This window comes from Danio rerio, chromosome 16 (genome assembly GCF_052040795.2).
Source record: "Danio rerio strain M-AB ecotype USA chromosome 16, GRCz13ab, whole genome shotgun sequence".
In the NCBI taxonomy this organism is placed as follows: Eukaryota; Metazoa; Chordata; class Actinopteri; order Cypriniformes; family Danionidae; genus Danio; species Danio rerio.
The window spans coordinates 12,750,001-13,630,000 of NC_141036.1; the positions used below are offsets into that span (position 1 = coordinate 12,750,001).

The window sequence follows — 880,000 nt, forward strand, 5'->3', positions numbered from 1 at the left end:
AAGTTGAGCAAATAACTGAATGTTTTATTAAATCGATTTGTTAAAAATATTTATTCATATAATAATGAGTGATTTTCTTGCATGAATGAGTGAGGAACTTAATCATTCATTCATTTTCTTGTCGGCTTAGTCCCTTTATTAATCCGGGTCGCCACAGCGGAATGAAATGCTAACTTATCCAGCAAGTTTTTACGCAGCGGATGCCCTTCCAGCCGCAACCCATCTCTGGGAAACATCCACACACACATTCACACACACACTCATACACTACGGACAATTTAGCCTACCCAATTCACCTGTACCGCATGTCTTTGGACTGTGGGGGAAACCAGAGCACCCGGAGGAAACCCACGCGAAGGCAGGGAGAACATGCAAACTCCACACAGAAACGCCAACTGAGCCGAGGTTCGAACCAGCGACCCCACGACTTTCTTGCTGTGAGGCAACAGCACTACCTACTGTGCTACTGCCTCGCCAGGAACTAATCATTACAAGGCTGAAAACGTGATTGTCTTTTATGAGCAAGTCATTGAATCATTCACTTATCTTATTTGTTTATAGCTGATTAATTCATGATTAAACGGATTTATTCAAAGCAACTGTTTTGCTCTGACATGGACAAAAGTTTTCTTGTTAGTGGAGAAGCAAAAAGACATTATAAACACACATTTACATATATTTACATACATATAAACACACACACGACACGTTTGTCTGGGTCTTGAATCTGATTGGCTGATAGCCATGTGATATTCTGCAAATAACAGCACTCATTAAGCTTCTTCACCCTTCAACCTTTTGTATCTCTCTGCCCACATACAGAGACAAGCAGGGGAACCTGACAACAAAATGTACTTTTGAGGCTTTTTTAGTCAAGTATATATAACAGTTAGCCATCCATTTACAGCTTGTCAGGATACAAAATGCATGACATTTGAATTATAAATTTATTTTGTGACACCAAGAGGAGGCATATGGTACGTTTAAATGTCTAGTTTATTAGTTTTTAACATATTGTTGAATTTGCAAAGTATGTTTGTAATGAGGCAACAAACACATTTCTGCAGGTATACAGAACATGATGTGCAGTATGTGCACCCATTTCCTTCAATTACGTAAAAGTCCCATTAGATTCTTAGCAATGGGAATTAGACGAGAAAGTGATTTTATCTTAAAATGTTGTTTTATCCGTTTCTAGATGCAATAAATATTGTAAATCAAGATATTGCTGTTAAAAATTAAACCTTCTAAAATTACAGGAAAGAAAATTATTGCCCTCAGGTTATATGGATGGCACTGATCGCACATAAGTTAGAGCCATGTTGGTGGGGCTTCATGATCATCCAAGCATATTGAAATTAGACTTAAGAAGGAAGCCCAGTAATAAAGGCGAAAGTCGGGAAATGCCAGACCTCCCTCATTCTTAGACTTACAGAAATGTGCCTTTTTAATTCTATGATTTTTATATCCCCACAAGAAAGGAAGAATGGTCAACTCTAATTGTTTAAAAAAAAATTGGGTAGAAAGATTGGGATATTTTGATGTAAGGACTCTTATTTATGTAAGAAACTGAGGAATATTTCACAATTTTGACAACGCAACAACACCTACTTCAGTCTATTCTGCTATTTTATTCTATTCTTCTCAGTCCTGGTGTAACAAATATCCAGCAGTTTGTCCTTTATTCTCATGGCCTTCTGTGCTGCGTGTTAATATGATGTGTAGGTGTCCTGCATTAGCGGTGCTCTGTCTCTGTGAGCTGTTCACTTGAGTGCTCACACTTGCTCTCGCTCTGGGATATGTGCTTTCTTATGAAAGGGTAATGCTTTCTGTCCTTTACAGGGAGAGAGAGAGAATGTGTGTATTTTCTTGGTTCTCAGAAGTGTTTCTGTGCTGTGCCAGTTCACGCCTGATTAGTCAGTCTTGCTCAAGACAACTCTCAACAATGTTAATCCTGCTATAGTAGTGGAGTGTGAGTGTTTTATTCCAACACTTTTCTCGAATACCTTTCACACATACACACAAACATGGCTAGACTTCAGCTCACAGGTGTTATCCAATGCCAAAAATGAATTTCGTATTCAGATACAAGCAGTTTAATGTCTGATACGCGTTAAAAGAGGATATATGTACAAATTATCTTGTATTAATCATGTTTTGAACTGGCATGGCTCTGACAGCTTCCGTTCTATTCTGTGATTCATATAACAAATGCTTATTTAACATTCAGGATAACGCAGAAAGAGCTATTCTGGACTGTAATGCCAATGTCTCATGCAAAGATATGGATTTATTCAAACTACCATCTCACATAGACAGATCTGTATATAGTCTACAGTCTCAAATATAATTCAAACCCTACTTGAAGTCATTACAGCAGTGTAATTTCAATAACCACATCCGTGCGCCTACACCTACATTATGTTGTGTAAGTGTAAGTGTAACATGCGATGCATGAGAGATGTTTCATAGCTCTTCATTTTAGTTGCCCAAGAGGCACCAAAAAGTAGAAGCATTTTCGTGGGCTTGTGTTATAATAAAATCCATCACATTTTACAGCAGCTTGGTGAAGTTAGTCTTAGGGCGTACACACACTACAGTTGCCTCGAACCGGGCCAAAGTACGCTTGTCCCCCCTCCCGTCTCCCCCGACGGCCCGCACTCACATTACAATCGGGCCTGGGCACGCTTACGTCATTGATGATGCGCTGGTCAGAAGCGCTCTCGCTCTGCACAATGGAGATTTCTTCTGTAATACTGCTTAGTCGTTTGGGATGCGGTGACACGCAGTCAAGTATTTCGGCAAACAGATCAGCCACTTTTGACGCTCATAAACAATCATAAGGTTCTCGTGCTGCAAGAATTAGGAGGTTTGCTGAAGGTGCGCAGCTGTCATGCAGTGAGGGCTTTGCGTCTTCAATAAACTACGACAGTTTGCGTTACTTGAACAGTAAGAATGATTAATAAATCCATATCAAACAGTCCCTTAAAGTCACTTCTCGCTTTCAGTTTCAGGCTTTGGCACGTTTTGCACTCATATACAAGCGTACTGCGCCAAAGCCCAAGTGAACCGCACACCTCTTCCAACCGGGCCAAGGCCGGCCAAGTGAATCGTGCCTGAGCCCGATTTAGAGCACTCACACTTCTCAAACGATCCGGGAAACGGGCCTGGGCATGGTTCTGATAGCATAGTGTGAGTAGGCCCTTAGGTTAGTATATTTGCTTTATATTCACCTATTCTGCTTTATAGGGACCGTCTGCCATTTATTTCCACACATTCATAAATCAATTATTTTATGTTTTAGTAAAAGCCTTTAGGTCAGACTGACTGACTAAATATGAGCTTTTTGTAACTTTAATTATGTGCTCACAGTATCAATTATTTAAAGAACAAAATATTTTAAAGGGCACCGATTTTACCCCTTTTTCAAGTCTTTTGTGTCTCCAGAATGTGTTTCCAAAGTTTCAGCTCAAAACACCCATCCGATTATTTAATATACTGTTCAGAGTATTGGATTTTTGCTCTGTACACAATGTAGCTGTTATGTTTCCTGTGCATTGAATGCTATTTCTCCCAGCCCATCATTCCCATGTGCCTGTCAGAGTGTGCCTCAATCTCTGCCTTGGCTGCGTCAGATAAACAGCAGATCTCACGGAACGTTTGTGAGAAATACTACAGTAAAAACTATCCTAGTTATTGTTTGATGTATTTGTTATGGAGTTAATTCAAGCCTTTCTGCAACGATGTGTCACACACAATGTTGTTACAAAGTTGTTACAAGCAGACACACACAGCACATGTGTTTAACTTTGCACTGTTTTTGCATGGCAAATGTGACAGGATTAGAGCTGCACAATTAATCGAAGAAAAAAAAAAGATTCTGCCAGTCATATTTTCAAGTTTAGGAGAGAAGCAAGGCGGCTGCACAAGTCTTCACTAGAGCTGTAAACCTACACTGGTTTCACAGTTCGGTTTGGTTACGATTATCATGCCATTGATTTGGTTTAATTCGATATCTCGGTGCATTGATGATGCTTTCCATACACAGTTTTATATTTTCTCCACAGCAGAATTCTTGTATTAAAATGTATGTATATATTTATATTTATATACTATTTGTAATATAATTTTGTAATTTAATACAAACAGTCAGATATATAAAGTTTACCTTTACACAACAAAAGCTTACACCTAGGGCTGGGCGATTTGGCAAAAAAAAAAAATCTAGTTTTTTTTTATAAAGTTTGACAGATTCGCGATTTCGATTTTTTTTTTTTATTGTGTTACTAGTCTTCTTAAAACATTACAACAACATGGCTGAAGTAACATTCTCTTTATAAGTAACTTGAAAACCATCTGGTTAAGGAACATTGTATTTTTAATGGCCATGTCATACAAAAATCGGTCAAGGTGTAAATAAATGTAAAACAAATTAACGAGTTAAATAGCGTTGCAGAAGATTTGAATAAGAAACATTTGTTTAAATATTGCACTTGCAGGAATACAGGGGTATTTTTGCAAGTTTTGCTGAGCCTAGGAAAGACTGCCTGTCAGCTCGGCTTTGACTTTGTCTACTTCTGATTGAATGACAGGTTGTAATGCTGCTGCCTTTTTCTGAACATGGAAACTGTAAAGCCTAATTTAACCCAATGTGTGAAGTTGTGGACGTATAGCAGAAGCAAATAAAAGCACCAGATGTGTGTCTAATATAAAGTAATATATTGAATCTATTTTTCTTTTTCCCCCTTTTAAATAACGATCATTTGATGCATTTTGCTCCACTCTCTGTATTATGCTGCCTGATCTGTCTGGTTTTCCACTAGGTCCGCTCGTGTTCAAACCAAAAGATTGGTGCGGTTTTTCACATGGCAGGCTTTTAAGTACTTCATAGATGTTGAGATCGAGTTTATCGACTTGATGAGGGAATATGTCTTGACAATCCACACAGACGTGACTCAGACTAATGCAACAAGTAAAATCCTACATGACTTCACGCTTTAACAGGCAGTCAAGCAGGTCGCACACCAGAAGCGCCGCAACATGGCGCGCACATGACAGTTTAAACTATCACACACCAAACCCGCACATTCGCATGTTATTTAAAATGAAACTAATCAGATGGCGCTCTGTGGCGCGGCTGAAAAATGAACTGCGTCTTGAATCGTGGCTAGGCGGTGCCGGTGTGTGTAAAGAAACCAGTTTAGAATTCTAAAATCCATGGCACTGCGTGGTGCTTCGCAGCGCATCGCCGAGAGGCGCTTCTGGTGTGCTTCCTGCTTCATAGAGAGAGTGAACCAAAGCGCATTGGTGCCATTACAATGTATTAAATGTATATTTTTAAAAATCGCGATTCTCGATTTAATATAAGAGCCCAGCCCTACTTACACCCCTTACACCCTAAACAAAAATGGCTGCGATTGACTCTTGCACGCTGTGCTCTTCACAGATGAGCGATGAGACGGCAGCGGCTATCACAGCTGATCCATAATAGACACGATGTAATTTGCTCCAGATGCCTTTTTGCACAGACTGTCAGTCAGTCCATGACACACACGCACACACACGTACAGTCAAGCCCTCATTACCACCAAACCACAGTGAAGAGCGAGACGGGGATTAGCACAATTCCAGATTTAAACTCGCATATGTCAGTGAATGCTATCAGAAGTCCTCATTTTGGGTTTAGCTTGAATTGGAGCTTTTCTCTGGTCTCTCTTTCCACACAAAACACTGCTTATGAGTCACTAGAGCTGGCAGCACCTTCTCCTTCTTTAGCCTGCAGCTCTGGAGCGGGACGGCTCTCATTTGGCCCTAGAGGCGAACTGTATTTTTCTGCTCGATCTCATCAATGGCTTGACCTGTTCACACATCAGTTCACCGGGGAAGCGTGAAGTGCTTTTATCATTTCGCTTTTTGTATTCTGCCTTTATTTATCCATGTAAGTCGAGTTGAGCACAACACGCGGTGTCCTAAAAACCTTGGCTGGCAGCAACGGAGGCAATAATCAGCAGCTTGGGATGTTCTGCCATCTTTGCTCTTAGCGGGTTGACTGTTCCATTCTCTTTTCTTAAGTACAAAGGCCTTCTTACGTGATCATTGCGCACTCAGTTTGTAACCGCCATGGGGCAAACATTTAGGAGCACAATTTTTCTGCATAGGCTAGACTGAATTATTTTGCCAGGTGCTCAAAAATTTTTGCTTTATATGGAAACATCAATAAAGTGAAAAGTGGTGAAAGCACATTATATATCATTAAACATTAGCATATGTTGAACTGCTGCCAATAGGACTGACTTTTTGTGTTGTTAATGAATTTCATTATGTATTGTTTTGTTTCTGGTTATTACTATTATTCATACTTATTTCACAACCAAGACATTACTTAAATTTATACTATGAGGCTGTTGAATGCTTGATGCTGATTGGCTAATGAACATTCTAAGGTGTGCAGTTATTTTCCGATTAATCATAAAAAAAACCATAATCGCGATTATTTTGGACATAAATGTAATTACGGTTACTCAAAACGATTATCAGTTGAAATCAAAATTATTTGCCCTTCTGTGAATTTATTATTTTTTTAATATATATAAATATTTCCCAAATGATGTTTGAAGTTTTCAAAGTATTTCCTAAAATATTTTTCCTTCAGGAGAAAGGCTTATTTGTTTAATTTCGGCTTGAATAAAAGCAGTTTTTAATATTTTGAAATCTATTTTAAGGTCAAAATTATTAGCCCCATTAAGCAATATATATTTTTGATTGTCTGCAGAAGAAACTACTGTTAAACAATGACTTGAATAATTACACTAATTAAGCCTTTGAATGTCACTTTACGCCAAATACAAGTATCTTGAAAAACATCTAGTAAAATATAATGTGCTGTCATCATAGCAAAGATCAAAGAAATCAGTTATTAGAAATGAGCTATTAAATCTGTTATGTTGAAAAATGGGTTGAAAATAAATCTTTCCATTAAACAGAAATTGGGGGAAAAGGGTCGCTAATAATCCAGGAGGGCAAATAAATCTGATTTTATACAGGCACAGTTATTTTCCTCCCTGTAAATAAGGAAAGGGAAATAAATACAATAGAATAAAAATATGAAATAAACTGTGCATCTTCACTGTAAGAAAAAAAAAGTTTAGTAACAAAAGTCCTTCAGTCAAGGGCAGTGAGTGATTTTCTCCTTTGTTGTTTGATTATCAAAAACAGGGGCAGCAGGGAAATTGCGCTCTGTCACTTTAAAGGGCACATAGTTTACTCCTTTTTTATGATTTAATATTATGGTTCTTCTGAGTTTGCCAGTTTAAGTTCAGTTCAAAACAGTTCAGATGTTTATAATGTGTTAAAAATGTATATTATAATGTGTTAAAAAGTGTCATGTTGGGAGCGTTTACACAGTTTGCTGTTTTAGGGGCGTGTTGCTTCACAGTTTCAGCTTCCCGTCCAACGTAACAAGGGGGCGGAGCCAAGAGCTCCTACGCTCTGTGTTTGCAACAGACAGGCTGACAGACAGAGAGAGAGCTAAGCTAAGCTAGACTGAGCATTCAGCCGTACATGTACGAGTCGGACACAGACCAAGCAGAGAGTACAAAATCATTTGTGTCTTTAAAACATCTAGCGTCTCAAATCATCGTGCCACGTATTCCAGAACTCCAAACACAAGCCTACACCAGGGAAACGCAACAACGCCGCGCCGAGCCGCTGACCCGAAGCTCCGCCGTGTGCACCCTGACAGAAACCCATGCCCACCGAGAAGCTGACTTGAAGCTCCATCGCGTTCAACCTGACAGAAACTCATGCCGAGCCGAGCCGCTGACCCGAAGCTCCGCCACGTGCACACTGACCCACGCCGCGCTGAGCTAATTTCTCTTGTTTGATTATTACACAAATTAGGATTAATATGAATAATCACTAAACACCGCACTCTGACACAAATGTGCATGTATTTGACCATTAAAGCGCTCGCATTAAAATGGTGTTAGATGTGTGAGCTCTGCTTGTCTCCGAGGCTAAGCGCGCACACACACACACAGAAGCATGCCATGCGGTCTCGTTCGCGCTATTAAAAATATGAAGGATTCAAACGTACATCAATGAATGATGCACATCCTGCGCTGCAAACGTTACATTACAGTACATGCTTTTAGTCATTTTCATGTGAAACTGAGCTTTGCAGAGCAACAAATGTGTACAACTGTCACTTTCTATAACAGAAATGTATTTTATTTATTTTTTTCCTGAGGGGTGATTTTGAATTAACGGATAGGACTGGATCAAATGGTCTCGCGTGCCGGATATGGTCCACAGGCCGGCTTTGAGGGAGGTGTGTAAGAAACTACTTTACAAAGCAGTACTTTGAGGACAAAAACCTGTGAAATATCTGAAATTTTTTTTTGAAAAAACATCTTTAGCACTGATAACGGTAGTATGCGAAATAATTGATATCAGCTTGCTGAATTAAAACAACACATTCATTTGATGTGAATTCATTTTCAATAATAATAATAATGGTTAAATGTATAATGCACAAATGTGAGGTTATCATATTGTGACATTTTATTCACCTATGTTGAATAATTTCCCTTGCAATAGTCAAAAAAATCCTTTGGATTAGCTGTGTAAGAAACTAGTACTACACAGCACTGGTTTGAGGACAAAAACTTGACAAATGTCTGGAAAAAAAGCCTTAAGTTGTAATAACAGTAGTATAAGCAGACCAAATGACACTGATTTGTTGAATTATTAGAAAATAATGCATTATAAATAATGGCCACATCGCCTAATCGGGTGTGAATTATTTAAATCCATTAAAAACCTACATTTTTCAGAATTGTGAGGTTATGCATATACATAATGTGATATTTTATCTACTGCAACCTCTCAGAATTGTCTTACAATTGCAGCTTTTGATTTCAAAGAAGCATCATGATATGAATTTTAAATTAGCACTGCATAACAACATTATGTCTAAACGTGACTTATTTTGTAATATCACAATTACAAGTTCATATACATATAGAATAAAAGCAGTTTAAATTTTTTTAAACACCATGTTAAGGTCAAAATGATTAGCCCCTTTAAGCTATTTTTTTTTTTTGATAGGCAATTTATTGTATAATGATGGTTTGTTTTTAAGACTAAGAACTCTAATCTGCCTAGTTAACCTAATTAACCTAATTAAACCTTTAAATGTCACTTTAAGCTGTATAGAAGTGTCTTGGAAAATATCTAGTCAAATATTATTGACTGTCATCATGGCAAAGGTAAAATAAATCAGCTATTAGAAATGAGTTATTAAAACTACTATGTTTAGAAATGTGTTGAAAAAAAATCTCTCCGTTAAACAGAAATTAGAAAAAAGAATAAACATGCGGGCTAATGATTCAGGGGGCCCGGGTTCAAATTACAGCCCTCAATTAAAGAGTTCACTGGAAAAAAAAAAAAAAAATTCTTCTTTTACAGTTTTTAAACTGCTTAAACAAAATCTTTTAATGTCACACGATTTCTAAAACTTCTCAGTTACAATGCAAAACTACACTCTAACCTCCAAAACTTGGACCTAAAACACAAAAATCATGAACATGTAGTGACTTGCTTTCCTTATCCAAACACAACCAATCAAAATGCTATACTTATTCACCAGGTCACACACATGCACTCCTCAAATGTGGAGAAACTAATTTCTTAACCAGTTAAACTCTGTATTTTTTTAATAAACTTAAAATTGAAAGTGTACCTTTTAGGTACTGTGTGGTCTAGCTTGCTGTAATTAATTTTGGTGGTTCCTGCACATGTCTGTAATCATAGGAATAAATAAAAATGTCTCTACCATAATCTATGCAAAAGTTATTGTATTCCAACTGATGAGAGGTGCTGTACAAAACACAGGGACCAATCATTGTTTACATATTTCACTATTCTTTTGTTTGATCAAATATAATTCACTGTGTTTGGACCACGTCAGGCATATAAAAGGATTACTTATGCACATCACCTCAAAAACAGAGGAGAATGGCCCTGAAGCGCACAGCATAAGGTAAGAGATGACAGCTGTCTGCGCTACTTGAGGCTGTTTATTGATCATAAAAATAAATGTTTTCACTTCTGCGCCATGGAAACACTGCAATTCATTCGACAACTATTTGATATGCGAATATAATTCAGTAAAAAAAAATGCTAGAACAGTATGAGCACCGGCAAGAGCTTTCATTTGAGCTATAACTTGTACATGTGTCTTATAATAAATATGAAAATGAACCAATGTTCCATACCCAGCTCAGGTATCCAAAATACTGTGTATTTAAGTGTAAATAACTTTTGTACAGTAGAATAAAAACCAAAGTGATGCATATGTGCATTCTACACTTTCAAACAAAAACACTAACAGGGGTCTGGTGCAATGCTAGCCCTTTAAATCTTAAAGCGAAAGTCGATGACCTCACAGACCCCGGTCTAACTGGTTAATGGATCACTATGCCCCTCAGAGTCTGCGCATGCCGAAATAGGCAGATTTTCTGGAGATTTTTTGTCCATCATTGAGTCTATTTACTTACTAGTGTAAATGTATATTTATTTAGTTTTTAAATTAATTTCAGTAATATTATTGACAAATATGAAAATGTTCATCTGATTTATTTACAATACAGTTTGTAAAGTAATATTTTCTGTCTTTTAGTGGATTTATTCAACACAATCTCACGGCAATTCGTAACTTTTTGATTTAGTGGCTAATTCATATGAATTCGTACGATCTAGTTCATACAATTTAGTACGATTTGCTCATCCCCCAATGACGGTTGGGTTTAGGGGTGGGGTTAGGTGCCACGCCTCCTTTTTAAAAATCGTACAATTTCATACGAATGAACTCAAAGCCACTAAACTGGAAAAATGTAAAGTACTTGCGTTTTCTCGTGAGATCAGGCTGGATTTATTATATGAGAGATTTGCTTTCTTTACCAATTAAGTGGATCTAATTGGATTTGCATTGTAAACATTAAACAGAAGTTAAAAATGTATTATTTTTTTTTTATTTCATATAAACAGTTTTTGGTTATGATACTCAGAAAATCATTCCTCATAAATCTGCAGATTTTTTTTTTACAAAATTCTGCGCAGAAATAGCATAAAAATGTCCACAGATTCTGTCTGATCCTACTGATCACTAACCAATCACTGCTGTACTGTAGTATTGGCCTATAATAGGTCACCGGTGGAAGCAGGCGCAACAGGACACCGGACTCTTCTGATCCAAAATGCCACTCATCCACAATTTGTAGCTTTGAACCTACCCCTCAATTCCTCTAAAAAAATACAGGAATTATTCTAAGCCTGGCACTTGAAAGTGTTTAATGGCCAACTTTATGCCTGCATTCCACTTCTTAAAATGAAATGCTTCATTCTGACATGTGTTTATAGCATTTGCAGTGTTACATTTTGAAGAAGATGTGAGGCATTTTGCATTTTGTGTGTGCAGTTTTGGTAACTTAGTGTGGAGGTTTTTTTTTTTTTTTTTAAAAGGTGAAATTGGTTTGAAAATGTAAGCAGTGACAACGTAACAAAACTGTAAAGTCTTAAAATCAATACATCCGTAAAACAAAGCACTTAACTAAAGGACTCAAAAAAAAAATCATTAAGAAAAGATTTCTATGTACAGTATGTAAGTTATAAGAGGAGCAGCTGAAGATGGAGCAGAGCCGCGTGAGGATGCAGTCTGGCCCGGGGCAACAGTTTGAGCTGGGATGAGTACAGATCTGAGAGCTGAGCTGCGTGACTCAATATACTGACAGCAGGAAACCTCAGGAGGAGATCGCACACAAACACAGTACACACACACACACAAACATCCAACCTGAGAAGATGCAGACATTAAACAGTGCTCGCAAATAGAGAAAAAAGCTCAAGCTGTGCAACCTGAGGGACCGTTTCATGACCCTGTGTGAGAGACGACACGAAACTGCACCTCTCCATCCACCTTCACAGCTCCCACTTTATACACAGGTGTGGGTGTAAAAGCTGCTTTTACCAGAAAGTGAGGCTTTTAAAGCTTTCTGTTTGTGCGAGTGAGAAACACCCTGCTGTTCACACCCAGTTCCCTCCGCAGCTCCACACACACAACACCCCTGAAGAGTCAAGTGGAGGCTAATTACCACTTTAGGAGAGGGCGGTCATTTAAAACCAGACCTCGGGGGCTGACCTTATGCTGTTTCTTCAGACTGACAGCTCTGAGAGTCACATTCTGACCCAGTTTACACCTGCTATTAACATGCATTATCATGAATCTGATTGCAAGTGGATGACATTATATACAGGTGTAAACGGGGTCAAGGGTCTTGTTTATACTTCAGGTTGATCACAAACGTGTCTGCTGAGCGACTTTTCTCCAGCACGTCTATGAAGGATCTGGTGATAGACACATGCAGCCATTCTTCAGTGTCTGTGTCACTGCTTGGTGAACAGCGGTGATGGTTAGAGCCAATCACAGCCATTTCGGTTGAACATGATGGCCAATCATCATCCCTGTCAACCCTCCCGTTCTTCCTGGGATTCTCCTGTATTTTACACTTCTATCCTGCTTCTATCATCCCATAAACATATTTTCCCATATCTCTTGTATTTTCAATCTTTCTATGAAGGGTGGCAATAAATATCAAAGTGCCAATCATCCCTATACATAAGCCATACCACCAAACAACTCAGGTACGCCCCTTTCTCTTAAATATGACTCTGTTCTGTGCTTTCATTTTATTTAGACATGAAAACACTTTAAAATAAATATAAAAATCGCTGGATTCCCTTCCTTTCCAATACTGGTGCCGTTGCCCCTCCTATGCAATGCTCAAAACAGTCAGTTCATGTAGCGGTGCGTGACTGTTGTACGCACTCAATAGTGATAAATACTCTCCCGTTTCCCAAACAGATTCTGTACACGCGATTTAAAGTGGAGTGAGAGTGGGTACTCTGGGTTTTGGGTGTGTGTGTGTTTGAACAAGACATATAGACATAATTCATTCATTCAATCATTCATTTTCTTTTTGGCCTAGTCCCTTTATTAATCAGGGGTCGCCACAGCGGAATGAACTGCCAACTCATGTTTTACACAGCGAATGTCCTTCCAGCTGCAATCAAACACTGGGAAACAGACATATACACATAATAATAATAATAATAATAATAATAATAATAATATCCAAACATGTCGATCTTGGTGGGTTTTCTTTTAAACACAACAAAATGTTTTCTTAAATGAGCATAAAATAGTTAGTTAAGCAATCAAATGTTTTCATTATAGATCTGTGCATTTTTAAGCGACGCGTCTGTTATTTAATGTAATCGCACGTAAAATCTAAATGAGAGATTCGTTCACTCAGAATGTTTAAGTTAGGGGATATCCCTTATTTTCACATTCCAATTTTTACATTTTTACACAGAAATAAAGGTATGTGAGCTGTCACTGGGGTGGTACCTTTGCACTTGAAGGGTCCATATTTGTACCTCAAAAGTATATAATTAGTACCAACAAATTACAAACACTTTTGTACTTTTTAGGTACTAATATGTATCCTTGTTGTATTAATATGGACCTTTTAGGTACAAATCTGTACCTTTCAAAAAGGTGGCACCCCAGTGACAGCCCACGTACCCTAATTTCTGAAAGTGTATAGATTTGAACACAAAGTCAAATCAATAGCTTTAAAAAGCTGTTAAATTTTCCATGGAGCAGATGCCACCATTTTTCAATCCAACTAATTCATCACTTTAACTAAAATAATAGAAATCATAAATAAAATCAAACATACTGACCACCGCAACATAAATATACAAAAAGCCACAAAAGCCTAAATATAGCGTGTGTGATGTTGAGCGGAGAGGACAGGCAGCGTCTCGAGGATGTGAATGGCTGCTGATCTAATTAAAGGTGATGAAGGGATCAGGCCTTTGCTCCAGGAGCTCAGGTACAACTGCATTAGTTTAGAGTTATAGGCCTGCGGGAACAACTGTGGACTAGTTAAATGTGATGAAAGGTGCTGTAGGGGCGCGAGCGAAGGGTCAGCTGAATTAGTTTAGAGTTATGGCCTTCAGTGAACCTCCTCAAATCATTAAAGATATGAGATTGTTTTACGGGGTCGATGTGTGGCGGTGGTTCATATAATATTGGGCAAAATGGAGAAAAGAGCACAAAACATTTGGACAGGTTCCTGACTTTTTTTTTTGTTGTCCATTTCTCTGTTTTATAAGAACAGGCTGTACTGTGTCATGGTAAACATATTTTTTGGAAATTAACCATTGTACATGTTTGTGATTTTCTTGCAAGACTTTCTATGGTGTAAAAGTATATTGAGATTTATATACTGTAAAAATATTTTGTTTTTTCATCCACCCCCCACTAGGGCAGCACAATACTGGAAAAATTGAACATTGTGATGTTTTTTTAAATTCTGCGATTATATATTGCGATATGGATACAATTCCACTAGATGACTTGAATAAATGTTTGGAAAGAATGCATTATTTTAAATTGATTAAATTGTTTAAATTCTGTAGGGGAGAGTTTATTAAACAATCTACAAGCATATAGAAATTCAAGAAAAGAAAACATTTTTAATAGAAAAGCAGCAATTTTAATGCATTTCCAAAGAGTCTAACTGTATTCAGGTATACAGTAATTGAATAATCAAATGTAAAATAAAACTGAAAAGTCTTTTGTTGTCATAAACAATTCAATTCTTCAAAAGTTACAAATGGTGCGTTTTTTTATGCCTAAATGCTTTTAAACCCTTCACAGGCACTATTGCGAATGATCACATTACGATATCGATGCTGAAACAACATAGTGCAGCCCTTCACCCTACTGTTCTTACAAGAGCCTGTGTTGTATAAGAGCAATGGTTATTTGTGGATTTAATGTGTAATTTGTTCCAATTATTTACAGCTGTAAAAATATTTTCTCAATTTTGTGCTTTTTTTAGGATGTTTTGTCTCATTTACAAACCACAATTTGGTGTGCAACAATTTTTCCATTCAGTGTCACCTTATTTAGTTTAATTTACTTAAAATATATATATACAGTTGAAGTCAGAATTATTAGCCTCTTCAAATTTTTTTCTTCTTTTTTAAATATTTTCCAAATGATGTTTAACATAGCAAGGACATTTTCACAGTATGTCTGACAATATTCTTTCTTCTGGAAAGTCTTATTGGTTTTATTTCCGCCAGAATAAAAGCAGTTTTAAACACCATTTTAGGGACAAAATTATTAGTCCCTTTAAGCTATATATTTTTTTCTCGATAGTCTACAGAACAAACCATCATTATACAATAACTTACCTGATTACCCTAGCCTGCCTAATTAACCTAATGAACCTAGTTAAGCCTTTAAATGTCACTTTAAGCTACATAGAAGTGTCTTGAAAAATATCAAGTCAAATATTATTTACTGTCATCATGTCAAAGATAAAATCAATCAGTTATTAAAAATAAGTTATTAAAACTATTATGTTTAGAAATGTGTTGGAAAAAAATCTGCTCTCCGTTAAACAGAAATCGGGGATTAAAATAAACAGGCAGGCTAATAATTCTGACTTCCTCTGTACCAATATGTATAAATCCATACCAATACAGTTAATCATATAAAATAAAATATAATTCTAATTTAATTGTTAACTATTAAAGTTAAAACTGTAATTATAATGATAGAATCAAGCTTGTTGAAGAGCTGTGTATGTCTCACTCATTACAAAAAATATTGTCCTGGAGCCCTATGAATTTGATCAATGTTCCTTGATCACATCATCACACCAAAAAAAAAAAAAAAAAAGTGTCATACATACAACAGTCATATCAGATATGCACAGCCACGTCCACCTTTCACAAAGCATAATCTTCCCCATTCATGAACATAAACTTTCTCGTGAAAAATGCAAAGCACAACGGCAGACACGGATATATAAGAAAAAAAAAACTGCAGCACATACAAGCCTCATGTTCATAACAGACTTTAGCATTCAAATACCACACACACATAAACACACACACACACACTAAATGAGTCACTGAGAGCTTTTTCACAAGAGCTCACTATGAGATGCCAACTTCATCAATCCATCTATTTAAACAGCTCATGTCTGCAACGCATCGACTTAAAAACACCATTTAGAAAAAAACAAGCCAGAGAGAGAAAGATGAAAGGACACAGAGATGAACGGTGAAGCGAGCGGGGCGTCTGAGAGCCAGAGCCATTATAACAGTTTTAATATCAGAAAAAAAAAGGGGGCCAGAGAGTTGCGAAGAAGGAGGGGGAGTCGCATGGGTCAGAGAGAGACAAAGGTTACACAACAAATTATTCACCCCTCCGCTGGCTCTATTCTACACCCCTTTTGTTAAACATAAACGCAGCTTGGCAGGATCTGCAGAGAGCTCTTCAATTCAACTCATAAACAGCCACTCATTATACAGTACAAGATCTACACACACACACACACACACACACACACACACACACACACACGTTATTGAAAGTAAACATACAGAACTGCAAACAGACTTTTAGAGACTCTTGCACATGTTGAGACACACTTCAAGTCGGACCTGATATGAACAGAACAGGACAGTCAACCCACCCCCCACCCTCCCACCCCCCAAAACAAATGCACGGCGAGAGCAGCAGGGGGAGCAAAGGAAGTTTCGTACCTTCTTCAGCAGAACTGTGCTGGACCACAAGAGAGACAGACAGAAAGATCCTCCACATTTCCATCAGAGCAACACACAAGAGAAGTGCAGAGAGGAAGAGCACAGGAGAGAGAGAGAGCGAGAGAGAGAGAGAGAGAGAGAGAGAGAGGAGGAGTCTGTCTGCTCGTTTTTACCTCAGATTAAAGAGACGAGGGGGGGAGCAGGGAGGAGTATTTATGTATGATGATGATTATGACTGAGGAGTCACTGAGGAGAGAGAAAGAGAGAGAGAGAGATGAAGGGACCGGTAGACTGACTTTAGCTGCTCGGAATGATGGAAAGCCTTAAACGAGTTCAGCTAGTTTACAGAAAAAGTGTCTAGACACGCTCGCTCTTGCTGTCCCATCGGGGCGAGCGCTCTGGTTTGGCAGGCTGACGGGGCATGGCTAGCCAGATTGGAAATATGCATCAGTCAGTCAGTCAGTAAAGTAGCTTGGAGACCTGCCTGTTTTGTGTGTGTGTGTGTGTGTATGTGTGTGTTTTCATTGCCTCTCTTCTTTCAACTGCTTGTTTTTGTGGCCTGGAAAAAAAATACATATTTTGAATATTTCTTTGTTTCTTTTGGACTTGGTTACCTTTATTTTCGCACACATTGTTTTTTTATTTCCAATGCAGACTGCCAGAGAAAGGTTACTGTAGTTCTGAAAACTACAAGTGTTTTACAGTTGTTGTTTTTTGGGAAACAGCGCCCCCTGCTGAACTCGTAGCGGATAAGCGCAGAATGCAGCGACACTTTTTTTCTTACTGTGCAGATTAATAATGCTGTGATAAAGCAATAAGCCTCTTAGGCTGTGGTTTACAATGAATTTAGACCAGTTTAAGCCTTGTTGTTGCGAAGTGGAGAGTCTTGAAACCCCTTTAGCTCCTCTAAATATTCATCACAGCGGGCTGGAGTTAAGTAATAGGGTATATGCACAGCTAGTGTTTCTTTCCATACTGATACACATCCGGTGAAGGGTTAGTGTGACTTTTTCTCAATGTTATACATTCCTTTTACAGCATTGATGTTGTTTTGTGATTAAAATATAACCAGTTAAATAGACTTCAGCAGTCATTTAGTTGCTCAAGTGTAAAATGAGATGAAAAGTCAACACAATCTCACGGCAATTCGTAACTTTTTGATTTAGTGGGTAATTTGTATGAATTCGTATGATCTAATTCGTACAATTTAGTATGATTTGCTCATCCCCCAATTATGGTTGGGTTTAGGGGTGGGGTTAGGTGCCACACCTTTTTTAAAAATCGTACAATTTCGTACAACTGAACTTGTACGAATTCGTACGAATTAGCCACTAAACTGGCAAAACGTAAAATGCTTACGTTTTCTCGTGAGATCAGGCTGTAAAAGCCGCTTACATGCACGGGATCGACAGGATCAGCAGGGTAGCGCTGAAACATTATTGAAATTACTGGGGTACATATTTTAAAGAAATGGCGCAGGAAAATGTAATTTAATGCAGTGCTTCTTGTTTAATCTGAGACCCACTTTATATCGTATTTCAGGCAGTTGAAGATCGCTGATTTTTAAAGAAAACAGACCTTAAACAAGCCAATTTTGTAACGGCATACAGTTCACCAGAAGCGCTTGACCCAGGTTCTTGACAAATTAAAAGTCCTACTGCATACTACTGCATATACCCTATGGCAGGGGTGTCAAACTCAATTCCTGGAGGGCCGAAGCCCTGCACAGTTTAGTTCCAACCCTGCTCCAACACACTTACCTGTAGGTTTCAAACAAGCCTGAAGGACACAATTAGTTTCATCAGGTGTGTTTAATTAGGGCTGGAACTAAACTGTGCAGAGCTGCGGCCCTTTTGGAACTGAGTTTGACACCTGTGCCCTATGGGAAGGAGAGTATTATCAGATGTGACTCTGCCGTCTACAATTTATAAGCAAGAAGGTATTATGTGACTTACCTTTAGACACAATTTTGTTTTGTTTTTTGTTCTTTAAAGTAAAAAGGTTTTCAACACAATGCTCAAATCTGCATTTTGAACAAAAGTTGAATCAGTTAGATTACATATAATAAATATTAATAATAATAATATTAATAGAATGTCACAGTGGTGCAGTGGGTAGCATGATCACCTCACAGCAAGAAGGTCACTGGTTTGAACTGGGTCAGCTGGCGTTTCTGAGGAGTTTGCATGTTTGCTCTTTGCTTGGGTTTTCTCTGGGTGCTCCGGTTTCCCCAACAGTCCAAAGACATGCACTATAGGTAAATGCACTTTAAGAAACCCACGGGAACACGAGAACATGCTCCACACAGAAATGCCAACTGATCCGCCAAGGCTCAAACCAGCAACCTTTTTGCTGTGAGGCGAACATGCTACCCATTGCACCACCCCCAGAAATACATTGTATGGGTTAAAATTTTGACTTTTATTTTATGCCAAAAATCATTAGATCAAAAAGCAAATTGATGGTTATATTTTGTAGATTTTATGCTGAATATATATCAAAATTATTTTTTAATAAGCGTTTCTAAACATTTAGACAGCTTTTTCTCAATAGCCTGTTTAGTTTTTCTTTTTTTTTCTGAACCCTTAGATTGTATATGAATGAATGAAAAGTCATATTCATTCAGATTTAATGTCATGTATAAACCTTGATTTCCCGTAATTTACACTTATGACATTTTTGTGGTCCTCAGTAACGTGTGGAATATGCTTCCTTTTGGGTCATTAGTTGCAATGAACTGTTAAAAACATCTGTTTTCCTAATTTATCTGTGCAGTTAAAAAACAAATTTACTATTATAATTAAATGTACACAAAAGATGACCAAAAAATCTGTCAAAACGTATAGGCAACATAGAAAATTGTTTGTTTGTGTTGAAATTAGGTCTACACTATCCATAATTGAGCTATTTAACACGTCAAGCTTTTGAGTATGTGCTTTCATTAAATGTGTTGCACAATTAATTGTTTAAATGTTTTTGTAATTGCAATTCTCGGTGTAGGTCTAGCGTCAATTTGATGTGAGCTGATCGAAGAAGTTGCGCGAACTTTTAAAACTGTAGCAAAATAACCCCACACAAATCAGTCCTATTTAGAGTACACGGACAAAGTATTGCTCAATTTAAACGAATAAATAATGTCACTACCTTGAAACAAATGAAAAGTGTCTTGATTCAAACTCATCCAGTTTCCTCATGGTCATGGCAGGTGCGACGTATTAACGTAGATGGCAGCGCCCTCTGCTGCTGATAAAATAATCACAAAATTACTTTCTTGTAGACCTAACCACCGGCAATGTATTGGTTCTTTGTAATGAAAACGAAGAACGCTTTATTATACGTATTTAATTAGTTTTAATCGGTGATACATTAGTTTGAGGCTTCAACCGAACGTCTCAAGAACAAAAAAGAAAGGGATCACTCTTATTATAGCCATACCATCCGGAAAATATTAACAGTTTGTTGGTTGAAAACAAAATGAGGAGGAAATGTATTTATTCTGTCGATCAGGTTTAAAACATGCTTATTATTAGCTAAATAATAGCATGCTAGCACATCAACTGTCACCTGTAATCTGTTTTATTAAATATCCTGTGGGAACCTTGAGACGATATACACGTATACGTGAACTGAAATGAGCAGGTAAAGTCATGAGCTGAAATGTATAGTTCAATCAAAAAGAAAAATTACCTCATCATTTATTTATTCTCCCTCATCTTTTTAAACCTTTATGAGCTTCTATCTTCCCTTAAAGACAAAATAAGATATTTTGAAGAATGCTGACTGCTGTCATCCAACTTGAAGTTACTTACTAAAATTACGGTGGAAATCAGTTGGTGCCAGCTACCAGCATTTTTTAAAATATCTTATTTTGTCTTCAACAGAAATCAAACAGGTTTTGAACATGTGAATGAGAGTTAATGGTGAATTGGAAAAATAATCTCTGACCTATCCCTTTAAATGAACAAGTACAGAAGAAAATTGTTCAAAAAAAAAAAAAAAAAAAAAGATGAGATAAAGTATAAATCCAGCTTAAACCAGCCTAGGCTGGTTGGCTGGTTTTAGCTGGTTGACCAGGCTGGTTTTAGAGGGGTTTTGGCCACTTCCAGGCTGGTTTCCAGCCATTTCCAGCCTGGTCTTAGCTGGTCAGGCTGGAAAATGACCAGCCAAATCCAGCTAAAACCAGCTTGACAAGCCTGGTTTAAGCTGGATATAGCTGCTTTTGGCTGGGCTCCCAGCTTGGCTAGGCTGGTCAAGCTGGTTTTAGCTGGTCATCTCCCAGCCTGACCAGCTAAGACCAGGCTGGAAATGGCTGGAAACCAGCCTGGAAGTGGCCAAAACCCCTCTAAAACCAGCCTGGTCGACCAGCCAACCAGCCTAGGCTGGTTTAAGCTGGATTTTTCAGCAGGGTAATGATGATGTTGCTAACACTGTAAGTGTTAAAATGTTATAAACAGTTCTCTGCTGAAAAAAACAAAGCTGATTGGCTGGCTTTAGCTGGTCGACCATGCAGCCTGGTTTAAGAGGGGGTTTGGCCATTTCCAGACTGGTTTCTGCAATTTCCAGCCTGGTCTTAGCTGGTCATACTGGTTTTAGCTGGTCATCTCCTAGCCTAACCAGCTAAGACCAGACTGGAAATGGCCAAAAATTCTCTAAAACCAGGCTGTTCGGCCAGCTAAAACCAGCTTATGCTGGCTTTTTCAGCAGGGCTGTGATTAAATTGAAGAGCATATGTAGTGTAAACAATTTAATAGCCTCTCCTAAATCTGTTAATCACTTAAAATGCAATATCTCAAACATGACATTTCTGGATGATAGAAAGTGTCATGATGAGGAACAGGCCTGTCATACACATGACAGTTTTCTCATAAAAACATGCAGAACATATTTAGCAAACAGTAAGAAACACGTCCAATCAAAGCATGTTTAATGAGAATATTTTAATCTGGTTAATCTCACAAAAATAAATATGTATCCAAGTTCTCATGGTATTACAAATACTAATAAGCAAATGTGAAATGCTGTAAGACATTTTAAAATGATAAATGCCATATAAAATATCCAAATATAAATAAAAAACAATCTTTCACAAAGAGACATCTTTGGTGTGTACAAAAAACACGGAACATTTCAGTCATGAGAGTGCAAAAAAATATGTATAAAAACAATTGTAAACTAACAATACATATTTAGACAGTACAACCATACTCTTACAGTAAACCTTGTTATGTTTCTGTGTGCTTAATGAGAAATACTCTGTTGATGAATCACTCCATTTAGGCACTTGCAAATCACACTGTGATTTCGGCATAAATACATGAATTAAAAATTTTAATAGGACCAAAAATAACAACAATAAAAAAATCCTAAACTAAAAATCAAAATTAAACAGCAAGATTACTAATAATTTTAAGTTAACAATCAAATGCCTGACTGACCACGTGAGCTGCTTCGCACAAAATTACAGATGCTAACGGCCTGAATTGTAGCAATTAAAGCACAACAGGAGTCTAAAGGACAGCAGTATGAAAGGACATCAGCAAGTCTGATTAGCTTCAGTAAATTAAACTCAGAATGACTTGAGTCTTTGGACAATACAGACTAATTAATCATTTAAACACAAGTCGTAGCAATCAGTTTAACATCCCACATGATTATGGACAAGTGCTTAGTGCTCAGTAGAGTTGATCTCAAAAATAAAACTCTATATCAAACTCAACATTCAGCAATCTATCATAAATGTGCCTGACCACATGTAACAGAACAAACAAGCTCTTTCACTGTGTTCATAATGACTACATAACTTTCAATAGTGAAAAGGCATTCAATAACATATGTTGCTGATCATGACCTCAGTGGTTTGTAAAATTTTCGAACTGAATTATGAACAAAGCCAGTGAAACGACAATATAAATGTGATTATTATTACTATAAATAAATTATTATTATTATTATTATTATTATTATTATTATTTTTACAGCAGCTGCTTTCTGTAACACTCCCACATAGTAACATTTTGATGTCAAAACACTGATGTGTAACAATTTTATCATCTACTAGATCAGGGGTGGACAACCCTGTTCCTGGAGAGCCACCTTCCTGCAGATTTCAGTTGCTACCCATATCAAACACACCTGAATCAATTAATTAGGACCTGAACACTACATGATAATTACAGGCAGGTGTGTTTGATATGGGTTGCAACTGAAATCTGCAGGAAGGTAGATCTCCAGGAACAGGGTTGGCCACCCCTGCTCTAGATAAATACTCCAAGTTTTTTCTTTTGTAATTTATAGTTTTCACTAAACGTCACATTGAGGGCAAATCAAGGCTTTTGTCTATTAATTGCTATTTATTTGTCTTTTAACAAGTTTGTATCAGTACTAATGTAGTATAATAAAGAATAATATAAAAATAACACTTTTTTTCTATGTAATTGTTGATTAAAACTATATACAAGTAAACAGGTCCATCCAATACACATTTTCCCATAGAAAATCTTTAAAATGGCTTAAATTATTTGTCTTAATGAAACTTTGATGATTGTTTGACATGTTGCTTTCTCTTTAGGCCAAAAACAGCTTGAAAGCATGGCCTGTTTGATGTGTTTACGTCACTTCAAGCGGGAGCATTATTAAATGTTTTCTGACAAAATAAAGAAATTAGAAGCCATTTGTGTGATAAGGCTTTTGTGTTCTAGTGCTAGTCTGATGTTTTGGTCCTAATATTAATATTTATTTGTGCAAAGCCTACATTAGAAACTGGGAAACCTGCCACAGCAATAATCAAAGTCTGCTTTATTTTGTTTGGCAATTAATGAGGATGAAGCCAGTTTACAGAACTGCATTCTCTGGAATCCTGTCAAGCAGTGGACTTCTACATTCCGATTGGTTGCTGACACACCACGTCATAGCTCGTTACCATAAAGTAGAGTTGACCTGATTTCATCTCTCTTTGATGCCCACACTGCCCAATTCATTCTTGCTGGAGAATGCCGCCAACTCGCATTGAAATTAAATGACTTCTGACATCTTTGATGGCGGTGGGTATAATTGTGGGAAAAGTTTAATAAGATCGTTTTGTATCATTGTCTATTCAGCCCCACACATTAATTTGTGCATTTAGAAGAGTAAATATAAGTGAGATCCAAACACACCAAGATTTAGGATAAAATGGAGTAAATGTTGGAAATTAAATTGATTTCTGATTTACTTTGGAGTAATTAAGAAATCTGTCACTTTCTGCCACACTGCATTGAGTTTAGGCATGGGACGATAACCATTTTTAAGGGTATACCGCGGTTTGGAAAAGTCAAGGTTTTAAAACCGTCAACATTTTCTTCTTTATCGTTCCTTTGGTATGTGTATGATTTTTTTATAGACTTTTTCTGTTTGTTTTTTTAAGGACAACAGTATCGCCAGAGGAAGAAAAAAAAAATAAAAATAAATAAATAAATAAATATATATATATATATATATAAATAAATATATATATATATATATATATATATATATATATATATATATATATATATATATATATATATATATATATATATATATATATATATATATATATATATGCATTTTAAATGGTTAAAATAATATCTGTTTTTGAAATAAAGACAGCAGAAGTCAATAATTCTTTTAAATTATTTAGCCTGACATGTTTACTGTTCCAAAATATTTTAACTGTTTCTTAAAATAAAATATATTGTGTTTAAAAGGGGAAAAAAGTTGTTGTTTTTATGCCCAGACATTTAAATATATATATTTCAGAGCAGTAATCACAATACCGTAATAATTTTTATCCAAGGTTATCATACCGTCAGAATCTTACACCGGTCCATGCCTAATCCAGTGTTGACAGAATCGCTGGTGTTATAATGTTGTCATCTGTTGTATTGATTATTTTTAACTCATAAATCTAATATGCAGATCACATCAGTAAGACACTGTTCATTTGCTTGCTGTGACTTTGCTTTTAAACAAGACACAGGTGGACACAGTCATCAGTTGTGTATGTTTGAAAGAAGCCTATCACTTTTATGTAAATCTTTGCTAATATTATAAGTGGGCCTGAGAGAGTGTTATTAAATTTTAAAATAAATAGTTTATGACCCTTAGATGTTTATATTGTGAAATTATACGCTTTTTTTATTATATTAAGCCATGTTAATTTATTTTTTCTCCAAACATTATTTTAAATGTCTGTGTTGAGTTACTTCAATACTGCAACAGGTGCCCAAAACTTTTCTTCTTTGAGAAGTCATCTAAATATTAGAGGATTGAAATGAATGGAAACTTGTCAGATCTATTCCCCTCCATGTTTCCATGCGTCTAAAAACTTAGACGAATACCCATCATTTAGCTGCATCTGTTGTCTGTTGCAAGCGTCTGTTTAGAGTACTGTATATAGGTCATGTTCTGCACTTTTGTTCAGCTTTTCTCCTGTCCCGCCAGCTCAGTCATCTGAAACTTCTCTGATGATGGGGAAATTGGCAGAGAAACGGCGCCCTCTGCGGACTTGTAGTTGGCAGTGTTGGAGTCTGCGGCATTGGAAAATCCACTGGCTATGTCCTCGAATGTCCGACCTTTGGTCTCAGGAACACGGAAGTAGGTAAAAACAATGAAGACAACGAGGAGGATGAGGAATATGATAAACACGTAAGCCCCAATCTTTTTCTGCAAAGAAAACAAGTCAGACATTACATTTAGTAATAATACATTGAGTATCTGGGAATGTGATATTGTTGAATTCGATGACACAATTCTTACTGATAGTATTGGGAAAAGCAATCCAACAAGGAAGCTTGCGGTCCAATTGCAGCATCCTGCCACAGCCATCGCTGCTGGACGTGGACCCTGGGCGAATAACTCCGCAACTATGAACCATGGGATTGGTCCTGGTCCCATCTCAAAACTAGCCACAAATCCGAACACTGCCAGAATGGCCAGAACTTTGACTGTTGAAATTCCCTGATAGTCATGAATGGAATTTAAATCATTTGGGAGGAGAGAGAGAGAAAAGAAGCATTGAGGCAAGTCAGTGAATGAAAAATATAAGACATGCAAGTTGGCATTTATTAATGAGATCGCACACACTGACCTCTGACGGAGATGCAGAATCAATGATGGCAGTGCCGTTCTGAAGCAGTTTAGCCTTTTCTATTTCAGAGTCCTAAAAATAGGAAAAAGACAGAGAGAACTAAAAGTTTAACAAACATCTATTGCCTATTTTGTTATTTTCTTTATTCTATGGGTTTAATAGTTCAGCTAAAGAGAAATTTGTTTTATTTTTTAAGGATTTGGTTGTATGAGGATAAAAATACGATTTATTTATTTATTTTTTTAAATAACTGATCCATTGAATAGAAATGACTGTCAGCAATTGAATGACTTGATGATGAAGAGATCATCAACTTCAGCTTAACCTCAAGAAAACGGAAATGCTTGAAATTTCTGTCAACCCGACTCTACATCATAATTTTTCAATCCAAATGAATGGGGCAACCATTACTGCATCCAAAACGGTGAAAAGCCTTGGCGTAACGATTGATGACCAACTAAACTTCTCTGACCACATCTCTAGAGCTGCTAGCTTGCAGATTCCTGCTCTATAACATCAGAAAGGTCCGACCCTTCCAATCTGAACATGCAGCTCAACTCCTTGTTCAAGCTCTTGTTCTCTCCAGACTGGACTATTGCAAGTCTCTACTAGCTGGGCTCTATCAAACCTCTTCAGCTGCTCCAGATTGCAGCAGCACGAGTGGTCTTTAATGAACCTAAAAGAGCACATGTCACTCTGCTTCTTAACCGTTTGCACTGGCTGCCAGTTGCTGCTCGCATCAAATTCAAAGCTCTGATGTTTGCTTACAAAGTAACTTCTGGCTTTGCTCCTTCTTATCTGCTCTCACTTCTGCAGATTTATGTGCCCTCCAGAAACTTGTGTTCTGTGAATGAACGTCGCCTCGTGGTTCCATCCCAAAGAGGGAAGAAATTACTTTCCCGAACTCTCGCATTCAATCTGCCCAGTTGGTGGAATGAACTCCCTAACTGCATCAGAACGGCAGAGTCACTCGCTGTCTTCAAGAAATGACTAAAAACTCAACTATTTAGTCTCCACTTCACTTCCTAATTTGCAATTGCCTCTCTGATTCTACCGCTAACTGTATTACAAATAAATAAATAAAAATACTTTTGCTAGCTCTGGCTTTGCTTTTAAAAAAAAGACACAGGTGGACCCAGTCATCAGTGGTGTATTTTTAAAAGAAGCCAATTACTTCCAAATTATGCTGTTATTTTAATTTAAATATCTTGCTTATTTTATAAGTGGAACTGAGAGAATGCTGATACATTTCTTTAAATGCAGTTCATGAACCTTTGATGTTCATATTGTGGGCTTATATGCTTTCTTTTATATATTATACTTTATATATTGCCATGTTAAGCAGTTCTTACATTTAATATAAATGACTGTCAGCTTCATTCATGTTGACTATTTTGAAACTACTTTGGACCATTAAAAATTGCTTGCATTACAAATTTTCCAAAATCACTTTGATTTGATCTATTTTATTATGTTACACATAATTAATGACCTGGTGTGAGTAAATTATCCAGAATTTTTGTTTTTGTATGGGGAACTATTCAATTACTATTTACATTTAAATATCTATGATCCATCATGTTAAAAAATGTAAAAATCAAGTGATCAAAATGTTTGTAGTAAGTTGATTTCATTCAACTTAAATATGTTAAGTTGAGCATCCACTGATACATATATATATATATATATATATATATATATATATATATATATATATATATATATATATATATATATATATTTTTTTTTTTTTTTTCTTTCTTTCTTATTGAAGCTTCCCGTGAAAACACAACTACAACAAGACTCCACACCATAAAATCAATAATAAAAAATAGACTTTTTCAGGAGCATTAATGATTTTTCACTCACCACAAGTTTAAGAGATATGGTGACAAGCAGAACACAGAAAGTCATTCCAGTCAGTCCAATCAAATGCAGTGTTCTTCTCCCTGCTCTCTCCACCAGGAAGAGCTGTTGAGCAAAGCAGTGGAACCATCACTAACTGTCCATATTGCAAAACATTTCGGTAAACCCTTTTATAAAAGGTAATTAACTTAGAGTATGACAGAATAAAAGGAATTGGCAACTCTTTCCATATAGTACCATATAGTTTTATATAATTATTTTAGCTGAGCTGTGCAAACTTACAGAGACGACAGTGAAGACAGTGTTGACTACACCCATTCCAATGGTGGCAAAGACCGGCTCAGTTATGCCTGCGTTTCTAAAGATCTCTGTTGAGTAATACATGACCTGGAAAGTTAACAAAAAAACTATTGTTTCAGTCAGTTAAAAACATTCAAATAAGCATGAAACATGTTAAGGACCATTAAAAACTCAAGGTTAACACAACCACTGGAGAGAACACCTTAAGCATTAATGTGTATTTATGTGATCATGTATTCCAATACAAATATATGAACATTTGGAAAACAACAAACATGTTACACAAAGACTGTATTTATAACAAACTGGTGTGGTGAATTGTGCCAAGTGTGCACTGTGAGACTCACAGCATTAATGCCGGACAGTTGTTGGGAAAGCTGCAGGATTATGGCAATAATAATGGGCTGTCTGTAGGCAGGGTTACGGAACAGCTCTGGGATAGACACCCTTTTCTCCATGGACATTTTCATGGCCTCATCCTTCATTTCACGAATGTCATCCTCCACATCTGAATGTCCCCTGAGACTGGTCAGCGCTGAGAGGAAAAAAGAAAAATAAGCATCATCATGTCCTGAAGTAAAGCAGAAGTGGTGTGTCTATAGAATCTATTTAGGCAAAGTTGCTTTATGGCAGGGCAGGGGTGTCCACACTTGGTCCTGGAGGGCCGGTGTCCTGAAGAGTTTAGCTCCAACCCTTATCAAACACACCTGAGCCAGCTAATTAAGCTCCTATTAGATAAACTAGAAACTTCCTGGCAGGTGTGTTGAAGTAAGTTGGAGCTAAACACCCCTGCTTTAAGGTAGTGATGGTGAAATGAAGCTTTCTGAACCAGTGAAGCGCTCGACCCAATTGTATCGGAAAAAGGTTCGTTACTCGAAGCTTTCTAAATCAGAGCTTGATGAAGACCTCTTCTGGTTAACGTGTGGGAAAGCACTGTTTTGCAATAATGTCAAATGTTCACAACTGATCAACTCATTCATGTAGTAATACAACAACAGTAATTTAAACAAATTACTCAATTACTGTAGTTTTAACACATAAGGTATGTAACATTACACCACCGATGACTGTAGTAAAATCCAAGGTATTTATTTATATTTATCGTATTCCAACTAGTCCTTCACCCACCCACTTGAACCAGCGATTCCTGCATGGGAGGCGAATGCTCTAGGAGAAGGCTATGTGATTGATGCTTTTGGGTTGCATTTGCCAGCTGGGGTCCGTTCTTCGTACGTGGATTACTCAAGTTAGCTGGATTTGGATATTGACGATTTGACACGATCCAGGATCGTTTCGTTCTTCAAAGCTGATCCGAGAGTTGTTGTCATAGCAACAGTTCTGCTAGGTCAAACCTGATCGGGAGCAGGTTCAATTCATATAAACAGGATTAGATCGGCTCAGTTCAAGCAAAGATAATACAGAAAGTATGTTCCGAATTCTGATATTTTCTTACAGTAATAGTTATATACACTTGGGAAAATGGTACATATTTTTTAACTATATATATATATATATATATAAAGTTATAGTCATTAATAAAATAAATAAAGTTATACATATTAATAAAACGTATGCAATCTGCACCCTCGAAATTAAAGTACAAAGATTGCCATCTGGTGGTGCAAAGAAAAAACTTGTTGATATGAACTTTTTAGATCGCTTTAGTACAAATTGTGTATAATAGAAATGCACAATATGTGACTTTTTTTAAAGCAATAATACATTTATGCAGTCATAAACATGTTTTCATTGTTAATATGCCAGTGATTTGATGCTTCACAAAAGTTTAGCAATATGAAAATGCTTTTGAAAACGTCCAGTTATTCTTTACACCGATTAAAAAACGGCTACTATTATAAAGAAAATCTTTTCTAAATGTAGAACTAAATACATTGATTTGCATTGAAATACATGATGAATACTCTTGTCTTGACAAATGAAAGTGGAAAGCCTGCAGCTAACAACAAATGTGGAAAGTTCTTGCGTGTCATATTTAACAAACCGTTTACTGCCAATTTGATGTAATTTTGCTCACATGGATAATTGAATATTAATCAGATGATGTCATTACGATGCTGTGCCGTCAGCCAATCGTTGCATTGCTGATCATGATTTCGAGGATCGATAGATCTGTCCTTCATAACACACGCAGCGATCTCAGATCAGTTTATCCAGACATTTTAATCTGATTCACAAACTTGTTTGAAGAACTAAATTAGCCAGAGATCAGTTATCAAGATTAAAAGATCCAGGATCTGCCAAATAATCTTAGATCATTTAAGCGAGGTACGAAGAACGGACCCCGGGTCTCTGTTAAACACAATACTGCGATATGCAATGGTTTTCTTTAAAGATAGTTATACAAAAATACACTAATACACTTTAGTATGGTTCAAAACCTTTTTACTATAAATACTATTGTATTTTAATTTAGTTACTGGTGTGTAGGACCGGTGCAGTGCTTTGAAACAGCAGAAATGTACGTAATCGATGCCTATCTCTCGCTATACACTTTACTAACCCATGAGGGTGTTTAAACCTTTGACTCAAAATTCGAAGCAGTGAAGTGGGTATAGACGAAAATGAAGCTTCAGACGTCACTGATCACGTGATGATGGCAAAATGAAGCTCAAGCTCCGGTACACTGCTTTACTGCGAGATGTATAGTTTTTTTGATACTTTAAGGCAAGTTATTTTATTATGTGAACACCTTTGAAATAATGGGGAATGAATAGGGAGACATGAAATTCTTCAAAACTGTTTGCCGCACGACTAAAACTCATATACTCATTGAATATCAGCGATGAAATTTAACAACAACAGTCTCTCCAATTGTGTTTCTTAAAGTTCGAATCAAACTAAAGAGGTTGCACAATGTAATGTGGATGTGCACTCAATGGAGACAATATCATGACATCAGCTTCATTTATGGCTGTTAGTAGTTGATTACGTTGTCAATCAAACGTAAATACTGTACGAATCAATAACTTGTTGCACATTATAATCCTCTGAATAATGTCTCATCTGATCATGTTTCCATCATGTGATCTGCATTTGAATGGTGGAAGCAGGAATTTATGAGGTTAGTACAGGACCGACAGTACCACACATTAGTTTCATACAAATTACAAAAGCGGAGAACATTTGTTTTTAAAGTATAGTTGGTTCATGAAAAACTTTACTCTTCAAGTAGATAACTTTTTCATGTTTGTGAGGCAAGTATTCACTGCAATTTCAGTATGTATATTCCAACTCATAACAATAAAGCTGCAGAAACTGTCATAAAAGCATATGTCTGGACTGAGCCACTCCCCCAAAGAAGTCAGTCAGTACTGATCGAAGATTGATGAGGGTGGGGTTTCCTTCAATAGAGCAGCCATATTGCCTATTATTGAAACAAATTTTAGTCTCTGATAGGTCATAGTTAACTGACCTTGGCGGGCTTCATCCTCCTTGTTTAGGCTGATCAGCAGGTATCGAGGGCTCTCAAGGCAGAAAATCAGCATTATGCTCTGTATTACTGCAGGAAGTGCCGTCAGAGCCAGCAGCAATGGCCACAAAGTCTGAGATCCTAGCAGTGACTCCAGACCCAAGATCTACCAGAAAGCACACAAAAATGACTCTTTTATGACTATTTTTATGACTTTGCAGTGTATAAATCTATTAGTCCTGCTTTTTTATCTGCTGAGCAGTATATAGGGAATATTGATGTGATCAGACTTTAAAGGCCCCAGTATACTTAAAACAGCTCTTTCATTCTTCATTTGAGGATAAAAATAAGTTTAAAAAGGCTGAGTGAAGCTAACACTTCAATGCGTTGCAGTTGTTGGACTTGTGTCATATTGCTTGCATTAACCACTACCACAATAGTGGCTGAGAGAGAAGAACAGTTCCAGCTTCTCGCACACTAGACGAGAAGTCCCACCGCAGCGTGCCACATCTTTACAGACATATACTAATATATATTTGAAGCGCAGACTATTTCAACATATGTATTACACAGTGGATGCCCTTCCAGCCGCAACCCAGTACTGGGAAACTCTCATTCACACACACACATACACACACTACCGCCAATTTAGTTTAGTCAATTCACATTGTCTTTGGACTGTGGGGGAAACAGACACACAGAGGAAATCCTCGCGAACACAGGGAGAACATGCAAACTCCACACAGAGATGCCAAATGGCCCAGCCAGGACTCGAACCAGTGACCTTCTTGCTGTGAGGCGACAGCGCTTACCACTGAGCCACCATGCCACCCATATGCACTGCAGACATACACATAAAATCTCTCCTTGAGTGACCACACAGGTGCAGATACATCTGTATCAGCTCTACTACTCAACTCTCCAGAGTATTCATATTGTTTACTTAGTGTTGTTAAGTTGGATGTTGTTTTCCTGTCTGGGGTCCGTTCTTCATACCTCGCTTAAATGATCTAAGATTATTTGGCAGATCCTGGATCTTTTAATCTTGATAACTGATCTCTCGCTACTTTGGTTCTTCAAACAAGTTCGCGAATCAGATTAGAATGTCTGGATGAACTGATCTGAGATCGCTGCGCGTCTTGTGAAGGACAGATCTATCAATCCTCGAAATCATGATCAGCAATGCAACGATTGGCTGACGGCACAGCGGCTTAATGACATCATCTGATTAATATTCAATTATCCATGTGAGCAAAATTACATCAAATTAGCAGTAAACGGCTTGTTAAATATGACACGCAATAACCTTCCACATTTGTTGTGAGCTGCAGGCTTTACACTTTCATGTGTCAAGAGTATTCATTATGTATTTCAATGCAAATCAATGTATTTAGTTCTACATTTAGAAAATATTTTCTTTATTATAGTAGCCGTTTTTTTTATCTGTGTAAAGAACAACTGGTTGTTTACAAAAGCATTTTCATATTGGTAAAGGTGTCTGCAACTTTTGTGAAGCATCAAATCACTGGCATATTAACTATCAAAACATGTTTATGACTGCATAAATGTATTATTGCTTTTAAAAAAAGTCACATATTCTGCATTTCTATTATACACAGTTTGTACTAAAGCTATCTAAAAAGTTCACATCAATAAGTTTTCTTATTCTTATTTCTTTTTTTATTAATATGTATAACTTAATTTATTTTTTTAATGACTATAACTCTATATATATATATGGTTAAAAATATGTACCATTTTCCCAAGTGTATAACTACTACTGTAAGAAAATATCAGAATTGGGAACATACTTTCTGTATTATCTTTGCTTGAACTGAGCCGATCTAATTCTGTTTATATGAATTGAACCTGCTCCCAATCAGGTTTGACCTAGCAGAACTGTTGCCATGACAACAACTCTCGGATCAGCTTTGAAGAACGAAACGATCCTGGATCGTGCCAAATCGTCAATAATCAAATCCAGCTAACTGAGTAATCCACGTACGAAGAACGGACCCCTGAACTGAGGATATGAGAAACAAATCAAATCGCAAGTCAAAGAAAGCGAAGCTCCAGAACATACCCATCTATTGTATAATCACCACAGTTCAATGGTAGCTCAAAGATGTTCAAGAGCCAAAACAAACTCCACCAAAAACGTTTGCTTTATTGAGCTGTTTTGAACTGATGAAACAAACTCAAAACTTCACTTTAACCAAATTTTGTCAAAGTCATTTCTGTTTATTCTTGATTTAATTTGAAGTGTATTGGGTCAGCCAAATTATAATAGCAAATGATAAGCGTGTAAATAATCAGAATGCTCACTTTTAAGCAAACTATCCCTTTAACGTATGAATTACATTCATCCAAAAGAAAATCTAACCTGTGCAACCAGGATGCCGATGACCACCCCGAGCTGGTGAAGAGTACCAAAAGCTCCTCGGAGTGCTGTTGGAGCAATTTCACCAACATACATGGGTGTCAGTCCAGTACTCAGGCCACAGAACACACCGATCACCAGTCGGCCTACTATCAGCAGCTCATAGGAAGAGCATATGCTAGATAAACCCATCAGGCCTCCACCAATCAGAGCCAGGATGTTGGACAGCAGCATGGACTTCCGTCTGAAAAGATTAAAAAAAAAAAAGATAAGTCAAATCCAATATTTTAACAAATCCATTACATGTCAAAAGACATTTTGAATGTTCTCACCCTCCAAGCTTGTTAACCAGAGCTCCGACACTGAGAGACCCGATCATGCCCCCGAAATTAAAGATGGCAACAGCAACGCTCCACAATGTTGTGACTGTGTAATCATCCATCGGCTCTCCAGTGCGCACCAGAGTCACGTTCCTGAAGAAGTTCTGCACTTTCTGATCAGCAATACAGTGACACAGAGATAAGTGATTGTGTTTGTTTTTAATTTATTAAAATGCTACTCACTTAATAAGATATTTACCACATCAGGAGCGTTGATGACACCAATGTTGTAGCCAAATTGCAGGGAGCCAATGACGGCTGTGGACACGCAGAACATGAGGCACAATGTCACCTTCTTCCCCTAAACAAAAAGAAGTAATACTATGAAAGGCAGTAAAAATATAAGAGTAGACAATGCATGTTTACTGGCTCCCCGTTGTGTCCAGAATTAAATGATCTTGCTGCTTTCTGGACTAATGGAATAAGCCCTCCATATGGCTCAATTGGTGACATCTTATTGTATCTTTAAATAATAAAAGAAATAAAAATCATGCTCTCTTTTCTTCTCTGGCGAATGGATTTACCAACTTCCTTTTAAACATCTCACATCATTCAGGATGTAGACAAACCACTTCCGCTAGCACTTGCACACAAGCTTTCACAATAAACCAAAGCACATGTTTTGGCAACAAAATGACTAAAAACACCTATTCGAAAAGACCAACTAAACTAAAAGGACAAGGGAAGGCGATTTTTACCTTTAACTCAGTCTCAAGTTGCCAAAGAGTCATTCTCATTTCTTCAATATTCTCTTTTATTAGATTGTTTGGCATTTTTGACATTAATGGTATTCACACGAGTACACTGGGGTAAACACACATTCCGAATATTTAATGCTGAGAAAGACTCTAACCTTGGAGCCTAGAAGGTGAACGGCACTCTCGCTGACCATAATGGATTAAGCTTGTCCTGACTGTGTTTAGAGTTTTGGATTTTGTTTAAGGTTGGGGTGTGGTTGGATCCCCCAGTTCCCCCTATTATATGATGTCAAAATACACAAGACTATTTGTTTTTGGAGGGATACATCTTCACCACACTGCGTCCTTCCAATTAAAATGCACTCACACCTGCCTAATAGTCTCTTGTAGTCTTGAACACCTTAATTAGTTGTATCAGCTGTGTTTGATTAGGATTGGAGCAACATTGTGCAGAGCTGCAGACCTCCAGGAATCGAATTTGAGACTTAAGCTGCGGTCACACTGGGCTTTTCCTCCCATATACTCCTATTCATACGCACGCGAATGCATCAGACCGGAAACGCGGGGTCATGCGTCAAGTTTCCCTGCTGAAAAATCCAGCTTAAACCAACCTATGATGGTTGGCTGGTTTTAGCTGGTCGACCAGCCTGGTTTTAGAGGGGTTTTAGCCACTTCCAGGCTGGTTTCCAGCAATTTCCAGCCTGGTTTTTGCTGGACAGGCTGGAAGATGATCAGCTAAAACCAGCTCGACCAGCCTAGCCAGGCTGGGAGCCCAGCCAAAACCAGCTATGTCCAGCTTAAACCAGGATGGTCAAGATGGTTTTAGATGGTTTTAGCTGGTCGCTTTCCAGCCTGACCAGCTAAGACCAGGCTGGAAATGACTGGAAACCAGCCTGGAAGTAGCCAAAACCCCTATAAAACCAGGCTGGTTGACCAGCTAAAGCCAGCCAGCCATCCTAGGCTGGTTTAAGCTGGATTTTTCAGCAGGGTTTGCAGGGTTGACCTGCGAAATCGCATCACTTGACTGCGTGGGACCAATCGAGGATCAAAACATGACATCTCTGGACAGAAATATTAAAACCTCGAGAAATCGCTTGCTTTTTTAAATGTCTAATCATCTTGTTTAATCCAGCCCCTTTTCGCAATGCCACACAACAGAATTTCGCACACACAAACTCTAGTGTGACCGTAGCTTTATGTTTCTTCTGTTACACACAAAATTAGATTATTATAAAGCAGGGGTCACCAACCCTGTTCCTAAAGAGCTACCTTGCGGCAGATTTCAGTTGCAGCCCTGACCAAACACACCTGTGTGTAATTATCAATTGCTCCTTTAGGTCCTAATTAATTGCTTCAGGTGTGCTTGATAAGGATTGGAGCTGGGGAAAAAGTAGCCATCCATAGTAGAAACAAAAAATACTATGGAAGTCAATGACTGTAACTGACTCCACACAACTTCTTTTGTGTTCAACAGAAAAAAAAACAGAAACTCAAATAGGTTTGGAACAAATGGAGAATGAGTAAATGATGACAGGATTTAACTTTTTTTCCTAACTGTCCATTTAAAGCTAAAACACTCAGCACACCCTGGTGTACATCTCAACTTAACAGTTCAGTCAGAATTGATTTGAACTCTTAAAGACATGAATAATTCATTTTTAAATGGCACATAAATCCTGATTTCACAATACAGTAATATCCCAGAGTTATATACGAAAGTGGAACAGCTGAAATTTAATAAAGTAATATTTTTTTTTCTCCCTAAAATTATGTTCTGAAACTGTCTGTCAACTGAGACCTTGATGCCTGCTTCTCTCTTTCTCTCTCATTTAAAATAATGACCTGAAGTGACTGTCAGCTGCATATATTCTGTAGAGGAACATACTGTAACATAACCAGATCAGAGTTAAAATCCCTCAGACTTCCAAGTACATAATAGACAGAATAGACTGTCAGGTATCCAGAAAATCACACTTTCAGGTCAGATAAATAATTTAATCAAATAATTAATCTGCTGCTTTATTCCAACAATTACCATTGGTTTGAAGCTTCAGTAAATATTTCATTTTACATATGAGCTACATTTTGACCATTGGTCATATGTGGAATGGTTGTGAATATTAATTATTAATAAATAATTAATATAAATATTAATTATTACACAAGCATGTGATGTACTCTGAAATAAACAAGTGCAAAACAATCATATTCATATTAACCTACAGTCTTTTAGCTTTATTGCTCTCCCTGCTTCTTCCTTTTTCAAAATAAGAGTCCCACATAATAAATTTAAAATTTCACTCCCTACATAAGCTTAGATAAACTAAGAAATAATAGCCTGTGCTTCGGCTGTTGAACTCATGCAGGTCTTGCGTGTGCTCATGCAGGTCTGGCTGACGTAAAACATGACCTAAAGTACATGCAAATGTTGAGGGTGTGCTAATTAATAGTACCATATGCATTGTAACGATTTGTGTTTTCTTCTGATAAGACTATTTTCCACCAGCTTTTTACAGGCTCATGGTTATAACATTTCCATGTAATGAACTCTTACTTTTTGTACTAAATATATTAATATATGGCACCTTTAATAGATTTGAATGGCTTTTTGTAACTAAGCCATTTCAATTAAGTGATTTTATGTAAAAGCATATTAAATCTGAATAAAGTGTCTTAATGTTTCAAATGAGAAAATCAAATGTCAAAATAAGGGTAAAATAATGTTTTGGTGTATCAGAAATGTTTATGAACAAAAAAAACTATTTTGATCAGTTTGTAATAAAATATATAAACTTAAATGTGTTTTTACTGAATTTCAGTATATTTTAAATTATTAAAACCTTGTTAACAAATATGTAAAACCTACTGGTTGGCATGATAGTGACAAAGTACTATATGAGGATTTTTAATTACAATTTATTTATGTTAATTGTACAATTCATGTTTAAAACACATTCGTTTTGGACACTTGAAGAGATTATTTGTTTATTTTGTGATGAGAGTGTTTTGTTTGTTTGTTTATGTTTCATGTCTTTATGTTCATTTGTTGTTGTCACTATATCTTTTGTGTGGCACTGTTATGAAATGAGGACTCTTGAATCCAAACCAAATCCAATCCAAACCTAACCTAACCTAACCTAACCTAACCTAACCTAACCTAACCTAAACTAACCTAAACTAACGTTGTAATCATACATAACATAACTTTAGTAGACAATTTAGAATGACATTTTAGTGGGTGTCTGCGTATTGTGTTAATCAAAGTAAAAATGTACAATAATCATAGATTTTTTTTTCCTCAGAAAACAATAAATACAATAAACTTGACTCATTCTATACAAGCAAATTAAATACAAAATAAATTGTTGCTGTGAATTATTGTTTGTTTGTTTTTTTACTAACTTTGACCCCATTGTATAATAAAATGCAACTCAATTTCTTTTAAACTCTTTGCAGACCAAAGCGTTCTACTATTAAAGCAAAAAGGAAACAGACACTGTGCGTATTAACCTGAGCATGTACATTTGTGCAATCTAATCTGATGTTATGATAAAGACTCAAACACATCCAAACATGCACAAACATACAGGTAAACAGAGCCTGAATCCTGGAGGACTTGCAGTGAACACGGATATGAATGTCAACAAGCGATCTTTAAAGAGACAGAGCCATATTTATATATCATTACCAGTCTTACATGGTCTCATATTTGGGTTTTCCTTTCTATCAGTCCATTCTAAAACAAGTACAAACCAGCTGAGATTCTGTTCATACTATATTCAAGTTTAAACATGCCATCTGAACCCTTGGCTTAAACATTCATTCCTGCTTTGCACATCTTAGTTTCTTACACAACATGTAATCCTTGTATTTCTCAATTTCGGATTGTTTGTAGGATCAAAAACAGCAAAACAAGGGAACGATATTTTTATATACTTCCAAATCCGATTCTCTTGTTTGTTCTCTCGCACACTAGTTAGTCACCTAACATGGGTTTGTCAAAACAGATGCATACCAGATGGAAAGGGTAAAGTGTCTAGACAAGACCACATCTTACTGAATCACTGAAAATGCATTAGGGTTGTAAGATTCTGGGAAAATATGTGATATGTGATGTTTCCCCAAAATTAAAATTCTGTCAACATTTATACATTTCTTTCTTCTGTTCTTCTTAACAAATAAGAAGATATTTTGAAAAGCATTGGAAACCGATAACCATTGACTTCCATAGTATTTATTTTTCCAACTCTGGATGTCATTAATTGCAGGTTTTTAGATTTCTTCTATATAAAAAGGTTTGAAACCACCTGAGGGCAAGTAAATAGTCTGTACATTTCATTTTGGGTGAACTATACCTTTAAATAATATTATAACATTTTTACACTTGCTTAACATTTCCCCAGAGAAATCCTATACACTGCAAGTCTTATACAGAATTTTGTCTTTCAAAGTTCCTCAAAATAAATATCTTAAATCAAGAAGCATTTTCTAGAACTGAAAAATATTGTTTTGAAAAAATAATAAGTTAAAATTAATTGAGTTTATTTTCCTTACAACAACTAAAGTAACATGCTGCTGGAAGGGCTTTTGCTGCATAAAAACGTGCTGGATAAGTTGGCGGTTCATTCCGCTGTGGCGACCCTAGATTAATAAAGGGACTAAGCCGAAAAGAAAATGAATGAGTGAATAAGAGCTTGGAAAAAAAATCTTATTAAAAACTTAAATCAAGATTATTTTATATTAAACATGCTTTTTGGTAGTAAAGCTATGGCTAATAGTTAATAGGGGGTGGAACAAATAAACATGAATCAAAGTTACTGATAATACAAGTAAATTTAATCTATAATAAAAAACATATTACAACAATTTCAAATCATTACCTATTTGCTGAGTATTTACAGTTCTTGCCCAATTTACAGATAATTCAATTTAATTTATCTTTATTTGTATAGCGCTTTTACAATGTGGATTGTGTCAAAGCAGCTTTATAGTGAATTAAAACAGTGTCAGTTCAGTTTTCAGAGTTTGAATTCACTTCAGATAATTAATGTCAGCTTAACCACATGCACTTATTAAAAAAAAGATTTTTGCTGGTTTTTCAACCTATTTATTTAAAATAAGCTGAATCGGAATCGAAGTTTACGCTAAATGCCAAGTAAAGAGCCTTGACAAGTAGGTTTAACCCATACTCGAAAATGGTCCACTGCTTTTAACCCATTCACACACACAAACAGTTGATTCACTGCCCACCTTCAATTTCTACCGGGACCAGGAATTGAACCTGCAACCTTTCAATTATAAGTCCAACTCCATAACCATTAGATCATATTTACACAGCACTATATTCAATTGTCATAAAATTAGCAGATTATATACACTACCGGTCAAAAGTTTGGGATCAGTTTTTTTTAAATCATTAATTTTATTTTGATTTTTTTATTTTTTTTTATTTTATTATTTTTAAATTATTACTCCAGTCATTATTTATTTTATTGCTATTACCATTAATAATAATAATAACAATAATAGTAATAATAACAATAGTAATAATTAATATTTCTATAATATTGTAGATTATTTTCATTCATTCATTTTCTTTTTGGTTTAGTCGCTTTATTAATCTGGTGTCGCCACAGCGGAATGAACTGCCAACTTATCCAGCATATGTTTTAAGCAGTGGATGCCCTTCCAGCCACAACCCATCACTGGGAAACATCCAAACACACTCATACACTACGGTCAATTTTAGCATACCAAATCCACCTGTACTGCGTGTCTTTGGACTTGTGGAGGAAACCAGAGAACACGGGGAGAACATGCAAACTCCTTACAGAAATACCAACTGACCAACCCGTGGCTCGAGCCAGTTACCTTGCTGTGAGGCGAACGTGCTACCCACTGTGCCACTGCATCGCCTATAATATTTTATATATTATAATAATATTTTCTGAAGGATCATGTGACTGAAGATTGGAGCAATGAAGCTGAAAAATCATCTTTAAATCGCTGGAAAAAATTATTAAATTATGTTTCATAATTACGCCATTTATGATAAACAACATATTACTCAAGTGCCATTTCTGTTGAAGTTTTCTATTGTAGCCTTTTAGTACATTTATGCATCACTCACTGTATGACACTGGCAGAGGAGAAGAAGACCCTACCTTACTGTCTTTCATCTTCTCCATCTTGCTCTGTTGCGAAAGTCAAGCTATTGCGAAGTCTTCTGTTCTTCCTCTTCTTACAGCAAAACCAAACTAATGTCTTGTGTTTTCCGATTAATCACAAATCCGTATTTTCAAAAGGGTCTGGAAGGAATAAACAGAAAATGAAAAATAGTGTTAGCTTTGCAACAGATTGAGAGAATCCGTCTTCATCAGGAAGCACCATAAATAGTTAATTTCATAAGGGCGGATGTCTGCTGAGGTAAGATGACTGTTTAGCAGCAGCATATTGTGCAAAGTGAATTGCGAAGTGTAAATGTGGAAGTCAAACACAAGTGCATCTCCATCAGCTCAGGACCGGCCTCGCTCTATATCACCAGCAGTGGTTTCATGGTTAAAATAAACAACCATCAGGATTTCCTGTAACTTCCATCTTAAAATAAACCACACTGACAACCAGTAAATACAATAAACTAAATGCTTTAGTTCTGTAGCAGCACTTATATTTTTTACTTGATTCAATGCATTTGGAACATTGACTATTTTGGTGTTAGAGCTGCATTTATGTTTAATTATTCACACAGACTATCAACTTTCATTTAAAATACTTTCACAAAAACATTTAACTCTTTTTTTTAAAGGGATAGTTCAGCCAAAAAATGATTTACCCACTTTTTACTCACTCAAGTAGTTTCAAACCTTTATGAGACTCTTTCTTCTGTAAACATACAAAAAAATAAAAAATATTAGCTTTCAAAGGGAAAAATATATAATATGGAAGTCTACATGTTTACAAAAATCTTCTTCTGCGTTTAACAGGAGAAATAAAATCATGAATGTTTGAAAGTTACTAGTGAGTAGCCTAAATGATGACAGATTTTTGTTTTGTGAACTATCCCTTTAACTTGTCAAAACGCTGTCATTTCACTGACAAGTTTCTGTTTTCTTCAGTAATAGATAAACTGCTATGGCAAGCCGTTTTAACTTTTATTCCTTCTCAGGATATGTATTCTTCATATCAACAATTCAATTTTTGATATCAACAATTAATATTCTTGATATCAACAATTCAGTTCTTGATATCAACAATTCAATTTTTGATATCAACAAATATGAATTATTTGAAATGAAATGAATTTTCACTAGTTAAAAGTCACCATAGGCTGCCATTCAAATTTAATTGTTGATATCAAGAATTGAGTTTTTACTAGTAAAAATGAACTTTTTGATATCAATAATTTAATTGTTGATTTGAAAAATATAATTGTTGATATCAATAATTTAATTGTTGATATCAAGAATTACATTGTTGATATCCATAAATAATTTTCAACTAGTAAAGATGCTCATTTTTGATATCAACAATTATTTTTACACTAGTGAAAATGTTAATTTCTGATATCATGAATGTAATTGTTACTAGTGAAATTAGTAATTTTAGATATCAAAAATGTAATTCTTGATATCAACAATTCAGTTTTTGATATCAACAATTCAGTTTTTGATATCAAAAATTAACTTTTTGATATCAAAAACTGAATTGTTGATATCAAAAATTGAATTGTTGATATGAAGAATACATATCCTGAGAAGGAATAAAAGTCAAAACGGCTTGCCATAGAACTGCATGCTTATAAATAAACATTCTAAGCAACAAATAAAGCAGCCATTGTATTTATCTAAGATCTCTCAAATTACAACATTTTATTAAAATAACGAGTCAAAAGAATAAAAGAACAATCTTTACTTGTATGTTTGCAGAGCTCGTGCTTGGTTCAGGTAGTCGCGGGTGTGTGATGAAACATGCCGGCGCTCGTGGGTTTTATTTAGATTGATGCATGACTTCAAGCACGTTGCGCTTTTTGTCGTCACGCAGATGCTCCCCCCTTCTCTGTAATAATCGAGTCATCGGATTAAACGGAAGTTCATTTCGAGACGCTCGCATCATTTCACTGGAAATTAAGACCACCTCTCTAAACTAGCGAGCGCACTACAAACATCTGAACATCACTTAACAAACAATGAGTGCTGATCTCACATGTTAATATTCGAACACGTCTGTGGTACCTGACAGAAAACCTTCACAAGGCATTCAGCTTTTGGTAAGGTTTTGAGACACATCCTCTGCTTTTTTGTCCTTATTTGGTAACTCGCGCGTTATTCGTCACTCAGACTTGACGTGAATAGCGCTTCTGTTCCGCTCGCGCAGCTTCCCACCGGCTTCATCCCTGCCAAAAGTTACTGTCTGTCACAATGAAACAGTTCTCCTCATCATGTGAGCGTGTCTGTGAAAGAATGACGCCTTTTTGTTTGTAAACAAGCGCTCCTCTCTTTCGAGAATGGACAATTTGCGGGGTTTGCTGGCACTTCATTCAAAGTGTGTGATCTTGTGATAACAAATGTTTCGTTGCCTACACACTTATAGCTTTCGCTTGTTCTTTGAAAACTGGTTTGAGATATTAAAAATTTATAGAAATTATTTCCTGTGGTGTATTTGATAGCCAGATACATGCCTCACAATAAGAAAGGTATTAATTCTGCAATACGGCAAAAGATTTTTTCAATTGAACAAATGCATTTGAATGTTTTTGTGTGTACTGTTTGATACTTGTAGAAAAATAAAAGTTAATGTTTTACAACATTTGAAACGTGTGGTTTTTAAGGATTTAACAAACTTAAGAACATGATAAAATCATGTTAGCATTACTTAACAGAACAAGTTTCACTTAATACTAGTAACTTAAAATATTGTGTGGATTATTAGAATACATAAGTAAATTTTACTTAAAAGGAGTTTAACAAACTTAAAACTACAAGTTGAAAATTGATAAAATTGAGTTGATGTTAATTGAAAGTGTAACTTGAGAACAGGCAAAGTCTAATAGGACAAACTAAAATTAAATGAGGTGACATGATGGCTCAGTGGTTAGCACTGTCCCCTCAAAGGTCGCTGGTTCAAGTCTCAGTGGGTCAGTTGGCATTTCTGTGTGGAGTTTGCATGTTCTCCTGGTGTTCACGTAGGTTTCCTACGGGTACTTCAGTTTCCTCCACAGTTCAAAGACATGCACTAGGTGAATTGAATAAAGTAAACAGTGAATGTGTGTGCATTGGGGGTATGGGGGTTTGTTTCCCAGTACTGGGTTGCAGCTGGATGGGCATCTGCTGTGTAAAGCATATGCTACTGTAAATTAGTTGCCAAGACCAAGAGACTAAGCTGAAGAAAAATTAATGAATGACAATAAAATGAGTTTGAAATGCTCTCTTTTGTTTCAGACATTTATCTGAAACAGAGCAGGTAGGGGTCTGTTGGTGCTGTCTTTGTCTTTTGCAGGTTGAAGTGGAGCAGAAGGAGACTCACAACGGGAACGGTGGAGATATACTTAAAAACCTGGAGCTCAGCAAAACGGTGGAACTGCTTGAACAGACTGAACAGTTTCCAAAGAAATGTAATACGATTAATTAAAGACTTGATGGCTTTCTCTTTGACAGCTTGGCACAGAGCATGTGGAGAAACAGGGGAACACACTTTAGTAATGACAAGTATACATCGTAATTTAAAATTATATATTTTCATTTTTACAGACTAAGTTGGGTATTTCCTATATAGACAGACAGATATATAGAAGAATGGATGGATAGATAGATAGATAGATAGATAGATAGATAGATAGATAGATAGATAGATAGATAGATAGATAGATAGATAGATAGATAGATAGATAGATAGATAGACAGACAGACAGACGATAGATGGATGGACAGACAGACAGACGGATAGAGAGATAGATATATAGACAGACAGATAAATAGACAGACGATAGATAGATAGATAGATAGATAGATAGATAGATAGATAGATAGATAGATAGATAGATAGATAGATAGATAGATATAGATAGATAGATAGATAGATAGATAGATAGATAGATAGATAGATAGATAGATAGATAGATAGATAGATAGATAGATAGATAGATAGTAAGACAGACAGGGAGACAGACAGACAGACAGACAGACAGACAGATAGATAGATAGATAGATAGATAGATAGATAGATAGATAGATAGATAGATAGATAGATAGATAGATAGATAGATAGATAGATAGATAGATAGACAGACAGACAGACAGCCAGACGATAGATGGATGGACAGACGGATAGAGAGATAGATATATAGACAGACGATAGATAGATAGATAGATAGATAGATAGATAGATAGATAGATAGATAGATAGATAGATAGATAGATAGATAGATAGATAGATAGATAGATAGTAAGACAGACAGACAGACAGACAGACAGACAGACAGACAGACAGACAGACAGACAGACAGACAGATAGACAGATAGATAGATAGATAGATAGATAGATAGATAGATAGATAGATAGATAGATAGATAGATAGATAGATAGATAGATAGATAGACAGACAGACGATAGATGGATGGACAGACAGACAGACGGATAGAGAGATAGATATATAGACAGACAGATAAATAGACAGACGATAGATAGATAGATAGATAGATAGATAGATAGATAGATAGATAGATAGATAGATAGATAGTAAGACAGACAGACAGACAGACAGACAGACAGACAGACAGACAGACAGACAGACAGACAGATAGATAGATAGATAGATAGATAGATAGATAGTAAGACAGACAGACAGACAGACAGACAGACAGACAGACAGACAGACAGACAGACAGACAGACAGACAGACAGACAGACAGACAGACAGATAGATAGATAGATAGATAGATAGATAGATAGATAGATAGATAGATAGATAGTAAGACAGACAGACAGACAGACAGACAGACAGACAGACAGACAGACAGACAGACAGACAGACAGACAGACAGACAGACAGATAGATAGATAGATAGATAGATAGATAGATAGATAGATAGATAGATAGATAGATAGATAGATAGATAGATAGATAGATAGATAGATAGATAGATAGATAGTAAGACAGACAGACAGACAGACAGACAGACAGACAGACAGATAGATAGATAGATAGATAGATAGATAGATAGATAGATAGATAGATAGATAGATAGATAGATAGATAGATAGATAGATAGATAGATAGATGATAGATGGATGGACAGACAGACAGATGGATAGAGAGATAGATATGTAGACAGACAGATAAATAGACAGACGATAGATAGATAGATAGATGGATGGATGGATGGACGGACGGACGGACGGACGGACAGACAGACAGACAGATAGATGGATAGATAGATAGATATTGAACAAGCCGGTAGAGTTCTAGTTATGTTGTCTTTGTCTTTTACAGAATGGAGACAGGGAAATTACACATTTCAGGAATGATAAGAAACTGATGATCAGGTATCACCTATTGATGACAGATGTCCTTCCAAGAGGAAGGGGGTGGTGGTGGGCTTAGATAGATGTTTTGTCAGTGCTAGGTGCTCAGTTTTTAGGTATTGGACACACTTCAGGTAGAAGAAGGAAACTCACAAGAGCATTGGTGGAGATTCATCTGAAGAACACTGGAGAACAGCTTATGCATTACTGTATCTCAGCCAGCAAGTAGCTCAAACAAATAGGCTAATTAATGATAATAAAGCAAAAGTATTACAAAACTTACAACCCAATTTATTAAAACTGACGTGATTCTCCTCATTTCTTCTTTCCGGTGATGCGGCTGTAGGTTGGAGGGCAGATAAAATCCTGAATGGCATCAAACATGTTTGATATGATCCGAGAGGCTTATGTTTCCCATCCCAATCTGCACTGCAAATTTTAGATAGTAGATTTAACTACCTTGGAGTTAAAATTAACACTCCCTCAGAGTTTATATGGGAACCACTATAAGTGTTAAAAATAACACTTTTGAAAGTGTTAACATTGTCAACACCAAGAGAGTGTTAATTAACAAACTCTTATTGTGTAAAATATGTTAAATTTCCGAAAAAATACCAGCAGCTGTGGTTGCCAGAATCTTTCTGTGAAAAACATGGAAGTTTTATATAACTGTATAAATTTACAAAAAATAACCATATTTCATGAACTAACACATTGTTTATTTTACAAAATCATAGCTTAGCGCACAAAAATGTAAAGTCTTTAGATGCAATAATGTTTTCATGTGTGATTGCTAGTAGCAAACAGATTTTGACTGCATTAGTAACTACACAGTTACCTTTAAACAAAAGAAGATGCAGCTAAACATCAAATTTTCTCAGTTCATCTTGGACTTGAACAGAGACGCTATTATCCTCCACAATGGTGACACAAAAACCGTTTTGCTGTTTTTCTTTCTTTTTTTCATTTTTAGATTTTACGTAAAAATACCAGCAGCTGTGGTTGCCAGTAATCTGCTGTTTTTAACATTCATAAATTCAGTTTACAGAATATTTCTGTTAAAAGCACATTCAACAGTCTGTTTGTTTTATCGATCTCACACTGCAAATTTTACATTTGGTAGATTTAACTACCTTAGAGTTAAAATTAACACTCCCTCAGTGTTTATATGGGAACCACTATAAGTGTTAAAATAACATTTTTGAAAGTGTTAAAATTTTAACACTCAGAGAGTGTTAATTAGCAAACTCTTATTGTGTAAAACATCTGTTAAATGTATGTCAAAATACTGGCAGCAGTGGTTGCCAGTAATCTGCTGTTTTCAACATTTTAGATTCGTAAATTCAGTTTCCAGAATATTTCTGTTAAAAACAAATCCCATTGTCTGTATTTTTCATTCGAACACACGTAAGCCTTAAATTCCAGAGCAAAATCCTCACTAGTGTCCTCACTACAGAGGGCTGAACACTCAGACAGTGATGAAGTTAATGAGACAATTAAGTGTCTAATTAAAGGAGGATTGAGAATTATTGATGAACAACTGTTAACAAGCAGAATCACTAAAGCCAACACAAGCCAAAACCAAAGATGAAATCAACTGAGAAAAAAAAAACTAAATAAAATAATAATCAATAAAAATAAAACAAATTACACAATAAAAAATGTTATTTTTCAACATCTTTAAAAAAAAAAAAACTCATCACATTAAACAACTTATCATGGAGCTTCACCTATTACTGACCTTTGACTTGATTTCTGTCATGTGAACAAAAGCTCTTCATGAAATTTCTGTTGTTCATTTAAAGTCACCATGATGGAGGACAGAGTCTGCTTTAGTCAGGCTCTTCAACTTCTGACTACAAATGTCTTTTATGTTGGCTGCTGTAGATAGTGTTAATTACACTATTTAAACATAAAGCATGGAAAGCTGAAAGAAAGTAAAGTGTCAGTCTGAAGAGATTATTTATGATATCATAGCCATCCTTTCCTGCTTGTTTTCTAATTCAATATCATATTAGTTATGTGTGAGAAATAAATAATATACATAAATGAAACCACTGAAGCTCCAATAAAATAAAACCAATATTTACAATGAGAATGTTTGATCTATGGCAGAACTCAAAAACACACAGACATCAATAATTAATCTTTGAATCTCAATGATGGTGACAAACAAAAAAATTAAAATCAAGTAAAAAAAAAAACACTACTGAAATATCACCTCCCAAAAACAACACAAAATAAAGGATAAGAAAGAGATTGTAAGAACATAAAGCTGCATAATTTATTCATGCTGCAATGCATGCTGGGAGCTTTGTACTATGCTGGCACCCAGCATGCATTGCGGCATGAACTATGCAGCTTTTTTTTTTAGCAACCACGGTTGAGGTTCATATGTTGATTCTTGATGCCTGTGTGTCATACAGAGCAAGCTGGAACTTGAATGTTTAGTGCATGACACTCTAACTATTAATTGCATCTTAGTTGTCCTAATTGAATTTTCTATGAACAGCAGCAGACTGGCAGTAGTATTGTCCCATGCAGTTTTAAAACAACTATATTTGCATATCTTTATGAGTCAACTTATTAAACACCTGAAATTAAACCTAGAACAATTAAGCATAAACGTATAGTTTCTCTTGATCTTTCTTGCTATAGTTAATGAGTTTTAGAAACACAGCTATAACAGTCAGAGAAACATTAGGATATAAAAGTAAAGCTTCAAGAGCTCAAATAAGCAGCCTCTGATCTCTATGATGGTGAGGTCAAATGAAATATTTTTAATAAAAAATAAATAAACCTCTGTTCATTGTCAAATATTCTTACAGAAATGAAGTCAAACTGTAATCAGTGAAGCTGCTTATACTATTATTTAATGGAGTTGTTTAATTCTCTGTTTTAATTCAGTTGGTTTGGTGTGATGCTGTGTCTGTAGTTTTATTTCTTCCTTCAATTTCTTATTCCTTCAGTGATTGTGCTTGTTAACAGCAGGTGTTCAACCGCCGGTGTCTGAATTCACTTATTTGTGGTCATTCCTTCTGTCTAGTGAACTAAACTAATTGACCAATTTAAGGGTCAGGTGAATGAGGGTGTGGTGAGATTTCAGACACTCTGATTAGTTTCTCTAATACAAGGGTTTTCTACAAAGGTAGATACATGTTACTCTGTGTGACAAGGAGGCAAATCAGCTTCTAACGCTGAGAGGGTTATTTTACCTTTATCTAACTCTAGAATTTTAACACTTTACTCTGAATTACCTCAACACTTGAAATTTAACACCAATGAATTTGCTGTGTGAGCACTTGCAATCAATATACTTCACCTGCAGCTGTTTTTCAGTAATTTATATCCCTCATGTCCATGTCAGAGCTACAATTCACCAATGTTTTGTCCGTCTTTTGGAGATTTAGTCTATGGAGATTAAATATCAGTGGGTTAGTGTCTGCTTTTATATTTGGTGTCTGATTAATATTTGCTGGTAGGGAAAATCTATTTGTTCACTTCTTCTAATTATACTTGGATTTGCATTTCTATTTATTTGTTTTTCCACTTAACTGCAAATTAGAATAGAAACTGTATAAAAAGCACACAAAGACACAGACAGTATTACTGTACATCGTTATGGGTCAATGATGCTAATATTTGGCACAATTTCCTCTTTCTGGTCTTTTCTTTCTATGAATGAATGATGTAGAAGCAGTGTCCATGCATGGTTCCTCCTCGGTTAGTAACGCTATATTTCATTGCACAACAATTAATCTATCAGGCTTTTTGGCTAAAATATAGAAATCACGGTTTAATTTGTTATTATTAGATTGTTTTTAAATTTCACCTCTCCTGCTGTGTATAAGCTGTTGAACTGTCAGCGTATAAGGCGGTTAGGCTGACCTAGCTTCAATTTTGATTAAATTAATTTCTAATCAGTAGCGTATTAAGTCGTGAATATACCCCTGTAATGCATTCTGCAGTCCCTTTTTGTCTGGCTTTCTCGGATATCTCACCTGTTCACCAAAAATGACTAATTATATCCCTGGGAATGTCTGACATCGGCACATACATATTATAATGGACGTGCCAGGCACTAAAGCTTGACAGGCGTAGCAACAGTAACGGGAAGCGGGGTGTATCGAACGGTCAATTACAACTGACATTTTCTAAAAAAAACAAATAAAATAAATTCCAAGGTTTTTATTAGAAATCTGGAAGAAATCCCATCAGAACTTTATAGAATAAAGCAAATATTACACAAATACCTAATAAATCCAGAGAAAGGGGTTTTATACACATTTATAGGAGTTTCTGGAATCTGATTGGCTGAAAACTGTGCCGTCAGACTAGATGTCTGTGACTAACAAACAGGAACTTGCTGGAGGAAACACATTTACAAACTGATATGGTGTATAATAGCATCCTGTCACTGTTTTCTTTTTGTCAGTTTGAAAATTAAGCTTTAAACCCTTAAAAAGAACATTTATCATAACAACAAGAAAAGCTCTTTCAACTTAGTTTGTCTATTCGAATGTTTAACTGTAAATTCTAGTTTATTTTAAAATGCAAAAAATAAAAATAAATAAAATTCATGTTTACAGTGCATAAGTGAAATTGCATGTGAGAATGTAGGTGTTATATATTAAATGAAAACATCTAAATAAATCAATTGTAACAGGATGTAGAGCAATATATATCATGAAACAAGTCACGACAGATGAAACTTGAATATGTGTGTAATTTATATACTGTATAAAAAGTGTGTTTACTTGCCTGCTAATTTTTAAACAACTACACTTCATATCACAATGCCTGTTTATTTTAATTTTTCTTGAACTTTTACTTGGTTACCTTTCAGAAGCACAATTTAGGCACAAACAGTATAGTTCAACTGTGACCCAGGCCACTGCACTGGCAGTGTCAAGTACACATCTTGATGCAACATTTCCTGTGCGTCTCTTAGCAAGAAACTTGACACCGTCGAATGTTTGACATCTTGCCCTCATGTTTTACATCAGACAATTAAAAAAGATTTCGAAAATGAGGAATTTCTAGGTGCTGTAAGCAATCAGTATGTCATCACTGGGATTGCTACATTTTATCTATTGTAGCAATGGTTGCCATCACGATGCAGGCTACTTTAGCGCCACCTGCTGTTGAAAAAACGGGAATAAACAGAGCTGGTTTAATAACACAAGTTACCAAACTGGCACAATAACACTATGCTTATGTAATCACTGACCTCTTATGTCTTCCTGCTTGTTTAAACCGAATTAGCCTTTACGCCAAGCCTTACTGACGTACTAAATGTAGTGTTTTTAAGACTATTGATATTAAATTAAGCATGTGGAATGAAGAAACTACCCAGGCAATATGCTACAACAGGAAACACATTAAGATCTAGACCCACGGAGGATCTGAGTTATATTCTCATTTAAACTTGGAGTAATAAGTTATTATTCGCCATCTAACCATCTAGATTGGGTTGAATTAATATAGATAACAGTTATTGATCACTGTTCTCATTCTCTGAGAGACTAATTGAATACAATGTGTTTTGGAAAACAAGCCTGATTACAATACTTTTTGATTGTTTTAAGGGTTATTGTCTGAAAGGTTTCCCCCAGTTTTTCCCCATATGTTTTGGACATCTCCAACATTCTGCTGCAGAAGGATCAGATGGTGAAAAAAAGTATTGAACATGATTTTTCCTGGAAATAGTAGAGAATTTAACCAGATTTTTAGGAAAAAAAACATAAAAATTTGAAAGATTAGTTACCTGCAAAAACAAATGGAATGAATGACATTAAGTGAAAGTACTGAACTACTGAAATGTATTTAATACTTTTTGGGGATGGCAGCTTAAACACGACTCTAAAATGGAGAATGAAGTCACAGGCATTGCTCAGTTGTTGTTGTTGTTGTTGTTGTTGTTTTATCTTGATGGTTCTGAGGGTCTCGTCTATCATACCTGGGGCCTGTTTCAGAAAGGAGGTTAAGTGAAAACCCTGAAATGAGAGAAACTCTGGGTTTTCCGTTTCAAAATAAAGCAGGGTAAGTCAAACCTGTTCTGAAAGAGAGGTAACTTTAACTCAGTCAGTTACTGTGGTAACTTACTTTGTGAATCTAACCTGGTCAGGAGCAGGTTTTATTCTCTAAACTCGAAGTTTCTGTCGGTCTCCTCCCCTTTTTAAAAGATGAAGCGGTATTTCTCGCATTAGCCTTACTTTTCCTCACGCCTATTTTATAGCTCATTTTGGAGATGTGCATAAAAACGATTGATGGAAACGTCATGATGCACATAACCTTTGAAAATATGCATAAAAACATGTGCATAACTGAGTAGGATAAACTTCTATTTGATAAGAAAAGATGCGCATAAACTACGAAGGAAACACCTAACAATATGTGCATTAAAAAAAGGTTTGTTAAGAGATCATATGATGATGAAAATGTGTCTGAATGGACAAACCAGCAGGACACCTAAAATGTTGTTTTTGGTCATTCTAAAATTCCATTTCAGTATTAGTGTATATTATTAAATAATTACGTCAGAGCGTCTGGAGCGTGTCAAGAGTTTCCGCGTCTCATGGCTTCAAACGCCCCCACGTGTTCATTGTCTATCAACATATTCATCTGAGGCGCAAGTACATTAAATGAAAAAATAAAATAATTGACGCCGCCTCTTCTACCGCAGTAAATTCTGCTTTTACTGTTGATATTTGACGCATTTATGTAATATATTTGGATGGAAAATAGATATTGTCTACATTTTAGTCACACACAGAACAAAGTCACGTACAAGAATGGCTTGTCCTTTTTTCATAAATAATTAGCTCAAAAAAAACTTTTTTAGCTCAAATTCACTGTCCTTTGACATGTACTGTAACTAGATTAATGGGATTATTATTCGTTCTAAAAATTTTAGTACTGCTTACCTTCTAAATGTTATATCAACCTCTATCACTTAATCGATAAAAAAGGCAGACACACAAGTGCACTTTTAAGTTTATTAAAACTGATAAACGTGTATAAAAGTTTAGAAAAGTGTTCATCACACATAAGATTACTCATTTTATTATACTTTAATATTTAAATACTTTAAACATAAAATTAGGCATTAACTTGAGCAGCTGTTTTCCCAGGCTAACTGTCTCTGTTTTACTGATAATTGCTTCTTTTTAAATATGCTCATATTTGCTATAACTTTGCATGAGCAGACCAAGTTCAGCTGGAGAAAGAAATGCTGATCGCATTTTTAAGATGTTGCCATGGTCACTCTTAATATCTGTGTTCCCTTGATAATGCCTTCTTATAGACACAGTGTGCGCGCTTAACTCTGAGTTGGACTACTCAAAATTTATTGACCCAACTCAGATCAGCTATTCTGAAACTGAAAATTTTTCAATCTTTCGGTAAATCAACTCAGAGTTTAAGTTTAAGCTCTTGAGTTGTTTGAACCAACTTACTAAAACAGGCCCCGGATCTTTATTTTCTATTTTTTTATCATAGGATTGAAGTCTGGTCACTTTCTAGGCCATTCCACAGAATGATTATCTTTCCTTGGCTGTGTTTTAGATCGTTGTCTTGTTAAAATGTCCACCCTGGTGTTATCTTTATCATACTGCTAATGTAGATGTTGAACTGAAACAGCTAATATTCATTTACAATGATGAAGGGCAGAGGGTTGCTGAAGAACTACTGAGAGGTTTTGGCTGCTGTCTGGACTTTCACTGCCTTTTCACATCTCCTTTTCTTCGTGTGTTTAAAAAATACACTTTCCTTAAATCATTTCATTACACATAGCTTTATTTGTAAACCAATTAGTTTTGCTTTCTTTGCACATATGGAGTTCTTTAGTTGTTGCCAACATCTGGTGAAAATTTGAAGTGAACAGCATCTTTAGAAATATGTTTTCTGAGAAAATTGCTTACGTGTTCAATACTTATTTCTCCCACTGTGTATTGAAAAATATGCTTTGAATTTGAATGGAATACTTTAAGGCCTGGACTAGTATTTTTTCCTCAACCAACCAGAATCTTTCCACCAAAAGGCTAATGTAGTAGTCAGTGACCTTCTGCAAGAGTATAACTGCTGTTGACTTGAGATTGTACACCAAGCAGCCTATGAATTTTTGCAAGTGTTGAAGCCTACTTCAGACTATTCTCTAGTCAGAAACTACTTTCTACAGTACATTTATGTTATTAAAAGTCTTTCTTCAGCCTACACTGTTCTCGTGTTTACCTGTAAATTCTGCTACACACAAATAAACAAACATCAGTTGAAATTGTGCGCTTTTTTATTTTGTAAATTGCATAAGCAAGATGTAGAGTGACAGCTTAATGCTAACGTAGGACCTCAAACTGCTGTTGGTAAAAAGGTCATAACATTTCAATCTGAATGACCTTTCATCCTTCAGCAGGGCAAACCGATACTCAAGACATCAAAACAGAGTAATATATTATGAGGTACTCTACAAATAGTTGGGAGTTCATAAAATTCAAAAGTAACAGCGACCATTTAGATCTTTCCAGGGAAGCTTCCATCCTCGATCTGTGAATCCCATTTCCCCACCTGATGAAATGAAAAGACAAACATCAATTTTAAGTAAAGCTTTCAGTGGCTGGTCTTTTGTTTTATCAAAGTGAGAGGGCAAACACCACCAACAACAAATTGATTAAGGCCCTGTTAACACTAGTGAGTTTTAGTTTGAAATCGTCTAAGTTTTGCTACCGTTACGCCATCTGTCCACACTACGCCAGAGTTTTTGAGCGCCGAAAACGGAGCGTTTTGGAAACGCTGGAGAGGCTGTTTTTATTCTAAAATGCTGCTGCTTCCTCTCAGTGTGGATGAAGGAAAATGGAGACATCTGAAAATGGAGGCGTGTCTGCTGAGATTCGCTACCTGATTGGGGCTTTTGTGTCATTGCGTATCCTCCCTTATTCGTCAAGCCCCTATCACATGACTGTAACACATGGCTTTACCGCTACTGGAAGACAGCAGCCCACCCTTCACTGTAAACAACAACATGGACACAAAAATGGGAGCATTGTTTGCACTACTGTCTGTTTAGGCGCCATTGTGCAGTTATTCATTTGTTACATTTAGTAACAACTCGACCTCGACATCTGTCCACAAACATACCTCTCTTGCTTCCTTTGCCATCGAGTTCATTGTTCAACCGGCGTTTGTTGACTAACAATAACCAAATGCCGAGCGTGACACATGCTTTCTGTTTATACTAGAATGCACATGCCTAGAGTGCGCAAATGGTCACGTGATATACGTTTTTGGTGGCGTAGTGTGGACGGAGATATGTTTAGAAACGCATGGTGAAACACTAGTGTGGATGCGGATGGTTTTTGATCTAAAACGCTATTTTAAAACTAAAACGCACTAGTGTAAACGGGGCCTAAGAATGCATTTCATTTGACTGAAAATTTACTTCAGTCATTCATAAAATCAAAATCAGTTTCTTTATTCGGACTACGAGGGTTATGTGCACATTTATTAACAGATCTTAAAAGGAGACCCATGTTGGCTGTGGAAACAATGAAATGTTTACAGTCATACTTTAGAAAGGTGATACTAGTGATAAACTTATGTCAGGGAAGATATTGGGTGTGTGACAAGAATGAAGAACAAGGAACTTTGTGCCAGTACGAGATTGAACTCTTGACCATACTCAAATCTTTCTCAGCATTTGCATCAGACTAATAAAATCTGGACACCATGCATCCAACGTTGACAGTAAATAATCAAAATTAAATGAACCAAGAACAGTTTTTAGGAACACTGATATTAACCAGCACTGCTAACAAATGACAAGAATCTGGTCATTTTTACATCATTCCCACATACAATGAATACCTCATGCTCAACGAGGATTTACAATGAAAGCAAAAAGAATCCATAAATAAGGGTGTAATTTTCTCATGTTAATGCATTAAAGTGGAGTATGGCATAAATGGCAATGTTTACAAATTAACTAGTTCAGAGAGATTTCCTGACACTGCCTTTATTCTCAAAATTGTTTAAATCAAATATTTAATAATAACTTGTATTTGTAATAAGCCAGAATATATTTGAGTGAAGATCTGCTGAACAAAGTTTGGATGAAGATGCAAATAATCATAAGCAAATACCCTGAATTTGTATTTTTTTTTTAGCAATTGTCTGCTTTGTGTTGTGCTGGAATGCAATGATCCCTATACTTAAATCGGACATTCGTTCAACAACGCATATTTTTGCTGGATCGGGAATCGGCCAGCTGGTACCGATCCAAATCTGATCTTGCACGTGTGATAAATTGTGTAATTAATAAGACAAATGCCATGAAGGTAGCCTATTATAAGAGATTAGAAAGTTGTCATGTAGGCCTATTATATCCCAAATGTTCTGAAGCCTTTCTGTAGTTTGATGTGAAGCACAGATGAATATTGAGTGCTTAAATTCACAATACAAAAAGGGACAAATTTATGACAATTTAAAAACTCTCCAAGACTATTAGTTCTTGTTAGTTTAAATAATCAGTGGAGAAATGGAATTAGTTTTGCATTAAATGGGTCATTTTGAACTGCAGCAAGGAGTTAATTTCTGTTTCTATATCATGTTGAGATGCGTCTCAGCAGATCGCATTCGCAACACTAAAGAGGGTTATTGCCTGCTCTTTACACATAAAGTAGGCCTACCTTAAATTTTAAATGAGATAAGGCTCAATAATACATTGGACAGATAAGCCTGGTTTATACTTCTGCGTCAAGTGACCGTCGTAACCCACGGCGCATGCAACGCCCATAGCTGTGCATTTATACTTCTGCGCGCGGTCTCTGTTGGTCTGCATTAACACTTCCGAAACGCTAGCTGGCAGCGAGGTGTAAATGTGTCTCTGTGTCAAGTTTCTTCGCTGGTATTTTGCTTTCCCTGAACACTTCCTGGATGTACAAGTGGCTCAAACTCGCTCATTTTGAGGCAGGAATCAGCGGACGTGCAACAACTTTAACTATGAGGTAAACGCAAAACAAAAATTTCCATTCAGAGCTCCTTTACGGGACTCCACACTTGTAAACAATCACTCGCGCCATTCGCGCGGCTCTCGCTCCCGCGCAGACTCGTCAGCGCTACCTAGCCGACCAATCACAGAGCTTGCGCTACATGTCGTAGCGACGTGTAGTTACAATTTATGAGAGGTGCACGTCAGTGACGCCGACGGCCATGGCGAAGGTCTATGCGTCAGCGCCGTAGCATACGCCAGCGTTTGACGCAGAAGTATAAATCAGCCTATACTCAACGCACTCTTTCCTTTGTGCAGCTAGGTTTTGAAAGTGTCTGCAAATACCGGAGGGCTGCGCGCTGTGTCTCTGTGATGCATCAATTGCTTCATTCATGCACCTACTAAGCAAACGCGATATGCGCTGCTTGATAAAATTATTCTCACAATGAGTTTGTTCTCTCATCCTTCCGACTGAGTTTATTCTTCCGAAAGGAATACTATCAGTGCTGCGAATAGTTTGTAAAGCCTGACTCATTGTGGTCAAAGTAATAGATTAAATTAATAAAAGTGAAACTAACGGGAGCAATATGCATTGTCATTAACAGAAAAGGGAATGTTTATTAAATAAAATTGGCCTCAGACAGTGTAGTTTAGTCTGCGTCACACCTGCAGGAAAATAACAGGCTTTGCTAAAATGCTGATTATTTTACCAGTGATTAGGGTCAATAGTGGTAGCCTATTACAGAATTTAAAAGAATCTTAATATTAAAAAAAGGAAACAAAGGCTGGACCACAACATATCAATGTCATAATGAATATTCAAATAATGTAAGCTAGTTTACAGCAAGCATCATGTTTTTAGTTATGCCATGTGTTATTTACAGTAAACCAATGTGTCGGTTATTTTTTTACTAAAGATCTATTATTTGAGTTTATCACCAGAACTTAAAAAAAAAAAAAAAAAGCACAGTATCAGGATCAGATCTGTATTGGTCGATACTCCGAATTTTGGTATCAGATCTAAAAAAAAATGGTATTGGTGCATCCCTAGTGTTGTGGCATTGTATATTTCAGATGGAGAGAAAAATCTAATCCTGGAAAGCGTCTATTTGGGTGAGCAAAGGAGAAAGGAATATCTTTTTACTTGTCATTTTGTTCAAATTAGAAAAGTTAAAAATTCAAATTGAGAAACTATACATGGCTGAATTTTACATATACAAAGTAAAAACTAAAGGCTACAACTTTTTATTTCCAAGTTGATCATCATTTACTCAAACACAAAACTCTGAAAACTCCAGAACTCTTTACTAAACTGGAACTGATGACCATTTCCTCCCCCATTTTGATTTCTCAAGATAACATTAGACCTTTAGTTTTTCTGGACTTTCGGTGATTAAATTACAAGTAATAAGAAAGTTTGTCTAATTTTAAAAATAAAATTAACTATTTTCAAGTACACAATCCTTCAAAGGCTACAAAAAAAAAAAAAAAAGTATGTTAAGAAATGCGAATAATTAAATTTTTTCCACAAAAATTGTTTTTCTTTGCAATTAATTTATTCATTCATTTACTGCCAAAAACAGAACTATCTGTAATTTCTTGGTCATTCAATTAGATTTGTATATACACAAACAAAAACGGTACTTTCAAACAATAAACAATGGAAGGGAAGATCATTTACATGCATTACTATATTTGTAAAGATACATTCTCTATTTATTCAAACACAAGAAGAACATTTAAATTTGAAGAGAAGAGTTTGAAGTAGAAGAGACTCACCCAGCTAATTGGACACAGGCTCTTGTAGACTCTCTGATACCATTCACAGGGAGAGGTATCCTGCCCTTTGCTTGACAAAGCCTTATTACACCTGTGGAAGTCTGAGAGAAAGAAAAAGCATTATGCAAACACTGAAAGCTGACAGAAAATTATTTGACAAAAATCAAAATGATTAACTAGAGTATTTGTTCATCAGCAGGTTTGTAGGAAGAGTGGGGGACAAATCTGTTACTATGATATTATTATCTTGCTATGTAACAGGTTTCTTTTTGACCTTCTGAAAATAGACAATGTAAAAACAGAAATAAATAACAGTGACAACAAATCAGTCTTGGATGTTTTCTGAGGTGTTTTGAGAGGATCAGTACTTTGACTGTGTGACCAGAGCCAAACATTTTGCGCTATGCCCTTGAGCACATGACTAACAGACATACACAAACAGAGATACATTTTAATCAACCCTGATTTACTGCTGCGACCTTGAGAAAAAAAAAAAACAAAAAAAACTTGGAGATAGTTTGCCCAAAACTGAAAGTTCTGTCACCATTTACAAAGCCTTAACTTGTTCCAAAAACGTTTGACTTTCTTCTATTGAACACAAAATATATTTTGAAGCAATCTGGAAATCTGTAACCATTGATCAAGTCAGAGGTTTCAGGTTTTAATCTTTCTTCAAAATATATTTAATTTTCTTTTAAAAGAAACAAAAAGGTTTGGAACTATTTGAGGGAAAGTAAATTTAAATTTTTGGGGTGAACTATCCTTTTAAGTCCAGGCTACTCCAAGTGCAATATGACTTCATTATAGTATACTATTAATACTCTGAGCTGGTTAAGCCTGAAGTGATTTTGTACATGCCTGTGTGAAAATCAAACTGCTCGCATTCATTTAAAAAACACATCTGCAAAAAGCAACTCAGAAAGCATCAGTGTCGACACTAATGACACAATTTAATACTTAAATTCTGAATACTGAAGACCTTAATAAAGTGCTAAAAAATAAAGTTCCTTGTTATATTCTGTTTTCTATAATTATCGTTTGTTTTTGTATTTTCGCTTTGAATATCTAAGTTGTATAATTTATAAATGTGTATTTTCTTTCTTTTTTTTGTTGTTGTGAGATATAAGGCGATCATGTGTTTCGGAAGTGTACAAAACAGAGCACCTTACTGTAATGAACACTCTGATAAAGCACTGGGTGCTCAAAACATTACTAACTTAGCGTCAGCCTTTTTAATTTAATACTAGGGGTGTCAAAATTAAGTGTTTCTTTGGTGCACCGCGATGCAGACGCGGACAATTCGGTATCGGTTCAGTAATAATCATAACCGGTTATTATGTACTGACGTCATTTATCTCCTATGCGCTCTGTCGCGAGGGAGGTGAGCGCCAGTATTTACAACACTCAGCCAACTCAGGGCCGGCCCTTGGCATAGGCACCATAGGCAAATGCTAAGGGCGCTGTATATCCAGAAGGGCGCCAGAAATGAGCGCGGTTCAGTTGGTTTTGTTTTCGATATTCTTGACACACATTCAGTTACAGACGGCAATAACTCAAAAACCTCTTACCCTAAAAAGATCTAAAGTGTGTTTCCTGTTTCACAGCTGTCTTTCTTTTTTTTTTTTTTTCCTCGCTCCACACTAAGAGCACTGCTCCGTTTAAGCCTTCGCAATATGCGTTTAGCCGGGATAGCTCGCGCTGAGAGGAGCTCTCAGCAAGGGACCGTCGGAAAAGTGCTTCTTTTTTTTGTTTTTTGTTTTGGTTTTTCTGCTCCGCTCAGCGCGAGCAGTGTGTGTGTGTGTGCATGCGTGCGTGTTTGTTTCTTTGGTGCTGTCTATGTTTGTTTATGTGTTTGAATGAGAGACAGTGTGGTGCTGTGTGTCTGCGTGTTTATACGGACAGCTTGTTGTAGCCTCCCCTCTAAAATATAACACTGTATATGGAAAGCATCGTCAATGCACAATGATGCACCGAAATATCGAATTGAACCGAAGGCATGATAATCGTAACCGAACCGAACCGTGAGACCAGTATAGGTTCACACCTCTATTTAATACAGTAGCATTTCTGGAGCTTTGGTGTTGCCTTTTCAAATATCTAATTTGCACATTTTGCATTTTGGCTGAGCACCCGGTTAAAAGTGTTGTGCTTTTCTAAATTTTTTCATACTTAAATATAGATCATGTAATAATGTATTCTATACCCACCTAGATAATTCTGGTAGCAGTTCCTCGTCTGGTTGGTGTTTGGGAAACGGGCATCAAATGGAGCCGTTCTGTAGTTCTTGATCTTCTCCTCAATAACATCAGCCATCTTCAGTCAGATATAATGGTTCTGCTTGACATAATAAACATCCAGAGATTAACAACATGATCCATGTACTAAAATAAAGTGCATCGTACAAATGTCGTATTAGGAGTGCAATGAAGAAAATGCCTAAATTCTTACACAGACATTCTCAGTATGGAACAAGCTACAGTCAGTCATTCCAGGTCTCATACTGTGAGACCTTTAACGTTACTGTTATAATATTTTTTAAATACTTTAAACAAGCTCTTTCAACTTTAAGGAATTGCTTGTATATAGCAGTCAAGTCTGAATGCGTAAATTTAAGTGTATTACAGCCTTAAAACAACCCTGAAGTAACATAACCTTGATGTAACCGGTTTATGTAGCATGCCTGCTAACTCGCTAACAAACTCAAACGAATCATTCTCTTAAAACAGTAGTTGCTAGTCTGTGTTTTTTGCAACAAGGTAAACGAAAAGCGACTATACAGAGGTTTTAAGCTACAGACTATTCAACCACAACTTGCACTAAACAAATATAAATAGTTCGGCCTACCTCTGGCTGTGCCCTTATCGTAACGTCCTCTCGAAAGACTTGAGCGCAGTGAATTATGGGAAGTCAGAGTGTGTGGGCGGTAGTTTGAGGATGAGAGGAGGCGGAGCCAAAGACCACGAATTCTTTTATGATTTAATTTATATTTTTCACAGTGTAATAATTTCTGTACGTTCAACATAGTTTACTATTCATTTATGCAACGTGAGGTAAATAACATTATAACACTATAGTGTACTATCATAGTAATAATAATGTAAAATAATATAATACATCTTAACAAAAAGCTGTAAACTAAAAAAGCTGCTTAAAAATATGATTTACAACATAAACATTAATTTATAATATTAATATAACCTAATATGTATCATTTATAACAAATTTGAATAACTTTAACAAAGAATTTATTATTTTATGTGCTTTATTCACACATTCATTACATTTTTATGCAATTTATTTGAGTTTATACTGACTTGTTTGTTTTTATATTGATTTCTGTTATGTTTATACAGTTGAAGTCTAAATTATTAGTCCTCCTTAATTAATAACCTCCTTTATATTTCCCCCAATTTCTGTGTAACACAAAGAACATAAGAGTTTTTAATAAACTTAGTCATTCATTTATTTTCTTTTTGGCTTAGTCCCTTTAATAATCTGGGGTCACCACAGCAGAATGAACCGCCAACTTATCCAGCACGTTTTTACGCAGTGGATGCCCTTCCAGCTGCAACCCATGCCTGGGAAACGTCCACACACACACACACACACACACACACACACACACACACACACACACACACACACACACACACACTCAGACAATACGGACAATTTAGCTTACCCAATTCACCTGTACCGCATGTCTTTGGACTATGGGGGAAACCGGAGCACCCGGATGAAACCCACGCAAACGCAGGGAGAACATGCAAACTCCACACAGAAACACCAACTGACCCAGCCAAGGCTCGAACTAGCGACCTTCTTGATGTGAGGTGACAGCACTACCAGTGCCACTGCGCCGCCTGTTTTTAATAAACTATTTAATAATTTTAATATCTCATTTCTAATAACTGATTTATTTTATCTTTGCCATGATGACTGTAAATTTTCCAAGATACTAGTATTCAGCTTAAAGTGCAATTTAAAGGCTTAACTAGGTTAATTAGGCAGGTTAGGGTAATTGTCAATGTATAACAGTGGTTTGTTCTGTAGACAATCAGAAAAAAAATATGTATAAAGGGGCTAATAATATTGACCAAAATGCATTTAAAAAAATTTAAAAACAGCTTTTATTGTAGGCAAAATAAAACAAAGAAGACTTTCTTCAGAAGAAAAATCATTATCAGATACTGTGAAAAATTCCTTGCTCTGTTAAACATCATTTGGGAAATATTTGAATATATATATATATATATATATATATAAATATATATATATATATATATATATATATATATATATATATATATATATATATATATATATATATATATATATATATATATATATATTATTTTTATTTTTTTTTATTATTTTTTTTATTTATTTATTTTTTTTCCTGGAGGGCTAATCATTTTGACTTGCTGGGCAGCTAAAGTCATGCTTTTTTTTGACTGACATATTCTTTGTCAAATATTCATAATTTATTGATGTTGTGGCCACAGCAAATGGATACATAATTCTGTTTATTTATTTATAAATATGTCATAAATGTAGTAATTGATACATATTTTGTATTTACATGCATGCTTACTTTGCTAATAAACTTAACAAAGCATTTACCTGAAAAAAATATCATATGATCAATAAGTCATGACAACATATGTTTTTATGACTTAATCAGGTAAGTTAAACGAGCTGCCTTAGTCAGTTACATGTTGCACAAGTTAAAATGGCCCAAGGTTCATTTAATTTAATTAAAAAATGAAATCAATTATGGGTAACCACATACACTGTAAACATTCTCCTTTACTTTATATTTTTTAGTTAAATCAAATGTAATCTTCATCTCTACTCACATCAGTCAAACTGACTAAAAATAAAGAAGTTAAACTTTGTACAACTTAAAAAAAATGTTGAAACCGGATTAACTTATTAAAACAAGTTCAAGTAACAATAGATAAAACATGGTTGTCATATATACATGTCTACGGTAAAAATATATTTGTCATATTTGTCAGCTGAACATCCATGATGTAAATCTCCCGTTCCACCACATCCCAAAGGTGCTGTAATTGGATTGCGATCTGGTAACTGTGGAGGCCATTTGAGTACAGTGAACTCATTGTCATGTTCAAGAAACCAGTCTGGGTGATTCACGTTTTTATAACATGGTGCGTTATCCTGCTGGAAGTAGCCATCAGAAGATGGGTACACTGTGGTCATAAAGGGATAGACATGTTTAGCAACAATACTCAGTAGGTGGCTTTGACACAATGCTAAATTGGTACTAATGGGCCCAAAGTGTGCCAAGAAAATATCCCCCACACAATTACACCACCACCACCACCACCAGCTTGAAGGGTTGATACAAGGACAGATGGTTCCATGCTTTCATGTTGTTGATGCCAAATTCTGACTCCAGCAGAAATTGAGACTCATCAGACCAGGCAACATTTTTCCAATCTTCTATTGTTCAATTTTGGTCAGCCTGTGTGAATTGTAGCCTCAGTTTCTTGTTCGTAGCTGACAGGAGTGGCATCCGGTGTGGTCTTCTGCTGCTGTAGTCCATCTGCCTCAAAGTTGGATGTGTTGTGCATTTAGAAATGGTCTTCTGCATACCTCGGTTGTATCAAGTGGTTATTTAAGTTACTGTTACTGTTTTTCGAACCATTCTCTGTAAACCCTACGAAATGAAAATGCCAGTAGATCAGCAGTTTCTGAAATATTCAGAGATGCCATGTGATTGGCTGATTAAAAATGTGTGTGTATATATATATATATATATATATATATATATATATATATATATATATATATATATATATATATATATGAATGTATTACATTTATGTATTACAATGAATGAAATACATGAATGTAATGTAATGTATTACTATTAATGTATTACAATGAATACACTCAGAACCATCTTCAAATGCTCTGCAATAAAGGTGTTCGTTTCCTCCATTTATTTATTGCTGTGGTTCATTAGACCTATTCATTTTTGTTTTGCTTACATTTTTTAGACCTAAAATGCCAGCAACCATTGACTTGCATTTTATGAATAAGCAAAGACCACAGTTTCAGCAACAACAACAAAAAATCTAATGTTTTAATGAAGAAAAATATTTGCATACAACAAGATGGCCTGAGGGTGAGCAAATTACCAGCAGATTTTTATCTTTAGGTCTACTATACTTTACTAAATTTCTACTTATCACCTGGACTACCTAGAAAGCAATTATAATGGAAAAGATTGCAGTTACTGTGCTTTGCCTTTGTAGGGCACTGCTGTCCTCCAAACCACCATCTCCGTCCACAGCTGAAGTCGGAGTTTGAGAGATGATGTACAGTAAGAACCAGAGAGCGCGTGTTACTGTATGCGCACTTCATTCCAAACACATCCCCTCTGACCAGAAGCCAGCTTTCACTTACACACTAAAAACAAACATGGAGGGACAAGTCTGAATGACGCACACGAGCTTTCACAGGCTGCTGTCAGCGCTTCCTGTCTGACAGAACAACTGCTCACCGAGCTTTTGGGTTTTGGTCTGACATGATGCATGTATTTACATGTTATGCACGACTGCATGACGGTGTTAAATCTGAGAAAAATATTTTAAATAAGTGTTTTTGTCTATGAACATTTGCTAAACAAATAGGCTAATGGAAGAGCACAATCCACCAGACATTTGCTTGATAACTTTTCTATTGTTGTTTTTTGCATTAATCTCACTACATGTAGTTAGATTTTAGTTTTAAACAAAAAGTAAACAAATCAGTGCATTCACTGGTAAAATATGTCCCATTTAAGTATTATTTTATACAAGGAAAGTACTTTAAATGCAAATGAGCGTCTGTTTTAGTTAAAAAATGTGCCTAGAATGATGTTCTATAATCATTTAAGCTATATGTTTATGTAAAACATAGTAGTTAACATATATGAAAGAATAATTAATCATAGCCTAGAATTTTGCTAATCAATGTGCAAATATTAGTGGTACACTGTAATCCCGAATAAGTTGACAAAACTCAAAAAATTTGAGGTAATCAGTTACGTCAAATTTTTTAAGTTATGAAATTATCTATTTTAAGTAACCAGAAACATTAAGTTTTGAGTTTGTTGTACTCATGCAAGACACTTCACTCAACTTAAAATACCCAAGTTACTCAGCTTATACGTTTTAATTGCAATTAACTTAATTGTTTTAATTTTTCCAAACTTTAAATACTTAGTCACCCAGCTCATACATTTTAATACCAATTAACTTAATTGCTTTAATTTCTTTCAACTTTAAATACTTAAATCACCCAGCTCATACATTTTGATAGCATTTAAAATTAACTTCTCCATCGTCAGTTTCACAAATAAAATTAGCCATTATTTTAATCTTTAAACCCCATAAATCTGTCAAAATAAATCTGTAATTTAAAACACACAGACAATATCATTTTAGACATTTATTGTTAAAGAAGAAATGTCCAACAGTACTTTCAAATTTGTCTCCCATGCAATTACAAATGTCTTAAAACGATAAAAACTATTAGACATAAAGAGATTGAAAATGAACACTATTCTGAAATTGATAAAAATTACCCACAATGTAAATATGATATCAGACATAAGAGCCTCAAGAAAAAACAACTATAAGTTTGATAAAATTTAATAATACATTAATAAGTGTAAAACTTACTCTTAAGGCATTCGTTAAAAAAATAAGTGCACATTCTGTGAAGTGACTCGTTTAGTGTAAACTACACAGAAACTGTATATAGATATATAGTTGAAGTCATAATTATTCACCCCCATTTATTTTTTCCCCCAATTTCTGTTTAACGGAGAGCAGATTTTATATATATATATATATATATATATATATATATATATTGTAGCGAGGCAGAGGGAAAACAGCGACACAGTTGGATAAGTTTACAGACAAGTCCCCGGAGGGTGCTTTATTTACAACGTGAATGGGGTGTAAACGGTGCTCTTCTTCAAGGTGAGGTGCTCTGGGAAGTAAGTGAAGGACAGTGAGTAGTCGGATGTGGGATTGTCACGAGCTGGAGTCTGCTGTGGAGAGACAGAGAGACAAGCGTTAGCGCATGGAGTCATTGGGTGAATGAAGCTCATCTTCTCCTTGCGTGGGCTTGGTTTATATGCCTCTCCACTTGATGACGTCCAGCTGTGAACGATCCTGTGTTGATGATGGTCCAGCTGGGTTGAATTAGCGACCAGGGCGACGTGGCATGTGTGCGCTCGTTACAATATATATATATATATATATATATATATATATATATATATATATATATATATATATATATATATATATATATATATATATATATATATATATATATATATATTCAGTCTTGGTTGAACTATGATTCTGTCATTTACTTATTCCAAACCTGTTTGAGTTTCTTTCTTCTGTTGAACACTTAAAAGGTTATTTTTGACCAAAAAAAAAAAAAAGCTGAGACCTGTAACCACCGATTTCCACAGTATTTGTTTTCCTATTAGAAAGTCAGTGGTTACAGGTTGTCAGCTTTACTTAACTTTTGTGTTTAACAGAAGCAAGAAATTCAAGCAGGTTTGGGACAAGTGAAGAGTTAGTAAATGACAGAATTTTACATTTGGACAAACTATCCCTATATATAATAAAATGCATATTTACCAATTAAAGGTAAATAAATGTTTTGAAGTTACTACCCCAGAGACAGTCTTTATTAAGTTAAAAAAAAAAAAAGCTCTACATCAACTCATTCTTTAAGGTTTCCATGCTACGAGACTTTTTATTTTCCATCATCCATGCCAAGCAAAACTTTTTGCACAAGTTCAAAGTCCTTTACTATATATTATGTGAAGAGCATACATTAATCCATACAAGACAAGAAAGGTCTGGAAATGTGCTGTGGGTGGTGTCCAATTCATTCTTCAGGACAACAGAGACCCTCAGTGAATGCAGGGCCAATAAAGCATCTTCAGTCAGCAGGATTATCAATCTAAAAACATAATTCAAGGATATTAATGTAAGGACAGTATCAAAATGACTGAGCCAATATTATATGATTCATCAACTATTCTTGATTACAAATATGTTTTTAAGTAAAAGTTTTCAAAACTTTCATCTTTTCATTAAACATGCCTAATTGTGAAAAGAATGAATGAAGTCTTACCATGGTGTTCCTAAAGAATCTTAAGTCACGCTCACGCAGCAAGACCAAAAGACCTCTGATAACAGTAGTCCGTCATGAACTGACATCATTCAGTTCCTGGAAATCAAGAATCAATTTTTTAAAAATTAAAAAAATAATAATTCAAATGATATTTTAATGTATACTTTAACACGTGACCCCAAACATACCTGCTCATCATAAACCTTTAAAAGATTAGCCAGGGTATCTGCTGTCTTGCCAGTTTTGGATGCTGTTTGCCTTAAAATTGTCATCAAATGAAATAGGTGGTGGTCCAGTTTTGCAAAGAATTTGTGGGGAAAATTCTCATTTGTAACATGTTGGTACTCTGCAAACAGCAAAAAGAAACAAGAGAGAATTTCATAAAACAAACCCACACCACAAAATATACAATTCTAGAAAAAATGTATTAATATTATTATTATGTTTCATTTACTTATCTATTTTTTACCTCAGATGAAAATCAGGTGTTGATCAGATGTTGAAAGCAGGATCTTCATGTTGTAAATTGAACTCAAGGTCTAGCTGAAGTTTCACTTTCCTTGCTGCAAAAGTATCATTGATAAATACACTGTAATATTTATTTTATCTGGATATGCCAGGCATAGTAGTACAAAATAAATATTTTACCCACCTTTCACATGCCTCCATTTAAGAACCTATCTGTAGTCAGCAACACCTGACCTTCAATTCTGTATGTACACAAAGTCACAGTGTCATTTAGCTGAGAGTGGAAGTAGTACAATTGCATGATGTCTAACGTTAACCTCCAAAACGGTTAGCAATAGAGCTGATTATCATGTTAGTTGCTTTGATTCGATGAACACAGATTTAATTTAAACAGTATTGAAATTTCTAAAACTGAATAGGACGACAAAGAAATTTAAGGCCTGATTTTAAAAGCTAGAAATAACAAAACTTACCTTATTGTCTAATGATGTAAAAATATATAGACTAAAATATTTATATTTTTAAGATATAAATATATTTTAAGCTACAAAATTTGCACATCAGAAAACTGTCTTCTTTACCACGTCTTGAATATTTTGTTTTGTTTTTATTTTATTTAATAACATAATTTTGTATTAATGTGTTATAGATATGCATACTTTGTTTTTTAGGCTGTTTATATTCTCTCCAGAGTAGACATTTTAAAAAATAGATTGAAAAAAAAAAAACTTTTATCATACCTTTAAAATACATTTGACCTAAATGACATTTAAACTCACTTAACTGATCGCATTAATCAGGTAATCATTGATATGCAGAGATGTCGTCTTAAGCGCGAGGAAATATTAAGTGTTGATCAGTGCTGGTGATTGAGGTAAAGTTAGTTTTATATTTACACATTCAGACTTTTTCCTTAATAATATAATATCAGAAAGGTAATTTTTGCATATTCTTAATGGTGAAATCATATTAGCAGCCAATGACTTTCAAAGTACAACATTGTTCAGTCAAAAAAAAATAGTGCATTTAGTGTAATGTTGTTTTCATGTCATACTTGCATGTGATTTCAGAACGAATAGACAAAGAACCATGGTAAACAATTTATGGAGCGAGTCACAAGTTGTTACTAAATGAATGTATGAATATAAAACCAACTTTACCTCAATGTGGTAGTGTAAATTGAAGCTCTGCTCTGTACCTGCTCAGGTGAGGAGCGCAGCTTAAATGTTCTCCGTCAGGCTATCCTAATACATGGATCAGCAAGCAACAAGCTGCGTGTGACAGAGTTAAGTTTTGAGACTACGTTTTTGCGCGTCATCAGAAAATACCGTTAAGTGTTTAGGCGGAGATCATTTGAGTTATGATTAACGTTACGTTTCTTGCGCCTTTCGTTTCCGAAGTGCCTACAGATCGCGAAGATAATACCACATTCACAGACTGGATGGAGTTCAGCGCAGCGCCATGACATGCGGTTGTGAGAGCGCACGTCTCCATGACAACTTCAGCACAGGCTGAGAAAAGGCATACTCGCGCCAAGATTTAAATTTTTTTGAAAAATGTAATCTGCCGATTTTAAATATTTTTGTCTTTATCACACTCTGTTAAAATTCAGAGTTAACACATTACAACTAACGCTAACATTGCACTGATTCTAACTTTTTAATCAGTAATGTTAACGTTAGTTAGCAACAAGTGAGGCTAAACATGTTTTCTGTAATGTACGACATGTAAACGCACCCTGATTAACTCTACATTACATTGAACTGTTACTGTGATTATATTAATTAAAACATACATTTAATATTTCTTGGATTTGTAAATATTTTACTTACTGTAGTGTGAAGCGAGGCCGATCCGCCATCTTGAAAAAAACGAATGAAGCATGAGCACGTACGTGAACCTGGATGACGTCAGACGCAAAATCACTAGGCTGACAGATTTTGAGTTAATGAAACTTTAAAGAGACATTTTGTATAGATTAAACCCAGCAGAATTGTTCACCTTACTTGAAAGATTAAATTTTTTCAAACTCAAAAATAAGAAAAAGTTCTAAATACTCATCAAGGTTAATTAAGATAAACGAATTTTAATGATTTAAGTTAATAGAACTCAACTCAATTAATTAGTTACAGCATTAGGGTTTACAGTGTAGTAGTAGAAGTCTTCTAATTTGTTTCTTGTTCCAAGCCTGACAAGATTTCTTAAATATATACTGAATGACTTTTCAATGGTCATCTTCCATAAATCATGTATAATGGTCATTATGTTTTTCTCACAAAACTAAATTTACAGAAAAATTATTTTTATTGTTTATGCTGCTTGACAAACCCTGTTTGACCCTCATATAAATATTTGCATTGTACAAACTCAAATAGGATATATAGCTATATACACACATTCACATATGCGGATATACACATGGCTCTTCTTTCCTGACACATCATTCTGTTGTTGACGAGGTCAAAGGTTACAGGTGCCGTTCTGTCTTTGACATCCTGTCCCAGGTTTCCTGCTTCCTCTTTTTTTTCGAGACCCTCAACACAAACTAAAAACTGTTGGATAAAACATGCTGAGGCAAGAGTTAACTAGTCTTGTGCCCATTGTTGGTACTTTTTGGGTGGTAAACAAATATACTTTATATGATTTGCGAAAGTAAATATACTTAATTTCCAGAGTACATCCTGCAAGGTCAGTATAGTGCTGACAAGAATGAGATTGAAGTATTGATGGACAGACTTAGTGTGTGACAAAAAGTCTTTTTCAAAAAATCTGTGGCAAATTCAAAATGTCCTCCATTCTGACTCGGCCTACTGAGTTCTCCGACTGTCACACCATTTCCGGCTCTCTTCTGTTTTTGAATGGACATCCTGACTGGTGCTTATTCTATTTTTTTAGCCTCACACTCAATATGTACAACAGTGTCACTGACATGGCTTTATATGTATACTTCATATTCCCTCTCTCTCTTTTTCTCAGGATATAGGTGTTGTCCATTGGGGAGGAAGGAAATTCTGTCATTTAGAACAATGGGCCTGCTTCTCTATCTATAGACGCAGAAACGGGAGATCGAAGTGGAGGGAGAAATAGAAAGCAACCAAAAGAACTTTCTAGAACAACTTTACCTTCGAAAATGGAAAAAACAAACTAAAAACTGAGAGAACGAAAAGATACTGAAGAGTCAAAGCAAGGCCAGAGGCAGAAAATGGACTGTTTAAGCCTAATACTTCTGGAGTAAGACGACACAAATCTGACCTCCATTGATATTTTATCATCCTGAAACTTTCCGCAAACAACAACAGCTATTTTGAAGATTTATCCTGAAATAAAGAGGACGTCCATCACAGTGGGTAAGTCGCATTTATTTGTCTCCAATGATGTGTAAAGTCATTTTACCGATGCGTTTTACTGATCTAGAGCTGCAGTCAGCATATCCTGAACGCCTTTCCCAACCCAAAGTTGTAAATTTTCTTTCTTGGTTGTTCTACATCCACCATTTACTCCGTAGAATGTGATGAAATCAATTATGGTCACCGAGTCAACATATTATAGTGAACTTCAGTTTTTTTGGAGGGACGACAGAGGGCAGATAACACTTAGGGGGTCTGCTCAGGGGTTTTCCCTGTCTGTCTGTGAGGATACATGGAGGTGAAGTCCACAATCAGGGCGGAGGACGAAAAAATGTATGTTATTATGTATAGCCGATGTTGAGCGCTTTTAATCAAAGGATGATATTCATAGAATGTGGTTTGGCTGCACGACGGATCCTCAGCAGTGATAGTTTCATGTCGGTTTATATCCTCGTCATGGCCTCTTGGCGAAGCCACTTGACTCTTACTTGACTTCCACCAGTGTGCTTAGCTCAGGAGCAACCGTGCCAAACCTCTGCTTTTCATTAGACATGTAGACATGAATGCGAAATAAATCTTTTTCTCAGAGCCATAACTATTCCCCGCCTGCACTGTCAACTTTGTGGCATCCGCTGCTAGTTGCACTGACGCTCTGTTACTCAGAGACTCTTAGATGACGAAGAAAGCATGACATTGCATATCCAGAATCAATGCGACATTAGCTTCCCCTTCCATTTTGAAATGAGTTTTTAATAGGGTACACGTTACATCTTTCATTTCTATATATATATTTAAAGGAACATTAAGGAATTAATACAACTTCCGTGGAGTTAAACAGTTAGAGTTTTACCATTTTTTAATCCATTTAGCAGATCTCCAGGTCTGGTTGGAGCACTATTAGCGTAGCTTAGCATAAATAATTGAATCTTATTAGATCATTAGCAACTTGCTCACAAAATTGAAAAAAAAAATCTTTTGAAGAGCCCCTTGATTTAAAGAGTCCCTATTTTGCATTACAAAAGGTTATATTTTGGTTTTGGGGGTCTCCAGCAACAGGCTGCTATGCATGCAAGGTCAGAATACCCTTTTATCCCTGCTGAAAAATACAACTTAAACCAGCCTAGGCTGGTTGGCTGGTTTTAGCTGGTTGACCAGGCTGGTTCTAGAGTGGTTTTGGCCATTTCCAGGCTGGTTTCCAGCCATTTCTAGCCTGGTCTTAGCTGGTCAGGCTGGGAGATGACTAGCTAAAACCAGCTTGACCAGCCTAGCCAAGCTGGGAGTCCAGCCAAAACCAGCTATATCCAGCCTAAACCAGGCTGGTCAAGCTGGTTTAAGCTTGACTTGGCTGGTAATTTTCCAGCCTGACCAGCTAAGACCAGGCTGGAAATGGCTGGAAACCAGCCTGGAAATGGCCAAAACCCCTCTAAAACCAGGCTGGTCAACCAGCTAAAACCAGCCAACCAGCCTAGGCTGGTTTAAGCTGGATTTTTCAGCAGGGATAATATGCATTTATTTTTAACAAATTATTCCAATGGACAGCTGATGATAGCCACAGCAACAAACAGCAGGAGATCGGTAAATTGGTAAAGGAAGAAGCATGCGTCACGTTTTCAAGTGGACGGGATATGTGAAATAGCCCATACAGATTTAACCTGAGAGATACAGTACAAGCACTGATCTGTAATAAATACGTGATTACAAGCCGCGTGGATCGATTACAAGTTACAACACACAATTAAATACATATTTTGCAAATTACAGAAAACGAGGCAACCATTTTAATCACACGTAATGTTGTGTAGGAAGGAGTAACAGTTACTGACTAACTGCCATACGTCAATAGTATTTGCTGCTCCTTCCTTTAATAGCAAACGACCGGCGAATCCCGCGGTGCAGGGTAGGTTATTGAATCAATCAGAAAAATGACAGGAACAAACACAGCACACGGTTGGCTATACTGTGATGTTGTTGTGAAAATGAACTTTAACCCTTTATTCCCCACAGCCGGCTATCTCTCAGTGATAGTAATCTTCGTGTCATGATCAATCCATGATTCCTCACACTGCTAGTGTCTAAAAGAAAAGGCTCGTTCATGTTTTACCCGATCCACTAGTTCTTATTTGGCAATGTCCCCTTTGACGTCGATGTGAGCAGGCAAAAGATCCGAACAAATGAAAAATCATTAATTTGACAACATTCGAGTCGACTTAATAGTATCAATAGTTTTTAAAACGGTGCACTCTCATGTTTAAATCTCAGCTGGATTTTTCCATCCACTTAGAGCTGTTTCACACTGCATGGATGGCAATTTTCAAAAACCCATAATAGGGGCTCTTTAAAGCCTTATTTCTGTAGTTTACTAAGACTGACAGAAAATTAAAAGTCGCTTTTATCAAGGTCAATATGGCTAGAAAAACTATACCAAATTCTTGATTGTTATGCCAAAATGAGAGTATAGCTCCTAGCCATATCAGCCTAGACATGTAACTACAGAGAAGTCAAGTTTTAAATAGGAAGGTTATCAATTCGTTTAATTATTTAAAAGTAAGATGCTAATGGTCTAATCCAGTGTTTCTCAACCACGTTCCTGGAGGGCCACCAGCTTTGCACATTTTCCATGTCTCCTTAATCAAACACATCTGATTTAGTTCAGTAGCAGAGACTGAAAGACCTGCAGTGAGTGTGACATCCAAAACATGCAGTGTTGGTGGTCCTCCGAGGATGTGGTTGAGAAACACTGGTCTAATCCGATTCAATGATCTTATGCTAAGCTAAGCCAATAATGCCCCCACCAGACCTGGAGTTTGAATGAATGTTTAACTCTAGGAGAACCGTAAAATGAGCCTACTTCCAAAAAAAAAAAAAAAAAAAAAAGTAGAAAATCTTTTAGATGTTTATTTAAACTACTGTTAATAAGTTTGGTTAAGCCTTTAGATTGCACTTTAGAATGAATACTAGTATCTTGTATCTTGTGATATCATGGCAAAGATAAAAGAAATTAGTTTGTAAAAATTAGCTATTAAAACATTTATGTTTAAAAGTGTGTTATTGCGTTAAACAGCACTTGGCAAGTACAGTATACAAAAAAGAATTTAAATTTTACTGGAGAGCAATTATTTATTATTTAATTATTTGAACATATTTAAATGTTGAAATATAAAAAAACTAAATGGTTGAGCAAAATATGAAATTAAAATTTGTTTCTTTACACACTTTTCACTAAATGAGACATTAATGTATGTGTTCACCTGAATGCTATATTTAGCTTTTTTGCTCTAACAATTCAAATATGGGGCAGAGCGGTGGCGCTGTGGGTAGCGATGTCACCTCACTGGAAGAAGGTCGCTGGTTCGAGTCTCAGCTGGGTCAGTTGACATTTCTGTGCGGAGTTTGCATGTTCTCCCTGTGTTGGCGTGGGTTTCCTCTGAGCGTTCCGGTTTACCCCACAAGTCCAAAGACATGCGCTATAGGTGAACAGGGTTGCGGCTGGAAGGGCATCCTCTGTATAAGTATGCTGGATAAGTTGCTGGATGCTGGATAAGTTGGCGGTTCATTCTGCTGTGGCAACCCCAGATTAATAAAAGGACTAAGCTGAAAAAAACGAATGAATGAATTCAAATATGGGAAAAACATGTAAAAAAAAATGGTTAAAAGGACAAATTCTGATCAGTTTAACCACGAAATTTGACTGTTTAAGCCTTTTATTCTGGAAAAAGTCATAATCCATTGGTGTTTGAGTATCAAACGCTCTTCAATCCTTCTGAGGCGGATTTCTACTGATTCCCAGGTCCTGCCTTTACTAACTGTCAGTCAATATGTACTGTAAGTGTGATTGGATGGTAATTTTGTTCATAGAATTATACTAAGACATGACACCGTTACCACTGATTAGCCTGTTTTTGTGTGACAGAAGTATACAACAAGGACTAATTTATTTCTCACAAACAGGAAAAATTTTCCCCACACTCTCAGAAACAATGGTATGAAAACTGTCACTGGAGTGGTACCTTTTAACACATTTGTAACTAAAGTGTCCTTATTAATATATCTCAAGGGTACACATTAGTACCTAAAAAGTACAAAAGTGTATGCCTACCTCTTGACATATTTAGGTGCTAACATATAGTTAAGTTACCGATATGGATCCTTTTAGTACAAATGTGTACCATTTGAAAAGGTACCACATCGCGTACCTTTATTAGTGAGAGTGCACAGTAAGTCGGTCAGCTATAAATAAGGCACAGCCCCAACAAAAAAAACTACAAAAAAATAAACAGTACGTCTGGTCAGCCTGAATTAATCTCCACCACACAAAACCTACTGAATGAAATCATTTAAAAATGTTCTTCTTGTGAATTTTCTGACTGTTAAGACATTTCCCTTTCTGGCTTTGTCCTGCTTCCCTTCCGATCCTTCCTTTCCCCATTTATTTTAGTCATTTTATCTTTTTCTTCTCTACACTCCCTCAGATGGAGGAGTCTGGCAGTCCCCGATTTAGGAAGCTCCATTTCCCAGTGGGCTTGTGGATTAATTCCCCACGGAAACACTTTGCCAAGCTGGGAGCTCGATGGCCCAGTGCTGCCTCAGTCAAGTTAGTGCATTGAACCTGAATTTATTCATCTTGATCAAATAAACAAACCTGACATATACACAAGGAAGTAAAGAGAAAGCTCATTTAAATCATGTGCCAAGTTTTTAGAAATATATGCTTGATGTTTTGGTTTCATGACTCAAAAAAAAAAAAAAAAAACAAAAAAAAAAACGTAATGTGGTGTAACCAAGGATGAGAAACTAATCACAATGAATACAAGTGTATGTATCTTTGACTTTACATTTAAAATTTTTAAATGTATTTTTAATACAAATCATGAATTCATTCACTTCTTTGGTTACTTAATGAATTTTAAACATCCATAAAGGGCTATATGTTAGAATGATAATTTCTTAATATATTTTTATTACAGTGGTTTTTATTTAAACAATGCTTTAAAAAAAAATCTAAAACATGATATTTACATGTATCTCAGAGCCTTTTTTCCATTTTGACCTATGTTTCCTTAACTTCTGTGATCTCACTGCTGACATTTTAATTCTTTATTTTATTTATTTATCAACAAATGAATCAGAATTTTGCTTTCAGCAGTGCACATTGCATGTAATGTTTCATAAAGAGACAGTGAATATAGAAATCATCATACCCCTTTGAAATAATGACTTTATTTGTCATACAGCCTGTATCAAACCACATTCAAAATAAGTTTTCCAGCCTTTGTAATGTGTTTGTAGCCTTCACCTAACCTGTGCCTTTCTTTAACTTTATCTCGAAGGTCTTTTGAAAGCAGGGTGTAATGTAAATGAAGGTATAGCTTTTCAGAGGGTATGATGATACTGTTTATTGGTATATGGGGGCACTGAGTAACATTCAGTCTCATGCAAAGCCAATAACCTGGAGTTGACTGGAGGTAACTTCATTGCAACCTGTGTCAATAATAACAAGGTGTCTGAATTCTATATATAGCCCCTGTAAGTGAAAGTTATTTTTAATTAATTGTGCTATAATTAATATATCATGTGCCGAGTGTGCTTTGAAAAAAAATTATGTCAAATTATGTGATACTTTAACAGAATTTTATTATTATTATTATTACTATATAAGAAAATGTAGGGATATTTTACATATTGACCATATTTCAACCCTTGCAAGTTTGTCTGTGGTGTTTTAAAACAATTACTACTTATAATGAAATGATTCGAACTTCAAAAAACAAAAGCAAGGTGCTTTTTTTTTAATAAAATCATCCTTTTAATGCAGTTTCTTCAGTATGATAGCAGGACAGTTGTACTTTGATAAACAACATACTAAGATAGAATATATATATATATATATATATATATATATATATATATATATATATATATATATATATATATATATATATATATATATATATATATATATATATATATATATATATATCTATGAGCAATATCACACGAGTAGCAGTGCGATATGGCTGTATATCGGCACTGGTGGGAGGCGTGCGTTGGCACGAGTCCGCAGGCTGAGTGCCTTAGTGCCCCCACCAGTGCCGATATACAGCCATATCGCACTGCAACTCGCGTGATATTGCGTTTATACAATAGTTTGACGGCATAATTGTGTATATAAAAACAAAATCAAACATGGAGAGTCTCAAAAACCCTTTTGTATGAGGAACTACTTTCTTCCGCCTTAGATTCAAATCATAAGCTGACAATTAAACAGCTGAGCAAGCATCTTTTAAACTTTAGATCTGTAGTGTCTCCTTTTTGCTGGTTGTAAGTGGGCGGAGTAATACACAAAGGGTAAAGAGGTTTTACGGGTGCTGATATTACTTTAATATATCATGGCTATCAGCCAATCAGATTCAAGAACAAGACAGAACTGTTGTATAAATATATATATATATATATATATATATATATATATATATATATATATATATATATATATATATATATATATATGCTATTTTTCCATATTTAATAGAATTAAAATAAAATAAATTTAATTTTAAAATAAATATAATAATAAATTGTAATTGTATTTTGTTTATAATTGAATTGATCTAGTAATAAAATAAAAGTCATTATATTGTCATAGGTCTAATTGTTCAGTACGTTTCCTATAATTGATTAATAAGTGACACAGGGTCTCTGTAATAACTACATTAACACTTCTTATAGGGATGGAAACGTTGTGGAAAGGTTTGCATGTACTAAAGTGATAAGAATGTTTTGTTGTATGTGCGTCAAAAATGAAAAATGGACTTTCAGGCATAAATGCAAATGTTTGATTTTCCGAAGCAAAAAAACAATGACTATAAAACACTTTGACACCGATTTACAGAAAACACTCGAAAATGTTCCTTGTGTAACAGTTTATACACCACAGAATCTATTCTATTTATGTATCAAAGTGCTGCCCTAAAATACAAACTAATTGGAAATTAATTGAAACAATTTTAAATCATTACACTTTGCCAATGTCCTCCAAACCATCTATATGTCAGCAAGAAGGTCTTAACCATTTAAAGTGCAATCAAATATCACACACTATTTTATATATTTTGAGATGTACAGGTAAGGGTAACTTTTTAAATTTGAGATAAACGTTACGTTGAACGACACTGAACCATTATTTTACCTATATCTTTCACATTTTGGTTTCACAAAATGTTTCTAAGCATTAAAATCAACACTTTATTATGTGTTCTATATAGAGTTGACGGCTAATTATTAGCCCTCCTGTGAAATATTTATTCTTTTTCGAATGTTTCTCAAGTGATGTTTAATTGTGCAAGGAAATTTCCACAGTATTTCCTATATGTTTGTCTTCTGGAGAAAGTCTTATTTGAGCTCAAATAAAAGCCGTTTTAAAAATGTTTAAAAACACTTTAATGTCAATATTATAAGCCCCCTTAAGCAATATATTTTTCGATTGTCAACAAAACAAACCATCATTATGCAACGATTTGTCTAATTACCCTAACTTACCTAGTTAATCCATTTAATCTAGTTAAGCCTTTAAATGTTACTTTAAGCTGAATACAAGTATCTTGAAAATATCTAGAAAAATATTATGTACTGTCAGCATGGCAAAGACAAAATAAATCAGTTATTAAAAATTAATTATAAAACTATTATATTTAGAAATGTGTTGAAAAAAATTTTCTCTATTATGATGCTATCATAAAACTGTATACAACACGACTTTTGTAAACTAAATTTGATTCAGAAAAAAATGGGACCTTTCTCATCGTTGACCCACATACAGCTCTGCATGTTTAGGTAGCTTAAAAGATGACAGATGTGGCTCATCTTTTTTCTGTTGCCATCAGATCCACCACGAGCTCAGATGCCGCTTCAGTGCACGACGCCCCATCATCAGTCCCCTCCTCCCTCTCTCACTCCACCCCTTCTCTAGCCCCACCCTCTCCATCCCCTTCCCCCGCTTTCCTTCGCCCTCGCCCGGCCAATCAGCAATCCCGGGCCAAGCGTCTGTCCCACCTCTTTCTGAGGGGCCGGTCCAATAGCGACAGGGACCGGGCCATTGGAGAACGAGAAAGGGAGATATGGGCGCATTCAGCCACCCCTTCATCCCATCACTACCTGCCTCCGGCCTCCTCTAATGCTCCCGGGCTGGTCAAGATCTATGGAGATGCCCTGTCCAGTGGAGCCAACTACAGGAGCCTGCTGGCGAATATGCACTCCACTGCCCGCCAGCTCATTCAGCAGGTCATCACCCGCTACACGGAGAGAGAGAGAGAGAATGAGAGTGAAGACACAGGTAAATATACAGTCATGTCAAATTATTTCAGTGGTCACTGCTATCAAAACCTAAATGTGACAAAAACAACATTAAAGTGCCAACCAAAAAGTGAAAATTTTGTATGTACACTGTAAAAGGCATTTGTGAAGTAGCAGTTTTCCATATTTTGTGATTCATGTTTTTATTTTTCCCCCTTTTTTATGCTTTTGAATTACATTTTAGGCAAGGCAAGGCAAGGCAAGTTTTTTTATATAGCACATTTCATACACAGTGGCAATTTAAAGTGCTTTACATTTACAGGAATAAAAGAGACAAGTATAAGAATATAATAAAAATTACTAAAAAGAAAACTGATAAAAACTGATAAAAATGTATTTAAACAGGTTATAAAAGAAAGAAAAAGAAGAGAAATACTTAATAGTGCGATCTGTTGACCGTAGCACAGTGCTCATTCAGTAAAGGCACAGCTAAACCGATGTGTTTTCAGTCTTAATTTAAATGTGCCTACAGTTGGAGCACATCTGGTCATGTCTGTAAGCTGATTTCAGCAGCGAGGGGTGTAACAGCTAAAAGCCAATTCACCCTGCTTTGACTGAACTCTTGGAATTTCTAGTTTATATGATCCTAAAGATCTGAGTGATCTGTTTGGTTTGTATTAAGTGAGCATATCTGTGAAGTGTTGAGTTCCTAGGCCATTTAGTGATTTATAGACCAGTAATAATACTTTAAAATCTATTCTGGATGTAACTGGGAGCCAGTGTAAAGACCTGAGGACAGGTGTGATGTGCTCTGATTTCCTGGTTCTGGTCAGAATCCTGGCCGCAGTGTTCTGGATGAGCTGCAACTGTCTGACTGTCTTTTTGGGAAGGCCAGTGAGAAGAACGTTACAGTAACCCACCCTGCTGCTGATAAAAGCATGTACAAGTTTCTCTAAGTCTTCACTGAATAAAAAGCATCTAATTCTTGCAATGTTTTTGACATGGTAGTATGCTGATTTACTAACTGCTTTGATATGACTATTGAAACTGCCAGAATTGAGCCTTGTGGGACTCCACATGTCATGGGTGTCCACCTTGACCTATGGTCACTTATATTGACATAGTAACCTCTCCCTTCAAGGTGCTCATTAAGATCTTGATCTTTCTGTCAACAACTTTTAACTATGAAAAGTTAAAAAAAAGTGACTTATGAACATTTTTAATAGTTTAAAGTAAGATATTGTCTTGATTGGTGCTCTTTATTATGGTAGAAAAACTTTGTACTAAACTGTCAACAAGGGGGTAGAATTGCCACATGGGTACATGTCGCTACCAAATCCACCAATTACTGAAAAATCCCCACCAATAATTTAATTGCCTTTAAAATAAAATAATGCTCTGTCAACCTTTAATAACCTAGAGGTGCTCAAAGTATTAAATCCATAGACATATATAATAGATAATAGGGATAAAAACGGTTCCATTTCATCACATACCTCTCTAAATTTCTGCACATTCATATCTCCTCAAACCCAGATTACAGTAAATCATGTAAATTGACTTTTGCAGCATAGGACATGCTAAATTAATTGTTATTTGTATTATTAAGTGTTTAAATGTTTTTAAAAGCACAAAACAGAATTTGTGCTGTTCAGCACATGCGCTCTAGGGACGTGCGTCCCCATCAATATCAAGAGCAAATCTATTCCTAAAGAAGTAAAAGCTCCCTTGCTTCTTTACATATTGTTTCATATACATTATATTATTTCAAACTACTAAAATGTCAATAAAAGTCACTTTGTAAAACTGTAGAGTTGAATTTTCAACATCAGAAGTCGACAGAGCAGAGATTAAGGTCCCATAATGCAGTTCACAACTGTAAATAAACAGAAAACACTTGTGAATCACAAAATACGGAAACTGTTAATTAACAGATATATTTAACAGTGTGCGTCACGGTGGCGCAGTGGCTAGCACAATTACTTCACAGCAAGAAGGTCGCTGGTTCGAGCCTCAGCTGGGTCAGTTGGCATTTGTTTGGTGTTTGCATGTTCTCCCTGTGCTGGTGGGGGTTTCCTCCACAGTCCAAAGACATGCACTAAAGATGAATTGGGTAAGCTAAATTGTTCGAAGTGTATGTGTTTCCCAGTTTTGGCGTAAAACTTATGCTGTGTAAAACATATGCTGGATAAATTGGAGGTTCATTCCGCTGTGGTGACCCCTGATTAATAAAGGGACTAAGGCAAAAATGAATGAATGAATTTTATAGTGTAGCTATGTTTCAATCCAACTATTGTATGGACATTTAGCACAATAGCTTAAAAAAGGCTAAATGGAAACACCAAGATGCAAACACATTTTGAAAATGTATGTAAAAAAAACTTATGTGCACAACTGAGTTGGATAAACATTTTATCCAATAAGTGAAAAGTACAAAAACTACAATGCAAACACATATACTGAATAAACTCCAGCATTCCATTCAATTACACTCAAGCTTATTTGAGAGGGCTTTTATTTCAATCTAAATCAGAACGTTAAGGTGTTGTGTATAGGTTGGACAGTATATAGTCATTCACCTGCAGTATACATAGTGTCATTTTCAGAAAGATGATATCTGCAGTGTGTGTATAATATCTTTTAATAAATATTGTGTTTTCCATGAAGTATAAAATTTGCATAAAAGTAATGTGATTTTGTGAGTCACATAACCGTAGCTAATCTATACTACACAATGGTAATCTGCTTTCATGTAGGAACTGGGTCAACATTAAAGAAGACCTTTTATGTTAAAATAATTTTTTTAAGGGGTTTAAACACAGTTATGTGGCAACAGTCTATGAACATAACCAGCTTCTAATAGTAAAAATGTATTCATTTTATTTTTTATAAATCACACTTCATAAAAACAGAAACAATTTGATTGACCTTCTCCCTTTGTACATCAAAGCAGGAATGTACACCCCATTAGTGACAATCTCTTCCTTATTAGCGCAGAACGTTAGTCTTGTTTTTGAATCTACCGCATAGGCATTTGTAGCTCCGCCCTTTTTTTAAAAGAACACAATCTCATTTAAATTTAAAGCGGCAGACACCAAATGGCACTATTAGGATCAAAGCCAAAAAAGGGGCAGTTCTTAAGCTTTATTTTGAAGCTTCTCGCACACTCTAGGGACCTCAGTGATTATTTGAAATATTAAAGAAAGGGGCATGATATATATGGACACACATTGTAAAACATCTGAAATTTAGTTTTGATCATCCTGAAATCTCTTATTTAAAGTCTCATCAAAGCGGTTCAATATTTTACCTCCCATGCTCAGTCATGAGCATCTGCGATCCCAAAGAGCATCTCTGTCACGTTACTGTGATGAGATGAGGACAAAAAATAGGATTCAGGTGAAATTTTAATGATACAGTCTTCTTGAAGTCTTACAAGGTATCAAATAAACTAACAGAAGACTATGTGACAAACTTAGATAAGCAAGATAATTATAGTATAAACAATCCATAATAACGGAGTTCAGCTGTTTGTGTGTGTGTGTGTGTGTGTGTGTGTGTGTGTGTGTGTGTGTGTTTGTGTGTGTGTGTGGGATTAATGGAAATGGAGACGGTGTGTGCAAAAGCCGAATGTAGGGAATTGTAGTTCATCACAGGTCTGTAGTTTACCATGCCAGTGTCACGCCTCCAAAAGCCACAACGCATGTTTCATCTTCATGTTCTGAGGCAAGTCATTTATTATATGCTCCTAAGACCCTAAGAATTTTTTTCTTTTTTTTCTATTTATTTTTTTGTGATTTCCTACATCCTTTGGGTTAAAAAAAATTCTACAATTTAAAGTTTTTACATTTTGTTTTTATTTTTTTACATTTTATTTTTACCACTCAGACAACAAAACTGTACGGGTATGGCTGTAAAAGAATATTAATTCAATATTAATGTTACAAAAAACAAAACAAAAGCCATTTTTCCTTTTGTATTGAAATTCCAGGAACAATTTAGTCTGAAAAAGAGTCGAACTCAAAAAAAAAATAAATAAAAAAATAAAAACTTATTGATGTTAATCCAAAATGGATGTTATTCCAAAACAATTTTTTTGTAAATCCAAAACAAATTTAACATGAAATTGATTTAAAACTGATTGCCTTTCTCTAATTGTCTGTAATTCTCTAATTGTCTGATTGTCAGACTCTAAATCAGAGTCTCCCTCAATTATCTTATAAAGAATCCTCTCTGCTTCAGTTCTGCCTCCTACAACATGCAGTCATTAATTACATTAAGAAGTCCTGCTGTCCACTATAGTGGAAAAAAGGATGATTTTGAAACACAAACAAGTAAACAGCTTTAAAAGCTAAATGTATTGTTCCTGACACTTTATTAAACAAATTTACATGTAATAATAATAGTAAAAAAAACATTTAAAAAGCTAAATTTTACATGCCTCTCTCCTTCCAATAAAATGTGTTTTTTGTATGTCTGCCATTTTGGATGCAGTGTAAGAAGTGGTTCCTAGCATGCCAGCCAATCAAATGACAAATCACTAGAAAGCCCAGGATGTCCTCTGAACAGTACAACAAGACTTGACAGTGTAGCTCAAAAAATTTAAAGAAAATTCTTGAAAACGCAATGTCCACTACAGAGGACACAAGTCAACTGGCGGGGTCTCAGGAAGATAAAAGTAAAAGGCCAACAGTGTCTTCTCCAAACACATTGATGGTCATTCACAAATGTTTTATGCGATATTCCAGTTTTGTACATATACCTAATTCACATCTTTGGATGGAAACAGAGCTATTGTTGACTCACGCTCAACTTGTTCTATACCTGTTTGAGTCTCTTTTTTTATGTTGAACCAAAAAGAAGATATTCTGAAGAATGTCAGAAACCAGTAGCCATTGACTTCCATAGCCATAGTATCTTTTTTATAGTATGGATAAAAAGAGTTCTGGTTTCCAACTTTCTTTAGAACATCTTCTTTTTGGTTCAACAGAAAAAATAACTCAAGAGGGTGAGTAAATAATGAGTAAAGTTTTGGGTGAACAATCCCTTGAAGGGGACACTTACTAAACACAATGTTGTGTGTTTTGACATTTCATCTTTTTAAAATTCATTTGATGGTGCTTTTGAGGTGTTTGAATTGTTGTTGTCATTGGTTTTGAAACTTTCATATAATTATGCATCCTAGGATTTATCTAAATCTTGTATTTCTGAAAAATAAAACATCAAAAGCAAGCCCCAAATAGTCAACATGCATTCTGAAACGTAACAGATTAGCTGAAGGAAGCTAGGCTTTACCCGCTCATTGTGCCTTTCCCTTCTGAATGTCCCGACTTCCTGTTCACCTGGTCAGCTCTCCAGAAATATTTCCCCGAGGACTTCCTGTTGTGTGATGTCATTGGAAAGCCCATTCACCAGGCAGATGGAGCTGTTAAATGGCAAACGGAGTGCCGGAGGGGTGTAGCGTCCTGGGAATGTCCCTTACAGCTGGTGGATATGTGGAGGCCCAAAGACGGTTTCGAGCGACGCTTCGAGATCCAGCGCCTGGATGAGTATGAGAGGGAGGAGAAAGAGAAGGAGAAGGAAAGAGAGAGGGATGGAGAAAGCTATCAAGGTTAGAACATCTTAATACACAGTCATGGTCTAAATTATAGGCATACTTAGAGAATGACAGCAAAAAATAACCATGCTTTCAAAAAAAAAAACATTCATTCAAATGAAACAATTGAAAACGGGATGCCTTATTATGAAATAAATACTTTTCTCTAAATCACATACACATTTTTGGCAGATCTAAACATATTCAATAGTGAAATATCTCTGAAGCATATTTACATTCATTGTTTGGGTGAAAAAACTCAAAAGTGTTCATAGCTCTGTTTCTCAGGAATATAAATATAAAACAGAAAAGCCAAATTCTGTTATTCATCCTCAATAATGAGTAAACAAAAGTGTACAGTTCTGATATGAAGCAGAAGATTGTTGTGCTTCCAAAATTTGAAAGTGTTTGACAGAATAAGCAGAGGTTTGAAAATTCCATTTTCATTGAAATTCCATTGAAAAAGCATTCAATTAAATCAAACCAATCCAATGAAAACGTTATGAATCTTTCGAAGTAAAGTCAACTAATTGCTTTGAACAGTATTTTGTTTAGATCACAGCAGCATCGCATTCTATCAAATACCAACATAAAAGAAAGCCTGAAAGCCTAATATGCTAGATGTCTTATAATGGCGAAGCCTTGATTGAATCTCTCATAATGACAATGATAAAAAAAAATCTTCTCACTGTAAAAAATTAAATGACAAAAAGTCAAGACAACAAATTTTTTTGTTACTTTAACTTATTTTAATAAGTTAATCAGGTTTCAGCTCAATTGTAAAAGTTGTACTTTATTTAACTTAATATTTTGAGTCAGTTTCATTAATTTAAGTTGAGATGACTAGAAAAGTACATTTGAAAAAATTGTGAAGAAATGTATATCAGTATGCCATTAGCAGGCCAGTCTCCTTATTGGAAAAAAGCTGGGGAGGACCTGAACAACACAATCTCACGGCAATTCGTAACTTTTTCATTTAGTGGCTAATTCGTATGAATTCGTACGATCTAATTCGTACTATTTAGTACGATTTGCTCATCCCCCAATGACGGTTGGGTTTAGGTGCCACACCTCCTTTTTAAAATCGTACCATTTCGTACGACTGAACTCGTACAAATTCGTACGAATTAGCCACTAAACTATACTTACGTTTTCTCGTGAGATCAGGCTGGACCTGAAATATAAGGATTTGAAGAGATGCTGTAAAGAAAAATGCTCTCTAATCTCTTTCCAGGTTTCCTCCAACAGGCATTTTAGGAAAACACTCAGAGATGTTATCAGGGCAAATGGAGGTTGCAATAACAAAACAAAAAAACAAATAAACAAATAACAAAACAATTTCATCCAATATGTATTAGAATTTGTTTTCAATCAAAAGAATTGATTTGCACCCATTTTCAATTGTTTTATTTTAATGAATGATTTTTTGTGTGTAAATTATATAAAAAAAGCTCATATTTACCAAGGAAACCAATAACTGTGACTGTTGTGATCTCTATGTATGTACAGTATAAGTCAAGTCCATAAACAAACAAATGCGAGATCTGCTGTGGTGACAGGTGTGCGCTGGAGGCGGAGCCGCATGTCTTCTGGGGGCGGAGCTGAGGAAGAGCGAGGTCATCGAGGGCGGAACTCAGAGCTCAGGAGGAGCATCAGTGACATGAACCTTAGTCTGAGGCGCCGACAGGGAAACACTGGCAATGACCCTCGCCGCTCTGGCTGTGCCCAAAACAATGGACAGGACAGGAAGAACATAGTGAGCATGATCGCAACTGAAGGAGGAGAGGTAATAGAAAGAAACAGGGCCACTTTTCAGCATGTCGCAAGCTCAATAATGTGAAACTGAACTGACAAGACAGAAAAATAAAAATTAGTTTTGGTTCAGATTTGTATTTGCTCTTATGTCATGTAACTATAATAACAAAATGTAATTTTGTATTACCTGTAAAATCTTACACGTCAGAAGTTGAATCTTAAACTTCAAGATTATTTCTCATTAATTATTAATGTTTACACAGCATGAACTAAGGTTTTCTTGTTATAATTTTTTTCAGAAAACTTATTACCTTCATTTGTACTTTCCCCTCCATTAGTTCTCCATAAATATACACATTTTACATTGCAAATGTTATTTTTAAACTCAAGCATGTACAAACACAGTATTTTAAAAAGTCAAGATCAATTTTCATAATTTTATAGTTTACACATTTTTGTATTTTATAACCTGAACTAAATTTGTTTTTGTAAACTTTGACCTTAATAGTTGATAGTGCACTCTTTATTTTTCAATAGCATAAAATCTTAAAATATCTTTTTTAGAAGTGTTTAAAACACAAGCTTATTTAATACTTTTTGCACATAGTTTTTTTTAATAACTGTAAACAATTTATTTATTATTCTAATTATTGTATAAGTTTTTATAATTATAGTAATTTAACAATATATACACATAAACACATAATACATATTATTTTCATAAAAAAAATCTCAAACAGAAATATATTCATAATCACAAATATATTCATAATCACCTCAAATAACTCATTGCTGTATTAGATCAAAGCAGGGTTTCTGCAGGGTCTTAAAAAGTCTTAAATCTTAAAATCCAAATTTTAGGCCTTAAAAAGTCTTAAATGTCCTGAAATATTGAGCTGTAGGTCTAAAATCTTTTTTAAACAGTTCTTAATTTTCCTTTCCATGCATCGCTACTAAATCTGGCCAAAACCCATACAATCATCAACAATCATCTCAATAAAACTTTAAACTTTTTATATTTTAAAAGGTATTTTTTTACTTCATTTATCATAATGGTTTAATTATTTTCCTTACAATAACATTTTTTTTTAAAAAGTTCTCCATGTATTTGCTGCTGAGGAAACTGACCTGGACAGATTGTTGTCCATAGATTTAGTTTATTATAGTTTTAAAAACTTTTAAAACATTTGATTATTTTTCTTTTATTTTAAAGAAAGTTTATATTGTAAAATGTGTATTGATACAACTGAAGCTTGCTTGCTTTTACACAATATTTAAAATATTTTTCTAAAAAATGTAAAGTAAAATATTTTACTTTTTAAAATAATAATGTATTATTGCATTATTAAATGTGTTAAATTATTTTTTTTAAATTTCATGGGGCAAAAAAATAAAATCTTTTCCATCTGGGTGATTTATCTTAGTATATTAGAATATCTTAGTTTTTAACCCTTTATGGGTCTAAAATTCCATTCATAATGGTCTTAAAAATGTCTTAAAATGTCTTAAATTTAACTCTGAACTCTCTAAATGGTGCTTCCACTAAATACAGAACAAAGGGTCTGAATACTTCAGACCATGTGATATTTCAGTTTTTCTTTTTTAATAAATCTGCAAAAATGTCAACGATTCTGTGTTTTTCTGTCAATATGGTGTGCTGTGTTAACATTGAGGAAAAAAAAAAAAAAGATTTTAGCAAATAGCTGCATATAAGAGTAAAAAAATTATCTGTATACTTTCTATACTCACTATATATCTATCTCAGTGTGTCAAACGACAATTCCATAAACAGCCCATGAAACTCCAATAGGGTATATGCCGAGCTAGTGTTTTTCCCATACTGATACACCTCCGGTGACCTGTTATTGTGAACTTTTTTACATTTTATACATTTCCTTTTACAGCATCGATGTTGTAATGTCATTAAAATACATTCAGTTAAACAAACTTTGGCATTCATTTAGTTGCTCAAGCGTAAAACGAGACAAAAAGCCGTTTACTCGCACGCGCCCGTCAGAATTGGCAGGCTAGCGCAGAAGCTCTTTTGAATATACTGGGGTAAAATAAATGCTCATATTATAAAGACATGGCGGGGGAAAATGTTATTTAATGCAGTGCTTCTTGTACAATCTGAGACCCACTTTATATCAGATATCACTCAGCTAGTGGAGATCGCTGATTTTTAAAGAAAACAGACCTTAAAACGCGGCCGGTTTTTGCATTGGCATACAGTTCGCTGGAAGCGCTTAACCCAGGTTACTGGCAATTTAAAAGTCCTATTAGCATGCTTCGGCATATACCCTATGGCAGCCTCAAACTATAGTTAAACGCCAATATGACACATTTTCATAATACATGATTAATGTCCCCCATTCTCATAACCCTTCTACTTTCAGGTCAGCGGGTCAAGAGGAGGCGTCAGCGAGTCAGACAGACGCACCCGCGTGGCAGAGGAAGACAAAGACACCTGCGACCTGGAAGTGATGTCGCAAAGCCTGATCCTTCCACCGACAGACCGGCCTTACTTCCTGTTACTGCAGGGCTACGACCAGAGCAAGGCTAGACATGCATCAGCACACTTATCTCACCGCCATCCCATGACATCATACCTGTATTCCTCTAATCGTAACATACCATCGATGCCTTTATACCTCTGAGTGCAATAGCCATTGAACATGCATACAGAAGCTCTATATACACACGCGGGACGGACAATACCAACACAAGCATGCTGTGTCTACCTCAATGACCTCACACAAGCACACATTGTCGAAAACTGTAACACTCTTCATTCCTTATCATGGCTGTTTTTCTGCAACTTAAGATAGGAGATGGCACAGATTGTCGTGAAGACCACAATAACAGCTTTTTTTGCTCTCCCATTCTCCTTCTCACTCTCTGGTTTATAATCTGTTTAGGACTTTGTGCTGTACATCATGGCGGGTCACACTCATGTTTTTGGCCGGAAGCCGACGTTTCGTGAGCGCGAGATGGACAGGGAGAGGGAGAAGAAGGGGAAGAGGCCTCTAAAAGTGGACACGTACCTCTCAGCTCCTGACCTGCTCGCCCGACACCTTCTGATCAGAAGAGACACAGCCGTCCCAGAGCAACCACATGGTCAAGGTAGCCTGACATCTAAGACAAAGAATGACAGCACAATACAACAACATGAAACAAAATTAAATCTTTGGGGTTTGTTTTGATGAAATTGATCTTGTAGTCGTAATACCTTTGGCCCAGTATATACGTGGTATTGAATAAAGTGCATTTCTCTTAATCCAATACCAATTGTGACCACAAAAACAATCTTATATTGCACCGTTAAAGTAAAAACTGCATAGTTAGGGCCAAAAACTATTTAAAATTTTTTTATGCCAACAATCACTATAATATTAAGTAAAGACAACATTCTTTATGAAGATATTTTGCAAGTTTCCTTCTGTAAATATATTAAAACAATCCTCACAGTATTTCTGAACCCTGAGATTTTTAGATTGTAAAATAATTAATTCTCAGCTAAATATTGTCCTACCCTAACAAAACATCCGTCAATGGAAAGATTATTTATTTGAGATGATGCTTAATTTCCAAAAATTGACACTTATGACTGGTTTTATGATCCAGAGACACTGGATGATCATAAAGCAGGGGTGTCAAACTCAATTCCTGGAGGGCTGAAGCCCTGCACAGTTTAGTCCCAACCCTGCTCCAACACACTTACCTGTAGGTTTCAAGCCTGAAGGACTCAATTAGTTTGATCAGGTGTGTTTAATTAGGGCTGGAACTAAACTGTGCAGAGCTGCGGCCCTTTTGGAACTGAGTTTGACACCTGTGTCATAAAGCAAACGTAAATGCAGTCTGAAATGTTTTGAGCTTTTTCACCATCATGAGCTTCTAAAGATTAAAAAAATTCCCAAAAATTATGGTAAAATGGCAGCTTTGGTTGAAAGAGAACTAAAAAGAAAAATGTAACACTTTACATTAAACGGCCATATTCCAAACCACCAGTGGTGTAAAGTAACAAATAACCATTACGCAAATGACTGTACTTGAGTAGTTTTTCTCAGAAATTGTAATTTACTAATTAGTTTTCCCTTTGATTTTATCTTGCAACCCAAGCTCATTCTGGAAACGTAGCCCCGCGGACGTTTCTGGAGGCCGCGATTTACGTGGCCGGAGGTACGTAAAGGGCGCGTTTGTTTTTTTTCGAGCGAACGCTGCGGGGCGGTGTGGCGCCGCTCCGCCCCTCCTCTTCGCGCTCGCCGGCCGACGGCTCGCCTCCGAGTGGAGGGCTTTCCCGATGCAATCAGTTTGTCCGCTTAGCTTACAGCATTGCGTCGGCGGAGCGGAGGCCCCGGACGAGGAGGAGGAGGAGCCGGCCGCGGATGACCGGGATCGAGTCCGGGGAACAGCAGGTTCCGGAAATCAAGTAAGACGAAAAACGGAATCCGAAAAATAAGGGTGAGAACGCGGAAAAACGCAAAAAATCGCGCACAGCGGCCTCTCGCGGATCCGCGAAAACAAACAACGCTCGAATACGTACCTCCCGGGACGTAAATTTTTAGTTTTTAGTGCTGTACTGGTACTTTTACTTCACTACTTTCCTTCAACCTGCAGTCACTACTCAATTTTTCCTCGTCTATGGGGACTAAAAAAATCAGTCTTGTGATTCATGTTCAATCAAATTGCATAAAAGGTAAATTACACCATAATGAACCACCTCAAGACATGGGTGATTTATAATTGCAGCAAACTGTTTTGAAGCGTCAAAAGTGTCCCAGAAGATGTACAAAATCGTCACACGCAATGATTTAGAGCCTGTTTAGATGCATGTCACTGATGAGATGACGGATGTCTACTGTATGATGACCAAAATGGCCTTAAACAGCCAGCAAGGACATGGCATCAACATGATATTAGATTGAAGTTGTTCCCCAATGTCGTGGAGATGTTGTGTTTTGTTGAAAATGAGGTTGACATCAGAAGTCAACAGGTTGACACCAATGTCCAACATCCAACCTAAAATCAACCAAATATCAACGTCTAATGATGTCACAGCTTGATGTTGTGTGGATGTTACCAACATATCTATCAGACGTTGGATTTCGGTTGCCATACCTGATGAATAAATGTTAGTATTTGACGTCAATATGATGTTGCTTTAAGATGTTGGTTCGGCGTTGGATATTGGTCATTTTCCAACATAACATAAATTGAACCAAGTAATCTGACATTGTTATTGGACGTCAAAATAGCATTATCCTTAGACGCAGACTACACAATGAATTTTGGTCACCGGACATCACAACCTGAAAATAACCTAATATTAATGTCTTATGACGCAGTGTGCCTGCTGGGCAATGACTACAGTAAATGCACTACAGAATGATACGTTCACACACATGTAAATTACATGTAAATGCATCAGCTTTTCACAGCGTAATACTGGCTACTCACTACTCTTGAGTGCTTTTAAAAGGTCTCATACTCATTACTCATACTTTGAGTAATATTTACAACAGACACTTTTACTCGCACTACGGTTGGGCAAATAATGGTACTTTTACTTAAGTATGATTTTTCAGAACTCTTTCCACCACTGCAAACCATACACCAAACGTTTAAACATTCTACACTAACATCTACAGACCACAAACATGTGATGAGACAGTAGTAAGATGGACGAGATGTAAAAAGATTATTTATTCAGCTTGATTATTTATTTCAGATAATCTCATTTTTTTTAAAAAATTGACAATTGTGACTGATTTTGTGGTCCAGGGTCACAAATGTCTGCATATATCTGTGGTATGAAATGTATTTTTTTATCTGTTAATTCTGTTAGCAGTCCTGTATTTTGATTCGTTGTTTATTATCTGTTTAATACAATTTCAAATTACATAATAGGATCTTAATCTCTACTCTGAGCTCAACTTTTAATACTGGAAAGTTTAGCACAGTGACTTTTATTGACAATTTTAGTAGTTTGAAATATTATTTGGAGTGGTCATGTGAGTTATGGAACAAAAACAGGCAATGAGCTGCCAGGACATGTTTTCAGTATTTTTTATGGATCATTTATTGTATATCATATCGTTTAAACTGCTAAAAGTAAAGGAATTCGAATTTAAAGGGCCACGCAATCCTTCCTGTCTCAGAGGGTGTTTTCACACCTTTAATTTGAAAAAAAAAAAAAAATCTGAAAAGTGAGTTATTCCAGCTTTAGGTGGGAGTGGCGAGTGGCGAAAACGGGAAGGGTTTGCATGAAAAGGGGAGTTTCATTACATGCACTACAGCTGATTTTCACACTGACAACACAAACACAGATGCAGGGGAGTGTTTGGGAGAGCAGCATTTACAGTGGATCTGAGAGATGTGTGGAAGTGGAGGATTTTCAGTCCATAATATTGTAACTATACTACTGTAAATTTAGTAACTAAATCATTTTGACTAAGGTATGTCTTTAAAAACTGAAAGAGTACTGCTAACAATACTAACTAACTCTGCCATCTGAATAAACAAAAAACATTGATCACACACTTACCAAATCCGTAGACAGGACAATCAACACAAACTGAAACCGCATCTTTTTTTTAAAAGGAGACGAGCGACATTTCACTATTTCCAGATTCCAGCTCTTGAGTAAAAATGTTTCCTACAAACATATTTGTGTTGCATGTTAGCAGACAACTGAAATCCACATATGTGGCTTCTTATGTGTGCTGTGCTCTCATGGCGTTGAAAAGGAAACAAAACATTCATTGAGGCACATTTATAAAGGCAACACTGCTGACCCATGTCTTCTGACAATTCCTCTACTACTTGTTTGAATTACGGTTGGCAACACAATGCGCCGTCTCTCTGAACAACTATATCATGCCATACCTGTCAACTCTCCTGTTTTAACAGTTCTATCATCACCTAAAGGTATTTTCCCCTATTTCTCCTGTATCTTCAATCTTTCTGTGAAGGTTGGCAATAATACACGCAACCCATACCGCCGAACCACCAGAGGGCGACCCTCACTTTTAAATGCAAGTCTGTTCTGTGCTTTCATTTTATTTAGGCATGAAAACACTTTAAAATAATTATAAAAACGGCATGATTCCCTTCCTTTTCATTACTAGTGCTGTCACACCTCCTATGCAATCCTTAAAACAGTCATATAGCGGTGTGTTATGGTGAGCATTATCCTTAGCTTTACATCCCAAATGTTGACAGGTATGTATCATGCATATTAATGAAGTTGCATCTCGTTCACAATAGAATTAATATCTCTTTCTCATAAATTAATGCACAGATGTGCTAAAAACTCAATAAAGTCACTTTGTACCAGCCAGTACAGACATCCAATCTCCATGCTAGAATTTACACAATGATCTCAACGCCGTGATGCAGCTTAAATTTCTTTTCAAACCAGAAGAAATAATTTGCACGAAATAACTCAAAAACAACCAATTTTCATATTTCACATTTAGCAATTTTTAGCTAAATATATGTGTCCTTATAGGATTTTTTAGCAAAGTGTGACATACATATGGACTGTGAAGATCTCAAAAAATGTGTTTTGGTGTTTTGTGACCCTTTGAACATAAAACATTTCGCAAAAATGCAACTGCATTTTTTTACACTACCAAACTGCTTTAAAAATAACAGTAGTCTGAAAGTTGTGTTGTGTGCATGTGTGTGTGTGTACACAAAAAGACCAGCAGACATTTAAAATAACACTACTAAGAGTAAACTTGCATTGCCCAATATATAATTATGCTAGCATATGGCCAATAGCTATCAACAATATTGCTGCAGCAACAATGCAGTTAAAACATATCAAACAAGTATAGAGTGTTTGGCTGTACACTATAGGCTACTAAATTACTCCTGAAGTATACTGGAGAACCCAGCAAATACCTTTTCCAAATTTTGATTTATTTAATTATTAAAGGTTGTCCATTAGAGTTGAGTATTAAAACACATCAACTTTGTTAAATAAAAGGAGATTAATGGTACCAGCAGGAGGGACTACCTTTATAAATTTTGGGTTTTCATTATTTACATAACCTTAACATCATATTTTGAACTTCATATTCTTCCCTCACGCTTCTTTCCTCAGCCCTGGCACGTCCATTCAGAGGAGGACAAGCTACTCTTAATGGAGCTCCACTTTACAGAGAAGCAGTCTTAAAGCCAGGAGACCTTCTTGGTCTTGGCAGCCACTTTCTTTTCCTGTACCGTGACCCGCATGTGACTCCCGTCCCGCCACTGGCACTACCGCCACCATGGCAAGGTGACATGCCGACTTCCTTCGGGCCCGGCGGGATGACAGACAGACAGGAAATGCTTCGGCTGTATCTTGGGTCCACAGAGTCCCTGCTGAGATACCAGGCCAAACATGCTGATGCCCTGCTGCAGGTAAACACTGATAGGATCTCATTTATCTGCCGTAAAACAAACACCAGTGCATGCCAATACACAACTCCCCTATCAAAACAGCCGTTTAAGGCAAAACTGTTTTGTCAAGCACCTGTCAGTTTTGACATTCTGTGCTTTTTTTTTGGTCCGATGTGAAGAAACATACACGTTTAAGTAATTCTTTTGTCACAGCTTATCAATTTGTTTGTGAATATTTCAAATTCAATGCATATTTTTAACAGTAAATTAGTTTATTCTCTAGCAATGAGCCACAAATCTCCACTTCAGCAGCACTTACATACAAAAAAACATCGGTTTTAATCATATTCTGTTGTGTTTTTTAACTGAGGGAGATAATCTCCTGGACAATGAAATGAAAAAACATATTTTTTTAAAATTATGAAGTAAAAACATTTCCAAAATCCTCACCGTAAAACTTCCTCCAATGTATGGATTTGTGTGCTACAAATGTACACTCACCGGCCACTTACTTAGGTGCACCTTAGGTAACCCTGTTTGCCTTCAGAACTGCCTTAATCCTTTGTGGCATAGATTTAACAAGATTTAACACCTTTCTTCCCCATTCTGATGCTCGGTTTGAACTGCAGCAGATCGTCTTGACCATGTCAAAATGCACTGAATTGCTGCCATGTGATTGGCTGATTAGAAATTTACGTTAACAAGCAGTTGGACAGGTGTACCTAATAAATTGGCCGGTAAGTGTATACAAATATTTAGTGAAATAATGGCCCATTTGCTTATGTGGACAATTAATAAAACTAGTAATACAAAGTTTTATGCAGATCTTAACGAAATCAATCAACAGAGTAAATAAGTAAATAAGTTATTAGCTATTTATATTTACCGGCAGTGTTTTGTGTCTTTCAAAAGTCAGGTCAGACCTCATTTTTGCATCGTTTAAAATATGTCATGATTAATGTACAATGAGGAAAATATTATCACTGGTAAACTGGTGTGACAAATACTGCAGTAGTTTCAGTTTTGCCATGGCTTCATAATATTTATTTAAATAAATCGGTTACTGCTTCTGCTTTCATTTCAGGAAATTATTTTAAAGAATACGAGCCCAGATTCAGGGGGCGGAGCTTTGGCACCTGCATATCTTCTGTCACTCATGATTGACTACGCCTCTAAACATCTGGATCCCGAATTAACACCACAGCTGCTTTTAAAGGCAGCCAATCAGATCAAAGGGATTGTTTGGGTGAGTATCTGAAAGTCTAAAGCGGTGAATCACAACCAAGGCTTTGCATCTGGGATTTTTCATGTCATTTTTCATCCAATGTCTGCCAAACCAATATAAACTAAATGGAATAATAACTTTAAAATGTGGGACTTTTTTTCACTTGAAATACTTTTTTTTTGCATTTGTTTTAATGAATAATTTAGTCTAAAGCAGTGATCCCCAACAATCAGATTTTTCTTTATACCATTTATCTTAAACATACAAAAACAATAACAGTTTTAAAATGAATATATAAAGTAAGTATTAATCATTTATATTGAATTTATTACTTTTAAATCTTGTGCTTTTGTTAACTCGCAACTTTGCAAAATAAATTTGATTACTTTTTTATTTCTTACATCTGTCTGCAAAATCAATATGAAACTAAATGGAAATATAGCTGCAAGCAGCAATCAAGGGGCCAAACGGTTCATGATATGTGAATATGTTCGCAAATTATAACTTTTTTTTTTGTCAAAAATCTAAATTGCAGATGCCTAAAATGGCTGACTTGGGAAAACCAGACAGCATTCAACTTGGCATGCTCTGTCGGATGTGAAGAGACCAGTTTTATGAGTTTTAGACAAAAGGTTAAAAAGTCATAAGCAAAAAGGCTATTTTTTGTGTCTCCAAACCACTAGGGGGCAATGCACTGAAACGTGGCAGATAACCTCAGACCATGGTTGTCATAACACACACCAAGTTTGGTGTGAATATGTTAATGAGTTATGGAGATATTGCCTCAAGTCCATTTTCGCAAGCTCTATGTTAGATTTGTTTACAAATTAAACAAAAACGGTTTGAATTCCATAACCTTTGGTCACCATGTTCTGTAGATCATGTGTTTAAATTTTGGTGTAAATCGCACAAATGGTCTAGGACGAGTTAGGTCAAATAGGCTTTGCGAAAATTAAAAAATATGAAAAAAATTACATAAAAAAAATGATGTCATAGGAAGTATTTTGATTGTAGTCCATTCGGTTCAAGAGTTTTAAAGATAAACAAAAGTAAAACTTTGGACAAAACATTGTGCCAAATTATACAACATTCCTCTATATGGTTATACGGGCTGCCATTCAAATCTGGCGAAAAAGAATCGGAATAATAATAATAATAATAATAATAATATTAATAATAATAATAAAAATAGGAACGCTAACGAAAATAATAGATGCCTATGCAACTTTCCTGCTTGGCCCCTAAATATAATGATACTATATGGGACTCTACACTATTCTTTTATAAAATTACAGTATATATTAAATGATACATTAAATACATTTATTTATACATAAATAAATACAAATACAATTAGAACATAAGTGTTTTTTCACCAATAGTACATTTAAAATGTGTTTTTAAAAGTAATTGCAGCAATAATTTTAATGATAATGTTAAATTACATCCAGGATGAGTAAAGTCTGGAAAGTTCAAGAAGCATCCTGATGTCCTAAAGTGTGAAATCACCGGCTTCAGGAGGAGTAAAGTGGTTTGGCTGTTTTATAACAACACTGAGACAGCTCTTAGAGTGAAAAAGTGATACTGAACATGACATGACTTAAACACCAAACAGACACATTTTATGCCTTATCTGGCTGAATCATGCTTTGGTCAAACTATGCCACAAACATAAGGTTAGACTAGCAATTAAAGAGGTCATGACATATTTTTAAAACTGTTTTAATATGTTCTTGTAGTTCACTTAGTTATAATATTAATAATTTATCTATACAATATTACAAAAGAAGTTTAAACCGTCATTCTGGTCCTCTTTGTAAAAATGTCTGGGTTTAGCCAAGACTGATCACACCAGTTCTACTGTATGCATCATAGGCCTAACAACATCCATAGAAAACCAGATTTCACAAGTAAAGCATTATAAAATGATCAATATTACTTATTGTGCGCAGCTGCAGCCAGATCCACTGCAGCTCTGCTTGCTCTCCTCTTTGCAGGGTCTTATTACGTTTGTATACTGTATCTACCGTAAACAGCACCACTAATTATAATTGATTGTACTTGCTTTTGGCGCAACACAATGCTGTAGTCAGGGGTAGGCAAGAGTTATGCTGCGTTCACACCAGACGTGGATGAAGCATCAAGCGTGAGTGATTTACATGTTAATGATGCGATTCGTGCAAATGTAGCGGCGCAAGATGAGCGTTTTGCACGAATCACTCGTGTTGAAAATCTAAACTTTAGTGGACATTCACACCGCGTTGACCAATCAGGAGCTTTCTCTTGTATGGGGCGTGATTATGACGTAGCACCTGTTGTTAGTGTCCTGAGTGGGAAAATCCTCTTGCTGACACCGGACAACAGTTCATCAAACAGGGCTCGGCTCAGTCGGAAGCAGTGTTGCCAGATTTAGCTGATACCAGCCCAAAAAATACGCTTAAAAACAAAAAAAAAACCACCCCGGAAGTAACGTTAAAGGGGGAGGGTTACATTGCAAACCCGCCCAAAAATTTTCTATACCCGCATATGTCATTTTTGACCCACACGATTGTGTTTAAAAGTAGTCGGAAGCACCGCTGAAAGCCTCAGTATAGCTTCCGGAGGAGTTGAGGAACTCACAGAGCTGGGTGCACCTCTGAAAGGATCTTGTCTAGTAGACTCGGACACGGTGCCAAATGAATATATATGCTGTTTTTAGCCTTCCCAAAGCACACAAACACAGCCATTCTCTCAATAAAATCCATGTTAGTCATTTAGCGATGAAGCTAGAGTCACCGGGCAGACAGAAGCCCTGCCCATGACGTAAATCTGCGTCTATTGTAAAGTAAATTTGACGCATGAATAAAGCGAGTAGACTCAAAATGTTCATGTGTCTATTTATGCATTAATATTGAGATTTATTTTTGCGCTCCACATCTGGTGTGAACAAAGGATTAGTTACTGACTAACTACACGTCAATGGGTAGAGCTGGTGCTAGTAGGCAACGTCTATGCAAATATACGCTTATTTCAATCGGCCGGAATTTTAAAGAACCAAAGCGAGGCTGCAGTGGGAAGAAACCCAGAAGTATAGGTGCAGAACTGTAAACATTGCAGTAACATGCTGTGGACAACAAACCTCCAGCTGTTGCCGAGATTTCAAAATGCAGTAATGATGTAAACATCACTTAAATATCATTCAGTAAGTTTAATTTAAACAATTAAAAGCAATTTAGCATCAAACAATATGCCTTAAATTTTAGCGGGAAATTGAGTTTTTTTCTTTTTATTCAGAATCGTGACACGTCTAATATAGTGAAAGAATCAGTTCATCAACTTGAGTCTGATAAATGCCATCTAAAACGTGTTTTTAGGAAAGAAAACGTTAGCTATCTAGTGCCATTTCTCTTAACCTAGCTGAAAATGAGCTCTGATGTCCCTTTTTATTTTCACCTTTCATTCAGAACAGACCTTCGGGTCACTCGGAAGGCGGTAAAATTATCAATTAGTGTCACTTTCTCTTTGCTGATAAGATATACAGCCAGGTACACAATGTTCCTATGTAACTCCCAACGATACTTCCGGGTTTCTTCGCACCACAGCCTCGATTTCGCTTTTAAAAATGGCGGCGCGTGAAATCAGCCTATATGCACTCCTGTGACATCACATTCAGCTTCATTGGCAGACAAGTCACTTTTACAGCTTTATTAAATAAATGCTTGGTTTATAACGAGGATGTTTCAAGAGTTGAACCCTGCAGGATGTTTTAATGTGTACAAGTGCACTTATTTGTCAAAAGATCAAGGTGAATTTGAATTCTCATGTCATGACGCCTTTAAAACAGCAGCAGCAGCAGTAATGGTTTATCTACAAGGCTTCAGACACTCTCTCTCTCTCTGCACGGAGCGAGTGCTGTGGTGGAGGAGCCGCAGCTGCAGACACAGATGGGCTTTCACTGGAATTTCGCCGTAGTTTGTAAACAGAGGTTGACTGATGTCATTTCCACCCGTTTGGAAAATGTGCTGTCATTGTCCGGACACATCAGCCAAACACTCCCGCCCATGCATTCATCCGAGTCTGCTTTAATCTCTCTCTCTCTCTTTCTCTCTCTCTCTCTCTCTCTGTTCCATTATTCATCTTTCAGGACAAAATTAAAGAGTTCGGTGACAAACATCCAACACAAAAGTAAGAACCTGCACCACCTCTGCATGCTGCACTACATCTGTATACACTGTTGAAACACTGTTGCTCAGTGACAGACCTGTAAACAGCAGATTACTCTCACCTTACCAACACTGAGCTTGAGTTATGCCATTCTTCACTTAATCCTGCACTCTGAAATGTCTGAGCATGCATGCCTTGAATATGTACATTCCAATAATAAAATAAATTATAATATATTAGATATAAATTAGTTATGGTAATTAGAAATTAAAAATGAAATACTGAAATATAATTGGCTATACTAGCTTTGGGCGGGTTAAAGACACCAAACCCATATATATATATATATATATATATATATATATATATATATATATATATATATATATATATATATATATATATATATATATATATATATATTTATATATATATATATATATATATATATATATATATATATATATATATATATATATATATATTGTTCTTATTGTTTCTTTTTTAAATTTTTCCCAAATGATGTTTAACAGAGCAAGGACATTTTCACAGTATGTCTGATAATATTTTTTCATCTGAAGAAAGTCTTATTTGTTTCATTTCGGCTGGAATAAAAACAGTTTTTAATTTTTTAAAAACCATTTTAGGGTCAAAATTATTAGATACTTTAAGCATTTTTTTTTCTGATAGTCTACAGAACAAACCACCATTATACAATAACTTGCCTAATTACCCTAACCTGCCTAATTAACCTAGTTAAGCCTTTTAATGTCACTTTAAGCTGTCTAGAAGTGTCTTGAAGAATATATAGTCAAATATTATTTATTGTCATCATGACAAAGATAAAATAAATCATTTATTAGAAATAAGTTATTAAACTATTGTGTTTAGAAATGTGTTGAAAAGTTACTTTTAAAAGTAATGCATTACAATACTGAGTTACTCCCAGAAAAGTAACTAGTTGCATTACTTAATTACTTTTTATAGTAAGTTATACGTTACAATTCTTTTGAGGTACTTTGTGTTTCTTTTTTATACCTGGCTGATGCTTGATCTCATTTAGTATAACCTTCATTTACTAAAAAAAACACATCTTTTTTTTTTTTAATAAATAAATAATCTTCTGACTATGTCCTGACCCAGAGCTATACATGTCATATATACAGATTAATAAAAGTTTAAGAAATGTGTTTTCTACTTTTAAACTTGATGTCTTACTAGTTACATAAAATAACTGTCCATTAAGACAATCCCCTTTCCCTTTTCGTCAATGCATTCAGAATAATGAGAATACTTACATTGCAAAAATTTCAGGCTCAGCCATATTTGTTTCTGGATGGCGCATTCTTCCATTGAGTGCGGGATTCATTTATAATTCAGCCATTTTTTGAGATCATTAATTAAACAAACTAAAAAGCAAATCGCACTACATTTAAAAAAAAGTAACTCAAACATTATTACTAATTTTTTAAAAAGTGATTTAAAGTTACTTCACTCATTTCTTAGAAAAGTAATATTACTACGTAACTCCCTTTAACCCAACACTGTATAGTGTCCATAGATTATTTGAAAAAAGTGAAAACAATTATATATTTGTGTAGTGTACACAAAACTTTATATTCAAATAGTTTAGAATAACAAATGTCAAAAGTCAAAACAAAATTGACGAGTAAAATACACTAATTTTATACTGTGTTTATATTAGATATAAATTAGTTATGGTGATTAGAAACTGAAAATGAAATACTGAAATATGATTGGCTAAACTAGCTTTTTACGGGTTAAAGACACCAAACCCCTATATTATTAGCCCCCCTTAGAATTTTTCCCAAATGATGTTTAACAGAGTAAGGACATTTTGACAGTATGTCTAATAATATTTTTTTCATCTGGAGAAAGTCTTATTTGTTTTATTTCAGCTAGAATGAAAGCAGTTTTTAATTTTTTAAAAACCATTTTAGTGAAAAAATTATTAGCCCCTTTAAGCTATTTTCTTTCAATAGCCTAAAGAAAAAAACATTGTTATACAATAAATTGCCTAATCATCCTAACTTGGCTAGTTAACCTGATTAGTTAAGCCTTTTAGTGTCACTTTAAGCTGTATTAAAGTGTCTTGAAAAATATCTAGTCAAATATTATTTACTGTCATCTTGACAAAGATAAAATAAATCAGTTATTAGAAATGAGTTAATAAAACTGTTATGTTTAGAAATGTGTTGAAAAAATCTCTTTTTTAAACGGAAATTGGGGAAAAGAACAAACAGGGGGGCTAATAATTCAGGGGGCCTAACAATTACGACTTCAACTATATGATTTTTTTTTAAATGTATAATTTTTGATCCCTATAAGACTTTGAAAACATTAGAACTAGAACTGTCCATATAACCTAAGCTTTTTTTTTTTTTTTAGCCACAAACTAAAAACTTCAGATGTTGTCCAACCATGTATCCATATTTTAAAAATATGTATGAGAACTGCGCTTTAAACAGCTGTGTGTGGATTTCGTGCACTATCCTGAGGTTTTGAACCATTTCTCTGATGTGTGTTCAGCTCGGCAGATGCTGAGGTTGATCTTCCTCCACCGAGCGCTCAAAAACTGTCCTCTGACCTCCGGCCTCTCATGTTCTGGATGTCCAACGCCACAGAGCTCCTCAACTTCTTCCAGGTCAAAGTTGAAGCCCTGGAGAAAGAGTGGGAATTTGAAGGTGAGCAAAAGAGATCTTCACAATGTGCCATATCTTCTGCTTTCAATATCTTGTGTATGTTGTTAGACTAAATCAGTTTATTCTCATCTTTTATTATGACATCTTTTTGGCAATCCAGCTAGTCTAAGCAAACATCATGCCCTGCAAAATAGGACTTTATAAGCTTTAACAAGATTTATAATATGTTAAAACTACTTTATTACTACTACTTTTGTTTCATAAAATTATATTTATGGGATATAAATTGTTTGGGGCTTTGTATCTAAAATTTTACTCACTCAACTTTAACCTCATTTGTTGAACTGTTCTATAAAAGTAACAATTTCATAGGAAATCATTGATTATTTGTGAAAATTGCATTCTATTTTGAGTGATATTATATTACTTAACTGTTTCATGTCTTAATAAGATAAAAATCAACCCAAACTATAATTCTAACAGCATTTCGATTCATTGCATAGTATATACTTGTATTTTTCAAAGTAAGTGAAATACTCAAATTAATCTCACACATTATTAAATATATATGTAACCCCACCGGTCCTACGCCACCCAACCCGCTCTGAGCTGAGATCGAACCGGCGACCTTCCACATGGGAGTCGATTGCTGTACCAAAGAGGTAGGGCTGGGCGATTTTTCAGATTTTTTCGATTAATTCAAATTTACGTTTTAAGACGATTTAATTTTGAATCAAATCGAGAAATCGCGATTTAAAAAAAAAAAAATGTTATACATTATAATGGCACCAATGCGCTTTGGTTCACTCTATGAAGCAGGAAGCACACCAGAAGTGCCTCTCAGCAACGCACCGTGCAGCACCAGGCAGCGCCATGGATTTTAGAATTCTAAACAGGTTTCTATACACACACCGGCCCCGCCCAGCCATGATTCACGAAGCAGTTCATATGTCAGCCTCGCCACAGAGCGCCATCTGATTAGTTTCATGGTTAATATCATGCGAATGTGCGCGTTTGGTGTGTGATAGTTTAAACTGTCATGTGCGCGCCGTGTCGCGGCGCATCTGGTGTACGACCTGAATGAGTCATGTCTGTATGGATTGTCAAGACATTCCCTCATCCAGTCGATAAACTCGATCTCAACATGTATGAAGGACGCGATGTGTATGAAGTATGTAGACACACATCTGGTGCTTGTATTTGCTCCTGCTATACGTCCACTACTTCACACATTTGGTTAAATTAGGCTTTACAGTTTCCATGTTCAGTCCTTTACTTCCACTGTATTTTTTTAAGAAAAAGGCTGCAGCTTTACAACCTGCCATTTAATCAGAAGACAAAGTCAAAGCCGAGCTGACAGCCAATCTTTCCTGGCTCAGCAAAACTTGCAAAAAATACCTCTGTATTCCTGCAACTGCAATATTTACACAAATATTTCTTATTCAAATCTTCAGCAACGATATTTAACTCGTGAATTTGTTTTACATTTATTTACAACTTGACCGATTTTTGTATGACATGGCCATTAAAAATACAATGTTCCTTAACCAGATGTTTTTTTAAGTTACTTTTAATGAGAATGTTACTTCAGTCATGTTGTTGTAATGTTTTGAGAAGACTAGTAACACAATAAAAAAAAAATCGAAATCGTGAATCGGTCGAACTTTATAAAAAACCTAGATTTTTTTTTTTTGCCAAATCGCCCAGCCCTACAAAGAGGCTATACCCATACAACTTCTTTTTGACCATGGCCTCTAGTGCCTGACCATGGCCTGTCGCTAGAGCATCTTTAGAGGTCAGAGGAGTGAGGTTTACCTGCACAGCACTCACTAGCTGGCCTCCGTTACACATACGCATTGCACACCTACTTGGCAACTAGCGGTTGCTAATCTTTCGAAGATGATCTTGTAAAATAACGCATTTTACTGTCAATAAATACTAAAACAAACAGATCAACAGCTCATTAGCCGAGACAAAAAGAAATGTTATGGGTGTGACAGACAAAGGAGATATTCAAAACATGGGGTCCTGCAGGAACGTGGTTGAGAAACACTGAACTAATCTTTTTTTTTTTTTGTAAAATTTGCAGGAAATAATAAATTTGTGAAAGTACAATTAGAAGTAAACTGTCTAGTAGATTCGTTTTATTATGCAGTTCTTTTATGCTGTTACAATTTAGGGGGTTTTACGCCTTTAATTTGACAGGACAATTTTGGGATTGGGCAGCATGGTTGTTCAGTGGTTATTATTCCTTATATATATTCCTTATATATTATTCCTATATATATAGCGCTTTTTCTGGGCACTCAAAGCGCTTTACACATAGGGGGGAATCTCCTAATCCTCCACCAGTGAGCAGAATCCACCTGGATGATGCGACAGCAGCCATTTTGCGCCAGACCGCACACCACACACCAGCTAATTGGTGGAGAGGAGACAGAGTGATCAAGCCAATTATGATATGGGGAGGATTAGGAGGCCATGATGGACAGAGGCCAGTGGGCAAATTTGGCCAGGATGCCGGGTGAAACCCCTACCCTTTTTCGAATGACATCCTGTTATTTTTAACGACCACAGAGAGTCAGGACCTCGGTTTAACGTCTCATCCGAAAGACGGCGCTCACTGAGCGGTATAGAGTCCCTATCACTATACTGGGGCATTAGGACCCACACAGACCGCAGGTTGGGCGCCCCCAGTAACCCACTAGCCTCACTAACACCACTTTCGGCAGCAACCTAGCTTTCCCATGTGGTCTCCCATCCAGGTACTGACAGGATGCAGCCCTGCTTAGCTTCAGTGGGTGACCATGTGGTAGTTGCAGAGAGCTAGCTGCCGGCTAAAGTTAATTAAGTGCTGATTACCACTGTCACTTCACAGCTGGCTGGGCCAGTTGGCATTACTGTGTGGAGTTTGCATGTTCTCCCCGTGTGTGTGTGGGTTTCCTCTTGGTGCTCCGGTTTCTCCCACAGTCTAAAGACATGTGGTATAGGTGATCTACAGTAAATTGGCTTTAGCGTATGTGAATGTGAGAGTGTATGGGTTGTGACAGAAAGGGCATTTGCTGTGTAAAACATATGATGAATTAGTGGCTGCCTCATTCTGCGGTGCTAACCCCTGATAAGGGACTAAGCCGAAGGAAATTAATGAATGAATGAGTTTTGAGATTGACAGGAAAACATGGGGTGCTGACAGGGCAACAGCATCAGTAAAGGACTTCGAGCCAGAATTTAAACTTGGGTTGCAACAAGAACTGTAGCACTATATGTCAGTACACTAACCACAAGGCTACTGACGCGTACTGAAGCGTTCTTAGTGTGCTCTTAGTTAATTAGTACTTTCTAGTAATTAGTACTCTCCATGTGTCTTTACAAGTGCTCTTTTAGTGTACTGTTAGTTAACTAGTAGTTTTCTAGTTTTATGATGCAAGTGTACTTAACAAATTTGTTTCACTGAGGTAGGCTTTAGTTAAATTAGATGTTATTTTCAGTAAAAGCAGCTCAAACATGCATTTTAATCCAGGACTTGTCTTTAATCATTGTCTATGAAACCACGGATGTAGCCTATGTCATATTATGCTGGGGAAAAACAACATAGGCCACTAAAACAAGAGTATTCATTAGATTTATATATATATATTTTTAAATAAGTGATTGTAAACAATTTATACGGGCTGAATTTAAACAAACAAAATATGTTGAACATAAATTTAATTTGTTTATTTAAATTCACCTTTTATAATATGTTTGCAACTACTTAAAAAATCGTACAAAATCCAATGAATAATTTTTTTCAGTGTACATCTCAAGTATACTTACTGTAGAATATATATCTGTAGAATATAGATCCCAGTTGTAAGAGCGACAAATAATAACTTGACTTCTAGTTGATCATTTTGAAAAGTGGCAGAAGCTAGATTTTTCTGATGAATCATCTGTTGAACTGCATCCCAATCATCACAAATACTGCAGAAGACCAATTGGATCCTGCATGGACCCAAGATTCTCACAGAAGTCCGTCAAGTTTGGTGAAGGAAAAATCATACTGAGTTACATTCAGTATGGGGGCGTGCAAGAAATCTGCAGAGTGGATGGCAACATCAACAGTCTGAGGTACAGTATTAAGACATTTGTGCTGCTTATTACATTGCAAACCAGAGGAAAGGGCAAATTCTTCAGCAGGATAGCGCTCCTTCTCATACTTCCACATCAAAATTCCTGAAAGCAAAGAAGGCCAAGGTGCTCCAGTATTGGCCAGCCCAGTCACCAGACATGAACATTATTGAGCATGTCTGAGGTAAGATGAAGGAGGAGGCATTGAAGATGAAGAAATGCTGCAAGAAAGCTTTCTTTGCGATTCCAGATGACTTTATTAATAAGTTATGTGTCCTTGCAGAGATGAATGGATGCAGTCCTCCAAGCTAATAAGAGTCATACACAATATTAATTATTCTTTTACTGCACCACGACTTTATATTATTTCTGTTTAGTGACAAGACTTTTGTCGAAGCAAAGTCAGACCTTACTGTCCTAATTAAATAATTCAAAATCAAGGCATGATCATATTTTATTTTGGTAAAATAAGCATAATCTAGAGGCCTTTGCCTTTCATTTAAGCCACTTCTGAATGATCAACTAGAAGTCAAGTTATTATTTGCTGTTCCTAAAACTTGAATATGCAACAAGACTTTGTCAGTGAGTGTATATACTGAAAATTTACTGTTAGTGTAAGTTAAGCACACTTAAAGTGATAGTCTTTATTCTGTTGAACACAAAAGAAGATATTATGAAGAATCTTTAAACTTGTAACCATTGACTATTTAAGTCAGTGGTTACAAGTTTTCAGCTTTCTTAAAAAAAAAAAAAAAAAATTGCTTAATTTAAAAAAAATAATAAAAATTTTTAAAAATTGTCTCCACCATAACAGAAAACATTTGGAATCACCCGAGGGTGTGTAAATAAGAGTAAATGTTCATTTTTGGGAGAAATATCCCTATAGGTGTGATTTTAAGTATATTTCTGAAAAGTACCTAAAATGTAGTCTGAAGTAAACCTTCTTATTTTTTGTTTAAAAGAAGTATATTGATAACACACTTGAACAAAGTTCTTTCTTATAAAGAATATTCACTATCTTCGTGTAATTTTATAGCCATCTTAAATTATTTTCTATTGAGTTTGCTCATTATTCATCAAGTCCATCTGAACACTGAAAACCCTTATGAGCTGACTGAACGAATTTAATCTAGATAACTCGTTACCTCAATTTAATTGAGTAATGGAGTCTCACAAAACTTGCATATTTAAGTTTATTTAACTTGTCGGTTTGATAAATTACACTTAATTTGTTCAGTTGAGTGTGTGTGTCTGTGTGTGCAATTATATACTATGAAAGAAAAATGTTTAAAAGAAAAATAAGTAGCCATTTATTACCATTATGGCGAATAATTCTAAATAAAGCCTTGTTTTTCTGATTAAAAAAGGACCTACAAGGTTGCACATATTAGAATTTTACAGCCAAGACTACATTAAAAACCACCTATCTTTTTCAAAGGATTAATTGTGATTTTGAGCTTACTTGAAATCTTAAGTTTATGCAATTTCATTGTATACAAGTTAAATTAACTCTAAAATATTTTTAGCTGGCAGGACTAAAATGTTAAATTGAAGTAATGTTCAGTCAACTTTACTTGATTGTTTAGGTAAAGACAACATTAGGGTTTACAGTGTCTTTTTGCATGTCTAATCATAAACCTGCAGCTCCTGGTGACCCTGTTCTCTCGGCTGACATGGACACCTGCTCTGAGGCTCTGGCTCAGCTCGATGACGTCATAATGCACACCTTTCAGCAGTGCGTTTACCATCTGACCAAGGTGAGAGAATGTGCATCTGTCAGTGCGGCTTCGGCAACACAGGATTTATGTGTTTACATGTCTGTCTCTTTCAGACTTTGTACTCCTTGCTCCCTGCGCTGTTGGACACAAACCCATTCTCCAGCGAGGAAAGGAAGAAAGCAAAAGCAGGAGTGAAGGACAAGACAGGTAGCGGAGGGGAAGGAGACGAGGAAGAGGATGGGTCAGCTTTGCCACCCACTGTAGCAGGATTGGTTGAGGTGTATCGCTGCTCTCTCCAGCTCTCCAGAGAAGCTTGTCTCTCTCCGCCGCTGACCTCCCAAACATTTGGCTACCTCTTCTTCTTCACAAACACCTCTCTTCTCAACACTCTCCTAGAGAGAGGTCAGTCTTTTTATAAACACAAGAGCTAAAGATCTAATAGCAATGAGTTTATATTTGGATGTGGTGTTTATAATGATTTGACTGCTCTGTTTTCTACAGATAATCTTTTCTCTTGGTCACGCGCGGTTCAGATTCGAACAAATCTGGACTTGGTCTTAGACTGGCTGCAAGGAGCTGGTCTTGGAGATATTGCGTCAGAGTTTCTGAAGAAGCTTTCAGTTACTGTCAACTTCCTGTGCATTCCGAAAACCCGCCTTATTCAGGTTAAAAAACAAACAAAACCTTGCAGTCAATATGTAAATAAACATGTTATTACAACTGAATTAATTTCCACTGTATCCATTTAGTCATCCTGGTCAAGTTTACAGGAAGAGCACCCCCTGCTAAGTCCATCCCAGCTTCACCATCTTCTCACTCATTATAAGCTCGGGCCAACGAGAGCCCCGCCTTCTTCATGGGCTCCGCCTCTCGGAACCGAACTTGGAGGGGGTGAGTAAAAACATAAAATGATAGGGTTTCTGTAATAAAGCTGACTGGCTTCCTGGCCATTGGGAAGAAGATGGTGGAAAACCAAGACATCATTCATTTTCTTTTCGGTTAAGTCCCTTTATTAATCAGAAGTTGCCACAGCGGAACGAACCGCCAACCAAGGCTTTATTTATAATTATTCGCCATAATGGAAATAAATGGCTACTTATTTTTCTTTTAAACATTTTTCTTTCATAGTATATAATTGCACACACAGACACACACACACAACTGATCAAATTAAGTGTAATTTACCAAACCGACAAGTTAACCAAGCATATGTTTTTAACCAAGCATATGTTTTATGCAGAGGATGCCCCTCCAGCTGCAACCCAACATTCATACATACTCATTTACATACATATACTACGGACAATTTAGCTTCCCCAATTCACCTATAGCGCATGTGTTTGGACTTGTGGGGGAAACCAGAGCACCCAGAGGAAACCCACGCCAACATAGGGAGAACATGCAAACTCCACACAGAAATGCCAACTGACCCAGCAACCTTCTTGCTGTGAGGTGACAGTAAATAAAAGTAAATAAAGCATAAGTGGCAGCCCCTCATAAATCACTGGCACTTTCACGCACACACAAGCACGTGGTTCCAGGCCCATATGTCATCCCTTATAAGTCTCGCTTGTCGACAAGCAAGGCAGGCCAATGATTGGGCCCCAGACCAGAAGGCTGACCAACTTTGAATCACTAAAGGCAGTGATTTCCCTCACAATTTGGTCATTTGAGACACATTTGGTAAATCCTAAAAGATTCTTATAATCCCGGGCTGTGGGTTTGTTGGTTTGACACATTCATTGACTCTCGATAAATAGCTATTGCAATCAGATTTTAAATGCAATGAAGTTCTGGCAGATTTATATATATATATATATATATAATAAAAACATTCATTCATTCATTTTCTTGTCGGCTTGAACCGACAACTTATCCAGCAAGTTTTTACGCAGCGGATGCCCTTCCAGCCGCAACCCATCTCTGGGAAAATATAAAAAACACTTAGTATATATATTTACAAATGTGTGTGTGTGTGTGAATATATATATATATATATATATATATATAAAAGCAATATCACATGAGTAGCAGTGCAATATACAGTCATATCACACTGCTACTCATCTGATAATGCATAAATTTAGACAACAGTTCGACAGCATAATCGTGTATAAAAAATAAAATCAAACACGGAGAGTCTAAAACTCTTTTGTATGAGAAGCCAACACAAAATACATACATTCCTGATATATGAGTCCTATCTCACACAATGCACTACAATTACTATGGTATAAATACAGCACTGCAACATACAAAGAAGAGAGATCGACTTAGAATGTCACTCACCACTGTTAGAATGTTTTGATCAGCTGTAGTTTGAAAATACGCCCATCTTTTCTCCTCTAAGGGCTTATTATGTGGTCTCTGTCGACATCTTGTGGATGGACAATGTCAACCGTCTTGCTCTGCTAAATGGGAGGCTGATGAATGCCGACGTGTTGTATCTCAGAAATTAAAAGATAAAATAGACACTATCCTTATAAATAGCCTGCATACATGCTATCTAAACAACTAAATTGTCGACTAAAAAGCCTAAAAAGTACATTACGTTGTTCAACAGCTGCAAAGTTTGTCAAACTGTAGTGAGTTTATAGATCTGCGGTCACTCTATGTGGGCAGAGTAATACAGAAGAGTGAGGAGGCTGTAGGGGTTCTGATATTGCAGAATACTGCACGGCTATTAGCCAATCAGATACGAGAACCAGACAGAACTGTTGTATAAACTGTTGTACTTGGAAACACACATACACTATGGCCAATTTAGTTAATTCAATTCACCTATAGCGCATGTCTTTGGATTGTGGTGGAAACCGGAGCACTTGGACGAAACCCACACCAACACGGGGAGAACATGCAAACTCCACACAGAAATGCCAACTGGTCCAGCTGGGACTTGATCCAGCGATCTTCTTGCTGTGAGGCGACAGTGCTAACCACTGAGCCACCATATATAGTTGAATTTCCATTTATATATAAATATATGTTAAGCATTAAAGACTTAAACAAAGTTTAAAGAAAATCTCACCAACCCTAACTGTTTACTATATACTATAATTTTATTATATATAATATATTATTTTCTGTCTTTAATAATTAATCAGATATTTTTGAGAGTTTCCTGGACCATCCTCCTCTTATCCTGCCTAATGAGACGCCTCGCCTGGACCTGACTCAGCCAATCCCCAGCCCTGAGCTTCAGAAGGAAGTGACACGCCTGCGAACGTTCCTGTGGGGGCTCGACCAGGATGAACTTCCTGCTAATCAGCGGACAAGACTGTAAAAATGTCTTCACCCCATTTGTAAAATTATGACCATTATCTACTTTATCTACAAACTATCAGCTTCACGTAGAATACATTTCATCTGACATTCCTTCTTTCCTTGCCTATCAAGCACACGTTTGACTTTAATAGACATAAACTGGATCACTTATGATTATGTATAATTCAATGCATTAGTTAACTTAAAGGTAACTAATATGAGATTCATTGCCTGGTTGCAATGATAAATGAAATTTCCTCTTTTGTATTCTTTTAAATTTGTTTTTTTTGTTTTTTTCAATTTTACACATCTAAATATTCTACTACCATAAACCATTTTAAATGTTATGATCAGGCTAATTGATTATATATTTTCCCATTTCTTTAATAAATAAAATAACATACATCCTGCTGTCAAGTTTTTATTCATGAATTCTCATTCCCTTTTGCAGGAGAAAGTGTTGACCACCTGCTGTTCTATTAATCAACACTGGGTGGCATGATAGCAATGGACTAGTTAGTGAAAGCCACCAGTGGTCAGTTGAGTCAGACTAAAAGGCAAATCACTCACCATGACTAATATACAACATGTATCAGTATCCTGAAAATGTATTTATGTTCAGTTCTGGAAGGGATGTGAATTCTAAACACTTTACGGGGCATGAATGTGTTTTTTTATTATGGAAATGCTGATACTTGCATGTGTGCTTACACATTTGCATCTTAATCCACTGTTACTATAGTTATTGTTACTACTGAACCATAATATATTAGTATGGGATTTAATTATCTTCTTTTCAACTTCTTTATTTGATCATGGTTTGACTAATGCCTAGCAATTCCAATTTTATGGCAATGATACCTCTAGTTTACATAGTGTTTTGGTGGAACCTATGGTTACCAAGGTAAATATTTGTAAGGGTAATGGAGCATTTAGATATGCCTACTAGTTCCACCCCTGGGTAAACCCTGAGTAAACATAATTAAGGTTATCTTCTTCAGTGTCTCATACTGTTGACATACATGTTAAATGTGCATTACTTACAAATAAAGGTTCTTTAATTGCATCAATGGTTGCTTGAAGAACATCTCCATTCTACAAAAGGTTCTTTAAAGTAGAAAAAGCTTCAGTGTAAAAAAAAAATAGTTGACTTAAAATTTTAAAGCAATAATTAAAATAAGTTACAACCGATTTACTTACTTTTTTAACTAAAGTTACCTTGTCCCTTTTTAAGGCAACTGTTTACACATTTTTTTTTAAGTGAAGTAACTAAATGGTTTTATAGTTTATACAGTTTTACAGCTCTTCAGATTATTTAAATGATCTTCACAGCAATAAATAAATCCTCCTTTTAAGAAATAGTTTCAGAAACATTCAATGTTGAACCATATTTTTTTTCTTTGACATTACTGCAAAAAAAAACTGTTTTGGAACCTTATAAGAGTGTTGGATAATTAGTCTGTGTTAGTCATATTCCTGACATTTAAACCAATGATTAACTTTCTTATTTATATTTATATGAGGGCAGCATCCCTCACTAGTATATAGTACTCTATATAGCAGGTATAAGAGCGCATCTAGATCTATTACTTACATTCATTCAAGTGAAAAAACAATCATCTAGATTACATTCCTTAAATATATATATATATATATATATATATATATATATATATACACACACACACACACACACACACACACACACACACACACATATATATATATATATATATATATATAAATACACTCACCGGCCACTTTATTAGGTACACCGGTCCAACTGCTCGTTAACGCAAATTTCTAATTTCAGCCAATCACATGGCAGCAACTCAATGCATTTAGGCATGTAGACATGGTCAAGACGATCTGCTGCAGTTCAAACCGAGCTTCAGAAGGAGGAAGAAAGATGATTTAAGTGACTTTAAATGTGGCATGATTGTTTGTGCCAGATGAGCTGGTCTGAAAATTTCAGAAACTGCTGATCTACTGGGATTTGTAAGCACAACCATATCTAGGGTAGAGTGGCAGTTCTGTGGGCACAAATGCCTTGTTGATGCCAGAGATCAGAGGACAATGGCCAGTCTGGTTTGAGTTTATAGAAAGGCAACAGAAACTCAAATAACCACTCGCTACATACCGAGGTATGCAGAAGAGCATCTCTGACCGCACAACATGTCCAACCTTGAAGCGGATGGGCTACAGCAGCAGAAAACCACACCGGGTGCCACTCCTGTCAGTTAATACAGGAAACTGAGGCTACAATTTGCACAGGTTTACCAAAATTATACAATAGAATATTGAAAATTGCTTGGTCTGCTGAGTCTCCAGTTCTGCTGCGACATTTGGATGGTAGAGTCAGAATTTTGCATCAACAACATGAAAGCATGGATTCATCCATTTCACTGTACCCCCATTAAAGTTTATACAGGACTACTATGTGTATATCTGTTAGTTCATGAAAGGATGTGCTCATGAGAGCCCCTTTTGCACTTGTTACGCTGCCTCAATGCACACTATCACAATACACGGAGGAGAGCCCAACACCAGACTACCCCACAAACAAAGAGGTAATGAATGTGATAACTCATAAAACAGACTTCAAGGGTTTTGGGTGGCATTTGAGATTGGGCCTTGGTCTTGTATTTCTAGGACTGTGGCCTTATCCTAAATGACACCCTGAGCCCTTGAGGTCTTCCCCTGAGTACACACTGGTGGCACCTAATGCTACTTTGACTGGCACATGGCCTAGATGTCTGCTCTGACTTCAACTCGGCGTATTCTCATCAGAAGTATGGGGTACAGAAGTGTACTCACGAGCAACAAGGCGGTGGATGTTTAACCATGTTTATCTATCTCTGGAAAAGTCAGCATGTAAATGCTCTGCTGTATTATTCTGAAAGAAAAAATAAATACAGATAGTAACGTCTCACAGTGTCTTCAACAATTTTGTAAGATATACTAAATACAGTCCCAAAAGTAAATTTTTAACAGGATAAAAAATAAATTGAGGCATTTAAACTACCGGTCAAAAGTTTAGGGTCAGTAGGATTTTAAATGTTTTACAATAAGCTTATCCTGCTCACCAAGGGTGCATTTATTTAATCAAAATTACAGTAAAAACTGTAATATTGTGAAATGTTATTGCACTATAAAATAACTGTTTAACAGTAGTTTATAATTTAATAATTTGTTCCAGTGATTTTAGTGATGAATTTTAAGCTTCATTACTCCAGTCTTCAGAGTCACATGATCTTTCAGAAATCACTTTAACATTAGTTATTACTATATTTATTATTATTAATGGTGATAATAAAAAATAAAATAAAAATAAAGTAATAAAAGCAACAATGACTGGAGTAATACTTTAATTTTAAACTACATACAATAAGAAAGCAGTTTTAATAAATATACAATAACAATTTAACATTTTTTTTTTTACATTTTATAAACACCGCCTTGATGAACAGAAGAATTTTCTTAAAAAAAAAAATAAAATGAAAAAATAAAACTAACTTTTGAATGGTAGTGTAGTGCCTTGGACATACAATATTTTTCCCTTTTGATGTAATTTTTATTCTATATAGATTTCAAATTACTCTGACATGTTTTGTGGTCTGTGCCAATTTAAACTGCACATACAATCTGCTTTCTGTTATTAAGTCTAGACTGCAGAAGTTTGTGTTCCACTAACTTAAAACCAGACTTTATTCACCTAAATGGAAAGCATATTTACAAAGTCTGATTTGCTTACCTCATTAATAGTGCACTAGTTTGTTCCACTCTGCATAAATAAAATATAGGTAGTGTGAAAAATTCACTGATTTAATTGCAGTACTTGTATTTATAGTGTAGTGGACAAAATCAAGTGAGAAGCTGAAGTGCAGAGTGCTGTCATATCATTGAACCACTTGCCTTTATAGATGAGTTTTAGATGCAGTTTTCTATTAACTGTTTGATTTTAAATATCTGCCCTTGTTTTGGTGGAACAATTTCTAATAAAACCAAAACCCTTAAAGTTTGATTTTTAAGACACTGATTTGACTTTCGCATAAGGCCATTCAAACAGAATGCTAAAACACTGGTAGCACAATGAAATATTGTTAGTTCGTTGTTTTTTGTCATGGGACGCACATACTGCTGAAAAAAAAAGCTTAAACCAGCCTAAGGGACATTCTACCAGAAACATAAATTTTCACTTATAATAAAAAAATTTGACAGGGCCCGACTTAAGCTTGTTGTCCTTCAAAAAATCATACAAAAACAAGCATAAAATCATACAATTCTCCTCCATCAAATGATGTCACTTCCAAGTCATAGCCTTATGTGTGTATTGCACGCATTTCTTTGTTCAGTTTAATGCTAATGCGACACAGGACTGACCAAAACATGGGGACAATTGTAAATGTATTTGTATTATATATTTGTAGTATTTATTTTCAGAATGTATTTATAGTTTCATGTTTTCAATCAATTGATGTGAATGAGAACAACTTAAACTTGCTATTTCTTAGTTTTTTTTCTTCTAAATAACAGTTTTTTTTTTTCATAACAAAACTATTAAAGCTGTAGGTTCAATTGGGCTGAGGACAAAGACAATGAGTGTTTGTACATTTGCAAAGTGTTTTTAATGAAGGAAAAACAATCTGAGAACCAAATGAATGACATTTACAGAACAACCCACACAGCAATCAACCATCAGCCCATTTTAATCATTTTTGGGATGAAATTCTTTTTATTCACTGTATTCGTATTTTTATGTCAGGTACGCTTCTGGTAGAATGTCCCCTATGCTGGTTTTAGCTAGTCTGGTTTTAGAGTGGTTTTGGCCATTTTCATTCTAGTTTTAGCCATTTCCCATTCCGGTCATAGCTGGGATGGCCATCTAAAACCAGACTGACCAGCCTGGTTTAAGCTGGACATATCTGGTCATCTCCTAGCTGACGTCCATCTGGAACGTTTACATTATTAAAATAAAAAATAAAGATAGGCCTACGCGCTACATATCACTCAAAAACAAAACAAAAAAAGTGCTTATTTCAAAACCCAGGGCTGAAGTAGTGCTAATAAGCCCTCACATGTGTATATTTATTTTAGACTCACTCAGTTATCTGTTAAGAAGTGAGGGAGAGCACACACTTCGCCGGCTGCTGTTTGTTGAGTTTCTTTTTCCCTGATAAAACACATTTCTCACTCATGGTGACGTTCGAAAATAAACACTTACAGTCATGGATGGAAGTGGCGTCAAGTCCATCCTTGCTACACATTTGTTTAGTTGTACATGCTTTTGAGGATATGAAAAAAAATTCCCAAGACGCGCACTGACGTCAAATCAAGTCTTTAATCCACACTTATTGTAAAAGCGTGTTTTCTTTTCCGCGTTGTCTCTTGACAACGTGCCAGATCTCCATCCCTTCCGGTCAACTGTTTCATTCCGCCGTTTTTACGGTAAGAATGCGATCCCGTGAGAGCTGTTTACATCACCGCGGATTTTTAATTTCGTCCAGCCAACGGGCACCAGCCCCAAACCCCCATCATCATCATCATCATCATCATCATCCGAGCCATGTCATCGTCTCAAGTCGGTGGCAGATTGGTGTGAGTCACCATTCAGCCTCCCTCTGCTGGAAATTTAATCAATTAAGTTACTATATGACTTCTGATTTGCAAATCTGTGCGGTTTATGAGCGAGACTGTCCAGGGGCTGTTTTGAACTTGTCATCCGTTCATCATGGAATAATTGATGATTATTGTTTGAGTAGCAGTAAAGATGTTTTTCAGCCATGGTCTGGTAATACAGCTATGGGACAGTGATGGCAGTGTTGATTTGAACAGTCAGCCTCGTCCTTTTTCTGTGTCACTGTCTGCCCTTTCCTTAAAACTGTCTGCATTACACTTAAACACACACACATACGGGCCGAGCACAGATATACACCCATTGCTCCAGGTGCAGCTTCACGCACCTGTTGAAGCTCCTCTCTGTAATTAGGACAACACAATTATTTTTTAGGAGGCGGAGGGCTGACAAGGTAGACAATGGAGCACTTATTCTTGCTTTGCTTTCTTTTTCTACTTCTCTCAAGTAATGATAGATTCTTGCCTCTTCAAAGCAACACAGGTTTCCTTCAAAACCGCTGAGTCAGTAGAGAGGGAGAGAGAAAGATGTGTCGGGATGTGTGTTCACACTTGCGCTCTAATCATGTTTCTGAATGTGTAAGGGACATTTCCTCATTGGAAATATTGTATGATGTGGATAAGTTTTCAAAATTCTGATGCAAGCACCTGTTGGACAGTCTTAATCTTCTTTGTAATGAGTTCTCTGTTTTATTACACAATTTGGGGCTTTCCAGGGCCATGCCAAGGCCCAAATCACCTGATCCTTCAGGCTGCCAGCTGCTCTTTAGCTTCTGAGAGTGATATCTTATCTGTTCTTCAAGGATATCAAAACACGGTCCTCAAGTACTCTAAACAGAATTCACAAATCAGAAATTAAACAAAGTTGTCAACCAATAAAGGAATCACTACTTGCTGACACTGCTGAAAACAACACCATACACTGGCTTGAATATTTGTTTCTGGCTGGTGTTTATCGAGATGGTGGATTAGCCTGTTAATCAGCTGACCAAGCAGCATGTTTTTTTTTTTTTTTTTTCTCGTTAAGCCGGATGACCAAAGATGTTGTTGTTAGGCTAGTTGCATATTTCTAAATAGATTAGCAGTAAATGTATTTGGCTTTTGTTTGTAAGAGTTGAGGTCAAAGTACCCCATTGATTAAAGATAATTAATAATAATGTAATTCTCTGTTTTTTACTCTGTAGTAAAATCTATCAATCAATCAATCAATCAATCAATCAATCTATCTATCTATCTATCTATCTATCTATCTATCTATCTATCTATCTGTCTGTCTGTCTGTCTGTCTGTCTGTCTGTCTGTCTGTCTGTCTATCAATCTATCCGTCTGTCTGTCTGTCCGTCCGTCCATCCATCCTCTGTCTTTTAACTTTCTGTTTGTCTGTCTATCTATCTATCCGTCTGTCTGTCTGTCCATCCGTCTGTCCATCGTCTGTCTGTCTGTCTATTTCTCTATCCGTCTGTCTGTCCGTCCGTCAATCGTCTGTCTGTCTATTTATCTGTTTGTCTGTCTATCTATCTATCTATCTATCTATCTATCTATCTATCTATCTATCTATCTATCTATCTATCTATCTATCTATCTATCTATCTATCTATCTATCTATCTATCTATCTATCTATCTATCTATCTATCCGTCTATCTGTCTGTTCATCGTCTGTCTATCTATCTATCTATCTATCTATCTATCTATCTATCTATCTATCTATCTATCTATCTATCTATCTATCTATCTATCTATCTGTTCATCTATCTATCTATCTATCTATCTATCTATCTATCTATCTATCTATCTATCTATCTCTGTTCATCGTCTATCTATCTATCTATCTATCTATCTATCTATCTATCTATCTATGTATCTATCTATCTATCTATCTATCTATCTATCTATCTATCTATCTATCTATCTATCTATCTATCTATCTATCTATCTATCTATCTATCTATCTATCTATCTATCTATCAAGCTGAAGGACAGGTGTGCTTTTGACAAAATTAGATTGATTTTAAAATGAAAAAAGCTTTGATGTAACAAAACGTAAAGTTTTTGAAGTCTTATTTTTAAATATTTATTAACACTGTCTTTACTGATTTAATAAAAATTTAATATATTTTTTTTAACATGTACAACAGAAATCAAAATTAAACACACAAAATAATAAAATTAATAAATGAAAAGTAAAACTAGAAAACTTAATAGAAAAAAAATACAAAAAATAAATAAAAATAGTAATAATAAAAAATATACAAATATATAAGTAAACGTATGTACTTACACATACAATGTAAAGGTACATCATATAACAACAGCGGTATATCAATAGCATGCTATACAGAGAAAAGATTTGTAGCTTCCTTTAAGAAACCTATAAAGGGATTCCAAATTTTGAAAAACTTAAGAGTTAATTAAAAATTTTTCTAAAGCCAAACAATAACACAATTCCCGCAACCATTGTCCAAAATGTGGGCTTTCTGTATTTTTTCCAAAGACAAGCTATTATAAGTTTTGCATGTAATTAACAGAAAGTTTCTTATCTGAGCCTATTACTTGCTTGTAATTGTCAAAATATTTAGAATACAGTTTTGGACATTTGGGTATACCCTGTTTTAATACTATGGGTAAAAAGTTTAGAATTTTCTCCCAAAAATGTTCAACCAAAGGACACTCTCATAAACAATCATATAGAGTTCCTATCTCTTTATGGCATTTTACGCATTGATCATGAATGTTTAGATTAAATGGTTAATTTGGTCCAACAAATACCGAACCAAGGGCAACAAATTATACATTGTAGCTTTTTTCTGTCATTTTTGGGTCCTTTTCAGACCTCACTGATTGATTTGGTCTGAACCAGTTGACAAAATCCATTAACTCATTGGCCAGATGTTATTAAAGGTTTTTCCTAATCTGCTTTTCGATTGGTCAGAATTAACGTGTGAGGAAAATGCCAATGGAACTCTCGCAGGTAAACTAGTGATGGGACATTGCAACTGGATTAGTCCAAAAAGGAGCAGTACTTTTTGCAGTTGGGTCTGTTTTAGTTCATATCATGTTCTCACCACAAATGAATCGATTCAGGGGGTCTCTTTAAGGAGGTCGCAATACCCTTTTTTGGTCCTCTTTTGGTGCACACTCGAGTGCGATTGCTACATTCACTCCTGCCCAAACGAACCACACCAAGATAGAAAACCAACTCTAGTGCGATTCAACCAAACTAAATAAGGCAGGTGTGAAAAAACCCTTAAACATCAACTTTCTATTACATTCCTGTGCATTATTTTTATTCCTAAATTCAAATTGCAATGTTACTTTAACTAAAGTGAAGTTAAATATGAAATCAAAATTAAATTCTGATTAAAACAGATTGGAAAACCTTGGAGTTGTCCTGATAAATAGGTGACAGTTTTGTCTATTTTACAAAAATGAGTACAGGAATAAATGCAAGTGTGAAACTAGTATTAATATTCATTCAATATTCAAATTCATTCATTCATTTTCTTGTCGGCTTAGTCCCTTTAATAATCCGGTGCCGCCACAGCGAAATGAACCAGCAACTTATCCTGCACGTTTTTACACAGCAGATGCCCTTCCAGCCGCAACCTATCTCTGGGAAACATCCACACACACACGCACACACACACACTCATACACTATGGACAATTTAGCCTACCCAAATCCCCTGTACCGCAGGTCATTGGACTGCGGGGGAACTAGAGCAAACCCACCCAAACACAGGGAGAACATGCAAACTCCACACAGAAACGCCAACTGAGCTGAGGTTCTAACCAGCAACCCAGCGACCTTCTTGCTGGGAGGCGACAGCACTATCTACAGCGCCACTGCGATGCCCCCTAGTATTAATAGTGCGGGATGATATTTAAAGGGATAGTTCACACAAAAACGAGTATTTCCTTACAATTTACTCACACTAAAATGTGTTTCTTTTAAATGTTACTTCAAGAGTTCACACTTAGATATTGCTTGACAACTGTTAGCAGGTTTGGCATGCTGTCCCGGGAGAGAACCCTGAGCTCGGAGATAGTTGAGCCCAGGGCTCCCGCCAGGTCCATAGAGCATGTGAGGGGAATACGAGATCAGGTGGTTCTCGAGAGCTCCCCTTTTGTAAAAGAGGAAAGTAGGAGAAAGTGGTGGATGTGGGGTTTCTTCTGAAAACGAAGATAAGGGAGTAAATCTAGCTAGGCTACTTATAGTGAGTTACGATAGATCTGATTGGCTAACTAATAAATGTAGATGGAAGGCCAGCTGCAGTCAATTATATCACGTGCTCCTCTCGAAATTAGTTTGAAAAACTTCACTTTGTTTTAACTATAGAAGTCGATGACTGTTTTTCCCCCAACATTTTTCAGTATATCTTTGTGTTCACCAGAAGAAAGTGGAGGTTTGAGTAAAGGATGACACAGTTTCATTTTTGGGCGAACTGATTTGATTTTAGAATATCTTTTTAATTTCAAATGTCAAACTCTGCTATTTTCCATCTGATGCATTTATCAGGATCTTAAAGAGTATGTTTGGTAGTAATTAACAATTGTTTTTTTTTTTTTGCTTTAAAATATTCTGCACACTTAGTTCCACACATCTATTTCTGAAATTGTCTTCATTATGTTTGCAGCAGAAGATGGCGAATAGTATAAATGGAGACGTGTGTGCGCAGTAGATGTGTCTGCAGCCGCTGCGGTCACTGAGGTTGAGCTGCCCTGAGTTTCCTACCCTGCTCTGAAAAAGTCTGTGTGTGTGTGCGTGTGTGTATGTGTGTGTGAAAGAGAGAGAAAATCTATCCTTGCATATTTGCGTGTGTATTTCTATTCGTGAATAGCAAAGAGGGAGTGAACACGTGTCAATGTTCATTTACATTCTCACAGAAGCAAATCCTTGATGTCCAATATGAAATGGTCTGTGTGTGTTTGAGTAGTCAGAGTGTGTGCGTGTGCGCCTGGGAAAGAGCGGTTTGGGGTTAGACGCGGGACGAGTGAAACACCCGAGCTCTCCTCCAGCGCCGATTCACTTTCTCCTGCTGCCAGGCGCATTACGTCATCGCTGCCCACCGTATTAGAAGAGCCGCGTGATGTCATAGCAAGAGGTTATCCACCGGCGTCTGTCTCCAAACATGTCCCTTTTACCTCTCATCTCTCATCTCGCTGGGCTCACTCCACCCTAACCTTTGCTCTGCATTTCTCTCCCCACCTTTCCTCCATTTTATATTTGCTCTCATTCAGGTTTGCCTTCCCTGGGAGTCTCCGCTCTGGTCTCGGGTTTAGGGGTCTGGTCCAAAACGCACACCACACCCCGAGTCCAGGCTCAAGCCCTTCGGCTGTCCCGTCTCATCTGTCCTCCGCGCTCCTCTCATCCCCTCGTCTCTCCTCTGGACGGGGTCAGCGGTGCTGCGGGTTGGGGCTGCGTTCCGACAGACCTGCTTTTTCTGTCGTGCTTTTGTTCCGTCCTGCGTCATCGTGTTGACTGAGCGGACCCCACACTTACCAGGCAGTTGCGCGCCCGGCCTCGGCCTAACACTGAGCCATGTTAGCGGCTGTAATCTGATGGCGGTGTTTATTTTATGTAGGCTCTCTTTGAAGGCGCTGAGAAAGTCTTTGGCCTTTTTGTCCAGCTCTTTGGCTGCCTTCTCAGAGGTGCTTGCAGTGGTAATAGTCAGGAAGAATAATATTTGCATTCGTATTCACTCAAAACATGGTTTTTTCCATATTAGTGTCAGAGAGGGGAGAAAGGGGACAGAAGGGGAGCTCTCGCTCTCTTTCTTTCTCTTTTCGGAGAGAGTGTGCACGGGGATCTCTGGGCCCTGGTTGTGGCGTCTACTCCATCAACCCTTATTACGCCTCCACAATCCCATAATAGGTACTTAACCTCTTCACTGTGTTTGGAGCTCATGGCATCAGTCACTGTCTGAGAACAGCCGCTTGGACTAGCTCTCTTTCTGCTTCTCTCTCTCTTTCTCTCTCTCTCTGTGTTTTCAGTTGAGGGAGCTTTAATGGCTTGACCAATCCAAAACAAGCATCTCAACAGCAGACGTTGTTTGCGTCCAAGTCGCAAATTAAATTTTTGTCCCTCCCAAACAAAATAATAGAAATGTTGCAAAAACATTTTGTAAATTGAGCAGATTGACCATTGAGAATTGGTGGAAAATATAAATAGATGTCATAGCCACTGGGGAAGCCACTATTACATTAAATGTAAGAAATGACTTTTGGTTTAGAGTGGTTGACAGAGTTCACGATTGCTTGGTTGCAAGTGCCTTACTTCTGGCACTGACCGCGTATCAGATTGTTGGCCCAGCCAATATTAGGATACTGTTGTCAGGAACACATTATTAGTTGAATCAATCACTTCGTTTATATGGTCAGTAATCAAATTATTTGCCTTAATCTGAATAAGATAATGACATGATTAAGGTCTTTACATGAGTTGCTTTTTTGAATGTTCCTTTCATGATCCTATTGTACATGTTGCACATAATTTGTTTAACGTCATTGCGTCAGTGCGCTATCCACATTTCCTCCAGAGTTTCATTTCGGGTGTTACATTTTTAATTTGTATGCTTTCACTGCATTTTGGCACCTTCACTTTCATTCAGGAACATTTTATGCATGTCCCCCAGTGACTAACGAGATATTGGATGCGAGTATGAACTGCTGGAAGAGTGTTGTTTTAATGGAATTTGGTGCCGTAAGGGGAAAATACATCTGCATTTTGTGATGTAGGTGTCTGTGGTCTTTCACTTACTCGGTAGGTGCAGACAACAGTGTCAAACAACCGTGTTTATCCTGTCGCAAAATGCGGCAAAACATAAACAGCAATAAAAGAGACAAGTATGAATAAAATCAAAACAATTCATATAAAAAACAGAAGAAAACAGCGTAAAGACAGTATCCCAAAGCACCGGTGTATCATATTTTTTCATTTTACTCTGGCACTTCCCCATTCTGGTGATTAGCTGTTGCCAAACATAATGAAAGGTATTTCAAGGTTTACTTCAATTATGACCTCAATTGGATTAAATAATTCAAAAATCTCTATTTACATGGTAGACTCTTAATCAGAGTATTGTCTTAATCGCATTAAAATCTGATTATTGGTGTCCATGTAAACATACTCAGGGACTAATTAAACATGCAAACACGATACTGTGTACAAGTAAAATGTACAAAATATCATTTGTGAAACTAAAATCCTCAAAATATGTTTGAAAAAAATGTAAATCCTGGTATGATAGTGAGAAAAAGTAATCCTTCAAATGTACATAAATAAATAAAAAAAGTCTCTATTACATTTATGACACCTATATTGTGAGACCAAATATTGATTGGTAATTTGTAGTACACAAAACCAACAATCTGTCTTTATTACTGTTGTAATAATTCCCAGTGTCTTTCTTTCATGGCGTACTTAAAATCATAATGATCGCATAAAAACAGTAAAGCTTGATTTATATACAGTAACTAATATGTGAGATGAGCTAATCTGCACATTTACAGGTAGCCTACTCTTCATCTTTGTAGAGACAGCCAAAAAACCTGTGTGTACTTGTGTGTTAAACAGCATTGTTTTACAATCTATCAAAGATCCCTTCAATAGGTGTCTTTGTGAATGGCAGCATGCAATAGGGTGTGTGTGTGTGTGTGTGTTCACGAGCGATATGTTGGAAAGCCCTCTGACATCACCTGTTAACTCCAGTGATGCATTCTCATTCAAGTAAATTACAGCTTGCCATTTGTAAATCATTCTGTAGGCGGAGTTTGACACCGAGCCAAATGACAGCTTTCTCTCCACATCAGTGGCTGCTCGACTTAAGAAAACATTAGCGATCCTTCATTCTTGCTTTCATCCTTTCTGTCTTAACAGGAGATGACATAGCTGTTTCTTCCTCCCATTCTGTTCGACGAAATGCATTATCTAAAGAGGGTATGGAAATTTATGTCTGCGTTTTTCTCTTACTCACTCCTCCTTACATTTATCCAGTTGAACCACAATCATACAGCAGCTTGAGCTTGTGCTGTTCCGAATCAGTCTCTGTCCTTTCCCAGGCTCCTCCCAGAACTGATTCGGCCCAAATATAGTGAGACTGATGCCTCTTTTGTCAAGACTGTGTGTGTTCTGGGTGGGAGGCATATGGCATGTGCTTGCTTAAGGCCCGGCGGAGTTCAAATGATGATGTAACGTCAGGAAACAGGGGGAAATCAACTCTGGCGGTCCTGTAATCCGACCCCTCTTTTTTTTTTTTTTTTTTTTGGGTTTCATTCTTGCCCATGTTTTGTAGGTTTATTAAAAACCTGTATCAATTACTTGACACTTAAATATTTAGTTATCATCCAAGACTGATTTATTTAAAAATAAATGGAAAATGCAATTTATATAACGGATGAAATATGGCTTTGAAGGGAATGATTTGTCCAAAATAAAAATTTAATGTTAATTTACTCCCCCTCAAACCATCTAATACGCATGTTTTTTTTAGTAGAACATTAAAGAAGATATTTTAAACTCAAGCCAATAGCTATCAGCACTTCTCCCCCTTAGCCCTTCCCCTTACCCAATTCTCTTTAACTTGAAGGTGTAGGTCTAAAGGAAAGGGGCAAGTAGGCTACAGGATGGGAGGAAAAAAAGAAAATTGCAAATTTGTGGTCTTTGTTCGGATACATCAGATTTAAACAAGAATCAAGATTTAAAACATCAGATTTAAACATCAGAAACAAGAACATATGTTCTTCACCTGTGTGAGAGGATGTATCTTTCCATACCTGCAGATGGCTGTAGTGTGTATGGTCAAAGTCTTTTTAAGTCATGTCACTCAGCGGCCATCTTTGAAACGTCTCTTGGGCAGTATGCCCGGGCATAATGTCTAATTGGGGATACATTAAATTCACTAAAACTGTTTGCCAACCTTATGATTACATGACATATTTGGAATCTCCAATAAAATTAAATGATAGCAAATCTCTCCAGAAATGGCAGCGACTCTTTGTTTACAAGTTTGAGTAGGTGCTATCATATGATGTGCGTTTGACAGGACAGACTGCACCTCAAGTTCGTTCTTTTAATACAGATTACAAAACCAAAAAACTTTGTTCATTTAAAAGCACAGATTTCATGCTTTATTTGGATCTATTTCTTATGTCTGTGAAGCAAGTATTCGCTTAGATTCCAGTGTGTTTGTTGACCATCGTCTGCTAGCAAGGGTGGGCAAACTGGGTCCTGAAGGGTCGGTGTCCTGCATAGTTTAGCTCCAACTCTAAAAAAAAACACCTGAACATGCCAATCAGTGAATTCAAAATATCTAGAAATCTATAAGCAGGTGTTTGATTTGAGTTGGAGCTAAACTGGACACCGGCCCTCCAGGACCAAGTTTGCTATAGCGATCAATAATTGGCTCCTGAACTAAAAGGTACGGCTTCATTTGCCATATTGGCCGTTACATTTTTCTTCATTCAAAACTATACGAGTGACATGTCTTGTATATTTTATGGTCATACTGTATATATACTTTATATATTTTATATTAGGCTATGTATAGATAGTAATAGTATGGTCTCCCCAAGAAGGGAAACCAGAACTAGTGCTGCACACATACAAACAGTAAACAAAGCAGCATTTACACACCATTTCTACAGTACTTTTCACTCACCACGGAGAGATTCGCAAACACAAATATGTCTGATAATCTGACCATTTATATTGTTTGCAAATATCTGAAATACAAAACGACAGCTTGCTTCTGTGTGTTCCATCTTGATTTGCGATATTTGGTCATTCTACAAAAAAATTCTCGGTTGTTTTAGCCCAGGGGTTCTCAAATCCGGTCCCCGGGAGCCACCATCCTGCATATTTTATGTCTTCTTAACTCCACACACTTGATTTAGATCATCAGTTTTTTAACAGAGAGATATATCAACTGATTCTTGTGTGGCAAATAAGAGAGACATACAAAATGTGCAGGACAGGGGGTCTCGAGAACCGAAATTGAGAGTCACTGCTGTAGCACAACGTTAGGTCAAATATGGACAAACCCAACCAGTGGGTTAACAAGTTTCATTTAAAATGAATGGCAAGATTCAACCAAACTTTGGGTTTGTCCATATTTGACCCAACCTTGAGTTTTGACAACCAGGTGTTTTTTAGTGCATGGTTACTTTGGTTTTTGTACTCACACTGATATTTTGTAGCTAGCCAACCAATCAGAGCACTCCCTGTCAATGTGAAGGCACAAACACCAACTCTACATGCTGGATTGGGCACTTTCTCTGACATAAGCCTGTAGATACATTATTCATTCATTTATTTTCTTTTCGGCTTAGTCCCTTTTTAATCTGGGGTCGCCACAGCAGAATGAACCGCCAACTTATCCAGCACGTTTTTACGCAGCGGATGCCCTCCGGCCGCAACCCATCTCTGGTAAACAACCACACACACTCACTTATACACTACGGACGATTAAGCCTACCCAATTCACCTGAACCGCATGTCTTTGGACTGTGGGGGAAAGCGGAGTACCCGGAGGAAACCCACACGAACGCAGGGAGAACATGAAAACTCAGATACGCCATCTGAGCTGAACCAAGGTTCAAACCAGCAACCTTCTTGCTGTGAGATGACAGCGCATCACCCGTAGATACATCATGTAAAATGAAATACAAAAGTTAGGCCTCCAATTGCTATTGTCATATAAATGAACAGCCAAAATACATTGTTTGTTAGTTCAAAATATTTTTCCCCCTTGAGTTTAACACAAGACCCTAAATCTGTGTGATTCCTCAGTGAACTTGAGGTCAACAATGAAGATGTGAGTTGCAGTGAAAGTCCAGTAGACTGTTTGTTGCAGGTGAAATCTGTGATCTGACATCACCAGCAGCCCGGTGACAGACAAACGGAGCTGTCACTGATCTGGGATTAGTTGTGGTTGAGTCATGCTAAGGTCGGTGTGACTGAAGTGTTTGCGTAATGCTGGCCTACTGTACCACTGAGTGTCTGCTTTCTTCATCAAAGGTTGATTGGCCTCTCTTTCCCTCCTCACCCCTGCCCTTCCTCTAATCCTCCATTCCTTTCCCCGCTGTCTGTCTGTCTGTGTCTTCATGCTTTCTTACATGTCTGCTGTCCCTCAGGGAATTTCCCTCTATCTATGACTCTGCCATTCCTCGCATTCCCTTCATACCTACAAGGATAAAACGATGAAATGTGCTGGAGCATGTGTGTGCGTGTGTGAAGGGGTTTAATGGAGCGTCTCGAGAGTTAGTGAATGGGTGATATTTAATAGTTTAAGAATGGGGATGTTGTGCTCCATTGATCCTCTGACTGTAGGAGGCTAAATGACCATGTAAACATGTGTAAAAATAGAGCGGTCATTACGACATTCAGTGACAAACCCTGAGAGGGAAAGTGAATGAGCAAGATGGTGTGGGATTTTTCACCTTCGTAATGTGAAACTGACCATTCGTGCTGTGAACTCCTGACTTCCAGTTGACCTTTTAAATAATACGGTTGTTTTTCAAGGCTGAAATTGCTATGTGTATATTCACTTTTTTAGTTCAGAGGGCAATTTTTTTAAATAAAAGCTGAAAGATTGCTGTTTTTCTATTAAGTGTCTGTTACATGAAAACTTTGCCAAAGAGATTGTTAAAGAAATTAGTTTTTTTATTTACTGGGTTGTGTAAACAGTTAATTGCTTTCTCAATTTTTCCATTTAACTACAGCATTTTAAGTGCTTTTAGGATTTTGCTTTATATATATTTTTTATTAAAGCAACCCAGCAATGGGAAACACCAATACACACTTGCATTCTCACACATACACTATTGCCAATTTAGTTTGTTCAATTCACCTATACCGCATGTCTTTGGACTGTTGGGGAATCTGGAACTTACTTACTTACTTATGCCCTCCACCCCTTTCGGGGCATGGGCCGCCAAAGGTAGATCTCCAGAGGTTCCTGTCCTGGCCCATTCTTTCTACTTGTCCCCAGGTGTAACCCATCCTTGTGATGTCTGTGTAGAGGTCGCGTCGCCAGGTGTTTCTTGGACGGCCTCTCTCCCGCTTCCCTTGGGGGTTCCATCTGAGAGCCTGTCTGGTGATGCTAGTTGGTGGTTTGCGTAGGGTGTACCCTATCCAACCCCATCTTCGCTTCCAGATTTCTGTTTCTATCGGAGGTTGACAGGTCCTTCTCCATAAGTCGGTGTTACTGATCGTGTAAGGCCAGCGAATGTGCAGAATCTTTACCTACCTAGGCAGCATCATCGACCAGCAGGGTGGAACTGATAAAGACATTAAGGCAAGAATCGGCAAAGCAAGAGCTGCTTTCATCCAGCTTAAGAACATTTGGGATTCGAGAGAACTTACCATGACCAAGAAGATCCGCCTGTTTAACTCTAATGTGAAATCAGTATTGTTGTACGGGGCAGAGACCTGGAGGATAACCAAAGCTTCCACCCGAAAGATCCAAACATTCATCAACACCTGTCTCAGAAAGATTCTGAATCTGGAACACCAAGGGGAAAACTAGATTCAACAAGGTACTGGAAAAATTTCTCTGAGATTTTGGTCCATATTCACATGAAAGCATCACGCATCTGCTGCAGATTTGTCAGCTGCACATCCATGATGCGAATCTCCCGTTCCACCACATACCAAAGGTGCTCTATTGGATTGAGAACTGGTGACTGGCTAGTTTGAGTACAGTGAACTCATTATCATGTTCAAGAAAGCAGTCTGAGATGATTTGCACCTTATGTTATGGTGTGTAATCCTGCAGCCATCAGAAGATTGGGACACTGTGGTCATAAAGGTATGGACATGTTCAGCAAAAATACTCGAGTTGGCTCAGGTGTAGACACAATTTTCAATCGGAACTAATGAGCCCAAAGTGTGTCAAGACAATATCCGTTGATACAAGGCAAGCTGGACCTATGTTTTCATGTTGCTGTCCTCAAAGGTTGGACGTGTTGTGCATTCAGAGATGCTCTTCTGCATACCTTGGTTGTAGCGAGTGGTTATTTGAGTTACTGTTGCCTTTCTATTAACTCGAACCAGTCTGGCCATTCTCCTCTGACCTATGGCATCAACAAGGCATTTGCGAACACAGAACTGCTCACTGGATATTGCCAGTGAGATACAAGGCAACACACATTAAACTATGTGGCTTGTCAAATTTTTTTATCTTAAAGAGTAATATCTGAATTTTGAGTCTGCATGATCACTGTGTGGATAAATTGCAGAGTTCTGTTTACTACACAGAGTTCCTCCTTGATTATTCGGAAAAACATAATTTAAAGAAAAGTTTATTGAGCATTTGGGAAACAATTAAATTAATTTAATACATTTAGGATGAGCTCTATGTGTCTAGGTGTGTAGCTAAAACTATATATAATTTCCTAATTACATTTTCATTATATTATGTTTTTTTTTTTTGGAGAACACAAAATGAATTATTTGAACGTTTTGAAATGAAGCACAATAAGGCCCAAAACTGAAAATAAAACTGAAATTCACTGTTTTCATTCCTGTCAAAAAAATTGGTGATGTCAGTCATATGTATAATTAATCTCATGTATGGGCATATATTTTAAAATAACTTATATTGTATTTCACAGAGGAAAGAATGTTTAAATGTTTTTGGAGCAGTTTTTACCCTTTAACATACATAGCACAATAAACATGAGAAAATGAATATGAATAAAATGGATTTATATTATTTAACTGCAGGAGTTCTTGCATCCTTTAGTAAACGCTTTTAACTAGAAGTGAATTCTTCCATTTCTGAATTCTGATGCCAAGTAACCGATGTGCTTAGTGAAATCACTGATTGACAGGTGAGTCTTTTGATCTTGTCTGTACTGGATCTCCCTCAGAGAGCTAGAAGATGAGGAAAGAAATATCTGAGTGCAGCTAGTGAAGAAACACATCCATGTTCATCATAGAGAGGAACTGGTAAATCTATGGCAGCACAGGCAATGATCCAGTACCACCATGAGGGTGGCATCAAGACCCCACAAGATTACAGCTAGCAAGACAAAACACAAGTTACTAAACAATGAGTTGCTGACAGCCTGGTCTACCAAAGACTCTATAATGGTGCCAATGAAAAGACTGGCATAAGAGGCTGCTGTCAAACAGGTTGTAGCGGTACAAGAGCTGCCCTATAATACTGGTACAACTGCTTACTAAAAGATGATGTGCATGATATACATTTCATACATGTTGTTTTTAATTATTTGCTGTGGTTTGGGTTATATTAAAGGGTTAGTTAAGCCCGAAATGAAAATCCTGTCATCATTTACTAACCTTTGTGTTGTTCCAAACCCCTGAGAAACTTGTTCATCTTCAGAAAACAAATGAAGATATTTAATCTACTCTGAGAGAGTTATGTCCTTATAGATTCACCAAAAGCTCTGACAGTTTAAAAAAATCTTCATTATAAATTGAGAAAAAGAGAGGAATATTTATATTCTAAACAGCTTTTATTTGGGCTTTTATGCACATTTATCAAAAAAAAAAAAAAAAAATTCTAATGTGATTGGCTGAGAGGTATTTCTATTTTTCAACTCCAATTTTTCTTTACATTTTCTGATAATTGAGATCCTGGGGCAGTTCTGCCAACAGGAGTCTGCCGAGAATACTTAACGCAGACACTTTTTCTGGAATCTACTGCTGACTCTGATGCATGTTTCTATAGTGGTTGAACATCGAATATAATTTGGTTATTAATTCTTGGTATATCGAACCATCAATCTTTAGTCTCATTAATCTGTTCTGTTACAGAGAAAAGTTTTGGTCGAAGACAAAAAAGTATGTATTTTGTAGAATTAATTAATTTCAGTGTCGATTACTTTGGCTGCATTTTACGGTGGCCAGGAAGTGCAAAACAACATTACAAAGGTTAAAACACTTTTACAAAGCTCGAGGCAAATTTACATTTTGAAAAACATTTTTACTTACCATCAGACACAATTACATAGGAAAAACAATTTTACCAAGGACGAAACAAATTTACATTTTAGAAAACAAATTAACAAGACGCAAAACACTTTTACAAATCCCGAAACAAATTTACAATTACAGATTCCCTACGGAAAGGGAATGTACCACATCCCAGAAGTGACGTAGAATGTAATACACACCGGTAGTGACGCGGGGAAAGTTGTTGTTGTTGCTGGTGAGCGCGGTAAATTCGCGCTGTGGAGTACATGGCGTAAACAAAGTTTATGGTGACCGAACATGGACAGCGGTCGAGGGTTGTTTTGCCCGTTTTGTGGCAAACACATGAGCAGCTTAACACGGTTTTGCTTTGCGTGTGGTCGGTGTTTAGAGTTTATAAAGGACGCGGACCAGACGGAAACACCAGACATGCTGCATCAATATGTTTAATATTTTTAGGAGATCCACTCGTACGCTGTAATCGTGAACATGATGTCAAGTCTACACAGTGTAAACCTCAGCTTGAGGACTCTTAACAGTGAACTGAAGGAAGCCTGTGTTATGGTTTAACTGGTGTCCGTGTTAACTGAGGCCCCTTTTCAGATGTGCAAACTATTCACGTTTGCAGATTGGCAGATTCGTCACTTTTTCACAGCAACAAAACATGCCCATACCAAATAAAGATTCTTATTCACTTGGTATCAGTGTATCATTGTTGATTTAATATTTGTGTGGCAGAACAGCATAAACCAAAATTAATCTAAAGAAATAATTATAATTGACATGTCATCAACGGGATTCGAACACAAGTCAAAAGGTTCTTCCCGAGTATCAACCGACTTATCCAACTGAGCTACTCCGGTGTACAGGTTGAAATCGGTTTTGGTATCTTATCAGTCAACATGTGCCGTGCTTCAATTTATTCCATGTACTTGCATTTACATGTTTCTATGCACTCTCACGCTGATATTTTCTCAAAATAGCTCTAATATGTTTTATCCCAGTTAGTCGAACCATGATTTAGACTGTAGACTTGTGGAAACCTGTCTACAAAGTCACACACGAGCTGGATATTATTGATATTTTCCAGTGTGTGTGTTACATTCCGGTTCACTACCGGTGTGTGGTACATTCTACGTCACTTCCGGGGTGTGGTACATTCCCTTTCCGTAGGGAATCTGTAATTGTAAATTTGTTTCGGGATTTGTAAAAGTGTTTTGCGTCTTGTTAATTTGTTTTCTAAAATGTAAATTTGTTTCGTCCTTGGTAAAATTGTTTTTCCTATGTAATTGTGTCTGATGATAAGTAAAAATGTTTTTCAAAATGTAAATTTGTCTCGAGCTTTGTAAAAGTGTTTCAAACTTTGTAATGTTGTTTTGCACTTCCCGGCCACCGTAGCATTTACAGTGGGTAACCTGTTGCATCTTTCCCAAAAAGACCCATGGCTGTATTAGATCAAAAGGGTGCTTCCACTAAATACTGAGCAAAGGGTCTGAATACTTAGGACAATTTCAGTTTTCTTTTTAAATAAATCTGCCAAAATGTCAAAATTTCTGTGTTTTTCTGTCAATATGGGGTGCTGTGTGAACATTAATGAGGAAAAAAAAAGTAAGCGTGGGGTAAGCTCATTGTTTATGAAAAGTTGAGGGGGTGAAGAAGCACAATGTTTATGAAAAGTGGGGGGATGAAGCGCAATGTTTATGAAAAGTGTGCCCCTGGCTACAGTGTCGACAGAGAGAGAAATAACAGTGTTTCAGGATGCTATACTTGAAAACTAAACCCTTCAAACAGATTGAATAAAGCATTGGAGAATAAAACACTCTTTTACTATCACAGCTGTCAGCCAGTACCTGTTTTTTTTTCTAGTCAGTGTGTCTTTGATCTTCAGTGTAAATGTAGGTATCTACCGTGGCCGAGAGAGCTTAATGTGTAACAATTTAAGAAGGCACATGCAATTACAAAAAACACCAGCAAATAAAGAAACAATCTTCATCAGTTTGACAGAACACGTGTTGCAAACTCTCACAAAACAAACAACTGAAGAAACGAGCAGCAATTGGTCACAACACAAACAACTGTAGAAACGTACATCAATTGGTCACAACACAAACAACTGTAGAAACACACAGCAATTGGTCACAACACAAACAACTGAAGAAACGCACAGCAATTGGTCACAACACAAACAACTAAAGAAACACACAGCAATTGGTCACAACACAAACAACTGTAGAAACGCACAGCAATTGGTCACAACACAAACAACTGTAGAAACGCACAGCAATTGGTCACAACACAAACAACTGAAGAAACGCACAGCAATTGGTCACAACACAAACAACTGTAGAAACACACAGCAATTGGTCACAACACAAACAACTGAAGAAACGCACAGCAATTGGTCACAACACAAACAACTGAAGAAACACACAGCAATTGGTCACAACTCAAACAACTGAAGAAACGCACAGCAATTGGTCACAACTCAAACAACTGAAGAAACGCACAGCAATTGGTCACAACACAAACAACTAAAGAAACGCACAGCAATTGGTCACAACTCAAACAACTGAAGAAACGCACAGCAATTGGTCACTACACAAACAACTGAAGAAACACACAGCAATAGGTCACAACACAAACAACTAAAGAAACGCACAGCAATTGGTCACAACTCAAACAACTGAAGAAACGCACAGCAATTGGTCACAACACAAACAACTGTAGAAACACACAGCAATTGGTCACAACACAAACAACTGAAGAAACGCACAGCAATTGGTCACAACACAAACAACTAAAGAAACACACAGCAATTGGTCACAACACAAACAACTGTAGAAACGCACAGCAATTGGTCACAACACAAACAACTGTAGAAACGCACAGCAATTGGTCACAACACAAACAACTGTAGAAACACACAGCAATTGGTCACAACACAAACAACTGAAGAAACACACAGCAATTGGTCACAACACAAACAACTGAAGAAACGCACAGCAATTGGTCACAACTCAAACAACTGAAGAAACGCACAGCAATTGGTCACAACACAAACAACTGAAGAAACACACAGCAATTGGTCACAACTCAAACAACTGAAGAAACGCACAGCAATTGGTCACAACTCAAACAACTGAAGAAACGCACAGCAATTGGTCACAACTCAAACAACTGAAGAAACGCACAGCAATTGGTCACAACACAAACAACTGAAGAAACGCACAGCAATTGGTCACAACTCAAACAACTGAAGAAACGCACAGCAATTGGTCACAACTCAAACAACTGAAGAAACGCACAGCAATTGGTCACAACTCAAACAACTGAAGAAACGCACAGCAATTGGTCACAACACAAACAACTGTAGAAACGCACAGCAATTGGTCACTACACAAACAACTGAAGAAACACACAGCAATTGGTCACAACACAAACAACTGAAGAAACACACAGCAATGGCTCACAACACAAACAACTGAAGAAACACACAGCAATAGGTCACAACACAAACAACTAAAGAAACGCACAGCAATTGGTCACAACTCAAACAACTGAAGAAACACACAGCAATTGGTCACAACTCAAACAACTGAAGAAACGCACAGCAATTGGTCACAACACAAACAACTGTAGAAACGCACAGCAATTGGTCACAACACAAACAACTGAAGAAACAGACAGCAATGGGTCACAGCACAAACAACTGAAGAAAAGCACAGCAATTGGTCACAACACAAACAACTGAAGAAACGCACAGCAATTGGTCACAACACAAACAACTGAAGAAACGCACGGCAATTGGTGACAACTCAAACAACTGAAGAAACAAGCTGCAAAATAGTCACAACACTAATCCAAACTTATCCAGCCACAAGCAAATATCCACATAACACAACAGAAATGTTTCAAGGGGACCCAAAACCATGACCGACCCTGCTGAGATATGGATGTGTTATCATGTCGTGACTGTTGCTCAGTGAAGTGATTGGTGGTCTTTGAAAAGTGAGTTGTTTTTAGATAAGTTATTGTGTATGGCCATATACTTGAAGTGCTTCACAATCATGAGGGACAAACCACCAGTGTGCAGCATTTACTTAAATGATGCAACGGCAGCCACAGGACAACAGTGCCAATGCGCTCACCACACACTAGCTATTGGTGGAGTAGAGAGACATTGATAGAGCCAATTCGGTAAATGGTGATGATTGGGAGGCCATGATGGGTACATTTGGTCAGGACACCTGGGTAAACCCAAATTTTTGCAAGACTACTATGAGAAAGATTGCTTTACATATTCAACCTGATGTTTTATTCTGAGGATGATAGTGACCTGAAAATGAATTGATCATTCTCTCTCTCTCTCTCTCTCTCTCTCTCTCTCTCACTCACTCTCATAAATTATACTTTAATCTTATCTTGTATTCTTTTATAAATAGCTGTTGTGATAAATAAATTTGCAATGGAAGCTTTTTTGAAGTTTTTAAACTGATGTTTTGCATTTAAACTTTTGCAAGAACCAATGAGGTTTGATCTTGCATGTCAACTATGTAAGGCTGAGCTTCAGCCAAAAACAATAGTCAAGTCGCTATGGATAATTTGTATTAAATGTCTTAATTATAATGTTTTTTTAAACTCTTCTCTTAAATGCTGTGTGTAAACATATTTTAAATTGAAGGACATGGGATCTCCTAGATTACATTATAAACTGTCAATTAAATACGAGCAAAAAAATTGGACTTCAGAATGCAATGAGGTAGAGTAAATGTTTAAATACTTTCACAGAGGAACTAATGCTTCAGGTGAATTTAAGTCTCCTGGAAATCTAATAGACTGGGAAAATCATTGCTTAACAGTACAACGGAAAAGCCCACATTATTGGAAAGTGGAGATTAGAGGTCTTTGTTCTTTGAGCCGTCTCACAGTGGGACTAAATGGCCCATTTTTTTCAAGCGGTACGGATGTTGGTTGGCATTAGTCACACGACCGAGAGCATGAGAATGCCCTCCAAAGGTTTTGCCTCTTTCATATCACTGGGGTCACGTTGAAAACCCAGTCAGTGGGACAATCCGATGACGCTGGAGCATTCCAGGATCTTTTGTCTCCTCTGTCCGATACTTTCACGCCTTCCCACTATCGCTCCGTCAGCCGTCATCAGCCGTCCATCGTATCTCATCCTGCTTCACGTCTCTCGCATTATCTTTACTTTTCCTTTCCTCTGTTTTTGAGCAGTGAGATTCCTCCCTTAGAAAACACACAGCCCTCCAGTTGGCCCTCTGTGACGCAAAGGGGAGCAAAAGGGGGTCCAGTAAGAGGAGGGTCCGGTGCGTGTGTAACAGAAGGACTCCAGTAAAGGGGAGGGTGATGAGTTTGGCCTTTGGCCGTTTGTGACGCTGCTCTCTTTCGAGCTATCAGACGCGACTGACAAAGACATTGAGAATGCCTGATGTCTCCTGGGTGTCTTTTTTTAGCTACAAAGAATGTGCTAAAAATAGCCCCATTCACACTAGTTGTTTTTTATTTTCCTTTTGTCCCATCGGTCTTTCTTTTTCAGCTGCCCTTGACGGCTTCTCATAAATAGAGAGAAAGAGAGACAGACATACCATACAAGTGACCAGACCTGTTTACATATTTCACTCCTGGTTCCATCCGCTTGTTTTTGTTATTGTTTAGCAGCCCCCGGTTTATGTGTAACCCTCTTCTCCAACACCTACTCTTCCGTCGAGATGAAGAGATAGAGAGAGGAGATATACAGTAGATGGAAAAGAGATAGAGGTTGCAAAAAATTATATACACATATAAGATTTGACCATGAACATGTTTGGGGATGTACATTTAACGGAGCGGTTCATCCCAGAATGATAGTGTCGCTTTCATTATGAAGTATGTTATTTGTTGTATTGTTGACAACCTTATGCAATGTTGCAAACTGTAGCGCTTATTCATTTTTAGGCCAAAATCCTAATAATGGGAGCACCTCCATTATCTGACCCTGATAATGGAGCATCTGCTTACTTCACGCTCAAGAAGTTCAATGACTTTAATGTCATCTGGTGGTCAATTCTCTTTCACAGCCTGATGAATCTTGACATTGTCATCCTGGAATATGACTATGGGCTACATGTGGTTAAGATATAAAAAGCTACACACTGCAGATGCCAGAAACATGTCAATCAGTGCTTTAAAGATCCAAATTTAGACACGGATATTGGTGAACTTAAATATTTGCAGCAGATTAAGTGGCCAGTGGATGTGTAAAGGGGCAGATTTAGTGATTCGGTGTCCCCAAGCAATTCCAGTCATGGAAAACAAAACCCTTTGTATTTATTTGTTTATTTGTTTCTTTTTATTGCTGACTTTTTCTTATGCCACTCAATCTTCTTTTCTATATTTTTCTTAAAATAATAATATAAAAAATACAAATAATAATAATAATTCCTTACATTTCTATAGCGCTTTTCTGGGCACTCAAAGCGCTTCACACAGTGGGGGGAATATCCTCATCTACCACCAGTGTGCAGCATCCACCTGGATGACACGACGGCAGCCATTTTGCGCCAGACAGCACACCACACACCAGCTGATTGGTGGAGAGGAGACAGTGATGCAGCCAATTGAATATGGGGATGGTTAGGAGGCCATGATGGACAAAGGCCAGTGGGCAGATTTGGCCAGGATGCCGGGGTTAAACCCCTACTCTTTTCGAAGGACATCCTGGGATTTTTAACGACCACAGAGAGTCGGGACCTCGGTTAAACGTCTCATCCGAAAGACGGCGCTCACTGAGCAGTATAGCGTCCCCGTCACTATACTGGGGCATTAGGACCCACACAGACCGCAGGTTGGGCGCCCCCTGCTGGCCTCACTAACACCACTTCCGGCAGCAACCTAGCTTTCCCATGTGGTCTCCCATCCAGGTACTGACTGGGCACAGCCCTGCTTAGCTTCAGTGGGCGACCATGTGAGAGTTGCAGAGAGCTAGCTGCCGATAAATTGATTAGTTTTTAAAACTAAATCTTAATCGGATTTGACCGCTGGACTGCTCCATTATTGGGGCTGGGAGACATAATAGATGTAGACGTAATAATTACAATGCAATTTTATTTATTAGACAAAATATGATAGAAAATGTTGTATATAAATAATTTATAGGTATAATTTATACTTCTAAGTATTTATATGGGGGCCCAAAGTTCCCTGGGGCCCTAAGCGACTGCTTACCTCACTTATTGGTTAAATCCTGGATGTGTACAGATGTTAAAAAAAATTAAAGACTCCCAATTCTCAGTCTTCCAAACAACAATATTGTCATTTAGGCCAGCACGGTGGCTCAGTGGTTAGCACTGTTGCCTCACAGCAAGAAGGTCACTGGTTTGAGTTCCGGCATTTCTGTGTGGTGTTTGGGTTTCTTTCGGGTGCTCCGGTTTCCCCACTGTAATGTGAAGTGGGACACTAAAAAAATACAGGAAATTCAGAGTTGTGGTCGATAAAACAGGCAGATGGTCAAAAGGCAGACAACAAACACAACAACGCAAGGTTCAAACACAGAAGGCAAGGAAACCGCATCGTAATGTTTACAAGCAGTATAACAAGACTGAGCCATAAGAGTGTCAGTGAGCCGTATACATGTGTGTGTAATCAGTCCATGAGCAGCATCAGCTGTGGGAATGTAATCAATGAAGACTTGGAGCAGGTGTGTGTGTGTTGCATGACTGGACCATAGTCCATATACCAGCAGACTTGTCCTATGTGATCTGTGTGTTTACCAGCAATCTGTAAGAATTAGATCACTGGTGACTGTGACACCCACAGTCCAAAGACAAGCCATATAGGTGACTTGAATAAACTACAATGGTCATAGTGTATGTGTGTAGATTGTAGAGCAGGGGTGCTCATTCCTGTTCCTAGACATCTACCTTCCTGCTGATTTTAGTTGCTACCCATATCAAACACACCTTAACCAATTAATTAGGACCTGAACACCACTTGATAATTACAGGCAGGTGTGTTTGATATAGGTAGCAACTGAAATCTGCAGGAAGGTAGATCTCCAGGAACAGAATTGAGCACCCCTGGTGTAGTGTGTGTGTGTGAGAGAGAGAGAGAGTGTGAATGTGAGTGTGTGTGGGTGTTTCCCAGTGCTTGGTTGTGGCTGGAAGGGCATCCGCTGGGTAAAACATTCCCGAATAGTTAGAGGTTCATTCTGCTGTGGTGACCCCTGATAAATAAGGGACTAAGCCGAAGGAAAATAAATGAATGGATATTCCTATTTAGAGCTTCCCCCCCCTGAAAATGACAATTGGTTTCAATACCGAGTCACAACATTAGCGCTATTTGACCAAATACTGATTTCTTAATTATTTGAAGTTAAACCATTGGTATTGTGGTAGTACCTTTGGTAAGACTTTCTTTTGATGGTCCTCTTTATGATATGATAGCTACAAGTCAACTAGCAAGTATTATTAGTAGTCTGTCTGCTTAATGTCTGCTAACATTTTATTTTGCTGGTCCTCAGCAGACTTTCTACTGTGACTATAATTAACTCTGACTAACTGTCAGCCTAACCAAACTAATACTCTAGTAATACTGTAAAAAGGATAATTTGCATGCAGTTGCAAATGTATTAATAATCAAAACCCAGCAGGCACACAACATCATAAGATGTTATGATAAGATTAGATTTAGGCTGTGATTTCAGGTGACCAAAATTCAGTGTCTATTCACCGTTTAAGGACGTTATTTTTACGTCGTCAAATTAAGTTGATATTTGGTTGATTTTAGGTTGTGTTAGAAAGTGACCAATATCCGACGTCAAGCCAACATCTTAAACCAACTTCATAGTGAGGTCAAATACTGATATTTATTTATCAGGTATGGCAACCAAAATCCAACGTCTGATAGATATAATAGTGGTAACATTCACACAACGTCAGGCTGTAACATTATTAGACGTTGATATTTGGTTGATTTTAGATTGGATATTAGACATTGACATGGCTCTGATGAATTTTATGTAAACAAAATGCAACATACCCACGACGTTAGGGAACAACGTCTATCTGACGTCATGTTGATGTCCTGTGCCTGCCAGTAATAATGTCCAAAGTGGACACTCAGAATAAAGTATACCCGGATGCTTAGTTTTTTCTTCTCCTCCTTTTTACTGTAAAACAAGAGGGGGGAAAAAAACATGAGCAAGAAATATGATTTTGGAACCAGACTGGGAAAGTGATACAGACAAGACACATACAATGACAGGTGAGGAAAGAATGTTTAAGCAGACTAAAGTCGGGACGGTCAGCATTCTTGTGTTTGTGTGCGTGCGCATTAACAGACTGAACTGAAGTCTGCAAAATGTTAGCATGCTCATGAGATGGACAGATGAGACACAAGGAAAGGGGGAGTATGGAAAGACTTGCCCACCCTGTAAAACGTTCCTTTTCGCGTGGGCTGTCCTCCATCCTTATTCTGTTCGCATACTTTCTTCTGCTCTCCCTTGGTCTCTCTCGGGCCTGTTGGAGATTTGTTATTGTATCTAAGATGTATTTAGTATTGCTCATGTTAAAAAAAAAATAGTATGTGATAAAGTAAATAAACGGAAATCAAAGCAAATACACAACCCCATTTCCTCTTTGCATTGAAATGTTTAATTTCACCTACTGACCTGACCACAACACACAGTCATTCACTTTTCTACCGTCTTAATGTCTTCCAGCACAGCAGCTTGCATCAGAGCGTGTATCTGTGTGCGTCAGGGTAATATCTGTACACCCCTGCCAAGGTAGGAACCGGAAGACAGCTACTGCCTCGAGTGATTTACAATTACTTATTACCATTTAGGAGAATATTCATAACCAGATTGAGCCAGTGTTTGCAAGTGCGTGTTAAGGAAATAGAATATCATCTGGGCACTCCAGTATGTCTGATTTTTTTTTCTGATAAACTTTTCAGTTAGCCGTAATTCAACTCTTAGGGTATGTGTGTGGGTGTAAGACACCTGGCTCATGCACTGTTCATTGTCTGTGCGTTTGTAGTGACCAATTCTGATAAATTAAAAGCTGTATAGTGGCTGAAGTACACAGATCAAACTTAAGACAGACACAGATAACCTTTAAAAATATTACTAGAGTAAAGGTAGTAAGTTACCTCTTTCAATTAGTAAAAGTGCAAAAGTATGTGATTTTTGTATTTGTTTATGTGTTAAAATTAGAAACTAATGTTTATTTACTACCCAGTAGGCACCTTGATGTATAAGTGACATCAAAAACACATTAAAAATGCAAATCTATTTGATGTCAACATCAAAAAACATCAAACTGACATCTATCATTAGCCTCTAAAAGCACATCAAAAATCGATTACAGTTCTTTTTGACATGTTTTTATGCCAGTGTTAGGTGATGATTTTTAAAATCAAGGTCTTCAAAATATCTTCTCTTGTATTCAACAGAAAAAAAACAACTTAAATAAGTTTTGAACAAGAAAGGGGTGAGTAAATGATGGTAGAATTTAAATTTGTGGGGGAGAACTTTTTAAACTGAATTAGCATACACTGTAAAAACTGCTCGGTTCCACACAATTACTTCATGTTGTCCTAACACAAAATGATTGAGTTAACACAGGGCCAGATTGGGACTCATTTTCAGCCCTAAAGTTTCAAGCCTTAGACCAGCCCACCTCAGTTCATGACTGACTATATTAAAATAAGGTCATTTCCAATTCAGTTTCTAATGACACTAACACGTCTTTTTCAATGAAACAGCTGCTTTAGAACTTCAAATGTTTTTTTTTATGAATATGAGAACATTAATGGGTAGCTAAATCTCCAACACTATCTTTTAAAACATCACAGTGTCCTTTTCTGCAATATCTGAATATATATTCTGTGCAAAATTCTGTATAGATATCCAGTACTTTGTAATGGTGGTCACACAAAACTTTAAATAAAATATGTACACCTACATAAGTAACCCAAACAGTATTATATGTCTTAACATTCAAAATGAAAAAAAAAAATATATATACTCAGGTGAGGTTTGAACTCGGATCAGCAGTACCGTAACACAACACACCAACCACTGGACCACAATGGCACTGACATCCTGGTTTGTTTGGAATAAAAAATAAGTTTTGCACTGTCATCTGCATGACTCTTTTAACCACAGTATTACTTTCTATTGATGGCTTTTTCTCCCCTTTTTAGATTTCTGATCAAGTTATGTCAGATTTATTAATGTAGTGAATTATCTGATTTTTATTGAACAGGTGTAATATTCATTAATATAATTTATTCGAATTCTTATATTCACTAAGGTGCTGCTGTTTGGGGTTGAATGATAGTTACATTAGTCATCATTAACCCGCAGGCTGGCTGCATTTTGCTCATGCATGGGGCTGCGAGAAAATAAATAAAAAGAGCGGAGTTGCGTCAAAATAATGAATAAAAAGAGTGAGGCTATTGTTAAAATAAATAAATAAATGAATAAAAAAAGTGCGACTGCTGAGAGCGCAAGCAGCTAGGAACACCAGCCCTCGAGAGCGAAAAAAACGGACCGGCCCACCAGGAATTCTCCCAATCCTCCTGATTAGTCAATCCGGGCCTGAGTTAACATAATTGTTTTAACAAATTTAAATGGATTGAACATAAAACAAATATACTGTCCCAAAAAAAACTCAAGAATTGTTGCTTTAGCTAATTTCAAATAAGTAGTTTGAACAAGTAGCAGCATTCTTTTTTTTTTTTTTGAGTGTATTTTGATGTAATTATTTTCCTGTTTTTATATATTTATATGCAGGAAGGCATACATGTTCTCAGTACAAATTTGTTAATCATTTAAGGTTGAACTGTCTCTTTGAAAGAGGAGAGTCATTAATTTTTTTGTCGGCTTAGTCCCTTTATTAATCCGGGGTCCCCACAGCGGAATGAACCGCCAACTTATCCAGAAAGTTTTTACGCAGCGGATGCCTTTCCAGCCGCAACTCATCTCTGGGAAACATCCACATACACACACACACACACACACACACACACACACACACACTCATACATTACAGACAATTTAGCCTACCCAATTCACCTGTACTGCATGTCTTTGGACAGTAGGGGAAACCGGAGCACCCGGAGGAAACCCACGCAAACGCAGGGAGAACATACAAACTCCACACAGAATCCCCAACTGAGCCAAGGTTCGACCTAGCGACCTAAGAGGGTTTTTTTAAAGAAATTTGTTACCTGGTGTGATGTGTTCGATCAGTTATTCATTCATTTTCCTTCAGCTTACACTCTAGTCTTAGAGGTTGCCACAGCGGAATGAACCGCCAACTATTCCAGCATATGTTTTAGGCAGCGGATGACTTTCCAGCTGCAACCCATACACACTCATTCTCACACACTGTTATAACCATATTGTTGTCATGCCTCATCTGTCTCTCTGATCTGCCTAGAAAACATCTAATTGGCCACTTCTGACTTGCTGGCTCCTGATTGGCCTACAGTATTTTGAAAGTGTTTGACTTTTTTTGCCTGTTGACATTGATTTTTGGATTGTCCTTTAAATGTGGTTGCTTGTTCTGCAAATAGTTTGTAAATAGTGTACATACTATTGCGATAGTAAGGAGCTTGAAGCCATTTTATTTTGCAAAACCTATTGACCTCTGTTTTTGTATTAGGTAGAGTAGTCATTTTTGATCAGGTAAGGTGGAGGTTTAAAATAAAGACATTTTTGTTTGTTATTTTGGCTTTGTCAGCACCCGAATTCAAACCCCAGTATAATTTAGATTTCATATTTTCTTTGTCTTGTCTTCATGTTGTGCACCATCCCTAGACAGTGTGTAACACACATTCATTCATTTTCTTTTTGGCTAAGTCCCTTTAATAATCTGGGGGGGCCACAGCGGAAAGAACTGCCAATTCTTCCAGCATATATTTTACGCAGCGGATGCCCTTCCATCTGCAACCCATCTCTGGGAATCATCCATACACACTCATTCACACTTATACACTACGAACAATTTAGCCAACCCAATTCACCTGTACCACATGTCTTTGTAAACCCACGCAAATGCGGAGAGAACATGCAAACTCCACACAGAAACGCCAACTGACCCAGCCGAGGCTCAAACCAGCGACCTTCTTGCTTCAACCCCACTTCGATCACTTAAATATTACAAAAACCAAAGAAATCTTTCTTTGTTAAGTTTAAGTAAGTTAAACAACTTTATTAATCCCACCAGATGCAATTAAATTAGGGCAGTAGCATTCCATGATACAACAAACACACAAATCACTTACAATATTAAAAAACACGATCCAGCATGCTTCATAATAACTTCATAAAGAGTACTAAAAAATAGCATAGGAAGGATCCATATATTTCAAATGTAAAACTTGCTAAAAAGTAAGTTTATAAAGCCTTATTGTCTCAGGAACAAAGGTGAATTTATATCTGTTAGAAAAGCATTTATTTTAAACCTTAAATCTAAACTTTTAAACCTTCTTTCAGAGGGCAACAAAACAAAACAAAAAGGCTTTAGAGGATGGGAATCATCCTCTATTACACTTCGAGGTTTTCCTTAGCATTTGCCGTTCATGTAACTGCTACACTCTGCAGAAGCAAACCACTAATCTTGGAGCAAGTCTTAACTAAGATTTGAAGGAGATTTTGTCTCTAACGGAAAATGTGGAGAACCAGCATAAAAGCTGGTTAATATACTCTCAATATAGGTAGTATTAAAAGTTATCAGTATATTATTTTCTACACAAAAAGAGTTCAGTCTCCTGAGAACATGCATTCTCTGATGTACTTTCTTAGCAACAGCTACTAAGCTCTGCTACAATTTTAATAATTATGTCAGTAATAATCCCTTACATTTACACAGCGCTTTTCTAGACACTCAAAGCGCTTTACACAAAGGGGGAAGTCTCCTCATCCTCCACCAGTGTGCAGCATCCATATGGATGACGAGACTGCAGCCATATTGCGCCAGACCACACACCAGCTGATTGGTGGAGAAGAGACAGATTGATAAAGCCAAATATGATATGGTAATGGCTAGTTGGCAAATTTGGCTCTTTTTTACTCTTTTTCGAAGGACATCCTAGGGACTTTTAATGACCACAGAGAGTCAGGACCTAGGTTTAACGTCTCATCAGAAAGATGGCGCTCACTGAGTAGTATAAAGTCCCCAATTAATATGCCGGGGCATTAGGACTCACACAGACCCCAAGTTGAGCAACCCCGGCTGGCCTCTTTAACACCACTTCCAGCAGCAACCTAGCTTTCCCATGTGGTCTCCCATCCAGGTTCTGACCGGGCGCAACCCTGCTTTATGTGGTTTTAAAGATTGTGCCAAGATACTTACAGTTAAAGTCAGAATTATTAGCCCCCTTCGATTTTTTTTCTTCCTTTTTAAATATTTACCAAATGATGTTTAACAGAGCAAGGAAATGTTCACAGTATGTCTAATAATATTTTTTCTTCTGGAAAAAGTCTTATTTGTTTTATTTCGGCTAGAATAAAAGCAGCTTTTAATTTTTTAAACACCATTTTAGGGACAAAATCATTAGCCCCTTTAAGCTACATTTTTTTTTCTCGATATTCTACAGAACAAACCATCGTTACACAATAACTTGCCTAATTACCCTAACCTGCCTAGTTAACCTAATTAACCTAGTTAAGCCTTTAAATGTCACTTTAAGCCAGGGGTCAGCAATCTTGGTCCTGGAGGGCCGGTGTCCCTGCTGGGTTTAGCTCCAACTTGCCTCAACACACCTGCCTGGATGTTTTAAGTATACCTAGTAAGACCTTGATTAGCTTGGTCAGGTCTGTTTGATTAGAGTTGGAGCTAAAATCTGTAGGGCACCGGCCCTCCAGGAACAAGTTTGGTGACCACTGCTTTAAGCTGTCTAGAAGTGTCTTGAAAAATATCAAGTCAAATATTATTTACAGTCATGATGGTAAAAGTAAAATAAATCCATTATTAGAAATGAGTTATTAAAACTATTATATTTAGAAATGTGCTGAAAAGATCTGCTCTCTGTTAAAAAGAAATTGGGGGAAAAATAAACAAGTGGTCTAATAATTCAAGAGGGCTAATAATTCTGACTTCAACTGTATATCCCTGTACCCTTTCAACTTGTTTTCCATTAAAATACACCGATTCCACCTATTTTTTTCTAAAATCAATTTCCATCTCTTTCGTTTTAGAGATGTTCAGTTGTAGTTCAGCTGCTTTGCATCACGTAAAAAACTCATTATGATTATCACTGTCATTACAATCTGTATTTGTTACCAAGGATAAAAAACGGTCATCAGTATATATGGCTATATGGCAATTGTCCTTAATGCTGAGACATTCATTTGTGTACAACATATACAGAATTGAGCACAGTACGCAACCCTGTGGAGATCTTGTTGATGTAAAAAGCAAGTCTGAAAGCACTCCATTCATTCTATGTTTTTTAGGAAAGATGTATGATGTACAGCTATGATATCAGATAATAGTGTACAATTATTTTGAATTATTGCCTTCAGGTAGAAGATTCAGGACATCTTTGTTTAACATATTTTTCTCCATTTTATAATGGAGAAAAATATGTTTTTAGCTTTTAAATGAAAGATAGGGTTGGTGTAGTGTTGTTTTTCTTAGATTTTTCTGCTGTATTGTGCTTTGTGAAAACCATATCTTGATACACGCCACATAACTACAGTGAGCTTGTGATTTTAAGAAGATCAAATAAAGATTGATCGGAAAATCGATATTTTTACACTATCCCTAGTGTGCTTATTGACCCGCACAGAGCACGTTTACTCTTCTCCTCTTCATTCTTCTCCTCCCTGAATATCAACTGGCTGAGGCGTAATCAAGCAGTGTTTGCGTGGCTTCCTGTGCACGTGTGCTCATGCAAGCTTGAGTTTGCGGCATTATGAGAGGCTCATTCGGAGACGTCACTTTATTGCCCAATGATTATCTTCCTGCAGTGTGTCATTCTTTCTCTCTCCCCATTTGCTTTTCCCATGGAGCCATTAACACAGTCAGTTGCTCTCTGACGTCTGTCGAGGGGCACACGGGCTGGGAAAGGTGAAGGGGGCTTGCCAGATCGTGGTTGGTCAGGACACACCTCTTTCTTCTCCACCGTACAATGAATAGGAGCAGTCAGTGAGGGTCAAAGGACACGAACAACATCCTGTCATAAGAATTATCTCTTTTTTTCCCACTGTATTTATACATCCTCCCACACAGGCACACGCATTCATCTTCCAGCAGTCGCTCTCACTTTTCTCCTCGTTTCCTTCTCAGCACCTCTGTCGTTGTGAAATTCCCTCGAGGGTTTAGCTGGATGGTAGAGAAATTATTCATTTATATCAGATCATGCTTTTGCAGGTATTTAGTGTCATATTTGCTGCCCTGCCAACTGTTGATATGCGAGAGTGTGTGTGTGTGTGTGCGTGGTGTTGACTGAGGCAGTGATATGCCGTCCTGCACGTAACATAATCATAATTACATGGCTTTAAAGGCCGTGTTTTGAAATACTGGAGAACACAGTAATATTAAACAAAGTTTGATTTATTTTACTGTTGAGTAATTTTAAACATCCTCATTTTTATCAAATTGGCTCATTACCTATTTAGACTGGTAGAAACTTGTTCCATAAGACTGACTAATAAACTTATAATTGTTCATCCCACAACACACACACACAGTTAAACTAAAACATTCAGCAAACCTTGAGGAGTTTTCCACTTTTCACAAATAACGGTTGTAATTGCACATGCAGTTTGGCAGTAAAAGCCAAATTAAACTAAAACCAAATGATGGCGAACTGCTGTGAGGTTTTGGCTTGGGAAGTCAAAAGTGTGATAATGATTTTGAATGCAATGCAAAACGTTATCAAATGTTACTAAATAAGTGGAGACGCAGACAGGAAAAGTAATATTTTACTTATAGTTAGGATCTTGACAGAGGCTTTTATCCAGTGTGACTTTTATTGTCGATATTTATTGCCACATTTATTTGAATCTGTACTGTTTAAACAACAGATCTTGTATAAGAAAAAAAGTGAATAATGTATAAACTAGAACAAAATAATTTTTTACAAATGATTGTTATTGGTTTTTTAGTAATTTGAAAGTTGTTGATTTAAAGTATTGTATATAAAAAGAGCTGTGTTCTTTTTGTTGTTTTGACCATAATATATATATTACCAGTCAAAAGTTTGGGGTCAGTTTTTTTTAAAGAAAAATATTCTGTTTATTAAGGCACCATTTATTAAATGTAAAAAAAATGTAATTGTTAAATATTTCTTAAAATTTTAAATAACTGCTTTCTCACTTTATGTATTTTCAAATGAAATTATTACTCAGTTATTATTGTTTTTTTACTATTACCATTATTATTATTATTATTAATAATAATAATAATAATAATAATAATAATGCTAATAATAATAATAATAATAAATATTAGAGTGATTTCTGAGGTGACTGAAGACTGGAGTAATGAAGCAAAAAATTAATCTATAAAATTACTGGAATAAATTATTATATTAAATTATAAACTGCTTTTGAACAGTTATTTCATAGTTATTTTATATTTACAATTTGTACTGTATTTTTGGTCAAATAAATAAAAAAATTAGCCTTGGTTAGCAGGATAAGCTTATTCTAAAACAATAAATTAAATGAATATATAAATATAGATTTTTTTTTTTACTTTTTAACTAACTTGTTTAAACAGACATCAAGGCTTAACAATGCTATTAAAAAACATAAAATTGGAGCTATGGACAACTGTTAACATATTTTTTACAATTTGGCTAACATTACATTATATGAAATTGTACACTACATAACTGTAAAATGTATTGTTTTTAAAATAATAAAATAAAATCAATAATAAAAATAAAAAAAACATTTGCCATAAGCCTCTCAATTACAGATAATTTGGCTTAGTCCCTGATTTAGAGGTTGCCACAGTGGAATGATCCACTAATTACCATGGCAAATGTTTTACATGGTGGATGCTCTTCCTACTGCAACCCAACACTGAGAATACACTAGCTCATGTACTGTGTCCAGTACTGGGTTTTGATGTTTTCTTTGAATATAGTTGCCGGTGGAAAAAATATGTTGTAAAAACCCTTAAATGTAAAATTTAAATAAGAGAAGAACATTTGTTTTTAACAGATCAATTCATTCATTCATTTTCTTGCGATGCAGTGGCGCAGTAGGTAGTGCTGTCGAGCCTTGGCTGGGTCAGTTGGTGTCTCTGTGAGGAGTTCGCATATTCTCCCTTTGTTTGCGTGGGTTTCCTCGGGTGCTCCGGTTTCCCCCACAGTCCAAAGACATGCAGTTAAGGTGATTGGGTAGGCTAAATTGTCCGTAGTATGTGATTGTGAATGAGTGTGTATGGTTGTTTCCCAGAGATGGGTTGCTGCTGGAAGGGCATCAGCTGCGTAAAACATACTGGATAAGTTGGCGGTTCATTTTGCTGTGGCGACACATGATTAATAAAGGGACTAAGCCGACAAGAAAATTAATTAATTATTATTTATTTTTGGCTTAGTCCCTTTATTAATCAGGAAAACACCCATTCACACTCTTTCACACACATACACTACGGCTAATTTAGCATATTCCATTGACTTATAGTGCATGTTTTTGGACTGTGGGGGAAACCGGAGCACATGGAGGAAACCCAGGCGAACATGGGGAGAACATGCAAACTCCACACAGAAATGCCAACTGACCCAGCCGGAGCTCAAAGCAGTGACCTTCTTGCTGTGAAGCGATCAGGCTAACCACTGCGCCACCGCGACGCCCAATTCATATCAATAAATTTATTTATTATGTTAAAACTTTGAAAACCATTTGATATGATCCCCCGGAAAATTATCTATAGAGTATAAATACATGAATATGAAAACACAAAAAACTAGTCCATTTCTTACAGTGATGAAACACACACTAGTTTCCCCGGCAAACTACTGTAATGAAAAAGTTAGGAAAAGCTAGTGTTTCTTCTCATACTGATAAACTTCCAGTGAACAGTTCATTTCATACAGTCAGCTTTATATGGCTCCTTTTACAGCATCGCTGTTGTAATGTAATTAAAATATAATCAGTTAAATAGACATTAGTGTTCATTTAGTTATTCAAGCGTAAAACAAGAAAAGCCATTTACACGCACGCACCCGTCAAGATTAGCAGGCTAGCGCAGAAGCTCAATTTAAATAGCTGCGAAAAATAAATGTCCATGTTTTAAAGGCATGGCACAGGAAAATATATTTTAATGCACTGCTTCTTTTACATTCTGAGACCCATTTTATATCATATATCTATCAGGCAGTGAATATCATTGATTTTTAAAGAAAACAGACCTTAAACTTGCCACATTTTGTAACGACATACAGTTCACCGGAAGCGTTTGACCCAGGTTAAAATTTCTTCCACTTACTTCTGCATATACCCTATTGGAAAGGAATGGAATTAGGGGTAGGAAGTTGACAGCCTCATGTGACAGGAAGTAAATTAATTCCTTTTTTCTTTCTTGAAATCTTTTATTTGGTTGTTTGCTTGCATGTCATTAGCTATGTTTCCATCCACCTATTTTTATGTGCATTTTGGATATTTGCATAAAAACCTATGCGCATAACTAATTAGGATAAACCTTTTATTCAACCAGAAAAGACGTGTATAAACTGCGATGGAAACACTTTTACCGTACAAATTCCAGTATTGCATTAAAAAAGGTCATGTGATTTTGTTATAAGAGATCATACGGTGATAAAACTTGAGCGAATGGACAAACCAGCAGGCTGAGCACATTGTAAAACATCTGAAATGTTGTTTTGGTTGTTCTAAAACGCCTTAACCAATTCAGTATTAGTGTTATTATATTATTAATTACCTGCAGAATCAAGACATCTTTGCTCCACTTCTCATGCCTTCAAACACCTCCGCGTGTGTGAGGATAAGTTATTTATTAAATGATGAAAAGATTCAAGCAGCTTCTCTTATCGCAGCAAATTCCGTTTTTACTGTTGAAATTGGGGGTCATATAATCAGGAAGTGAAGATTTTGTTTGCTTTGACTCGTTGTATGGAAATGCTGCTTTATTCGAACATTTTTAATGCAATAATCCAGTGCGCATAAAGTTAGTTCACATTTTTGGATTGAAACATAGCAACTGAGAAATTAAATATGGAGAAAATTACTTATAAAAGGAAAAATGGAGTCAGTGCCAATAGCTTGGTGGTTAAGCACCATAGTGCTCATGGCGACCTGAGTTTGATTCCCGGCTCGAGGTCCTTTGGCGACTCTTCCCCTCTCTCTGCTCCAAATCCTTTTTACTATATGTAACTTTTACCATCCCATCTAGGGATGCTCATTTTGGTTAATTTTGCTAACCGACAACCGTCACTTGTTAATCGAATATTAACAGTTAACAGGTCAGATTAATATTCAATTATTATGTAATTAAAACTGACGTGTCTATTTTGTGTCTAACACATTAAATATTGCATTTTAAATTACTAAATTATTTTATTATGCAAACATTTTAGAACATAACAACAGAGCATCTTCACGCACCTGCAGTATGTCCAACAGCATAGAAGAACAGAATAAACTAAATAAAATGAATAAAAAAATAGGCCTGCACTACATTTTTTTTTCACTTAAATGACTAATTTAGATTACAAAACAAAAACACTGACTGAATCCTTTTTAAGAACCGGCATAAGCTGTTTTTTCCAATCGAGTTCTTTTGTTTTGTTTACATTTTTAATAAAACTTATTATTTTAAAGATTATGTTTTAAGCGTCTGGTTTTGCGCTTCTGTGCTTTTTTTCCTCTCTAACTCGCGGTTTAAGTGCGCGTGCTGCCTGTGATGAAAAGATAATGACCACGCGCATATGTTGACTCTTTGTAAACAGTTTTGTTGTTAAAATATATTGCATTAATTTGATGAATTCTGAAAGCTACAGCCTATCTGTTGTGTTTATGACGCAGATCTAGGAGACGGTCAAAATCAGTGCTGGTTTGGCATTAACTCATCTGTATCAAACAGCAATATTCTTCTTCCATTTTGTTTCTTTGGCAAATATGTCTGTAGGCATGTGTGGTTATGTTACCATCCCGCGAGTTAACAAGTATGTGTTGCAGTTGCACATTTAGGGACCGATCACAGCAAATGCTCTTTTCCGTTCCAAAAACGCGAGACGCACCTCAATGCCTTTTTTATTGACAAGAAAAAAAAGAAGCGCGGTGCTCTTTTTTTATGTTTTTATGGATATGACTGAATCGGCTGGGTATTGATTGTGCAAGAGTGTTGCTGTGTATGTTTTACAATTGTAATATTTAATAATATTGTAATATTCAAGATTTGTAAAGTAATACAGCTCTGGATAACTTACAACGAGCACTAGTCTCTCCTACATCTTTAAAAGTTCTCTGTAGTTGTCTTGACAACACAAACATTACTGCTCTGGGATGAGTCGCGCCAAAGAGCTTAGAATGACCAAGAGCCGACACTCAATAGAACGTTCCATTGCAACAGCAGTGTCCAGCAACAGCCCAGAGTTTCGTTATTTTGGAGTGAAAGCGAGTGGCTGTCTATTGGATCTTATTGCTTTCGCGATGGCAAGCAGCTGCTTTGTTTTTTTTTGTTTTTTTTTTAAAGTGCATTAAAACTGAGATACAACCTGAAAGATGACAATACAACACTTGCTGTCACAATCATCAGCACTGTAATATTTCATTTTACTGACTTACAATATGCTGTTGTTCTACTGTAGTTTTCATTACAAAATGGCTGCTGCGCCATCTAGTGGCTGTTTCCCAAATCGCACTAGAGTGTCACCTCTTGGTGATTCTATGCTCTTTGGCCGCGTGCAAAGAATTCCGGCCGTTAGGGTTAGGGCAAAGAGCATAGAATCACCAAGAGGCGACACTCTAGTGCGATTTGGGAAACGGCGGCCATTTTGGAATGAAAATTCCAATAGCACAACAGCATATTATAAGTCTGTAAAATAACTACTGAAAGTGCTGAAGATTGTGATAGTAAGTGTTGTATCGTCGTTTTTCAGGTTGAATCTCGGCTTTAATGCGCTTTTTAAATAAAGAAAGAAAGAAACAAAGCAGCTGCTTGCCATTGCGACAACAGTAAGATCCAATGGACAGCCGATCGCTTTCACTCCAAAATGGTGGAATTCGGGGCTGTTTCTGGGCACTACTGTTGCAATGGAATGTTCTATTGAGTGTCGCCTCTTGGTCATTCTAAGCTCTTTGGTTAGGGTTAAACCATTCAAAAGATGTCCCTCTTCTTCTTCTTCTTTGGCCTTAGTCCTGTATGGTTGCGGGGTTGGCTCTTTGGAACAAGCCATTTTTTAGACTTGTCCATATTATAATGACTTTTTTACACATTCCGGCCGGCCTGTCGTCTGGGCCGGTCACCCTCATACACTCATACCCTACGGACAATTTAGCCTACCCAATTCACCAGCAGCATGTCTTCTTCTTCTTTGGCCTTAGTCCCGTATGGTTGCGGGGTCGGCTCTTTGGACAAGCCATTTTTTAGACTTGTCTATATGATAACGACTTTTTTACACATGCCGGCCTGTTGTCTGGGCCTGTCACCCTCATACACTCATACCCTACGGACAATTTAGCCTACCCAATTCACCTGCAGCATGTCTTTGGGCTGTGGGGGAAACCCCACGCAAACGCAGGGAGAACATGCAAACTCCTCACAGAAATACCAACTGAGCCGAGGTTCGAACCAGCGACCTTCTTGCTGTGAGGCGACAGCACTACCTACTGCGCCACTGCCTCGCCATTCAAAAGATGCCTCTCTCAACACAAAAAAGCGCATTCGCTGTTATCAGCCCCTTAGATAGCCAAACTTTAAAAATGTATTAAATAAAATTTATGTAATCGTTTAACTGATATCATTAATCGGTTACAAATGCACCCATTCGGTAAACGGTTAATCGATTATTTTGAGCATCCCTAGATCCCATCCAAATTAAAGGTGAAAACCCCTTTTAAAAAAAAAAAGGAAAATGGCAAGTATGAACTTCGACAACTATAGTTGCCTTTGGGCTTAAATGGTTTAAAAGAAAATAGTACTATGCAGCGTTCACACACTGACCGAATAGTTAGAACTATTACTATATAAAAAGTATTATTTTTGTTAATTTAACCCAGTTTAACCATCAATCTCACGAAGCCTGCTGCCCATTCCCAGGACGAAACAGCAGTTTTCCAACAGTAGTTCTTAAACTCAGCATTTTAACCACCTGTTGAAATTCATTAGTGCCTTAATTGTTCCAATTAAGCTTCTGCCCTCTTGCCTAGGGTGCTGACACTTCAAAGGAAGCCATTAAAAAAGACAACAAAAACCATTTCTGAGCTTGTGAGCGCGTTGGCCAATGAAACAGTGTGTGTATTAATGCATGCTGCGGTGTATGTGTATTTCAGAAGGGGAGGTCTGGCAGCTTGTGAATGTGGACGTAATGAATGTGTGTGTGTGTCTCATAATGGGGGATATTACAGTAATGAGGTACCAGGATGTCTGGACACTTATTGCTCCCCACCTGTGTCTCACTTCCCCCGTGATAGTGTGTGTGTGTGAATGTGTGGGAGTCGGTGTGTAATGTCTCTGAGGTTTGTGACCGGACAGCGTCCAACGATCGGTGAAGTGACGGGTCGAACGTCAGGACCACACACTCACATACAAAAGAGCAATCACTGCTGATTGGTAACCCGCTAACACACCCACACACATAATCAGACACACACACACACACCCTTTGGATTAGGGACTTAAACAGACTCACCATCAACCACCCAAGAGACCCCCATCGGGGCGCACAGGCAGAGAGAGTCGGTGAGTGACTAACTTCACTCTTTCTTTTATTCTTTCCCCAGCTGTGTCTTCAAACAGGCCTTTGATGTGGGAAATTAAAAGAGCGAGTGTGTCAATATCTCCCTCCATCGCTCCTGCACACTCATCCATTTCCCTTCCTTCCATCTCTTCCTCTCTCCTCAATTTCTTCTTTACGGCTGACCCAACAAAACCAGAGAGTGACCCTGCAAACCGCATTACCTCCACACACCCTGTGCAAGAGAGAGAGAGAGAGAAAGGGGGGGGAATCAACGGCTGTGTGTGAAACTGGGCTTCTTTTGAACTATTTAGAGTGAGTGAAGGTGCTGCAAACATCAAAACTAGGGGATGTATGTGCATTCAGTATCCACACCTATTTTTGTATGGTTCAAATTAATTAATTTAATACAAAAATAAACAAATTACAACTGCAATTTATGTAAACAATGACTATGATGGACATATACATGACTTCTTTGGTGCCTGCATTTCTGAATTATTTTTCAAATCAAAGACATTTTGGAGTGTACATCAGAGAAAAGGAAAAGTCAAAAAGTATGCTCTTAAACACATTAAACAGATTTTGAGAAAATACTGAGAAATCAGTTGTTAAAGTGTCAGTTCACTCAAATATGAAAATGATATTAATTACTCACCCTCATGTCTTTCCAAACCCCTGAGATCTTCTGAACACAAATTAAGATATTTCACGTCAAATTTAAGAGCTCTCACATTCCCCATAGACAGCAATGGTGCCAAGTTGTTAAAAGTCCAGAAAGGTTCCAAGAAATCCTCGAAGCAGTCTACACTCATCGGCCATTTCATTAGGAACACCTTACTTATACAAAGTTGGAGCCCCTTTTGCCTTCAGAACTGCCTTAATCCTTCGTGGCATAGATTCAACAAGGTACTGGAAATATTCCTTAGAGATTTTGGTCCATATTGACATGATAGCAACATGCAGTTGCTGCAGATTTGTCGGTTGCACATCCATGATGCGAATCTCCCATTCCTTCACATCCCAAAGGTGCTCTATTGTATTGAGAACTGGTGACTGTGGAGGTCATTTGAGTACAGTGAACTCATTGTCAGGTTCAAGAAATCAGTCTGAGATGATTTGGGCATTTTATGACATGGTGCATTTTCCTGCTGGAATTAGCCATCAGAAGATGGGTACACTTTAGACATAAAGAGATGGACATGGTCAGCAACAATACTCAGGTGGGCTGTGGCGTTGACACAATGCTCTGTTGGTAATAATGGGCCCAAAATGAGTCCAATTTTGGTGAACCTGTGCGAACTGTAGCCTCAGTTTCCTGTTCATATTAGACAGGAGTTGCACCTGGTGTGGTATTCTGCTGTTGTAGCTCATTTGTCTTAAGGTTGGATGTGTTTTGCATTTAGAGATGCTCTTCTGCATCTTCGATTGCCATGACTGCTTATTTGAGTAACTGTTGCCTTTCTATCAGCGTGAACCAGTCTGGTAATTTTTCTCTGATCTTTGGCATCAACAAGGCATTTGCAGCCACAGAACTGCCGCTCACTGGATATTTTCTTTTTTTCGGACCATTCTCTGTAAACCCTAGAGATGGTTGTGTGTGAAATTCGCAGTAGATCAGCAGTTTTTGAAGCACTCAGACCAGCTCATCTGGCACCAACAACCATGGTATGTTCAAAGTCACTTAAATCACCTTTCTTCCACATTACGATGCTCAGTTTGAGCTGCGTCTTGACCATGTCTACATGCCTAAATGCATTGAGTTGCTGCCATGTGATTGGCTGATTAGAAATTTGCATTAATGAGCAGTTGGAAGGGTGTCTCTAATAAAGTGGCCAGTGATATGTATATGTATGTATATGTATGTATATGCCTTCAGTGGTTTAATCAGAAAAGTATCAAGCAACAGGAATATATATATATGGATGGATGGATGGATGGATGGATGGATGGATGGATGGATGGATGGATGGATGGAAGGATGGATGGATAGATAGATAGATAGATAGATAGATAGATAGATAGATAGATAGATAGATAGATAGATAGATAGATAGATAGATAGATAGATAGATAGATAGATAGATAGATAGATAGATATTGCTTGATACATCAATTTCTTCTCTTCAGTGTCATTATTAGGCACCCATTAAAGTCTCATGTTTTGCCGGGGTAACACATCACTCCACTACTATATATATATATATATATATATATATATATATATATATATATATATATATATATATATATATATAATGCAGTAGTAGAGTGATGTGTAACCCCGACAAAACATAAGACTTTAATGGGTGCCTAATAATGACACTGAAGAGAAGAAATTGATGAATCAAGCAATTGAAGGCATATGGTCTATTTTGAGGATTTTTGATACCTTTCAAAAGAGCTCTCAGATTTCACCTAGAACATCTTTTTTTATTTCAAAGATGAACAAAGGTCTTAGAGGATTGGAACAACTTGAGTGTGAGTAACAAATAACCCTTTAAGAAAGCATCTGATTATAGAGATGGCATTTTTGGAATCTTCTGCAAATTCTCTGACATCAGGTTGATAAAATTACAGTGTTATTATAGTTTCATTATATTTGATGCTATATACTATCTAGATCTGGCTTTGTCTGTAATTTTTAATGCATAATTTACTTATATATTGTTTTAAATAGCTAAAATGCCAATAACGGTGGTTGTTAGATTGCTGGTGATCGTGACGCTGTTATTGGCATTTTAGCCATTCAAAACAATATATAAGTAAATTATACATTAAAAATACAGACAACGCCAGATCTAGATAGTATATAGAATAGAATATATTGTTTTAAATGGCTAAAATGCCAATAACAGTGTCACAATCACCAGCGATCTAACAACCAGAGATCGCTGGTAAACACTCACATTTACATGAACTACAAATCCCAGTCATGCAACACACACTCACCTGCTCCAAGTCACCATTGATTAAACACTCACACAGCTGAAACTGCTCAGACTGATTACTTTGGCTATAAGAACAGCACAATCATGCACAATGTGGCTGAGTCTTGTTATTTGTTTAGTAACATTACAATACGTTTTGCTTGCCTTCCATGTTTTGAACATTTGCTTTTTGTTTGATCATTCCTGTATACTGCCTGCCTTCTGAATATTTGCCTGTGTATCTGACTACGACTCTGGATTGCCCTCATACATCTGTTTGCTCTTGTGTTGACCATTGCTTGCCTGAACATCCTGTTAGTAAAACCCTGCAATTGGATCCTCACCCTTGTTGTCAGCGTCACTTTCTTGTTACAAAAAGTCACTTTGTTAATCTTTAGAGTTAAAGTTTCAGCATACGTGTTAAAGCAGAGATCAAGGTCCAATTATGTTATTAAAAAGTGTGAATAAACGGAAACAGGAAACTATCAATTAACTTTTTTTTTTTTACAGTGTAACCCCCTTGAATTAAAATTTTAAACATAACAAACATTTTTGATATATTATACCAACATATTGAGAGTACATTTTAACAATGATGGTAACAGGATTAAAGAAAGCCAGTTTCATTAATATAGTAATTTATTTGAACCCTTTACCCCTGCACTCAATGTCATCGTCTTGTTATTTATGGGTGAAAACCATGCCAAATGTATCATGAGCAAACATGAAAACTGGTGTCATTGCATTCACTTGTATGTCAATGACAGCGATATGAAATGAAAGCGATATCTAGGGTTTTAGGGTAATCGGCGAAGCCAGTCTATTCTTTTCATTTCCTATAAGATGATGCTGAAAATTCATAAAATAAATAACTTTTTATATCTGATGTGATAGACACTGTCTCTGTTCGCAATTATGAAGGCATCCTAATAAAAACTGATTTACATTATTTAACGATGCAGGTTTTACAGACTACAGAAGTTTGTTACACATCACCTCCAAACTAGGTGTTAAAGTGACAAGAAAATGGATGACAGGATCAGGACAGGCCGGAATTAAACCTCAGTGCCCATGAACTACCTACTGTGCCAAGACTCCAGTGCTTAGATAATCATTCCCATACCTTCATGTGTGCCCCTTGCACACGTTTGAAGTCGTTTCTACACCTCTGAGTGAGTTTTTCTTCACTTTTCGTGAATCTGGAAAGGTCAGCTATTAATGCCGCATGTGTATTTAAGGTCGCATTAACCCCTCATACTTTCTCTCCCGGTCTGGAAACTCCTCTCCACTTCTGTTGCAAACACTGTGCTATGCTTTATTGCATGTGACTCCGTGTTTCCAGTGCCATGCACTGCTTTCTGTATATGCTAAATTAACCTTCCCCCTCTCTCTCTCTCTAACTCTGTCTGTCTCTCTTGAAGGGTTAGTGCTAATGTTCTGCAAGTTCCTTATAACTGTTACTATGCAACACGTACAGGCCTTACTCTGCAACACCTTACTCTTTTTATTCCTTCTCTCACTCTTTCCTTTACCCTGGAGAGAAAGAAGGGGGAGCGTCAAAGAGGCAAAAGAGTGGAAATAACAGACTGCTGTCTCAGGACAAGTTTGAATTTGTGTATATGGTAAATACATGCAATGGAGCTTCCCTTTACATTATGCAAATAGTGTGTTTATTCCTAATATAACGGGGCTGAGAGAAAGACACACCGGGAAAGTTATGAAACTCAGATTGGCCGATATAAAAAGAAACAAAGGGCTTTTTAAACTTTTGTAGGGAGAGAAGGGAAGAGATCTGAAGATGAAAAGATAAAGAGATGGACGATTTGATTGGCATAGATCTCGTAGCGGGATGGAGCAGAGGAAGAGAGATAGCAGGAGAGATAGGCAGACCTAGAGAAAATGATATTGCCAGAGGATGAAAAAAATAAAAACAACAGAAATGTCTTTTTTTTCTTTCAAAAACTCGCAAAAGGAGACGCCGAGGGGCGGGAAGCGCGCTCTGAGGAGAGAGAGAGAGTGTGTGTGTCTGTTTGTGCATGTGTGTGTGAGAGTGTTTTTATGAATGAACTGATGACTCAGAATGTGTCATACCCCCGTCTTTATAAAGGAAGTTTTAAACAAGCCTAAACATTTCACTTCGCGAAAAATTAGACTCGCATCCTTCTCTCTCTCTCTCTGTCTCTCCCTCTATACACCTCTCTGACCCTCGCCGTGTGTATATTTCCATCCTCATTCGCGTTTGTTAAAACTAAACGGCTATTGGGACTGGACAGAGTCGAGTTTTTGGTCCTTTTTTTTCTTGTTCTCGCTAATTCTGCACTTCTGCCATTCATTCATTCATTTCACCTCACGCTCTGCCTCTGTTAAACTACTGTCGCGAGCCGTTCGCGCGGATACTGAGAGAGGGAGACCAACTCTGGAGCACGTGACAACATCTGGACGTTCATTTATTTATTAATTTGTACACTTTTGTTTATTTAAATATTTATTCTTCTGCGTATTTATTTGCGACGTGTCTACCTTTTAAAACAAGGACTTGGACAAATATGAAATGTAAGTGTCTAATTTAATATATAGTAGCTCTGTTATATTTGTTTACATTTAGTCATTATTTCCATTGTTGACACTTGTTGCTTTAAAGCATCTAAGCATTTGTAATTAGAGCACTCGCCTCTGAAAAGACAGGTTTTTAAAAACGCATGTTAGTGTTCAGTTCTTAAAAGAGCTATTTTTTTTTTACTTAAATAACTTTCATTTTAATTAAAATGACCTTTTTTACTGTTTAAAAAAAAGCATGTGTAATAAAATGGTTTGATGAATGTTAAAGGTTCTTTATGGACCCCTCATTAGCAATAATAAACCTTTGTTTTTTAAGAGTTACTAGTAATCATCCCCCTACAGACTTCTTGAACTGACAAGCCTTTAATGTTAATAATAAACATGGGACTTTTTGATTGAAACCTGGTCAGGTTGTAAGTGTTAATGGATAAAGTTAGTTTGACAGGATAATGGCTTGAGGCTCTTGCGGTTAGTTCATTAGAGAGGCATTTATCATGTCGACAGTAATAATGGATCAAGTGTTACTCGCTCAGGGCACACAGCAGCCTGCTGGTGAGTTGCTTCCTAAAGTGAGATGCAATTGAGATGGAAAAGTGAGTGATTTCCTTCTCCTCAAAAGATAAAAGAAGCATCCTCTGGCTGAGATTATTGATTTTGGACATGTGGAAACACAGTCCAGGGGTGACATTGGCTATTTGACAGACATACTGTTGTGCGTGACTGTGCATCAATGATTTGCTCTCCTCCACAGTGCTGGGTGACTCCTCCTCATCGCTGCTTCTCTCGCTGCTGCTGGCTCAACTACATTTGTTAGCATCTGCGTTCCCTGTCCATCACCGGCGGAACCAGATCGACTTCGACAAGCTGAGCAATCAGACCAAACTCCTTCTGACGCTGACTCGGAATCTATTGGTGAGTTGATCTGCTTGGTGAGGAAGTTCACACTGTACTCAGAGATGTTGATGATGATCTGATCTTGATCGCCAGCCACTGAACAGCTGGGCTAAAGTAATGCTCCTTGCAAAGATTTGTGGACAGGAATTGGCTTATCTTTCTCGCTTTCGCTCACACACAAACATGCGCGCACACACCCACTGATCGGCATTTCATTCAGCTGGCTCATATTAGAGCTGAGATAGCAGATTGCGGTAGCTTTGAGTCCATGTGGGAGCAGATAAGGCTCATTACTGTAGCCTCTATCTGACTAAAAAAAAAAAAAATAGATCCCTGGATTCAGGCCCAGCAGCAGGGCTGACATCCCAAACTTCATCAAAGCTTGCAATGTAACATTCATAAACTTTCAACCTAATGAGCCTGAACCTACGGGATGGGGGTAAACACGATTTGTGTGGCTCAGAATGAGCCTTGTGCTCACATCCAGCACTCAACCCATCCCAAAGTGAAATGCTGTGGGCTTCAGTTGGGTTTTTGTGGTCGCATGTGATGTAGATCCCTACTTTGAGGGTCTTGAACCCACAATGCCCCCCTCACCTCTCCGAGGCCTCCATTGGAAACATAAACAGATCCTTGTTCCCATGGTTACTTGGAGGTCCTGTTTACCAGCATAAGAGAAGCACGTGGCACAGAAAGGTGAAAAGTACAGTGCTGCCTTCTGTGTCGTTCCACTGTAAATGAAAATGTTAACAGATGTACTGCTGCAGTATGCAGAGGTGCGATCAGTTGTTGGGAGTATGCTTGGTGTTATAGTTCAGCTAAACATTAATGTTCATGTTGTGGCAAAACTGTATAACTTCAGATTAAGATGAAATGGAAAAAAATGGAAAAACATATCCTTGGAAATGTTGTTGTAAAAAAAATGGAAGAAATTAGGTCATACAGTTTTGGAATGACATGAGGATGAGTAAATAATGGCAGAATTTGCATTGTCAGGTTTTCATTTCTACCTCTCTAAAATGTCACTTGACCCTCCGTAGTCTTTGATTCCAATGTATGTGGAAATCCTGTGCTCAAGGTTGAGCTAATTTGAATGATTACTCATCTCCTTCAAGCAGACAATCACCTGTCTTGAGCTAATCTATCACGTATTCAAGATCAGAGGCCACCTCTCCAAGTCCTTGCTTCAATTAAAAGCAATAATGCTTGGTTGCGAGTGTGTGTGTGTTTTGTATATAAGCGTGTTTTGCGTCTGCCGCCTTGTGTGTGTGCACCAGATGTTCCAGCGGAGAACTCTATCAAAGACCCCACTGGTGACAAAAGGGCCCGACACACTTTGAAAAACATTTTGTTAGTTTTTCAATGACATGAAGCATTTATTTTGGTTTCTTTTCTTCTTGCATGGAGTTCCACTTTACAGGGGTCAAGGCTAGGAAAGAAAAATAGAATGGGAGTCGACGGAAAGTCCCCACAAGAAAGCTATAAAACTCTAGTGTGTGCGTCTACGTACAGAATGTGTTACTGTTACTTGTGTGAGGTGGTGAGAGTGTGTATACATGCGATGTTTGTATGACCGTGTGTGCGTGCCGGTGAGAGTGTGCATGTTGTAAATAGTTGTGGTCTGTGTAGGTGTGGGGCTGCTTGTTTAGCTTTCGGTCTCCACAGCAAAGTGTCCTGATAAAAATCACTCCGATTTATCACATTCCCGTATTTGCATTCAGGAAGACAGGAGGAGGGAGGGCACAAGAATCAGTCGAGTGAGGTCATGATCCAAAATGTGAGGGTGGGGCGGTGGGGTAGGACAGGACAAGCAGCCAAGGAGATAAAGAGATCAGAGAGTGCTCTGGATGAGAGACGCTCAACAAGGTGTGTGTGTGTGATGACAGTCCCAATAAGATGAAGACTGATGTTGCGAACTGTGTCATCACTGACTGATGCTAAACTTAAATATTTAATTCGGCATCTTTCATCAACAATTTAAAAATATACATGAATTGCTTCTATAGCAGATTTCCTTCAGTGTGTAAAGAAAAGAGAAAATGGAGGGAAGCACAGCTGAGGATCACAAAAACAACAACAATTCGAGGAAAAAACACATCCTTCCAAACAGGGCTAGAGTGGCAGCGGAAAGCTGGCTTGAGCACGCTATTATTTTTGACATCTGATTGGTCGAAGAAGTTGTTTTCCTCTCCTGAAGGGACTTCAAAGATACAAAAAGCACATTACACCTGTCACTGTATCATTAGTTCACAAACAGCCCTTTGGATGACTTGTAAACACTCTCTGCTCCATTCTTGTGGTGGCCACATTAGGAACCACGGATATTGTAACACACTGTCTAAACACCAACGAGAGCAAGTTTGGGTCACTCTTAACCAGGCCTGTCGCTAGAGGGTGATGATTCTGGGGTCCAATCTCGCTCCTGGAGGGATAAGATCTTGCAGAGTGTACTTACCTATATGCTTGTTGTAAGTCTGAAGACCTTGATTAGTGTGTTTAATTAGGCTAAGAGCTAAACTCTGCACAGCAGTGGCCCTACAAAAACAGATTTGGACAGCCAGCTTAGAAACACCTGAGATTGTTTATGTCTCCCTCTAGTGCCAGGTGAGGACAATGCAGCCAGGCACGGACCAGCCCATACGTCATGGCACCTTTTTTAGCCCTGACCCTGGAGTTTCCCTGCAGCCCAGTGTTGTCTATTCCACTTCAAACTCCTTAGTCATTGCATATGTTGTTATTCTTCCTCTAGAAAACATCCTGTGGCTTCAGGTCACGAACTTATATTGTCTAGGTTCAGAAGTTAAAGCTCGGGAAACTCTGGGTGACCGCTGTTCCCTGTAATTCTGTGGTGGTTCTGCTGGTGGATGCCAGCAGTTTCATTTGTGGGACAACTGTGACTGTGTTTTGATTGTTGAGTTCAATGTTGGGGATCTAGAACTTAGGTGTGACCAGAGGAAAGGGCCATGACGTTTCCATCCAGAACGTGTGCAGAGCGCAATTGACATTGTTTTTATTGACATCTATTCTCTTTTCTCCTTTCTCTGCAGAAAGACCGGGTGTTTAGTACAGAGATTAATCATCACCGGTTCAAGTCTCTTCCAGCAATCAGCAGCAGAGCCAGTGACTTCGCAACTCTAGAGGTGTGTATGAGGATAAATTGTCCTTAATTGTACAGTCTCAACAAACAGTTTCTCCCTTGGTCAGTTTAGCATTTGCAGGACCCCCTTAAACATGGGTCTTGCTGCAATCAGACCCTTAGCATCACCCTAAACCTTAATGTATTTTTTACACAAAACCTAGCCTATGTATTCTCAACTAAAAGCCTATCAAAGTATAAAATTTGCCCCCCTGGGCAGTGTATTTTCCCCTAAAAATTTTATATTTTGGCAACAGAATAAAGAAACTCGAACAGGTTTTGAACAAGCGAAGAATGAGTTAATGATGACTTTCAAGAGTTCACACTTAGATATTGCTTGATGCTATTAGAAGGTTTTGCCTGCTGTCCCATGAGAGAACTCTGAGCTTGGAGATAATTGAACTCAGGGCTCTCACCAGGTCTTTTAGCACATAAGGGGGTCTGAGATCAGGTACGTCTCGAGAGCTCCCCCTAGTAGAGAAGAAAAAGGAGGAGATGGGGTGTAAGGGGTGATTCCTCAAAAATGAAGAAATTTCAGTAGGCTGAAACTGGTCTATTTATAGTAGGCATGGATCAATCTGATATGATAATTACTGATTACAGATGAGATACCAGCTGTGGTCAAACATATCGCAAGCTTCTCTTGAAATTAAGCTGCGGTCACACTTGACTCCCCCGCCCCCAGACTTTTATTCATACGCACGCGAATGCATTAAGTTACGCAGTTCACTGCTACGCAAAGTTCAAGCTTGCGTGAGACCAATTGAGGATCAAAACATGACCTATGTGAACAGAAATTTAAAACATGGAGCAATTGCTCGATTTTTAAATGTCTAATCATCTTGTTTAATCCAGCCCCTTTTCGCAGCGCCGTACAACAGAATTTTGCACACACAAACTCTAGTGTGACCACAGCTTTAATTTAAAAACTTTACTTAAGACAGGGGTACCCAAACTCTGTCCTGGAGGGACATTGCCCTGCAGATTTTAGCTCCAATTTACCTTAACACGCCTGCATGGATTTTTTTTTGAATTTCTAGTAAGAGCTTGATTAGCTAGCCTAGGTGTGTCTGATTGGGGTTGGAACTAAACTTTGCAGGACTCTGGCCCTCCAGGACTGAGTTAGGTCACTCCTGATTTATGGGCTGCTCTTTGCAACCCAATCTCAAGAGAGAACATAACTGCTTTATAATTGGGCAAATAAAGACATGAATTCGTACAATATAATTTATATGAAAATGTTTCATTTTTAGAAAAGGCTGACAAGGAAGGCCCAAGTCACTGGGCAAGAGCAGATTGGACAATAATGACCAATGAGATTATTTAAATTCATCACAAATTAGTCACTAATTCACCAACGCAAAAAATAAAAAAATAAAAATACTGGTGGTTGATTCTTTTTGGCCTTTATCTCTACATATGTCAATTTTATCTGTACATCAGCTTATAGAATGGATGTCCTTTTCTCCAGAATTCTCTTGCTAATGTTATTTTTGCTCTCATCGCAGGTCAAGCCTACTCTTTCTCAGCTCCATGCGAACCTCAAGTCCTTCCAGCACCATTTTGAGTGGCTAAACAACATAACACACAAGCAGCAGCACAGCATACCAAAGCTGACAGACATGGTCTCCCACATCGGGGGACTCGTAAACTCTTTACAGCGCCAGGTAACACTAGTTTCTCAGCAAACCATATGCACAAATGTCACAAAATTAGCATGCATTGTGATATACAGTTGCAATCAGACTTATTAGCCCCCCTGTTTATTTTTCCCCCCAATTTCTGTTTAACGGAGAGAAGATTTTTTTCAACACATTTTCTAAACAGAAGTTTTAATAACTCATTTCTAATAACTGATTTTTTTTATCTTTGTCATGATGACAGTAAATAATATTTTACTAGATATTTTTCAAGACACTTCTATATAGCTTAAAGTGACATTTAAAGGCTTAACTCGGTTAATTAGGATAACTAGGATGGTTAGGGTGATCAGGCAAGTTATTGTATAACGATTATTTGTTCCTAGACTATCGAAAAAAATTGCTTAAAGGGGCTAATAATAATGCCTTTTTTAATTTTTTTTTATTTAAAACTGCTTTTATTCTAGCTGAAATAAAACAAATAGACATAGTGTGAAAATGCCCTTGCTCTGTTAAACATCATTTGGGAAATATTTAAAACAGAACAAAAAATTCAAAGGGGGGCTAATAATTCTGACTTCAACTGTACAATAATATAACATTACTATTATCATTAATCTGTGCCCAGAGCATTAATCATTAGTTGTTGTCTTTCTTTACATTTCAGATGAACCACATAGGGGCTCCCCGACTCCCAGTTCCCTCCCCCTCACTCCCACCCATTCCCGCCTTTCACTGGGAGATGGTTCAGACCTCTCAGGAGCTCCTGGAACAGTTCTCGCTCTTTTGTGACTGGGCCGCTCGAGTGTTGGGCAGGACGCGGTCTTTATTAACCTCTAGAGAAGCACCGGTCGTAGGAAGCACCGGGACATCTCCCAGTGGGCCGATTCGAATTGTGGGGAAATAGCTTCCATATATTGAAGATGAGTCGTATCGTCAGTCCGGCCCATTCCAGTGAAAGGCGGCTAGTCGAACATTTCAATTTGTTCACTTCTACCCATTCACAGCAATCAGTCTCACCACTGTTGTTTGTGTCAAAGATGTAAATATTCCAAAACAGCCTACCTTGCTTGATGTGTTTGTGGGGGATTATCTGTGGTGGGTTGTGATGGGCATCCCAGGCTGATTTAAATTTTTAGTCAGAGTTTGAAGCCTGATCAGTGAAGGAGTCTGATCTGAAAACGACCATGCACTCCAGTCGACATCCTGCTTCTGACGCTCTTTTTAACTTTCTTTTTTTTTTACTATTAATTTTTTCAGAACTATTTGTTATTTATGTATTTATTTATTTATTGACTAGTTATTTATTTGATGATATTATTTATTTGAGTTCTCGATACACGTCAACACTCTTTTCATTAGCAAGAAGTAAAATGTACTCTCTTTATTATTTTCCTTAATCCATTTGCTTCTTTTGTACCACGCACACACACAAAACACATGTATGACAGCTTCATTTCGTGCCATTTATTCAACTGATTGTATTTGATACAGTTTATTTCCTCCTCACTGTTGCCTAGGTTGTCATACTTTGCCACTAGATGTAGCAATATTGTGGGAGTGTAATGTATGCCAGTGCTGAATGAGCGAGGACTAGCACTGACCTTTTGCTTGTCTTTCTTTTAAGTTGTTGTCTGTAGTTTTTGCACAGCATATTAGGGTTTATATTGTTTTACTTATTAGTTCTGTGATTCAGGAACATACTTTAATAAACCTTATTTCAAGCAACAACCTAAAAGACAACCTACGCCTTAAAATACTATGTATTGTGATACTTTGGTACTGTAAAGTTGTACATAGATGTTCCCGAATGTAAACTGGTATATACAATGCGTGTGTGTATACATATAATATTGTTTTCTGTAAGACAAAGTCCAGCGCTTTATCGATGTGTTGCAATATAAACTTTTTTTTTCTTTCCCTCCCACTTTTTAGGATTTTGATACAGTATTTACTATTTATTTATAATATTATTATGGTTATTATTAATATAATAATTGTTATTATGTTCAAATTATTTATTTTTCGCTATTCAGAAGCAAGTCTTCTGTCATGGTTTGTACTTTTATACTACTCCACATCAATCATCATCTCTGTTTTGGTATGTGTCGACATCAAATTGAAATTTGCCTTATGTATGTGCACTAAATATGCAAAAACTAGTTCAACTGTGTGCCTTGCGAGAGAAATAAAGTATTTTTATTGCTCATTTTTTGTCATTTGTTTGTTAATGTCTATTATCTTCATGGAAATTAAGCCTGCAGGGTTATGAATGCTCACATTTTTAAAAGAACAAATTTACTCTTAAAGTGTTGTACGATACCTTTCTTCTGAGTAGGTCTCTGCACCTATGATCTGCACATTTTTTTCGGTTACAAGCGCACACTCACCAAACTATGACGTACGGGCTAAACTACATTACCCAGAAATCCTTGCGCAGGGCAAACCTATCACACAACATGTGATTTCTTTGTCTACAATCAACAATTGATACTTATTGAAAACGCGATATTTAAATAATAACCTAACTCATTTTTACCTGTGGTTTTAAAACAAACAACGAACAATCTAGGCATATTTTAATATAAAGTTCGTCACAGTGTTTTTTTGACCAATGAGACGAGCCAGCAGGGGACGAGAACAAACCAATAGTCCACGACTTTACTGAGAGGCGGTCACAAGCTGGCGACTGCTGGTTAGTTTGTGCTCTAGAATATTGTTAAGGTTGTGTGGACTATCACTGCGGATTTCGGCCTTATATAATTACATTAAACACAGCTATTGCTCAGCATTGGACCAAGGGAATAATAAATGCACAGAATAATGCACGTATTGCGACAAATATCGCGACGCGTGAGGAACGGAGAAGAGGATGAGATGGTTTCGAGTAGGCCGGCTCGAGATGGCACTATTAATTCAGCAAACAGTCGATAAAACCATCCACCGTTGATCTGTGGAGAAACTGAGTGGTGAGTAGGCTTTGGCCACTTGGAGCCTTTTTTCTTCGTTATGTGTTTATGTTTTTTTTTCTCATTTCGCTAAGCAAGAACGCAGGAACACGGAGAGAGAGGGTGAGGGAGGGAGAGTGAAGCAGAGGAGGAGGAGGAGGATATTTAAAGGGGAAGGTGGGTCAGTGTTTACTACTCGGATATAAAAAAATGATTAGAAATAATTAATAATTGCATCACAAATGTATTAATATCATACAGGTTAAGTTAAATATTTAAAAACATAAATATTTTATGTTGTTGTGATACTTAAAATAATTGTATTATGTCATCAAATGATCTAAATATACACATTAGTGTATGTGGGTGTGTATATTAAACTATTGCGACACTAAATTATATTTTAGAGGCTTCTGTAAATTGTGGCTTAAGCGTTTGATTTATTATTCATTAATTCATTTTCTTTTGGCTTAGTCCCTTTATTAATCTGGGGTTGCCACAGTGGAATGAACCACCGACTTAAGCCTGATTTATACTTCTGCGTCAAACACCGGCGTATGCTACGGCGCTGACGCATAGCCCTTCGCCGTGGCCATCGCCGTCACTGACGTGCACCTCTCAAAAAATGTAACTACACGTCAACGACGCGTAGCATAAGCTCTGTGATTGGTCGGCTTGGTAGCGCTGACGAGTCTGGGCGGGACCGAGAGGCGCGCGAATGGCGCGACGCCGCGCGAGCGATTGTTTACAAGTGTTGAGTCCCGTGAAGGAGCTCCGGATGGAAAGTTTTGTTTTGTGTTTACCTCATAGTTAAAGTTGTTGCACGTCCGCCGGTTCCTGCCTCAAAATGAGCGAGTTTGAGCCACTTGTACATCCCGGAAGTGTTCAGGAAATGCAAAAAAGTAGCGAAGAAACTTGACACAGAGGAACATTTACACCTCACTGCCAACTAGCGTTTCGGAAGTGTTAATGCAGACCGGCAGAGACAGCGCGCAGAAGTATAAATGCACAGCTGCGCGCGTTGCCTGCGCCGTGGGTTACGCCGGTCACCTGACGCAGAAGTATAAATCAGGCTTTAAGGCTGATTTATACTTCTGCGTCAAACACCGGCGTAGGCTACGGCGCTGACGCATAGCCCTTCGCCGTGGCCATCGCCGTCACTGACGTGCACCTCTCAAAAATTGTAACTACACGTCGCAACAACGCGTAGCGCAAGCTCTGTGATTGGTCGGCTTGGTAGCGCTGACGAGTCTGGGCGGGACCGAAAGCCGCGCGAATGGCGTGAGCGATTGTTTACAAGTGTGGAGTCCCGTGAAGGAGCTCCGGATGGAAAGTTTTGTTTTGTGTTTACCTCATGGTTAAAGTTGTTGCACGTCCGCCGGTTCCTGCCTCAAAATGAGCGAGTTTGAGTCACTTGTACATCCAGGAAGTGATCAGAATAGCAAAACAGAAGCGAAGAAACTCGACACAGAGGAACATTTACACCTCACTGCCCACTAGCGTTTCGGAAGTGTTAATGCAGACCAACGGAGACAGCGCGCAGAAGTATAAATGCACAGCCACGCACGTTGCCTGCGCCGTGAGTTGCGCCGGTCACTTGACGCAGAAGTATAAACCAGGCTTTATCCAGCAAATGTTTTACGCAGCGGATGCCCTTTCAGTCAAGTGGTGCTCGCTGCAGAGCCATTTGAGGAGAGCTGAGCTCCAGCGAGGGGGAGCTTAAGCTTGAGCTCCACCTTTTTTGCACTTCTTCTACGAGTGATGTCACTGGGGGTAGGGTTAGGGGTGGGGTTGGTTCAGTTGCAACCCAGCACTGGGAAACGCCCATACACACTTGCACTTGCATGCACACTCTGCCTATTTATACTATGGCTAATTTAGTTTATTCAATGGGCTTAAAGGGCCATGAAACCCCCTCGTTTCAGCAGGGTGTTTTCACACCTCTACTTTGGAAAAAGTCAGAAAAGTGGGCGTGTCCAGCTCTGTTTAGGGGGGAGTGTCGGAGGAACTAAAGTGGGATGGTGTGGGAGTGTCTATTTGTGCACGCGCGAGTTTCAGAGTCAAAACACACACCCACAGCGGACAATGTGACTGTGTTTACATGGACATCTGTAGTCGAATTATTTGCCAAATTATTAAATGTTGGACTTTAACTGCAGTCTGGCTCTTTCATTCAGGGAATTCATTCATGCCTCTCGCGACAAACGAGATATTTGATTCGAGGATCTGCTCTAAGCGTGTATTTTTCATGCAATGTTTGATACCGCACGGCGAATGAGAGAAAAAAAAACCTCCGCATTTCCCGGAAACCTAGATGCGTACGGCAGGTAGTGTCAGAAAGCCGCGTGTGTTATTCCGGTCACAAAATGCGGTGCTAACATTTCTGCACTCAGTGCAATAGTTAACTTAATTCGATACGAACAAACTGAATAAACAAAGAGCACTGGTCGCTCACTTACCAAATCTGTAGAGACAGGACAATCACCAGCAACTAGAGCCGCGTCTATATGGAGAGAATACTACAAGCGAATCCAGATTTCAGCGTTTGCAGATGAGAACAGCTCTCAGGTAAACAATAATCCCCCTTAGACACGCAAGTTATTGTTGTCGAGTGTCGCGTACACTGTAATCCACACGTGATCCAGATAAGCTCTCACAGAGAGAAAATGAAAACGAAAAGCAAACTATAAAAGCAACACTTCACGCTTGTTTTGCCAACACAACGTGGCGTCTTTGTGGTGTAAGCATGGTGACACAAATGAATATTAATGAAGTTGCACAGTAGAGCGCGCTGATTGGTTTGAACCAAGCCTTACTCATACATTAATGTATCACACTGTAAGACGTAATAAGACTCACTCTGGCACAGACGCCCAGTCTGCACGCTGGAATACAATGCTATTATGTCATGACCGTGACGCAGCTTCAAAAATTCGTTTCAAACAGGAAGTACGAATTTGCTTGAAATAACGCAAAAACAACCAATTTACACTTTTTAGTGAAATATAGGTGTCCTAATAGTGTTTTTAGCAGTGTGGGACACATACGACTGTCAACAGCTCAAAAAATGTGTTTTGGTGTTTCGTGACCCTTTAATGCACAGCTAGTGTTTTTCAGCGACTATGTTTATGTGACTGTTTTCAGTTTCATATGGTTCCTTTTACAGCATCGATGTTGTAACGCAATTACAATACAAACAGTTTAATAGTCTTAAGCATTATTTGGTTTTTAAAGCCTGAAAAGAGACCAAAAAAATATTTAAAAGCAGGTGCCATCATTAGCAGCAGGCTAACACAGAAACTCCATTGAAAATACTGGGGTAAAATTAATTGAATGCAGTGCTTTTTGTTTGGTCTGATACCAACTTTATATCGTATCTCAGCCAAGCAGTGAAGATCGCTGTTTTTTAATGAAATCATATTTTAAACACGGCGATTTTATATGGGATGACAATTAACTGAAAACCCTGCTGCTGGCTGATTAAAATGAAAACTCTGTGTTCATATACCCCATTCACCTATAGCTTATGTTTTTGGACTATGGGTGAAACAATCACCCGGAGGAAACCCACGCGAACATGGGAAAAACATGCAGACTCCACACAGAAGTGCCAACTGACCCACCCGGGACTCAAACCAGCAACTGTCATGCTGTAAGGCGACAGTGCTAGCAACTGAGCCACCGAGTTGCCTCATTATTATTATTTTGCTTAGAAATTATAAATAAATCTGACATATTCCAATGTCTCAGATTTCTGTTCAAAGCAGTTTGCTGGATCACTGTTACACATTTAGATTAGATTGTTTGACATTATCAGATATATATATATTTTCAGTAGTTTTTTGTTTTTCAAAACCATTAATGTTGTTTTTTTTATTACCAATGTAATATTCCAATTTTATTGTGTTTCATTTCTGAATATTTTTTCCACTTACAAGATTATAGCATAATCCAACAATGCTCAGTATTTTCAATACTGGTGTAGAAGGATAAAGCACACAATTCAATTATTCTTTATTTCTATAGCACTTTTACAATGTAGATTTGTTAAAGCAGCTTAACATAGAAGTTCTAGTAAACTGAAACTGTATCAGTCCAGTTTTCAGGGTTTTCAAGTTCAGTTCGGTGCTGTTAAAATTTTACTGCTGCTAATTCAAACACTAAAGAGCAAATCCACCTATGCGCAGCTCCACAAGTCCCAAACCAAGCAAGCCAGTGGCAAGGACTTCACCAATTGATGAAAGTGAAAGGAAAAAAAAACAGGCTAGAAGCATATCATGTTCCATACCTCTGGATAACTCCAGTCCTAAGCTGGTGGAAAGCTTCAGTTGTCAAGAGTATCAAATTAGAATCTCTGAAGACACCATTTTTCTTATAAGCTCATGCTAGCCAAAGTTTGCATTATTACTTTATTTTCATTATAGTGTCAGGTATTAGCTTGTAAAGTTCTCGAAATACTGACATTACTTACAATTGACTTGTTCCAAACCACTTTGATTTTGTTTTTGTAATGTTGATCACAAAAGAAGATATTTTGAAGTATGTTGGAATCCATTTCCCTACATAATGTTTGTATTATGGATTCTATGGATGTCAAATGTTAGAGGAAATGTAATGTATTAGATCATTGGTGTCCAAACTTTTTTTTTTTTTGTATGAAGGGCTAAAAACAAATATCAAGAGCCGTGTGCTGAAGGTAAATGTATCAAACTATTTTGCATTAAAGTTGCCATGGCTAATTTCCTAATTTATTTCATATTATTTCAAAATAAAAATAAAAAATGTGACATTAAATGGTATTGTCTTATGCAGTAAATGATACCTTGTAGTAATAAAAAACATAAACGATCATATTTATAACACAGTGGAGTTTAATGAATCTACTAGTCAAGCAGAATCTGTCTTTGACTTTGATTTGCTCACCAACGTCTCTGCATTGTCAGGTAACGGTACATTTAAACAAAATCTGAATAAATAACACCTTTTAATTGAAACCTTTAATTCCAGTCAGCTTTTTACCAGTAAAAGAAATAAGGGATTAAATTTGAATTGAATGTCTTGAAACCATCCCTATCATTCTCCCTCTCTTCTCAGATGGGATGGTGAGCCAAATCAAAGGTTATCATGGGGCAACTTTGGTCTGCAGGCCCTAGTTTAGGCATCTTTGTATTAGATAATGATATCTGTTTAGTTGACCAGGGCAAAATGCTTTTAATAAACATCATAAGTGTATCATAAGTGCATACACATAAATCATACACCTATTTCTATATTTCTGTTATTACAGCTCTATCAACAAAAGAAAAGACGAGAGAAGACATTCTGCCTCAGAAAAGGTTTTCTGGCTGAAATGTGAGCAAAAACTCTACCAAACACAAGCCATGGCTGCTACTATTGGAACAAAACCGCAAGACGATTGAGAACCTTCACTACAGCCCAACTTTTTGTCACCAGCTGTGATGGCCAACACTGTTGCTACTCTGGTGGTCCAAACCGAACTCTTAACTTCTCAAACACCTTCCGCCCTTTCTCCTTTTCCTTCCCTACTTCCTTCTGTAGAGGATGGAGAGGAGGACGGAGGGAAAGGAGAAGAAGAGGGCAAAGAGTCTGAAACAGTCGTGCTAACAGGTGACTTGGTGACATCATCAACGCCCCCTGTTACAACGGTGGCTCAAAACCCGGAGCATCCATTCCAGTGTCTGGACTGCGGGAAGAGTTTTAAGTGGTCATCCAGACTGGCACATCATCAGAGGAGCCATAACAACGAAAGGCCATATCGTTGTAACATTTGCCCTAAGGCCTTCAAGGGCTCCTCTGCCCTACTGTACCACCAGAGGTGAGAGGTCAACCGATTCAGCATGTTGGTTGATATGTCTGGTTAATTAATCAAAATTATATAATGTGTTGGTGGTGACGTGTGTTTTGTTATGTATGCTATTCCTACATAATATTGTTTGTATGTTATTTAAGGTCTCATTCTGGAGAGAAGCCCTACAAATGCGATGACTGTGGTAAAGCATTCAAACGCTCCTCTCTTCTACAGGTGAGCCTGTTTTTTGCAAAAAGGCTCACCATTAATTTCTGTAATTCCTACAATTCATATACAATTCATAAAAGCACAACCTCAAAATAAAACGAGGGAATCAGTTTATTTGCATTTCCTGTTTGGTACAGTAGACATTTTCTGATGGCTAAAGATTGTATGCACCCCTGATTTATTCTTAATGTGCGTTCACACTGAAGTTGCGAGAGCGACAATGCTGTCTGCCTTCACAGCTCCGCTGGCAAGAGCGTTAAATTTCGCTACATTGATCTCGTATTTAAAGGAGCCGTCGCATCAAATCAGTTACATTCCTGCATGAAAAGATGCTTTCCAGTGTGAAAATATTGCCTGCCTTTTAAGTTGTTGTGTGTGTCTTTGCTCCATATGCCTGAAATATTCTAAAGCAGCATTAATGCACATCTGTAACTGGCCAGTGACTTTTTTAATGCTTGTCCCTGTGTAAGAAAACATCATAAATAATTAGAAATCCGGCAACCTCAATAATCAAATCCTTGAGAACAACTGTGGTCAAACCAAAGTTCACAAGACTGTGTTCTCTAGACTCCTCCCAAGCGGTGGACTTCAACATTCCGATTGGTTGCTGCTGAATCGTGTCATAGCTCATTACAATAAAGTTGACTTGATTTCAACTCTCCTCAACGCCCACACTGGCAAAGACTCCTCGCTGCTTATTTCCACTGGCTCCCAATTAATGAATGACTTCTGAAAATGAATGACTTCTGGCTACTTTGACAGTCTCGCTGCCTTCAGTGTGAACGCACAGTTAGAATTTATGAATATATTGTGTTATAAAATGGGCTTTGCACACTGGGACTAATCCTAGGGTTTCATCCTACCAAATCTCTTTTGGTTCTGGGTAAAAAAGCATTTTATATTAGAAAGCAGAATACTGCCTATTCCCAGGCTTGTGCAACTCCGGAGCAAGATTAATATGACTTTTGCATTGTTAAATTCACAATGCTGTGCCAAACATGTGCAGTGTAAAACAGTGCTGTATTAAAATTTTATGGCTAGATGTTTAGCAACAGACAGCTAATCCCCTGTCTCAAATTCAAGTGCTTTGGCGAGTTACTGAAACACAGTTTGCTTTTTGTTTAGTGTTTTCAATGAAACTAGGGTGCAATTTTAAATAGTCTGGAAAAGTGACTGTAGCGGAGAAGAGGCTTTATTTTGACCCTTGTAGTCTTAGGGTGCACTCACACTACGCAATTAGAACCATGCCTAGACGCGTTTTCCGATTCTTTTGATAAGTGAGTGCTTCAAATCGGGCCCAGGTGTGGTTCAGTTGGCCGGCCCTGGCCCAGTTGGAAGATGTGTGCCAGAGAGCGGTTCGGTTGGGCGTTAGCTCGTTACGCTTGTAGTGTGAATGCAAAGTGCACCTGAGCCCGAAACTGAAGACGCGATGTCAATTTTAAGGGACTGTTTTATATGGATTTATTTATCATTATTACTTTTCAATGGATGCAAATAGTCATAGTTTATTAAAGACACAAACCCTGCAATGCATGACAGCAGATGCCTTTAGCAAACCTCCTAATATGCGCAGGACGATGACTTTATGATAATTTATGAGCATCAAAAGTTGTGGATCAAAATATTTGACCGTGTGTCACTGCATCCCAAACGTCCAAAACGATATAACTAAAGCAATGTCCACTGTGCTGAGTGAGAGCACTTCTCTTCCTGTTGAACTGAACAGTTGCATCATTGATGACATAAGCATGCTTGTTCGGTAGGTGAAGATGCAGTGTGAGTGCAGGTCGTCAGGGAAGGGGGACAACCGTGAAAGTACACCCTATAAGTCCATATCTGATAGCAAATGTTAATATGAGAACGTGTTTAAAAAAAGCTTTTATGTTAACAAGCTTAGGAATGTACAATGTAAAACCTCAGCATTGTGGAATTGTTAACCCCAGGCAAACAATTATCTAACCTGAAGCAAAGCAATCTAGGTTTTCATTTACAGTGTTTAGAATGGCAAAGAGTTTGTTATTTGAAGTGCAAAAAGCCCTGAAGTGAGTTTTCATCAAAGGTATTTGAAAATTGTTTACTTATCGCTTATCACTATGGTTTATATATCCATCAGATTCATCGCAGTGTGCATACGGGTCTACGCACTTTCCAGTGCTCCTACTGCCCTCTGACGTTCAAGTGGAGCTCACACTACCAGTATCACCTCCGCCAGCACACTGGTGAATGTCCGTATCCATGTGACAGCTGCTCCAAGGCCTTCAAGAACTCAAGCAGCCTCCGCCGCCATAAGAATGTACACCTGGGCTTCAAGCCTTACGTCTGTGACGTCTGCAATAAAGCTTTTAGCCAGTCCACTAATCTGCGACAGCACATGCGCATACACACAGGAGAGCGTCCATATATCTGCGGAGATTGTGGGCGCAGCTTCACTCATTCTTCCAACTTGGCGCTGCATCGCATCTCTCACATGGACGGGAAGGGGAAGAGTGCTGGGAAGGCTGGAGGGGTCGGCTCAGCAACTCGTGAGGTGGAGGTGGTGCTGACGGAGGATTTGAACACTGTTGGTATGAGCATTTCCGAAATGGTTGGTCTTGTGGGTGGACAGGAAGGAGCAGTCGGACAGGTGTTCCTGTCTCACAGTACACCCTCACCTGCTACCTCAGGACCAGCCAATCAGAACCTTCTGCCACAACTAACCCTCACATCTACTTCCTCTTCTGTCACAGACACAGATCATATCCACATGAGCAAGGGTGACACATGTGCTAATGTCTTGCTTTTTAGCTGTGGCAGTTGTAATGAGACATTTTCAACACAGATTCACCTTGAAGAGCATCAGACACTACACTTAGATAGCCTCGGCCCAGCAGGTGGTGGAGTGGTTGCTACCGAAAGTTGTACAGAGGCTGACGGAGCTGGGGTGTCACTGGTGGGGGCTACACCATTGTTGGCAGACTTTGAAGAGGTTGTTGAAACTACTACAGTTGCAGACAGTGGGCAAGGTGCAGAGTTATTAGGTCTGGATGCAGTTAGAAATGAATCCGGTCAAGCACAGTATGATCTTCTGCAGACCTTCACTGCATCTGTGAATCAGTTGACATCTGATAACAGCTTGCCAGCTGCACAAGCTACAACAGACTGTACCTACTGCGGGAAGACTTTCAAGACCAGCAGTGGACTGACCAGACATGTGGCACAGGTGAGACCGATGAGTTGCTCCACAGGTTTTTTAAAAAAACACTCTTCATTTCTCATGATCTCTTTCTTTTCAAGGCCCATCCTCGCACTCCATCCGATTCGCGTACTCAGTTCAACTGCTCGGCATGTGACCGATCCTTCCCTCTGCTCTCCTCTCTGCTTAACCACCAGCACTCCCACACTCCTGAGCAGAGGCTGCTTGCTGAGGCAGAAGCGGAGGCAGAGATCGTCTGCCCCTCTCTCTCATTGCCCCTGCCCTCCTTAAAGAGAGAGGGAGAAGATGGAGAGAGAGAGATCCATGTCAGTCTGATTGCTGTCACTGAAGAGGGAGAGAGACGAGCCGTGAAACCATCTGCCAAAGCTTCAGGAAAGGGCAGCAGGAGAGGTGGAGGTAGCAAGACATCTGCCGCAAATAACGGTAAAAGAGCTGTAGCGGACATTAATCTATTAATTGGTTTACTTTCAAGTTATATTTTATTTAATTTAATATACTTGGATGCTAAATGTATTATCAAGCTTTCTGATATCTAGATACATATAATAAAAACTTGACATGATGTGCTTAAACACTGTCTGGTTGTCAAATTTATCTCACAACTCTATTGCTGTGTTCATTCACTACAGAGAGGCCATATCGCTGCTCTGAATGTGGGAAATCATTCAAAGGCTCATCAGGACTTAGGTACCATATGAGAGACCACACTGGGGAGAGACCGTATCGGTGCACAGAGTGTGGCAAGAGCTTCAAACGGTCCTCACTGCTCTCCATACACCAAAGGGTAAATCCAGCTACTTATCAAACTGATGGTTGATTTTTAAACTGAAAGTGATTTTACTGTCTTGCATGGAACACAAATATAGATATTTGATTTTGCTTTCTATTTTTTTGTCCTGTGCAGTTATAATTATGTAATAGCATATATTACAAATATTAATTATATAAGTTATGGTCTGGAGCTGTCAAGTAAGTAAAAGTATTATAAAAGTCGTCTGTATTCTTACAGTGTAATACAATTAAGATATATAAATTAAGAATAGCAATATGAGCTAGCTGTAAATTGTCATCTGTACCTCACTCCAAGCTATATAGAGCACAATTTTAGATAAAATTTGTACACACAATAATTTCAACATTAAAAAATACATTTATCATTTTATGGTGCTGTTTTTCATTAATAATTAATAGTAGAATTTTGCATTTTAAGTAGACTGTTTCTTTAGTTATGTTCTTCTTTTCTTAATCAGCTGTTAACCTCTAAAAATGATTCTCAACCCATGTAGGTGCACACAGGTGTGCGGGCTTTTCAGTGCCCCTACTGTCCACTGACCTTTAAGTGGAGCTCACACTACCAATACCATCTTCGCCAGCACACCGGTGAGCGGCCATATGTATGTCAGGAATGTGGCAAGTCTTTCAAGAACACCAGCTGTCTCCGTCGCCACAGTCAGCTCCACTCTGGTCTACGTCCACATGCTTGCTCGGTGTGCGGTAAGGCTTTCTCTCAGACTTCCAACCTCAAACAGCACGAGCGAACACATTCTGGAGAAAGGCCCTTTCAGTGCTCCCAGTGCCACAAAAGCTTCACCCACTCATCCAATCTGCAGCTGCACCTACGCACACATTCCTCACACAAGGACTTCAAGTGCCAACACTGTGGAAAAGAGTTTGTCATGCTCTCCTACCTGCAGAGGCATTTGAGAACTCATTTGAGAACTTCTGCGGGTGACGTAGCATGTACAAAGGAAGCAGGAAAGGTTGTTAAAGGTAGTGGGGCTTCAGAGACAGCAACGCTAAATGTAAACTTGAATGTACCTGGAGGACTTACCTCATTGTTTCCCACTGATAGTAATTCCACTTTGATTCTTTCACCCCCAAATCTGGACATACCTCCAAACACATCACAGAATTATTTCATGATACAGACAACTTCGGGTTTGCAGCTGATCCCACTGTCCAATCCCACACCAACACAACCAGCCCCACCTCCTCCACCCCCACCACCTCCACAGAATTTCCTGCTTCTTCAATGCCAGTCCAACAATGGAAATCAGCCTAGTCTGATCCTGGTCCCCACAGCATCCAGTACAAACACTCTTCCCACCCCATCAGAACCACAGACCCTCCCCTTGGTTCAGACTATTCCAGCAATGCCCCAAGTTCTGGCAGCACCCCAAACTCAAATCCAGCCATTTCAACCAGTCCAGACACAGCAGAGATTTATTTTGACCAATAATAATGCTCCACTCATTACTCCCCAGCCTCAAAACACATCGACGATTGCTCGTCCCATTTTAGGCAGTCTTGCTCGGAGCAGAAAAGGAGCAACTAGGCGTGGACGAAAGCCCAAAGCTGCTACCCAAAAATCCCCCTCTGCCCTTCACACCATGCCAGTCAAGCAACCATTAATGTTGTCGTCTGCAGGTTCCACATCGACCACGATATCCAGTGTCACTTCAGCTGCTTCAGTAAAGACAATGTTCCCAAAGCTTAATGCTAATAATCCACCAGCTGTTTTGCCTGTCAGCACTTGCCAAGTACCTGAAAGCCCTTCTGTTCCTGCAGTTAGCATTTTGTCAGTGACACCAAACTCTACATTAACAAACAGTTCCCCCATGTTGAGCAGTGATCCTGAGAGTGTTGCAGTGAAGAAAGCTGTTAAAGAGATATCAAGGGAGCATTTTGTTCTGTGCTTGAAGAAAGAAATGGAAAATGGAGAACAGGGGGATGGGATGGAGGTGAAGGTGGAGATGGGAGGAGAGAATGATGCGGAGCGATCTTATGTCTTGCAGATAGAGGGTGAGCACCAAGAAGAGGGAGAGAATGGTGAGGGAGGAGAGAAGTCATATGTCCTACGGTTTCAGACAGAGGGTGAATGTGAGGGAGAAGCAGGTAAAGATAAGACTGGAATGGTCTCTCTTAACTTACTGCAAGAGTGGACCGAACAGAGTGAGGGACATGGAGCTGCAAATGCTGAGGGAAATGTTGACGTAGAAAAGTCATTTGTGCTTCATTTTCAAACTGAGCCTCAAAATGAGGATGACATTCAGCCAAGCTCGGGCTTCATAGGAGGCCCTGGTGAGGATCTCAGCCTTTCTTGTCATCCTGGGCAAGCCTTGGTACCCCTAGAAGGGCAGGATGTGGTGTTTGAGCTTGGCGACGAGACAAAAATTGATGGAAGCACAGGTGCTGGAGACAGCGTTCAAATGATCGCTCTGATAGAAGGTGAGGGGAACAGTTCTGGAGCAAGAGGCAGTTTTAAAGGTGCTGTTGGGGCAAACTCTGGGCAAATGGAGGGAATCTTTCAGTTAGAGGGCGGAGAAGGCATTGTTATAATTGAAGTTAGCACCAGCAGTTTGAGAGAGAGTGGAATAGAGGCAGCAGATGTAGGACATGCTTTAGTGGAAGGAACTGAGGAAAACCAAACTAATGATGCACAAGGCGGACATGAAGTAATGTCAGAAGAGTTAAAAGTTGCTGAGACTGAGAGCTTATCAACATCAGAGATGGGGCTGATTGGAACTTAGGGCCAAGTGGAACGACTGATATTTAACAATTTGCACCTCTAGACACGGTTTCAAATGCAAAACTACTGGTTGCACATTTGTTTAACAATTCCACACACTGGGTTAATGTAATATTTCTGTCATTTTGAAGTGTTCCGATTGGACGTCTTTAGAGATTAGGAACATGCTGACGGTATTGTACATGACATATGTTAGATCTTGCATAAATCATGCTTGTTTGTTGCACACATAGACATCCTTAGAACACCACTGTGTCTTCTTCCTTTGCTGTTGTCCCCTGCAAGAATGCACTTTGTGGGGATAAAGCATATGTTTCTTGGTTACAGTTGTTCACCTGGCCCCTACGGGGAGCTGTTTCACAAACCACGGTCATCAAATACAGCCCAGCCAAAAACTGTGGTTTCTCAATGAAGGAAATCTCGGCTGCTCTTCTATATTCAGGGTGCACTGAAACAGAATTTTTAAACTAATATGAAATATGAACTATATTCAGCCATGCTGTCATGTTGACAGTGACTGTACAAAGTGAACTTTTGTAAATATGACTACTCTGTTTGTTTTCAGTCTTAATATTGGTACTAGATGACAATTACCAATAAAAATAGGTATGAATGTCAGTATTTGTGTTTGCTATATATTTTGTTTACTCAATACTTTGATTAGATTTCATGCACACATGCACATGGGTGATTGTATACTCACAGGTTAATTTAGCATTTCAAAAAACTCTTTATAAACAACAATTCTTTCCAGTATCTTATTGAAAGCATATTCTGTTTTAAAATATCAACATTACATATTTTCAGTATACTAAATGTATGTATTTTTACTTTTTACTAATTTCGAGAGGAGCACGTGATATGATCCACTACAGCTGATCCTTATTGCTAATCATTAGCTAGCCTATCAGGTCATTCCAAAACGATTATAAAGCTGTGGTCACACTAGAGTTTGAGCTTGCAAAATTCTGTCGTGCGGCGCTGCGAAAAGGGGTGGGATTAAAGAAGATGTATGACATTTAAAGAAGCGACCGATTGCTCCTTAGTTTAAATTTCTGTCCAAAGAGGTCATGTTCCTCGATTGGTCTCACGCAGTCAAGTGATGTGATTTCAACTGTCACACCTGTCGCAGGTGCTTGTGTTTCCAGTCTGATGCATTCGCGTGCGTATGAATGGAAGTCTAAGGGGAGGAAAGTGCAGTGTGACTGCAGCTTCAATATCCTGCCTAAACTTTATTCCCTATCTTCGTTTTAGGGTTCTCTCGCGGGACAACATAGCGAAGGGTAACAGAAACAAAACTGACAAATCTACTTCTTTTTAGCCAAAAAGCCCACTAGCTAGCATAAATACTGAGCACATGGCACTAATTAAATCGGGATCAAAATATTTTTTAAATAATCAATAGATTGTCTTTTGAAATTGTGAAAGTATTGACATGGGGAAATAACTCTACTTGTAAGATCTTTTCAAATGAAATATTTTCTTAGAGTGAGCGCACACAGACATTTTTAGTGCTTCACTTCTTATCAGCAAAGGAAAGTGGCATCATTGCTTGTGTATAACCGTACGTTCACACCAAAAGCGGCGAGAGCATCAAAGTAGCCGGAAGTCATTCATTTTCAATGAGAGCCGGCGGCGATAGGCGGCGAGGAGAGTTGAAATGAAGTCAACTTTATGGTAATGAGCTATGACGCGGTTCGGCTGCAAGCAATCAGAATGAAGACGTCCATCGCTTGATAGCAGTTCAGAGAACACAGACCTGTGAACTTCGGTTCCAACCACAGTTGTTCCCAAGGGTTTGATTATCGCGGTCGCCGGGTTTCCAATTATTTACAATTTTTTCCTACAGGAACATACATTAAATAAGTTACTGGCGAGTTACTGATGCTCATTAATGTTATATAAATTTATCTTAAAAAAGCGGGAATCTCACGCGATGTGGCAGTACAAAACAGTACTGCTGCTTCAGGATATTTCAGATATATGGACACATATTGGATAAATAGAGCAAAGCCACACCACACGCAACTTGATCTTCCATTGTTAAATTAATTTGATAAGAAATGCGCAACATTTTCACGCTAGAAACATGTTTTATGCAGGAATGTAACTGATATGCTGCAACGGCTCCTTTAAATATGAGATCAATGTAGCGAGTTTTGACGCTCTCGCCGCAGGAGCTGAAGGCAGACAGCGTTGTCGCCAGGGCGGCCAGAGCGACCTTGGACGCTCTCGCCGCTTTCGGTGTGAACGTACGGTAACAGTTGTGAGAGGTAATACTACCAATTTAAAGGCAAAGTATTGCATCGTAACTGAAGCAAGGTTTGCTGACACACATTTTTTTTAAATGTATATTTTATTTATAGATAGTGAAACACATTACTAGAAGGTATAGGCATGAGACGTTTTCAAGGTATACCACAATTTGAAAAATTCAAGGTTTAAAACCGCCAAAACTTTCTCTTCCTAAGGTATGTGTAAGATTTTTTATTTACTTAGATTTTTTTTAGGACAACAGTATCTTTAGCAAAGAAAATATATAAGATTCTGATTTAAATTGTAAAGATATCTGTGTTTTTGAAACTAATAAAGACAGCAGAAGTCAATGATTCATTTTAATGATTTGGCCTGACATGATTACTGCTCCAAAATATTATAAATCTTTCAAAAAATAAAATATATTGTTTTCAAAGGGGAAAAAACTTTTTGTTTTATAGACATTTACAAAAGAATATATTTTAGAGCAGTAATCACAATATCGTGAAATTTTTAACCAAGGTTATCATACCGTCAAAATCTTATACCGGCCCATGCCTAGAAGATACAAAATAAAGGACAACAAAAACATGTAACAAGAAGCAAATACACTAAGGGTATTTTGTGAGGAAAAAAAAAACACTAGTGCTATCTTACATACAGAAAATACAGTTTTAGACTAGATCAGAACTAGTTTCCATTACCAAGTTGGTGGTGGAGACTCGATCAGAAAGAACAAGGTTAAGGTGAAGAGGGGATTCACGCAGTTTAATGAAAATAGGAGAATAGTGCTAGGTCGGTAAAGATAGTATTTAATTTTCTTTAATAAAATAAATAATATATCTAATCTAACAAGTGAGATGGGGGTATGGGCTCTTCCAGTTCAGAAGAATTTACTGCCTAGCCAGGGATCAAATATATTTTAAGCAATTTAATGTAGAATTAGAAAGATGACTACAATAAAAATAATTATCGCAATAATAAAAGTTTAAAAAACAGATATTTTGATTATGATGGGGGAAAGCTCATGATATTTGCAATATGAGACTTTTTGCATAAAATATTGTATTGTCATGACATGTAACATTATGTGATCTATGAAAATAAGCTGCACATTTTATAGATAAATACTATTTTAAAACATTTTATAGCAGAAAGAAAAACTCGCCCACACGCGGCGCATGCGCTCAAAACGTTGATAGTTTATGTGCGCAAAAACACTACGCATTTTACGCAGGGTCGTATTCCCGGATGAGGATTGGTGAAAATTACATTCCATGTTGAAGAGACAACGCTGTTCCATAAATCCCTCAAACGCTGCAAGTAACATCGACTAGAGGAGGGCATTTCTGCAGCATTTTGTATTTAAAGCAATACGCGCGTCTCTGAAAATCAGGTAAGTAGGTCACGCATGATCTTTAAATTATAGCTATGGGTTTGAGCCTTAGAGAAGGCGGCGTTTACCATATAAGGATTAAAAAAATCGACATGAGGGGGACGGAGCAAGCTAACGGTACAACATGCTGATTTAAACCTGTTAAATTGCTTCTCGAACAGCTCCACACACTGAAAGACCGACAGGAGCCATAACATCAGGAGGTTTTTTGCTTAACGACTGAGTTAATGTAATATTCCCACAAGGCAGGCATACATAAACCACAAAGTCTATCACGTTAAAGTTGTTCTTGCATGTGTTGTTCAGAGCATTGTCACGAAAATATCTGCAAAAACCAAATGTAGAGTGAATTTTTAATTTCATCTTAAGTAAATGTGTGAATGACTTTTGGGTTTTCTATTAGGTAAAATGGTACGATTGGATCTTGCTGATGTAGTTTTGCGGAGAATGCAGGAGAAGGACATTGAAGCAGTAAAGGCTCTTATTAAGGTGCGATTCAACACACACAGTTTTATTAACGCTCACATATATATATATATACACACACATACATACATAAATGCACACTGCTGTTTGGGGTCAGTAGGATTTTTTTTAAATAATAAGCTGCTCGCCAAGGCTGCATTTATTTGATCAAAACTACAGTACAAAATTGTGAAATGTTACAATGGAAATGTACCATGAACAACTACAACTAAGAACTGTTCAAAAGTATCATTTAATTCAATAATTTATTCTAGTGATTTCAAAAATGAATTTTTAGCTTCATTACTCCAGTCTTCAAAGTCGCATAATCCTTCAGAAAACATGCTAATATTAGTAGTAATAATAATAATAATTATTATTATAATAAATAATAATATTATTAATGCGAATAGTAATAAAAACAATAATGACTGGAGTAATCATTTATTTTGAAACTAACTACATACAATAACAAACCAGTTATTTAAATATAATGTCCTTCAAAAAAAGAGTAGAGGTTTAACCCCGGGATACTGACCAAATCTGCCCACTTGCCTCTGTCCATCATGGCCTCCCAACCCACCCCATATTATAATTAGCTTTATCACCCTCTCTCCTCTCTACCAATCAGCTGGTGTGTGGTGTGCGGTCTGGCGCGAAATGGCTGCAATCGCGTCATCCAGGTGGATGCTGCACACTGGTGGTAGATGAGGAGATTCCCCCCCCATGGTGTAAAGCTCTTTGAGTGCCCAGAAAAGTGCTTTATAAATGTGAGGAATTATTATTATTATTATTATTATAGCTGTGTTTCCATCCAAAAATGCTATTTAAATTTATGCATAAAACAGGAATATAACATAAAAGAAGTTTAAATAAAGCAGCCTTTCCATCCAATGAGTCAAAGAGAATATCTAAAATGTGCATAAACTTCAGCTCAGTAAAGCAGACTACGCAGAATAGCGCTATTTACTGATGTTTTGTTGTTAAACTAAATAAAAATGTACATTATCGATGCTGTAAAAGATACTTTATGAAATAAAAAATATTTGCATCAATCTTTTGCCAGAGAATTTCATTGGCTGAACAACACATGAGTGCATATAACCCAATCATAACACAACACAGTCTACATCAGCTTTGTGTGACTGAAAGAATTTTAAAACATAACTTTACCTGTACGTCATCCTTCCTTCAGCATGAAATAGTAGCTCCAATATGATTCAGAATTTTAAAAAGTTTTGATTTAGCCTTTGTTTTTACCGCTGTCTCTCTCTCTCATGTGCTGCGTTCACATTCAAATGGCGGATCTGCGTGAACGGGGTGCGCAGATGTACAAATCTACATTTGTTGATAGACAGTTTGGGCTACTTATCAGAATTATGGGAACTCTATTTAATTTGATGAACATTTTTTAGTTCAGTATATAAATTGCATATAAACACATTTAGATAATTTACTGTAATCATTACTATTGTAATATTAAGAGATTTTCAACCAGCACAAGAAATATTTCTGAACACAATCACCTACTGCACCATTAATTAAAATGTAATTTAAAAACATCAGTACTTTTCTAAAGATGCATTCTGTGGCTGAAAAATAGTAACTATTATTTTGCTGATGCTGTAGGATGACATATTTAAGTGTACAAATTATTTTACTAAAATAATAAAGATCAATGCTTTCTTTTCTCTCTGTGGTCCCTCTTATTCTGACTGTGCTTTCAGGAAGGATGTGAGGGAACGGAGAACCGCCTGATTCTTCACCTTCTGACCCGTCCGCTCGCTCTCCTTCTGCTGGCCATCCTCTCCTCCATCCTGCGCTGCGTGCTGCACTCTTTCGTTTTGGCCTTGGTTATTCCAGTCTTCATCTCTGTCATCTACCTCAAGCTCACCATCCCGCGATCGGCAGGCATCTTGGGCTCATGCAGACCATACTGGGACTACATTGGCAGCAGCTACCATGCAGACACAGAACCAGATCTACCCAATCCTCACCTGGGCAGAGCCAAGCTGACTACCAACCAGGAGAAAACCAGACGGCGCAAAAAGGCCAAAGAGAAGGAGAAGATGAATGAGAGAGAGCAGGTGGATGAAGATGAGCTGAAGCAGAGGGCCAAGGTTGCTGGAGAGGTGTGGGTGGCAGACTCTGATGGGGAGATTGTGGGATGCGTGGCTAGAGATGGTTGGAGTCGGGACGGTGTTTGTAGGGTCTGCAGGCTGGTGGTCCAATGTTGGTACCGCAGAGAGGGACTGGGCAGACTGTTGGTGCAGGGCCTGGAGTCAAGAACAAAGCAGAAAGGCGTATGCCGGGTCTATGCACACGTGCCAATCCCTTCCAAAGTGGGCGAAGCTTTTTTTAGGAGGCTGGGTTATCGTCTGCAGGGTGAGACCGCAGGGATTGAGGAAGAGGAAGAGGACGATTATGAAGACCCAGAGAAGGGCTGGCTGGGGTACCCTTTAACTAAAGTGTTTGTTAAAGATCTTTAGTGGGATCGAAAGGATTTAGAGAAGCTGATGAAGAATGCAAGGAATATTCTGGATTCAAAACAAGTTAAACTCTTTCAGCCTGGAATTCTCAATATCATGATTGTCTCTTGATAGGTTGAGTGTTAAGCCTGATTTATACTTCTGCGTCAAGTGACCGGCGTAACCCACGGCGCAGGCAACGCGTGTAGCTGTGCATTTATACTTCTGCGCGCTGTCTCTGTCGGTCTGCATTAACACTTCCAAAACACTAGTGGGCAGTGAGGTGTTAATGTTCCTCTGTGTCGAGTTTCTTCTCTGCGTTTTTGCTTTTCCTGAACACTTCCGGGATGTACAAGTGGCTCAAACTCGCTCATTTTGAGGCAGGAACCGACGGACGTGCAACAACTTTAACTATGAGGTAAACACAAAACAAAACTTTCCATCCGGAGCTCCTTCACGGGACTCCACACTTGTAAACAATCGCTAGCGTTATTCGCGCGGCTCTCGGTCCCGCCCAGACTCGTCAGCGCTACCAAGCCGGCCAATCACAGAGCTTACGCTACGCGTCGTTGCGACGTGTAGTTACATTTTTTGAGAGGTGCACGTCAGTGACGGCGATGGCCACGGCGAAGGGCTATGCGTCAGCGCCGTAGCATACGCCGACTTTTGACGCAGAAGTATAAATCAGCCTTTAAGCCCAACTGATTAGATTAGATTCGTATTTGTGTGGTGGGACGTCCCAGCCTATTGACCTTATTCTGCAGTATGGAAGTGCGCTCGTTTTTATAATTGTTTTAGAACTTTCGACACAGTGTCCTATGGGAGAAATGACTAGCAATAATAAACATCAGAAAACGGCCAAACTACCTGCTCTACAAACAAGTTTGTTCGTGACTTGACAAAGTAAAATAATATAATTCGAAAAATATCAGATTGCAACATCAAGCAGAATAACAAGCTGTTTTTAACATCTAAAAATGAATATGCGTATTTCACGTGGCCGCCATTTTAAAAAACGAAAGCAAGGCTGCGGTGGGAAGAAACCTGGAAGTATAGGATCAGCTGTACTGTAAACATTGCAACAACATACCGTAGACTACAAACCTCCAGCTGTTGCCGTGATTTCAAAGTGCAGATATTGTGGAAACAACACTTTAATATTCAGTTAAGTTTAATTAAGAATTTAAAAGCATATTAGGCATCAAACAAAATTCCAATCTCTTTAAGAGTAATACGGTTAAGTGTCCTCCTAAGCTTTAGTTCATGGCACCAGGCAAGTACAGTGGGGACGCTTCCCTGCTTCAGCTTAAGCCTAGTTCACACTAGAGGATTTTAAGCCCAATTTGGAAGTTAACGAGCTCGCCGAACAGATCGGGTTGTGATCGGGAAGAAATCTGCGGGTGCTCGGCGCTTGGCGCTTTTTATGTGTGAACTACTGAACAACGCATCAACGAGGCTCGCTGACGCGTCGCCGACACCTCGCAGATGGAAATCCAACATTTAGCATGCTTAATATTCCAGAGCAGTCGACCGACTCAACCCCACGTGTGGTCCGATGTAGTGACGAGCTGCAGCCAATGAGAGAGAATGCCTGTGTGCTCAGGAGCTCAACAGAAACCTCTGTGATTGGTCAGAATGGGCATCAACGCACTCGCTTCATTCTGTGTTAACACAGACATGAGAGTAGGCTATATTAATAGTGGAACTAGAATTCTGTAACTATTAGAATTACCATACTGCTCATTCTGACCGTTCTCATATAAAACGCCATATTGTCACAACATATTTACATTCAAAGCTATTATTGAGATATTAAAATTAAGCTTTGAATGTCTGGCATCATATTTAATGATGCCATTACCCTAAAAATATAATCTTTTTTTGGTAATACAGCCTATAAATATGCAGTTAAGATACTAGACCATGCAAAGGTCTTGGCTTTCATTTTCACTTTCAAACAGGAGCTATTTCACGGCACAGAATATGCTGTTTTGAAAGATTTCTGAAGTAAATTGATGTTTTTGCTATCAGAAAGTTTTGTTTATGTTAGAAGGAAGTTGTTAGGCAAAAATGCACACATATTTAAAGTCACAGTGAAAAGTATCAGACATGCATGCAGTCATTTTGACCAATATGGTAATTTTAGGGCAGAAATGCTCAGCTCTTTACTGTTTTGTAATAAAAAAAATGACAATGTCAGAAAGAAATACACTGATAGTTAGAAAACGGCAGGATGTTATTTGTTAGTTTTATTTCAAAGAGTTATACAATTACAAAAATTAAAAACTCTCTGTGTATCTATCCACTGGAACCTTGCAGATGAGTGATTAATCCGCTGATAAATCTGCTGATTTGACGATGTTTTTAAATGCTTTCTCCAAAGCTTGAAACGCTGTCAGTGATGTAATCAGCACACAAGCAGCCAATAGTGTTCAGCTTTTTCTGATGACTCCTCCCTCAAATTTTCATTGGCTGTGGTTTGGTAGCTTGAATGAGCTGATGGGGAATGAGTTGTTGTCAGATCATGTAGTGTGTGACCTCCCTCTTGTGGATCATTCACAGAGTGTTGCGTAGTGTGAACACCACAGAGATTAAAAGACACAAAGTCAAGTCATGTAGTGTGAACGGCACAGCAATCTGCTGATGTTTAAAATCCTGTAGTGTGAACTAGGCTTTATGTAACCCGGTGAGCAATAAAACACTGCAGTGCTCTGTAGCACACCCTTGTGTTGTCTGTAATAGTGTTGTCCCGGTACAGAAATTTTAAAGACGTCCATTTCTGTGATTGGTTGTGAAGGTCATCAGTTCATCGATCCTCATTGAGTGCAAGTAGAGATACACGGACAATGGAGCGTTTAAAGCCGCGAAGATCAGTGGAGTCATCAGCGGATCGCTCATCTGTGTTTGCATTCTGTAAACAATGGTGAAGTGCAGTGAACTGATGACCTTCACGGCCAATCACAAACGTTTCTGTTGAGCACTGGGGTCCGTTCTTTGTACGTGGATTACTCAGTTAGCTGGATTTGGTAATTGACGATTTGACATGATCCAGGATCATGTTGTCCAAAAGTTGTTGTCATAGCAACAGTTTTGGTAGTTCAAACCTGCTCGGAAGTAGGCTCATTAAAACAGGATTAGATCGGGTCAGTTCAAGCAAAGATTGTACTGAAAGTATGTAACTATTTCTGATATTTTCTTACAGTAGTAGTTATATACACGTAAAAATAGAGAATATAATTTTTAAAACTATATATATATATATATATATATATATATATATATATATATATATATATATATATATATATATATATATTAATAAAATATATGGCATCTGCACACAGAAATAAAAGTACGAAGACTGCCACCTGGTGGTTTAAATAGAAAAATTATTGATAAGAACTTTTTAGATACAATCGCTTATTAGTACAATTTGTGTATGAAAATAGACATCCACCATATTCACCTTTTTTTAAGGAATAACACATTTATGCAGTCATGAACATGTCTTGACAGCTAATATGACGGTGATTTGATGTTTCACAAAAGTTGCAGACACCTTTACCAACATAAAAATGCTTTTGTGATGCTAAATTAATTTAAACATAGTTTTTCTTTACACCGATTAAGAAATCGGCTACTATAATACTATGACTAATATAATAAAGAAAATCCTCTCTAACTGTAAAACTAAATAAATTGCTAAATACTCTTGACTCATGAAAGTGTAAAGCCTGCAGCCCACAACAAACTTTGAAAAGAAATTGCGTATCATATTTAACAAACCGTTTCCTATGAATTTTATGTAATTTTGCTCACATGGATAATTGAATATTAATCAGATGATGTCATTACGCCTCTGCCGTCAGCCAATCGTTGCATTGCTGATCATGATTTTGCGTGATTGATAGATCATTTCTTTACAACACGCGCAGCAATTTTAGATCAGTTCATCCAGACATTTTAATCTGATTCGCGAACTTGCTTGAAGAACCAAATTAGCCAGAGATCAGTTATCAAGATTGAAAGATCAAGGATCTGCCAGATCATCTTTAAGCAAGGTATGAAGCACGGACCCGTGGTGAACAGAATGGCAAATTATCGCTGTTTAAGAACGCACTCAACAATGCTTAAATGTTAGCGGGAAATTGACGTTTTTAATTTTTATTTCAGTAGCGAAATCTATTAAAGTGAAATAATCAGTTCATCAACTTGAGTTTGAAAAATGGTATTTTAAACGTGTATTTAAAACGTTAGCTGACTAGTGCCATGTCCCTTAATTTAGCTAAAAATAAGGTTTAATATCCCTTTTTATTTTCACAATTTATTCAGAACGATCCTTCGGGTCATTTGGAAGGCAATGAAATGATACATTTGTGTCAATTTCTCTTCGCTAATAAGAAATACAGCCAGGTACACAGTATGCCATTGTAGACGACGTTTCTGTGAAACTCCAGCCGATACTTTTGGGTTTCTTCCTACCTCAGCCTTTCTTTAACTTTTAAACTGGCGGTCACATGAAATTAGTCTATGGAAGTGAATGAGACCGGATCCAAAAAGATTGCAGTGGCTGTCGCTGCTCGTATGTGAAGTATAAGGTCAATAGGCTGTGTGTATGTGTGTGTGATGTGTGTTGAATTTGCATGTTGGAGGTGATGTGATTGGTACACAAGTGCTGCTCTTTTAATGATGTTTGGTGTGCTTGTTCATAGAGGAATTGTTCTGAGCGATCGCCTCAGCATCTTAATTCAATTAAACAATTGTTAATAACATTTGATTATTTTATTTCTATTTATCAAACTCTTTATTATTTAGAGATGCCTAGGTATATTTAGATTTTATTTATAGGGCAGCTTTAGCCAAACGGCCAAAGTAATGGGTGTATGGGGTTGTTTCATTAGCATCCTTTTTATTTGAAATGTACATATGCGCTAACTTTATACAGCAAGTGAGCAATTATTTGCACTACAATCAAGTTAAAGGCACAAATTGTAATTTTCGCCATTAGATGGCGCATATTAACAACAAACAAAGGCATAGCTTGCTGATGCTACAACTGAGTCTGGAATCATGGGAGTTGTTGTCTTAATTACATGAGCCAAATATTACAATTTTATTATCATTGTAGTATGAAGTAAGGCTGTCAGACATTGAAGTGAAATGAAAACACTGAAGCAATTGCTAATGAGATATGAGCGTGACGCAGCAAGAAAGCAGCAGAGCTTTTATAATGCCATAAAACGCACAACATATTAAAGCGTGTTTGGTGTTTCCATGGTTTTTATAAAACAAACCGTAAATTGCGGGTATATGACATAATTAGCATGGCAACACAGGACATGGTTCATATCACTAGGTAAAATGGCTTATTTCTCTGGATTTGAACATTCTTAGAAACATTTTGTATCACGTAAGTCAGCAAAATGTATAACTGCTCTAGTGGTTTTGGATATTTTAATGACAAAATCTTACATGGTTTGCCTTACTAGCAGATTGTTTATAGCTGTCTTGAGATTTTATCATTATTGCTGTTGTTTTAACCCATTCCCTTTCATTGTATTGCCTTCCCGTAAGCCAGAAGTATTGAAATAGTGACAAATCTTTTCCTTTGTATTGTGATGTACATCTAAGTTCAACAAAACAAAACAAAACAAAGCACAACTAATGTATGGCACCTGTTAGTTCTTATTTATTATTTGCTGACTAGTCTCAAAAAAGCAATGATGTATTTAGAAAAAAAATGTTCATTTTATTCTAAATTTAGGGCCATTTTAACTTGTCAGTTGTTGGGGTAAACAAAATAGCACTGTTGATCGAGTTCAACTTGTTTTGAACCTGAAATATTTCAACCTGTACGAATGAGTGTTTTTTCCCACTTGTTTGAACAGCCGTTACAATGGTTTGCTATTACATAAAGATCTTCTATTAATGCTCTTATGAAAATCATTTATGTTGCATAAGTCATTTTTAACGTCGATATACACTGCAAAAGTCAGCTCTGGGTTCACGGAGGTATCATTTTGAATAGGAAAGGACAATCAATCAAAGCATGGATCACTGTTTTAACATGGACTAAGGCAGATTTACATGGGTTTACCTTATTTATTAACCTATTTATTATACTGTATTTATGAGTGAACTTGAGATTTTTGTTCTTTTGTGAAACACTTGTTTCTCTGTTCATGAATAAGCATTGTTTTTTAAGGTAATAAAAGTATTCCCCAAAGGTTTCTCATACCATTTTTATTAGTACTCACTTTTAATACATATCGGTTGTTGACGTGACATTGCATTTTTACTGTCAAACATGTCAAATAATATATACAATTAGTATTGTCATAATTTAAAGGGGTGGTCCAGAGTGTATATTTAAGACTTGAGGTTGTTTATAAGATACAAAGCAATTTGTGCTCATGCTTTATTTGTAAAAAAAATCACGTTATTTGTTCATAATTTGTATTTTGATTATATACTGCTGCTCTGTTAACATGAAAACGACTGTCATATTTCCTACTAGTTCCTCCGAAAGGCCCGCACTCAAGGGGCTCTGATTGTTCAGTTAACATAATGTACTGTGATTTGCGGATTGGCTCCACATTACCAGGAAAGCGTTAGGCCCCTACAAACACTTGCTTTTGCGCTGTGTAAGTATTGTCAGTTAGAGTAGCTGTTAGCCATATCAATTTGTGCTTGAATCAGACAGAAAATGTCACAGGACAGCTGAACCTCACACCTGCTCTTTAAAGTAACATCTGACAAGTGTCTTTCACATATATTCAAACTATAAGCATGTGTGAGTAATATGAAATGTTCACATTTATTTTGCTAATTTGTTATTTGAGATGTAGACTGCTGGGAAAGCGGCCACAGAGAGACACTGCAGCACTGGTGAAGATTGTGAGTGTTTACAGCGGTTTGACAGATAAATATGAATTTGTAGCTAAATTATTAGTGGTGCCAAACAGTATTTCCTGTTGTTTACATCTTTATGTCCTTGCTACAACATACGCTAGAAACGATGCATGTAATAGATCAATTTAACAAATGAATACACTTTAAGGTTGTGGCTCACAATCCACATCTTAGTCTATTGTGATTGGAGCTGCTCCTTCTTTGAGGAGTTTTTTAGCCGAATCCACCACTGAACTGGGAGAGATCCTGGAAGCTGTCCTTTGTCAAATGCTATATATATATATATATATATATATATATATATATATATATATATATATATATATATATATATATATATATATATACATTTATAATTCTCTTAAACATAATCAAAATTAAATTGTAAGCAATTCTCTCTTTGTGCCATGTCTTTTGGAAGACCAACTACAGAAACAGAAGAAGCTCTGTGGAAATAGTGTTTGGATGCCATTTTAGCTTACTTTGTTATAACATTACAGCGCCTCTGGCCACGCTACTTCGCTGTGCGTGGTGAATGTGCGAAACCTGAAGCGTTATGTAGTCCCCAAACTTCTTCACTGTAGCCTTTGCTAAGCTAACTCTGTAAAAGCCAATAGCTGCACCCGAAATTGCATACTTTTTTATACTATACGCTAAAATCAATATGCCAGCCAAGTAGTATTTTCGAAATCATAGATGAATTCATAGAATTCAAAAATCCATATGCGAGAAGTATCCAGATGACTTACTATTTCCGGCGAGATTCTGAAGTGTGCATCCCATGCATGCTGCCCTATCCTATGATGCCCCACGAGAGAATTCATGAATGGGAGTGAAATGATCCAACTGACGCAGGTAGGTCATCTGACCATGACAAAATGGCAGATGTAGTAGTACGTTTAAATTCAAACCTACTAAGTAGTAGGCGCTTTCGGACGCAGTCATTAGCCCCTTTCACACATACAGACCTTTCCAATTTTCCGGAAAGGTTGTATGTGTGAACAGGTCCTTTTTGAAAATACCGGTAAATTCGTTCTGGCTATTTTCCGGAAAGAGAAGTTGTAACATTACTGGCAATTTGCCGGAATGCTGCGCTGTGTGAATGCAGATGGAAGATTGCTGTAATAAGCGCGTGCACGTCTAGAACGTGCTGACGTGAGACGTCTGCTTTAGCCAATCACAACAGTCAGACGCATTTACGTCCGCGCGGTTTATGAGAATAAAAGCCTTTGAAAATTTTTCCAGACACATTTAGCTGCTAGAAGTTAGTCAGATCACGTTTATATTTTCTTCTTAATGCCAACTGTGTAAATAATCATCGATGAGATGCTTATGATAAGCCGTTGTTTGTTTACCTTCAAGCTTTGCGTGTGCCTGTGAGCGCCTGCACACGCACATATTAAGAACATCTCGACATGCTAAAGTGATCCTGTGAAAGTTGTTTACAATACTGATCATCCACAGAGTTTGTAATTTAGTCAAATGTTTACAAATACAAGCGCAGCCGTTTAAAGCTCATTTGTGGTGAATGATGTCAGAATTTACCGGTATTTTGGAATGGATGTGTGAATGCTCTTTCCCGGAAAATTTCCGTAACGTCCTCGCCTGTGTGAACAGCGCTTTTTTGAATATACCGGTAAAGTCGTTCCGGAAATTTTCCAGATATGTACCGGTATCACTGTGTGAAAGGGGCTAATGTCTCTCTTTGCATTGAACTTTGAGTGTATTACATTCATAGATGTTGTTTATGTTCACACAGCTACATTACACATCAACTAAAGTTTAAAATATATCATAGTGGACCACCCCTTTAATATAACTTGTTGACTTGACGTTACATTTACACTGTCAAACATGGCAAATAATAAATATAATTAGAGGGGGAGAACGGGGTAATGTGAGACATAGGGTAATGTGAGACACCCCCAGTATCTAAGCAACGGATTTTATATATCACTTTAAAACTATTTTTTAAGCCCTCTACCATGAAGGTTAGGAATTCCTGTAACTGTGGAAAGTCAGTTTTTTCACAAAAATATGTTTTTTGCATATAAAATCCTGAATTGCTAAAAAAAATAAATATTTTTTTTCTAAAATGTGGCAGTGGGTTAAAGTTAGAAGTCAAATTTAGTCTACCAGACCGTAGGACTTGTGAATGAGGCCTTCATATCAACAGTGACACCATGCAACATTACTTCTGGATTTAGGTCCACTGGAACTTTTCCACATAACCGAGAAATTTTCCTTGATAAGCCTTTTGCACTATTCATAGTGTCCGACTGGCCAAATCCTGAGCTCCAGCCTGCCACTGCAGATAATTTGGATGATCTACCTCCTGCAGATGATCCACCTGCAGATAGTTCATTCACCATTGCTAATCCTTTCATTGCACATAGTCTACATGGATGTGCCATGTGTTTCCAGCCAACCTGGATATGTGTCTTCTCATGAAGTGCTACACCTCTCAAATGTCATCCCAGAACACAATCCAAATGAATCCGTGTGACAATTGAAAAGGCATATAAAGAAAGACAAAAACCTAGCAGGGAAAAAGCAAAAGAATAGCAAATAAAAGGATAAATCGAAAAAAGAAAGCAACCCAAAAGGTAATCATAGTTAGCAGCTCTGAGAAAAGTGATGTCCCTGTCTCAGTTGATAATGTGTCTGATGAAGAGAGCTCTAAGGATGAGAGTAGTGGTATAAGAAACACTGATCTGTCTGGGGGAGACTTTGTCCACAACGAAGTCCACAATGATCTCCTTGGTCTTGTTGGTGTTAAGGAGCAGATTATTGTCGGAGCACCAAGTGGCCAGATGCTGTATCTCCTCCCTGTAGGCCGTCTCATCATTGTTACTGATTAGACCAATCACTGTGGTGTCATCTGCAAATTTGATGATGGTGTTGGATCTGTTCACAGGCCTACAGTCGATGGTAAAAAGGGAGTAGAGGAAGGGGCTCAGCACACAGCCCTGTGGTACACCAGTGTTGAGTGTGACAGTGGTGGAGCAGATGTGGCCTGATCTAACATTCTGAGGTCTGTTAGTCAGAAAGTCCATAACTCAGTTGCAGAGAGACGTGTCGATATACAGGTCTCCAAGTTTGATCATTAACTTGGCGGGTATGACAGTGTTGAATGCTGAGCTGAAGTCAACAAACAGAATTTTTGCATAAGTGTTTTTATTGTGCAGGTGTGAGTGCAGAGTGCAGTGCTATGGAGACTGCATCTTCTGTGCTCTTGTTGCCATGTTAGGCAAACTGATGTGGGTCCAGTGTGGATGGCAGAGAGTCTTTCAGATGTCCCAGGACAAACCACTCGAAGAATTTCATGATGATGGGTGTGTGGGGTACAGGGCGCTAGTCATTATGGCTTGTTGGGCTGGAGTGTTGCAGCACTGGCACAATAGAGGTGGTTTTAAAGCATGTTGGCACAACTGCTAGGTTAAGCGACAGGTTGAAAATGTCTGTGAATAACCCAGCAAGCTGTTCTGCACATGCTTTGAGGACGCGCCCTGGAATACCGTCTGGCCCAGCTGCATTACTCACATTGATCCGACTATATGCGGTGTAGACTTCTGAGGAGGTGAGTGTGATAGCTGAGTGGTCGGTTGAGGAAGTGATCCTGGTGTAGGGTTCTTTATTGTCTCTTTCAAAGTGGGTCTTTTTGCTTATGATCGCCCTTATGTTTCTCTTTTAAAAGTGAGGCTGTTGCATAAAAAGTTTTAATTTGTCATCTCTTTGCTGTGTCCTCCTTGCTGTTTCAATAAGGCATAATAATCTTTACACCATATTAAAGACACAGCAGCCAGTAAAGGTTGTTGAGAGTTTTTGTCAAGATTAAAAGGTGTGTTTGTGCATGAAACGTGCACATTGTGAGACCTGTGTGTGTGTGTGTTAGGCCGGGCGAAAAAGCACTTGATTGACAGCTCTGTTGATGCCTCGACCGGCTTTTTCCTTTTTAAATTTATTTTGGAGACAATACAGGATATGAAAACAGCAGAAAGACATAAAACTTTTACAAACGTGTCCACTTTTGGAGGATCAAAACAATAGTGTCATATCTCGATAAAATAGCCTAAGCTATAATAAAATAATTTTAAGCATTACAAATAATGGATATAATAAAATCACAATAAATAAATAAACCAATATGAAACAAACGAAAGCTAGCTATGACAATGTAGGTATATGCAATACATAACCGTTTGAAGCCATATATAACTTTCATTTTACAAAGGCCTCTCTGAAAAAAAGATTTTACATATTTTCTAAAAACTATAAACACCAGAGGAGATTTAAAATATTATTTAAAAAGTATTTGGATATGATGACATTAAACAAATCGTGCAAACAGAGCATTTTTGGGGTGAATGAAAAAATCTATCCTACCTTTTTTCTGTCACTCAGTCCTGCGCAGCACCGCTTTAAACGCATTGGGGGAAAGTCCAAACACAAAATGTGTTTCATATCCTCAAACAAGTGATTATGTTTTTATATGACATGGTAAAATTAATAAATGAAACTTTAAATGTATAGCTTTATTAGTGAATAGCTGCTAAGCATAACAAATATGTCTATATTTTATTACTTGCTCTTATGTGCTGAAACACTTAACACGACGTCTATCAAAATGAGGGTGTTATAAAATACATTTCATACCGAGTTATCACCGGAGAATTTCTGTGGTTTTATATTATGGATGAGTGCGCTCACTGCACTAGCTCCCTCCGTTAGTGGCGAGACCACTCGATGCCAACAGTCGGTCGGTGAGTAACCAAATGTAATGAATAAAACACACAGGCCTGTGCGTATAGGCATATAATGTACTGCTGTGCAGTAACGTGTCATTTGTTTGTTTTGGTTGTCTTCATTTTAATGGTTTCGTGATGATACGATGGTGTGCTTTATCTGCCCGATTCCCGCTGAAGAGGGCGGGTTGTGTGACGTTTTGATTCGGGGGACGTTCTGGGGGTGGGGTTTGTGTGACGCGCTGCGAGCCACCAGCCTGACAGTGGAAACGCGACGATTTCGGCCTCATTGCTCAACCTCCCGGGCTTTTGGCCCAGCCCGATAAAAGCCATGGCTTGCACTGGCCCGACAGTAGAAATGCAGCTATTGATGGCTTCACACCGTTGATGAGGGGTGAGTACTTGGGGGTGAGGAACGAAGAAAGGTGATCTGATTGACCTAGGTGTGGGAGGTGGGTCACAGCGTATGCTTCAGCCATGTTTGTGTAAACATGGTCTAAGGTTTTGTGTGGCAGAAAATGTTTTGATGGAATTTGAGGAGCGCTGTCTTTAGGTTTGAGTGATTAAAATCCCCCGCAACAATAAAAGCAGCCTCCGGTTGAGCAGTCTGTTGTATGCTGATGGCTGCATGAAGTTCATTCATAGCAAGCTTGGCATCAGCATCAGGAGGAATATAAGCAGCAGTCACAATGGTGGATGTGAACTTCCTTGGTAGATAAAACAGTCTACATTTAACCATTAGAAATTCCAGGATAGCAGAGCAATGTCTCCCAACGACGACAGAGTTTGTGCACCAAGCTTTGTTATCATAAATGCATAATCCTCCGCCTCTGGTCTTACCAGAGTCATCTTGCCTTGAAACATAGATTAACATCTATGTTGATCCTGGAACATAATTTTTGTTGGAAAATGTAGTCCATACCTATTCCCTACCCCTAAACCCAGCTGTAACTGTAAATTACTCCCAAAATTATTGGGGAATAATAATTGGATAACAATCAAGTACAAGTGCATAAACCTAACCATAAGCCTAAACTGAACATAAACAGTAAACGTATCCCTTAAATCTGATTGGAATGTTGTTCAAGGACCAACATACTGTAGATGTTAATCCAGGAACATGTGGGTGAAATAGGTTGGTGACGAGGTTCACGCACAATTTTTAAGAAGTATCCAAGCAAACACAAAAGAGTGGGAGTTGTAGGGTATGACAGTAGGTTGATGTTCTAATCTAGGTGGGTCTAGTCCTCAGTCACAAACTGTTCTATCTGGTTCTGATTGTCCTTTTCTCTGACCCCCATATACTACAGCTGGCTTTGAGGGTCCTGTGTTCTGACCCCCAGATTCTGTTCTAATCTAACTAGTTCAATCTGTCATTAGAATGTAAATTCAAATATTTTGAAGTAGATTGTTGTATGTGATTTTGTTCAGAGTTACTTTCAAGTGTTTAGAAAAACAAATGTGCTTAATTGACCAATCCCCAATCCATAATTGACTAGTCACACATTAGTTCTGAAATGTGTGGTTGTCAAGCTAGCTTTCAGGATTCAGACATTTACAACATGCGTTGTTATGGTAGTTTTAATGTGGAAAAAGTAAGTGTATCAGTTTACCCCCGGTTGGTTCACTTTACCCCTTTGAAGCTGGAGTAAAGTGGGACACAATCATATTTTCACCTTTCTTTATCCTAAATACAGTCTGATAAGTTACTTTGCTAGAAAACATTCTGAATTAATAAGAAATCTGTAAATTTTACTGATATATAATATTAGCTCGCTTACAGGGGAGCAAATGTCAAAAGTGTCTCACTTTACCCCACTGTCATCATTGAAAATGCTGTAAATGCTTAAACATTTCATAAACCTTCTATCTTTCATAAAGCTCTTCTTATAAAACCTTGGGTACATTTTAATGACATTTAAAAGACTTATTTTAATAATAGGATCATAATAGACATCCTTTACAAGCAATTTTACAGCTTGAGTTCCGTCTCTCCTATTCAGATAGATTACTTCTGATTTGCTGCAACATGCAACACAAGTACAGTTCTTTCTCACATGCTGAATGTGTGTGGGTGGATACAGTTTTGTCTATTTGAAACTAAGAGCTGCTCATGCAGCGTGGTTAGCTTAAAACCCCAGCTATACCTTAACCACTCTCACTTACTTACCCAACAGCACCTAAGGCTGTCATTCACCACCGGATGTTTATACAGTTCGCTGTGTGGTCGATCTGATGCTTACCTGCAACACAAAGCTGCACCGTCACGTTTAAAATCTAGCACTGCTAACTAACAGAAAACACTCTGACTATTGTTTATAAACCACATCTATGTGAAAAAAGTAGTACACTTTTAAGATGAAAAGAATTTTAGTATTAAAGAAACACTTGCATGGTCTTGATGTTAGTATTGAACTGAATGTAAAAGGTTTGGCCACCTAATTGCACTTAATTCCAATTGAAAATAGAATTAAATGGAAAATATAGTTTATAAAAGTATTTATCTGCAGTTAGCAGAGCTTTATATGACCTACTTTTAATCCACATTTCAGAATTACTTTTATTTCTTTGGAAGATGCATAAAACGTACTGTGCAATGTACTTGCAAGCATTTACAGTGTATATTTCTTATTTCTTTTTTTAATTGCTTGAATATTAATTATATAATTATTAAAATTATAAATATAATTAACTTTAAATGTCACGTAGATTGCAATAGTCAACATTTGAAGTAGATCAAAAAGTTAATCGAAATTGTCCTAAGACAAGAAAGGGTGTTGTTAGTTTTAGGTAACTTTAATTAAAGGTGATGAATCAAATCAATCAAATCACTTTTTATTGTCACATCATCAGCAGCACATGTGCTATGATAAGTGAAAAGCTTAGGAGAGTGTACATCCAGCACGAAAAACTACAAAAATACAAGTAAAACACTCAAAACACAACAAAGTTTGCTAAGTGCTCGCAACACGGCAGCCATGCTCGGCGCCATCTTGATGACGTCCCCATGTTGATCCACTTTAAATGTTGACTACTGTAGTTAAAATGATCTGACTGTTGTTAAAACATCAAACATGTCAGTGTTTGGAAAAGTTACTTTAGAAAGTAATGCACTACAATACTGAGTTACTCTCCACAGAAAAGAAAAAAAAAAACCTAGTTGCATTATTTAGTTACTTCTTAGGGTAAGTAATGTGTTATGTTACTTTTGAGTTACTTTTTATTACCTGGCTGAGGCTTGATCTCTTTCAGAACTAGTTTTTTGTTCTTTCTTTTTTTTTATTAGAGAAGCTCAATTTACATCAATTAAGAAGCTTCAATTAACATCCCACTTTTATAACCTACACCTGCATTTACCTTTAAAAACACATCAAAAAATTATATATTGGGATAATGTTATCTGAGAACTTCCTGATACCAGAACTCTACATGCCATATATGCAGATTATTAAAAGTTAAAAGGAGTGTGTTTGCTACTTTAGTTTGCTACTTTAGTTTGCTACTTTTAGTACTAAGTAAAATCACTGTCCATTGAGATAATGTCCTTTTTCTTTTCTTCGATGCGTTCAAAACAATAAACACGTTCTCTCAATGACTGCGTGATTCATTGTGACTCAATTTTAATTCAGCAATATATATATCTTTTCAAATGTTAATCAAATAAACTAAAAAGTAACTCAAATATTTTTACTTATTTTTAAAAAGTAATGCCTTACTTTACTTGTTAAAAAAGTAATATTATAATAACTCGCGTTACTTGTAATGCGTTTGTTAACCCATCAAAATATGCTATTGAACAAAGGAAAGTGTACTTCATCAGTTTAAAGTTTGTAAAGTTTCAAAAGTTTATGTGAGTAATTTATAAATATTAAATTGGCTTGAAGCACATAAGAAGTGTGTATAACTCTTGGAAAACCAACGCAATTTCACAGCAATTCGTAATGTTTTGATTTAATGGCTAATTTGTATGAATTTGTGCAATCTAATTTGTACACTTTAGTATGATTTGCTCATTACTCAATAACGGCTGGGCTTAGGGATGGGGTTGTTGGCGAATTCGTACTAATGAGCCACTAAACTGACATAACGTAAAATACATACATTTTCTTGTGAGATCAGGTTGAAAAAACTGACACCATATGAAAATACTGCATTTAAATTTTTTGTTTTAGCAAAACACAATTTTTATACTTCATGTAAACTGCTGATGACATTTTCCAAATATATATATATATATATATATATATATATATATATATATATATATATATATATATATATATATATATATATATGTATATATATATATATATATACAGTATATATATATATATATATATATATATATATATATATATATATATATATATATATATATATATATATATTGTTAGCAACAAAAGTTTTCAAATATGTTTATATTCCATTTTAGACAACACAATGCCAATGTCTTAACCTCAAAAGAGCTATTAATATTTGGTTGAATGAGCCTGATTTTCAATCACAACAAATGAAAACATTAGTTATTCTGAAAAAGTGTCAAGTCAAAAAGCAAGCAGAACAATTCATTTTTTTGACTTCTCTTTTGCAAGTTGGCATTTACAACAGTTATTTACAAACATTTATTAACTATTAAAAGAAAATACGTCACTAAAATAACTATATTAATAAAACTTAAAGCATAAAATACATTCAAATATAAATCTGTAAAAATTGTTGTACTCGTTTTGCATATTTCTTTCTAGTACACTTTTCTTTGCATGTTTCAGTTTAAATACACTTTCACGATGAGTTGTAATAGTTACCTGAAACTTATTTGGGTTCTATAAGACAACTTCTGTACATTCACACATAACTGACTCACATATAGATATATAAATGAATCCACCATGCAGCTGAAGAACCGGTACAAGGCTTTTTTCTTCTTTTTTCAAACATCGCCATGCCCTTGTCATGCACACCCACAACTCTAATGTAAAAACCCGTTTTAGTACTCAGCCACTATACGTTTTTTTTTTTATGGGCTGCAATTGTGTTAGTCTACTAATGAGCACAATTACTTCATCTTTCCTTCTGGTAGTTTTTGCAAGTCATGGTGGCTGGTTTGTTGTGGAGGAGCTTTTGTTATAATGTCCAGGCGATTGAACACCTGCTACTGAACCCCCCCAACCAATGTGTAACTATTATTGTCGCCAGGAAACAGATGTGAGTTCATGACTCTGGAAAGTAAGTGTGTTTGGAGTTGTGGTTGAGTTGTCTGCACGATGGGTCTCTCTGTCTCTATGTGTGTGTGTGTGTGTGTAGGTGGGTAGGCTTCGGAAAATATGACTACGCGCTTCCGGCCATGATTCGATTCATATAATGTGCCCCTTCACACAATGTGGTGGTCTTCATAGCGCACCTTAAACAAGAGACAAAAGTGGGCTTTGGGTCACCTGTGACTGTGTGAACCAAACGTTATACCTATCATCATTTGTAATAAATCAGCCTTGTGTTGTTTTTTCTTCTGAAGGATGCAAATGAAGAGTTTTATAGCTTTTTTTTTATTTTTTTATCAGAACACCTGTTACTGCATTGAAATCATTTTCTAAATCATATTGATATTTCTGTTTTGTAAAAATAACTAAAGGTTTTAAAAGTTTAGGTTTGTCAGATCAGTGCTCATCTTTATCAAAATCCCCGAGATGGCCAAATTGAAAAAGGTAGGACTTTACTTTTCATACATGTATAGCTTACAGTCTATGACAGACACTAAACATAAATTCAGTTGGAAAGGGATATTTTATTCAAAATGAAAACTTACCTCTATATACATTTGTGTTGACTACCAAATAAGTCCCAGGAGCTACGTTTTTTTGCAGTTCTTGTTTTCGCAAATCCACTGGAGGCTAATGTGTATGCTTTTTGAGATCCTAAATTTCTCTTGCGTGTGCCATTCGTGCCTGCTGTTCCCGCGCCAACCCACTAGAGGCTGCTGTCGACTGACTGACTGACGGACTGACTGATCGACTGACTCACTCTTCTTATTCCCTAAACCCAACCAATTGTATTGATTGACCCGCCTACCCACTTCTCTAAACCCAAACAGCATTTAAAATCAGTCCAGAAAAAGAAAAGCTCTCGCTTGACTTTACCACATTCTCACCCTGTTATTTACTTTGTTTTTGTCTTAGCTGCTTTCTAGAACTGTTCTTCACCAGACTCGAACTCGTTGTCATAGTCAACTCCTATCTACATCTCAAGTCCGCCAACGCACATGGCGAGCTAACAGGAAAAACTGGCAACAGTGGGAAAGCCTTCAATATGGAGGTATGCGGTCAGCTAGTAAGCCAGAAAAGCAATGCTGTCATACCCCAGCATAGCATTCATTTAAAATATGAAATGCAGCCATACGTACTTCAGGCTTCATAATTCATAATACATAATTCATAATTCTCCAAAATCATATATAGGGCTACATTTTCAGAATGAGCCTATGTTGAATATAATACTTACCCTTAGGCCATCCAAGGTATAGGGGAGTTTTGTTCTTCAGTAAAACATTCGGAATCTTGGTGCTATCGGCACTTTTAAGCCTGGTTTATACTTCTGCATCAAGTAATCGGCGTGACCCACGGCGCATGCAACGCACGTAGCTGTGCATTTATACTTCTGCGCGCTGTTTCGGTTGTTCTGCAATAACACTTCCGCAACACTAATTGGCAGTGAGGTGTTTATGTTCCTCTGTGTTGAGTTTCTTTGCTGGTGTTTTGTTTGTACTGAACGCTTCCTTAATGTACAAGTGGGTCAAACTCACTCATTTTTAGGCAGGAACCGGCGGACGTGCAACAACTTTAACCATGAGATAAACAAAACAAAACTTTTCATCCGGAGTTCCTTCACGGGACTCCACACTTGTAAACAATCGCTCCATCGGGCTCGTGCGGCTCTCTGTCCCGCCCAGACTCATCAGCGCTACCAAGTGATCAATCACAGAGCTTGCGCCACACGTCGTTGCGATGTGTAGCTACATTTTTTGTATTTTGTCTATGTACATTTTTTTAATTGTTTCATGTACAATATTTAATAAAAAATATTTAATTTCATTTTTGTTTGTTTTTTGTAGCTCAACAATAGCACAAGGCGACATGGTGGTGCAGTGGGAAGCACAATCGCCTCACAGCAAGAAGGTCGCTGGTTCGAGCCTTGATTGTTAAAATTGATAAAAAAGGTTACATAAAAAAAAATGTAATCTCTGTTAAAGGCATTCCACAACCCTTCCCATTAATTTTCCCTCTGCTGGGCCAAATCAAAGGATACAAAGGCCCTAATTTGGGCATCTCTGCCTTAGAGTATGTATGTGTGTGATGTTTCAGCTCAGAATATCCTATAAATAATGTTTTATAACTCTTTCAAACTGCCTCTTTTAGGCATTGATCCTAATTGTGTCGTTTTGGTGACTGTCACTTTAAATTAAAATATCATTATGAAACTGTACCTTTGAAGGCGGGGCTATGTGTAAATGCCTATGTGTCAGTATAGTGGCAGCTTCAAAAACAGACTAATGTCATATGCTAATGAGGGACAGATCATCAATAATAGGAGGGGCTTCCCCCCTCTGATGACACAAACAACGGAAGAATGTCAATCAAAGTGTTTCTGCAGATAAGGAGGAATTATAAAAAATAAAATATAAATTTTTTAATATTAGAACCGGGTTATATTTACACAATGTTGCCACACAATTTTGTTTAAACCCATTACAAATGGGATTTTTATCATTACTGTATTATGGTGTTGGGTTGTAAACCCTTTTGAAGTTTCTAAAAACAAACCTGTACACCACCAGGGGATGTATGTATGTCTTATGAAGTGGTTCAGTGTGCTTTTTGTGACAAAAAGGATAATTATAATAATTTTTTTTATTATAAACTCAAATCACTGACTTGCAACGGTTTTACAGTTGCTTATCTAAATATATTCATTATTTCACATTCTGGAGGCTTGAAGATAATATCCAGCTGCATTCTCAACAATGTCTTGACTGACCTTTGACATAAGATGCATTCCAAGTGGAAGCTCTAGCGAAGATGACTAATTTCTGGTAACTCACTGAATGTGGAAAACAAAGAGTTTAAAGGTCAGAAGATTTCACTGCAAGAGAAGAAGAACTTGAGTTTTTTTGTTCGTAGCCATATTTGTGTGAAGCAGAGTACCATCGTCATACTACTTAGGTTGAGTTAGCGGTCAGCCAAGAAGTTGTCAAGAACCCTCTTTTTTGACTCTCAAGGTGCTGGTGCCTAATATTGACTTGTATTTTAGGAATCACCAAGGGCTACAATTAAACAATCTTTTATTGTAATCTTTGATTGTAATCTTTACCAAATAAAAAAGACAACTATCTTGGATGGCATTGTGTAAATTAATATCACGGTCATTTTTTTATATACTTTCCCTTTGATTATCACAATGGTAAGAAGATTTTTTCAGAGGCCGTAAATAGACCAAGAGTAACAGTAAATTACTAGACTTTTGTCAAATTTGCCACATTGAATTAAAAATATCGAATGAATAAATCACTCAAGAAGCAGTTTGCTATTTTACACACACATTTAAAAAATGAAAAACTTGAAAAATAAGCAAATAAATAAATGATACCTGTCCTGTATTGCAGTATGTGAAAACCCAGCCTGGTCTCTCGAGAAAACTTAATTATTATATGATTTGTCAGTTTAGTAGTGGCTAATTCGTATAAATTCATACATCGTTCAGTCATACGTAAATGTCAGTTTTTAAAAGTAGGTGCACCAAACCCTACCATTAGACTGTCATTAGGAGTTGAAAAAATCATACTAAATTGTACGAATGAGATTGTACAAAATCATATAAATTAGCCACACACTTCAAAAAAGTTATTGATAGCATTGGAAAACCTGTAATAAAATGATATTTATGTGAAGGACTTGTGACTTTATGACATTGTTCGCTGGATGAAACAAATGTTTATGCAATACAAGATAATTCCGAATGAGTTTTCTGTACTGTAAAATCAATGTGTCATTTAAAAGAAAAGGTATATATTTTAACTTGTCAAATATACTCTACCTGACAAAAGTCTTGTCATGGATGCCATTTATAAAAGCAACAAAAAATAATTTGACTTCTAGTTGATCATTTAGAAAGTGGCAGAAGGTAGATTTCTCCGATGATTCATCTGTTGAACTGCATCCCAATCATCACAAATACTGCAGAAGACCTAATGGAACCTGCGTGGCCCCATTATTATCACAGAAATCAGTAAAGTTTGGTGAAGGAAAATAATGGTTACATTTAGTATGGGGGCGTGCAAGAGATCTATAGAGTGGATGGCAACATCAACAGCCTGAGGTATCAAGACGATTGTGCTGCCCCTTTACATTACAAACCACAGGAGAGGGCAAATTCTTGAGCAGAATATCGCTCCTTCTCTTACCTCAGCCTCCACATCAAAATTGCTGAAAGAAAAGAAGGCCAAGGTGCTCCAGGATTGGCCTGCCCAGTCAACATGAACATTATTGAGCATGTTTGGGGTAAGATGAAGGAGGAGGCATTAAGATGAATCCAAAGAATCTTGATAACCTCTTGGAGTCCTGCAAGAACGCTTTCTTTGCCGTTCCAAATGACTTTATTAATACGTTATTTGAGTCATTGCAAAGATGTATGGACGCAGTCCTCCAAGCTCATGGGAGTTGTACACAATATTAATTGTTTTTCCACTGCACCATGACTTCATATTTTATACTGTACATTATTTCTGTTACAAGACTTTTGTCTAAGTAAAGACAAACCTTACTGTCCTAACTAAATAATTAAGAATTAAAGCATGATGATATTTAATTTAGCTAAAATAAGCGTAATCTAGAGGCGTTTGCCTTTCATATAAGACACTTTTGATACCAAACGATCAACTAGAAATCAGGTTATTATTTGTTGTTGCTAAAACTTGGATAGGCGATAAGACTTTTGTCATGTAGTGTAGGTCTATAGCAGGGGTGGCCAGTCCTGTTCCTGGAGAGCTACCTTCCTGCAGCTTTCAGTTGCAACCCATATTAAACACACCTGCCTGTAATTATCACATGGTGATTAGGTCCTAATTAATTGGTTCAGGTGTGTTTGATATGGGTTGCAACTGAAATCTGCAGGAAGGTAGATCTCCAGGAACAGGATTGGCCACCCCTGGTCTATAGTCTATTGTCTCAAATTTACAAATCAGTGTAAATCTCATCTGTTAGCATGATGCAGATCCTCTGCAAACAAATCCACATTGTTATGATCGGATTCTTAACTGCTGTAATTTTTGTTGTGTGTTTATTCCATTATTGAAAGGAAAGAGGCAGCAAATATTTGCATATTCATCTGAATGTCGCTCTCAGCAGCTTCGACAGATGTTTGTTAAAAGCATAAAAATAGGAACTTGAATGACATCCAGTCAAGTGTGAGCACAAGCAAAACGTTACTGGCATGCAGCACACTAAATGGCCATTGATAAAAACAAGGGTTTCTGAAAACCTTCGCTCATTTATTTTCTTTAAACAAGTGATTTGACATGAAGTCAGTACGGTTCAAAAACAAATCTGCACTCTGTTAAAGTCTGCGTAAATCTGGAAGTTGCTGCGAGTTTATTTCAGTATGTTGGTGTACTTTACCTGGAACAGAATATTGATTTGGGGGCGGGGCTTTTCAATTTACACATCATTCTCTCATAGCAAACTAACGGTAAGAAGGGCGTGGCTAAGAATAGTGTGGATGAAGCTATCAAACTGAAGTAAACAGAGAAGGAAGTCCACTCCAAACATGGAAGCAAATGATCAGACTTTGAAGATTACAAAAAGATTTCTTATAGTGGATTAACTTGTATGGATTGCTTCACTTAAAGAATACCAATGTGCGCTGTTCAAATAAACACTGCACATTTGGATTTCACTCAGACTTTAACTTTCAAAATATAGACAAAAAAAGCACAGATACTGTCTCTGAAGTTTTTAGTTTGTGCTCTTCAGAGGAAAGAAAGAACAGTATGAGGGTAAATCGACTATGACGGAAACGGTTTGTTTTTAACAGTAATAGTGTTAAAGGTTTCATCACACATATATATCATTAGTTTTTCATTTGTCTTTAAGTCATTTTAGTGTATTAAAAGAAACAATTAGCAGCCATGATAATCAGCTTTATTCGGAGCAGGACCCACAGTGTATTCGTTTCTCTGTTTTCCCATGTTATACACACATAGCGCATTGTGGTAAGACCTCAGAAAGACTTGTGGTCGGAAGGTAAATCATGGGAGCAGACAGATCTCTTCCAGATGTCTGCGTTCAGACATGCACTTACACACACTTGAGAAGGAGCTCATTGGGGAGCGGTGATTTCCCTGGCCACAGAGTGCACGAGAGGGTGAAGCACAGCGACTGGAGACAGACAAACACGCAGGATGCCAACTTTAAAGTCACCAGGACGGAGTCAAACTCAGTCACAGACAGCAGCAAATGAAGGAGCGTGCGGCAAATGCGTTTTACTCGCTTTCCTTTTTCCTCAACCAGGCAGATTCATCAGGGGTTTTTTTTTTAACGCACATGTTATATTTCCATCCAAAGATGCTAATTTATGCACAAAACTGGAATATCCCATAAAACATTTGCAAATAAAGCCTCATTTTCATCCAATTAAAAACAAAGAACAAAATATTTCCAGATAAACTGGTGGCAAATATCAAAATGAAACATAGAATTTGCTGTGGTGGGAGAAGCCACTGTCAAAAAGCAAGTCACTGGCAATTTTTTTATTCAATAATTTTTCTTCGGCTTAGTCCCATTATTCATCACTACAATGAACCGTAAACTTATCCAGCATATATTTTACACAGCGAATGCCCTCCTAGCTGCAACCCAGTACTGGGAAACACCCATGCACACTCATGTGTGCGCACACACACACTAATACACTATGGCCAATTTAGTTTATTCAATTCACCTATAGTGCTTGTTTTTAGACTGTGTTGGTAACTGGAGCACCCAGAGGAAACTCACGCCAACACAGGAAAAACATGAAAACTCCGCACAGAAATGTCAACTGACCCAGCCGGGACTCAAACCAGTAACCTTCTTATTGTGAGGTGACAGTCCTAACCACTGATCCACCATGGCAACCTCTGTAGGAATTTTTTCTTATATAAAAAAATTACTTGTGTTTCAGAAGACGCAATGTAATGAACACGTGGTAGCCTCTCTTTTTCAGCGCGGCTGCTCAAGACAGTTTTGGGAGGTACTAATACCCAACGTCTTTGAAGACAGTCTTTGACTAAGGCATTTTAGAATGACCAAAACAACATTTCAGATGTTGTGCAATGTGGTCGGTTCACTAGTTTGTTCATTAATGCCACCTTACATGCTTTTTTGTTATCACATGATCTGTGAAACAAAACCACATGACTTTTTTGAAGCTCATGTTAGGATTTATTTTACAAATGTGTTTCCATCATTGTTTATGCACATCTTCTCTTATCAGATAAAAGGTTTGTCCTACTCTATTGTGTGCATACGTTTATGAAAAACCAGGCTTATTCTGAAAAAGTACCGATATACACATTTCTGGAGAGCGGCAAATACGTCCCGAAAGTTACGTTTTTTTTTAAGTTTTTGCTTCGCGAATCCACCAGAGGCCGTTGTGTACGCTTTTTCAGATTTCACATTTCCCTAGCTAGTGCCATTCACGTCATCAAGACTGAATGACTGACCGATCACTTGACCCACCCTCCTCCTTCCCCAAACCCAACCGGCAATTTTAAAAAGCAATCCAGAAAAAGAAAAGCCCTTATCTGATTTTTACCACATTTTCAGATTTTACCACATTCTCACCCTGTTTTCCACTAGTTTATTTTATGGTTTCTGTTTTAGTCTTACCTGCTTTCTGGAACCATTCTTCGCTTGACTCGAACCCTGTCATTATGGTCAACTCCTTTGTGCATCTCAAGTCCATCGATGTACACGGAGAGCTAACTGGACGAACAGGTAGCATTGGGAAAGCCATCCACACAGAGGTAAGCAGTCAGCTGGTAAGCGCTAAAAGTAATGGTGTCATACTGCCCCCCATAGCATTCATTTTAATGATGAAATGCAGCCATATGTACTTCTGGTTACATAATTTGCGATCTCCAAAAAATGTATATAGGGCTACGTTATCAGAATAAGACTATGTTGGTTTATTATGCACATTTTCAAAATGTATGCACATCTTGGCATTTCCATTAAGCATTTTTTATAGATTATGGAAACATAGCTACTGTCAGACTCTGAAGTGGTGACTTGTTAAAAGGAACACCTTTTCATCCCATTTACACAATTTTATTGCATTATTTGTACACTGTAAAACCCAAAAAGTTAAGGCAACTCCATTACCATTTGAGAAAACTGATTGCTACAAACCATTTAAGTTCAAAAACTAATCCTAATGAGTACTATGAACTTAATCCATTTGGGTAAACAAAGCAATTTGAAGAGAATGAAGAGAACTCAAACCAACTCAGTTCTGTAAAACTCAATAGGTTAAGGCAACTCAAACCGTTTGAGGAAACCGATTGCAACAAACTATTTGAGTTAAAAAAACTAATCTACAGTATATGAGAACTATGAACTTGCTCCATTTAAGCTGATGTAATAAGGTATTTAATTAACTCATTAACTTCAACACAGTTCAAAACTCTTTTCAAATGAGTAGAATTAACTTTTAGTATGTTTGGAGTTAACTACACTCATTTCATAAAGTTGCCTTTTGGGTTTTACAGTGTACATAAAAAATTATCTATTGGATTTACAATTTTTTTAAGGCAAGTGGTTGCAAACTATCTACATTTACATTTACATTTAGTCATTTAGCAGACGCTTTTATCCAAAGCGACTTACAAATGAGGACAAGGAAGCAATTTACACAACCAAGAGCAACAGTGAATAAGTGCTATAGACAAGTTTCAGGTCTGTAAAGTCTAAGAAGAGAAGTATTAGTAGTATTAGGTTTTTTTTTTTTTTTTTTTTTTTTTTTGTACAGTTAGTGTGATATTCTGAGAGGCAATTGCAGATTAGGAAGTGTAGTGGAGACTAAATAGTTGGGTTTTTAGTCGTTTCTTGAAAGTAGCGAGTGACTCTGCTGTTCTGATGCAGTTAGGGAGTTCATTCCACCAACTGGGCAGATTGAGCGAGAGCGTTCGCGAAAGTGATTTCTTCCCTCTTTGGGATGGAACCACGAGGCGACGTTCATTAACAGAACGCAAGTTTCTGGAGGGCACATAGATCTGCAGAAGTGAGAGCAGATAAGAAGGAGCAAGGCCAGAAGTCACTTTGTAGGCAAACATCAGAGCTTTGAATTTGATGCGAGCAGCAACTGGCAGCCAGTGCAAACGGACTAGCAGTGGAGTGACATGTGCTCGTTTAGGTTCATTGAAGACCACTCGTGCTGCTTATCTATATTTGCTGAATTTAAACAAAGAAAAGAAAAACTGTACAAAACCATGCACATCCCTCTTAACTGGGTGCTCAGCCAAAAAAAAAACCACAAAAGGTGCAAATTAAATATTCATCAAAGGTGACAACAACAAAGCTCCAATAATACAAGTTTATTACATTAAAAAAGCCGAGCTTTGTGTCAGCTTTTTTAATTTAATGAATTTGTGTTATCGGAGCTGTGGTGTTGCCGCCTTTGATGAATACTGAATTTAAACATACAAATAAGTTAAATAGGACTAAACTTTATAAATTAGATAAACTAATAAAATTAGTTTGCTTAAATTCAGCCCATATACCTTATGTTAGCAACCATTTACCTTACTTACGTCAATCTGATGTATATTGTTTCAGTTAAAATTCAGTTAAAATCTCCACATAAAATTACCTAAAGAGCACATATACCTTTTGTAAAGTTGACAACATTCATTCATTCATTCATTTTCCTTTAGCTTAATCTCTTACTTATTCAAATGTCGCCACAGCGAAATAAACCACCAGCATATTCCAGCATATGTGTCACACATCGGATACCCTTTCAGCTGCAATCCAGCACTGGGAAACACCCATACACACTCATTCACAAACATGCTTCTGCTAATTTAGTGAATCCAATTTACTTATACCTCATGTGTTTGGATTGTGGGGTAAACTTTAGCACCAGAAGGAAAGCCACGTAAACACGGGGAGAACATGTAAACTCCATACAGAAAAGCCAACTGCCAACTCGAACCAGCAATCTTCTTACTGTGAGGAGACAATGTTAACCACTGAGGCACCAAGCCGCAACTTCGTAAAAAATGTGTAACTTTATTTTTAAGAGTTTACCTGGTGGTTGTGAGTAATTTTGTTTGGAAAAATCCTCAAGGACTGTCTGTCCGGGGGTTGTGGGGACCTCCTGTAGTAAAACGAGTTCTTTCCCCCCTCTTTTAATTCCCTGTGGGAAGAACTAAACAAGTGGAAAGGGTGCGGATGGAGAAAGTTTGAGCAAAAGAGAGAAGGTATATGGGAGTGTTTGGTTTGTTTTTTTGGATTTGTGTGGGAAAAATGAAGCCGAGGGTTCCCTAAATGGGTGCAAGAGATCTGGAATTTTCCAACTGGCTTTGGTTATGCTGTTGGCAGCAATTTCTGACGCACATTCTGGAGCAAAAAAAGGTTAGAAAACACGTCAAATGCGCAAGAGACTAATATGTGGTTAGAACAAGGTCAAGTGCTATTGTAGAAACTCGGAAAATAATAAACAGTTTTAAAAAAAGAAAGATGATGATAAATTCATGCATGCTTTATGCCAACCACATTTTGACTTCAATACCGTCTGTTTGATTCTCTCATTTACATTGCCAAGTGTGTGCAACCAGCTCTTTTACATATCTCCCTAAACATCACATGCACAGATTATTGAGTCGTATCGTAGCGTAAATGCACCCAAACAGGTTTGAAAAGCGTTTTCACCCAATCAGGGACCCTCTTTCATACAGCTATATGAGCTTGTCATGCATTTCTATACCTCCCTCTTCCTCAACCCATTTTTAAACTCTCACTGACTTTCGGGTGACTAAATGAGTTAGCAAGTTTCGACTTTCGGAATGATCTGCAAGCTGGACAGGTAAGCGAAAACAAAACAAGTGATAGTGAGAGACAAGGGGGATTTTGTTTATAGATTGTGCAGCTATAATTAGCTAAATATATGCATTAGAATTGATAAATAATTGAAATATATATATGTGTTAGAAGTTTTTTTATGAAGGAATAATTCAATGCATTGATTACATTCATTTGTGAGTGCAATAAACTTTTTGAAGATTTTGTCCAGTTTCAGAAGGTGTAAATTGAAACTCATAGTTATTAGTGTGAATGGCTGAGTGATTGTGAGACTGTTTTGATGCACGTTGCTCTGCGGTCTGTTTATAAACGCACTAAATTCAACCGACCATTGATGATGGCTGCCGTCCCAGTCATCCTGAAATATGTGATTTTTACAAAACGCTAAAGACAGGTGTGAGTTTCTGACTTACTCAGTTTTGATATTATTGATGTGCACGAGTTCCCTGTGATCAGATTTTATCTAAGCAAGATGTTTAGGTAATATTTCAATGATTAAAAACGACTGCATTTAATTTGATGACATTTTAAATAAAAAAAAAAAGTCGTATTTTGTTACATTTTAATGAAATAATTCTTTCATATTTTAATAAACTTATTTGATTTGTACATTTAAATTTATTGTAAAATTGTAGGTTTGTTTTCATTCATATATTAATAGGAAAGAACTAAAACTTTGCATTTTATTGTGTTAATATTATTATTATTGTTGTAATATACCTTATATTATATATTTTGTCTTCTAATGGGTTGTTTTTTATGCAAACACTTCGAATGACCATTGTATGTGATTTTTTTTTTTGCGGTATAGTCTATTTGTTTTTTTATTATGACAGTCTAAAATGAATAACATAATACAATATTTTGCTCCAGTGTGCTCATGACCCAGAAGAAATTCATCTTCCACTATAAGAATGTGCGCTGGGCTCGAGGGAGACACGAAACCTACCTTTGTTTTGTAGTAAAGCGACGCATCGGCCCTGATTCCCTCTCTTTTGACTTTGGACACCTGCGCAATCGCTCCGGATGCCATGTAGAGGTGAGGAAGAGATGAAATGATAAAGAAATGACCAGCTATGAATACACGAGTATTATTCTAAAGATAGCCACTTCCCTCTCTCTCTCTCTTTATCTGATGGTTTTTTCCCCCTTTCTGTTTCTTCTGAAGCTTCTCTTTCTGCGTCACTTGGGTGCGTTGTGTCCGGGCCTGAGCGCTTCTAGTGTGGACGGTGCAAGATTGTGTTACTCAGTGACCTGGTTCTGCTCCTGGTCGCCCTGCTCTAAATGTGCTCAACAGCTCGCCCACTTCCTGTCACAGACGCCCAATCTGAGGCTGAGGATCTTTGTGTCACGCCTGTACTTCTGTGATGAAGAGGACAGCGTGGAGAGAGAAGGTCTGCGACACCTGAAGAGGGCAGGAGTTCAGATCTCGGTCATGACTTATAAAGGTAAACAAAGGGGCGTGGCTTATATTAGTGATGCGGCGAATTTATATTTGAACAATTCCTGGTCTGTTTCTAGACTTTTTCTACTGCTGGCAAACGTTTGTTGCGAGGAGGGAGCGGAGTTTTAAAGCCTGGGATGGACTTCATGAAAACTCTGTCCGGCTTGTTCGGAAACTCAATCAGATTCTGCAGGTTACGAATTTACCATATATTCATTTTTTAGAATGACATTACAAGAACGTGGTGTATATTAACTGAAATCAATACAAAGCTCTGTTTACACCAGGAATGTTTCACAGAATTTAAATGAATGAAATATAGCAATAACTAAGTGGCCAATCACACCAATGTGGTTGCTTATGCACCCTGCGTGCCTTGCGTTTATCGACTGCTGCACCTCATGTTTTTGAAAAAGGTCAATTCTGAGCGGAAAAAGCTCATTATATCAGTTGCGTCTTTTTCATTCTCCAATCAAATAAAAGCAGACGTTTCCGTTGAGGTGCCTGCATTGTTTGTGTTGCCAAAATGACTATGGACACTTTTAAAGATAGAGAAGAGACTTGTGGTTACTGTTTTGAGCTATCCAAAGCTGTATGACTCACAAATCTTGAATTTCACAATATTATTAAATATAAAAATTATATTAATATCAACAGCAACACTTGCGCACAATATGCAGCTGATTCAGTCATTGCCTAGCGCAGAGCTTTACATTAACACCCGCCAACCTGCAAAATTCGTGTAGATTTTAGCAGCGGCAGGTAAGACAGCACCCACTTGCAACTTCGGCAGGAGGGAAATGCTTTTCAAATTGTAGCTTTCTTAAAAGCAGAGTTCGATAATAAAGATAGCCCAATTTGCTAATGTTAACTTAGAATCGAGAAGCAGCAGGACTGACAAAAATAACTGTCTTCGTGCGAGCAAAAGAAAGCAGCTGAACACCGAATGACAGGATGATCACTCGCGCGCACAGGTGATGTGATGCAAAGTGTGCACGCTCCCCTTTTCCTCCGCGAAGCAACTGTGCCTGGAAACTCAATGGGTGCGATCTGTTTTCTTTTAAATAGACTGGATAAAAGGTGATACTTGTGAACCTACCTTTCAAGAGCTCCAGATTTAAAATAAATGTATTTTTGGAAGCAGCAGTGGCGCCGGTTACTGCTTTCACTTTTCTTTCACCATTCTTTGAACAGATTATTAACTGGCCTAATGTTAACGTTATCCTATTATCACACGGTTTTTCACCAGCTTTCTTTTGCTTAAAGTTGTTTTTGTTAATATGGTTTAATTGCATTTATGTATATATATATATATATATATATATATATATATATATATATATATATATATATATATATATATATATATGTATATATATGCTTTAATAGGAGATTAACTCCCTATTTAGTTAACTGTTGATCTGGGACTTTTAGCCAGGACACAGTTTATGCAATTTTTTTAGATGGCAATAATTATTTTAAAAATGCCAAAAAAAATATATACATTTGTAAAAATTTGTGACTAAGAAATAATTATTTATTTTTGTTGTGGACAGAGATTTTGAGCCCTGAAAAGTCATGTGAATTCAAAACTGATTGCAGTGCTACACTACAGTCCATTTGCTCATACACATCGAGCAAGGACATACACAACACAGAAAAAAGTTAAATGCATGTGGACATTATACAAAATCTAAATCAAGTAATTTTAGCATGTCAAAGTCAGATTTATGCATATAAAATAAATTCTCCAACAACAAAATTGTGGCTAGAAGGAGAATTTCTCCCCAACAGATTCCCCTCAATCACATTATCTGGTTAATGACAGTGCAGGTTATTATGTCCGGCGAGATTCTGAAGTGTGCATCCAATGGACACTTTACTATCCCATAAGGCCAGTAAAATTGAGGAATGGGAGTGAAACTACACAATTGAGGCGGGTAAGTCATGTGATAACGACAAATTGCAGATTTAAAATAGTTTAAAATAGCACTTATTTCTAGTGTTGTGTTTATGTGCGAGACACATTTTGTTCCACTCTGTCCACATGGACTGAAATGACACCAAAGCTCAACATGACTTGACTTGAATTTACACTCATGTTCATAGTGTATAGATTACTGAAGTAAACTCGTGAATGCTCCTGAAGTAAATTAAAATTCAAATGTAGTATTGACATAAGTAGTGTGCAATTTCGGATGCAGATCAAGTTTGTTTGCATGTCAGTGCCAATAGCCTAAAGATACTGTGTGCGGACATATAGCACAAAAGTGCTCACGTTGACCCGAGTTTGATTCCCGGCTTGACGCCCTTCTCTCTGCTCCCAATACTTTCCTGTATAAAATCTCCTCTGTCCTATATCTGAATAAAGGTGAAAACCCTTAAAAATAATAATTAAAAAAAAAAGGATGATGGAAGAATTCTTGGCACTGTTTTGACACTTTGTACACTTTATGAGAAGTTTGAATACACAAAAGTTCTAGATATCATTGTTGGTGTGAATGGACCTTAACATAAGATGCAACAACAACAAATGCAAAATTTTATTGAAAGTGTCTTCTCTTGATTTTGCTTGATTTTGTGGTAGTCGTTCATACTCTATAGCACAGGTGTCAAACTCAGTTCCTGGAGGGCCGCAGCTCTGCACAGTTTACTTCTCACCCTAACTAAACACATCTGATCAAACTAATTGAGTCCTTCAGGCTTGTTTTAAACCTCCAGTAAAGCTGCGGTTACACTGGACTTCCAGTGTGAACCCCCCATAGACTTCCATTCATACGCACATGAATGCGTCAGATAGGAAACGCAAGCTTTCACAGATCGCTGCATTGAAAAGTTCAAGCTATGTTGAACTCTGACCTGCGAAATCGCAACACTTAACTGTGTGAGACCAATTGATGATCAAAACATAACCTCTCTGTACAGAAATGAAAAATATGGAGCAATCGCTCGTTTTTTTTTTTTTTTATGTATGACCGCAGCTTAGATGTTTTGAAGCAGGGCTGGAACTAAACTGTTCAGGGCTGCGGCCCTCCAGCAACTGAGTTTGACACTCCTGCTCTACCAGCCCGATCTCATGAGGAAACGTAAGTATTTTACGTTTTGTTAGTTTAGTGGCTGATTCGTAGAAGATTAGTAATAAAGTAAGATTTTAAAAAGGAGGCATGAGACTTAACCCCACCCCTAAACCCAGCCGTCATTGGGTGATGAGCAAATCGTACTATATTGTTTGAATGAGACTGTACAAATTTATACGAATTAGCCACTAAATCAAAAACTTACGAATTGCCTTGAGGTTGTGTTGGCTCTACTGGACAGTATATAAATGTAAAGATTATGATGCCATTGTCATTTTGCTTAATTACTTTTTTTTCTCACTATAGCCTTGCGAGACTGAGGATCTGAGGGATGTTTTTGCTCTTCTTGGGTTATGATGACAATTATGAGATTCACGAATCAACGAACACTGAGATATGAACTGAATGGGATGAAGAGAAATGGTGCTGTTATTACCTGAGACTTGAATCCTTTGACTTGAATTTGACTGTATTCTGAACTTATACTGTGTGTATGTACTGTAGCATTAACGTGAACATTGTGAACATCAAATATAATAAAAGTTTTTACTTGATTTTAGCATTTTTTTACTTTTTTTTTCTGTTAAATCAGTATGAGATTTACTTTCGTGACCCAGTAATACATTACATACATTAGTCAGCAATAATTTATTCAACAAGAATGCACTAAATTTGCCAAAAAGTGACAGTAAAGACAATTATTATGTTTCCCTTTCTATATGAACATAATAACATAATAACATAACATAATAGCATAATGGCATTTGTGTGTGTTTATAATATATATATATATATATATATATATATATATATATATATATATATATATATATATATATATATATATATATATATATATATATATATATAATTTATTTATTTATTTATTTATTTTTTAAGGATCTGAAGACTGGAATAGTGAATCTGAAAAATTCAAAATTAAAATATATTCAGTTAAAAGCATATCTTTGAATTGTAATGCTTTGTGTAATGCCGTGAGCATAATATACTTTTTTGTATATATATATTTTTAATTAACTCTAATATGGTGATATTGGCAGAAGTTGTCTAGCATTAGTTTATAACATAAAGCTTACAGGTGTCACGGTGGCGCAGTGGGTAGCACGATCACCTCACAGCAAGAAGGTCGCTGGTTCAAGCCTCAATTGGGTCAGTTGGCATTTCTGTGTGGAGTTCTTCCCGTATTCGTGTGGGTTTCCTCCAGGTGCTCCGGTTTCCCCCACAGGCATGCACTATAGATGAATTGGGTTAGCTAAATAGGCCGTTTTGAAAGTGTTTGGATGTTTTCCTGAGATGGGTTGCAGTTGGAAACATATGCTGAATAAGTTGGCGGTTCATTCTGCTGTGCCGGCCCCAGATTAATAAAGGGACCAAGTTGAAAAGAAAATGAATGAATGAAAGTTAGCTTACAAAGAAGCACATAAAAATTGTATAAATGAGCATATGACTTTTAACATCAGTAGTGATTCTTTCAGTGGCTTTGCAATGTGAATATCATCACATCGGCCAGGGGAAAACTGAAGACCCATCCTAACATCCTAAGTTGACCAAATTGGGTAAACCTCAGTATTAACATACAGCGGTTGTTTACACAGCGTATACATCATGTGCATTGTTGAAGTTGGTATGTTCTGCGTGGGGTTTCAGGAAGCACAACGTTTATATATTTCTGCCCACTCTTTCTCCCGTTTATTAACATGCCTTGTTTCCTGGACAGTGAGAGTACAGTAACTCTTGATACAAAAGCTTGCAGGATGGCTCAAGCCCTTTAATGGTGTTTATGCCAAATCATGGCCCTTTCATCCAAATATCCTGGCAGAAATTGAGACTCATCAGACTAGACAAACTTTTTCCAATCTTCTATTGTCCAGCATCAGTATACCCATTTTAATTGTAGCCTTAGGTTGCTGATTTTTGCTGACAGGAGTGTCATTTGTGCTCTCTCCTTTTGCTACTGTAAAGCCTCCTTTCCCCTGCACACGACAAATGACAAGCGACAGACCGGAAGTCATTCATTTCCAATGGAGAGCAGTCCGGGAGCTGCGTGGAGTTCTGATCATCTGCGGAAAATTCGGATCCATATTGAGCTGCGGATCAGTTGAAATATTTGAACTCCTGCAACTAGACCGTATGCGACCGGCCGACTGGATGTGATGTATTCCAGTGTTGTACAAGCAGGTCCGTGCGCGCGAGATGAGAAATAGGAGTTTATTTGGTTATTTTTTTAATTATAAAAAGTCTATATTAAAAAAAAAAACATTTCTGTTCTTAAATGTAAGTAAGAAAGTAATAAAAATATATTTTTAATGTTGTCTCCACATTCCCTCCAATATTTTAGCAGTCTATGAGTTTCTAGTATTCATTCATTCAGAGAATAAAGGCTCTTGCATTTGCACTCCTTTATTTTGCACACTGAGAATCAGCTTCTCTCCCATGGTGCACGACAACACTGAAAATATTGTGCGACTGCCACAAGGGGGCGTATTCCGACAATCGTGTCTAAATGTAGTATGCAGTGGAAAGGCGGCTTAATTAATCTGCTTCAAAGTTCCTCTGTGGTGGTTGCTTGAGATACTCTTTCCTTTCTATCTGCTTAAACCAGTCTGGCGATTGTTCAAAATTAAGATGAATCAAATACACGCTAATATCAACAAATTTAGCTTATTGTAGTGTTCTTATTTTGGTTTTATTCTCAGAGCAAAAATCTCAAATTTCACTTGTCTGGTTTTTTATAATACTTCATTGTTCAATCACAGATTTGTAACCCTGCTCCTTTTGTGTCCAGAAGAAGGATTTGTCGTTTTTATAATACTTGAAACCCAGAGGAGTGTTGCAGGTATAGGTTTGCTGTATGAGCAAACTTTGGGTTTTATAGAGCTCAAGAAGGTGGAGCAGTATTTATTCTGGTTTAGAGAGCGCAAACCCAATCTGGACCAATCAGCTGTGATTAAAGTGGCATATATCTTGTGTTTATCCAGCGCCTAGACTGCAGCTCTGCACAGGAAGTTTAGTTAGAGGAAAAATGGTCGTGCCCAACTGAGCCTGTTTTTTTTTCAAGGTTTTTTTCCTTCATTTTCGTCAATTGGTGAAGTTAATTCCTTACCCTTGTCGCCACTGGTTTGCTTGGTTTGGGACTTGTGGAGTTGCAGATCGATATATTTGCTCTACTTATTTTTCTATTAAACCACACTGAACTGAACTAAACTGAACTTAAACTCTGAAAACTGAACTGACAAAGTTTATACTGCATTTTAGTAGAACTTCCACGTTAAGATGTTTTGACAAAATCTATAATAGTACATCTGATAGTCTCTGTGAATCATTTTTGCTCTAAGTCTTTTACACTCAAAGCATTTTTGATTCAAAGTTGTTTGTTTGTTGCTAAATTAAATTAGGCTATAATAATTATAATTATTTCTATTTTATTTTATGTATTTAAATATTTTCGATTTGACAATTAATATTTTGGTACACTTTTCTTTGATGGTCCGTTTATTGAATTTAAGTTACATTGCATCTACATTCCAGCTAGGCTAATTCTTATTAGATTATCAGTAGACTGTTAGGTTGGGGTGAGGCAATCGTGCTACCCACTGCGCCAATGTGACGTCACATGCAAAATTATAATTTTCATAATAAAAAAATAAATAAATTGCATACTGACCACCCGGAAAACTCTCGATCAAAGATATATGTATATATGTGTGTACATCAATGGCTCCAGATGGCCAGGCGCCACTGCACCTCATTTATTTTAAAGGAGTACTACCCTGTGCCAAAATGGCGTCTCTAATGCATTCCTTAAAATAGACAGCAATAACATAGTCGACATCTAGTGTGTATATATATATATATATATATATATATATATATATATATATATATGTATATATATATATATATATATATATATATATATATATATATATATATATATATATATATATGGCTCTTTATGATTAAATTTATTTTAAAAAACAACAACACAATGACGAAATAAAAGTCTGATAAAAGGCGTCGCCACAAGAATAATGTGAAAAACAACTTAAAACTTGTTGATGTTGAAAGATAAATCACATTTCTACAACATATCGTCACCAAATTATTAATTTTAAACCAAAACAAGCAGAGGCAGAAATAGCCTATTGCTGTTCACAAAGTTATTTTCGTCAGTTTGCATATCAGTAAACCTATTGTCGACATACTGTCTCAGAAATGTTCACAACTACAAAGAGCTTAGTAAACATTTTCAGGCACCAGCCACAGACCATTAATCAAATCATTACATCATTTCTGATATTTATCTCCACTTTTCAAAACACAGTTTTACTCAGAGGATATCACAGCTGTTGTTTTCCAGATAGGTCTTGTGTTCATACTTACAGCAAGTTGTGTTCTACTGTCTTTTTACGTCTGTCTCCCTCTTCTGTTTGATCTGTGTAACAACCTATGATAATAAATGTAAAATAGTTGTTTCGTCGTTGTGCTAAAGATTTGTTTATAGCTATATTTATGAACACATTTGTGCCTTACTGCGTATGAGAATATAATAACAGGTAAATAATGACATTCTAACCTGTAAAATATACTAAACCAATTTAAAGGGGTAGTTCCCCCCAAAATTTAAATTCATCATTTACTCATCCTCTTGTTTTAAATCTTAGTGTCTTTCATCCATTAAACAAAAAAGAAGATAATAAAGAATGGTACCTATTGACTTTTTTTTTTCTACAATAGAAGTAACTACCAGTTTCTGACATTTTTTGAAATATCTTCTTTTGTGTTCATCAGACGAGGTTATGGAACCTCTTGATAATGAGTTACTGGTGAGTTTAAATTTTTGGGTGTACTATCTTTAACCACGTGATACCCCAAAAAGACAATGTAAAGATCAGAGTGAGAATATAAACATTTTTATTTGCTTTTGTGCACTTTTAATTACAGTGGTGTGGACATATTCAGTAAAATAGAAGGATATAAAGCACATAGTGGTTATTTTAAACATTCAGGGCCAGAGCTGTACATTACCATGCCCTTTGTGATTTAGTGAAATAATATTTAAAAACACAGAGACATTCTGACGAGCTTATTTCAGTTCCAAGTTGAAGCTTTACAATGATAAAGAGTGACAAAATTAATTTCGAACCATGGTTTCATGCTAAATGCTGAAAACTGAAAGTTTGAGATTCAGTTAGCAGATTTATAGTTTGTTTTGTTTTTTTGCTGAAGGTTGGACATGCCTTTCATCTCACTTTAAGCTTTGTTTGCCCATGTTTTTGGGTTGCCACGACGACAGCGTCTCCTAGTTGTCCTCTTTTGGCGTTTCGGCCAACCTGATTTCTCCCTGCAGATTTCAGCTAAAGAGAGAAGAGATTACATGAGAGGGGTCTGGATGCAGACCTGGTGCAGTGCAATCTGAGCTGCATCCAATGCTTTTTAATGCGCTTACCTAACCACACCCCTAACCATACCCATCACAGTGACAACACACTCCATTGAGTGCATTGTGTCTGACATTGCATCGCTGAGTGATTCAATCTCAGCTTGCATCATAAAGGCTGCATCCAAATACTATTGGATTACATTAGCAAAACGTTAAGTTGTAGGCTACTCGCCAGTAGTTGGCGATGTCGCTTTTTTAAGGTGCAGTAGGTGATTGTCTTCAGAAACATTTCTTAATGTGCTGGTTTAAAGTCTCTTCACATTCCAATAGTAATGATTAAAGTAAATGATCAAAATGTATTTATATGTATTTTTAGATTTTGGGTGAGGCATAAAACTAAAAGAGTCGGGACTGACCGACATCTCTCATAATTCCGATAAGTAGGCGAAACTGTCTGTCAGCAAATGCAGATTTGAACAACTGCACAGCCGTTTGTATGCATCTCCACCGAATGCTGTTGGTCAAGAGAGAAAGGGTGAAACAATGGCTGAAGGATTTCTCTTAGACAGGTAATGTTCTGTTTTAAAACTATTTTAGCTTCATGCAAAGCTGATGTATAACGTTAGATGTTGTTACAAATGGGTTATATCTTCACAGAAGTGTTGTACAGCCACTAAAATCTTCCGATAAAAGATTGATAAGACTATTTTCAGTTTTATAAGGAACTTTTTACATCATCGATAACGTAGATTTTAATTAGTTTAACAACGAAACACAAGTAAATAGCACTATTCCGCCTAGTCTCTCCCTATATTGTTTACCATGCAACTCAAGCACAAGTCGCTTTTAACTCATGAGAGAGGGTTCTTTTGCTGTGCTCGTGTTTAAGGATGCGTGGCTCTAGACGGAAGGGGAGGGACTGTGATTTAGAGATTTATGCTAAGCTGTTAGCATTGTGGAAGATCACATACTGCACCTTTAAATAACACTGCATGCTTGTTTACATGCAGCTCTGTTGTCCGCTTTTGTTGTTTAGGCTATCAGGTACTCACACATGCCTATAGACTGAACATGTAATACGTAATACATGTTGCGTAACAATAAATCATATGAATTAATTAGTTAATTTTATGATCAGTTTACGCTGATGATCAAAAACTTGCTCTTTAAAAAGATTGTTTTCAACATTTTGCTTCAGCAGGCCCCAAAATGCTGCTGTAGCATAAACTAAGAAATTAAGATTTTTTTCTCTTTGTAGTTTTTATTAAAAATTGTTGTATAATGGCCCTCATGGCTTGCCTACATCTCACAACTAAATTATAATCTAAACAGTGTAAGTGGCAGTAAATGTCTAATGGTTAAGTCATTGATTCAGTTATTCATTCGATTCATTCAAACTGCCAATTCATTTAGCAGTGAATTTAACATTTCTTTTTCATTGGCAAAACTGACAAAAAACAGACAGTATATGTATAAAATAAAACCACATTTTAAATCAACAAATTTGCATTTTGCAGTTGTAATGAAGCAGTATGTAATATTGTTTAATAATACCAGTTTAATAATACCAGTTACATTCTGAATAGATTTTAAAGTATTATTACTGGTCTATAAATCACTAAATGGCCTAGGACCTCGATACATTACAGATATGCTCGCTGAATACAAACCCAACAGATCACTCAGCTCTTTAGGATCATATAAACTAGAAATTCCAAGAGTTCAGTCAAAGCAGGGTGAATCTGCCTTCAGCCACTACGCCCCTCGCTGCTGGAATCAGCTTCCAGAAATGATCAGATGTGCACCAACATTAGGCACATTCAAATCGAGACTGAAAACACATCTGTTTAGCTGTGCCTTTACTGTATGAGCACTGTGCTACGTCCGACAGATCGCACTATTATTATTTTTTATTCCTGTTTATGTAAAGCACTTTAAATTGCCACTGTGTATGAAATGTGCTTTATAAATAAACTTGCCTTGCCTTGCCTTGCCTTGCCAGATGATACAAATATAAGACAAAAACCATCATGTGGGTTATTCTTACCCCAATTTATTGAATTTGAGTTGTTCACCTTCAGTATTTTAAAATTATTTTTATGACCATCTTTTTCAATATTGTCATCACTAATAAACTTTATGAAATGAAATGCAAGTAGACAAATCAGGTCTGGGACTTGGGCTGTGTGCTTGCAGTAATAAAACAGTGGTGCATTGATTGTAATGTATAATACTCAACACATTATTATAAGAACTAATTCATTAAATTAATGTTAAATCAACAGCCTTAAATCTGAACAATTTTGTATTTCACTTGTTACTAAATTTTTATTTTCTCTCCATGATGTAACAGGCAAAAAGTATCCTTTTAAACAGTTTAAAAAATTCTGTCTCTTAAAGGTGCAGTATGTAAGTTTGACACCAAGTGGTTGAACTAGGTATTACATTCCTGGATCAAAACAAACGCAAGCACAGGTTGCCAGATTGAGGACCAACAGACTATCTAGCCTAAAGGCTGATTTAAATTGGATTCTATATAAAATCAATGGCACGTGGTAGAAGGAAATTTCTATATTAAAAGGACTTTTTGTCCTAACCAACACCTCAAATTAATATATTAGAAATGGCTTCTATTTCTTACAGCTGAACAGCAGAAAACTGACAATAATCAACTTAGGTACACCTCATGTGCTTTATTCAGTGTTACATAGTAATAATGTGAGTTTGAATGTAATTTTACATGACATTTATTGCCATACTACTGAAAGCAGCAGTAGATAGTTCACCTTAGATCTTAAAAAAAAAAAAAAAAACATTGAGGCTCTATTTTGACAATCCATGCACAAAGTGCAGGGCACAAACGCATTAAGGGTGTGTCAGAATCCACTTTTGCTATTTTAGGGACAGAAAAAGGCACACCATAGCGCATTTGCTATTTACATGGCGGACTTTGTGAGTGGTAAAACTGGCAAGAAAGTATAGTTTGTATATTTATGTAGGCTAGAAAATAATATTTTTTGCAATATTTTAATCCTTTCTTTTTCATTTGTAAAGATATTTGTGAATTGCTGTACATCCTATGTGTATTAAGCAATGTGTCAAAACGACTCTTGCACCGAGCTGAAACTAGCAAACAACAATTGCTTCGCGCCTTGCGCCGCATTGCGTTGGGTGTATGATAGGGCCCTTGAACTGTGACTCAAAACCAACACATATCAGTGATTCAGAATCTACCTGTACATTTAATTGTGTTAAAGAGGTTTAATAACTATGTATTAATTAGATAATAAACCTTCCCATGTCATGAGTGAGTGCTTCGAATGGCTGTGTTTTAATATCTGTGGTGTTTCGTCTGGTACAAACAGCTAAATGGCTTATCACTGCAAATCTCCCCACGTAGCGTGTTGTTACGACACGGGATTAAAGTGTAACCTGCTAACCTAATGATTATGTTCATAATGTTTATATTCATAATTTTTTTTGTCAGCTTAGTCCCTTTATTAATTTGGGGTTGCCACAGCGGAATGAACCACCAACTTATCCAGCACGTTTTTACGCAGCGGATGCCCTTCCAGCTGCAACCCATCTCTGGGAGACATCCATATATACTCATTCACACACACACTACAAACAATTTAGCCTACCCAATTCACCTGTACCACATGTCTTTGGGCTGTGGGGGAAACTGGAGCACCCGGAGGAAATCCACGCAAACGAAGGGAGAACATGCAAACTCCACACAGAAACGCCAACTGAGCAGAGGCTCGAACCAGCGACAGAGAATGTTAATATTATTTGCTAATTAATAAAAACCTCATGTGGAACTCCGAATCTGCTTCTCATTTAGAGTTTGTTACTGTACAACGAAGGTCACATTTCAGTCACAGATGCATGCTTTGAGAAACTTCCTGACTGAATGAATGAAATACGCGGTGTTTTACAAAGGCAACTCGGGGTACTGAAATATAATTGGCTAAACTGGCATTGAGCTGGTTAAAAGAACATAAACAAAGGCAGCGTTCCAGCACGGAAAACACATTTTCAAAGCAGAATATCTGACTTCAGCATTGTTTTTCAAATAAACAAGATTGTTCACTTGGCATGTTTCTTAATAATCTGCAAATATATTATGGCATTTTTTGGTTTAGAAGAGTCAAAAACTCATACAGCACCCTCAATATCTTCTCAGAAAATGTTATTAACCATATGACAACAATACATCAGCACTCAAGCCCAATCTAAATCATAATGTCACCCTTATACATTGAAAAGACAATAACATATGAGGTTGTATAGTTTGTTTCTTAATTAGATGTTGGGTGTCTCACCCATCAGGATCTCATCTTGCAGGCACACAGTCCTCACACAGATCTCCTTGTTGATCACATAAACTCTAGGAAGACTGGAGGAAACAGATGTCAATTACTTCACATGCATCATATCAAACACTAATCTCTCTGTGTGTTCAGCAGAGGAGAATGTCAACAAGATAGAGAAAACAAAATAGCTTGCTTAAATTGAAAGAAAAAAGTGAGTGCAAGTGTGTGTGGTCCTAGCATTCATCATGTCGTAGGGATCCAAAAGGTATGTAAAGCAATAGTAGTAATGTCTGACCTTGTGGTGACTTTTTTGGTCTCCATGACAAAACAGATAATAAATCATACAATTAAGTATTTTGAAAATGTTAAACTGCAGAATGTTTCCTTCATAAAACCGGTGTGTGCGTGAGTGTGTTTGTGAGTGTTTGTATGTGACTCATTTCAGGATTGCTGGAACATTTCAAGCATTTTCCATTAGTTTTCTTTAAACTGGAATGATATTAAACAAATGTATTATGTATCTATTATGAATCCATTATTAACGTAAAATAATGCACAGTGCTTAAATATAATAGGAAACATTTGTGTCTTGTACAAATTGTGATTTAACTTATTGTAAAAACAATTTTAAACCCCTATCAGGGTTGGCAATAACAGAGTTGACATTTTTCACCATGTTGTGCTTTAGCTCCACATCGCATACCTATAACACTATGTTTCCCAACACAGGCTCATTACGGATATGTACCCAGGTCTAAATTTGGGGACAGCGAAATACGTAACTGGAGTTACGTCTGTGTGCAGTTTTTTTTTTTTTTTTTTTTTGCAAATCCACCAGAGGCCACTGTGTGCACTTTTTGATGATCTCAAATTTCTCTCACACATACTCTTCTTGCATATATCAACCAGAGGGCGCAATATACACTTCAGCCGACCAGGGGTGCGTTTCCCAAACAATGACATAACTCACAAATGAACTACTATAGTACAATACATTGTTTGGGAAAAGAACAATGTAGTGACAAGTGTTTACCAAAACCGTAGTTTCTATGTCGCTGATCTATCATTTACACCACGTAAGTTATAACGTAAATTGTCAATAATGATGCTCTAAACTGAACGGAGTAACAACGTCTTTGAAGAAAAATCGTAAAAAACCCGTAATTTTTTTTTATATACAAATTTTATATTGTAAAAACATGCAATCATTTTCCATATTAGTTGAAATATATGTAAATGGCACATATAGGGCCAATGTTTCCATTACAAACATTATGAATATTTTATATTCTATTCTAAAACATAAAACCACTACCAAAAAGCTAACACGTATTCTAATGTCATATATGAATCAAATGGTTGTAATTTCATACATTCATTAACTTTCTTGTCGGCTTAGTCCCTTTATTAATCTGGGGTCGCCACAGCAGAATGAACCACCTACTTATCCAGCACATGTTTTACGCAGCGGATGCCTTTCCAGCTGCAACCCATCTCTGGGAAACATCCATACAAAATCATACACTATGGACAATTTAGCCTACCCAATTAACCTGTACTGCATGTCTTTAGACTTTGCAGTAAACCGGCGCAACCGGAGGAAGCCTATGCGAACGCAGCGAGAACATGCAAACTCCACACAGAAAAGCCAACTGACCCCACTAGAACCAGCAACTTTCTTAATGCGCCACTGCGTTGCCTCCTGGTTGTAATTTACAGTATGCTATTTATTAATAATTAAAACAAGTATCCTATTTATTATTATTCTTATTATTATTATAATTATGTAGGATAATGTTTGTTTATTTATTTTATTTTTTAGAAAAGTCTTTGACGCATTCAAACTTTGACACATTCAAACCACTGTAGAAATGTGCTAACCAATGGGCCCATTAACGTATACTACATATTTTGTTTTTATAAATTCCGCCTTTAAATAATAGGTCACCTTTCGCCATGAGCCACAGCTGTGTTCAAAATGATATAAATGTTTTCAAAGTGCGATACGAAGGGAACACAATTGTCATTAAGAAGATTGCTAAAATTGAACTGTTAAAATATTTTTAAAGCAAATTACATGTAAAAGAGATTACTTTAATGGCTTTTTTAATCAAGTTTAAATATTGTAACTTTCTAAATGAATATGGTTTATGGGGGATGACTGGGAATAGTACACAACCAGAAACTAAGGGCTCTATTTTGACGGCCCATGCGCAAAGCGCAGGGCGCAAACGCTTTCAGGGCGTGTCAGAATGCATTTTTGCTAATTTAAGGACGGAAAAATCCGTTTTGCGCTGTGGCACATGGTCTAAAAGGGTTGAGTTTATTTTCTGAATGAGTTATAGGTGTGTTTTGAGAATGAACCCAATCAGAGTCTCATCTCCCATTCCCTTTAAGAGCCAGCTGCGTCGCTCCATAAGCGCATTTGCTATTTACATGACATAAAGTAAGTCTAAGTGGAAAAACTGAGCATTTTAAAAGTAAACAGTTAACATTTTTTTTTAACAGAAAACTGTTAAACAGAGCATCTACTGCGTGAGAATGAGAGATAAATTATCTACTTTCACTTTCGCTCTCGTGGATAGGGAAACCTTTACGCACAGACATCAATTAGTCTATAAATAATTAATTTTGTTTGTTAAGCGCAAATTTTTGTTTCAAAACTATTTCTATATTCAATTCTAATTTCCAGCAAACGAATAAATGAACAATAATATGAAGTGTGCTCAAAAACCTGAGTTATATCCTAAAACATCCTGTGCCCCATATGGTCTAAAACCTGAAGGTGGGCTAATCTAAGCTTGTTTTTAATAAAACTAATATAAATATGGATATAATAAATAATACTGCTAATAATAATAACATTATACAAAAGCAAATTGCTATGATTGAACTGAAAAAGCCTCCCGAGATGAAAAAGACATAAAAGCAGTGGTTTTTCATATTCATGAAGGCTAGAAAATAGTATGTTTTGTAATATTTTAATCCTTTATATTTATATCCTATATATATTCTTATTATATCCTATATATAACCTTAATATTTAAATTTTTCATATGTAAAGATATTTGCGTATTGCTCTCTTGTGCGTATTAAGCAGTGTGTAAGGGAGGCGCAACTCTGCGCTGTAGTTTAGACCGGGTTTGTTTTAGTCTAATGAAAAATCTATTTTAGTTTCTCAAAATAGCAACGCGCCAGCAATGTACCTCAGAACGCCTTCCTTTTTAGGCCAGAACACCGATGGGCGCACACATGAGCGCAAATGCATTTGCTATTTAAACAGCGTAGCGCAACGCCTCAAAATGACTCTTGCGCCAAGTAGAAACTAGCAAAAGACTATTGCGCCGCGCATTGCGTCACATTGTGCCGGGTGTATGATAGGGCCCTAACTATGCTTCTAACTACAGCTCTAGAGGTGTAGTTGCAAGTGTACAAGTTTGTGACACAGTTTGCGAATGTTTGTTGGAACGATGGATTAGAGAAACGGCAAATCAAGGAACTATGTTTGTAATAACGGTATTTGCAACTTTAGTTGGCTAATGATGGTTCTCGAAAACGTACCCCAGGCCAACTTGCTGTAGACTGACGTACTGACTGACTGCACCCATCCCTGTCTCTAAACCCAACTGATTCAAAAGCAATTAATCTAGAAAAAATTGCAGAAGAATCACAGTCATTTGATTTTACCATATTTTTAGCCTGTTGTTTATTTATATATTTTTTAGTTTTATGTACCGTAGAAATAACGGATATTAAATTACAGAAAATTCATTTAACGTCTGTTATTTTACAATAAATTTCTGTAATTCAGTGGCCAATATTTTAGAATTTTTTTATGGTGTGGTCTCTGGTACCATTTTTTGCCAGACTCAAACCCTGTCATCATCGTCAACTCAGCTGTATCAAGTCCATCTCTGTATGCAGCAAGCTAATGGGCAAACTGGTAACACCACAAAGGTCATCCATACAAAGTCAAGCGGTCAGCTGCTAGCGCTAAAAGAAACAGAAGCCATCTGCGGCTTCTTGTCTTTTTAATTTTAAAGACAAAGTGCAGCCATACGTATTGTAGCTATATAATTCACACTCTTAGAAATGTAGACAGGGGTACGTATCCATAATGAGCCTATATTGATTTATTTTCATCATATTTTTCGTTTTAAATAGTGAATTAGAAATTAATTTAAATATCACAATATGACACTTGTTATCACAGTTGACAAGTAATGTATCTAATATTGGTGTATCCTAAACATTTTCTATAAACTAATAAGAATAAATAACATTCCTGAATGCCTTGTTTCTCTCCAGAGGAAGTGACATCACTTGGAGCAAGTCATATGTTTTCTATTAGTGCTTTACTGATGTAACACAGTTCACTTGAACGTATAAGGACGTAAAGTTCATATTTTCAAAATAAAACGTGCTTTAATACACAAATAAACATATTTTTTACAGATAACTTGATATAACTTTGTTATAATTCAAAACAGTTTTATTGAAGTGTTAATTTTAATAATATAAGCTTTATTTTGGAGATGCAAAATGAAAGTGTAATTTGAGAATTGTTTTACTTTCATTGTGGGGACCAAATGTCTTCACAAGTATAAACATACGAGTACATTTTGACCTTGTGGGGACATTTTTTTGGTTTCCGTTTGCATGCGAGGATCGAATAAAAACATTATGTCTTTTGGAAGACCCTATTAAGATAGCTGCTCAAGTGTGTATGCGTATGTCTGTGAGTGTTGTATACGCACCTGTAGAGACAGAGTGAATGAATGCATCTCTTTATGGGTCGATGAACCGAGTACATCCTGGTGCAGGGGTAAGTTTCCTCTCTGCAGTCTTTTGGACAGAGACAAGACTGTTATTCACACAAATCATGTGCTCTCACATACACACCATATACACACTCACCTGGCGGAGGCAAAACGGTGGCGTCAAAGTCATCTATTTCTGTCAAGAAAAATGAAAAACACAGCAAGCTAAAAACATGAAACCAAGGCTAGTTATCATGCTTGTATACACCAGTGAATAGAGTGAGCTGTCACAACAAGGAGATTTTAGACTGTTTAAAACTAATAAACATTTTTTAAAAGACAATGTAAACCATCATATAGTTTTAATATTATAATATACAGTATAATATATTATACAGAAGCATTATACAGGGCCATTGCCAACAGTGGATCCCAGTGATTCCTTTTGTTTATAATTTACCACAGCTCTGCAGTTTGGCCAGAGGAGAAATGGTCGTACTCAACAGACCCTGGTTTCTCTTAAGGTTTTTTTTTCCTTTACTTTATCAATTGGTGAAGTTTGTTGCTCGCCACTGTTACCACTTGCTTGCTTGGTTTGGGACTTGTAGAGCTGCGCATCGATGGATTTGCTCTTCAGTGTTTAGAATTTCAGCGGTGAAATTAAACCACACTGAACTGAACTAAACTGAACTTCAACACTGAAAACTGGACTGACACAGTTTCAATTTACTAGAACTTCTATGTTAAGCTGCTTTGACACAATCTACATTTGAAAAGCGCTATAGAAATAAAGATGAATTGAACTGAATTTTAAATTACGTAAAAGCACTGTACATTCAAACTAAAGTTTATTAGATGTTAAGATCAGTATGTTAGTCTTAAGGATATCTAAAATCTAGTGTGCTTCAAAACAGTGACACGGTTTGCATTAAGAAGATAAAAACGTACAATGCAGTTTGTCATTTGCGCCTAAATTGATTAATGCAGGTGTCCAGGGGCGTAGCACCAAATTCTGGGCCCTGTACCCTCTCAATGTCAGTGGGCCCCCTACACATTTTTTTTTTAAATTATTTGAATATAAACATGCACAAATAGTGTTTTAATCTATAATCAAATCAGATTATAATAATGACTGGTTCTTTCATTCACCACCAAATTGATGCATTTGGCCTACTTGTGCTCAATCTAATACAATGACATTTCAACCTTTATACCAATAAAAGGGATAAATCAAGTATATAATTTCTTATATTAGTATTACTTAATTGTTTAGATTTTTAAAAGGCACATTAACTTCTTTCACATTTACACATGGATCGATAATTGCAATAATTTGACCATAAACAGCTGAAAAAATTTATTGGAAATAAAAATTCATTCTCTGTCACAAGGGGGCGCTTTAGGAGCGCTGAAGTATTACGGTTTCCCTAGTAATGACTGTACACAAATCAGCATTATATGCGACCAAAATGGTCGCAATTTCGAGCCCTGCATTAGCAGCAGCTGTCTGGAGTTGACTATGTTAACTTTAATTAGATGTAGTTTCATAACAAGCAAACTCAGTTCACCTTTTGAAAAGAAAGCAGTCATCAGCTGCTTCCCCTCACTCTGCCTCCTTTCTTTTTCCTTCCTGATTTACTTTTTTTAAAAGTATTTTTGGAGGTGTTATCAATATATTTTGAAATAAATAATGACATTGACATCAATTGGAGGGGCCAATTAATTCGAAGTAGGCTACAAAAAAAAAAAAAAATTGGTGGGCTTTCAAAGGGCCCTCTCCCTAGACGGGGCCCTGGGTAGTCAGGTCCACTTTTCCCCCCACTACCACGCCCATGCAGGTGTCACCAACCTTTCCTGGAGAGCTACCTTCCTGCACATTTCAGTTGCAACCCTGACCAAACACACCTGTTTGTAATTATCAAGTGCTGCTTTAGGTACTATTAATTGGTTCAGGTGTGTTTGGTTCAGTCATGGTTGGGACTGAATTCTGCAGGAAGGTAGCTCTCCAGGAACAGGGTTGGTGACCCCTGGATTAATGATTTTTTGTTTCAATTAGTTTCTGACATATCCTGCCCCCTTCAAGAAAGATGCTACTGCTTTATTAGTTTGAGCTCAACCATTTTCACTGGCAGAGCTGTGAAACTAAATGATTTTGGTTGCTTTTTTAAAAGGGGGAGGAGCTACTCTATGTCTGCCCCGCCCCTACTTCATGTTTCAATATTTTAATCCTTTATATTTATATCCTATATATATTCTTATTATATCCTATATATCCTTAATATTTAAATTGGCCTTGCGCCACATTGCGCCGGGAGTATGATAGGGCCCGTTATCTTTGAACGAAACACTGCATTTCTGTCACAACATCACTTCTGTATGGAAAAGTCAGCAAATATGGAACCTTAAGTCTTAGATCTTAACAATGACATGTTTTTTCTTAATAAAAGTGCAAGAGAGAGTGAATTATAATAAGGATTAGGAATTACAATCGTTAATAATCAATGTTCTACAACATATGTTGTATTATAAAATTTGTTATCATCTCTTGGTGAAAACTATTTTAATTTAAGCAATAGCCAAAAGTATGTTTGTATTATTATTACTAAACTTTTATTTATTTATTTTGTAATTATTATGTGCTGATATGATTTTTAATTAACTGGAATAAATGGACATGACAGCTTGCAGCTTTGAAACCAACACACAAATCACTCCTATAAAACCTGTTTTTATGTATAAAAAGATGTTTATGGTTTCTCCATATATATATATATATATATATATATATATATATATATATATATATATATATATATATATATATATATATATATATATATATATATTTATTTATATAAACACACACAAGTGTCCATACAGTGATTTTAACGACATTTTAACAAGTTACCAATCTGTTGTGCCTGGACGGTAACAAGTACTGTGAGAAAAAAAAGAAAAGCAGAGATGTTTTGTTGACTGAGCATTCAAAAGGAACCATTCATTCATATTAATTAAATGAACAGGCTTCTGTTTTGTTCTTTTTAATGGACTTACTAAAGAAACAACAGCATAGCAGCACAGACACTGGAGCGCTTCCCATCTTTTAGGGTCTTCACAGGGTTTGATCACAGCTCGGGGCTAAAGAGAACAAGAAAGGTTATGAGCATGTTGATCATAACAACCCTGAAATAGCTTTCAGCGCTTACCAAATAACAGCTAGAGTAAATTCAGAGGGGAGAGAAAATGTTGTATTCCTGGGATAGAAAACTGAACTTTCATAGTGTTTATTATAAAATAATCCTTAGTAAATCAGACATGCTAATTTGATGCTAAAAACATGATATTAAAGAGATGGTTCACGTAAAATAGAACCTTTTTTATACTTTCTTTTGTTGAACATTGACTTCTATGGTATTTGTTTTTTCTATTTGAAAGTCAGTGGTTATCGGTATCCAGGTTTCTTCTATCGGTATCCAAGTTCAGCAGAATAAAGCTACTCATAAGTGTTTGGAACCACTTGTGAGTAAATAGAATTAAATATTTTTGGCTCAACTATATACAGTTGAAGTGCTGCCTGAGTTATTCGCCCTCCTGTTTATTTTTTTCCCCAATTTCTGTTTAACGGAGGGAATATTTTTAACATTTCTAAACATAATAGTTTTAATAACTCATCTCTAATAACTGATTTATTTTATCTTTGCCATGATGACAGTAAATAATATTTTAACTAGATATTTTTAAGACACTTCTATACAGCTTAAAGTGACATTTAAAGGCTTAACTAGGTTAATTAGGTTAACAGGTTAGGGTAATTAGGCAAATCATTGTATAACGATGGTTTGTTCTATTGATTATCGGGGAAAGAATTAGCTTGAAGGGGATAACAATTTTGTCCTTAAAATGGTGTTAAAATAATTAAAAACTGCTTTTATTCTAGTCGAAATAAAACAAATAAGACTTTCTCCAGAAGAAAAAATATTATCAGACATACTGTGAACATTTCCTTGCTCTGTTAAACATATTTTTGGGAAATATTTAAAAAAGAAGAAAAAAATTCAAAGGGGGGCTAATAAATCTGACTTTAACTGTACGTCTAACATGCAAATGCTTAACTTTGGTCTTTAGCAGTCTGTGACTTCATTCACTATTTAAAAATTTAGCTATTAGCCTTCTCAGTATTCAGTCTATTCATTATAAATATTAGAACAAGAATATTATAACTCTTGTGACCCAATGTATGTAATAGTCTACTTTTTTTCTGCACAACAATCATTTAATTTGTGATGATTTGAGTGCAATAAACCCTTTATTGATCAAGGAATCTCCTTATATTGATAACAGGGGCTCTTCTGGTTTCACAAAGTCAAATTTAAGACTTTTTAAGATCATGAAGAATGAAATTTCAGACTTATATAGGGCTAAACGCTATAGATTTTTTAATGGCCCATAAAGGAAAAAATAAATAAATACTTACCCTATCAAAAAAACTAATTCTAAATAGATATTTCTTAGCCTTATATTTTAAATAGTGTGGCAAAACAAGCAGACCCTACTTATATACACATATATTTTGCAACATATCTAAAAAAACACAATTAACAACATAAAAAAAACTCTTTAAAAACGATGAAAATAAAAATGATTTTAGACCCACAAGGCAATATTTCAGTCAATTTAAGATTTTTTTTAAAGACATTTAAGTCCCCATGGATACACTGGATGATGTCATTTTTGTTCATATTCTTTTGTTTTAATTTGAATAAAACTAAAGAATATCATTAACAAATCTCGAAATGGCTTGAATGACTGTTATATTGAGAAACCTAATTTTATTTTGGATTTCATAGCTAGTTATATATATTTTTTTCTTCAATTTGTTCGACCCTTTGTCTGTTTTGAGGGTGCTTTAAATATTCAATAAAACTAAACCAAACTAAATGACTGCTGTTTGCAACCAAATGTAGCTGCCACTGTATTGAAGGTGGATCTGTTAAATAAGCTGTGAGCTATTAGAATATTGAATCTGAAGATGAAAAGGATAGGATGGTTGTGATTGCTAAAACGAGGCAGATTGTGACATGAAAATGTATTTATTTTAATATTATCCCTCATATAATAAGTGAGTGCTGAAAAATTATACTCAAGTAAAAATACCATTACTTGCCCAAAAATGTAGTGCAAGTAGTAAAAGTATCTGTTGTAAATAGCACTCAAAATATGAGTAAAAAGTAGCCCTTTTAAAAGTACTCAAGAGTAGTGAGTATTACACTGTGAAAAGTGGACCCGTTTACTTGCAAAGTGTGAAAGGATGTTTAAACGTAACATTCTGTAGTGCATTCAGTTATCTTCCTATATTTGTTCCTTCCTTCCTTCTTTCCTTCCTTCCTTCCTTCCTTCCTTCCTTCCTTCCTTCCTTCCTTCCTTCCATTGTTTGTTTGTTCTGTCCTTCCTTCGTTCATTTATTTGTTCATGTTTTCCTCCCTTTATTCATTTACTCATTCATTCATTCATTCATTCATTCATTCATTCATTCATTCATTCATTCATTCATTCATTCATTCATTCATTCATTCTTTCTTTCATTCATTCATTCATTCATTTGTTCCTTCCTTCATTGGGTCCTTTGTTCATTCATTCGTTCGTTCGTTCATTTATTCATTTGTTCCTTCCTTCGTTTGTTCAGTCCTTCCTTGAACCCTTCCTTTAGTCATTTAGTCCTTCATTCCTTCGTTAGTTCGACCCTTTCTTCCTTCATTTGTTTGTTTGTTTTGTCATTTATTTGTTCCTTCCTTCATTCCTTCTTTACTTCATTCTTTCACTCATTCATTTGTTCATTCATTCTTTTGTTCCTTCCTTCTTTAGGTCCTTTGTGTATATAGCTGATATTTGTTCTTTCCTTCCTTCATTTGTTCAGTCCTTTCTTGAATCCTTCCTTCATTCATTTGGTCCTCCTTTCCTTCATTAGTTTGGTCCTTCCTTCATTTAGTCTTTTCTTCATTTCTTGTTCTTCCCTACCTTCATTCTCCCTTTTCTTCCATTCTTTTTTCGTTCCATTTAGTGTTTGTTTAAGGCTGTAAAGTGATTTCAGTCATCATACAGTTGACATCCTTCATTATCTCATCAGTCATCAGTGACATGCAGTCTATAAACAGTCTCTAGTTCATTGAGTGTACCGTTTTTTGACATCTTCTTGGACATTTTTAATGCTTCCAAAAGGTTTAGTGCATTTATAAAGCAACCGTGTCTTGAGGTTGCTTAGTATGATGCGATTTACTTTTTATGTGCGATTTGATTGGACAGGAATCGCAGGAATGATTTTTCTACTTTAGCCAATCACCATAGACAAGAAAGAAATAAAGTAGTGACTGCAGGTAGAAGGAAAGTAGTGGGGTAAAAGTACCGATACAGCACTAAAAATGCACTCAAGGGGAAGTAAATGTACACATTTATAAAACTACTCAGCAAATTACAATTCCTGAGAAAAACTGCTCAAATACAGTCATTTGAGTATTTTTAATTAGTTACTTTATACACTGTAAAACTCAATAAGTAAAGGTAACTCAAACCATTTGAGGAAACCGATTGCAACAAACCACTTACGTTCAAAAACTAATTCTAATGAGTGCTGTGAACTCATTTGAGTAAACGAAGCAATTTGAGCACAGTAAAACCCAATAAATTTAGAGAGCTCAAACCAACTGAGTACTGTAAAAGCCGATAAGTTAAGGCAACTCAAATTATTTGAAGAAACCGAATGCACCAAACCTAAGATAGAAAAATTATCTATATGAGTACTGTGAGCTTACTCCGTTTAAGTTGAAGTAATGCGGTATTTAATTATCCCATTACCTTTAACACTGAGTTCATAAATCTTGTCAAATCCATAGAATTAGCTTTCCGTAAATTTTGAGTTAACTACACTCATTTCATTTACTAAAGTTGACTGTTGGGTTTTACAGTGCACCACTGGTTGTTGCTTAATATTTTTGTAGGATTTTTAACAGAACGTCTAAAACAGTCTTATTTGAGTCCGATTTTAGTTATAGGTCCAGTTTTACAGCCTTCCAAAATGTATCCATTTATAGAAATCCTCGAAACACCTGGACGCAATGATAGTCTGCAAGATAGAGCGTATAAGAAAGCACAACCGCAGAATGTTGAAAATCTCCATTTCCACTTGTCTCTGACTCATGCAAATTCTCATTCATTGATGTCACAATCACTCATTAAAGATATCAGTTACAGCTGTTCCATCTATCCAGCTTTGTCTGGTTCTTTCTTTCTCCTCGAGTCTTCTCCTTTAATCCTGTATTTCTCTGTGTCCAAGACATGATCTCACACTAAAGAATGTGCTTTCCCACCCCTCCCTGTGGACTCAACAAACTCACACACACAGATGCATGAATTCACAAACACTCATAAACACATATGCAACTTCCCTCGGTCCATAGTTTTGCCTGAGGCATCCGTTACATATTCATAAACTGACAACTCAACTACAGAGTGCGTATATAACTTGCATTAAGCATTCTTTTTCATATGAAAATGTGTATTCTTTGCATTGTTGTTGTTGTTTCAAGGCTAACTCCAATGTTTTCTAGCTGTCTTCTTTTTTTAGTATGTGCCTGTCAGCAGCAATGACTAGATGATGTGTTAGATGGAAATTGTAATGATGTAATAATCTCAAAAGAATTGGTTTTAATAATACTTACAAAATTTCCAATCCTCTGCTGCTCCTTGTGTTTTCAGAATCCTTTGGCTTTTACTTTTCCCCTCCCTTTCTCTTCCCTCTGCTCAACATCCCTCCGCCTGTCTCTATCTCACTCCCTTTTTTCATTGCTTATTCGCTCTTCCCATTTTATCCTGTTTTTTGAGTTGTGTGTATAAATCAAACAAGTCGTTTGGTGTATTTGTGTGTTGATTATATCATTTTTACACCAGTTAGGAAAGGTCAAATGTCAGAGGGCTTCACATATCCTGTGATGTTTGTAGATTTTTGAGTCCCATTTATATTAATCTTTAATTTTCCTTCAGCTTAGACCCTTATTTTTCAGTGGTCACCACAGCAGAGTGAACCGCCAACTAATCTGGCATATGTTTTTACTCAGCAGATGCCCTTACAGCCACAACCCAGTACTGAGAAACACCTATATAATCTTGCATTCACAAACACACACACATACAGTACGGCCAATTTAGTTTGTTTATCCAATTCACTTTTACAGCATGTCTTTGGACTGTGGGGGAAACCAGAGCACTTGGAGGAAACCCACTCAAGAAATGCTACAAACTCCACACAGAAATACCAACTCGCCCAGCTGGGACTTGACAGTGCTAACCAGAGAGCCACTGTATAGCCCCTCATAAATATTAATTACTGCATAGGCTTACTTACATTTCAGTTAATAATTTGGTAACACACTTATAATGTACACACAGGTTTTTACACCATACTTAAATTCCAAAATAATCTAAATGTAATTACATGTACCAAAGTGGTGTGCCAATATGGAAAAGGTACATATGTTGTACTTATCTTTGTTTTGAATCTTATTATGCATAAATTAAAGATAAAAACTAATGTACTTTAGCATTTTTTTTAAATCTAGGAGCTCGCTTTTTAAAAAATAATACAGTAATTACTGTTGTTTGTACATATCCTCTACCACCAGGGGTCACCGCAGAGCTGTAAATGGCGTTTTTAACATGTCTGACAAAAAAGGTTCCATGCATTTTCATCGATTAAAAATGAGCAGGTATGATTTTTTTTTTAAATAATAACCAATAGTTATGCTACATGGGGAAAAAACGCATTACATAAACTATTTTTTAAAAAATTAAGCAGTGAACAAGTTTATATAATTATTATCTATCACAAAGTTTGTAATGTGTTGAAACATGTACTGTAACAAGCTAACAAAGTTAGCCAAACAACGCTGCTGAAAAATCCAGCTTAAACCAGGTAAGGATGGTTGGCTGGCTTTAGCTGGTCAACCAGCTTGGTTTTAGAGGTTTTTTTTGGCCATTTCCAGGCTGGTTTCCAGATGAGCAGCTAAAACCAGCTTGACCAGCCAAGCCAGATTGAGAGGCCAGCCAAAACCAGCTATGTCCAGCTTAGACCAGGCTGATCAAGTTGGTTTTAGCTGATCATTTTTTAGCCTGACCAGCTAAGGCCAGGCTGGAAATGGCTGGAACCAGCCTGGAAATGGCCAAAAAAAAAAACTTTTAAACCGGACTAGTCAACCAGCTAAAACAAGCCAACCATCCTAGGCTTGTTTAAGCTGGGTTTTTCAGCTGGGAAGCAAGCACTAAAGCCAAACAATCATGTTGTCAGCATCAGCAGAATGTTAAAGTACGCCAGCAATGTCCTAAATACGCAAGCATTGTGCTAAATAACGCAAATTCTAAAGCATGCTACCAGTATAGCCACATCAACTTGTAAATACATAATAGCAATGTGTTAAATGAGTCAAGAAGTGTGTTAAAAGTGTCGGCCATTGGTCCAGCTTGGTTTGGTGTGTTTGTCGGGTTTCACATGGCAGACCTAATGTCAGGTTAAAGGGATAGTTCATTCAAAGATTTTTAATTTCTTGTTAATTTACTCACACATGTGTCAAGATCTATCTATCTATCTATCTATCTATCTATCTATCTATCTATCTATCTATCTATCTATCTATCTGTCTGTCTGTCTGTCTGTCTGTCTGTCTGTCTGTCTGTCTGTCTGTCTGTCTGCCTGTCTGTCTGTCTGTCTGTCTGTCTGTCTGTCTGTCTGTCTGTCTTTAAACTTTTAAAACAGAAACCCGTTTCACTTTCAGGCCTTCTCAAACCTCAAATGTTTCTAGCCAAACATTTGTCTTGACAAACTGTTTTATTACTGTAAGTTATCAAAGGTCAAAATTGTATATAATTTTATTTGTATTACATTTTTATTGTTCCATGTTCATTAAGTGACTCAAATTGGTAGTTTACAAATGTCTAACATAGTTCCACTGTTTACATTGTCCATTTTATCAGGTAAAACTTTCAAGACAAGATGTCAGATTCATATATGGATATTTTTATAGATGAAAAATTAGACCATATCAGACAGATTTAGTGCTGGCATGTACATGAAAGGAACATTTCCACTGCTGTAAATAAACACTGTATGCTAACCCTGGCTCACCACCTCTACTGGGATCACAATTAGTTTGAACTGGGGGAAACCCGCAATGCCCCTGGGAAGGTCCAGTATTGACCTTTAGCTTAACTGATGCCTCCTTTAGGTCTAGTCAGCCAGTCATCGTGCAGTTGACACAACATGGCTGCATTATTTCCCAATATTCATACTCTCTTGTGAGACGATCTAACTAGGTCAACAAACTGATCCACAGAAGAGCTGATGACATTTTGACAGATGGAGGCATCGCAGGGAAGAGCCAAAGCAGAGCTAGTCCAAACCCGTGTACACAGCGACCTGACAATCTGATCGTAGAATTTCACGTGCTGCAACATGGGGAGAGGGGAGACACGGAGGGTCCTTGAGGTGACCAAAAATAAAGTACGCATACCAGGTCATGAACACTGCATAAAATCCAGACTTGTTTATTGGAGGAATGTCTCTCAAATGAATGGAACTCGCTTCAGCTTATTTCAAAGGGCAACCTGTTCGCTTTCAGGTGCACTTGTAAACCTACTGTGTTTGTGCTTTTGGACAGTACAATTGGCACAGTATCCTTTACACTGAAAAGCTGTAAGCTGGATGGCATGACAGTTTATAATAGAAAGTTTGTGGTTAGTGAAAGGTAACTGGAGATGCTTGGGAATGCCAAAGTTGTGATATTTAAGTAAGTGTAAGAATAAAATGAGTCTTTACAAATCCACGCTCTGATGTAAATATTTATTTCAGCATGGTCATAATAGCACAGTGCCACATAACTACTACTACTATGGTTATTATTTCTATTTCTGCATAAACTTAGATTGACAGTTAACATCAATTAAAATGACATGCCAGTCTCACAGAGGAGCTTATGAATGAAAAAGAAGGAATGACAGTGAATGACAGTGAAGACAGTGAAGGACAAGAGATGATCTGGCCTGGTACAGTTTTGGTTAGATTTGTGTGACATTCATCTGTGATGATCAGCTGCCTTTTCTCTTTTTGGTGTTTGATTGTTAATAAAATTGCATTGATCGCCCACTTGTTCCACTAGAATCATAAACTATAATCTCTGTACTCAGAAAAACAAGGTCAACTCTGAGAGCCCTTGCCATTGGGGTAAAAGAGCAGTGCCGTCAAAATGGCTTGGGAAGAGTCTGCCATTGTACACCAACACCAACATGTATAGTGATACTGTGCTGCAGGCATCCAGAGTTTGATTCCCAACTTGCAGACCTTCCCCAATCTCATTTTTTTACTTCCCGTCGAACTACTGTCCTGTCCTCCATCAGCCGCTTTGAATGTTTTCACTCAATTGAATCGGGGTTATCAGCTGATAGATATGGGCCAGTAGGGGCCTTCTGCTCCTACTAGTAGACTCAGAAGGCTGTTATCATCCATCCACATGGTTAATCAGCTGTACTAATAAAGAAGACTCCAGATCCAGATCTGTTTGTACATAACTGTGATGGTTGAGTTTAAGGTTGGGGTAGGAGTAGACGTTAGAGTTGAAGATCTTTGCCTAAACCCGACTGGACCCGATGGGTTCAGGTGGGTTCGGATTTAATTTCTATCATTTTAGACTGGTTCGAGTCGGGCAGGGCTTGGCTTGCGATGTAAATGAATAGTCTTTTGATACATTTTCATTCGTGTGAGAAAGTAATTAAATTGTTACAACTTTAAATTCCCTCCCTGCAAAGGTGAAACAAAAGATGACAGAGAAGTCAAAAAGAGCTAATTTTGACAGCCGTCAGGCCAGCCGCCAGTTGAGAAAGAACCTGACATTCTAGCCGCAAAGGTATTTCAGCAGTGAAAGGGTGTTCGGTGCTGCTGTTCCTCCACAAAAACACATAGCCTAATCTTGGGGAGTAAAGGGTTTTTTAAATGATAGATAAATATTAATTAAACCATAAAATCATAATGTAGACAGAGTATACAGGCTAATGTTGGCATTATTCTTTTAATATTCAGCTTCACCGTCGCCTGAAGGGCAGATTGTGAAGAGAAGTGGCGAAACAAATCCCGCAAAGCCTTTATCTTAATTTTGGTATTGCCAAATACCCGTCATAATTTAGATTTTATTTTCTTTAATTTGTTAGGAAAGACTTACTTTTATTGATGTTTTGGTCAATTTAAAGGCTAAATGTATGTACCCAGGCCCATGTACCCTGAGATGTACAATGTTACAGAGGACTTGTTTTATTTCTTTGTTCCAACTTCCAAGTGGCCTATAGTCTGTTTGTTACTTAATTATATCGGGCTATAAACGGGTTCAGGCTTTATAAAGCTGTTAATTAAAATGTATCTGTGAGGCTCTGGCTGAATTCTGTCTGGCTTGGGCCCCATCAAGCCTAATTTTTATGGCCGATTACAGCTCTAGTAGACGTTAATAAAATACAATTAATGGGAAATTTAATAAATAATATAAATAATTCTCGGACATCTTCATGATGCAATGGATAGCATGATCGCCTCACAGCAAGAAGGTCACTGGTAAGAGCCTTTGCTAGGTCAGTTGGCATTTCTCTGCGGAGTTTGCATGTTCTCCCCGTTTTGCCGTGGGCTTCCTCCAGGTGCTCCGGTTTCCCCCACAAATCCCTCAACATGTGGTATAGGTGAATTGGGTAGGCTAAATTGTCTGTAGTGTATGAGTGTGAATGGGTGTTTCCCAGTGAAGGGTTGCAGCTGGAAGGGCATCAGCGACATAAAACATATGCTGCATAAGTTGGCGGTTCATTCTGCTGTGGCAACCCCAGATCAATAAAGCGATTTGATAAAAAGAAAATGAATGAATAAATTAACGGGCATAAAAGTAGAGAAACACATGTTGTGGCAATCACCTTTCCCTGACCTTAACCCTATTGAGAAACTTTTAAACCTCCTCAGTCAAAACATACATGAAAGTGGGAGGCTAATTAGCATCAAAATCCCCTATCTGGGAGGCTATTCTGACATCCTGCAAAGAAATTCAAGCTATAGAAAGTATCCAAAAATACACAAGTTCAATAGATGCATGAATTTTGAAGGTGATATCAAAGAAGAGGTCCTATATTAACATGCCACATGCCCTGTTAGGATTTTTTTTGATTGAAATGGCTTTTGTTTTCAGTAAATTTGTAAATCAACTAACTACAATGTTCAACCTATAAATGTTTTCAAACTCTGTCGTATATCATCATTTGGAACAGTATTTTCAAATAAATACTTTAAGCATTGGTTTTGAATTATACTAATGGTTGATGATGACTTAAAATTACATTATCTGTCATTTGAATCAACTTATTAGGAAAATAGGAGAAATATCTACAATTTGCAAACCATTTCTTGTTGTCTTTTTTTGTATTTTGAGTAAGTCACTAAATAATTAATTGTCAGTTCAAAACGGAATCAATACTGTCGTGTAGCTTGCATTTGGTTAAAAAAAATAACTTATTTAACTTGAATGTAAAACATTCTGATTCTAATTTTGATCCCTGGAAACACTGGCATTTGACATTTTCTGATTGCAATCTGCTGATATTGTTAAGAAGAATCAGTCTTCTCTGCTGTAAATGTAAACCATCAGTTTCAAATGTTGACTGCAATTGATCACGATAAGCCAGTTCGTATATTGATATGTTTGCCCGATGTAATCATTATCCCTGCGTTCTGCTGAGGTTTGTAGAAGGTTCTGCTGAACACATTGCTGTCCTTGGCTCTGCTCATGCACTCCAGCTCTTTTTCTGTCATTCTCATGATCCATTGCACTCTATCTGTCTCCCAGCACTCATCAGTTGTTGTGTCCTTCCATCCAGCTGTCCCCTGCAGAGTCTATCCCTGTCCGCTGGAATTTAGTGCCCCTTAAATCTGTTTATAACATTGCGCACGTTTGTTTTATGCCTGAGATTGACTTTTACTAGCTGCAAAATGATTGGGACAAATAAAAAAACAATTAATATTAATTTCATGTGCACATACATATGAATGAATATCAACTGGATACCTGTGTTGATTGACAGGACTCCTAGATGGTGGAGCTCAGATACAGGTTTATTTTTATAAAGGATACAAAAATTATCTTGAATTATTCCTCATTCTGAATTAAAGAGAACTTTGGTGCTAATTTATTGCATTCATTAAAACATTGAAAAAGATTTTATGTGGGTTCAAGAAGACACGGAGAATAAGCAAACTCCATACAGAAAGGCTTCCTGGTCCAGTCGGAACTCAAACCACCGACCTTCTTAGTGTAAGGCAACCATGCTAACTACTTAGCCAGCATACCTCCACATTGAGATTATATGAAGCTGAACAAATAATCTGTGCAAGATTATTACTTACAACATTACCGTTATAATCCACAGCCTCTGCAAACAGTTTTGAGGATGTTCTTGATTGTCTGGATTGGCAAGTGTATGTGCTGTTGCATTGGTGGGATTCAGTTGTTTTAAAATTTTTCTGTGAATTTTAAGTAAAAGATTTTGCTGAATCATGATTTATTTGTGAAGTCAATTTGATTGCAGACCCACCTTGTGTTACCATCGATCAGAAGTTGGAGCATTTGAATGCATGAATCAAAAAGGTGGGACAGAGGAAGTGGCACGATGATGTGAACAATACAGAATCAAGCACTGAAAAGCATTGCAAGACATAAAAAGGGTTTATGGGAAGACCAAACTTAAGTACAAACACCAAGAAGGATGGACTGTCAATGATTTTGGTCAAACAAATTTTTCAACATGAGCATAAATCTGAGACTGACAAGAGAACAAAGCAGAGAAAGCAAAAGTCCAAGCAATGGACGAGAAATTGCATAAGGATAAGGAAAGACTATTAATTAAAAATGACAGTCTGCTGAATTTGCTCTCCAAACAAATGGAAACTATGGGCCCTATTATAATATATAGTCTTTTGGTACTTTTAGCTCGGCGCAAGGGTCATTTTGAGGTGTTGCGCCACACTGTTTAAATAGCAAATGCATTTGCGCTCAAATGTGCGCCCATAGGTGTTCTGGTCTAAAAAAGCAGGCGTGTTTTGGCGCGTTGCTATTTTGAGAAACTGTAAATAGTCTGATCTTTAGACCAGAACAAAGTCAGTCTCTTGTCTGGCTTACACACTACAAACAAGATGCAGAGCAATACGCAAATATCTTTACATATGAAAAATATATATAATATCTTAAGGATATATATATATATATATATATATATATATATATATATATATATATATATATATATATATATATATATATATATTTTTTTTTTTAAGGATATATACAGGATATAAATATAAATGATTAAAATATTACAAAACATATTAATTTCTAGCCTACATGAAGATTTAAAAACCACTGCCTTACTTTCTTCATCTCGGGAGGCTTTTTCAGTTCATTCAATTTGCTTTTGTAAAATGTTATTATTATTAGCAGTATTATTTATTATATCCATATTTATGTTTGTTTTATTAAAAACAAGCTTAGATTTGTCCACCTGTCGAATTTCAGACCATATTGGGCATGGCAGGTGTATTTCGAAATAACTCAGTATTTTGACCACACTTGGTTATTATTGTTCATTTATTCGTTTGCTAGAAATTAGAACTGAATTTAGAAATAGTTTTGAAACAAATCTTTGCGCTTAACAAACGCAATTAATTATTTATAGGCTAATTGATGTCTGTGCGTAAAGGTTTCCCTATCCACGAGAGCAAAAGCGAAAGTGAACTTACTTTACGTCAAAATGCGCTTATGGCGCGACGCAGCTGGCTCTTAAAGGGTATGGGAGGTGAGACTCTAATTGGTTTATTCTCAAAACACACCTATAACTCATTAAGAAAATAAACTCAACCCTTTTAGACCATGCGCTATGGCGCAAAGCGGATTTTGCCGTCCTTAAATTAGCAAAAATGCGTTCTGACACGCCCTGAAAGCGTTTGCGCCCTGTGTTTTGCGCTCTGCTCTGGACCGTCAAAATAGAGCCTAAAATTTTCTTGCAGCTTTGTTTACAGCGAGACTGGACTTCTCATGAACACCTGTGTTCATGACTCTGGGAACTTAAAGATTAGACTAGTTCCTGTAATTGTGAAAAACAGAAGGACAAATGTTGAAATTCTCATTTAGGAGGAGTGGAGAAAGGAAAGAGACAAAGTCGCAGAATTAAAATTAATGCTCAAGAAAAATGTTCCATACAGGACATATTATCTAGCTTCTCAAAAGAATTGCCTGATTTGTATAAACAACCATGGAGGGTTTGACAGTTTCTTCAACGTCTGTAGAAAATCTACAATTTTTCTAAAGTCAACGAAAAGGCACATTCAGTGTAAACTGCCCCTAATTCTGTCATGATTTAACTGATGATTAAAAGTTGTGTGGTCTTTTAAATGCAAATGAGTATTTGAATGAGGCATTAAGCAAATGGTACACAGGAATGTGTGACCCAAGCATAAGAATCGTGATCCTCTGATTAGCTTACTAATTATTTGTATTAAACTCATATACTTAATGCTTTTTATTTGTATTTTTTGTGCAACGCAATCTCACGGCAATTCGTATCTTTTTGATTTAGTGGCTAATTCGTATGAATTTGTACGATCTAATTCGCACAATTTAGTACAACTTGCTCATCCCCCAATGATGGTTGGGTTTAGGGGCTGGGTTAGGTGCCACACCTCCTTTTTAAAATTGTACAATTTTGTACGACTGAACTCATACGAATTCGTACAAATTAGCCACTAAACTGGCAAAATACTTACGTTTTCTCGTGAGATCAGGTTGTATTATGTGCACGCTAATATACTGGTAAGCCACCCAGAGACAAAAACATCAGAATTTAACAATACACATCATCGTAAGACCCAATTACTTTTTATCTCACATTTTTTATTCACAAATTTAGGTTTATACCTCAAGTCACTTTTTTAAATTGACAGTTTTATTCACAATTAGATGATGTTAAGTCAAAACTGGAAGCTTACATCTCACACTTCTATGTTTCTTTTTCTACTACAAATTTAATGAATAAATGTCATTTGAACATTTGAGAGAAGCCAGTTGGGATGACTCGGGCATGTTTCAGATGCCTCCTGGATGCCTATCTGTGAAGCAGTTCCAGGCTTGAGTAGGCCCCGGGGAAGACCAAGGACTCTCAGCTTGCCTGTGAATGCCTTGGGATGCCCCGGAGAGAGCTAGAGAAAGTCTCTAGCAAGAGGGAAGATGGCTTAGACTGCTGCTCTATGATACAGCCTCAGTAAATGATTGGAAATTCAATTGAATTCATCTTTATTTCTATAACTTTTTCAATGTAGATAGTGTCAAAGCAGCTTAACATAGAAGTAAATTTAAACTTTAGAGTTGAAGTTTAGTTCAGTTCAGTTTAATTTTCACTGCTGAAAGTCCAAACAGGAAGAGGAAATCCATTGATGCACAGCTCCACATGTCCCAAGCCAAGCAAGTCAGTGGCAACAGTGGAGAGGAACAAACTTCTCCAATTGACGAAAGTGAAGGAAAAAACCTAGAAAGAAACCAGCCTCAGTTGGGCACGACCATTTCTCATCTGACCAAACTTCTTGTGCAGAGCTGTAGTCTATGTGCCGGAGGTTGGAGGATGCCAGACGTCATGGAGAAGCTGCAGGTGTGAGTAAGGCATCGGGGGGTGTTCAGGCTGGCCCACAAGATCAATGCAGAGACTCGTCTGTCACTGAGTTCTCCCCTCCTTCATGACCGCCACAGCATCTGCTCAAAGTACGGCCTGGTCCAGGGTTATGGAGACCTCTAAAGTCCTCTAAGTGGATGGATTGATGTCATTCTTACACAGCCACAGTTTTTCTGTGTGTAAATTGTCTCTTTTATATTGTTACATGTATAAATCTTTTACATTTATTTTGGACTGCATTTAATAGAAAACATTTATCACCAGCCAAGAAGTGTAAACACTTACCATGACAATATATATATATGTACTCCTATTAGATTATGTTGACAAATTGATGGTTATTTGAAAGAGAGTAATATCAGGTCTCTTTATACCTGACATCATGTGTGAACAGCTTTTTCGATGCCCTAAAACAAATCAACAAGAAAAACACAAAAAAGTGAGTTTAATATTTTTTTAAAACACTAAAGCATATTTATTTCACATATAATACTACTATATTGCAATTTGTAGTACAATAAATCAAGAGCAACACTATGTTTACATGGACACCAGTAATCAAATTATTTGCCTTAATCTGAAAAGACAATAATATGATTAAGGTGTTTACATGAGTTGCTTTGTGAATGCTCCTCTCATGATAATGTTTAACAGTTATAGCTCATAGTTCAATTAACATAATCGATTTCTATATTTCTTCTGGAGTTTCATGTCATTTCGAGAGATTCGTTTTTAATTTTGTCGACTGCAGTTTGGCACTTTCTCTTTCATTCAGGAACATTTCATACATGCCCCCTATGACAAACGAGATATTCGATACGAGTATGAACTGCTGGAAGAGTGTTGTTTAAATGGAATTTGATACTGCATGCCGCATGGGAAAATAAACCTCCGCATTTCGCGATGTAGGTATTTGTGATCCTTCACTGATAAGTAGATGCAGAGATAGTGTCCAACAGCTGTGTCTGAATAAACATTTATCACAAAATATGCTGAAAATCTTACATGACAGTAATAGTTTGATTGTGGTGTTCAAATGTCTGTACTGCACTTCAACAATACAACTAAAACCGGCATACTCTACATGTCTTACTTCGATTTGTTTAGTTCAATTATGACCTTAATTAAAATAAATTAATCAAAAATCGCTATTTACATAGTAGACTCTTAATCAGAGTATTGTCTTAATCAGGGGCGTTGCTAGGGTCGAAAGGTATAAGGGGCTTAGCCCCAAACCTCATACCTCTTGAGCCCCTTATCTCCTCCTGATTTTCAGTTTGTTTGTTTTTTTGAAAATGTCATTTTCTGCATGTCTTTAAATCTGAAAATATGATTTATATTATAGTGTGAGTTGTTATCCAATGTGAGACAAAGCTACAAACATGTTCATTTGGACACAGTGATTAACTGAGGTGTAGTTTTGTCACAAGACCGGAATTTCTAAATTCAACACCTCCCAAATACTGATATTCAATAGGCCACTATTTTTGATATAATAACATGTATCAAAAATAGTACAAACAATAAAAATAAAGATCTAAATGCAAGAAATAAGTTTACTTCAAATGTCTTTAGAGGGAGATTTATTTTAAAATTTTCCTCAAAATAGGTTAATGTGGGCATTGTAGCACTTTAAATACATGCAATGCCTGTTCAATGCCTCACAAGAAGTAGTAGAACTGTAACGCTGGGGAGTGACGGCAACAACAGAAGTTTGGATCCACGTGCAGGTTTATTAGAATTGTCAGGTAAGCAGTGGTCAATACCGGCAAACAGATGTATGAGGGCAATTCAGAGTCGAAGTCAAAACAACAGGCAGTTGGTCAGAGGCAGGCAGCAAACAGCATTATATAAATAAACAAGGCAAAGGATCAAAAACACGGCAAAGACAGACAAAGGAAACGCGTTGTAATGTCACTGTGACAGATAACAAGACTCGGCAATGTGAATGAGTGTGTGCGCTGCTTAAATACTGTGTGTAATCAGTCTTGAGGCAGGATCAGCTATGGGAGTCTAATCAGTGGAGACTTGGAGCAGGTGTGTGTGTGTGTGTGTGTGTGTGTGTGTGTGTGTGTGTGTGTGTGTGTGGCATGACTGAATATGTAGTTTATCAGCAGATTTGTAGTCCTAAGTGTGTGTGTGTGTGTGTGTGTGTGTGTGTGTGTGTGTGTGTGTGTGTGTGTTTACCAGCGACATCTGGTGGTTGTTCGCTGGTGAACATGATGAAGAACATGACAAGAACATCCTGGTTGTCATGGTGAACATGACAAGAACATCCCAGGAAATCCCTAATATGGATAAAGTATAGGTATTTTCATATGAATAAAGTCGATTTATAATTCGGTGCTAACTGATATAGCATGTTATAATAGAAGCTATAAATTAATAAGCTAGATGCATTAACTCACTGTGATTTAACTATTACAGAAACAGATGTGCCTTGCTATATCATGTCTAGATAAATGTCTAGGTATCTATATCATATGTAGAAAGCTAGTACAGTTGACGTTTTTTCTGACTAATTTTCATGTATTTACATTGATATGATGCACATTTGATCGATTAGTTATTTTATTTCACCAAAACTGCAAACATTTTATACTGTGAAAACAAATATTAGGCTTCGTCAGTAGTTAGAACTTTTCAGTTTCGCGAAACAGTTGTATTATTACCTCATCAGCTTCAGCTCCTAAAAATAATGAACGAATTATGATGACGAGATTTTTTTAACATCATGTGACAACAGTGCCACTGCCACCTGCCGGTAGAAACAGGTACTGCTGAATAGCTGACTATTTAATTACATGACACAAACGCTGCGTTAAATGGAGCGCGTGATGTATGTGGTAATTTAAAGGACTTCAATAACAAAATAAATGTTATACAACCAAGTTCAACATAATCCAAAAGATCAGGGGCTTTTGACAATACATCAGAGGCTTAAGACCTCAACCCCCCCCCCCCCCCCCTTTTTTTTTTTCAACGCCAATGGTCTTAATCATATTAAAATCGGATTATTGGTGTCAATGTTGATGTTGTGCATCTAAAAACTGTGTTTCTTCATTTGCATGAATCTGAAGATGCAAAGCGACACTGAAGCACACACATTGTTTTTTTTAATTCATATAACAACAACACATCAATTGCAAAGATTCAAAGAGATGGAGAGAGCAATGAGGTGACCCTCATCGAGCCTCATATTGCATCAGTCAAACATGTTTTGGCTTTGGGCTGTGAATGAAATCAATGGCTTGTACTGAACCGGAGAAGCAGGACAGATCGCAGTGTTTCATGAGAGAGATGAATAGGTGGTGTGAGGGAAAGACAAGAAGGCACAGAACATGCAGGGAGAGAGATACAGGGAGCAAACAGGGGACAGAGAAAGGTGCTGATGTGTTCGACAGTCTAAATAGATGGACCTGCGGCTATTTATAATGCCATCTGCAGAAGGGCTCACATAGGCCTCATAGTGAAGTCCAGAGCTGATACAGTGGACTTTAGGGATTCAGTGAGCGGTCAAAGGAAGACTTAGCGATGGACTTATAAGAACACTAAAACATATACATAACACGATGGATAACTGAATGCAAGCTGCAGACTAGTTTCCATGGCAGCATTTTAAATGATAATAATAACTGTAACGAATGCATAGATTATTTGTGTTTATACTATCAAAAGCCCCTTTCACACAGTGATACCGGTAAATATCTGGAAAATTTCCGGAACAACTTTACCGGTAAATAAAAAAAAAGCGCTGTTCACACAGGCGAGGACGTTACGGAATTTTTCCAGAAAAGACCGTTCACACATCCATTCCAAAATACCGGTAAATTCTGACATCATTCACCACAAATGAGCTTTAAAAGGCTGCGCTTGTATTTGTAAACATTTGACTACATTAAAAACTCTGTGGATGATCAGTATTGTGAGCAACTTCGATGAAAACATATGGAGGATCACTTTCGTATGTCGAGATGTACATAATATGTGTGTGCTGGCGTTCATGGGCTGTTTCACGGGCAAACGCAAAGCTTGAAGGTAAACAAACAGCGGCTTATCATAAGCATCTTATCGATGATTATTTACACAGTTGGCATTAAGAAGAACATGTAAACGTTATCTGACTAATTTCTAGCAGCTAAATGCATCTAGAAAAATATTCAAAGGTATTATTCTCATAAACTGTGCGGACGTGAATGCGTCTGACTGTTCTGATTGGCTAAAGTAGACGTCTCTCATCAGCACGTTCTAGACGTGCACGCGCTCTTTCTGGCAATATTCCTTCTGCATTCACACAGCGCAGCATTCCGGCAAATTACCGGCAATGTTATAACTTCTCTTTCCGGAAAATAGCCAGAACGAATTTACCGGTATTTTCAAAAAGGACCTGTTCACACATACAACCTTTGCGGAAAATTGCCGGTAATTTTCCGGAAAGGTCTGTATGTATGAAAGGGGCTAATGTCCCTTTAAGGCAAGTCATTTTATTCGGCGGCCATCTTTGAAAAGTCTCTCAGGCAGTATGCTTAGGCATTCTGTCTGAATGGGGAAACATCAAATTCTCCAAAACTGTTTGCCTAACTTACGATTACATGACATATTTGGAATCACCAACTAAATTAAACCACAACTTTCTCATAAGTTTAGTTTCTAAACGTCTGAATTAATCAAAATCTGCATATTGTATTCTTTGCCTGAGCCAATGTGCATGCACACTCAAATGGAATAAGATGACGACACCAACTTTATTCATGGCCGTTCTACACATTATCATCCTCTGGATAATGATTGTCTGATTGTGCTGGTCTTCTAAAGTCATTCACAACTTGGTCTTGATGGTGAATCTCGTCCGGAAATTACAGCAACTCTTTGTCTGTGGGCATTTGAGTAATTGTTGTCATGTGATGTGCGTTTGACAGGCTGGACTGTACCTCACATAAAATTCAAACCAATTATCAGACCAAAAAACTTTTGTTTTCAAGTGCACTTGGTTCATTTAAAAGTAAAGATTTCAAGCTTTATCTGGATATATTTCTTATGTCTGTGGAGCAATTATTCGCTGAGATTCCAGTGTGTTTGTTGACCACCCAACTGTCGTAAAACCATACGTCTGGTCTGAGCTTCTCCATCAGTCTATAGCGATTGATGATTGAGGCGGGGCTTCATTCACCATATTGACCGTTACACTTTTCCCTATTCAAAATTATACGGGTGACATGTCTTGTGTAGTCTATAGTCTTTGCTACTACAGACTGTTCGATGCTTGATTCTGATTGGCTGATAAACATTCTAAGTTGTGCATTTTTTTTTTCTTCAGATAAACAGACAGCTAAAGTAGTTTTAAGAGGATCTTGGCATCCATTACATTTCCATTTCACTATGCCAAATGTTTTAAGTTACACATGAAATAAAGTTGCGGAGACTTTTGTTTTAGTTTGTCGATACTTTCAATTTTGAGTAGGGGGCATGGCTTTCTTTTTGCACTTCATTCCCTTGTAGCAAACTAACGGTTAGACGTAACTGTGCGTTAGCAAAATAACCATTTTCATAAATCTAAACAAAATTTTGATTTCTCACATATTTTGTTATTTCACATCTAACAAAAGTAAAAAATATATTTATATAATATATAAATAAACAAATAAAAAAAACACTTTAAATTGGATGCATTATTAACTAGTCTTACACAGAGGAGCTGTTTGATGGCAAAAAACTTGAGAATTGTCTTATAATACAACATCTGAACAGCGTTTATGATTATCGATCAAAAAATGTTGAATCAAGAACTCTTTTTGGCCACATTCCTATTCTTACTGCCATCTATCACTTAAAATTTGAAATGATGTACTGCTTTCTTAGGCCCAACTGTAATGTCATTCAGAATTTTACCTCAAAACATCATACTTCAGAAGTTACCGCCTATTGTCTGTTCAGTTTTGACCCTTCTCATCATAAGACAATGTTTAAATTGTCATGTTAGACTGTAAACTCACCCACTGGTGTGATTGGCTAACAGTTTGGCATATTTTCACTGCTTTGCTTCTAAGATTAGGTCCCAAAGTTCAGAAGGGCAGCTGTGTGCCTACTGATGTGAACTAGTACATGTTCAGAATGCATGACAGCCTACATCCATCATAGATGGACATTTCTTGGATTTACATTAAAAAAACATTTAAAGTATATTAAAAAAATGCAATAACCAACAAAGCAACAACCACAGATTCAATACAATCAGCATTCTGTATAAATCATCTTGTATTTTCTTTCTGAGAATTCTGCACCGAATTAGGCCTTGATTGTAGACTAATTGGTTGTGCAAATGTATTGAACAAAGGAGCAAGTTCTTCCTTACACGGCCATATCCACTCTTTCCTATTGTTGGGATCAGAAGGAAGGCAAAGCATAGACTTCCAGCAAGCATTTTTTTGTTTTTAAAAGAAGGCTAATAGATGTCTGACATCTAAACATCATCGTCTTTGCTAAAACAAAGCAAAATTTGGGCTGTCGGTGAAAATCTAATAGACATCTAAGAATAGACCAAAACTATACAAGTCATTAAATAAACAGAAATGAATGATCACACATGTAAAGTCTGTCTAATCTGTGGAGTAATTTAAAAAAAAAAAATAACAATAAGCACTAGCATAATGGACATTTAGAATTTAGTTTTCATATGGACTTTAAATATCAAGATTAAGTACTTGCACTGCAAAAGTGGAGAATGTTGAACACTTCATGTTTTCAAAGCTAAAAATATTGTGGCTGAAGTCGTCAAACTGACGCCAACAGAGAAGTACCACCACTCCAAATGCAGAAGCAAACGGTCAGAACCGGTTCACCTAAAGAAAACAATGTGTGCTAGTAAAATTAGCATTGTACCTTTTGATTTGATTCATTAATATATTATCCTTTGGCTTAGTCCCTTTATTCATAAAGGTCGCCAAAATGGCACAAACCGCCGAATCTAACATATGTTTTACACAGCTGATGCCCTTCCAGCTGCAACCCAGTACTGGCAAACATCCATACACAATCATACAGTTCGTCCAATTTTGTTTATTCAATTCACCTATAGCGCATGTCCTTGGATTGTGCGGGGAACCGGAGGACGTGAAAGTGAAATGCGAGCACAGGGAGAACATGCAAACTCTATACAGAAATGCCAGCTGACCCAACAAGGACTGGAACCAGTGACCTACTTGTTATGTGGCGACAGTGCTAACCACTGAGCCCCCATGTCACTGACATTTCGATTTTACATGGACTATAAGAACAAAATCCTTAATTTTATCAGTTTTTTTTTTTAATAATTAATTATAATGAACAAATAGAATGCAAACAAATTGATATCCTCACCAATACCTCTCTTCACTCTTTCAGGCGACCCATGCAGTTTCCACAACACCACTGCTACCAAGTAAGGGTACTATTGGCAGTACAAACAAAAACCTGATCTGCCTGAAGCACAGTGTTCAGAACTGCTCAGTGGAGATGAGGCATATACTGTTCGTGTAACTGTATAAAGTATCATTTGGGATGCTCCAAATTAGCACTGCACAGGGTCTTTTTTCATTCCTCTTAAGTTGCTTTGGAAGAAAGCAAACAGTATGGATATGTTAAATATAAATGTAACTAAATGATATGAATGTTTTGATTATTTCATAAATTAATTGAACATTTTTAAGATTCTGTCAATCGCTAGATGTGTTAACCTGTATTTTTTTTTTTCACAAACCCTGATTTGGGAAATTTGAATGTAATGTTAACTGCACTTCAGGCTGTTGATAGCAAAGAATGGAAAACATTATTATTATTAATAATGTCACGGCGGTGGTGCAGTGGGTAGCACGTTTTCCTCACAGCAAGAAGGTCGCTGGGTCAAGCCTCGGCTGGGTCAATTGCCATTTCTGTGTGGTGCTCCGGTTTCCCCCACAAGTCCTTAGACATGTGGTAATTGAGTAGGCTAAATTGTACCTAGTAGAGGTCTGTATTCCCGTAGGACCTGACCAGATTTCTTGCGGCGTGGGAATAAATTTCTGAATAAAGCACAGGAGCGGTCGGTAACTGGTGTAATTTGAAGGGGAGCGGGCGGTCTAACAATATCGCTCCCGACTCCCAAGCGAGCGAGCATGCATATGTATGTGTGTGAATGAGAGAGAGTGATGCTGTGTTTAGCTTGATTGTTGCAGTCTATGTGTGTGTGAATGCCACGCCTCCTTTTTAAAATCGCACATTTTCATACGACTGAACTCGTACAAATTCGGAAGAATTAGCCACTAAACTGACAAAGCGTAAAATACTTACGTTTCCTCGTCAGATCAGGCTGGTGTGTGTGAAAATGAGAGACAGATTGGTGCTGTTTATGTGTGTGTGTGTATGTGTGTGAATGAGAGAGAGAGTGATGCTGTCTGTGTGTAACTTGCTTGGTGTTGTGTGTCTATGTGTCTATCCCCCGTTATTGGGATCAGGCATGGCTGGTGGAAAGCGGGGCGGGTCGGGCTGTGTGACAACAAATGCTGAATGTAAGTGGTAGCGGTCAGGTTGGGACTAAAACTTGACGGGAGCGGGATTAAAAATTGAGTCCCGCACAGATCTCTAGACTGTAGTGTATGTGTGTGAATGAGTTTGTATGGGTTTTTCCCAATGATGGGTTGTGGCTGGAAGGGCATAAAAGTGGAAGACTGGAAGGGCTGTGTAAAACATGTGCTGGATAAGTTGGTGGTTCATTCCGCTGTGGCGACCCCAGACTAATAAAGGGACTAAGCCGAAAAGAAAATGAATAAATGAATGAATATTAATATTACTATATATCTAAATAATTCAGATTCAAAGTATTCCGATATTCCGAAGTAATCCGATTACTGTTTAATAAATTACATTTAGCTAAAATCAGTTTTTATTTGTATTTCTGTACAATTTGTACATAATCCACCCAGCACGGGTTGTAAAAAGGACAAGGTGGTCTTGATAGTGTGGACAGCTGGAAAGTTGGAGTGAGCCACACATATCTGAACTGATCCACCGAATCCCAGAACAACACTAACCTGACACCCGTCCCGTTGTACCTGTGTTTGTTTAACATTTTCACTGCTCTTGTCCTATTTAGAGCAGAACAGAGCTGCTGCCAATATATCTGGTCTGATCTGGCAATCTGGAGTGTTATAATGCATGAGTCAGTATACTGTAGCCTGTCAACAAATGCTGATGTGTGCAAAAGGCCATCTCAACTTTTAAGCGCAACCTGAACAGTGCATCAACAGACTGAAGGGAGTAAACCTGTCAACAAAACAACGTTTATTCAAATGTGCACAGACAAATATGTATCAATATTTACAGCAAAACAGCTGGTTTGAGGTAGAGACACAATATGTATTCCACCTACATCTGATGTTCTTATCCACACTGTAAAAAAATGGTTATTTTAAATTTGCAGCTGTATTGCAGGAAAACAAAATAAAATAAAGCTGTTAAATTACAGAAATTTACCGTACAAAACGGCTGTTAAATTACAGAAATTTACAGCACAAAACTGCTGTCAAATTACAGAAATTTACCATACAAAACTGCTGTCAAATTACAGAAATTTACCATACAAAACGGCTGTTAAGTTACAGAAATTTACCACACAAAACGGCTGTTAAATTACAGAAATTTACCGTAAAAATGGTTGAAAAAATAGTCAGAATGGACAAAGTATTTACACTCGCTACCTGGCCAAAGATTTACCTGCTTATGCTGCGTACACACAAAAGAATAATCAGGTGGATTTTAAGCAGATTTTTTAATCAAATGTTTATCTATGTTAATCTATCTGCTGCATTGTTTATTTACTGTTTGCACCTTATTTATTTTTCAATAAAAATTATTGCATTCATTAAATTGCTTATTTCCTCATTCATTTGTTCTTTCTCTCATTAATTCATCTTTTTATAAATTTATCCATTCAATTATTCTTTCATTTATTTTCTTGTCGGCTTAGTCCCTTTATTAATCTAGGGTCGCCACAGCGGAATGAATCGCCAACTTATACAGCACATTTTTGCGCAGCGGATGCCCTTCCAGCCGCAACCCATCTCTGGAAAACATCCATACACACACTCCCTCATACACGCACTCGTACACTACGGACAATTTAGCCTACCCAATTCACCTGTACTGCATGTCTTTGGACTGTGGGGGAAACCTGAGCACCCGGAGGAAACCCACGCGAACGCAGGGAGAACATGCAAACTCCACACAGAAATGCCAACTGAGCTGAGCCGAGCCGAGGTTCAAACCAGCAACCCAGCGACCTTCTTGCTGTGAGGCGACAGCACTACCTACTGCACCACTACGTCGCCTTTAATCCATTCATTTGTTCTTTTAAATCATTCGTTTGTTCGTTCCCTCAATCATTCATTTGATCTTTCCTGTTCATTAATTTGTTCTTTCTCTCATTCATTCCTTCTTACCCTAGTTCATTAATTCATTTTTCTTTAATTCATTAATTTGTTTAATCCCTCAATGATTCATTTACTCATTTAATCGTCCCTTGTTTATTTATTTGTTCTTTTTGTCATTCATTTCTTCTTAATTTCTCCCATTCATTCAGTTGGTCTTTCATTCATTCATTCCCTCAATCATTCATTCACTCATTTGATCGTTAGCTTGTTCATTCATTTGTTCTTTCTCTTGTTCATTCCTTATTACCCTCATTCTTTATTAATTTATTCTTTCATTATTTGTTCTTGTATTTATTCATTCTTTCGCTTATTAATTAATTCCTTCATTTGTTCTTTCATTCATTTATTTGTTTAATCCCTCAATGATTCATTTATTTATTTGTTCTTTTTCTCATTCCTTCATTATTTCCCTCATTCATCCATTCCCTCAATCTTTTACTCATTCATTTGATCTTCCCTTGTTCATTCATTTCTTCTCTTATTCATTCCTTCTTACCCCTATTCATTCATTCATTCATTTATTCATTTGTTTTTTCCCTTGTTCATTTATTTGTTCTTTCTCATTCATTCATCCATTGCCTAATTTTTTTTCATTTATTCATTCATTTGTTCTTTCATTCATACACTCATTCCTTCAATCGTTCATTCATCCATTCGTTTGTTCGTTCGTTCGTTCGTTCGTTCATTTATTCATTTGTTCTTTCTCTCATTCATTCCTTTTTATGCTCATTCATTCAGTCAATCTTTCATTAATTTCTTTCATTCATTCTTTTGCTCATTAATCTATCCCTTCATTTGTTTTTTCATTCATTCATTTGTTTAATCCTTCAATCATTGATTTGTCTTTTCCTTGTTCATTCATTTGTTCTTTCTCTTATCCATCTGTTATTTCCCTCATTCATTCATTCATTCATTCATTCATTCATTCATTCATTCATTCATTCATTCATTCATTCTCTCATTCTTTTATTTATTTGATCTTCCCTTGTTCATTTATTTATTTGTTCTTTCACTTACTCATTAATCCAATCATTTGTTCTTTCATTTATTCCCTCAATCATTCATTCGATCTTTCCATTGTTCATTAATTTGTTCTTTCTCTTGTTCATTCCTTCTTACCCTCATTCATTTGTTTATTTTTTTAATTCATTTGTTTTTATTTATTCATTTGTTTGATCCCTCAATGATACATTCATTCATTCATTTGTTCTTTCTCTCATTCATTTATTTCCCTCATTCATTCATCCATTCTCTCAATCTTCATTCATTATATATTCCATTGTTTATTTATTCATTTGTTCTTTCTCTCATTCATTTGTTATTTCCCTCATTCATTCATTCATTCATCCATTCTCTCAATCTTAATTTATTTGGTCTTTCTCTCGTTTGTTTGTTCTTTCCATCATTCATTTATTCATCCATCCATTCAATCATTCTCGTTTGTTTGTTCTTTCCATCATTCATTCATTCATTCATTCATTCATTCATTTATTCATTCATTCATTCATTCATTCATTCATCCATCCATCCATCCATTCATTCATTCATTCATTCATTCATTCATTCAGAAGGCATGTCATTATCCATTTATTTATTTATTTATTTATTTACCATTACTGAAATCTCACTTTGAACAATGTTATTTTAGAATGTGTTTGTTTGTGTCAATATTTTCCTTCTATATTTAATCATAATATATAAATATCTATATATACATATTGATTTATAATATTTTGGGCAACCACTGTACAACAAGTTTGCAAAAATTCCACATCTTTTAAAAAAAAGTTCACATATATTTACATACAGTAATTCACAATAAAACCCACTATACAAAACCTACAAAAATACTATAAATTGTAGAAATAAAGTACATCTGTTTATAACACTGCCATTGTTCATGACCTTTCATCTCTCTCTCCGTCCCAGGATCTCCTTCTCCTTTTCCACTCCTCCTCTGTCCACCATCTTCTTGGCCTCCACACGTGCCTCCTCCTCTCTACGCTTCTCCTCTTTCTCTGTCTTCAGTAGCCAGGCTCCTCCAAGGTAAGACAGGATCTCGTCAGGCCTGGGACGAAGCCTGGGCTCTGGGTTGAGTAGTTTCCTTAGCAGCTCGAGCACCAGTGAGCTCAAAGAGTCAAACTGATCAGCTACTCCTACTTCGCCCGCATCTCTCTGACCGACCCGATTGAACCAGTCTATGTATTTACAGTAGGACGGGTCATCAGAAGTGCTCTCCTCCCAAGGGAAGCAGCTGGTCAGCAGGCAGTAAATGAGGATCCCTAAAGCCCAGGTATCCAGACTGGGTTCCACAGTCATCCAGATGTCGTCTTCTGTCTCGCTGAGTGTCTTGGCAGGCTCCACTTCGGGCACGCAGAAGGGGGAGTTGTACCAGACGGCGCGGACCTCTGTGCCCTGTGGTCGCGCCAGGCCGAAGTCGCCCAGTTTGACCCAATGGCAGGAGCGGTCGCATAGGAAGATGTTCTCTGGCTTGATGTCGCGATGGACGAAGCCCAGCGAGTGCAGGTGAGAGACGGCACTGCTCAGCTGAGACATCACCCTCTGGGTGCAGTGCTCACTCACACCCGCCTGCACAACAACACACATACACACATACTTTATCACTGTCATCATCATTAACTTGATACAATAAACGTAATATTATTTGTACATTTGATTTGCACCAATTTCGGGCACCTTATTTTAATTTTTAATAATAAAATCATCAATATTGTTATTGTAATTTACATACAAAATGGCATTTAATACATTCATTCTCGTATAATATAATTCATTCATTCATCCATCAATTAGTTCTTTCTTTCATTCATTTGTTCATTTCCTCATTCGTTCAATCACTTGTACTTTCATTCATTCATCCTTTCATTTATTCAATCATACATTCACTTGTTTTTTATTCATTTGTTCATTCCCTCATTGATTTATTCATTCATTTGATCTTTCCCTTGTTCATTCATTCATTTTATTTGCTCTTTCTCTAATTCATTCGTTCTTACCCTCATTCATTGCTAATCCATTCATTCATTTCTTCATTCCCTCAATAATCAATTTATTCCAGTTGATCTTTTCATTCATTTGTTCTTTCTCTCACTCATTTGTTATTTCCCTCATTCATTCATTTGTTTTTTTATTCATTCATTTGTTCATTCCCTCATTTGGTTAATTTGTTCTTTCATTCATTCATCCTTTCTTTTATTCATCCATTCATTCACATGTTCTTTAATTAAATTGTTCATTTCCTCATTCATTCATTCATTCATTCATTTGATCTTTCTCTCATTCATTCGTTCTTACCCTCATTCATTCGCTAATCCCTTCATTATTTTTATTTCATTTGTTTATTCTCTCAATCATTCATTTATTAATTAATTAATTTAATCTTTCTGTTGTTCATTCATTCGTTTTTTTCGTTCTCTCATTCATTCGTAATTTCCACCCATTTGTTTATTCCCTCATTCATTCATTCTTTCTTTCACTTATTCTTCCATATATTCACTTGTCCTTTCATTCATTTGCTAATTCCCTCAATCAATCATTTATTCATTTGATATTTTCCTTCTACATTCGTTCACTTAATTGTTCTTTCATTCATTAATTTGTTCAATCCCTTAATCAACAAATAATTAAATTTAATCTTTCCCTTGTTTCCCTTGTCTAGTAGATTTGGTATTTTGCTCTTTAATTCATCCATCCATTCATTCATTTGTCTTTGCGCTCATTTATTTGTTAATTTCCTCAATCATTCATTTATTAATTCATCAAGTTGATCTTTCCCTTGTTCATTCATTCGTTCTTTCTCTCATTTATTTGTTATTTTCCTCGTTCATTCATCCATTTGTTTTCCATTCATTTGTTCATTCCCTTATTCATTCATTCATCCTTTCATTTATTCATCCATTCATTTATTTGTTTATTCTCTCAATCATTAATTCATTTAGTCTTTCTCTTATTCATTTGTCATGCATTTGTTCTTTCTCAAATTCATTCATTCTTACCCTCATTCCTTCATTCATCAATCCATTAATTACTTTGTTCATTCCCCCAATCATTAATTCATAAATTCTTTCAGTTGATAATTCCCTTGTTCATTCATTTACTCATTTCTTATTTTTCTGATTCATTTGTTCTTTCTCTCATTCATTCATGTGACATTGCCTTCCTTCCTTCCTTCCTTCCTTCCTTCCTTCCTTTATTCATTCATTCATTCATTCATTCATTAATTCATTCATTCATTCATTCACTCAATAATTCATGTATTCATTCATTCATTCAGAAAGCATATCATTATCCATATATGTATGTATATATTTATTTATTTATCCAATTTGTGGTATTTTATTCATTTTACACAATGGTGTTTTAATAATGTTATTTTTTTTATTTGTATGCATGTTCATTTATTTAATAATTGATTTATTTGTCCATGTTCATTCATTTGTTCAGTCATTTACTTTATTCTTTCATTCACTTTTCTTCATTGTGCCTTTTTTCATCAATATTGCAGGCTTCTTCATTCATTTATTCATTCATTCATACTGGTTTGCTTCATTCTTTATTTACTCTTCGGATTTCTTTTTCAATATTATTATTGATTATGTATGTTCATCATCAGTACATTGTTATTATTATTGTTATTATTATTATTATTTATTATTATTATTATTATTATTATTACTAAATATTTATTGTTATTTTACCACTATAGTATTGTTTCCTTATTTTCTTTTGTGTAACAACATTGGTATTCATATACATTCGTCTATTTGTATTCCAGTTATTCTAATATAGCAAGTTGTAAGAAGAGAGAAAGATTAATGAGACGTCAGAAAATGCGTGTATGTGTTTAATCTGCTTCACGGCAGTACGTCGAGTCCTCTCATTAACTTGCATTAATGTATCAAGCTGATGATAGGAACAGTTGTGTTTGGCAGGAGAGTGAGAACACAGGACTGTATCAGAGAACATGGACGTGCCTGAATAATCAAAGACACACTGTTCCCTGGAGACACGTCACAACAAAAATGACGCATCATCATAATTTCAGTCAGGACTGTCGTGTGGCTCTGCATGTGGTGGGACTGGAAGTCCAACCTAATGTTTGCAATACATTGGGTCAAAGGGAATCGACTCCACTTTAAGACACTTTTCCAGGTTCTCTTTAAAGAACAGGTTGAAATCAAAGACTTAGTTTGAACTATTTCAGTGGTTCGTTTATACAAGGCCTATCTTGTATTTTCTAACAGTTAGTTAAAGTATTTCATGCTAAAACATCTAAATAAGGCCATATTTGTGAAAATTGCAGTTGCCTTTCATTCAATTTCTAGTTAATGGTGTTTGTTTGCACTGTTTCATTTCTTGATCCGACATGTTGTACAACAAATGACTGACAAATACTGATATGTTTGACAAGTATGGTTAAAATTTGCATCTATTGTACACAACGTACAAAAAAGTAGGTTTTAAGCTCCAAGTAAAAACACAACAGATGCATGATGCTAAAAATTGATCTTGTTTTTGTTTTGAACAAATTTCTACTTTATTAAACAGCACACTCTTATTTTTAATGTTATTTCAGTGCAGATTTTGATTTAGTGTGTTCACAGGGACAACACCCTTGACAGTGTTGTACAAAGACAACCAATGCTGCATACATGGTGCATATAGCATAAAGCTAGTTTGCAGCCCTCGTCCCTGATTAGGCTTTACATAATAAAAAATCTACAAGTAAAAACATGTTGATACAACAGACATGTATTTACCTTATTCTTCGCAAACGAGCAAACGCAGCCATTTGAATCTTTTTGGCTCGAGACTTCCGAGCTCATTCACTTCCATTCATTTATGTGACGTTAAAAACAGCTTGCTATGCTGTTTAATGTTGCAAACTGTTATTTTTTATTATATGATTCGGTCCCACTTTATATTAAGTAGCCTTAACAAATATGTACTTACATAAGAATTAATATATTGTTACAATGTACTTATTGTGTAAATACATGTATTTACTGTGCACTTATGCTTGATTAAATACATGTATGTAATTACATCTGTGATTAACTTTTGTAATTACATTTGTAAATACACTGATGATCATCCCATACACCTTAACCTACCCTTAAATCTACCCATGCCACCAAACCTGTCCATAACCCAACCTCTATCCTAACTCAAAAGCACCACAAGTGTTCTCAAATACATTATAAACACAGTAAGTACATTGTATTTATTTTTTTGATGCAAGTACATAGTAGTTAGGGACACTTAATATAAAGTGGGACCTATGATTCTACTTTAATTGTATAATCATGCAAACATTTGTTTGTAGAGCAAGTGATTTGACTGTTTTCTGCTGTTTTTCATGAATGAAAAGTAATATGTTTGATTGAGCATCTATGTACAGGGTAGCTTATACTTGTACTCCTGGCAGGGTTTGAGAAGAAAGAATCAAAAAAGAATTTGTTGACTCCAGATCTATCCCAAAATGACAGCTCCTTCCTTGGCCACTGTTATGCTCATCTAAAAATCTCCTCTGAACAACTTTATAGTTTAAACCTCGACTCAAAATTGAAAAGCGTACAAATTTGAGATTTTGTGATAAAGAACATCAATCAGTCAGCATGTACTGACCTCTGAGACGATGACATTATAGAGGTCACCATAGAGACCAGCCTCCTGGGCGAAGACGTAGTGAGAGGGAGTGGAGTAGAAGATGCCCAGTGCCCGGGTCAGAGATGGATGCGTGCAGAAGCAGACCGACAGGTTATATTCACGCAGAAATGCCTGCAGAGTAGTGGAGCGCCGCGGGAAGAACTTCAGGGCCATCGGGGTTCCTGCAAGTGAAGAGATTCCTGAAGTTAGAAGTGCTTCCTCTTCACCATATAATCACCAAATATACAGCAATCTCATATTACTTTTGAATTTGAATGTACTACATGACAATTAGAAAAGTATATTCTATATTAACCATTTTGAAGGAGGTTAACAATAACAATGGTCCTAACGTATTCCTGTTTTACTTTTTTCAATTCTATATCTTCCAAGAATCCAAAAAGATCACCCTTTTGATAAATAATGTTATGATAACTGTTTTAATGCTGAGTTATGGTTAAATTCCCTCTTTTTACAGTTATGAAATAGTTGGATAGCAAGCAGGAAATGTTCACAAGCCAGTAGCACATTGAAATGGTCTGTAGTATGAATATAAGTAGTGTGAATGAAATTCCGATGCAATCAGATGTATCATGTTAATATTACTACATGTAAATAGTATTTCTTATGAAAAGGACACTATATACCTGTTATGCCCGGGCTCTCTCAGAAAGGCAAAGGATCGCAGGAGTTATCAAACACGTAGATTTATTTACAAACACTCACTTGGAAAACATAGTAAACACAGGAGACTCAGGATTGACGTGGAGTGTAAACCAGGGGTGCTCAATAATGTTGCTGGAGATCTACCTTCCTGCAGATTTCAGTTGCTACTCATATCAAACACACCTGAACCAATTAACCTGAACACCACGTGATAATTACAGGCAGGTGTGTTTGATAAGGGTAGCAACTGAAATCTGCAGGAAGGTAGATCTCCAGGAACAGGATTGAGCACCCCTGGTGTAAACAATCATAACTTAGAATGCCGGAAGAGGAACTAACTAAACACAAGAGGACTTAATACAAGGGATATGATAGGACTGATTACATACAGGGATGGAACACAGGTGAGACTCATGGAACATTAACAAACCACAGGAACTAGAACAAAGGGGTCACGTGATACAAATAAACACACATAGAGCATGGAAACATGGGGGAAGATAACATGACACAACACGGGAGTCTGACAACAATACTGTATAACTGCAGGTTAACTATACTGCCAACCCTAAACACAACTCCTTAGCTTTTCCGATTTTGACGGTAATGGAATTATGTGCTGCATTGAAACGATAATTATTGTGAAAGTGCTATACAGGTAAACTTGAGGTGAATTGAATAATGTAGAATCTCAAAGGTAACCTTTATTAGTTCCCAATAAATGTGTTCCAGCCTATCTCACACAATCGCCTGTTCAAAATATGAGAAATCAAAAACATTCTGTGCTATTGTGCCAATTATGCCAAAACCAAAAGAACGGTAAATGCCGGCTGTTGCTTAAAGAACAGCTCACGAAAAAAAAAAAAAAAAAAAAGATTCTATATTGCATTTTAAAGTTAATACAATCTCAGAAATGGTCTTTATTAGGGTTCTCATCTATTTTAGTTTAGGTTATTTTATATTTTGTGATATTATTATTATATTATATATTAGTATATCTTATCTTGTATAAGTTTAATTTGACATTTTACATAGGTGGGGTTGCAGGCTGGCTTAGTGGTTAGCACTGTCGACTCACAGCAAGGAGGTTGCTGGTTCAAGTCCTGGCTGGGTCATTTAGCATTTCTGTGTAGAGTTTGCATGTTCTCCCCATGTTGGCATGGGTTCCACCGGGTGCTCCGGTTTCCCCCACAGTCCAAAGAAATGAACTAGGTGAATTGGATGAACTAAATTGGTCGTAGTGTATGAGTGTGTGTAAATGCGAGAGTGTTGGGGTGTTTCCCAGTACTGGGTTGCGGCTGGATGGGCATCCACTGTGTAAAGCATATGCCCGAATAGTTGGTGGTTCATTCCGCTTTGGTGACCCCTGATAGATAAGGGACTAAGCCAAAGGAAAATGAGTAAATGAATGAACATACAGTAGGGTATCTCTGCGCTAATCTCACCAGAGGAAGAACTAGCCACTATCTTGAAAGTGATGTCAAATGACTCATCTCGATGAGGTCTAGGTTGTTTAAAGCACTGTTCCAAATAGAAAGTAGGAATAATCCTAATTTTGAGTCGGTTGGAATGATGCATATATCATATAAACCAGGGGTGTCTAAGTAGGTCCTGGAGGGCCAGTGTCCTGCTGATCCTAGCTCCAACTTGCTTCAACACACCTGCCTGGAAGTTTCTGGTATACCTACTAAGACCTTGATTAGCTTGTTCAGGTGTGTTTAATAAGGGTTGGAGCTAAACTTTCAGGACAATGGCCCTCCAGGACCGAGTGTGGACACCCCTGATATACTGTACACATTCACCATGGTGTCACTACCACAACCTACTAGCATCATTTGCATTCACTTCTATTCATAAATGCTCTTCCTTTCAGCCTCATGGGATAGTAAAGTGTCCTCTGGATGCCACTTCAGGACCTAGGCTTAAGTTGTTTATCATCTGAGTACTTCTCACTTACTGTTTTTCGAATACTGTGAATTCGGATGTCTAGTAGTAGAGTAGTGAAGTATGTGACTTTGGATGCAGCCTGTCATTATTGACACATTGCTGTTATAGTTCAGAGCTCAACTGACCTCTCCTCTGATGCACTGCCAGCATCACCTTGCCGTATGAACCCTCTCCCAGCTTTTTGATGAGCTTGAAGTGCTCTGATGTCACCAGCGATGTCATGGACTGAGCCGTGAGGAAGCACAGCTCATCCAGCTCGCCAGGTGCAGTCTGGGTGAAAAAAGAAATAAATATTTTTATCATACATTGATTACTTTCAATCAGCTTCCAAAGCGAAGCCTACACTTTTGTGACATCAACATTATCTTTTTGAAAATAAAAAGTAAAATATATCTTGAATTTATACTGATGTTAAACTTCTGAGTGATTATTATTTTCATGATACCCCTTGCTAGCCTTATATTACGTATTAAAGACATCTAATAGATGTCCAAACATGGACATCCTGGCTAACGAGACTGCATGTCAGTAAAAATCTTATAGATGTCTAACAATTTTAGTCCACAAAATATGTCATCAAATAAACGTGAATGAAAGACTACAAATGCGTAAAGTCTTTACTTACTTAATTTAATCTTGTTTTAGCCAAGATGTCTTTGTTTAGACATCTATTGGACAGGTTTTAAACACAAAATTGTTTGATAAGATGGCTAATAACTGATAAATGATTACATTTAAACTACACTTTCTAACACAGTGGTTGGGTTTGTCCATATTTGACCCAACACTGGGTTAATACATCCTATTTTACTACATTAACAAAATTTGCTTCCTTGGTCACACTCTCGGTTACACCAAAAATGCCTGTGGACAGAATTCCGCAATTAAAATCATATCCATGTATTCCATAGAGCTGTGTAACAATAATCAGAGTTGCATAACAGCATAACTTCCCATCTGTCAGCTCTTTCGTCAGCCTTCAGTTTTATGTCGGACAGAGGATGGTCAAACAATACACTGAGCCCATTAACACCTCAATGACCCTGAGACAGCTGTGGTACATGTTCCACATAACACAAGTCAAGCGGCTCATATTTATATTACACCCTATATATTTATCAGGAACATTGGCTGATTAAATTTCCAAGAAAAGTGCGTCACACCAGTCTTACGTGCGTCGATGTTTGGGTTTTGCTAGTCAATGCAAGCTTTACTAAAGCTAGCAAAGCAACCGGAATATTCAGAGAACATTAATTGTGGACCAAAATTACACAATTTCAGTTTTAAGTGTCAATTCTTGAAACATGAGATGTACATAATCTGAAAACTGAATGAATAATATTAACACTGATGTATTGTTGGGATAGGACCCAACAATTTTCATGATGAACATGTTTCTACTGATGAAAACAAGGTGAAAACTAAATAAAAATTAAGTGATGATGACAACAACTACACTCTCAGAAATAAAGGAACGTTGAGTTATGGTCACTTTCACTGGGGGGGCACCTTTTTAAAAGGTACACATGTACCTAAAGGGTCCATATTGGTACCTCAAAAATATGTAGTACCTACAAAATAACAGTAACACCTTGAGATATTAGTATGGACCTTTAAGGTATAAATTTGTACCTTTTGTAAAGGTACCACCCTAGTAACAGCTCGCATTCCTTTATTTCTGAGAATCAGGGCCGGCCCGTGGCATAGGCAGTATAGGCAAATGCTAAAGCCGCTGTACATCCAGGGGGCGCCAGAAATAAGCGGTTAAGTTGGTTTTGTTTTCGATATTTTAGACACATTCAGTGATAGACGGCAATAAGTCAAAAACCTCTTAAAAGAGTGTTTCCTACACAAAGTTGGTTATGTTTTACAACTGTCTTTATCTTTTTTTTTTTCGCTCAACATTATGACCACTGCTCCATTTAAGGCCTCGCAATATGCGTTTAGCCGGGAGAGCTCGCGCTGAGCGGAGCTCTAAGGGACCGTCGGAAAGTGCTTCTTTTTTTTTTTTTTTTTTTTTTTTGCTCCGCTTTTTTTTTTTTTTTTTGACCAATAAAAACGAGATGATGATTTGGGGACGTTTTTTTATTTTTATTATCCAATCAGAATAAATCTTGGTGGTTGATGCATGAGGCTTGAAACTTTTTTACACACTGGTCAAAAAGACAAGTTTACCATGTGAAATAAATAGTTGCCGACACATTTTACATATTACTTCTAAAATAAATAAACAATGCTTTTCCAACTTTGTCTTTAATGGAAAAGCTATGTTCCATATTTGAATTAGACTGTTTTATTAAATTTTAAATTAGAGTATTTTGTATAAATAAATGTATACAATATTTTATTAAATTACACTTAAATTAAAACAAATAAATTTTAGTCAACTGAAATCTTGTGAAATTTTGTTGACTAAAACTAGACTAAAATAAACTAAAATAATTCAGAAGACTATTAAAAAAAAAGAAGATCATTAAAAAATATTTTAATCAAAAGACTAAGACTTAAACTAAACAAAAATTTGCTGTCAAAATTACCACTGGATCGAACAATATTTGGCCAAAATACAATTTCTGAAATCATTTAAAACCTCACACAAGTGAGTGGGTTTGACAAACCACCTGTAGAAAACACACTCTTTCATCTCTCTGACACTTTAACTTACACTTGCACCAGTTTTGCACATTTGCACAAGACACTTTCTTACAATCAAACCCAAATCTCTAAAAAAAACAAAACAAAAGAAAACTGTACATTTATGAAGTTGAATTGTTGAATCGCTGAATGCCTCCTCAACTGTAAATCACTTTGGACAAAAGCATCTAGTGAATGACTAAATGTCAATTTACAGGAAAAGTTGTCTAAAGTTCTTAGTAATGCATATTACTAAACAGAAATTAAGTTTTGATACTTTAATAGTTGAAAAATAACACAATATCTTGATTGAACATGATCTTTACTTAAAATATAATGACTATGAGCATTATAATGACTAGTGTTACATTAGTATGTGTTTGTTGAAGTGGGTGAACTGGGTGTGTTTTTTGCACTGCAGTCTTTATCTTACTGATAGACGTGTCTGGCAGTGGCCTTTGATAAAGTGCCAGGATTGGAGCTGCATGATTCAGCTTGTTACATTTTCCATGCAGCCTTCATGTCTGTGATGTACAGTAATAGTCTAACAGTAAAGTGTTAATCTGGAAACTGAATTTCATGCAGCTGATAAGAGTTTACTTTGTTTACTGTTAACTTCTTTAATCACATCCATGTTAATCCATTTTATTGTATTTTTTTAGCCATTTAATTGCAGTCAAATGCCACATATTTTCATTTACAAATGTTTGTATTAAAAAATGACTTGGAATTGAAATAGAACATTAATGTAAAACTTTCAATACTGGCACACAGCACAAATGACTTTATATGTAGCTCAGTGAATGGGAAAGAATGGTTGAATAGTTATATAATACTGTAATAATAATGATAATAATAATAATAATATTAATAACAATAATAATAACACAACCTCGTTATCATTTAATCACACTGACAACCACTGAGTGCTAGTATTCGAATATTTCCAAACGTTTACTTTCCAAAATTACAATTAAAACCCAAAAGTATAGTATATTAAATACTGTAATGGTACCAAAGAGCTCAAAGGGATGCATATACATTTAATATATAAATAAATTAAATTAAATGGCTGAATAGTTATTTAAATTGTGGAATAATAATAATAATAATAATAATAATAATAATAATAATAATAATAATGCATTTTTTCTATGTTTTAATCAATATTTTCTCCTTTCAATGCAGTGACAGTCCTTTTAATGAAATGTAACCACACTGCAATATTCTTCAGAATGGTTCTTCAATGAAATGCAACTGGATATGTGCCACATGACTGGAGTGCTTTATGTTAACCACAGGAGAATATAACACAGCTTTAATGGACTTAGCAGGATAAAAACCTGACATGTTATATAGACATGGCGTGTTCATGAAAAGCCCCAAATATAACCCACCCATTAGTAAAATCATTAATAAATGATGACATTTATAATTACAAGGTGATGTAAGTGATGGGAATAGAAGCTTTACAGGAGTAAATCATTAAATAAACCCTACATAAATGTGTTATTAATAATGTAACACACAGCAGGCTAAAAAAAAATGTAATGCTTACTTTTACTATATGCTTAAATGTTATATTTTTTCATTATTTTAGCATAGTGCACTCCATAATTCTGAAAATATTGCACACACACACACACATAATATGAACATATCCCTCAGTAAAAAAACATTATAAATATACAGTGCTCAGCATATACAAGCACACCCCCCACAAATCTTTTAAATGCATATTTTCAATAGGAAGATATACAATATTATATTTGTGTGTTGATCACTGAGTACTTTGAGTATTATTGAGTGCTGAAGCCAAACCTGGAGCTTATCTCAAAAAAATAACGTTCGATAACGGTCCAAAACTAGTACACAATATTAAATACAAATTTAAGAAAGAAGAAAAATCAAGAGAAGTTAAAAAAATAAATAAATAAAGACTTTTTGCTTGAATTTAATTGTATTCTCTTTCAATTCCTAAAATATATATTATTTTGATAAATATATCTGTTAAGTTAATCTGATTTCTTTAAATGAACCAAATAACATTGCCTATATTCACTGAGAAATGGATAAAAATATAAATATTTCAATATACAAAATGGGGTGTATTCAATTTACTGAGCAATGTAGATCTGAATTAAACTGTAGTTTGGGTTCACACTGCTAACAGTGTCTCGTAGAATCTACAATAACTTACTGTAGACAGTAACTTACTGCAAATCAATTACAGCAAAAAATTATGTTTTTACATTTACACCACCAATCATCTTGTTGTATACAGTATGCATTGACTGTATATATTTACTGTAAAATATACATTTTCACAATGCAACTTTAAAACACAGTAACAAACTGCTTAACCGTCCAACAGTAAAGTACAGTTCATATTACAGTTAAATACTGTGTCATTTACAAAAATCGTCAACAGTGTATGCTGCAGTGTAAATGTATAACTATCCTTTTCAATCAAAGATAAAAAAAAAAAAAAAAAAAACAGTCTCAACACAAATTGCTAACGTGTGACCAAAGAAACATGTAAAAGTGTATTTTAAAAAATGTGTCTTTACATTAGACTGCAAAAACTAAAAGCTAAAAACACTTTCTAAAAATCTAAAAATCTCTAAATCTCAATTTTACTGTACATTGCTGGTTGTAAATGTGTGTTCAAATAAAATGCAGGGATTTCCGTTTGACTCACAGTCATTGTCCGGCGCAGCAAGGTCTGTCAGGAAGCCTTTGGAAGCAGTCAGTTTCTCCTTCCCATCTATAAAAGACTGAGCTCTGAGTTCAGCTGTCTATTGCTCGTTATCAACATACAACTCAGATCGACAAGCACTTAATCAGATGCCACACTTCTGAGGATCAGTTGCTGCTGAGTATTTTTATATCTGTGCTCTCTTTCTCTCTCTGTTTCTCAATCCTTAATAAGCCTGACGACCCTTACTTGCGCCTCTTTCTCTCTCTCTCTCGCTCTCCCTTTTTCCCTCCAAAATTCCACAACATGTTTCCATCCCAGAGAACTTGTACTACAGCAGTGAGGTATGCATTCTCTCTCTCTCTCTCTCTCTCTCTCTCTCTCTCTCTCTCTCTCTTCTTGTACGTCAATAGTGTTCCACCTGCCTGTCAGTCAATCTGCAACACTCTCTTCAATTCCTGCTGTTCTCTGCAATCTCTCCTGATCTCCACCTTCCTGCTAGCACTATCGCTTTCATACTTAGTCGAATTCCTCCTACTGTGCAGATCGGCAGCTCCCGTCAGCAGCTCTGGCGGATTAAGAGAGACAACAAGCGGTTTACAGTTTGGAGATCTTATTACTCCTCAGGCTCCCGACCAAGATATTAGGGCCTGTTTACACCTGCTCTTAAGATGCATTTTTGTGGATCCAATCCCTAGTGGACGACACTAATTACAGATGTAACTTTTGACCGCTTCTAAATGTGGTTGAAATTGAGCATTTGATTGGTTGAGTGTCTCCTTTTACATTCATATGTAAATCCTACAAGCTCATTTTGTCATTTCAGAACAAAATAGTAGAAGAAGTCCCACTAGTACCATCAAAGAAATCCGCAAAACGGGGTTGAAAGCCATGAGGTGTAAAAGGGAAGATATCACTCGTCTACTTGTGAGCAAAGTAAAAACAATGCATCTTAATACAATTTTTGAACAGGGTCTGAATATTGTTTTAACTATAGTTTTGTAATGCAAAATACTACACGGTTGAGTACCTGCTTGACTCCACACAATAATGCAATTAATAAGCTAAAAATCTAAATTCTCTTATTAATCACCTACCTTCATGTCGCTTCAATCACCTGAAACATTCGTTCATTTTCAGAACATGAATTAAGATAGTTTAGATGAAATCTGGGAGCTCTCACATCAGCCCCGAAACAGTCTATAAAAGGAACGAAAAATGTTGTCAAAACATTCCATCTGAGTTTAGTGGTTCAACTGTAATGATACGAAGCTTCAAATACACTTTTGTGTTCTAAAGACAACTGTAAAAACAATATTTTTGGGTGAACTTACCCTTTAATGTTAGTGTAACCCTTTAGTATTAGTGTGACTTTTTGTTTGTATTTTGTTCCTGCATGCTTCCTTCGTTCCTTTACCTGCCGTGTGCTTCTTTGTTGTCATAGTACCTGATTATGTTCATCACCTGTGTCTAGCTTATAGTTCCTCATTGATGTCAGGGTCACACTAGAGTTTGAGCTGTGAAAAGAGCAGTATTAAACCAAATGATTAGACATTAAACAAGAGAGCGATTGCTTCATATTTTAAATTTCTGTTTAGAGAGGTCATGTTTTGCTCTTCGTTTGGTCTCATGCAATCACGTGATGGGTTTTCACAGGTCAGAGGTCACCAAGTTTGAACTTTGTAATGCAGCGAACTGTGGAATTTGTTGCACGAGCTTGCACTTTCGAATCGAAGTCTATGGTGCGAAAAGTGCAGTGTGAAAATGGCTCAACTCTGGATTGTTTTCTGTTTGTAGTTTGAGTTGTTGTTTTTTGTCTTCTTTAGACGAGTGAAGTTTTTAAGTTTATGTTGGTTTACCTTCAGCTTTGGCTGTTCCTCATCTTTTCTTCCTGCCATGACAATGAGTTCAATCATGAATCTTACTCCAGTCATGCAGGTTTTAGAGTTTCCATCTACTTTATCAATAATAATAAAATTACTTTAATAGCTATTGCTTTGTTCAAAAGTTCAAAACAAGACATTTATATGTAAAATATGAATGCGTCATATTAAAATGGCTGGATAAGGTATGATAAACCTTGAACACATTTATTGAGAACAGTTCCTTTTCAGTGGACCCTGTAATACCAACACAAACAAATTACAACAATTCGTAACTTTTTGATTTAGTGGCTAGTTCATTTGAATTTGTACAATCTCATTCGTACAATTTAGTATGATTTGCTCATCCCTCATTGACGGTTGGGTTTAGGGGTGGGGTTGGATGCCACATCTATTTTTTAAATTTGTAAATTTTCATATGACTGAACTTGTATTAATTAGCCACTAAACTGACAAAACGAAAAATAGTTTTGTTTCCTCATGAGATCATTTTAGGAATCAAAAATATAATTTAAAAAAAATATTTAGATTTATTTTATAGCAAAGATCAATACCATATTAAATAAATATCATCTTCAGTGAAGAATTTTTTTCTTTTTTTAAATAATTATATATATATATATATATTGTTTTATTATTAAATTTAAATTATCTACACTTAAAAAAAGCTTTTTGTAGCTTGTTCAAACTACTTATTTAAAATGAGCTGAAACAATTCTTGAGATTTCATTGGGACAACTTACTTTTTTATGTTCAATCCAGTTAAATTTGTTAAAAGTATTAAGCTAACTTAATCTATTTGTGTTGGGACAACATGAATGAATTGTGTGGAACCATGCATTGTTTACAGTGTACACTGTAAAAAATGCTGGGTTTCACATAATACATTCATGTTGTCCAACACAAATCTATTAAGTTCGCTTAATGGTTTTTGCAAGTTTTGCAAAAAAAAAACTAAAGAATTGTGTTGGTTCAACTCATTTTACATAAGTAGTTTAAACAAGCAACTAAATAACTTTTGAATATAATGTAAATTTATCAAAAATTAAATTTCTGACTAGTAATGTGCATGGCTACTTCATTTAGACACATTTAAAAACATTTTTCCCTCTCAATATTGAGATTTTTTTTTTAAAAACTCTCAGTTTTCAGGTTTTCAAATAGTTTAATCTTGAGCAAATAATGTCCTAACAGACCAAACGCTCAATTATTTAAGAACCCTTGCTGTTTTTAAAGGTCTAAGGTCACATTTTTATTTATTTCTTATATATATATATATATATATATATATATATATATATATATATATATATATATATATATATATATATATATATATATATATATATATATTTTTTTTTTTTTTTTTTTTTTTTTTTGTTAATTTGGCTGCCTTTCCTCAATGGCATTTAACCTGCACATTCTGCAATCTGTTTGAGTGACAAAACTAACAGCTGAAAGCTTGCAGAACCTAATACAACCATGCTCTCCATGTCAAACCTCTGCTCACTTCTGCCAGTTCACATTCAGCAGCTTTCTTTGCCTCACATCTCAGTTTACCCTGAACTTCAGCTCTATCCGCACTCCACACTTGACTCTTTTTGACATTTACATCACAGAAAAAATTCCCCTAATATCTAAAGTACAACTCAGCTATTGTTTATTACATAAGGCAAACAATCCCTGTTATCACAACAGTGGCCGTTTCTGTTTCCCCAGCTGCTGTCTATACATGCATGAAGCTGTTGCTAATACAGTCTGCTATTGACTTCAAAGAGGCTTCATCCGTCCCTGTGGTCTCATCTGCAGTCCATGTTTCTGTCACTCCCCTGCTGTTCAAGAATGTCACAGAGACATCATAGAATTAGTTTAACATGTTACCCGAAACCCACAACATATAGATAGACAGCAATGAATCATTTGGGTCGGCTTGTTTTGTAGAATTTTGAGTTTAGCTGTTTATATTGGTGATTCATTCAAAAGCATTTCATGTTTATGCACTATTTAAAACGTTTTAATAATAGTGTGAGTGTTTTTCACACATGTGGTAGCCTTGGGTTTTTCTGCATGATTGTGTGGGGTTTCTTATGTGTCATTTTAATTTCGAGTATTTGTCTACACATAATCAGTTTGATACAACTTGTTATTAAACTCATTAACTTTTTTTATGCAAACATTGCATTGTTTTATAACCAAGTTCAAAGTAATTTTTCTGCATGGTGCCATTATGAATGCAAACTGTAGAATTTAAAATTAAAAGCATTTTTAAAAATGTGATTCTAAAAAACAGAAATATAGTTGAATTGTCACATTTCTTTGATTTTTTTGCTGCCTAATGGTTAGTAAATGCTCTGTTTTTAAAAGCAAATTAACTTCAATGCAAAACACATCATTATAAATAGAAATGCCCTAAAATATTCCTTAGAGGGGGAAGTGAGACTTGAGTTCAGCTGACACATCAAAAAAGTGAGAGAAAGAAAGATTAATGCTTAGGTATGCACTATGATAATCATTTGCGGGCATCTTTGCAGTTTTAAGCAATAATCTGTTTGCAATAAAGAGCAATCATGCATCCAGCCAATCAAGACACTTGAGAGTAGCCTGTTAGTATGAATATTTTATATATTCACACAAATAGAGTAAAAATACAGTGGTTCTCATCCAGGGAGAAGAAAGTGTCTTAATAAATTTCTATCTATCTGTAACGGAGGCCAGGTAGTGTGTACTGTGCAGGTACTGTGCTCACTCCTCTGACCTCTAAATGTGCTCTAGCGACAGTCGCTAGAGGCCATGGTCTTTAGCCTCCTTGGTAGAGCACTCGACTCCCATGTGGAAGGTCACCGGATCGGTACCAGCTCGGAGCAGGTTGGGTGGCGTAGGACCGGCGGGGTTACATATCCATCCATCTATCTATCTAATCTATCACATGAAAAACGCTACTTTAAAATCCTTGATTCTTTGGATTAACTATATTTGCCCTAAAAATGTTGAGTTAATTCACTGTGTATGTGTCAAGTATGGACAAACAGTGGTTCAAAAAGTGACATTAAAATATAATTGGAAAAATTTACCCTACATTAGATTTGTCCATATTTGAAACAAAGTTGGGTTAACACAACCCAGCATTTTTAGATGATTTATTATGTCGCCTATGTGTTTGTTTGAGTAAAATGTTTATATTTTTCTATTCTATAAAAATTGAGTAGCCTAACTGCAGGCTATGGTTACAAATCAGGCTGCAAAGCTGAGATATTCCAACAAATATAGATTTATTGAAGTCAAAACATTGGTATTGTGTTGTCTAAACATGAATTATATGTGTGTGTGTGTGTGTGTGTGTGTGTGTGTGTGTGTGTGTGTGTGTGTGTGTGTGTGTGTGTGTGTGTGTGTGTGTGTGTGTGTGTGTGTGTGCCATTATACCATGTTCAACATCAAACCATGCTAACATAAACATAAACTTTAAACATGGTTTTGCTACACTACCCAGAGTTTAACCATAGTAAAAGCGGTTACACAAATGGTAATTACTAGATTAGGCTCACCTTACCGTTTTATAAAAGCATTGCTCATTTTTGTGCAGGTCAGAAATCTGTGTTATTTTATTTAATTGAGGACATCGCCCCTATGTGGCTACTTCATGAAATAGCATCACATTATAAATTTAGGAAAGAAAATACCAGGGAAATACTTGTCATCTCCTCATAACTCACCCGCTTGTATATGTGAACATGACGCCCGGTTTTATCTGCCGAGTTAATACCGCACACAGGACTGCTGTCACGGCTTCAGTCAACTCTTCTTCAGTACTAACTTACTACGACACCAAAACGGGGCAATTATATTGGTTTGGATGAATATAAAAATCATGATGCAAGATTTTGTCATTGTTGTTAAAATATTCTAGCACTGCTGCTTCAAAAATAAATAAATAAATAAATAAATAAATAAATAGATGAAAAGTAAGGAAAGAAAAACAAAAAGAAGAAAGAATGATGGAAAAGAGTTTTAATGACAATTTTGGTTAACCTATAACTTAATTTATAATTTTAATTTAACATGCAAACTCCACACAGAAACACCAACTGCCCCACCCGAGGCTCGAACCAGTGACCCAGTGACCTTCTTGCTGTGAGTCGACAGCACTACCTTCTGCACTACTGCGTCGCCTCAAAAATTACAATTACAATTAATCACAAATTAAATTACAAAATCCAATGTCATACGTCACACATATTTTCACCAAATGAATTGGATTTGTGTATTTTTGAACTGTGTTTTGAATATACAAATTGAATTTGTGTATTTACGGATCATGTTTTGAATTAACAAGTTGGAATAATGTATTTACGAATCGTGTTTTGAATTTACAAATTGGATTTGTGTATATATATTTTTTATTTACAAATTGCATTTGCGTATTTACTAATTGTGGTTCGAATTGGCGAATTGGATTTGTGTATTCACGAATTGTGGCTGCGTCCGAAACGGCCTACTACTCAGTAGACACTGCATTTAAATTTAAACGTACTACTCAGCCATTAGAAAAGTGAGTTCTTTACAGTATGACTGTGAGAAGTATGAAGGGAATTCAGACGTACTACATTTGCCTTTTTTTTTCATGGTGCCGTGACCTGCGTCGGTTGCGTTGCTTCACTCCCATTCATGAATTCTCTTTTGAGGCATCATTAAATAGCGATCCCATCCCAGTATGTAGTTTCGGACGCAGTCTGTGTTTTAAATTTGTAAAATGGATTTGTATATTTTTGAATCATGTTTTTAATTTACAAATTGCATTTGTGTATTTACAAATTGTGTTTTGAATTCCGAATTGGATTTTTGTATTTTATTTCAATTTACGAATTGGATTGAGCATTTATGAATCGTGTTTTGTGTAATTTTTTTTATCTTATTTTGAATTTACAAATTGGATTTTGCAAATGTGAATTGTGCTGTGCATGTAGGAATGATATTTTGTAAATGTATTATTTTTGAGACTGATCTGGCACCATATCTTCATTTACTCATTGACTCTGAAACATAAAACGAACTTTCTCACTTTTTTCAAGAAATGCACAAAAAGTAAAACTACCCAAACGTCGTATCGCCACGGCTTATGAATATTCAAATCAGGGAGCGCGCAAGGGGGCGCGGTCCGTCCGGCAGCGGGGAAACGGAAGCGGAAGTGCCGCCATCTCCTCGTACCATCCGAGCAACAGCAGGGTCAGTACAGACGATATTTGGGGAAGTATTGTAGTCTATTACGTTAGTACAAGCGGTTACATGACGCGTTATTTGTTTAAATGACGAACGCGACTCGAGGGGTGATAGTCGTGAAGGAAGAGCAGCGTCGCGTCACTCTGTCACGCACACGCGCGCGTCTCTTTATGAGTTGAGTTAGCATAGCGGCGCGCTCCCGTCTCTAAATGAGTGTTTTTAATTCAGCGCCGTGACAGAAACAGCAGCGCTTCGCTTTTCTGCCGTCTTCGCTGGTAAGAACCCGCTTTCTGGTGCTCGGCTAGATGTCTGGGCGTGTTTGAGAGGCACAACAGAAGCGCAACGGTAAGTAGCCTCCGCTAGCTGATCTCAAGTGCACTTGGTAGTGATCTCTTTCTATAAGTTTGAGCTACGGAGGGCTTGTTTTGAGCTGAAGTTGCTTTTTACGAGAGTTGATTGACTGTTAGGAATGATAGAATCACATTTGTTTGGTAGCAGGGTGGAGGTTTAGAAAGGTGTGTGTGTTGATTGATAGCTTACACTGGCATCTGTACAGGCAAAGATAAACTACACAGCACTTTAACAGATCTGGTGCTTCACCAACTGTCAGATTTCACACACTATCTAAAGCAGCAGTTGTCTCTGTGAAGTTCATTGAATGTTGTTTATCTCCTTGTCAACTTGATTTGGAAACCACCTGTTGGCTCCCTGAATTCACTTTTTTTTGGAGGTTGAAGTCAAGGTCCTTAATTGACAACAGTTCATTCAGACTTTTGTACTTTGCTCTTGGCATATTCAGAGAAGCTGGCTATGGGACTGTTATCAGGTCACAGCCTTATGCAAGAGTGCTGCATATTAATACACCCTATCATGAACTACAACTTATCACCTAGTCTTTGTCTTGATTGGCTGACACTCTTTACTGGATACATTTATAGTATGTTTGCCTAAATATAATGCGACCGTGATGTGGTCAAGGGTGAAAAGATCAGCTTATGTCAGTAACTGTTTTCTTCCTGTTTAGTGCTGTGTGTTTAACTTAATATTTACCATGTGAAGCCTGACATCTGAAATTGTAGTCAGTAAAAATTAACCAGTCTTTTAAGTTAGGATGGGTTATTGAAATTTGTACGAAATCCTGAAGATGTTTGCACAACTGTTAATGTTCAGTATTACATTAGAGAGGCCTATAAAGATCATTATTTTTTTTGTGGTGAATATTACTTGTCAAACAAATATTTGTGATGAATGATTCCATTGGCTTTTATATTCAGCTTTTTATGTTGTAATGTTTTTAACCCTTTGACTGACCCTCCACCCAATTGTTTACCATGTTTTTACTGTTTTAAATAAAGTCTGTATAAGTCATTTGAAGAATGAATGTTTTAAATATTGGTACACACACACAGCATTGTTGGTTTTACAAAAGTCAAATACACATCCTGTTGCATTACTACACTTAATTGTGGTTTTATTGTTAGTTAACTTAAGTTATTTGTCGTTAAATGAGAATCTGAGATATTTTATGGCATACTTCAAAAAATAAAGATGATTTAGTATTGAAAAATGTTTGATTTTGATGATGTTTTTAAATAAATTGGTCTTACACTTCATATTTTCAAAATTTTCATAGTATCTGTATTAATTCCAGTACTTTTACCATATACCAATATATCTACCATTTTGTAGAGGCTGATATTTTATGAATTATGGGATGTGTTGAAATAAAATGCATTGACTGTGTTAACTAGCGACATTAGGAGTTAAGAAATACAATCCGGACATTTTTTTTCTTGCTAGGGGTAGTTAAAGGGTTAATTTTGTCTTGTAACGTATACCTTAATTTATGTAATTTAAAATACTAAAATCTAAATACTACAAAATTCTACATTATTTCCTAGAATTTTATTAATTTCTGAGCTAAAACGGTCTCAAATAAATTTACAAAATAAAATTCACACATCAACAACAGCATTATTTAATATTCTATTTTATATATTATCATTCAATGTTTTTAGATGTTTTTAATGCAGTAAAAAATGTTTTGAAAATTAAATATGAATTTGTTTATTTTACTTGTCAAACAAAAAGTTGTGATCAATGGTTTCATTGGCTTGTTTATATTAAATTTTTACTTTGAATTATCATAAAATATTTCTATGTGTTTTTAATGCAGTAAAAACAATATTTCAAAAAATAAATATGAATTTGTTCAGCTATAATCTTCAGCTCTCAACAAACCATAATAGAATTAGGGCTGCACAATCATTTCAGCATCGATATCGCAATGTGATCATTCGCAACAGTCACATCGCGAGTTTATGCAATGTAGAGTCTGAATTATAATTTCTAAGTGTTAATGTTTTGTGTTACATTTGAGATGCTTATCAAGATCATGATTTTTTGTGTTTGGTGAATATTACTTGTCAAACAAATGCAGTGTGTAATTTCTAATATTGTGCAGCCCTAAATGAAATGGAATGTTATGTAATATAAATTATATTATACTTAATAATATTATTATATGTGATGGAAGACCTGACTGAGTAGTATCTAATAGTAGTTATGTTCTGCCTCCACAGAAATAAAATAAGCATCTTCTCATCATGTAATTAACTGTTTAAAGACTAATAATCTTTGAAAACATGAACGTTAACTGTAAAAAATGGAGCGTTTTTAATCATAAATGCTCTATAAATGCTCTTTAACATATGCTAATCTGTTTAAAATTCATTTATTATTATTAATCATTAATTGCAACAGTCCTACTATTTGTTACATCAGGCATTTATTGATTATACATGATATATTGAGGTGATGAAAAACCTTAAGGCTGGGCAAAACAATAGACTGTGATTAATCATTAGATATTTTTATGTAGATTCTCAAAAGCTTTGAATGAGTTTTTATTCCTATAATCCATATTTTGACTGTTCATACATTCAAAATACAAAGATGGACTCAATTGTAGATAGGGCTGCTCAAAATATCACAAAATTAATGTCATCAAGACAATAATAGTATATGCAAAATATGTTTTGCAGACTTGTGATGCATCACATTTGTTTTTTTACATTGGTTGTTTATCTAAATTTGACCAATGAGATGGGGCTTACTTTCTTTATTCCCACTTCCCCAGTAGTTGCCGTTCTGCTATTGGCTGGAGCTGCCCATAAATAAAAGATTTTAAAACAGAGCTAATGAAATTAGCCTTTTTACTATGGATATGTTATAATCATTATAATAAATATTGTTATACAGTATGTATAGGGCTGGGTATCGAGTTCGATACTTTTTAAGCACCGAATCGTCTCGATACTATCGAGTATCGAAAAAATCATTTTTGTTCGGTACCAAATTTCGATACCCAAGGGTATAATCTTGTCAACGTGCCCGGATCAAATGCTGGTAATTGGCTGCAGCGAGACAGTCTTGAAAATCAAAAGTTTACGGCGGTTACGCCCACTCGCTCAGAGCTTGTCAAATGTGAGGCTGTAATGCGTACACTACACTTTAAAGCATTTTTGCATTGTTTGACTGTAAGAAGATCGGCACACTCATCATAATAACGTGCCCACCACAAGCATCGTCCTCCGTGACTGATGAGGATTAAAGCGCGATGGCTGGGGCTCCGAAGAGTAAACAGAGCAGACATAAGCGCAAGTTGACAGCCCTTTTCCACCTCCTCTGCCTCAAAATCATTTTAAAGTTGGGCGAACTTCTTGTTGTAACTTTTGCTTTTTGTCGTTAATAATACACGCACTGCAGGCTACACAGAGCAACTTTATTATTCTCTCCAACACCAGTGCGCACACACATAAGGATTCATTGCCATACCATTACATAAACTGCGTGGAGGTAAATCAGGACTTACCAATTCATTGCTGAAACAACACTTTGCATATTTCACAGTGGCTAGTGTGGCACAGACAGCAGAACTCGCCAAACAGATCATCTTTTGACGCTCATAAACAGTCATAAAGTCCTCGTGCTGCAGGAATTTTGAGGTTGCTGAAGGTGCGCAGCTGTCGTGCAGTGAGGGGTTTGCGTCTTCAATAAACTACGACAGTTTGCGTTTACTGAGCAGTTAATAAATCCATATGAAACAGTCCCTTAAAAGTCATGTCTCGCCTTCAGTTTCGGGGTTAGGTGCGTTTTGCACAATTCCGATTTGTTGCCTATATCAGATTTTTTTGCTTGTCCGTTTACACGTTCATTTAAGCCCTGCACACAAGTGTACCGCGCTCTGGCACAATGATAGTGTGAGTACAACTTAAATAAACGTGTAAACGGACAAGCAAAAAAAATCTGATATAGGCAACAAATCGGAATTGGGCATCAAGACCTGACAGTGTAAACGGGGTTTGTGTATCTTATTTAAATGTCTTTATCCTTGGCTGCATTAACAGTTTAGCTTTCATGTTTTCTTCACATTAATGCCATAGTCTCTGCTCCTGCTGAAAGATGAATGCCACAGGATTGTTAATTTTATTGTTAAAAGGTTTGCTGCCTTTTTCTACTGTGGAGAAAGATTAGATTTACTGGATATGCATTTTTCAATGCTCATTAAAGGAACCAAAAACTGTCTAAATAAGTCCATGTGATATAAGTGGTTCAATCATAATTATATGAAGCTGCGAGAATACTCCTGTGTGCAAAGTAAACAAAAATAACTTTATTCATTGATTTATCTATGGGAGGATCAGAAAGCTCTTGGATTAAATCCAAAATATCTTCATTTGAAGATAATGACAGAATTTAAATTTTTGGGTGAACTAAATCTTCAAGCTGCACTAAGCCTCACAAAGACTTAAAATTGATCGACTTAAAACTGTTTGAACTTTATAAAAACTGTTTGCACTAATATATTGTGTTAACTAAACTTCATTTTGTGCTTTTGTTCCTTTGTTTATTGGTCTTAAAGATAAGCCTGCTGTAAAAAGTGTCCCAAACATCCTGAAAAAATAAAACCAAAGTTTCTCAGAGATTATGAATTATTTAATCTTGTTAAAATGTATTTCTTAAAATAAAAGTATCGAAAAAAGTATCGTTCGGAACCGGTATCGAATTCAGGTTATCGATATCGGTATCGAAAATTTTGGAACGATACCCAGCCCTATATATGTAAATACTTAACAACCAACAGTGATTATTTTCCCAGTGTTATACAGTCCTAATTTTAACAATAAACTAAAAGAGTTCAATAGATGCTTTTAATTTCTTTCCATTAATTCACCATTAGTAAACGGATGTTCACTTTTCAATTTTATAGATATCAATAGCTTTTGTATTGAATCTGTATCCACTGGATCGAGTCATTGATTGAAGAAAAAATGTCCTACGTTCCTAAAATAATGTTGCATCTTGTTTGATGCTGGCTTTTTTATATGAAGCAATTAACATAATAAAACATGTATGTAATGTAAACTTAAGTCAAGTTAATATAAATTGCTTAATCTTGATGTTTACCTTGAAATATTCACAGCAATGTACATTTTCCCTATGTATGCATTTTAGGGTTTTCACGATACTGGAATAAAAATTTTTAAAAAAAATGTAAATATCCTACAAACATTTGAGTGCTGATAGGCACGTTCTTAAAGGGTCACGAAACACCCCTTTTTCAGCAGGGTGTTTTCACACCTCTAGTTTGGAAAATGTCAGGACAGTGGGTGTGTCCAGCTCTGTTTAGGTGGGAGTGTCAGGAGAGGGAAAAGTAAAAGGTTTTGCATAAAAACGGGAGTTTACGTTTGGGCATGCGCTGATTATCACAGAGGCAAAACAAACACAGACGCAGGGGAGAAACACTGTGTTTACATGGGCATCAGTAATCGAATTATTTGCCAAATTTTAATTTGTGGACTTTAACTGCAGTTTGGCACTTTCAATTAGGAACATTTCATGCATGCCCCTTGTGACAAAAGAAATATTGCATGCGAGTAACTGCTGGAAGAGTGCAGTTTTAAAGGAATGTTTGATACTGCACAGCGAATGGGAGAAAAAGAAACTCTGCATTTCTCAGTAACTTAGATGCACTCGGTAGGTCGCGTCAGAAAGCCGTGTGTGTATATAGACTATCCTGTAACAAAATGGGGCGAAAATTCTACATGACGGTAATAGTTTGATTGAGTTGTTTACACGTTTACACCCGGAGAGCAGCATTTATGACTCGCACATGAATCCAACTGGGCTCTCATAGAGGGAAATAAAAACAAAACCTTCGTTGCAGTACAAACGCAACACTAATGACCTGTCTCCAAACAATTCTTTTTCCACTTGTTTTGCCAAATGCCAACACATCGTGGCGTCAATCTGCCGTCTAAACACTGTAAAACAGTCTTCATACACAATAGAGCACGCTGATTGGTTTGAACCAAGTCTTTCTCATGAATTAATGTTTTAAAATTTTGGTGTTTTGTGACTCTTTAAACACCACTTATTTGCCATTGTGTTCACCTGCTCAACAGAAATGACTGTGACTGACCATGAAGCTCATCAGTTCACCAAACTCACCTCTGTTACAGCTGTTAACCACAATATGGAAAGCGATAGATCAGCAGATCACTTGTATGTCAGCTTATTGACAAAGCAGCTGATTGATGTGACTTTGAAATGCTTAAGTGTCCCTGTATCTGGGGTTACACTCAGTAAACAGCAGAGAGATTGGTAAACTGATGACCTTCACAGCCAATCACAGTCATGGATTGGCTGTGGCAAATCAGAACGTGCTCAATATCGCTCAAATGTTAGAAAATGTTAAAATATATATCTGTGGCCTAAAAACCATCATGTTTAGACGTGTAGTTCTGTTTTTTTATATTTCGTTTGGTCTGGAGTTTGGATTGTAACATTTGGTTAACATTCATATCTTGATTTTTAAGATGTTCTGTCCTTTTTGAGGTCTTGTGTTATTGTGTTCTGTTTTTGATTTTTTTTTCTTAGATCCTTGTGTTGCTTTTAGAGCTGTGAACCTACACTAGCTTCACGGTTCGGTTAGGATTATCATGTCATCGATTCGGTTCAATTCGATATTTCGGTGCATTGACGGTGCTTTCCATACACAGTTTTATATTTTCTTCACAGCAGCAGTCCTTGTATTAAATGTATGAATATATTTATATTTATATATTATTTTTAATACAATTTTGTCATTTAATACAAACAGTTAGATATATAAACTGTAACTTTAAACAAAACGAGCATTAAGCAAATAATATAAACAAATATAAATATCCAGCTCACTTTCTGATCCTTGTCTAGTTGTCTTGCACCTCTTTGATTGGTCACACCCTCAACAAAAACGGTTGCGATTGGCTCTTGTGCGATCTCACAGTGTGTGTGTGTGTGTGTGTGTGTGTGTGTGTGTGAGCGAGAGAAAGAGAGAGAGAAATGGAGTCCTTTCATTCTCTCTATCTCAGTGAGATAGGGGCTTTTGTTGTATATGTCAGTGAAAGACTGATCCAGCAAACACACACAGTGAAATTGTGCACAGTTTATGAGTTTTAAGTAGTTAGAGTGTTGTAAATACTCGCGATCGCCTTCCTCGCGACAGAGCGCATATGAGGTAAATGACGTCAGTAATAACCGGTTATGATTATTACTGAACCGATATTGAATTGTCCGCGTCTGCATCGCGGTGCACCGAAGAAACGATTAATTTTGACACCCCTAGTTGCTTTCATATTTCTATCATGCTACTACAGCGTTGGACTGAAAACTGAAATCCTTGTTTTCAGGGGTCTCTGTCAGATAGTTTTGTGTGCACACTTTTTTCTAAAATTAAATGAATTTACAAAGCTATAACATCAGGGTTTGCTTAAATTGAACCACACAAGCCAAGTGTAAACGTCACTAAAGTATGGATTACCCATCAGAGAGCTGAATTCAAGCTTGTGTACAACAGAGTACAACAAGTTTGTGTACATCAGATTCAGAAAAGTTTGATCATGCTAACTAATGTTTTAGGAATCGGTGTATTATACTTAATTCACAAGGCTTCATATGGTTAAAATGTGCCTGTGTGAGTTTTGATGTTGATTTAAAATAATTAAAATGGTCTGGTTCGTACATCACAGCAGGTGCAAAGCTTCAGTAGTTTGTTTCTCTCAGCGTACACCTATCTGATGTTACAGATGAGTAATGTGCTCTGCCTTCAGGCACTGGCCACTTTTAATGTGTGTGTACTCTATTGTGAAAGAGCAGAATTGAATGTTCTATTGTGTGTTTAAGCCTCCACAGTGCTGCACCAGCTTTCATCCCTGTATATTGTACCTCCTGTCTAAACCTCTGTTCTTCTCGCAGTTATTTCACCCCACATCTGTGCTTCCTGGCCCTCATGTGGCGGCCGTGCGGAGGTTTGGAAGAGTGGACAGGCTAAACTGAAAGACCCCGACCTGAACACGTGCACAGAGAGAGAGCGAGAGGGGGGGAGAGAGACCGACACTCCCAGGTATAATATACTTCCTGGAGCCACACTCTCACGCCATCAGATGCTCTTGTGTACATGATTATTTAGGCTGGGGAATTCCTGCGGCTGCGCTCACATGGTTACAGTGGGTGCACGGTACTAGGGACACTAGCATGTTTTGTTTGTATTTTTTATTGATATAAATATGGATGGAGTCTGAATAGCAGGCAAAGTAATTATTTTGTGTCCTGCTAGAACCTCCTGGTCTTTCTTACAAATGTGTTTGTATGACTGAATCTCGGAGCCTTTACACTCCCATTTGAAAAATGTGCAGCCTTTGTTTGCTTTGTACATGTCCATATTAGTGTTTTATTGACATGGTTTTACAATGTCCCAGATTTTGCAGAACCTGATAGCCAGCCTGTTGCCATGTCGACATCATCGCTGAGGCGACAAGTCAAGAACATTGTTCACAATTACTCAGAGGCGGAGATAAAGGTTAGACTTTTACCTTTGTAACCATGCTTTCGTTTTCTCTCTTACTCTTTTCAGACTTTTTTCCGTTCCTTCTTGGCCTTGAAACACTCTTCTTATTCATCATAAGTCTGTTATAGTTGCAGATAAATGTTTTGTCCTCCTGCCCTTCATTTGTTCTGTGAATGAAACTGCAGTGTCATACAAAAGGAGCAGCAAGTCATTCATTTTTTTTTTTATCAGTTATTTCATTTTTGAAAGCTACTAAACACCAAATCTCTTCAAGAATTTCTTGCCTCTGTAGCATGTTTTCTGTTTGGATTTACAACCTAAAGAGTAAAAGTGCCATCGCACTGTTGTGTTAGGTAGCATTCATTCAGGAATCTGCATGAACAAGAGGTTTGTGTGATGGAGAAAAGGTTTTCTATGCAGATTTAGATGTTAAGTTGGCCATGCAAGTTCACTGTAATGGCCTGCAGACAACATATCAGTTTGAAAGTGATTTGTGTGCCATGTGCATTGCTGCACTTTTGACATTGGACACTTTTTGATGTCAAATTGACACACAATCTTACTAATGTTACAGAATCTTAAGGTTAAATTTGGAATTTCATATCACTCTACTGTTGTTTAATGAGCATGTAATCACGAAAGAAGATTATTGGTCAGGATATGACCAAACACACTGTGGGATAATATATTTAGTAAGCCTTTTTAAACAATGTTCATTGAACCAGTGTTAATTTTGACAGCAAATTTTGAGTTTTAGTCGTAGTCTTTTGACTAAAATTCCATTTTAGTTTAAGTCTTATTTTAGTCTTCAGAATCATTTTAGAGTAAGTCTAGTTTTAATCAACTACATTTCATAAGATTTTAGTCAACTAAATCTACTCTAGTTTAGTTGACTATAAAATATTTGGTTTTAGGTTACCGGTGATCAGTTCTGCGCAGATTTTCACATCTCAAAGAGTAAGGTCTTTCTGCAGACTGCAAGACAGGAGAGTAACATGAAGGGGCCTTGGAGGCGTAACTTGTAGTAGAGGCGTAACTTAAAGTTATGGAGACATGCAAAAAGTATGTTGTCAACAAGATGGTGCTGTACATCAGTTATTAAAGTCTACACCTACTCCACATCTAAACCCAACCATCACAGTTATTACGTCTATACCTACCATAACCCTAAACCCAACCATCATAGTTATTAATGTCTACACCTTCCCTAACCCTAAACATCTCAGTTCAGTACAGCCGTGAGTTGCGGAGGCTTTCATTCTTGACGTGCTCGTCATTGTACTGTTATTTGCAACCACCGGAAACCACGCCAAGTAGGCTAACTGTCGTGACAAAACCAATGAAGAAATCAGCAAGTGGAGTTGAATGGTGGAGTTGCTAAATGAATTAATATAATAGTATATTAAATGAATTGGTTGGGTATACATTTGGAGAAAGCTCATGAAAACCGTTGCTGAAAATGTTCTCTGGTTAGTGTTTCCACCGTCTTGCCAACAACATCTCATTGTGACATCTCGCATGGTCAATGGGACCTTGATAACTACAAGTTACGTCCCTTCATCTTACACCCCATCTTGCAGTCTGCAGACAGATACACTTGATCTCAAACAAGCCTTGTTACTTTTCAAATGTGCGTGTGTGCATCATGCATCACACACCAAGATTAATTCTGATTGGATATTTACTAAAATGCGTCCCCAATCACATTCTCGTCTCATTTTTAATAGTTAACGAAAATGTCAGTATATTTTTATTATAGTTGTCTTCATCATCACATTATGAAACAAATGTCATCGTAATTTTCACTTCATTGAACTTTTTAAAATTTTCTCCAGGTAAGGGAAGCAACTTCTAATGATCCATGGGGTCCCTCAAGTTCTCTGATGTCAGAGATCGCTGACCTGACATACAATGTAGTGGCCTTCTCAGAGATTATGAGCATGGTCTGGAAGAGACTCAATGACCATGGGAAAAACTGGAGACATGTATATAAAGTATGTTTGGTGGCATCACCCTTTCTAATGGCATATGTGCTCTATGTAAGCAATATAATCTGATTATATTTTATACTCTCGCTCTTTCTCAGGCTATGACACTGATGGAGTATCTGATAAAGACGGGTTCAGAGCGGGTAGCACAGCAATGCAGGGAAAACATCTACGCCGTTCAAACGCTTAAAGACTTCCAGTACATAGACAGAGACGGCAAAGACCAGGTACACAAAATGCAAAGCTATATTTACACACGCATGCAAATAAAATGTTATCTCTTTCAGTAAGGAAGTAAAAGTAGAACTCTCAGGGTTAGTTTTGAAGTGTCCTTCAACAAGGGTTTGATATGTGATTCACACACTACAACAACCTCTTCCTCAAGGTCTCCATGTGCAGTCAACTCAAACACTGTGACTTTCAATCAAGGTCTTTCTCCCACTCCCACTTAAAGCACAATCACATCATCTCAGTCTTCAACCCCCACTAGGTTTTGTTGCATTTTACTCAATTGAAATTTTTTTTAACATTGTGATCTCTCCACTATTTCCAGTTCTCGCCATTTAATTATTAATTCAGATGCTAGACAAATGAGCTATTAAACCTGTAAACCAGGGCTGTGCAAGTAGTTGAAATTCAATTTCAATTCTTGGGCTCCTGCGATTTAAGAAAAAACATTAATCAAGATAAAATGATTACTGCATAGTGTTCTGACCCTTTTCCAAGCATTCTCCATTTGTTCCTCTGCAAAGTTTCAAATGAGTAAAATTAGATAACATGAATTTTGCAGCACAGGACTTGCTTCATTTAAGTGTATCCGATTCGTTTATGCTATTAAAAGCACAAAAGAGAACTTGTGCCATTCTGTGCTTGCACTCAGCCTTACATAGTCATCTTTTAGATTAAGGTGCTCGCCTAAATGGTCCAATGAGCAAAAACATGTCAAAACACTTGATGATCATTCACATTAAACCTTAAAAGAGTTCAGAGTGAAAAAGCATGAGTAACTATTAATCGGAACTGCACGGCACTTAAAAAGTGACAGCAGAAATATTCCTGCTGCCCACTGTGTTAGCTATATTAATCAAATAAGAAAAGACAATGACAAAATCACTCACTGCTCTTGGCTGACAGAGTTTCGTAGCTTTAGTAAGAAACAAATCAAGTGTTTTTCATACTGTGAAGATGCTTAAAGCACAGATAGTTCTATCTGTATATTTTTATTCTACTGTATTTTGTAATTATTTTGCTTTTTTTTTTGCATTATTAAGAACTAAAATGTCTTGATCTTTGAAATTGATAGCTGTGATAGCAACCTTAATTACAGGGGGAAAAATGTATGTTTATTTTAGTTTAAATTGTAATTGAGGTGTGTGTTGCCTTAGTATGGAAGCATATGAGTAGCATAATTCAATTCAAAATGTAATATGCAAAATGGCAATGCAATATGTTAAATGGCAATGTGTTTCTGTATTTGAATTTGCATTTTCCAAGACATATGAGCAATGTTTGGTGCAGAATGAAAATGTAAATTAAATGACATTGTTTGCATTTCTTATTTCAAACACTGTTTTAATATGTAAATTGTATCCACATTTTAAAGCTTCATAAGTAGCAAAATTAAATTGAAAATGCTAAACACAAACTGAATTTGATGTGAATAAAGTACAAGCAGAAACTGTAGCAAAATGATCATTTAAATGTTATTTGTCCTAAATGCATTTACGCTCGGGTCTAGAAAGCGCAGGATTACATTTTCAGCATAACAGCATGGGATGTGTGTAGCAAAATTAATTTTGAAATGTAATATGCAAAACGATAATACAATATGTAAAAGGCAGTGTATTTCTGCATTTCAGTTAGCATTTTCCAAGACATATGTGCAATGTTTGCTGCAGAATGAAAATGAAAATGAAAAAAAACATAATGCATTTTCATTTAACACATCGCGACGAATAAAAGCCAATTTGAAATTGAAAATGCATTCTGGCCTGGCCACGCCCACAGACGGCCACCGTTGCTGCAAGGCGGGTTTTAGGTTATGTCGTCACAGCTGCTGCGAGGACTATTTGGGACATTTGGCAGCATAAACATGACGAAGTCTGTTCCTCAGCGGCTTCGTGAAGCTGCACGAGCCCTCGAGCGTGAACTGGGAAATACTTTAGAAAACCAATCACCTCCTAGCTCAGTAAACTTGGCTTAAGGTTTGATATTCACGCACGCAGTTTTAGGGATCATCTGCAAATTACATCGACAGAACCTAAAGGGGCTTTAGCTGATGTGTCCTGTATGCTTATGACAAGAGCTATTGCCTATTTCTGCATTGTATGTACCATATAGTTAGAGGTATAGTAGCTTTGCTACCTGTATTAAATCAGTCTGGCCTCTAACCATTTATTGGAATCTCCTCAATTTTTTTCTGCTTTGCGTTACTGTGCGTTTTGGTTCTGTTGATGTAAATCGCAGATGATCCCTAAAACTGCGTGCGCGAATATCAAACCTAAGGCCAAGTTTACTGAGCTAGGAGGTGATTGGTTTTCTAAAGTATTTCCCAGTTCACGCTCGAGGGCTCGTGCAGCTTCACGAAGCCGCTGAGGAACAGACTTCGTCATGTTTATGCTGCCAAATGTCCCAAATAGTCCTCGCAGCAGCTGTGACGACATAACCTAAAACCCGCCTTGCAGCAACGGTGGCCGTCTGTGGGCGTGGCCAGGCCAGAATGCATTTTCAATTTCAAATTGGCTTTCATTCGTCGCGATGTGTTAAATGAAAATGCATTATGTTTTTTTTCATTTTCATTTTCATTCTGCAGCAAACATTGCACATATGTCTTGGAAAATGCTAACTGAAATGCAGAAATACACTGCCTTTTACATATTGTATTATCGTTTTGCATATTACATTTCAAAATTAATTTTGCTACACACATCCCATGCTGTTATGCTGAAAATGTAATCCTGCGCTTTCTAGACGCGAGCGTAAATGCATTTAGGACAAATAACATTTAAATGATCATTTTGCTACAGTTTCTGCTTGTACTTTATTCACATCAAATTCAGTTTGTGTTTAGCATTTTCAATTTAATTTTGCTACTTATGAAGCTTTAAAATGTGGATACAATTTACATATTAAAACAGTGTTTGAAATGAGAAATGCAAACAATGTCATTTAATTTACATTTTCATTCTGCACCAAACATTGCTCATATGTCTTGGAAAATGCAAATTCAAATACAGAAATACATTGCCATTTAACATATTGCATTGCCATTTTGCATATTACATTTTGAATTGAATTATGCTACTCGTATGCTTCCATACCTTAGTGTCCTACTTGTGACTATATTAAGGGTGCTTTCACACTTGGTTCAATTGCCTGGACCGTACCCAAATTCGATTGCCCTCCCCCTTGCCTCCTCCTCGGTTGGTTTGTGGTCACACTGTCATTTTTCCTTCTGAACCCCGGTACGCTTGCATCATCGAGCTGTTGTTTCGTTTACGGCAGTTGCTAGGTGACGGTCATGAAAGCATGCAGTGAATTAAAAAGACGTCCGCACATCGAACATACAGAAAGTGAGTCGTGTCCATCTGCCGCAAAAATATTATAAACATTCAGAACATCACACAGTGTCTGCAGAAGCTGTGTTTGGAGGAGACAAGCAGACATCATCGTGCATCACTGTGTTTGCCCTGGCTCAGGCTCGCGTGTCACCAAGGAACGAAACGTGACACACACACACATACACACACACAAACGAACGTTATAAAAACGATAGTTTGTTGTACGGTTGGTGGTTCACTTCTGTTATTTGGTACGATTGCTTTCACATCAGAAGAGGACCATACCAAATTTCGAATGAACCGTACCCCACACCACCTCTTTCAGGTGGACTTGGGTACGGTTCACCGGTGTGCAGCCAAGTTCAGAAGACACGTTCACACTAGCTAAACGTACCGCACTATGAGGTCAAATGAACCCAGGTGCAGACCAAAAGTGCTAGTGTAAAAGCAACCTAAGCCACATCGCACTGCTACAAGAGTGATATTGTGTTTATACAGCAGTTTGACGGCATAATAGTGTGTATAAAAAAGAAAATCAAACACGGGAGAGTCTCAAAACTCTTGTTTTACGAGGAACTACTTCCTTCCGCCATTCCTTCACATCTGCAGCTATATCAGAACAGCGACATTTAAAATAGGCACTATTCTTATAAATAAACTGCATAGTTGCAATCTTACATTGGAATCTTACAAAAACAACTACATTCTCGACTAAAAAAAAACTCAAAAGTACATTATGTTGTCCAACAGCAGCAATATTTGTCAAACTGTAGAGTGTTCTCTGCTTGTCATTGTATGTGGGCAGAGTAATACACAAGGGTGAAGGATTAAGAGGCTGGACGAGTGCTGTTATTTGCAGAGTATTTCACGGCTATCAGTCAATCAGATTTAGGAGTCAGAGAGAACTGCTGTGTGTGCCTGCGTGCGATCGATCTCAAATCCTTTCTGGTTACATGGCCCACTGACAATAGTTTTAAATAATTATTACAAATTTGACTGAAATAATTATGATTAAGATTTTTTTTTCTATTATTAAGCAGCTGTAGTAAGAACACAAAACAAGCTGGGTTAGATAAACACACACTCTCTGTGTGTCTTTTAGGGTGTGAATGTACGGGAAAAGGCCAAGCAACTGGTGACTCTGCTAAAAGACGAGGAGAGGCTACGAGAGGAGAGGATCCATGCACTCAAGACCAAAGAGAAGATGGCACAGACCAGCAGTGGTAAGAACTAGAAGTGCATTGCAGTAGGAGGGGCTTATGCAGGGGTCAGGACGGACACTCAGAGACATTCCCTTATAAACACTCTTGAGTGCTCTTCGCAGCGTTGGCCAAGTATGGAGCCTGGCAAGCTTTTGGATCTGGAAGCACTTTTAGGGACCAGTACTCCACCATCTATTGATGCATCATAATGGCTATCATTTGACTCCTTCCTTAGCATCTTCGGCCCCTTCTGCTCCTGCTTTAGGGGGAGGAGGAGTGCACTCGGGAGCAGACTCTGATCAGGCGTGGCCCCAGAGCTCCGGTGAGGAGGACCTGCAGCTCCAGCTGGCACTGGCCATGAGCAAGGAGGAGGCGGAGCAGGTAAAGTCTCAGCCAATCAGCAATTAGGTTCAGGCTGCAGGTAACATGTAGTACTGACGTGGTTCAGAGTCTGAGGAAGATGATAGTTGTTCTACTAGAAGTGCATTTTTAAGAGACCTAAATGTATAGGATGCTATACAGTTAGTTGGTTGTTTGTACAAAATAAACGCATCCTTTTAGTCCTAAGGGTGTTGTTCATTTTGCGTATTGCCCAGTTGACTGTACAGTATCCTGTTTATTACATGGCTACTTACCAAATAAATACATTACATTAATTTGAGTTTTTTTTGTAAGGAAAGAAGAGACCGTGCTGTGATAAGGTAATTTCTTTGTTTGGGACAGTAATTACACAAACATGCTGAAGAAGACAATGGCAAGATTGACAACGTAAAATGTTATCTAGAGAGATGTAGAATAAATTGCTCTAATGGGCTATGTAACTTGTAAAGTATATTGTAAAATAACTCATTTTAGAACATAAAATTGAAATATCTTACATTTGTATAGCAATACAATAACTGTAGCTTCTCAATTAGAGGTCAACTGCAAGAGTTTATTTTCTGCCTCGAGTTGGATAAATAGTAGTAATATTTAACTGGCATTCAACTCAAACATTATATATATTTGTAAATTACATATTTTTATGTTTGCATTTGTATTTTTAATATTGTATAACATTACATTAATATTGTCTACTTGTTACAGTAAAGGATTATTGTATTTATATAATACTAATAATCATTTAAAAAATAAAGGAAAGCCACTTTCCACTGCATAGTACAATTCAGCTCACTTGGCATGGCTTGCTGTTCCACTGTAGTTCAGTTCCACTGCAAAATGGGTGGCATAATGCATATATTACTATAGTTGTACCACCTCTACCAACACGACGTCTTTCTAGTTGCTGCACCTAGCTCTCGCAGAATTTGTTTTATGTGTACTAGGGATGTAACTTTTCACCGTGAGCTGATTGAAAATCGAAAAACTCGCTTTAGCTGCACATCAGTGGCGAGCAAGAGGTGGGGCGGCAGAGTAAAATGACAGTGGCGAAGTGCACCAGATGAAACACAAACTATGTGCAAATACTGCAAAAAGACGTTTACTTTCACTAATAGAACAACGGATATGATGCACATAAACCATCAGTGCAGTGAAAAACTACTATCACAGATGTCTATACGCAAAAAAACTATTAGAAAGGTAAATCTCGTGGACCAGATGATTTTGCAGCTCCGCTTGCTCCAACGAGTGCTACGGAGATCACATGGTGCATCAGTGTTTTCATAGCGAAAGTGTGAAGATGTTTTTCAGACTGAAAGTGAAAGTTGTTCTTCTATACAGAAGCAGGTATTTGATTATTTTTACCCTCTCCTTTTTAAATCAGTGTATGCATATTTTTAATTATTTGCTTATTATTGAATATTTAAACATGTTCAAGAGCATCTCTTAAGTTTATCACACTGATACTTAAGCTAATTAATTATACAAGGAATGTTAATTATTTACCTTCATAATCATGTTCAGCTACCGCCTCTATCCTACTATATAATTAGTAATTTTATAATCAGTATTTTATGCCAGTGGCAAGACCCCTGGAGCAGAGGGCCCATTGACCACCACTGTACACACTGCTCTCTGGTTTAGGAAAGGCTTACCTCTCCACACCAGCCATCTCAGTCCCCAGCGAAAGAGTTTTTTCATTAGCAGGGGACATTGTAAATGTGTAAAGACATCAGCTTATGCCAGAAAACAGATATGCTGATGTTTCTTTAAAAAAATGTAAAATCCCAGCACAGTCACAGTTTTAGTTTGTTTATATTAATGAGTCTTCCTTAGTTTCTATTATTGTTTTTTTGTTTGTTTTTAAAATAGCAATTTAGTTATGGCAGAAAAAATATTATTTTGCTGCATTTAAAAGAAAACAAAATGAAAAAGCTTTTCACCTTAAATTTGTTTCAAATAATAAAACGTGACTGAATTGTGGGATTAGTATTGTGAATCGTATTGAATCGTTAGTTAGGTGAATCGTTAAATTCCTAATAGCTACCAATGGCCTGTGTCATCATATCAATTTACCCTTCCATTTTGTTGCGATTCTCCTGTATTTTACCATAAGGTTTAAATCTTTTCCTGTATTTTTAATCTTTCAATAGAAAGTGGCAGTAACAACTACATTAAGCAATACTCTAAAATTTGTTTTAGAATGAGTAGTTGTTACATTACTTGTAAACCAGTGGAATTCTGCTGTAAAGTTGTTCTGGTAATTTTACTGCACCTTACAGGTATTACTGTGTTAAAGAGGCTAAAAAGAAAACCCCTGCACTGTGTCTGCTTACCATCAAATCGCTATTTTAAGTTCTTTGAAACTAGGGGTGTGTGATATGAATGTTTTGGCCAACAGTTGTTTCCACAATCTGCTTTTAAAGAAATATCATAGTATTTTTTTAAAGCACACATTGTACCAAATGCAATTCTGGCTCAAACTATGTCTCAATATACTGTAATAGACTAAACATGCTGCCGAATTTTAATTTTTAATATTTGCTCACATTGATGTCATCCCAAATCTGTATTAATTTCTATTTTGTGCCAAACACAAGAGAAGATATTTTGAATAATGTGGGTGACCAAACAGATGTTGACTGTGATAGTAGGAAGAAAAACAATAAGTCAGTGGGGACCAGCAAATTTCTTCAAAATAACTTGTTTTTTTTTTTAAAAGAAAAGGTTTAAAACAACCTAAGAGTAAATGACGGCAGAATATTCATTCAGTTTCTTGAATGCTACTGATAATAAACCTACTGTACCACCTATTTTACGTCTAATTTGTAATCAAAGATCAACTGAGGAAGAAAAAAAAAAATATATATATATATATATATATATATATATATATATATATATATATATATATATATATATATATAATTATATATTAATTATTTAATTATATGTAATTTCCTCTACTAAACAGTGGGAAAAACCAACATGAGCTGTGCTATGCAGTGGAAAATTTCCATAACTATTCAGAAAAGAATGCCTCTGAAATGTCATGTACAACTTGAAGCTATAGCTCTGCCCTTAATAGGCCAACAGCCTTAAAACTCTCTTACGCTGGCTCTGGGCCATCCTTACTGTTGAGCCCTGCCAATAATAACCATATTTAAAGCACCCTAAATCTGCTGCCTTCGCTAATTGCCATCATAAAATAGAAATATTGGTTATTTTCTCTAAAGTATAATGACACACATTCAACTAGGGCCCTTCCTCTGCACAGTTTCTGCACATTTTCCCTCACTTCTTCACTCACACCTGTCCTCATCCTGCCCCCCCTCATTCAGACTACACATGACCCTCTGGAAGATGCAGAGATCCGCTACGCACTCACAATCAGCCAGGAGACCCACCAACAGGTCAGGGAGCAAAAATTCATCCGGGTCACACCCTTGCTTTGCTGTCCTCTTCCCTTCACAAATCAAAGATCAGCGTGAAACTATGTATACATCAGTGTGTGATCATGGAACGATTGAAATATCTAACAAAATACCTAAGTGCTTTTTAAAACGTTAAAGATTTCTGTTGCTTTTTTTTGTTTGTTTGTTTTTTTGCGTGTGTAGAGCTTTCCTCTTGTTATTAATTTCTGTTTGAAATCTTCCGATCAAACTGTACACTTGCAACTGCATGATGAAATCAGATGTACCTACAATTCTCAGTAATTGTCCACTCTTAGTAATTCCAACAGAGGTTGTCAATGCAGTATCAGAGAAGATGAAATGCACACAAGTTCCGAATGTTGTTTATTTGTCTAACTTCAGCCTTGAAGCACACCTCTGAAGCTGATGAGACGTGCGAGTCATATTGCCACAGTTCGATAGACTCCATTTCCCATCAGCGCTCAGATCTTGGTTCACTGTGATGATGTGACGGTGGTGTGTGATTGGCAGGAGGAGCGTCTGCGCAGGGGAGACGACCTGAGGCTGCAGATGGCCATCGAGGAGAGTAAGAGGGAGAAAACCAAGCCCGAGGAGGTGTGTGATTGTGTACGATTGTGTCAGCAAGAGTTCATGCTTGAGCTGTTCTTCCTCTAGGATGGGAGCGTGAGGTGTACACATGGTTGTGTGTTGTTACTGAGGGTTGCGTGTTTGTGTACCTGCCTCTCACTCTCCAAGAGTTACCTGCTCTGTCTGTGTCTCTCACCCTGCGTACGCTCTTTAACACAACAGTGTCTGTAAGCTTGTTTTACTTCCTGTAGAGTATCTTCCTCTACCATTTTGCCACGCTAGCTATTTTCTGATCCACTTACAAGTGTAGGTGTCTGTCTTCTCTGTTCAAACAAACTTCCCTCTCACTCTTTTGCGTTCTTGCGCACTTCTTTTCCAATGGGGACTTTCTTACTGACATGTCTCTCTCTCAGTCGTCTCTGATGGAGTTAAGCGCTGCAGACCCGTGGGGAGCTCCTGCGACAGGCTCTGCAGGACCCTCTCCTCCTCCCGCTTTGGGTCCCGCATCTACTGCTGGCCCTTGGGGACCTCCTGATCCATGGGGAGCCACTTCCCCTGCCTCTCCCCCGAGTGCTGATCCTTGGGCAGGAGCACCAGCAACCGTAGCTCCAGACCCATGGAGTGATTCGTCCTCCAGAGTAAATTCTGACCCCTGGGCATCCACAGGTGAGAGTGTACAGGATGAGCCTTCCTGATGACCTTGTGTCCTTACCCCAGCTTTTCCCTGTTTTATTTGTGGTGATCCCTGACTTCTCCTTGCGTCCCCCCTCCCCAGCTGTGACCCCACCAAGTGCCGACCCTTGGGCTCACTCAGTGGCTCCGGCCCCTACGCCGCTCTCAGGGTCAACGGATCCCTGGGCTGCGGAAGGAGCCGCCCCTGCCACTGACGGTCTGACCTCTGATCCCTGGAGTGGCTCAGTTAAACAAACTAACGGCACAGGTATAATTGCATTATGCAGACATAGAGATCAGTGGTCTCAAACTCAATTCTTGGAGGGCCGCAGCTCTGCACAGATTTGCTCCAACCCTAATCAAACACAGATGATCAAACTAATCAAGCTGTTCAAGACTACTAAAGACTATTAAGCAGGTGTGAGTTGGAGGTGGTTGGAGATAAACTATGAAGAACTGCGGCCCTCCAGGAATTGGTATAGACAATTATTCACTTATCGCATCGGTTCCTAACATCCTGCAAAGGTTAACTCTTAAGTTGTCTTAACATAATTGCTTGGACACTTCTAGTAATCCTGATAACTTTGATTATCTTGATTCAGGTCTATTTAATTGGTGTTTAGCTAAGCTCTGCAGGTATTTGGACACCTGGCTTATCCATTGCAAAAATTAATTGTGTCAGACACATCAACATTATGCTTGTTGGCAATTTTCAATCTACTCTGCTTTCTTGGCAGCTGAAGAGGTTTTGTATTTGGTGCTGATGTGTTGACTCTTTACTAAATTCCACTGCCTTGGCTACTGTTGCTTGCTCAGACAAGCTTAACAGGAGATTTTGGCCAAATCCCAAATGTCACACTTCGTGTGCACTTGCAGTTTTGTGTACACAACTGTAGAGGATCTCATTCATAACTATTACTTTCAGAAGGGTACCTGTGAGCAGTGTTGGGGAGAGTTACTTTTGTAAGAAGTGAATTACAATATTTAGTTACACAAAGAAGTAACTAATTGTGTTACTTAGTTACTTTTTAGAGAAAGTAATGCGTTTTATTACTTTTGAGTTACTTTTGTGTTACTTTTCCTTACCTGGCTTTGGTAAGGTTTGGTCTCTTTTGGTCCATTTCCACTGAGTGGTACGGTATGGCTCGGTATGCTTTTATGTATTCCACTGTCAAAAGGTACCACAATGTGAACCATACCAGACCACTTTTTGGGTACCCTTTCGAAAGGGTGCCTAGCACAACAAAGGGTGACCAAAAGGCAGAGCTAGACCTGCAGCTAAACGCTATTGGTTTACAGAGAAACATCACTAAAGCGTACACAAGCCAGAAGAATGAAAACAAAGGCACAGCCGAGACATTTCATCATAAATATATATACAGTTGAAGTCAGAATTTATAGCCACCCTGAATTATTACACCCCCTGTTTATTTTTTCCCCAATTTACTTTTAACGGAAAGCAGATTTTTTCCAACACATTTCTAAATATAATAGTTTTGATAACTCATTTCTAAAAACTGATATGTTTTCTTTGCCATGATGACAGTAAATAATATTTTACTAGATATTTTTTTCAGGACACTTCTATACAGCTTAAAGTGACATTTAAAGGCTTAACTAGGTTTATTAGGTTGGCTAGGCTGGTTAGGGTAATTAAGCTAGTTATTGTATTTTGATGGTTTGTTCTGTAGACAGTAGAAAAAAATTACCTTGAAAGGGGCTAATCATTTTGACCCTAAAATTGTTTATAATAAATTTAAAACTGCTTTTATTTTATTCAAAATAAAACAAATAAGTCTTTCTCCAGAAGAAAAAATATTATCAGACATACTGTGAAAATGTCCTTGCTCTGTTAAACCATTTGGGAAATATTAAAAAAAGAAACAAAAACTCAAAGGAGGGGCTAATAATTCTGACTTCAACTGTACATATAATAACAAGCCATGGTCGACTCGAGCTCAATCAAATGTTGTCGTCGTCTTGATGAACATCCACAATGCCAAGACAAACAAAATCTGCCGCGTCCTGTTGTTGTTTTACGAGGTCGTCTAAAAGAGAAAGCAGTTTCGCTTTCTCACGTACGCTTGCCACGCGTCTATATTTGAAATACCGAACTTCTTGAGCAGATGTTAATAATGTGCGTGTGATTATTGAAGTGCTTCTTAAATCGGATTCTTTCAGAAACAGAATAATTAGTAATTGTTAATAAGAAGTTAATATTTGTTAACATATCGGAGACTGTAAGGGGCTGTGTGTGTTGATATATGTTGCATTTATTTATTTATCTCATATAATTGCAGACGTTACAGTAGGCTATTTAAGCATGTATTGTGTTTATTAGGTAAGTAAATTCACTATCCATTGAAATAAATATTGCAATAAAGCCTAAAGCCAATCCCAATTCTATTTTTGTACGCCTACCCCTTCCCCTTAGCCCTTCCAACCGAGGGTTAAGGGGAAGGGCTTCAAAATGTACCCCTAAGAATTGGGACAGCACTACAGCACCTGTACACGTCATCAAACGTCCTCGCATTCTTTTGCTTCATATGAGATCAGACTATCGCGACTGCTGGAGTTATTCCAGTTGTGTATTTTTTGGTATTTATCTTCAGCAAATCACTGAAGGCATATATTATGTTATCAAAATGATCTAATGTGGCAATAAGATTGTAACAGTACTGTGCATTTACACCATGGCTATATTCATCTATGTAAACACACCGAAAACAACATTAACATTATAGCAGACACTGTAAACAGCTCATTAACCAGCCACTAGACTTTTCTGACAGGGTATTCCAGTGTCATCGAGTGTCAGAATGTTGTGGGACTGCTGTACAGGAGTTATTATTAGGGATTATAGATCACAAGTAGATTGCGAAATTTAGCAGTTTTTATTTTAGCGTTTTTTTTTAAAAGCATGACGGTAAAACACGAATGTGGATATGAATATATTAAAACGTGTTTGTTTGTTGTAAAAATTCATAATAATGACAAAAAATACTAATTAGTGGATCTCCTTGCTTCCTGGTGCAGCTGGAGCTAGTTTATTCTGGGAAATTTTCCTACCCCTTGGTTTCGAGTGTGGTCCTGAAAAATCTTCGTTTGAAGAGGTGTATACCCCTTGCCCTCAGCCCTACGCCTTCAAGCTAAAGAGAATTCTGACACCAACGAAGGTTTGGGGTAAGGGGAAGGGCTAGGGTAGAATTGGGATTTCGCCTAAGAATACTAACATGAAATAATTTCTATTAAGGCAAAAACAGATTTTAAACCTTTAAAATGTTTCATAACAAAATGAACAGTAAGACAATAAAAAAACACCTAATACAAAATAAATCTTTGAGCTTTATACATTGAATAACTTGCTTTATGTGGCCTTAACAAATGTGTAAAAATTAACTGTGAATTAGAATAAAAAATTGTAGTTGCTTCTACAGCAGCTGTTTCCATCCACCTATTTTTGGTCAATAGAAACAGCAAGATGCACACACATTTTGAAAATGCACATAAAAACGTATGCGCATAACTGAGTAGAATAAACTTCTTATTCGATTAGAAAAGATGCACATAAACTGCGATGGAAACACTTTTACAGAGCAAATTCCAGTATCACATTAAAAAAGGTCATGTGATTTTGTTAAAAGACATCATGTGATAATAAAAATATGTGAACGGACAAACCAGCAAGCTGAGCACAAAAAAATAAAACAAGTAAAAAAAACAGCTGAAATGTTGTTTAGGTCGTTCTAAAACGTCTTAACCATTTCAGTATTAGTGTTATTATATTATTAATTACCTCCGGCCTGCCATTGTTTCTATTTTTAATTGCCTGTAGTGATGAAGGGCGATTTGCGAATGAATCATTTGTTTTAACCAGATCTTCCAAGTGAACTGAATCAGTTCATTAAATTGATCTGAGTTGTCGTGAAACGGTTTGCGTCTTCAGTAAGTACTTAATTACTTACTTTTTAACGCACCAGATACCCTCTCTGACTCGAAATAAACCAATATGCTGAGTAATTCAGTTACTAGAACAGTACTCTGATTCATCTGCTGTAAAAGAGACCAGGGGCCTCATGTACGAAGACTTGCGTGGAAATCTTACTAAAACATTGCATACGCACAAAGCTGTAAATGTGCGTACGCAGAAAAAAATTCAGATGTATGAAACACTGCGTACGCCGAATCCCACGCATATTCTTTTGTACATCTGAATGAACGTGAAACTGAGCACAACATGCACGAGCACAAAACCCCTCCCTGCCTCCTCCCCCGTATGAATATGCAAATGACTATGCTAATGGCAAAACCCAACGAAAAAGCAAAGGCAAAAGCAAGCAAAAAGAGAAACTTTGAACAGAATGTGAATCGGAGGTGCTGCTTTCGGAGGTAGACCGGAGAAAAGCGGTGTTATTTGCAAGTTTGTTCTCCGGAATTAACAAGAAAAGAAAAAAATAGAGTGGGAGAGTTTAGCTGATGCGGCTAACACAGTTGGGTCTGAACATCGCACTGAGTGCACTGAGTGCTTTGCCAGTCTCAGTGGCGCTACTCGTAAGACTCATGTGATCATGAATTGTCACGTTCGTGCATGAACTCGGCTCGAATCCAGCGTCTGATGAACTCTTTTTTTTCTTTTTTCCCCCGCTACATATCAGATTTTGCCCACTATTTATCACGAGAAAGACAAGTAGGAATCATTAATAAGTCTGTGCAACATATTTTATTTGCACATTTATTGAATGGAAATGTTTCTGATTCACGCATGCGAATTCATCTTCAGATAGTGTCTTTATAGCAATGTGCGTGCGGTAGATTGCTCAGATTACATTGGGAAAACAGGCGACCGCTGCAAATTGTGCTTTAATGTTTAGCTGGTCAACTGTATGGTATGGAAACCTTATATACCTACTAGATGAACCCGTCTCATACAGCTGCCATTGCAAGGCTCAGACACTTTGTCGAGAGCAATTTAACACAACTGCCTCTAGGAGTCGCAAATGGAAATAAAACAGACACGCACAAAAAATGTGCATACGCCAGCCATAAAGCTGCCGTGAAGCTGCGCACATTCCCATGTTCAGTTCATTTTTAGTAAATCCAAACGTGAGCGATTCTGAGCCTGAAACCTGGCGTACGCAAAGTTTTTGTGCGTACGCAGCGTTGATACATGAGGCCCCTGGTGATGATGATGATGAGCAGACAGTCTGTTCCCTCGCAGCTCGCTTTCTGATTGAGTGTGTGATTCAACCTAAGGTAGTTTTTTCTCCGCAGTATAATTCGTAAAAGCCAATTAAGCAAGGTAAAAAGTAACTCGCGTTACATTTTTCTGAAAGTAACTCAAATAATTTGATTACTTAATAATTTGCTTATTACTTTTAAAAAGTAATATTATTACGTAATGTGCGTTACTTATATCGTGTTACCCCAACACTGCCTGTGAGTGGCCTCTGTGCCCACAAGTACAACCTCAAAAGAAAGGCTAAAGTAGCTTAACACTACTACTAAAGTAGCTCGGAGGCAGAATTTTAATCATATACATAATTATTCAGATCTTATTTCAGTTTTAGGTGCGTTGATACAGTTGAATCTATTGTGGGTAATAATGTAGGGTTTAGCAAAGGATTGTTTGGACTGTAACCCCATCTCAGTTAAGCAAATATGCTGTTTGCCTGTAATTGTTTTTTGCCATTTCCCCCCCACACACAGCAGATCCAGAGAGAAGAGGTTCCTCAGTGACATGTGATGCAGGAGGAGGTGGCAGCACAGGCTCTCCTGTGCCCTTTGACCTTTCATCGCTTGGTAGCTCTTTGCCTGTTCGGAAAACACCAGAGTCATTTTTGGGGCCCAACGCAGCACTGGTGGATTTGGACTCGCTAGTATCATCAAAACCCAAACCAAAACAACCACCCCCACCAAGCATCTCCTCCACATCTAACAACCCCTTCCTCCAGACACAGGGTGTGTTTTTAAAACAATTGAATAGAAATTGTGTTTGTTTGCTTTTCCCTCTAACATCTTTCTTTCCTCCATTAGGGCCTTCCTCAACAGGTATGGGAGTTACCCCAGGAAGTACCATTTCAAGTAGAGGAGTATCTCCGACCCCACCTTCTGCTTCTAATCCTTTTGGCGCGACCCCAATGGCATCAATCTCCCCTCAACCCTCTTCACTTGGTCTGAACCAGCTGCGTACAAGCCCCGTTCCCCCAAATCCCATGCTGGGTCACATGCCTCCGCCAGTAGTAGGAATGGTTCAGCCAGGAATAGGCATGCCAGGAATGGGGGTCCCTATGGCGGCCCCCGGTTTAAGCATGGGAATGGGCATGCCTTACGGTGGAATATCCCCTATGGGTCCAGGAGGAAACCCCTTGCTGATGGGTCCAGGAGGACCTGCGCAGCCTTCACTGATTTTGGGCGGGCCATCAGGAGTGGGCGGAGTAATGGGAACAGGGGGATCCATGGGAGGTGGAACCACAGGCACAAGCACCAATCCTTTCCTTCTTTGAGAGATTTCGCCAATCCCACTGGCCCTGTGCACTCAACAACCAATCCAAACCTGCCCTACCAACACAAACAGTTTGTGTTCAACAAAAACAAATGTGTGTTCATCTCTATATTTAATGAAAAGTAAAAACAACAACGTGTTCTTTTCTGTCACAAACAGCATTTCAGTTTTGTTTTGTTCTTTTATTTCCCCCGTTTTATTTGACAGTATTTGAAGTCTATTTATTTCCCTATTGAGTTTTGGTTTCTTTGACAGACATGGATGATTGGTGGGTTCATTCAATGAATGCAGGCTGTTAATATTGTTATATTATTAAGATGATTGTTGTTGCTCAGAATCAGGAATATGAAGAAATGGGAGGAAAACAAGCCACTAATGAACTTAATCACACACCCTGATTTCCCCCCCCCCCCTCCTTTCATTGATGATGGAAGAGCCGGTGGCCCTCTAAAGAAAGAGCGCATGAAGGATGTCTGACGGACTGGCCCTGAATGGATTCAGAAGGATTCGGCTGTCCGTTTTATTCACAACTCTAGTAAAAATCATTTGATAGATGTATTACTTTTAATTTAATTTAATGTGTAATCTTGTGTAATTTATTTTAATCGTATGTCTCTGACTCCTGGAAACGATTAAACCAAGGAAAATCGCACTGGAAATTGCCATTGAAACAGATGCCTGCTCGGTCTCTGGCCTGCAACATTTCAGTCCATACCGCATGGTTCATACACACATGAGGAGTGAGTGTGTTTATGTGAGAGAGTGTTTGACATGTCCAGTGTTTCACTTGGCCCACTGCTTTGCTTTTGATGGGGTAATCAGCATTGTCTTTATAAGAGTCCTCATTTTCAGCCACTTATTTTTGCAGTCGTGAAAAAAAAGAAAGAAAATCGAAGCATTAATTCAACACCTGTTCACTTGAGAAACAGCGCTTGTCTTTGCATTTCACTTCAGCACCTTTGTCCTTCTACATTCACACAGAAAACAGGAAAGTGTTAACGCTTTTGAAACTGAAAATTGTCTGAATGATTTTGTGAAATCAGATTATAAAAATGGGGACTGAATGATACGATCCATGCTGTTATCCTTTATTTACTTTCAAATTATTTTATATATATAAATATAAATATATATGAACATTTTAGAGATATTTCTCTAATATTGGCTATGGTCAAAAAGTGTGTGGTGTTGACTGTGAACATTCACATAAAAAAAATAAAATGGAGAAAAAAAATCAAAAGGAATTTAAGAAATAAAATAAAAATCCACAAAACAAAATTGTCCAAGCTTATTTTGTTGCATTGATTTGCTTTAAAATCATAAGTATTTCCTTTAATTGTTCTTTTAATTAATTGCTATGTGACAACATGTAATAAGCAATAGAATTCATCATTTCATAATACACAAATATATTGTCATAATACACTCACTGGCCACCTTATTAGGTACACCTGTCCAACTGCTCGTTAATGCAAATTTCAAATCAGCCAATTATATGATGATGATGATAAGATGATCTGCTGCAGTTCAAACTGAGCATCAGAATGGAGAAGAAATATGATTTAAGTGACTGAACGTGGCATGGTTGATTGTGTGCACAACCATCTCTAGGGTTTACAGCAGGGGTGTCAAACTCAATTGCTGGAGGGCCGAAGCCCTGCACAGTTTAGTTCCAACCCTGCTCCAACACACTTACCTGTAGGTTTCAAACAAGCCTGAAGGACTCAATTAGTTTGATCAGGTGTGTTTAATTAGGGCTGGAACTAAACTGTGCAGAACTGCGGCCCTTTCGGAAATGAGTTTGACACCTGTGCTTTACAGAGAATGGTCCAAAAAAGAGAAAATATCCAGTGAGCGGCAGTTCCTTGTTGATGTCAGAGGAGAATGGCCGGAGTGGTTCAAGATGATAGAAATGCAACAGTAACTTAAATAACCACTCGTTACAACCGAGGTATGCAGAAGAGCATCTCAGAATGCACAACACGTCCAACCTTGAGGCGGATGGGCTACAGTAGCAGAAGACAACACCGGGTGCCACTCCTGTCAGCTAAGAACAGGAAACTGAGGCTACAATTCGCACAGGCTCACCAAAATTGAACAATAGAATATTGGAAATGTTGCCTGCTCTGACGAGACTCCATTTCTGCTGCGACATTCGGATGGTGGGGTCAGAATTTGGCGTCAACAACATGAAAGCATGATCCATCCTGCCTTGTATCAACTGTTCAGGCTGCTGGTGGTGTAATGGTGTGGGGGATATTTTCTTGGCACACTTTGGGCCCAATAGTACCAACTGAGCATCGTGTCAACACCACAGCCTACCTTAGTATTGTTGCTGACCATGTCCATCCCTTTATGACCACAATGTACCCATCTTCTGAGGGCTACTTCCAGGAGGATAACGCACCATGTCATAAACCACGAATCCTCTCAGACTGGTTTGAACATGACAATGAGTTCACTGTACTCAAATGGCCTCCACAGTCACCAGGAATCAATCCAATAGAGCACGTTTGGGATGTGGTAGAACAGAAGATTTGCATCATCTCAGGAATATTGCCAGCACCTTGTTGAATCTATGCCATGAAGGATTAAGGCAGTTCTGAAGGCACAAGGGCGTCTAACCTGGTACTAGTAACTTGTACCTAATAAAGTGGCCAGCGAGTGTATAGCTCAGTGTATTGTTGAACCATTAAATCTCCCACAAAAATTGTTAGTGTACATGCAATTTGTTGAAAGTGCAATTAAGACAAATTCTTTGGTCAAACTTTTTTTATGAACCGACTAATTACGAGTAGGAAAAGCCTGTATCAGCATTCAGCAAAAATACAGCCATGGTCTTCTGGCTTTTCGAAGTGCTAACGTTATTTACATTGTAATATACTGACGTAAAAGGCAGCCATCTGTGTATAACTTGGGATAAGAGAAAACGGATGTTACATTAAAGAAAACATTGTCAGAACTGATCCACCCGTCTTCCAGATCTGGAGCAGAACAGGAACAAACATGATACCACTGCACTGCATTTGGTAAACCTTGATGCATTTTCTGATTGTTCACAACGATGTGCTTGACCTGAATGATGGTCAATGTTAAGGTGGTTCTGCTTTTGTTCCATTTATGTATGAAAGATGATGAACTAGCTGGCCTCACCTCATGTTGACAGATATTGATGCTTTTTTCAATGATTGGCTCATGTTTTCTTTTACTTTATATGCATGTCTGCCAACAATCAATTCTATTCAATCAAAGAGTCCCAGTCGAAATCGTCCTGGATTTCTTCACTGATGCCAGTCTTCAGGGGTGGACGGGCAGATGGCGTCAACGGTTGAGTATGAAGTGCTGCGTGAAAGCAAAATAATGTCGTATTAGGAGCAGTATAGCAATGATCACTTCCCAATGTCCCAATGGGGATTTGTTGTTGAGGAGGAGGGGGGAGTAAAAAGAGGATGGTTTTTTTTTTTAATTTGAAGGCTATCAGCGTCTTGCAAAAGGATTTTCTTTATTTCCATAACTGGTTTATGGTTAAATAAGAAGCTGAACCAAAAGGCAAAGCTCTCGATTTACTGGTAAATCTACGTTTCTACCTATGGTCATGAGCCAGGGGCACCGACAGAGAGGAAATTAGGACGATTCTAAGAGAATACCCCCAACCACCAACCCCATGTAATCAGCGTGACCCATGGCGTGTCGAGTTTCTTCGCTGGTGTTTTGTTTGTTCTGAACGCTTTTTTAATGTACAAATGGTTTAAATTTGCTCATTATGAGGAAGGAACCGGCGGACGTGCAGCAACTTTAACCATAAGGTAAACACAAAACAAAACATTTCATACGGAGCTCCTTTACAGGACTCCACACTTGTAAACACTCGCTCCAACGGACTCGCCCGGCTCTCAGTCTCACCCACACTTGTCAGCGCTAACAAGCCGACCAATCACAGAGCTTGTGCTACGCGTCGTTGCGACGTGTAGTTACATTTTTTTAGAGGACGGCCACGGCGAGGGCTATGCGTCCTTGCGTAGGCTGTGCCATAGCATACATGCATGACGCAGAAGTATAAACCAGTCTTTAGTTGCACGGTTAATCATTGAAAGATCGGGATCTCAACACCCACGCAACTATAAATTATAAATAATGGTGATTTGCGTACGTTTATTAATCCTTCAAATTGCTGCATTCAAATCTGCATTTGAAACATGCAAATATCGAGAAAGAGATTTAGTCTTTGAAGTTATTTATGAAGTTACAAACAGTCAAATAACACAGAAGTACTTTATGATAACCGTTTATAGTTTAGATCAGGGGTTTTCAAAGTGTGAGGCGCGCCTCCCCTGAGGGGCGCCAGAGCATGTCAGGGGAGGCGCGGGAAAAATATAATATAATAAAAATATAATTATTAAGTTTAATTATTATATGTATTTTTTATTATATTTAAACGTTTATTTTAGGCCTGCTAATACAATGGGTAGGTTTCTGAGACCCACCCCGATTCAAAGCTGTAATGAAGTTTACGGCCCTTTGGCCGCCGGGAAGGAGGCGGAGAACCGAAGCAGTTTTAAAGTGATTTATTAATGACAGTGACCGCAGCTCCGTCTAAACCAAAACAAACGGACGGCAGATCCTCACGGAGACTGCCGTCAAACTGAAAGCAAAAGTAAAATATGTCCGGGTCCGGTTCTCTCTCGGCTTCCTCTGCCCTTGTTCCTCCTTTTATGATCCAGAGTTCCTTCCGTGGGATCTGAGGCAGGTGCGCACCGCAGGTGTATCCACTTACGCGGTGGCCTCACTCCGTTCCCACGGCGCTCGGCCACGCCCCCTCGCCACAAAAGCCTTCAAGTTCAGGGCTTAAACCCAAAAGACGACGATATGATGATCAGTATTTGAGTTTATGATTTACGTGGACAGGACCAGCTGATCAATCACGACCTTTATGTGTGGTTTGTCAAAATATTTTGGCTAATGACAGCATGAGACCCGCTAAACTTCCACTATTTTGACTGGGATGGACAGTTCTTGGATCTGTTCTATTCATATTGAACCATCATCCTAGTTTTAAAAACGTTATATTAAAATACTTGTTATTATTCTGTAAATAATTGCACTTTCATGCAAATGATGATAAAAGTGAGTTAACAGTCTGGCATCTGTCTGTGTCTTTATATATACTGTATATATATATATATATATATACTGTATATATATATATATATATGTGTGTGTGTGTGTGTGTGTTTGCGTGCGTGCGTGTTTGGGAGGAGGGGGGCGCCAATGGATAAGTTGCGTCAAAAGGGAGGCCCACTGTCTTAGACTTTGAAAAACCCTGGTTTAGATTAATCCACTGATGTTTATTGTAAAGATTAAAATCACCATCATATGCATTTAACGTGATGCTCAAACAGGCCAGGCACTATGGGGGCTACTCCCATCATTCCAACCTTCAGAACACACATTTAGATATTGTATAATATGAAATTGCAATTACAATATGGAAATTGTGCAATTAAAGCAATAGTTGAGAGATTTGCTCCCCGCGTCAGGTCAGGATGCACCCATTTATAGCCTTTAAAGCGCGCACCGGCAGCTAGGCGCACTCTTGAAAACGACTAGTGTGTCACGAAGGCGAGCAGTTTTTTAGTTAAGGGATATGTAGCCTAATAAAAATGTTTAGTTGGACACAGCACAGTCCCACAATAATCTACACTATAATTAATATTACAATTTATTATATTCATTAATATTTATATTATTAAAACGAACCTATGAAATTGACCAAACACAGAAACATTTTGAATGTTTGCTTTCATTTTCAAATTGCAAAAGCCAATTTTACAGTTTTGTAAAGAAACATCCCATTATGCAGCAGCAGTGTCATGTTAGGACACTTAAAAATGCCTTTTGAGTTTAAAGATGATCGGCCTGCTAAGTCAAGTTTACAGTTATAAATGAAATGGGTATAGTGCGTGGATCCACCTCTCACATGCGCTGCAGGTAGGCTGAATGATAATTTAAAGATATGTAATTTAGCCTATACTGCTATTTGCTCATGCAAAATTAAACATCAGAAAATATACTGTAGGCCTATTTTAACAGCTAAAATACAGTTAGCATATCGATTTTCTTTTGACTTGTAGCTCATGGGCCTAAAAATAAAAATGTAACCTGAAAACATTATTTAAAAGGGTTAATAAATAAAATGATGGGTAGGCCTAATAGCCTAATGGTTTATGATAAATTTTACAAATGCCAAACAGACAATATCACGAAAAAAAAGGCTCACTTATGATAGCCTAACATAACTCTTTATTTTTTTTACCTTTAAAATTATAAAAGACAGTTATATAGCTGGTGGCGCAGTAGGTAGTGCTGTCGCCTTTTAGCAAGAAGGTCACTGGTTTGAGCCTCGGCTGGGTCAGTTGGCGTTTCTGTGTGGAGTTTGCATGTTCTCCCTGCGTTCGAGTGGGTTTCCTCCGGGTGCTCCAGTTTCCCCCACAGTCCAAAGACATGTGGTAAAGGTGAATTGGGTAGGCTAAATTGTCCGTAGTGTATGAGTGTGTATGGATGTTTCCCAGAGATGGGTTGCAGCTGGCGTTCTCATCTCTGGGAAACATCATAAATCATGTGTGCTAGATTGTGGCTGTTTCTCAAGTTTAGTTCCAATACTGAAGACTGCAAGAACAGAGGACGCGTGAATCTTCCCGCATGTGTTCTTGATAGAGGATGCACCAATGCAGACTTGAGCACCGATCTTGCTCTATAAGTCCCAGAAGTCATTGCGACTGGAAAGCGCAGCATTTTATTAAGATTTGTCTAATTTTTCAGAGATATCACTTATTTACCTCAGGAGTTGCTCTAAATGAAAAGGTAAAGGTAAACATTACTATGGACATCTTAATAAAGGAATAAACACATGAAGGGTGTTTATTTGCTGAAATCCATATTAAAATCTGTTTTATTTATATTGTGCAACGCATATAATGTTTTTAGGCATAGTATATATATTGAAAAGGAGGAAAACAATAAGTCCTTGTATAATTGATGTAATGTTTAAATAATTTTTCATTTAAAAAACACATGAATGTCATGTGGCCATCAGGAGGAACGCAGCATCTCATTTCTCACAGGATGCATTCTCTGTTCTCACGGTCTCCCGAGTTCATTCTTCCAAGGACACCTGGCAAGACCGGGTTCCACAAGAATGCAAGTCTGTCCTCTGCGTTCTTGGAATTGAGAAACAGCCTGTGTTTGCCTGAAACGTGTGTGTGGTTCTGCGGGTCTGCAGCTGGATATTTCTCCGACAGCAATTACATTATTTAACCAATAGGTGGCGACAACCAGCCATCAAAACATGAACAGGAAGTTTTATGAGTGAATGACTGAATCATTTCTTGAAAATGAGACTAAAAATAATTATGAATTGTACAAATTATAATGTAAGATTTCTACATTTAGCGTCATTAGCAACAGTAGTAGTAACAGTGAATTTTTCACAGAATATTTTACGATTTATTTTGATTAAGCTGATTATTTCTTCATTTTATTTTGAATAAATGTACAGGTTCTAAGTTCTGTTTGTTAAAGCCAAAAGTGTCTTGATGTGCTGTTTTTGTAAAAATGGAAAGCATCCCTCCCTTTTTGGCTGATTTGAAAAATGATTCGATCTGTGACTACAAAAACAAAACGTGATCCGAACCGTGAGATTTGTGATCCGTTACACCACTAATGTAGTCTAAATATGCACTGTTCCTATATGGACGTAAGTGATCTCTGGACATACCGCTGGGAGTCATGGGCTGGCTGGTGGTGGGCTGCAGTCCCCCTGGGGTCTGTGTGGTCTGGTTCTGGGCAAGAGGGGTCAGGTTCCTCCTGGGACCCTGTAGAGGAGCTTCACCGCTGCCAGGAGGGAGCTGGGAGGGGTAAATGAGTGGAGATGGTTGAGTTAAACTTGACAGTGTGGGAGGGTTAGTGGGGGGCATATTGACAGAAGGTGGTGCCATGTGTCCGAAAGAAGATGGACCACCAGACGACGAGCCAATGAGACCCTTGTGAGTGAAGAAACGGTTGAGCGAATCACAGAGCGAGGTGAAGAGTGCTGGATCCAGAGCCCAATCTCGCAGTTCGGCCTGACGCATGCTTTCTAACAGGTCTGCATGAAAACAAAACAGTTACAAACACATCATAAACCTTCCCCTTGTGATGCTGGGCAGTTTAGAATATTGGATGCAGTGATAATTACACATGTATTGTTTTTTTTCAAGTCTGTAAAATTGTATTGAGCTGTTTTTATTTTTTGTTCAAAAAAAAAGATTTATTTTAAATAAATTGTTAAATATATGTTTATTTTGTGTTTACGTTGTGTATAAAAAAATGCTCTACACTTCAACTATTAAGTTTCCAAGATTTTTGCTGAGAATTTTATTTTAGTGTGTTGATACACTTCCAACTGAAACTGAATATTATAGAGCAGTGGTTCTCAAACTATAGTACATGTACCACAAGTGGTATGCGGAGGAATCGCTAAATAATTCAAGTAAAAAAAAAATGAACACACTTTTCACCTTTTGACGCGTATGATAATAACAATGTGATCAGGAAATAGATTTTAATAGGCTAAACTTTTTATTTTATTTTCATTTTTCTAATGTTCGTTGTGTATTCTGTCATTTGAGGTTATTTTCCTCCCCATACTTGTAACGGTTGTTGGGGGAGTATCTCGTATTTTTATAACCCAATGTCGACAGATATAGTTTAATTTTTATAAATTAACTTTTAAAATCACATTTTAATTTAAATGTTGTCGTTTTATTTATCTTTTTTTTTTTTTTTACCTGTAAGTGTGTTATTGTTCAAACTATTTATTATGTTTAAAGTGGCTGACAATAATAAATATTCATAATATTAATCTGTAGTTTTGTAGTAAGCTGTAGCCGCTTAATTAGGCCTAATATGCATTTCAATACCAGCCATTATGGTGGTACTTGGAGAAAAAGTTTTAGAACCACTGTATGTATGTATGTATGTATGTATGTATGTATGTATGTATATATATATTGTATATATGTATATATATATATATATATATATATATATATATATATATATATATATATATATATATATATATATATATATATATATAAATATAATCTGAATTATTAGCCCCCATGAATTATTCCCCCCACTGTTTAATTTTTCCCCAATTTCTGTTAACAGAGAGAATATTTTTTTAACAAATTTCTAAACATAATAATTTTAATAACTCATTTCTAATAGCTGATTTATTTTATTTCTGACATGATGACAGTAAATAATATTTGACTAGATATTTTTCAAGACACTTCTATACAGCTTAAAGTGATATTTAAAGGCTTAACTAGGTTCATTAGGTTAACTAGGCAGGTTAGGGTAATTAGGCAAGTTATTGTATAACGATAGTTTGTTCTGTAGACTATCAAGAAAAAAATATAGCCTAAAGGGGCTTATAATTTTGTCCCTAAAATGTTTTTTTTTTTTTTTTATAAAAACTGCTTTTATTCTAGTCAAAATAAAACAAATAAGACTTTCTCCAGAAGCATTCTCATTAAGCAAAACATTATCAGACAAACTGTATATATATATATATATATATATATATATATATATATATATATATATATATATATATATATATATATATATATATAAATAAATCACCCTCTTTAATATTGCTTTTCTGTTGGAAGTATACCAACATATATTAGGAAAAGTGTTGCCTACGTAGACACTTTTCAGACTCCCCTAGTTACAATTTTTTGAAAAAGCGACTAGCGACAAATCTAGCGACTTTTTGGTGTTACTGGAGATGAGCACAAGCAGTTTCTAAAGTAATGGATGCTTCCATTGTAGATGTGCATTCTTACAGTGACACATCTGTTATTAAACAGAACAAAACTTAAGATTAATTTGCTGCTCTTCACTTGTTGATAACAGGTGTCTCTTTAAATGGCATGTACAGAAGCTGATCTGGGATCAGTTTATTGTACGGAGCGCGTCTGTCAGCGCTTATACTTCACTGGTTTAGAGGTTGCATATGATAGGCGACGATCGACGCACAGCTTTAACGTAAAGAAAGTAGGATAGAATAGTAAAATATGGGAGAATTTCGGCAGAAATGGGTTTACATGAATGAATCAAACAGGAAGTGTTTGTAGAGAAACAATTTTGCGAGGGAACGCAAAACATGTTTGCGAGAGAACGCAAAAACCTTAGAAATATAATATCATACTTTTTTTTTCTCTCCCGCCCAAATTTTTTTTTTCTTCTATCAAATATTTTTTTCCCACAATCACGTCCCTTCCGGGTTTCCGTACTAACTGGATTTTCATTGTAAACATTAAAAACAGGTAAAAACGTATTATTTTGTTTTTCATACATTATGGGCTCTATTTTGACAGTCCATGCGCAGAGCGCAAAACGCAGGGGGCAAACGCTTTAAGGGCGTGTCAGAACGAATTTTTGCTAATTTACGGACGGGAAAATTCGCTTTGCGTAGGGTTGAGTTTATTTTCTTAATGAGTTATAGGTGTGTTTTGAGAATAAACCAATTAGAGTCTCATCTCCCATTCCCTTTAAGATGCAGCTGCGTCGCGCCAAGAGCGCATTCGCTATTTACAGGACGCAAAGTAAGTCTAAGAGTAAAAAATTTGCATTTCACAAGCAAACAATTAACAGTTGACAGTTTTTTAACAGAACATCTACTAGAATAAGAGATAATGGAACTACTTTCACATTCGCTCTTTGATAGGGAAACCTTTACGCACAGACATCCATTAGCCTATAAATAATTAATTGCGTTTGTTAAGTGCAAATATTTGTTTCAAAACTATTTCTATATTCAGTTCTAATTTCTAGCAAACGAATAAATGAACAATAATGACCAAGAGTGGTCAAAATACCGAGTTATTTCCAAATACACCTGCCATGCCCCATATGGTCTAAAACCTGACAGGTGGGCAAATCTAAGCTTGTTTTTAATAAAACAAATATAAATATGGATATAATAAATAATACTGCTAATAATAATAACATTATACAAAAGCAAATTGTTATGAATGAACTGAAAAAGCCTCCCGAGATGAAGAAGACATAAAAGCAGTGATTTTTCATATTTATGTAGGCTAGAAAATAATATGTTTTGTAATATTTTAATCCTTTATATTTATATTCTATATCTATTCTTATTATATCCTATATATATCCTTAATATTTAAATTTTTTCATATGTAAAGATATTTGCCTATTGCTCTCTTGTGCGTATTAAGCAGTGTGTAAGCGAGGCGCAACTGTGCGCCAGAGTTTAGATCAGGTTAGTTTTGGTCTAATGAAAAATTTATTATAGTTTCTCAAAATAGCGACGCGCCAGCGGTCTGCCTCAGAACGCCAACCTTTTTAGACCAGAACGCCTATGGGCGCACAAATGAGCGCTAATGCATTTGCTATTTAAACAGCGTAGCGCAACGCCTCAAAACGACTCTTGGCGGCAAGCTAAAACTACCAAAAGACTATTGCGCCGTGTCTTGCGCCACATTGCGCTGGGTGTATGATAGGGCCCCTAGGTTTTTAGTTGTGATACTCCCAAAATCAATTCGCATAAATCAGCAGATTCTTTTCAAAATTCTCAGCAGAAATCGGATAAAATATCCTCAGATTTTCTCTGGCCCTAGTTATTACCTTGTCGTTTTATTCATTTATTACACTCTTTGAAGAACTCAACATTCAAAATCAACTTTAAAAATGAATAAATCAATGAATAAAACTTAAACATTTTCTGTAAATTAGTATCAATATAATGCATCTTTGTTTAATTTCAGTATTTTAAAAAGTCATTTTATTAAATTTCAGAAATAAATTAATTTTAAATTTAATAAAACAAAAATCTAACGTGAACAGTGTACAAAATATTTTCACAATTAGCAATTTTCATCCAAAGTGAAACTTTGTCTGGCTTTGGACAGTTTTTTTAACTACTACTTTAAATTATGGGAAACATTACAATGTTCAAAACATGCTCCCCAAAGTGGGCATTTTTGATTCCAAATAAACTCCAAACATGTCAAGACATTCTTCTCTGGAACTCAACTGTAAATTTCGAGTGGAAAACAAAAGTATTGATTCTATATCTGACTGCAGTACTGACCAGGATGACAAGAGAGGTCAATGTTTGCCCAATCCAGACTACTGGCGATTCTGAAACTCTCTCTTAAAGAGTCCGGGTTACTGAACCAGTCTGCAGGAACAACTTTAGGAGATAAAAAAGAAGATCAGTTCATCTGGACACTCATATTCCACCAACAGATCACTACTGAGCAGTTTTACTCACCGTTGGGAAGCACCTTGTCAGGTTCAGTGCTGGAGTTTGGATGAATGCTAGAGTTCTGGTTTGGGTTCAGGGTGGGGATAAAGCTATGGGGTGCATTTGGATTGAAGTTACCGTTGGTATTGAGGTTTGGGATATGAGTTGAGTTTGGGTTGATAAATTGGTTAATATTGGGGTTTGGACAGGGGGAGAGAGGAGGCAGGGTTGGGGTGTGAAGGGGTGTACTATCATGGGTGAGTCCAAGTAAAGTGGAAACGTCCGCTATGAGAAAGAGAAAGATTGATTTAATAATTGTGAATCTTAATTAATGAGCTTAAATGAAAAAGCAGTTTTACTTACATTGGGAAGTGACCTTCTCTCTCATGGAGCGACAGAGCGACTGAAAGGAGTTGTACAGATCTGGAAGGTTCAAATCAGCAAAGGAGAAGCGAAGAGGAGGATCAGCATGAGGGTTTGATGGAAGAGATGAGGGAACTGGGATGGCTGGACGTTGCTGCAAAAACAATGAGGGATAAACTTACTTTGGATAAATGATATTATATATTTTTTATTTATTATAACAGTTTAGCCAAAATATAACAAAATTATGTCATGATTTACTCACACAATAAACTTATTGTGTATTATACACACACACACACATATACATTTATATATATAGATTATAGATAGATTATATAGATAGACAGACAGACAGACAGACAGACAGACAGACAGACCGACCGACCGACCGACCGACCGACCGACCGACAGGTACACACACACACACACACACACACACACACATATATATATATATATATATATATATATATATATATATATATATATATATATATTTTTTTTTTTTTTTCACAAAATAAAAAATGTCAGAAAAAATTCTCTCTTTGGATTCTACAGAAGACCTAAGAGGCCATGCATTGTTTTGTCGTGATCATGACTTAATTATCTCCTGATCACGACAAAACAAGAAGTTATCTTGTAATCAAAACTTATTTTATTTGCTTTAATTTATTTATGTATTAAATATTAAAATTTTTATTATTATTATTATTATTATCACCCACCAATGTATGACCAGGCGACCTATTTTTTCTGCCTAGATGCCCTAGACATGCCTACACATAGCCGCTGGAACCAAGTTAAGTGTGCAATACACAGGCTTGTACGGAAGGCATTTTTACAGAAATCAGTGTAGTTCAGCTGGACATGTAATGCTACAAATTTGGGGCAGGTGCCACACTTCTGCTCAAAGCAGTTCTGAGCTACAGGAGGGACGAAAATTATACAAAATGATGTATCCAAAAGCACAAGAGAAGGATTGTTTTTTAAATTTCTTTATTTAAAATAACTGAGTTGGTCTGTATTAGAGATGTCAATTTCCACAAAATCCCTTGATCGATGATCATTTAAATGAATGATCAATTACAGATTAATCGTTAATCACCACTCCATCATAAACTCAATAGATACCTCCCACTGTAACATGCATATAGTAGCTTCATATTGCATTATTTGCAGAGATTCACATTTAAAAGTTATTCAAAGCAAAAGCAGGATTGCGCCATATAGAATTGCTTTAATATGGTAACAGTTGAGGGAATATTACTGTAAATAATGATATATAATCATATACAGTTGCAATCAGAATTAGTACTGAACACCTTTACTGTGTTGCACGAATGCACGTCTGCAGTTAGGCTATTCTCTCCCTGTTGACAGGGCCGATGCAGACTCACTGCTCTTGGCTTAACACTCAAGCTGCCTGCTTATCATAAACAATCATTACGTTACATGAGGAATATTCTGTTTCAAATGCCAGAGTGTACATCTGAAAATTATCAATAGCCTGGTTTCACATTAGGCAGGTAATATATTTATAATAACAAATACATAAATAAATACAAGCAAAGAAATAAATCATGATCACCATATAACTTTTTGTTATGTTGAGATCACGAGAAAACGATATGTTACGTCGAGATCAAAACATAATTAAGTCATGATCACGACAAAACAAGATAGAAAAAATATTTGAATGCATGGCCTCTTAGGATGTCCATAAGACTCTTTTTTTTCAGTTGAACTAAAGTGGCTTTTGAACTGCATTGACTTCCACTGTATTTTTCACAAGACTTTACAGAAATACTACAGAAGTCATGGGGACCAATGGAGAACCATTGGTTTGGAGAACCATTTATTCAAAATACCTTTTGAGTTTAGTAGTTTAGCTTTTCCTAACCTTATAATGTTTAATCAAAGCTAAAATGAAAACTCTAGGCCTGAAACCGACATTTCTGGATGCACTTAGCCAAAAATCGAAACTGAAAATGCTAATAATTATTTTGAATTTAATTTAATAATATAAAGTCATTTTTAAATGCAATTATTTTTCAATTTTAATTCAATAACTTGTATTATACTGATAAAAATAAATAAATGAATAAATAAATAAAAATAAGGATCAGTGAATGAGTAAGAAGACATGATTTTACCAGCGTTACCATGGCAGCACAGTGGCATTACTGAAAGCAGCAGGAACATGTATACAACATAGAAATGTCCTGTCAGTGCTCTTGTGCTTTGGTAGGCATAGCAACAAACCACCGTTACATAGCCCACCCATTGAAATGAATAGATTTAATAGTGCAGCACTACACACAGTGCAGTGACTACAGCTGGAGGGAGAGTGAAACCAGGGCACTGAACACTGCAGGGCAGAGCAGCGCAGCACAGCCTTGTTTTCAGCAGGCTTTTTCTTCTGGCCAAAAACCAAAAATGGCATTTTCGGTGGTTGAAAATCCACTACATCTCCACAAAATATAACTCTTCTGGACAAAAACACATTTTCTCTTGTGATGTATGCAGAAATTCATTCTTTCGCAAATTTAACGCAAACCCACACTGATTTGAGTGCAGTTCCCACATCTCAAACTCCATTTTAAAAAAGCACCAATGATTAAAGCCACCTAAACTTTTGTCATTTTCAACAACTTGTTACAAATGTAAATACTCCACATCACATTATGGAAGAAAATATTATAAGAAAATATTCATATTTCATCCTTAAGCTGCAGCTTGTAAAATAGCACACAAGTCATACCAGCTATTTTCATAATGATTTTAATTTTTATTGAAGCTTGACAAACTTTTTTGCATTGCATGGATAAGTAATTAAACGTAAGGGTGAGAAAATTCTGAGAAATATGAAATATGAATTTGCTTCATATAAACATATTTTAAATGTTCCTAAAAGTTTGTTTTTTGTCTTTTGGTTCTTTGAAAATGTCTTAAAAGGCTGAAAACTCTGCACCTGCACACCTAGCGTCCTGTAAATGCCCCTAAACTTATATGTCTGAACTATGCATGCATTTAGATTCATTATAAGTGGAAGTGACAGAACCGTTCTATTTTGTTCATCTCACGCTCATTTCCTTAGTTTTAAGCCTCAAGCTCTGGGTTAAGAGGATCTTAATGGAAACAGAAAGCAGAAGAAATGACTTCGAACCTTGCATGGAGGAGGAGGGAATGTGCTCTTGGTGTCTGGCTGAGGGGGGAGGGGCTCCGGTTGATTGGCAGGCAGTTGTGTCTCTGGGAACGGAGTCTGAAACAAAAGTATTAGTGAGTGAAATATTGATCTCACAGATGTGATGAAATCCTTCATGTGATTATTTCTTGGCCTGTCTCGACAAATAATTTTTCTTGCGTGAAATATTGTCATAGTGATTTAATTATTGTGATCATATTATTATGTAAATATATGATCAACTCATGTTATTGTCACACATCAGACACATTTCACTCAAAACTTAAAATTTTCACCATTTACTCAGCCTTCGCTAGTTCTAAACATGTTTGAGTTTCTTTCTTCCGTTAAACACTATAGAGGATATTTAGAAAAACTTTGGAAACTGGTAGCCATTGACTTTTATGGAATTTTCATTCCTACTGTGGATGTCAATGGTTCCAACATTTTTCAAAATATTTTCTTTTGTGTTTAACAGTAGAAAGAAACTCTTAAAGTAAGTAAATTATAATTTTTTGGGTGAACTGTTCCTTTCAGACCAGTTCATGCCTCTGATTATTAATTCGTAATTCATTTTCCTTCGGCTTAGTCACTTATTTATCAGGGGTCGCCACAGTGGAATGAACCGCCAACTATTACGCAGAGGATGCCCTTCCAGCTGCAACCCAGTACTGGGAAACACCTATACACGCTCATTCACACACACTCATACACTACAATTTAGTTCATTTAATTCATTCATAGTGCACGTGTTTGGACTGTGAGGGAAACCGGAGCACCTGAAGGAAACCACCGCCAACACAGGGAGAAACTCCACACAGAAATGCCAACTGACCCAGCCGGGGCTCGAACCAGCGACCTTGTTGCTGTGAGGCCATAGTTCTAACCACTGAGCCACCGTGCTGCCACCTCTGATTATACAACAGCATAATAATGCAAATAAGCACAATTACTTTCTAGGGACAAAACTATTCATTTTAGAGGTTATTTAGATTCTGTAACTTGATTAAAAAGGAAAAAAAGGAAATGTCTCTATGTCATCTTTGATGCGGGTGATGTGGAATGTACAGTAAATGTGCTGGTAAAATGCCTGACATTATTTGTGACTTGTCACTTTTAAGGACGCACACTGCAGCCTTGAAATGGAGTTTCCAAACTGTTAGTAGTTTTTAGGAAAATGTGAAAATTTAACCGTTCTTTGTCTGTCAGTAACCATTGTTTCTGAAGGAGTTTAATGCTGATGACATTCATGTTTAAGTAAACATTACAGACGACTTATACCAGGGGTGGCCAACCCTGTTCCTGGAGAGCTACCTTCCTGCAGATTTCAGTTGCTACCCATATCAAACACACCTGAACCAATCAATTAGGACCTGAACACCACGGGATAATTACAGGCAGGTGTGTTTGATATGGGTTGCAACTGAAATCTGCAGGAAGGTGGCTCTCTAGGATAATGGTTGGCCACACCTGATTTAGGCCGTACTCACACTAGGTACAGTTGCCTCGAACCGGGCCAAAGCACGCTTGTCTCCCCTCCCGTCTCTTCCGACGGCCCGTGCTCACACCACAAACGGGCTTCGGCACGCTTACGTCATCGCTGCTGCGCTGTTCAGTGAGAAGCACTCTCTCACTCAGCATCACAGTGGAGATTTCTCTAGTTATATCATTTCAGTTGTTTGATATGCCATCAGATATTTCGCCGAACAGATCCGCCACTTTTGGCGCTTATAAACAATCATAAAGCTCTCGTGCTGCAGGAATGAGGAGGTCTGCTGAAGGCGCGCAGCTGTCGTGCAGTGAGGGGTTTGTGTCTTTAATAAACTACGGCATATGAAACAGCCCCGTAAAAGTCATGTCTCGCTTTCAGTTTCAGGCTTTGGCGCGTTTTGCACTCACACACAAGCGTACCGCGCAAAGCCCAAGTGAACCTGGCTCAGGCACACCTCTTTCAACTGGGCCAGGGCTGGCCAAGTGAACCGTGCATGAGCCCGATTCAGCGCGCTCACACTTCTCAAACGATCCGGGAAACGGGCCTGGGCACGGTACGGATGGCATAGTGTGAGTAGGCCCTTAAACTGTCATGTCTACTGTATGTATTGCCTGAAATGTCGATTGATAATCATTAATGATTATTGTGACAGGTCTACTTACTACTACTTGTTCATCCTCAGGATAAGGACGTTTGACTCCTCTCGGTTGAGTGGATTCAGGCGGTACATCCATCGTCCAGTATGATCCCTAAAACAGGTAATTATTTTAGATTAAGGTAAAGTAATCCTAGAAGTCTGTGGGTTAGAGAGTATTTAAAATGTATGAAAAGGTTTAAGTATGGAAACAATAATATTATGTCAAATAACTAACTGTAGATATCAAAGAACAAAACAATGAAATGATTGGACTTCACCTTTCCAGGATCACTCTGAGGTCGAGGAACTTTCCGGAAACATTTATTGAGGGACAAATTGTGGCGAATTGAGTTCTAAGAGAACAAAAAAAAAAACATATGCGTCTATTTGTATCTACAATTTTTTCATACAGTACTGTTTAATAGTTTTGAGTGGGTTAAGAAATCCTTTTTTATTCATTAAAGCTGAAATTGATCAAATGTGACAGTAAAATATGTAAAAATCGTATAAAATATTTCTACAATAAATAAATACGAATCCTTTAAAATTTCTGTCTGAATCTAGAATAATGTAATCATAAAAGAATAAAAGAAACAACTGTTTTCATGATTAATAATAATAATAACTCAATAATTATTAAGTTAGTAATAATAATAACTTAATAATAACTAATAACAATTATTATAATTATAATCAAATAATTATATCAGAATGTTATCTGAAAGATGTAAGAGTAGTGAGTAATGGTGCTGAAATGTCAGATTAGAGAAATACATTTCCTTTTCAAATATATTTCAATAGAATTCTATCTTAAATTGTAATATTATTTGACAATATTATTACTGTACTGCATTTCTGATCAAATAAATACAGCCCAGGTACCATGGAAAGCATTTGAAAAAATAAAAATAAATAATGAACTTTCAGTATGGAGAAAAATAAACAACCGAAAAAAAAAAAACATAAAAAAATTATAATTTTACCAAATCCAAACTTTCAGACCGTGTAAACTGTACATGTACTGTACATAAAAAAGTTCCTAAAATCTGCATATAGTAGATTCCTCAGAGTTTTTATCATTTCCAGTGAAAGAGTATCATATATCATGAATCATCACTTCATGAATTTACTTGAGAAAACCTTCTGAAGGGATTGCAACACATTTCCCATATCTCTGTGTATCACCACCTGTATATTGCATAATATGCTGCAAATGGAGAGCATAACGTCAATCTGTCCATCAAGAAAAACAAATGTGAGTGAAGAAAAAAAATGGCATCTTTACAAGCACAAACTGGTTAAGTGATGCTGGTAATATAGTTTCTGTAAAACATTTAGGGCGCTGAGATCAAGCTTAGTGTTGCTTAAAAATGTTTTTAAAACATTCAAAAACACTGAACTGTATTATGAACGACATTTGAAACTTGAAAAACTACAATGAGCTTGTTTTAGTTATCTAAGACACGATGAGTGATTTTAACGGAAATACTCTCAATTGTTGTGTGACAAATTATGGGATGCTGCCAAAATACACGTCAAAATAAAATGAAAGAAAAAAAGAATAGATGAATATGGGAAAAATAAACGTGAAAATAAATAAATGTGTAAATAAATACATGAATAAATAAATATGGAAAAACTACGTATATCTACATATATAAGGACGTAAAAATGTAAACTATTTTTGTGGATTTATTTATAATTCTTTGCATGTTTATTTATGTTTCTATGATATTTTTAGTCTCATTGTAATACGATACATGCGCTTACAATAATAATAACAATACATTTTGCATAATTATATGCAACTCTAACTCTAACCAAAAACATCACTTGCCATTTGTTCAAATTATTTGTTTAAAATAAGCTGAAACAACACAATTGTTCAGTTTTTTAGAGGATAAATTCATTAACTTTATGTTCAATCCATTTAAACTTGTAAAAACTAATAAGTTAACTCCTTCATGTTGTCCCAAGACAAATAGATTATGTGGAACCCAGTATTGTTTACAGTGTAAGTACATACATGCATTCCACACAATTAATTTTTGTTGGGAAAACATGAACAAATTCAGGAAACTTATTTTGTTTTTCTACAAATTTAAGTGGATTCAACATAAAGTAATTAAGGTATTGGGGAAAAAAAAAGAAAACTCTAAAACTCAAGTGTTGTTTCATCTCATTTTAAAGAAGTAGTTTTAAGTGTACCAGGGATGCAACAATACAGACTTCTCACTGTTTGGCTCGGTTTTAGGTTACAGTTTTGGTACGGGTCAGTGTATGATATGTTCAGTAAAAAATACAATACAAAATACAATATAGCAAAGATAATACTAAAATAAACAGTGCTTTTCAGGTTTTTTTTATGTACATAACAGTAATTTTACAACTGAAAAATATACACTGCATACTGTGTATAATCCTCACTGTATAAATTAAGGATTTAAGGATTAACCATTAATTGAATTGAATTGAATTTTATTTGACAGATTTTAGACAAACTGTACAAAAAGTATTCCATACACTTTGTTAAAAAAAACTGTCGAGGATAAAAACACAATAAAGCCCTGGGCTTATTTCCATTGTGGTCCTCTGTTAAATTAAAACAATGTATGGCTTCATAATACTAATGAAGAATAAAACAAACAGTCGCCACAGCGGTACAAACAGCCAACCTATCCAGCACAATGTCCCTCCAGCCGCCAACCTATTCACACTCAAGTAACATAATTTAAAAAATCCTCATCCACCATGCAAAACTAATTATCCTCATCAAACAACCATCTTTTAATAGCTTTTTTGAACAACCTTAAATCTTTTATTTCCTTGATTGCTTTTGGTAGTTTGTTCCACATGATTGCACTTGTATATAAAAACATATTTTTCCCCACTAAACTTCTAAATTTAAATAAACAAATATTAAAATCCCAACTCCTAGTACTGTATGAATGCTGTTGCCTCACCATTTGAAAATAGTTCATCAAATAGCTAGGAACCACATTATTAAACATTTTACGTACCATTCCCAGTTTTAAAAAACACACTCTATTACTTACAGTTAACATACCTAATGTATTAAAAGACTCTTTGTGCAAATGTGCTCTAGGATGCATTTTTAAAATTATTCGTACTAATTTATTTTGTGCCTTTTGCAATTTCTCCTTCAAATTTTGTGAGCAGCTACTGTACCAAAATGACGTAGCATAATCAAAATGGGGTTGAATTAAAGCTCCTGCCAACAATTGTAAAGAATGAACATCCAAAAGATCAGATTGCCTTGCTAAAAACCTAATTTTTCCACAAATCTTCGTAATAACTTTTTTTGCCATAGCATCTCCTGATAATTTATTATCTATTAAGCAACCCAAATAGTTTATCACATTTTTTGACTGAATTTTCCAATCATTAATCTTAACTACCAAATTATCATCTTTTTTTAATTTCACTCTTGAAGCAAATAAAATAGCCTCTGTTTTACCCATGTGTAAAGAAAGTTTGTTGTCTAAAAACCAGTTGTAAACACTTTTTAATGAGATAGCTGTTCATTTACATTTAGTCATTTGGCAGACGCTCTTGTCCAAAGTGACTTACAATTAAGGAGACATCCAGCAAATCAACACGAAGAGGAAGTACACACAGGATGTGCTAATAATACAAAGGAACTGTTAGTGCTCAAAGAATTAAGTGCTAGAGTAAGGGAGTGCCTTTTGTTTGTTTGTTTGTTTGTTTGATTGTTTGATTGTTTGTTTGTTTAAAAGTGGGGTGAAGACCCACTACGGGTAGTTGGTCAAGCCCACTCATCTGTGTGAAGCACACTTCATAAATGCATAGTGATATTTTTTGTGAGTGTGTAAGAAAGTGTATGGTGCAAATGTGCAAAAACTGGTGCAGTGTCAGTTAATGTTATAAAGATGAAAGATGAAAGAGTGTGTTTTCTATTCAGTCAGGCACATAGTGATTTCATTATCTTTTGTCTATTTTTAATATTAAATGCAGCACAATGAGAAAGTTACAGACAACACAACTTCCCGAATGTTTACATTCCAAAGAATGACTGATTGTTTATGCTCATTAAGTCACACTGGTGGACATAATTATTGGTCATAATTTCATTTTACCATTGAAGAAAAAGAAAGACTTAAATTGAGCATTGTAGCTTTCATTCAGCGCTTCAGATGAGGCAATATGTGAGTTCTGGGATTCTGGACCACGCACACTAGGCATAGGACAATAACTGTTTTCAAGGTAAACTGCCGTTCCAACAGTATTTGTAAGATTTTCTTTAATGTTTTTATTTATTTTTGTTTGTTTGTTTGTTTTTTTAGGACAATAGTATCTCCAGCAGAACAGATATCCAAAGATGCTCTTTTAAATTGTAAAGAAATCTGTGTTTTTGAAATTAATCGAGGCAGCAGAGGTCTAATTTTCATTATTTAGCCCGACATGTTTTTTGTTCCAAAATATTTTAAATGTTTCTTAAAACATCTTTTAAAATGTTTCTTAAAACTATCAGAAATGTTTCTTAAAAAAACGATGTTTTTTTTTACCCAGACATTTAAAAGGAACATATTTTAGGGCAGTAATCACAATACTGTGTAACCGTGACAGTTTTATCCAAGATTATCATACTGTCAGAATCATATTTCATATCCCATTTTATCCCATCATCTCAGTGGTAGAACATTACTCACGGGGTGCTGTGTTTCGGCACATGGACATCAATTTTAATATGCAGAGAGCCAATTCAGAGAGTAATTAAAGCAATGGGGAAAATGCTAATTATTTTTATTTTTTTTTAATTCAAAACCAAAAAAAAAAAAACTCTCTGTGTACTGAACCGTGAAGGTCGTACCAAATGGTTCAATAGAGTATTGCGGCATCCCTCGGTAAGGGCAACAAATTATACATTGTAGCATTTTTCTGCCATTTTTGGGTCCTTTTCACACCACACTGATTTATTTTGTCCGAACCAGTTGAAAAGAACCAAAATGCAGTCATGTGACAAAATCCACATCAATCATTGGCCAGAACGTATTTCCCAAACTGCTTTTCGATTGGTCAGAATTGACGTGCGGGAAAATGCAAATGGAACTCTCGCAAGTAAACAAACCGGAAGACACAAAATGTCACTTTTTACTACGGAGGGACGACTGCGCTGGCAGATTGCATCCCTGGTCATAGTATACTATCTAGTTTGTATACGTCACTTTAGATAAACTATACATTGCGAGAATGAAGCTGCGGCTGAAAACAATATTTTAGTGCATTACAAATGGCGAAGGCGCATCGGAAGTCACTTCAGGAGGAGGCATAACCGAATGTAACTAAACTGCGACATGGTCATCTTCTGGAAATATTACCAACAATCCATCAGGTAATGTTTTCCCTCTCTCTCTCTCTCTGTTTAAATCGTTGGTAAAGTGCTGTCAACAACTATTTTTCCATCACATCCCATAATGCACAGCACATCAGTCTACAGCAGCTAAATTAGTCCAAAAAGGCGCAGTGCTTTTTGCGGTTGGGTCTGTTCTAGTTCAGATCACGTTCTCACCTCAAACAAACCGGTCTAGGGTTCGTTTGAAAGCGTACTGAGACCCCCTATTCAAGGACGTCTCGGTATGCTTTGTTTGGTCTGCTTTTGGTGCGCACTGGAGTGCGATTGCTACATTCACACCAGCCCAAACGAAGCGCATCAAGATGGAAAACCAACTCTAGTGTGGTTCAACCAAATAAATAAAGGCAGGTGTGAAAACACCCAATTTGTATAGTTACACTGACACTATTCAATAAAATGTATTAATTAATTTATTGCTTTGACATTCTATAAAAACAAATAATAAAAACGCAATAATAAAAACGTGCTGTACCTTCAAGATGTGAAAATATATCTTCATTATTATATATACTCAAGTCTGAAATGTTTGAAAATATATTTATTTATATGTATATATTTGTTTTCAAATTTCCTAAAATAGTAATTTCTAAATAATGTTCTTAAACACAAATTTAGAACTAAATGGAACAAACCCTACCTTAAAAAACCTCTTCATGATAATTTTTTTTCCCATTAGGATATCAATTCCTCTCTTATGTGCAAAAAATAATCTCTAAGTCCTTTGAGTAAAATGTATTCAACTCGGATAGTATTTGGTCCCTCTCTAAACTGAGTAAAAGTAACTCAGCAGCAGAGTTTGTGTATATTTCAAAATAGTTTCTATATAGGCTTTCTATACCCTGTTCAAGCACTGCTGGGTACACGATGCATTATTTAGCACCAGGAAGTGGTCATGTAGTGGTCTGGCATTTACCTTCCATCCTCTTCCTGCTCTGCAGTAATACGGAAACGTATCGCTGATCCAAGTGTAAATATCATTCAAACTCAGCTTCATTTCAGGAGCTGAGCTGATGGCCATGGCGATCAGGGTGGCGTAGCTGTGAGGGGGCTTCACTTTGGAGTTCGACCCCGGCGACAGTGCGGGTATCAGAGGGATATCCTTCTCTCTTCCTCGCTCTTTTTTCCGTTCCACTCTTTCTTTCCCTGAACGCAAGGTGCTGATACCCAGCTGTGGGAGCCAGTCAATGCTGGTCAAACTAGAATCCAGTTCAGATGTCATGCTTGAGGAGATGTTGTCTGTGGTGCAAAGAAAGAAAAGAAAAACATTATGAGGAAAACACTGTAACCCATGCAGTCCAGTTTTAAGTGTGTTGCAAGAAAGTGATTTAAGGCAGGGTGTCTGCAGATTTCACCAAGTCAAATTTAAGACTTGAGACTACTGTGAATGAAGTTTAAGACCTGTATCACAATGTTGGACTCATTTGTAGTCATAATCCAGTACATTATATTTGGACTAACGAAAAACCTACAAAACAGTGTCAAAAAAGCAAAAAAAATAATGAAAGATTAGCAGGAGCTTTGATTATGCTACCTCATTTTGGTACAGTAACTGCTCACAAAGTATGAAGGAAAAATTGCAAAAGGCACAAAATAAATAGGTACTAATAATTTCAAACATTCATCCTAGAGCAAAAGAGGTTTTAAAGAATTGGGTAGGCGTAGGCCCACACAGAATGGGTGCGCGCAGAAATCCATAGATTTCCACATATTTTTAGCCCATCATTGAGTCTATTTATTTACTTGTGTAAATGCATGTAAATGTATATTTATTCAGGTTTGAAATTAATTTCAGCAATATTATTGACTAATATAAAAATGTTCATATGATTTATTTACAATACAGTTTGTTAAGTAATATTTTATGTCTTTTAGTAGATATATTAAGAGATTAGTTTTAGATGTATTACATGAGAGACTTGCTTTGTTTATCAAATAAGTGGATCTACAGTATTTGGATTTGCAATGTAAACATTAAAAAACAGTTAAAAAGGTATTCTTTTTTTATTTTATCTATTACATTTTCCGCTATGACACTCCCATAAATCATTTCACATAAGTTTTTTTTTTTTTTTTTTACAAAATTCTGCACTGAAATAGCAAAAAACGTCAACAGATTCTGTCTGGCCCTAAATACGAGTATGGGTAAGATTAGGTAAGAGTATGTTTTTTAACACTGGAAAAGATACATAAAATGTTTAATATAGTGGTTCCTAGTAATTTGGTGAACTATTTTTAAGTAGTGACGCAACAGCATTCAAATCAACAGCATTCATTCAAAGTGTTGGGATTTTAATATTTGTTTATTTAAATTTAGAAGTGTAGTGGGGAAAAATTTGTTTTTATATACAAGTGCAATAATGTGAAACAATTTACCAAATTAGATCAAGGAAATGAAAGACTTAAGAATGATAAAAAAAAGATCAAAAGATGGATGATGAGGTTTTTTTTTTTTTATATGTTATTGTATTGTAAATAATTTTGTTTCTGTTTTAAAATGTGGAGGCACTGTTTGTTTTATGCATTAACTGTATTTTGCAGCCATACTTTGTTTTTTTAACAGCGAGGACCACAATGAAAACAAGCCCAGGGCTTTATTGTGTTTTTATCCTCTGCGGTTTTATTTCAAAATGTATGGGCTACTTGTATTTTTGTAGTTTGTTTAAAATCTGTCAAATAAAATTCAATTCAATATTATGTTAAGTGACCACAGTTTAGGTTATAGTTCACCCCAAAATTAAAGTTTTGTCACTATTTACACTCCACCCAGTGGTTCCAAACCTTTATGAGTTTCCTTTTAATGTTGAACACACACAAAAAAAGCAGTTATTCTAAAGAAAACTGAAAATCTGTTTGACTTCCATGGTAGGAACAGCAAATGCTATAGATGTCTATGGTTACAGATTTCTTCAAAATATCTTCTTTTGTGTTCAACAGAAGAAAAATAAAATCATAAAGGTTCGGAACCATTAAAAGTGAAAAGCGAGTACATTTTCACATTTGGGTGACCTATTAATTAAAGACCATTTCATGTCACTGATTATGCACCAGGTTTTAAACAAGTAAAGGTTTTTTTTTGTTTTTTTTTTCAGCTGAATCAACACAATTCTTTTTTTGCAATAACTTAATTGTTTTGTGTTCAATCAACTTAAATTTGTAAAAACAATTAAACGTAATCAATTAGTGTTGGGACAACATGAAGGAATTGTGTGAAACCCAGCATTTTTTGTGTGGTTCAATAATATTCATTGACTGAATTAGAACAGTACCTGCCCCCGTGCTACATTTACTTAAAGCGAACAGAAAATAAACTTCATAAGCAGAGGCTTGTGTCACAAAAGTATGTTTAGCAACATCGCATTTAGGATGATGTCATAATTACAAAGGGGTAAATTTAGCTAAAATTAAATAAAAATAACGTTACATGTAAAACATAAAACGTATTTAAAATTTTAAATTGTGCTGTGCGAGGAAACAAGCTTTGGCTTGAATGCGTGATAAATGATCATTTTCGCCCATGTCAAACTAAAGTCCAATTATAAAACTAAGCTAACCGTGGTCACCAAGAGTTACTGCACGTCACAAACAACACAGCTTTGTCTATTTCGATTATAAACAACTAAGCGAACTGCATTAATATAAAATAATAGTAAAAACATAACGTTACCTTAATGCTGTCAATAGGCCACCGACTTCAAGATGTGTCAGTGTCAGTGTTTAATGCTGTCATCTGTTGCAGGGAGGAAGATGATCTCGTTTAACTGTCCTCCTCCTCCTCTCTCGTTTGTTTATCGCAACATTCTTTCAGAGTCTGAAGCCACAATATTAGCACGTTTTGTTTGGAAATTCTGTTTGGAAGAAGAAGAAGAAAAACCCTGTCGGAAAAAGTTCTTCCCTTTCTTTCTCGTTGCCCCTCCCTTTCTGCGAGCGTCGAACGTCATCGACTCTCCACCCTTCGCATGACATTTGAGAAGTCGGTGCGTTTCTCCTCTTCCTGTTTCGCTGCTGAAATGGGAGAGCAGTGGAGCAACAAGCGGGAAACCGCTGTAATAATTTCCATTAAGGTTTTCTTGGTCACGTAGTGATCTTTGCATCCTGATGGATTTCAGACTTGCCAAACACGTGTTGTTAATGTGGGGACAAAACCAAACCAAAACAAAAGCATCACACACTTAGGCTATCTAAAGGATAGTTCACCCAATAAATAAATAAATAAATAAATAAAATTCTCACAAGGTTCTAAACCTTTGCGTTACTGTCTTTTTGTGAACACACAAAAAATATTTGGGTGCACTGTGGGAATTAAATCAAACTTTTGTTATCAAAACATACATAAAACACGTGCATATACACCCATAAATTACTTGCATAAACATATTGGATATTCAAAACAATATATATATAAAACTTGCATATATACATAAAAACTTGAAGCATACACTCACATAAACTCGATCCTTGCACACCCACATTATCAGACACATACATATAAACTTTATGCATGTGCACCTATAAACTCTGAATATGAATATAAACTGGATGCGAGCATAAACACCCACAGAACACTTGTGCAAACATTGAAAACAAAATTCACAAACATATATACATTTAGTTGTGTATTTACATATATGCAAGTGATTTCATTTGTGTATGTGCATGAATTCTCAGTGTAAAAGGAAGTCGTTTCAGTTTAAAAGAAAGGAGTTTAATTTCAGCGTTTTGGGTGCATAAGGACGAGATCATTATTTATCATGAATCAGGTTATTGCAAAGCTTGGGAAATAGAAATAAAGCTATTAATGGAAGAATTACATCTGTTAAATAATGAAATAAATTATGCTAATTATAAAATAAAATATAAAAAAAGGTAATGCTAAGAAATACTCCAGCAAATTATAAGGTTTATAATGCAATTAAATTATTGCAAAACAATGAGTTTAATAAATATAAGGCTGCATAGGTGATTATTTAGAATGAAGTATATTTGTTTAATATTCGTTTGTTTGTGGCGAAGCAGTGGCGCAGTAGGTAGTGCTGTTGCCTTACAGCAAGAAGGTCGCTGAGTAGTTGGTTCGAGACTTGGCACAGTTGGCGTTTCTGTGTGGAGTTTGCATGTTCTCCCTGCGTTCGCGTGGGTTTCCTCCGGGTGCTCCGGTTTTCCCCACAGTCCAAAGACATGCGGTACAGGTGAATTGGGTAGGCTAAATTGTCCGTAGTGTGTGTGGATGTTTCCCAGAGATGGGTTGCGGCTGGAAGGGCATCTGCTGCGCAGGGCCGAAGTGGGACTCCTTTTCAGGCTAGGAGTTTCAAGCATTCGACGGGCCCACCTCAGTTCACGACTGACTATATTAAAATAAGATCATTTCCAATTCAGTTTCTAATTACACTATCACATCTTTTTCAAGAAAACAGCTGCTTTAGAATTTCAAATGTTCAAAACCTTATAGTTTTATATGTCTTAACAATAAAAATGAAAAAAAAAGAAAAATTACTCAGGTGAAAATCGAACACAGATCGACGACGTAGTAATGCAACGTGCTGACCACTGGACCACAATGGCGCTGTTACGCTTGTGTGGCCGGAATGATAGTTTCATCATTATTACCGTGCAGGCTGCATTTTGCTCATGGGGCTGTGAGACAATATATAAGAAGAGCGGAGCTGCGGCAAAATAATAAATAAAAAGATTAAGGCTATGGTCAAATAAATAAATGAAAAAAAGTGCGACTGCTGAGAGTGCAAGTAGCTAGAAACACTGACCCGCGCGACCAAAAAACGGACCGGCCCACAGGGAAGCCTCCCGATCGGCCAATCCGGGCCTGCTGCTGCGTAAAAACTTGCTGGATAAGTTGGCAGTTCCTTCTGCTCTAGCGACCCGGGATTAATAAAGGGACTAAGCCAACAAGAAAATGAACGAATGAATAAATAGTTTGTTTTTTTTATTGTTGTTATTCGTCACAGGGTTACGATAAACCCTTATGTCCAGTAGGGGGCAGGAATGCACTTTTAAAATGGGTTTGCCTGTCTCTAATAAATAGGCTAATGCACCAAAATGCTAGATGCCAGCTGCTGTACAAATATAAGTAGTTATTAAACAGAAAAGAAGCTGTGTTTTATGTATGTGCTGATGAGCAAAGTTTGATTTAAATCCTACACAGCGCCTCATACAAAATAAGATACTTTGAAGAAAATTGAAAACCTGTAGCGTTGGCATTCTAGGAAAACGTATTACTGTGCAAGTCAATGGTTACAGGTTTTCCGACTTTCTTCAAATACATTATTTTGTGTCAAAAAGTTCTAGGAAAGTAAAGGGTGAGTAAACGACAAAATTACTATCCTGTTAATACCATCGCCGCAGTGGCGCAGTAGGTAGTGCTTTCGCCTCACAGCAAGAAGGACGCTGGTTCGAGCCTCGGCTGGGTCAGTTGGTGTTTCTGGTACCAAAATGTCAACATCAGGACCTCCAGTTTTCGAACATTGCAGAGCGGTGGTGATGCAGCTTGAACCAGCTTTTCTTTTTCTTTTCTATTGAACATTAAATGTTTGATTGGGTTTATGTCAGTGGAATTTGGAGGCCAAGCCATAAACAGAAAAATCATCTGCATAGGTTTAACCTTTGTTGGTGATTTTTGCATGGTGCATAATGCTGTTGCCATCAGTTGGTGCACAAAATTCAAACATCTGACAGCTGCCAGATAGTGTGTTGTTGATAAAAGGGCTTAAGGTGTCCAAAGAAAACATTGCCCATAGCATAAAAAAATGGTTGTGTCACTAAACAGTGTATGCCTCTTTTGATAATAAGTGCATCTGTGCTTCACCATTGGCATAATGGACCAGGAATCTTGATTTGTCAGATCAGGGCACTTTACAGTAATCAAAGTTGATAATCTTGTGCCTATTTCTTGAATTGTTCCCAACATTTTGTATGGTTTGTTTCCATACACCTTGTCAAGATTCAAAGTTGCTCCAGATCCTATACCTCACTTGTTGGCAATGGTTTACTGTTACCACAAGAACTCAACTGTACCCAGGAGTACACATCGCTGAGGATTTGACATGGACTGCTCACACAGACGCAGTGCTGTGGAAGGCACAAAGCTTTTCTTCCTCAGGTGTCTCAGAAGGTTTGGAATGAGCCCCCACATCCTCCGCTAGTTCCACACCTGCACTTTGGAGAGCATCCTGGCTGGCTGTATCACCACCAGGTATGGAAACAGCACCAGTAGCAATCGCAAAGGCCTACATAGGATTGTGCAAACTGCTGGACGCTTAGTAGGAGGTGACCTTCCCTCAATCCAGCACATCTACACCAGGTGCATGAGGAAAGCCAAGAGAATCATCAGCGACTCCAGCCACTCAAGCCTTAGACTTTTCTCTCTGCTACCCTCAGGCAGACGGTTCCGCAGCATCTGGTCACGCAACTAGCTGACTGAAGGAAAGCTTCTTCCCTCAGACTATCAGGCTGATGAACACTTAACACACCCCACATAAACTCTTCCATATCCCTCACTGCACACCATCAATATGTAGCATGCACTGCACTTTAACCAACCCATACTTAAAACAATACTGGCTACAACTATGTGTACACCAATACATTGTACATATCACTGTCTACATCTGCCAATTTTACATTATCCTGTTTTTCTGGGAGTATGTTGTTATACGTTGTAGTATTTTGCACTGTCTGTATTTTGCATTGTCATTGTATTTGTACCGTCTGTATTTTGCACTGTCTGGAACCAGCAACTAAGCTTTTCACTCATCACAGCACACGTGCTGCTGATGATGTGACAATAAAAGTGATTTGATTTGATCATCGCTACTGCATCTTTTACGCATAAGTCATTGATAGTCTGTATACTGAGACACATTGCCCTGGTCACCACTGTTGCAGCTGCTGGTGATTTGTTGCACTGTGGTTTTGCAGTCACTGCGAACAACGCTCAAACACTAAGTCAGTACAGTGTTTGAGCTTCCAGCTGGTAAATAAACTGCTTTGAGGACTGAACCAGTCACAGTTTGTTTGCAGGGGAAAACCAAAAAGTTTTATTCATTTGTTTAGTGATACATCACTTTAAAAGAGGTGCAAGTTAACATGAACTAATATTAATGTATAAATGATTTACATTCGTTAGTTAACATGAAAAAACAACAAAAAAATATTTTTTTTAAATTAATTTTTATATTTATTTTTCTTAGTTCATCATTCCATTATTATATACATCATGGAATGATATATATTATATATATATTTCTGCCAACCCGACTCTACACCATAACTTTTCAATCCAGATGGATGGGGCAACCATTACTGCATCCAAAATGGTGAAAAGCCTTGGAGTAACGATTGATGACCAACTAAACTTCTTTGACCACATTTCTAGAACTGCTTAATCGTGCAGATTCGCACTCTATAACATCAGAAAGATCTGACCCTTCTTATCGGAACATGCAGCTCAACTCGTTGTTCAAGCTCTTGTTCTCTCCAAACTGGACTACTGCAACTCTCTGCTAGCGGGGCTTCCAGCTAACTCTATCAAGCCTCTTCAGCTGCTCCAGAATGCAGCAGCACGAGTGGTCTTTAATGAACCTAAAAGAGCACATGTCATTCCACTGCTCATCCGTTTGCACTGGTTGCCAGTTTCTGCTCGCATCAAATTCAAAGCTCTGATGTTTGCTTACAAAGCAATTTCTGGCTGCGCCCCTTCTTATCTGCTCTCACTTCTGCAGATCTATGTACCCTCCAGAAACTTACGTTCTGTGAATGAACGTCGCCTCCTGGTTCCATCCCAAAGAGGGAAGAAATCACTTTCCCGTACGCTCGCATTCAATCTGCCCAGTTGGTGGAATGAACTGCCTAACTGCATCAGAATGGCAGAGTCACTCGGTTTTCAAGAAACGACTAAAAACTCAACTATTTAGTCTCCACTTCACTTCCTAATCTGCAATTGCCTCTCTAGATATACTACTAACTGTACTCAAAAAAAAAAAAAAAGACTATTACTTTCCTTCTTAGACTTTACAGACCTGAAACTTGCCTATAGCACTTATTCATTGTTGCTTTTATAGTTGTGTAAATTGCTTCCTTGTCCTCATTTGTAAGTCGCTTTGGATAAAAGCGTCTGCTAAATGACTAAATGTAAATGTAAATATACATAAAATTATACCTGTCATTATTATTTATTAGATATAAATTTATTTTAACCTAAGATTACTAAACACAGTAATAAATATTTTGTAATTTAACTTAATCACTTTTATTTTTATAGCACTTTATACAATGCAGATTTTTATCAAATAGAAAACAGGTAATAATCTAAAATCAGATATGAAGCTTTATTTGTGTGAAACAGGTTTGGTATATTAAGCACATTCAGTTCTGCGGAGTTTGTTCTAGTTCAAATGATGATTCGGTTCAGTTCAATATCATTGTTGAAGGATATGATTTGCTGTAGGGTAACTCTACTGAGCCTATTTTAATTTCATGCATTAGCTAACATTATTGAGATCTTAGTGTAACCACAAATGCTGTAAAATACCAACTGATAGTTATGATACTCAATTAACCTAATTTTATTCTTACCAACAGACGAATTACCAACCTACGTCTGATGGGTTTCCGGTTGCAAAAAGAGACCGCTGGCAATAGTAAACATGCCGTGTTGTGCAGTAGGATGCCAAATTTGAAAGTCCAAAAATGGAAAACTTAACATTTACCATATACCACACTGTTTTTAATGTCAACTGCAGATGTCTTTGGCTAAAAGGGAGCTAAATAGGGTAACAACCTAATTAAAAATGCTGGACTCTGCAGTTCTCATCTTATATCAGGTCAGTTCACGCTATGCTGAATCAAACACATTACTCGTTTTTGATTGCAACAATGATTTCAGCATAAACAGTTACATATGGTTAATTAAACTGCGGACACTAAATGCTAAGAATGAAACTTGAAAGTGTAAGTTATTAAGGTAAAGTTGGTTTTATATTTACACATTCATTCAGTGACAACCTGGACACACTCCCTATATTGTTTACCAAGGCACTTTGAATATTCGGTCTGAAATAACCTGCAAGTGTGACTTGAAAGCAACATTAACACTTTATTTGACTGTGAACAATGTTGTACTTTGATAGTTATTGGCTGCTAATATGATTTCGCTATTTAGAGTTTGCAAATAATACTTTTAAGAAATTATATTATTAAGGAGAAAGTCAGAATTTGCGAATTTAAAACTAACTTTACCTTTATATGTAAGTTCACATACCCTGCCTTAAGTAAAGGTGTAGTTTGCTGTCAGAATGCAATAGTTTTGCTTGTTAATGATTACCCAGCCTTGTGTAACGTTAGCTCCGTCTTCTTTCCTAGTCTTTGGTTAGGCACAACCTCGGTTTTTAGCACTGCATAGTGAACACTATTTCTTGCACATGACCACACATCTTGTTAAAATACTTGGAGCTTCAATGGGATTGTATATTTAGGGCTGTATGCTTGTTTATTTCATCTTATCCAATATTCATTGTGAGGATGGACCTGTCAGACTAACGCCGCTCACTTTAACGGTAATTTTGCCGAATCACTGTGCTTATAACTGGGTGACAAGCTGTTATAATACGCTGAAAGAATTATGTAAATAATATATATGATATGTAATCAATATACTTAATTTCTAAGACAACAACAAACTCTGTACCTCATCGGATGTCATTCCCCTGCTGTAAATGCTAGCATTCCCATTTTTTTCTGCCACCTCCTTGTACGCGCATCCTGAATGTTTACAAACATGTTAATTATTCTATAACTGTTCTTCTGACACATATATATTTTTTTGCATTTGTTTTATTTGAACATTTGAATTATCTGTGTTTCTTTGAAAGGATGTGAGGATCTCACATGAGTTCATCAGGTTGACACAACAGTGTGTGTTGATTTTTAGTAATTTCTGTAATTATGTCTGCAGGGTGTGGTCTGTGTTTGACTGGCCCTATAGAGAGCTGAAGAAGGCCAGCAGGCCTGTATCAGGGGAGGGGTGAGCCAAGAGTTTCTGGATCTGCATGCAAAAAAAACATGAAAGAGGACAGGTCAGAACATGAAGAGAACAATAGCCTTAACACAAATTTAATCCCAAACAACACAGAATCCTCTGCTATTCCTCATATAGGCTGTCATTCAGACACAAACCAACCTGCAATGACAATCAGATCTAAGAAAAGGTGTTACAAAAAGGCGTAGTTCTCTAAAAGCTCCAAAAAAGCTCCTTCTTTTCTCAGAACAGAACAGAACGCTATTATTTTTTTCCTGAACATTTAAAAGGAAACTGGAATAAGGGCTGTCAAATGTACAAAATGCAACTTTGTTATAACTTTAATTATTTAATAGCTTTATATTTAATTCTTCTTAGGACAACAGCAGTTGATTTTTATATGATTTTTTTAAATATGAAAAGTAAAAGACCCTCATTGGTAACTGTTTATTTAGCAAGGAAATCACTTACTCGTTAAATTTGTAATGATAACTAATAATAAATCAAGAGTGCAAGCAGGTAAAAATAACAAACATACTAGTTTTATCTCTATTATACACTCCAGCAGTAACTCTTGTTACAGTCCATCAGTAAAAATAACTGACAAATGGAACCTGTGTTAATGGTTAAGCTATTTAATAACCATTTCCTTTTGTTTTCATATTTATGCAGCTACTAGACATACATCAGGACACATGAACATTTAACATTTATTGAAATAACAAGAAAATGTAATTAAAAAATAGGAATGAGCATATAACACTGACAAGGAAACAAAATGATGATGTTTTAATGTGTAAAATAATAAAATCATACAGTGCTCAGCATAATTGAGTACACCTCTTTTTGAAAATGAATATTTATATCCATTTCTCAATGACTACAGGCAATGCATTTTGGTGCATTAAAACAAAACAGATTTATTAACCAGATATATTTATTATAGTTTTATTTTAGTCACTAAACATATTTAGAAATTGAAAGCTAATACAATTAAATTAAAGCAAAATATTGCAAAAATAATTATAACCTTTTTAATAATTATAACGTTTTTTTGCTTCTCTTGATTTTTCCTCTTTATTAAATTTGTATTTATTATTTTTCTATAACATATAAATTTGGGTGTACTAGTTTTTGGACCATTATCGTAGGTTATTTTGTTAGATAAGCTCCAGATTTGGCTTCAGTACTGACTAATCTAATGTATATGCTCAAATGCAACATTGTATAGCTTCCTATTAAAAATATTATTTGATTATTATTATTAATTATTATTTAAAAGGTAGATTTGTGAGGGGTGTACTTATATATGCTGAGCACTGTAACTAACAGACAGGTTAACAGGTACAGTACCTCTTTAAAGTTGGGGTGCTTGGCATCCTGCACTAGTTGCAGTAAAACTCCCTCTGTAGTGTTGAGAAACACCCCACTCTGCCTCAACCGTGACAGTGCAAAAAGACGATCTGTTTGACTTAAAAAATCCAACAAGATACATTTTTAAAACCCTGACAATCACTTAAACAACTAACCTACAGGGAAAATCAACCAACTTTGACAAATGATGATATATAGGTAAGCAAACATTGTAAAATTCCTCTTATATAAAATGCTTATAGGTGCCATTCATCTTTTATCTTGAGGTTGTGTTTGAAAAGATGTGGGTGTGAGTCAATAATGCTAGGCAGAAGTCTGGTGTTTACACTGACTTAAAACTATTTTTCAGACTTTATCATCAATGTGAATACATCTATATGATTTAGTTTTAGATTCATTAATTTATAAAGCACTTTCAAAACAGCATGGCGCTACGGAGACCCGGAAAAGATGTGATGGTGGGGAGAAAAAGAGTGGAAGAAATAAAACCTGGGTGGGAGAAAAAAAAATGGGAGGGAGAAAAAAAACAAAGTGATAAGAAAATATATTTTTTTGTATGACATGTCTTTATTAAGTTTTTTTTTTTTTCAAAGTTTTACAATAATTCAAACCCCAACACCCAAAACTTACCCCAGACAGGCTTAGGATTTTTATTTGAAATAATAATATTTATTAAAAATAATTTTAAATAAAAGTAATATTAAAATTAATTTATTCATTAAAATAAACAAAAATTGTAATCAAGCACCAATTCACATTACACAACTTCCAAAGATTTTTTCAAGTTTAAAAACACCTCCCAGATATCACAAAATTCAGAGGATTTTTTTCCTTATTATATATATGAGCTTTTCAAGAACCAAACATGCTATTAGGTTTCTCAACCAAAGTCCAATTGGAGGGCGATTAACATTTTTCCAACTAAAGCAATACAACGCCTATATTAAACATAAATCAATCAATTTTCTTTCTTTAGTAGGCAAAGCACAACTGTCTTCATACACAGTTAATATACATAATCCAGGACATAAAACAATTAAAAAGGAAATAAATTGTGAAATATATTAAGTCACCTCCACCCAAAATTTCTGTACCTCCTCACACTCCCACACACGATGAAAAAATGTGCCCTTTATCTTCTTGCATTTAAAACAAAGATCAGGGATTTTAGGATTGAATTTATTTAATCTTACAGGAGTAATATAAGTTCTCATTATCCAATTATATTGTAGCAATCTCAAACCGGAGTTTAATGTTTTTGTTTGTGCATTTCAAACAAATTATATTCAAGTCCTCTACTAGAATATCCATTTTTGTATCTTAGATCAATGCTGAACTTTTATTTTCAGAGTTTTCTTTTTGATTTTCTCTTAATATGTTATATAATTGTGTCATTCTTCATTTGATGGAACAATCTTGTTCTTTAAGAGTTTCCAATAACGACCTGGGAGCTGTGTTGAGTTTTTTTTAAATGTGCAACAAAATTATTTTTAAGTTTTTTAATTCACTTGCAAAAATGCTTTGCGTTGTCGCACAAAGATGTTTTGCGAAGGAATGCAAAGATGTATTTAAGTTCGCTCGCAAAAGAACGCCCTTCATATGCAACCAATTCAAAATAAGTCAGGGGTCTCCAAACTTGGTCCTGGAGGGCCGGTGTCCTGCCGAGTATAGCTCCAACTTGCTTCAACACACCTGCCAGGAAGTTTCTAGTATACCTCGCAAGAGCTTGATTAGATGATTCAGGTGTGTTTGATTAGGGTTGGTGCTAAACTCTCCAGAACACCGGCCTTCCAGGACCGAGTGTGCACACCCCTGGAATAAGTGAATATATGTATACATGCCGACTGACGGACAAGCTCCGTATGATCTGATCCCAGATCATCTTCTGTACACCCTATTTAAACAGGAGCGAAACATTGTGTTTCAGATTTATTTAAACAGACAAGTGCACTTAATAAAATGTTAAATATATTATAATATATTGAACACAACTAATCTTCTCTTAAATAAGCCCAAACAGTTAGTAAAGTAATCGAATGCTTTCATCATAGATCTCTTAAAGTGACACCTCTGTTATCAAACAAAACAAAATGAGAGATTCATTTGCTGCTTAACACTTGTTTTATAACAGACGTATCACTTGAAACGGCGAGTAAAGAAGCTGATCTGGGATCAGTTTATCATACAGAGTCCGTCCCTCAGCCAGCGCTTACACATGCATTCGCTGATTCAGAGGTTGCATATGAAAGGCGATGATCAACGCACAGCTTTAATGGAAAGAAAGTGAAAGCAGACATTTTAATATTAATTTCAGCGTGCTTTCAAGATTAAAAATATATGAGAATCATGGGAAAATACTTAATGATAGGATGATAGCGGGATAGAATGGTAAAATATGGAAGATTCCCAGCAAAAATGGGAGGGTTGACATGTATAAGGTGAACAGGAAGTGTTTGTGGAAAAACATCTTTGCGAGATAATGCAAAACATCTTTGCGAGGGAACGCAAAAACTTACAAATATATATTTTCCTATCACTGTTCATTTCTCCAATTCATTTTTTTTCTTTTCTCTACTAAAGAGGAAATTTTTGATCCAGAAATATAAATATCAAGAGACTGCTCAATATAGCATGGGCTGACAAATTAAAACAGATATGAATCAATAGTTGTTAAAAGCTGAGGAAAACTAGCTTTATGAAGAGAATTGAGAACGTTCGAGGTTACTAAAGTAACCCTTCGTTCCCCGAGGAGGGGAACGGAAGCACTATAAGTGGATTTGATTGTAAAATCCACGCATTGGGAGGTTCGGTTCAGAAGCTACTCGTCTGAAAGAGTATTGAACGGGCCAATTAAGAATGAATTGGCAGCGCAAGCCTGCGCAGGTGAGCGGCATAAGCAATCAACTGAGTATATAAGCTCACCTGGCGCCAGCAGACGCTATCCTTTTTAAGCTGAAGAGACTTTCAACAGCTAAGGGACAGTCATTATGGCGACGGAGTATAGTGCTTCCGTTCCCCTCCTCGGGGAATGAAGGGTTACTTTAGTAACCTCGAACGTTCCCCTTCGGGGGGAACTTCAGCACTATAAGTGGATTTGATTGTAAAATCCACGCATTGGGAGCCCATTGAAAGCGCCATAATGACTGCACCTTACCAACACCCCCGATGAGGAGATAGTCAAGCAAGCGTGACGCACCCACATCATGGGGGGCGCGGTCCTCCAACGTGTCCCTGGCCCTAATTTATCCTACTTCAACAGAAGTTTTACGGATTATATATATTTTTTTGGGAAGTCGTGAGCATCTAGATAATTCTAGGAAATACGACAGTACGTTGGGAAGCGTGCAATCCCGATAGGGAGGACGCTGCGGAGGCCATCCGTTACCCAAGGGGGGATAGATGGCAGAATTTACATATGGACTAGCCCTAAAAGGGGGAGTACGCATAGCAAAAGAGTGGTTAGCGGGGAGGGAAGACACGGGTCCGCCCAGGGGGGGACTTAACCGTGGCTGAATAAGCATATGGGATCGCCTAGTGGGGACCACGCATAGCAGGCACCTTTACCCAAAACGCGGGCTGACCAGCGGGCAGACCTACAACGTAGTGGGCCAGCAAGTGACTCCTCCGCTGAGTCAGTGCTGGGGGCCACGGAGGAATCTGCAGGGCTCACCTGACGGGGAACTTTACTGACAGATAAAAAGGCGCACGTATCTCCGTGTTAGGGAAAATGGCGCAGCAAGCGTGTTTCAACACCCTACCGAATTGTTTCCTCAATCACCAAGGGTTACCTAATACCCTTGAGGAAACCGGCTCCACTCGCAGATTGTAAAACCTTGCAAATGTGTTGGGTGTCACCCAGCCCGCAGCTCTACAGATGTCTGTTAGAGGGGCGCCGCGTGCGTGCGCTCGAGAGGATGCGAAGCTCCGAGTGGAGTGCGCACGCGCTCTCGGGGGACGCGGCTCATCTCGGCTCTGATAGTGAAAGAAGGCATCCACAATCTAGTGGGAACTTATTTCGGTACGGCACTTCCCTGCTGCCGACCGCTATAACAGACGAAGAGCTGCTCAGATGATCTAAACTCTGAGTGCGGTCCGGATAATACGCAAAACGCGAACTGGACAATAAATAAGGGCTGGGTCTGCCTCCTCCGAGGGCAGCGCTTGCAGGCTCACTACCTCGTATTAAAACGGAGTGGTAGGAACCTTGGGCACATATCGCGGGCGGGGTCTCATACGTGAGAGAAGCCAGCCCAATTACAGGCACGAGTCACTGACCGAAAAATGCCTCCGGGTCCCCGACCCTCTGATCGATATCAACGCGACCAGCAGAGCTGTCTTCAGGGACAGAAATATACTGAGTCGAGGATCGAAGGGATCTGACGCGGCTTGTGTAGCGAGGGCGAGATCCTAAGAGGGCATGAGAGGGGGCGGGGTGGATTAATTCGCTTAACGCCCCTGAGGAACCGGATGATGAGGTTATGCGTTCCCACGGTGCTGCCAGCCACCGCGTTATGAGAGCGGAGATGGCAGCCACGTAACCTTGAGTGTGGAGGGCGACAGCCTGCTCTCCAGCTTCTCTCGGCGTAAAGAAAGCACAACGCTGATCTGGCAAATTACGGGGGTCTTCTCAGCGAGAGACACACCATTCAGTGAATAGACTTCACGTCAGGGCATAGGCGCGCTCGGGGAGGGGGCTCTAGCCCGAGTGACGGTATTAGCCACCGCAATCGGAGGTTACCTAAGTCTTCCTCGCGTCTAAAAATCCCAAAGATCGGCGAGGGTGCCAGGTGGTGCCCTGTCCCTGAGAGAGTAGGTGCTCTCTCGAAGGGACTGCCAGGGGAGGGCTATCGCGAGGGAGAGCTCTGACATCCAGGTCCGGTTGAGCCAGAGGGGCGCAACCAGCAACCTGTTCCTCGTCCTCCCTGACCATGCACAGTAACTGCGCGAGCAGGCTCACTGGGGGAAACGCGTATTGCGCGTGCCCCGAGGCCAGCTGTAAGCCAGTGCATCCGTGCCGAGAGCGCTCGGTCAGGGAAAGAACAACTGGCAATGAGCGATCTCGGGGGAAGCAACAGATCGATCTGGGCTTCCCCGAATCGCGCCCATATCAGCTGAACAGACTCGGGGTGGAGTCTCCATGCTCCAGGACGCAAGGCTGCCGTGAGAGCGCATCGGCTGCACGGTTGAGCTTGCCTGAATATGAATGGCGTGCAGCGATTTCAGCCGCGGATGACTCCAGAGGAGCAGACGGCGGGCGAGCTGAGACATGCGGCGAGAGCGCATACCCCCTATACGGCTGATATACGCCACCGCCGCCGTACTGTCCGTCCTGACCAGCACGTGTTGCCGCTCAGAGCGCTTAGAGGAGCGGGAGGTCCGCGGGCCCGTGGGCGACGGATTATCTCTCGCTGAAACCCTCAGATCTGCCCGAGTGCCCGCTGCAGAGCAGGGGACAACTGGGGTGGTTCGCCCTTTTGCAAAGGCTAACCGCGATCTTGCGCAACAGTCATGGCATCGCAATGACGACATGAACTGCCCGCGAGCAGCGCATTAACATGCTGGACCCCCAGACATGTAACGCAGTGCCCGCGCCCATCATCCGAGGACAGGAAACCACCGCATCCAGAAACGCACAGTCGGAGCGCCGTCCTGATAAGGACGTGCTGCACGACTGTGTTGCTCTTTCTGTGAAGTTTGCAACTTTATACGCACCGCTCTGGAGGACCGGACCCAAAGAACGCCAGGCAAGGGAGAAACCCAGCTCGACCGTCTGCCACTGCGTGTACACACTCTGGACCGGGAGAATGCTCTCGTTCGCTCAGAATCGCTGGTCACAGCAGGAGGAACCCTCATCGACTCGATCAGAAAGTCTCTGAAGCGAAAAGGATAGCGTCTGCTGGCGCCAGGTGAGCTTATATACTCAGTTGATTGCTTATGCCGCTCACCTGCGCAGGCTTGCGCTGCCAATTCATTCTTAATTGGCCCGTTCAATACTCTTTCAGACGAGTAGCTTCTGAACCGAACCTCCCAATGCGTGGATTTTACAATCAAATCCACTTATAGTGCTGAAGTTCCCCCCGAAGGGGAACTGGTCAAGGGGGGCCATTCTTTCCTTCAGCTTAGTCCCTGATTTATCAGGGGTTGTCACAGTGAAATTAACTAGGCCCTTCCAGCCACCACCCAGCACCCTAACACCTATACACTCTGGCTGCGTCCGAAACCACCCACTACTCAGTAGGTACTGCATTTCAATTTAAACTTACTACTCGGCCGTTAGAAAAATACGTTCTATACAGTATGAATGTGAAAAGTATGAATGGAATTCGGACGTACTACATCTGCCATTTTGTCATGGTCACGTGACCTACCTGCGTCAGTTGCGTCGCTTTACTTCCATTCATGAATTCGCTCGCGGGGCATCATGGGATAGCGCAGCATGCATGGGATGCGCACTCCGGAATCTCGCCGGAAGTAGTAAGTCATCCGGGTACTTCTCGCATACTGATTTTCGAATTCTATGAATTCGGACATACTACTCGGCTCGCATACTGATTTTGGCGTACTATATAGTATGGAAGTATGCGGTTTCGGACGCAGCCTCTCTTATTCACACACAAACTCAAGGGGGCCATTTTAAAGTTGCAATTCAGCCTTGTATGAGGAATTTCAGTAAGTTAATCCTACAAGATCTTAAACTTTTGACAGAATCTGCTGACATTTTTTTACATTTATGCACAGGATTTGTTAAAAAATGCAAATTTATGCAAAATGATTTTAAGAGTATAGTAACAAACATTAGATAACATATATCAACTTTTCAACTATTATTTAAGGTTTACAGTGCAAATCCATTTAGATTCACTTGTTTGATAAACCAAACAAGCTTCTCATATAATATAGTTACCTTAAGACATAAAATATTATTTTACTAACTATATTGTAAATAAATCATACAAACATTTGCATATTAGTAGAGTCAGACGGAATCTGCAGACTTTTGCATCTTTTGCTATTTCTGCACAGAATTTTGTAAAAATAAATCTGTGGATTAATGTGGAATGATTTTGGAAGTATCGTTACTAAAAACGTAATATGTAAAATAAATAAAAAATACCTTTTTAATGTTTACAATTCAAATCTAATTAGATCCACCTATTTGGTAAACACAGCAAGTTTCTCATATAATATAAATACTAAAAGAAAGTAAATATTGTTTTACAAACTGTATTTTGAATAAACCATACATTTTCATATCAGTCAATAATATTACTGAAATTAATTAAAAAACCGAATAGTATAAATTAACACACATTTACACATGTAAATAAATAGACTTAATGATAGGCTAAAAATCTGCGGAAAATTGCAAATTATTGTGCACACAGATTCCGTGTGGGCCTGCATATTAATATTATCAATAATATTACTAAAACTATTGTATAAAAACTAAATAAATAAATATTTACAGACATTTACATAAGTAAATAGATCGACTCAATGATGGCCTAATAAAGATTTCTGCGTGCACAAATTCCATGTGCACATAGGGATGGAGAAGATCAGGTATTTTGAAACCAAATTGTTTGATATTGTAAATAATGCAATTGTAAAAAAAGTTGAACTCAATCCTGAAATGGACTAGTAGCCAATGGAGAAAATGTAGAATAGGAGTTGGAATATTCCATTTTAAACATTTTAAAAAAGACAATCATACCTTCTAGAGGACACAGCGTCAGCTACAATATGAACCTCCATTCCTCTCTCCAGGAGATCATAGGCTGTGCACTACAGTACAACAAGAACCATAAACATTTGGCTATGTGTGAGTGTGCACCAGAATAAATATCAACTGGGCATTACCGCAATGCATGCTTGAGCCTCGATGCCACACAGTATGACTTGCTGAGGGTCTCCCATGCTCTTGAGTGAGCTCTGCACGCTCTCTGTCATCATAGAGAAACTGGTCTTTGTGTGAGGCTTCAGGCCCTCTGCTCCCAGCTCAGGAACAGTGGGGCCTAGACCCTTGGGGTACTGCTCGGTTAAAATCTGAGGGATGTTTAAGATTCGACATGCCTGGAAGAAAACATAATTAATGTTACATTTAATCATTTAGCAGACACTTTTATCAAAACAAAGTAAATTACTAAATAAAGTACAAAGAAATTCTAAAAGTCCAAAGTCCGAGTTAGTTTGATGCAGTGCACTTAGCAGGGATTGAACACCCATATTAATATAAACAGAGACATCCCAGCACCCTGAAAAAACTTATTTCAGGGTGACGATTTGTGCTAAAGGTACTTTAAATTAAGGCGTATAGCATTTTTACAATGTAGATTGTGTCAAAGCAGCTTAATATTTACAGTTCTAGTAAATTGAAACTGTGTCAATCCAGTTTTCACAGTTGAAGTTCAGTTCAGTTTCGTTTAAATGTCACTGCTGAAAGTCCAAACACTGAAGAGAAAATCCATCAATGCACAGCTCCACAATTCCCAAACCAAGCTAGCCAGTGGCGAGGAACAAACTTCACGATTTGATTAGAGTGAAGGAAATAAAACCTTGAGAGAAACCAGGCCTCTGAAAGTGGGATGCCCAAGAACAATTACAGATAAACAAAAAACAATAAAGTTATACATAAAAGAATTAATTGGATATCCTTCTAGTTTTTCTTACTTAAGGGTCACACTTGAGTTAGACTAAAAACAACTAAAAACAACAATTGAAATTAGACTGAATTAGACTAAAAACAATAACATAAAAACAAAAACAATAATGACGGTGAACTCAAAACAAAATACAATGTTGTAAAATACAATGCCAACTATTCCAGCATATGTTTTACGCAGCGGATGCCCTTCCAGCCACAACCCAGAACTGGGAAACACCCATACACTCTCACATTCACACACTACGGCCAATTTAGTTCATCCAATTCACATATAGCTCATGTCTTTGGACTGTTGGGGAAACCGGTGACCTAGGAAAAAAACCATGTGAACACAAGAAGAACATGCAAACTCCACACAGAAATGCCAACTGGCCCAGTCGAGACTTGAACCAGCGACCTTCTTAATGTGAGGTGACAGTGCTTACCACTGAGCCACTCTGCTGCCCCTGCTACACAATAATGAAAATTTAAATGAATCTAAATTAATAATTTATATGCAAATAATTTATAGCATAAATGTAGACCAATCATAACAACTATATATGTATATATATAAAATAATTATAAATATGCGAAGATATATATTATATAAGAAGACAAGTGTAAATCATTTCTCTAGTCATTTTTTTATGTCTGTGTTGTCAAATGACTAAAAGAAAAAGTTTCATACCACTAAAATGTAAAAAAAATACAATAAAATCAATATATAAAACAGTATTAAAAATTCAAAATATATGTTTTTTTAAGACTGCAAGAGGGATAATGAAAATTACTAAAACAGTGGTCAACAAACATGATGCAGTCTTGAGGGCACATTTAAAGGTGCCCTACTATGCCTCTTTGTAATACTGATATGTAATACAAGTGTCAAGTGTCCCCACAATGTGCCGTTACAGTTTCAGTTCAAAATACCTCATGGATCATTTATTATGCTGCAATTTGTGGTGGCTGAGAGAGCGCAAATCCACTACAAGTTAAAAACACATGTATATAGAAAAACATTAACAGAGAAAATATTATCATCTGTTCCAATCTGACAACACATACACAATCATGCTTTAAATAGTGCAAACCACAAAGGAAATTTATTAGGGACCCAAAAGGTGACAAACACAGCTGCTTCCTGTTTAGAATAAGTGGTTGATTTAATCTTAATTGTGAAATTTGTCATAATATTATTGCTAAAATATACAAACAATAAGGAACTGTATGACCAGGCTGTTAAAATAAACAAATAAAGGTTGCTTTCTTTATTTGTTAGCATTTTTCTATTTGTATGTTTTAACTTAAATAACAACGTGAGCTCTCTCAGCCACCGTAGTAAATGGGCGTTTTGTGTGAATAAATAAAGTTAACTAAAACGAAATAAAATAAAAATAAAAAACAAATAGGTGACAAGAAAAAAATATATGTTTGCATACATGTATGCTTTTTTCCATGCAGAAATGTGTCTCTTTATTGCAAACGAGCTGCTGCTCCTTGCCCCCATCCACAAAGTTCAGTCACATGTGTAAATTAGATGCAAAGAGAAAGCAAACACACAGAATGGATTTTTCAGTGTACTCAGTACTAGTCTTGCACAATACCAAAATGTTCACTTCAATTGACCTTATTCTAAAATGCGGAAGTGCGTCTGTTTTGCGTCTGCGATTGATTTAGAACTTCTGATTCAGTCGCCTATGCGAGAAATGACTAGAAATAATAAACAGCAGAAAACGGTTAAACTACTTGCTCTACAACCAAATGTTTGCATGACTATACTGACCAAGTAGTATATTAAGAAAATATCAGTTTGCAACATCAAACAGCAAAACGAGCAGTTTTTAATGTCTAAAAATGAATGGAAGTGAATGAGACCGGAAGGCTCGAGCCAAAAAGATCCAAATGGCTGCGCCCGCTCGTCGGCGAAAAATAAGATAAACACGATACCTAAATTAAATATCATGATACTGATACTAAATCAATACTACACAATATTTTTTTATTTCAAAATATTATTTATTAATAAACACTCTGTGTTTGCTGCCAGCTGAAACAAAGCAGAACCATTTTTAAAAATAGTAAAACAAATATAGAAATAAAAACTAATTTTGTCAGCAATCCAGCCGAGTTGTTTCAACATAAATAAAATAGTTGCAGCTTTGTTTGAAAGAAAATAGACAAAACTGCACATAACTTTTTTGGTCTGGTTCTCAAAGAGCCTGGAGATGTTGCTTGGTCCTTACTGTTCATGACACAGTGATCCTGTCATATTCATATATAATTACATGTTTAGATACTAATATGGGGGTCAATGACAGGACATGCATTTTAAGCTGTCCATGATGTCATCTACTAATAAAAATTGGTATTTGTTAAAGAGATACACGTTCATGTTGTTCCTTTGACTAGATGTTATTACAGCATCCCATTGCTTTGGATGATGGTTACAAGAATCTACTGACATTTTTGCATTGTGATGTAACAGCCAGAGTTAAGTTTGACCGTACTGATATGAGAATATATCTCAGCATATCACATGTGACATGATTTACACACAATCTCATAAAAATGGTGTGAGAGGACAACACTCAACAGCTCAACACACACTCAGTTTGGCGTAAAAGAACTGCACGGCCCCCACACTGCCCACTATTAATGAGCACTCGCAACTACAGCTGTCAAAAAGTACTAAAAAATGCAGATTCGTTTTGAAAGCCAGGAAATCACAATCATTTTTAGAATCGGTGTATCATGCAACAGTGCTCACTACTCTGCAAACACAGTAAACAAATAATATAAAGTGAATTTTGCAAAATATGTCTTCTTTAATACATGACCAACTACATTTTAATGAAAATTGCAGAAGTTCTGAAAAACTGAGGTAAGTGTTGTACCTGTAACAATCTTGCAGCATTGCTCACAACGTTTGTAAACTGGAAAATAGTGGGTCTGAACTTCTCCTGCATGTCACACAGCAGCAGCACAGAGCCTTTGGTGGACAGTCTACCAATTCCTGCCACTGAGGAAACAAGCAGATAATCATGTCACATGTTAATTTTAAACACTATTGTGTGTTTGTGGGTGTATTTAAAGTAGTTGTCAATCATGAAACTTCCTTGCGGTCCACAATTAGTCTTAAAATAGTTTCAGCCAAAAGATTGTAAACATGATGATCTGATAATGTTTTTGAGGATACCACCTATGCTCACCAAGGTTGCATTTATTTGTGATTTATCAGTAATTTATTTGCTTAGATGTACATAAAGCCAGAAAAGTGTGAAATTATTCATTCGTTTATTTTCTTTTTGGCTTAGTCCCTTTATTAATCTGGGGTCGCCACAGCGGAATGAACCGCAAACTTATCCAGCAAATGTTTTACACAGCGAATGCCCTTCCAGCTGCAACCTCCCCTGGAAACATCCACACACACACTCATTCACACACACAAACACACACTCATACACAACGGACAATTTAGCTTACCCAATTCAAATGTACCGCATGTCTTTGGACAATGGGGGAAACCGGATTACCCAGAGGAAACCCACATGAACATTTGGAGAACATGCAAACTCAACACAGAAACGCCAACTGACCCAGCCGAGGCTCGAACCAGCGACCTTCTTGCTGTGAGGCGACAGCACTACCTACTGCGTCGACCATGTGAAATTATTGTTTATAGTTATTTTAATATTAAATACCTATTTTCTATAGTAATATATTATAAAACTGATTATTTATGTGAATTAAAAGGGCCATGAAACCCCTATGTCTTAGCAGGGTGTTTACACAACTCTATTTTGGAAAAAGTTAAGAAAAAGTCCAGCTTTGCTTAGTTGAGAGTGACAAGTGGCGAAAGAGGGAAAGGATTGAATGAAAAGGGGAGTTCATTACGTGCACTAAATCTACAACACAAATACAGATCAGGAGAGATAGACAGTGATTTAGAGAGCAGCATTTACAGCGGATCTGAGAGCTGTAAGGAATTGAAGGATTTTCGGTCCAAAATATTGTAGTGATATTACTGTAAACTTAGTAACTAAATCATTTTGACTAAGGTATGTCTTCAAAAACTAAAAGAATACTGCTGACGATACTATCTAACTTTGCCATCTGGAGAAACATAAACAACGAACATTGATCGCACATTTGCCTAATCTGTAGGGACAGGACATTCAACGCAAACTGGAACAGTGTCTTTTTTAAAAAGAACACGAGTGGCAAATCTGAATTTCCAGACGCGAAAAGCTCTCAGGTAAAAAATGTTTCTATATTTTCATCTCGTGTTAGCAGACCACTGTAATCCACAACAAATGTGAGTCCACACACGAGCTGTGCTCTCATCGCAGGAAAAATGGAAACAAAACCATTGTTGTGGCACATTTATAAATGCAACACTGCCGACCTATGTCTCCGAACAATTCTTCTTCTACTACTTGCTTGAATTACCGTTAGCAACACAACGTGGCATCTCTTTGAACATTGTAACAGGTAAAAACAGTCTTTGAAGCTATATCATGCATATTAATGAAGTTGCATCTCATTTCATATAGAGTGCACGGATTGGTTCGAACCAAGTCTTTCTCATGAAGTAATGAACAGATGTGCTGAAAACCCAATAACGTTACTTGTTGAGGGATTACCACGATTTCCACGCTGGAATATACACAGTGATATCATCGCCGTGACGTAGCTACAAAATTTAACTAGAAGAACGAATTTGTTCTAAACAACGCAAAAACAAGATTTTCACTTTTAGTGTCCTACTAGTGTTTTAGTGACGTGGGACATATATATGACTGTCAACATCTCAAAAAATGTGTTTTGTGACCCTTTAAAGTCTCACAGTCCATCAGAAGCCTATTTTATTTAACAGAAGTTTGGAGTAGTGACTGCTGATCATTTTACTTTATCTTTTAAAATATATTCACATAGAAAAAAAAAATTAAATGAAAATAATACAAAATATCAAAGTTTGTTGTAAACTTTTGCTCAAATAATTGCAGCCTTAGTAACATTAAGTAACATTCTTTCAAAGGCTTATTGAAGTCTTAATAATAGGACAATTATTTTTATTAAAACACTAAAAATTATCAAGTACAACATTAAAAATACATAAAATACATAAAAAATTACACAACATAATAATTTTTTTAACGTTACCACCACACCACTGCTATTACACATTTATGAGACTAATCTGTTGTAAGTGTCTGACTGCCCTTTAAACTTTAATAAAACATACAACTAAGTCACCTTAGTTTTGAAGAACAGTCTAACAAATGAAAGTATAAAGACATGCAGTGATGATATCCTGGATATTACAAGCTAATTTATTTCTCCTCGCTTGCACACAAATTGAAAAAATCATGACTGTATAAGGAGTTCATTGACATTCAAAGACCAACGAGCAGTACTTACTGTTTGCAGTGCAGTATGGAGGACTCTTAGACCGCAGAGATCAAGTAAAGACAGACAGTGTTTATGTATGTGTCCACCCACTGATCTTATTGGTAAAACTGGTGTTGGAACTCTGGTAAAAGTTATATGGTAACGTTAATGAGTAAACCAAGCACGACAATAAAATCATGACTGACATAAAAACGCAGATACAAATTAAGATACTGCTTATTTTAAAACGCGTATTTTAACACATACGAGCTAGGTGAGCCATTGACATTTTTTACAAAAAATACAGCACAATTTTTTCGCTGTTACAGTGCACAAACCTTCAGATAGTTCAATGTCGAATGATTCATTTTTTGAAATGAACGAATCTTTCTTACCGTTTCGTTCGTATTGTGATTGACTGTAAAACTGGCCAATGGCGTTCGAGTAAATTCCGTGAAGAAGCATTTCATTGGATAGAGTTTCTTGAGAATGAGTACGCCCTCTTCTTTGAACGAGTCGGTGTTTAGAGTCATTTCGTTTGAGAACGAACGAAGTACGCATGGACTGAGATATGTACTCGTTTGCCCCTATTTTATACAGTCATTCGTTTGCCCATAATAACCCTAACTACCACAGAAGAATACTGTACACATGTCTGCATATTCTACTGAATCCATCAGAAGTATCAGCGAAAATGATTAATTAAATCAGGAACAAACTTAAAGGAATATTCTCCCCGAAATTACTTGGTGTTACAGGTAGATGAGGTGATTTTCTTTTCTACACCAGAAGAACATATAAGGATTTTTTTAGATCTGAAAATGGGGTCCTTTGTAATTCATAATGCAAGAGAGGCACTTGAGATTATAAAGCCTATGTGTGGCTCTTATGATACACTGAGGTCGAATGCAGCCTCTGCAAGCTGGACTTTATTTCCCTGACATGGAAGAGTGTCTGCTCATCCACAATATCAGACAGCTATATTCATGTATAATATGTCTTTAAGATGTTTAACTTAACAATGCTTGATAATGATACTAATTGCATATGTTTTAATTTTTAAAATAACTGGCAGTGCAATCTGAGTTTATCAATCAACATAAATGTCCCCTCTTTCTTCCACAGAATAAAAATGAAGGTGATGTCATATTTTGGATTTAAAGCACAAGTATGGCGGTACTGATCCTGAGCACACATTGCTGGCACCACAAAACATTTTAAACATCAATCTTTTACTCAATAAAAGCAGGCATGTGAGAAAAATAAAAAGTAACATAGGCCAACATCAGTTAAATAAGACATTATGACAGAAGTAAGAAATTACCATCAGGAACAATTATTTGAAGTTAAATGTGTTTTTTTTTTTTCATGTGACATGTCATTTACACAGAGAGGGTAGAGTGTATGACCCATACTGCAGCCAGTCACCAGCTTCACTTTTCAGGAAATCTGAGGCACATTTGGCATTACTCTGGAGTGCAAGCTTTCATAGCTCTTTCTCAGTTCTGTGAACACAAAGAATGAATTTGTGTTCTCGATTAGACCGATTCTGGAAGCCTTGCCAAGATACCCTGGAAGAATGAACTCACAAAGCACAAACACACAGAATGCGTGTCAGCCTCAATGAAGAGACATAGCCATTAAAATTGTTAGCATAAAGTACAAGAATCGTATTTGGAAATTAAGTCAGGCAACAATTCAGCCATGCATGGTTGGTGCTTTAGCAACAGCAATGCTAATTAAATATAAAGTCAAAAGGATAAACATTGAACGGTAGGCAATCAGTTCACCATGAGTCTGTGCCCATGTGTTGCAATGACACTGATTGTTAGTTTTAAATGTGATACACTGGCAGTAAGTGATTTCCAGGTTCTTGCGCAGAGTGATAATTTCACATTATTTTGCCTGTGTGTTATTTTGACTCTCAAATAGGAAGTATCTAGCATAGACTAACTTGTTCATCCATTTTCCTTTAGCTTATTTTACAAGGGTTGAACTCGTTTATACTCTTTAATATTATGTTAAACTGACTTAAAACAGCTTGCATAACTTAGAAAATTAAGTTAGAACATGATTAACTTAGTATAATAAGATACAATGACCTAAAAACATATGCTGTCAAGACCTAGCGATTTGTGTACCCATATACGTATAATGGCTACGTTAATTACTTGTTTGTATGTTTGTTAATTAATGTAATAATTACCCCATTAGTTTTTGCCTAATTTAACCACCATGAACTCATGATATGTTAATGTATAGTGTTTTGTCAACATCAACAGTTTAAACACAGGAGTTAATGAGTTAAGGATGAGCTAATTCTGTTGTGGCCCTTCAAGTAAAGGCATGACAATTTAACAGCTCATGAGATCATGTTGATGAAATTTCACTTAAATTATGTTTATTAATACAACAATTAACAACATGTACTAACAAGTAAGGCTCCGTTTTTCACACATGAACTCTTGTAAATCATGTTGTAGTTAAGTTAGTTCATAATTAGTGTGCGCCTTAACTCACTAACATAATAAAATAAAGTTAGTTTACATATTAATACTCATGTACTATTATTGTAAAGTGTTACCAAATATTCTTTATTTATCTATTGGTGAAAAACAAAAGCTTGAATCTTGAAACATTTAAATAGCCATAGGGTGTTTAGATTTTTGTGTGAGTTGATTCAAAAGATTCGATCGAGTCACTAGGCTGAATCAAAATCCGAGGAAATACTTGCTGACTGCGTGTGAACATGAGATTTTCCAATAGGGGGCGCAGGCAGATACAAAACAATGCAATGAATCTAATTCATTCGTTTTATTTAACACTTTGTTCAGAATACGTCTGTTTACATATCGCGATTTCAAATGCATATGCATAATCCAGGAGTCTGCAGCAGGAATCCGAAATCCGTTAAATCAACTGCATGAAACGTAAAGGTGACCCGGAAGTAATTGGGAGTGGCCACGACCTTTTGTGGGGGGCACTCTTACGGCCTTTCAGAGATTTGGTGTAAAATGCTGGCTGTACTTAATGTATATCGGTATTTTTGAGGAAAACATTAGCGTTTACGCTAGCAGAGCACTTGTTTATTCCTATCCATTATGTGCTGCATGTATGCTTACTTTCGGTCTCTTTGAAAGCACGTTTTCCTCATGCTGGCCTTTGTATGTTCTGGACGCTTCTGGAAGACCTCATTTCGACTTCTGCAGCTCTCAATAACCTTCGCTTTGTTTTCATAGGACTACAATTTTTCTTATATCTACTGTAGATTCGCAGTCGCTTTGCGTTTGGTGTGAGTTTAATTTTCTGGTTTGCGAGATATTCGCAGCAGCTGCATTGCTAGCTGTTAGCTAGCTAGCTCGCTTCATATTCAGTCGGCGTGTCGGAGCTGCTGGAAAATGTCAGACTTTGACGAGTTTGAGAGACAGCTGACCGAAAACAAACAAGGTGAGATGTTAAGGTATAAACTGGGATGAGAATGAGGGACTGCTCAAGCGTAATAGTGGCGGTTAGTGGGTGGATCTGTTAACCTGGATGTTTCTGCAGCCCGAAGGACGATCTGCAGCATCACATCGCACACACGAACACGAGTTATGTGCATTACAAGTCTGTATTGCATATGGTGTGTGTGTGTATTATAACGAGATTAAGAAAAAAAAGTTTAGCTTCATGTGTGCATGCCTGCAGAAATATTAGTAGATTATTTTAGATTACCAGGGTTTAGATCGAAGTGTGATGGCAAAAATGCTCCCTGGTCCTGTTTTGAATGATCGTGCCCTAGTTGGTTAGAAGGATGGTTAACCCAAAATTAAGGTTCCTAATGTTGACCAAACCTGAATGACTTTAAATTTGTGGAACACAGTCAAAGATGTGCTTGTAGTGAAGCAGTTTTTGTATCCATTGACTTGCACTGTACAGGACAAAAAAGACAGGGATATTTTCAAAATATCTTCTCTTGTGTTCCACAGAAGAAAGAAAGTCATTGAGGTTTGGATTGACACGAGGGTGAGTAAATGTTACAGATGTTAAAAAAACAATTGGGTTATAACATATATATATATATATATATATATATATATATATATATATATATATATATATATATATATATATATAAACATACTTACATGCATACATACAAGTAATTATAAAAATGTTAAGAAAAAATGTTGACATGAAAAACATATACTACTTCCCTTATTTGGTTATCTCAGATAATTGAGATTTGATAAAATAACCATAATTAGTTGTTATTGCCAATTAAATAGGTGTTAAAGCTATATAATAATTTTTTTTAATCTTCAACATTTTTCAGAATAATTCTTATTAAAGTAAAATTTCAGCCTGCCAATACAAGTACTTTTATTTTTTATTAATAACAATCTCTGCCTACTAATGCTCATGTGATATATTCATAGTAAATGCAAATTTTAGTCATGTTTATTTATTTAATTTTTGCAACTCAAATGTCCAGCGGACCGAGACAAGGAGAACAAGCACCACCGGCGCAGTGGCTCGAGGAGTCGCAGCAGAGACCGGGACAGGAAGAGAAGGAGCCGCGACAGAGACAGAGAAAGAAGAGGCAGTCGAGACCGTCATGGAGACAGCAAAGACCGCAGACACAGACGCAGGTATGTGGAGAACCGTGGCTTGGAAAATAAAACTTGAAGGGTTAAAAGAGTGTATAGATGTTTAAATATCATCATTGATGGTCTCCATTTCTTTCTGTGCAGTCGTTCTCCACACCGTGAGAAGAAAAAGATTAAAGTGAAGAAATATTGGGATGTTCCTCCTCCTGGATTTGAACACATCACACCCATGCAGTACAAAGCCATGCAGGGTAAGATCCTTTTTAATTTCTTCTTTCCGTTTCTTACCAGTTGTTCCTTTGTAGCATCCTAAATCCTTAAGTTTGTAATACTTAGATTTTTTAAATATATGTACATTTATAAAGCTGTACTTTTCATTATATCAATGTTGCATCAAATTACACACACACACACACATGCAAAACAAATTACTGTAAGAAGTTTCTAATACAGCGTCTATGGGGCAAGACAGTAAATTTGACAATGTTCACTTATCTGACTGCTTTTATCAGTATGGAACTTTTTTTATCCTTTTTCTGAAATCCTTGAAAACACTGAGTATTTCTTTTTTTTTTTTTTTTTCTTTTTTTTTTTTTGAACAAATTAGAATGCAAAAAATTTATTTGTAGTACTCTCCTATTAACTGCACTCTTAAGTTGACCACTTCTGCTGCTTACAACCTTAAATATATAAGGGTTCATTACACCTGTTTTTGATATCTATCTTGGTGCTCCTTGGGACATATTTTCGCCCAATATTAAGGTGCATTTTTGTCAGACCTACATCAGTTGTCTATATTTCAAATAATTTTACATGTAGTCCAAAGGAATTTAAATGCATTTAGACTGCATTAAAAGACAACCCATACCGACTAAATATGCATACCTGTCAGCATTTGGATGTGAAAATAAGACAAAAAAATATCCCCAAATTACTAAATATGTTAATCTGGAGCAGTTTCATTGTAAATAAACAGTTGAAATGGTCAGTAAAATGTTTTTATTAATAATATTTACAAAGGATGGAATAAATAGTAAACAATGAAAAAAAATAAATTGCCATAAATTGGCAAACAGTTTAGCCTATTAAATTTAATAGCTATTATAAAGAAATTGAATCAAGCAATCAAATCTTATTAAAATTTTCTTCACGGTATAATTTAAACATTCTGATTAAAGAGCAGAGTATGAATCTCTCATTCAGATTTTTCATTTGATCACATTAAATAACAGATGTGTCAGTTAAAAAATGCACAGATCTATAATGAAAGCATTCGATTGCTTTCCTGTCTTTTTATGCTCATTTAAAGCAAAATTTGTTGTGTTTAAAGGAAAATCCACAAAGATCGACATGTTTAGATGTTGTTATTATTATTATGTGAACATGTCTGTTCAAACACGCACCCAAAACCCATTGCCTCTACAGAATCCATTTGGGAAACAGCATCTATATATCACTATGGAACGCGCACCGGTACATGAACTGATTGTTTTGAAGATTGCATTGAGGCAACAGCAGCTGTAATAAAAAGGAAGGGAATTGCACTGTTTATTTATTTCAGTTTATTTTAGTTACATTTATTTCAGTGTTCTCATGCCTTAATAAAATGAAAGCACAGAACAGCTTCACATTTAAGAGCAAGGGGCGACCCCTGGCGGTTCTGCTGTATGGGTTGCGTATAGGGAGTATTGACTTTTTAATGTTTATTGCCACTCTTCATATAAAGATTGAAGATATGGGGAAGTACCTTTACGGGATGATAGCGGGATAGAATTGTAAAATACGGGAGAATCCCAGGAAAAATGGGAGGGTTGACGGGTATGAATATGTGATCATTTGTGACTCTTGGATAAAGCATTTACACTTCTGTCCATAATTTTGGAGATTTATCTGTATTTTATTCACATTAATTTGTCAAGATACATTAAATAATCAAAAGACCTAATTTTGCACTTCTTTCTTTGGCCAGCTGCTGGTCAGATACCAGCCACTGCTCTGCTGCCCACAATGACCCCTGAGGGTCTGGCTGTGACCCCAACACCTGTTCCTGTCGTGGGAAGTCAGATGACTCGACAAGCCCGACGGCTGTATGTGGGCAACATCCCATTTGGAATCACAGAGGTGAAGTTCATTATTATGTCTTGCATCCAGTAGTATTTTGATGTAAATGATGTGATTAACTTTGTCAACATTATTAATAATAATTAATTAAATATGACAAATGCAATTAATATTTTGACATAATATCCATAGCTTAATGATCATTTCAGTTGTTGTTCATAAACCAGAGACCTGATTCATTTTTTGTTGTTACTACAGTATAATAATAACATTGTTCTAATGATTTGTTTATTTATATCAAATAGGAGTCTATGATGGACTTCTTCAACGCTCAGATGCGTTTGGGAGGCCTGACTCAGGCCCCAGGCAACCCTGTTCTTGCTGTCCAGATCAACCAGGACAAGAATTTTGCCTTTTTGGAGGTCGGACTTTGATCTTATGTCTAGAGCGATTTTAAATCCTCAAATAAACATTTTGAGAGATGTACGATAAAGATTATTATTGATGTATATGTATTTTTGGTTCTGCAGTTCCGCTCTGTAGATGAGACGACACAGGCCATGGCATTTGATGGCATCATTTTCCAGGGACAGAGTTTAAAGATTCGCCGACCACATGACTACCAGCCTCTGCCAGGCATGAGCGAGAATCCAAGTGTCTACGTCCCAGGCATGTGTTTTACTTATTAATCATCAATATTTTACATTCATATTTATATTTCTGATTTTCATTCATGCTTTTGTTGACCTTTTTTTCTGGTGGGTTATTTACTGTGGATCATTATTGATCACACTCAGGTTCTCTCCCTGTAGGCGTTGTGTCCACGGTGGTACCCGATTCGGCCCATAAACTCTTTATTGGGGGTCTGCCAAATTACCTCAATGATGACCAGGTTTGTGGTGCTTTATATTGATTCACATTCTGCTTTGCATATAGCTCTGTAAAATATAAAGACTACTTTATAATTATTATTGATAGTATGTGTGTGTTTTTTTATAAAACGTTTAGCTCCATTTTTTGAAATGATACTGATAACAAGACTTAAAAGATATTGTCATTTAGAGCATTTATGTGCAGTAAATTAGTGTTTATCAATGCAAAATAATACATAAGTGCGTTATTTTCTTTACTTGTCCACAGGTCAAAGAATTGCTGACATCGTTTGGTCCTCTGAAGGCTTTCAATTTGGTGAAAGACAGCGCTACAGGCCTGTCTAAGGGCTATGCCTTCTGTGAATATGTTGACGTCAATATCAGTGACCAGGTGATGAAAATACAAAGCTTAAATGCAATTATACTTTGCATATAACAGCATTTGCAATACACAGTCCAATACTCCTATTTGTTTTTGTGTTGCAACCTTAAAGGGATAGTTCAGGCAAAAATGTAAATTTTATCGTAGTTTTCTCACCCTCAACTTTCAATTCAGAATTGCTTGAGTTTCTTACTTATGTTGAACACTAAGGAAGATATTCTGAAGAATGTTTGAAAGCATAAGCCAGTGACTTTATTGGTATTTTTTTTCCTACTGTGGATGTCAGTTGCTTATGGTTTCCAACATTCTTAAGAATATTTAGTTTTGTGTTGAACTGATCGAAAGACTGTACTGCTTTAAATGATTTCAGAAGACTTTTTTATGAAATGAAATCTCTTAAGGAAATTTTCAGCAAAGTGACACCAGAAATAATATTGGAATTCTTGTTATGTATTAACACTAAAACTTTAATTTTAAGTATTCATTTGTTTGTTGTTTTTAATTGTATATGTATTATTAAAATGTTCTTGCCATGAAAATAGCCTTGGTTGCTGACATGGCATTAAATAAAAAATACATTACTTTACAACTGAACAAAAAAGCTCCAACTGGTTTGGAACAAGTAATGGGTGAGTAAATAATGACTGTATTGGGCGAACTATCCTTTTAATTGCATGACATACTTAAATGAGACATTTTAAAATGGGCTGTATCTGTAGTGGATAAGGTGTTAATGTCACTTATGTTAACCTCTGTCCAACCTCTGTTACCCTCACAGGCCATCGCAGGGCTAAACGGGATGCAGCTTGGTGACAAGAAACTCCTGGTCCAGAGGGCAAGCGTCGGTTCCAAGAACACTACGCTGGTAAGAGAAAGTGTGAATGTGTTAATCAGGTATGTTCATGTGTAATATCCTTTTTCTCATTGGCTTTTTTTTTTTTTTGTCTTTCATTTTTCTGAAGACGGGTATAAACCAGACTCCAGTCACACTTCAAGTTCCAGGCCTCATGAACAGCTCTGTGAACCAGATGGGCGGCATTCCCACAGAGGTGTTGTGTCTGATGAACATGGTGGCCCCAGAGGAGCTGCTGGATGATGAAGAGTATGAGGAGATTGTGGAAGACGTCAGAGACGAGTGCTCCAAATACGGCCAAGTCAAGAGCATCGAGATCCCACGGCCTGTCGACGGATTGGATATTCCTGGCACTGGAAAGGTTTGAATATACTACACATCTATACAAAAATAACAAAAGCAAAAAACTTTACAGCTAGACATGGCTTTCGGTTCACTTTTTGAATAAAAGATAAATCAAATAAATAAAGAGTGCATTATAAAAATTAGGAGAACCCTCTAAATCTACCATTCTTCTATTAACCTTATTATTAATATTTTTTTGAATCACTTGTTGGGGTGTTTTTCCTATGTGTTTTTTTTATACTTTAAGTAAGATGTTAACATTTTAATTTGCTTTTAAAGTTTCGAATACAAAAATAAATATTAAATAATAAACAAAAGGAAAAAAGAGAAACAAGCCATAGGTGGCGTTACATCATGTTTTATTAATTTTTTTCTCTCAATCTTTCCACAAGTGACTATCTATTTGAATTGGCTATTTCATCTTTGACCCACTGAATTCATACCATTGATTCAGTAAAATTCCGCTGTGTTTGCTTTGAGATCGGCATGGGCTGGTTTCTGACATTTCTGATGGTATGATAACCTTGGATAAAAATATGATTTTACTGTATCATGGTATTGTGATCACTGCTCTAAAATAAGTTTTTAAAATTGTCTGAATTAAAAAGAAATCTTTTCCACATTTCATTTTAGGAAACATTTACAATATTCTGGACCAATAAAAGTGTCAGGCTAAATAATTAAAATAAATCATTGATTTCTGCTCTCTTCATTACTTTCAAAAACCCAGATTTCTTTACAGCACATAAAAAAAGCATTAAAAAACCCTCACATATCTTAAGTACGGTTTAAGAGACATTTTTAAAGGTTTTAAAATCGTGATAAACCTTGAAACGGGTTATCGTCCCATGCCAAGTGCAGAGTGGCTCAGCTTTGCCTTTTTTTTTTTTCCAAATTCAGTTGATATTCTGCATAAAATGTAAATCAGTTAAAATAATTGTGCTGATATTTGGATAATATGATATTGCTTTAACATATAAAAAGATTGTTAAACCTTTTTAAAAACCATAGGCTTTAATGTCAGTAATTTCCAGGTCTGAAAGTATGGAAAAATCATTGTTTTCAGACTTGCTTGTAGTTTTCTAAAATATAAAGTTTCTAAATATAAAAATATCGTACAAAATCAAAAAGTGTTTGGAGGACTGTAAACATTTAGCCGAAAGTCTAGAAAGCAGACAGACTTCATCAAATAATCATTTGATCCATGCTATTTTGTCTTTTACAAGCTATAGTTGTTGTCTCTCCATTTCAACACTTGTATGTATTTGCTGTTATCTTTGATATTTTTAAGTTAATGTTATAAATAAGGATGTCCTGATCAGGTTTTTTGCCCTTGAGTAAGAGTCATTTGATGTTAAGGATCTACTAATACAGAAACCTGATCCGATACTTCTAAAATACAAAAAAAAAGAATAAAGAAGAGCGAAGAAACAGAATGTTTCTTATTTTTTTTTTTATTCACCTTATTTTAACATTCAACAACTCTTTTAAACAAACAGATTAAACAATAAAGTAATACATAACATAAATTATACACTTTTGGATTTAGTGCAGTAAATATATTTAGTGCAGTAAATATATATTAAAAAAATGGATATAAAAACAAATAGTACCTTAACTTAAAATAACTCTCAGCAACTGTAATGTCATGCAGCATGCGTTGCTGCTTATGTGTGAAGTAAAAAAAGAGGTCCAACTCTGTGCCACCGCATGACTAGTGATAATGCATATACATTCAAGTACTGATCGGGAGATAACGTCCGATAGTTTTGTATTTTCTTTCCATAAAATTTGTTGTTAGATGGTACTTTAAATGAATAAACTAAAAAATAGCCAAAAGATCAAGGCAGCTTGCTATCATTTAGATTAGAGGAGATTGATTAGATGTCAGCCCTACTGACAGTTGCATGTATGAAATATTTATCAGAAGTTAATTATGGCAAAAACAACATGGAAGTCTGGAAATAGTATGCCATTTTCAATTGGACATTGTATACAAACCGTGTATGTTATAAAAGTAAACGTCACATTTTACTTAAATGGTTGTTTGTGCTTCTTTCCTTTCTTAGATCTTTGTGGAGTTTATGTCAGTATTTGACTCCCAAAAGGCAATGCAAGGTTTGACTGGAAGAAAATTCGCCAACAGAGTGGTGGTGACTAAATACTGCGACCCTGATGCCTATCACCGCCGCGACTTCTGGTAGAGACTGGAGAGATTCAAGAGCAAGAGACTTGGAGAGAGACACAGATGGTGTGACTTCTATCTCTCGGAAACCCCTTATTTCGTAGATTTATGAGGTCAAAGAATGTGTGAGCTTTTTTTTTTTTTTTTTTTAATCTAGCAGTTTCAAAACAAGACTTGTAATTGGTCAGAATGTAGCAAATCAGTCTTTTTTTTATTTTGACAACAACATTGGAAGTATGTGCAAAGCTTTAAGATGGAAATAAAATAGACCATACCATGCCAAAAAAAGAACAGAAATCATAAAGTTAGACAATTTCCAGCTTCATTTTGACCCAGAGTAAATTTATGTTATCAATGTTAAATACCTGTTCTGTTATCTGCACAGCTCACACACTTTGAGCCAAACTGGTCAGATAGAGTGAGAGGAGGAGTGAGGAAAGACAAACGAGACAACCAAAATGAATGTTACACTAAAGCAAAAAGGTGAGAAGGGGGGTATTTGAGACCAGAAGTCTAAGTTATTTGAATATGGTTGTTTATTTAGGCTGTGAAATGAGGTTTCCTGTGTAGAGGTTATAAAGGCAGAGGAGTTTTGAGTCGTCTGTCAACACCGTACATGTATGAGGTAAAAGCTACAGGCATCTATCTTATAGAAAATGATTATTGCCGATTACGTCTATACTGTTTTCTGTCTTCACCTCCTCCTCTGTTTTTTTTTCCTGCTATCTCTCCTTCCTTTTATAATAGTTGTACTGTTTCTTGTGAACCCTATTTTCCTGGCCCCGTCTAACCAAATTTATACACCGTGAAAAAGAAAGTTGTCTTTTTTTTTTTTTTTTTTATACTTTCTGTATCTAACTGTCCACTGCTGTTTTTTAAAACTGTATTGAGCTGAGTTGATTTAATACAGTGCGTTTATGTATGAGGACCAGAGGAACGGTCTGGTGAAATAAAACGTGTTTGAACTGAATTTGCAACGCTGTATCTGTATTCTGCCAGCAGATAGCGCTATCAAACACTCCTCACCTCCATGTAGAGTAGCTCTGATATGGCGTCTGAGTGTTATGAGCTATGGGCAAGTCTGTTTTTAGACTCTGGGGGGCCATTGTTTGGAAAGTGGGGGTTGACTTGTATGTTTGTGTGTGTGGTGTTTTTTTTTCTTTTTTTTTTTTAATTAAAAGTAGGAGCAAACATTCACGGAAATATGTTTATTGTGTTGCTTCAACATTTCAGGAGACTGAAGTGAAAGAAGTCTTTTATAAAGCCTGTTTTTAAGTTTATCTGGTAAATAATTTTAATAGAATGTAATTATCTGCATTTAATTACTTAAATATTAGTTAATTATTATTGTTAATGGAAAATTGTTGCAAGAACTGGTTGGGACACTTGGTTTCCTAATCATTTAGCTCAGTGAAAGAGTAAATACTTATTAAAAACAAATTAAATAAATAAATACATTTGTCAAAAAAGATAATCCAAATGTATTTTAAAATATTTTGACCAATGCTTTTCAAGGTGCCAGGAGAAATTTATTCAGACGCAGAACTTTCCAGTTACTGTAGTCTTTTGTTACAGATGGTTTAAAACTTTAGTACTGCCCCAAAATGTTTAGGCGATGCTTTGATTGATTATGATATGGTGACTGCTGGCCACTTTTGGTGAAATCACTGAGTATGTTTACATGGACACCAATAATCCGATTTTAATATGATTAGGATAACAGAGTTTAGAGTCTATCATTTAAACAGCGATTTTTGATTAATTTAATTTGGCTGAAGTTATAATCAAACTAGACAGAATTAAGACGTAGAGTATGCTGATTTTAGTCGTATTATTGAACTGAAGTACAGAATGTACAAATCAAACTATTACAGTCGTATAGTATTTTCGCTGCATTTTGCGACAGGATGTTCAATATACACACACATACACACTCCTGCACCTTCTGAGTCCGGGAAGGACCACAGACACCTGTCACGAAATGAGAAGGTTTTTTTCCCCCCATACGGCGTGTGGTATCAAAATCCATTAAAGCAACACTCCTCCAGCAGTTCATACTCCTAACCAATATCTCGTTTATCACAGGGAGCATGCATGAAATGTTCCTGAATGAAAGTGAAAGTGCCAAACTGCATTTAAAGCCGATAAATTAAAAATGAAACACCTGAAATTACTTGAAACTACGGAGGACACATGGATGGCATGGTGATGCAATGTTCATCAAACTATGAGCTATGACATGTAAAACGGGATTGTGAAAGAAACATTTTAAAAGGAACTCATGTAAACACCTTGATCATGTTATTGTCTGATTCAGATTAAGACAAATAATTTGGATAGTGACGTCCATGTAAACTTAGTCTATAGCTATGTTTCCATCCAAAAATGCAATTTAACTTTATGCACAAAACTGGAATATCGCATTAAAGGTGTGTGAATAATGCTACGTTTCCATCCAACGAATAAAAGAGAACAAAATCATCACTTCCTGATTAACTGGCGCCAAATATCAACAGTAAAAACATAATTTGCTGCAGGACAAGCTGCGTAAATTTTTTATTTTTATTTTATTTATTTATTTATTTTTTAAAAACAAGCGTCGGAGGAGACGATGACACGCAGTGAACACATGGCATTTGAAGGCGTGAGACAGTCCTGGAGGTAATTGATAATATAACACTAATATCGAAATGGATAATGTTTTAATATGACTAAAACAGCATTTCAGATGTTTCACAATGCGCTCAGCCTGCTTGTTTGTCCATTCACACACATTTTCATCATCACATGATCTCCTATGACAAAATCGGAGGAATTTTTTATTAATGCGCATTTTATTATAATGTGTTTGATAAAAGAGTTTCCATTGTAGTTTATGCACATTTTATCAAATAAGTTTATACTACTGCTTGCACATTTTCAAAAAATTGCTTTTCATCAATTGATTTCTTTATGCGCATATCCAAAATGTGCATAGTAGGTAGAAGGAAACATAATTAGGGATAAATTAATCAAACAATAATCACTGAAAAACTAACTGAAATATAATATGTTGCAAAAATAATCCTTTTAAAGGGTCCGGAGGGTGTTTTTCAACAATAAGGGAATCCACTTTGATGCCACTCCAACAAAGGAAAGTGTTCGACTGTGTCTCGTGGCATTCTATGGAGTGTTCTGAGAGAAGCTCTGAAAAAAGGTGCGTGGTATGAGCTACACTCTAACTTGTAACTTGTTGTCAAACTTGTTCCTAGTGCATGTTAGACTCTGGCAGTGCTGCTCTTCGTCACAGGTTCTGTTCAATATTTTTATGGATAAAATTTCTTGCTGCAGCCTTGGACCAGAGGAAGTTCACTTCAGGGACCACAGGATTTGATATCTGCTTTTTACAGACTATGTCCTATTGGCTATATCGAACTTTTCTAAACCTGACATACCAGTGATAAAAATCTGCACCGACAAGGCCAAAGGGCTTGATCAGGAAAACATGGCTTGCTATCTCCAGATTGGAGGAAAATCCTTAACATAAGTCACTGGTGTCAAATCAGTTTCTGGAGGGCCACAACTCTGCACAGTTTAGCTTTTACCTTAATTAAACACGCCTGATAAAGCTAATTGAGTCCTTCAGGTGTTTGAAACCTATAATTAAGTTAGTTGAAGCATGGTTGGAACTAAACTGCAGAGCTGCGGCCCCTTCAGGAACTGGATTTGACACCTATGCCATAGGGAGAGAGTGTCTTGGCGTTTTGTGAGGGAAGGATGGGACCCTGAGATTGACAGACATATCTGTGCAGCTGTAATGCAGTCGATGTACTGCTTCATTGTGATAAAGGAGGAGAAAGGCAAAGTGCGTGATGTACTGGTTAATGTAGGTTCCTACTCTCACATATGGTCTTGAGCTTTGGGTAATGACTGAATGTATAAAATCTCTGATGGCACGGCGCACCCTTAGAGATGAGGTGAGGAGCTCGCTCTTCCAGAAGGAACTTGGAGTAGAGCCGCTGCTCTTCCACATTGGAGCCAGTTGAGGTGGCTCCTGAATGTCTTCCTTGTACAGTGACAAAAACATCAATGCTAATGGACTCTTTTCACATTTCTGGGTTTCTCAGAAGTGGGACTCATCATAGTTGGAAGAGGGAGAGTACAACAAATATTTTTTTTTTTATTTCTATTCTGTATGCTGAAATAATAAAAGAAAAACTCTACGATGGTGTTATCAAGACTTTCAGAAAATGGAAAAAAGTTGTGGGAGACATGATAACGGCAGCTAAAAGAGAGAACAGTGTCCATAGACACTGCATTAGAAACAACTCACATAAGCCATATATATATATATTTTTTTTTGTAATTGTATGCAAACATGATATACACACATATACAGGGTGTTTGCTGGGTCTTAAAAAGTCTTAACATGTCTTAAATTAAAAAACAACATTTTAGGTCTTAAATTCAATAGAATATTGTGTTTTATGTCTTAAATAATTTTAAACAGGTCTTTAATTTTCCACTTTCCATGTAAAACAACCCATTCGAGCCAACATCCAATCACCATCAATCCAGAGAAAGAAAACTAAAAACAATTACACAATTCCTCATGATATTATAATACAGAAATTATAAATGATAATTTACAGAAGGGGGAGTAGACTAGACATAAAATGTATAAATAGGCATGAAACTTAAGGTTTTATAACAGAAATGCATTAGGTTGAATAAAAGTTATGCTTAATCCGTTTAGACCAACAGTCAACAAATATATACTTTTTCATTATTTATGTAATTGCCTCCACAATAAATATACTTTAAACTATGTTAAACTTGTCATTTAAAAAATGAAAAAAGTACATAAATAGTGTATACAACTAGTTTTTTGTTTTGTTATGTCACTAAGATATTTAATCACATTTGCTTTGGTTTTTGTGGCAGGCAAAAAAATAAAAATAAAATAAATCCATTGGCCCAACTGGGCCATTAGAAATATTCATTAGTGCTTAGCCCTGTATAAGTCTTAAGTTTCATATATTTAATTCATGTTAGACCCCCTTTTGCCTTCAATACTCAGGTTGGCTGTGGCGTTGACTCGATGCTCAATTGCTACTAATGGGCCCAAAGTGTGCCAAGCAAATATCCCTCATACCATTACACCGCTACCCCCAGCCTGAACCGTTAATACATGGCTGGATGGATCCATGCTTGCATGTTGTTCTCGCCAAATTCTGACCCTACCATCTGATGTTGCAGCAAAAATTGAGACTCATTAGTCCAGGCAATACTTTCTAATCTTCTACCTGCTTGTTAAGTGGTGACGTGTTTGTGACGTATGTAATACTTTTTCCGGGTCCAAGCCGCCATTCATTTGAGTGGAGAAATAATTTGTTTATGATCACACATCACACATGAAAGTTAATTTTATATAAAATCATAGTGTACACAACAATCTCTGGGCTTGCTGCATAACAAATACCAAAAATGTAACAATTTATAAAAAAATTGATCACTTTATGGCCATCGGATATTAGGCATGGACATATATACTGCGATCGTGATTTTCGAAAGCCTTAAACCGCTTTGTAAACGTTTATTATTACCATTTCATGAGTCTCCCCATTTAGTTGAATAGAGCGATTGGACCCGGAAGCCGCTTCGCGTGACGTCACACTTAACAAGCGGATTGTCCAATTTTGGTAAGTCTGTGCAAATGAAGCTTCAGTTTCCTGTTCTTAGCTGACAGTGGCACTCGATGTGGTGTTCTGGTGCTGTAGCCCATCTGCTTCAAGGTTTGATGTGCTGTGCGTTAAGAGATGCTCTTCTGCATACCTCGGTTATTTGAGTTACTGTTGCCTTTCCATCAGCTAGAACCAGTCTGGCCAGTCTCTTCTGACCTCTGGCATCAACAAGACATTTGCGCCCATTCGAACCATTCTCTGTAAACCCTAGAGATGATTGTGAGTGAAAAACCCACTAGATCAGCAGTTTCTGAAATATTCAGACCAGCCTGTCTGGCACCAACAACCATGCCGTTCAAAGTCACTTAAATCATCTTTCTTTCCCATTCTAAACTGCTTCTGATAGTCTTGACTATAGCCCCTTTCACACAGTGATACTGGTAAATATATGGACAATTTTCGGAACGACTTTACCGGTAAATTAAAAAAAGCGCTGTTCACGCAGGCGAGGACATTACGGAATTTTTCCGGAAAAGAGCATTCACACATCCATACCAAAATACCAGTAAATTCTGACATCATTAACCTGAAATGAGCTCTAAACGGCTGCGCTTGTATTTGTAAACATTTGACTACATTACAGCCTCTGTGGATGGATCAGTATTGCGAACAACTTCGATGAGAACATAAAGCAACACTTTCGCTTGTCGAGATGTAAATGATATGGGTGTGTGCTGGCGCTCATGGGCTGTTTCATGGGCACACGCAAAGCTTGAAGGTAAACAAACAACGGCTTATCATAAGCGTCTTATCGATAATTAATTACACAGTTGGCATTAGGATAAACATATAAACGTTATCTGACTAATTTCTAGCAGCTAAATGTGTCTGGAAAAATATTCAAAGGCTTTTATTCTCCTTAACCGCACGGACGTGAATGCGTCTGACTGTTCTGATTGGCTAAAGCAGACGTCTCGCGTCAGCACGTTCTAGACGTGCACGCGCTCTTTCCAGCAATCTTCCTTTTGCGTTCACACAGCGCAGCATTCCGGCAAATTACCGGTAATGTTAAAACTTCTCTTTCCGGGAATAACCAGAACGAATTTACCGGTATTTTCAAAAAGGGCCTGTTCATTATACACACCCAAGGTGTGTATGTGTGAAAGGGGCTATGTCTACATGCCTAAATGCATGTAATGCAAATGCAGTTGCTGCCATGTGATTGGCTGATTAGGAATTTTTGTTGTATTCAACCATTTTAAAGTCCTCATGAACAGGAAATTGCTGATACTTTTATTTCAGTATTTATTTTTGATGTACTTCCAACTGAAATGAAATATTGAGTAGGGGGCGGGGCTTTTGTCAATCAGTCAATTAATCAATCAATCAATCAATCAATCAATCAATCAATCAATCAATCAATCAATCAATCAATCAATCAATCAATCAATCAATCAATCAATCAATCAATCAATCAATCAATCAACCAATCAATCAATCAATCAATCAACCAATCAATCAATCAATCAATCAATCAACCAATTAATCAATCAATCAATCAATCAATAAAAATTTATTTATATAGCACCTTATTAAAACCAAATCATTTCCTTGTAGCAAACTAATGGTAAAAGGGGGGTGTATTTAGGAATATTGTGGCTAAAGCCAACAAACACATCATCAAAGGACCACCACTCCAAATGCAGAAGCAAATGGTAAGATTTTTAAAGAAGATTACCAAAACAAGGGCATCACGTCACAGCAAGAAGGTCACTGGTTCGAGCCTCGGCTAGGTCAGTTGGCATTTCTGTGTGGAGTTTGCATGTTGTCCCCGTGTTGGTGGGTTTCCTCCGGGTGCTCCGGTTTCCCCCACAAGTCCAAAGACATGCGCTAATTGGGTAAGCTAAATTGTCCGTTGTGTATGTGTATGGGGACCGTAGATTAATAAAGTGACTGACCTGAAAAGAAAATGAATGAATGAATGGGTTAAGGTGTACGGATTAATTATTTACCTAAATGATAACAATGTGGACTAGCAAAAGAAAAAAAAAAAAAACTGTCAATTTTGGTTTTACACAGAAATTTATCTGAATGAGTGTTTTTCTCTCTCTTCACCCTCTTTAACACCATCTTTACCTTCCTAAGCTGCTTTATCAGCTGCTTTTTGTCGCCTTATAAACAGTCCACTCTCTCTCTTTTCTCTCTTTGCAACTGCAACTCCCACGCTCTTAATGTCATTAACAGGTGCTTGTCCAAAATAGACCCCTTGGCCACACACACTCTCTCATGGATCAGCTGACATGCACTCAACTTTCCTGCACACATGCAAAACTCACAATGACGTACGCCGAAAAATAAAAATCTGTCCACACTCAAAAAAAAAAAAAAAAAAGACCATCATCTTCCTTGAACCGTCTACTCGTGCCTAAGCTGTCATGCATTCAAAGTCTCCACAAACCTGATTGCATAAGCGCTGGTCTCACTTTACTCCTCCCTCAATATTTTTTGTTACTCTTTCTTTTTTTCTCTCTCTCTCTCTCCCTCTCTTTTTACGTCCCTCCTTCTCCTCCTCTCTCTGCTGAGTTTCATGTGTCTAGTCATCAGATCTGCACCCACACAGAACAGGTCAGGATTTGATTTGGTTGCTAGAACTTAATGGCTTTTCAATGCACTTGCCGCACACGTTCATACTGTCATAGTTTAATCAAATCTGTGGGACAAGCCTTAACTTTAATTTAATAGTTTTATCCTGTGCAGCTTTTTAAATGTCTCTTAATATGCACACAGGAAGGCTGGTTTGGTGGTGCATTTTAATGATGCATGTATGATAATAGTAATAAATAATTGTATTGTTTCTAATTAGCTAAAATGTAGTTGGTTTTGCATATTAACCTCAATTTAGGTAAATAAGTCATTTAAATTTTAGCAATATACATGCATAAGTCTGGTTAAAGTTAACTTGTTGAAGTTATGTTGATTATTTTGCGTTTTTCTTGCTGTTTATAAATGTTTTGTGAGGCTGGATGTAATTTATTGTGGCGAGAGCTTGTTTCTGGAGTCCGTACGTCGAATGTGCAAATGTGTGGCTCAAGTCCAGCTGATTTAAAACGATAATTAGTTTCTTCCATTCTGGCTGCCAAAACAGCCTGTTGATTGAGATGCGAGTCCCTTAGGAGTGAGTGTGGACTTTTCCTTTTGAGGCAACGGCTGGCAATTTATTGTATTATAGAGCTGAGACTGTTTTGACAGAGTTGAGGTAATATAAAGAGCTGGGATGGAGGTGGAAACGATCTCTGTGGGTTAATTATAGCCTGTGCGTTACATTTCCAGGTCATGTTTAGTGTTTTGACGGTATGTTGTTTCTCAAATGACTGTAACTTGCTCTGTAACATGACTGAATATCTTCTACTGAATATCAGTGTGTTGTTGGACTGCTAAAGTTCTTCATCTGTATTTTTATCTTGTTTTCTGATTTACAGTGCTCAGCGTATATGAGTACACCCCCCACAAATCTCTCATTTAAATTAATATTTTCTATAGGATGCTTAAGAATATTATATTTGTGCATAGTTGAAGCCGAATCTGGAGCTTATGAAACAAAATAACTTACAATAATGGTTCAAACATCAGTAGCCTAAATATATATGTACACAATTTTGTTGAAATGTTGTAGCTTGTAAATTTTTTTTGCAATATTTTGCTTGAATTTAATTGTATTATCTTTCACTTTCTAAAGATTTACTGTGACAAAAACTTTTGTTTAATAAATATATCTGTTTATTAAATCTGTTTTGTTCAAATACACCACTATATGTTACCCTTATTTACTGAGAAATGAATAGAAAGATTAATTTTCAAAACGGGGTGTATTCATATATGCTAATATCTTCATTCATTCATTCATTTTCTTGTCGGCTTGGTCCTTTTATTAATCCGGGGTCGCCACAGCGGAATGAAACGTCAACTTATCCAGCAAGTTTTTACCCAGCGGATGCCCTTCTAGCCGCAACCCATCTCTGGGAAACATCCGCACACACATTCACACACACACTCATACACTACAGACAATTTAGCCTCCCCAATTCACCTGTACCGCATGTCTTTGAACTGTGGGGGAAACCGGAGCACCCGGAGAAAACCTACGCGAAGGCAAGGAGAACGTGCAAACTCCACACAGAAACGACAACTGAGCCGAGGTTCGACCCAGCGACCTTCTTGCTGTGAGGCGACAGCACTACCTACTGCGCCACTGCCTCGCCCATGCTAATATCTTGAATTTGATATTTGGATATAGTTTCTCTTTCTCACAATTTGCATTTTATGCGCAGAAACTTACTGTTTTATATTGGATCCAAAATGTTTTTGAAACAATTCTTTTACACTTTTTCTTCACAGATATTAAACACAGTACTATTGTGAAGTATTATTATAATTTAAAGTCTAAATATGTTTTAAAATTTAGTTTATAATTTCAATGTTGAATTTTGAGCACATTCCCCAGTCTTCAGTATCACTTGATCCTACAGAAATCATTTAGATATGCTAAATAATGCTCTATAGACATTTCCTCTTTTTAAATTGTAATCATTAAGAGGGAAGCCTTTTATCCCAGATTCTTGATGACATCTAAGACATTCTTTAAGAAGTCTTTACTCGTACTTTTCATTAATACCATTTAATAATTCCATTTTTTTTGTAAAGATATAATAATAATAATAATAATAAAATAATAATAATAATTAATAATAATAATAATTGCTTACATTTATATAGCGCTTTTCTGGACACTCAAAGCGCTTTACACATTGGAGAGAATCTCTTCATCCACCACCAGTGTGCAGCATGCACTTGACGCGGCGGCAGCCATATTGCACCAGACTGCACATCTCACACCAGCTGTTTGGTGGAGAGGAGACAGTGATCAAGCCAATTATGGTATGTGGATGGTTAGGAGGCCACGATGGACAGAGGCCAGTGGGCAAATTTGGCCAGGAGGCCAGGGTTAAACCCCTACTTTTTTTTTGAATGACATCCTGGGATTTTTAACGACCACAGAGAGTCAGGATCTAGGGTTTAACGAATTATCCGAAAGATGAATCTTAAAAGTACCTTACTGATCTTAAACCTTTGAATAGCAATACAAACTGATTGCAATTTGCCAAGTAGGTAAAAAGAATAATATTTAATAAATGTTATTTGAAAACAAATATGATCTCTAAAGTAATTATTTATAATATACACTTTTTGTTAATTATTAACTTTTCAAATAACCATAATTATCATTAGAAAATCATTTATTTTAGCTGTGCTTGTTTTATGCTGATTTTAGTTAAATAGACTACTATATTTTTAAACATCTTAAAATTTATACCATAATTTACTCAACCAACTCAAACAATACATCGTAGCAAACTACTAAACATGTCAGTAAAATCTCTAAGTTAAGTTATTTTCAACACCAGAAATTAGTCGGAGCATAGATCAATGTCCCATAATGCAATAGCAAACCATAATAAATAAAGAAGGAAACACCAGCAAATCCAACACAATCTCACGGCAATTTGTAACATTTTCATTTAGTGGCTAATTCGTATGAATTCGTACGATCTAATTTGTACAATTTAGTAAGATTTGCTCATCCCCCGATGATGGTTAGGTCACGCCTCCTTTTTAAAATCGTACAAATTCGTACGAATTAGCCACTAAACTGGCAAAATGTAAAATACTTACGTTTTCTCGTGAGATGAGGCTGGCAAATCACAATTTACTTGTTGGGACTTGTAGAGCTAGCTGGATTTGCTCTGCAATGTTTGGACTTTCAGACTTTCAGACTTTCACCACACTGAATTTCATCACTGAAAACTGGATTGACACAGTTTCAATTTACTAGAAGTTTTATGTTTAGCTGCTTTGACACAAATTGATATTGAATACAGAAAATACAACTGGTTCGAACCTCGGCTCAGTTGGTGTTTCTGTGTGGAGTATGTTCTCCTTGCGTTCGCATGGGTTTCCTACGGGTGCTCTGGTTTCCCCCTACAGTCCAAAGACATGCGCTACAGGTGAATTGGGTAGGCTAAATTGAGTGTGTGTGTATGTGTGAGTGTGTGGATGTTTCCCAGAGATGGGTTGCGGCTGGAAAGGCATCCGCTGCGTAAACACCTGCTGGATAAGTTGGCGGTTCATTCCGCTGTGGCGACCCTGGATTAATAAAGGGACTAAGCCGACAAGATAATGAATATAACAACTGTAGTAAAATATAGAATACATACTAATTAGACTCGGACTAAACTTTATTATGTCGTTTAGGGAAACTAAAATTTAAGCAAGGTGCTATTAGACAGGTGATGTTTTATGTACACATTACCAAAATATTGCCACACAACACACAATACATCATTTTTTAGGTGCATCTCCCTAATGGCCTAATGCCCACCATTATAAAAGAATTTCTAATTCTGTTTGTCCTGCAAATAGGAACTGTAAAATGACGCCCTGATGACAGCAGCTGAGTACAATGGGTGATCCTGGGTGCATAAGATAAAATACTTACGATAAATTACCAATGGGCCAGTTTGGTTAAAACCGATGATCTTGCCTGCTGCCTTCACAAGGCTACTCAACCTGTTCTTATTTGACAGACTCAGATTACCGTACTAAGCTACAATGCAGAAAGTTAAAACGGATTCAATAAATTGTTAAAAAAAGTGTCATCATAGAGGTAAAATTATGATAGCTATAATGATAATAACTATTAAACTAATAATTCATCCAAAGAGATCAATTCTGCCATCATTTACTCACCCATTACTTATTCCAAATTATGTTGAGTCTTATATTATTGAGCTTTATAGATATTTTGAAGAAAGTTGGAGACCTGTAACCGTTGACTTCCATAGCAAGAAAAACAAATACTAGACGTGAATGGTTACATGTTTCCAACATTTTTCGATATATATATATATATATATATATATATATATATATATATATATATATATATATATATATATATATATATATATATATATATACATATATATATATATATATATATATGCATATATTCAACAGAATAAAACAATGATTCTTGGAACAATGGTAAAATGAAATGATGACAATGTTATTTTAGGTGAACTGTCCCTTTAATTATAGTAACTGATTTTGCAGTATTGTTAGCACTTTTTACAACATATTTCCAGAGGTTTACTTTAATAGCTAGCTTTAAGCGCAATAAAATGCATTACGTGGTGTGTTTGTAAGTGCATACCACTACAAATTTAAGTATAGCCTTGTTTCTAGTCTTGTTGTGGTCTTATAGCTCCACTGTGGGTGATGGTCTTCAATGAGCCTTGCCCTGTAGTGCAGTAATAACCACTTTAGAGCCTCCGTCACACATGAATTAACACCTACTGCTCCACCTGGCTCTTCACTTCGCCTTCATACTCATACAACCTCCATCTTTTTCGTCCCTGTCTGTATTTAGGAAACCAGAGCGGCGCACATCTTCAAACTCTGTCCATAGGTCTAATAGTTCCCTGTACACGTAATGCTGGGGTATTTGTGCAGCCTTAAAATGGCACAGATCAAACAGGCTGGGCTAAAGCATGCCCGGCTATGCTGGTATGTGTTGATATCTTGGAGTCGCATCTGGCAGAGCTAATTCTTAGACAATGTGACCTAACAGTGGTTCGTATTAACCTTCTGTGAAAGCTTATACTGCCTGTTTGGTTGATGAACAGTGGACAAATATATAACAACATTGTTTTCTTGATTCAGCTGTTTGCCAAGTAAGCCTATGTTAGGTAATCAGTGCTGTCGTATGTGTAATAACAAAAAATAAGGCTTTGTTTCTTAAATATAAGTGGAACCAATTTACTTAAACTTAATATGTTAACATAAAATGTATGGTTGCATCTCATTGAAACTAAAATTAAGTTGAAATGTACACTTACTGGACACTTTATTAGGTACACCTTACTAGTACCAGGTTGGATTCCTTTTGCTTTCAGAACTGCCTTAATCCTTCATGGCATAGATTCAAAAAGGTACTGGAAATATTCCTCAGAAATTTTGGTCCTTATTGACATGATAGCAACACACAGTTGCTGTAGATTTGTCAGCTGCACATCCATGATGCGAATCTCTGATTCCACCACAACCCAAAGGTGCTCAATTGGATTGAGAAATGGTGACTGTGGAGGCCATTTGAGTACAGTGAACTCCTTGTCATGTTCAAGAAATCTGTGTGAGATGATTGGCGCTTTATGATATGGCGTGTTATCCTGCTGGAAGTAGCCATCAGAAGATGGGTACACTAATGGACCCAAAGTGTGCCAAGAAAATATCGCCCACACCATTATACCACCACCACCAGCCTGAACCGTTGATACAAGGCAGGATGGATCCATGCTTTTATGTTGCTGACGCCAAATTCTGACGCGACCATCTGAATGTGCAGCAGAAATCGAGACTCATCAGACCGGACCAGATCATGCAACATTTTCTAATCTTTTATTGTCCAATTTTGGTGAGCCTGTGCGAATTGTAGCCTCAGTTTTGTGTTCTTAGCTGACAGGAGTGGCACTCAGTGTGGTCTTCTGCTGCTGTAACCCATCCGTCCGGTTGGACGTGTTGTGCATTCAGAGATGCTATTCTGCATACCTCGGTTGTAACGAGTGGTTATTTGAGTTACTGTTGCCTTTCTATCAGCTGGAACCAGTCTGGCCATTCTCCTCTGACCTCTGGCATCAGCAAGGCATTTGCGCCCACAGAACTGCCACTCACCGGATATTTTCTCTTTTTCGGACCATTCTCTGTAAACCCTAGCAATGGTTGTCGCAGTAGATCAGCGAGTTCAGTTTCTGAAATTCTTAGACCAGCCCATCTGGCACCAACAACCATGCCACATTCAAAGTCACCTTTGTTCCCCATTCTGATGCTCGGTTTGAGCTGCAGCTGATCGTCTTGACGATGCCTACATGACTAAAGGCATTGAGTTGCAGCCATGTTACTGGCTGATAAGAAATTTGCGCTAATGAGCAGTTGGTGTACCTAATAAAGTGGACGGCGAATGTATGTTAGTATGAATCATGTTTCATATCATTTTCTCCCTCAAGAACTTCCTTTTCATTATAAATATCAATGTAGTAAAACAAACAAAAAAAAATTTGAGATACTCTAAAAAACATTTGTTAAATTGCTTTTAAATAACAATTTTAACTATTATTATTTTTCAGTTAAACAGAATGTAAATGGGGTAATAAGTAAAATGTTTGATACATGCACATGTATATATGCAGACACACACAGTTGATGTAAATGTTAATTATTTTTCAAATATTTTTTTTAAAAGTTTTTTTATAAATTGTAAAATTATTTTACTATTACGAAAGTGTTATTTCTTTTAGTTTGGCAGGAATTAATACAGTTTTTGAAGTCCTTTTAAGGCCAATACTGCTAGCCCCCTTAAGAAATAATCTGTTTGTCCAAGGACTTCATATTTAACCCTAGTTAATCCTTGATTAATTAGCAATTTATGCTAAATACTACCTTGCAAAATAATGAGTAAAATATTATCTAATGTCGTCATGGCAAGGACAATATTTAAATACTTTCTAAAATTAAATGTATTATTTAAATTAGTCATTAAAATTAAAATGATTTTAGATTTATGACTAGAGTTTAGTTTTAGTTAACCTAATTACCATAATTACAAATACCCAGCATCAATGTTGATGTTTTAGGTCATTCACAAACAAAGAAATCTTGTAACATTTAATAACTGAAAGAAGATTTCTGATGAATTTATCCAGCTCACTTTTTGTTGTATCTTCTATTCTCTATCTTTTGATTACTTGTTTTTTTCTTTTCTTTGTTTCCTGCAGATTCATCACAAATTGGAATACATCATCACATCGCAGCTCTTTAAGGCCTCAATCCAACTCTTATTGAGTTCCTTTTTTCCTCCCACCTTCATTATTTCTGTCTAGTTTGCTGTCAACCCTCATCGTGTTTGTGGACATCCGTTAATTCCCAGTCTCCGCTCTTCGGAAATGACCCCCTGTCACTTGATTTTCTTGCACATCAGGCTCGTTTTAAGTCACAGAATGCTGTAATCCACTTCCATCTTCTGTTCCCTTTTTTTAAAGCTTTCTATAAATACTCTTCTCTGCGTTTTTCTCTTTCTGTTGTTACTATTATTATTATTTTTGCTTTAATTGTTTCTACTTATTTCCCTTTTTCTCTGGACGTTTTCTTTCGGTTGTTGTAAAGTGTTGTGGCTGCCATGTGGTCCAACTTTTTTTTGCAACAGGACGATGATGGAAGAGGTGGCATGGGTGCGTTGGGTGGAGCTGGCAGTAAAAGTGGGCGCACAGGTAAACGGGCAAGGCCTCCTCGAATGAGTGACAGTGAGGAGGGCAAGATCAAGCTGGCGTTCTTTTTGGTCCTTATTGGAGTGACGCTGACGGTACTTGGCATGGGCACGGAGTTCTGGGTGGAGCTTTCCCAGCCAAAACACTTCAGGAACAACCAGACATGTGAGATGGCGCATTATGGTCTGTGGAAATCTTGTGTTCGCACACTGTGGGTGACAGATATTGACCCGGAGAGGGAGAGTTGTGGACCTGCAGAGCTGCCTGGAGGTGAGCACACTTATTCACTGTTTTAAAGGCTTGGTTCACCCCCCAAAAATACATTCTGATAGTATTGATAAATACATTCAATCTTCGAAATACAAATATTAAAAAGGTATTTTCCAAAAATAAAGATATTTTGGATGAAATCTGAGAGCTTCCTGATCCTCCATAGACAGCAATGGTCCCAACCCGTCCTAAAACATCCTCTAAACAGATCATATTCCATCAGTGGTTCAATAACAATTTTATTAAGCTACAAAAAAACTTTTGTGTACACATAAAAAAAAAATTAATGGGTCTTAAGGAGTCAATCTAGGGCCATATATACTTGCACAATAAAAGAAAGTTTTGCAAACAAAAATAAAGTATTGAGCAAATAATAAATAAATAAATAAATAAATGCAAATCTCCAAAAATCACAAAGCAAAAAAATTTTTTTTGAGAATAAAAATTAATTTTTCTATCAAAAATAAAGAACTGCAAAAGCAAAAATTAAGGTTTGAGAAATAAAAATGAAATTAGCAAACAAAAAAAGAACTGCAAATAAAAATAAAGCAGTGCAAAAAAACGAAAAATTAGCATTTTAATAAAAAACTATAAATATTTGCAAAATTTGTCATAGCATTGCCTTTACAAAACCTGTCCAGTCAATTGCAGTGCTCAATTTGATTCGACTGTGAGTTTGCGATGCTTTTTTCACTTTGCACTTAACGTTTTTGCGTGTTTTACATTGTGGTCCTGATTTGACAAGGGGGCAGAGTCACAGGAACTTGGGTGTTTTTTTACGGTCTGGACCTACCTCTATTTAATTTTTGAAGATTTGCATTGATTTATTTATTTTTTGCTCAATACTTTATTTTTTGTTTGAAAATCTTGCTTTATTTTGCAAATATAAATATAGCCCTATTTTGAAATGATGCGTACGCACAAATGCATGCGTGAAATGTGCATGCAAATGTGTTCACGAATAAATCATGATCCATTAACACATTTGTGCTAAAATTATTCTAAATGAAAAAATTGAAGAACTGATACCACACGTACACAAAAATCATAGTAAACGCATAAAGAACCCTGCATATAGTTAGATATGTTATTCACAGGGTGAATAAAAGTAACTAGACATTCATTCTTCATTTTCCTTCAGCTTAGGCCCTTATTTATCATGGGTTGCCACAGCGGAATGAATCGCCAACTATTCCGGCATATGTTTTACGCAGCAGATGCCCTTCCAGCCACAACCCAATGCCAAGAAACTCCCATACACTCTGACATTCACACACAAGCACTCATACACTGTGGCCAAGTTAGTTTATTTAATTCACTGTGCCACCTAACTAGACATATATATATATATATATATATATATATATATATATATATATATATATATATATATATATATATATATATATATATATATATATTTATATATATATATATATATATATATATATATATATATATATATATATATATATATATATATATATATTGCCAATTTTGGTGTTAATGTGCTGTGTTAATAAAACAAAAAATTATATATATATATATATATATATATATATATATATATATATATATATATATATATATATATATATATAAATCATCGTTAATCTACTCTCAAAGTTAAGTTTGGAGCTACGTCTATTCTATGCAAGCTATGATGACATTTAGGGCGGATGTATACTTGGCCGAATTGCACTGTAGGGGGCGAGAACGAGTCTGAACCTGTGTGTATTCCTACTGTGAAAATACCATATCAAATGTAATGTGCTAACATGGATACAGTTGACTAGAGTGAATCTGATCAATGTTGGCTACACATCTTACTATCAGGCACCTGTAGAGTTAATGCGTTCGACTCGATTAAAACATATACAAATAAAATGGATCAGGTGCTTTTTAAAATGAAAATGAAAATCAAACCGGTGAGTCGTCTGACAAAAGAGTGCCCTTCTGAATCAGATCAGCAGGATGCCCCTCTGGATCTTTCATACTTCAAAGACCTTACTGACTATGTTTACATATACATCCTATTTGCCTTAATCGACAGTAATATAGTTGAGGTGTTTACGTGAAGTACTTTCATGTAAGAGTTTTTTGTAATTTTTGGTGACTTTAACTGCTGTTTGGCAGTTTCACTTTAACTCATGAACATTTTATTCATGGCGAAACGGTGGCGCAGTAGGTAATGCTTTCGCCTCACAGCAAGAAGGTTGCTGGTTCATGCATCAGCTGGATCAGCCAGCTTTCTTTGTGGAGTTTGCATGTTCTCCCTGCGTTCGTGTGGGTTTTCTCCGAGTGCTCCGGTTTCCCCTACAGTCCAAAGACATGAGATACAGGTAAATTGGGTAGGCTAAATTTTCCGTAGTGTATGAGTGTGAATGAGAGTGTATGGATGTTTCCCAGAGATGGGTTGCAGCTGGAAGGGCATCCGCTGCGTAAACATGTGCTGGATAAGTTGTCGGTTCATTGCACTTTGGCAACCCCAAATTAATAAAGGGACTATGCCGAAAAGAAAATGAATGAATGAACATTTCATTCATGCCCCTGTGACAAACTGGGATATTAGACGCAAATAAGGAGTAAGGACTGGTGAGAGTGTTATGGAATTTAATAACGCACGACAAGTGAGAAAGAAAAAACTTCCCCATTTTGCAATGTGTGTATCTGTGGTCATTTATTGAAAGCCGTGTGTGTGGATCTTGTCGGAAAATATGGCGAAAAGTCCTACATGACGGTAATAGTTTGATTGCGGTGTTTACTTCAATAATGCCACTAATACATGCATACTCCACGTCTTAATTCCATTTCTGTTTAGTTCAGTTATGACTTTAGTCAGATTAGGGTAATCAAAAATGACAGTTTCAAGCTTATGGAGGCCTACAGTTCAAAATTCATGTTTAACTGAATGAACAGTTAATCAACACAAGTACATCTTATTGAACATCATTTATTTTCATCTGCAATTATCATAGTAGGACAGTTTCTCAAGCAGTTTGTGATGCATTTTGGAAACAGGAGATGAGCTCCGTCTAACGTTCTCAATTACTTACTTTTAGTAATTATTTGGGTAGCACACATATTCTGAATGCCTTCGGCAGAATTCAAATGAGCCATTTGATCTAGATTAAACTAGATTAAAAAAAAAAGTTATCTATGCCCACCTATATTTGAGGTCTAAACAACAATCAGCTCTTTATTCTTGTATAGAGGATAATTATTCTGTCTTAGCTTGTGTTTGGAGCCTTGACAACTGTGACTGCATCTTTACAGTTATGTTTCCTATAAGTGATGAATGAATGTTCAGGTCCAGATCACACCAAACAAGTTTTTTTTTTTGTTTTTTTTTTTGTGGCGAGTGACACCTTTTTAAAAATGTTTTTCTATTGGCATCAGTTGTTTTGTGCTCTGTTCATTGTGCCTTGCATTTTGACAGAACACTCTCTGTGCCTGGAACTGAAAAAGTAAACACTCTGCAGAAGAAGTATTACTTTTAGTAAAAGGACTTGAACTAACCTCGTGCAGGCAGACACTAATTTACAACATAGCCATGTACTCCAAATTCACTAACAGAAGAACAGGCTTAAGAACAAACTCATGTGAGTGCCTGCGCACGTTTCATGAATCAGGCAGAAAGATTTTGTGAGAAGTTCAAATGTGCGTATAAATATTTAAAAAGTACGCAATTATTAGGAAATGAGACCCAATTTCTTTATTCAACAGTTTTTTCTCCTTAGTGTCAGTATAGGGGTGCGCATTCACACCCACTGTGCACCGATGTATATCTCGGATGTCTGTGCTTGACTTCTTTTCTTTTAAACAACACAGGCATATCCAAGGTAGACTGTATGTGTCTACAGTACCTGTGACAGGCATAAAGAGGCATAGAATTTTGGCCCAGATTTGGCATAAATCTGGCACAGCAGGCATTTATCCAGCACTGGCATACAGCATGTGGGCCAAACATATGTGGGCCATGGAAGTTTGGCCTATCTTGACCCACATTTAAAATTCATTTTTTTATTTTTATTTTGCAAATTTTTTTATTTTTATAATTTGCAAATAAAGAAAAAAAAATTCTACCAATCAAATCGCTTCAAGAAAAAGCACACCTATAGCACGCCTAAAGAGCAATGATTCATGGGTTTATCAATTTTATTGCAGTCGTGACACACTAACATATCTGGCCCAGTTCAGGCTCAGTTATGGGTTATTAACTTGGCTAAGACTTGGCCCAGATATGGTCCATGTTTGGCCTTTGTTTGGAAGCCAGACTTGGTCTAGTCATGTACCGTAATTCACTGCGGCATGTGGGCCAAGCAAAAGCTAATTGTCTGGGCCAGAGCTGGGCCCGAAAGAGGCATGTTTTGTTCAGTCTAATGCGGTGTTGTGCTGACTGATTAGCATCTGACTTGAAGCAGTGCATGATGGTTCATGATGAAAATTTGTCCAATTGATATAGCACTAAGGGCATGTGACTGTGATGTTTACCATAAAAGTGTTTGGGCAGATTTACTGATGGATTTGCTCTCCAGTGTTGAACCTTCAGCATTGTAATTAAAAACCCGCTGAACTGAACTAAACTGAACTTACGCTCTGAAATCTGGACTTTACTAGAACTTCTATATAAAATAAACATGAATTGAATTGAAGTGTGCATAATTCATGTGATTCATGTGTATTCTGGAAAAAATTGGCTCAGTGTCAACTCAGCCAATCACTGTAGACAAGAAAGAAATAAGAAAGTAGTGACTGCAGGATGAAAAAGTATAAACAGCACAAAAATGTACTCAAATAAAAGTACACATTTTTATTTCATACCAATTCATGAGAAAAACTACCCATGCCAATTTACACCACTGATCTAATCTAACTCTCATTATGAGAAGCAGAATGTGTTAGACAAGTGTCACCATTTTCTGATTGAGTGAGTGAGTGTTTGAATGACCTGCGCGTGTTATGAAGAGACAGTTTAAGCAAAAATCTCTCTGTTCCAACCTTATTGTAGTTTCTTTCTTTTGTTGAACACAAAAGAAGATATTTTGAAGTATGTTAGAAACCAGTAGCCATCATATTACTCATTCATTCATTTTCTTGTCGGCTTAGTCCCTTTATTAATCCGGGGTCGCCACAACGGAATGAACCGCCAACTTATCTAGCATGTTTTTTACGCAGCGGATGCCCTTCCAGCCGCAACCCATCTCTGGGAAACATCCACACACACTTTCTCACACACTCATACACTACGGACAATTTAGCCTACCCAATTCACCTGTAGCACATGTCTTTAGACTGTGGGGGAAACCGGAGCACCCGGAGAAAACCCACGCGAACGTAGGGAGAACATGCAAACTCCACACAGAAACGTCAACTGAGCCGACCATCGAACCAGCAACCCAGCGACCTTCTTGCTGTGAGGCGACAGCACTAGCTACTGCGCCACTGCTTCGCCCTCATATTACTCACTTTCATATATTATTACAATAGGAATAGTCTAATGTCTACCAGCTACCTGTTTCCAATTCTAAAATGAGTTTTTATGGAGTGGCACAGGAGGGACCAAGACCTATCGGGGCCCATGAGAAAAGTAAACTTTTTATATTCTCAAATAGGAAGCCTCATGCAAAGCCTTTAGACATCTTTTTCAGTTTTGTTTTGTGTGTTTGTGTGTGTGTAAACCATCTCTTTAACAGTTCTTCCCGTTTTCACATGGGTTTCCTCCGGGTGCTCCGGTTTCTCCAACAGTCCAAAGACATGCGGTATAGGTGAATTCAATAAACAAAACAGGCCAGAGTGTATTAGTGTGTGCGAATGAGGGAGCGTATTGGTTTTCCCAGTAGTGGGTGGCGGCTGGAAGTGTAAAATATATGCTGGAACAGCTTGCGTTTCATTCCGCTGTGGCAACCCCTGAAAAATAAGGGACTAAGCCAAAAGAAAATGAATGAATGAATGAATGAATGTTTGTAGGAGGGTGCTTTCACACCTAGACTTTTGTTTCGGAACCTGTCTCATTTGCCCAGTTAGCGCAGTTCGTTTGGCATATGTGAAACCAGCAACCGCGCTCGGATCCGGGCCATATCAATCGGTCCGAGATTGCGAAAAAGTAAGATAGTGAAAAAGCAAAACAATCCGAGCCTGGCTATATCACAGTGTATTATGGATTTGTAATAGAAATAAATGCCTATAAAAAGAGAGAATTATGAGTAGGTCGGGATGTCATTCCTATCGGTAAATGTGGGTTTCGTGTTAAATACGAAAGTGAAAGCATGATAAACTATTAACGAGAGCTGTTTATCTGTTAGGAACATTAACCGAACTGCAGTCTAGCCAAGGGCGATGCATGAGAGAGTCTTACCTCTGATTTATATCACCATTCAAAATTAAAGCTCATCTTTCCGGTTATAATGTCTTATTGCTCATCGCCATAAATTAAATTAAGGACGCATGACAGCTGAGCGGGACTCTGCAAAATAAACCATGAAACTCTGACCAATGTAAGGAGAGTTAACTGACACGTGACATGTTTCAGCTCTTTTGGTCCTTTGCAGTTTGAAAGCGAACTGCACTAAGAACAAAGAGCAACAATGTAACAATTTTAATCCCTGTTTCGGAACAACTGAATCGATTCACAGGTGTGAAAGCACCCTGAGTGTGTCATTATTAGCTATGTTTCCATCCAAAAATGTGAATGAACTTTACTCGCAAAACTGGATTATCGCATAAAAGACGTGCGAATGAAGCAGTGTTTCCATCCAACAAGTCAAAACTAACAAAATGGTCACCTTCTGATTAACTGGCGCCAAATATCAACAGTAAAAACGGAATTTGCTGCAGTAGGAGAAGCTGCATCAATATTTTCTTCATCTAATAAATCGATTGTGCCTCAGAAAGCAATCCTGACATGCAGTGAAGGCGTGGTGGCGTTTGAAGGTGTCAGACTCGGAGCACAGACGCTGTTGATTCATTAATAACATAAAAACACTAATATATAAATGATTAAGCGTTAATTTAATGACCAAAACAACATTTCAGATGTTATACAGTGTGCTCAGTCTGACGGTTTGTCCAATCACACACATATTTACCATTACATGATTTCTTTAAAAAAAAATCACATGACCTTTTTTCTTATGCGCATATGTTTTTTATGCTCATTTTTTCAAAAATGTATGCGCATCATGTCGTTTCCATTACCTGTTTTTTCATGCGCATATGCAAAATGCGCATAAAAATAGGTGGATGGAAACATTGAGAGACCAGGAGATGAAGTGGGAATTTTAAACACAAGGCAACTGTGTTTATTTTCAAGATATGATAATTGGACAACTCTTCATAAATGAAACATGCAGAATGATGGGATCATGGAGAGCAATGTAGCAAAATGCTGTCTAAAACATTTCACACTGCATATTGCACTTTGCTCCTGGGGCAAACTGGCTGTACAAACAGCAAATAATAAAGAACGATTAAGAAATCTAGTGTGTTGAGGCTGCACACACATTCAGATTTTTGCTGTTTTAATCTCGCGATTCATTTCTGTCTTGTGAGCACATTATACAGTGTATGTATATGTATGCATCTGGGTTAGCAGGAGGAGCAGATCATGCATAATTATTTTTTAAAGACGCACAGCAGCAGTCGGTTCACACACGCAGTCAAACTGTGATATTATTAATGACGGCTGACTTTCTCAGACGCAGTAAGAGCTTAGTTTGTCGTGTTCTGGTTTGTGATATTTATCTCACCTCTCATATAACAACACGCATAAACGGAGAGCCAGGGCGTTTCATGTGCCTGGGTTTGTAGGGCCCAGAGGACTCGGATGATGTCTCTTGTAACGGTGCCATCGCTTCGACTGCCAGCTCTGTTAAGGAACAGTTCCACTCTCTACTTGAACCTGTCATAACAGATCACAACACGACACCCGTTTAGCTGAGAACGCAGGACAGCAACTTTCTGGGCACTTTTTCTTGGCCAAGTGTGAAAGATTTGGCAAATTCATGGAAAAGACAACTAGTTTGGTTTGTGCATGGAACATTTAAATGACGATAACTATCATTTCCTAGTAGTTTAATGCTGAAATTTTGGATTTTGATCTGCTTTGCCAATTTTTAATCCATTCTTGTTCAAATATTTTAATTTATTTATATACATTGTTTTAAATTTTTTAATATATATTTAATAAAAAAACATTAACCCTAACCCAAAACTTTTATTCATATCCTTTGACCTTTTCGTTATTATATTTACATAATATTGGGCATGTAAACAAAGGAATTTCCACACCATTTAAAATAGTAAACTTAAACTTTTAATAAAGTGTCATATAACGCGGCAGGCCAGGCACACAACGTCATAAGACATCATTATTAGGTTAGATTTAGGTTGTGATGTTAACCAAAATTCAACGTTTTGTTGGAAAGTGACCAAAATCCAATGTTGAATCAACATTTTAAACCAACGTCATATTGAGGTCAAATACTGACATTTATTCAAGCAAAATCCAACATCTGACAGACGTCATAGGGGTAACGTCCAAACAACGTCAATCTGTAACATCATTAGACGTTAAAATTTGGTTGCTTTTAGGTCGCATTGGAAAGCGGCCAAAATCCAACGTCTGTCTGATGTTGGACTAATTTTTTATTTCCACCCAAAATGCAACATCCTTACAACGTTGAGCTGCAACGTCTTGTGCCTGCTGGGAAGTGACACTTGTGGTGAAATATGGTGAAAAAACAGCAAAAAACATTAACTTAAAAAAAATAAACAGGCAGGCATCACGGTGGCGCAGTGGGTAGCATGATCGCCTAACAGCAAGAAGGTCGCTGATTCGAGCCCCGGCTGGGTCAGCTGGCTTTTCTGTGTGGAGTTTGCATGTTCTCCATATGTTTGTGGGTTTCCTCCGGGTGCTCCGGTTTCCCCGACAGTCCTAAGACAGGTCTTATCGGTGAATTGGGTAAACTAAATTGTCCATAGTGTAAGTGTGTGTGTGTGTGTGTGTGTGTGTGTGTGTGTTTGTGTGAATGAGTGTGTATGGGTGTTTCCCATATTGGGTTTCAGCTGGAAGGGCATCTGCTGTGTAGAACATATGTTGGATAAGTTGGCGATTCATTCCATTGTGGTGTCCCCAGATTAATAAAGGGACTAAGCCAAAAAGAAAATGAATGATTGAATGAATGAATGAATGAATAGACAGGGAATGTGAGATTGTGTTGTGTGAGAGTCAGTTTTAAACATATTGACGAAAAAATTTTATTACTGTGAACTGCAGGTCAGTGATTAATTTTTGTGATTTATGTTATGTTTTTTTTTAATTATATTGTTATTTTGACTTTAAAGCAGCACAAAGTACAAAAAGCATCAACAACTATAAAGACAAAAAAGGCAAACAAAACAGCAAAAAAAAAAAAAAAAAGACAAAAGACAAAAAAAAAAAAGATTTTAAAACCATTCAGTTGACATCAGTTCATCAGTTCCTCCAGTTTTATACATAGGTTATCAATGTTACACATACAGTTAGGTCCATAAATATTGGGACATCGACTCGATTTTTGGCTCTATACACCAACACAATGGATTTAAAATTAAACGGACAAGATGTGCTTTAACTGAATAAAATGTATTACACTTTAATGGTAAAATATAACCATTTAAACGATGGCTGTTATTTAGTTTCAGTATTCAAACATTAAATAACGAATGCATCAAGTTAAATAAAAACAAATATGAAACAAATTGAATTCAGGATATAAAGCATGTAAAAAACTATTATATATTCCTATATTTTTATAATTTTATTTTTGTTATTTTAGTTTTTTTATGTCTTAATAATTAACTAACGAGCTATAGACAAGTTCCTGCTTGACGTTTTAGAAAATATCTTGCGTAGTTACAGTACATCACCCAGTATATATTAAAGATCACCGAGGACAAAAAAGAAAGAAAAAAAAAACACATAAATATGTTAAATGGCCATAAATGTCTACCGAAATTAATATTTGGTGGAATATGTTTTAACTAGTTGACAAGAAAATATTTTCGTTTCGATTTACTTGAAAATATAAATCAATTACATAAATTAAACTGAACAAAAGCTATACTTATATATCTAGTTTTAATATTGTTGGAAAAAAGAAATGTATTTTTATTACTTCTGTGTTTTTATTTATTAGGAAAACGTTTAGACTAACAACAGATTAATAAATCTTTTCTATTGTATTATAACACATCTTGACCAGACACACTTCCTCTTTTTTACCGTGCTGCATACTTTTTTAAGGAACATGCTGACAAGTGGAAAAAGCGAAAAATGTGGCGGCCTTTGTTTAATACAAAGTCTAGACATGTCACAAGTTGTCATGATGCTTTTAGAAGTTGTGAAATATATTAAAGATGCACGTAATTTTTCAGTTCTGGTAAGCAGAGAAGGGTCGCAGAAAGAGGAAGTATGTGTGGGGGTACAAGAGCCAAAGGATTGCAGAATGACTGATAAGTGACGCTACACCAAAATTCCACCTGTTAATATCAGTTGTGTATAAATGTTGGAGTCAGGAAATGTAAGTTAGTTGCAAACCTCTTGAATGTAATTCTTGTATTCCAATGGGGTAACGTAACCCAGAGCTCTGTCATCGAATTATTCATTTGAATCTAATAAATTACTAATATTGTTGGCATTGAAGAAAACACTCTCCAGACCTTTTCTTATTGAACACGCATGGAATTGGCTTGATATTCCAACAATATTAATATTAATAATAATATTAAAAATAATAATAATAATAGTAAAATGGTAAAAACTACTTATATAAAAAGATCCTTAAAATGATTAAATAAAATCTTAAATTATATAGATTTTGTTAAAAAAAAAAAAACATATATATGTTTTGCTTGTTTAAACTATTAATTTCAGGGGTGCCCAAACTTTTTCCTATAAAGGGTAAAAAGTTAATTTGACTAAGGGCTGTGGGCTGAATATATATGCCAAACCGTATGTATTAAGTTTGTCATGGGTAATTTTTTAAATTTATTTTGTAATATTTAAAAATAACTTTCAATCATATTAACTAATGCATTATAATTTTTAAACATATTTAAAAATTCTCATTTTTTAGTGAACGTATTACAGTAAAACATAAACAATCCCATTTATTACAAGTTTAATGTTAAATACACCAGTTTAGCTTACTTTGATTTGCTCTCAGATGTCTTGTGCAGTTTGCTGACAGCATTTAAATTTTAAAAGTCTGATTCATTTACAGTTTTTAATTGAATCATTTAGTTTCAGTTGGCTATTTTGTAGCTCGGCAATAAAATGAAGAAAAAAAAGTTTACATTAAATTCGAAATGAAGATCACTGTCAAAGTTATTCACCCCAACCACCTTCCCACCACTTTCTCTCTATTTAAAGATGGGATGGTGGGCCAAATTAAAAGATACCATTGGCCAACTTTGGCCCGCGGGCCCCACTTTGGGCATCTCTGACTTAAAATGAGCTGAAACAACACAATTCTTGAGATTTCATTAACTTAATTTTTTTTTTAAATATGTTCAATGCACATAAATTTGTTAAAATTTTAATGAATTGTGTGGAACCCTGCATGTTTTACAGTGGTCTATGATCAAGGGAAAAAAATATTTTGGTATAATATGAAACTATTACAATTTGATATGTTGTGATATGATATGATGAATGTCATTAAATCAAATTAAGGGCAATAATATGACTATATAAGAACGCATAATGAGCACAGATGGCTTTTTGAGGGTGCATTCTGGATAGAAGACAAGTGTGCAGCAGGTCACTGTTATTGCAGAAAGGTCAGTCATATTGTGCATGGATGGATAAACTCTGACTGCTGCCCGGTTGCAGGTCTAAATATAGAGTACATGAGTGAAAAATCCTGCAATATAAGACGAGGACAGACAAGCAGCAGTGGACAAGAGGAAGCGAATGTGGATTTTATGTTAACCTGAGTCTGTCTGCCTCGTTCTGCCCTTCTTCCTCTCTATCCATCTGCCTCTCTCTGGTTCCCTCCCTCTCCATCTGCCTCGCTCTCTCCGTCTCTCTTGTTCTCTCACTGCCATATGTGAGAAGGCTGCTCTGTGTCCTCCACACATTAATACACAATGACCCTCGCAGGGCTTATAAGCCAGTGCTCAAGTGCCTTTTTCTGTTTCTCTGACTGATCTTCATTCTTCACCTTTCTCCCTCATTATCTCATTTCAGAATCCAACTGCACGTACTTCAAATTCTACACTTCTGGCGAGAATGCTGTCATATTTAAGAAAACCACACAAAAAAGTAAGTTCCTCCTGTACGCTCTGCCCTCTTTTCTTTTTCATCTATTCATTCCGGCTCCTTCCACGCTGTTTCTCTCATTGAAAACCAGTCATGTGTCTCTGTCTCCTCCCCCTACTCCGTCTTAAAGATGTGAACAGGAATCTGATCATACTTGAGCTCTTTCTTGTTCGGTTAATATTTTAGGTCACAGCTGAATAATAATTACATACCAATCAAAATGCACAGGACGGCCAAATATATAAATACATAGACCTTTCTAATAAGGTTTGCTAAGGCATTTAAAGTAGATCTATTATGCATTTTTTCTCCCAAAAGGAATCACTCATTCTGAAGTGATGACAGCACTGCAAAAAATGTTTTTTTTAACAGTTTTTTTAAGTCCAAATATCAAACAAGAAGCACTTTCTAGACAAGCAAAACATGTAGTCCTTTTAAAATTAATAATATGTTAAATCTAAGCATGTTTTTTGCTAAATAATCTGCCAAGGGGTAAACAAAATGATCTTATCTAAAAAGGAAAAACAAGATTATTTTCCTTATGCTATTAGCAGATAATTTAGCTTATTTTAAGGGAAAAAATCACTTAATTTTGGCCTATTATTTCTTAAAGCAAGACAATGGCCCATTTCATAGTCCCAGCGCAAGACATGTTTGGCACAATTTGTTGCTATTTTCAGACCAACGCAATCCTAATTGGCCCGATTTGCACCACGTTGTTTAAATAGTAAATCCATTTGCGCCACTTTGTGGACTCTTGGGTGTTCCGGTCTAGGAAGGAAGCTCGTTAAGGCGCAATGTTGGTGTATCGTTTTTTTGAGGAACTAAAATAAACCGCCCCATTGACTAACTGAACGCTGGTCTAAAGTCCAGCGCAGAATGCATTACATGTGCGCCTTAAACACTTACCCTTAATACAGGATGTACAGCACTACGCAAACATCTTTACAAATGAAAAAACATCTTGTATAGGGCGTAAGAATAGGATGTGTGTTTGGATATAAACCCATCTTACTTATTGTTCATTTATTCGTTTGCTGGAAATTTGAACTGAATTTAGAAATAGTTTTGCAACAAATCTTTGCTTAACAAACAAAATTAAATATGTAGACTGATGGATGTCTTCAGTGGAGTGCGTACAACAAGAAAGTAAAGGAGTAAAGTAAAAAGTAAAGTAAAGAGAAAGTAAAGAGGCTGAATGGAGGAGGCTCGTTGTTCATCCTTGCTCCAGAGAGTGAAGCATTCAGTTTTCCACTTACAAAGACCGCCATGTAAATAAGTTAAGTTTAATTTTAAACTAATTTCGAGAGGAGCACGTGCTTATGATTGACCCAGTTGGCCCACATTAGCTAATCATGATCCTCCAATCAAAGGATTCCAAGTCACTATATATATCCTCATTTCCTTTCAACAACTATCTTCGTCTGGAAGAAACCCTCCTCCTCCCCTTCTTCCACTTTTATCCAGAATGGGCGGCATGGTGGCCCAATGACTAGCACTGTTCTCTCACAGCAAGAATACCAATGGCGTCGGGTCCTCGGTGGGCCATCTAGTATTTCTGTGTGTTTGCATGTTCTCCCAGTGTTCGCATGGGTTTCCCCCGGGTTGCCCGGTTTCCTCCCACCATCAAAGGATCAGGGCTCAGGGCTCTCTCTCGGGACAGCATGCCAAATAAGCTGTTTTAATCATCATGAGCTAAGTGTGAACTCTTGAAATGCACCTTGGTGTGACACAACTCACTGGTAAAGTGAATGTGTAATAAGACTGTAGATTGTTTACTGCAGGCTATGCTCAAAACACACCCATAACTCATTAAGAGAATAAGCACAACCCTGCTAGACCATGTGCCACGGCGCAAACTGTATTTTTCTGTCCTTAAAATAGCAAAAGTGGATTCAGATATGACCTTAATGCTTTTGTGCCATGCGCTTTAGACTTTGCGCCTAGATCATTAAAATAGAGCCCAATATCTTTTGCTTGTTTATGAAATGCGTCATGGTTTAAAAATTGTTAGATATTTGGACTGGAAACAAGACAAAAAGAAATCTAAGTAAGAAAAGCATTTTTTGCAGTAAGAGACTACAGTGTTATTGGCCATTTTCATGAAAATATTTTCAGACAAAATTGTAAACTGACAACAGTGTTTTTTGGACTGCAAATGCACACGTTTAAAAAATGAGTTACAAAGTTGATGTTTTTGAAAACACTGTCATAGCAGTGTCAATGCAAACACCTGAAAATGAGAGCATATTAAAATATTGACGTCATGCACTGTATGTGTTTAGAGAGGTACAAGCACAAACAAACACAACAATGGCATAGTATGTGGTGGTGGTGGTTTCCATAGTGTAAATTTACTATTTATCATAGACACACAACAAATTCTACGTACAAACCATCGTCGAGCTGCCGACAGCACATTGCCACTTCCTTACAGCCACTAACCTCCTTACTAGCTTACTAACTTCATTGTGCCAAATATGTAATAATGCGCCTGGTATATATGTGAAACATTAGGCCATTTTCTCAAATTGTGTAAATGCGGATCATTTTAAAAATGTTGATGTGTAAACATGAAACCTTCTTAAAACACTGCACCAAACTTTGTAGGTTTGCAACAAATTTCTATAATTTCAGTATAGTTGATGGATGCCCACATACAATGTCTGTTTTGTTGCTGAAACACTTTAGTTGAAGTCGAGCTCTGGAAGTGTTTGATTTGTGTTGTCAACATGTTTAGAAGATGCTGTGTTGTTAATGCTGCAAAAGTAAATCCGCTAGCACTTCAGAAGGGATAAAGATTGAATTTCTACAGTAAAACTGACACTATTGTTTGACTGACATATCTGAAAAGAGAATTAAACGCCATAATATTTCAGATGGTAGAACATTTTTGCATATTACTTACAGTTGTGGTAGAATACTGGTGTAGATCTAGCTGATTCAGTTCAGCAGCTCCACCAACCCCAATCAAGCAAGCCAGAGGCAACAGTGGCAAGCAACCAAGACCAATAGACGGAAGCAAGACTCCTCAATTTGATGAAAGTGGAAAACAAACCTTGGGAGAAACCAGGCTCAGTCAGAGTGATTAGTTCACCTCTGGCCAAACATAAAAGGGCAGAGCTGTAATCTAAAACACATCAGATGGCTTGAGAATGATAAGCATTATACACTTTTAGAAGTGCTGAGGAAGAGTAGAGATTCTGATAAGGTGATGTGACATGCACAACAAATAGTAGCCATTTGACCATTTAGAGCAAAGCAGGGTCTTGGACCGTTTACAGAAAGTAGATTATATGATGTAGATCAACATATAATTGAAGTGTTTTTCATTTCAGATAGATGTAAATTTAGTGTGGGGAAACCTTTAAAAGTAAATTAAGACATGAACTAAGAAATCAAAATTCATTTCTTCATTTTCTTTTCGGCTTAGTCCCTTTATTAATCTGGGGTCGCCACAGCGGAATGAACCGCCAGCTTATCCAGCATATGTTTTACGCAGCGGATGCCCTTTCAGCCACAATCTCTGGGCAACACCCATACACACTCATACACTACGAACAATTTAGCCTACCCAATTCACCTGTACCGCATGTCTTTGGACTGTGGGGGAAACCAGAGCACCCGGAGGAAACCCACGCGAATGCAGAGAGAACATGCAAACTCTACACAGAAACGCCAACTGACCCAGCCGAACCTCGAACCAGCGACCTTCTTGCTGTGAGGGGACAGCACTACCTACTGCGCCACTGCATCGCCCAAATCAAAATTCTCTTTATTTATTTATTTATTGGCTGCATCTACAATCATGTGAAAAAACATTTTTTGCATCTGCTTTATCATTTTCACCAGTTGATTTAAAATGAAACTACTGAAAATGCTTTCATCCCTGTACTGCGAATGCATTGACCTAAGATGCTTTAAGTTGCATCATTTCTGCCTGGTATTTTATTGCTCTTTGAAATATGTTGGCAATATGTCTAGCACCAGGTTTTATTATGAGCTGAGAGTGAGGTGGAGTAATTGCTGCAATTAACACAGGAGTATAAATTAACAAAAAACAAAAACAAAACAAGATAATATATAGACTGGGAGACATCCCAAAACATCAGCTCTGAGAATTAAATGATGAATAATTGCACAGCCCTATTTACAATGCTGTCGAAACCTAGAGCAACCAAAACAACTACTGTACAGAAACGTCCACCATTTTAGCTGAATTGGCCAAGACTAAAAATGTATCTTCATTTTCAAAAGCTGTCTCACTTTGAACACAAGGCCAAAAGATTAATATACATATTATTACAGAAGGCCAATTGATTAATATACATTTTTTTAAACAAATTAGTGTGGACATGGCCTAAGAGGTCATCGTATTATAAAAAAATGCTTCTGAAAGATTCAGAATTCCAGAACTTTCTCAATTGTTTAAAAAACAGCTTATATTAAAGGCAGTCTGCCAAAATGACAAGATGTGAATGTAAATATCGAGAGACAAACTCTGAAACCAAATGATAAAGATGCTCCAAAAACAACAAGACGCTGTGCAAAAAACACTGCATTGACAACATTGATGAGAACTATACAAAATAATGGATATAGGCAGTTTATGACCATTAAAACAGCATAATGGATAAACAGCACTTTAAATGTATAAAATAAACTAAAATCTATATCTGAGTCAGAAATAAACAAAGTCATGTAGCTTTTAGGTTATTGTACAAATTTAAAGTGCTGTTTATTCATTATGTTTTAATGTGGTCATAAACTGCCTATTTTTATTTTGTACGGTTCTCTGAGGTTCACTTAGAGATTCTGAGAGACAGACTGAAATGTATCTTATGATTATTTACTTAAAGGGTCATGACACCCCCCACTTTCGGTTCAGGTCCACCTTAGAATTTTTTCAAAAGATGCATCATAGTGGGCGTGGAGCTTCGCGAGCAAAAGGGCAGGAGTGGGCGTGGCCAGCAGAGGATGGGAGAAGGAGGGAGCGAACAACTGTTGTCAGTCGGTTTACAAAATGAGACACAAACCATGAGGAGACCCATGATTTTATAGTTTACAAAGTTAAAATGCAAAGAAATAAGTGAAGTTTATTCATAAACAAATTTCGAGAGGATCACGTGCTTATGATTGTTCGCAGCTGTTCCAACGTTAGCTAATGACTGATTATCCTATCAGACGATCCTTAACTCACTATAAATAACCAGACTTTTCTCATCTCAATATCTTCGTCTCGAAGAAACCCCCCCCCCCACCCAACCCTACTTTCCCTCCTTTCAAACGGAGGGATGAAAGCGGTGGCCAGCGATTAGCGCTGTTGCCTCACAGCAAGAATGCCCCTGGTTTAATTCCTTTCCAAACCAGACAGCATTTCTGTGCGGAGTTTGCTCATTCTCCCCGTGGTCGCGTGAGTTTTCCCTGGGTCCTCCGGTTTCCTCCCACAGTTCAAAAACAAGCACTCTAAATAATTAATCAAATACATTAGCTAACCTCTGAGTACACCTTTCAGTATACATATCTGACACTTAGCTACAACAAGCAAGAAGGGGACTCATTGAGATCTACCTGAGCTCAAACTCCCCTCTCGCCTTGCAACGGGAGGGAGCCCAGGGCTCGAGGATCTTATAAGCTCAGGGCTCTCTCCCGGGACAGCACGCCAAACTAGCTTTACTATCAATCATCAGCTAAGTGTGAACTCTTGAAAAAGTAATTTAATGCCCTGCTACATTTGTAATTTCATATACACAATCATTCATTTTCTTGTCGGCTTAGTCCCTTTATTAATCCGGGGTTGCCACAGTGGAATGAACCGCCAACTTATCCAGCAAATTTTTACGCAGCGGATGCCCTTCCAGCAACCCATCTGTGGGAAACATCCACACACACATTCACACACACACTCATACACTACGGACAATTTAGCCTACCCAGTTCAACTTTACCGCATGTCTTTGGGGGAAACCAGAGCACCCGGAGGAAACCCACGCGAAGGCAGGGAGAACATGCAAACTCCACACAGAAACGTCAACTGAGCCTAGGTTCGAACCAGCAACCCAGTGACCTTCTTGCTGTAAGGCCACTGCCTCGACCATAACCACAATCATTATAAAGATAATCGTGTTCAAATAAACACTATAAATGAGGACTTTTCTCTCAATCCCCGCGTCTGAATGCAGACTGAGTGCAGCAGGTCTCTTGCCCTGTCTATTTTAACCATTAGCCCTGCTGGTAATCTGGAGGATTCAGGTGAACACAGCAGCCTGCGATGTGTCTAAATATGAACGAATTCCAGATAAAGTACAACGTCCGCCATTCTCCAATTCTCGAACTGCTCTCCCGACAAAAATGCTTGCAGCACACACACCTTTGCTGTATCGGCCCTGACAGGATCGCGGGGGAAAACATGCAACAAACCCTGTGGATCATGGAAGCAAACACATACAACCCTTCATGAACGGCTAAATACTGTGTGCCGTGGGTCCGTGGACACGTCTCACCCAGTCATCAATGTAGGATTTCACAGCTGGGAAATGGCAGCCAGGTCTGCTTTGCCTTCGGAAAGCATGTGCTCTCATGAATGATTGAGAAGCCGGCTCTTCTCATAGTAATAATAATGAAAAACTGACCCGTCATCTTTGAACTCGCAGTTCTGCGCTACGTCACTGACTTTGTTCTTCGTCACTGAGCTGAAATTAGCTGACAAAAGCTCAAAATTATCCAGGTTTCCCCACAGTTAAAGCTAACAGGTGCTAACATTGTCTTAACTGATGCTCAACATACACAAATCTGTTAAAATCTCAAAAAAGTACTTGAGAGTTTCGTGAACCTTTAAAATATTTTTCACCAGTAAATTGCAATGTAGCGTTGAGTATGTTGAGTCAAACTGAAGGTTCAGAACAGTTTGATTCAACTAATCTGATTGCTGAACTAATGTATTAAAATAATCTGATTCAAAAGAACAATTCGTTCGTCAATCAAATATTTCTCCAAACTTGCCAGAGATCTGGACTATGAACGTTCATGTTGTTCATCTTAGTTCATTTTATCCCCCGGACAACCAAAAAAAAAAAAAATGGACAAATTTGTTATCCGTCCTCCTTCAGCAGCTAATAGTAATGACCCAAGCATACTGGACCCAGGTGAGGAAGCTCCAAACATGTTGTGTCACATCGCTGGCAATACTGGAAACACGAAATGCAAGAAATACCAATATAGTATATCTGAACTATAGTTTTATTAAATTTTTTCAAAGCAAAGAGTCATTGACCCAGCCACAGTGCATTGTCTGCTCCAAAGTTCTTGCTAACAAATGTGTGAGGCCGTCCAAATTAATAAGACATTTGCAAAAAAACTCATCCCAATACTGCAAGGTATACTAATGTTTTGCTTTTATACTTTACAAGAGGCTATTATTTGTGCATAAACATATCTAGATACAGTAATAAACATACCATTTGTATGAAAACAACATTTTTTTGACATACCTACAGCAAACTTACATCAGGGATAATATCATTAAAAGTGGAGGGGGCACTTACAATAGGGGGTCTCAGGTGAAAAAGGTTGGGAACGACTGATGTAGAATATCAGAAAAAAAAATGACTGTGGTCTGTTGTTCACATCGAGCATGTTATAATTCACTGTGGATAAAACACTTATTTTTCGATTGAAATTTTTCTACTACTGTATGCAATTTGCTTTATTTTGTCGAAACTTTAAAACATTACAAGTTAATCAGCTATTAAGTCACTCACCCACTTTCCTTAGGCTTATTCCCTCCTACCAGGGGTCGGAGAATATTCTGTAGCTATAACGTTTTTAGAAAAATATCTTGGTTTCAATTTACTAATAAACATTGCCATGAATATAGCCGTAGAAGCTTAGCTTGGCATTAAAAGAAAAAAAAAGAAAAAGAAATAGGTATAGCAGAGATTTTATGAAAACAGCTGAGCTCCAGTCTCTCAAACAGTAAAGCATGACTGTAGCAACATAAAGAACTTTGATAACATATTATAACAAATGTTATAATATTTACACACTATGAATTAGTTATTAAGCATTAGCAAATAGTGAATTCATTATCTGTTAAGCATTAACTACATTAGCAGATGTTTGTAAGCAGTTTGTAACTGCAGATACAAATGCTCTATTCTTGACTTATAAGCAAATATATGAGGTTCTTAATGATTGTATTTTCATACTTTGTTAATTATTGTTATTTTGATTACTAAATTAAGTATTGCATCATTTACAAAGCAGTTATTTGAGAGAAGTTGCTGTTTTTTAAAGATTATTTAGAATGCGTAAGTAAATGATTAATAATCTATTCAAATTTACATTTTTATGTTATCATTATTCAGGCATATATTAATTAATAATTTGTATGTTTGATAAATGCTTTAAGTCAACTTTATCCAGTTTTGTCACCTAATCTAAAGTGAGGACTATTTAGGCTTCATAAATCCCTTATGAATGACAATTAAAGGTTCAGTTTAATTCTAAACAGAAAAAAGAAAACAAATGACTTTATTCATTTCTATTCATTTGAAGTAGTAATTAACTAAAAAAAAAAAGTACTGTACAGTTTAAATATCGCTAAATAACATTGAAATGTTGTATCATAGTAGGTTGTTAAATTATTATATTGTCGTTGTTTTATCTGACTTTGTTATATTTTGACACTCCTGTTATTCAGCAATGTTTAAACTTTACAGTAATTTTACTTTTTAGATAAGATTGCAAAGACGTATTGTTCTTTTGATACTGAGCCTTTAATTGTCATGTATTAGGGATTCAATTTAGATTAGGTCACAAAACTGGATGAAGTTGACAAAAATTATCATACAAATGAACTATTAATTTTTGCCTGAATAATATAAATGTTAATTTGAATAGTTTATTAATAATTTACTAACTCATTCTAAATAAACGTAACATCCCCAAACTATTTAATACAAACAATTTGTAAATGATGCGATTTGTAATTTAGTCATGAAAAATGAATCAGTAACAGAGTATAAAAAGCTCAGTTATTAAGCACATTTTAAATGTAAATTTAAAAAGTCAAGATTAGAGGATTTGTATCAGCAGTTATAAACTGCCTACTAAAGGCTATTAATGCAGAATTAATGCTTAACAAATAAGGAATTCACTATTTTGTAATGGCCAATAGATGATTTACAGTGTGTAATTATCATAAAGTGTTACCACAACTTTTTACGGCAACATAGTGGATGAGGTGCTTTTACACACAAAGACACATTCTTTGTGAATGGCCCCTAAATTGTTGCACTGCTGCAGTCTTTTTCTGCCTAACTCTGGTGACTGGCACATCTAGATTGACTATTTTTTGTTGGAGTGCATGAACCAAACATAAACCAAACCATGACAGTTTGGGATGAATACTTGTATCGTTACACTCCAACAAACAATGTGTCATAGTTTTCGAAAACCTCAGTTTTTCAGTTCACTCTGCGATTCGAAAATGATGTTTTCAAACCTTTCCAATCTGGAGAGCATTTTCAAAAAGAAATAGAAACATAGTTTTAATGTCGATGGAAGGCCAAAACAGAGAAAAATATCACATTTTAAACAAAAACATATTCACCAGCATGGACCACACCACACTTTGAGCAAGACTTTATTGTAGGGATGTATGAAGGTATGGTAAGAGAACAGTGGGATGAAGGGAAAGAGAAGTAAGAAACAGTGAATAGGTAGGTCGGTTGATCGGGCATCCTACGATGATGCCCAGAGACTCAGAGTGGGGGTACCGTCTCTAATACTTTGGTAGAGTAATTGGACCCCTCGATTCAGCCAAAGAGTGAAGAGAGGGTTGTGAATGGGAAGCGAGGAAATAGAGGGAGGGTGGGTTCGAAAGAATGAGAAGAACAGTGCTAATGGTCTGCATTAAGTTTTAGGGAGTAGGTGATTGGTTATGGAGACAAAGTGAGGCGTGAGGGCCGAACTCAATGTTCAGTGGCGTGAGGGAGGAATTAAATGTTAACTCCATTTAGTGTGAACATGACCTGAATCAAATATTCATTGTACTATGAAAACATCCTGTAAGTTTTAAAATTCTGAAAATTTTGGAAATAACTAAACTTTGCCATGAATATAGACAGAGAAGCTGACATGGCATTAAATAAATATATATATGTCCTAGAGTATAGCTCAAATTTGATTTGTCTCTGGTGTCTCAAATGGTAGAGCACGTCTCCAGCAACATAAAGAATTGATTTATTGCTTATGACCCAAATTGAACCACACTGAACACCTATGGGATGAACTGGAATGCTGAATGTGTGCCAGACCCCACTGGCCAAATTCAGTCCCTGACCCCGCTAATGCTCTTCTGTCTGAATGGAAGCAAATCCCTTCAGCCATGTTCCAGCATCCATCAGAAAGCCTTCCCAGAAGAGCACAGGCTGTTAGGGAGGGCCATTAATGCCAGTGGTTTTGAAATTAAATGCTCAACAAGCACGGCGGGAGTTTGGTGGTTCATGTATATTATAAGATGATGGGCATTTTCTGTGTCAAACCCAATATGACTCTTGCTTTGTTTTTCTCACAGGTTTGCATATAGCAGGTGCGATGCTGGCTCTGCTCAGTTTGTTCATGATGGTCATGGGCTCGGTGTGTATCACTATGTCTATCAGTAAGAGCGTGCCCTTCTTCCTCAAGCCGGCTACCATCTGCTTCGTCTGCTCAGGTACCTGTCAAACACCACTTGACTGCATTCAGCCACTTGAAAACACACCAGCACCATTCGTCAAGAGTAAATCTAAAGTTTACAGAGGACTCTCAGCTTGACAGAGGCATCCTGTGAGTTAGTGTTTTAGATCAAAGGTGCAATTCCATTGGTATAAGCACACTGTGTCCGATTGCTGAGATTCTGAGCTCAAACTATAATCATCTCAATAAAACTACAGCCAGCCTTATTTAGTGTCACTTCACAAGTCATGTGTAACTACTTTTGTTTAATGTGTTTTAGGCTTACCAAAAGAAAACATGGCTGAAACTTAAGCCTAAGAACAAATTTAAATGCATTTTTTACTATCTGTAAATATTACAAATCATGAGCATTTAATGTTACAGAAAATCCTAATGCTGTTAGGGTTAGGGTGACCATGTGACAGTGATCAGTGATCAATTCTAAAAAAGTTAGTTGGGATGCACCAAAATAGACCAAACCAAAAATTCTGGATGTACTTGGCTGAAAAATGAAACTGAAAACAACATTTTATTGACATTAAAACAATATTGACAGTGAAAAAGCTGAGATGCATAGTTTTATCAAAATTGCCATGGCAGCATAGTAGTACTTTAGCAAACAGCAGGAACAAGAATACTACATAGAAATTAATATTTGAGTAAACTTTGCTTTTGCAGTGAGCATGTTTGATTTATCAGTAGTTAGAAATGTATACAGTTACATGAGCAGAGTAGAATATTGAGTTATTTTGACTGCTGCAGTTGAGCTTTGGTCTGTGCATTATAATCCTTCCTTGAAATGAATGGGTTTCATAACACAGTGCTTTGTGCATCTGGTGTGAAAGCATGGCGGTCTCCCAAGTTTGTCCTTCCGAGGTATCTTGGTAAGTCCATTCACAGCTTTCTTGGAATTGAGAAACAGCCCATGCCTCCTAAACCAAACACACCTGATTCAGATCATCAGCTCATTAGCAGAGACTGAAAGACTCGTAATAGGTGTGGTAGATAGAGGAGACATATAACACATGTAGTGTTGGTGGTCTTCCAGGAATGTGGTCAAGGAACACTATAGTAGAGCATGACTCTAGCAACATATATATATATATATATATATATATATATATATATATATATATATATATATATATATATATATGTGTATTGGCTCATATGGCAGCATGGTGGATGAGGCACTTTTTATTAATAATCCACCATTGTCTGGCGCAAGCAGTTGAAATGAATGGGTTTCAATGCACAGTGCTTTCTGCATCTGGTGTGAAAGCTAAGCAAGCATTCAATCCGTATCTACCCCAACCAAAAACCATGGATCAATGTCGAAGTTTGAACAGCCCTATCAGTGCAAACCTCCGCCTATAAATCTAGAAATGCTGTGGAACAAAAATAAGCTAAATAAAACCTCAGAAAAACCATCAAAGCAGCAAAACATCAATACAGAGACAAGGTTGTGGGTCAATTTAAAACCAATAACGCAAGGAGCATGTGGCACGGACTTAATTACATCACAGACTTTAAAAGTAACAGACCCGCCACTGTAAACATTGCTGCGCTCTCCCGGACGAGCTCAACTTGTTCTACGCCCGCTTTGAAGCCCAGGACAGCGGGCACACACTGTGCACTCCCGCGGCCGATTCCAAAACCGCCCTGTACTCCCTGTACACAAATGACTGTACAGCCAAATACAGCTCCAACGTCATCGTTAAATTTGCTGATGACACAATGGTGGTGGGCCTAATTACCAATAATGATGAGACGGCCTACAGAGAGGAGGTGCACACTCTGACGCAGTAGTGTGAGGAAAACCACCTCTCACTCAACAACAGCAAAACCACGGAGCTGGTGGTGGATTTTAGGAGAGAGAAGAAAGAACACACCCCCATCACCATTAACGGGACACTAGTAGAGAGAGTCAGCACTTTCAAGTTTCTTGGAGTCCACACCGTTGAGGATTTGACATGGACTGCTCACACAGACACAGTTCTGTGGAAGGCACAACAACGCCTCTTCTTCCTCAGGCGTCTCAAGAGGTTTGGAATGAGCCCCCACATCCTCCGGTCGTTCTACACCTGCACTGTGGAGAGCATCCTGACTGGCTGTATCACCACCTGGTATGGAAACAGCACCAGCAGCAATCGCAAAGGCCTACATAGGATTGTGCAAACTGCTGGACACGTAGTTGAAGGTGAGCTTCCCTCCCTCCAGTACATCTACACTAGACGGTGCATGAGGAAAGCCAAGAGAATCATCAGCGACTCCAGCCACCTAAGCCATAGACTAGACCGGTCACGCACCAGCCGACTGAAGAAAAGCTTCTTCTCTCAGACTATCAGGCTGATGAACACCTAACACACCTCACACAGACTCTTCCATATCCCTCACTGCACACCATCAATATGTAACATGCACTGCACTTTAACCAACCCATACTTAAAACAAGACTGGCTACAACTATGGGTACACCTATTCATTGTACATATCACTGTCAACACTGCCAATTTTACATCGTTTTGTTTTTTGGGAGTAAGCTGCTGTATTTTGCACTGTCGTTGTATTTGCACTGTCTGCATTTTGCACTGTCTGGAACCAGCACCTAAGCTTTTCACATGGCAGCAACTCGATTCATTTAGGCATGTAGATAGTCAAAATGATCTGCTGCAGTTCAAACTGAGCATAAGAGTGGGGAAAAAAGTGACTTTAAACAAGGCAGGGTTGTTGAATCCAAACGGACTGGTATGAGTATTTCAGAAACTACTCCAGTAGAAATCTACTGGATTTTTCACACACAACCATCTCTAGGGTTTACAGAGAATGGTTTGAAAAACAGAAAATATCCTGAGAGTGGCAGTTCTGTGGGCGCAAATGCCTTGTTGATGCCAGAGGTCAGAAAAGAATGCCCAGACTTGTTCGAGCTGATAAAGGCAACAGTAACTCAAATAACCACTCGTTACAACTAAGGTATGCAGAAGAATATCTTTGAATGCACAACATATTGACCTTGAGGCGAATTGGCTACAGCAGCAGAAGACCACACTGGGTGCCACTCATGTCAGCTAAGAACATGAAACAATTCAGAGGCTCACCAAAATTGGACAACAGAAGATTGGAAAAACGTTGCCTTGTCTGATGAGTCTCGATTTCCGCTACATTTGGAGGGTTCGTTTAGAATTTAGCTTCAACAACATGAAAGCATGGATCCATCCATCAAAAGTTCAGGGTGGTGGTGTAATGGTGTGGGGGATATTTTCTTGGCACACTTTGGGCCCATTAGTACTAATTGAGCATTGTGTCAAAGCCACAGCCTACCTCAGTATTTTTGCTGACCATGTCCATCCCTTTATGACCACAGTGTACCCATCTTCTGATGGCTACTGCTACAGGATAACGCACAAATGTGTCATGTGTCATAAAGCCCAAATCATTTCCAACTGATTTCTTGAACATGACAATGAGTTCACTGTACTCAAATGGCCTCCAGTCACCAGATCTCAATCCAATAGAGCACCTTTGGGATGTGGTGGAACGGAAGGTTCAAATCATGGATGGACTGACAAATTTGCAACAACTGAGTGATGCTTTCAAGTCAATATGGAATATGGGTTATTTGTTTTCATAAGTTGTTGTATTACTATAGCTAAAATAGTATTACTAGAACAGATCCATTCAAGTACTTTACTATAGTATGGATCAAAACACAATAGTATATACTATAAATTACTATTTTATTTAAATTTACTATCTAAGTGAAGTTTATTTATAAACTAATTACGAGAGGATCATGTGATTATGATTGAACACGGCTGGTTCGCATTAGCTACGTTGATCCACCAGTGAGGCCAGTCCTAACCCACTATAAAGAGCCAGGGTTTTTCACTACAGCCATCTTCGACTTGAAGAATCACCCCTTCCACCCCTTACTTCTCCACCTTTCCCTTCATATGGAGGCACGGTGGCCCAGTGGTTAGCACTGTTGCCTCACTGCAAGAACCTCACTGGATCTATTCCTTTAACAGGCCGGCGGTCATTTCTGTGCGTAGTTTGCATGTTCTTCCCGTGCTCGCGTGGGTTTTCCCCAGGTTCTCCGGTTTCCTCCCACATTCCAAAAACATGCACTACAAGTGAATTGATCAATCTAAATTTAGCACTACAGTCAAACTCTCATCCTGCAGCATATCTCTTTATAGCATTCATTTTAGTCATCACCTCTTATCAAGGGGGGAGTTGTCGAGATCTACCTGAGCTCAAAGTTCCCCTCTCGCCTTGCAATAGGGGGGGAGCTCAGGGCTCAAGGACCTTTTGGGGTAAGGGCTCTCTCCCGGGACAGCATGCCAAACTTGCTGTTAATTAATTATCAGCTAAATGTGAACTCTTGAAATTATAATTTGTATTTTTTCTTGCACAGACTTTTCTAAAACTCCCAAATGAACTCAAATGATTAAGTTTAAAGCCCCATCAAATTTGCCTAAAATCTAGTGCGCCTTTAGGAGAAAGATCACCCAAAAATTGGAAATCTGTCATCATTTACTTACATTTTACAAACCTTTATGACCCTCTTTCTTCTGTTAACAAATGAGGATATATTTTGAAGAACGCTGAAATCCTGTAACCATTGACTTATATGTGTTTTTCCTACTGCGGAATTCAATGATTACAGGTTTTCAGCTTTCTTCAAAATATCTTCTTTTGTGTTCACAATAAGAAATAAACTCATTAAGGTTTGAAACCACATGAGGGTGAACTAAGGCTATTTTACACCTGCTGTAACACTCTTTTGTCCTCTTTACTGATTTCTTTTAAAAGAGGGTCAATGTATTGGTGTATTGATATTTTTGATTGTCCAGTCTAATAGCATTCTTAATGTCATCCTACATTATTTAGCCACTTTTTAAAAATATTGTTTCAGGCACTGTTTTAAAAGTATTGATTTGTCACTTGTATTGTAAAAAATCTAATGATACTTAGCATATGAGATTTGTTTTATTCTAATGCCCTTCAAAACGCATCAATATTATGCTACAAATGCAGTCAGGATCACTAAAATCATAATCTGGAACTACAGACCATTTTAATGTAGTGATGTCATTGGCCCAAGAACATTTCCTGCTTGTTGTCAAACTATTTCATAACTGCAAAAAGAGGGAATTCAACCATAACTCAACATTAAAACAGCTATCATAACAATATTTATCAATATGTAAACTTTTTTGGATTCTCGGAAGCTATGGAAATGAGAAAATTAAAACAGGAATCACATTAGGACTATTGTTATTGTTTACAACCCTCAAAATGGTCTATATTATATCAAATGCCATCTAATTGTATGCATATGTTCAAATGAAATGACCTCTGATGTCCACTTTCCGCAGGTATCCTGGTCCTGTTGTCAATCATAGTGTTCCACCAGTCTATCCTGGCGCTATTGGCAAGCGATCACAGTATCCCTCTCCATCACGAGTTGTCCTGGTCGGTGGCGTGTGTTGGCTCGTCTGGGGCCATTCTCATTATTGGAGGGCTTATTTTCCTGTTGCTTTCCCTCCCCTACAACCCTCTGGAGAAATGTTTTCGTCAGCAGAGCAGTAGCGATGCCTAGCTGTCAGTGAGCTAAGTAGCACACAATCTTTTATACTATTATACAGAGATTATCTGATGTTATTAAGGACTCTCAAAAGCTAATGATCCGCCGTATCCTGCATTAGAATTGCTCATTGGTAACATTATAGACCTTAATGCACATGCTTACACCGACTCTGAAATTTGAGCTGATCTTTCTACGGTGGCTCTGTACATAAAATCAGTGACCAACAGATCTGTTTACTGTCTTTAAAGGCTTAATTTACACAACATGCTGTGCTTTTATTGTTGTTCATTTATTTGCATTGCTGATTTGTATAAAAAGAAAGCAGATTTGATTACTTGGCTTGAAAAACCGACTAAAGGCCCCTGAAAATGTCACACTTTATTTTAGTGGTCTGTTTGTTGAATTTAAGTTACACTGCATCCACATGCCAACTAATACTCATTAGATTAAAAGTGGACTGTTAGGTTGTTGTTAGAGTTAGTGTAAGTTGACATGTACTTGCAAAGTTTCTTATAGTCACTTAAATGTCTGTTGAAGGAGCAGTATCAACAGATATTAAGCAGACAGTCTATTAACCAAATGGACCATCAAAATAAAGTGTTACCAAAAATAACTTCTAGGCTAAAGGTTCGTTCACACCTAGAATGAATAACTATAAAAATAAACACACAAAATTGTCCATATAAGTGCACAACAGCATTGTTTAGCATATTTATCATAGATTAGCAGGCTGCAGTTGCTTTACATTTTTATTGTCAAGTAGTTGGATAGATGTTGATTGGCAGTTAATGTTTTTATCGCTCATCAGCTGGAAAAAAAGCATTTTAGCAATTCATTTTAATAGTTCTGTTTTGTTGCTTTGTTATAACTGTGATGTAATAACCGATTTAACTGTACAATTTTTGTTTTGACAGTTCTTGGCTCTTAGGTCCTATAACAAGAACAATAACTACAACAACAACTGAATCTGTGTCCACAGCAATATGCAAAGTGCAAAGTGTTTTATTCTCCACTTTATGCAGCAGCACTTAAAGGTTAAGTGAATTCTGATTGGATGTCAAAAGCCTTGAAATTAACATAAGGCACTAGGCCCTTGGAATGTCAGTGTTGTTGACAAATTTCCTTCTTTATACTACGTTGGTAACTTAAAAATAATTAATAATTGAAAATATTTTAAAATGATGCGCAGCATGGTAGCTCAATGGTTAGCACTGTCACCTCACAGCAAGAAGATCGCTGGTTTGAGTCCCAACTGGGCCAGTTGGCATTTCTGTGTAAAGTTTGCATGTTCACCCCACGCTGACGTGGGTTTCCTCCGGGTGCTCCGGTTTCCCTCACAGTACAAAGACATGTGCAGTAGGTGAGTTGAATTAACTAAATTGGACATGTGTGATTGAGTATATGGGTGTTTCCCAGCACAGGGTTGCAGCTGGAAAGGCATTCGCTGTGCAAAACATATGCTGCAATAGTTGGGAGTTTATTTTGCTCTGGCAACCCTTGATAAATAAGGGAGTCAGCTGAAGGAAAGTTAATTAATTAATTTAAAATTCACAGAAAATTTAAAGTGGACTTAAATATGTAATGTAAAACACTGCCAAGTCTTACAGAAGCCTTATTAACATTATAAAAGTGTAAAACAGTTATTTTTGATCTTTTGTTGTTTGATTAACAGCTGATGTCACTTTAACAGCTAATGCTCAAACCCAATATACTTCTGTATGTACTAATGCTTTGTTTCCACTGAGCAGTGTGCTTCAGTATGGTTCAGTACTAGTCACCCAGATCAGGCTGGTGTTTCCACATCCAACAGCACCCTTACTTGGTAGATGTGGTGTACGCCAGAATTCTCGCTTGAGAAGAAAGCTATAGGGCTGCTCACATATTGCTTCTTGTGTGCGCTCGAGTTTATTATTTCCAATTTAGATGTGCGGTAAACAATTGTAAAAAGAGGAGGCGGCACTTCTCACGATTTCCACATTTTGGGGCCGATCACATTAGGGTTGGGTCGATAAACAATGCCATCATCCATCGCCAATGGCCAATAGACATCACAATGCTGAGCCCTCGTCGCAGCAGCAACCCGCTCGCGAAAAATAAACACTTAAGCCCTGTTTACACTAATACATCTTAGTTTTAAAAGGGCGTTTTAGAATGAAAACGATCCACGTCCATACAGGCGTTTCAGCCAGCATTTCTGAAAAGCCCTCCTTCCACACTGTACCGCTGAAAAGGCACATCTCGTGACCACACTCATACACACACAGGCATGTACTACAGCAAACGTGCACGTCTGAGTTCCAGCAGTCAGCTGTGCTTTGAGCACAAAATCCCAGAGGGCAGTGCACGTTGGACAGTTTATCAAGAATGTGCCACTGGATCGCGTCTCACTATATTTGTTAAACAAGATATTTAATTAATCTGGTCTCTATCTAGCGACTCTTCGGCCTTTTGAATCTGTCAGGTAACGTCTCACAGCGTCAGTACACTGCTTCAGTCTTTCGCTTTCACACATGTGCTGAGTAATTTTAGTGAAAACCTCAGATACTGTTGGTTGGTTCCTGTTGGTTGTGCATCTTTTTTACCAACCAAGTTTGTCGATGCCATTATAACGACACAGATCCCTCTGCCTATTCATGCCAGAGTCCCTCTGATAAAGTGATTGACAGGTGGTAATTTGTGTGTAACTTCTTTATTTATTCATAATTTGACAGAGGAGCATCAGGTAGTGCTGTCACCTCACAGCAAGAAGGTCGCTGGGTCGCTGGTTCGAACCTCGGCTCAGTTGGTGTTTCTGTGTGGAGTTTGCATGTTCTCCCTTCATTCACGTGGGTTTCCCCCACAGTCCAAAGACATGTGGTACAGGTGAATTGGGTAGTCTAAATTGTCTGTAGTGTATGAGTGTGTGTGTGGATGTTTCCCAGAGATGGGTTGCGACTGGAAGGGCATCCGCTGTGTAAAAATGTGCTGAATAAGTTGGCGGTTCATTCCGCTGTGGTGATTAATATTGGGACTAAGCCGACAAGAAAATAAATGAATGAATGAATAATTATTTATTTACTACAAAGAATTATTTGCTATGAATTAATTATTCATAAATAATTGATTCACCGCTGCCTGTGATGACGATGCCATTGTCCATCGTGATGTTTCACATTAGTACGATGCCAAATTGGTCGACATCCCCCAACCCTAGTTCACACATCGCGTCTTTTGTGTGCGCAAGTTTGTTATTTCGAATGGATGCACAAGCATTGTGCGCACCTATTAGGAGTGACATGCTCGCACTTTCCAGGTGCACCTAGTCGAGAACATCTCCATTTTTCAGAATGCCCTGCACTGCGAGTTGTGACAAGAACTGACTGATCAGCTTCATACTTTGTATGAAATATACACATTTGGGTAAACTAATTACGTCTGACAAACACACCCAAACAATGCAGTGCTTTTTAATTTTTTCTCCATAAAGAAAATTTGTATCGATACTTCAAAAAATGGTTGATGGTCGCCTAACAATGACAAATGACATAACAAGCGTAAAGCGTGTTGAAAATGGTGAAGAAAGCGACGTGCTAGCACTTTCCGCGTACTTTCAGACGTGATATGTGAACGGCCTCTTACATAGATGCAATTTGTGAACAGCCTTGCAAACAACAATAGAGGACATGCAACAGATCCTATTCTTGCTTCTTGGTATGTGGCTGTTTGTCATAAGATGACGACAAGCTTTGATTGAGCTTGAGTCGACCTTTGCTGCAGAGTTATCGTAATATTACTGTTTCACATTTTGGCTGTTTTTGTTTTTTGTTTTTTAATGGAGATTTCTGTGTTGTAATTTCTTTGTTTTGTCACAACCTCTGCCGATGATTCTCTGTAAACCAATAGTGTCCAGCAGAGAGTCTAGCTCCACTTTTGGTACCATACTATTGTGCTAGTTACACCTAGGAAAGTGCCAAAAAAAAGTGAAAGTGGTAATGGAAAGAAATGTGGACTGTAATGAGCTGTATAGCAGTGGTCCTCAACCACCAAGCCGCGGACCGGTACTGGTTTTTGGATTTATTGGTACCGGGCCACAAAACAAATCATTAATTATTTTCATTGTATTTATTATCCGAGTCTTTTATTTAAAAAAATCTTTTATCTTGAAAAATGACCATATTTTTAGTGTTGCCAACTTAGCGACTTTGTTGCTAGATATAGCGACTTTTCAGACCCCCCTAGCGACAAATTTTCAAAAAAGTGACTAGCGACAAATCTATCGACTTTTTGTGTGTTACTGGAGATTTTTATAGACAGTCCATACGGTACCGTTTCTACACTTCTCAACAAGCTGCGGGTGATGCTGCCGGCCCCTCCCTCACCTCAGAGCACTGACAGGCGGCCCAGTCCTCGTACAGCAGCCTATCCCACCTGCAGCCCTAGAGCAGATCTCTCCTCTGCGTATCGACGGCAAATGATTTAGCACCAGCAGTGTTAGGACATTTCACCTTGTACAGTCAAACCGATCTGCTTCTCCTTTATTTTAACAATTTAATTTGATTTTTTTTTCTTATTCACAATCACAGATATTTTTAGTGAGAGTTTCAGAAGTTGGCTGAGGTTATTACATCTGAGAGACTGAATCAGCTGAATCTAGCGACTTTTCGGGAAGAGCTTAGCGCCTTTTCATTGAAAATAGTTTGCAACATTGCGTATTCTCTCACTTACATCTCAGTCACTTGAGCGCCTAAATTTAACCCGCAAGCATCAAAATAAGTCAGAAACAGACGTCTTTGGTAAGTTTCTTTGTGGTAAAATTGTCAAGCGTTGAAATACAGTTCATATTACAGTTAAATACTGTGTAATTTACAAAATTTATTAACAGTGTAACTTATCTGTCGTAAAATCTTAGTTTTAATGTTGGCGCAATATCGCAGTGGATAACGCGCCAGTGTATAGCACACAGCACTAGCATCCTGGCTCATGGGTCTTTCTTGATCATGTACCCTTCTTTCTCCCACATTTCAATTCCTGTTATTTTCCTGCCCAGTCAAAATGGCAAAAAAAAAAAAAAAAACATTTTTCAAAGGTGTTTGCCCATCCAAGCACAAGAAATGTCTTTGTTTGCATGCCACTCTTACACATTCTCTTGCATGTGCGATAATCTTTCTGTAACATTTGTGACGATGTAATCAATTCATAGATTATATGCATCCTGAAATGTGGTTTGTGTATGAAGTGCTATATTTCAAAATCTCAAATGTGCCAATCTGGGTGAATGTGTTATTGCTGAAATCTAACGCCATTTGTTGGGCTGAAAGGTTTAACATATCTAGTTTTGATTTCCAATATTTTTTGTTTGTGTTGTTATCAGATGTGATTTGGACTTTACATCTAGTAAGAATTAGACGGATTATTACAACTTTTAACTATAGTTATTATTCTTGGTGTGAACAGACCTTAAGAAAGATTAGTCAAAGATTTATATTTATCATTATAGTTATCGTCCTTAGCATACAAGGAGTTTAACAAGGTGTATCACTTTTCCTGGCTGAAATATCACCTTTCCAAGTTGGTTTATGCTAGTTTGCGGTGGCTTTCGAACCATCATAATAATAATATGCTTGATTAGCTATGTTTACATCCACCTATTTTATGCACATTTTAAAACATCACTTAAAACCTCCTTAATGTTTATGCCAAGGTGTGCACACGTTTGAAAATGTAAAAAAAAATTTGTATAAATGTTTAAACTTGTAAGGAAAAAATGTGCAAAAACTAAAATGGACACACATTCACTGAAAAAACTCCAAAATGTGCATCAAAAAAATCATGCGATTTTGTTTTAACAAATTATGTGATAACAAAAATGGGCATGATAGGATGGCGTTAATGTAGTGTTTCCCAACCCTGTTCCTGGAGGCAAACCAACAGTGTATTTTTTGGATGCTTCCTTTATCTGACCCATTAACTTCAGGTTTTGGAGTCTCTTCTAATGTATTGATGAGTTGATTCAGGTATGATTGAAACAGGTTGAAAATGTGTACAGTTGGTTGGCCTTTAGGAACACGGTTGAGAAACACTGCATTAATGAACAAACCAGCAGGCTGACCACATTGTAAAACATCTAAAATGTTGTTTTGGTCATTTTAAAAGTCTGTCAACTAAGTATTTTAGTATTATTACCTCCCAAAACTTTTTTGAGCTCCTGCCCTCTTAAAGAGTGGCCTTATGCCTTCAAAATCTAAAATGGTGCATCTCATCTCATCTCATTTTCGTCTGCTTTTCCGGGGCCGGGTCGGAGGGGCGGCAGTCTTAGGAGAGAACCCAGACTTCCCTCTCCCCAGATACTACCTCCAGCTCCTCCGGGGGGATCCCAAGGCGTTCCCAGGCCAGTCGAGAGACATAGTCCCTCCAGTATGTCCTGGGTATTCTCTGAGGCCTCCTCTTGGTGGGACATGCCTGAATCACTTTCCTAGGCGTCCAGGAGGCATCCGAAACAGATGCCTGCCACCTCAGCTGACTTCTCTCGATGTGAAGGAGCAGCGGCTCTACTCTGAGCTCCTCCCAGGTGACAGAGCCCCTCACCCTATCTATAAGTGCGCCCTACCACCCTGCGAAGTAAACTCATTTCGGCCGCTTGTATCCAAGATCTTGTCCTTTCGGTCATGACCCAAAGCTTATGACCATACATGAGAGTGGGAGCGTAGATTGACCAGTAAATCGAGAGCTTTGCCTTTCGGCTCAGCTCCTTCTTTACCACAAAGGACCGATACATTGACCGCATTACTGCTGCCACTGCACCAATCTGCCTGTCAATCTCACGTTCCACCATTCCCTCACTCATGAACAAAACTTACCTCCAACCTGGACCTGGACTTTCCTCTAACCTGGAGATGGCAAACCATCTTTTTTTCCAGTGAAGCACCATGGCCTCAGACTTGGATGTGCTGACTCTCATCCTAGCCGTGTCACACTCGGCAGCAAACTGTCCCAGTGCATGCAGAAGGTCGATAAAGCCAACAGAACAACACTGTCTGCGAATAACAGAGATGAAATCTTGTGGTCCCGAAACTGAAGCCCTTCCAGCACAAGGCTGCACTGCCAGAGGTCAACATGCACTGGAAAAAAATCTGACTTATTGTCGGCAATGCGAACCAAACTCCTACTCTGTTTATACAAAACAGGCACCAATATTCGATAATGTTTATTCCAGTTTGCACATAAATCTAATTTGAATCTTTGGATGGAAACAAAAGCTATTGTTAATATTACTATTAATGTTAGTTACTATAGTTAAGCTATTTTTATTGGAAGTATAAGCTATAAGTTAAGTTTAGTTAAGCTAATTTAGAAGCCAACTGGGGGCATGAGCAAACTAGTATCGCAAAATATCTAGTGACCAGGCACAGTGATCACTTTTAGACGCATTAAAAGTATTTTTTTGAACAATTATGTATTGTTTTGGTATTTGGTTTGATATTAATCTGTGTATTCATGCATTAAAAGTCCAAATATATCCATACTGATATTTTCAGTTTCAAATGATATGTTCGGTTTTAAATGAACAAAGTAAACAGCAAAATCGACAAAAAAAAATTATCAAACATCATTATTTTTTAATTTACATATAAAACTACACTACATTAATTTACTACTACATTTAAAATGGACACATTTCTATTGAGTGTACTGTATAAATTGAAACATACAGACCCATCGTTGAGCAATTTTATAATGTAAATAGTGTGTATATTGTACTCCAGTAGACATGAGACTCTTTAGACACCTTTCATTTGCTAAACTTTCTTCCTCTTCTTCTTTCTTCTACCCGTTCTTCATTTGATTGTTTCTCACTCTCTCTCTTTTCATCATGTCAACTAGATTTACTTGAGGAATAAATCTCTTTCACCTCAGCCAGTCTCCTGCACGTTGCTTGTTTCTTAATTTCACTCCTTTTGCCATTCACTCACTCGCTAGCTCTAAAATTAGCGCATTGCTCATCTAAGCACATCATGTCGAAGTGGATGAGAAATATTATCCTAGAATGTCAACTATGCCCCCCCTCGACGTTCTCTCGATGTTGATTACCGCTGAGTCTCCAAGGGTTGGGGTGGAGCTGCTGGTTCCTTCCTCCCACCCCAGTGTGTGTGCATTTGGGAAGTGCGGAAAGGTCTGAGCCTCACTAATCTGCGTGGCCCGTCTAACTAAAGCCCAAACAATCTCGAAGGGCAGGAATGACAGGTGGCGAGAGTGTTCCTGGAGCTACGAGCTTCTAACTGGCCCATTTAATTTGGGGAATCTGTAGCATAAGAGCGTGTGGGTTTGTATATGTGCGGGTGCAGGAGTAGGGAAATTGGAGCCTGTAGGCTGATACTTAAGCCAGAGGTCTGCTTGTATATATAGCCCTTTAATAGTGCCTGTCAGACTAGCAGGCTGTTCTTTCACTTTTTTATGTGTGGAGGGGGAATAAAACAGGATCTGCTGTCACTATTAATTGTTGAAATGAGAACATGTTTGAGGGTGGGTACAATAAAACTCTCTCTAGCTAGCCTGTCCTCCATTAGGATGAACTTATTTGGTTTTTGATGATCTAATCATCAAAATTAAAAACACCAAATTACATGCGTAAAATCGGACAAAATGCAAAGACTGCATCTTAAAGTGAAGTTTATTTATAAACTAATTTCGGGAGGATCATGTGCTTATGATTGCTTGCAGCCGGCCCGGCATTATTCAATTTATGATTCACCAATCAGACGATTCCTAAGCCACTATAAATACCCTAAGTTCCACATGACAGCCATCTTCGTTTTGAAGAATCCCCCCTTCCACCACCACTACTCCTCCTCCTTTCCTAGATGGGTGGCACAGTGGCCCAGTGGTTAGGACTGTTGCCTCACAGCAAGAACGTCACTAGTTCTAATCCTTACCAAGCCATCCAACGTTTCTGTGTGGAGTTTACACGTTCTCCCTGTGCTCACATAGGTTTCCCCCGGGTTTCCTTCCACTATCCAAAAACAAGCAACTTAAATTAATTGACTATTTCAAATTGGCAATATAGACATGCTCCAAGTAAGTAGTTATCTCTTAAGAGCTATCCCTATCTGTTCATTAGCTTCCACAGCAGGGAAGTTCTCGAGATCCACCTGTGCTCAAACTCCCCTCTCGCCTTGCAAACAGGAGGAAGCCCCGGGCTCGAAGATCTTATGAGCTCAGGGCTCTCTCCCGGGATATCATGCCACACAAGCTTTATAATCAATCATCAGGTAAGTGTGAACTCTTGAAGGCTTGTTTAAATGAGAGTACAAAATATTAGGCTTACTCATTCTATTCAAAATGTTATTGTCTGTTTTTTAAAGATCAACATTGTGTCCTAAATATAATTGGACAGGCGTAATTGGATAGATGGTACCCTCCCTGTCCACATTGTCACCAGAAATTGTCCTTATCAGCCTAATGGTGGTGCTACAGCGATAAAAATCCTAAATGGCTTGTAACAAGAGGCAACTGTCTGTTATTGGAATCCTTGGCTCAAGATAAAAAATAAAAATTGTATGGTCATAGGAAAACAATCAACCTTTACAAGAAGGTTTCATTAGTAAAAGGTGCAGTAGGTGATTGTCTTCAGAAACATTTACTTGTTGTGCTGGTTGAACGTCTCTTCACATTCTAATAGTAATGATTAAAGTAAATGATCTAAATGTATTTATATGTTGTTTTTATATTCTAGGTAAGGCATAAGACTAAAAAATGTTCACCCAATTAAAATTTGTCAGGCCGATAATTCCCATAATTCTGATAAGTAGCCCAAACTGTCTGTCAACAAATGTAGATTTGTACATCTGCGCACCCTGTTCACACAGATCCGCCGTTTACACATGCACGAGAGAGAGAGAGAGAGAGAGAGAGAGGTAAAAACAAATGCTGAATCAAAACTTTAAATTAATTTACAGTATTTCTTTTAGACAGGTAATGTTCTGTTTTAAAACTAATTTAATCACGCAAAGCTGATGTACAGTGTGTTGTGTTACGAATGGGTTATATACACAGAAGTGTTGTTCAGCCACTGAAATGAACGACTGATGTGACTATTTTCAGTTTTATAAGGGACCTTTTACAGCATCGATAATGTAGATTTTTATTTAGTTTAACAGCAAAACATCAGTTAATAGCTATATTCTAGTCTGCTTGACTGAGGTGAAGTTGGTTTTATATTCACAATTGTTCATTTTTGAACTATGACAACCTGTGACGCGCTCCCTATATTGTTCAGCCTGTTTCTTTGAATATTCAGTCTGAAATAGCTGAAGTATGGCTTAGTAATTCTTGCTCGTCGCTGGCCAAGCACTAAGCATACAGAAGTCGCTTTAGAGAGAGTGAGACCAGCGATCGTTGCATCCATGAAATATTGTACAATATGACAAGTTTTGATTGCTACAAAACTAAAGAAAGGCTAGATAGTACAGTTTTTTATTCAGAATTTTAGTATTATAAAGTACCATAAAGTTTTCTAACTGGCCAATGACATGATTTAATGGGTTGTCTACTGTCATCTTTAAGGTGTCCGTTCATGTTTTCAGGAGGCGTGGCTTTGGATGGCAGGGGTAGGACTGTGTTATTATGCTAACCGGTTAGCATTTTGGCAGATCACCCACCCACTTTAATGTTAGTCATAGTATTTACTGTTGTACTAAGAATAAACAATACTTGTACATGAATTATTAATCCTAGTTCAACATTTACTTACACAAAATCCAAAGTTGTGCTTTTAAGATTAGTTAATGCACTAATTGAATTTAACAAGAACTAACAATGAATGAATTTATTTCCTATAAATGTTATTGTTCATTATTTGTTCATGTTAGTAAAATACATAAATTAGTGGTACCTTATTATAAAGTGTTAGCAGAAAAACCTTTGGGAACAAACAGAGCAGAATGGTGTTCTGTAGTGTAGTAATAGTGTAATAATAAGTCAAATTTGAAACTAGCTCAGTCCACATATGGTCTGTGGTCCTATGGGGAAATCAAGACAAGCCAAGTCATTAGAAGTGAACTGAAAATGTATACAGTGCAGGCCCTAGCCAGCATGGTAAAAGGAGTGGTTCTTTTTTCTCAAAATGTGGACTTTTTTTGCAGTTATTTACCTAATTTTCTATTTAATTATGATGTTTAAATGCTCCAATAAGTGGCATTTTAGGCACTATTTTTAGTTGGATTAGCTGGTTCAGTTTATTTCTAGCCTCTCTTGAAGATTCATCTAACAACAACAGCCTAATTATTATAAACAGCATAAGTCAGTCAAAGGCACTTGAAAAATGTGAAAAAATATTAAAAAGCCTTAACTGACTTGGCTATTTTTTAAAGTTTTGATACCTCTTTACTTTATTAGGATAACCTGATGTAGCCACAGTTTTAAGGAACAGACATGTCAATAAAGGCTTTTTATTATTTTTTACATATTTTTGGAGAGCCTTGGACTGATTTTGATGTTTATTCTGATGAATCCCTTACACAAAGAGCACCGACACATTATTTAAATTACCCCTGAAAACATTTTGTTTGATTTTGGATTTTTATACACAGCCTAATTAGTATTAAAATTAACTTAAATAGGCTGCTTTTTCCGGTTACGGGCTTGCAGTGTGCTGTTATGGCCTATTCATTCATGCACTTTCAAGAACCTCTCATCCAATCTATGATACACAAAATAAATAAAAAAATTCAAGATAATGGTGAACAAGCTCTAATTCTTGAACTCTATAGTACATAGTCTTGATTACACTTTCATTAACCAGTAATTTTAATAACGTAATATTATATACAATTATGTAATGCTGAAATATTGAGTGTTTATTTTTGTTAAAAGGAAAGTGCAGAGCGCAAATGCACATATCTAAATGTCGCTCTCAGAAGTGTGGATGATGTCTGGATATTCTTTATATCAGTGTATTGTCAGGTATTTACAGCGGGTTTTTTTTTTTTTACTTCTAATGATAATAATTGCCATGTGTATATTGATGCATTAAATTGCATTCAGGCTGCATGTTACAACACAAGCTCATTGTGAATACAACCCCCCTGTATACATTTCTGGAGAGTACGAATTATGTAGCCAGAGGTACATATGGCTGCATTTCATCTTTCGAACGAATGCTATGGGGGGTGGTATGATGCCGCCGCTGGTTTCTGCTTCTTTTCGTGCTACCAGCTGACCGCTTACCTCCATGTGGAAAGCTTTTCTAATGTTACCAGTTTTTCCAGTAGCTCGTCTTGTACGTCGGTGAACTTAAGACACAGAGCGCAGTTGACCACAATGACAGGGTTCGAGTCCGGTGAAGAACAGTTCCAAAAAGCAGGTAAAACAAAAAAGGCAAAAAAATAAAATAAACAGGGTAAGAATGTGGTAAGATTTAAAAATGTGGTAAAAATCAGGCAGCCTAAGGGCTTTTCTTTATCTGGATTGCTTTTGAAAACACTATCAGTTGGGTTTAGGGAAGGGGCTGAGTGGGTGGGGGTATCGGTCAGTCATTTAGTCAGTCAGTCAACAGCTGCCTCTGGTGGATTTACACGAGAACTTGCGAGAGAAATTTGAGATCACAAAAAGCATACACAGCATTGCCTGGTGGATTCACGAAAACAAAAACTGCAATTAAAAATAACCTCCTGTGACGTATTTTGCGCTCTACAGAAATGTATACAGGGTAGAAATCCTGGGTTGGCATTTACACTAGTGCATTAAAAAAAAAAAAGTTTCTTGCTAAGTTCGACTTTACTGCATTTCAGAAAAATGGTGTCGATCCACACTAAATTGCCAAAAACCTATAATATTTGACTATTTACGTTCACTAAATGGCTGCCTGCCTGATTTTTGTCAAAAGGTGAAGGTGCTACAAATTTTGATTCTCAATTCACAATGCAAGAAAAACCACACTCCCACTAGACACTCAGACTCTTGTATTTTAATAGAATAAAAATAATTGCTGGTTGCAGTTCACTAAATGATCACTAGTGTTGCTAACATTTTTCTGAATTTAACCTTAATCTGCTTGTTAAGTGTGACGTCACGTGAATCTACTTCCGGGTCCAAGCGCTCTGTCAAACTGTATGGGGAGACTTAACAAATGGTAATAATAAAAGTTTATTTATATAATTTCGAAAATCACGATCACAATATACATCCTAATATCTGATGGCCAGAAAGTGATGAATTTTCCATAAATTCTTAAAATATTGGTGTCTGTGATGCAGAAAGTCCAGAGACTGTTGTGTACACCATGATTTTAAAAAGCACTTTAATGAGAGATATGACTAAAAAGTGGTCACAAACAAATATTTCCTCAATTCAAATAAGAAATGGCTTGGACCCGGAAACAGTAATCCATATGTCTCGACTTAACAAGTGGATAGGCATAAAAATATATATACTAGATGTCGCATACAGACCCTGAGTATGCATGGGTCAATAGCGTCGCCACATTTGTACAGTGCTCCCAGGACAAATATCATTCAACTGCACTAGTCAACCGCAAAGACAATGTGAAGTAGGGATGTGCACATCGATGCTCGAGTATCAATATATCGATACTCAGAAGCTTTTAATTTGGTATTGATATATTTTTTTAAGTATCGATATGTTAACTATATTTCAATAAATTCTTCAAAACTAAACATTTTAGCGCTGTGACGCTTTGTATACAAGACGTTAAACCAATCAGTCTGCTACGGAACGGGACGTGAGCGATCATGTGCCTTTCAGATAACTTACATAATCAACACACGCAAGTCACACACTTCTGCAATATGGAATGACACGATGGCAGAGAGGTAACGCAGTGTGTTGTGGTGCTCATCAGCTGAAAAAGCGTTGCACGAGCAATATTTGTGATAAGAAAGTCAGTCATACACAGCAACAATACAAGCAGCCTTCATAAACACTTACAGACAACACACCCTGAAACTTAAAAAGAAGCGGAACAAAAACAAGCTGCCCAATGTTCCTCTGCTCAGTCTCAAAAAGTCAGTGCGACAAAAAAGGAGAGTTTTAAAGGAGGCAAACCTCTCTCTCTCTCTCTCTCTCTCTCTCTCTCTCTCAATTCAATAATTGCTTTATTGACATGACATATGTTACGAATGTTTTGCCAAAGCATTTATAAAGTTTACATTAAAAAGAACACACACACACACACACACACACACACACACACACACACACACACACACACACACACACACACACACACACACACACACACACACACACACACACACACACACACACACACACAATTTTGAAAAATTACATTAACATTTTAAACAGTGGTATTGATATCGGTATCGTAAAAATTTTAACAAAAAGTATCGGTATTGTATCGAATTTAAAAATTGTTGTATCGCCCATTCCTAATGTGATGATGCTAGGGCTGAGTACAGGTGTAGTAACGAGAAAACAAAGCATAAACATTTCATTGGTAAGATTTTGTTTTTTACATTTTTGTATGTTTTGAATTTTTGTGCTAAAGTATTGATGATAATGCAGGATCTTACTGCACTGATCATAAGGCAATGTAGCACTCAATAATAGGCTTATGCTAGTTTTGTTGAATAAAATAAGCAAACAATGTAAATGACTGTGGCGAGGGGGCGTGGCCGAGAGCCGTGGGAACGGAGTGAGGCCACCGCGTAAGTGGATACACCTGCGGTGCGCACCTGCCTCGGATCCCACGGAAGGAGCTCTGGACAATAAAAGGAGGAACGATGGCAGAGGAAGCGGAGAGAGGACCGGGCCCGGACATATTTTACTTTTGCTTTCAGTTTGATGGCAGTCTCCATGTGGAGCTGCCATCCGTTTGTTTTGGTTTAGAAGGCAGTCTCCGTGAGGAGCTGCCATCACTGTTATTAATAAATATTTTAAAACTGTGTCGGTTCTCCGCCTCCTTCTTTCCGGCCGCCAAAGGGGCGTGAACTTTATTACAATGACATATGACAACAAGACGCTGCCGTGCTAGAAACCTGTATTATTGTCAGATAAGCAAATGATTTGTTCATAACGGGGATTTATTCGCAAACAAATCGCTCCCTCTGTTAGAATGATAAATGAAAGCAGGAGAGGGGGGTGTTTCAGGAGACAGAATAGATCAAATTTAACAAGTAGGGAGGATAATACATTTTTGTCGGCAATGCCTGTGCAGTCACTATCCATCAATATGGTGTATTAAGTGATTTAAAATGATAATTTTTGTAATTAAAATTGCATTTGCATACTGACCATCGGTAAACTCCCGATCATAGATATATGTGTATATCCAGGACCTCTGGCTCTGGTTCCCTAGTTCTCCACTGCAATTTGGTCCTGCATACATTTCAAAGAAGCGCTAGCTACCCTGTACTAAAATGGCGGCTCTATTGACGCATTCCTTGCAACAGACAACAATAGCGTAGGCGACATCTAATGTAAATATCTATGGCGAATAGCAATGAAGTTCCCATCTTATGATTAAGATTGAAAAAGACACAAACGACATCACTCATAGATTGTCTGTTGTTTTTTTTATATATAAAATTCGTGCAATACAGTGTTAGAGTTTATCACACATTAAGATAAACCATATTTTTCTCTAGATATAGCTATTCTCCACTACATAATATTTATAACTGACCACATAAATGCTGTCTGTGTTTTGTTCTTCATTTTTTAATGATTTAAAAAAGACCCCCGATCACAGAAGATTGTGATTTGTTTGCTCTCTTATTTTGTAATGTCCTGTGTTGATCTCTTGTTGGCTGGGATGATGGAATAAAGGTTAAAAGTTAGCAGAAAGTCCACATATATAATCTCTCATTTTGAGAAGCAGACGGTTCAAAGGGAGTCGAGTGCAGCACAGTGAACGTTTTTGTCTTCGTTTTTTTTGTTTTTTTTTTGGAGGGGAGCTTTGCCTTTGGGATGCTGTCATGATCACATGACACAATGGAGGGAAAACACCAACGACACAGGGCATGCCCCAAACATACGAGTGTAGCCCAAACAGAGCTCAAGGAAGACAGTGACCTCATACATATTCAAAAAAAAAGCCCCACCCACCCATTCTGCCCTTTCCAAAACATTTTTTTTTCAAATAGAGTTATGTGTAATATACATTTGCATTTCAAAATGAATTTTTTCAGCCTTTCACCATCATAGACCTGTCAAGTAAACAATTATTAAAGTTGTCCGTCATTGTCCCCGCCACTTGAAAAGCACAGTTTTGGGTAGAAGTCCCTTTTTTCCCCGATCATTTTCTTTATACAAATATATCATCTGTCCCTCTTTATCCAAGCGAGGGAATGTTTTAATGCCCCAAAACAAAGTTTCTCAATTCAACAAGTGCTACGTCTACTGCTAACAGTGATTTTAACAAAAATAATATGACGATAGGTTTTTTTTTTTATATAAAAATCTTTTAAATTTCAACTCTTTGTGGTTTCAGTCCATCAATTACGCTGCTGTTCTGTTTACTCAGCTGGAAGACAGATATACAGATATTACACACTAAATTGCATGTTATCAAAGGGTAGAAAATAAAACGTTCTCCAAAATAAATAAAACACCTCTCGCAAAGTTAGTCGAAATAATCTCATTCTCACGCGGTTTTGAATTCGCTCACGTTTCTGCAGCGCTCGTTTGGAATCACAGTCGGCATCTTCAAAACCAGAATCGTTTGTTTCAAACGTACTCCTAATAACAACAACACCGCCATCTTCAAACAAAATCCACGCCATTAAAATCAAGCAAAAATAATAAACATCACAGTATCCCATGATTATTGTTTTAAAAAAAACACTACTGGAAAATAAACATGAGTGTTGTTGTTACTATGAGATGTTTATCCAGGCCTCTTTCATGTGAAACACAACATTTTCCGAGTGTTACTCCTCAATTTATTGTTATTATTATTATTTTTTTAAACTCTCGCTAACACTCGCTGTTTATCTACACTGGTGTGGTTTTCCTATTTAGTGTGTTGGAGTTACTCTCTCTGTCACCTTTACCTAGCCTATCCAGTGTTCCCATCCCTCGATCCCGCTCCCCCGTGGACGAGGAAAAAGGTGGAGGTTGAGAGGACGGGACGGAGTTGCTTAGCGGAGCATTGGAGTTGGAAGAATTCTGGACCCCTGAGGGATTGTGGGATTTGAGAGAGGGAAGCGTCCCGCTCATCATCATGCCCCCTCCGCCCTCCTTAGGGAAGCAGTTGTGCAGCTGGTATAAAGTGGCGCGATCCACCGTCCCATACAACGGAGGGGCGCCCAACCCTCCTATACCTCCCAGTTTGGGGTCACGGGAGAGGGTGTAAAGTGAAATATCGCCCCCTGGCAGAGCTGAGCGGGAGTGAGGGTTGGGTAGTGTGGACACGGAGATGGGCCCCTGGGAGAGTAACGCTGATGGGGGCATCCCGAAGTTCTTCCCCCCTGGCGGGCCTCCAACTGGGGACGGGTCTCGAGAGCGCGAGGGGTCGGTGGAGCGGGAGCTGGAGCGAGACCGGCGGCGGAATCGGTAGCTGGGGAGGCGTAGCATAGCATGAGTGGTGCTCTTGAAGATGTCAGTGCGGGTGCGACAGCGCAGCTCCTTGTTCTTCTCAATGTAGATGTTCACCGCAAGGACCCCCACCATCTCCGCCAGGATGAAGGAGAGCCCGCCGAAGTAGAAGGACCAGCCGTAGGAGTACTGCCATTTCTTGTCTTCGTCCTTTTTGGGAGAAATGTCACCCAGAGCAGCGGAGATGTACACGATCACACCAATGATGTTACTCAGGCCTGAAATCAGGGGGGATAAAGAATATTGTGTCAGTGCTATAGGGATACAGTCATATGCAGCTTTTACTTGCAAGAGTTTACAAGAAATACAAGAATTTACAGTACATTGTGGCACGAATGAGATTATCACCTAAAATATGTTTTGTTTTATAGAGTAATGTCAAGAATCCTTTTGTACAGATTTAGAATATATTATTTACAATTTTAATGAATTCTTTGGTGCCTCCTTATATGAAGCTTCTTTCTAATAATATTGTTAGGAAAATAAATATACCAGTAGCTAAATGTTACTGAAAAGTGTACAGAATATTTTATGTGATTTTTTATGCACATGTGCCCTATAATAACATCAAGCAAATAACATTAGCAATAACATTAATAACAATAATAATAGATTAACATTAATAACAATAACATTAATAACAATAATAATAGATTTTTTCAACACATTTCTAAACATAATAGTTTTAATAACTCATTTCTTATAACTGATTTATTTTATGATGAGAGTAAATGCTAATTTACTAGATTTTTCAAGACACTTCTATACAGCTTAAAGTGACATTTAAAGGCTTAACTAGGTTAATTGGGTAAACTAGGCAGGTTAAGGTAATTAGGCAAGCTATTGTATAATGATGGTTTGTTCTATAGACAATCGGAAAAAATATGGCTTAAAGGGGCTAAAAATTTTTACCTTAAAATGGTCTTTAAAAAATTAAAAAATGTTTTTATTCTAGCTGAAATAAAACAAATAAGACTTTCCCCAGAAGAAAAAATATTATCAGACATACTGTAAAAATTTACTTGCTCTTTTAAACATCATTGGGGAAATATTTAAAAAAGAAACAAAATTCAAAGAGAAGCTAATAATTCTGATTTTAACTGTATGTATATGTATTTATGTACTGTATATATTATATCATCTTTGCATCAAATTACAAAAAACGAATTACCGCTTGTGAGAGGTGTTTCTAATGCAATGTTTTTCTCTATTCTAGCAGCCGTTCTCAGTCTCACATATTTTTTTTCCTTTTTCTGAAAGTCTTGATAACATCATCGTGATAAATGTATATCATAATCAAATTCAAAAACAGGGTAAAATGATATAAAATGTATAACATGTATCTTATAAATTTAATGCATGCATATTATGACACATTATATATTGTTAAAAAAATGTCTGTTAAAAAGGTATTATTTGTTATTAGGTAAATAAAGGACACTTCTATACAGCTTAAAGTGACATTTAAAGGCTTAACAAGGGTAATTAGGTTAATTAGGCAGGTTAGGGTAATTAGGCAAGTTATTGTATAGTGATGGTTTGTTCTGTAGACTATCGAAAACAAATATAGCTTAAAAGGGCTAATAATTTTGACCTAAAATTATTTAAAAAACCTAAATTATTTAAAAGACCTAAACTGCTTTTATTATAGCAGAAATAAAACAAATAAGACTTTCTCCAGAAGAGAAAATATTGTCAGACATACTGTGAAAATTTCCTTGCTCTGTTAAAAACATCACTTGGGAAATGAGGGTGGGCTTATAATTCTGACTTCAACTGTGTGTGTGTGTGTGTGTATATATATATATATATATATATATATATATATATATATATATATATATATATATATATATATATATATATATATATATATATATGTGTATATACATCTATAGAATCGTATTTTAATAATTAAATTATATGTTCTTTATGACTGTGTATGATGAACGCAGTGCATTACTGTTAGTAAGTTAGTTAATTATTATATTAATCTTATATTAATAATTATTTTATTCTAGATTTTTTTTATAATATTGCCAGTAAAATGCACCAAATAAAAATATACAAAATATATCAACCAAAATATATTCCTGCACCCATGCACACACTTTACCTGCGGCTACAAACAGAATGCCAGCTCCCAGCACGATGTTCCTTTTGCTCTTGTAAAAGCGACTGGCTGCGATACAGACGCCTCCCATTAGCAGCAGGATGGCACTAAGGATGGGAAAGATGTTGGAGGCCCGAACCACTCCTGCCGGGACAGAGAGCCACAGATGGGATGGTGAGAGACTGATAGTATTAAAAGTGTGAGACCTGATAAATGTGGTCATATTTTCACTATTAATATAAAGGAAAAAAATAAAAAGAGGCACCAGGGTAATTTAATTATGCCGTAATGTTATGTGTATAAAAAATAGCCCCAGAGGAGAAATGTTCCCCTGGCGTTTCAACGTCCCATCTGGGACCAGTCAAGCTGGGACAGTGCAAGGAAATGCCATCTAAATACCAACCAAAATGCCAACCTGTGTGCGAGCGTGCATTTATGCATGTGACCTGCGCACGTGCACACAAAAAGCACAGAAATGAATTGGAGCATATCAAAGGATATGAAGCATAGGAAGGGTTTTGTGGAAAGTACACATAAAATCAAAGCTAACCATTTTGATTTTGTTATGTCAAATTGCTAGTTTTAAGGTGAACAATTCATCTGAAACCAGAAAATGCACTTCCTGTTTGTTTCCAGTTAAATTGTCAGATTTACATCTATTTGAAGTTTGTTGCCAGTTCGGACGTTGTTGCGGCTGGAAGATAACGAGGTATTATTTATTAAATTTCCCATTTATTGTATTTTATTAACGTCTACCCCCACCCTAACCCTAAATCCAAACATCACAGTAAAGTAAAATAGTTGTACCGAGTTTTATTTATGCCATCTATTAAATTACCTAATAAGTTGTATTTTTTAAAGCCTACCCCAACCCCTAAACCACAAGGGGGCCTTAGCGAGCTTTGTGGAGGGTCGCGTCATATTTAAAAAAAAAGTTGCCTTAGTTCATTTTATTCCCTATAGCTCAGTTAACCACCGGTCTGTGGATCAATTAGTACCGGGTCACACAAGAAATCATGAATTATTTCCGTTTTATTTATTATCTGAGACTGAATGATCTTTTATTTTGAAAAATGACAGTATTCTCTTGCTTGCGTCTCAGTAACTTGAGCACCCAAATTTAACCAACAAGCTGCAAAATGAGTCAGATACATGTCTTTAGAACATTTCTTTGCTACGGGAAAAGGCCCAGTAAAGGACCCGCGAACTGCTAAGGAATAGATCCGCAACCCGTTTGTCAACAAATCAGGTGAATCTACCATGGCTGTGCAAGAAAAACAACTGATGGAGATTGACGGTGGCCAATTAGGGGCCGTTCTCATATCCCGTATTTCTAGAGTCTGCACAAGTTTGTTTTTTCCAATGGAGGCATGCAGCTTGCGTGCACAAACGGTGTGAAGCTCTCGCTCCAATAAACCCCGGGCTGCGACCACACCGCAAGTCACGTGACAAGAATTGACCGATCGGCTTCAGCTTGTATGGAATATTCACAATCCAGTAAGACTAATTTACTCAGACCAACGCAGAACACACAAACACTGCAGTGCTTTGTACTTTTCTCCATAAATAAAACTTGTATCAGAGAGTGACAGCAATGTTTTGTCAGTTAGTCATCCTCTGAGAAAACGGTTGATGGTCGCCTAGCAACCTACGAAACACCCCCAACCCCCGCAGTCAATCGTTGACTGGTGCGGGGTGATAAATTTTAATTTTAAAGATAAAATAAATCAGTTATCAAAATGAGTTATTAAAAGTATTATGTTTAGAAATTTGTTGAGAAAATCTTCTCTCCATTAAACAGAAAGTGGGAAAAAAATAAACAGAGGGGCTAATAATTCAGGGGCTTTAATATAGTTCTGACTTCAACTGTATATACTGTATAAGTATAAATTTTGTATGTTGGTTGTTTTGTAAAGGATTTTTGATCAAACATTTGTTGTTCTTAAATGTGCTCTGTAAATAAAGCAAACAAACAAGATATTTGGACTAGAAACAAGACTAAACCCTAAAAGAAGAAAGCGATTTTTTTTGCAGCGTTCCCACTGATATTTTACATTTTATAACTCATGGGTGATGACAAATACAAAATTATTCAAGCAAGTGAAAAACATTCAAGCAAGTGAAAAACATTGGCATAACTTGTTCAGTCATAAAGTAAAAGAATGTGCTGTGATTTGCTGCAAATTTGTGATTTGCAAATTGTTGAGATTCACAACATTGCAAGTGGCTAAAATTCCCATTTCCACCATCAGTGGATGTGTGTCTTTATCACTATCAGGATGGTCAGAAGGAGGCAAAAAAAAATAAAAAATCTCCAGTAATCACAGCTGGAGAATTGCAGATTTTGTTGAGTCACACTATAACTACAGGATGATATGTCACCATACATTCATGAAAAAGGTTTTAAGAAAAAAAAGCCCCTATTCTCATACAAAAACAAACATTTCGTAATTTTTATCACAGCCTTCTTTGCTCATTTTTACCAATGGTGCCAATATTAGTGGATGCCACCATACAGTATATAATCAATCTATTTTAAGCCTGACTTACAAATACTTAATATTTGAAGATTATTAAAGGCATAGCTCCCCTAAAAATGAACATTTTGTCAGTAATTACTCATTCTCATGTTGTTACAAACCCCTGAGACCATTTTTTTGTCTTCAGAAACCAAATTAAGATACTTTGGATCAAATTTGAGAGCTTCATAATCCTCTATAGGGTGGAGGAACTATGAAGTCACCTTGTAGGCGAATCGGCTGCTAGCATAAAACTGGTTCCCTCGATAAAATCCCAATAGGATTTTCCTATAGGCTTTTCAAAGATTTCAAATAATAAGCTCTGTGTATATTACACTTACACTTACGTTTTGTCCAGCCGAATAATCCTCATACGAAAATACAATTTTGAGCCCTTTTGGATCTTAAATGTAAACGCAAGAACTGAAAAGCTAACATTAGGCTATAAACGGACTACAGTGACCTCGGGGCGCTCGTCTGTGACATCAGCACCACTGCAGTTATGACAGAGTTAAATGTGTTCAGATGAAGAAAAAAAACGACAAAAAAAAAAAAATCACGTGATCACGTTAAAATGACATTTAATATGCATGTATTTTTGCATATTTATTTACATGTTTGCATTACTGAGAAGAGGAAAGAGACGGGCTGCACTGATAAGCAGTATCTTCATAATATCGTTTAATTAAAATAAATGATCAACAAATGAATCTATCTCAACAGCCTTTACATGTGAAGGCATTATCTACATACAATATGAATTGCCAATTAGAAAAACACTGCAAACTATAAAATACTATTCATGAAAATACCTAAATAACAGACAAATCCAAAAACCCAACACAAGTCGAGCTTCTCTACAGACCAGACCAGTTCAATGACATATAATGTCTCCGACCCTGCCTGTAGTGCCATTTAGCAACTTGATAGCAACCGTCTTTAAAAAGAAGCGTAATCGATTTAAAAAAAAATTAAGAGTGTGACGTAACTGATGTGTTTTATGTCGTAGAACAAAACTTGAAAGTATCTTGAGTTTGTGTCAGCCACGAACCTTATTTAAGCAATTTACTGAAACCCCATTCAAAAAACCCATTGACTTTATGACGAGGGAACCGGAACTGCTAAAATGCTAATTCGCTTTTTTGCATACAAATTGACGTCATAGTTCCTTCCCTCTATAGATGACAATGGCCCTGACAAATTCAAAGTCCAGAAGGGTACCAAAAAACATCCTCAAAATAGTTCATGTGCAGTGCTTAATTTGTAAATGAATCATTTCCAGAACAAAACTGGTAAATAAAAGCTGCTGCAGTCGACACCAACCACACACTTTCAGTTTCCCCCGAAAATGACGTCTCAACAGTAAGGACTGCCTGATGGCCTGGGGCCAGTTTATAGTTGTTTGGGACAGTAGACAGGATGGTTGCTGGCCCGATTGGGCCAGTGCTGCCTCGTCACTAAAGTTTAATTTGGCTGCGACTGTGTCAATTGCATGCAAATACAGTCTTAGGGTGCTTTTAGGCCTAGACGTTTCTTTCAGAACCTGTCTCGTTTGCACAGTTAGCGCGGTTTGTCTGGCATATGTGAAACCTTCAATAGCCCTCAGATCTGTGCCAAATAAATCTGTCCCAGATCGCCTGAATGAGGTGATCCCAGGTCGATTGAAATGAACTCTGGAGCGGTTCGATTGTAGTGAGAAAACAAAATAATTCAAATTAACAAACTAACGAAACCACAATGTATTCTGGTTTTGTTATAGCCATATAAACGGCTATATGAAGAGAAAATTATTAGTGTTTCATCTCGAATATGAAAGTAAAAGCATGCTGAAATATTACAGTTTATCCATTAGGTAATTTGACAGAAATTCTGATAATTTTTACATATTTTAATCTTTTTTTTGTTTTTATGTAAATAAATTTATTAAATAATTTTGTCATTCATTCATTTTCTTGTCGGCTTAGTCCCTTTATTAATCCGGGGTCACCACAGTGGAATGAACCACCAACTTATCCAGCAAGTTTTTAACGCAGCGGGTGCCCTTCCAGCCACAACCCATCTCTGGGAAACATACACACACACACTACAGACAATTTAGCCAACCGAATTCACCTGTACCACATGTCTTTGGACTGTGGGGGAAACTGGAGCACCAGGAGGAAACCCACGCGAACGCAGGGAGAACATGCAAACTCCACAAAGAAACGCCAACTAAGCCGAGGATCGAACCAACGACCCAGCGATATTCTTGCTTTGAGGCGAACGTGCTACCCACTGCGTCACCATAATAGTTTGTATTAAGCCTATTGTTTTGTTCATTTCTGCACTGACACCTTGAAAGGAAGATCAACATTAATCTGCTTCATGATCAGACTGCAGTGTTGTGTTGTGCCGAGAATTGCAGCCCTGCAGTAAAATGCAAGTACCCGTTTCATAGACTTTCATTAGCATTCTCAGACTACATTTAAGAAAAATCAAAGGCCATAACTGAGTAAAACATAGGCTAATATGATTATTATTTTCATGGATCAAGCAAGAACCAAAAGTGAAATGCATTTTAAAACTACTTTACATATATTAATTTTCTTTTCGGCTTAGTCCCTTTATTAATAAGTGGTCGCCACAGCGCAATGAACCGCCAACTTATCCAGCAGGTTTTTCTGCAGATGATGCCCGCCCTTTCAGCCGCAACCCATCTCTGGGAAACATCCACACACACTCATTCACACTCATAACTACGGACAATTTAGTCTATCGAATTCACCTGTACCACATGTCTTTGGACTGTGGGGGAAACTGGAGCACCCATGAGGAATGCCAAATCACAGAAATGCCAACTGACCCAGTCGAGGCTCGAACCAGCGACCTTCTTGCTTTGAGGCGACAGCACTACCTACTGCGCCACTGCGTCACCAACAACTAGTTTACAAATAAATGAAAAATACAAATATTGACTGTAGCATGATGTAATGAGCCTGTTTCTAAAATTAGGCATTTTGGTAAGTTTTTAACAAATGAAAAATATAACGTTGTAGTTTTCAACTAAACCACACATTAAACAATTCTCTTTAATTAATCTAATCAGTATTGTATTTAAATTAAATCTATTTATTAATTTCAATATATATCTTCGGTAAGGTAAGAGTTTCATTCATGGAGTTCTCCTCAGTCACTGTCATTAGTTGTCAGAACTCTTTTATGATTTAAAAAAAATCTATTTAAGTGAATATATACACATTTAAAAGGGAACGCATTTTATGGCAGGGGAGCATTTCTTTTTTAAATAGATTGATTAACTCAATAGATAGATTTTTACAAAACTTGATAACTGAAATGAGGCTATGAGAAAGTCTTATTTCTATGATTTATATTTGGTGACAATGTCTGTGGGTGTCAAAATTAAAGTGCACTAACTATATATATATATATATATATATATATATATATATATATATATATATATATATATATATATATATATATATATATATATATATATATATGTTTAGTTAAATCAATTGTATTTTTTTAATTGTCAGTAGTATTTAAAAAAAAAAGCTATGCTGAATAAAAAAAGTGTATGTATGCAATATACAATGTATTACAATTACTTTGCCGGATCGATTAAAATAAACATCGGAATGCAAAACATGAAAATCTGATTTTTTTTTTCCTGGAAGCTTAAGAACCGGTACAAATGAAGCACTGTATATGTGTTCACTTCGGTTCGATTGTAATAATATCAATACGAGTATACTTTTGTGTCCACATAAAACAAAAATAACAGTTTCTTTTCCTCAGTGTCAGTTTTTGGAAAGAAAGTACAGATGCATCTGAGTCTCCTAGTGTATCTGCAGTTCTTTACTTTATTTCACTCAAAAAAAAAAAAAAATCTTATAGTTTCCTAAGGCCCCGTTTACACTGTCAGATCTTGATGCCCAACTCCGATTTGTTTCCTATATCAGATTTTTTTTGTCTGTCCATTTACACGTTCTTTTAACTGTGACCCATATCCAATTTATGTGTTTACACTAGCCATAAATCGATGTTGCGCATGCATAAACGCGGGTTCTAGCATCTGTGCCACACTAGCCACAATGGAAGAAATTGTCTTGTTTTTAGCTCTGCGAAATATGTTGTGTAGTATAAGCAGTGAATGGCTCAGTCCAGATTTACCCCCATGCAGTTTATGTAATGGTATGGCCCTGATGTGTGTGTGTATTTGAAGATCTAGCCTTTGCCTGTGTGCGCATTGGTGTTGTTGGAGAGAATAAGGTTGTTCTATGTGTATCCCGCAGTGCATTTATTAACAGCGACAAAGAGTTACAACACAAAGTTCACCCAACTTTAAAATAATTTTTAGGCCGAGGAGGTGGGAATGGGCCGTCATCGCAGCTTGCGCTTATGGTTTATATGCTGTATGATGTCCTCCACCATTCAGAGAAATGTGTGGGTGCGAGAGAGATCTCAAGTCTGGTGGGAGCAAATTGTGGTGACTGACCACTTTCCTCCATGTTTCCTATGTTGTTCTTTACCCCGTCGGAATCTCCACACACGCTCTTCCTTCTACGTCATTAAACCGTGGAGAAACACCACATTGTCACAAGTTTAATGATGTACAGAACAGATTGCCTCAATAAATCCGATCTGCCTGTTTACATGATTCACATAGTCACAAATCTGATTTATATCGGATTTATTTCCACATATGAAGGAGGCTTGAAACCAATCTCTGAATATCCGAATGCATGCGTTTTTTTCGTCTTTATGCGGTCATTGAACAGATCCGATCTGTGTCACATATGAGCAAAAATTTGGAATGGGGTCACATTTAACTGGCAGTGTAAACGGGGCCTAATACTCTGATTGAACCACCAAAAGTATCTGGTCTGTTTTGTCTTTGAACAAGTCAGGACCATTGCAACTTGTGGAGGAAGAGAGAGCTCTCAGATTTCATCTAAAGTAACCTAATTTGTGTTCTGAAGATGAAAGAATGTCTCCTAAATTTGAAACATCATGAGGTTGAATAATTAATAACAATTTTCATTTCTAGGTGAACTAACCATTTAAAATCTTGGGGTAAGTAATGAGCAAGGAGTAAATAATTCTGTGTTCCTTTAAGATGAAGCCACTGCAGTTGCTGCATTGAATTCATAAGGTAGAAGTGCTTTGTCATGATAGGGTGTTGTTGTAATAAAGTGCAGCATCTTCTTACTCAGGACGTATTCTGCTCCATCATGATCAAAGTCAGCATCCTCTGGGAAGTGGTTGATCTGCGAGCACACGCCACGCTTCACCCCTACAAGCCCAAAGAAGAAAAAAAAAAACAGGAGAACATCAGAGGTGAGACATCCTGACAACAACCCTCACATGTACAGTATTCACATTTGTTCATTCTAAGCCTAACAGAGAATCAGCATCCAAAAAACACTTTTTCACTCACTCGCCCACATACTGTATACATTATAATCGTTTCATGCTGTAAATGCATTCACTGCACTTTCTGGGGTCAGTGATATATTTAAAATGTTTTAAGCTCTTCAAGGATGCATTTGTTTGTCCAAATCACAATTTTTTTTTCTTTTGCCACACTGTAAAACCCAAAAAGTTAACTTTGTTTAAATTTTGTGTACCAAGTGCCGGGTCTATGATGTCATTTACTTTAGCATTTTTTTTTTCATTTTTAAGGTCTGTACTGGCCCAATACCCCCATAAGTGGTTCTGTTCTCTCATCAATTGGACTAGAATAACTTTTGCATAGAAAAGAAACCACCAAAAGTTATTACAGCAACTTAGACCACAAAGAAACTAAAATGTACACTTTCAAATTTAAATTTACAAAAAAAAATTGTTTATTATAACACAGACAACATATAAAATTATGTTAATCGCTTTCAACAGTTTTTTATGAAAATTCAAAGGGTTTTCTTTAAAATTATACCAACATTTTGCATTTACACCTTTGCATGTTGATTTGGGAAGCGTTTAAAATTGGTTATGCAAAATACAGGCGGAAACCCCAAAATAGCACTTGACTTTAAAGGGTTTTAAGGTAACTCTGGCCATTTGAGGAAACCGATTGGAACAAACCATTTAAGTTTAAAAACTAATCCTAATGAGTACTGTGAACCTAATCCATTTGAGTAAACGAAGCAATTTTAGCACAGTAAAACCCAATAAATGAAGACAACTCAAACCAACTGAGTGCTGTAAAACCCAGTAAGTTAAGGCAACTCAAATCATTTTAGGAAATCGATTGCAACAAACCATTTGAGTTCAAAAATCTAAATGAGTACTATGAACTTACTCTATTTAGGTAATGAGGTATTTAATTACCTCATTACCTTCAACACTGAGTTCAAAACTCTTCTCAAATTAGTAAAAATAGCTTTCAGTAAGTTTTGAGTTAGCTTCATTTGATAAAGTTTACTGTTGGGTTATATAGTGCGTGACATAGTTAGAGAAGCTGATATGGCAATAAACTCAAAACTCTCTCACTCTCACTTCTATTAGAAAGAAGATATTCTGAAGAAAGTTGCAAAAAAACAGCCATTACCTACACTGTGATTTTAACTGTAAAAGTCTGTACAATCTACAGTGAAAGCCTATTAATTAACAGCTCACTTCTGTACAAAATACGAAAAATAGCTGTAACAGATCTAACCTTAGTTTTCGAGAAACTAATCAGAGTGTCTAAAATCTCACCACACACCCTCATTCACTAGTCCCTTAATTAGTCGATTAGTTTAGTCCAACTAGACAGAGTGAATGACCACAAATGACTGAATGATAAACAGCTGCTGTTAACAAGCACAATCACTGAATAAAAATGAAAAGAAATAAAACTACAGACTCACACCAAACCAACTGAATTAAAACAGAGGATTAAACAACTCCATTAAATAACAACATTATCAGCTTCACAGATTACAGTTTGACTTTAATTGTCTCATATCTGCAAGAAAATTTGATAATTAACATAGGTTTAGATTTTTATTGAAAAAGTTTAATTTGACCTCACCATCATGAAGATCAGAGGCTTCTTTGGTTGAGCCCTTGACCGGTACTCTTCAATTTTTATGTTTCTCTGGCTGTTAAAACTGTGTTTTTGAGACTCATCAGTTATAGCATAAAATGCAATGAGAAACTATGCTGTGTGTACTTATAAAATACTAGAAATGATATCTGTATTGATTAAGTAAAGCCATAGAAAGTAGGTTTACTTGATATTGTTTAGGACAGGGCTGCTCAATCCTGTTCCTGGAGATCTACGTTCCAGCAAAACACAGCTCTCACCCTGATCAAACACACCTGAACCAATTAATTAAGACCTGAACAGCACTTGATAATTACAGGCAGGTGTGTTTGATATGATATAAATCTACAGGAAGGTAGATCTCCAAGAACAGGATTGAGCACCCCTGGTTTAGGATATGTTACAGCTTCCCATGGAGGTTCAACAAACAATTAACAAGGAATTAAAATTTAAATAATTTCATGCACAAAACTGAAATCTCCAGTTACACTCTATGACACATAGACATCAAGAATCAGGATATGAACCTCAACCATGGTTGCTAAAAGAGCTGCTTAATTCATTCATGCTGCAATGCATGCTGGGTACCAGCATAGTAAAAAACCCCAGCATGCATTGCAGCAGGAATATATTATGCACCTTAAAGTTCTTACAATTTCTTTCTTTTCCTTTACTTTATGTTGTTTTTGGGAGGTAATAATTTTGTGTTGTTCTGGCTAGTTTTTTTTTATTTTATTTTTAGTTTTTCACCATTGTTGAGTTTCAAAGACTAATTGTTGATGTCTGTGTGTTTTTAAGTTCTGATGTAGATCAAACATTCTCATTGTGAATGGTGTATTTAGACTTGTTAAACAGTCATTGGAAGCTGTAGATCAAGTGGTTTCATGTAATACACATTTATTACTAACAAGAAATTCAATGAGTGCACAAGCAAGTAAGGGAGGTTTCTAAATAACAGTTGACCTTCTCAGGCTTTATATTGTTTTGTCTTTTGACCGTTTATACTATAATGTGATTAACACAATTAATTATAGCAGCCAATATTAGTGTCAGAACAAGAGCCCAGCTAAAGCAGACTCTTTCCTCCATTATGGTGACTTCAAATGAATAACAGAAATTTCATCAAGAGCTTTTGTTCATGTAACAGTAATAAAGTCAAAGGTCAGTAATAAGTGAAGCTCCTGATGTTTGTGTAGTTGTTTGATTATCTCTGCTGAGATCTTGAGAAATTACATTCTTATTGTGTAATTTGTTTTATTTTTATTAATTATTATTTCACTTAGAGCTTTATTCTCAGTTGATTTCATCTTTGGTTTTGGCTGTAATTTTAGTTTTTTCCTTCAGTAAAGCTGCGGTCACATTAGAGTTTAAGCATGCGATTTTCTGTCGTAAGGTGCTGCGAAAAGGGGAAGGATTAAACAAGCTTATTAGACATTTAAAAAAGCGAGCAATTGCTTCATGTTTTAAATTTCTGTCCAGAGAGGTCATGTTTTGATCCTTGTTTGGTCTCACGCAGTCAAGTGATGCTATTTCGCAGGTCAGAGTTCACCAAGCATGAACTTTGCACCGCAGCGACCTGTGAAACTTAACGCATGACCCTGCGTTTCCGGTGTGACGCATTTGCGTGCGTATGAATGAAAGTCTATGGGGGGAAAAATCAAATGTGACCGGAGCTTGATTCTGCTGTTAACAGTTGTTCATCAATAATTCTCAATTCTCCTTTAATTAAAGACTTAATTATCTCATTAACTTCATCACAAGTGTTCAACCCTCTGTAGTGAGGACACTAGTGAGGATTTTGCTCTGGGATTTGAGGGGTTAAATGTGTTCGATGAAAAATACAGACTGTGGAATGTATTTTTAACAAAAATATTCTGTAAACTGAATTTACGAATGTAAAATGTTGAAAACAGTAGATTACTGGCAACCACAGCTGCCGGTATTTTACTGTAAAATCAAGAAGAAAAACAGCAAAATATTGAAAAACAGTTTTTGTGTCACCAATGTGGCGTATAGTAGCATCTGGGTGCAAGTCCAAAATGAACTAAAAGTTTTTGATGTTATGCTGCACCTTCTTTTGTTTAAACGTAACTGTGTAGTTACTAATGCGGTGAAAATCTGTTTGCTAATTGTAAACACACATGAACACATACGTGCATTGAATGGCTTTACATTTTCATGCACTAAGTTACATTTTTGTGAACTGAACATTGTATCTGTTCATGAAATACTGTTACTTTCTATAAATTTAAACAGTTCTATAAACTTCCATATTTTACAGACAGACAGACAGACAGACAGACAGACAGACAGACAGACAGACAGACAGACAGACAGACAGACAGACAGACAGACAGACAGACAGACAGACAGATAGATAGATAGATAGATAGATAGATAGATAGATAGATAGATAGATAGATAGATAGATAGATAGATAGATAGATAGATAGATAGATAGATAGATAGATAGATAGATAGATCAGAAACAGAAAGAAAGCCTATTTCGTCTAAAATCTCATTTAGGATTACATCCCAGAATTCTAAAATCACAATTATTGCTCTGATGCATAATCTAATCTCTACTTAAATTAGACAGGGAACTCATTTTTGGATTGCTGTTACTGACACAGAGCTAATTACCTTAATTCATTATGTTCATTTGTTACGAAGTGGAACAGTGAAACACACACACACCATAGAAAAGAGAAATGGCCCTGGAGTGAGTCGGGAGTGAATATCTATCGCTCCAGTACTGCAGCTACAGCAGACAGATGGACAGACAGCTATGATGACCTCATGACTGCTGCTGAATGATGAAGTGGGAATGTGATGGATTGATGAGACAGACGGAGGGAGATACAGGTGGAGATGTGCGGGAGGGGGATTCTCAGATGCTTTTTTGTCTTTTTATATTCCTCCTCTTATGGACATTAATCTGTAAGAAAGAGAGACGAGGACACAAAGGGGAAAGGTATCAGTGTAGGACAATCTGCCAGCGCCATTTTGGTTCTGTTAGAGATACTGCAGCTTTCAGCAATGGCTTTGTTTCCAATCGATAGTTACTGCTATCAAGTTCCCATCAGCAGACCTGCTAACTCAGGGGAAATATTTTTAAGTACCACAATAGTTCACATGCTTTTGCACTACTTTGCAATAATTTCCACATTTATCAACATATTATCAAATTATTAAATAACAATCTCCAGTATTTACCTGGATGACAGCAGCAGTCCAAGAGGCTAGATTTACTTGAATATTGTATTGATGTGTGACTGTGAAAAATATGATGATGGCAATTCATTCTTCTTAGCCCCTGCTAACCTGATAGGTGGTCCAAGTTATTTTTTAGAAAAGATAAATGCAAAGATCATGAAATACACAAGACATGTCACTCGTATACTTTTGAATGGGTAAAAGTGTAACCGTACGTTCACACCGAAAGCGGCGAGAGCGTCAAAGTAGCCGAAAGTCATTCATTTTCAATGAGAGCCGGCTGCGATACGCGGCGAGGAGCAGCGCGGAGCGTCTTTTCCGGCGTGGGCGTCGAGGAGAGTTAAAATCAAGTCAACTTTATGGTAATGAGATATGACGCGGTTCGACAGCAAGCAATCAGAATGAAGACGTCCACCGCTTAAGAGGAGTCAGAGAACACAGACCTGTGAACTTTGCTTCCGACCACAGTTGTTCCCAAGGGTTTAATGATTGCGGTCGCCGGGTTTCCAGTTATTTACAATGTTTTCTTACAGGAATATGCAGTAAATAAGTTATTGGCGAGTTACTGATGTGCATTAATGTTATATATATTTATCTTAAAAAAATCTCACGCGACGTGACAGTACAAAACAATATAACGTTAGCTGCTTCAGGTTATTTCAGACAGATGGACACAAATTGGATGAAATAGAGCAAAGCCACACCATACGCAACTTGATCTTCCATTGTTATATGAATTTGATAAGAAGTGCGCAACATTTTCACACTAGAAACATGTTTTATGCAGGAATGTAACTGATATGCTGCAATGGCTCCTTTAAATACGAGATCAATGTAGCGAGTTTTGACGCTCTCGCCGCCGGAGCTGAAAGCAGTCAGCGTTGTCGCCAGGGCGGCCAGAGCGATCTTGGACGCTTTGCCGCTTTCGGTGTGAACGTACGGTAACAGTCAATATGGCGACTGAAGCGCCACCAATCAGGAGCCAATCAGGTATTGCTATGTAGTGAACAAAGCCCACCTTATAGTACTGGAGCCAATCAGCGATCGCTATAGAATGACAATTCTCTGGGGGAGGGGCTTAGACCAGACATGAGTTTCTGCAGATTTTGTGTGATACGAACATTTAGAAATGAAACTAAATAGACAGTCATTGTTTAATTTTATTGGTTATTTTTAATATGGAATTTAATCGTAAGCTTGGCAAGCAGTTTTGCCTGGGCATACTTCCCAAGAGGCGTTTCAAAGTGAAATGACTTGTCTTAAAGAGACTTTGATAAAAGTGAATGAGTTTATATTTGAGTTCAGAAGGTAAAGAACAAGCAGTCTATAGCGCAGGTTTGAATGCATTCGACCACATGTTCGTCCACCCTACAAGTGCAATCTGGTCGAATACAAACCACCTTTGTATGCTGTCAAAAGTGGTTAAACTTAATTCACAGATGTACTTAGAGCTGTGGACTTGTGACCATATCGATAAACAGAACATAATAAACCTATTGATGTAATACCAGTGCAGTTGTCGCAAAAGACGTTAATGGATTTAAAAATTAGTGTTATCTTGATTATCATTTTCAAGGTAGACAAGGGTAAATTTTCTGTTGGTTTACCATTTCAAAGTGTTATTATCATTAAAGCCATGCCTGATCATCAGAATTTTAATAACTCACGATAAACCCTGTAGAATTGTGATTAGCTAAACAAAAGGCTGCAGTGTGAATGTTTATTTATTCATTTTATTTTCCTTCAGCTTAGTCCCTTTATTCATCAGGGGGTCATCACAGTGCAATGAACCACCAACTTATCCAGCATATATTTTAAGGCTGATTTATCCTTCTGCGCACACGTAAGGTCTGGCACAGCTTTCGTGCAGTCGCATAGCCCTCACCGTGGCTGACGCCGACCTCTAAAAAATTTAACTACATGTCGCAACAACGCATAGCACAAGCGCTGTGATTGGTTGGTATGGTATTGATGACAAGTGTGGGCGAGGTTTAGAGCAGCACGCACGATGGAGTGAGTGTTTACAAGTGTCGAGTCCCATGAAGGAGCTCCAGATGGAAACTTTTGTTTTTGTGTTCACCTTATGATTAAAATTGTTATATTAAGCATGTTAAGCATTCAGAAAAACAAAGCACTTGTGAAGAAACTTGATATAGAGGAACAATATAACCTACTGCCGGCAGGCTGGCAGTGAGGTTTTATGTTCCTCTGTGTCGTGTTTCTCCACTGGTGTTATGTTTGTTTACTGAAAGCTACATTTCTTTTTTTTTAGTTTATTTATAAACTAATTTCAAGAGGATCACGTGATTATGATTGAACACTGCTGTTTCTGCATTAGCTATGTATGATCCACCAATCAGGCCAGTCCAAATCCATTATAAAGAGCTGGGGTTTCTCACTACAACCATTATCGATTTAAAGAACACTTTTTTCAAATTTGAAGAACCAACACGATTTGAAGAACTGCTCCGCATCAGCTGCCACTATTGATGCAACAACAACAACAACAAAAACAACAACAACAACAACAACAACAACTACTACAACAACTACTACTATACTACTACTTTAAAAACAGCAATAACTACATTTGCAACTATAACTCCAACAACAATTTTAACAACATCTCAACCTTCCACTTCAAACTGCCTCACACAATGCAATCTCTGTCTTCAACCCAATTCTCCAACAAGATTACAGTCAAAACTCGATCACCATCCATAAACTCCACCTAAACTTTCAAGACGCCGGGGATCCAAGCCGAACTCTAACCGCTTTCCTAGTGTTGCACCCACGGTAACATACATAACACGTTTTAAAGGGAAGCCTCGCAAACTACAACAGAGAGTAAACATTTTTCTTTTAAAAGACGAATCTAGAGAGAATAGAATTACTTCCCTTTCAAGCTAGAGTCCAGGCAATCCAATCCTTGAAACATTAGTCCACAACTTATTCATATGTTGATGAACATCAATGTTAATCATCCAATCTACTCGCTGTAGTGCGTTTAATAGAGTAGCGTCTCCAGTCATAACACTAGTGATTTGGTCAACAATATTGCCGCCAGCCTTTTATGCCAATAGCTGAAAGGATAAGCGTCACTATCCAATGAGCTCTTAAAAACTTGAGATGGTCCCGCCCTCTCTCTTGACAAGCTCATGAGTTGACTCTGTGGCAAAGACTTTGTGAATGAATCGACCTTTGCTAAGCCACACCCAAAAACCAACTGTGGCTTAGCAACTGTAGCTACGCGCAGGGGCTCTGTCAAGCTTTCAAGCAAGTGCATATGGATTGTGCAAATCTGATACCCAGTGTCCTTAAAGTTTGGACGGGTTGGTGGAATTATTATTTTTTTTATTTCAAAACCAAAAACCCATGTTGGAGAAATGCCAGCATCCATCAAGCTGTGTGAGAGGTGCTAAAGGAGCAAAGCTAAGTTTTGTTTTTGATATTCCTGACACATTCAGTAATAGACTGACGGCAATAACTCACACACCTCTTACCCTAAACAGATTTAAACTGTGTTTCCTACAAAAAAACAAAGCAGGTTATGTTTCACAGCTGTCTTAATCCTTTTTTTCGCTCGATATCTGTTTAAGCCTTCGCTATGACTAACGTTATATAAATAGCGAATAGGTCATAATGACATGAGTTATTGATCCGGAAAATACGAATCTGCGAATCTGTTGCTTACTTTACTGAACTTCATATTTCCGTCTATTTCAAGCTACGAATATTTGAAATTACAAATCAACAGAACAAAACGCGAGATATGATCACAAACTGAGCACTTGCGATCAATATACTTAGCAGCTGTTTTCATTAATTTATAAAGAACACACAAACATACTGACAGTTATAGCTAACTTACTGTACATTGTTATGGGTCAATAATGCATGTATTTGGCACAAATCCATCAGTTTCCCCTTTCTGGCTGCTCTTTCTATAAATGATCTATGTAAAAGCACTGTCATGCGTGTTTCCTCGTTGGTTAGTAACGATATATTTCACTGCACTACAATAGACTATCAGGCTTTTGGCTAAAAATAGAAAAATCACGATTTCATTTTTTATTATTAGATTATTTTTAAATTTGACCTCTCCTGCTGAGCATAAGCTAAGTTGTTGAATGGTTAGCGAATGAGGCGGCTAGGCTAAGCTAGCTTCAATTTTGATTGATTTATTCTCTAATCGGTTGCCTATTATGTGGTGAATATACCCCTATAATGCTTACTGCAGTCCTTTTTTGTCTGGCTTTCTCGGATATCTCACCTGTTTACCAAAAATGACATTATATCCCTGGCAATGTCTGACACCGGCACACACACAATGTAAAAGTCATGCCAGGCACGAAAGCTTGACAGGCGTAGCAACAGTAACTAAGGAGGGCGGGGCTTAGCGAAGGGTCAATTGGGCTAGATATGCTTGTGATTTTTGTCACGTTAAGTTTCCAAAGTAATGCTATTTATGGATTAAATTAAAGCCCATAAATAATATTCCATCCACACAGTTTCTACTAAATGGTGACATCGTTCTTAAGGTCAGGGTTTGATGTTGGCAGTTGATATATTTAATAAAAAACAAACAAACAAACAAACAAATAAATAATAATAACAAATAAAGAAAATAATAATAATAATAAACAAACAAACAAATAAATAAAAAAATAATACAATAAATAAATACATACTCTGCCACATCCAATTTAACTTCTGAAAAGATTACTACCCAGCTAGTGAAAAACATTCAACGGATTGAGCATAGAAGTCCAACAGTAATATGGCACAGTGGCTCATGTCCATACATACACTCAGTGTCATACAGTAAGTTTATAATGGCAAGTCGGTTGGATGTGAAACAAAACTTTCCAACTCTGACTGCCATAAATGGGAGGAGGACATTTCTGACATGTCTCATGTTTCATCCATTGACTCTGCGTTAGATACATTTAAAATTTTACACAAATTTATATATCACCAAGGGGTTTAAACTCCACTGCAGTATAGCTCCATCTACTCAGTCTTCAAGAGGTACATCAGGATCACCAGACGAGCCACACCCCATACCCTCAGCTTTCCATCCATCTGCCATCCTGTGGGAGGGACGAATGCCCACCTCTACTATCTTTGCACATTGCGACAATAAGGCTATCGTACCATATATTAACAAAAGGCGCTTCCATTCACAGTTGCCCATGACCTTATGAAGACGTCTTGCATAGATATCAGCTAAAACAATTAATTGTGTCTGCCGTACATGTACCATGTCGTTTAAAATTGTATTTTCTGATTCTCTCTTGTTTCTCTCATTTCAGAGATCATGTCAGCCAGCAGCAGAAGCTGACCCTCATCCAACCTATTACACTCCACAGCCATTTCTAAATACATTCACACTCTTTGCAAAGGATACAATTCCTCTCACATAACCCACACCCTCGATGCCATATTTTCACTAGCCTTTTGTAATTTTTTTAATTTTCTGAACCAAACATGAAATTTCAATCCTACAATACACCTCACCATATCTGATCTAACTTTGCCGGATGAAGAAACACTATCTTTCTTTATTAAGCAAAGCAAACAGATCAATTTCGCAAAGAACATTCCAACATATATATATGTAACCCCACCAGTTCTTCACAACCCAACACGCTCCGAGCTGGTATCAAACCAGCGACCTTCTGCATGAGAGACGGTTGCTCAAACAAGGAGGCTAAAGACCATGGCCTCTAGCATCTGTCGCTAGAGCACCTTTAGAGGTCAGAGGAGTGAGGTTTTACCAGCACAGCACTTACTAGCTGGCCTCCATTACACTCACCCCCCTAAACCTCACTCCCATCTGGGTCACGGCACCAATATAACCCCACCGGTCCTAAGCCACCCAACCCTCTCCGAGCTCGTATCAAACCGGCGACCTTCTGCATGGAATAATAAATTATATATATATATATATATATATATATATATATATATATATATATATATATATATATTAGGGATGGGAAGATTAACCGATATGTATCGATACGCGGTCATGCGCGTGCACGATGCGAGTGCATCGGTTGAGCAGCAGAGGATGAATGAAATTTTGGAAGCAAATCGAGATGCATCAGTTTTTGCGAGATGCATCGATTTTTCCGAGATACAGCTTATATTTTTAATATAGAATGTATTTTTTATTTATTAACAAGTGTTGTCAACCTGTTTTTGGCGCATAATTTAATCGACCTACATAAAGTAAGCCTTAGCAACGGATTTGCGGATGTGCACACACTACAACTCGGTGTATCAGGTGTGCGGATGAAGCTAGTGGAGCGCCCTCAGAAAGCGCGAGAAGCAAAACAAACATTTTATTCCCCACTGAGTTTTAAATCTAAAGTATGGCAAGCAACATTATGGATTTAAGGATGGACGACATGACAGGACAGATGCAATTTGCAAAATGTGCCGCGCATCTGTAAAATACGCGGGCAGTAACGTTACGACTAATCTGATATCTCACTTGAAGCGGCGCCACGGTGTTGTTGTGAAAGCATCTTCCAGTGTTTCTGCATCCCCGGCTTTCGCACTGCTTCAACCAGCTCCAAAAGTGGTGAGAAAAGCATTGCAAGTTTTTTTTTCCATGCGCAACAGTTCTGCTCGCTCTACGCCAATAACGAATGCTATTGCATTGTTCATCTGCAAAGATATTCAGCCTAGTGTCACGGAGAACGAAGGTTTTAAACACCTCCTCCTGTTAATTTTTATTTAATAATAATAATATTAATAATAATAATGATAAAAATAATTGGGTGTCACGGTGGCACAGTGGGTAGTTTGACCACCTCACAGCAAGAAGATTGCTGGTTTGTTATATTTTTATTAGCCCGTTGTTTACAGTGACAGTGATGTTTCAACGCAGCATAACACTGCTAGTTCACCACCTTAAGTTTTGAATAATCAGTGGCAAAATATATCTTTGTAAAACTTGTTTTCATAGTTGAAAAGTTAAATCACAATTCTTGTTGTGCAATGCTAAATTTATTTATGTTGAAAGAGTGCAAATATATATATATATTTTATTATATATTGCACTTATACATTCTGTTTATCTTGAAAATACTTAAATAATATGTGCTATAGGTTCTAAAATGGCCCTCTACTGTAAACTGACACTCTGGCTCTGAGAGAAAAGCCAGTTTGTAAAAAAGTCTTGGTTTTGCTTGGTTAATAAATAATCAAACTCATTCAATGGCACAGCATCCTCTTTCACATCATCTCATAAACTTGATCTAATTAGTTAGTGCTGAAATATCGCATCGTATCGTGATATGGGTGTGAATCGTATCGTGTTGCATCGCAATATGTCACAAATGTATCGCTAATATATCGGATCGTATTCTTTGTATCGAGATGCGTATCGGATCGGCATTATAGCTTAGATGCCCAACCCTAATATATATATATATATATATATATATATATATATATATATATATATATATATATATATAGCTGCAATAAGCTGCAATAAGTTGTTAAAACACCTCTGCGGAGGCGCATTTCCCTTCCAATATTGACTTCCATTGCACATCTGCAGCAGCAGAGACGCTCAGCCAAGCTTCATCCCCCTCTGCACCACTGCTGCAGCAGTGATGCTCTGCCTGAGCTCATGCACACTATCATTCATTCATACCCCTTCTGGGACAACCCCTCAGCAGTTAAAATGCTTCTGCAGAAGCATATTTTTTTTACCTGTTACTATTGACTTCCATCCCAACTCTGCACAACAGAGATGCTTCGCCGAGCTACTTCCCCTCTGCACCACTGCCGCAGCAGTGACACTCTGCCTGAGCACATATCCACTTCCAAAATTTTCATACTAATACACTATTCAGCTCTGCCACAGTAGTTAAAACACCTCTATGGACACATAGTTAAAATTAATACTGCCCCGGGAGCGCACATAGTTGTGCATATTCCGTCTGCCAGCACACCACTCCAGTAGCAACGACCCCTCTTATCTCACCATTTACACCTGCACTATTCTCATTTTGCTCCTACAAGCCTTTTCTAGTACCACCTTTTTAACACTTTATACCCAGCAGCCGGATATTGCATTAATCTTAATTGCCTTTTGGGGTGTTCTTTAAGTATGCAACCTTTTGGGCTCAGGGCTCTCTCCCGGAACAGTATGCCAAACTTGCTTATAATCAATCATCAGCTAAGTGTGAACTCTTGAAGTGAAGTATATTTATAAACTAATTACGAGAGGATCACGTGATTATGATTGAACACGGTTGGTTCTGCATTAGCTATGTATGATCCACTAATCAGGCCAGTCCTAACCCACTATTAAGAGCCAGGGTTTCTCACTACAGCCATCTTCGATTTGAAGAATCCCCCCTTCCCCCTTACTTCTCCACCTTTCCCTTCATAGGGAGGCACGGTGGCCCAGTGGTTAGCACTGTTGCCTCACAGCAAGAACGTCACTGGTTCTAGTCCTTTAACAGGCTGGCTGTCCTTTCTGTGCGTAGTTTGCATGTTCTTCTCGTGCTAGAGTGGGTTTTCCCCGGGTTCTCCGGTTTCCTCTTACATTTCAAAAACATGCACTACAAGTGAATTGATCAATCTAAATTTAGCACTACAGTTAAACTTTTATCCTGCAGCATATCTCTTCATAGCATTCATTTTAGTCATCACCTCTTATCAAGGGGGGAGTTGTTGAGATCTACCTGAGCTCAAGGCTCCCCTCTCACCCTGCAAACGGGAGGGAACCCAGGGCTCAAGAACATTTTGGGCTCAGGGCTCTCTCCCGGGACAGCATGACAAACTTGTTTATAATCAATCATCAGTTAAGTGTGAACTCTTGATAAGTAACTAAAACTTGCTTATTCTGAGGCGAGAGCTGGCAGACGTGCAACAACTTTAATCATGAGGTAAACACAAAACAAAAGTTTCCATCTTAACAGTTGTAAACACTCGCTCCAACTGGTTATCCTGGCTCTCACCTCCGCCCACACTCTTCAGTGCTACCAAGCCAACCAATCACAGAGCTTGCGCTATGCGTTGTTGCGACGTGTAGTTAAATTTTTTGAGAGGTGTGCGTTAGCGTCGGTGACGGCCACAGCAAGGGGTGTGCAACTCCGTGAAGGCTGCACCGGACCATGCGAGTGTGCTTGATGCAAAAGTATAAATCAGCCTTTACACAGCAGATGCCCTTCAAGCTGCAACCCAGTACGTGTTAACTGCAAAAAACATTTTTGGCTTTTAGAAAGCAGCTTTATGCAATAAAAAACCCAACATAAACAGATTCTTGTGAAGTTTCAAAGACAGGTTTAACAAACAATACATTGAATGACTTATACACACACACACACACACACACACGCACACGCACACACACACACACACACACACACACACACACACACACACACACACACACACACACACACACACACACACAAACATGCACACAAGTATAAGTAAACAAATAATAAATCAAGGGACAGGGGCAAATTTCATCAATAAGCAAGGTAAGCGGCTACTTAAGGCCCCAGAAAATTTTAGGTGCCACAAATAAATACCTATAAGTATAAATTATGCATATAATATATATATATATCATCATCACTGTCTATCATATTTTTAGGATGAGGGTCTCAAAAAAAGCATTTTTATTATATGTATTACATCTCCGCAAATGTGTCCCCCACCCTCATTCTTGAAGTCCAGCAGTCAAATTAGGTAAAGATTTAAAAATGAAATAGTTTATATACCATTTTCAGTTGTGAATTTTAAGAAAACAAATCCCTTAAAAAGATTTACAAGATGCTTTCCATGTTGTTATTATTATTTTTGTTTTGCATTAAGACAAAGTGTAGAAAAGTAAAGCAAAATAAACCATTTTAAAATAAAGTACAAAAGGTGCATTTTAGAACTTCCGGGCCCGATAGCTGGAATTGCTTGGGGCCTCGGAATTATAAAATCCTCCCCAGTGAAGCAATATGTTGTTTGTAACAAAGTTGGTATAGCTGCAAATTTTAATTGTTTATTCATTTTTTTTTTACAATATAAAACTTTGAGGACTAATAGCCCATTCACACAGGGCGTCAACATCAACGCTTCCCATTAACTTTGAAAGGGTGATGTCAAGCGTTGCCGAACTGAAATGTGCTTCAGCGGTGTTGCTCGCTGCAGAAGTTGGAAATTTGTCAACCTTTTAAGCGCCAACCAAAGTGTCAGCCAATCAGATCGCTGTATGCAAATCGCACACCGGCTCAGACAGTAGCCAATTGTGGACTAACTTCATTAGCTGATGCTGCTATGATGATCCCATCAGCTCAAACTTCAGACACGCCCTCTGTCAAGCATTGATGCTGAAGCCCTTTGTGAATCAGGCATGTGTGTGACCAATATTTTTAAACATTTTGAAATAAAAAAAAAATAAAAAAAAACATTATAATATTGATAACCATGATGATTTTGGAAATTCATGCTAGTCTTTTCAGAAGAAATAGAAACAGAAAACAGAAAGTTCACCAATAAAGATGACATTGCTTTCTTCCTTCTAAAACCACTGATTTAAACTACACACACATGAAAGTAATTCCTTAGCTTTGAACGTAGCTTTAGCCTCTGCTATTGATTGCTGCTACAGCAGTAGGGGAGTCTATACGAAGGCAAGATGAGCTCCAGTGTGTGTGTGTGCGTATATAGAATCGTGGTGATGTGACAATCAGTGCACACATCATCACACAGCCAATAGTATTTGGTCTGATTTAGCTGCGGCATTCATTATGCAGATCCAAAATGTCTGCTTTCCACTTCACCTGCTCCTAATTGTGTTTCTACTAAGCATCCATCTTGGCTCTAATCCCTGGGGAAAGCAAGGATGTCTTGACCTCTAAACTATGCCAAGAGTGCTGGAACAACTGCAGCGTCCATGGGGCCAATGAAAGAGGAGAACGAGGGGCTTTAATGAGATGAGAGGGAGAAACAAAGACAGATGAGCGAGAGAGAAGCCATGATGATTGGGAATCCAGGCTTATCTTTAATTGAATGCTTTGTTATCGGAGAGCTTAGCCATAAGGCTAAATTAACAGAGCACAATGATGGGCTGCAGGCGGAGCGGAGAGCGCATTACATGGGGATGAGTGAGAACATGAGGTGCTAGAACGGCCCCTAAGACTGAGACTGATGTCCCTCACTGTTGACCTCTCAATGCAATCAGCTCTGCCTTTTAATTAGGCCTTTACAGACATTTTGGGCTGTGCTATTCTTAACACTCAGAATGCATCAGCAGTAAATGGCCATTTCAGGGTTCTGGACGCGGATATGTTATACAGTATGATACTGTGTGCATCAATCACATTTAAATAGTTTTTAAATAAATAATTTTTAACTAGAACATTAGATTCACTACTCAGCATGCGAAATTCTCTCTTATGTTGCTGCGAAAAGGGCGAGACTACACAAGAAAATTAGACATTTAAAAAGGGGAGCGATTGCTCCATATTTTACATTTCTGTACAGAGAGGTCATGTTTTGATATTTGATTGGTTTCATGCAGTCATGTGATGTGATTTTGTGGGTCAGAAATCACCAAGCTTAAACTTTGCAAAGCAGCGACATGCCAAACTTATTGTACGATCGTGCGTTTTCAGTCTGTCGAATTCCCATATGTATGAATTAAAGTCTATTGGGTGAAAAGTGCAGTGTGATTGTTGCTTAACTTAAATGCATTTGGAAAGTATTTAGTTCAATTCAATTCATGTTTATTTCTAGAGCGCTTTTTATAATGTAGATTGTGTCAACGCCACTTAACATAAAAGTTCTAGTAAAATCCAGATTTCAGAGTTGAAGTTCAGGTTAGTTCAGTCCAATGTGGTTTAAATTTCACTGCTCAAAGTATCAAAACATATTTGAATGATATTCATTACACTAATCTTGTGAGATCCTTGATATCGATTTGATAGATAGTTTAACTTTTAGAACATTTCTGCATCTGGAAACACTAAATTGCTGTAAGTAACTCTAAGGAATTTTAGTTTCTTTTTCTTCCTGTCAATAATAATAAAAAAAACTAAAATGGTATATATATATTTATTTTTTTTTTTTATTTCTACAGTGTTCAACTGATTCGAATGAAAATACCCTGAAATTAAAGCTGACAGTCAGCAGTTAAAGCACATCTTGTTCGTTTCATTTTAAATTGATTGTGTTGGTGTATAAAGGCAAAAATGTTAGAATTGTGTCAATGTCCAAATATTTATGGACCTAACTGTATAGCTGAAGTTAGAAATATTCGCCTCCGGTGAGGTTTTTTCTTTTTCAAATATTTCCCAGATGATGTTTAACAGAACAAGGAATCTTTCACAGCTTTTTCTATAATAATTTTTCTTCTGGAGAAAGTCTTATTTGTTTTATTTTGTCTAGAATAAAAGTAATTTTATTTTTTTTAACTATTTTAAAGTTAATATTATTAGCTACCTTAGGTAATATATGTTTTTAAATGTCTACAGAACAAACCGTTGTTATACAATGCTTTGCCTAATTAACTTGCCTAGTTATTCAAATTGATCTAGTTAAGCCTTTAAATGTCAAAGCTCAATACAAGTATTTTGAAAAATATCTAGTAAATTGTTATTTACTGTCATCATGGCAAAGATAAAACGAATCAGTTATTAGAAACGAGTTATTAAAACTATTATGTTTAGAAATAAACTGAAAAAAATCTACTTTCTGTTAAACAGAAAGTGATGAAAAATTATACAGGGGGGCGAATTCAGGAGGGCTACTTATTCTTTCTTCAACTATACATTTTTTTTTTTTAAAGAAATAATACTTCTGTTAAGCAGGGACAAACGTGAAAACAAATTATGTTAGAATAAAAGGGATAGTTCATTCAAAATTATAAATATTTTGTATTATTTACTCAGAAATCCAAGCTGTAATGCAACATTTTTTATCCCAAAATTCTGACTTTTGGTCTCAGAATTAAAAGGAATAATCTTGCAGTTGCATGTTGAATTTAACAATTATTTAATTTGATAAAACCTTGATGTAAAACCAGGAACCACATACATGATAATATACAGTACTCAGCACACATGAGTACACCTCCTTACAGATCTGATTTTTGAATTAATATTTTCTGTATGATGCTTTACATTAATATTTTTGCATATACATTAGATAGTCAGCATAAAAGCCAAAACTGATACTAATCTAACAAAATAATTTAAGATCACACTTAAACAATTATTAGGCCCAAATTAATTGGGGGGTTCGCCCAGGGTGCCATTCAAACTAGAACCACCACAGCCTATAGAAATACATTTTCTAAGAAAAATGTGTTCAATACTTTCTTTACCCACTGTATAAATATATAAACAAAACAGATTTTATACATCAGGCCCGTAGCCAGCCTATTAAAAGGGGTGGTTCTTTTTTCCCAAAAAGTGGACCTTTTTTCAGTTATTCGAGGTTCAAATACTGCATTTTAGTGACATTTTAAGCATTCATTTGTGCTGGATTAGCTTGTCAGATGGTTATCATTACCACAGTTTTTACATTTTTTTTAAGATTTATTTTTGGCATTTTTGTTTTTATTTGACAGGACAATAGGTTAACAGGAAGTGAAGTGGGAGAGAGAAATGTCCACGAGCCAGGATTCGAAATCGGGACGCCTGGAGCACTTCCACACCATGTGTTAATGCACTACCTGCTGGGCTATTGCGCCGACATTACCACACTGTTTGATGCAACAAAAATACTTCTCACATTTTAGTAAAATTGCTTATACTATTTTTTTGTTTGCAAACATTTATATTTATTTTCAAATGTGCATTTTATCTGTAAGTTATTACAGTTTTATATATAATGTAATGAGATTAGAATTTTAGAAATATGAAAATTACCCATTTTCAAATGCCTATTTATTATTATCCATCATAAAAAAATCAAACAGACAAAAATGAAAACTGTAGTCTATAAGCAAATTACAAACTGGTCAGCTCGTTTTCTAATGCTGTGTTCACACCAGACGTGGAATGCACAGATAAATTCTATAGAACGATATTCGCGTATAAATTGCCGTGTAAACATTTGAGTTTACTCGCTTCATTCGCGCATCAAACTCCGCTTCATTTGCGCTTCAAATACACTTTAGAACAGATGCGGATTTGCGTAATGGGCAGGGCATCTGTCTGCCCGGTGACTCTAGCTTCATTGCTAAATGGCTAACTTGGATTTTATGAAGAAAATTACAGTGTTTATGTGCTTTATGAAGGCTGAAAAACAGCGTCGATACGTTTAGGGTTGTGTCTAAGTTCACTACATCCTTGCGGAGGTGCATCCAGCTCTGTGAGCTCATAAACTCCTCCAGAAACTGAACCTGGATGATGGAGGCTTTCAGCGGTGCTTCTGACTGAGCTAAGCCCAGTTTAATGAACAGGCGATACGTCACAATCATGCCCCAACAAGAGTAAGCTCCTGATTGGTTAACGCGGCGCGAATGTCCACTGAAGTTCAGATTTTCGAGCTCGAGTGATTCGTGCGAAACGCGCATTAAGCGAGTCAAACGTGCAAAATGCTTAATTCGCGCAGCGCCATTTGCACCGCGCCATTCACGCAATTCGCGCCGCGCCATTCGTGCATATCGCGCCACAGGATGTCTATTCACGCGTTTGCATTGACTTCACATGTAAATCACTCGCGCTTGACGCGCGTTCCGCGTCTAGTGTGAATGCAGCATTAGTCAGAAATTGTCCATTTAAACAATAAAGGCCTTCTTTTATGGGTTATTTTATTGGTTATTCTTCTTAAAGCCTTATTCTATTCGTTATTTTCACAATTTATGATGACATACTATCAAAAATGGGACAGATGAGCTCATATAGGGGCCAAATTCTGGACTTTGTCAGGAGGAGGGGTGGGTCTTTCAAACCACCCGAACCCCCACCCCCCACCCCCAGGCTATGGGCCTGTATATGTGGCCAGTAGTTGTTGATTTTCTTTGTACGCATCATCAAGGAATTTTCTATAATGTTCCTCTATAAGACACAAGTGATCAACAACACAGATAACAAAGAAACACAGTTACCCCCACAACAATGAAACTGAAAAAGCAAAGCTAAAAGCTAGCCTGACCCTCCAGACAGCAGATCCTCCACAGGCCGGAGTGCGTCAAGGCCCCGGGGTCCTTCTTGTCCTTATTATGGGGGTCCTCTTGTGTGTTGTTGGCGGTGCTGTTGCAGATGAGCGCCCGCGAGTACAGCCAGTAATCAGTGCCGATAGCCACCGTCATCAGGCCAAAGGATGCGAATGCACCCACGATGGTGAGAAGGATCTGAATGCCCTTCTCACACACCATGCCTATGAGGAAAAGAGAAAGATTATGAAAAACATATGCAAACATCACAGACTGCCCATCTGCCTTTCTTCTTTTATATTTAGAGATAAAAGAAAGTCTTCCTTTCCTTTTTCAGCTTGATTCTAATCATGTCCTCAAGCTCAAGGTCATTCAATACTGCGTCATGATTGGATGAAATTTCTTACTTAATGAAAAGTTTCTGCCTTTGACTGAATTTTAATTTAATATTAAAGTATACTTGGTAACACTTTTCAATATGGGACAGTTAACTTGAATTAATTATAATCCTTTTTTTTAAAGAATTTCAATTTTTCTTGTGTTTCTAGTCCAAAAATATAAAAATTCTAATAAACAATAAGCTTTTTGTAGACAAGCAAAAGATATTGTCTGTTTTCAGAAATAATGGTCAGAATTATGTCAGTTTTTCCTTAAAACAAGGTAAAAAAGATTTTGCTTGCCCCATTGGCAGATTATTTTTGTTATTTTAAGGAAAAACTGACTTAATATTGCTAAAAACAAGACAATATTTTTGTGTGTCTAGAAAATGCTTCTTGTTTTAAGAATTTGTAAATATTAGGATGAGTAACAAGAGAAAAACAAGTAACAATAGTATCTTTTTGCAGAGTAACATGAACAGTTAACAAAGTATTAGTTAGTTATAGTTCAACATTACTAATACTTCATTATTAAAATCAAATCATGTGCTTGTTAACATTAGTTAATGCATGAGTTACCATTAACTAACAATGAACAACTATATTCTCAATAGCTAACATTAACAAACATGAATAAATACTTTAAAAAATGTATTGTTCATTGTTTGTTCATGTTAGTAAACAAATATATTTACATATAAACATATTAACATGAACTACGAGTCCTGTAAAGTGTTACATATACTTTAGTTTACCAAGCAACCACCTAAGTACTGTACATATTTAAGTGAAGTTTCACTAACTAATTTTGAGAGTAGCATGTGATATGATTGAGCTCGACTTGCTTCTCCTTTGTAATCAGTAATAATCCAATCAGAGTTATCCAAGCTTAAATGGATCGTTTTCTCCCTACTCTAACTTAGTTTTGGAAGAATTCCTCCTTCCACCCCATCTCCTCCTTTTCCTACCTTTTCTAAAGGGGAGCTCTCGAGACCTACCTGATATCAAATTGCCTTATAAGCTTATTGACCAGGCGGGAGCCTTGGGCTCAAGTATCTCTGAGCTCAGGGTTCTCTCCCGGGACAGCATGCCAAACCTGCTATAAACGCTAAGCATATCTAAGTGGGAACTCTTGAAAAGTTATTTCATTAATATTTTTATTGTCTTTGAAATATTGTTATAGCATATTGAAGAATACTCTGGAAATTATTAATGGTAAATCAAAAATATATACGTAACCAGCCTGGTGAAAGGGGTGTTTTTTTGCAGGTATTCGCCTCATTTTCTGTTTAATTAAGAGGTTTAAATACTGCGTTTATAGTGACATTTTGAACACATTTTTTGTTGTATTAATTGTCATCGTAATTACACTTTTTATGTACCAAAAACATTTCCTAAAGAATAAAGAAATCTTTTATTCAAATTTTTAAAATACAAATTTATTACATCATATATCATATATAGATTTATTTATTTTTTTATTAGAAATCTGTTAAAGTTAAAAAAATGTAAAACCGTAGCCTGCTGTCTTTTATTAGGCAAATAACAAACTGGCCAGCACCTCAATCAGAATTTGTCCATTTTAACAATAAAAAAGTTAAAACATGTATGTTGTATGTTTTCTCACAGAGCTGGAGATGTATCATTCATTTTCTTTTCGCCTTTGTCACTTTATTAATCTGGGGTCGTCGCAGCGGAATGAACTACCCAGCTGGATATTGGACTAGTGAAAAATAATTGCTTGCATTGGTCAAAACTGATTAGCTGAAGTCACGCTGAAGCGATAGCCAACAGAGAATTGTTCTTAAAGCCTTTTTCAATGGGTTATTTTCACATGTATGATGGCATGGTGTTGGCTCAATTGTGTGGGACAAATTCTGGACCTTTGTCATGGGGGGGTGGGTCTTTCGAATCACCTGAACCTCCCTCGGCTATGGGCCTGTACTACAGTAATTTAGTTTAAAGGGGCACTGTGGCTCAGTGGTTAGCACTGTCGCCTCACAGCAAGAATGTTGCTGGTTCGAGTCCCGGCTGGGCCAGTTGGCATTTCTGTGTAAAGTTTGCATGTTCTCCCCGTGTTCGCATGGGTTTCCTCCGAGTGCTCCGGTTTCCCCCACAGTCCAAAGACATGCAGTACAGATGAATTGGGTGAGCTTTAATGTATGAGTGTGTGTGTGAATGTGAGTCAATGGGTGTTTCCCAATATTGGGTTGCGGCTGGAAGGGCATCCGCTGCGTGAAACATATGCTGGAATAGTTGGTGGTTCATTCTACTGTGGTGACCTCTGAAATAAAAAGTAAGCCAAAGGATAATGAATGAATGAATTTGATACATGTATGTTACAATTTTAATTCTCTTCACACTCAAGGTATAATTGGGTGTATGATTTTATGTGAAATTGTATTAATCAAAATAAATTTTCTTACCTTTGAGAGGTTTACATGAAATTAAAGTATAATTTCCTCATAAATTTCTTTTATGATCTCTGGCTTTAAAAAATGGCAGGTGCTTCTTTGCGTCACTTAAACAGGATATAAATAAAACATATTATTTCATTTTAAAATTATACTTCCATTGTTTCTGAAATATGTTATTGTATTGTTGAAAAATTAACTCGTAAGTATTTATGGTTTATAAATTTTATATATATATATATATTTAAATCCCCCTTTATCCATGTAACATATAGGTATGTTATGACTGTAATAACATAATGCCCTAAACGTTAGGGTGAACCACATATGCAAATACACTTCTTGCTGAATCTTGTGTGAATGCTGTGCTCAATCTCAAAACCAATATTGTTACTTGACTGGTTTATAATGTATTAAAGAATATACTAGTTTACCATAAATTCTTGTCATGATTTCTAACCCTAAAAATGTTGGTCTCTGTGCTTTTTTTAAAGTAGGATTTCAGTACGCTTTTACTTGTAATTTAATGAATACTTCTATTGCCTTAAAACCTAAATCAAGAAAATGATGTTTTATTGAATTCAGTGTTGATTCAGTGTTGATTTTGTTTATTTTACTCAGCACAAAACAAGTTTAAGAGCCATTCAATAAGTTCACTGTTGGCAAATCAATGTTATAACTGAATATTGAGTGCACACAGATGCTAATTAAACGGGTAAACAGTCAATTAAAATATAGATTAACATCAATACCGTGTTATAACTTGTTGGTATCATGTTTCTGATCAAGGTCATCTGATCAAGATCACAAAATGGTTAACCAATGATCAGTCTACGGCCATTTTGAGAGGCTGAAAATGACATTAAAGTATTTCAAATGCTAGTTTATCATGAATATTTGCCCAGGCTTCAGCATATTTGGTGATTGTCTGTTTTTGACCCATATATGATTGAAAAGCATAGTTCACCCAAAAAATTTAACTTGCTCTCAATTGTTTCCAAATCTTTATGAGTTTTTGTGTTTCTGTTGATGTTTTGAAGAATGTTAGAAACTGCTAATCAACTGACTTCCATAGGACACTCTCAGAAATAAAGGTATGAGAGCAGTCACAAGGGTGGTACCTTTTCAAAAGGTACACATTTGTCCTTAAAGGGTCTATATTAGTACCTCAAAAATATATATTAGTACCTAAAACATTTGAGGTACAATATGGTACTTTTTATAGGCACTAATATGTATACCAGAGGTATTGATATGGACCTTTTAGGTGCAAATGTGTACCTTTTGAAAAGGTACCACCCCAATGACAGCTCTTGTACCTTTATTTCTAGTGTAAAAAAATCAAATACTTATACTAAGTTATTGCACACTGAATCCAAAATTTTTGCACGTTAACAAATAAACTTGACCTCAGGTTGTGGGAATTGTACACTCTTAGAAAAGAAGGTACACGGTGGTACAAATAATGTTCCTTTAGGAACAGTTTTGTACCTTTGTAAAAGTTGTACCTTATTTAGTAGAGAAAAGTCCTCTTGTGATACTTTTCTGTACCTTTTATGGACATTGAAATATTGAAATGGAGGTACACAATTGTTCCTATAAAAAGGTGCATAAGTGTTGGACAACTCCTTCCATATTACAATATCTATCAAAATAAATGTTATTGGAAAGCCAAAGTGATTTTATGAATAATTTCCATATTAAAATATAAATCATTGTTTAAAAGCATATGCTTAAAGAAACTCAAACATTAATTATTAAGTTCTATAATACAAAACAACTGGTAAAAATTAAAACTATAGATATTGTGTGTGCGTGTGTGAAATGTTTTACTTTTTTTCGTAATGGATTGATTAATATTCATCTGACTCTGATTGGTTTACGTGACAAATTTTTTGCCTATATTGTTTTTACATATCTTCTTTTGAGTTCCACAGATGAAAGAAACTGATGAAAGAAACAGCACACACACACAAAGTTTTACAGAGGACAACTAAATAGTTTTTTGTAAAATCTACTTAAATTTCTAAAAACAATTTATTTAACTTATACAATTTGTTTTGGGAATTGTGTGGAAACAAGTGTTTTTTAAAGTGAGTTTTGTTTTTTTTTCGTTTTGGGTGAACTATCCCTTTAAGTGCATATTTATGTACTGTATGATTTGATTGTATGCAGATATGTTTCTAATCAAATGTTGTGCCCCGATTAGTCAAAACAGCTCACCTGACGGCGAGTTTCTGTCCTTCGACTCAATTTTGAAATCTTTCTTTTCCTCGTCAGATGAGAATGTGCTGTCCCCTCGATCCGGGCAGCATCCATCGACTGTCCTCACTCACTCCTGTCCTCCTGTACTCCTGCACTTATTTGCTTCCTCTTTTCTTCTGTTCTCACAGATCAACCACAGTGGAGAAGCTGCTGTTGGTCTCAGTGACCCGTTGTTTGTATATGGGCTTACTTTGTGTCACTTCTGCTCATAGCTAATAAAAAACCTAGAGATAAAAAAGAAAGGAAAGAAAGAGAGATTGGATTCTGCAGCAATTTCTTTACCGGCAAAAAAAATTAAATAAAAACAGTTTGGAGGAAATATTATTGTTAGCAATTTGAGGAGAAAAAGCAAAGGCAGCTCTGCTCTGTTCACAGGGTATCTCTGAATTGAAAAAGCTTGAGGATGGAGAGATGGAGGAGGGCAACGCTTTCATCCCTCAGGACGAGATAAGCGAATAACTGACAAACATGCAATTCAGCAACATTACGTGAACAGGATCATTGCAATGAGTGTATAGAGACTCCCCAGCCAAGCAGCAGGAAACAACTTTACTTCAGAGCTGGATGTTTTATGTTAACCGCACATACAGTGCTCAGCATAATTGAGTACACCACATTTAAAAAAAATATAGTTTTATCAATTTCTCAGTGTTTATGGCTCATATATTTTGGTGCATTTTAACAAAACAGATTTATTAAACAGATATATTTCATAAAATAATATTGAGGCCCCCAAACATCTTCAGAAATATACAGACAATACATTTAAATTCATGTGAAATATTGGGAAAAAAATAACAATCAACATAATTTGATTCATTTTTGTTTCTCTTGAATTATGCTCTTTTAAATTTTTATTTAATATTTTTCTATAACATAAATTCGGGTGTATTCATTTTGGACCATTATCAAAAGTTATTTTGCTCTAGATTTGGCTTCAGTGCTGCTGACTAATTCAATCTAAATGATTTGTGAGGGTAATACTATATGTTGAGCAGTGTATATGACACACACACACACAAACACACACACACACACACACACACATACACACACACACATGCACACACTAGATGTATGGTTTTATGAATCTTCATAGGCATATTATATTTTATACTTTACAAACTGCTTATTGTATGGCCTTACTCCACCTTTACAGCAGAACCCAACCCTTACAAAAACCTGAGAAAACTATTGAATGTTAAAGACCCCGTTAAGTATGTTTTTTTAAGCATTTTGGATTACAAGGACACATGTTACACCTTAGTCATCACATGCATGTTATAAAAGATTGTGTCCTCAAAACACATAAACACACTAGTACTGCTATCATTATGGGGACTTCTCATAGAGGTAATGATTTGGCAAGACTTTATTTTGATGGTCATTTTGGTGCACATATTGTTGACTAAAAGTTGCATTGCACGTACAGTACATGCCAATTACTTCTCATTTAAGTATTAGTAGACTGTCTGCTTAATACAAATGAAGTGAGAATTATTAGCCCCCCTTTGAATTTTTTTTTAATATTTTCCAAATGATGATTAACAGAGCAAGGAAAATTCCACAGTATGTCTGACAGTATTTTTTATTCTCGAGTAAGTCTTATTTCTTTTATTTCAGCTAGAATAAAAGCAGCTTTTTATTATAAAAAAAATAAAATAAAAATTTTAGGGACAAAATAATTAGCCTCTTTAAGCAATTTTTTTTGATAGTCTACAGAATAAATCATCAATATACAATAACTTGCCTAATTACCCTAACCTGCCTAGTTAACCTAATTAACCTAGTTAAGCCTTTAAATGTCACTTTAGGCTGTATAGAAGTGTCTTGAAAAATATCTAGAGAAATATTATTTACTGGCATCATGACAAAGATAAAATAACTCAGTTATTAGAAATTAGAAATAAGAGTTATTAAAACTATTTTGTTTAGAAATGTGTTGAAAAAATCTTCTCGCCGTTAAACAGAAATTAGGGAAAAAAATAAACAGGGGGGCTAATAATACAAGAGGACTAATAATTATGACCTAAACTGTATCTGTTGATGCTGCTCCTTCAACTTACTATAAGAAATTTTGCAAGTACATGTCAACTTACACTAACCCTAACCCCAACCCCAACATCACAGTCTACTTGTAATCTATTGAGAATTAGTTGGCATGTAGATGCAATGTAACCTAAATTCAACAAAATTTGCTAAAGGGACCATCAAAATAAAGTCATTTTTATACTGTACAGACTGTATTATTTATCCACCTTCTCTTAAACCCAACCCTCATAGGAAACAATCTGCATTGTCACAATTTTTCATTTTTTCATTTTCACCAAAAAAAGTCCCCCAAGGTCAAAGTTTACTGGTAGTGCTATACTTGTGGGGACATTCTTCCACTAAGTAAGGAATACAATGTACACACACACACACATAAACCTATAAAACCAGAGGACAATTGTGCAGTGCGCATAATTTAGCAAACATAATTTAGCAGACATAATGCAGGCCTGCCTTCGCTTTTAATAATTTATAATGCAATATGGCACAGCCATCAAAATGGGTTAAACCCTGTATGCATGGTGAATCTCTGCAGTACAGATTTGTAGCGCTCATAGAAAAAGCTCTTTCTAGTGAAGCAAAGATGGAAAATCTGAGGCTTTTTCTATTGTGTCAGTGATACATACAAAATAACAAAAAAATGAATTCAAATGAGCTGAACTGAAACATGCAGTTTTGCATGTGATATCCAATCGATTCTAATAACAGGCATTTTTTCACATGTAAGCTGTTTGATTAGCTGTAAATAATATAAATAAATACAATATATATATATATTCATTCCTTCATTTTCTTTTCGGCTTAATCCTTTTTTAATCTGGGGTCGCCACAGCGGAATGAACCACCAACTTATCCATATTATCCATTTGCTTTACAGAGCAGATGCCCTTGCAGCTCCAACCAATCACTGGGAAACATCCATACACACTTATTTACACTCATATACTATGAACAATTTAGCCTACCCAATTCACCTGTACCACATACCTTTGGAAAACCAGAGCACCCAGAGGAAACAATTTATAATATATTATTGGTTCATCTCTGCAAAATGTTGTCTTGTTTCATTTTGATTAAACAGAGGTTTACTGAGCTGTCTGTGTCTATAAATACATTCAATTATATTTGATCAATTCCATGCAAATGTCAACAAATGTTTTCACCAAAGGCAAAATGGAAAGGTTTCAAGGCAAAAGTTTTCACCAAAATATTGAAACCCTATCTTTGTTTCCATGTACAGTAGGCTTGTATTTTACAGTACTGTAAAAATACTCAAAAACGTCTCTGTCAATTATATTTGATTTACCAAAGTTACAATAGTGGCAATGTCACATCTGTCACAGCCATAATGGAGAGATGTCACATTTATAACAAAGCTTTTTCATCATAATAGAAAAAATGCCAAACTAAGCAAAATCAGTAAAACATTTTTACTGCAAATGTCACATCCATAATGCTGGAATTGACAACAACAACAACAACAACAACAACAACAACAACAACAACAACAACAACAACAACAACAACAACAACACTGTGAACATAGAGACTTTGTTCCTCATCAAAAGTAACAAAACGTAAAGCTTTTTAAGGTTGAATGGGAGAGTTGCATGATAAAATTTATATTTAATTTTATTCATGCATCAACTGAAACAGAAACCAGAATAAAAATCAATTTGTTAAAATCAAGATTTAAAGTAAGATCTCTCAAAAGTTCTGCACATGCATTAATTAAAATTATATTATGCATGACTGAAATAGACCTAAACATAGTGCTGCACCCATGCAGTTTTAGTTTTCAAAGAATTCTTGTGTAAATCTACCCGAGGCCACTATCGACTGACTGAATGACTGACTGGCCCACCCTTCTCCTTCCCTAAACCCAACCAATAGTATTTTCAAAAGCACCGATTGACCCGCATAAACACTACCCTAAACCTAACCGACAATTTTAAAAAGCAATCAAAAAAAAGAAAAGCCATCATTTAATTTAAAGCAATTAAATGCAGCCATACGTACTTTTGGCTACATAATTCGCAATCTCCAGAAACGCACATAGGGCTACGCTTTAGAATGAGCCTGTGTTGACCAATTACCAATGACCAAAAAGTACATATACTCTCTTAAGGCCCAAGGTGTTTTATTTACATGCATTTTTTATTTCTCTTTGCCATTTGGGCTTATTAGAACCTAATTAGAATAAAAATCTAGATATCAGCTTTTGATATGCTGTATTTTTAGAGAAAAATTATGTCCATATATGTGGACTCGTGGTCCAAATTTACATAAAACACTTTTTCTTGAATGTTTTTTAATGCATATATAACATAGAACTTTTTTTTGAACTTGCTTTGACTATCAGAGAGTAAAATTTTTTTTTTTTTAAATCCATTTTGGACGGTTAATAATAGGGTTTGGGACATTTCATATGCTGCAAAACAGTTGCAGGATGACATTGTATGTCTGTAACAAAATATAAAACATTCAAAGTATTTTAAATAGCCACTTAAGAGCTAAAATGTGCTGCCCACGTGTGTGGACACTCAAACCCTAGGACGAAATGACCCTAGAAAGCGAAAAAGTCTTCTGTTGCACAGGTATTTATGAGAACAGCTAAAAAATACATTGTATTATTAAAAATTACAGATGTGTTTTACTGTTGGCAAAAATGATCTTCCATAAAGACATTTAGTAAATCTACCATACAATTTTCTCAGTATATTTATATTTTAACTATTACAATGTGCACATCAGCAATAGTCAAATATTAGTGACAACACTTTTACCTGATCAAAAATGTTTTTAGATATTTGCACTAGAAACGAGACAAAGCAAAGCAAGAAAAGCATTTTTTGCAGTGTTATTACTTATTAGTGTACCTCAATACTGTTAGACTCCCCAGAAAACTTTACAGAAAAATTAAATATTGCAATATCAGATTTTTCCAAAATTGTGCAGCCCTAATTTCAACCCTCAGTTTACAGATTTTCGAATCAAACAAACCATCCAGCGATGGAAAAAGTATTAATTCGACTTTCAGACCATGTATAAACCTCCATTTCTGAAAATTAACACCCTTAGATTAGTTTTCTGGTCCAGGGTCACACATGTGATACAGTACACCAAGTTTAGAAGTCACTGTTATAAATAATAACCAGTGTGAAATATTAGCATACATTTTTTAAAGAGAAAACTGCTCATGGAAATAATGTATTTTACACATACAATTGCCTGATATAGCAAATACTGAAAATGTATCATTTCAAATACCATGAAAAGCCGAAAATCAAAGTGTTTTTGACACATTGAAGAAGGAAACTTTTATCTTGACATGTAATTTCATCGTTTACCTACTATTGTTTAGACATATAATTACTACTATTTTGTAATTAACAATTGTTCTGTCATTATATTGTAACAGTTGCGTAAGCTGCAGTTTTGTATAATGACTTAATTTACCGAGGCAAGATAGCAACAAATGTTTAAGTACTGTGACAAACAGCAATTCAAGAGTTCCCACTTAGATATGCTTGGCATTTATAGCAGGTTTGACATGTCCCGGGAGAGAACCCTGAGCTCGGAGATATTTGAGCCCAGGGCTCTCGCCCGGTCTAGAAGCATATCAGGGGATCCGAGATCAGGTAGGTCTCGATCGCTCCCCCTTTAGAAGGGAAGAAAAAGGAGGAGATGGGGTGGAAGGGGGATTCTTCCAAAAAGAAGATAGAGCAATAAGGAGAAAGTGATCCATTTATATTAAGCTAGGATCATTCTGATTGGATTGCACTTGAAACAATAATCAATATCTTTCAATATGTTAAAAGTCAATACAACAAAAATAAGAAGTCATCATTATAACAGATTTTAAATTTACTCTAAAGTACAGCTTTTAATTTGACATTATTAGCGTATACTAGAGTGCATTAAAAAGTTATAAGTGTACTCTCTTTACGTATACCTAAGTGGCCTTAAATTCAATCAATATAGCATTGTCAGCAAGTAAGGGTTATACAAAATCTAGGTCTATGTTTTAAATTAAGCTATGGCTGCACATATAATTAATAATTTGATGTCTTAAAATGGCTTTTTGGTGAAGGAGTTACTTAACCACATACTGTATGAGTAAGAAAAGCAGATCGACAGATCAGGAAAATCAGAGAACACAAAAATCTCTCATCATCTCTTCTCACACGATGCATTACAGTTTATTTTGATCGAAGCAGGAATGTGTGAATGAAACTGTGAAAAGTGAAGAATGCAGACAGAGAGCCAACAGTCTGTTTCTGCACTCTCAGCTGAGTCTCATCGGGGAATAAAGCATCATGTGACATTAACCTGTATAAACCAAAGACTTTATCACTACAGCTCCAGTCTCTCTGCCAGCAACAAAGTCACTTTCACAGATCACAAAACACCTCTTTTCTCACCGTGTAATCACTCATTAATGGTGCTTTATCACACTGCCGGTGTCAAGCAGGCTTTTAAAAATTGCCAAGCTGAAGTTACTAATAAAACAAAAAAGCTAATTGTCCTATAAATAATATGTATTTATTTAAAGGGGTGGTACGCTATGATCATATTTGAAACTTTAGTTAATGTGTGATGTAGCTGTGTGAATGTAAGCAACATCTCTGACTGTAATACGCTCAAAGTTCAATGCAAAGGAAGACGTTGGCTTTTACAGAGTTTGCTTAGCAAAGCCTACAGCAAACGTAGTTTGGGGACTACAAAATAATACATCCGGGCTAGTGAGATCACAAATGCTTCAGGTTACGCTCATTCACCATTCGCTTACACCCCGCACAGTGAAGAGGTGTGGCCAGAGGCACTGTAATGTTATAGCAAAGAAAGCTAAAATGGCATCTAAAAGCTGCTATTTCCACAGAACTTCTTCTATTTCTGCATTTGGGCTTCCAAAGGACACGGCACAAAGAGAGAAGTGCTTGCAATTTAATTTTAATTATGGTCCAGAGAATTATAAAAAATATATAGCCAGCCTTTGATAAAGGACAGCTTCCAGAATCTTTCCCAGTTCAGTGCTGGATTCGGCTAAAAACTCCTCAAAGAGGGAGGAGCTCCAACCATTACAGAATAAGCTGTGGATTATGAGTCACAACCTGTAAGTGTTTTTGTTTGATAAAATTGATCTACATGCACAGTTTCTAGCGTTAACATTATGTTGTAGCAAGGACGTAAACAAGGATGTAAAAAATGGGAAATGCTGTTTGGCACTGCTAACAATTCAGCCACAAATTCATATTTATACGTCAAACCCTGTAAACAGCCACAATCTTCAACAACGCTGCAGTATCTCTCTAATTGGCCACTTTCCCTGCATTCTACATCTCAAATTACATTTTGATATTTGTTTCATAATATTACACATGCTTATTTCGAATATACTGTATGTGAGACACTTGTTAGACTTTATTTTAGAGAGCAGGCTGATTCAGGCAGCTAATGCTGCTAACAACTACTCTGAAAAAAAGTATTTACACAGAGTAAAAACACATGCTTGTAGGGGTGTGACACTTTTCCTGGTGACATGGAGCCCATCGACAGCACATTATGTTAGCTAACTAATCAGAGCCTCTTGAGGGTGGGCCTTTTGCAGGAATTAGGAAATATGACAGTCATTTTCATGTTAGCTGAGTAGCTGTATGAAATCAAAGTGAGATTTATGAAAAAATAACATGACTTTTTTTTTTTTTTTTTTTTTTTTGGAAATGAAGCATGAGCACACATTGCTTTGCATCTTATAAACACAACCAAGCCTTAAAATTACACTCTGGACCACCATTTTAGGACACAAATATGTGGAATGGATCTCTCATAATTTCACACAAAGTTTTCTATTTCACTACAACATAACAACATAATAATACATTTAGTCACACTTTATTTTAATGTGCAATTCTAACTATTAACAAATCATTGAATATGACTTTTACCTCAATAAACTCCTGGTTTGGTGCTTTTTAAAGGTTTGAGACACCTTGGAGTAATTGTGAGGAAAAACTGGATAATTTTGAACTTTGGTCAGCTAATTTCATCTTCTGGGTTTAAAGTAATTTTGGGGGCAGTATTAAAATCTGTGACAGAGCGCGAATCTGCAAGTGAAGTGATGACACATCGGTTTCTCATTATTATTCATAGTAGAGTTTTCTTATCCTATGAAACTGTGAGACCCAATGTGAGACCGCGTCCACGTATGGCAAGCAGTATTTAGTCGTTCATGAAAAGTCACAACGGTACAGTATGTGTTTGTTTCCATGATTAATGGGGTTTGTTGCATGTTTTTCCATGCGATGCTGTCAGGGCCGATACAGCAAAGTTGTTGGTTTGCAGCAAGCATTATTGTCAAGTGGTAGTAGTAGTAGTAGTAAAACTTGAAGTGAGCTGTACGAGAATTGGGGAATGGTGGACTTTGTCTTTTATCAGTTGAGTTTGTTACCATTCAGACACATCGCCTATATCAATGCTGTTGTGTTCGCCTATGTTTAAAATTCTCCGGATTAGCGGCAGGGCTAATGGTTGAAATAGACAGGGCAAGAGACCTGCTGCACTGCTATCCAGTGAGTGTGCATTCAGACCCGGGGATTCAGGAGGAGAGAAGTTTATAGTGTAATTTATAGTGTTTACATGATTATCTTTTATACAAATTGTGGTTAGGTGTATATGAAATATGAATGAAAAATGTAGCAAGGCATTAAATTACTGTTTATTTCTTTGCATTTTAACTTTGTAAACTATAAAATCATGGGTCTCCTCACAGTTTGTGTCTCATTTTGTGAGCCAACTGACAACAGTTGTTCGCTCCCCTCTTTTTCCTTTTTTCTTTTCTTTTTTCTCCCTCTGTTAGCATCATGAAGCATTTTTTTTTTTTTTTAATTTTGAGGTAACCGAAAGGGGAATTTCAAGGCCCTTTAAGTAAGGGATAACGTTCTTCCAGGTACACTGTTAGACATTTCTGTAAATTACACAGTTATTTACTGTATTTCACCCAGTGTAATACTGCAAATTCCTTTTACGGTAAATAACTGTATTTACCGTTGCATTATGGGAATTTAATGTGACGTCGAACAACATATACAGCGATGTACTGTATTTGTAAAAATTCGTGTATTATACTGTATTTTCCACAACTGCTTCAACGCCACCTTGCGGCCATTCGACTACTCTGCACCACATTTTGCCTGAGGACCCTGGAGCAATTCTGGAGGACAATTTATTAGTGTGCCTGAAGAACATACTGGATTTAACAAACTTTACTCTGGTAAGCTGAGGCAGTGTTTCATTTTACAGAATGTTTTGTGGACGAGAATAGAACAAAGTAAAGTATAAAGTTGCCTATTATTATTTTCTCTGGCTTGGCGTTATTTCACCCATTTGAGAAATATATCATCTATTAAGATGTTACCTTTATTTAATTTATTACATTAACACTACTATTACTTTAAATAAGACTGTTTATGACTATTAGCCATTGTTCTCGTCATATCTTTTTATTTATTTACATAGGAACCGGTGTTGCAGCGGGTTTTGGTTTAGGAGGGAACCAGAGGTATGCAGACAGTTTTGGAGGACACTTAGCACGAGACAACGGTCCGGCAGAGAGTGTTTTCCCCCAGAAGAATATGAATGAAAGACCGTCAAATAATCCAGGTAAAAGCGCGTCTGTCTGTGCTGACAACACTCGACATTGATTTGAGCACCTCTATTAGCATTTGTTTGCTCGGCAACATTAGCTGAAGCGATCTTAAAATGGTAATGTTAACTGTTAGCTAAACTGAGCTAAGTTTATACTGAATTGGACTCAAACTCATTTTAACGTGCAACGTTTAACTTATATTGATTTATACTATATATATATTAGATGTTGTGAACTTATTTTTCTCTGGTTTAGAGTAACTTATATCGTTAGCTTGAGAAAATAACATCGCGACGTAACCTATAAGAACGTTAACGTAAATCTACAATATGCATAGAGGTAAAGTTGGTTTTATATTCGCACATTCGTTCATTTAGAAGACTCTAACGTTATACTGTTTACCATGTTACTTTGAATATTCGATCAGAATTAGCATGCCAGTATGACTTGAAATCAACATTAACACTGTTTATTTGACCGTGAGCATGTTGTACTTTGATAGTCGTTAGCTGCTAAAATGATTTCACTATTTAGAGTTTGCAAATAATACTTTTATGAAATTAAATTATTAAGGAGGAAGTCTGAATCTGCTAATATAAAACCAATTTTACCTCTATGCATTATGCTAATAACCACCTTTTTGCTATTTATTGTTTGCTAATTATTTTTTTATCACAACTCTTGACATTTGGTTTAACATAATTGTTACCATTATATTTTTTTCTGTTTAGATATGGCACGAGCACAGCACCAGGTTTTGTCTGAAGAAACAAACAGCATTTCGGAGGAACATCTTGATCAGCACAGCCTTATGCTTAAAAAATAAGCAAGACCAGTAAGCAACCAAGGTAAACAAATAAAAAAAAAGTTGTGTGGAGGTTGTGGATTGTAGCATGGTATTCTTATCTGTATTTTTGGCTTTTTTATGGTCTCAATATAGAATACTGGGAGCCTGCCTGTGCAAACTGGACCTCATACAACAGTAAGTACTGTACATCTATTTGTTTCTCAATATAGTAACGTTACTTTTAATACAAAATGTGTCACATGTTTAGTTGCTAGCTAAATAAAAAATCTTTTTCCCTTTTTTATTAAACCATTTAGTAGGGGTTTTTTTTTCATCTTTGTTTATAATATTTTTGAGCAGATTGAGGTCTGTCATGGGTCAGACATTTCAAAATACAATAATTAGTATTGGGATACATGCATTTGTCTATGTATTAAAAGTCTTTTTCCCCATTTCATGTTGCCTAAATATTTTGTAATATTAAATAATAAATATTATTATATTAAATAAAATAATAAAAATTTTTGTATAAATAATTCCAGAGGATGAAACAAAATGCACAGCAACAACCAGAGTGAGCCAGAAGAAGGCAGGAGAAGTAGTGAAGAGAATGACAACCATGAACAACAGTGAGTTATCCTTCTTTCACCAGCTAACTGAGAACTTGGATTAGGTGAGACACTCTCAATAATTGTATCAGTATTCAGTCTGTTTTAGTTTATTAGGAATACATAAAACAAATAGTCTAATCTGTCCTGCTGTGAATCAACCCATCACAAATGCTTCAATGTTTTTGTAAAACCTTGTTAGGGGAAAAAATAAACAGGACATTCTGGTTAGTTATCTTTTAAACATGGTAGTGAGCAGGTTATGAGCAGGAGCCAGTTGCTCAGTACCAGCTGAAAACTAGCCCAACCTAGCTGCCATGCTTCAAAATAATTAACCAGTATATGATTTATTTTTTTTAAACAAGCTTCTTCTATGCTTATGTTAGTCTGTTTGTCCTTATCCAGAGTTCTTCATAATCCTGGACTGGGCCAAATCCTGACCAGATGCTGTGGTGGTCATGGAGGAGTGAATCCTAAAAGACACACGTGATCAATGAGTTTCCGCATTGATCCAATGGGCCAGCCTGACCACCCGCTGGTGAACTTTCAAGCCTCCGGTGCCTAGACTGCGGCCTTGCACAAGTTTGGCTAGAGGAGAACTGGTCGTGCCCAACTGAGCCTGGTTTCACTCAAGGGCTTTTATTCTACACTTTCCACTGGATCGCTTGGCTACGATTGGTGGATCGGTGGATTTGCTCTTCAGTGTTTGGACTTTCAGCAGTGACATTTACTGCTTCAATTCTGAAAACTGGACTGAAGCAGCTTCAATTTACAAGAACTTCTATGTTAAGCTGCTTTGACATCATTGATCTACATTGTAAAAGTGCAATAGAAATAAAGATGAATTGCATTTGAACATGTAAATTCAGACCTTGTTGAGCATTTGACACCAGAATTAGTAATATTTTAAAGTTGTGTTGTTTCTGAGTCGGCTAATAGTTACAAATATTTATTTTTCCAACAATATGCAATTCAGAAGTTTAAATTTTTATTGTACATGTATGTTCTAGTGCTTTGTGTGATTTATTTATTTTTAATGTGTTGATTTTATTGCTTAATGTAATTTTCACACATTTTCCTTAAATGCTTTAAGCATTATTAATGTTTTAAAGAATGGAATATTTTGTAATTGTGTCTGGTTTAATGTCAGTAGTACTTAGTACAATTGGGTTTTTTTTTCTCAACAATATGCAGGTCAGACACTTAAATTAGTTTTGTACATGTATGTTAATGTGCTTTGTCATTTTCAATGTATTTTTTCTTAAAATAAAATATTTTGAATGATTGAAATGTAATGTTTTTACACATTTTTAAGCTTGTTTTAAGCATCTCCAATGTTTTAAATAAAGAGTGTTTATTTTGTTAATATTTTGTAATTGTGTCTTTTTTAGGTCTATAGTATTAAAATAATATTAATAAAATTATATTATAAAATATTTAGGACAAAATTAAAAGGTTTACAGTAGCTAACTGATAACTTAGGTTTTTACAGTAGTTAACCATTTTCAGACACTACAGTAACATGCTGTAAACGGATTTACAGTTGTATACTGTAAATCTAAAATACAGTAACTTACTGGCAACAGTGTTGCCAGTAAGTTACTGTAAAAACCCTTTGAAATGTCTAACAGTGTAGTTGTTTCGGAGTATAAACCCCGACAGATGCTTTAATAATGATAATATATCAAACAAACACTGAAATAAATATGCAGTTTATTTAGCAGAAGATCATATGTGGGTCAGGACACGAATAAGGATTCTATTCAAAACATTGTATTGAGCAGGGAAAAACATTACTAATGATAAAAATGCACATTTCTTATATAAATCATTACATAATGTGTACTACACTACACTACCTTGTTTTGCGTGACAAATTCTTTGTTGGCACGCTCATAGCATGACGTGCATTTTCAAGAAACATCTAGAACGAACAGTATAGTACACTACGAATCACATTTTACTGGGTCTATGTAGTGTGTATTAAGGCCACCGCATTATGGCACAGCTTCAGATGAATAATAATCAGAGGACTTCTTTACAAAAGAAAAATGCTAATAATGAAATTCCTCTCACAAAATCTGTGCGCACCACACGTCATGTTTGTGCAGTTCACATGCCTGAGAAAGCCAGCAAGAACTGAACAGCCCTGAGGGGTTTAACTGCACCTCTGCAGGCCACAGAAATATTCACTGAGACTGTATGAAAAGCACTGCTCTCCTATATGTCAAAATAATCAGCCCGGGAGTCACACAGAAGACAGTCAGCAGCTTTCAGTGCCCGTTTCTTAAGACTGAAGTCGCTACTGTAGGCAAAAAAAGAGCATCAAATCCCAGTGCCACACACATATAAAGCAGATTGCCTGCTTTCCGCTCGGGCTGCAAAATATATCCCAAAAATACCATTATTGCAATAATAGTAGTACAGTATATGCTATATTTACATATGCGATAAATTACAAATTTGCAATTATGTATTTTATACATTGGTTGTTAATCAGATGGGGTCTTACTATCTTTATCCCCACCTCCCAAGGAGTTGCTGTTCTGCTATTGGCTGGACTGACTCAAAGGTGAACCCAGAGCTGACAATGGTGGGAGAGGAAAATGACAACAGCCAATCAGAGTCAGAATATCTGCAGAGTTGTTTACTTATTCATTGTGTTTTAAAGACTAAAGCTGCATGTAAAATCGCAGACCTCTCAAGTAGGTATTACATTTGAATTTGAATTGACTTCACTACTATTAGAAAAGTATGACTATAGTATGGATGTGAGTAGTATGAATGGAATTGGACGTACTACATCTTCTATGTTGTCATGTTGCCATTGCTTCAATCCCACACTGTAAACCCCGCTGTTGTCATTACCAAAGATATAAAGTTAAAATAACTTGACATTACTTAAAATACCAAGTCTTGGCATCAAAACTTAAACAGGTGTGTTTAGCTGACTCATTAAGCAGCTTTAAACTTTTAAATAATATTTTATGCATTTAACATTTAAATTTCTTTAAATGATTCACCTGTCTCTGTTTAAAATGATTGGTTGTGCATGAAATTCTGCCCTGACAACCGCACTGATTGGTCGATACACAGTTGAAGTCAGAATTATTGGCCCCCCTAAATTATTCACTCCCCTGTTAATTTTTTTCCCCAATTTCTGTTTAACGAAGAGAAGATATTTTTAAACACATTTCTTAACATAATAGTTGTAATAACTCATTTCTAGTAGCTGATTTATTTGATCTGTAGCATGATGACAGTAAATAATATTTGACTAGATATTTTTCAAGCCACTTCTATACATCTTAAAGTGACATTTAAAGGCTTTACTAGGTTAATTAGCTTATCTAGTCAGGTTAGGGTAATTAGGAAAGTTATTGTATAATGATAGTTTGTTCTGTAGACTATCAAAAAAATATCTATATAGCCTAAAGGGCTAATAATTTTGTCCCCAATATGTTTTTTAAAAATTTAAAAACTGCTTTTATTCTAGCCGAAATAAAACAAATAAGACTTTCTCCAGAAGAAAAAATATTATCAGACATAATGTAAAAAAAAATCTCTTGCTCTGTTAAACATCATTTAGGAAACATTTAAAAAAGAAAAAAAAAATATTCAAAGGCTAATAATTCTGACTTCAACTGTATGTTATATGACACAAGGTGGTAATTTTGCTTGTTATGCTGAATTTTGCTGAAGCGCAGTAGGACAGAGGCTTTACCTGAATCTATCTGATGAAAGAGAAAAGTTAAATTAGTAAGTAGATATTTAAATGCTTATATACATTCTACTTGCAGGGGCGACACAGTGTCTTCTCACAGCAAGGAAGTCGCTGGTTCCTGGCTGGGTCAATTGGTCATTTCTGTGTGGAGTTTGTTTGCATGTTTTCCCCATGTTGGTGTGGGATTCCTCTGGATGCTCCGGTTTCCCCCGAAAGTACAAAGACATGCAATATAGGTGAATTGGGTAGGCTAAATTGTCTGTAGTATATGTGTGTATGTCCTGTTCCTCCAGATTGAGTGTTCGACTAACGCTAAAAATTTGATGTTAAGAAACATCAACATGGTGCGGCTAAATATCAACTTCAATATAAATGGCCCTGGGAGTAAGTAAGTAAAGAATATAAAAGCTAAAGAATTTGGAAGTTTAGCCTATTAGCCATTTTATCTGTACTTAGACATTTAAGTTAATTCAATGAAGAGACCACATTTGGTCAACTCAGTCAATTGAGTTGTCGATTTCCCTTTACTCAAATGAACTGAGGGAATTACTTTCCTCAAATCATTTGAGTAGGCTCAACTTATAAGTGTTTACAGTGCATTCATGAATTCTGTCACATGGTATACTGGGATAGCGCACCGTTCACTGCGATGTGCACTAAAGAATCTGGCCAAAAGTACTTCCGGGTATTTTTTGCCTACAGTTTTTCGAAAAACTAATTTGAATACTACACATCTCACATACCATTTTTCATATACTAAATAGTAGGAAAGCATGCAATTTTGGACAGAGCCTAAATGTTTGCACCTTTACAGTATTTTAAGCCCTACTCACACTGTGGGATTTCAGCCACGATTTGGTCATGTGTGATCTAGGCTAAAATTGATGATCTTTGATTGTTGGTTTGACATGTCTTAGACAGCCGCTTAATGGCTGTTGCGATCAGACTTTTCCTTTGAATAATTTCTTGCAGTGTCAAAAAATTTCTGAAACTTTTCTAAAGTGTGACAATTGTGACTAGCATCAATCCAAGAACCAATAGGAGCACCGAATCTGATCATCCAAACCATTGAATTCTTCAAACCACCTCAGGGAAGTGTCAAAAGAGCTGTTTTTCTTCCTGGTTTTATTATTGAGGCATGTTGTGCAAAATTGCCGCTATAGTACAGATTGTTATGTTTGCTGTAAGGTGTAATTTCACTAAAGTGTCATGGATGGAGAATGTCAAACTACCAGTGAGTTTTCTTCTATGTTCAGTGCCTCTTTTTTACACTTCCGCGGTCAGTTTGACATTGGGTAGATTTCATTTTTAATTGCCCATCCCTATACATTAATCCCTTCTGAGGTTCCCTTTCCTAAATTGAGTGCAGTGTGTGACACCAAACAGCTACCAAAGGGTAAATTCCCAAAGTGTCCATCAGTTGTATTTTTCAAAATCCTTAATTGATAAAGACGCTTCAACGTGACCAGTTTTGACCACTTTGGTTTAGAATGACATTTCAATTTGGCGGCCACTTCGAAGTGCCCTTCGGAAGGTGATATATTCCATTTGGAAAGCACCATAAGACAGCTGGGATCTTACACTGTGACATGTTTGTGCAGTCTGACATGCTACAATCATCTAGGATTATTAAAAATTGCACATAGTGAGCCAGTATTTAATCTTAATTACAATTAATCTGTTCTGAAAAATATATTTTGCCTGCTTATTTTAATATCTCCAAATAAATAGCATTAATTAATTAAAACATAGCATTAAAAGAAAAGCATTTTCCCAGGAAAATGTCATATATCGTAAGAAATATCATTATATTACTCAACAACCAAATAATTGGTTGTATTAATATTTTTTTCCAGTATTGTGCAGCCCTACTTTCCACAGCCTGCACAATGATAAACACATACAAACGTGTAGCATGGCAGACCACGGAATAACATATTTACATCTATTTATAGTCACACAAGGACAAGAGAGAAGAAAAAAACCTGGAAGATAAACAGCAGAGATTTTGTTCTCATGAGACTGTGACGTAATGGCGCTTCCATTCATAACTTCACAGTTATGCTGCCATGTGAGAATTGATTTGCTAGGCTTTGAGGAAAGCAGGATAGGGGGGAAGAAATGACATGAAATAACTCAATTCCAACAGATCATTTCCTCACCATACATACGACATGTCAAGATGTGTGCGTCCAGTTACCGATCAAAATTACAGACAATTAATACAGCATTCAGACAAATCATGTCATGCCTATGAAAGGCGAAGCCGTAATTATGGGAAAGGGAAACGCGTCCAATTATTATGACTCGTGAATCAAAATAATTAGCACATAAGTCCCTGCTGCAATCAGTGTCAATTATGACCTTTTTTTTTGCGACGCTCAGAAGAGAGAGAAACCGAGCGTGAGACAGAAACATACGAGGAGAGAATGGACACAGCAGGCAATATAATAATAGAGAGTCTGAATGAAATCAAACAAAAGCAAATGCACTGAAGCTGGAAAACCTTATGTGCAAAGAAACCTTTGAATAATTCATTTTTTTAAAAGCCAATTGAAATATTTGTAATAGAAAATATATGTATTTCATACCTTTTTTTTTTTTTTTTTAAATCCTGTTAAATCTTTTGGGTTCAATTCTTTAACTGCTGTACACAAGCTTCACACACAATAAATTTGTGCTTCATAGATGACAAACAAGACATTAGCACAACTGTTGAAATTCACCTCATCAGGCACTCTTTTTTTTTTACATACTATTATTTCAATTCGATGTGTGAGAAAACTGTTCGAAGGAACCAATAAGGGTGTGTACACAACACTAATTTTAACTAAAAACATCCCAGCAAGATTTATTTTTTTTAAAGGATGTCTAATAGATATCTAATAGACATCTAAACATAGTCGTCTTGGCTAAAACAAGGCAAAATTTGGACTGTCAGTGAAAATCTAATAGATGTCTAAGAATAGGCCAAAACTAGACTAATCATTAAATAAACAGAAATGAATGATCACACATGTAAAGTCTGTCAGATCTTTCCATTTGACAACTAGTCTAGTTTTGGCCAATTCTTAGCCGTCTATTAGATTTTTACTGACAGCCCAAGTTTAGACTTGTTTTAGCCAAACTTTCTACATTTAGATGTTATTAAACCCAAAATTGTTTTCTGAGATATAACTTTTTATGTGTCTTGTTCATTAGTTTTTTGGGGTAAGGTCAATCCCTGCCTTTGTCCTTGGCAGCCATAGCTGGATCTACAAACTTTCGATTCAAGCTATGGTCAGGGCCTCCGCCAATAAATCCTATGTTTTGTTTAATCGTACTTTTTGTTAAATCAAATAAATGTAATTCAATATCATAATCATCTCCCTGGTCTTTCTGGTCACATCTATGTTTCTAATAAGTACAACGTCTGGTGTAAGTGTCTGTGTAGTTTATGTTGTGGAACAAAACATAAAAGTATTGTCAAGTCATAAAACCAACCCAAGCTCATTCTGGAAACGTAGCCCCGCGGACGTTTCTGGAGACCGCGATTTACGTGGCCGGAGGTACGTAAAGGCCGCGTTTGTTTTTTTTTCGAGCGAACACCGCAGGGCGGTGTGGCCCCGCTCCGCCCCTCCTCTTCGTGCTCGCCGGCCGACGGCTCGCCTCCGAGTGGAGGGCTTTCCCGACGCAATCAGTTTGTCCGCCTAGCTCACAGCGTTGCGTCAGCGGAGCGGAGGCCCCGAAGGAGGACGAGCCGGAGCCGGCCGCGGTGGACGACGACCGGGATCGAGTCCGGGGAACGCCGGGTTCCGGAAATCAGGTAAGACGAAAAATGGAATCCGGAAAATAAGGGCGAGAACGCGGCGGGATCCGAAAACGCGGTCGAAATCGAAGACGGGGGCTTTTGCTTTTTTTTCCGATCCGGCGGCTATTCGCGTGAGAACGGCGCGGGCGCAAACGCCGCACGTTCCCGAGAGGTGCCCGCCCGAGACGTGAAAAAGCGCGCACAGCGGCCTCTCGCGGATCCGCGAAAACAAAAAAAACGTTCGAATACGTACCTCCCGGGACGTAAATCGCGGTCCGCAGAAACTTCCGCGGGGCTACGTTTCCACAATGAGCCCGGGTTGCATAAAACGCCATAGAAAATTTAATAGTTTCAACTGAAAGGGTATGGAGCTAAAAATATGCCAAAACAGTCGGAATTTGAATTGTGTTAATTTGAATTATTGACAATTGTAATTTAATAAACTGGAATTTTTATATGCCGTCATTTTTTTATTGAATTTCTTAATTTGACTTTAAATTTAATAACTTGAATATTGAACATCTGAAATTTAAGACAACTGAATTTTTCAAGGCTGATTTTTTATAGACGCATTTTCAAACTTCTGATTTTTTGTGTTCAGAATTCCCAGACTGCAGATATCCAGTTTGTAAAAATAATGTTTCAAGTTTTCAAGAGGAAGAAATTGAGAACATCAAATGCAATATCCTAAAATTCAAAACCAGAAATTCAGATCATGAAATTCACATAAATCAGAAAGTGGGTCAGGGGTGATCAACAGTGAAGAGTATTTTCCCCACTAATATTTAGATTCTAAAATCCCATTAAACAGCAGCAATGCAAACAACAGACTCTGTTAGGTAATCGTCTTGACGTCTTCATTGCCACCGATGTCAAAACTTTCTCTGGCAACCAGATTCAATAAGACAATTTTCCTATTTGTTCAACATTCAGGTTCCCTAATATTAGGCTTCCCTTCACCTTTGTGTTTGGTTGAATGTGTATGGCTGCTGGAGCTTCATGGTCATGCTGAGGGTGTGAGAGTGAACTGAGCCGAGAGATGACATCGCTAATGAAGGATCAGAGTGGGACACCTGAGCTCTCCTGCTCTCCTCTCATTCCCACACAGCCCTTATAACAGCTCTCACAGTCCCACACCTCTCCTTCACTCCAGTAACACTCTTTCCCTGCCAGCCTCACCTCTAATGCGCTCCATTTGTGGACACTTAGTTCATCCCACTCACACTGTGAGTGCCGTATGCATAAAATTATGGGTATACTTTACATGTATTTCAGAAATATGCGTGTCTTTAAAATTGCCTTTTGACATTTTGTTCGCTTAAACAGTAAAGCTTAGGTGCTTAATGTATTCCCGTGACACCAAAGCTGAATCTTCAGCATCATTACTCTAGTCTTCAGTGCAATCCTTCAGCTATCAAACATAGAAGATGTTTTAGTGCCTACTTAACTTTATTATTAGTGTTTTAAAAACTCTAAAACACACATGAGGAATGCAAATTTCAAACATTTATTTCACATCTAAATCTTTTTTAATATTAAAATATATTTACCACACCATGATCAATGCATGTTTGCATTTGCAAATTAGTTTTGACTTCCCGCATAACATAACAAAGGGGCGGAGCCAAGAGCTCCCTCGCTCTGTGTTTGCAACAGACAGGCAGACAGAGAGAAGCTACATGAGTGAGAGGATCAGCATTCAGCTATACACGTACGACTCGGACACAGACCAACCAGAGAGTACAAAATCATTTGTGTCTTCAATAGTTTTACTGCCAACTGTGTGCTAGTTTAAAGTGCCGAGCTTGTACAGTGAGACTAATAACCACGTGACACGGCACACTCAGACATGCACATTCGCATGTTATTTAAAATGAAACTATTCAGATGCCGCTCTGTGGTGCGGCAGAAACATGAAGTGTCCCAAATCGTGGCTGGGAGCTGCGGACAGCCGCCAACTTGAAGCACCGGTGTGTGTACCCTGATAGAAATCTATGTTTAGAATTCTAAAATGCATGGTGCTGTGTGGCGTGACGGCACTTCTGGTGTGCGACCTGCAGACAAGTTTGTTATTTTATTTCCAATAGAGAGAGGCGCACATGAGGCAACATGCTTGCACTTTCCAGTTGCACCTAGTTAAAATTACAGGGAGCTTCTGTGAACGCGAGAAATGCGAATGGCTGAATTTTAAGGTACACGCAATGAAAAGTACACGTTTGCAAACCTACCTAAAGGTACAAACAATAATTCAGATTAGAGCGATAATGTGGAAAACGTTGATCTTCTGTTGAGCCTAATGAGCCTTACATCTAAAAAGAGTGCAAGGGTGTTCCTTTAGTGACATCGCTTTGACTCTCACGCTGAAAATCGCTCCAATTGGTCCACCGTTCTTATGTTGTTAAATTAAAAAAAAAAAGGACTGGGTGTGTTTACATTAACCCAATATGACGGTCTATACACTATACCTACACACATATCTGTCCAAACAGCTTGAAAAGTAGATTTTTCACCCTTTAAGAGTGTTTTTACTGTATTGTTTTTTTTTGTTTGTTTTTTTTTTGCTTATTGGATACGATTCAAAGCAGCAAGGTTCATTTATTAAAGAAAAGGCCCAAATCTTCTTCTTCTTCAGCCTTAGTCCCGTATGGTGCGGGGTCGGCTCCTTGGAACAAGTCCTCCATTTAGAGCCGAGGTTCAAACCAGCGACCCAGTGACCTATAGTGACCTTCTTGCTGTGAGGCGACAGCGCTGCCTACTGCACCACTGCTTCGCCCATAAAGAAAAGGCCCAAATACTATATATAATATATATAAACCAGTTTAGTTTAGTTTTTTTTATCAAATGCTGAAGAAAAATAAGATAATAAGGTAACACTTTATAATAACTACACACTATAAATCATTTATTAAGCATAAGCAAATAATAAATTCATTATCTGTTAAGCATTAACTCAACAGTAATAAGTGTTAGTGAGCAGTTTATAACTGCAGATACAAATACTCTATTCTTGACTTAAAAACATATTTAAAATGTGCTTAATAATTATACTTTCATACTTAGTTAATGATTTATTTTTCATGACTAAATTAAGTGTCACATTGTTAATAAACCATTTGTATTTAAGAGTTGAGGGATCATTTAGAACGATTTAATAAATGAGTAATAAACTATTGAAATCAATGTTTATATGTCTTATTATTCAGGCATATATTAATGGTTACTATGTATGTTAATAAATGCTTTATTAACTTAACTTCATCTAGTTTTGTGACCCTTTCTTATCTTTCAAGACAGCGTACTGGAAAGTGAAATAAAACAATACATTGAAACGTTAAGAGTATAATGTTGTAGCAATGTTACTTCGAAAATTATTTAGAATGTATTTAGAGAATGTTTTCCTACTATTAAAGAGAACATCGTGGAAACTTAAAGAAAACTACCCACTAATAACGTTATAAGAATGTTAGAATATAATGGTCTACAATTGTTACCACCAAATGTGGTTACACTGTTTTAGAGAATTTTTTCCTATCTTTTAATAGAATGTTCTGGAAAGTGAAGTAAAACAATACAATGAAATGTTATGACAATGTTAGAGTATAATGTTGTAGCAATGTTACTTGGAAACATATTTAGAATGTATTAAGTGAATTTTTTTCTTACCATTAAAGATAACATTCTGGGAACTTAAAGAAAACTACCCACTAATAATGTTATAAGAATGTTCAAATATAATGTTCTAAAATTGTTACCAGCAAATAGGGTTTGAATGTTTCTAGAAAATCTTTAAAGAGAATGTTCTGTGAACTAAAACAAAACTACCCGCCGAAAACAGTAATGCAACAATGCTTGGCAATATTCTTAGAACATGTAGAGGAAAATTTTAAGCTAAAAAAGCTAAAAAAAAAAGCTAAAAATTTTTAGCTGGGTTGCGAATGTTCATTGGAACAACATATTTGGGAAACGCTAAATCAACGAACTATGTTTGTAATGACTTTCCCAGAGATAGGTTGGGGCTGGAAGAGCATCTGCTGCTTAAAAATGTTCCGGATAAGTTGGCGGTTCATTCCGATGTAGCGAATAAAGGGACTAAGCTGAAATTAAAATCAAATGAATGAATGGATGTTTGTAATGAAATGGATGTTTGTAATGAAAGAACTTGTGAACTTAGTTGGCTAACGATGGTTTTCAGAAAGGCACCCTAGAATTGGAAAACAGAATACAAATTAAATCTGTATCGTTGTTTTTCAGCTCCTCCAACTACCAAACAAAAAAGGTACACAACATTATAACAGACATAACTCAGAAAACAAAGCTAAATTTTGTAAAATCTAATTTACTTGCTATTAAGTGAGTCATACAAAACTCATGCTTTTTATCATGACCTTTTATTATGTTTGTTTGATTCTTACCTTTTATGTATTGAGTAATAAAGCAGCCTTTGAATAAAAAAAGATCTGAAATGTATCAAAGATCAAAAGAAAAAGCATGATAAATAGAGTGACTGTGCATTCTGAAAAGAAAGAGCAAATACCTGGAACAGGTCGTGAACAATTACAGTCTCAGTTCCTGGATAAGCTTATTTATGATTGTAATAAATTAGCATAATTATCATTGGCTGCCAGCAAACAGTTTGCTACAATTCGAAACATGTCAAAACAATACTACTTTCCACACTGTTAAATCAAATCAGCATCCATAAATGACGTCTTTGTTACTGTTTGTATTACTGTGTTTACATGTGCGGGCATTACAGTGGCGCAGTGGGTAGCACGATTGCTTTACAACAAGAAAGTCATTGGTTCGAGCCTCGCTTTAGCTGGCATTTCTGTGTGGAGTTTGCGTGTTCTCCCTGTGTTCACATGGGTTTCCTCCCCCATAGTCCAAAGACATGCGCTATAGGTAAATTAGATAAGCTAAATTGGCCATAGTGTATGAGTGTGTGTTTGTATATGAGAGTTTATGGGTGTTGTAATGGGCATTCGCTGTGTAAAACATATGTTTGGAATAGTAGACAGCTGATTCCGCTGTGGCGACCTCTGATAAATAAGGGACTAAGCCGAAATAATATGAATGAATGAATGAATGAATGAATGAATGAATACACCAAGTATTTTTTGTTATTATACATATTAACAGTAACCTTTTTTCAGCTTAGGCCAATATTATGAAAACAGCCCCATTTACAGAAACCAGACCCTTGATTACAGTCTTTTGACATTAAATGTCTGCAAACCTACTTCAGCATTACACCAAAATAATAGCCAATCATATTACAGCTTGCCAGAACAAAGGGTGTTTGAGTCCCATCTGAGCTGACAGACTTAGGTTAGTCTGACACCTGTGTTCATTTTTAAACAACAAAAAGCAGACCTCTTTGAAGCGTGATTTACGAAAATTAAACAAAGCGTACATTTCAAATCACACTTCTCCCTAAAACTGAATTGAATTGTCCTTGTTCTGCGCTTTAAAACAGAGTGTTCATAACTAATCAGTCATATAGTTTAAACGATTATACAAAGTGACTTACAGTATATCTGCTCGGTGATTTAAACACAATGGTGATGACTCTCTGCACAATCTCTCTTAACCGTCAAGCTCTACACCGCATTATGAACCAATATTATAAAGGGAAGAGTGTGTACGTTTGTGAGAAGAGCTATGATGAACCAGCCAGTAGTGAATTCATAATCTATCAGAGTGGAGGCAATTTGCATGCTATTTATATGCATAGGCATGTGAAGCTTTCAGGAGGAGGTCACCTTAAAAGATTCAAATTAAACAGTCAAAGCACGGGATGGCTTACAGTTTAATAATCCCATGCTGGAGAATAAAGAAATCTACTTTTATTTTTATTAACGGTAAATATTTATAAACTGAATAAATAATTGATTAAAGGAATCAGACTAGAAATAAATGATTCAGTGGATTAAATAGATAAAAAACAAAAAAACATTTACACTTTTTTTGCAACGAAAAAAACAAAGATAAATTTGAACCTGTATACAGTTAAAAAATCTGTGGTCATTCTGTATTTCTTTGACAAGGCTTTGGAATAAATGTTAAATTGCTTGACTTAATCGTTTCTTGCACATATCTAATAGTTTTACTCGTAAGAGCTGAATTCATTGCCATGACCCACATGTTTGTTTATTTATTTATTTGTTTATTTATTTATTTCCCTTAAAGGGTTAGTTCACTCAAAAAATTGTATCCAGTTGTTATTAATTACTCATCCTTATGTCATTCCGATCCCAGAGACTTTTGTTCATCTTCAGAATAGAAATTGAGATATTTTAGGAGAAATCTGAGCGCTCCCTCATTCTTAATAAAGAATAATAGGGTAACACTATTACAATATTACAATAACAGTACAAGAATAATGATGATTTCATATGTAAACTAAACACTCCTTTGTACTAAATTAATGATAAGTTAATGTATGCGCTAATCATGAACTATCTTTAATTACAACATGGGTCACAAGAGTTCATGTATAAACATTAATGTATTAATTAACATTTAAGTTCAATCTAAATGTCACCAACATGAACTCATGAGCTGTTAATGTATCATTATGTCATGACTTTATTTGTAGGGGCACATCATCATCAACTCATCCTTAACCACTGTTGTTGTTAAAGTAAGTTCACGATTACCGCATGCCTTCTCTTATCTTTATGAATGTGTTGATATTAGAGATGTATCGATTTATTAGCCACTGAAAATTATTGGTCAAAAATATTGTCATTTAATAGATCCTCTAATTTTTGTGGCTTCAGTCATTGTTGGGGTAAACTTTTAAATCTGGAAGCATTAACAACTGTTATCGAAATATGTTTATTTATCGTTCAATATGGAAAATAATTATCGAGATTGCATGTTTGCCATATTTCCCAGCCCTATATTGTAAAGTGTTACTAGCAATGGTCTTGACTCTTTTAAAGTCCAGAAAACAGAATCCTCAGTGGTTCGATTACATTATCATCAAGCTATGAGAAAATGCTTGTGCGCAAATAAAGCATAAGTAATGACTTTATTCAACAGTTTCTTCTCCTCAGTGTCAGTATAGGGCGCATGTTCTTGTTACGCTCGCTCGCACAGCTGACATAATACCTCGAGTACAAATGTGCTTTGTTTCAAACAGAGAAAGTTGCATCTAGAAAGCTATCTGTCACTGCACAGTGTTTGTACAGTAAATGTGCACAATATACTGACACTGAGGAGAAGAAACTGTACTAGAAAGGTACAAACACTTCCCCAAAAAAGAGCATATGCCTTTAGTGGTACAACTGTAAAACAGTGGTCCCTCACCATAACCCGATTCACCTTTCGTGGTCTCACAGTTTCACAGATTTTTTTTGTACATATTTTTTTTTTATAGCGCATTGTGTTCTGCGTTCTGATTGGCAGTAGACCATTGTCAATCAATCTCCTTCGTGCCATGTCTCCTGTACAGTACAGAATAGGTTTAGCTTGCCAAATTTATAGCTAGCAGTGTGACTGAAGTGCTTGACTGTAAGTTTGCAAGATTTCTCCCCAACGAACTCCATAATGTCGATGAAGTATTCTGCAACGTTAAAGGCACCTGCGGTAGCACCCAAAAGGCAGAGAAGGATGCTAACCATCACACAAAAAGTTGGACTTCAGGACAGGCTAAAGCAAGGTAGAAGTTATGCGAGTGTTTAAACAAGAGATAAAAGTGTGAAAATGTTAATGCTTATCTGAGAAAATAGTGTAGTGGGTGGTTTTACAGCCTTAAAACATCTATAATAATTGTAAAAACTAAAGCTGACTAATTGGTGGATTTTACCTATTGCGGGCTATTTTTGGAATGTAACACCCGCAATTTACGAGGGACCACTGTATTATCAATCTGCAAGAATACTTTTGTGTGCACATAAAGCAAAAATAACATTATTTTTCTTGTATTTGTTTTCTTGTATCTTGATAATATTACGATTGAACCACAAAAGGCATTTAACCTGTTTTAGGGAAGTGTTTTTGGTAACTTTAAACAAATCTGGAATCATTGCTGTATTTCGAAGATGTGGGAGCTCTCAGATAAAAAAGGGGGAACAACATGATGATGATGAGTAATTAATAACAATTTTTGTGTGATCTCATTCATTCATATATTCTTTTTCTTGCAGGCTTAGTCCCTTTATTAATCCGGGGTCGCCACAGCGGAATGAACCGCCAACTTATCCAGCAAGTTTTTACACAGCAGATGCTTTTCCAGCCACAACCCATCTCTGGGAAACATCCACACACACATTCACAAACACACTCATACACTACGGACAATTTAGCCTACCCAATTCACCTGTACCGCATGTCTTCGGACTGTGGGGGAAACTGGAGCACCTGGAGAAAACCCATGCTAAAACAGGGAGAACATGCATACCCCACACAGAAACGCTAACTGAGCCAAGGCTCGAACCACCGACCCAGCGACCTTGTTGCTGTGAGGCGACAGCACTACCTACTGCGCCACTGCTTCGCCTTTTGTGTGATCTAAAACGTTTAAATATTTTTTGACTCTAAAACTGTTGTTAGCTAACTGTAAAAAATCAAAGACCAAAATCTTCTAAATAGTTCAACTGACCTGAGGTTGAGTAAATTACCAGTAAATTATTTGTTAGCTTTACTTAAAATAGTAAGTAAACTCATTGCCTTAAAAAGAGTAGGTAAATGATTTATATGGCTAATTAAAAAAGTCAACCATTTCAAGGTATGTTGAATTTACTCACTTTTTAAAGTCAACTTGTTGCTTTTAAGGCAACGGGTTTACTAACTATTTTAATGTTAATTAACAAATGGCTTTTTACAATGTAGTAATATGAAAGATTTAAGTAAATGCAGTTCTTTTGACATATAATTCATGAAATAAAACATTATAATAAGTGTTATAATCACCTTTTTAAAAGGTATCAATGTAAAACAGCAGTTTATTATGTTTGTAATCAAATATATGCAGCTTTGGAGAATGGAGTGTCCATGAATTAAATTTGTGTCCCACCAAAGAATGTCTCACACCTGCTCTAACATCATCGCAAAAGCATCTGATAGGTGTTTAAATGGAATGTACTATAGCAGGCTACTGGCAAAGTATGAGAATTTCTGCTCAGGGATATTCCCTATAATAAATCCATGCTTCTTTTATTTCAGTTAAGTTCTTTTCAGATGAACTTCCAACATAAAGATCATTTGCCGTGAGGCAGTTGCTCAATGAACGATGAACGATAATATAGTTCCAGCTATGCTCGCTGTAACCGTGTAGGAAGCTCAGAGGACGAGTGCGAGAGAGGATATTCATTTTCTATGTTTAACCTAGATGTCCGTGTCTCCACCCACAAGCAATTAACAGAGTCTCTAAACAAGCACCATTACCTTGTTTTCTAATTCCTTTTGAGATCCAGAATGGAAACGTATGAACTGACTGAATGAATCATATTTTCTATTGCTGTGCAGCTTGCTATAGGTTTTTTTGATGACTTTGCATGAAGGGAACAAATGATCACAGTCTTGCACTCTCTTCCTCTCTTCTGTATTTAAAGCAGAGGATTCTCATTCAGTGAAAGTTTCAGTCCCAGTTGGGAGCATTGAAAAGGAGAGTTAATTATCACAGCTCTAAGGACAATTCAAAGGAACTGTTGGTGTATGTGGAGGCTGTTCATTTTGAGTCCATACTAGCATTGAAATGAAAATGTATGAACCAATGTATTGATCCAACAATGCATTATTCCCAAATTAACATCCATTCCTAAAAAAGCATCCATTTGATCACACTAAGTGTGCACAAAATTATTTGAAAAATAAATTTTTTAGACCAAATTAATTTATTCTAAAACGTCAGTGACCTTAATGTACTGTACATATTTGATCAAAAACTGTATAACAATGATATTGCAAAATTGTACTAAAATATGATTTTTAAATACATTTTAAAATGCTGTATATTCCCGTTATATTCTAAATGTTAGCTCATCTCCATTACATATTATTAACAGATAAAATATTGGAATTTAACAGTGAATAAGTAAATACGGAATTAATAAGATTAATAAAAGTATTAAAGTTAACCTTGACATAAAGTGCTACATATATTAATTATATTATATTATATTATATTATATTATATTATATTATATTATATTATATTACATTACAGTGCTCAGCATTACAACAGTACACCCCATTTTGAACATTAATATTTTTATCCATTTGTGAACATAGGCAATGTATTTTGGTGCATTTTAACAAAATGTGTGTGTGTGTGTGTGTGTGTGTGTGTGTGTGTGTGTGTGTGTGTGTGTGTGTGTGTGTGTGTGTGTGTGTGTGTGTGTGTGCGTGTGTGTGTGCATGTGTGTGTGTGTGTGTATGTGTGTTACATACTGCATGTGGATGCCAGCTTTCAATGTATGATTCAAAACTACAATTTTCAAAACTCACTTAAAAAAAACACTGCGGTAAAAAGACATCATTCATCTGTGCCAAAAACAAAATTAAAATTAGTACTATTGCATCATTTCACTAGGGTAAAAGTAACCGCACTGCAAACAGATGTTGCCTGACTCATATGATGTCACTGTCTGTTTAAAAGCCACAACAATATAAAGGGCCCTTATCTGAACAGGACCTTAACCGCACTGACCAAAAACAATCTGCATATAAACAACAGCTCTCTAAAAGGCTTTAACCTCCATCGACAAAAGAGAAAAACTCTTTTTCCCGAGTCGTGAGGATATGGCTCTGCCATATTGAGCATTGATCGGGGGGTATGAGAGGTCAGTTCACTCCACTTTGTTTGTGTGCTGCAGTATGACTGTTTTAAAAGCTGTATTGGTCTAGTGGGACAGAACAAGTGTCACGAATAACACAACGTGCTTTTTATGGGATGGCATAGTGAAGAGTAGCCAACTGCAAAAACAGATCTCAATCACATTTCACAATTTGTTTCAATTCACACCGAGGCAGAGCTGCACGATTAATCGAGTTGGATCTTGATTCAAACAACCATGCAATTCTTAAAATACATTCAAATCTACTAGATACTGCAGACATAATGTATGGTTAAGAAACTGCTTTAGGGCCTACTCACACTATGCTATCCAAACCGTGCCCAGGCCCATTTCCTGGATCGTTTAAAAAGTGTGATTGCGCTGAATCGGGCTCAGGTTGGCCCGATTGGAAGAGGTGGGCCTGAGCACGGTTCACTTGGGCTTTGGCGCGGTACGTTTGTAGTGTGAAGCCTGAAACTGAAAGCGAGACGTGACTTTAAGGGACTGTTTCATATGGATTTATTAATCATTCTTACTGTTCAATGAACGCAAACTGCCCTAGATTATTAAAGGCGCAGACACCTCACTGCATGACAGCTGCGCACCTTCAGCAGACCTCCTCATTCCTGCAGCACGAGGGCTTTATGATTGTTTATGAGCGACAAAAGGTCCGATTGTAGTGTGAGTGCGGGCAGTCACGGGAGACGGGAGGGGGGAAAAGCGTGCTTTGGCCCGGTTCGAGGCAACTGTACATAGTGTGAGTACGGCCTTAGTCTAAAGCCACGGTCACACTGCACTTTTCTCCCCATAGACTTTCATTCATACACATGCAAATATGACAGACTGGAAATGCAAGCACAGCGACAAGTTTAGATGTTCGCTGCGTTGAAAAATTCAAGCTTGGTGAACTCTGACCGATAAACAATGCACCACGTGACCGTGTAAGACCAATTGAAAACCAAAACATGACCTCTGTGTACAGAAATTTCAATGGAAAAATCGCTAGCTTTTTTAATGTCTATTTATCTTGTTTAATCTTGCCCCTTTTCACAGCAACTTAAAACAGAATTTCACAAGCACAAATTACAGTGTGACTGCAGTTTTAGTCTTTTTACCTAGTATTATCGTGTCTGTTTAAACATCAAAATTGTCACTTAAGTCATAGTTTGGATATGAACACGGATGTCTGGTAAAATCAAAATCACAGTTTGAATACAACCTAATGCTTTAAATAAAGGCTGGAGCTGTTACAATAACTTTTTATTTGTCACTGAACAGTTTTTTCAAGAGAATCTTTAAAGTAATTCATCCAGTAATTAAACTCGGGAAGTTATAATAAATCAGTGGTCATTTATTTAAATTGAGATTTATAAATAATACTTTGAATGTTATAATATTTGAATATTTGAGATAGTGATTGGTAGTTCGGATTATTTTACTGACATGGATCTTTGAGTCTTGTTTATCGATATGAACAAATCTTTTTTCGAGTCATTTCATTCATTTGGTTCAATTTGCCAAAATATTATTAAAATGTTACGAATTGCTTCCAAATACATCTACAACTAGCCTAAAAGGTTTATCACACGACAAATAAGTCATAAATAGAATACTATAAGAAGGAGATAATAATAATTCAATGTTTACCTGCTCTTTTGTCTATGAAGGTATTGTTGTCTCTTTGCTCAGCTCACCTCTTTATGTCTTCAAATGTCAGTGGTTAGTTCACGTTACAGTTAAGCAGGTCGCACACCAGAAGCGCCGCTCGGCGGCGCGCCGCGCAGCGCCACGCAACGCCATGTATTTTAGAATTCTAAACATAGGTTTCTATCAGGATACACACACCGGCGCCACAAGTCGGCGGCTGCTGGCGGTGCCCGGCCACGGCTCAGGATGCAGTTCATTTTTCAGCCGCGCCACAGAGCGCCATCTGATTAGTTTCATGTTAAATATCATTCCAATGTGCGCGTCTGGTGTGTGATACTTTAAACTGTCATGTACGTGCTGTGTCGCGGCGCTACTGGTGTGCGACCTGCTTAACAGTAACATATAATCTTAACCAATGTACACAGTCTGAAGAGGTCGCACACCAGAAGCGCCGCTCGGCGCCGCGACACGGCGCACACAAGACAGTTTAAAGTATCGCACACCAGATGCGCACATTCGAATAATATTCAACATGAAACTAATCAGATGGCGCTCTATGGCTGAAAAATGAACTGCGTCCTGAGCCGTGGCCGGGCGCCGCCGACAGCTGCCGACTTGCGGCGCCGGTGTGTGTATCCTGATAGAAACCTATGTTTAGAATTTTAAAATGCATGGTGTGGCGCGCCGCCGAGCGGCGCTTCTGGTGTGCGACCTGCTTGAGCCGATAGGAACCATGATAATTAGTTCACCTTTCGAGTCTTCTGGTTCTTGTGTCGTTCGTTCATCATGTGACAGAATGACTCAAACCCGAGGAATGAACGAATCACTCCCTGAGATGACTCGTAGTTCCCGTGTCATATTGAAAGTTGGTTCAAAATGCACGAATCATTCAAGAACGACCCATCACTAATTTAAAATTACAGCAAATGATGTATTTGAAATCTCTAGTTATTTCTTAAATGGTTAGTTGACCCAAAAATGTTTTAAATGTATTAATTCAAATGTAATTAAATGTATTAATTGCCCTAATGCTGTTCCAATTCCCTGAGACCTCAGTTCATCTTCAGAACACAAATGAAAGTATTTTAGATGCAATCTGAGAGCTGCCTATGCAGCATACAGCATTTGTGTTTACTTGCCTGTAGTAAACACGCACCCTGGCCTGATGCAGAAGAGAAGTCATTGGCGAATAAAGCCATTTTAGTGCAAAAAAGGGTTCTGGGAGCTTCATAAAAGGGCTGCAAGCTATTTTAAAAACATATGACAATGTAATTCTCTGTGCGATACATTACAAAATTAATTCACCAGATGACTTGAATAGCTTTGTTTAGAAGGAACTCATTAATTTGGAATGTAGAGCAAAGCAAAAAAAAATAAAAAATCAAGCATGTTTTTTTCTGGGGAGTCAACACATATTCAGGTGCAGAAATTGAATATCCAAAAGTGAAATAACACTGTATAGTGTTTAGTGTTTAAACTATTATATAAATTAATCTTTAGTAGAGTTTATTACAAATGGTAGGGTTTCTTTAAAATAACGTTTTTAGATGTTAGTAAGATTTTAGTATCACTATGTAAGGATATCTATAAGTTAGTGTGCACCAAAACAGTGACAATCTATTTTTTATTTAGAAGATATAAACATCCAATGCTTGCAGTTTGCACTTGTCTAAATAGATTAATATAGATTTTTGACATCACCTTTAGTATCTAATCAAATCTTTTGACGAATCAAACGCTCTCTTGTATCTGACATGTCCCACAACCTTCAAGATGCTTCTCATTTGCTGTGCTAGAGCTCTCGATGGCAAAGCTATGATAGACGCTACTTGCTGTTTTCAAATAGGGGAGGAGCTACTCCATGTCCTGCCCTGTCTTCACGTTTCAGTTTAAGCAAATAAAAATGCACATTTCAAAGCACTTCACAGTATCTTTAAACTCCCTTGAAAGATCACAGAGACACAGGCCTTAAAAACACATGCAGATGATAAACTTTCATTATAATTAAATGCTTAAGTGACTACACAAATCTGATGTGTTCTGAACTGTGGCTCTTGGACAGCTAAAATCCCGGCTCAACATAGCACATTCTGTGATGTGACTTTTGCAGATTGATACTGAAATGATATATTGTGGAGCCCTGCTACTACGCTACCTGACAAAAGTCTAGTTGATCATTTGGAGAGTGCCAGAAGGTAAATTTTTCAGATGAATCATCTGTTGAACTGCATACCAATCATCACAAATACTGCAGAAGACCTATTGTAACCCGCATGGACCCAAGATTCTCACAGAAATCAGTTAAGATTGGTGAAGGAAAAATCATGGTTTAGGGTTACATTCAGTATAGGGATGTATGAGAAATCTGCAGAGCGGATGGCAACATCAACAGCCAGAGGTATCAAGACATTTGTGCTGTCCATTATATTACAAACTACAAAAGAGGGCAAATTCTTCAGCAGGATAGCGCTCCTTCTAACACTTCAGCCTCCACATCAAAGTCCTGAAAGCAAAGAAGGTCAAGATGCTCCAGGATTGGCCAGCCCAGTCACCAGATATGAACATTATTGAGCAGCTCTGGGGTAAGATGAAGGAGGAGGCATTAAAGATGAATCCAAAGAATCTTGAACTCTAGTAGTTGTGCAAGAACGCTTTCTCTGCCATTCCAGATGACTTTATTAATAAGTTATTGAGTCATTGCAGAGATGTATGAATGCAGTCCTCCAAGCTCACAGGAGTCACACGTAATATTAATTATTTTCCAACTTCATCATTATTTTCTACTGTACATTATTCTGTTAAGTGACGACGTTTGTCTAAGCAAACTCAGACCTCACTGTTCTATTTAAATAATTAAAAATCAAGGCATGATCACATTTTATTTTGGTAAAATAAGCATAATCTAGAGGCCTTTGACTTTCAACCAAACCAAATTTGATACCAAATGATCAACTAGAAGTCAAGTTACTGTTTGCTGTTCCTAAAACTTGGATAGGCGACAAGACTTTTGTCAGGTAGTGTACATACTGTATAATTACAGCTGCAGTCACATATAGCACAGCAGTCAAACTAAACAATGTTTTTTGCTCCTTTTCTGGATTTTGAACATCTCTGTACCATTAATGTTTATGAAAGATAAGGGAGCTCTCATATTCCATCTAAAATATCTAAATTTGTGTTTCCGAAGACGAACAAATTACTCAGGGAATTGGAATGAAATGAGGGTGGTAATTAATGACAGAATTTTCACTTTTGCATGAACTAACCCTTTTACGCAGTCCATTTATAATACGGAAACATCTCTGATCACAGCGATCTCTATTTTATACACAACAACAGTGACTTAGCTCATCCAGAATTGTGCAGCTCTATACGCAGAGGCTTCCTGCAAAGATAGAATCTGTCATTTATATGTCTGAAGCATTACAGCTGCAGGACGCCTTATTTTTACACTTCACTCTCTTAAATTACACAGAGAATAAAGCAGATAGTCTCAGTCGGTGGTCGCTCTTTAATAATTGCCAAAAGGCTGTCTGCCAGGGGTTTCTTTTCCTTTGTTATAATCTGAAATGCTCTCAGCTCCTGTATAGATCGTGGGGAAATGGTGTTGGTACAGTAATGCTGACACAGGACTCTTCAGAGTATTACATAATTTGATCCCAGGAGACACAATCTGCTTAAACAGAATCCTCTAAAGGAGAGCGATGCAACCTGAGCCCTGACCAGGTGCTTTCTTTCATTAAAACACTTCTGTGTGGTCATAGGCCATGTAAACTGTGGAAGCTCATCTTAGGCTTCCTCTGAGCACACAAGCTCGCTCATTAAGATTTCTGTGCCAAAGACTGGCACTACTGCCATCAATAGCTTGTGCTGTCTGATTCATTTTTAGCAGTGAAACACATAATATGACACTGAATGAGAAGCATATTGTCACATGTTGACTGATCAAGTCAAATAGTCATATTGCAGATATAAAATGCTGTCATAATGTGCGAGTTGACAGGAATCTGTTGCAGGGTTTCAAAATGCTGCAGTGAATATTGCTGTGAAAAATGGTGTTGTACATAAAAGTTATTGAATTATGTTTTTACAAAAACATTTTTATTTAGGTTTTTCTGCTTCAAAATGTAATGTTTAAATTAATGCTTGCCTTTACGGTCTTCGCTTTGTATATTTTACAGTTTATCTGTCACTTCCTTAATGTAAAAATTAGTTTTGAAAACAATTTTTGCCATATTGTCTGTAATGTTAAACATACACCAAATGTGTTACAGCTATTAATATTTTTTAAGATAAAATAAGTAGTAAACCAAAGGTCACATCATGACTTTAAGGGATAGTTCACACGAAAATGATAATTCTGCTATCATTTACTTAACCTTTACTTATAAAGTAGATTATAAACATTAGTATACTATAAGTAGGGCCAGACTGAATCTGCGAACATTTTTTGCTATTTCTGTGGAGAATTTTGTGGATTTATCCCGAAAGATTTTAGGAGTCCCATAACTAAAAACGTAATATATGAAATAAAAGATAATGCCTTTTTAACTTGTATATAATGTTTACAATGCAAATCCAGTTAGATCCACTTATTTAGTAAACAAAGCAAGTTTGTCATATAACTACTAATAAACACAAAATATTACTTTATAAACTGCATTGTAAATAAATGAACATTTTCATATTAGTCTATATTATTACTGAAATTATTAAAAAAACGAATAAATATAAATTTACACAATAACTTTTAGGTAAATAAATAGACTCAATGAAGGGATTCCACACAGATTCCGTGTGGGCCTACTTATGAGTTTCTTTCTTCAGTTAAACACAAATGAAGATCTTCTGGAATGTTTTAAAAACCTGTAACCATTGACCTCCAGTGTATTTGCTTTTCCTACTATGGAAGTCGGTGGTTACAGGTTTTTATTTTTCTTACCAGAAGAAAGACTCTTGTAAATAATTGAAATCCCCTGAAGGTGCATATAGTGATTGGGTTTTTATTTTAGAGTGTACCACATTGCGATAAAAATGACCCTTATGATATTGTAGTTTTAAATAAAGATTATAGGAGTATGTTTTGGAATACATTTGGAGTATACAGTTGAAGTCAGAATTATTAGCCCTCTTATTAGCAAACCCTGTTTATTTTTTCCACAATTTCTGTTTAACGGAGAGATTTTTTAACTCATTTCTAAACATAATAGTTTTAATAACTCATTTCTAAAAACTGATTTATTTTATCTTTGCCATGATGACTGTAAATACTATTTTACTAGATATTTTTCAAGACACTTCTATACAGCTTAAAGTGACATTTAAAGGCTTAACTAGGTTAATTAGGTTAACTAGGTAGGTTAGGGTAATTAGGCAACACACTGTATAATGATGGTTTGTTCTGTAGACTATCAAAAACAAATATAGCTTAAAGGGGCTAATAATTTTGACCTTAAAATGGTTAATTAAAAAAAATCAAAAACTGCTTTTATTCTAGCCGAAATAAAACAAATAAGACTTTCTCTGAACGAAAAAAATAATATTAGAAAAACAGTGAAAATTTCCTTGCTGTGTTAATCATCATTTGGAAAATATTTTAAAAAATAAATGAATCAAAGGGGGGCTAAAAATTCTGACTTCAACTGTAAATATTTTTATATTTTCTACTTCAAAAACAAAACAAAAACTTGCTCAAATTAATATTATTTTGCATCTTTTACTACATTTTCATTAATCAACTTCCAAACCGAGAATGGCTTCTTATGCATTTTAGTACACTGTGTGTCACTTACATGTGGTTTAACATTTGATGTTCAACACCAATAACCTAAAGTTTAAGAAATGTGAAACTGCAGCTTACACCAACCTGATGTTGGTAACTGCTAATAAAAAATAATATTAAATAAAAAACTTTTTCTAAAGAAGAACAAATTGTGCAATGTTTGAAGAATATTCACTGTCTCAAAATTGCCCAAAATAATACTGCTTCACTATTGGATTTCACTGCATTTAGCATTCCATTCTTTCAGCTCAAATAACATAAAACGTGTTTGCATAATTAGCCTACATTAAAACACATTTCCACAGCGGGGGGCCTTTAACATCAGTGTGTGACAGGTGCATCTTTCCCTTTGATCATCGCCTAATGCAGAAATAGAGGCCTCTTGACAGCAAGAGCCTTGTTTCCTGAGGTCACATGACGTGAGTGAAGAGCATGGATCAAACATGTCCGAGCAGGGCTGTGAAAAGGTCCGCGCTCGTGATCACTGAGATCAGATAAATGGTCAGGGTGAAGTGTGGGAGTTGACAGGGGGGAGGCTGAGCGCTGATGCGAGCCGCAGTGCATTCATTACAGGAGCCCTCCATCCACCGACACCGAAAATGGACGCCTTTCTCTGAAAAAAAAGCCCTTCATTGGCGCTTCAAAAGGCTAAACGGACTGGATGTGTCCGAAGAGCCGCGACAGACCTGCTCTAGAAGTACATCAGTGGCGTTTGCTTAATCGAGCTCCAGATAAGGACAGTTTATGCTGCACATGCATAATGAATGCGAGGATGCGCTTGCAGATGCACAACGAAGACGATTTCATTTATCACGTTTCCCTCAGATTGAACAAACATTTTGCAGAGACCACCAAAAAATTGCGGGCGAATCGACAGCTGAGCTTGCAAGCTTGCAGTTTGGCATCGATTGATTCCGCTTTTTACATTCCACTTCCACATGGACACACACATGCCGTCGGAACATCCAAACATCCCTCAAAAAGAAGAAAACATCGCGAGCACACACGCAGACTACAGAGAATCTGAGATTTTTTTCGCTTACCAGTTTAGTTTGTCTCCTGTTTGAAGACCGTCGCGTTCCCAAAGAGGAAGACGAGGAGAGATAATTGCATATCAAGAGAAATGGACCGCAAACGAGTTAGAAAAGAAAATAACTGATGGGGTTTGCTCGTCTCGCGTCGTCAAATAATTGCGGTTATAAAAATAGAAGTTACAAACGCGATTCTCTCTCAAGACTGATAGTGTATAGGAGATATTCAGCGCGCACACGTCCCCACGTCACTCGAGCACGGATTTGTCTATAGCGCGTGTAGCCAATGCGTGTGCGCGACTGCGTCTCCCCCGCCCGCGCGCAACCCTTCACTCGCTCTATCCGTCCCTTTTCTTACCCCTGTGTGCGTGTGTATGTGTGTGTCAGAGAGAGAAAGAACGAGAGAGAGTGAGTCGTAAGCAACTTGTCGCATACCAAATTCTGACAGACCAGACAAAATATTCGCGCCATTGTGTTTTTGAAATAGCTTTCCCTCCCCACACTACCGACACACTCAAACATCACCTGAGACAGATCATTCACAATTTTGGGAACTAAATGTTCCCACAAACAGTACGATATGAAGTCCCATTTACACTGACAACATTTACAGGCACCTAGTTTTACATAAGACTATTTGGAATATTCCTTGATATTTAACATATTCCAAAAGATCTAATGTAGGTGTACTGTACAACTTGTTTCTATCTATCTATCTATCTATCTATCTATCTATCTATCTATCTATCTATCTATCTATCTATCTATCTGTCTGTCTGTCTGTCTGTCTGTCTGTCTGTCTGTCTGTCTGTCTGTCTGTCTGTCTGTCTGTCTGTCTGTCTGTCTGTCTGTCTGTCTGTCTGTCTGTCTGTCCGTCCTTCCGTCTATCTATCTATCTATCTATCTATCTATCTATCTATCTATCTATCTATCTATCTATCTATCTATCTATCTATCTATCTATCTATCTATCTATCTATCTATCTGTCTGTCTGTCTGTCTGTCTGTCTGTCTGTCTGTCTGTCTGTCTGTCTGTCTGTCTGTCTGTCTGTCTGTCTGTCTGTCTGTCTGTCTGTCTATCTATCTATTCATTCCTAATTTTGTTCTTGCAATCTTATTTACAGTTTTTTTTTTGTCAGTCACTTTGGTGCATTTCCCTATTTACATTTGCTCAACAGGTAATGCATTTCTCAAAACAATTATTCATTTGTGCACATCATAGCAGAGCCGGCCCAAGGCATAAGCGAACTAAGCGGCTGCTTAGGGCCCCGTGGCCACCAGGGGGCCCCCAAGAGTGCTTAAATTATTGTGTGACTTTCATTTTAGTTTGTTGAGTTGTGAATTAGTGGTGGGACAAAATATATGCCCATTTATAGTGTTATTTCTGACCGCAATACATACTCAGGCGCCAAGATATTTACCTAAATTTACAAAAGATCTGATTTAATTAATCAGTTTTCCACACTGACTTTGGACAATTCCACACTGACAATGGGAAGTTGTTTCTGCAGAATAATAGTTAGAATTGTCTTAAAACATATATTTTATGATGTAAGCAACACAGCTACAGTGAATAATGTGTGTTTTAAATTTATAGTGTGCGAATTATCAAGGATTGACGATATATTGTTTGCACCAAGGGGGCCCCAAATAAAATCCTGCTTAGGGCCCCCTGAAGGCTTGGGCCGGCCCTGCATCATAGTAGCAGTTTCTCATTCCTTCCAACAAATTGTGAATGCTTTTGGACTTGCATCAATTGCTTTTTATACAACTCTCTGCTGTTTCATAACATTATTTTGCTTATGTTATGTTAGTCAAAATCAGCTAAACTTGTGAATGCTAGTCCTCATTTCACCACTTGAGACATCATACACAAAAATGTTGAACTTGTTGCCAAAATCTGCAAATTTTATAAAAAATAAATAAATAAATAAATAAATATATATATTTTTTTCCTGAAAATGTCTTCTGAACAGTTTCATGAATAATTTACAGACCGGTGTATGTTGTAATTTCAGTTCCATTATATACTGCAATATTGTTTACAGTTGTGCAAAGCTTTACCCAAAGGACGTTTCTGTCAGTTGTAAATAAGGTTGTATTTATTATTTTGTGCAATGCCGTGTATAAATTAAAATTGCAAAGAGCAAGTGCAGTAAAAATGTGAAACAAGCATATGCAGTTTCTTTTTCTCAGATACCTCACTAAATGCAGTGATGCCTAACTTTTCTGGAGTTTTCAAATGGCTGTGCAAACAGTATATAGTGCTGTCTTGAGCATTTTCAGTGTCACCAAAATCTGACTTTTTTGCATTGCAAAAACTGTACAGAGTAAACTGTCATAATGAAAACATGACAAAGCCTTTTGACTATCTTGTTCATGAACAATGGTGTCAGGGCTTTTCATCTTGAGGACACTGACACTTTCATTGATACGAATACTTGCTTTTGAGGAATGAGATCCTATTTGAGCAAGTGACACACTTTTGCAGGCTATCAACTAGGTTTTGCAGTTTGTGCTAATTGTTTTAAGAAATGCATTAACTGTTCTGCAAATGTAATTAGTGTTGTGTGAAATGCATCAAAGCGACTGAGGAAAACTGCAATCCTATTGTTTAATATATCTATTTGTTGGTTAATATCTTTGAGTGTTACTCAATTTACTTTTATTTTTATTTTATTTATTTTGCAGTTGTTGGACCTTTAAAAGTAGCCGAAACCATTTAGCAAAATTATATGGAGCTGTAATGCCACTGAGACCTGTCTGCAGCACATTTTCTGAAAATAATAGAGTGCAACAGTTTTCTTATCCCAAGTAAAGCTTTTGTAAGTTCTGAGGTTGTTAATTGATTATATGTGCTTTTGTGAAATCCATATGTTTGCATTAATTCAACTTTTTTTTTTCAAAGCATTAGCTTATACTAGCAGATCTTGCATAGAAAATTACCCATGAATAGGGCCAGACAGAATCTGCAGATATTTTGAGAGGGGTCTGGATGCAGACCTGGTGCAGTGCAATCTGAGCTGCATCCAATGCTTTTTAATGGGCTCACCTAACCCCACCCCTAACCCTACCCATCACAGTGAAGTCACTCGCTCCATTTGAGTGCATTGTGTCTGACAATGCATCGCTGAGTGTTTCAATCTCAGCTTGCATCATAAAGGCTGCATAGATATTATTGGGTATTTTTGCTATTTCTGTGGAGAATTTTGTAAACAACAACAACAACAACAAAAACTGTGGATTTATGTGGAATGATTTTAGGAGTATCATAACTAAAAATAGTATATATGATTTTCAAAAAAACTTTTATTTAATGTTTACACTGCAAATCCAATTAGATCAACTTATTTGGTAAACAAAGCATATAATATATCAACTAAAAGACAGAAAATATTACTTTACAAACTGTAATGTAAACAAATCGTATAAACATTTTAATATTACTATTATAATAATATTAATATAATAATTATAATATTAATATAATAGTAATAATATTACTAGTATACGACTACAGCTAAAAATCTGTGCAGATATGCGGTTTCTCTTTGCGCACAAATTCCGTGTGGGCCTACCCATGATACTGTGCTGAAAACAGTGAGCAAAACCAGTAGTATCTGACTGCAAACTTGCATATGCAAGCTGAGACACGCAGTCTCAGACATGCAAGCTTAGACACAATGCACTCAATGGAGCAAGTGACGTCACTGTAAGGAATTAGGTGTGCACATTAAAAGCATTACATGCAACTCCGCTTGCATCTGCACCCTTCACAGCAAAACACACCAAGAGATTCTGAGCTCCACCCACTTCCATGACGCTCTACAAATGATATACAGTAATTGTCATTATAGTGTATTCATATACAGTCATCTACTTTTAATAAATAGTTTTGTTTGGAGTTTTTATGTAATTGTGTCATTTGCATTGCAGTGGATTGTAGTGTTGTTCAAGTTTAATACACAACCTCAAATTTGTCAGATTTTAATGCAGTTTTATTCTTCTAATCAAAACTTGTGTTGTTTAGAAGCTGTTTGGTTTGGTCCATGACACATGGCTTTTTAATGTATTTTTTTTTAAATTCAGATGGGGGTAAAATATTAATGGAGAAAGTACTTTTGGAACCAGTGTCACTGAATATAAGGACACTTATTCATTCTTTCATTCAATTTCTTTACTGCCTAGTCCCTTTATTGATGAGGGGTCGCCACAGCAGTTTAGCTTACCCAATTCACCTGTACCGTATGTCTTTGGAATTGTGGGTGAAACCAGAGCACTTGGAGGGAACCCACGTGAACACAGGGAGAACATGCAAACTCCACACAGGGACCTTTTTGCTGTGTGTACAGCGCTACCCAATGCATCACCGCATCACCCACCTAGAACATTTATCAACCAATAAAAATCACGCATTCAATCAAACAACAGCTCCCCATTGGTATAAATATTCATAATATGCCCAGTTATAGAAGATATTCTGACTAAAACGTAAAGTGTTTACATGAACAAAAAAGAATATTGGCTCAGTTTATACAGAATAAAAAAAAAAACATCAAAATTATTTGTTTTTCTTTTATGCTATAAATCATTAGGATATTAAAAAAGATGTTTTATCAAACATTTAGTAAATTTCCTGTCATAAACATAATTTTTGATTGTAATACACATTGCTAAGAACTTAGTTCAAAGTGAAGTTTATTTATAAACCAATTACGAGAGGATCACATGCTTATGATTGACCGCAGCTGGTCCCACATTAGCTAATGCATCATTCACCAATCGGATGATTCCTAACTCATTATAAATAACCAGAGTTCCTTACCTTAATAATCTTCGACTTGAAGAATCCCCCCTTCCACCCCTACTCCTCCTTTCATTTCCACGATAGGGCAGCACTGTTGCCTCACAGCTGGTCCAGGTCTCTAACAAGCCAGTTGATGCTTCTGTGTAGAGTTTACACATTACACGCTCGCATGGGTTTCCCCTGGGTTCTTCCTGATTTCCTCCCACAGTCCAAAAACTATGTGATTGGACCAAACCAAATTACCACCATAGATGAGCTCTTAATCAGCAGTACATCTTTCCATAGCAATCTCTAATTTGTCATCAGCCATAAATAGCAGGGGATTTCTTGAGGCCTACTTGAGCTCAAACTTCCCTCTCGCCCAGCAAACAAGAGTGATCCCTGAGCTTGAGGATCTTATGAGCTTAGGTCTGTATCCTGGGACAACATGCCAAACACACTTTATAATCAATTATCAGCTAGGTGTGAACAAACTTAAAAGCAATTTTCTCCCAATAACCCAATGATTGTATATTTTTAAATAGTTGTTCATTCATTCATTCATTTTCTTGTCGGCTTAGTCCCTTTATTAATCCAGGGTCACCACAGTGGAATGAACCACCAACTTATCCAGCTAGTTTTTACACAGTGGATGCCCTTTCAGGCGCAACCCATCTCTGGGAAACATCCACACACACAGTCATACACTTCGGACAATTTAGCCTACCCAACTCACCTGTACCACATGTCTTTGGACTGTGGGGGAAACCGCAGCACCCGGAGGAAACCCACGCAAAGGCAGGGAGAACATGCAAACTCCACACAAAAACACCAACTGAGCCGAGGCTCGAAACAGCGACCTTCTTGCTGTGATGCGACAGCACTAGCTACTGCGCCACTGCCTCGCCCTCAAATAGTTGTATTTAAGCCAGATATTATCATATTTTACAAACCATACAACAAGGAAAATTAGATTTATGTTAGCCATGTATAAATCTCAATTAAAAAATGAAAAGTTGACACTTATGACTGGTTTTGGGGTCGAGACAGGGTTACATTTACTTAATCATTCTGATATTATTCTGAATATGTTTCTTACAATCAGTGTGGGGTTCTCTACCATGAAAAAAAAGAGAAAATAATGTGTTAATGAAAATGTAAAAAACGGAAAATGTGTTATGAATTAAAATCATCAGCAAGCCAATGTCAAGTCACCATTATAACAAAATCATGTTCAATCCATGTTTTTTTATTTTATGAAATGACAAAAACAGGCATCTTGGAAATGATGCTAGTACCGCACTGCTAATGAAATGCAACGTTATCCAGCCTGAGAAAGAGCGCTGAGTTCCGCAGAGGGAGAGAGAGAGAGAGCGAGAGACACGGAGAGGAGGGTGAATGGAGGGAGGGAAGTGAAAAATGGCAGGTTGAATGCGACAGATGCTTCAAAATTGGCTTAGAGCTGGTGAGAGTCTATTTCTTATGCTTTCTGTCATTTTAGAGATCAATAAAGACTCACTTTGTGTGTGTGTGTGTGTGTGTGTGGTGGGGGGAAGGGGGGTGTTTGTGCAGCACATGCGGATGTGGATAAAATAATCTGAGGTTGAGTGAAAACGTGATGGCATTTCTGTGAAAAGACTAGCCAGTTTCGAACCAAGAGAGAGTTTGCTCCTTTTTTAATTGTTAATTTTTGGCCTGTCATTGATTGCGAGCATGTCGGCATAGCCAAGATGCGATCCTCATTAAGCAGACTGTCAAATGACCTAACTCTGTGCATTAGTACAGTGAACTACGACCTTCAAAGGTTTTCTGGACCGATATTCATGTTCATTTTCCTTCTCCCCTTCTCTCACTCACACACGCGGAGCAGGGAATGGCTAATGCCGGGTGACAGCTCTTTCATGCAGTAATGTTGGTGAAAAGAGAGCTATATCCAACTCTTCTTGACTGACACACACGGGCAGTTTCCCCCACCCCCTCATGTAAGCACAAACTAACACACACACATACACACAGACAGAGTATATTAGCTGTTGCGTTGAAACGTGCACGGTCACAAGTGCAACACCTTGGCGAAAGGACTCACTGAAATGTGACTGTTCTGACATCCTACTCAAATATAAACATGCAGAGATAGAAATAGAAAGAGAGAGAGAGAGATGTAGAGGCAGTTTTGATCAATTGGACTGCACGCTTCCCTCAGGCAATGGAACGATGAACCGCAGAGCAGAGAAGCACTTAACAGTCCCAGTGCAGAAAATACACACGCAAATATACACATCCACATTGCTCTGTTGTTTAAAGCCTTAGTCTGTCTTTTCATGGAAATATGTTTACTCTCCCTTTATAGCGCAGCGACTGTAAGCGAGCTCCACACACCTTTATTTACATCAACATGTTACAAATGTGTGGCGTGGTAAAACATTTCTATTACTAAACAGGCTGACCACAGTCATTGGCTCAGTAAAATGTGTTTTTATTTAAGAGCTAAGAGTTAAGTTGTGGCATTGGAAGATATAATGCTTTGCTTGATGATTTTGGCTAAACCATAGCTGTGATTTGGGTGGCTCTTTATGAGTGTTTAGGAAACCTGTTTGAAAATGATAATTATTTCTGCAGTTCTGTTTGTTGCCACTAGTGGCAGTTCACTGCTTTACATATTTAATGAAGAACTTTTAATGAACTTTGGAACGTGAGATTGACAGGTGGATTTGTGCAGCGGCAGCAGTAATGCGGTCGATGTATCAGTCCGTTGTGGTAAAGAAGGAGCTGAGCCGAAAGGCAAAGCTCTCGATTTACAGGTCAATCTATGTTCCTACTCTTACTTATGGTCATGAGCTTTGAGTCATGACCGAAAGGACAAGATCTCAGATAAAAGCGGGCGAAATGAGTTTCCCTCGCAGGGTGGCAGTGCGCACTCTTATGGATAAGGTGATGAGCTCTGTCACCCGGGAGGAGCTCGGAGTAGAGCCGCTGCTCTCCACATCGAGAGATGTCAGCTGAGATGGCTCAACATCTGTTTCAGATGCCTACCTAGGGAGGTGTTCCAGGCATGTCCCCCCGGGAGAAGGCCTCGGGAAAGATCCAGGACACGATGCAGGGCCTATGTCTCTTGGCTGGCCTCGGGATCGCCCCGAAGGAGCTGGAGGAAGTGTCTGGGAAGAGGGAAGTTAGGGGTTCTCTCCTAAGACTGCTGCCCCTGCAACCTGGCCCGGAAAAGTGGTGGAAAATTAATTAAGGAATGAAAAATTTCTTTGCTCAACCAGAGATGTGAGATTGGGGCAGGGCTTTGTCTGAGGGTGTTTGACAAATAGAAAAAAGGGGTTGACTTGACATATTCGGAAAAAAAAAAATTATGTTTACCTCAACCAAAGTTGTGAGTGTGGGACGGGGCTATGTGTGAGGGTGTTTGACCAGTAGAAGGCATGTGTTCAAAAAACCTGTTTGAAAATGATCATTCATTCATTTTCTTTTTGGCTTAGTCCCTTTAATAATCAGGGGTCGCCACAACAGAATAAGCCACTAATTTATCCAGCATATGTTTTACGCATTGGATACCATTCCAGCCACAACCCAGCACTGGGAAACACCCATACACTTAGCCAATTTAGTACATCCAATTCACCTGTACCGCGTGTTTTTGGACTGTGGGGGAAAATTAAGCACCCGAAGGAAACCTACACGAACAAGGGGAGAACATGCTAACTCTTCACAGAAATACCAACTGGCCCAGCCTGGGCTCGAACCAGTGACCTTCTTGCTGTGAGGCGATTGTGCTACCCACTGCGCCACCCCGTTGCCCTTATTCATACTATATAGTATGTAATTTTCTAATGGTCGTGTAGTAAATTGAAATTCAAACGTAGTCCCTACTCGAGCAGTTGGGCTGCGTCCGAAACCGCATAGTACTGCATTCGAATTTAAACGTACTACTCGGCCGTTAGAAAAGTACATTTTATACAGTATGTAATGTAATGTAATGTGTATTTATATAGCGCATTTATTGTGTAGGGCCATACACCCAAAGCGCTTCACAATCATGAGGGGGGACTCTCCACACCACCACCAGTGTGCAGCATCCACTTGGATGATGCGACGGCTGCCACAGGACAACGGCGCCAGTGCACTCACCACACACCAGCTATTGGTGGAGAGGAGAGACAGTGTTAGAGCCAATTCGGTGGAAAGGGATGATTGGGAGGCCATGATCGTAATGGCCGATAGAGGGACTTTGGCCAGGACACCGGGGTTACACCCCTGCTCTTTCACGAGAAGTGCCATAAGATTTTTAATGACCACAGAGAGTCAGGACTTCGGTTTAACGTCTCATCCGAAAGAAGGTGCCCACTGACAGTGTAGTGTCCCCTTCACTTTTACTGGGGCATTAGGACTCACACAGACCACAGGTTGAGCGCCCCCTGCTGGCCTCACTAACACCACTTCCAACAGCAACCTAGTGTTCCCTAGTAGTCTCCCATCCAGGTACTGACCAGGCTCAGCCCTGCTTAGCTTCAGTGAGTAACCGGTCTTGGGCTGCAGGGCGACATGGCTGTGATGATGTATGAATGTGAAAAGTATGAATGGAATTCGGACGTACTGCATCCATCATTTTGTCATGGTCACGTGACCTACCTGCATCAATTGTGTTGCTTCACTTCCATTCAATAATTCTCTCGCAGGGCATCATGGGATAGGATGCACACTTCAGAATCTCGCCGGAAGTAGTAAGTCATCCAGTTACTTCTCGCGTACTGATTTTCAAATTCTATGAATTCGGACATACTACTCAGCTCGGATACTGATTTTAGCGCACTGTATAGTATGAAAGTATGCTGTTTCGGATGCAGCCTAGGTGATTTCTGACGCATTCACACTAGCAGCAACAAACAGAGTAACAATCTACCATTCATTTCAATGGAGGGCAACCTTTAGTGACTGGATGTGGGCTTGTCAATTAAGTGACACAGTTTAGAATCTTTGAACTGTATGCAAATGAGGAGCGACTTTGTGAGTGACAGACAATACGAGCATCAAGAGAGCTCATGTGATCCTCTGTCAGCTTAGAATAGGTTTGAATGGATGGCCTAAACCCTTGAGCACTTTGGAACTACATAGTTGTGACATCACAATCGCATTGCATTCTGGTATATATAGTTGCTGGAGTGAATATGAAGCTGACTAGCTTCCTCGGTCAAAATTAAGGAATGAGATGTTTGTTGATGTAAACCTCCTTCACACTTTGAAATGGCAACAGGGATTACCCTAAAGCAGGGGTGTCCAAACTCGGTTCTGGAGAGCCGGTGTCCTGGAGGCTTTAGCTTCAAACCTAATCAAACACACCTGAGCCAGCTAATCAAGCTCTACTAAATATACTAGAAACTTCCTGGCAGGTGTGTTGAAGCAAGTTGGAGCTAAACTCTGCAGGACACCGGCCCTCCAGAACAGAGTTGGGACATCTCTGCCCTAAGGGAACAAATGAAGGGATGCAGTGACGGTTTTGCCAGTATGAATGCAGAATAAGGTTTAGCTTAACCACAGTGGCTAAACCAAAACTGTGAGTTTAGGGCACGACTATATGTACATGAGTTTGACCAAAAGAAAAAGGGGTATGTTCAGGAAATCTGCTTGTTTCCACAAGTGGCATTTTTGTACTTCACATATTTGGAAATAAATTATGCTCAGCTCAACCATGTTGACTCAATCAAATCTGTGAGTATGAGGTGGGGTTTTATTTGTGTTTGACTGACAGACAAAAAAGAGGTTTAGAAGTCCTGTTTGGATCAATAACAATAATGTTTTTTAGTCTCACTTGTAATGTTTGGAAAAGTAGGACTGCTCAGCCAAAGCCAGAGTTGGCGGTGGGGCTTTAAAAATGTTTAACAAATAGAAAATAAGTAAAACAGTTTGAAACTGATTATTATAGCTGCAATTATGTGTGTTGGTGCAGAAATGATTCCCTGCAGCTTTGAGATCAATGCATATTATAGTACTTAATTTTACACCTAATTACCTCACACACATACAATTAAATCATGCAAATTATGTGGTTTCAAAAAACGGAATAATTGCTCTCATTTTAACAATAGGTGGTTAATTTCATTCTAGATTAGATCTGGTTAACATACTTTAAGGTGTCATTCATTATGTTCATTCACATATATATATATATATATATATATATATATATATATATATATATATATATATATATATATATATATATATATATATATATATATATATATATATATTTATTTATTTATTTATTTTTTGCTGCATTAAGCAGAATGATTTTATAACCATGGACGGAGCTCCTCATAAAGCCGCAGTTTCAGTACAGCCTCTTAACCACTAGAGAGCGCTGTGAATTATGTGCTTTTTTTTTTTTTGTGGTAGACCTACATAAGATGACAAATGGAGTGAAGACTCTTACAAAATAAGAGCGTTTAAATCATTTTAATTTAGTATTTTCTCACCAAATATTTCAACATTCTCCAGAATGGCAGTGAATCAAATCACAGCCCAAACACGACAGTGGCCTACACAATATTTACACAAGAAATATTCAATATTCCTTAACTCTCTGAAAGAAACCCTCAATCATTTCAAATCCAAACAATATGTTCAGCATTTAAAATGGGTTAATAAGTAATTCCCACTTTAGCATATGATGACAACACTAAAACTAACAATTCACAGATCCCATGATATAAACTAAAATGCTTTTATTAAATCATCTACAGAAGTCAAGGCAATAGTTACAGATCTCTTATTTGCTCTAAAGTGTACGTCTACATAAATGAATCGTCAGTTGTGTGTGATTGTCGAATGTTCTTTCGATCCAGTGCAGTTTAATATGCTACAAATTCACAACGACATTCAGTCTTAAAAAGAGGCCTTTGTTACAAACAGTATTTTACTTCCTTTCCTCATATAAAAAACTATATCTTGCCTTACACTGTAGTTTTTGTTTCTTTTTATGTACTATGCATCATCTCAATGAAAAACGAGTGCGCTATAAACTTTCTCTTTAGCATGGCGAGGCGCTCATGCGCATGTGTGTGTGGTAGTGTGGCGGTGGCACAGCAGCGGGCGGAGCGGACATGGGCATGGCCTGGGATGCCGCAGCTGGGCCGTGCGCCCCGGGGTGGAGGGGGTGGTTGTGTGGGTATGGAGCGGCAGAACCTGGAGATGGCAGCTGGTATCCAGTTCCTGAGGCGGGACTGGAGGCGGCGGTGATTCCTGGAGAGGACGTGCCCTGCTGCCCACTGGCCTTGGATGGGTGCTGTGGGTTCTGGGTGAGTTGGATGGAGATGTCGCTGGAGATCTCAGAGGCGCTGCGTGCTCGCTGAGGTGGAGGCCAGGTCTCTGGGTGAAGATACTGACCGCTGTAGTCGCTGCCCTCGGAAAGACGGGGGCGATAGAGAGTGGGGTGAGGCCGATACATCTCCTCCTCTGCATAACGCTTCATGAAAAGATACACTGACATCACACCAGCGCCCTGGACAACATCGAGAAAACAAGAGAGAGATTAATTCTATGATGATCCATAACTGCCACATTCTACATGTCCAGGAAAAAAAATCGGTTTTAAATCAAAGACTATAGAATACACAAGACATGTCACTCTTATCTTTTTGATCGGGCAAAAGTGTGTAAAGACACTGTTGTTGATTAATTTTATTGGTGATTTCTAATATGAAACTCAATGGTAAGTTTGGCAGGCAGTTTTGGAGAGTTTGATGTTTCCCAATTCAGACAAAATGCCTGAGCATACTGCCCGAGATGTGTTTAAAGATGGCTGCTGAAATTACTTGCCTTAAAGGGACTTTATTTAAATCTACCCAGCAGGCACAGGATGCAAAATGACGTTGTATCCCAATGTCATGGAGACGTTGCATTTTGTTTGGAAATGCAAATTGGGTTGACGTCAAAACCCAATGTCAGGCCAATGTCAATGTCCAACGTCCAACCTAAAATCAACTAAATATCAACGTCTAATGATGTTACAGCTTGACGTTATGTGAACGTTACCACTATTACATCTCTCAGACGTTGGATTTTGGTTGCCATACCTGATGAATAAAGGTCAGTATTTGACGTCAATATGACATTGGTTTAAGATGTAAGCTCGACGTTGGATTTTGGTCACAATCAAACACAAACTAAATTCAACCAAATATCAAAATCATTTGACATCAATATTGGACATCAAAATAACGTCTTTAGACAATAGCTAGACATTGAATTTTGGTCACCTGATGTCACAACCTAAATCTAACTTAATATTAACATCTTATGCTGGGTATCTGATGGACAGAAAAACAACTTCATTATACTGTAAAACTAAAACTGGTCTCGAGAGAAATGTATAAAAAATGGAAAGATGTGGCGAGGCAGGGCTTAGTCTTCCTGCATTTTTTTCTTTTCCTTTTTTTCCTTTTCTTTTTTTTTCCTTTTCCTGGCATTTTCTTCATAGAACTTCCTGTCTGGTGTGCCATGAAATTTCTATAGTCATTGATTACATTTAGACACAGACAATCTGATTTTAATACTATTAAGACAATACTTTGATTAGAAGCCCACATGTAAACAGTGATTTTGATTAGCTCAATCCGACTAAAGTCATAAACGAACTAAACAGAAATAGAATTAAGACATATGGAGTTTGCCTATTTTAGTAGCATTATTGAAGTGCAGTGCAGACATGTAAACACCTCAAACAAACTATTATCATTGTATAGGATTTTCACCGCATTTTGCGACCGAATAGTCCATACACACATGGCTTTTTGACACTATTCTCTGCACCTACCGAGTTTGAGTGAAAGGCCACAAACACCTGGATCAATGCGGAGGGTTTTTTTTCCCAAACATTGAGAGGTATAAATTCCATTAAAACACTCTTCCAGCAGTTCATATCCAATATCTTGTTTGTTGCGTGGGGCATGCATGAAATGTTCCTGAATGAAAGTGAAACTGCTGGTCTGCAGTCAAAGTCAACAAATTCAAAATGAAACACCTGAAATTACATGACGTCAATCCATCTATGTGCTATAACATGTAAAATGTGATCATGAGATGAACATTCAAAAAGCAACTCATGTAAACACCTTAATCATGTTACTGTCTTATTCAGATTAAGGCAAATAATTCGATTACTTAAGTCCATATAAATGTATTCATTGAGTCATTATAATCCAGAATGCAAGATCATATTCACATATTCAGTGCCACCCCAAAGGGGCATAAGATCTGTTTTAATTGTCTTTTGTTAGTTTAATGTGTATATTGCAAAAATATTTTTCACAATATATGTTTGTAACGAGGCAACAAATACATTTTATGTAGACTGCTGAGTATGTGATAGATGCACAATTATACAAAATGGAATAATTATTTACAAGAAGTCTCAAATGTTTCCAATAAAAATTTTAAAACATTTGACAATATTTTTCCTCCATTATTTTTCTCGGGATTTATTCTTCAATAAACAAATAATTGAAAGGAAACACATTTATCTGATATATATATATATATATATATATATATATATATATATATATATATATATATATATATATATATATATATTTTTTTTTTTACAATTTAAAATGTTTTTCTCTTTAAAAAAAATTGATAATTTCTATAAAGACATTCTAGTCTTCATGACATTGAGCGTGACCTTGTAGAAATGACACTTCAGACCTGTGTGTTATTAAAAAAAAATAATCTCACATTGTTATCTGAAAAACAAAAACAGAATCGGCAAAATTAATTACGAATTTGCTTTCAGTATAAGTGGAAAATCAGTGCCATTTTTGTGACAGATAAGAGGTATCATCTTTTTTAAAAAAAAGGAAAAACTGCTGTGTTTACACAGTCTTCCTTAAATGAAGAAAAACTCCAAGTGTATTTATGAGGCCATTTTCTAACAGTTCTTCTTTGCTCTTACTCTAATCTTCCCTCTCTCACACACACCAACAAACTAATGTTTCCTTAAGCGACCATAACAGTAAAAGTATCCTGCTGAATCAAGCAGAAAAAAAGAGTTAGACACTGAACTTCAATTTTGCTTAATCCTCATTTTATGGACGTGTAAAAAATGGCTGACAGACAACCTGTGAACTGCATCTCAGACTGCTCCATCATCCTCTTAGACTTCTTTCATTATCTATTATTATAAATAATATATGATTTGTATTTGTATAATATGTAGCTAATCCCTACAGCTTAAACTTTTCTATTGAAGTCAATAAAAACAATATGATTAAATGCTCCAAAAACTATTCAAGCTTAGACTAGTAACTCAAATGGAGCAAATCTGAAGATCCACATTCATTATACATAAACAGCGCACTTAAAGTTCTGAAGTGTATGTCAGGCCGGGGCCATTTTAAAAGCATCTGCTTCAGCAACATCAAGTGGCATAATTACAGCACCAACATTTGTCAAGACCTTCAGGCCTGGAAGCGTTGAGAAAGTCATTGGAGCTTTCTCAAAAACAATATTACAACATATTGGCCATTTAAAGCCCATGGGTGGCTCAGAGAAAACACAAAAAAGGCTGATGTTTTAGGCTGGAATTTCCTCCTCTGACCTCTTTGAGCAGAAATGAGCTGGCAGCGAATGCGAAGGACCAGCCGTAGCGGTAGTTGAAGAACTGCTCTGGTTCGCGTGGTCTGTTCATTACTTCATCATTAATACTGGAGATGTACAGCACCAGTCCCACTACCAGACTCAACCCTAAGAGAAACACACACACAGAAACAAAATAAAGACAAAAGAAGCAACAGAACACCTGACAATAGGTGTGCTAAAATGTTGAGTCACCATGACCTTGAACAAAGCTTATTTTTAATGGAATATTGCAGTATTTATTAGCTCGTCCAAGTTCCCAAGGAAAGTTCACATTTATGAGGTTGGAAATCAAACATTTATGATGTCAGGTGCCTTTAAATAAATTTAGCCTTAAAAAATGTGCCTTTTCTGCCTAGGATTATTTTAAGGGCTAGTTCACTAAAAATAATTCTGTCATCATTTACTGACTCTTAGGATTCTGACACTTCAGTCTAGTCAATTCGCTTTTTTGGTGAGTCCAGACACTAGTCCTGTCCTGTCTTGTGTGTTGTGCACTTTTATTCTCTTCTTGTCTGTCTCTATATTTTTGCAGGAGCACCGTCTCGGCCACGCTTAAGCCGTGCTCTGGATGTGTGCTCTCATCCTGGTATCTGTGTTGGATCTGTCTGCAGTGTGTGGTTTCATTTTCAGCGTCTCATTCTAGTTGGTTACGGTTTCAGTAGCCATTGGGAGGAAACATGCATGTTGCATGTGTGAGTGCAAGGTGAGTGTTTTTTTTTTTATCGCGTACTTGTCTCTTGCGTTCAGTCTTCTATTGGTGTTGTGTTTAGCACGTGGTACATGTTTACATGCGCCGCGTGCTTTAGTGTCATGAGAATGCGCGGTTAATGAGTTCTCTCATTGGCTGTGTTCTAGTCTTGTTTTAAATGAGCACATGGCTTAAGTTGTTTGTGTCATGTGCTTTTCTGTCTATTGTCTAGCCCACCCTCCTTGTTAACTCATTATTAGTTTTAAAAAGTTCACATCTACAGTAGTTGATGATTGATTATATAGTTTGTTTGGCATGCTGTCCAGGGAGAGAGCTCAAAAGATCCTTGAGCCCGGGGCTCCCTCCTGTTGCAAAGCGAGAGGGGAGTTTGAGCTCAGGTAGAACTCGAGAACTCCCCTGCTGTAGAAGCTAATGAACAAATAGCGAATGCTCTTAAGAGATAACTAATTACTAAGTGCATGTCTATGGTGCTGATTTGGACTAGTCAATTAACTTAAGTTACATGTTTTTGGATGGTGGGAGGAAACCAGGGGATCCCGGGGAAACCCATGAGAGCACGGGGAGAACATGCAAACTCAACACAGAAACGTAGACTGGTTTGGTAATGACTAGAACCAAAGACGTTCTTGCTATTAGGCAACAGTGCTAACCACTGAGCCACCGTGCCACCCATCTAGGAAAAAAGGAGGAGTAGTGGCGGAAGGGGGGATTCTTCAAAACGAAGATGACTATGATATGAAACCTAGGGCATTTATAGTGGCTTAGGAGTCATCTGATCGGTGAAAGATAAATTGGATAATGCGGGGAAAGCCGTAAGCAATCATAAGCATGTGATCCTCTCGAAATTAGTTTATAAATAAACATCACTTATTATGTTAACTTGTTTATTTGTTAATTTTTCTGCTCATTGTCTGCTCATGTTTGCTGTTCTGTGCCAGTTTGTTGTCGTTTATTGCCTTATCCTGTCCTGTCATGTCTTTCAGCCCTGATCCCTGCCATCCTGCCCAGTCAAGTTTGTTTGTTTTTTTTGTTAATGTTTTCCCCCTCTGGTTGTTTTTGTTGCCTTTTTGTTTTACTTTTATTTTTAATAAACCTATTTTGAATTACTGCGATTGAGTCCTCGTCTCTTTCCTGATCGTGACTCTGACCCTTCACTTGTTACAAACCTGTTGGAGTTTCTTACTTCTGTGTAATTTTGGCCAAGAAATGATTGTCTGAGACAATCTCAAAAAGATCTGTAGTCTTTGATTTTTACTTTTAACATGGAGTTGTGATCAGTTTTTTTTCTCCCCAATTAAATTATGTTAAATTATGTAGTGTGACTATCCAAAAATGACCATCAAACTAAGAACCACTAGGAGCACACCAAGCACTCTTAAAACTGCCTCAGGGAAATGTTGAAACGGGTCATGTGTCCAGTACAGCAAGAAGAGAAGAGTTATGAAGAAAAAAGAAGAGTTTGCATGATGTGTCTTCATCATTGTATCATAACAGGGCTAAAAATAGAAGATCTAGAAATGGATGAATCACTGCGCACACAGTTTTCAAAATTGTTGAGCAAGTCATGATTTTCATATACAGTAGTCTGACATTATGACAACTGAGATTTTAAAGTGTGACACGGGGATCATATTTGTATGGCCTGATCGTAAAGGACTATTATAATATCGCAAAGTGTACACCCAGCCTTAGTTACTGCAGTTTATAGCATTCATTTAATCACATAGCAATCAAGACAGTCTGCTGAAGTTCAAACAAATGGGGAAGAAAGATGATTTATAAGACTTTGAACTTGGCATGTTTGCTGGTGACAGACGGGTTGGTCTGAATATTTCAGAAACTGCTGATCTACAGGGATTTTTACACACACCGCTCCAGTTGTTAGGTATGTTATTTTGATTAAAGGTTAGAATTTTGTAAAATTATGTTTAAAAATGGACATATATAAACCATTTATAATCGTTTGTAATTAACATTCTATAAAGTAGTAGTTGGATTCCCATCAGGCCCTGGATGTCAACGTGACTTCTAAGTAACGTTGTACCCCAACGTTGTGGGGTTGTTGTATTTTGTTTGGAAACGAAAATCAGGTTGACATCAGAACCCAATGTCAGGCCATTGTCAATGTTCAACGTCCAATCTAAAATCAACCAAATATTCAAGTCATCATGAACTTTGAACAAAGCTTATTTTTAATGGATTATTGCAGTATTTATTAGCTCGTCCAAGTTGCCAAGGAAAGTTCACATTTATGAGGTTGGAAATCAAACATTTATTATATCAGGTGCCTTCAAATAAATTTGGTCTTAAAAATGTGCTTTTTCTGCACAAAAGTCACTAGAATAATTTAAAGGGCTAGTTCACTCAATTCTGTCATAATTTACTGACCCTTCACTTTTAACAAACCTGTTTTAGTTTCTTACTTCTGTTCAGTTTTGGCCAAAGTTGGTTCATTCATCCATATATTAATTTTCTGCCGCTCTTTCAGGGCTGGGTCGAGGGGGCAGCAGTCTTAGGAGAGAACCCCAGACTTCCCTCTCCCCAGACATTTCCTCCAGTTCCTCCGGGGGGATCCCGAGGCGTTCTCAGGCTAGCCGAGAGACATAGTCCCTCCAGCGTATCCTGGGTCTTCCCAGAGGCCCCGTCCGGGTGGGAGATGCCTGGAACACCTCCCTAGGTAGGCGTCCAGGAGGCATCCGAAACAGATGCCCGTGCCACCTCAGCTGACTTCACTCAATGTGGAGGAGCAGCAGCTCTATTCCGAGGTCGTCCCGGGTGTCAAAGCTCCTCACTCTCATCCATAAAAGTGCACCCTGCCCCCCTATGAAGGAAACTCATTTCGGCTGCTTGTATCCAAAATTTTGGCTTTTCGGTGATGACCCAAAGCTCATGATCGTAGGTGAGAGTAGGAACGTAGATTGACCAGTAAATCGAGAGCTTTGCCATTTGGCTCAGAGATTAAAAAAAACCCGAGATACTTAAACTCCAACTTTTAAGGACTTTCCTCCAACCTGGAGATGACAAACCACCTTTTTCCGGTGGAGTACCATGGCCTTAAACTTGGAGACGCTAATTCTTATCCCAGCCGCGTCACACTCTGCAGCAAACTGCCCCAGTGCATGCTATAGGTCCATTCGATGAGGTCAACACAACAACATCATCTGCGAATAACATAGATGAAATCCTGTGGTCCCCGAACTGGACCCCCTCCAGCCCAAGGCTCTGCCTTAAAATTCTGTCTATAAAAAATATTAATAGAATTGGTGACAAGGGACTCCCTGCCGGAGTCCAACATGCACTGGAAACAAATCTGACTTATTGCCGGCAATGCGAACCAGACTCCTACTCTGTTCATACATGGACGAGATGGTCCTCAACAGATCGCCTCTGACTCCATACTCCCTGAGCACCCTCCACAGAATGACACACAACACATGTGGATTGGTTGGGCATACTCCCATGAACCCTCGAGCTCCCTGGTAAGGGGTATAGAGCTAGTCCAGTGCCAGATTTGGTTGTCTGAGACAATTTCAATTGCTACTTTACAGTACATTAGTTACAAACAGTTATAAATGGTTTATATATGTGTATTTTCAAACATAATATTACCAAATTATATACTTTAATCAAAATAACATCCCTAACAGCTAAAACACTGTGTAAAAATCCCTGCAGATTAGCAGTTTCTGAAATATTCAGACCAGCCCATCTGCCATCAACAAACAAGGCATGTTTAAAGTCTTATAAATCATCAATGTAACGTCAGATTGACGTTGTACCCCAACATCTTGGGGATGTTGTATTTTGTTTTGATATGAAAATCGTGTGTCAAACGTCCAACCTAAAATCAACCAAATATCAACATCATTTGGTATTCATCATGTGTAATGATGTCACAGCTTGACATTGTGTGGACATTACCACTATGACGTCTATTAGACGTTGGATTTTGGTTGCCATACCTGATGAATAATTGTCAGTATTTGATGTCAATATGACGTTGGTTGAAGATGTAAACTCGATGTTGGATTTTGGTCACTTTCCAACCTAAAATCAACCAAATATCAATGTCATTTGGCGTTGATATTGGATGTCTTTGTTTTTAGACGCTAGCTAGACAATGAATTTTGTTCACCTGATGTCATGACCTAAATCTAACCTAATATAAAACCCCAGGCACTTTTGTTTATCTTCAGGATCTTTTAGATTCAATCAGAGAGCTCTCTCTCTCACCCTCCACACTCGAATCATAAAACGAATCATAAAACAGTGTCAAAACATTCAAATGGTCCAACTGTAATCATACAAAACCCAGAGAACATTTCTATGTGTGTAAAAACCCCTTCGCATATGTGTTTTCTTTAGCAGTGTCAGGTCATGGTGTGTGTTTACTTTGGCAATATGACTTGTGTGTTTCTTATGATTACAGTTGAACCACTGACGTTACACGAAATGGTTTGACAATACTTTTGAACGTCTCACAACCCTTGATCGCAATGGAGGGTGAGAGAGCAATCAGATTACATCTAAAGTACTTTCATTTGTGTTCCAAAGATAATCGGAAGTCTTAGAGGTTTGGAACAAAATGAAGGTGGGAAATTAACAACAGAGTTTTCAAAAGTAAGCAATGATAGATATTTGTAAAGGAAAATAAGACACAAATAGCTATAACATAATTTATTTTCTACAGTGTTTGGTTAAATAACTGCACTGATGAGGACATCAGCCTTCCTGTTGGGCCCCCGAGGACATACTGCTCGGCCAACTCAACAGAAACACACGCACACACACATACACACACACTCCAGGCCTCTGCCCGGCCACTGATGAGAGGACATCAGCTCCATCTAAATAAATCACAGCCCCACACGCTTCTCTCTGCAGGCACAGTGGCCGGAGAGACACATGGAGGACAGAGGAGAAAAACTGAGAGCAAAGTGTGCTTTCAGCTTGTACAGAGAACGACAGCAAAACTGAACAAGTAAAAATGGGCGAGAAAAGCTCCGACAACTGACAAATGCCTGTAATATTTATCGCAACAGCGGAATGACCGTCTCTCGCCCGCATACACAAAACAAAAACACAAGGTTCCTGCAAACATCAGCTACATTTCACAGCCGCTCCATATAACGGCACTATCAGCACACTTGATCTTTACTTTTTAATGGCTTCTTTCAGCTGAAGCACTTTTATCAGGCCTGAGCAGTCTGAAACGTCTATTACATATTCAGCAGCAGGCTGATAGAGAACACTGGGAAAAAAGGGACAAGTTAAAAAGGTGTTTTTCTAGGGCGGTCTGTCAGGAAGTTTGTGCTGCAGGAGGAGAGAGGTGCTTCCGATAAAGTTGAAGGTCTTTTCTGGCCGTGTGCAAGGTTGAGGCTGCGGTGAGGTAAACAACGACTCTATCTGCATACAAATAAGTAATACAGTCACAGCAGGTTAGGGTTAGTCTCTCAGTGCAGAATTAAAAAAAATAATAACAAAGTGCTATTTCATGTGCACATTTACTGCAGGCTTCAAACTTTTGAGAGAATTTGAGAAAAAGAGAGGAAAATGACTATTTAATTAGTGCCTTTTGAGGTTTTTGCTTCTGAATCATCTCAAGTTACTGTATTGTTTGATGCTCAGGTTTACATATGAGTCCTAAAAATACATTTTATAATATAAAAAATACATGAATACTACAATGGTTCACATTTCTTAATTCAATTATGATTTTTTTTATTACTTACATGACAATAGCTGACATGATAAAAATGTTCCGGTTTCATTTTTACCTTTTTATTGGTTGTTGTCGTAATTTTCATTGGGTTTGTAATATATTATCTAAACACTGCCACTTTTAAATGTTCAAATACATTATGAACTGCAGCTACGCTGATTATTTTCTTTATTCTCTATTTCCAACGTGGGATGGTAAAGTCTGGATCGGATATGCGGCCAGCCGGAAGTGCGATATGCACATTAATAAAGCAGCATTTTTTATGACACTGTATAACAATAATTAATATTTTTACAGTACTGTGAGGGTTGGGTTTAGGGTTGGGGTGGGGGTAGGCGTTAAAAATACATTTTATTGGGTAATTTAATAGATAACATAACTAATACTCGGTACAACAACTGATTTTACATTACTGTGAAGGTTGGGTTTAGGGATGGGGTGGGGGTAGACATTAATAAAATACAACAAGTGAGAAATTTAATAAATAATAGAAATAATTCTCGTTAACTTCCGGCCGCAAACGTATCCGCTCTAGCAACAACCACGTGGGATACTTATCCCGAGGCCCCTAGAGACTATAAAGCGCCATTGATGCGATCCAAGACATGTGAAGAGATTATCCTAAGGTATCCATAATCCTGGACCAGGCAGTATCCCAAGCTGAAGCTGCGGTGGTCATGGAGGAATGGACTTCATGAGACTGATTTTTGAAAGACCAATGAAACAAGTCCCAGCGTTGATCCTGTGGGCCAGCCTGACCACCCACTGGTGGCCTACTCACACCTGCAGCTTCTCCACGATGGACGTTCAGTTTCTCCAGCCTCACCTAGACTGCAGTTCCACACAAAAAGTTTGGCAAGAAGGATAGTGGTCGTGATCAAGAGAGCCCTACACTTCATCAATTGGTGAATTTTTTTCTTTGCCACTGGCACCACTGGCTTGCTTGGATTGGGACTTGTGGAGCTGCGAGTCTGTGTATTTGCTCTTCAGTGTTTGTACTTTCAGCAGTGAAATTTAAACCACACTGAACTGAACTAAACTGAACTTTTCTTTTTTACTAGGACTATGTTAAGCTGCTTTGACATCTACATTGTAAAACATTTTTGACATCTAGATTGTAAAAAGTGCTATAGAAATAAACATGAGTTTAACTGAATTGAATTTTGATCAATTTGGTGTGTCCTCACGTTTATAATTCATATATAATTAATAAATGTAAAGAAATTCAAGCGCATGTGTGATCCTGGACCACAAATCCAGCCATAAGTGTCATTTTTTTGGGAAATTGATTTCTATATCCCATGAATAAATAATCTTTCCATTCATGTATGGTTTGTTGGCAGGACGGTCAAAAGAATAAGATAACAGCATTAGTTGGCATAACAGAGGGCAGTGGGTGCACATTGTCTTTTTGAATGATTGTTTTTATGAAACTGTATTTATATTAGGAGGCATTTTAGGATCCGATTTTTTGTGTATATACTGTGTATATACAGTTGAAGTCAGAATTATTAGTGCCCCTGTTTATTTTTCCACCAATTTCTGTTTAACGGAGAGAAGATTTTTTCTACACAGTTCTAAACATAATAGTTTTAATAACTCATTTCTAATGACAGATTTATTTTATCCTTGCCATGATGACAGTAAATAATATTTTACAAGACATTTAAAGGCTTGACTAGGTTAATTAGGTTAATTAGGCAGGTTAGGGTAATTAGGCAAGTTATTGTATAATGATGGTTTATTCTGTAGACAAATATAGCTTAAAAGGGCTGAGGATTTTGACCTTAAAATGTTTTTTCTTTTTTTTTTTTTTAACTAAAACTCTTGTTAGTGTCAATGAACTGCAGAACTTTTTTCTAAAACAAATCTTTCCTTGAGCTTGACCTTGTTATGATAGAACAGTACGTGGTAGGATAAAAAATAGAAATGGAATCTAAAAATAAAATACTGAGAAAATCACCTTGAAAGTTGAACAAATGCAGTTCTTAGCAATGCATTCAGAAATTAAGTTTATATATATATATATATATATATATATATATATATATATATATATATATATATATATATATATATATATATATACAGTAGGACACTTATGAAATATCTTTATGGGACTAAATTTTTGCATAATGTTTAAATTATTTTTGCCTTAAAAAGAAAATCTGTCATTTTGACCCATACAATGTGTTTTAGGCTATTACCTAATACTCGTGTCACATGAAGGGTGATACGTATACTTCCCCCAAATTATAATTAATAAAACAAATATTGTTAATAAACAATTATTATTTAAGGTTTCTAATTTCAGATGAGTTGGTTTAAGATCAAAGGAATAGTATACCAGGGAATTAACATCAAAAATTAGTCATGAACAGTAAGTATTTTTTTTCAGCATTTATGATGTCTTAATAGCTTTGGTATTACTCTGTATAGAAGTCAGGGAATCATAAAAAAAGTTTTGTTCAATGAAAAATAGTTTAGAATTTGGTACAGTAAGCATCCATTTTATTTTGTGGATGCGGTTCTTTCCAAGTAAAATATTATTTTTATAATTAAAATTGAATTGAATTTATTTTTTATAATTTTTATTATTTTGTCCATTTCCAATAATCCAGATATGTAATCCATAAAGCCCACTAAAAGAACACTTTTATCTGCAGTTAGGATTTTCCTGATATAATTGTCATTAATTCTCCATGATAGAAATGCCCTTAATAGTAAGCTCTGGAAGAGAGCCAGATACATGGTTATATATATATATATATATATATATTATATATATATATATATATATATATATATATATATATATATATATATATATATATATATATATATATATATATATATATATATATATATATATATTTAAAAAGGTGAAGTAATTTTGGGGAGATACAATGAACACATTTTTTGTATTCATTCAAAGTAATTTTTAAACCAAAAGTGTTAATAAATTTACTGTATTTAAATAAATCCCCTACATGATTTAATAAGTCTGAACAAAAAAAAAATCCTTTTTTAACATAACATTCCAAAATATGGACTTGTTTTTGAATTAAATATACTGATTGTTCTTAATACATGAGTGGGAGGAATGCCTACTAATGTGTGCTGCTGGTGTGTCTTTAATGAACATGTTTCATATTTTATAATCTTGCTGACCTCTGCTGGTGTAAAACTGAACTGCATGCTCAGATTTCAGAAATATTCCACTGGGAAATAAAATTTGCCACCATTGACTGATGAACTTAATCTTCATATTTACATATTATGGTCCTCCCCAGACATTTGCGCCTGCATTAATAGATTACTCCTGTGTTATTTGCTCTATATTAGAGAGTTACAAAACAAAATAATATGAGAAAAATATATGCAACCGCATAATAAGAGCTGTCACATGACAGATCGTTTACTTAAGCCATCCTATTAGATTGATTTGAACACGAACACGAATGCAATACAGCAGTTGCTCTAAAGAATCTGCAACAACCGTATGCAAAACCTGATAAATACTAAACAGATGGCGAGATTTCATGCTCAGACACAGGTTTATGATTGGAGAAGACATCATTAATGCACTGCAGATGGTACTGATGCATTCTGGGAGAAAGAACACAAAATCCTCACATCTGAAAAACAATCTGCGATAAATACGTTGTGAGCTATTTTTAATTGAGAGTATTTTAGGAAGGGACTTAATTCACAAGAACATTCGTCCAGGCCTATTTGTGATGAAATAATTATAGATGACACAACCCATAATTTATATATGACATACCAGGGATGCATTTATTTAATCAAATATACAGTACAGATTATAAAATTGTGACGGTTCAAAAGTAGTTTATCATTTAATTTAAAAAAAATGTCCAGTGATTTTAATGATGAATTTCCAGCTTCATTACTCTAGTCCTCAGAGTCACATGATCCTTCAGAAATCCCTCTGATATTAATTATTATTATTATTATTATTATTATTATTATTAATGGTTAGTAATAAAAGCAATAATGACTGGAGTAATCGTTTTATTTGAAACTACATGCGATAAAAAAGCAGTTATTTAAAATTTTAATAAATATTTACATTTTTTTAACATTTAATAAATGCCGCCTTGATATACAGAATCATTTTCTTAAAAAAATAATAAATAAATAAAATAAAAAACAGACCCCAAACTTTTGACCGGTGGTGTATATTTTTTTACACATTACAGCATAACACCTTTATTTTACATTCCATTTAAATTCAGGGAACATGGGCAGACCATTGGGGCAGACATCCATCAGACAGCCATCATATGGAGAGCCATCAGACACAGACAGCCATCATATCTTCTTTGTGATTATATTTACCCCTATCTTTACAACCACTGGAGAGTGGTGGGAATCCCTGTTGTCATTGACTAGGGTTGCTGTCAATCCGCTATCAAATGTTACATATGAAGCAAACTACACCATAAAATAACTATGGCCCATTAAAAAGGCAAAACAATGCATTGATTTTTTTTTAATACAACAATTAAACTAAAAGACTGACAATGATGCAGGATATTTTCAAATCAAGCCCGTAGCCAGCCTGGTGAAAGGGGTGGTCCTTGTTTTTCCCTCAAAATGTAGACCTGTTTGCAGTTATTCGCCTCATTTTTTATTTAATTATGAGATTTAAATAGAAAAAGATAAATAGAAAAGCTTTTCAGATGGTCATCGTAATCACACTTTGATGTACCAAATTCTTTCCCTAAAAATGTAGAATAAAAATGTAAAATAATATATATTTTTTTAAATACAAATTTATTACATCATATATCATTAGAAAAAAAATGGTAGCCTATTGTAATTTATTAGACAAATAACAAACTGGCCAGTAACTACAATAGCCAAAATAGTATTCAAATAGATTTTAATATGGGCCGCTTTTGGTGCTTCACAGCTTTTTATTGGTGATTTTGTCTTTCAAGATCAAGATCCAAGATTTAGAAGGTTTAGATTTAATACAATATATATAAGATTTAAACAATATAATAGTGAAAGATGACTTCTCCTACGTCAGATTGTGTTTTCTTGCACAGTCAGTTGTTATACTTATGAAAAACAATTGTTCGCAGAGGCCAAAACTGATTATCTAAAACCACAAAGAAAGCAAAACAATACAGCAGCTTTTTAAATATTAAATCAAACAAAAATAAATCTTACTTTAAAAAAAATAATAATAAAGCACCTAACAAGGTATCTGTGTATTGATTAGTTAATGGTTTTGTTTGCGTCATAGGATATTTTTGAGTGCGTTTATAATAATAGGGAGACTATTTTTTAGCCTGAAACATGGCTTTGTTTACAGTTTGCAAGTGTACATCTGAAGTTCCAGTTTTCCATTATGGAAAACAGACTACTGCCCCCTGGTGGTTGCCAAAAACTCTAATTTCGTTTGGTTCACAGGCACAGATAACGTTTTGGTTCCAATAAGACCAGACAACACCGTTGCTTTTCGTTGGTGATTTTCTTTGGCACAAGCCTGGTGTGTCCCGGGCTTATTAAGAGGTACTGTATTTCATGTGAGAGGTTAAATTGTCTCTCCATTAAACCTGACTCTCTGTGGTCATTAAAATCCTATGGCATATCTCGTAAAGAGCAGGAGTGTAACTGTGGTGTCCTTGCCAGACCAAATCCCCTCTATTGGCCCTGTCCCATCATGGGCTCCTACCCACTTACAGCTTGTTTGTTGTGAACACAATGGCTTCATTGTCTTGTGTCTGCCATCGCATCATTCGTTTAAACCCCTTATAGACCATTTCAATGTGGTGATGTCATTGGCCCAAGAAAATTTCCAGCTTGTTCTCAAACGATTTCATAAAGGTACCAAGAGGCAATTCAATTATAACTTAACATTAAACCAGCTATAATAACTTTATTTATCAATATGTTGAGCTTTCAGGATTTTCAGGGGCCATGGAAATTAAAAATGTAAAACAGGAAATAGGTTGGGACCATTGCTATCGTTTACGTCCCTCAAAATGGTCTATACAAATGAATTTTGCATTATAATAGGTCCCATTAAAACTGAATTCAGGCTATAAAAAAATATTACTATGCAGATATAACTATAAAATATAACAAGTGAGCACAGGATCAATGTTCACCAGTGTCTTTCTTCGTACCTGAGAGGATGAAGAAGATGCCAGAGACGAAGGCCAGGATGGTGCGTTGTGGACGGATGTGGCCCACGTTACTGATTATGAAGGCTGTGAAAACGAATAGCAGAGACACCATCGGGAAGGGCGTAGCGGTCCGCACCATCTCTGCAGCAGCAAATACATGTGTGTGAGAATGGTGTGTGTGTGTGTACATGCGGATGTCTTACTGTGATTTGATTTAAAGTCACATTCACTTACTGAGGATATTCGCTGTGTTTTCTGTGGTGATCTCAATCTCTGGCTCTGTGAAATACTCAGAGGCGACACATCTACCTTTCTCTGTGCCTAAAACAGTGAGACGGGAAATATGAAAATTAAATAAACAAAGGAAGAAAGAAAGTAAGATAAAGCAACATATATGAAGGAATAACTGTAGCAAAATTGCGAATCATACACTGTAAAAAAAATTAAGTCAGTACACAAAAACAAAAAACAAAAACATAATCCTTATTTCCTTTCACTTTTCTTGTTCACTCGACTTTTAAAACTATCAGCTACACTGACCTAAAGTTTTCTGGAGAGGTGAACTACTCTGTAACAAAAGTTTTTAAGTTGTTTCAACTGAACATTTTTTATTTGCATAATTGAAATGCCTGAAGTTAAGTGAACAACAGCAAAAAAAAAAAAAAAACAATCCGTATTTTCAGTAGTTTTTTTTTTGTGTACTCAACTTTTGAAGACATATTTTGTACTGAACTAAAATACCTGAAGTTGAGTGAACAATTATTTATTAATGTATTAAATAATTCAATTTATTAAACAAGACATGAGGCAAAACAACAATAGCGGTAAACAAGACAAGGGCAAACTGGGAAAAATGCTTTGTAATGCTTCACAGGAAAAAACAAGACTCAGCAAAGAGTCTGTGTGAATGAGGTGTCTTTATAGTCCTGGTAATCAGTCCATCATGAGCTTCCAGTTCCGAGTGTGTAATCAGAAACTGGTTCCTCCATTTAAATTACAGTTTTAGCATTTGATTTGTCATTTACTTATTACAGGATTTTACTGAGTTGATCATAAAAATTAAATATCAAATACATTTGATTTCTCATTTGAGAATGCATTTTGATTTATTATTTGATCGGTTGAGAGTTTGATTTATCATTTGGGTAGTTGATTTGAAAGTTTGATTTATTATTTGGTCTTTTTAGGCAAAATTTTATTTTAAATAAAAGAAATTACTTTCTCTAGAAGAAAAAAAATATTACCAGATATACTGTGAAATGACAATTAAATACAAATTAACAGTCCACATGTGCTAAGCATTTCTTTTTGTAGAGCAAACTAAATGTGAGATGAAAATTCACAATAAAAGCCACATTGGCACATAAGTAATGTGCTATGCATTGGACTATAGACTTGCTTTTTGATGGTTAATGGCGCAGTATATTTCAGTTCTTCAAAATAGCAACGTGCCAACAATGCACCTTAACACACCTCTATTTTAGACCAGCACAGTTTGAAATCTGCCTGGAGTTGGTGGCAAAATTTTATTGATGTTACTAACCAAGAGTTTTGTTGTTACAACTGACCCAGAGTGTTTTGGCATTGAATTTACTCACATTAAATCCAACAGCTAAGACATTATTACCAACAACGTGCAGGCACATGCACACATAGGGCTTAACCTGTGCAGTGCACACGCCCTTTTTAGTCTTGGATAGAAAGTGGCCTTCCAAAAAGAACGGAAGTGCCCCCGCTCTTCATCTCGCGTTCGCCCCAAACCTCCCCTGATGTTATAACTCCCCTTAGTTAGCAATCGCAAATTAGTCCTGACAACATGTATTTTTAGGTCATTGTAACTTAATAAACTAAGTTATTCATGTCCTAACTTTATTTTATTAACACAAAAATTACAAAAAAGTTAGTTTTTAAGGCAGTAAAAAGCTGTTTTAAGTCAGTTTAACAAAATATGAGTTCAATGGAGTCATAAGGTTAATTTGATGAAGCTTAATAATTTACGGCAACCGATTTTTATACGAAACGATTTTTTTTACAGTGTAGATTTCCCCCCTAAAAGCAGCTGTGTTTGCCATATATTTTAGTATAAGTGGAATGAAGACTAATATGAGCATCTGTGAAGTGAACCTGCTGATTTTTAAAAAGTCCCTGATTGTAGCTATTGGAAGTATTACAACTGACCCGTGATTCCCTACACTGTAAAATGTAATTAGTTGACCTTAATTTAAAAAAGTATGCAAACTCGTTGCCTCAAAAAAATTAAGCAAAGTAAACTAAAGATTAGTGAGTTAGAAAAGCTTGTTTTTTTTAAGTGTGCAGTACTAAATCAAGTAGTACCACTAACATGTTTTTTTATGTTCATGTAACTTAATAGCCATGCTTAGTGTTAACTTAATTTTTTCATTTTGTGTGGATTGCTTGATATAAATTTAACCCCACTTAGAATTACTAAATACCTACAACTTAACACTTTCAGTTCTGCAGGTTGTGATTCATAGGGAAAAAAAAAAACTGATCCAAATAAGCAGTGTCCTGACAAAATCCCAAGTATGACTAGCCTTTACTGATCCTCTAATAATAAATGGCCAGCAAATCCCACATTGTAGTGTAAGTTGCGGTAACAGTCATCAATAAATTGACAGAAACACAGCACAACATTATAAGTATCATTATTCCTCTGTTTAGTGTCAAATAATTATGTAATCATTTTAATATGCTGATTTGATGCTAAATAAACAATTAAGTTCATCCATGCAAACTATATACGTATTTATTTCAAATAAATGCATACATACTGTACATAAATAAAATCTTATCTATTTACTAAATATATAACTGTATCAAGAAAAAAATGACATATATAATTCACATTGGCATATTGTAAAGGAATGCCTTGCAGGCGGATAATCATATTCGGAGAGTCCATGGCATCCTAAAAGCACTATTAAGAACTTAATGTGTATGAATGTGTGTGTATCTGCACCTGCAATGAAACACACTCTCCAGAGGCCAGAATGCAATGCCATCTTGACATCCACAGTTTGGTTCTGCTGCAGTACGATTCCCTCCTCCATCAGCAGCCAATAATCCGTCGCCACCGCAACCCCCACCAACAGCAGTCCACACGCCCCGAACACTGTGGAGAGCAGAGTCAGAGCCCTGCTGCTGCAAGAGCTCATCTGCACACATGCACACACACACACAGACACTGTCAGCACCCAAGGTCGACATCACAGCTAAAACGTTAGAGACATTCACCTTTTTTGTACGTGACTTCAGTGTTTCAAGTGCAGTTCTGGTTTAGGGAATTTCCATTAACAAGAAATTTAACAAATCATTTCAAATAATAATCCATACATGCAATGAAAAGTTAGAGGCACATTTGGCTTTGGATTATACATCATGAATGTAATGTTACACATGGTATTTTAATATATTTAGTGTCATCATATCTGTAATTGCGTTTTGATCTTCCACATTGTTTACTTTTATTGCACAGCTCTCTGGAATACTTAATTCTGACTGGTCAATCATGACATTCTATGGTATGCTATTCCGGTGAAACTAATAACTAATGCATACAGGAGAAGTCAGAATTATAAGCCCTCCGGATTAGCACCCTGTATATGTTTTCCTCAATTTCAGATTAATGGAAAGAAGATGATAATAAAGCTTGTTAACAATTTTTAATGATAAATGAGGGAATTCTAATGCTTGTTTCATTATTTCATCTTCATCTACTAGTAGCTGAGTATTTACAGCTACTGTATATTTATGTTCATTCCGTCCCTTTGTGCCCCCTGGCCGCATAGTCGCAAACTGTGGTTATACCTAAAAACCCATACTTAATCCTTTAGTGCGGCTGTGGAGTGACTCGCAGTGGTAATGCTCTTTTTAAAGTGTTTCTTTTTTCAACACATTTCTAAACATTATAATTTTAATTACTAATTTCTAATAACTGATTTTTTTTTATCTTAGCCATGATGACAATACATAATATTTTACTAGATATTACATTATTTTAAGATACTAGTATTCAGCTTAAAGTGCAATTTACTTAACTAGGTTAATTAGGCAAGTTAGGGTAATTTGGCACACCATTGTATAACAATGGTTTGTTCTGTAGACAATTGAAAAAATATATATATATTGCTTAAGGGGGCTAATAATGTTAACCCTTAAAACAAATAAGACTTTTCCCAGATGAAATAATAGTATAGGAAATATTCTGAAAACTCTGCTTTGTTAACCATTAAAAAAGGAAAAGGGAAAAAAAAAACATTCACAGGAGGGCTAATAATTTTGACTTCAACTGTACATGCATGTATACATACATATATACATTAAATATTTATTTATAATTTATATACAATAATTAAGACATAAAAAGAGATAGTAAAATATATGAACAGTGAAAATGTATATGAAAACGTAAATAAAAAGCTTATTTATTGACTGTCTTAGTCCTATTACTTTAAAATAACAAACACTGTACATCTCTCTATATTTAGGCATTGCTTTATTTATTTATTTAGGCAAACTTATTTGTATGTATGTTTTTACTTTCATATTATCTGTCTTATATTTCCTTAATTTTACTTTGCAAAATGAATCCTCATTTCACTTAACAAGTTTGCGATGAAAGTAAAGCTTGTTATCAAGTTTTTAATGATTAATGAAGGAACTATAATACTTTGTTTCATTATTTCATCTTTATTTACAAGTAGCAGAGTATTTACAGCTACTGAATATTTCTGTCCGTTCACATCCCGTCGTTTTGTGCCTCCTAGCCACAGTCGCAAACTGTGGTTATTCCTAAAAACACATTCTTAATTCTTTAGAGTGGCGGCGGTGTGAATCGAGGCTGTAATGCTCATTTTAGAGCGTCACCCACTGTGGATATACACTGTAAAAACCAAAAAGTTAGGGTAACTTAAACCATTTGAGTTGAGGAAATCGATTGCAACAAACCATTTAAGTTCAAAAACTAATTCTAATGAGTACTGTCAACTGAATCTTTTTTCAAATGAGTTTAATTAACTTTTTAATACATTTTTAGTTAACTACACTCATTTGATTTGATAAAAATGACTGTTGGGTTTTACAGTATATATATTTTTTATTAAACATACATACATACATACATATATATATATATATATATATATATATATATATATATATATATATATATATATATATATATATATATATATATATTCTAATAACTGATTTATTTTATCTTTGCCATGATGACAGTAAATTATACTTGACTATTATCAAGACACTTCTATACAGCTTAAAGTGACATTTAAAGGCTTAACTAGGTTAATTAGGTTAACTAGGCAGGTTAGGGTAATTAGGCAAATTATTGTATAATGATGGTTTGTTCTGTAGACTATCGAAAAAAATATAGCTCAAAGAGGCTAATAATTTTGACCTTAAAACGGCTTTTAAAAATTTTTTAACTACTTTTATTCTAGCAGAAATAAAAAAAATAAGACTTTCTCCAGAAGAAAAAAATATTATCAGACATACTGTGAAAATTTCCTTGATCTATTAACCATCATTAAATGTAAATATATACTTTATCCACCTCTCTTCTTACCCTGATGCACCCATCAATCTAGAACAGGGTAAATCTGGAGCCATCTGGACCCATCAGGCCACATGACCTTCTTCCATTGCTCCAGAGTCCAGTCTTCATGCTCCCTAGCAAATTGAAGCTTTTTTCCCCAATTAGCCTTGCTGATAGGTGGTTTTCTTAAGGCTATATGGATGTTCAGTCACAATCCATTGAGTTCCCTTCGCATTGTGCCTTTGGAAATGTTCTTACATTCATTAATGATCATAGCTGTGAGTTCTACTATTGTTTCTGCCATTTGATTTCACCACCTTTAAGTGTTAAGTGTACCTTTAAGTGCTAATCTGGATTATTCAAGATATTTGGATCCTCACTGTCCTTCCAGTTTTTAATAATACACTGGACATTTCTAAAGCAAATTTGGGTAGTTTTAGGAATTTCCTTGGATGTTGTCTTTGCTTGATACATGTCAATAATCTGACCCTTAATCAACTTAAGACATGGTCGTTTAGGAAATGAGAAGCTACTCCCTGCATCAGTTAGGATTAAATATAATAGCTCATTACCAGCTGAAACATAATCATAATCCAATCTGAGGCCTTTAACTATTTTCTTAATTAAATCCAGGTGATGACTTTTTTTTTTGAAAGGTTGAGCAGTATACTGTATGTAGCCTGTGTTACATTGTAGTATACTGTACACTCATTGGCCATTTTATTAGGTACACCTACCAACTGCTCGTTAACCCAGATTTCTAATCGGCCAATCACATGGAAGCAACTTACTGTATTTAGGCATACAAACATGGTCAAGAAAATCTGCTGCAGTTCAAATGAGTATCAGAATGGGGAAGAAAGGTGATTTAAGTGACTTTAGACATGGCATGGTTGCTCTTGCTAGATGGGCTGGTCCAAGTATCTCAAAAACTGTTGATATATTGGGATTTTCATGCTCAACCATCTCAAAGGTTTACAGAGAATGGTCAGAAAAAGAAAAAAATATCCAGTGAGCGGCAGTTCTGTGGGCACAAATACCTTGTTGATGCCAGAGGTCAGAGGAGATTGGCCAGACTAGTTCACGCTGATAGAAAGGCAACAGTAACTCAAATAACCACTTGTTACAACCGAGGTATGCAGAAGAGCATTTCTGAATGCACAACATGTCAAACCTTGAGACGGATGGGCTACAGCAGCAGAAGACCACACTGAGTGCCACTCATTTCAGCTAAGAACAGGAAACAAAGGCTAGAATTCACACAGGCTCACCAAAATTGGACAATAGAAGATTGGAAACATTGCCTGGTCTGATGAGTCTCGACTTCTGCGGCGACACTCAGATGGTAAGGTCAGAATTTGACATCAACAACATGAAAGCATGGATACATTCTGCCTTGTATCAACAGTTCAGGCTGGTGAAGGTGCTGTATGGTATGGGGGATATTTTCTTGGCGCACTTTGGACCCATTAGTACCAATTGTGCATTGGGTCAATGCCACAGCCCTTGCTGACCATATCCTTCTCTTTATGACTACAGTGGAACCATCTTCTGACGGCTACTTCCACAGTATAACGCACCACGTCATAAAGCAGGAATCATCTCAGACTGCTTTCTTTAACATGACAATGAGTTCACTGTACTTAAATGGCCTCCACATTCACCAGATCTCAATCCAATAGAGCACCTTTGGGATGTGGTGGAACGGGAGATTCACATCAAGTATGCCGACAAGTATGCAGCAACTGCTTGATGGTATCAATAAAGACCAAAATCTCTGAGGAATGTTACAGTACCTTGCTGAATCTATGCCACGAAGGATTAAGGCAGTTCTGTATGCAAAAATGGATCCAACCCAGTTCTAGTGATGTGTACCTAATAAAGTGGCCGGTGAGTGTATATTTACTAACATAAACTCACAGTGCATTAATTAACGTTACCAAAGAATCAAGACCTGTTTTTGCTAATGCATTAGTAAAAGTTGAAATAACATGAACTATGGTTAATAAAGCTGAACAATTAATTTTAGTAAACACATTAACATAAACTAATAGAATTTTATTCCATTAAATTGATGAACTGTGAGAATATTGCCACCTCATTGCACCAAGTTTTTAAAAACATTTATCTAATTATTTACAGTTTAACAGAGTTACTTACTCTCATAATTCACACAAATCATCATAGACTGTAGGAAAAAGGTGGATGAGCAGCAGGGAGTGAGACAGACCTTTACACATAGTTCCTCCTATTCTACAGCTCACCAATAAAACAGATAAGATGATCATGAGAGACAGTTTGTGTCCCGCTGTGACAATAATCAGCCAATCACACGAAAGGTCAAAGTTCACCAGGCTGAACGGGTGGTGCTCATTCAGGCAGAAATGAAACACTATTGGCAGCGAATCACATGGCGCAACACACACACATCAACACAAGCGCCTACAGAGTCATGAGTCATAGCGCAGACCTCATGCCAATGAAGAAACAAACAGATGCAGAAGCACACATACAAGCACGCAAGAGTAAACACACACCAGGGCTCGCTGATTCATATTGGCATGCCTGGCATTAGTGCATTAGTCCACCATCACTTTAGTGTTGTGGAAGTATTGTTTGCATAGTGATTTTGAAAAAGTCTTTTTCATCAATATAAGCCACGAGCCAGCTCTGAGGGGAAGCACAACATTATAAACTTTTAAATACAACAGGTTTTAAGTGGTTTTAAGTAAAGTATATGAAAAAATACACACACACAAAAAATATATATATATAAATATATTAAAAAAATATATAAATACAAAAATATTAATATATTAAAATAAAATAAATATATTATAATAATAATATAAATATATATATATATATATATATATATATATATATATATATATATATATATATATATATATATATATATATATATATATATATATATATATAAATATATACAGTATTTTATTTTAAATATACATTATTTAAAGTTTACAGTATACAACATAAGATATATATATATCTTATGTTGTATACTGTAAACTCAGAGACTTTTTTTGTCACATCCATAACGCCTGTTTATTTTCCTAATTTAAAGTATAAAAATGTTCACAGATTGAAATTTTTTAATTCCATAACTCTGTGGTTAGTTGTTTTGGAAAATATAAACAGATGATTCAATATAATGTTAACGTATACTTTCTCTGCGAATTTATGTTTTGAATTTTTACTGCAAATGTCACATCCATAACGCTGGAATCAGCTATTTATTTATATATTATGAAAGTAAAGGAAAACAGACTCATTTGTATCATTTATGGTGCTTAGCTAAATATCTAAATATCTAAATAAAACTGATTGGTGGAAAGGTTTATACAGAATAATGTTTTCTACACTAATTAATTGCACTGTAATAATAAGAATTTTTAAAAATTCAATCAAATATTTGTATATTTTAATGCTTTATTTTAAAACTTTCAGCTGTAAAATGGTCATGAAGCCCTGAACTAAATTGTCTAAAAAGATTTGTGTGTGCTGAACATCAATTAAGACAACATTAACATGTTAGTTTTACTGTAGAAAAAACTGGCTAATTTTGAGCTTTTCTCCCCAATATGGTGGCGGCGTCACTTGTAGTGATGTTGCATAAGACTTCAAGTGCTTCGATGATGCATCAGGGTCTAATTACTATTCTTAAAAATGAGATTTCTTATGAGAAGAGCTGCCTCTGAATCATTCGGTCAAATTGTGAGACTGCATATTGGTGAACAATGATGATGGGTTCTTGATGGGTTCTGATGCCGGTGTTGTTGTCAGAAGTACCAGCTTCTATGAGTCTGCACTATAAATAAATATCTGTTAATTAACAGTTTCTGTATTTTGTGATTTTTCAGTTTATTTATGGTTGTAAATTGCATTATGGGACCTTGATCTTTGTTCTGTCAATATTTGATGTTGAAAATTCAACTCTACAGTTTACCTAAAAAGTGACTTGTTGACATTTAAGTAGTTTAAAATAATAATATGTATAATAAATTAAACATAGAGAAATAATTCTGTAAAATAACAGAAAATGTACACTCTCAAAAATAAAGGTACAGGAGCTGTCACTGGGGCAGTACCTTTTCAAAATATTCATATTGAATACATATTTGTACCCAAAGAGTTCACAGTGGTACCTCAAAAGTGTATATTAGTACCAAATGTACCTAAAAAGTACCTTTGTTGACTCTTCAGGTACAAATGAAAAGGTACTGCCCCAGTAACAGCTAATGTATCTTTATTTCTGAGAGTGCACTAGAAGTTTATTGTGTTATTAAAAGTTCTTTTTTTACTTTTCAAGATTCAAAGTTTTTGGAAGAAAGATCAATGTCCATTAATGCAATTAAAAAGCATAAATAAATAGGGAACACTTGACACAAAACCATGAATAACAAAATACAAAAACTGCTAATTTATGGATATTTTTTACAGCGTGTAGTGAAATGTATAAAAATGTGACATTATTTGCTGCTTGCATTTGGAGCGCTGATGAGGGAACTCTTTAATACCACTAATTGGTCATTGTGTTCACAGACACTGGAGCATTTTAACTATCATTTTAACTATTCAACTATCAGCTGATCGTCGGCTCAGAACTCAGATGCTGACAGACAAAACTTTAAAATGCTACAGCACCCGAAAATATTTCTGTACCTTCAAAGCATGTACGTGTCTCTTTAAAGAGGCACTATTATGCATTATAAAAGGTCATATTTTGGTTTTGGGGGTCTCCAACAATAGGCTGATGTACAGGCAAAAAAACACTTTAACTCTTCAGTGATTAATTTGTTCCAAATCCCTCCTTTGTGTGATACTAATCTGTGCTGATTGGTCCGACGACTTAAGCTGCGGTCACACTGGGCTTTTCCTCCCATAGACTTCCATTCATACGCACGCGAATGCGTCAGACCAGAAACGCAGGGTCATGCGTTAAGTTTCACAGGTTGCTGCGGTGCAAAGTTCAAGCTTGGTGAACTCTGACCTGCGAAATCGCATCACTTGACTGCGTGAGACCAACCTAGGATCAAAACATGACCTTTCTGGACAGAAATGTAAAACATGGAGCAATCGTTCGCTTTTTTAATGCCTAATAATCTTGCCTTTTCACAGCGCCGCATGACAGAATATCGCATTATCAAACTCTAGTGTAACCGCAGCTTCAGTCTGTTGTGATTGGTTGACTCTGTTCAACCAAGATAGAAAGAAATACCCACCACGTTTATGAGGTAGCCAGAGTACACAGTATATGTGTGAGCCCAATGCAAGACTGTATTAAAGCAATGCAGTTAAACACCAGCATATAATCCATTATTAACCTCAACCCCAAGTAATAACAATGACACATTCAGTATTAATCCACAATATGACAAATGTTGAATTATTGAGAAAATTGAGACGCATGTGTAGGAACAGGTGTGGCATAGCAACTACAAACAGCAGAGGATCTTGAGAGCTCAGAAACGCATTTAAATCAGCTAATGAAGCTGTACGTGTCACGTCACATTACAAGCGCTGATCTATAATAGATAAGTGACTACAAGCCATGCGGAGCAATTACAAGTTACAACACACAATTAAATACATATTTTGCAAACTATAGTAGAGGCAACTATTTTAATCACATTTACAGGTTGTGATTCGAAGGAAGAAGAAACTGGTCCATATAAACTGTGTAACAGTTACTGACAAAGTCCCTGTCAAAGTCTCATACATTAAGTGCGGTTTATTCATAAACTAATTTCGACAGGATCACGTGCTTATAATCAACACGGCTGGCTCCCTATTAGCTATAAGCATTATAAATAACCTGAGTTTTTCACTCCAGTTATCTTCGTCTTGAAGCTCCCCCTTTTCCACCCCTTCATCCTCCTCCTTTTTCTGATCGGGTGACACGGTGGCCCAGTGGCTAGCACTGTTGCCTCACAGCAAGAACACCGCCGGTCCAACCTTTCGGGCCGGTCGGTGTTTCTGTGCGGAGTTTGCATGTTCTCCCTTTGTTCGTGTGGGTTTCCCCCGGGTTCCCCGGTTTCCTCCCACCTTCAAAAAATATAAACCATAGCCAATCGACTAAAACAAATTATCACCCAATACAACCTGAGTTTACACTTCTCACGGTGACAAGCAGGGGAGTTCTCAAGACCTACCTGACTTCGAATTCCCCTCTCGCCTTTCTAACAGGAGGGAACCCCGGACTCGATGATATTACGAGCTCAGGGCTCTCTCCTGGGACAGCATGCCAAATACACTTTATTGATTATCAGCTAAGTGTGAACTCTTGAATAGTCTTTGCGAGAGGGGTATGGATGCAGACCTGGTGCAGTGCAATCTGAGCTGCATCCAATGCTTTTTATTGCGCTCACCTAACCCCACCCCTAACCCGATCCATCACAGTGATGTCACTCACTCCATTGAGTGCAATGTGTCTGACATTGCATTGCTGATTGATTCAATCTCAGCTTGCATCATAAAGGCTGTATCCAGATACTATTGATCTTTGCTGATCCTTCCTTTAATAGCAAACAGGTGAAGAATATGTCGTTGCAGAGTAGGTTATTGTGTTAATCATCAGAATAATGACAGGAACAATCAAAGTACAAAGTTGGCTATACTGTGGTATTGTTGTGAAAATTAACTTTAACAAGCTGCATCTCTGGCCTTCTCTCAGTGATAGCCATCTTCACGTTATGATCAATCCCATGATCCCCTGCACTACACTATTGTTTGAAGGGAAGGGCGCATTCACGTTTTACCAAATCTGGCACCTCATGTTTGGCAATGTCTTGACTTGTATCAATGTCGATACGAGGCAAAAGATTTATATCAATTATTCGACTTTTGAATCAATAGTTTTAAACATGGTGCGCTTTCAGATTTAAACCTCAGCTGGATGTTTTCATTCACTTAGAGCTGTATTACACACTGCATGGAAGGTCATTTTTAAAAACTCATAATAGGGGCTCCTTAAATTAAAAAAAAATATATTTTTATCTTAGATTTTTAGTCAAAATAGGCCACTAACACAGAGGGCTCTATTTTGACGATCCATGCGCAAAGTGCAAAGCGTTGATATATTGTCACGAATGAACTGAAAAAGCATCCCGAGATGAAGAAGGCATGAAAGTGGTATTTATATTAATGTAGGCTAGAAAATACTGTTTTTTAATATTTTAATCCTTTATATTTATACCCTATATATCCTTATTATATCATATATATATATATATATATATATATATATATATATATATATATATATATATATATATATATATATATATATATATATATATATATACACTTAATATTTTAATTATTTTTCATATGTAAAGATATTTGCGTATTGCTCTACATTTTGTGTGTATTAAGCAATCTGTAAGCAAGACGCACAACTAACGTGCTCTGCACTGGACAATAGACCGGCTTTGTTCTAGGCAATTGAAAAATCTATCATAGTTTCTCTAAATAGCAACGCTCCAGCAATGCGCCTTTACACGTCTTCCTTTTTAGACCAGAATGCCTATGGGCGCACATATGAGCGCAAATGCATTTGCTATTTAAACAGCGTGGCGCAAAATGTCAAAACGACTCCAGCGCCAAGCTGAAACTAACAAACAACAATTGCGTCGCACCTTGTGCCACATTGTGTCGGGTGTTAGTTAGGGCCCAGAGAGTTTGTGTATTACATTATAAATATAATGAATACTTGAATCCTTCAAATATTCTTGTAACATAAGATGATAATAAAATCATAATGATGATAAAAATTATTATTATTAATTGTTAATTATTTGTTGTTCTTGCTGATGTCAGTTTGAAAAATTGTTACAATACCATTAAAAACATCATTATTTAAAAAAAAAACTTTTAATCATCACAATAAATTGTTCAAGAGTGAAAGTAAACACATTTTAATATGATAAAAATATTGTATAATCATAATGTAATCAAATATATATATAATCAAAGATAAGCTATTATTTTTTACTTTCTTTTTTAATCAAACAATCCTTAAAGTAAAATATATCACAGTTTCCACAAAACTTAGCAGCTACATTTTTTCAACACTGATAGTTTTCAAAATCATCATTAGTGATTGTGTACCAATAATAACTGATCACAATAGAAGAGCAAATCATCATCCACAAACTTGTAGTCATGTTAAGTTTACCTGTTTTACAAATGTTGTACCACTTGCAACTTGTAAAAGCCTTCATAGGGACAAGTTCTCCAAATTAGCTTCAGCTACAAGCATTATGGTACATGCATAGGATGACTGTCATTTCAGTTTAATATATGTTTATTGTATCTGTCCCGAATAAATAAGATTGAATAAAACACAGTTTAATGATTTCTGAAGAATCATGTGACAACGGGAGTAATAATAATAATAATTCAGCTTTGAATCAAAAGAATGAATTAAACTTGAAACTACATTAAATAAAAAGTTATTTATATTTTACAATTAAAAATGTTTAAAACTGTGCTTTTAATCAAATAAATGCCCAATTGCCTTATTTTAAAACAATAAAAAAGCGTACTGATTCCAAACTTTTTTATTGTAGAATATGTCAGAATTTACATTACTCATTAACAACATGGGCCTGTGTGTTTGTGTGTGTGTGTTACATGAAAAGTTTCATGACATAATTTAACTCTGGCACTATATAAGAACGAATTTAAAACTCTAGGAGCCAATCAATTATCAGTGGCTGATAATATACCATCTGAATCACCAACCCTTACAAAAATGGATAAATTAGAGTTGTACTGGTCATACTTTTCTACCCAAGTACAATAAATTGAACAAAGCACCATTAAAGTTTCATAAAAGAGATCGATATGACAGTTTTTGCGAGGAGCAGATGGAAACTTAAATCATTTTTCAATAATAATCTTCCCCTCCAGTGAGCCACTATAATTGAGTCAAGTGAGCTTGCGAGAATTCAAGAACCGCATGGGTCAAATCATTTAGACTGGGTTTATCAATCTAATCATATTCTTCAGGAAAAATTTTGTAAATCCATTGGTTTTATTTATGTTTTTTGAATGAAATGTAATTTATTGTATGGGAAAATAAGTGCTCTGTGAAAGAAATAATTATACAAGTTTGGATTGAAGACTCATTTTAAATGAGTCTTTTTAAATATTCAGGTTTCAATTCACTTTCTAACAGATTGGTTAATGTTCAGTTTCATATATTTTTGAATATTTCTTTATAGCTTTATTGGCAACAATTTAATAGTTACACATTAAGGCATCAACTAACATTAACAATGTGCAATAGGGTATTTGCAGAAGAACTTTTACAGTAAACCAGTTCAAGTACTTCCGGTGAACTGTATGCCAATACAAAATGGCTGTGTTTAAGGTCTGTTTTCTTTAAAAAACAAGTATACTTACTGCCTGATTGATATACGATATAAAGTGGGTCTCAAAATGTACAAGAACTGCATTAAATTCCATTGTTCCACAACATGTCTTTAAAATATCAACATTTATTTTACCACAGTGTTTTCAACTTCACTGAAGTTTTCAACTTTACTTTCCGCTTCTGCTCAGGGTGGCACTTGCATTTACATGGTTTTTCATCTCGTTTTATGCTTGATTTAATGCTTAAGCCTATTTAACTGATTGTATTTTATTACATTACAACATTGGTGCTGTAAAATAAGTCATATGAATATGAAATATAAATATTTCACGTTTCTATATATATATATATATATATATATATATATATATATATATATATATATATATATATATATATATATATATATATATATATATACAGTTGAAGTCAGAATTATTAGCCCCCTTTTAATTTAATTTTTTTTCTTTTTTTAAATATTTCCCAAATGATTTTTAACAGAGCAAGGAAAATTTCACAGTATGTCTGATAATATTTTTTCTTCTGGAGAAAGTCTTATTTGTTTTATTTTGACTAGAGTAAAAGCAGTTAATAATTAAAAAAAAAAACATTTTTGGGACAAAATTATTAGCCCTTTTAAGCAAAATCTTTCCTCCATTAAACAGAAATTGGGAAAAAAATAAACAGGGGCGCCAATAATTTAGGGGGGCTAACAATTCTGACTTCAACTGTATATATAAGGCGACGCAGTGGTGCAGTAGGTAGTGCTGTCGCCTCACAGCAAGAAGGTCGCTGGGTCGCTGGTTAGAACCTTACGAACGGCTCAGTTGGCGTTTCTGTGTGGAGTTTGCATGTTCTCCCTGCCTTCGCTTGGGTTTCCTCCGGGTGCTCCGGTTTCCCCCACAGTCCAAAGACATGCGTTACAGGTGAATTGGGGAGGCTAATTTGTTCGTAGTGTATGAGTGTGGGTGTGAATGTTTGTTTGGCTGGAAGGGCATCCACTGCGTAAAAAAAACTTGTTGGATAAGTTGGAAGTTCATTCCGCTGTGGCGACCCCGGATTAAGGGACTATGCCGACAAGAAAATGAATGAATGAATGAAAAACATCGTCAGAGCACCATCAGGCATCAAAATATCGAATTGAACCGGATCTATGGTATGATATGATGAATCATAACCAAACCAAAACATGAGACCAGTGTAGGTTCACACCTCTAGTTATGAGCATGTAAGTATGACGACACATACTGGGGGAGTTGGGGGTGTATGGGGTTATTGTGTTGGTGGTTGTTGCGGATGGGCGAGTTCAGGGACAAAAGTAAAGGGGTGAAAATGTTGACATGGAGCACGAGTGAAAGTAAAGAGCGGGTGGGGGGTTTCTCTATGGCGGCCCTAGCAAGATGCCACCACACAATGCCCACGCCTAAATCCACCACTGCACTGGCACACAATTTCAAGCTGTAACATCAATAGATGTTGATATTTGGTTGTTTTCAGGTTGCATTGGAAAGTAATCAAAATGCATCATCTCTCCGACGTTGGACATTGACGTTGGCATGCCATTTGGTTCTGACATTTTTTTGTCAAATGTTTTTGCTTAAAAAGAAGATGAGGAAGGTAAGGTACAGTGTGTAGAGGAAAGGCAGGTCAAGAGACAACGGTGGAATGAGGAGAGGCCATATATGGGGCAGCTAACTAAAAATGGCAGTACATTAATGTCAGGGGGTACAGTATGAACTAGTGTTCTGTATGAGCATTGTGTGTAAAAAACTATGATGAAATCCTCAATCTGACCCTCTGTACCTCTTTGATTCTCCTAGGGCTGAGCTCTGATCGATTCTTAATTAATGATGCATGCTTTTTTTGTTGTTGTTGTTGTTGTGAATGGATGACATCGCTGACAATAACTTTGAAATGTCCATTCAAAGGGAAATGTGAATTCTGATACAGGAACTCTGTAACATTGCGGCTGGCACAAGAATCTCTCTCTACCTATTTAAAGATTATGATGTGACGCGATTAATGATATGAATTCTGTCATTCTGCTTCCATGCATAAGGTTGAAAGAATCAGTTTCCTGTCTCCGCAGTCAATCAGCTGCTGCTGCTGCTATGGAGACTTTTATGATGGATATTTTTGAAGAGGCTTGTATAAGCGCGTGAGAGAGAATGTGTGTGTGTTTTCATGCTGTCATTTCCTGTGTGTGTCTCCGAGCTGGTGAATCAGAGCAGCACCCAGAGCAACAAGAGACGGAGCAAAAAAGAAAGAGTACGAAAGAGAAACAGTGACCAAGACTCTTGACTTCGAAAAAGGATCTCAGGTGTCTAGATGAGATTTCAGTCCCGTCCGTGTGAATATCTGAGAGCTTGACCTTTTGCTGTTTGTCCTGTGCAAATGAATGACACAAGCCTTAATACTAGGAGTCAACAGAAGATGAACCCCTGCAAATGATGGACAGATTTTGCAATGCAGTAAAAAAACGGCACAGAGAGAACGCTGTGGAGGAAAAGTGCTGGTGTTCAGTGCTCTGAAGCAAACGCAGCAGAGGAAGAGAGCAACAATGTCAAACTCCAGCTTGACCGTCTGATTTTTTTCCTGCAGGTCTGCTTTGCCTGCAGCACTTCTGCCCCCTCAAGGCCAAGTGTACTGAAGTAGAAGAGAGGTTACTTCTCCATGACAAAATCAGTCCGTCCAAGATTGACCTTAAACTCACCCTCTTCCTTTTTGCTTTTCCTTTCATTTTCACGTTTTGCATTTCTCTGGGCTCTGCTCTTTAAAAATGGCCTAATCTTATCCTTTGCTGAAGGAAATCTTGAGGAAATTGTGCTGAATTTCAGTTCTATATTCCTCTGAGCCTAAAGTGTGCACTAATAAGATGCCATGTGAAATGATTATTTATGTTTCGATACAAATTTAAGTTGTGTGCAAATTTAAAAATAAATGTGCCAGAAAAAAAACGTCCTCTACGGTAGAAGAGTGGTAAAAGAAACTTTTAGTAAAAAACAAAACGTTATTCTGTAATAACAAAGTAAATACAATCATTAAGCACATTATACATACACTAGTGTTAATTTCATAGACAAAAATTTTTTAGAATAATTTTCATGACGAACACGTTTCTATAGACGAAAACTATATGAAAATTATGTACTGATGACAACAAGTATGATAAAAATATACTGACATTTTCGTTGACTAACAAAAATGAGTTGTTTTTGGAAGATATCCTATCAGAATTAATCTTGGTGTTCGTTGCATGATGCATACACACATTTAAAAAGAAACGGATCCAAAGTAAACACAGGATGCGATTACGTTATCATCCATAGGGGCGTCTGTTTGATTAAACTATAATGAAACGGCAACAGTTGAGAAAAAAAGAAGACTCACATTTGATGTCAAGACAAAAAGACAGAAAAAACTTGATATGTGGAAGGAATAGCTAATAAAACCAACCTAAAAAACATTTATCTAAATCTAAAGCAAATTAAGCATGACAGGGAATCATTCCGAAATTTGCGCAAAGGTAAACTCGAACTTTTTCATTTACCCACGTGTGAGCTTTTGCTTAACTGAAACGGTATAGCCTCTCGCTGACCTTTAGAGAATTTACATAGTTAGATTGTACATTAAAAGTTATTCAATCGGTCAGTCATAAATTCATATGATCATGGCATTCATTTTCGAAAGGTGTTTCCTTATGATTCATTTTAGCTGCGGTTTGTATACTATCTGCACTAGGTTTACACGCTATCTGTGTCCGCTGCAACTTAAGTCTAGAGTCGACTAAACCTAGCCTACACAAAAACTAAAATGATTCAGAAGACTGAAACTAGACTAAAACTAAAATGTTTCAAAAGACTAAAACTAAAATGATTCAGAGAACTACACCTTGACAAAAACTAAAATGATTCACAAGACTAAAACTAGACTAAAACTAAAATGATTTAGTCGACTAAAACTAGATTAAAACTAAAATAATTTAGTCGACTACAACTAGACTAAAACAAAAATAATTTAGGTGCCAAAACTAAAATAATTTAGAAGACTAAAACTAGACTAAAAATAAAATGATTTAGAAGACTAAAACTAGACTAAAACTAAATTGATTTAGTCAACTAAAACTAAAATGATTTAGTCAAATAAAACTAGATTAAAACTAAAATAATTAAGTCAACTACAACTTAACTAAAATGATTTAGCTGAATTAAAATGATTTAGAAGTCTAAAACTAGACTAAAAATAAAATGATTATGTCGACTAAAACTAGACTAAAATAAAATGATTTAGTCGACTAAAACTAGACTAAAACTAAAATGATTCAGAAGTCTAAAACTAAAATGATTCAGAAAAATAAAACTAGACTAAAACTAAAATGATTCAGAAGAATAAAACTAGACTAAAACTAAAATGATTCAGAAGACTAAACCTAGACTAAACTAAAATGATTTAGAAGACTAAACCTAGACTAAAACTAAAATGATTTAGTCAACTAAAACTAGACTAAAAATAAAATGATTTAGTTGACTAAAACTAGACTAAAAAATAAAATGATTTAGTTGACTAAAATTAGACTAAAACTAAAATGATTCAGAAGTCTAAAACTAGACTAAAACTAAAATCATTTAGAAGACTAAAACTAAAATGATTCAGAAGTCTAAAACTAGACTAAAACTAAAATCATTTAGAATACTAAAACTAAAATGATTCAGAAGACTAAAAATAGACTAAAACTAAAATGATTCAGAAGACTAAAACTAGACTAAATCTGAAATTATTTAGTCGACTAAAACTAGACTAAAACTAAAATGAATAAGAAGACTAAAACGAGCCTAAAACTAAAATAATTCAGAAGTCTAAAACTAAAATGATTCAGAGGACTAAAACTAGACTAAAGCTTAAATGAATCAGAAGACTAAAACTAGACTAAAACTAAAATGATTCAGAGGACTAAAACTAGACTAAAGCTAAAATGAATCAGAAGACTAAAACTAGACTAAAACTAAAATGATTTAGTCAACTAAAACTAGACTAAAACTAAAATTATTTAGTCAACTAAAACTAGACTAAAACTAAAATGACTTAGAAGACTAAAATTAGACAAAACTAAAATTAGAAGACTAAAACTAAATCAAAATTTGCTGTCAAAAATAAAACTGACATGCACTTCATGTGTTGACATGCATTGTAGCTACTGTATAGTTATAAGCTGCTTACTAATGTCTATTAATGTAGAGTTAATGATTTACAGATGATTAAATAAATATTTCCTAATGCATAGTGTGTCAATAGCTAACGATTCATAGTGTGCAGTTGTTGTAAAGTGTAACCCCATTTTTGTATTGTGTGAAGAACATTTAATCATATTTTATTTTAAGGTAAAATTCTCGCTAACAAACCATTAACTAAGATTATTAGCTCCAAACTACAAATTTGCTACCAATAAACAACCAAATTCTTAATAACAGTCAGGTAAAAAGCCATTAGTTAATAGCGGGAATTGGTACTTAACCTAAAGTGTTACCGAACATTTTAATAATCTATTCTAAAGATGTGCAAAGCATGGAACCATTGATGACAATAAAAGAAAATGTATTTTTAGAGTATAACATTTCCAAATAAAATAACATTTCCTTCAATAAGTTGAAAAAAAGGAAACTACTGCAACTGAAGAAGACACAGAGGGTCTTTTTGTACATAATATTTATATTTGTGCCTTAAAGCATGCAAATAGAATAAATAAGTTAGAAGTTATTCTTGCTCCTGGCAAATTCTGACTTAAAGTTACTTTTGTTCAACCAGCAAGTTTTTTTTTTTTTTTTTGACCAGAAATGATACAAGCTTTTCCCAAAAGATATTAGGATGCTGTACAAGGGATGGAATGTGGAAAATAAAATTCTTAGCTTTAATTTTCATTTGAACAAAAACTTTAAGTCAGAATTAGCAAGGGGTTATACATAATTTGGGGCTTGACTGTATTTGCTTTGTTATATTTTGCTTTCTGATGTCTGATGATTAGTAAGGATAACATTTGGGACAGTTCTGGGAGGTATTTACAGTATAACAATTCATTTAAAAAACAGAATTACTAAATCAACATTTGAGACGGTTTTTAAAGGGTCTAGTCAACTGAGAAGTCCACTTATCCAGTTATGTGACCTGTTGAGTCAAAGTCAAATAAGTTTTTTTTTGTTGTGCATCAAGGAATGCAAGAAACTGGAAGTCACTACCAACCTCAGTATTGTGACGTACTGTACCAGTTGAAGTAGGATACAGAATAGAGGGTTGGGTTTCATTTTAGCGCTCATCATCTGCATCGTTTGGGGAGGAGTGGCTAATGATTTTCTGCACATGCTTTCAATCTGACATCATTAATGAAGGAATGCCCTTTCAGAGCGGAAACAAATTCTCATATCTTTATTAAAGATTACAAAGGCTATATATATATATATATATATATATATATATATATATATATATATATATATATATATATATATATATATATATATATATATATATATAGTATTTAATAGCTTGGATTAGCTGTTGAATAAGGTGATTTTTAGCCATTTGTATTTTATGAGAATGTTTTGGCAAGCATTTTGAGAATGTTTGGTGCCTCTATGTTTTATTTTTTATGCAACATGCAGTTTATTTAATGCACTAATTTGTATATACATAGGTTAAAACACAACAGGTATGGGTTAAATGCATCAAATCACAATGTTACAAAAAACTTTGTTAATCCAAAAATTAAGATTACTGCTGTTTTAAACCTGCACGACTTTCTTTCTTATGTGTAATGAAAAAATGCTTTATGAAATGCTTGTGGTCCCCATACAATAAAGTGTAGTTTTAGACACCATTGACATTTTTATATAGTCTAAATATGCTGGTTTGTAACCCAATGATAGGTTAAACATGAACAGGTTAGTAAAGGTTAATTTCAATTACACCTTTTAACCTGACAGCAACCCAGAATTGATTTTAGAGCATATCAACATCACCAGCAAAAGTTCCTCAAAATATCTTCTTTTGTTTTCTCCGTAAGAAAGTATAAGACTACATGTCCGGAATACAGGTGAGTACGACCAACACTTTATTAAAGCACGAACTGTCTCTTTAAATCGTTTTGCATATTTTTGTATTGTAAGACAAACACGCGATTAACAACAAACATACAACGAGGAAAGGGTACAACGGTTACAGAAAGCCTGCCAAAGCCAGATGTAGGCTAATGTGTGGAAAGACCTTGGCCCACTAAGGATGGAGTTCCCACCTACATGCCAGTGCGCGCCTCCTGAGGCACTTGACTGAGCCAGTTTACAGACTCAACTACCTCACGCACTTCTGACCAACGTGAAATAATAATACCAATAACGCTCAACAGCTGCAAATGTAAGTACAATACTCAGCACGACAGCCAGTCTCCTAAACGCCCCTGACGGTTTACAATTCATCAGTTTCCACGAACAACTCGTTTGATGTTCCCTTCATACAGTACGTCGACCAACACAACATGCGACCTGCTGGGATTATGGAAACGCGACGCACCGCTAACGCACACAACCGTTCATTTGTCTGTAACTTCTGTCAATTACACTTGACAAAAGTTCAAATGTGTTTTGACTCATTCACGCATTAGTTGAGAGCATTAAGGACAATGAAGACAGACTGGAGAAGCGCGTACTCACCCTGCCCGTGCGCGTGGAGCTGACGAGTGTGCAGCGAGCGCGCAGGCACAAGCCTCTCACCAGGGGTGCCTGGCAAAATATCCGTGCACTGTCTCTCTCTCTCCCTCTCCCTCCTTTTTCTTTCTGTCTTTCTTTTTCTCTCTTGCGTGCGTATTTTCCTCTGATACCCCGTTATCTTCTCCTCCCTCGCATCCTCACGCTTAGCGACTCCTCTTTTTTATCCCAGCCGAACGAATATAGAGAGCGAAAGCAACGCCGATAATGTGCGTGTGAATATGTAGTAGGGATTGGGTTAGTAATGCGCAATGGAAAATGTACTTTTGCATTTTGTATGGCTGGATGGGAAGACGGTTTTCTAGCTTGAAGCTTATGTGTGGCGTCAGAGAATTTGACAGGGAAAAGACGATTGATACTGTATATAGCAAACCATTTATGGTTGCCCAACATGCTGGGTGAGACTTAATTTTTAAATTTGATTAAAGTAGTACATCTTAAGGATATAAAAAACATTACACTGGGAGGCTACTCAACTTATTGATTGATTAATTGATTTATTTATTATTTTATTATATATTTTTTTTACCAGTATCAGTCGACATATAAAAAAGTACCAGGTAGTGAATTGCTATAATAATAATAAGTTTATAATTAATTTACAAACATATAATGCATACAGACACATTACAGACACATTTGGATATATTTTAGATTTTAGGTTAATCTTGTGTGTGAGTGTATATATATATATATATATATATATATATATATATATATATATATATATATATATATATATATATATATATATAATAAATAAATTGAATATTAATATTTTAGCGACAAAATTCACTTTGGGAAAATTGGGGAATGTTTAACCTGACCTTATATATATATATATATATATATATATATATATATATATATATATATATATATATATATATATATTATATAATTCATTTATTCATTCACCACAGTCGCCACAGCGGAATGAACCGCCAACTTGTACAGTACATGTTTTATACAGCAGATTCCCTTCCAGCTGCAACCCATCACTGGGAAACACCCATACACACTCAATCACACACATACACTACGAACAATTTATCTTACCCAATTCACCTTTACCACATGTCTTTGGACTTGTGGGGGAAAGTGGAGCACCTGGAGAAAACCCACGCGAACACGGGGAAAACATGCAAACTCCACACGGAAATGCCAACTGACCCAGCCGAGGCTCGAACCAGCTACCTTCTTGCTGTAAGGCGATTGTGCTGCCCACTGCGACAAAAATTATAATTGAATGAGCAATTAAGTAAATAAAAAGTCAAAGACATAAATATACACATAAAAAAATAATAATAATATATTTTTGGTAAAGTTTTGGTAATTTGTTTTTCATAAATGAGATGATTCATTCATTCATTCATTCATTCATTCATTCATTCATTCATTCATTCAACCATTCATTCAACCATTCATTCATTCATTCATTCATTCATTCATTCATTCATTCATTCATTCATTCATTCACATACTGTATGCAACTAGCCTATTTACTTGTTAATATTGTTGAATAATTCAAACAAATTACTGTAATTTACATTGGTTCTAGTTATTATAGTTACTAGATTGATATAATTAAAACTTAAACTTCTTTAACTTAATGAGAAGTTGTGTGTGTATATATATATATATATATATATTACTATAAATATTACTAGCCCAACTGCCTATTAACGCAAACTTCTGATCAATTCAAACCGAGCATCAGAATGGGGAAGAAAGATTATGACTTTGAATGCAGCATTGTAGTTGATGCCAGATTGGCTGGTCTGGGTATTTCAGAAACTGCTGATCTACTGGGATTTTCACGCACAACCACAACCACAGCCAAAATTTCCAGTGCGCAGCAGTACTGTGGGCACAAATGCCTTGTTGGTGCCAGAGGTCAAAGGAGAATGGCCAGAGTCGTTTCAGATTATAGTAAGGAAACTGCAACTCAAATAACCACTCGTTACAACTGAGGTATGCAGAAGAGCATCTCTGAGCGCACAAGATGTTGAGTGTTGAGGCAGATGGGCTAGCAGCCGTAGACCACACCAGGTGCCACTCCTGTCAGCTAAGAACAGGAAACTGAGGCTACAATTTGCACAGGCTCAGTAAAATTGGACAACAGAAGATTAGAAAAATGTTGCCTGGTCTGATGAGTCTCGATTTCTGCTGCAGCATTCATATGGTAGGGTCAGAATTTGGCATCAGCAACATGAAAGCATGGATCCATCCTGCATTATATCAATGGTTCAGGCTGCTGGTGGTGGTGTAATAGTGTGGAGGATATTTTCTTTTAATTGGCCCCATCAGTACAAATTGAACATCGTGTCAACGCCATAGCCAAGTATTGTTGATGATCATGTCCATCCCTTTTTGACCACAGTGTACCCATCATCTGATGGCTACTTCCAGCAGGATAACGCACCAGTTGATAAAGCGTGAATAATCTCAGACTGGTTTCTTAAACATGACAATGGGTTCACTGTCCTCAAATGGCCACCACAGTCACCTGTTCTCAATCCAATTGAGCACCTTTGGGATGTGGTGGAACAGGAGGTTCACATCATGGATGTGCAGCGGACAAATTTGCAGCTATTGCAACTATGCTAGCATGTCAATATGGACCAAAATCTATGAGGAATATTTCCAATACCTTGTTGAATCTATGCCACAAAGGATGAAGGCACTTTTTTGTGAATTGATTATTCAAAGTAATATGCCTTTTCAACTTGAGAGCTATAAATAAAAATAGAAAAAAAGATATTATAAATATTATTTAAACATTGTAAAATATGTTTAATATAAATACAAAATTCTTAACTAGATAGTGAAAACTTGTGCATCCATAATAAAGGCAGAAATGTGTAAACTAATTTAAAATGTCAGTAAAAGTGTAGACCTGCCAAATTCCTGTGCTCACCTTTTTGTAATAACAAAGAGAGCATCACTACAAGTTACCTTAGGTGTGTAAAAAAAGACAGATTGGTCAATAGTGTATTGTTAAAAGGCTGCCAGGCGAAGAGCAGCATCATTTACTGTAAATGAGTGAGTCAGAAGAGACAGAGGACTCATTTTCTCCTTACATTAGCAATTAGTGCAGTTTTCCCTGACAATTTGTCTTAATTTAAAGTGAAGACTATAAGCAACAACCCACATTTACATGCCACTGAATCTTTGTTGGACTTAACAAAAGAAAATGTGCAGTACAATTAACGACAATGTCTCTTCTGAAACTCTAGACGAGACGCATGAAGGATCACCAAAGTCTTTTTCCATAGAAGGAGCTTGAACAAAAGCAAAAGTCTGTCTGACAGAGACCACTTTTTCATTTCTTTTGTATCAGGAAACACACATACAAATTAAACCAAAGAGAATGCATGAATAAACGCTCACACTTATCATCATCCATGATAGATTCAAACCTTATCTCTCATCCTTCCTCAGTTTCTTTTTTTTTCTCTGTTAGTCTCATTATACTTTAGAGTGGCCTTAACCTCATGATAAAGTATTTTTAGACAAGATATCAATAGCATAGCACACTCTGACCTCAAGAAGTGAGGGAGGGAAGGAGAAAGACATGAAAAGATAGAAATCTACATTTTACTGTATATAACAGGACAAGACAAGCACAACATTTCTGATAGGATTTTTAATTTGAACACACTTTTAGCACACTGAAATCATCAGTTCAAGAAGATGAGGTTAGAAAAAAAACAGAGTGAAACATTGAAAAAAAAGAGAGAGAGAAAGAGAATGACAGAGATGAAGACAGTTACAGTAAGGAGGTTAGGGTAGTTTTTAATAGGCAGGGTATCTAAGGGTATCCTGTTATATCACTCAAGCCCACTGGGACCACACTGATGGAACGATGAGTGAAGAGAGAAAAACGTTGAGATTGAGAGACGAGTGTAAGTGTTAAGATCTGCATGAACAAAGACGCTGGAGCCTGTGAGACCAGAATAAATGGACTATCTATCTATCTATCTATCTATCTATCTATCTATCTATCTATCTATCTATCTATCTATCTATCTATCTATCTATCTGTCTGTCTGTCTGTCTGTCTGTCTGTCTGTCTGTCTGTCTGTCTGTCTGTCTGTCTGTCTGTCTATCCATCCATCCATCCATCCATCCATCCATCCATCCATCCATCCATCCATCCATCCATCCATCCATCCATCCATCTATCTGAATGAAAACACACAAATTAAACCAATAAATGGAGTTTTCTAATTAACACAGAAATACTAACACAGAATGTTTATTGTTTGTCTATAAGTTTAAGTGTACAATTTTAAGTTTTAACCTCAAAAAATTAAGAATAGATGCTAATTATATGTTATATCTATATGCATAGCTAGTGTTTTTTTCCCCTTATACTGATAAACTTCTGGTGAAAGGTTAATAACTTTGGGTGACGTGGTGGCGCAGTGGGTAGCACTCTCACAGCAAGAAGGTTGCTGGTTTGAACCTCGTTTGAGTCAGTTGGCATTTCTTAGTGGAGTTTGCATGGTCTTTCCGCATGTTCTTCCCGCGTTCGCGTGGGTTTCCTCCGAGTGCTCTGGTTTGCCCCACAAGTCCAAAGACATGTTCTATAGTTGAATTGGGTAGGCTAAATTGTCCGTAGTGTTTGCATGAGAATGTATGACTGATGGTTTGCGAGTGATGGGTTTCCCACATTTTCCAAAATAAACAAATTCCAATACCATATTCTAATAAACATACTCCAATTTTGTTTTTTGCAAAAATAAAATTCATAAAAGTTGGGACAGTTGCAATTAAGGGCCAGTAATCAGGTAAATTGGTTAAATAATTATGTGATTTGAAACAGGTGATGTCAACAGGTGATTGTAATTATGATTTGGTACAAATGCAGCATGCAAAAAAGGTCTAGGCTTTTAGCAGCAAAGATGGATCGAGGATGGTCAGTTTGCCAACAAATACATGAGAAAATGTTTCTCAAAGAAAGATATGAAGACATTTGGATATTTTACTCTCAACAGTGCATAATATAATTAAAAGATTAAAAGAATCTGGGTGAATTTCAGCGCATAAAGGACAAGGGCGCAAGTCTAAGCTGAACAATCATGATCTCTGGTCCTTCAGGCGGCACTGCAACAAAAATCATTTATCTATAAGTGATATCACCACATGGGGTCAGGACTACTTTGGCAAACTTTTGTCAAGTACCATAATACGTAGGTATATCCACAAATGCTAGTTAAAACTACTGTGCCCATAGCGTCAGTGGTGTAGTGGTTAGGGAGTCGACACATGCACTCCGGTGCTTACGGCGACCTGAGTTCAATTCCGCCTCGTGGTCCTATGCCTGTCCTTTCCCTCTCTCTGCTCCCCATGCTTTCCTGTGAATTTTCTCTACTTTCCTATTCAATAAAGGTAAAAAAACAGAAAAAAATAATTATAAAAAAAAACTGTACTGTGCCAAAAGGAAACCCTATGTTTACAGTGTCCAGAAGAGCCATACATTTTTCTTGGTTCAGAGGCATCTGGGATGGACTATCAAATAGTAGAAATGTGTACTGTGGTCAGAGATGAATCAGTATTTTATGGGAGAAATGGACACTATGTGCTCTGGAGCAAAGATGAAAAAGGAACATCCAGACTGTTACCAGCAACAAGTTCAAAGTGGTCATGGTCAAGTGCCCTTGGAAAAAGTAGCATGCACTTCTGGGATGGCACAATTAATGCTGAAATGTAAATAGAGATTTTGAAGCACGATATGCTGTAAATTTAGAATTCACTACTTTCTTTTTTTTATTTGTGTTTTCCATACTGCCCCAACATTTTCTGATTTGGGGGTGTACATTAAGAGGTCTTGAGTTCATTTTGATTGCATTTAGATAAAACGAAAGTGTTAATTAATTCATTAGCCTAATTAAGAAAACATGTACAAACAAGCAATCAAGGTAGCCATTATTCACACATGAACTCATCTGACACATTGTTTTTAAAGTCAGTTTTTGGATTAGTGCATGCCTTACCTCATCATTAGTTCACAATAAAGTAACATTTTGTTGACATATTAGTACATCATTATTCAGGTAATGTTAACATGATACCGCATATATTTCATGTCAAAAGCCACCTTTCCACTGCACACATCATTGCGACACGACTGTTGGAATATGCCCCCTTGTGGCTGTCACACAGAATTTTAGAGAGGGGTCTGGATGCAGGCCAGGTGCAATCGGAGCTGCATCCAATGCTTTTTAATGCACTCACCTAACCCCACCCCTAACCCTATCCATCACAGTAATGTCACTCACTCCATTGAGTGCACTGTGTCTAAGATTGCATCGCTGAGTGATGCAATCTCAGCTTACATCATAAAGGCTGCATCCAGATACTTTTGGATTTTTCAATATTGTTGTGCACTATGGGAGAGAAGCTGTTCTCGCAGTGAATAAAGAGCCTTTATTCTCGGTGCATTCACCATGGTTGCATGAATGCAATACTAGAAACTCATAGACTGCTAAACATTTTGGAGGGAAGGTAGAGATAACATAAAAAATAATTTTTATTGTTTATGAATAGAAATGTTTTTTGTATATATACATTGACTTATTTCTGATTTAAAAAAGCAAAAAAAAAAAAAAACCCTACTAATTCTCATCTCGCGCACACAGACTTGCTTGGACAACACTGGAACACATCACATCCGGTCGGCCAGTCGAATATGGTCTAGTCACAGGAGTTTAAACACATCTGCAACTCAAATCGGATCCAAATTTTTCGCTTACGGAGATGATCGGAAGTCCTCGCAGCTCCTGCAATACTCTCCATTGAAAATGAAGGACTTCCGGTCTATCGCTTGTCAAGTGCAGTGGAAAGGCGACTATAGACCAAGAGCATAGAATCACTAAAGAGGCGACACTCTAGTGCGATTTCGGACACAGCCACTAGATGGTGCGGCTGCCATTTTGGAATGAAACTCCAATAGAACAACAGCATATTATAAGTCTGTAAAATAAACTATTAAAAGTGCTGATTATTGTGATAAAGTGTTGTATTAGGTTGTATAAGAGACTTTCAGGTTGCATCTCAGCTTTATTGGGCTTTTTAAATAAATAAAATAAAAAACAAAGTAGCTCCTTTTCATAGTGACAGCAATAGAGCGGAGGAACTATGATGTCAATTTGTATGCAAAATCCCGGAAGCGAATTAGCATTTTAGCACTTCCGGTTCCCTTGTCCCAAAGTCACTGGGTTTCCAGTAAAATCGCTTAAATAAGGTTCGTGGCTAACACAAACTCAAGATACTTTCACGTTTTATTCTACAACATAAAACACATCGGTTATATCACACTCTTGATTTTTTAAATCGATTACGCTTCTTTAAAATGATGTTTGCAATCAAGTTGCTAAATTGGACTACAGGCGGTGTCAGAGACATTATATGTCATCCGGCTGAAGTGGTCTGGAGCGCTGCCCGCTTGTATTGGGCATTTGGATTTGTCTGTTATTTAAATATTTTCATCAGTAGTATTTTATAGTTTGTAGTGTTTTTCTAATTGGTAATTCCTAGTGTGTGCGGATAATGCCTTCACATGTAAAGACTGTCAAGACAGATTAATTTGTTGATCATTTATTTTAATTAAACAATATTATGAAGAAACTGCTTACCAGTGCAGACTGTCTCTTTCCTGCTCTCAGTAATGCAAAAATGTGAATAAATGTGTAAAAATACATGGATGTTAACTGTCATTTTAATGTGATCAATAGATTTTTCGTCAGGTTTTTTCTTCATCTGAACACATTTAACTCTGTTGTAACTGCAGTATACACTCCTCCATAAAATGTATAGCATATGTGATTGTATGTGCTGCTTTCGCTGGACTTCATGACATAAAAAGAGTATTGAATGCTGTTCTGTGTCCATGATGGAACTTGCAGGCATATAGACTTGTTCCTCATGCTTCCTTTCTGTCATCTGTTAAGGTAAGCAGGCTGTGTGCATGCAAGCGATACATTTATTTAAATATGTCTTATGATAATACTATGTAGGCACATTTATACATACAGTTTAAAACTTTTACAACAACCGTAAAGCAAAACAGATGTATTTCCCCTGTAAAAACGATCCAAATGGAACGCAGGTCTATGTATTCTTGCATATTTATTTGTTTATAATATATAGCGTGGGTTATAATATAATAAACAGAGAGATTAACTCTTTTTCATTGACCATATTTCTAAAAATAAGCTAGAAAAGTTGTCTGTTGCAGGGTGGTGCTGACGTCACGGACGAGTGCCCCGAGAGCACTGTATAGTCCGTTTATAGCCTAATGTTAGCTTTTCAGTTCTTGCGTTTGAGGTCCAAAGGGCTCAAAGTTGTATTTTCGTGTGAGAATTATCGGGCTGGACAAAACGTGTAAGTGTAATGAACAGTGTTTGAACACAGAGCTTATTATTTCCAATCTTCGAAAAGCCTATGAGAAAATCCTATAGGGATTTTATCAAGGGAACCAGTTTTATGCTAGCAGATTATTCGCCTACAAGGTGACTTCATAGTTCCCCTTCGGGGGGAACTCCAGCACTATAAGTGGATTTGATTGTTAAAATCCACGCATTGGGAGGTTCGGTTCAGAAGCTACTCGTCTGAAAGCGTATTGAACGGGCCAATTAAGAATGAATTGGCAGCGCAAGCCTGCGCAGGTGAGCGGCATAAGCAATCAACTGAGTATATAAGCTAAGCTGGCGCCAGCAGACGCTATCCTTTTCGCTTCAGAGACTTTTCTGATCGAGCTTCATGAGGGTTCCTCCTGCTGTCTACAGCCACTTCGAGCGAACGAGTGTCTCCCGGTCCAGAGCGAGTCCACGCAGCGGCAGATGGTCGAGCTGGGTTTCTCCCTTGCCTGGCGTCCCTTTGGGTCCGGTCCTCCAGAGCGGTGCGTATTGTTGCAAAGCATCCTAAAAGAGCAACACAGTCGTGCAGCACGTCCTTTTCAGGACGGCGCTCCGACTGTGTGTTTCTGGTTGCGGGGGTTTCCTGGCTCCGGATGATGGGCACGATCACTGCATTACATGTATGGGGGTCCAGCATGTTAATGTGGTTCTCGGGGGCGGTTCATGTCGTCACTACGATGCCATGACCGTCGCGCAGTTGAGATCGCGGCTAACTTTCGTGAGAGAGCGAGCCACCCCAGTCGCCTCCTGTTCTGCAGCGGGCGCTCGGGCAGATCTGAGGGTTCCAGCAAGAGATAATCCGCCGCCTAAGGGCTCGCGGACCTCTCGCTCCTCCAAGCGCTCCATCCAAGCTTCGGGTGCTGGGAGTGATCCGTCTAATCAGATGGTAGCTCTCACGCTCGCTGTCACCGGAGATCAGATGTCCTCCGCGGCATCGGAGGGTGGGCTTTCATTGTCCGACGATGATCCGGACCCGCTCGCCCCCTTCGGGCAGGTGAGCGCTGTCAAAACGGATACTGAAATGGACGTGTTAGCCGTGCTTTCCCGGGCTGCTTCGGCCGTGGGTTGGAGATGGTTTATCCCCCAGCTCCGCGGCCGGCCCGACTAGAGGGGGGTTCCCTTCTTCCCGGCGACGCACAGTAGGTTCACGCGGTCTTAAAAAGCACCTTTTTTCTGCTCGTGCTGCGTGTCCCTCCACCCTCACCACTCTTGGTGGTGGAGCAGCCAGGGGGTATGTGGCGATTCCTCAGGTTGAGTGTGCGATGGCGGTTAATCCGCGCAGCGCCTCTTCTTGGCGGGGTCTGCTTCGTCTCCCATCCAAAGCCTGTGAGTTTTCGGCTCCCTCGGAGCTAGAGCTTACAAAGCTACGGACCAGGCTGCATCCGCCTTGCATGCGATAGCCACCGTCCAGCGCTACCAAGCGCAGGCGCTGGCCGAGCTGCACGAGGGTGGGTCCAACCCAGGCTTATGAGCTTCGCACCGCAGCCGACTAAGCTCTTCGGACTACTAAGTCCGCTGCGTGTGCTCTGGGGAGGACGATGTCCACACTAGTGGTCCAGAAGCCCCACCTCTAACAAAACTTGGTTGATATGCGCGAAGTTGACAAAGTCCGCTTTCTTGACTCGCCCATATCCCAAGCTGGTCTGCGACACAGTCTGCGAATTCACCCAGGAATTCGAGGCAGTGAGAGAGCAGTCCGATGGGTGATGTCTAATCGGTGGCCCCGTAAGCCCGCTCCGCCCGCCGTGCCATCCATACCTGCTCCTCGTCGAAGGCGCCCGCCTACGAGAGCTGCACCGCCCCCGCACTCGCCTCTGGCGAAGCGAGCGCGTCGAGCACCTCGGAAGCAGGCCACTCCCCCTGCCTAGAACGCCGCTAAGTCTGGCAAACGGACCGCGAAGCGTCCCTGGGACAGGTCATCTGGAGAGGAGGGAACATGCTCTTTCCCCGCTGGAGGGCGGGGCGCCATTTCCAACGGCACTTTTTACTGCCATGAAATGAAAGGGCACTTTTCCACTTCTCCAGAGGTGACAGCCCGAAATCTTCCAGTTTGAGCTCAGCTCTCTAGCTCGTAGGTTCGGTGCACTCCGCCAGTGGCTCACGGGCACTGCAGGCCCTGCCAGCCTGGGACGCGCCGCCTCTCAGCTCGCAAGGTCTGCATGCTCCACCAGCGGCTCACGGGCGCTGGGGGGATGGTCTCCCTTCTCCCAGCCCCCAAGCCACCCCTCCGGAGTCAGGGTGCGGAGCCAGAGCGAATCGCTCTCCTCCAGCTCTTCTGTGGGACCCTCGCGCTCCCCGGATCAGCACACCCACTCCGCGCAGGAGTCAGGGTGCGGAGCCAGAGCGAAACGCTCTCCTCCAGCTCTTCTGTGGGACCCTCGCGCTCCCCGGATCAGCACACCCGCTCCTCGCTGCCCCTCCGCGGGTACGTCAACGATTGCTGCGATGACATCATTAGCGAGGGCTCTGCCTGCCTGGTTAGCGCGGGCCAGCCCCTCGCGGTGGCTCATACGCACGATCAGACTCGGCTACGAACTACAGTTCTCCAAACGGCCTCCCAGGTTTATGGGCGTGTATTTCACCAGGGTCAATCCCCTGTCCGCCCCTGTCTTGCGAGAGGAGATTGCTGCCCTCCTGGCGAAGGGTGCAATCGAGCCGGTACCTCCAGCCGAGATGGAGAGCAGGTTTTACAGCCCGTACTTCATCGTACCCAAAAAGAGCGGTGGGTCACGGCCAATCCTAGATCTGCACGTTTTGAATCGCTGCCTTCACAAGCTGTCGTTCAGAATGCTTACGCAGAGGCGCATCCTCCGATGCGTTCGTCCTCAGGATTGGTTTGCAGCCATAAACCTGAAGGACGCGTATTTTCATGTCTCCATTCTTCCACGCCACCGTCAGTTTCTGCGGTTTGCGTTCGAAGGTCGAGCATGGCAGTACAAGGTCCTCCCCTTCGGGCTCTCTCTGTCTCCGCGGGTCTTCACCAAACTCGCGGAGGGTGCCCTAGCGCCTCTGCGGCTTGCGGGCATCCGCGTACTCAATTATCTCGACGACTGGCTGATTTTAGCCCACTCTCGGGAGCAATTGACTGCGCACAGAGACGAGGTGCTCCGGCATCTCCGCCTATTGGGGTTGCAGGTCAACTGGGAAAAGAGCAAACTCGCCCCGGTGCAGAGGATCTCTTTTCTCAGGATGGAGCTGGACTCGGTCACCATGGTAGCGCGCCTCTCCGGAGAGCGCGCTCGCCTGCTGCTGAACTGTCTGAGGGAGCTCGACAGCAAGTTAGTGGTCCCACTGAAATATTTTCAGAGGCTCCTGGGGCATATGGCTTCCGCTGCGGCCGTCATGCCGCTCGGATTGCTCCATATGAGACCACTTCAGCACTGGCTTCAAGATCGAGTTCCAAGACGCGCATGGCATGCGGGCACACACCGAGTCACTGTTACTGCGCTGTGTCGCCGCACCCTCAGCCCCTGGAACAACCCCTCGTTCCTGCAGGCCGGTGTGCCTCTGGGACAGGCGCCCAGTCATGTTGTTGTTTCAACAGATGCTTCCAGCACAGGCTGGGGAGCCGTGTGTCGCGGGCATGCAGCTGCGGGCCTGTGGGTAGGTGCCCAGCTGCATTGGCACATCAATCGCCTAGAGCTGTTGGCAGTGTTCCTTGCTCTCCGCCGTTTTTCTCCGGCGCTGGGGCAGCAACACGTGCTGGTCAGGACGGACAGTACAGCGGCGGCAGCGTATATCAACCGCATGGGGGGTATGCGCTCTCACCGCATGTCTCAACTCGCCCGCCGTCTGCTCCTCTGGAGTCACCCGCGGCTGAAGTCGCTGCGCGCCATTCACATCCCAGGTATGCTCAACCGTGCAGCCGATGTGCTCTCACGTCAGCAGATTCACTCTGGAGAATGGAGACTCCACCCCGAGTCTGTTCAGCTGATATGGGCGCGATTTGGGGAGGCCCAGATCGATCTGTTTGCTTCCCCCGAGAACGCTCATTGCCAGTTGTTTTATTCCCTGACCGAGGGGTCTCTCGGCATGGATGCACTGGCCCACAGCTGGCCTCGGGGCGTACGCAAGTATGCGTTTCCCCCAGTGAGCCTGATCGCTCAGTTAATGTGCAAGGTCAGGAAGGACGAGGAGCAGGTTTTGTTAGTTGCACCCCTCTGGCCCAACCGAACCTGGATATCAGAGCTCTCCCTCCTCGCGACGGCCCTCCCTTGGCAGATCCCTTGAGAGAGGACATACTTTCTCAGGGACAAGGCACCGTCTGGCACCCTCGTCCTGATCTCTGAAACCTCCACGTGTGGTCCATAGACGCGAGGAAGACTTAGGTAAACTGCCGCCCGCGGTGGTTGATACCATCACTCAGGCTAGAGCCCCCTCCACGAGGCGCGCCTACGCCCTGAAGTGGAGTCTATTCACTGAGTGGTGTGTCTCTCGCAGAGAAGACCCCCGATCTTGCCAGATCAGTGTTGTGCTCTCTTTCCTTCAAGAGAAGCTGGACAGCAGGCTGTCGCCCTCCACTCTCAAGGTTTACGTTGCTGCCATCTCCGCTCACCATGACGCAGTGACTGGCGGCACCGTGGGAAAGCATAACCTCATCATCCGGTTCCTCAGAGGCGCTAGGCGAATTAATCCAACTCGCCCTCCTCTCACGCCCTCTTGGGATCTTGCCCTCGTTCTCACGAGCCTGCGATTTGATCCCTTCGAGCCACTTGATACAGTATCTTTAAGATTTCTGTCCCTGAAGACAGCTCTGCTGGTCGCGTTGGCCTCCATTAAGAGGGTCGGGGACCTGGAGGCATTTTCGGTCAGTGACTCGTGCCTGGAATTCGGGCCGGGATTTTCTCACGTTATTCTGAGACCCCGCCCGGGTTATGTGCCCAAAGTTCCTACCACTCCTTTTAGAGATCAGGTAGTAACCCTGCAAGCGCTGCCCCCGGAGGTGGCAGACCCAGCCCTGTCCTTACTTTGTCCAGTTCGCGCTCTGCGCATTTATGTGGACCGTACTCAGAACTTTAGATCTTCTGAGCAGCTCTTTGTCTGTTATGGCGGACGGCAGCAGGGAAGTGCAGTGTCTAAACAACGTTTATCCCACTGGATTGTGGAGGCCATTTCATGTGCTTATTTGAGCAGAGGCCAGCCGCGCCCCCCAGGAGTGCATGCGCACTCCACTCGGAGCGTTGCATCCTCTTGGGCGTGTGCGCGTGGCGCTTCTTAACAGACATTTGTAGAGCTGCGGGCTGGGCGACACCCAACACATTTGCAAGATTTTATAATCTGCGAGTGGAGCCAGTTTCCTCAAGGGTGTTAGGTACCTTTGGTGATTGAGGAAACAACTCGGTAGGTGTTGTACACGCTTGCGGTGCCTTTTTTCCCTAACACGGAGAGATGTGCACCCTCCTGTCTGTCAGTAAAGTTCCCTATTTGGTGAGCCCTGCAGATTCCTCCGAGGCCCCCAGCACTGACTCAGCGGAGGAGTCACTTGCTGGCCCATTACGTAGTAGGTCTGCCCGCTGGTCAGCCCGCGTTTTGGGTATAGGTGCCTGCTATGGTCGATCCCCGCTGGTGATCCCCATATGCTTTTTCCGCCACAGTTAAGTTCCCCCCCTGGGCGGACCCGTGCTTTCCCTATCTGCTAACCACCTTTTATGCGCACTCCCCCTTTTCAGGGTTAGTCCATATGTAATTCCATTTGTTTCCCCCTATTGGGTGCGGATGGTCTCCGCAGCATACTCCCTACTGGGATGGCACGCTTCCCAACGTACTGTTGTGTATTCCTAGAATTATCTAGACGCTAGCGACTCCCAAAAAAGATACCTATTCCGTAAAACTTCTTTTGAAGTAGGATAAGTTAGGGCCAAGGGCACGTTGGAGGACCACGCCTCTCGTGATCTGGGTGCGTCACGCTTGCCTGACCGCTCTCTCATGGTGGGTGTTGGTAAGGTGCAGTCATTATGGCGCTTTCAATGGGCTCCCAATGCGTGGATTTTAACAATCAAATCCACTTATAGTCCTGGAGTTCCCCCCGAAGGGGAACGTTCGGGGTTACTAAAGTAACCCTTCGTTCACCGAGGAGGGGAACGGAAGCACTATACTCCGTCGCCATAATGACTGTCCCTTAGCTGTTAAAAGTCTCTTCAGCTTAAAAAGGATAGCGTCTGCTGGAGCCAGGTGAGCTTATATACTCAGCTGATTGCTTATGCCGCTCACCTGCGCAGGCTTGCGCTGCCAATTCATTCTTAATTGGCCCGTTCAATACTCTTTCAGACGAGTAGCTTCTGAACCGAACCTCCCAATGCGTGGATTTTAACAATCAAATCCACTTATAGTGCTTCCGTTCCCCTCCTCGGGGAACGAAGGGTTACTTTAGTAACCCCGAATGTTCCTCCACTCCAATGGAGGGCAGATCACTCTCACTAAAAAATGACGGAATCGCGAGGCTGTTGCTGGGCGCTGCTGTTGCAATGAAATGTTCTATTGAGTGTCGCCTCTTGGTAATTTTAAGCTCTTTGCTATAGACTGGAATACTCTGCAGTGCATGAAACGTCACATCCATTTCAATATCTCACTAAATTTCCCGTTTCACACAAAAAAATCAGTCTGCAGGCTTTTGTAGGCAACTTAGGAAGCCAAAGAGGTCTCGTTTTAATAGTTTCATAACAACTGTTAAGACATATAAAAGCAATTGGTGCATGAAAGTATTTACATACAGCCAATTTAAACTTAAACTTATTTACTCCATCCTTCCTTTACATCACCTTTTATTCAACATGTAGTTCCTCTCCCATCAGTCAAAACAGTACACACAAAATGTTGATAGTTTTCAGTTGGCAGTGTTTTGTTGCCAGAGCAACTTTCAAGTAGTATTAGATGGACAGTTTTAGCACAGTCTGCAGACTCGGGTCTTTCCAGGTCAGGCATCATGAATTTTTATTTATTTATTTATTTTTGCTATGCAAGACAAGTGCATGCTGATCTTTGAGACCTCACAGTGTCTAATGAAGTCATATTTATAATATACACTCCACACCAATGATTTCATCCACAAACTTGAGCAGATCGAAGAAATTATAACAACTAATGCTTACATTTAATCACTTCTACATTTTGTAAATAAATAAAATATCTAAATGACGACACCTGGGGAAGCTTTTGCTTGATGCTAGAAGTAATCAAAAATACCTTGACATGGACTTTTTTTTATTTTGTGCTGATGTAAAAATGCTAACACATTCATATAAAAATTCAGTTATGCACTCTGAATAAACATCAACATGTTTACTTTATAATACACTCCACATACTCTATATAGATATGCAAATACATGTATGGAATAATTCATAAATATCTAAATCTGAGTGTTTTTCAAGTCACGGGTCCAAAAGACTTATTTTATTAAAAGACTAAGATTATGTATACAACCTTATTTGAATTTCTGATGCGCCTACATATTTATACAGTAACATTCATGTCACAAACAAATAGTATAATATGCTCTTTTTTTAAATATATATTTTTTTACATCTACACTAGCTGTCGTGTGTGACTCCTAAATCAAAATTTTGAGCGTTTATACCACTGGTCTGATGCTTACATCTGAAGAATTAAATGTGTTTGCTAACCAGTGTACACTCATTTGGTTAACTAAACCGAACCAGAGCAAACAGGACCACACACACACACACACACACAAAGACAAGCAGAACAGCACTAGTTTGATCAGAGATTAAATAACCAGCTTGAAGTGAACTTTAAAACATGGGGGAAATCATGTCATGTTGGTTTCTATAGTGCTGCCTTTTATAATTAGGTCATGCCAACTACTAGCATCCCTATCCAATAAGACTCTATATATTGTACCATGAGATAATGACATGAATGCATGACCCTTAAATATTTCAAGCTGAGTGGACCAGCTAAATATTATTAAAGCTTTATTTGTTGAAATGTTAAAGAGGATTAAAGTGCCCCATATCATGCTTTTACAGTTCATTTAGTGTTTTAAATATGAAAGGAATAGGGAATTATAATTAATTATTTTAATCTTGATCGTAATTGACTATTTAAACACAATAATAGTGGCAAAGAGAGTTAAACTGATCATTGTGTCTTGCTGTTCACGTTCAGATTTGCAGTTAATAAATAACTGTAATATCATGCACATATTGTGCACTCTACTTTCTCATTTATTCATGTTTCTTTACTGTGCATGATAAGGGATCAGTATTTTGCAGTCCTGAACTACAAAGAAATTTACACTCGTATGCTGTCAGTGCAAATGTTGTTCAAATACTGGTAGCAAACAAAATTAGGAACTGTTTCTGATAGTTACACAATGCTCTTCTATAAGTATATCATACAAGAACAACACTAATGGTAAAGGATGTAATTAAATATGTATCATCCTGTAGAGACATGTCTCTTCTGTGCAGAAATCACAGGTATGTGATATGCACATGTGGTACATACTTACTTACTAGTAACAGCAAATTAGAATTAAGCACTTCATCCAAACTCTTCAACTTAAAAATAAATAAGCCTCAAAACAAAATAAGAAAAACATGTGCTACATAACATACTCGGTTAAGTTCATAAACTGGATTGCTTTAAAGCACAGTATGTATATTTTGCCACTAGAGAGCGCATATTCACAACAAAAAAAAAGGTGAATTTTGATGAGAATGCAAAGAGTGTGGGATCACGAGAGTGTACGTGTTCATCACATCCAATCGGACTTCAACAGAAATTATCTTGATGGATGAACTAATGTTTTCAAAACTTATGGTAATATGAACACAGCCGCTTGCAATGCTTACCCCATTTCTTCAAGTTCTTCTGATTGGTGCACTGCTTTGAAACTGACACTAATAAGCAGCGCTGTGTGTAAAGGTCATTGCACACTGAAGTCGGAAATTTTCGTATGCGATTTGTTGGAATTTAAATCAGAAAAATTGTCGCACACTTTTCACATTGAGTCCAATGCGTATTGATCTTTGCGAAATAATTCACAAAACAATACAAAATGTCTTTGAGTAGTGAAAATGATTTTGTTGTTTTCTCCCTGCTTAAAAAACGAAAGAGGAAATAATGGGTCCATCCCCTCAAGGCTGGTTTATACTTCTATATCAAATGATGCCGTGACCCACAGCACCTGCCTTGCGCAAAGCCATATATTTATACTGTTTGTGTTGCTCTATAATAACACAAAATGCTAGCTGGCAGTATTTTTATGTTCCTTTGTGTCGAGTTTATTCGCGGGTGTTTTGTTTTTTTCTGAATACTACAAGTAGCTAAAACTCAAACATGCAACAACTTTAATCATAAGGTTAACACAAAACAAAAGTTTCTATCTAGTGCTGCCTCACAGAACTCAACACTTGTAAACACTCCATCAGGCTCGCGATTCTCAGCACTGCCCACACTTGTCACAGCTACCAAGCCAACCAATCACGAAGCCTGCGCTACACGTCGTTGCAACATGTACATTTTTTGAGAGGTGTGCGCCAGTGTCGGCGTCAGCCAGGGCGAGGGCTATGCGACCACACAAAGGCTGCACCAGAGCACATGCATGCACCTGACGCAAAAGTATAAATCTGCCTGTATATTGTGGAGAGAGGAAGGAGAGTTCCATCTCCTTTTTAAAGAGCTGCATAAATAAAACCTGGATCAAAACACCTCTCAAAATGCATTTTCAGATGCAAAAAAATAAAAAAATAAAAATAAAAATCAATCATGAATCTAATTTTTTATGATGGATGAAATTTTCAAATTTAATTTTTAACATGCGGAGAAAATATATAAAAATTTTAAATTCAGTGTTCAATAACCTTAAAACTTAAGTTTTTCTAACTTGACATGGCATCTAAAAAATGCAGCACTTATGTACAGCGCTTCAAAAGAATCAACCGTAATGCTTATGGACATCTGTCAAGCACATTTGCATTGAAAAGCAATAGAAAAGTGGTTGGAAAGTTGTCAAAGCAAATCGCTAACTAAAATAACCCTCGTTCCTCGAGAGGGGGAATGGAAATGCTACGTGGAAGCTTCCACTTTGGGGAGTCCAATCATCTGAAAGAGTATATAAACGGGTTGGCAGCGTCAGCATGCACAGCTGTTGCTACTTACAATCAATTTGGAATAAAAGCGCAGCACGTGCCATGTGCCAAGCTGAGCATCCTTATCTAGCTGAAGAGACTTTCACACCCACCAGCTAAGGGGCAATCATTGTGGCAAAGGAACAAAGCATTTCAGTTCCTCCCCCTTTTGGTAATCAGAGTGTTCCCCTTCGGGGATGCTATGTGGAAACTTCCACTATGGGGAAATGTATGGAAAACGCCACAATAATTTAAACTACCTTGCCCCCAATAAGAGGTTATGCCAAGCCAAGAACGTGAGCGCACCTGCATCACCAGAGGTGCGGTCTTCCAATGTGTTCACTGGCCCTTACTTATCACACTTTTAATACGACAGTATATTGGGAAAGCATGGAGTCCTGATAGGGAGGAGGCTGCGGGGGTCATCTGCTGTCCAAGTGGGGAGACATGGTGGCAAGAGAACATATGGACTAGGCCTGAGAAGAAGGAGTACGCATAGGAAAAAGATGGTTAGCTGGAAGGAAAGACACAGATTCGCCTGGGAGGGGGGGACTACATCGTTTCTGAATGAGCATTTGGGATCGCCAGCAGGGATCGCACATAGCGCGCACCTATACCCAGAACATGGGCGGATTAGCAGGCATGCCAATTACGTAACGGGCCAACACTTAACTCAAGCAAGAGAGCGCACGTATCTCTGTGTTAGAGAGAAAGGCACAGCCCATAACAGCTGGACAGTTGGGGGTGGAGTCTCCATTTTCCCAGGTGAAACTGCTGTAAGAGCGCATTGTCTGCATGGTTGAGCTTGGTTGGAAAGAATGAAATGCAGTGATAGCGCCGCATATGACTCAGTGGGAGCACGGCCTATAGAAATGCAGGGTCCATCCAGAGGCTGAGGGCGTGGTGACACAGCAGAGTAACAGGCACCCGTTGCGCGCTCGCATGCCATGCACGTTTTGGGACCGGATCATGAAGCCAGTGCAGAAGCGGTCTCATATGGAGCACCCGAGCGGCGAGACAGCGACTGTGAATGTCATATGCTAAAGGAGCCTCTGAAAAATATCAGTGGGACCACAGTCTCTCTGTCGAACTCTCTCAGACAGGTCAGCATCAGCTGGGCGTGCTCTCGAGGGAGGCACACCGTCATGTTGATCAAGTCCAGCTTCAACCAGAGAAAAGAGATGGTCTGCACTGGGACTCTTTTCTCGGTTGTTCTGAAGCCCCAATAGGTTGGGGTGTCGAAGCACTCTGTCTCTGTACACAAGTTAATTGATCCCGAAGGGGAGGACTTGTTCTGCCAGGCTCGACCTTCAAACGCAGACTGCAGAAACTGACGGTGGCGTGGAAGTATGGGGACACGCGCCCTTCAGGTCTATTGCTGCAGAAAAATCCAGAGGATGAACGCACCGGAGGATACGCTTCTGTGTAAGCATTCCGAACACCAGCTTGTGAAAAGCGCCGTTCAAAATGTACAGATCAAGGATTGGCCGTAGCCTACTGCTCTTTTGGGCACGATGGAGTACAGGCTGTAAAACCCACTCTCCATCTCAGCTGGAGGGACCCATTAGATTGCATCGTTCGCCAGGAGGACCGCAACCTTCTCTTGCAAAACAGGGATGGGCACAGGGCTGACCCTGGTGAGATACACACTTGTGAATTTTGGAGGCCGTTTCATAAATTGAATCGCTTAGCCAAGTCTGATCATGCGTATGAGCCACCGCGAAGGGCTGGCCCGCACTAACTAGGCAGGCAGAGCCCTCACTAGTGGCTTCATCGCTACGATCGCTGACATACCAGCAGTGGGGCGTGTAGAGTGGGAGGGCTAATCTGGGGAGCACGGGGGTCCCACGGAAGAGCAAGAGGCAAGAAAGTCATTCTCATCTCGCACCTAGGAGCAGAAAGAGGGGCTGGAAGTGTGAGAGAAGGGAGACTGTCCTCCCACAGCTTGCAAGCCACTTGCAAAGTGCACCAATCCTGCGGCTGTCACATACGGAGAAGGGAAAAATGCTATCTCTGAGGTTCGATACTTTTTTAAGTGTCGTTAGATAAAGATCCCTGACCCCCCACCAGGGAAGAAGTGCCTTTTCTCCAGATGGCCCATGTCAGGGGCGCTTCGTGGTCCATTTATCGTACTTAGTGGTGCCCTGGGTTAGGCAGCGCTGGTTGCCTGTGAGGTGCTTGGTGCTGCTGCTTGGCCGGAGGCGCAGGTGGGTCAGAGAAGCTTTCGTAGACGGGCCCTCTCAGCAACAAGCAGTGGATGTGGATACATGACCCATCGTATCCGACTGCACTGCCGTGAATTCCTGGGTGAATCCACAGATGGTGTCACTGAACAGGCCAGCCTAGGATATGGACGAGTTAAAAAAGCGAACTTTCTCAACTTTGCGCATATCTTTTCTTAAGGTATAGCCAGAGGTGGCATTCCTGGACCACTAATGTGGCCATCGTCCTTCCCAGAGCACACGCAGCGGACTTTTGATTTCTAGAGCACAGTTGGGTGCGGTGCAGGCACAACATGCCTGGGTCGGAACCACCCTCATGTAGCTGTGCCAGTACCTGCGCATGGTAGCGCTGGTAGGTGGCCATAGCGTACAGGGTGGAGACATAGGTATAGGGAGTGGGTTCGAGGACAGATCGCTTCTCTCACTCGAAGCTTGGATGGAGTGCGTGGAGGAGCGAAAGGTCTATAAGCTCGAGGGCGGCAGATTTACTTCCACTGTAACCCCCAGATCTGCCTGAGTGCCCACCGTGGAGCGGGGTACAACTGGGGTGGGTGGCCCTTTTACAAGAGCAAGCCGCGATCTTAGCTGCGCAACAGGCATGCCACTGCAATAATGGCATGCACTGCCCGCGAGCACTGCATTAACATGCTGGACCCCCAGACATGAAACTCAGTGCTCGTGCCCATCATCAGAGGACAGGAAACCACCACATCCAGAAACCCACAGTTGCAGCGACGTCTTGAAAAAGACGCACTACACGGCCGTGTTGCTCTTTTAGAAAATTTGCAACAATATATACCGCTCTGGAGGACCAAACCCAAAGAATGCCAGGCAAGGAAGAAACCCGGCTCGACTGTCTGCCACATATAACACACTCTGTACCGGGATAAGCAGCTTGCTCGTTCTCTCTCTCTCTGTCGTAACAGTCAGAGAAAGCCCTTATCAACTCTCTCAGAAGCTTCGTGAAAAGATCTGAAGTGAAAAGGATGCTCAACTTGGCACCCGCTGCGCTTTTATTCCAAAGTGATTGTTAGTAGCGACAGCTGTGCATGCTGACGCTGCCAACTCATTGGCATTTCATTGGCCCATGTACATACTTTTTCAGATGATTGGATTCTGACGAAATCCACATAGTGGAAGTTTCCACACAGCATTGAAGTTTCCCCTCCCGAAGAGGAATGAGATCACTGAAGCTATTGCTGATGAGAGACGAGTGCAACCTTGCAAACCCAGCTGCAAGCTTTTACTATGCCAGTTGACTACTTCCGGTTCTTCTGGTGGTGGCTCTGTTTTATCATACTAAATACATTTTAGGATTCTGTGACAATACTATTAATATGATTTAAACATGCTTCCAAATGTTTAGGATAATGTATATTTTTTCTATTGTGCAATAAAATATTGTGCCTTTAAGCCCAGCAACTCTTACAACGCATTATTTATAACAACTGGCAACACTACAAGAGTGAAGCAGCCTTCCAAACATAAACAAAACAACTCCTTTGTTGACAGTAGCTTAGTTAAAATTGGCAGACATAAGTATCTGGTTGCTGTTATATTACATTTGTCAAATACAGAGGATTTCAAGCATGCCAGATGTCAGGATTACTGAGACTGAGTTGTGTTCTGTAAACACTTATTGACAATTTTGAAAATGTAAAAATATGGAAGGAGACCTCTTAAAATTCAAAACCTTTAAAAAAAAGCATAATGGGGCACTTCAACATATGTGTGATGTAGTTTTAGAAGGTAATGGCTGTTCTATCTGTAAGCAAGCTGAAGCCAAATTACACAATTTTTTATGAAGAACGATCCAAGAGTCTGAAATTGGTACGTGTGAACTGATTAAGGTATTCTCAGACAGCAGTGAGGGGTGAAGGGGGAAACTCTGAATTCATGAAGGTGAAGTCTTGGAATTCCTCTTGATTTATTGCTGCGAGAACATCAGGGTCAGAAGGTGTGAGGGCGGACGAGGTGGATGTGAAAAACTTATCAAAGTTCTCTCCTTTTTTGCCCCCCTGTAAGAATGACAAAACAAAATCAGCTAGGCTACACTTAATTCTATTGAATATCACACAAAAAAATACATGTTGTTGACGTCAGTTCAGTGCTGTGAACTTAGAGCACCTCCACTTATTTGCGGTACTCACATACATTTGCACGCCGTGATGACGCCATAGATTAGCATGAGTAATATGGGCAAAGAGCTACAGGCATGGAGGGTCAGACTTATTTTTGTCTGCTGTCTTTGCAAGACAAAATAACACTAGTTAATATGAAAGCACACATGCATGCTGAAAATAATAAGGAGGAGCAGGCAGAGGGCATTAATAACTTTCCAGTTGTATGATTACGGGATTAAAATACCAAAACCAAACAGGCTGTACATACTGTAAAACATTTCTCCAGACAAGATAACTACCTGTCTGTCTGTCTGCCTGCCTATGTATCTATCTACCTATCCATCCATCCATGCATCTACCCATCCACCCACTCATCTATCCATCCATCCATCCATCCTTCCATCCATCCATCCGTCTGTCCGTCATGCATTAAATTAGATCAACACGACTCATGAAAAGTGTCTGTCTATCTATCTGTCTGTCTGTCTGTCTGTCTGTCCGTCCGTCCGTCCGTCCGTCCGTCTATTCTATTTCAAACTGTTTTAATCTGTCTGTCCGTCCGTCCGTTCGTCCGTCTGTCTGTCCATCCATCCATCCTTTTTCAAACTGTTTTAAAATATCTATCTATCTATCTATCTATCTATCTATCTATCTATCTATCTATCTATCTATCTATCTATCTATCTATCTATCTATCTATCTATCATCTATCTATCTATCTATCTATCTATCTATCTATCCATCCATCCATCCATCCATCATTTTTTAAAATGTTTTAATCTATCTGTCTGTCTGTCTTTCTGTCTGTCTGTCAGTATGTCCGTCCGTCCGTCCGTCCATCCATCCATCCATGCATCCATGCATCCATCTATTCTTTTTCAAACTGTTTTAATCTATCTGTCTGTCTGTTTGTCTGTCCGTCCGTCCATCCGTCCGTCCATGCATCCATCCATCCATCCATCAATCCATCCATCCATCCATCCATCCATCCATCCATCCATCCATTCTTTTTCAAACTGTTTTAATCTATCTGTCTGTCTGTCTTTCTGTCTGTCTGTCTGTCAGTATGTCCGTCTGTCGGTCCGTCCATCCATCCATCCATCCATCCATCCATCCATCCATGCATCCATGCATCCATCTATTCTTTTTCAAACTGTTTTAATCTATCTGTCTGTCTGTCTTTTTGTCTGTCTGTCAGTATGTCCGTCCGTCCGTCCGTCCATCCATCCATCCATGCATCCATGCATCCATCTATTCTTTTTCAAACTGTTTTAATCTATCTGTCTGTCTGTTTGTCTGTCCGTCCGTCCATCCGTCCGTCTATGCATCCATCCATCCATCCATCCATCCATCCATCCATGCACCCATCCATGCATCCATCTATTCTTTTTCAAACTGTTTTTATCTATCTGTCTGTCTGTCTGTCCGTCTGTCTGTCCGTCCGTCCATGCATCCATCCATCCATGCATCTAATGTTGATTAGTAAAAAACCCAACTCTATGTTTGTTATTTTTCTGTTCAACTATATAGTTTCAGTTCAGTCATTAGTGTGTTAAAACCAAACCCACACAGACAGACAGGTGCTGTCTGTCTGTCTGTCTGTCTGTCCGTCCGTCCATCTATTCTATTTCAAACTGTCTTAATCTGTCTGTCTGTCTGTCCGTCCGTCCGTCCGTCCGTCCGTCCGTCCGTCCATCCATCCATCCATCCATCCTTTTTCAAACTGTTTTAATCTATCTATCTATCTATCTATCTATCTATCTATCTATCTATCTATCTATCTATCTATCTATCTATCTATCTATCTATCTATCTATCTATCTATCTATCTATCTATCTATCTATCTATCAGTCAATCTATCCATCCATCCATCCATCCATCCATGCATCCATCTATTCTTTTTCAAACTGTTTTAATCTATCTGTCCGTCTGTCTGTCCGTCCGTCCGTCCGTCCATCCATCCACCCATCCATCCATCCATGCATCTAATGTTGATTGGTAAAAAAACCCAACTCTATGTTTGTTATTTTTCTGTTCAATTATATTGTTTCAGTTCAGTCGTTAGTGTTAAAACCAAACCCACACAGACAGACAGGTGCTGTAACAGGTGATACTGACACTTCTGGGCTTGAAAGGAGGCTGGATCTCCAGTCTCTCCAGTCTGTCCCAGTCTATCCAGCGGAAAAAAGGATGCTCCCGCAGCTCTCTCTCCGCATCCTCTCCTCCTCCCAAACGCTTAGCAGGGTTCTTGGTGAGGAGCTTGGAGAGGAACAGATGGAGAAAGAAAGTAAGAAAAACAAAACAAAAAGCATGAAAATACACTTGCAGTCTAATTTAAGACACATTTTTTGGAGGTAACGCTAGTGTTAAAGACTGCTTGTGCACGTACTCCGAGCCAAATATGTAGGCAGCAAAGATGAAAGAAGAGGAAGTAGATTTACCCCTTTACAGATGGCCACGGCCTCCCGAGAGAGACTCTTAGGATATGAAACACTCTGTTCCATGATGGACTGAAACAGCTCCTCCTCATCTATGCCATCAAAAGGAGGCTGATGAAAAGAGAGAGACAGAGGGAGAGGGCGCCGGGGAGAAAGATCTATTGAGAAAAGGACAAAATTAAAGCTCAGGGAAGAAAGAGGATGAAAAATTACCTGCCCAGCCAGCATCTCATAAAGGAGAACGCCATATGACCACCAATCCACTGCTTTACCATAGGGCTGATATGCCACAATCTGGAAAATTACACAGGGGATTTAGTTTAGGTTTACCAAAATGTCTATTCAGAAGGGTCTTGCATTCCAATTGAATTTTGTGTCTGTACAAACAGGATGTAGAATTCCTATTTGAATTTAAGGAAGCTGATTTAAGTAATTGTAGTATGATGAACAAAATATATTTGAAATTTAAAAAAATATATATAATAATTAATAAAATGTCACAAAAATGTCTAATTTACTAAATGTAACTGGTTATCTCCACTACCGTTCAAACTTTTGTAAAGAAATTAACAATTTAAATCAGAAAGAATCTATTAAACTGATCAAAAGCCACAATAAAGTCACTTTAAATACACATATAATGTAACATAATATTTTTCAAATAATCTTTGTGTAAATATTTTACAATAATGTTGTATTTTTTAATGTTAGTAAATACATTTACTAACATGAACAAACAATGAACAATACATTTTATTAAGGTATTTGTTAATGTTATTTAACATTAGTTAATTAAAACACTGTTGTTCAGTGTTAGTTAGCAACGATGAATTTATATCTTAAGAAAGCAATAGTAATTGTTTAACTATAATTAATAAATGATGTACAGGTATTGTTTATAATTAGTTCATGTAAATATATTGACTAATGAAATCTTATTGTGAAGTATGACCCTATTTGTGAACTTTCAACAAAGAAATCTGATAACTGCGTTTATAAATATACTTAGATGCACAACTGTGATGCTAAGACGAAATGTTTTTAAGCAGCAAATTAGCTTTATAAATGATTTCTGATGGGTCATGTTTCAGCCTACTGCTAACTGGCATAATGAAAACCTCTCACAATTTAACTATTCCTAAGTGCGTTATCATTTTGGATTTTAAAAATGCTCACTTAAACATGACTTGTTTCAAAAACAATAAAACCCCGATGACAACATATAGCAACATAAAGCAAGATGACAAAATGGAAAACTTAAAAGAGGGATTCTGCATGTTTCAACAAGTTAAATTTATAGCTTTTTAAGACCTTTTAAGACCATTATGAATGCAATTTTAGACTTTATAAGGATTTTCGAATATCACGAGTTGGAAAAGATTTTCACTTGCCCTGTCAAAAATTATTACAATTTAATACATTGAATAATATATTAATAATAATTTAATAATACAAAAAATAGGTCAGGTCAGTATCATCTGCAGTAAATAAATGGAGAACATTTAAACTGATATTTCTGTAAGGAATGTAATTTAAATATTATGGTAAACATGGTAAAATGCAATTTAAAAATAAAAAAGCTTTATTGAAATTGGGATGGTTGGTGATTGTATGGATGTTTATGGCCAGATTGGGTAGCTATAGACCTTTTTCTTCGGTGCTGCATGAAGGGCGCCATAGTGACCAGCGCCTTCCGGTAGGGTGCTTAGAAATTACGTTTAGAATTGATATCAGTGAGAGCAGTGTTTCTCAACTGGGTGTCAGTACTGTTTTCAGTGGCTTGCAGAGTGTTTTTGTGATGCAAAACTTTAAATTTTGAAAGACCTAACTGCATTATAAAGAGCAAACCATAATACTGACATGAAACTAGCAGGTAAGTAAGCCATGCAACTTCCAAAAATTACCAATAAAAGTACATTACTGATACTATTCAGAGATGCATTTCCGAAAATCATTGTTAGCCAACTAAGGTCACAAGTTCCATAGTTACAAAGTTCGCTGATTTGATTTCGCAAATTCGTCGTTCCAATGAACAATCGCAAACTTGTGCACTTGCAACTACATCTCTGGGGCCTCATGTACGAAGACTTGCGTGGAAATCTTACTAAAACATTGCGTACGCACAAAGCTGTAAATGTGCGTACGCAGAAAAAAATTCAGATGTATGAAACACTGCGTACGCTGAATCCCACGCATATTCTTTTGTACATCCGAATGAACGTGAAACTGAGCACAACATGCACGAGCACAAAACCCCTCCCTGCCTCCTCCCCCATATGAATATGCTAATGACTATGCTAATGGCAAAACCCAACGAAAAAGCAATGGCAAAAGCAAGCAAAAAGAGAAACTTTGAACAGAATGTGAATTGGAGGTGCTGCTTTCGGAGGTAGACCAGAGAAAAGCGGTGTTATTTGCAGGTTTGTTCTCCGGAATTAACAAGAAAAGAAAAAAATAGAGTGGGAGAGTTTAGCTGATGCGGTTAATACAGTTGGGTCTGAACATTGCACTGAGTAAATAAAAAAAAAAATAGTTTGATTTATAGGTGTAAAATGTTGCAGTACCCTTAACAGTCTCAGTGGCGCAGCTCGTAAGGCGCATGTGATCATGTATTGACACGTTCGAGCATGAACTCGGCACGAATCCAGCGTCTGGTAAACTCTTTCCTCTTTTTTCCCTCGCTACATATCAGATTTTGCCAACTATTTATCACGAGAAAGACAAGTAGGTATCATCAATAAGTTTGTGCATCATTTTATTTGCACATTTATTGAATGGAAATGTTTCTGATTCACGCATGCAAATTCATCTTCAGATAGTGTATTTATAGCAATGTGCGTGCAGTAGATAGCTCAGATTACATTGGGAAAACAGGCGACCGCTGCAATATGCGCTGTAATGTTTGGCTGGTCAACTGTATGGTATGGAAACCTTATGTATCTGCTAGATGAAGCCGTCTCATACAGCTGCCATTGCAAGGCTCAGACACTTTGTAGAGAGGAATTTAACACAACTGCCTCTAGGAGTCGCCAATGGAAATAAAACAGACACGCACAAAAAATGTGCGTACGCCAGCCATAAAGCTGCCATGAAGCTGTGCACATTCCCACGTTCAGTTCATTGTTAGTAAATCCAAACGTGAGCGATTCTGAGCGTGAAACTTAGCGTACGCAAAGTTTTTGTGCGTACGCAGCGTTGATGCATGAGGCCCCTGGAGGTTTAGTTAGAAAAGTTCCTGGCTGTGTTCTATTCCCACTTATCACCCTATGCCCTATTCATTTAAAACATTCTAACATTTAAACTTGGAATGAAAAAAAAAGCATTAAAGTCATCACTCTTACTGTAGGTGTAATTTGCTTTCAAAGTATATTTGCAGTTCAGTTTTAGCGATCTTCATGTTTACAATTGCGCTCCCTAGCATATTATTTACAGTCATTGCTCTAAAGCAGGGATCAACAAACCTGTTCCTTGAGGGCCAGTGTCCTGCAGATTTTAGCTCCAACCCTAATCAAACACACCTGAACAAGCTAATCAAGGTCTTATTAGGTATACTTAAAACACACAAGCAGGCGTGTTGAGGCAAGTTTGAGCTAAACCTTGCAGGGCACCGGAACTCCAGAAACGAGATTGGTGACCCCTGCTATAAAGCTTGTGAAAACAAAAAACACAGCAAACAAAAAAAAAAAAACTATAAAAAAACAATATCCTACTTATAAATAATAATGATAATAATAAAATGTTTTTTTCATTTCCTAATAAATTATAAATATTAAATGTCATATCTTAATAAATAGCCTAATTCTTTCTTTCTTTCTTTCTTTCTTTCTTTCTTTCTGTATTTATTTATTTATTTATTTATTTATTTATATGATTTATATATGATATTAGAATATGTGTTAGCTTTTGTAAGTGATTTTATGTTTTAGGATAGAATATGTAATGTTCTCATTAATATCTGTAAAGGAAACATATATTGGTCCTATATGTGCCATATATTTCAATTAATATAAAAAACAAGTGCATATTTTTACCAAAACTAATATGCGATATTTTATAATGCGTGTGTGTGTAAAAACCATATAATTTGCACAAAAAAATTATGTGGTTCTCCACAAAGAAGTAGGTACTCCATGTCATTTAGAGCATCATTATGGACATTTTACGTTATAACTAACGTGCTCCAAACGATGGATCTGCGACCGAGAAACTAAAGGGTTTTGGGAAACACTCGTCACTATATCATTCTGTTTGATTCTTTACGTCGTGGTTAGGGAAACGCGCCCCTGGCTGATTTGCATGTTGATTCTAATCGGGAGCAGTTTATGTTCAATTTAGTTAGTTTGCATTGTGTAGTGTTTACCAGGGTTTTTCTGTCATTTCAAAATGTCCCTTTATTTTCACATTGTGCCGCTCTTTCAATCAGTGTGTTAGTGGGACAGTACAGGCTATGTGTGTGTGTCACACATTTTGGCGAATTGCATTGGTTTGGGTTGGTTATATATTTTAAAAAAGATAAAATGTTGACTTTTGTGCTAACAAGGTTCTAATTAAACGGAACAAGATGCTGTCTGACAACAAGGGAAAAATACCTTGCAGCTGTTTTTTTCTATCCCATTTAGGGTTGGGCATCTAAGCTATAATGCCGATCCGATACGCATCTCGATACAAAGAATACGATCCGATATATTAGCGATACATTTGTGACATATTGCGATGCGACACGATACGATTCACACCCATATCATGATACAATGCGATAATTCAGCACTAACTAATTAAATCAAGTTTATGAGATTATGTAAAAGAGGATGCTGTGCCATTGAATGAGTTTGATTATTTATTAACCAAGCAAAACCAAGACTTTTTTTACAAACTGGCTTTTCTCTCAGAGCCAGAGTGTCAGTTTACAGTAGAGGGCCATTTTAGAACCTATAGCACATATTATTTAAGTATTTTCAAGATAAACAGAATGTATAAGTGCAATATGTATTAAAATATATATATTTGCACTCTTTCAACATAAAGGTTGAGCATTGCACAACAAGCATTGTGATTTAACTTTTCAACTATGAAAACAAGTTTTACAAAGATATATTTTGCCACTGAATATTCAAAACTTAAGGTCGTGAACTAGCAGTGTTATGCTGCTTTGAAACATCACTGTCACTGTGAACAACAGGCTAATAAAAATATAACAAACCAGCAATCTTCTTGCTGTGAGGTGGTCAAACTACCCACTGTGCCGCCGTGACACCCATTATTTTTATCATTATTATTATTAATATTATTATTATTATTATTATAATTCAATAAAAATTAACAGGAGGAGGTGTTTAAAACCGCCTAGTGCGGCAGTATAGAGAGGGCGGCGTCCGCAACACCCAGTTATATCCGCGCATAGGGTGGCAGAATAGAGGTCCGCGACACTCGCGCGTCCTCAGTTATATCCGCGCATAGGGCGGAAGAATAGAGGTCCGCGACACCCGCGCGTCCTCAGTTATATCCGCGCATAGGGCGGAAGAATAGAGGTCCGCGACACCCGCGCGTCCTCAGTTATATCCGCGCATAAGGCGGCAGAATAGAGGTCCGCGACACGTCACTTCATTTTCATAACCGGTCACTTTCGTTTTCACATTGGGGTTGAGGGCGGCGTGATCGTCCTCTGCCTAGAGCAGCAGTTCAGCTTGCTCCGACCCTGCAGATGAACAATGCAATAACATCCGTTATTGGCATAGAGCGCACAAAACTTTTGCGCATGGAAAAAAAAAGTTGCAATGCTTTTCTCACCACTTTTGGAGCTGGTAGCTACAGTTCAAGCAGTGCGAAAGCCGGGGATGTAGGAACACTGGAAGATGCTTTCACAACAACACCGTGGCGCCGCTTCAAGTGAGATTTCAGATTACTCGTACTGCCCGCGTATTTTATAGATGCGCGGCACATTTTGCAAATTGCATCTGTCCTGTCATGTCGTCCATCCTTAAATCCATAATGTTGCCATACTTTAGATTTAAAACTCAGTGGGGAATAAAATGTTTGTTTTGCTTCTCGCGCTTTCTGAGGGCGCACCACTAGCTTCATCCGCACACCTGATACACTGAGTTGTAGTGTATCCGCAAATCCGTTGCTAAGGCTTACTTTATGTAGGTCGATTAAATTATGCGCCAAAAACAGGTTGACAACACTTGTTAATAAATAAAAAATACATAAAAAAAATAAGCTGTATCTCGGAAAAACCGATGCATCTCGCAAAAACCGATGCATCTCGATTTGCTTCCAAAATTTCATTCATCCTCTGCTGCTCAACCGATGCACTCGCATCGTGCACGCGCATGACCGCGTATCGATACATATCGATTAATCTTCCCATCCCTATTTTTTTAATTTTTTAAATATTCCGTTCAGGAAGTGGCGCTGATCGACAGCAGTATTTGTTCAAAGTAAGCAAGTAAAATAAATTAAAACTATCATTTCAAAGCTGTCCATATGTAACTCTTTATATGCATTAGCTGCTGACCGGAAATTCGAAGCATCCTCCTTGCGCATACAGGCAAAGCACAATGGGTTATTTTTCATTCTAAGAAAAAGGTCCATAGAACACAATATTTCAGTAGATTTAAGACATTTAAAGACGCTGAAGATACTCTGTTAAAGGCAATCAAAAGTCCCAAAGTGAAAAAGGTAGATTTACCCTTGTATATTTAATTGAATAAATTCTGTTGTGTGAAATTTAATTTCTTTTAATTGCAATTCCAATTATATTTCCTATCATTCCAATTCAACATCCTGTGGAATACAACAACTTCAACTCACATTCCAGCTGAAACAGAGCCTGATTTGAATTCTGCATTTGAAATGCTTCATCATTTAATAATGTTATAATCTTAAAATCATATAAATTACAAATATTCCTCTTACTGAGTCAGATGAATGCTATTACAGGCCTCTCAATGTGCAGATAAGCTCATGAAAATCATATTAAAGATAATTACACAATAAATATGCCAGTGTCTCTGTGTCAGCCACGAGTGTGTGTGTGTGTGTGTGTGTGTGTGTGTGTGTGTGTGTGTGTGTGTGTGTGTGTCACAGCATGAGAAAGAGAGATTAATTTCCTTGCCTGCAGGGACACATATTGCATCTTTTCAAAATGACAGGGACACAAAGATCAATGGCTTTTTCTTTTTCTTTTTTACATAATGTGATCAATGTGAGCCAGTTTATCTGCTGGGTTAATACAGTACTGACGCATACCGGGCTTCAGTAGACCCACATTCACACTTAACGCCTTTCCATCACACAGCAAATCACAAACACTGACCATTTAGCACATACATCACTCGAGTGGGATGTCCATCATGTCGGCGTGTAGTGAAACACCGCGGTGGACCTAAATGAAATCACACACAAAGACACGCAGATGCACATACAAGCAGACATGTGCTGACTGCGCACATTCGCTGAGGGTTAATGTAAACACAGAGCCAAGGTCATGAGGAAAAGAAGATGAATCAGACAGCAGGAGAAGGTGAAGACAGAGAACAGGAAACCTCTGGCGCGATGTAATCAGGTGTGCCACAGAAGGTCCGGGTGGTGTCTCCTTCCATCATGCCTTCCCTACACATCCCGAAATCTGCTATCTTTATGTGTCCTTCGCTGTCCAGTAAGACATTGTCCAGTTTCAGATCTCTGCAGATTAGAGAGGGAAATAGAATGCATGAAATGACCACAGCATAAAGTGATTAGTTGACTTTACTTAAAAAAGTTGAGTAAATCTGTTGCTTGTAAATTGATTAACTGACTTTACTTTAAAAAAGAGTTAGTAAACGCATTGCTTTTAAACTGATTAGTTAAAAAAGGTGAGCAAACTCATTACTTTTAAAGCGATCAATAGACTACTTTGAATAGATGAGTAAACCTATTGCTTTTAAAGCAGTTTCATTTACTTTAAAAAGGTAAGTAAGCCTGTTGTTTTTGAATCAATTAGTTGACTTTTCTTTAAAAAAAGATTGAGTGAACTCATTGCTTTTAAATCAATTAGTTAACTTTTCTTTAAAAAGGCAAGTCAACCCATTGCTTTTAAATCGATTAACTGACTTTACTTTGAAAAGGTAAGTAAACCCATTGACTTTGCTTAAAAAAGTTGACTTTGCTTTAAAAAGGGGAGTAAACTCATTGCTTTTAAATCAATTTGTTGACTTTACTTTAAAAAGGCGAGTAAACACATTGCTTTTAAAATGCTTAGTTGACTTTACTAAAGGAGAGTAAACCTGTTGTTTTTAAAGCGATTAGTTAACTTAAAAAAGCAATGAGTAAATTCGATGCTTTTAAATCAATTTGTTGACTACATAAAAAGTTGAATAAACCTATTGCTTTTAAAGCAATTAATTCACTTTACTTTGAAAAGGTAAGTAAACCTGTTGTCTTTTATCCTGATTAGTTGACTTTAGTTTAAAAAGGCGAGTAAACTCATTGCTTTTAAAATGATTAGTTAAATTTACCTAAGAAGGTAAATAACCCATTTGCTTTAAAAAAAAAAAAAAAGATTTTACTTTAAAAACTGTGTAAATCTGTTGTTAAGAAAATGCCAAGGTTCCACACAATCAATTTGTGTTGGGACAACATGAAGGAATTATTTTAACTTGTTAGTTTTAACAAATTTAAGCAGATTAAAGATTAAATAATTAATTTATACCCACAAAAACACAAAACATTGTGTTCTTTCAGCTCATTTTATACAAGCAGTTTGAACAAACAAGCAAACGTAGATTTTGGGAATATTTACTTTAAAAACAGTGAATAAGCCTGTTGCTTTTAGTTACTTCACTTTACTTAAAAAAGGTTGAGTGAATCTATTGCTTTTAAAGCATTTAGTTGACTTTATTTTAAAAAAAGTGAGTAAACCTAATGCCATAAAATTCATAAGTAAAAAAGTAAATTATATGCATAATTATACAAACAATTTAAGCCAACTTATCAGTTTCTAGTTACTACACTTGAAGCTGTGTACTTAATTTGTCATCTTGGAATTATTAGGATCTATTTGTATTTTTAATGATTTAGAGATATTGAGCTTCAATAGGTCATACACCAGGCGCAATGCGGCGCAAGGCACGATGCAATTATTGTTTGCTAGTTTCAGCTTGATGCAAGAGTCATTTTGCAGAATGCTGTTAAAATAGCAAATGCATTTGCGCTCATATGTGCGCCCATAGGCATTCTGATCTAAAAAAGGAGGTGTGTTGAGGCACATTGCTGGCACATTGCTATTTTGAGGAACTAGAATAGACTGTTCAATAGACCAGCTAAGAGGAGGTCTAAAGTCCAGTGCAAAGCGCGTTAGTTGTGCGCCTTGCTTAAAAATTGCTTAATACACACAGGATGTACAGCAATATGCAAATATCTTTACAAATAAAAAATAATTAAAGAATGAAAATATTACAAAAATTAATATTTTCTAACCTATAAAAACCACTTCCTCCATGCCTTCTTCATCTCGGAAGGGTTTTTCAGTTTATTAATGACAATTTGCTTTTGTATAATGTTATTATTATTTGCAGTATTGTTTATTATATGCATATTTATATTTGTTTTTATTAAAAACAAGCTTAGATTTGCCCACCTGTAATGTTTTAGACCATATGGGGCATAGCATAAGTATTTGGAATTTTTTTTCCCAGTTTTTTGACCACACTTTGTAATTATTTTGAAACTAATCTTAATTGCATAACAAACAAAACTAATTATGTACGCTAATGGATGTCTGTGCGTACAACACATTTCCTTATCCACCAGAGTGAAAGTGAAAGTAAAGAATGAGGAGGCTCAACTCTCGCGCTGTAGATGCTCTGTTTAACTGTTTCCTTGCAAGTGAAGCGTTCAGTTTTTCCACTTACTAAGTCCGCCATGTAAATAGCAACACAACTGACTCTTTAATGGAATGGGAGATGAGACTCTGGTTTATTCTCAAAACATACCTAAACCCATTATGAGAATATGCTCAACCCTGTTAGACCATGCGTCACGGCGCAAAGCAGATTATTATTTTTTTTAAATAGTAAAAGTGGATTCAGAAATGCCCTTAATGCTTTTGTACCTTGCACATTGGATTTTGTGACCGTCAAAATAGAGCTCAAAGTGTTTGCATTCCATAAAGCAAACAGTATATGTGTAACATTTATATTTATTTTTTATTTTTTTTAATAAAAAGTCTTAAAATGCAAACAACTTAAAAAAATCCTTTAATGTAAATAAGTTCATTAAGAATATGTTGATAACTCAATTTTGACAAAAATCTCAGATATTACCTTCTAATTCTAAGGTGACAATTTGTTTTTTAGTAACAACATTTTTAAAAGGATTCAGTGACTCATAATTTAAAGAATACTAGTAGCTGGCAATAAAAGTAAATTTAGGAAAATTATGGGTGCAAACAACCAGCATTTTTAAAAAAAATCTTCTTTTCCGTTCAACAGAAGATAAAAATTGATAAAGTTTTAAAACCAAATGATGTTGAGTAAATGATGAGGTGATTTTTACTTTTGGGGTTAACTTTCCCTTCAAGGCAGAAGTCTTTTTTATTTTTTTAAATAAGTAATGTAATTAATCCCTTTTTTACAGTGAAGAAGATTTTTTGTGCCATATACCTGTATATGATGCCTTTGTTGTGCAGGAAGAACAGACCTACAGCAATCTCAGCAGCATAAAACCTGCCGACATCAAAATCACTCATTAAACACACATTCTCCCTTCACTGCAGGGCACAATTACTGAATGGAGCTGAACTGGTGAGTTTAGAGACAGAAGAACAGCAGGAAATCACAAAAAGAGAGAAAAATCTATCTGGATTGATGGGAAGTTGCTTTTGAATCTACCTAAATGATTTGATTTCTCTCAAGGATAAGTAATCAAGATGCGGAATTCTACTTTGAATAGAAAAAGAATTAAAATGAGATTCAATATAATTGTCACAGGTTTAAATGCACAAAGTAATAAACGTGTTGGAAAGAAAACGTTAATAAACAACCAAAACAAAAGCTAATATGTACAAAAAATGAAAAACTAACAACCGAAACTCATGGGTTATCAATCTTGATGTCCTATCATGCTCTGAGCAAATTTTGGGAGGAACTTTACTGAAAATGGAAACAGTCGGCAACTTCTAATAAACTAGCCTGAAGCGTCACTCTAAAAATCCGATAATAATCATCTACAAAACCTGGAGGAGATATTATTATCATCATTCATCCAAAGCAAAAAGTGTAGAAGTATGAAAGAAATTACCCAAAAGATGAAACTCAACACTGTATTCAAAAGTTTTAAGCTTTTAAGTATTTATATAGAAATTATGATTAAAATTAGTTCTTGAAGCTTTTAATTTGCATTCATCCAAGACAATAAAAATGTTTCATAATTTAAATAAGCCAACAAAATGATAAAGTGTACTTTATTTAGAGTCAGAAGATAATAAATACAACAGACATAACAAAAATGAAACAGGATTAATGTAAAAAGTTGCTAAACTCACGCTGCATGTGGTTCTTTAAACTTGCCAACGATTTGGATGTGAAACATAAGATCACCACCATTCACATACTCCATGACGTAATACAGACGATCCTACAACACAAAACTGATTATTAGCATAGTCTTAAATAGGCATAAAAACTTAATCATCAATCAACTTACTTGTTCTCATGAAATGCAAGTAAATGATACAGAAAATGCCACAGCAGATAAGCAATCACTCAACACAAGAGACAAGTTCATCAATATAAATTCTAGTATGATCCATTAATATAGCAAAAAAATATATATATTTTTAGAAATATTTAGTTTTTTTTTTTTACATTAAAATATGAGTCATATAAAAATGTCATAATTAAAGCTTCCATTTTAATTGAAACCGGAATACTGGTAGGGACATAATAAGCCTTTTGTCTTTATTTAGTTTGTACTAAAGTTTATGTCTTATTTAAGTTTGTATGACTATATAATTTTAAATTTATTAACAAAGTTATGCTTTAAGTTGAATACTAGTATATTATGCATTGTGTAATACTGTGTATGTAATATTAAGAAATAATACGTGCTGTCATAAAACAAACATTAGAAATTAGATTAGTTAATAGATATTAGTTATTACAACTCTTATGTATAAACATATGTTGAAAAAATCTGATATGTAGAAAATATGTAAAATATTATTGATGAAATAATAATTTAAATTGATTTAAAATAATAAAATAATAAATTAAAATAATTTCACAATGTTATTATTATTTTTATTATCATTATTATTATTATTATTATTATTATTATTATTATTATTATTATTATTATTATTATTATTATTATTATTATTATCATTATCATTATTATTATTATTATATTTTTTGGGGCTGAAATGTGCCTGTGTATTCCATTAAAGCCACCCTGATCTCACAAGAAAACATAAGTATTTTACACTTTGTCTGTTTAATGGCTAATTTGTACAAATTCAGAGTTAATTAGTACGAAAGTGTATAATTTTAATAAGGAAGAATGGCACCCCAACCCCACCGTCATTGGGGGATAAGCAAATCCTAATAAACTGTACAAATAAGATTTAAAAAAATTCATATGAATTAGCCACCAAATCAAAAAGTTACGAATTGCCGTGAGATTCTGTTGACTTAATCATTTTCCTTCAGCTTCCTATTTTAGAGGCTGCCACTGCAAAATGAAGCACAAACTATTCCAGCATATGTTTTATGCAGCGGATGCGCTTTCAACCACAACCCAGTTCTAGGAAACACCCATACACACTCAATTACACAATCATACACTATGGTTAATTTAGTTTATTCAATGCACTTATAGTACATGTCTTTGGACTGAGGGGGAACTGGTCCAGCTGGGACTTGAATCAGTGACCTTCTTGCTGTGAGGCGACAGTTCTAACCACTAAGCAACTGTGCCAGTCAGATTGTGTTGATTAAAGCAAATCATTTTTTACAAATGCATTCATTTTCAGGCACAAATTCCGCAAAATAGCAGTTGTACTTCATGCCCAGTTGGATAAATTATGTAAACTGTCTTGTTAGCTGAGACCACCAAGTTTTCTCTGTTGCTTCAGTTTCTGTCACCTACAGCCAAGGCAAGATAACAGCCCACTTTATCTTCCGAGGCATCAGACTACAGCATCTGCTGTCTGCAGGACCTGATCTTCTGAACAGTGGGATGCTGTACTTTTCCACTGGGCAACTGATCGCTGAGCTCCATTTCGTGTGTTTGACAATGATGCGCAGTTTAAATACGCAAACAGGTCATTATCAAGCACAGTCATATTGAGTGTTTGTTACAAATTCAATCCGACAGGGAGGAAAAAACTCAAGCCATTTAACGAGAGTAATTCAACCATTAAATCCAGACACACACAAATACTTGTATATATAGTTTATAAGGACTCTTCATAGACATAATGCATTTTTATGAATGTCAAAAGACCCCGTTAAGTATGATTTTAAAGTGTTTTGTATTATGGGGGCACAATAACACACATGGTTTCAAGGACTCTAGACAATGCATTTTATATCATACCACTAAATTTTGAATGTCAAAAGACTATGTTAAGTATCATTTTAAAGTGTTTTAAATTATGAAGACACAGGTGTGGTTTACAAAGACTTTTCATAGACACAATGCATTTTATGCCCTACTAGTAAACCCTATCAGAGAATTTGAATGCCAAAAGACTGTTAATAATAATTTACAAGTGTTTTGGATTATGAGGATACAAGGATAGACATTAGGCTTACAAGGACTCCCTATAGACTTAATGGATTTTTTTTTACCCTGCCACTAAACTCCTTCAGAGAATTTGTATGTCAAAAGACTGTTAAGTATGATTTTAAAGTGTTTTGAATTATAAGGACACAAGGACACACATATGGCTTAAAAGAACTTTCCATAGACATAAGGAATGTTATACCCTACTATTAAACCCCTTCACAGAATTTGGATGTCAAAAGACCCAATTAAGTATGAGGTAACACTTTATTTTGATGGTCCTTTTTAGTAGACTGCTTAATATCTGTTGATACTGCTGCTAAACAGACATTTAACTGACTATAAGAAACTTTGCAAGTACAGTACATGTCAACTTACAATAACCCCAACCTAACAGTCTACTAATAATCTAATAAGAATTGGTTGACATGTACGTAGATGCAATGTAACTTAAACTCAACAAATGAACCATCAAAATAAAGTGTGACCATGTATGATTTTAAAGAGGTATGAATTACAAGGACACAAGACATGTACTCATAAACCACCAACAGAGTACAATTAGGTCACACCCATGTCATTATACACTGTCATGTCCTCGTAAACCACATAAACAAGCACGCACACACAAAAAAAACCTCTTCTCTTTTTCTCTCTTTTAGCACTGCAGCTGCCAGTGTATTTCATTAGGCTGATTGCCACTTTGCAATACGCGACTGCTGAAAGAGGTCAGACTATTAGCACTGCAAAAGTCATTTTTCTAAAGCAAAATGAGGCAACTAAAACTGCAAAAAAAAAAGGCCCTCCAGATTCATTAGCTAGACAAATAATTTTTCCAGGCGAAACGAAATGGCAAAATGATCAACGGATTCGTTTTTTTATTGCACAAGTTGTTCCAGGTTGACTTGCATGTCAGAAGCTTCCGTTATTTTGCTCATTCATTATTCAAGCTGACGCTTTACAAACACTGTTAGTCAAAATCGTACCAACAATCTGTTCTTGCCATTCCTCGTGCCTCTCAAAACCGCTAACTGCCTTGTTCAGTTCAGGGCAAATTAATTTTACATTTCGATCCCTATCTAGGCCAATGTAAACAAGCATTTAATGAGGCAAAAGAAGAACAGCAACCATGATGCTCTCATTTTTACTATGATTAAACAGCTTTAGTCCATAGCTGACATACTCATTAATCTCATCTGATGAGGGTTTTTTTTTTTTTTTAACAATTTAGTTTGCTAAAAGCAATTTACATGTCAAGAAGCGAGTACAACGTTTGATAAATATATTAAATGATTTACGTTCACATGTGGCGAGGAATTTAACATCAGGTGTTTATTATTTTATTAAGCCAAGATTAGAACACAGTCATTCTGCTCATTATTATTTTTATATAAACAACATTTCTTGGTAAGTAACTAATATCAGTAATCAATAATCAACTTGATTACTACGTACTTTTCTCCTAAACAATATCCATGAAAAAATGTGTGGGTTGCTACTTAGCATCTCTGTCAAATTCTTATTGTCTTAAAATCTTAAACTCCAGTTTAATAACCATATTAAACATTTTATATACATTTTCTGTTTCTAAAAAGAATATATCAGAAGATTTATACTGATTCCATGAACATTAACAGCTTGCTTGTAGGAATCAGCATCACTAGCCTGCTTCTAGCCAACAAATAAAACCAAAACAACTATGGTAATTAGCTAAACACTGGCAACAACACATTAACCATTAGTGTAGTAGATAGAATGTAGTAATTAAAATTAAAAAAAATAATGCTTACTACATCTTTACCATATTAAGACCTTGGTTATTAAAGCCAAAGCTCTCCAAATAAATTAGTGTTATATATATGTGTACATATAAAATCAACATTAAGCTAGAATCTAATCTATTCACTAGTAAACACCTTGTAAACACTTTCAGCTGCAAAATGGCACCAGTACCTACCTGAAAGCTGTGATGGAGATGTTGATGCATTCACACCACTAGGTGTCACTATATTATACAACCAGATAACATAAACAGAAAAACTACTGTATTCCATCTTCTAAAACAGCCAGAATCTGCCCTGGGAGGCCACATGTGGACATGAAGGACCAACAAATGTCAGTACTCATGTTCCAGCTGTGCAAAGCCAAAAAAAGTGATTTAAAAATCCCCCTGAAGGTGAAGACCGCATCTGTTCTATCACTAAGGGACGAATGACATTTCAGCCCATTTATATTTCATAGTTTACAAATGTGCATATGCATGTATAAACCCAGGCTCCCACTCTCTTCAATGATGAAGCATTCACACAGGCTTACACACACACACACACACACCAGTGATGGCACAGACCTCGGTCTGAAAGGCGCAGTAGAGCGAGGTCAGGAAGTGAGGTCGTCCCGAGAGGGCCAGCACTCTTCTCTCCACCATGGCGCTCTCCGTGTCCTCGTCCTGAAACAGCACGTCTTTCTTTAACATCTTTATGGCAAACAAGCGCTCGCTGCCCTTCTCTTCTGCCAACAGGACCTGCCGAATGACAAGGAAACCTTGTAATAACACCTCTTGAACATGAATAATTAAGAGTTCATCATCTTTAGCTCACATTCCACCAGCAGTGAATCAATTGGGCAAACACAAGACCAGAGCAGGAAACATCATTCAATGTGAGTTTTACATGCACAAGAGAACATGGCCACAAATAAAACCATTTTAAGGTCAATATTATTAGCCCCTTTAAGCGATATTTTTATTTTGATAGTCTACAGAACAAACCATCATTATATAATAACTTGCCTAATTACCCTGTCCTGCCTAGTTAACCAAATTAACCTAGTTAAGTGTTTTCCAAAGATGGGTTGCAGCTGGAAGGGCATTCGTTGCATAAAACAATTGCTGGTAAGTTCGCGGTGCATTCTGCTGTGGTGACCCAGATTAATAAAGATTGAACACTTGAAAAGAAGATTATTAATAACTTACTTCAACTTTATATATATATATATATATATATATATATATATATATATATATATATATATATATATATATATATATATATATATATATATTTATATATATAATTGAAGATAGTTTTATTTATTAAACAGATATATTTATTAAAATAATATTTTACTTATCATACATATTTAGAAATGAAGAGATAATACAATTAAATTCAAACAAAATATTGCAGAAAAGGGACAACCTACAAAGATTGAAAAATTTTTTTTTACATATTTTTGCTTATTTTGCTTTTTTTTTGTTTTTTACTTTTAAAATATTCTGTATCGTAATTTCACCATTATTGCAAGTTATTTTGTTGGATAAGCTCCAGATTTGGCTTCAGTACTGACTAATCTAATGTACATGCACAAATATAATATCGTATAGCTTTCTATTAAAAATATGAATTTAAAAGATAGATTTGTGAGGCGTGTACTCATATATGCTGAGCACTGCAATTATATTTATGTAGTTTTAAGCGTGAAGTTTGAGAAAATATAAGAGGTCACTAACCAGTTAAAGTTATATTTATGCAGTTTTAAGCATGATGTTTAAGAAAATGTAAGTGGTCAGCAGTGTTGGGCACTTTCCTTTAAAAGACTAACTAGTTATAACAGGTTACTTCTCACATAGTAACCAAGTGACTGTGTTACTTAATTATAAAAGTAACTAGTAATTACTACAGTAACTGATGCATTACTTTAAAAAAAAAAACTTATTTGTCAAATGACTATAAAATAAATATTAAGTATGTCTCAGTCAGCTTTTTTGTTGCCAACAAGTCCGACTCCAAGTGATTTGATTTAGAGCAGGGGTCACCAATCTCGTTCCTGGAGGTCCGGTGTCCTGCAGGGTTTAGCTCCAACTTGCCTCAACACACTTGCCTGGGTGTTTCAAGTATACCTAATAAGACCTTGATTAGCTTGTTCAGGTGTGTTTAATTGGAGCTAAAATCTGAAGACACCGGACCTCAAGGAACAAGTTTGGTGATCCTTGATTTAGAGTATCTACCGATACCAAAGCCTGATCCGATACTTTCATAATACATAAAAAAGGAATAAAGAAGAGTGAAAAAAATAGATCCAGGATGTTCCTTATTTTTTCTTTAATTCACTCTTTTTTAACATTCAACAACGCTGTTAACACTTCTGTCAGGTACAGTAGCTTGAACAATCAAGTAATACATTGCATAAATTCTTTACTTTTGGACTTTTTTGCAACAGTAAATATATTTATAAAAAAAAACTAATATAAAAACAAATAGCAGCTCAACTAAAAATACCTGGCAGACATTTCCAAGTTTACATATCTCACAGTTTGTTATGGCAATGTTGTCTTCATCAACTTTATAATACCTCCAGACTGCAGACAAACTCACGCTTTCTGCTTATGGCTGTTTATACTCGAGACCTGATTGAGAGGTAAAGTTTGATTCTGATCGAGTCTCAAACTGAGAGATTGGGCCAGATTTCTCATCATGTGTTTGGATCTGGACATCCCTAAAAAATATAAAACATTGTACACTAATCAACATTATTTTAATGTTATTTTAGCACAATGTGAAAGACAACGGCAGCATGTCCTCAACTATATATCTAGATATTTTTATGTTAAATTCTGTCTGAGTAATAAGTGTTTGCGGTGGAAAAAATTTACATCTTACACCTGAAAAAAGAATTTTCATCAATCCCAGTTGTAAGATCAACAAATAATAATTTGACTTTTAGTTGATCATTTGGAAAAGTGGGAGGAAGGAAGATTTTTTGAAGTGCATCCCAATCATCCCAATTACTTTAGAAGACCTATTCATCTTTTGTCTTTTATTCCCAAGATTCTAATAGAAATCAGTTAAGTTTGGGAAAGAAAAAATCATGGTTTAGGGTTTCATTCAGTATGGGGGTGTGCGAGAGATCTGCAGAGTGGATGGCAACATCAACAGCCAGAAGTATCAAGACATTTTTGCCACCCATTACATTAAAACCACAGGAGAGGGCAAATTCTTCAGCAGGATAGCGCTCCTTCACATTCTTCAGCCTCCACATCAAATTTCCTGAAAGCAAAGAAGGTCAAGATGCTCCAAAATTAGCCAGCCCTGTCACCAGACATTTGGTGGACATTTTCCCAGTTGGTGGAATGAACTCCCTAACTGCATCAGAACAGCAGAGTCACTCGCTACTTTCAAGAAACGACTAAAAACTCAACTATTTAGTCTCCACTACACTTCCTAATCTGCAATTGCCTCTCTGAATATCACACTAACTTTACAAAAAAAAAACAAAAAAAACCTAATACTACTAATACTTCCCTTCTTAGACTTTACAGACCTGAAACTTGCCTATCATTGTTGCTCTTAGTTGTGTAAATTGCTTCCTTGTCCTCATTTGTAAGTCGCTTTGGATAAAAGCGTCTGCTAAATGACTAAATGTAAATGTAAATGTAAATCATATTTTATTTTGGTAAAATACGCGTAATCCAGAGGCCTTTGGCTTTCCTATTAGTCACTTCTGAAACCAAGTGATCAACTAGAAGTCTTGGATAGGTGTCAAAACTTTTGTCAGGTAGTGTTTTTGCTTTGACGTGGGAGCTTTTCTTCTTCTTTGGTGTCAGAGCTCATATTATCACCTATAATCATATATCACCACTAATTTTGTGGCAGCATGTGACGTGAGGTGCTTCATTAGATTAGAATTACTAGTCACCCACACAGAGAGACTCTTTTTCCTGGGCATAAGTTGCACGATAAATAAACATTCTTGCTTTTCACCTCAACAATGAAAAAACTGATGAAAAAAAAGTATCACAGTTAGTAACGTTGTTTATTTATAGTGCAGTTATTCGCATTACTTGTGGTCAGTAACCAGTTAATTCTTTCACAGTTTTTACATTTTATTTTACTTTTTACTGAATTGTACCGTAAATACTGTACAATTGTATTATAAAAGAGAAAAACAACTCTCTTTAAATTAAATTGATATTTTTGCTGGAGTTTTTCCAATAAATTAATGTCACATCAAAAGACAACAAAACGTAACAATTTTATAGTGTTTACAAAAAGTCAGTCAGTCACATGATCTTCAATGGAGTCCTTCAATTAAAGTTTTCTGTGTACAGTAATTTCCTAAGTTAAAAAAAATAAGGATGATTTATTGTAAAATCAGGCCTGAGTTATTTATTAACGATTTTAAAATTTTCTTTTTAATTTAAAAGAGCTGTAATTTATTAACTACGCTTGAGAAAGCCACACCATATAGGACAGTTTTTATAACAAGAGGTCAATGAAAAACAATGAAATGTTTAAGCATTTACTGCATTTTAAAAGATGTCAGTACTAATTATATACATTTTTGTCATGTATGACAGTGAAACTGCAACGTCACGCCAACAATCCACGTATTTAAATATACAAAGAACAGAAATTCTTTCATATTGTGTACTCATGAGATCATGTTCTCTTTTCTCCCTCTTGCTGTGTGTCAGTTTTCTATCTCTGGGTCCCAGGTCTCTCTCTTCTGCTCTTCACTTTAATCTCTTCCCTCATTTCTATCCTTTCTTTAGCACGGTTCTGCGCCCTGGAGGATGTGCTGTCTACTGAGTATAACCCTGGACTCTTATATAACCAAATATCTTGAGAGAGCACACACACACAAATGATCACACACCAGAAACACGCGTGCACACGCTATCATCTTCTTTAAAATGATTTTATACAGATGAGGGCAAATTGATTAGCCCCCCTGTGAATTTTTTATTCTTTTTTAAATATTTCCCAAGTGATGTTTAACTGAGGAAAAAAAATTGCCCAATATTTCCTATAACATTTGTATTTCTTTTAGTTTGGCTGTAATAAAAAAAAAATCATTTCAGCCAAATTTTGAGGTTAATAATATTAGTACTCTCAAGAAATATATATATATATATATATATATATATATATATATATATATATATATATATATATATATATATATATATATATATATATATATATATATATATCATACCCCCAGAATGATATGATATATACAGAACAAACTACTATTGTCCAATGAATTGCCTAATTACCCTAACTTGTCTCGCAACCTTATTAAGTGAAGCCTTTAAATTTAAATAAAGCACTTTAATCTAAGTAGCATCTTGCAATATAACCAGAATAAAATATGTACTGTCATCATGGCAAAGACAATAGGAATTAGTTATTAGAAAATACACTCACCTCACTTTATTAGTACCTCACCCCTCTCCTTTTGAATGAGCCAATCACATGGCAGCAACTAAATGCATTTTGGTATGGTCAAGACAATATGCTGCAGTTCAAACTGAGCATCAGAATGGTGAAGTGATTTAAGTGACTTTGGCATGGTTGTTTGTGCCAGACAGGCTAGTCTGAGTATTTCAGAAACTGCTGATCTACTTGGATGTGCATGCACAACCATGCACAATCTCTAGGGTTTACAGAGAATGGTCCAAATAAGAAAAAAATATCCAGTGAGTTGCAGTTCTGTGGGCACAAATGCCATGCTGATGCCAGAGGTCAGAGGAGAATGGCCAGACTGGTTGGATCTGACAGAAAGGCAACAGTAACTCAAATAACCACTCGTTACAACCAAGAGCATCTTTGAACGCACAACATATCGGACCTTGAGGCGGATTGACTACAGCAGCAGAAGACCACACTGGGTGCCACTCCTGTCAGCTAAGAATAGGAAACCAAGGCTACAATTCACACAGGCTCACCAAAATTAGACAGTAGAAGATTAGAAAAACGTTGCCTGGTCTGATGAGTTTCGATTTCTGCTGCGACATTCAGATGGTAGAGTGAGAATTAGGCATCAGCAACATGAAAGCATAAATCCATCCTGCCTTTTATCAACAGTTCAGGCTGGTGGTGTAATGGTGTGGGGGATATTTTTGGCACACTTTGGGCCCATAAGTAGCAATTGAGCATCGTGTCATTGCCACAGCCTACCTAGGTATTGTTGCTGACCATGTCCATCCCTTTATAAACACAGTGGGCCATTATAACCATAATGGGCCATGTCGTAAAGTGTAAATCATCTCAGACTGGTTCCTTGAACATGACAATGAGTTCACTGTACTCAAATGGCCTCGACAGTCACCAGTTCTTAATCCAATAAAGCACCTTTGGGATATGATGGAACGGGAGATTTGCATCATAGTCACTGCGTGATGCTATTATGTCAATATGGACCAAAATCTCTGAGGAATATTTCCAGTGCCTTGTTGAATCTATGCCACAAAGGATTAAGGCAGTTCTGAAGGCAGAAGTGCGTCCAGCCCGGTACTAGTAAGGTGTACCTAATAAAGTGGCCGGTGAGTGTAGTTTTAAAAACTATCTTGCTTAAAAATGTATAGCAATAAAAATCTACTCAACATTACACTACAATAGAGAATAAAACAAGCTAATATTTGTGACTTCATCTGCACAGTATACATAAGAATAACCAAAATTACAAACAAACATCACACACTCCTCCACTCACCTAAATAAAAGACTGCACATAGTGTACAGTACACACAACAGCATGCACGCACACACACACTCTCCATGTTATTCATCCTCGGGGATCAAACAGCTCAAAGTCCTTTACTCATGCTCTCAGCATTGACACATAAGAACAGAATTTAGATTCTGTTCAGCACAGAAACACCAAAACAAGGCATTCGCTTCATAACAGTTCAACATTCCCAGAGATTCACATGGACATGCAACCCAACTGTTGCACTTCATTTATCACATAACCGGATTGACCTAATCATGAAATGACCACGTTGCTGTGTATCTCCAGCTATTTTAAGGTGAATGAGGTGTGCGTCTCCCTGGGCCTGGAGTCACAGCTTCTGCCTCCTAGAGGAGCTGAAGAAGAGCCACAGCTGCACATTTTAGATAGGGAAATCAGCCCCCTCCTCTCGCAGCTGGGACCAGAAAAGCTTTAACGTTTCCCCCTTCTGCCTGAATTAGCAGCAACAGCCCAGGAACGAATGAGACAAGGGCCTAATTCAGTTCCAAGGACACCATACCCTTCGCACTCCTTATTGCATCTACAGGGAGCACGAAGTAGATGTGTTTGTTGATGGGTGAGTGCAGTCCCGTGTAGCCTGACTTTCGGCATAAAAATCTGATATGCTTTGCAGCCTGTTCTGCCCCAAAACCACCTAGCCTACTTCAACTGAATCAAGAGTTAGAGTTCTGATATTACACTACTTTAAATCATATTAATGCTATTGTAGTCTATATCTGGGTCTCGTTACTTTGTCTTGTTGTAAATAAATCTGTTACTTAACAATTTCAGTTGATAATAATTAACAGTATTTTGTGATTCACTGGTGTTTTATGTTTATTTACAATTATGTTTATACATGATTAAGACCTTGATCTCTTCTATTTTGATTATGCAGTTTTTGACTGTTTTTGACTTTGCAGTTGAACAATACAAATTTCTTTATATAAAGTTTCAATCAACCAATCAACCAACCAATTAACCAACCAACCAACCAACCAACCAACCAACCAACCAACCAACCAACCAACCAACCAACCAACCAACCAACCAACCAACCAACCAACCAACCAACCAACCAACCATCCATCCATCCATCCATCCATCCATCCATCCATCCATCCATCCATCCATCCATCCATCCATCCATCCATCCATCCATCCATCCATCCATCCATCCATCCATCAATCAATCAATCAATCAATCAATCAATCAATCAATCAATCAATCAATCAATCAATCAAATCAATCAATCAATCAATCGTTATTGTAAAAGAAATATATAAACATTTGCAAAAAATATCGAGTACTTGCAGTACCATAATTTACTAGACAAATCCAGACACGTCAATATATATATGTATACTAGGGGTGTCAAAATTTGTTGTTTCTTCGATGCAGATGTGAACAATTTAGTATCGGTTCAGTAATAATCATAACCGGTTATTATGTATTGACGTCATTTATCACATATGCGTTACTATGGCAAGGTAGGAGACCGCAAGTAACTAAAATGCTCCAACTACTTAAAAAGCAGGTAACTGTGAACAATTTACTGCTTGTGAGTTTGTTGGACAGTCTTTCACTGACAGGGAGGTACATCAGAACCCAGCTAGGAAAAAATTCAAACTGAAAACTCACTACCTGTGCCCCATTTGACAGCTAGCGTGTTCGCCAGGTAACGTTTTATCTCCTCTCCCGTCTGATACAACAATAATGTTACTTGTGGATTCAGACATGAGTGTGTCTGCAGAGCGAGTTTTCTTCACCGTGTTGCCGAATAATGAATCAGCTGATCGCCATGGTCGTTTAACATCTGTGTCCATGTGACTCTTTGCTCAACAGCGCCAGAGCCATGCCGACAATTAGAGCCAATCACAGTCTTTTCTGTTGAGCGTGTGATCAATCACACGCATTTAAGAACTCGCTTAACACTCAAAAAGCAAGCGGAATAATATTTATATTTGTTTATTTGCTATTAATGCTCATGTTAATCTGTGTATGTACTTTAGTTTTGTTTGATATGTTCAAAAAGAGTGTTTTATTTGAGCTGGTAAAAAATAAAGGTACGGTACATATATGTGACTGCTTGCATTAATACAAAATTGTATTACAAAAAATAAATCAAAATAAAAAAATCTATAAATTATACATTTTATTAAAAGAATTTTGTGATGTAAAATATAAATTGTTTATGGAAAACATGGTCAATGCACCACGATGACTATTTTTTTTTTAAAAGTTTGAAGTATGGACATAGTTACTTTTGTGGCTAACTTTATATTGGGTTTGCCTTTTATCAGCTACCCATATTCGTAGTAACACTCCGGGGGTATTTTTCTTTTCAAAATCACATGCGTTTTTAAGAAATAAAACCATTTGAATTTGTTCAAATTAGCCACTTTTCTTAATAATACATACAGTAGCTACATCTCCTTTTGAGAGCAGGCTGGCTAAACCTCATTGAGCAGATTTAGTAAGCAGGAAGATTTAGTAAGCTATGCTTCTTGCTAACATAATTCAATAGACTCTAAAAGATACAAATAATATTTCATATGCTTGACTGGAAATGATAAGAACAAACATGAATATTATCAGAATTCCTGCCCTGGAAATCCTGGTTCAGTTTGGCCAACCACAAACACCTTTTGTTCCTCAGATATCTGTTGTAATTTTTGGCAGTCTGTTGTATGCTTTTTGCCCTATCTGACCGATTAGTTCAGCCCAAAATATGGAGTCACAGGTCAGTTCAGTGGCACTGTTTACATTCTGCTCTCCAATATGGCCAATCAATGACCTGTCATGAAAAAACTATTGTATATCTTTGTCTGGATGTTGGTCTCGGCCTATGATCTTAGGTCAAACCTAATGTGCTTTGCTGCACAAAATCCAACAATCATTTCAACCACTAGCTGGTTGCTAACCAACATACCAGTTTTACTCCTTTATCAGGGAAGTAAACCCTTTATCAGCAGAATGAACTGCCCCAGTGTAGAAAACGATAATAAATAATACATTGCCTACCTTATTTTGTGATAAGAAGCAACACTGGATCACAGAATGTTATATAAAATGCTCTACTGATGTTATTAAGTGAGTTTTGAGCAAAAAACATATATAAATTGTTGTGCAAATTTTTATGCTGAGCTAACATGCTACGATAGCTAGCCTCGCTTGATGGAGTCATGATTATTGCATAATTCTCTTCAAAAGTAAAGACTTGTGGATTTCTTTATAAGAAGGCATATGTGATATAAACCCAGAGAAGATGAAGTGATAAATTATATCACATTAATGTGAGATTAATAGACAGATTATTAACAGATTAATCATCATCTGAATAATTTGAAAGCCATTCTACACTGAAAAAAAAAAATTCAGAGATGATTCCTTGGATTTACTCACATTTTTTATTTAAAAAAAATATATTTTTTTTTAGTTAAGTGGCTCTAAACAATTTATTTGGGCTGAATTTAAACAAAAAATATGTAGAATTTTATAAAATTAATTTTTTTGTTTAAATTCAACACAATTAAATAGTTTGCAACAGTTTTGACATCATTTTTCTTAGTGTAAACGCGGCATGATTTTTTACATGTTAGAAGCTAATTTGATAACTGGGAATCTGCCAAACGAAGTCGTAATTTCATCCTTAAATACATTCATTGTATTGACCTAATACTTTGTAAACATAATTTGCTGACGGATGGAATAATTAAGCCTGCCAAAGTGACTGAAACTTGTTGATTACAGTCAGCGTTAGCCACTTTGGTGTTCAATATGCATCAGTGAAGCGAGTAGGTGGTCTGAGAGAGTGCTGTCAGACTCTCAGACTACAGAGAGTTTGCTTGAACGATTTTTGTTTCTTTGGCAACCAGGAAAGGAATGGAATTAGTTATTACACAAACAGCAGGGTCCACGAGTCAATCAGAGTGAAAAGGTTGAAATGAAAAAGTTACATGAATTAGAATTTAGTGTTCATTTAGTTTTGTAAAGGCACGCGCTGTTCATTTTACATCAAAGGATTGATTTGTTTCCCAATATCTCAAAATGTTTAAAGTTGTGCTCATTTCCAGGATTTCCAGAAATGTTGTGTGGCCTTATGGCCCCATGCACACTGCAAAAAATGCTTTTCTTACCTAGAGTTTTTGTCTTGTTTCTAGTTCAAACATTTTTTTCGGCAAGTAAAAAAAGCACTTGTTTTGTTTTCAAGTCAAGGGTGAGTGAATTTTCCTTAAAACAAGCAAAATAAACAACCAATGGGGTTGGCAAAAAAAAAAAAGATTCTTGCTTCTCAAGGTGAGTGCGTACTTTGGCACTAAAGGTCAAACAACAACAAAAAAAAGGTCAAGAATCTTGGTGTGACTTTGGAGTCAGATCTGAGTTTCAATAATCATGCCAAAGCAGTTAGTAAATCAGCATACTATCATCTCAAAAACATAGCAAGAATTAGATGCTTTGTTTCATCAACAGTAGGGTGGATTACTGTATCGGCCTCCTCACTGGCCTTCCCAAAAAGACAGTCAGACAATTGCAGCTCATCCAGAACGCTGCTGCCAAGATTCTGACCGGAACCAGGAAATCAGAGCACAACACACCTGTCCTCATGTCTTTACACTGGCTCCCAGTTACATTCAGAATATATTTAAAGTATTATTACTTGTCTATAAATCCCTATATGGCCTAGGAACTCAATACATTAAAGATATGCTCACTGAAAACAAACCTAACAGATCACTCAGATCTTTAGGATCTAATAAATTAGAAATTCCAAGAGTTCAGTCAAAGCAGGGTGAACCAGCTTTCAGCTACTACACCCCTCACTGCTGGAATCAGCCTCCAGAAATGATCAGATGTGCTCCAACATTAGGCACATTCAAATCAAGACTAAAAACACATCTGTTTAGCTGTGCCTTTACTGAATGAGCACTGTGTTACGTCCGACAGATCCCACTATCATGTCTTTCTTTTCTTTTTTTAAATTCTTTTATAACCTGTTTTACACATTTTAATCTGTTTTTAATAATTTTTATTGTTTGTTTGTTTTTATTTTCTTATACTTGTCTTTTTTATTCTTGTTTAAAGCACTTTGAATTGCCACTGTGTATGAAATGTGCTATAAATGAAAATAAACAAAAATAAGTAAATAAATAATCTAAATATTGACTATGTAATATTGAGAAATCACCTTTAAAGTTGTCTAAATTAAGTTCTTAGCAATACATATTATTAATCAAAAATTACATTTTGGTTTATTTACAATAGAAAACTGAACAAATCTTGACATGGAACATGACAATTTCTTTAAAAATATTATGATTTTTCGATTAATGTAAAATTTATAATTGACTCATGGATACAGTGTTATTCGGCTATTCCTACAAATATACTCATGCAATTTGCAAGACTTTCAAGGTTTCGTGGTCATATATGTACAGTATATGAAAATAAGTGTAATTTCATGCACCTTGCCAAAACTCCCTTTTCCCAGAACCATGAGGAAGTTGAAATCGTGCAGCCCGATGTGGCCTTTACCCGTGTGCAGGACAGCAGGAGCTGGGCTCAGAGCCGGTGGGGTCACAGCGGGAACAGGCGTCGTCACAGGAGAAGGAGTAGGAGGAATTGAGGGCATCAGAATCTCCTCTGGTACCTTCACAAATAAGGACAGTGACAAAAGCAAGAGCTTGTTTCAGTAAAGACATACAGTGCCCTCCTGTGGATGTGCTGTGAAAGTGACAAATTAGAGACGGTCAGACTCAGATGACATCATCAAAATGTGTCTGTTTGTGACTGCATGTTGTCGGAAAGAACATTTGATTTTTGCTGAATGTGTTTATTCGCTGACCTCGGGAGGCTTTTATTGCACTCTCGGAGCTGAATATAGCATGCTGACAGTTTTATCTAGAGTGACTTACAGAACACCAATTACGGGGATAATCTCCCCTGGAGCAAACTGAAGTAAAGAGCTTTGCTCAAGGGCACAATGCTGATGCTTCATGGGTAGTCACTTGAAGATGTCGGGAAACAACTTTTCATCTGCTATCACCAACTTTAGTGCATAAAGGTGCTGTCTGCAACATCTAGCACTTATAGTGCTATAGGAAATGAAGGGTGTTGGTGCAGTATGCTGAAAAATGGATTGATGTCAGAGGTGTAAAGAGTACCTGAAAGCTACTTGAGTAAAAGTATGACTTACAAAGCTACAAGTCACCAATCGCACACATGCAAAACAATAAATGAAGACACCACCACCAGTCTGCACATTTTGAACTGTAGGCCTTCATCATAAAACATACCTGACTCAGATCAGCTCTTTAGTAAAGAGCTCTATGAACTGAAACATGTATTTCAGATAAGAGAGACATACTGTACAAAATGTGCAAAGTGGTGTGTCCTTAGGACAGACTTAAGCTGGGAATCATTTCTACCATTCCTTTAGTTCATTTCATCATTCATTACACATGAAGTCAAGTAAAAAGTATCTATACTTCTTCAAAAAATGTGTAAAGTACACTGTAAAAAATATATTTTGATTAACAGATTCTTTATTTGGTTTTTCACAAGTGTTTTTGTTTATTTTAGTTTGTGAATTGCATTTTGGGACCTTAATCGCTGCTCTGTCGACTTTTGAATTTGAAAATCAACTCTAGAGTTAAACAAAGTGGCTTTCATTTACACTTTAGTTGTTTGAAATAATATAATGTATAATAAATAATATATAGAGAAATACATCTTTAAAATAACAGAAAATGTAGTGGAAGTTTTTTTTTAACATAATTTACAACACCAACTCAGACAATATATCACTTTCAAATATTAAAAATGTCAATAAAAGTGACTTTTTTAATTTCGAGAGTTAAAAGCTGTTGAAAGATAACCTCACTATAAAGCAATTCAAAAGCATAAATAAACAAGAAAATAAAAATGAATCACAAAATGAGGAAAACAGCTAATTTACCAATATTTTTTTGCAATGTGCAGAGCAAACATTGCTATTATATTGGATACAAAGTAATTACAAAGTACAAAATAATTAACTTAGTATTTTTGCTCCAAATAAATAAATAAATAAATAAATAAATAAATAAATAAATAAATAAATAAATAAATAAATAAAAACATAAATGTATAAATGAAAGAATCAAACAAGCTAATAAATAAATAAATGAAATAAACAGGCTCATAAATAAATAAATAAATAAATAAATAAATAAATAAATAAATTAATAAATTAATAAAACAAATAAAATAAACGAAACAAAAAAGCGGATGAATAAATAAATGAAACAAACAGGCAAATAAAAAAAAAATAAATAAATAAATAAATAAATAAATGAGTGAATAAATAAATAAATAAATAAATAAATGAGTGAATAAATAAATAAATAAATAAAACAAACAAGCTAAGCTAATAAATAAACAAATAAAATAAACAAGCTAAGTAATAAATAAATAAATAATAAAAAATAAATAAACTAATTATTTAATTAATTAAACAAACAATCTAATAAATTAAACAAACGGGCTCATAAATAAAAAATTAAACAAATAAAATAAACAAACTAACAAATAAATAAATAAGAGAATAAATAAATAAATAAATAAATAAATAAATAAATAAATAAATAAATAAATAAATAAACTTGCCAATAAATAAATAAATAAATAAATTTAGATAGATAGATGATACATAGATAGATAGATAGATAGATAGATAGATAGATAGATAGATAGATAGATAGATAGATAGATAGATAGATAGATATAGATAGATAGATATAGATAGATAGATAGATAGATAGATAGATAGATAGATAGATAGATAGATAGATAGATAGATAGATAGATAGATAGATAGATAGATAGATAGATAGATAGATAGATAGATAGATAGATAGATAGATAGATAGATAGATAGGTGTGAGTAAATGATGTGAGTACCTGCAGGTCTGGATCAGGCACAGGGATGTTATAATATTCTCCCTCATCCTGGTTGAGCAGTTTGAACCAGCCGCTGACAGACCGTCTGAATATCTCACTCACCCCGAATGACAGAGCGCCCATGAAGTCATTGCGTGAGGTTCTGTCCCAGTCCCAAACCTCTACAGACAAACGCCTGTCCCACTGTCTGCCCCGCACTGAACTACACACACACACACATAAATAAATAAACACAGAATAACTTCACATATGATTAGCCTTCACAGGCTGCTTAGCAACACAGCATAGCAAAACCCTGTCAACCATTTACAAATAAAAACTCACAAAGTAAAGCTCTCGTTCCAGATGGGGTTGAGTGTGGAACGGATGGTTTTAGTTTTCTGTTTGCTGTGGCTCTTTGGATCAGGGATGAGTTTGAGCTTCACATAAGGGTCCGACAGGCCGTTGGGGTCCATGGGTATGAGGTTAAGCGCTTCATGAACTGAAATATAGATTTGATAGTGAGTTTATACTAGGGAAATCAATCAATTAAAATCGTTAAACTGCGTACTTACAGTGCTCTGCATTTATAAGTACACCGCTCACAAATCTATTTAATTTATATTTTTATGAGGAAGCTAAACAATATTACATTTGTGCAGATACAATACATTATATTAGTCAGTACTAAAGTAAAATCAAATAATAGCTTACGATAATGGTCCAAAAACTAGTACATCCAAATTTATATGTCATAGAAAAATATTAAATAAAAAAAATAAAAATAAAAAAAGCAAAAACATAACTAAATAAAATAATAAATTTATTTGAAAATTTGTAGATTGTAATTCTATTTGCAATATGTTTGGTGACTAAAATATTATTTTTATAAAATAAAAATCAAATGCACCAAAATACATTGCCTATATTCACTGAGAAATGGATAAAATTATTCATCTTCAAAATGGGCTGTACTTAATTATGAATTTTCAACCTCAAAAGTTAACAGAGCAGAGATCAAGGTCTCATAATGTAATTCACGACTGTAAATATATGGAAAACACTTGTACACCACAAAATATGGAAACTGTTGATTAACACTTTTCCCCCATAACAAAACTGATTAAATTAATGTGTTATTCACATCTATGTCCCGATCGGTTTTTTTTGCCTTCGAATCTGAATAAGAGTCATTTGATTGAGTATACCCATACAAAAAACCTGATCCGATACTTCTATAATACATAAAAAAGAATAAAGAAGAGTGAAGAAACAGATGCAGGATTCAATCGATTGTGCGGTAAGTCTTTGTAGAGACATGGGTGCTACGAATGAACTCCAAATGTCTGTGGTGAAGAAACATGGGGTACATCTTATAACAGCACAAGTAGTTTGCCAGAAATCTTCTTATAAAAAGCTGGCAGAGCTTTCTCTGTGAAATTGTAGCAAGACGGCATTTCAAATCAAGGTTCTACGTTTTTTTTTTAGGTGTCTTATCAGGTTTGTTGAGTTAAATGTAGCCCTTTCCTTTCCACCTCTTGCAATGCCAAGTTTACATATCTTACAATAGTGGCAATGACAATTCTGTCGTCTTTAACTTTTTAATACCTCTAGACCGCAGACTCGTACTTATCGCTTCAGGTTGTTTTCGTGTTACACTTTACCGGCATTTAACATTTTGGACATTTTGGACATCCCTAGTTTAAAAAATAACTGCTTTTTCCTCACCATCTTATGAAATAAAACAATTTTAATGCATATCTGTAGTTCCATATGTGATTATACAGTGAATACAATGTTGCGCTGCATTATTAAACTGACCCGTCAGTGCATGTTTAAAAGCTCTTCTCTGTACAGCATTAGTAGTCTTCTCACTACTCATTAGCTTCTTTATGGTGGTGCAGATCTAAGAGCCACAGGCTTAGTTAAGTTGACACAGCGCAGCGAATGCATTGTAATACAGCAGACTGAGTGTGTATAATTAGCTCTTTCTCATGTACTGATGATGCTGTATGCACACATTTCCCTCTGCTGGAGGAAAGTCGAGCTGTGCCAAATAACACAATCACCAGTATGATTCCTTCACCAGCAAACTCACTCAGCAGTAAGGAAAAAAGTCTTCGATGAGGCATTAAGAGGCTCTATAATAAACATTACTTACTTTATATGAATAGGTCATTAAACACACCTGTTTTTTAGACTGATATATTCACCGTGTTTTGCAATGCAAAAGTAAGCTCTTTTACACAATTGTGACAGCTGATTCCTTTGCCTTTTGGTAAATAAATGACAAATGGCAGTAAAACTACTTGATCACACCAGTGTGTTTGTGAGTAATTGACTATACATTTAAATGAGATCATTCCATGGTATGTTGAAATTCTTGATTCTGAACATGTGCAATAAAATCGTTGAATGTGCAGGTAGTTTCAGTTAGTTTTGATAAAAACGCTGTTCATAACAAATGCACTTCCCTCAAACATTAGTAGCAACTCAGTGACAGTAGATGGAGCCTTCATTTATCTGTGTGATCTCAAGGACCTCGACATGTGCAACAAGGAAGCCATTGGGGATTAAGTAACTCATAATTATGCTCCAAAACATTTGCAAAGAGGTAGCTAAATGTTATATGAGCTATTTGATCTACCCATGTAATTAATATTTTTACCCTTTAATTACAGTGAAAACTATGTTGGGTTCCACACAGTTCCTCCATGTTGCCCCAACACAAATAGATTACGTAATATTTTTTTGTGGATTAAACATAACTATTAAAAAAAAAAAATTAAAATTGAGAATTGTGTTGTTTTCAACTTATTTTCAAGAAGTTGATTGAACCAGCATCAAAATCCATATCAAAGTTATGATCAATTGTTATGATCACCAGCGATCCAGTGGTTGCAGATCATTAGAGAACTAAAATTCTGCCACTGAACCAAACTACAACCCCCAGAATCCCAGTTCCAATCACTTCTTCTACAGCTGACAGCAATCTGGACACTGACACACACACACACAGCTTACAAGTCCTTAATTGAATGATTACCTTGACTATAAAGACACCTCTCATTTTCACACACATTGCTGAGTCTTGTTTAACATTACTAAGCGTTATCCTTGGTTAATCTTGTCGTACCTTTTGATTTTTGCCTTTTTTCTTATTTGTGCTGTTTGCCACTTGCACCGACCTCTGCCTGTGACCACGACTACTCTTTTTACCCTAATGATACCATTTGTTCCTATTTGACCATTGTCTGACTGAGATGCAAATAAACGGCGCTTAGACCCTCAACTCTGTTGTACCTCCACTCATTTGTTACAATAATATTTATTATAGAATATTAAGATTAAGGGCTCTATTTTGACGGTCCATGCACAGAGCGCAGGGCGCAAACGCTTTCAGGGCGTGTCAGGACGCGTTTTTGCTAATTTAAGGATGGGAAATCTGTCTTGCGCCGCAGCGCATGGTCTAAAAGGGTTGAGTTTATTTTCATAATGAGTTATAGGTGTGTTTTGAGAATAAACCAATTAGAGTCTCATCTCCCGTTCCCTTTAAGACCCAGCTGCGTCGTGCCAAGAGCGCATTCACTATTTACAGGACGCAAAGTAAGTCTAAGTGGAAAAAATTAGCATTTCACAAGCGAACAGTTAACAGTTTTTTTTAACAACAAACAGAGCATGTACTGAATGAGAATGAGAGATAATGGATCACTTTCACTTTCGCTCTTGGATAGGGAAACCTTTACGCACAGACATCAATTAGTCTATAATAAATACTTTTGTTTGTTAAGCGCAAATATTCGTTTCAAAACTATTTCTAAATTCAGTTCTAATTTCCAGCAAACGAATAAATGAAGAATAATAACAAAATGTGCTCAAAAACCTGAGTTATATCCTAAAACACATGCTGTGGCCCATCATGGTCTAAAACCTGACAGGTGGGCAAATCTAAGCTTGTTTTTAATAAAACAAATATAAATATGGATATAATAAATAATACTGCTAATAATAATAACATTATACAAAGCAAATTGTTATGAATGAACTGAAAAAGCCTCCTTAGATGAAGAAGACATAAAATCAGTGATTTTTCAAATTTATGTAGACTAGAAAATAATATGTTTTGTAATATTTTAATCCTTTATATTTAAATTCTATATCTATTCTTGTTATATCCTATATATCCTTAATATTTACATTTTTTCATATGTAAAGATATTTGCCTATTGCTCTCTTGTGCGTATTAAGCAGTGTGTAAGCGAGGCGCAACTCTGCGCCAGAGTTTAGACCGGGTTAGTTTTGGTCTAATGAAAAATCTATTATAGTTTCTCAAAATAACAACGCGCCAGCAGTGCGCATCAGAACGCCTTCCTTTTTAGACCAGAACGCCTATGGACGCACAAATGAGCGCTAATGCATTTGCTATTTAAACAGTGTAGCGCAACGCCTCAAAACGACTCTTGCGCCAAGCTGAAACTACCAAAAGACTATTGCGCCGCGATTACCTTATAATTATAAAGTGAGTTTGCTCTCCTTTTTGAGTAAACTAACTACTTTTTACAGTGTACTAATAAGCATTTGTTGGCTAAGTAAATTATTAATTAACAAGTTTAAGATGCATTATGTCAAAATCAGCATATTGTCAAAATCTGACATTTGTAACACTCAGTCAAAAGGTTCAACCCCTCTTATGTATGTAGGAAAAATAATACAAACCACATTAGCAAACATGTGCAATATGCATAATATGTTCTGCATTCATGATTGTGTTATTTCAGAAAGTCTAATGGTGTTCATGAGTTTTGAAGTTCATGAGTTATTGAGTGTTCACCTGTAATATAAATGTCCTCCTTTTCTCCACGGACGGTCAGTCGGATCCGTCCTCTTTTTTCGGTATGGTCTTGTCCACAGAGACTGGGTACACTGCTCTCACAGCGCTTGTGGACATTCATATCACAACCTCAACCACAAACACACAACATACAACAAATGAAAAGACAGACAGAGGGAAAGAGACTCAGAGAGGAACAAGTTAAAAATTAATACATTGTCCTCCACAAATATTGGCACCCTTGGTAAATGCAAACAAAGACTTTTTTTTGCTAAAAATATACAGTTAAAGTCAGAATCATTAGCCCACCTTTGTTTTTTTTTCTTTTATAAATATTTCCCAATCATTGAGGGTGTGTCTGAATCCACTTTAGCTATGTTAAGGATGGAAAAATATGCTTTGTGCTGCAGCACATGATCTAACTGGGTTGTGCTCATTGTCCTCATGAGTTATGGATGTTTTTTGAGAATAAACCAATCAGAGTCTCATCTCACATTCCCTTTAAGAGTCAGTTGCGTCCTGCTATGGCACATTTGCTACTTACATAGCAGACTTTGTTAGTGGAAAAATTGAATTCTTCACTAGCGAGAAAACAGTTCAACAGCATCTGCAGTGCGAGAGCAAAGAACGAGCCTCCTCCAATCGGCCTTTCGTTTAAATTTTCGTGGACAAGGAAACAATGTTTTGCACTTCACTGGAGACATCAATTAGTCTACATAAGTAATTTAGTTTGCAAAGCGCAAAGATTTGTTTCAAAACTATTCTAAATTCAGTTCTAATTTCCAGCAAACAAATAAATGAACAATAATAGCGAAGTGTGGTCAAAAAACTGAGTTTTATCGAAATAAACATACTGTGCCCCATATAGTCCAAAATCTGACAGGTGGACAAATCTAAACTTTTTTTTAATAAGACAAATATAAATATGCATATAATAAATACTACTACAACTATTAATAACATTATACAAAAGCAGGTTGTCGTGAATAAACTGAAAAAGACCCCCGAGATGAAGGCATGGAGGCAGTTTTTTGGCAGTTGGATTTTATATTTATGTAGAAAGTAAACATTTTTGTAACAATTAACCCTTTATTTTTTCATTTGTAAAGATATTTGCTTATTGCAGTACATTCTGTGTGTTTTAAGCAATGTGTAAGCAAGGCGCAAAACTAATGTGCTCTGTGCTGGACTTTAGACCTGCTTTCAGCTGGTCTGTTGCACTGTCTATTTTAGTTCCTCAAAATTGCAAAGCGACAAAACTGCGCCTTAACAAACTTGTTTTCTAGACCGGAACACCCATGAGTCCACAAAATTGCGTAAATGAATTTGCTAGTTAAACAAAGTGGCAGAATACAAAAAAAATTAAGGTTGCACTGGTCTGAAAATAGCAACACGTTCGGTAAACACATGTTGCGCCTTATTAAGCCGGGTGTATGATACCGCCCTAGACTACTGAAATTCTATAACTAGAATGACCATAGAAATCTTCCTGACTGTTCATACTAGACTGATTTTTTTATTTTTTTTGCATGAACTAATAATAAACAATTATTGTACAGCTTTTTAAATTCATCGTTTAACATTTACCAATGCACTATTAAAATCTAAATTCATGTTTAACATTAGTTTATTTTGTTAACTAACCTTAACATACAATGTAATAGACATACAATATAAATAATAATCATACAATATACATTAACTAACATTAACTACAACCTTGTTGTTACCCATTTTTGTCACGTCACATTTACATTTGAAGCTTCTGTTGAGGTTCAAGAGTGACGCATGTCTGTAACATTTCATGATCTTTTTATGTAATTTTTTATTGTGTAGATAAGCAAACGGGAGCTATGTTTTTTTTTTCATTCCAGTGAAACATTTGTTTCTGTCTATCTAAATGACAACAAATGTCAATCTAAATGACAAAAATAAATAAATAAATAATAATATTAATAACATTACTTTTGGCCACCACTGGAATCTAAATCAATGCATAAATGGATATGCTATCTTAGGATATATAATGCTAAAATCAGGACAAACAATAGGGACCCATAAAGAGAATCTATAATGCAAAAATCACTTCTATAAGTGGTTTAAACACAGTTGTATGGCAACAGTGTGTAAATTTAACCAGTTTCTAGTGGTAAAATTGTAATAATAAAATTTTTAGAATCATACTGCACAAAACACATTACTGTCTGTAAACATTTTAATGTAAATTCTCTCTTTGTATACGAGTCATCAGAGGAATAAAAACTCTCTGATTAATTACTATCTCTCCCTAATTGTCATAGGGAGTTAGTCTTGTTTTTCAATTGCCACTATGCTGACACATAGGCTTTTGTAGCTCCGCCCTCTTTTGAAAAAGAGCACAATCTCATTTGGATTTAAAGTGACAGTCAACCAAAAAGGCACAATTAGGATCAAAGTCTAAGAGGCGCTTTTAAAGAGTTATAAAACATTACTTGGTTAACATTACTGAAACTTCACAAACACACTGTAGGGACATCAGAGACTTATTTTACATCTTGTTAAAATGGGGAAAAATAGGTCCTCTTTTAAGTTATAAGGGCTTTGTTTCAACAAAGCTGTTCCACTACAAAATAAAAAAGGTCAAAATGACCAGCTTGGTAGTTCTATTGTTTTAGATAAGACTATGCTGTTTTTGCCATAGTTTGTTCTCAATGACAGTAGAGATCAAACAAGATCAAAAGATTAAACAACAAACACATTATTTTATAGCGTTCTTCACTCATTTGTTTTAAGGGTGCCAATATTAGTTGAGGGCACTGTATACCAGTCTCCAGTCAGTGCAAAAACAATAAATATGAAGAGCAGTCTGCCAGATAAAGCCTCCAGATCTAATGTAAACAGTGTGATTGTTAGCAGCTCTGCAGTACAAGACAACATGCTGAAACAGCAAGAGCTGTCAGCCGCCACAGTCTGCTTTATTATTTTCTGGAAGTGTATCATATCATGCAAATTATATTAGATGACATGGTTGTTATTACATGGATTAAACCAGAGTTAAAGGGAATTAATTAAATCTAATATACACTATGAGATATCTATTACAAGCCTGGAAAACATAATTCTTTAGTCACATATAATTACACTGATATAAATATGAAAACAGGAATCTGCATGATTGTATTATGCTTATTTGGATCTGCTGTAAGACTATATAAAGTTCAAGATGAAAATAATTAAAGATTATATATAATAATGACATAATGACAGTCATTCATATTTTCTTATAAATATTATATTTACATATTTTTAATATTGAGATGCATTAACATATAATAACATAATATAATATAATATAATATAATATAATATAATATAATATAATATAATGTAATGTAATGTAATGTAATATAATATAATATAATATAACATAACATAACATAACATAATATAATATAATATAATATAATATAATATAATATAATATATTATAATATAATATAATATAATATAATATAATATAATATAATATAATATAATATAATACAATATAATATAATATAACATTAAATAAAACTACATTATATTATATAATAATTTATAAATGATATGATTTTTTCCTTTTAAATGTGTGACATTTTGTGGATAAATTTATGGACCTTATGTGTGTCAACAATAAAGTTTAATTAGGTATATTATATTATATTATATTATATTATATTATATTATATTATATTATATTATATTATATTATATTATATCATTTTATAAGTAACCCACAGCAAGTTCAATTCACTAGTCAATTTCTATTCAGTTTCAAGGCCGCCACACACGGAGTTGCTGGTCTAGATAAGCTTGATTTAGATATAAATAGACTCACAGCCACATTTCATGCCCTGATGTATGAGGCCATAGAGCAGTGAACCGCAGTGATCACAGAACGTGGGACTGGAGTACGTGTGCACTTTAAACTTGTGTTTGCTCTTCAGATCCTGCAGAGTAAAAAACAAAACAAAGCGTTGTCACGTCATTATTCAACTGCTCAGTTCACTCACACTTTAAAGCAAATTTATATTTAACACTGAAACACGCACATGCACTTCTTGGAAAAATAAATAAATAAATAATGGCATAGTTCACCTAAAAATGAAAATGTACTCCTTCAAGTTTACTCACTTATTAGAGGATGAGTAAATTTATTCACCCTCAAGTGGTTACAAACCTTTATGAGTTTCATTATTTTGTTAAACACTGAAGAAGAAATTTTGAAGAAAGTTGAAAACCTGAAACCATTGAAACATTCCATTTTTCCTCCTAGAAGGGCCAGCTTAGTATGACATTTATGGTACGTGGCTCCAAAAAGTCTGAGAGTAAAATGACTCTGTGACATCTTATCTACCAAGATGCTGGCCAGAGCCAGTCTGTCCTGGTCTTCAAAGACATGCTAGAGGGAAACACCTTTTTTTTTTTCAACACACACAAAAACCTTCTTAACTATTGAAATAGACTCATAGAACCCCAAACTCACTCCTAAAATGTACAAAATGTGTTTGTTTGCAAGCTATAGGTTCTGTCCGAAGTAGTTAAAATATTATATGTATGCATCAATAGACCACTTATGGTGTTAAATAATGCAGAAATCCTGCTTAATCTGTGTCTAAAGTGTCATGTATAGTATCGTTGTACTCCCTTTAATTTCACAATACTGCAAAATGCATGATAATAACTTATACAGCTTACATTTTTTGATATTTTGGGAACTTTATCCGTCCCTTCAAGATGAATTCTCATTATGCATATGAGCGGCCCAAAGACAATGAAAGTTTCCCGCGTGATATTTCCTCTCACGCCATTGGTAAGTCCATAGAAAATAGGTGTGACCAAATCAACACTTTCAATATTGATCCTTGCAAGCACTCTGGGCAGAAGGTCTCTGGTTTGTGAAGAGCAGCCTTTTCCTTAGATTGGACACTTAAATTGGTGGCAAAATTTAAACCTTTTCTTTCTAAAAAAAAAAGATCTAGAAACTGTAACCCATGCTTTAATTTCCTCTCGGTTAGACTACTGCAACTCCTCAAACATTGGTCTACCCCAGTCAACACTCTCTCAGTTATAGTTGGTTCAGAATGTAGAAAAGATATCATTTCTCCCCTATCCTTGCCTCATTGCACTGGCTTCCTATAAAATTCAGAGTTGATTTTAAAATCCTTCTTTTCACATATAAAGCATTGCACATTTCTGTTTCGGTCTATGTCAATGAACTTATTAGGCCATATACAGCTTGTAAACCGTTAAGGTCCCATGATTAGTTTCTTTTGTCTGTCCCTCGCCCTCGCTGCAAATCAAAAGGTGATCAAGTTCCCTTTGAACATCATGATTTCTCCATCATCGAATGTTTATAAATCTAACTCAAAGACTTATTTTTACTCCCTTGCCTTTGAGTGATGCATACATGTTATTTCTTATCTGTATTTTAGTATTACATATAAACATGTATATTTAATATTCTTATGTTTTTAATACAAGTTTTATTATATTTTATTTTATACATTATTTATTTTTATTGTAAAGCACCAATAATAATCTATAAGGTTGTGTAAAATGGTGCTCTATAAATAAAGTTTGCCTTGCCTTGCCTAATTTCGTTACACCACTGACTTCCAAAGTAACCACTGACTTCCACAGACTTTAATATAAAAACAAATACTATGAAAGTTAATGGTTACAAGTTTCCAGCCTTCTTCAAAATACCTTCTTTAGTGTTTAACAGAAAAAAGAAGGGTTTTGAACCACTTGAGGGTGAGTAAATGATGACAGAATTACACTTTTTGGGTAAACTATCCCTTTAATCGATGCATTTGTGATAAGAAACTCTTTCGTACTGTTCTTTCGCTCTATAAATAGGACAGTCTTCAAGCACAGACACAGCAAGCATATGCACAAACAAACAGAATCTGCTTTCCCTCTCTCTTTTCCCCCTCTCTGTTTAAAGGTCCAGAGGAAAGGCTTCATTTTGAAGTGACTTTTTCACTGGGAGCCAATTAGCTGGGGCTATTTTGAGGATGAATGGTGGATGAATATATGAGTTGAGCTCAGCTGTGAAAACTGAATCCTCCTAAATGTGCAGGCCTGGTTTCTCTCTCTCTCTCTCTCTCTCTCTCTCTCTCTCTCTCTCTCTCTCTCTCTCTGCCTGCTGCTTCTCTTCATCCTCTGACAATCTTCCTCTCCGCTTCTCTTCTCTCTGTCAGACTCTTCGCACGGCCATCATTGTCTATCCTTCCTCACGGCCTACGCGCACACAAGCCCTGCGCCTCTACCTAAGTTTACAACCATTTTATAGAGCAGCTCATGGGAAAAAAGGGGAAAAAATGTCATGAAAAGTAGTTGTGTTCCTGAGGGAGACAGGAGAAAGAAAGATTGTAGTTCTGTTCCAAAGCCTACTGAAGTGCCTCAGTGTCTGCAGACTATAGCTGTCTTTTAGGACAGCGTCCTAACAAGTGACTGATTTGGAGCGCTCTGTGTGTGACACACAAATACTGCTTCACACACTCAGTTCCTATTGATTTCAAAAGAGTGCATTAAAGCCTGTCCAGATTTTCAGCAGCGGTGCTTATGGAAGTTTTTTTATATTCATTTTTTTTTCCATCATATGGGTTTGGATCTGTGTGAGGTTCAAATGTACAATGTTCATTTATGTAGTGCACATTGTTGAAGTGAATGGTCAATTAATTAATGCAAGTAAATCCATTAATGTTTGATTTGGTAATTCATTCAGTTTCCTTTGGCTTAGTCCTTTTATTCATCAGGTGTCACCACAGCGGAATGAACCTTCAACTTATTCAGCATATGTTCTACACAGCGGATACCCTTCCAGCTGCAAGCAAGTACTGGGAAACACCTGAAGGTAAGTAAATAATGTGTATTTATATAGCACTTTTACCATCCCCTTCACTATACTGGGGGATTAGGACTCACAAAGATCGCAGGTTGAGCGCCCCTACTGGTCTCACTCACATCAATTTTCAACAGCAACCTAGTTTTCCCATGTGGTCTCCCATCTCTCATCTCCCGTTTCCTATCAGCTCCTGCTTAGCTTTAGTAAGTAACTGCTCTTGGGCTGCTGGGTGATATGGCTGTGACATACACTCTCACATTCACACACATACACTATGGACAATTCAGCTCGCGCAATTCATTGTGCTTGGACTGTGGGGAAAACCGGAGAAACCCAAGCGAACATGGGGAGAACATGCAAACTCCACATAGAAATGCCAACTGACCCAACCGAGGCTCAAACCAGTGACCTTTTTGCTGTGAGGCGACATTATTACCTACTGCGCCACCGCGTCACCCAAATCTGATTCATTTACACCATTTAACTGAAACGTTTAATTTTAGTCAGCTTTTAACACTACAACAAACAAACAAAAAGGTACCATTTAAATTTTAATTGACAACCTCAAAACCATCCCATTCATTCTCCCTGTCCTCTCAGATGGGGTGGTGAGCCATATCTAGGGTTACCATGGACCAACTTTGGCTCTCAGGCCCTAGTCTGTGCATCTCTGTCTTAGAATATAGAATAAAACAAATTTTAAAGAATGTGTAAATACAAAGTGCAGAGATTTATTTATTTATTTATTTTTTTGTAGTATGTGTATGTGCTTCCATATTAAAACTGAATATTAAGTAAGGGGCGGGGCTTTCTTTTTGCAGATCATTCAAACTAATGCTAAGAGAAGTGTGGTTAAGAAAATTATGGCTGTAGCCAACAAACTGACATCATCAGAGAACGACCACCTCTTCAAACATGGAAGCAAAATTACAAAAAAAATAAAAAAAAAAATAAAATAATTAAATCAGTGGATTAAATTGCATTAATTAATTATTCACCTAAAGAATAACAATGTGCACAAGTAAAATAAACATTGCACATGTGAATTTCTCACAGAACTTAACATTTTACTCCTTAAACCTACCTAATAGTCTAAATAAATAAATAAATAAATAAAAAATTTCCATAGCTGTACATTATCTCTCATTTCATCATAATGATTTCATCACATTGGAATACATAGTGGGAATATGATGTCAAAGGAATGTATGTTTGGAGGCAGCAAAATGAAGCTGTTTGCCAGCCCATAATGAAAAGTGCTGTCTATAAAGATTCAAATTTTAAACACAAGTAAGGCATTGCAAGTTTATTTATATAGCACATTTCGAACACAATGGTAATTCAAAGTGCTTTACATGTACATAAACAAGAATAAAAGAAACAAGGATAAAAACTGAAAACAACAAAGAACAAAAATTATTAAAGACAGAAAAAAATGACTAAATGTGTTAAAATAGGTTTTAAAAAATGAAAAAGAAAAGTAAGAGATAATGGTGAACAGTGTTGGAGGTAACACATTAAAAATGCAAGTTTTAATATGAAATAATACTACTTTTACAAAGTAATGAGTAAAGTAATGCATAAGTTTTAAAAGTCATATTATTAATTTTTTTTAATGTATTTACCTTGCTTAATTTTTTTTTTACAAAAATATATTGCAGAATAAAAATGACCTAGTCAGGTTAAATCACACACTCAATGAGAGAGCATGCTGCGAGGGAACAGACAGTCGGCTCGCACTCATAATCATCATCAGGTCTCTTTTTTCACAGCAGATGAATAACTCAGAATACTGGTTTACTTGGAGTCAGAAGGGGTATCCAGTATGTTAGTACTGAAGACGCAACTGTTTCACAACAACTCTGTTCAATTTAAAAAACTGGTTTGACCAGTTTACTTAGAAGATCCGGTTAAAAGCAAATTATTTATTTGAATTTTAAAGGTTTGAAATCTGTTTTTGCTTTAATATAAATTATTTCATGTTAAAACTTTTAGGCTTTATTGCAATCTTTATCTCAATGGACAATGAATTTACTTAACTAATAAACTAATATCACAAAATGTCCAATAGTAGCAAACACATTACATGCTTTCATTAATCTGTATATACAGCATGTATAGCTCTGGGCTCAGAAAGTTATAAAAATATTATTTTATACTACATATTTTAAAGGAAAATGAAGGTGTAGGTTATATAGGTGGTTGTTAAATACAGAGCTTCTCTATAAAAAAAGGTTAAAAAAACACCTGCAAGGTCTGAAATAGATCAAACCTCAGACAGGTAAGAAAAGATAAGGCAAAAGTAATGTAACCCATTACTTTCCATAAAAAAAAATATATATATATAATAAAAAAAAAAAAAAATAAAAAAAAAACTAAGTAATGCAAGTACTTTTTTGGGGGAGTAACTCAATATTGTAATGCACTACTTTCTAAAGTAACTTTTCCTTTACTGAATGAGTACTGTATTTCAGTGTTGGGAAGAGCTAAACAGATGTGTTTTAAGTCTTGATTTGAATGTGCCTAATGTTGGAGTAAATCTGCTCATTTCTGAAAGCTGATTCCAGCAACAAGGGGCGTAGTAGCTGAAGGAGGATTCACCTTGCTTTGACTGAACTTCTAATTCACTTGATCCTAATGATTTGAGTGATCTGTTAGGTTTGTATTCAGTAAGCATATCTGTAATGTGTTGTTACAATACAAGTTCTTCCTTTCTATTGTGTTTTTAACACATATTTTCACCCTCACACTGTGCTATGCGAGTGTGAATAGCAGCGCAACACCATCACTTCACATCCTCTGCAAGTTTTAGCATTGAGTATTATGAATTAGAGAGTAAGAGAGAGAGGAAGGGAATTGATATTCTTTTTTCTTTAAAGCCTCTTCTTTTGAAAGTATGCAGGAGAGAGCAATAAAAGGCTCATCAGGAAAGCGAAAAGATGAGTGTGACGGGGAGAGCTGCTGTGATATTGGCTTACTCAGCCAAAAAATAAATGGCTTGCCATGCAAAAAAAAAAAAAAGTAAAAATGAAGAGGAGAGAGACAGATGGTGTACGGATGATACAGTAGAATAAAAGATGAACTGCAGTGATCATAGCAGAACATCAGGCATGAAAAGAAGGGCAATATGATGATCGGGCAAAAATAATGAAGGGAAAAAAAGAAATGACAGTGATGGGACAAAAACAAAATAATAATGCTAAATAGGTAAATGATTACATACAGCATGAGAAATAAATGATTTACCTCTGGTTTAGGAGCAGTGATGGCTCCTGGACAAGTGAAAGTGACGAATTCATGGCAGCGTTTGTGCACCACAAAGCTGCAGACTATAAAAAAAAAAAAAAAAAAACAAATGACATATTTAGTAAAGCAATTCTACCTTCTTATAAGTAATTCATTAATTTTATGGTTTATTATGGTTTATGAATGAATGGATTACTTCACCCAACATTTACAATTCTCTTAAAAATTAGTCAGCCACATGCCATCCCAATCCCCTGGGACTTTTGTTCCTTTTCAGAACACAAATTAAGATCTTTTAGATCAAATCTGAAAGCTGTCTATTATCCTTATATACATAAACTCTTAAAACATTCAAAGTCCATAAAAAGAACCAAAAACATTGGGGAATACTTATTTAGAGAGGTGGTTAAACTGTAATTACGAGAAGATCCAATAACACACTTTTGTACATCTAAAAAAAAACAACAAAAAAAAAAACATTCAGCAGCAGGTTTCGGTACACGTTTACCACAGATAATATGATGCTTGCGTGTTGTGTTGCTGACACTAAAGCCAATATTGTATTTCTAATAGTCATTGGTGTTAAGCAGACCCTCTAGTTTTTATAGTTTTTTGGGGTTTTTTTGTTTTAAAAACTAACTGAATGACTAACTAACTAACTGGTTAACTGACTAACTAGCCAACTAACTGGTTACCTGACTAACAAACTAACTGACTAACTGACTAACTAACTAAAAGGCTTACTGACTAACTAACTAACTGAATAACTGATTAACTAACTAACTAACTAACTAACTAACTAACTTAGTAACTAATTTGTTAACTAACTGACTAGCTAACAACTGACTAACTTACCAACTAACTAACTAAATGAATGACTGACTAACTAACTAACTAACTAACTAACTAACTAACTAACTAACTAACTAACTAACTAACTAACTAACTAACTGACAAACCGACTAACTAACTAACTAACTGAATGATTAACGAATGAACTGACTGACTGACTGACTAACTGATTAGCTAACTGACTAACTTACTAACTAACTTACTAACTGAATCATTGACTAACTGACTAGCTAACCAACTGATTAATTAACCAACTGACCAACTAACTAACTGATTGACTGACTAACTAACTGACAAACTGACTAATTGACTAACTGGCTAACTGACTTACTCACTAACTGACTAACCTACTAACTGACTAACAGAATGACTGACTAACTAACTGAATGACTAACTAACTAACTGACTAACTAACTAACTGGTTAACTGACTAACAAACAAACTGACTAACTAACTGACTAACTGACTGACTAACTGATTAACTAACTGACTAACTAAATTACTAACTGATTCATTGACTAACTGATTATCTAACCAACTGACTAACTAACCAACTAACTAACTGAATGACTGACTAACTAACTGACAAACTGAGTAAGTGACTAACTAACTAACTACCAACCTACCTACCTACCTACCTAACTAACTAACTAACTAACTAACTAACTAACTAACTAACTAACTAACTAACTAACTAACTAACTAACCAACCAACCAACCAACCAACCAACCAACTAACTAACTAACTAATTAACTAACTAACTAACTAACTAACTGACGGACTAACTGACTAACTGACAAACTGACTGATTGACTAACAAACTAACGTTCGAGGTTACAGAAGTAACCCTTCGTTCCCCGAGGAGGGGAATGGAAGTGCTATAGAGTGGATTTGATTTGAAATCCACGAAATGGAAGGATTCGGATCAGAAGCCGCTTGTCTGGAGAGTATTGAACGGGCCAACGAATGAAATGAATTAGCAGCGTAAGCTTGCGCAGGTGTGCTGCATCGCCAATTATCCTAGCATATAAGCACACCTGGAGCGAACAAACGCCATCCTTTTAAGCTGAAGAGACTTTCAAACAGCTAAGGGACAGTCATTATGGCGACGGAGTATAGCACTTCTGTTGCCCTCCTCGGGGAACGAAGGGTTACTTCTGTAACCTCGAACGTTCCCCTTCGGTTGGGGAACTTCAGTGCTATAGAGTGGATTTGATTTGAAATCCACGAAATGGAAAAACTATGGAAAGCGCCATAATGACTGCACCTTACCAACGCCACCGATAGATATATTTTTTGGGAAGTCGTGAGCTTCTAGATAATTCTAGGAAAATACGACAGTAAGGTGGGAAGCATGCAATCCCAATAGGGAGGACGCTCCGGAGGCCATCCGTTACCCAAGGGGGGATAGATGGCAGAATTTACAAATGGACTAGCCCTAAAAAGGGGGAGTACGCATAGCAAAAGAGTGGTTAGCGGAGAGGGAAGACACGGGTCCGCCCAGGGGGGGTGGGGGGGGGACTTAACCGTGGCGGAATAAGCATATGGGATCGCCTAGTGGGGATCACGCATAGCAGGCACCTATACCCAAAACGCGGGCTGACCAGCGGGCAGACCTACAACGTAGTGGGCCAGCAAGTGACTCCTCAGCTGAGTCAGTGCTGGGGGCCACGGAGGAATCTGCAGGGCTCACCTGACGGGGAACTTTACTGACAGATAAAAAGGCGCACATATCTCCGTGTTAGGGAAAATGGCGCAGCAAGCGTGTCTCAACACCCTACCGAGTTGTTTATTCGATCACCAAAGGGTTACCTAATACCCTTGAGGAAACCGGCTCCACTCGCAGATTGTAAAACCTTGCAAATGTGTTGGGTGTCGCCCAGCCCGCAGCTCTACAGATGTCTGTTAGAGAGGCGCTGCGTGCACGCACCCAAGAGGATGCAACGCTCCGAGTGGAGTGTGCACGCACTCCCGGGGGACACGGCTGACCTCGACTCGAATAAGCGAGTGAAATGGCATCCACAATCCAGTGGGATAATTTTTGTTTCGATACGGCACTTCCCTGCTGCCGACCGCCATAACAGACAAAGAGCTGCTCAGATGATCTAAAATTCTGAGTACGGTCCACATAAATGCGCAGTAAAGAAAGGGCTGGGTCTGCCTCCTCCGGGGGCAGCGCTTGCAGGTTCACTACCTGATCTCTAAAGGGGGTGGTAGGAACCTTGGGCACATAACCCGGGCGGGGTCTCAGGACGACGTGAGAGTAATCCGGCCGAATTCCAGGTACGAGTCACTGACCGAAAATGCCTCCAGGTCCCCGACCCTCTTGATGGAGGCCAACGCAACCAGCAGAGCTGTCCTCAGGGACAGAAATCTTAGAGATACTCATTCGAGTGGCTCAAAGGGATCGGCTCGCAAACTCGTGAGAACGAGGGCAAGATCCCAAGAGGGCATGAGAGGGGGGCGAGATGGATTAATTCACCTAGAACCCCTAAGGAACCGGATGATGAGGTTATGCTTTCCCACGGTGCCGCCAGCTACCGCGTTATGATAAGCGGAGATGGCGGCCACGTAAACCTTGAGAGTGGAGGGCGACAGCCTGCTGTCTAACTTCTCTTGAAGGAAAGAGCACAACACTAATCTGGCAGTTTCAGGGGTCTTCTCTGCGAGAGACGCACCATTCAGTGAATAGATTCCACTTCAGGGCGTAGGCGCACCTCGTGGAGGGGGCTCTAGCCTGAGTGATGGTATTAACCACCGCAGTCGGTAGGTTACCTAAGTCTTCCTCGCGTCTAAGGACCACACGTGGAGGTTCCAAAGATCGGGGCGAGATGGTGCCCTGTCCCTGAGAGAGTAGGTCCTCTCTCAAAGGGATCTGCCAGGGGAGGGCCGTTGCGAGGAGTGAGAGCTCTGATATCCAGGTCCGGTTGGGCCAAAGGGGCGCAGCTAGCAGAACCTTTTCCTCGTCCTCCCTGACCTTGCACAGTAACTGCGCGAGCAGGCTCACTGGGGGAAACGCATACTTGCGCATGCCCCGAGGCCAGCTGTGGGCCAGTGCATCCGTGCCGAGAGAGCCCTCGGTCAGGGAAAAAAACAACTGGCAATGAGCGTTCTCGGGGGAAGCAAACAGATCGATCTGGGCCTCCCCGAATCGTGCCCATATCAGCTGAACAGACTCGGGGTGGAGTCTCCATTCTCCAGGGCGTAACAGCTGTCTTGAGAGCACATCGGCTAAACGATTGAGCGTGCCTGGAACGTGAATGGTGCGCAGCGATTCAGCCGCGAGTGACTCCAGAGGAGCAGATGGCGGGCGAGCTGAGACATGCGGCGAGAGCGCATACCCCCCATGCGGTTGATATAGGCCGCCACCGCCGTACTGTCCGTCCTGACCAGCACGTGTTGCCGCTCCAGCACCGGTAAAAAGTGGTGAAGAGCAAGGAACACTGCCAACAGCTCTAGGCGATTGATATGCCAATGCAACTGGGCACCCTTCCACAGGCCCGCAGCCGCAAGCCCGCGACACATGGCCCCCCAACCCGTGTTGGAAGCATCTGTTGAAACAACAACATGGCTGGACGCCTGTCCTATAGGCACACCGGCCTGTAGGAACGAGGGGTCGTTCCAAGGGCTGAGGGCGCGGCGACACAGCGCAGTAACCGAGACCCGGTGTGTGCCCGCGTGCCATGCGCGTCTTGGGACCCGATCGTGAAGCCAGTGCTGAAGTGGTCTCATATGGAGCAATCCGAGCGGCGTGACGGCGACTGCGGATGCCATATGCCCCAGGAGCCTCTGAAAGAACTTCAGTGGGACCACTAGTTTGCTGTCGAGCTCCCTCAGACAGTTCAGCAACAGGCGAGCGCGTTCCTCGGAGAGGTGCGCTACCATGGTGATCGAGTCCAGCTCCATCCCGAGAAAAGAGATCCTCTGCACGGGGGCGAGTTTGCTCTTTTCTCGGTTGACCTGAAGCCCCAGTAGGCGGAGATGCCGAAGCACCTTGTTCCTGTGCACAATCAACTGCTCCCGCGAGTGGGCTAAAATCAGCCAGTCGTCGAGATAATTGAGTATGCGGATGCCCGCGAGCCGAAGGGGCGCTAAGGCACCCTCCGCGAGTTTGGTGAAGACCCGCGGAGACAGAGAGAGCCCGAAGGGGAGGACCTTGTACTGCCACGCTCGACCCTCGAACGTAAACCGCAGAAATTGGCGGTGGCGTGGAAGAATGGAGACATGGAAATACGCGCCCTTCAGGTCTATGGCTGCAAACCAATCCCGAGGACGAACGCATTGGAGAATGCGCCTCTGCGTGAGCAGTCTGATCGGCAGCTTGTGTAGACAGCGGTTCAAAACGTGCAGATCCAGGATTGGTCGTGACCCACCGCTCTTTTTTGGTACGATGAAGTATGGGCTGTAAAACCCACTCTCCATCTCGGCTGAAGGAACTGGCTCGATTGCACCCTTCGCCAGGAGGGCAGCAATCTCCTCTCGCAAGACAGGGGCGGACAGGGGGTTGACCCTGGAGAAATACACGCCCGTGAAGTTGGGGGGCCGTTTCGCGAACTAAATCGCGTAACCGAGTCTGATTGTTTGTATGAGCCACCGCGAGGGGCTGGCCCGCGCTAACCAGGCAGGCAGAGCCCTCGCTAATGGAGTCATCGCTACAATCGCTGACGTAGCAGCGGTGGGGCAGTGCGGAGTGGGTGTACTGATCCGGGAAGCACGAGGGTCCCGCCGAAGAGCTGGAGGAGAGCGATTCGCTCTGGCCCTGCACCCTGACTCCGGAGAGGGGGCTGGAGGGCTGAGGGAAGGGAGACCGTCCCCCCAGCGCTCGTGAGCCACTGGCGAAGCACGTAAAATCTGCGAGCCGGAAGGCAGCGCGTCCCGTACTTGCAGAATTCGTGCTGTCACATCCGGGGAAGGGGAAAAGTGCTCTTTGATTGATGTTTTGGTGGCACTGAAAAGTACCGTTGTAATCGGGCCCCGCCCTCCAGCGGGGAAAGAGCAATTTTCCTCTTCTCCAGATGGCCTGTCTCAGGGATGCTTCACGGTCCGTTTGCCGGACTTAACGGCGCCCTGGGTAGAAGGGGCTGCCTGCTTTCGAGGTGTACGCCGCGCCCGCTTGGCCGGAGGCACAGGCGGGGGCGGGGCAGCACTCGTTGGCGGGCGCCCTCGGCGAGGAGCAGCAGAGGTGGATGGCTCGGTGGGCGGAGCGGGCTTACGGCCAAGCCGATAGATGACATTGCCCATCGCATCCGACTGCTCTGTCACCGCCTTGAATTCCTGGGTGAATTCACCGACGGTGTTTTGCCGAACAGGCCAGCCTGGGATATGGGCGAGTCAAGAAAGCAAACTTTGTCAACATCGCGCATATCGGCCAGGTTTAGCCAGAGGTGGCGTTCCTGAACCACAAGTGGGGACATCGTCCTCCCCAGCGCACACGTGGCGGACTTAGTAGTCCGAAGAGCATAGTTGGTCGCGGTGCGCAGCTCATGTAATAAGCTTGGGTTGGACCCGCCCTCGTGCAGCTCGGCCAGCGCCGAGCTTGGTAGCTCTGGTAGGTGGCCATCGCGTGCAAAGCAGAAGCAGCCTGGCCCGCAGCCTTATAAGCTCTGGCTCCGAGGGAGGCAGACAACCTACAGACTTTGTACGGGAGGAGGGGCAAACCCCACCACGTGGAGACTCCACGCGAACAAAGATTGACCACAATAGCGCGCTCCACTGACGGGATCGCCTCATACCCCCTGGCAGCTCCGCCGTCAAGGGCGGTGAGGGCGGAGGGACACGCAGCACGGGCAGAGAAAGGTGCCCTCCAAGACTGCGTGAGCCTGCTGTGCACTTCCGGGAAGAAGGGGACGAGAGGCTTCGAAGGCTTCGCCTTCTGGTCCTCTACATAGCACCCATCTAGTCGGTCCGGCTGGGGTTGGGGGAGGAACCAGCTCCAACCCCACGGCCGAAGCAGCCCGGTAAACCATGGCTAACATGTCCGCTTCAGGATCCGATTTGACGGCACTCACCTGCCCGGAGGGGGCGAGCCGGTCCGGATCTTCGTCGTACAGTGAAAGCCCACCCTCCGATGCCGCGGAGGACATCTGATCTCCGGTGTCAGCGAGAGTGAGAGCTATCATCTGGTTAGATGGATCACTCCCACTGCCCGAAGCTTGGATGGAGCGCCGTGAGGAGCGAGAGGTCCGCGAGCCCGTGGGCGGCGGATTATCTCCCACTGGAACCCTCAGATCTGCCCGAGCGCTCGCTGCTTTTTTAGAACAGGAGGCAACTGGGGTGGCTCGCTCTCTTACGAAAGTTAGCCGCGATCTTAGCTGTGCAACGATCATGGCATCGCAATGACGACATGAACCGCCCGCGAGCACCGAATTAACATGCTGGACCCCCAAACATGCAATGCAGTGATCGTGTCCATCATCCGGAGCCAGGAAACCCCCGCATCCAGAAACGCACAGTCGGAGCGCCATCCTGAAAAAGATGTGCTGCACGACTGTGTTGCTCTTTTAGGAAAGTTGCAACAATACGCACCAATCTGGAGGACCGGACCCAAAGAACCGCAGGCAAGGGAGAAACCCAGCTCTACCGTCTGCCGCCGCGAAAACCCACTCTGGACCGGGAGACACTCGTTCGCTCTGAAGTGCTGAATAGCAAGAGGAACCCTCATTGACTCCCTCAGAAAGGATCTGAAGCAAAAAGGATGGTGTTTGCTTGCTCCAGGTGTGCTTATATGCTGGGATAATTGGCGATGCAGCACACCTGCGCAAGCTTACTCTGCCAATTCATTTCATTCATTGGCCCGTTCAATACTCTCCAGACAAGCGGCTTCTGATCCGAATCCTTCCATTTCGTGGATTTCAAATCAAATCAACTCTATAGCACTGAAGTTCCCCAACCGAAGGGGAACTGAATGACTAACTAACTAACTGGATTATTAACTAACTGACTGACTAACTAACTGACTAACTGACTAACTGACTGACTGACTAACTGAATGACTAACTAAATAACCAAAAGACAGACAGACAGACTAACTAACTAACTAACTAACTGACTAACTAACTAACTAACTAACTAACTAACTAACTAACTAACTAACTAACTAACTAACTAACTAACTAATTGACTAATTGACTGATCAACTAACTGACTAACTTCATAACTGATTCATTGACTAACTGACTAGCTAACCAACTGACTAACTAACCAACTGACCAACTAACTGAATGACTGAATAACGAACTAACTGACAAACTTACTAATTGACCAACTGACTAACTAACTGAATTACTGACTTACAAACTGAATGACTAACTAACCAGTTGACTAACTTACTAACTGAATGAATGATTGACTGACTAACTTGTTGCCTAACTAACTAACTAACTAACTAACTAACTAACTAACTAACTAACTAACTGGCTGACTAACTGAACTGAATGACTAACTAATTGACTAAAAGACTATCTGACTAACTAACTGAATGACTGACTAACTAATTGACTAAAAGACTAACTAACTGATTAACTGACAAACTAACTAAATGACTGACTAACTAACTGACTATTTGACTAACTGAATGACTGACTAACTAATTGACTAAAAGACTAACTAACGGATTAACTGCCAAACTAGCTGAATGAACTAACTGAATAACTGACTAGTTGACTAACTGACTAACTGAATGACTGAATAACTAACTGATTAATTGATTAACTGTCCAACTGACTAATTGACTAACTGACTAATTAACCAACTTACTAAATTTAATTATATATATAATAAAATAAAACATATTATAATATAATAAAACAACTTGAGTGGATCATGTTCAGTGTTATTATTTTTGCTATTCATGAGATGGATAAATGCCATCAGTAGTTGAAAGACTAAACCAATAACCATGTAATATACCACTGTTTATAGGGCATTATGCATACTGCATACATTATAATACTTTAAAATAAACTTACAATGCAATATAATAACTACAGGCATCACAGAAAGTTTTACAAATTATTTATATGTGCTTTAGAAAAAAGACCCAAGGCTGCACATATATATTTGTTATTTATGTATTTATTTATGTAATATTTATTTATAATATATAATGAACAATTAATTAATTTTTGAAAAGAATATAATATTCTATATTGATATTACACACAAAATCAACGACATAAAAAACCCCTTATAAAATCTGTCAGTCGAAGACAACCAACATTTTGCACCTTGTCCATGCATATCATTAAAGACGACAATGATTAACTGGAACACAGCATGTGGTCTGACATTGTTCTTGTCCACAACAATAATTTAGGAGTCAAAACTGCTTGAAAAAATAAGACAAAATAGTGTGTAGTCTGAAACAAGTAATTAATGTCTTCACTGAATAAAACTGTTCTGACCCCAAACTTTTGAATGTCACAATGCAGCAAAAATAAGCTCTTCTAAAGATTACACAGAGGGAGTTTGTCATACTGCTACAGGTCTTTTAAGGTTGTGTTATTTTATGCTGCCTTTGCCTTTATTTGTACAGGATTGTACAGATAGCAAAGAGGGAGGGAGGTAAAGAGAGAGAGAGAGAGAGAGAGAGAGAGAGAGAGAGAGAGAGAGAAATGAAGGGAGAAAGGGATCAGAAGGGACCACAAGCCAAGACTTGAACTCCGGTCAAAAAATGGCTTTGCTCAGATTTTGCTGTCTTAGCTTATCCAACATCAAAGATAAATTGCTCTAGCAAAACAATTTTCAGATCTTCATAGGGTCATAACAGCAGAACATGTTTTCTGCAATATTTAGATCAAGTTGATACTTTAACATTTGGATTTTAATATTTACATCCTTGGATCATTTAGGACAAATTTAACAAGTTCCCCTGTTAGGGACGGAAAAAATATGTTTTGCATCCTGGTCTAACGGGGTTGTGCTTATTCTCTTAATGAGTTGTGGGTGTGTTTTGAGCATAACGTGCATTAAACCAATCAGAGTCTCATCTCTCATTCCCTTTAGGAGTCAGTTGTGCCGTGCCATGGCACATTTGCTATTTACATGGCAGAATTTGTCAGTGGAAAAACTGAACATATCACGAGGATAAAGAATGAGCCTCCTCCATTTAGCCTCTTTACTTTTTTCTTTATTTTACTTTTAATCGACTCCTTTACTTTTGTAGATAAGGAAACAGTGCTGTATGCACTCCGCAGAAGACATCCATTAGCCTACATGTTTAATTTCATTTGTTAAGCGCAAAGATTTGTTTCAAAACTATTTCTAAATTCAGTTCTAATTTCCAGCAAACGGATAGTTTTGTGTTATGAGTTATGTCCAAGCACATGTCCTATTCCTTTGTACCATATAGTGATTCTATGGCTGTCCATCGCATGTGTATTAAGCATGTGTAAGCGTTTGGACTTGCATAGGCCCATAACTAATGCGCTCTGCGCTGGACTTTAGATCTGCTTTTAGTTGGTCAATGGCGCAGTCTATTTCTGTTCCTCAAAATAGCAACGCGCCAACAATTCGCCTTAAGACACCTTCATTGTAGATTGGCACACTCATGAGTCCACAAAGTAATTAATTAATTAAGTATTTAAACAATGTGGTGCAAAACATGAAAATTACAGTTGAGCCGGTCTAAAATTAGCAACAAATCGTGCCATACGCATCTTGTGCCTTATTGTGCCGGGTGTATGAAACCAAATAATAAATTAAAATTTTGTCTGAGGTGGCAAAAATGTTTGTATTACTTCTTGCACAAACCTTCTGTCTATAAGCTGCATCCAAAATCCCATACTGCTGGAGTAGGTACTGCACTTGAATTTGAATTCACTACACAACTATTAGAAAAGGTTAATGTGAGTAGTGCAAAGAATTTGCACATATTACATCTGCCATTCCCCTAATAATCACACAACCTATCAGTGTCAGTTGTATCACTTGACACCGATTCATAAATTCTCTCGTGTGGCATTATGGCATAATAAAGTGTCCTTTAGATGCACACTAGAATCTCTGCGTAAGATGTATGCTATAAAAATATTCATCAATTAGCAATTTTCCATATTTTGTGGATGTTTTTTATTTATTTTTTTTTAATTTCCCATTTACAGTATTTATGCTTTTGAATTGCATTATGAGAACTTGCTCTTACTTCCAACAACTTTTAACACTGAAAAGTTTTTTAAAAATTACTTTTGTTAAAAGTTTAAAGTGATACTCTGTCTGGGTGGATTGTTGTACACTAAGGTACAAAAACCTTGTAAAAACCAGCCAGTACATTATTTTACAGAGTTATTTCTCTATACAATATTTTTGATACATTACATTATTTCAAACTACTAAAATGTTAATAAGTGTCACTTTGTAAAACTGAAGAGTTTAATTTTTAACATCAAAAGCAGAGATCAAGGTCCCATAATTAAATTCACAAAGGTAAATAAACAGAAAACACCCGTGAAACACAAAATACGGAAGCTGTTAATTCACAGGTTTTTTTTTTTTATTATTTAAATGTTTTTTTTACAGTGTAGGTCATTCAAAAACTTTTTGGTTACTGTTTTTCAAAATACTCTGAATTTGTGCATACTCTTCGGCTCACATAGTGTTTTTCACATACAATGAGATTTTGGATGCAGATATATATTCTTGTAACAAATAAGCATATGGCAGTGAATGTCTCTATCTGGGTCACGGCACCAAAACTGTTGTGAAATTTTAAGACGAGCCAAAAAGCAGGGAGAACTTTCGGGTATCTTAAAAGCAGAATCCTTTAATAAGAAACTTGGCATCGCTGTGGCTTCCTCGAAATAACTCTGAGCTAGTACAGCAGACACTAAGTTTTTATACATTTTACAGAGAGGTGGGGACGAACCTAAACAAAGCAAGCAAATGAATTGTTGTTGTCAGCAGGGTAAATTGCCTTTGCAGCCCAGATCTCATCAGCATATAACTACCCATACACAATACCTTTTAGCATGAAAACAAAGTGTGCAAATGGTGTACTGGAATCAGAACGCGTCCGGGCAGTTGACCAGCTTGAAAGTATTACTCAAAAGACAGAAGAAGAGTCGTTGAGACGATGCCATTAGCATTTGCATCACTTTGGCAAAGTCAGTGCACAGGAAACGAAGGGATTTTAAGATCTAACACACCCTATCTAGAGTTTGAATGAAATGGGCTAATTAAACAAAAGAATGTAACTTTCCAGTTATATATAGATTATAGCTAATTTGTCTAGATTATATACATTTATATTACCACAACAGCCTGTCATTTTATGGCATCCTTGTTGCAGTATAACTATTAATTTAAGTACTGAGTAATAGTAATTAGCTACATGTTCTTCCTATATGGTTAGGGTTAGAATGAATTTTAGATTTAAGTGTTAGTTGCATGTAATTGTGCATACTTTTTTGCAACTAAATTAGTAAGTACATTGAACGTGTAGCAAGGCTACTTTAAAATTAATGTTACAAAAAAAAGTTTAAAATTAAGATCAGTATTAAAAATAAGATAGGAATTTGAGAGGCATACCTTTAAGAAAATGTATATATTTTTGAGTTTTCATCTCACAAACTGTATAAACTGTTTTCTATGCTTTATTTCGACATATATACTGTATGTGAAATATATCATAGATTAAAATAAGATAGCAATTGGCTAAACTGTAACATAGACCCGCCTTCTGTGGGCAATTTCTCCTTCACCCCAGAGCTGAATGTGAAATGTGCAGACAGTCAGATGGGACACACAGGGAAGCATAATTTTGAACAGATGATTTCAAAATCTTGTCAAAATCGTGTCATATAAATATGTGTTTTTTTTTTCTTCTTCTTGGTGATCGGAAAGATGTCACACACCAAAATAGCACACCTCATCACAGACGAAAAGCAACATCATTTACAGAAAATAGATACTTTAGGATTAGATCCTTATTTACTGTCAAACGAACTGCTGACGCCACTAAAGTCAGGTGAAAACTTGTCAAATTTGACGTCTGCTGATATTTATATCTACTTTGTCCACAATTTCTTTCCACACACCAAAATCTATATTTTTAGCACCTTTTTGAAACTATGAAACTATGGCACAAAGAAGATAGTTCTGATAGAAAAAAGCAGTCCAACCTGGTACAGCACTAGTATGTTACTGGTGGGGGATTTATGGAAAAATTAATTGTTTTTGACCTTGAATGAATGTACTGTAAATCAAATTAAGACCTCCTAATCTATTATATTTAAAAAAAAAAAACATAAAAGGGGCACTCAAATAGATTATAAAAATAAAGGACCTGAGAATCAAGAAACACTATTATGGATGATCATGAACAAAAAAAAGTTTTGCTCTAAAGAATACTCTAAATAAATAGTAGAAAATATTAAGAGTAAGGAAGAATCACAAAAATAATTTATTATATATATACAGTTGAAGTCAGAATTATTAGCCCCCCGCTGTTTATTCTTCCCCCGAACTTCTGTTTAACGGAGAGATTTTTTTTCAACACATTTCTAAACATAATAGTTTTAATAACTCAATTCTAATAACTGATTCATTTATCATTTAAAGGCTTAAATAAGTAGGTTAATCAGGTTAATTAAGCAGGTTAGGGTAATTAGGCAAGTTATTGTATGGTTTGTTCTGTAGACTATTGAAAAAATATATAGCTTAAAGGGGCTAATAATTTTGACTTTAAAATGTTTTTTTTTTTTTTTTTTATCAAAACTGCTTTTATTCTAGCCTAAATAAAACAAATAAGACTTTCTCCAGAAGAAAAATTTTTTTTTCAGACATACTGTGAAATTTTCCTTGCTCTGTTAAACATCATATGGGAAATATAAAAAATAAATAAATAAATAAATAAAAAAATCAAAGGGGGGCTAATAATTCTGATTTCAACTGTGCATATATATAGAGAGAGTGTCATTTATAAAAACATTTAGAGATTATTAAAAAAAAACGTTCTAAACGATGTAAAAATAAATGGTTTATTGAAAAAATGTCCATTGAAAAGAAAATATTCAGTGGGAACTCTCTGAAAAACTACTAAAGATTCACAGAAAACCAAATAAGTCGTTTTTTTTTATCACAGAGAAAAAACATCATTTTCGGTTTCCCAAAGAACAATGGAAATTTTCTCATAATCATTGTTTTTTTTTTCAACAGTAAAACTGTTTATTTTCATACTACACAGAACATTTTGATAATCCAATGAAACCTTTTCACGTTAAAGAAAATAATCTCTGCCGTCCCATAATCTGTTCAGCAAATTTAAATATGGTTAAATGTGTGTCACATTTAAAGTAATTACCTTGACACTGGAATCCTTGCTTTCCGATCCCCCTGTAAAACATAAACAACAGCTCACATTATGCTGTCTAAATACATTGTTTGCAATTGCACAGATTTGAGCAAAGAGCAGATTGTGAAGCTCTCTAGTGTAGTGTGTGTGGATCAGTACAGAGGGCAAACAGAAGACATAAGCCGCTGAGGCCATGACAGATAAGGTAATTTCAAGAAATCCTCATCCGACGGGCAATTTAAGTGCTCTTCAGCTCACCATAATAACAGGTTGCTCCACTCCTGATATATTTGCCATGCAAAACGCAACTTAGCATAAATCCCCCAAGTGCTAAAATATGATACTTTGACACCCAACACTTTAGGTCTGATCAGCTCTGAAACACATCTTTAAGAGAGCCCTTCAGACCAGTCGAAAGGATTCGAGAAGGCTGAGCCGTCAACATCAACATATACTCAGAAATATAGACTGAGACAGGAGAAGGACAAAGAGAAAGAGAGAGAGGGGGGAAAAGAGGACTCCACTTAATAGGATTCAGTTGAGATTTATGTACTGCAAGGTTAGATTGGGTCAATATGACCACACTCACAGACGTTTCAATGTCAAAAACAATGGTCAAACTGACCTGAATTAAAATAAAATTGAAATGTAGGTCTACATTTAAGATTAACGTATTTTTTATGCAATTTTATAATAAATAAACCAGTAAACGTATTGTAAAACATTTTTTTCAGTCACACAATGAATGAAACATAAGAATTTAGAATCAGCAGAATGAATGTGGTTAAAATATGGTTATATAAGGAACAAACAATAACCACCCAGTTTTGAGAAAAACATTATTGAGTTTTTTATCGCAATTATAAACCTTGTTATAGAGTATTGAAAAATACAGTAAAATTAACACTTTAGTTTAGGTTACAATTCATGCTATTAACTACTGTCTTTTTACCTATTATTAAGCAGCCTGATCTCACGAGAAAACATAAGTATTTTACATTTTGCCAGTTTAGTGGCTAATTCGTATGAGTTCAGTCTTACGAAAGTTTACAATTTTAAAAAGGAGGTGTGGCACCTAACTCCACCCCTAAACCCAACCCTCATTGGAGGATGAGCAAAACGTACTGAAATGTACGAATTAGATCATACGAATTCATACGAATTAGCCACTAAATGAAAAAGTTGTATTAAGATATTAATTGTTGATTAGTAGTTTAATCTTGTTCTACCTCCCTAATCCTACATATAACTTAAACCCAACTTTTACCTTACTATTAATAAACAGCTTATTGGTTTAATTAATTTATTAAGTTAGTGTGAGTTAATCATTTGTTAATAACATGAACTGTAACCCAAACTAAAGTGTTAATATTGCTGTATATTTCTATACTCGATAACAAGGTTTATATAATCACAATAAAAAATCTATATGTAAATCTCATAACTGGGTGATTACTGTTTGTTCCTTATATAACCATATTTTAACTATATTCATTCTGCTGATTCTAAGCAAATCAAATGTAAATATGTAAAAAAAATTAAAAAAAATAAAAATAAAAATTTGAATTTCCGTAATCTGTTAAACATTTCTTAGGATCAGCATAAATAAGTTAATTAAGAGATATATTTACAGTTAAATTAAATTTGTTTAGTTAAAAATAGCAAACAAAAGCAATACTTATTATATGTTAAGTGTCATCTAATGTTTGTTTCATTATTAAGAGTTTCATTAATATATGAATGACAAACATGCATCACATTAAATATATCAGTTTCAATGTCAATTTGTGTTCACATTCTAACATAATATAGTATTAATAGTCTATTGATTTATGTTAGAATTATAGATTCAACTGGATCAGTCTTTTATGTGCTATTCAAATATATAAATCACTCTTAACATAAATAAAATTGAGTTCAATTTTAAAAGTACATCATCAACAGTGATGTGAAGTAACAAATTGCAAATACTCCAATTATTGTAATTGAGTAGTTTTTCTCAGGGATTGTAATTTGATAATTAGTTTTAAAAATGTGTACTTTTACTTTACCATTTACATGAAGCACATTTAAGTACGTTTTTAGTGCTGTATCTGTACTTTTACTCCTATTATTTTCATTCAAATTGAATCACTACTTTAATTCTTTCTTGTCTATGGTGATTGGCTAAAGTAAAATCTCTTCTGCGATTCCTGTGAAATAAAAAATTGCACATAGAAAGTAAATTACATCCTACTGAACAACCTCAAGAAATGGGCCCTTTATAAATGCAGCAAACGAAAGTCTTTACACGCAATGACCAAGAGACTGCTTATAGACTGCTTGTCACTGATGAAAAATGAAGGATGTCGACTGTATGATGACTGAAATCCAAACAGCCTTAAACAATCACTAAATGGAATGAATAAAGAATCGAAGGAAGGGCCAAAGGAAGAGAGGAAGGACTGAACTAACAAAGGAAGGACCAAATGAATAAAGGAAAGATTCTAAGGAAGGACTGAACAAAGGAAGGAAGGAAGGAAGGAAAGAATGAACAAACGAACAAAAGAAGGAAGGAAGGAAGAAAGGAAGGAAGGAAGAAACGAAACAAAAGATCAAATAAAGCAAGAAACAAAAGTATGAACGAACAAATAAGTGAGTGATTGAATGAAGAAAGGAAGGAAGGAATGAAGGAGAGAACAAATGAATGAAGGAAGGAACGAACGAACAAATGAATGAAGGACAGAATAAGCAAAAAATGGAAGGAAGGAACGCATAAGAAGATCACTTATTGCATTACAGAATTAAGTTAAGCTTACACATCTCTGTCGAAACTGCATGTAAATGCATCAACCTTTCCCAGCATAATACTCAATACTCACAACTCAATACTCTTGAGTAAAAGAGTTTTAAAAGGACAATGTTTTACTCATAATTTGAATAATATTTACATCAGATACTTTTACTTTACTTCCACTACATTTTTGGACAAGTAATGGTACTTTTACTGCTCGTTCCACCACTGATCACCAATAATAAAATACAAAAAAAGATTTTTTCAGTGCTATGTTAATAATCTAATAAATGCATGTAAAATATGACATCAATGTGTTTTTATTATTGGTGAAAAATATATAATATAATATAATATAATATAATATAATATAATATAATATAATATAATATAATATAATATAATATAATATAATTTAATATAATATAATATAATATAATATAATATAATATAATATAATATAATATAATAATTCATTCATTTTCCTTCTGCTTAGTCTCTATTTCAGAGGTTGCAACAGCGAAATGAATCACCATATATTTCAGCATATGTTTATGCAGCGGATTCCATTCCAGCCGCAACTCAGTAGTGGGAAACACCCATATACACTCATTCACAGACACACTAATACACTATGGCAAATTTAGTTTATTGTTTATACACATTTTTAGAGTATACAGTCGGCAACAATGCTAACTACTAAGCCACTGTGCCGCCAAATACAATATAATATAATATAATATAATATAATATAATATAATATAATATACAGTAAATAAGCACATGAGTTCTTGTATTACATTACAAACTTTTTCCTCTTTTAATGCTTTGTCCCTACTCAACAATAAAATCATATATTCGTGGCATAAAATTGCAGACTAGATTTGTTTGAATTAAGCAAAACGATCAATTATAATAAAAAATAATAATAAATTTAAATCACAGTGAATTGCAATGAAAGCACAGAAAGAGGAACAGATGCATCCATCAGAAGCTGTTTGAGCTGTATTAATGAACATGCGGTATAAGAGCGGGTATAACGCATGGGCCATATGGCTGGACTCAGTGCCATGCAGGCTCTGTGGAGCTTGTGGTTAAATGGCAGCTCAAACCGAGAGAACTGCATAATTTAAGAAGCCCCTCTGGGCCTGGGTTTTATGAGGCATGGAGGAAACGGAGAACAGTGTGATCATGTAACACACATGCGGGATGGCCTTCTTCTGCTCACTCATGTGGGTGATCACTATAAATGCTGTTTACAGTTAATCATCTTGTTTTATAATAAACAGATATAAATGTTTATGAATAAATTCACTTATTTAAGTAATTAACAACAGCATATGGGTCACTGATGAGGTGTCTTATTTTGGTTTCTGCCCTAGAATATCAAAATTTACTGAACTATTTTACACACATAAAAAGCTTATTAAATGCTAATGTCTATTTGTGTGTCTGTGTGCTTTGCTAAAAATCAATTCAGCCATAATGAGCGTTAACCTAATAACTTCCCCACCAAGAAAAGAAAAAAAGTCTAAATCTAAAATATCAACCAAAACTAAAAGGTTATTATGTCGGTTCATGGTAAAGATACCAAAATTAATACACATACTATGAAAAATATGAAGTGTAAGACCAATTTATTTAAAAACAAACTAAAATAAAATTAAATACTAAATTAAATCTTTATTTTTGAAGTATGCCATATTTGTTTTTCAGATTCTAATTTAACATGTGTAAACCATTATTTAAAACAGTCATTCATTAAATTACATTATTTAAAACAGCCAAAACATGGTCTACGATTTGGTAGAGCAGTCAAAGGGTGTAACGAGGAGACTGACACGGAGGGATCCATTATGCAGTATTTATTAATCACAACTTCACTCAAACACACAATATGCACCTAGGTGCACACACACATCCACAGTAGTAGTAATGGTATCAAGAATGACGGTGAACAGACACAGAGTGAGTTACCAGGCATGAGTAGAGAGCAGTGGGCGTGAATCAGAGTCCGTGTATCAGGCTTTGGTCAAAGGCAGGCAGCGAGAATCAGAGTCCGTGTATCAGGCTTGGGTCGAGGGCAGGCAGCGAGAATCAGAGTCTGTATATCAGGCGTGGGTCGAGGGCAGGCAGAAGGCGAAGCAAAGTAAGAGACAGGCTGGAGTCGTACAAAAGAGATCAGGCTGGATATAACGCTCAGTAATGCTGGCCGGGGCTGAACAAGACTTCGCACTGACTGAGTGTTTGAGTGCGGCTTATATGAGGTACGTGGGTCGTTAACAAGATTCAGATAAGGTGTATGCGCAATCAGTGTAGATGGATGATGTAATGCTAAAAGTCCGGAGATGGCAGCCTCTGCTGGCCAGCGAGGGGAATGACCGGGACCGAGTCGGTGACAAAGGGTTAAAGACATTATATACATTAATTTATACATTAAAAAATAAATACATTAAAAAATCTTTAATATCCTATTATATAATAAATAATATTAAAATCATAATAATTAGGGATGCACAGATATTAACATGCTGGCCATACACCAATAATTTATAGAAATTAAAATACAAATACAAATTACAGAAATCATATATATATATACATATATTTATATATTTCCTGATCCTGATTACAAAAAAAACTACAAAAAATATAAATATTAAAATTAATTCATTCATTTTTAATGTAGAAATAATAATTTTCAGCCAATAATTTATTTTCTTATAAGGTTGATAATGATAATATTAAAATAAGCATTCCTCAGCTGATACTGATGTGATTGACAATATATCATGCACTGCTAATGATAAGAATAGTAGGTTTATTAATAATAATGCTTTGGTGTTAAAGTGTTTTTAGCTAGGGTGCCCATATATGTCTATACTTCATATATCGGATGTATAACGAGTTTGATTACCGAATGGCTTGCATGTAAAGGCAGCATGATAACGTATTATGATGAGACATACAGTTTTCAATAGGTTTTAATGACTTCCTTCTGTGGCTGAAACACCTATTCGGTGATTACTTGAGACATGATGCATCTCATTATAAGCTGTACTGTTTCATTTATCATACATTCACTGGACACTTTATAGGGTACACCTGTCCAACTGCTTGTTAAAGCAAATTTTTAACTAGCCAATCACATGACAGCAACTCAATGCATTTAGGTATGTAGACATGGTCAAGGTGAGCTGCTGCATTTCAAACTGAGCCTCAGAATGATGATTTAAGTGACATTGAACGTGGCATAGTTGTTAGTGCCAGACAGGCTGGTCTAAGTATTTCAGAAACTGCTGATCTGCTGGGATTTTCACACACAACCATCTCTAGGGTTTACAGAGAATGGTTTCAGCTGATAGAAAGGCAACAGTAACTTAAATAACCACTCATTTTGAGGTATGCAGAAGAGCATATATGAACGCAAAACACGTTCATCCTTGAGGTGGATGTGCTACAGCAGCAGAAGACCACACAGGTGTCACTCCTGTCAGCTAAGAACAGGAAACTGAGGCTACAGTTCGCACAGGCTCACCAAAATTGCACAATAGAAGATTGGAAAAACGTTGCCTGGTGTGATGAGTCTCGATTTATGTTGCAATATTCCGATGGTATTGTCAGAATTTGGTGCCAACAACATGAAAGCATGGATCCATCCTTCCGTGTATCACTGATTAAGCTGCTGGTGGTGGTGTAATTGTGTGGGGGATATTTGCTTGGCACACTTTGAGCCCATTAGTACCAACTGAGCATCACTGATCATGTTGCTAACCATGTCCATCTCTTTATGACCACAGTGTACCCATCTTCTGATGGCTACTTCCAGCAGGATAATGTGCCGTGTCAAAAAAGTGTGAATGATCTCAGACTGGTTACTTGAACATGACAAGGAGTTTCCTGTACTAAAATGGCCTCCACAGTCAAAGTGCTCAATCTAATAGAGCAGTTTTGTGATGTGTTGGAACAGGAGATTCGCATCATGAATGTGCAGCCGACAAATCTGCAGCAACTGCGTGATGCTATCATGTCAATATGAACCAAAATCTCTGAGCAATGTTTCCAGTATCTTATTGAATCTATGCCACAAAGGATTAAGGCAGTTCTGAAGACAAAAGGGTGTCCCACCTAGTATTAGTAAGGCGTACCTAATAAAATGGCCGGTGAGTGTACCTTGCTACTACTACAGTGATGCTGCATCCCAATTCGCTTATACTACACTCTAAAAGTATGCAGTTTCTTTGTGAAGAAAAGGTATGTATTTTGAGTGTGTAACAGAAGATTATGCAAGCTTTGGGACATACTACTGCTTCATTGACGGACGGTTCAGTTGCTTAGTTACATGCCCTGTCAATCATCTTGTCATATCATCCATATTTCCTTCATATTTAATTTCCTACAGTAATGGAGTCCACATTCACAAGTCTTTAATGCAGACAAATTTCCTCAGTTGTTTGCATAATTATGTATTCAAAAGTTAATAACTAAATACGTCGTTATGAGCGTTCACATTGTTACAGCTGATATTATGAGTCTTATAATTGATAATTATACATTAAGCTTTTCTTTACCACATCATAACCAAACTCTCAAACTGTCCACATAACTGTCGGTAAAATGCATCTGCCACGTTTGTAGTTTATTATCACTTGTAGTTCTAATCTAATTTACATCCAATATGTGTAATATTAGTCATTAGAGTATGACAAGGGGTGCGTTTCCGAAAACCATCATAAGCTAACTAAGGTCGCAAGTTCCGTCATTACAAAGATAGTTTGTGGATTTGGCATTTTCCAAATTCGTCGTTCCAACGAACATTCCCAAACTGCATCGCAAACTTGTACATTTGCAACTACACCTCTAGAGGTTTAGTTAGATGCCTAGTTTCTGGTGTTGTTCCATTCCCAGTTATTCCCCCTATGCCCTATTTTTTAGAACATTTTAACATTTGAACTTGTAGTAATAAAAAAAACATTAAAGTCATGTCTCTTAGGTGTAATTTGCTTGTATTTTTTTTAAAGTTCAGTTCTAGTGATCTTCATACAATTGTGCTCCCTTCATAGAGCATTTTGAAACATTTATGCCTTTTTGAACACAGCCGTGGCTCATGACGAAAGCTAAAGGTGACCTATTATTTAAAAGCAGAATTTTAGGCTATGTTATGTCTCCAAAACTTGTGAAAAAATAAATAAATAAATAAAATAAATATAAATATATATATATATATATATATATATATATATATATATATATATATATATATATATATATATATATATATATATATATATATATATAATGTATGCTATATAATTTGAATATATATTATATATAAATATGAATATATAATTTGAATGTGTGTATGTGTATGTATATATATATATATATATATATATATATATATATATATATATATATATATATATATATATATATATATATATAGCATACATACATAATTTATAGTAGGTTATTTATTAAGAAATGTATCTATACTACAGTATAGAAGACATGGGCCTATTAGAGCATTTCTGCAGTCGTTTGAATGTGTCAAATTGGAAAAGTAGACTTTAAAAAAAAAAATAAATAAATAAACAATATACTACTACTACTACTACTACTACTACTGCATAATAATAATAACAACAACAATAATAATAATAATAATAATAATAATAATAATAATAATAATAATAATAATAATAATAATAATAATAATAATAATTCATTCATTCATTCATTTTCTGTTCGGCTTAGTCCACACAGAAATGCCAACTGTCCCAGCTAAGGCTTGAACCAGTGACCTTCTTGCTGTGAGGCGAGAGCAGTACCCACTGCATCACTGTGCTGCCAATAATAATAACAATAACAATAACAATAACAATAATAATAATAATAAATATAATAATAATAATAATAATAATAATAATAAATAACAATAGGCAACACAGTGGCATTAGTGCTGTAGGTAGTGCTGTCGCCTCATAGCATGGAGGTCGCTGGTTCGAGCCTCAGCTTGGTCAGTTGGTGTTTCTGTGTGGAGTTTGCATGTTCTCCCTGCGTTCGCTTGGGTTTCTTCCAGGGGCTCCGGTTTCCCCCACAGTCTAAAGACATGCGGTACAGGTGAATTGGGTAGGCTAAATTGGACTTAGTGTATAACTATGAATGAGTGTGGATGTGGATGCTTCCCAGAGATGGGTTGCGGTTGAAAGGGCATCCGTTACGTAAAAACAAGCTGGATAAATTGAGTTGCGCGCGTACTCAAGAGCGGTGTTGTTGCGCGCCTACTAAAGGGCGGGACCGAAGGTCGCGGGGGCACTTTTGATCATTTTGGAAGGGCACTTTCTATCCAAGACTAAAAAGGGCATGTGCACTGCACAGGTTGAGCCCTATGTGTGCACGTGCCTGCACAGTGGCGATTCAAAGTGCTTGAGACAGGTTATAAAACAATATAAAATAAGAGAAAACATATTAGCGTGATCTGTCGGACATAGCACAGTGCTCATTCAGTAAAGGCACAGTTAAACAGATGTGTTTTCAGTCTTGATTTGAACGTGCCTAATGTTGGAGCACATCTGATCATTTCTGGTAGCTGATTCCAGCAGCGAGGGGTGTAGTTGCTGAGAGTCGAAAACTTAGTACTTTTATATGAAATATTCCCAATAATATTTGTAAAAGAAACATTTATAGGCCCTATATGTGAAGGTTACATATATTTCGATTAGTATGGAAAAGGAGTGCATGTTTTTACCAAAACTTATATTGAATTTTTTAAATATGTGTACATGTAAAACTATATTTTGCACAAATCATTAAGGGTTTTTTCTCTAAAGTAGGTATTCCACCATGTTTAGAGCATGGTTATGGACTTTTTATGTTAAAACTAACTTGGTTCAAACAACAGATCTGCAACAGAGAAACTATCAGAGAAACAGAGAAACTAGCGGCTTTGGAAAACACTCATCACTACATCAATTTTTCTCAAACAATGCATCGTACTATGATAGTTCCAGCCATGAGTTATGTTGTTTTTTGGGAAACACATTCCAGATCTGCATTTTAAATTTCAACCAGAATTAGTAAGCCATCCCATATTAATTTTAACATACTATCATTTGAAACATATAATTCTATTTTTGAATCCTATTTTGAAATGGATATTTTGCAAACTGGGATGCAGCATAAATTACATCCGAATTCACCACCTTTGTGCTGTTAATGACTGACAATGGAATTGAACCTGGATGACACAGCTCCTGTCTTCGCTAACTGCAACTTGATCAATTTGAAAATGTGACTGGATGGTAATTTTATCTGTCAAAATCAACTATGACATGATTGGCTTTCATCGATTCAGCTATTTTTGTGTGACAAAAGCCAACCAGTGCTCAGTGATTGTGAAATATGGGACAAACACAATTTTTTTTCATAATATATGTGAAAACAGAGATGAAATATGGGACTGCTCCAGAAAAAGCAGGACGTCTGGTCACCCTATTTTGGGATAATTTTATTCAAGCTTGTAGTGGCTTCGAAATATAAAACACAAGACGAGGTCAGTTCTGCACAGAGACTGAGCTATGACATGAATGGGCATTTTTAGGATTCAACCAATATATAAACGCAGTGCAGTGTAAAAGTTAATGATTCAAAAGCATTGGTTTGCAGCAACAACAGTATAAGGTGAGTGAAATTATTGATGTGTCCAGCAGAAGAGTTAACATTAGAACCCCCTTGGTGTAAAACTAACCCGTGTCTGTTATTCAAATGTACATAACAGGTGTTCAATAAAATATCCAAGTCTTCCAGTCATTGGCTTTTTTTTTATTCATCGAAAAATATGTCATCATTTACTCATCTTCTTCTTGTAATTTCATTTTTTTCTGTTGAACACAGAATGCCTCCAACAAACTACAACCCTGAGGCAGCACAACATTTTTTTAGCCATGATGCACATTCATATTTGCACTACTAAAAATTGTATTGTTATACTTAATTTTTTTATGTTGCATAATTGATACATTAATTAAAAATGGATTAAATTAATGTATTTTATCTAAATTCTATTCACAATACACCATAATGACAATGTGAACAAAATACTTTTTTGAAATTGTTGCAAATTTATTAAAATAAAAAAAAAAACTGAAAAACCACATGTACATAAGTATTCACAACCTTTGCTGTGAAGCTCTCAATTGAGCTCAGGTACAGTCTGTTTTCACTCATCGTTCTAAAGATGTTTCACCAGCCTAATTGGAGTTCGCCTGCCTTTGCTAAATACTTTGTTGATCCACCTTTGGCATCAACTACTATTTCCTTTGTCTTCATGCTTGGTTTGTGCTTTGACATGCACTGTCAACCCTGGGACCATATATAGACAGGTGTATTTCTTTTCAAATCATGTACAATCAACTGAATTTACCACAGGTGAACACCAATTAAGCTGCTGAAACATCTCAAGAATGATCAGTGGAAGCAGAATGTACTTGAAGCTCAATTTAGAGCTTTACATCAAAGTCTGTGAATACTTATGTACAAGTGATTTTTCAGGTTTAATATTTTTAATAAATTTGCAACAATTAAAAGTATATATATTTTGTTCAGATCGACATTAAGGGGTATTGTGTGTGGAATTTTGAGGACTTAAATGAATTTAATGCATTTTAGAAAAAGGCTGTAACATAAGTAAAATAAAAAAATGTGGAAAAAGTGAAGCGCTGAGAATACTTTCCAGGGGCACTGTGAATATATATATATATATATATATATATATATATATATATATATATATATATATATATATATATATATATATATATATATATACATATATATATATATACATACAGCCCATTTCACACCTGCATAGAGTGGTCTGTTTTCGGCAGGTTTTGTTACAGGTGAGCAGGAAATTCTAAACCTGTGAAGGCTGAAAATTGCCAGTGACGAAATCTAGGTTTTCATGCAGTTTATGGAAAGTTATAATGATGTATTTTAGGAAAAAAACACCCAATGATATCGTTGGTATTTTTTGTTTCTACAGTGGCTGCTTTTCTCCCTAACATTCTTCAGAATATTCATTTATTCATTTTCTTTTCACTTTAGTCCCTTTATTAATCTAGGGTGGCCACAGCGGAATGAACCGCCAACTTATCCAGCAAATGTTTTACGCAGCGGATGCCCTTCAAGCAGCAACCCATCACTGGGAAACATCTATACACACTTATTCACACACATTCACTAAGGACAATTTTGCTCACCCAATTCACCTACACCACATCTTTGGACTTGTGGGGGAAACCGGAGCACCTGGAGGAAACCCACGTGAACACGGAGAGAATATGCAAACTCCACACAGAAATGCCAACTGACCCAGTCGAGGCTCGAACCAGCGACCTTCTTCCTGTGAGGCAAACATGCTACCCATTGCACCACCGCATCACCTTTCATCAGAATATTTTGTTTTATAATTAACAGAAAAAAAATAATTAATGATTATTTAGAACCACTTGAGTGTAAATAAATGGAGAACAAATTTTTAAACAACTTTTTGGGTGAACTATGTCTTCAATTTTGATATATTCACAACCTTCTTGTTTAGATATTACCAGAATAAAAACAGGTCATTTACACCTATAATTTCACAGTTTCACCTGCAGGTCAAATTGATCTATTTAGTGCCTTTATTTTTGTTTAGGATGTTTCGGTGTTCCATGTTGTCAATGCCTTTTTATCTACTGAAATTATCTGGTTATCAATTTTAGTCACAGTGAATAAAGGAAGCTGATTTATGGATGCCAAACAGGTATTAGAGACACTAAATGCCATGACTGATGGTGATTCTGATTGTGGGTTGAAGTCATTTGGTGAATGTTGAGTTCTGATTAAGCTCAGCATAATCATTTATCACTGAAAATAATCACAACTCTGGACATTAAAGCCCTTTTGTGTTGAATTGTTCTAAGAACAGTCAGATGTGGTTTCAGTTATATTTCTACATGAGTGCGGCACATTTGTAAAAAGTTATCTGACCAAAAAGTATTCACTGATGTCACCATTCTGTTTCCTGACTGACAGTTTCTTCATGTCCAGCTATGCAGAAACACTCTTATTTCTTTTTTTCTGTTATTTTAAAAACTGAAATATCTAATAATTGTTCATATTGCTGATTTCGATACACTAGCTTTAACAAAGCAATGACGGCACATTTGTGTTGCATTCCAAATAGTTGCAAAAAGTTATCGCTTCTATGGAAAATTAAAGTGAATCCATGCTGACTGGCCTGGATCAGTAAGATGGAATGCACTGTAAAAACGCCAACTTTCAAAAAGTCCTCTGAACAAAGATTAATAAGTTAAATGAATTTAAATATTTTCATTGGAAATGCTGACAAATAATAGTTAGTTTGTTCAACAAATATGGTGCTTCAATGTGAAAAACTTAAAATATTTCGTTGAACTAATACAAAATTCTTAGTTTTGCGTTGATGCGTGCCCTTCTTGTTGGCGCATGCGCCTTATAAGCTTCTGGCGCATGCGCAATTTACTTCCATAGCTCACTGCAGGGGGTACCTGTCTCGTGCGCGTGACAAAACGAACCATCTTTCTTTCTGCGGAGCTACGTGTCAATCGTTTTCATAATCGATTATATATAATTGTATACATGTTTTTTTGTGCGATGTGCTACCCATCTGACTGCCCGATCTATTTTACCAGTGTATTAATGATGTGAGAGACCGTGATAGAGCGGTTAAGAGCAGGCCAACGACGTTTCTGCTAAATCATAGTAGTGATGGTGAAATGAAGCTTTCTAAACCAGTGAAGCACTCGACTCAATTGTATCGGAAAAAGGTTCGTTACTCGAAGCTTTCTAAATCAGAGCTCGATGAGGACCTCCTCTGGTGAAAGTGTGGGAAAGCACTGTGTTGCCATAATGTCAAATGTTCACAACTGACCAACTCATTCATGTAGTAATACAAAAACAGCAATATAAACAAATTACTCAATTACTGTAGTTTTTACACAAGATATATTACATTACACAACTGATGATTGTAGTAAAATCCAAGGTATTCAAAAGTTTATCATAATACTATTAGTCCCGCTCCAAGCAGGGATCGAATCAGCGATTCCTGATTAGGAGACGAGAGCTCTAGGAGGACGCTATATGAATGATGCTTCAGGGTTGCATTCACCAGATGCTCTCTGTCAACTACATATATACTACAACTCTATATACTACGATATGCGGTGGTTTTCTTTAAAGATAGTCATAAAAAAATACGCTAATACACTTTAGTATTGTTCAAAACCTTTTTACTAAAAAATACTATTGTAGTTTAGTTTAATTACTGGTGTTTGAGACTGGTGCAGTGCTTTGAAACAAATGTATGTAATAGACGCCAATTCTCTAGCTATACACTTTACTATGAGGGTGTTTAAACCTTTGAATCAAAATTCGAAGCAGTCACGTGGGTAAAGGCGAAAATGAAGCTTCGGACGTCACTGATCACGTGATGATGGCAAAACGAATCAAGCTCCGGTACACTGCTTCACTGCGAGATGTATCGTTTTTTGATACATGCTTCGAAGCCTCGGCGCACAACATCACATCACTAAATCATAGGTATGTATGTCTTTTTTGTTGTCATCTAACGTTATATTATTTGATATGTTGGCTTTGATGTTCGCGTGTATCCTAATACGGAACTATTTGTTATAATTTAGCCGTGAGTTACTTGTTTCGTGCACTTGGTTTTGGCTATTTACATCAATAAAAGTTTTGAGTGAATGTATTTGAAACAAATAGCGATTTCAATCGAGTCATTTGCTTTAATAACTCACGATTAATACAATGAGTATCATATAACATACCAGATCAGGTATCCAAGTCAAATTTCCTTGCTAAAACGAATATAACATTATGTCCTGTTTATCTAGATTGCTGTCAGCATTGCGCACATCATAACCTTTTTTCCCTTCGAACCAGAGCCAGTGGAACAAACGGTGACGTGTTTAACTGTGTAATTTGTGTGAAAATCGTGTGATTTTCATGTAATTCATTGCTTGATTTGCTTGTATATTAGTTAGCTTGACTAAATGTCTATCATATTCAGACCAACTTGCTTTAACAGTCAGCTAGCTTTTATTTACATAAAAAATGTAAAGGGCTAAATATATATTTTTCTTTCTTTTTGCTCAAAAGGACTGAAATATTGACAATGACATAATTCAATGCAAGATTTCCTTGAGGAGGTGAGACTTGCTATCATCAGTGAAATTTGACGGTCATTCACCAGCAGATGCAAGAAACCTTTTCTCTTTGCCCAAAAGAAGTTGTTGAGATTTAGCCAGGAAGAAATTAGAGAGAGATAACCTGGACTTTAAGGAAGAGGTAAGTCACTATATTGCAATTGCTTTGGTTTCATTCAAGGTAGTAATGATAATGCTAAAAATAACAAACAACATTATTATTATAGGTAATTCAAAATACATCTGTATTCAGCATTTGAACATTTAAATATTTACATTTACAAATATTTACATTTACAAATATATATATATATATATATATATATATATATATATATATATATATATATATATATATATATATATATATATATATATATATTATGTGTAAATATTAATATGTATGTTTTTTTTTGTATATTGTAGATCTGCAAAGAGTTTTCTCAGATCTGTAATGTAGATCTCCTGAGACAGTTAATCGAGTGACTTGATAAATATACAGCACCTCTCCTGAAACTCTACAGAAAAAGAAGGGATTCAATGGGTCCAGAGATGGATACAACTTTAAACAAGATGGATGAGCAGGTACTCATTAAGATTTTTTTTTTTTCTTATACACCCGTCTGATGTTTTTAACATGTGCAACATATTTTGTCCTGTCAAACACAAAAGCATGAATTTCATGCTCAGGTAATACAGTCTAGTAAAACGTAATTGCAACAATTTAATTGTCCAGCCCTTTTGCATTAATTTTAATTGTGTCAAGTTGTGTTTTGATTGTGAGATGGAAGTAAGATAAATAACAGATGTTTCACTTGTTTTGAGTGACCATTTCAAATGAATACATTCAAAGAGGAAAATAGAAAATAATAGCTGTAGTTTTTAACTCAAAGTAATTGTCACATGAAACTAAACATTTTTCTAAATTTGCCAACACAACCATTATCAAATTCCATTGTATGGAAACCACAAAATTCTTTTTTAAAAATAAAGCCATGTGTTTTTTCAACAGCATGAATAAAATACTATGCTCATTTAAATGTACTAAGTACATTTTTACTTACAAAACAATAAGATTGTAAAACACCCTTTGTAAATGACTTTCCTTTAGGTCACTGATATTGTCACCGATCGAGAAAGAGCAGCTCTTGAGGGATTGCCAATTTTTCTTCGTAAAAATTCTGCTTGCTTTCTCAAGATATGTCTGGTAAGTTACCCATTTTCATACCCTATTCTACATTTATTAGTCTGCTTGGTAACACTTATAATAGCTGCACGCTATAAATAATTTATTTAGTATTAGCGAATAATTAATTTATTTTCTGTTAAGCATAACTCTACATGAAGTGCTCAATGATTGTATTTTTTTAACTTTAATGATTCATTTGTATTACTAATTTAAGTATTGCATTATTTACAAACCAGTTATTTAAGAATAGTTGGTGTTTTTAAGATCATTCTGAATGCTTAAGTACACGATTAATAAACTATTCAAATTAACATTTAAATATCCTAATATTAAGGTATGTAATAATAGTTACTTTGTATGTTAGTATATGCTTTATGAGCTTAACTTCATCCAGTTGTGATCTAATCTAAATTGAGGACTATTTATGCTTTATAAATCCCTTATGAATGACAGTTAAAGGCTCAGTTATATTCTAAACAGGACAATAAACAACTTTCACAATTAAAACTGTATCAAATAAAAGTAAATCTTTGCAATTTTATGTAAAATAAAAGTTGAAAAAATTGCTAAATATTAAAAAGTTGTCAATATATTGTTCAATTATTATATATTATAGACTATTCAAAGTGTTACTGTTTGTATGTATGAAAGTATTACATGTTTTTATTTTCTTTGCATAATAGTAATAACATTAATAAGTAGTAATTAATATTACACATCAATTAATTTTCCCATTACTTAATCTCCTATAAGGACACGGACCCTGAAGACCACAGCACCAGAGATTAAAGGATTGGAATCTTCACTGTGGTGGAAGATGATAATGGCACTTCTGCATCCCTGCAATATGTGATGAACCTCGCTAAAATCTTGGAGGAGGCCATAGTACTTCAGGATATCACACATCTGCCTGCAGCCTTCGCTTACTTGTTCAGCCTCTTGTATAGACTGAATATGGAACACCCAAAAGAACTCAAATATACTTTTTAAGTGATTCAGCATGTTTTATGGAGGTTGGTGGCACATGATCTGCGAGAGTTCAGTTCATTCATTCATTCATTTTCTTTTCGGCTTAGTCCCTTTATTAATCTGGGGTCGCCACAGCGCAATGAACTTGTTTTACGCAGCGGATGCCCTTCCGGCTGCAACCCATCTCTGGAAAACATCCATACACACTCATTCACACATACACTATGGACAATTTTAGCCTACCCAATTCACCTGTGCCACACGTCTTTGGACTGTGGGGGAAACCGGAGAACCCAAAGGAAACCCACGTGAACGCAGGGAGAACATTCAAACTCCACACAGTAACGGCAACTGACCCAGCTGAGACTCGAACCAGCGACCTTGGTGGGAGGCGAAAGCACTTCCTACTGTGCCACTGTTTGAATGTTTTGAGGTCTGTTTTTGGACTTGATGTACTTTGTTGACAAAAGTGCAGTACACTTTAAAGACTGTTTGAATGGAGTGGCTTTTAGGGTTTACTCTGATTAGATGATTGTATATTCACCTGGTTTGAGTGTTTGGACACACTAATAGCTTGGTTTTAGTAAGGTTGCCAGTTATTTTATGTTGAGGCAGTGTACAATCTTTTCAAATCTGGAAACATTCAGTACTAGTTGTGTACAAACTAGCCCAATGCTGAACACGGCTAATGTCAAATGCTGATTTTGTATGCAAATGTTTTGGATTGTGATCTGAACACAGTTAAAAATAAAAAAAGTGAATTGACTATTCTTGTGTATTTAATTTGAATCCTAAAAATTAATAGTAAATGCATAATGAATCAGTTTGTTTTATTTTGTTCAGTAAACTAAAAAAATCTTGTTGGGTAAACATGATCATTTTTGTTCAGTAAACAAAAGATCTTGTTGAATAAACGTGAAAATTTTTGTTCAGCAAACAAAAGATCTTGTTGAGTAAACATGATCATTTTTGTTCAGTAAACAAAAGATCTTGTTGAATAAACGTGAAAATTTTTGTTCAGCAAACAAAAGATCTTGTTGAGTAAACATGATAATATTTGTTCAGCAAACAAAAATATGTTGTTGGTTAAACAAGGAATTCAACAAAATATTTTAAGTCGACTTAGTTAACTCAAAAAGCTGTGTGTGATAGGTTGCCTTATTATTTTAAGTTTATTTAACTTTTTTTTTTTACAGTGTGGTTAAACAAAGAGAACAATTCTGCCTGATATAGCAGCTTTAGACAGTCAAACAATACAATGCATCACCATATCGAAGCAGTGGTCATGAGCAAAATTTACCCACAGTTGATTTTATGCTGAGTTCACACTGTGTGGTTTTACCCAAAGTTTTCTCTCACCTACAGGTTTTGTGAGATTGTCAACAAAAATCCAAACCGGTTCACTCTCAGATGAGTGACAGTCTCGCAGTGTGAGTCTTCAAAGACTCAATCTGAGATAAACACTGATGCACTCTGACACCCATCAGATATTTCACATTCTTAATATCTGGAGCAATCAAAATCCTACAGTGTGGAATCTGACTGAAAAATATTTTGGCAAGAAATAAGAGCCAATAGGAGAGCAAGATACAGAGCACAAGGATGTTCAGGAAGGAGTTTAGGCATACAACCAATAAGAGAGCAATAAGAGAGCAATGTAAAGATCAGAGGGATATTTGGGGAGGAGTTAAAGATCTACGGCCAATGAGAGAGCAACATACGAGGGCTGCAGAAAATTCGGGAAGGAGTTTAATCATACAGCCAATGAGGAATATGTTGTTTTAACTTGATGTCATTGATGACGTGCGGTATTCAAATTGAGGGCAGGAAGTAATTCTTCTACATCGGAACCGCTATCAAAACAATTTCTGTTTTATGTTGTGTATAATTGTTTAAATTGGCCAAATTAAGATATGCTGTATAGCTTTTATAGACATCCAGCTCATAAAGGGGAGAAAGTTCATGAAACTGGCTGAAAAATGGAAGGCAGCATGTAATAAACATTTTTTCAATACATCTATGTGTACAAACTTTTTTGAACGTGTTAATTCATTTAACAGCACCAATAAAGATTATATACAGGCCTAGCTATGTGTATAAATAGGTTAATGTGTTATATAAAAATCAGATACAAATACCACTACACTTACGAAATCCAGAAGAATATAAACATACCCTGCTATATAATTGCTTCAATGACATCTCTGTTTTACAGTAATCCATGTCTTTACTGGCATTTCGGCAAAATAAACAACTGCAACATGAACATCGAGATGCACAGCAGCAGTGAATGTTTGTTGATGGTATGTTCATCAAAAGATCAAAAAAAAAAGCAAGCCCTGCAACAAAACTAAACACTTACTATTGTGTAGCACTTTCCCCCCTTACAAAATAAATAAATAATAATGTAGACTATGCGTCCACACTTTTTTATGCTTTCATCTGTTATTTTGTGAAGCCTGGAAAATATCCGTATGGGGAAAAAACTATAGTAATTTATAGGGATGTAACGGTATTGTAAATACCGTCATACCGCAATATAATTTTTTTTCGATATTACCGTAGTCGCATGACTCGGTAAAACTATAGGTCTTCTGAGAAAATTTGCTCAGGCAAATGAAGCGAAAGGGAGGTAGCGAAAACTACAATTCCCATCAGCCCATGCTTGACCATCATCCCTTGCGGTCTGTTGTCGCCGCGTGCGTACTGAATAGCGGTGTTGTCGCGCCGCGTACTGAATAGCGGTGTTGTCGCGTGAGTTCTTATCAGCTGTGTTGTCGCGCGCGTACTGAATAGCGGTGTTGTCGCGCGAGTTCTTATCAGCTGTGTTGTCGCGCGAGTTCTAATCAGCTGTGTTGTCGCGCGAGTTCTTATCAGCTGTGTTGTCGCGCGCGTACTGAATAGCGGTGTTGTCAGCACACTGTTCAGATTGATGCAGACATGAGATCTCTATCTTACCCATGGTTTGTCCTCTCAAGTGGGGAAAAGACAATGCACAACGTTACCCACTGCTGTCAACCTGGGCCAAGTCATATCTCTCTTGTCCCAGAAACCTCAGTCCCAAATGAGAGGGTTTTTTTTCTGTTGCAGGGGACATTGTAAATGCCCAGAGATACCAGCTTTTACCAGATTATATTTATATGATAATTTTCCTTTAAACCCATCTCTATCTAAGTTAGTGAGTGATTAAATGTTGAATTTGATGAGTTTTCAACAATACTAAATTAAAAACTTTATTTTTTTTTACATGGTTTAATATTTTTTTGTTGTTAAAATTGAAGTTCCTGTTTCAAAGCTTACAGATAGATGACTAATTTGTTTGTCATTGACACTTTTGGCACTTTTTTGAAATATTTTCATAAGTTTTGTTTTTTCCTGTAAATGATTCAATAAATACCGTACCGTGACATTCATACCGAGGTATTACCGTACCGTGAAATTTTGATACCGTTACATCCCTAGTAATTTATAATAAACATGTTTTTGAACCACATAGTAAAGTACACCTCTTTGTTAATGAATGCTGCAGAATACTGTAGCATAGTAAACAGCAATAAATACTTTAACGTTAGTGTAAAACAGAGGTCACCAATCTCGGTCCTGGAGGGCCGGTGTCCTTGTAGGATTTATCTCCAACTTACCTTAACACACCTGCTTGGTTGTTTTAAGTATGCCTAGTAAGACCTTGATTAGATTGTTCAGGTGTGTTTGATTAGGGTTGGAGCTAAAATCTGCAGGACACCGGCCCTCCTGGAACAAGTTTGGTGACCACTGGTGTAAACTGTGGTGCATTGTGATGGTGTATCATTATGGTATAGAAAACTAAAGCCTACTGAATAATTTGTTTATTACTACAGTTGTTTTGTACCACAGTAACAATATAATTGCTGCAACATTGTAATTTAAGTAACCATGTAAAGCATATGCTTCCAAACACTATAGTATTTACTAAAGTATTTTTCATGTGACATCATTAGCTGCATTGATGACAGGCAAATAAATTTTAGTTCAGTGGAAAATTTGGTCTTCTTCATGATGTAAGGATCATGCCTAACATGTGGTTATTTTTAATTTATATCTCCTTTGAAATGTGGTAAAAGTGCGGATATTCCTCTATTTCCCCCATTTAGTATTTTACTTCCTGCCCTCCATCTGAATTTGGCGCATCCTCTGAGAAAACAATTGATAGTCGCCTAGCACCAATAGATGAAAAAGAAGCACCTAGAATCAAAGAAGAGCATAGAATCGCCAAGAGGCGACACTCAGCTGCACATATGCTAACGTTAAAGCTTCAAATAAAAGTGAAGCCATCAACAAAAGCCTGACTCCTACCAGGAGAGGTCATTTCTGGTGTGGCTATGTGAAAGGGGCTATTAGTACTTAGTATTGTTCTCCAGTGTTGTCTGTAAAAAAAAAAAAAAGACTAAAAGTTTTTATTAAAAAAATATTTTCTCCAAAATGATTGAATTCTGACACATAAATTGATTTCATAGGCTACTGCAAGTTGTATATATACAGTACATACACACACTACTTTAACTTGTTCCCTTCGCCACCGTTCTTACCCCTGCGGCTGTGGTAGATGGTGCACCAGCAGCTTTTGACTGCTGGGTGAAGCTTAAGCACAGATTTTAAGCCTTGCCTATTCACTATACTAAATAGACGGTTCTGTATGTGTACCTTATGTGATGTCTTCAATTAAAATATAATTTTGTTTTACTTTTCTTAGTAATAAACTAAGTAATATATTTTACACTATACTATATGTTTTAGAAAAGATGCAATACCAGGTGAGAAGTATAACCCTAGGCTGCAAAAAGCAAATATAAGAATTACGTTCTTTAGCCTTTAAGTGCCCTATTAAACTGCGTTGGGGTGAAAAGAATGTTTCGATTTCTTTAAATTTCATGGCTATGTTATTAACTCAAGTCTTAAACATGTGCACACACTACAAAATAATATTACCAGTATATTAAATTATTATTATCATATTATTATCAGTAGTCTATATATATATATAAATATATATATATATATATATATATATATATATATATATATATATATATATATATATATATATATATATATATTTTTTTTTTTTTTTTTTTTTTTTTTTACTACCAGATAATGTAGTTTTTGTTGTCTATACTCATTTTTGATTTATCCTAATTTGAATAAAACGAAAACAAAACAGTGATTAAGTTATTTTGTTAAGCTTTTATAATGAAACCAGATATTTTAGATATCAGATATATTTAACTTAGTCTTGTCGACATTTTGTAAATTGTCTGTTTAAATTGTTACTTTTCAAAGGTAATGTACTCATTTTAACTCATATTTAAGTACATTTTTTAATTCATTTTGTCTAACGTTCTACTGGAATTTTCATTCCAAAATGGCCACCCTGTAACACATAGTAGCATCTAGTGGCTGTTTCCCAAATAGCAACAAAGTGTCGCCTCTTGGTGATTCTAAGCTCGTTGTTAGCACTTTTTACGCGATTTTAGATGTAATATTTAAACAACCCCATGTATAGGGCTGTGAAATATTCACAGAGGAGTTAAAGCTCCACAGCCAATGAGAGAGCAATATACAGAGCTAGGGATATTCAGGGTAAAGTTAAAGCTCTACAGACATTGAGAGAGCAAGAAACAGGTCTGCGGATTATTCAAAGAGGAGTTATAGATCTACAGTCATTGAGAGAGCAAGATACAGGGCAGTGGGATATTCGAGGAAGACTTTTAGATCAACAGCCAATGAGAGAGCAATTTAAAGGGCAGCAGGAAGTTCAGAGAGGAGTTAATTTCTTATCATTTCTCACATGCGTTTGGGTGTGAAACATGAGTTTGAGGACCAGACAGACTTGCCGGCAAGTAAATTCATGCAGTGTGAAACCTCGTGATCTATCTGATCTACTATACAATTTGAATACAGCAGAAACTGAATACTACTCTAGAACCAACATTATGCAAATTTGGCTTTACAATGACCTTTGCTTGTTTAAGTGATAAAGGTGTGAGGTACCAGATGAAATCGGTGCAATGACTGCAGAAGGTGGGCTGCTTGAAGAAGCGGGCCGTAAACTGGTGGTCCTTCACCTCAATCACCCTTTTGTGCTTGAGAGCTCCTTTCCTCTGGAAGACTGGCAGTCTGGGTGGAGGAGACAGAGGGGACGGGAGGGGAGACGAGGACGGAGACGGAGACGATAGAGCCAGAGGAGACAGAGAAGGAGACGGAGACACCGGTGTGGACATGATCCCGGCTGGACTGAGCGGGACACCCTGAAGAAGAAGAGCAGCAGAGGGACGAGCACTTTCTGCAAGAGAAGGAGCAACAATAGGATTTATGAAAGGGAGAGAATAAATAAGGAAGTGTCTGGTAAAACACAGATCAAGTCTGTAAGTCTGAGGAAGGATTTCAGTGTGATGTGATGGCAGTTCAGATTGTGATGTTCAGGAAATGAAAGGAAGAGATTCCCAGGAGGAGGAGGAGAAACAGAGTGAAATGGAGGTTAATACACACTCTAAGAGAAACTTCCACAGGGACTTCAAAAAACGCATAGCGATTAGTGTACCTTCTGCCCTACTTCAAACACACACACATATGCATGCACGCACACACATAGACAGTGCATCTGGAAAGTATTCATTGCACTTCGCTTTTTCCACATTTTTATGTTATAGCCTTATTCCAAAATGGATTAAATTCATTAACTTCCTGAAAATTCTACACACAATACCTCATAATGACAATGTGAACAAAATATTTTTTTTAAATTGTTGCAAATTTATTAAAAATAAAAAACCTGAAAAATCAAGCCTTTACTTAATACTTTGTTGATGCACCTTTGTTAGCAATTACAGCCTCAAGTCTTTTTGAATATGATGCCACAAGCTGGCACAACTGTCTTTCAGAATTTTTCCCCAGGTTGGATCAGGTTGGACGCCATTTTCAGATCTCTCCAGAGATGTTCAATAGGATTTAGATCTGGGCTCTGGCTGGGCCACTCAAGGACATTCACAAAGATGTTGTGAAGCCACTCCATTGATATTTTGGCAGTGTGCTTTGGGTCATTGTCCTCTTGGAAGATGAACCATCGCCCCAGTCTGAGATCAAGAGCACTCCTAAGCAGGTTTTCATTCAGGATGTCTCTGTACATTGCTGCTATCATCTTTCTCTCTATCCTGACTAGTCTTCCAGTTCCTGCTGCTGAAAAACATCCCCACAGCATGATGCTGCCACCACCATGCTTCACTGTAGGGATGGTATTAGCCTGGTGATGAGCGGTACCTGGTTTTTTTCTTATGATCTGAGAGTCCTTCAGATGCCTTTTGGCAAACTCTAGGTGGGAAGTGGCTTTCATCTGGCCACTCTACCATACAGCCCTGATTGGTGGATTGCTGTACAAATGGTTGTCCTTCTGTAAGGTTCTCCTTCCCCCACAGAAGTACGCTGGAGCTCAGACAGAGTGACCATCAGGTTATTGATCTCCTCCCTGACTAAGGCCCTTCTACCCTGATCCCTCAGCTTAGATGGCCGGTCAGCTCTGGGAAGAGTCCTGGTGGTTCTAAACATTTTCTACTTATGGATGATGGCCACTGTGCTCATTGGAACTTTCAGAGCAGCAGAAAGTTTTCTGTAACCTTCCCTAGGATTGTCTCAGGCACAAGGCTATCTTGGAGGTCTACAGACAATTCCTTTGTCTTCATGCTTGGCTTGTGCTTTGACATGGACTGTCAACCTTGGGACTTTAAACAGAAAAATGTATGCCTTTTCAAATCATGCCTGAATTCACCACACGTGAACTTCAATAAGGCTGCTGAAACATCTCAATAATGATGAATGGAAACAGAATGTACCTGAGCTCAATTTAGAGCTTCACGGCAAAGTCTGTGACTACTTATGTACATGTGACTTTTCAGGTTTTTCATTTTCAATAAATTTGCAACAGCTTCTAAAAATCTTTTTTCACATTGTCATTATGGGGTAGTGTGTGTAGAATTCTCAGAAAATAAATAATTTAATTCATTTTGTAAAATAAAAAAATAAAACGTGGAAAAATCTATCCATCCATCTATCCATCCATCCATATATATGCCTTACCCGGATTTCTTTCCAGAATTTGTAATCACATCACCCAACCTCATCAACCCATCCATAAACTTACACAATAAATCTTTATGATACTTGAATCTGATTGGCTGAGAGCTGTGCAACATTCTAGTATGTCAATGTTCCAGTCTCTTTACCCGTGTACTTCTGCTAGATGCTCACAACAAGTGTCATTGGTGGAGGACATAATATATGATCATGAACATAAAAACATAATTTAAATTACATCCAACATGAAAAAGCAATAAAAAAGCAATTCATCTGAGCATCTCTGTATGGATCTGACTCCATTTTTTAGCTTATTTGAGGTCAGCCAGAAGTGCAGTGCACTAGGATCGATCAGACCCACATTAATAAAAGAGACTGTTTCGAGAAAGCTGAAATGAATGATGACACAGAGGATCAAACAAACAAGACTTGACACTGAACAAATGACTGTCACATTAATTAAAGAGGAAAGCAACAGACCTGGAGACCCAAAAACAGAAACATGAAGGACTCGGGACATCCTCAGATGACAACAACAGCTGCACATATGAAAAACAAAGAAAGAAAAAAGAAAAACAGAAAGAAAATCCAAATCAGCAAATACCTGTAAATATGGCAGTACCAGCTTCTTCCACACCTCTCTCTCTTCTTTCAATTCTTTTAGAGACTCTTGTTATTCTCCTCAATCAATTCGTTGGCTCATAAAAAAGGAAAATAAAAAGGTGGCAACCTCACAGAACACAGGATCTACAAAGCGGAAACCTGAAAAAAAAAGAATCTCCAAAAAGGAAATCAAAGGAGGCAAGGAAGAAACAGCTGCTTTCCAGGAAAGACAGAAGAAGGAGGAGTGAACGGTCCTAAATTCCTTCATCCAATGGAAAGGATAGAGGAGGTGAAGAAAAGAGGCGATTTTCACTTTCCAAGATTGATTCTGTTTTTACCAACAGAAAGAGGGGATGTCATGAAGTGAGAGAGAGAAAGTGAGAGAGAGTGAGAGAGAAAGAGAGAGAGTGAAAGAGAGAGGGAAAAGGAGGGAGTAGATGAAGAGAAATAGGCAGCAATTCATTTTTGAAATCTGGGTTAACCCTCTCTGGAGAGTAAAGAGAGACAGATGATGAGGAAAGAGGACAGAGAGAGAGAGAAAGAGAGAGAGAGAGAGAATGAAGGAGATGTTGGTCTCTCGCTCTTCTGCTTCAGTGGAGTGTGTTGAAAGCTGAGGGAACTGATCAGTGATCAATAATCAGCTTGAGTCTGCATCTCTGCCAGTCTCGCTCTATTAAAAGGTTTTTGGGCAGACGGGCGTCTTGGCAGCTGGACTCCGAGGCCTGCACGGACTGCTCCAGTGAACCACAGAGAATGAGACAGCAAGATCAGTATTCCTGAAGAGAGAAGCACACAGGGTTATACAGCGCATTTCTGAAATCAGATTTGTTCATGTAGAATTCTGCCAGATTTCATTGAACAGTGGTGCATGTACCTACAATGGGGAAAAGAGCCAATTATGCGTAGTTATGTAAAATAACCGTGTAATTCTAAGTCTTAATCTGGAGTAAGTACAAGCTGTTAATTAATACTTAGTCACTCAATACTTAAATGTGCTTAATTACTCTCTAAGACACCTTAAATTAAAGTGTAACCTGGAGATTTCTAAAACTCTCTTAAATGATTTTTTAAGAAATCGATGCTTTTGGTTTAACAAGGATGCACTAAATTGATCAGAAGATACAGATTATATTATTACTTATTACATTTTATGCATGGAAAATAAATAACCCAGGCTCATTGGGGGAATTTTTGAGAACTGGGAAATATGTACCTTAGGCTACATGTGCTTGCAGCTTTTGTTTTCACAATATCACTGTGTTAAAATTTAACAATCTCAAATACAGGGACATATTTTCTCATACATGACATTTTATTGTAAATCCACCAGAGGTCGCTGTGTACATTTCTGCCAATCTGAATGTCCGCGTGTGTCAGTGAGACATGCCAGTCATCTTGCTGTGCATAATATATCAGCTTGATATCGACTGACCCTACCTTCCCTAAACCCAACCAATAGTGTTTAAAAAAATAAGAGAAAAGCCATTGCTGTTGCGTGGTTTTACCATAATTTCATGCTGCTTTTATGGATTTTATTTTACCTGGATTCTGAAACAGTAATTTGCCTCAGTCGGACCCTAAAGCCCAATTCAAATTCTATTTTCGTACCCCTACCCCTTTCTCTTGGCCCTTAAAACAGAGTGTGAAGGGAAAAGGCTTCAAAATTTACAATTGCAAAATCGACAATGGCGACTGCTGTAGTTATTCCAGTTTTTTTTTTTTTTTTTGGTATTTATCTTCAGGAAATCACTGAAGGCATAAAATATATTATCATAATGAGATAACGTGGCAATAAGATTGTTACTGTACTGTGCATATTCATCTATACAAAAACCACATTAACATTATACCAGACTCTGTAAATATGTAATTCTTAGCCAATAGACTTTTCTGACTGGGTATTCCAGTGTCATCGAGTGACAAATGTGAATGTTTGTTCTTGCTATGCATGAGTTATTACTATTGATTAAAAATAGCGAAATTTAGTGTTTTTTATTTTACTGTTTTTTAAGCATGATGGTAAAACACGAACGTCGTTATGAATACATTAAAACATGTGCTTGCTTGTCATAAGCATTCGTAATAATGACAAAAAAATACTAATTTGTGCATGTCCTGACTTCTGTGTGCAGCCATGCCGCTGTTGTAGATGGTGTATTCTGGAAGTGTGGTCCAGAAAAATCTCAGTTTCGATGTCTATCTAGCCCTTCCTCTTAGCCCTACGCCTTCAAGCTAAGGAGAATTAGGAAACCCTTACCCCTTCACGTGAATGTGCAAAGCAATGGGTAGTGGTTAGGGGAAGAGCTAAGGAGAAGAATAGGGATTGGGCCTATGTTTGTTCTAATTCTGTTGCTGTTTATGGTGAGCTAAAAAGCAAACCAAGCACAAAAAGCAGTCCATACAGAGGTAAACGATACGTGGTACTGCTCCATAGTGTTTGTTTTACACAAAAAAGCAGCCATATGTACCCGCAAGAACATATTTCTCAGTTCTCGAAAAATGTAGCCCTGGGCACACATTCCCAATAAGCTTATGTTGAAAATAAAATATGGAAAAAATCTAGAATAATTATAGTAAATACTCTTAAAAATTAAGAATCTCTACTGACATTGATGCTTCCATAAGAAACCTTTAAAATGTATAAAAATGTTTAGCAATTAAATTATTTATTGCAAAAACAAAATAGATTCTTTAGATGATTAAAATGTTGTTCACACCAAAAAAAGAGATGTTTTAATCTAAATAATATATTTAAAAATCAAATAATCTCGATAAAAAATATAAATTAAATTAAATTAAATTAAATTAAATTAAATTAAATTAAATTAAATTACACGTCAAACAACCTTGACGTAAAAAATGACATACACTATATGAGTAAAACGTAAAAAAAGAAATTTAATGTCAACTGACTACCTTGATGTAAAAATGATGTCAAATTGACAAAAAATAGCATCAAAAACAACATTGACGTCAAAAATCAATTTTCAAAAATCATGCTTGATGTCAGTTTGATGTCAATTTGAATAAACATAAATCTATACACTATATGAGCAATCAACATCTAAAGTCTTGCTTTCAATTTTGCTTCAATAAATAAAATATAACATACAGTATTAAGTGTGGATTTTAGCCCAGATCCGTCTTGAACACAATCCAAAAACTACACCATCATCCTAACACATCCAACACAAATAAATCTCCTTTTTTCTCTTACAGAGCCCTATCATGTCTCATCTCGCCTACAGCAAAAAAAGTGAAGCAGAAATGCCCCTGGTGCCCCCTGAAAACAAATAGGTGCATGAATCTCCATCACACAGGTGGACAGATGAAACACTCACAGCTGCATCTGAAAGCAGGTCACAGAGAGACACAGACAAGATGGCCGTCAGACACTGACATTAAAACAGCCCAGAAGACCAGAGGGAAGGGCGACGGTGTTATATTGGGACCAGGAACGGTGTTAGGACATAACACTGACCCACTAACATCCAGAGAACAGCAGCGGGACGCCGTCCATCAGGTGATGAGGAAAGGAGGAAGAGGAGAGGGAGAGCGAGTGAAAGGTTGAAGGTCTAATTATGTAAAATGTAGGTTGTTAGTCTCCTGATGGGGACACTGAGAGAAAATTAATTAACAATTATAATTAGCAAGATTGTTAGAGAGCAAAACGGTGTCATTGGACAGGTATGTGTATGGTGTGTGTGTGTGTGTGAGTGTCATTGAGAGAGAGAGTGTGTAGGTCAGCATGTTTTATATCTTAATTTCAGATAGAGGCACATGCTGGAGCAGTGATTTCAGAGCTTCGGTAAAGCCTGTGGTTATAAATCAGACAGTTTCATGTCTCTGTTATAGCATAATGCTTAATATACGGGCAGCTCTAGTGTGGTGTCGGCTCGGAAATTATGTTTTAATGGAAAGTTCACCATCAAATTGGCAGTTTTAACTGGACCTTATGAGAGTTTCTTTCTCTGTAGGACAGAAAAGGAGAATACTGAGGAATTGGACTTATCTCACATTTCCATGCAATTAATAATGAAAGTGTTTTACACTTCCAAAACATAAAAGAACCATATAAATATCATAACTTACATCTAAATTATGCCAGTGTCTAATATAATAAAACAATGATGTCTGTTGTCTAATATCTAAGTACAGTGCATCCAGAAACACACAATATCCCATAACGACCATGAGAAAAAATATTTTTTTGAAACTGTTGCAAATTTGTTAAAAATAAAAAACCTGAGAAATCACATGTACTTATGTATTCACAGCCTTTGCTCAATAATTTGTTGATGCTCCTTTGGCAGCAATTACAGCCTCAAGTCAATGATGCCACAAGCTTGGCACACCTGTCTTTGGAAATGTTTGCCCATTTCTCTTTGCAGTACCTCTCTAGCTCTATCAGGTTGGATGTCATTTTCAGATCTCTCCAGAGATGTTCAATTGGATTTTGGTCTGGGCTTTGGCTGGGCCACTCAGGGTCATTTACCAAATTGTTGTGAATTCACTCTATTCATATGTTGGGGGTGTGCTTTGGGTCATTGTCCTGCTGGAAGATGAACCGTTGCCCAGTCTGAGGTCAAGAGCACTCTGAAGCAGGTTTTTATTTGGGATGTCTCTGTACACTGCTTCATTCATCTTTCCCTCAATCCTGACTAGACTTCCAGTTCCTGCTGCTGAAAAACATCCCCACAGCATGATGCTGCCACCACCATGATTCACAATAGGGATGGTATGAGCCTGCTGATGCACCTGGTTTTCTCCAGACATAATGCCTTGCATTCACTCCAAAGAATTCAATTTTAGTCTCATCAGACCAGAGAGTTTTTGTTTTTTATTATGGGCCTTTTGGCAAACTCCAGGCGAGGAGTGACTTCCGTCTGGCCACTCTACCATTCAGGCCTGATTGGTGGATTGCTGCACAGATGGTTGTCCTTCTGTAAGGTTCTCCTTTCTCCATAGATGAACACTGGAGTTCAGACAGAGTGACCATCGGGTTATTAATGACCTTCCTGACTAAGGTCCTTCTCCCCCTATGTCTCAGCTTAGATGGACGGCCAGCTCTAGGAACAGTCCTGGTGGTTGCAAACATCTTTCACTTACGGATGATGGAGGCCACTGTGCTCATTGGAACTTTCATAGCAGCAGAATTTTTTTCTGTAACCTTCCCCAGCCTTGTGCCATGGGACAATCCTGTCTTGGAGGTCTACAGACAACTCCTTTGTCTTCATGCTTAGTTTGTGCTGTGACATGCACTGTCAACCCTGGGATCTTATGGGGACAAAAAATGTCAAAGAAAATATGCAGAATCGAACTGATGCGCGAGCCAAGTATTGGGATGGGTGCCTCCCTAGTTTGGACACGCCCTCAATGCTTTTGCACCATGCGCTTTAGACTTTGCGACTAGATCATAAAAAGAGAGCCCAAAAAGTCTAGGCCAGAAAAACATCATTTTGCAATAAAAGCAAATTATAAGTCCTTTATATAACTCTTGTACATGACTTAAAGTGCTGACTTAAGGTTAATTTGTATCTAATCAAATTTAGTGTAATGAAAAAATGCAGCATCAAAGCCATCAGGCTAAATTATGCCTGCTCAGACTTACCTCAATATCAAAGTATACTGTCTGTTGTAATTGCTGTGTAAATGCAATCATGCGTTCACCTTTGGCAGTGAAAAACAACACTTCTAAAGCCGTAGGATAGCTTTGTGTTTGGAACATATTGAAGTTTTGAACCAAAATGTTTACTCCCCTTGGTGTGTTTGTATAAACATTTCATGCAACTTACATTTCTTACAGTATGTTTAAGAAAAATCATCATTTACTTATCCTCACGTCATATAAAACATGTGCAACTTTTATAATTTGTCAAAAACCAAAGGAGGATTTTGAGAAAGTTTACTGGTAATTTTTTAACATGCAGTGACAATGAAAGTATTTTATGCTTTGACAATATTGTGTTTTATTGCGTTACGTTTCCTAAAGCAAAAAAAAAAAAAAAAAGACTGAAATTTTGTACCAAATGTTCTGGCTTAGTTCCCCTTGACACATTTTTTAAATAAAAGCTTATTTTTTGAGCCTTGTTCCGTGTTCATAGCAATTGTAGAGAAAGCAGGGTAATGCTTTATTTCACATTATTCTAGGATGTATATACAATACTATGTGTTTATCAGTCATTACATTAAAGGTGCAGTAGGTGATCTGCCAAAATGCTAACCGCTTGGCATATTATCTTTAGACGGTGGGGAGGGACTGTGATTCAAAGCCACACCTCCTGAAATCACGAACACGCACAGCATCACAACAGCAGACAACCCACTAGTTTATGTCATTTGCCAGTTAGTAAGTGTTTGGCCGGCGACGTGCAGGAATTACATTTATTACTAAGCCATACGTACATGCTATTGCAAAGCGAACAATAAATAATTAATATTAATATTCAGAGTAGCAGTATAGGAAGGCTGTCCTTGTTCAAAAATGAACCAATGCGAATATAAAAGCAACTTCAGGTTAGGCGGAATATTTACTTCTGTTTTGTTGTTAAACTAAATAAGAATATACATTATCGATGCTGTCAAAGGTCCCTTATGAAACTGAAAATAGTTCAATCTTTCGCCGGAAGATTTCAGTGGCTGAACAACATGTTTGTGCATATCATAAACTGTAAAATATAGGTGCATATAAGCCATTCATAACACTACAAAATCTAACATAAGCTTAGCCTGACTAAAATAGTTTTAAAACAGAACCTTACCAAACAGTAATACTTCAGCCATGGTGTCGACCTTCGTCAACTCAACTCCAATATTGATTCTAGATTTTCAAAAGTTTCAATTCAGCATTTGATTTTACCGTGTCTGTGATTATCTCGTGTGTGCGTGGGATCTGCGTGGAAAGAGATGCGCAGAAGTCCAAATCTGCATTTGCTGACAGACAGTTTCAGCTACTTATCGGAATTATGGGAGATGTCGGCCCAGCAATATTTAATGTTTAATTAAACATTTTTTAGTTTTATGCCTTACCCAGAATATAAAAATACATATAAACCCATTTAGATCATTTACTTTAATCATTACTACAGAACTGTTTCAACCAGCACAAAAAAAAAAAAAAAGTTTCTGAAGACAATCACCTACTGCACCTTTAACTGGGCAATGACAACATTAACTACTAAAACTTCCATTGAACCTATCATAAACCTATGATGTTGCCTTATTTAATGCAGTATGTTCAAATGTTAGGTATACATACATGCATAAAGTAAAGCACAACCAAAAACTTTCTTATGTCTTTAGAATATAGAATATATTGTATATGTGTAAACAAAATTTTCTCATGTTTAAACTGGAAATTTAAATTAAAATGTATCGCTCGATCATCATAATGCGACTTATACCTCCATGGAACTAAAACAGGAGGATTATGAGAAATGTTTCTCACTCATTTCTATGTTTTATGCTTTGAAAAAAGTGAAAGTACCATAAAAGTGCCATTTATAGAGATAACATGTTTTATTTTAAAGTCTTCTGAGGCTAAACGATGACTTTGTGAACGGAAGAGACCAAAGATTTAAATCAAAGTTTTGATTTTATGAATAAATTTTTCTTTTGATTAAGATCCAATCAATCGTAAGGTTGATGCTGTTCACAAAAGCAGCCCAAATGATTCATTCCCAAATCAGTCAGCTCTCAAGTTCTGCTCACTGACTTTCATTTACAGCTGTACTTTACAGGCCACTGAAGAAGATTATCGGTGAAGAATTTATAGCGTATTCCTCTCACAGAGTTTGCAAATCAATTCAGAAGAGTGTGGATACAGATCTACTGACCAATTTTATCATACTTAACTTACTTTTTGTTATTCTTTTTAAAGCTTTAAAGGAACGCTCCACTTTTTTGTTGTTAAAAATAGGCTTTGGTAGAGGAGTTTTTACCATTTTTGAAATTATTCAACCGATCGCAGATCGAAGTCTAGCAGGAGCACTTTTAGCTTGGCTTAGCAGAAATCATTAAGTCAGATTAGATCATTAGCATATTTCTCAAAAATGACCAGGTTCAATACTTTTTTTTCTATTTAAAGATTGTTTTTTAGTTAAACTAAGACACAAAAAGTAAATGTTGAAGTGAAAACTCTTTGGTCATTTTTTTTTGATGAGATGCTAATGGTCCAATCCAATACAACAATCTGTGCTAAGCTAAGCTGAAGGTGCCCATCAGACACAGAAATTAGCTGAATAGATTAAAAAAAATAGTTTAAGTCAACTGTTCAAGTCAGGATAATTCTATTTAGGGACCGAGCACCGAAACGGTGCGTAGGCCCTATTGGAATTGCTCCGTTTATTATTAGGGACCGAGCACCGAACGGTGCAAGGCCCTATTGGAATTGCTCCGTTTCTTATTATTATTAGGGACCGAGCACCGAAACGGTGCGTAGGCCCTATTGGAATTGCTCCGTTTTTTATTATTATTATTATTATTATTATTATTATTATTATTCCGCCCCCTATCAGGGCACTTTTGAGGGTCTAAACATGCCCGAAAACTCATGAAAATTTGCACACATACCAAACCCGGTGTAAATTGCAGGTTGATATGGGTCTCGGAAGTAGGCGTGGCAAAATGACTCGACAGCGCCACCTAGAAAAATTAAACGGACGAGCCCCCGATCCACGAATCACACACATGCACGAAAATTGGCACACACCTCAAACACGCCAAAACATACGAAAAAGTCTCTTGGAGCCATATCTCAAACCCAACAGGAAGTCGGATATTTTTGACTTCCTGCGGCGAAAAAGTGGCGTTTTTGCCATTTCCAAGCGTTGTATTTTAACGAACTCCTCCCAGGGATTTTATCCGATCGACACCAAAATTGGGTTTTGTCATCTAAAGGCCTTGGCGATGTTAAATTGCGAAGCTTTGGAGTTTTTGTCGATGGGCGTGTCCGTGGCGGCCTCGCAAACTTTGACAATTCGCCACAAAACAGGAAGTCGTTATAACTCAGGCATGCATTATCCGATCTGCCTCAAAATTCATACGTTTGATAAGAGTCCTGACCTAAACACGTTTACATGCCAATATCCAGATACAGTTATAGCGCCACCTACTGGCCACAGGAAATGACATGTTTTACACTGTAACAAACTCCTCCCACAAATTTTATGGTATCAGCACCAAATTTGAGTGGTGTCATCTGAAAGCTCTATCGGTGATATATTGTGAAGATCTAGAGTTTTTGCAGAGGGGCGTGTCCGTGGCGGCATGACAAACCTCAACGCTTCGCCATGGAACAGGAAGTCCTCATAACTCAACCACACAAAGTCTGATCAGCCTGAAACTTCATATGGTTGATATACGTCATCTCTTGAACACATCCACATAACAATATTAAAGTGGGCGTGGCAAAATGACTCGACAGCGCCACCTAGAAAAATTAAACGGTCGAGCCCCTGATCTACGAATCACGCACATGCGTGAAAATTGGCACACACCTCAAACACGCCAAAACATACGAAAAAGTCTCTTGGAGCCATATCTCAAACCCAACAGGAAGTCGGATATTTTTAACTTCCTGCTGCAAATAAGTGGCGATTTTGCCATTTCCAGGCGTTGTATCTTAACGAACTCCTCCTAGGGATTTTATGCTATCGACACCAAAATTGGGTTTTGTCATCTAAAGGCCTTGGCGATGTTAAATTGCGGAGCTTTATAGTTTTTGTCGATGGGCGTGTCCGTGGCGGCCCCGCAAACTTCGACGATTCGCCACAAAACCGGAAGTCATTATAACTTAGGCATGCATTATCCGATCTGCCTCAAAATTCACATGTTTAATAAGAGTCCAGACCAGAACACGTTTACATGCCAATATCCAGATACAGTTATAGCGCCACCTGCTGGCCAAAGGAAATATCATGATTTACAGAGTAATAAACTCCACCCACTATTTTTTTTGTATCAGCACCAAATTTGGTGGGTTGTTGTCTGAAAGCTTAAGTGATGATATATTGTCAAGATTTAGAGTTTTTGCAGAGGGGCGTGTCCGTGGCGGCATGACAAACCTCAACACTTCGCCCTGGAACAGGAAGCCCTTATATCTCAACCACACAAAGTCAGATCAGCCTGAAACTTCACATGGCTCATAAAAGTCCTCTTCTGAACACATCCCCAAAACAGTAATGAGTAAGTCATAACGCCACCTGCTGGCAGAAGGTAGATAGGCTTATAACTCAGCCAAACAACATCCGATCTGCCTGAAACTTCACATGGTTGATTAAATTCCATTACTGAAGGCATCTACATGCCAATCTTAAGTCCCAGTTATAGCGCCACCTGCTGGCAGATGGTAGTTTGCATTATAACTCAACCACACAAAGTCCGATCTGCCTGAAACTTCAAATGGTTGATTAAATTCCTCTCCTGAACACATCCCCATAACATAATTGAGTCTGTCGTAGCGCCACCTGCTGACAAAAGGCAGTTTGGCTTATAACTCAGCTAAACAATGTTCGATCTGCCTGAAACTTCACATGGTTGATAAGATTCCTCTCCTGGTGACATCTACATGCCAATCTTAAGTCACAGTCATAGCGCCACCTGCTGAGAGGAGGAAGTTTGGCATAAATCTGTGATTTTCTCCGATTTTTTAAATATATCGGCTTAAATTATTACTGTTCGATGTTCTCTGTCATACTGAGGCCACCGGGCGGCGGTGAGCCCGGGTGCGAGGTCCCTATCATCGCTGCTTGCAGCTTTAATTAGGGACCGAGCACCGAAACGGTGCGTAGGCCCTATTGGAATTGCTCCGTTTTTTATTATTATTATTATTATTATTATTATTATTATTCCGCCCCCTATCGGGGCACTTTTGAGGGTCTAAACATGCCCGAAAACTCATGAAAATTTGCACACACACCAAACCCGGTGTAAATAGCAGGTTGATATGGGTCTCGGAAGTGGGCGTGGCAAAATGACTCGACAGCGCCACCTAGAAAAATTAAACGGACAAGCCCCCGATCCACGAATCACACACATGCACGAAAATTGGCACACACCTCAAACACGCCAAAACATACGAAAAAGTCTCTTGGAGCCATATCTCAAACCCAACAGGAAGTCGGATATTTTTGACTTCCTGCGGCGAAAAAGTGGCGTTTTTGCCATTTCCAGGCGTTGTATTTTAACGAACTCCTCCTAGGGATTTTATCTGATCGACACCAAAATTGGGTTTTGTCATCTAAAGGCCTTGGCGATGTTAAATTGCGAAGCTTTAGAGTTTTCGTCGATGGGCGTGTCCGTGGCGGCCTCGCAAACTTTGACGATTCGCCACAAAACAGGAAGTCATTATAACTCAGGCATGCATTATCCGATCTTCCTCAAAATTCACACGTTTGCTAAGAGTCCTGACCTGAACACGTTTACATGCCAATATCCAGATACAGAAATAGCGCCACCTACTGGCCACAGGAAATGACATGTTTTACACTGTAACAAACTCCTCCCACAAATTTTATGGTATCAGCACCAAAATTGAGTGGTGTCATCTGAAAGCTCTATCGGTGATATTTTGTAAAGATCTAGAGTTTTTGCAGAGGGGCGTGTCCGTGGCGGCATGACAAACCTCAACGCTTCGCCAAGGAACGGGAAGTCCTCATAACTCAACCACACAAAGTCTGATCAGCCTGAAACTTCATATGGTTGATATACGTCATCACTTGAACACATCCACATAACAATATTGAAGTGGGCGTGGCAAAATAACTCAACAGCGCCACCTAGAAAAATATAACGGACGAGCCCCTGATCTACGAATCACGCACATGCGTGAAAATTGGCACACACCTCAAACACGCCAAAACATACGAAAAAGTCTCTTGGAGCCATATCTCAAACCCAACAGGAAGTCGGATATTTTTAACTTCCTGCTGCAAATAAGTGGCATTTTTGCCATTTCCTGGCGTTGTATCTTAACGAACTCCTCCTAGGGATTTTATGCTATCGACACCAAAATTGGGTTTTGTCATCTAACGGCCTTGGCGATGTTAAATTGCGGAGCTTTATAGTTTTTGTCGATGGGCGTGTCCATGGCGGCCCCGCAAACTTTGACGATTCGCCACAAAACCGGAAGTCATTATAACTTAGGCATGCATTATCCGATCTGCCTCAAAATTCACATGTTTAATAAGAGTCCAGACCAGAACACGTTTACATGCCAATATCCAGATACAGTTATAGCGCCACCTGCTGGCTACAGGAAATGTCATGATTTACAGAGTAAAAAACTCCTCCCACTATTTTTTTTTTGTATCAGCACCAAGTTTGGTGGGTTGTTATCTGAAAGCTTAAGTGATGATATATTGTCAAGATCTAGAGTTTTTGCAGAGGGGCGTGTCCGTGGCGGCATGACAAACCTCAACACTTCGCCGTGGAACAGGAAGTCCTTATATCTCAACCACACAAAGTCAGATCAGCCTGAAACTTCACATGGCTCATAAAAGTCCTCTTCTGAACACATCCCCAAAACAGTAATGAGTCAGTCATAACGCCACCTGCTGGCAGAAGGTAGATAGGCTTATAACTCAGCCAAACAACATCCGATCTGCCTGAAACTTCACATGGTTGATTAAATTCCATTACTGAAGGCATCTACATGCCAATCTTAAGTCACAGTTATAGCGCCACCTGCTGGCAGATGGTAGTTTGCATTATAACTCAACCACACAAAGTCCGATCTGCCTGAAAGTTCACATGGTTGATAAAAGTCCTCTCCTGAACACATATACATAACAACATTGAGTCTGTCGTAGCGCCACCTGCTGACAAAAGGCAGTTTGGCTTATAACTCAGCTAAACAATGTTCGATCTGCCTGAAACTTCACATGGTTGATAAGATTCCTCTCCTGGTGACATCTACATGCCAATCTTGAGTCACAGTCATAGCGCCACCTGCTGAGAGGAGGAGGTTTGGCATAAATCTGTGATTTTCTCAGATTTTTTAAACATATCGGCTTAAATTATTACTGTTCGCTGTTCTCTGTCATACTGAGGCCACCGGGTGGCGGTGAGCCCGGGTGCGAGGTCCCTATCATCGCTGCTTGCAGCTTTAATTTATTATTATTATTATTATTCCGCCCCCTATCGGGTCACTTTTGAGGGTCTAAACATGCCCAAAAACTCATGAAAATTTGCACACACACCAAACCCGGTGTAAATAGCAGGTTGATATGGGTCTCGGAAGTGGGCGTGGCAAAATGACTCGACAGCGCCACCTAGAAAAATTAAACGGACGAGCCCCCGATCCACGAATCACGCTCATGCACGAAAATTGGCACACACCTCAAACATGCCAAAACATACCAAAAAGTCTCTTGGAGCCATATCTCAAACCCAACAGGAAGTCGGATATTTTTAACTTCCTGCGGCGAAAAAGTGGCGTTTTTGCCATTTCCAGGTGTTGTATTTTAACGAACTCCTCCTAGGGATTTTATCTGATCGACACCAAAATTGGGTTTTGTCATCTAAAGGCCTTGGCGATGTTAAATTGCGAAGCTTTAGAGTTTTCGTCGATGGGCGTGTCCATGGCGGCCTCGCAAACTTTGACGATTCGCCACAAAACAGAAAGTCGTTATAACTCAGGCATGCATTATCAGATCTGCCTCAAAATTCACACGCTTGATAAGCGTCCTGACCTGAACACGTTTACATGCCAATTTCCAGATACAGTTATAGCGCCACCTGCTGGCCACAGGAAATGACATGATTTACGGAGTAATAAACTCCTCCCACAAATTTTTTCGTATCAGCACCAAAATTGGGTAGTGTTATCTGAAAGCTCTAGCAATGATATATTGTGAAGATCTAGAGTTTTCGCAGAGGGGCGTGTCCGTGGCGGTATGACAAACCTCAATGCTTCGCCATGGAACAGGAAGTCCTTATAACTCAACCACACAATGTCCGATCTGCCTGAAACTTCACATGGTTGATAAACGTCATCTCTTGAACACATCCACATAACAATATTGAAGTGGGCGTGGCAAAATGACTCGACAGCGCCACCTATAAAAATTAAACGGACGAGCCCCTGATCTACGAATCACGCACATGCACGAAAATTGGCACACACCTCAAACATGCCAAAACAAACGAAAAAGTCTCTTGGAGCCATATCTCAAACCCAACAGGAAGTCAGATATTTTTAACTTCCTGCGGCGAAAAAGTGGCATTTTTGCCATTTCCAGGCGTTGTATTTTAACGAACTCCTCCTAGGGATTTTATCCAATCAACACCAAAATTGGGTTTTGTCATCTAAAGGCCTTGGCGATGTTAAATTGCGAAGCTTTAGAGTTTTCATCGATGGGCGTGTCCGTGGCGGCCTCGCAAACTTTGATGATTCGCCACAAAACAGGAAGTCGTTATAACTCAAGCATGCATTATCAGATCTGCCTCAAAATTCACACGCTTGATAAGCGTCCGACCTGAACACGTTTACATGCCGATATCCAGATACAGTTACAGCGCCACCTGCTGGCTACAGGAAATGTCATGTTTGACACTGTAACAAACTCCTCCCACAAACTTTCCCGTATCAGCACCAAAACAGAGTGGTGTCATCTAAAAGCTCTAGCGATGATATATTGTGAAGATCTAGAATTTTTGCAGAGGGGCGTGTCTGTGGTGGCATGACAAACCTCAACGCTTCGCCATGGAACAGGAAGTTATTATAACTGAACCACACAATGTCTGATCTGCCTGAAACTTCACATGGTTGATAAAAGTCCACTCCTGAACACATTCACATAACAATATTGAGTCAGTCATAACGCCACCTGCTGGCAGAAGGTAGTTTGGCTTATAACTCAGCCACACAATGTCCCATGTGCCTGAAACTTCACATGGTTGATAAGATTCCTCTCCGGAAGACATCTACATGCCAATTGTGAGTCACAGTTATAGCGCCACCTGCTGAGAAGAGGAAGTTTGGCATAAATGTGTGATTTTCTTAGATTTTTAAAAATATATTGGCTTAAATTATTATTGTTCGCTGTTCTCTGTCAATCGTAAGGCCACCGGGCGGCGGTGAGCCCGGGTGCGAGGTCCCTATCATCGCTGCTTGCAGCTTTAATTCTTCTTCTTCTTCTTCTTCTTCCGCGGAATGAATCGCGGTTTTGAGGGGCTAAACATGCCCGAAAACTCACGAAACTTTGCACACGCCTCAGAAGTGGCGAAAATTTACGTTTATTATGGGTCTCGGAAAGGGGTGTGGCAAAATGACTCGACAGCGCCACCTAGAAAATTTAAACGGACGAGCCCCCGATATACGAATCACGCACATGCACGAAAATTGGCACACACCTCAAACATGCCAAAACATACGAAAAAGTCTCTTGGAGCCATATCTCAAATCCAACAGGAAGTTGGATATTTTTGACTTCCTGCGGCGAAAAAGTGGCGTTTTTGCCATTTCCAGGCGTTGTATTTTAACGAACTCCTCCTAGGGATTTTATCCGATCGACACCAAAATTGGGTTTTGTCATCTAAAGGCTTTGGCGATGTTAAATTGCGAAGCTTTTGAGTTTTCGTCGATGGGCGTGTCCGTGGCGGCCTCGCAAACTTTGACGATTCGCCACAAAACAGGAAGTCGTTATAACTCAGGCATGCATTATCCGATCTGCCTCAAAATTCACACGTTTGATAAGAGTCCTGACCTGAACACGTTTACATGCCAACATATAGATACAGGTATAGCGCCACCTGCTGGGCACAGGAAATGACATGTTTTACACTGTAACAAACTCCTCCCACAAATTTTATCGTATCAGCACCAAAATTGGGTAGTGTTATCTGAAAGCTCTAGCGATGTTATATTGTGAAGATCTAGAGTTTTTGCAGAGGGGCGTGTCTGTGGCGGTATGACAAACCTCAACGCTTCGCCATGGAACAGAAAGTCCTTATAACTCAACCACACAATGTCCGATCTGCCTGAAACTACACATGGTTGATTAAATTCTTCTCCTGAACACATCCCTATGACAATATTGAAGTGGGCGTGGCAAAATGACTCGACAGCGCCACCTATGAAAATTAAACGGACGAGCCCCTGATCTACGAATCACACACATGCTCAAAAATTGGCACACACCTCAAACACGCCAAAACATACGAAAAAGTCTCTTAGAGCCATATCTCAAACCCAACAGGAAGTCGGATATTTTTCACTTCCTGCGGCAAATAAGTGGCATTTTTGCCATTTCCAGGCTTTGTATCTTAACGAACTCCTCCTAGGGATTTTATCCGATCGACACCAAAATTGGGTTTTGTCATCTAAAGGCCTTGGCGATGTTAAATTGCGAAGCTTTAGAGGTTTTGTCGATGGGCGTGTCTGTGGCGGCCTCGCAAACTTTGACGATTCGCCACAAAACAGGAACTCATTATAACTCAGGCATGCATTATCAGATCTGCCTCAAAATTCACATGTTTAATAAGAGTCCAGACCAGAACACGTTTACACGCCGATATCCAGATACAGTTATAGCGCCACCTGCTGGCCACAGAAAATGTCATGTTTTACACTGTAACGAACTCCTCTCACGAATTTTATCGTATCAGGACCAAAATTGGGTAGTGTCATCTGAAAGCTCTAGCGATGATATATTGTGAAGACCTAGAGTTTTTGCAGAGGGGCGTGTCTGTGGTGGCATGACAAACCTCAACGCTTCGCCATGGAAAAGGAAGTACTTATAACTCAACCACACAATGTCCGATCTGCCTGAAACTTCACATGATTAATAAAAGTCCTCTCCTGAACACATATACATGCCAATATTGAGTCAGTCATAGCGCCACCTACTGGCAGAAGGTATTTTGGCTTATAACTCAGCCCTACAATATCTGATCTGCCTGAAACTTCACATGGTTGATTAAAATCCTCTTCTGATGATATTAACATGCCAATATTGACACAGTCATAGCGCCACCTAGTGACAGAAGGAATTTTGGCTTATAACTTAACCACAAAATGTCTGATCAGCCTGAATCTTCACATGCTGGATAAAAGTTCTTTCCTGAACACATCAACATAACAATATTGAGACTGTCATAGCGCCACTTGCTGACTGAAGGTGGTTTGGCTTATAACTCAGCCTAACAATGTCCGATCAACCTGAAATTTCACAGGTTAGATGAGATGCCTCTCCTAAAGACATCTACATGCCAATATTGAGTCAGTCATAGCGCCACCTGCTGGCAAAGGGAAATTACTTATAACTCAGCCAAACAATGTCCGATCTGGCTGAAAATTCACATTGTTGATAAGATTCCTCTCCTGAAGACATCTACATGCCAATCTTGAGTTACAGTCATAGCGCCACCTGCTGACAAGAGGAAGTTTGGCATAAATCTGTGATTTTCTTAGATTTTTTAAAATATATTGGCTTAAATTATTATTGTTGGCTGTTCTCTGTCATCATAAGGTCACCGGGCGGCGGTGAGCCCGGGTGCGAGGTCCCTATCATCGCTGCTTGCAGCTTTAATTAGGGACCGAGCACCGAAACGGTGCGTAGGCCCTATTGGAATTGCTCTGTTTATTAGGGACCGAGCACCGAACGGTGCAAGGCCCTATTGGAATTGCTCCGTTTATTATTATTATTATTATTATTATTATTATTATTCTTTTCCGGAATGAATCGCGATTTTGAGGGGCTAAACATGCCCGAAAACTCACGGAACTTTGCACACGCCTCAGAAGTGGCGAAAATTTACGTTTATTATGGGTCTCGGAAGTGGGCGTGGCAAAATGACTCGACAGCGCCACCTAGAAAAATTAAACGGACGAGCCCCCGATCTACGAATCACGCACATGCACGAAAATTGGCACACACCTCAAACACACCAAAACATACGAAAAAGTCTCTTGGAGCCATATCTCAAACCCAACAGGAAGTCGGATATTTTTTACTTCCCGCGGCGAAAAAGTGGCGTTTTTTCCATTTCCAGGCGTTGTATTTTAACGAACTCCTCCTAGGGATTTTATCCGATCGACACCAAAATTGGGTTTTGTCATCTAAAGGCCTTGGCGATGTTAAATTGCGAAGCTTTAGAGTTTTCGTCGATGGGCGTGTCGGTGGCGGCCTCGCAAAGTTTGACGATTCGCCACAAAACAGGAAGTCGTTATAACTCAGACATGCATTATCCGATCTGCCTCAAAATTCACACGTTTAATAACAGTCCTGACCTGAACACGTTTACATGCCAATATCCAGATACAGTTACAGCGCCACCTGCTGGCCACAGGAAATGACATGTTTTACAAAGTAACAAACTCCTCCCACAAATTTTATCGTATCAGCACCAAAATTGGGTAGTGTTATCTAAAAGCTCTAGTGATGATATATTGTGAAGATCTAGAGTTTTCGGAGAGGGGCGTGTCCATGGCGGCATGACAAACCTCAATGCTTCGCCATTGACCTGGAAGGCTTCATAACTCAACCCCACAATGTCTGATCAGCCTGAAACTTCACATGGTTGGTAAAAGTCTTCTCCTGAACACATCCACATAACAATATTGAAGTGGGCATGGCAAATCAACTCGACAGCGCCACCTAAAAAAATTAATTGGATGAGCCCCTGATATACGAATCACGCACATGCACGAAAATTGGCACACACCTCAAACATGCCAAAACATACGAAAAAGTCTCTTGGTGCCATATCTCAAACTCAACAGGAAGTCGGATATTTTTAACTTCCTGCTGAAAAAAAGTGGCGTTTTTGCCATTTCCAGACGTTGTATTTTAACGAACTCCTCCTAGGGATTTTATCCGATCAACACCAAAATTTGGTTTTGTCATCTAAAGGCCTTGGCGATGTTAAATTGCGAAGCTTTAGAGTTTTCGCAGAGGGGTGTGTCAGTGGTGGCATGACAAACCTCAACGCTTCGCCATTGACCAGGAAGTCCTTATAACTCAACCACACAATGTCCGATCTGCCTGAAACTTCACATGGTTGATAAAAGTCCTCTTCTGAACACATCCACATAACAATATTGAGTCAGTCATAGCGCCACCTGCTGGCAACCAGAAGTTTGGCTGATAACTCAGCCACACAATGTTTGACCTGCCTGAAAATTCACATGGTTGAATAAAATCCTCTCCTGAAGACATCTACAAGCCAATATCAAGTCACAGTCATAGCGCCACCTGCTGACAATAGGAAGTTACTTATAACTCAGGCAAGCAATGTTCGATCTGCCTGAAAAATTACATGGTTGATAAAATTTATCTCCTAAAGACATCTACATGCCAATATTGACACACAGTCCAAGCGCAACCTGCTGACAGGAGGAAGTTTGGCATAAATCTGTGATTTTCTCAGGTTTTTTAAATATATATTGGCTTAAATTAATATTGTTCGCTGTTCTCTGTCATCCTGAGAACACCGGGCGGCGGTGAGCCCGGGTGCGAGGTCCCTATCATCGCTGCTTGCAGCTTTAATTATTAGGGACCGAGCACCGAACGGTGCAAGGCCCTATTGGAATTGCTCCGTTTATTATTATTATTATTATTATTATTATTATTATTCTTTTCCGGAATGAATCGCGATTTTGAGGGGCTAAACATGCCCGAAAACTCACGGAACTTTGCACACGCCTCAGAAGTGGCGAAAATTTACGTTTATTATGGGTCTCGGAAGTGGGCGTGGCAAAATGACTCGACAGCGCCACCTAGAAAAATTAAACGGACGAGCCCCCGATCCACGAATCACGCACATGCACGAAAATTGGCACACACCTCAAACATGCCAAAACATACGAAAAAGTCTCTTGGAGCCATATCTCAAATCCAACAGGAAGTCAGATATTTTTAACTTCCTGCAGCGAAAAAGTGGCATTTTTGCCATTTCCAGGCGTTGTATTTTAACGAACTCCTCCTAGGGATTTTATCCGATCAACACCAAAATTAGGTTTTGTCATCTAAAGGCCTTGGCGATGTTAAATTGCGAAGCTTTAGAGTTTTCGTCGATGGGCGTGTCCGTGGCGGCTTCGCAAACTTTGACAATTCGCCACAAAACAGGAAGTCGTTATAACTCAGGCATGCATTATCCGATCTGCCTCAAAATTCACACGCTTGATAAGCGTCCTGACCTGAACACGTTTACATGCCAATATCCAGATACAGTTATAGCGCCACCTGCTGGCCACAGGAAATGACATGTTTTACAGTGTGACGAACTCCTCCCACAAACTTTATTGTACCAGCACCAAATTTGAGTGGTGTTATCTGAAAGCTCTAGCGATGATATATTGTGAAGATCTAGAGTTTTCGCAGAGGGGCGTGTTTGTGGCGGCATGACAAACCTCAACGCTTCGCCATGGAACAGGAAGTCCTTATAACTCAACCACACCAAGTCCGATCAGCCTAAAACTTCACATGCTTGATAAAAGTCCTTTCCCGAACACATCCCCATAACAATAGTGAAGTGGGCGTGGCAAAATGACTCGACAGCGCCACCTATAAAAATTAAACGGACGAGCCCCTGATCTACGAATCACGCACATGCACGAAAATTGGCACACACCTCAACCACGCCAAAACATACGAAAAAGTCTCTTGGAGCCATATCTCAAACCCAACAAGAAGTCGGATATTTTTAACTTCCTGCGGCAAATAAGTGGCATTTTTGCCATTTCCAGGCGTTGTATTTTAACGAACTCCTCCTAGGGATTTTATCTGATCGACACCAAAATTAGGTTTTGTCATCTAAAGGCCTTGGCGATGTTAAATTGTGAAGCTTTAGAGTTTTTGTCAATGGGCGTGTCCGTGGCGGCCTCGCAAACTTTGACGATTCGCCACAAAATCGGAAGTCATTATAACTCAGGCATGCATTATCTGATCTGCCTCAAAATTCACATGTTTAATAAGAGTCCTGACCTGAACACATTTACATGCCAATATCCAGATACAGTTACAGCGCCACCTGCTGGCCACAAGAAATGTCATGATTTACAGAGTAATAAACTCCTCCCACAAAATTTTTCGTATCAGCTCCAAGTTTGGTTGGTTGTTATCTGAAAGTTCTAGCAATTACATTTTGTTAGGGTCTGAAATTTTCACAGAAGGGCGTGTCTGTGGCAGCATGACAAACCTCAACGCTTCGCCATGGAACAGGAAGTCCTCATAACTCAACCACACAAAGTCCGATCAGCCTGAAACTTCACATGGTTGATAAAAGTCCTCCCCTGAACACATTCACATAACAATATTGAGTCACAGTCATAGCGCCACCTGATAGCAGAAGGTAGTTTGGCTTATAACTCAGCCAAACAATGTCCGATCTGCCTGAAAATTCACAGGTTAGATGAGATGCCTCTCCTAAAGACATCTACATGCTGATCTTGAGTCACAGTTATAGCGCCACCTGCTGACAGGAGGAAGTTTTGCATAAATCTGTGATTTTTCTCAGGTTCTTTATATATATCGGCTGAAATTAATATTGTTCGCTGTTCTCTGTTATCCTGAGGCTACCGGGCGGCGGTGAGCCTGGGTGCGAGGTCCCTATCATCGCTGCTTGCAGCTTTAATTATTATTATTATTATTCTTCTCTCCAATGAATCGCGATTTAGAGGGGCTAAACATGCCCGAAAACTCACGCAACTTTGCACACGCCTCAGAAGTGGCGAAAATTTACGTTTGTTATGGGCTTCGGAAGTGGGCGTGGCAAAATGACTCGACAGCGCCACCTAGAAAAATTAAACAGACGAGCCCCCGATCCACGAGTCACACACAAGCACGAAAATTGGCACACACCTCAAACACACCAAAACATACGAAAAAGTCTCTTGGAGCCATATCTCAAACCCAACAGGAAGTCGGATATTTTTGACTTCCTGCGGCGAAAAAGTGCCATTTTTGCCATTTCCAGGCGTCGTATTTTAACGAACTCCTCCTAGGGATTTTATCCGATCGACACCAAAATTGGGTTTTGTCATCTAAAGGCCTTGGCGATGTTAAATTGCGAAGCTTTAGAGTTTTCGTCGATGGGCGTGTCCGTGGCGGCCTCGCAAACTTTGACGATTCGCCACAAAACAGGAAGTCATTATAACTCAGCCATGCATTATCCAATCTGCCTCAAAATTCACACGTTTAAGAACAGTCCTGACCAGAACACGTTTTCCTGCCAATAACCAGATACAGTTATAGCGCCACCTGCTGGCCACAGGAAATTACATGATTTACAGAGTAAAAAACTCCTCCCACAAGTTTTATTGTATCAGCACCAAAATTGGGTGGTGTTATCTGAAAGCTCTAGCGATGATATATTGTGAAGATCTAGAGTTTTCGCCGAGGGGCGTGTCTGTGGCGGCATGACAAACCTCAACGCTTCGCCATGGAACAGGAAGGCTTTATAACTCAACCACACAATGTCTGATCAGCCTGAAACTTCACATGGTTGATAAAAGTCCTCTCCTGAACACATCCACATAACAATATTGAAGTGGGCGTGGCAAATAGACTCGACAGCGCCACCTACCAAAATTAAACAGACTAGCCCCTGATCTAAGAATCACACACATGCACAAAAATTGGCACACACCTCAAACACGCCAAAACATACGAAAAAGTCTCTTGGAGCCATATCTCAAACCCAACAGGAAGTCGGATATTTTTAACTTCCTGTGGCAAAAAAGTGGCGTTTTTGCCATTTCTAGGCGTTGTATTTTAACGAACTCCTCCTAGGGATTTTATCTGATTGACACCAAAATTGGGTTTTGTCATCTTAGAGCCTTGGTGATGTTAAATTGCGAAGCTTTAGAGTTTTCATCGATGGTTGTGTCCGTGGCGGCCTCGCAAACGATGATGATTCGCCACAAAACAGGAAGTCGTTATATCTCAGGCATGCAATATTCGATCTGACATGTTTGACACTGTAACAAACTCCTTCCACAAACTTTCCCATATCAGCACCAAAATAGAGTGGTGTTATCTGAAAGCTCTAGCGATGATATATTGTGAAGATGTAGAGTTTTTGCAGAGGGGCGTGTCTGTGGTGGCATGACAAACCTCAACGCTTCGCCATGGAACAGGAAGTTATTATAACTCAACCACACAATGTCTGATCAGCCTGAAACTTCACATGATTGATAAAAGTCCTCTTCTGAACACATCTACATAACAATATTGAGTCAGTCATAGCGCCACCTGCTGGCAGAAGGTAGATTGGCTTATAACTCAGCCAAACAATGTCCGATCTGCCTAAAACTTCACATGGTTGATAAGTTTCCTGTCCTGAAGACATCTACATGCCAATCATGAGTCACAGTTATAGCTCCACCTGCTGACAGGAGGAAATTTGGCATAAGCCTGTTATTTTCTCAGATTTTTTTAATATATCGGCTTAAATTATTACTGTTCGCTGTTCTCTGTCATCCTGAGGCCACCGGGCGGCGGTGAGCCCGGGTGCGAGGTCCCTATCATCGCTGCTTGCAGCTTTAATTAGGGACCGAGCACCGAAACGGTGCGTAGGCCCTATTGGAATTGCTCCGTTTATTATTATTATTATTATTATTATTATTATTATTATTATTCTTCTCTCCAATGAATCGCGATTTAGAGAGGCTAAACATGCCCGAAAACTCACGCAACTTTGCACACGCCTCAGAAGTGGCGAAAATTTACGTTTGTTATGGGCTTCGGAAGTGGGCGTGGCAAAATGACTCGACAGCGCCACCTAGAAAAATTAAATCGACGAGCCCCCGATCCACAAATCACGCACATGCACGAAATTTAGCACACACCTCAAACATGCCAAAACATACGAAAAAGTCTTTTGGAGCCATATCTCAAACCCAACAGGAAGTCGGATATTTTTAACTTCCTGCGGCGAAAAAGTGGCGTTTTTGCCATTTCCAGGCGTCGTATTTTAACGAACTCCTCCTAGGGATTTTATCCGATCGACACCAAAATTAAGTTTTGACATCTAAGGGCCTTGGCGATGTTAAATTGCGAAGCTTTAGAGTTTTCGTCCATGGGCGTGTCCGTGGCGGCCTCGCAAACTTTGACGATTCGCCACAAAACAGGAAGTCGTTATAACTCAGGCATGCATTATGCGATCTGCCTCAAATTTCACACGTTTGATAAGAGTCCTGACCTGAACACGTTTACATGCCGATATCCAGATACAGTTATAGCGCCACCTGCTGGCCACAGGAAATGACATGTTTTACACTGTAACAAACTCCTCCCACAAATTTTATAATATCAGCACCAAATTTGAGTGGTGTCATCTGAAAGCTCTATCGGTGATATATTGTGGAGATCTAGAGTTTTCGGAGAGGGGCGTGTCCGTGGCGGCATGACAAACCTCAACGCTTCGCCATGAAACAGGAAGTCCTCATAACTCAACCACACAAAGTCTGATCAGACTGAAACTTCATATGGTGGATAAAAGTCCTCCCCTGAACACATCCACATAACAATATTGAAGTGGGCGTGGCAAAATGACTCGACAGCGCCACCTATAAAAATTAAATGGACGAGCCCCTGATCTATGAATCACGCACATGCACGAAAATTGGCACACACCTCAAACATGCCAAAACATACAAAAAAGTCTCTTGGAGCCATATCTCAAACCCAACAGGAAGTCGGATATTTTTAACTTCCTGCTGCAAAAAAGTGGCATTTTTGCCATTTCCAGGCGTTGTATCTTAACGAACTCCTCCTAGGGATTTTATCCGATCGACACCAAAATTGGGTTTTGTCATCTTAAGGCCTTGGCGATGTTAAATTGCGAAGCTTTAGAGTTTTTGTCGATGGGCGTGTCCGTGGCGGCTTCGCAAACCTTGACGATTCGCCACAAAACCGGAAGTCATTATAACTCAGGCATGCATTATACGATCTGCCTCAAAATTCACATGTTTAATAAGAGTCCAGACCAGAACACGTTTACATGCCCATATCCAGATACAGTTATAGAGTTTTTGCAGAGGGGCGTGTCCGTGGCGGCATGACAAACCTCAACGCTTCGCCATGGAACAGGAAGTCCTTATAACTCAACCACACAATGTCAGATCTGCCTGAAACTTCACATAGTTGATAAAATTCCTCTCCTGAAGGCATCTACATGCCAATCTTGAGTCACAGTTATAGCGCCACCTGCTGGCAGAAGGTTGTTTGCATTATAACTCAACCACACAATATCCAATCAGCCTGAAACTTCACATGGTTGATCAAAGTACTCTCCCGTGCACATCTACAAAATTATATTGAGTCTCTCATAGCGCCACCTGCTGGAAGAAGGTAGTTTGGCTTATAACTCAGCCACACAATGTCTGAACTGCCTGAAACTTTACATGGTTGATTAAATTCCTCTCCTGAAGACATTTACATGCCAATATCGAGTCACAGTCATAGCGCCACCTGCTGGCAACAGGAAATTAAATATAACTCAGCCTAACAATGTCCGATCTGGCTAAAAAATTCAAATAGTGGATAAGATTCCTCTACTGAAGGCATCTACATGCCAATCTTGGGTCACAGTCATAGCGCCACCTGGTGACAGGAAGAAGTTTGACATAAATTTGTGATTTTCTCGGGTTCTTTATATAAATCGGCTTAAATTAATATTGTTCGCTGTTCTCTGTCATCCTGAGGCCACCGGGCGGCGGTGAGCCCGGGTGCGAGGTCCCTATCATCGCTGCTTGCAGCTTTAATTCTTCTTCTTCTTCTTCTTCTTCTTCTTCTTCTTCCGCGGAATGAATCGCGGTTTTGAGGGGCTAAACATGCCCGAAAACTCACGCAACTTTGCACACGCCTCAGAAGTGGCGAAAATTTACGTTTGTTATGGGCTTCGGAAGTGGGCGTAGCAAAATGACTCGACAGCGCCACCTAGAAAAATTAAACGGATGAGCCCCCGATCCACGAATCACGCACATGCACGAAAATTGGCACACACCTCAAACACACCAAGACATACGAAAAAGTCTCTTGGAGCCATATCTCAAACCCAACAGGAAGTCGGATATTTTTAACTTCCTGCGGCGAAAAAGTGGCGTTTTTGCCATTTCCAGGCGTTGTATTTTAACGAACTCCTCCTAGGGATTTTATCCGATCGACACCAAAATTGGGTTTTGTCATCTAAAGGCCTTGGCAATGTTAAATTGCGAAGCTTTAGAGTTTTCATCGATGGGCATGTCCGTGGCGGCCTCGCAAACTTTGACGATTCGCCACAAAAGAGGAAGTTGTTATAACTCAGGCATGAATTATCCGATCTGCCTCAAAATACACACGCTTGATAAGCGTCCTGACCTGAACACGTTTACATGCCGATATCCAGATACAGTTATAGCGCCACCTGCTGGCCACAGGAAATGACATAATTTACGGAGTTATAAACTCCTCCCACAAATTTTATCGTATCAGCACCAAAATTGAGTGGTGTTATCTGAAAGCTCTAGCGATGATATATTGTGAAGATCTAGAGTTTTCACAGAGGGGCGTGTCCGTGGCGGTATGACAAACCACAACGCTACGCCATGGAACAGGAAGTCCTTATAACTCAACCACACAATGTCCGATCAGCCTGAAACTTCACATGGTTAATTAAATTCTTCTCCTGAACACATCCCCATAACAATATTAAAGTGGGCGTGGCAAAATGACTCGACAGCGCCACCTAGAAAAATTAAACGGACGAGCCCCCGATCCACGAATCACACACATGCACGAAAATTGGCACACACCTCAAACACGCCAAAACATATGAAAAAGTCTCTTGGAGCCATATCTCAAACCCAACAGGAAGTCGGATATTTTGAACTTCCTGCGGCAAAAAAGTGGCGTTTTTGCCATTTCCAGGCATTATATTTTAACGAACTCCTCCTAGGGATTTGATCCAATCAGTACCAAAATTGGGTTTTGTCATCTAAAGGCCTTGGCGATGTTAAATTGCGAAGCTTTAGAGTTTTTGTCGATGGGCGTGTCCGTGGCAGCCTCGCAAACTTTGACGATTCGCCACAAAACAGGAAGTCATTATAACTCAGGCAAGCATTATCCGATCTGCCTCAAAAATCATACGTTTAATAACAGTCCTGACCTGAACACGTTTACATGCCAACTTCCAGATACAGTTATAGCGCCACCTGTTGGCCACAGGAAATGGCATGTTTTACATTGTAACATAGTCCTTCACCAAATTTTATCGTATCAGCACCAAATTTAAGTGGTGTCATCTGTAAGCTCTAGCGATAATATATAGAGAAGATCTAGAGTTTTCGCAGAGGGGCGTGTCCTTGGCGGCATGACAAACCTCAACGCTTCGCCATGGAAGAGGAAGTCCTTATAACTCAACCACACAATGTCCGATCTGCCTGAAACTTCCCAAGGTTGATCATATTCCTCTCCTGAACACATCCACATAACAATATTGAGTCAGTCATAGCGCCACCTGCTGGCAGAAGGCAGTTTGTCTTATAACTCAGCAAAACAACGTCTGATCGGCCTAAAAATTCACTGGGTTGATAAGACTCTTCTACTGAAGGCATCTACATAACAATCTTGAGTCACAGTTATACCGCCACCTTCTGACCGGAGGAAGTTCGGCATAAATCTGTGATTTTCCCAGGTTCTTTATATATATATCGGCTCAAATTAATATTGTTCTCTGTTCTCTGTCATCCTGAGGCCACCGGGCGGCGGTGAGCCCGGGTGCGAGGTCCCTATCATCGCTGCTTGCAGCTTTAATTTTATTTTATAATTATTTCTACAAACAATACCCCATGATGACATGTGAAAAAAGGATTTTTCGAAATTGTAGCCAATTTATTTAAATAAAAATCCAGAAAAAAATCACTTGTACATAAGTATTCACAGCCTTTGCCGTGAAGTTCTAAATTGAGCTTCTAGTACATTCTGTTTCCACTGATCATTCTTGAGATGTTTCAGCAGCTTAATTGTAGTTCACCCGTGGACAATTCAGCTGATTGGACATGATTTGAAAAAGCATACACATGTCTATATATGGTCCCAGGGTTGACGGTGCATGTCAAAGCACAAACCAAGCATAAAGACAAAGGAATTGTCTGTCAGCACAAGGCTGGGGGAGGTTACAGAAAAATTTCTGCTTCTCTGAAAGTTCCAATGAGTGCAGTGTCCTCCATTATCTGTAAGTGGAAGATGTTTGGAACCACCAGGTCTCTTCTTAGAGCTGGTTGGCCAGCTAAACTGAATGATCGGGGGAGAAGGGCCTTAGTCAGGGAGGAGATCAATAACCCAATGGTCACTCTGTCTGAACTCCAGCGTACTTCTGTGAAGAAAGGAGAACCTTACAGAAGGACAACCATCTGTGCAGCAATCCACCAATCAGGCCTGTATGGTATGGCAAGACGGAAGCCACTGCCCAACTAGAGTTTGCCAAAAGGCATCTGAAGAACTCTCAGGCCATAAGAAACAAACTTCTCTGGTCTGATAAGATTAAAATTGATCTCTTTGGAGTGAATGCCAAGCGTTACGTTTGAAGAAAACCAGGCATTGCTTATCACCAGGCTAACACCATCCCTACATTGAAGCATGGTGGTGGCAGCATCATGCTGTGGGGATGTTTTTCAACAGCAGGAACTGGAAGACTAGTCAGGATAGAAGGAAAGATGATTGCAGCAAAGTACAGAGACATCCGAATGAAAACCTGTTTCAGACAGCTCTTGACCTCAGACTAGGCCAACGGTTCATCTTCCAGCAGGACAATGACTCAAAGCACACCACCAAAATATCAATGGAGTGGCTTTACAACAACTCTGTGAATATCCTTGAGTGACCCAACCAGAGCCCAGACCTAAATCCTATTGAACATCTCTGGAGAGATCTGAAAATGGCTATACACTGTTGCTTCCCATCCAACCAGATAGAGCTTGAGAGGTACTGCTAAGAGGAATGAGCAAAAATTCCCAAAGACAGGTGTTCCAAGCTTGTGGCATCATATTCAAAAAGACTTGAGGCTATAAATGTTGTCAAAGGTGCATCAACAAATTATTAAGCAAAGGCTGTGAATACTTATGTACATGTGATTTTTCAGATTTTTTATTTGTAGTAAATTTGCAACAATTTCAAAAATATTTTTTTTCACATTATCATATCGTATTGTGTGTAGAATTTAGAGGGAATAAATAAAAATAAATTTTATCCGTTTTGGAATAAGGCTGTAACATAAAAAAATGTAAAGAAAAAAAAAGCGCTATGAATATTTTCGAGGATGCACTGTATAGGTGTAAAATGTCTTAAAATGTTTTGAGCTTGTCCACTTTTGACCACTTCAGATAGCTGAAAATGCATCAGATTGGACTACTTTGAACATTTATGTGGTGAAATGTGTGCAAAATCACAACCAGCAATTCCTATTTGCTGTCCCAAAACACAAAAAGTATGATTAAAATCATGGTTGTCAATCGCATCTTTTTCATTCTCTTGCTTTCCTGCTTGTAACACGGCCACATAACAGTGGTTCGTTTATTTAATAGTACACTAAATGCTCTGGTGAACGTGATTTCTGTCTGATGAAATGAGTGTGAAAGCTCTCTGCAAAAGTGGTCAAAGAAAACACTTTTAAATGGATGTCAATACCTGGAGCTAAAATATAAATGTTTATAAGAAGTAAATGACGCCAGAGTTAAAATTTTTCGGGTAAACCGCATCCCTTGAATTATAGAAGACGCAATGCAGTGCTGGGCTTCTATAGTGTAATAATAAATAAATGTTGTTCAAATAAAGAATAAAACCAGCAAACAAATGATTTGTGCAGAAAGAATGAAAAGGTGATGGACGAGAGCACAAAATCATTTTCACCCCTAGACATTTGTTGGTTTGCCGTGCCACAGAATGGCAGGCCTTCAGTATCATGTTACAAACATGGCCACGGGGCAAATCACAGATATTCATCATGCTTAGCCTTTTCACACCTGTCATTTTTTAAAAGAGAAGTGTTTTATCATCGCCTTGCTAGAACAAAATACTGCTACATAATGAGAAATCTATTTTTTCCTTCATTATTAAAGATATTTGCAAATAAAGTTAGAAAAGAGTTACATAGATGGGTATTTGGATTATGTCACAATGCTTTTCCATTGTTTCTTTCTATAAACATGAATAATCATTTAAATAGAACTGCTTTTTGTGTGTAAAAACACAAGGTAAAGGTTTTTAAAAGGTGAACTACCTTTACATTGAGTGCTTTGTTTTTAGATGAATCATTACTGTACTCAACATTGCCACATATCAGACGCCATCTTCTGGTGGTAATAAAGTAATTTGATAAAACTGTAATGCATTTGGAGCCTCACAGTGTATTTTTATAGCTGCTGTTGTGCTCTTGTATACTCAGGTTCATTATGGGATTGAATAACTTGATAATCTTTACTTACTGTAGGCATTGGAGACTACAACAAATGACTGACCCCTTAAATAGTGCACTATAAAGTCGGTCAAAAGGAAACCTCAAGTGGGTGATACAATAACTGCAGGTACATTTGATGGCCAAATTTATTATTTCTTCCCACTTTAAAATGATTAATAATTTCATTATTTGAATAGTTTGTAACATAATAATCATAACATAACAATATCATATAAAAGTCTCTTAGACCATTAAAAACCTTTGGTTAGTGTATTATTGCCATCATCTTTTGATTAAATGTTGATCAGAAATCAAAATGTTGTTTTACTTTTATTTTGTCAATATTTAATTTTTCTTATAATTATAGAACATTAATTTGTAAAAAAAAAAAAAAACAACAAAAATAAAACTGGTATCCTATAAAAATGTATGTCTGTAAATCTTGTCAACTATGTTACTGTAGCTGGCTTTGCCTTTAAAATGAATAATTTATCTCCCACAGCTTCGTAAGATACAGGAAATGATGCCATTTTCTCTCACTGATAAGATCTGAAGTACTGAAAAGTATGTGTGCTCTCTCAGAAAACCTTTATCACGGAGCCCGATCAGTCTCAAAAATAATACATTTACACAATAAAATTTAGCACAATTCACAAACAAAATCCAATTAGTCAATTTGTAAAAATCATAAATATTTGTATTCAAATTCAATATATATTGAATTTTCATACTATTAAATCGTATTTTAAATTAACAAATTTGATTTGTTTTTAAATCGTGTTTTGAATTTACGAATTGGATTTATGTATTTTTGAATTGTGTTTTGAATTTATGATTTGTGTATTTATGAATCGTGTTTGGAATTCACGAATTGTATTTGTGCATTTTTTAATAGTAGTTCGAATTTATGAATTGTATTTGTGTATTTTAATCATGTTATAAATTCACAAATTTGATTTGCACACTTTGGAATCATGTTTCAAATTTACGAATTGGATTTGTGTGTTTTCGAATCGTGTTTTGAATTTACTAATTCTATTTGTGTATTTATGAATCGTGTTTTGAATTTATAAATTGTATTTCTATATATTTCTGAACAGTGTTTAAAATTTATGAATTGTATTTGTGGATTTTTTAATTATGTTTTAAATTCACGAATTGGATTTGCATACTTTTGAATCGTGTTTTGAATTTACGAATTGGATTTGTGGATTTATGAATCATGTTTTGAATTCATTAATTAGTTTTGTTTATTTTTGAATCGTGTTTTGAATTTAGGAATTGGATTTAATACTTTCGACTCGTGTTTTGAATTTACAAATTAGATTTGTGTACTTTTGAATCGTGTTTTGAATTTATGTATTGGATTAGCATACTTTAAAATTGTGTTTTGAATTTACGAAGTAGGTTTGTGCATTTTTTGAATCGTGTTTTGAATTTATGGATTGGATTTGTGTATTTTTGAATCGGTTATCTGGAATCTTTGAAGTCTGATCTGGGATCTTATTTTACTGATCCCCCTTCTCAACCGCCCTCCTCCCCTGTCCGCTGTTCACTTTCACTTTCTTCTGCGACTCCCCAACACTCTTTACTTTTGTTTGCGCCACTCTTGCCCTGCTCAATTTCATCCACAACACCCTTTCGCCATCCACCGCACCAACCATCCTGGCCTTTGTTGACTGACTGACTGACTGACTGACTGACTGACTGATCCCCCTCCGATTCTCTTTCCTTTCTTTTTAAATCCAGAAAGACAAAAAGGCCTTGCGATCGCCTGCTTTTTTTTTTTTTTACCACATTTACAGATCTTACCTTGCTACTCCCCCTATTATTTATAAATGAATTTAAAAAAAATTGTATACATTTTTTTTGTCTTTTGTTTTAAACAGCTCTCTGCAACCGTTCTTCGCTGGACTCTATCCCTATTGTTGACGACGACACCGCTCTGGTAACAGCGGAAAAGCCGTCCACACTGAGGTACAGTAAATAATCAGCTGGTAAAGCGAACAGAAACAGAAGCCATCAGTGGTGTCATACCACATCATAAAAGACGAAATGCAGCCACCTCTGGCTACATAATTTGCTCTGGTAACAGCGGAAAAGCCGTCCACACTGAGGCACAGTAAGTAATCAGCTGGTAAAGCGAACAGAAACAGAAGCCATCAGTGGTGTCATACCACATCATAAAAGACGAAATGCAACCACCTCTGGCTACATAATTTGCTCTCTCCAGAAATGTATACACGGCTGCATATTCACAAAGAGCCTCTATTGCAAAAACTGCTTATTGACGGAATTGTCAAGAAGATAATTTGATTTTTTTCAACAGCTTATTTTTTTTTCAAAAAGAAATCCTATCTCCAATTGTAAAATCCCCTTTGGTATAGCAGAACAGATGTGTTCTGTTCAGTTAAATATGGGAGTGTTAATCTAATCCCCAAACAGAAAAAAGTTCACAATTTTTAATCTTCAGCAATCAAAAATGATCATCAATATGATTAGCTATGGATATAAAGCATGCAGACTTTGTTCAAACCACAGAACAACAAATGTCCTGTCCAAAACTCCACAATATACACAACCTTCCAGTCTTTGCTGAACTCTTTATGCACATCAGTGGTTATTTGGGACAAACATAATGAGATTTATTATAAAATTATCAACCTTTGCTTCAACCTATATGACCGTGTAGGTTGTTAGTTACTTTATTAACCACCTTTAGCAGAATTCAACAAAACAGCTAGTGCCCCTATATTGTCCATGAATAAGACATATTGCATAAATAAGGAATTCATGCCTTATTAAAATGTGAACATTGAATAGACTGTAAATTCTTACAAGACTTTTGGCAAATATGTAATAGTACAAGTAAATTCTAAGAGGGGTTATCTAAATTTGTGTTTAAACAATAGTGTTGGGGAATAGTTAGCTACAAGTAGCTTAGCTAAAAAAAGAAAAAAAATCAGTAGCTTGATAGTAGCTCAGCTATTTATGATACAACACAGCTTTTCCAGTAGTGAACTACCTTTTACAGCAAGCAGCAGGGTGTCTGACTATAGCTACATTACATTTAATGAGCCGGCAATGGTCTGAAGCAGCTTAGTGCAGTCTTACAAGACCACATGCTACAATACTGTACAGCCATCTATTGGTAAATCACTGTTTTATATGTTTTTATTTATTTATTTACTTACTGCTGTTGTATTGCAAACAATATTTTTCAAGTAACATTGAAACTCAGTTGCCAATCAATTTGAAGTAAGAATGTTTTGACGGCTCCAATAAAAGCCATGTGTCACTTTTTTTGTTGAAAAAATGCTAACATGTGCTCACTCTAAGTTAATTATTTTCTTATTACAAAGCTACATTAGTTGCAATGTTTTTTTGTAATAAATCATCAAACTTTGACATCACATTGTTTTGAGTCCCAAATATTTACTTGAAATGAACATTTAATCATGTTTGTTATATACACCTGTGTGGAAAAAAAAAACTTCAATATACACTCAGAAATTATTTTTGCTGCTTGTTTAATCTACTCATTTAGAATGCGCTAAAACAACACAATTGTTGGGTTGTTGGAGGGAAACTTGATTGTTTTAAATTCAATCCACATACATTTGTTATGTGAACTTAATCGATTTGTGTTGGGATAATATGAATAAATTGTGTGGAATTCAGCATTATTTTTACAGTGTAACTGATTGCTTTTGGTTTACTTGACAAAAGTTTATAGCTACATTTCCTGAAGAATAGCCTGTAGCTCGCCACTTTTCAGCTACAGTTTCAGCTTCGAAACACTATAAATCAAACATGACTTTTTTATGGTAATGAATGAAGTCGAACCAAAATAAGTCAAAACTTGAGGTTTTACAATGATTTACTTTATGATAAATATGTCAAATTAGGAATGTGGAAACCATCAATGACACTTAAGTGTTTTGTTGTACAACATGACCTTAAATATTCATGTGTTCAACATGGGTGTGTCTAATTTACACTGTAGAGCAAAATATTGTAGTTATCTTTCCCACATGTTATATTTTCCTCATAAATCTCATTGTAGGACCCAATATAAAAGACCAAATATGAATTATTGTATTACTGTAAGATGTGATAGCCTGAATGTTTTTACAGTGGCACACAATCCATAAAGTACCCATGGACCTTATTCTTCAATGCAGAAGTGCGCTCGTTTTTGCAAATGTTTTAGTTGTCGGATTCAGTTTCCTATAGTAGAAATGACTAGGAATAATAAATGGCAGAAAATGGTCAAAGCTTGCTCTACAAACAAATGTGTTTATCAAATATACATAAAAAGTAGAATAATATAATGAGAAAATATAAGTTTGCATTATCAAGTAGCATAATGTGCCATTTTTAAATGTCCAAAAATCAATGAAAGTGAGACCAGAAGCTTCAAGCCAAAAAGATGGTGGCTGTGCCCACTCATACCGGAAATTATAAGGTCAAAAGACTTTGTAATTGTCACAACTCAACACCTGTTTAATGAAGGTCTTAAAAGATCCTTCTTAAGACAGACATTTTGTCAGTTGATCAATCAGCCTGAAAACAATCAAATCTAATGTGCTGTATTCTATGCCTCACAGCCAGGGCTTGAAATTAACTTTACTCAAAGCTACGGCTTAGCTTTTTAACGAATAGGTTTAGCGAGTGAAAGGTTCAATAGGCCTTTTCACACGTACTGTACAGACTTTTCAGGAAAATTACCGGCAAGTTGCAGTGAAGCAATCATGTGTGAACAGGTTCCTATAAAAAAAAGAAAAACTGGAGAATTTGTTCAGCCAATTTTCTGCAATGAGAAGTACTTTAATAAACTTAATGCGGTGTGTAAACAGCTCATTTAATGATATGAAAGGGGCTAATGATTCACTTTGTGTTTTTATATGTCTATCTATCTATCTATCTATCTATCTATCTATCTATCTATCTATCTATCTATCTATCTATCTATCTATCTATCTATATATCTATCTATCTATCTCTATCTATCCATCCATCCATCCATCCATCCATCCATCCATCCATCCATCCCTCTGTATTTATAGTATTTCTTTGTTTGATTTCAGTAGAGTGTGTCTGAATCATGGGAGCAGCGGTCATGCTGTGGACACAGGGAGGAATATTTCACAGCACTATCTCTGCCTGCTTTACAATGCCCCGCTCCTGCTCGTAAAAATGAACTATGGCAATGCTGAGTGGAAATACATTACCACCATAAAGCACTCCACCACGCCTGCAGAACACACCCCTCACACACACACAAAACACGCTCGCCTTTGTTGCTGATTAGTTGTTAAAAAGACGGACTGGGATGAAATGAAACAAAGGCAATAGTCACTGACTACCTGGAGGCTTGTTACATTGACAAAGCAAAGACAGTTCGGCAACTCAAACACCAATAACAATCCTTCATTGCATCATTGTGGCCATAATTGTGCTAGCATGACGGTATAACACACACAGCGCTGCTCAAAACCATAAAACAACACACTACAGACAACTTCAGCATAATATAATTACAGTTTTTCTCAGTCGCTTTGGGGCATTTCTCACTACACTATTTACATTTGCACAATAGTTGATGCATTTCTCAAAACAATTAGTCATTTGTGCACATCCTAGTAGCAGTTTCTCATTCTCTTCAACACATATGCTTTTGGACATGCATCAGTTGCTTTCATACAACTCTCTGCTAATTATAACATTATCATTTGCTTATGTCATGTCAGACAAAATTAACTAAACTTGTAAATGCTGAATAGTCATTCCATATAAAACTAATAGTCCTTTTTTCATTACTTGTGTCATTACATACAAAAATGTTGAACTAGTTGTCAAAATCTGTCTAGCAAATTTTATAAAAAAAAATTGTAAATCTTTATTTTTACTGAAAATGTCTTAAAAAATTAACAATTTGATGAATGATTTACAGACATGTGTATGTTGTAGGTTCAGTTCCAATATGTACTGCAATATTGTCTTCAGTTGTGCATAGCTCTATCCAAAGGAAATTTATGTTTGTTGTAAATAAGGGTGTATTTATTTTTTTGCACAATGCTGTGAATAAATTAGAATTGTAAAGAGCAAATGCAGTAAAAATGTGAAACATACATATTCAGTGTATTGTACTCAGATACCTCAAAAAATGCAGTGATGTTGAACTTTACTGTAGTTTTCAAATGGCTGTGCAAATAGTATATAGTGCTGTCTTGAGCATTTTCAGCAAGTGTCACCAAAATCTGACTTTTTTTGCATTGAAAAATGTACAGAGTAAAGTGTCATAATGAAAACATGACTAAGCCATTTGACTATCTTGTTCATAAACAATGCTGTCAGGACTTTTCATTTTGATGACACTGACACTTTGAGTGACATCAATACTTGCTTTTGAGGAATGAATTATCTATTTTGAGCAAGTGACCTTTTGCAGGTTATCAGCTAGGTTTTGCAGTTTGCACTAATTGTTTTGCAGCTTGCATTAACTGTTGTGCAAATGTAAATAGTGTAGTGAGAAATGCACCAAAGCGTCTGAGAAAAACTGTAATCCGAATTTAAAAATACACTGTTAACAATTTCCTGTAGAATCCCCAGTAACTTACTGTAAATTAATTACAGCAAAAATAATGCATTTACATTTACAGCACCATTTATCTTGTATGCATCTGCAGTATTGTATGTACACTACCTAACAAATGTCTTGTCGTCAATCCTCTCCTTGTTAATCATTTGAAAAAGTGGCAGAAGGGAGATTTCTCTAATGAATCATCTGTTGAACTGCATCCCAGTCATAACAAATACTGCAGAAGACCTATTGGAACCCACATGAACCCAAGAGTCTCAAAGAAATCAGTCAAGTTTGCTGAAGGAAAAATCATGGTTTGGAGTTACTTTCAGTATGGGGGCGTGCAAGAGATCTGCAGAGTGGATGGCAACATTGACAGCCTGAGGTTTCAAGACATTTGTGCTGCCCATTACATTACAAACCACAGGAGAGGGCAAATTCTTCAGCAGGATAGCGCTCCTTCTCAGGGTTCAGCCTCCACTTCAAAGTTTCTGAAAGCAAAGAAGGTCAAAATGCTCCAGGATTGGCCAGCCCAGTCACCAGTAATGAACATTATTAAGCATGCAGAGAAGGCATTAAAGAAGAATCCAAAGAATCTTGATGAACTCTGAATGCTTTCTTCGCCAGACTTTTGTCAGGTAGTGTATATCTTTACTGTAAAATATACAGTAAGTTTCACAACGTAACTTTAAAATGCAGCTACATACTGCATAAGTGCCCTACGATAAAATACAGTTCTATTACAGTTAAATTCTGTGCCATTTACAAAAATTGTTAACAGTGTATAAAAAATAACCCATTATAAAATAACTCTCACACATTATTATTTTTTTTTTACTTGCTAATATTTCCATTTCTGCTTACTTCACCTATTTCGATGACTGCATCACATTCCTATATAAGCCCTAGCATTGCGCAGCTAATTTCTTCCTCTTAGTTTGCTGATAAGTTTTGAGGCGGTTTAAATCCAGAGAGCACTGATAACAGAGGCACTTCTGCTTCAGCGTTTAACTAACCCGAAACGCGGCAGTCTATTTTACGAAAAAGCACTGCATTCATTAAATCATCAGTGAGTCTCTGACACCTCCTGTGTGACTTCTGACAGATATAAGGATGATGAGGCTGTCTAAATGAGCCTGAGGAACGGCAGGAGGATATTAATAACTTCCTTTTACAGGATTTTCCTTAAACTTTTTTTTTTTTTTTTTTTTGCAGGTTTTCTATAGTGATTCATATCTGGAAGGTTTGCATGAATGTGCAGATTCAAATCTAAGAAGTAGTACATTTATACCCTTAATTCGATGTGAACACCTGTACGCTTTCCGGGAACAGATTAAATGGGACATATTTTACACTTCTGTCACATTTAAATGTATGAATGTTACTTTTTAGGGTTTCTTACATCTAAAGTAAAAAAAAAAAAAAAGCACTTTGGGATTGGCTATTTTTGTGACAGACTTTAATGCATTTGAATTTTCACATTTATTTATGTGAGGTGAGTATTTAAATGAATGCAGCTAGATTTACTAAAGCTTGTGATTTTCAATCTACTGAAGTTTGTGCCAATACTTTGTAATTTGTGCCAGAAAGCATGTCCTAACCTATTTTGTTGCATTAGATGACCCTATTGCTGGTCCTAGATCCCAAAGAAAATCTTTGTGAGGGATCAACTGTCACCATGCTCATAGAAATCCCAAACAACGCTGTTTTTGCACCTTTTCAAGGGATTTAAAAAGAAGGTAAAAACATAATAATTGAAGATATATATATATATATATATATATATATATATATATATATATATATATATATATATATATATATATATATATATATATATATATATATATATATATATATTAAGGCACAGTGCTTACCATAACTGAGTACACCGCATTTTGAAAATGAATATTTTTATCAATTTCTCAGAGAATATAAGCAATGTATTTTGGTGCATTTAAACAAAACAATTTTATTAAACAGATATATATTTATTAAAATAGTATTTTAGTCTCCAAACATATTTAGAAATTAAAAGATAAAACAGTTAAATTCAAACAAAATTTTGCAGAAAAATAATTACAACCTACACAATTTCAACTATTTTTTTTCATATTGTTTTACTTCTCTTGATTTTTCCTCTTTTTAAAATTTTTATCTAATATTTTTCTCTAACACATAAATTTGGCTGTACTAGTTTCTGGACCGTTATCGTAGGTTATTTTGTTGGATAAGCTCCAGATTTGACTTCAGTACTGACTAATCTAATGTATATGCACAAATATAATATTGTACAGCTTCCTATTAAAAATATGAATTTAAAACAGATTTGTGAAGGGTGTACTTATATATGCTGAGCACTGTATAGTAATAGTAAATAGATTTTAATAATGTGTATGTGTTACAAAGCGGACACTAAAAACAATCCAAATGCAGTTTATTAAAAGTGTAGTAAAGGACAGGTTGTACAGACAAAGGTCAAAAACAGAAGCAAAACAGGGGCATGAGGGTAATTCTATGAACATAGTCACAAAACAGACAAGAGTTCAGGCTAGGCGGCAAAGAATCAAAGTGGTGAACTAGACAAACATCAAAACATGGGAAAACAAACAAGAAAAAACCCTTCGTAATGGTAGTAACAAGGCTTAGTGATGTGAATATGAAAGTGATGTGTTTACAGTTGCAATCAGAATTATTAGGACCCCTTAGAATTTTATTTCTTTTTAAAATATTTCCCAGGGCTTAAATTGTGCTGGAACACGTCGGATCTGGAACCTCTGAAATCTGATCTGGCACCTGATTTTACCAATCCCCCCTTGCCCATCCGCTGTTGACTTTTACTTTATTTCGCGACACCCCAACCCTCTTCACCTTCATCCGCGACAACCCTGTCCACTTTTGTCCTTTGTCCGCAACCCCCAACCCCCATGTGTTGAGAAAATCTTCTCTCCGTTAAACAGAAATTGGGGAAAAAATAAACAGTGGAACTAATAACTCAGGGGGGATAAAAAATCTGATTGCAACTGTATATAATCCATCAGTGAGATTGTCAGCTGCTGCAGGGGCTTATGGGTGCAAAGGGTTCTGGGAGTTGTAGTTCGCTGGAAATACCCAAAGTAATCTCCAGCGGGGAAAAACACTGCTGGCGATCACAACAGTATGAAGGAATCTCCTTTTTCTCTATTTAAGCCTCAACAAATTTTCACTCTAAACTGGAAAATAACGGAAAGGAAAAAACAGTGAAACTTCGAAAATTATCTTAAAGAAATTGTCATTTTAATTTTTTGGTTCAGCCTACTTTCTTGAACATTCTAATTAAAAAAAAAAAAAAAGTTTTAAACAGAATAACTTAAATAGCAAAACCATCAGAGGGTACAGCCAAAATAACAAACAAAATGAAAGCTTCCTAAAGGGTTAAGAATTTCATAAATTCCCTATTAAAAAAAATAAATAAACTCAAATTAAAAACACTGATCATAGCTCACTCACTGACTAAAACAGAATAGGAGAAAACATGAAATTGTATGAATCCAAAATAAATCGGCACTCGTCTTCCTACAAAGCTTAAGTTACACTCACACAGAAAGTCACACTTCTTTCTTATTCACAAACCCAGCTACAAAAACTATTTTAGTATATTTTTGTATATCGATGCTGAGATGTATAATTTGATATACTGATACTGGAATTGCCAGTGCTGAACTCCAGTGCTGACCTCAACCCGACTGAACACCTTTTGGATGAATTAAGAGTGCAGACTGTGAGCCAGAATTTAGTGTCCAACATCAGTGCCTTACCTCACAAACATGCTTCTAGAGTAGAGTGGTTAAAAAAAAAAAAAAAAAAAAACTCCAATAGTTACGTTTCCTCGTTCGATGTGAGCTGAGTACTATATCCTAATATTTGCAAAAAAGAAGAAATTCAAATGTGTTCAAATGTGCCACCTATTTTCCCCCCATTATCATGTATCTTGATGTAAAACTGAACTGAAACTGTAAGTAAAGCGTATTTCAGGGAATTTATTATGAGTATGTAGTTTGATGGTTAAAGCCAATTCTAAGAGTTCAAGCAATCTGTATGGAAACATGTGGGTTCTGAATATATTACAATACAAATATACATTACAACTTATATTAAAAATATGTTTATATTAGATTTTTTTTGTTATTGTTTTTATAATGTTTTGCATTCAAAAATAATGACAGAAAAAAACCATTTTGTCGCACAGGAAACAAAGTACTGCATAATAACTAATAGTTATAGTTAAAGTGTAATTTAAGAAATAATTGACATGACAACTCCATTGACATGACAACAGAATTTAATAATCAAAATGTCAATGCCAGAAGAACACAGTATTTATAATGATTAATTAATTAGTCTGTAAAGTTGTATAAGTAATTTGCATTTTAAATGTTGTAAATAGATATGTATTAAAACTAACCATACACATAGGTTATTCCTAAAATTAGAAGAAAACAATACACAATATAATTACAGAAAAGCCTATACCTAATATAAAAAATACAGTAAAACCAGATGCAAAAGAAAAAAAAAATGTACCTCAAAGATGAAATAAATGGTCTATGCAGAAATTAAATATTGTAATCCAATAAAATAACACTGCAAAGTCTTCACCATGTTAATTAAATATAAACACAGATTGTTATTGAAGTTATTCAGTCAAGCTGTGCAATGATTATCACCCCATTTCCTTTAGCTGCTTGATTAATATTAAACATGAAAGAGAGCAGCAGGTTTATTAGGCTGCTGTCACTTTAAAACTGAATGCACAGATCTGATATACTGACAAGAATTTGATTATTTTCTGATCAGTTTATGCTCACTTAAGACATTAACATACAGTGTTTAAGTCCAAACTCGTCAAGATGAACATTTGGATGCATTCATGTGAGCATGTATGCAATAAAATATACAACTATAGCCCAAGTACTCAATATTTGTCCATGTATCTCAGGTGAACAGTATCTCTTTCATTACTAAACAGTCTTTACATTTTTTTTTTTTAATTCATTGAGTCTATCCAGCAGGAGATTGTATATTAGAACATGATTTTGGACTTGTTATAAGTTTAAAAGAATATATATTAGAATGTTTGAAAAAGATAAATAAAATAAAAATAAAAACCCAAGAGCCAAAATTAACCTAAGTCTAATTTTAACAACTTTTACATGATTTTGGACTCGTATGAGTTTTTGTATGAAGAGTAATAAATAAATAAATAAATAAATAAATAAATTAATTAATTAATTAATTAAAACCCAACAGCAATTACAAACCTTCTTCTTATTTTAACAAGTAACTGTTACATCATTTTAGACTCATATGAGTGCTTTGTAAGAAGAGTAGTAAACATAAATAAATTAATTAACAAAATAAATTTCATTAAATAATAAAATAAAATAGTTAAAACTCAAAAGCAAAAATAAATTTAGGTTTATTTTTAATAAGCAACAGTTACATGATTTTGGACTCAAACGAGTGCTTTGTAAGAAGAGTAACTTTAAAGTCACTATGAACCGGAAGTTTCTTTTCTATTGTGGCACAGTTTCTAGAGAAATGGAATTTTAAATGAGAAAACAGTGGGCATGGCTTATTTTTTTCTACCGCGGACTAAAAACATATAAGCAGTTAATTCAGAAATGTTGGGAAAGGGGTTTTAGAAGAGTTAACAGACTCCTCCTGCTCACCATTTCTGTTTGTGGTCAAAACTGACAGTTGAAACAACGTTGTTAAGTATGTTAACCACACTCACCTCAAAATCACGTAATCAGAGAATAAACCTGAAAGCAAACAGCAAGTGCGTTTTCAGATTTCAATTAAAGATTAGAAGGGCAAACTATTTTTATTTTCTTAATGACAAGCACAGATGAATTATTCACAACAAAACTGCCAATTTGAGCTAACAAAATCATATAGTAAGTTTTGATTTCTTGAAAACTTTAAAAGAAAAGATCAGAAATATAAACGCAAAAGCAAAAATAAACCCAAGATACCAATCACACAGCCCTAGTCAATAAGTCGTCACTCAGCGGCCATATGCAGCTTGTGTACTTTGTGTATAGAGAGGGCCATCACTGGATTATCATCAGCTCTGCTTATTTGCAACACTATGTTGATTTGCACTGTTCTTTTGTTAGATTATGTTGGTAATTATGGAAATGAGCTGCTGTGTTTGTGTAATTCAGCTTGTGTACTGGCAGATCACAAAATGTACCACTCCATCAACACGTTTATGGGATTGTGTTTTATGTTTAGTAAACCTGCCCTATAATATACAGTGTAAAACAAAACAGTCAAATGAAGCAAATGAGTTCATTTCACACAAACAAGACTGAAAGTTCATTTTAATAGTTTAAGGGTAACACTTTACTTAAAGGGGTGTTCATAAGGCTGTCATGGAACCTTTGTAATCATGACACGACACATTTGATGCATGCTAATAACAGGTGTTGTTTGCAGAGTTATATCATTTTACATCCAAAGATGACATTGTTATGATAAATAAATGTATTACAACTATGTTTTTGTCTTTGTCATGACAATCAAGACAACATAACTCAACATAAATCATAAATCTGGCATAAACATGATTGTCATAAGGCCATTGTAAATCTGTCAGTAATTTTATCCAAGCATCATTAATACTGTATTGTTTTTTTTACCTTAATGACAGTGGAACAAGCTGAACATGTTATTAATATGTCATTAAAAATTAATAAAGCTCTTAAAAAATAATTTGATGTGTGTAATAACTTTTATTGAGACATTTTAATGACACATCCAGTTTGTTTCACTAAAACAGTAATCAGGAAAATACTTGTCACTAGAATATAATGGCCTCATGACAACCTTGTTTATGACATATTTATAACAAGTATGTTGTCTTGATAATGTCAAGTTGTCATGAAAAAGACAAAACAGGTTGTGAAATATTTGTTTGTCAAGTTGTTATAACAAACAATGTAATCTCTGCATTTAAAATGACATAACTGAGTAAATGACATTTAATCACACTTAATTCTCATCCACATGTCATATCATGATTACAATGGTTTCATAACAGTCTTGTGTTGCCAAAAAAGGTAATCTGAACTCCAAATGTTATTGTATTAAAGTGTATTTAAACTTTCTAATTCCACTCGCTTCAAAGGTTATCACTCGATTGAATGGGTGGTATCAGTGGTTATCAGCTGATATGGGCCAGTAGGGGCCTTCAGCTATACTAATAGAGAAGACTTCAGATCCAGATCTGTTTGTACATTACTGTGACGGGTTGGGTTGAGTTTAGGGTTGGGGAGGGGTAGACATTAATAAAATACAACTAATGGGAATATTTATAAATAATATCAATAATTCTTGTCATCTTCCTGCCAAGCCGTAGGTGGTCTGTAGCTGGTTAACCATGTGGATGGATGATAAGAGCCTTATTCACTGAGGCCCCTTTTACACTAGTACGTTTTAGTTTTAACATAACGTTTTAGAATGAAAACATTCCACATCCACACTAGCATAACACCCAGCATTACTGAGCAACTCTCCGTCTACACCAAACCACTGAAAACGCCAACCCAAGCTCATTCTGGCAACATAGCCCCGCGGACGTTTCTGGAGACTGCGATTTACGGGGCCTGAGGTACGTATGTGTTTTGTTTTTTTCGAGCGACCGCTATGGGGCGGTGTAATGCCGCTCCTCCTCTTTGCGCTCGCCAGCTGACGGCTCACCTCCGTCTGGAGGGCTTTCCCGCCTCAACCAGTTTGTCCGCTTAGCTCGCAGTGTTACGTCGGCGGAGCGGAGGACCGGAGGAGGAGGAGCCGGCCACGGCGACGACCGGGATCGAGTCTGGGGAAGAGCGGTTCCAGAAATCAGGTAAGATGAAAAACATAATCCAAAAAATAAAAGCAAACGAGTTCGCGATGGGGCGACAACGCGGCGAGATCTGAAAACGCGGTCAAAATCGGACAAGGGCTTTTGCTTTTTTTTCTGGATGGCTTTTGCAAATCATCGCTTGGGTTTAGGGAAGGAGGAGGAGGGCGGCTGGGTCGGCCGATTGGCCGGCTGCCCAGTCGATTGTTCAGTCGTTCAGTCAGTCAGTCGGAAAGTCTGAGCTTACAAAGAGAGGATGCACGACTGAACTGTGAGTAGGCTACTTATTATTGAGGAAAAGGCCCCAATAAGAAAGGTGAATGTCTGCAGCCCTGCCTCTGTTTTTAGATGTCTTAGTTTTCCCCCATCCACACTGAGACGAGCAGCAGGGTTTTAGAATGAAAACGGCCTCTTCAGCGTTTCCAAAACGCTCCATTTTCGGCTCTCTAAAACTCCGACATAGTGTAGATGGAGGGTGTAACCGTAGCAAAACGTATGCATTTTAAAACAAAACTGCATTAGTGTAAACAGGGCCTCAGCCTACTAGTAGGCGCAGAAAGCCCCTACTGGCCCATATCTATCAGCTGATAACCACTGATAACACCTACTCAATCGAGTGGTAACATTCGAATTGGCTGCTAACTCCCAGAAAATCAGATTGTATCAGGAAAAAAAAAAATTGTAATGAGGTGTTATTGTGTGCGTGTGCTTATGTCAGATTAACTATGAGACATAAATGATTTTTAATGATGTGCTATGCTGGGATTTACAGTTTACTGTTACTGTGAAAAAATAGCCCATGTTTCATGATCCAAAACTGCAGTATACACACTATAGGAAATTGCTGGGTTGAATAAATAAAACTTTGGGTCAAATACCACTCCACTCATCACAATTATATTGCAAAAAATAAATAAATACTTAAAAATAATAATAATAATAATAATAATAATAATAATAATAATAATAATAATAATAATAATAATAATAATAATAATAATAAATAATATGTTCATGACCTATATACAGTTGAAACCAGATGTTTACATACAGTGTATAAAAAGGCACATAACCATTTTAAAATAGTCAGATGTTCATGTAATTAAACTTTTTTCTCTTTTAAGTAAGTTAGGATTATCATATTTGTTTATGTTATGGTTAATAGAAGAATACTGACAGAGATAATTTTTGAGAAATTGTTATAACTTTTCTTGAAAGTCAAGTATCCATACAATAAGAATACTATGCCTCTGAAAAGCTCAGATGATGGTGTTAAGGTTTTGGAGGTTTCTGATTGGCTAATTGACAACATTTGAGTTAATTGGAGGCACAACTGTAGAATAATATTTAAGGAAAACCTCAAACACACTGCTTCCTTGTGTGACAACATGGGAAAATCAACAAGCCAGAATCAACAAAAAAGCCAGGTTACAATTGCTAAATTACACTGGGAAAAAACAATAATTTTTAGAGACATGTCCTGTGGTCTGATGGAGCTAAGATTAAACTGTCTGGCGATAAAGACCAGTGTTACATTTGGAGGACAAAGGGGAAAGCTTACAAGCCTAGGAACACCATCAAAACTGTATGTATGAGGGCAGCAGCATCATGTTGTGGGGCTGTTTTGCTGCAGGAAGGAATGGTCTACTTCACAGCATAGTTAGGATCATGAAGAAAGAACATTATGTAGAAATGCTGAGGAAACATCTCAAGAATTAAAATTTGGCCACATATGGGTCTTCCAAACAGACCATGACCCTGAGCATACTGCCAAATTAAAATGTGTATAAAGAACAACAGAGTGAATGTTTTGGAGTGGCCATCACAAAGCCCTGACATCAATCCTATAGAACATTTGTGAGTTGAAAAAGCTTGTGTGAGCAAGACAGTCTACAAATCTGACTCAGTTACCCCAAGTCTGTCAGGAGGAATGGGCAAAAAATCCTTCAAACTATTTAAGAAGCTTGTGGAAGGATACCCAAATCATTTGACTAAAGTTATACAGTTTAAAAGAAAAGCTAAAAAAATACCAAGGAAATGTATGTAAACATTTGACTGTCTAGAAATTATAAAATAATTCTCAAAAATATATATTCTATATATATATATATATATATATATATATATATATATATATATATATATATATATATATATATATATAAATCCTATATAGCAAATGTAAATTATTTAGGTAATCCTAACGGACCTAAAATAGTAAACATTTAGTATGATTTACCATCAGACATTTAAAAAATGGTTTTGTTCCTTTTTTATAGTGTATGTAAACTCTAAAAACACTTGAGTATGTAAACACTCTAAAACAGTGGTCCCCAACATTTTTATTAATTCAGGTAAGTCAACGCTTGACAATTTTAACACAGCATTGTTGGGTGGTGGGTTGCTAGGTGACCAGAGAATTTTCAGAGGCTTTTATCAGCTGACAAGACATTGTTGCAACTCTGATACAAGTTTTATTTGTGGAGAAAATTAAAAAGCACTGCAGTGTTTTGTGGCTGTCTGAGATAGTCTACTGAAATGTCTATATTCCATACAAAATATGAAGCTTATTGGTCAGTTCTTGTCACGTGACCCATGGTGTGCTCACGGCATTCTGAAGATGCACATGCCTCCATTGGAAATGACCAACTTGAACACGGAAAGACGCGATATGTGAACAGCCACCATCATTTGCGATCTCCAGCAGTTGATCTTCCTGCACAGACATGCTTAATTCACCTGATTTGTTGACAAATTGGTTGCTGATCCATTCCTTGGCAGTTTGTTGCTGCTTCATTGGGCATTTCCCTTGTCACAAAGACACTTTCCAAAAACCTCTATTCTTTACTAAATCTGCTAGTTTCTGGGTTAAATTTTGGTGCTTAAGTGGTCGAGATATAACAGAGAGAATACGGTCATTTTATGAAAATAAAAGATCGTTTAGACTCAGATAACAAATAAAATGGAAAAATTAATGATTTCTTGTGCGGCCCAGTACCAATAGATTCATGGACCGGTACCTGTTTATGGCCTGGGGGTTGAGGACCTCTGCCCTAAAAATGCTTGGTTTTTTTCAACCCAATTCTAAGTAAAATATGGAGAAAAACAACCAATTGGGTAGTTTTTTTTAAAATAAAATTAAATTTGTAGTACTAAATTTAACCCAACGTTTGTGTTTGTTCATACTTATCTCAATTTGGGTTGAAATAACCCAGCATTTTTACATTGTACATTCCTCTAAATAGTGTTCCATTATATTTCTATGATATCCATCTCATATTTTCTAAGGGGTCAGATTGTGTCAGCTTGGCATGGTTCAGCTTGCCCCTGCTGACAGAAGCTGTAACTGCTTCATTCATTTCCCTGCCAAATAGCATCTCTCTTCATTGCCGTTCTAAAAAATTGCAGGGTATTATGTAAATATTTAATTATATTATAGTAGATATCTACTCCATGCCCATTTTCTTTGAAATGATCTTAAAAGCATGAAATGGGCTTATATTTATCCCTGTCTGCTGCCGTTGGCGTCACAGCTCATGCACCGACGGGACACTCATTAGTAAAGAGCTTGGGATTGGGGCATCAGTCGGTCAACATTGACATTACGTCATCTTCCAGAGGCTCGTCAGTCACATGACACGTACGGCTCAGCTGATTGGTCCTGAAACAACTTCAATTGTGCACTATTTGTTATGTGGAGTATAATATTGGCACTCTTGGTAAACACAAGCAAAAAAGCCAAGGGGGGTGGCTTTATTGTTGAACCTTTTGATTTTTTGCTCAGAAGAGGCTTTATTTGTTAAACTCTTTCTTTTTCAAGCAATTTGTGGTGATGTTGGTGATGTCAGTTTGTAGTTTTCAAGACTATTTGACCCCAAGACTTAACTGATTTTTGCAGTTCTCAAGCTTCCTGGATGGTTGTTCGGGTGTTCTGAGTGGTTGCTAGGCAGTTGCTAAGGTGTTGCTAGGCCGTTGCTAAGGTGCTGCTAGGGTGTTCTGAGTAGTGGCTAAGGTATTGCTAGGTGGTTGCAAAGATGTTGCTAGGCGGTTACTAAGCTGGTGCTAGGTGGTTGCTAAGGTGCTGCTAGGTGGTTGCTAGGCGGTTGACAGAATGTTCTGAGTGGTTGCTAGGGTGTTGCCAAGTGGTTGCAAAGCTGTTGCTAGGCGGTTGCTTATGTTCTAAGTTGTTGCTAGGTGGTTGCTAGGATGTTCTGAGCTGTTGCTGGGAGGTTGCTTAGATGTTGCTAGGTGGTTGCTAAGGTGTTGCTAGGTGGTTGCCAAGGTGCTGCTATGTGGTTGCTAAGATGTTACTAAGCGGTTGCTAGGGTGTTCTGAGTGGTTGCTAAGGAGTTGCCAGGTGGTTGCAAAGGTGTTGCTAGGCGGTTGCTAAGGTTTTCTAAGTTGTTGCTAGGTGGTTGCCAGGGTGTTGCTAGGTGGTTGCTAAGGCATTGCTAGGCAGTTGCAAGGGTGTTCATAGTAGTTGCTAGGCAGTTGCTAACATAAATGACCATGTTGCTAGTATAATTAGTATGTTTGTTAGTATGTTTCTAGTATGGATCAGTGTATTGTTAGTATGTATTGGTTTGTTGTTATGTTCAATGTAAAATCAAAGTCAGTTGTTTTTTTTACAATGGAAGTCTATAGGGCAGTTGCTAGGGTGCCATAAGTGGTTGCTAGCACTTTCTCAAGCCACCATAAATATCTTCCTCATGGTGGAAATGGGCATTTACTGTGGGTTTGCTATTTTTCTTATAGTTACTTGTGAGGCTCAACAGCCTTTTGCTGGAAATCACAGCTCTTTTCTTTGCTCTTAGGCTTGGCTGACACTGTGCAATTAGTAATAATCCCTTAGGATTTAAGCTTGCCAGACTGTATGAACATGATCTTCATGTCATACTGTAAGTTATCATAATATCAAACTGAATCAAGACATGTCAAACACATTCAAGAATCATCTGGAGTTTAACGTCATTAATCCATGATGCATTAATCAGGGCAAAGAAAAAAACAGCAAACATAAACATCTTAATAAATCTGTCGTGTTAGTTTTAATCATAGCACACCTTAATTATAAAGCCAGAAGAAAAAAGGTGGTTTGAAGTTGTTGATTGAGTCATTCAGTTCAGCGTTCTTATTGGTTCTTGGTTTACTTTATGTTGTAAGAAAAGCCAAACTGCAGGAAAGCGTCTGTAATCTTCTGACACTGCCAGAATTTAATCGCATCGGAAATCTGAATGCAACAGCCATAAATTGGCTGTCAGTGAACATGTCAAACCAACGGTCAATCACAGATTTTAGACTAGGATTATAGGAATATTTTAGGATTTTCAAAATTAGTCTCAGATGACCAAATCGTGTCCCGAAACTGCAAAGTGTGAACGGAGCTTTAGCCTTTGTGATGAATGACAGATCGAGTTTGTCTGTGTGTTCCCTCATATTTACAGCCCGGTGAAACAGAAGGTCATGATTGAACAATTTCCTGTTTCTTGACACCCAAAAAGGGCAAAATATCAATGGGACTACACGTTGATGTAATTTGGGGGATGAATTTTTGCTTATATGAATTGTGGCACACATATATTTAACTCTCACACATAAGTTTTAAATACCCCCCCCCCTCTCTTATTATTCAATTATATCCAAATTATCTTTTATCCCATTGTCAAATGTGTAAGAATGTATTTTGTCACTTAAACAGCTCAATAACAAACATATTATTTGAACATTTACATTTTATTTATTATATTTCTCAACAGATTATTGCTAGTCTGTGCTGCAATGGAAAAATTACGCCTGCTGGATCTACAACATAGTAATTCATCAACTTTTCCCAAAATCCATGAAAGTGAGTGGCTGTTTAACTGGGAGAAGATTAACAGTTGCAGTGACATTAAACGGTGTCTCTGATATGAACAAAGCAATTGACAGATTGTGTTAAAACATAATTATTATTGCTGTCTCATATAGATGAGGATGTATTTTACAAACCATGAATGTTAAATTTTGTTTGATTTTGTGTATTTATATTTACTACAATAAATGTTATTTCTTTAAAAACACTTATTTTTATTTTAGATCAGATTCAACTTTATTGTCATTGTGCAAAGTACAGTACAGAGCCAATGAAATACAGTTATGGCCTGTTTCCACTTAGTGGTCCGGTACTGTACGCTTTTATGGCTGTTTCCACTGTCAAAAGGTGTACCGAACCGTGCCATACCACTTTTTCATCACCTTTTCGAAAGGGTACCAAACACAGCGCAGCTGAATGCTGATGCTAGTTGCTAGCTGGTTACAGAGATACATCACAATCTCGTGGAGCTAGCCAGAATGAAAACAAAGAAACCGTCATGTTTTAAATACACAGCCGAATCATTACATGGAAATACTATATGCATATAATAACGAGCCATTGATGACCTGAGCTCAAACAAACCTTGTCCTTGTCTTCATGTACAGCTGCAGAGCCAAGAAGGACAAAATCTGCAGTGTCCTGTTACTTTACAAGGCCGTCTAAAAGCGCAAGCCGTTTTCCAGGGAGCTCGCGTTCGCATCTATAATATAACGAACATCTTGACCTGATGATAATAACATGTGCATGATTATTGAAGTGTCTTCGACGTCTGATCCTTTCAGAAAAGAAAAGGACAAACGCGAAAGTGAAGCTTGAAAAAAGGGAGAAGCCCGACTAAACACAGGAGTAATTGTTTCAACTACCTGAATTATGAACAAACTGCTACGTTCATCACCTTTTGGACTATTATGAACTCTGAATGACAGAATTACTCTCTAACAGAGGCTAAGTGTGCTGGTGAAGATTACAGACACAGATGAGAGGTTTGCTCTGACTGTGGGCTATGTTGTGTGTTGTTTTTGAACTTAAGTAGGGACTAAATGTCTGTTGTGTGTAGTCCTTTTGTAGTTGGTAACATATGGGAGACTGTAAGGTTCTGCGTTCATATATGTTGCATTTATTTATTTATCTCATATAATTGCAGACGTTACAGTAGGCTATTCCGCACTGTTATTGATCTGCAGTTATAATCAAATCATGTTCATACAAAGGTTAGTAATAAACATTTTAAGTATGTATATGTTTAAAGCATCTGTTTTGGGACATCAACTGAAACTCTCTGTCGTACACCACGCCCACCAAAAGGGTACCCTTGGTAGTGGAAACACAAGCCTGATAAAGGTGACCCGTACCGACCGATCCGTACCGTACCAGTCAGTGGAAACGAGCCATTAGCATCTAACCAGAGATGCAAAAGTATAAAAAAAACAAATGTCTAAAAATATGTATATACAACTTTATGGTATATAGTGCAAGAAAAAGAGGTTTAGGGTGGGGGTAGGTTGCTAACTGGGTGGCAAAAACCATTATAATATTATAGAATTATATTGCAAGGTGTAGGAGTATATACATATATTCTAAAGGATAAATAAGTATTAAACACGTCATGTTTTTAACTGGGAATAATATTTCTAAAGAAGCTGTTGACAGAGAATTGAACTAGATTTTGGAAAAAAATAAAATAAAAAATAAAAAAACAATATAAACAAAATTAAATCAAAACAAATAAAAATTGAAATGAGTCATGTAATAAGAATATAATGACACAGGGAGAAAATACTGAACTACTAAAATTATTTAATACTTTATATAAAAGACCTTTTTTGGTGACAGAAGCTTAAAGAGACCTCTCATATACAGAATGAAATGACATGCATTGCTCAGGTGTGATTGTTTTCACGGTCTTCAACAGAGAGTAAAAATCTTGAAAGTTCTGTAGGTCTTATTAATCAAATCTGATTGTTTTATATATTTTCCATTGAATAACTACTGACAGATTTCAGCTGCTGTCTGGGCTTTTACTGCCTTTCTACACCTACCTTTCTTCATGTGTTAAATATTTTCTTTGGTTGTCACCAACATCTGGTGAAGATTTCAAGTCAACAGCACCATTTGAAATATGTTTTTTTGGGGTGTTCAATTAGGGCTGTGCAAGTAATCGAAAATTCGGTTTTGATTTTGGCTTCTAACTCCTCGTCTTCTTCTTCTTCTTTGGCCTTAGTCCCGTATGGTTGCGGGGTCAGCTCTTTGGAACAAGTCCTCCATTTAGACTTGTCCATATAATAACGACTATTTTACACATTCCGGCATGCCTGTCATCTGGGACTGTCACCCTCATACACTACGGACAATTTAGCCTACCCAATTCACCTGCAGCATGTCTTTGGACTGTGGGGGAAATCGGAGCACCCGGAGGAAACCCAAGGGAACGCAGGGAGAACATGCAAACTACTCACAGAAATGCCAACTGAGCTGAGGTTCGAACCAGCGACCCAGCAACCTTTTTGCTGTGTGGCGACAGCACTACCTACTGCCCCCCTTCTCCGCCCCTTGATTTTGGCTTTAAACGATAATGAAAAACCATGAAACGAGATAAACGATTATTGCATCATTTACCGCCCCCTTCTAGTTATACGCATTTGTTGGTCTGCAAAGCTCAGTTTCACATGAAAATGACTAAAAGCATGTACTGTAATGTAACTTTTGCAGCACGGGATGCGCATTGTTCATTGATGTACATTCGAATCATTCATAGTTTTAAAAGCGCGAATGAGAGAGCGCATGCTGTAGTGTGTGTGTTTGTGCGGCACACACAGCATGTGGTCAGCATTCGGTCTCATTCGCCTATGAGGTGTCTCATTCGTACATCTCAGAGACAAGCAGAGTCAACACATCTAAAGTCATCAATGTGAGCAATTTAATGGTCAAATAGTCGTCAAAATGCTGTGTTTAGTGATTATTCATATTAAACCTCATTTGTGTAATAAACAAGCGAGTTGAGGACCTAAAGACACGTGAAAGAGAAACCATTAAAATGACAGCGCGCAATATTCCTGCTGGCGCCTGTTTCTATCATTATTAATCAAACAATAAAAGGACAAAATCCCTCAGTGTTCTTGACTGAAGGACTTTTGTAGCTAAAATGTTTTTCTTACAGTGAAGATGCTTAAAGCACAGTTTGTTTCATATTTTTATTCTATTGTATTTATTTCCCCTATCTTATTTATAGGGAGGAAAATAACTCTATATATGCAGCTGAAGTCAGCATTATTAGCCCTTCTGAATTATTAGCGACTCTTTTCCCCCAATTTCTGTCTAATTGAAAGAAGATTTTATTTCAACCCATTTCTAAACATAATAGTTTTAATAACTCAACTTTAATAACTGATTTATTTTATCTTTGCTATGATGACAGTACATAATATTTTACTAGAGATTTTTCAAAATACAACCATTCAGATTAAAGTGTGATTCAAAGGCTTTATTAGGGTAATTAGGCAAGTCATTGTATAACAGTAGTTTCTTTGCAGGCAATCAAAAAAAAAAGAAAAAAAAATTTGCTTAAGGGGCTAATAATATTGACCTTAATTTAGATTTCAAAATACTTCCACCTGCTTTTATTCAAGCCAAAATAAAACAAATTAGACTTTCTCCATAAACATTTTATATAAATAAAAATTATAAAATCATAAATTATAAATAATAGGAAATACTGTAAAAATTCCTTTCTCTGTTTAACGTTATTTGAGAAATATTTATTTTTTAAAAATTCACAGGAGGGATAATAATTTTGATTTATAATCGTTTTAAATAATCTTTATTACAATTGATTACAATTATGATCGTGATTGTAATTATGATTTTTCCCATAATCGAGCACCCCTAGGTTCAATGCTTATTGCCCCAACTGTATTTATGTCAAACATTAGCATAAGCCATCACTGGAAAGCAGATTTGAATTTAGCAGCTGCTCACGTGACCCACCAATTATTATAATCACACCAGTGTGATTGCATGTCTCAAAGGGTTAACAAATATTTCAACAATATTTGCTTTTGGATAAAACTGTGCTATGAGAGCAGAAAAGTTTTATTAATATTTTGAGCAAAAGGTAAAAATAATTTTTTTTCCAGTTTTCTTTGTTCCTATTTAACAAGGATGCCAATATTAGTACAATGCACTGAATACTTTATACAGTGCGACTATTTGTTTACTTTAACAGAACACAGACACACAAACAAGCATTTAAATACCCATTAAGAAGCCAAAGACACACACAGCAAAACCTGCAGTTTTCTGTATTTCCGGCTCGTTGATCTTAACTGCGGGGTGGATCCTTTAGAAAATCTCATTCAGACGCTGATGAAATTCGGCCATCCCAGTTGAGTGCACTGCCTGGCCAACTAATCACTCTAATTAGCTTAATTACTCAATTAGCTGCTCAGGTATAACCAGTTGCAGCATGTAAAACCCCTCAAATATCCTGGGGAATGAAGGTCAAAAGAGTAAAGATCTGTGCATTTCAGAGTATCACAAAACCATCTAGAGGCAGAAAACTTTGTTTGTTGGCTACTCATTTACATATAACTGTTTTAGGAGTCTAAATTCTTAGAAATAAATTATTAGAAGTGCACATTTTTGAAAAACAATACTCAAATCATATCTGTGTAAACTACAGAAATGTAATTTTGGGAAAACACTGTCATGTTTAATCTATAACCATCTGCAAGTACTACAACTAAAGGTATACATGGTGCAAATTCTGATGATAGAAGGACTGTAAACTAGGGTTGGGCATCTAAGCTATAATGCCGATCCGATACGCATCTCGATACAAAGAATACGATCCGATATATTAACGATACATTTGTGACATATTGCGATGCAACACGATACGATTCACACCCATATCACGATACAATGCGATAATTCAGCACTAACTAATTAAATCAAGTTTATGAGATTATGTGAAAGAGGATGCTGTGCCATTGAATGAGTTTGATTATTTATTAACCAAGCAAAACCAAGATTTTTTTTTACAAACTGGCTTTTCTCTCAGAGCCAGAGTGTCAGTTTACAGTAGAGAGCCATTTTAGAACCTATAGCACATATTATTTAAGTATTTTCAAGATAAACAGAATGTATAAGTGCAATATATATTAAAAAATATATATTTTCACTCTTTCAACATAAAGGTTTAGCATTGCACAACAAGAATTGTCATTTAACTTTTCAACTATGAAAACAAGTTTTACAAATATATATTTTGCCACTGAATATTCAAAACTTAAGGTCGTGAACTAGCAGTGTTATGCTGCTTTGAAACATCACTGTCACTGTAAACAACAGGCTAATAAAAATATAACAAACCAGCAATCTTCTTGCTGTGAGGTGGTCAAACTACCCACTGTGCCACCGTGACACCCATTATTTTTATCATTATTATTATTAATATTATTATTATTATTATAATTAAATAAAAATTAACAGGAGGAGGTGTTTAAAACCTTCGATCTCCGTGACACTAGGCTGAATATCTTTGCAGATGGACAGGGCTGGCGAGTCAGCGTTGTATTTACCCCTGACAACATTATTACATTTGTTCTATTTTTTGTTGTATTACACATTTATATTCTTACTTTTAATAAATACATTTATTAAAATTTATTTTTGTACATTTGTTAAAACATATTTATTTGAATCTTAAATTTAATAATATAATCCTATATTTAATAATATATTATATTATTTTTTTTATACTAGGTCTATCAAATCGGATCTTTAATGGTATCTTCTTTTGGTTTCAAGTCAGGTGATTTTCTTTCTCTAAAAGCATTTTAAAATTTTCTTGGCTGTGTTTTGGATCATTGTCTTGCTGAAATGTCCACCCTGGATCCATTTTCATCATCCTGATAATGTAAATGTTGGACTGAAGCAGCTAATATTCATTTACAATGATTAAGGGCAGAGGGTTGCTAAATAATACTGACAGATTTCAGCTGCTGTCTGGGCTTTCACTGCCTTTCTACACCTCCCTTTCTTCATGAGTTCAATTCTTTTCTTTGGTCTTTACCAACATTTCCAGGCAACAGCACCATTTGAAATATGTTTATTGAGAAGCATTGTTGTAATATTACATTGATAATATTGTTGTTTCTACTTGGTTGTTTCTTTTGTCTATTTGTTTATGTATGTTCTGCAGGTCACATCGTTTTTTGTAGTACTGTCATATTATTATTTTAATAATATTATTGTCATTACTTAATTGTTTCTTTTGCCTATTTTATTTGTTTGTTTATATAATATAATATAATATAATATAATATAATATAATATAATATAATATAATATAATATAATATAATATAATATAATATAATATAATATCTTATTTTTGTAAATGTATTTCTTTGAACATATATTTATTTTAACATATATTTAACATTTCACTCAAGTCCATATCGCTGGGTTGTGCAGTCCATATCGCTGGGTTGTGCCCTGGGTGTGCTAGGACTCATTCTTTAAAAACCCTGCAGAGCTAAATCAAATTCTGCTTTGTTATGTCATAATATTTAAAAATGCACATCTATAACACCGATCCGAGTCTATGGTTGCTCTAAATAACGGTGATTAAATTCTCAAAGAAAAGATATATTGAACTGGCAGCCATGTGGTCAGAAAGCATAAAGTGCAGCTCTTTTTGTAATTAATTTCCGTGACACTGCTGTTCAGCCACACCACATTAGTGGCTTTAAGAGCTTTGTAAGCAGCTTATGATACACACTTAAGAAATATTTGTTTACAGAAAGATAAAGGTAGATTCAAAGGATTAGAACATCAAAGTGCATCTCCCCTCTCTCTCTCTTTCTCTCTCTCTACTGTAAAAAGCGGACAGAGTTCATACTGGCCACAAGCCATCAGCTTATTAGTCCTGACATTGCACTAATGAAGAGGAAAAATTCTGCTTCTTTACAATCCCCAGCAGCCTTCTGTTTCTGTCTGCCTTTCTCTCTCTCCTTTTCTCTCTCTCTCGCCGACGACCAGATTCTGACCAATTACATGAATCTATTACAGCAAAATGAAAACATCCAAATGTGCTTGTGTCTGGTCTTGCTTTTCCAACTTTCAAATGAAATTAGACACAAATTACATTTCAGAAACAGTGCTCCTGGAAATGGAAAGACACTGGCGGATTGCTTCTGCTTTACCCGAGGTAAGGTATACAGCTTTGGTGTCGCATAATGATCACGTATAAATTAAACACAGCAACAGTTATTATTAACATTTTTTTATTTACTTTAAAATAACCTTTTTTTTGTTTGTGTTTTTGCAGGCAAAACCCAGTTAAGCAATCAATGTGTAATGGAAAGAAATGGATAAAACCAACAATAGCAACATCTCACACAGCTAGATATAGTGTACAGTCCCAAATATGCCTCACAATCAAACTTTTAATCATGTTTTTAATTATTATTAATTTTTAAATGTGACCTGTCGACAATTTACATGCTGGTAAATTGCAGAGCTGGAGCGAACATCTTTAAATTTTCATCTAAATGTTGTGTGATCCATTTCTAGGAGTTTGGTTTTATTTACAAGCTTTTTATTTGGATATATTGGGAAATTGATATTGGAAGATTTTGATATATTGGAAGATTGATATTGGAAGACTGATTCACATTCATTTATTGTTTTGCTATGCACGAAGTAGTGCAAGCACAAAAAAATAAGATTCTGGCTGCAGTTCAGTTAATGGCCACCGGTGTCACTAATGACAACGGTTTCTGAATTTTACATTAAGGTCAATTCAGATATTTCTTCAGGTAAATAACACATTTTTTATAGAAATTCATAAAAGTAGATTCGAGAATCAAAATTGTATTACGGTTTGTTTTATATACTTGTTTTTAAATTCAACAGTACTTTTGGAGATCTGGGAGATCTAAGAGGTCAGTTTTTTGTTTATCTCTGACATTACTGCTGATTCTAAACATGAAGCAGCCAGGTTCGTCACTTTTTGGGTTCCACAGACACAGTTGTGCTTTGTGCTACTTGCAGTATGTTTCAGTATTGCAATTGCTTGTGCATGTGTGCCTCACTGATGAAGATGTTTTCTCTGTATGTTAGTGATTGTCTATTTGAACGAGTTTTCTTAACCACAGTATGGGGTTCAAAATGGTGACAAACTTTGGTGTGTCAATTATAAGTAAGACAATGGCTTTTGTTTGAGCTGAACAGGTTTGAAGGAGATTTATGGAGAGCAAACAATGACAGAATTGTAATTTTTAGGCAAATTACATACCTGTTAAGCTTTCTATTTTTACCTGGATTCTCCCGTATTTTACAATTATATCCTGCTATCTTTCCATAAAGGTATTTTCCCGCATTTTTTCAGTATTTTCAATCTTGCTATCAGGGGTGGCAATATACATTAAAGAGCTGATCCTCTCTATACGCAACCCATACCGATGAACCACCAGGGTACACCCCTTTCTCTTAAATGTGAGTCTGTTCTCTGCTTTCTTTTTTAAGGCATGAAAACACCTTGAAATTAGGGATGCACCGATATGGATTTTTGGGCCGATATTGATAACCGATAACTCTTAAGATTTAGAGGCCAATATCCAATATCCTTTAGCCGATAATTATAAATAATTCAAATTGTTATATTTTATACAGCAAACAACTGATTTTACTTTAAAAACTTCATAAACGTTTAAACTGATCTTATGAACTAATTAGCCAATACTCAAAGCAAAAAAGCAATAATTTCAAAATTGCAAGGTATATACAGACCAAAATTCACGATTTTATAGCAAAATGTATCATATCAGCCAAAAAATAATAATTTCCTTTTCTTTGCATTGCAAATTAACATGCAAATCGAATGTTGTGTAAAATTAATTGGTTAAACAAAATGGCACTTAATTAAGAAACAAGTTTAATAAATGTCTTAAGTTAAATGAAAATGAAAGAACTAAGAACTGAAACAGGCTCAAATGTTCTTGAATAAAATGTGTTAACGTAATGTACATATGTAAATATATAAATATATAAAGTCCGAAAAAGTGTTTTGAAGAGTGTTTTGACTGTTCAGAGCCACCGTACAAGCAAAATTTTTACTTTAGAAAAATAGAAACCTAGAATACCTAGTATTACTTTAGAAAATGTGGCATAAATTCATCCCATTTGGTGTTCTAGATTCTTTTGAATGCATGTGGGTGCTGCTTGTCAATCAGAGAATGTTTTTATGTTCGTTCTTGCTGTCAATTGACTCTTCGCTAAGCCCCACCCAAAAACCGCCACCCACCAATCGTGGCTTAGCAACTGTAGCTACGAGCCTCTGTCAAGCTTTCGAGCGAGTACATATGGATAGTGCAAATCTGATACCCAATATCCTGAAAGTTTGGACGGGATGGTGAAATTTTTTCCCTTTTCAAAACCAAAAACCCAAAAGGAGAAATACTAGCGTGAATCAAGCTGTATGAGGGGCGCTAAGTTGGTTTTGTTTTGAAATTCCTGACACATTCAGTGATAGACTGACAGCAATAACTCACACACCTCCTACCCTAAACAGATTTAAACTGTGTTTCCTACAAAAACACAAAGCTGGTTATGTTTCACAGCTGTCCTATTCCTTTTTTTGCTCGTTATTGTGTGTAATGCTCCGTTTAAGCCTTCTCCATAACTTTAGTAACTTAGTCATACTAATAGCAAATAGGTCATAATAGCCCCTTTCACACAGTCATACCGGTAAATATCCGGAAAATTTCCGGAACGACTTTACCGGTATATTGAAAAAAGCGCTGTTCACACAGGCGAGGACGTTACGGAAATTTTCCGGAAAAGAGCATTCACACATCCATTCCAAAATACCGGTAAATTCTGACATCATTCACCACAAATGAGCTTTAAATGGCTGCGCTTGTATTTGTAAACATTTGACTAAATTACAAACTCTGTGGATGATCAATATTGTGAACAACTTTCTCAGGATTTTCGCATGTCGAGATGTTCATAATATGTTTGTGTGCAGGCGCTCACAGGCTGTTTCACAGGCACACGAACGTAAACAAACAACGGCTTATCATAAGCATCTCATCGATGATTATTTACACAGTTGGCATCAAGAAGAACATATAAACGTGACCTGACTATCTTCTAGCAGCTAAATGTGTCTGGAAAAATATTCAAAGGCTTTTATTCTCACAAACCGTGCGGACGTAAATGCGTCTGACTGTTGTGGTTGGCTTAAGCAGACGTTTCACGTCAGCACGTTCTAGACGTGCACACGCTTATTACGGCAATCTTCCTTCTGCATTCACACAGCGCAGCATTCCGGCAAATTGCCGGTAATGTTACAACTTCTCTTTCCGGAAAATAGCCAGAACGAATTTACCGGTATTTTCAAAAAGGACCTGTTCACACATACAACCTTGCCGGAAAATTGCCGGCAATTTTCCGGAAAGGTCTGTATGTGTGAAAGGGGCTATTGACATGAGTTATTGATCCGGAAAATACGAATCTGTGAATCTGTTGCTTACTTTACTGAACTTCATATTTCCATCTATTTTAAGCTACGAATATTTAAAATTACAAATCAACACAACAAAACCCGAGATATGATCACAAACTGAGCACTTGCCATCAATATACTTAGCAGCTGTTTTCATTATTTATAAAGAGCACACAAACATACTGACAGTTATAGCTAACTTACTGTACATTGTTATGGGTAAATAACGCATGTATTTGGCACAAATCTATCAGTTTCCCCTTTCTGGCTGCTCTTTCTATGAATGAACCATGTAAAAGCACTGTCAATCGTGTTTCCTCCTCGTTTAGTAACGATATATTTCATTGCACAACAATTAATCTATCAGGCTTTTTGGCTAAAAATAGACAAATCACGGTTTCATTTTTATTATTAGATTATTTGTAAGCGTGTGGTAATGTTGATTAAACTTAATACAATCTTACATTACCAACTTACATTAACACTTCGTGGCTGGGCGCCACCAACTTAAAGTGCCGTTGTGTGCACCTTGATAGAAACCTATGTTTAGAATTCTAAAATGCATGGCACTGAATTCTAAAATGCATGGCACTGCGACATTCTAAAATGCCGACACTGAGCGGCGCCAAGCGGCGCTTCTGGTGTGCGACCTGCACGCAAGTTCATTATTTTGTTTCCAATCGAGCAACACGCACGCAGGCAACAAGCTCGCACTTTCCAGCTGCACCTAGTTAAGATCACAGGGAGCTTCTTTGACCACGAGAAATGCAAACGGCTGAAGTTTAAGGTAGACGCAATGAAAAGTACACATGATTGCAAACCTACCTAAAGTTACAAACAATAATTCAGATAACAGCAATCATGTGGTGAATGTTGATCTTGTGTTGAGCCCAATGAGCCTTACATTTAAAAATAGAGCAAAGTTGTTCCTTTAGTGAATCACTCTGAAAATGGCAGACGTGAAACAACAAACTAAGGATATGGTGATGCGCGCCTGTCAATTAATATTGGTGGGCGGGGGGACCGCACTCCTACGTCAAGTTGCAGATCTAAAAACTGCTCTAATTAGTCCATCGTTTTTATCTTGTTAAATTGAAAAAAAAGGACTGGCCGTGTTTATATTACCCCAATATGACGGTCTATACACTATATCTACACATATGTCTGTCCAAACAGCTTGAAAAGTAGATTTTTCACCATAGGTGCCCTTTAATGTTTATTGCCACCCTTTAGAGAAAGACTGAAAATACGGGAGAAATACGGGAAAATATCTTTACGGGATGATAGCGAGATAGGACTGTAAAATACAAAAGAATCCTGGAAAAAACTGAGTTTACAGGTGTGCCTCAAACTATAACCGTATAACCAAAATCTCTAATTATTACATGCCTATTGTCAAGAGAAGTTCAGGTTTAATGTCCCAAAATGTCCCACCTGTGCCACATATTAATAATCACATTTCAGTTAAAAATATTTTTTTATAATTAACTTTTAATTACTAATACAAGATGTGACAGCTATAGCAGGTGCATACTGAATGATGCAGAACAGTAGTGTAGTATGGCCTTTGTACTGACAAAAATAACAAGCAGAATGCAAAAAACAAAAAAAAAAACAAAGAAAACGCATCTTCAATCGCCTCTGCACCACGTTCAGCATCCGCTCGTAATAGTTTTATCTACAAAAGCAGTCCTGCTCGACAAATTGATATTAACGCTAACGTCAATAATGATGAGAGACGCGCGCTATGCCATGTGAAGTTAGTGTTTGCCCCCGTGAATTCGCGGTAATTTGTCGCTTGGTCCCAATGCGGTAATGCGCCAGAAAAAAAAAAGCAGATCTGACAGGATTTGCTATGTGAATGAAAAGATGAAAAGGTGCTCTCTCTCTCTCTCTCTCTCTCTCTCTTTCTCTCTCTCTCCCTGTCTGTCTTTCCCCTGTTCTTATTTTTTTATTATTATTGAGAGATCAAGTCGATTCGCTGGTGCAGCCTGCGGCGCGCTGGGCTAATGATGAAAGAGAGAGAGAGCATTTCTGCTTCCATCATGTGTGCAAATATATAGACGTGTGTGTGTGTGTGTGTGTGTGTGTGTGTGTGTGTGTGTGTGTGTGTGTGTGTGTGTGTGTGTGTGTGTGCGCGAGCTTCAAATCCACATGCAGTGTTAATCTGATGCTGTACTGAGAGGATAAGTGAGCACTGTGCGCGGGCAGAATAGCTCAGACTCTTACGTATTTGAGTGACATAAACACGGCTCAGTGTTGATCGATGCGCAGGCATCAGGCACCCCAGAGATGGATCATCTACAGCTGCTGAAAACACTCCCAAGACTCTCCGCCATCACACCGATAACACTCCAGCTATATCTCATGCACACAGCATATGCAGAAAACACAAGATATCCGGTGATCTCGATCTCACCCCGGCGGACATATGTACTCTTGTGGCTACAAGCAAGGGCAAGGAGAACAAATCCTATACCAAATGTTGCAGTGGGTATATATACTTTTTGGATAATGATAGCTTATTTTGCGGAGTGTGCTTTTGTGTTGATGCCTTAACTCCACAAGAACAAAAAAACATTCTCAGCTTTCTTGGAATTGAAAAACAGCCAATGATCAAGAAAGAGTCTTTATGAATGAATCATTGTACTGTTCTGTCAACAGATTTGTTCAAAAAAGCTGAATCGTTCCGAAATACAACTCCACAGTTTTTTTTTTTCTTTCAGGCTTTGAAAAAAGCAATTTTCATACAAAAAATTTTTTTTTTTCTAATTCTGTGCATATTTCATGTATATAACATTGTAATTTATTACAATGACAAAACACAAATGAGTTCTGAGTATTTCATAATTTCTGAGTGTTCACCTACAGTACATGGGTGGTCTTGCAATCTCAGGCATAGTTCACTTGGCCGGCCTCGGTTGGAAGAGGTGTGCCAGAGCGCGGTTCACTTGGGCTTTGGCGTGATACGCTTGAGCCTGAAACTTTGGCTTTGGCATGATACGCCTGAGCCCGAAACTGAAGACGAGATATGACTTTTACGGAACTGTTTCACATAGATTAATTAATCATTCTTACTGTTCAATGAACGCAAACTGTTGTAGATTACTAAAGACGCAAAGCCCTTACTGCACGACAACAGCAAAAGTCACTAATCTGTTCGCTGAAGTATTTGACTGCATGTCACTACATCTCAAATGACTAAAACAATATAAATAAACAAATCTGTGCTGAAAAGGCCCGGGCCCAGGCCCGAATGTAATGTGAGTGCGGGCCGTCGGGGGAGACTGGAGAGGAAACAAGCGTACTTCGGCCCGGTTCAAGGCAACTGTACATAGTCTGAGTACCAGGCACGTGCACACATAGGGCTCAACCTGTGCAGTGCACATGCCCTTTTTAGTCTTGGATAGAAAGTGCCCTTCCAAAATGATCAAAAGTGCCCCCGCGACGCGGCACACCCTCGGTCCCGCCCTTCAGTAGGCGCGCGACAACACCGCTCTTCAGAACGCGCGCAACAACAACAACAAACCCCCCCCCCCATCCCCCCCCCCCCACGCTCTTCAGAACGCGCGCAACAACAACCCCCCCCAACCCCCCCCCCCCGCTCTTCAGAACGCGCGCAACAACAACACCCCCCCCCCCGCTCTTCAGAACGCGCGCAACAACAAACCCCCACAACCCCACCCCCCCCCCCCCCCACGCTCCTCAAAAAATTTCGCCTGCACATGCCCTTTGGATGGTCTCTGCACGGCCCTGCTGAGTACGCCCTTAGATGTCTGGGACTTTCAGTGACACATTCTAGTTTGCTGAGCTGTTGTACAAAAAAATTATTCCTTAACAATGGTCATCAATACAAACATTAAAATGATTTTAAAGGAAATAAAAACGTTGTCTATTCGAGCTAAACTAAAAGCTTTAAGACTTTTTCCAGAAGAAAAAAATATATATAAAAAATACCATGAATATTTCCTTGAGCTATTAAAGGGCACCTATTTTACCCCATTTTTCAAGATTCAGGATAAGTCTTTTGTGTCTCCACAATGTGTCTGTAAATTTTCAGCTCAAAACACCCATCAGATTATTTATAAAAGCTTTTTAAATCTGAGACATTTGAGCTTTTATAACATTGTAGCTGTTCTTGCTGCCTGTGCCTTTAATGTGCATTCCCACATCCGTGTCAGAGTCGTAGACTACACATAGATAAACAGCACAGTGACAGACAAAAATGAGGCAGATCTCCCTATCAGTAAGAACTTTTCCAACTGTAATTTGTTATATTTGTCGTGGAGTTATTTCATGCCTTTCTGCGATGATGAGTCACACACAAGATTGTTTGCATACACACACTGTTTTTGAAAATATGACAGAATACACGTTAATACATTAATATTCACTGCTGTATGGACATCCGTTATGTTAAGGTACAAAATAAACCTGACTTAAGTTTACAAACCAGGATTGAGGTGTGTTCTTTTATAATTGTACTGACATGCGGCAGCGGTAATGAATTAGCGATTTTACTGTCCTTATTACAAGCATGCACTGTTTTAAAAAGGTTTTAAACTTGTAAAACTCTTTTTTGATTGCATTTGATGATGATTGATGATCACAGTGAGCTGAACAGGGGCCTCATGTATCAACGCTGCGTACACACAAAAACTTTGCGTACGCCAGGTTTCACGCTCAGAATCGCTCACGTTTGGATTTACTAACGATGAACTGAACGTGGGAATGTGCGCAGCTCCACGCCAGCTTTATGGCTGGCGTACGCACATTTTTTATGCGTGTCTGTTTTATTTCCATTGGCGACTCCTAGAGGCAGTTGTGTTAAATTCCTCTCTACAAAGTGTCTGAGCCTTGCAATGGCAGCTGTATGAGACGAGTTCATCTAGCAGGTATATAAGGTTTCCATACCATACAGTTGACCAGCCAAACATTTAAAGCACAATTTGCAGCGGTCGCCTGTTTTCCCAATGTAATCTGAGCGATCTACCGCACGCACATTGCTATAAAGACTCTATCTGAAGATGAATTTGCATGCGTGAATCAGAAACATTTCCATTCAATAAATGTGTAAATAAAATATGATGCACAAACTTATTATTGACTCCTACTAGTCTTTTTCGTGATAAATAGTTGGCAAAATCTGATATGTAGCGGGGGAAAAAAGAAGAAAGAGTTCATCAGACGCTGGATTCGAACCGAGTTCATGCTCGAACGTGTCAAAACATGTTGACGTGTCTTACGAGCTGCGCCACTTAGACTGTTTAGGGTACTGCAACATTTTACACCTATAAACCACACTATTTCTTTTTTAATCCACTAAGTGCAATGTTCAGACCCAACTGTGTTAACCGCATCAGCTAAACTCTCCCACTCTAATTTTTTCTTTTCTTGTTAATTCCGGAGAACAAACTTGCAAATAACACCGCTTTTTCCGGTCTACCTCCGAAAGCAGCACCTCCAATTCACATTCTGTTCAAAGTTTCTCTTTTGGCTTGCTTTTGCCATTGCTTTTTCGTTGGGTTTTGCCAAAGTAGAGTCATTAGCATATTCATACGGGGGAGGAGGCAGGAAGGGGTTTTGTGCTCGTGCATGTTGCGCTCAGTTTCACGTTCATTCGGATGTACAAAAGAATATGCGTGAGATTCGGCGTACACAGTGTTTCATACATGAGAATTTTTTTCTGCGTATGCAATGTTTTAGTATGATTTCCACGCAAGTCTTCGTACATGAGGTCCCAGGTCTTCTTATCCCAGTTGCTTACTACAAAGATACGTTAATACGCGTCTGTCAATCAATTGGGTGTTTGGGGAAACCACACTCCTACGTCCCGTTGCAGTCGGCCTCAAAATGGGAGGGATTTGGATCCTATTTTAACGTCAGCAAATTAAAAAAGAGACTTATTGTGTTTCTATCACTCCAATATGACTGTGGACTCACTATACCTACACACGGTTCTGTCTAAACAGCTTACAAAAGATAATTTTTATCATAGGTGCCCTTTAAGCATTACTTGGGGAAATATATTTAAAAGAATAATAATTTCATGGGAGGGCTAATAATTTTGCCTTCAACTGTATGTGTGTTCTTTAATGGCCATATATCAGATTTCTGTCATGTATAAGCAGAGGCATACACACATCATTTGTTAATTGTACAGCTTTTTGTCCATTGTACAGCAAAGCTTCGCTAATGATCCTGTGCAGTACACTCTTTTTGTGTTTGTTAACCGTCAAGCAGAGCAAGATCACAGCTCATGAGATGGTGGCTTATATAAGGTCAGGTCTGGTCTACACAGATCAAAGCTCAGATCACATCACTCAGAGGAGGAGAGAGAGCCGAGCTTCACAGAGAAAAGTCAAGAAAGTTCTTACCAAGATTCAGGAGAATTGACTTTCTCCCCCCGCAGGTATGTGTGGAAATGAGCCAGGATAGACACGTGGATGCTGCAGTGCTGATACTGTATAGTACACTCATACTCACAAGCTGCTTATCTGCTGCCAATATCTTTAAAGAAAAAAACAGTATTAAAATTACATGAACACAAGTGGGGTTCTGCATCACATTCAGATGTTTTCTGTGCTTATTCTTAAAGTTTGGGCCACAAGCGTAGCCAGAAAAGAGATTGGGCTTTTGCACACTATTTGGCTCAGTAATACATATGGCACAATGTGGCGCCATGCACAATCCAAGTGTTTTTTGCTAGCTTCAGCCTGATGTAGGTATCATTTTCATTTTCCTGCACCAGGTTGTTTAAATAGCCAAAGGATTTTGTGCACATTTGTGTGCCCAACGGGTGTGCTGGATTGAAAAGGAGATATGCAACACAGGCCATTCTGAAAACGTAGTGCTATATACGTTTCTGGAGACCACAAATAATGTAGTCAGAGATACGTACTGTATGGCCAGCCTGATCTCACGAGGAAACGTAAGTATTTTACGTTCTTTCAGTTTAGTGGTCAATTTGTACGAATTTGTATAAGTTCAGTCATACGAAAATTACGATTTTAAAAAGGAGGTGTGACACCCAACCTCACCCCTAACCCCAACTGTCATTGGGTGATGAGCAAATCAAACTAAATTGTACAGATTAGATCATATGAACTCATACGATTTAGACACTAAATCAAAAAGTTACGAATTGCCGTGAGATTGCATTGGTATGGCTGCATTTTATTTTTTTAAACGAACGCTACGGGGCGATATGATGCCATTCCTTTTCGTGCTTACCAGCTTACCTTTTACCTCCGTGTGGATGACTTTCCCGCTACAACCAGTTTGTCTAGTTAGCTTGTCATGTATATCGGGGGCCTTGAGATGCAGAGAGAGGAGACCACAACGACTGGGTTCGAGTCCAGTGAACAATGGTTACAGAAAGCAGGTAAGACGAAAACAAAATCCAAAAATAAAACAACAAGTAAATAACAGGGTTAGAATGTGGTCAAATCTGAAAACGTGGTAAAAATCAAATGAGGGTTTTTAATTTTTTTCTGGATTGCTTTTGAAAATTGTTGGTTAGGTTTAGGGTAGTGTGTGGGTGGGTCAGTCGATAAAATTGGTTTGATTTAGGGAAGCAGGAGGGTGGGTCAGTTGATTGGTCGGTCAGTCAGTCAGTCAAACAGCAGTCAACAGCGGCCTCTGATGGATTCACACGACAACAGCAGGCAGGAATGGCACTCACGAGGGACATTTGAAAAATGAAAAAACGTACACAGCAGCCTCTCGTGGATTCGTGAAAACAGAAACTGCAAAAATATGCACCTCCTGGGATGTATTTCACGGTCTCCAGAATCGTAGAGGTACGTTTTCAGAATGAGCCTGGATTGGAGAAATATGTTAAGGAGCATTGTTGGTGTGTTAATTTTTTGACACAGCTAAAATAGTGTCATTGACCAACTAAATGCTGGTCTAAAGTCAATGGCACAGTTTAGTTTTGGTGTGATTTAAAGAGATTGTTATCTATAGTGTGCTTATATTCAGGTCCACAACAGGTGTGCACAATGCTTCTTATACACACAGGCATGTGCAGCAGCACACAATATGAAAAAAACGACCTATTACTGTCTAAATAAATGTAAAAATGCATTTGCCATAATGAATAGTCACTTTTATGTATCAAAATAACAACCTATCTTTTTACAGTAAAGATGACATTGGCTTGCTAAGTCAGCCATATAAATAGCCAGGGATGGGCAGTAATTATGTTACATGTATTTTAAATAATTTTTTTATTTAAATAATTTAAATAGTATTTTATGATTTGTGTGTAATAAAGTTTATGAAAATGGCTTAATATTTTGTATCTACATGATTGTTGTCTACATGAAGACTTAATGAAGATGTGACCTTGAATAGTTGTGTTTTCTCAGTTATTTGCCAAGGTTTATGATTAGACTCCAAAATGTATCAATATTGAACAAGTTGATCAATGCTTGGAGTAAGGATGGAAATTATACATGATATGTAAAGAAAGTAACAGACAAATCGGAGGAGTAAATTTGGGAGCAGTTCAAAATAAGCCTGGAAAAGAAGACAAACAACATAAAAAAGTCCTATAGTGGCGATACCTACAATACTTCATTGCTTCTTTCTTATGCCAGTAGCTAATCTGCAGGTGCTCTTTATAGTTATACATAGAATTAGACTTACAGTCTACTAGTCAAAAACTCCCACGTTTTTTTTTTTTTTTTTTTTTTTAGATATCATGTTTCATGTTGTATTTTGAAGAGTACAATAAGAAAAAAAAGGGAAACAGGAATTTTTTGTAGTTTTCAGAAATTGTGATTCTACATTGACTATGTGTTAAAAAAATAAGACTTTTAAGAGATAGTGGCAATTTTCACCATTAAGAGATATAGTACTATATTCCAATTCATTGTCTGCATTAAATGGTTTACAGTGATTAAAGAGATCATCTTCAAGACAGGACTTTCTTTATGAAATTTTGTAAAAAATCTATACTAAAATAAAAGAGAAACACATTTTATGAATAACACTTACACCTTCATGTACAGTAGCAGTGAATGAGTTGGCAGAGAAGCTGAATTAAACTTGCTCTGAGACATGCTGTTGTGGTCAAACATTTTTTATTTCACTAAATCAGTTTAATTAAGGGATTAATCCAATACTGATAGAAGGTTTGCAAAAAAGTCATGTTCCCTTGTAAAAGTAGTAGTATTTTCAAAATAAAAAACAGTATTTTATTTTAATTCATTTATGGCTGCTGTATTTTTTAGTTATTTTGATACACTTAAAACGGAGGTATTTGGTATTTTATTTTAAAATACATTTGAATGTATTTTTTGCCCATCTTTGTAAATGGCTAAAGTGTTATTTCAATGATAAATGTTGTGAGCGTAGTATTTTAAGTCGAGAGCGCATTCATGTAATACGAGCTTGCAAATCTCAGGTGCAAAGCTCAAGCTCAAGTGCAAATTTTGATAAATAGTGTACCAAAATATAAATCATATCAACATTCTTGGGATAACGTACCAGGAGCTATCTCTGGAGAACAAAAGCAAGTAAGGAAGAGGAAACACAAGGCACAAGTTTTGAGTTTGCATCATCTTATTGATCGAGAGCAGATAATTCACACTTGTGCAGCATTTATTTAAGAGCGTGCAAGAAAATTTGCTTGTGAGCAGAGAAAATTGTCATGCGAGCAAAGAGATTTGCATGCTTTTATTACATGAATGCGCTTGACATACTATATAATTCTGCACTCACAACATTTATCTTTGAAAAAACGCCATAAATAGCGAATGGCATGTCATGTCAGCAGCATGATCTTAAAGAGAAAGGACGAATATAAACGGATTGGTTAAATGCATGTCATGCACCAAAACACACCTATAACTCATTAGGAGAATAAGGGCAACCATGTGCTTGGCTCGATGACTGTTTTTCCCATTCTTAATGGGATTATAGTTTATAGACCGCAAAAAAAGTAAATAAATAAATAAAATAAATAAATAAATATATATATATATATATATATATATATATATATATATATATATATATATATATATATATATATATATATATAATGTGATCTAGCAGATTACCTCTTGCTAATTTCTAATTTTCCTTTCTTTTAGCATCACAAATACTGTCTTTTTCCCCTTTCAGTCATCGACCATCCAGTTAGTTTTGAGCTTTAGATCATATGAGCTGCTGCCATATTGGAGGGATTGAATAATGGCACTATTGCATAAAAAGCTGTATAAAATGGTGAAGAAAATGTTCAGGAAAAAATTGGATCTCAATCATTCTTTGGTGTCTGAGAGTAGAGAACGTTCTGATAAAGTCACATAGACTACAAAAATGTTTTGCAAGGAATTATAGAGAAATTGGAAATTGATGGTAAATTTAATAACTTATTAAAGCCATATTCATAATAGACTTGTAGTCTGTGTTTCTGGAATCAAATCTTAAATTAATTTACTGTTGTATTTTGGGCAGTGGTTGAGGTTGAACACAAAACAACGAAAATGACAATACACATATACAATGAAAATTGTTGTACAGTGTAAAAGACCTGGTAACACTTTATAATAACTACACACTATGAATCATTTACTAAGCATTAGCATCTAGTGAGTTCATTATCTGTTAAGCATTAACTCTACATTAATAAACGTTTGTAAACAGTTTATAACTGCAGCTACAAATGCTGTATTCTTGTCTTACAAAAACATTTATAATGTGCTTAATAATTGTACTTTCATCCTTAGTTAATGATTTGTTTTTCATTTCTAAATTAAGTATTGCATCATTTACAAACCAGTTGTATTTAAGAGTAGTTGAGAGGGTTTTAGGATCATTCAGAATGAGTTAGTAAATGATTAATAAATTATTGAAATCAACATTTATATATCTTATTAATCACTCATATACTAATAGTTAACTAATATGTTAATAAATGCTTTATTAACTCAACTTCATGCAGTTTTGTGATCTAATCTAAAGTGAGGACTATTCATGCTTTATAAATCCCTTATAAATGACAAATAAAGGCTCAGAATCAACTGAACATCAATCCTTGCAATCTAATTTAAAAAGTAAAATTACTGTAAAGTTTAAACATTGCTGAATAACAGGAGTGTCAAAATACAACATAAAACTAGATAAAACATCAACAACAATATAATAATGTAACAATAAGATGCAATGTTTAAACTCTACAGTGATTTTATTTTAGGTAAGGTTGCAAAGATTTATTTTTCATTTGAAGTACAGTTTCATGTGTGTATCTTTAAATGAATGGGAATGAATAACGTCAATTTTACCTGTTTAGAATTTAACTGAGCCTTTATTTGTTGTTTATAAGGGATTTATAAAGCATGAATAGTCCTCACTTTAGATTAGGTTACAACTAGATGAAGTTGAGTTAATAAAGCATTTATTAACATACATAGTAACCATTAATATATGCCTGATTAATAAGATATATAAATGTTGACTTGAATAGTTTATTAATCATTTACTAACTCATTCTGAATGATCCTAAAAACCCTCAGCTACTCTTAAATGTAAATGGTTTGTAAATGATGTGATACTTAATTTAGTAATGAAAAATAAACTATTAACAAAGTTTGAAAGTACAATTATTAAACACAATATATAGGTGTTTATAAGTCAAGAATAGGGAATTTTTAGCTGCAGTTATAAACTGCTTACTAACGTTTATTAATGTAGAGTTAATGCTTAACAGATAAGGAATTCACTATTTGCTAATGGTTAATAAATGATTTACAGTGTGTAGTTATTATAAAGTGTTACCGAATATTTTATAATAATTTTTATCAGTATTTTACTAACATTAATGTTATTTGTCTGAGAATTTATCTTTTATTATATTTATTGTGATTTTTGAAAAATCAAATACAGTTGAAGTCAGAATTATTAGCCCCTCTGAATTATTAGCCCACTGTTTATTTTTTCCCCAATTTCTGTTTAATGGAGAGAAGATTTTTTCAACACATTTCTAAACATAACAGTTTTAATAACTCATCTCTAATAACTGATTTATTTTATCTTTGCCATGATGAGAGTAAATAATATTTTACTAGATATTTTTTAAAGACACTTCTATACAGCTTAAAGTGACATTTAAAGGCGTAACTAGGTTAATTAGGTTAACTAGGCAGGTTAGGGTAAATAGGCAAGTTATTGTATAAGGATGGTTTGTTCTGTAGACTATAGAAAACAATATAGCCTAAAGGGACTAATAATATTGACCTTAAAATGGCATTTAGAAAAATAAAAACAGTTTTTTTTTGCCAAAATAAAACAAATAAGACTTTCTCATTCATTAATTTTCTTGTCGGCTTAGTCCCTTTATTAATCCGGGATCGTCACAGCATAATTAACTGACACCTTATCCAGCAAGTTTTTTTACGCAGCGGATGCCCTTCCAGCCGCAACCCATCTCTGGGAAACATCCACACACACATACTCATACACTACGGACAATTTAGCCTACCCAATTCCCCTGTACCGCATGTCTTTGGACTGGGAAACCGGAGCACCCGGAGGAAACCCACGCAAACGCAGGGAGAACATGCAAACTCCACACGGAAACGCCAACTAAGCCAAGGCTCGAACCAGTGACCTTCTTGCTGTGAGGCGACAGCACCACCTACTGTGCCACTGCTTCACCCCAAATTAAGACTTTCTTCAGAAGAAAAAATATTATCAGACATACTGTGAAAATTTCCTTGCTCTGTTAAACATAATTTGGGAAATATTTGAAAAAGAAAAAACAATTTAAAGGGGGTTAATTATCCCGACTTCAACTGTATATATGTAATGATCACACTTATTTTAAGGTCCAATTCCTGCTATTAATAAACTTGATTAAGATTGTGCTGCTTATGTATTCATAGTTAGTGAGGCAGTTTAGATAATTGGGTAGTATTAGTGATGCAGAATAAGATCATTCTTTATAAGTACTAATAAACTTCCAATATCTAAGTAGTAAGCAAATAATAATGCAGCAGTCAACAGGTGAAATTAGTACTTAAACTAAAGTGTTTCCGAAATAATCATTAGAATATTTCATAAAGAAATAGAGGAAAAAACAACAACAGTATATCAAATGAAAAATATCACCCATCCATAAGCAAGTCAGAAACATAACATTTCACAGTTTCCAACACAAACACAACCACAGGAGAAAAACACAAAGGCAAAGAGTCTTTTTTTTAAAGAGAGTATTCTTTATGAAGCAATTCTTAGTACTGACCCCTTCAAACCCATTCCCAGGACATGATGTCATAACCAAACAAACTCTGATTGGTGGATGAATTCTGTCTGGACTGTACAGTACAAAGGCTGATGCATTTCCACACACATACACACTTGCATTACCTTCAGTTACAGTGCAGTTTACAGCAACCAAAACAAAAAAGAGAAACAAATCTGCAAAATAACATTGTTTTAAAACAAAATAAACAGGATAATTTCAAAGAAGTCAAGCAGTATTTCTTCTTTCTCCTTCTGTGTATATTTAGTCATGTGATTATGATTATAAAGTGACATGGAGGACCCTGTTTAAATATGAGTTTGATGAGATGCAAGGCGAGACACTGCAGGCATGCACCTGCATCTTTCATGCATCTTATGGGGTTTTAATAAAGTGTGTCTAAAAATAAAACACACATGCACACACACACATCCAAAATACACTTTAAAGTGTTTCTTTGGTCACACTTTATTAATTTATGTCTGTAGAATTGCCATAAAATATTTTTAATTGCAAAAAAATGCAAATTTTAAAGGCAATTTTCTTAAAATATTGAATTTTTCTCCTGCTCTGAGCCAGAAATCCCCACTTGAGCAACACACACACATACACCAGACTTTTATATCTGTATTCACAAGATTTTTACAAAGGGATTTGCTCATACGTGCCTGATTATATACATTTTATTTTAGAAAATTTAGAAAATGTACTTATTTTTCCAGCTCTTAGCAATATTTTCCTTGTAATTATGAAGTGATAAAAAGAGATTCCCAATATCCCATCTGTAAAAACCTTCAACTATATTATGTAAAAAAAAACACTCATTTGAACCCAACTTCACCCAGCGTTCCTTTTTAAATGCTAGAAACATATGCAAATGAGTCATATTTAATGTAGCAATGCCCCATTTGCATATTTCATAAAACCTGCGATACGAAAAAAGTTCTGAATGCAAGAATTAATCTTTCATCCAGATAAGTAGAGTGCTAGCTATTAGCTAGTTTGTGTAGCCTCTTCACCTGCAGTGTCTTGCCTGTGAGATGTAGGAACACATTCATACTGTGATCAAGCAACAGAGTGAATTCTCAGCCTTGAGTCTTAGATGTTATTGTTGGTGTGGAGCCTGTGGAATAAGGGGAGGCTAAGTAAAGCGTGTAGTGGTCTTTCACAGGGGCTGACCTGCTTTCACACAACACACACACACACACAGACACAAACATACCGATCTCTGCTCAGCTGTGATCAAGAGAGAAGAGCTGCACTTTTATCCGCAGAGCCGCCTGTCAACTAATGCCTCACATCATGGTGCCAGCAGATACCTGGAGCTACTCTAAATCTCCAGCTCCTGAGGGAAAGAGAAAGCAGGAGAAACTTCTAGAGGACCTGCAGGATCTCTGCTCTCCACCAAGTGCGCCTGTCCTGAGTGAGTGAATTATGCATTATAGCAGCTCAATGAGTGTGAGGAAACTGCTGAAAAATCTGACAGAGGAACAGAAGAGAGACTGATATAGAGACTTTAAATTGGTGCGTGTCTCTCTCTCTCTCTCTGTGTGTATGTGTGTGTGTATATAAATATATATATTATAATATATAATGTATGCGTACTCTCTATCTCTCTCTCTCTCATGCACATTAATAATGAAGCAGCTACAAAACTACTGTATATGCAATACAAACCTGCATATGATCTGTCTCTTTCCCTCTGTCTCTTTGCTGAGTGAGTCTATATTCAATGAGTCACTCACTTGGCAAATCCACAAGGAGAATGGGGCCTTTTTAGATATTATCTGCACTAATTTTAGAGGCCAATTGGCTTTTATGTGGCAGCTGGAAGATAAACAGAGTTTTAAATTCCTAGTGGTACTTGATATATTGTTAATTGAGCCTAAATATTTATTACACCATTCATAAGTTTAGGGGACGGTTCTATTTCTAAGATTTCTTATGCTCACTATAGTGAATGTCATATAAAATCAAATTTTAAAACTGTAATATTGTGAAATATGTTTTAAAATTTTAATTTGAATATTGTTTAATCTTAATTCATTCCAAAAATAAAACAAAATACATGTGTTTTATCTAGCAAGGAAACTAAACTGCAAAATGCTTAAAGACTCTCAAAATATACAGTATATACATGCATACGCATATATACACATTGCCATACTAGTAATGCATTAAAAATTTTATATCACTGACTTAAAATCTTTAATTGAAATCAAATAAAGGGGTGGTCCACTACGATATCATATTTTAAAGTTGATGCGTAATGTAGCTGTGTGAACATAAACAACATCTCTAACGCAAAGAGAGACATTGGCTTTTACAGAGTTAGCTTAGCAAAGCCTACAGCGAACATAATTTAGGGATTACAAAAATACATCCGGGATAGTGTGATCACAAACACTTCCGGTTGTGCTTATTCACCACTCGCATACACCCCGCGCATCGAAGGGGCAAAGCCAGAGGCACTGTGATGTTACAGCAGAGAAAGCTGAAAGTTCTGCTATTTCCACGGAGCTCCTTCTGTTTCTATATTTGAGCTTCCAAAGGACACAACAAAAAGAGATAAGTGCTTAAAATTAATTTTAATTATGTTTGTATATGTAAAAATATATAGGTAGCATTTGACAAAGGAGACCTTCCAGAATCTCTCCCAGTTTAGTGCTGGATTCAGCTAAAAACTCATGAAAGAAAGGAGAAGCTTTAACTATAATAGACGAAGATGTGGATTGTGAGTCACAATCTGTAGGTATGTTTATTTGTTAAAAATGATCTGTTAAATGTATAGTGTCTAGCATTAATGGTATGTTGTAGCAAGGACATAAACAAGAATAAGTAAACAATGGGAAATGCTGTTTGGCACCACTAACAATTCAGCTACAAATTCATATTTATCCATCAAACCCCTGTAAACACCTACAATGTTCACCAGCACTGCAGTGTCTCTCTATGCGGCCCCTTCCAATATCTCAAATTACAAACGCGCAAAAGATATTTAAATGCATCATATTACTTACACATGCTTATTCGAATATATGTGAAAGACACTTGTCAGATGTTATTTTAAAGAGCAGGCGTAAGCTTCAGCTGTGACATTTTCTGTCTGATTTAGGCTCAAACTGATATGGCTAACAGCTACTCTGACTGACAGCATTTACGGAGCAGAATCAAAGCATGTGCTTGTAGGAGTGTGACGCTTTTCCTCGTGACATGAAGCCAATTTGCGAATCACAGCACATTATGTTAGCTGACCAATCAGAGCCCCTTGAGGGCGGGCTTTTCGCAGGAACTAGGACAGTCGTTTTCATGCTAGCTAAGTAGCTGTATAATCAAAGTAAGATGAACAAATAACGTGATTTTTTACAGATGAAGCATGAGCACACATTGCTTTGCATCATATAAACCCAACCAAGCCTTAAAAACACTCTCTGGACCACCCCTTTAAAATACCCACAGATGTTGATGTGTTTTAAAATATGGGTGCTTCACATGATTTCGTCGAGGCCTACTCTCTAAATCCATGCCTCTTCACAGAAATAAATATGATTCCATCAAGGCAGAAAAGGATGCTCATCTTTCATAGTCTCACACTCAAGCAAACAAAACAAACAAACAAACAAACAAATAAACAGCCACAGTGAATCTGAAGTAGCAGCTGACAGGCTCATAACATGATATGAGACTTTAATCTCTTAGCCAAATATTGACCACCACTGACAGAGACGGTTTTCTAACCTGTACTTTATCTATTCAGGTCACACGTCTAAACCGATGAGAGCAGTGGTGAAGTCTTTGGTGAGTGTTTTTTAGCAATGGGATGAAGTATCTATTGCCTACAGTCTGCACCTCCTAACAAACATGAGTCATTTACACACATTTCCCATCATGCATCTCTTCAGCGCAGTAACCGTGAGTTGTGTACAGTACAGTACAGCCCAGACCCTCTCGACAGTGTCATGGTCATCAGGTACAACTCTTCAATCACATTTTTCAGTCGTTTATCAATTACATCAGAACTTTAATTGATCATTTCCTTAAATAATCAATCGATAGGAGCAGGAACACAGTAGCTACTGGTCTCTGTTTTTTTTTCTTGTTTTGTTTTTTGCTAACTGAGAGAACATACAGAGGGATAAACAGAGAGATTAAAAAATATCTAAAAATGCCAGAGGTACATTGTTTAAGTTGCCTAATCAGTGGTGCAGTAGAAAAGAAAAAGATAGAACGTAGGAACAAAATATTGTAGTTAGAATTAGACTGATTGGTGGCTGAACGAAAGGATGGTCAGACTGATGGATGGAATATTCATGCCCAAAGTATACTTCACTTCTTTTACGAACTATATTAGGAAGGAGGATATTTTGATAATTAACCACTTTAGTACAGGTCAGGCAACATTTAGATAATCCATAAGAAAGCTAACTTGCCTCTGTCGTAAGATTTTTCTACATCCCTCATTCCAGTTGTTCCATACAAAAAAACTAAATTTGCACACTATTTGTCAGTCTGGTTATATGTAATTAGGAACTTGTGAATAGAGTGTTTTCGTGACAGGTCATCCGTCGGCCATGTTGGAAAGCCGAGCGTAAACAATGCCACTGAACCGAACAAAACTTGCTTATTTTGCTGATTATCTCTCCTGAAAATGATCAATTATTGTCATGTTTTGGCTTGCACTAATTGGTCTGCACTAATTTGGCCTGGACTAATTGGCCTTTACTAACTAGACAGTCTAACTTTACTTACTATACTAATTGGTAATTGTTGCAAAAAATAAAATAAAATAAAACACTTTAACAAACATTTAAAGTACTAAAGACCAAAAAACCAAACCTATATTTCACCTTATCCTACTACAGTTAATTTATACCAGATCCCACATGCAGTGCTTAATTTGAGGCGGATCTTGCCAGATCCTGTTCCGGAACACATCAGATATTCGTGTTTTGCATTCCGGTATTTATTTGAATTGATCCAGTATTTCCTTTTGCATGTTGAGTACCTGCATGTGTGTGTGTCAGAGAGAGAGACAATGTGAATGAATCAGAGTAAAAAAACAAGCAAAGCTGTTGATTGTGTGTGTGCACACACATAAAAGTAGTCACTTTCGACCAAGTAGCTCTTATGTTTACAATCACTCTTATGGTTGGTGATTATTGTTTCGTGCACAGTAAGCAGTGAAAATAAATAATGGCACAGTGCTCTAACTAAATTATATTTGTATTTTCAAAATGCCAGAGGCAGTCAAGCAGATACAGTTGGTCAGAATTATTACCCCCCCTTTAAATGTTTTCCTTTTTTTAATATTTCCCAAATTATGTTTAACAGACAGTAATGTTCATAGTAAGTCTGATAGTATTTTTTTCTTTTGGAGAAAGTCTAATTTGTTTTATTCTGGCTAGAATTAAAGCAGTTTTTAATTTTTTTAAAACCATTTTAAGGTCAAAATTATTAGCCACTTTAAGCTATGTTTTGTTCCGATAGTCTACAGAGCAAACCATCATTATACAATAACTTGCCTAATTACCCAAACCTGCCTAGTTAACCTAATTAACCTAGTTAAGCCTTTTAATGTCACTTGAAGCTGTATAGAAGTGTCTTGAAAAATATTTAGTAATTATGGCAAAGATCAAATAAATCAGCTATTAGAAAAAAGTTATTAAAACTATTATGTTTAGAAATGTGTTGAAAAAAAATATTCTCTTTCCATTAAACAGAAAGTGGGGGAAAATAATTCTGACATTATATATATATATATATATATATATATATATATATATATATATATATATATATATATATATATATATATATATATATATATATATATATATATATATATATATATATATATATATATATATATATTTAAAACCACGAGTAAATCTGATAATGAGCTCTATCAATAGAAGATGAAACTGCGTCCCTGGATCAGGATAGCGGGAGACAGAAGCAAATCGATCCCAAGTCATCCAGAAAACATGAAGGAAAAGATAACTGTGGGCTCTTCTTAAGGATTAGACAGAGTAAGTAATTTTCACTTGACACATAATAATGAAGTGAACTGAATGTCAGTGGTGTTTGTAAACTTAATACGATTTATGTTTGCAGCTACATGTTTGTTTGTTTGTTCTTTTATCCATGGTTGACCCATAAAGTTATATTGCACAAAATAATAAAAGACTATTCCAGAAATTTGATGCATTTTTCGCTATAACCGCTTAGTAACTTCCTGATCTGGGAAACTGAAATTGTGGAAACTTTTATTTACTGATTTTGTTCCGGAAATTATTCATTTAAAAATTAAGCACTGCCGACATGGTTTAGTCAGCTTAAGGAAACAGAACAACATGTTCAGTAGCAGATTACATTGCAATCCAATGCTGGTCTTAACATTCGAGTATCAAGCCTGATCTCAGGAGGAAGTATAACTTTTTTATGTATTGTAAACAAAATGGCTAATTCTTACAAATTCATGATTTCATTTGTGCGAAAACATATGATTTTTAAAAGGAGACTGCACATATTTATATGAGTTAGCTACGATACAAAAAGTTACGAATTGCTTGAGATCGTGTTGGAGTATCTCCATCATGGCCATGCATTTGGGTATTTTCAAAATCATGACGTAAGTGAAAACACTCAAGAGTTTGTGTACTTCAGCTGCCAAATAGACATGGGCCGGTATAAGTTTCTGATGGTATGATAACCTTTGATAAAAATGTCACAGTTTTACGGTATCATGGCATTGTGATATATTTTTAAAAGTCTGGGTAAAAAAACAAAACTTTTTATTTTGCCCATAGAACACACAATGTTTTATTTTAGGGGACATTTATAAGGTTTCGTAACAGTAAACATGTCAGGCTAAATAACTAAAACAAATAATTGACCTCTGCTATCTTCCTTAGTTTCAAAAACACTGATTTCTTTACAAAACATGAAAAACTAATAAAAAATAAAAAAACCTTAAAGATACCTTAGGATCGGTATAACAATTTAATCTTTTTTTTTTTTTTTTGCATTTTTAAAACCTCAACTTTTCAAAACCACGGTAAACCTTGAAAACGGTTATCATCCCATGCCTACTGCCAATGTGTGCATGTGATAATTAAGTTCATAGGATGTTCCATTCTTCTTTTCATTTTTAAAAGGGTGCTTGTGTGTGTTACTTTTGTGGCCTTTATATATTGTCAAAGTGCACTGGAATGAGCCCCAAGACTTCTACCCAACAGTCAAAAAATGTGGAGTCAGAAAGTGACCATAAAGATTTAGGGATTTGGGATTGGGCCAGCATTCTACAGAAGATGGAAAAAAACAACAGACGCCCAATATTGATGACTGCAAGTGTGAGGGAATTAAGTACAAGGACATGAGCAAAATCAAAGTACAAAGGCATTCTTATCAATTATAATTTTGAAAGAGAGAAAGCACAAACACTAGATGAATCTTTCATGTGCATGTGTTGATCGTCTGTGCGCGCACACTACCAAATAGAGTATACTTTGAAGAGCTTAACGTTCAACTGTGTGCGTATGCTAATGGCCGCAAAAAATGAAGTATACTTTGGGGTTTACTGACTAGATGGACAACTGGAATGACAAAATGTCAAAAGGACAAACGCAACGATGAGAACACAACACAGCATGAGTTAAAGTGGTAAAACAAAAGATCTGAAAGCTATTTAGGTAGTATTCGAGTAGTTGGTGAAGATCTGCTACAAATGAGAACAGAGGAAAAGATGGACAGGAAGATGGAGGTATGGACAGATGAAAGACGTTTTAACTGGTTTCTTGTTTTTTCTTCACAGGCACTAATGTTTTCACAGTCATATAGGAGGAATCAAAATTCAAAAATGTCTCCAGAGTCTAGAATTGCTACAAAGCTAAAACATTTAAAACTATTTCTACCACTTCCTCCAAGTATATCAAACTTAACTCATATTATATATATACCTTTCTGTATATATATGTATATATTTATTTGTACATATATATTTTGTATAGATAAATGATATGATGGCAATGGAAACTGAATACAATGGCCAATAAAATATCTAAGTCAATTCACAGTATAACATGATACATTCTCAAAAAAAACATAGGACTTTATATAGAGATAACATTTTGTTTTGTTCTCAAGGAAATAAAAAGCTACATGGGAATTATAAGTCTGTTCTGTACATGCAGTCACAGAATACTGTGTTAGCGCCTTCTGACTCAGTAAGGGTCAATGACAGATCAAGTGTACTCATGGCACACTGTATTAATTCAATCATTCTACATCCATCTCCCTGCTCCCCGCCGCGCTTCCATGCCGGGTGCGGTGGACTTTTCGCTGACGCACCCGTATTCCTGGCATTGGAAGAAACGCTGACCGAGGGGATTAAGCGCCTGTGTGTGATTCGGTTTACACAACACGCAATTCAATACCTGAGCTTGTTATTTCTTGACTCATGCGATGACACGTGGTTCTTAAAACTGTGGAAAAGCCCTAAATTTCATTGCAAAGGATGACAAACCTTCTCGGAGGGGTCTTGTTTAAATGAACAAGATGTGAAAGGGAGACAAACAGCATTCGTATCAAATAATAAACGGCCGACTGAATCTGTTTATCTGTGACAACATGTACAAGCCCTCTATGACCCCCAGAATAAAAGTATTATCGTTACTTCTTGTGATGAGTAACTTCATCCAGAATGCTACAAAATCTACCGCATGTCTACTTTTTGCTAAATCATTTCAAAGCTACATTCAACTACAACACGGGCAAATAAGCGGTGCCTGACGTCAAATAGGTATTCAAAAACTGAATCTCTGTAAGACTGACATCAATTCCTTTGCCAAAACAAATGGTGTAGGATGCTTTGAGCTAAAAAATCGATTAGTGTTGTGTTTGTCCTTGACTCCTCATTATCATATGTTAACATTTGCACTGACAAGAGCCAGCAACTTGTGCTTTATTACATGCAACTCTGCATCGGAAGTAGACTTGACTTGATAATGCACAATCAGTGACAATGACTTTAAAACACTGCCCTTGACCACCCTAGGCAAGCTGTCTGTTCGAGATCTAATGCTTGATGATTAAGGAACAAAACAACAAGCACGATCCACTCCTGGTCCTCCATTTAGAATCATTAATGAACAGTTTTGAATATTATGGAGCCATCTAGTGCCAATCATAAATATTGCAACCTATCATCGTTTGATGAAAGACAAGTATTGCTTGTATGCAAAGAAAGGACCATCACATTGGGCAGTGCCATGGATCTAGTTATGGCGATTTGAAATTTCCGTTATAAAAACAAATAAATAACCATAAAAATCTTCACATCTATAATTGCACTATTTAACATCAGACACAGCTGGTTTACCCTTTTGTTAAAAGACGACCACAGTGAGAGCAATAAATAGCATAAAAGAAACCGAAACCTGAAGGGGAAAACAAAAACATACAGGAAAAATTGCTACATTTCTGTGTGTGTTCTTATTGTTTTTCTTTTTGAAGTGTGTCTCTTTAGAACATAATGTCATTCCTATTTGATGTCAAAGTGACACCATGGCATTGGAGTTCTGATAGGACAACAAAAGTTCTGTTGAGTGAAATGGCTCCATGTAGAATCTGATTAGCTTGGAATCAGAAATATAGAGTGACATAGTTTACCCTTGTTTACTTTGAGGTCAAATTTCAATTAAGAATTGTCCAGCCTGGCCTTGAAAGAAGAAGCCAATTCTGGTACTGACGGCATAACTGTTGCAAGTGTCAAAATAAAAAAAGGGGGAAAAAAAGTGAATTTCAATATCTATGTGCATCAGGTTGCCATGGAGACACTTTTTCAGTCAGTGTGTTTGATGCTGATCATCTGAGCCTCTCCAGGACTGCATTCAGATTGAATATGGATTAATTTCGAGCCATCTGTAAATAAACTGAGTAGCCAGTTTGAGCCACCGCAGTATTTGATGTCTGTCGTCACATGTTGTATGTGGACGATGCAAAAATGTCTTTTCCTTGTTTCAGGGAGTGTATATGTGTAAACATGACATCATTACTCACAGAAAAATCCCAGACATTTGCTATCCACTGTTCTCATTGGAGGAGAGAAGCACGGAGGACATCATAATACTCAGCTCAGACCGAAGATGGAGTACGGCTGGAGTATCCATCGTGACCGTGGCAGAATTTGTTGAGCCATTCCCTGCTTTGACTGTTGTTTCTTTGCTGCTCTGGTCACTGCCACGGACGTTTTCCTCATCTTGGTGCGGCGCATGTATGTGCATCACACTCCAGCTGCGCTTTACTGTAGAGCTCACACACACGCGCAGCAGTGAAGCCCCGTGTCATACTTCACTCTCTAGGCTGGAGAAATGGGCAGAACCACGGCGTGAGCACAAACTCTTGGCTTTGAGTGGCAGGTGTGGGGAGTAAAATCGCCTTGGCTGGGGTACAGACCGGAGTCTCTGGTACTGAAGCTTAGCACTGGCGGTGGCTGCCTGGGAGGAGCTGGAACCAGCCCCAGGGGAGAGCACAGGTGGAGGGGACATGGATGCAGAGGACGGAGGAGGAGGAATGGGCATGGGTAGGGAGTTGGGAGCAGAAGGTACAGGTAATGAGGGCAGGAGTGGCTGGGGTGGGGAGGGTGATGGCTGGGGTATGTGTTCTGAAAGCTGGGCTTGCTGGGAGCTTAGGTTGGACTGACTTCCGGATTTGGATTTGTCAGGTTTAGTGGGTGCTTTGGACCGAGAGCTTCCACTGAAGCTGTGGCAGTGGGGAAGCAGATCCTCCTGACTATGGGACTGAGTGCTGCTGTGTTTGTGGTGCACATGGGGCCTACCATGCCCATACTGTGTACATGAACATGTTGCAGTGTCTTGCATTCGTTCACGTGATCTGTGACCTTTGCTCTTTGACCCACTGCGGCTACGCTTCTCACTCTTCATCTGTAGTTTGTCCACTGACCAGTAGCGTCGTGGTGGTGGCAGGGAAGTTGGAGGTGGAGGCCACTGTGAACCCAGCCCTCCACTGCCTCCTCCAGAACCCCATCCAATCCCTGGACCTGAACCCCAAAAATCACCTGCCCCACCCCACCCTTCACCCCGACCCAAAATGGAGTCATCTCTACTGTTGACACTTCCACCTTTCTCTCGAGAAGGGTATGTTCCAAAAAACCAGCCACCACCCCCAATTCCACTGGCCCCACCCACTCCAGTTCCCTCCCAATATCTCTCAAAACAGCCAAATTCTCCTGAGGACCCCTCATCAGAAAAGCTTTCCTCTGCTCTTATTCTGTCTCGTTCTGACTCTGACACTGCCCCTCGCCCTGCCCGCCGTACTCTCTCCTCTATTCTCTCCCTCTCTCGTTCTCTCTCTTCTTCTTCTCTTTCCTCATCCTCATCCTCAGAGTCCCACTCATGAAAGGACAGTCCTTCTCTTGTGCTAACTCGCCCTCTTTCGTAGTGGAGAAGCAGTGGTCGGCGCTCTCCTACTCTCCCTTCTGCCTCTCTCTCTGTCCCACTACTCCTCCGTCTCTTGGACGAAGAGAGGAGAGTATGTAAAGATGAGGGAGGGGAGGGTCCGGAGGCCTCCGTGCCACCTGCCTCTCCTCCACTAACCCAGAATTTGACTGAAGAGGGGAGTTTGTTAAGGTTAGGATAGCGTTTACTGGAAGGTCTATGCCGCGAATGGGAGCTTTTGGGTCTTCTCTCTCTACCTCTGCCTCCCCCACTCTCATCCTCTCTTTCATCCCCATCATCTTCACCTCCATCTCTCCTCACTCGTTCTCTCTCTCCTTCCCAAGCTGAAAGGCTGCCTTTGTCCACAAATGCACTGCGATGCTGAGTAGAAAATGATGAGTACTCTCCTTCTCTATCCCCATCCCCCTCTCCATCTCTGTCTGCTTCAACATCACCTTCCTCTGGCTCTGACCGCTTACCGGAAGATATCTTCTTCTTCTTTTTTGTTTTCATTGCCTTCTTTTTCTTCTTTTTTACCTTACGACGCTTCCTCTCTCTTTCTCTTTCCCTTTCACGCTCCTCCCTCTTTTTCCTTTTTTTGTTTTTCTTCTTCTTCTTCTTTTTCTCCTTTTCCCTGTCTTTCCTACGTTTCTTCTCTCTTTTCCTTTCTGTTTCTCCTTGAGCTCCACCACTCCTCTCCCTGTCCCTCTCTCTTTCTGCCCATCCTGCCCACCATTCCTGGAGCTGTGCTAGTTGACTTCCACCTCTCTCTCTTTCTCTGTCTTTTTTATGTTCCCTGTCACCAAAGGTGCCCCATGGTTTGCGTGGCGGTATGGGAGGGGGAGGTCCATGAGTAAGAGATCTAGGGGAAAGTATAGACCGCTCTCTGTCCCTAGATCTGTTGTGGCCCTGAAGAAGACTTGACTCTTCGGTCAGCTCATCCAAATCCTCCTCATCCTCCTCCTCAGCCTCTCTGTCTCGAGTGCTGCGAGATGAAGCTGTGGTAGTTGATGAAGGAGAGGTGGAGCGTGAGGATGTGGCTGAGGATGTGGTTGAAGAGCTAGTGGTGGATGAGGTTGATGATGTGGAAGTGTATGGCAGTGAGGGAGAGGGTGAAGGAGGAGTGTAGGATGGGGAAAGTGTAACTGGCACAGGGATGGGGAGAGGAGGAGAGGGTCTCGGTCTTCGACTCGCTTCCCTGCCTCCCCCTCTCCGGCCCAGTGGCAGGATGTTTTCGTACAGTGGGCCACCAGGTTCTTTGGGCTTTTTTGGTCGCCGTTTCCTCCAGAAAGATGAAGGGAGAGGGGGAGAGGGGTGCTGCAGTGGGGGGTTAGGTGTCAGTGGGGCTGGGGTTTGGCTTTTAGGAGGAAGCCTGGGGGTCCCCAGAGATTTAACCCCTCTACCCTGACCCCCTCCACCAGTACCCACTCCCACCTTCTTCCCCACGCCATGGTCCATGCCCTTCTCCTGGTAGAAAGCCACACCAGTTGGTTGGGGTTGTTGATGGACTCTGGGGATTGTTTTAGGGGTTTGAGAACCTGTCTGTTGGTCCACACATGGCCCAAGTCCCTCTGGATCAATAGGTCCATAGTAGCGCTTATATCCATCTAGACCACTACCAGTACCTCCACCACTTGCCCAAGCAGGTGCCACCTTTTGGGGTAAGGGTACCGTTTCCGCTAGGGGTCCTCTTACACCCATCGACGTGGTGGCACCAGCAGTTTTGGGTAGTCTCCACCGGTCTACGACTGCCAGCCTGCGATCTGGCCGGGGTAAGAAAGTAGTGCATGGTAGTGGAGCTCCTATAAGTTGCGTATTTGCAGGACCCAAGGCTGCTCCAGAATGAACAATTGGTGGAGGGGATCCAGGAAGAGGTGTCTTGTAAGACTGAGGAGGTTGAGGCTGTTGTGGTTGCTGCTGTTGCTGCTGCTGGACCATGGCAATGGCTGGATTGGATACAGCTGAAGTGACCACATGTGAGGAAGAAGTAGGAACCATGGCAGTGTGATGGTGGCCAGAAACTGTGACTTTAGCCCCACCTTGTGCGGTTTCATCTTCAAAGCTGCAGCAGCTATACATTCCCTAAGAGTACAAAAATAAATAAAGGCAAGTCAGATTCCAAAAAGGACAATGTTTTAATTGCATACCATCTGTAATACCAGACCCAAACTTAATGTCAACTGAAATCATTCATTCTCTCACTTCACACTCTCACTCTCTCACCCTGCTGAAGGCGAGAAGGAAGTCCAATTTGCCAGACTGTCCCATTTTGCTCATGCAGTGCCGCAGCCTCCAGTAAACCAGGTGTTCCCAGGCAAAGACCAGGAGACTTAGGCCCATGGCTACCAGCAGCATGTAGAAAACACCCGCCATGTTGTCTATGTCTAGTTTGGAGCTCATCACCTCAATTTTATCATTGTGACAGATCCCTGAGAGCCAGAGACGCTCTAGCATCTCTATCTCATCTGAGTGGAGAGAAGAGAAAAAGACAAGACATTAAAATTATGCACTTTCTTATTTAATAAGTGATACAATACCTTGGCACAGATGCGTCAATGAAACATGCATGAATGCAATATGGTAGTAACTTGCCTTTCCCACACGCTTACTGTAGCAAGAAGCAGATGCTAACACTAAATATAAATCTGTTGTGTCAGGTGCTATTTTGAGATCTTTGAAGCATTATAGGTCATAGGTCAGGTACTTTAAAATGCTCCCTCTGGGTGTTAAGGAAACATTAGTGTGAAGGTCTTTGTTAATCCTTAAAGAGTAAAAGAGAGAGGAAGAGAGCAAGAGGCCTGTAGGCTAGCAAAGGCTAGCTCCTGCATAATGATCTACACCATATCCTCTTTTCCTCAGAGGATAAATGATAAGACAAAAAGAAAGGAGTGCAAAGTTCTTCATCTTCTCAATGCTGCATTGTATCATGGGAAATGAGAGGATGTGGAGAAATAAGTAAAATGCTGGTGGAAGAGAAGAGGAGAGTGACTTTGTCATTATGACAAATAGCAGACGAACCTCTTTTCAGAGAGCGGAAAGTTAACATAAAAAGAGAGATGAAGACAGATGGTGACAGGGTGAAAGGATGGTATATGTGCAGTGTTTATGTTGGTCTCTGTGTGTATAAGGATGTGAAAAATCTGGGAAAATAAATGAAGGAGAAACAGAATGATGGGCAGAGGGGAAAAAAAAACAAGAGGACAGAGAGGCAGACTGAATGGTGAAAGGGTGAGATCATAATCATTTAATTGTACCAGAAGATGGTCAGGCTTGTTGCAAACTCAAGAGAAAAATCAGAATCTCACCTGCTATCTACAGAAAGACGAGCTGGTGAATTACCCACAAACCGTACTAGACCAAGGCATGAATAGCAGCATTTACTGCTTTGATGAGGACTGGCCAACGACATCACTTTATCTCAAATCTCAAAAGAGTGCAGTGTAACATAATAAAGCCCCATCATCACCCATCACGCTGTAAATGACAGTTGCGTTGTTCTCACAGAGGTTGAATTATGGCGTCTGTCTCTTAAGCTCTCAAAACAAACTATCCAGCAAGCGTAACCTGCGGGCATTAATCACAATGTAGATGAGATGCTGCAGACACATCACATAAAACATTTCACAAAAGAAAATGCAGTCAAGCATTACGAAGCAGCACAGGCTGAATCCCACATGGGACTTCAACGGATAACAGCACAAGCCCAGCTCAGACCTGAGCACTGCCTCACTATGTTCACACTGTCCATTCAGCCTCCTTCTGATTCCTGCCAGTGGCCCTGGCACACCACCTCACTGACCACAGCCAAACTCAGCAGGTGTGACATACTGAGAACATACAGTACATACACACACACACACAGAGATATATGCTAACGCACAGGCAGACTTGCACAGCTTTATAAATGCAGTGTAAGTTACAAATACACCCCCACACGTACAGCATAAATGTGTGCATAACACATTCTAGCACATGTACAAATGCTTTCACACCTTTGCTCCCACCATAACAGCTTCTGTTTGGCAATGGTACTCAGGGTTGGCACAGTTAAGTGGGCACAATTTAACAGCTAATGCTTTAGCAAGGTCTTTAAGTTCAGGCAGACAGCCAGTCTGTGCCATCTGTGTGACCTCCAACATTGTTCCCTCTGCAGCCCCCCTGATCCCTAACCTGACCCATACCACTATCAAGCTTAAGCAAACACTGCTCTTGGATCAGTCTTAAAGGTCAACACTTTTATAAACATATCAGAAACGCTGTGGAATTGTTGACCACTGTAATAAGTCTGTGGAATTGTTAGCAGGTGAAAGGACTCCTATTCTAGAGGATGGTTGCAAAGAAAGCTGCTGGCCCTGAGATAAAATAAAATAGCACTTTTAGCAGGTAGGAAGTGCTTTTGCGTGACACTGACCATTAAGGGCACCTGTGGTGTTTAAAAGACTTAAAAAGACTGCAGAAGGACAAGTGGTTTCCTGTGGTTTTTAAAGGCTGAAAAAAATCTAAAAAGGACAAATTGTAGCTGTACAACCTCTATCTATCTATCATACAGCTTCTATGTGCTTCCCCATAATAAATAGACCTGCAAGGGATACATTTTAAGTGCGGATTTAGAATCAAGTATTCGAAGAAGTGAACAAGTATCTTGGTATCTAATTTAAAATGTCATAGTCAGGTTTAAATATTTTTTTCATTACACACAGTTCTGTATAAACAGCTTTCATAAAAGGACCCTTTAAATGTTTGAATATTCATGTTCCATTGCGATTTATTTTAAGCTAATCACTAGGCATCAGGCAACTCATGGGGGATGTTTTCAATCACTCTGGGGTGACTCTAAGGGCCCTATCATACACCCGGCGCAATGCAGCGCAAGATCAGCTCGGCGCAAGAGTCTTTTCAACTTTTTGCACCACGCTGTTTAAATAGCAAATGCATTTTCACTCATATGTGCACCCATAGGCGTTCTGGTCTAAAAAAGGAGGCGTGTTAAGGCGAGAATTATTTTGAGAAACAATAATAGACTGCACAATAGACCAGAACAAAGCAGGTCTAAAGTCCAGCGCAGAGCACGTTAGTTGTGCTGCCTCGCTTAAACATTGCTTATTACACACAGGATGCACAGCAATACACAAATATCTTTACAAATGAAAACGAATTAAAGGATTAAAATATTAGAAAAAATATTATTTTCATCTACATAAATAAAAAAACCACCGCCTCCATGCATTTTTAGTTTATTCATGACAATTTGCTTTTGTATATTGTTATTATTTGCTGTATTATTTATTATTTGCATATTTATATTTTTTTTATTAAAAACAAGCTGAGATTTGCCCTTTTGTCAGGTTTAAGACCATATGGGGCATAGCATGTGTATTTGGAAATAAAGTTTTGAACACACTTGGTTATTATTGTTCATTTATTCGTTTGCTTGAAATTAGAACTGAGTTTAGAAATAGTTTTCAAACAAATCTTTGCGTCTGTGGATGTCTGTGAGTACAACATGTTTCCCTATCCAAGAGAGTGCAAGTGAAAAGAAAGAATGAGGAGGCTCATCTCTCATTCTGCTCTGTAGATGTTCTGTTTAACTGTTTTCTCGTTAGTGAAGCGCTCAGTTTTTCCTCTTACAAAGACCGCCATGTAAATAGCAAATGCGCTATAGCGCGACACAACTGACTCTTAAAGGGAATAGGAGATGAGACTCTGATTGTTTTTTTCTCAAAACACACCTATAACTTATTAAGAGAATAAGCTCAACCTTTTAAGACCATGCGCCACGGCGCAAAGTGGATTTTTTCGTCCTTAAAATAGCAAAATTGGATTCTGACACGGCCTTAATGCTTTTGCGCATGCACTTTGCACTTTACCCCTGGATCGTAAAAATAGAGCACTGAGTGTTAATTTGGCCACAACTTTCTCTTTGTTTCAGCAAATGGAATGATTTTTGATGACACATGTTATTTTAACACATATTTTGGTGAAATAGTTGAAAATAAAAAAGAAATAATTTACTCTGGGCAATTTTACTGGACTTATTTTATAATCGTGGCTGTTGTTGCCCCATTGACTTCCATTATAATGACATTTTTTATTGCAAAGCCATGATATTATATAATCATTAATTCTTGATTGTTGCTGGGTTTCCCTGTTGCAAAAAAGTAAGATTAAATTTTTTTTACTGTTGATCATCAGCTGCAGTGCAAAAAAGTTTAGTTTCTGCCTTCTATATTGAGTATAGTGTTTGTGTGTGTGAGAGAAGGACCTTTGCACACATCTTGATATGTCTAAGAAAATAAGCAACTCAGCTCACAAAACATAGTAAGTGTACTAATGTGCTCACACTATAATCTCTATATAAAGCTTCATATAAAAGCCAGAAACTTTTTTGCACAGGCCTATCTAAAGGGTTAATGCTGCCAACTAATGATCAACAGTAAAACTACGACATTTTACCTCTTTCCAACAAGGAAAAACACCAACAATCAAGAATGCATGATTATATGTTGTCAGGGCTTTGCAATCAAAAAATGTCATTATAATGGAAGTAAATGTGGCAAAAACAGCAACGAACATAATGAAAATGTAGTAAACTTGAACAGCAAACAGGGGTTAAAGTACTATAATTTTAATTATTGTTTTTTTTTAATGTATTTTAAATAACAAGCCTCCCTTGGACAGGTGTTGAAAATGAGGAGGTCAGCTATTTTTTGAATCACTTGTCCAGTGTAATTGTGATGTCTTTGTAAAACAAGTAAATAAATTAATTAATATCTATCTGTCCGTCTGCTGTAAAAAAAGTACTTTCCAGTAAAGATTTCACACCCAGTTAAGCTTATTAAATATTTGTTTGTATTGGCAACAGCTAGGAATATTTTAGTCTTCATCATGTCAATATGCTTTCAACAAAGATTAATGCAGAACAGTCAACCATTTAAATTTGAAAAGAAGCCAAACTGTAACAACAAACTACTGACTGAAACAAAAGAACTCATACTGTCTTTCACGGTTATCCAGTGAAGCATTTTGCAAAAGAATAGAGCAATTACATAAAGACCTGGCAAATAGAAATGAGACTAAAATATTTGATAACAATAACCCATTATCCCCAAAAAACCTCACAATGTTTTTAACACCATAAAAGTAAATCAGGGACAGAATTAATACAATGACATCAAATAAAACACCCACATCTCAACAACCACCAAGCAGATGAATAATAATAAAAAAAGTCACTGTTCGTTTCACATGTAAAGCTTCTCAGCTGTTAAACGGTGGTGTTAGCTAACGAAACCTGGCACCAGTGTGACGATCTCACTGTGGGAACCTGGCTTACATACACATTCTTTCAGTCGCGCTCGCTCCGACACATCAAAAGCCAAAGAGGATTTAAACAGCAATCAAACAAACCATCCAGTTGAAACAAAACACTGGGGATATAGCTAGTGCATTTATGTGTTTGTGTGTGTTGAGAGAAGGGAGGATGTATAAACGACAATTAAAGAATTAGTACTTGGACAAGCACATTTGAAATCAGATGCGTTCCACTTTGACTTTGCAAATCCGTAACAGCTAATCCTGTGACTCACTCAATACACACGTCTCACTCATAGCACACAGCGGCTACTGAGCTGACTAGCTGTCTGCTTCCTACACAGACAAATGCTTTGTAAGTGTTGTGGAACCTTTAAAGTAAGTGGAATGTAAGTTGGAACGGTCTGGTCACACCGTAAACAACACACTTAACAATAATCACAAAAACTCTGGGGTGTCTAATTCAATTCCTGGAGGGCCGCAGCCTAGCATAGTTTAGTTCCAATCCTGCTTCAACACACTTGGCTGTAGGTTTCAAACAAGCCTGGAGGACTCAATTAGTTTGATCAGGTGTGTTTAATTAGAATCAAAACTACACTTAACTAAACAGGTCTATAGCCCTCCAGAAAGAGTTCGACACCCCTACTATAACAGTTAGCATGTTGCTAAGCTAACAACATGCTACTCTCTAGCATAAAAGTCTTGCATTTTTTAGTACTGAATACAGTATATGCATCCCAAATTGCATACTTACACATCATTCTACGCCATTGTGTGGTCTAAATAGTGTAAGTAGTGCATTCACACTGAAATAATTAGTACTTTAAATTCCTGGGTGATGCTTTAATTTATCTGTTAAAAAGAAGTGTGGAATGTTGAACACTTCGCACACTTAGCAGCCACACAGTGGTAATTTTGACAGCAATTTTTGATTTAGTTTTAGTCTTAGGGCCCTATCATACACCCGGCGCAGTGTGGCGCAAGACGCGACGCAATAGTCTTTTGGTAGTTTCAGCTTGGCGCAAGAGTCGTTTTAAGGCGTTGCGCTACGCTGTAGCAAGTGCATTGGCACTCATTTTTCGCACCCATAGGCGTTCTGGTCTAAAAAGGAAGGCGTTCTGAGGCGGACCGATGGCGCGTTGCTATTTTGAGAAACTACAATAGATTTTTCATTAGATCAAAACTAACCCGGTCTAAACTCCGGCGCAGAGTTGCGCCTCGCTTACGCACTGCTTAATACGCACAAGAGAGCAATAGGCAAATATCTTTACATATGAAAAAAATTTAATATTAAGGATATAAATAGGATATAATAAGAATATTTGTTTTATTAAAAACAAGCTTAGATTTGCCCACCTGTCAGGTTTAAGATATGGGGCAGGGCAAGTGTATTTGGAAATAACTCGGTATTTTGACCACAGTTGGTCATTATTGTTCATTTATTCCTTTGCTAGAAATTAGAACTGAATTTAGAAATAGTTTTGAAACAAATCTTTGCGCTTAACAAACGAAATTAATTATTTATAGGCTACTTGATGTCTGTGCGTAAAGGTTTCCCTATCCAAGAGCGAAAGTGAAAGTAGATCCATTATTTCTCATTCTCATGCAGTAGATGCTCTGTTTAACAGTTTTCTGTTAAAGAACTGTTAACTGTTTGCTTGTGAAATGCTCATTTTTTCCACTTAGACTTACTTTGCGTCCTGTAAATAGCGAATGCGCTCTTGGCGTGACGCAGCTGGGTCTTAAAGGGAATGGGAGATGAGACTATAATTGGTTTATTCTCAAAACACACCTATAACTCATTAAGAAAATAAACTCAACCCTTTTAGACCATGCGCCTTGGCGCAAGGCAGATTTCCCGTCCTTAAATTAGCAAAAACGCGTCCTGACACGCCCTGAAAGCGTTTGCGCCCTGCGTTTTGCGCATGGACCGTCAAAATAGAGCCCTTAGTCTTTTGACTAAAATTCCATTTTAGTTTTGGTCATGTTTTAGTCTTCTGAATCATTTTAGTTGTAGTCTAATGTCAGTCGACTAAATTTCACAAGATTTTGGTCGACTAAATCTACTTGAGATTTAGGGGAGGTTGGGGGTGAAATTATGGTAGTTTTCCGGGAGAAATAACAAAACGGGAGGGTGGCGGGAGATGGGTCATAAATACGGGAGTGTTGGAAGGTATGGTGTTAACTCACATAGAGAAGTTTTAAAGCGAAGATGCATGTAAAAAATAAAAGTATGCTTCACTTTCAAGGCAATTTCGTTATGTTGTATACAATATCAAATACATCATTATGTTGTATTTGTCTTGACATCAAACGTGAATCATCTTTTTCTCTCAGCTGTTGCCATTTCATTATAGCTTAATCTGACAGACACCCTATGAAAGATTAGGTAATAGCATGCCACGTTCACTGTGGTTACTTTTCAAATGTGTGTGTGTGTGTGTGTGTGTGTTTGTGCGTCATGTGTCATACAAGATTATTTTCCCCAATCACAATTCTTTTACATTTTATTTGCCAACAAAATTAACACTGCAGCCACAGCTTTGCTCATGGAGAGGGGCAGGGTTATTGTGCGCTGACGTTTAATTGTTTATTTTGGATTGTAACTGCAAAATTCTCCTACGAGAGTGATTATACTGCCACCCAATGGAGAATGCGATTATACTCGTGGCAGGTATTATTCAGTAGTTTGGTCATATATCTCACATATTTTTCAACCGTCAAACATCTTCTGGGAAAATGTTCGATTTTCCGCTTAGTAAAAAAAAACGTTCCATTCGAGATGAGACTTTACTAATATATACTATTCATATAGTAAGCTGTATATGAATGGAGCGCTAAGCTGCTTTCTATGACAGAAAGTTTCAGTCAACATCAATCTTGCTCAAGGAAACATTAAAGTAAAGCTATACTGTTCATTCACATATCATATGAGAAGCACTTCTTACAAAACAGAGGTTTAATACACAGGAACAGTTGTGTATAAATGTTCATTACCAATCTTTCCATGAACATGATTTGATTTTAACTGATAATCAATGCCGACTGTAACATCTGCGATTATATAAAATAAATAAATGCAACATATATGAACACATACAGCCCCTTAAAGTGTCGATATGTTACCAATTACAGAAAAACTACACACAGCATACTTTTAGACCTTATTTGGGTATGAAAACAACACGCAATATAACCTCTCATTTGTATCTTTAATATTCACCAGCACATGTAACCTCTGTTAGAAAGTATTTCCGTCATTCCCAGTTCATAATAGTACAAAAGGTGATGATAATAGTAAAACACGGCAGTTTGTCCATGTTTTAGGTTGCTAAAACGATCATTGCTCATTTGTTTTGTCGGGCTTCTCCTTGTTTTTTTTTCTTCTCCTTTAGTTTTTTTACGTGTCACTTTCATGTTTATGAATGTTTATGAATTTCATGTTCATGATTAGATGTAAGAAGCACTTTAATAATCACGCGCATGTTTTTATCATCAGCTCAAGAAGTTTGTTATTTCAAATATAGACGCGCAGCGAATGCAAGAAGGAAAGTGAAACTGCTCGTGCATTAGACAGCCTTGTAAACAACTTCGGGGCACAGGGTAGATTGTGCTCTTCTTGACTTTGCGGCTGTTCATTAAGACAACGACAAAGTTTGTTTGAGCTTGGGTCGACCATGGCTTGTTATTATATGTTTATAGTATTACTGTGTAATGTCTCGGCTGTGTTTTTCATTCTCCTGCTTGTCCACAAGCTAGTGACGTATCTCTGTAAACTAATAGTGTTTAGCAGCGCATCTAGCTCCACCATTTGGTACCCTTTTGTTCTGCTAAGTACCCAAAAAAAATGGTACTGTGCGGTAAGCTTTTAGGTACTTTTGACAATAGAAATGGCCATAAAAGTGAACCGTATGCTAACATACCATACCACTCAGTGGAAACGGGCCAATAGTGTACCATTTGAGATGCAGCTAAATATGTGTTACAGTGTTTCCTCTATGATTTTTTCCAGCTGTGGCGGCAGGCCTTTTTTTTTTACACAGATCTACCATTTACCTGTGACGTTTTTTCAATGACAAATGTTGTGAGCGCAGTATTAGAAGTCAAGATCGCATTTATGTAATAGCCTACAGCATGCGGATCTCTTTGCTTGCGCGCCGATTTCCTCTGCTCGTCCACAAAACTTTTTGCACGCCACCGCAAATATAAGCTGCTTCAAGAGCGCCCAGATCTTCTTGTGCGCTCTCAAATAAACACTGCTAAAGTGCAAATTAGTGCGTTTATGTCTCCAGCATTTATTAGATTTGCTAGGAATATTTATGAATGTCTCTAATAGACCAATAAAGCGATATTAATGCATCCTAAAGTAAAGTAAAACGGCTATACGTCGTGTTTGCTGGCCTCACGCATCATGCACCTGTCAGTCAGTCAGTCAGTCAGTCAGCACTTAACCTTAAAGGGTTAAACAAATGACACACAGCACTACTGCGGTTACAGAAAAGTTTGAACTGTTATAATTCACTTACCTTTTAATGGGTTTTGGTGCGATTAACACCCGCAAATAAAAAATAAAATGTTTTAAATAAGATTTTGGGGTGGCGCCCCGCCATGGAAAAATAAATGTAGCGGAAACCATGTGTTAAATATATGTGTATTTTTTTATTTATTTAATTTGTTGCAGTGTATATATATCTGGATAAAATTGTGCATCTAAAAAGGTAGCATAATAAAGCTGCCTAATTGGAACATAATTGACATTGTGATTACATGTAGATTGTATTTAACTGACGTTCATTAGACATACACATCTTAGCTAAAACAATGCTACATCCAGGCAGTCTGTAAAAATGTAACATACAGTACATCTAAAGGCTGATTTATACTTCTGCGTCGAGTGATGGGCATTACCCGCGGCAACTGTTTTGCTGTGCATTTATACTTCTGCATGTTGTTTATGTTGCTCTGCAATAACACTTCCAAAACACTAGCTAGCAGTTTAAATGTTCCTCTGTGTCGAGTTTCTTCACTGGTGTTTTGTTTGTTTATGAACGCTACCTGAATGTACAAATAGCTAAAACTTGCTCATTCAGAGGTGGGGACTAGCAGACGTGCAATTTCTTTAATCATAAGGTAAACACAAAGCAAAAGTTTCCATCTGGAGATCCTTCATGATCTCTCAACACTTGTAAACACTCACTCCCACAGGTTCACGCAGCTCTCAGCACCACCCACATTTGTCACAGCTACCAAGCCAACCAGTCACAGAGCTTGAGCTATGCGTCGATGCCACATAGTTATATTTTTTTGAGAGGTGCGTGTCAGCCTTGACGTCAGCCACGACGATGGTAAAGAGCTTAAAATTACCAAGAGACGTCATTTAATATAGCGTTCCATTGTTCCATTTGGAGTGAAAGCGATCAGATTGTATCTTATTGCTGTCATGATGGCAAGCAGCTGCTTTGTTTTTTATTTATTTATTTATTTAAAAAGTGCCTTAGATTTGAGCTGAAATACAACCTGAAAGACAACAATACAACACGTTACAGACTTGTTTAATATATTTGTACCATACCTGTTTTCTTGAAATGGTTACTTTTAGATGAAATGATTTTAAATGACTTAATTTAATAGCACTGGCATAATACAAATGACTGACATGGGACATTGATAACAGGCTGACCATACACTTTTTGTTGTAGTATTAGCTGTATGTTATAATAGTATATAGTACTTTTTTTCTTTAGTACTGGTTCAGTGTTGTCTGTTAAAGAAAGTCTAATAAATATTTTACCTTAAATTTAACACAATATTTTCATTCATTGTCTGGCGTTAGTTATCTGTGCTGTTTCCCAATTGGATTTTTCATTCCAAAATGGCCACCGCGTAACGTTAACGGCATCTAGTGGCTATTTCCCAAATAGCAACAGAGTGTTGCCTTTTGGTGATTCTATCCTCTTTGGTGAGGGCTATGTGATCAACAGATGTAGTTATTCATTTCGGTCTATATGATTACTCAATTTTTGAGACTCTTGTTAGATGTTTCTAGATTTACCTTGATAGGCTCAATTTGGCCTTTTTTAGCCAAGATAAGTATTGAACATCTAAAATGATCACAAATAAAAAGTAATTATCAATAATAATCAATAAAAAAGTCACAATGTTTGAAAAAAAAGTCAAACTTAATTTAAATATATATATAAGAAAACTATTTTTCTGGATCCATAGACACTGCAAACAAAAAACAAAACAAAAACAGCAATTTGACTCCATTGTCTACTTGTGATGCGATCAAACAAAATGATTAACACCAGGGCCACATAAACACCAACTAGCAAATCCACTGCAAACTGTTGAACCAGCCAAACTTGTCCTTTAACCTTCACACAAAACTTCTGATATACTTTCCTAGAATTCTTCTGACATGGAAACATGTTTTCTTACAAACATAAGTCACATTTTCCTGCACATTTGACAAACAACAGTAAATGTGACCCCAGTTTGATGCCTTAAAATCTCAGTACGTTTTGTTACGCAGCACTGTCTTATCCTCTTTATTTCTCTTTCACACACACCACTTCTGTCATTCCCGAGACTGAATCTTTGATACATGCCCATCTCTTTTATGCATCAATGCTGCCATCATCTCCTTAAAGTCGGTAAACAGCCTGCTAGCACAAAGACAAATGTCACCTGGCAGACAGCAAAGATACACACACTGTATTGCGTCATGTCAAGGAAACTAGATTAGACCAAGATGGCTGAGAAGATGGCTGGAAGCTAACAGCGCAGGCTAATGAATGAAGTCTTGTTAAATATGCATATAAAAAAGAGACTTTAATCTCCCAAAGGCTTTTATCTTCTCCAACCCGACAGCACAAACACAGCAATATGCAATCTCCTAATTTTGGCACTTTGATAGCGCAGAACTCTCACCGTCGCCCACCAGCTGCAATAAAGCCAGGTCCAATGGCCGTTTCCAGCGAGAGTTCTTGATCAGGGCGATGCCATATCCAGTCGTGGCGAATACTTTCCCTGAGCCGATGGTCATTACTTTACAGCCTTCATCTTTACGAGCCATGTAGTTCAACACGGCCGCGTCGTAGATGAAGGCATCCAGCTTACTGCAAACACAGACAGGAAGAGTACAAGTTAGAAAAGGTGACAGAAAGATAGCACGAGGGAAACTCTGCATTATGTTAGCACTTTGGCTAAAAATGGATACGGAAATGACAGGCTCAGGAAAACCACTGTGTGGATTAACTTCTCATGATAAATGGAGGAAAAGTGTGTGAGGTGTACAGGGCAGAGAGAGGAAGTGTGGGAGGAGGTAAAAAAAAAAAGTGCAAACACATCGTAAAGGAACTCCTGTTTCTGTGAGAGAGGTTACATAACACGTTGAAAACAAGGTTATTATTGTTGTTATGAAAACTATTACAGAGACCACAACTAAATAAACACAGATGAAGTATTTTTGCTAACAGAAATATAAATGAGCTGGCAAAGGAAATTGAGCTTCGGTAAACTAAAAATCTAGATGCGAGCAGCAATTATTGGTGTTCAAGTACTGCTGGTACTTTAAGTTCGATTTATTTTGATGAAAAGCATTTCTTAGATGGTTGTTTATTTTAGGACAGTTGGAGATTAGTGATCCAATTCCTTTATATTTTTCACTGTCAAACCCACATATTGTCTGAGTGTCATTTTCTGAAAGTCTGGCATTTCAGAGGTGTAGACTTGTAAAGAAACTGGGCCATACCCACAAGGATCAGAAATTAAATTTAGGATATACATTGTACTTGTCTTGACTCAAGGATCAGCACACAAGAGATCCCTGGTAATATTTTAGTATGTAAAGTTACAAATAAAAACAGATTCACCTTATTGCAGCACCCCATATTGGCCCTTTGGTCTTTGCCCTTGTGTCACGAAACAAAACAGTGAGCAATAGTTTTGCCAAACCTTCATATTTCAGATCTCCATTCATTATATTTTAGGTTTCATGATCAGATAAAATGGAGAAAAACATAATCCTGATCACTTAAAGGGTTATGTGACCCAAAAGGCTCTTTGAAAATATGGACCTTAGCCTACATTTTTGTAAAATTGTAATGTTTCCTTGAACATTTCATATAATTCACCAGAGGGAGCTGTCTACATTTTTGCGAATCTGAGATGGGGTTTGGGGTATGTTTTGTTATACATTTCAGATATATGTCGTTGTTGTACACGTCCACGAGAAGTCTTGTTGTACAGATCACCAAGCAAACCAAAAACCTAAACACCTACCTAACCCCAATCAATAGTGTTTTCAAAAGCAAACATAAGAGTTAAATACACTGCCATCATATAGTTGTACATTGGTTTTGAATTGTTTTCATCTATTTTTTTGGAACTGTCACCAAACTTAAACCTATTTTACACCTTTTTCAAAATTTAAAATAAGTCTTTTGTGTCTCCAGAATGTGTCTGTAAAGTTTGAGCTTAAAACACTCATCAGATTAATATAGCTTTCAGAAATTTGTGATTTTTAGCTCTGAGCAGCTTGTAGCTGTTTTTGTTGCGTGTGCCTTTAATGCTAGTTCTAAAACTTTACCAATGATTATTGAATGTATTTGTTGTGAAGTTAAATCAAGCCTTTCGATGAGTCACACACTATGATTTTACAAAGTTCACGCATGCACACGCACAGACACACACATTTAACTTTGCACTGCATTACACAGCAAATGTGACAGGATACAGGTTAATATGCACTGCTACATGGATATCCTTTATGTTAATGTACAAAATAAACCTGATTTAACGTCCACAAACCAGGACTGAAGCGCTTTATAATTTTACTGACACTATGCGGCTGAGGTAAAAAGTAAAGACGGTAAAATTGCTGTAATTCATTACAAACATGCAATGTTTTAAAAATGTTTTAAACTTGTAAAACTCATTCTTGATCAAATTTGATGTTGATTGATGATCACAGCGAGCTGTACAATTTTTAATCCCAACTGCTTTGCGCACGTCCTGTCTTGCTGATATAATTATACGCATTACTACGGAGACATGTTAATACGCGTTAATAGGTTGTTAATAGGTGCCCTTTAAACGAAGCACTCCGCATCTCAAACCCAACCCCATATAAAGTGAGCTAGTGTACCAAGCAGACTGACCATGACGGAAATGAATTTCATTACAAATAATAGACACTGTTATGAGAGGGGGGTAAAATAATGTTGTTTTCCTTTTCAATGTACTACTTTTGCACTGTTTTTCAATGTAAATGTGCTTGACTGATGTGTGTGGCACTATGTGGCTGTGTCTGAATGATATATGCAGCGTTTTTTTTTTTCAAACCATTCCAAAGTGCTGCGTCTTGCATTATTAGAAGCAAAGACGCATTCAGTGTGAATGAAACCTTAAGTCAATTTGTGGCATTTAATTTGGTGTTAGACAAAGAATTGCATTAAAATAATCCTTTATTTATTGCTAATATATACTATATGTAAATATAATTCATGCAAAAAGGTTTAAAAGTTGTTGGAGTCATACACAGCATTAATTTTACATATAAACTGCAGTTAAAATACAACATGTTGAAGTATATTTATTGCAGTTTCTCAAAAATGTAAGCTAAAGCACATATTTCCAAATCCAGGGCTCTGGACAAACATCTGATTAACATACTTATAATAAAAAATAAAGTAATTATTTATGTTCATTACATTACTCCTTTAATTCAAATAATGAATTAATATCGCAATGAAACGTGACATGCTTATCTCATATTTTTTTGCCAATGCTTCCCATTAATATTATGACTGATTAAACCATGACAAGTTGATGTTTTGAGAAATGAAAAGAGTTCTAATCTGATCACTGTTGTGCAATGTTTTAGCTTTTTTTTTCCATGTTAGTGTTGTGGATAATGGCAGCACGGTTTCATTTGGTTTTAAATTAGTTTAATGAATAGGTTGTATAAGAGAGCTCAAAAACTGACTGTAACAGATCTTTTTGTAACACTTTAGTTTAGGTCACAATTCATGCTATTAACTACTGGCTTATTAACTGTCTATTAGTAAGATACTAACTGTTCATTAGTAGTTATAAAGTATGATCTCATTCTCTATCCCTAATCCAATCCAAAACCTAAACCCGACTTTTACCTTACTAACTATTATTAAACAGCTAGTAGTTTATTAAACTTGTAGTGTTAGTTAAATGTTTGTTAATACTGTCATAACATACTGTTTTAATAGTCTAAAATTGTTCATTTAGACCAAAACTAAAGTGCTACCAATCTTTTAGTAGTCATGTAAACGCATGGTCCAGCGAAATACATTCTCTCTATCTCGTGCAGCGTTGTCTTTTAAACAGTGCTGATAAATGGTCTGTGCAGCACAAAGTTCAAAGGAGTAACGCTGCTTGGTTATGCATTTGGTGTGTTCTACAATTTATCTCATATGCAACAGAATGTCATCGCTTATCAGCAAATCAGTAGTGGCACCAGTGCGACCTCTAACAAAATTTAGTTTCATGGCAGAAAAAAGGCAGCAAATTGCAACCATTTAACTGTAGTCTGGAGCCCTGTGAAACACTGATTGATGAGCATAAACAGAAGCTCAACCGCACGTGGTTGACACGCGAGAACAATTCCCATTGGGTTTTGGAAGTGCTGCGTAACACACAAGAATGAACCTTGTTGATTCCTACGCATCAGAATGTGTAATCAAAGCCTAAATTAAATCTACTATTATATAAAGCAATTGTGGCTAATCATAAGACTTGGATTAAACCGCTCAGTTTATATGGATTTATTTTACAAGCTGTTTTTAAAGCATCAGAATTTGGATGAATGATCTTTCAGTGAAGGGCCATAAATCTCTTAGAACTGATTCATATATTGGTGACACTTTAGTTTAAACATCATTTTTTCTATAAAGTACATCCTCAGCATGATCTTATTCTATATATTCCTAATCCTACCCAATACTATTTCCTACATTAAAGGGATAGTTCATTCAAAAACATTTATTTTACTCACTATTTATTCCCCTTTAAATGGTTTCAAACCTGTTGAACACAAACAAAGATATTCTGAAGAAAGCTGAAAACCTGTAACTATATACATGCATAGGGGGAACAAATAATTTTGATGTCTATGGTTACAGATTTCCTGGTTTATTTAAAACATATTCTTTCTTTTAATTGAAGATAGAACTTTACAAATGTTAAGAACCACTCGAGTGTAAGTAAATGGTGATGAAATCTTTGTTTTTGGATGAACTATGCTTTTAATAACTACCGTATTAATGAGCAGCAAATTATGAGTTTGTTGAGGCAAAAGTGGTGTTAATGGTGAGACTCACACCTTAAAAAAACAAAATGTGACCAAAATATCTTCATTTGTGCTAGGTAGATTTTGATAAATATTGACAAAGTTTTCATTTGTGGGTAAACAAACGCTTTAACTGAAGATTTTTGACCTTTGGCCTTCTGAGTGATCTTCAATTTGGGCGTTTTAAAAAGTAAAATAAGTCTTTTGTCTCTCCAGGATGTGTCTGAGAAGTTTCAGGTCAAAATACCAAACAGATAATTTATTATACCCTTTTGAAAATGTCAATTATTTTTGGTCATATGGAATTATAGCTCTTTTGTCACCTGTGCCTTTAAATAAAAATAATAAAAAAATATTAATATAAAATTAATATTAAAAATGCCTTTTAATAAAAATGTCCCAACAAATCTGTGGACATTTCATTTCAAAGAAGTATATTCATGATTGCATGTCAGGAGAAATACATCAAGATGAGTTTAAAAAACATATGAATCAGAGACCCACAATCACAAACAACACAGTAAGATGACTGAGCTAAAAAATTTAACAAAAATTTCATTACAATGTTCACGTTTTTGCTCATCTACTTGTGGCAAATGTGACAGGATGCCAACCAAACAGATAAATATATGCTGCTGTACAGAAATCTGTTAAGTTACTGTACAAAATAAATCTGAATTTACATCCACAAAGCAGCACTTCTATTGTGTGATTAAAGAGTTCTCGTTTATAGTTGTGCACATTATGCAGCTGTTCTGATCCCAGTGGTTATAAATTATGTAGCTCAAATATTATAGATCAAAATGCTTTGAAAAACTAACCCTTACTGCTTCTTGAAGTTGGATCACAAAGATTTGGAACAGATATTTTGATCCCAGTTTCTTTGCAAATCATGTCTTGTTAACATGTTTATATGTGTTAATACTGAGACATGTTAATTTGTGTCAGCCAGTCAATATCGGTTAGCAGGGAAAAGCGCACTATGTGGACACAACATACCTATACACATTTATGTCCAAACAAAAATGTTTTCATAGATTTTTCATTATATGTGCCCTTTAAATCTAAACATTGTGTGTGCTGTTCTGTAGATGAAGAAATTTCTCAAAGGTTTGATAAAAGTTGAGCAAATTTTCATTTAAGGGGTAGCAAATAATTTAAGTGATAACATAAAACAAAATGTATTATAAACTAAACTTTTTTTCACGCAACATTTTAGTTTAGTTGATGAAATGATTTTGAATAAATAATCAAAAATGTGAATTGTTCAGTGTGAATGAGTTCAAATCAAACCAAAGTCAGGGTAAAGTAAGACTAGTTTTAAATGCTGCTAATAATATTAATGGCGAGGCAGTGGCGCAGTAGGTAGTGCTGTCGCCTCACAGCAAGAAGGTCGCTGGTTCGAACCTCGGCTCAGTTGGCGTTTCTGTGTGGAGTTTGCATGTTCTCCCTGCCTTTGCGTGGGTTTCCTCCGGGTGCTCCGGTTTACCCCACAGTCCAAAGACATGTGGTATAGGTGAATTGGGTAGGCTAAATTGTCCGTAGTGTATGAGTGTGTGTGTGAATGTGTGTGTGGATGTTTCCCAGAGATGGGTTGCAGCTGGAAGGACATCCGTTGCGTAAAAACTTGCTGGATAAGTTGGCGGTTCATTCCGCTGTGGCGACCCCGGATTAATAAATGGACTAAGCCAACAAGAAAATGAATGAATGAATAATATTAACAATAACAACAACAACAATAATAATAATAATGATAATAAATATAATAATAATAATAATAATTATTATTATTATTATAATTATAATCTACTATTATTAATAAACTACTACTAATAATAAACTAGTATTCATTTAACATCTTTTGAAATCTTCATTACAACTTAAACTGAAGATTGTTAAATAAAATGAAACAGAAAACGCTGTGTGACAATCAGAATGAAGGCAATTGAGTGAGAAAGCCAGCACAGACCCAGTCTTGAGGTGAGAGATGGCGTCCTCCACACTCTTCTGGTTGTACTTGACCATGTATTGGTGCATGTCTGGATAGTTACTGCGGATGTTTTTCTCTGTGCTTCCGTTGGGGACCGTTCCAAATTTCAGAGGGGGGTACTGCTCTGTGGGGTGCTGAAACTGAGAGAGGGAAACACAGGATGTAAGTTTTATTGAAACTGATGTTGCATTTGTTTTCTCTAAGTAATTAGCGGACTCACAATAGAGCGCAATGAAAAAATTATTTCAAGACAAAACATGAATGACATATGACAGCCAATGCATGTAAGAAACGAGTCTCCAGCCACTGCAGCTGTCAAAACCAAATATAATACATCATAAACGCTGAACAATATACAAAGCAGCAATGCTGATATGCACGTTGTGTTCATTCTGCTTTTAACAAAAGGGAACAATGGCGAAGAAGCAGATGGGGAAACTATTTTCATTTAAAAAGGGATTTACAAAATGAACACAAGGCGCTTAGAAACAAGAACCAACAAAAGCCACCGTGTGCTAAATAGCTTTAAGTATCCAAATTCAATGTAGCTTCTTTACTGAAAATGACACAAGCATAATGGGACACAAATACATTTTGTTTGGTTTACAGAAGTGCATTCATCTGGCATGACAGCAAAACAGTTTTTTTCTGTGTGTGTTTCCTCAAGAATCCCTCCAGATTCCTCAAGGTCAACACTGAGAGCCAAGGGCAAAGGAACATTTCCACGCTAGGATGACGAATTATTGAACATCTCACAGACCCAGATGAGCATCGCCACTACAACACAACCACTGCATGACCTGCTCAATAATAAAGCAAAAAACACATCAATACCATATCCCTCGGCTGCTACTAGGAGAGTATAAAGTGTCTGTATTGTCGACTTTGATAAGCTATTTTAAAGAATTAAACTGCTTCTTATGTAATAGAGGAGATGAAATGGCTAAGAAAAAAAAACTGCCTGGACAACTGTGACATTAACAAGTTTAGAGTTTATAAATGGCACAAGACATTTCTAATTATTTACAATGTTGAAAAAATAGCTGCTTAATATTTTCAATTTTTTTGTGTCACTTTTAATTAAGTTAATGCATCCTTAATGATTATAAGACTAGATTTTTTTTTTAAATAAGTCATTATTGGTATGACTAAGTTTATGCTACAAGTAAAAAAGCTAGTAAGTTACATTTAAACTATACTTTCAGTCTGCATATTAAGAATTTATCATATAATTTTTGCTCTTTCAGAAATGACCTTAAATATATGCTTAAGTATTATTAACACAATCAGACACAATTCTTTTAGTGCATGTTGGCTAAAGTTGAATTGTACGTAGGAATTTACTTCACTAGTACTGTAAAAAAAATAATAAAGGTGTAGTACGTAAGTTTGACACCCAGTGGTTGAACTAGGTATTGCACACCTGGTTCAAAACACACGCAAGCGCAGGTTGCCAGATTGAGGACACCAACGGGAGCAAACCTGTCTATCAACCCTAAAGGCTGATTTAAACCTACTTTTTATTTAACCACACCTGAAATTTATATTTAAGAAACGTCTTCTATTTCATGCAGCTGAACAACAGGATAAACTGTGATCATCTCAGGTACACCTCATGTGCTTTATTCAAGGTTAAATGCTCATGATTTGAGTTTGAATGCCATTGTAAATAACATTTATTGCCTTACTACTGAAAGCACAAGCAGATAGTTCCCCTCAGATCTTGAAAATAAAATAAACTAAATAACTAAATACTAAATAATAACCACAACATGTGGAACTCTGAACCTGCATCTCATTTCTAAGGCTGTTACTGTCCACTGGAGGACACACACTTTGAAAGCCTTTCTGACTGAATGAGCGAAATGCGCTGTTTTCCACAAAGGCAACCCGAGGTGCTGAAATATAATTGGCTAAACTGGCATTGGGTGGGATAAAGTAACCAAAACAACGTTCTGGCACATAACAGACATTTTCAAAGCATAATATCTGAGACAATCCACGCTGCAGCCCACAGCTTGATGATGAACAGGACCAGGTCCACTATACGTAATGGACGATTGCCTACACTTCCCCCTGCCCTAAACCCAAATGTCACAGTAGTATGGACATTACCCTAGTGGGCGCTAAAATGTCCACTATGCCCAGTATGTCATCATAATTACAGACTGCAGCAAAAACATATTGGAATATCTGCTTTTAGCATTGTTTTTTCAGATAAACAGGAATGTTCAATTAGCCTGTTTCTTAAATATCTGTAAACATATTTTTATGCATTAGAAGAGTCAAAAAATTACATACAGCACCTTTAAGTTAAACTTTGTATAATTTAAAAATGTGACTTCAAACCTGATTAACCAATTAAAATAAGTTAAAATACTCTCATTTTCACAGTGTTTAACAAGTAATAGCAGTTCATCTAAAACAGGAGTGCCCACACTTTTTCTTATGAAGGGATAAAAACCAAACTTGATTGAGGGGGGTGGGACGAAAGTGAATATATCAAACTATTACATTAAAGCTGTCATGTTAATGTCCTAACTTATTAATATTGAAACATAAATAGAAAAAAAATACTTTAATCATATTAATAGTTATATTTATTTTACATTTTTAATGAACTTCCAACAATTAAAACATAAACACACTTATCACACAATGTTGTTCAATGCTAAATACACGAGTTAAGCTGAACCTTCTTTTGCCTTGATTTTCTCATTAATGTCTGGTATATTGTCCTCTATCCTTCAAGTGACAGTATTTACATTTTTAAAAACCTAATTTATGCACAACATTTAATTGAAACATTTTATTTCAGCTGTCTTTTTTGTAGCTCAACAATTAAACAAACCAACCTGCAAACAAAAAAAAGGTTATGTTCATTGAAATGATGATCTCTATTGAAGGCATTTGCCACAAACTTCACTCTAAATATCTTCTCAGATGGGATAACAGGCCAAATTAAAGGTTATAACAGGCCAACTTTGGCCTCGGGGGCCTACTTTGGGCATTTCTGATCTAAAGAAAAAATGCAATGTAAGTTGCTGTTAACAGAGAGTACACCTCTAAACACTGTAAGATTCAACTAATTACGGAAATTATCCATTTACCAATACGTTCATATTAGTGTAGTTGTTTCAGATTGTTGCCTAAAGTACACTAAAAATTCACCTTATATGTTTTTTTGCATAAGAGGCAATGCATCCATTTGTAAATTTAACACCTTTTATTATCTTCCTTTTTTTTTCTTTTTAATTCTTAATTTAGAAATACTGTAAGCTGCTTTGTAAGATGGATAGCACAACACATAATACAAATAAACAGAGTTAAAACTAAATAGTATGGATGTTTTGCATTATCATAAAACCGTGTAATGTAATTGCTGAGGTAAAAGATGTGATTCGCAATACTGAGCTTGTTTCATAAGAGTCAGCATACTTTATTTATTTTTACTTAAGCACACTTATTCAAATGAAATCTATTTTAAGTATACATATTGCTTTACATGCACAATGTAAAGCAAACGCAACATAATAGTCTTTCAGAGTCCTCGTCTTTAGACTCATTTTAGTAATAGACTCTGAAAGCACTCAGCTCTTCAAAAGACAAACAGTGAGAAAATGTTTCTCATGCTGTTCATCCACTTAGTGACCAATTTAAACTACTGTGAGTCAGATTTTTTTTTCCAGTTCGACTCTAGTCTCTGTAGACATAAAGAACGTCGATCGCAAAAATCCATGTCGACACAACATCAGGAATTATGAAAAGTCTATATGGCCATCTACACGCACCGATAAACACGAGCGCTCAGTATCTACAGCATCTCTTATTCCCTTACCTTTTTATCACTGAGGCCAGACACAGTGTCAATGTATTCCTCTTGGATCATGAAGGCAGCCAGGTTGGCAGTGTAGCTGGCCAGGAAGATGACAGCAAAGAAAGCCCACACAAGAACCATGATCTTGCTAGTGGTTCCTTTGGGGTTCTCCACCGGAACGGAGTTATTAAAGACCAGAGCCCACAGAAGCCAGATCGACTTGCCAATTGTGAACTTTGAACCTCCGGCCTCTGACAGAAAAATGCAGATCAATTGTTCATAGGCTCAATGCAAACAAAAAAGCATTGAAACAAATTGTCATTTTATATGACAACATTTAAAATAAATTAGACATTTATCAGACACTTTCTTTATTTGTTCATGCTTATTCTAGTATCCAAACTTGTGTTGTCTTACTGTCATGTTATAAAGTAACTAAAATTAAATTAAATGTAAAATATATATATATGTGTGTTTGTGTGAATATACACTCCCTGACAAAAGTCTTGTCGCATTTCATAGTTTTAGTAACAACAAATATTAACTTGACTTCTAGGTGATCATTTGGTATCAGAAGTGGCTAATATGAAAGGCAAATGCCTCTAGATTACACTTATTTTGCCAAAATAAAATATGATCGTGCCTTGATTTTTAATGATTTAATTAGGACAGTAAGGTCTGACTTTGCTTAGACAAAAGTCTTGCAACTTTACAGAAATAATGTACAGTATAGAATATAAAATCATGGTGCGGTGGAAAAAGAATTAATTATGTGTATGACTCCTATTAACTTGGAGGACTGCATCCATACATCTCTGCAATGACTCAAATACCTTATTAATAAAGTCATCTGCAATGGCAAAGAAAGCATTCTTGCAAGACTTTGAATTCATCTTCAATGCCTCCTCCTTCATCTTACCCCAGACTTGCTCAATAAAGTTAATTTCTGGTGACTGGGCTGGCCAATCCTGGGGCGCCTCAACCTCCTTTGCTTTCAAGAACTTTGATGTGGAGGCTGAAATATTAGAAGGAGCGCTATCCTGCTGAAGAATTTGCCCTCTCCTGTGGTTTGTAATGTAATGGGCAGCACAAACGTCTTGATACCTTCGGCTGTCGATGTTGTCATCCACTCTGCAGATTTCTCCCACACCCCAATACTAAATGTAACCTCAAATCATGATTTTTTCTTCACCAAACTTGACGGATTTCTGTGAGAATCCTGGGTCCATGCAAGTTCCAATAGTTCTCCTGCAGTATTTGTGATGATTGAGATGCAGTTCAACAGATGATTCATCTGAAAAAAACTACCTTCTGCCAGTTTTCCAATTGATCAACAAGAAGTTAAGTTAATATTTGTTGCTCTTACAACTGGGATCGATGACAAGAATTTTGTCAGATTGTGTAAATATGTGCTGGTAATTTAATTAGATTGTTTTTCCTAATTTTATTCAAGAAGTGAAACTTGTCTAATGTATACATTTATTCTATATTTATTCTGATATATTTCAATTGTTTATTTCTTTTAGATTTGATAAAAAACCCAAATTCAGTGAAAAAAATCTACTTTTTGAAGATATTCTAATTATATGACCAGCACATTTATACTGAAAACATGGTTAATTGGAAATTGTTGCAAACAATTTTTATAAGCTGAATATAAACAAACAAATTAAGTTAATTTAATTTACTTGTTTAAATTCAGCACATATAAATTGTTTGCAACCACTTAATAAAAAATAAATAAATTTGAAGAATTCTTTTTTTTTTTTTTTTTTGTATATAGGGGTAACTGATAACCATATAGTAATAATAAAACATATAAAAATTGAAAATATAAACAAAAATAAAGAAATATAAACAAAAATACAGAAAAAACACTTCTATACAGCTTAAAGTGACATTTAAATGCTTAACTAGGTTAATTTAGTTATCTAGGCAGGTTAGGGTAATTAGGCAAGCTATTGTATAATGATGATTTGTTCCGTAGTCGATTAAAAAAAATATAGCTTATTGCAAAGCATACTGTGAAAATTTCACACAAAACAAATCGCAAATAAACTTCAAAATCACAAGTAAACTAAATAAACTAAAACTGAGATTAGAGAAGATGAAGAAGATAAGAGAGAAAGAAAAGGATTACAGAGCACTGCAGTCCTTTATTATACATGAGAAACTGCCTGCACCACAAATATCAAACCCAATAAAGAACAGAGGTGAACACAGCCATTAGATCTCTTGAATGAACTCAGTGACAAGCAAACAGCGTGCATTTATCTCTGTTAAAGCAACACTCGGGACTACTAAAGTTTGCCCTTATTAAAAGGTTACGTGCAAGACTCACTCTTGCCGCTCTGAAGACTGCGGTTGTAGCCGACTGGACTGAAGAACTCAAAGATGAAGACGGTCACTGCCACTACCGTCAGGCACATCACAAACATCATCACCCACACCGCAGGACTGTATGGCTCTGAGGAGAGAAGAATAAAAAAAAAAATTAGATGACATGACATAAGATGAGATGAGAAGTAATAAGACGAGAAGAAACAAGAAGAGGTGAGATGAGAAGAAAAAGAAAACAACAAAACCGGACAGAACAGATGATAAATGAAGAGAAGAGATGAAACAAGAAGAGAGGAGAAGATGAGAAGAGAAGTTAGGAGACGAGAAGAGATGAGAAGAGGTGAGAACAGAAAAGAATTAAACAAGACATGAGACAAGAAATTAAGAGAAGAGACAACAGGAGACAAAAAAAGAGAAGTAATGAGATGGGAAAAAGAGAAAAGGTGAGAAAAAAACAAAAGAGATGAGAAGAGATGAGAAGAAAAGAGACAAAAATAGAGAAGACGAGAAGAAGTGAGGGAGGAAGAGAACATGTTAGAACAGGTGAGACAAGAAGAAAAGAGAAAGGAGAAGTGAAGTGAAATAAAAAAAACAGAAAAGATGAAAAAAATAAAAGGTGAAAAAAGAAGAGATCAAGACTAGAAAAGATGAGGCAAAAAGAGAAGTTAGAAGGGATGAGACAACACAAGCAAAAAAGAAGAGAAGATAAGGGAACAGAAAAGAGAAGGGAGAGAAGAAGAAATGAGAAGAAATTAGACAAAAAGAGATGAGAAGAGAAGAGGTAAGATAATAAAAGACAATAAGAGATGAGAAGAGGTCAGAAGAGAATAAAGGAGACAAATAAAGAAGTTAGAAGAGGTGAGACAAGACAAGTAAGGGAATAGGAGAGAAGAGACAAAAAGAGACAAGAAGAAGTGAGAAGAGAATAAAGGAGACAAGAATAGACAAGATGAGACACGAATAAAAAAGACAAGAAGTGAAGGAAAGTAATGAGACAAAAAAGAAAGGAGAGAAGACAAGAATAAAACAGAAGAGGTGGGAATAAATGAGATAAAAAGTGAAGAGATGTGATGAGACAAGAATAAAAGAGAAAAGAGGAGAAGTAAAGAAATGAGACACAAAAGAGAAGAGATGAGACAAGAATAAAAGAGGAGAGGTGAGGAGAAGAGAAGAGAAGAGAAGAGAAGAGAAGAGAAGAGAAGAGAAGAGAAGAGAAGAGATAAAAAAGGGTAGAGATGTGATGAGACAAAAAGAAAAGAGAAGAGGAGGTGAAAGCAGAAGAATAAAGAAGAAATAAGATGCTTTGTCCAAAACATGAAATTGATAGAGATGAAGCAAATATTAGAATTAGAGGAGACTTTTCAAAAATTATTTAATAATAAAGTAATTTAACTCAAATATTGTTCTATTTGTGAAAAGATAGGAAAAAAACATTTATAGTCTCTTTGCATGAATGACACTTATTCTGACAAAGGAATAATAAAATGCTTTTATGATATAACAAATAAAATAATAAATGCTTTTTATTTGTTCATGCATTATCTGGGTATTGAATTTGAAGAACAATCAAACTACTGATGTTAGCATTTAAAACAAAACAATTAATTTACTTGTATATATTTTTTTGCTATTATTATTATTATTATTATTATTAATTGTATATTCATTTGCAATTATTGTTTTTATGTAATGTTGTAACAAAACAAAAAACAAACAAAACAAAACAAATAAAAAAACAAAATTGAACCTGGTTATTCAGCAATAGATGAATTACTAGCCCCTTTCACACATACAGACCTTTCCTGAAAATTACCAGCAATTTCTGTCTCTGGATGTTTCACAAAGCAGCTGCATAAATGATAAAGCTTTAAATAAAAGTGAAACCACTGGACCCCTTCTACACAAAACACAAACGGCTGACCCCTTCTATGTTTACAAATACAAGCGCTGCTGTTTTTTGGTCATTTCTGGTGATGTCATAATTTACTGGTATTTTAAAATTAAAGTGTGAATGGTCTTTTTCGAAACATCCGTGACTGTGTGAACACCTTTTTTATGAATTTACCGTTGAAGTCGTTCCAGAAATTTTCCAGATATTTACCGGTTTCACTGTGCGAAAAGGGCTACTATTATGCACAAATGTAAAAAAAAAAAGTCAAGTTAAATCGAAATAGAATAAAAAATTGAAAAGGAATTGAAAATGTTGATTTTGGAGTGCCTCACTGAGATGTGATAAATAGTTTGTTTTGAAAGGGATCTGTAAGTCTGATTGATGAGCTTTGAAACGATACGCACCGGTACCTGTAAAGTCATACATCATAATCACATGCAGCAGAGACTGATTAAAGTCAAATATGATGAAGCATTACGGCTGGCACGAGACTCCAGCTCACCCAGAAAAGCAGAGGGAGAGACGGTGCCGTTACTGCGAGACACCATGACGCTGATGCCCGTCTCCACGAAGGGCACAGAGAAGTCCACCACCTCCGACCTCTCCTCATTGATGGTCAGAGAGCCGATCGCCATATCTGCCCGCTTGTACACAACCTAGGCAACAAGAGCAAGCAGAGGATTCGTTTTTTTTTTTCCATCTGTCACTTTACTGTTATTTTATTTGATTGTACCAATTCTGAAATGACACAAAATGCAATGTAAAAATAGATGTAAAACCGTAAATACATTAGTTATCAGCCCTCCTGTGATTTTTGTTGTTGTTGTTGTTGTTCTTTTCCAAATATTTTCCAAATTATGTTTTACAGAACATACTATATATATATATATATATATATATGTATATATATATATATATATATATATATATATATATATATATATATATATATATATATATATATATATATATATATATATATATATATATTATTTATTATTTTTTAAAATGAAATAAAAGCAGTGTTAATTAAAAAAACTAAGCTAAATATTATTAGCCCTCTTCAGAAATTCTAATTTTTTTTAAATATTATACATGTTTAGTAGGTTTTAGAGAGAAACAAAAAATGTAGCTGAAGTAAGGTCCTAAAACCACACTGAATGGGCCTGAAGACCTTTAAGTAACCAGTCTTGTAGGCTTGAATATTTACTTCACAATTATGTGAAAATTATTCTGTTCTCTCATTCAAAGAAATATTTACAATGATTTACATTTTGTAAAGTCTATTTTGGGTCAGCTCCGCTGTATGCATGGCAGTGACAATGGTCATGAATAATTCACCCCTGGACAGAGAAAAGACACTCCCCCACTGGCTAATGTTCACCCATCAAGGGCATCGTAAAGCAATGTCCTGCTGCAAAAGCTAGCCCAAACTAAATGCTTGTTTTTGTCTTGTTTTTGCAAAACTGCTGTAATTAAAAAAGTTTCTTGCTCATTAATACAACAATTAATATTAATTTCTGAAAGACACTGAAGTAGCATAATGACAAAAACTTAAAACACAAGAATAAATAATATTTTAAACATGAAAAACTATTATTCACTCATTCGTTTTAGCTTATTCAATTATTAATCAGAGGTTGCCACAGTGGAATGAACTGCCAACTTTTCCAGCACATGTTTTACACACCTCACGCCCTTACAGCTGCCACCCAACACTGGAAAACACCCATACACTCTTGCATTCACACACACCACGGCCAATTAAGTTTATTCAGTTCAGCTATAGCATATGTCTTTGGACTGTGGGGGAAACTGAAGCACCTAGAGGAAACCCGCACAAACATGGGGAGAACATGCAAATTCCAGACAGAAATGCCAACTGACCCAGCTGGGGCTCGAACCAGCAACCTTATTGCAGTCAGGCGATCTTGCTACCCACTGCGCCATCGTGACACCCATGAAGAACAATAAATAAATATATAAAATAAATAAAATACATATTAAATAAATAAAAAATAAAACGAATACATAGAACATGAGTCACATTCTGAATAAAGGAGAGAATTCTATGGATTACCCAGCAAGACAACATTTGTTTTCAAAATGAGTTGGAAGGTGCAGTTCCAAGCTTAATGCAGGTTTCCCTTTCGTGTATATCTGTCATGGATTCACGGAGATACCACTGTTTATTCTGACCACTGTTTACATGTTGCATGCGTCTCACGTGGGCCATTGTGTAAAGCCTCGTGGGAACTGTTACACACATATTGTTTGCTATATAAACTTTGAAGCTCAATATCTCAAAATCATTTGGAAGGCAGATAGAACCTTATAATAGCAAAGCGATGCAATGTCTAAAGAATAAACCACTGTTTCCCCATAACTTGCCCAATTATCCTAACTTGCCATACAAATCTAGTAAAGCCTTTAAAATGCACTTTAATCTGAAAACAAAAGTAAAAATATTATGAACTCTCACCATGGCAAAGACAAAAACTATTACTGTATGTTTAAAAATGTGTTGAAAGAATCTTCTCTCTATTAAGCAATACTTAAGAAACATTTTTAAAGCAATTATTATTATTATTTGTAATGATTGTCTGTCATAAGCAACTAGAGACTGCGTATCCTCTGTGTATCCTCTGTTTCAGCCATAGAGGAAATCCAGATAAAACACTGTCTGCGCCGAGCACGCAGTATTGAAAGACACCTTTTACCCTGCCTTTACACCTGTAAATTCAGTTGTTGCGAAACAGAGATTACTATTGTTACATTGTTGCTTTTTGTTCTTGGTGCAGTTCGTTTTCACACGGCAAAGTTTCCAAACGGACCAAAAGAGCTAAGCAAGTCACGTGTGAGTAAACTCTCCTCACATTGGTCAGAGTTTCAGGGTTTATTTTGCAGAGTCCCACTCAGCTGTCAAGGAGTTGGTGGTTTGGAGGTGTTTGACAAGGTGCGCGTGACGTGTCTGAAGAGTCATGCTGTGGGGAGTGGTGAGAAGGGTTCACGACATATTTGAGGACGCGCACGAGAAAACGGCAATTTCCAGAAGATTATCACTCATTTGGGGGCATCCGGGACTCTCTGTGCATTTGCGGGAGACTTGGGATGTCTGAAATGACCTCCTGCCCTACTCATTATTCTCTCTTCATATAGCCATATGCCTATTAGATATCCGTAACACACTGTGATATAACCAGGCTCGGATCGTATTTCTCACTACAATCGATCCGCTCCAGAATTCGTTTCAATAGAGCCGAGACCACCTCATTCAAGCGATCTCGGAATGATTGATTTGGTGCTGATCCGAGCGTGATCGGTGGTTTCACATATGCCAAACGAGACAGGTTCTGAAACAAAAGTGTATGTGTGAAAGCCCCTTGAGGAACAGCTTTTTCCCCAGAGCTGTCTCCCTTTTGAACTCTGCCCCTCACTGACTCCCCATCCATCCCCCACCCCCAAATACACCCCCTACTCTCCTCTAACTTAAACTCCTCTCACAATCACTGCACTGTTTAACATTTGCACATTTAATTGCAATGATTTACTTATTTGAACTGCACATACCCACTGCTCAAGGACATTTGTAATTATGTACACACTCACTGTACATATACACTGTAATTATGTTTATCTATCTGCACACTTCTGATTATTAATAGCAACCTGTACATATATTCATATATTGTAAATCTTTGTTCATTGCTAACACAACCTGTATCTAATGTTCATAGTACATCCATCTGTAAATATCACTATAGTTTTTCTATAACTGCACTTTATAACTTATACCTGTATCCTGCACATGCTGCTACTGCACGGCAGGTTAGACCTAAACTGCATTTCGTTGCCTTGTACACTCGTACATGTGTAATGACAATAAAATTGAATCTAATCTAATCTAATCTTAAGACATTTTCAGCAAAGAGACTATGGCAAAACTTTAAACTCTAACCTCAATTATGCATAAAAATTATAAATAAGAACTTTGTGCAGCAATAATAATAATAATAATAATAACAACAACAACTTACATTTATGTAGCACTTTTCTGGTAACTCAAAGTAACTCAAAGCACAATAATTAACATATTACAGAAGGGGTAATAATTTTGACTTCAACTGTATATACATTAATTCTAGACAGAATTGCCGCATATGGGTGTATATTTCTCCAATAGTGGAAGTGTTTTGTTTTTTTTTCCAGTCGAGGGAGTTTCAGTGCAGACATCACCATATAGTTATAATCAACAAGGTCTCATTTGTATTTGCTCAAATTTAACATAAATGTTGGAAGGTAGCTAAACTATTACCTACCCATAAATAGTGCAAAATTGTACTTTTTGGAAAGGTAGAGCCCCATGCAGTGGCAGCTTCTGTACATTTACTTTCTGCAGCAGAAAGATGCATTTACAAGATTTATAGGGAACTCTTTTTACCGAGGCTTGCTAAAATTCTGCTGTGCCCCTGTAAAGTTTTAGTGATTTTTTCTCGTTTGACAAGGAAAATTATTTCTGTGTAAGACCAGTCGATGGATTTGATCATCTTGGAGTGCAACAGTATTGCATGTGTCTGGAGCAACTGCCTCCTGTGCCACAGCTCTGACATGAAACATGCATTATGGATCAAGTAGGGCCACAAAGCAAGCTGCTGCTTTAATACTGCATGACTCAAGTTGTCCAAATGCAATAAGCACTTTTTTAAAAACACTACAAAAATGCATACAGTTTTATATAGCCAACATGCTAGTGCTGTTTGAATGTGTATATATATATGGGATAACTAAAGAAAAGTCATGCTGCTTTAAACAGTTTTTAAGTCAGTTTTTTCAACATGTAACTGATACAGTATATATATATATATATATATATAATATTTATTTTATCTTTTATACATATTTGTCTTTTAAACGCTTCAATTTGTGTACCAGCCATTTGTTTGCAGAGATTTTCCCTTTCCTAATTAATCAACTTACTATTATATGTTATTTTTATTAATATTATTTTAGTCGAAGCCCTGTATTGAAGTTTAGAATTATTTACAACAACGACAACAACAATAATAATAATAATAATAATAATAATAATAATAATAAGAATAAGAATAATAATAATAATAATGCAGTGGGACAGAAGATCTCCATTCTGTTAATTCTGTTAAGTGTATTTAGAGTATTTGGTCCTTTTTTAAGTAAAAGATAAGGTAAGGTTTAACCTTTTTATTCCAAGTTTATGCTTAAAATAAATATATAAATAAATAAACTAAACCGCTAAAATCAATTGTAGCCCGTAGATTTATTCATGTCACTCAATAGTGCTACAGCAAATGTAAAACTGCTGGTCCAGAAGCTCAATGGTGCTTTAAACTCTACCTCTAGGCTTCCCTAGAAAATAAGGCTGTGTATTTTAACATTAATGGAAGAAGCAGCAGCAATGCCCCAGGAAGGAAAAAAGACATAAAATCTTAAGGAAGAAAGTGTGAATTGACTTGAAGATGAATCAAACCTGAGTTGCCCACATGAGCACTATGCCTCTACTGCTGGACTAAAGCCATAACAAGGTTTACTCTATACTTTAATGACCACCTCTGTGCATACTTGTGTGTTTAACTTACTTAATAAACAGGCTTGTCTTTAAATGTACATTTTTTAAAGAAAGATATAAAAGTGTAAAACCCTATATATAATTTTAGAAATTGTAATCGATTAATTAAAAAAATACATACAAATATATAAATGCCACTTTTTGCATAATATTTTACATCCAATTTTTAAAATAGTTTTTATTATAATGTAAATTTTAGAAATTTGAACAGTGGTTGTTTTCATGGCGATTTAGTTTTTTTTTTTTTAAATATCGGCATTAAAGAGCAACTATTTTACCCCTTTTTCGAGGTTTTAGAATATATATATATATATATATATATATATATATATATATATATATATATATATATATTCCTAAATTATTAACCCCCATTTATTTTTTCCCCAATTTCTGTTTAATGGAGAGAAGATTTTTTTTCAACACGTTTCTAAACATAATAGTTTTAATAGCTCATTTCTAAAAACTGACTTATTTTATCTTTGCCATGATGACAGTAAATAATATTTGACTAGATATTTTTTCAAGACACTTCTATGCAGCTTAAAGTGACATTTAAAGGCTTAACTAGGTTGATTAGGTTAACAAGGCAGGTTAGGCAAGTTATTGTATAACGATGGTTTGTTCTGTAGACTATCGAAAAAATAAATAGCTTAAAGGGGCAAATTTTGACCTTAAAATGTTTTTAAAAAAAATGTTAAACTACTTTTATTTTAGCCAAATCAAAACAAATAATACTTTCTCCGGAAGAAAAAAAAATATTATCAGACATGCTGTAAAAATTTCCTTGCTCTAATAAACACCATTTGGGAAATAATTAAAAATGAAACAACAAAACAAAAGGAAGGCTAATAATTATTACTTTGACTGTATTTACAGAATATAAATAGTACATTTCTACACTAATTTTTACACCCAATTACATTTTTTACTGTAAATTGTTGCAGAAATTCACACAGTGGTTAAAGGTTGTAACATTTTCAAGGTTTTTTTGTTAATATCGACAATAAATAATTAGGATATGACTAACAGGTTAGGTTTAAATTGATGAAAGACATGTGCATCACCCATTAAAGGATTTAAAAATATGTGTACCATTCCAAGCCTTTGAAAGCACTGGTGATCCACAACATAGGTGAGTCCTCAGCAAGAAATCAGCATTTTGCCTGAACACAAGAGCCATATGTGGCGTGTAACAGGTGGTCTATCTGCAAATTCAGAGAAGCTCCGTTTCTAATTAATATTCAATCCACGTACTGGCTGCATTCCAGTATCCATAAATTGGTCGGGCAGATAGTGTAGTAAGAAGCCAGCACACACAGACGCTACAGGAGGCAGGTTATCCATCTCGAGACAGTACACCCCATACAGAGAGAAAGCGTGTTCGGGAATACCAAAAAGGCGGGAAAACATTAACATCTTCACTTTCCAGTGCAGGGCTCTTCTCTCACTTTGCATTCTGTTTTATATTCCTGAATAGTGTGAAAAAAGCTTGTGATGCAGGGGAACGGGATTTATGGCGACGGTGCAGAGTTGAGTCACTGCCTAAAGTCATGCAGGTTACAAGCTTTCCCAAATCTCCCCTGACAGCTTGAACGCTGCATTGATCCCCAAAAAGACGCGCACCTGCTTGTGCGTATCAATGTGTGTGTGAGAGAGAAGGGATTGTTTAGCTAGCATAATTTCCAGAGCTCTTCTGGATGCAGAGCAGGTCCTAGACCTCTCTAAGGACCCTAAACCAAAATTTCAGAGAGGGTCCTGTCAGTGCAATAATTAAAAACACAAAATGACCCAAAACCCATTCACGTAGAATGCCTCTTTTTATTCCAATATGCTACTTTCCCATTGTTTTTAAGATGCTGTATCAATTAAACGTAATTTCCGAAAAATTTTACACAAAGTGCCATTTATCAATGTCAGTTCCAAAGCAGTGGACCAATCAGAAGAAGTCGGAGGTGGGACAAGGATTGTAAGGTCAGTGTGAAATATACATTGGTCAACTTTTTCCGTAATGTTACACTGTGTAACATATGCTTCAGTCAATGAAATTAACAGTCTTAGGAAAGTTACCTTAGAAAGTAGTGCATTACAATATTGAGTTACACCCCCCAAAAAAGTAACTAATTGCATTACTTAGTTACTTTTTAAGGACAGTAATGCGTTATATTACTTTTAAGTGACTTTTGCGTTACTTTTCCGCATACCTGGCTGAGGCTTGATCTCTTTCAGAACTTGCAGGTGTTTTTTCACCTTTTTATCGGGAACCACCTATATAACCTACACTTTCATTGACCTTTAAAAATGTAGGATAAAATTATATTTTGAGAACTTTCTGAGCCCAGATCTATACATGCTATATATACAGATTAATGAAAGCATGTAAAGTAATGTGTTTGCTACTTTTGAATGTTTTGTGTTATTAGTTAAGTAAATACACTGTCCATTGAGAACTGCAATAAAGCCTAAGAGTACTAACATTAAATTATTTATATAAAGGCAAAAACAGATTTTAATCCTGTTTCATAACAAAAGGAACAGTAAGACTTTTTAAAATAAATTTCAATAAATATTTGAGCTTTATACATTGAATAAATTGCTTAATTTGGCCTTAACAAATGTGTAAATCATTTCTCAAAAGAGAAAAAAATCATACTATATTATAAAACATAGTCCCTTCTAGAGTAACATTAGACAGTGGCTGCATCACCTCAACAAGAAAAGCAGGAACAATTTTTATAGTTTAGACGAATTAGTTGTTTCACATGGAGAACTTGATGTCAATCGTTTGTTGCTTAGATGGAGATGGGGTGCGAGTGTAGTGCTTCAATCCAGTTTTGTTTTTGGATGTAGTGTTTCTTGCAGATGTCAAGAGGTTTAATCTACACTTAACAACAATTCACTTCTTTTTTTCGATGAGTTCGAAATAACAAGAATCTATTGCAAAAATGTAAGTCTCTGGCCTGCCATTGTTTCTGTTTCAGACTGTCTGTAGTGATGAGGAGCGATTTGCGAATGAATTGTTTGTTTTAACCGGACAAGTTCATTAAATTGAACGGAGTTGTCGTGAAATGGTTTGCCTCATCAATAAGTAATTACATACTCCCTCTGAAATAAACCCATATCCTTAGGTATTCAGTTACTAGAACAGTACACTGAATCATCTGCTGTGAAAAAGGAGACCTGATGATGATGATGAGTGCGAGACGACTATCTTTTCCTTCACAGCATGCTCTCTCATTGAGTGTGTGATTCAACCTGACTAATGTCATTTTTATACCGCAATGTTTTTTATGCCAATTATGCAAGATAAAAAGTAACTTGCATTACATTTTTTACCTCAAATAATATTAACTATTTTTTAAAGAGCACATATTAAAACTTAAAAAGGGTCATATATCTGTTATTTGGGTCTCCAACAACAGTCTAATATGCAAGCAGGGTCAAAAAAACACTTTCATAGTCTTATAATATGAATTTATTTGTACCTAATTATCCCAGCTACTCCCATTTGAATCGTTCAGCAATTCATTTGTTCCCAAACCCCTCCTTAGCTCGAAACTAATCTGCGCTTATTGGACCTATGGCAGCCTGTTGTTATTGGTCGACAATGTTCAGCGCGAGACAAATGCCCAGTGGGGTTTTTAAGCCCCTGGGTCCCCAACATTGGTATAGGACCCGATCGTAATGGACGCCCGAAACACGCTTCATAGTAAAACTTACTCAACAGTGTTATTCAGACACCTTACCACCAAAAGCAGTGTAGTCAAACACCAGCATATTGCTCCACTCTTAACTATGACACACATTCAGTATTAATCCACACAGCAGCGAAAGCTAAACTATTCTGAACCTTGACCACCGCACGTGTGTAGAAACAGCTGACGGTGGCCATAGCAACGACAAACGGCAGTGGAACCCTAGTAGCAAAGAATTCTGGCCCAGATTTGGCAAAAAGCTGGCACAGCAGGCATTCATCCGGCACTGGCATACAGCATGTGGGCCAAACATGGCCCGGGTTTGGCAGAGGTGGCACCGTTTTTAAGGCGGCACACAAGATTTGGGCCAGATGTAAAACGTAGTATTTGGCCCAGATTTAAAAATTTGATAAGTGGGCCATGTGAGAGTGGCCAGTCTTGACCCACATTTAAAATACACTAAAATCATTTTTGAGTAAAGAAAAAAAATTCTACCAATCAGGTCACTTTGAGAAAAAGCGTGTCCATAGTGTGCCTAAAGCGCATTACTCCATGGGTTTATCAATTTCATTGCAATCGTGACGCACCAACCTATCTGGCCCAGTTCAGGCCCAGTTATGAGTTATTAACTTGGCTGAGACTTGGCCCAGATATGGTCTGTGTTTGGCCCTTGTCTGGAAGCCAGATTTGGTCCAGTCATGTACCGTAATTCACTGCGGCATGTGGGCCAAGCAAAACCTGATTGTGTGGGCCAGAGCTGGGCCAGAGAAATTTTGCTATGTGGGGAACATGAGCTTACAGATGCATTTAAATCCATAAACAAAGCGGCACGCATCTGGTTTCAACGAGTTAACCTGATACAGTACAAACGGTTACAAGTAACAAAACACAATAAAAATACATTATTTGCAAGTTAGAGAAGGAGACAGCCTTTTACTTACACTTATGAAATGTGTCATGGGCCAGGTCTGATTTCATGAGTTATCTTTCATTTTGGAGCTTTTCTCCCTTCTCAGCTGCAACTTAGATCATTTCTATTTGCAATCATTGCTGTGGCACCTCTTGCGTGAAGTGTTATATGTTGTCAGGGCTTACCTGTACTGTGCTTTGCTCAGCCATCCCCAGCCAGGGGGTTGTAGCTCTCACCAGCGCTCCTAGGCAGCAGGCTGCCTTTGTGCCTAATAAACTGGCCTTGCTTTGAACGCACCCCTGGTGTACTGTCTCACAAGTCTTATACATCAGTAGTCTTTTCTGAACCTTCTTTTAACAAATGAATGAATCACCCATTGTAAGCGTGTAGATTGCTGAATCACTTTTTCCCTTCACACTTCCAATAATATCCAGGTAAGCACAGCGGCTTCATGGCTCATGGTGACTTCAGAATGTTTGTCTTTGCTGTTGTGTTAGCGAGTTGGGCGCAGGTTTAAATTTTCCCAGGTTTGCGCGCACAACAATTGGGCAGGCTTATGTTTCGTAGTGACGTCACGCCGAAACGGCTAAAGACTCGTTATGAAGACGATTCATCTAACCACTATGAGTCAACTCTTTTTTTTGGATGAATCAGTAGTTTTAAAAACTGTCCACTTTCAGATTTAAGCCTTAGCTGGATATTTCACTTCACTTAGAGCTGTGTTACACACTACATGGAAGGTCATTTAAAAAAAAAAAAAAAACCACAATAAGGGCCCTTTAAAGTAATGTGTTATATTACTTGTTAGCTTGAAAAAGTAATATTACATAATGCATGTTACTTATAATGCGTCACTCCCAACACTGAAAACTAATGCAGCCTTTGTATTTAAATGACATCTAATTTATTAATAAATGTATTAAGGTTTTCAGTGTTTTGTAGGATAATTTTTGCATTTAACCTACAGTGACCTCCAATCAGCCATTTCAGAGGTTACTGTAGGTCAAACTATGCATCTAATTTTACTTATACATATACACTTATACCTATACTTACACACACACACACACACACACACACACACACACACACACACACACACACACACACACACACACACACACATATATATATATATATTTATGTAGAAACAAATTTTTAAGGAAACTGCCTTGTGAACACTTACAATGTCTATTGGTGCTCTAGGTCTGCCGGTTTCAGACTATTGAAATAATTTCTTCCCGTGGAGACTGAACAACGCGATTATGCTTTCACAATCAACTGTTAGGGATGGTGAAATATATATTCATATGATCTATTGATTTAATTATTAACATTATTATTTAAAATACAGATCAGTGCAAACCATTTCTCACTATTAAAGGGCTGACCTCCCATACATCTTGTTTTGATGTCCTTCAGGGGGGATCAAGCGTTAATTAGGAGGGTCAATCTCACCCAAATCCCTCTGTAATTCGCACCCTGCTTATAAGCTTGTTTATAGTAGCAAGTTGGCATGACAACTGTTATACTTGAATGCAACAGGCGAGGAGACGCTTTTCATAAAACCATTCCTGAGCGCTGCATCTCATGTTTTTAGATGCAAGGGTGCGTTCTGTGTGAATGGCCCCTTAATTGGTTCATTTAGAGCATTTTTTACTGTCATCAAACAACAGCGAATAACAGTGAGTAATACAATCAAAATGAATGTTATAAACAATAGGATAAATAAAAGAGAAAATTAAGAAATGACCAAATTAATAGGCTAATATACAGAGCAAGAATCGAGTAGTTACAAATGCACCTTTTTAAAAAGAATCAATTAAGCAAACATTGATTCTTTAATTTAAGTCACATTAGTTCAGAAAAGAGCAGTGAATGATTATCTTTATTTAGCTTTTATCTTGTCTGTTGTTTGATTAGCATTACATTATTAGCACTAAAAGACTGAATGCACAGATCTATAAACAGATCTGTCCATTTTGGGATGCATATTTCGGGTAATTATGCCAATCAACAACCGCCACTCAATAACTGAATATTAACGGTTAACTGGTCAGATTGATATTAAAGTATCATTTAATAAAAACAAATAATTGCCATGTCTAATTTGTATCTGACACATGACATATTGCATTTTAAAATACTGATTTATTGTAACATGCAAAATTTTTAACAACAGAACATCTTCACGCACCTGCAGTGTTTTCAACAGCATAGCAAACAAAAACAAACTAAATAAAATAATAAAATTAACAGACCTGCCCTATATTTTTTTTAAATTACAAATTTAGATTACAACATGAATTCACTGACTGATTTTTTTTAAAAAAAACTAGCATAAGCTGTTTTTTTTTTTTTTTTTTGCAATCATGTTTTTTCTTTCCGTCCAATAAAAATATCAGGCTACCTCAAATCGATCACTCCACAGAAAATATGCATTTAATTATAAAAAAAAATAAAAATAAAATATATATATTAAAATGTTACAAAAATTATTATTTTTCACATAAATATGAAAACTTCTGCCTCCATGCCTTCATCATCTCAGGGGGCTTTTTTCAGTATGCATCACCATATGGGGCATGAGAATAGGACGTATGTTTGGAAATAACTCCAAAATATTGTTCACTAATTATTGTTAATTTATTTGATTGCAGGAAATTATAATTAAATTTTGAAAATTTTGAAACAAACCTTTGCGCTTCACAAATGAAATTAAATATGTAGGCTAATGGATGTCTTCAGTGGAGTACGTACAACAGAGTTTGCTTATCTACAAGAGTTAATCTCTCTGTTTATTAAATTATGAGCCAAGCTAAATATTATAAACAAATAAATACACAAATAAACATAGACCTAAGTGCATTTCGTTTTTACATATTAAATACATTTGTTTTGCTTTACGGTTGTTCTAATAGTTTTAAAACTGTATGTATAAATGTGCCTACATAGTATTATCACAAGGCGTATTTACATGAGTGTATTTCTTGCGTGCACACACCCTGCTTAGCTAAAGGATGACAGAAATGAGGCGTGAGGAACAAGTCTTTTAAATGCCTGCAAGTTCCATCATGGACACAGAACAACATTCAATTTTCCTTTTTTTGTCACGAAGTACAGCGAAAAGCAGCACATACAGTCACATCTGCTATACATTTTAAGGAGGAGTGCAAATATTGCAGTTATGGCAGAGTTAAATGTGTTCAGATAAAAAAAAACGACAAAAAAATCACTTGATCACAATAAAATGACAGTTAACATGCATGTATTTTTACACATTTATTCACATGTTTGCATTACTGAGAAGAGGAAAGAGACACGCTGCACTGGTAAACAGTATCTACATAACACTGTTTAATTAAAATAAATGATCAACAAATTAATCTGTCTTGACAGCTTTTACAAGTGAAGGCATTATTAACACACAATATGAATTCCCAATTAGAAAAACACTACAAACTATAAAATACTATTCATGAAAATACCTAAATAACAGACAAACCCAAACGCCCAACACAACGCTGCGCTCCAGACCAGACCAGTTTGATAACGTAGAATGTCTCAGACACCACCTGTAGTCCCATTTAGCAACTTGATAGCAACCATCTTTTAAAAGAAGTGTAATCGATTTAAGAAATCAAGAGTGTGCTGTAACTGATGTGTTTTATGTCGTAGAACAAAACGTGAAAGTATCTTGAGCTTGTGTTAGCCTTATTGCGTTAACCTTAAGCGATTTTACTAAAACCACATTCAAAAAACACATTGACTTTGGGACGAGGGAACCAGAACTGCTAAAATACATACTCGCTTCTGGGTTTTTGCATACAAATTGACGGCATAGTTCCTCCACTCTATTGTTAATCTTGTCTCCACATTCCCTTCAAAACATTTTTAGCATTCATTCATTCATTCATTCATTCATTCATTCATTCATTCATTCATTCATTCATTCATTTATTCATTCATTCGTGTCCGAATGTCGTGTGCAGTGTAAAGGCGGCTTAAGAGGTCATGCTTCTGATATTGCATGTGTAGAAGCCACTTCATCATAAAGGATCATTTCATGTAAAATTAGGCCCAAATCGCACAGAACACATTTTTCAGGTGTGAAAACATGAGGTGCATCATACTGAACTTTTTTAGCTAGAAAAATAGCACTGTGTGGTTTATTTATCGTTCAATCAATCCATCTTATCAGTCTAATCAAGGATTACAGTGCAAGCTCTCTAAGATCTTTGGTCTGATGTTACTCAGTGTGCTTCTACAAAAAAAAAAAATGCTAGGCATTGCAGACACCTAAAGCCAAGGTGCCTGGTGGTGCATAATACTACACTGTCAATAGAAACTATTTTAAACTTGACTTGAAGAAGGGGAGGCAGAGCTTTTCTATGAAGGAACCGAATGAAATGTCACCATTTTTATAATAATTTTATAATTGTTGGAAGCCATACATAAATAACTGAACAATCTTTTGCATGTATCATCTTTGCGAGCAAGGTTTCCCCCTGGTGGATGGGTATAGGTAGCATTAGCTCTGTCTGGATGCAAGTAAAAAATAATCAGTGCTTCTGTTGTTCTGCAGACAATGTGGAAAAATCATGGATGAAGTTGCTTCCTCGTGATCCAGCTGCAGTCCTGGTCCTGCTGCAGGCCGGTGCGGCGCACAGGGGAAATATGGACCTGTCTTAGATAGAAGATCAAAGCTGCACGCACACACACGCACACACACACACAGAAAATAACCCTCAGCGCTGTGCCTACAGGGGCTGCGCTGACAGCTGATTGGCTCAGCACCAGAATATGCAGAACGAGAGAGCGAGAGAAAAAGAGGCGGTCACGGAAAACGAGATATGAAAACGGAGGAGCGCAGGGAGGGAAAAAAGCTCGTAAGACACCGTAAGAAATATTAAGAGCAGAAGAATGGAAATGAGACAGTGAAAAGAGCTGTTTCCATTCCCTAGCAACTGTCTGGAACAGGCGTCACTCCAGGGTGTGAGAGCCACAGCGGGGTCTCGCTCTCAAAACAACTAGCTCCTGCCTGTCATTCGCAGCTCGCACGCGTTCGCCAGTCATTTTTGGCTGGCTTCAGGCCTCTGTCTTGGATACCTCTGTGTGTGTTGCATGTGACCCATTAGTCGAGTCCCTCGGCACTGTGTTAAAAGGGTTCGCAGTGTTGCAGTAGTCCTGGAGGCCGGCAGATACGGGTGGGAATTCAGTCATCAAACAGGCCAACAAGTGACTTCTGTGTTACATCACGCACTGTGCTGGAATTACACCTTCAGACTCTTTACAAAGAGCAGAGGGGTTTAACCTCTGCAGTCCTGGAGTGCAAGCAGCCTCACTAGCATAGATAACCATTAGAACAACAACAGAACCCCAAAAAAGCACTGATTTCTTCAGCAAATATTTTTATAATAACTTTCATTATTTAACCCTTGGGTACTGGTCAAATTTACTAGCCTTTCATTGTGTTTGTGGCCATTGCCTTCCATTACAGTGACTTTTTTTAAATTGTAAATCCATGACATCATATAGTTAGGCTTTCCTTGATTGTTGGTGTTTTTCCCTTTTGGGAAGAGGTGAAACTTTTAATTTTTACTGTTGATCATCAGTTGGCAGCATTAACTCTTTAGATTAAAAAAAGTTTCTGTCTTTTAGATGGGTGTCTATGGAGTAAAACTGCAGATTATAGTGTGTGTGCATAAATACACTTACTATGTTTACTATAGTTGTGGCCACTAAGAATGCGTGAATGAATGTTACCATGCGTGACGCTGCAAAGTTCCACACTACCACACAAAGTGCTGGCCAGCGTCAGGGCATGGACGCACTGGAGTGCTGTTTTTCCACATGTCAGTTTTTAGTAATAGATTACATCAAAAATAACACGAGTAATCTTGACAAACCAGGAACGTGCACACACAAGCCTTCCTTTATAGTCTTAAATAGAAAGTGCCATTCCAAAATAAATGAGAATTGCCCCCACTACCAAACATACCAGACCCCCCCGCCCCCCCCCCACCACAGACACACAAAGCTCTTCAGTTTGCGACAACACCTCTATCCCCCTGCTCTTTACTTTGCGACAACCCCTACACCCCCCCCTCTCCAGTTCACGATAACACCCCACCCCAGCTCTTCAATTTTATTATCCTGCACATGCCCCTTTGATAGTCTCTGCACGGGGCTGTGACAAACTAAACATCAGTCTAAAGCTACAACCCTCAAGCAGCCATTGCAGCTAGTTGTTTTTCAATGGAAAGTTTATGAAGAATGTATTTGCTAAATGTACAGAAAGCGCTTATTAGATATGGAGTGAATATCATCTTAATAAGACACACACGCATTCATTGCTGTACATCACAGTTTATTTTAAAAGATAAAGGCTCGTTCACACCGGGACGCTTTTTGCTTGCATTTTACGTCTATGTTAAACGCCTTGTGAATAAATAAAGAGCACCAATGAGATCGTGCACACCAACGCACAAAACGCAAGGTGTAAAATGTCATTTTTAAAGAAACACCTCATGCTATTTTTCTTGTTTTGACGCGGCATCAATCAGATTGCCACTTTTGTTCACGTGCACCGAGCTGCTGAAGTTACAGTAAAAAGCACTCAGAGGCGCTCAAGAGCAAAACTTTCAATGCGAGCGCACACTGAAGAAGATGCCCAGAGGCCATATGAACGTGGAGCTGCTTATTGCACTGGGGAACAATAATCATTTCTTCATTGCCAGAGCTGGAGCCGCTACTTGAACCATCCATGCTTGTTCGAATCACCAGTAACTTTAACAACAAGCAAGTCAACTTTCTGCCTTCTTCCTCTGTGTTACAAGCGAGTGTTAAAAGCGACAAAAATCGACTGAGTTTGGGCAGAAAAAATGTCTAGAAATATGCTGACAATAAACGCAAACGAAAAGCGTCCCGGTGTGTACAAGCCTTAAGAGTCCATACAAAAACATCTCATTGAACACATTTAGTCCACCAACACAATAGTGTTGCATTATGAATGGCTATTCGTTTATGTCACCGTTTCTGCCAGAGACCTGTTGTTTACATAGTTTACTGTGCTACTTACACACAGAAATGGCGTCTTTGTAGTAAAAAGCAAGTTGATGTCATAGCTTACAGTGTTACAGATAAAATGAGACCACAAATTGAATGCAAAGTCAAATTTATAGTTACTAAAATCTAAACAAAGAAGTCTAGTGTTTTGACATTCTGCATATGCATATCTGTGAGCCACTTTTAGCCAGTAGTTTGTACCTCCTAGTTTTGATTTATTCATAAACTGGTCACGTTGCTGTTTTATTGTGTGCTGTCACTGTTTCACTGACCTGTTAATCATTATGTAATGCAAGGCACCTGCAGCAAACTTATGTTAACAGTTCAAGCTAACGGCAGAGCGGCTGGTTAGCAAAAAGGAAACAAAGAAAATGGATCGTCCGAAGTTTTACTCTGCTGAAGAGGGTTTGAGAGATAGTTTGAAGCATCGAGGAGAATATTTCTGAGGAGAGCTGATACAAAGATGTCATGGTTGAAGACTAACTTCCGGTATTTTCTAATGGTGAGTATTATACAGTCATATTGTCTGTATTATATGACAGTTTTTCACATTCTTTAAAAATCTGTGCATGCAATGCAGAGTCGCATGTTGCGATATCAATTCTGAAACAATATATCATACAGCCCTATTGGGAAGTGAAACAACCTATGCTAGACATGTAGGAGGTGCCATTTTAATACAAGCTAAGAAAATTGTTTTCAATGATAGACATGTTTTATGTGTAAATCAGAGCAATACAAAATGTATTTTATGTCCGCTGCTGTTAAATTATTTAACAGAGAAGTAAAAAAAAAGGTATATTATATTATATTGTACTTTGTGCTGTCAAAATTAGTGCGTTAACGCATGCAATTAATTTGAAATGTTTAAAGTGTTAAAAAAAATGAACGCAATTAACAGTTTTTTTTATTTCCTGTTGTGGCCTACGTGTGTTCAACATGCAAAGAAATATGGATAAGACCAAGAAAGCACTTTTTAAGTCAAGTTTCAATATAAAACAATTAATGTCACATTACCAGGCTATCCCGCGTTTCCTCTAGAGTCTCTTCTAATTTCAGGAGTTTTATTTTTAACTTTCGACTTTTGTTTTAATGGAATTTTTAACCGCATGGCGAACGGAAAGAAAACCTTCACATTTCATGACTCTGTGGTCCTTTAAGGTAATCAAAAATCGCTGCTTACATGGTAGACTCTTAATAAGAGTATTATATTAAATATAATAAATTTGGAGTATTGGTGTCCATGTAAACGTACTCAGACAGTGCCAGATGAAGTTGCGAGCTGTCAAAGACATCGCATTCCTTTGCCTTCCAGCATGCGCTCTCCAATGTTTCAGTAAGTTTGACGTTAACTTTAACTTTTGTAAAGCCTCTGCTTCAAGTTGATTTGTCAGAATCCTTGAGAAATACAGCCATACTTAAGAACGCTTAGTTTAAGCAAATTTGATGAATGCGATAATGCGTGTTGAATCTGAAGGCTGACGCTCTGGCTGAGCTGTCCTGCGTGCGTTGTGTGTGTGTGTGTGTGTGTGTGTGTGTGCGCGTGCGATTCAAAATAAAATTAGGTACCAAAATGCATTTGTTGATACAGTGATCCTGCTGGTGATCCTGCCTGTTCTAACTCTCAGCTCACATCATTCAAAAGAAAAGGGCCACATTGTCCATAATGTCAACAGATTGGACTGTTTTAGCAACTGGCTAAATGTAAAGGAGGACTAAGCAAAATTGTTTCTACTTTCTAATTAATGTTCTCAACTCAAAGCAATACAAGCTTTTCAATGAGAACAATTGTTTGCATTCAATACATTATTTTTAGTATTATAATTTTCCAATTTCCATATCTATAATGCCTGTATTTTGGCATTTTTTTGCAGTTCACTTAGAATCCAACATGGATATAATTTTTTTTCTTGGTTTGAATTGATTGTTTTGAAATTCAAATAGCATTAACATGCCTGTTTTTATTTCTGTAATAAATATGGCTGTCAAGCCAGGATCTTGATGGTTTATTGTGGGGATGTTGTTTACATGTAGTAATCTGTGTTACAAGTTAAACAAAAATTCTAATAAACAATTATATTTTAAATTTAAATACTTTTTATCTTGTGTTGACATTAATTTTACATTTGGATAGCCAAAATAACAAGTTTCAGTCTTTTAAATGTGATTAATTGCTAAAAAAGTTTGATTAATTAGTTAACTTTTTTAACCCATTGACAGCACTAATTATGTTATGTTATTTTATATTATATTTGTAATGCTATTAATATTATATGTGCTATTTGATATGTATTATTTACTGTATTGAAATGTGTGAACTGGGCATGTCATGTATGTCCAAGACAATTTTTCACAAAAATTCAACATTGTAGCGTAACCAACATTCTAAAATCGTGTCATTTTAAAAGCTATGTAGATAATAAATATCCCAAATATATGGACATTTAAGTTCTATATTTTTCATACACTATAATTCAAAGTCAACTTTTGAATTGTAGTGTATGAAAAATATAGAACTTAAATGCATTACAACTAAAAACATTACTACTAAATACATCCATGGACAAATAAAATAAATTTACATTGTTATAACAATATTTCTGCGTTCTGCCTTTGCTGCTCTGCAATAACGCTTCAAAAACACTAGCATGTAATAGCTCAGTAAGGGCATGATCCACTGTGTCAAATTTCTCAAGTGTTTAACTTGTAGTAGTGGCATAACTTGCCAGTTATTGAGATCCTATTGAACCATGCAAGATGTCAAAATTAGATGTTGTAGGCAAGATGGTGGAAATACGGCAGAGAACATTTTTAGTTTTCATTCATTGATTTTCTTGTCGGCTTAGTCCCTTTATTAATCTGGGGTCGCCACAGCGGAATAAACCGCCAACTTATCCAGCAAGTTTTTACGCAACGGATGCTCTTCCAGCCCCAACCCATCTCTGGGAAACATCCACACATACACACATTCACACACACTCATACACTACGGACAATTTAGCCTACCCAATTCATCTCTACCACATGTCTTTGGACTGTGGGGGAAACCGGAGTACCCGGAGGAAACCCTCGCGAACACAGGGAGATCATGCAAACTCCACACAGAAACACAAACTGAGACGAGGATCGAACCAGCAACCCAGCGACCTTCTTGCTGTGAGGCGAATGTGCTACCCACTGCGCCACTTCAAATTTATTCACAACCTATTAAATTATGAACAAAACATAACATAAACATAAAACTATTATATTAATTCATTTAGCAACTCCACTCACTGACGTCTTCGTCCATTTTGTCGTGACAGTTAGCCTACTTGGCATCGCCCCCTGTGGTTGAAAATAACAGTACAATGGCAAGAGCGTCAAGTATAAAAGTCTCCACAACTCACAGCTGTTCGTGCATAGTGGAATAGGTGTTGACGTTAATAACTGTGATGGTTGGATTTAAGGATGGGGAAGGTATAGACGTTAATAACTGTGATGGTTGGGTTAAAAGTTGGGGAAGGTGTAAATCTTAATAGTTGTGATGGTTGGGTTAAAAGTTGGGGAAGGTGTAAATCTTAATAACTGTGATGGTTGGGTTAAGGGTTGGGGAAGGTGTAGATGTTAATAACTGCGATGGTTGGGTTTAATTTTGTGGATGGTGTAGATGTTAATAACTTTAAAGGTTAGGTTTAGGCTTAAAGTAAAGTAACTTTTTAGGGTAGATGTTATTAACTGTGATGGTTGGGTGTAGAGTTGGGGTGGGTGTAGACCAGGGGTGCCCAAACTTGGTCCTGCAGGGCCGGTGTCCTGTAAAGTTTAGTTTCAAGCCCAATCAGACACACCTGAGCAAGCTAATCAAGCTCTTATTCGGCTTTCTAGAAGCATCCGTGCAGGTGTATTGAGGCAAGTTCAAGCTAAAATCGGTAGGACACTGGCCCTCCAGGACTGACTTTGGGCACCCCTGGTGTAGATGTTAATTACTCCGATGGTCAGGTTTAGGGATGAGAAAGGTGTAGATGTAGGTGTAGATTGGGTTTAGGTTGGTGGGTGTAGACCAGGGCTATTTAATTGGTGGCCCTAGGGCCGAATCCGGCCCCTGAGGCACTTCGTTCCGACCCTCCAAACAGTGTGACCAAGACATCAAAAATACATTTAGTTCCGTCGACAAACGGCCGCTATAGTTTTTAAGTTACGTGCGTTTGTTCACTAACAGCATGAGCTGCAGTTAAAGCCTGCACAGAGCGTGAGTCATCATAAGCGAGTGGTGCGGCCAGCCAAAAACATGTCTGTATAAAGGCTATTTGTACAATGCACTAATATCGTTAATAGGGATGCAACAATAAACCGATTTCACTATTAACTGCACTTTAATTAGTCACAGTTTATTAATCGTGAAGTCTTCTCTAAGCCGCATTTCTTTTGCACGGAACGAAACAAAACCGATGCAAATTGCCAAGTTGCCTGTGCGCTAGTTTTAGGTTTGAAGTACACAGAGGCTAATTCGCACGCACAAAGGATCAACTATAGCAGCGGCCGTTCCCATATCACGTCTTTTCCGCTTGCAAGTTTGTTATTTCTAATGTAAGAATATATGACAATATGCGGGCGCCAGCGGAGCGATGCGCTTGCGTCTATCTGGGCGCATGCAGTAGAAAGGTGTGAGTTGTGCTTGCCTTTCATTGCAAAGTAAACAAAGGACATGTTAGACAAATTATTATTAAAATGATTATGTTTGCATGAATGCAGATGGCAACAACGGTTAATCTAAATACCTACTTACCTAATATAAAGCTTGAATTTACATTAGACGTGATAACAGTGAAACCAGGATTATTCTTCAGACTATATAATCGTACAACCAAAATCTATAATTGTTGCATCCCTAATTGTTATGCAGTTCAAACATATGAATGTGTCTGAATGTAGAAGAAGCCTACTTTAGCAATGCACTGCTTTTGATGTGTTCTGAAATACAACATTTGAATGTTTGTAAAAAAAAGTATTGTACAATGCTGAAATATTATGTAGTTTCAAAATACAATATATTAACATTTTAATGTAAAAAAAAAGCCAACATGGGTGTCTTAAGGAGCAAAAATATACAGCATATGGGCTCTTAAATGCTGTTGTGTTATCACTCATATAGCAAGTCACATCTCTCCGGCCCTTCGTTTGTGATGCTTTTCATGATCCGGCCCCAATGAAAAACTAATTGAATAGTCCTGGTGTAGACGTTAACAACTGTGATGGTTGAGTTTAGGTTTGTGGTAGATGTAGACATTAACAACTGTGATAGTTGGGTTTAAGGATGGGAAAGGTGTAGACGTCAATAACTGTGATGGTTAGGTTTAGGCATGGGAAAGATGTAGAAGTTAATAACCGTGATGGTTGGGTTTGTGGTAGGTGTAGATTTTAATAACACTGAGGATTGGATTTAGGGATGGGGAAGGTGTAGACATTAATAACTGTGATGGTTGGGTTTAGGTGTGGAGTAGGTGTAGATGTTAATAACTGATGGGTACAGTGCCATCTTGACAACAACATAGTTTTGACATGTGGCTCCCCATAACTTAAAGTTGTTATACCCCTGTGTTGAAGTCCGCAGCCAGATCCTTTTCAAATTTCAAGGCATTTTTTTTTAGTTTATGTCAGAAATGCATTCAATGCTTTAAACTCACACACATGAAGGCAAGAAAGAGGAGAAAACTGGCAAACATCCAACGCCTTTAATCATAAAATAAACACAAAACATCTCAGCCTCACCCATATTTGTTTCAGCTGTACCAAGCCGGCTATACCAAGCCCTCTGTTTTCGCAACGTATAATTACTTTTTTTGAGAGGAGCATGTCAGTGTCAGCGTATGGTGAATGATATGCTATGCCGGAGCTACTACATGCATTCAACCCAAGAAGTATAAATTGATCTTTCCAATTCTTCAATACAAAAAAAAAAAAAAAACATATTTCTTGAGCACTATAATAAAATTGTTTATGAAGGACCATGTGACCCTGATGACTGAAGAACTGAAAGCTAAAAAAATACAGCGAAGAATGCAGTATAATGGCCTTTTGTGCTATGGGTTTTGCTTTATAAATTAAATGCATTATAAATATTAATAAATTATAAACATTTTAAAATAGAAATGTTATTTTAAATTGCAATAATAATGATAAATTTTGCAGTTTGTAGTTATATTTTTAAAAATAAAAACAATAACATTTCTTTCTTTCTTTCTTTCTTTCTTTCTTTCTTTCTTTCTTTCTTTCTTTCTTTCTTTCTTTCTTTCTTTCTTTCTTTCTTTCTTTCTTTCTTTCTTTCTTTCTTTCTTTCTTTCTTTCTTTCTTTCTGCCAATCTTCCTTTAGCCAATCTCTGGATCTAACAAGAGCAATTATTTTATTGGGTCAGAAAATTAGCATCTCAGCCAAAATGACAAAAGTATAACTAGTGCTAGTTTTAAGTCTATCCTCATCGTCTATACCCTCAGTCCATATTCCCTACGTAAGTAATATAGTCCAATTGAAGGACTGAATAAAATTTCAAGCACTCAATACACAGGAAACATACAATTTTGCTTGTGCATTGCTGGTCGATAAATCATTCAGATAGATTAAAATTACAATTTCTTTGGTCAGACCCTGTGATATTTATTTTAGCGAGCTGACTATTGTTAATGGAACAAAGTATTATGATTTCTGTCATCTATTGTTCATTTTCTAAACATTTTCAGTGCCTATTTGTATTTTTACTGCAGTTATTTTATGTCTAATTCTATAAATTCACGTTAAACACTTCTTTGAGACACTGTTCACAGCTAAAGGAAGTTGAATAAAAATTTGGTGGTGAGAAATGTTTTTTTTCCAATTTAAGAGCAGTTAAAACAGACCACTAACCATCAGAACATTATACTAGCACACAGTTGGCTGTAAAAGTTTTACAAAGACACAAATGATTTTGTACTCTCTGCTCTGTCTCTGTCCGAATTGTACATGTATGGCTGAATCATGTTGCTTCTCTCTGTCTGCCCGTCTGTTGCCAAACACAGAGCGGGGGAGCTCTTGGCTCCGCCCCCTTGTTACGTTGGGTGGGATGGTTAGTCGGGATGTGAACACGACAAGAGGGTTAAATGAAATCGATAATATACACTGACTTTTATATCTTCAATCAAATAATTTAAAGGGCACCTATTGTGAAAAACAACTTTTCAAGCTGTTTGGACAGACATGTGTGTAGATATAGGGTATAGACCATCATATTGGGGTGATATAAACACACAGTCCTTTTCTTTAAATTTGACAATATAAAAACGGTGGACCAACTGGAGCGGTTTTCAGACCGACTGCAACTTGACATAGGAGTGCGGTCCCCCCACCCACCAATATTTATTGACAGGCATGCATCACCATATCCTCAGTTTGTTGTTTCACGTCTGCCATTTACAGCATGAGAGTCAAAGCGATGTCACTAACGAACACACGGGCTCTATTTTTAGATGTAAACCTCATTGGGCTCAACAAAAGATCAACATTAACCAAACGATCATTCTAATTGGAAATCTTGTTCGTAACTTTAGGTAAGTTAGGTTTGCAAATGTGTACTTTTGATTAGGGATGTCCCGATCTGATATTGATATCGGAAATTTGTCCAATATTAGTGCAAAGCAATTATATCAGACTGCGTTAAAAATCTCCAATATAAGCAGTCCGATACACTCTAAACCCAGTTACAGCTATTCTATCCAAAAGCGTCCAGAGCCAGCATGCAAAGCCCACATGATCACAACACTGCTTGCTAGCAAAGTCCCTTCAAGATTTAACATGCTCTTCACACTAAGTTATGGTCTGTTACGATAGAAATCTATTGTGTCGGTAGCACACGCTGACGCGATCAACAACGGCACATCTCTACTGGTTTATTTACTTCACGTCTCGCGATGTTTAAGTTACATTGTTTTGTATACTCTGCTAAGAAACGCACTGAATGGCGACAAACCGCACACCATTCGAGCCTCATTTAAAACGTTTACGTTACAATTCGGTCATTGCATATCGTTGTTCATCCAGTGTGATAGCCAATTCAACACCAGCACTTCCCACATATAAGACTTTACCTCAGCGGCCCGGTTCTTTGTGCGTGAAAAGCTTCACAGACTCGGGTGCTCTGCTGCTTCAGACTTCAGAGACGCGCTGGACACGTGCGTGTCCCTCCATTGGGTATAAAATAACAAACTTGCCTACAGGTTGCATATTAGAAGTGCCGCTTGGCGACACTCAGCGTCCTGCCACGCTGCGCCATGTATTTTAGAATTCTAAACATAGGTTTCTATCTGGGTACACACAACGGTACTTCAAGTTGGCGGCTGTCCGTGGCGCCCAGCCACGATTCGGGACACTTCATATTTCTGCTGCGCCACAGAGCACCATCTGAATAGTTTCATTTTAAATAACATCCAAATGTGCGTGTCTGGTGTGCCGTGTCACGGCACTGAGCGGCGCAATCGGTGCCTCAGTCAAAGTTGATTCAGTGTGCATGGTTATTAGACTCGGTGTACAAGCTCGGAACATTAAACTAGCACACAGTTGGCTGTAAAAGTTTTACAAAGACACAAATGATTTTGTACTTTCTGCTCGGTCTGTGTCCGAGTTGTACATGTATGGCTGAATGCTTGTCCTCTCACTCATGTTGCTTCTCTCTGTCTGCCCGTCTGTTGCCAAACACAGAGCGGGGGAGCTCTAGGCTCCGCCCCCTTGTTACGTTGGGCGGGAAGCCAAAACTAATTTTCATGTGAAGCAACACACCCCTAATACAGCGAGCTGTGTACACGCCCCCAAAATGACACTTTTTAACACATTATAATAAAAACATCTGAACTGTGTTTTGAACTGAACCTAAACTGGCACATTCAGAAGAACCATGAAATTAATATTAAATCTTAAAAAGGGGGTAAACTACGTGCCCTTTAAACGATTAAAAACACCAACAAATATTTATTTGGGCCTGAACTACAAACCAAATTTAAAACAAATTTTTTCAAGTTTTGCTTGGAAATTTGCACACTAGTTTGATCATGTATAAATATCACTTTAACTATATTGTACAAATATTATTATAACTATAGGCCTACATCATCCTGCCAATCAAAAACAAAATGACATGATATCACAGGCGATTGTCTTCTGACCGAGTGCACCGGAAAAGTCAAGAATGACACTCTTCATAGAGCGTGAGAAGCAAACAGTTCTTAAGGATCTATATAATTTGTAAAATTAATACTTGCAAGTTAAGGAAACAGCATAGAAGGAAGTTGCCGTGGGCCTAGTGCAGATGAAAAGTAAAAAAAAAAAAAAAGTGCATTTATAGATAGATAGATAGATAGATAGATAGATAGATAGATAGATAGATAGATAGATAGATAGATAGATAGATAGATAGATAGATAGATAGATAGATAGATAGATAGATAGATAGATAGATAGATAGATAGATAGATAGATAGATAGATAGATAGATTGTATATAACAATTAAAAAATAAAATCTAAATCTGCATATAGTTTTGTAACAAGCTAGCAATTCCTAACCATGAAAATAACATAGATTTTATATTTGAAAGTGTTTGGCTTGAAGCCCCCCCTGCCCTAGAGGTAAAAACCCTGAATAAGACATTCTCACCAGGGCTCGCTTGCATCCCTCCTCATACATACAAAAACCACACGTCACACACGCACACTGTTTCTATACCGCACTGCACCATGACCTCATCTATCCCATAATCCCCTTATTTGATCATCATGAGCGCTAATACTAAAGGGAATCGCAGCCTCGGCTTTAATCTGTAGTCGTCTCTCCACCTAATGCCTGTATTTCCATATGCGAGTGAAGTCTTCTCTGATATCGCTGACAGGGCATGAAGGAGGAGAGACGCTGATGGAAATACAACAAGCTCAGCTGCTTTAAAGTAGGAGAAAGACGCTACCCTCACCTCTCCCACCATCCCGTTCCAAACCCCGTCAATCTTCTTCCCGTGCTTGCCGTTGGTCACCAGGTAGAGGTCATAGGTGAAGCCTACAATTCTGGCCAGGCGCTTGAGGATGTCGATGCAGAAACCCTTGCAGCACTGCTTCACCGGGGCCACCCCTTCCTGAAGAGCACTGTGGTCAGAGAAACAAAGGAAGAAATTAAATATCACAAATCCAGCACGTTTACCAGAATTTTATATCAAATGTATTAGTTAATGCATTTGGAACACAACTCCCTACCAGTCAAAGTGTTTTTATTTTGTGTTTGAAAGCAGTATCTTCTGCTCACCAAGGCTGGATTTATATGATCAATAAGTTAGGGATAAAGTACATCCAGGAGGTTGTTATCGCAGAATAAAGCTTGGCAGGCTTACCGATGGCCCAAAACAAAGTGGAGGGCTGTTGACTAAGACTGAAGGGCTTTATTCTGCAAAAACAACCATTCTGGATGTACTTTATCCTGCTTATTACACAGTTGCTTGCCATTAAACATAAAAAAACAGACACAACACATTGTTCTGAGTCATTCTGAGCTTTTCATTAAATGCAAGCTGACAAAAGTAAATACAGCTGAATGGAGCTGATGGTGCATACACTAACCTGCACATTATTCAGTCACAAGATGGTGCCAAACAGTCAAAAACGCAAAGCTGACATAATTGAAACTGGCTAAATTAAGCATATACTATCCTACACATTACTTTTCATTCACTTCATTTCAGACAAACATATACATTAGGAATGTCCCGATCAGGTTTTTTTTTTGCCCTCGAGTCTGAGTCAGAGTCATTTGATTGTATCTTCCAATATCAAAACCCTATCTGATACTTTTATAATACATAAAAAAGAATAAAGAAGAGTGAAGAAACAGATCTAGAATTCAATCCATTGCGCGGTAAGGTTTAGTAGTGTGGAAATATAAATTTCTATCAACTAATTCCAAATGAACAATAATCTATCTAATCTACTGTTTTTATGCTACAGAAACCCTATGTTGATTAACTTGTGTGGTCAGTAGCTGGGCCGTTTTTTAACACCTATGCCATGCTGACTCCAACTCTTAATTTGCATGCTTTGTTTAGCCATATCCCCTCCTCCTAATAACACAATATAGACATGAAATCTTTGTCTCAATTCAGACTAATTCAGACTTGTGTGAGACTTGTGAGAGACTTGTGAAAGAACTTGCAGACTGCGGACCTCTAGTAGGCTCTTGCAGACACATGGACATCTTAAAGACGCTGTATGACTGCAGATTAACCAACACGTCTCAATAAAGGAATCCTGCTTGTTTCGAGTCTCCTGGACTGGGTTCTCTTCTCTTTTCACTTATTTTTTTTTTTAAAACAGTAAAAGTAGGAGAAATGGGAGCTACGAACAAACTCCATACAGTATGTCTGTGGTGAAGAAACATGGGGTACATCTTATAACAGCACATGTAGTTTGTCAGAAATCTTCTTATAAAGGGCTGGCAGAGCTTTCTCTGTGAAATAGTGGCGAGATGGCATTTTTAAATCGAGGTTCTACGTTTGTTTGTAGCCTTTTCCTTTCCACCTTTTGCAATGCCAAGTGTACATATCTCACAATGTTGGCAATGATGTCATCTTCAACTTTATAATACCTCCAGACCACAGACATACTCGCTCTGTCCGCTTCAAGCTGCTACCGTGTTCTACTTTGCTGGCATTTATCCAATAGCGTCTATGCAACAAAGTGATGTCATGCTGCACGTGTTGCTGTTTCCGTGTGAAGTCAAGTCAGAGGTCTAACTCTGTGCCACCGCATAACTATAGATGGGTTAAAAACTAATGTGAATATGTATATAATGTATAATGTATATCCAATGCCGATTGAGTCTAAAACCGCTTGATTGTGCCCAATATTTGATCTAGTGATCGGATCAGGACATCCATAACATACAGATGAATGTGAATGTAAGCATGTGAATGTGAACGTATTCGTTGATGGTCAAGGTGATTAGAAGTTCCATGACGAGACAGTGTTATTTAGGTTGTTATCTTGGATTAACATACCTTGGAGCGTTGTGACTGACAAATCAGAATCGAGTATTCGAGACAGCGGTGTAACAATACATATAATAAATATTTTAACATTTTATCAGTTTACTAGCACTGACTATATTTATAAACGTAATTTATATTACATTTATAAAGTATGGTTACTCGTGCTTAAAATTGGTCCTCTGCTTTTGAACTATCATACACATGACCCATCGCACATGTGGCACCTATTACTTTCAGCACCCGAGAAGCTAGAGATTAGAGTTAGGGATTAGGTGCCTTGCTCAACGGCACCTCAGCTGGTTTTATTCATTCCCCCATTTTCAATTTCTGCAAAGACCAGGATTCGAAGCTGCAACCATTTTTTTATTACAAGTCAAACTCTCTAACTACTTAAATCGACGGTTCACCCCAAAATGAACATTATCTTACCCTCCTGTGATTTCAAACAATTATGGGTTTCTTTTTTTCTGTTGAAAAAAAAAAAGATTGATATTTTGAAGAATGCTGATAGCTGGTACCCATTGACTTTCATAATAGAAAAATAAATAAATACTTTTGGAATTCAGTGGGTGACAGCTTCCAACATTCTTCAAAATGTCTCTTTTGTAAGAAGTATCCCTTTAAAAGAGGTGATGCAGGAGATTCCGTTTAATCACAGAAATAAATCATATTTTAAAAATATATTCATGCTAATTTCAAAAAAATTGTCATTTTAATTGCTTTTTTATTGAATAAGGTTGGATTAAATTTATTCAAATTATTTACATTTCTTTATTCACATTTACATATTCATATACTAAAAACATGACAAATAGCGTTACCAAAAGACAAAAACATTTTTTTTTTTTGTGCTTGAAGTAAAAAGGGCTATAATGAGGCGAAACAGGGATGCCCATATAACTGGTGTGGAGGCAGTGAAGCCGGATCCACAGAGACGCATGTACATGGCTAGAGCTCAAGCAGACTGACAGCAACATGATGGCTAAGTATGAGCAGAGATCGCCACAAGGCACAGTCAGAACCAGAGCGCAGTGATCGATTGCAAAGCTAAAATAGGTGAGTATAGCCTCTAGAACTTCCTAGTGATATCTTGGGGAAAAAATGTGAAAGACACAGAGATAAAGACAAAATTGAAAGAATGTGACAAATGAACTAAATTCTCTGAAACAAGAAGGGGGAAAAAAGCTGTTTTACAGCTCCAGTGTAAAATTCAATCTACTTTATTGGCAAGACTGAGTAATGGATTATTTTATAGTGTCCTTGTTGCATGCTGGCGATGTAGAATACTGTACAGTATATGATGAAATACAATGAATATATGTATATAACTTTTTCTTGTCTTCTTTTTGTTTTTTACACTCAATTATTTATACAGTTGCTACGGAAAGTGTCTGCTAAATGACTAAGTGTATTTAAACTCCCTTAAAATTTTCATTCTTATATTGCAGCTATTTGAAACAATTAAGTTTTTCTCTTTCTCATTAATCTTCACACAACACCTTGACTGAAAAACACAGAACTGTTGACATATTTGCGGATTTATTAAAACATATATTTAACTGAGGAACTGTCCATTTCTTCTGATCATCCTTGAGACGGTTTTACATCTTAATCTTACATTTCCAGCTGTGTTAGATTATAATGATTAGACTTGATTAGGAAAGCCACACACCAGTCAATAAGACCTTACAGTTCACAATGCATGTCAGAGCAAATGAGAATCATGAGGTCAAAGGAACTGCCCTAAGAGCTCAGAGACAGAATGGTGGCAAGGCACAGATCTGGCCAATGTTCCAAAAACCATTCTGCTGCACTTAAGGTTCCTAAGAGCACAGTGGTCTCCATAATCCTTAAATGAAAGCCATTTGGGTGAGAACCCTTCCTTGAGCTGGTCGTCTAGCCAAACTGAGCTATCGGGGGAGAAGAGCTTTGGTAAGCGAGATAAAAAAGAACCCAAAGATCACTGTGGCTAAGCTCCAGAGATGCATCTGAGAGATGGGAGAATAATGTAGAACCATTAATCATCTTTGCATCCCTCCACCAGTCGGTACACATAAAAGTCATCATGGAGTTTGCTAAAAAACACGTGAAATACTCCAAGATGGTGAGAAATAAGATTCTTTGGTTTGATGAGACCAAGATAGAACCTTGTGGCCTTAATTCTAAGTGGTATGTGTGGAGAATATACAGTAACAATACAGTCCCAACAGTAAAGCATGGTGGAAGCAGCATCATTCTGTGAGGGTGTTTTTCAGCTGCAAGGACAGGACAACTGGTTGCAATTGAGAAGAAGATGAATGTGGCCAAGTACAGGGATATCCTAGATGAAAACCTTCTCCAGTGCTCAAGACCATAAACTGGGTGGTGTGTGTACATTATTAAGAGAGAAAAAAACTTAAGTGAGTTTTAGAGTAACAAAGAGTAAAAAAAAAAAACAAGTGGGTATGAATACTTTCTGTACCCACAGTATATAAAACATTTTACAATAGTATTTTTAAGAAGTGTCTTTTGCTCACCAAGCCTGTATTAATTTGAACCAAAATACAGCAAAATAATAAAAAAGTAACAATTTGTTTTATTTAAAAATATTTTAAATGTTCTTCATTCCTGTGACTTCAAAGTTGAATTTTGAACATCATTACTCCAGGCACATGAGACTTCAGAAATCCTTCTGATAGACTGATTTGGAGTTGCTTTATAATGTTGCAAACATTTAGTCAATTTTCCGTATGAACAATTAAAAGAATTGCATCGATCTGAAATATAGATATTTATGTTTAATTATAAATGTCTTTTTCATCATTTTAATCAATTAATATATTATCCTTGCAAAATAAAAGTTAAAAAAGGTAGTGACTCCAAGCTTTTAAGTGGTATGGTGTATTATGCTACAAAAGCTCTTTTCTTTAAATAAATGCTGACCTTCAGATTTTTCTATTTATCAATGATTGATGCAAAATTCTCAACTATAAAAAAATAAATAAATAAATAAATAAATAAATAAATAAACCTTTTGTGAACAGCAAATCATGCAACAGGATTAATGATGCTAAAAATCTACTTCGAAATTACAGGAATTATTATATCTTAAAATCTATTAAAATAAAAAAAACTATTTATTTTCAGAAAACAGTTATATTTTTCTAAATGTTGCTGTTTTTGCTGTACTTTGGATCAAATACTTGGATATTTTTCAAGAAAAGAGACAAAAAAACTATTAAAAGTCTTACTGTTTTGACATTTGACCAGTAGTGTATCTTTTAAAACTAGATAAAATAGATACATTTTATACGACTACTACTATTACAACTACTACTACTACTACTACTACTACTACTACTACTAATAATAATAATAATAATAATAATAACAATAATAAAAAAATAATAATAATAACACACACACACACACACACACACACATTTACATACATACATACATACATACACTGTAGATGCTGTATTTAGCAGAGTGTAGAACACAAAGTATGAAATAAAACTGAAATTACTGAAATTTGGCATGAAATCAATAACCACTAAAAATGACGGATTGCAAGTGCTAATTCATTGAATTACTCCACCTGCATTTCTTTCAATTTTCCACTTAACACAGGTTTCCTGGGACTCAGCAGAACAATACACAGAATGTGTCTATCCCCCCATATAAAGCGGTCATGATAAATGATATAGGCTGCGGTGTGATCAGTGCTCACCTGGCATTGAGAGGCCGTCTGCATGGCACAGAGTCCCTGATGCAGGTTCCAGAGGCAGCGTCTGCAAGCTCCACGATAACGAAGGGCCTCTCCTCCAGGGTCACGACCCTCAGGTGCTGGGCATCATCGGGCGGCTGCAAGAATGGGCCATAGCGAGACCACGCAGGATACCTCAGACGCAACACCCCGTTTTCCCACCATCCTACCTGAAAGCACACAGAACACACACCGTCAAGGGTCAGAGATGCAGAGACGTGGCCACTACATAATATGTGATATCATATATAAACTTTCCCATAAGTATCTTGAAATGCAAATTTTGGCCCCGTCCACACAAGTACGGGTATTTTTAAAACTGCTTTTTTTTTCTACATGGTTTGGCCGTTCGTCCACACAAACACACAATATCAGGTGACTGAAACCGAAACTTTCTGAAAAGGGTGTGGTGTTTTTTTTATTACAATGTGGCTGTGTGGTCACTAAGGGTGCTTTCACACCAGTGAATCGATTCAGTTGTTCCGAAACAGAGATTACAATTGTTACATTGTTGCTCTTTGCTCTTGGAGCGGTTCGCTTTCACACTACAAAGTTTCTAATCGGACCAAAAGAGCTAAAACAAGTCACGTGTGAGTGAACTCTCCTTACATTAGTCAGAGTGTCAGGGTTTATTTTGCAGCATCCCGCTAAGCTGTCAGGAGAGGTGGTGGTTTGGTGGTGATTGACAGGGTGCGCGCGAGACGTGTCTGTGGAGAGACGCGGTGGGGAGGGGTGAGAAGAAGGGTGCACGACGATGTCTATTTGATGACCGGGAGGGAGACGCGAGATTACCGTGAGATCATCACTCGTTTGCGGGCATTCGGAGACTCGCGAAACTTCCCGCTCTACTCATAATTCTCTCTTCATATTGCCGTAAGCCTATTACATATCCATAAAACACTGTGATATAACCGCGCTCGGATCGGATCGCTTTCTCACTGCAATCGAACCGCTCCAGGGTTCGTTTCAATCGAGCCGAGACCACCTCATTCAAGCGATCTTGGAGCGATTACTTTGGCGCGAAACAGAGCACGATTGCCCTGTTCACATATGCTAAACGAACCGCGCTAACTGGGCAAACGAGATACGTTCCGAAACAAAAGTGTAGGTGTGAAAGCACCCTTAAATTAGTTTTTGCCTCATGACTTCAGCGTACACACCATTTTCTCCTTTCTGATTGGCTAATGCCTCATTCAAACTTGCAATGACTTTGTAGCTGCCTGTTGCTCTGGGTTGCAACCTGCTGCAAACTCAGGTCTGTGTAGGTATATACAGCATGAATACAACCAGCCTCTGAGCGAGCTGAGAGATGATCTCGTGAGCTCTACTGGTGCTCCTAGTGGCTGTCACTCAAGAAAGTCGCTTTACATTTGCATGACATTCAAGGATACTCAAATTTGTCGCATCGTTCGACACGGCCACCAGGTTGCCAACAGTCACTGTCCCTCGAGTATACAGAGGTCGCCAGAAGTTGCTCGCTCCCCGTTGAAATGTCGCTTTGCCGCTACGAGTTACTTGTAGTGTGAATGAGGCTTAACAAGGCTTTATTCTAATTTTGGGTTCACCTGACGTTCGCCACTTTACTTGCTCTTGTTTACTTGCAGGATATTTTTTACCTGATAAGAATTTTCTGCTTAAATTAAATTACTGAATTTGTGCGATTCATGCGATTAAGGTGAATTCTGTATGTCTGCAGCAATCATGTCTCGCATTCTGTGCCATTCGCAATGCATGATAATAACTTGCCACTCCTCCATGTTTGCATTGACTTTGTATGAAATTTACTCACTCATAGGCCTGTCACAATAATCAATATATCTATCTATATATGTAATACTTGGACATGACCTCAATAAGTTTTGGTGTTCCAAATTCGCAAATAACAGTAAAAGCATTTTACAAGGACATTCTACCTCACCAGTGTCAATGTTTATAATTCGACATTAACTTAATAGGACATTAAATAGAATACATAATAGGACATTTACTGTTTTAGCATCAGTTTACTGAACCTAATAACCTTAAGGATGAAAGTATTTTGTCCCTTAAAAGAGTTTAAAAGTATTTGCAATATAATAGTGCATTATAATCAGTGGCACATAATGATCTCAAAATGACAATAATCGCCATTAATGAATAATTCTAATCGTTTATGGCAACAATGTCTGAGACATATATTGCACAACAAAAATTCTTTATCATGACAGGTCTACTTACTCAAATACCTAATTTTGCATTTGGTGTGACCCCAGACTAAGGTTATCATCACCACCTGTTGATTCGGAATGTCATTGACAGTGCATCACATTGCGTTTTTGCATGTGGACAGATTTTTTAAAAAAGGCATGAAAACTCAAAAATAACTGTGCACTTGTGAACATGTATTCTCAATGGCAACATTAAACTGGGGAGTGACATATCTTGTCACCCTTCCCATTGAAAAATAGCCAAAGAATTTTGCTTTCCAAAATCAGAAATGTTAGTGTCAGTCTGTTGGTTTTAAGGATATCTATGAGCTAGTGTAGTTTGTCACTGCCGCTTAATTTGTTCAACAATTTTGTTTCACATCACCTCCTTTCTATTATCTGACATGCCCCATCCCCTTCACAGATCTCATTTGCAATTTATTTAATGCGCTTCAGCTCAACCACTCTCACTGGCAGAGCTGTAATAAAAAAAAAAAAAATAAAATAAATAAATAAATAAATAAATAAATAAATAAAAAGTGTGATTGGCTGTTTTTTTTAAGGGGAGGAGCTACTCTGTGATAATAACTGTGCACTTGTGAACATGTCCTTAGTTGATGTATTTTCAATGGCAACGTTAAACTGGGGAGAGACATATCTTGTCACCCTTCCCATTGAAAAATAGCCAATAGCATTGTGCTTTAATCACAGCTCACTGATGACAGCCACTGTAATAGCAAAGCTGAGTCTGTCAAACTATTTATTTTCTTTAAAATACAACATTACAACATTAAGAGTACAATTCAAATGGATCTAATATGTTTTGCAGTCTCTGCTGACTGATAAGATCATGCATTTGATCTGCTCAGTGCTGCCATCTATCTAGTGTGGAGCAGACTGTGTATATACGCTGCAATAGTTTACTTGACAATAACACAAAACAACTCAACATTCATTCCAATCGAAAGGATTTTGTAATATCTAAATTATGTAATCGTTTATTATTTTCTTATATATGCAAGTCTTTAGCTGAACCCTCAGTTCAAATGCTCAGTTACATTTAAATTAATAACCGATTGATCAACATGTACTGGTGGGATTTTTTGGATAACAGAGACAGATGAGAAGCTGAAGTACTCTTTTAAGTCATTAAAATCATTGTTTCTTACTAGCAGAAATCAGAAACTGTACATTTTGAATGCTTACTTTTTCTGAATGTCAATTTTGACACTGTTTTGAAGAACACTAGCATATAAATATGCTTAAAGATGGGGCAGGCGGTTTTGGAGAGTTTAGCAATAGCAAGCTAACATTGAAAGCCAAATATCATGCCCTCCCTGCATAATCACTCTGCAAAGCCACACCTCCTCCAAAACACAAGAACATGAACAGCCAAGCCAGAACCTTAAACGTCAGAGAGTCAGATAACCTTATTCTTTCTCATGCATGAGTCACTTTTAAAAGTCCCATGAAATAAAATTTAACAAATCAGATGTTAGTGTCAGTCTGTTAGTTTTAAGGATATCTACAAGCTAGTGTAGCTTGTCACTGCCGCTTAAATTGTTCAACAATTTTGTTTTACATCACCTTCTTTCTAGTATCTGACATGCCCCGTTCCCTTCACAGATCTCATTTGCAATTTATTTAATGTGATCAGCTCAACCACTTTCACTGGCAGAGCTGTAATAAAAAATAAAAAAAAAATAAAATAAATAAATAAAAAAGTGCAATTGGCTGTTTTTTTAAGGGGAGGAGCTACTCTATCCTGCCTTGTTTTCATTTTTCGGTTAAGGGTTACGTCAAGGATCGAATAAAAATGCACATCTTAAAGCACAGGACCTTTAAAAGAAATGTTTTGTGGTTGCTTTACTGATTACATTTTCATTATGTCTATTGTGGGAATGTACATCATCACAGAATGTACAAATATATATTTTGCCATGCAGGTAGGACAGCCTACCATGATGTTCGTACCATACCTATCATAATGTTCACTGGGACAATGTTTGTTTTGGTCTATCACTTTTCATTGATCATGAAAAATACATATACATACATTTGACCACTTAAAGAAAACAGAACTATCAAGATGTAAAGAAAAAGAAAATTACATGTTTAATAATAACACGTTGATACTAACACACAAAAGAAGCTTTTTTTCTTTTATTTCATGGGTACTTTAATAGGCTGTACTTATAATGACTTAAATGTTTAAACATGACCGCTTTTTATTATGATTCCAGTTCCTAAATCAATATTTCATGAAATAAAAGGTCTTTTCAACAGTTTTCGGTTATTCTACAGAAATGACTGAAGCTGGATTACAGGCAGGAATGGCTTTCCTTACTCAGGTTAAGCCTGTAAGGTGTGGAAGGATAGTGAAAAATGAAAGACTATCTCCTCCATGTTCTTCTGTGAGCTTATGGCTGAGGGCTTTCTGAAAACAGTCCTGTGCCCTTTTTACTCACTGGGGAATGAGTGGATTTCTCTCTTCACAGAAAAAAAGACAGATTTTTAGCTAAGTGACGGGCCACGGAGGAAAAGGTTACGAGCCTGAGAAAAAACATAGAAGGGGTAAAATGTGTCAAATAGGGCTTTGATGGTATAACTGAGCTCATAATCCATATACAGAACACTAGGACCTGTAGAACTGTATGTATCAACATACAAATACACAATGTTTAACATAAAAAAGTATAATAGCTGAAATATAATAGCTGTCAAAAAAATGCTTTACGTAATTAAGCAATATTCCAATTGTCATATGTTTAATTTGGTAAATTATTATTATTATTATTAATATTATTATTATTATTATTATTATTATTATTATTATTATTATTATTATTACTATTGTTGTTGTTGTTGTTGTTATCATCATCATTAATAACAATAATTATTTATTATTATTAATATTATTATTATTATTATTATTGTTAACTTAATTAACCTTGTTAAGCCTTTAAATGTCAATTTAAGCTGTATAGAAGTGTCCTCAACAATATCTAGTAAAATTTTATTTACTGTCATCATAGCAAAAATAAAATAAATCCGTTATTAGAAATGAGTTATTAATGAGCATCCTCCGGGTGCTCCGGTTTCCCCCACATTCCAAAGACATGTGGTACAGGTGAATTGGGTAGGCTGAATTGTCCGTAGTGTATGAGTGTGTGTGTGTGAATTTGTGTGTGGATGTGTGTGGGTTGTGGCTGGAAGGGCATCCACTGCGTAAAAACTTGCTAGATAAATTGGCGATTCACTCCGCTGTGGCGACCCCGGATTAATAAAGGGACTAAGCTGACAAGAAAATGAATGAATGAATGAATGAATCATTAGAAATGTGTTGAAGAAAAAATCTTTTCTCCGCTGAACAGAAAGTGGGGAAAAAATAAACAGGGGGGCTAATAATTTAAGGGGGCTAATCATTCTGACTTCAACTGTATATATATATTCTTTTAGAAGAATATACATTCTACCTCATACACTGTAAAAAATGCAGCTCTAAGCACTTCATGGTCACAAAAAAGTTGTTGCAAAACTAATTTGGAAGCCTTTTATCCAAAGCAAAACATAAATGAGAAATGCTACAACCCAAGCAATTTATCATAAGCAGACACTAAACAGCAATCACAGAAGTGCTGTGATACAGAGCATCAGAGAGATTTTACCCCTTTTTTGTCATTATTTACTCACCCTAATGCCATTAGTTATTATTTTCATAAACCACAAAATTCACATAACAAAATGACCAAAAAGTCATGTGAAAAAAGCCATCAATGTATTCTATATGACTTTCAAACTGAAATTTAAGCCTCGAGCTGCTCATAACCAAATGCCAGACTATCACGACATCAAATATCTGAGCCAAACACCAAATGTCAAAAGGGTTGTATGTGCATCAACTCTGTGCTTTTATTTCATTTCAAATCCTGACGCCCTGAGATTATTTTGGTAAAAAAAATAAAAAATAAAAAAATAAAAATATTTGTTTGTGGAAAATAACATACAAGTTTGGGATGAGTAAAAAAAAAAAAGCAAAAATGTTCCATCTTCAGAGCTATTCCTATAGGACACAACATCCTCACAGCAGTTTAAAAGCAGCACACATTTCACATACTGTATTACTGTCTTGTCCCAGTCCCAAAACTCAAACTTTGTTTGCAGCATTGAGCCGCAGGACTTTTCCCCGATACACCAGCAGAGAGTGGCAGCTATCAGCACCAAAGCAGCCCTCGAGAGCCATTCAGATCGAGCGAAAGATGTTCAGCTCTTAAAAAACTCATCCAAAGTCTCGGCGGCGGGCGAAGAATAAATATACTTCTCATACGCCGTGTATGTACACGAGTATGATATCAGCCAACCGCTGGCAGCTAGAAGCTAGACTTTGCATATTAGCACCGGATCAGGGCTGAAGCGTCTAATTGAAAGGAATAGAGCAGGAAATGGCAGCAGTCAGCATGCGGATTCCTGCAAGCGCTGGTCTCATTGGGCTAGTTATCCCCAGTTCTTACTGCTCTGTAACTGAGGCTGTGCCACTACAAAAGGCTCAGAAATCAAACGCATCCGGGGCGGATCGTTGGAAATTAGAAAAAGCCGATTTGGCCACATCAGTTCACCTGATCCCCGTCTCATTCTCCGTTCATCAATCTGTCTGCTTGGGTCAGTTTGACTGTCCATTTGTCTCCCTCCTCTCTCTCCCTCTCTCTTTTCACCATTTTTAAACATCCACCATTTACAGTCTGTTAACCCAAGATCCATTTTCTCTGAGAAGGGAGCAAAAAGGGATTGTTGAGTTTGCCGGCTCGTGTCTGCATCTGACAGACAGCGTCAGCCCAGAATCCTCCGCCGCGGAAAGAGATCCAGCCACACATCTCAACAGGTGACACCGTCTTGTATTAAGGATGTCTGAACAGCTTCATAAAATATGCATGGCGTGTCACAAAGTAGCACAACCAGGACTGTGTGGGATCCGAGTGGCTTTCTTGCCGCTGCTTGAGGGATAGAAATGCTAATGACGCGCAGTGTTTAGTGTCATGTCCTTATAATACTCTTTAATGTGTTTGAACGTGCTGTTGGGTCTCTCTTCTCTGATCTTTCTCCTCTCCCTCCTGAATTTGCGCTCTCCCACTTCCAAAATGAGCCGGGTTCTCCGTGTCAGCGGCAGCCAGACGTCTTAACTCTTCTCGACGTCGGAATGTGGGCCGACAAAACGACCGAAATAGGAGTGCCGTAGCATGTGTGGAGAACCAGAGATCCTGCGGTGAATAACAAAGAGCCGGAGTAGCAAAGATCTGGGCCCAAGCTGAGGGGGCAGAGCCTCATGCAGGCAGAGGTAGAGCAGAGGCCTGATCAAACACTGTCTCCCCCGGGAACGGATAATACTTTCACAGGGTGAAACACAAACACGCTGCCATGACACCCCCGTCCCTGTGAACGTCCCTATGAGAGGAGGATGAAACGAGGCGCTCTTACCCGGGCGCGATCCTTACAAATTCACTAGCAGATTTACACAGCATAAACACACATGGACACATCCTGACAGGTACAAAGAGGGTTTCCAGAAAGGTGCGTGGCATTTCATTTCTTAAACGTCTGCCCTCGGTATATATCGATTTATGACAACAGTGTGGACAAATAGGATCAAAAGCACTGTAGCAGTTAGTCTGCTTAACGCTACATGTGGGAAACAAAAACGTCACATGAACTGCCTTGTGCTTGACGGCGTCTGGAAGTCGAATCGAGCATGTTTTGTCTACTTTGAGTTACTAAGAACACTGTATGAGGTCCCTGTAAAATCAAAATGAAAGTTTTTTAGAAATCAGTACATATATTTAAAGGCTATAAAAAAAACCTTTTTCGGTTCAAGTCTACCTAAGAATTTTTTTTAAATTCTCCAAGATGGGTGTGGAGCTCTGTGAGAAGATGGAGGATTGGGCCTGGCCGGCAGAGCAGAAGAAAAAGAGGGGAGGAAACAACTATTGTTAGTTGCCTCACAAAATTAGACACAAACCGTGAAGAGACCCATGATTTTATAGTTTACAAATTTAAAATGCAAGGAAATAAACAGCATGCATTTCATATACACATAACCACAATTTGTTATATCCTCATAAAGATAATCTCATTTATATAAACACTATAAATGAGGAGGACTTCTCTCCTCCTCAATCCCCGGGTCTGCATGCAGACACAGTGAATAATGGTGCAGCAGGTCTCCTTCCCTGTCTATTCCAACCATTAGACCTGCCGGTTATCTGGAGGATTTTAAATATAGGCGAACACAGCAGCACGGATATAAGCGATGTGTCTGAATGGTAACAAACTCAACCGATAAAAGACAAAGTTAATTTAGAAAAAGTCACAATATTTCAAGATGAAAACATTTTTTGTTTGTTAAAATAGTGCATTGGTTATTTTTGACCCATAAGTCAACAGGAGGGTCAAAGTTCTATAAGTGAGTATACTACAAAACAGTGACAAGATTCACATTTTGAAGACAGAAACATTAAAAGCTTTAGGTATGTCAATTCTGGTGATCATTTTTTTTTACATCACCTCATTCTTCAGTTTCTCATAACATTCACAAAAAAGCACACAGGTTCGGTACGCTTTTATGGCCGTTTCCACTGTCAAAAGGTACCTAAAAGCAAATCGTATCATACCACTCTTGGGTTACCCTTTACAAAGGGTGCCTAGCAGGACTAAAGGGTACCAAAAGGTGGAACTAGGCGCGCAGCTGAACACTAATGGTTAACAGAGAAGCATCACTCATGCATACACAAGCAGTAAAATGAAATCAAAGCAACCGCCAATTTTGAAAACACAGCCAAGACATTATATTGTTATACTATATACATATAATAACAAGCCATGGTTGACCCAAGCTCTAACAAACCTTGTCGTTGTCTTGATGTACAGCCAAAGCCAAAAAAACTAAATTTTTGTAGTTTTTGTAGTCCTTTTGTAGTTTTACGAGGTCGTCTAAAAGTGCGAGCGGTTTCATTTTCTCCAGGGAGCTCGCATGCACTCACCACGCACCTATATTTGCAATAACAAACTTCTTGAGCTGATGATAATAACGTGTGAGTGATTATTGAAGTGCTTTGGACATCTGATAATTTCAAAAACAGACAAATGTGAAAGCGCAAAAAAACAAAGGAGAAGACCGACAAAACAAAGGAGCAAATTGTTTCAGCAACCTGAATAATTAACAAACTGCTATGTTTATCATTGCCTTTTGGAATATTATGAACTTGAAATGACAGAATTACTTTTTAACAGAGTTTACATGTGCTGGTGAAGATTAAATATACAAATGAGAGGTTTGCACTGACTGTGGGCTACATGTTGTGTGTTGTTTTTGAACCCAAATACGGACTAAATGTATGCTGTGAGTAGTTGTTCTGTAATTGGTAATATATGGGAGACTGTAAGAGGCTGCATGAGTTTATATATGTTGCATTTATTTTATTTATTTATTTTATATAATTGCAGACGTTACAGTAGACTATTTTGCACTGTCATAGATCTGCAGTTATAATTAAATTATGTTCATAGAAAAGTTAATAATAAACTTTTATACACAAGTATTTATGTGTATAAAGCATCTGTTTTGTGAGAAGTGCTTCTCATATGATATGTGAACGGCCCGTACAGCTTTACTTTAACATTTTCTTGAGCGAAAATGACGTTGACTGAAACTTTCTATTGTACACTACGCCGACCAAAAGGGTACCCTTGGTACCATTTAGGCAGAGGAAATGCAAGCCTGATAAAGGTGACCTGTACCGACTCATACAGTACCGGGCCAAAAAGCTCTCTAGTGTTTGATATGTACTCTTCAAGACGCCAATGCTGTAATTTGTAATTTAATCACAGCAAACTGAGGGTTTGCCTAAAAACTTGCAAATATAAAACAAATAATAAATGGTAGCCAAGCTTTGTTGATTTGAAAACCATGATTTTAAATAATTTTGAAACATGTAAAGCACCTCTCTATGCAAAGCCTATGGAACATATACACAAGTTGGCATGCACCACAAATCATATCTGACCCATTTGAATTATATGGAAAGCTATATTTTGAAGTGGAGAAACAGTGACTCAGGACTACTATAGTGAACTGTTCCAATCATATGTCTGATGCGTCTTGACCTCAATAACTCTGAACTGCAGAGATGTTATATACTGTAGACTAAATGTGATTTGTTTTTGAAAAGAGGAAGGGGTTATTCTACACTACCTGACAAAAGTCTTGTCATCGATCCCAGCTGTAAGAGCAACAAATAATAAATTGATTTCTAGTTGGTCATTTGGAAAAGTGGCGGAAGATTTTACCGATGAACTACATCCCGATCAGAAAACCCATAGAAACCCTCATGGACCCATGATTCTCACAGAAATCAGTCAGGTTTTGTGAAGGAAAAATGATGGTTTGGGGTTACATTCAATATGGGGGCTACAAGAAATCTGCAGAGTGGATGGCAACATCAAAAGCCTAAGGTATCAAGACATTTGTGCTGCCCATTACATTACAAACCACAGGAGAGGGCACATTCTTTTAATAATTCAGCTTCTACTTCAAAGTTTCTGAAAGCAAAAAAAGTCAAGGTGCTCCAGGATTGGCCAGCCCAGTCATCAGACATGAACATTATGGGAGTCCTGCAAGACATTTTCTTTACCATATAATCTATACTGTACATTATTTTTCGGTTAAGTTACAAGACTTTTGTCTAAGCAAAGTCAGACCTATTAAAATGATTAATTATTATTAAATTATTAAAAATCAAGGCATGATGATATTTTATTTTGGTATAATAAGCAAACTTTAGAGGCCTTTGCTTTTCATATCAGCCACTTATGATATCAAATGATCACCTAGAAGTCATTATTTGTTGTTCCTAAAACTTGGATAGGCGACAAGACTTTTGTCAGGTAGTGTAAATCCAGCCCTGTCTTCTTGCTTCAAATGAGATTATATTAAACACTGAATAAAAATAGCCATTTCAAAGCACTTCACCTTTAAGAGAACCTGAGACAAAATGGAGCGAAGACAAAGACGTTTTAATGGAGTGCCTTCCTAAAACAAATGGAAATCGAAAACCTCCTATAGTCAGCATGGAAGGCCTTTAAATGTACATTATGGCGGCCCATTAAATATTTTATGAGAATCACAAAGACTGCGTGACTCTGAAGTATAAAAGCATGCAGACATCGCTAACATTATTTTCTCTAGAACATATCTGCAAATGAGACACAGGCGCCAAAGCCAGAACAAGCACTATGCAACCCTTAACAGACTGTTGCACCGTTTGATGGCTTTTTAGGAGTTATACTGTTCACTTTCAAAAACGACAAAATGCCACTGTTTTATATAGAGTGTGCCATTACGTGATCAAATAAAGGCAGCAAATCTAAAAGGCTGGCAACATAGAATTTCCCCCAAGAATCAGAAAAATCATTTAAACCTATATTTTGTGACTCAACACAACAGAAGGGTTAAGGTTATCAATGAGCTAGTGCGCTAAAAAGAAGAGACAAGATTTGCATTTTGAAGATATAAACATTTAAAGCTTTAGGTTTGTCAATTCTGGTGATCAATTGTTTTGACATCACCTTATTCTTTAATTTCACATAAAATCGCAAGGTCAATTAAATGCTCTCTGGTGTTTGACATGTCTCTCTTAAGATGCTATTGCTAATGCTGAAATTTCATCCTTGTTTTATGATTATTTTGTATGGGAAATAATAAAACACAGCAGTTTTTCAATTAAAGCATTGACTGTAAACAGACATCAAGAGATCACACCAGATTTGAAAATCATAGTCATTGGTGCTCTTGTGCATAACCAATTTTAATGTGCCAAACTTAAATTTGAATTGAAATTATTTAACATCACAGAAATACTTTAAGTCTGTTTCTCCCACATAAAACTCATAGCTATTTTTAGCTTTTTATAACTATTATACGTCTTGATAAATTGTCAGCTAATTATCTAAATAGCACCCTCTCATTTGTATCTTTTTGCAAGATCCTGTGCCCTTGACAGTCAGGTTGTATCAAGGCTAGATTTACTAGAGTTATATTTCCTATATTTCAAAAGACTAGCAACGTAGCACTTGAGTTATATACTTCAAACTGGGCGCAATGACAGCCTCAAAATCTGCAACTAGTACACGCAAGTCTATTCATTCACAAACTATGTGTGAAGTAAAAGTGAAAGTCTCTCTTTGTGCATTTTTGTGTGAACTATTTAATACATCCACATAATTGTTCAAATAAATGTCCTGTAAGTGTTTTATAACGGACGCATGGCCATACAGGTGGATCTAGCGACGCTCAATGGTGTTTCTGCAATAGAATGTAAAATAAACTTGCATATGAGCTTCAGGTATGCTCTGGCGGACTGTTCACTGTTCCTGTCAGCAATCTCCTAATATTATCCAGCTGCAAACTCAACCACCATCAAATCGAGGCGTGTCAACAGATTTTTTACTGTATTTTACATTTGTCTGTATATTCTTGAATAGTAGATATTTAGTAGAAGATGTTCAGTCAGCCCAGTTTAAAGCTGGTCTTTTGCAGTCTCCCTGTTGACCAGTGGTTCTCTTCAAAGTTTAAAAAAAAAACATAGTTTTATAATATATATATATATATATATATATATATATATATATATATATATATATATATATATATATATATATATATATATATATATATATATAATAAGTACTATATATAATATTCTATAAGTTATATATAAAATTATATATTTTAAATAAAATGCTGATAATAGAAAATATTAGAAGACACAACTAATTATATATATGAGCATTTCATACAAACATTTTAGAGAAAATATAATACATTTTCTAAAGTGAAAAAGTTTGAGAACCCCCGGTGTAATGCATAACTTTTTAAATATAGTAACTCCGTTATCATTACAGTATGATGCATTTGTCTGTTACTTGGTAAATTAATTAATTTTGGCTGCTGTCTAGCTGTCTAGCGACGCATTGTGGAATTGGTGGATGCCAACAAACCACCTAGGGCTGCATGATTCTGGCTATTTTTTTATTTTATTTTTTATTTATTTATTTATTTATTTATTTTGCTTCAAAGCAAGATCATGATTTTCTCACGATTCTGTAAATGTAAAATAAAGGTTAATATTAGTAGGCTATTATTATTGTTAATTCTCAAACATATGGTAAAATAACACTAATAATATTAGGCCTATGTTTAGCTCTACTATTGCTTAAAATGCAAAATTGTGTATTGTCATTATGGTGGACATGAACAGACTTTCATTATGTCCTGATTGTTAATTCACAGTAAAGTGATGACATCAGAATACAACAATTATATTATAAAGTTGATTTATTATGTTTGAGACATATGCTTGTCATTTGTCATTGATAACATTATTAGACCATTTGTTTTCACTGGTAAAATGAGACAGATTCCCACTTGTGTTATATTCAACATTATATAGGCTAGAGTAGTTATACTGACACAGTAAACATTTATTTTCATGCACAACACTATGTGTTAGCTATGACAGAAAAAAAACATATAAAATGCTTGTAAAGATAACTGTAAATGCGTTATGATCATTTATATGATGTGCGCGCAGGTTTTACTTTCACTTCTGAGTGCGGCTCAATAACTGCCGTCATTGGCGTGCACGCGTGCGTTCTCGGAAGTAAACAAACAGCTTGCAGTCAGCTCACGTGTGATTTTGCGGCAGCGAATACATCATTACATCTAGACATAAATTATATTTCTGGGTGAGTTATACCTTATAAATGCAGTGTGTGACACTTTTAATGCCATTTGAAGGTGTCCCTGTTGCTGTGAAGACTTGAGCGGCAGCCTTTACACTTCACTCCTTACCTTGTAATATAATTAGCTGAATCGTAGAAAAGCTGAATTAAGATTTTGTGTTGGGTCGATTTGGGATCATGATCTTTTTTCGATTAATCGTGCAGCCCTACAACCACCGAAAAGAAGACGCATAGTGTATGAGGCGCCAGACTGGACAAAGCAAAAGCAGAGACCGACTGAGCGTGAGGTACACCAAGTATGCACACAGGAGAGACTGGTTGCACTCAAGAGAGGCCAAGTGTGCTCGCGAGAGAGACCAAATGCACAAAAGGTAGACTGAGTGTATGCGCGAGAGAGGCAGAGAGACTATTAACAATATTATTATTAATTACTATTACTAATCAGGGCTCGAAATTAACCTTTTTGCTTGGCAGAACTGTTGCTCTTAACTTTAAAAAGTTAGGAGCACCAGCCAAAATGTAGTCGCACCCAAGCACCGTTTCTACAAGTTTTAATGTTATAATAACCGATTTACTGCATTTGAAATTAACCCTAAAAAATCTAACAAAAAAACAAAACGACATCTGCATGCGCCCACCGGCCCTGCACTCACTGCTTGACATGGATGAAACTTGGTTAACAATAATAACTTTGCTGTTCTCATGGGTGCTGTGTAATATTGCACAGATAATATTGACTGACATAAAAGATTATTATTTGCATCCGTCATCTTATTAGCAATACCGTTTTTTTCAGGTGTCATTATTTGTAACTTTAGGTGTTTTCTAAAACTAAATCTATCAGTGATGTTTTCATTCTCTCCTCTTCAGTGCTTTTTTTAAACATTTTTTTTTCTATTCGGTGCATCTAAAGAAAGGCATCGACTGAGTGATTGAAAGCTGATAATAACCAATCCGTTCGCATTCAGTGCTAGAGCAGTGGCCCAATCAGAAGAGCTTGAAGGCGGGGCAAGCATTGCGTGCTTTGTTTACTGCCGCAAGTTGACATGACAACTGTTTTAAACTATTCATGAGCACTGCGTTTGGCGTCTCAGGTGCTAAGATGCGTTCTGCGTGAATGTCTCCTAAATCTGCGTGTGCTGTTAACATTTAGCAGTGAAAACTGGTCGCACGGCACCAATTTTATGCAGTCGCACAAATGCTCCCAAATATGTATTGAGGTAGCATAGATAAAATTTTGGGCGCATATGCGATCAAATCAGTTGCAATTTCGAGCCCCGCTAATACTACTATGCTTGTTGTTTCAAATAACTAAACACACATTTGTTATCTGTTTAACAAAATTGATTAGTTTAGTAGGCACAGTGACACATTTCCGTTATAGTTCAGAAAACGTTATTTAATTGTAAAGTGTTGTTCAGAAAAAATGCTGTGATTTATTTTTTTATTGTTTTACATAATTTTATAGATGTTAAACAACAGCAGATTTTGCACTTTGCATATATACAGCTTAATTTTCATAAGGTGTTGAAGTACTACGTTGGTTAGTTTGAAAATTGCTCATCGATTTCATGTACATTTTCAGCATTCATGTTTTGTTTTCTTTTGTTTAAAATGCATAAAATTTATGGTTGTCTATAACAGCAGTTTCAAGTTTCACCAAATTGATTCTGAATGATAATTCAGATTACTTTCATTTATTTATTTTATAGAAGTTTTGTGTTTGTTATCTTGTTCCTAGTTTCTAGTTTCTAACTCAAGCTGTGAAGGAATGTTTAAGGGATAAATACAACAATTTCTATTGTGCTGAGGCAACTTTAGTTTTATTTTTTTTTTCTTTCTGAATATATTATTCAACTGGTTTATCACCTTGTGATATTTTATTTTTGTGCTGCTGGTTGAACTTAAATAAAGTCTTGTGTTTTAGTTGTGAGAATGAAAATTAATTAAAACTGTGAAGTTGATCAACAGTGTATTTTCCATGCAGCACTGAAGTGATGTTATAAGGGCAATAATTGGAGCATTAAAATGTCCTTGAGAGAAATAACTTAAAAATTACTTAAAATGCATATGCGTAACGTATTTTTTTGAATTTTTTTTGGTAATCGATAAATTAATTGAGTTACTTTTTGAATGAAGTAACTACTAACTGTTTTTCAGTAACTAGCACAACACTGGTCATCATTCACTTTGAAAGCGAGTACCATTAATGTACTGCTCAGCATTCTCTTTGTATGGTCGATGAAAGTAAGAAAATTATTTGGATTTGAAATGTCATGAGAGTAAATGAACACAAAATTAAATTATTGGCTGAAGTATTTATTTAATACAGGAGAATTTTATGATTTGAGGATAAATAAAGACTGGCCTGATTCAGAATGGACTTAATGTAGAACAGGCAGCGAGGAGGAGCTCGGCATCTAACCAAAGAATTGGCTGGCACCTAAACAAAGCCTATACAAGAACACTGATGGAACAAACAATCAACACTCGACCTTTCAAGATGCCTTGGGCAACACAATCCCCATGAATCCTCTCACTCTCATATCGGAGCCTGTTAACGTGAGTCTGTTGCTTGTCATTGGATCAAAGTGCAATCATTGGTTCTAGGCATGAAAATACTTGTGAAAACATTGATGTTAACCTATGTCATGCTGGATGATAGTATATGCTGTACACGCACTGCTACTTTGTAAGGTAAACCTGTTTAAATGTCCATTAGAAGAAGAAAAAAACATCTAATCAGCCAATCACAATTAGACATATATACAGTATGTGGTAAAGATGATCTGGAAAAATATAAACCAAGCATCAGGGGGAAAAAAAGCGAAATTGCTGATTTACTGGGATTTTCATGCACAACCAACTATAGGTTTTACAGAGAATTGTCTAAAAGGCTTTGTAAGTAATTTTGTGCATATTTGGGACGGCACCGCAATGTACCATTCCCTTGCAGAAAGCAAGCTTTTGGAGGGCACATAAGTCTGAAGCTGAAGTGGTGAAGCAGTGCATTGACTGCTTGCAAACATCAGTGTCTAGAAGTTGATGTAAACGGCTACTGGCAACCACTGCAAATTGATGAACTGAGGTGCAACATGTGGTCTTTTTGGCTTGTTAAAGACCACTTTCGCTGCCACATTTTGGATCAGCTCCAGAAGCTTGACAGTAGGAGGCCTGCCAAGAGACCACTACAATAGTGCAGCCTGGACAGAACTTAGACTTGAGCTTGACAACAACAAGACTTAAACAACAAGTTGCATTGAATGTTCTGATAGAAAACACCTGATCCATCCAATGTTGCGTACAATAAATCTGCCGAATTAGTTTTTACTAGTGTAAAGTTCAACTGATAGTCAGCCAAAATATCTAAGGCTGTTTCGGAAAGAGTTATGGTTGATGCACCTAGCTGAAAAGTTGTAATAAAGTGTTGGCTGAAACCACAAACAAGATCAAACAAGAAATTTCTGTCACACATGCGGAGATGCCAGCAGCTATTGTCAGAAAATCGGGCTGGAATGAGAGGAAGAACTGAACATTACCAGCAAATCAGTAATAGGAAAAGCCATGTTTCTGAATGACATATCATAGTGATGCTATGTAGCTAGAGAAAAAAAAGAGGTCAACAACCTGAGCCCTAAGACACACCAGTATCTAGGTGTTTCAACCAGGACATTTCACGCTTCAGAGACTCTTTGAAGGACCTACCCGAGTGGTGAGAGTGAGTGAGATCCCTCCTAAAAAGTCTTAATGATGCATGAGATGAGTAAAAAAATGGCCAGGCTGTTTCAACTAAATAGTAAGACAACAGAAACTCAAATAACTGTTTAAACCTGAGGTCTGCAGAAGAGAATCTCTGAACATAAAACACATTGAACCTAGAAGCAGGTGAGCTACAACATCAGAAGAACACACTCAAACTGAGGCTACAATACTCAAAGGATCACTAAAACCGGACAATATAGGATGAGTCTTGATTCATCTGTCCGAATTTGTGTACACAACAGTGATGTGCGATTAATCAAAATCGAATCGCAATCACATTTGAAGCATTGTGATTAGCTTATCACAAGAGGCTGCGATATGGAGTATAAATGAATTATTTCCCCAAACCAGAGCAAATGCGTGACTGCCGTTTGTGTGTGACAGTGTTACTAGCCAATTGAGTGAGCACACTTTCATTCTACCCAATCAGAACTTTTCAATCTGCCTCTCATCAGTCATTTTAGTTTGCTGTATTTTTATAATTATTGTTTTGTTTTATTATTATACACTATTTGGGCCCTTAAATACCAATCTTTATATTTAGGTGTTATGTATATCTTTATAGTGTGTTTGACCATGTCCATTCCTTTATAACCACAGGTTACCCATCTTGCCATGTCTACATCCAACAGGACAATGAACCATGTGATCACAATTTTTTAAATCATCTCAGACTTGTACATTGAACATGACCATTGAATTAGCTATACCAGGAGTGTCTGAAGTCCTGCAGATTTTAGCTCAAACTTGCTAAATGCAAAACATGTTAAAAAAATGTTTCTAGAAAGCCTAGAAAGGGCTTGATTAGCTGGCCCAGAAGTGTCAAATTGGGGTTGGAAATATAGCTTTTAGCGCTAGTCCTAGCAGAAAGACCTATTGTCTCATCAACCAGCACAAACAGTTCTAACCAATAATATGCAAGAGACACATGATATACTGTATATAAGCTGTTCATTCATTTGGTTGCAGGTACTGATGCAGACGTTCACCCACCATCTTCCCTATCACCACCAGGTTGGCCCTGTCCAGGGAGGTCGGCTCCACCCCTGCCTTCATCCTCAGCAGTCATAGCTGGATCTAAGAGCTTCCAATTCAAGCTACGGCCAAATAAATCATATGCTCTGTTCAATGATATTTTTGTCAAACAATACTCATCAAATAAATGTAAATCAATATAATATTTATCTCCCTGGTCTTTCTGGTAGAGCAAAACTTTGCATGACACCTGCCCCCCAGGATCGATTTTGGGTACCCCTGAGTTATACTCAAATAGCCTAAACTTTCAACAGATGTCAATTCATTCGATACATTCAGCAAGAATTAAGTCAGAGGTACAGTATCTGTTAGTGTAAAGATATACAGTAGCATTCAGACTAGAATACAGTAAGTGAATCTAGTCTATGCAAACGACAGGGTCAAATAATCTGGTAGCAATTAGTACCTGATAAAGCGGCAATTGGAACCAGCAGAAAAAGAGCTTCCACTTAACATTGAAACTTTTTGCTCTTATGGCTCAATGTCACTGAATATCGCCCAAAGGAATTAGAACTTCTCCCAAGTACATAATCCGCTGTCATTTTCTCTGTTAACAGATTGTAGAGATGGAGAACACAAGAGCTGCCAGGGATTACGATTTTCAGTCTCCACGCTTGTCTTTGTGGCATCTAAATATTAATAATTCTGTTTTAAGGCGCCGGTTTGAGTGGCACCTTCATGTATATGACATTCTCCCCGGCTATATTTACTCAGCTGGGTTTGGTATCAGTTATTTTGTCTCATGACAGCAGCGCTCGGCGGAGAGAAATGTAGACCCACAATGTCCCACGTGGCACCTGATATACGGGAAGCCAATAAATTTAAGAGAGTTTTTATTCATTTATTTATTTATTCCTTCTCCGCTCAGACATACTTAACACAAACACATCTAGCAGAGAACAGGGAAGAGACAAACGAAAAAATCTAAATCCACAGTCGTTATTTTCTATGTATTATCATTTGCATAATAATGGCTAATAATGCACCAAAGCGCTGCTAATCTTAATAACATACTTTAAGCATCGTGGATATGCATAGATAACAGTAAACCTGCTAATTGTACATTATGCATGTCCTCTTGAAATCCTAATTATATGTTTACATCATTGAGGCTTTAACAGTTCTGTCGTGAGGTACAACAGAAAGTGCACCGTCAACACCACAACATTCTCTTTTCTCTGCACAATGTGATGCATTGTTCAGAGTTAATTGTAACGGGGTCTTTTTTTCCTGCCGTGGACTGTCATGGGAAATGGTTTTTCGAAATTAGTGCAGTGTCAAGTTGTATATCATTTTAAAACCCTTTTCAATCTAGATGCCTTACTGCTACAAACTGGAACATTAGGTTTTCAGCTCTCAGTAGATCATCACGATAGTCATGATGAAGTAAATCGCACACTTTATTAGAGCAGTGCGCTGTCGCCACCTTTAAATCCTTCCTATGCGCACTGTAATTAACAGTGCACAAAAAAGAAATCATAAACAAAAATCTTGAATGATATGTGGTCTTCCTTCAAAATCCATTCTAGCGCATTGCTACTGCAGTGCTCAGCATGGCTACTGCAATGCTGCGTCTCATCCTGGACATTACCAATCCATAACAGCGGTTACACAAGAACGCACAGAAATAGAATTCTGATTAGTTCTTACGTCTTCCCAGCCACTCCCAGGCGTGTAGGAGATGACATCCAGAAAGGGATTGGCCAGGTAGCCCTCGTTACTGAAGGAATAGTCCCGCCCACCGAGAGTGATGTTACTGAAATACCTGCAGAGAGCAGAGAGAACAGAGCACAATCAGTCAGTTGAGATGGAAGAGACCCAGAAAGAATTAGTATAAAAGGCTCTGAGGACACGTCAAAGAGGAAATCTCGCACCCAACACTTCACAAACATCCTAATTAGGTCAGATTGCTGCAAGACTGTGGTGAAGGTAACCATTTTATTTCCTTCAGCGATGGAATCAAAGCGAGGCAGTCACTCTATTCCGAGCGCTTAATCTAAACCAGTAAAATACCCGCCTAAATGTGACATTCTTTGTGACTGCTTCAAATGAATCTTTTTATCTTAAATCCAATATGCTTTTGGCAAAATGAAGAGCTGTGCACTTAAAAAAATATCTGACTGGGTGAACAAGTTTGAGAAGGCAAAGTTTCCTCTGTTCTGTTCTTATGAGGCTTTTGTGAACATTCCTCCAAAATTCTTTACAAAAGATTGTGGAGATAAATACACGCAGACGCATTATGTATGAGCCTATTTAGCCATTCGTAGTTGCAACAGCAGCCCTAAACAGGTGAATCTCTTTTCTCCATCAGTCCTCTTGTGATGTGTAATGAGTGTGAGTCACAATGTTGGGTGTTACGCTGAGACTTTCTGCTCATGTCATTTCTCTCTACTACAGTATGTGTAAAACTTTCTATGAAGGGTGATTAACACCTTTTATTTTACTCTGGCTGTTGTTAAGAAATTATAGCTTTAGCTAAAGTTTCATCACTGGTGGCCAGAGTTTTTTTTTTTAAGGTTTATTATTGATTTAACTTTGCCGACAAAAATAATGAAGTCTTAAAAATAGGAAAATTGAGGAATACAGCACATAATGTCAAATGATTGAAATGAATCTCTTTATATTAAATAATGTTAGGATTTAAAGTGGTTAAATATTTCATTAAATGTGACACTTTCTTTCATTTACTAAAAGCAGGTGGAATTTAACCAAAATTAATTAACATCAGTTGTAAAATATGAACTACATCAAAAAGATGATTTCATCAAAACATGTTTAAAACAAAAACACCTCACATCATGACACAATTATCCACCATACTTCAGTTACATAAAACAGTGGTGCTTTAAACTGTAAAACTGTGCTACAGTACAATTCTGTTACCTAGTTAACAGCAAGTTTACATAATATCGCTTATATAGTGAATAACTGAATAAACTGGCTTCGATTTAAATCTCTGTATTGCACTTTTCTATGGGTGTACTCGCATTAGGTACAGTTGCCTTGAACCCTACTAAAGCGTCCCTTCTTTCCAGACGGGAAATGCATTTTACCTTCCAAGCCAAAGCATGCTAACATCATTGATAATGTGACTGTTCAGTTTACCGGGAAGAGAAGCGCTCTCACTTAGCACAGTGGAGATTGCTTTAGTTTTGCATTCATTGAACAGTAAGAATGTTTAATAAATCTATATGAAATAGTCTCTTAAAAGTGATGTCGGGTTTTTGCACTCGCACAATAAGTGGACCCACCAAAGCCCAACCATACCATGCTCGGACACATCTCTTCTGAACCACACCTGGGCCTGATTTGGAGCACTCACACTTGTCAAATGAATAAGAAAACGTTCGGATAGCCTAGTGTGAGTGCACCCTATGAAAGTAATGAAGTATTATTTGTTTTATTTCAGCTGGAACAAAATCAGTTTTTTATTTTTTAACAGCCATTTAAAAGTCAATATTATTAGCTCCTTTAAGCTATATATTTTTTCGATCCACAGAATAAACCATCATTGTACAATAACTTTCCTGATTACCCTAACCTGTCTAGTTAACCTGATTAACCTAGTAAAGCCTTTAAATGTCACTTTTAGCTGTATAGAAGTGTCTTGAAACATATCTAGTCAAATATTATTTACTGTCATCTCGGCAAAGATATAATTAATGATTAGAAATGAGTTATTAAAATTATTATGTTTAGAAATATGTTGAAAAAAATCTCTCTGTTAAACAGAATTTGTGGTAAAAATAAACAGCCGAGCTAATAATTCAGGGGGCTAATATTTCTGACTTTACTGTATATACTATTCTAGATTTATTCAATGCCCATTGACATTTCAATTAACATTTCATTTAGTAACATATTGGTTTTTATACTGCTGATCTGATATTGATTAATATGAATGCAAATAACACATGTTCAAGTTACAGGGATAATTCACTCAAAAATTTGCTTGTTCTTGACCGTCTGGAGCATGATCTTTCAATCTTTCTAATGAACTATAGGTAATTTGCTTTGTTCTGAAACAGAGAAAGTGTAACAATGCTGTGGCTCCTTGTTTCGATTCACCTTATAAGGCAGAATTGCAAACTGCAACACAATATATTTTTTGCTAGTGGAATGTGAATACAACTGCCCTCTCAATGGACAGAGACATATATTACCATTGCTTCTCTGCAGACTTATTATGGCACTGACACATGCACATAAGCATGTAGCTGTCATTTCTGCTATAACTAGAAAATTATATATAATTAAATATATTTAAAATTATGTATAGAATAAAAAATACACTTGCAACATGAATCAAGGCTTTGTAAGCTGTGTAATGGACAGACAAGAGCCATTACACCTCATTTGAAGATGAAGAGGTGCTCGCTGGTTTTTAGCAGTAATAACTAATGTGCTTCCTCACAGAATCAGGCACTGCTGGTTTTTATGCAACAAATTTCTCTTTATGAATTATGACGCGGCTTGGTTCGTTTTTGGTTGGATAACTTTCTCACCCTAAACAAACTGCTGTAGAGTCAAACTCTTTCAGGCGATCTTGGAGCATTTGTTTTGGTGCAGATCTGAGCTTGATTGATATTTTCATGTACTGTATGTCTCAGCAACACAAACTAACGCACCAGGTTTCAAAACAAAGACAAAAAATGAACACCCAATGTATGAAAACATCCTCAACCATCCCTATTGAGATTGCGCCCAAAAACACCAAACTTTTTTATACAAATTAGACATTTGCATATGATTCTATAATATTCCTGAAATTAATATAAAATGTAAATAAATACATATTTACATGCAAATAAGTAAATAAACAGATTGAATGATGGACTAAAAATGGGTGCACAGATTAAAAGTCTTAATGAGTCTTAATAATTAAAAGTCAGAATGTGTATAAAACACATTCAAACAGATATCCGAATCAGCTCAAAATGTTTAAAAAAGTGATTCCCAAACTTTTCAGCCCGCGACCTCTAAAATAACAATTGCAGTGACTCTCGACCCTCACATTCCTAAGTGTTGGTTATAAATATACAAACATTGCGCACACAACAATAGGCCTATTTTAACACAAGCATATTAACAATGCAAAAAAAAAAAAAACTGTCTAACAACCATATAATTTTTATAGTCATTTATTCATTTGATTAATTTAATGTTAACCTCAACTAAAGAGACTGGTGGACACAATGTTTTCACTAAAGTCTATTCTTGGCTTAATTTTGAAGACCGCCAATTAGAGATCATCCTAAATGTTCAGTCTTGGCCTGTCTTTATTTTTAATGTATCTGATTTTCATAAAGGTGTCATAAAGTTTAACCTGGTGCTATAAATTCAATCTGCTGCAACTGAGGCTATTGCTGTGTTGTTAATCTAACGTAAAACCTATAAAGTAATTTAAAGGCTGATGGTTTTTCATTTGCATGTTGTTGTGTTTTACTAATAAAAACTACTATTTTTTTTTTATCATCGTTATTAAAATACAGTTGGGTGATTCTAATAGTTTAATAAAATTTATTCGATTTTTTTCGGTCGGTCATTGCCCCAAGTTTGAACCACTGGTTCCATATAAACAGACCTGTAATCAAATTCAGTTCATTCACATTGACGCATGTAAACATAGTCAAAATATCATCTGGAGCCACGGTTATTAATTTCTTACTGCCTGTACATGCTTTTCTAAAGCCACTGACATTTTACGACTCACCAAGGACGGCTTCAACTAAAATTTTCCTTCCTCCGACAAAAGTCACCTACATATTGACCTGAGGCTGAGTAAATTAACACTTATCATCTTTGCATGAGCTATCCCTTTAAAATGACTCAGTCTTACGTTAGATAACCTTTATATTAAACAGAACTGGCACATGCTAGTTCATTATAATGGGACTATTCTAGCTTTATTGTGCTGCGTTCTCTCAGGGCAGATGCAGCATCAAATACGCTATTGTTTATCCCTCCCACCCACGTTGTCTTCTTAAACACTGGGGCATGTTGAACACCTCCCCCCCAACAGTCCCTATGGAAAGACAGTGAAGGACGTTCGTGCCTCAAAGGTGCAGCACTTTCACTCTCTTTAAAGAGTGTCATTAAGGATTACCTGACTTATTATGAATGCAACAAAGCAGAAAAGTTGAAGGTTAATGCCAGAAGAGATGAGCATTAAACACAGTTCTCAGGGTGAACATAAATAGAGGCCTTTTTAAAGAAACTCAAGATCACACGGTTATCAAAACTCTATAAACAAGACATTAATTTGACTTTGCTGATTTAGCAACTGATTCACTGAATGAAATGCATCGTGTGCACATTCACAAAACCTGTGTCGAGCCGCAATACGCATGGCATAATTTGCAATGTAGCTCCATCACTGAGATCCAGGCACCTACATAATCTCTTAAAAATGCAGAAAGTGCACTTTACCACGTGCATTTGGACAAACGCCCAGCTTTACCGCTCTTCTCCATCATTTGATAATCATCTGCTGATTTATTGCCGTCATGATCGCTAAAAAGTGCACACAAACATCCCTTTTATATAAAGATTCATTTGTCACCTGCTTTCATTGAGCGGTGATATAATTGCACAGGGAAACAGCTCAGGGTTTTGGGAGAATGAAGCCCAATAAACTGTGCAGCGAGCCTAATTTATACAGAAAGGAGGCGTGTTTTTGTGGAAATGAATGATAATGGCTTAATTTAAGTACTCAAGGTGCTGATTGTGCCTGGTATAAACTAGTTTGAGGGTGGTTACTAAATTATATGGCAGATATAAGCATGGGTGATGACATGAAATTGAAATGTACTTTTATTTGTTATTTATTAGTTCAGATTAGTCATTTTTATTGACAAATAAAATTACATACAATGGGCCCTATCATACACCCGACGCAATGTGGCTAAAGGCGCGGCGCTTTAGTCTTTTGCTAGTTTCGGCTTGGCGCAAGAGTCGTTTTGAGGCGTTGCGCTACGCTGTTTAAATAGCAAATGCATTAGCACTCATATGTGCGCCCATAGGCATTCTGGTCTAAAAGGGAAGGCGTTCTGATGCGCACTGCTGGCGCGTCGCTATTTTGAGAAACTAAAATAGATTTTTCATTAGATCAAAACTAACCCGGTCTAAACTCCAGCGCAGAGTTGCGCCTCGCTTACACACTGCTTAATACGCACAAGAGAGCAATAGGCAAATATCTTTACATAAGAAAATATGTAAATATTAAGGACCTATATAGGATATAATAAGAATAGATATAGGATTTAAATATAAAATATTAAAATATTACAAAACATATTATTTTCTAGCCTACATAAATTTGAAAAATCACTGCTTTTATGTCTTCTTCATCTCGGGAGGCTTTTTCAGTTCATTTATAATAATTTGCTTTTGTATAATGTTATTATTATTAGCAGTATTATTTATTATATCCATATTTATATTTGTTTTATTAAAAACAAGCTTAGATTTGTCCACCTGTCAGGTTTTAGACCATATGGGGCACAGCATGTGTTTTAGGACATAACTCAGGTTTTTGAGCACACTTTGTTATTATTGCTCATTTATTCGTTCATGTATTAGAACTGAATTTAGAAATAGTTTTGAAATGAATATTTGAGCTTAACAAACTAAATTAATTATTTATAGACTAATTGATGTCTGTGCGTAAAGGCTTCCCTATCCAAGAGCGAAAGTGAAAGTAGTTCCATTATCTCTCATTCTTACGCAGTAGATGCTCTGTTTAACATTCATTCATTCATTTTCTTGTCGGCTTAGTCCCTTTATTAATCCGGGGTCACCACAGCGGAATGAACCGCCAACTTATTCAGCAAGCTTTTACGCAGCAGATGCCCTTCCAGCCGCAACCCATCTCTGGGAAATATCCACACACACATTCACACAAACTCTCATACACTATAGACAATTTAGCCAACCCAATTCACCACATGTCTTTGGACTGTGGGGGAAACCGGAGCACCCGGAGGAAACCCACGCAAAGGCAGGGAGAACATGCAAACTCCACACAGAAACGCCAACTGAGCCGAGGTTCGAACCAGCGACCTTCTTGCTGTGAGGCGAACGTGCTACCCACTGCGCCACTGCCACAGTGTAGGCCCTATTGGAATTGCTCTGTTTCTTCTTCTTCTTCTTCTTCTGCGGAATGAATCGCGGTTTTGAGGGGCTAAACATGCCCGAAAACTCACAAAACTTTGCACACGCCCCAAAAGTGGTGAAAATTTACGTTTGTTATGGGTTTTGGAAGTGGACGTGGCAAAATGACTTGACAACATCACCTATGCACTTTAGAACGGACTGACCACCAAGTTACGAATTACGCACACGTACGAAAATTGGCACACCTCACACACGCCAAAACTGACAGATTTTTTTGGTATTTTACTTGAAGGAGTGCTCATAAGACTTTATAATCATGATATAACACAGGAGATTGGAGATCTTATGCAACTTTGTCTTTTTTTTTTTTAATTACATATAATACAATATTGTGCTCAGTAAGATTTTCTGGTATTTTACTTGAAGAAGTGTTCATAAGACCTTATAATCATGACATGACACAGGAGATGACTGTCACAACTGTCATTAAGTATCATAAGTTGCTATTTTAAATCCAAAGATGACCAGTCTTTGTCATGACAACATGACATGATCAATACAAAATAAGTTATCATGCATCAGTCATAAACATGGTTGTCGTAAGGCCATTAGATTGGTGTCATGAAGATTTTTCAGATCATCTTTTTTCAGTGGAACAAACGGAATTTGTTATTTAAATTACTCATTTAATGTGTCACTACTAATTTAACATCCATGCTAAGATTTAATTACATTTTATTGACATTCTTAATTTTTACCACCGTAGTTGAGGTAAAAAAAAAAAAATTATTAATGCTAAAAAAATATAAAAAATATTTTTAACACTTTTATGTCTCTTAAGCTCAAAACTCCTGCATTTATTGTATCACAAGTACAGTAAAAACAGGACAACTGTAAAATAATATTGTAATTATAAAATCTACTTCACATAAAAAAAAAAAAAATTTAAGTGAAGTTTATTAATGAACTAATTTTGAGAGGATCACGTGCTTATGACTGTTAGCGGCTGGATCTGCATTATCCAATTCACAATGCACCAATCAAATGACTTCTAAACTACTACAAATACCCTGGGTTACATTCCACTGCTATCTTCGTTTTGAAGAATCCCCCCTTCCACCCCTACTCCTCCTCCTTCCTAGATCGTTGACACGACGGCCCAGTGCATAGCACTGTTGCCTCACATCAAAAACATCTCTGGTTCCAGGCTTTACCAAACCAGCAGACGTTTCTGTGCAGAGTTTGCACTTTCTCCCCATGCTCACGTGGGTTTTCCCTGGGTTCCTTCTACAGTCCAAAAACATGCAATTTAAGTTAATTGACTAATCCAAATTAGCACCATAGACATGCTTCTAGTATGTAGTTATCTCCCAAAAGCAATCACTTACTGTTCATTAGTTTCTACAGAGTTCTCGACATCTACCTGAGCTCAAACTCCCCTCCCACCTTGCAACGGGAGGGAGCCCCGGGCTTGAGGAATCTCAGGGCTCTCTCCCGGATCAGCATGCCAAAGAAGCTTTATAATCAATCATCAGCTAAGTGTGAACTCTTGAAATGTAATTTATTCCTGAACAACAAACCGACATCTTCAGCATCTCGTCCAGTGTTCAAATCATGGTTAAATCAGTGTTAAAAACCTATCTTAATATTTTTGATAAAACCAAAACATATTATTTCCATCTTTTTTTTTTTTTTTGATGACCAGAAATATTATTTATTTGAAGTAAATAAAACTAAATGCACCTTTAATGATTAAATATTAATTTATTTAAACAAATAAAACTTTCCTAGCACCAACCTTTTAACTGCTACTGTTTAATGGTTAAATAACATTATCCTAAAGAAATATTACAGCCTTCTTTTGAAACCAAACATCATCACTATCAATCAGTGTTAATTTCATTTACAAAAATAGGGACAAAATATTAATTGCATATGGTTTAAAACAAACTGAAATATGACAATGTTAGGTTAGGTTACTTTATTTATACCAAAGGGTAGATTTGTTTTGCAGTCAAAATATCTAATTTATGACACAGTGCCACACAAAAATGTACATATAAGTATGCTGTGCCAGAGACATAACTAAAAACTGCTCAAATAATAAAGAAAGACTACAATGCAATGGTCCAGTAGATAAAATAAAATAATGTTGGTTAGTTTTTGAGCCATTCCAGCGTTAGGGATGTGACATTTACAGTAAAAACTAAAATTTTTAATTCACATAGAAAGTACAGTATTTGTTAACATTACATTGAAACATCTGTTTATATATTCCAAAACAGCTAACCACAGAGTAAAGGAATCAGAAAAATATAAATCTGTAAATATGTTTTATATTTTAAATGAGGAAAATAAACATGCATTATGGATGCCCAAAACACGTAAAATAAATATGTGTTTACAGCGTACAACATACTTTGCAGAAATTCTATTAATTAAACTGCACAACCCACATGAAATTTCTATAATCAAAAGGATAAGTGTTGACTCTCTATAGAATAAATATGACTAATAAATATTAATTAATATAATAAATATTTTAGTTTAGTTTACATTTTTGCATTCATGAGGAAAAAGCTTTGTTATGGATGTGACATCTCTCTCCTATGGATGTGACAGATGTGAAATTAGCACTTGTGTGACTTTGGTAAATCAAATATAATCGATTGAAAGCACTGACATTACAGTAAAATACAAGCCTACACATAAAACATAGAAAGGGTTTTGCTATTGTGGTAAAAACTTTCTTTTTTTCATGGCAAGGTTGACATTTGCATGAAATTGCTCTTATCTTTTTACTATGTTTTAGTCTCATCTTTTGTCATCAATGATATTGAATGCTGACGTGTTCACTGTTAATATCCGATGATATCCACATCATCTCATCTTAGTTTTGGAAAAAGTTCATCAATGAAAACTTTTCGTCCTTATTTTTGTTAATGATATTATGCAGTTGACGCAAGACAAATTGTATCTCTATATTTAAAACACACAAGTCACATCTTGTATGAGTGAAAGAACAGCCTCTTACCTCATTCTTCCACGGATCCTCTGTGTTCTGTTGCCATCCGTCTGACAGTTGGTGACAAAGTGTGGCCCTCCAGTGGCTCCGTAGTCCTTGCGCAGTGCCACGGCTCCATGTGTAAGGATGGACACCCCACGGGCGATACGTCTGCGGGGTTCGTCCCTCCAGCCCTGTGGTCTGACCGCGAACAGGCGTTTGGGCAGTCCGGTCAGGCCCAGTTCGGACAAAGCCGGACCCACTGCGAACCATATATGGGACGCGCCGGCCTGACCAGCTGCCCAAGCGGCGAGGAACACCTGTTCAGCTTCCTCCTGAGAGCAGTACAACAACCGCACCTACAGCACAGCAAAGCAAAGAGGAGACCAGGATCAAAACCCGAAAGCAGGTAAAGGAGAGCGCAAACAAAAACACAGGGAGGAAGAGCTCAGGATGAGAAATGATGAAATGGAAGACAAGGGTTGGTTTTGTGCATTGTTTAAAGAGCCCATATTATACATGAAATAGGGTCATATCTTGGTTGTAAGGGTCTCCAACAACAGTCTAATATGCATGCAAGGTCAAAAAACACTTTCATGGTCTTATAATCTGCATTTATTTTTAACTTATTATCCCAGCGACTCCTGTATGAATCGTCCAGTGATTCATTTGTTCCCAAACCCCTCCTTAGCGCGAAGCTAATCTGCGCTGATTGGACCGATGACAGTCTGTTGCGATTGGTCGACTGCCTTCAGTCAGAGTGAAATGCCAAACAGCTAATCAGCAATATAAAAATTAATCACAGTTCATACACGCTCGATAGTGTAGGTGTGGATTTTAGCTGCCAGTGGGTCAATGTAAATACAGACGATGGACTTGAAAATTCAGACGACTATTTTATTGAGCAAAAACTCCAAAAACTGTCGAGGAGATCACACAGCTTGTCTCACTCTGCTCTTTTCACACACACACACAAACAAAAAAACACACACCTCCGGACGACAACGCGCGCGAACACACACAGACACACACAAACACACACACATACCTCCGGACGACAGCCCACGCGCACACACACACTACTCCTCCACGGAGCTCCTTAAACAAAGCAGCACACGTCGCGTTTTTAACGTGGCTTTGCACGCGATAAGAGAATATAGCCAGTTAATCTGATACAGTACACGCGGTTACAAATAACAAATCACAACTAAATACATTTGCAAGCTAGAGTCAACGAGGCAACAACTTTAATTGCACATACTTACACTTGAGAAATGGAGGAAGAAACCCATCCTGACATGTCCATTAGTAAGTTACTCTTTACTGATCCTTCCTTTAACAAACGCAGATGAAGTATTCTTTGTAGCATGTAGTTTCCAGAAGTTTCCAGTAGTTTCCAACTGCTTGGTTATAATGCTGAGGTTTCATCTTTGGGTAGACCCTCGATAATAATTATCTGCAGTGTGACTTCAATCGACCGGCATGTTTGTGTGTGTGTGTTTGTGTGTGTGTGTGTGTGTGTGTGTGTGTGTGTGTGTGTGTCTGGGTTTCTGCGTCAGAGGGCGGGGCCTCAGGCTTGAAATCTCCCGGGTTTGCGCATGCACGTGAATAACTTGGTTTCGTTCGTACGTCATGGCGAAACACGTAATGACTCGGTATCAAGGCGACTCGTTTGAAGCACTATGAGTCAACTCTTTTATAGATGAATCAACCGTTTTAAACACTGTATTCTTACAGATTTAAGCCTTAGCTGGATACTTCACTTCACTTAGAGCTGTGTTACACACTACATGGAGGGGAATTTTCAAAAACCCATAATATGGGCTCTTTAAGGGCTGGAACTAATTTATGAATAAACTTAAAATGATTTTCTGCTTGATTTTAGTTACTGATCACACAACTGTATGTGGATTATTGCATTAAAATCAGGCTAAATAAATGGTGAGAATCATTCATTCATTCTTTATCCTTATTTTTCAGAGGTCACCATAGTGGGATGAAGTGCCAACTATTCCAGCATATGTTTTATGCAGTGGATGTCCTTACAGCTGCCAGGGCTGATTCAGAAGACATTGGGCCCTGGAACTAAAGCAAATCTAAGGGTTATTCTTTTTTTTTTTTTTTTTTTTACCTCATAAAAATAAATAAGTAAATAAATAAATAAAAAAATAAATATTATATTTATATTATAACAATATATTGTTGTTTTTAATGTTATTACTGCTATTATTATTAATTTATTAATTAATTAATATTTTTTATCTCGTTTTTATCTAATTTTACACCATTTAATTATTATAAATATTTTGTTTCTAATTTATTAAAATAGGCCAGCAAGTAGACTATACAAAATTAAGTAATTACACAATATAAACTTTAACACAAACATTGTACAAACAAGCTGCCAAAATTAGCAACGCAAAAAAACATTTGCAATACTTCCTAAATTACTGCTTTATTATAAATATTTTAAATAGGGGCTTACCTTTAAAAAGTTTCTTTCCATCTTTAGCCCACCATAAATCCCTAACGATATGATATCTTTAAAATCCATGATTCTATTATCCAAAATATTACAGACATCTAGCATCCTTGTTTTAATTTACTAATATTTCACAATACCAATACTTCATTGCTCTATATGTAGTATTCATAAAAGAGGCAAAGTAAAAAAAAAATTTGCTTTCTTACTAATTCAGTTAGACTTACTGTAAAGCATAACCAAGTGCATTTATTTGAAATGCTTATATTCAATCCCAATTCTACCCCTTAGCCCTTCTCCTTCCCCCTACCCCTCGATTTGCGCATTCACGAGAAGAGGTAGGGGTGTCCTAATTCTCTTTATCTTGAAGACATAGGGCTAAGGCAGGGGTCACCAATCTCAGTCCAGGAGGGCTGGCGTCCCTGCAGGTTTTAGCTCTGACTTGTCTCAACACACCTGCCTAGGTGTTTCAAGTATATCTAGTAAGCTTGATTAGCTGGTTCAGGTGTGTTTGATTAGGGTTGGAGCTAAAATCTGCCGGACACCGGCCGTTCAGAAACAAGTTTAGTGACCCGTGGGTCAAGGGGAAGGACAAGATACCCTTAAAACTGAGATTTTTCGGGATCACACTCAAAACCAACCGGTAAAAAAAATTTCCCAGAATTTCCCATCTACAACAGCATGGCTGCACATTATTACAAATTTTTACAACAAACAAGCATACAAAAACAGAATTGGAATTAGGTCACACTCAGCAATGTTGGATATTTTGTTGACTGCTTTCGTAGGCTATTGAATTTGTTTGCACACTGTTGTGTGAATTATATTATATGATGGCAGGATCATGCAGGTGCACGATGTTTTTTTTTTTGAGTCCAGCTGTAACAGTCATGTGGCCAAGACTGCAACTCAATTATGAGTCTATTCAGCATGATTCCGCCTATCCAGCTACTGTTAATACATGTACAAGTTAATTATTGATGAAGACGTTTGATTATTATTGTTTTGTTCTTGCAGTAGTGCTGAAATAAGAGACTATCCTAGGAAAATTGGGATATGTGATCCCTCTTATGGGTGACTTAAACAGGGCTATTTAATATTCAGATTGTGTTACAACTATTCCTCACCCCAGTTTAGCACCGGCGTCACTGTTTTTGAACAGCAGGGACAGCAGTGTTTCCTGCGTCATAGCGGAAATTAATTCTTTAACAAATCAAGGGCCCCCTTCTTCTATGGGCCCTGGGGCTTTAGCCCCACCTAACTCTTATGTTAATCCGCCTCTGCCAGCTGCAAATACCCATACTATCTCGCATTCACACACACACATACTGTACATACTGCCAAATTTGTTTACTCAATTCACCTATAGCGCTTGTCGTTGGACTCTAATAATAATATAATCAAGAAAAATATGTATAATCATCATCGCCTTTATTATTATTATTATTATTATTATTATTATTGTTTATTTTTTATATTTTATATATATATATATATATATATATATATATATATATATATATATATATATATATATATATATATATATATATATATATATATATTTTTTTTTTTTTTTTTTTTTTTAAACCAGCTTTTATTTTGGCATAAAAATATCACTGATTAACTTTTGATGTCAGATTTATTAATCGTAATCATTTCAAAGTTGAGAAGATTTTTGGCATGTTTCATTTTTAAACACATAATTTGTGACTTAACAACACTGCCATTGATGGAGTTCAATTAGATCGTTGACTGTAAATAGAGTCGCTCGAAGACACTTGAATAAGCACTGATTTTCTTTTTGCGCTTATTAAACCATGTTGCATTCTTAAATGTTTTCACCTTCCAACTGGTCAGCAACACTTCCAATGCTAATATTTACTCCTATTTTAATGCGTTGAGAGTTTTAAATTTAGTCCTTGCAAATAACTAAATCAACATAAGATAGATAAACATTTTTTGATGTGCTTGAAGAACTTCTTTTAATCACTAAAATACTCTAAACTTTCTTAAACACATTTAATCACATTTTTTAATAATGAGAGTATTTCCATTTTGTAAAGCATAGTCTCTTACTATGAGAAGAGTGATTAAAAAAATGCTGTCGTCATTAAATTTCAGATTCTTCACAGAGCACATGCTGAACAAATGGAGCTCAACAGAAAAAGAGTGCAGTCACTTGGATCAGTGCATTTGGATTGAAACTTGAAATCCTCTACGTACTGAAATTAATGACATATGAACAGTTCCTTTAATGGGATTACTGAAAAACAAAGTGGTCATTACAGGAACTAATACACTGATTACAGTAGATTGATGTACTACAGATGTACTCTCTATCTATCTATCTATCTATCTATCTATCTATCTATCTATCTATCTATCTATCTATCTATCTATCTATCTATCTATCTATCTATCTATCTATCTATCTATCTATCCATCCATCCATCCATCCATCCATCCATCCATCCATCCATCCATCCATCCATCCATCCATCCATCCATCCATCTAATCACACTAGGTAAATAAAATGTTAAACTCAGGTTCTTGAGGACAAAATCAACTCATTGGTCCCATTAGAACTTAAAATGGGTTAACAGGATTTAGTTTTATTGAAAAGCTTCAAAATTGTAACTTTTTTTTAAAATTATCACTGATAAACTAATTAACAAAAAAAATGTTTTTTATGACTTAAAACCCAATGTTTTTTTTATAATAAATAGTACACGATATTGCTTTTTTCCATAAGAATCTCACACTAGGTACGAAAAAATGTTACACCCAGGTTCTTGAGGACAAAATCATTGATCCAATTAAAACATGTAATTGGTTATTGGGGTTTATTTTTTTAGAAACGATAAAAAATGCAACCTTTTTCATGATTATAAAAAATAAACCAAATAATAAAAAAAATGTTTAGAAGATAAAGAACGAGGCTTCTCCATTCGGCCTCTTTACTTTCTCTTTACTTTACTTTTACTCTTTACTTCTTTACTTTTGTGGCTAATGAAATGGTGTTGTACGCACTGCATTCATTAGCCTACATATTTAATTTAGTTTGTCAAGCACAAATATTTGTTTTAAATCTATTTCTAAATTCAATTCTAATTTCCAGCAAACTAATAAATGAACAATATTACAGTTTTTCTCAGTCGCTTTGGTGCGTTTCTCACAACACTAGTGCATTTCTGCACAACAGTTCATGCATTTCTCAAAACAATTAGTGCAAACTGCAAAACCTAGCGGATAACCTGCAAAAGCGTGTCACATGCTCAAAATGGATAGTTCATTCCTCAAAAGCAAGTATTCATGTCAATCAAAGTGTCAGTATCATCAAAATGAAAAGTCCTGACAGCATTGTTTATGAACAAGATGTCAAATGGCTTTGTCATGTTTTCATTATGACAGTTTACTCTGGACATTTTTTTTAATGCAAAAAAAGTCAGATTTTGGTGACACTTCCTGAAAATGCTCAAGACAGCACTGTATACTATTTGCACAGCCATTTGAAAACTACAGTAAAGTTGGACATCACCTACTGTAATTTAGTGAGGTATCTGAGTACAAGACATTGAATATGTATGTTTTACATTTGTACTCTGCATTTGCTCTTTACAATCCTAATTTATTCACAGCATTGTGCAAAAGAATAAACACACCCTTATTTACAACAAACATAAAATCCCTTTGGGTTGAACTGTGCACAACTGTAAACAATATTGCAGTACATATTGGACCTGCACCTGCAACATACACATGTCTGTAAATCATTCATCAAATTGTTCAATTTTAAAGACATTTTCAGAAAAATAAAGATAATTTTTTTTATAAAGTTTGCTTGACCAATTTTGTCATCAAGTTCAACATTTTTGTATGTAATGACTCAAGTAATGTAATGAGGACTGTTAGTTTTATATGGAATGACTATTCAGCATTTACAAGTTTAGTTAATTTTGACTGACATGACATAAGCAAATGATAATGTTATAACTAGCCGAAAGTTAAATGAAAGCAACTGATGCATGTCCAAAAGCATTTGCTATTTGTTGGAAGGAATGAGAAACTGCTACTAGGATGTGCACAAATGACTAATTGTTTTGAGAAATGCATTAACTGTTGTGCAAATGTAAATAGTGTTGTGAGAAATGCACCAAAGCGACTGACAAAAACTGTAATAAAGTGTGATCAAAAAACTATATTTATACTTGCTTTAGTGAAAACAAGTTTAGATCTGTTCACCTGTCAGGTTTTGCAGACGTATTGCCCCATATAGGAATGCACATGTCTCCAAAACCTGACAGGTGAACAAATCTAAACTTGTTTTCACTACAGCAAATATAAATATGCATATAATAAAAATATTGCTCATATTATTAACATTACACAAATGCAAATAAATAAACTGAAAAAAAAAACAGGCATAGAGAATTTTTGTAGCATTTTAATCCGATATTTTCTTTTCATATGTAAAGATATTTGTGTGTTGTTGTATATCCTGTGTGTATTAAGCAATGTGTAAGTGTTTGGACCCATACAGGAGCATAACTAATGTGCTCAACAGCGCAGTGTGCCTTAACACACCTCTTTTTTTAGACCACACAAGTCAACAAAGTGGTGCAAATGGATTTACTATTTAAACAACGTGGTGCAAAACGTGAAACGTGGTCTGAAAATAGCACCAACTCGCACCAAACATGTCTTGTGCCTTATTGCGCCAGGTGAATGATAGGGCCCTAAATGTTTTGTTCATGTTAAATAACAGCTTACATTGCTTTTTTTTTATAAAAACCACAGTAACATCATGTAAACAAACTGTACTTTAATGAGCTAAAATTCAAAATGAATTAATTTATGGTATTTATTATTACTATTATTATTATTATTATTACTGTTATTATTGTTGTTGTTGTTATTATTATTATTATTATTATTATTATTATTATTATTATTATTATTATTATTATTTTTATTATTATTATTATTTTAATTAATATTATTATTATTGTTGTTGTTATTATTATTATTATTATTATTATTATTATTATTATTATTAATATTATTATTATTATTATTATTATTAAGGACTGATAGTGCAAGGTAATCTACGCAAGACAAAGTGAAAAATATATGATAATTTTCGATTTATACTTACACTTTATATTTATAGACCTAAATAGAAAGATTGTTTTTAGAACAATAGTCTGATTTATCAAAGAACTAATCAATTTAAACAAAAGTTATTAATTGCAACACTTTGGGATTTTTTCAAGCTAAATATGTGACCAAAATTGCTTATTATTTCATGGGAGCAGAGCAGCATTGGAGTAATGTGCTGGGACATGCCTTAATAAGAAAAGACAGACAATGGATGGAAAAAGAAAGCGAGAAAGAAAATGGAAGAAAGAGAACAAGCAGTCTGGAATGGGGAGAGAGAAAGGTAAGAAAAGTAAAAAGCAGAAACTGACTAAAGACTTCACCTTTACAATGCACAAGAGAGAAAAACCCAAGAGAGAAAGACTGTAAGAGAGAGAGAACAAGAGAGGAGGCCAGTAGAGAATGAGAAAAAGAGCAAAAGAATGAGAGAATAAATAGATAGAGGACCCAGCCTGAATCTAAACTCACCAGCCCTGAACAAGACAGATTAAGTGATGAAATATTTTCTCTCTCTCTCTCTCCGTGTATGTGTGTGTGTGTGTGTGTGTGTGTGTGTGTGTGTGTGTGTGTGTGTGTGTGTGCGCCTATGTGTTATAGACGGATGGGACTTTGAAAAACACAGTTTGATAATACCATAAGAATGGTAATGTATATATCACATTACAAATTACGGTTCAAGTGACAGTTTTCATGATGGCTTCTGACTGCTCCCTAGCCATGCTAAAATCCAGATAATAAGTGCAAAAACCTGTTCAACACATCACTGCGCAGCTCTCATAGCTAGACAGTTTGTCACACAGCATTATGATGTGTCAGGGACTACAGTATATCTTCCAGCATTTCTTCTGCCACTTGATGAATTTGCTTAATAAAATAATGTTTTCCAAAAACGCTTAGGAAATAAGGCATCGCATACAGTACCATGCTGCACTGTACATATAGTCAAAGCTGTACAATTTGTACATATAGTCAAAGGGGTTTTGTATGTACTGTGGATCGTTTACACTGATCATACCTCACACATCCATCCGTCTATTCATCTATGCATCCGTCCCTCCGTCCACTCACACATCCACCCACCCATCCACCCATCTATCTATCCATCCATCCATCAAAGGTGGAAAGTAAGCATCCATCCATCCATCCATCCATCCATCCATTCATCCGTCCGTCCATCCGTCCACCCATCCCAGTATGTATTCTATCTATCTATCTATCTATCTATCTATCTATCTATCTATCTATCTATCTATCTATCTATCTATCTATCTATCTATCTATCTATCTATCTATCTATCTATCTGTCTGTCTGTCTGTCTGTCTGTCTGTCTGTCTGTCTGTCTCTGTCTGTCTGTCTGTCTGTCTGTCTGTCTGTCCGTCTATCTATCTATCTGTCTGCCTGTCCGTCCGTCCGTCCTTCCGTCCGTTTGCCTATTCATCCATCCATCCAATCATCAGAGGTGGTAAGCATCCCTAAGAGATAATCAATGGATTGTTGTGGATTAAAGGATTTTAAATGCATAACGTGAAGACAAATATCTGCCTGATGTCAAAGGAGAAAAATCCTTTAATGCACAGCAAGCCATTGATCATCCTGTGTACTCCATGCTCATTTGCTAAGTTATGGACAGGTTTAAATTAGTTTTGCTCTTTGCAGTGGAATATTTGACTGAATTTTTGTCAGTTATGACATGGTACACAGATCTAGTCCATACACTGAATCAGCAACGACAGCAAGAGAGAAGAGAGAGAGGGTGAGAGAGAGAGAGAGAGAGAGAGAGAGAGAGAGACTGAGGTCCTGACTCTCTGTGGTCATAAAAAATCTTAAAGAGTAAAAAAGTAGGAATGTAAATTGGCCAGTGTCCTAGCCAAATTCCCTCTATCCTGTCTCTTGGGCCCTTACCCATCATAACCTCCCAATCATCCCTATCCACAGAACTGGCTCTATCGCTGTCTATCCACTCAACCAATAGCTGGTGCGCACTGGCACCGTTGTTCTGTGGTTGCCATCGCATCATCTAAGTATGCTGTACACTGGTGGTGGTGTGAAGAGACCCCCCTTATGATTGTGAAGCAATTTAGGTGTAAGGTCATAAATGATAAATGCACTATATAAATACACATTAATTACAATACAATACAATTACAATATAGCTGTTATGCAAAGGAATTGATCATATGAAATGATCGATCATTCAACACAAGTAAAATTATCCATTAATGATGTTCTGAAAAGAATAACATCATTTAAAAAAACATTAAAACTATACACATGAAATACAACATTCATAAAGCTGTAACTCATGAAAAACAGCGTCTCATGGGTGTGACATGAGTCGCTGTTTTAAGAGAATAAAACTGTGCTGTTTCTGAAATCTGATTTGCAGTCAAATATGTGTTTGCAAAAGAAAAGGATTAAACAAATCGAGAAGAGAACATTCTACTTTATACATGTTTTTGCCTCTGTTACAAAACCTATGATATAGTTTAAAACTATTAAAAAAGATACAGTTCAAAACTTAATTTACCTGTATATATATATATAGATATGTTTTTAAATGTTGTTAGACTTTTTAAATATTTACTGACAGTAAAATGTAATGGCCAGTGAATGAGTTGAGAGGTGTCATTTTGCCAGTGTTGCCATGACATAACAAGTAGTTTTTGCAAGCAGCAGGAACAAATATTACAAGTAAAACATAGAAATGTACTGTTCATGGATAAATTTTTACACATGTACATGAGTGGAATATCCACAGAACAAAATATTGAGCTATTTTCAACTCTGACCATGGCGTACGCATATCCTAGTTTACAGCCCGTGAGATTGCACCATAGGTCATTGCTTTCCACATCCATGCAGTGTCTATGGATAGAGGTAGAGTGAAACTAGCATTATGAACATTGCTGTGCATATATATTCTTTAGCTATTTTTCACTTATAATATTTTTACATTTAATAATACTATTAAATAATAATATATTATATACTGCTATTTAAGTATTTTTTATTAGTAGTAGTATTTATTATTATTATTATTATTATTATTATTATATATGTTATTTAATAAAAATAATAATGTACACTTTTTCAGCAGCAGAAAATTATTATAGTTCAGTTTTTAAGAGTACATATGTAAACTTAAATGAAAAATAATTTAAAAACATGCAGAATATTAAATAATGTATTTAAGAAAAAAACATAATACAGTATTTTCCAGAATATGAGATGAATCATCTGTATAATCTAAATGTACAATGCCAGCTTCATCAAGAGCAAGCTACATTACTAATTTTATGGAATTTACCGCAGCTTTTGCTAGCATCCACCATGAAATCCTTCGGAAGATCGCGTATACAAACTTGTTCTGTAATCCAACTTTGCATCAAACTACTGCTTTTGGACTAAAAATGGCATCACTTTTTTCTCTATCAAGATCAGGGTTAGGCAAGGCTGTTAGGCAAGGCTATTGGCGTTAGACTTTGTCATGCACCAGTAAATCTACAGGAAAGGAAGTGGTCTCCCATGGGTCAACTGGAGCAGTTGGCAGACTTGGACTTTGCAGATAACACTGCTTCCCTGGCCTCCCAGACGAATACCCATAACAGCCACCAACAAATGGAGCAGGTCAATCAGTTTACCTACTGTAGCTGGAAAACCACAACAGCTGATCAAATACGCTGGAGGTCTCTTGTCGGCCAGTGTGGTGAACAGCACAAATAAGAAATGTGCTGGGATATTACCAAGCAAATTATACATTAGCTGGCTACTTTACCTTAACTTAGGTGTACTAAGGACGACTACTCATTAATAAAAAATCTAAATCAACCAATCACATGGCATCAATGTCATGCAGACATGATTAAGAGGATCTGCTGAAGCACAAACTTATTGTAGCATCAGAATGAGAAAAGAATGTGACTTAATAAATAGTTCACACAAAAATAAAAATGACCCCAAAATTTATTTACCCTCAAGCCGTCCTCGGTGCATATGAAAACTTCTGTCAGACGAACACAGTAAAAGCAGTTTTAAATTTTATCCAGGCTCTTTACATGCTGTTTAATGATGTTTTGATAGTGGTTTTATTCTTCAGGTTTCCAGAAGTGCATAAATTCATCCAAACTAACCTATAAGGTGCCACAAGTTTAATGCATGTCTTAGGAAGCAGTTTTTTTTAACATATTAAACTTCAAACATGCTTGACGGATATATATATATGATGTATGATATATATGATGTAAGGCTCATTTGCAACAGGGATAGACAGAGTTTGTTTATCACAGAAGGAGATGACAAACCAAAAACTAGTTGGTTTGATGTCACTGTATACTGCCATACACTCTATTACTACTACAATGCCGCATACTGTACATGTCTACTAGGGATGGGTGATATTTTATCATTTGCAATATACTGCTAAAAATTTCCCCCATAATAAAACCATTCACATATTCTACTAATGATAAAAGCAACAATTGTTCTGTGCAATGATTTATTATTGTAGTAGTACAAGTGTGATAGTTTTAGCCTGTTTACAAACTTATTTACTGACATACTTTTACATTAAAAAAATTACTTCATAACACCAACTGAGTGTTTAAAATAGCATTTCTTTTGTGACCAGACACAGTTTAATATCACAGAATAAAAAAAAAGTCATGCTATTTTATATGATAAGGCTAGGTCAATTGGCATTGCACTATAAATATACTCAATGCTTAAAATACCCATCATGACTTGAATAACACAAATAATCTAGATATTGCCATAAGCGTTTGTTTATTCTTGTTTCTATAATCTTTATACTCATGCAGTTAGAGCAGATGGTAGCTGCTTGTGTGTTTTATTTGATCCTAAAAAGCTTGATTAGATGCTTCAGTGAGTGCGTTAACAAACGATTTTTATACGATTAAGACAATACTCTGATTAAGAGTCTACCATGTAAACAGCCATTTTTGATTAAATTAATCCTATTACGGTCACAATCAAACTAAACAAAAGTCGAATTAAGACATGTGGAGTATGCCGACACATTATTGCAGTAGAGACATGTAAACACCTTAATCAAACTATTATTGCCATGTAGGCTTTTGCTGCATTTTGCGATAGGATAGTCTATACACACATGGCTGTTTGACACTATTCTCTCCACCTATCGAGTCGGTAAAGGACCACAGACAGCTGCATCGTGAAATGCAGAGGTTTTTTGTCCATACCGCATGCGGTATCAAATTCCATAAAAACAACACTCTTCCTGCAGTTTATAATCATATCCAATATCTCATTTGTCACCGGGGGCATGCATGAAATGTTCTTGAATGAATTTGAACGTGCCAAACTGCAGTAAAAGTTGACAAATTAAAAAAGAAACACCCGAAATTACAAAACACTCCGAAGGTAATTTGGATAGAGTGGTGACGCTACGACGTCAATTGAATTATGTGCTATAACATGTCAAACGGAATCATGAAAGAAACGTTTAAAAAGCAACTTATGTAAACACCTTAATCATAGTATTGCAGATTAAGGCAAATAATTTGATTACTGATGTCCATCTAAATGAAGCTGACAAGACGCGAGTAAATAAACGTGACCATGTGCAGTGCTACAGTACTGCGTGGGACAGCACAAAATGGTCTAACACAAGAAAGACATGACCAGCAGGGGGCAGTTATGTAACATATTGAACATACTGAACTGAAATACAGAGAAGCCAGAGCATGTGAGCGGAGCTGAGCGGTGTGACGCTCTGCTAAGAATTTCGCTCCATGATTGCGCACTCCAGTCAATCACTAACAGCCCTAAGCAAGTGATTAACATTCTGCTCACACTCGCCGGTAAATCAATACTGCTCAGATCCCATTCCCATAAAAAATTTCTCTATTAGGCAAATTTTTTTTTTTTTTTGTAACTAAAAAATCTTAAATAACTGTCTAAAATTAAAGCATGCCGATAAAATTTGTTCCTGTTTCAAAGCGGCATTCCTTCCTGTGCTTTTTTCTTACAGTACAGTTTTTAATCATATTTTAAAAGGCCTAAGTGATCAACTGTGTATTTCATAGCCTATTTATTTAGGCAGGTGTGTGTTATCTTATACTTATCTTGTATGACTGTTAGCCCTTTTTAAACTGCAAAGCTATGAACATAATTTGAATTACTAATCCACTTCCACGACCATGTCTTATTAATGCATATCCTTGTTATAATTATTGTTATACTTTAATAATTAATTATGAAATCGAATAATTCATTACTCGATTAGTCCTACGAAACAAAAGAATTAACCTACAAATTAATTCATGGCATTTAAGCCTGAACAAAAGAACACATAAAATTCAAATCGAATAGGTTCTAAAATGAATTTTTAGTCAGTGTTTAAATATGGTTGAGCAGGGTAATAGATCCAGGAGCAGGGTTGAAGTGTGTAAAATAGAAAAAAAAAATGAAAATGGATACTTTTCTCTAAAAATTCTAGACTTTTTACTTTTTACTAGTATTTTTATCTCTCACTGGATACAAATACATTCTTGTCGAAATTATTGCTGTTGCAGTAAATACCTGAAAATATTGTGATATAATTTTAAGTCTATACCACCCATCACTAGCATCTGCTCATCTTATATCATGTGTCTGACATTCAGCCACTGTGGAAAGTCACTGACTGGAGTTTTTAATTTGAAACTATAATGTGCTGTATGGGTTTGTTTTATGATGGATTTATGCACTTTTGAAAGCTTAAAAATAAAAGCCACTATCCAACACCATTAAACAGCATGGAAGAGCCAGGAATACATTTAAAACTACTCCAACTGTGTTAACCTGACAGAAAAAAGTCATATGTACTGTGAATGATTTTTTATTTTTATTTTTTTGGTGAGCTATTCCTTCGAGTGACTTTGAAGATGGTATGGTTGTTGGTGGTGTCAGACAGGCTGGTCTATTTCAGAAATAATCCACTGGGAGTTTCATGCCTAATCAACTCAGTGAACCCAGAGGGAAATGATCAGACAGGTTTGAGTTAATAAATAAACAATATCAAATAAAAAACATAATAAAACACAAATTACAATTGAGGTCTGCAGAAGAGCATCTCTAAATGTACAACACATCAAACCTTGAAGCAGATGTGCAACAGCAGAAGCACAAGAAGAGCACACTGGTGACACTTCTGTCAACAAACAACAGCAAACTAAGATTAAAATTCACACAGGCTCACTGAGGCTTGGAAAAAGTTTGCCTGGTCTGATGAGTCTCGGGTTCTGCTGCAACATTCAGTTGGTAAAGTCAGAAATTGGCATAAACAACATGAAAGTCTGGATGCATCCTGCCTTGTATCAACAGTCATGCTGCTGGTGGTGTAATATGTGGGGGAGAATCGCTTGCTTGGCACACTCTGGGATTCTTATTACTGAGCATTGTTCAATCACCGCAATCTGGGTATTGTTGACCATGCCCTCTCTTTATGACCAAAATGTACCCATCATATGATTGCTACCTCCAGCAGGATAATGCACCATGTCTTCACAAAGCTCAAATCATCTTAAACGGGTTTCTTGAATATAAAAGCGAGTTCACTAAACTCAAATGGTCTCCACAATCCTCAGACCTCAATCCAGTAGAGAATGTGCTGGAATGGGTGATTTGCATGAGGAATGTGCAACTGACAAATCTGCAGCAACAGTGTGACGCAATTGTGCCAGGTGTTTCCAGCACCTTGTTACATCTCTGCCACAAAGAATTAAGGCAACTCTGAATGCAAAAAAGGTCCAACTCTGTAAAAACAAGGTATACAAAAATAAGTGGCCAAGTGAGTGTTTAATGCACTTAACATCAAACAAAACATGCACAAATCACACACACATTCGGTTGGTACCATATGAGGGAGGCGGATATATGTGATAACAGTACATTTCCTACACATCAATAGTTTTAAGTCAACTTTAAATAAATTAGATTAGACTTGGGGATCTATTTTAATGATCTAGGTGCAAAGTCTAAAGCGCACGGCATAAAAGTATTAAGGGTGTGTCCGAATACACTTTTGCTATTTTAAGGATAGAAAAATATGCTAAGGGCCGCGGCGCATGGTCTAACAGGGTTGTGCTTATTCTCTTAATGAGTTATGGGTTTGTTTTGAGCATAACATGCATTAAACTATTGAGAGTCTCATCTCATATTTCCTTTAAGAGTCAGTTGCATCACACCATGGCACATTTGCTATTTGCATGGAAGACTTTGTCAGTGGAAAAACTGAACTCTAAACTATCGTCAGCGTGAGGATACAGAACAATCTCTTCCATTCAGCTTCTTTACTCTCCCTTTACTCTTTACTCCTTTACTTTTGTTGAAAAGGAAATGGTGTTGTATGCACTCCACTGAAGACCATTAGCCTACATATTTAATTTTGTTTGTTAAGCGCAAAGATTTGTTTCAAAACGTTCTAAATTCAGTTCTAATTTCCAGCAAACGAATAAATAAACGTCCAAACACACATCCCATTTTTATGTCCTATATGGTGACGCATACTTCTTCAAAACCCGAGAGGTGGACAATCTAAATTTGTTTTTATAAAAAACAAATATAAATATAGCTGCAAGCAGCAATTGCGGGGCCAAGCAATCAAGAGGCACAGTTACTAAGCAGGCCATGAGCAACAAGCTCTACAGAGAGAACCAGATCAAGTGAAACAATGAATTTTGAATACATATGAAGTTCATTTAAATGGAAATGTAAGCAAAATCTTAAGTATATGAATAGTTTATTGGTTTAAAATTTTCGACCGGTGGCACTGCTACCAAATGTATGTGATGTGATCAGTGTGAGATGACAATGACACACATTAAGTTTTGTGTCAATATGTATAAGCATTGCAGAGATACAGCCTCAGATGCAGTTAAGCATTGTACCAGCACAATTGTCGATGCAGTAAACAAAAGCCATATTGCCTATCAACATAAAATTGATCATTTTCTGCAACATGGCCTGAAAATCATGCAAGTCAAATTTGGTGAAAATTGGAGGAGTTTGAAAAACTATGGTATCGAACAAAATGGACAAGAAGTTTGGCAGATTCAGGAATACTTGGTATCTACGTTGTCGGCTTGACCTAAGGAATAATTTGAGATCAAATTGAGCATATGAGGTCAAAAGTTATTACCGAATTTGTGAGTTTCATTAAGAATGACTAATAACTGTCTTATAAATCTTGACCCATAGTTGGCGCTGTCGCCCAATTTAATGGTGTGGTCAGTGTGAGGCGGAAATACTTAAAATTTGGTGTCATTATCTTTAACTATCGCAGATATAATAATGTCTAGAAAAAAATGTAATTTAACAGTTATTTTCAATTAAACTGTGTAAAAAATAGCACAATACTTATACACATAATTATGATATATGCAATATATGAAAATCTAAACAGCAGCAATATAGGGAACATTCCTATTATTCATAAATTGTATTATTCAAATATAAACAGTACATATATATTATATTTATACACTAAAATCTTTAGATGGCCAAAAACACTGATATACTGATGTCTCTCATCAGTATAATCAACCTGAAGACAATCAGTGATACTCACGCATTGCAACGTCAAAAATAATCTGCTCCCATTATAATCAACAAAGCTGTTTACTCTGAACCACAGTTTGCAAAGTACACTATAACTTTGTACTAAGTGATTTTTTCAGACAACAGATGCACAACACTCGAACAATAACAACTAACACATTTCCACCACCGCCATCACAGCCAGTGTAATATACCATTGCGCACTCTGTACATTTCACTATGTAAAATTCTACGTTTATACAAATGGATACTTTATGTATGAGTGCAACATTTATTTTGGTGTGTGTGTGTGTAATTGAACATAAGCACTGCAGACTAAATCTAATGCATACGGCATTGGGCTGCACCGCCACAGGCTCTGTGTTATATTAACACTGACATCAGTGTACTGGGACCCACAAGGCACAATAACACCCTCTAACACACACATACACAGAACAATAACAGCCTGGAGCCAGGGGGAGGCAGAGGACAACTTGCAACACACATACACACACGTACGCATTACACAAATATATATATGTAGAGATGGAGAACGAGAATTAGAATGGAAAGACAGCGAGAGGTCAGAACGATGTGGTGGAGAATGCGAGCAACAGCAAAAAAAAAAAAAAAGTCAAATAAACGGTTAAAGGACAGGAAGTGATGTCAAGGGGGAAGGTGGAAGAGTACAGTAAGTGAATGATTAAATAAATAAGTGAGACAGAAACACATTGACCTTCCCTCTCTACCTGTGCTTCGTTCTCCTTCAGCAACCGCTGTGTGCGCACTCCTCCCGGGTCATCGGTTAAATTCAGCATTACTATGCTCTTCTTTTCCCAGCCGATGAAGGACCCGTCGGTCAAACCCTCCACCACCGACAGAAAGTCCTGGTAGCCATGGTGACGGGTGGACACCACCGAGAAGGCCGTCCAATCATACTCCTCCAGTACCTCAAAGATCACCTCCAATTGGAGTGCGGTGGAAGAGCTGAACTGCAGGAAGATTGAGCCGGACTCCTGCGAAGTAATTAAAAAGGTAAACAACCACATTTCCCAAGAAAAAATACTTTTTTTTTTTTCTGAGGAAACTTAGATCATTTTAGGTTTGTACCTCTAAGATGACCCTTTCCTTTTACTCTTTACTTTGCTCCTTTACTTTTGTTGACAAGGAAATGGTGTTGTATGCACTCCACGGAAGACAATTAGCCTACATATTTAATTTAGTTTGTTGAGTGCAAAGATTTGTTTTGAAAATTTCTAAATTCCGTTCTAATTTCCAGCAAATGAATAAATGAACAATCATAATGAAGTGTGGTCAAACAACTGAGGTATGTCCAAACACACGTCCCATTCTTATGTCCCAAATGGTGACGCATACAGTACGTCTCCAAAACACAACATGCGGACAAATCTAAATTTGTTTTTAAAAAAGAAAAATATCAATATAGCAGCAAGCAGCAAATGCGGGGCCAAGCAATCCAGAGACACAATAGCCCCTTTCACACAGTGATACCTGTAAATATCCGGAACATTTCCGGAACTACTTTACCGGTATATTAAAAAAAAAACGCTGTTCACACAGGCGAGGACTTTACGGAATTTTTCCGGAAAAGAGCATTCACACATCCATCGCAAAATGCCGGTAAATTCTGACATCATTAACCTCTAAACGGCTGCGCTTGTGTTTGTAAACATTTGACTACATTACAAACTCTTCGGATGGATCAGTATTGAGTACAACTCTAATGAAAACATAGGGTAACACTTTCGCATGTCGAGATGTTCATGATATGTGTGTGTGCTGGCGCTATGGGTGCTCACGGGCACACGCAAAGCTTGAAGGTAAACAAACAACGGATTATCATAAACATTTTATCGATAATTATTTACACAGCATTAAGAAGGAACATAGAAACATTATCTGACTAACATCTAGCAGCTAAAGGTGTCTGGAAAAAATATTCAAAGGCTTTTATTCTCATAAACCGCACGCACGTGAATGCGTCTGACTGTTCTGATTGGCTAAAGCAGGTGTCTCACGTCAGCCCGTTCTAGACGTGGACGCGCTTATTACGGCAATCTTCCTTCTGCATTCACACAGCGCAGCATTCCGGCAAATTACCGGTAATGTTACAACTTCTCTTTCCGGAAAATAGCCAGAACGAATTTACCGGTATTTTCAAAAAGGACCTGTTCACACATACAACCTTTCCGGAAAATTGCCGGTAATTTTCCGGAAAGGTCTGTATGTGTGAAAGGGGCTAATGACAAAGCAGTCCAGAGGCCATGAGCAGCAAGCTCTAAAGATAGCACCAGATCAAGTGAAACAATGAGTTCTGAAAACATATAAAATTCATTTAACTGGATATGTAAGCAGCAATATAAGAATATGAATAATTTATTGTTAACTAACTTTTGACAAGTAGGTGGCGCTGTAAGTAATAATGCCCTGTTACCAATCTTATGTGATGTGATCTGTGTGAGCTGACAGTAGTCCCTTTCATACATACAGAACTTTTCGGAAAATTATGGGGAATTTTCTGGAAAGGGATTATGTGTGAACAGGCCCTTTTTGAAAATATCAGTAAATTTGTTCCGGCAATTTTCCGGAAAGAGAAGTTGTAACATTGCCGGTAATTTGCTGGAATGCTGAACGCATAAGAATAATTGCCGTTCACGATTAGAACGCGCTGAGGTGAGACGTCGACTCCAGCCAATCAGAACATTTATATGCACTTACATCTGCAATGATTATGAAAATAAAAACCTTTGAATATTCTTCCTTACACATTTAGCTGCTAGATGTTAGTCTGATAACATTCTAAGTTCCTTCTTAATGCCAACTGTGGAAAAAATTATCAATAAAATGCTTATGCTAAACCGCTGTTTTTTTACCTTCAAGCTTTGCTTTAGTTGCTTGACGCATGTGCATGTGAAGCAGTCAAACCTGTCCAATGGTAATTTACTATTATTATGTTTTAAAGAGAGCTCAGGGTATCCTATGCACCCTGGATCCTATGCACTTCTATGTTTCAGCTGCTGCCATCAGGATATCATTTTAGAGTTCCTATTTACAGGATAAATAGAATTAGAAATTCTTTAATAATGGTGGCCATTAGGTCATTAAATGAGTCTAGTGGGGAAGGGGATGCACCTAAAACATTACGTATTGTATGTTGTGTAGTAATATTTTGTTAATGTGTGCATGGAACTTACGGCACCTTGCTGCAACTTAAGTATCCCTAAACTGGATAATAAAGTTGAGTTTGAGTCTAAGACATTGTGGGAACTACATTTCTTATAAACGGTTTCTAATGTGACACTCCACTATCGTAACAGCAGACAAAGCTTTACTTCTGCAGTGCAATTAAGAGGAAACATAACTGTTTTCTTTGACTGAAGACTATTTAGTGCCTCCATAAAGCATCATTGGAGTTTAATTTCTTATGAAGAGTTTCTGAGATATGCAGCCATTGTGGGAACAGGAGGGAGGCACTTCAGTGACTCAAATCGATTTAATTTGCAAAGGCATGGCGTCTGGAAGTAGGTCTGGGAGCATGTAGGACTCGATACAACATCATCAGAAGGGTTTAGTCTCATTTAAATATCTGCAAATGGAAAAACTGTACATCCTTTAGCTTTGGCTTCTTTTGCAAAATCGCAAAACCCACACCGAAGCACTTGAGTGAACACAAGAAGGGGAAAAAAGAGCAGACTATATGGCCTGCAGGGGTAATGCATGACCCTTGGCCTTGCTATTTACCCAAATGGATGTTAGTAATGCCATCCCTTCCTACAGTTATCGGAGTATCAGGCCTCGACAGAGACGATGGCAGCCCTATCTTTGTCCGTTTAACGCTCGTCCTCAGGCGGTACCATTAACAAACAATGCCCGTATAGCACTGCAGCAAGCCAAACACTATCTAGCAAGTGCTAGAGCTCATTAACACCAAGAGCTCGCAGAGAGCGTTTTTTGTGAGGAATTTCTACAGTCAAAAGAAACACTAATATTGAAAAAACTAAATAAAAACAACATCGTCAAATAATTCAGTACAGCACAAATGCATCTGAAACAGGTCTGTTCTGAGAAATCCTCAGTGGACCAGTTTTATTATGCTATTAAATGGCATAGACAGTGCAGTTAATCAGGAAAAAAACACTACTCAATTCAAGAGAGCAATACTTCAGATACAGAATCAATCGTTCTACAAGAGCTTTAAGGGATATTTGACTTAGTGTTTGCTGACACTAGCTTAAACCTCACAGGGTTACAGGAAATACTTCAAACTGTACACGTTTCTGTCTGTAGACTTTGATTCTGTGAGTTGGCACCAGTCTATATTGGAAGATTTCTTCCTTGAAATCCCAGTGAAATCGATGCAAGAATTTGAGCCAGATTCATAGAACTGCGAATATAATCTCATTGTGAATAATCACTAGTTGATTTCTGATTTATATCCACTTAGAGTAAGATCACATTAGAGAAATTTAGGTTGTCAATAGTGTAGCAATGCATGAACTAAGGCTCAGACACACTTTCAATCCAATAAGCTTACAGAGATAAGGCAAGCTCACACTACATGACTTTTGGCTTGATTTTAATGTTTTTTTTTTTTTGACAGATTTCAAAGGTTTGTGACAAAAAATAAATAAATAAAAACACAGAAAAATGTCATCTGGTGTTTATTGGAATCAACATTGCTCATTACATTTGAGCAGGTCAGCAATATGATCTGAGTCTTTTGACCAGACACAGATGCTGCAGTATTTTTAAACCTGTTTGATATTGTCACTTTATGATCCTGAACTGTGTGCAGTGTAATGAAGACATAGAACTAATCCAGCCAATCAGAAGTGCATCCAGAAAGTATTCATAGCGCTTCACTTTTTCCACATTTTTTTTTATTTTACAGCCTTATTCCAAAATGGATTCAATTTATTAATTTCCTCAAAATTTTACACACAATACCCCATAATGACAATGTGAAAAAAAAAGATTCTATAAAATTGTTGCAAATTTATTAAAAAAGAAAAAAAAACTTAAAAATCATATATACATAAGTAGTCACAGCCGTTGCTCAATACTTTGTTGTTGCAGCTTTGGCAGCAATTACAGCCTCAAGTCTTTTGGAATGTGATGCCACAAGCTTGGCACACGTGTTTTGGGGAATTTTTGGCCATTCCTCTTTGCAGTACCTCTCAAGTTCTATCAGGTTGGATAAGAAGCAATGGTTTACAGACATTTTCAGATCTCTCTAGACTTGTTCAATATGATTTAGGTCTGGGCTCTGGCTGGGCCACTCAACGACAGACAGAAAAATCGGAAAAAGTGAAAAATCTGAAAAAGTGAAGCACTATGAATACTTTCTGGATGCACTGTGCATGGTACAATGGTCAGGGCATACCAAGGCAACAAATGGCCATGGGGCAGCATAGGAGTAGACAGATTTCTGCAGATTGTTAGCCCGTCATTGAGTCACAAGTTTATTTTCTTGTGTAAACGTTTGTAATTTTTTTTTTATTTAGTTAGTTTTTTAATTATTTAAGTTTATTGACTAATTTGAAAATGTTCATATAATTTATTTAAAATACAGTTAAAATACTGCCTTAAAGTAGATCTATTATATGAGAGACTTGCTTTGTTTACCAAATAAGTGGATCTAATTAGATTTGCAATGTTAGCATTAAATAAAAGTTTAAAAAATGTTTTATTTATTTCATATATAAAGTTTTTAGTTATGATCCTCCAAAATCATTCAGCAAAAATCTGCAGATTCAGCAAAAATAGGAAAAAATTCACACAGATTCTGTCTGACCCTAGTCAACAGTGAGCATATGTCAGGCTAGTTTTGTTTGTTCCATACATTCTAATTGTAATTGATTCAGCATGTAAAATCTGAGCTGGCTGTTGATTGAAATACAGCATTCTCATTGGCTGTTCAGCTATGAATCAGAGATAGAGAAATCAAATTGACAAAACTAAGCAAACAACTTAGAACTTTAAGGTTCTGTTTTGCAAAACATTCTTTAACAGCTATTCATGCTTGAATAAATGCATATATATTTAATTCATATTTTACAACTAATACTTTTTTTCTTGTTCAAGTTAAGCATAAAAGGCAATGCTAAAGATTTTGTCCAGAGCAGATGTTATTTGTATGTAGGATTTTGGTAGGTGATTAATCACAATATTGCAGGAACCTTTAAGGAGTTTAAATCTCCTTTAGTTTAGACAGAAAGCAGCTACTGTAATTTCTCTCTAGAGATCAGTGATGGCTGAAATAATGCTTTATAAAACACTGAATCCAATTTTATTCATTTTTTCCTAACACTGCACTACTAGTGTCACTAATTTAAACAGACTTATTAGTGATTAAGAATGTGAAACAGTTATATATAAGATATTTAAATTACTTTACCAATGCAAAAACTTTTATACCAATAATAAAAAAATAAATAAATAAATAAATACATTTCATCTAATTTAAAGAGATCAGTTCAAATGTGAAAAATCTATCATCGCTCACCTTTCACTTGTTCCAAACAAGTCGTTTTTGGGTGAACTATCCTTTCAATGCCATAAAACGCCACTAAATCATCACTTTTTTTGAAAAGAGTAAAATGTTTATGAGCACTGCATTTAATATTGTAGATCCTAAATCATTGGGTTTACAAGCTTACGTAAAAATATATTGTTTTCATTTTTAACGCAACACCACTAGTGCCATAAGTTTATACTTGATGTTACTAGACTTGATGTTAAGTCTGATGTTGGCTCTATTTTACCGATCTAGGCACAAAGTCCTAATTAAGGGTGTGTTCAAATGCACTTTTGCTATTTTACGGATGGAAAAATACACTTTGCATCGTGGCGCATGGTCTAACAGGGTTGTGCTTATTCTCGTAATGATTTATGGGAGTGTTTTGGGAATAACATGCAATAAACCAATCAGAACATCCTCTCCTATTCCCTTTGAGAATCAGGTGCGTCACGCCATGGCACATTTGTTATTTACATGGTGAAGTTTTTGTCACTAGCGAGAAAACAGTTAAACAGATCATATGCAGCAAAAATATAAAGAACGAGCCTCCTCCATTTGGCTTCTTTTCTTTTTCTTTACTTCCCTGAATAAGGAAAAGGTGGAAACTCACTTCACTGAAGACATCCATTAGCCTACGTAAGGGCTGAGCAATTAATCGAAATCGAATCGCAATTTGAAACGTTGCGATTAGCTAAATCACAAGAGGCTGAGACATGAAATATATATGTATTATGTAATTTACCCCTTCCAGAGCAAATGCATGATTGCTGTCTGTGTGAGATAGCCTAACTAGCCAACTGAGTATGTAGACTTTCGTTCTGCCTAATCAGAATTGCGCAACTGAACTAAAACAAACAGAAACGTGTGAACAATGGTGACATTGGCGTCTGCTGATTCAGAAGCATTAATAGACAAATAGTATCAAAGAAAAACAGCATTAGTAATATGGGAATATTTTGGTTTCAAAGTCAGACACCAAATAAAAACAGGTCATTTTTAGAAGCTGTCGCAGAATTGTTGCTACTGCTTACGCCCGATTCACACGGGCCATCAGCATCAACGCTTGACAGAGAAGTTGGGGCTGACGTAATGGTCATAGCTACGTCAGCCAAAGAAATTAGTTAGCAATCGGCTACTGTTTGAGCTGGTATATTTGCATATAAAGATCTGATTGGCTGATGCTTCCATCAGCACTTGAAAAGTTAAGAAAGTCACAACTTCTGCAGCGAGCAACCCCACTGAAGCGGCGCCGATGGATCCACTATGCAGTTCGGCAATGCCTGACGTCACCTATTAAAAGCGTTGAGGCTGACGCCATGTGTGAATGAGAGTTTACAGATTATTGACCTGAAGCTTGACTACAAAATTAAATTGCAAATCAAATCGCAAAATCTGCCAAAAAAATTGCAATTAGATATTTTTCCCAAATAGCACAGCCCTAGCCTACAAATTTAATTTTGTTTGTTAAGCACAAAGATTTGTTTTAACGCTATTTCTAAATTCAGTCCTAATTTCCAGCTAATGAATAAATGAACACTAATAACCAAATGTGATCAAAAAACTGAATTATATCCAAACATCCCTTTCTTTTGCCCATGCAAATCTAAACAAGTTTTTATTAAAACAAATATAAATATGTATATACTAAATAATACTTATAATAATAACAATATTATACAAATGCAAATTGTCATAAATGAACTGAACAAAAATTAAAAATGTCCCTTAACACACCTCTCTTATCAACCAGCCCTCCTATGAGTTCACAAATTAGCGCAAATGAATTTGCTATTTAACCAACGTGGCTCAAAACATCAAAATTAGGGTTGCGCTGGTCTGAAAATAGAAACCAATTATGCCAAACAAATCTTGCGTATTATTATTTATATGAAATACTATTGTATGATAGAGCCCATAATATAACTCATCTTGGTCTCTCAGATGCTGATTGGCACTTTAAATTTGGAGTTTAACTTTGTGAATAAAAAAGTTTTAGCTTTCTAAACTAATGGTCCCCTTACCAAAAGAAAAATAAAATAAAATCACATAATAAGGTGGCACAAAATAAAAATATGTGAATAACACAATAATGACAAAACTGTCAGACAAAAGCTTATAACTTGAAGTTGACAAAATTACAAGAAACCTTGTGTAGCAAAACCACAGTGATTCATGTAGCCTTGCAGTCCTGTAGAGTGAGCTAGCTTTTAGTCGAGTCAGCAAAATTGCATGACCAACATAAACACTGAAAATTCTGCTTGGGGAACTGCTGTATTGTATCTCACAAAGTATTCTTGCAGAGCAACAAAAACATGACCACATTTCAATTCAGTAAACAGCATTACCTGTGGTACCCTGCCCAGAGCTGCTCCCCCTCCCACAGCAACAATGGGGAGGCCGGTCTGGGCTGAGACGAACTCTAGCATCGGTGCCAGGGGGCCGGTGGCAAGCGGGAGGGGTCTCTCATCCTCATACACAAGTCCCTGAAGGGGTCTGGCTGCCAGCAGGTCACACAGTTGAGAGAGCAGCGTCCTGGGACTGCTGTCATTCACCTGCAGTCAATTCACATTCATGTTCACATTCACACCACATTGACCCCTGCAGTTATGAATGAACGCTCATGCTTAATTGCGCATATTTGCCTCTCCTTTTGTGTTCGCACTTCAGATCACAATTAACAAAGCATTCAGGTAAGACACTGAAAGTAAAATCACAGTCTACTCTTAAGGCAAAATCCTAGGGTTTTTTATAATTATTATTGAGATTTTAGACTTTTGGCTTTTTATACAGTATTTTTTTTTCAATCTAGTAGAAACAAAGTACACTTTAAGTGTTTATTATAGCATTTTTTAAATTTGTGACTGAAGATTTCAATTACAAAACATATGTTTAAAGGTCGTTTTCTTAATTATTTTTTTTCCTGCACTGAGCCATAAATCTCTGCTTCAGCACCACTTACATACACTTACTGGCCACTTTATTAGGTACACCTTACTAGTACTGGGTTGGACCCCCTTTTGCCTCGAGAACTGCCTTAATCCTTTGTGGCATGTATTCAACAAGGTACTGGAAGTATTCCACAGAGATTTTGGTTCATATTGACATGATAGCATCGTGCAGTTGCTGCAGATTTGTCAGCTGCACATCCATGATGCAAATCTCCCATTTCACCACATCCCAAATGTGCTCTATTGCAGGGCTATTCAATTAGTTTGTCATGGGGGCCAGTTCATGAAAGACATTCCAAACGAGGGGCTGGAGAGATATGACTTGCAAAATAAATGATGACACAACAGCATGTGAGAGCTCATGTGCTGTATTTGTGCTCATAAAGACACCCACATTGACTTTTCCTACATTAAAATGTTACTATGTTGTGTTTTGAAACTACATAACATCCATGCCTTGTACGATGTGGCTTTTTTACAAGCATAACCAAATGTTGTATTTCAAGGCACAAAATCAGTGTATTGCTTAAGTAGGCTTCTTCTATATTCAGACACATTCATATGTTCTGTTTTAAACTGCATAACAATTAGGGATGCAACGATTATAGATTGTGGTTGTATGATTATATAGTCTGAAGAATAATCATGGTTTCACAGTTATCACCATTATTAAGCATTTATTAAATTTAAAACACTACTAGTTTAGAAAAAAAAAACAAGAAGACTGCTTATATTTTTCAGTGTTGTTTATTGCTGCTCAGTAACCAAATACAGCACAAAATATTAATAAAAAAAAAAATAAAATAGTCCATTTCTCGCTTACGACTTAAAAATAATTTAAAAAGTTTTTGATTTAAACATTAGTGATAATCTTACAATGAAAATAAATGACAGAACAAGAATGAATAAATAAAAATAACAAAAAATAAAAAATATATATTTGTCTAATATTAATTTTAAGCTATATATTAGCTAAGAATTTAAATGAACTGTTGTTATTATCTGAGTTCATACATACATAATTATTTTAATAATTTATAATTTGTAATAATTCATCAAACATATCTTTTGTTTACATTGCACTAAAAGCCACGCACAACTCTTACTACTACAGCGTGAGATCATTTCTACTGTGATAATTTCTCAACTGCAGGGCGCGTGTGCGTTAGTCTGCTTGCAAGCCATGTGCGCACCGCTCCCAATATGCGCACGTCTACATTAGAAACAATGTACTTGCAAGCGGAAAGGACGCAATATGTCAAAAGCTTGCTGCTATAGTTAATCCAATGCGTGTGTATATTGGCCTAATTTTGTTTAATTGCAGCAGCTTTTTTTCCATGCAACAGAAATGCGGCATTGTGAAGCCTTTAAAAAATAAAAGTGGGGTTAATAGTGAAATCGGCTAATCATTGCATCCCTATTAATGATATCAGTGCATTTTACAAAAGGCCTTTTCTACAAACATCCAAATGTTTTCAGCTGCTCGCGCCACTTGCTTAATGTCAGGTGACTCACTCTCTGCGCAGCCTTCAACTACAGCTTGTGCTGTACTGGACAGATGCACAACACTTCATAACTATTTAGTTCGACTGAACTAAATTTATTTTAGATGTCTTGGTCACACTATTTGGAGGGCCGGAACAAATTGCCACGGGAGCCGAGTTCAGTCCGCGGCCACCAATTGAATAGCCCTGCTCTATGGGATCAAGATCTGGTGACTTTGGGGCCATTTGAGTACAGTGAACTCATTGTCATGTTCAAGAAACCAGTCTGAGATGATTCAAGCTTTATGATATGGCACATTCTCCTAATGGAAGTATCCATCAGAAGAAAATTTGTCAAATTCTGTGTGTGAAGCTTGTGTGAATTGTAGTCTCAGTTTCCTGTTCTTAGATGGCAGGAGTGGCACCTGGTGTTGTCTTCTGATGCTGTAGCCCATCCGCCTCAAGGTTGGATGTGTTGTGTGTTCAGAGATGCTCTTCTGCAGACCTCAATTGTAACGAGTGGTTATTTGAATTGCTGTTGCCTTTCTATCAGTTGGAACCAGTCTGGCCATTCTCCTCTGACTTCTGACATCACCAAGGCATTTGCACCCACAGAACTGCTGCTTACTGGATACTTTCTATTTTTCAGACCATTCTCTGCAAACCCTCAAGATTGTGTGCGTGAAAATCCAAGTAGATCAGCAGTTTCTAAAATACTCAGACCAACCCGTCAGACACCAACAACCACTTAAATCACTTAAGTCACTTTAATCACCTTCCCCATTCTGATGCTCGATTTGAACTGCAGCAGATCGTCTTGACCATGTCTACATGCCTAAATGCATTAGGTTGCTGCCATGTCATTAGAAGTTTGCGTTAACGAGCAGTTGGACAGTGTACCTAATAAAGTGGCCGATGAATGTACACATGACTTGAAAGTTTTACAGATGGATATGTTCTTACATATTTTGCCTCATAGTACACAACATTTTTTTTCTACAAACAATGAAATTGTCATTTGTTTCTAGCTGTTTGTAGTGATATATGGAGTGCTAAAAAGAGATACCCAAAATCCCCTTTTGTAAAACCCTCTGTCCCAAATATGTCAGCAAAAATTAAGCAAGCAGGAAATGTATGCAAATCACTGCATATTAAATTAAATAAAGCCTCATTTTAAACATTATATTTTAGAAAACTTGTCAAACAGGAAATGTTTGCGATGCTTAATGTAATAAAAATCAACTGGAGAAGGATGGGCTTAACTATTAGTTAATTATATTACCCTGTTCACCTGAGTGTCTTTCCTTTAATCAATCAATTCTGTTTTATTTGCATGAGTTCTTTTGCACTGACCTGGAGCCAGATTACGTTTGCAGATCCCCACTGGGTAACGACGCTCTCTCCAAAGCTGCTGTGCACA

General features: G+C 37.0%; 19 protein-coding genes and 9 long non-coding RNA genes across 99 annotated transcripts in view; 11 read left to right on the forward strand and 17 right to left on the reverse strand.

Annotated features, from left to right (window-relative positions):
- The window catches only part of ephb6 (eph receptor B6), a 158,348-nt gene extending 138,462 nt beyond the window's left edge, over window positions 1-19,886 (reverse strand). For 2 of the 3 annotated variants that reach the window (XR_015511128.1, XM_087286753.1), the window contains exon 1: window positions 19,837-19,886. Coding sequence is in view for 2 of the 3 variants with exons in the window: in XM_087286753.1 (XP_087142879.1) it covers window positions 19,837-19,873 (37 nt within the window). In the remaining variant the exon portion in view is untranslated. Of the gene's footprint in view, window positions 1-16,692; window positions 16,781-19,836 lie in introns of those variants that run through there. The other variant, XM_087286752.1, reaches the window with a different exon arrangement.
- Window positions 19,887-24,355: 4,469 nt separating this feature from the next.
- On the reverse strand, window positions 24,356-43,458 carry slc2a3b (solute carrier family 2 member 3b). Of its 8 annotated transcripts, XM_087286781.1 has the most exons (14): window positions 43,084-43,399; window positions 42,764-42,907; window positions 41,689-41,734; window positions 41,017-41,160; window positions 34,354-34,455; window positions 34,107-34,267; window positions 33,778-34,018; window positions 31,398-31,560; window positions 28,312-28,499; window positions 27,947-28,051; window positions 27,668-27,769; window positions 25,799-25,870; window positions 25,468-25,668; window positions 24,356-25,374 (listed from the first exon to the last, which is right to left on the reverse strand). In XM_087286781.1, exons 4-14 carry the CDS (start codon window positions 41,038-41,040, stop codon window positions 25,129-25,131), a joined length of 1,605 nt encoding a protein of 534 aa, XP_087142907.1. In that variant the 5' UTR covers window positions 41,041-41,160; window positions 41,689-41,734; window positions 42,764-42,907; window positions 43,084-43,399; the 3' UTR covers window positions 24,356-25,128. The 8 variants fall into 8 exon arrangements, with proteins under 8 accessions (XP_087142907.1, XP_087142906.1, XP_087142909.1 ...); XM_087286780.1 differs by lacking the exon at window positions 41,689-41,734 and having other exon boundaries at window positions 43,084-43,246; XM_087286783.1 differs by lacking the exon at window positions 31,398-31,560 and having other exon boundaries at window positions 42,764-43,458.
- Window positions 43,459-54,354: 10,896 nt separating this feature from the next.
- On the reverse strand, window positions 54,355-62,036 carry cox6b2 (cytochrome c oxidase subunit 6B2). Of its 3 annotated transcripts, none has more exon segments than NM_200506.3 (4): window positions 54,355-54,934; window positions 59,133-59,233; window positions 61,340-61,466; window positions 61,977-62,036. In NM_200506.3, coding segments are annotated over 3 exon segments (261 nt in total). In that variant the 5' UTR covers window positions 61,446-61,466; window positions 61,977-62,036; the 3' UTR covers window positions 54,355-54,880.
- Window positions 62,037-67,060: 5,024 nt separating this feature from the next.
- On the reverse strand, window positions 67,061-70,660 carry LOC147840187 (uncharacterized). Of its 2 annotated transcripts, XR_015511146.1 has the most exons (7): window positions 70,158-70,660; window positions 69,982-70,054; window positions 68,968-69,025; window positions 68,785-68,878; window positions 68,504-68,661; window positions 68,316-68,411; window positions 67,061-68,141 (listed from the first exon to the last, which is right to left on the reverse strand). It is a non-coding gene; the product is annotated as an uncharacterized LOC147840187 (long non-coding RNA). The 2 variants fall into 2 exon arrangements; XR_015511145.1 differs by lacking the exon at window positions 69,982-70,054 and having other exon boundaries at window positions 70,616-70,660.
- A 1,185-nt stretch (window positions 70,661-71,845) lies between these two features.
- On the forward strand, window positions 71,846-113,686 carry rasip1 (Ras interacting protein 1). Of its 4 annotated transcripts, none has more exons than XM_087285005.1 (16): window positions 71,846-73,186; window positions 73,600-76,721; window positions 80,011-80,459; window positions 85,770-86,030; window positions 87,575-87,801; window positions 90,167-90,328; window positions 90,689-90,893; window positions 95,881-96,179; window positions 97,243-97,404; window positions 101,507-101,547; window positions 104,077-104,231; window positions 109,944-110,056; window positions 110,131-110,419; window positions 110,519-110,682; window positions 110,767-110,908; window positions 113,122-113,686. In XM_087285005.1, the coding sequence occupies exons 2-16, from the start codon at window positions 76,600-76,602 to the stop codon at window positions 113,298-113,300; spliced, it is 2,970 nt and encodes a 989-aa protein (XP_087141131.1). In that variant the 5' UTR covers window positions 71,846-73,186; window positions 73,600-76,599; the 3' UTR covers window positions 113,301-113,686.
- On the reverse strand, window positions 79,778-119,147 carry LOC137487882 (uncharacterized). 3 transcript variants are annotated; one of them, XR_015511164.1, is made up of 7 exons: window positions 118,506-118,889; window positions 116,099-116,177; window positions 112,307-112,464; window positions 104,055-104,206; window positions 90,815-90,905; window positions 85,715-85,960; window positions 79,778-80,418 (listed from the first exon to the last, which is right to left on the reverse strand). It is a non-coding gene; the product is annotated as an uncharacterized LOC137487882 (long non-coding RNA). The 3 variants fall into 3 exon arrangements; XR_015511163.1 differs by lacking the exon at window positions 112,307-112,464 and having other exon boundaries at window positions 118,506-119,147; XR_015511162.1 differs by lacking the exon at window positions 112,307-112,464 and having other exon boundaries at window positions 118,385-118,919.
- LOC147833292 (uncharacterized) lies at window positions 105,119-109,039 on the forward strand. The gene is made up of 3 exons (XR_015511186.1): window positions 105,119-107,098; window positions 107,160-108,021; window positions 108,826-109,039. It is a non-coding gene; the product is annotated as an uncharacterized LOC147833292 (long non-coding RNA).
- A 26,450-nt stretch (window positions 119,148-145,597) lies between the features above and the next one.
- On the reverse strand, window positions 145,598-171,321 carry LOC141378180 (uncharacterized). Of its 2 annotated transcripts, none has more exons than XR_015511177.1 (4): window positions 171,219-171,321; window positions 157,692-157,971; window positions 148,745-150,187; window positions 145,598-148,543 (listed from the first exon to the last, which is right to left on the reverse strand). It is a non-coding gene; the product is annotated as an uncharacterized LOC141378180 (long non-coding RNA). The 2 variants fall into 2 exon arrangements; XR_015511178.1 differs by lacking the exon at window positions 171,219-171,321 and adding an exon at window positions 161,790-163,049.
- On the forward strand, window positions 162,796-170,831 carry il11a (interleukin 11a). Its single transcript, XM_087286808.1, has 5 exons — window positions 162,796-163,219; window positions 163,977-164,137; window positions 167,167-167,259; window positions 168,764-168,922; window positions 169,563-170,831. The coding sequence occupies exons 1-5, from the start codon at window positions 163,213-163,215 to the stop codon at window positions 169,800-169,802; spliced, it is 660 nt and encodes a 219-aa protein (XP_087142934.1). The 5' UTR covers window positions 162,796-163,212; the 3' UTR covers window positions 169,803-170,831.
- Window positions 171,322-171,537: 216 nt separating the features above from the next.
- Window positions 171,538-177,311, reverse strand: LOC147840188 (uncharacterized). Its single transcript, XR_015511166.1, has 3 exons — window positions 174,933-177,311; window positions 173,465-173,737; window positions 171,538-172,361 (listed from the first exon to the last, which is right to left on the reverse strand). It is a non-coding gene; the product is annotated as an uncharacterized LOC147840188 (long non-coding RNA).
- On the forward strand, window positions 171,559-185,220 carry znf628 (zinc finger protein 628). Of its 4 annotated transcripts, none has more exons than XM_087286746.1 (8): window positions 171,559-171,864; window positions 171,939-172,020; window positions 177,131-177,679; window positions 177,814-177,886; window positions 179,994-181,079; window positions 181,154-181,496; window positions 181,703-181,857; window positions 182,360-185,220. In XM_087286746.1, exons 3-8 carry the CDS (start codon window positions 177,303-177,305, stop codon window positions 184,601-184,603), a joined length of 4,278 nt encoding a protein of 1,425 aa, XP_087142872.1. In that variant the 5' UTR covers window positions 171,559-171,864; window positions 171,939-172,020; window positions 177,131-177,302; the 3' UTR covers window positions 184,604-185,220. The 4 variants fall into 4 exon arrangements, with proteins under 4 accessions (XP_087142872.1, XP_087142873.1, XP_087142874.1 ...); XM_087286747.1 differs by having other exon boundaries at window positions 171,943-172,020; XM_087286748.1 differs by lacking the exon at window positions 171,939-172,020 and having other exon boundaries at window positions 177,814-179,405; window positions 179,680-181,079.
- A 2,910-nt stretch (window positions 185,221-188,130) lies between these two features.
- Window positions 188,131-197,417, forward strand: nat14 (N-acetyltransferase 14 (GCN5-related, putative)). Its single transcript, NM_001045344.3, is given in 5 exon segments — window positions 188,131-188,254; window positions 188,658-188,743; window positions 190,447-192,695; window positions 192,741-196,277; window positions 196,313-197,417. Coding segments are annotated over 2 exon segments (843 nt in total). The 5' UTR covers window positions 188,131-188,254; window positions 188,658-188,662; the 3' UTR covers window positions 191,209-192,695; window positions 192,741-196,277; window positions 196,313-197,417.
- Window positions 197,418-215,752: 18,335 nt separating this feature from the next.
- aicda (activation induced cytidine deaminase) lies at window positions 215,753-224,026 on the forward strand. Of its 2 annotated transcripts, none has more exons than XM_087285667.1 (5): window positions 215,753-215,895; window positions 219,827-219,992; window positions 220,122-220,401; window positions 220,475-220,590; window positions 223,781-224,008. In XM_087285667.1, exons 2-5 carry the CDS (start codon window positions 219,834-219,836, stop codon window positions 223,829-223,831), a joined length of 606 nt encoding a protein of 201 aa, XP_087141793.1. In that variant the 5' UTR covers window positions 215,753-215,895; window positions 219,827-219,833; the 3' UTR covers window positions 223,832-224,008.
- Window positions 224,027-228,392: 4,366 nt separating this feature from the next.
- On the reverse strand, window positions 228,393-245,729 carry mfap5 (microfibril associated protein 5). Of its 4 annotated transcripts, none has more exon segments than NM_001386410.2 (7): window positions 228,393-228,852; window positions 233,207-233,280; window positions 237,955-238,042; window positions 238,115-238,153; window positions 240,866-240,895; window positions 241,012-241,095; window positions 245,671-245,729. In NM_001386410.2, coding segments are annotated over 6 exon segments (381 nt in total). In that variant the 5' UTR covers window positions 241,058-241,095; window positions 245,671-245,729; the 3' UTR covers window positions 228,393-228,748.
- Window positions 245,730-267,767: 22,038 nt separating this feature from the next.
- Window positions 267,768-280,939, reverse strand: sbk3 (SH3 domain binding kinase family, member 3). Its single transcript, NM_001110415.1, is given in 4 exon segments — window positions 267,768-268,763; window positions 272,823-273,025; window positions 275,582-275,726; window positions 280,792-280,939. Coding segments are annotated over 4 exon segments (1,035 nt in total). The 5' UTR covers window positions 280,798-280,939; the 3' UTR covers window positions 267,768-268,082.
- A 6,875-nt stretch (window positions 280,940-287,814) lies between these two features.
- On the forward strand, window positions 287,815-316,362 carry epn1a (epsin 1a). 26 transcript variants are annotated; one of them, NM_001328116.2, is given in 14 exon segments: window positions 287,815-288,230; window positions 296,187-296,334; window positions 296,690-296,790; window positions 298,614-298,772; window positions 298,865-298,993; window positions 303,429-303,549; window positions 303,764-303,909; window positions 304,209-304,229; window positions 307,251-307,322; window positions 307,854-307,937; window positions 308,324-308,576; window positions 308,686-308,850; window positions 314,289-314,540; window positions 314,616-316,362. In NM_001328116.2, coding segments are annotated over 12 exon segments (1,941 nt in total). In that variant the 5' UTR covers window positions 287,815-288,230; window positions 296,187-296,334; window positions 296,690-296,721; the 3' UTR covers window positions 315,086-316,362.
- Window positions 316,363-316,410: 48 nt separating this feature from the next.
- foxj2 (forkhead box J2) lies at window positions 316,411-342,405 on the reverse strand. The gene is made up of 10 exons (XM_087286790.2): window positions 342,151-342,405; window positions 339,400-339,722; window positions 333,370-333,444; window positions 333,117-333,203; window positions 330,945-331,040; window positions 327,776-327,929; window positions 327,440-327,697; window positions 327,257-327,358; window positions 322,859-323,227; window positions 316,411-318,426 (listed from the first exon to the last, which is right to left on the reverse strand). The coding sequence occupies exons 2-10, from the start codon at window positions 339,703-339,705 to the stop codon at window positions 318,323-318,325; spliced, it is 1,551 nt and encodes a 516-aa protein (XP_087142916.1). The 5' UTR covers window positions 339,706-339,722; window positions 342,151-342,405; the 3' UTR covers window positions 316,411-318,322.
- A 5,402-nt stretch (window positions 342,406-347,807) lies between these two features.
- isoc2 (isochorismatase domain containing 2) lies at window positions 347,808-365,300 on the reverse strand. Of its 4 annotated transcripts, XM_087285654.1 has the most exons (8): window positions 365,260-365,300; window positions 364,952-365,063; window positions 362,425-362,549; window positions 360,970-361,026; window positions 358,744-358,956; window positions 358,598-358,668; window positions 350,863-350,980; window positions 349,389-349,536 (listed from the first exon to the last, which is right to left on the reverse strand). In XM_087285654.1, coding segments are annotated over exons 2-8 (651 nt in total). In that variant the 5' UTR covers window positions 364,953-365,063; window positions 365,260-365,300; the 3' UTR covers window positions 349,389-349,470.
- A 2,570-nt stretch (window positions 365,301-367,870) lies between these two features.
- u2af2a (U2 small nuclear RNA auxiliary factor 2a) lies at window positions 367,871-377,178 on the forward strand. Of its 4 annotated transcripts, none has more exons than XM_087285888.1 (12): window positions 367,871-368,368; window positions 368,890-368,926; window positions 369,396-369,552; window positions 369,655-369,761; window positions 371,480-371,631; window positions 371,877-371,993; window positions 372,102-372,240; window positions 372,369-372,463; window positions 372,712-372,834; window positions 373,604-373,690; window positions 373,788-374,039; window positions 376,093-377,178. In XM_087285888.1, exons 4-12 carry the CDS (start codon window positions 369,740-369,742, stop codon window positions 376,225-376,227), a joined length of 1,122 nt encoding a protein of 373 aa, XP_087142014.1. In that variant the 5' UTR covers window positions 367,871-368,368; window positions 368,890-368,926; window positions 369,396-369,552; window positions 369,655-369,739; the 3' UTR covers window positions 376,228-377,178.
- A 5,108-nt stretch (window positions 377,179-382,286) lies between these two features.
- LOC147840189 (uncharacterized) lies at window positions 382,287-412,720 on the reverse strand. The gene is made up of 3 exons (XR_015511182.1): window positions 409,611-412,720; window positions 407,241-408,935; window positions 382,287-383,040 (listed from the first exon to the last, which is right to left on the reverse strand). It is a non-coding gene; the product is annotated as an uncharacterized LOC147840189 (long non-coding RNA).
- On the forward strand, window positions 384,467-429,025 carry cacng6b (calcium voltage-gated channel auxiliary subunit gamma 6b). Of its 2 annotated transcripts, XR_015511140.1 has the most exons (6): window positions 384,467-384,496; window positions 391,759-392,517; window positions 404,750-404,824; window positions 415,401-415,538; window positions 420,922-422,697; window positions 422,944-429,025. XR_015511140.1 is itself a non-coding variant. In XM_087286806.1 (5 exons), exons 2-5 carry the CDS (start codon window positions 392,160-392,162, stop codon window positions 421,143-421,145), a joined length of 795 nt encoding a protein of 264 aa, XP_087142932.1. In that variant the 5' UTR covers window positions 384,467-384,496; window positions 391,759-392,159; the 3' UTR covers window positions 421,146-422,988. The 2 variants fall into 2 exon arrangements, 1 of the variants encoding a protein (XP_087142932.1); XM_087286806.1 differs by having other exon boundaries at window positions 420,922-422,988.
- Window positions 428,547-436,030, reverse strand: LOC147840190 (uncharacterized). Its single transcript, XR_015511165.1, has 2 exons — window positions 432,895-436,030; window positions 428,547-432,759 (listed from the first exon to the last, which is right to left on the reverse strand). It is a non-coding gene; the product is annotated as an uncharacterized LOC147840190 (long non-coding RNA).
- Window positions 436,031-436,645: 615 nt separating this feature from the next.
- Window positions 436,646-511,882, reverse strand: cacng8b (calcium channel, voltage-dependent, gamma subunit 8b). 4 transcript variants are annotated; one of them, XM_087286792.1, is made up of 7 exons: window positions 511,625-511,882; window positions 473,718-473,983; window positions 468,703-468,927; window positions 453,049-453,289; window positions 448,531-448,614; window positions 440,800-440,940; window positions 436,646-438,901 (listed from the first exon to the last, which is right to left on the reverse strand). In XM_087286792.1, exons 6-7 carry the CDS (start codon window positions 440,885-440,887, stop codon window positions 438,081-438,083), a joined length of 909 nt encoding a protein of 302 aa, XP_087142918.1. In that variant the 5' UTR covers window positions 440,888-440,940; window positions 448,531-448,614; window positions 453,049-453,289; window positions 468,703-468,927; window positions 473,718-473,983; window positions 511,625-511,882; the 3' UTR covers window positions 436,646-438,080. The 4 variants fall into 4 exon arrangements, with proteins under 4 accessions (XP_087142918.1, XP_087142917.1, XP_087142919.1 ...); XM_087286791.1 differs by lacking the exon at window positions 453,049-453,289; XM_087286793.2 differs by lacking the exons at window positions 453,049-453,289; window positions 468,703-468,927; window positions 473,718-473,983; window positions 511,625-511,882 and adding exons at window positions 450,337-450,415; window positions 450,539-450,614.
- On the forward strand, window positions 484,189-486,220 carry LOC147840191 (uncharacterized). 2 transcript variants are annotated; one of them, XR_015511151.1, is made up of 4 exons: window positions 484,189-484,307; window positions 484,400-484,441; window positions 484,789-484,875; window positions 485,260-486,220. It is a non-coding gene; the product is annotated as an uncharacterized LOC147840191 (long non-coding RNA). The 2 variants fall into 2 exon arrangements; XR_015945011.1 differs by having other exon boundaries at window positions 484,189-484,294; window positions 485,260-485,471.
- Window positions 511,883-522,838: 10,956 nt separating the features above from the next.
- On the reverse strand, window positions 522,839-562,347 carry cacng7b (calcium voltage-gated channel auxiliary subunit gamma 7b). Of its 3 annotated transcripts, none has more exons than XM_087286799.1 (6): window positions 562,313-562,347; window positions 542,615-542,810; window positions 539,869-539,955; window positions 539,635-539,775; window positions 526,999-527,144; window positions 522,839-523,899 (listed from the first exon to the last, which is right to left on the reverse strand). In XM_087286799.1, exons 2-6 carry the CDS (start codon window positions 542,808-542,810, stop codon window positions 523,429-523,431), a joined length of 1,041 nt encoding a protein of 346 aa, XP_087142925.1. In that variant the 5' UTR covers window positions 562,313-562,347; the 3' UTR covers window positions 522,839-523,428. The 3 variants fall into 3 exon arrangements, with proteins under 3 accessions (XP_087142925.1, XP_087142924.1, XP_087142926.1); XM_087286798.1 differs by lacking the exon at window positions 562,313-562,347 and adding an exon at window positions 547,370-547,497; XM_087286800.1 differs by lacking the exons at window positions 539,635-539,775; window positions 539,869-539,955; window positions 542,615-542,810; window positions 562,313-562,347 and adding an exon at window positions 538,988-539,208 and having other exon boundaries at window positions 526,999-527,248.
- A 15,059-nt stretch (window positions 562,348-577,406) lies between these two features.
- On the reverse strand, window positions 577,407-674,778 carry prkcg (protein kinase C, gamma). Of its 4 annotated transcripts, XR_015511134.1 has the most exons (18): window positions 672,854-674,778; window positions 670,174-670,465; window positions 646,971-647,002; window positions 632,821-632,903; window positions 626,560-626,671; window positions 622,704-622,832; window positions 618,218-618,374; window positions 617,894-618,095; window positions 615,420-615,602; window positions 603,785-603,958; window positions 599,192-599,283; window positions 598,311-598,373; window positions 595,215-595,353; window positions 587,884-587,964; window positions 587,674-587,781; window positions 587,351-587,491; window positions 582,615-585,126; window positions 577,407-582,216 (listed from the first exon to the last, which is right to left on the reverse strand). XR_015511134.1 is itself a non-coding variant. In XM_087286763.1 (17 exons), exons 2-17 carry the CDS (start codon window positions 670,401-670,403, stop codon window positions 584,965-584,967), a joined length of 2,088 nt encoding a protein of 695 aa, XP_087142889.1. In that variant the 5' UTR covers window positions 670,404-670,465; window positions 672,854-674,778; the 3' UTR covers window positions 579,913-584,964. The 4 variants fall into 4 exon arrangements, 1 of the variants encoding a protein (XP_087142889.1); XM_087286763.1 differs by having other exon boundaries at window positions 579,913-585,126; XR_015511135.1 differs by having other exon boundaries at window positions 580,066-585,126; window positions 594,986-595,353.
- On the forward strand, window positions 661,256-664,912 carry LOC147840192 (uncharacterized). Its single transcript, XR_015511147.1, has 5 exons — window positions 661,256-661,362; window positions 661,942-662,130; window positions 662,415-662,573; window positions 663,100-663,195; window positions 663,931-664,912. It is a non-coding gene; the product is annotated as an uncharacterized LOC147840192 (long non-coding RNA).
- Window positions 674,779-753,574: 78,796 nt separating the features above from the next.
- The window catches only part of grin2db (glutamate receptor, ionotropic, N-methyl D-aspartate 2D, b), a 295,775-nt gene continuing 169,349 nt past the window's right edge, over window positions 753,575-880,000 (reverse strand). For 5 of the 6 annotated variants that reach the window (XM_087286723.1, XM_087286724.2, XM_087286722.2 and 2 more), the window contains 14 exons: window positions 879,934-880,000; window positions 876,494-876,700; window positions 868,357-868,623; window positions 850,433-850,761; window positions 840,934-841,048; window positions 820,475-820,680; window positions 814,702-814,870; window positions 787,962-788,115; window positions 785,570-785,695; window positions 783,250-783,479; window positions 779,391-779,551; window positions 773,026-773,213; window positions 761,005-761,246; window positions 753,575-760,863 (listed from right to left, as the gene is read on the reverse strand). The exon at window positions 879,934-880,000 is cut by the window's right edge and continues 266 nt beyond it. In XM_087286723.1, the coding sequence (XP_087142849.1) occupies window positions 757,669-760,863; window positions 761,005-761,246; window positions 773,026-773,213; window positions 779,391-779,551; window positions 783,250-783,479; window positions 785,570-785,695; window positions 787,962-788,115; window positions 814,702-814,870; window positions 820,475-820,680; window positions 840,934-841,048; window positions 850,433-850,761; window positions 868,357-868,623; window positions 876,494-876,700; window positions 879,934-880,000 (5,656 nt within the window). In that variant the 3' untranslated portion in view covers window positions 753,575-757,668. Of the gene's footprint in view, window positions 760,864-761,004; window positions 761,247-770,769; window positions 771,336-771,685; window positions 773,214-779,390; window positions 779,552-783,249; window positions 783,480-785,569; window positions 785,696-787,961; window positions 788,116-814,701; window positions 814,871-820,474; window positions 820,681-840,933; window positions 841,049-850,432; window positions 850,762-868,356; window positions 868,624-876,493; window positions 876,701-879,933 lie in introns of those variants that run through there. The other variant, XR_015511125.1, reaches the window with a different exon arrangement.

Coding starts and splice junctions, on each gene's coding strand:
- cacng8b (XM_087286791.1), bottom strand. CDS start 468,925: ATGGTGTGTGAGAAGGGCATTCAGATCCTTCTCACCATCGTGGGTGCA. Junction 448,615..468,702: donor GAGGATCTGCTGTCTGGAGG/GTCAGGCTAGCT, acceptor TTGGGCTTGTAG/GGGTGAAGCGTGGCGTGTGC. Junction 440,941..448,530: donor TGGAGCAGAATACGTCCTGA/GTAAGAAGATGC, acceptor CTGTCCCGGCAG/GAGTGGTTCGGGCCTCCAAC.
- mfap5 (XM_087284971.1), bottom strand. CDS start 241,057: ATGGGAAGCGCTCCAGTGTCTGTGCTGCTATGCTGTTGTTTCTTTA. Junction 238,154..240,865: donor CGTCCAGGCACAACAGATTG/GTAACTTGTTAA, acceptor TTTTCTTGACAG/AAATAGATGACTTTGACGCC. Junction 233,281..237,954: donor CATTCACTCTGTCTCTACAG/GTGCGTATACAA, acceptor TGTTTCCTCCAG/TCTTCCTAGAGTTTATGTGA.
- prkcg (XM_087286763.1), bottom strand. CDS start 670,403: ATGTCCACACCGGTGTCTCCGTCTCCTTCTCTGTCTCCTCTGGCTCTA. Junction 618,096..618,217: donor TGGAACGAGAGCTTTACTTT/GTGAGTTTTTAT, acceptor GTGTGTGTGTAG/TTCAGTGCGGGGCAGACAGT. Junction 603,959..615,419: donor GAAAAGGGAGTTTTGGCAAG/GTGCATGAAATT, acceptor GTCATTCGGCAG/GTCCTGTTGGCAGAAGAGAA.
- cacng6b (XM_087286806.1), top strand. CDS start 392,160: ATGTGGTCCAACTTTTTTTTGCAACAGGACGATGATGGAAGAGGTGGC. Junction 392,518..404,749: donor ACCTGCAGAGCTGCCTGGAG/GTGAGCACACTT, acceptor ATCTCATTTCAG/AATCCAACTGCACGTACTTC. Junction 415,539..420,921: donor CATCTGCTTCGTCTGCTCAG/GTACCTGTCAAA, acceptor CACTTTCCGCAG/GTATCCTGGTCCTGTTGTCA.
- u2af2a (XM_087285887.1), top strand. CDS start 368,320: ATGTCAGACTTTGACGAGTTTGAGAGACAGCTGACCGAAAACAAACAA. Junction 369,553..369,654: donor GACCGCAGACACAGACGCAG/GTATGTGGAGAA, acceptor CTTTCTGTGCAG/TCGTTCTCCACACCGTGAGA. Junction 371,994..372,101: donor AGAATTTTGCCTTTTTGGAG/GTCGGACTTTGA, acceptor TTGGTTCTGCAG/TTCCGCTCTGTAGATGAGAC.
- epn1a (XM_087285550.1), top strand. CDS start 296,722: ATGTCGACATCATCGCTGAGGCGACAAGTCAAGAACATTGTTCACAAT. Junction 298,773..298,864: donor ACTGGAGACATGTATATAAA/GTATGTTTGGTG, acceptor GCTCTTTCTCAG/GCTATGACACTGATGGAGTA. Junction 314,541..314,615: donor CCCCTTCCTCCAGACACAGG/GTGTGTTTTTAA, acceptor TTCCTCCATTAG/GGCCTTCCTCAACAGGTATG.
- cox6b2 (XM_087285384.1), bottom strand. CDS start 61,445: ATGGCTGATGTTATTGAGGAGAAGATCAAGAACTACAGAACGGCTCCA. Junction 59,234..61,339: donor CTGCTACCAGAATTATCTAG/GTGGGTATAGAA, acceptor TCTTTCTCTCAG/ACTTCCACAGGTGTAATAAG. Junction 54,935..59,132: donor GCCTGTGTCCAATTAGCTGG/GTGAGTCTCTTC, acceptor TCATTTCATCAG/GTGGGGAAATGGGATTCACA.
- cacng7b (XM_087286798.1), bottom strand. Junction 527,145..539,634: donor CATCTTCTTCATCCTCTCAG/GTACGAAGAAAG, acceptor TGTTTCTCTTAG/GGTTGAGTCTGGTAGTGGGA. Junction 523,900..526,998: donor GCTCATTTCTGCTCAAAGAG/GTCAGAGGAGGA, acceptor GATGTTGTCCAG/GGCGCTGGTGTGATGTCAGT.
- il11a (XM_087286808.1), top strand. Junction 164,138..167,166: donor CGCTGACTCGGAATCTATTG/GTGAGTTGATCT, acceptor CTTTCTCTGCAG/AAAGACCGGGTGTTTAGTAC. Junction 167,260..168,763: donor GTGACTTCGCAACTCTAGAG/GTGTGTATGAGG, acceptor CTCTCATCGCAG/GTCAAGCCTACTCTTTCTCA.
- rasip1 (XM_087285005.1), top strand. CDS start 76,600: ATGGAGGAGTCTGGCAGTCCCCGATTTAGGAAGCTCCATTTCCCAGTG. Junction 96,180..97,242: donor ATGCTGATGCCCTGCTGCAG/GTAAACACTGAT, acceptor CTTTCATTTCAG/GAAATTATTTTAAAGAATAC. Junction 110,683..110,766: donor CGAAAACCCGCCTTATTCAG/GTTAAAAAACAA, acceptor GTATCCATTTAG/TCATCCTGGTCAAGTTTACA.
- foxj2 (XM_087286790.2), bottom strand. CDS start 339,705: ATGACATCTGAACTGGATTCTAGTTTGACCAGCATTGACTGGCTCCCA. Junction 327,930..330,944: donor TCCCTCCTCCTCCATGCAAG/GTTCGAAGTCAT, acceptor TTGTTTTTGCAG/CAACGTCCAGCCATCCCAGT. Junction 318,427..322,858: donor CCAGCCCATGACTCCCAGCG/GTATGTCCAGAG, acceptor GCTTTCACGCAG/CACTTCATACTCAACCGTTG.
- znf628 (XM_087286746.1), top strand. CDS start 177,303: ATGGCCAACACTGTTGCTACTCTGGTGGTCCAAACCGAACTCTTAACT. Junction 177,887..179,993: donor AACGCTCCTCTCTTCTACAG/GTGAGCCTGTTT, acceptor TATATCCATCAG/ATTCATCGCAGTGTGCATAC. Junction 181,080..181,153: donor TGACCAGACATGTGGCACAG/GTGAGACCGATG, acceptor TTTCTTTTCAAG/GCCCATCCTCGCACTCCATC.
- aicda (XM_087285667.1), top strand. CDS start 219,834: ATGACCCAGAAGAAATTCATCTTCCACTATAAGAATGTGCGCTGGGCT. Junction 220,402..220,474: donor CTCGGTCATGACTTATAAAG/GTAAACAAAGGG, acceptor GTCTGTTTCTAG/ACTTTTTCTACTGCTGGCAA. Junction 220,591..223,780: donor AACTCAATCAGATTCTGCAG/GTTACGAATTTA, acceptor TTCTCACTATAG/CCTTGCGAGACTGAGGATCT.
- isoc2 (XM_087285654.1), bottom strand. Junction 358,957..360,969: donor GCATGGAAAAAAGCATACAT/GTATGCAAACAT, acceptor GTTTTCTTCCAG/GCATGTCGAATCTTAAACAT. Junction 349,537..350,862: donor AGCACCCCAACTTTAAAGAG/GTACTGTACCTG, acceptor TTTTGCATGCAG/ATCCAGAAACTCTTGGCTCA.
- slc2a3b (XM_087286778.1), bottom strand. CDS start 35,046: ATGGTCAGCGAGAGTGCCGTTCACCTTCTAGGCTCCAAG. Junction 34,456..35,007: donor TTCACCTTCTAGGCTCCAAG/GTTAGAGTCTTT, acceptor CTTTTTGTTTAG/GGGAAGAAGGTGACATTGTG. Junction 25,871..27,667: donor CCATATCTCTTAAACTTGTG/GTGAGTGAAAAA, acceptor TCCTATTTTTAG/GACTCTGAAATAGAAAAGGC.